The sequence below is a fragment of the Lepisosteus oculatus genome, chromosome 27, assembly GCF_040954835.1.
Source record: "Lepisosteus oculatus isolate fLepOcu1 chromosome 27, fLepOcu1.hap2, whole genome shotgun sequence".
Lineage (NCBI taxonomy): Eukaryota > Metazoa > Chordata > Actinopteri > Semionotiformes > Lepisosteidae > Lepisosteus > Lepisosteus oculatus.
In genome coordinates, this window is record NC_090722.1 from 4,737,876 (window position 1) to 5,804,106 (window position 1,066,231).

A 1,066,231-nucleotide genomic window follows, 5' to 3' on the forward strand; every position below is an offset into this window, starting at 1 on the left:
GTGGAAAATGGGGTTAAAATTCTGCACAATAGCAGCCACCCGGATCCTGGTCAGGGTTTGGCTGAAAGCTCAAAAAAAAGTTAATCTGGCCAAATTATCCCTTACATTTCAGATGGGATGAGTTTCAGATTGCCAGAAATCCACGCTGGGAATGGGAAAAGGCAAGAGAGAGAAAGGCCACAGAGTCCATTAATAGCGCTCTCTGGCATCCCCAGGAAAAAAGACGTCAGTGATCAAACGACTCTTTCGCTAACGACCTTATTAAATAGAGGAGGAGGGGGGGGTTGAGGGATTCAGTCTTTTTTCTACAAGTCTCAGCTGTTGCTCTTATTTTCCATAAACCCCCCCCCCAATTCTACCATCTCCTGCATAAAAACCTCAAAGTAATGAGTTGTGCAGATTTCCACTGGATCCCGTTACGAGACAGAAGGGCTGGTAATAGCTGGGGCTAACCAAACACGCAGCTCGCAGATAATGGTCCCATTCTGCTGCGGTTCAGGTCTTCGGCTGGGAGCGTCTGCTGTCTGAGACCAAACCGGGCTCTGATGACGTTAAGGAGTTCCATATGAACGACGCGGCTGCCACCACCCATCCCGCCAAAGCACATCGCCACAGCCTCTGTCCAGGGCTTGGGTCCCAGGGCCGGGTCGATCACCGGGCGCGACAGACGCCCAGGCGCGTTACCGCAGGGGAGAGCCGCTTCCTGGGTCCTCCGGGGCGCGGGGAGGCTCTGCGATGCGGCGCAGTCCACGCTCCGCGGTTCGTGTGTCGCTATAAGACTCGTCACGAGCCAACGGGCAGAGGCTCGGATCACACTTCCAGTTAGGCCAGCAGCCATATCACCCTGCAACTCACAACTGGCAGCCCACTGAAGCTCAGCAGGTGTGAGCCTGGTCAGTACCTGGATGGGAGACCTCCTGGGGAAAAACTAAGGTTGCTGCTGGAAGAGGTGTTAGTGGAGCCAGCAGGAGGCGCTCACCCTGCGGTCTGTGTGGGTCCTGATGCCCCAGTATAGTGACGGGGACACTATACTGTAAAACAGGGGCCATCCTTCAGATGAGACGTAAAACCGAGGTCCTGACTCTCTGTGGTCATTAAAAATCCCAGGGCGTTTCTTGAAAAGAGTAGGGGTGTAACCCCGGTGTCCCATTGGCCCTTACCAGTAAGGCCTCCTAATAATCCCCATCTATGAATTTGTTTCATTACTCTGCTCTCCTCCCCACTGATGGCTGATGTGTGGGGAGCGTTCTGGTGCACTATGGCTGCCGTTGCATCATCCAGGTGGGGCTGCACACTGGTGGTGGTGGAGGGGATCCCCATTACCTGTAAAGCACTTTAACTGGAGTGTCCAGAAAAGCGCTATAAAAGTGTAAGCTATTATTATTATTAATTAGACCAGGGGTCCCAGTTCTGGTCCTGGAGGCCCACTCCCCTCCACACACACACACCCACACCCCCACTCCCCTCCACACACACACACACAAGGGGCTGCCAGCCCAGCCCCTTTAACAAAGCCTAAAATGTAGCCTAAAACATTGCTAATTCGAACCCTTTCCCTGTTTCAAGCTTTAAAACGTGTGGGAGCTCACCTTTCATAAATTAAATACAATCCCAAGCTTTTGAGTGGGGTGGGGGGGGGGGGGGGGGGAACTTGCAGGAATTGCAATCCGGCAGCTGGCTGGCTCAATCAATCAATCAATCAGTCAATCAATCAATCAATCAATCAAGCCTTCGCTCGGGTAACGGAGCTCAGCTGGAGTCGGGAGCAGCAGGCCGGGACCGGGGCGCACCTGCGCGGAGAGGGGCTCAGCACCGGGCCCGTGGGGAGCGGTGTCGCCCGGGAAAGCAGCCCCTGGCACAGACTCGGAAGAAGAGCCGCCGGAAGGGGATCCAAGAAAAGGATGATGAATTGGAAAGACGGGATGGAGGAAGGGAGGGGGGGGGGAGATCCTCTTCTGAATTCCCATTCTTCTTGTCGCCGGAGCATCCGGAGGCCCAGGAAGGGCTTGGAATGGGAGCCGGGTGAGGTGTGTGTGTGTGTGGCAGCTGGGGGGGGGGGAGGAGGGCAGGGGAGTAAATGTTGAATTCATGTGACAGTGTCGAATTCACGGCTGAGAAATAGTGCTGACGCGCTCTCTCCCAGGCCCAGCGCCGTGCCAGCGGGTCTAATAAAGGGAGACAGTGTGTGCGGGGGAAGGAGAGAGGATCTTCGGCAGAAAACAAACGGGGAAAAAAAAAAACTGAAACGTCGCGGCGCCGATTCGGTTCCCATCAGCCCCCGGGGCAGACTGAAAGGAGCTTCCCATGGTGCGTGCCTGGCAGGGCTCTCGGAGAATACGGGGTGCCAACGGTAGACCCCCCCCCGTACGCGTGAGTCCAGGCCCGAGAAAGCACAGCAGAAAAAAAAAGGGGGCGCTTCCTGTCTCCCCTAAACTCTCTCCGCAGGCGACTCGCAGGGCGGCGATGAAATCCCGAGCTGCCCTTTCGAGAAGATCTCCGGGCCTCCGGGTTTCTCTGGGGACACCAGCGGGGATTGTGGGCGCCAATGGAGAAAGAGAAAGCCGCAAGAAAGGGCTCTGGAGACGTTCTGCCGAGAGGTGATGGCGAGGTTTAACAAGCGCCCGGAGATCACAACCCCCCCCCAGGGTGTCGTCGGCACAGATACCAGGTGCGGGTGTTCTTACCTCTTCAGGAAGCGGGAGTGCCGGGCAGCTCTCCCACTCTGTGTCCGGCCTCGAGCCCGCCATCGGCGCTGAGGGGGCGACACGGGCAGGGGAGGCGCCCGGAGAAGCCAGGATCGGGGCTCGGGGAGAGTCAGCGCTGGGGCGCAAAGCACCTCTCGGGTTCATCAGTCACGGGGTCGGCAGGCTTGGCAAGCGGCAATACCCCAGCAGGGCCCTGAGCGTCTCCCACTGGGGGAGGAGTGGCAGGGGGCAAAACCGACACTGGGCAACGGAAATCGCCCACCTGGACTCCAGCCCACAAGGCTGGACACCTTCGTCCTGGCTTACTGACAGACAAAACCCTCTGATAGGGAGAGCCGCAGAAAGACACACAGAAACTACAGATCTGCCAGCGAAAGGCAGGTGATAGGGCTGCATAAAACAGAAGCACACAAAGACATGTGGATGACAGATTGTCAACAGAGCGTTGGAGGGGGCAGACAGCCACGCAGACTGGTCAGCTGCAGGTGGAGAAACACCAAGGTTAAGAGGCAGATATGGAGACAGATGGGTGTGGTGATACGATGACAGGTGACAGATGTGTGGGGAGCGTACTGGCGCACCTTGGCTGCCGTCGCATCATCCAGGTGGGGCTGCACACTGGTGGTGGTGGAGGGGAGTCCCCATTACCCGTAAAGCGCTTTGAGTGGAGTGTCCAGGAAAGAACTATGTAGGTGTAAGGATTATTATTAGATGCACTAATAAAAAAAGAATACGATTTGTGCCCGGCGAAGCAAAAATAATGTAACACGATTAAAAGAAAAAGAGCCACAAACCATAAACATACTTAGAACATCTGTATTTTTATGCCAGGCAAGTTAAAAAATCGTTTTGTAAATCAAGGTCCTGAAACTGCAAAGACAAAAAGAAGAAAAGGGGAGCTGGGCGTGCGATCCATCGTCTCGCGTTCCGGCCCCGTGCCTTGTTAAGACAGCGTCACGACGAGGTCTTTCAGACTGCGCTCGAATGAGCGCTCGGCCACAGCGGGAGGGACTAGGGAGAGTGTGATCCAGCCCGTGGTGGCGCTCCGTGGCTGAGAAAAGTCCCAACTGGCTTAGATACACAGAGCATGGGCTCCAGCAACTGGCCAGAACAGCTCCTTCCAGCCTCGAGAACATTCCCCAGCCGGACCGAGCTTGGAAGATGCTGGAGTCCTCTGCCCTTCCAGGTGTGGTCTGGGAACTGAAGAATTAACCGGCAATACCCAACGGGAACTTAAAATGAAAAATTAAACTCTTAAAATGGAATCATCTTAAATATTTCCATCGTAAATGTAAAAAAAAAAAAAAGATAAAGGAAAAGAAAACAGCTGAAGCACTTGTAAAAACAGTGCCGTTTTCCACCCACTGCCAGAATTTCACTCCCAAAAGTAGCTGGAAAACTCATAAAGGCCAAGCTGAATTTGCTCTTGAGGGTGGGTGCCGAGGGGGGAGAGATTTGGCGCCACCTTGTGTCAAAGTGGTGGAGAGGAAACAGTCACAGCCCCACTTCACTGATGTCCAGCTCGCCCTACTGTGCCCTGTCAAGACCAGATCAGTGTGAAAGAGACAGCGCAGCAACTCTCTCTCCATTCATTGCGGGACACTGGGATCAGGGCTCCTGGCCAGCAAGCTCCTGGTTCTTCAGCGCTGATGAGGGCTGGCCTGTCCACTGACACACAGTTCAACGTCAGCCCGGAGGGACCGGGCAGGTCTTCACTGGTGGCAGAATCCTTGGCGAGCGCCGCCCTTCAGAAACCAACCCCCGCGCGGCCTCCCTGAGGCACACAGACGCACCCAAACCTCCGCGCAGGCCCTTTCCCGTTAAACTCCTCCAGCATCCTGCGTGGCGCTCGATTTCCGGGCCAGGGCGCTCTCCCACTGCACCTCCACCGTTTTGTACAGCTCCATCGTGGCCCTGGCGTCTTCAACGGACGAGTGCCCCTTTCTCCCCACCTGAGGATGTGAGAGAAAGACAGGACGCCCCGCGGCCGCCGTCAACACAGGTAACCCTGCCGGCGCCGCGCGGGCGTTCAATTCACCGGCGACGGGAGGCACCTGTAGATACGGCGCGTGTGTGTGCGCGCGTGGGTGTGCGCTCAAGGGACAAGTAAGAAAGGAAAGGGACCGCGCGGCTCGTATCGCTGGAAGACGCTTTTGTTTGTCAGCATCGGCTTTCCCAGCTGGAAATTTCAGCGGAGCAGGCCTGATCCGGGTGGCCGGAAAGACTCAGGGAAGCAGCCAACTATACGTCATTAGAAAGCGTATGTGTAAGACCTACCTGATGGACAATCCACAAACGTGCTTTACTTACGTTCTCCCCCAGATACGCATAGATAAGCAAGCTTATTGCACGCTAACAGTGATTACTGAACTGTTCGGATTTATAAAGGATACCTTTACACACTGAACTCTGCTACCAAATGGTAAAATACAGTCATCTGCCATGCCACAGATCTTGTATACACAACTGTATTCCCAACAGCAGGGCCTTTAAAACCTCTGACTCCTCAGGGAAGCTGCAGATCATGTTGGTCTGTATGGACGGATGGAGAGGATCTGAAAGTACAGATCGTGTGCAGCTCTTAAATGTGCCCATGTGAGCAGGCGGCCGTTTGTGTACGGAAACCTGGGGGGTCTCTCTTCCCTCTGCTTCTTGCTAGCTGGAGGACAGGGGCAAAACCGTTCAGGACAGGACTGCGCAGGTCTGCCCCCGTGGTGCATGTGAGCACGAGGGTTCTTGGTCTTGGCTGCAGTCTATCCTAGAGCAAACAGTTCCCTTCTACGAACTCACACTTGAGAAGCCAGCCAGGCTTCGCTAATGGTATCTTTTCAAAGCTCTTAACGGAGAAGAGTCTGGTCTGGCTCGCTTTATGATGTAGATTCTGGGCTTTTTGTGTGAAACACTGTGGCAGAGAAGCAGATCAGACTTTGCAAAAATGTCGTTAACCCAATTAAGAGTAAAAGCGGGCAGACAAAGAGGATGAGCAGGTGACATTTTGCCACTCAGTGTCGTTAGGTGTTAGTTCTCACCTAACACCTAACGAGAATACGAGGAAGGGTTAGAAACAACAGGATGTTGTCCGCCCCATCTTGCTCGGTTACTGGTGGTAATCGGCAGCCTGCCCTCAGAAAGTCAGCTACAACAACATGGCTGGGCATATCGGCCAAGACACCCGCCACTCTTTGTGTAAAGACACGCTGACCCCATGCTTTTGGTCCCAACTGCACACTTGCTTCACTTTCCAGCTGCACGGTATGTTCAAGACTATTGGTTTTTGCCATCACGGCCTTTCCTGCTGTTCGATCGACCGGTCGTCACACTTGCACCACCTCACCTGGATGTCCCGGCTCAGGATGGCCCTGGTGAGGTTCTTGAGCGAGGGGGTGGCCGCGGCGGGGAGGCCGGCCCTGGCGTTCAGCAGGGGGATGCGGGAGGTGTCGCGGGTCAGCGCCGGCGGGTGGAAGTACTCCAGGGCCTTGAAGTCGTTGTGGATGGCGTGACCCACCACCACCTTCCCCTGCAGGAGCTTCATGATCTGGCAACGGGAGAGGCAGCGCTGACCGACCGCAGGGGTGCGGATTCCAGCCGACTCGTCAATCACCCGACCCCCCACCCACCCCCCTCGAGCGGACTGTCTGTCCAGTCCAGCGGTACGGCGGAGTGCCTTTTCCTCACCGAGAAGGGCTCAACTCTCTATGATCGCTAACGCTAACGAGCGGCACAAGGACAGGGCGCACATTTACCATAAGAGACCAAGGTTAACCAAAACACACCACGGACCTGCATGACACTCCGTCTTGAGTTCAAGAGGCCATACAGTTCAATTATATTCAATGTGCTCTACTGTATACATTTTTGTTTACATGAGGATTTACACCAACTTTGTTCATTAAAAACTTTGTTAATTAGGTTCACTCTCCCCTCAAAGCGCTTTACAGGTAATGGGGATCCCCTCCACCACCACCAGTGTGCAGCCCCACCTGGATGATGCTCAGGGGAGAGGAGAGCAGAGTGATGAAGCCAGTTCAGAGACTGTAAAGGCCATGACTGGTAAAGGCCAGGGAGGAATTTAGCCAGGACACTGGGGTCACACCCCTACTCTTTTGGAGTCACAGAGAGTCAGGAACTCGGGTTTTTCATCTCATCTGAAAGTAGACACCTTTTTAAAGTATAGTGTCGCCGACCGACAATACTGGGGCATTAGGACTCACACAGACTACTGGCCCCACTAACACCTCTTCCAGCAGCACCTCTTCCAGGAGTCTCCCATCCAGGTACTGGCCAGGCTCACACCTGCCGAGCTCCAGCTGGGAGCTGCAGGGCGATACAGACCTCACTGCCACATCAACCCCCCCACCGGCTCCGGTGTTTAACTCCTGATTGCGTTAGGCCCTAAAATCTCCGACTTCGGTTCGTTCCACTCCACGCCGCCTGCTCCTGCCACGCGTGTCACGCTGGGCGAAGGCATCGGCATGGGAGGGACACTGGCCAGACCGGCTTCTGCGTCGGTCGAGCCCGACGACCCTGATGGCTCACCTGCAGGACCTTCTGTTTCTCGAGCGGCATAGAAGCAGGTGGCAGACTGGAACCACCACTGGGGAAGCCAGACTGGTTGGGCGTGTGATGGAAGAGCAAAGCCCTGGCCTGGACCAGCTGCAACCCCCCATCGAGGGCACGGCAGGAGGAAAAAGGTCACCCCCACCCCACCCCACCCCACCCCACTCACCTGCTTCTTGGCCACCTGGAAGGGCGTGGCCTGGCGCAGGTGATGCGGCCGGATCCCGCTCCAGCGAGAGCGGTAGTCGGTCACGCGGTTGACGGGCAGGATGTACTGGTCGTAGATGACGTCGCCGTCGTGGCCCACGATGCTGCAGCGCGCCAGCTCGCTGCGCTTGCCCATGGGGCCCGTGCCCACCATCTCGCAGTCCACCGCCACGCACTTGAAAGGCTGGCCCGTCCGGGGCAGCCCGCTCTGGAACTCGCTCAGCAGCTGCGCGCCGGGGGGCCGGAAGGCGGGGCCGGCGGTGGCGGGCGGGGGGCTCTGGGAAAGGGGCGGGGGTTTGGGGTGCGGGCTGCTGGTGGAGGAGGTAGCGAGCTGTGGCCGGCTGGGCGCAGGAGTGCGACGGGAACCGTTCTGCTGTGGGTGGGGGGATTCAGGGGTGTGACTGGAGGTGTACTGGGGCATTGGTGTCGGTCCTTGAACACATCCCTGCTTCTGACCCTGGTCTTGCCCCTTCCCTTGTCTCTGTCCCTGCCCCAATCTTTGTCCCTGCCACTGGGCCTGTCCCTGCCCCAGGTTTTGCCCCTGTCCCCGTCCCTTGGCCTGTCCCTGCCCCAATCTTTGCCCCTGTCCCTGCCCCAGTCTCTGTCCCTGGGCCTGTCCCTGCCCCAGTCTCTGTAACTGGGCCTGTCTCTGTCCCTGGGCCTGTCCCTGCCCCTGCCCCTGCCCCTGTCCCTGTCCCTGGGCCTGCCCCAATCTTTGCCCCTGTCCCTGTCCCTGCCCCAGTCTCTGTCCCTGGGCCTGCCCCTGCCCCAGTCTCTGTCCCTGGGCCTGCCCCTGCCCCAGTCTCTGTCCCTGGGCCTGCCCCAATCTTTGCCCCTGTCCCTGGGCCTGCCCCAATCTTTGCCCCTGTCCCTGGGCCTGTCCCTGCCCTAGTCTCTGTCCCTGGGCCTGCCCCTGTCCCAGTCTCTGTCCCTGGGCCTGTCCCTGCCCTAGTCTCTGTCCCTGGGCCTGCCCCTGTCCCAGTCTCTGTCCCTGGGCCTGTCCCTGCCCCAGTCTCTGTCCCTGGGCCTGTCCCAATCTTTGCCCCTGTCCCTGTGTGTGTTTCTGCCTGTGCTTGGGAATCTGCTTCTTGTTCAGGCAGCCTTTCCTCTCCAGGTACCTACGGCTCCTCACGAAGCGCTCGTGCTTGCTGCTCGCGTGGGGCTCACCCTTATCGCCGCCGAAGCCCCCCGCGCAGCTGAAGTCCAGGTTGAGCAGAATGTCCGACATGCCGGAAGGTCAAAGGGCAGGGCGCTAACGAGGGTCAGGGGACGTCTGGGCTTGAAGAAATAGCAACCGGCTTGCTCTTCTTCAGGGGGCTTCAAAAAGCTGATTCCCGTACCTGCCCCCGAAGCAGGGCAACTAAGACTCGGCTCCACCCCAGCCCTTCACCATGGTCAGCAGATCAAAGGGGTGAAGAAGAATGGAGGCTCAGTGACCACTGACCACCAACCTGCACACAGGGAATGCAGTCCTGGCACTGAGGGGCAAGGCACAAATGGAAAATGTCAGATTTCGTGGGGGTGACATTTTAATATTAAGGTGCAGGGAGGGATTTCTTTTTAACAACACTTAAAACACGTCCATAACTGATGGCTTCCCTGTTTGTTTTGTTTTTTAACGATGTGGACTCTGTGACTCTCCATAAAAACGCAGGTCTCCTTCAGTACAACACAGGGAGGGGAGAGGAGCGAGATGCGAGACGCCCACCGTTTTTTTTTTCCTCCTGTCAAAAGTCCTAAGGTGGCACCTACGGAGGGAGAAAAAACAAGAATGCCAAAGATCAAAATGCAGAACTTATTCCTTCAACAACCTGCTGACGTTGCGGGTGAGAGTCTGAGGAAGCGGACAGGGTTCAGAGCGCTCCAGAAAATCTCACAAATCGTGGATCGAGAAAAAAAAAGTCTGTAAAAAAGACAAAGGGGTAAACGCAAGCCCAATATGTCGTTTTGAATATTTAAAGGCTTAAGCTTCCTTAACCTAGGGTAGTAAAAAAAAAAAGATCAGTCTCGGCCACACGTTTGTCTAGTAATATTGTTATTGATCTACAGTCTACAGATGTTTGCTACATAAACTGTTTATAATAATGACATAGTAACATGTTTGAATGCGTTACAAATTTCACGATAATGACTTTTTTAGTCAGGGTGTAATGTGTTTCTTAAGGCATTACATCGTGGGCAAGTCAGAAACGTGTACATTACATTGGGAAAGCGGCAAGAGAAACGGAGTTGGGCGGTCAAGACTAGTTCTTTCAGATTCCCGAATCCAAGAATTTACGAATAGTAATCGAGCAAAATGGAACCGAGTCTCCAATTCTGATGCTCTGCATCTCAGACGTTCACGAATATCACAAAACAGATGAAGATTTACATTATTTTGCTGGCTGATTCTATTCTAAACTACACCACAAGCACTTTAGACCATTTTTGCTTAATATTATTACTACATTTTCATTATATTTAGATTTCCCCCTTTGATTTGTGCAATAATGTATCCACTTTTACACTTTAGACCAAACCATCAGCAAAACCGTCACGGCAAAACTTTAAATCCAAATCAAGACCTTTGGGAATTACATTATAAAAGCACCTTTTAAAACCCATCTTATTTTCTCTTAAGAAGTGTCGCTGTGGTAATAATACAAGATGTAAAAAGACAGAAGGGTAGCACAGGAAAGATGCTTCAAATTAAAATTCTTACCATGTTCTATGTGAGAAAGTCCCATACAAAGAAATGCCGTAAATTATTACGTGCATAAATATTATCCTCTAAACAATTTTACAAAAAATAAATAAAAACAAAACAGAAATATACAAGAAACGTGTCTAAAACACGCGCTACGATGACCCCCTGACAACAGGTCCATTTCCGGGGTGAAAGGTCATGGTAACAAGTAGTTCCTGGTTCTCCGAAGAAACTCAATGAAAGTAGCAGCCTGAACAGATGAGCAGCATCTTTCCGCGATTTTCTGTGATAATTTATTTCCATTACAACCGTGTGTATACGAGGTAAAATAAACAACTTCCACTGTCCTGAAGAGTTCTTTTTTTTACCGTCAACTGGCATAAAAGTTACAGTACATATTTCTACGAATAAATGCTCCTACAGTCCGACGTTTTCGCCTTTAGTAATTATACTCAAAACATCTGTAAATATTTGCTTAGCGAGAGGTTTTAAATATTTTTAATATTTTGAAAATATCCTGGTTTATATGTATATGTATTGTATATCTCATCCAGGTGAAACTAAATCGATTCTTTACGTTCTGTAGTTAGAATTTCCATACATGTTCAATAAATCTTTTACAATTAATCTAAGACTGAGAGGGCATTTCACGTGTCCATACGGTTGTGTCATAATTAGAATTGTGTCTGATAGATTTTATCGTGCATAGCTTTGTCAGAGCAGAGAAATTCCACCACTTTTATTCCCAGTTGGATGGATGTGTTTGAGTATTAACCCCCAGATTTCACCAACAGTTGTTCTAATAACGGTTTAAAAAGGATTCACCCGTAAAAAGGTCAGTCTCGTTTATCTTCTACATTGTGGTATTCCTGAGTAACAGAATGTGTTGCCATCATCTCACAGCGGTAAATATTTTCGGTGCAGTGATGTTCTCAGCTGATGTGGTGGGGAGCCAAAATGCAGAAACCTCTTTTGGGATGCCTTTAAGTGATTAGTGTCCTGTGAGGGATTGGTGACTCCCTTGGTGAATTGTTGATTTGGAAAAAAAACAAACCTTGGGAATCTAGATTGGCAGCCCCAGCTGTAAAATAACAGTTTCACATGGAATCCTGGGAAATACAACTCTTACCCTCACTGCCCATGGGACTATGGGAAATACAACCCCTTCTCTCCCCACACAAGGAATCATGGGAAATACAACCCCGTCTCTCCCCACACAAGGAATCATGGGAAATACAACCCCTTCTCTCCCCACACAAGGAATCATGGGAAGTACAACCCCTTCACTCCCCACACACGGAATCATGGGAAATACAACCCCCTCACTCCCCCACACGTGGAATCGTTTGAAATAACCATTCTGGATTTTTTTTCTCCTTTTTTTACATCAGGCTCATTGATGACTGCCGTGGGCGTGTCGATCAGTTCCCAGACTTTTTCTGCAGAACAGCAGAAGCACCTGGCTGCCAGCATCACCTCCTTCCTGTCGCGGTACAAGCACATCACCGACTCTTATATCATCGTGAGTGCACGTGTGTGGGGTGCTCAATAAGGCACTGTCTCGTAAGATGTACGATGATAATCAGGAGGAGCTGGTTTAGCTCTGAGATTAACAAAAATGTTATGCACAACCCATGCCGAGCTAGCACCAGGGAGTCCACTGGACACAGAGATTTCCATGGAGGTACTGGACCGACCAGCCAGCCAGCATCAGCCGCTGCTGTTCCTGAAGGTGTTTGTAGCCACCAACCACTGCCTGAACCCACCTCGAAGCTTGTCCAAAATGACCCATGAGCCAGGTCTGCTGTTTCCTTCAGCCAGTCTGAGGCCTTGTGCCGCTGATGATTTTAGACGACCTACGAAATCCAGAATGTGGATTATCACCCTGGAGGACCTGGCATCTAGATCGGAAATCTCATACTCCATTCCTGGAAGGCCAGGTGTCTGGTTTGGATTTTTGTTCCATCCAAGCTGTCATAGTTGGTGTAATTACTGACTTGAGTCCACATGTGATTATACTTAAAATGAATTGACTATTTTGAGTACAGTCAACCTGTGGCCCTTTGAGTTCTCCACATTGCAGTATTTTGTTACAAACTTCTCCCCAGTTCTTTACCAGGATTGATATGGCATTTAAGGAGCTGGTTGTATCAAACCACTGCGCTAGTTTGGAAAAGAGTCAGATGTGAGTAAACCCAGTTTTGAGTATTCAACTACAGACGTTTAAGAAAAGTCCTCTATAAAATGCCTTAAGAAAATAATTGTTATTTTTTAAGTGACTGATCAGACTGGAGGAAACAAAGAAAATATACCCAGACTTCTGGGAACTGAGTTTAAGATCCCTGTTCTAGATTTTAAAATAATAAAACTACTAAGATATCTCCGTGCATCAGTATTCTCTTGGAAGCTTCCTGCCACTTTCTTGCAGTTCCCCACAGCTGTTGTTTGTTTCACATTGCAGGAGTTTTTCAGTGAGGGTCTTTGGGACACACTGCCCCCTGCCTGGCAGGAGGTCCTGTGCAGCCTGTCAGCCCCCCAGATAGCAGACCTGCTGCTGGACAGCACCCCCAAAGGTGGACGGAGGTAATAGCAACTCATAATTACCATTATAGACATGGGGATTGTGGTTAAAACAACAAAGAATAACAGCAGATTTTGTGCCATCATGTTGCTTTCACATTTCTGAGAGTTCTGTGATTGAGAGACGCTGGTCATGTATCCTTGTTTTTGAAGGAGATATATTCACCGGAGAGATCCTGGTAGTGGACTCTAAAACTCAGGTATTACAGATCATTTGGCAGATCACTGATGCTCAAGCTTTAGTAAAGAAAAAAAGGTGACTGGTGCAATAGCAACCATTATGTATTCGACACATGGACAAACCATAATAAGTGTTATTATGCTTAGTTTGACATTGTTGTTGTTTATATTTGTCTGATTCTTTTATCCAAAGAGTCCTACTTGCATTTTACTGAAACAGTCTGTGTGAGGCACCTTGCGCAAAGGTACAACAGCAGTGTCTCACCTGGGATTTGAACCTGCAACCTTCCAGTTATATGTCCTAAGCACTAATCACCACCCCCCTAATGTGGGTGTGTAAAAACCTGAAATGCTGAAAACCTCCAAAGGAGGATGTGTCGGGACAGAAGGACCGTTTTCCTGCCCTCCGGGTTAAAAGAATGGTTCTTATCCCATCTGTTCCAGCTATGCGTCGGTGTGGCCACTCTCGCTGCTGGCCTTCAGAGAGACGGCACACGCCCTAGCCTTTCCCAGAATGCCCTGCCGCCAGGCGGCGGGATGTGGGCGGCCGGCGGAGTTCCAGCAGAACCCCTGCCAGAGCTCCTTGCTGACCCACATCTTCCGCAAACACGTCAAGCCCAAGAAGCAGCACGAGATCCGGCGGCTGGGAGCAGTACGTGCAGAGAGCTCCCGGGTTCGGGGACCAGTTCCGGGCGGCATGTTGCTTGTCCTGACTTGATGGAATGGGAATGGGAACTGATCCCAAATACCAAGTGTATACAGCGCCTTTCAAGGTGCTTTACAAAAGAAAATCTAGACGGAGGCAAAAAATGAATTGTTAACACAGACCGATGTAGCATATTAACCCAAATTATTAGCTAGAGAATACAAGTGTAAGTCTATACAAGGTCTGATAGCTTAAGAGCTTGTTTGAATGCAGCTGAAATACAGTACAGTAATAAAAGTACTAGGGCCAGGAAAAGACAAAAGCAGTTTTTCTGCAGTAGATTGAGAGGGATATCCACCGATATGAGCCACACAGTGTTCTCCCCAAACCTCCATCTTGTCAGAGTCTAAATGGAAAAAATCGTGGTGCATTCATTTCTTAACCTTATCTGAGCCATGTGAAACCACACCGCCAAGAACTGCTCTGATGTTAAAATAATGGTTCTGCCCCTGGTGTATTTAAAGATGTACATACAATCCAGCAGAGCAGCTATAAGTCTCTGGGACTGCTATAGCGATGGTTGATCTGTCTCCCCTCTTCTCCCTCTCTCAGCTGGTGAAAAGGCTCTCTGACCTGACTGACTGTCGCAAGGTTGTGGATGTGGGGTCTGGCCAGGTAATCATAAAGGCAGCATTTCCTTTGCATTGCAGAGTAGTTTACTGAAATTTCAATACCTAGTCATCAAGTTTATCAAAATGACATTACCAGCCAAGCGGCTCGGTGGCGCCGGGGCCCTGGTTCTCCCTGATGTGTGTGTTTACCTATGTCTGTGTGCTTCCTCTGCGACGGACTGGTGTCCCGTCGGGGATGTGTCCTGCCTTGTGCCTCTTACTTGCCAGGATAGTCTCGGGGTCCACCTGCAACCCTGAACTGGATGAAGCATTTAGAAATTGGATGGATGGACAGCACTACCTTGGCTGGAAGTCTTTGAACTTGTAACTTAATGTATGTTATAAAGCCAGCCTGTAACCTGTAGCCTTCAGCCACTACATCATAATTCCTCCACAAGTCTATCCAGGATTCTATATTTCTATATATGAGATCTCTCAGATATAGACCAATTTTCTGCATCCTACAAATCTGACATTAACCATGTGTTCCAGACTGTTCAATCATATTGTATATGTCATTTCCAATTTGTCAGAGGGAAGTAATCGTGGGCCCTACCTGTGAATCCCCTGACCTTCTGATTGGCTGCGTGTCTCTTCTTCCCTCTCCTGCAGGGTCACCTGACTCGTTTCCTGTCCTTTGGGCTTGGCCTGTCTGTGATTGGCATGGAGGCTGACCCCGCCCTTGTTTCCATGGCTGCCAAGTTTGACAGACAGCTGCTGTGCACACTGCAAAAGGAGACCCAGCGAAAGGTTTGAAACTAGGCTGGAGAGCAGATTGGGAATAACGGGAAGGGGACAGGAGTTTACATTTAAGAATTAGTTAATACATTTTATTCCTAGTCTGGTTCAGTTGCCTGAGATACTCAGTGCCACAATATAGTTCTAATCAGAGGCAATCATAGAGTCTTGTCTTGTTAAAGGCCTACTCGGATTTATTAAAACAGCACATAATGGAGGAGACACAAACACAGCAAGTTTAGGGGGAAGAGGGCTCATTTTAATAATCTTTTAGACCATCAATGTGGAAGAAAGCCTTGTTTTTATGGAAGAAAGTCCATAACTTCTGGCCTTCTGGATACTTCTAGTATCGGGCATGATTATGTGGTACCCAATTAGCCTTCCATTTTTAGATTAGGTTCCCAGTCATAATAACATGTCCTTTCTGCTGCCTGTTTTAGAATGGGGGGGCACATGTCTCTCTGTTGCCCACTGGCCCCTTGCCGAGTCATGTGACAGGGTGGGTCAACCCCAGGGCATCATGGAAGGAGTTCACAAAACTGCTGCAGAGGGCTGAGGGCCAGGGTGTGCAGGCTGGCACCCCCGGGAACAGGAAGAGACGGGAGGACGGCCTGCCACACGCAGACCAGGAGCCCCTGCCTGTGTGCCAGCCTCTCTCTCCAGAAACACCACCCGGCTGCCAGGACTGTGCCTGGGGGAAAGGGAACTGCACACCGCTGAGATCAGAACCCCAGAACTGCTGTGAAGGCTTGAATTTTAAACCTGTTCCAGAGGACATTGATCCAGGTAAGACTTGGGACGTGGCAGGAGTGCACCCTGAGTGCTCTCAGAACCAGGCTCGAGAAGACGCAGAGTTCTGTCCAAGTCCAAAACCCTCACGGACAAACTGTAATCCTGATCAGAACCCAAGTCAGTTGACTGCGAGCCCAGACCAGACCTGCCCTGCCCGCTTTCCCTGCTGCGCCAGCAGCAAGTCTCTCTGTCTGGATCACGCGGGGGCACCAGTGGCAGAAAACGGGCCCGAAGCAGGGGGCTTCATCCTGACCGGCCTCCACGCCTGTGGAGACTTGAGTTCTGCTCTCCTGCGCCACTTTGCCAACTGCCCCGACGTTGTGGGCATCACATCTGTGGCCTGCTGTTACATGAAGCTCAGCACGGCTGATAACCCCACCCCTCCCGGAGTCCTACCTCCGCCCAGCCCCACCCTCGGAGGAGGGGCTACCTTGAAGGGGGAGGGCCCCAGCTGTGGGTATCCAATGAGCTGTTATGTCAAAGCGCTGCCTGGACACCAGCTGTCCTATAAGGCGCGGGAAGGGGCGTGCCACGCCCTGGAGGACTACGCCCAGCGACTCCGCAGCGAGAGTGGGCTGCTGAAGACCCACTGCTACCGTGCCGTGCTGGAGACTGTGATCCGGCGGGTCGAACCGCGGCTGCGAAGGCCTGGCATCCAGACGATAAAGAAGGCGCATGAGCTGCCTTTTGCAGAGTGAGTAGAGCCGGGGGAAGACGGCAGCCTGGTTATTGCACTATTCCTTGTATTTTGCGGAAAGCACGTGTCCTGGTCGGTTTTCCAAGACGGAGAGGCGGGCGCGATTCACGACCAGATCCTTCTGACCTGTAGGTACGCCCGCCTGGGCCTGCGGCGGGTGGGGCTGCCAGCCGATCCCCCACTGGACAGCGCCAGTCTGGACGCCATGCTGTCCCAGCAGGGGAAGGTGGTGGCGTATTTCAGCCTGGCCCTGCTCCTGGCGCCCGTGGTGGAGACGCTGGTACTGCTGGACCGAATCCTCTACCTACAGGAGAGAGGTGAGAGCACATCTGCCCCATCTGATTCCCCCAGATCATGTCTTCATCTGAAAATATATGTAGCTGCAGAGAAAAGTATTGACACCCTGTAAAATGAATGAGGACATGCACTTGTCATTTCTTCCATGAATTAGAGAACAACCTAGTTTCACATCCAGGATGCTAGTAATTACACCTGCAGCAGACAGTGTGTCCTTATCCTCACCTTTGTAACCAGCGGTGTCTCAGGAGATCAGATAGAATACTTCAACGCCTCTTAATCACTACACCACCACACGGAGAGCAACCACACAGAGTAAGATAAGGTATTCCTTTCTTCATAATACTAGAGAACCTATTAAAAGAGTGGAAGTTGTCAAAATATGCCCATTCCCTGAGTTTGGAAAACCTGGTTTATAAATTTCCACCTCAGTAAATTAAGATTTTTTTTTTTGCTGTAGCAGAACATATAAAGGCCTCAGCCAAATGAATAATAACAATAATAATAATAATTGTGGATCTGCAAGAACAGCAGTTTGCTTTTACATCAGATCCGCCAGGATTTCCCTCACCTCTCCGATCCGCTCTCTCTGTCTGCCAGGCCTGAAGAGCCAGCTGATCCCTCTCTTCGATCCTCACTTCTCTCCCCGGAACCTGGTCCTGCTCGCGGTCAAGCCGGCCGGGAGCGGGGGTCACAGAGCCCGGCGGGATGGCCGGGATGTTCCCAGGGGAGCTGCTGTCTGCCATCCGGGAGCCGTTCTTGGGACACGGCCCCCGGAAGGGAGCCGACTGTTGGAATAGGGAGAATTCCCTATCCCATTGCTCAGCTCTCCCGCCCACAGGCCTTCAACCTGCACGTCGGCGGCAATACGTCAGGGCCTCGGGTTTCGGAGCTGTTCCCCAGGACTCTTCCGTTTTCCATGAAACTCGCCCTCCCACTGACGTTTTTAAATATTAAGTACATCATTTGGAGAAATGCCTCCCTAATCTGTCAAGTACCGTTTTACGAAATGTATAATCCTCAATAAAACTGCAAAGTAATCCAATATGTTTTTGAAAGGTCTTTATTGTTGCATGTATATAAAAATGTTAAATAGCACTGTTTCGTGATGAACTGACAAAGAGCATTCAAGACATTTACTAACAGCCTATGGGAAGCGGTCAAGACCTCAACAGAAACCTATATCACTTAACAGACACTCTTGAATTCTCGGATTGCGCTCCCATCAAGTCAATACTGCTGGATGTGAATTAGCCTGAGAGCCTGAGAGTGTGGCAGGGAAGCCAGAAGAGATGTAAAGCACTGAAGGGCTGGGGCTGCCTGCTTTGACTCCAGAAAATCTGCCCATGCTTACACAAGTGCTGGCAGAACCCCCAGTAGCTGTACGGGGTCTTCAGCTCCAGTGCTGGTGGACTGGGAGCCCGTAGGTCTTTTTATGGTGCTGTTCAACTAGCAGCTGAGGAAGACCTCGTATAACAGGCGACCTGTGGCTTTGGCTTGTGATCCAGATCATTAAGCTAAGTCAAGAGAGATCTGAAGCAGAATGAAAACTCAGGGCTCTGCAGCCCTGCATGGCTGGAGCTGCCCCATCCCCAAATTAAAACCTTGAGAATTTAAAGCCTGCAGGTCGCACTTTCTGAGCACACCCAACGCCATGTCATCAAGCTCACACAACTTCCTCCCGGGGGAAATCAGCAGAGCGAAGTTACGAGGCTGTTTTCGGAACAAAAAACGGCCCATCAGCTCCTCTCCTGGACGGATCTTCAGTACCAGAAGCTCTTTCGTGCGCGCCTGGTCTCCACGATGCCCATCTTCTCCATGACTTCCTCCTCGAAGGTCTTCAGCGACGTAGTGTAGGTCTTCTCCAGCGCGTCTTCCGGGGACGTGTCCTTGGGACCATCTGACAGGAAAAAATAATTCCCCGCATTTCAGGAACAAACTCACTTTTCAGATTTTTTTCTGTGCAAAGTGGGCTCAGCCTTCAATGAAAACATTTCTGTTCATTTCACTATTGTCTATTATGATGCCTGCAACTTAAAACCTTCTCCTGTGAGCTCAGACATTACTCATCCTGCATGTGCTCTGTGCTCCTCCTGTGAGCTCAGACATTACTGATCCTGCATGTGCTCTGTGCCCGTCGTGTGAGCTCAGACATTACTGATCCTACATGTGCTCTGTGCTCCTCCTGTGAGCTCAGACATTACCGATCCTGCATGTGCTCTGTGCCCCTCGTGTGAGCTCAGACATTACTGATCCTGCATGTGCTCTGTGCCCCTCGTGTGAGCTCAGATATTACTGATCCTGCATGTGCTCTGTGCCCCTCGTGTGAGCTCAGACATTACTGATCCTGCATGTGCTCTGTGCTCCTCCTGTGAGCTCAGACATTACTGATCCTACATGTGCTCTGTGCTCCTCCTGTGAGCTCAGACATTACTGATCCTACATGTGCTCTGTGCCCCTCGTGTGAGCTCAGACATTACTGATCCTACATGTGCTCTGTGCCCCTCGTGTGAGGACAAGAAGCCAGAGAGAAAACACTGCACCATTTGAGTGCGGCTTCAGAAAGCAGGCTTGATAAAAGGCTTCAGGGAGGACTGGGAGCCACGATCAGGTGTCCCGAGGCCACCCGAGTACTGCCCAAAGGTGATTTCAGAATAAGGTATCCCCAGCCCAGAGCCTCCTTGTGGCAGCCGGCTCCTCGACCCCAACGGCCTCTCACCATTCCACTGCTCGGGCACGATCCCGTCCCGTCGCTGGACCACTGGTTTGGGGATGAGTCGTCCTGTTCTTAGGGACACGCGCACCTTCTCGCCCTCCTCCGTGTAGCGCCATTCCACCTCCGTGGGCTTCCTGGTGCGCCAAGCAAGATGCTGATCAATTCAGTTCCAGCCTTATTCTAGCTCAGTCCAATACAACAACCGACATCAGGACAGAGAAGCCAATACAACAGTGTTAGAGAAGAGAAACGTTACGCTGTGTGAGAGCGATAGTCTCCTGTCAGACTATCAGACCTGAGCACCGCTCTCCTGTCAGACTATCAGACCTGAGCACCGCTCTCCTGTCAGACTATCAGACCTGAGCACCGCTCTCCTGTCAGACTATCAGACCTGAGCACCGCTCTCCTGTCAGACTATCAGACCTGAGCACCGCTCTCCTGTCAGACTATCAGACCTGAGCACTGCTCTCCTGTCAGACTATCAGACCTGAGCACTGCTCTCCTGTCAGACTATCAGACCTGAGCACTGCTCTCCTGTCAGACTATCAGACCTGAGCACTGCTCTCCTGTCAGACTATCAGACCTGAGCACTGCTCTCCTGTCAGACTATCAGACCTGAGCACCGCTCACCTGTCAGACTATCAGACCTGAGCACCGCTCTCCTGTCAGACTATCAGACCTGAGCATTGCTCTCCTGTCAGACTATCAGACCTGAGCACCGCTCTCCTGTCAGACTATCAGACCTGAGCATTGCTCTCCTGTCAGACTATCAGACCTGAGCACCGCTCACCTGTCAGATGGGTCCACAAGGGCGATGTCCTTGAGCAGCAGGGGGGCCTCGCTGGCGATGTACATGCCCCGGTAGTCCTCCGTCTTTCCGATGTAGCGGAAGTGCTGCCAAAAGGATGACAGGGCCAGTCACCAACCAGGGCCGCCTGTGTCCACCTGGTTTCCGGAGGTGCCCTGGGTTGCCCACTGGGGGCCCAGATTACCGTACCCTCCGAGGAACCCTTAAACTCACCAGGTTCTTCAGAATGTCGGGGTGACCCTGCTAGAGCTAACGACCCACAACCCAGGACCAAACCAGTTTCCAAGGGTCCAATCCTTTGCCTGTGTGAGCTAGCTGAGACTCCGCCTGCTGAAAATCCTGGACAATAAAGGTTCCCAAGCTCCCAGACAGCTCAACAAACAGATCCCAAATCCGAGGCAACACGCACACGGATACTATAAAGGTCCAAGCCAGGGGAAGGCAAATACGCACTCTTCACGTCTGTTCCACTAGCACTGTGGTTCCCAGTCCTGGGCCTGGTGACCCCCACACACCTGCTGGGGGTTGTTCCAGCCGAGCCCTCAGTGAAACAGTCAGACCCTTCATCGACTTCAGAAGAATAAGATTCATATGAACTGTTTGTTCCCAGCATGTTGGAGTTTTAACTCTTGCATCAATAAAATCCCAAAGTGGTGACTAGAAACAAGAGGCAAATATTCCATTTAAGCAGCTTAGATCAATGAAGGCTTCAGTGATCTAATGAAGGCTGGGCTGGAGTGAAGACCAGCAGATGCCTGGGTCACCAGGACCAGAACTGGGAAACAATCCGCTCCCAGGAGTCTGATCCTACCATCAATCACTCCACTGGTCCTCATTCCTGAGAGCAACAGAACCAGAAGATCGGATACAGTGCGGGACGTTCGCGTGCGGATCAGGAACGAGACTGGTTCAGCCCGGTCCTCCCACATGGCCGCCGGCGCCCTTACCGCATTGAGTCCCTCCAGGATGACCCAGTTCCGCGCCCGGATCACCTGGCTGACCTTTCCCTGCTTCCCGCTGTCCTTCCCAGACAGGATCTCCACCTGTCCGAAGGAGGAGAGGGTCAGATCAGAATTCGAATCTCAGAGCACAAACCCCTCACAACGCAAACAGAGAAATGAAAGTGGCCTTTGAATGAAATGCCAGTGGAATTATATCGCTTCTGCCACCTCCTCGTCTGCAAGGGCCTGCAGGAGAAGACGTTGTGTAGCACTGATTGCAGAGCAGCTATGCTGGGACAGGAACAATCATACCCAAGATTTGCAAACCCGGCCCTGAAAAAGCCACATCACAGCCCCCCCAGCTACGATCGAGAGTAGAGCAGTGACAGAGCTGAAGCTGGAGAAACGAAGTCGTACAGAAACACCCCTGGGCCAAGCAGATCATTTTTGCAAGACAACAACCAAAAAAAGTTAATCAGAACCATGATACTCTGCAGACGGACTCAAGCAAGCTGTTGTCTTTGGTGGGAAGACAAGAAGGTGCGTTATTAAAATAGAAAACGAGGATGAGGTTTTGATTTCAGTGGTTAATGGAGGTGTACTCAGTTTTTTAACAGGAACAATCTTAAGAGAGCTTTAACCCCTTTTTTTCTATTGGTAGAGGTGTCGCATGTCTTGCTCAAAGTGTCACCCAACATCACAAGCTAAGGAAACGAAGAGAGTTTGGAACCAGTCACTCAGGGCTTATAGGAACGTCCTCCACCGACGGGCTAAAGGATCTGAACCTCTTTGGTCTTGAGCAGAGAGGAGCAAGAGGAAACGGGATACAAGATTTCCAAATCCTCCATGGTCACTAACAAAGTCAACCCAGTGGATGTCCTCAGGCAGAACAGTTCAACACAAACCAGAGGACACAAGCAGTAACTGTGTGGACGTGCATTTAAAACTGAGAACAGGAGGCCCCTTGTTTACACAAAGAGTGGTGGGGGCATGGAACAGTCTCCCCAGCCGTGCGGTTGCAGACGATGCCCTGGTTTCTTTCAAGAAACGGCCGGACGAGATCCTGGTGATCTATTAACACTAACGACCGAATAAGACTTGATGGGCTGAACGACAGCCCCGTTTCCCAGCCTCCCCAGCTCCCATGCCAGCCGGCGTGCCCACCGTGTCTCCCTTGAAGACGTGCCAGTCCTCGGGGGCGATGGGCTCCACCGCTACCCTCCTCCTCTTCTTGCCCGGCGGGTTCTGCCTCTGGGCGTTGATGGTCCAGGGCCGGTTGGTGCCGAAGCGGTACCCCGGGGGCACCTTGACGCGGGCAGCCATGGCGAGCAAAGCGGTCAGTCGCATGGTGTCGGGACTGAAGAACGACAAATACCAGGTCAGGGAGCCCGGCAGAGTCGGATTTTGATCATACCGTCCCAGAGAGCCTGCAGATCCCCCATTATCGAGCTACAACGCAATTACTCTCTAGGAGTGAAGAACTGCAGGTATAGTGCAACACTTTACATGAGACACACACACACAAAAATGCGATTAATCTTGTCTGCGCATACTATTGGATGATAAGCAAACGAAACATAACAATCGCTGTATACATTGGAAAATGAGCACATTACGTAGACGGAGTTAAGTATTTAGACAGGCTTATTAAGTAGAATCACAACTTATTGGGAAAACATAGATTCTGTGCTTTTCTCAATCAGGTTATGGATAATTAAGGTGTTTAATTTGTTGTCTATAAACGCAGCCATTGTTTAAACACCGCTTGATTTTTACAGACTGAACTAACAGTTTAACTATGTCTGTTTTTTATGCTGTACGTTATCGGGTGAATTGGCCACTTCTTTTAGATCACAGCATTTAAAACGTAGCTGTGAAATGTGACTTTTCTATCCCTATTTAAAACTTCTAAAAACATTTAAAAATGGGGCAAAAAACAGCATCAAAGCCCATTTTCGATGTGACACTGAAACAACTTCGACTTAGATTTTATAAATCATACATTGTCACTGAATCAATTATTAAAAAACAGTTATTAACAAACATACAGTTTGATCATACATTAAATCCTCATTTTAAATGAAATTACCTCTTCCTCAAGGTGCTCCACAGCGCACGCAGCACCGCATGAACCTTCACCTCTAACCTTTCGTAACCTTGATGACAACCGTGATAAACAGGTTATTTCATTTTAAGCCAAGAGACAATGACAGTTAAATAATCCTGAATGCCTCTTCAACCCAGACATATCTGTCAGTGTTTTTAAAAAAGTTTCTCATTCAAAACGAATTTGCTTTCGATCCGATTCACGGTGCACCCTGGGAAATGTTGTTCAAATTCGCGTAGCTTCTGAAAGAGCGACTACTACTACTAATAATAAAAATGCTGATAATATTAGTAGTAGTAGTAGTAGTAATAATAATAATAATAATAATAATAATAATAATAATAATAATAATTAAAGCGATATAGCTTTTCTAAAGCACACGGCACAGTGGTGCCCTTGAAATGACATTAGATGTACGGTGCATTCTGGGACTTGAAGTTTTTCGTAGCTGTGTAGCTCCAGACAAGATGTGGTTGACTCATAAAGACTACAAAAGTCAACAGGCCAACCCGCCTTCATGTGGCCATTTTATGTAACCTACACCCGTTTTATATAGCAAACGAGGAGAAAGATGCGAGCCCTAGTGCGTTTTTCTCCACAAATAGCAGTCATAGGAATTTTATTGTGAATTTTTGCCTTCAAGCAGCTGCGATTTGCTACAAAAGACAGGTTAAATCAAGTTAAATCTGAATATTTTTTCTCTGTTTTAAGTTTTCAAAGGCAGTAATAGTCATTGACTTCTTGGCTTAGGATGTCATAGCATAGATTGAATCTATCAAACACAATCTCCTGTTGTTCTTAGCTTTCATTGAAACAAGTTGATTAGGCTAAATGAACAATTCTTTAATTGAAATGTTCTTAGCAAAAATGCTGGCTGGAAAAAAAACTAACTTTACTAATCATGGCAAGTAAAATAAAGGTCACAAGCAAGATGAAGCCATTTGGCTCTTGTAACCAGTTTAAACTGTGACCACAACTCCCACACAGTCAGCTGCTCTGATTCACTGAGCAAAGCGTTTGCAATTCGAGCAACTGGTCCCAGTTGAAAAAAACAGCTTTGCAACTGTAACAGGAAGCCCAGCTTGTGTCTGCACATGAACAGTGGTAATAGACAAGCACTGTTCTTCAAACTATAGTCAAGCAACAAGTGCACAAGGTTGAAACCTGAGTAGGAATGTTAAACCCCAGTGTCCTTCATAAATGTTCATAAATTGTACAGCCTTGACTCCCATATTTCAACTGGTGCAGCAATTTCTCACTCCTCCACCCAATCTGCTGGGCTTCCTACGCAAAATAAACACCAGGAGACACAGCACCCCCTCCAGGGTCAGGAGTGAGTATCAGTGGTCTTGCTTAACACTGGGTTTTTGACTAAGTGTACTTTAATAACCTCTCAGTCCTGCACCAAGTTTGCTCTGAATACTGAATTTTCCAGGTTAAATATAAGAAAATCTACTGAAATCTGAACAGGCAAAAACTCAAACAAGAGAAAGTATGTTAGAGGGACAAGCTAGATGATGTCCTTCACCAGTGTCTAGGTGCGCGACACTAATTCACGTTCCCCTCTGCACTTCCTGCCCAATAGTTTGAAAAAACTATTTACCTTTCAGCCACAAAACAAAAAAGCCAGGGTGCAAGAATGCCAGTCAACACAAAAAAAGCACACAAAGTTTTTTTTAATAAACAGGTTTATTGTTCTAACCAACTGGATTGAAAGCTACATCATGAGAACTAATCTGAAAGCGAAGTGGAGCGTCTTTCTGCGCAGAGACAAAGAAGCCACCTTTTCCACATCTCAACCCTCATTCCTCACTTGTCATCCAGAAAAGACCACCCGGTGGCTGGCAGGTCAACAGGGGAAGGGAGAAAAAGATGGGAGAGACAGAAATGGCAATACAAAATACATCTCTACTGAGTAGTAGGGAAAAAAAAGACTTTAAAAAAAATCTACAAAAAGTCACCACCCTCCATCAAAAGGGTCATACAGAACAGATCTGCGTGTGGCGAGATTCAGATCAAGAAAGGACACTGGATCTGCAGAACCACCCCCAAAACACTCTGCAGCCTCAGCAAAGAGATCCACACAGAAGAATTCCAGGGCGTCAAAAACAAATCTGCCCACCTTCCAAACCTTTTCCCTAAAAATCCGTGACAATCTATTACGCGGTGCATTCCGGTCTCCAGACTGCTTTAGCCTCAGCCTTGGTACACGCATCAGGAAATTTAAATAATACAGCAAGAAAAAAAAAACTTCTACTTTTTCAGGTCTTGCACTAAAATTCCAGAATATATACATACTGTTCTTTAAAGTTGTACGTCTCTTTGCTAGGTGAGATACAGACCAGCCGAAAAGAAAATGTTTTCTTTGTTTGACCAAGACATGAGATGGGATACATTTCACCCAGGGGCACGAACACACCAAACATCAGGGGATCGCTTATGTGGCACCACATCAGAGCTGTGGTCTCCTTATAGGTCCTGGAGAACCCCAAATTAATTCAGCCAATTGTTCAGTAAGGACAGCTGTGGTCTTTAACAGCTGGAGGGTATTCAGAAAACTGGTCCACATGATCTATTACTTTAAAACCGATTCCTTAATAACAGTTTTTGTGTCACACGCCTTTAGAGAGCGATTTTTAACGGTGATCTATGACCGGGCCAGACTGGAGCTTGCCAGAAACCTCCCTTCGAAGCTGCAGAACTGGGTAGGGAGCTGAAAAGCGCTCTGCGGTCAGCTATGCGCTTGTAGGGTGTCAACCCTTCTCCTCAAGCGTCCATTTCTTCTGGTTCCAACTGATCTCTTAATAAGACTGTCTGAGTCCCCCAACGCAACTGACTGATGTCCTGTTTTTAACCAATTTCCACACTCTAGTCTCTGCTGAACTGAACTCTGCCCTGTTTCGGGGCAGTAGACTATTAAGAATGATGACCAGGTGCAGGGAGTCTTCGTCTGCAGAGATGCAGTTTCCTTATTTCCAGACACCCAAAACAACAGAGAAGCCTGAAACTCAGGGATCAACACTGGGGTGATGCTCATTATAATTCCAATCCATGGGGGGGGGGGAAAAAGAAAAGATCTTAGGATCTCATCAACTTTCCAAAAAGATTAGAACCAGAAGAAAGAGGGACACTCCAGGAGCAGGCCTGAGCACCATTCAAGTCACACTGCCCTGCAAGTCTCCCTAAACGTCATCCGTGATTCTGGGGAAAGATCCCATTCCCATTGTGACAAATTCCACCTGGAATTGGAGATAAACTCTGCTAGCAAGGTGTTTGTGTTTTGTGGGCTCTTATTCCAGAGCTCCACCCGCCCACCCCACCCCCACCATCATCTTAAACATTCAACCATTACAAACGTAATGCAAATCACAGCAGGAAAAAAAAAATACAAATCGCTCTCTGGATCATTATGCTTAAAAAAAAAAAAGGCTTCGTCTAGTAATGCTGGCCAGAGGGATTGCAGTTTATGAGGACAGGTCATCGGACTGGACCCTTGTGCTGCGGCAGCAGTGGAGCCTAAGAGTGCCTGTCATGTGATAGACCCGGGTTCGAACAAAGTCCAGCACTATAGGCTTTTGAATGGGTAGACCGAGGGCCTTTTCATCAGGCGAGACGTTAATGTTGTTCAGTTAGTGCTTCCATTCAAACCCCAAGGCAAGGGGTATCATAGTTTGGCAGGAGGCTTGGACTGTCAACAACAGAGAGCAAGAAGACTGGAAACTCATCACAGGTAGGCCTCACAAATCCTTTCAAAAGAAAGCTGGTTGGCAGATTTTATGGGCTTAACATTCAACGCCCCCTTGTCAAATTGACTTTTGTATCAGACCAACTTTGTCCCCACTGGCTTTCACTGGCATTTTAGCTGATATTATCTGCCTACTGAGCACTGCTGCTCTTTCTCCCTGACAGCCAGATAATACTAGCCTGGCCGCTTCACAGCCTGGCTTCTCCTGTCCTCAGGAATGTTTCAGCATCATTCTCACCTTGCCGCATTGCCTTTAGGTTTGAGAACTCAATCACCCCCTTCCAATTACCCATTTTTTAAACACTTTTTCCAGTTCTGGGTCATGGGGGAGCTGCACCCTATCCCAGCAGGCAATGAGCGCAAGGCAGGGTACACCCTGGACAGGACGCCAGTCCATCGCAGGGCACTCAGACACTCACACCAGGGGCAATCTTCCCAGTAGCCAATTAACCCACCAGCATGCCTTTAGATTGAGAGAGGAAACCGAGGCACCCGGAGGAAACCCACACAAACGCAGGCAGAACATGCAAACTCCACACAGACAGCACCCCAGGAATTGAACCCAGAGCCCCAGAGCTGTAAGGCAGCAACGCTAATCACTGTGCCACCCTGAATCTCCACCTTCTGTTCCTTTAACCCCATGCTCATTTGCACTTTCTTAGAAAGGGCATTTTGTCCTTATATTCATGCAGTGACTTGATCAAACTACATGGGGCGCAGAGCAGCTCTTAGATTTCAGAATCTCTTACAACTTAATTTAACCAACATCCTCCCCCTCCTTAAATCCAGTACTCTAACCAAACAGGCTGTCGCTAAATTGCTAAACCTAGTTTCTGGTTATTGTCTTTTTCGTTTTGCCCAAAATTTTATTTTAGATCCAGGAGACATGTGCAGTCAGGTACTGAGACTATTACTGTCTAAAGTTTGTTCCAGGCCTAAACGTCTACGAAACACGTCTGACTTCAGAATATTTGCTTTCCACTTATTTCCTTGTAAGTCTGGATGTTATGTGACAAACATTTCGCTAGCACACAAGCCTCATCCAGCTAATTAAGCATAATCTTTAACGATCCAGAGCGCAGCGGACACATCTTCAATCAAAAAAGGAAATTTTGTGAAAAAAAATCATCTCGTTTTTGCACCTTAAAACTGAGATTTGTTCATTTGATAAAGCACAGCAACTGTCTGTATGCCAAACACTGCGTTTAATAGCAAATTTTAACATCTTCATACTAACATCAGAATTAAAAACATCATATTAAACATGATTAGCAAAAGATTCTTTTCAAATGGAATAATTTGATTACTGAAATGTTTTAAAGACGCGAGAGTTATGCTAGCTGTCCCTCACTGTTCGAAAAAGGGTCGGCACCGCCTGGTGCCCAGAAAATGTAATTGCACTTTGCTTTTGAATGTTTTCTTTTCCAAAACCCCCTTTTTAAAAAGGTTAAAACATTAATCACTTCTTAATTATGTCTCGGCGGTGCATCTTCAAAGCTGAGATGCCATCCCTGACCACTCTATCCAATACTGGCATGAGATTATTTTACTTTTTTTTTTTAAAACCATTACTTTAAACTGCAGAAACTAAGAGTTCAAACAGGAATTCTGTCAAATTTTAACGCTTATAACTCCCAAATACATTGGAAGTGCTGGCCGGCTGGAGAGTCCTCACATTAGGCGCTGTCTGTTGCAGCCTGTGGACAGAGTGAGAAAGGGAGATATTAAAGGCCTTACCAAAACAAGGGTTTAATCAACACGATCTAATGATACGGAGCATAATGGCAGTCCTGCTTGCCCCTACATGATTGCTGGACTTCACCAGGATAAAGTGGGCCTCTTACCTCTTATGTATAAAAAGCACAGCTCTCGTTCCTGCACCAGATGTGGAGAGGACCCTGGGAACTAACACCCACCCCAACACAGTGGCCGTCAATCACCCCCCCGCAGCTAGGGGGATCTCAGATGCCCGTTGTGGTCAGTGACCTCTGTAGGGCTCAGCCTGCACCCAGAGAGGGCCTTGAGCTACTCTGAAACCACCTCCAGTTTTGATGGGGCCCAACACTGATGGGATATGCAGGCCACTCGCGGCTGCCCAAGGAAGCAAGGACTCCGATGAAACATGACTTTGCAATGAGTCGCCCAACAGTCAGAACAGAATAGCAGGACTGATTCAAGAGCAGCAGGCATTTTGGGTTACGCATATGGTTTCCAGTGTCTGAAACAAGCACATATCCCTTCAAAGCTGGTGAAGCTGAAGCCCTCTCCAAAACAGCTCTTTAATTCATTTTTTTTAATTGGGTTTGAAGTCTAGTTACCAGCAACAAAACAGCCCATCTTTGGTCTGCGACCCTGCTGACGTCCACTGCAGTTATTTTAAAGAAAACAGGTTTGTTAAAGCCCTGACTCTATAGTCTCTTAGCACTCATAGACGGCAATGGTGAAGCTCCCATCACCTTCTCTGGTGTTAGCTGGCCCTCGGGGGCGGCGTCCTGGCCCTCCAGTTTTGATTCGCCACCCCGGGGGGGTGTGGCAGAGGGGGGAGTGGCTACGGGAGCCACAGGCTCCGCCCCCGCGTTGTTGGTCTTGGCCTCGGGCTCTGCATGGTCTCGCCCGGCCTCCTCCGCGTCCGACTTCTCGTTCTCCGCCTTCGTCTCGCCCTGCGCCTCGCTCTCCGAGTCCTTGGGTCGCTTCGGAGAGCTCTGGGAGAGGGAAGAGAGAAGGAAACAAGTCCGAGTGAGGAAGGGGGGGGGGAAGGGGTAGAGCACAGAACGGGGATTCTGGACAGCGGCCCCACCAAGGGCAGAGAGTTTTCAGGTTTCGTCGTGCACCCCGTTTCGTGCTCTGCTGCTGCGCACGTTTCTGGACGTCTGCAACTGGATCTCTCCATATAAACGATCCGTGTCTCCGCTGAAGGGAAAAGCCGCAACCTACTGCTGCTCCCGTCGCGTACAAAGTGGACACTGCAGCGATCGGGCAGCCATTGCCCAGTTCCCGGAGAGGCATCAGCTCCACGAGGCTCCCAGCTAAAGCAGAGCCGCCACGAACTGTACACACTAACTTAAGCTTGTCATCTTTCTGGCCATGCCCGAGTCCTCTCATTCCTTCCATTCCCCTGCGCCTGTGACCCTAAAACAAAGGAAGTGATCAAAGGGCAGACCGACCCTTCTCACACTGGGGGGGGCGAGAAAAGACGAGGCGCACCTCCAGCGAGTCCTCAGCTGGCCGCTTGGCCCCGCCCTTCTCGTTCTTCTCGTCGATCACCAGGGTCCCCTCGTCCTCGTCGCTGCTGCCCTCCGCGCCGCCCTCCCGGGCCCCGGGGCGGGCCGCCGCCGCCGCGTCCCCGGCCCCTTCGTCGGCGGAGTCCTCTTTCTTGGTGGGCTGTAGAGGGCAGGAGAGCAAAGGTCACACCCCGACCCCACGACGACCTGCGTCACTGCGACACACCCCGTCTGCCGCCCGGCCCTTTTCAGCGAGGAACTGCCCATTGGTTGGCGATTACACATCGGCCCGATTTGGAACCGCAGCTTGATTTCAGACCCGGTTCCCTGGCGGGGAGACCCGCGACCCACGCCCCCCCCCCCCAGCCTGCAGAGGCACAGCGGGGAGAGCTCAACGGCTACCACCTGGAGGAGTGGGGCGGCTCGGGCAGACGTCAATGCCGGTGCCAGGCCCGGAGCTGAGTGTCCTCACCCGGGCCGACCCAGACCCAGCGCACCTTCCCTTGCCCAGGCACTCCCACTGGACAGAGCCTGGTTACGGTCAGCGAGTGAGAGGACTCGCAAGGCCCCAACCACAGAGTCCAGCTGAGACCAACACCCAGGAGAGATCGAGACAGCTGAGGCTATCCTCCGCACCCTCCACCACAGGGTCCCCTGCAGAACTGGACCATGGGAGGGAGGCGATGGGTCCCAGCCTGCCCAGCCAGCCACAGGGCAGGGAGGTGTGGCGGCTGGACACCCCAGGCGACAGACAGGGCCTCACCTCGTACCCCGACGCCTTGACGGTGGGGTTGTTCTCAATCTCCCATAGGCCCTCGCTGAAGCCTTTCCTCTTGTTGGGCTTTCCGAATTTGTCCTTGCACTCCTCGTACGGAAACAGATCCTTGGGGCCCAGGAACGCCCTGCAGGATGGGAAGGAGAGACTGAGGTGAAGCACGCTTTCCGAGCAGAAGAGCACTGCCACCCCCGCCCCACTGCTACCGGCTAAATCCTAGGAAGACTGTATAACGACACTACAAACAGTTAACGATGATCACATGATCCAGTGAAGTCATGGAGAGCTCAGCTAGAATGAGAATTACAGGTGACCCCAAACTAGAGGCATTTGAGTTGTAATGGTCCAACATGTTGGGTAAAGATCTCTTTACACCAACAGGTACAGGCCTTCGAAAACTGAATCTCATCATTTTCTAGTTTGTGCACCTAAGTGCACCAGCAGCCATATCACCCCGAAACTCACAACTGGCAGCCCACTGAAGCTAAGCAGGTGTGAGCCTGGTCAGTACCTGGATGGGAGACCTCCTGGGAAAAACTAAGGTTGCTGCTGGAAGAGGTGTTAGTGGGGCCAGTAGGGGGTGCACACCCTGCGGTCCATGTGGGTCCTAATGCCCCAGTATAGTGACGGGGACACTATACTGTAAACAGACTAGGGGTGTAACCCCGGTGTCCTGGCCAATCATGGCCTCCTAATAATCCCTATCTATGAATTAGCTACATTACTCTCCTCTCCTCCCCACTGAGAGCTGATGTGTGGGGAGCGTTCTGGCGCACTATGGCTGCCGTCGCATCATCCAGGTGGGGCTCCACACTGGTGGTGGTGGAGGGGATCCCCATGACCTGTAAAGCGCCTTGAGTGGAGTTTCCAGAAAAGCGCTTTATAAGTGTAAGCAATTATTATTATAAGTCACAAAGCACTGAGGCAGAAAGAGTTTTGTCCCGGGCTGGCCATGCCCTCTCACCCCTCCCTGAGCGCGACACTACTCACGTCTCGTGGGTCCCGAAGAAGAACACCTGGTACTTGTTGGAGGGGGACTTGACCGCACCCTCCGGCAGCTCGTCGATCTGCGGAAAGAGGAGACAGCGTTGGCTCACCAGACTTTGCTTGTACAAATGTCGCTCCCACCAGCTTTTAACCCCAGTCTCGTCACCCCCCACCCCCCACCCCCACCCACAACAGAGGCACGTCCTCAGCCATGTCACACGACGCACCGCCTTGTACACAAACCAGCAGCAGGTCAGACTCGATGGCACATCGAGGCAACTTTACTTGAAAAGGGGACCCTTGCCGGCTGTTGCCGAGACCCAAAACGGAACAGACTTCGACGGAATGGGAATGGAACCCGTTGCAGCCACACGTGGTACTGCAGGAGTTCCTTGTTAAAGCCGACGCACGTTTTTGTTCCAGCTGGGCTCTCGGAGACAAAGCGGATCGCTGTATATTTACAGCTCTGGAATGGGGATGCAGATCTATTGCAGCTATACATGCTCCTAAACGAGATGCTACCTGACACTGGCTACCTTCGCCTCCAAATTGTTTTGGTCCAATAATGGGCCGAACTGCAATGCATCAGCAGAACCCAAGTCATTCCCCAAAGAACACAGCTTGGCCTCACCACCCCCAGTAAGCAGGCATGCCGGTGCAATTCAGGCCTGCCGAGTGCGAGCTGCTCTCTGTCCTGGACAGGTCAGTCATAGAGGGCCGGAGGGAGGGGGGGGGGGGGGGGGCTGGGGGGACGAGCTTCGGCTTCCCAGAGCTCCACCCGATGAAGTGAGCTCTCCCTAACCCGGATGAGCTTGTATTAAAAAAAAAACAGAACTCCTTCGCACACCACCCTACAGCCGTTGAGGCTTCTGCCTGCCGATCTTGCCTAATGTGTGCGATTTCACAAGGCTCCAGACTAGAGGAGGCCCTTCAGCCCCTCTTGCTTGTTCTGATTTTGCCGTCTGAGCCCTCGGATTTGAAAAGGGATGAGCTCTGAGGCAGAGGTCTCTCTTTAAACCTTCATGCCTCCCCCCCCGCTGTCCCCACCCGGCCTCACAGCCTTCCCTGGCAGGGGAGAGCAAAAGCCACTCTTGTCCGGCAGCACACGCCCTCCTCTCCTGGCTCTCATCCCGGGATTCCTGGCTGCCAAATAAAGATTTCCGGCTGCTCTCCTGTTGCTGCTGCCGTTTAAAACGGAGTAGGGGCGGGGCTGCCTCTGCTCACACACAGGCGCACATACACACTCCATCTGCATTCTCCCTCCGACTCAACGCGCAAAAATGCAACAGGCACAGAAAATAATTGATGCGACACGCCCACGCCAATAAAAAAAAGCCGCACAAGATGCTAAATCTGTTGCACTCCAGCTTCTCTGCTTTCTCGAGCAAGTCATTAATACTGTGTCACACCCCTGGGTTTCAGTGCTCTTCCTGTGCTTTCAGGGTTTGCATTTGCCAGCAGCCAAATCCAGCTCCTTAGCCTGCCTGCTCCTTTCACTTGCTCTCCGGCTTCCTTGGATCTGACCTCTTACCCCACACTGCCTCCCTCCGTCTCTCCCAGTGCCTCGGCTCTCACCACTAACCCCACACTGCCTCCCGCTGTCTCTCCCAGTGCCTCGGCTCTCACCACTGACCCCACACTGCCTCCCTCTGTCTCTCCCAGTGCCTCGGCTCTCACCACTAACCCCACACTGCCTCCCTCTGTCTCTCCCAGTGCCTCGGCTCTCACCACTGACCCCACACTGCCTCCCTCTGTCTCTCCCAGTGCCTCGGCTCTCACCACTGACCCCACACTGCCTCCCTCTGTCTCTCCCAGTGACTCGGCTCTCTCAACCCCACATGACCTCAGTGTGTTCCCCTTGCTACAAATCCCTAAGAAGGCAAACAGAGAACTGGTTAATTTATGTTCAAAATGTCAAAGACGTTCAGTGGAGCAATGAAAACAGAGCCCCCCCCCCGTGTCCCAAGCAGATCAACTGAGCTTGGATGATTCAACACATTTCCTTACCGTTATGACAAACCGTGACATCACGCCTCGGAAGAGTGCGACTCCACCCCCCCGGTCTGCGACTCCTGTAACCGAGCCGAGCCAGGAAGCCCAGCCACAGAGCTATCAGGCTGGACGGTTGGTCCTGACTCACAGCGAGCTCCAACCCCACGGCCTGCCTGCCTCCCCTGCTTCCTGACTGAAAAACACCCCCACCCCACCCCCCGCCCCCGACTGTGGAGCCGGAGGCCGGGAGCTGGTGTGCAGAGCAAGAACGCACAGCCCAGCAGCCCACCGAGGGGACGAACGAGGCAGACCAGCTGCCAGCTTGCAGGGCATTCTGATCCGTTCTGGGTTTTCTTGTTCCCCCGAGCCGTAAGCATGCTACTTAAAGAAAAGGTCAACGAGGCCTGATTTTTAACTAACATGGATGGCACATCTAGGCAAACTGACTTGAAAAGGGACACCTTTGCCGGCTGTTGCCAAGACCCGAAACGGAACAGACTTCGACGGAATGGGAACGGGACCCGTTGCAGCCACACATGGTATTGCAGTAGTTTCTCGTTTAAGTCGACGCTCGTTTTTGTTCCAGCTGGGCTCTCGGAGACATAGCAGATTAAAACTGAAACGTTGTGTTGTCTTCCCTCTCTTTTCAGCACAGGAATAAACCTATTACTTGTTCCTCTGCAGCCTACACATGCTGATGCAGCGCCCTACCTGAACTACTGTTTATCATTACTCATGGGGGGGGGGTGATCAGCACAGAGCTCTGCGATTAGCAATACCATAAATGAAGTGCAAAACATAAAAAAATAAATCTGCCTTTTTAAATCGAAAACCCAACAGCCTCTTCACAGAGCTTAAACATCTATTTTTCTGTATAAGGGAACACGACCAGGGGGTCTGCACATAACTGACTTTGAAACAGCAGTCTCTTATCAATACAAAGTCTGATAAGAACCTAAAAGGGCAACAAATTCAAGATTATTTTTACAAGGAACTTCTTTATGACCAATTACTTTGCGTGTATATAGAGTATATGGGAGGCCCACCACTCTTTGCGTGCAGAACAGCCTCCTGTTCTCAGTTTTGAATGTACTTCCCAAGTGCTCATTGCGATTCCATTGTAAATGAGGCCTACAGGAAAAGCTCACGACAGCTACGGGGTCGTCAAGCCCATCAGCGCTCAGCGCTTTCCTCAATAACAACCGAGTGGTCGCCGGCCAGGCCTGGCCTGGAGAGCTCTCCATCTCTACAACAGGGGGGGCACAACTCCAGTCCCACAGGCTCTCAAGGGCTCTCTTTCCTTCTGGGACCTCATTTCTCCAACTGGGCTTGTTATTTGCTCATCAGACAAATTTGAAGCCTCTCCATGTCCTGGAGAGCCTGGGACATTTAAAGAGACCTGAGCAGCCTGCTGGACAGCGCCCCCTGGAGGACTGGGGGCAGGGCACCCCTCCGGTCTAGATCGTGCCCAGGGAACCCAGTCCACGCACTGACAGCACTGGTGCTGGGGCAAGAAATGTGGCTCTAGAACTCACGTTCAAGTAGACCGACCCTACAGCACAACAAAAGTTCTCCCCCTCTAGTTTGATTAAGAAACCATGACAACTCAGATCACACCGAAAGGTTAGCAGGGAGGCGAGAAATCAATACCAAAATCCCCATTTGCTTAATCTGCTGCAGGCAGTCTCCCTATCGGTTTACATGCCATCCCGGAGGGCTCGATGGTGTCACGGTGCCTCATTTTTGTTTTACTCTAAACTTGGGATTCCAGCAACACCAGCCCCCCCCCCAAAGCAACTTGTCAAGGCCACTAGCTGCAGCCCTACATAAGATACAGCTGCAAACTAGCGTCAACAGGCTGGCAGGCTAATCTCCTGCCTCTCAGCCTGTTTCTGTATGTACACGCGCGTGCATGCGTGTGTGTGTGTGCAAGGAAAGCACCTAACAGCACAGAGGAAACTCGATGACTAATCAAAAACCAACCAGCCCAGAGCTCATATCCTGGGCGATCGCCGTGATTAGAGGCGGGAAACGCGAGCTTGGACATATTGTGCTGGCCGATGGGGGTGGGGGAAGGGCTCCTCTCTGAATCGGGCCCCCCGGTACAGGCCAGGAGGGCCCAAAATCAAAACCTCTGCGACTGCTGCGTTTTAGACCCGACTGGAACAGCGCGCGCTCTCCTGAGAAACGCAGGTTCGATCACTCCCTGGGGTCACATCAACTCACTGCGCAGAGCACAAGAGGAGGCAGAAACCTTGCGCTCCTTGGTGATGGGAACAGGACAGCAGTCATACTGCTGCACTTCCTGACTGGGGCGGAGGACCTGCGCCTGTGGCTGGAAGGTTGCCGGTTCAAATCCCACGGCCAGCAGAGGAATCCTACTCCGTTGGGCCCCTGAGCAAGGCCCTTAACCCCAACTGCTTCAGGGGCGCTGTACAATGGCTGACCCTGCGCTCTGACCCCAAGCTTCTCTCCCTCTCTCAGAGAGCAAGCTGGGGTCTGCAAAAAGACGAATTCCTAATGCAAGAAACTGTATATGCTAATAAAGTGATCTCATCTCTTATTATCCACTGCAAATTAACTGTTCAGCACCACTGCAGGAGCCATTTATACAGCTTCCAGCAGTCTGAAGTAGACTGGGTTTAAAGTACAGCACCTGGTACCCAAGGGTCCACAACAGAGCTTAAAAGACACCAACACTGGGGAGATGTTTTTACACTCGCTGGACCGTCTCTGACGGAGAGGGAAGAAACAATGTGCAACTTTCAAAATCTGCTGCTGCTGCGGCGGTGGCAAAAGGGAAAAAAATGCAATTCTTCGGCCAAAAACCATTAACCCCCAAGAATGCACTCAAAACAGGACAGTGTCTGTGAAAAGCGCACTGTCAGACGGGGACAGATGCGCCAGTACACTGATGCAGAACCGGTCCTACCCGTTTGCGCGCTTTCTTGCCACGGCCAAAACATCGTGGCCCGTGACGTGAAAAAATACCCCCTCCCACCTCACGCACAAACACCAACCCCAACCCACAGAGAAGTGAGGACCGCTCAGTTTAACGCGAGTCGTCGTCCTTGGGAAGTACAGGAGGCGTGTGCGCACGTTTCCGCTGGACTGGGCACAGCGCGCCTCTCCCAGCTACAGGCACTACGGGGCAGGAGCGCCCGGGATAACATCCCAGCCAGCGCTCGGCGTGAACGGCGCGGCCTTATCAACACGTGTATCCCCTCTCAGGCTCACATGAGGCTGGGCGCCCGCAGCCCTGTCTTCAAGTGAGCCTCCTCCCCCAAGAAACACGCTCCCCGCGGTCACACCTCCTGGCCCAGCGACGACAAGAAACTTGCGGCACCTCTCTCGATCCCCCCCGCTATAAATGCCCATCATTGCCGAAAAACGCACACGTTTATTTTCTCCCTTTTTAAAAAAAAACTTTCGTGGAAGTCAGAAATGAAGCTTGACTGTGCATTCCCGAACGGCAGGTGAAGGAGCCGGTCAGACCGCCGGGGCGACCCCCGGTGGTTTCGATGTCACGTAGGGGGGCGCAGGGACACACGTTACAGACAAAATACGGCCAAGTCAAGGTCTCTCCGAGCCGGCATCTTAACTTTCACAAACAGCGGCTGAGGGACAAGCCGTGTAGTGTAACTTAAAAAAAGGGTGAAGACGGCCTCTCTCCCAACCGCTGCTGAAAAAGAACTTTTCTTTTTAAAAAAAATCTCACCCCCACCCCCCCCACCAAGGCGCAACGTCCACCCGGTCATTGACAGTATCGCGTTACTTTATTTTAAAAAACAACTACAACAAAATGCGGCCAAATTCAACTTCCCAGTGCCGGTCGGGTTTCTTGGCTTTCTGGAGTGCAAGAGCCCCCACTTTCCCCCCAGCCCTCCGCTCTCCTCCCCCCTCCTCCTCCCCTGCCGCCCGGTCGAGCTGCCCAGGCGAGCCCCCGGCGCGCTGCTCCGTGTGCGGCTGCGACGCGCGGAGAGGCGGCGGGGGGCTGTAGGCCGCGCCGAGAGCGGCGGCGAGCAGGGCGCCGGACCAGAGCGACCGACAGACCGCACGGCTGGGCTGCGTTTCGCTAATAATTTGGCCAACAAATACCAATTCCTGCCCACCCCCCCCCACCCCACCGGCGTCTGGATAAACTTTGCGCGGACACCAGCGGTAGGCCCCAGGCTTATATCACACACTGCCGCCACCAGGGATCCATTTTGCAACACAGGATAAAAGCAAACATGTAGACAGATTTAAAAAAAAAAGGAAGAAGGCAGGCACAAAGTTAAGACTTTGGAGCGTCGCTTACCCTCGCAGGCCAGTGGGGATAACCTTTCATTTTGGCAAACACCAGATCGCCGGGCTTATATTCCCTTTGCCTGCTCGACCTGGGCATGTTCCGTAGCAGTAATGATGATAGGAATAATACACAAAAAAAAAGTTCCAAAAAGAAAAAGCAATCCGAAAAATAAACCTTCTTCCTTCTCTCCCCCCCACCCCTTAAAAAAGTTTACAAAGCTCCCGCAGAAAACAAATGCAAACCCCGCTTTTTTTCTGCACCAAAATTAAGTCACGCGTTAAAAAAAAATAGAAAAATACAGTATAGATTTTCTATGCCAGCCGGAGAGAATTGCAAAGTTGCCAAGGTGTTCGTCCCAATTGCAGCTTCTTTGCCCCCTCTGTCTTTCGGTGTAATTGCTGGTTCCAGGGACCTAACCCCCCTCTCCTATCTATCTCCGTGTTTTTGTTTGAAATTGGAACTCCTTCCCTCCTCCGAACCGCGACACCCCCCTCCTATACCGTCGGGCAGCAGCGGCTCTCGACTACTTCGGCCTTTCCTGGGGGAGGTTGTTCTGTTCCGCCGGTAACCGCCTCAGGCCTGGTTAGTCAAACTCAGAGCCGTGGATGGACCTCTTAAAAGGGCAACGTCGCATTTCAACGCACCGAGAGCGGAGCAGTTCACGGGACTTTCCAAACCGCGCGGTCACCGCAGCCCTGTTTTCGAAACCCTTTTAGGTGACACACACAACGTCTTAAGTTACACTTCCGTGTAAGAGTTGCAGTTTTAGGGTATTGAAGTCAAAATACTAATAATTTCAAGTTACATCGTGTCGACATTTCGACAAAAAGTGACTCGACTGGTGTCCTGTTTAGATCAAGTTTTCAAAAACCAGTTGAGATCAGTTTTTTACGCATCACTTTCAACACGACTGTTTACACTCGAGTAGAACACCAGTAAACTTTAACTATTGAATATATACTAGTTCATACTAATAAATGTTTCAGGTGGGTAGCTACGTCAGCATGCGTAGTCTGGAAAGGAACAAGTAATAGGTTATTCCATGCTAAAAAGAGTTTTCTCTCTTCTCTTTTCAGCACGGAATAAACCTATTACTTGTTCCTTTGCATACTAATAAATACCACTTTCATTAGAAAGGAGCTGCTGATTTCTACTGGATTTGAATTAAATTTCCTCTAGGGATGGTAATGACTTCACGTTGTGAGTCTCATCGGATATATTTGAAGGGTAAATTCCCAAGTGAGAACAGTCGCTTTTTAAAATATGTTCTAGACAGACAAGTTAACACATATCAGTTAACCTGCTCATGTTTGTTTGTTTGTTTGTTTGTTTTTTCTATATATGAAGGAGTCCTTCGATCTGATATCGTTACCTCAATTTATACCTCAACTCACGGGATTTCTCAACAAACGTTTGTAAGAAAATGTCCACTTTGTCAGTTTGGGCCGGACACACATATACAGGTGTTTCCATATCCGTTTTAAATTGGCCTAGCCATCCTCCCCGCTACCTATTGCAGACAGGCAACGTCTTTGCCCTTCATGGAGACTTTGTTTCCTGCTTCACCTCCCATTTTTTGAACGGGCACAGTACTATGAGCATGGAAGCCAATTACAGAAAGCGAGAGGAACTACAATTTCCTCCCAGACGCCCCAGCGAGGGCCCGGTGCGTGATGGGAAATGTATTTCAAAGGCGTTTGAAAAAAAACGTATTTTTCACTTACTAAACTGGAGACGCGCCTCTTGAAAGCACATTTGAAAGCAAAGACAATGGCTAAAAAACTCATACATGGCAGATATATGAACATAATAAAGCTTAAAGGGTCATATATACAATGTTCAAGTCATATATTTTAAAAATCGGTTCAGATTAAGTTGTTTTGGAATGCTGTGGGAAATTCATTCTTCAGTTAACTGTGGCTGCTTAACCTTGCTTGCACAAGCAATTATACTCGTAAAAATACGCAGCTAATGGTGTTCATACAGTAGCTTTATGGCTCGAAAAGAAAACCGACCGTGACATACAGAACACGAACCCAAAGTCACAGAGCTTGCCAAGACGGTCCCCTTTGAAAAGTCAACTACAACTCCCAGGTTGCTCTGCAGCTTTGTTTTCGCCTCTCTCTCGTGTGGCATTGTGGGAGTTGTGGTTCATTCCTTGAGGGGGGCAACAGATTTGCAAGGCTTTGGGATGCCTCTCGAACTTGCAAACGTAACGGCGAAATCGACGAAAACGTCGGTCTGACTGGAACCGTAAGGGGGAGAAAGAACCGAAAGGGCAGAAGAGCGTTTACACACGCTACTGGCGTAGCAACAAGGACACGGGAGGAGAACGATCGAGAAATGAGCAGGCGCGGCCTTCAAGTCCTTCTCAACCACCGACCTCCATTTCGAGCCCTGTACCGGATCTGAGAGCAGCTGAGGCCAAAGCATTCGCGGTCGTTCTCGGCAGAAAAGAGACGGACGTGCTCTTACATTTCATGTAGCGCTGGACTGGAAGTGTGTCATGTCTCATCCGACGATAATGGTCGTTAGAGATTTCATAAACAGTGCGAGGCGACTATTACTGGATAAAGAGCCCCTAAAAACCATTCTGTGCGCATAGGGTCCGAATTTCGGTGTTCACACGTTTGGATGGGCAGGAATACCCATTCGTAGCATTAACACAGTGGGTTCAGTTACAGAAGAATCGTAATTTCTCGCAATGGCAAATACTTCGGTGGAGCAAATTAGTTAACCGATTTACGTTTTAAGGGGTGGGGATTTAGATTTAGTGTCACAATTGTTTATTTTTAATATATTTTTTTTGCATTTGTATCATTGTAATTATTGTCCCGCGACACCACCAGTTTGTTGTCCTATAGCGACAGTCCGAGTCATGTCGTTGGTCGCGTACGGTAGCAGCGACGAGAGCGATTCGGAAGACCCGACCGAGTCTGGCGCGGGTCCGGGAAGAGGAGCGAAGACGACGGGTCTGTTCTCCAGTCTGCCCACTCCTAAAAACGCCACCCCGGGCAGCTCTGGCCCCTCCAGATCCGGTCCAAACTGGGGGGCCAGTTTCCCCCCTCCCAGGGACAGTGCGGGAAGAATCGGGGTCCTCCAGGGGCCAGAACCGGCGCCCCCAAATCAGCCCCCCCCCCGGCCGGAGTGGTCCCAGGAAAATGACCCCGAGATCCCGAGTTTCCAGCCGCCGTCCAGGGCCGGGCTGAGTTTACCCTCGCCGTCGGGGGGGCTGGTTTTCAACTTGCCCAAACCCAAGAAACGGACGGAGCCCGTCAAAATCCGCATTCCTGAAATCGAGAGAGGGGCGGTGAGTATCCCGACCTTTACTTCCTTCCCTCCCTCTCTGTAGGTCGAACCACAGCCTGCGACCTCGGTATCGTGTGCCCTTGCTCCAGAACAGCTCGTCCCCCCCACCCCAGCGTCTTTGAGCATTAACCACAATCCTAAAAGTTTCTCTTGGATGCCCCTCATCGATTGTAATGCTACGTGGTCGGATTCGTCAGTTGATTATTCTGCCTTGCAGCAATCTGGATCAGGGGTTCCAATGAATTAACCCACAAACCAGATTTGCCAAGAATTTGCGAAACAAGAATGATTGCCTTTAGTCCCCAGCCCCGCCAATTAGCGTGCCTCTATTAAGAGCTTGGAGCGCTCGCAATGAACAGCTCCCTTAAAAAGGTAGAATTCGAGGGACTGTTGATTGCCGAAAGAGTTCAGTGCAGGAGCTGAGCCTTTATACTGGAACACAGGCGGCCAGGAGGGGCGTCCCAGGGAGAGAGAATCAGGAGGATGATGTGTTGAGTTTCACAGCGGTGCTGTGCTCTGCTATGAGGTTTGTAGCAGCAGTGTTCTTGACTTTGAGCTCTGTAACCGCTGGCAGTTCAGAGACCTCGAGATGTCCGAGGCAGGTAATAGATGCAGCTTTGAGGATTTTTTGTTTTAAACTGGCCCTGGAGCTCACCTGTGCTCCGAGTAAGCGCCTTTACCATCTAAGTGTCGAAGAAAACTCAGTCTTCACTCAGGTTGGGAGATTGTCAACAGAGATCTTTAATACAATCAGCTGAAGGGGAGCACATCACAGAGATAGGGTTTCCCCTCGCACTCAAGACATGCTCACTGGACTGATGTTATACTCTCCTTTTTATACATTAAAAGTAGGCAAGACTTTAACATATCAAAGGAACATACAGGGAAAGGGGCAGTGTCAGAAGTCAAACAACCAGGACAGGGAGATGCCATTTGGCATCCTGCAATCTGTTTCATTTCTCTCTGGTTGAATGGGTGTGAGGAATCACAGGCTTTAGTTTGCACCTAAGTCAGTGGTCTTAGGTGCGAACAGAAAACCTTTCCTGCATATAGTCACTGTCCTGACCTTTTGACTCGGTCTTCCACACAAGCATGTCCTTTTATTGACAGCAGCCCGAAACGTGCACTTGGATCTTGGGTAGCAGTCTGTTGTCGTTCTTATTGTTTTGGTTTGACATCACTCAAGTTCTGCCGTCTCTCTGCTCCCCGGGGCCGGGAGAGATCGGTTGGTCTGTCTTCTGCACGCGTCTCATTTTTGCTTCCTGTCGTTGCCAGTCGGATTCGGACGAGGACGAGCCAGTCAGGAAAAAGAGCGGCCCTCAGGTAGGAACGGTTCGTGCTGGGAGGGCAGGATGGCGGAAGTCAGAGGGGGGGGGTTCTTTTACGATCAAGGGCGATTTTGCCTTTTTAAAAAATATTTCCATGATTTTTTTTTCCGCCTCTCCCCCTTCTCCAGGGATCCGGTGGGGGGCTGTCCTCTCTCCTGCCCCAGCCCCGGAATCTGGTGGCCAAAGAGATGAACCGCGCGTTGGTGCCCCACACCCTCACCAAGCGCCAGCCGGAGCCCAAGGCCCCCGCCCGACCCGCCTCCGGCCCCGCGGCCCCGGCCGCCAGCGTCAGCGCCTCGCCCTCGGCCATCAAAGCGGCCGCCAAGTCGGCCACCCTGCAGCTGGCCCGCCAGATGGCGCAGGAGGAGGAGGACGAGGAGGAAGGCAGCGACGGCGAGCTGGCGCCCGAAAACTACTTCTCCCTCCCCGACAGCTCCCAGCCCGGGCTGGCCTCCGTGCCGCCGCCGCCCCCCCCTCCGGGGACGGAGGCCGCCTTCCAGTCGGACGCGCCGCTGGATTTCGGTTCGGCCCCCCTGGGCCCCGCCGGACTGGGGGCCTGGGAGGGCCAGGAGCAGGCGGAGACGTACTACCCTCAGTACCAGGATCCAGATTCCAGGATCCAGGGCCCGGCGCAGGAGTCGTACTACCAGGTGCGCGTTGGTGGTGTAGGGGGGAGCACAGCTGCCTTCCAAGCAGTTGACCCGGGTTCGATTCCCGCACTGACAGACGTTTTCAAACTATGAGCTGTTGAAAACTAGCATGAACCTAGTCATCTAGCTCGCACATCAGGTAACGACAGGGATGCCTCGTGCCTTTTGCGTTGCCTTGTGATCTTAGCCCCTCCAAGATGGGAAACTTAGCATCCTGTAGCGAGCCCAGCACTGAGACCTAATGATATGATCAGCCTGACTGGTTATTTTATATAGTCCTCTGTTGGCACATGGGGCTCAATGTATGCACATGACATGTCCAGCCCCTTGAGGCAACACCTCCCTGAGTCACACTCTAATGAGCTGCTTTCTCATTGGTCAGGATTACTACGGCGGCGGTTACTACCAGGAAGCCGATCCCGGATTGGCTGGAACGGAAGATCCTGGCTCCTCCTCCTCCTCCTCCTCCCTCATCGATGACGAGGCGGTAAGATTTCCGCGATGAACGTGCTCTTTTCTTCAACCTGGTTTTCTCAAAGGCGTGTTCGCGTGCGCCGCTGAGCGTTTCACGCGTGCAGAGTCAAACGAGGCCTCGACGTTGCCACGGCAGCCGATCTGTTATCCCTGCGCCTCCTTGCTTGCTGCTGTGTTTAAAGGGGAACAGCCGTCCAAATTCCTGAGACCAGTTCTTCAACCTCAGTAACAAAAATCAATTCTTTGACCGTAAAGAAAAAGAGGGACAAATGTTGAATGAAGCGCAACATCGTGAACTTTGTGACAGTACTGTATGTGGCCATGTTGACACAGACCCCTGGTCTTCCCCACGGCGGGGGGGAGCGAGAGTCGATACCTGATGCAGCCCTTCCTGCTCACTAGTCACTGAGATGTACGAGCGAATAAGTACAGGCTCTGCAGCAGATATTGCACCGCAGACGTGTTCCACTGTGATCTGCAGGCACAGTTAACAAGTACGTAGTATTTGCTGGAAAAACCGTCCCGGAAGCCGAGAGCCATATTTCTGTTGGATTTGGTCGCCTCGTTCCGGGTGGCACAACGTGGAAGTTTCGGCTATTCCGCGATGTGAACGGGAAGTTCGTGCAGGCGCTGTCGCCCCCCCCCTCCCCCTCCGCTCAAGGACTCTGCTCTCCCTCCCTCCCCCCCCCTCTAGTTCCGGCGTCTGCAAGGGAAACGCAACCAAGGCAAGGAGGAGGTGAAGTTCCTGGAGATCAAGGGGGACGACCAGCTGAGCGGCAGCCAGCAGTGGCTGACCAAGGCCATCACGGAGGAGAAGGACCAGCGCAAGTCCTTCAGCAAGGTCGGCCGCCTCCGCGCTCCCTGACGCCGTGGTATTAGTCAGGATCCCGCACAGGGGAAAGCCCGAGAGACGCCACTTTCTCGTTTCCACTCCTCGGGGGACCTTTCATGCAAACTCATGTTGTGTTCTTTTTTTTGTTCTGGGTCGGACGCGCAGAAAAAAGGAGACCAGCCCACGGGACAGCAGAGACGCAAACACCAGATTACATATCTCATCCACCAGGTACGAGTGTCGCTGAGGTGGGGAGCGCACGTTACACCTGGTCGGACAGGGGCCCCCCTGTGAGCTCACAGGCGCAGACAGATTGCAGTACTGGGGTTTGTGGAATGACAGAGTAGGACAGCTAGATCTGTTCATTCCCGGGCGGCATCCTTGTCGGACTCCAAATAAGACCCGTTTTGGAGATGGAAGGTTACGAGGACAGATTGCAGAGACGTGTGTCAGTTGCTTCCTGAGGGTTGAGGCTTTAAGAATTAAGAAAAGGAATATGGAAGACTGACAGCAGTAGTTTCCCCATTCAGCACATAACTCCCTAGGATATAAGTGAAAATGTGTTATGAGGCAGTTCTGTACTGATGCTGGAATCTTGAACAAGTTTATCAAGCCGTACTGTGAAAGAGGAGGCTCTGGGACCTCTCTGAACTAAAGCGGACACAGTCACTCAGCAAACTAGACCTTGTGGCAGACTGTGTGACTCTTAATGAGTCAGCACTAATGAGTCCTATTGGTTAGGCTTGTCATCTGCCTATTTATGGAATGGTAAGCGTGCGCTGATAATCAGACAGGACATTATGAAAATGGAAAACTAGGAAGGTAAAATATTTAAGCAGCTGCACCTGTCTTGTCACATGTGCAGGCATTCCAAGTCTACACTAGTCTACCTGTAAAATAAAAGTTAACATTTTGGGATTTGCACTAGCAGGAAGTTGTTGGCCATTGGTCGCTCAGCACAAGGAGGTTGCCGGCCATTGGCTGGCATGTTTGGTTTGAAAACGCCCTTCTTTTCTCTCTGTTTGCAGGCCAAGGAACGTGAGCTGGAGCTGAAGAACAGCTGGGCTGACAACAAATTGACCCGACGGCAAACACAAGCCAAATATGGCTTCTAGTCGACAGCGCAGGGGCTGAAGGCTGGGAGTGGTGAGAATGTCCGGCGAACATGACCACACCCAGGTGTTTGAGACGAACAAGGTGACGACAGCATGTTGGACTGCCATTTTGGTTCTTCCCCATGCCTTTTGTAATAGTCAAATAACCCCTACCAGAGCCAAAATGGTGGACCCATGGCCTTCAGTTTCTCTCCAGTCACCAAAAAATTTGGCTAGTACCAGGACTACAGGGGGAGGGGACTATGACTCAGGGTAACTGTGGGAATTTAACTTAAAAATTGGATTCTCTTTTTTTTTTTTTTTTTTTGCGGTTGTTTGCCTCTAGCTACGTTGTTCATGGTCTCTCTGGTCTTATTTACATAATCCTGTACAGGCCTAGTTTCCCTATTTTTGTACTTTGGTATTGTAGTAGGGGGTGTGAAATTTCTAGGAAATAAAAGGCAAAAAACAAGAAGTTGTACATCACACTCCTTTAGGGCTGAGCCGTTGCGTGTCTCCACTAGTCAGATTTAAAACCTCGGCTGGCGTGAAGCGGCCTCGGACTTCAGGTCGAAATGATGGAGGGGTGTTGTGAATTGATATCAGTGCCCTCCTTATTTAAGAAAAGCTGAAAGGATACTTTCAGAAGTAGAGGAGACGATTCAGCAAACAGCTCTGGGCGTCTTCGCTTCCCTCACTAAAGCATCTCTCTGCAGAATTTGACACAAAACTGGGATTAGCCTGGCAAGGCAATCAGACCACACAAAACCCTTAATCTGACATCTCTTCGCTGCAGTCCCTGGGGACTCACCAGCACTCCTGCAGCTATTTTTCCATCAAACCTCCACTACGATCTTTAAAATCTTACCTTGGGACTGAGCCCGGAAATGACTCGCCCTCCGTCTTGGTAAATTCTCTCCGCCGGGCACAAGGAATCGGAAAGGATCCCCGCAGACGGCAGCTGGAGACGACTGGCTCGGGCCGTGCTCCCGCGCTTGTCGTGCAAGAGCAGCACAGGAGACCCGGCGGTAGCTGGATCGCTCACCCGTGCCGTTCGGATCCGTGGCTTTTCCCACCTCCCTCACGCCCCCGCTACACTGGAGCGGACTTGGACGGTTTGAAAAAGCTGACCGGACTCTGGGAGACAATGTGCTTCCCGCTGAGAAGGATCGCTGCTGGGTGATGTCTGCCACCTATGCTCAAGGGCTCTCTTCAAGAGAGAAGCCTGGGGGGCCTGGGGCTGGGGATCCTCAGATGGTGACAGTGCCCCTGGGCACATAGGGGAACTGGGGCCTTCCCCAACAGCAGGGGACTTGCAGTGACAGCAGAGGGAGTCGTGCAGGGCGCTGAGGAGACCAGTATCTCTGCCACAGGGGCCTGCAAGTCCTCTTTGTCAACACTCGGTCAAGCAGTTGTAGGTGCAGAAATGGCTGGCGATTCCTGGGGAGGGGGTGTTAAAACTGTAATTCCGAATTAAAAATGCAGATACTCACCAAGCTGGTCTAAACCCTGAAGAAAAACGTACCAGGGGATGACCCATGTTCTCACATGGTCCTGGAAAAGGACCCTTCATGTGAGCTCAGAGAAGGAGAAGGAGACGAGGTGTTTGGTAACCCATAACGTTCTCTCTAGACTGATGTAGATGTGTACCTGTACCTTCAATTCTGTTACAGAGTGCAGCTCTGCACGGTCGTGGCATATGTGACTTTTCCCCTTCATGTACAAAGAATAGCCCTCTTGGCACAGCATCATTTGCAATGTGTGTGACTGTGATTATGAGCGCATTGTAACCATGGAGATCCACCCCACCTGTTATGTATGACAACTGTGAAACCAAAATAAACATCTTGATACGAGGATGTACTTTTTGTGTTGGACTGTTCTGACTCAGGAGTCTTCTCCTGCAGCCCCACCCCCCAGAATTTTCCCTTTCGTCTAACCACCTCAGGCAGTTGAGGGGTACAGGGGAGCCTGAGCCTATCTCAGGGTACATCCTGGATGGGACACCAGTCCATCAGAGAGCACCCCGCCACTCACACCAGGACCCATTTTATTGAAGCCAATTAACCCACAAATAGGCCTTTGGCCTGTGGGAGGAGACCTAGCAAACACGCCCCAGGTTTGGAGTTGAACCCAGGGTCCCAGTGCAAGAAGACACCATCACTCCCTCTTGTGCCACTCATCTCACAAAAGAACAGCTGGAAATGACTGAGCCTACCCCACTAAACCTTTGGCATTTAACCTGCTTCAGTGTTCTGTAAAGAGAAGACTCCATACAAGTATTTGTATCTTACAACTGCTTGGATATATTCCAGCATTTGACAAGCCTAAATAAAGGGGCAGTAGGCCCTGGGCATAAACCCAGACACTCCAGGAGTAGTAGGGCTATAGTGCCTTCAGAGTCTAAATGAGCCCCTATTAAAAGATCTTTAACTGAAGGGTCTTGAGAACCAGTTCAGGGATCCCCCCCATCAATAGTGAAACATTGGACCGGATCTCCATCCCTTTTCTTAGTTTTCCTGCACTACCACATTCTGACCAGCAGGTGGAGGCACCAGCCTGGTCTCAGGTGAAATCGCTTGCTGCTTCAGTAGAAGCACCCCCCAGCCTGGAGAGCAGCAGCAGGGCTGCGCATTGGCTCTGGCTGCTGGATACAAGCTGCCACAAGGCAGGGGCCCCTGTTCAAACCCATGAGGCCGTCTAACAGAGGAGCCCCCACAGCCTGGGAGACCCACCAACTGAACTGCTAGGAGAAAGCCAGACAGCTCAACAGATCCTGGCCAGTTTAAACCAAGTCACGCCCCCCACCTATAGAGCACACCCAGCCCCCCTGTCCCACAGAGAGAAGGACGCCTGGAGCTGGAAGGTTATGTCATTTATTAGAGGAAAGGCACAGACTGGAGGCCAGGGGGCCCGAGAGGCTCATTTCTTCCTCAGGCCCTCCTCGAAGAACTCGTTACAGGCCACGGTCAGCGCGGCCACCAGGACCACGAACTCCTGGAAGTCCACCTCGCCATCCCGGTTCTCGTCCAGGTCCTTCATGATCTTGTCCACCACCATGGGGTCCTTACTGGCCTGAGGCGGGGAGGAAGAGGAGTCAGGCGACCTGGAGCCGCTGGAGGAGTTTATGCTACTGGGGGGGGTACCAAGCTCTTAATTAAAGGCCGTATGAAGATCTCAGACGAAGGAGACCACAGCCCGGCTGGTCAATAAGGCAGCGCAGCGGAAACCGGGTCTCCTTCCTGCAGGCGCAACACCTACCTTACCCCCACTCCACCAGCAGGGGGAGCTCACGCCGCGCATTAAGGCAGTAGTCCTCGCGCCAGTCTGCTCAGCAAGACCTTTCGCGAGGAAATGCGCGACACCCGCAGGGTGCGTCTGTGCGCGCGCGCTGGCTTTTCACACCCCGAGCAACACGCGGCTCTTCGCTATGTCCACGCTGCGCGGGAGTGCTACGAAACCGAGGAGGTTTATCGCATTAAACAAAACAAAAAAAGGCACAAGCCGCGTTCCCCGCGCTCACCGCCAGGAAGTCGCTGAGCTCCCCCTGCAGCAGGCTCTTCAGCTCGGCCTTGCTGAGCTTGTACTTGTCTCCCTCCTTGCCCGAGTACTTGTGGAAGACCCGGATGAGGTTCTCCATCGCGCTCTCCAGCTGGGAAACCATCCTGGACTGGTGACGATTATCGATACCTGCGGGCGACAGACGTTTATCGTTATTGCGAGACCGGCAGCTGTTGGACTTCCTTTTAGCCCCAGAGTAAGACCGGCGCTAATTAAACCGCGCAAACCAAGCCCTGGGACGGAAGGGCCCCGTTTTAACAACTTGCGAAACTGCGTAGCTGCTCGTCCTCCGCAGGGGCGCGAGCCCTCGAGGCGTTGTCCGGCTGTATGGCGCGTGACAAGACGCCTTGCGGGGATCCGTCGCCCTCGAGCGACAGCGAGCGCCGCAGCTGTCCGACTCGGCTCGAAACCGGCTCGGTAAACCACCTGTCCGACGGGCTTTCAGTCCATCGCTTCTCTCGTCCAGCAGAGCGCTGGGCCGGCATCAATAATGCAAGGAACGCGCTTTTGTTAGCGTTGCAAAAGGATCTAGTGTCGCAGGAGAAAACATTGGAGGCCGTACAAGAATTTCAGACCACTACAGCGCTGATAAAGCCATCAATCTTTAATTTCTTCCTGCATTTAAGTCGCAGGATATTAATAAAAGAGCAGCAATACGAAGATGTTAATTAAAAGGCAAAGATGAGACCCATCAATCAGATCAACGCAGTATTTCGTTAAAAGACGTACTAATGCAATGGGTCACTTATTCAACGATTGGAACTAGAAATGAACATGTGTGCAACGCCGATATAACGTCCTACCAGCTTAATCAAACCCGCATTCCCTGATAAATACGAGAGAGAACTACGCTGTCGTGCGACACGTACTTACCTACACAAGCGCAGCAGCCCTGAACTCGCAAACGTCAGGAAACCTTTGGGCGCAGGTGTCTGGTGAGCCCGTTATATAGCAACAGCGCACCTGAGCCCATCAGCGCGGAGAAATCAGAGCGAAGCGCCTCCCTCACCGGCGGCCGTGCGTGGAACAAAAACAACGAAATTATTCGTCTGATCGTCTGAGTTCAGCCCCGTCAGCCGGGGCTTCTCCAAAACAGGGCGCTGTTTTTTTATCGAGTTATTTAATGGACCGCCACCGAAGTCACCGTTCAAGTTTTTTGGACGCAACCGGACTGAATTCTTAAACAGTTTTCGATGATCCTTATTACGATCTGTTTCAGTCTTTCAGCATCACGCCACTGGGTCATAGGACCCGGAGATAATTAAGATGATCTTTAAATCGTCAGGTTTTTTAAAAATAAAACAAACTAATTTCATGGCCGGAGTGGAGCGGGTGATGTGTCTGGTTTAAGGATCATTTGAGAAGGGACAGCCAGATTTCAGTGACCACGGTTGTCCGTTCCTTAATAAATGGGGCCACATGTAACAGGCCTTTGCGCAAACTGGTGATTTAAGGCTGACGTGTAAGGTCCGTGTAGGAGCTGTGGTCAGAGCGCTGGCTCTCCAGGACCCCGCAGCCGACTGCCCCCGTGCCGAAAGTGTCGTTTAGGATCGTGATTATATCTTCAGGTGACGCCGTGTCATTTAAAATGCCGTATTGCATCATCTGCCTGGACGCCAGAAAAAAAAACTCGTTGATTTCAGAGGGGAGGTAGAATATTTACTTCCTCTCGTTTTTTTATGATACATGTGGGAATGAGTTATAAGGAGGATCGACGCGTCACGTCGGCGCTTGGCTTACCAATGAGCGACCCCCCTCCCTGCTCGGTTTTTAATCCCTTGGCGAAGCCCGCCAGCGGGCCAGAACACCGCCGAGCGCATCCTGCGGACTCCCGGGGCGACACTCCAACACGCTAAGCACCGGCGGTTGCTACGGCGACGCCTTCCTCCTCGCGCCCCGGGAGGGGGGACGACTTCCAGGGAAATGATGACACCGGCTATAAATAGCGCAGCTGGAGTCGGAGCCGTCGGTCTGAGGGGATTCTGCGGGCGATGTAAACACAATTCGCTTATTCCCCTCACACGCTCGCACGCCTCCTTGGGGAGGTGCGCTCTCTACAGCTTAGATGAGTCCTCGGCCAGCCTCGGGGGAAATTGCAGGTGTTCCGAAAACGTCACTCGGGGCTATAGCAAAACACGAGGCATTAAAAGCCGCAGTTTCTCAAACCAGTATGGCGTGGTACAGCAATCTAATCGGTTAATCAGTGTTTCGCGCGCTGCTAGGAGCTCCTACTTGGACGTGTCCCACGTGCTGCAGTCTTCGTTGCTATAGCAGTCGAGGCCGTCCCACGCAGTGATCTGTCTTGGACCACTTCCGCGTTTCTCTTGGGTCGATGAGCGCGGGGAATGGCACATCCCCGGCTCGTGGCCCGCTGTCTCGACGGCGGAACGATGTCCGGGTTATTCAAATCGCTTTAGCTATAAACCGGAAAGGACACCCACCTGGTGCGCCATCGTACTACACAGTGCGACAGCAGCCCGAAGATCGCCTCCTCCATTCCAGGCCCTTCCTTCCGTCCGCTCCTGGAAACTGACTGACCAGGCCGGTGTCTTGTTCAGCTAAGGAAATTGCCACTGACGCGTTGAGGGCTTCCAGCAGCACGGTGGCGCTGGGCTCAGCCTCCCAGCCAGGCAGCGCTGGGGCTGCTGTCTGTGTGGAGTCTGCATGGTCTCCTTGGGTTGGCGTCGGTTTCCTCCCACAGCCCAAAGACTGTGCTGGTGGGTTAATTGGCTTCTGGTAACATTGGCCCTGCTGTCTGTGTGTGTGCCCTGCGATGCACTGGTGTCCTGGCCAGGGGGTACCCTGCCTGTTGCTTGCCAGGATAGACTCCAGCCCCCCCACAACCCTGAACCGGCATAAAGCGGTTAGAAAACAGAAGAATGATTGAGGAGGAGTTTTGTTCCTAATGATCTGTTAATAGTTCCACTTTTTAAAAGAAGTTTCTCATGCATGCAGTTGCCCACAGGTACGTTGCCCCATACAGGTGTCCATGAATCTATAGTTCTGACAATTTCACGGGAATCCACGACGCCCGTTGTGCCGGGGCTGTCCGCGCGACCGTCGCTGTGGCAGGCCTGGCGCACTGACGCCCCCGGGACACGCAAAGCTATGCAAACAGGCTCAGCAGCTGCTGCCCTCCGTCTCAGGTGACACGAGGTGAGCATTCGTGTTGCACAAGCAGAGCGCCGGCGAGACCTGAATCCCGAGTCCCCTCAGCAGGAAAACAACAAAGATTAAAACGGAAAAGTGTGGTATTTGCATATAAAATAAAAACAGGTTCTGGAGGCACGAATGAGTTTTTGATTGACAGTAAGGAGTCGAGCCATGTGTCAGAGGCTACTTTCTTTGAGTGAGCCAGCGGAGGTGAACTGTACTCCGCTTCCATCAGCTCTGCTGAGCGCAGGACGCCTTCTCACGAGAACTGAATTCAACTGTGTTCCTTCTCCCTCCCTTCCCTGCCTCTGGTTATTTTACTTAATTATTTATTTTACTTTATTTATGCGGAAGAGTTCAGCGATCAGTGTGTGTGTGTTCAGAAGGCAAAGCCGGTCATCATTGCTGATAGTCGGCGCCCGCGGTATAAGATGGACTTTGACAGACATTCAATGAGAGCGCGCTGTGCGCATCCCATCATGCAAAGCGCGACTTTTCTACTGACGAAGCGCTTCAGAGCAGCACTTAAAAATATATTCAGAAAAAAAAACATTCAAGAAGAGTTCAGGCGTTTTCAGTTGACTCCTCTCCGACCAGTCGCGGTGGTCCAACACTCTCGACGCTGTATTTGGAAGGCGCTAATCCCAGGGTCCCGGTTCTCGAGCTAAAGTCAACCTGTCTCCCTATTGGACTGGCTCCATTTCATTTTTCTCCCCCTGCTCGTCTGCGCCTCGGTGTTGTGCTCGGGCCCGAGAAGAAGAGCAGACCGTGAGCCCATCGCCGCGTGACTCCCGGCGGAGCTCTTCCGCGTGACAAGCGGCCGAGCAATTATTTGCACGAGGCAAACAATTCGTCTTGCAGTCGGCGGTGCTGAACCGCGGCTACACCCGGCTGGGTCTCAAAACCCGCTCTCGCACCCCTGACCAGCACTCGCTGACGTTGGTCAGTTCTTCAAACCTCAGCTAGTCCATAGCTATGGAATGAAAGAGAAGGGAGATAGCATTATATGTTTTTTGTAGTTCAGGTGTGGCAGCTGCGTCAGCATGCGTAGGCTGCAAAGGAACATGTAATAGGTTTATTCCGTGCTGAAAAAAAGAAGAAAGAGAACACAACGTTTCGGCCGTGGAGCCTTCTTCAGGTGAAGCCTTCTTCTCACACCTGGAGAAGGCTCCACGGCCGAAACGTTGTGTTCTCTTTCTTCTTTTTTTCAGCATGGAATAAACCTATTACTTGTTCCTATGTTGTTTTGTAGTTCAAGTAGGTAGCTGGCGTTAGCATCTTTAGGCTGCAAAGGAACAAGGAGGTTCCACAGCCGAAACGTTGTGTTTCTTTCCTTCTCTTTTCAGCCTGGAATAAACCTTTCCTTTTTCCATTATATATTGATTGTCATTTCGCTGTAAAATTAAGAATGCACGACGAATTACTTTACACGTTAGGTTGACCCTAACATACTTTACAAAGTAGTTGTTGTACTTGCCTGAGTTAAAGTTTTTTTTTGCCTCTGGAAAAGGAGTCTGGTTTGATGTCCCCTCAAATATTTAGTGATATCTCCCGAGGTTTATACAGTAGAAGCCTGGTTTATGGCTTAAATTGAAGCTAATTTGTATTTGACGTGATCTGCCCTCAATAAAAATCTGGCGTGGTTCACACCCCCAGAAAGGTCGTCTCGCAGCCCAGAGGACGAGACAAGCTGGAAAACGGGCATGGTTGTGGGTGTCGGGCGAGCAGTGGGGAAAGAGTGGGAGATGAGCAGACAGGGCTTTCTTTATACACGAAGCTGAGATGCCTCTTTAAACAACAGCGACGCGAAGCCGGCCCGACTCTTGACAAACACAGAACGCAAATACAGATCGAAGAATTAACATTAAAAAAAAAACAAATCTCTCACACAAACACGGATCCTTCCTTTTTGAATCCCTGGAATATTAACTACATCTTCCCGTTTCTGCCACGTCTGCTTGTAAATCGTTTTATGTTCAATGTCCCGGAGGTCCCCCCCATTAAAATCAAATAAAAAAAACTTGCACTTGAATGTTGGCAGTCATAAAGATTAAACTCAGGGTAGCAGGAGGCACGGCGCTGCAGTGGTTAGTACTCCTGCACGGGGCTCTGGGTTCAATTCCGGAGGTGCTGTCTGTGTGGAGTTTGTATGTTAATAATAATTTATAATAATTGCTTACACTTATATAGCGCTTTTCTGGACACTCCACTCAAAGTGCTTTACAGGTAATGGGGATCCCCTCCACCCCCACCAATGTGCAGCATCCAGGATGATGCGACGGCAGCCATAGTGCGCCTGAACGCTCACCACACATCAGCTATCAGTGGGGAGGAGAGGAGAGAGTAATGAAGCCAATTCATAGAGGGGAATTATTAGGAGGCCATGATTATTAGGGCCGATGGGAAATTTGGCCAGGACGCCGGGGTTACAACCCCTACTCTTTTTGAGAAACGCCCTGGGATTTTTAATGACCACAGAGAGTCAGGACCTCGGTTTTACGTCTCATCCGAAGGACGGCGCCTGTTTACAGTATAGTGTCCCCATCGCTATACTGGGGCATCAGGACCCACACAGACTGCAGGGTGAGCGCCCCCTGCTGGCCCCACTAACACCTCTTCCAGCAGCAGCCTTAGTTTTCCCAGGAGGTCTCCCCTCCAGGTACTGACCAGGCTCACACCTGCTGAGCTTCAGTGGGGCTGCCAGCTGGGAGTTGCAGGGTGATATGGCTGCTGGCCCCACATGTTGTCCCCCTGTTCACGTGGGTTTCCTCCAGGTGCTCTGGTTTCTTCCAACAGTCCAAAGACATGCTGGGAGGTTAATTGGCTTCTGGGAATACTGGCCCTGGTGTGAGGGTATGCCTGCGTGTGTCCTGTGATGGACTGGCGTCCCGTCCAGGCTGCACCCTGCCTTGTGCCCGGTGCTTGCTGGGATAGGCTCCCCCGCGGCCGTGAATTGGTTAGAAAGTGCGTGGATGGGCAATTCAGTACAGCAGCTGTTACTTGATGACACAGTAAAACGATTTCACAGTGCCTGCCGAGGGAACCGGTTCTTCCGGTTTCAATTCAGACGGTAAAAAAATATTTAAGTATTCCAGTTAGAAAAAAACACGTCAGAACAGCAGATAATCAGTAAATCCAATCGAACTCATTTCCATAAAAAAGAGGAAAGCGGCGAATCAGGAGTTTTAGTCTCGGGATAAACATCCTAATAGCATGATATATATGAATATATATATATAAATATGATATAAGCCAGGCGTCTCCTATAACAAATACTGAGTAATTCCCTGACAGACCCTTTCCAGTAGGTCTGTTTACACCGTTGTGTAAAAGACTGAAAACATTTGTAAGTCGTCGGTCAAGTAATGTGTATAATCATAAGCGTGTTAATGAAGTCGGGGGGATTCACACAGACCAGCGAAAGGGTTTTTATTCTGGGCAGGAACTGGGCTTCTATTCACAAAGTCGTAAAGTCGTCTCCGTTCCACTCCTCTCAACAACACAAACACACTCGGTAACACAAGCACTTCATATGCCGTGTTCTAATGTAGGATGGCTACCCAGCGAGACAAAACTACTGTGTAACTCAATTAATACGTGTAAACCGACACTGCGGCGTGATTCTAAGAAGAAAAAAAAGGGTTACTGGATAGATGTCCACGCCGTGGCGAAAGACTGCAAAGCTCTCCTATTATTATATTTCATCGATGTTATAATTCAGTCCGGCTTCTGTAACCTCTCCTCTTTCCCTGCAGTCTGTACTGCTGTAGCGGGACAGCCCACGTGCCCACCTGGGGGGGGGGGGGGGGGCGCGGAAAAAAATCAGTCACCTGGTCCGCGGCGCGTTACCAAGGCGACCAGGGCCCGGGAGAAGCTCTGGTGGAGTGACCTCGGGGGGGGGGGGACAGAGAGCCGCGACCTCGCTTTTGTCCGGGAAACCGAAAACCCTCGTCTCCCGTTACGCCCGGAACGGGAGAACCAGAAAATCAATTGTCTTGGCTGGGTATTTTTAACCCCTTATCGATTCCGCCAATCTGGTCCCCGTCAGTCCAGCGGGTGAGGCCGTGTGTCGACTCCCGTTACAGCAGACAGTGACGATACCGGGGCCTCGGCTAATGATGCACTGTGAAAACAGCAGAAGACGCACGCCGGCGTGATCCCCCCTGTACATGCGATGTGAACAAACCCTCATAGCGGGATTACTGGCGACCTACCCATGCAGCATAAACCTGGAAAATGGTATCCCCACCCCCCGTCCGAAATCCACCTGCCCTCCTCAAAACTTTCCGGGATAACTAATGATATCTATAGAGACGGCGCGCGTTTCTGCCGTCGTCAATCACCGCTATCAAGAAGCATCTCGTTGTTTGTTTCGGCCTCTCGCTGTATTTAATGCGTCTGCTAGGACTTCGCGTAATCTAAAAATCCCCCCCCGTACGATTAACAATAAAAGCTTACGTTATCGATACGCGAGACGGGGGAGAAAGCCCACAACAGGCCTGTGCGTTTTCATCAATCCCATAAATCGTTTAGTATGCGGACGGTGAGAGAAATCGTGCGTCCCTCGAGAGAGAGAGGAAGGGGGGACTTTTCACGTGTCCACTTCGGAGGGGGCGGGGGTACAGGCGTGCAGGTGAGTCTGATTAGGATACGACACCGGGCTTACACGCTGACAGGTTCGGCTCTTTTTGTGATGCCCCAGCCCGTCTCCGAGGGCCTCTTCAGGCTGGCGAATGGTGAATTTCCTCCCGTCTCATGCGCTCATGCGCCGCGTGCCCGAGTTATGATGAACTCATCTGCAAACTATAATAATAATTATTAAACTACAATTCTCGAGTCGAGATGCCTGTAAACGTGACGAAAGAGCACTCACTCACCCGAACACATGGCTACTCCAGATGTTCTTGCAAACGAATATCGGTTTCTGGTTACTATTGCGTCAAACTGCAACTCTCCAGTTTAGCGCATAATTATCAAATCTCCTGGGCTGATCTTTCCTTGTTTGTTAAAACCTATTATTGATCCTAGAGTTCTTCATTGACAGATACGTACGTATGCTAAAATAGTTCTTGGAGAAATATTACCCACGGCAACACGTTTCAACAACTCACCCCTGTTCGAGCAGAGTTGTTGCCGAGATTTCTCAGAACTCCAGATCCCCGGAAATCCTGCTGTCCTGCTGTCGAATTTTACCTGCTCTCACATTCAGTCGTGTGAAAAAACATCTTGCGGACGTTTGCAAGCCAACAACACAACACATCTCACATTACTAAAACTTACGTTAGTGATAGAGATTGATCCCGACAAAGAGCAAGGAACACAAATCCTTAGCAGTGCTCTCTTCAGTGGGACGCTTGCTTAAGTGATCAATGGTTTAGATGTTTCTAATCTTTAAATGGGTGATTTAGGGTGACTTATGACAAGGGCTCACTACCATGCACAGTCTGAAAAAATCTTTGGTCCGACCCAACCAAGTTCTTCACGACATCAAAGCAATTTAGAAGAAGGGGGCGCTTAGTCGGAGAGTTTTTCAGTTGTCTTAGTCCATTTCCAATTTTTATCCAAAAGCTGCATTTAACACTGCAAAACCCTGAACTACATTCGCGTGACCTCGGACTACAGAAAAAAAAGCAGGGCGCCAAGAGAGAAGTGAGGTGAAGGCGCCACCTAGTGGGGATGTTTCATACGGCACCGGAGCTGCTGATCAGCAGAGCTCAGCCTTAAGAGGAGCCCACACGCTGCGGTTTAAATTGGCCGTGCAAGGAGGGAATTCGGTTTTCAGTGGGCAATAAAGTTCAAATAAATAGATGTTTATAGCTCTATTTAAGATTTGCTTCTCGTCATTGTAGTAATTATGTAACTAGTATTTTAGATTATGTATTACAGTGCATAAACGTGAGTAAAGAAGTCAACATAATAGTCTCTGAGATACGCCATCCAGTTTTTACGATGCTAAGATTTAAAGGAGATCGATGATGGTGCTGTACTCCTATGGGCTATTTCATAAATATAATATATATAATGTCACCAAATCATTTTATATCAAGAGTAATAAACACTCGTGCAAATGCACAAGTATTATTTGCGGGTTTTTCGTACTGATTCTCGTTGTGTTTGTATTTATTGCTCGGTTTATTGTCCGTACATACTGTCATTATATATTATTTCCTGTTTTCCTACCAGAAAAATGTTCCCTCTACACTGCGTGCTGTTATCTGTTGGGCTGTGCTGTACTGGACGTGTCCTGTGAGACTGACGCATACTCCCTTATCTCTAGGAAATAGTAAACTCCCCTATCTCTACCTACTTTCCCTTTCTTTTTGCCGATCTGTACGCTGTCCCAAACGAAACGGGGAAGAAATCAAGACCCAGAATGACGCGATGTTTAACAAAATGAAACTCACCTCAGTTTTAAATTCGTCCCCGCGGCAGCTGCTGGTCAGGAACGGGCCGCTGGTAGCCCATGACGTCACCCCCCGTGAGCTTGACAAGCCCGGCTACCATGTTGTGAATTATTTTGGCCACATTATTCACAAATGTAAATGGTCTAACACCGTTCCCTCTATTCATGCTTTTAAAGTTGAATTCCTTTTCTATTTACATTCTATTCGAAATTTAAAGAATCAAAAGGCAAGACCTACGATGGAAATATGTAAAAAGTATCATTCTTAGTTTTTCAAGTGCCCATTTCTGTATATATTTCATTATGCTGTCTCCTTTTTTTGTATTTCTGGCGTTTATATAAAAACTTATTTAAAAACAAAAGTTACCATGTTGTGGGAGCATTTGAAGTGTCAGTTTTTTGCTCCATATTTATGGTCACAGGACCGTGTAAAGGTTTGAAACTCTTTAACAGCCTGATTGACGTGCCTCACTCTCTTTGCATTATATCCTTCCTTTTCCTTACCAGGAACAGAAAAGTGCAATTCGAGAAGATTGGGCAATATACTACGGAAGTGGACGACAATATCAGATTGCCAGGAAGTCGTAAAATAAGACGTAGCGCTGTGTTTAAGTACCCTCTTAAAGGGTTACCCTCTTAAATTCCAACCAAGCCTCTTTCCTTGTTGCAAAACTGCTGAAGAGGTCTTTATAGCCCGAGAGTGTAGGACTTCTACTGGCGAGACAAATAATTCTCATGTGCCACTGCCCATCCTTCAAGACTGTGGCTTTGATTAATCGCCGATTAATCGTTTCCGTCATGTGTATACAGTACGAGATGTAAGTAAAGTTAACAATATCTAACATCAGGGTTTTGTTGCCTTCACTTAGTGTAATTTGCTTAACATAAAACCTTGACTGGATCCAATGACTACGCAGAGTCCAACCCATTTCCTCAGCTCTTGAAACCCAAAGCCTAAAGCCACGTGATCGATCATTAGCGCTCGATGCCCTGGACAGACTGATCAAGTGATAGCAATGATCAAATTACTGAGATTCACTTGGCCCTGATCCAGAGAGACGACTGCTTCATCTGTCTTTCATAGCCCAGACTCCAGTCCTTTTGTTCAGGCATTTGACTCTAGGATATCTAAACCCAGTGTTGCAATCTTATCTATTCCAAATTATTTTTAGAAAACAAAAACAAAAAAATCTCGCAAATCAGGATTGTGCGGTGAGTGTGCCTATTCATTAAACAAGCTCGAGTTGAGTGTAAGGACTGTCTGAACTTTTTTAACTTGAATGCACTTGGGCATCTTAGTGGTCACACACTTCACAAAGGCAGCAAAACACTCCATTTTACAAAGCTGGGGAAGGGGCGAGACAAGTGGGGTTCACTGTCCCTATAAAGTGCGCCTCGAAAACCTGTGAGCACCCTCAGAGTCCCACTCCTTCACTAACTGCCCATCCCTCCCCTCTTTCATTTTCTGTTCACATGGGGTATCTTTATCTTGCCTCTTTTCTTGCGAAAGAAGAGAAAAAAAAACAGAAAAAGATCAGAGTTAACGCAAGACGTTTAATTTACACATACAGCATAAATTTGCCCATAGATGACATTGTTTCAACAGAAGGGGGCGATACCCAGGCATGCATGGGCACAGTGACAGAACTCTGCCCACCTCTTAGTGCCAATGCAACCTGAAGGCACCCTGTGGATTTTTATTTGTCGTCTCCCAATTGAAATTGCCGGGGGGGCTTTTTCTGGGAGGTGGGGGAGCAGGCAGGTGACTCCAGCTGTGCACATTGAGCATCCGATGGAGCAGCTCGTCCCCCAGGGGGGCTGCCCTGCCCTGACTGAGCGATCGGGTTAACTGGCTGGCAGCTGGCGCCCTACAGTGGGGCCAGTTCCTTCACTGCCACTCCGTTCAGTTAGGAGACCGATCCGCCCCAACAGAACCGGCACCAAACAACCCAGAGTTTCCAGCGACCCAACCAGCCCTGGCGCTCCACAAAGGTGTCGTGCACCCCCAAAAGAAAGGGGTAACAGCTGTCAACAAAAACCTGGTGCTGCTTCTACAGCTGCAGATCACCAGGTGTAGCAAAATCCACCGGCTACCATCCCCGTTTTATTATTAATTAATTACAATACCTAACCCCAGTAAACGACTGCATGGATAAAAAAAAAGACATATTTTACCCGAAACACAAGAAAATCATGGTCAGTGCACAAGTATAACACTTCTAGGACACAACATTCACAGTAGGAGTTCATTTGAACAGCTTTAATTTTACGTCCACCCAGTTTGGACTTGCCAGTTCCTGTGAGACTCCGGCACGGGACAGGGAGCCTGGGATGTTGAGGATGTGCAGACCGGCTCCTCCAATCGGACTCTCCTCGGCCTGGAGACATGCTGGCAGCTCTGTGTTGCCTGACAGGGGAGTGCGCCCTGATTGGAGGAGAGGTGCGTCCCTCAGTGACATCACCGCAATCCTGGAGGCAGCTGGGAAGTCGCCGTGTTGGCGAGAGCTCAGAGAGCGCGCTCACTGCCTAATGCCAATGGTAGCATGCAATCGTGTGAACCAGCCTCGAACCCGCGATGGCTGGGCCACAAACCTCCAAGCGGGCGGCTTTTCTGGCTGAGCCCCTGAAACCAGGCACATTTATTGACTTCAGCCCTCCAATCTGTTTTCACTTCCTTCCCCAGTTCGGGAACACGGCTACTAGGAGCTGCCTTTAACGGAATACTGAGTCAGCTTTGGCGAATGTGTTCACGTAACAGAAAAAACAATGTCTAAGAGGAACCAAACCCAACCGCAAGCACGCATATAATTTGCACAAATTTTATAATGAGCTTAATAATGTGCCCTTCATTGCCAACTGCCTGCTTGACAGGACCAGCCTTGTTACTCTTACAACTCAAGCATGCAGCCTTGGAACAATACAGCGGACCCCACCCATTGCCTGGAATCTTGGAATTAAAGAAATAAACTTGTAAAAAAGGGATCTGACAGACAGCTAGGTACTGCGCTGAAAGACGTCCAAGTGTTCCTGACCTTTAGAAACAGGCAAGAAAGGCTAAATGGAATGAGGTGGAGACGCTTGCTCTACCCCAATGGTTCCTAATCCTGGTTCCGGTGACCCCACACCTACTGGTTTTCATTCCAGCCCACCTTCTTCAGATAATTGAGGCCTTAATTGAGCAGCTGCTTAATTGGAATATTTGCATTTTGTAACTCCTCACAAGCTTGGGGTTACAAAGTACAACATTGTGTAAGAGCTGGGAACACACAGCTCAAATTCATCTTATTCTTATTAAGTCAACGAAGGGTTGGTCTGTGGAACTGAGAGCTCGGCTGCAACCAAACCCAGCAGGAGCTGGCGGGTCACCGGGCACCACTGGGCTAGACTGTACAGCTTTAGGTCTTCTTCACTGAGAACTGTATTTTCAGTGATGGACATCAAGGCCTGCTCGTCATTTACTTTGATTTTCTTGTACTATTTAAAGTTCAGCTGTAAGGCCAGTCAGAGACACAAACCTGTCCCGCTGTCGACGACTTGCCAATCAAAAGGATTTGTTTTTGCTCTCAAGCAAAATTCCTCCACTCCCTTTCCTACAGCTTTCCCCGTAATCAATCGGTAAACATTTCAAAGCAGGGAAAAAAAACCCCAGAATATCTCACTTGACATACTTTTGGAAGATGGGGAGTGGGGGGGTTGGGACCAATGTAGGTAAAAAGCCTTTATAAGAACCCCTGACAGTCGAACCGGATTGAGAAGAAGCTTAAACAGAGGGAGAGAAATTTGGAGAAGTTTATCCTCACCAAATCTGGCTCAATTAAAAACAACTGTTGAAAGGAAAGAGAAATGCTTCCTGAAATCAGCACCGGATGTCATGAGGCCGGCTGTACTTTTTATATCGCTTGTGCTGCTCTGAGCTACAGCCGGCGGGATGAGTAAGGACAGGGGCCTACAGGAGAAGACAGGAACTACGCCCCTCCAGCTCAAGCACATTGGCCTCTGGCAGCAAGGGCACGTCACAGAGACACCTGTTCGTTTTGATGGCACACAGTGCAGCCCGCAGGTCACTCCCGGCTCGCATCCTGGGTCCCGAGGAGCAGAGCACCGATACCGACCATATTCTTCTCTTTGCTTGAGGAAGAGGCACGCTGGATCCCCAGACATCTTACGTACCCACATGGGAAGGGCCTTCAACCTTTGCTCATTCAACACCCGACATTCCTGAATGGTAACCCTCAGTGTGGTCCCTTCCTGCAAGACCCCCAGCATCAGCACAAAGCAAGACCTCAGCGCCCCGCGGCCCCCTGCTCAAAAGCGCCAAGCGCCCATTCAGACCAGCACGCTCGCTGCGTCGCTTGTCACTCATTCATCCGTAGCAGAACTGTCTTCAAGGAAACCTGGCTAGCAGCTTCAAAAGTTTAACTTGCTCCAGACTCCCACAACCCTTGGTGTAAAGAGTCATCTCCCGTTCCGAGTTTAAAGTGACCTGTAGCTTCCACTTGCCTCCTCTGGCTCACGTGTCAGTGTTGATTCTGAGGAGGTCCGATTTTGAATACTTCGAACATTTAAGTAAAATAGGTCCCCTCACTCTTTAGTCATTGGTTTCAGCAGAACTGGCAGAGAACTAAGGAACTAAGGAAATTTCTTCATCAGCTGAATGAAGGAGGACATTAAGGGAGGCCAGACTGAGCAGGCTCAAAGAGGGATTGCAATCCTTACTAACAGCACCACGGGACATTCAATAATCAACATACAATCTGGAGGACAGCACCTCCAACAGCACAATGTCCCCAGTCCAGTCATCTTTCCAGGATACTTGTTTGGATATTCTGATCCAGAAGGAAAAGCACCACCTACTGGTCAACCAACAGGAGTGCAGCAGCCACGTCTTTTCCTTAATGGTCTCTCACCCAGGAACGAACCAGGCCTAGACTTGCTTCTGAGATATGAAGCGATCAGACTGCAAGGTAGTAATGAGAATAGGATTTCATCAAAAAAAATCATAAACGAAGTTCATAAAATGTTACATGCAAAGTCTGAGAAGTCATCTTCCTTGTATTAATGTAACCAGCTGTTGAGATGGTTCTCCTGCAAAGTCTGTAACTTATACTATTGTATTGTATGCTTCAGTGCTATACTTAAACAGATCGATACCTCAATGAAAAAAAAACAACAAAATTAGGTCCCAGAAAGAGCTGCTGGAAAGCACAAACGCAGTGCTGGAAGTCAAAACCTCTGCTGTCACACAGGAACTTGGACAACCGAGGGCCCACTGTCAAGGTCCCCAGCCACACTCTGAGAGACACTTGCAGCTTCCGCTTGGCCGCTAGGCCCCACTTCCTCCTCTAGGGGGAGCTCTGTCATCAGCTCCCAATCCGAGGATGGGGACCTGTCCTTCCGGCTCCCCTGCCTCTCACCCCGGAGCGTGGGCTTGCCCAAGACGCTGCACAGCTGGGCCCAAAAGAAGGCGCGCCTCTGGGTCTCCTCCGGCCACTCCAGGTAGGTCTTGGTGCTCAGCATCTTCTTCAGCCTGCAGTACTTGCTGGGCAAGGAGTCGGGGTCAATGGCCTCTTTGACCACCAGGATGACGTCCTGGAAGGTCTTTCCGATGGCTCTCTGCTGGGCGAAGTAAAGCTCGTAGTTGCACCACTCGCTGTTGACAAAGTGGTGGGACAGCACGAAGATGACCTTGGAGACAAGCAGGACAAGGGGGGAGTATTATGGACGGAACTGCTAACAAACAGAGTAAGTGGAAGACTGTTCCACTCCCAAACTTTTGTGTAATATCATGTCATCCGAGTCAGGTGATAGTTTAAGAAAATCTCTAAGCCTTGTTCCTTTTCCAAGTTTCAATGTTTTTCTTCATACAACATAATGCTCTTTGTGGACTTGAGCTGTTAGCTGGTTTCTAGGACTGGTGAGACTACATGCTTTTCAGGAAAAAAAAACCCAAACAATAGTAAGTTAATCATTTTCCAGTCTTGTCTGGAGCTGGATTAATGATTGCAAATCTGGAAATGAAACTAACTGATAAGGAAGAAATAACAAAAAATAAAAATGTTGCTTTTATAATACATGCAGGGAATGACTAGACAGGTGGTCGAAGTGATGTCCATTTTAAGCTTGGTCACCGATTTTATTCAGTACACAACTTCAGCCTCAAACTATTACAATTACTGCGATTGTTTCTTGTGTGGAAAGCTCCAGCTGGAGCGGCTGTCTCTCTGACGCTCACAGTAGAAGCCCGAGGCGTTTAGGACTGCGCACCACTTAAATACTCCCCCCCACCACTTCCTATCACCCTGGTTAGAGAACTCTCCTGGGAAAATGGGTTTCTGCCAACCCAGGACCTGCTTCCCCCCCAAACCAGGGCTTCGGGTTAATGCATCTGTGGGGAGCCCCGAAAACGGAGCAGGAGAACCGAGCGTGACGTATCCGGAGCGGGACGAGAAGGTTGCCCCCTACCTTGCGACTGTTCTCGATGTTCTCGATGATGTTGTCAATGATCCACCTCCCCGGCATGAAATCCCTCTCGTGGATGCAGACGCGGTAAGGGGGCTCGCAGCTCTCCAGGCGGAGAAGGAGCTGATCCCGCACCCACTCTGCGTCCGAGTGGCTGTAGGAGACGAAGGCGTGGTAGGCGAAGTCCCGCCCCAGGAGGTCTCCTTCCTGTCTAGCCCGATACCTGGCCCTCAGGATCTGGTAGGTGGCTTTGGCGTACCAGGGCACATCGAAGGCGTAGCAGAGCAGCACGATGACCAGCACCACGATGGCAGTGATGACCACCGAGATCGCGACCACCAGCCTGACGTCGCAGGCCAGCCGCCCGGGCGAAAACCTGTCTACAGAGGTCATCCGCAAGGGCTCGGGGTGGTAGCAGATGTAGTCGTCCGGCCAGTCGGTGATGTTGACCGTCCCTCTGGCGAGGGTCTCCTGGAAGAAGTGGTGGAGGTCACAGGTGCAGTGGTAAGGGTTGTTGCCCGCTCTCAGCAAAGCCAGGCTGGGCATGTTGTGGAAGGAGCCGGTGTTGATGAGGCCGAAGGAGTTCCCGTCCACCACCAGGGACCAGAGGCTGGGGCTGCTCCAGCCGGAGGGGATGAACTTGATCTTGTTGTCGCTGAGGAGGAGAACCCGGAGGCTGGTGGCCTTCTGGAAGTAGGTCATGTCCAGCTGGTCAAGGCTGGAGTAGGACAGGTCCAGGTACTCCAGCGTGGTGGGCAAACAGTCCAAGACACTGCGGTCAAAGGTGTTGTGGTGCAGGATCATCTTGGTGATGTTCTGCCTCCAAGTGCAGGACTCCTCCAGGGAGCCAAGCTTGTTGTAGCTGAGGTCCAGCACCCTGAGTTGGCGCCACTCGCCCATGAGCGCTGTCAGCGTACTCAGGCTGGTGAGCTCGTTGGCGCTGGCATCGAAAGTCCTGAGGCTGGGCATGGAGTCCTTGTAGGTGCACCTCTGGTTGTACAGGAAGTTGTCCCGCAGCCGGTTGTTGGCGATGGTCATGACCTCCACGTTCCTCAACTCGTCCCAGGCATCGCACGGCACGAAGTTGAAGTTGACATTCCTGATGGTCAGGTTGCGGACTTTGCTGAACCAGGTGAAGCGCCAGTCAAAGCGCAGGATGTCTGGGTTGCTGATGTCGCTGCGAAGGAAGAAAAACCCCAGCTCGTTAGCCACATTAGCATCGAGAACTGAACCATTTCCGAGTTATCTAAATCTACTTTGAACAAACTGCAGTATGTCCACAATTCAGCAGCCAGAATCCTGACCAGGTCCAGTGCAAGTGATCACATTACTCCTATCCTGGAGACCTTGCACTGGCTTCCTGTCAAATTCTGTGTGGACTTTAAAATCCTCATGCTCACCTATAAGGCTCTGCATGGCTTGGCACCTCAGTACCTGTCTGAGCTATTATCGCCCTACTCTCCACCTTGCAACCTTCGCTCTTCTAATTCTGCTCTCCTTACTGTCCCCCAAGCCCTTCTACACTTTATGGGTGACAGGGCCTTCTCCTGTTATGCCCCCAAGCTCTGGAACTCTCTGCCCAAGGATATCAGAGAGTCGCCTTCTCTAAACTCCTTCAAATCCAGACTCAAAACCTTCTTCATTAGAAGAGCCTTTACTGAACTGGTTCCATTCTTCACCCCTCAGCTTTTCTTAGACCCACAATCCACGGTCTCCTCTGTATATTGTAATTGTGATTTATCTGGTGTTTTCTTTTATTTATTGTTGTCATTCTGTAAAGCGCTTTGAGAAGCCACCTTTAAAGGCACTATATAATATCGCGTATAATATATATACACGCTATATTATGTGAATGTGTACAATTTGTGTGTCGAAAGGGGCTCTTGACCAGAATGTCCTCATTTGAAACGGAGTGCTGATGGTTACACCTTCAGTTATAGGGTGAAGAATCTTTTCTCAAGACCAGACAAGTTCCAACTTGTGAAAGAGAGAGGTTGAATAAACCATTGCATAGTGCAACATTAATTCCTAATTTAAATGAGGCTGCTCACAAAAATCAGTAAGAGATGGAAAGTAAAAGATCACAATCGGTCCTTTCGTGTACATTGAAACCAGTTTCAGACACGACAACGTTACACTTTTACCCTGTTCAGAAGCAGCATGGAAAGATAACTCTCCCAAAATAATTTTAGATTTAGCCAAATCAGATATACAGTCAGCTTCAAAAGATACTTTTCTAGCTTATCTAGTCTAGTTTTGGGTTGTCAGAAAAATCTTGAAGGTTATTGATAAAAAGATGCTGGCGTCATTTTGATTAATTTATGATTCATGACTGATGCACTCAGGTGAGGGGATGTAACCTGTTAGAGTGTCAAAACTGGTGAAAATCAAGAAGACTGAAAGCAGACAGGAACCTACTGTATCCACCTTGCTTATCAAGAGAACATCTTTTTGCAATCTGCATACTGGAAACTCAGCTGGTGCTTACAGGACCTCAAGAAAGGGACTGTTTATATTTGTGAAGCTACCTTTTTCCTTTTTGTGTTATTTTTCTGTTCCTCTAAATTATTTAGCAAGGCATCATTAAGAATAGGGAAACAGGTGGTCATCTGTTAAAGTGTGTGACAGAGAAATTCAACAATGTAAGTGTTAACAGTTACAAACTAGGTGGTCATCTGGGCCAGCAAACCTGTGAGTAGTTAATTGAACCGAGTATCTCATCCAGCTGCTATTTAAAGGAAGCCGGGATATCAGCTTCCACAGCATGGCTGGGCAGCTCGTTCCACACTCCCGCCACTCTTGGCGACTCTTACGCAACCCTGGCAAAGGACTTACGAGAGAACCAGTTCATCCAGGGAAAGGTCTGTCACGCTGGATCCAGTGCCATTATCCACGAAACTGGGTGAACGCGCAAAGTCAACAGCCACCAGCTCCAGGCCTTTAATCGGTGAGCCCTGAATGTTAAGGAGAGCCATCCTTAAGAGGTTCTCATTGAACTTGCCCCGGTAGAACACCAGCTTATTTGTCTTTATAGCCCTCAGCCCCAGGAAAATGTCCTCCGTTCCCGTGTAATACTTAAACTCAAAGAGGTTTCGGAAGCGGAGGCATGCAAAACTACTCCCGGCAAAGTCCCGCAGAATGTTGGGCAAAATCTCTGGCCTGTCATCCAGAGCGATGTCAAGCCACATTTCGCGGGTCTGGATGCCCACCAGGGTCCCAGGCTCGTAATGAACTAAGCTGGTCCCCGCCTTGATGGCGAACTTGACCAAGCGGGTCTTCTGCAAGGCTCGGAAGTCTCCCCGGCTCAAGTTCTGGACCAGAGGACCTCCCAGAGACAGACTCTCAAGGCTGGTGAAGGCGGAGAAGACATCGTCAAGAGTGGCCTGGGCGTACAGGTTGTTGGACATGTCCAGGGACCTCAACTTGACGAGGGGCTGCAAGGCCTTGTGGGGGATGGCCCTCAAGGAGTTGTTGAAGATGTTGAGGTGCTCCAGCAGGGCGTTAAAGAGGAAGGATCCGTCCTCGATGTGGGAGATGTTGTTGTACTGCAGCCTGAGATCCCGCAGGCGGGAGAGGTGGGCGAAATCGGCCCTCCTTATGGCCCGCAGCCTGTTGTAAGACAAGTCCAGGACCTCTACAGAGAGGGGGAGGCCAGCTGGTACCCATTCCAGATTGGCGCCCTTGCAGTTCGCAAACACGCCATCCGACGCGGGGCAGGGGAACTGACCGGCAGTGGCTGGCACGGTGACCAAGGTCAACCAGACGCACAGGAGAAGGTTCACCAACGCAGTCACTCTCAGGGAGCTCGACATCGGGGTCTGCCTTCACATTGTTCTCTTAGATCTGTGGATGAAGATACAGAACGGGCATAAAAAAAATGGGTGCCAAGAGTTGCATAAGCAATGTCCCTCTGCGCTCCTTCTTCAAGCCCTCTGTTGTTTTTTGATCTTCACCAGCAGGAGCCCCTGTTCTGAACCCCTGGTTATGAACAGAAAAGTGACCTCGCGATGACCCGCTGAAAGCTTCTACTTTATAAGCGAGAGCAAAATGGGAAAAGCTCACATGCCCTTCACTGAAATACTGAGTCAGCTTTGGCAAAGTGTCAGTCCATGTAACAGGAAAAATGAACTAACAAGTTGATTGGAATTTTTTTTTTTACCCCAAGGTTTGGAATTCTCAAAAGCCTGCACATTTTTTTTTTCCTTTTCCTTTCAGTATGGAATAAATCTTTCCACGTTCCTTTGCAGCCTATGCATGCTGATACAGCTCCCTGCTCAAACGTCTTGAGCCAGTCATGTGTTTAAATTCAATTTTAGCACATCAGACGGGTATGTCAAGTACTATTCGCACCATGAAACTTGCTATTTAGAAAACCCAAGAAAATAATTCGAATGGCGCTGGGCAAGGAGTGCGTATAAACAACTCTGCTTGCTGTTCTGATCCCCAGCCAAAAAACAAAGACTCCTCAGCACGAGTTGTGAGCTGCTATGACAAACATGTGTGGAATGTCTCTCTTCACGGGTGATTGAGGCCCAGAGTGAAAAAGTGCCTGATCACCTTCACTTAATGGCTGGCAAGGAAAAGACATCAGAGATAACCGCGAGAGGTCACAATCATGGATGACGAACTCCCTGGGTTAAATGCTCGTAAAAAGTGAACGTATGTCCTGGAAAAAGTCAGAACTTGAGAATGTGATAGTGGAGGTGAGGAACAGGAAACAAGATGTGGAGAGATCGCTATTCTCACATCGAAAGCCCTGCGACACAGAACCACAAGGAAAGAGATTTTCTAACTGGAACATAGGGGAGGGAAATCCTTCTAAGCTGAAGCTTTGTCCTCTTCTCTCCCACGCTTCAGATTGAGATCCAAATGCGGCTGAAAACCACAGCGTACGTCCCCTGGGCAGAACACTAGAATTTAAAGTTATATTTCTGACAAGCGGGTGCAGTGGATAGCTTTGCTGCCTCGCAGTGCTGGGGTCCCGGGTTCAATTCTGGACCAGGTGTGCTGTCTATGTGGAGTTTGCATGTTCTCCCCATGTGCTTGTGGGTTTTCTGGGTCCAGTTTCTTTCCAACAGGCCAAAGACATGCTGGTAGGCCAACTGGCTTCAGGGAAAACCAGCCCTGGTGTGTGTGTGTGTGTGTGTGTGTGTGTGTGTGTGTGTGTGTGTGTTGCCCTGTGATGGACTGGCGTCCCAGCCAGGGGGTACCCTCCCCTGTACCTGTTGCTTGCTGGGATAGGCTCCAGCTCCCCCACAACCCTGTACTGGACAAACAGATGGATTTCAGACGAGCCTAGAATCCTGGATTTCGGCACTCAATTATTTCAGCTAAAATTAACTTGCTGGACTGATCCAAACTATTTCCTTCCAATTTTCGTCCCAAGTTTTTCACCTGCAAGGTGAAACCCTGGTTCTCTTTAGGAGAGGTTTTCTTTTTACCCAGCATCCCTGAACCCGCTTCTCCAGGATAAATTCTCCTCTTACTATATAGGCACTTACTTACTATATTGCCACTCTTTAAAAAAAATAAAGAGCTTGAAAGGAACCATGGCACCTCATTCGCAAATCAAAAGCTTTAAACTCCCTGAGTTACAAGTGATGAGCATATTTGTTTTAAGAAAGCTGGTCACTTTCTTACTATTTATTTCGCAGAAGCTTACATTCTTACCCATTACACAGCACAGCTATCCCACCGGGATTTGAACCCGCAACCTTCCAGTGACATTTCCAGACCCCCCCAAACCCCCCCACATTTTACATTTCTCACACTACCCCTCATCCCACAATATACAACCTGGGCATATAGTCTTCTGTTGGAGGGTCTGCAGTATTGCTCTTTGCTGCATTAAGTATTTAGTCAAAACAGCCTGATACTCATCCTTTATGGATATTCTAAAACAGGGGGATCCATGCTGCTTTCCCTAGGGTTTAACTCCAGGTTTGAAGCAGCTCCACGCCACTGAGAATCAACCTTGGAATCATATTAAAACAGATAGTGAGACATGCTAAACCTGACCCAGTTGAATTTTACTTTTATGTGGCCTGGAGTACTGTGTAAATTTAAGAGGCCTGCGGCATTCTGGATTCTGAGGGCTGAGCTGAGAACCACTCTTATCGAACCGCCGAAGAGCAGAAGATGGGACGGTGGGCAAGGAAAATGCCAGGGCTGACCTTAAAGTTAGGCTGGCATGCACAGGGAGGCAGGGGTCATAGGTCAGGGGTCAAGACTGACCAAGATTCCTAGAGGTCTGCCAAAACAGGAACTGCATTAAATCCACTTAAAGCCCTCCTGTATGTCATGCTTCTGCAAGATTAACTTTGCCTTGCAGAAGACCTCTGCCTTTTTGCATGCAAAACCACTGTTCTCCGACAATTTGAATAAGAATTCTCCAATAAGATGGCTAAATCTAAATCAGACCACATGACGGCATATTCAAGCTTATTATAAAAAGGACTACAGTAAAACCTGGGATCTGTGGACATTTCCATATTTTATGTAACATATCTGAAATTCTGCATCATTTATTGTGCCAGAAAACAAAAGCCGGAACCCAACAACCTCGCCGTGCTGCAAGGCAAAACACTGACACACAACAACCTGAGGCACCGACCTGAGTAACTCATGTCAGGCCTCTTTAGTTCCAAGTCTTAGCCGAACACGGTCTTGGCACAAGCGCTGGGTATTTTAGAACGTTTCCTTGTTTTCTTTGGTTAATTTTCCACCAGCAGCGGAAAAAATTCACCCCCCCAATCCCATTGCACAAGAAATATTTCTGCTCTTTCCCGGAGTCACAGTATCTACTGCCCCCACCCCAACACAACGAAGCCCGATTGTCTCCGAAGTTACGAAACAGGCGACTGTTGTAGAAGCTTCCTCGTGACAGCCAGGGGGAACAGTTCGCACTCTTACGCACAACGCAGATCACTCACCTTTTTTCCTGCTGTTTCTCCCCTTACTCAGACCTCCCCTTCAGCTGCGTCATGCTCTGCACCTTTTTTTTTCTCCTTGGGACCATGCCAAGAAAAAACTACCTGCAGGGGAAAAAAAAAAACATTCATCAAATCCTGAATCAGTGGAAATCTGAACGGAGAAAATGCATAGTACTGCACAGGCTTAAGGCAAGGGTGTTTTAAAAGATTCTGAGTTTCATACTCAAAGACACGTGGAAGAGCCATTACTGTACCAGCTCATTTCAAACCTAACAGTGAAACAAGAGGAAACTGTATGGGCTGAAAACCATGAAGATGAGGCAGTTCTTTACACAAAGGGTTGTAGGAGTGTGGAACAAGCTATCCCATCAAGCCTTCTGTTCTTATGCAGTAACTCCATGCAGTGTGGAGTGTTCTTAGACAGCCAAGTCTGCTGGTGTTCTAAATCAGTTTTCATCCACATTCGTGCTTTGTCTTTAGCAGCTGGACGGCAATGAGGCCGCCAGCCGGTTAGATCTGATGACGTTTCCATCTGGTTATCTGGATACAATCCTGTTATTTAAGATGCAGGTGTGAAAATCAGAATGATGCTACAGTCTAGGGAAAAACAATTCAGTGGATCTGCTTGCAGCTTCCCCAACTGTAACAAGCTTTTCTCTCAGATTAAACAGGGTGAGAATAGGGGCCTACAGACCACAATCTCTAGATTAATATGGTGATCGTAATCCACTTCTTACTCAGCACAGGACAGGTCTGAGGTCCCAAAAATCAGCATCTCTGAGACTGTCAAGGCAAACAGTGCTTTTAAGCAGAGAAGGCAGTGTACAGGGCTCTCCTCCGGCTGGAAATTCAACTTTAACTCTTGCCGTCAAAGACAGAATTGAACTGAAATACCACCGAGCAAGGGGGGGGCTACATTCCCTTTCTTAGTGGGAGCGCATCACTGCCTCCCTCACACCAAGGCTTCCAGATCCAGCACAAGACGCGCTTTTTCATCCGGGCTCCGATGTCCTGTTGCTATGATTAAGCTGGACAATAACGACTAAAGAGCAGCCCTCGACACCCTGCAAGATTCACCAGCTGCTCGGGAAGAGCTCCGTCACACAGCCCAGTTCCCTGACTGCGCTGGCTGGTCACGATCACACACAGATGTTACTCTATATTAAAAACTCGTAATACTCCCACGATGTGATCTCTGCAATGATTCAACACCCCCTCCACTGTGTAGTGTAGTCTTGACTATATTTCCAAAACCCTTACTACGACTTGTTAAGTCTTCCAGATATTGTGAACTGGAATAGGACAAGCAGATAAACTTTCCGTAGTAAGATGTTCTCACACCTCCTACTGATATAAATCTATAGTCTTGTAATACAATTTAAATCAAAGCCCATTTACTTATGCCAGGTCTCTGCTTTCTGGTATCTAGTCCTCTGGGATTCTCAGTTTATATTTATGTCCAAGTTGCACAGGCAGATTTTTATTACGGCCTTAAACAAACTTGGCGTGCTAGCTCAAGAATCTGAAAAGCAATTTCTTGTTTTGGCAGCCCACTGGGACTCACTGGCAGCAGCCAAGCCCGTGTGACGGAAGGAATGCAGCCCGTAATCGTGTTGACACAGCTGGGCTTCGGACCTGGTGGGGAAATGAGATCAGGGAACACCAATGGGAAGAGTATCCCCTCTCTGACCCTGGAAACACAGGCAGGCTGTCCAAAGCGCTGTCTGCATGAGAGGGGAGACAATTCAGCTTCTTGTCCACGTTTAAGGAAGCTCTGAATGTGCGCTGTGCACTCCTGTCAAACAGTAGAAAGGACACAAGCAGAAAGAGGCTATTTTTTCCCCCTGTTTGCTTGTTTGAAACTAAAAGATCTGAAGGTCCTATCAATCGCTTTCCTTAAAACAAGAACCAGAGAGAACAAGAGGAAACTACGCTGAAGTACACTGAAAATGGAGAACACGAAGCGCTCCTTTGCGCAGAGGGGGGTGGGAGGGGGGAACAATGTGACTCCTTGAATTCCTCCGAGAAACAGCTGGGTGAGATGCTGGCTTCAATGAACTACTAGCTACCACACGGGCATGGCAGACCACGCCAAGTCCGACCCAGACCGCTGAGACTCTCTGGGAAACACAAAGCACCTATTCAAGGAGCATGGATTGAGTGCAACACAGCCGGCTCATTAAACACAATTCAATTTCAGTCCAATACTTTTTATTGCCATGTCAACAAAGAAGATTGGAATTTGCTCCAGTGCAGCCCAGATTAAAAAAAACAACAGCAAAAACAATAAAACATATTAAACATATTGTCGATACCTTCTTAACGTCCCGTTTAATGCAACTGTCATAATCGGAAGAAACAGGGGGAAATCAGTCCATGGGGGTCTGAGGTAGAAGTGACTCCCCTGATATTTAGTGAGCCAGCTGTGCCATAAGGCATACTGTACTGCGTGTTAAACAGTGGCTATCATTCACAATGGCGACAGTGCCCAATATTGAATGAGCAAACTGCATCACTCCTGCAAGAGTCCGGATAGGTACGCAGTGTGCTTCCCATGTAAACATACAGTAGGTCATTTATATATATATATAGTTTTGTTCATACAGGGTGTACCAGTATTGTTTGCAATTTCATTAACGAGCTGCATGAAACTCATGTTTACTTACTTAAGGCGAATTTTTCAGATTGTAAAATTAAAAACTGGATAAACCTGTCTCTTAAGAAAATAATGGCATTAAATGCCCTTAGACATGTATTAGGATACATACTGTATTAGGAATGTACGGTAATGAAAAGAAAACTCTTATCAAAAGCAAAACGTTATATTTTCCGATGGACTCTGTATTTTGTTACACATCGTGTTCTGTTCCTCTCAAACCAATCAGTTTTTATGCACTGCTATCGGGACTTTTACATTGTATAAGGTGTCGCCAGGGCTTTTGACAATAAAAGCACACAACCCAGCAAAAGCAATATTCTAACCTTGCTTGCTGGGCAGACCATGTAGGTTTATAATTAACCTCATAGTAACCAGCTCGCACCCAGTCTGACTATTCAAGATATCGTGTAAATAAACAATTACAATTTCTTCTGTGCTCGTTTCTTTAAAAAAAATGCTTATTCTAAACGCTCAATACAAAAGTTTAACAGCAAGCTTACGTTTATTCACCAACAAGCTTTTGTCTCGCTCAGCTTTGCGCAACGTCATTTGTGGAGATTTTTTTAAAGAAATTGGACACGTTTAACGGTTCTTCAGCTCACTTACCTTGAACTGAACTGCCCCGGCCTTCGGAGGGTGAAAGAAAGGGACTTTCATTTCAGCACAGCGGCTGAAATGTGAAGACGGTATTCTTGCACTGCCAGACGGCGCTCCTTCGTCTTGAGGTCTGGCAAACTTTTCCAGGTGCGCGCAGAACCTCACGACTCCGCACCTCCCACAGTCAGTAGCCCCGAAGACGGAGATACGCCGTGCTATTCCACCCGAACACAAAACAGGAATGCAACCCTACCGCCCGGAATTGAAGTCGGCTTCAATTTTATTACTCCAGACTGGAAAGACGCCAAGCGCCGAGGCCGAGGGAGGGGCGGGGATATGACAAACAGCTAATTGAAACCAGTAACTTGCTCCCAACAGCCAGGACTAAACGACGCAGACTCCAGCCGGACTAGGGCGTAAGGAAAAGAACCATATCAACACTGGGCTGAGAGGCGGATACCTGCGCTTAAGCATATCATTTAAAATGATTTGTAGGGTACAAAACATGGGCTTTGTGCACGCAATAGTAAAAACACAGGTCGTACCACCACTTCCTGGCCAGCCAGTGAATGGACACAACTGGCGCAGAACGCAGCTTTAGTGAAATATTGACACATATATCGCGAATTAAACATTAAATGAAGTAAGATAAAAAAGGGGTCGACCTATTCATTTGTCTTGGCAGCTTACACAAGTATTTCTCTCTCTTCTTACGTTTAGGTCATAAACGGGGGTGAAATCAAGTTATAAATGTAGTTTTCGGACTGGGGTGCGCTCCGCTTTCACGTTTGTCACGGGGAGATAACCTGAGTATCGATTCCTAACGCTCCACAGGGTAGACAAGGATTATCAGAAGAGTTCAATATTTTATGACTGCAATAATTCATTTTTGTTATTTCCATTTGCGAGATCCTCGCTCTTCCACTGAACATCCCAACACAATATGATGTTCAGAGAAGAGCTGTTACGCAGAACAGCCCTGTAAGTATATTTACAGTATATTCGCTGCGTCACGAGTCGTATGTATACTCTAAAGCACACAGCCCCTATCTGAGCTGTTGGTTTAATTCCATCGCGTCTGGCCCATTACATAGATAACAGTGATCTAAAAGTGGCGCAAGTAATTGTGTTCCAAGCGATTACTTTGTCCATGAGGTTAGGATTATCGGAGCTCGTTTTCCATACATTTTCAATTTCTGTATTGATCGGTGCGTGTTTCCGACTGGCTCCAAGTAAATACTTTTAAGGGGATACACCGCGCCTTCACAGTGTTGCGTACATTATCACTACCGTAGTCAGCATTACAAGAAGATACTTATGTGTTATTGCACAGACATTTCTGCAGTTATTGATCCCCTCCACGCTTCTGTAAGCGACTAGGAGCTGTCCTGGGCATCTTTCAGCCTAAGCTGGACACAGAGGGTTTGGAAAAGCATCTTTCCGTATTGCAAACCTCAGTTGGTAGATTCATCATCACAAATTGGGACTTTTAAGGAGACACGGACTCCTCGTATTCTCCCTGTAAACACTACATCCCGCAGAGCTTACAGGAAACTAAAACAGATCGATCTCGGGCGAAGCTGTGCGCGGAGAGAGAAAAAAATAACCCATCCCTTCTTCGAGGACAAGAGCTGCGCCCTTTTGTGTAATCTCTGGGTACAACGTGGTAGCTGCCAAGTTCTCAATTCGTGACAATTGAGCTGCATTGCAAAAGCAGCGCGTCCCGAGATGTGGAATTCTGGAAGGTGGAACATTTCTGGTAAAAAAAAAATCAAGAAACAAAGACCTCTCTTCTTGGAGCGCTGCACTCATCAGCCAAGACAAAACAAAGAGCCGAGGAAGCTGTGATAAAATTCACTTCCTGCAGTCAAAACATTGCAGCATCTCTCCCCCGTTCTTTTGGACTCAGGAATGAGATATTTTCATTCATCCTCTTAAGGGACCCAGGGCTTTGCAAGAATAGGTAAGAAAACGAGGAGCAGAGGCTGGGGTGGGGAAGCATTTCAGTGTTACGCCGGCTCCAGTGGACAAAGCTCACCTTGCAGGGGCTTCCGAACACTGCGCAACACTATTCGGCTTCCCCCGGCCAGCCCACGCTTCCTCAGCCAGCTGTGACACGGGTGCAAATCCAAAGATCATCATCAGAACTGAAATAAAGGCGGATCAGCTTCCCCTAATGAAGGAGGAATCGCAGTCGATACAATTTTAACTTTTAATTCAGAGGTTGTGACCTGAACTGCACAGCGCACATTCTGACAGAGTGATAAGACCTTTGTTTCCGGTGTGGTTTAACTACTAGTTAAAGTACTACTGGACTAGAGCTCTGCACTGCTGCTTTTACAAGACCTACATCACACAAGTCCAGAAGTGGATAACCGTGTACACAGCTGTTCTACACAGCCTACAAGCTTGTACCCTGTTATGGCCACCAGGCCAGGAGGTGTGGGGGTGAGGGCAGACACCCCCCCCACCCCACCCACCATCCCAATCAAGAGTCCTCTTTCCCAGTCTCATCCGGATTGGAATCCTGGGATTCTGCTTGCTCCTTCTTCAGCCAGTTCTTGTATGCGCGCGTCTTGGGCTTCATGAAGTTGACCACGGACATGGGGATGCGGACGGTTTCGAGGCCGTTCACCTGCGTGCCAGGAAAGAACAGCGAGAGACAGAACGATCACTTCAGGTGTTGCCGTCTCCCTGCTGGGCCCCCTCCTCTCTATTTTATTTGGAGGGGGCGGGGGGGGTGCTTTAAAGAAGCGTGCTGCTACAACGAGGACTCTTGGGAAACAAAGGTACCCCCCCCACCCCAGGGGACCCGAAGGTAAACATTTACCTTTCTCTTTTGAAATGCCTTCCCTCCTCAATGCAGATTTGTTTAAAAACCAGATAACAAGCAAGGATCCATCCAGCACCTGTTGCCGGCTTATTTACCAGACCCTGCCGCCAGCAGGAACTGGAACGGCCCAGTCTGTTGCGCGATATTTATTCAATGGCAATTTCAAAGCAGCACGGTTTATAAACAGATCTAGACAAACAGTTTCCGCTCTGCTTTATGACTGCTTGGAATATGTATATATACACACACTGGTGGGCCGAAACATTAGAAACTCCCTTTCAATTTGACAGGCTCTCAGCGGCAGCACAACTCCCCAGATCTCAGTTCCCACATCAACATACACATGGTGTTTTATCTGGCTGATGCTTTTATCCAAAATTGCACCCATTTTATGCAGCTGGGTATTTTATTGGGATGATTTGAGTGACGTACGTTGCTCAAGGGTGCAACAGCACCCTTGGAGGGAGTCTCACCGGGGATTCGAACCCACAACCTTTCAGTTACGGGTCCAAAGCCCTGACCCTCACTGAAACCTCAACTGTGCTGCACGTCTCCAGTTAAGATAAGATAAGATCACTTTATTGGCCATGTAGAATTTCTTGCATTAGGAATTTGTCTTTTCACATACCCCAGCTTGCTCTCCATGAGACACACAGACAGGGAGAGAGAAGCTGGGGGTCAGAGCGCAGGGTCAGCCATTTATACAGCCCCCCTGGAGCAGCTGGGGTGAAGGGCCTTGCTCAGGGGCCCAATGGAGTAGGATGCCACAGGCACAGATCCTTAGCCACAGTGCCACTGGTTGGCCTAGTGGGGGTCTTGCTGCAGGCAGAGGCCCATGCAGTGATGTGGTTCTAAAAATCTGGCCAGTCAGTGCAGAATGGAAAATTTACAATTAGCCTTAAGCACAGACAGAAGTGGAGTGCGCCAGGTGGGGCTCCTCTGCCACAGAGGAACATTAGGAAAACAGTCTGATGGCAGGAGGGACAAGCTCCATTGGCTTTGCACTATCCTTGCAGGCCCTCACGTCGGCCAGCAGGAGGTGCTATAAACATTATGTATGCAAGCCTGGCCTTATCGTCTCATTAAAATGTATTCCAATGGAAATTAAATGTACCGATAAAGATATTACATCTTTACGAAGCACGGTTATAGTTTAGGGTATTTAATGCAGGAACCTCCAGCATCCTTTAACTCTTTTGCTTTAAAGCGAGTACGGTTACTATTTCATTCCAAATGAAGTGTGTGGGCGGATTTATCAAACACCTTTGTCCGACCACAAGGGGAATGAATTTGCAGAGACAGAGAAATTCACATGGGTTGAGATCTAAATCGCTCTTTTATATCTGAAATTTACTGGCATTGCACACTATAATGAAATACAGCACGTGTCATCATCAGTCTTATAAATATCTTTCTAAACAAGACATGTGCCTTCTGTAGTTTTCTTGGATATTTACTTCAGCCTCAATATTGTTAAGCTTACACTTATACTTTTCTTCATATATTTTATACTATTAACTTAGCAACTGAGGGGACAGCCAGTTGTCTGGGTCTGCCTTTCTGTTCCAGATACCAGGTTGTAAGGTACATATGTCAGTGTTTGCACACAAATCTTTTAGAGAATGTTAAGACGGTTGGAGTGTTAAAGGGGAACTGCAGTTTCACAGGCCAGTTAATAAATCTCAGTAATAAAATAAATTGATGGTATCGCACATTTTTACAAATTCAGAATTAGGCACAAAATTGTGCACTTTGTGAAAGCACTGTAAGTCGTCATTTTGTGCCAATTGTGACGTGAGGCAGCCCTTCCTGCTCACTAGTCACTGTAATGACTAATGTACTGTGATGTACGAGCGAATAAGTACAGGCTGTACACCAGATATTTCACCGCAGAAATGTTCCAAATGTGATCTGCATGCAGAGTTAACAAGTAGCATTTTCTTGGCAAAACTGTCTGTAATCCAATTGAAATATTGCTCTTGGCTTCAAGACGTTTGGTTGCCTTGTTTTGAATTGCAAAACGTGGTGCTGCACATACCTGGAAATTTAGTCTTTTTTTTTAGGTAAATGGAAGGTTTTACAAGTTAATGTGTGCATTTTACCTTCATTGAGGTTTGAAATGCCCTCATCAATGCCCATTCTTTCTAACCCCCAACTATAAAGACAGCCCTGCAGCTCCCCTTTAATACAGCCTTCAGCTGTGCCCCATCAGATTTGTAGTGGAGTTCTGTGTCTTGTCATGGTGTCTGGAGGAGCTGGTTTTCTTATCTCACAGTGCAAAGGTTATAAGATCTGCGTGACTGGTGGAACCAGACTCCCACCAAAACAGGCAGCCTCTCCCTGCTCTGTGTAGCTGGGGAGGCACTTGGTGTTTTTGTGCTGCTCCTAATTCTGGCGTCTCCAGCGAACTGTAGCCGCTGTGGAATTCAGGGATGGCAAATGATTTACAGCACGCACACAGTCTGCCAGCTCTTTCCAGATAAAAAAGGCAGGGGATGCTGGAAGTTCCTCCGGGGGGGGGGAGGGGAGAGAGAGGCAGCCGTCGCTGGCCGACCCCAGAACCGAGCCTCCTCCCACCCCCCAATCAAGGACACACGGGATTTGACCTACCGTGACCTCACACCAGTACTCCCCCCACCGGGTGATAGGCTCATCGGGCAACCTCAGGGCGTGAGGAGGCACAAACACCCCAAGCTGCAGAAGGGAAAGAGAGATCAGACAGAGCCTCCCACTGAGGACAGAAGGACAATGCCCGGAGAGAGGCTATCGTGCTCCTTTCAAACTGAAATTCCTCCTATTCCTGCCCTTGAATTTTAGCCCTTAGCAAAGTAAGTAACATCTGACACTCCCTCCACAACCTCACTGTAAAACAATGGAAAATTCTTCTCTTATCACCTGAAGTATTGTTTTCCCCAAAGACTTTGTTGATGTTCTTTTTTTAATGGTTGTATTGTTCTGCAGGACAATAGAACTTGACATGAATAGCAATGTCATGTGAAACACAGCTCCCCCTACAGGCCAGGTGTAGCAACTGCCCTGCTGAGTAGTGGGATTGAAGCTCTTGCTCGATCATATAGACAGCAGCTGCCGTCCTTCCCACTAGGCAAGCTCCTTGGAGATCATCCCCATGGTAAACTTTAACAAAGTACTTTAAAGACAAACCCATCTTCCTCTGCCTCACCCTCCTCAGCAGCTGGCGACACACGATCTCTTTGGTGAGCTCGTACTTCACATTGTTCTTCATCCCCACCTCCAAATGGCACCGCTTCAGATACTGCACCGTCTGCGGGCACAGACACGCCCCAGGATTACACAACGTCACAGGGCCCCTGGCATCCCCCTGAACCCGCTGGGCCACAACAGAAGCGCCCCCACCACCTCTTCACCACTTCCACCAGCTCTGGGCACTGGCCCAGTGTGGCAAGGAGATATGGGGGGTATCAGTGTGCTGTCCCAGTCTATTAAGGAGATGGGGGGGTATCAGTGTGCTGTCCCAGTGTGGCAAGGAGATGAGGGGGGTATCAGTGTGCTGTCCCAGTCTATTAAGGAGATATAGGGGTATCAGTGTGCTGTCCCAGTCTATTAAGGAGATGAGGGGGGTATCAGTGTGCTGTCCCAGTCTATTAAGGAGATATGGGGGTATCAGTGTGCTGTCCCAGTCTATTAAGGAGATGAGGGGGGTATCAGTGTGCTGTCCCAGTCTATTAAGGAGATGAGGGGGGTATCAGTGTGCTGTCCCAGTCTATTAAGGAGATGAGGGGGGTATCAGTGTGCTGTCCCAGTCTATTAAGGAGATGAGGGGGGTATCAGTGTGCTGTCCCAGTCTATTAAGGACACGGGGGGGTATCAGCGTGCAGCACGTCCGCAACGCGGGACGAAACCCGCCCGGCTCACAGCCCACTCACCAGCTCTCCAGTGCGCGTCTGGACCCGTTCCTCCGGCTTCCCCTCCCAAAGTTTCTGCAGAGAAACAACAAGAGCACAGCGTCAGGACACTTGTGCCCCCGCACTCCAGACAGCGACAGAGTCCCACTGCACGGCAGTCCGATCCGGTTCGTGTGCAGGGCCAAACGCAAGGATGAGTGCATACAGTGGACTGATGAAAGAAAGAAGCCCTACATAAGCAGAAAGGAGGGCAGCACTTTCTAGGGCGCTTCTACAGGAAGACACTGTAACAAGGCAGCAGAACAGCTACTCACTCGACTGTACTGCCCATCTGTCCAGGGGACTGAGTCAACAAGAAACAGGAAATAACTGAATCGGAGTGATAGGGAAGCCACAGAGACAACAGAAGTGCCCTCTGCTTAGGATCTGAACAATCAGAGGACTTAAAGCAGTGGTGCACAACTCCACTCCTGGAAGTTTACAGTTTTTCCCCCACCCTGGTCACCTCTTAATGACTTCATTGATCAGATTATGACAGATTATGACATTGATCAGATTATAACACTTTTTTAAAGGTCTTGAGCTATTGATGACTTTGGATGAGACGTAAAACCGAGGTCCTGACTCTCTGTGGTCATTAAAAATCCCAGGGTGTTTCTCGAAAAGAGTAGGGGTGTACCCCGGCGTCCTGGCCAAATTTCCCATTGGCCCATTCCAATCATGGCCTCCTAATAATCCCCCTCTATAAATTGGCTTCATTACTCTGCTCTCCTCCCCACTGATAGCTGATGTGTGGTGAGCGTTCTGGTGCACTATGGCTGCCGTCGCATCATCCAGGTGGGGCTGCACACTGATGGTGGTGGAGGGGAGACCCCATTACCTGTAAAGCGCTTTGAGTGGAGTGTCCAGAAAAAGCGCTATATAAGTGTAAGGAATTATTATTATTATTATTATTACTTGGAGACCTGCAGACCCTGCTGGATTCCGGCCCTCGAGGGCTGGACTTGCGTGCCCACGGCACACAGCGACCCGGGTACGACACTAGGCAGACGCCCTCACCCGCCTTTCCTCCTCAAACATCTGCCTGTTCTCCGGAGAGGCGTAGACGGCCAGGCCCTCGGGCAGCAGCTTGTTCCGGCCCAGGGACTTCTTCACAAACACCACGTCCCCGCGGCCCCCCAGCTCTGCAAACAAGCACGACACCACGGGGGGCTTCTTTAGGGGGCTCTCAGAACACAGATCTCCAGCAGGGCGGGGGGGGGGGGGGGGGGGGAGGGTTGTGCCGAGCGTGATGTCGGCTACCTACTGGGCACTGTCTGCGTCAGGATGAGCTCCAGCTTCTCCCTGGGGCCGTGTTTGGTGTCCTCCACCAATCGGTACACCTGGTGCCTCCGGGGGTGGAGCCTGGGGGGGCGTCCCTCTTCCGACAACGGCACCTGCCACCAGCGCTCCACAACCACTGTTTGCTGCACAGGAATAGAAGAGCCAGCGATCAGACCACCCTGGGCACAAGCTGCAACCGATTCAGAAACCCGAGGCGAGGCCTAGAGCTGCTGTCACAGAGAGAAAGAGCTGGAACAGAGAGCCCCTTCTGCGCTGCAGGCGTGACCACGCCATGTCTGGTTGCTTGATCCAAGGGATCTTGTCCAGCCATTTCTGCAATGATACTGAGGCATCAGCAAACACAGGGGCCTGCAACTCTGGCTCCCACGACTTTTGAACCCACTTCTTGGGAGACAGATATTGTAAAAGACTACAGGAAAAAGCACAAAAGTAAAAAGTAAACAAGTTACTGGAAAATATCACTCACAAACTGTGTGAGTGGTTAAAGTAGAAAAACAGAGGAAAGCATTTTACAATATCCAGATTTATCTCAATCCAGCAGCCATATCACCCTGCAACTCACAACTGGTAACCCACTGAAGCTCACCAGGTGTGAGCCTGGTCAGTACCTGGATGGGAGACCTCCTGGGAAAAACTAAGGTTGCTGCTGGAAGAGGTGTTAGTGGGGCCAGTAGGGGGCGCTCACCCTGTGGTCCACGTGGGTCCTAATGCCCCAGTATAGTGATGGGAACACTATACTGTAAACAGGCACCGTCCCTCGGATGAGACGTAAAACTGACTCTCTGTGGTCATTAAAAATCCCAGGGCGTTTCTCGAAAAGAGTAGGGGTGTAACCCCGGCGTCCTGGCCAAATTTCCCATTGGCCCTTACCAATCATGGCCTCCTAATAATCCCCCTCTATGAATTGGCTTCATTACTCTACTAATAGCTGATGTGTGGTGAGCGTTCTGGCGCACTATGGCTGCCGTCGCATCATCCAGGTGGATGCTGCACATTGGTGGTGGTGGAGGGGAGACCCCATTACCTGTAAAGAGCTTTGAGTGGAGTGTCCAGAAAAGCGCTATATAAGTGTAAGCAATTATTATTATTATTATTATTATTATTATTATTATCTTGTGCGTGGGAATCAGACGTTCCCTCTAGCTCTAGATGAGTCATAGTATATATGGCCATTCTGTTACGGCTGGAGTCGTAAACTTTAGGTTTTATGTATTTGGATTTAAAAATTCATTACTTAAAGAATAGTCTAGTCACGTTATAAACGTGACTGGTTAACAGTGTGGACTACGGTTAGAAATAGCAGGAGACAAAAAGGCTCTAATTTCGTGCAAGATATGGGGGTAAAGTCATCACCTGGCGAATTCTGGGTATGCACGCTGATAATCTGAAAAGTAAACGATTGTTAATGTTTTTGTAAATACGACCACCAGAACCAAATATTTATGCTATACGCTGCCAACAAAATTAGGAACTCAAAATTACACCCATCGTGCGACACAGATTTCTTTCAGAATGTTTGCATCCCATACTAGCAAGGCAAGCAAACGATTCGATTTCCACGTGGCGATTCATAAAGATTCGTATAATGTCAGATTAAAAAAAATATAACCAAAAAAACACGCAGAATCGACTTACCCTGCATACTGACTGCGACAAGTTCCGAACCGGAGATACCAGCACTTTACTGAAGTCCCGGATCAAACCGTCAAGGGCGCATCGACTCCAGCCCCACATGGCGTCCTCCTACCGTGTTACTTTTTTTCCCTGCCTCTATCCCCGGAATTTGTATTTATTTACAGTTACTGGTTCCGTCCAGTGACATTAAAGTTGAAATCAGCAGCGTGTGTATTTTGCAGCAAGGTAAGTTCACCGTGGAACGTAAGAACACAGCGCGACACCGACTAGGAAGGACCCCACGCTAAGTATGGACGACAATAGGCGCCCAATGCAGTGCCTGTTTTTTCCCCGACTTTTTCCCTCTTCAGAAATGACAATTGTCTGACAATGGCAGAACGAATGTTGCTTATTTCGCTGCTGGCAGTTTTATATTTTTGTTTTGTGACTATTTTTAATTTAGTTTTTGGAAAGGAGCACTTACAACATATCCACACTGTAGCAAAGAAAATTATTTTTTTTATATGTTGGACTAACACTGCCATCGAGAACATGGTTTTGGAGAAAATGTTTCTAGATGTATGGTAAAAGACTTGGTAAGAGATCAAGTATAACATAACATAGGTGATTTAATTTCATTTGGAATCTCACTATATTTGCCTTATGAATATAATAATCGCTTTCTATTTTTGTGATGCAGAATTTCAGAATTTTAGCAGGCCAACTAAAACAAATTCTAGCACCTATCTGGTGTGACCAACACACCCCCTAACTCCACTTTCCTAGGATCTGGGCAACACTAGCATCAAGCCACAGCTCCTGACTCCACCTTCCAAGGAATTTCAGGGCCACTCCTGACTCCACTTTCCTAGGAACTCCTGGGCAATTCCGGCTTTTTCTTCTTCCCCAGGCAACGGAGAATTACACTACTAAGCCTGGGCCTCCCCAAATCTATCCAGCTCCAAAACGTCTGTGATTGTGACAAATAAGCCCTAGACAGGGCTGCTCAACCAGCAGATTGGGCGGTAAATTGGCTATTATTATTATTATTAAATTGCATATCTTATGCTATTTTGGCAATCACCTCTGACCTGGACCAGAGAAACGCTCAGTCTGGAAAGCTGTTGGCTCTGATTCCGCGGCAAGATGTATGCTGCTGGATTGAGCCTGAGTGACACTGCTATCAGCTGTGGATGGGCTCCTGATGCGGGGGTCGGCTGGGTGGCAGCTGGAGTCCTCAGCGTGATCATGAGTCCTGCAACTTCCCAGACGTCTGTAAGGTTGCCATGACATCAGTGAAAGACCATCCTCTGCTCCTATTGGCTGAAATGCTGACAAGTGGGCGTGGCCGAGGAGCACATCTGCACCCCCCCGTTTCTCTCCGTGAGTTTCTTGCCAAAAGGCAACTGATCAGGCGGTTCTTTTAATTATTTTCTCAAAATAAAGACAAAACAATCCCAAAATCAGCCTTTAATTAATACTTTTAATTCAGTTACTAACCATGGTTGGTAAAGGGAAATCCAATAGTAACATTCTTTGATTCTTCACATTTACATATATTTATATTTCATAAATACTCTTTTAAAAAATTATACAAAAGTACATATGCATGAAGAGGCATGATTAGCTTTCCCAAGCTTTTGGCAAATGTGATGGTTCAGAGACTATGCGCACACAGCCAGTGTGTTTTACAGTGACTAAAACATTCCTGCTTTGGAGCTGAGTAACACCTCAGACGGGCTTTACTGAGCACAGGGTAGTGTCAACCTCAGCACTAGTATGTACGGGGGCTGCTCTCTGCCGTGTCTCCTGCAGTTTCCAATGTATTCCGCAGCTTGTATTTTAAATCCAGGGAATCTCAATCCTGGATATGAAGGCCCAGACGTCTGCTGTTTTCCCCCCCAGACGGGATTAATTGGTTAACCTAAGCCTTCATCCAGCTAACAAGCTGCTCCATTGAAATAGTTTGCAAGGCTTTTTTTTCTATTCAAAAGTTTATAAGTTTGTTACTTATGAAATGCAACAGTTCAATAAAATACCATGTCCAACATGCTTAAGAGGTAAAAACAGTCCAAAGAATTGCATTATTAAGTCAATGAAGCGTTCAATTGTGTTAGGTTAGCTGGAGCAAATAGAAGCAGGTGTGTGTGTGTGGCCTGCAGGTTCTAGGACTGGGAAACTCTTGTCTAAAAGGAGTAAATGTTCTGTAAACATCTGCCACTTGCTGGAATGAATGAGTGTACATAAACCTAAAGGAGACATCACTGAAAAACCCTGACCGTTTCATAAAGTAATGAGAAACCTGGGGTTAGATACAGTGCTCTGATAATCAAATCTGAAAATTTCCATGTAAAGACTACTCCCAAGAGATACATGTAGGAGAAAGAGGAGGTTCAGGAAAGACAGGAAGATCTGCAGATGCCTCTTGTGGATTACCGTGGTAAGAATGCAGATCACGGTTCCACTTTTCCTTAGAACAGCTCTCCCTTGCTACACTCTGTGCATCTGTACATCTTTCTGTGCTTCACCCTGCTTTGGCCACAACTTCACCGCACTTGCCTGGCCATTACTCTGCCTTTTACTGCGAAGTCCCCACCTTTCAGAAGCTGAGCATCCAAGAATCGTGCTTCTCGAAAGCGGTTGGGTTTTTCGGTAGATCGATTGGTTTTGGCTGGCTGGCTGGCAATAGTCTCCGTGTGGGTCTCCCCATCTCTCCACGACCCTGCGGGTGCTGGCTTTTGGCACACAGGATGGGCGCCAGCGGGCAGGGCCGTCTGGAATGGAACTACGACTGGTTGCAAAGAGCGAGCAGAGCGATTTGGCAAACAGACAGGAAGTGCAATGTACAGACAGCGACAGGACAACGAGGTGATTCAGAGCACACTCGATCCAGGCACCAGTGTCAAGCTTCACTTCCCCCTTGGAAATTCGTACCTGCTTACTGTTAGTTCTATATGGACTTATTAACTTACTGTAGGGCTTTATTAATTGATTGGAGGGCAGGAAGGTGCTGGGGGGATGAACCACTCCAAGTCTATTCTGATGTATACATTCACTGTCTGCACAAACCTAATCTAGATCTGCTTTGGGCCAGTGAAAGGTTAAACACCCTGTCATGTCTGCCTCGTGTGAAGAGGCTGCAGTCTAAGACAGGTGGCAGAATAGAGGATAGCAGATTCACCCCATCTAAGTACAACAGAGACCCCCCCCCCAACCTTATCCAGAAAACATTCTGCCAATACTGGGTTTCAGAACCCCCCACAAGATCCCCCTTTTTGTTCCAGCTGAGCTTTTAATCATTTAATGGGTCAATTCATTAAACCTCATTGCTCATTTGGTAAAGATGGTGTTCAGCTCTTAGTAAGCATGAGAATGCCTTGGCATTCAGTGGGGAACAGGCACTGTGAGCCCATGGAGCTCGTTTGGAGGATAGTATGTTCTTGTCCCAAAGGACGCCACCCAGCCCTTTCCTAAAGAAAGCCAGGGTGTCGGCTTCAACAACGTTGCGGGAGCGGCTTGTTCCAGACACCCAACACTCTTCGTGTAAAGAGGTGGCTCCTGTCCCGACTGGAGGATCCCTGTGTATCTAGTTTCAGATGCTTGTCACCTTTCCCACAGCAACATGGGATGGAAGACGTGCTTGTCTGCTGTGTGCTGACAGATTGACAGATGACACAGCCTGACCTTTGCTGCCGATGCGTACAGCAGCACGCACAGGGCTGCCTGCGCAATTAGGCCAGGATGGGGAAATAGGAAACTGCCTGCCGTGTGAAGCGTCCTTCTTTTGTGCTGCTGCGTGTGTTCGTGTTGTAACTGTCACACGTTATTGGTTTTAGCTTGGCATGCCAATGAAGATACACTTTCTCGCACGCAAGTCCTGTAGATCCTGAACGAGGTTTGTTTCCAGTCTGGTGGACTTGCACAAGCACGGAGTGAACGCACAATGAGGTGTTCGCAGACGGGGGAGTGTTGCTTGGTTGTGTGAGAACGGTGCTGCTCAGCAGGCCTGAGTATGACCTTTGGAGTGAGCACTTTTTCTAGCCCAGTGATTCCAAATCCTGCTCTTGAGAGACCAGCAGCTTTGTGCTGCAGCTTTGTTATCCCTTTATAACCAGTGCTGACTGGTGCCTGTGACTAAACCGCTTGCTGGTTTACACGGCTTTCTGCACCAAGAGGGAATGATACAGAGTGAATGACACTGTGTCAGACCCAGCCCACACAGGAAATGATAGTGTCAGACCCCACCCACACAGGAAATGATCACACACACACTAGGGCCAAGTTTCCCAGAAGTCAATTAACCGACTATCAGGTTTTTGCACCATGGGAGGAAACCCACGCAAATGCAGGGAGAACATACAAACTCCACACAGACAGCACCCTAGCTCTGGAACTGAATCCAGGGTCCCTGCGGTGCAAGGCAGCAGTGTTAACCTGCTGCACCACCATGCTGCCCTAAAACTGTCCCCTCCTCCCATTAGAGAAAACTGACAGATTTCCCACTCTCTGGCTTGGAGTGTCAGTCTTCTCCTCCAGCATCGGTGTCAGGCCACCCCCTTTTTACCAGTGGTTCTGTTTTGTGCTCGGTGTACATGTAACGTACCGTCTTTGTGCAAAACTGTAAACAGGATTTTTGGTTTTATCCAAGAGGCTCCGACTGTACGGAGTCAGTACCACATTTGGTTTTAAACCGTGTAGCACACGGCCCTCCGCAATAAGGACACCACAAGCGTTCAACCTGCCCACACTGCTGTGCCGTCTCACCGGTATTTCTCTTTTCTCACCTCGCTGTCTGAGTCTGCGCCTGGGTGTTTCAAGCAGGGGGAGGAATCAAGCCCGTTAGGAAAAAAAAGCGCTTGAAAGTGAGATGCAGAATGGTGACCTCAGGGCTGTAGGATTACAGTCACTCTTCTGCAGGTGTTGCAGTGTCTGTGTCTTGAATGGGTCAACAAGAGGAGATCTCAAAGGAAGGGTCATTTCTCCCACGTGTCTGATTGTTTTCGTTAAGTCGTTGAAAGTTCAGTTGGAACAAAAATTCAGGGGACAGTGAATCTCTAAGCCTGGCTTGTGTGTGTGTGTGTGTGTGTGTGTGATGGGGGGTTCCGACACAAACTGCTACATTCAGATTAGCGCTGTGGACAAGAAGAAGTCTCTGCAGAGACCTAGGCTTTTTAACTATAGAAACTGACAGCCCTGATCCACAGTGTCACAGATCTGCCCCTTCATAACCCTGCCCTTAGGTACAGCAGAATCACCCCCCCAGAATGTTTCACAACAGCTGCAGTCTGCTTTTCTCCCCGCCCCCCTTTAACTCTGGTTAAATTAACCCGCTTAATTACCAGTTTTCCATCTTACCCCCCCCTTTTTACGTGCCCCCCCTCCCTGTATCGCTGACGTCAGTGCCCGTCTCGGTTCGGGGGGGAAGAGAGAAATACTGCGGTTCATATCGTCGCACAAGACACCGCTCGGGCCGGGATGGCAGAACCTGGATGAAAAGCTTGCAAAAAAAAAAACACAACCTCTACGTTTAAGCCTCTGTCCACAAACTAAGACCCCTTGGGCGGCCTCGCGTCCCCCTCGAAGCGGCATTTGACTAATAATTCGCAATGTGAGTGCTTTGTGAACGGGGCTCGGCCTCGTTACGGCCGGTGGGCGTTTTTCTGCGGCGGCGGCGCTACCTCCACCCCCCCCCCGAGCGCGGCGCGGGGGTCCTACATCAGCCAGAGCGCGGCAGCGGCCACGAGCAGCGAGGGGAGGAGGGAGGCCCGCGCGGGCCCGGCGGGGATGGCGCTGTTGAGCACCAGCCTGTAGGACACGACCTCCTCCTTGTGCCCGTCCTCCAGCGCCATGCAGCGGAAGACGCCGTCTTTCAGGGGCAGGTCGGGGGTGGGCGCCAGGACGCAGGACCCCCCGTTGATGGAGCAGGGATAGCGCTTCTGGCAGTTATCCTTCTCCCAGGTGTAGGAGGCGTGGTAGGAGCGCACGGGGCAGGGCAGGAGGATCGGACCGTCCGGGTTCACCAGGACCTCTTTGGGATCGGTGCTGGGGGCTTTCAGATCTGGGACAACCACAATCCGAGTCAGTCACCGCATTTTCTGCGCAAGTTACCGTTTTCATAACCTCATAAATTCATAAAAAAAAGAAGCAACACACACTGTAATATTCCTAATTGCTTTGTCTCTAGCGAATGATGAAAATCGCTCACTAAAGCCGTATAAAATGTTTAAACTTCTATGGTGTATCTATTATGAGGTGATAAGACAGGCTAAAAATGACCTAAAACACTTAAAAACACCGGAGCTTATGTTTAAGGTCACACTATTCTGGACCACAGTGCTTCCTCTCTGTGGTTTGTATCTTTTTGCAAGTGGATTATCCACCTCTCCATCCATCCACCCACATCAGAAAGCCGTTGGGAAAGTCACAGCCAACCTGCTGCCCATCCCAGAAACACGTGGATCAAGGTGGGACTAGGTGGAAAATCCTTAAAATTCTCAGCACTTCTTCCAATTCAGGACAGCCAGAGTCCATCCCAGCCAGCAACAGGTGCAGGTACCCCCAAGACTGGACACCAGTCTCTCATGGGGCAACACACCCAAGCACACCACCAGCCTCTCTTGGGACTGTGGGAGGAAACCAGACCACCCAGAGGACCCCCACACAACCGCAGGGAGAACATACAAACTCCACACAGACAGCAGCCCAGGTCTGGAATCGAATCCAGGGCCCCAGCACTGTAAGGCAGTTTGATCATACCAGACTGAAATCTAAAGCATAAGGATTGATTCTTTGTAACAGGCCAAAAAAAACAAACAAACAAACAACAGATTTCCAAAGTCAATGGTTCGTGATATTAACAGGGCCGGGTGGTTGGAGAAACTGCAGAGGTCTGGAGGGAGCAGGAACTGGGCTGTCCTTACCTGCAGAGTCCCCACACACGGAGGTGTTGGACTGGTCAAGGTTCTGGAGGATGGACCTGCAGGGAATAAAGACAGGACAACAGTCCAGTGATTCGTGGTTCGCCTGCAGGGGGCTGGACAAGCTGTCCGCCTCTTTTCCAAAACCGTATCCTTCCCCCCCAGGATTCCAGCAGACACAGCCCCTGAACCTCCCCATGAGCCTCTCCCACCATGTAAGCGACACACCTGAAATTGTCCTTCGCTCGTAGTTAACATTCTGACACCTCTCCTCCTTTACAAGTAAAAAAGCCTATGACTCCTTTCCCCCAAAGACGTCTTTTCTCATGCACTGTGCGTTCTGTAACCTGGACATGCAACTCTGGAAAAACAAAAGGCAAAATAAGTGGAGCTGTGGCTTGTTATCTGGCAGGCAGATCATTCTTCATTGGGTCCGAACAGTCGATATGGAGTAGAGTACCATGCTCCCAGGTACAACGGCACCCAACCCCACTGGGATTCGCACCTGCAACCCTTGTAGCGGTCTGAACCCTTACCAATACTCTGCTCTACTTTATAAGCCCCCCTATGTCACAGACAAAAACAGTAAAAAGGCAGTGCACTTTCTCTGTGTGGGAGACTTTAATTGCAAGTTTAATTCAGCTCCCCTGTCGTACCCGAAGCTGGAGTTGTATCCTGGGGGTATGGCGGTGCACTGGCGCCTGGCCGCGTCCCAGCCACAGTAAGGGTCCCGGGACAGTACGCAGTCCCTGCAGGTGTTGCCGTAGCGCTGGCAGTCAGCCAAGGGGAGGCGCTGGACTTCCAGCGAGGTCCCCACATAGAGGTGGCCCTGTCCCGAAAAAAAGGAAGAGAAAACTCTTCATCTTCTCCCAGTGTACCCTAACCAGCAGGGGGCGCTGTGGAAGAATGCTGGGACAGAATGCACTGCACGGCTTATTGCTCACGCAGGGCATGCAGTTACCTTGTGGGAGTCGATGGTCATCAGGCTGACTGGAGCTTCGGCGGCGAACAGGGAGTACTGGGAGATGATAAAGACCTCCTCGATGGTGTGCAGAACCTTCAAAACCTTTCCCTTTCCTTAGGAAAGATGGAAAAAACTTCAGCTCCTGTCTCTCAGCCGTACAACGCAGAGCGATCTGCTGTCCACCGCCATATCCTGCACAGAGTGCCTTCTGTAACACCCCTGCTGTCAGTGCCCTAGCAGCCACCTGGCAGCGCAATCTGGCCGAGCAGGATACAATGCTACTCCAGGCCACAGGCTTCAGGAACTAGCCAAAAACCTTGCTGAGACGCATCACAAGACTCTGGTGAATAAACAGTTCTAATCTGATGCCGCAGAACCTGCAGGTGCCTCATGTACCTCTTAATCTACTGGCCTGGAATTATTCCTTCAGGCTAGCTAAGGCAAAGAGACAGAAAGGTCATTTGTATTTCACAGTTCCACAAACGTTTAATATGATTCATTTGACCCTGATCTCTCACACAAGTATTCAAGAATTCCCGAAAGGTTACAAATGAGAGAAAGCCTTTTAGCTCATCAAGTTTGCAAAGTTACTGAGCTGCTGGGCTCCCATCCAGTCTACTTTCAGAGTTTCCAGGGGTAACCTTTTCAACTACCCAGCTGGGAAGCTTATTCCACACTCCCACCACCCTCTGCGTAAAGAGGCACCTAGGTCTGAACTGCAGTTCTTTTCTACCTCCCAGCTGTTACCGGGCCCTGGTTCTGCAGCTTATCCATCTCAGAAATCCTCCGGCTTCCTAGCACTGGGGTCCGTTGTGATCAATCGAGGAAAAAACTCCCCTTCACCCCAGATCTGAAGATATTTTCCGGGTGCAGCCCTCTTTAAAAACCATCAACCGTGTAATTTACACCGTTAATAAAAAACACTGAGGAGCATCCAAATAATCAGAGCCCTCCCACTCAAATCATCACTAGCTAAAGCTGTGAATGTCAAACGATTTCATTTCTTGGCCACTTAAGCCAATGGTCTGTTCCGATCGTTCAGTAAGCAGAAGTGTCATCTGGAGTGAGAAACAGAAGCACCCCCCAGAGACAGATCTAGCTTCACCTGGAGTAGCTAAAAACAAGTTGCTAGAATAAATGAAAAATAATTCTGAATCTAGAAGGGTTTTGGGGTGCTTTGTACAATTGTAATGAAGGATTTACAGTAGGAGCCTAGGACCAGGTTTAGTCCTAGCTTATGGATGGGCTGGTTTCCCTCCTGCTCCCCGACTCACCTGTGCCCAGGTACAGCACACTGTAGTGCTCATCGTTGACCGCCAGCACCGTGTCCGCGGCCATCTTGGTGAAGCGATCGCTGGTCAGCAGGGCCAGGGGCTGCTTCCCCAACGGGCGGATCACATCCTCGATCTCGGGGTGGTCGCGGATCACCCCCAGGGTCTTGGCGGCCAGGCCCGAGGTCACGTTCTTAAAGGCGCACTGGGAAGAGGGCCAGAGGCAGCGTGAGGGCGGGGGCAGGGGGCAGGGGGCAGGCCGAGGGCATTGCAGTCCGACCCGTTATTTGCTCCTCTCCGAGTGGCTCCTACACTTACAAAGGTACAGGATCCTTTTCCAAGACTCCGGGCACATCATTCCCAACCCACCCCCGAAGACCCCAGGCTGATCTCGGATGCATCCTCCAGTCCCGCGGCTCCGTGCTGAGCGCTTTGTAAAGGCAGGAGTCCCCGAGAGATCTGATCAGAGGGGCCTGCATGTGATCCGGCTGCAGACCTGAGCCGGGCTCCAGGGTCTCTGCCTCCTGCCAGAGCCATGTGTAAGCACTGGTCCGTTTTCTCAGAGCTGCCCTGCTCAGGCTGAGCCCCTGTCTTCAGGGAGCCCTTTCTGCAGTACGGCCCTTTTTTTTCACACATCTGAACTGCATCCAGCTTATCTGTCTGCATCCTTTGTGCCAATGGGTGAAGGACACTGAATTCCTAGATTGCTGCATCCCGAATACAGATTTTCCTTCTCTTACAGTATCCTCCTTGTAAGTGCATCATAATGCCAGTCAACCCACTATTTCTACTAGGAATAGCAACATGGGATTGCCTTACCGTTCCGGGGCGGTGTGCTGGCAAGGGGCTGGTGTACCCCTTCAGTTTGGAGGTGCCGAAAGATTGGTCGATCTCCTCAATGGAATAGGCGCAGACCACGGTGATGTCCCTGGGACAGGAGAGGAAAGGATAGGATGGAAACGGCTCAGGGAAGTGGGGGTGATCATTCAGAGAGACTGAAAGACGGCGCTGGGCCTGGTGTTTCTGCACTCAAAATGATCATTCCGACTTCGGGGCGCAGGGGCTCCCCATGGCTTGTAAACGTGAAGGAGCAGGTATTCGGACACTAGCCGTTCTGGTAAATAGGACTTTCGTGTCCCCCCGAAAAGAAGCAAAAGCTGACCTTTGCTTCTGAATCTCCAGTTCTAACCTGTACCACCTCTTCCCAGCATCAGAGATGCAACTCTTGCTTTATCAGGTAGGTGAAAGTCATCAGCCCGTGCCGAACCCAAAATTTTGGCAATGGAAGGCACTCTCACTGCGCGACCTGATCGGTTTCAGTCTGATCTGAATCCACCTGATTCCAAGAGCAGTTTCCATTGACAAACCTCTCCGTCCATCGAGTGAATCGACTGCTGGCTTCAAGGCTCCAGCTGGTGATTCCTGGTCACCGACTGAGGACACCTGTGTGAAACCAGATGGATCTGGGCTCTGCAGGACCAGGGCCTGATACCGCTGCCCTGGGCATCTTACCAGGCATTGGAGAAGATTCCGTACAGCACCCCGACTTTCTTATCCGTGCTGGTCAGCACATAGGCCTCCTTGAACCGGTTGTACTGCTGCGGGGTGCCCTCCACGCCGCACCTCACCCGCGCCTTCAGGAAGGTGGTCCAGGAGTCGGGCAGCACAGTCTTGCTGCCGCCTTCGTCCACCTGGCCAAGGACACAGAGGCAAGCAGCTCAGGGAGATTACGTTTAGACTCGGCACCGACCACTTCAGTCCCGGGTTTGGAACCGGTGGAGTTTAATGAAGAGAGGACAGCTCCCAGTTCAAGCTATTGCCTGGTCTTCCTATACTGCCTTAGAGATTTTCCTTCCTACAGCTCAAAGCTAAAGCATGTCTCTGTAGCATCCCTTGCCCTCCTTGTTGCTTCTTAGGCATCTTCTAGAGGAGGTGCCTCATCCTCCCATTGAGGTCTGACTGGCCCGGGGACACTACACCTGACCTGGCTTGAGTGCACTGAAACAGACACCTGCTGGCTGTGACATGTGTCAGAAGTAACTGGAAGTATTTCTATATATCCCAATACAAGCAGTATGAGCATCCATGCATGAATGGTATTAACAAAGGGTGACCATGGATGTACGTGGACTATAAACCCCGCTGTAACCCTGTTGTAATTTGGGACACTGTGGGAGATGCCTCTTGTGAGTGTCCTCTCCCAGTGTGATGAAAGGGTTTTCATGAAATGTGACTCCTTGCAGCCCAACACTCAGAGAGATCAGAGACATCTAGCTGTCTCTGCTTCATAAACCATTAATATGTGTTAAGGAGCAAAGGGGTGTGGGCTCTACCTCCTGAACTCGCCTCTGACCAGAGACCACAGAACAAAACGTCAGAGGTCTCATCTCAAGGTCTGATTCAAACTCCTCTCGACCTCTCAACTCACAATTCAGCATTGAGGCTGCAGGGGTGGCTTTGTTTAAACAGGGCAGGAGAATGCTCCGCCCTCCCCCTCAACGCCAGGTGTAAATGACTGATTGCCCAGCCAATAAGAATGAGGCAACCAGCTACACTGACCAATGACATCCTTCCCAGCTCCCCTGGCTGCCGTGATGATGCGGTTGCCCGCCCCGCCCTGACTGGGACTGGTCACATGTTTCCTAAGCTGCTGCTGGAGGACAGGCAGAGAGGGGACGGCGTTTACCAGGCACACTCGCCCAATCCTCGCCCGGTAGGGGTCTTCGTCCGGGGTGGCTGTCCTGTTGATCTCGCTGAAGAAGAAGTAGATTTCCTCCAGGTGTCTGGGCATGGCTGGGATCACTGCTGCGCCCGCAAACTGGGGGTCTGGGTTAGAGACGTGGTGGTTTGATCAATCTCACTGCACGAGCCACAGGGGATCCCCCTCCTGGCCCTGGGGACACCCCCAAAGTGCTGCTATACAGAAGACTCACAACTTACTCAGGGGTGAGGGATTCTGACTAATGGATAAAGCCAAATTCATGTATAGTCAAATCGTACCCTATAACCCTCATAAACACCCCCCCAAACACTAATGTCTTACAGCAATTCAAGATATTAAATATAAGTATAAAACAGTAAATAGAAGTAAATAAGATGACTGTATAGGCTCAGTAGTTAGCTCTCATAGGCAAAGTTGACAACTTTTGCAAAGAATAAAGCAATTTCTATCAAGATTTTTGGTTTTCTGGAACAGACTGCGTACAGCTGCAACTACATACTGCTGCAAGTCGACTGTCCTTTCATGTTGAGCTCTTGGTTCTCAGACAATCAAACCCTTTATTGCCCACATAGCAGAGTCAATCTGAGCTCTCTAGTTGTTTCCAGTTCCTAGATGCATCAGAATGTCGCCCATGAGCTCTTGAGCTTCATAAATAGCTGAAGATCTCCAAGGTTTGAGAAAAAAAAATAACAATAACAACCACAGAGGCTCCAATCAAGCTTCTTGGATGCTCAATTAAGGATTGAGCTGAGTGCAGATTTCAGGTGGAATGCAAACCAGTGGGTCTGGGGATCCCCGCTACCCTGCTCTGCCTTGTAATGCTACCCTCTCTCTGCAGGGTGTACCACAAAAAGTGGGCCCTGAAGCACAGAGCCTCCTTGGGCTGGTGGGTTCATAGCCGATGTGTCAGCCCCACTCACCCCCCGTCCCTCCCCGACCCAGAGCGATTCCTCGGAAGACTTTGGGGAGACCCGGGACAGGATCTTCTGACCCTCATGGTGAAAGTCACAGCTGAGAGGCAGCTTGAGACCTTTCAGCAGATTTGATAGCTCGTCTGTGGATTTAGCCTAGACGCCCCCGACTCTACCCCGTTAAGGGGAATGGGATCTTTAGTAGGGAACACCCCCCCCAGCGAGCGCCCCCAGGAGAAACCGGACCACAACACAGGAGGTAATGGAAGGGCTGACAATCACCGCCCCTACTGCAAATCCCACATCCACCACTCACTGTGCAGCCACTTATCCTCGGATTTCAGCAGCTTCTGGGATCCGTAGGCTCTGCGGATGAAGCCGCCTTGTCTCCCGGTTGCAGACAGAGCCGAGTACAGGTTCCCCTCTGCGGGAGAGACCGGCAAAAGAGACAAAAAAAACAACCTTCAGCTCCCATCCTCAGACACCCCACCCAGGCGGTGCTGCAGACTGGTGACTGAAACTGTCTGGAGGGCTGTCTGCACGGAGCCCCCTGATTGGCTGGCTGACTGACACAGACCAGCTGCACTTCTCATTGAAATAATGAGGCTCAATCATTCAATGCAATTAGTGAGATGCAAAGTTCAACCCATTGACCTGAGGTCGAGGAAAGAAGGCCTTGAATCTGTCAGAGTGGATTATGGGGCCAGTAATCGTTCATCACAGCTAACTTGACACTTTTCACCCAGCCTGTGCTTTGTGCCACAGTGGTTAGAGCTCTGCACTCTTGGCTAGAAGGCTGTGGGTTTGAATTCCAGGCGAGACACTGCTGTTGTTCGTCACCTGCATGGCCCTTAGTGAAACACCCAGCTGTGACAAGTGTCCATCGCCTTGCTGAAACGCTCTGCCTGCCCGAACGACTGATGCACTAGGGGGGCCCTGAAGGCCCAGCCCTGCCTCCTGTTTAAACAAGCCAGCGCCCCGCCGTACCTGCTGACAGGGACACCACTCTCTGCGAAGGGAACGGTGGGGAGATGTCCGCCGGCGCCATCATCTGGCCATTCGTGGTAGTGTCGCTCAGCTCGGTGTCGTTCACCTAGACAGACATGAGGAGTGTGAAGTTCGAGGAACTACAGAGTCACCGGGTCTGCTTCCCAAATCTGCCCGAGTCCGTCTGGGAGGGAATGATCCATTGCTTGCATCCCAGGACGGAAAAGGGGTGCACTTTTGTGCGGAGCCCGGAAGTTGGATGATTCTGTGGGCCCTTGAACTGGGTCTGCAAAACCCTGAAAGGAATTTAAAAGGCCGACCCAGGACATGTCTTCAAGGTCGTCAGTAAGGCAAGGAGCTGGAAACACAAGTGGGAACTGTGGGAATTATATTTGGGGTCCTTAATGATGGACAACAGCAGACACATCTTTGCACAGGGGATTGTGGGAGACTGCAAACAGCTTCCAGGTCAGGTGGTGGTCTGGCCCTGTGGGAGCCATGAGAAAAAGACAGATGCATTCTTTGGTCATTCATCTACCAGCTGCAGAACAAGGTTGCCAGAATGAACGCCATCTTTTCATTCAGACTCACTCCTGTATTCTTCCGTTTCCCTCTAAAAGAGGCATGAGCTCTCCGCTCTGAAGGCAGCTCAACAGGAAACACTTACCATCAGCCAACACTTGGGGGAGCCAGCGTTCGTCCCGCACACCACAAGGCTGTCGTTGACCCTCTGAATGACGGTGATGAAGTTCTCGCACTGCTCCTGGCGAGCACAAAATGAACACAGCAAGGCGTGAACCTACCCTGCTCGCTCACCACAGCAAAAAATCATACTGCGGCCGAAAACCAAAGTATAAAGGGCCTAATGATATAGGGAAGCTCTCCTCCACAGCCACAAACAGGAACTTTTGGTTACACAGGAAGTGTAAAATATAATCAGCCCTTAAAATAGTTCACCGAGGAGAGGAAGTCCAGAAACCTCAGCAATGCACAGCAGTCAGGAACAAGCTGCTCTCTGGCCCTGATCAGAACCAGGCAGTGCAATCCGTTCTGCAGCCTGGCCCGGATTGCTCCTTTACAGCACACACACGCCTCCAGATCAACCCCCCCTGCAGTTCAGTGTTACTGAATTCACAAGTGATGCCACACTTCCTGGTTTCAGTCCCAGCCCGGCGCTCCAACAGAAGGGGAACGCTGCGATTACTGTACACCTCCGACACGGTCGGGCTCCGGATCCTTTCCTCTCGGAATAATGAGGCGCCTGTGCTATTCAGGCGGCCGAGCGATTACGGCATTGGCAGGGATGATCCCAGAAAAGCAGCTCCAGATGGCCGGCATGCCTACGTACCTTCAGCACAGTGGGTTTCCCGAGACACGCTTCCTTCGCATTCTCGTCTAGAGTCACCAGGATCTGGAGGAGGACACGGTACAGGATTGGCACAGAGCAGCTCCTTATGGCACCACGGCTACAGCTTCACCACGACATGCGTCCCACACATTCGGTACTGCAGCTCATCACCCTTCAGCTACGGTTCTCCCAGAACTCATTGTTTCAGCCAGCTTCTGATGTCTTAATAAGATAAGATCACTTTATTGGCCATATAAACTCTCTAGCATTTGGAATTTGTCTTTTTGCGTACTCCAGCTTGCTCTCCGTGAGACACACAGACAGGGAGAGAGAAGCTGGGGGTCAGAGCGCAGGGTCAGCCATTTATACGGCGCCCCTGGAGCAGCTGGGGTTAATAATCTTTACTAATATAGCAATTTTCTCCTTCTCTCCTCAAAGCGCTTTACAGGTCATGGGGATCCCCTCCACTGCCACCAGTGTGCAACCCCACCTGGATGATGCTCCAGTACTCTCCCCACACAGCTCTCCAGCTCTCAGTGGGGAGGAGAGCAGAGTGATGAAGCCAGTTCAGAGAGGGGGGTTATTAGGAGGCCATGATTGGTAAAGGCCAGGGGGAAATCTGGCCAGGATACCTTGATATTGTCAAAAATGGGAAATGCCTCCAAAAAAACGCTACTTTTCAGGTGTATTCCAGAGCGAATCCACCCCCCATGTCCTGCCAGGCTATATCCCGTGTCGCAATGCCGCCCCCTCTCGCCGAGAGTCTGTAACTACACCCTCTGGGTCTTTACCTTTGGGTCTTTCGCCCTCAGATCCGTGAAGTTCAGCGCATAGACCACCGCTTGGCCCCCGATGTAGATGACGTCACTGCCATCCTGATGGAGAACCGTCGTGTAGTTCTCCGGTTTGGGGAAAATAAATCGACCGGGCTCTACAAAACATGATAACGTGCGTTTACAGGAGACAAAAAAAAAGGTGTAAATGCTTTAAGGACTCGGTTTCTATCATGCTGTACCACGATTCATAAAAGTTTAAAATTACTGAGGGTGCGACTCAAATTTTGTTATGGTATCTTCAATAAGTGCAGCAGGAAAAGTTTAATCAGGCACAAACACCCAATAAACGGGTTAGAATCATAGAAGAAAACATTTTCATTTGGAGAATGTCAGCGTGCGGTGAGAGAGGGAGCGCGGGGATCTGCCGCAGACAGCGGGGGCCGACTCTGGTCCTCTGTAACAGGACGAGCTGCCAGCAGCGGCCAGCAGAGGGCGCGGTCAGACCCGGGAGCTGTCCGTGGTGCTGAATGTCCGGCGGCTTCTCACTGAACAGCCGAGTCGCTTACCAGGGTTTGAATGGCCGTCAACTTGGCAGACTCGCAGACTCGGAAGGCTGCTGTTGATCAGCGCCTTTGAGGATGCCGATGAGGCCGATAATTCCCGAGAATACCACCTAGTTCCGCGTTTGAGCGACAAACCAGTTCGCACGGGCATCCCCCATGTTCCGTTCACCGCAGACGTTCAATATCCCGCAAGGTGAAATCAAGAAACGCACGAACACATATCGCCTAACCTTCAAAACAAGGGCTCTGTCTTAATGTGCATCTTGTAAGGGTCTGCAATGGGTGGAAATACGTCACCAGCGGTGGCAAGAGAGGCACGTGTCTGGAATGCTTTCACTGGGGGATCGGTTGGGTTGCGGGGGGGGGGGGGGGGGGTGGGATGCTGGGACGTGGTCTCGGACAGTGTGGAATTTTCCGCCGGACACCACCCCACCCTCGCGTTCTCCCATTCGCCGCGCGAGGGGCGAGTCGGGGTTCGCGGGCGCCGCAGTCCCCGCCGGCCTCGTCCCCGGCTCCGGCACCCGCATTGCAGGTCCGCAGCGCCAGCCGGCGTCGCCCTCAGGAAACAGCCTGTTCTACACCGGGGGGGTGAACGTAATTCGCCCCACTTGAACATCATTCTATCCTCAGAGAAGCGCGTTTTTTTTTTTGCAGATGCAGAGAAAGTGCAGACCCGGTGTTCTGTTCGTCCCGTCACACCCCCACAGAAAACACAGTCTGTTTCCATGGCGACCCTTCCTCTTCACTTTGACAGCCGATCCCCCCCCCCAGTTCGCCGCTATTTGAATCCCACGCGCTTGTCGTTAGGAACAATGACCGAGATGTGACTTTTATGCGGCGATTTTCCTTCACAGATTTAAAAATCCCGTCGCGTTTAACTGTTGCGTGTCGCTGAATCTTGCGGGGGAGGGGGGGGGGATGTTATGGGCACGTTGTGCACTGCGCCAAAAACTCTGCTCGGAGATACCTGTCTGAGTGCCGATACAACAGCGCTGAAGCACATCTGCGATTTCAGGCGAGTAACACTGCTGATAATATGCGTTTTCTTGCGTGAGAATATTCATTCGTTCGCCTCTTCCCGACGGGAGGAGAGCTTGTTGGCACTGAGCTAGGGACCTGTCCCACATCAGCGAGAAGAAAAAGACCTGCCGGCGCCCTATGCGGGACTGGGTCCAGTCCGACCTTTTTAAACCGCGGTCAGTTAAAAGCCCCCAAAGCAATACGGGATGTAAGAACGGGTTGTTTTCACAGAAGAGGAAATCGATGATGATGATGATGAGCGCTGGTGGTGACGCGCGCTGCAGGAAGCCCCAGCACAGCCGAAGCGTGTCTCGCGGCCAGAAGCCAGAAATCTTGGTGCATCGCCGCGAGCCCCGGGGGGAGCGCCCTCGCGCTCTTCTTGCATTGATCGATAGCTTTCCCCCGCCGCCCCCCCCCCTCTTCACTCAACCCCGCAGACCGATGGAAAACACGCGTGACGGCGACTCGGAGAACAAGACAAGCCCTCGCTCGTGTACGAAGGCGCTTTCGCGGCGGGCGGCCGCTTGAATGACCGCCGTGAAAATGACCGCTGCGCGTCGCCTTACCTTGCAGGACGAACTGGAGCCGGGGCTGCTTCTCGGGAGCCCAGCAGCAGGCCAGGGAAAGAAGCGCGCCCAGCAGGGCGAAAGTCCGCATCCTTCCTTTCGTGTTCGTGCTCACGGCTGTCCGCTCGGATAGCGCCCCTCTCGCCGCGGGATAGGACGGCTGTGTTCTGCCTCTGCTGCTCTGCTGGACCGCGCCGAGCCTAACCCGCCCACGTACTGTACTCTGCACCCTCTGTCGGCCGCTCGTCTCTCCTGCTCCTTATAGCTCCGTCTGAGAGAGTGGGGGTATCGAGCTCCGCCTCAGAATAAAAGAGAGAGTGCGGGGGGAGGGGTGTGTGTGTGTGTGTGTGGGGGGGGGGGGGGGGTAGGATGCCGTAGGTTACAGAGGACAAAGTTTCCAGCTTCCCTATAACTTCTGCCTCAAGCACATTCGTGATTGTTCACGAGAGGTGGTTGTGAATAGGCCACTGGAGGCAGGTCTGTGAAAAATGGGACAACCAGAGCTCCCAGTTCTTTTCCTGGAGTTCCTCCCCCACACACACAACACACAACACACACTCACTACACACACATATTCGCACACTTACCTTACACACACACACTCACACATATTCGCACACTTACCTTACACACACACACACACATATTCGCACACTTACCTTACACACACACACACATATTCGCACACTTACCTTACACACACACACACATATTCGCACACTTACCTTACACACACACACACACACACACACACCTGCAGGGATTTCTTCCAGCCCAGCTCTCTGTTAACAAATTGAACCCCTAACCATCTTAACAACAGGGCTCATTCGAGTGTTTCCTGCACAGGCCGAAAGTCACCAGTTAAACTGTCGCATTTCACAAGTCAAATACTGACCCCCAGGCTTTTAAGTAAAAAACCTAAATGGCAAATATTCCAGTCTAGTGCCTCGCTAGTTCAGTTAAGGCTGGAATGAGGTAATGGAGCTGGTCAGGCACATCGGCGCCCCCTGGCGTCCTCAGGCTGCCATTGCAACTGAGCTCTCAGTCAACGAACTTGATTCGAGAGCTGTATTCCGTTTTCTATTTCTGAGGCTGTTGGAGATTTTAAGATACCAAAATGATTATACAAAAGAATAAGTCATAGGTTTATTCCACGCTTAAAAGAGAAGAGAGAAAACGCAACATTTTTCACCTGAAGAAGGCTCCACAGCCGAAACGTTGTTTTTTTCTCTCTTCTCTTTGCAGCAGGGAATAAACCTGTTACTCGTGCCTTTGCAGACGACGCCTGCTGACGCAGATACCCAGACAGAAAACAGAATATGGAATTATATTTATGGATATATATATAGGGTGTCAACCTATTACTTGTTCTTTCGAAAATATAATATGCTGAACTGCGCAACGTTGTAGGAAGAGTGAATTATTTAATAGTTTGAATTAAATGTAAATGAGTTCAATGAAATAATTCAGGTCTTGAAGAAGACCAAAGGGCGTATTTTAGAGGGGTGCTGGATAGCGGCAATGTTGTGTGGCGCCCTCTACTGCCACTTGTGCCTGGCTTTTATTAGGCACGGGCTTCCTTCTGGTCGCTCGAAACAGGCAATCCACATGGAAACATCCTTAAGGGAAAAGTAGTGACCGGGTGGAGATCCTTGAGTTTGCATGGGAAGGTGGTGGTGGTGGTGGTGATGGGGGGGGACGTGTTCTCCTTCAAGGGGAAAAGGTTTTATTTAGTCAGTCTACCGATCTTCCAAAATCGTTCCCGACCCGTGGCGGTGTCAGCGCCAAGTCATCGTTTTACAAGAGCTGTCCTGAGGGGTCCGGTCAGCACCGCTCCATCACGGAGCCTGTCAATAGCCCGGACCCGTCCCGAGTCAGCACGATCCGTCTGCTGAGGCGGCAGGCGAGGGCGTCGCTGGCCTGCGGTGAGGAGGAGGAGACCGGGACCTCTCTCCTGTGGTCCTGCCAGTTTGCCAAGGGTTTCTGGGCCCACTGTGAAGACTGGTTGCAGGCCCTTCTACCTCCATCTTCCCTGACCGCTGCCTTCATCGTCTACAGCATCGCTCCTGTTCAACTGCCCTCCGACGTGTTTGACACTGGGCCACAATGGACAGGGGAAAGGACGCCCCCTGGAGGAACACGGTGGTGATCGAAGGCAGCGAGGCTCCGGTCAAGGGAGCAGGTAGCCCTGTCCGTTCTGCCCTGCCCTGTCCTGCCCTGCCCTGCCCTGTCCGTTCTCAGAGAGAACTCTTACGTCAGAGATCTGTCAGAGATCTGTGGAGAACAGGGAAGGAGGGAGCAGAAGATCTGTGGGAAACAGAGGGCGGAGTCTCAGACCCCCGTGATATTGATTATCGTGTAAAGGAAAAAAAAAGGCATTTGTTGGTTGTTTTTGGAGGCGACTCAAATGACATGTGGACAAAAATGCACCTGAACAAAAGTAGTTACTGTTACGTAACTGTTGCCCCTTTTTTAACCTTAACGAGATGCGTTCATAGGTAGCGTTTCAGGTATATATTCATGTAAAGTTTTCTCTTTTGTGATTATTCGCGAAAAGAAAAATAAGTTATTTCTTGAAAGTCGACAGGAGCTGGGGGCACTGGGATACTGGCGGAGCCTGGGTGGGGTGTCACGTCTTAGCCCAGGCACTGCCGATCCGGGTTCTGCGGGAGCTCCAGCGGAGCGAGGGGGTCGCTTGATCGGAATATCTGCCATTTCCCCCCCCTTCTGCTCGTCAAAGGTTTGGGATTTTATTTCACTCGTGAAACGCAGTAGCTGCCAGACAAACCCCAGCACGTCTAAGAGTGACAAGCAGGTCCAGATATGTCCTGCTATAAAGTTTATTCAGTTCGTGAAGAATTCAATTGTGTAACGGAGAGCGGGGCTGGAGCAGACCCAACAGATGTGGGGGGGACCCCAAAATTCCTCATACCGTGACACCCCATTCTTCACAGAATCACTGCCAATGGCTTATTTCTCTTCGTCTCACGCAAATGAGCAAACGTCGAACACAATATGAAAAAAAAACGACCTAAATGCGCACTAAACTGTAAAGCTGCATTCGAAGACTGCTCCTAAGCAGAGAAATATACTTAAACACGATGAAGTAACCAAACACCAGCCACCCCATTCCTAAAAAGAGCACCTCTCCAGAGACGAGCGGTCGGATACATTCCTCGGCTCCAGGAAGTGTTTTGGTTTTTTAATTCAAGATCGAATAGAACGAGCGCGAGGTGCGCGGAAGGCGCTCGCGACCGCGGAGAGGCGCAGTGGCGCCGCTTCGCCACACGGTGGCGGCCTACTTCACAAAAAAAAGCGTGTTCAAAACACAGCTGAGCCGGGGGGGGGGTTGGGCGGAGGATATATAATTTTATACCGTCTGAGGGAACAAAAAAACAGGATGAACAGAGAGCGGCGAAAGTGAATGGCTACCAGCGGGGTAATACGAGTGACAGCCGGTACCAGACAGACCTATATAAGGGATTGAGACACGCGGGGCTAAATCCAAATGGGTTTAAATCCCTTGTCATACACGTGATTATGATTTTTTTTTCTGGGTTATTCTGGGCTATTGCAGAAAATAAATGTCTTGCTGAACAGAGAATGGACACGGCGTCGTGTTTTTTTTTAGCCCGAGAAGCAAGCGACGGTGTGGGGAGTGACTGGACCAGGGCTGTCACATTTAAAGTCATTTCTAACAACTTGATGCTTTTTATTTATTGTCGTTTTGCGATGCCGCTGTTGAGCGAGGTCTGTTACGAGGGGGAAGTGCGCTGGGCTGTCTGGCTGAATAAAGAGGTCAAACAGTATCTGTAAACACACACAAAACAAACGGCGCTCGCCATTTTTTTCCCAAACTCATGCCAAATGTTTTGTAAGAATTTTTTTTTCCCCGCAAAGTGGGAAAAACCCGAGATGGATTTTCTGTTTTGTAATCCAAAAAGAAAAGGCGTTTGTTTATTTTTTTCTATTGAACAGAGCCTCCTACTAAAATTACTATCCTAATTACCTCCTACTGCTACTCAAATTAACTATCACGTACCTTAAAAGGAACACCCCCCGGGCACAACACCTTGCACAAAAGGGAGCAGGCAGAAGCACAGCGCTACCCGTCAGCTCGCTCTCCTCCATCGTGAAGGTGGTTTCACACGGTCGAGTAATTCTCCTTCCTGGGGAGGGCTGCTTTTCTTCAGGAAGCAGAGCTCCCTGCGGAACTCCGTGACCCTCTGACGGGCATTCGGTACCGATCCGGGTTCGGTTCTGGGCACTAAGGTGAGGTCGAGAGCGGCTGACACCGTTTCATCAAAAGAGGCTCGACGGAGGACTGAAACAGGATTTTGTTCTAGATCGGTATCTGGTTCTGGTTCTGGCGCCCTGCTGGTCCCCACTCCAGCCCGCCTTCATCAGATAATAACCGAGGCCTTCCCTGCCCTGAGCAGCTGCCTCATCGGAATATGTGCACGATTGTTTCTAGTCATCAAAGTGGGATTTTATGTCAGTGAAGGGTCTGACTGTGGAACTGAGCGCTCTGGTGGAACAGACCCCAGCAGGTGTGTGGAGTAGGGGGTCACCAGGACTGGGAACACCCTACTCTTAACCTACCCCTGCAGCCTCGCATAGGCGAGCTAGGAGCACGCCGGCCTGATTCCCCGGAGAATCCCAGCATCCCCTCTGAGCTCTCAAACGCTCTGCTGAGCGCGCGAGAGACCAGCGTTGCAGACTTCATAGTAAAGCGAGTGGGACCCGTGTTTCTGCCATCGTCACGTCCTGGAGAGGAAAACTTCTGCTCTTCTAGAATGTCTGAGCACGGTTACAAATATGGTTGCAATTAACACCTGTGAAGAGTGGCTTTTTCGCTGTCCCTTTAAAAAAAAAAATTAAACAGCGCCCATTACTGCAAACACGGAATTAGATTCGCGCGTCGTTTCTCTGTTCATTCTGCGACCAATAATTTATCACGCCTTAAAATAATGAAAGTGCAAGAGGAAAGCTGTCCCGTGGGTTTTACAGGTGTCTTTAGAACTTCAGCTTCTCGAGAATATGGAAAGAGCAGAAAAGAGCCATCCCCTTTCTCAACACTAAATCCGTTTCAGGGTCACAGGGGACCCGGAGCCTATCCCAGCAGGCAACGGGTTGAAGGAAGGACGCACCCTGGCCGGGACGCCAGTCCATCTCAGGGCAACACACACACACACACTCACAGTAGGGCCCACCTACAGAGAAGCCAATGTACCTACCAACATGTCTTTGGACTGTGAGAGAAAAACCCGCACGAACACGGGGAGAAACATGCAAATTCTCCCAGAAGCATATGAGCCCGTGCATTGCGCATGCGCTCACCCTTCTCAATAATCTTTTCCACCTGTGATCAGAGAGCCGCTTATCCGTGGTTACCGGGAGCGCTGACGGCCCATACCGGCACAGGCCGCGACCTGAGAGACACGTTAGTGCAGCCAACACGACTCTGGGGAGGGAAAATCAGCACGAGGAACGGGAAACGCGGTCCTAGTTCACTCGACTAGCTCTCCATTCAATCAGCGGCGTCTAAATCATCTGATCGTCTTAATTGTGAGCCACTGGCAGGCGATGAGGTTAATTAAGTAATTTAGAGATCGTTTGGAAGGAAAGCCTGAGTGCTTGTCACTTACTGACATTTCAGTTTCCTTAATTAAGTTGCTTGCTTGATCGTCCCAAGTGTTGAGAGGTTAAAAACATGATTTGGGGAGATGGATCAGCCTATCTGGATTGGAGCTCTCCAGACCCTGTGTTGGCGATCTGCAGCACGCCAGAGCTTTGAAACCTTCCTGTAAATATTAAACCTTATAAAATGAACACCTGGAGAACTCAGTTCAGATGGGAAGGTTCTGAACCTTTTGTTTTGGAGATAAAATACCTAATTCACAAAATAAACTTGGAGGACTATACAAAGTCTGGACGATCAGACACAGAACACAGGGAGCACAAGTTTAAATATAGGCTTTTAATCGTTTAAAATGCAAAAAAAAAAAAGATTGTCTTTCACAATTGTGGTAGCAAAAAGAAGTGAGAAAAAAAGAGCATTCCTCTTATTTACATTTCACAGAGAAGCAAAAGAATGTAATTTCTGTGTACATGGACTAAATCAAATGATTAAAAACAGGTTATAGGCAGAGCCTGCTGGTTGCATGATAAAAAACTTCACTTCAGAAACTTTTCTGAAGAGGAAGCATTACAAAAGATGTAATTGTTAAATTATCATTTAATAATAATAATAATAATAATAATAATAATAATAAATAATTGCTTACACTTATATAACGCTTTTCTGGACACTCCACTCAAAGCGCTTTACAGGTAATGGGGATCCCCTCCACCACCACCAGTGTGCAGCCCCACCTGGATGATGCACTAGTCCTCTCCCCACACACCAGCTCTCAGTGGGGAGGAGAGCAGAGTGATGAAGCCAGTGCATAGATGGTAACAAGGTGGCTTGAGTACTTTTGCAAGTAAATCAGAAGTTAGGAGAAGCACATGAAACAAGAGCTTTTGCAACTACATTCGTCACTGAAATCAGGGCTGTTCCCCCTTCAAGCCCGTCCAATATCTTGACACAAACTGTTCTTCGATTGCTTTAGCAATCCCATTTTCCACCCACTTATTCCAATTCAGGGTTGCGGACACAATGGGCACAAGGCAGGATAGACCCTGGGCGGGACGCCAGTCCACTGCAGGGGAGACAGACTGGCGGAAACCCACGTGAACACGGGGAGCACATGTAAACTCCACACAGACAGCACCCCAGGAACTGAACCCAGGGCCCCAGCACTGCGAGTCAGCAATGCGGCCCACTGCGCCACCCCATCACCCTTATTGCTATAATCTTCCTGCTAACTCTCAACTGGGTATTAAGCTGCACGCTTGTGTAGCGGAGTGGACTGGAGGGGTCACTTTTTGTGTAGCCCCATTTAAATTACAGTCAAGGTGTCTTCTATGCAACGAGATCTGCTACCAGTGTAAGCATAGTATTTTCATTTTTTTTAAACTGGTGGGTGGGTCCTTTTTAACATCGGAGTGAAATATTTTAGTCCTTGAAGTTTCTGTTTTTTTTTTAGCCTTTTTTGAACAGTTACAGCTGCTGCAGTTCCATGGGGCAAAGCAGGCCAGGAGAAAGAACTGATTTTTATTTTATTTGATTGTATAGTAAATGAGTGAGCAGGGCACTTTACCCACAGAACATCAGCATGTCTCTCCTTTCTGGCCCTGTGGCACTTTGAGAATGCTCTGGAGTGCAAGGCGCTATATATTAATACCACTCTCTGATTGATTAGTTGCATGGGTAACAGCCAAGTTACAAACGTCTGTGAATCATTGGATAGTTAGAATGACACAGTACATGGTTATAGAAGAACTCAGATTTATTTTAACTACAGGACGTCCCTTTTATAGCCTACGTTGCTGGTTAACATATCCGAGCAAACCTGGAAATGTGAAAATGCAGGGTTTGAAAAGTGTAGAAAACCGTCGTTTGATCCTTGTTAAATCGGAAGATGACAACTTTCAAAACACTGTTAATGACAGGTGGTTATGGACATTATTTAAGACATGTCGTTTATAAGAAGTAGACCTGCAATGTGAGAAGATAAAAAAAAAAACCTTGCGTGTTTTTAATTCAATGCACCGTAATTTAATATGAGGTTCAACACATTTTGTTTCATTACACAAATACGTCAACTATAAATGGGACATCCTGCATAATCTGAGCTCGTTTTAGGGCTGAAGGGTCAAAATGCTAATCTGTGAAAAATCAATCTGGAGAAAGTTACATTTCCATTGTTTGTGGGCAAGAGCTTTTTAGTCTTTAACATCAGAAAATAAAGTTGTTGTTTTTTTAATCGGGAGTCTGAAGCTCAGTACCTGGATTGCTCTGGGTCTCCTATTTCATTGAATTACAACTCTCCGGCGCACCTGTAGTCTAATTAACTGGATAACCGTAGTACATCTAATTAGGCTCCATTTGTTTCGGTGGGTAATTGTACCATTTAAAAAAAAGTTCATGTTTCGTGTGGAATTTAGGAAACAGCTGGGTAAATTGTTTAATTGACTGTTCGGGGTGGAATAAAAGATCTGGTATCTAAACCAGATTTCAAGAACGAAGCACAAAGTTAATACATTATAATAATCGCGATTCCTGGCAAAGATGACGTTTAGATTAAAAAAAATAATCATCTCCGGGCTCCATCTCGCACGCGCACCACTGCGGTCCGCACGAAGGTAATGACGTCACGCAAAGTGTGATTTTTTTTTAACCCGCCTGCGACGATAGCAAGACTGTACAAGATGGCAGTTTTGGATGTCTGAGCTCCGCGTTTTCGGTTATTGTACTGGTTTTTCCTTCCTTGGAGAACACAAAACTGTATAAATGAAACGCCTGCCGATCCGGGCAGACACTGCGTCCTCATGTAAACAAATATTACCAGCTCTCGCATCAGTACTGACCCATTTCTTTACAAAGTTCACTTTTTTTCGCACCATCATAACCGTTACACTATGTCCCCTTAAGGGCTCCGTAGTTTAGGTTTCACAAGCATTACTTTTTATTTTCTCGGGGAAAATGGAAAGAAAGAAAATACTTTCATCGTTGCGTAGAACCCAGCTAGTTCATTTGCCCCCTCGTTTTTAACACCTCCGGCTGACGGGAGGAGATGTTCACCCCCTGAGAAAGTGTGAGCATGATCTTCCTCCCAGTCCCATCCATCCAGATCCGGAGACAACGACATTACTCCACACTGTCTGCTCCCTTCTCCCCCGCAGCGAGAAATCGCCTCGGCAGCTCTCGCCTTGGACAGCAAGATCGCGAGCGCGCGGCTCTCTCTTCCTGCCGGAAGAGGGCGGGAAGGGAGGGGCGGTTGGCCCGCGCGCACTTCCGGTCATGCGCAAACAGTCTCCCCTCTCCGTCCCCGTCCCCCGCTCAGATGAGTTTCATCGTGAACCGCCCCCCGTCGGCCCCGTCCCCGCCCCCGCCCCCCCCCACTGAATTGCGGGGCACGAAGTCGATGGTGGCGGTGTGCTTGATCTGCCCCTTGCCCCGGCTCCAGAAGAACATGAAGACGAAGCAGATGACCACGGAGCTGAGGAAGGACAGGAAGCCCATGGTGGTGGCGATGACGAGCGTCTTGGCGTCGAAGGGGAAGGGCCGGGGGTCCTGGGAGGAGGCGTTGGGCGAGGCGGGGGTCTCGGGCTGGACCGTCCAGCCCCCGGGGAAGAAGGGCGCGGAGCGGTTGCGGGCGCCGGCGGCGAAGCCCCGCACCTGCAGGCTCACCGAGAGGTTGTCGCTGCCCGCCGCGTTGCTGGCCACGCACAGGTAGGTGCCGCTGTCCTGCGCCTGGGCGTAGCGCACCTCCAGCGTCCCGTTGGCCAGCACGCGGATCCTGCCGGCGGGCGACAGCCGGGTCTGGCGCGGGGTCAGCCAGGCGACGGCGGGCGGGGGGTCCCCGTCGGCCTTGCAGAAGAACAGCACCGTGGTGCCCTCCTCCACCCGGACCTCCTGGGGCTTGCGGTCCAGGATGCGGGCCTGGCGGCAGGTGAAGAGGCCCGGCAGCCCGGTCTCGGAGAAGTCGCGGAACTGGCGGCCCTGCACCCTCTCCGGCGCCGCGCAGGAGGGCTGCCGGCCGTCGAAGCCCAGCAGCCGGCGCCGCCGCACGAGCCACAGCAGGCGACAGTCGCAGGCCAGCGGGTTGCCGTCCAGCCGCAGGGTCTTGAGGAAGCCCACGGAGTGGAAGACCCCCTCCTCCAGCGTGGGCAGGCGGTTGGAGGAGACGTTGAGCAGGCGGAAGCTGGAGAGCCCGCGGAAGGCCCCCGGCTCGATCCGGATCAGGCTGCCCCCGGCCAGGTGGAACTCCTGGAGCCGCAGCAGGTCCCCCAGCAGGTTGGCCCGGACCACCGAGATGGGGTTGTAGGACAGGTCCAGGAAGCGGAGGTACACCAGGTGGCGGATGGCGGCGTAGGGGACGGAGGTGAGGTTGCAGTCGGCGATGGTCAGGGAGGTGAGGTTCAGCCCGAACAGGCTGTTGTTGTCCACGGCCTCCAGCAGGGGGCAGTGCGCCACCTCCAGCGTGCGCAGGCGGGACAGCCTGCGGAAGGAGTGGCTGGGCAGGACGCTGATGTTGAGCCGCCGCAGGCGGAGCAGGGACAGGCTCTGGAGCTGGGACAGGGCCTCGGTGGGGACGGCCGTCAGGTTGCAGCGGTCCAGGTGGAGCTCCTGCAGGCTCTGCAGGCCCGAGAAGGCCCGGTGCGAGATGAACACCAGGTCGTTTTCGCCGGCCACCAGGCGCCGGAGGCTGGCCAGCTCCCGGAAGGTGTAGTCCAGGAACACCAGGATCTCGTTCTCGCTGATGTCCAGGAGGTGGAGGCTGGGCAGGCCGGAGAACACCCCCACCAGGAGGATCTTCAGCCGGTTGTTGCGCAGCTGGAGGGTCTGCAGGCTCCGCAGGCCCTGGAAGGCCTCCATCTCGATCAGGGAGATGCTGTTCTCGCTCAGCTCCAGCTCGCGCAGCTGCGGGAGGCCCGCGAACTGGCCCTTGCCCAGGGTCTTGAGGCGGTTCCCGGCCAGGTCCAGGCGCTGGGCGTCCGCGGAGAAGCCCGGGGGCACGGCGGTCAGGCGCCTGCTGGAGCAGTTCACCTCCCGCAGGTCCGGGTGGCAGTCGCACTTGGCGGGGCAGGCCCAGGGGGTGTCGGAGGCGCGGGTGCCGAGCCCTGCCAGGAGGGAGAGGAGCCAAACTGTCCAGCGGAGCCCCGCGCCCAGGAACATGTTGTCTCCTGCCTGCAGGGAAGGAACCAGTGTGAGGCTAGCGAAAACCCAAAAGGAAAAAGCCGGGGTCCAGCCTGGAAGAAATGGAGGGCAGGACCAGAACAGGAACAGAACCTGTCCCGGTAGGGGGATACACGGCGGAAGAGGAGAAAATAAAAAGAAGAAATACGACGGCTTTCTGCTTGTGACACAGCCCCCTCCGGGGCTGTCGCTGGAAGGTCCTCCCCTTGCGGGGTCCTGCCCCTCCCTCCGGGGAGGTGCTCAGTGTGTCTGAAAGGGCCCCACAGCTGAGGCTCATAGTTAATTAGCCAGGACAGCTGTGGTTGCTAAGGCAGCACGTCACCCTTAATCCAGGGCTCCGCCTCCACACTGAACACGCCCCCCACGTCGAGCCACAGCAAAAATCACAAAACCGCCAGGGCGCCAGAGGGGAGACATCCCAAAGGCAGCCCTCTGCCCAAAGAGTTTTTCACATCTAGAACCAGCTGCCCTGTCGTATTACAATGCACAACTCCCCCAGGATCCTTCAAAACAGAATCCTGGATGAGATAGCCAACATACAGGTACCACTCAACTACAAAAATCCCAGCAAGCACGCCGGACTCAACACCCTCCTCTTGCCCGTGATCATTTCACACTGGGTAGGTTGGTAAATGACAACGGCTGGTGGGGGGGGACTGCGGCGCCACGCTGTCAGTTTTATAACCAGCGCCGCAAAATCCTCCTGCCAAGTTGCTTTCCCTGCTCCTGCCAGGGGAGTTCCTGAAATCGTGAAGGGATGGAAGCTCTCTTCTTTGTCCACGTTCATTAGGTTTCTCCCGTGCAAAGCCTGTCAGGTTGTTTTCATTAAAAGGTAGCCGTTGCATTAGCCGAGAAACCTACTGGGATTGGTCAGCACAAGGCAATTCACCAAGAGCTTTGCTCTGGTAAACAAATTCTAGCATATACACCCCTCTGGAGGGCAAACGCCCTGTGTACTGATGATGGTGCTGGAAGGCTGAACTCCAGACTTGGCACAGGGCTTTATGGGCACTGCAGATTAATTATTTTCAGTGGAGTGACTCACCGATACACCGTTTGACTGCAGATTCTCATTACCAGCGGAGTTCCGATTGGGATATGTCCAGATTCCAGTCCTTCGGTGTCCTCTCTCCTTCACCCAATAGCATACCATCCAAAAACTGCCTGGGGGCAAAACCAAGAAGCAAAGAGACAGATCAGCACAATGCGATTGATCAACACTGCCAACAATATTGTACCCCTGTCCCTCTAACACATTCTGAATGAAAGATTTAATAACTTTGCTTTATTTCCCTGCAAAGGCTTTCATTGATTGTGCAGTTAATAATAAACGATTGTTCCATGTCTACTGCAGGTACTATGAAGCCATTGCAGAGCAGGAAAGTGAAGAACTAAAATCACTCTGCACCAAATATTAATGATAAATATTAAAGGCAACAATGATTCTGACTTATTGCAATAGGAGATTGTGCTCATGTTACATTGTTACTAGACATTAGGTACATTATTTGTGACCTTATTACTGAATGCTTTACGTTTTATGAATTTCTGTTCAAATTCCTACTTAATTTGCCACAATCCAGCAAACTAGTTCACCAGAAATACAAGGACCCAAAGATACCAGCAGAGATTTCAGAGCTGAACTGCATTTAGGCCTGAAGATACAATTCTTTACACAAAGAGTGTTGGGTTTCTAGAAGAGGTGGGAATGTTATAGGACTGGATGGCTAAATTCTTCCAAGAAATGACTGGTCCAAGTGGACAGGATTGCCCAACCAACATCGCCCAAACATTTTTCAAACCTGTGTTACCTCCAGTTTTCACCTACAGCTCTAGTAACAGCTCCCAGAGCTGGAGGAAAATGAGCACTGCACAAACATCTCCTTAATGAGTCTGAGAGCACAGACCGACAGTAATCAGCTTCCCCTTCACAGTCCCTCAAATCAGCTTAAGAGGCTTCTCCCACAGTATCGTTTTTTTTTTTAAGTTAACCAGCAGGGAGTAGCATCAGATGAGAAACCACAAAGAACGACGAGACGAAGTACCACAGTAGTACAGGAATCACAGTTGGGGAGGCTGTAAATGACAGTAACAACTCATTCAATCGACTGGTGTCCATCCCTAGTGCTGGGGACCCCCAGTGATCTTGTTGATCTATTGCCCAACTAGGCAAAATTAACATGATCAGATCTTCTGACCAATAAAGACTATACACTGTGGCTCTCCATACCCCCTGCCCCTGGCTCAGAGCACCAGCCACCTCTTTAAGGGCTATCCTTTTGGACACCTTCTGCTTAAAACCAAAAGCCAGTTAGAACCAGAAGACATGCAGGCAATTCAGTATTGTCGTATCATTCCTTTTCCATTCCCGGCAGCCCGAAAACAAAAAAAAAATACAGTCCCCCAGGCCAGGAATATCCCACCATCTCATCATCAATTTCTAAAGGCTTGGAACAGTGTGATCGCGCTCAGTCATGCGGGAGACACGGAATTCAGCTGGAGATCTTCTGGAGCCAGGATCGGCACGCGCCTCGGCTGTCCTGGATGAGCTCTCCCTTAATTACACAAGATCCTGGCGTACTTAATTAATCACTCCCCCACTGGCGTCCCCTGCCTTTACCAGACAGGTGACCTGTATTAGACCAGTGGGGCAGGGGCTCTCCGGGAAGGGGGCTGGGTAGGTAGTTTTGGCCATTTCTGCCCCCCCCCACCCCCACCTTTCAGACCGAGATAGCATACCTCAGTGCTGCCTGTTCCCCATAGCTCTCATTCCAAGCTCCGGTGGGAAGGAATCGCAGGGGCAGTTTGTCCCCCAGCCCCCCAACCGGTGTCCCGATCGCTTCCTTCACCTGCTGACACCCGCTGTCTCTCTGGATCAGCGCCCCCGGCTGACACCCGACAGCGACTGCAGTTCTCTTGCCCCTGCACAGCAGCTCCGACTGGGGGGGCGTGCGTCTTGGTGCTTGAGATGTCCCTTGGCAGATTAGCAGAGCTGGAAACTCTAATTATAGAGAGGATGTTTCGGATTCTTGGGCTGTCCCCTCCCTACCCTGAATTACCCCCACCATGTGCTTTTTTAACCTCCTTCCCATCAGAGGAAGGTCAATTAGACATACTTGTCCATTATGCAACTACCAGCGTTAAAGCCGGTTACATACAGAGACTCCCCTCGTTCAGATCCGGCCTGAACACACACCTGTGCCCTCCAGCAGTCTCCCAACTTTATTTCAACCACTTTAATATTTCTTTAAGCAGTCAAGGGATAATCCAATTTTTCCTTCTAAAAGATCGTTCCTAACTGGGGGGGTTATGATCTTAGTTCAGTATCTGGTAACTCAGAAATGAAACTTAGAGTCATGTACCCAGGGTTCCTAGCCCCTAACCCCGTGCAAAGAGAGCAAGCTGCCTGGCGTAATTAGTAATCTGTCAGAGAGAGTGATGAGCCTGCTCCAAGCATGCAGGCCCTCTCAAGTCTTATGTAGGAAAATAAGGGAATTCAACAACAAGGCTGTGCAACTAGCTCCATACTCCCACAGCCCTCTGCGTAAAGAAACGCTTCTTATTCTCTGCTTGAACTGTATCGCCATGTAGTTTCCACTTGTAACCCAGAAACACGGGACGCTGGCAGAAACACCACCCTAGTATGCTATGCCAGCTCGTGCCAGAGAGAACACATGCACCCACGCCCCGTCTGTAGACAGCAGATGAAACTGAAGAATCTGGGGGAAACCCACTGGGAACTGGGAAGAACATGCAAACTCCCCCCAGAAAGCACTCTAGGCTTCAGTCATTCCCTTTGCGCATTAAAAAAAATGGCCTACAAGGTGCAGGAACACTAAATTGAATGGTTTAGTGTCGATTTGCATGCACTTCCAGAATCTAAGTTAGTCATTGAAAATCATCCAAATAGCTTATGTTATGGCAGACAAAAGTTTCCCAGTATTATTTACAGAGTCCTCAGCAGTACAATTCAATCATCTTGGATACTTACTGGGCGATTTAGCGGAATGGCCCAGGGGGAGATTCTGCAAGGTTGTTTTATTTATTGGTTTTGTGAAAAGTTCTACTTTTTTAACGACCAGGTTCATTTCCACGCCTAAATAACGATGTTTGGGGTCGGTTGGGTTTTTTCCTAATTGTCTTTCCACGAGAACGGGAAGGAATCACCCCAATTCCGAAACACCTACAGTACCTACAGTACACAGCCATGGTGATCGTCCCAGTAGGAAACTTAATGTATTATCCAACAGCACAGCTGACCCAGTCCCTTCTCGCGGGGTTCGAAGGCAACAAAATGACCAAGTCGGAGGTAGAAAAACGGACGCGCGGAATCTTGTGATCTAAAAGCCCTCTCAAGAAGACCTTGGTGGTCAGTTTCTACTCCCGGCCACGTCTTCCGCACCAAGAGGAACGTGGAAGCAGTATCGCGGTGCGTCCCAGCGCCATATTTACTTTGCGCTTCTCGCCCGAGTAAACGAGATCCATCTCGGCCGGGGACGAGACCGAGCAGGTGTGCCGAGGAAGAGCTCTCGGCGGGGGAGTCGCGTTGGGCTCCGAAAGCGCTGTCGCTACGCGGGAAGTACCGGCGTTGTTGACGGCCCGGGTAGACGCGATCTCCGGTCTCGGCATCTAGGCTGGGTTTTAATTTAGATCGGGCTCCCGCGGAAGGCAGCCCTGCGTTTTTGGTTGTTTTTTTTTGTTTTGCTTTCCAATGGTTCAGCAGGCTGGGTTGGTCGTGGCGTCGAGGGGGACACTAAGCTGATGTGAAAGGCGCTGACCGAAGCGTGTGGGAAAACCGTGAGTCCCAGATCCTTGGGATTTCCACTGCTGGAAATAGGTGGGAGCATAGCCCGACCCAGGCTGTTGCATTTGGACTTCTCCTAAATTTTCCAGGTATCCATTCCAAACCCTACTAGCTGAAAATCTAAAAACTTTCTTGTGGGGTAGGTACCGCGGTAAAATGAGAGTGAAATGCAGTAAGGCAACAAGGGCACTGTGCTAAAAGCACAGTAGAGTTCTATGAAATGATGGGGAAAATGTACGTATGAGCACACTGTGTCCATATACTCACTTCATATCTGTTCACTATATAAAGGTGAAAGTCCACTTGTTAGGAGCAAACCTCAGTTGTTTGCGGGCTTTTCTGTCCTAGCCCTCCAAGAGGCACCCTCCCCTTTTCAAGATTCTAGTGAATGGGGAGGGAGAGATAGGGGTTTGCGCCCCCAGTGCAGACTGCACCCCCCCACACACACGCTCAGTGTGGGTTTCCCCCCTGATCTGGCCGGACGCAGGCCAGTGGGGAAGAGGGGTTCTCTCAGTCTCTGCTCCTTTGCTGTGTTGGGGTCGGTGCAAATCTGGGTCCCCCCACCCCCAGCTCCGGCGCCCCACAGGCACTAATTATAGACCAACGGGAAACTCCGCTGCCAACCAATTAGGTTTTAAAACCAAGCGGTGATCTGCAGAACAGTGCCCTTGTGTTCCAGTTATTTTTGTGCACTTGACGGTATTACTGTGTGTGTGTGTGTGTGTGGGGGGGAGACTCAAAATGGCCACCAAAAATGGCCTATAGCGTCCTGCCTCTTGATGATCTGGTTCCGATCAATCATTTAACAAATCACTTTTCCATGGTCTTCTGACAGCTGTCAGTTGTGGTGTTAACAATACTCTCTGCCCAAAATATTAGGACCCTTTGTCAGACGCATAGGCTAGATCAGTCACTAGCAATGCTTGAGGAGCCAGAGGGAAGGAAATCAATGCAACACCATGCTCTGAAGCCCATTAACAATGCTTTGGCTGGTACAGCTCATGAATATCTAAAATAAAAAAAATATGGAGAGATAACAACTGATAATTACAAAGGAATCACAGTAAGAATACAGGAATGGAGGAATTAACAAGGCATCAGGCTTGATAAATTATACCCTTTCACAATCCTGGGTCAGACAAGAAGCTCTGGTAGGAACTGAAATGCTGCGTGTGTATCAGCATCGCACTGCTGGCACAGTTATAGCTTGTGGGCAGGGATGGACGGGCATTCTCCTGGCACTGCTTTTCTGTTTATCTCCTGACTGATCCCGTCTGTCCTGAAACTGTCAAGTTCTGTTTTGGGGGGAAAAAAAGCAGCCGAATGAGATTCTCAGATCAATTAGCTAGCAGCTACCAAAGGAGCTAATTGGGTCAAATGGCCTCGTCCTGTTTGTAGCTGTGCTTATACGTTTCTTATCCACGTAATTTGCACAATAATCAGAGTCACAATACACCCTCTTTACAAGAGGAGCATTCTGCTGAGTCCTGCTCAACTGATGAAAACTGCATGACGCTACATAACGCTGTTCTCAGATCGCTCTCCTGCTACAAAGCGCAGGGATGGTCATCCGTGTTTCGAGACTTCCCTGTGAGAATAAGGCAACATTCACTCAGCCCCCCACCCCCGCCCCACCACCCCCCGTCTCCACCCGGCTGCCGCTGTTGTCACCCGGCCCCGTTTCCCAGAGACCTGCAGAAGTGGGTCACTGTCACAGGCCCCACTCAGACCTCATCGGCAGATTGCTTTCTGTTTTTTTTCCCCCAGCTGCAGAGCCGCCGCGCGCTGGGAGACCGAGGAGATTAATAAATCCCTGGGACCGACGGGCCAGGAATGCAGTAAAACCAATAAAAAAAAACGGTAAAAGAGAAGGCAGACCGAACAAGACGGCGTTGCGCGACGGGGCTTGACCAGTCACATAAAGGAAGTCCACATTTGCTCACGCGCTTTGCAAAACGACAGCCCATTCAGCAGGAAGAGAGAGATGGGACCTTCCTCTCCTTACGAAGACCCATCTACATCACAACTGACCGACTCTGGGAAAGTATCTTGCACAGTCTTCTGCAGAATTAAGGGAACTGTAGTTTCATTAGTATTGAATTACAACTGAGCAAACAGATGCGGCGCATGGACGTCTTGCACTCTGAGAGCTCAGTGCAGCAGCACGCATGAAACAGCTGCATGGTGGTGTCCTGTTTGCTCTGTTCCCTCTCCTCCCTCTCCAGTGCCAAGGGGGTAAGCCTGCCTAGTCAGCGCGTTACTCAACGGTGGCAGAACGCCAGACCCTCAGATCAGGCTGCCTTAGATCTCCAATTCCCAGCAGCTCCCTGTGTGCACGGCCCCCAGCTGTCCCGATTGGCCTGATTGAGGCTGAGCAGACGGGCACAGTCATGTGCTGCCAAGACTGCGCCCCTGCCATTACGCACTAGTGTGGTGCCCGACTAACTGCTGTCGGGCACAGAGTCACTGGCCCGGAGGAATATCACCTGGCACTCACTAAAAGACAGAGGAGTCTCAGTAAACTGCTGGCCTAGTGACATGGACATGGAACAAAACCAGAGAGAGAACATGTGTGCGTTGCTGGTGGGGGCTGTAATCTGAATCGATATTCACGTAAAGAGGGGGCAGGGTGGCACAGGGGTGATCATTGCTGCCTAGCGGGGCTGGGGCCCTGGATTGGGGTTGCTGTCTGTGTGGAGTTTGCATGTTCTCCCCCGTGTTCACGTGGGTTTCCCCTGGCTGCTCCGGTTTCCTCCCACTGTCCAAAAAACATACTGGCAGGTTAATTGGCTGCAGGGAAAACTGGCCCTTGTGTGTGCGTGCGTGCGTGCATGCGTGCGTTTGTTTCTCTGTTTGCCCCGATATGAACTGGCCCCTCCAGAGTGTAGCCCGCTTTGCACCCGAAGTTTGTCGGGATAGGCTCCACCCGCCCCGTGCGCCTGAATTGGATGAACTGGTTAAAAAAAATTGAAGGATGAATTGATTTAACCAGCACAGAGTGTAGGTGGTGCACTAATCAGCGCTGCTTGCTAATGAGTTTTAAGAGCAAGATACAGTAAAGTTTTAAATGCTTGCAGTAGGGATGCTATATTAAGCCACCAAAAATGAAACAGTATTTAATAATATACTACTAGGAGATAGTATTCCATAACCATCTCCTGAGTGCATTGCGTAATACTGTAGTGTGCAGAATATAGGATTTATTCTACCACTACAAATTAGCACTACTTAAATTATTAAAATAGGAACTGTTGATTTCACTTCAGAATGGAAAATAGCACAACACTGATGAATAGTTTGCAACAGTATTAAAGCCAAACAGCATGTAACTGTGTTTCAAATTAATCATGTCCCTTGTTTTGCCCTAAATTATCTGTAAGTGATAGACGCGGTGCTGCAGTATTGGCTATTATTATCATTATTTGTAAGAACAGGGGGTGTGAACTCCAGTGTCCTGGCTAAATGAATATAACTAGAGCTAATCTAGCCTTCTAAACCCCCCCAATTTAACCAGTGTGGTAATTTCTCACCTTTCCACAAGGTTTACTGTGTAGCGAGAGTGCAGGTGCAGATGTATCACACAGGTAGCTGCTGCCCTTCCATGGTGGATACAATTCCCAACACATACAAAAGGACAGATCTGAAAAGTCCTTTTCCTGTCCTGTGGGACACTCAAGACAGAATCTCTGAAGTCTTTAACAAAAGAGATTACCAGGGGGTCTTGCTTCAATTATTCAGAATCCTGAAAGGATTGTGCTGCACTGCAGTCCGAAATGGAACATCCTCTTATTGAAGAAACATTAGGGGGAGAGAAACAATCTTTTAAGCCTAATCTGAAATCCTAGACATGTTAATCTACAGACCTACTTTGTGTGTATGTACGGGAAGTATATACATGAATATGAACACGAACAGGGGCAGCAGAAGTGACCATTGCAAACAAGCCTTCCAGAAGTACAGGGTTTTTATTCAACACCAGCTTGAGCTTCATGACCAACAAGGACGACTCAAACATCTTAATCTTTCAATTTTCTCTAATGAGATAACCATAAAACAGGCTTCTGGTACAATCGTGAAATCAGACTGGCGACTTCTCCAATTGCAGGCGCTGAAAGGAATTCCAGGAAAGAACACAACAACTAAAGGAAAGAATTACTTCCAAACTGACCCTCCCCGCATATCCAGCAATTAAAGAACATAATCATTATACGTTCTGCATAATTCCCATTACTGTATACATATAAGTATGTCATTTTCCTTACTTGGATTGTTGCATGCTGTATTAGCTCAGTATTCCACCAAAAACAGCCAGCCACAAAAACAGGAAATAGTTGGGGGGAAGTATTTCATGGTTGCACCTCACAGGATGCTAATGGCTTTGTAAATGCTACCCCCACTCATTCCCACAAGTTTTATAAGGATCAGAGAATTCTCAATGGTTGATGTCATTCAGAGAGTGGTGATAAAACCATTCCTACAAAGTCCCTGGACTACCAGCGAAGGAGAGACTGACTGACCAAGCGATATCCTGATTTTATAAGCTATGAACTCAAGAGGAAGCGTTTGGTAAACACAAAACCACTGACAGACTAAAGGAATTTACTGATTAGTCTTCAACAGAGGAAACTATGAGGGTGCTTAATACACGTAGTCCAAAATATTCCATTCCCTTTGCAGGATTTTTGAATAAACGAAGCCATTGTACAACAAAGCTGATAAAGTACAAACAACACTTTTTTTTCAGGATCAACACAAGCAAGAGCCAAGTCTGAAACAGGGGGGTGCGTTGAGGACTGAAGAACAGGAGCTACTTTCTTTACACAAAGGATGGTAGGAGTGGGGAACCAGTGGTTCTGCACATCCGCCAAACCAGAAACGTGGACAAGATGGCCCCCTCTTGTTTCTAACCTTAATGATTCCTGGCGTGCAGTGGAATACAGATCTAAGGTCGGAGCGGTGAGATTTCAATCTACCCAGACACTCCCTTTAAACCGAGCACTTCCGAGCAATGACTGGATTAGTCTAAAAATCAATGATCTGCTAAACAGGCTTAATGATCTCGTCATCTTCGATAACCTTCCTTGTGCTCTGAATTCGCAATTTACGCTGAGAGGTAAGAGACAGCGCAGGGTACTACAGTTCAAGCCGCAGAAGGGAGGTGAAATACTCTTGTCCACGGAACACAAGTGCTCTAGATATGTGATCTGTTGCTTTAGCCTATTCAGAGTTATCTAAGCATGCAAGCACTGTTACACGGAGTCGGGTAAGGTTACATTTCTTGGAAATCGTTTGAGTAATAATAAGTGTTGATAAAGGTACTTTTGTCTTTAAATGGCCAAATATGTTTAAGAATAACTCATGTCATGTCATGTTCATGTCACCTTCAATTTATGAACAGCGAATTTTCATCGATCGGCCACGTTAGTCCCAAGCAACAGTGCTTAATCGGTTTAAATATCACAAGACGTTTTACAGTGCCTCGGGTAATTCTAAGGACAGAAATAACGCTAAACAACGCATTCCGGCCTTATCATCAATCAAATGTCTTCCCTTCCGTTGGGCTTTTACAGCAGGCCAGCTGTGAACGTGTCCTGCTCCAGCACTAACCCTGCGGAATGAGAAAATACCCAGTCCCTGTCGTTACGTCGTGTTGGCGTTGAGAAATAAAATGTTTGGAAATGTTTGAAAAAAGAAAACGGATTCATAAAACCTTTTACAAGCGGGGCAACGACAGAAGCGCTTGGCGTGATTAATTCAGCTTAGTCGCAGTGAACCAAAGGTACTGTAGGCGACGTCTCCTGATCTGTCAAATGTTCGTGAGCGGTGTTCGATTTACACTGACATTATCGACCAACGCAGACATCTTTCAACGAGGATCGTGTTCCGGACGCCTGGCCATTAAAAATGATCAACTTGGTTACGCGGTTTAATCACGCGGCAAAGTTCTAGATTTATCACGATGTGCAAAACAACAAGCATGTATCTCATTTCGACAGAAATTCCTGTCTAACTGTCTAAATTAGGGTTAGGGTTAAGAAAACACAGCCTGTCAATCTTAAAGTTTTTAAACGGGTATTTGAAGCCTCAACCTTAGGCCTACTGTCATCAATATGATTTTTAATTTATTCGTGATTTAAATAATCCACTTCTGCACGGTTCTAGATTAAAAACCGATTTAACATGTTCAGTCGTTTTTTTTTTTCCCAGCATCAGTATCATTAAATACTACAAACTGCTCCAGAGAGGACTACGGTCCCCTACGACATATGAGCGCCTGTGCTCGCACGAAATCTGGGTTATGTTGCTACGAGGGACAGCGGGGAAAAAAAAGACACCTGCTTTTCTTCTGGGGGGGGGATCGATCAATAACTTACCTGTGCCCGGCTCAACTTCAGACTGGAAAGCGAAAGGTCCTCATTGTTCACTCGCTTTTCTCCAATCAGGCGGAAAACAACAAAAAACAAAACCCACACACAAACTAATCCCTTCCCCGGCGCTCCGCCATCCCCCGCGGTGCCCCGGTCTACATCGCGGCGACACCCGGGGTTTCGGCGTGTGGCTCTGGGGGCGGGGGCTGGACGCGAGGGTGAGGCGCGCTGTAAGGAGGAGGAGGAGAACGGAGTGACCAGAAAGTGCTCCCACCCGCGCTTGAACCACACCCCCCCCTCCCTCGACTCCGCGGTAACACACCCGACACCCGCGGTCCCGATCAGGCGCTCATGCCGGGGCGCTTTCCGTGGAAGAACCGGGCTGGACGGTCCCTGGCCGAGCCTGTCCCGCGTTTGGAAAACCTCCTTCCAGTCCAGCTGCGTACTCTCCGTTAGAGAGGGGGGGGCGGCCCACGAGTCGTGGACTCTCTCCCCGCTCCCGGGAATTAAGAGAGAGAGAGAGAGCGAGAGCGTGGCGGAGTGTGAGAAAGAGAGAGAGTACAGCTGTCAGACAGCCCGTTTGCAGCCGGAGCGCACGGAAGGAGCTGGGAGTGAAACCCACTGAGTGCTGTGGGGTTTCATTTCTTTTTTAATAACCACAACACTGGGCAGGCCGCCAGGACAACCGATCCGTTGTGCGTGTGGAGGGGGGGCAGCTTTATTTATTTAAAAAAGGGATGATGGGTAGTTATGGACGGGTCAGCCAAACGGAGGGATTTAAGGGAAACGGCAGCTGGAGGCGAAATTAAAAGCTTGGAGGGGAACCGCCGGGGGGGTTGAAATAAACGACGGACGACACCCCCGCAGCCAAGAACAGCAGCCGCGCGTAGGGGGTTGTCCGTGCTGTATCCTACACACCCCCCCACCTGCAGATCTGCACATGAGGACGGAGCAGACACAACAGGTGTCCAGCAGCCTCCGGTGTTCAGGCGAACACTGGGTTTGCGCGCGATCCCCAGCCGCAGGTGTACTGAACACACTCGGCCGTCACGGCAGGACCGTCTCCTCTTCTTACAGAATGAGGCGCTACCGGTCACCCCGTTGCCCCGCACACGCTCCCCCTGGGGAAGATTAGCGGGGGGGGGGCGATGTCTTTCAGCTCACGGCAGACGGCGCGTCAGGTGATTGTTTAAGCTCAGTGAGTCCAGTCCTGTTGGCCAATCCGGGGTGAACCGGCCAAGCGAAGGCGGACACCGGTCTCGCGTTTCACTTCCCTGAAGACGGTGGAGCCCCCTCCCTTCCTTATTATTATTATTATTATTATTATTATTATATCCAGGGAGACACGGGGTCCGTTGAAAGGGTTCCCCGCTCCCGGCGATCCGTGTCGCGGCGGGGGTAGGGCTGATCACACTGTGAAATCACCGGCTTGGCTGAAGCGGCGCCGCCCTCAGGTAGACACGGGACACGGACAGGCCCGACAAGCAACTTTCTCCTAATGTGGAACTAAAATATGCTTTTTTTTCCTCCCGATCCCGATTTAAAAAAAAAAACAGTGAGCTCAGCTAAGACAGGGCTGGTTATCAAGTACCGCGATCAAGCCCTCAACGCATCTCGGAAACCAAAATGAGGGTTGAGTGGTGGCGATAGAACAGTGGGGGTCAGGAGGGGAAACGGCTCGTCGCTCTACAGAGCTGGTTTGCTTGTACTCGCAGTTTTTCTTTTGTGGTCTGTCCCACAGCCCGTCCTGTTCCGAGGACATATCTTTACCTATTCAGTCCTAGGGAAAAGAAAAATGTTCATTTTTTGTTTATTTTTCTTTGGTTTTAAAAAAAAACATTTACTCTTTGAAGAAAATATTTTTCTTTTGCTTCTCAGCCTGCGAAGAGTGATGCCAGATCAAACGTGGTCTTTATTTATCGTCACCAGGAACAACATGGCTTTATAATAATATACAAACCTTTATTTCCCATTACCTTGCTTACAAATTGCTCTTTTGTTCCCTGATTTCTGAGCTAATGTTAAATCAAAGCAGGCAGCTGCCTGAACTTGCAGCAGCGCAGAAGTATCTAAACATTTTCGAGAGATTTCCGTATTTTGAGACCTCTGTGCTGCCATTTTGTGAACTGGGAGCACAAACTGTACCGCAGTACAGATTTGATAGAGAACAGCTTTCTGCTTCCTCACATTCAACAGTCAGGCGGCGTAAAACTCACTTCCTCTTGGAAAATAAGAGAGGGAGAGAGACTGTTGAAACTAATTCATCTGAGTGCACACAGGCACCCTGGGTTCAGAGCCCATTAGTGCTGTTGGGAGAACAGTTCTGGCAAGACCGTGTGTGTCATTAGAAAAGGACAAAACAGCGAGGATGTTGCAGGCCTAAAGAGTTTCAATGGCATTGAGCCCAGTGAGTTTAAAGAAAAATGAAATTTGGATTTATTTGTACTTACTTGGAGTGGACGGTATTTTAACTTTGAAAGGAGCCAAGCGATGCTCCAAAACTAAATAAATTGAATTGGACAGGGGCAGGGCTCCGGCTGGCCCGCCATCCTGTTCTGGACAAGGCAGTTCTACGAAGTGGGTGGAAGAATGGGACAGGGGTAGGACAAAGGGGTAAATCTTGATCACAAGTCTATACCGCCAACTCTACTGCCAAACCCCTTAATCAGCTTTTTACTCCAGTGGAGCTTTTAAGCGCAGGCTAATTAATATCATTTTCCTATTGGAGCGATCTTTTTAAATGTGCTTTCAGCTGTTGGAAGGTTGGATGGGATTTTAAATCACTATTAACCCCCCCCCCTCTGTTCAAGACTAAAGAGGCTTAGTTCCTTTGTGCTGCTCCTTTAAATTAATCATATTAATCCAGTACCTATCGCCTGCCACTTGTTCAAGTACAAGTATTCTTCTCTACAAGAAAGAAGCAGACCTCTGCAGAAGGAAAAAAAGACACTTTCAATGGGGGAGTGAGTGATACACGGTCACTCCCACCTGCTCCTTATAAACTGCTCACCTGTTAAGAAATAAGCAAGCAAACTCCTCATAAGAAAACTGAGAAGAGGCAGCTTCAATTTCTTCCTGGCAGAGTGGCTGGAAACAATTCTCCAGAAGTTGGAGTATTTGAGAAACAGAGAGAAGAGTGCAGTAACAGGTCAACAAAAAGTCTAAACATTACTTAAAAGCTTCCATTAGCCCTCGTGACTCAGAGCTCAGGTGGGACAACGTCCAGCGGAGACAGGGGTGTGTTAAGACGAGAGGCAGGAAGCATTGGACAATTACACAAGGTACGCACGGCTGAGTACTGACAAGTCATGTCAAGAGGGAAAAAAACAGGTATTACAAGCATTTGAAACAGAACACCTTCAAATTGTATCACTTACATGCCTGTGAATAACTACGGGAGATTATTAACTGATACTTGTCAGCACCTACAGCCCCTACAACACCAACAGCACCAACAGCCTCAACAGCACCAAATCTTACAGCCCCTACAGCACCAACAGCACCAACAGCCTCAACAGCACCAAAACTTACAGCCCCTACAACACCAACAGCACTTACAGCTCCTACAGCACCAACAACACTTACAGCCCCTACAACACCAACAGCACTTACAGCCCCTACAACACCAACAGCACTTACAGCCCCTACAACACCAACAACACTTACAGCCCCTACAGCACCAACAGCACCAACAGCCTCAACAGCACCAAAACTTACAGCCCCTACAACACCAACAGCACTTACAGCTCCTACAGCACCAACAACACTTACAGCCCCTACAGCACCAACAACACTTACAGCCCCTACAGCACCAACAGCACCAACAGCCTCAACAGCACCAAAACTTACAGCCCCTACAACACCAACAGCACTTACAGCTCCTACAGCACCAACAACACTTACAGCCCCTACAGCACCAACAACACTTACAGTTCCTACAGCCCCTTCAACACCAACAACACTTACAGCCCCTTCAACACCAACAACACTTACAGCCCCTTCAACACCAACAACACTTACAGCCCCTACAGCACCAACAACACTTACAGCCCCTACAGCACCAACAACACTTACAGCCCCTACAACACCAACAACACTTACAGCCCCTACAACACCAACAGCACCAACAGCCTCAACAGCACCAAAACTTACAGCCCCTACAACACCAACAACACTTACAGCCCCTACAGCACCAACAACACTTACAGCCCCTACAGCACCAACAACACTTACAGTTCCTACAGCCCCTTCAACACCAACAACACTTACAGCTCCTACAGCCTCTACAGCACCAACAACACCAACAACACTTACAGCCCCAACAGCTCCAGCAGGCCCTACAGCACTTACAGCCCCTACAGCCCCAACAACACTTACAGCCCCTACAGCCTCTAAAGCACTAACAACACTTACAGCCCCTACAGCACTGACAGAGCTCCAGAAGGAGCTGACTTCATTCCAGCAGACCTACTTCTTCCTAACTGCTTCATGGCTTAGAGCCCAGCAGCTTCTTTCCTCCGACCTTCTTCTTGATGGCTGGGCTCCACCATTAGGGTTTTAATGTAATTAAAACAAGGGAGGTAAACGACAACATCCTTTCTGCTGTCAAGACACGGATTTGAGCCTGTGCCCAACAAGCCTGCTGGGAAGAATGAACCCACCTCTCACAGCAGAAATGTCTTCTGTGGTGAAGGAGATCGCACGACACTACAGATACCGAACAGCTCTCTTCACCGCTGCAGTAGAGGCTGCTCATCGTCTGCCACCCCTCAGGGCTCACCTGGAGAGACTACAAACCAGCACACACCTGAAAGTTTAACAGTGCATCAACGATCAAAGGAACAGAATATATGTTTTCTGCAGCTTATGTAAAGAACTCGTTTAGCCCCATTTGTGTGAAACATGTTTCTTAAGGCGGATGAGGGGATAAGGACCCTTCTCTGGCCAGGTTGTTGATAGCCAGCCTCTGCTATCTGTCTGGGGCTCACAGTTCTCCTCCACTTCATCCCTGGCAAGTCGTCGGTTCGAAACACATAGTTTCATATAACCTGCTACCTCCTGCATCCCCTCAATACTGGCACAGAAGAACCCGAGAGTTGAACTGGCACAGAGTGCAGACCGAGCCTTGTGTGCTCACATGTTGCAGGCTCGAGCCTGGGGCAGATTCCTGGCAGATCCTCTCTGAGGTTTGGTGTCCTCCACCACCCTGTAGCTCCCAGCTGGCAGCCCACCGGAGCTCAGCAGGTGTGAGCCTGGTCGGTACCTGAATAGGAGACCTCCTGGGGAAAACTAAGGCTGCTGCTGGAAGAAAAGTTAGTGGGCCAGTAGGGGGTGCTCACCCTGCGGTCTGTGTGGGTCCTAATGCCCCAGTATAGTGACGGGGACACTATACTGTAAACAGGCGTCGTCCTTCGGATGAGATGTAAAACCGAAGTCCTGACTCTCTGTGGTCATTAAAAATCCCAGGGCATTTCTCAAAAAGAATAGGGGTGTTACCCTGGTGTCCTGGCCAAATTCCCCCCTGGCCTTTACCAATCATGACCTCCTAATAATCTCTGAACTGGCTCCATCACTCTGCTCTCCTCCCCACTGAGAGCTGCTGTGTGGGGAGAGGACTGGCGCATCATCCAGGTGGGGCTGCACCCTGGTGGTGGTGGAGGGGATCCCCATTACCTGTAAAGCACTTTGAGTGGAGTGTCCAGAAAAGTGCTATATAAGTGTAAGCTATTATTATTATTATTATTATTATTATTATTATTATTATTATTATTATTATTATTATTATTATTATTATTATGTGCGGGCAGGCAGGGTCAGGCAGGTGAGCAGAACCTCTGTGTCCTCTCCTTCAACTGGAAAATCCAAGTCAGTAGGATCTTTAATAAAAAAAATAAAAGATGATTTCTAATTAAAACAAAAGATCAGCATATATGTTCACAAATAGCTTTTTTTTCCTGCAGTTCCACCACAGAGTGAAATGAGGGATTTTACATTTGTTTCATCTCCATTTTTCATTCCGCTCATGTCACATTTGTTTCAGTGTGCGGTTTCTTCTCTTGACTTCTAAACGGCGGCTTTTTGCTTAAAATACAGACTTTGTGAACAAACTGGGTCATGCTGCACACAAAAAAACCCCAACATTTTCCAAATAAGAAAAAAAAATCTCTGCATCCTGGCATACGGAATATTTAGGACGCAATTGTCCTGCTTTTTTTGTGCTCTTGATCCAAGAAAAACAGGATCTTCTCCAGGCCTTAATTAGAGCAGTGCGACTTCATGCCGAATTGAGTTTATAGCTTGTTTTGAGTTCTGACCGCGATGTTCTAAAAAAAGCCTTTTGAGACCCTAAAATTCCCAAAGTATGGACAGAACCTGAGAGAAACTACAGCCAACAGAACAGCAGCCTCCACGGTCCTCGCGGACCCCCTTTGTGGGGGGCTGGCTTGTGTTTTCGGGCCGAGATCAAGGGTCTCCAGCTCTGGGTTCGGGAGCAGGTCTCAAAATCCAGGGGGTTTTATTGATCACCTGTCAATCACTTCTAAAGACAGCGGACAATTTGATTGCGATCACTTGAATGGGTGTTGGGTTAAAATAAGAAATGTAATTGATTGTTCGGTTCAGGAATCTTATTGCTGTTGTTTTCCTCGGGGGCTGTATGACATACAGGTGCTCCTGAACCAAAGAAATGAGTGACTTCTAAAATTCACGGGACTGGAGCGATACAGGAGCTTTGCTCCAGATGCAACAGTGCCACCCTCTGATCAGCCTTCGTCACTGCACACACAGCAGCAGTCTGACTGTAGACGTCCCTTATCGGAAACCTGCTCGTTTCTTGACGCCCCAGAGACTATCCCAGAAGCACTAAGCAGAAAAACACAGGATGAGCGAACAAACTCCAGACAAAAGGTTCACCACCCTATAGCTGCCTCTGTCTGTCCTTCTACCTGTATTACAGAAGACATGATCTACATGTATTAAGCGGATCATTCATGTTAATTAACCAAGTAATTAAATTTGTGTAAAGAAGTGCTTGCTGTTCTTGGTTTCAAGTGCACTTCCAGTTAGTCCTCTGCTTTGCTTTACACTGTTCAGACACCTGTATATACAGTATATATTATAAGATACACCTTTCATTATTAGATCCGTCTGTGTTAAGTCCAGTCATGTGACAGGGCATAGACATGTGTTACCTGAGGATCTGAAAAGCAAGTCTAATCCTGCTAGCTCACATGTCTCCAGTGCATGTCCTTCAGCTGAGGCTGTGGTGAGAACAGGGGTGTGTTTGTGAAGAACTGTGCCATTCTGTTATGTCCAGGTAGGCTGAGGTTTGGGGGATAGTCCAGGACAAGGGGGATGACAAAAGTCTGTCTCCGGCCTCCTCCAGTCCAGACAAGCCTTGCCTGGCCTTTTGACCGGGGGGTTGTTAGTATTTTGGACATGAGAACAAAAACAGCATGAAAAAAAAAAACTAGAGAGACGACTTGACCAGGCATTTTGCTCCCTGATTCACCTGGGCTCCACGAGAAACATGACATCATGTTCTCTGTTATTTTTACCAGTTTCTGGCTGGCAGCTGGCCTAGTTCTCTATATAAGGACTAGGCTGGTACAGTATGAGATGCAGCCACATGCTCGCTGACTTCCATCGGCGGTGACTAACCCTCACCCTGCTGAGACAAGCGGCCTCAGAGATCTCCCGGCATGTGACAGCTCAGTGACTCCAGATACATCAGCCTGTTGAGAGACTGTGACTGAAGAGTGAAGCTCCAGACTGCTCCCATGATGACTAGTGTGCCTGAAAAACCAAGTTCAAATTCAAAAAGCAGAAAGGACGCCTGGCTAAACTGTGCCTGTAAAAGGTTGTAATGATTCAGGCGTGATCTTAACTTACAAAGGGCTGCAAGCCAGACAGAATATTGAACTTGTATGGTTTATATAGGTCCTAGAGGTTCACTGACTCCCAAATCCCATCCAGAGGATTTTAGAAGAATCCTAGAATGCCCATTTTAAAAACCAGACAGCTCACTCCAATTTAAATAAAATCTGAATCCATAACTGCACTATGCTGTGTCAACCATTTACATTATGTACAGTATGTGACCTACAATCAGCACGAGAGTCGCTCAGATAGCAAACAACCTATTTTTCTGAGGTAAAGTTTACGGAAGGAGAAATAAACTTACTTATAGAACTATCACATGCATGGAATTCACACAAATTACTTTTCCAAGACTCATCTTTTAGCATCACAATTCTCACCTTTTTTTCCTGTGTTTTCTGACTGGTGCAGTAACCCCTGTAGTGCCTCCATCCTTTTGCTCCTACGGTCTTAGGGCAGCCAGAGCCTTTCCCAGCAAGCAACGGGCACAAGGCAGGGTACACCCTGGACGGGACACCAGTCCATCTCAGGGCACACACACACAGACACACCCACGAGAGGAAAAGACACATAGAAAGAGTTAGTAAGAATCCTCACGGTGAGGAAACAAACTGGGGAAGCATATCGGTGTTGCACAGGCTCCCGTGTACAGCGCCACCCGGAGCAGTAAACACGAACACATTTTCCCTCAAGTAACATGTAGACTTCGCTGTGCCGATATGTTCTATTAAACAACCTAAAGAGCAAAACTAAAAGTAGATGTGATCTAAACCGGCATTGAATACACAACAGGAATACATCGAGCGCCTGAAGCCAGTCTATTTTCTCTTCAACAGCTATCAAACTACCGAGTCGTTCGCCGAATTCTTCGTCACCAATCTGACAAGCCGCGCTCTGTCAAACCAGCCATCGGAAAAAGTCACCGACCGGTTTATTAAGTGTCGTTTAAGTCTTGATGAATATTTCAAAGTCATGGAATAGAAAGCAGGGCTTTTCTTCAGACCCAGGCGTCTGTAAGGCCCTTCATTAAAGATTAATATTGCCATTGTACTAAACCACCTCTCTCTCTCCCCGAGAGGCAGATGTGTCATAACCGGAGGTATCTGATAGCATGTGCGCTGAACAACAACACAAGTTGAACTAATTACATTGGTGACACATTCTTACGATGGCTAAGGCGTTTCTTACTATTAATGAAGTTAATCAAAGAGTTTCAATGAGAGAACGATTTTATCTGTAGAACAGCAATTAAGCGGCACAGAAATACATCTCGCTTTTCTTAGCAGAACTTGTAATTACAGGTTTCCCAGTATAAAATTGGTATTTTATTAGACGGCTTGCGGCGACAGAGTGGAGGACGCCTCCAAGCGGCAATTTGTTTTAACGCAGCAGAAAATATAAAGAAAACACGCAGATAAACAATACACGTGCACACGCACAGGAGAATCCTCTGTCGAGCAGGGTTATGCCCACAGGTATAAATGAGAAGTTAAACCTGTTTATTTTAAATTCGGAAATCTGTGTCTGCGCTCTGAAGGGAGTATTTAGAAAGGTGCTCTAGGCTGGAATACACTTAAAGTGTAAAGTTTACGCAAGACTTATAACATTTAATTCCAGATACAATTATGAGCACAACGTTTTATTAAGTCCCTTACTTTCAGTTCTTTAAATAAAAATACAAAAAAACTAAATTTCGCTCACTGCTCTCAATGGAGATGAGATGAACTCCGCGCCTAAGAATGCGTGTGGACAAACTACACGCTCAAAAAGTTCGCAATACTATTGGGAGTATTTTGATTTGTAAAAAAAATAACGCGCGTTGCAATTCTGCCGAACGTCCGCGTTTCGTGGGTTGGGAGTCAAAACAGTGCAATGACGTCATGTAATCGCCCTAACTGATTTTTTTTTTGTGGTCGTTTCGCGAAACTAAAATTGAAATCTCGTGACCCGATCATGGGAAACATCATATGACTGAAGCGGAGGCTCATGGGGCGGCTCGGTGCTTCCAAAAGATTTTCTGCCCCGTAGTGAAACAGGAAACACAGCAGCACAACAACAGATGTGGATTCAAGAAGTGGGGGTCAAACACATCGGTTTAACAGCAGGACACACAAATAACACTCCCTTCTTTTTTTTGCAGGGGATCCAAAAGTCACATCCATGTTTTCAAAGTGTATATACAAGTTATTGAAGTCGGGACAAAAACGCCTCTTAGAAACAGAAGTTTTTACTCACAGATATTTGCCGGGCCCTTGTCTAATACTGTAATTTATCTGTGTTTACTGTAGATGTCGGGTCCGTCTCCAAGTCTCTGGCATACTCTGCTAATCCAAGCCAAAAACAACATCAACAAGGCTAATATGCACTGTTAAAACGACGATTCTGAGGAAAGGGGAAAAAAAACGATCCATTTGAATTAGGTTTAGCTGCGTTATTTTGTGAAAAATATTCAGACTCAAAACTTCTGTTAAGTAGTTCTCATAAACAGAGCAATTGCTAGCAATGAAGAAGATTTAAATAGCAGTTAAGCATTCACACTTTTGTTGGAATACACTTATAGTTTCTAAAGGCCCGAGGGTAGAGGCTAAAATTTAGAGCAGAGATTATCCAAGTTTATGTTTTTCTGTTAAAGAGACATTCCCATCTTTTCTCAAATCTCCAAGCCTTGTCTGTTTCACGCCACCCTTGAACCGTTAACCAAAGGTTACCAGAGGAAACTACATGGGAGAGCATTTAAAAGGGAGATCAGGAGGGTCTGTTTTACACAAAGGGTGGTGGGGGTGTGGAACAAACAGCCCTGCCATGTGGTTGAAGCCGATCCCCTGATGTCTGTTATGTGGGACACTTGGATCAACTGCCTGCTAACTACCAAACGGGCTACATTGGCCAAACATGTTTTGTGCTGCTTGTCTTTGCTCAAGGTAATCAGCTCTCTAATCAAAATGATTGTTCAGAGAGCGTTGAGGAGGGGGTTGGAAGTCATGTTGGAGCAATTCAGACTGCTGGTGAGGTTTCAGCAGAATCTTTGCTCATGATGATCTGCAATTTGCAGAGGAGCAGCACACACAGGCTCACAGAACAACGTCTCTGGTTCCACTCCATTTCTGACACCCCCAAGCTTCTGCAGAACGAGGTGTCGCCCCCGAATACGCATGGCGCAGTAATTGCAATGGGCGTGGCACAGTACGACAACAAACACAACAGAGCAATAAATCAGGAGCGTGTGATGGCTACATCACATCCAGAGCAGTCTGCTCACAACCTGGGCCCTTATCATGTCCGTCTGGAAATCGAGCCCAATGGCAGCCCGCTGGAGCTCCGGCTGCAGTTCCATCTCTTGCCAGTAGGGGGCGGGCCCATGGCCGTGGATAGACTGTTCCAACCCTCCAGCGCCTAAGTTCCTGCGTGTTTGGAAGATGCTTTTCAATTAGGACCTCATTAAGACATGGGAATTAAGAGATGAATTTTGATTTCTCACCCACTCAATTAGTTCAAATCAGTCATTAAGGTCTGATAAGGAATGAGTACCTGAAATGAATGCTGCACTTTGCACTTAATTATTTAATTAACTGCAATAGCTGTTGCAAATATTAGAAGCACTTAAAGGGGAAAAAAAGCCCAGCCCGTAGTAACTACTGGACTGTGGCTCTCCTGGATCGGCGTCAGCCATCCCTTTAATAAAGAGTGGTATTGCCTGAGTGGCGCCCCCTGCCGGTGTGATAGTGACCTAAGTCAGCGGATGTGCGTGAACAGGCAGACTCCGGGTGACCGGAGAGCCAGGCAGCCGTGTACAGTGACCCGCAGTGAAGAAGGAATGAGCCCTGCAGCTGAAATGACCTACTGACGTTGAGTCAAGGTTGTCGCTGTGTCACGGCCCCAAGACCAGAGGAAACCGTTGATTCAGCGGGGCTGTGATGAGCTCACACCCAGAAGGCAGGTCAGAGTCACTGAAAACTCCCTCCATCACCCTTCCGTTCTAAAATTACCTGTAACAGAATCAAGAGGGAGAGGACTGGTCCGATTTTGTGCCCGGAAAACCTTCCACGTTTATAAACTTTATAGGAACAAGTAATAGGATTATTCCATGCTGAAAAGAGAAGAAAACACAACGTTTCGGCTGTGGAGCCTTCTTCTTCACAGCCCAAGAAGGCTCCACAGCCAAAACGTTGTTTTCTTTCTTCTCTTTTCAGAATGGAATAAACCTGTTACTTGTTCACTTGCAGCCTACGCATGCTACCCACCTGAACTACTATAAATTTGATATGTACATATAGGTAAAAGCTATTGATGTATAATGAAAGTTTGCTATAAGTATAAGTCTTTCGACAAATACGTTGCTATGCGGTTTCTTTATGTACCGTGCATTAGATCAAATTTATCCAACTTCTTATCTGAAGAAGCTGCTCAGGACTGTAGACTCCTAATTCCTCTGGTGAACGATCGCCTGTATACAGTACATGTATCTCTAGGTCGTCGTTAGTAAATGATAATTTGTTCTCCTCTTGCCTAGTAAAATTGGGATTTTTTAAAACAAATTTAAGTTTTATTTCTTGTGAATCTTGTAAAGCTCTGTGAGGCGACCGAATCGAATCTGCAGTTCAAAATTTGCACAAGTTGCGCACGTTTACTGTTATTGTCTCACCAACAACACTGAAACACAATTATGCGAAATACATCGTAATCGCAGAACTTTCAAAAAAAAATAATGAGACTGTAATTAGAGGAACACCGGTCTGCAGAACATTTGCAGGCGTTTGCCACTAAACTCCAAAACGTAAATGGCCTCAAAAAGCCTCTCCCAAAATCCAACCTAATCGAGAAATTAGCCACGCTTAATTTAATTTAAAAATCTTTTAAAAGTTTTCACGAGTTAATTCGGTTAATGAAATATACTCACAGGCTTTAGATCACACAATAGTAGCATTCATGATTTGTTAATCCATCACACAGACAGAAATGTCTTTTACAGCCTCCGAATTGCTGTTTTTGCACATGATTTGTTTTTTTTAAAAAGAGGCCGCGGAGATTGCTTTGTAATGCCGGGAGATGGACACTAGGGGGGGTGGGCAGAGTTGAAACGACATTTCCAGAACTGAAAGGTCATCGAACAGCAGTTCCATCAATCGCACATTGTCAGTCACTATTTTAATTCGTGTATATTTTAAGCTTCTTTATTGTTACCTTTATGTTTGCGAATTTAAATCTAATAGTTTATCACATGCTTAACAATCACAGCTGCATTTTCCCAAACCTGTACACATGCGCGTACCTGCACCCGCTTATTTCTGCTCAGTTTCTAAGGCGATGCACAAGACCTGTGAGCATTACACATGAAAGAACAAGATAACTCATTTTGTTGGGCAGGATTAAAGACATAGAGCGTTGCATGCACCACGTGTCATACGGCATGCATTCCTACAGATATATACTGTATATATACTTCAAATGTCTCGTAGATTTACACATCATACCGAGTCTGTCGATTCTGGAACAAGAATGAATTAATTTCACTTTGAAAGGTTAAAAAGAAGACATAATCAATGTTTGGGGTATGGTTTCTTCTTCAGGTGTCTTTTATTTCTGAGGGATACAATCTATTGCCTATCGGAGACGATCCCCGAGACGCTGTATCAGAATCTCTTCGATAAGTGACGTCATCTACTCGAGAGACACGCGGCAGCAGTGTCTGATAATCCGTCAGGGAGGGGGTGAGTGGCACTGTATATGAAACATCACGGGACAGCTGGGAGCCTGTGATATACATCGAGCGCTGACACATGTCTCCTGGGCCATAGGGGTCTGAGTAACACTGGAAACTGCATCGTGACAAAATCCCCACCTCGGTGCTCTCTGTTCCAGGGGCATTCCCAGATCCCAGGCGGAATGCTTGACGGGGGTCTATGAGCTGTGCCCGCAAAGACGAAGATCCGAGCAGTCCGGATCCAGGCCCGGCAGCACAAGGGCCATCGGACCTAAGTTGAGCGCAAGAAGCACTTCTTTCCTGACAGCAGCGGAAGCCGAGTTCAGCTCTCGATGTGGTGACTGTAATATTATGACAACTGCAGTCAAGTACTGTACATGAGCTCAGACGTAACACTTTGTAAGTCTCTCAGCTCCCGCTACCGTAAAGCTTTTTCCAGGTTTCTCCCGGCTCCGTTTACGACAGCTACCGAAGTAGATCATTAAAGTAATTCGGCTCTGCTCGCAGGCTACCCAAGCTGACCTGAAACATTTAATATCCCCCCAAGACCCTCTGGTAGGGCCTATTCAGGATAGGATATTGAGGAATACGAGTAATACCAGGGTTACACACGAGAGTACGCCATTCAGGGCGCCTAGTGAGTTTGGCTTCTCTGTAGAAGAACTCTTCCAACAGCAGGGCGAGGGAGACTTGTTCACGACCCCCACGACTCTTTGCGTAAAGCAGTGCGGGCATCCTCTGGCCGTATAGAACTAATGTCAGTAACTTTGCTGACTTGTACTCATACGGCTCCAATCACGGGTGAAGGGCAGCACACACTGATAAAGCGCTCTTCGATCATACGGCAGAAATTCGTCTTTCGAAAACGATTACGATCATGACGGCGTTAACGCTGATTATTGATTGGCTATACAACTGTTATCAGAAATGTCTTTGCGCTGAGGGTCGGGAGGAGTCGGAGCAGAATCCAGACCAGGGCGCAGGGTGCGAGCAAGACGTCACTCCATCGCCTCGCACACACGCACGCCAGCGGGAGGCCGGCGCAGCTTAGCAACACCGTTAACTCACAGAGAAGGTCTTTAGACTGTGGGAGGTCAACGGACAAAACCCACGAGGCCCATATGAAACATGCAAACTCCATACAGAAGACGCTGCAAGGCCAGTTGAAAACCAGGTTCCTATTGATTGTCAATTGGCGGTTCAGAAATCAAAGTTTTAACGGTAGAACTATCACAAGTCACACAAGTTTACGAAACCAAAAGTAAAAGTCAATGTGTTTTTTTTTATTTTAAGGTTGGGAGATATAAAGCACAAATATGCGCGTAAAAAAACTTTTAAAACACGACACTCGGGTTGAATTCGAGAAAAATGGCGCGGCCGACCTCTTTGTTTTCCACAGGAGTTAATCGACACCATATGGGATGTCACTTCCCTAGAACACAGTTTTTCCACCCCCTGGCTCGGATACAAACTTCCTGAAATCCGCCGTGCATATATAGCGGCTTCATTCCGACTGTGCTGCACAGAACCGACAGGAACAGCCCCTACCGTCGCCTCCTACTCCAGCCGGGAAGACTCAGGTAAAGTTTATTTGCCACGACTGCTCCTTAAATGTGAACAACAGGGCAGCCCTTTTCAAGGAGCGGGTCTCCCTTTTTTTAGGAAGTGTGACTGTATTTTAACTGTTTATTAACAAGGTTTCCAAGTGGTAAGTCTCACCGAAACCGAAAGGTCGGATGTTTAACTGGGTATTTGGCTTGTTTTTGCGGAGGGTAACACGCGAATTAAGTGTGAGTGAGTGATTTTCTAGACGAAATTGTTTACGACTCTTAAATACAAAACACCAGACAGATCCATTACTCCTGAAAGATGCGCTACATGTTTGGGAAGAAGCCGAGAGTCTTACGGTTGTTACAGTACAATATTAAACCCCTAGATTATTTTACTTTAAGGCAGGACCGACCGTCTCACTCGAACATGAAATGCATTTTCTGCAAATCACACAAAAGAAATTGGACCCGTCTTTAAAAAGTCGTGCACTGCACTGTACAGTTCGAAACGACAAGAGCTTTAGCGCTGATCGGCGGCGGTTTAGCGTGAGTGGTTCTTATGAAGTCGGGCATAAAGACCACAAGTAACTCGGTCTTACACGGCTGTTGTGGGTCAACATCTGGAATATTAGCTGGCTGCTGTGTAAAATCGAATTACAGCGTTAGAAATGACGACAGAGCAAAACCCCCGCCGATATCAACCTGTGACCGCAGGCGCCGGTATGCGGTAGAAATATTATTTCCAGCTGTAAACTATTCAAAACCAGTTTATCATAAACACCGGAATAAACATGTTTCATTATTTAAAAAAAAAACACAAGGAAACTTGCGATTCCTCTGACGCAGATTTAGTTTTACACCTTTGGAAACAAACGAACCTACGCCCGAAGGAAAAGCTCATTCCAGTATCGGGACTGTTTTAAATCTGCACTGCTGTCTATGCAAATTCATAGACAGAAAAAACACAAAATACACAGTCATTATTTTATGTACTGTATAAGGAATCCCGTCACTGTTTTGTGCAAGACAGAGGGCTGCAGCTTGTTGGGAGAATACATCCTCGCAGCGACAAGGAGTAGGCGAGACGTGAAAAAAAGATCCGATAGCGCCGAAGTCCAGATTTTTTATATATAAACGCTGAGAAAATGCAGTTGTGCGCTTAGCTACTGCGGTTTCAAATAACTTTTTTTTTGCGTAGCACTACGACTTCACTGTCCTGTAAAATCGTCGTGCGCCGAAACGCACACATTCTCGTTTCTTTGTTTTTTCAGTTCCTAGTGTGTTTTTTTTTAAGTTCCTAACTTCAGTTCATCTAAACCAACCTCGTCGCTTTGCTTACTCAACATTCAGGAAGCGAATTCTAATGAGGGGTGTTTTGGTGTAAAACGCAATGCAATGTCATTAAAACCTCTTCGAACGTACAGTGTAACAGTAAAATAATTTCTATCTCGTGTATCATAGAGGTAATAGGAACGAAAACTTCTGCAAATGACGACGAGCGCTTTGTCGTTATCAAAGAACCGACAGAATAATTTACTGACCTGTCCGCAGCGCCTTTGACCTATTGTGTCACATACAGTAACTGAACTCCCAGCGAAAAGCTGAGAGACAATGATGAGCAGACATCATTCCAGTGTTCAAATTCCTCAGAGGTCCTGGACCAAGTCAATTCACCGGACTTCTGTAAAATCAATAGTGAAAAATGGAACCAGATTAGACAAGTGGCAACTTCATCAAAGCACATTCAGACAAAGAAGAGAAGGCAGTTCCTTGCGCTAAGGGTGGTGGGTGTCTGGAACAAGCTGCCCAGCCACGTGGACAAACCTTGACTGCGAGGAGAAAAGCCACCTGATGTTACTAGTAGGCAAGAGAGCTAGGTGGGTCGAACAGTCACCATGCATTTGTAACCTTTGCCCCTGGTTAAATGAGGGAAGGTCGCTGGAGAACCGACACGCTGCACATGGCTGACAAGTAACCCCGCCTCCTGATTCCCTCCTTCTCCCAGAATGCTGCTGTGTGGAGGAGTCCTGCTGCTGATGGCCAGCGCCCTGGCCTACCCCTCCCAGCAGGAGTGGCTGGACTCTGAGTGGGAGAGCTGGAAGATGACCTACAGGAGGCAGTACAACGGCCTGGTGAGTCCCCTGACCCCCTGTCGGTGGGCTGACCACTCCTCGGCTCCCCACACGCGATTCGATCTGATCTCGGCCTCTTCAGATCAGCCGTAGCTTCAGACTGGCGGGTAGGGGATAATGAAGCTTAAATTGGAGTACGGTAGATAGATAATACTTTATTAATCCCGTAGGGAAATTGATGAAGCACGGTAGCGCCTCGTTCTCGGGTTTTAAGGTCGGAATGATCCAAAGTGGAAATGCCACCTGGATCGGGGCTCCCCCAGACCTGGTTGTGTTTAACAACCACAGACCCCAAAAGGGGCACCTGGAACAGGTCAGCCCACCTTCGGACCCCAGCGTCCGGAATCCAGTATGTTCTCCCATGTCAAGGTCCGAACGGCTCTTGGCTGGAGAGAAGTGTTGCACTGATCCAGTGTAGGTCTCCCTGAGGACCACAGCAGCCAAGGACTGAGGGCTTTGTGAATGCTTGGGGAGAAACGTTTGGCTTAACTGGCTCGGTTCGCGGGGGGCCCCCTGGGGCTGGAACCCCTTTCGAGCGGCGTGAACCGGGGGACAGACGGAGACAGGGTTGAGGAGGGAGGGAGGCATTTGAGTTTGGTTCATGTAGCTAGTTTGGTGGGGATGGTGATAAGGTGGGTGACTGGTCGTCGTGATCCCTCCCGAGCTTCAGTTCATGACTTTCATTTAGGTGAATCGCTTCCTGCCTCCTCAATTAACTGAACTGCTGCCAGTTTCAAGGGACACAGGAAACCCAGTGGATCAGTAACCCCTGACCCCGATCTAGGCCTGACCTCGAGCGAATCAGGTGACAGCTCGGCCGGACGGGACAGGGCTGCTGATCAAGCCCTCCAGTCTGAAACCTGCTGCCGACAGGATGGAGAATTTCCTAGCTGTGCATGGGGGGCCGGACGCGCATTGAGGGGCTCAGCAGTCAGGTGTGCGCTAGGAGAGTGGGACAGATGCAACCATTGCTTTAAAACCTTTTCAGAATCGCTTGATTTCCCAATTTCCCTTCGTAATGGCCGAAGGGTGACAGTCTTTGACGTTGCAACGCCTAGAATGAATTTTGCAATGGGATGGTATTTGCATCTGCAGGGTCTCGAACAGACATGGTCAGTCATCATTAATGAGCCCCGGCTTTGCTCCGGATTGGCCCTGATGGGTAACAGGCCATTTCCCAGCATTGCAGGGGTCTTAAATGGTCTTGAAGCAGAGTGAGGAAACTCGCAGGACCTTTTCAAATCACAACCTGCTCCACTGAGACTCTGTTTCAAGCTTGTCTGCTTGACAAAGAGGAAGTACAGAGCTCCAAGAATGGGGGAAAAGCCCCATAACTATCTTTAATCTCTCCTAATCATATTTCATCTGTAGGGTCAGAGGCAAACACATTTACCAGAAATAACAGGGATGAAGAGAGATTTTTCCCTCAAAAGTGAAAAAAGAACTGATCACTGCAAATTCTCACCTCTGACTCATTAGAGCCACACAGATTCATCCTATGTGGCTGGAAATCAAAATAAAAAAAACTGAAAACATTCTTGAACTCAGAATCAGAATCTGACTACCAGGGTAGCAGTACTCCAGTGACATCTGAAAGTCATAGTGGCACCTCATGAAATTTACGGTATCTGTCTCCTTTAAAACAACTAAACAGAACCTGCTGGTTACTTACTGTAAATGTGGCCAAGACTGATCTCAGTTCCACGTACGCTGTCATCAAAGAGGGAAGTGTTTTTAAAACGGCATCGTGAATTTCCTCTTTCAGTCGAAGTGTTTTGGGGCGCTGCAGGTCTTGCTCAGCCACTGGGAAGAGGATGTGTGTCTGCTGGTTCAAACTAAAGGCAGGTTATTCAGTAAAGCAGGTTTTGTGTTTCCCTGCATTTCTTTGAGGGGAGAATAATTATCAATTGCATTTATATAGCGTCTTTCAACTCAAAGGATCCCAAAGTGTTTTACTTGTAGGAAGGGATGAATATCATCCACTGCTGAAGTACAGTGCCCACCTGGGTGGCACACAGCAGCCCATCTGCAGACCCACTGCAGCGGACAAGGTGGAGAAGTCAGAACATGCTTCACCAGCTGAATTATGAGAGAAATAGAGGAAGACTGGGTAGCACAGTGGCACAGTGGTTAGCTTTGCTGCCTCATAGCACCAGGGCCCTGGGATCAATCCCGGGGTGCTGTCTGTGTGGAGTTTGTATGTTCTCCCTGTGTTTGTGTGGGTTTTCTCCCACAGTACAAAGACACGTCAGTAGATTAATTGGCTTCTGTGAAAATTGTGTGTGTGTGTGTCTGTGTGGGCCCTGCGATGGACTCGCATCCTATCCAGGGCGTACCCTGCCTTTCACCCGTTGCTTTCTGGGATAGGCTCCTGCTCGCCCGCGACACTGAACTGAAAGAAGAGGGTAGAAAACGGATGGATGGATTTAGGTAGACCAGATCGTGAAAATCCGAAACAAAATTGAGCTATCATCAAAACTGACTCCTCAAGTTACAGTTACAGTGTGACTCGGCCCAGACTGGACCAGCGATCTCTGGACTGTAGGGTTACAGTGTGACCCGGCCCAGTCTGGACCAGCGATCTCTGGACTGTAGGGTTACAGTGTGACCCAGACTGGACCAGTGATCTCTGGACTGTAGGGTTACAGTGTGACCTGGCCCAGACTGGACCAGCGATCTCTGGACTGTAGGGTTACAGTGTGACCCAGACTGGACCAGTGATCTCTGGACTGTAGGGTTAAAGTGTGATCCGGCCCAGTCTGGACCAGTGATCTCTGGACTGTAGAACTCAATCTACACTAAAGATTAGCACCTATTCAGGATGAGTCAGTCAAGAGCCTGTATCATTCAACTATACTAATAGACTGTCCCCCTTCAGTGTGAGAAATAGAAATTTGGTGATGCCCATGCATTTGGATGCAAGCTTTTGCAATAGTCTGATCACACAGAAGTATATATCCCACTGATAATGACTGAGATAATTTGAGAATTGACTAGCTTTCCCCAGGATACTTAAAGAGATCATTTCTCATCTTACCTGTTTTTTTTTACCTGTTCTAACAACTATTAATTAACCAATAAAACTACAGTGCCAGTGCGCGACTCTTTCTTTATCCATAAAAAGACATTTTGATGCACTGATCAATGTTGCAGCCCCATGACTGACAGACCCATTCAACCTCTTGCACAAAGCCGGTGAAAGCTGAGTGTCGACACCTGCCCTTTGATTTTGCAGGGCGAGGAGACGATCCGCCGCTCCATCTGGGACAAGAACATGCTGCTGATCGAAGCCCACAACAGGGAGTACGAGCTGGGCATCCACTCCTACGAGCTGGGCATGAACCACCTCGGAGACATGGTACACTAGATTCCCGATCGGTGACCCCCTCCCCCTTAGACTTTAGGCCCTATTTTGAAAAGTCCAAAAAGTGCTGCAATGCAAGACAACAATACAATAGAAGACTAGCAGTAATAGCAATGCAAAGGTGAATATATTGTCAAGGGTGGCGTAGTGGTATAATGGTCAATATTGCTGCCCTGCAGCGCTGGGGACCTGGATTCAAGTCCTGACCTGGGGTGCTGTCTGTGTGGAGTTTGCATGTTCTCCCTGTGTTCGCCTGGGTTTCCTCTGGGTTTTCTGGTTTCCTCCCACAGTCCAAAGACACGCTGGGGGGCTAACTGGCTTCTGGCAAATCTGGCCGTGGTGTGAGTGTATGTCTGCCCTGTGACGGACTGGCGTCCCATCCAGGGTGTATCCTGCCTGGCTCCTATTGCTTGCTGGGATAGGCTCAGGGTCTTCTAATGTGACCCTGAATTAGAAGAAGAGATTAGAAAACGGATGGGTGATTATATATATATTCGCAGTGATCTTAAGGAAGATCTGCTGCTTTTGTCACTCGATTTCCTCCCCTGGTCCGAGGCCACAGGTCTTGTGACGAAGCACAGTGAGGGGCGTGAAAATCAGGGGTAAGATGACGTGTCTCCTGGGTTCGCCGAACTGCAACACGCGCACATCATAAGGCCTCGCACGGATGAGGGAGTGTTTCACAGATCCGGGGAGAAGAAAGAAAAAGAATCGCACAGATCTTCCAGGCTTTTGAAAGCCAGGGAGAATCTGTTGGTCACGGCCAACACATCCTCAGCAAAGACGAGGATGATGCACAGCAAGTACAGCCAACCCTAACGCAGCAGGAGGAAAAGACAGGCCTGCCAGTTCAGCTCACATGCAGGCCTTAGCTGAGACCTGCAGACACATTCCTGTGAAACTTCAAATCGCACCAATATCGCATCAGCTCTCTCCATGTGTGCGGAGCTCTGTGTTCTTGCATCTACAGCTCAGTACCGCATCGGTATCTGCCACTGTAGTGATGAAGACTAAAGCCTTGTGATGATGCACTTAATTGAGCTCCCACCTTTCCAAATCAACGCAGACAGAGATCTAGTGGTTCGGCATCGATCATCCCACCCCAGGGGTTCTCGATCCTGGTCCGGGTGCCCTCACACTTGTTAGTCTTCATTCCAGCTCCCCTTCATTAGATAATCGAAGCCTTAATTGAACTAAGCAGTTGCTTTATTGTATCCACTCACAATCTTGGGAATTTATTTCACTTAAATTTCAGGTTAAAGCTCCAATAGGTGGAAGAGCTGAGAGCAAACAGCTCAAATTGATCTTATTCCTCTGAAGTCAAAGCAGGTTTTGACTCGGCTGGGATGAACCCCAGCAGGTGTGTCGGGGTCACCAGCACTGGGAACCCCAAGTCTAGTCCGTCACCCATCCTCTGTGCGCCCCCTTCCTTTCAGACCTCGGAGGAGGTGGCAGAGAAGATGATGGGGCTCCAGGTTCCCATGTTCCGGAATTCCAGCGACACCTACATCCCTGACGACATGCAGAAGCTGCCCAAGGCCATCGACTACCGAAAGTTGGGCTACGTCACCCCGGTCCGGAACCAGGTACAGCCGAGGAAGCCGGGGATCAGAACCGTTTCAGAACGTAGGCTTAACTGGGCCAATTCGACAGTTTCTCCTAGCTGAGACATCCTGCAGACACAGCGCCCCCTCCAGGGCGGGTGTTATACTGCCATGGGGTAGGTCATACCAGAGGTGAAAGAGTTAGAAAGTTAATAGGGTGCCAACTCACAAGAAAAATGAGCATCCTTATACGTAAACACTCTCTCCTTTTTTTTTTCCGATCTCCCCGTTATTATAACAGCCTTGTTTAAGGTCGCAGTGATCAGTGATTTTGTTATTATGGGGGCAGCATTATTAGCATTGCTGCCTCGCCCTGGGTTCAACTCCAGACCTCGGCTGCTATCTGTGTGGAGTTTGCACGTTCTTCCCGAGTTCGCCTGGGTTTCCTCCAGATGCTCCGATTTCCTCCCACAGTTCAAAGACCGTGCTGGTGGGTTAATTGGCTTCAGTGAAAAATCGGCCCTGGCGTGAGTGAGTCTGTGTCTGCCCTACGGTGGACTGGTGTCCCGCCCAGGGTGTACCTTCCCTGGAAGTAGAGGTCAGAAAATGGATGTCTGCTGTTTATGACAGAAAAGCACTGAACAGTGTAGCCTGCTGAGAAGGCTTGACCGCGAGCAGCCAAGCGCAGCAGAACAGAACTCCCCCGCCCTCTAGTGGCGATCCAGGGAACTGTTAAGAGCAGCGCCCTCCCTTAGCACAAATGTAAAAAGACGGAAGTGGAAAATCAGGAGGTTTCAAGCCATTCAGACCTTTGCGTGATCCCAGCAAGCCAGTGGGGAGTTATGGGTGAGTGCATGACTCTCACCCGCTCTCCCTGTGCCCTGCAGGGCTCCTGCGGCTCCTGCTGGGCGTTCAGCTCGGCCGGGGCGCTGGAGGGCCAGCTCAAGAAGACCACCGGCCAGCTGGTCAGCCTCAGCCCGCAGAACCTGGTGGACTGCGTGAAGGAAAACGACGGCTGCGGCGGGGGCTACATGACCAACGCCTTCAAGTACGTCATGACCAACCGCGGCATCGACTCCGAGGAGTCCTACCCTTACATGGGAGAGGTGAGCCCCGCCCGCCGGCCGGAAGACCGAGACCGCCGAAAATGCATGACGCACTTCCGGTTAAAGCCCACCCAGCAAGGGTGGCTGTCAAAAAAAAAAGGAGCAGAATCAGAGGGGGTGAAAATAACTGTCACAGTAAAAACATACAGTACTGAAAGGGAATCGCCCAGAGAAAGCCCTCAACAATCCTGAAAAGCACCAAGTCAATATCAAACGGTCTCTCCTCTGAAGTCATCTCTGGGACCTGGGGCCACGTGAATCTAAAGACAAGAGCATTTAAGATTGAGAACAGGAGATGTCTTTACACAGAGGGTTGTGGGAGCATGGGACAAGCAGCCCCACTCAAGCGATTGAAGCAGGTGTTCTCTGCTGATTCAAGGAATGGCTCGATGTGACCGCTTGACGGTTTTGTTTGCATTTATAAAGCACATTTCATCCCAAAGAGCCTTGCACTGAGGTGAGACACCGCTGATGTGGTGACCCAGGTGGCGCAGGGCAGCCATTCATCTCCAGGTGGCGCAGGTGGCAGGGGCCAACCCGGAAGGAGGGGAGTCACTGGGTGGCAGTTGCCAGCTTTAAATATGACTTCGCCACCCCAGCTGGGTCTCTGTAGATCTTTCCTAGCATGTTTAGGGAGAGCTGCGTCTCAGCTCCGCTGCGCCCCCGGTGTCCAGCAGGGGTCACCGGCAGGACCCCCTTCAGCAGTCCGTCCCATTTCAGAGGGCAAATAATGTCATTTAAAAATCCCCCCTCCCTCCACCATAGCAGTCCCTGCCACCCCTCTGCCACCCCAGATATAAAATCCAGACTTTGCTACTGGCAGGTGAAGCACAGCAGCCATTCTGCTGCAGCAGCCCCACTACAACCACAGCTCAGGAAGAACAAGAAATTGCTTCAATTGCTTTGGGTACGTTAGGGAGGTCATAAGTCAGGACACTCCTATTCTTACAATGACAAAGTAGTGAGGACTGCAGGACGTAGTCTTATCGGCAGGTCGGTACCTCTGATAGGTCAGTATCCCAGGTCACCATACAGGTATCATGGTCATTCTGGCTCAGAGGCAAGAGCGCCACCTACTGGCCCAGCAACACCATTTACGGCAGCTGGTTTTCCCTGGACCTCTCCCACCTCAGTGCTGGCCAGGCCTGGCTGTGCTGAGCTCCTAAAAAGCTATCGGGGTCCGGGTACGAGGCGGCAGCGCCCCCTCTCTGGCTCGGTCAGGTGCTGTCCATGCAGGAATAACCCCCAGATCTCTACTCCCGCGGCAGGACCAGCAGTGTGCCTACAACAAGACGGGCCGGGCCACCGGCTGCAAGGGCTACAAGGTGATCCCCGAGGGCAGCGAAAAGGCGCTGCAGGCCGCCGTGGCCAAGATGGGCCCGGTGTCCGTGGGCATCGACGCCACCCTCTACAGCTTCCAGTTCTACAAGAGGGGTGAGTCCGCGAGGCCGCTGGGCACGGCTGGGGGAGGCGCCCACGAGCGGCGGCCGTCAGTCTCACTACAGCCCTGGAATAAAAGCATGCCTGATTTACTCCAAGTCTAAATTTAAGTCCGTCTTAGTCTAAGTTTAAATCTAAGTCTTAGTCTTTTAGTCTTTGTTCTAGAAAGATGGGGGAATGTGCCGCCATCTCCAAGACAGGGCGGGACCTGATCGGCTCTGCCCTGTGTGTGTGTATTTTTATTCCCAGGAGTGTACTACGACCGCAACTGCAACAAGGACGACATCAACCACGCCGTCCTGGCGGTGGGCTACGGCGCCACGCCCAAGGGCAAGAAGTACTGGATCATCAAGAACAGGTGGGCCAGCCGACCCGCTCAGTGCCCCACACGGGCTGTTCTCAAACCCGGGGCAAACGACTTCCAGCCCGGGCAGAGAGCAAGGTTTTATAGGCGTAGAAAATACTCGGAACACCAAACCCCCCCCCCTTTTCACTCCCTCCTCTCTTTCTTTCTGCCGCAGCTGGGGTGAGGACTGGGGCCACAAGGGCTACATCCTGATGGCGCGGAACCGGAACAACTTCTGCGGCATCGCCAGCCTCGCCAGCGTCCCCGTCATGTAACCGGAGAGAGCGAGCGGGTGGAGGGGAGGGGAGCCGCCGGCGCTCTGACTGACAACACCGCAGCCCCGCTCCCCCACACGCCTCTACGAGCCGGAAACAGAGCCTCGGCGCCTCTTCCACCATAACCTGCACCCCCATTTTTTCTATATATCCGTGGTTTCCTACTTCCTCCTCAGAGCCCGCCTCCCTTCCCCGTTTCCGAGCCGTAATTCTTAAAGCGCACCACTCCAGTTTTAACAGAGAGAACGCTAATCCGTCCCCCAATCACCGCCCACTTCGGACAGCCTGCAAACCAGGATTTCTCCCCCGGCACCGGCACTTGGCCGGTGACCTTGCAGGCGCGTCCGTGCCAACCCATGTTTGTACCTCTCCCTCCTTCAGCGTGTTGCACTCGTACTGTACGCATGATGGATTTAATACAACGCCGAACTGGGGAGGTTTTTATTGTTGTTTTCCAATATTGGAGCGCAGGACCGGAGTCCAGCACATCCTCCTTCAGCCCCCATCCGATGATGGAGAAGAACCCAGTGCAAAGTTTACACCGCCTTTTCCTTTGGGAATATAGTGGGAGCTGGGTGCTGGAAAAACAATAGACGGGAGGAGAACAGACTCCCAGGTGTTTCCACGCGAGAACATGTCTGGGTGTTTGTCTCTTTCTCCCCAGGTAGCTCATAAAATCAGGGGATAGCCCTGCATCTGAAACTGCACAGCTCCAGCCCCACAGCTCTGTTTGAAACGGTGGAGGCTCCTGTGTTCCAGTTTTCAAACCCCACTGGTTCAGCATCACAGGTCAGGAGGGTGGAGAAGCAGGGTGTGTGAGTTTGAAATGTTGCCCTGTTTACTCAGCCATGTATTGAAACAGCAACGTACTGTTAACCATTTGGCGTTGAAATAAAATAACTCATAATCATTTTTTTGTGTGCCACCTGTTATTCTAACTGAGAAGACGGAAGCCCACTGGCTGAAAGTTAACCACCGCACCCCCAGTCAGAAAAAGAAGCTCTCCCAGTTGAAAGGCAGTGTGTGACCAGAACACTCCCCCCCCCAGATCGTACTCCCAGATCATGAAGTTTATTCCCCACTCAGTGAAGCTTAAAATCACAGGAAACAGAGGAGAAGAAATATGAGATTAACCTGCAAATATTTCAGACCCTTGTGGACTGTCGCATAACACATCCTCCTAGAGACGGCCCAAGGCCTGGCCAAGCTATTTTTGCCACAAGAGAGGATCGACGAGCTCCTCAGTGGGCGGTTTCTAATATATTGGCCATGGGGTGGGTATGTAGATCTAGAAATGAGCATACTGAGAGATAGAAATCCATTGCACCTACTGTATACACAATATACTTCCGATGTGTCCTTTATGCACAGAATTTCAGCTATCGTCCACCAGGGGTCCCAGAAGCCCAACAGACCTTAAAAACTGCTCAGGGCATCCCCATAAAAAACGGCAAAACGTTTCGGTCCCCCACGTGTAAAAAGAACATCCTTACGAGACGGACCTGCTGTAACAGCCTTGGCTCTGGATGTGTGAATGTGCAGTTTGGTGTTTCGTATTTCATTCCTCAATTTCACATGATAATTTTGTTTCATTTCATCTTTAAATCACAAGAGTTCGTATTGAGTCACATGCAATTCTTCCTAAACCTCATCTGACAGTATTCTAAGCTTTCAGTCTTGTACCTGTTAGTCCCATCCCATCACAGGGAAAAAACTAGACAGTGCCAAACATACACACACAGGCTCCCACCAACATCACAGCTATCAGTTTTGATCAAATGTGGCTGGTAATTTCTAACACATGAGTGGCAAATCTCATGATCATGTGAGAGGAGAAAAGCAGCATGACGCATTTCTGTCTAGAATGCAGTTAGGGTTACTGACTGCTCGTACCCACCATGCCATCTGCAGAATTCATTTCGGAGTCACCAATAAGTCCTGCACTGCTTTCGTTTGCCATTGTCCCCAGCTCTTTCCTCGTGTTTCCACCTCTACTTTCTCATCTTTATCATCAACAATCAGAAGCTTGGCTTCTTCCCGAAGCTGAGCGGTGAACTGTGACACCTGCTGCTGCCATTACTGTGCATTGGCCAAGACCGATGCCATCTCCAGCTCCCGATTTAAAAACTCCTATGAATTTCATAGGAGTGATTCCTATGAGGAGATTACTCCTTGGCAAAGCTGGGCTCCGGTGCACGGAAGAAAAAAAGCAGTGGAGTGGAAGAATGAGGAAAGAGAGATAACGTTTCATCAGTGTCTCCTTTGCCGTAGTTTCCCAGCAGCTGTTACAGTAAGTAGGAAGTTCTCCGTTTACACAAACGCATGGGAAAAACCAGCCAGGCAGCACCGCTCTGACTCTCTGTCCTTCGCTCACCACAGGGCCAGCTGCACCCCAGAGCTTCGCAGGCTGAAGCGACATGCACATGACACAAAAAGGAAAGAGAAAAAGAGAAGAAAAACAGTTTGATACAGGAAGCAACACTTCCTCTTACAAGCCTCTCGGAGAGTGCTACGAGCTGCGTTCGGGGCTAACTGTCTTTCGGGGTTCTCAGGCGGGCTGTCTACAAAGAGGATCCCACAAGACAGACACACCGAAGGTAAGAGCACTGCTTCTTCAGATGGACCACTGTTGTGATCTAGATTAGGTCTCCTGTGCTAACCCAGGTTTAGTTTTTCTGGTGCTGACAGGAGTTACACAGGGACTGTAAGAACTGAACTCGTGACCGTGAACGCTACACTGATGGTTACAGAACTGTGATCTCTTTAACAATCTGTGCTTTATTTTGTAGATTCTCATGGGTACGTGGGTTAAAGAAATGTGACGAGACAAAAGATATCTAGTAGATTCTGCAGTTAAACACCATGGTTAAGAAAATTGCCTCCATATTTCTTCTAGCATCATTGATCACTGTATAAAGCTGTTTGTGCTCTCAACAACCTGTTTTGTTGGGGGGAGGGGCGGGGAGATTGCTCAGAAAAGGAGTAACTGGGTGGGAATGGTCATGAAAAAATTAGTGCTGCCGCCTCCCAGCACCGGGGTACTGGGCTCAATTCTGGACTGGCACACCTGTCTGAGTGGAGTTTGCATGTTTGCTCCAGGTGATCCAGTTTCTTCCCGTGTCCCAAAATCCAGTAGTTCTATGAGGTGCAGGGGTGAGGCCCTTTCCCAATTTATTTTCCCAGTCTGTGGGAGCTTTGCTACAACGTCGACCCCAGGACAGTGTACAGAAAAGTGTAAATTGAAGCAGAGAAGATGGCGACATACAGTACCAGCAAACAACACACCCATTGAAACCTGATCAGTAGGTGAAGCACAGTGTTTATTACCAGGAGGTTCCCAGTTCAAGTCCAAGCTATGCCACCCACTCCCTGGACCCTCCTTTCCTCCTTCCTTCAGACAACACATCAAATCCTTACTCATGTTGTCGGGAACCTTGCAGCACAGTAACGTCTGGATCAAACGTGTCGGCAAATTTGTGAACAAAACGATTAACAGATAAAAAATGTCCCAACCAGCATTTCAGAAAAAGGAAGTACAGCTTGAGAAAGAAACACGCATACTGCACCAGTTTATCAGAATCGATCTCCATACACGCGTTACTGCTGCAAAGGGCACTGTTGATCTTCTGCAGATTAACCCGCTGGCTGGTATGTTGCACAATAATGTGCCCAAACCACGTTTTAAACAATGTAAAAAAGCCAGATCTTCTACATAAAAATGCACAGAAACCACTTCATGAGCGCTCTCTGCAAAAAAAGCTTTTAAAAACATGCTCTCTGAAGTTTCATGTGCTGCAATTGAGAAACAAAGTGATTGTGCTGCCGATCCTGTATGTTTCTGAATGCAGGTCCTATCAAACACAGACCACTGTAAAATCACACCGAGGGCCTTAATGAACTCAACACCAGAGCGGGCTTGCAAATGGACTTGAGCTGTGCTGGGCAATGCTAACATACAGCTACCGCAGCAGTTTCACAAGCAGGCCTGTGGTATTAACACCTCCAAAATTAGGATGTCATTAGATATAAGATATAAGCGTAAAGCTTAACTCACTCTAGAGCTGGTGCCACCAGATGGATGCAAAGTAACACAGCACATATTTTAACTCCCATCCTCAATGTAATCACACTGGGGACAGCAGCTGAAGAACTGGTTCTGGCTTGTTTGGCTTTGATACAGATTTTACTCCATGGTTGCCAGGGCACTTTCTAATGCAAATAAACCTCACAGATAAAACAGAAAGTCCATTCCTACCAATCTTAACAGCTCCCTTCAGAACATTATGAACAAAGTTAGCAGTTTCGAACACCCCGTTGTGTAACGTGATGTCATGCCAGTTACAGATTGAAGACCCACTTTGACCTTTCACCCCTCTCTCCTTCCTTTCCTATTGGTCTACTAGGATGCATTGCCTCCAGATTCTTCTCCTATTGGTCCTCCCGGCCTTCAGCCACGCCTCCCCTAATCCCTTACTGAGCCAGCACTGGGAAATGTGGAAGAAGTTCCACCATAAGGAATACAGCAGCCAGGTAAGGCTTCAGAACAGCATTCTGGGAATTGTAGTGTCTTTGGTTCAGGACAGACAGAGGACAGATAGATGGGCTGGCAGACTGGGCACTGGGCAACTTCATCATGGTCAGGGCAATATAGATATCATGGCCACTTTGCAATTAGTAACTCATTAAGACTTGAAAAGTCCGAAAGCAATGGCTGCAAGGCAGGACACATCCTGGACACATCCTGGATGAGCTGCTAGTCCATCACACAGCACAGACACAGGCATGATAAGATAAGATCAGATCTTTATTGGCCATATACAATTTTCTGTATTAGGAATTTGTTTTTTTGTATACTCCAACTTGCTCTCCATGAGACACACAGACAGGGAGAGAAGCTGGGGGTCAGAGCACAGGGTCAGCCATTTATACAGCGCCCCCGGAGCAGCTGGGGTGAAGGGCCTTGCTCAGGGGCCCAATGGAGTAGGATTTCTCTGCTGGCCACAGGATACAAACCGGCAACATGCCCGCACGCACCACCAGAGCAAGTTTTCCCAGAAGCCAATTACCCCACCAGCATGGCTTTGAGCTATGGGAGGAAACTGGAGCACCTGGGGGAAATGCACACAAATACAGGGAGAACATACAAACTCCACACAGACAGCACCCCAGGTCCGGAATCGAACCCAGGACCCCAGTGCTGTGAGGCAGCAATGCAGAGCGCCTCACCACTGTTCCACTGCCTTCTTCAGAATTAATTCAATATAGTAATTAAAGATGACCAATGGGGTAAGAAACAGGGAGGGACTGAAATCTAGTAATAAATAGCAGTGTTTATCCACCCCCTGGGGACAGTCCCTCAACCTCCTATTAACACTCGCACGGCACACTTCTGTTTTTAGGGGAAAAAATCCGCTGCCACTGATTCGGTGGAATTCCTAAAAATAAACACAAAAGCACTCAGTTCTCTATATGGGTGCATCATAAAGTCACCTGATCTTTACACACTGCTTGTGCTGTGTTTTATTTCAGTGTTGTTTAACTTTGTTGATAAATAGCAACTAACAACAGCAATTGTTATGTATGGCTACACACAGATTGTTGGTGGCTCTTCACTGTCTTTGTACTGGAGCACACTTGCAAATAACCATTTCATTGCACTTCTGCGTGATAAATAAACAGAACCCTGAACTGCGACTTCCACACGTGTGTGGGACCGATGTAATTCAGTAGGGAAGTTCTGCAAATTATGAGGTTCAGAGTACCTTTTACATGATTTCTGTTCTCCTTCTGAACGCGCACCTGTTTCCTTATTACTATCAATGCAGAAACAGAATTTGACAAAAACATTCTTGACATCGCCAAAACTAACGATTTGGGCGTGTCCCTCAAAATGCGAACGACTTTTACATTACTTTTACACAATGGCTTCTTTTTAAAAAAAAATTAAAAGTGCCAAACTATGTGTCCGGAGTCTAATTTTCACCCGAGACCGATTCGACTCGAGTGGGGGGAACGGGGGATACGGAACAGCCCACAGCAACAGAGCTCCAGCGCACAGACACGGGAAACGCCAACGCGCGCGTCTCTCTCTGTCTCCACAGCGGGAGGAGGGCGAGAGGAGGCTGAACTGGGAGACGAATCTGCGGCTGACGGAGCTGCACAACCTCGAGGCTTCGCTGGGCCTGCACTCCTTCACCATGGGACTCAACCACCTGGCTGACATGGTAACCATTGTGACGCGGCAGGGGTTAGGCGACCGCGAGCCCCAGCCCGGTTCTCTCGACTACCACCCGATTACAGCCTCGAATCCCCATCTGACTGGACACCTCATTCACTTCACTAGTCCTGTTAAGGCGCGGAGCTCAGAGATGGATTGAAAACCCGGGACCAGTCCTATGTCACGGGACTGGAGTTCCCCACCCCCGCGTGCTGTAAAAAGAAAATAAAAAAAAACGGTGTGTCCTATCCTTCTCAATCCCCTGTGTTTTAACGGCTCAATACGTGCAGCAAATCATATGAACTGAACTATAGCTATAAAACAAATATATACAGTACATAAAATTAACTCTCCAAAACGAATTATTACTAGATGCCTGAAAATCCTCTTGTCCCGGGAGCCTACATGCGCGCACCTGTTGGTTTTCGTTGTGTCTAATTATTTAATTGAAGTCTTAATTGAATAAGTTGCTTAATTGGAACAGTGGCAAGTTCATTCCCCCCAGCCCCCATTTTAAATGAAATGTCATATTTAAAAAGGTACTTTTGCAAATATAATCTAATAAAATGGGGGAGGCGATTATGTCCAAAATCGATCGATCGAATTTAGGTCACATAAATCGTGAAAGCAACGTCCGATGTGTGACAAGATATTTCAAATCCGTTGCTCGTGTTGAAGGGGAACTATTTCCGCGAGAAACGCACGAACCGCGTGCCCCCCGCGTGGAAACTGACGCGTGTCTCTGCGCTCGCCCAGACGCCGGAGGAGGTGGACGCCAGGCTGAACGGGCTCCTGGTGCCCGAGGACCTCGATGCCAACCTGACCGTGGCTCTGCCGCTAGATGGCGCCCTTCCGCCGACGGTCGACTGGCGGAAAAACGGGCTGGTGTCTGACGTTAAAAGCCAGGTATGTTTCGCCCACTGCCAGAAAGAGACAGAAAGTGGGAACTCGTTGGCTAACGCTCCTGTTGCGTGTTTTTTTAATGTTTTTGATATATGGATTTATAGAAATGATAGCGGGTTTGTTTCCACCGGAAATTATTGCCGATGCACATTTAAGCAGCAGAGATATTTTCACTCTGTCCTCCACGCTGTTCTCCGCGTGGGGCTGCCTATTCTACCAGCACCTGCTGTGTCCAGGTTGATAGGTCAAGACAAAACACAGCCTAGACAGGGTTCGCTTAAAACAAAGAAAAAAACGATGTAGACTTCTGCACGCTACAGTAAGCGGACGAATGCGAGACTTTCGCAAAACTCCTCCGTGTTTCGGCGAACGAGCGGAACCTCGGGAGTTTCGGGGTTCCGCGAGACGCTCCGAACCCCCCCTCCGCCCCTCCGCCGTGTCCCCGCAGGGCTCGTGCGGCTCCTGCTGGGCCTTCAGCTCGGCCGGGGCGCTGGAGGCGCGGATGAAGAAGCGGACGGGCCGCCTGGTGTCCCTCAGCCCGCAGAACCTGGTGGACTGCAGCCGGAGCTACGGGAACCACGGCTGCAACGGCGGCTACCTCTCCAAGGCCTTCCAGTACGTCGTCCAGAACGAGGGCCTGGACTCCGACAGCTTCTACCCCTACGAGTTCAAGGTGAGGAGGGGAGGGGGGGGGGCTTTCTTCCGTGTGTGTGTCTGTGTCTCGCTGCGCTGGGGCCCTGGGTGCCATTCCGGACCTGGGGTGCTGTCTGTGTGGAGTTTGCACGGTCTTTGGCCCGGTGCTCTGGTCTCCTGCCCCAGTGAATTGGCTTCTGGGAAAACTCGCTCTGGTGCGAGTGGTCTGGCTGCCCGCCCTGCGGCAAACTGGTGTCCCATCCTGGGTGCGTCCTTCCTTGCTCCCGTCACCTGGGATAGGCTCGGGCTCCCCAGCAACTTCCGAATCGGAGCAAGCAGTTAGAAAATCGCTGGATGGGCTTCCTACCGATTTATCTGATTCTGAACCCTCATTTGGAGACAGTTTCCAACCAAACCCCCGTTTGGAAGGGAGAAACGTCCACTTCAGGCGTCCGCTCCAGGCGGCGAAGATTCATTCCAGCTCGCTGAGCTCAGCAGGAGCAACTGCAGGCCGAGATCCAGGATGACACAGGCTCACGATGAGTCGGAGCTCGTTAACAGGCACTGGGATAGCTGTGGACTGGCTCTCTCATCCATCACAGCTGCATGGGACTTTCCTTTCCAGAGCCATTCACACACAGCGGGAGGGATCCCTCGGGAAACGTCGTGTAGTGTGACAGTGGCGTGAGGTGGAGGAGCCAGGCCCTGCTTCTCTGAGAGAGTCCTGGTGCTGCTGCTTTCACTGAGCTTCCACACTGCTTGATTCGAACATTTGCAACTTGTCGTCTCCCCCACCTCCAGCTTTGTCTACTCAAAGGTTCTGGGGGGGATTTTCCATGCAGTCCCAGAATGGGCAAGGGAAAAGGAATGTGTTAAGGGCCGGAAGTCAGACGTCAGCCAGGGGGTCCGAGTGTGAAAGTGGCCTGGAGGCCAGTGGGCGTGAGGGCAGGGCGCCCCTGGGGCATAGACTGGGACCCCCTGATTGAAGGGAATGGTCAGAGGCTCAGCGGGCTCCTGGGGCCTCTGTTAGGTCTGTGTTCTCAAGCTTTCTAACTGCCCCCCCGCCCTCTGCTGCCCCCTACAGGAAGGACAGTGTCGCTACTCGGTTAAGGGCAGGGCTGCCACCTGCGCGGGGTTCCGGCTCCTGCCCTTCGGGAACGAGATGGCTCTGCAGGCGGCCGTCGCCACCACCGGGCCTGTATCTGTGGGCATCAACGCCCAGCTGCCCTCCTTCCATAACTACAGAGGAGGTGAGTGGGAGAGACACAGAGACACAGAGACAGACAGAGAGACGAGAGAGACACAACGACAGGAGAGACACAGAGACTCGGACATAACGACAGGAGAGACAGAGAGGGACAGAGACAGGAGGGACACAGAGAGACAGAGAGGCAGACCAAGAGACAGAGGGGCACTGTTCTGCTACAAGACAGATAAGCCTCAAGCTCTTTCAAAGTTTTTTTAACACGTCATCTCTTGGCACAGAAGTCAAGTGGGAGTTTCAAACTCTCCCGGTCCAAGAGCACGCAAGCCCTGTTATGCAGGATTCACCAGTGTCCGAGTTTCACAACACGTGGAAACTCTTTTCCTCTGGCCCCGATACCAAACCAGCCTGTGCCGATTGTGTCATGTTGCATTTCACTGAAACTGCGCGGTAGCTGTAGCTGTAGTTCGCGGCTGTGCGTTCCGACGAGTTCAGCGTGAAACACAGATCCATCCGACTTGATCTCGCACACGCCAGGGGGTAACTTTTTTTCTCTGGGGACGGAGAGCTTGTGCGCTTTGCGTACTGTACTGTATATTGCTTTCTTGGAACGTGCCATTGTTAAGCGCTTTGAGACTTAACATTGGTTTGGCGTACATGGTTGAATCAAAATGCCGTTTCTGTTGTTTTTGTTCGTCCGTGGAGCAGGCGTGTATTACGACCCCCAGTGTAACAGCGGGAAGGTGAACCACGCTGTGCTCGTGGTGGGGTACGGCACCGACCAGGGGCAGGACTACTGGCTCGTGAAGAACAGGTGAGCCCCCGTGACGTCGCAATGCCGACGCCCTAAACCCCGGCCCGATACTACAGTCCGTTTCCAGACGCTTCGTCATCTGGGCCGAGGTGCTCCCCACACCTGCTAGTCTTCATTCCAGCCCCCCTTCATCAGATAACCGAGACCTTAATGGATCTAAGAAAGCTGACTTCATCGATCTGACGAAGCCTACCACAGCTGGGCGGAAGTACTAATCCACGGATTGGACTTCCTTTAAAGCAGCAATTTTCTTAGATTTAACCCAACAACGCACCTAAAAATGTACACCGCCCCCCTCCAAAAAAAAACACACCATAGTTTCTCTTTACTAAAAAACTTTCAATGCTTAAATGTGTATCTCGTCTTCGGACGACAAATCCCTGTAAAATTTAAAAGAATATCCCCGTCACGCAACATCGTTGCGTGCCAATAATATTCATACGCCTTCCCTGTCCAGTCTGTGATCGAACACGGGTCCGCAGTCGCTCCTGTGGGGTTTCCAGCGAAAAACACCTCGTGATCGCACAGTCTCCTGCCTGCCTGCGAGGCGCGTATTTCAGTGAAAGCTCTCCTTTTGTCTTGCAGCTGGGGACCTTACTGGGGCGAGAAGGGTTACGTCCGCATGGCCAGGAACCGGCAGAATCATTGCGGAATCGCTTCGTTTCCGGTGTTCCCCACGGCGTGACTCCTGACGTAATATCGTCTCCACACACTGTGTGTGGTTAACGTCGAACTCGGCCTCACCCTGGTTTCTGCACTTAAAACAGCTCTGGAATTAATTATTGCTTCTATCTTCGTGTTCTCTGTCACTGTGATCACAATTCTGACTGTATCATCGCCGCGAGGAGAGAATGGGTGAAACAGGCAATCTGTTCTTGTTTGTCTACCAGTTACCCCTAAATACCCCCTACAGAGCCCACGGGCACTTGTGATTTCCGTACAGCGCAGTTCTGCGCGAAACCTGCTCGTGTTGGTGTGCAGTGTAGCTCCCCAATGGGGACACACGGGGGCGCCCTAATGTCACTGATCGGCCAGTCAGCCAGCCAGCTGTGCACCGAGAGCTTGCAAGCTGAGCGGGAACAAACCTAAAAACAGTTTGTGAACATCTGGGTAACTGTCTCAGTTTGGATTTTCAGCACAGTCTAAACGGGGGCGGGCAGCCCTAGGTACCCCGAATCCATTCCCCTGCAAACTTTCGTCCAGCGAACCCTTAATTACCAGTTAACCCTTAATTACCGAAGTGCGCTTCGACTCCCGGGTTAGTTACATGATTATACAGTTGCAGCGGTTTGTGTTCTGGAAGATCGTGGGTTCGAATCCGCGGTGACACCCTGCTGTTGTAACCAGGAGTACGATACTGGATCCGGGATGTTTTAGTAAAACACGCAGGAAGGAGAGACACAGAGGTGGACGCACATGTCAGTTGCGTACGATATCAGCGCCAGTCTGATACGCCCGTAAGAAGCGGCAGGATGGAATGTATACTTGCTTATGCTTGATCTAAATTTCTTCAGTTCTCGGCCTGGGTCCCCCAACACCTGCTGGGGTCTGTTACGGCTCAGCTCTCAGTCACACAACCGGGCCTTTTGACCGTTAACGGGTTTCATCTGAACAGTTTCTGACCGTTTTCATCTCCTAAACGTGCGGGACTTTGTCTTTTAACTACCGAAGCACCGTGAAGTCACGGGCTTCTGAGCGGAATTAAAACTTGCACGTGTCGCAACCAAACCACCTTTTATTTAAATTAAGTAAAGAAAACCCGGAGGCGTGTCGCGTGGGCCTCCCGCAGCAGGACTGGGGAACCGCTGAGACAGCGTGTGCCGGTCTCGAGTGGAGGCGCCCGCGCAACTGGGCGTCAGCCCACCGCGCTGTCAGAAAGCCCACCAGACACCGCTGTCCAGGGCCTGGTCTCACCCCGCTCAAAAGCTCTTCATCGCCCACGTGGCCGTGTTTTGTACCTGCAGATTTCCACTGATGTGAAATACCTCCGGCAGGACCGGACGGATGGATGGATGGAGCACGCTGTCAGGGTTAGGGTCTAAATGACCGTGCTTAAACGCTGCGGGGTCCAGCGCAATGCGTTCACTCAGTCCCAACTGTGCTTCTAATATCCCGGTTTTATTGTCCCAGTCCTGCTTCTGGGCTACCCCCGTGTCTCCTGGTTTTCCCTTCCTAGCGAACAGTGTTAGTCAGGCCCATCCAGCCCGGGAGGTAAACAGTAAATGTTGAGCCCCCTTTCCTCTCGCTCGTCTGTTTCACTGATGTGTCTGAATTCACTCACGTCGCCCCGACAGCGCGGAGAGCGCTCATTTCGGGGGTAACTGGGGGTGGGTCAACCCCACTTCCGTGTGAACTTGCCCTTGTTCTTCGATAAAACAATAAAAACACCCTCTGAAAAACTCGCAGGTCTTGTGTTGTTCATTTAACCCGCTCATAAGAGCATGTGGCTCAAGCGGTGGGCTACGTCATCTGCAGTAGCTAAGTTAAGCGACGCGAAAGATCCGGAATTCACTCACCGCTGGAGACAAGGTGTGGAAACACGGGTCTGGGGGAAATATAGTAAGAAAAGGGGATAGAAGTACCGTGACAACATCTGCAAGCTTCGCAGGTCGCGCCCGAAGCTGCCATACGTCAGTTAAAACGCATCTTTTCTTATTATCGGACCGTCCCGTGCGAAAGTCTGAGAAAGACGTCAATATGGTGCAGACGACAATAATTAAAATAAAACAATCATGCAAAAACCAGCAACAGCTGTTGCTTCGGAAGTTTGCGAAACCGAAAGAGGAAGAGAGGTCCTTAGTTCTTTATGTCATCTGACAACGGCGATAAAGCAGCAGACACAAAGGAGGAAGGTTATTCAGTGTGTCAGGAGAAGCGAGCTCTCTGCTCATTCCACCGCGCCTGAGGCCGGACAGACAGACATCCTTGGTGAACACATCCAGGTAGGATACGGGTTTGAAACTGGGTCAAAACTGCCTTCTGCTCGAGTTGGTTCCCCCTCCCCCACTGATGTGTGGGCCTGTTACTGAAAATGAGGCGATCATTGTACCGGTTTAGTAATCTCTCGAATCTCCCTGGCAGCTTTTGTTACGATTTATCGATTCAATACAATCGAAACAAGCTTCTGAACCGCAAACCTTCTGACTGTCTTTGTATTCGGCCGATTTTTGACAAGGTTTTTTAAGTAACCATGCGGTTTTGACTAATCTTTGGGAGTATTATTTACATAAGTTTAATGTACTAAAAACCAACTGGTCTTACGGGGTTTTTTTTGTAAAACGTGTTTTTAAAAACGATTTTTCCTGAATCATTGCGGTTTTAATTTTAACATTAAAACTTTGAAAATTCCCAGCCGATTTCTAACACAGCCGTTGTAAAAACGAATCGTTGCCGTTAAAAACAGTCCACTGCTTTCCTGCTTTTGAAACAAACAAAAAAAGTCAGTCTCGTCTTGCGACGGCCCTGGACTAAGTTCGTTTTTCCCCTGAGGAAGTTTTTCTTACGAAATACAGAACGCGTCATTTGAAACCGTGCGTGATCAGTCCTCAAATTTCGTTGCCAACTTGCTGTCCGGGTTGACGTTTCCACACCACGTCTCAGATCAGCTGTGCTATTCCAGATACAAGGCGCATCGCACCTGACATTTCAGACTCGCCCGTCCGCGACACGTCGCTGCGAGCGGACATCATCAATTTCAGTAGCGATGTCTTCTGGAAAACCTGGATTGCAGGAGGAAACAGAGCTAAGGTTAAGGATAGATCTCCAGGGTCTTCGACCTGTTTCCCGGAGGGCTTGGTGCCAGGCCGAGGAGTCCAATAAACAATTAACTTAATTTCTTTTCCGAGGTTTTATACGGGGGGGGTTAGTTTAGTCACTCTCTTCACAATTATTCAAGAGCTCAATAGGTTTGGGGGGGGGGGTCTCTAGGACAGGGGTGAGGAAGCCCCGTTTTAGCCCGTCAGTGCAGGACACTGGCTGCCCCTTTCTGGACTGCATCTGCAACATCAGTTTTGCAATGTGATCACAACTGTATGAAATATATTAGATGAAGCTCCAGGTGGAAAGCTGCGTCAGCGCACACTTTGGCTGTAATGGAATCGTAACCATCATCATCCTCACACTTATATAGTGCTTTTCTGGACACTCCACTCAAAGTGCTTTACCGGTAAGGGGGTCTCCCCATTAATTAGGGGTTAATTCCACTCTCACACCTGAAGAAGGATGAACAGTTGGAACTTCTCATTTCTCCTTTCTGCTTCTCAGCGTGAAACTGACCTCTGCTTGTCCCGTGTCTGGATTCTTCATGAGGCCTTAGTGCTGCGTTTTACAGCTCGATCTGTAGTCACACACAGGGGCCAGGGTGCAGTGAGCTGTCCAGCTCTCCTACAGTTTGTACTCTCAGTGGCCGAAATCTTAGGACCCACCAGCCCTACAGACGGGGGTTCGTAATCATGGCGAGACGGATTTCCATCACTGTCCCTGGCCTGAACGTTCCAGCAGATCTCCATCCAGGGGAATGGGTGGGATTCTGTTGGGATTTCCAAGACTTGTAGGGATGAGTGCCTCAAATACTGTAGGGTTTACTCCAGAATGACCAGGTCAGAGGTCACAGCTTGGTGATGAGGGACCCGAGCAAGCAGGAAGTGTAAAAGTAACAGGAGGAGGGGGAAACATATTAGTGCTGCACCAGAGCTCATTTATGAGCTTCGCTCTCACGACAGAGGAGAAGAGTTTGTTTGCTGTCTGCACGATGTCTCTGCCGTGACTGGCGTTTCCAATAACTGAAATGTCCTTAGCTCTGCTCCTCAAGATTCTCAATGATGCAATCGTCGCTGTCTGGAAACAGCTGAGCCTGGCAACCAATCGACCACCTCAGGGGCCTAGAAAACAATCACGCGACGCTCTTCGATCTGAAGGTGCAGTCTGCGAGGCCGCTGCAGGCTTTTTGCGGCTTGGGATTGCGCAACGCCTGAGGTTTCGCAAGCATCTTCTCCGAGATCTCGTGTTAAGTCAGCTGATTCATCGTGGGTGTCAGGTGCTGGTTTTTGTTATAGCCAAGATGTTTATTTAATTGGACCCTTGATTGAATTCATGAGTTGCCCAATTAAAACCTTTGCAATTTGTCTTTTTTTTGCTCGAAAGTGGGACAATTGAAGTTAAGGCCCTCAAACATGTTAAGTTTTCAAATGAATCCCAGTACTGGGACTATTTGTCCATTTCCCACACCCAGGCCCTGGGGAACAAATATGTTCTAATCCAGCTTGTTTTTTTGTGATGTTGGATTTCCTGTTATTTAAAGTTTAAAATTCAATTAGAGGGGGGAAGATTATCAATGCGACACAACCTCTGCTTTTTGATCAAGGGGTTTCCAGACTGGTGTAACACTTTAATGTGCCCCTCCCACCCCAATCCCTCTGCTGCTTTTGTGTCCTGGTTCCACTTTGGAGAGAACCTCCAGTTGAGGAGCAGTTTGGCAAAGGAGCACCACGACTGCACACGTAAGCCAGTAGTCAGAAAAGTATCTGAGCACAACCACAGGCAGTGAAGGGAGAGTGCTGGCGTTCCGCTGGGTTTTATTTCTGCACCAGAAACGTCCGATAAGCAGCAGTGATTCTCACATGAGCGATTTCAACATTAGCAAACTGCTGAGTCTGGGTTTAGGTTCACCACAGTAGGGCTGGTGTCAAAGGAAGACAAACTGTAAGCTGTGGTGATTCTAGTGTATGACTAGGGGGGGTTCTCTAGAGGAGGGGATAAGTCACACTGAGGTTTCAACACGTATGTTGTGGTGGGGAGGTGAAGCAATAGGGGGTCTGTCCTGGCTCTTACCGATTCCTTTTCATGAGTTCTGGTGTAAGTGGTTATTCTGTGCAATCTTTCAGCTATTTGTGCAACATATGCCAGGGACTTGTGCAATATGTTTCTAATGTGCAATACAACCCAACTTTTGCACTGCAATTTCCCTCACAGGATCAATAAAGTATCTATTTTCACTGTGCAAGGGAGGTAGATCCCCTCAGCAGATTTTTGACTCTCCAGGACGGGTTCTGCTCTTATATTTGGGGGGTTGGGGGTTATATTTGGGGTGTGGGATCGACAGGAGGTCTGGGGATCCCAGCTATTTCTTTATCATATATAGTACCCCCTGCCCATTGTGGAACTGTTATGACAAGACTAGGCCCTCTGGAAGAGACCCCAGCTTCAGAGACAAAGAGATGCGTACACACACACCTCCACCTCTTAAACTGCCAAGACCAGCTATAATGGATGTCAGGCTCATCCATGAAGGAACTTGAAATCCACAACCTCCCAGCAGCTAAAAATGAGGCACAAGGTCCAGTGAGCACGTTTATTGTAGTGCAGGTTTTGCTCCCGTCCGGTTGCCATTTTTATTTTCACACTTTTTTTGTTGTTTAGCTCAACATCCTCATTTCTCAAGCTTAGTGGGAAACAACCAGAATAAACTTTTTCAGGGAAAATCTCAAAGCTCTGTACGTCTAAACCAAAAATGTCAAAAACATTACCCATTCTTGAGAGATGGCTCTGTAGAGTCTCTCTTCTATAAAGTGTTTTTGGCTTTTAATTTACGACGACTTTCCTGTTGTTTAAAGGCAATTAGCAGCCATTGCATTTGTACTATACCCCAATTTAAGAAATTTGGTATCACTATTAACCATAATTCTATGTTAATTACTGGAGCTGTGATTATTCTTTACTTTATACTTCTGTGTTCTGTTAATAAAAACAGTTGGAATGTCTTGTTGAAACAACTGGCAAAAATCCATGTGAAACCAGAGGTTTTTTTATCCCCTGGGGAACTGCAGGACTGGCATAAGAGTTAGTTGGGCAGTTGAATTAGGGATCACTGGGGCAGAGCGATTTTGAACTGCCATAGTATATTTCAGCGATCAGAACCGTGTGGATGTAGTTAGGAGAAATCGATCAGGAAACATTGAATGTCTCTTGTATGTCGTTATGCTGCCAGGGTACGCCCATTCTGTCGAAAAGCTTGACAGGCCAGTTTGGCCTGGAGTCGGTTCTTTCCCAAAATATCACGCGCTGCTTTGGTAACTTCTCGGAAATGATCAACTTTGCGGCTGATATCTTTTTGAGCCACACGCGAAGTACCAGCACTGCAGAGCCCTGTGCAAACTGCATCAAAGGCTCGGGCAAAGAAATAAAATCTCATTTCGACTCCAACCAGGATCCCCCCCACAATCCTGTCCCCCCTAAAACCCTGCCAGCGTCGATTTGACTCAATGAAAGACCTTCATCTATTATTTTAAGGGAAATATCCTCATTCTGCAGAATGTCTTTGGCTGATTTAATCCCAGACGTCATTATTGGCTTGCTAACAGGATGGTTGCTCAGCTCAGGCAGTCTCAGCCTTTCCTTCCCTGGTGCTGGTGGGCCTGTTCTCATCTGGGAGCTCTCCATTATGAAGGGCAGGGTAGGAGACTGTCCATTCAGGGGCAGCAGACACCATCAAAGTTCACTGAGCCTCCAAATGCTCCTAACTAATGGAGATCCTCAGGGTCCCCTGTAACTGGAGTGGGGTGCTACCTGCACCGGGATTATGGGATAGAGGAACGGGGCACGATCAATGAAATCAGAGGAGACCTGTCTCAAATTTACACTCTGTTGTATACCACACAAAAAGAGAATTGCTAGATGCCTAGTTTCTGGAATTTGAACCGAGTCTGCGGCCTTTTCAAAACTGAGGGATAATACAATAATAATAAAACAGCAGATAAAGAGTTAACACGGAAACGGACTAGGTGCGGACTAGGTGATGCAGCAAAACACCGTGAAACTTGATCCCATAAGAACCTGTAGCTCAGCCAATAGGATTACACCCTTCCTTTGAATAACCAATCACATTGGCCGAATCATCTGTTGCCGGGAGGACAGCTGCTGTCAAACAGGCCAGGGTCAGTGGACTGCCAACACTTCAAATCTTGCCAAATGAGGCCAGACCTGGGAACCCAGACCGCAGATCTGGGAACACATGATATGAAACTGACAAATGCAAAACTGACTATCTGATGGAAGTGTTTTACAGAACATTAAGCCTTGCAGTAAATGGCTGTTGAGCAAAAAATAAAAATAACCGCGCTGATGTGTATTTCTGTATCATTTGCCCCCCTGTGCAAAGTGGGTGTCCCCAGAATGCTGTGGTGGAGCCTGTTGGTCATGGTGCTGTGCAGGGAGGCCGCGGCCTACCCTCACACTGACCCCAACCTGGACATGCACTGGGAGCTCTGGAAGAAGACCCACTCCAAGAGCTACAGAACGCAGGTGAGGCCGAAACCTGTCCACCCCCCCAGCACGTCCTCCTTCCCCTTCATCGCTCTGAGCTAGCGGTCCGCAGGAAGGCCACCTGTGTCACTGCAGGACCTTCTGTCCAGTTAGCAGTTCATTATTTCATCACCTCTTATTGATTAATCGATAAGTCAATTAATGGTGAACGGTACAATTCTTCCTCTGTACACCATGTTCAGCAAAACACCGGCCGCGACATTAAATGTGTCTGCTGTCGATAAGACGAGGGGCCTGCAGACACAAAGAACTCTTGTTTCAAGAATCCCAAAGAATTGTTTTTGTGTAGGCCAATCGCAACTACCTGCTTTTAGAAAACTCTGATATAGCTCAGGCACGTAGCCATCTTATATTTTCAAGTAGAAGTTTGCTTCACCAACAGAAATAAAATCTGATTGAGGTGTTTCTTTTTGAAGCGTAAGCTCTTTGGGTTCCTCATCAAGTAAGTGTATAAAAGGTCAGCTGTACCTTTTCTCGTGAGACCCATCCCCCTAATTGTAGGGGAGGGTGCTTCTCTTCGGCCGAATCTAGAAATAAACTCCTCTTCTGCTCGACAAAAAGGGCTCCACTGGCCTGTGGCCTGTGATGTATGCAGGGCTTCCACAGGGGATCTCTTCCTAATAAGGCCTTTCACGTGACCTCAGAGCCAGCGAGCATCTACCTGTGACCTGGCTTGATGGACTCGAGTCGTTTTTAGTTCACACTTGGCGATAGACTTCTTGCTGCATGAGCGTGAAAGACCGACCGCCAGCTGGGCACCTGGGCTCACCTGGGCTCTTCCTCTGTCCCCGGGCAGGTGGCCGAGGCGGAGAAGAGAGCCGTCTGGGAGAAGAACCTCCGGCTGATCTCCCTGCACAACCTGGAGGCGTCCCTGGGCATGCACTCGTACGAGCTGGGCATGAACCACCTGGGTGATATGGTAGGTGCCTATGCGTACCAGATACCTACAGGCAGGCGAGGGGCAGGGGCCCGTTTCAGATTGCAGTTATACGGAGAAGCAGCTTCTGCCATGCGGGGGGCAGCACCGGTGGTCTGAAAGAGGCTCAGGCTTTAGAGGGAATTCGCCCTCCCCAGTTACGAACTGGAAACTGTGCCAATTCAGGCCAGGGGAAGCCATTAAAGAGCTCAGGGAGAACGAAAGCAAGGCGGCTCTGTGGCTCTCTTCTTCGCTGAACAGGAACTGCGCTGTACAGGAAAGCAGCCGCCCAGAAACAACACGAAAGCGTGCAGCGAGTCAGCTGTGCAGGGTGATTCCAGGGGCTCGGTCAAGGAAATAGCAACTCGGAAAGTCCCCACTCAGAGCTGGCAAGCTGGCAGGCAAAGCTACAGTTTGTAATGCTTTACTTACCCACAACAAGGGGAGGGTGGGGGGATCCAAAAAGCTTCCACTCTAACAGGGAAGGTGTGTCTTTGGATCCAATATTTTCACGCACAGGTCCCACTCGCACATATCCACACCTGATGGTCCAAACAGTCAGGATGTGTGCTACACATACTGGGAGTTAGGATGAGAAATAACAGTGCCTCTCTAAGCAAGACCCAAAACATTACAAGGAGAGCACTCTCTTCACTCTCAAAATAATGGAAGTGTCCATTTTTCCCCATAGTCCCCATGTGGTGTTTGAGTCTTCTCCCTTTTGGGATGGGTGTTTTAGCACTATCCTGGTGCCCACTTTAACACCCTATTTTCTGCTATTGGACGAGGCTGGCTCAATATTATTGAAGTATATTGGAAATAATCGTGCTGCCCCCCAGCACAGTAGCATTATGAGACATCCTTGGACTACCTGCCAGCTCTACCCTTCCTCTCGCTCTTCCTCCAACGCAGACCACCGAAGAGGTGCTGGCCACCCTGGCGGGCACGCGGGTGCCCCCGGACTTCAAGAGAGGCCCGACCACCTTCGTGAGATCTTCCGGCTCCCCCCTGCCCGACTCCATCGACTGGAGGGACAAGGGCTGCGTCACCGATGTGAAGCAGCAGGTACAGGAAAGGGACTCTGCTCACCTCGGTTCTGCACCGCTGACTTCCTGTCTGGGAACGGTTTGCCCACACCGTGACAGGAAGACCTTCCACTTCAGATATGTTAAATGAAGCACTTGAAAATGAACTTGCCTGATGCATCATCCTGACAGCGATAGGCAGTAGGCATTTGCTTTTTGCTTTCCTTCCTCATGACCTCTAGGGGTCAGTAAGGAGTCCTGCTCGCTGCTAGATTTTGACTGGCAGGATCAACAGAACAGGAGCACAGAGGTTAATGTTGCTGCCTCACGGTGCTGGGGCCCTGGGTTCAATTCCCGGGATACCATCTGTGTGGAATTTATATGTGTGTGTGCCTTGAGATGGACTGGTGTCCCATCCAGGGTGTACCCTGCCTTGTGCCCTTTGCTGGCTGGGATAGAGGCTCCAGCTTCTCTGCAACCCTGAATTGGATGACATGGTTAGAGGATGGATGGATGGATCAGCAGCAGTCACGGTCAAGCACGGGTTTGAGGTGGTTCTGTCTAGTTTCATTGATGTTGCTTTTTAAACTATTGCTGAAGGAACTGAACTTGTGAAGGGCTGTTATTCTCAGAGGCGGGGGAGACTCAGGGGCCATGCGCGCTTGTGTTCCAGGGCGCGTGCGGGTCCTGCTGGGCGTTCAGCGCCGTGGGGGCCCTGGAGGGCCAGCTGAAGCTCAAGACGGGCAGCCTGGTGGCCCTCAGCCCTCAGAACCTGGTGGACTGCTCCGCCAAGTTTGGGAACAAGGGCTGCAATGGTGGCATGATGGACCGTGCCTTCGAGTACGTCATCCAGAACCAGGGCATCGACTCCGATGCCTCGTACCCCTACACCGGCCAGGTGAGCCCACTTGAACTTGTCAGGGCAGAAAAGGGGGTCACGCGGGGTTCCGTCACACGTGAGCCAGCGGACGGGTGGCCTGATGGTGTGGCAGAGAGTGCTGCTCTCAAATCAAGGTCTAAGGACACCTCTAGCCCAAGGACCCTTCTGTACGGAGTTTGCATGTTCTCTTCCGCTAGACCCTGTGCTTCCTCAATGGGGTCTGGGTTGCCGTGGCCCTCACCAAGAATAACTGTCTGAAAATGTCTACGTTTTGTTTCGTTTTTTGCCCCATGAGATGCACAAAACTAGAAAATCCCGAAACACAATCTGCAGGTAGGGAAAAAAGAGGTGTCCGTTGACATTACACGCATTATCCATTGGACTGTACTACACGGCCTCCAGCTTTCTGTGTTTTCGAACAGCAGGAAGAGTTACTTCCCCTGGAGTACGAACAGCCAGCCTGCCCTCTTATGACCTTCCCCCATTCTCTTTTCCCCAGGACAGCACCTGCAAGTACAGCGTGACCAGTCGCGCCGCCAACTGCACCAGCTACAGCTTTCTGCCCGAGGGGGACGAAGGGGCCCTCAAAGAGGCCCTGGCCACCGTGGGGCCCGTGTCCGTGGCCATCGACGCCACCCGCCCCCAGTTCCTCTTCTACCGCAGCGGTACGGCGCCTTCTGCTCACACAGGCGGCTGCTGCTCCTCTCTGGGGCGCAACGTTTCGCAAGGGACTTAAAGGGGAACTGCAGCGCTCTTTTTACATCCCGGGGTTTCGAAAGAACCGGCATTGATGGGGGCATTTCAGCGTGCCACGGGCAGTGCCATACTGCTGTCGCTGTCTGCGATTGTGAGAACGAGGCCACAGAAACATCTTGTGAAAACACCTCTTTTAATCCATTAGACATATTTTGCTCTCGATTCTGAGACCGTTTTGCAGACAAATACTACTTCTTAACCCTGCATGCAGATCACGGTGAAATATCTGCCACACGGCCTGTAGTTATTCGCTCGTGCATCACAGTACATCAGTCGTGACAGGGACTAGTGAGCAGGAAGGGCAGCGTCACGTCGCGATTCGCGCTAACTCTCGCTCTTGTCTGCGGTGAGACCAGGGGGTTGCAACAGCATGGCGACTCACAGTACTTTCCCAAAGTTCACAGTTTTGCGCTCGTTTTGGAAGTGTAAAAAGTTTTTCGATACCACCAGCGAATGCCTTCTGTTGCTGGGATTTAATAACCGCTCTGAGAAATCGAGACTGCAGTTCCCCTTCCTGGCTAATGTGTGTTTTTTACATTTTAACATACTGTAACGTGAGCGCGTTCAGGTGCAACTGCACCGAGTTCGCCCTCCTCGGGAGAACGTTCGCAAGAGAAGCGTATCCAAAAGGGAGAACAGACGGCACCACTCTGCACAAAGAGCTGCGGGGGTGTGGAACAAACAGCCCGCCCGTGCGGTTGACGCCGATAACGTGGCTTCTTTTAAAAGAAGCGTTCACAAAGGCGTCTTACCCTGCCGGGCCACAGCTCGGCGTATTCAGCTTGTCTCTTTAAATTATGAAGAGCTTAGCACGAGGGAGAAGGTTTATAAATCACTTCAGCGAGGCACATACTTCAATTCTGCGAGCACCAGCATGGGTGTAACAAAACACACACAGCACAGCAGAGGCTTGGAGATCCCCGATGTGTAGTATAAGGGGTTGGAGAGGAGAATCCCCCGTTTTTCAGGGGATCCCTGCAGATCAGAATCACACAGGCTCAAGCCAGGAGCTGTGACAGACCAAGACCCTGTCCCACCGCTGAGATCAGGGCCTACACCTCAGCCTTTTCTCCATACTAGGACCTTAAATTCCATGTGGAAGATTCAAGTGGCCCCTGTGGACGCTGCAGAACAGCGAGGAGATTTCCTGCTCCTGTAATGTTTTACTGGAACCGAGGGTCGCAGTTCTCTAACACAGATGTCGCGTTTTCCCCTCAGGCGTCTATAACGATCCCTCCTGCACTCAGAAGGTGAACCACGGCGTGCTGGCCGTGGGGTACGGCACTCTGGACGGGCAGGACTACTGGCTGGTGAAAAACAGGTACGGGGCAAGGGCGCCACCTAGCGGCCAGAATATTTCACTTTTGATTTCCTGACAGTCGATCAATCGGCTCTATAATCCCCTTAGCTGGGCGAGCGCCCTGGAGTAAACACTGTGCAAGCCAGACATTAAACGCAGGAAAACAACAAGCACAGCACACTGCCTAATATATCAGGCAAAGCTGTGTTATTGTATAGAACGTTATGAAAATCGTGCTTAAAAAACAAGACGACATTACTTTCAGACATTAGGAACAAAAAGTTATTTGAGGGTTCTTGAGCCTCAGGGAGTAAGTGTAAAGCTGTTTCGATTTAATTTGAAATGTAAAATGACGTCTCATTTTTCTCATTTTTAATTTCGCTTCATTGCTTTTAGAGCTGCCATCTAGCCCGATAACCTCAAACACTTTGAGGCGTGCAACTGCGGGAGCTGACACGGCGCTTGGGATATTTTAACACGTTTCTAGAATTTTTCGTATTTAATTTAATGTGAATCTACCCGTCATTTGCATCCTCATTGAAGATGCATAAAATTAAATATGCCTGTTGTCCTGGTGTGTTTATAACTAAAGCAAGTGGTAGGTCTTAAAAGATGATCGCTTTACATGCACTGTTTTGTCAGGTCCAATGCGGTAATTAAGCTGCAATATCAGTTTAGACGTACTAAGGCTCAATTCAATTCATCAGGACAACTTTAAAATCCCACAGAGGACCACGGGGGTTTTAAGGTTTTCCTAGTTAGACCGTGGAAAGGTCTCTATTTCAACAGGACAGTCGGACTCCTACTTGGACTTGATCAGAAGTCAGCTCTTTTACTTTATCGTAGTAATTAGATTCGGTTGTTACTCACCCGCAGGGTCGTTCCGGTCCGAAAGAGAGCAAGTGCGTCTCTGTCATTTCCGAGGTGATGAAAGTGTCCCTGTTCAATTGTGTACTCTTGACTTTCAAGAGTGGTCTTTCGTGAAAGAACTCTCCGTACAGCACCGTTTCCAAAAACTCCGCGTTGTCGCGTTTTGTTCCGCCAGTCATCTGCGCTCGACCAATACACTTTCCAAAGGTCCAGCTGCCGGATTTAGTACCTTAATCCTGACCTCCTGCCAGTTGTCTCTTCCCTTTCTTGAACATAATACGAAAGGAGGGTTTCTGTCACGTCCGTGTCTCTGTTCTGCAGCTGGGGCGCGACTTTCGGTGACCAGGGCTACATTCGGATGTCCCGCAACAAGAACGACCAGTGCGGCATCGCTCTGTACGCGTGCTACCCGATCATGTGACCCCCGGCGCCCCGGATGACAGAGCTGAGAGCTTGCGTGCTGGGCGGCGCACGACGCTGGATGACCTTGGATCTACACGGGGTTTTATTTTTTGGGAGGGTGTTTTACACTTACGGTATCCTGAGTCTGCGTTTTTTACCCCTTCTCTAACTGTATATTTTTGTACACATCACATACGATCCTGTGCCGGCTAAGTGCAGGCTGGAGTGACGGTGTTTATACATTGTTACGCGGACAATGCACGTTTCTGACCAATCTCCCTTTCGTTACTTTTCGAAACAAACGTTGTAGACTGTTTTGGTATGGTGGTTGTTTTTCTAAGACCTGCATTTAAGGTTCATATTCTTTCTGTGTTTATGCCTTTTTTCATGAAACAGAAATGAAGAAGTTAGTTTACACTGTGGGAGCTTCTCGCCCGGTTCCTGTCTAATTCTAATCAGGGTGATGCGTCTAAATAAACAGTGCAATGTGCCTTTTAAGAGCCGTGTGTTATGTGATGGAGTTCTTTGCTTTCCAGAACCTACACTGTGGGCTGAAAAGAATGATGTAATGTGACATGGAAATGTGTCATATGACAGTGCTATAGACACCCCGCACCACTACAGAACTGTGTCCTGACACACACACACTAAGGCCAATTTTCCCAGAAGCCAGTTAACCTACTTTTGCTCTATGGGAGGAAACCCACACGAATATGGGGAGAACATGCAAACTCCACACAGGGGGGCACGATGAGTCTCCAAACACAAGGGAGGATACACTCAGAGGGCATACACTGCAATGTGGAGATGCCAGTTCCTTCAGGCAGAGCGAGTTTAGATTGTGGATGAAAAGGACCCAGAGCAAACCATGCGAACTCCACACAGACAGTCATTCAAACCCAGGACCCTGCAGCTGTGAAGCAACAGCTCTACCCACTGCAACAGTCACCCAGTTTTCTACATTTTTATTCACTTCCTTCCTTCCTGCAATACCCGAGAATGGTCATTCGATAATGCTGTGAGGACGCACAGTCACACGTATGGGCAGAGTCTTCAACGACCAGGAACGGAGCATGCTGAGAGAAAGCTGTGCGGCTTTCTGCATCATAAATGTCTTAATACATGCAGTGGCATTTCTAACTCCATTATCCTTCTGTGGAAAATGTAAGGTGAGTCCACGCTGTGTCCACGAAGCATCTTCAGTGTATTTGTATCCATCTGTAATCTTCCTGCCGTACATGTAACTTAGGATACAGTGCCACCTGGTGGCCAAATAGTGTAGTGCACAGAAAAATGCTGAGCGAGAACGTGCATTTAAAAGCACAGACCTCGTCATGTGTCGATTTTGTACAGATGCCTTTTCATCAGACTTCATCCTGGGCTCACACGATGAGCTTACTGTGTGTTGTTATGGGTTTCCTAGATTTGTATTATGCTTTTATTTATTTTTTGTGTCTCACCCTGTGTTTGCTGTAACTTGAACATGCTTTACTGCACTCTAACAATGATTGTGTTTTACATTACTGTAAACTTGTGCATCAAAGGCCACAGTGAGGATGTGAAAGACATCAGTGTTTATTTATACCAAGATTCAGTTCTTGTTAAATCCAATCTAATACAGAGAAGCCAGTCATACCATGAGCACGATTGAGCTAAAATACCACACATAGCAAATGTCAGTCACACCTTTTGCAGGCCAAGAGAGGAATCAAAGCCCTTGTTATCAAATTATTTTTAAAAACAAAAAACTCAGAAATTCCAGCAGCCAGTGCACACAGCACACTGATAAAGAAACAGCAGCCAAACCTTTCTTGTGTCAACAAATTACGTTTAATTATTTCCAGTGCAACATCACACCAAACAAATTCATGTCATGAGGTATTTGAAGGATTCTTTCTTTTCGGGTACAAAATGTCTCGATTAAGGTGTAGTCATTCTTACTACCAGTATTATCATTCTTTGGTTTCTTAGCCACATTCATTAGAGTTTAAAGGAGCCAACACGCACATTCCAAAGAAGTAATAAAAAAGTTAGGAGAGACTCCCAAGCATGTTCGTTGTTGACAATAAACTGCCAGGTGAATGTTTATCGAGAGAGAAAATACTTGCAATCACATGGAAACACGCCCGCAGATGTGCACGAGCGCTCCGAGACCGGAGCACGATGGCGCCAGACTTGACATGGACACATTCCACAGAAAGCAAAGCGTGAATTCAGACGTTTTCAGGAGAGCACCGTCCCCCTGCGCGTCTCTTAAAAAACAGTGCCGTTCCGAGCGTCGTTCCCAGGATGTGCTCTGTGATATCCCTCTTCTCCTTACCCATTACACCACATAGACCAGGCTCTGCATAAGCATATACTGTACAAGGTCATGTACACAGACAACATTCAGTACCCATACTGTACACAGACATACAGTATAGATATTCTGTACGCACTCGGAAACATACACTATACCTATACTGTACTCAGACCTACAGTACACATGTACTGTACAGAGCATGTACACATATACTGTACATATTCATATAGCCATACAGTATATATACATACAGTATAGATATACTGTACACATCCATATACAATATACCTATACTGTACACAAACATACAGTATACACGTACAGTACACATATACTCACTCTACATGTTCATAGAGCAATACAATATACATATACTGTACACATTCACATACTCATACAATATTCACATACAGTATAAATGTACATGTATAAGATTATAAAGACAGACCATTCCTTGGAGACTTTGACTCCTCTGTTCTGTATCACCAACATCATTTTTCCTTGAAATCGCCCTGCGAAAGTGCTCGTTCTTCAAGATGCAGATCTCAGCATAAATAGAAACTGCGTTTCTCCTTTCCATAGACAGCTGACCGCTTATGGGAGCCCAAGGTGACATGAGAGGGGTCACCTGCAGGCCATCAGGGGCTTAGGGAGAGCTGGACCAGCTGTGACCAACATCTGGCCCTGGGCAGCACAGCTGTTTGACCAGCATCACCCTGTTATCTGGAACATGGCTGAAATCCACAAAACCCAGCCTGTTCATTGGCAGGCGACCGTCAGGAATCCAGTCCACTTCCTGCTCCGCATTTTGCATCCCCAGCATCGTGCTCCTGGCAATTTTACAATCACTGACGCAGATTGAAATGAAAACCAGACTTCTGCTTCATGTTAAGATTGCCCTTGTCTCATTTCCTAATAAAACTCAAGCAGAACAAAGCACATGGGCTCCTGCCCAGCCAGAAGACCGCCCTGTTGCCTCCACGCGATCTATCTTTCCGAATTTTGCTCCAGAGCGCCTGGGCTGCCCAGAAGCGGGATTTAATCGGCCCATGTGCTGAAATGATCGGTCTGAAGGCACGAAGCTGGGCCAGACAAGGGGAGCTGTTTCTTTTCATGCCTGAGCTGCAGGGATGTCAAGGAGAGACACTGAGGAGAGGTCCCAGGGGGACAGGTGGTGGGGCGTAGGGACAGGGTCTCGTGAAGATTGCAAACAGCACAACACCACGTGCATGATCTCGATTAGCAGGCCTAGCCTTGCAGGAGAGAAGACACCTGCCAGGAGCACAGCAATTCGTTTTGGTAAATTAGCTCTTTTCTGCTACTCTAATAAAGCAATGTTTTGAAAGGTGCTTATTTTAGCTTTCTGAGAAAGTGAACGTTTCCTTCTATAGGACTTTGATTGTTGGCTTGCTTTCATTTAGTTCTTCAGGGCTGGGTGTGGGTAGGAGTAGTCTTTAAGATACAGTATGAAAGGAATAGCTTGACTGTAGTGTCCACACATTGATCCTCTCATTCATCTGTCTCACTGCTTTAGCCAGGGGCCATAGGGAGCTGGAGCCTATCCCAGCAAGCAACGGGCACAAGGCAGGATACACCCTGGATGGGATGCCAGTGCATTGCAGGGCACACACAGACACGTCATTTAACCCACCAGCGTGTCTTAGGACTGTGGGAGGAAACCAGAGCACCTGGAGGAAACCCCCGCAACCCAGGGAGAACATGCAAACTCCACACAGACAGCACCTCAGGAGTTGAACCCGGGACCCCAGCGCTGTGAGGCTGCAATGCTGACCACTGTGCTGCCCTGCACATCTCTAATAAAGCCTGGCCTCACGCCCTGACTCCTACCTCTCAGATCTGGGATTAAGTCACGCCTGCTCCCTTTCAACTCCCTCTGATGCCCTTCACCTAGTGCAGAGACGCAGCACTGAGTAGCTGGCTCACTCAGTGAGGGTCCTGATTTTGTCTTTCATCCCAAACTCCTTGTTAGTCTGTTGCCATCGATTTGCACCCTCCCTGTGTGCAGGATCATTGACAATTGGTGTCCAGTGAATTTAGATTCTCCCTTCACCCGCCTGCCTCCAGAATTCCCAACACTTCTCCTGTTCCCCTGCCTGGCTCACTGATCTCGACCCCCCTGTGTGAACAGAGGTCCCCCCCCCCCCTCCCCCTTTACCCCCTGCACCCCCACCGGCACCACAAGATCCTGGGCTAGCTGACCAGACAGGCACAAAAAAAAAATCAGCCCTTTGAAGTCTACAAAGGTCGATGGGTTCTTTCATGAGCTTTTCTTTCAAAGAGCATGCTGTAACAGTCATTGGAGGGAGGGATCTAGACCCAGCGGAGCAAAGCTCTACCTTAACTGTGCTGTAACGTCACTCAGTCCCAGTGAGCTTCACCAGCCACCAGTACAGTGTCCAACGCTTACACATTCCAGAAACATTTAGTGGCGACGATCCTGACTTTTATAAGAACAGATCTGGGGAACGCTACACAACTCATCTCATCCAGGAGCTGCACCTTAGATTGACGTCTTTCCAATTGTCAGTCAGTCCTTGCTCTCCACAGGCCCTGGACCACAGGAGCTCAGTTCAAGGCCTGCTGTGAGACCAAGCTTTGCCAAAGCATAATGAACCAGCAAACGTCACTCATTCGAGGAGGTAAATACATTCAAGGACTTCATCTGACCATGGATGAGCATGGAGGACAAATTCACCTGGAGTTTCCTGACCTCTGTGGATTCAACACTCGTGCACACGAAGAATAAATACATAAATAAATAGGTAAATAAATATATTAAATAAATCAATGAATAGGATCTACGGCAACAAAATAAATACAGCAATCAGCTTCACAAGTGGATAAAGATTCCTCAGCCTAAGTGGATCCAACAGATCCTTTTTCTATTTCCCCTGAAGATCTGAGCCTAGAGTGGCAATAATAATATATTTCTAATGCATCAAGACTGTGTAAAGATTCCCAAAGGGTCTCAGCCCACAGAGTATCCAAGTACACCTGTAAAAGAACGTTTGCTATCTGGAGGAAAACATCAACATTATCTTAACATCTTATACAGACCCTCTTAAAGCTTCAAGACTGTTCACCCAGTTGACACAAAACTTTCCCCTGCCCAAGCCAGGCAATCAGCCTTATGCTGTAACACAGAAGATAGGTCTTTATTCCCTTTGAGGTGTCTGCAAAAGGAGACATGTTTGGAGCCTCTCATCTCAACTGCAGCTGGCTGGCCCTGGCCCAGGCCCACTGTGACTTGAAGCAGCTCGAACCCGCGCTCTGGGTTCAGCTGGGCTCTGGGGACCTTCTGTGCAAGCAGGGATCAGCAGAGACCCGCGATCGACACAACCTCCAAAGCCCATCTGAAACCTTTACTGGATGGATTTTTGAAGGCGCAGCAATATAACCAAGCGCATCGTCCGAATGCCAGGCCGTTCACTCTGCTTGGTTCCCTCATCTCCCTCGGCGCAGTCTCTCCATAACTCAGGACCCTTGCAAGAAACGGGCACGAACCTCAAAATAGAAACGCGGATGCCCCCCTCCTCCGAACCTTGACCCTCCTCGACCGGGTCCTCCTGATTGTCCGTCCTCTCCCCGGCGCCCGGCAACCCCCAACCCACCGGCGCCCCCTTCAGGCAGTGCTACAGGCCACGGCGGAGGAGGAGCCAGAGGGGGACGCCCGCCCCTCGTCCAGCCACTTGTCCAGGTTGCGCCGACGGGCGTTCATGAAGAAGTTGCTGACAGTGGACAGCTCCAGGCCCAGCTGGTGGGAGATGGTGACCTGCAGCTCCTTGGCCGGCCGGTGGTTCTCCCTGAAGATGGCGTGGAGGGTGCGGCGCTGCAGGTCCGTGAAGACCAGCCGGGTCCGCTTGGGCTGGTTCCTCTCCGTCTTGCTCTGCTCCTGCTCCTTCCTCTTGCAGGCTGAGGACAGGCGAGGAGACAAGGACACGTTAGGACAGGCCTAGATCGTCCCCCAACACATCCTCAAGGTGAAGCACAAATCGCACTCTCCCTCCGAGCCCTTATCTCTCCTGAAGCAGCGGCCAGCTCCTCCATCTTCAGGTCGTTTCTGTCGTTTGCTCTGCCCCAGACACGGGTTCGAAGGGTGTCTCTGCAACGTGTGGCTTTTTCTGGACACGAACCACCCTTGTCCTTTAAACTACCCGCAATGGGGAATCAGATTCCCGCTGTTCACGTTTTTAGGGGGTGCTTGAATGAACCCCAAGGCCCTCATCTCTCAAACCAGCACCCAGTGGGAGCCCGTGCCCACCAGCCGAATCCCGCCGGAAAGAGACCCTGCCACAGCTGGTTCAGGAGATAAGGAGCAGCTTCCACTCCGCAGGACTCATTGGTGGGGCGCAGCAGAGCAGGAACCCCCACAAGACTAGCGCCTGCTGTAAGGGGACAGTGGATTCTGGAACTGCTGCGCTTGGGGTGGGGGCGCTGGCTGAGAGGCATGAGCTTGGGTTTCCAAAGCCCATCTGCACCGTCGGGGTGGACAGAAACTCGAAAAGAAGGCCACACCCCTTTCACCGTCAGCGCAAGGAAGGTCTGGTGGTGGCAGGAGGTCACAGCACCGTTCGGCGAAGGCGTGAAGTGCCATTATGAAGAAAGCCGTTTTCTGGAAGGTCACCACGCAGTACAGCTCCATTGTAGGTGGTCGCTGCATTGGAACCTATACAAGGCTTTCTCCCCACACAGTGGCTGTTATTGACAGAGCTACCCCCCACCTCGCGGTTATTCCTGAAATGTCATGTACAACACAGGCCCGCCTCCCTAAATTTAGAATGAATCCCAGGTTCTACAAAGATATTGTCATTAGCATGGTATCAAGTCCAATCTCATCCCTTCTCCCATCCCGATGGACAAGACCAGCAGTGTGGAACAGGATATCAGCGGACTGGAACACGCACATCCCGCATGAGATCTTAGACACACCATTTGTTTTTGTGTTGGCACAGGTGTCAGGAAACTTTCACTTTCGCGTCCCAAAGGTTTTGCCCCTGCATCGCTTGTATTTTCTTCTATATACTCCCAAACGTCCACCTTGTCACAGTTTTTCAAAGTTGTGGAAGAAACGCCAGCCAGCAGGTTGTTTCACAAATATTACTATTTTGCCTATCCAGCTCTTCAATCTTAACTTTATCCAGAGAAAATAACACTCATCCTTAGTTGATCTGCAATTGGCTTTGAGTAATATTCCCCATCAAACGACTGCAATCCTGTCCTAAGTGCGTTCCCATGTCCCAGCAATTTGAACGCATCCCTATACTGTGTAATGGCATTAGTATCTCTCCTGTCTCAACCCGCATAACTGAGATTTGAGTTGACATCAAAACTGTTCTACATTCTAAAAGAGGAAACCAGGAGCAAACTGCATGGACGTGCCTTTGAAACTGAGAAAAAGGAGGCACTTCTTTACACAAAGTGTTGTGGGAGTGGGGAACAAGCTACCCAGCCATGTGGTTTGAAGCCAATACCCAGTAAGACCCCGAGTTCCACTCGCTATTAACGACCAAACAGAACAGAAGGGCTTATCAACCTCCTCTCCTTCGTAACCTTGCTTAAATTTGTATTTTCTCCACAGTGTTACATAGCTCTTGGTCGCTATAGTTGATCATACCCAAGGCTGTTGCTGAGGGCACCAGCCTTCTCTAGTGACCTGCAATGTATTCCAACCCCAACGTAGGAGAGCATTTGATGGAAACAGAGAATTCTGGAGGCCTAGATTAGAAGTGCGACTTCATACAGAAAGAACGCGCTGTTCGGACTGATCGCATTTAACGGGAACTGCTTCCGGAAAAGCCCGCGGAATCATAACCTCTAGGGGGTTAAGTTAAGGCGGCCGCTCCCTCTTCAGAATGAAGTGCCTAGTCCACAGTTTCTTTTTCATCATTCATAGTTCATTATTCCTCATAAAAGTCATTTGCATGGAGAGGCGGCGGTGAATGATTACCGCATCAGAGGAGGCTAATTTATTTTTTATTAAGACGGAAAAGTCTGGCCGAGTTAAACAGAGCAGCAAATTCCGAAGTGCTCAAACGGCTAAGTGGGCTTAAACATGTTTTTGGTGACTTCAGTAATTACCTAAATGCACTCTTTAAAGAGGCCTTGATCAGCATTGCTTAATGGAAGCGCGCCGGGATTTTATTTTGCTGACGCGAACAGCGTGGAGAACCGGCCCCGTGTTGCCGCGAGAGGGCGCTGTGCTCTCTTCCAATTGGAAACGGGTGAGAGTCTGAAAGACGGGCTTGAAGACGTTTAGGACATCTTCTGCGGAAACTCGGAGACACGGAGTTGGAGCGAGTCCGCAAATCACAGCTCCGTCTTGTTACATTTTTTTCTGTGAATTGAAAATAAGACGGGCGTCTTATTTTATCAGAAAGCTTCCTATGAATGCCATAAAAGATAATCCGTATTAAAATCACAAAAATGATTAAAACGGCCTTTTTACTTGTTTTAAAGACATACAGCGTCAAAAGAGACTTATCACTGGTAACTGCAGATTTCTAAAGCTACCAGAAAAATGACCATCTCTTTTGTAGCAGGCGCAATGGCAGATTAAAAGATTACTCTTTTTAGAATTGAACCAAGGGGCTTGTTTAATTAATTAATTAGAAGTCAAAAATCAAGATCGACAATAAAACATGAGCCTGAAGTCAAGACACGTGGAACCGAAGCAGAAGCACATTAAAAATGGAAACCGTGGACACTTCTTTACACAAAGGGTTGTGGGAGTAGGGACCACGCTCTCAGCAACATGGCTGAAGCCGATACCCTGTATGAAACGCTTAGGGGATGTTCTCGAATCACTCACCTAGTAGAAACCCAAAGGGCCAAACAGTCTCTTCTAATTTTGTCACATTTTCCCTCAATTGTTTCTATCCATCCATTTTGGAACCTCTTTATCCAATCCAGGGTCACAGGGGAGCTGAAGCCTATCCCGGCAAGCAACAGGCACAAGGAGGGGTACACCCAGGACTGGACAATTATTTTAATGCGGTGGTTCATTAAACAGCATTCCCTACCTGCAGAATCCCATACAGCACACGCATTTAATTTAACATTAACCACACACCTCACAAGCACAGCAAGAGGTCTCACAGTGTCCTCACACAGTGCCCCATTTTCAGCAGCTGGAACTTGGACAGATGCTCTTTCTCAGCCCACATGAATAAATAAGGCCCTTTCTCTTGGAAAAACCCTGAAACTGGGAGTCCAACCAGAGCCCTCCGTTTTTCCACCAAAGACTCCAGTGTCTCCGGTCTCTGCCAGAGAGCCCAGAAGTGGCCATTAAGTAAAAGCTTCCTTGTGCTGTAATCATCAGTAAAAGGCCCACAATTACCATGCTATAAATCCCCTGCACGGCGCACACACGGGGAACATAAATATTCCCATATAGGGCTCTTATGATCATGGGAACGTTTCCTAATAATGATGCATGTCTCCGTCTCGCGTTGGAAATGTGATTGAACACACACCCCATCCCAGACACACACACGCGCGCGCACACACCGGTGATGTCTGGGGCTGAGGGCTGATAGAAATTATTGATTAATTCTGTGCAGCTCAGACTGTGCCAGCCCTCTGAAGCGCATTAACCCCTCGGGCGCCAGCTCCCAGGCCGAGAGAGCTACGCGCCGCGCTGCTCCTTGGGATCCATCTCTCTCTGCACCAGGGATCCCTCCTCAAGTCTTGGTCCTGGTGGGGGGGGGGGGGGATCTACTGATTTTCGGTTCCACTGGAGAGTCAGCTCATTATCGGTTTGCTGCATCCGTTTTGAAAAGCTACTCTCATTTCGTCAGTGGCTGCAGCTTTAAAGAGCCCTGGAGAATCATCAGACACACTGACTGGCCGTCCAGGACCAGGATTGTGGAACCTCTGCTCTTCACTGCTCTCTGCATGTACCCCTCAAGTTGCCTTCTCTTGCATCATCTGCTGCAGACCAACACCTCTATTGCCTTTCCTCATCTGCGAGTTCTTTATTAATAAGCAGCACCCTCAGCTCATCATTTCCTTAACTGTCCCCAGTTAGCCCATTTTTCCCAAGAGCCACCAGACAGGAACGACATAGGAAAACAAAATCCACAGGACTCTGGGTCCAGATTTGTACAAGCTCCGGCTCGGGCTATGCGTAGTTACAGATGATATTTCTTTGGCAAAATCAGCACGCATAAAACAGGGCACTCGGTTTCTCAAAAGACAGAGTGAGGATGGGGCAGTATATTACGCTGCAGCACAGACATTTTCATATAAACACTGCATCGAGACGATCTTTTCCAAAACACCAGAGCAAGGCACAAAACACCACTAGATTTATTGCATTGTAGTCTTCCCTCCTAAGAGGGGCGTTGTTGCAACCTGTCTTTAATCTGAAAGTGCTGTTAAACTGAGTGTGAGAATCTGACCCACCCGCAGTTTATATCACAGTTAAAGCTGCAGAAGAAGCTCTCGGTTAAATATGTTTGTGAATCATTCACTCATTACCTTTAATGACAGAGGACGCTGACAGGTAGCTTGGTTGTCGTTTTCAATGTTGAAATGACAGCCGACAAGGACACTGTGCGGCCATTAATATTGACAACATTGCTGCCGAGAGGCTGTTGCCCTGATTCAGCAGCTCTGCGACCTCTGACCCAGAGGAACGCGCTCCTCTGCACCAGTGTGGACTAAGAAGGTTGCCTTTTTTGACCCGCCAATTAAAGCGCGTGAACAAAGCCAGGACCTAAACTTGCACAAACAAGGACTGGCACCTGCTCAAGGGCTGCCCTAATTGTGCCCGAATTGTGCATTCAGTCCTGCAGTCAATGTGTCCACAAAGGTAGCCAGTGTTCACAGAAGTCCAGAGTGAAAGAGGAAGAACATTCTGTGTTGAATTTCCAGAAGCCAGGAGCTGCTTGCACTGGAACAGCTAGAAGGCCTCCATGAACTGACGTGATGCCAAGCAGGTGAGCCCTTAAGACAGCGTGCCCTATTAAAAGCAAAACCTTCGAATTCCAGTGGCATGAAAACACAGAAAGGAAACCGTCTCGATTGCAGAGCAGTGGTGCAGATGCCCCTTGGCTCTTAACAAGCCAGCTGAGCTGATTGTTATTTTAACTGGCTCATCTTAACACTTTTCAATGGGCGGTAGCTGTTGATGTTCAAGGAGACCTATTAAACCTATCAGTCTGCCGAAATCAAGGGCCTGAGTTGACCAGAGCTCCCCGACCTGCTGTCTCCCCCATATCCACTCTGTTGGAGGGTTTCGCAGAAAACACCTGATTTCTGTTATTGATCACTAGGGGATCAACAGGACATTTCAGGAGCTGGTTCTATCCCTGCATTCGAGTCATTTCAGGGATCTGTGATTTTGTTCCCCACTGTCTTGGTCAGGCTGCTGAAATGATCGGAATCTCTTTAGATGGTGCTGGACTATTTCACAAGTCTTCGGAACAAGGACCCATGTGGGCAAGTAAAAACTAGGCACAAAGAATAGTGTGGTTGGTTTTTTTAACAAGATACCAAGCCATAGTACTGAAACAGATTCCCTGGGATGTTTTTTTCTTTATGTAGTAGGTTATTGATTTCAGATTCTCATCCGGATAACATCCAAATAAGCCCAGATGGTCTCGCCTATACATCTCTTCCGAGTCTTTAATGTGCACAGATATTCCAAACTGTCACTGTAGAGGCACATTGCATTGGACAGCATCATACATGGAGGAAAAAGAAAAAGGAGGTTCAGAAGTTCTAACGCGTGCGTTTAGGCATTTATTCTTCATACGCACCTGTCTAAACGAGAGCTGTCTGCACTATTTCTGTGAAGGTTTATACTTGACACACTGACTGCCTCATCTCCCGTTGCTTGCAGAGGACTATGGCCTGGAATTTCACACGCAACGTCTTCTCACTTGGTCGCTACTGAAACCTCCTGAACCTTTTGAGGTTGGCGCAGGGTGTCTGGCAGCTTGATCGAAGAAGTAACAGAACAATCATTTCAGAACACTGACTGTTGTGATGATGCAGCCCTCCTATATCAATCTATGAACTGTCTTCCTCACTCTGCTCTCCTCCCCACTGAGAGCTGGTGTGTGGGGAGAGTACTGGCGCATCATCCAGGTGGGGATGCACACTGGTGGTTGTGGAGGGGATCCCCATTACCTGTAAAGCGCTTTGAGTGGAGTGTCCAGAAAAGCGCTATATAAGTGTAATTAATTAATTATATTGCTTTAGGAACCGTCTGCACCTGACTCAGTAGGCACTGAGGGCTCTGTACTTCAGCAGGAAAATTGCACTATCTTGAAATCCTCTCATTACTTTTAAGCAGTGTCTAAGCACAGGGCTCTTATGGTGTTAAAGAGCTTAACTGCAGTACTGTTTCACTGCAGTTGTGTACTGTGCTTAAGAAGGATCAGAATAATAATTGGTTGCTGTCCTCGTGAGCGGCTCGTGTTGATTACCTAAATGGATTCTTACCCAACCCCAAATTGTAAAATCTTTCCTAGGCGTGACGGCCCATCACTACCGGGCGGCGATGTCATCGCCTATGACATCATCGCCATGACATCAGACACGGGTTCTGACCCTCAGCCATTCACTGCTTTGAGAGGAAAGGGGGGGGGGGCTTTGACTCTAAAGCTCTCAGTCGGCGGTGCTGGTGGCTGGCGGTCCGGACTGGACGGCTCTGGACCACCACAGCCCCGGCTTCGCTGGAGACGTACCTTCCAGCCGGAGGGAGGCCATCCTCTGAAATTCTGGCTCCTGCAGCCAGTGGGACATCCTCTTGAAGGTCTCGCGGCCGGACTTCAGCTTGCCCCAGGGCTTGGGGTTCCGCAGGAGGTCGGAGAGGGTGCCCTGGGACCGGCACAGCACCCGCTGGGCGAAGATGGCCTGGGGGATGCTGTACCTCTTGAGCTCGGCGATGATGCGCTGGGCCACCTCCCTGGTGTTGATCTCCCCCGCCTCGCCGGCCTGGCTGGGGGGGGGGGGGAGGCCCCGGCTTGGGGGGGCCGGGTGCAGCTCGCCGGCCTCGTAAGGGTGGGGGTGCGGGAAGGGGTGGCCGTACGCCGGGTGCCCGTGAGGAGGCGGGGGGCCCATCTTGCTCAGCGGCTGCCCCGCCGCCCCCCCGCCGCCCAGGGGCGGGGGCGACACCTCCCTGGGGAAGAGGCCCGCGCCCCCCGCGCCCGGCCCCCCGAGATGGACCTCGTAGCCCCCCGAGAACGCTGGCCCGCCGGCGCCGGCGCCGTACCCATGCCCCGAGCTGCCCAGGCATGGCGTCAGCGGCAGGTCCTTGGCGTAGGGGCTGTAGAAGCTGCCCCCCAGGCCCCTCTCCTCCCGCATGAGCGTGAAGCTGCCCACCACGTTGCCCGCGGGCAGGCAGGCGGGGGGCGGGGGGTGGGAGTGGGAGTGGGAGTGGGAGTGGAGGTGGGGGTGCCGGTACTTGTCCTGCAGGGGCTGGAGGGGGGTCAGGGTGGTGTAGGTGCTGCCGGAGCCGGTGGGCGAGTCCCCCCCGTAGCCCAGCGCCGACATGGAGTGCTCCAAGCCGGGGGGGTGAGGCTCGGGGCCCCCCAGGGCCATGGGGGGCCCCAGGGGGCCCCGGGGGAAAACGGCGCAGAGCTCCCGGCCGGGGTGCCCGTGGCCAGACAGCTGCCCCATGTTGCCATCCATGGGGGTTTTTTTTTCTTATTTGTGTCGTGAAATCCCCTGTCCTTAACGGGTTTGTTGTTTCTGCCCTCTTTTCCGTAAAGGAAGACACACTCGTGGACCGGATTAGTGGGCTGTCGGACGGCGGATATAATCACTCGCGTGTCCGTCGGTTTCTCGTTTAAATCGTGAGGACACCCGGGGCTAATCCGGTTCTGACTCGGGGACCCTCCGATTTTGAGCTCCGTTCGAGCTTTCTCCCTCTTTGTATTCCTCTCAGGATACAGATATGTTTTGTCTTTTCGAGCGGCACAAAAGTTAACTTGTTTGCATCTGAATAATGTATGCGCACGGCGGCGGCCTCGCTTCGCGGTGAGCCCTACGGGTCCTCGCGTGTCTCCAGCCTGCTCACCACTCCCACCTCCCCAGTCTCCTCTTCGGTCCTGGGGGGGGAGTTATGTCATTTTAGGAGAAAACGAAATTATAAGCGGCGAGCGATCTGAGCATCCACACGCACAAGACGGCGCATCCCGATCTTTCACCTCTGGGTGACGCGCTTGCCATTCAGATAAGGTGAACCGAACTCCAACGATGTGCTGCAGTGTCGAAGAAATGGGGGAAAAAATTTAAAATCAAAGAAAGCATCCAAAGTTTTCCCTCCAGTCGCTCGGGGTTAGAAGTCTGGCTAATATTCAAAACCGGGTGTTAATTGCTTAGCACTTCAGAGTAGATGGTGACGAAGGTTCCACATAGAGATATAATTTCATACATACAAACAGAAAATGAAACACAAAGGGTCCTCTTGTAGTCCGTAATAATCCCGTGAAGAGTCGTGCAAAAGCGGTCAAAGAGAAACGCTTTCTCCTCTGTAGTCGCCTTATCCGTCTATCGGCGCGTTGCTCCCGGCTGTCTGTCCGCTTGCCCAGCGCCGCGCACCAGCTGTTGGATCAGACCGGACCGCGGACGAGAGGTCGGGCACACCGGCGGCTGCACGTCCCCCTTCCGCGTCTCCCGGGCTGTGTGTGTGTGTCAGCCGGCAGCCTGACTGCCCGTCTCTCCCTTTCTCGATTTTCAACCCCCGTCTCTCTTCGCCTGCCACTTCATCGATTTCCCCACCAATTCCGTCTCTCTCTCCTCCCTCTCTCTCCCGCTTTCTCTCGCTCTCTCGTTTCAACGCGTCACTGGCTTAAAAATCTGACAGATGCGCAGCGGAACTCCAACTTCGGTTTAACCCGTTCGCTCCCGCAGGTTTACTCCAAAGAAAGGCGGGCGAGAGGGGAACACACAGTGGCATTTATCACCCCGTTTTTAAAATTGATCAATCGGTGACAAACTGTGCAATCCAAAATATAACCACGGAAAAAAAAGCGGCATTGTGCAGACATTACCGTCTGCAATAAACCCAGTTTTATCGGTTTACACTCAAACATCGTTTACATAAATACGCTGCTCAGCTGGGAATGACAATCCGTATGTTAATGACTTATCAAAGTGCGATTTACCACACCACGCTGCGTGCATGTGGGTTTTTGTTTCTTGCTGCAACACTGTCTTTGAGCGCCGGTTTCATCGCTTTCAAAAGAGGTGATCGGTTTTGCGAATGTACTAGTCCGTCTCCCGAACTTGATCAAATAATTTAAATGAAGATAGTTTCTGAAATGCGACGCACTGGTAGGTTTTAGGTTTGTTATTGGTAAAGCCGAACTCATCAGTTCCCGGAAAGTGTCGCCGAAATGTAGATAAGTCTTTGTATAGGAGAACTCTTTAATAAGAATACGACCGTTTTGCAGAAAGAAACGAAATTATTTTGAAGGGCCTGCAGTGAAATGTTAGACTTGTGTTCATACTATTATTAGTAATCCCAATCTTGGTTGAAACAGAATGACAGGTCGTTTTACCAGCAACGCGAATAATTAAAAACAAAAATATAAGTCAAAACACCGCTGAAACCAAAGGCATTAAAATACGGGTCCCGACTGGCGGCGATTTGGATTCACGAAGTGAATCAGCCGCGGTTTGACCTTCTTCGTGTGTGCAGTAATTCGCAGAGGGAAGATTAATACTCACATGGAATTAATTTCACATTTTAACCGTTTTTGCTCGAAACGTTTTCGAAACGTGAGCTCCTAAATCGGTAGGAGAGCGGGGCGCTTTTTTTTAATAATCCGGAAAATTACACACAATAATAATAAGAAGAATTGCTGGACCTTTTTGCCGATAACTCGCGCTTTTCCTCAAGATCCGCGAACACCACGAACAGTTCAGTCGCGTCAATTCGTGGACGTCGCGGCAGGCTCGTGAGGATGCACGTTAATTACTGTTCATTTTAAGCCTCGAAGACGCCGGAATTCCACAGAGCAGCAATTTAAAACAACCAAAAAAAATGAAGGGCCGTCTCACGCGGTGGGGGAGTGCGGCCTGCTCGGAACAGATGCTGCAGTTATCGATCCCCGCGGCGGTATAGACGGCTGTATGGGTAAAGGATATAGGGGGACGCAAACTGGACAGTCGCGCTAAGGCCGCGTGGACGGCCAACGAAAGGGGCTCGTGAGCTGGAGGGGGGTTAGAGGTCACCTTCTGTTGAGAGAGAAACGGCATCCGATCTGCCCACCCCCCCCACAGAACACTGATATATCCACGCAAAAAAAAAGAAAAACATGAGCTATAACCCCCCGTCCTCCTCTCTCCCACAACGCTGATGTTTCTGCGATCGTCCCGGAATTTGTGCTTACAGTCCAAGCGGGGTGATTTGTTTTTTTTTTTTTTGCACGGTTTTGCCATCTCCTCCTGCGGAGCTGCGTGGGCCATCGTTTTTATCGTTAAAAAAAAAAGTCCGATAGTTTGTTAGAAACAGACGGGCAGGTGATTCGAGATTCTCAAGATTTCATCAGTCATGTAGGACATTCATTGTTTCTAGAAAAACTCCGCTTCCTACGTAAAGCGATTTGAGATCCTTGGAGACGAAAATAAAATAATAATAATAAGCTTCTTTAAATCACCATAACCGACTCATAGTCAAAATCAGAATTAAATGTAGGTACTGTCTATCGACAATGTCTAAAGATCTCCTTTTGCTTCTTTTAGTCAAGTTCTGAGTTTGACTACAAGTGTGTTATCGTGATATTTCGAAGGTGATCATTTATAACTTCAGTGTATTCGAACCCCTCCCGTCCTACCGACATCAGCCATAGCACTACGTATTTATGCGTTTGCTCACGAGCAACTTTACATCTTCAATCAGATAGAAAAGAGACGAGATGAAACAGGAGACGTTTAAAAGTCTCTCCTAAACCGCGCACGGCCTGAATTAAAGCAAATGAACGTTATAGATATTTTCTTAAAGAGCTTAACAACCACGTCTAGATCTTAATTGCCTTTCACTCCACACGGTGCGTGTATGTTTAAAGATAAACGTCCATTTGTTACCAATTACAATAAAAAGGGAAAGCACCATAATCAGAGGATTGTAAACGGTCTCAGCTGGGGTAATCGTTTGTTCCGCTTGAACAAGTCGGTGACTGGTTTTACACAGAAGAGTGGAAAAAAACAACCACAAAACAATCCTAAATTAACTAGAAGCCACGTTTGTTGTTTTATGAAAAAAGAAGACTGCGTCTTAATTTTATATGTTACGAATATACAACCAATTAATGTTTTAAACGGAAACAAACGTTCGTTTTTTAAGCGATTGGCTTCAAAATATCAAAATTCTCGGAACAACTCTAGCTCATTAAATTTCGTTCTACAATGATGGTCGGTAACAATTCTACAGCAATAGACAACTGTTAAAAGGTAAATAAATACCTCTCACCTACAAAATTAATTGTGGTGACTGACACCTTATGTCCCATAAAATTACCCAATTACCTTAATTAGATAGCAGTTAATACATTTGACTTAACGTGCCCCCTTTTTTTTCCAGGACTATCACGTGAAATTTGTATAAGATAATTCGGCACGTGTCGTCTGTCGCATTCACGCAAGCACGCGCACAATCCAACACTTTACACAACACAACACAACACAACGCCAGCTGTCAGATAGTGATTCGGGTACAGTCTTAATCACCATGCTACAAGACATGAGGGCAGCGAGCAGCGAGCGGTCAGACCCGGCTGTCCCCTGTCCTCTGTCCTCTAACGAGATCGTAAGGTCACTAAATAACCAGACAGACAAAAGACACAGGTCAATTCTTGACCTACTTTTATCAGAATCCTTCATTTACGCCGTACGCACATTTAAAAAAAATCATTCTCTGATATTAAAAAGAACTACAATTGGTAATTACTCGAAAGAGAGAGCACTGTTCACAATAAGCCTTCCTGATTGAGAAACGGATATGTTAAGGAAATTGGGGAAGAAGATGGAATTTAATTGCTATCTCAGTCAGGTCTGAGAAAATTAAGGCAAAGTTGGAAAGTCTTTTTATCTTGTTGTTAAACGAGGCTTAGTTTAACTACAATACTGCGTTTCAGCTTGAAATCCTGAACACACGATACAACGCTTTAGGCATTAATGTTTACTTTAGAAATAAAGATATGCCACGTTATATTCGGGGCATAAGAAATGAAGTCTTCACAGATTCGTGTTTTAAAATAACCGTGATTATTTGAAAAGCAGAACTTCAGCACCAGAGCCCGGGGACAGTTCCAAAACCCGAGAGACTGGGAATGAGCTCAAAATCTGTATACACATTCCCTTCCCAACTCGAGTTTACCAGCACTGGAGATCACAACGTTCTTCACTCCTGAGAGACTGTAATAACTTCTCACACACATAAATATAGATTTAACGTATATGCCTCACCTACTAAGAAAAGGAATTTGTTAATCTTGTTGGGTTTTTTTAATTTTTTTGGCTCATTGTGCAAGGTCTTTAAGATCGAGTCAGCGTTAATTACTGGAAATCAATCAGCCTCACGTCTGTGTTAACGAAATGTCGTTTTCACCGCGCCCGTCCCCCCATCAGCAAAGAAAACGGGCTCGTTCTTTGATCTTAAGATGCTGGTTGGAGGCCCGTCCTAACTCTTCAGTCTCTACTGACACGCAAAGTATGCTCCATGATACTAATTCACCTCTATTAAAATGATCCGCCCTTTCCAACAGCGTGATCTAATCGGAGCTGTTCATCCCTGAAAGAATTAAAGCTTCTACTGTAGCGTTTAAATTCTTTCACGTTTTCTGACATGTCCTTGTGTAGCACACAATGTCGATATGCTATGTTTGTTGAAAAATGATGGCAAGTTTCTTTTCAGCGCGTAGGGTGTGGGTTTAAACAAATGTAAATCTCTCTGCTCAATGTCAACCCCACGCGATTATTTTCCAAATCCATCCGACGTCAGAAGCTTTAAAGTCGCTAAGTCTCGGGGCTCCAATGACTTGTGTGTGTCGGGGGGCGGAGGTGCAAAGTTTCCGTTTTTTTACGCTGCTATCTGAAGCGCTTCCTCTGGGCGGGTCGTGTTTACTAGATACAAACCTTTTTTTCTCAACAAGCAAACTCCGAGTTTCCGGAAAACGCGGCTCTGCACACCGCATTTCAGTCTGGCGATGATGTATAAATTAACAGATAATTATCTTTTTTGCGGCGACAGGAGAACGAGAGATTATTGTGGAAATCTATCATACTAACTAGTAATTTACTCATTTAAAATATTACGCATGACCTTTTCCTGTCTCATAATTACGTCATATCAGCAGTTTACGTCAAGCTATGGAACGAATGTCATTCGTTGAAATAATATCGCAGATATTTACGAGTTAATCTATGCAATTAAAAGTTTGAGTCTCATAAACTCGCCCCTTCCACTTATACAGTATGCGCCCGGCGAAATAAACACCATTTTAAACATTCCAATTTTAGGAGTCTTTTATAGAGAACGTGTGGCTTGTGAAAGCTTTTTTTCCCTCAACTTTCAGGTGTGTTTTCCTTCGGCTTCACGGTGCTTTCCTGTAATTCTGTTTTCCGTTATGTTTTGGAGACTCGTAACCGGATTCGGTCTTTAATAATCTCTAGCGGATAGACGCTGCCTTTGTCTTTGTCTTCATTGAAGAAAGGACAGTCGGATTTATTCTTCAGTGGGTTGTTTTTTTCTAAAATTATTTTTCACGGGTGTTCCGTGAGGTCCGCATTTGGGTTTTCTTCCAGATTTCCGATCCTCAGTACAGAGACCGGCTCATCCGGACTGGAGTCGTAGTCCGAGAGCGGTCTCGAGGCTTTTGGTACAGGCGGCCCAGAGACCAGAAAGTTCGGGACCAGACCCATAAGGACAATGTAAATATGTATAGTTTTTTCGCCCGTAAGGCCTTAAACTTCGTCCATGAGAATTAAAGCGGAGGGCTTTTCCACATGGAAATAACAGGAAGACAGTCGGGTCAGGGGACCGTGAGGTCGGACCCGAGTGTGTTAAAACGTTAAACCGAACGAAACGAAAAAGAGCAAGTATGCATCTGCTAGAAATATCGGATTTTTTTTTATTTTCGGAATTTAAAAAGCTTAAAACAAGAGAAATATCAAATTCAAATGTCACGTTCAAATTCATTAAACTGACAGGGAAAATCTTATATTCTTCTTAAACATCCTACAGTACATCCACTCAACCCGACGCGCATTAAACCTCCTGGATGTGATCTGTATTGTAAAGGCGGACCGCGTGAGAACGACTAACCTGCTTTACCGTTTCATACAGTGCAGTATTATTTTAGACTACAGATCAGTGAATTGTTTTGGACTGCATTAAGTTCTCCGAAAGGTATTTTTTTTTAAGTCGGCCGTTCTGACGAACAAGTTCTCGAAAAGATTTTTCTTCGCACATCCCACAGAAGCGATATTCACACATCCAGAGATCCGTGGAGAGGGCTCACGTCAAAAGTAACAGTCGGTGAAGCTGATATGGAACAGCTTATCTGTCATCCTCGAAAAACGTCTGATTTTATCTTTGCCACCTGGGCGTATATAAAGCCGGAACAGAAAACCAATACGCCTAATATTCGCTGCTCAAAACACTAAAGCTACTTGGCCCTTTCCTACGCAGAGCAAACCGGCCGGTATTAATTCCGAATTATCACCGGATTATGTATTGTGCAGGTTTATGAGCTGTGATTTTGGGGAGTCCTGCACTGAGTGTTTTTTACCACAATTCAGTCCGCCGCGTTTTAACCACGTCTATATAGCCCGCCGCGTCCAGCCCTGTGGCAAGCAATCGTTGAAATAAAATATTTGCTTTAATTGCTTCGATTACTCTAAGATACGGGCATCGATTTAATCCTGGCATCCTTATGAATATCTGTAGAACAGCAGGATTGCAAACGAGACTTCTCTGAGTCTTTGAAAAGAGACGGTCGGACATTATTTCGATGTGCGAGTATGGTGCCTGACACCACCTGTAAATACAATCAACATTTCCTTGATAAAAAAAAAATCTCAGTTATATGAATACATCATCTCAAAAGCAAAGATTGTAATATTATTTTGACAAATATTATATAGTCAATAATATTATGGTTTCGATCATACTTTCTCTTTTATGCGCTGCTTCCGTGAACAAAATAGTTCAGGAATTAAAAAAACAACAACAACTGATAGATGTTTTACTACGAGACGTGCCTTTTAATTTCAGAATATTGACATCGATATATATATATGTAAACAAAAAAGTTCGGAAGATAAATTTTAAAAGAATAAAAGACACATTCTCGCACATCCGAGTTTGCGCTGAAATTTAAGTACTTTTTCACAGACGGACTTCGCCAGTTAAAACGTGCTCTATTGATCGATAGCCGAAGGTCTTCGAGCCTTCGCCTGTAAACCCGGAAAGCTCTCCTCTCCTCGCAGGTGTCCAGTTTCACTGGGGAATCCGATTTCCGACAAGGCGAGCGCTGGAAACAACAGCGATAGAAACATCCGATCTGTAAACACGCCGGTAATACAAGCGCAGTCTTTACCGTGCTCTGCCCCATTCTGAAGCATCAGCCCACGCTGATGTACCCACAGTACACCTAACTCTGGAAGCCACACGGTTTCCCTGTTCGTGGCCGTAATTTTTACCCTGTAGTGGGTGGTAGCGGGGTATTTTCTAATTAGACAGTTGAATGGAATAGATGGATTAAATGATTAAGCTACTTGGTTTAGATTTGTGGAACTTGAGTGCCGAACGCTCGTGAGAAAAGCACAATCTCGCACACTTTCACAATAACCGCCTAGTTCAACACAGGCTCCTGCTGGACCGGACGGCAAACGATTGTGCTTCAGGAAGTGGACAATACTTGGCCACGCGCCGTCAGCCTAGACCGCGAGACAGAACATGCAAACTCCACCCAGCAGGGTTCCCGGGACGGAATCCATCCTATAGCGGCTTAGGATGGCTTAATTTAATTTGCTTCAGTCATGCATACCTGCATGTATTGAACGGGCTCATTTCTTTTTGATAAGCAGGAAATATAGTTAGACTTAACAAAACGCACACACTCCTAAAGCATTCCGACAGAACAGCACAGCAGCAGGGATAGGGCACGACAGTTCTTAGTTGAGGTTTAGTGGAATGGCGAATTCGGAGCTTATGCCCGTAGTATAGAACGCGTTGCCGCACATTACACATAGAAAGCGCCACTATTTGGTCTAGAGAGCGAATTATTGTTCATATTTTGCAGTCGGAATTCACCAAGGATTCGTGTCCGGTTAGGAAGTGTGACGGGACGTTTCCTTACAAACTGTAAAAACAATATACGATTGTTTCCTGGACACTCCACTCAATAACGCTTTACAGGCCATAGCAAACGAATGGATTTCAGAAGTACAGTGAATATTAAAAAAAAAAAACTTGACCAATTAGATTGGATTAAAGTAAGCTGTAAAAAAGCTCACATCTAAGGGAGTGTATCACATAAAATATATATTATAGCTGAAACTAAATAGATATGCGTTTAATAAAATCGTGTATTTCATACTAAAAAAATCAAATGTTATTTCAAATGTTTTATTTCAGTACCAATTTTCAAAACGAATCAAAGTGCAAATTAAACCGGATCAAGGGGATATTTAAATAATGTCCTTATGTGTTCCGATACGAGTGCGTGTTTGACTAAATATTACACTCTTCACGGTTTCTGCTAGTTATCGCTGTTTATAAATTATCACTCAAAACGGGCTCGCTGCAGATCAGACCTGACGCGCTGAAGACGCGTCTAAAATTCAAACCCAACAAAACGGGGCCTTTTTCAAACCCAACAAAAGAACCCTCCGCTGCGTACAAGTCAATAAAATCGATTACGCCCATAGGAGGCTTGTATAAGGACTTAATGACGTAACTCGGATAAGTGTAAGCGCGCGCGCGCTGGCGTACCGCTTGCGTCTTGCGTGGGGTGTTCTGTTCGGGCCTTGTTCCTGTTTAATAACACCACTCGAGTAAAAAACTCCCACACTGGGAGAATGTACATCTAAGTATTTTTTTTAATCACTTTAAGATAAAAAAAGGCCCCGTTTTGGAGAATTATTCTCTTCTTGGGACGTGACTTTATATGGGATTTGCGGCCTTATGCTGAACACACGGCCAACCCACGCCCCCTGTAAATATAGTCTCAAATGTTGTCTATGAGCGTGGTCTGCTGTTCAGCTGAAGCGAGGTTTGAATCTCCACGCGTTTCATTCATTACATGATCGCATTTTAAATTGGTCTTTTTCGCGCTTTTAAGTGTAATACTTAATAATTCTTAATAATTTTTCTGAGGATGAAACCGGGACAAATAGATACATTATCTATTGATCGTAACATCATTCATCTGTGCTTTCAGAAAATTCATTGAATATTAAATAGACGTCAATCAATTCGTACACTGATCAATTTGTTTTGGTCGCAATTCCATGATCTCGCTTTAATACGGGGGTTAAGGGCTGTTCTACACACGACTTTCAGGTTGTTAATGTAACCAGTTCTATAAGGGTTGTTTAACAGGGCTGTAATATAATTCACGAGTTGCTAAAAGTGAACAGCGTTGGCGGTCAAACCGCCCGCAGTTGCCGAAAGGAGCAGGGCCTTAACCTGAGTGCAGAAAAAGAGCTCGCCGGATATTTAACCACGGCTTCGAGCAGCAGAGCAATTCAATCTTATTCATAGACCCTTGTGGAGAAACTGTAGATGTTAAACTGGCAATAAATGCCCCGAATATGAGACGTGTCTCTTTCAATTTGCGTTAAAGGCCTTCACGGCGGAGCTCAAAACGCGTTAAATATCTTTCTATTGATCAAATCGCCTCTCCGGGTTCCGCAACCAAATCTTTCCATGCATTTTTCCCAGCGTTGCATATCGACGCCCACGGATCTTCGCCAGCCCTTCCAAAGCGGTGCCACTGGGCAAGATCGAAGTCGCCCACAGATTCGTATTTCACATGAAGAGTCTCACTGGAGTCAAGCGCGCCGCCGACGCCTGGGCGCGCTCTCGCTGAAAGGCCTACGGCTCATCCGAAGCCGAGCGATTTCCGCCGGCTGAGCGGGACAGCTTTGGCGCACAGGCGAGGAATTAAAAGGCATCCTAATGAAATCTCCCCGGACCAGGAAACCCAAAGTCGAAAACACCATCAGAGGGTTTATAAAAATATGCTAAATATTTTTTTACCCCCGACACTAGCCGCCTCAAACAGACATCTGAAAGTGAAATTCAACAACACCGAACGAAACTATCACCACCACTTATATTTTACGATTTAACAATATATAATTGAATGAGACGTTATTACTTGGGTCATAGAAGATGAAACATCTTATTTTAAATGTGCACAAGCAAGAATAGAAATACTATAGCGTACATATTGGGTATAAATACATCCATTAGTGGATACGACCGAATCCCAGACTCATTTTACAGTGGGAATAGAAACAAAACGTATCCCCAAATCGTTATTTTTAGACCCTAATTAAGCTATATCCTAAAGCATTTTGCCGTTGGTGCTGAATAAAACATTTAAAAGACGAACACAAAGTAGGTTTAAAAGCGACACCAAACAGCCGGCCAGCTAACATCTCCAAATGTTTACTCTCCTGTGACAACGTCCGTGTGGGGGTTTAAGTTACGCGAGATCTCAACGCGTTAAATTCTTTAACTGAACAGACGCGATTTAGTTTAACACTAGCCTGCAATTTCTGAAAATCCGACCTGATATTAACAATACATCAACTGTTACTGATGACAACATATTTTTACATGGCTTGTACGAATTAACACGATAACCACATTGCCAAGCCTGTTCTATTTTGAACAATTTGTAATTCGTGGAACAGTGGTCGAGGCCCTGGACTCGTAGCTGGAAGCTGTGGGTTCAAATCCCAGCTGAGACACTGTTGTTGAACTCGAGCGAGAAAGGTCAGTATTGCACTTCAGAATATCGGCAAGTAAAATACACGTGTGCCCTTCGTACAGCTGCGTACTGTGCATCGCTTCGGAGAAAAGAGCCTGCCAAATTCATGTATAAATGAATATTGTAAAGATGGAAATATGAAAAATACCGGATAGAGAAGCTTGTGCGTGTAATAACTCAGGACGTTGAGCAGAGAGTATAATTTCTGTACCAAATCGAGGATCTGTCGATAATCTCTCGACTCTGTTCTGATTCCCTCAACACGGTTTCCTTCAGTCGTTTGTCGATTGCACAGTGAACAAGCCGTTCCTGGGTGTGTGTCTTCTTAAACGCCCAAGCTTTCCTATATTTTTTGTCTCACTAGAAGTTTTCTCGAAATTAAACAGCGACAAACAAGAAGTACATAGGCCTAAAAAAAGTAAAGGCATTTCAGGATATGCGTCTGCACACGACAGAATCGCGTCGACAGGGGTTAGAATAGATGACAGCGTTTGGGGTTTTTTTTAATATTAAAATATCCCCAGAGTATGCGTGTTGGAGAGGAGGAGTTTTTTTTTTTGTCTTGTACGTTTTGCGTTGTCTTCGGAGACAGCTTTTTCATCCTGGAAACACCCAGAATGGGTTTATTATTATTAAGAGGGTTTTGTTGCGGAGTTGTGGGTGGCGCGGTCCCCAGAGCTTTAAAGGCGATGCCCGACGACAGGACACGCCTGTCTGTCGGTCGCTTACCTGACGATTAGCCGGGTTCGACAGCGGGTCGCGGAGCCTCCAGCTCCTGTGCTGACGGCCTGTGGGAACGACACAGCCGAACCGAGCAATAGGTTTCCCATTCCTCCATGAGCGCCTGGCCGGCGGCGCGGGTCTTCAAGATTTCTGCTGCAAACGGAACACAAAAAACAACGCGCTGTTACCCCCCGCATGTAAAAACAATCGAACGAGGTGTATAATCTCCTAAGAACACGATGTGACCGAACGACACGGTCTGGATCCAAACCATATCCCCTAAATCTGGGCCACGAGTTTCAAGCCAGCCCGCAACCCGACAGCATTGAGTCCCGCTCCCAATTGCTTAATCAGCCCCGCTTATCAATTACTCTCTCACTCAAGTCATAATTCTCAATGGAATGCAGGAACCATTAAAACGAATATGTGTTTATTAGGGGCTACAGTTGTGTCCTAGGGCAGTGATATCACTATTATAATGGAACAAGTAATAGGTTTATTCCCTGCTGAAAAGAGAAGAAAGAAAATACAACGTTTCGGCCGTGGAGCCTTCTTCAGGTGTCACACCGAAACGTCGTGTTTTCTTTCCTCTCTGTTCAGCCTGGAATAAACCTATTACTTGTTCCTTTGCAGCCTACGCCTGCTGACGCAGCTCCCCACCTGAACTACTTCACTATTATAATGTCAATAAACAGCACCTCCTGCCTGTTAACCTGTCCGGGGACAATTACCCAGTTGAGTCCAAGCTGAATGCCCGCTGGGTGAAGAAACGCCGCCCGCTGCTCCGCGGCTCCAAACTGACTCGAATTAGACCAGTCGGCGGCCGAGGGGTTTGTTTCTTTGGAAATAAAACGGGGTATCTGTTGCCGGTGGAGGGCGAGGGGAGCTGGAGGAGAGGATCCTCGCTAACACGGGGGGCAGAAGGAAGCGCGAGTTCGCCAGGTGGGGTTTCTCCCGCAAGGAGGAAACGGAACAACCTGTCGCGCTGCGCTCCGGCCGGGAGCTGGACAAGAGTCCAGTTTCAGTTTCAGAGTCAGGGCAGGGCACACCCGGGGGGCTCGGAGGGACGTTGCTGCGCGACATTTCTGCCCCCCTGCCACACAAAACATGATCGATATTGTTGTTAGTTATGTTGCAGTTGTGTAGTCTGTAAGAAATGAATGGACTCCTGCAATACAGTTTCTTTTCTTAAAAGAAAATCTGTTCCCGGGTGCTCCCATGATGCTTGGAGGTAAAAAGACATGCCAAGGGAATTAAGAGGGTATAACAAGCAGTATTTAACAAGGTTTTTTGGAGAAACTGTCGATGTGAACCACTGCTCCTGCCTGCACTTGTTTCCTCTGGTTTGTGTTTCACTGCTGATTCGCTGACACCCACTGGGCTGACCTCGACAATGACCAATGACCAGTCTGTTCAAGACTCAAATGATCCAGACCCCTCAGCCTATCCTGGCATTGTTTTAAACCTGTGGAGTGTCCTAGTCACTCTTATCTGCACTGATTCTGAAACCGGAAGAGACTGTTGCAATAGGGTGATCAAAATGATGGCAAGAGATGCTCACCAACAAGGACAGTAGGAAGAGACTTGAGTTTTAATAATAATTCCTTACACTTCTGTAGCACATTTCTGGACACTCCACTCAGAGTGCTGTACAGGTCATGGGGATCCCCTCCAGCACCACCAGTGTGCAGCCCCACCCAGATGATGCACCAGTCCGCTCCCCACACACCAGTTCTCGGTGGGAGAGCAGAGGGATGAAGCCAGTTCAGAGGTGGGGATTATTAGGAGAGCATGATGTGTAAAGGCCAGGGGGGAAATTTGTCCTGGACACTGGGGTAACACCCCTACTCTTTTTAAGAAACACCCTGGGATGTTTAATGTCCACAGAGGAAGGCCAGGGGGAAATTGTAGTTGGCTCCCTCCATCATGAGATGTACTAGATAGTGGCTGAACTCTGCTTTAACCGTTGCTCTTGGTAATTATTCCCCAAAGCAGAACAACAGGCAGTTCCACCCATGAAGCAGGCACCTCAAGTCAGGGAAGAAACCCAGCGTTGCTCTAGGCAGTGAACCTGCCAGGTTGCCGTGCTCAACTCGGAGGCCTGTGCAGCCCCTATCACAGAGACTGGAATCTATTCTCAGGTTATGCATTGAGACGCCACTTCTTCTGCATCTTTTTTTGCTGATGTTATCAGATTGAAAGAAAAAGAAATGTGATTCATTATTATCTAGAATGCCAGAAGAAATAAAAAAAAACCACGTGATTGGATGGAGGGTGGTCAGCATTGCTGTTTCGCAGTGCTGAGGTTCCGGGTTCGATTCCACACTTGGGGTGCTATCTGTGTGGAGTCTGCATGTTCTCCCTGTGTTTTTTTTTTTCCCTCCTCCGGGTGCTCTGGTTTCTTCCCCCAGTCTTAAGACATACTAACAGGTCAATTGACTTCTGGGAAAACCGGCCCTGGTGTGAGTGTGTGTCTGCCCTGTGATGGACTGGCGTCCCATCCAGGGTGTAGCCTGCCTTGTGGCTGTTGCATGCTGGGATAGACTTCAGCAGGTAGAAAATGGGTGGATGAATGATCTGGCGTAAAAGCAAATGATAAAGAAAGCAGGAAGAAAATGCTGAATTAAATACTGAATTACAATGATCATTGAATTTCTTTACTATGGCACGGCTATGTTGTTTTTCAGAGCTGGAATACCTATTCTACTGGCCCGCTCTCGAACAACACTGCCCAACCCTATCTCCCGGCAGCCCTACCTGTCCCCCGGCCCTCATCCATCCCTTCCTCCTCCCCTCCGTCTCTCGTTTCAGGAACGTCAGGAGCGGCAGGGCTGCGCTCGGGCTGGCAGAAGAACGGCATCCGGACATCCGGGCTTCGTGTTGGAAAAAGAGGTGCACGAGAGGACCCGCCTGCGGCCGGTTTGAAGTGTCGGCTGCCGCATGCCTCTGGCTGGGCTGACGACGGCTCATACCTGCTCTCAGTCTGGATCTGGCCGTGGCGGGGCTGTGCGGCTCTGCCCAGGGAGCGTCGGTGCCTGGACTCCAGCCTGTACAGCCACCCCGTGTCCCTCTCTCCCTCACAGCACACAGCAGCCTGATCCCGAGCTGTCCTCCTGCTCCTCCAGTCCCACGCTTGCTGTAGTCCGTCATCTGTCTTGCTTTTCCAGCGCCCCCACCCCCAAGCACACGTACTCTTCCCCCTCTTGCCTGCTGCTCGGTTTTGGGGCGATCCCTGCTGGTCCTCCCTCGTTTCCCCTATCCAGTGCAGACCCCTCGTCTCTCCCTTCCCCTCTCTTCTGCTCTGCAGCTCAGCAGAAGCTCCTCTGTTCCCTGCCCCTTCTGTTTGTCTCTCTTGCTCTTTAATCAGCATGTTAATAAGAAAGGTAACTAATCAATACGTTCAATGGCTGGGCCGCGATTGATAACATAGCAGCGCTCAGCTGCCCCCACCCCCCAGCTACACAAACCCACCCCCACGCCTTCACATCCGACACACACAAAAACACATGGCATGCTCCCAGCTCTGGGGACCTCATCACTAATCTAAATAAATGATCATTTTCTTAATGCATAGGGGCAAATTTGTCCGATCAATTCAATTTCCCTGCAAAAAAGGAAACAAGGTCTTCCCCTTTCACTTTCTTACAGAACCAGATCTCCATTTCATGGACCATCATTACAGCCCGTGCTCTTAAAAGGTTGTGCATTTTTCTGGTTAGCTACCTAACTCTTTAAGCAGGAAGGATATATTTTTTTAAAAGACCCTTAAAGGGACTGCATTTACTGGGAAGAAGACGCACATTCTAGCCTGCTCCCCTTCTGCCCCCACTAGTACCCCAGTGCAACAAAATCACAGAACACACAATATCCCTCATCCACCCCTCTTCCAACACCTCCACCAGCACCAGGATAGGCTACCAGAAATGTACAACTTTGGATAAGCCAAGAGGAGCTCAGGGGAAACTGCAAATCTGTTAACTAAACCGATTCTACAGACACAGCTCCGAGGAAGCTGTCCTGTTCACGTCGGTCACTTGGTGCTCAGCGGGTTCACAGGGAATCCCAGCCTGGACATTCTCATACGAAGCCTTTTCTAATGTTCTTCTTTCTTTTCAGGGGCTGTGTGAAACGGAGTCCAGCTGGCAGGTGTCATGTTAAAGGCTAGCTCACGGAAGATCAATGGCACTGACACTGGCAGAAAAATCGCTGCAGGTTTTCCAGAGGTTGACGAATTGTGCGGCGACCTAAAAGATATCAGGAGAATGGTGGTCCACTCAGGAAGTGGCAGAACCACTCAGGAAGTGACAGAACCACACAGGAAGTGACCGAACCACACAGGGCAGGGTCTGGATGTCTCGTTCTTGTTGCCTTATTTGGCAATAAATAAAAACAGAGCAATCTGTTGTCAGAAACATTTGGGAGTTAAAATAATAATGACAGAAATGCTGAATCTGTGGGCAGTTCAGGAGGCCTGAACTGGATCAAACTGCTCCTTTGTGCCCATCCCCTTTGAACTGTGTTCCGTCTCTCCTAGTGGGTTCTGCAATAAAGCAGCAAGAAGTGGAATCTAGAACTAGCTCTTCTTTTAGGATTGGAACTGGACTCAGGAGTGCCATAGCGTGCACCGGGCCTAACAAGATGAAGGCACGTTTTCCTAATCAAGTTAGAAAATCTCTTGCTCCGGTTTTTTCCCCTTTCAATTGTGTTTGGACAGCTTGAGGTCAACAGGTTGTGGCATGTCACCTACTGTACATGCGTCTTTAGCTTTTCAGGAGAACCTAGCATGCAAGTAGGGAAGGTCAGTCCTGATCAACAACAATGGGAGTGTAAAAATAATGAATTGCTTGTGCTTTCAGCGCAGCTCAAGCAATGCTGCAGAGAGCTGCTGTATTCCAGAGCACAGCAAAGGCATTATGAGGTTATGACGAGCCAAGAACCCTAAAGACATTTCAGATGTTGAGGTTTAAGCAGAGGAAATGGGACTTCCAGAAGTCATAACCATAACATCCAATGGAAATAAAAAATTACATCTGTAGAGAGATCGTACAGAATCTCGCAGATTACAGACAACATGCAACACAGTTGAAGGAAAACATCAGCAGGTTTACGTTGTAACTGCCCAACTTTAAAGCACAAAGGCTGCTGAAAGTCCCAAATGTCCTGGCTTTAAAAGCACCTGGGGTTACAACGGACCATCAGCCCCATGACCTCCGACCCTGCCTGCCCTGCCCCCTTTTCTCAGCCTGGGCCTCCATCTTGGATGTTGCGGTTGCCTAGCAACCGTATCCAGGGTGGCTGCTCGGAAGCTGGGGCTATCGATCCCTGAGATAATAAATGGACTGGAGACGAAGTCTCATCGCCTCCATCCTTGCTTTTTTCACAGCTACAGGAGGCCGGGTATTTTGCGATTTATTCAGTATTAAGGGGATTTGTTCCTTTTTTTTATTTTCACCCCCCCAAAAAAAGGCTTAATTTGTTTTATGCAGTTAAATGGAGAGCAATACAGGTCATTACAAGACAACAGATTCAAAGCTGCTCAGTCAGTCCTGGAAAAGACAGATCAATGCCGCAGGAAGAGATCTGATGTCCCAGCGGCCCTAGAGCACAGGGAACTGAAAATGCCGTGTCTGCAAATTGGCTGTGAAGCGTTGCTGAATTAATTCTGGAACGTGGGGCCTGCAATATGAGAGCCTGCAGGATGTTCTGGAACATCCTGTCCTTGAAGCCCACAGGAGCAGCTGCCTTCCCCTGTACAGGAGCACATAATGACTTAATTGAACTATTACCACTATTAAGTACGACAAATTTTATTTATGAGCCCTTTTCAAGAAGCTCAAAGCACCATCCTTAAACACACAGACATAATACACATGGGCGAAGAGAAAGAGTCATGAAGAAAAGTACAGAGAATTGGCTCAGTTAAAGCAAGAGTTAAGCTAAATTGTTCACGATCAGCTGTACGACATGATAGACTGAAATTTAAAAAATACAGTTGCAGAGTCTCAGGTGCATTTGGCCAGTGCGTTTCACAGGTGTGGTTCTGCATGAACCGCATGACGACTCTGTCTCCAGCTGTGTGGAACCTGGTCTTCAACAGATTTTAGTCCCTGGCGATCATTTTGGATGCCAGGGTCAACATACGATATTGCGAGACTGAAGCTCTCAGGGATGAAGCTGTTGGACACCAAAAGGAGGATTTCTTGTGATTTTTTCTCCCCTGAGCCCACGTGGTCGATGGTGGATATGCTGTATTCCTAGTTGCTGTGCAATACTTTCAGGCTCTCTGCAGCAAACTGCTGTGAACGGTGCTATTGCAAATAAAAGATTGCTTTTGGACAGAACCTGAGACAGTATTTCATTCCTAGATTTTTGGTGACTGTTTCTTCTTACCTCATTGTCTGTCATTAACATCTCTTACTTTTATTTGTTTGACAATGTTCTCCAAAAGGCTTCACAATCCACCAAGGTTTTAGGGAAGATTTACAAATCCCTTAAACAACGGCAGAAAGAGATTTCATTTTTCAGCCCTTAACATGCCCTGTCAGAGGGAATGCAACCACTAAGCCACAGAAAATTCATCCAATTCATTCTGTCAGGCCTGAGGCTGATATTCTCTGATGACAGAGGCTCTGGTGACCCCTAAGGTGATCAGAAGTAAATGCTATAGAAGTAAATTTTTGTTTAGCATGTATTCCTGTTCATTTTAAGGGGATTCGGAGAAACGGAGGAGCGAAAAACCTTAAGGCTTTCGTGTCTCTCCACAATAAAATAACCACTGAGTTCTTTTATGAGCATAATAGATAAAACTGTGAAATTATATGAGGTTGTTTTTAGAAATTACAGGAAAACGTATTTTATTAAAGACTAAGCAGCAGCCCCAGTAAAAGGACTGAGTGTGAGAGTCAACCTTCATAATCGGGCAAAAGGTTACTCACCTTCGAACTCCATCTTCAGCCTAATCTGAGAGGATGTTGCAAATACGATTATCCAAACCAGCCCTGGCAGGTCCCGGGTCGGGGGGGGGGGGGGGGAGGGGGGTGTTTGGAGGACAGTGGTTTTAGGGGGGTCATTGGGTTGGGGTCAGAGTAAGAGACAGGAAGCTGCAATTAGAAGCCAGGGCTAATCTACTCCCCGGTCTGGTTTTGCAAACTCAAATAGCCGACTAAACAGCACTGGGTATCCATCTGTGTGAGATTAACAGTGTGTTCGGGCAGGATCTGCAACCGACGATCCAAAATAACCTGGAACATCTTTACATCCGAAAAGCCGGGCTGCAAACACCCTGCCAGATAAAAAGCTTTGTGGCTGCTTTGCAGAATCAGGGTGGCCCTCTGCACGCAGAGTGATGATCAGGTGTGCGTTAGGGTTACAATTAGGGTTCTGTTGAGGGTCTCCGATACGCCTAGAGAGTTTCCAAGACCATGAAGAACACCTGCCTTCTCGGGAACATCTCTGGAATCCTTCACGACCGGACACCAATATGGACCCACAGAAACATAGAATCCCCCCTGCAGGCCGTTTCATCTTTTGTTTGAGCCCACAAGGCAGTGAGAAAACCCTGCTGTCCAAACAGAGAATAGGCAAGTTATCGCTTGCAATGAAAAAATCTTATTTGCACAGGTAAATGCCAGTTACAAATCCTTCTCGTTTCAAGATCCCCTGTAAGGTAAAACCAAAGGGTCTACGCTCTCTCCCTCATCAATGTGGGGCGCGTGTGACTAATGAATTGTGCTTTGACCCAAGCGTCTCTGCAACTTGTTCTCGTGCTGCTGGCTAAACCCCCCCCAAAAAAAAATCAGCAAGCAAAGGATCTGGCAAAACGAGGGGGAACTCGTGCAGCAGCCAAGTCTCCTCTAAACCCTCCTCTGTACAGGGCTGACGGAAGCCACAGGGGCCACAGATGGCCATCCGGCACATGGCGGAGTGTGGACAAGGGGCTGACCCTCTCAGCTGGACACTGCGGACAGCTCGCACGAGCCAGCGCCCCCCCACCCCCCACCCCCCTCCACCATCTCCGGGCAGCTGCCGGGGAGGAACACTAATGGCTCTTTCCCCCGGGGGTCCCTGGACACTGGCCCAGCTGGCCGGAGGGCCTCTCGCTGGCCAGCTTGCCTTCATTAGTGTTCTGCAGTGGTGGGGGGGGGGGGTGGTAGAGGACAGGACTTCGGGGGTGAGTGACAGGGTGACCTACAGCCCAGGACCTGAAAGAGGCACTGGAGCCAAACGGACTGACTCTTAGTCTTAATTGATCTCCGCTGGCCTTGCAGGGACTGGAGGACGCTGAAGGGTGGGAGACTGCGGAGAGAGCCAGGTCGTTGGTTTAAAGAAGACCTCCGAGAGGCTGACAGGGGGACAGAAGGTGAAGGGGCGAGCTGGGGGACTGCAGGAGGAAGGCAGAGGCTACCCCAGTAAAAACCACAGACCCAGACCAGGCCTGGTCACAGGGATCAGGAATACTGAACCCGACGTTAACCCCGGCAGGAAGGAGCCAGGTTAGGATTTCCCCTGGCAAGAGAAAATGGAACCAATTCCGGAAACTCAGAGCACTAGCCAGACTCCTTTTTATCGCTGAGACAGGGCAGGAGCCGGAGATCTTGCTCAGAACAAACTGTAGACAAGCCAAAGGAAAGCAATCACTGCTTGAGGTTACAGGCAGCCTGCACTGCAGAAGCAGCCCACCACAGGAGAGTTTTATATAGTTGTCACGGGCTTTGAATCTGCGCTCAACTGATCAGCCTTACATTAAAAAAAACTCCCCAGAGCCGCAGCTCACAGGGCCCTGCGACTGACAGTCCAGCGCACTGCGAGATCTCTGACAGGCAGAAGCATGGATGAAGGTGTGTGAAGGCGGCAAAGGATATGGGGGGGCTCGGAGGATGAGCCCCCCTCTGTCACGCTTGTAAACCCCTCCTCTTAAGGACGCTCCAGCCCTTCCTTGTGTCTCCCACCCCTGCCTCCGGTTCCAGCCCCCCGTGCTATGAGAACCAGACGTTCCTGCCGATCTGGGCTCAGCTTTGGAAGATGGACCCCCCGGAAGCCCGCCTGCCCCCGAGTCCAGGAGCGGCTCAACAGCACAGGCTTCACAAGGGCGTCCAGACCTTCTGGGTCCGGGACTGGAGCATCTGGTGCCGTGACCCCCCTTTTATTCCCCCGACCCTTCACCGGATCCCACTCCGGCTTTTAACTCTGTTCCTCTTTGTCTTGGATGGACCACCCGGCTCTGGACATTTGCGTCGTCAAGGATTTCCCTGTGGACACCCTTTGGACTGTTTCCCTCGGACACCCCCCCCTGAACACCAGCGCACCTAGAACGCGCCCCCTGTTTTCCTTCCAGCCCCTTTGCAGGTTTTTTTTCCCCCGTGTTTTCTCACTCCTCTCCGGATTGTGCTGTCTGCACAGGGTCCTGAAAGACCGCTTCGTGACACCCGCTGTAATGGACTCATGCTTTCATTGGTGGGCCAGCAGGGAAAGGTAGTTGCGGGAACAGAGGGCTTTTTTCAGGCGCCTGAAGTAATACGGTATCTGTCAATAAATCAATAGGACGCACAGTGTTGCCACTGCGGTGAGCTGCACGAGTCTGCCATCGATTGGGATCGGAGAGAAAGGCAGTTGGGGGATGACCTCTGCAGTTGCCACAGGGGTTAAAGGTCATCTGTGCCTTTTGCGACTCTCTCCCCCTCCCCCCAGCTGCACTCACCATTATCAAGCTGCTGGCCAGAGCAGAATGAAAGGGACAGGGTCGGCCATCAATATCACCGTCAGCCAGAGAACTGACAAACACGGTCCCAGGCCCGGCCTGGACGCCTGGGCACCCGGACAGCGCACAGTGCTTCAATTCAGCCGTATGGGTACTACCTGCGTGGAAGAGTTCAATTCCGGATCTGGGGTGCTGTCTGTGTGGAGTTTGCATGTTCTCCCCATGTTTGTGTGGGTTTCCTCCCACAGTCCAAAGACATGCTGGTGGGTTGACTGGCTTCTGGGAAAACTGGCCCTGGTGTGAGTGTGTGTCTATGTGGGTGTGCCCTGGTGTCCTGTCCAGCGTGTACCCCACCTTGTGCCCGTGTTGCTTGCTGGGATAGGCTTCAGCTCCCCCGTGACCCTGATTTGGAAGAAGCTGTTAGAAAATGGGTGGGTGCTCAGATCTCTTCTCTTGAAGACACCCCTCTACACTCACAGCGATGCCAAAAGATAGGGCAAAGACATGCCCTTCAGTTAACAGCCTCATTGGAATTGCGTTTTTTTTTTCAAGTTTAGGTTTCTGGTTTACCAAACCCACGAGCAGAAAACAAAAGGAACAAGCAACAGCACAAAAAAGGTTTTAACAAGTCAGGAAGCTGTTTAGACATCATCAATAACTGTTGAAATCACTCTCTTCTTCGGGACGTTTGCGTTTGTGTTTTTTTATAATTATGCTCACACCTTAAAAAATCCATTTCAAAACCCGGTATCTCAGTCTACCTCAACCCACTGCTCCACAGCCTCTGTTGTAAAAGCTGGTCAGTGTGACAAAGCCACACAAAAAACAGGAAAAAGACAAAAAAAAAACTCCCTGCCATGTGATGCTACCTTTCTCTACTCCAGGGGAGGGGTACCCTGTTTCTGGTGTGCCCCAATCCTCCAGGATATATGAGTCACACTGAATGCATCATTTCCCAAACACTCAGACGGTTTGTCCTGGACCAGTGCTGCAGCCATTGTGGTTGCTGGAGTAGTTTAGGCCCTAGGGATCTGTCTAAAGATCTAGACCTTCACCTTGTCTTGTTGCCCAGACCAACAGGGAATGCCCCCACCAACCCCCGCCACCCTTCCCAGCTTCCCCTTCGTTTCCCATCACAACCGCCCCCCCCCACACACACACCTGATCCACCCCTGCCTCCCCTCCCCCCCATCTTTGTGTCCCTCACGAGGGTCTGATGAGCTAATGGGCACCTCCAAAGTTCAAAGGTCGTGCTGTGGTGATCATGTTTGCCTGACCTCAGAAATGGGGTCAACTCCATCAGCCTGAGCTTCAAGGCACAGGATGAGGGCAGGGAGTGAGGAGGTGGGGGGGTATTGCACTGGTAATATTAGTATTCATGCAGACACACTCTCTGATATTGCAGACATCACAGTCATTCCCTTTCCTATTCCAAACTCCATTAAAACTACTTCTTCAACGGAACTGTCCTCAATTGAATTACCCCATGTGTCTTCAGGCTCTTCAAACTGAGAATGGAAGGCAGACCTAGGGCAATTCGGGACCAAGGAGTGGACAATCTTGAAATTAGTTCTCTGGAAGGACTGCTTTTATAAAGGCGCTATAAAAAATATTGTATTATTATTGTTGTTCTTGTCCGTCTCCGTCTTAGCGAAATGACAACAAACAAAAAAAATCGTCATCCTTCCGGTCAGTTCACCAAACTCCGGCGACATGAAGATGAATCTCGCAGGCCGTGACCGCCTGAGTGTTTCCATGGAAACGAATGATGGAGTGTATTATCGACCGCCATGTCCGGTCGGAACTGGTACCTCTGATCCTACATTTTTCTTCCCCTGGAATGAGGAGAGTAGATCGATAACCTCATATTGTATGTATGAATATATATAGAATACATCCCACACTATATATATATATGTTTTCCCTCACCGTTAAAAGCGGGTAAACACCAATGGGCAGAACAATTAAACGTCGTTTCATTAACATCGTTAACTGTCCAGAATTCACTCGTTGTACGTTCAGTCTTATGGATGTTGTTCCTTTCTCAGCCTCTGTTCCTTCTTGATTTTCGCTGAAACGCTGCGGGAAAGACTTTAGGATTCCCGAGATCTGAGCGGGGCGCACAAGCCGAAATTAAACTCGCTTCGCCCGTCAGAGAAGCGCGCTGAGGCGGCGTGTTTCTGGGGAGGGGGGTGGGAGCCTACTGGTGTATCTCCAGGCCGCCTGGATGTGTCTTGACGTAACTAAAGTTTAGAAGGGCGAAATAAGATATAAATATTTGTTTTTGTGGGGGGGAAAAACCAAACAAGCCTGGACCAAAGTCGCCCGGAGGTTCCCCACAAGCCAGGGGTCGTGGCTGATGCCACAAAGCGCTGAATTCAAGAGAAAGTTCACGGCCGCTCTACCAGCCCCCAGATCGTGTCCCGCCCTCAGGCAGGAGATAGACGTCTGCACCCGGCGCTCCTTCGGCATTCACGATGCCTCGATATCCCAACAAACGCCCGGGGAGCGGCGGCGAAGTGATTGTTTAAATCGTATCAGCGAGCAAACCGTCTTTAAAAAAAAAAAATCTCAGGGTTTTGACTGATGCGTAATTACGCACCAGCTGGCCTCCCAGCAGGTCCTTGGACTGCGGGGGGAAACAGGGGCACTCTTCCAGAATGGAGCTCCAGTGACGTCTGGACACCCCTACCGCTATGAAACCACTGAGGGAATTTAACATCTGGCGAGGCGTTGTTTTGTGTTGGATCCATTGAATCTCTGAAACACGGACATGCCCCCCCCAAAACAAGATATTAACTTTTAAAGACCAGGCGGCGTGTGGATGCACTCTACCTGCAATGAGAATGACCTTTTCTAATGGAATATTCTTTTAAATCGAAGCGCCACAGTAACTTGTTTTGGGCTCGTTTTTCACCCTGGGGGGCTGCGGAACAGCTCATAGTGAAAGACACATTTCTTTTTTCTGTTTCCCACGCAGAAGCCAGGGTCAGCGGCCAAGCTAATCTGGAAGAAACGGCGCTGCGCCTCGCACCGGGGCCCTTTCACGCTAATTGTGACGAATGAGCTGGCCTTTGAAAAAGCACTTTTTTCCCGTTCTGGTACCGCGGCCACAGAATGGGAACGGAGACCGCATTCCCTTCGCCCAAATGCCATGTGACCTTTCCCCATGTCTACTCCAAACAACTGAAACCCCTCCCAGCAGGTCCCCTGGGCGGCTGTGCGGAGAGCAGGGGGCGCGTCGTCGCCCAGTAATTCACAGCGGAGCAAGAGAGGGGCGCTCAGGTAGTGTTCTTGTGCGAACCCCTCCCTGCGCTAGGGGGCGCAGTTTCCCCTGGTCGGCAGCCAGAGATTCCGGACGAGAGAGCTGAAATAATTCGGCCGGGGCGCAGAATCTCTCCCTTTGCAGAGCTAACCAGCTCCCGGACAAGCTTCATCGGAAATGTATAGCGGGGCTAGAACCTCCCACCTCTCATGAGCATACGGCTGGCCTGCTCAGTTCAAACGGTCGTTTTCAATACAGTGTTAAGTTCCTTCCTGTTCGTGGCAGCACAGGGCACAGAGAGCAGCAGTGTTTGTATTCCTGTACACACCACCGCCAACACACTGTGCGCAGGAGCCCTTCCGATGCGCATGGTGCTTATTCAGTGTGGGCTGAATTTACAGTGACACCCGAAACAGGCTCCACAGCCGAAACGTTGTGTTTCTTTTCTTCTATTTTTCAGCATGAAATAAAACTTTTAATGAATTAACAGGGATATTGTTTTCCAAATGTGGCCATTCTATTACCGTTGGGTGAACTCATGCTTTAATGTGTTACATAAAGGTAGTGATTGTGTGCTACCAGAGCAGTGTTATTAAGCTCTTAGGCACTGTGGCCACCACCAAGGGCACTCCTAATTAGCAGTGACTGCTCATCAAGGGCACTCCTAATTAGCAGTGACCCCCTTAAACAGGGAGCTCCCCTGAAAGAGCACAGATCATGCCCCAGGGACCGTGGCCCGGAGCCTTCGTCTTGTGTCGTGGGGCTTTCGTGTCAATTGAGCTCGTAATCAATTAGTCGAACAATTTAGGAGCGGCTCTCAATCCAGCAGCGCCGCGCGTACAGGAGTTTGTAAACTGGACCACACAGACGCCGCAGGAACAGAAGGCAGCGTCCCAGCGCTGTGAGGCGTTAACTACCCTATTATTAATTATTCTTGTTGAACATGAAGAGGATGACGCCACTGTGAAAAGTGTTAAGAAATAAGGTTTTCTTCTTCACAGCAGAAATGCGTTCCTAGTTTTAACTCGATCCTTTGCAGCCCCCCTCGCAAACCTATGGATTAACACGGCGGACCCCTCTCCTCGACGGTCACTGACCGGGTTCCCACGCACAGCCCCCCCGGGGGCTCCGTGGGCGCGACCGTGTTTGTGGCGGCTCGCCTCCCCGAGAGTGTCAGGCAGGGAACAACTCCAAAAGTTAGGAAACACGGTACAGCTCGTTGTTGGGGTTTTTTTTCTCTCTCGAAATAACTCCCAAGAAAGGGGGACGAGAACAAGCCCACGCTCCGACAGGGAGGTGCCGGGTCATTCATCATCGGCTCTCCTGACTGTCAGAATGAGCCGAGCCCGCGTGAGTAATTGCTCGACCCCCGCCCGTCATTTGTCAAGGGCCCTGGAGCCAGAGGCCTGGATGAACCAAGGAGCCGTGTCCGGGCGGTGTGCGGAGAAGGTCAGGCCAATGCATTTCACACATTAGCCAGGGAATCGTTTTACTTTGGTGACTACGCATGTCGGGAGAGGAAATCCTGCCTATTATAAATGGAATCTGAAAACATTATTTTTTTCCAGATATGGATGTGTGTGTGTGTGGGGGTGGATAATCGCGTGGAAACCAAACCGGTCACTGCTGTCCCGAATTATTTTATTCGTCACAGCCCACTCCCATCCTAAATAAAACGATTGAATCCCGGGAAAGGCACCGAGAGGAAACCAACAATGCAATATCTGGAATATGATAAACGTCACTTACTTAAATACCTGAGTTTCCGTGCGGCTTGAGCCCGCAGCGCGCTCACTCGCACAGGCCCTCGGACATGACAAACGGGACAGCGCCGGATGCTGCCACCTAGTGGATACGCGCGGGATTACACAGGCAGGTCCCTGTGACAAGACCAGTGCCAGGACATCAGATCTGTTTGACTGAAACTGATCCACAAAGACCGTCTTCAAAAACATCGTCTTCGGTTTAGGAAACTGCCAAGCCGCATCTGAAGTTTATCAGAAAATACAAGAACAGGTGAGTTATTATTTTTGTGTGTAAATCATTCCGCATATCTTTAGCCGAACTGTTCTTTTGAATGTGCAGGAGGGTCATGTTAATTTGAGAAATGAAGGTAAAAGCAGAGGAAAACGGTTCTCGCTCATCAACGAAGCCGTGGACTGGAGTTGAGAAAATGTGCGAGTATCTCCACCTAGCGGGGAACATGTGTGACTGCATTTCGGGATCGGCACCGGCAGAGCAGAGCAGAGCAGGACTCTGAGGACAGAAGTTAGGCGAGACGCGTGATACTGAAAGACAGACACAGTCAAAACACGACTTTTCGCTCAGCGGGGAATGAGCTCTGCACACTGTGCACCAAAACTAGCTGGTCAGGCCTGGGAAGCACAAGTAAAGGCGAGGAAGAAGTAGCATTTTGTAATTCCAAAAATAAATACAGATCTTTAGAAAGACCACAGAAAAAAAAAAAAAGATTGTGATCACTACACTAGCAGCCCTTAAGTCAGTTCACTTCAGTAGAGACTTCCTGAAAACCTCAATGCGGATGAGGAGCTGGAGGCAGGGTGATTGTTAATTTTTCATTAAGGCTTAATTAAGGTAGTTAAGGACTTGGGGAGGAGCACGAATTCACAGGAAGCAAGTAAATACAGCAGTTTTTCCAATTTATAAAAAAACAATTAACCACCAGCTGTATCACCCTGCAGCTCCCAGCTGGCAGCCCCACTGGAGCTCAGCAGGTGTGAGCCTGGCCAGTACCTGGTGGGGAGACTGCTGGGAAAGCTGAGGCTACTGGAAGAGGCGTTAGTGGGACCAGTAGGGGGCGCTCACCCTGCCGTGTATGTGGGTCTTAATGTCCCAGTATAGTGATGGGGACACTATACTGTAAAAAAGGCGCCGTCCTTCAGATGAGATGTAAAACTGACTCTGTATCGACTCTCTGTGGTCATTAAAAATCCAAGAATTAGTGATGCGCAGGTCGGCTTGTTTTTTAACCCGCACCCACCCAAATCGCGGGTGAGAGTTAGCCCGCGCATCACTCGCCCAAATGCTTCTCAAAAACAGGAAGGGTGTCCACCCCGTTGTCCCATGACCTAGCTCCAGCACTCTGCTGTCCTCCTCCCTGAGAGCTGGTGAGTGGGGAGTGTTCCATGAAAACTTGTTTGTTTTTTTTCTTGGACAGATGGGAGTCCTTTGTGACTGAAGCGAGTGAGTGAGTGAGTGGGCTGTGGATTTGCAGACCAGCAGAGTAAAGTGCGCAGACGCTGGTCTACAAGGGATCCCCACCACCGTTTAACAAGATGATTTTAAAGATGAGATTTACCTCTGCGAAACAGAAAGGTCAAAGCGCCCTTGTACACACCAGGGCTTGGCCACAATCATTTCATTTTTTTGCTGTAGAATGCAAACGAACCAGGTTGTTGCACAATGACCCCATGTTGGCTCTCGAAGGGTGACGGCAAGAAAGAGCTGCCTGAACCTTTTCCAACCAAAAAAAGGCAACCGTCCCCCTCCAGGTTTAACACTTACAGTACGAGCCACTCGAAGGGAGAGGGAGCGTGACAGACCGCACGCGGAGGAACTTCAGGTCGAATAAGTGCTAAAATATTACACAAAGGGAAAAGAAAAACAGGTCACAGTTGTATTAAAGGGTGCAATTTCAGTTTGGAACTTCTACAGCATGGAAATTGATATGTATTGCTATAGCTTACAATCACTGCATCAACAGTCAATAAGCTGGCATTAATAGAGCTCTATTAATCACCCATTCCCTTTATTACCAATTGTCATTATTATTCTCCTGTACAAACGCCAGTAGCTTCTGCATGGACAAAGTATTGTTTGCATCATGTATGCAGGTCCGGTCACAGTCCACTCTGCACCCCATTGTGCAGGTGGACACGCACCCACCGAGCAGAAGATCCGTCACGAGACCTGGCCCCTCAGAGACGCCCTTCAGGCTGGGGAGCATCCAGTGCCGATCCCAGGCTTCAATCCGATGAGCACAGCTACACTCCCAAGCCCCTAAACGCTCAAGGGTCACGTTTTTACAAACAACCTGAGCTCAGTCCTTGCTGGAGCTGAGGGCCAACAGACACCTTAATTTATGAAAAAACAACTCAAATTCATAAGCCATAAGCTATCCGTAAGAATGGCAGAGTAACAGAGTTGCCCCAATCTAGTGACACAGGTGGACACAACAGTAAGTAGGGGTAATTACTGCCTGCCAAATTATTTTATTTGACTGTCAAATTCTGTAACTTCAAGCTCAGTAACAGAGCCCCACTGCGTTTGACTTACAATGATGGAACATAAGAAGAGAGGCTACCTCTTTGCCAAAGCGCTCCAGAACTACTGCACTAGTTCAGGTGGCTTAGAAAGTCGGACAACCCTGTGGCCAGCCCTGCCTTGCAGCTACACACACGCCCTTCCAAGTCATTTTCTCCTGGGGTCCGCGAGGAATGACACAGCAGCCCCGCGCGCAGGAAGGAAAGAGTTAATAGTCCAGCGACGTGGAGAGAACCCGTTCTGCGTAGAAAGCAAAGACGAAATCCACGCCGAGATCGTGCTCGTCCGGCGAAACCTGAAAGTCCGCTGCTCATCCTGCTGAGCACGAGGACGCAGCGCAACCCTGACTGATGCTCCTCTTCGGCGAAGAGAAACTCCCACATGGCTCGGTCCCGCAGCTCTGAAGTGTAACCCCAACTTCCTGAAACCGGACCCCCCCATTCATCTTGGGGGCCACAGGAATCCTTCCATTTCCCTTGAGTGAAACAGCAGGTGAACTGCTGCCTTTTTTTATTGCACTTCGAACAGATAAAGAGCCCCACAGCCACATTTTAAGCTCCTCATGGTGACATCAGGGCATCGGCTACCTCAGCAAAAGGTTCTACATGACAGCCCCTTTGAACAGATTCTAGACAGTAACTAGAAATAGGATGATTGACCTACAGGCATGTGGGGGGCACTGCCCGGGGACGTAAAGGCACCCCTCTTGTAATTCGTTCTGCAAGAGCCCCTGAACGATGCAGGTATTTTTTTTAAATGGAGAAATTATCACACACACACAAAAAAAGAAATACAGCTCTGAACAGAGGGGGGAAAACACCCAAGAATACAGACTCTTGACTCGGAAGCAGCTGAAGATGCTGGAGGCTATGGGACTTGAATAACTCCGGAAAGCTGTTTACGTGACTCTTCAAAAATGAATCGCCACCCCTTTCACTCTGGCAAGAGTTACTTTTCCACCACGATTTTACAAAAACAAAAAAATCAGTATTAACTTCTAAACCTTCCGTTTAAATGATCTAGCTTTTAGTTGGGCGAGCTGCGTTTCCAATTCCTTGCAAAGCTTCTGCAATACAAGGATTTGAGAGGTCTAGCACAGAAGGAAAAATGTGTCAGGCTTCAGAGAAGACACCTGTGAAGCCCCCGCTGGGATTTGAGGCCCCTGACCGCTTCCAAAGCCCCACAATGCTCCGCGCTTCCAGATCACAATCACGTCAAGCCTTCAGACCCCCTACCTTCCAATAGAGAAGCCCCCGTAGAATGGCTGTACGAGGGGCCTTCCTTTTAAGTTGTGCTTTATCTCTTTCACCAGCCGTGGAGAAAGCAACGAGACAGTCGCCACTGTCCACGCTGTGCCGCGCCACAAAACTGCCCAGCGAGCGTCCACATCGCTTCCCTCCAGGCAGCAGTTAAAAAAATGTTTAAAAATAAAATAGCCACCTTAAGGAATTCAACTGCCACCCCAGCACTTTTTCAGTTTTCTGTCTGTTTTTGTGGGGATAGGTTGAAGGCGGACAGCAAGTCTGAAAGAACAAGGAGTAAAAAAGGAAAACGGGCATTTCCAAAGACAGCCTAGATCACCTTGAAGGCCCCCTCCATTTCAAACCCTCTCACTCACACTTGGGATCATACCATTTGGAAAGGTGGGGGTCAGGGAATTTTGAAGGTACCCAAGGCCATCTGAGGACCCCAAGCTTATTCTCCACCAATTAAATTTTCATTTATGCTATAAAATATTACTATGCAGTCACAGAGATGGAGTACACCTAAAGGAAACTGATCAGCCACCCATTTGTAATCCAAGGCCCTGATTCAGTGTCCTCCCCGCGCACACAATACCATTTGTCCATGGTTTTGCAACAGTCCTGCAGAAATTAGACCCCCCAAAAAAACTCTACAACCCTAACAGACCGACATCAACAACAACAAAAAAAACCCCAAGGAGGCCGAAGGATCAGGATTTGCTGAAGGCCGCCATGACGGCCCAGATCATCTCGTAGGCCCTGGGCTTGGCGCCCTCCACGTCGGGGTCGCCGTCGAGCAGCGCCCGCGAGCGCGTCACGGCCGTCTCGTACTGCTCGTCGGGCAGCGCCGTGAAGACGTTCTCCAGCACGTCCGAGGCGCTGGCCAGCACGATGAGGGCCAGCAGGCGGCGGTCCATGCGGTGCGCGTCGTTGACCCAGCGCTCCAGCAGGCTCTCCTGCACCCTCTTGACCAGCCGCTGCTTCTCCGTGGCGTTGGTGACGGGGTGCGTGGTCATGTCGAACAGCAGGAAGTTCTGCTTCTCCGTGGTCAGGATGCCCTTCTCCACCAGGCTCTTGGCCAGGCGCTCCCGCACATTCCGCAGCTGGTAGTGCAGCTTCAGGGGGTTCCAGGTCTCGCCTGGCGGGGCGGGGCAGACACACACAGGGGGCAGACACACACAGGGGGCAGGGGCAGACACACACAGGGGGCAGATACACACAGGGCAGGGGCAGACACACACAGGGGGCGGGGGCAGACACACACAGGGGGCAGATACACACAGGGCAGGGGCAGACACACACAGGGCGGGGGCAGACACACACAGGGCGGGGGCAGACACACACAGGGGGCAGGGGCAGACACACACAGGGGGCAGATACACACAGGGCAGGGGCAGACACACACAGGGGGCGGGGGCAGACACACACAGGGCGGGGGCAGACACACACAGGGGGCAGGGGCAGACACACACAGGGGGCAGGGGCAGACACACACAGGGGGCAGATACACACAGGGCAGGGGCAGACACACACAGGGGGCAGGGGCAGGGGCAGGTACACACACAGGGGCAGACACACACAGGGGGCAGATGCACGCAGGGCAAGTGTAGGATTTAAAGCACAACAATCAGAACGTCAGATCTGTATTTGTGTGACCAAGAGGATTAAGATATCTGAATAAAATCTCATATGATCAACCTCTAAAAACATGAGTCTAAAAATGAGAAGAGGCCATTCAGCCTGTCTTGCTCACATGGTTACTAATAGTTTATTGATCCAAGGTTCTTATCCAGTTGTCTGAGGATTGCAGGGAATCAGCTTCAACAACCCAGCTGGGCAGCTTGTTGCAGGCACCCACCACCCTTTGTGTAAAGAAGCGGTTCCTGTTGACGACCCTAAAGTTCTCTACCTCTTTGTTAGGACTGCCACCAGGACATAAACATGTAAACAGCCCACTGCAGCAATCATGTGACCATAAGACAGTAGGGCATAGTCACATGTGTCCCAAGAAATCACAGGGTGCAGAAATCACGATCGCAAACCTCACCGCAGGATGACTTTCAAAGGCTTTTGTGCTGTTTAAAAGAAACAGCCCTAAAAAATCCTTTCCTCTACACCTGAATCTTGAAAAGTTTACAATGCGCCCGTCAGAGAACGGAGAGGATATTTCTCCCTCTCGAGTACAAAGGCTTTGCCGTCCGATAGGAGATCTAAGAAGGCATCTTCAGGGAGATTGAGAAGGTGTCTGGTACCTGTGAGGAGCTCGATCCAGCTCTGGACGGTCTCGGGGGGCTCGGTGACTTTGATGTGCTTCAAGGCTTCATCCAGCAACACATCTCCTGTTGGGGCATCGGACTTTAACAGCACCTGGACGAGCAAGTGGGGTTGGTTTGGGTATGGATCCAGCGTTATCAAAGAAAACCCAATGGAATCCATTCTGCCAACTTTATCAGCACACTGATAAGAATTTATACTTTATATTTTTAGAATATACTCTCCTACCGTCTGGGAGAAGGTACCGGATCTCCTGTATAAAGGCTAGCATTTACCTCATTTATACCATTTACTTCATTTAGACATTGTTGAATGATGAAAAGATTTTACAGGTAGGGATGTTGTTATTCTTATTATTATTTTTAGACTCCTCACAAACTAATTGCCTATTTTGTAAACTTGTGGTCCTGGAAGAGTTCTGATTGAGGGCTTTTGTTGAACGTCGTTTTGTGTCATGTTTTTTTTTCTTCTGTTCTTGCATTGCATCACTGTCGTATATAGTTGCTCTATGTCTGGGAGCTCTTGGCGTGCGAGACCAATTCCCTCAGGGGCGCTCGAGGCGAATTCAATCCGAGCCTCACCTTCCGGTCCAGCAGTTTCTTTTTCCTCATGGCCTGGGGTTGGAGCTGTATCCTCCCCCTCAGGGCCAGCTCGATCAGGATGGCGCCGCGGAGTCCGGACGAGATGCTGTCGTTCCAGAAGGAAGTGTAGCCCTGGGGAGACGGTCACACAGCACACGCATTGACCACACCCCGTGACAGTCCTGGGTCTCAAGAGGAAAGGATGTTGGGGAGCGCTCATCAACCTCGCTAGCGTGCCGTCTAAAAGCCTGACCCAGCCCAGTTCTTGCAGCACCATGGCAACGAAATTTGGAGGGAACAGGAGCCGGATACCAACTGTCCTGACAAACTACGTTTCACTTTTTTAAAAAGCCCCGATACCCATACCTAGCCAGGGTTTCCTCCAGGAAGCGGGGAAACTGTTTTTCTCCTCAAAAGGATTCTCTTTTTCTGCCTGGGCACGGTTTCTTTCTCTCTTTTAATCTGTATTGAATTCCAGGAAGTTGACTTAAGAAAAAAAAAACTGTGCATCAACCGGATGGAAACAGGACACAGAGAGGCTTTTACAGGATGCTTTACAACACCTTGCACAAGCCCAATCCCACCCCACCCTTTTACAGCTCCTTAAAAAAAGTCCTTAACCTTTTAAAGAGGAGCCGCAGTCAGGAACAAGCACAGCTGCACAGCCAGTCACACCCACAATTGCAGTCCAAGCCCTGTTAGAACTACACTCGGGTTCACTAGCTACCTAGCGGCTTGCTGGAGACTACGGACAGTTTTCTCCAGCTTCTGTCCTGGTCAGACCCCAGATTTCCCTTGGTTTCCACTGTCTGTAGCAGCTGACCATGCCTATCCAAGCTGTGTGATGTACCACAGTCCACTTCCAAATATGGCATAGCTGCAATGTAAAATTCATACAACAGGACAAGCCTTGTGCTAATTTGTAAAGACCTTTAGGCCTGGGATTGGCTGTCTGACAGCTTCAAGCTGTGTGAAGAATGCAGCTGGGTCATTTTAAATGTGCACAAAGACCAAACTTAGTTATGACCCCCCACCCCCAACCCATCACCCACATCTGGGGGCTTCCTAGTAGCTAAGCAAATATAATAATGCTCACACCGGAAGAAGGCTCCACGGCCGAAACGTTGTGTTTTCTTTCTTCTTTTTTCAGCCTGGAATAAACCTATTACTTGTTCCTTTGCAGCCTACGCCTGCTGACGCAGCTCCCCACCTGAACTAATATAATAACGCCTGGCAGGAGAGGAGGATGTCTCCTACAGGCTGGGGTTTACCCGTCTGGACGATACTGGTCATTACCAGCTCTGTTGCACTCTTTAGTGTTCAACACTGATGGGGAAATATTTGGCTTAGAGAGTGTCAGGACAAGCCAGGGAGACTTGTGCATGGGTGTGGTTGTGTTAGATGTGGGTGTGGCTAGAAGTGGTGTGTATGGTCCAGAGTGATGTGGGTGTGGCCATGTGTGGATGTTTGGTAAAGGATACAGTACCTCCTTGTCCTTAATTCCCAGTAGCAGAACCTCCTCCATGAGCGTGAGCCTCAGGTCCTTGGAGTCATCCTTGTCCTCCTCTTCCTCCTCGAGGGCATCCTCCCGATCCGCCTCCTCCCTGGAGCTCCGCTTCTCCACCACCTCCGAGCGCCTATTCCGATGGGTCAACGTGCTCATGCTGCCGGCCGGCCCACCTGGATGGGCAACCGGACACATAAAGGGATCATTGCCGCCGGGGTCCTCGTGCTGCACATGCAGTCTATCCAGTCTGATAGGATGAGCAGCAACATCTCAGGAGCAACTACCAGAGCCCAAGCACACCTTGCATTTTGGGTCGTCTGATCAGGTTCACGTAATAGGAACCTGTAGCTCAGCTTCAAAGACATTACATCAGTCACACAACTTCAGGTGCCTCTCTCATTACAGACCTAAAGCGCTTTACAATGATTGAGGTTCAGACAAAGATTTCTGGGAGTTGCTGTACTGGAATGGCACAGTCTCACACAAGAGGTGTGTCCTTACAGCTTGGCCTTTAAAGAAAAGCCCCCTGCCCTGAGCACTAAGATCTTGAGACTTTCTAAAAGGACTGTTTCACACCATGACATCAGATCCTATAATGGTCTCTCGCAGACATCTCCTATTATTTCCCACATTAAATACCATAGCAAAGCTCTCCCTTCTGGAAGAGAAAACATCCTTAATGCATGGTCGTTGGAACACCTTAATTTGTTACGAGCCACAAGCTATGTCCAAGCCTGAAAGGCAAGAACTGTTCAGTATGTTTTCCTGACACCCTTTTTAACTCATCAAAGCTATTTAAATGTCTGTGCGTGTGGGGGTAGAGGGGTCAATTTATGCGACAGTTCAGCTGAGTGCACTGATGACATTAAAACATCCTGTGGATTTTTTTTTAAGTTAGAAATCTCTACCAACCTTCTATAGCTTTTCCAGATGGCCAGTCAGAGATCACTCCCAGGTCTGTGCCGGTCAGTAGGGAATCACTCTTGATTCTCTCCAGCTGACCAGTCCGCACAAACTCCTCAAGATTGAATAATCACCTGCCTTATTTTATTCCAAAGTCTTTAACAACTGAGGCATTAATCAGCAACTAGAAACACTACCAGACGATAGATTCAATAAACCATTGGTGCAATGTTTTAATTGGTTACCAGACAAACAAAAGTGTGTTCGCATCAGTAGTTTCCCCCTGAGCTGCTCATTTTATAAACGCCACACGTTCCAGATACAGCGTCTTTAAATATTTAGAGTATAATATTATATACAAATTCTGAGAATCGGGATGCTCATTTTTCCAAGCTGAGTGTCCCCTCAACAGCGCGCTGTCCGCCCAGACTCGCTTGACTTCTCCTTACTGGACACGCTTTGTGCTTGTTCATTTCCCTGCTTCGGGTTGTGTTTCGACTTGCGTGCAAACTGGATTAAGTGTGGGTACTACAAAATGGTTACCGATGCAAAAATAACATTGAAACCCCAGTCTGGAATACAGGTGCTGCCCTGGAACCCCAAAGATCCATAAGGAATATGTTCCGAATTCATAATCGACAGGTTCATTCCACCCTAAAATACAGTCCATTTAAATACGCTTTGAGATCTCGATGACAGTAACGATAGTAAAGCATTTCCCCTTTACGGAGTTTAGAAGGAATGAATAAGATATTTTTGTGCATAACTGCAAGTCGTGTGTTTTTGGTAACGTTATTATAAACGCTCATTCTACGTTAACCACCAACAGCTCCGTCACGAACTTCACAAGAATATTTGTTCATGCGGATTACTCAACTCGCCTCGTTCCAACATGTCTATTTTAATACAGGTGTGTAGGAAACGCTCCCTTTTCAACAAATAATTATTTTACAGGGACAAAGGTATTCAAAGACCTAACCGACCACCGAAACTTCAGGGGTGACTTATTTTTTTCTTTCGTGTTCTTTTTTTTTTAATCAATTAATGGTACGTCGATAAAGAAACAGAGCTAACTGCCAAATGCGTTTCCAAAATACTGCACAAGCACTTCCTTGTCCAGGAACAGCAAAAAAGAAAATCACAAAATAATTATTTTACTGTGGTTACTTACTGCTGTTGCGTTCATTCGAAGCGTCTTTTCCTGAACTGGTTTGCTACGAAAATCGTTTATTTTGTTTTATATTTTACTGGAAATAAAACCATATAACTTACCTACTTCACAGAGTTACAAAGTAAACAGAAAACTTCCTGTTACTCGGAGGGGAGGGAAGCATCCTAACTTGTTAGCCCGATGGACACGCCCCTTGAAACTAATCCGGCCAATCATAACTCGAGCTGTCAAACGGTGCCCAATAGTTGATAAAGATACTCGTAAGCGACGCCCATCGCTTTTTTTTTTCATCAGGAAGAGATTGACAAGGTCGACGTGTAATCGAATTAAGAGTTTAAAAATGTATGTCCAATAAGGTAACGATAAATTGGTGAATCAGAATTATGTTAAAAGGAAAGGAAACGGCTTTTAGGATTACTTGTTTTCTCAGAGTCTTTTTTTTTACTTAATACTATCACAAGTTTATCTCGTTTTTCTTTGGAATCTTCGAAACAGTTTGATAAAAGAATAAAATCTGAGAGCGAGCTCACAGGTCTCCGCAAGGCTAGCCGTGATAATGATGCTCCGGAAAAAAATGTTGGCTGAGAGCACAGCTGATAATAAATATACGTTTTTGGTATTTTACTGAGGGAAGGTTTTAAGACCAGGGACGTTTTGAAGAAAAGGGCTTTCACTCTTAGTGTGCCAGTACGCCCAACCAAGATCAGATGAGTTAGATGCTGAACTAGTTTTGTTTAACAGAATGGCATTCGTTCGTAATACAATGATATTTTGATGTGTTGCAGATAATAAGGACAATGGCTAGGGTAGTGTAAAATGTGAGGTTGTTTTTAAAAAACAAGCAGTTACCGCGCTCTGCTTCGTATCCGCATGCGAGTGCATATACCTCATGTCAAAGAAAATGTGAAAACCCCTGTTCGACTCACTTCACGTAACGTGGTAATTATCTGTCCGCCAGTAGGATCCAGCGCTGGACGTGTCAGTTTAGCGCAAGCTTTTTCAAAAGTTAATTTCCTTCCTATGAGCACCTGTGTCTCCAGCAGGATCAGTCTCACCACGTGGGTCGGCTTCAGTTTGACGTCAGATTCGCTTCCATTAGGGAATCCACGGCGCCCCCTAGCTGTCACGCCTTTAATTCCCACAGATTAGTAATTCACCCGTCTTTTTTATCTCCGGGGGGAGCTGTTTTACACCAGCAGCAATATTGGTGTACAGACGGAGAGAAGAAAAGAAAATCGACAGGAACAACAATATACATATTTACATAGAAGGCCAAGAGTTCAGTAACGATATGGCTACAGGTATGAATGAGAGCTGGAATCTGTTGGTTTTGCAGTTGGGATGTCGGTATCTGCGTTCTGATGGGAGTGACTGGAAGTTATTAAACAAGGGGGGTGAAGGATCATTGCAGGTGGATTTTGCTTTACGGAAAACACCTGTACGATAGAGGGGGGAGAGCCCCAGAGACCTTCTGATATATTTTCACAAGGCTGCCCAGTTTGCTCTTGATTCTCAGATTCAATTAATTGCTTACACTTATATAGCGCTTTTCTAGACACTCCACTCAAAGCGCTTCCCCTCCACCAACACCACCAGTGTGCAGCCCCACCTGGATGATGCGACGGCAGCCATAGCGCACCAGTACTCTCCCCATACACCAGCCCTCAGTGAGGAGGAGATGAAGCCAGGTCAGAGATGGGGATTATTAGGAGGCCATGATTGGTAAGGGCCAATGGGAAATTTGGCCAGGACAAAGATTTAACACCCCTACTCTTTTTGAGAAACACCCTGGGATTTTTAAATAACCACGGAGAGTCAGTAGCTCGGTTTTACGTCTCATCCGAAGGACGGCGCCTGTTTACAGTATAGTGTCCCCCTCACTATACTGGGGCATTAGGACCCACGTGGACCGCAAGGTGAGCGCCCCCTGCTGGCCCCACTAACACCTCTTCCAGCAGCACCCTTAGTTTTTTTTCCCCCCCAGGTACTGACCACACTCATACCTACTGAGTTTCAGTGGGTTGCCAGTTGTGAGTTGCAGAGTGATACAGCTGCTAACATGCTGGCATTCAGGTTGCCAAAGCAGCAAATCAGAGTAAGCGTTAGAACACTGGACAAATTAAAGTGTATGTTTTTTACGGTCTTTTTACTGTTAATAAGATACAACAATAGATCGGGCTGCCGGGCCCTGCTACACATACATGTAAATATTTGCCCAATTCATTCAACTCGTCACCATAGAGCGAAGGGGACGACAACAGAAAGAGGCAGAAGATCGTGACTTAAAAGTATGAACTGCAAACAGCTACTGCAGAACGTGAATCAACAGATTAAAAACAACAGATGCCACATTTTGTGAGAATGCATTAACGGTCTGATCCTCATTTACAAAGTTTTAAATCTTAAGATACAAAAAAGGAAATACGCAGTACAAAAACTCGGCCATCATTGAAAAGGATTTTTTTACTCGGCAAAAAAACTGATAATAAAAAAGGCGTTCGCAAGGCCGTGTCGGTCCGGTCTGTCGAAAGTCAGCCGTAGCTCCTGGACTGGTCTGTGAAGTTCAGGCACTGAGCCGACAGGGGCGTCCGCGCTACCCGGTCAGAAGCGGTCCTTCGGCTCGCTGAACTTGCGCCGCTTGGGCGCCGGGGCCTCGTCCTGACTGCAGGGGATCTCGAACAGCGACACCTGCCGGCGAAGCGACACCGGTCCAGCGAGATCGCTCCAGCACAGCGATAGCGCGATTTCATTTGTTTTGGCAAAGTACAAATGTTCATTTTGTTTCAAGCTGAACGGAGCCCACTAAAGGGCCTGTGTGTTTACAGTTACTGAATTGTTCTTCTGATGCGACTTATGGTTTTAAATCGTATTTAAAAAATAATTTACTAATTTTTCTGTCAATGCATTTTTGTCATCTGCCTGTACATTGTGGATTGTTAAGAAATTGGAAACTTTAAGGCCTTCAAACGATCATTTTGAGATGAAAAATAAGAGACCTACAGTTAGCACTGTTACTCGCTTACGGCCACACCACCCTGAACACGCCCGATCTCGTCTGATCTCGGAAGCTAAGCAGGGTCGGGCCTGGTTAGTACTTGGATGGGAGACCGCCTGGGAATACCAGGTGCTGTAAGCTTTTCTCGCCGATATCCACAAGGAGGCGCCAATTCCCCAGTATTTATCTGGTACAAGAACGATATGGTCTTATACTGTACGATAGTTTTTTGCAGCAGCAATCACAGAGCCACACAGAAATAAAATCTCCAGAAATGTAAGTAATTCTATTATATGATTATTGTATATAATTCAGTTTAATGGAGATATAAACTGCAAAAGAGCAAGATTTCTGAATGGATGTTTTTCTACTGCTCCAGACCTTGTCATTGCTTTCAAAATATATAGTGTAAGTCTCAAACCTAAAAATAAATAAATGCCCACGAGTGATGTAATCAAATGACATGATAAGCACGTCCTGGAAAGCAAAGATCTCTCACCAGGTACATAAATACTTTGTGACATCTCTGCGGCTGATGAACAAAGCTCTGAAGGAGCAGCAGAGCTCATATTAGAAAACTCAATCACCAGCAAGACTCCCAGGGCCGGACGCAAGAGGTAGCGTTACAAGTGCTGAAACCTGAGCCTGTGCAACAAATACCTTTTACAGAACCTCCTGGGTGTTGCACAAATTCTCACACTCTTAGCTCAGTCACCCAAGTCTTAAAATGATGTGGTATGATATACCAGGCACCTTGGTGTTTCGAATTCTACATCTGAGTGATATGATAATACTGCATCTTAATTCTCTAAGGTTGAAAACTGTAAGCTGCAGGTTCATTCTCCGATGTCTAGATTTGGGTGTTGTACAGTGTTTCTCTGAAGACGTCTGGCTGTGGGGCAGAAAGAGGTCAGGCCTGCCAGTGGAGGGGCGGAGCTGTGTTATGTGGGGGCGTATTGGGGCGTCTGTGCCCTGAACCTCACCGACTTGTTGCTGCTCCTGCTTTTGCCACAAGGGTCTGCTCCCCTCTTCCTCTGATCTGGCTGCTGCAGAGAGAGGAACAGGCTCGTCTCTTACCTCACTAAAAGGCACTAGTTTCTCTTAAGTATTCGAGAATAAGCTAAAGAACAAACTACAATGCATAAAAGCTCTAAATCACCAAACTTGGCTATGCAACTCCGGCCAGACAAAAACTAATGATGCAGAGCAAGGGGTATTAAGTCCATCTTCACGCCTAGAATTTGGAAATAATTTAGTAAATTATCTGAACAATACTTCCACGCTCGGCACCACGATAGCCTTTGTAGGGGAAGACGCTCTGTGAGGATCATGAAGTAGAGACCAGTTTTAAGGTCCCTTTCAGCTCATTGTCCCTAATGGAGTCAATATCGTTTGTTTCACAATTTAAGTAATTTTATTACCGTAGTTGTCCCCAGGAATGCTATCGTTCTTATCATCTGTGTTGACATAAATGAGGAATTATTCTCAATTGAGTCATCTTGGTACATCGTTGATTCAATTTTCTGCTTCTTGTCAAATGAACCAAATGTGAATAATCCAGCTTTTTTAAACTGCTTTGGCAACTCCTCTCTTCACAAGGCTGTAGGTCGGTGATGTTTATGGGAAATGTTGACCAGTGGGGAGTGCCGGAGCTCCAGCTGATATACATACTGCATGGGAAACTCACAGTTAAACCCTGCTCTTACCGGGATCAACCTCATCCGCCCACTCCTGGTTCTGCTGACACTCATTTCCAGGTCAGAAGTCTGTCTCACAAGAGAATCCATCTGAAAACGAACAAGTAAACAACGTCCGAAGTTGGCATCTCCTGCTGTCGCAGAGAAGCCCTCTGGAGTGCGACATTTAGAGAAGAGGGCTCACATCACCTGCGAGTGCTGGGAGCTGTCCAGTCCCCCTTCAAAGATTCTGAGATCCTGCTGGCAGGCCTGTCTTGCATCTTAAAGATGAGAATGATATTCAAAGGTAAACCACAAATTGTACTGCTTAGTTCTACAGCTTGCTTCATAATCAGTGGGGCTGTTTTTCAGGTTTTATCCAGTTTAACCCAGCCCATACTGAAAGAAGCGTATTCCTGCATTCAGTTTTAATGCCAAAACTACAGATATTGAGTCATTTTATCACAGCCTCTTGGCAAGATTCATGTGAAAGTTTGAGAGTCTCCGTCTTAATGATTTCTAGTGTTGATCGCAGATTTGTCTTCTGCCCCCACAACCAGGAGGTCTGATGTTCAGAAGCAGGAAAGCGAGACACCGCATCATGAATCCCAGAAATACTCCTTGCTGATCATTCCCCAGGGAACTAACCCCACCTGAATCAGAACAGCTAGCTGTACCTGAATCTTCGGCAACAGTGTTCTCGTTACAGTCTTTTTCGTTTGTGTCTGCTCTCATGGGCTGTTGCTCCTGCGTGAACAGAGAAATTAAAAGGCGGGCTTTTTTTGGAAAGACCTTCACAACTCTATGTACCCGTGACAGATTCCCCTAGTTCTGGCAGCAAGGAGTGGATGATCTGTGCACTTAGATCTTGGGCTAACCCCCATCTTTATAAGGGGAATTAGGAACTTGGACCCGCCCTGATGTAAACTACCATTCTAGCCTGATTCTGGTCCGTCACTTGCTCCCCTTTCTCCTTTGTTGTTCCCAGTTGGCCTTATGCAGGGGAACTGGCTTCCCAACAGATGAAGCCAATTCCCCTACTGACCTCATGGAAATTTATATGATTCATTTTCTGTTTTTAGTGTCTTTATGCTGCCCTCTGGTGGCCTAACTCAATTGTGACATTCCAAATGCTTCTGCCTGTTACAGTACCCCTATTCCTACCATTTCTGATATTTATTTTATGTTACTTCCCTCTTAAACGTGCCTTGGGCAGACTAGGAACCCCCCCCATTTGGCTATTCCAGATCAGGTGGGTAGATAAGAATAACTGGCAATTCAAAATCTGAGACTGTTTTACTCAAAGCAGGATCAATCTTTGCAGATTTTGGGATCTATTAAAAACACTGCATTTTAAAGGGTGATATGTTGTTGAATGCTATTCATTTTGTAAATTGTTCTAAGCAAATTTGTATTTAGTCTTTAATTTTCAGATCTAGAAATCTAAAGCTTATTTGTCAGACAATGTCAGTAGAGAATACTTGCATATCACAAAATACAAAATAAGTGAAGAATTCAATATCAGAAAGATGTCCATTTTAAATTCAGTGTTTAGATAGTAATCTAAGTGCTTTGTACTGTAGTGCTTTCGCGTTCAGTTACTGTAGACCCTAAACTGACTTGTAGTGGATTGTGAAAAGGGAGCCCCTTAGGGAAGCAGGCTGCATCTCCCACCTGGACAATGTTCATGCTGCTCTCCTGCGTTTCCTCCATTTCCCCATGGTCCAGCTCCAAAACCTGCCTCTCCTTCTCAGTAGCACCCTCTTCCAGGCCCACCTTTGTGCAAAGAACACAGCCCTCAGAGCTACAGACACAGAAAGACCGGCAGACCAGCGCGGGAGACTCCACACTCCCCACAGCCTGTGACTCTTAGTGCCGTAGATTGACCTCCAGGAAAGGTTGCACTCTGACGAGCTGATCAGAGGAGAAGCTGATAAAAGGAGAGACCACAGCAATCATACGCCGCTTCCCCATCAATCTACAGCTCTAAAGCTTCTTCTTGACCCATTGAGACGTCATCCCACCATTTCAATCTCAGTTGGGTTTCCCCTTCTGTACTGGGCAAAATTCAGGATAACCATACCTTCCTTGTTACATACATTCCACCTTTCAGTCTCCACGTTTGGTGGCCTCTAGCAGTGAATATTTTAAGATAAGATCACTTTATTGGCCATGTACAATTTCTTGCGTTAGGAATTTTAATTTTCGCATACCCCAGCTTGCTCTCCATGAGACACACAGGCACAGAGACAGGGAGAGAGAAGCTTGGGGTCAGAGCGCAGAGTCAGCCATTTATACAGCACCCCAGGAGCAGTTGGGGGTTGAGGGCCTTGCTCAGGGACCCAACAGAGTAGGATTCCTCTGCCAGCAGCAGGATTTGAACCGGCAACCTTCCAGCCATAGGTGCTGATCCTGAGCCACAGTGCCACCGCTCCGCCCATTTATAATGTGAAGACATACTGCAAGCATTTCCTACTGGACGCCAAAAAGATCATAATAACGAGCTAATCAGCCAATCAGACAGTTCCTGACCATCAAAATCAAGTGTAGAAAAAAATGTTTTCAGGCCTAAATGCATTCCTCCTTCTACCCTATTTCTCTGGTTTGAATTTGCCAAAACCTGTCAGAGCTCCAAATTTTTTAATCAAGTCCCCTGGTTGTTCCTCCTGATCTAGGTGAAAGAGGCTCTTTTCCTTTAATAAAAAACTCCAATGAGTTAAGTGTCCTTTGTGTGAGCACAAGCACAAGGTTGCGAGGCTTTATGTAACTGTATCCAACACAAAGTACAGCAATGCAGCAGTTATTTTAACAAATACATTAACTTTAAAATCCTACCAGGTATTGGTTGCTACTAGCAACCAAATGAGCAATGAAGCATTTACTGTTTGTCTATGAGATGTGTTGGCAACTGAATTACTCCCCTGGGGAGAAAACTGTAAACTGTAGATAAACTATCGTATCGAAAGGACTGAATGGCATCCTCTCGAGTGTAAGCTTTCTTATCTTCTTACATAACGTCTTATGTGGGGAATCTACAGGGAACCACTCTAGAAAGCAGGGCATTGTGGGATTATCTTCACGTGTTGCAGGTACGCTGCATCGATGCCACACCTGCTCCAGCCGGTCCTTCTCTGTGGTCACCTTCAGCTTCAGCGCGTGGAAGGGGGTGACCACCTCCCCCACGGTCAGGTGCACAGGCGTCCCCTCGAACAGCATGCTGGTGCTGACCCCTTCCTTGAACCCAGGGGGCTGGTAGTCCTGTGGAGTCACTGAAGGTGGGAGGGGAGCATACAGACATAAATATAAAGAAAGAAGCAGTTTTTACCAGTTTGAATGACGTTAGCGGCAGTGTATAACTTATGAGGTTCACGAAGATCAAAGTAAGGGAAAATGAAACACTGAGATCGTTTATGACACAACAGATTCACAGCAGTTCAAATAGATTTATTAACACCGAAGCCAACTCAGCGGGCCTATCAGCTTTCTCCTCTCACAAACACAGGTAGCTCCTCAGGCTGCTAACATTACAAAGTGCTCTCAGCTAACAGGGTGTTTAACAGAAAGCACTGCTTCTTCTGTGTGGAGTCTGTATGTTCTCAGCATGTGGGTTTCCTCTGGGCGTTCCGGTTTCCTCCCACACTCCAAAGAAATGCTGGTGGGTTAATTGGCTTCTGTAAACAACTGGCCCTGGTGTGAGCCTGCCTATGCCTGTGTCTGTGTGTGTGCGCTGTGATGGACTGGCGTCCTGCCCAGGGTGTACCCTGCCTTTGCACCTGTTGTGAGCTGGGATAGTCTCCTTCTCCCCCGAAACCCTGAATTGGAAGAAGGGGTTAGAAAATGGCTGGATGGATATGAGTGGAGCGTCTATGGACCGCCCTTATTTAAGGACGGGTCGACGGGGGTGAGCCGGCTCCCGGTGGGGAAATGACCTTCGTCGTAGTAGTAGAGCTTCATGTTCAGGCAGACGTCGCTCGGGAGCGGCCCCAGGTGCTGCATCAGCACGTACAGCCGGCGAATGAGGAGGATGCTTGCCGCCTTCGTATTGCCGCTACAGGACAGCTTCAGCTCACTCCGCTTGGTGCTGCTGCAAAACACATCGAGAGGAAAGGGCTCGCTAGCTACCCGGGCGACGCCGACGTCACTGGCGTAACGATCTCCCTCCGCTTTTAAGAAATAGCTCTTTAGGCGTTTAAGGAGTATAAACGTGACTAATGATCAATGTATGTAACAGGGCCAAAAAAAAAAGAAACATTTGAGAAACCTTTTTTATTCAGTTCTTTTTAACAATTTTTGGTATCACCCAGTTCTTTTCTATTTTATGCTCAATCAATTTGGTATCAGTTTGTGCAAGACTTCGTCACTTTTACAGCTTCAGCTCCTGTACCAAACAGGAACGAAACGATTCCTGCAGGAAAGGTCCAGATGCAGATGCACACCCTGCGGGCTCCAGTGCCTTACAGGAGCGCTCGTACTGATTGGGAGAGTGGGCGTGTCTCTTTGATGTCACTGCACTCTAAGCGGACAGGAATGTGGCTCACTAAAGACAATCTCACCTGTACATCGATAATGGGAGAATCCCAGTCATGGGCCAACTATACATATGGTGCACAATCTTAACCGTGGCGCTCAGCTCCGAGTGCCTTTACCATTTGAGCCATTCAGAGGCCCTTAACTTCTTGTAAGCCACCCAGCACTTTGGTACTGGCTGCCACCATATCTCTGTCAGTGTTAAAACCTACCTTCCAAAATCCAGCTGTGGTCCCTCCCTGTCGTATTTGATTTTAAACTGATAGCACTCTGTCACTGTCTGGAAATGAAATAGGTGCCATCTTATAAAAACAGATAACGGAATCTGGCTGAGCTGTTGCAGAGATTAACTAACTCTAACACTTGCTAACGAACTGCTTCTGCCATAAGAGTAGATTAACTTAAAATATGCTGTAGAAAATAGAAGTTCATATAAATGAATTGGAAATAAAGTGCTTCTTATACCTCAGGGCTGTCTTTATCGGCAAAGATCTGGGGAAGAAAGGTAGATGTCGAATGCATTTTGCAAACTTTGGTTCAAAATGGTGAAAGAAACAAAATTGCATTTCATAAATGGTTCATACTTACTGAGAGAACAACCATTCGCAACTGAAAAATGACAAAAAATAAAACTTTAAGCCGAGTCAAAACAAGTTGAGTTAAAATATCTTATAGTACACAAAGGAAATTCAAACACTTCTCAAATGGTTTCTACACACAAAACTGGAGAAACCAGTAGCACAACATTCAGTAATGTACTGTAACACTGATACTTCTATGGCTAAAGAATAAGTCAAGACACAGCAACTGTAAGTAAGAATTCCATTGTACCAGTACCGGTTACATATGGCAATAAAGTTCAAGTTCAAGTTCAAAGATAAGTACACTGCCATAACAAAGTCTTAAATATCTTCTGCTCTGTCAGAAGTTAAACCTAATGCACGTTATGAGCACCTACACTCATAACACCTACGCCTGTCACTAACACAGCTTAATTTGAGTGAGAAGAAACTGAGCTTAAGAATCATCCAGGTGGGGCTACACATTGGTGGTGGTGGAGGGGAGTCCCCATTACCTGTAAAGTGCTTTGAGTGGAGTGTCTAGAAAAGCACTATATAAGTGTAAAGAATTATTACTAAATGTCTTGGGCTCTCTTTTACAAAGTACCCGGACAAGGGTTTCCCATATATTTTTGATATTGATAAAATGATATTCCCAAAAGAAGAGGCAAAAATATTACAATGAAACAGAAATTCACCTTCATGCATCCGAGAAGTACCTCTTGTATCCTCTATAGAAAAAGGCCCTCATCCCCAAACACGAACGATTATGAAGCCCACAGATAAAATTGAGGACAACTTTAATTGAGTAGGGAGCAGCTCAGTCCCTGGGTGTTAAAAAGGCCACCCCTCCCCCAACACATTAACTGGTGCAGAAGCTAATGTTTCTACATCGCCCGTGGTTTTAAACTGAGGAAAGAGTGGAAGTGACGAGGCGAACTAGGATCCCTTGTGAGCAAGGCTGTATCAGGGAGACACGGCTGCTGTGTTGGGTTAATGCACTGAAGCACTGAGGCTGCTCTTCTCCACCAGGAAAAGACGTTGCTCTGCTGCAACGTGCAGGTCAATACAACTAAATATTCTAAACCGCAGCATGGATTGCAAAGCTCCTCCAGAACAGGCCTGGGTATTAACACCAATTCTAAGATTAGGTACTTTCAAAACAAAAACTCAATTAGCAGCTGCGTGCATGAAAGGGAGCACCAGGTACTCTGCAGCAGCTGAGTTACAGGCAACAGAAGTCTTGAATTCCCTCTCAGACAGTGGATGGAGGATGAGGAGATTCAGTAACTATGCTGAGGGAGAAACTCGCTGAGCCAGCGGCCTAGCAAAACTGCTCAACCCTCCAGCATCCTTGGCAATAATGTACGTCATCTATTCTTTCATTTTCAAATCACTTCTTCCAGTACAGGGTTGCGGGTCAGCCAGCAGGCAATGGGCAGAAAGCAGGGCACACCCAGGATGGGACACCAGTCCATCGTAGGGCAGACGCGAACACACTCACACCAGAGCCAATTTTCCCAGAAGTCAATTAACGCACTCGTACGTTGGACGGTGTAGTATGTCGTATGTCGGACGGTGGGAGGAAACCGGAGCACTTGGGAGGACACCCACGCAAACATGAAGATAACATGCAGACTCCACACAGACAGCACCCCGGGTCTGGAATTGAACCCAGGGCCACAGGGCTGTGAGGCAGCAATGCTCACTACTGTACTGCCATAGGAGTTTTGGAATATCATAAAATGAGAGCAGTAAATTATAGTCCTAGCACACTTACATATCTTTTCTGGAGAGCATCATAGCATCCCTGCATCCTGTGAAGAAATAAAACCTTCAATCACAAAAGTTATTTTGCATCCTTTGTGCCTCCCACACACTAAAACTGACACATCGATGCTTCCCAAAGCGCCGCTGTTTATTTTAGTTGCCACCGAGGAGCAGAAGAGCTGAAGTAAGACTCTGTGCTATCGTCAGGCGTATTTATTTGTGCGCGTGGGCCAGGATCGGGAGGTGACTGAACAAACAACAAACTGAGAAACAACGCTGGCGATTCGGCACAGTCACTGACCATTTTACAACCTGGGTTGATCCCGGGCAGCTCCTGTCTTCCTTCAGGATCTTGAAACACTGATCTAAGAGACAGCAGACAGGAGAAAATAAAATGAGGCCAAGAGCAATCAACAGAAAGCTAATGGCCTTCTTCATTACTCCCACGACAGTGTAGTTAGGACTGGGAGAGAGGTGACTGTGGGCTGTAAAATCACACAGCAGGGAGCCATACAAGCACCAAAGACAACAGACTACATGTTTAATCAAAGGTACTCTGTATAAGGCCTCACGTCATGGGATTCATCTTCCAACAGTCTTTCAAAAATAACTGCACTGGATTAGGAAAGCGAACAGGATGTTAATGAGTCACTGGCCAAAAAAAAACAAAACTTCATTAGGTTGAAACCATAACACATTCAAGGTAACCAAAAGTTGTTGTTGTTTTTTTTTACACATTTGATGCTGTTAAAAATAAACTGGAGATGAGATCATACTGTGTGTTAGGTCACGCTGCAGTATGTGAATTTCATGTGATTCTGAAACATTGCTGGATTATTTTTTAATACAAGAGAGAGGCCATGAAGTGTTGTCTCAAAAGGCTGAAACGATGAAAAACACAACTGCTTCTTCATACTTCCTCTTAAGACCTGCTTATTATTAAACAGGCCTATCTGCACAATGAAAACAGACGTGATGTACCATAAACAAACCGCAGATAAGACGCGTCACCTGTTCTCTCAATATCAGTTCTGCTGTCGTGCATTTATTACATGCCCTACGGTTCATTTTGCACGCTATTCACTTACAGTATCCTCAGACATTCATCGGAACGAAGTATTTGCATTTTTAATCAATGCGATCCTGAACTCATAAAGAAATACACGCCCTTAAAAATATTTGCTAGGTTAATCATTTGAAAAACATCAAACTTTCAACCCCCCCCTCGCCATTTCACGATAACCACTTGGGCGCTTGATTTTGGCCTAACAGAATCTCACTTCTCCCTGCGGTGCTGCAGTCGAACAATTCTGAATCAAGAGCTGTCCCTTCGCTTTCACATCCCAGCAAATAGACCTGCTCCTGGCACTTTTACCTTCCACGTATTTGGTGCCGTAGGCTCTCTCCGGAAAGAGTCCCCGCAGGTAGGTGATGCAGGACACGGCGATGGCCATCAGCTTCTTGACCAGCGCCAGAGACTGCTGCTCACTGGACACCACAGTGGGGAACACCTGGGAGACCTGCGGGGTGCCAGCACACGACAAGCTGTTCCACCGTCTGTTTTCCGATCGCAGCTCCTCTGTCCGTACAGCAGGACTCAGCCCAATACTACACTAACTCCTGTCCCTTCTATCATATTGTTTGGGCTAGTTTATTAGGTCAGACCGGAGCGATGATTCATTTCTTCAAGTTTATGATCTTCTAGATGCATTTTTGGGGGGGCGGCACACAAAAGTGGGTCTCTAGACTCGTGACTGGTGGGTTGCGGGTTCGAGTCCCTGCTGTGACACCCACTGTCATACCTTGAATAAGATGCTTTACCCCAGTGGCTCCAGTGCAACGTGCTGTACAGCCAACCAGCTGTATGAATGCGGAGAGACACTGGAATGGACTGGTGTCCCATCGGGGGGGGTTGTCCTCTCTGCTCGTTTATCACCGTGGAAACCAGGATGAATTCTGAACCAATCAGTGCTTCAAATTACAGTACTAAATGCATTTACATATTAACTGTTGTTTTCATTGATTGCTTTGAAGTTAAGCCATCTCTGATAAGGGATTCATAGAAATAATAACATATAACTTTAGTGTCCATCCAAAAGAGGGGGTGAGGGGCTTGTCATTGGCATCAACATACAACCCAACAAAAAACAAATATCTCTCAACATACAATAAACACATTAAAAAGAAACAATAGTCTTTGACATGAAACAATACATATACTGTAAATACAACTCACTCTGCCTTTATTACACTAATCTGATAGCTCCATAGAGGAAACAGTAATTTTGCTACATTTTATATACCAACTGCACAGGGAACAAAGGATTTCTTGTATACATTATACTGCACCCTTCTTTATAATTATAATAATATTAATAGTAGGGATCGAGTTAATTAATAAAGAAGAGAAGTGTATCCTCAATTTCTATAAAGCGATGGGACGTAAATTAAAGTTTGGTCCCAAAAAAAACTGAGACATGCAACACTTAACTCACCACAGTACAATTATTTTGGCTTGATTCTGAAAGCCTCTGGTCTCTTGGCCTTTGGCTGTTAGAATTTCAAGTGCAGAATTTGTGATTATTAAATGCAGGGTCTTTTAAAGTGGTGCAGCAGTGTTGCTCATAACTCAGTTTAGGTTTCAGGGACCACATGATGTACCCCTGCTTAGAATGATCCTATAAAACCACCCAGACCTAGAAACGGGAACAAAGTGAGGTCGCTCTGGACGAAAGCACGAACTGAACAAGTCAGTAATAAGCCAGGCGTGTGCTTCAACCAATCATCATTTCAACAGCCAACAGATTTCTACAGCACTCGACACGAACCGTTCAGAAACCGAAAGAAACAAAATCCTTCTGACACGAACAGACTGAAGAGACGCGTGAAAAACATTCTTTAAAATATCACTATCGATATCAAAATCTCAGAAATTTTCCAACGATTTATATTGTGATAGCCAAATACAAAAGAGGTCTAGATTTAAATATATATATTAATAATAAATCACAGTTCCCAAACTTTACCGCGGCCGTCTTCTGCAGCTGAGCCGTTGCCATGGCGACAGGACGACACCGTCTCCCTGAAAAAGCCGAGAGCCGGGGTGAACGCAGTTAAATCCCAAGGCAATCAACCCCCCCAAAAAAAGGTTTGAGTGAAACCAGGGAAAGTGATGCACTGAGCCGATCGCCCTCTCTCGTCTGTGGACGGCCTGCTAAGCTCGGTCCCGACCCGCCTGGTTAGCCCCCGCCAAAGGAAACACGCTCTTAAAAAAGTCCGTTAATTTAAAAGTCCGTTAATTAAAAAAAAACACGCAGCGGCACTACTGCGCCTTCATCCTCCTTAACCCCCCACGTCACTTCGAGAAATCGCTTTAATCGCCTTTTAACCGTGTCAAGTGCCACGGTAAAACACGAGGGGGAAACCGCAGCTGAAATGCTGTCATGTCATTTCTCTCTCCCTTTATGTCTACCGATTTGAGGCTTTATGGTGGAAGACTATACATTCTAAAAGACGTAAATCACACCTGTTAATGAATTTAAAAAACAGGTCAATATAACAATCTAACGTAACTGTAAAATGGGTACGGGCGGATGGCAACATTACATAACATCTACTGTACATCATCGCCATATTATATAACATCTACATTTTGAGCGATACATCTTGAAACCCGAAAGGTATTTAGAAATCGCACTTTGGCTGTAAAACATGTCATGGCCATACCCTTAAAAACAGTTTTTTCTTTTCCTAGAAGATGCGGTAACTACTCCCCGCTCGAGATCGCGAGCTGGCTCCGGCCCTCGCACTCACTCGCGCTTCCCGCCAAACGTCAGGGTCGCGAACGGAAATGACGTCACCGGAGACCCCTATCAAGTGCAATACTGTACAGTTCGATACTTCATAGAATTCGTTTCTCGAACTTTTATTGACCATCAAATCATACAACCAAAAGAGAAAAGGTATCCGAAAAAGATAAGTGAGCAGAAAAAAATTACAAACCTGAACACAAATTAACATTTCATAAAAATATTTTTTTTTTGGCTTTGTGAATATGTTATCTACCCAAAATGTTATATAATCTATAGAACACTGGACTATACTAATCATAGATGTCTATAGGAATACATTATCGGCGAAGGAGAAAATAATTCCATCCTATCTCACCAATTAAGAGTTTTTTTAATGGTATTAACTTTCTATATCCCATTTTGTTCTGCAAAGAAATCGGTGACTAGCAGTATCAGTGATTGAAAATATATCCAAATGCCTTCTTGTAATTCTCCGTACTATCATATGAATTGTGCCAAGGGGGTTAGAAACGTCAAAGTAAATTATAGTCTGTTTCCCCCTATTCAGGGTATTAAAATTAATTTTAATAACTGAATAGTTACTTTTTTAAAAGGTTACATAATCACAGAGTGGTTCTTTTTTTAAAATCCTTTCTCTTCCAGACGCGTCACGCAAATTAATCGGACCTGCTGAATTATTACAGGTATTGGTTTGAGCAATCCCACTCGAAATGAAATAATTCGTGTTCATTAATTTTAACTCCTACCTACAGTTTGGTTCATGGGAAGGATGCTCAGCCAGTTGTAGCCTTGTTTGACATTCGTATTTAATATGCGATAACTGTGACCTGTTTTTTTAATTAAACCCATTAGACATCCGACTGGGTTAGGTTAATCGTTTTGATAAACCTGTTTGCTAATTCCGTTAAGTAACACCCCACATATTCACCATAACCCTTGCGCACCCTTAATCTGTGTAAAGCAATTTCGAGTTCGCAGAGGAGAGCCGTTTCAGTGGCGTTCAATTTTTCCTTTGTCGCTATTGGCTGGACTAGTGTCAATCATCCCAAAAACCCTCTTATTCTGGCCTTCCATTGGCTCTCCATCGACATCTGGCGGGGTAACTCCCGCTCTCATTGGCTACCGTGCCTGTCTTTCACAAAGCTGGCGATCCCGACGATGATGTCACCGTTGTCATTCGCCATTTTGGACTGAATAGAAAATTTGTGCAGAAGCGAATTGGGTTGAGTAGAGAGAGAAGGGGGAATTCTTTCAAGTCCCTTTTATTTATTTTTTTTTCCTGCAGACGAAGAAAAGGTGTGTTATATTTTTTATACAGAGTAAGAAAAAAATGTCGTCAGAAAACCAAGAATCAGAGACACAGTTGGAATCTGGCGAAGAAAAACAGGTAGGATATTTTTCATGGTACAGGATATATCCAAACATCCCTTGTCTTTTTGCATTCGCAAGGGTTAGAGGCGTTTATGCATCAGAAACGTCTATAATATTTTTAATGGCCTTCTTTAACTGTCGTCAGTGCAAGTATTTAACAGTTTGAAGCACTTTTTCTTCTGGAAATTTCGTGATCGACAGCTTCCACACGCCTTTTTTTCACTTGGGCTAAACTCGGAAATCCCACCTTCTTTCTCGGGCTTTCCCCGTCCCAATTGGCTACTGCTGCTGTCGGTTAAGCGTGTTGTGCGACCCCATTGGCTGATTGTGTTGTTGGGGTGCGAGGCACCCTTTCCGGTTGTGTTAGTAAAAAAAAAACAGTGGGTTTAGGGAGATCAGAATATATTAAATATTTATATTAATTGTCGACGGTCTTTCGAAATCCTTTATGTCTAATTCAGTAAAGTTCAGAGGAGAATGAAAGCCGTATAAATTAAAAATATACAATATTGTCTTCGCTACAATTGCGTCATTTTGTCTTGACAGAACAAACTATAACGCGTATGAGGAGGAATTCACTAAGATGTGCAAACATCATTTTATTGTGCCAAAGCCGAGGTCCAAGTTTTTTTATGACTGCTGTTGATGCATGTGACACTTATTAATATCTTAGCCTTTTCTGAGAAAGTGTTGTTAGCAACCTCACCTGACCTCTAAATGAGAGCTTGTATAAGCTTATACAGTGTGTGTATATATGTGTGTGTGTAGTTGTATAACATCGCTGTTTTATAGGCAAAAGGATTATACGCCCTAAAGTGATTAAGGCGTTGTAAAATGTGTAGGAGAGATCCTAAGGCCATCGTTTTATCTTCCTAAGTAAAGGACATTGCACTGAAACGTCACTTCTCAATCCGTGCATCGGAATAAGAACCGAAAACGCTCTTAAACATTTATGACACAGATTGCGATCACACAATTAGATCTGGAGTCGCCGACGTCGGGGAATTTGTGTATACAAATGTGACTTACGCTGTGAAATACACGACACTCACGACAGGCCGCCTTTTTTGTGTTCCTGCTGCTTCAGCGTCACCCGATTAGCTGCGAAGGAGTTGACCACATCTCGGCGAAACGTTCAACAAAACCGGCGAGCCGACGGATCAGTCTGTGTCGTTTTGCTGACAGGCTTCTCAAAACGCTACCCCTTCGCTGTTGCGTCCGCCGAAAGGGTTATCCGGTTATCACCACCATGAACCTCAGCAAAGCTCACACCGTCCTCACTAAGGGTGGCTGAATTCACGTTTGCTGTCAGCAGAAATATTAGATAAGATCAGATCACTTTATTGGGCCCTATACAATTTCTCGCATTAGGAATTTGTCTTTTCGCAGACCCCAGCTTGCTCTCCATGAGAGAGACAGACAGGGAGAGAAGATTGGGGTCAGAAATAGGAAAGTTGGTGTGCTGGGGTGGGGGGTGCGTGGTTTCTAAGGGATTCGATTTGGCCAGGGTGCATCGATGTCTTGAAATCACAGGTGTGGTGGTGCAAAGTAACAGTGGTGAGAAATAATATCGGTAGAAAGTAAAACCCTGTTTCGGAGCATTAGTCAGTGTGTCTGGGGTGCTGATGACACTGTGGTGAAGGGCGGGCAGTCCTGGTCCAGGAGGGCCAGTCCACGTTTGTGTTCCAGTTTTCATGAGGTCAGTCAGCTTGTTATTGGCTTCATTGGACCAAGTGAACAGCTTCTCCCAGCTCTGCAGGTGCTGGTGCTTCAAATAGACTTAGAAACCCTACAGACTCACTGGACTTCAGGACCAGGGTTGGACACCCCTGCACTGGTTCCTCCAGAGATTGTTTTTTTGGGGGTGGGGGAGGTAGGGGCAGAAACAAAGAGCAACTTTTCACCTCCGATTTCATGTTATTTAGTCCATCGTCACTGCTGTGGACAGATCAGCTGACTTCACCCACCTGGGACCTGCTGTGCTTCTAAAGCCAGAGTGTTCTGTCCTGCTCTTGGAGAGCTGCTGCAGGTTCTCATTCCAGCTCGGCTCTCGGTGAGCCATTGCAGCAGGTTACTGGCCTGACTGGACCGGATCACCAGCTTCTTCCAGCACAGCTGGTGATGCTGCTGCCTTACAGAGGCCTGGAAGAGCAGACACACGGACCGGACCTCCAGGACAGGAGCTGGATGCCCCTGTTCTGATGTGTTATTGCTCTGGAAGTGCAGAATGATTTCTTGAACAAGCGCAGGGTCTGAACTGGGGTGACTCCAGATTCCTGGTCATGTGCATCTCAGTGCAGGAAAAGGAAGGTGATAGGAGGAAAATGTTGAGGCCAGAGACTCGACTTTAGCCTCTCATTAGGGTTTTTTTTTAATTCTTTTTACACAGACTTGCAGTAAAGCAACAGTGACAACAATCTGTGCTTCTGTTCTCAATGTTACACGTGGTCTTTTAAGGATCTCAGGCAGCCCTGTTTCTTTGAAGAGCATAGCTGCAACTCGGGACACTCTGAGTGAGGAAGCGAGTTGGGAGGGAGATGTCAGAGAAGCACTCTCTAAAAGGCCTGGGTTTTTTTTTAGTTGCATACAAGCAGGTTCATGCAGACAGAGTACTCTCTTATTTTCGGTGCTCCAACCCTTGTTTGTAACTGGTTGAGTCTTCAACGCTGAACCAACACAATCTGTCTCAAGAGACTGTCTATGGGGTTCACAATGTATCGGAGGCCGATTATATTCTCTGATAAATAGGAAAACTTAATTACTATTATTGTTCCTATATTGGAATTATAGCTGATCATTAAAACTGATCATGCGGCGCCCTATTTGTGTTTGTGCAACTAGTGTTTTTTTATGTGCGCGCGCTGACGCACTCAACTGGGTCCAGTACAGCTGCTGCAGAGTGAAAATGTTGGTGGTGTTTACACCAATTTTTTAATCAATGATCAATCATTACAGAGTTTTAGCTTTCTTGCCCTCATTACACATCAGCCGTGGATTATAGTGTGAACTTGTTTTAAAATGCGAAGAAGTCATTACCGGTTATCGGTATCTGTATCGGCCACAACAAGCTGTTAATTATCGATTAGCGCTATCGGCCCAGAAATTCCATATCGGCGCATCCCTAGACTGTATTGAACCCGCATTGCTTTGACGCCAACACAAGACGCTCAGAAATTGAGCTTAACTGCAGGTCTCTCAGATCCACTCCCCCTGCATTCTCCAGCTGCAGCCCTGGAGATCAGCCCCCTACACTGAAAGCCATAGTTCTGTGCTCTTGGTGGGGGAGTGGTCCTGTATCGGGACATAGACCTGGGGTTCAGCTTAAAAACTGAAAGCCACACCCTACTGGGGGTGCATATGGAGAAATATGCAGATGTCTCCTTAGAACTTATGAAAGGGTACAAACGAGAGGAGGCTGATTTCAAGCCCATCCAGCCCGTTTTAGTAGTTAATAGGTAAGTGATCTCAACGTCTCATCCAGCTGTTTCTTGAAAGAAGCCAGGCTGAGTAGCTTTTCCACACTCCCACCACTCTTGGTGCAAAGGAGTGGCCCTCCAGCCATATCACGGGAGCCTGATGTAGGAGTGAGCTGACACTCGGGGATTGCAGGGAGACTCAAGGGGCTGAACTTGCAGCAGCCCTCCTGGCCTGGGGCAGAGGGGTGGGTCGAAATTCGAAACCCCCCCCCGGCGGGTGCTTGAACCGTACGAGTTCGAGCGGACCCCGGAGCAGGCCGTCTTGCAGACAGACCCCCTCTCACACGGTTGTGTCTCTTGGGCTGGACAGGATTCACAGGAGAAGGACTCCAACCCAGTGAAGGCAGAAGAGGCCAAGCTGAAAGCCAAGTACCCCAACCTGGGCCAGAAACCTGGGGGCTCCGACTTCCTCATGAAGAGACTACAGAAAGGGGTAAGTGAGGGGGGTATGAGTGCCATCTTCCTCCTGAAATCAATACAAGAAAGGGGTATATGAGGGGGGGGTGTGAGTGCAAGCTTTCTTATGAAGAGCCTGTAGAAGGTTGGTAGACAGGGTATCTGCACAGTCCAGGCCTGTATACCCCCAGCGTTGCACCTGGGCACCAGAACATCGTGTAACGCTGCCGTTTCCCGTGCGAACACGTTCTCCCGTTCAGCCTTCGGCGAGGCTGCTGAGGCGGCAGGAGAAGGACAGAAGCTGCTTGTGCATGTGGCCAGGAGCTAAGCGCAGAACAGAGCCTGGGAAGTGACGGTGTGTTTAAAGAGAGCCGAGAAGGAGCAGACAGGAAAGCGTGATGGACAGAGAAAGGAGCCCGTCACACTCCCGTATGCCTGCAGCAGGATCTGCCTCGCGTCTCACGAGCTGCCGGATCTTGGCTGATGTTCTGGTTTATTGTGAAGCCCCATGTTAAGATCTGTGAGTTTGATTTTAAAAAAAAAAACAAAAACAAAACAAATGTTGCCCTTTTCTGGTTCCTTAGTAAAGGTTCTGTGGGTTGCAAACACCAGTAGTGGAATAAGATGCTACACAGCGGGCATTCGTACCCTCCTCCCCTGTACAGATTGGTCCTGCTTTGTTCCCAGAGGGCCGATATGTCCGGACAGTTTCGTTCCAGCTCCGCTCAAAGACCTAATTTTGCTCATTATCAGCTTAATGGGACCAGTTTATCGCCCGTTTCCAGATATTTGGGTGCTGCTGCTTTCAAATAATCTATTTTCACTTACATCGCGCATTTCATTGCTGTTAATCTCAGTGTGCTTCACATACAAAATAAAAAAAAAAGCTAAAAGAGTAAAGGACCTTAAAACATTTCTAAGAAGGAAAGCTACAGGTAATCATGGTGTTGGGAGTTGACAGGCCTGCTGGGCTGAAGGTCTCAGTTGAAGCTGTTGGTCCGAGATGATCGGGGAAGCTGTTCCACAAGCGAGGAGCAAAGACAGAGAAGGCCCGGTCACCCAGAGCTCGTCGTTTGGTTCTGGAGACCCGCAGAGAGTCAATAGACCCTTAGAGAAACCCTAAAGACGCACCAGCTCTCCAGGACTGGACCTGGGCCGCAGGGACCCCTGATTCTGGCCAAGACTCCGGCCCCCTTTCAATGTCATCATTCTTTTTTCTTTTTTTTTCCCCCCGCTGCCTCCTGCCTTTCCAGCAAAAGTACTTCGACTCGGGCGACTACAACATGGCCAAAGCCAAGATGAAGAACAAGCAGCTGCCGGCGGCCGGGCCGGACAAGAACCTGGTGACGGGCGACCACATTCCCACGCCGCAGGACCTGCCCCAGAGGAAGTCTTCGCTGGTGACCAGCAAGCTGGCGGGCTAACAGGAGCCCCTGCCCTCCCTCCCTCCCTCCCCCCGTCCTCCCCCCCCTGCACACTCCTCCTCCCCCCCCCCCCCCCTTCGCCCCCTCGCCTTCGCCATCTCCCTCTGTCCACTGCCAGGCTTCCCTGGGGCGTTGTGGTGGGGGTGTGGGGGGCATGCTCTGGAGGTGCATGCGCTGCACTGGGTTTTTAGGGGTGGTGCAGAAGATGAGCGGAGGGAAGGTGGGGCGAGAAAGAGTGCAGCTCCCCCCAAAACTCTCACTCGACGCCTCCATGTTGTAAGCAGGCCCCAGGTCTTGGGGTGCCGGGTGCCGGGTGCCTTGGTGAGGGCAGGCCAGACCGACACACTAATGCATGCTTGGCTGACCAACCATCCCCCCCCACCTCCCCCCTTCCCTACGGCATCAAGCAACACTATATTTCCCGAATTTGCCGAAAGGATCCCTGTGGAGGGTGTTCCAGTCTCCTGACGGGGGGTGGGGGGGGTGTGGGGATCAAGAGCTGCTTTCGAGACTCGACAGGAGGACAGGGGAGGAGGGGGGGGGGGGGAGGCTGATTCCTCTCGTCCAGTGTAGTATTTTTTTCCCCGCCCCGAGCGAAGTGTTTTTGTAAAAGCCTCAGCAGGGATGTGGGAACGAGGAGGGCGGATGTTGGGGGAAACGCAGGAGGGCTGAGAGCCCTGCAAAGTGGCGGCAGGAATGCAAGCGCTCTCTTTTTTTTTTTTTTTTTTTATGGAATCGACAAGGGAGCTGTTGATCGGATCCTTCGCAGGATTCTAACGTTGGCCGGATGTCGGAGTGAAATTCCTTTGGGATGTGATCCTTGATACCCCCCACTCCCCACCCCGCACCCCTGTGGTGTCCAATATTTTTCCTTTCGCGGTGATGTAGCTAGGCCCAGAAGAATTTGATTTTATCTCCCAGGCTTGTAAAAATGAATGCCTTGAAAAGGAGAATAAACTCTTAACCCCCAGCTTTGGGGACTTTCTGAAGGAGGGGAGTCTTGTCTTCCCTGTCTGCTCGTGGAGCCCGGGAGCTGATTGTTTTGGATCTGGAGAAGGGAAGTTACAGATTTGGGGGGGTGTTCTGTGCCTGTTAGTGAACGAAGGCTTGTGTATGGCTGATGAAGAGGAGGGTGAGGGGCCTCTGATGGCTCTGTAACTCAGGAGTACGTATCCCAGGGGGCTCTGGAAGTGTTTTTTTTAAAAAGGGGGCGTTTGGACAGTTCTGGAGGTCACTGGGGTCACTAGGGTCACTGGGAAGAGCATTGTTCCTAATGCTGCCTTTTCTGGAGAGGAGTAAACAGCCCTAAACAGCGACAAGGCAACGCCCCCTCCCCTTCGACCTTCGACCTCCCCATACCTTCCCATCCTCACCCTATGCCCCCCCCACCGCACGCACCCCTGACAGCAGCACCGCGATCTGGCGGCCTGGTGTGGGCCCAGGGCAAGGCGAACCCCCAGCACTCCTCCTCCGGCTCCTGCCAGGCTGCGTCCCGGGGGCCGGGCTGGGGCAAAGAGGAAATGGATCAGAACGGGAGCTGAAGGAATCGGAAGCTCGGCCGGCTGGAAGTGACCCTTTGATCCCGGGGTGAATCCGAAGAGCCCGGACGGAGTGTGCTGGTGGCCTTTCCAGAAAAGGTGCTGGGCTGCTGTTATCCCTCTCCCCACTGCCTCCCCTGGCTGCTTCTGGTTAAGTGGGACTGCGTGCTGTCTGGATTGTGGCTCCACACTCTACACATCTTCTGTCCTGGGTCAGGGACTCCTTGCTAACTGAACTCCTGCTCCCCCAGCATCCCCCCTGAATCCCTTATCCCCATGTTTCCTGGCTGTCCGTTGGGATCAGAAGGTTCTGATGGATGAGAGCGTTCTGGGAGTCTTTTTCCTGTCTCATCTGTGCTACAAAAGACTGCTTGACTCTCTGGGGACTTGTCTTGTCCAACACCCTGGAAGTTGACTTTGCTAAAAAAAAACATAAAGAGGGTTTCTGATGATGTATTGTGCTGGTTTTTAAGAACCTAAATATAAAAGGAAAGTTCATAGCGCTGTTATATTTTGAATTTTCGTTTTTTAATATGATTTACATGGCTTGAAAAGACGCCAGTGTGTTTTGACTTAGATCTAATCCTAAGCTTGGGTTGACATATCAGTTTGCTTTGTCATTTTCAAGCCCTTCGGGGATAACGCCTTTGAGTCTAATGCGTTTACCCAGCTTGGGTTCTCGAGACGTGCTGACCCGACCCAGGTGAGATAGAACTCATGGTGGTGTTCTTTGTAAATCGTCTGGTCCCGTCTCGGCTTTAAATCTAGAACCTCAGCAGTGATGTGGTTCAGCCCGTCTCATTCCAAGAAATCCACCTTGCTTTCCGTTTCCCTGAAGGGGAAGTCCTTGGAAACGAGGAGATCCCGAGTGAAACTCTGCAAAGCGAGGGCTTTAATTTATGAGTAAAGACTCGTTGAGATGAGCTCCAGTTTGAAGGGGGGGGAATTATCCAGTGGCCAAATCAAATAGCGTCTTGTGGAGCCTGTTATTAAGACCGAGGAAGAGCATGACCTGATGATGGCTCAGGTCTGGATCGCGGGAGGGAGAGTGTGCGTGATCATCATTGGATCTTCCGTTCCCGTTAGGTAGACTTTCCCAAGAGGAAAAGCCGAGCTCGGGCACGGAGTTTGGATTTAGCGGGTGGGTGGGCATATTGGGGGAAAAATCGGGAGCTCTCTGCCAACTTGCCGCAGCCCACCCCAGCCTCTGCTTCCTGTTTTTTCGGCGTTGTCCGATTATTTATCTTTTTGTCGCTGGAGAGGCTGCTGGGATCCTGCGCCCCCTTCTGACCTCAGGGCAGCATCCCGGCCGCAGAGGTCAGACCCTCCTGAGCGTCGCGCCAAACTGACAAATAGATCAACACCGCCGTTATCCCCCGGGAATGGGCCCACATGGGCTTTATAAATCCACCCCCCTGCCCCCTGACACACACTAGACTCGCACATATCACAGTTTCCAGGGGCAGGGAGGGGTGAGTGTGACACGATCGGCACTGTGTTTCGCACCCCGCAGGAGCGAGCTGTGGATCTCTGAGTGGTGTGATGCCATCGGTCCGGAGGTAGAAGGAGTTGGTGCTCCGAGGCAATAGGGGTGAATGAGCGTTGTGGTCCCCGACAACCCCGTCTTGCTGTCGCGCGAGGTGGCAAGGGCGGGTTACTCTGCACCAGTGAAAAGGAGGAGGAGGGGAGGAATACTGGGAGTATTTTTTTAGAATAAAGCCGCTGCCTGCGCATCTGCCCTGCAGCGCGAGTTATTGAGCAAGAATGGCCTCTGATCAGTTCTGAACCTGAAGCTGAAATAAAACTCATGGCAAAAGAGTTCTCTTAGACTGCTTTGCCGTATGGACCGCCTGCTCAAGGGAGAGGTTTTTGGGGATGCGCATGACCCGAACCAGGCTGTACATTCGCATTTCTATCTTCCAGCTCGCTGTAGAAGCCTGTGTGCCATGTTTGACAGGCCCTGCATTACCGGAACACTCCACTAGAGGGCAGAGCAGTAGAGCCTGTGCTTCAGAGGGGCCACCTGTTTAAACCATGGTTCCTTGTCCCAGGGTTGGGAACCACTCCGAGACTGACTGAGGAAAAAGAAGTCCTGTTCCGTGTGGGGAGTGTGCACGTTTTTGCATTTGCTGTGTTGCCTCCCCACACACTGATTTTTTTGTTTTTTCTGTGCCGTGATATGCTCGGTTCCTGGCTGCGGTCGTCCTGTAAATAGTTGCACACTCTTCTGTTTTTGTTTTTGTTTTTTTTTCTTTTTTCCTCGGCCGATGTCTCCAGGAAAACTCCTCTCGTGCTTTTCTTTCCCGGCGCGTTCGGCTGCCGGAGGAGGCTTCTTCCTCGCTTCCTGTCCTCCTTGGCGTTGGTGGGTTCCCCGCTCTTCCCCGCAGAGCAGGAGTCTCGGCCGGTGGGCCTTTTGGCCTCCCTGGAGGGGGCGACGGCGCCCCCTGGTGCTTGATCCGTGCTGGGCTCCCTGCTCCCCTCTGGGCCGGTTTGCCCCTGCGTGTGTCGCGCTCGGCAGGCAGTCATCCGCCCCGGTGGGGTGGGGGGGGCGCCCTCAGATCCTGGGTGCTGCCCGGGCTGTGGAGAGCGAAGCCAGTCTGGAGGCCTGTCAGTTATCGCGGTTTCATTCTCTCCTCTCCCCCGCTGAGCAACGTGTGCGGAGAAGCCAGTTTCCTTGGAGCTGTTTTGGGTGGAAAAGCCAGTTGTTGGGAATAGTAGAACTCGTCTGACGGCCAGTGACGAGCGGTAAGAGAGCCGCCAAGCCTCGCCTACAGGCCGGTGACCTGGAGGTGGTTTCAAGCCGGCTGAGCTCTTCCCATAGTGCACCATTGTATACAGAGTGCTTTAACTCCCTGACGGTGTCCAGGGGCATGGAGGACAGGGGTGCACTGTGTGAATCTCGTAGGGAAATGTGTCAGATTTGACATGCACACCCCCGTCGGCTTTTAAGTTGCCCTTCATCTCAATATCTTAATGCCGCCATTCAGAGTTCGCAGGCAACGGGGGTGTGAGAGAACCCATAGGCGTTTACTTCAGATGTCCTCTTGATTTACCTTCTGGTCTCCTGCAGTGACGTGCACTGTATGTAATGCTGTTTTGCCGATTTAGCTTAAAAGCTCAGTTTGCCCTGTCTGTTCTGGCAACAAAGCTAAATAACAGCCTCTAGGAAGACTTTTCAGAGCAGATAACCAGGAAGTGCATGTGAGGAAGGCAGTCAGTAACGCACCTTGTCAGGTGCAACGATGATGCGCGTCCCCTCACTTTAACCCCTGGTATGTCGCTTTAAGGAGCCTTTTTTAATTTTGTGATTGTGATTTCGCATGGTGAAGCAACGATAACAAAAATAAAAAAAACAGCCAATCTGAGTTCTCCTGGCATGCACTTTTATACAGTTTCAAACTGGCTCACACCTCATTCGCTTCTTTCTGCTGCTCTCTCCAGACGCCACCAGACGGCTCAACCTCTAATTGATAGCTGATTCTGTTCTCTGGCTGCACGGGGGGGGTTGAGTCCCTGTCCCGCATGGCTCAGGAGGGCTGCTGTTGGTTTACACATGACGAAGAAATTAAATGAAAGGGCTGCAACTCAGATCGAAGAACTAGGTACACATAACGACAGATTTAAGGCACTTTTTGTTCCTTTTGTACAGCTGTGACCGCAGCTGCTAGCCGGGGAAATTTGGAAGCGGACGGGCTGGTGTAGACCCAAGGTGCAGGGTGTGTGCGATGTGGGCCGAGACCACCGTCTTCTCCCGTTCGTGGGAAAAGCAGAGTCGTCCTCGGGCCTGACCGCTGGCTAGCAGAATGCAATTGCACAGTCACCTTGTTTCTCCCGTCGTGAAATTTCCAAGATTTACAGCAAAAACATACCACCACCCCCCCTCCCCCAGCCTAACCTAACTCCAGCCTTGCGCCTGTCGGGGATGATAAGGATTGAGAGGTGCAGATGTCTGCTAACATGGGCTTTATGTGTCAGGTTAGAACATGGATGTTGAGTCAGGAGGGGGGGTTAATTTAAACAAAAGGCGCAAATGTATAATAGAAAACGCGGGAAGAGGAAAAAGCATTTTTTTCGTCTGTATTTGAAATAAAGTTTTACATTAATTGGAACGGTGTGTGGGGAGCTTCTGTTGTCATGATGCAGGTGCCGTTCGTCATAACAATAAATGCATTTCAGATTTGGATAGCTTGTCCAGGACATACCTGGCTTTTATTAAGGACACTATGGCATATTTCCGTTCAGGGGCCTTTTAACATTCAGAACCTGGCCACTGCATAGTGAATGTTTTTTTTCTCCAGTACGTGACACATGTCGTCAAGCGAGGGGGTCCTGTGTTCTTGATGCAGCATTACAGGAAGGGTAGCAGGTGCCTGGAACAAGCTGCCCAGCTGTGTTGTTGAAGTGAGATTTCCTTGGATCCTTCAATATAAGGTTCGTCTTCAACTTCAAATACATCACCATCCAGTACAGGGTGGTGGGGGAGCTGGAGGCTGAACCAGCAAGCACTGGGCGCAAAGCAGGACACCCCCTTGGACAGGACTCTAGTCCATCACAGGGCACACACACACCAGGTGGAGACTTGTAGTATCACAATATGTCCGCTAGATGTCAGGAGAGATGCGCGTTCCTGTTGTGACCCGCGTCAGCGCAGCGCGTTTGCGGCCGGGCTCTGGGGATTTCTGGAAATTTCACGAACAGTTCTTAGAACCTCCTCTGCTGATTAAAAAAACAAACTAATCACTCGAATTGTCGGTTTTATTTAGTAACCATGACTTCATTGGTAAACAATTACTGTTACTAAATGTTGTTTTTGCTTAACTACCGCTGGACTGTGTTCTTTGCCGCCTAGCTCGTGTTTCCCAAACAAAAACAACAACAGAAAACAGGCTGCCGAGCTCAGAAGCAGATATCAGCCTGCGATGTCCTTCTGAAAGACACAAAATAAATGGAGTTATTTAACTATCTCCATCCCGGCCCCCGCCAGCAATGAAATCACCCAACTTCCAGAGACTAGAAGACAGACGTCAACAGCTTGTCAAAAACATGAGTTAAAGTCAATTCAGCATCTGGCTCAGTGTACAGAGGAGCCCTGAGAGCTACAAGTTGTTAGAACCATCATATCAGATGGCCCCTAACTCCCTGAACTTTGAACCTGCTTTACCGTTCTAAACCGAGGTGTTTCTGGGCTTTCAAGGGTGGTGATTTTAGGGTGAGCGCCTCTAGCTTGAAGGACGACAAGCTCACATCACATCACATCCTCCTTCTGCACACGTTCGAATCATCCCTGCAGCTTGGATTTGTTGAGATCGTCTTGCTGTTGCTGTTTCTTCTGGACTGTGATGTGCCGTTTCTGGCCAGCGGCTGTATCGCCCTGCAGCTCCCAGCTGGCAGCCCCCTGAAGCTCAGCGGGTGTGAGTCTGGTCAGTACCTGGAGGGGAGACTCCTGGGAAAGCTGAGGCTGCTGCTGGAAGAGGTGTTAGTGGGACCAGTAGGGAGCCCACACCCTGTGGTCTGTGTGGGTCCTAATACCCCAGTATAGTGATGGGGACACTGTACTGTAAAAAGCCCCTGTCCTTCAGATGAGATGTAAAACTGAGGTCCTGAATCTCTGTGGCCATTAGAAATCCCAGGGAGTTTCATGAAAAGAGTAGGGGTGTAATCCCGGCGTCATGGCCAAATTCCCCCCTGGCCTTTACCAGTCATGGCCTCCTAACAACCCCCGTCTCTGAACTGGCTTCATCAATCTGCTCTCCTCCCCACTGAGAGCTGGTGTGTGGGGGGCGGACTGGAGCATCATCCAGGTGGGGCTGCACACTGGTGGTGGTGGAGGGGATCCCCATGACCTGTAAAGGACCCCCCCCTTCCTTTTGGGTTTTTGGAAATGTCCCAGGAAACCGCGCACCTCTCCTGTGAAGCAGGGGTTCCGGGACAGTGCTTCCAAAACCTGATTCCGTCCGCATCCGGATACACAGGCAGAGCAAAGTGACTCTGCCGACTCTTTTCTCCGGTCGTAGAGCTGGGAGAAGCTGGTAAATTGGTCCAATTAAGTCAATGATGTGCAGACTGGGGTCGTTAAGAGGCTTGCTGGAATGGAAACTTGCAGACACGCCTGTACTCTTTTCCACTATAATCTTCTATAAGGTTACTGAAACCCATGTTTCCATGTTTGCAATATGCAGTACTCCGCTGTGATTGATGAAACTCTGTCAGCATTTTAGCACAAAAACAGCCTTGCATCCAGACAGAGTTCGATAATCTGTAAAGGACTTTAAATTCCTACAGGTTTCATAACTGTTTCTGATTGATTTCCATTGACTTATTGACTTTTAGTGTGTGTCCTTTTTTTATTTTCTGAGTGTATCATTTCCTATTAGTAATACCATTGCAACAATTCCACTCCTTTAATTGAGCAAGGTCATGAGATTGTTAGTCACCTTAGATAACAACATGTATGAAACATATTAAGATAAGATTAGATCACTTTATTGGCCCTAAACAATTCCTTGCATTAGGAATGTGTCTTTTCACATACCCCAGCTTGCTCTCCATGAGACACACAGACAGGGAGAGAGAAGCTTGGGGTCAGAGCACAGGGTTAGCTATTTATACAGCACCACTGGAGTAGCTGGGGGTAAGGGCCTTGCTCAGGGGCCCAATGAAGTAATATTCCTCTGCTGGCCACAGGATTTGATCCTTAGCCACAGAGCCATATTATCACTACTAGCAGTAAGAAGAATACGGTGCTGTAAAGGTGTGTATCATTGCTGAAGCACCAAAAGGCCTCTGTAGTGCTTTACACTTTATGTAGATCCCAGTTTCCCTTCATGAATGCTGAGGCTGTTTCAGGCCACTCCACTGTGCCTGAGCGCCCTGCCCCAGGAACACTTTGTACTTTTCTGAGATTATGTCATTGGACTGATAATGAAAATGGTATGCAATCAAATTCCCACATTGTGTTCTCTGTTTGAGCAAACCCCTTATCTAAATTCCTGGCGCTCCTATCTCTCAGCAGCAGGGGGGGGGTCATGTTCAAACTCCAGACAGGCATCAATCAAAACGATCCCAGTTCCTTCTGATGACGTACTGTATCTCCAGGAAGGCGGGGGTGATGAGGTCAGTAATCCAGAATGATGTGAAAAGATCAAAACTGCATTCCCAAGAAAGAGAAAGAAAAATTGATCTTTAGCGAATGTCCCAGTCTGTGATCTGGCCATGTGTCAGGGTTCAGCAACACGTCCTTCCGACAAGATAACATGAACGACTTCTGTTCAATTGTCTGTACTTTTACTGGGAGGGAACTAGAACTGATCATCGATGGCTGACAAAATATTTATTTCTTTATATATAGATACTGTATCTTCACAGTTTGGAACAGCCTCCCCATTCCTCTTACCGCTCGCAGAATCAATCATAAAAACCACAAACTAGATGGCACAGGGCACAGGGAAACTGCAAGGACGTTCATTTAAAACGGAGACCAAGAGGCGTTTCCTTACACAGAGAGTGGTGGGAGTCTGGAACAGGCCGTGCAGTGTAAAATGATACCCTGGTCCCCGTTCAGGAAATGACTGGAAGAGATCCTCCGAGCAGGACAGGAGGCACTTCTTTACACAAAGGGGGGGCGGAAGTCTGGAACGAACTACCCTGCCATGTAGTGGACATTAATACCCTGGCATCTTTCAAGAAATGACTGGATGAGATCCTTGGATTAGTTAGCTATTGGCACCCAAGCAAGCTACTGTATGTGAGGCTATCGGCTTCGTATTGTGACTTAGATTCTTATGTTCTTATCGATGGCAGATCCATTGAAAGTTAGGCAGTGGCTTGATGGCCTCAGAAGAGAGGGCCTGCAGGACTCATCCCACAGGTGAAGCTTGACAGTGGCACATCGTGATGTGTCAGCTTCAGGTGAGCTGGGATTTAGGAAAGTGGGCAGGCCGACGTTTGTGGGACCCTCCTTAACCTCCAAAAAAGAGAGCTCTTCCTCCAATAACATTTTAGTACACGAAACTGAAAGATATTTTTCTTCTGGAGGCCACGGCCCAGACATCAGTCTTGTCACTGTCCATCCCTCCATGTACAGGCGCAGGACAGGCTGAGTGGGACCTGGTATTGGCTTCATCAGCCTCTCTCTAGGCTTCTGGGATAGCATCCACTCCTGCTACTTGACAGATCCCTTCCCAACCATGTGCTTCTGTGATGTCAGCGCAGGATGCTCCACTCCTCCAATCAGCACTCACTCTCCTGTCAGGCGCAGTGGACGTTGGCGTGAGTCAAGGGGCTGTGCAGGTGAGCATGTCTACACGCCTCTCTTCAATGGGTTCAAGAAACATTACTGCCTTACTGCAGACCTGAGACTTGAAATAATGGGAGATTGTGCAATTGCATGGACATATAAGATGTATACAGTATACAAATATATCTGCCATTAATAAGCAGGAGTTATAGTTACAGGCTCGGGCTTACAGTTCCGCACTGCACAATGGTCTCCTTGTTAAAGGTGATATTTGATATCCCTTTAAAAGTTTAGTAAAATGAAGTTAGGCTCAGCCAAACCATGGGAAAACAGATAGAGCATTCAATGACACAACCATAAAAGCCGCACCAAGACAACACTGTCGACATGGGGAAAACATGGGAAAACTGTGAACCCTTGGGTAGATTTATTGTGGTAAACTTTCAGGAACTTACAGAAATAGAGACCGTTTGCACCGTATTTCTTTCTTAAACACTCTGCAGAGTACTGGTGTCAGCCAAACTCCCTCACCCGCAGACTTACCGTAGTGAAAAGATATAATGAGTATATTCCCCAGGATGGTCAGACTATGACTTATGACGTGATCATTTTGCCAATAACCAAGGGTTCATGTATAAACACTGTATGCCCTGTCGAGAGCATCAGATTCCTTGCTGCCATGCTTGATTACTGGAAATCTATATAAGGACAGATTGCTAAGAAAGAAAACACACTCTAGAAGATGACTGACTGCTATTTTTTCTGTTCCGGAGGATGAATAGCCTTCTCAGCTTCATTGAGACGTGACATTATCTCACAGCAACACACATCTCAGACTGCCGGGATACGGGTCCCTGGGGGTTATCAGGTCCATTTTAAAGCTCAAAAACAATTTGAAAAAGATATTTGTTGATAAAATAAAGTATCTGTCTGGGTGGCCCAGAATCAGAAATTGGCTGTATGGGAGAAAGGCATGAAAGCCACTCTCAAGGAAAATGAGGGATTGGGGCTGCCCTGCACCTGGGGGGGGGGCACAGTGTAGAGCAGCCACTTAAACCTGATATTCACCTGCTGGAGATAACACGCAAGCTCCACACAGACGGATGCGTGAACCCAGAGAGTTATCACAAGTAAAGGCAGTATGGAAAAAAGGCTTTCAGTTTTGAGGCTGCCCCAGTTGGGTGTTCTTTTGTTTCACATTCCAGGGGAACACATCCACGAAGCCAGCTGATCGTGTGACCTTCTGGGAGTCTGGGGGGGGGCAGGGAAAGACAGACAAAAGGAAAGGGAAGAGTTTTATCCCGGGATCTCAGTCACACAGTGGCCTCTCTCTGCTGCCCCGGGGGTCAGATGCCCCCTGCCCCGTGACGGTGAAACAGGCCAGTGTCCCGTCTTCGCCTTCCACCTTGACAAGGGAACGCGCTGTCCACAGCACGACAGGATGACTCGCCCTTCAGGCAGCATACTCAGCCCCCTGCTGGTGCTGTGGCCCTGCCTAGCGACTGACCCCACTGCAGGTGAAGGGTAAAGGGGAGGGGTGAAGGACACAACGTAAGAAAAAAAGCATGACTTTGCACATCGGGTGGAATGATGGGATACAATATGCTATGACAGAATCGTACTCTGCTCTCTCCGAACAGCATTTCTCCGAAACTTCTTCTGCCAGGTATGTTTTCCACAACACAGAGACTTACGAACGCTCTACAGACAGTACGTATCCACTTTACACTCAAAATAAATAAAAACATGACATAAAAGATAACAACGCATACACTGTCATTCTGCACCAGTCCTGCAGGAATCCACACAGCTCACCACAACCTGTGAACGGGTTCGGATGAGACGTCAAACCGAGGTCCTGACTCTCTGCGGTCATTAAAAATCCCAAAGCGTTTCTCGAAAAGAATAGGGGTGTAACCCAGGCCTACTAGCCAAATTTCCCATTGGCCTTTATCAATCATGAACTACTAATAATCCCCATCTATGAACTGGCTCCATCACTCTGCTCCCCTCCCCACTGAGAGCTGGTGTGTGGGGAGAGTACTGGTGCATCATCCAGGTGGGGCTGCACACTGGTGGTGGTGGAGGGGATCCCCATTACCTGTAAAGCACTTTAAGTGGAGTGTCCTAAGGACGGCACCTGTTTACAGTATAGTGTCCCCGTCACTATACTGGGGAATTAGGACCCACATGGACCGCAGGGTGAGCGCCCCCTGCTGGCCCCACTAACACCTCTTCCAGCAGCAACCTTAGTATTTCCCAGGAGTCTCGCATCCAGGTAATGACCAGGCTCACACCTGCTTAGCTTCAGTGGCTGGCCAGCTGGGAGTTGCAGAGTGACATTCACATGAATGAAGGGTATGACAGCATCCTCTATCCTTTACCTGTTTTTAAGCCAACTGATGATCTGGATCATGTTTACCATTAACTGACTGGGAGACATCCTCAGCCAAGATCCTCTCCAATGAGTCCATCAATTCTGACGCAAGAGCAGCTGGCCTGAAATCACTTTGTTCTCTATGACAGGCTTTCTTGGGGACGGGTCTGGTCTAGGATTATAGGAACATAGGAGGTTTTCCATACTACAGGAATAGTAAGTGTGTCTGCACACATCAGGAAAATTGGTTGTCACACTGGAAATAAGTCTCTTGTGAATAACTTCAGAATAAATACTGTGCACTATCAGAACGCATACTGGTGCACTGAAAAGTTTTTGTGACATGGATAATGTTAAGGTCAGGTGTGTCTTATCATACCTGGTGAAAGGCAAATTCTTTTCATTTGAAAACTGAAGATCATCATCAGTCACTATTGGTTTCCTAATTGGGAACATTCCTGTCATTTTCTTCATGCTGCAGAGTCTTCAGGGGTTATTAGCTTTAAAGCTAATAGCTGGAGTTTTACTTTTAGAAATGATTTTTTTCTTCCAATAAGGAGTCAAAATGATTCCTCAAAGCTCACGCTGAGAAAGGATCAGCTGAGTACTCAGTTTCCAGCACTGTAAGATGGGCAAAGGATCTTTTATTTATTTGTATTGTTCCTCACTAAGCTGTTAATTGTAAAGCAGCTCCATGACTTTAGTTCCGGGCAAACGCTACTGGAATCGACTGGAATTTTCCCCAGAGTAAAAAACAATTAAAAAGAAAACAACAAAAAAAAGCACCCTCTCTAAATGTGAACCAGGTCTTCAAAGGAAACCAGTCTGTTTTTGTTAATAGAGAAATTAAATCCGCCACTTTCTTACAACGTTTGGGGTTCTGGCGCAGCATAACGAAACGGTGGACATACCCTACAATATGTCGGTTATTTTATGTTTTCAAAGCGATAAATTGATAACGGGACTGTGTTATTTTTTTTCGGAAAAAAAATATTCGAAATCCACCAGGGGAAAATCGCAGGAAAGTGTTTTGAAAAAACAAAACCAACAGTAACGAAACCTACAGCCTGTGTAGAGATGTGACGATAGGGTGACGTCAGGTTTTGTATAAATACAGTCGCTGCGCTGTCCTTGTGCTTCAATCCGACTCATAGGGCAAGGTTGAGCCATTTTTTTCCATTAGAGAACTAATCGGGCAGTCTTTAACGTTTTCTCTAGCCATCGTAATCGAGTAGGGCTAAATTTTTAGGGAACCTTTGTGTGGATTAATCAGCAACTGCAAACCCCCAAGCGAACCATGAGCCTCTCCTCGCTGAAGCGCACCTCGGCCAGCGCCGTGATACAGCTCTATTGCCCCAACGCCACCACCATTCACCCCGGCCTCGCCAGCCTGGGGCCCTGTCCGGGCGGGTCCGCCGCCCGCACGGCTGTCCTGGACCCCATGCTCAAGGCGGACTACGCCGAGGACGAACTGGACAACTACTCGGCGGAGCCCGTGGCGACCAGCGCCTGGATCCCCAAGTCGCCGCGGTCGCTGCCCGCGGGGCTGAAGCTGGGCGGCCACTTCCCGGAGAGCGGCCACGCCGGCGGGTCCCTGCCCTCCACCCCGGACACCCCGCTGGACTGCGGCGGCGTCCCCGAGTTCCTCTCCGAGGCCCACGGGCAGCTGAACGCGGAGACCCGGGAGTTAATCGGGACCTTTTTGCAGATGTACACGGGGTTGCCGCACCGCCGGAGCCGAGGCAAGGCCCTGGAGACCCTGAAGCGCGTCGTGGACAGTGTGGTGGCGAAGCATCAGATCGCCTACCACGGTAGGGGTCTTTTCTTGCGGTGTTTGTTTTATTACAGTATCGGCGCCTTAAAGTGAAGCCTCTCCTTCTGGATGCATTTCGTAGTGGTGTAATCCGTACTTTTCTGTGCGGCAAGGCGAGTGCTGGTCGCGTTTCTTCCGTGGGTGTTCGCATTGTACATCCAGTCCAGTTGTGTGGGCCTGCCTGCTCAGAGCTGTTCTCGGCGGGATTAATGCGGTGCTTTGGGAATCGGGACATGGCCGGGGGGGTAATACCAACATCATTCTGTCCGTTTGAACCGTTTTCTTTTGTTTTGCATTAAACAATTTACGGGTCCCCCCCACTAAGTGTAGCGCAAAGCGACTGGGGTAAGACCGCGATTTTATCTCGGAAGCAAGGACTGTTTAAATCTCTCATAACCCGGTGCCTTTTTTTTTTTAACTGCAGGTTTTTTTTTTAATTGCTACGCGGTCGGGTCGGCGCTGTGGGTTTATTTTTCGCTTGGTAAACAAAAGTGACTAATTGCGGTAATTAATTCGGCAAGTTTCGCTTTTGTCTTCCGTCAGCAGTTTCCGTAATCAGCGGGGGAGGGGGAGTTCAAGTTCCTGGGGCGAGGGCCGTATACAGGAGATAGTATACCGAAGATTTATAATGTGGGAAGCACGTCGGTGATTGGAAATGTTGAGCGGACGTGGGAAATTATTGTTTTTTTGGGGGTGGTGGGGCAGAGGCAGGTCTTTGAGGTCGGTAGTGGACGCAATAGGACACGTCACTTCCGGCTGTTCCTGGGTCGAAGGGGGAAATGGCGAGGGGACGCGATGAGAGCTGGGGTCTCGTATTTAGCATTAATCCATGTTTTGCCCCATCTTGTTTTACGCCCGAAGAAGGCTCCACAGCCGAAACGTTGTTTTTTTTTTCTTCTCTTTTCAGCCTGGAATAAACCAGTTAACTTGGTTCCTTTATCGTTAATCGCCGCGCATACTGCGCTCTTGGTCGTTAGAGGAAAGTGGGTAATATGTCCGCGGTGGATGGGGAGATTCAAGCCCAGAGGAGTAGCGATAATAAACGAGTAAAGGTTTAATTCAGGCTGAAAAGACAAGAAAAGAAACGCAACGTTTCGGCTGTCTCCATGGTACTGTTCGCCGTGGTAGATCTGATCTGTTAAAGCTGCTTAAGAGAAAATAAATTGGGCTGAATACGTTCGTGTTGTGTGAGGCTGGTTGGGTTGTTTTTAGACCTTTGTGGATCTACATATCCACTATTACATATGAACGGCCCGCAGACGTCCCAGGCTCGGTTCTTTAATTCATTATAATACCGTGTCGGTTTCCAGAGGCGGCGCAGGGAGGGGGGTGTTTAATTGAGACGGTTGGTTGTGTGAGGGGAGCGGAACAAAGGTTATATTCATGTCGCATTTAAAGCCCCGAGCGATGAAGGCGGGGGTGTGTTCCAGTTAAACAGGTCACTTCCAGAAACGCTTTTAGTTTTGGGGGGGGGCTGAAGATTTGTGGGGGTCACAAGGTGGGGGGAGTTGGTTGTAATCAGCCATTGCGTCACTTCCCCCGGAACACAGAAATATACAGCATCTTCCCAGAATGTGGCTCAAACCTCAACTTTTGTTAAATCTCTCCTGTTGATCAGATGCCTCAAAGCCTCGCATCGTTAACAGGGGGGGAAATTAGATAGATAATACTTTATTAATCCCGTAGGGAAATTGATGTGTTAAATTAGACCTTCTCGTAAGAAAAGCAATTTTAATTGCATCTGCTTTTGAGGGGAATAAACGTATTTGTGGCCCAGTCAGACGGTGAGTCAGAGTCCTGGCCTGTTTTGTGCAAAAAGCCGGAGAGGGCGCAGTCCGGTGCGGTCACGGGGGATGACTCAAGTTTCACCCTCGCAACACTAATCTGCTAGAGAACCATTTCTTAGTTATTTTTTTTTTCCATAACTACAGCCGCAGCTTTGGATACATCATAAAAATCGCAGGGGGTGGCCTTGGATACGCAGTGTTGCTGCAGTTCCACACAAAACCAGGCTCTGGCCTTCAGCTGAAGGAGTGATTCGCGCACTGAGCGTTTTGACCCACCTCAGGGGCCGGCGGATGGGCGTTGTGCCTCATGGGTTTTTAATCATAATCCACCCCGAAGAATGCTATAATTATCCACGACTGGCGCAGTGTAGCCGGGTCTTTTAAATAAAAAAACAGGCTTGGTTTCGCTTCTACCTGTATCGGCAGTTGTTGCTAATTTAATTGTATGTGTGGGGGGAGAGCAAAGCCTTATTTTTTTTGTCTCTCGGGTATCCGGGCCGACCAGCAGCGCAGGCGACCACCACCACCTCGCGCCTGCAGAGTCGAAGCGCTCTCCAACCAGCCGCCCTCCCCCCCCCCGGAACCGCGCGCCTCCTGTTTCTGAGAATCGGCCGCGCGCTAGAGGCGGCTTTCTCAGAAACGGAGGCGGGGGCCGCGAGTTCCGCTCCGGCTTGCCGAGCGCTGATAAGGCCGCCTGGCCTGTGGCCTGACGCCTTGCGTCGCTCGGTGCGAGAGAGCGCGTCCTTGCGTGGACAGTCCCGAGCCTGGCCTGCGCTTAAACACCCGAGACGCGGTGCGAGGAGGTCCCGGCTCTGTTATTGACGTTGAAACTCTGAGGTTTTGGTTGGGCTGGCGGTTTCAGTATCCTGTTTGACATGACTCTGGCTCAGACAGTGGTGCAATAGCATGATGCAAGTCTCTTTTATTGTAGGGTCAAGTGTTTGGATGCTTAAAGCCCCGTCCTCAACTCTTTGTCAAGGTGTCTGTGTGGACAGGGAAGTAAGCAGGCCCCATCGCGGTGAACCTCCCCATTAGCCAGTGTTGGCTAGGTTACCTGGCGTTAGTTGTCAAGGGAGGCGTGCGTGATCCCTTGTGAACTCGGGTTGAAGGCTCAAGTGCTGCAGGTCTCATTTCTGACCTCCCCCTGAGCAACAGAGGGTGACTCAGCCCAGGGGCTGAACTACAGGCTGGTTCCCTGTCCAACCCACCAGCGGGCTCGATCCGTCCCCTGTTGCCGAGGCTCCGGGGGACGGAGGGCTCCTGGTCTGGTGCTTCTGCTGCTGCTCTCGAGTCTGCAGTCGGCCTTTGGTGATCTCTGGTTGATAAAAGCGTGTTGTAGCCCGATGAGGGGAGTCCTCTGTCCACAGACCTGTGGGCCTCTGAGGATCTCTAGAGCCTGTAATCTCATTCACCCCAGCCCTGCGGTTCAGTTAGTTGGCAGGACCTGGTTTTGCTCCTGGGTGCCCCGAGCTACTGAAGGTTTCACAGAAGTCCTAAGAGGCATTTGTGTTTGGAAGAGCACACTGCATCAAGCAGGAGCGTTGGCTGCCCCCCCGTTGATGTGGTCAGGTGAAACGCCGTGTCCTCAGTGGCAGCCGGTCACTGTGTTGCTTGGATGTCAAGCCGGGTCAGGGCACCTCCTCCTGAGGTCTGGTGTCGCTCGTGTCGGGACTTCCTGTGGGGTTGGAGCTGTGAACCTCCGTCTTCAGCTCCGGCGCGGTTTGATCTCAAGGCTTGTGACTTAGATTTAGAGAGACGCGATCTTCGAGAAGCGCTCGTCTTCTCCGAGCGGGACGTGCCCTGCGGCTTTCTAGAATCTCCCCTGTTCAGCTCGGATGCCTCAAAGCGTCCCTCATCCTTAACAGCGGGGGGGCGTTCTGGCCCGTTTTGTGCCAATAAGCCGGTGGATGAGCGCGGGGCGCAGCTCCTGGAAGCCGAAACTGAAACCCTCTTCCTCTTCCTCTTCCCTCAGGCATGATCGCGAAGCTGGAGCTGGAGAACAAGGGTGAGGACGTGAGCTTCGTGACGGGCGTGGCCAAAAGCTTGTTCAGCGACGGGAAGACCAACTGGGGCCGCATCGCCAGCCTGGTGTCGTTCGGCGCGGTGGTGGCCAAGCAGATGAAGGACTCGGGCCGGGAGAGCTGCGTGGAGGCGGTGGGCCAGGCGATCTCCAACTACCTACTGCAGGACCAGCGCGAGTGGCTTCTGAACAACCGAGGCTGGGTGGGTACCAGGGACGCGGGCGGAGGCCGGGCAGCTGGTTTGGCTTTCCTGGAAGGGGGGTGGGGGGGGGGAGACGCCGGAGCTCGGAGCTCGGTCCAGCGACACCTGATCAGGTGGGAAGGCAGCAGGGCAGGTGCATGTTGGGTAACACTCCCCGTGACACTCATCAAGCCAACAGCAGGCCTAGAGCAGAGCACGCTGCCTTCCAGCGAGCGCAGGCGGCTCGTCCCTGTCCCCAGGGAGTGGAAAGCTCCTGTCGGTAAAGGCAGGGAAGTCTGGCCTCCCTCGAACGATCCGGGCTCTCGGAACGGAAATGGCGTGGGTCCTGGGTCGCCGGCGCTCTAGGGTGACTTTGTAAAGTGAGCTCCCCTCCTTCCCTCCCGCGGCTCATCAGTAACCCGAGCTGCTGCTGCTGCTGGTAACCTGATCTCCCTTTGTGCCCTGGCTGGCGAGCGCGTCACCTGCCTACTCCGGCACGCCAGGTGCTCCTGCATTATTCAGCTCCCTTCCTGCGTCGGGTGCTATTTTAAACCCGGCCCGCTTCTGGTTTCCGAGAGCGGCCTACGTGTTTCCCTGATGTGGGCCGGCAGCCGGGCTTTCCGACAGCGCCGTCCTGTGCATTGGGCCGATTTTGTTCCCCTTGTCCCAACCCGGGTTCCCTCCTCCCCTCCTAAACCATTATTCCAGACCCCCTCTCATTTTTACAGTCCTACAGGGACCCTAAACCATAGTTTCTCTGACTGTAAACATCAGTGTTCAATGGGTTTAGGATCCTGGGCTGGTGCTTCTCAGCATCTAACTTGTTTCCAGAAGATGGCTGCTAAAGACCCACATGTCCCAGGATTGATGGTTTCACTGCAATCAACAGTGGTTCTTTTTTTTTAACTGTGCCTTCTGTCTCCCCTCCCTCCCCAGGACGGCTTCGTAGAGTTCTTCCGCGTGGAGGACCCCGAGTCGACGATCAGGAACGCCCTGATGGCGTTTGCCGGGGTGGCGGGGCTGGGCGCGGGGCTGGCCCTGCTGATCAGATGAGACGCATCTGTGCGAAAGAGGAGGAGGAGGAAGAGGAGATGCAACAAGAAGCAGCAGCAGCAGCAGTAGTCAGTCGTTTTCCCACACTTGAGAGGAGGAGAACAACCACCACCACCACCACCGGAACGTGGTCTCCCGTGCTGAAAACAGCCCCGAAATCCTTTTTTTTTTTTTTCCCCATGGCCTCCCCACAAATGGGGAGGAACACAGGGCCTCTGACAGGTCGGGGGGGCGGGGGGGCGCAGGCTTTTCCGAACTGATCCCATAATGGAACCACCGCCGCCCGCCCATGCCCCTGGCTTTTGGTGCTTTCGGACTAGGCAAGGAAACCAAGGACTGATCCCTGGAAACGGCAGACACGGGGCGTCGTGGTTTTTGTGGATTTTGGGTGGAGCGTTGGAAGATGGGGATCGTGTGATTTCAGGACTTGGTTGAGGCGAAATCTATTACTCACTACATGGATGATGGAAGTGGTTGCTTTGATTTTTTTTTTGATTTTTTTTTTGGGGGGATGGTGTTTAAATGATGCAGCTAACTTTTTGACCCTGTATGAATGTAAGCCCAAGGCATCAGTATTGCTGGCGTGCAGTGCGCTGTGACACCCCAGTCTCGTTCCCACAGTCTCGCCCTGCTTACGGAAGAGCCCGTTTCTGTCTGGGGGGGGGAACAAATGATTTTTTTTTTAATTTAAGTGTGTAAATAAGATTATTTTTATATTAAATCTGTTATATGGAACGAAAGTGGTGTTCGGATATGTTTTAATTGGACTTTGGGGACATTCTCAAATAACCAACAGCTGTCGGGTCATTTCGGCTTTCAGTGCACGGAACTGAACCAAAAGACGAAATACACACATTCCAGCAGGTTTCACAACTTTTTTTTTTTTAAGCCGTTCTTGCTTTCTGGCACTACATTGTCGTGCATTTCAAGGAAACTGCTTTGAAAAGGGATCCTTGTTGGGGAAAATTGTTCCTCCTCTCCAGCAGAAGACCTTCATGACGGCATCTTCCAATCTGTAAAACAAAAGTTAAACTGTAGATCTTTGCAAGTTGTAATGCATAACACTCAACACTGTACTGGGCTCATTCAAATAAATTAACCCTTCGATCATGATGAATTTTGTACCATTTTCTCTAGCTACACATCTTCGGGCTGGTGTCGAGATGTGCCAGTTGGAAATGGATCTGTTCCACACACATGAGAAAACGGAGTTTTGAGAATTCATTTTCTGCTGTCCTCCTCTCCAGCAAATCTTAAGCTTGGACATTTTTCTCTTCTCTGTCCGGATTCTCTCACAAATCCAGTGGTATCCGGCCTCTGCTGATGACCTTTTATAAACGGTCTTTCAGTGGTTTGTTATAGCCCAAGAGCCCATTTCTGCGGCTGCTGGTTCCATGCGTCTCTCGTCAGGGTGGACAGTGGGCGTGCCAGGGCATTCAGGCCTTTTCCGGGTTGGGAATGCTGGGATATGCACATGCAGGTTTCCTTTCACTATTTCGAGTGTTGGTTCACTGGTGCTGAAGAGGCCTTGTGGCTTGAATATTTAATTCTAAATGCATACTGTAATTCAGAATGAACATGTGGAGTTAGAGGGGGCTGCTTCTATAAAACCCAGGTGTTCGTATTGACACGTGCCTGTCTTCCAGCTAGATAATACGAAGCAGCTAAAAAGGCACGTTGGGATCTCGTACAGAATGTAAATGGGGGGCTTTGTTAAAATTGCACTATGTGCTTGTAAGCTCCCTTTTAGAATCTAGCGTACAGTTTTGGTCACCAGGTTAAAGAAACTACAGTTGTTCTGGAATCGGTCCTGAAATGAGCAGCGAGGTACAGTCCGGGACACGGGACCAGAGAAGAACAGGAAAACGCGGATGTGAGGACACAGGTGGAAAAGACAGGTAAGTGCATTTAAAACCAAGAACAGGATGCGTGTCTCTACACCGAGAGATGGAGTCGAATGAACATGCCAGGCGTGATGCTGAAGCGGACACCCTGGCTTCTGTCAAGAGGAAACGGCTGGGGGAGATCCTGGGATCGATCAACTCACCAGGCTGCACGTGTTGGGAGGGCCTCCTCTTGCTACCCCATTCCTGTCCATGAGCTCACCTGCACCAGTAAGGGAATGCAGGTCCCGAGGGTTGAAAGCGATTCGGGTTTTTGGTCTGCGGCTGTAGCTCCCGGTCCTCCACACACCTGCTGGTCTTCAGCCCAGCCCCCCTTCCTGAGGATCGCACCCTTAATTCATCCAAGCAGCTGCTCAGGTGGAATATTTGAGCTTTGTTTTTAGTTCCAAGTTGTGGGAGAGGGGTTTATTTCACAAAAAGGTGAAAGCGCCGATGTGTGTAAGAGCTGGGAGCGAACGGCCCAAATTCATCTCATTCTTACATGAGTTAATATTCTTAGGAAGTGAGGGGTTTGGTTGTTTGTAACTAAGGGGCACCAGGACTGGGAGCCACTGCTCGAAAGGATGTGATCCAGTTGGTCCTACCTGCTGCCCAGGTGCGCTCCAGGGGCAACGCTGGTGGCACATGTCACGTACTAGTGTACAAACTACACACACCGCTCAAACAAGCTGGGCGTTCAAGAAACTCCCCAGGGAGATCCTCCGCCTTTGGGTGACCTATACTCCCTTGAGGATGTGGGGGAGGAAACTGGATTCGTGGGAAGCTGCTCGCTTCCCAGCAGGGAATTGAGACGAGGCGGGCGGGTGGCGGCACGCGTGGCGCAGAGAGTGAACCGAAGCCGAAGAACGCCAGGCGGCTGGGCATGAGCTCAAAATGAAAACGAGCGAGTGCAGTTCGTGCCCAACGTGGAATTGAAATGGGGAGCACAGATCTGTGGCGTGTACCCCCCCCAAACTTGGGAGCAAGATCCTCTGTCTCCATGATCGGGACCTTTGCAAAGTTTTGTGCATGTCCATTGCTCTTTGAATATGCTTTTGAAAGTCTTCTAAAAGAATGAAAATATGTCTGCATCTTTTTAAAAGAACGTGAACATCCCCTTGCAAAACAGAAATGCTGGCTCGAGTTGATGCGACGAGATCAAAGTTAACTGGCTTGAAACCAGCATCAGACCATGTGACTGAACTTCAGACCGACTGAACTTGCTATAGACCAGAAGTGCACCACCCCAGTTCCTGGAGGGCTACAGTACTGGCAGGTTTTCCGTCCACCTCTGCTCTTAATGACCTGACTGAGCTCATCTGGTCCAATTAGGACACTTTCCGAAGGTGTTCAGCTGTTAAACAAGTTAGAAATGTAAAAAAAAAAAACAACCCATCTGGATTCTACCCCAGAAGGCTGGCGTTGCACATGCACGTTTAGGGCAGGTGCTTTGCAAGTCTGTTTACTTATGCAAGGTACAAACAGCAGTGTTATTATGCTGCTTTGCTGCAAGGCTGTGCATTGCATCAACTTATCCAGCCAAAAGTACAGCATCTCCTTTGCTTGGTGCACTTTGTGCATGATTGCAGGTGCAGGAAACTGAGGGGAACAGGGGGGAGGGTTCAGCCTCTAAAAAAACAGCAGCCCCGCTTACAAATCAAAGGTGCTCCCCTTCTTCAAGTATCTCTGAAGCCATCGTTCCTGACTGGCAGGGAGGACATGGAGAGTGGGGTGGGGAAGCCCTCTCCGGACTGCCGATGACATCACGATGCCCCGGGGCGCTCCCCCCCGCGGGTGTTATTTGGGGCCCGGGCCCCAGCGCTGCCTGGAGAGTCTGTGCTCTGCACCCGTCCCGAAGCCCCGGGGGTTATGCAAAGGGCTGGAGCAACGAGCAGCGGATTTGCATGGGAAGCAGGAGCCACTTCCTGGTAGCTCAGGGCACTCTCAAACCCTTCTTTGTTCTTTGTGCTCCCTGTCCCAGTGCGTGGGGTGAGGGGGGTGTTTAAATAGGTTCCTGCAAAAATAACCCCCCCCCAACGCTGCGTCAATCCTCCCTTATTAGATATCGGAGCTCCCCCCTTTCCATAACAATTGACTGGGATAATACAACTGCTTGCATGGAGTAGATGGAGGGAAAAAATCCACCTATAATTAATGCAGATCCAAGAAGGCTCCATTATGGACGCAGAATAACTGCGAATCCTGCAAACTGCAGCCTGAGTTGAGGTTTTTCCTGGACTCCACTGGGCCTCCACAGAACCAGCAGTGAAACACGAACCCAGAAGACACTAAAGAGAAGTGTATTGGGAACAGGGAGCAAGTGGCCCTTCTTTACACAAAGGGTGGCAGGAGTGTGGAACGAGCTGCCCATGATACCCTGGTGCCATTCAAGAAACAGCTGGATGAGAACCATAACTTACTACCTGCCAGACAAGCTAGATGGTCTCCTCCCATTTGTAGCCATTCTAGTGTTCACTGAGCTCTGTCTTGTCAGGGATGGGCAACTCCAGCTGTGCAGGTCCTGGAACCGGATTTCGGAACCGATCCGCGGCTTCGTCAAAGCAGGCTCTCACTGGTGTGGTGTCTGTCCCCTCCGGTAAGGGATTGAGGCTGGTGCCTCTCTGCACCCCACTTTCACCCCCACCCCGGGTTCCTCTGTCATCGCAGATTTTTTTTTTGGGGGGGGCGGGGGTCTAGGTGGTTATGGTGGGGGTTAATACAGCCAGAAAGAAGCCACAGATAACACAAAGACTTCACAGCCCACCCCCCTTCCTTTCACAAGCTACTGTACTGCACTGTACGCTGAAGCACTGACAAAGACCTCATCTGAACCTCGACTTCTCCTTTTTTGTCTTCTCACAGGAAGTCAGCAGAAGACGCCGAGCTGTACTTAAATAACCTTGAAGAGGCGACGCTTCCGTGCCCGGATTATGTGGTGCTGTGGAAACTGTTGTTTTTGCTGATAGAAGCGAGACACGTTTACATTTTTCTTCCTCCTATGCAGTCCTGAAAGGCCTAAAAAGTGTTGCTTTGTGTCTTCTGCGGCACCATGTCTTGGGCCTGCTGCTCTCTGTCTTGCACGAGGTGGGACTTCAGGTGGTCTCCTGCATGGGTGTGTGTATGTGTGTGTCACTGGTGGAAGGAGGTGGTAGTTGAGTGGAAGGGGGGGATGCATTTGAGGGTCGCGCGGTGCTGTGAAGCCTGGTGCTGCAGTGATGTGCTTCCCCACTGCTCCTCCTCCCTCTCTTTCCCTGGCTGTGAGCCGCAGTCCTGAGGATCCGGATTGCTGGAAAGGACAATAGCAAAAACTTCCAACCGACTGATCCTGTCTCAGGGCTCTTTTCTGAGCTATGTCCAGGGATGAACTGCCCTCGTAACTTCCTGCTTCCTGCAGGCTGGACACCTGGAAGTGGCTAATTCACACCTCCGCCGGGCCAGACGCACGCTTGGGTGCAGGGTGTGAGACGGCACACACAAACAGAACCAGGCGGACCGGCATCACGGCGAGCGGCACCTGTCCGGTCAGGGCCCCCCCCCCGCGGCTGGGGCCCCGTTCGGAGGGAGACCCTCGCCAGCGGGCGTGTTCTGCTGCACGGTTCAGTGCAGTGAAGCCCAGTGAGATCAGGGTAAAAGGACAGAACAGAGCAGTAAAGCCCAGTGAGATCTGGTAAAAGCACAGTACAGTGCAGTAAGCCCTAGTTAAATCAGGGTAAAAGTGCAGTACAGTGCAGTAGAAACCTGGCAGAGCAAAGGTATTCAGCTCAAATCCTGCACCACTCTACCGTGGCTGACTTTCAAAGGGGTTGCTAACAACAGCACTGACACCTCTAGCTTCCCGGGGAGCTCACTGACCTGGTAAACTCAGATGACCTGGTGTGACAGATGAGCTCCCCCAGCCAGGAGGCCCCAGAGCAGTGAGGGTTTTGTTTTTGCAGGTATGTTATGTGGCATTCCTTAGCGCTGGTCACGCTGGTCTCCCAGGGGCTAGTTTTAAGAGCTCCTCCGCGAGTCTTCCTCCTCTCCTCTGCTGCACGCCGGCACCATGTTATCATCTCACCAAGCAAATGCAGGCTGCTGCTGCCTTTGTGTCAGCCACCCACAGCTACGAATCACCCCTCCTCCACCCTCCCACCCCCCAAAAACGTGTTGATCTGTGGTTTCTTTGACAACCCCCCCCCACCCCGACACACACACACAGTTTTTTTTCTTACTCATTCTGCAGTGATGCCCGTGCACAATTTGCTAATTCTTTCCATTAAAAAAAAAAAATGGCAGCCTTGTGTTTTGTTCCTCTGAGCCTGACTCGGACCCTCCAGCCCGGTGTGTCGCAGTTGGACGCCTGGCCCCCGACCTGAACGCCGCGGCGCTACCAATATCACTCCACGGCGCAGCTCAAATATCACAGCAGAGATCTCCAGACTGGGAGCTGGGGCTGCCACTCTGTCGGGGTCTCTTTCAGAGCCGCAACAGCGTCTGGAGAGCCGGGACAAGCTGAGAAAAGGGCCCGACGAAGCCTGGGTCTGGCTGTGAAGAAGCCGAGCTGGACCAAGACTCTACAGACACCGCAGGAGCTGTTACTGCTGGGTTTTATTGGGTGCATCTCCTAACTAGTAGCTGATACCTAGAGATGACGCAGAGGGAGAATTAAATGTGAAATCCGTCTGTCCATCTTCTAACCGTTTCAGCCAATTCAGGGTCATGGTGGAGCTGGAGCCTATCCCATCAAGCAATGGGCGCAAGGCAGGGTGCACCCTGGATGGGATGTCAGTCCATCACAGGGCACACACACACACACTCACACCAGGACCAGTTTTCCCAGAAGCCAATGAACCCACCAGCCTGTCTTGGGACTGTGGGAGGAAACATGGGCACTCTGAGGACACTCACACAAATATGGGGAGAACATGCAGACTCCACACAGACAGCACCACAGGTCTGGAATCGAACCCAGGGCCCCAGCGCTGAGGGGTTGCACTGCTAAATTCTGCACTACCTATCCTATTGTTATATTCATTCATCCGTTTTCTAACAGCTTTTTCCAATGCAGGGTCACAGGGGGGCCGAGGCCTATCCCAGCAAGCAACGGCCACAAGGCAGGGGACACCTAGCAGCCGGTCTTTGGGCTGTTTCTTTTATATGATCAATAAATCACAATGGATGTCCTGTCAAATCCACAACAAAGTGAAAAATCCTTCCTTGTGGGACAGTTTGAGCGGTGTACCAGGAAGTATTGTGGATTAATCACCAGCACGGGAAATTCCAGCTTTAATGGCATGTAAAATTATTACTGAATTATAACATCCCAAGCTTAGTAATGTCCAATTCAAGTGTTCTGCTTTCACTTTGAAATGTCTGTGAATCAGTACTGGTTTCCATTCATTTTGTTTTCTTTTTAAAGCCTCTGTAGCTTTGTCAGACATATAGTTTTACCACAGAAAATACGACTGGGGTAGAATAAGAGCAGAGTTTTATCAAGGAAGCAATGTCTTTTTGAGAAGTTGGTTAAAATGAGAAGCCATGTTAACAACAGTCATCATTTGGGCTGGTTAGACTGCTATTTCTGGGAAACAGTTTCATGTGCAAGTGTTGTAATACCGCTTCATTGTCACACAAAAAAACAATACTCAATGGCAATTAGATGCAGTAAAGGGGGGAGGTTAATTGTTTTAAGTATCCGTTACAAAACCCCAAAAAGTTTCCGTTTCCCAAAATCGGAAGAAGAACTTTTCCCAGCACATTGGTTAAAAAAAAAAACAAGAACTTCGGCATCAGCAGAAGTTACTTCAGAACAATTTTCTTCACTTTCCGATGTCAACCTGTGAACTTTAAACAGAAAACGTCCTTTCAATACTTTTCAGTCACTTTGTTTTGTGTTGACAGAAGGCCAGAGACATGGTGACGGTGTCCTGAGGACCTGACCTGGCCTGACCGTGTCTGAACCCCTGAGACCTGACGTGATTCCAGTCCTGACCTCACGCTGTAAAGACTACCCTGTTTTCAACTGGGACATTAGAAGGAGAAGAAAAAAGGATAACACTTAAACTTAGAGGTTTCACGGGTGATTTTATCTGACTATTTTTACACTTTCAGGTTTTTGTTTTCCCCACGTTCCTGCTGTACAGCGCCATGAGGAATATTTCTTTGAAACTTGACAAAATAAGCTTATTAATAAGGCGGACCTTACAGAAAAGAGATTGGGCCCTGGGGTGCTCACTAGGTTCCTTGTAGCTAATTGAGTGAAGGATCTCACTCAGCTTTGAAGTGAAAGAGCTTCAACAACATGGTCAGGCAGCTTGTTCCACACTCTCGCCACTCTTTGGGCACAGAAGTGCCTCCTGTATTTTTGTGACATTACAATATCAGAGATACTGTGATGCTCATTTTCTATTGGTGTCCCTTGACGTACTCCTGATCAAGCTTAAGATTCTGAATTCATCAGTCACGGGACTGGGTCATTTGCTCTTTTTTGTTGAGAAATGTCCCCTCTGTCTTGTGCAGCATCCTTAAGACGTTCTGTGATAGTACGTGAGGGCTCAATTACGCACTCGGTGTTGCTAAAGAACAGATCGTGACCAGACCCGAAAGATTCCAGGAAACAGACGCTTCTGGAGGACAGTGATAAGGAAGTGACAGCACGTCCAGTGTCCTCTCAAGCTGCTGGCGTAATCGCGTGTACTTCCCGATCCCAATTTTTTGCATGCCATTCGGATTTCCTGGGCTTTCACGTTAGAGACACAGAACGATGCCCTCAGCAGCAATTAGTACCTTATTGTCGGACAATTCCTTCCTAGCCCCAAGCAGAGCGAGGGACCAAATGTCCAGAATAACTGTGTTTCTAGCTGTCAGGTTTGCTTAAGATACTTGAGGAGGTATTCTTTGTCAAAAAACAAAATGTTTTGAAATTCCAGTTCCTTTCTTCTGTTTGTCAGTGGGTACAGAGTTAGTTAAATAGTCTATTTAGTGTTTTATTGTCTATTTGTGTGGACGTATTCCTGGGTGTAGCCCATGGTTTTGTACTTCGTGTGTGTTTAGTAATAAAGCAGCAGAAGGCCCCTGTCTCAGTTCTGTCCGGCATTCGTGAGGCTGGAGTATCATGTGGGCACACCAGGCTGTAATGCAGAGTGGGTATCAGATTGCTTGTGCTGTACCTTAGGAGCAGCAGAGTGTTGAGATTTGATAAAATACTCAACATCCCTCAGAGCATTTCGAAACTTCTTTTTTTTCTGGCAAAGGATCTTTTTTAAAACCCTTTCCTTCCATCGCTTCCTCCTCCCCTGAAACTGCCACATTCCTTTCCATCTGAATGGCTGCGTTACAGGAACACTTCCTGCTCTGCTTGACGGCACAAGACACAGAGGCCCTTTTTCCCATCCGGCTGCTACTCAGATCCCACAAGTAGGACCTGTACTGTGTGGTTACTCCTTGTTTACACATGCATACCGCCGTGAAAGCACAGTACAGTGCGGTAAAGCCCAGTGAGATCAGGGTAAAAGCACAGTACAGTGCAGTGAAGCCCGGTGAGATCAGGGTAAAAGCACAGAACAGAGCAGTAAAGCCCAGTGAGATCTGGTAAAAGCACAGTACGGTTCGGTAAAGCCCAGTGAGATCAGGGTAAAAGTACAGTACAGTGTGGTAAAGCCCAGTGAGATCAGGGTAAAAGCACAGTACAGTGCAGTGAAGCCCAGTGAGATCAGGGTAAAAGCACAGAACAGAGCAGTAAAGCCCAGTGAGATCTGGTAAAAGCACAGTACGGTACGGTAAAGCCCAGTGAGATCAGGGTAAAAGTACAGTACAGTGTGGTAAAGCCCAGTGAGATCAGGGTAAAAGGACAGAACAGAGCAGTAAAGCCCAGTGAGATCTGGTAAAAGCACAGTACAGTGCAGTAAGCCCGAGTTAAATCAGGGTAAAAGTGCAGTACAGTGCAGTAGAAACCTGGCAGAGCAAAGGTATTCAGCTCAAATCCTACACCACTCTACCGTGGCTGACTTTCAAAGGGGTTGCTAACAACAGCACTGACACCTCTAGCTTCCCGGGGAGCTCACTGACCTGGTAAACTCAGATGACCTGGTGTGACAGATGAGCTCCCCCAGCCAGGAGGCCCCAGAGCAGTGAGGGTTTTGTTTTTGCAGGTATGTTATGTGGCATTCCTTACCGACAGCAAGGGAACGTCCAATCTCCCGGATACACACAATGAGGCAAGCCGGCCAGCGCTCTGTGCCTGCAGACTGGAGTGCACAGCACTCTCTGAAATACCTGCATGTGTGCCAGCTCTGAGGAAGGCAGCATACCTCAGACACCCCCTGCAGAGCTGGGCCAGTGCAGCCTCACAGGGACAGAATGCTCCGTTCTTTTCCAATGAGGCTCAAGTCCTTCCCTGTCACTCTGCACCCTGCCTGTGCTCCTGCCCAGCGCTTGGGAGACCAAGCACAACAGGAGCCTGGCACAGGCGGGGAGGGTGGGTGGGGGTTACTGCAGTTAATGGGGCTCAGCTTATCTTTGCTTTGGGGTTCAAAATTGCATGGTACCATAATGAACAAAAACAAACAAATGAGCAAAAAGAGGATTAACTGTGTGCAGGAAGCACGGGAAAGATTGCGTGAGAGTGCTCGAGAGACAAGAAATAATTATTTTTAAAACATTTATCTCAAAGGGCTTGGTTACCAGGAGGTTCCCAGTTCCAACACTTGGCTGTGCCTCTGACTCAGAGGCAGTCAACCGGGAGGAGGTGTGGAACAAGTCGAAATTATGTGGAAGTGCTTTTCAGACTGATAACAAAAAGTCACTTCTTTACACAAAGAGTGTTGGGAGTGTGGAACATGTTGCCCTGCCATATGGTTCAAGCTAATGCACTCCCTTCTTTCAAGAAACCAATTAACCAAATGAGCTAAATGGGCCAAATGGCATCTTCTCATAACCCTTCTCATGTTCTTATGAGCTACTGAACCACCTCATGCTCTGTCTTTTCAATGAGACATGAATGAGAGACCTGAATATCAGAAACACTGCAGGAAAAGTGTGCAGTTTCAGCTATATATATACCAGCAGCTATATCACCCTGCAACTCACAGCTGGCAGCCCACTGATTGGCCTGTACCAGTCATGGCCTCTCTGATCTGGCTTCATCACTCTGCTCTCCTCCCCACTGAGAGCTGCTGTGTGGGGAGCAGACTGGCGCATCATCCAGGTGGGGCTGCACACTGGTGGTGCTGGAGGGGATTCCCATGACCTGTAAAGCGCTTTGATTGGAGTGTCCAGAAAAGCGCTATAAAATCGAAGGAATTATTATTGTTCGTATAACTGCGATGGAAATCGTTCACTGCGCCGTGTTGGCAAACTGATATGACAGCAGCACAGTCCAGAGCTGTGCACGTGCAGGGAAGAGCAGGCCACCTGCTGCTACAGGGAAGTGGCTCCTTGCTTCGGCAGATGTCAGGCGCAGACTGTTAGCAAAAGGGGCAGGGCGTGTGCCACCGCCCTCAGCAGCGATGAGTCTCCCGCTGGGCAGAGGCTCGTCCGCGCAGGCCCGCCGAGAGCTCAGAGGAGGCCCCCTCGTTGTCTGGGAAGAAAAAATTTCTGAATGGGAAGAATGGCATGATGGAAAGATGAAGGCGGGCATTGTGAAACCCCTAAAGAAGGACAGATTCAGCGCCGTGGACCGTGGTCGAGAATCGCAGTATATGGCAAAAGGTCCAAATGCGACTCAAGTTGAGAAACACAGCCACAGGGTTAAAGTGGGGGACCACGCACCCTTGGTGAGGCCCCCCCCAGTGAGGTGAGGCCCGGGGCTAAATGGTGCTGCTGGTGCCCCCTCTCATAAGGCCTGCATCTACGTCCGCCTCAGATCAGGTGTAGTTTCTGTGCAGAAAACAGGCACCCCATCGTGTTGGCACGACCAGGCAGAAGGGAACTATAGGAAACCTCCAAACTCGGCATTTAATCAACAGCCTTCAGACTACTGTCCAAACCCTAAAGATGGTGGTCATCTTGGAGAAAACATTTGATAAAACTTGAATAATGGGCTCATGGGAGGTTTAGCATCTCTTAAACCAGGGGTCCCCCATCCTAGAGACCCAGACACCCGGAGCCTTTCCATCACCCTCAATTAAAACAACAGATGATCAGAAATAAAAGCGTGATCACTTCCAGCCCTTAAGAAACCAGAGGTCGCTTTCTAACTCTTCTGTTTCTTATGTAACTTTAAAAAAAAATCCAACCTGGGAGTAGGGGGGGGGGGGGGGGAAACACCCGCAAAGGTTCTGAGAGACTTGTTGTTTCAGTTAAGGAGTCGTTTACATAAAGACCTCAGCCGCAATGAAAACTAGCAGGGGGGAAAGAGACTGGGAACCCCTGCCTTAAATCATTCAAAAAACCCACCGCCAACCCGTGCAGCTGTCTTTAAGCGCAATCACCTGTTCTAATTTACTAATTAAACCTGTTTATTTAGCGTAGATGGTTAACAGCGTCCCGGTTTTTTAAACGCCAAGGGTGGGGAAAACACGTATTCCCCCGCTGTTCACCGAAAGGTAGGGATCCACCTCCAGTTCTCACGCGTCTTAGCCTCGGCCGCTGGCCTGTTGACCTTGTAGGATCGTTTCTAAGCCAGGAAATCTGCTTTCATGACCGGAGTGGCGAGTCACATGCTGGTGAATAAGTAGCTACAGCCGTCAGTACAAGCGCAGGCGGCGGGGAGTCGGCGTGTTGGTCTGAAGCCGCACAGGACGCGGAGACGCGCAGCTGCGACATACTGTAGGGCGTCGTGCGCGCTCAAGCTCCGTGGGGGGTGTGTGTGTGGGGGGTAAAATTCCGTGTTAGTGGGGTTTCCCCCAGAAACGACTAAAAATACTGTTTCTATATCGATGGCCGTATTCAAAACGCGGTTTTCGACGTAGCTGAGTTAGGTGGTGTGTTCAGGAACTCCTGCGTCCTGACTTCTGTTTCAGAACAGATGGTCGTTGTGTTTTCTCTTGAGAGCCCGCGAGTTCAACGTGAAGACCTGTCTTTGTTTTTGTTTCTCTTTTTTTATATTTATATATAAAGAGGGGCGCGTCCGGTCAAATATGAATCTCAACATGCAGTTGAGCTCTCTTTTTAAGCGCGATGTGTTTGCGACGCATCCGCACAGCCCAAGGGGAAGACGGAGCCCTGCGCCTCCGCACGTGCCCGGGGCTGAGGCGAGCGCGGACTACGTGCGGGATGTGTCTCCTGTGCGCTGTGTGCTCTTTCCTCAGCCCCCTTACACACACAACACGTATTGCAAGAACACGCAATTTGTTCTCGAACCCACCCCTGTGCGTAATAGCTTTGTTTACCAGCCAAAGGATGTGCTTGCATGTTACAGAGCAATCATCGGTTAATAGCGGTTGAAATCGAATTGATAAGTCTTGTCAAACAAGTTGACAAGTGTTCCAAGGCTGTTGGTCCAGTGTGCACAGTTATCGCTCTCGGTTTGAACAATAAGAGAGGTGCTCTGCTTATTACGTGCTTAATGGACTTGTATGATTCAGTTTAATGTTTGAATGAAAGGATCAGACAATGCAAACAGGCGATTTCTCTGACTTGAATTCATGTTGATGGAGACTTGACTATCAAGATCGGGCTTCTTAGTTTGATCGGGTTGTTAGTGGGGCTTGGGGAGAGGGGTCTGCCAATTTTTTAAGTGGTTGAGTACTGTCTCCCTGTGCCCCGTTAATTAATCTCATACTAAAATAACTATTGTTGTCCACTTTGTCTGCACCTTTGCACGAATCCTGGCTCTTGACCCCTGGAGCTGGCTGTCCTGTGCTCTGGGTAGGACCGGACTAGACTGGAGTTCCCACTCTCCTCGCGCTGTCATTTGGAGAAGTTAGATGTTACCTCATACATTTCCCCACAAAGAAATATGAGGAAGAAGAGGCTTTTTCTCGGATTGCTTCCGGTTCCGGAAAGACCAAACAGGCCGGTTCGCATCTTTGTTCCGTCCTTTCCGAGCATGACACATTGTGGTTCTCTCTTTCCATCCTTTCATAATCGCTTCCGTTTTCTTTCAAGCTTCCTGGAAAGAAAATGAAACCATTTTGCGGGGGGAGTTTTTCAGAACATGCACCTGAGAATGTCATCTTTATCGACCACTTTTCCCCCCTCAGTAGGTGATCCTCCTGTGGACCCCCTTGGTGTTTTGGTGTGGCTTGTGACGCCCCTCTCTGGAGCTTGGCGTGAGTGCGACGCACTGGCTGATGGGAAGTGCCATTCAGTTCTTTCAGAGCCCTGGCAGAGTGGTGCTGAAAATTTGGGGAAAAATTACAGGGGGGGGTGTGACTTCTCCATCCAACATCTTGGTGGAGGAACAGGGATTTTTTGAAAATTGTTCTTGGATTTAGAAATTGGTCATCCTTCTTAGCCTGATGACATGTAGGGTGTCGGGGGGAGGCAATTGCAAATGTCTGGATCATGGGAGACTCCTGTCAGCTGTGCCTTGAATTTTTCCTGCTGAGTCAGGAGAACAGCGTGCTCTCATGCATCAGCAGACAGTGAAATCATTTCCTGAGATGCTGCCATCTTCTCTTCTGAACCTTTGTGACCCGTTTTAAAGAAAAAAGGTTGCATCTGCAGAGACCAGGACAAGTATTATAGACTAAGACTTGGAAGCACCATTTCCAAAGTGGTTTGTGTTGCTGTCATTGACTTGCACTTCCCAGGAGATGGGGATGATGATGCTCCTTTGGGATGTCCATTGGCCCAGTGATTAGCATTGCTGGGGTCCTGGGTTCAGTTCCTAACCTGGAGTGCTGTCTGTGTGGAGTTCCTATGTTCTGTATTCACCTTGGTTTCCCCTAGGTGCTCTGTGGTTACCTACTGTACCACACGCTAAAGACTGTCCAAAGCTGACTGAATTGGCTTCTGGGAAAATAGGCCCTGGTGCGAGTGTCCCATTAATGTCCCATGCAGGATGTACAATGTCCTGCTGGGGTAGATTTCTGCCCCTTCCCAGACTCTGAATTGGAGGAAGCATCTAAAAAAAATAAATGTCTACGGGCTGCTGGAATAGCTTCCATTTTCTCTGTTGAACCTTAAGGTACACAGGGGGACTGACCCCACACCCCCACTGGCTGAAGCAGGATTTCAATTGGGAACCACTTGATCCTAACGGCCAATCCAACATCTAGCTCCAGTTAACCAGCCCGATGAAGCCATTTTAAAGATCAGAGGCGGCGAGTCTACGAGGGCTGGAGCCGTCTTTACCTGGGGCAATGCCTCGGCTCTAGAAACAATGTGACCCTCCGTGTGGAGCACTGTTGCAGGTTCGAGGGAACTGAACCTTGCGTATCGATACTCGGCTTGCCTCCCCACTGAGAGCTGGTGTGTGGGGAGGAGAGACTGGCGAGCCCCCGTTACCTGTAAAGCGCTCCGAGTGGAGTGTCCAGAAATTACGCCCATGTTTGTCCGTGACTACGCGGGAATGTGAATGAGGAGGATTTTGAAACTGATTGGCTCCTGTATTGCTTTTTCCCCGAAATGGGGAAGAGATCCATGGCCAGGCAGCATGACACCCCCCCCCCCCCCCGGTCCAGTGCTGATCATGACTTCTGCGTTCTGGGTGGCCGTGTGACTTGGTGCTTGTGCTGTCAGATGCCGTGCCGAGCTGACACGGGTGGGAGGGGAATGATCAGAAGGAAACCAGAACGGCATGCATCCAGTAAAGCATGATCAGCAGTCTGGGGTCACCCACGTGGCCCCCTACATCTTTCCTGTGTAAGAAAAGAAAATCCTAGGTTAGGTCCAGTATTTCTGAAGTGTAAATTTTGTAATCTGCTCGAGCAGCTTTTGGCTTGTAAAATCCTGGATTGCTTGATACCCAGAGGAAGAAAAATCCTTAATCATGACAGTTTTATGAAAAAGTTTTTCTGGACTGGATGCATTTTACAGGACAAGTGGGACTTTGACTACTTGTTAATATGGATGTGGTGAGGTCCTGAACTAAAAAAACAGGCTTGTTGTTTTATTTTTCCCTTAACGCTCATTTTTGTAGTAAAATGAGCATTGTTTGTGGTGGATTTAAATGGCCCCTCTGGCAGATTGGCTTACTTGAAGTCATTCTGAAAAGGCTTAGCTATGCTCCTTAGTGGGGAACGTGGGTGGGTAGTTAAGTCTCCATGGTGCTTTGGAACATGAACAGCTCATCTCTGTATTAGGACCCTCATGTGCCTGGGGGGGGGGGGAGGGGGTATTCAATGGGAAGTCACCCCCAGTCCTGGAGGTCGCACCTGGTAGGGTGATTTTAACAACACCCCAGTGTGGGGTTCCCTGGATGGCTGTTTGCACCCAGCTGGGCGTTACTCATCAGGGCTCTTGGGGTGACTGAGACCTGGGTGCCTTTCTGAGAGCCTGCATGGTGCGGATCTTTCGGTTATTTAACGGAGCCCCTTTGAGTTGAAGATTTGATAATGTTCTCGTTTGCCCTCATTTAGAATATGCTCTACAAGTGCGTTGAGCACAATGTTATCGGAAAGACAGGGCTGTTCGAGATTCAGTCCAGGAAAGAGCAACCAGATGCGTTCTGGGACTTAAGGCAATGTCCAGCTGACAGGCTGGAGGAACTGAATCTCTTTCCTCTTACACAGAGGAGGCCGAGGAGACCCATTTCAAGTATTCAAGGTCCTCAAAGATGCTGGCAGTCAATCCAGGAGACTTCAGAATGAACAGTGAATCGCTCACTGAAAAGGATGTAGGAATGCTTTTAAAACTGCAAACAGAAGGCGCTTCCTGACACAAAGGTTTGCTGGATGAGATCCTCAGATTGGTTAACTGCCTCGCAGGTAATATGCAACAAGTGGTTGGTCATCTTGTTCTGAAATTTAGGTTCATTTATAAATGTTGCATGAATGAGTTGAATCTTACATTTCACAAGCTGCAGCTTTTAAGTGACTTGTATGGAATGAAACTAACACGGGGTCAAATGAGGAGACTTTTTGAATAAAAGAATTGTGGTGTTGATCCGTTTCCTAACCATGTCGTCCAATTCAGGGGAGCTGGAGTCTATACCAGCCAGCAAGGGGTACAAGGCAGGGTACACCCTGGACAGGTGACCAGTCCAGTGTAGGGCAGTCGGACACAGACACGCACCCGGGCCAGTTTTCACAGAACCAATAGCTAGTAACCCTACCAGTATATACTTGGACTGGGGGAGGAAATTGGAGCTCCTGGCGAAACCCCCTGTGAGCACAGGGGGGACATGCAAACTCCACCCAGACAGCACCCCATGTCTGGAATTGAGCTCAGGGCCGCAGAACTGCAAGGCAGCGATGCTGACCACTGCACCAGCGTAAACCCCCCCCCACACAGAAAACAGAGGCTGGAATGCCCTGGCGCAGGGCTGGCCATGCATGCACAGTTTCGAGCGGGGGATTTTTCTCTTCCTGCCCCGGGCCCTGTGGGACTGCTCTTCCGACCCCAAGCGCAGTGACGGCTTTCTTTTACTCAAGAGGAACCCCAGTTTAGGGAAATGGAACTTTGTTTCACCCATCACTTCCCTCAGACTTTCTTTTTAGTTTATTTGTTATGGCCAGGAAGTGAAACGCAATGCTGTTTTGAGAATAGGGAAGAGCAAGAGACTTCTTCAACAATGGCTGTAGCTCTCCCCTGGGCTCTGGAATCGGAAGGCAGGGATTATTTGAGAATCGTGGGTTTTTGTGACGCAGCTTTGATAACTTGTGATCTTCTGCTTTGGGAAACCACCGCTCCCAGTCCCTCCACTTCCCCCCCCCATTGTACAAGTGTGCTATAAGGTACTCTTCAATGCTTTTATAGATCTATATCGGAATCAATATAGCAATTAAGTCATTGAAGTGCTGCTTGTTTACATAATATGGTTTTGAATGCCTATAAGAGTACTGCAGCGTGTAAATACTGGTCTTATGTATGAGCTGCAATGCTCTTATAGGTGTTCAAAATCCTCGTGTCCTGCAGGACTGGTTCTGACCCCCAGAGGAGCTGGGATGAGCCTTTGGCTTTAGAGAACAATAATAACTTTTTTTTATATTGTGCCTTTACGGGTGGCTTCTCAAAGTGCTTTACAGAACAACAACAATGATTAAAATACACAAGATATATATGCACCATGAGAGGAGGCAGTAGATGGGGGTGCTGAATAGAGTAGCAGTAGAAGGGTAAAGAACAGAGGCAGTTAAAGGCCCTTCCAAATAAGGTTTTGGGTGTGGATTTGAAGGAGATGAGAGAAGGTGACTCTCCGATATCCTTAGGGAGAGAGTTCCCGGGCTTTGTAATCCCTCTCCTCATGTGCATGATCATGCAAGTGTCTCCAGTTGTCTCACGATCTGATGTGCCAAATGGCTCCGGTTCACAGTTGTCTGTGAATGTGATGCTGGAAACCCATTGGGGAAAAATGGGGTGTTCCTTTAGGAGGAGAGAGGATCCCCTCCCTTCACTGCTGCCCAGCCAGAGGCTCCGGGCCGGACAAGGAGAAAGGAAACGGTCCCGGCTGCCTTGCCCATTGGATCACACTCAGGGGTTTGTTTAATCTGGCGTTTGGATTCACATAGGAAAGCTGAACAGCCGGTATTTACTGCCGCTCTGCAGCCATAAAGCAGTCATTGTTTTGTTTCCTGGGCACGGTGTCACACGAGAATCCTGCTGGCTCCCAGGAGCTGCTCTCCCTCTCGGCGTTCCCTGGGCACATGGGAGCTCTGAGCAGAGCTGGTGCGAAGCAGCACAAGCTGTATGTCAACGCCCTCAGCCCAACGAATCAACAAGCCGTTGCTCATGGGATCCCAGGCCTGATTAATCCAAGGCTGATTTATGATGTAGCAATGAGGAAAATAACTGCAGGGGGAAATTGCTCTGCTCCTAGGGCTGTTTTAAGACTGAATATGTGCAAGTTGTGTATATATAAACCAATAGTGATTTTTCTGTTTTCTCGTTCAAGTTGCTTTGTTGGAGTTTTTTAATGATAATCGCTTGCCCTTTTATATAGGGCTTTTCTGGACACTCCACTCAAAGCGCTTTACAGGTGATGGGGACTCCCCTCCACTGCCACCAATGTGCAGCATCCACCTGGATGATGCAACGGCAGCCATCGTGCGCATTTTGTTTCTAGTCACAAGCTTGGGGATTTATTTCACTTGTAAAGCTCCATCATGTCCAAGAGCTGAGAACACACAGGTCAAATGAATCTTATTCTTCTGAAGTCAATGAAGGGTCTGACTGTGGAACTGAGGGCTCTGGTGAAACACCCCCCAGCAGGTGTGTGGGGGGGGTGGGGATCACCAGGCCCAGGACTGGGAACCCCTGTTTTATGAAATGGCTGAATGAGATCTGGGGCTCCATCAGCTACTATTAACCAACCTGGCTGAAGGGCCTCCTCTGGGGCGATTCTGGAGCTGTGTGCTGCTTAGGGTAGAAATCCTCTCTTTTTTTTTTTTTTTTTTCCCTGAAGTCTTTTCAGCCTGGGATGTTTTTCCACTCTTCCACAGGAGTCTGACGATATCCCCCCCCCGGAGGGGAAAACGAGCAGTGGTCTACCGCAGCTTCCTAACGGCTGGTCTTCTGCTTCAGCGACGCCGGCCTGGAAACGTGCACAGTGCCTGCTTTGTTGTAGTGCACACGAGCGCAGTAACGGAGATGGCTGCTCTCGCACGGGCGAGCAGAGAGAGAAGCAGCCCGGGCCCTGTGCCGGAGGAGAAAACCGGTGACGTCGGCTGGCAGGACCAGCCGGAGCGATGCCGGAAGATGCCTTTGTGTTCTTGGAGATTCCAAAACAGATGTGTGCTGTTGTTGGGATCTTTTTTTTTCTTCCCTTGTTTTTGTTTTTTTGGAGGAGTTTACAACCTGCCAGTTTTCAGCACTGGGGCACAGCGGTTAGCCTCCTGCCTCTGAACTCGTGGGTCCTGGGTTTGATTCCAAATGGGCACATTCCGTACGGAGTTTGCATGTCTCTTCCTCCCCTCCCCATATTTTTTTAAGGAGGGGTAGTTCTTCCAGATGCCCCCATTTCCTCCCAAATCTATTCTGGCTGTGTTAGTTGGTGTCTCTAAAGTGTGTGTGTCCTGCAGTGCACTGTTGTCCCACTGGCGCACTGTGCTTGTAGGATAGGCACTATGTTCCTTTTAAATCCCCACTGTGTGATCCTTACTCACCTGAATTTAGTCTTAGTCTTGCGCATCCTGAGAGAATTGAAAGTCTCACCTGCAGCTTTTCCCCCATTGCGTGTAATGTTGTCAAGTATACATCTAGCCTCATTATGTGGGCTGGTACTTTTGGGGTGGAATTGGGTGGCATGTGTTCAGAAGCACCAGTGACCCAGGGCTTGCCTCGTTCCATCCCATAACAATTGGATCCATTTCAGGTTTTAGGAGCAGCAGGCTCTTACACATGAACCCATGTTTCATGCTAGTTGCATGCAGGAGCTGCTCTGACATTTGAGAAACATGTGTGGAGCTTTCCCCCCTGGTTTTTTGGTTCTTGCTTTCAGATCTCCAGAAGAATCATGCTTAAAAAAAACCTGCTTCCCTCCATCGTCAGGCTGCTTCCAGCTGGCAGGTTGTTTTCCTGGCTTTGTGTGCTGGAACGCAGCAAGTGTCCGTCGCTCCAGAACAACACCGCACAATCCCACGGACTAGCAGTAGTTGTGATCTTCTCTGTGGCACTTTCCCAAGCAGCTAATGCAAACCCCAGACTCGTTACTGACCCAGGTGATATCCCTGGAGAGCCACTGTTAGCAGCACTCCAGGACTTAAACATCCAAACTGCACTGACAAGACAGAACACAGTAGGGTCACGCCAACTGCTTGCTTTTTTTGGCTACAACTACTTGAGAACTTACCATGGTACACTTTCATGCGATGGTGCTCGTTCAGTAATGGTGAAAACCCGAGAGCACACGGAGGAGCCTGCACAGAGCATTGAAAGAATATGCAAAGCACGTCTTTAATCAGCTACACTTGTGGGAGGCCTATTGGTTTCCTGTTTTCTTTTTGCACTGCCAACTGCTCATACCTTCAGGAAGGCAGGATTGAAGATGAGGGAAAGGAAGGGATGAGGAGCTGCAGGTCACCGGCTGAAGTGCATACTGCTGTGCTTCAGAGGCCTGCGCGACGTTAATATGTGTCCCCACCCCCACCTCTCCAAGTGCTATTATAGCAAGTTAAGTGACCCTCTGTTGCACTAGCATGCTTCACTGCCCCTTTTACAAAAGGCCATGCATCTTTTTTTATAGGGGCTTGTACTGCATGTTATCGCAGCACGATCCATACTGTAGAGCCTGTCGGCAATTGCTGCAATAGTTTTGCACAGCCGACCCTTTTGCAGCTGCACAGCCTGTTTATAATGCCTCGGAGGCAGCAGAGTAAGTGAATATTTTTGGATGCAGTTTCTGCAAAGCGATACTTATCCCCTGCTGAGCAGCACAGAGGGCACGGGACAACAAATGCTGTCACTTTCAGCTTTTTAGAAACAGATGGCGTAATGTTTACTCTCCTCCTGATGTCGCTGGCATCTGCTGGCCGTCTTTCGCGAGGGGCTGTAGTGCGCCCGATTAAGAACGAGGCCCGTTATTTTAAAGTAGCGCTCATGCCGAGTGGAAATGGAGGGTTGAAGCTACTGGGGGAAGGACATGGTCACAGAGCCAGTCATTACCTCATGGTTCTTAACATAACTCTGCAGCTGAAGGAATAGCTCATTGTTTTTTCCCTTCTCTAGCAGGCAGTGTTTTTTTAGGGAGCCTCTGGGATATTTATCAAGCTCTGACTTGCTAGAAAATGCAACCAGGCGTCGGCAGCTTAGGAAGGCCTTTCTGTAGTGGCTCTTCTAACATTTCCCAGGGTCTCATCCAGCCATTTCTCTGGATCAGCTTTAACCACATCAGCAGGGCAGTTTCCTACTCCCACAACTCTTAGTGTAAAGTGCCTCCAGTTCTCAGTTTTCAATATACTTCCTCTTAGTTTCCATTTATGCCCCATGGTTCGCGTTTCACTCTTCCAGTCAAAATAGCTTGTGACAGTCCAAAGAATGTTCCCAGGCGCCAGCTTGGCATCCACACACTGTTTCGAGGTCTGGCCAGCACTTTTCTGATGTTGGTGTTTCTTATGTGTCCTTTTTCTATCTACCCAAGGAATTTTTCAGTTTAGTTCTTTTACTTTTAAAGTAAAGTTCCTGTATTTTATTATCTGTAATCCAGATCGGGGGTGTACACTTATTTCTTAGATTTTATCAGACTTTTTTTTACTGTTGCTTCTCTATTTATCAAGTGATCCGCTTCTGTTCCCACAGAGTATGTTTTCTGGTGATGGGCTAATGGTTATTTTAAAACTTAAACAACCCTGATAACTCAGTTTTTTCAGTGTTTCTTTTCAACGTGTTTACAAGGTGTGAAGGAATCCAAACGTTGTGTATTGAGCACCGTCAGATGCAAGTCATGACAGCTGCTCTTCTGGAGTTCTGCTTTGTGTACGAAGGGCAGGGGGTTATGACTTCCTTGGGTCAGACAATCAGTATGAAACCCTCTTTTCAAACTGAAAGGCCTCTTGCTTCTAGGTGCTGTTTGTTCATTTTGCTCCTATTCCTAAGAACGAGCACTTGAAACCTACATGTGTTTGGAAGTGACTCTAATGCATTCTTGAGGTGACGATATTTAGTGCTGTGGTTCTTTTAGGTCCCATGACACTGTACAGGGGGCCTCATGTCTGCTCCAGTACTGTATAATACAAGCTCTCTCATACAGTAGTTTCTGCTGTGGTGACACTCCCAGGGACCGTTGATCAGACTTCTGTTTTCAGCTTTAGTATTGGTGGTCTTCTATTGGAACCACTCTTTCACAAGCGATGTTCTGGCAAAGCCTGGCTTTCTTCATGAGAGTGATCCCGTTACAAATGGGTTCCCAGCTGGAAAAGGCTGAGAAAACTCCTCATTTTCCTTCTGTGGGAGGAAATACACAAAATGCGCTAGGGGTGGGGGTGTCAGTTTTCAACCATTAGTTTCTTGAGATGGGTGCCGCTCCTTTTTACCCTGTTCGAGACCTTGGTTTCATAAGAATTTGTTTTTTTTTGTAGTTTCCTGCTGTGCGTCAGACAATTCCTGTAGAAGTTGAGCTAAGAACTGTATTGCCAAAAGTAGAGCATGAAGTGCTCTGTGAACCATCTTCCCAGCATTCCTTTGAGAAGAGACAGTTGGGCTTGGCGTAATGTGGGTTTGTTCCTCACTGGAAGTAGTGGCAGGTTAGATGACTCCAACCGATTTTAAGCAGGGGTGCACTTTTTTTTTTCCCCATTTCAACTGTCTCTCCCTTGTCCTCTTGATGAAAGCACTATCCGCTAGCGTAGTGTCTCCACTGCGCTTTGACATGTAACAGGGGACCCTGTCTGTCTCGCTGTTTATAAAGCAGACACATTTTTGAGAGGGCTTTGGCTATCTGCAGATACAGGCTGGCTCTTATCTGGGCTTTGGCCTCTGTTTGTCCGCAGGTGGTCGTGCACTGTGAACAGATGATACCTCCTCCTGCTCGAGCCCCTTAAAATCAACGCTGCAGTGTTGTTGAACACTTAAAAAAAAAAAAAAAATTTGCACAGAAAAAAGTCTGTGATGCTTTTTGGCAAGGAACTGCAAGGCGATTTCTCAGAATAAAACCTGGTTTTGTGATGAAATCCTGACCACTGTCTTCTGTCTGTATGGTATGGTGATTGCATGGGCATTGCACTTGAAAAGCATGGTTATGTGCTCCACAGAGGATGCTGTAAATTTTAGCCAAAGGTAAGTTCTCTTGGGTGGCTTGATGGCACAGTAGTTAGCATTACTGCCTTGCAGTGCTTGGGCTCTAGGGTCAATTCCAGACCTGGGGTGCTGTCTCAGTGGAGTTTGCATGTTCTGTCATGCTTATGTAGGTTTCCTCCCATGATCCGAAGACATGCAGGTTGGCTAATTTGGCTTTTAGGAAAACTGGCCCTGGTGTGAGTGTGTGTGAGCCCTGCGATGGATTGGTCTGTCCAGGGTCTACCCCACCTTGAGCCCATTGCTTGCCGGAAAAGGCTCCAGCTCTCCCATGACCCTGAATTGAAAGAAGCGCTTTGAAAATAGATAATGGAAAGTTCTTTCATTTGAACACATTCTGCCAGTCTTAACATTGCTTACTGGTGGATTTCGGAGTCCAATCCAAAATGTTGCTCCTAACGGTGAACGCTTTTGCTCTGAATTGTGTTCTTGACCTTCTCTCCCCTTAAACTCCACCAGGAAGTCTTCCCTCCCTTGACCCAGGCTTGTGAAGACACAAGATGAAACAGCACTCTTTTGGAGATCATGATTCTTCTCCTCACTAGATGGCTTGAGCATCTGAAGGATTTGTGCCAGCTCTTTTAAAACTGAAAGCTTGTTTTCATCCTTACGGTGTTATTGCATGTCAGCTGTTGATTGGATTTAAACTTTTTTAAACTAAATTTAAAACTGCAATTATGGTTTTATTTCTGTGTAGCATTTTGATATGCATTTCATATGAAAGACACTACATGAAATATAGATGATCAGATCATCAGTAGTAGGAAATCATTGCTGTATTACATGTGGGTAATGTCTCCACTCCATTTATGGCAAAATTAGATGTTCTTCCCTATGCATAAGAAGTGGGGAACAATATTTTGTCCCCAGTTTTGCAAAAGGTTTGCTTTCATATGCAAGGGTGGAACACAATTGTGCAGAGTCACGGTCTTGAACCCTGCTTCAATGGAGGCCATTGACCTGTTACATGAATAATTTGAGCTATTTGAACAATTTTATACTTCTTTCTACTCCCAGCCGGAATGTGGCAGAAAATGACACGCAACCAGTTCAGCATGTACCGAAATATCGGCTGGTGTCCTACTCATTTCTCTTAGAATTTCCCCACTCCTAAGGCCAGCGGCGCTCAAAATTCCAACCGTTCCATAAGTTCTAGTGCCAGATATTTCTCATAGGTGGCCCTTTTGAAGATCTGCTTTGTTGAACAATAATCCAGCTCATACCAAGTTATTAAAGGGTTCATGTTCCTCAGTAGGCTCTTAAACATGTTTTCTTACTTATCATGATCTATTGATCCCACTGCTACCACCACGGGTGTATTGGACCAAACAGCCTCCTCTCGATACCTTTCCTGTGATTGCTTTCCAAAACAATTGCCTTTCTGCAGGGCAGTTTTCAATAAGTTATAAATGGAAATGGTTTGCAAAGTGCTTTACCTATAAGAAGGGCATCAATTCAGCCTTGAAGTTCTCACCCCCCTCTAGGCTGACGCACAGCGGCCATTTTGCAACAGTAGATCACATGGAGGAGTGAGAAAGTGCTTTGCCGATTTGAATTAAGGGGGATCTAGAGGTAGGTTAGATTTGTGTGAAAAGAGAGTGGTGTTGTCTGTGATCCACCAGCCTAACACGCCATCTTGTGTGAACAGTCCCATGGGATCTGGCCATTAAGCATGACCACATTATTATAACAGTGATAGATGGTATTAAAGCAGTTTAGCTAAGAAGAGAAGAAAACAAGCTCTTTAACGGGCTTGAATTAGCATTGATCAGAACCTGCAACTGCATGTTTTTAGCTCAACCATTCTGTTGTGGTAACTAATCTATCACACTTACTGCATCGGTAATTTAATTTGACACACCCATACAAGTGAAAGGCTACTTCCAGTACTAGAAAATACAGATCAGGGTTAACACTTAAAAATTAGCTACAAAAGCTTGTCTAAAGAACAAAGTGATGCAAATTGTCTAACAGTTTTGCACAGCTGTGAATCAGGTGGGCCACAGCCTTATTAATCTTTGAATCTCACTGGGTGCTACAGGAACTCAGCTTGTATGAACGGCAAATGTTTTATCTTCTGTCTTTATAGAGCTTTTCAATTCCTTGCTCTACAGCGTCCTTACAGCTGCGTGGCTGGGAATAAATACACAGGACAGTTGTGCACTTTTAACCCCCCAAACCAATACTGTAGTTTGAGATTTTGCAACATGGTCTAAGGCTTGGGTGCTCTTGCAGACACGGCACTTACTGAAATATGTGCAGTAGCAAAGGAATCATTGCTTTCTCTTTATTGCAAAAGGGGACAGATGCATGTTCTTCACAGTGTGGAGATGCAGGCTGTGCAGAAACCTTGCAGGGTGAGTGTCTTCACCATGGCCTTCCATGGTTGTTCTTAAAGGACACTCGGGGGGGTCAGAGGATGTGATGAGGCAGCAGAAATGCAGTGACTCGGCTGTGCATCATTTAAGGGCACGCCCTGAGGAAAGACGGGATATTCTTGCTCTGTCCTTCAGATAAACACAAGCGGATCGGAGGTTGGGGAGAGGTTACACAGGAGAGGAGACCCATTAGCTCACATCTCTCTCAGCTGAACATCTCATCCAGCTGAGTCTTGAAGGGTGCTAGGGAATCCCCCTTTACCAACATGACTGGGTGCCTTGACCCAGACACCCACCACTCTATGTGTAATGAGTTGTCCCCTGTGTGAAGCTCTAACTGCTTTCCCTTACGGTAATCACAAGTACCCTCAGCTCCCCATCTCATCACTAACTGGGAAGCAAACGGCTGGGTTTGTCTTGGTCTGCCTGGGCCATGACTTTATAGATTTGGTAACCTGTTGGTGCCAGCAACCTGAGCCCAGGTTCTGTGCTCCGAGACCCAGCGGAGGAAGTCGCTGTGGTTTTTCAGGGTCGGTGTTACTCATTATTTACTTCTGTCTGTGTAAACAAATCTCGCAATGCACAGCTTAGAAGTGAGCCATTTCTTGTCACCTATGTGCTTCAAAGGCTGAAGCTGAGATCTGAATTTGGAGGTGAGAGGCTTCAGTGACAAAAGGCCTCCTCAGTTTATCATTCCAGTTCTCCTTTTTAAAACAGCTTTGCAGTTTTTATACAAGAGGAAGGCAACTGCGGCCCTCATATTCTCCGCCGCTGAGATCATGTCTTGTTTGCAAGGACTCTGATCGATGTGGTAATTTTATTTTTCAGCCTCCAACCCGAGAAACAAACCTCCTGCTTAGAAAAGTGAAAATATCACTGGGTCTGTTTGGGTGGGGTGGGGCGAAAACCTGATTGGCTCAAAGCTGTTCAAACTTTTTTTGCCACCTCCCCATAGCAACAACCAATCCCTGCTGGCCATCGAGCTTTAAAAAGCTACGAAAACAAAGTTTCCCTGAAATCAGCTGACTGCGGTTCCGGGAGTGGAGCGAGACCAGAGAGGAAGCCTTTAGCGCAGAGCTGAAGAATGTGAGATTAATTCTTCACAGCCCTGATCTTCAAACGGTGCACACGGCCTTAATCTGTTTATGCTGCATGATAAAGGAGAATGTCTGGGCGTTTACTCCCCGGCTCTGTTTTTAGACAGGATGTGTCAGGGGTCTCCTGGTCTCAGGCCTTGAGATCCTCTCCCGAGTCGAGCAGTGCGCCCTTCTCAAAGAAGCACAGTTTTCTTTTTTCTAAAAGTCCAGGTGCCCTCTGCAGCCAGCCCTTATTGTATGTGTGGGTTCATTTCACCTTTCGTTTCAAGTCCTTGAAGATTGGAACGACCTATACACATATCCTGTGTGTTTTGTGCAGTGCACAATGGGGAACCTGACTCCTGGGAAATCTGGGAGTGTGCAACCGTATGGAAAAAAATAAGTAAGGTCCTATTTTAGGATCAAAACCCTACCCGCTAACATGTTTTTTAATCAAGGGTGAGAAGCAGGAAATCATTTGTTGTTTTCTACATCTTCATTTCTTGCCGCACAGGATGTAGAACCTTTCAGTTGCTGTTTCTTAATTACTTTATTACAGCAATTATGTTGGTGAAAAGGGCCTGCCTTATTCGTTTATATCCATGGGCTTTTTTAAGCATTGCATGGCACGTTTTAGCTTCTCCCCGATACACTTGCTGTGTTTCCCTTAGAACCTTTCCTCTTATTTTGGTCATTGCAGTGCCCATGTGCTGTTGCTTTAAGGGTTCCCTACAGTGACAAAGTCCTGTTCCAAGCAAGAGCAGAGAAATAGCAAATGAAGTCTGGGGCTTCTTGCCATAGAGTGGACCAGGTAACCTGCACTCGGATTAGTCCTCGCAGTATGAGAACAGTGTTTCACTCTTGATCTGGCCTTGTGCCTGACTGGGGCTCTTTGTTTTGTTTCCACCAGTGCTCTGAAATGACAATATACAATATTTGCTATGGCGGCCTGCAAAACCAAAGTCAGGGTTTTGAATTCTTTCAGAAAAAGAGGTCTTATCTCAAGTCCTGCACCGGCAAAGCAGCATGCATGTCTGCTTGCAGTGGAGCTTGACCAAGTCTTTCTCTCCTTTTTTATCAGTACTGTATCAGTCACCACCCAGCTTCCCATTTGTGCGATTTGAATTTCATTTGCATTGGACTGCTGATGGACGGCGTGGTGGTCACCATTGCTGTCTCACAGGGGTGGGTGCTCCCGGTTCACTTCCTGGGGTGCTGTCCGTGTGGAGTTTGCATGTTCTCTCCATGTGGATTTAGGTTTCCTCCCAGAGCCCATAGACATGCTGGCAGGTGAATTGACCTCTGTGAAAATTGAACCGGGGAAAGCAGTTAGCATATCAGCAATCGATTCATTTTCTAACAGAGTTCAACAGAGCATGCAAATTGCTGAGAAGGAGGGCCAGCACACATGCTTGGGTGCTCCCCCCTGCATGCCAGCTTGTCTGAACCGACATGCCCTGAGCTGACGGGGGGGTGGCGCTGGAACGTGCAGACGTGGCAGGAGAGGTATTCAGCTGACAGGTTGGCATACAAGTGGCATGTCTCCCCTCAAAGGCACCCAGCAAGGTGCAGAGGGAGGCCGCAGGGCCGGTTCCTGTCCATTTGACCAACCATGCCCATTTGCCCCAAGCTTTGTTCTCCCACGCTCAGTCCTCCTAACACGCCTCGGTTGTTACCTGGCCTCACCAGTTGAAGCTGTGTCCTGCGCAGTCCCCCTTTCGTGTTTGGTTGGGTAGTGTATGGCTATTATCTATTCTCCCCTCCCCCCTCTTTGAGAGCGTCACTGGGCTGCAGAATCGGGGTGATCATGTTAATGGGGGGGGCTGGGGGGTCATGGGTCTTGCGTTCAGGCTCACGTGTTCCATGGGGAGCCCAGCAGAGGTGGAGGGGGAGGGGAGCCCCTTACGTCCCCCGAGTTGCGGAGGGGTCATGGCCTCCCGGCGTGCTCGAGTCTCTGGGTCTCGGCCAGGTGCAGGAGTCATTCGCCGCTGGCTCTCATTTCTGCAGCTGCTGCAACACCTTTAGGTTTCTGTCTTCTTTTCTCGACTTCAGGTTTCGCATGATTGCTGGGTCCGAAAATGCCTGAGCTCCTGCTGACAAAAAAAAAAAACCCTCTGCCCTCTGTTCCTCGGTGGCGAACCTTTTCCTGTCGGAGACGCAGACCTCCATCTCCCGGACTCCCGCGGGCTTTGGGTCATTCAGAGGCCCCTCCAATCCCACGATGCACTAGGGGAAGGCAGGAGTCAGGGGTGTGATCTGCTGTGAAGTGCCTTGCATGTTTATTGCTAACCTCCCCATCCTGGAAGAAAGTCTCTTTCCATGCCTCGGTGAAGTTCTTGATTTAATGAGGCAGTGGCAGCAGAACCTGACTGCTAGATCTCCGTTTCATTAATTTCATTGAGAAGATGGAAGTGGGGGGGGGTGTTCATGAGTCATACTCTTTGGGCTGTTTGAGCCAAGTCCCCACCCCGTCAGGGAGTTTTCTGAAATTCCAGACCTTCAGCATCCTTGACAGCGGTCCGGTGCAGCCCCTGCTTGATTGCACTTTCGTTTTCTGCGATGCCCTTGCCATGCCAGGCTGGTAAACCCCAGCTGAACTCTGCCCATGCCAGCCAACAGTGAGAGTGGCTGCACATAGCATGCAGTTCTTCCCTCACTCTGACGGTGAGCTGCTCTGCAGGACTCCATCAGTCTAGTCACAGCCAAACATATACCTGAGCTCACACATGCACATAAGCAGTTTAGGGATGTTAAAACAAATGTAATAAATAACTTTAACCTTCAATTTACATCACTCCTTCTCTTTCATACACTTCCTGTGGTCTAGTGAAGCAATGTATGGTGACAACCTTACTCACCAGAAGAAATGCAGAAGCTTCATTTTGCACATGAGGATGTGAATATGCATGCATTGTCTGAACAATTATTTTTTTGCATGTTGCCCTCGGTGTCAGGTTGTGCGTGGTGATTCAAAAAAAGACAATGCATGCGAAACATCCACACAAAACGAAAAGATTGCGATTCTGAAATACTGGCGCAGGCATTTCCCTTTGGGAAGATCGGTTCACAGACTGGGAGCCAACTGGCGCAGGGCATGGGCAATTGGTTCAGTGCCGTTTTGGCCTGCAAGGCAAGCTGGAGTCCAGTGATCAAACATCACAGCTGAGGAGTATGTGGGTGATACCAGCTTGCAAACACGGGGCCAGACTATTCAGGGCTTTCACAGATCAAAGCTGTGTTTTAAAACAGATTGGATTAAATTTGATCCCTAAACCCCACTGGAAGCCAGTGCAGAGTAGCCAATATGTGGGTTACATAAGTAGTGAAGGTTGAATTTGCCCTGGTTTGTTGCTATTCTTTGTGCTCTGTGACGCTACACAGCCATCGCCATGGTGCAGTTCTTTGCACAGAGAGATGACGGAGCATTGCCACCTACTGCATACCGAGGCCGTGTGAGCGCAGGTCCAGGCTTGTATGGAATGTGACACAGGCAGGAGGTGTGAGCAGTCAATCTGGTAAACCCACAAAAAGCCCGGGGGGGGGGGGCAAAGGGCTGGGGATCCAGCAACTGGTCCTGTAATGTTTGGACAAACTTGCTACACAGCTTGACTGATGATGCTGCTGAGGTCACCACTCGCTGGAGAAACATGTTTACTACTGCAATACGGACCTGACCGCCAATGGACGTCAGAGAGGGCAGTGAGTTTGACCGGAGATAAATGAAAATTTAAGGAAGTAACAATAGTTCCTAGAGCATGCAAGAAGTTGAAGTTTCATAGATTTGTAGTTCTTTTTTTATCATGGGGATTGTGTGCCAGTGGGATATTCTAAAGGCAGGACATGACAGCACCAGTGTGCATGTAGACTTCAATAAAGACAGCTTCCACTGGCCCAGTAGTCAATATGTTTCTATATCTTTGCAGTTGAAAAAGTATGACAGAAGTAACGCCTGCTTAGAGAAAAATGCCTAAGGAAACCAAATAGCCTGACGTGCACGAAACCGGAGGCCCGTCTGCTGAAGATAAATAATAAATAACTTGAAACTTCAAATTATCTCTCTCCTCGCCAGCAACCGTCCGGTTTAGAAAATTAATCGGACGGGACAAAGATATGAAATATTGGAGTTTGAACTCCCCTCTCTGTCCTTTTGACTGGGGTGCTCGGGCATCCCTGCTAAAGGCTGGAGGAGAGCAGCAGTTCCGATTAACCTTCTAATAAGCCCTAATGTTTTGGTCCCACACGAAGTTGATCAAAATGCGGAAAACACAAAGGATGCACTGTGGCTTCCTCACCTCCGGGGCATCAGCTGATATCCGACACCACCCGGCACGGAAAGGAGCAGACCCAAACACCACAGCCACGGCTTTACCTGCTGCTTGTGCCCTGCAGGGTCTGATGCAGACGCTCAGACGGATCTTCTCATTGTAATGCGGCAGGGCTCTTTCACCCTTCCACTTCAAGGGGGCATGCTGCCCTGCACGCTCATGCATACTGAATTGGCGTCCTGTAATTAACGATGCCGGTAAGGGCTCTTTCCTGTCACTGCCTGCTTTCTTGAGCAGTCTTAGAGGCGATTGTTTTCAATTGAGTGTCATCAGTCGTGTCCAGGGGGGAGTTGGACAGCTCGTCAAACACCTGCCTGATAGGCCAGGCCTGGCGATGTGATCACAGGAAGGCTCCGGTCCTGTGAAGGCACTGTTTAACTTTGGCAGCCAGTCTTTGTTTGTCGAGCGATACCATTGTGCGCCTGTTTGAACGCTGAGCTGGCCACCTGTGGGGTTGTCAGTCCCTAGATTAGAGGCTTGCTCACGTTGTTTTCGAGTCGAGTATTGTCATTATTTTAATCTTGTGTCTCGCTGCAGGCTGTCCTGAGATCAAGGTGGCACTTGGGCTAGATCCTTCTGCTTTACTTCTGGCTCCTCTGGGTTGGTGATAATGAATTCATGCAGTTCATGTGTTTCTATAATCCTAGGCCTGTTTTAAATAGAACTTGGAGGTGTTTTTTTTTTTCCAAACGAAAGCAGAGTATTCAGTTATATTAGGTTTAAAAAGACCTTTTTAAGAAAATTGTTGCAGGGAGTTCTTCATCAGAGGAGCAGGACACAGCCTTGTGCAGATTTGAGGTTTACTCACCTGAAGGACAGCAACGTGTGCTGGGTCTGCCCCTCAGAACAGACACCCTGAAAGGGGTTTGCAACCCTTATACACAGTACGGGCTCAGAAAGAAGTTTTGTTTCACAGTTTTATGGGGTTTTATGGATATTTGTCCTGACCTTTGATATGTAGCATCAGTTGAATTGCTTTGTCCTGCTCTAAATCCTGACCTTTGATATGTAGCAGACACTGACTTGCTATATCCTGTTTATGGTACTGTATGTTTACGGGTGTTGGTCCTGTCTTTTATGTAGCATAAGTCGCTGAAGCACTTACTCTCGTCCTTCCTGATCGCTAGAGTTTGCAGGGCATGGCAGTGCATGCCTTTCGAACCTGAAACCTTTGGGGCTGTTTTCCATTATCTATCTTTTGGGTGCAACAACAGTTGGTGCCACATCGGCTTTGGCAGGGGCAAAGGCGGGGTGGGTGGCATTCGTGTTCCGAGCTCTGCTTCCTGTCCTGAAGGTGGGATCCCCGGGGTTGGAGGGGTGTGGTGAATCCTTGTTTTTCCCTAGTACACTAGCAACTCCCCGTGTCTGACCAATTCCCAGGAATATGGGGTAGTCGTGGGGAGTTATGTCAAGTTCCTGCATCACAGATAGAGCGGGCAGAGCAGGGTGCTTGTAATTAGTATTTCATCAGTAAACACATCTGAGAAATTGTTTAGTTTGCAGACATGATCATTTGGCTGGAACTGGGATGTTTTTGGAGTCGGGGCCTGAGTGCAGAAGAAAGGGTCAACTGGCAAGCAGGTCGGGTGCAAGTCCCAGTCGGCACTGGCTGGAACAAACCCAGCAGAGACCGGGCTCCTTCAGAACCAGGACGGAGAGCGCTGGCTTTCGTCTTCTCGGAGATGGGACACGGCTGGAGGGGGTCCCGGAAAGAGGGAATTCTGCCACATGTTTCAATCCTTTTCTTCACTTCCACCACTCCCCGCCCTGCTGGGCGATAATCTCTACTAAAGCCAAGTTACTGAAAATCCCATTCTGTGCCTGGATCTGTCTCGTTCAGGAGCATTCTGGAGAGTAAGCAGGCATGTTTATACAGTATGTGTTTACTCTCGTCCTTCCTGATCGCTAGAGTTTGCAGGGCATGGCAGTGCATAACTTTCAAACCTGAAACCTTTGGGGCTGTTTTCCATTTTTTATCTTTTGGGTGCAACAACAGTTGGTGCCACATCTTTGGCAGTGCAGTGGTGCAAAGACGGGGTGGGTGGCATTCCTGTTCCGAGCTCGGCTTCCTGTCCCACAAAACATTTTATTTCCCCAGTTGTCATCACGGTTGTTGTGGTGGCGGTTGTTCTTGGGCTGCAGAATTGAATGTGATACGTCAACACAGGCCGAGTGTGGGAAATAAAAAAAAAAAAGAGAAACATTCTATAAACATCAAAAGCTCTGTCGCCAGCAGAGTGGACTTTCTGCTGGGCGTTCCCAAGGGCATTTGAAAAGGCAGTGTGGGAAATTTCTAAAAAAGGAATGCAGCAAAACACACTCAAGCACTTCTGCCCCTTCCCATGGGAAAGGCGCAGTCCATGTGACAGATCACTGTGATAAACCATGAAACTGCTGGTGCCCTCTGGGATAAGGGCCTTGGCGTGGGGCTTATCAGTGTCAGGTGATGTGGTTCAGAGGGGAATAATATTGCTCTGGCTTTATGGCTTCTTCATTTCTCCCGAAACATCTGCTGAATGCAATTAGCTTCACACGCAGTGGCAGAGGTGTGGCGAAGGGAGTGAATGGACTCTTCCCATCAGGCTTTGCTGCGTGGGCTAACCACTGCCTGATGCAGGCTGGGAACTAGAGGTCAGAGGTCAAAATCCTTCGCTGGCTTTTGGAATCGGTGCTGGTGTGCCTGTCGACGTTTCCCGGGTTCGAGGCCCATGGCAAGTGTTTTATACTGGGCACTTTGCCAGTATTGGAGGGGAGGGGGCAGGGCAAAGTAAGGTTTAGTGCTTTGGAACCCTAAACAGTGGGTCAGGGGTTCGAGTCCCCTCTGAAGACTCTGATGTCGTATTACTGGCTGCGGCGCTGTGCCCTGGTAACTCCAGTCAGCTGTTGGAATGGCAGGGGTAACCCTGGAATGGTCTAGCATCCCCATCTAGGTGGGAGCTGCCCCCAGTCTGTGTAACACTATGGAAGGAGATTCCAGGAGATTCTCGGCTTCGGGGGTTGGAAGGGGAGGGGGGGACGGACGGTGTGTCGCGTTGCAGGAAAGGTGCACTATGCTCATGTTCTGGGGTGGGTCTGGGGGTCCTCATGGCGATCCAAGCTGATTCTCAGAGTGGGGAGCAGCAAAGCAGAAATCTCCGGCTGGTGATTAGAATTCTGATTTTAAAAAAAAAAACAGTCCTCTCTTAGGCGCTGTTACGACCTGCTGGTCAGCCGTCTGCAAGGAGTCGCAGCAAGTCAGCCAAACCGCCCTGGGGAGGCTGCCAGGCTCCGCTGCTGCCCTGAGAGCTTAATTGCTTAATTGAACTAACGACTTAATTGATGGGGTCAGCCAGGCTTACTGCGCGTGACAGAGCTGTGATGCACTAACTCTGGGCTTACAGCAGCTCTGCCTGAAAACCCTTTTGTTTTTTCCAGCACAGCTGCCAGAGCTGATTGTTCCCCATGACTTTGCAGCTCAGGAGCAATTTTAAAAGATCGCTTTCAAAGTCGGGGTGCAGCAGGACCTACGATTTACAGTTTCACAGTGCAGCCTGACTGCCTGGAGGCCCGTTGAGCACTGCCTGCAGCTCTCCAGCCTGAATTTGGACAAATAAACTACCTCATAATATATATTTAAAAATCAGTTAATTCAGGAATTCAGTTAATGTGTTAAATGTCATCACCTTCCAGGGGGGATAAAATTGTGTTTCTTGGGTGGCTTTTGCATAGAAACGTAAAGATATTTCCCCCAGCGCTCCTGTCGATCTCTGGCACTGATGCTTGGCTCTCCCTCTCTCCGAGTTTTCCTGCCTTCTTCCTCGGTCATTAACAGCAGTGAACGGACAGCTTTGACAGGCCTGCCGCCTCTGAGAGTCCAGGTTGGAAGAGCCCGTTACACAAGGGGATGTTTGCTGTGTAAAAGTACCCCAGGACAGGGAGAACTTCCAGAAGATGCAGCGAGAGACTGCCTGAAGCATTCTGCGCCGCTGGAAAAACCCAAGAAGTACAGATTCAAGTCCCAGAATGTCTCGTCGTGAATTCCCCAGTCTTGCATTACAGTGGAGAGGCATAGGAAAAAATCAGATCTTGTTTTCCTATGAGAAAGCCAGAGCAGGGCCCTTTATCCTTAATCTGCGTATAATTACTGCTGCCCCCTGTAGACACTGTGGTTCCAGTTGCCAGCACCTGTTCCAGCTTGTACGACACCCTGCTGGCCTCAGCCAGATTTTGCTTTTCCCAGCCCACTGGGAATAGTGTGTGGCCTGGCTGTGCTTGACCGTGGGCAAGCCCAAACGTCACTTGTTTGTGTTCTATGTGTTATGCTGTCAGATTACGATTAATCCATATGTGTTTGCAAAAACAAATGTAATGGAGAACGCTTAAGCTTTCAAATCATGTTTGATTAAGGGCTTGGCATATCAGAACCGTTAGCAATAATAAGAAAGTCAGTTCATCTAGCTTGTATATTGTTTTCTGTAGATCTGTCTCTGGACAGTGGGATCACAGTATTGCCCAGCCCAGACTGGACCAGTGACCTCTGGACTGTAGGGGTTCCAGTATGACTCGGCCCAGACTGGAAAAAGCAGAATCTTGTCTACGGGCCTCAATCCAATCTCTGAACGAACACCTCCACTGGTTGAGTCATGTGGAAACACAAAGCAAACATCTTAAAATATAAACGATTTGCTCTTTTTTATGGAGTAATTTTAACACAACTGTGAACGTGTAAATCTCAGAGGGCCTTTGAACTCATCTGCAGTGTAATGAACACGGCTTTCATCACTGCGGTGATAAAAACAACAGCTACACATCATCCGTGGGGGTGCTGAGGTGGAGCTGGAGCCTGGCTGGGGTGTGGTTAGGGTTTCTGCACTGTCTGCTGTAGAATAGGACCCCAATAGGTAATGGGGATCCCCTCTACCACCACCAGTGTGCAGCCCCACCTGGATGCTGAGACGGCAGCCAGAGTGTTCCAGTCCTCTCCCCACACACCAGCTCTCGGTGGGGAGGAGAACAGAGTGATGAAGCCAATTCACAGGTGAGAATTATTAGGAGGTCATGATTGGTGAGGGCCAATGGGAAATTCGTCCAGGACACTGGGGTAACACCCCTACTCTTTTCGAGAAACGCCCTGGAATTTTTAATGACCATAGAGACCATAGAGAGTCAGGACCTTGGTTTTATGTCTCATCCAAAGGACGAGGCCTTGGGTACAGCATAGTGTCCCCATCCCTGTACTGGTGCATTAGGACCCTAACAGACAGCAGTCTTAGCTTTCCCAGGAGTCTCCCCTCCAGGTACTGGCCTGACTCTCACCTGCTGAGCTCCGGGGGGCTGCCAGCTGGGCGCTGCAGGGTGATACGGTTGTTGTCTAATGAGGGATAAAATAAAACCTTGGCGAACAGAGTGAAGACCTCCCACCCCGTTCTTTTAAAGGGCTGAACATTCCTGTTCATTTCCGCCCTGCAGCCTGGGCTCCTGCCAAACCTGGACGATTTAATGAGACGCGGAGACATGGAAGGAATCTGACAGATTAGCACTTCCTCGCGATAAGCCTGGGGTGACCTTGGGGGGTTGTTTTTTTTCTTCAATCGAGCGGTGAATAAGCGCCGTACACAAACATGATCATAAAGCGGAGGCGTTTCAAGAAAATGCCAGCAAGGGCCAAGGTTTTGTGGAGAGAAAAATAACTTTGTTGTAAACACTCTTCATTCAGGCTTTATGGTGGTCTGGTAACCAAGGACTGAGCTTCAATGGGCTGCCAGTTGTGATATGGCTCAATCTAGCAGTGCACTGACTGAGGCTGTGTGTAAAAGGGAACCCTTGTGCCCCTGTTAAAACCAGCGGGAAGAATTGGTGGGAGCCGATCAGTTGTTTCAACCATTCGCTATGAGCAGGCCTGGCAGCTGAGCCCTGCCGTGCTCCACGCAGAGCGTCCTTCCGATTTCTCTGGACGTTTCCTCAAATTCGTGTGTGTGTGTGGAAACCGCACACCTCCCGGGAGCTTATCTCGGTTTCGTGCTACCTGCATTCTCAGGTCTACCGCCGCTGTTTACCCGAAGACGCGGGCGAAGCTCTTCTTGACCTGCGCGCTGGTCCGGCCGGTGCTCCTGCTCTTCCCGGAGGGGAGATCCGCTCGGCCAGCAGCTCAATGACGGAATGCGATCCGTCACGCATTTCACACAGCACGGACCCAGGGCCCGACTTCCCATGAGGCACTGCAGCCACAGAGCCTAGGGCTTACGAAATGTTTAGGGCCTACAAACGAGGGAGACACGAGTCGCGAACGGAAAACAAGCCTGGAACAACATGCTTGCGCTCAGCTCGAGGTGCTCCAGATCAAGAATCATGCGCCATCGAGCGGCTGTTCTAGACACGAGCAGTATGGAAGCGATGGTTGTCTTGACTCGCTCCCTCCATCACGTGGTTTAGCATTAGAGTAGTGTAAAGTGCGTCATGTCAATCGACGTCACGCGATTGGCGTTGACCCCTCTTTCTGCACGTTTCGGAGGGAAAGTGCCGAGGGCCTGCGGATACCAAAATCGGGCCCTGGGGGGACCCGTTAACCAAAAAGAAATATACTTGCACGGGATGAGGGAAAAAAACAAGTTCGCTTTGAAGTAGTCTTCACAACTTTGAATGACAAAGACATTTGGGTCACCAGTGCAGATATACAGTAGTGGAATATAACCATCAGTTGTCCGTATTCAGCAGGTTAATAGGCGTGGAAGTAAAGAGAACTTTTACACTTATATCTGGGCATCCAAAATGAAGGAGCTCAAGTTCACTCTGCAAGGGGCAGTCATGGGAGTCGGTGACATATAAAAGTATATTTAAGAAAATGTATTTCGTTTTGTTTTTTTTTCCCCATTCTGGAGTGTTTATGGAAGTGGCCGAGTGGGCGTCTACCGCCGATGGGGAGAGTCAGGCGTTCTTGAAAGGCGATATCTGCACGACCTGTGTGCACTTTGTCCCTCTTCAAGACTTGCTTCTTCCTTCAAAGTAAACTCACACTGTCCGCGTCAGCCAGCAGGCTCGGGCCTGCAGGTGCAAATATTTTCTCTTTGCTTAAGGAGGGACACAATTCTTCCCCGGACAGTATTTCCTCCTCTTGTCTAATCTCCCCCAGCTAAGGTGCAGTTTTGTTTTCGGCTTGTAAACACCATCATCAGCGGCTGCTTTCTCTTTCATTTTTTAAAATTATTTTGCTCCTTTTATTTTGGCGCCTGAGCCCGAGACATCTGTGTTTTGATTGTCTTTGTGCAGTCACTGGGCTAAGTAAGGTCTGTGGCCCAGGTACTCACATGCAGTGTGAGTAAACAGAGTTCAGGCCGGTCTTCTCTGGTGCACAGAGTATATGTTTGCAGGATACTTTCTACGCCACAGCAATTGGCTGGTGAGCCTCGTTTAAAATGACTTCTAAAATGGATTTTACGGCTTCGGTCGTCTCTCCTGGATACCACCCGGGTCCCAGTGGCCGATACTCATCAGTGTTCACTCCTGTCTGAACCTCTGGTCACACACAGTGCAGCCAAACTAGTCGCATAAACCACGCAAGGCTGGTAATGTGAGTTTGAGCTACATGATGAAAACTGGCTTCTGTGCTGGGGAACAAGAGGAGCACGTTTTGTTTCTGCTTTACAGAAGGCGGTTAGATTATTCTTGTTAAATAAAAATAATTGCCCAACATCTATTATTATTATTATTATTATTATTATTATTATATACACACCCAATGTGATAAACTTCTTGGAAATTCTCAGCTTCCGGATAGCAGCTCCTGCACGTGCTCCATGTGACAGCTCTTGACGCCCATGCCGGTCCAGTGCCACTCCTCGTCACGTGTGAGGCAGGTGCGAGCCTCGCCACCAGCCTGCAGAGCACCAGCTCTGCCCGAGAGCCGGACCTGCATAATCGGCGACTAATTAACCAATTAATTAGGGCCAAACATGGTCCAAGAGGGACAGGACGCTGCCGATTTGAGCTCGCAGCATCGGAAGCTCTGTAACACTACGGGGTTCACGTGGGCGCCCTCGCCATTCCCACCTTAGGTCGCACCACTGTCGGGGACTCGAACCTGGGCCTCCGGCGTCACTCAACAGGGACCCAGCCTCTTGAGCCAAAGGCAGATCTCCCGTCAGCCCGGCGGCTGCGGTCCCTGCTATCCATGGCGACGTCACCGCGCTGGTAAGCCGGCTCTAACAAGCAATGGAGCGTTACAGCTCTATGCTCGCCGCTCAGGAGCGAGAAAAGGCTGTTGGATTCAGCGGGGTGACGCACACACGTTGCTGTGGGAAAAAAAACCCCGTCGCAGCACAACAGTCGGTGTTTTGCAGTTGCTGACTCGGGCTTCATGTCGCATACGGCAGATGAAGCGCGCCGTTAGCGCGTGTTGGCCCCCCAGACCCTGACCCCTGAAGTACTCTAATTTCTGACAGTTTCTGTTCAGTGGAAACGCTGCTGTGGTTTACGTTTCGGTTTGTGTTCGCAGCGCAAGCAGCAGATGGGGAAAGTTGGCGAGCTGGGTGCCATTTTTTGTTTCGAAAAGCCTTTTCCCACACTGGTTTCTCTGTAAGCTGATCCGGAGGGGCCGCGTTGCGGGAAACCGCTTTTGAAAGCCGTCAGTGTGACGGCTGGCATCCGCGGAATCTGAAATATTAGGACTGGGGCTCTGCTGCCGTTTTGGCAGAAACACGTCCGGCCTCAGTGCATACTCCGGACTGTGCTTTTACCCTGATCTTATTGGGCTTTACTGCACTGTACTGCGCATTTACCCTCATCTCACTGGGCTTTACACCACTGTACTGCGCTTTTACCCTCATCTCACTGAGCTTTACACCACTGTACTGCGCTTTTACCCTCATCTCACTGGGCTTCACTGCACTGTACTGCGCTTTTACCCTTGATCTCATTGGAAAGGGGAAATTTTGACATCTGAGGTCACTATTCTCCCATCTCCCCATTAAATCTTTACCGGGCTCATAATGGGACTGTCCTGTTATCTGAACAGGGCAGTGGGCAGGGCTGTACAGCCAGGCGTGGAAGTTTGTGGGTTCGAACCCCAGTTGAGACACTGCTGCTGTTCTGTTGAGCAAAGATACCGAACAATAACTTCCAGTAACAACCCCTTTTATTTATAAAGGGCCTTTCCAAACACAAATATGCTATACACACAGGCTAGAGTGTAGAGCAGTCTCACATCGGCCCTAGTAAAAAGGTGGGTTTGGGGTTAAGATTAGAAGAGAATCAAAGAATTTGTCTCTCTGAGATTCGAGAGGAAGCACATTCTATGACAGAGGAGCAGTGAGAGAAAAGGCTTGGACACTTAAAGTCGGAGATTTAGTCCTGGGTGCAGTGAGGCAAGGACCAGCCTCACATGATCGCAGGCCGTGAGAGGGAGCACAGACGTGGAGGAGGACAGAGGTGTATGGGGGAGCCAGATTCTGAATAGCTTTGAAAGCCAGTACCAAGATCTTGTGTTGAATGTGTGATTTTAGATGGAACTGGTGAGGAGCTTGAAGTGTAGGAGGCAGGAGTGATATGTTGCCAGGCGCTGGTGTGATTTATACTTGTGGTTGCTTTTGGATAAAGATGTCGTCTTGAGAGCGCTGTGCTAACCTCACCCCTCCCGCCCCCATCACCTCAGACACCAGGAGAGAAAAACGGGGACAGGTATGCTTTTCAGGGCGTTAAAGAAACCTCGGAAATGTACCTAAAACTCCAGCGGGGACTAGAGAGACGGGGAACCCCCCTTGTGGTTGACGTGTTTATCGCCAGGTAAAGCCGGGTGGCAGGAAATCACCCGCGGAGGCCGCGTCGCCTGCGCCCCCTGGTGGTCACCCTCCAGCCTGAGCCGGGAGGAGACTGCGGTGTGACTCCTGCGCCCAGGTTTCCGGGCTGTCACCCGTCCTTGTGCTCGTTGGTCATGGGTGAGGGCAGGGTGGTGGCTCTGGGGCTAAAGATCTGCGCCTGTGGCTGGAAGGTTGCCGGTTCGAATCCCGCAGCTGGCAGAGGAATCCTACTCCGTTGGTCTCTTGAGCAAGGCCCTTAACCCCAGCTGCTCCAGGGGTGCCGTGGGCTCTGACCCCCAGTTTCTCTCCCTGTCTGTGTGTCTCATGGAGAGCAAGCTGGGGTTTGCGAAAAGACAAATTCCTAATGCAAGAAATAGTGTATGACCAAATAAAATGATCTGATCTTATATTTATCTACTGTGTGCCAACATGCTTCTTTACGCAAATGGCAAGGATAAAAACAAATGCTGAACTTTCCTCTTCTGCATCCTCATAAAATAATTCCTTACACTTACTGTGTATAGCGTTTTTTGGACACTCCACTCAAAGTGCTGTACAGATAATGGGAATCCCCACCACTACCACCAGTGTGCAGCCCCACCTGGATGATGCACCAGTACTCTCCCCACACACCAGCTCTCAGTGGGGAGGAGAGCAGAGTGATGAAGCCAGTTCAGAGACGGGGATTATTAGGAGGCCATGATTCATAAAGGTCAGAGGGAGACTTGGCAAGGACACCAGGGTGACACCCCTACTCTTTTTGGGAAACACCCTTAGTTTTACATCTCATTGGAAGGATGGTACCTTTTTTACAGTATAGTGTCCCCATCACTAAACTGGGGCATTAGGACCCACACAGACTGCAGGGTGAGCGCCCCCTACTGGTCCCACTAACACCTCTTCCAGCAGCAGCCTTAGCTTTTGCAGGAGGTCTCTCATCCAGGTACTAGGCAGGCTCACACCTGCTGAGCTCCAGTGGGGCTGCCAGCTGGGAGTTGTTGGGTGATTCAGTGGCTAGCTATACCGCTGGGGCCACCTCCGAAAGAGCCCTCTGCAAAAGCTGCTGTGCATCGGGACTCTTATCCATTTCCCCCTTGTTGTTACAACACAATCTCACGGGCTGTCATTTTCCATGGATGCAAGCCTGTGGAAATCTCCTGCCCTCCTGGAAATGAAAACAACAAACTCTCCTGGATCTCTTTCCAGATCCAAGCCCTGTCCAGTTTTAGTCTCTTGGGGATTCGTGGTCACAGGTGGCATTTCATAAGCACCTGGGCATTGGAATTCACCTGAACCGCAGCCAGGAAAGTGCGGGATTTAGGAGGATCACAGGAGTTTACGCGGATCGGGAGGCTCCGGTCCTGTTTCAGACCGTGTGGCATGCTGTCGCACCAGTATGCATGTTCAGTAAAAACACTACTGATTGCTCTCCAGAATACATCCCTCTGGCCTCCATCACAGTCGGGGAATACCCACTAGCGTAAACATGCTGGGATATTGCAGTCGTTCCGGAATGACTGGGTACTGTTCCCAAAGGAGCACAACACATGCCATCCGGCAGCTTCCAGCTTCCCATAACCCTTTCTGGCATGGGAATTCAAATGGGGGACGCAAGCCGGACAATGACATTCTATCGTCCATCCTTTAGCAGAAAGCTGTTTATTCCCGGTTAGGTTTGCTGGGAGAAGCAGGGAAAAGATTGGGATGCAAAGGCACACCCATTCGCACTGGAGGTATTTAGAGACACCAGCAAGTTCTGGGGAGGTAGGCTGTAGATTGAAGCACCTAGAAAACACCCTTGCAGACATACGATGAACGTGCAGACTCCCCACAGAAGGTCCCCCGGGCAGAATGCTCCCAAGATCTGAGAGGCTGCAGCACTTAGCTCCCTTAAACTATGTAGCCCCAAAGCTGAACTGTTGTAAAAAAAATTAAGCAGAACTTTCTCTCAAAGTCCTCACAGCTTGCTCCGAGTCACTTCTTAGGAGTCACACCCTCTGCTGTGTCATGCAACGTGCTGGTACAGAATGCATTGCAATCGTAGAGGAATGTTTTTTGAATGTGAAGGTAAATGCTCCTTTGTTTGGACGTCTTCTGGTTACCGGAGAGACAAACATGGAATCGTATCTGTTATGCCTCAAATGCCGCTCCCACATTTTTGTATCCTGAATTGCTCTTGCAAGGGATAGACTCATAGACACAAACACACCCATTCACATGAGGGCCAATCTCCCAGAGGCCAATTAAACCTCCCGGCATGATTTTTGGACCACGTGAACAGGGGGGAGAACATGCAAACTCCATGCAGATAGCACCCCAGCCATTGAACCCAATATGCTTTCCAGCCCCTCTCGGCTAGATGTCAAAAGTTGTTTTTTTGTTGCTTTTGCGTAAAACCCAACCTCGGGTGTTGGAAGAACAAAACTGAAGTGCGTGTCATTTTGTGTTTTCTGTTGTGTAGCCGTAAGAGCTGCAGTTGTGCAAGAGCCCGCTGTGGTGCAGTTTAAACAAAACGCAAGGGAGGTGCTGCTAGAATTTCCTATGGAATGTAAACTTTGTCACATCGTCTCAAAAGCAGCCATCTGGAACATCCACCCCTGCTCTCCTAAACCGCCTGACTTTCGGCCTGTCAGCTGATCTGTGGTTGCTGGGCGTCTTCAGTTCTGAGCAGCCAAAGACAGGACTACACAAACACACGCATGTATGCATAGCACTGTGGAGCCTGCAACTTTCCTCTCACGATGCATTCTTGGCTGGCATGCCTCTGCGTTCGGCTGATGGGTATTAGCATTGCACAGGCTCAAGCACACAGCTCCCAAAGACTGCGCGACACTCATTTGCTTCCCCTGCTCCACTCTTTGCTTGGGGTGGGGGAGAGGTCGGTATGCAGATTCTGCAGGGTTTGGAAGAGATCAGGCAGAGGTTGGGCAGCATACCTGGGCGTACACACCTGGATTAAGGGCTGGGTAAATCAGCACCTAATGATGTTGTTTGTCTGTGTCAGAAGATTCCCCTGCTGCCCTGTCTGTCTCAAGGGGTTACGTGTGTTTTGGGTTAAGGTGTGTTCTAACCCTGAGTCTGCAGTGATTTAACTGTCAGTGGGTATAAGGAGAGAACAGCACAGGACTCCTGTGGCCTCGAGGCAGGGCAAGGCAGACCCAGATCACGGGAAGATGTTGTCATGGGAAAAAAGTACATTCCCACATCTGCATAGCAAATCCTCCTTCCTGCTCTGTCACATTTACATCTCCAGTTAGACGTCTGAGCTGTCATGCACAGCTGTGCATTCTCATAAGTATTTATATGTAGTATAAGTAACTATCAAATTATCAGGGGGCAGTTGGGGGAGTTTGATGTACAACTTAGCAGAAAACACAAAAGGATGTTGCAGTGACCATGAGCAAGTGTTCTAGACTGGCTTTGCTCCCTACAGTCCCCTCTGCTCTTGTAGGTAGACTGTGTACATATGCAGATATTTCAAGTAAAATGCAAATCAAACAAATTATTTCACTGGGATCTCTCCCTGTGCTCTTGATGGCTCCCTGCTTTTTCTGTCTCCTGCTTACCGTTGTTTTGCAGCCTGCTGGTTTTAAGAAATGAAACACAAAATGCAAATTTTTCTCTGTCTCTCTAATGTAGCTAGAAGGAAAATGCTGTCTGAAGTCAAGTGCATTCATCACGTTTTTGCCTTGTCCAGTTTCCATTTGTATTAAGTTCAAAGGTGGGACTTAATGCAAGTTATTTCGAGTCTTGAATGGTTATCTAAAGGAGGACAACTTTAGGACCGGCAGCGAAACGAGAACCCGAGGACCCAAATTAAGCAGAGATCCAGAAAGCGTTTCTTTACGCAAAGAATGGCCAGGGTCTGGAACAAGCTCTCCAGCTGGTACGCTTAAATCCCCAAAAAACAAGTGGGTAATATCCTTTGATCAGTTAGCTAATTAACAAGCAAAAGAGCCAGATATTCCAAATGGCCTCCTTTTGTGATTTTTCTTATGTTCTATTTAAAACAGCACTAATGCGTTGCAACTTTAGGAGTGATCTAGTGTGGCCAAGCACAGTAAACGCCAAAGGAAAGTGATGCAAAGATTGGTATTAAAATGCAGACACTGTAGATTTACTGATCTTGCAGACGGTGCTCGTCAGTCCTTCGGTGTGGCATGGGTATAGTGGAGAGACTGGGTCCCCATGTGATCCTCCACTGGGCTCCCTGCTGTTACAGCTGAATCAAGGACATTCTGCTGCACAAACAAGTCCTAGACATTCCTCTGCTCCCTCACCGTCTCGGCGGGACATGCCTTAACTTGCACCCCTTACACAAGCGAAGATGTAATCCTTTGAATTTCCGAGACTGATGTGTTAGATGGCTTTGACGGTAAAATGCTTTTTTTTTTACTATTCTCCTAAAGTGTTTTGGCAGTATAGGCCTTGCCATGTGCTGACATGCTGATAGCATGTAGGGAATTTCCTGATTTTCAAACGGTCCTGGCGACGTGCAAGCAGGTCTGGGGGTGAGGGATCTTTCGGTAAACCACTGGGTGAGATTCTCCAATCGAGAAATGACAGAGAAGCCCAACAGGCAGAAATGAGTCGAACGGCCTTTTCTTGTCTGTTTGTTTTTTTTTATTGCCCAACCAGTTTGGAAGCCCCAGGGTCCTGAGACTCCTGTGCGTCCTGACGGTCTGACCCCTCTGTCAGGGCCCTTCGTCTGCTGATGAATCCGCGAGCTTCACTGAGCCCTGCAGGAGGAGGGAGGGGTGACAGCAGGACTGGCAGGTCCTTCACTGGCCTCACTGCTAGACCCCGGCGATGCCGATCTCGGCTGGTCCTGACAGCAGAGGGGGACCCTGGGCGGCCAACGCCTCGCTACCAACTGGGCGGCACTCGGCCAGCTTCGATCTGCAGGAGGGTGACCCCATGTCCCAGTGTCCCCCATGATCCTCGAACGTCAAAGACGTTGGCCCTGCAGCGTGACCGAGCACAAGGACGGAAGAACGGCGACCGACTATTCGAGGCCATTCGGTGCAGCCATGTGCTTGAAGCCGATGCCCCGGCTTTCTCAAGAAACAGAACAGGAGGACTTTACACAGAGGGAGGTGGGAGTATGGGACAGGCTGGCCAGCCATATGGTTGAAGCCAAAGCCCGTGGCGTCTGTCAAGAAATGGCCTGGATGAGATTCTCCAGGGCGCTTCTTTACACAGAGGGCGGCGGGAGTGTGGAGCACGCCAGATGGGCTTCCTCTTGTCTGTGACCTTTCTTGTGTGTAAGAAAGGTGCAAACCCAGGCTTATGCCTTTGCTGCTTAGTGTCCTCAACGTGGTGCATCAGTATCGGCGTCAGAGTAATACCAATACTGCTGCTGTTTTTGCCTGTTGAATCCACACAAAGGTTCCCCGGCAGTTTTCCAGCACCAGCTTGATCTGGCTGCTCGGCCAGTGGTGCCCCTGAGCTGGGCTTGTTTGCTCCAGCTCCTCTGTAGTTTTGACAGGCAAATCCGGCAGAGATGGCCAAGGTGAGCGCACCTGGGGGCTGAACTGCATGCGGCCAGCCCCCACCCTGGCCAGACTCTCTCCCACGGGGCTGTCTGTGCGCTCCAGACACCACAGTGCGCCGGATTCCACATTCTCCTCATTCTTGTCCTCGCCAGTTTTGGTTTGCCATCTTTTTCTTTAATCTACTTGTCCCACGCTGCATTCCGGCTCTGCCCTAATCTCTTTCCCATTATTTTTGGAATCGCTCGGGCCGTTTCTTGTGTGTGTTCCCACTGGAAGCAGGGAAGCGTTGGGAGTGTTTGTGTGTGTGTGTGGGGTCACTCTCAAGCCTGCGCCTGTGGTCTGGAGCGATTCCAGATTCCTCGGGGAGCCTAGCGTCTGTGTTTTCACATTCCTGGCTGGTGAGATCACCGTTTCCTGCAGAACACTGTGTTCTGCCTCCTTTTTTTTTCTCAATGGCCTGTTCGTGCTCTGTAGCAGCTCGAGCTGCGGAAGAATTAATCCCTTTATTGAATCCCACAAAGAAAACAGCAAGAGTGCCTCCTGTTTCATCCTTTTGTTTCCCATCATACAGTGTTACTTGGCAATTTCAGCAAGAAACCTCGTCCACAGCCCAGCCCACATCTCCAAGGTAGTTTTGAGTCGCTGTATAAAAGTCCTGTCTGCTTCTAATGAGGTTAATTGTTTAATTGACCGCTCAGGCTGAGATCCCGGGATTAACAGGATCTCGCAGGGTGAGTGCAGCAAGTAACCACAGGAAATAAGACGATCCTCAGGCAGGAATGACTCAGTACTTTTTTTTTAAACAACTTCCCTGTTCCCAACCCAGAAAGATATTTTGCCTATTATTAGAATATTATTGTCATCCTTGTAAATGAAATTCTTTACATAGCTATGGTATAATTAAAGTTCCAGCCTGCAATGTGTGCTCAAGAGCGATTACTGGAAATGTCACGGTCAAACAGGATTAATCTGTCAATCTGGCAGTGTGGGAGGAAACAAGCGAACCAGGAGGTGGGTGGAAGGCACATTTTGTACAATTTTGTACATTTTGTAGACTTTGTAGCCATGAGAGTACCTTGTTCCCAGCTGGCTGCTTGTTTTGTATGGTTTATTCCACAATGATGTTTCTTGAAAACCTGGAACAAGAGAGTCCACATCACCCAGATGAGAATATACTCATCTATATTCAAAGGGGTTCCCCAAATTCTGTTCCAGGACCCCTCTCCAAAGCAGCTCTCTTACCAGCTCAGCTGTGCTTCATGGGAAAATTGAGATCAAAGTGAACCGCTGTACAGTACGTACAACACTGACAAATATAATAGAGTGGAGCAGTTCATCTTCAGCAATTCACCAGTCATGCCAATAGAGCTCTGTGAATTGGAATAGTACACAAAAACCACAACATGGCTGTTTTTTTTTTCTGTCCTGGTCCAGTGTTTCCAGACGGCTCAAGTGGGAACTATGTGACAAACCGAGAAAAAGGACACGCCTCTTTACACAAAGGGTGGTGGGAGTGTGGAACAATCTGCCCAGCCATGTTGTGGAGCCCGATACACGGGCTGCTTTCAAGAAACAGTTGCGCCAAGTCATTAATAATAATAATAATAATTGCTTAAACTTATATAGCGCTTTTCTGGACACTCCACTCAAAGCGCTTTACAGGTAATGGGGACTCCCCTCCACCACCACCAATGTGCAGCATCCACCTGGACCATTAGATCAACCGCATCCTAATGACAAAACAAAATGGGCGCAATTCCTCTGGTTCTCGTGTTCTTCACTTGGGGACCTGTTTCCAGAACTAGTGTACCTGACAGACCCCCGATCCGGGCGATTGTTCCCCGCAGCTCAAGCGACAACGACAACGCACGTCAGCAGATTCTTTGCCATTTGTTTGAAGAGGACGCACAAAAGCGAAAGGAGTCTTGATTGTCTCTCCGGCGTGACAGCGCTGGGTAAACTTTGCCGGGAGCCGTCAGGTGCTTTACCACTGAAGCGCAGACGAGCAGTATTTGAATTGAACACTCGCTCGGGGCTCTCATGCTGAACACACGCTCCCCTGTTCCCCGTCCCGACTGTGTGCAGGTAGCAGAAAGGGACGGAAAATGTATTTTGGAAGGTCGTTTCCTAAGGCCCGTCACGTGTGAGCGCGGCATTTTGCTGATGGACCGCAGATCGGCTATTTCCTATTCGGGACAGTGCACGGCTTTTACGTGCAGCTGGGACAATAGGCGCCACTGTTTCTATTGTTGGCCTCGGGCCTGTCTCTCCGTGTCTGCCTTTTACAGCAGTGAGGGGGGGGAACCTATTGTCTATGGTCAACTGCCCCCACAATGCAGCGAGGCCAGCAAAAAAAAACGCGATTTTTTTCCACCTGCTGCTCCATCTCGTGGTGCTGCTGAGTATCGCAATTGCGTTTGGGCAAGGAGTCTCCGCTTGTCTGTCTGGACTCGCTTCTCTCATCGCCCCCCCCAAAAAAAATATTCCCCTTTTCTGGATGGGGAGATTCTTCTGCAGCGCAGGCGGGTGTGTTTCTGCTACGGCGGCTCCTCTGGGCTGGATCGCCTGGGAGACCGCCCATCAGGTGTGTGCGGCCGGACAACGTGGGTGGTCAGTTTATTACCGTCCGGAGCTTTTGGGGAAAAACGAGCAATCGGGGGAGATACAGCTGGCCTGAAACAAGCTGGGAACAATGGCTACGCGGCCACAGCCCCTTCTTTCAAAGTGCCCTCGTTTGTACCGCTTTTGCGTGTCAATGTACCCGGAAAATAATTAAAATAAATGAGACGGATGGTTGTGTGTCTTACTGACGTTTAAGAACGGTTAAAAACGAGAGGCCATTCAGTCCGTCAAGCCCGTTTGGTAGTTAAGAGTTTCGTGATCCAAATATTGATTCCTTCTGAGTCTCAGAAATATCGAACACGTATATAATGAAAGCCAGCGGCGTGCTCTCTCACAGTGGAATACCGTCAGCAAATAAGGACAGAAACGAGAGGAGTCATTCGGCCCATGCAGTCCATTTAGTAGTTTGTAGCTAATTATTCCAAGAAACCTCACCCAGCTGTTTCTGTAAAGAAACCACAGTATCGGCTTCAGCAACGTGGTTGTTCCACACTCCCGGCACTCTTTGTGTAAAGAAGTGGCTCCCGTTCTCATGTTTTAAATCTACACTTCCAAGGAAGTTCCCACCGGTGCCCTCTAGTGGGGGGGTAGCCACTGGGTCCGGGATGACCCGTCCGGATTAAACTGATCCGGAGAGCGTTCCATGTTTCACCGCTGGTCCAGGCTAGAGGCGATCGTTGATGTGAATAGCTACCAATTACCAAGAGCTGGCTGTGATAATTCGCCCCCTCTTGTCGGCAAACTATCCTCAATTTTTAAATTGCCTGCTGGTGCTTTTCTGGAACACCAGCTCCTTGTCTTCAGCCACGCCGCCATACTAATTGAAGGAATTCTTGTATTAAGTATTAAAGGTTTCCACTTAAGTGGAAATGTCTGTTAAAGTGTGGTGGGTGCTGGGCCGCTGTGCATGAGGGATATTAAGGAAGACTAATATTTAGGAACAGTGTTCATTTCTAGGGGTGGTACCCCTGTCAGTCTTTATTGATGGTGCAACTCTTACGGACACTAAAAGCATTCAGAGTGAAGGAGAGTTTTGGCCGACTGGCGTTGTTCAAAGGGAGGGTGGGTGCTCAGCCCTGGCGGCCTCTGCATGGTGTCCACGGGTCCCTCTGTTCTAGAGTCCGAGGCTGTCCAAGGCTGGGGAGCGGCAGGATTCTCGGGGTCCCCTGTGTTTGCAGTGGGGGAGGGGTGGGGGGGGTAGCCACTAGGTCAGGGTTGCTGGTTCGGGAGGATGGTGGGAGGCAAAATAACCCGGAAAGCGTTCCAGATCCGGAGTGGGACAGCCATGGCCTTTTCCCCCCGAAACTGTGAAACCCAACACTCCGTCCAGAATTCGAGGGATTGCGTCCGACTCGGAGAGCCCGGGAGAGCGCGCTCCTCCCCCTCTGCCGGAGGTGAAACTGCTCGGCTGAAACTCTGCGGATGCTCTCTCGATAAGAGCATCTCGCCTGTCCCCATTCTTAAAACACAGCCGCCTCATTCCCCTCATCAGTAGCCCCATTCTTTGCAGCTGTGGCCTGAGATGAATGTGGGGAATGCGGCCAGGGAACATATCTGCCCTTAGATCCTTTTCACATAAATCTTCCAAGAATCAGACTGTCCTTCATGCAGCATACCAGATCTTATCAGTTTTAGCTGGTACAACATTTGTATGCATTCCAGTGCACTCTGGAAGCAGTCTGTAATAACCTGAAATACGTGAAGAATTTGCAAAGTCATCCATCCTGCCTAATATCCCTTCACACATGTTTCTGTATGGTTAACGCTCACCACATTTGACTGAGATCTGATGCATTTGTGTTTCGACTATATTTCCTTCTTTTTCACACATTATCCTTCGAAGGGACCTGCTTGCAGGCGCTGGGAACTGAATGCTGAGACAGTTGCAGCGTGCTCCCTGCCATGTCCATCGGTGCTTTCTGTGAAAACCCAGGTGGCAGGCAGCTGGATTAACTGACATTGAAAAAGGCATTGAGGAGCTGGAGCGTTCAAACTGGGGCTTGGCAGCAGAATTGCAACCAGTTCCTATATCCCAATATCCCCTGGCAGCAGGCAGAGGGTAGCCAGCACAGTGGTTATGCCACAGACTCCCATACAGTATATCAAGAGGCAGCCTGCTTAGGCAGAAGAAGAAATGCAAACATTGTTGGATTAGAATTAGTCCAAATCATCTCTTACTTGTATGACCTTGCAGGAATGTTCAGTGCTTTGGCAACACAGGCACACTCATTGTTGCTATCAGTTTTAACCTGGCACAACTGGTACTAGCACATTAGTAGGCGTAACATGTAGTTCCACCTGTGTTTGTGTATAAACAGTCAACACACCATGTTGCTAGTGCTGCTGGTGATTCCTTCAACCGCCTGTTGCTTTGAGGTGTTCTCTACAGCTGCTTGCAAGTCATGTGAAAATGGCTGACGCCAAAGGCCTCCAATCCTGATCCTAGAGGAGCTCCTAGATCTTTTTGAAACACCAGCACCAGTTTGTTAAATTGGGCCCACTTCAGCCATTAGGAGCTGATTGGACTTTGTACAGAGCTAAGCAAGGATGAAACACCTGCACAAGCCAGCCACCCAGGACCAGGGCTGGTGTCCATGTCAATCTACAGCACAGGTTAAAAGGAACTGAGTCTCTTCAGTCAAGTGCAAGAGAGCTTGAGAGAAGAAAGCTGCTAAATCATACATTTGTTTACACACTTTGAAAATCAATTTGCTTTTTTTTTTGTCTGATGCCTTTATCTAGGGCAACTTAGATTTGCCCCCATTTACCAACATACAGCTGGCTATTCAGGTGAACCAGCTCACTCAAGGATAGAAAAGCTGTGTCACAGCTGGAATTCGAACCCACAGCCCTCCAGTCTCGAACCTTGAGCAGCCTTCATTGGTAGGTGATGATCTGTGATGGCTCAGTCTCCTGAAATAATGATTTACTTACTTAACTGGGTCCTTTGATGCAGGTGGCAACATAAGATAACTGTCAAACTGTTCACAGCCGGATGAAGTTAATAATTGTCCAATTTTATTAACCAGTTCCCTTGAGCTATCTCACATGGGGAGGCATTTTGACTCCTGGGAACTGGATTGGATTGCTTTGGTTTTGATGTCCTTTGAAGGATTCATCACCTGATTTTTCAGCCAGAATATTGTGAACAAATCCCTTTGTGACGCTAAAATGTGCAATGTGAAATGTGCGAGCGAATCGTCAGTCAGACGATATTCATTTAACTGCAGGAACACCGAGGCTTGAGAAAGAATTGTAGAGGGTGAATGCTGAGGTAACACTGTCACCTCCTGGTATAAACTCGTCACAACCACTGCGGTTCAGCTCCATTAGTTGAGTCTGGATTCAAGGCTCGGCAATCAATTACAAAGACTTAAAACATGCAATGGCCGCCTTGCACCGTAGGCCGGATTGCGAATAGTGTCTAATTCTGTTGTTTAAATAAAGAAAATAATTGGACTTAAATATAGTTTTCAGAAAAAAAAACCAAGGCGTTTTCACAAAAATAACTTTCTTGTTAAATTCGACGGACGGTACAATCTAGAAGTAAACGGATATCTTAATCTTACAGTATAGCTTTACTACTGAAGGCTGAGGGGGTCGTGTTTATTTATTTTTATTTTGCAGACGAAGTTTACCCAAACATGAGTTTAGCCGTCGGTCGAGCACCGCGAAAGACGGCGGGAAACCGTATGTCTAAATTATTAGATGCGGAAGAAGATGACGAATTCTACAAAACGACTTACGGCGGATTCAACGATGTAAGTTATTAACACAAGACTTTACGTTAGAACAGATTTCTTATCAGAAATAAAATTAATTTAATAGTACAGGAAATATGAAATTGGAAGCTTCAGGTTAATACAGTAGTCATTTTGTATGCTTAAAACGTTTACACAGGTCTCCCTCATTGAAATGAAAATCGTAGATTTGGAAATGTTACGAGACCGAGCATAAAGCGAACCGCACACGAACACCTCAGCATGTGTCGTTATGGGCGGTAAGCTTGGTGAAGATTACTGGATTTCACATTTGGGCTTTCTGGACCCCTATGTCCGCTCGCTTTTGTTCCCTTAATCAACGGAGTTCATTTATTTAGGTTTTCTACTTGAGGCGTCTTCTGCTCTTATCAGTCCGAAGGAGATTTGTAATGAGCTCTTGTGCTAATATGAGGGACAGATGTAACCAGCTGGACTCGAGCACAAGGAGAGACGCTGGCTCGCTGCAGGACCAGAAGCGAGAACCACTGATGTAGGGCAGCACAGGAAAAGCTGATTTTCGCGTCAGGTAAAGGTTTATTCCGTGCTGAAAGGAAAAGAAAAGCGACAACGTTTCGGCTGTGGAGTTTCTTCAGTTATAAACTAAACGCACCTGAAGAAGGCTCCATAGCCGAAACGTAGTCTCTCTTCTTTTACTTTCAGCATGGAATACATCTTTACCTGTTCCTTTGCAGCCTACGCATGCTGACACTGCCACCTGAATTGAATTTCTGGTTTTACTGTAAACAGGGCTGTGATAAAACTGGCATTTTTTTTATTGTTGTTGTTGTCGTTCTGCAAAGAGCTTTTTTTGAAAGCCACCTTTTAAAGGTGCTATATAAGTTAAAGTTGATTATTATTGTGTTGCACTGCTCATGTGTGGGAGCCCCACAGGTGTGTCGGGGACAGCTGGGGGCACCTCTGTGATAACCAAAAATCAAAACTCAGCATGGTATACATTAGCATGTAAAAATGGCCGAAGCCAAGGGTCTGCAATCTTAGTCCTAGAGAAGCTGGTGTTTCAGTTAGGGCTCCTAGGTCTCTTTGAAATCCCAACAACAGTTATTAAATTGCAGATGCATTGTATAAAGTGTATATCCAGTGGTATAAAGATCCAGTGCTGTGTTCCACACAGCCCTATTAGCAATAATCTCTGACTCCTTCGTGCCAATTTGTAATTAAGATGTTCTAGGACTAGAGCTTTTTAATCTGCCGCTACTTATGGAGGTGCTGGAGTGTTTTTGATGAATCCCGGAGAAAACGAGCAGATTGCTCTTATAAGGGCGCCGCCCCCTCCCATCGGGTTCATTCCTCTCTGCTGGCAGGAGTCGGGCGACGACGAGTACAAGGGCGACCAGTCGGAGACGGAGGACGAGGTGGACAGCGACTTCGACATCGACGAGGGGGACGAGCCCGACAGCGACCAGGAGGAGGACGAGCCCCGCAGGAAACGGCGTGTGGTCACCAAGGCCTACAAGGTCAGGGGGCGGCTCTGAGAAACTCTGGGCCTGTCGGGGGGTGGTTTCATGGGGCGTCTGCAGGCAGCCAAGACACGGTATTCCTGGGGAATAAGATAATCTCTGTTACTCTTTTGTTGAAGGGTGTCTGATCGGAGGGTCTCAGAGAGGAATCGTCTCAGGCAACTTGGCAGGGTAGCTTTCTCCAGCTCTTAGGCTTTGTGTCTAAAAGTGCCTCCTCTTTGCACTCTTAATAAACAGGTTTCCTTTTGACACTGCTGTGCTATTCTTTTTGGCTTCTGAGGGGTTTGCAGAAGACGCTGTGCCCTGCCTTTGTGTTTTTTGATCCCAGTGATTGCCCTCGCCGGGCTTTTGAAGTTTGCTTTCGATTAAGCAGAAACCTGCCGACCGCCCGGCGCTTTTTAAATCTCTCCGCGGTGGCTGGACTGTCCTCCAAACTGCGGAGTGGTGGTGCGCATGCCGAGAATGTGGCCGACCATGAGGTCGCAGCCCCTGACTCGGTGTCCGTGTGTCGTCTGTGTCCGAACGGTGTTGTCCAGGAGCCCATCAAGGTGGTCAAGCCCAAGCCCAAGCCGAAGAGGCCATCTGCGCCGCCCAGCGGGTCGGTCAAGGAGAAGGAGGAGAAACAGGAACCCCTGGAGTTGCAGGATGACATAGGAGAGAGTAAGACCCCTGCTTCTTCTTCCTTTGTTCTTTTTCGGGTTTTTCTTCACAGCCCTGATAACGTTCCTGTCATTGACTGCTGTCGCCTTCCCTGAATGACCCGGAGTTTGTCGATTGATCACTCCTCCCGTGATTTCTCTTTCAAGACCTTCCAGATTGTTGGATTTGGTTCCAGACTGGTATTTTTTCTCTCGGCTTCACAGCTACTTGCTGTACCCTGCCTTGTACCTGTTGCTTGACCGGGATAGGCTCCGGCTTTTCCATGACTCGGAATTGGAAGAAATGGTTTGAAAATGGATGGGCGGATGAAAAACCCGTTGTTCCGTTTGGCTCGGTACTTATTCTCACCTGAATTGGGGGAATTGAACACTACAAATAACGTTGTTCTGACATGACTTAATTGTATGCAAAATAAAACCCAGAAACCCAGAGAGCTAAAAGAATATAAGGCAAAAGTATATTAACCTTTTGATCTGAAATACAAATTTCAGTTCACCGTCCCAGTACTTAACGCTTTTCACAATATGTGGTTCCTCACAGACTGTAGCTGGTTCTCTGTCTCCTGCAGGCTCCTGTAATCAGTCTCTTGTGCTACATTAGGGAGACTTGTTAGAGTTTAATGGATTTCTGTGGTTTATCGTTTCATAGGGGAACTGCAGCGCCATTTTTAGATTTTGGGGTCAGCATCGATGAGTGCGTTTCAAACCACAATACAAGTAAAATGTACACAGTAACATGTAAAACGTCCAATGTACGTCACAAAATAGATGACATTTCCGGGTATGCGCAGCGCCATATTCTGTAATTCAGAACGAGGCAACAAAATACTTCCAGTGATGTGTTGTGGCCCTATTACAAACATCTCTTTTAGTCCAATAGAAATATTGCTTTCCATTTTGCAGACAAATGCTACTTACTTGTTCAGTCTGCATGCCGATCACATTGGAGCAGTTCTGCGGTGAAGTGTCTGCAGCACAGCCTGCACTTATCCGCTCGTCCATCACAGCCCATTGAGTCAGTATGGTGACTAGTGACCAGGAAGGGCCGTTTCACGTCGCGATTCGCGTACGCTCTCACTCTCACTCCTGGCGAGAACAGGGGTTTGCGATATCACGGCGACTTAGAGGACTTTCACAAGGTTCACCATTTTGTGCTCGGTTCAAAATTTGTTCGATTTTTGTGTCTGTCCATGAATTAATTAATTCCGCCCATGAATTCATTTAGTGACCGAGATTTAGCAACCAAGACTGCGGTTAAACGCCCGAGGGTTGGGGGGGGGGGACGGGGAGATGCTCTTGGCATCGGCTGCAGCCCAGAAACCTCTGCCCGCGGCTTCTTCCAGACCGCAAGTCCGTGCGCCAGTCGACCACCGAGCACACCCGCCTGACGTACCTGCGGCTCCAGGAGAGGCGAGTGCAGCCGCGCCGCCGGAAGGGCCCCTACCACGACCGGCCCCTGACCCAAGAGGAGCTGCTGGCCGAAGCCAGGATCACCGCCGAGATCAATCTCCGATCCCTGGGTGAGAGGCCGAGAGGAGATCGGGGTCCTGTCAGCACGGGAGGGATATTACTCCTCTTTTGCGGGGGGGAAGTTAATCTATACACTTATTTTGTATGCCCTGCCCAGTTTTGTGATCTCCAGTTGTTTTAAAATTGTTATAAGCTCTCCGGCTGACTCCCTTATTATCTGGAGAGAGTGAAACGCCTCAGTGTGAGAAGATGCATATTTGTTTCTGTCTGCCCTGTGATGGACTGGCGTCCCATCCCGGGGGGGTACCCTGCCTTGCACCCGTTGCCTGCTGGGATAGGCTCTCGCTCCCCCAGGACACAGACACACCCGTCTGCAGAGCCGTTTGTCATTTCACTCAGGGGGCGCTGCAGTGCTCAATTAAAGGAGCAGATGGTGCAGACTTCACTGTGATCTGGCAGCTGCCCAGCAAGTCACAGGCCACCAGGAGAGCCTTGTCCAGCCTTGTCCGGCCCCTTTCCTGAATGATAGAACTATTAAACACACCTGAAAACAAAATGTTTTCGTCTCTGTTGGAAATTCATAGAAGGAAGTGAATTTGCGTGCACTTGGGAGTTTGCCTGTATGGGCAGGAGAGGGGCAGGGGGGGGTGAGATCTCTTTGATGCAAAGTTGCAGACACACCCAGTAGTGACAGTGGGGTGTCATTCCGAACCCCGGCCTGAATTACAGAAGCTTGTCTGTATCCCGAAGCAGTACTTCCCAATTCCGATCCCGGGATCCCCTGGCACCTGCAGAGCTCTCGGTGACTTAACTCATCCCTTATTGGAACTAACGCTTTGCGGAGTGGGAACCTCGTGAAGGGTTTCAGCAGCTCGATTGCCCACACATGTGAAGTCCTTTATGAAATGCAATAGTTCCCAACGTAGCAAAGAGCTGAAATAAAAATCAAGTTGAAAATTGTACCTGCTTTAGAGCCCGACCGTTCTCCCCCAGTGTCTTATGTCTTCCTGCGGAGCCTGCGCTCGGTGCCTGACCCCTCTCTCCCCCCCCCGCCAGAGAACTACGAGCGCCTGGAGGCGGACAAGAAGAAGCAGGTCCACAAGCGGCGGCGCTGCGACGGCCCCACCATCCGCTACCACTCCGTGCTCATGCCCCTGCTGTCCGACACGCACCTCAAGGAGGAGAACGTGGACGTGGAAGGGTGAGGCGGGGGGGGGCGCATCGCCCGTCGCTGACTGGCTCCTGGGCTGGGTTTGGGAGTGGGGGGGTCGCTGTGTTGAGGTCGTCCAGGTTGCTCGTGCTTGTGATCCGGAATTGAGCCGGGGCCTGGGTGGGGTAGCGTGCCTCTTCGGACCGCAGTCGGTCCTAAAGTGTCTCCACTAAAAGCCGAGGGGGACGGGGTCCGTCGTTCTCCGGTGCGCCCCTTTTCCCCCGGGGGTGGCCGACGGGGCGGTTGCACTGTGTGTCACAGGGGGGCTGCGGCAGCACCGCGCCACGAGGCGACCAGGGGGGAGCACCGCATGCGGGGTGCAGAGCACGGTCAAGGGTAGCTACAGCAGGGGTGGTGGAGGATTGCCCAGCCGTGAGCCCGAACCCCGAACCCCGATCCCTACCCGCGGGGGGTGCCAGACACACGCCTACAGCGCCGTGTTGTCTTGTGGGGAAGGCCGGTGCTGTTGCTGATGGGCGGAGGTGTAGGCACGGGTGCTGCTTGTTAACCGTCATGACTCCCCCCCCCCCCCCCCTGCAGGCTGGACCAGGACACCCAGCAGCCGGCGGCGGCGCCGCCCCCTCTCGCCCCCACGCTCTCGGAGCCCCCGCAGCAGGCCGCCCAGCCCCCCGGGGGGAAGTGCGCCCGCGCCTTCATCACCTTCAGCGACGACGACACCTTCCAGGGCGTCTTCCCCCGGCCGCGGCCCCTGCGGCCGCCGGCCCGCGAGATCTGCCCCGTCACGCACAAGCCGGCCCTCTACCGCGACCCCATCACCGACATCCCCTACGCCAACATCCGGGCCTTCAAGATCATCCGCGAGGCCTACAAGAAGTACGTGGCCGCCCACGGGCTCCCCAACACCAGCGGCAGCCTCCCGGGGGACCCCGGGGCCCGGGGCCCCCGCCAAAAGATCATCATTAAGCAGAGCATGTCCGCCACATAGCTGGGCTGCTGTCGGGGGAGGGACAGCGGAGAAAAGACTGCTGGGACGGATGGGATGGCGATAGGATCCACATGAACTCTTGACAGCGGCCCTGTGCCTTCGCCGGCGTAGGCTTCCCTCGGGCTCCATCACCCCAAACCCCTACGCACCCCCGGGGGTCACCCTGTCCAGCTCTGTGGGCTGCCATCCGCCTGCTGACCCGGCTGCTCGGGCATTGCGAAGGGGAATGCGTTCAAGACCAAGTGTTGAGAAAACCACAGCACAGGCCATTTTAGGTGCTGCGAGGGGGGGTACCTTCATTAAGGTGAAAAGCATGGGTCACCTGGGTCTGCCCGGGGTATTGAGAGGGTTGTTGTTAAGGGCGGAGGGGGGAGGGGGGGGGGGTGTTGTTGTGGGTTTATACTGATTTTGTACAGGTTGGTTAATAAAGAAGAACCTCAAGGCGGGGCCCTTATTCTACCTCTGAGTGCCTTTGTGGGTTTCGCCCTGCTTGTGCTGGGGAATGAGGGGGGGTCCGGGGTGCTGTTGACCCGGGGCGGGAGGGGCACGGGATTTTTAGCGTGGCGCGAAGGCGATGGACCTGGTGGGTCTGGGCCCGTCTCCCCGTCCGGGCCCCGTTTCCTCAGCAGACCGGGAAATGACCAGACATCGTTTTTTCAAACCGGGCCCCTGGGTTTTTGCCCCGTTTCGGGGCAGCGCCAGGTAGAAGCTGGGAGACGTGGAAGCTACTGGGAGCAGGGAGCACACTCTGTGGGATCGCTCAGCTTCGGGGGTGCATCAGGAAGAGGAGAAGGAGGAAGAGGAGGCAGCACGGGGCAAGCAGAGGCCGTTTTGAAGGTAAGAAGTGTGTTTTCTCTGCCGTGCTGTAGCGCAGAGCGATGATGCCCTTGTCTTTCCCACTGTATCCCTAACCAGCCCAGGAAAGACTGCCTGAGTGACTCAGGGCTCCGGTGACTGAGGAGATTAAGGGTGAAGGTGCTGGTAAACTGTGGGGGGAGTGGGTGGTTAGGGGGACCCTGTGATTGGAGTTGCGTGCAGCAGACGCACAGGAAGTATGAAAACAAAACAAGCCGCCCATGGGCTGGGAGCCAAGGGGAAAGGGAGGAGTTGCATTAGATCTGATGTTCAGATGGAAACAAGGCTGCAGACGTCTTATCTCTCTGCCATATATAGATTTGTGTGAGCAAGCAGTCGCACCTTGAAGTTTAATTGTAGTCAGCTGGGCCTAGCTCAAAGGTGAGTATTTATCAGAGGCTTAATTCTTTACTGCTTAACAGGCTCACTGAAGTTTGCTGGGCGGATCAATATAGCTTGACCTATGGATTATTCCTGTCGTTTGTGTGCCTTCTTTAGCTGACACCTGCACCCAGGGGCCCTACTCTCTGAGTGCTTTCAGGGCTACTGGAATGTGTTCAGTGCAAGAGCTGTGTGGTAGTGTGATGTACCGTGCGATAAAAAAAACCCCACAGGAAGGACTACAGTAGAACAAGACAATAGTAACGAGCACGTGGCAGGATTACAGTGCAGGTCTCCCTACTGAGAACTGCAGGGCAGAATCGGCTGATGGGAGCAGAGTCCTGGTGCTGGTGGCCCATGCACTCATGCACACACCTGCTGGTCCACTTCCATCACTGTCCCCTTAACAGATCTTACCACTGGGGACGTTTTGTTTTTAGATCCTAAACACCTAGGGGTTAGCATTTTTAAATATCGTTTGTTACGTCACTTAAAGTCTCCAGCTTTTTATGTCGATTGCATAAATCTTGCCAAGGTTCTTACCAGGCAACTTGTTGGCTCAGTTAAAGATCCAGTGAAGTGAAGAGCTTGGCTGCAATGAAAACCAGCACCAAGGCCCAGAATTGGGAACATCTGCACTAGTGCAATGTACTGCATTACCAGGACAGCTTGTCCTTATTGTTTAAATTGGCGAGCAGCAGGATTAGTTCATTAGGTTTAGGATCACTGGTTTTCCAGTGGAGGAAAGTGCTTGTTAGTTTGACTTGTTGTACAAACAACGGCCTCTAGATGGTGCTGGTTTGCTCCCATATGCCCCAACCCCCCCCCAACACACACACATTTCAAGCTGAACTGACTGATAACGCACATGGACACAGTACCCCTCCCAATATCTCTCTCTCTCTCTCACTCTCTCTCTCTCTCTGACTCGCAGCCATTCAGAGCCAAACTAATAAAATGCTGACCTCACAAACTCGCCAGGAGTATCCCTGCCTCAGCATAGCCTAGGAAAGAGGGGTGGTGGGGGTGTGTGTAGGGGGGCTGGAACAGAAAACGAGAAAAAAGAAGCGTCTCTGGTACCAGCAGGCAGCCTTGCCTTGTTGAGGGCCCCCGAGAGCAGACGCTGTTTAGAGGTAGGTGGGCGGTAGTTTTACAGCACTTCCTGAGTAAACAAGTGTGAGTTTTGCTAAATCTTGTGGCTGTGTGGGCACGCAGGTACATGCCTGTGCTCCTTGCTTCCCTCCCGAACGGGCTTGATTTGAAAACGGAGAAGGATTTTGGTGAACTTCTGCCCGCAGTGGATATGCAGCGTTCTTGATGCTGAGTGAAAGCAGGAAAGTGGCCTCTCAACCTGTAAAACTGATGACTTAAATGCTGTGGGGAAGGATCTGCTGTTCTGTTCTTTGAGCCGGTTTGCTGATTTTATTGGCGATGGATAAAGTGCTTTCATTACCGGGGCAACCTCTGGGCATGCAAGCCAGGTGTAATATACAGTGGGGTTTGAAATTATAGGGGTACTCATTTTCCGTGGGTCCCAGAAAAGCCCTTTTCATTAGTTTGTTTCTGATCTAGATCTAAACTCTGATCTAGAATCGCTAGCTGGATATATATGGGCGGTTCCGTTCTCGGACTGGCCGAAGGGTCCTGTTTTTTTCAGGTCTCGGTAGTTAACAGGTGCTGCCTGACCCCGAGCTAGCCTAGAGAGATCTCTCCAGGGACACGTTTGCTCATCTTTAACGCCTCCCAAGAGATTCGAGCTCCCCAAGTGGGACGGCCCTGCTGTAAATAGCGTCAAGTGACCCCTCTGGAAGAACGGGTGTCGTGTTGCTCTGGAGAGGTACCGGTTTGCACACCAAGCACAAGGACAGCCTGGGCCCTTTCACTAGATTGTACGTGTACCAGGGCTGAGGTGGCCAACCCTGGTTCTGAAAGGCCCCCCATCCAGCAGGTCTCGCCCCTTAAGTCAGCAGTTTGTAATTATCAGCCTGGGGGTTCTCAAAACTGGTCCTGGAGAGCCCCCATCCAACAGGTCTCGCCCCTTAAGTCAGCAGTTTGTAATTATCAGCCTGGGGGTTCTCAGAACTGGTTGTGGGATAACCACACACCTGTTTGTTTTTTTCCCGCCTGGACACTCATAATAAAGACCTTAACAGACCTAGTAATATAGCTTTCATTTAAACTCTTAGGTTTGCTGTCACTAAACTTGTGAGATATTAAATCTTTGAATAGAAAAAAAGAACTTGACAGGTTCTAGTCATGCAATCTGTTGAGGTTAAGAACTTGGCAGTAATGAAGTCCAGCGGGTGTAGGGGGTCTTTAAGACAGGGACTGGGAACGCCCTCACTAAGGAATAATTTAATTTACAACCACTTGTACTGGGGGGTTCGTTAGACTCTAGTATTTCAGACATCATGTGAAATGATAAAACAATTTGCCACCTTGTCCTGACTGCACCGTTCTTGTTGAGTCATGGGTTGATACTGTGTGTTATGTGTTTTTGAGAGAATGAACTTGTGTTAAGGTCTTTCTATTTCACGCTTGAAACACTGGAAGACTGGAGAAGTTGCTGAATTGGTCCAGTTTACCCGTTAACGAGCTGACTGCGCTCATTAACAGCCGAGTGGGAATGAAAACCCGGAGATGCCATCTGACCTTGCAGGATCAGGAGTGGCCAGTCCCTAAGAACATGGTGAAGCAAATCGGGGTCCCACTTCAGACGCGATCTCAAGGAGATGACCTTGGCAGAAGCTGCAGACATTTTTCCGGCGTGGATCCTCTTGTAGTTTTCTTTTGGAGGGTTTTTCGGCAACGAAAGCGACCAGTCGCCTGGAGCCAGTGGGATGTGACTTGACGGGTTCTGCCTTTCCGGTGGCATTTCCTGGGTTGTGGTTAAAAGCCGTGGGGATCCACGGGGGTCTGACGCTTGTGGTGGGAGAGGGAGAGGAAAGAGAAATTGAACAGATAGTGGGAGAGCGTGACCATGTGAGGCCCTTGCAAAGTGGCCTGCCCTCCGGCCGCCCTGCGCCGGATCTGTGTGCAGCGGAGGAGCAGAGATGGTGGGAATGGCTGTGCACAAGCAGAGGGGGACTCCACTCCAGGGTCCTGCAAGGAAGAGTGTGGGTGCGTGGGGTGGGGGTCTTGTTTTCAGAGTATTTCTGAGTCTCTGCCCCAGCTGCAGCAGTGGGGTGTTATGGGGGTGGCGGCTGCTTGTGAAAAGGGCTGGAAATAGTCTGTGGGAGCCAGCTGGCACAGGAGGAGACTGACACACCGGGCAGGCCTCCCCTGCCCTCTCATACCCCTGCTCTTGTTCTGTGGTATTGTGCTCGCTCCCAGTGGCTTTTCCCGGAATCTCTGGAGCATTCCCGAGATTGTACACGCTCAGCAGTGTCAGAGGGGTTAAAGCACATCCATACTGTAAAACTGTATTGGGCAACTGCCATTAGGAATGGATTTTCATGGGGCATTCATGTCTTCACCACAGAGCAATTAATTAATAGATTACTACAGAAAATATTTTGCACCGGACAGGTTCAAGGGAAATGCTGATTTTGTTAATGGAGATGATAACAGAAAGTGAATTTAAAAAATAAAATAAATTAGTGTTATGGCTGTCTTAAATGCTTAAATGAAGAGGGTTTCATCTTTTCTTGATTCTTTGGTATCGGCCCCTTTGGGAGTTGTGGGTCTTGTTAGGCCCAATGCTAAGTGTGTCAGTGTGTCCAGTAGCCCGGTGTCGGAGAGCAGGGCTCCGGTGTGTCCAGTAGCCCGGTGTCGGAGAGCAGGGCTCCGGTGTGTCCAGTAGCCCGGTGTCGGAGAGCAGGGCTCCGGTGTGTCCAGTAGCCCGGTGCCCTGCTTGGGAGCTTGTCTTCCTGAATCTCTGGCCCGCCTGTTCCTTGTCTGTGACATTGGCATTGCACGTTATGCGCAGGCTGTGTTGATCCCTCTTTGATGCACAAATGGAGTGCGATTCTGCTCTCTCAGATCTTGGGCCAACTTGGTTCACTCTCCAAAAACCCCTGTCCATTCATCCTAATGAGCACTCTCAATCCCCACCCCTCAGACTGCAGCTTTCCATCTCAGACCTGTTAAGCTTCGTCTTTGCTGCTGTGCTTTGACAGTTGTACCAGTATTAGTAAGCGCTCTAAGAAAGAGAACTATAGAGCTCAGTTTCACTTCAGTTTGCAGTCAGAACTATTTGCTTCATTGCTTGTATGCAGGGGGGTTGAGAGTAATTGTATCGCTCCTCATCTGGAAAAACAAAATCACCACATCAGGGTACAAGAATTCTTTTGGCTGAAAAAGGAAGATTGCAAGTGGACTCGGTGCAAGTTTTCTTTACCCCAAAGGAGTTCTTCGAGATGCACAGTGAGCCCAGAGGACACCAGTGGATACACAGGCGTAGTGCATGGAGAGCTGCACTGTAAGGACAGTTATACAAAGAGAGGTGGGGCTCTGGTGCAAACTGCCCGGTCATGTTGTCGAAACAGATCCCTGGTGAAGCTAGATCCCCGGATCAATTGATTGGATCTACATTGTGAGATAATGTAAAGGCAATCCGATTAACATGTGCCTTTTGAAGATTTTGAACTTATGGGTTTTGTCTAGCTTATATTTTAGTCAAAATATGAAAAGGGTTTATACTTTTATCTTCTCATCTAGAACTTCCCTCCACTGTTTTTGCTGTGAAGGAAAATTCAGTAAAAAGTGGGACGAGAAAGATAATCACATCCAAAAAGAGGGAATGTGGAGCACTAAACTTTTACCCTGGTCTTATTGGGCTGTACTGTGCTTTTACCCTGATCTCACTGGGCTTTACGGCACTGTAATGCGCTTTTACCCTGATCTCACTGGGCTTTATGCCACTATACTTTACTTTTACCCTCATATACCACAGTAAGCAGACTGCAGACCAAAAAAAACTATATTGGGTGAACTGAACTGTAACATAAAAAGAACTAGCCTGCAGTTGTCTTGCTGTCTGATGGTAGTCAATGTTCCTTTTAAGGGTCACCCTCTGACACACCCCCTTTCTCAAAAAGAGATGTAGTCACTCAAGCACAAAGCTCCCACCCATCTTCCACACACCCACCGAACAATGCTGATCTCACGCTCTCTGCTTGTCTTAAAGGCCATCTTGTCCTCCCACCCGTGAGAGGGTGTCTGTCTGATGCCCTGTCCCGCTGTGCTCAGGCCCGGCTTGTTGTCTGCGTGGTGCTCCGCTCCCCTTGGCGCTGTCCGCTGGGCGGTCCCAGCCCAGGGGAGGGGCAGCTGCCTTGTGCGGGGCCGTGATAAATGAGGGAGAGCTGCTCTCCCCTCTGCCTCCCTTCCTTTTCGTCTGTAACCCTATACCCCAGCCCCGCTGTCCTGAGTCTAAGAATAGAGGCCCTGCTCCCTCACTCTCGCAGCTCTCCTCCTGCTCTCTGCAGCCCACAGCACGGGGCTGCTCTCGCGTCCCCTCGGCCTCTCCGTTGGGCCCTGCGTGTGGAGGCGGCAGCCCGCCGAGGTCCTGGCGACAGGCACAGCAGCGCAGGTTGGCAGCAGTAGGTGCGTTCGTGCAGCTTAGTGTTCAGTTGTTGAGCGCCGGTGTGTTCAGTGAGCTTGGTGTCCACGAGCTCGGCAGGAAGATGCTGGGCTGCAGTGTGTTCAGTAGCCGAGGGTCAGGGTGTTGAGCTGCAGGGTGCAGGGGAGTTCAGTGCCGGGGTGCAGTGTGTTGGGGAGTTCAGCGTTGGGGTACTAGGAGGCAGTGTTGGGGTGCAGCGTGTTGGGGAGCTCAGTGTCAAGGTGTTCGTCGGCAGTGTGTTGGGGAGCTCGGTGCCGGGGTGCAGTGTGTAGGGGTGCAGTTGTTCAGAAGGCCCAAGCCTTGTTCTGAAACAAGGTGCCTCTCTTCTACCCTGCAGACAGTGGCCTCTTGCCCAGGAAGGTGCGGTGTGCCAGAGCGAGCCTGATCCCAGCCCGCCGCCAGGATGTCCTCCAAGAGCAAGGAGAACTACCGCGACATCGATGAGGATGCCATCCTCAAGGGCCTCAGTGCCGAGGAACTGGAGCAGCTGGAGTGTGAGCTGCAGGAGATGGACCCTGAGGTGAGAATCCCATCAAACCCATCAACTCCAGCGGCTGTATCACCCTGGAACTCCCAGCTGGCAGCCCGCTAAAGCTCAGCAGGTGTCAACCTGGCCAACATCTGGACGGGAGACCTCTTGGGAAGGTTGCTGCTGGAAGAGGTGTTAGTGGTGACCAGTAGGAGGCGCTCACCCTGCAGTCTGGTTGGGTCCTAATGCCCCAATATAGTGATGGGGGCACTATATTATAAAAAAGGTGCCGGCCTTCAGATGAAGAGTAAAACCAAGGTCCTGACTTTCTCTGGTCATTAAAAATCCCAGGGAGTTTCTCAAAAGGCTTAGGAGTGTTACCCCAGTGTCCTGGCCAAATTTCCCCCTAGACTTTACCAGTCATGGCCTCTTGATAATCCCCATCTCTGAACTGGCTTCATCACTCTGTTCTCCTCCCCACTGGGGATGCGGATTGACACTTTGGCTGCCGTAGCATTATCCAGGTGGGGGTTACACATTGGTGGTGGCAGTGGGATTCCACATTATGTTCCGAGTTGGAGTGTCCAGAAAAGAGCTATATAAGGATAATTATTATTGTTCTTATCAATAGATGATCACTCAGTTAGGACACTTGATCTTGATACCCTGCAAGCCAAAAGCTGTGTTCCATCTTACTCCAAGAGCGCTGCCGAGAAATCCCTGGATTTGTGCAGATCTCCAGCGTTTTGTAAGACACTCCCTGTTTTTCTCCTTTCCAAAGAACGCCATGTTGCCGGCGGGCATGCGCCAGCGCGACCAGACCAAGAAAAGCCCCACGGGGCCCTTCAACCGTGATGCCCTGCTGGAGCACCTGGAGAAGCAGGCCCTGGAGCTGGCCGACCGCGAGGACCTGGTGCCTTTCACCGGAGAGAAGAAAGGTGCGTCTCCCGCCGACTCCCCCCCTGCAGCACCGTGCGCAACGGGCCGGCCTGCCCTCCCAGACTGTCTCTCCTGGATGCCACGCGGGTAGCGGTTTGTTAGTTGTACCTAGCCTGTATGCGGTTGGCCCAGTGCACACAAGAGCCCGCCCCTGTGATTGCAGACGCAGGCTGTGATTGGCTACCGTACCACTTCGGCACCAAAACGGATTATTAAGATCCGGGAACCGCTCTGCGGACTCTGCAGAACTGGGTGGACGGTGATGCATGCAGGCCTTCCTCTCGGCTACACCTCTGTCTCGCCCACAAGGCCTCCTGTCCCCGTCGATGCAATGATGTGTCGAAAGAGTCTTGTTTCCTTTCCTGGAAATTTCGGATTGCCAGTATTTTTAGGCTGCTGGGATTCCAGAGGTTTATTTCCTTGTGCAAGCAGGAGAACCGTGGTGACGCTGTAGTATTATAGCACTAGGTTTTCTGGGTTTGATTACTGGCTGAGACTCCTGTCTGTGTGGAGTTTGAATGTTGCCCCAAAGGTTACACGGGCCTTGGTCATGTCAGTCTTTTCCCCAAGACATGCATGCTGGGTTTCTTAGACTGCTTTAAATTGCCCTCCCTACCTCTCATAGTTTATTCTAATAATAACAGTACACCCCCCTAATGCCCGTTTTATTACTCTGCCCATGAGTGGAGAATCTTTGGCATTACTGGCTATGAGGCAGCATGATTTGAGATTTTGGTGCTGATTATTTTATTTCCCCAATTTATCATCCCTGATGAGAGCAGAATCATTTTTGTGCGATGCAGACAGAGAGGCACGTTATTCCACAAAGCCGGGTGCGACAGTTTTATTTTCTGGGTTTTGATCCAGGCAGCATTGTATCATTTTAAAGCTTTCTCCATTTGACTCTGCAGTTCAGTTCCTCGTGTATGCTAACTGGGCTGTGCGGACTTACGCTGACTTCAGTCTGCAGGACCAAGATCGGTCTTGTTTCATCACTGCAGGCTGAACCTAGATGGTCGCTCTTTGTGCAGAAGTGTTGCTCTCATTAAAATGGGGTCTATATTTAGGCCTTTTATTTATGTGTGTGTGTGGGAGGTTGTCGTGATAATTGGAATACCATGGTGATTTTATTTCTTGAGAGCGGGTCTGAAATTTGTCAGCTCAGTGAGTTTTGGCACCCCACAACCCCCCCCCCCCCACCCACAGGCAATTATAGATTCCCTCCCACCTTCCCTGATTTTCATCTCCGTGCCTCACTCCACACATGAGCTCAGCTGTAATTAGGAAAAGATGTTTGGCACTCTGCTCTGCTCTCCTGCGAGGGATTCGGTGTTAGTTACCAGGATCGTGGAGCGTTACTTGGTAATCGGTAGAATCAAGTAGAAAAATGATCTGGAACAAACAATTTGCCTGAAGTCTCCTGATCCACAGATTGGAAACACAGCACCTTCCTCTGTGATGATCGGTGGAAAAAAACTGTTTCCTGCTGCTGAGCATAAACTAATTATTGTTTATCAAGGGGGCAGATGCTCAGATTACGTAGGAGTTATATTTCAGCTTCTTTTTGTGCACAAAATCCTGCTGATGCAGCAGAAAAGTATTGTGTGCGACATTGCTTTAGTCACTTAGGTCACAGAACCCCTGCGGTGAGCTTGGGATGGCTGGCGAAACGAAGGGGGCTTTCGGGGATTGATTTCCTGCCGAGTCACGTTGCTGCCGGGCCTGAATCCGAAATGTCTGCCTTGACTCCCCAGGGAAGCCCTTCATTCCCAAGCAGTCGAAGAGAGAGATCCCGCGGGAGGAGCAGATCACCCTGGAGCCGGAGCTGGAGGAGGCCCTGGCCAACGCCACCGACGCCGAGATGTGCGACATCGCAGGTGGGCAGGGGGGGCATGGGGCTATGCTTCGGCGGATGGAGTCAGAAAATATACTGTATACCCCCATGACATCTCTACTGTGCATATTAAATCCTTTTTTACTCTGGTGTATTGGCAAACCATAAATAACACCATGAAGCACAGGTTCAAAAGCTTGCTGTGACATTAGTTGACCTGTTCTTGAACCCGGGACCACTTCAAAGGCGTAACAGGGCAGCCCACAGGGTCCATTGGCTAGAAATGACTTGAAGAATTCAACCCAAACCCTTGAGATTTCACTTGGAAATTTGTGCGGCACAATGCAGCAGCACGTTGTCTTGGAAAACAGAACTGACGCCTGATGTTCGGAATGATTCATGCCCGCTGGGATATCAGGATGTCGGCTCCCATGTTGTTCCTACACGTGAGCTTGTGCAGTTCTCTCCATATGGATTTTGTACATTGACAGAATTGCGTTATTTGTTACCAGTGTCTTTCTTTTACGTAATGTATTGCTTTAAAATGCCTGCTTCCTTTCAGAAGAGTTTTTGTGGGTTTGAGAATAGTAATAATTCCTTACACTTGTATAGTGCCTTTCTGGAAACTCCATTCAAAGCACTTGACATGTAGTGGGGACTCCCCTTCACCACCACCAGTGCGTAGCCCCGCCAGTATGATCTAACGACAGCCAGAGTGCAGCAGTACTCTCCCCACACACCAGCTCTCAGTGGGGAGCCTGACTCTGTCGTCGCGCTGACAGTGATGATGCCCGCCCGCAGGCGCAGACCCCTGGCCGCTTCGGGAGGTCTCCAATTCCCACAGCTCAGCAGCTAGCTGAGCGCACCTGGCGCCCAGCCGAGGGGCTGCGCCTGCTGGGAGAGGAGGGGGCGCTGGGGGATCCACTTACACCCCACAAGCCCTCAGAAGTGGGCAGGTGGGCTTTTTTTAAATGGTCTGTCTCCGAACCCGCTCCTCCTCCTTCCCTTTTCCCCCCCATCTGTCTTTCTCGGATCTGACCCACCTGCATGCTCAGGAGCGCCCCCCTCTGCACGCAGCTGTTCACAGGTAATTTGATGAAGAGAAAAAAAAACAAGTTCATGAAAGGAGCAAAGCTGTGTCCAGTCCCATAGCGGCCAAGTGTAAGACGCAAAGTGAGAAGGGTCTCCTTCAGGTGCTCAATTTCCTCTCTCTCTCTCCTTTGCTACATCCTCCCCTCCCCTGTTTTTCTCTCTCTCCTGTGTCGGCTGCCTTTGCACCACCAGCCCCTCCTCTCTCCTGACAAGCACCCATTGGGAACCCCAGTTTTGGCCAAAGACTTCAGCAGAGAACCCCAGGGGTATTGCAGTTTTGTAGGCGCCCCTTAAGATTACTGAGAAACGCGCTATCGATCCATTAAGTCATTCAGAGCTCAGCTGGAACAAAAAGCACATGGCACTTTGTCAGCTCTCCAGGTCTCCTGATACAAGACTGTGCAAAGGCTAATTGATCCTGAATGCCCTGTTTTTGGCAGCAAGGAATGTATTGGGATAGCATTAGTGCCCAGTGGCTCCAGATGATAATGGATGCAAGATTGAATTTGCAGGAAATCAAAGTAATATGATGGGTGTTAGTGCGGCGTGTTTGTTTGGTTGGAGATTTTAAGAACAGGATTGTGTGCCAATTAAGGACTTTGCATTCTTTCTTTGATGGCATGCTTAGACATGCAGTGAAATCACTGCTGAACTGCAAGTGCATCAAAGTGTGTTTGTGGTTTCTGAAATACTCTGTGATGCCTGGTGCAATCCGGTCTGCTCACAAAGTAGAATTCTTCCAAACCCGGGGCAAAGGAGAGCACATTGTCTGCTGCAGATTGTGATTGAGAAAACCCACGTGCATCTGAAGAAAATGCGAATTCACGGTTTTTGGCTTGTGATTTCTATGCTTCCTGCATTACAGACAGATGTGCTCTGTTTCAGTCTCTGTCAGAGCAGGGGTGTCCAGTTCTGGTCCTGGAAGGCATGTCAGTATATCTGTAGGTTTTCAAGGTCTCAGTAACCTGACAGTAACCTGGTTTAGCTGGTTAAGAGGGCAGTTGGACTGAAAACCTGTGGACACATCTGCCCTCTGGGAGCAAGCCTGGACATTCCTGTTGAAGATCAATGGAAAATACTGTGGCCTCAGCACTCCCCTTTTGAAGTTCACAATGTCATTTAAGAGCATTTTGACATGTGATAGTGGCTTGGCCTGGAGAGTGTGTTTGACTGTGTGTGGTGTGTGTGGCCATCTGTAAAACTGTTTCATCCTTGGATATAATAGAGGATAAGATATTGCAAACGAGCAATTTGAGAAACTGTTGATTGTAAAGCCTGGTGTTTCTCAACTTCCTGCAATCTAAAAAGTCATTGTCACAAGGGGTTAAAAGTTAAAAGTCCAGACAGTGTGCACTGGAGTGTACAAGGTGTGTGTTTCATGATCAGCGTGGCCGTGCGGTTAGTGCAGATCAGAGCCTTTCTCTGAACACAACAGGAACAAAAAAATAAGAAGAATTTTTAAAGCACCTATCCAAACCCAAGGATTTTCTATGCAGTGATAAGAGAAAAAGACAAATAATGTACAATAATAAGTATAAGAAAGAAAAAAAAATGAAACTACACATGTACAAAACATACAGGTCCATAGTTAAGAGGTAGGGCAATCGGACATAGGCCCTGGTGAAAATTTGCAATGTAAGGAGAAATCCCTCTCCCACACTACTAAACCCGGTGTTTGATCCTCGTTCCATTGATGCGTAGCCAGCTGCTGCTCATTTTAGGTCGATAAACACTGCTTTCCATTCTCGCCCAAGTCAGTCAAGACCGCTCAAGCGCGTTCAGTGTTTTTTTTAAAAAAAAACTGCAAAGCCCGGAACTGCATAGCTCGTGGCGGGTGTAGCTGGGTCAGAACCACGCACGGCTCAGCCAGAAAAAGCAATGAGGTCATTCGGGGGAATTCGGGAAGGATTCCAACTGGCTGGTGTTTCGCGATCATCTGGGTCCACAAAGGTGTGAAAGAGCTTGCGGTCAGTCTGTATTGCTGCTTTATTAATTCTGGGTTCAGGCTGGAGCTGCATTTAGTGATTTGAGCGATGCATGGAGGGGTAGCTGTGATACTGGTTGAAGTAAGAACCCAGTTTACCTGCAGGAGGTTCCTGGTTCTGCTACCCATTACGGGTCCTCCTTGTGCTCCTGTCCCGTGGATGAGATACCAAACCGCGGATGTGCTGTCAGTCACTCAGGGGGCAGCGGCTGGTGGTGGTTTCCTATATTTATGTTGGTATTCCCCAATAAGTGTCTTTTGGAGGAGAGTATTTGACAAATGGTCCACTGATTTTTTATTCCAGTACACCAGCAGCTCCGTGATCGGTCCGTGTCCTGACAGGACTGTAGGATTCAGGATTAGTCAGTGAACGGCCCCGCATGTCGTTATGGCTTCGGCCTGGAGTCCGTCCCAGGACAGCCTCGGGGCCTCATTAGGCAGGGCGATCCCTTTGTCTTGATTGTGTTTTGGCTCGAGTGACAGCGTAAGCTGGCAGGGGGGAACAAAGAAGTTGTTTGGCTTGGCCGCGTCGGAAAACTCAGTGTTTCTTTCCACGCATCTGTGAGTATGGGAGATTCTAAAGAGATGTTTTGTATGGAGCAAGGTGCACTGTCACACTGACCGGCCTTGAACAGCCAGGCGATTGTCAACACCTCTCCTTCAGTCTGTCTCAGTTTCTCTCCTTGTGTGTCTCTCTCTCCCTGTCTTGCCTGGTTGGAGCGGTTGTTGTGATGCAGTCAGAGGGTCTCCCATTCCTGTCTGCCAAAGTCTAGCCTAATAAGCACTGCTGCCCCCTGCTGCTGGGAAGAGATCATTACGCTGCAAAACAGTCAGATTTATTTTGTGACCCCCTACAAACATCATAAACAACGAAGCCCACCACATTGTTGCGTCTGAGCTGCTTTTGTTGCCCAGATATAGCGCCTGGAGAGAGCTATGACCCTGGAGAGGCAGTGGGACTGCAGTGTGAAACAGTGCTGTGGCACGTGTTGATAGTGGTGGTGTTTCGCTCTGTGCTGCTGAGCCACAGACGGAGCCCACTGCACTGCTTGTTCTTAACGTACCGAGCGCTCAGCTTCTGTAATTCCAAAATGGCACTGTGGTGCTCCCGGCAGGTTAGCCTGGAAAGCTGAGCATGTGAAGGCCTGGGTGTCGATACAAGCCGGCACGTTTACGGTATTTTACATAGTTGGAGTCTTGCGTGACCCGGGCAGGGGGGTTTGCTGGAGATGGCCGTCCCCGCAGTGAGCTCATGAAGCGGTATTCCTTGTCTCCCTGTGTTTATCCAGCTATCCTGGGAATGTACACCCTGATGAGCAACAAGCAGTACTACGACGCTCTCTGTTGCGGAAACATCGTCAACACGGAAGGAATCAACAGTGAGTCCTCTGTTAACCCTGAAGCCCTCCTGGTCCTGGAACACTGACTGAAAGACAGGACAATGAACTAGAGAAGAGCCCAGTCCAAATCAGACACAAACATAATTACACTGGTTTTCCAGGACCAGGGTATTTGATTAACTCTGACTTTGTCATTTTATTTTATCATGTATACAGTAAAACTACCGGTAAGAAACAAACAGTGTCCAGAGCAGAGAGGCAGGAAGGCTCTTCTCAAGGCTGAGGGAGAGGAAGTTAGGTGGGGAGCTTACACTTGTCTCACAGTTTTGTTGTCAATAGGCTTGAGAGCATTGTGCAAGACCCAAAACGCTCCCCACCCCCCAGCGCACCACAGAGCAGAACCAGGCACTTCCTCGGTTTGTTCTTCACCACGTGTCTGTGACTGCAGGCGTGGTGAAACCCGACAAGTACAAGACGTACCCCGACGAGCCCCCAAACCCCACCAACGTGGAGGAGACCCTCAGGAAGATCAAGAGCAACGACCAGAGCCTGACGGACGTCAACCTCAACAACATCAAGGTGGGGGCCGCGGTGCTCCGGGTGTCGGGGAGGCGGGATTTTGGGGGCGAAGTGAAGCTTCTTGTCTTTACGGATCATCGAAGAGCACTATGACCGGTCAGCCAGCAGGTCTTGCTCGTGTCCTGCTCTGACTCCTTGCGTTTTCCCAGTGCTGCAGATTGGGATTACAGGATAGGATGTAGAAAAATCTGTGCCAAGGTTTTCTTAAGGAACTGGGGCACGTGTTACTGTATGTTATTATTGTGTATATACACATGATGTGTTTTGGGTTGCCACAATGGGCTTGGCCTGAGGAGAGAGCATTGCCTTGTGGATGCTGTGAGGTCTGCAGATTTAACAGTGCACATGCGCAGAATTGGGCAGAAAAAGGCAGATCAGCGATAAGAGGTTAGGAGTTTTTTTTTATTATTCCGTGATTTCAAATTTCAGTAAGTAAGGAAGGAAACTGTTGTGTGCAGGATATCCCCATCCCCACGCTGAAGGAGATCTTCGAAGGCATGAAGACGAACACCTCGGTCAGGAGCCTGAGCATTGCTGCTACGCGCAGCAACGACCCGGTGGCCTTTGTGAGTAGACGAGAGTCCCATGGCCATAAACACAGATTGCAACAAGGAAAGTGGAAGAAACACATGTAGCATTTTATCTTCACTGTCTGTCTAGGCAGGGACACACACAAGGCTCGTGTCAGGCGTGAAATGTTCAGAAGCAGACGCTACCTTGCAGCTCGTAATCCGCGGAACAGATCACAGTGCTCTGCGGTGGGGGAGGGAGATGGACTTCTCTGTGTTCAGTCTGTGTACTGGAAGCGTTGCAGAATTTCTGTTGCTGTGCCTGATCAGTGCGTGCGTGTGTGTGTGTGCGTGCAGGCTGCTGCCGAGATGCTGAAAGTGAACAAGAGCCTGCAGAGTCTTAATATCGAGTCGAACTTCATCACGGGGGAGGGCATGATGGCCGTCATGAAGGCCATGCGAGAGAACAGCACGCTGACGGAGATCAAGATCGACAACCAGGTCTGAGCCGCCGCCTTCACGGCGTGAGAAAACTGAGTGGCGTTCTTGATGCCTGAAGGACAGGGGTTGGTTACTCATCATAATAGTAATTCCTTACACTAATGTAGCGCTTTTCTGGACACTCCACTCAAAACACTTTACAGGTCATGGGGATCCCCTCCACCACCATTAGCGTGCAGCCCCACCTGGATGATGCACCAGTCCGCTCAACACACACCGGCTCTCAGTGGGGAGGAGAGCAGAGTGATGAAGCCAGTTCAGAGACGGGGATTATTAGGAGGCCCTGACTGGTAAAGGCCCTGGGGGAAATTTGGCCAGGACACTGGAGTAACACCCCTACTCTTTTTGAGAAACACCCTGGGGTTTTTAATGACCACAGAAAGTCAGGACCTCGGTTTTAAGTCTCCTCTGAAGGATGACAACTTTTTTACAGTATAGTGTCCCGGTCACTATACTGGTGCATTAGGACCCACACAGACCTCAGGGTGAGCGACCCCTACTGTTCCTACTAACACCTCTTCCACCAGCAAACCTTAGCTTTCCCAGGAGACTCCTATCCAGGTACTGACCAGGCTCACACCTGCAGAGCTTACTCTTATCTGTAAGATGCATGTAACCCCACACATTAAATAACTGCTGAGCACTCCATTGTAAAGCCTTATAAGGTCCACCACATTCCCTCTGGTCTATACTGATATCCTGTGTCATTCCTTTGCTTTATTGCATTCTGGGAAACAACGTTGAATTAAAACTAAAAAAAAAATCAATCAGGAGCCTAGAGATCGCTCAGTGGGGTGTAGCATGGATGCTGTCACTCTTAGGGCCCTGTGTGCTAAGGAAGTGTTTGGCATTATTGTTCAAAGTTCCAGGATGTTGTGTCCGGCTGGCTTGATTAGATTAATGTGAGCTGTTTGTTCCCAGCGCTTAGACATGTTGGAGTTGTAGCCATTGTGTTTTGTAAGTGAAATAAAATCCCAGACTTTTGACTACAAACAATAATGCACGTATTCCAGTGAAGCTACTTCTTAAATCTGTGAAGACTGCGGTTATCTAATGAAGGGGGGCAGGAATGAAAACCAGCAGGTGTGGGGGGTCACCAGGGCCAGGACTGGGTATTCTGAACAACAGTGCTGTTGCTGACCCGACCCGGCCTGACCTCTGACCCCGCGGGCCTGCCCTTTCCAATGCAGAGGCACTCCCTTGGGGACTCGGTGGAGATGGAGATTGCCGCCATGCTGGAGAGCAACCCCTCCATCGTGAAGATCGGGTACCACTTCACCCAGCAGGGGCCCCGCGCCCGCGCCGCCATCGCCATCACCAAGAACAACGACTTCCGTGCGTACTGAGATGTGCCCGGGGGGGGGGGGGTTGACGCCAGCCCCAGCCTCGGCCTTCTCATCGCGCCTTCTCTCTTTCTCGTTGCAGTCCGCCAGCAGAGAGTCAGATGAGAGCGCCCCGGAGGGGGTGAAGGACAGGGGGCGCCGCTCGTTCAGGGACTGTGACGTCACCCCCGGGCCTTCCCATAACCCCCCTCTCGCCCCGGGACTTCCCGCTGCGAAGATCCAGGAGCGGATCGAGTGCCCCCCAGCGGTCTGTGATGTACTAGCGCCCCTCTCTTCACTGTCTTCTTCCGCTTTCTTTTCCTTTGCTGAGGAATTAAATTCCCAAATATCGGGGTCGCTTCCCTAGAGGCCTTCGTCTTCCTTCCCGTTTCTGGTTTCGGCCCGCTCTGCGTCCCTCTGTGGAAATCCTTAGACGTCCCGGCTGATGCTGACATCGGCATGCCGTGATCCGAGCTCGGACTCCTCGATGCCCCGCGGGCTGGCGAAGAGCTGAAGTTCAGGCCGTGATTGATGGATCCAATTAGGTCAGTAAGAGCTCAGGAAGAAAAGCAGGAAAGCCCTGCGGCTTTCCAGGTCCAGGAAGGAGGATCACGGTCCTAGAAAGGTCGCCTTTCGGAGGATCGGATGCCGAAAGGCATATCTGTGGCTCCCAGTAGGAGAGTCCACCGGACAGCTTCACAGGACGAACGGGATGAGGTCCCTCGGAATTGGGCACTTCCATGGAACGTCAGCCAAGAAAAGTCCGCCTCTGCTAGCCTTCCAGCTCGTTTAGGGTTTGAGGACGTTGAGGAAGCTGGGGCAAAACAGCTTTTACAAACACTGGCAGGAGTCGAAGGGAAGGTTCAGGCCGCAAGCTGCTTTCTGCGGTAAGCTGTCCTGCAGAATCCCTGGTGCAGTATGGGAGTTTTGAGAGTTGCCAATCACAGCACAGCCAAACTGGGGGATAAGAGAAGGCACTGGAGAACTCCCCGGATCTGCTCTAAGGAGGTGTGGCAGTGATCCCCACGATGGCCACAGAGCTCACTAATCAATCGAGACTTGTGTTTAAATATCTTCATCTCTTATGCTGTATAGAAATGCAAGCAGCGAATCTTTAAGTGAGAAACCGTGTGAACTTTGGCTTGTTCTTACTTCATTGCCCTGGTGTCGCGGACAGCAGAGCCTACGTCATTCACCAGAGATGCCATCATTCCAGCAGAAGGCAGTGGCGCAGGCCTGACAAAACGAAGCCTTAGCAAAAGAAAATGAATTAACGGAGAAGCAGCTTTTTGCAGCGCGTTTGACGCAATTTACCAAGCCTCCCGTGACGCAGGCAGCCCTTAACAAAAGCAAGTTTCAAGTTGTTTGACTTTAAGTACGCAATAAGTGTAAATAGTATGAATAAAACTCAATTTAAATTCTTCCACTTGTCTGTTTCCAGCTTCCTGCTTGTCTAAACTGTGCACGACAGGCTTGCGCATCGAGGGGAATAGATCCGTCTTTTCCTTTTCCCAGAGTGTGTGTGTGTGTGTGTGTGTGTGTGTGTGTGTGTGGGGCTCACTCCTTTAGTCAGTGCCAGCTGCGCGCTGGGGAACAGGCGCTCATGGGGCTTCGGCAGGTGACTGAGCACGTGGCACAATTCCAGCAGATTTCTTTTCTGTCCAAGTTTAGAACAGAAGGAAAGGTCTCACACAAGGGGGCTAGATCCCCCAGCTCTCGGGATCCAAGGATTATGTGTCCGAGCCGTTCCTTGAAAGAAGCCGGCTTGCTCGGGGAGGTCTGAGGACTGCAGGGTGGCCCCGGCTCTGTGGGGGTCCTGCCCTGTGCAAGATCTGATTTCTCAGATTAGTTCGCCGAAATGAGTTCAGTTTCTGTTTACTCACACAGGTTTCCTCTTCAGCTGTTTGTGACTTAGGAGACCTAGAACGCCTGTTATGGTGCATCTCCTGAGGAGCAGCCTTTCAGGGGCAGAGGGGGAGGTCAGAACCGGCAGGGGGAAAAACAAGAGGGCGAAAGGCAGCGAGGCTTAGGCCCAGCATGCTCCCCCTGAATGTGATGCAGGTAAGGGGCTGGGCAGGGTGCTCTGCAGTGTGGACGGAGTTTAGGGGCCTGTGCAAGTGGCAGGTGGCTTTTATGTCATTTCTGCACGGGGTGATTCAGCCCATGCAGGAATGGTGTCGGGGTCTGTTCTCCACCTGTGTTATTTATACCTTCAGACCCGGGTGGCAGGGTGACTGTATCCCGCCGGGATTGGGTTACAGAGTGCTCAAAATACATGCAGTTTTTAAGGGGAGCTGGGAAGTGTGTGTGTGGGGGGGGGTGAGTTTGAGACCAGTCACAGAGGCTGATTTACGTCGCTGAACTCGGCGACAGCTGCTGCACTCTTAGGATTCTGCTGCTCCGAGAAAGTCCCCAGATGCCTCTGACAGCCGACTCCACTTTCCTTTAATCCACCAAGGCCAGAAGTGAGACCGGGGCCTGAATTAGGAGAAGACTCGCTGGCAGGGGGTTGTGTTTGGTTGCGGGGAGGGGCTATGCTATAGGAGCTGGCCTCCTGGATCGGTCTTGGGAAGGGGAGTTGCGCTGTGATGCTGTGCTCAAACCTTTTTAGGTTTTGGACCCCCGAAGCTTTCCCAGCTGTGACAGTTGTTTGTCAGCGGGGAAGCCTGTGTTCGGAAGCCATTCCCCCCCCCATACGAGGAGCAAAGACCAACTAGAGCTGCTCCCCTTTCCCTGAGCACACTAAGACCGGTTCTTGACCCCTGACCTCGGAGATGCCCCCCCCAACCGCTCGCCTGATGTGCACGGATATGGACAACACATGGCAATAGACTAAGATGAAAATTTACATGGGTTGAATTAAGATTTGAGTAGTGGGATTGTGAATACGGGTACATGTTTGAGCCAAAAGGATTATCCTGGGATTATCTGGGCAGGATGCAGGAACTGGATCTCTTTAGTCTGGGCTCAGCGTGTTCCTCAGCTCGGGCAGAAACGCACAGCTGCTGTGATGGAGACAAGCAGCTCCTCTCAGTCCTGCTGCTGCTGCTGCTCTGGCATGTTGATGCAGAAGCAGAGGTCAGTTTTCAAGAGCCCAACGTTTGAACAGCGGGTTATTTATATTCACGAGATGCATTTGTGAACCTTCAGGTGGCTACACATCACACCATTTGAATTTCTCTTACAACAGCATCAGCAGTTATGCATCAGTGGGGGGAAAACAGCTTCTCTTTCTGATTTTAATAGGCATAAGTTACAAAATGACAAAAAAGATTGACAACATCTTAAGTTCTCCCCAGAGAGCGTGTGAGAGATCTGACCATTAAAAGGTCTTCAATCACTTCTTTATAATTACATTTTGTCCTCCACCTACAGCAGTTCATGCTTTTGCCGTTCAAAAATGGCGTCGCTGTACAAATGTTCTCTGAAACAGTTCAAATGCTCTTCCTGTTCTGGGACAGGTGGGGTCAGGAGGGGGAGAGGGTGGGGGGCTGGTCCTCGTCGGAGTCGAATTCCACGTTCTCATCCTTCACCCAGTTTCCACTTCGGTCCTGCAGCCACCCGGAGCTGCAAGGAAGGACAGACAGAGGAAGGAGAGGCAGGCTGACACCTGGTGGGGAAACGGAGAACTGCAGCTTTCGGGGTCATTCACAGCAATGGCGTTAGATGCGTTAAGTAAGTTACGAAGACGGCAGGCATTCGGGGGTCGCTGTACCAGTGGGAGGATCTTCTTCTCCAGCCCCATTGCCTTGCCATCCGCTTTGACGTTTCCCCCCTCGCTCTTCTTTTGCAGGATGAGTAAGTCAGTGTCCGGGAAATGATACCGGCCAAGGGCCCGGAAAATAGGGCGGATGCCTTTTCTAGGCCACCTCCTGTAGGTTCGCACAAGTGGAAGGTTACCTTTTCAGCCTGAGGTAGTGCTCCATCTCTTGGCGCCTCTGTGCCGCCCCGGGATCTGGCTCGGAAGCCGCCGCAGGCCGGGACTTCTTTCTCGTGCTCTCCTTCGCTCGCTCGGGGACGCCCTCTCTCGGGATCTCTGGGGAAGGTAAGAGAGCAGGGAGTTACAGCAGGGCCCTGTAATAGTGTGTAATAGCGTGAAGCAGGGCCGAACACAATAAGATTTCAAATTAGGCTTTGTATTTGCCTTATGATGTAAACTTATCTTTCAGGTCTTAGAAGGCCATGAGAGTAGCCATAAACTATATCCGGTGCCTTACAGAGATGTGCTATCATAGGAACGCAGACAGGAAACGCATATGCTACATTTAAAACTGCCATTCTTTCAGGTGAATATGTTTACGAGCTATGCACATGATTGAGCACCTAGTGCACTGTTGCTATGGTGTCCAGGAAGTGAGGTCACTGGTGTGGTGTCAGCCGTTGATGTCCCCCCTGACTGAGCTTGCAACATTTGGTTCCTGGGAACAGGGGTCCTGCTGGGTGAGGGACAGCTGGAGTTTGATTCAGACCTGCTGCTGTAAGAAAAACACACATTTCTCTCTGAGCTGTTTGGCAAGAGCTCAAATGAAAGCCAAGGAGAAGCCTAGTATTTTTGCAATGCATTTTAATGTATACTTCATACTTCAAATGAAAACCCTTCCACAGCAGGGCAGACAGGGCTCCAAGCTTTCTGACCATTTTATTGTTGAAGGTTTTTACAGACAATCCCAGTTACCTTCTCTTCTGGTGGCAGCTGTTGTAGGGGGTGGACTTCAGCAAGGCATGATGGGTAATCTTGCGTGTCTGGGCCAGCAGAGGAGCTGGACCAGCTGTCTCCTTTAGGGCAACGACAAGGCAAGAGGAGAAGAGAAACGTAAACTCATCGTCCTCCAGAGTCAACGTACCTGTTCAGGCATGGAGGTTCGTACGCCTGACAGCTGCACGACCTTGCTCAGGCGAAGGGGCTTGGACTGGTCCTGGAGTCAAGTCCCCAGCTAAGGGAAGAGGACCGACATTTCAGTCGCGGAAGTCTCGTAGTTGTGAACAATCAGCCTGGGGCACTTGCAGTATAAAACACTTCTAGGGTTCTGTGACTCTCTATAGCAGCCAGCCAGGGCCTTCCCTTACTGCGCCCCAGAGCTCTGGAGCTCCTTCCCCAAGCATCCCAGAGTCCTCTTCCCCGAGCACTTCCAAATCCAGACTCAAAATCTTCTTCCCCGGAAAGCTGATTGTTTTCTATTTAATCGGCATCTGTGTCTGCTCCTTGCACCTTCTCCTGCTAATCCCTTGTGCTTCTTCTTGTTACTTCTGTAATCTCCTGTCTTTTACTGCTCTCTTTTGTTTGAACTCTTCTTTTCCTGTAAGGAGTTCTGAGCAGCCTACTTTTAAACGCGCTCTATAAAACAGTGTTTATCATGATGATAATAAGTAGCAGAAAATGACATATGAATAGGATTCTGGTTGTTCTTCTATCCTACAGCTTCAGTTAAAGGGGGACTAAGGATATGTGAGACTTCCAGGTGGTCGTCTGATTACACAGCAGCTTGAGCTCACCTGCCTGCCCGCTTCCTCCTGGCGCACGTAGGCCAGGTGGCGCCGCTTCTCGATCTCGTTCTGCAGCTCCCGCTTCTTCCTGTAGGACCACTGGAGCCCTGCGGAGACACGGGGCAGGAGACGCGTCCCTCAGAGCGCCTGGGCCACAGGACCCCCCTGCGCTGGGGGGGAGGAGCCCCCCGCAATTTAAGCTCTTCAATAAGGCTTCTTGACTTGAAATGGGGGTGGAGGGGGTCATGGCTCACCAGGGTTTTCCCAGGCGACCTCATCAGCACTCACTCGCTGGAATAATAATAATAATAATAATAATAATAATAATAATAGTCCTGGCGCTTCTATAGCGCTTTTCTGGACACTCCACTCAAAGCACTTTACAGGTAATGGGGATCCCCTCCACCACCAGCAGTGTGCAGCCCCACCTGGATGCTGCGCCAGTCCGCCCCCCACACACCAGCTCTCAGTGGGGAGGAGAGCTGAGTGATGAAGCCAGTTCAGAGAGGGAGGTCATGAGGGTTAAAGGCCAGGGGGGAAATTTGGCCAGGACACCAGGATTAACATCCCTAGTCTTCTAGAGAAACGATCTCTCCCGGGTCAGCTCCCAGACTGGAGTGCAGTCCTGCATGCGGCCGGTACCCGGTCTGGAACAGGCGAGACCTACCCTCCAGGTGTCTCTTCCCTTTCCTGTGGACGGCCAGCATGTCCACGGTGTCGAACACGGGCCGGGACGAGCACACTAAACAGGCGTACCTGCGGAGGAGAGCACAGGGGCGGAGAGGGAGGGCGCCTAGAGGCTAGATTCCCGATCCCATACTGCCTTGAAGGGAGAGATAAAGGAGTCTTCATCTGCAGTGTATCATCTTCCAAACAATAAATGCATTCATTCTTTGGGGGGCGGGGGTCTGAGGTAATTGCAAGCATCAATTTGATGCCACAGCCCAGAAGTTTCAGATGGCTTTATAGCCAGTGTGGAAAACACATCCTACATCGACTTGGACACATTTTAGGCTGAGCCGTGGGGGGGGGGGGTAATTTGCTTAGGGCGGCGCTATGCAAAGGTGGGATTACCTTCCGTTCTTCATCAGGACGGCCTCGTCCTCGGGAATGAAGTTGGACAGGAGATCAGCGACGCGTCGTTTCTGCCAGTGAGAAGAGAGGCTCAATGGGAATGAACCAGCCTGCCTAATTGAAAGGGCCTTTCAGATGAATCCCTGAATTACACATCTCTTCATCAAGACGCAAAAGCAGGGAAAGACACTCTGGGCACAAAGTTAAGATCCCCTTTAGAGCTACTTTTCGGAGAGAAATAGCTAGCTTCGTTCAGCTGCACCTTTACTATGTTTGCATCGGCCTTTTCGAAAGCACAAGTAGAAAACACTGGAAATATTAAATAACAAAACATACCTTGAGGACATTCAGTTGACTAGCGTCATCCCCTTCCCTTTTAAAAGACATTATTACAAGAACACCAGAAAAGTACTCAGCCTTGCTTTTCGTTCATCGGACAAACATCACTTCCGCCAGCTGAATGATGGGACTTGTAGTTTTTCAAGTGTTAATGGCTATCGAGTGGGTGCTGGGAGTCCTACTTATTTGTGAAACCTCTGACTGGGACAGCATAAATACAACTGCAAGTCTTGTTATTGTAAAAGTAATAATTAATTAATGCAAATTATGGGGCGAGGGATGTACCCTACTTATAGAATCGTCCCGCTTGTTTCTCTATGCACACTCCAGTTCCCATGGGACTGTGGGGCCTCGCCTTTCCCAACATTCCTAGCTTACACGCCCAATAGAACTATGGAAATTGTAGTTTTTTAAGTCATGTCTATCTCGTTGTTCCAACGACTCTCCGAATTAGGCAGAACTACAACTCCTAGGGTACTTTCATTTCGAGTACGATTGTATGTAGTAAAAAGCTTGGCGTTGAGGACGTTATGTTATAATTTAAGGTTTCCGTCACTATGATGAAACGGGTTTTTTAAACAAAATGCGCTACAAAAAACACGGGAAAGACAGTGACAAGAAAATGCACACGCGAGAATGTTCAACGAACAGAAACAGAAAACGTGTTCGAGTAACTCATTTTTAGACTTGCTTTGGTACTGATATTTTATTTTTGACAGTTCCAGGGACCTCGTTCGCGATTGTTACGGGTTCTATTTCAGGCGTTTTAATTTAGAGGAATTTATAGCTAGACGCATAAATAACAGGTACGTTGTATTTATTTTAGCCACAGTACAAGTAGCTTTTACTCCAGCGTCGATACACTGTACTGTACATCCGCTCGAGGGATGGATCTGCGGGATAAAAACAGATCAGAAACGCTTAGGAAACAACCCTGCACAATCGAAGAACCTTGTGTTTAGCTAACTGGGTGACGGTTGCTAGCGCTTAGCTAGTCTGCATAAAACAGACCCGTCCAGTGAAACCGGTACCCCAAGTTTCTCTGTTCGGTCCCGCGGACGTCTCTTTAATCAAATTAAAGCCTGGTGCTTTTCGTCCTGCAAACCGCGAGCCACTGGGGGTCTTAAACCGTACTTCGCATGCGAAGGCTTTCCTGTAGTTCCGATCTCACACACTTCTCTCAAAAAATCTCCCGCTGTTGAGTCTGTGTGTGATGCCGAGCCTCCCAAACATTTTAGAAATTCGTAACCGGACGTTTTGTGCTCTCAAGAGAAGTATCTTCACACGCTGTTGATGGGCGCAGGGAGGTCCACTGACCTATACAGCATTTGAGCTTGAAAGGGTCCGGGGACTCTTTCGATGGAGCCTCATCCGGAGACCACCGAACTGGACTAAGACGAAAAACAGAGGGGGCACAAGGGCGACATCTTCATCGGCGATGTCTTCGGGACGGCTCCCTGCTTCTGCCGGGGGCGAGGCGCTCCTCTCCGGGAGCCGGACCCGTTCCTACGGCAGCCTGGTGCATTCAACCCGGTCGCCGGTGCGAGAGAGGCGGGTGGAGCACCAGGTGCAGCCCGGAGAGACGCTTCAGGGACTGGCGCTGAAGTACGGGGTGACGGTGAGTGCCACCTGGGGGTTGGTTTCTGAGATTCGCCTGAGCAGGAGAGTTCATGAGGTCATGTAACTTGGGCTCTGCGAAACTTTTGTGGCTCTTTTCGCGAAATATTTTCCCTCACTCGCATGAATAAATTCCTGATTCAAAGATTGTTTTGTGGTGTGTGTGTTTTTTTTTTTGCAGATGGAGCAAATCAAGAGAGCCAATAGGCTGTACACCAACGACTCCATATTCCTGAAGAAGTCTCTCTCGATCCCGGTGCTGACGGACCTGGAGCCTCCGGGGGGCGGGGCGGGGCCGGCGGGCGAGGGGACGAGCCAATCGCCGGCCGGGGAGCGCGGAGAGGACCTGAAGGAGAACGGCGCGTCCGCCAATCAGACGAAAGGCGAGCCGGAGGTGCCCGGCACTGGGGTGAACTCGGACCTGTCGGCCAGGGACTTCCTGGAGAGGATGGACTGCATGATCAGCCAGTCCAAACAGGCAGCTGTGAGGAAGATGCGGGAGGGAGAGAAGGGGTGAGTGCCGGCCGACTGGACAGCTGGGTGTCCCATGACGCTTCATTTAATTACAGTGGACGAATGATGCAGGCACAGTTCTTTCAAAGTGAATATCCATTCATCCATTTTTTTTTTAACCGCTCGATTTTTCCTTGCAAGAGGCTGGGTTGGGGGGGAGGGGGGGAGCTGGTGACTGTCCCGGCATTCAGTGGGTGCAAGGCGGGGTACCCCCTGGATGGGACGCCAGTCCGTCACAGGGCAGGCAGACTCACACCAGGGCCGATTTTCCCACAAGGGAATTAATCCACCAGGAAACCCATCTGAACACAGAGAGAACATACAAACTCCACATAGACAGCACCCGAAGTCAGGAATTGAACCCAGGGCCCCAGTTCTGCAATTTAGCAATTGAACATTTTTAATCAAGACCTGGATGCTTAAAACAAATTTTACGGGTGACAAGCACAGAATTGTTAACTTGGTGAAAGTACTGTAAGTCGCCATGTTGTCGCAGACTCCTGGTCTCACCACAGAGTCTGTGCAACATGTTGGCAGCCCTTCCTGCTCACTAGTCCCTGTAATGACTAGTACGCTGTGATGTACGAGCGAATAAGTACAGACTGTGCTGCAGACATTTCACTGCTGAAATGTTCCAACGAGATCTGCATGCAGAGTTAACAAGTAGTATTTGTAGCATAACCTTCTCGAAGGCGAGAGCCATATTTCTATTGGATTAAAGGAGATTGTTTTCACAAGCCTGCTTGTTTACAGTGTAATAGGGCCTTTTCACCTTACTGGAAGTTTTGTTGCCTCATTCTCAATCGCAGGACATGGCACTGCGCATACCTGGATCATTTTGTCTATTTTGTGGTGTAAATTGGAGGTTTAATACATTACTGTGTATATTTTGCTTTCATTGTGGTTTGAAATGCCCTCATCAATGCTGATTCTTCCGAACCCCGAAATATAAAAATGGCGCTGCAGCTCCCCTTTAAATAACCTTGCTTTAGCATGTACAGTAAGTGACGTTTAGGTAAATGCATTGCACCTTCTGAAACCTGAATTGGGCCTGAGTCCTGTGGGGCAGGAGTTTCTGTTTCCATTCCAGGGGTGGTGTGGTCATTTGTAGTGCTGCAGTAGACGTTAGAGTGAGCTGTGTTAATGCTCGACTGCCCGACAGACCCAGCAGAGGAAATACCCTGCGCCCCTGCTGGGGAGCCTTCCTCAGGGGTTCGCAGGCAACAGGCCGGAGTGCAGGTTGTGGGGTGCGACGAGAATTTATTTCCCTCTTTCAGGTTGTCAGAAGGATGTTATTGTTGGAAGCGGAGGGAGTCAGGAAGCAGAAGGAGACGACGAGGTGAAATGAGACCCCAAATAGACGCTGTCCCGGGGGCAGTCCTGCAGAGGATTTAATTCCCTCCCCTTTGCTTTCACAGCCTGGTGGGACTTGAGCCGGCCGGCCCCCGGAGAGCCTCGGCCAACCGCAGGGCCGAGCTCCGGAGCTCCGCCTCTTCTCCCAGGGTGCACCAGGGGGCCACGCTGGGCCCCGTCCCGCTCACCATCACCAAGCGCGCCAACGGGCTGAGGGACAGGGAGGACGAGATCTTCCAGCTCTGACGCCACCCCCGCCCCCCCCCCCCTCGCTCTTCTGTCGCCCCCCTCAGCACGGAGGTCCTGGGATACCGGTGCCGAGCGGATTTCTGACTTGTTTTTTGAGGGAAGGAGGGAAGGCTCACACTTGCATGAGCCCGGGTAGCTCGGCGGGCTAAACCGCTGTCTTGGATGCCCGAGATATGGGAAATAGAGAGCACAGGACTGAACCCCCCTCCAGCTTGGCAAAGACACACGACGAAGTGTGAAAGGAAGACGTTCGGAATAGATCAGCAGCAAACAAACACAACAGCAAACCAGCATGCCGCCTGACCCAGTCAGTCGTGCTGGAATCCTCCTTGTAAAAGTACATCAGAAAGACTCCTTGTAGGTTTTCTGTGTTGAAATAACTTTTCGACTTATTTCGTGACTTCTGTACTTCAGGTCAGATATGTTCTGTAGTTCAGGTGGGTAGCTGCATGCGTAGTCTGCAAAGGAACAAGTAATAGGTTTACTCCACGCTGAAAAGAGAAAAGAGAAAACGCAACGTTTCGGCTGTGGAGCCTTCTTCAGGTTGTCTCCCCGAAGACGCCTGAAGACCCTTCTTCAGGCCAACTGAAGAAGGCTTCACAGCCGAAACGTTGTGTTTTCTCTCTTCTCTTTTCAGCAGGGAATAAACCTCTTACTTGTTCCTTTGCAGATCTGTTCTGTGCTCTGCTGAGGCGATGCACTGATTTGTCAGCATGAATAACAGTTCGATGGCTATTGGCCGTCCTGCAGCCCTGCGGCCTCGCTCCCTGTCTGTGTCCTCGTGGGTCAGTACAGACCTGTGGCCAGAGCTGAAGCCTGTACAAGCCATTGAGCCAGATTCTTCAGCTCTGTGCTGCTTAAAGTAGCGTGTGGGTTGGTTTCGTTCCTGAGATGCAGGGTGTAAGATCACTTGCACTTCCTAGGATGGTGCAGGAGAACCGAACCGATCTCATTCATCTGTGCCCTGTCTGGGCTGGTTTGTGCTGTTGAAAGTAGCGACAGAGGTGCATTAATTCCGTGGATATCACACCTTCCTTCTTCCAGGAGGCGTGTGACTGTTGTTGCCATTGTAGGGGGGTGGTGAGTGACATCATACCCCCCAAAAAATAAGGTGCTGTGTTTCGAGAACGAAAGCACCTCAGATGCTACTTCCACTGGCAAAAACTGGCGCAGGCTGAGCGCTGCTGAATGCAGCGGGTTTCGTTGTTTGTGCTGTTTGTTTGGGGAGCTGTGTCATGTAACCGAGCTGTCGGGACGTCCCAAACCTGGATCCACTGGTCTGGGTCAGGTCCGGTCCAGTCTGAGGGACCCTCCTCCTGAGCCTGAGACGGTGCGCTTGAGCCCAGGAGGCTTGTGAGGGCTCGCACATGCACGGGTTTTAGGTACGTGTTTTTGGATATTGAGAGGCAGGAAAAAGCCAGACTTTCAGGAAGTTAAAAAGACTGCATTTACCCTACGGGATGTTTAAACCCCAATGCAAAAATAAAGAAGAAAGCGATCGAATCTTTGCCCGGTAGTGGGGTCTTTTGATTTTCCTGTACAAGAAGCACTTCTGGAATCTTTTGAGATGGGAGCACTCTGCAAACGCCGGCAACTGGAAAGAATTGCTGTTCTTGGGTAAGTGTTGTTGTGTGGTATCGGTGACTGGATTCTCCTCAGATTGTGAATCCTAATTGATGTGAAATGAAGCGTCGCATGATAAGTGATCCCTAATCCCATTATCCAGCTCGGGTTTTGTACCTGGTGCTGCTTGCTATGCAGATCATGCCTGAGAGGCATACAGCATTAACAATTATAGCTATCTGTTTCTTCTCAAGGTCTGATCTTATAAAATCATTAGTTTCTTATGGCTGTTTTCCTTTAATTAATCTAATAGAAGCTTGCAGAACATCACATTATTCTTATTTCTCAAATCTCATTTGCCCTAATGAATTAAGTTAGTTCGTGCAGAGAAACTACTGCACATCCTGAATATAATATGTAATATTCCTTCACACCTTTTAGTGCCAAGTACCTTAATTTAAAATAATCACAGTGTAACAGTGTACTAATATCTGTCGATAAGAGCTTTACAAGACCGGCAATTAAAAAATTAAGTGGACAATGACTGAAAATCCCGAGTCATAATTATGCCTTCCTGCTGTGTTACATTGATCATAGTAGTAGCTGCTGATCACAGAGTGAAGAGTTGTGTGTCCCTCCAGTGGCACATTGTGGGACTGCACCCTAAACATCAGTCTTCATTTTCTGACTTCCAAGGTCGTAAAGAATCTGGCAAGAATCTTTTTTGACATTATTTACTTAGTGTTATGACGCAAACACATTGTTATCGGTCTAAGATGAGGGAGACCTGTATTTAAGGGCCGTATTTTTATACCGTGTATCTTGAAAATATGCTGATGGTCAAAGAAAACCTCTTCTATATGAGACATATTACTCTTTTTTGTAGCAGGTACACTGACATTTAATTGAACAGACATGAGATGGGTAGATTGTTATTATGATGATCAGGATTTGTCATTAAGAGGACCAGTGACCTGAGATTTGATTGTGAAAGTCATGGACTAGAAGTTTGTGAGGCCATCAATGGACTACAACCTGTACATAAATAAATAAATAATCCTGACTTTTATAGCACTTTTCTGGACACTCCACTCAAAGCGCTGTACAGGTAATGGGGATCCCCTCCATCACCACCAGTGTGCAGCCCCACCTGGATGATGCGACAGCAGCCATAGTGCGCCAGAACGCTCACCACACACTAGCTCTGAGTGGGGAGGAGAGCAGAGTGATGAAGCCAGTTCAGAGATGGGGATTATTAGGAGGCCATGACTGGTGAAGGCCAATGGGAAATTTGGACAGGATGCCGGGGTGACACCCCTACTTTTTTCGAGAAACACCCTGGGATTTGTAATAGCCACAGGGAGACAAGACCTCAGTTTTGCATCTCATCTGAACGACGGCACAGCGTCTCCATCACTTTCCCAGCTTTCCCAGGAGTCTCCCCTCCAGGTACTGGCCAGGCTCACACCTGCTGAGCTTCAGTGGGGCTGCCAGCTGGGAGCTGCAGGGCGATGTACCTGCCTCTGCAACTGTATCACCCTACATTAGAACATAAGTGTCAGTGGATGTTTTTATCTAGTGCCTGACTTGAGAACACAAGAGCATCAGCACAGTTGCCAATGACAGGTGGCTATTCTGGCCCATAAAGCCCACTAGCTAGCTGATCTGGGAGACTGGAAACAAGCTGCCCAGCCATGTTGCTGAAGCTGATACTTTGGATTCTTTCAAGATGAGATCCTCCAGTTAGGGACAGGAGGCCCTTTATTTACACAGAGGGAGGCGGGAGCGTGGAGCAGGTTGGTCAGTCTTGTTGAACAGGACACCTTGGTTCTGTTCAAGACATGGCTGGATGGGATTCTGGGATCAGATTAGCTGCTAGTGACCACAGCTCAGATGGACTGAATGCCCTCCTCTCATTGATAAATATGCTTATATTCTTTTTAAGTGGTGGGAGAGAAGCAATTTGCTTGGGAAAAAGCTTCCCACCATTTGAAAGAGGGAAAAGACATCATGGCACATTTAAGTACCGGCAGTGATCAAACCAGACACTGCATTAGCAGGGCCAAGATACCAGGCGTATTGTGATCAGTGCAAAGTAAGGAGAACTCATTTGTTAAAAAAAAATATTTTTATTATTTTCATGATATTAAAATCCACAGCAGGAATACTTTTAATAGGAACCTCCCACGATGAGGGTGGGATTTGCCCCAGAACAGTGGTTCCAACTCTGGGTCTGCAGGGACACAGTCCACTGTAGGACTGAGGGATCTCTGCTTCAGGAGCTTTGTAAAACAAAAAGAGATCTCATTCTCTCCCTGTTAATAATAGACGGTTCTTAAAGTCTTATATCCAGTTTGTGAGTCCCAGGAGCTCCCAGTCATCTCACACTAGTGCAGGATTGCTACAGATATAAGGGAGTCCAGTCCTGCTCCTGGGAGCCACAGCACCAGTATAGCTCCAGCTGGGCTCCCAGTTGGATCGGTCAGGGCACTTAATCAGGGAGGTGTTAATGCCCTTTCTGGACCTCTGCTCACTGATCATTTAAATGCGCTTTAATAACCTACAGTAGCTCCTCTAGGTCTGAACCGGTCACCCCAGGGCTCGGACAGCTTCCCTGCTCTCTGCAGGGGGAGAGAAATGAGTCGATCCAGGACTGGCCAGAGGAGACAGGAGGACACCAGGGCCTCTGCGGTCAAAGGCAGGGCTAGATCCCTGAGCTGCCAGTCAGACTGGACCGAGAGGTGGGACGAAACCCAGCAGGAGCTAAACCCTGGCAATGGGATCCGGGTGGACCCAGGAGTGGCCCCAGCTGACCTTGAGAGAGGTCACGCTGGTGCATCAGTAGAGTTGAGCAAACCGGACGTGTTTAACGCATAATACATTACAGAAGGGCCATGTCTCGGAACAGCAAAGTACTCTATTTGCGGCACACATTTGGGAATGTACGCGTTCCCAGACACTAGCACAGGGCTGGGCAACCCCGGTGTCTCCAGGTTTTCGAGGTCTCTTCGAAGCAGCGCCTCCTGAAAATCTGGAAGAAGCTGCGGCGTCGGTCCCGTTAATAACGAGCTGATGGAGCCCGTTAATAACGAGCTGGAATGGCGCCCTGCGGACACGCAGGCCCTTGGAAGACTCGTCATTTGGCACAGAGCACAGTGACGGAGGAACAAAATATAAATATCACAGCTGCCAGAGATCCTCGGATCTTAAAGATTCATCAGAAAATAATACAACGCTTTATTAAGTCATGGAATATTAGGGCGAGAAAAGGGGTTTATGAGCAATACTGTATTGAAGTGCCTGAAGGGTGCTGTTGTGGCCAGTTGTTGGCAGCGATTAAGAAAAATAAAAGGACATTTCACCCTTGCAGTTGACTCCAATGCAGAATTTTTCCTAAACCGTTTCGGTTCATTTCAGTGGTCATGAGCTAGAGCCCTATGGCAAGGCCAGGTGCCAGTGCATGTGCAGGGCGCTGCAGCTGACTGGGACTGGAAGGGACAGTAACATGCCGGGCGACTCCGATACAAAGCCTCATGCTGTTCACACATGACTCGGCTGTTCAATTCTGACCTGAAGGCACAGGAACAGGTTCAGCCACCCACAGTGTGAAAAACACAGGGCATTGCAGCGCATCGAGACAGCGTGCTCCCTGGGGGGGGCCAGAATACCTAAAGCTGGGGTTCCCTAACTCCAGATCCCAGAATCCAAAAGATCCAGCAGGTTTTCTCCTGAAATCATCAACCACTCCGGGCTGCAGAGAGGCGATTAAAAGGGCGAAGCCGGCTTAACCCTTCTCCCAGCCGAGGAGCTCTTTTAGGACTTAAACAGGCAAATAAGAAGAAAACCCGCTGCATTCTGATTTCCAGGCCCAGTGTAGGCAACCCCTGCTTTACAGAAACTCACAAGTCACATGGCTCGCTCGGCCTCCTGTGCGCAGCTGCGCTTTATAGACACTAGGTGGCAGCAGCCGCACGTCACCGAGGACGCGCGTTCCTGCCTTCAAAAAGAATGATGTGCAGGGGTACCCCTTCACTTCGGGTTTAGTATTAGGACTAAAGTTTAAACTCGTTAAAAACGCGATGCAAAAATCATTTAAACTGAAGCCTGTTCACAAAATTAAAGAACAAGAAGCAAGGAAAGCCTGCCTTGGTCGTCGCCGGTTTCCTGCTTCCTTAACAATTCGTTTATTTTTTTTTAAAGTAATTTGTGTCCCAGTACCGGTTCGTCTTAAATAATAAGCCCCGTCCAGTCGTACGGCGGCGACAACAGGCCCTCCTGCACATCGACACTCACTTTACACCCAAAAAGTACAGGAGGCGAGTACATATGGCGCAGGATGGCAATATCCCCCATCTTTTTTTTCCAGGGCAATTCACCGGGAGACCTGCATTTTATTTCGGTGGTCGTAAATGAACCCGTTGAACCGTGATTTGGAAGAACACGAAGTCTGTTTTTGTTTCGGTCCACTACCCGTGCCCGTAAGTCTCCACGCTCAATTTTCCAGTTTCCCCACTCTCGGTCCACCATTTGAGTGGGGCTGGGGGGTGGGAGTCACCCCTTCTCCCTCGCCCGCCACCTCATAGTTTTCCCTCTTCGACCAGTTTGTTGAGGCCGGTGCAGATTTTCTGCAGGTTGGGGCGAAACGGCCCCCCGGGGTTGTAGAGCTGGGTGAGGAGCTCCGTGTCGGCGAAGTGGTTGAAGACGTGGTTGATGCGGCCGTGGGACTTGGCCGTCAGGTGCTTGTCCACCAGGCGGAGGAGCATGTCGCGGCAGTCGGTGAGGATCTCCGCCATCACGGCCTTGTCGAAAGTGAACTCCACCTTTCGGGGAGGGAAGGCAAGAGAGAGAGAGATGAGAGGGGAAGGGAAGAAAAAAACGTGTTTTTTTTTGCTTGTGTGTTTGTGTGTGTGTGGGGGGGGGGGGATGAGCCCAATCGGCGGCGTCGTTTTGTTTCGTTTTTGTTTCTGAAGGGAGAATGGGAAGTAACTTCGTTGATTAAAAAAAGTTGACTTTTTAATAGTATAACGACTCGACAAGTTACCCTTTACCAATCCCCAAACCCAAAATAATATCCCTGAGACATTTTACGAGGCGAGTGTGGTGTGTCGTTAGGAAAAAAAACCGGGAATGGCGGGAGTTGTCCTGGCAATATGGAGGACAGGCAGAAACGGGGCCGCTTCGAGCAGAGCCTTTCGTTGGACACTTTTGAAACAAGCAAAGGTCTGTATCTCTGCCCGCCTCCCCACAGGAAGTTATGAAGAACAGAGATTTCGAGCAACTATGGTAGTTTTATCCTATTTCATTGAGGTTGCGTTTTATCGCCGGTTTAAAGACGGAAAGGCGTGAGATAACTTAATCTGTTATTGAACAAAACGCAGTAGAGGCTGGACGCAGCCATGTCTGGAGATGGCAACTAGATGTTTTTGCACTGACTTTCTGGAGTGTCGTTCTACATTGGAAACACAAGTCCTTCCAACTGGGTTTTTGGTGTGTTACTGTAAATATGTATACAAAAACCCCGACACTGCCTCGTGGGAGCAGGTAGGGTGATAAAATAATATGCAGTCATAAACCACCTGTTTTTTGTGTTCTTTGTCTCCATTATCCGCACTCCTGGTCCTGGAGAGATGTTCAGAGGTCCTGCTCTTTATTATAGCTGAGAATGTAATAACCTAATTGGCCTTAATTACCAGTGGTTTCAGGCAGTATATATCTTTTGAGAGGAACAAGTAAAGGCTTATTCCATGCGGAAAAGAAGATAAAGAAACAACACTTTGGCTGTGGATCCCAAAGAAGGCTCCACAGCCGAAAGATTCTTTTTCTTCTCTTTTTCTACTCTTTTCAGCATGGAATGAGCCTTTACTTGTTCCTTTGAAGCCTACACATGCTGACACAGCTCCCTACTTGAACTGTCTTTTAAGAGGTCTGAGTCCCCGTATCCGAGCTCTGTCTTGTGGGTTTTGTTCCAGCTGTGTTTCTACTTGACCTCTGTATACCTGGGCTTGCCAGCTTGACCAGGTTCTGCATTTGATCTCTGACCCCGGGAATGTGCTGCCACAGGCACGTGGCCGTGTGGAAATTTAGCCAAGAGCCCCACCCACTGTCTCCTCTGCTTGCCAGCGAATTGGCTGCTGCCTTTTTTTTCTGTCTAAATGGCTTTTCATTGGCAATGAAGGTGGGAGTCTGGAACCGGGTAGAGAGCCATGTTAAAGCTGTTACCCTCCTGGATTCTTTCAAGGCCAGGCTTGAGATCCTTGGGTCAGTAAACTAAATGTGTTGGATGGCAGTGGGCCCAGTGGGCCTCCTCTCGTTTGAAGCCTTTCTTGTCAACACGTACAGGTTGGGGGAAACAACACGGTCAGTCAGGTGTTCCCAAATTGCTCATGCTCCACACTTGAGGTCGAAGGGAGGCGCAATGCCCAGAATCTGATCTTGGTGCGTTTTTACACATTACAGTCCGGCTTTAAAACGGGAAGCGGGTCTCACTGCCACAGCAGGGCGGAGGGGTGCTTGACTTACCTCGTAGAAGCTGATCGCCGTCATGGCGCCCTGGTGCAGTTTCTTCTTGAACTCCTGGGCCAGGCTGAGCTCCTCGGCGTTGAAGCGGTTGTGGCGGTACAGCACGCCGATCTTCACCGCGATCTTGATGAGGTCCTTCAGCACCTTCTGGGCCTCGGTCCGGTTGCCCGTGAACTCCTTGGACACCCGGTAGAGCTCGTCCAGGATCTCACTGCTGGTGTCGTCGATGAACATCTGCACCATTGACTTGCTGGCCATGCGGCTCAGGATCTTCTTCTGCATCTGCATGGCCATGTCCTTGGAGCTGAAGCCCTCCATCGCGGCTGAGCGTGGGGAGAGAAAGGCGTGGGATTTTGAGAGGGTGAAACAGAACACTAGAGGTAGACATTACAGAGTATGCAGCTGCACCCTGGGGTTTGAACCCACAATCTTGGGCGCTGAAAACAAAAATCGGTGTAATCATGTCGTGCGAGAGCAATGCCAGATGATTTGCAGCCTGGTCACGTGAAAGACTGAAACTATTTTTATTAACGCCTTATCGTGTGTTGTATCCTTGCCCAGTTTGAAGCCTTCCAGTTCTTTATTTATGTGTCGGCTCACAGCGGTAACGTCTGTGCAGCACTGGGAGAATGAGGAAGGCCGGTCAGGCACCTCTCGCCCTCCCACCCATCTGATAATCTCTTGACGTGCTGCACAGCTGCTGACGGGGGGGGTTACTGACAGCTGGAGGTGAGGCATGGCTCTTCCCTGATGATGTGGCACACCCGTATTTGCTGACTTATCCCAAGTTTTCCCTGGCAGTGCCGAAGCTGTTTCGCAGTGCCACTCGGGGACTTTGGGGCACTGGGGGCGGGGTGACACAACTCGGGAGGTGGGACCGCCTTTGAGGTCTGAGCCTCAGAGTGCAGCCTGCTTTCCGAGCGAGCTGATAGATTTCTAACAAACTGGCTATCTCTCCACCAGAGAACCCAGACGAAATACAAACTTGTGAAGATGTAAAAGTTGTAAAATCCCAGAGGGAACAGTGGGAGGCTGAGGGGTTTCCAAGAGATGAGTGAAGCTCCGGGATTGGGGGCTGTGTTCTGCGTGAGAAAATAAACTGCGGGCTACTGTGTGTTTCCTCTCTGTGGTCGCTGGTTGCCTGTAGTTTCCTGTCATTAACGCCACACCAGCAAATGAAATACGTTTTTCACCTCAAGGGTGTAACAGTTTATGTATGGCTTTAGAGCATATGGGGTGTTTTTTAAAATAATTTCTCACTCCACCCTTTCAGTCTTCTGAGATGTGTGCTTTGCAGAAGTTGTTGCTTGAGCTGTGAGAAAATTTCCAGATCTGCCCTGAATTTTATTTGTTTTTTATGTTGTTTTGCTTCTTTCAGCACATAAAATGTGCAAGATAAGTTTGTGCATTCATCTGAGAATATCACTTGCATTTTACATAGTCAGCCATGAATTCACCAACAAACACCAGACTGTGCTGTAGACACTGCTATAGACACTGCTGTCCCTCTCCTCTCACACTCCCCCTGTATTCACACACTGAGAAGTACCTGACTGGACTGGAGGCACTGCTAGAGACACTTCTGTCCCTCTACTCTCACACTCCTCCTGAATTCACACACTGACTGGACCGGAGACACTGCTAGAGATATTGCTGTCCCTCTCCTCTCACACTGCCCCTGAATTCACACACTGACACACCCCTGACTGGACTGGAGACACTGCTAGAGATATTGCTGTCCCTCTCCTCTCACACTGCCCCTGAATTCACACACTGACACACCCCTGACTGGACTGGAGACACTGCTGTCCCTCTCCTCTCACACTGCCCCTGAATTCACACACTGACACACACCTGTCTGGACTCCTCTCACACTGCCCCTGAATTTACACACTGACACTCCCCTGACTGGAGTGGAGACAGTGCTGTCCCTCTCCTCTCATGCTGCCCCTGAATTCACACACTGACACACGCCTGACTGGACTGGAGACACTGCTGTCTCTCTCCTCTCAACGCTGTCCCTGAATTCACACACTGACACACCCCTGACTGGACTGGAGACTCTGCTGTCCCTCTCCTCTCACACTGCCCCTGAATTCACACACTGACACACCCCTGACTGGACTGGAGACACTGCTGTCCCTCTCCTCTCACACTGCCCCTGAATTCACACACTGACACACCCCTGACTGCACTGGAGACACTGCTGTCCCTCTCCTCTCACACTGCCCCTGAATTCACACACTGACACACCCCTGACTGCACTGGAGACACTGCTGTCCCTCTCCTCTCACACTGCCCCTGAATTCACACACTGACACACCCCTGACTGCACTGGAGACACTGCTGTCCCTCTCCTCTCACACTGCCCCTGAATTCACACACTGACACACCCCTGACTGGACTGGAGACACTGATAGAGACAATACCTCCATAGTCAGCATTGAAATGGCAAGCACGTTCAGAGCCCTAGATTTAATTCAGCATGTTAGCACCTCTCCCTTTAATTGTCATTTAATACCGTCATACTTTTGAGATATTGGAAGCAAAAATGACAGTTTTAAACACAGTTTTAACACAGATTGGTACTGTACGACCCAGCAGGGCGGTCCTCTGCAGCTACCTGGCTGAGGAAAGATATGTCCACATTGATCAGTGTTAACGCCAGGGGGCGCGGTTTCCGGGCTCGGGGCGCCTGCCGAGAGCAAAGCTCTGCCATCATGCTTGCACAGCGTCAACCTTTTTTTTTTTGGTGTTGCCATCGTTATGTGGCCGTCTTCTTTACAGAGCAGGGCAGCAGAGAGAACCCACTTCCTCTGCAGCTTTTGCCTGCCGCAGCGAGCGAGAGAGAGAGAGAGAAACGGGGAACCGAGAGCCAAGTGAGATCGAGGGAGCTGAAGGGGCGAAATCAGACAGGCCCTCAGATTCACATGTCCGCGTGCTGGGAGCTGTAGCTAGCCAATGGGTGAGGGAGGCCTGGCTGAGCTTCGACTGGAAGCGGGCAGGCCTTCCTGCTGTGGAAGGAGTGATGCGCTGTCTGAGATGCTAGATGCCACGTTCACACTCATACTGTATATCCGTCTTCTTGTTTCGCTTTGGATTTTGTTTTTGCCACATAAGTATTTTTTTTTCAATAAATGTTCCTACCCGTTTTTACATTGTTTTGAGTTCTAGCACCAGAAAAGGCAGTAAAGTTTCGATTAGAGGGAGGGGGAGGGGAAGAGTTGCCGCTGATCTGATCTGCGGTAGAGATGTTGGATGGAGTTTTTATCAACTCTCCAGTTAATTGGATCACTTGCATCCATCAGTGGCTGTGGTAGAACAGAAATAATATGAGGGAATTAGTGTTTCAGATTGGTGCATGATTGCTATGGTGCGTGATCCTCTTGTGTCTTGTGGGAAAATCTTATTCAGATTTACTACCAGATGCCCAAGGCTGTCTGAAAGGAAGTGATGCCGGGGAAGCATTTTAGCGAGGCACAGACCTGCACGCAAAGCTGTATTTGGAAAATTAGATCTATTTGTTTGTTTTTTTTTTTGGTCTCGTCTTGTAAGTCGTGCTGCTGAAGCAGAAGTTGGGGGTTTTGGTCCAGTTTGTGCCAGCCATGCCGACTGACTGTTTGAATGACTGGGGAAGCAGAGTGGTGTTGTTGCACAGTGCTAAACTCCTCTACACTCTCCAGCCTTCACCCCTCTCCTCCCTGTGCCAGACCCATTGATTTCTCGATTGATTGATTGTGCCTTGAGGTGTTTTCCTAAAATGGTCGAAATAGATTGTTGTTAACGCTGTAAGGACTTAATCCCAGATTTTAAGTGGCAAGAGCCCCTTTAACTCTTGAGAAACCGGACTGTGGTGGCTTTGCGGGCTGCATGCACAGGTGTTCTCTGAGCAGACTCTCAAGAGGCTCTTGCGCATTTGCTTCGTGAATGTTTCCGTAATACTGTAAGACGCCTCTCCAGACTGCTTTATTTGCCATTTGTTGCAGGTTATTGCCAGAAACCTTTGTATAGGAAAGTATGCTTTAAAAGCCTTTGTGTATTCAGGATGCGTTGACATATGCCTGCAGCTTCATCTGCCACAGGCAGTGCACGTGCAGATGTATTTCATATACCGTAGTAAAGAAAAGGCACATCCTGCGTTTTGTTTGTTTTGACACTTGTCGTTCTCTGTTTTCCTGTCTTGCAGGGCGGTTTGGCTGGAGGAAACCTGTAACGAACTTTCTCGAGTAAGGATGCAGGTGTTGACAGCTGGATCAGGACCAGCCGAGGTGAGAGAAGAGAGGAGGTTTTCCTGTCCCCCGCCCACCGGAATGGAAGCACAGGTAAACACCTCATACTACCTAACACCCTTGTGAGCTAAGTCTTCAGTCACGCAGCATCAAAGAGAAACTTTGGGGATGCCCTTCACAATACACCCTTAGCACACAAGCAGGCAGTTTTATTAGCACAGTTGCGTCTGCACCTTCGATAAGTAGTGCCATGCCAATAGGAAGGAAATTTGTGTTGCGCAGTGCTAATATCCACTATGAAGAGCCGGGGCTTGTGGAACTCTGATATGCTCCTACGTCCAACCTCTTTGCTTGCCCTAAACAACAGCTCTCTAAGTAAAGCCCCAACCATTTCTACTGACACTGAGCAACTGCCTTCCTCTGTGTTGGAGGATTGGGAAATCGTATGAACAGACACTTGAGTTTATGGTTTTTATCAGTGGCTTTCCTACACCAGTTGTGCATTTCACTGAGCCTGACAAAGGATAAAAGCGCTTTAATGTTTTATTTTGAATCTGTGATTTTTTTGAGTCAGAGGAAGAAACAGAAGTGGCAGAATGTCAGCACTGCAAAATTACTGTGTCCCCTGATAGCCATGGATTAGAAATGTCTTATTTTTTACTGTTGATTTAACAAAATTGTGCAGAAACTGCCTAATTCCCCTCACGGCTGACCCGGAGTTTGTGAGGTGTAAATTCTCAGATACACTACTGTGCGTGCGTGAGTGAGGTTGTGTACTTGTGGTATTTCCTCGACTGCGGCGACTCTGCAATGTCGAGACAGGCCCTGTAAGGCACGAGCATTTAGCGAGTCATGATTCAGAGGCCCAGGGAGATGTAGAATTGTTCATTGTATGTTTAATACCACTGTGCTCAAAATAAGACACGGTGGGACTATGGCCTCTTTAAACTCTAGGACCGATTTGTTTCATAATTACAAATTTTGGGGGGGATGTAAGGGGAAAATATAGATGTTGAAGATGGTGTCCAAGAACTTTTTGATTCTGGTAAATTGGGCATTTGGGAATGTGCAGGCTCTTACATGACTGACTCTAGGTAAAACTGGAGCCGTTGAAGGTCTCGATGTGAGTGACATCATCTTGATTTACTTGCAGGGCTTGATGAGAATGACATCATCCTGCATAGCATGTGCAGCCCAGTTTTGTCTACTGTTGCCATGGGCTGGGAGCGTTTCTGTAGGAGCAGACTAATGTAGACAGTGTGCATGTTGTTAGAAACAGGTGGGGGTTGTATTAAGGTAATAGTAAAATAATCCTCCGATACCACTTAACAATATCGGGTAACCTGCCCCCTGTAGTCCAGAATGAAAACCTGAATGATCAAGTGGTTTCTTTGTTTTCCTGGCACAGTGAGATGGCAGAGCACCTCTCACTGGGAAGAGGCACAAACTTAAAAGACAAATAAATACTTAAAGCACTTAAATACAAAATAATATGCAAACTGCCGACAAGATTACAAATTATTCTGCAATGACCGTGGGTCCCTGAGCCCAGACCTTAAGAGTCCTACAGTATGTTGCCCTTGTTTGTCTCTCTCAAGCATGGACCAACCTTAGTGTAAGATAAAAGAGACACTGCAGCTTAGGAGGGAAAGCTGGTTTCTGAACAAAGACCTATATCTATGATGGTATAACCTCCTGGGAGACGTCCTGGGAAAGCTAAAGTTGCTGTCACAGGAGGTGTTAGTGGCGATTAGTAGGAACGCTCACCCCACAGTCTATGTGGGTCCTAATGCCCCCGTATAGTGACAGGGACACCTATATTGTAAAAGAGATGCAGTCAGCCCTTCGGATCAGACATAAAACTGAGGTCCTGACTCACCATGGTTAATCCCAGAGCGCTTTTCAAAAAGATAAGGGGTATTACCCCACTGTCTGGGCCAAATTTCACTTTGGCATTTGCCAATCATATTGGCCTTCTAATATTCCCCATCTCTGAACTGGCTTCCTCACTCTGCTCTCCTCTGGGAGTTGAATCCATCAATGCAATAATTGTGTAAAAATTTAATGTTTCATTTCCTTTTTGGTGCGAAATTATGTTGGATAAAAATCCTATAAAACGCTTCTGATCTGAAACTTTTTCACAGTACTAGATGTGCAATGTGATATGTGATCATACAGCCTGTGAAACAGAGCCCTCTCCTCCCTCCTCAATTCCCTAAAATGCTCATGCCCAGTGACCTCATGAAACAATGGAGTGATGAGTTTTTCAAAGTGTTTGCTACATTTTTGTTTGTGTTGGTGGTGGTGGGGGGAGAGATTAGCAGAAGTACCTGACTTCCTGTGTGCAGCAGTGAGAGAGAGCTCCGCACGGCAACCCCAGGTCTTGCTCCGACAAGCCACGAGAATAATTTGCGGTCTGCACAGCTCAGACAGGCTGACACAAGCTCTGCTCCCCAGCCCTCGTTCATAAAAAAACAGCCTGCAGAGGCTGACAGATTCATGACATAAGGGCAAAACATTTTTCTTGCGTAAAATGGGGGGATCATGTTCCAATAACCCGACAAAGCCTGGGTCTTAAGCTCATGTTCTTGAGCATGATGGTGAAGATGAATCACAGCGCGTGCAAAAGAATCCTGCTTGATTTGTGTAGCTCCTCAATTCAGTTCAGGGTTCTGGAGATGCATGCCCCCTAAATTAAACTTCATCTGGTAATGGGTAATTTTTAAAACTTGTTAATTTGGTTTTGAGTTAAGTTTGCACTTGGCAGGTCTCGCATGTTCTAGTAATTATTAATAACGCTTTTTTATGTTTGAAATAGATCCGACTCTCAAGAAGTCTTTGCATGTGCTGGCTATTGGGTACGCTTGCAGGTGAATCTTGACCTTGACTTACTATTTTTCATAAGGAAAAACAGGTTCAATAATAAATAATGGCAGTCCTGGGTTTTGCTAGGTCCCATGTCGCTCATTGTTTTGACGCCCTGTTGACCCTATAGTCACCTTCCTTTCTTGGGTGGGGGGAAAATAGCGTTCCTCCCCAAGCTAGCTGTTCCCTTTCCTGCGCCAAAGAAAGCCTTTTCCCTAGAAAACGTGACTCTGTAATCTTGTGAGGAAGATGAGATGGGTGTTTTCGGGAGAACTCGGGAGGATGAGAAGGTGCAGTAGACTGAATAATTTTTTGCCTCGAGAAAGGAAAAAAGGAGGTGGTGTCACACAGTGAACACTTTATGCAGTGCTTCCTGGATGTCCAGAAGCTGCGAGAATTGCTGACAGTGGAGCACACCAGCTACATCCAAGCCTGCATGATCTGTTCTGGGATCAGTCCAGGAAAGAGCTGCGGCGAAGGGCATTTGCCGCTCAGTATAGAGATTGCATCACAAGGCTAGCTCCGATGGCTTTACAGTGTGCAACCCCCCGCACTCCAGCCCAGACCCATGCTGGCTGCAGCTGGGAACATCTGGACCTCTGGCAGGTGGTGCGGGGCGTGATGCGTGATGTTTATGACGTGCAGTACTGAGAAATGGGCTCTCCCGGGTAATCAACGCTACAGCTCTCTGATGCCGTGACCTTTCTGAGCTGGAAACCAGGGAGCCCTACAGCGCATCTGAACTGAGAGCAGCGATGCCGTTCTGCTTAGCTAGCAAGGGCACGTAAAGGTCTTTACAGCGCACTTTTCTCAGAAAGCCTGAACACCATTTGCTGACATATTGGTAGATTTAAGATTGTGGCGTTTTTTTTATTTGCACAATCTGAAACTTGCCTCTCGAAGAGTTATACATAGAAAACAGAAACTCCTCCAGAGACACTTTTGGCAGTGAAAACCCGGACAGTGTCACTGGCATCGATTTTTTCAGGTGCTCTTAACTTTTTTGCAGGCCATGGAATGAATCCTAAATCCCTTTTTTTCCTGTGGGGGAGTCGGGGGGCTGGAGATTGGAGCCGATCCTGTATTTTGCTTCCAGCTACAATCTTTTCTGGAAGCTGTGCCCATTTTCATACAAGTCAAATCAAACTAGTGTCCTATACCTTTGCCATGAAATACCAGTTCTTTTTTGTAAACGTGTCTGTAAGACTTCGAATTTAAATGTCAGGCTTACAGGAGCCAGCACAGTGTGGCCTTGCCGCAAGTTGCTGGTCACCTAGGAGCAGCGACTTCAATGTTTCATACTGTCATGCCTTTAAAATGGCAAGATAAATAGGACTGACTTCCTCCAGTGGTAAAGCGTGTGTTTGTTGTTGTTTTTTCCATGGAGCGAAATGAGAATCAGCTGAGGTCTTGGAGACAAGTGAGCCGTTTCAGATGGAGCCTGATTGGACAGGTTGGTGTTTTCTAAAAGGACAGAGTCTCCTGATCCCCACGGATCCAAGATCTGTCCTGCTGTGTTTTTAGTTCTGTGTCAGGTGGATGGGTTTGCAAGCAGTAATAACGAATTTCTGTGAAGTCTGGGCCGTGTGTGCTGTTGGGGGGTAAGGGCACAAACCTCAATAATGTCAGATCCCTCGTTTTGTAGATTTATGAAAGTAATTAAAGCCCGAGGCCCAGTGAGAACCCTGTGACCCCTGGCTCTTGCCTTTCAGTTAATTCGTTCTGGTTTCACATCCCTGTTTGTGCATTTTGAGATTGCGGCCGGGACGCGCTGGCTTCTCCCTTGAAAGAGGCCTCGGTGTTGCAGACGCTGAGTGTAGAAAGTAAAACTGCGTTGCACAACGGCTTCCGAACACTGTGCGACGCCAATTCCCCTCCCCCCCACGACGCATCTCACAGTCAGGGCAAGACTTCTCAGACCTAGCTGTTTTTTTTTTTTTAATGGTAATGAATGGGAAACCAGAGATATAAAAGCAGAAAAAATAATTGATGGAAAAGGTCAAATTAAGTGTTTAGCTAATTAAATGAAATATTTTGTTCTTGGAACTCCAAAGTTCCACAATTATGTGGGAACTGGTTCAGGGGGAGTCCTTGAAAAAGGAGACTCTGGGTTCCTAATAATTGTGCCTTTAGAGGAAGTTATTGTCTTGGGTGGTACAGCGAGCAGGGTGTGTACTGTCATGATGTGCTGCTCCTGATGTATCAAGATGATATCAAGATGTGATACTGTGCTGAGTTTATTTCAGGTTTGATCTTTCAACCAAAGAAGTGAGCACAAGGAGATTCTGTCACTTAGCAGGGGGCGGATTTAGGGCCACATCAAAGAAATGTTTCTTTTTTTGTTTTTGCATAAATACGTGCGATGTACGATTTGTTGTGCGAAAACATTGGGAGAATCCCTCTGAAGTGCGAGACCGGTTTTGTTTTAGGAAGAAAAGAAAGGGCGCAGAGCCAGAAGGTGCCTGTAGTGTGTGGGGCACAGCAGTCATCTGGTTCAGGAGAGTGTTGCCCCGGGCTAGTCTGGCGCGGGCCAGGGCAGGCTGGCCACTGGTGGGGTCCGAGCTGCAGGCTGCATGGGCGAGACACCGCCTTTCTTAGAAGCAGATTGGCTCGAGAAGAAATAAGTACACTGTACGCTTAAACATGACAAAAGAGCTGCCAGTATTTCAGAGGTATCGGAAACTTTGCGACAGTTCAGCTGCAGTCGTCCCTCCATCTAGATCTCGCCCTGTGAGGCAGTGGGGTTATTGCACTGTACATCCTGTCGTCCTTTCTCCGATAGTAATCAAGAGTTCTGTGCCAGACTCTGCTGTTCTTGCCATTTTCCCTGAGTTTCACCATGTTTTACCCATGCCTTGTGATCACACGACACACTAGAAGCATCTGGAGACACTGGGGTAGAGTGTGAAGCCAGAAGAGCTGGAGACTTGCCTGGCCAATTATTCCATTTTAAAACTTTAAATTGTGGGTGAGAGTCTTCCTTCTGCACCTAGACGCTGCTGTTACACTTTAGATCACCACAGAGCCACAGTTTTAGTTGTCTGGGTTTGAAGCCCAGAAGCAAAGCTGGGGGGTGTATTTCACCGTAGCACACACCGGCCTCATTGCACACACCCTTGGTAGTAGGCTTCAGGGGATTGCGCAACACTCATTTTCTTCCCCTCTTCTGATTAAGCACAACCTGTGGGTGACCCTGAAAGTAATAGTTCCAGATTAATCACGTTTATTTAAAAATGCCTACCTTTCAAAAGCCTCAAAAAGTTGTTTCCTTCGGACTCTGCACAAGATGGGTTCTGCAAGGTAAATATTTAGCACGCCACAAATATGTGAAGCTCTTAGCCTTAGGCTGTTGTAATTGGTGTGTTCCCCAGCAGGCTGCAGAGGTTTTCACCCAGAGTTGTGCCTTTCTCTCCTGCTTAAGCCTGCTCCTTGTCTAGTGGAGCCGTAGCATAGCCCAGTCCAGTTAAGTCTTAATGTGTACAGAAATCTGTGGCATTGCAAATGAGCAGTAGATCCGGTGGACAGCTATTAAATGAGCACTTGGGCTTGACACAGTGAGCAAATCGGGACAAGAGTTTCCGGCAATGTAGAGTAGAGCTCTTGTGATCAGGCACTGTTTGATGTTTGGTGACAAATAAGGGGTTTAGGATGTGTGATTCTTGGAGCATTTCTTTTGTGAAGAGGCGAGTATGAAGAACATCTGAAAGTGCAAAGACGACAGGTTTGGTGACGGGTTTTTTTGTCTTCTTTCGCACTGCGGTGACGGCACCTTCGAAGTCAGCGGACAGATTTTTCCGGACAGACTTGACGCGCTGGTTGCCTCCGGCCACGCGCGCAGGTGGGCAGGCCAGCGTGCCGGCAGGCGCCCCCCCCGTTCACGCGGTTGCGAGAGGGGGCTCCCTCTAATCAGGAGGCTGCCCCCCCCTTTTGGAAATGCACTACAGCGTGCAAAAAGAACAACAAAAAATAGACGCCTACGCCGCCTGTCGTTCTGAAGGGCCGGTTCACGGACCCTCGTGATTTGTAGTCTTGTGGGCCGGATAGAGTACAGCAGGAGCCCTGGAGAAAAGCATGTCGTTTGAGAAAGGAAACGAAACCCTCGAGCAGCAAAGCAGAACTGGAGTGGCAAGGTTTTCTTCTTAGTGAGGAGGGCGGCGGGTGGCGGGGGTATGAAGATCTTTCCCAGTATCCTTTTTAGTAAGAGTTAAGAACCTGGGCACAAGTGAGCATTCAGCGGACATTCCACATCATCCTTCGGAACTGCATCTTTGCTTAGAAAATCTTGCATCTTTGCTTGGGGAAAAAAACTAGGCCACCAAAACATCTTTGTCTGTCACAGCTTTCAAAGCCAAGTTGGTTGTTTTTGTTTGTTTTTTTTTTGCTCCTCAACCTAAGAAGGTGTGGAGATTCGGATCCAGGGAGCAGAAAAAAAATGATCCCGACTTCGGAAACAGCCAAGTCAGAAACGACCGCCTTTCAGCCCGACCTCATCACACGATCCTCCCCTGCTAGTGTCATCCTAACAGAGCTCTCTGTGTAATTATTGGGAAATCTGTCTCGGGCAGGCATCCTGCTCCGTCCTGCCAGGCTTATCACAGGCACGTTTGAAGTTTTGTAGGTGTAAGTGAATCCTGGCAGACTGAAGGAGAGCACTGCAGGTAAGAGCCAGGCTGCTTCAGAGGCTGGGCTCCGACCGAGGAAGGCGCAAGAGGAAGAGTGTGGAGAGCTAACGGTGCTGTGATCTGGGCGGGCCTGAAACCAACCGCGACGCGGACGGTGTCAGTGGCGATGGTGATTATAAGCCCTGCAGCTCAAGTATAAGTGAAGGAGATCCTTACCTGGTTGTTAGCCCCTTGGTCTTTTTCCTCCCACCTCTTTTGTCAAAGCTGGCCCCCTTGCCGAACTGGCGGAGATGTTCAACATGCAGTCCCTTCTTCTGATAACGGCCCTCTTTGCACCGGGCGGGGGGGGGGGGGGATAAAACTTACTACTCCTGCTGCTATCAGTCTCCTTCGCTCTGTTTCAAGATAATTTGACTTGCACTTCCTTGAGGAACTAATTTTGAATCCACGCCCCTAAAGTATCTGTGTGTGTGTGTGCGTGTGCGCGCGTGTGCTGCCTCTCTCTCTCCTCTGTGCTGACTCTGTCGTTTCTTTGTGATCTGATCTCTGCGTGTCCTGGCTCGTGCAATCCACAGAAACTATTTTGCAACTCTCCAGTAATGCTGCTTTTTTTTTTTCAAAAAGGGGATGTGTTGGCCCGTGTGTTTGTGTGTCTCCGTAACCATTCGCAGCAGAATTGTGTATCTTTTTCTGTTTTGGTTGAGAGTGAAATTGGCGCTTGCAGTTCTGTCTGTTCTGCTGACTGCTGAGTTACAGCTGGGATGATAGACTGGACCTGCTGGCTGACGCATCTAATGCCCGTGGAACTAATCCACGGGCCTCGCGCGTTTCTTCCAAAAATGATCTCGAGGCATTGTCTTGTGGCTGTGGGAGACTGACCCGGAACAGTGGGTCTGCAGTAAATTTGCTAAAGAGGAACGGCACATTGAAGAAAGGTTTTGACTCCATCATGCTAACTTGTCAACTACTGTAAATATTCACATGAGTGTACAGCGGTGAAAACTGAATTGTTTGCTTTTTTGCGTAAAAAAAATGACAGTTTATTTTCAGGTGTCTTCACTCTGTTCCAGTTGTACTTTACTCCAATGCGTGGTATGTAGCTAAATCCCCTCTCTTATTTTTTTTCCAAGCACAGAACAAAACAATCAGGGCGGAGAGTTTGAAGTAAAAGCCGGTGTCAGCTGGGTCATGTTACCAGCCAGTTGTGCCTGAGATCCCCTAAAAGAGCTGGCTTTTGCCTCCTGCTGAAACAGCGACTCCTGTGAAGCCTGTCCATCAGTTGGCTTTTGTTAGTGGTTGTGGAGTTAGGAAGGAAGTCAAAAGATGAACAGCCTGCTGGGAGTGCAGCTCGCTGGGCAACTGTCTGTAATTCCACGTTCTCTACAGGTGGGTGAAGGAGTCCCCACGTGCCGAGGTGCAAAAGACACAACTGGAAAAACCCAACAGCAAGATTATATGATAAAAAATAGTTGATTCTATGGGGGGGGGAATGCAAGTTGATTCCAAATTCAGGACAGGTTGCATCCAAAACAAATGAGGGATGGAGTCCGGGAATGGAAAAAAAAAACACTCTTCCCATCTGCTGCAGGTCAATCCGCAGTGGAGACAAAGAGGAAGTTTTCCTTCTGCCTCTATCATTTCCAGCCCCGTGCTTCCCGCATTGCAGCCAGAACGGAAACTTGAGGGAGGAACGGCTTTGCGGAAAATGAATAAATCCAAACGATAAAAAAAAAAATGCCTCAGAGAAAAGCCAAACAAAAGAACTGACCCCCCCCGCCCCACTCCCAGCCAAATCCAGCGGTTCATTCAAGGTAGCAAGTGGCCTCTGGGTATTGCAGCACTCTTACTGTATGCTAGTCGTGGTGGTTTAGTAATGTAAAGCAGGGGGTGTTAGCTCTGATCCTGGAGTCCCAGATGCACACCTGCACGTTTTTGTTCCATTCGGCCGCCATTAGGTAGCTGAACCCTTGATTACCTGGATCCATCCACCCGTTTTCCAACGGCCTCTTCTGATTCATGGACCCACGCGGGGCTGCGGGAGACTTGCCTCGATTAACTAAATAAGAGGATTAGTTTAAACTGCTTTTAACTATTGAAATAAAATCCTGAACCTGTATGAGTAGTACGAAGTAGTAGAGCATTCGGATCGTCCAATCAGGTGAATCCAGTCAGGGCCCCTGTCATTTAATTCAGCTTGGCTGGAGCGCCTGGTGTTGGCCTCTGGGATCAGGATTGAGTTTCCGTGCTTTGAAGTACAGCAGGTTCCCAGTTCGAGCCGGTAACCGAGTAAGATATTTGGTCCTCTTTGTGCTCCGTCTTCTGGAGGACATGTCAAACCCGAGATCCTTATCTTCACGCACCCTGTGCGTGTCAGAGGTCACCCAATCATCCCTGAAAAGCACAGGGATGTGCAAGGATGTCTTCCGATTGGAGAAGATGAATCCTTACTGCTGCTGTGCCCACAGAGGCTTCTTAGGGCCTCAATGCAGCAGGCTCCATTCATCATTGTGAGCAACCTGCCTGGTAACGTGAATGCTGGTATTTCCTTTATGTATTATGTATTTGATGAATTCTGTCTTTTAAACTGGTCTTGGTACAGCTTCCAGAGCTTTTCCTACTTTTTACTTTTCTTTTTCTTTAATTTTACCTTTCAAGATGACCGTTTACTAGGGTGTAACCCTACAGGGTCTTGTTTTGCTTTGACTGCAGAACTAGGTTCACATCGCCACAGTCAACATGAAAGTAAAATTGGAGGATAATTTACAGAGAAAGGGCAAAATCTAGAAGACGGTTATAGTGCAGTTTCCTTTGACTGTGGCAGATTTTTCACAAGCGTTACTTCCTCTAACTCGGCTGTGAGCTGTTTCTTTAATGCCATTTTGCTCCATACAGAAATACACTTTTTTTTGTGCAAATAAATGCTTGGGAGTAAACTTTTAAAACTAAGATGTCCCTTGTGCTCAGCCGTGACTCAGTCGCTAGCTTTTGGGTCTGCTTGTTTAGACCAGGACGAGGATAAAGGGATGTCACCTCACTTGACAGGTCACAGCTTGTTTGCAGAGAGTCCATGAAGTTGTGACATGCAGTAAACGCAGTGCTTGTGTCTGGATTATGATCTGAAACTCAAAATCTGACTTGACGTCCCCACATTTGTCTCAGAAACCCCGAGAACTGGTGCTCATTTGGTTGTGATTTTTCCTGGCAGCTCAGGGTAATAATCACACCGACAGATACTGTGAGAAGCATAAAAGAAGAGGCTCTGTCTCCCTAGCAACAGACAGGAAGTAAAGTAAGAGCGGTTTCCTGATCGCTTCCTTCTTATCGTCTAATGACATCTCACAAGGAAATGACTTGAGAGACCTCTGATCTCTTGATGGTTGTTAAGTCTGTACTTCTTCGGTCAACCCTGGTCTTCCCAGAACAATGTCGTCCTTTTTAAGACATCTGCCTCGCGTTTCGGAGGCCTAGCTAATTTTGTCTACGCTTTTCTGTTCTCAATTTGTTGCGTTTTCTGTGACTAATGTCTCGCTGTAGTTGTGCCCGTGGTACTTTACCACTTCTCGGTTCCTCACACATACAAACAGATTACCTTCTTGTTCTCCAAGTAAAACTCTTTCAAGAAGTACAGTGCAAGCCTGCTAGAATAACCCCATTGCCAAATGTTTCAAGTATTAGCTTTCTTTAGCACTTCTTTGGCTGCGGTGGCGTTGTCTCACACTTGAGCCAAAGCCTTCCTGCTCTCAAGCCTGCACAGCTTCTGATGGGAGCTCTCAAACAGCTGCGGGGGAAGATTATGAACGTTGCGCAGGGATGTGAATCCTAATTGCTCAGCATTTTTTCATTTTTCTTTCCAGGCATTTGCAAAACTGATACCCCTCTTCTCTGTGGCTTTCTCATACTCCGGTTTGAGAGACCTTTTTTGTCAGACCGCTTCACTCTCTCACTCAGTCAGCCATGTACTGACTGATTGCATTGGCATTTAGTTTGCTCAAAACGTCTGAGAGGAAACGGCAACAGGGCGTGTCGAAGCAAATTTTTAATGATGCCTTTGCATCTTAATCACTTCAGTACTGTACATTGGCTTGAGCAATGGTGATGGCCTCTTGCTGGGGTGAATGAGTGCTCTATGAATGTGGATGTGTGTTCACCCAAAGCACAGGGGCTGCTGGCTTGCTGTAGCATCAGGAGGAGATCAGGTTGTGGTATTAGTCAGCACTGAGTCTCCTGTCAGAGCTCTCTGGGCGACAGAAGCTGGAGGAGTTGGGAAGCATAACACGGAGCATTGCTGCTTGTGTGTGAAACTGTACAGAACGCAACCACAGCGAAGTGGGAAGGAAGTGTTTTTGACCAGGAGCAGTCTTTTCTCTCACCCCAGATAGTGAGCACAGACACGCAGCTGAGGCAGAATAAGACGAAGGCATGGCATCGCGTGCCAGGGCCAGACTCTGAAGCGGCTGTAAAAACGCGCCGTGACATTTCCTTTCCCCGTGTTTACCTTTGTGGTTGCTCGGCATCGGCAGTTTCAGAGCACTCTTTCCCGTTGTCTCGCAAGTCAGCATCAGGTGTGGCTTTTTAAAAAAATGTAATTTGTCTGTTCACTCATCCCCCTTTTTTTCGAGGCTGCTCCTGTAAAAAAAACCCCAACACTGCCTTTCCTGGAGACAAGCTAGAGGAAGCTTGGGGGGGAAGGGTTTCAGTGTCGCACAGGCTGCAGAACATGGGCTTTTGGTGGGAGAGTCACTGGGTTCCTCCTCCCCATCTCTGAGGCCGTGTCCCAAATGCTTCACTACGCCCTGAGCCCTTTCTCCAAGTCCACATTTCTGTGACGCAGCGCAAGTGTGAACGTCGAGTGTGCGAGGGTGCACCATTAAAAAAAGGGCAATGGAACACCCTTGCATCATGTTGTGTAACCAAGAAGCTGGAGCACCTGGAGGAAACCCACGTGAACACGGGGAGAACAGACTCCCTCCACACAGATGGCACCTCAGGAATTGAGACCAAGGCCCCCACACTTGTGAGCTAGCAGTGGTAACCAGTGATTCGCCCTCTGTAAGAAGGTCTGGAATACAGTGTAAGATCCCTTTATCCCCAGAAAGCAAAGTCTCTCCGGGTTTTCAACACGTCTAGCCGAGTGGGACTTCTTGCATGTAGTTTCGGACTTAAGCTGCAGTTTGATATCAGGACTCTAGTTACTGCAACTAATTCGTTGTGCTTCTGCTCTTGATATAAGGGGAAGCCACCATCCCATGGCTCATGCCACACTGAGCCTATGGGATGTCCTGGGATCCTTGGTAAACGTCCTTTCTGTGTCAGTGACATGCGGAAGAGCTAAGATGAGCATGAGCACAGGATAAAATAGCATGAGCACGTGGCACTCTTGCGCAAATGCAAATGCGAACAGAATTCTCCCCCCCCCCCCCCAGTCTGTGAGGTATTAACCCAAGGGACTTTTTGCCAGGGTTATAAGATCGCCTCCGAAACCAAGAACATATCTTATGTTAGGATGAAAAAGGAAGTGAAGGAAATTGCAAAGATACTGTATGGTTGCTATCTGAAGTGAAAAAACACACTGACTCGTTTTTAAAGGAGATAAGTCTAAAATCAAAAGTGCTGATAGGGTTCTTTCTAAAGTAAGTGGATACCAGCTCATTGACAATCTTGCCTTGCAATGGTAGTGATAGGTGATATTTAAAAGGGAGGAATTAAGGTTTTGGGGTCTATTTAATAACTTCTCTTCAGCTTACAACGGGAGCCTTTCGTAACGTTGATCAAGTGTGATTTGTCTTTTTTTTAAACCCTGCAAAATTGTAACTATTTCTTAAAATAGTCTCCTTGTTGATTAATTCAGCTCCAATGAATTTTCAAACATGTAAAAAGCAATATTGTCTGCTATTGCCTGTGAATATCTTGATAAGTGTGTCCTGGGTTATCACAATGTGTTCTTCAGAGCACACTGGATAAAGTAATCTGATTTAGGTTGTGCTGACCATGTTTCAGCTCGGCTTTCAAACCTGCACATTTTGCTGAAAGATGCTTTCTTTATTGCTACTCAGCTTGCAGCCACTCCAGTCTGTCCCTTTATGCAGAACTCTAACCTGCTCTTTAATTATTTAATTGATAATTAAAAGGTGCAATAAAGCAATTAAGGAGCTGGTTGCATTAGAATACTACAGTGGAGTGGATTTGTAAGGCCTGATGTGGGTCATGGGAGCTGTCAATGTTTCTGTGCTTCTTGTGACACTACAAGAAAGCTTCTTTCTTGATTGCAGTGGTATTTTATGTGCTAAATTTGTAACACCTTGTTTCAAAACCAGTATGATTATTTTCAGCATCTGCCTAGCCACCCCCCTGCCTTCGTTATTAAAGTTGTCCTGGTTTACGACTCTCCCAGGGAGATCAGTGTGAGAGAACAACAAGGGCATAGGGCTTTGATCGAATGAAAATAGATTTCTTTCTCACAGCCTTCAAATACCCGGGAATTAGTCACAGATCGCTGTTGATTTCTTTTGGATTATTCCGCTGAGCTCAGAGAGGAGTAGAAAAGCGCAGAGTGCACCCATACTCTTGTGAAGAGTTTTATTAGATTCCTTTTTGGTATGTTATTTACATGCAGAAGCACAAAGGGTCATGCCGTATCTCATGTTTTGTGTGATCCCCTTCTCTTTTTTTGCAAACCATGCAAAGGAACACACTGAAATACCAGTTCCCAAGCCCAAGCCAACCAGCTTGGTGTGCACATATTTAAAATATATAAAGTGTATGTATAAATAAATACACTAAAAATGCGTACGACTCAATCACAGGAGACATGTAATTTTCTTATATGATGAAATGTGGCCTTTTCAGAAATAAAGGGAGAATTTAGGGGAGCTGTATTGTACTGATACGGGTTTTAAAATCCTGGAGGGTATTGGCAGACATCATCTAGCAATCGATTTCAGGATCAACAGAGAAACGGGGTGAAAGATAGAATCAAGGGAAAGGAGTTAGTTTAGAACTGAGGGAAGGAGGCAGTTCTCCCACTTAGAGTCATGGGTGTTTCTTTCACAAGGTGGAAGGATGAGATCCTTAGATCAATAAGCCACTGTCAGCCTTCCATCCCTTTTCGAACTGCTTCTTCCACTTCAGGGTCGCAGGTGAGCCGGAGCTCTTACACCCTGGTACAGGACGGCAGTCTATCAAAGGGCATCAGCTGTCAGCCAGCTATGTCTTGTTGGTAATTTTTCTTAATTGTGTATCAATGTGGTTACTGCGTTGCAAAAAAAACGACTGTGCAGTTTTTGTAATTTGTTCCTGAAAGACCATCAAGATGAATTATTGGTTGTAAGGAGGTGTCGTACACAAGCAGCTTTGAGGAGCCAAATCTGTTTAGTTGTGAGCAGGGACAGTGCCGGAGTATTTTATAGAAGTATATAAAATCATTAGAGGTAATCAAAGTCAGCCTGTAGGACTTTATCTGGGGCTGTTAAGGAAAAGGACCCTAAGAGACAAGTGGAAACCACAGGGAATTAAGTTCCCTAGGATCCTTCAGGAGACAGCTGGATGAAATCCTTGTGAGCAGGTCTCCCCTGTTTGTGACTGCTTTTTTGCCCCTCTGACTTGGCTTTACAAGAATAGATAGCAGTTACTCAATCAAGAGGAAGTACAGTAATTCATTCACATCTCCCCCGTCTTAAATTAGTTTCTCCTGCTCTCTTTGAAGACTGTGGCACAGTGGTGACCCCCAGTGGCGGATTGAATGACGTTCATGAACGTTTTGTGCCGGCGGCTGTCAGTGTCAACTGTGTGATACTTGGCTTTGTTTTATACACCGCTTTTAGTCATGAAGCTGTGTCTTGGTGAACTGACAACTATCTAATAACAAAGACAGATGGTGATAATCACCACTGCTCATGGCTGAGTTTAAGGTAAAGTCCTTTTTACTGAACCAAATGAGGAACTAAGCATCTAAATACAATTTTCTTGGCAAATTTGCTATTTTTTCTTTTGTTTTTTACCATTCAACCCAGGGATGAAGGCAATGTCTTTAAACTGAGCCTATTCTTTGGAAAACGTTGGGACTGGTGGGGGAACATATTTTTCAAAAAATACAGGGCAGGCGTAGTCAGTGATACATATGAGAGATGGTAAAACCCATTGGCCCTGGGGCAGGGTGGGGGTGGGAGAGATTCGAGATAAGAACACAAGCCAGGTGGGCAAAACCTGTCGGAGATTTTTTTTTAGACAAGCCTACAAGTGACACTGCGCAGCGGGAGGTTGCCCGGCAGTCGACTGTGTCGATGGCCGTGGTTTCTTTTCTTGCTGTAGAGGGCCGGGCCCGCGTTCTCGGAGGCGCCCGCAGGGGGCGCCCCGCTCTCCTGTGCGTTGCCGCAGCCCGGCTGCGCCTTCCCCCCTTTGTGGTTCTTCGTCTTTCTGACCCTGTCCTTGTCGTGTGGCTCGACGGGGGCTGGCGGGGCCTCCCTGGCCCCCTCCAGCGGCGGGAGGGCCTCCGGGGACGCCTCCGCGGGGGGCTTGAACTCCGCCTGGTCCTCGTTGGGGATGTTGAGGTTGGAGGTGGAGCGCTTGGCATTGCTGGAGGCTGAGCTGCTAACCGGCGAGCGCGAGGGGGGCAAAACATAGAGACTTAGCGAGTGATGAAACCACATCCAAGATCCTGACTTTTATCACAACGTTCTCCCTGCGTTCGGTCAGGCTAATTTAGGGCCTATAAGTTCGCGTGATGTTTCTAGTAATATGGCAGTATAGTAGTATATTCTTATATATACAATCATAGATACTAAATACTGTCTTTCAGGCCTTCGTGGGATCTTTTGATTCCCCCACACTGCAAGTTTCTCATGCTTAGTCATTTAATCGGACCTTTGATTGAGCAGTTGCCAAATTGGAAATTGCTTTTAAAAGTTGGAATCTGAAGTTTTGTTCAGTTCAAAGGGAAACCTCCAAGGATTTTGATGAGCAGGAAAAGGTAAAACAGAAGTTAGTTAGAATGAATCAGTTGTGAAGTCTTCAGATTTGTCACAGAGCTTAGCTAAACAGCACCTAAGCACCTGAAAACAGCAGGTGGCGGTGGTGCGGTGTCCCAATGCCAGGAGTAGTAACGTCCCTTTTGTATGTGAAAGGCTGCCTTACTGATGCTGTTGTTCATCTTGGCTACACTCCAACCTGAGTGTAAATGCATTTGTGTTCCTCTCCATTCAGCCCCTGCTAAGTCAGCAAAACCTCCACCCCAGCATTCATGCAAAAACGCAAGCCAGACGATTTCACCTGGTCCTGACCCTCTCAGAACTGTACGGTTTGTGCATCGGATTGAGCCGAGTGGGTCACACGGTGCTGGGTGTGTGATTGGAAGGTCTCGCTTTGATCAGCAAAGAGGGGCTCAATCTTTCGAAGAACGTTTACAAATGCACTTGATCTCTGAATCCCACTCTCACAGCTCAGCTACAGCTTTCTGAATTGTTTTGAACCATGTCTGCGCCGCGTACCCTGTTTCTTTCACTGGAGAAAGCCAGGCTGTGGGAGGGTTTTGCTCGCGCATGCGCTCGGCCTGCAGCGCTGCTGGGCTTACCTCTTCGTGCTCCGGTCCTCGGAGTCCCTCTGCTCGCTGCTGTACCGCAGCTCCGCGGGCGTCTTGAAGGAAAGGTCTTTCTTGCCCTTCAGCCAGTATGTCTTCATGTAGCCTTTGCCCTGGAGGAGGAAGACAAGACTCCTGGAGAAAAAGCCAGGTGCTGCTGAGAGCATGATTGCCTGTTCCTCCCAGAACTCCCCACTTTGGGCTTTTCTAGGTGTCCGTCAATTCGTGAGAAAAGCTAACTACTAGAGTGTGTCATTTAGTCCGTCACTGCTTGCTGTTTTCTTCTATGTTTCAGTCATTCTTTCACAGGATCAGGCCTAGCCTGTCTTGCAGGTTCACAGTATCTCTGCTTGCTTTAGGAATTCATGCTATACATTACTTATCTTTTGTGAGACCAAAAAGTATTTAGTGTGGGTGCCCAGTTGGTTTTGATGAGTCCCTGTGCTTTGCTCACCAACTTTATAACCTTTGAATCACTTAATGGATTTCTTTTCTGAAAAGCTGAATACAGTACCTCTGACTAGAGTCAAAGTGACCCAACTAAGCTCTGACTCGTCCAGTCCACTCCCTTCTCCTGCCCTTCAGCTGTGGACGTTGGGAAAGAGACGTGGAAGAACAGAGGGCCAGACTTGACGCCCCCCATCCATGCACACGTGAGCAGGGAAGCCGTGATGTCGAGTATTAAAGGGATTTTGGGAGATGTTGCAGATGTTCTCACAAGCTCAAATCTGGCTTCTCCGCCTTTAATGATGGCCGTGAGAAATCGAGGGAACCTTTCGCTTGTATGTTTCGTCTGCCGTGGGGTTTCCTGCTGCTGACTGCTGACGTACCTTGACGAAGATCTTTCCCCGCTCCTCGATGATGTACGGCTCGTGCTCCAAGTGGTCCTTAGTTGTCTGGCTGATGTGGATCTGCATTCCCTGCAGGGGGCAAAGAGCAGGATACCAGCAAAGGAGAAACGTCATGGGAGAGTTGCAGACCGAACTCCCTCACAACCCCTTACTGGTCCTGGAGACTCCTTCCTGCACACAGTTTCTTTTTTGTAGCGGAAGTCTGTTAACTAACAAGCTCCTTGGTACCTCATTAGCTTAATCCAGGGCTTTTGGAATCCAGCAGTGGTAACCACAGTGCTGTCCATGTTGTGAATTGTGAAATGACATTTATTTTGGAATAGAGAATGGGTTGTCCTGCTGGCATTATTTTAATTGTTTTACTGGACAGCAGCTCCATGATTCCTGGGAGTGCATTCTTTTCCTTCATTTTGAAGTATTGGAAAGCATCTTTAATGTTAGTCGTGTGGGCGGTTTATTTCAGGAATCACTTGGTGCCATTATTTAGGTGTCCAAGGTTCACCCTCCAGGCCTTAAGGGCCACAGTGTGTATTTAGACCAGCAGCACCTGAAGAGCTGGGAGAAGCTGTTCAGTTGCTGCAGTTAATCCAGCGTCTAGTTGATTTAGGTCATTAGGAGACGATCGCAAAAGACAGCCTGGAGTCTCTGGCCCTCTGGGACTGGGGTAAGAGCAGTCCGAGAGGACTTGCTATTGCATTTGCATTTCAAGACTTTGCATTGTAATTACAGGATTTTTCCGTTTTCTTCTGACCTGAGGGTTTTTAAGGAATAATGAGTGTGGTGACTGTCCACCTGATCACGTTAATCATACGGGACTCAGCAGCACATTGTTTTTGAAATCTTATTAGGTGGGGAAGGAACTACATGCTGAGTCCGGATTTTAATCTAATTTGTCACGATTTAAACGTCTCTATGCCCTTTATTGTGGAAGGGGGAGAGAGGGTGCTGCCCTGGTGTGCTTCCTAAAGGTCACACATTTATCAGGTCTCTTCATTACTTTAACTTAAGATCTCTGGGAAAAAAAAAATCAGTTGCCAGTTCTTCACTGGACGGATTTAGCTTTTTTCTTCGGTGGCTCCGGACGTTGGCCGTAGAGGTCCCAGCCCTGGGAAAACGAGAGCGATCCAGCAGGCACGTTGTGTTCTTGGATGGCCGGGAAGAATCGTTTCTGCTCCACACGTGCAGCCCTGCCCTCTCCCCCCCCAACCCCCACAACGCTCATGTGCTCGGTGTCGGAACGGAGCTCTACGCACGCTCCCACTCACCACCCCGTTGCTCTCCATGCGGGACGCCGTGTTGACCGTGTCCCCGAACAGGCAGTACCGCGGCATCTTCAGCCCCACCACGCCGGCCACCACCATGCCGGAGTGGATCCCTGTGGGGGAGACGACACGCGCAGGGTTACACCCCGCTGCCGCCGCGGGAGCCGGTTCGCAGGCGCTATCGTTTCTCGAGAGGGTTTAACAGGCTTGAAGTAACAAGGAATGTCAAGGAAAGCCCTGAGGGCAGTGTAGGTCCTCGGCATCGGGAGCTTCACATGTCTGCACAACCTTTAGAGTCTCAAGGGAGAACCCCTGCTTTCCCAGCAGTGGTTTTTTTTTTGTTACTAAATGCTTTTTGTTTCCATACTCTCACCTGGTCCTGCAGAGGGTAAACTGGCATGCATTCGCTCTTTTTCTCTCCAGTATATTCATAAAGCTTTAAAAGTGCAGACATAAGAGAGTATTATAATACAGCCGCTTCTTTAAGGTGAATCTACGTTCCACGGATATGAACTCCTGCTTCAGAGATTAATTAGACTAGATTCAAGTGATGTGGTGCCTGCAAAGCACTTTTGCTAACATTAATGGAGTGTTAATGAAACGAGCCCTGCTCACGATGAATTGCACGAAAGAGGTGCATTGTTCTTATGAAGAGCTCCTTTCTTAATGGATATTTCAGCACTGTCCGTCATGCGTTCGTCATTTGTAACCCTCAGACTGAGGCGTTACTGCTAGCGTCTGCTCGTTTTCATTCCAGGAGGCAGCCAAGGTGCAGCCGTCTGAAGGGATCGTTGTGATCGATCTCGGCGCTGTCACTGTTCTCCGACCCCAAGAGATTTCAGTCGACAAGTAAGTAACTTGAAGGGTGAACACGATGCGAAAAGGTCAGATGAAGTAAGTCATCAGCACACGTTAATTAAGAGGTCTGCTGGAGTAAATACAGACAACACCGGGGTCTGGAAAAAGTCTTAATCAGCATGTTATTGCTTACATTAAGGGGCTCAATTAACTAAACAGGGCTGTTACTGTTTTGGCCTTTTTGGGCCCCTCTGATCCCCCTCCCTTGGACCACAGTTTGTCTTTCTGCTGATCTTGTAGTAAAGTGATTACGTAGTAAAGATTGCAGAAGCGGCTTGGAGCAGAAAGCTTGTCTGTTGAGTAGCTCTGGTGCAATACGGAACTAGGGTTACTCCAGCTGGAATTCTGTGACCAACCAGCTCCAGCCTGGAGCAGACAGGGTGTTGGGAAATCCCCCCAACCCCCCCAAAAAAAAATCAGGGCTAAATTAATAATCATAATAGTTCAGAGGCGGTCAAGCTTGGCACATCAAGTCCATTGCATTACAGGACTTACAACATTAAAAATAATGTAATTCCTGGATGAGGTCTTAATTACTTAATTAACAGATGCTGACAATCACTTTGATTTAGGATTAGTTAAAGCAAACTGTAATATACCTTTCATTTCTTAAATGGCTTAGAAGAACAGGGGTATGAAACTCCTTTGGTTTTTGCTACAGCTTGGGTCTCAGCTATGTAATTAGTGTAATTACCTCATTAATTGGATAGCAATTTAATACTTTTCTCCAGGCTCTCAGTATTTGTATAGATACTGCTTCCTTACTTTGCAGTGTCTTTTAACACAGGCATGTTCATAGATTATGTGCCTAAGGTTGTGTTAGCAAGGGTCTGGAACAGGTGTAAAAGGTGCTGTATTTAGTCCATGCCATTACAGGACTTTGATCCGACCAGAACTTAATTGCTGGTTGGCCCCTTCTTTGTTTAATTGAGGCTGCTGGGTATTTCTAATGTGCTTAGTGGTTGGCTGAAGCACAGAGGAGCCGAGTTGCTGCCTGCTGGTGTGGTAAATGAGGGGTTGGGAGTTGGGTGTGGAATGTCCCCCAGCTCTCTCTCTCTCTGTCTTACCCACTCGGATCTGTATGTTGTCCCCTGTGGAGGGGTCCTTGAGGTGGTCGATGGAGCTCAGCATGTCCAGTGCCATATCACAGATGTGGTGGGCATGGAAGGTGGTCTTGTTGGGGACCCCAGCCACTACCATGTAGGCGTCCCGGATGGTCTCCACCTAGGAGGTGGGGGAGTCAGAAATTGGTGACCCTGTGAATATCACTGTGGCAAAGCAAGTCAAATACTGTCCCTTTGACATTCCACTCCACTTCAGATTTGTGGTACAACCACCTGCTTAATTGTATATAATTGAGCTCATTGCCGATCGAGCATTTGATTAGCTGGTTAAGAGAATCCTGCGATTGAATTGATTGTAATGAGGAGTTGTCTACTGTTTCATTGTTTATACCTTTTATTTCCGTTGCCACTGCCTTCATTGATGCTTTGATAATGTTAAAGAGATCAGTGGATGTGTAACAGATTAGAAAGAGTGTTGAAGGAGAGGTCGAACATATTAGAAAAAGTGGGGATTTTACCTCCTGTTTATTCAAGCAAAATCATGTTTTATCTTCTCCAATGCTTAAAATACACAGAATTGTCTTGTAGAGTGAAGGTTTTAGTTTTGTTATGACTATTCAGTCTGAAGTGGCACTGTTTAGAGTAGTGGCTCTCCGGTTGAGTGATGAAGGGGGGTAGCTCTCCTAAACAATCTAATCTCTCCAGTCATCTGTTCGCCACAGAATTAACTTTTTGGGATGTGTGGATTCTGCATGATTTCATCCTTTTTGTAGGGAGGACTGGTGATGGGATGGTTCAAAGATTGCGTTCCTACTGGTTGCTGTATATCAAGAGATTATCTGCATTGTGTTTCTTCAGCATGGGCATCCTTGAAATAAGCAGGCGTCATGTTACTGAACACGACTCTTGAGTATGAGGGCAGCCTGGATGTGAAAAAGACTGGAGGGGAATTTGGGCATGAGAGTCTGTAGTCGGTAACCGTGTTCTGTGGACCAGTAGAGATGGACAAGCCTGTAAAGTTCAAATTTAGAACATGTCTTTTTGCAAAAAGTTGTAGGGCCTGAAACAAGCTGCCCATACATATTGTTGACCCTGGCTACTTTCAAGAAATGGCTTAGTGAGATCCTTGGATTGGTTTGATACTAGCAAACTAACAAGATTTTAAACTTTTCTTTTTCTTGCCTCCTTTAAAAAATGTGCGGGTTTATCAGTTCTTAAATAGCTGATACCCCAGTGCAACAAGTTCGCAACATTGTTGCTCTGTGGATGAATGATCAGTGTGCAAAGATATCGCTCGTGCTGCCTTCCTTCTCCCAAGTGGCTCCGCTCACCTTGTAGACGTTGTGTTTCTCGCTGAGTGTGTCGAACACGATGTAGATCTCGTTCAGCATGTCCACCACCTGCATCGGCGTGATGTGGATGCAGATCTCATTAAACTTCACCACGTCGCTGAAGAGGATGGTCACATCTGGGAACACCTGGATCCCAACACACAGAGGGGCAAAGGAGAGAGTACAGACGGATAAAAGGAGAGAGAGTGAGTGTGAGAAAGAGGGGGGGAGAGAGAAAAAGGGTAAGAGGTTGGTCTGCATCGCCATCCTTTCTTAGAGTGATTCTGCTGTCTCTTGGCTTCTTTTCAGAAAAGTCTGATGATCAGACATCAGTAGATAAAAGCCTCAACTGAACTTAAGTTTTCAAACCTTTTAAATCTCCCATGAAATTGAAGCTTCTATTCTGGAAGGAAACCTCGACCACTGGGCCTCAGAAAGTTTGCAGCAGAATCACGGTCCAGGCTATTTTGTTTTCCAAGTATGAAGTCAGAGATGGAAAGAAGACTCTGGCTGCATCAACGTTCAATCAGTTTAATGTTGTATAAACTGGCCTTAAAGCAGTGTCTTTTGCAGACAGGTTAAAGGGACTGAATCTTTTCAGACCTAAACAGAGAATACTACATGGGATTTTTCAAAACCTAAACAAAGTCAACTCAGAGGACTGGCTTCTGGACCAACGGTGAAACAAGCAAGAACAGGATGAGAATCCAAGGCTCAGCCAGCAACTGAGAATCCAAACGAGGAAGCTGGGCCAGACGCAGCTTCTCTCGTTAACCATCCCCCGCAGTCTCCCTTACATCCCTGCGAGTGGACCCGCAGCTCCGCCCATCTCACCACCTGGCAGGTCTCCAGCGCTGTGATGCCCTTGCGTAGGCGGTCGGCCACAGCTTTGGGGATCATGGCGTAGAGCAGTGAGTCTCCTCTCTTCTTCTCCTCGTCCAGCTTCTTGATGATCTCTTGCAGCTGGGCGTACTTCTGCTGCTCCTGGGGTGTGGGGTGGCGAAAGAGCAAGGTGTTTGTCCCTTAGGACACACAGATTGTCTGAGCCACTGGGGCTTTAGAGATGGTTGTGCATGTGCCGTGCTGTCTGGGCAAAATCCCAGATTCCACCAAAATGCTCATAAGGTGCTGTAGCTACCGCATCTCAAAGGAACTGTTTACTTAAAAACCTTGATCAAGCAAATTGTCTCTCTCTGTGACTGCTGAGACATGGCTGGACTTGTGAGCATGAGGAGCATGACAGACTCTGATTCCCTTTCCTGCTGACTTCAATCCCCTGGATCCTTATTGATCCTCAACATGCAGCTGAGTGCCTCACACCACTCCTTATTGTCTCAGATTCCAATGAGTGTCATCTAAATGTTGACATGGAACTAGGCTGTGAACAATGTTCTTGCCTCTCGCAGGGGGCCGGCTTATTATTGGGTTCCTAATATTTTGGTCGATTTTTTCAGTCGTAAGCTTTTATCAATTTAAGTGTGTATTCACATTTGTAGTGTTGACCTGGAGAGAGCCCAGTTACTGGAGCACGTGGAGCAAAATACTTTAGTCAAGGTGGCAAGTTACAAGTCAAGCACTCTACGCTTTTGTGCAGTGTTAATCTTAGTGGGTATGATCTGGTAGTGAAGGTAAATGGCCTGTTAACAGGAGAACCCTGATTCAAACCTGGCTGGGCTCTGCTGATGAATCGTGATGTTGCCCTTAACCCACTAAGAAGCTTCTCCTGTCATGTTCACTGTTGTAAGTGACTCTGCAGTGCCATTGCTCACTTCCTGGTCCTGTCCTGGTATGTGCTGTACTGTACCTGGTCCAGGGCTAGCTGTAGCTCGGCAGACTGCTGGGTCCCAGCCAGGATGAGCTCTCTGCTGGAGTCGTGGAGGTTGAGGTCATTCACATACACCCCCATTTTAATCATGTCCTCTACCGTCTCAATACTAGAGGGAGATTGAAAGACAGTTGAAAGTTCAGGTGAATTGATCGTGTTGTCCTTTTTCTCCATACTAGACAATCATTTATGATGATATTTTTCTGAATCACTAGATATGAAGTTTTAAGCAAATGAGCGCACGCCCTATAACTGTAGCGCCCTAGACATTTAGACTTTATGGTCCTCTTCAGACAGCATCTGAAGGCCCCCATCCTCTGAACTAGATAAAGCACTAATTGGTTCAGTTAATTGAGATCTGGGCTGGAGCAAAACTTTAATCTGCAAGGTGAAGGTTGGAGGCCTTTGCTTATACGGTGTTAGGGTAGAGTGCTCACTAATTAATAAATGTCAGGACTGATAATTTCCTCATTTTCGAAACGTAATCCCCAGGTACAAGGTTGAGGGTACGCTGCTATTTCACAGGTTCGAGGAAGAAAGAGAAAACAGGCTGCAGGACCTGCTGCCACTGCACTTACATGGGTGTCCCAAGGAAGATGAGGGAGTCCCACTGAGGGACGTACTTCATCTGCCCTTTGAGGTGCAGCGGCTTCTTGGGGGGCTCCCGCATGTCCTCAAAAATGGTCTCGCTGCATTTCCCTAGAGGGCGAGAGAAAGAGTCTTTGTTTCCCGTTTGTTAGGCTTGGTTCTCGGCCACCCTCATCGTTAATCCAGATGGTTTATGACCGTATCTTACTGGGACGTAGCCTAGCAGAAGGAATGATGGGAACTGGCCCACCTGTGACGGTCTGGAAGGCCAGGAGCTCGATGTCCTCCCCTCCGGAGTTGGCTGAGCTGTTGTACTGAGCCAGGGCACTGCTGTACTCCTGGTCTGTGCCCTTCAGTTCCTCCATGGCTTTGAGCTCTGCAGGGGAGTCGAGGTCACAAAGAATCACTCAATCGCAGGCTCCTCTAAACATGGCTTGCTTTCCTAAAACCTTGGCTTAAAGGGCATTAGTGCAAAGTCCCTTTACAAATGTGGACTCATGGATGTCTTCTCTCTGTCTCTTCTTTTAGACTGCATGTCTCTGTAGTCTGTGTACCAGACGAAAGTTTAATGGGTGTAACTCACGTTAAAACAGTAATATATTAATGCTCAATGTATTGAGCTCAACAATGTATTAATACCCCAGTGCTGCAGACATTCTAAGCTGAGAGCGAAGAGTCCATTCAGCTCACATTTCAGTTCAAAGCTTTGTGTTGTTCCTCTACAACCTTTTACTGAACTGATCTGAAGGGTAATGAAACTCTCAAGGCAATTAGTCATCAGCTATGCCATGTAGTCATCGGCAGTAATTAGTCATCAAAGTCAGACTAATTATGGACTAATCATTAATCCGTCCATTCATTTTCTAACTGCTTTATCTGATTCAAGGTCATGGGGGAGCCAGAGCCTTTCCCGGCAAACAACAGGCACAAGGCAGGATACACCTTGGGTGGGATGCCAGTCTATCGTAGGGTATACACAGAGACACAGACACGCGCACACCCACACCAAGGCCAGTTTTCCCAGAAGCCAATTAAACTACAAGTATGTTTCTGGATTGTGGAAGGAAACCCAAACAAATGCAAGGAGAACATACCAATTTAATGCTGTTGGCACCCCAGGAATTGAACCTAGGGCCCCAGCTCTGTGAGGCAGCAATACTAACCTCTGCAACACCTTGCTGCCATTAATAATAGGCATCTGTCAGCTGATGCAATGAAAGAGACCCCACAGCAGAAAGAAAGCAGCCTTGATTTCTTACAGCACTGGATGCAGCTCATAACCTGGAATGTACAAACTGTATTCCAGCTAATGAGCCTCAACTGCAGAAGACCACTTCTGTACTCAAGGATTAGCTGGAACAAAGTGTTGCACCGAAATGAAAGAACCTTTGGACCTGAGCTGTCGGAGGTGACACTGTTTTGCCAGTACCTGAAAGTGAAAGTGGATGACTAATCCCTGTGCTACTCCTGTGCAGTGCTGTGCTTGTGCATCACTGCTTGGAGATTCTCATTCGGACTGTGCTGTGCTTTTAAAAGGACATAGGCTCAATCTCTCAGCTTCTGGATTACAGAGCCCAGCCTGTGCTGAGAGTGTTTAAGCCACTTGAGAGCCCAGGAGCCTGATACTTGTTATATAGAGTACGCAGCACACATTTTGCTTTGCAAGGTACTGTGTTTCTGAGCAGGAAAAAAGGGTCTGAATGAAAGGAAGAACAGCGGATATACATGTGATTAAGAGTTTTGTGCAAATGGAGGTACCTCTCTCTTCTTTCTTGGGTTTTTCGCTCTCTTCCTTCTCCTCGGCTTCCTCTCCTTCCTTCTTGCTCAGTTTGGGGATGTTCATCTTCTGTTTGCTCTCGACCACCGCTTTGGACAGCAGCTCGAAGACGTTGTTCAGATGAGTGTAGATCTGAGGACAGAGCGGCATGGTCACAGGTCCCAGACAGAGGAAGAAGGAGAGGCGTTGGGGCACATGTTTGTGTCCTGCTAGAAAGACACTTGGGGACAACTTAGGGTACTAAGCAGTCTTGCCTTGTAGAAAATGGAGATTTGCAGAAATGTACTGTACATATCGGCACTTACAATATATCCCTTTCTCCACTCGTGGTCATGGGCCCGAGCTGTGGTTCCTGATCTCTTTTTTAGGATGTGAAATACAGACACCCACATCATTTATATAGAGCATTTCTGCGGCACGTTTTTATACATCTTCGAAAAGAATCATCTCTTCTTTGCTCCCTTGCCCCTTCCCCCCAAATACTAGCTTGCACATCCATTGGTGGTTGAAATCTTTTCCTAATTTATTACGTTAAACCTTTTTTATATTTTAGCATTCTTTTGACTGCATTGTTGACCTGGCCGGTCGCCCACATTGGCTGTTGACAGAACCTTGTTCCATTTTAAGTCGAGAGAAATAGTCACCTGAACAGAAAGACAGTCAAACAATTGCGAGGCCAGGCTAAACAGTGCCAGGCAGGCTTGAGGTAGCAAGAGACAGACATGCGGTTCCGGATGACCTCCAGAGAGGGACAGCATGCGCCTGTCCGGAGAGGGCCACAGACAGCACCAGAGGCAATTCCGTGCATATTCACATTCACCCCGTTAAATCCCTGAGAGGTGACAGCACGCAGGCCGCACTCACGTTGTCCCAGCTGAACTCCAGCATGGGCCGGACCAGGGTGAACTCCTCGTTGAACTTCTTCCCCTGCAGGTCGGAGAAAACCTCCTTGAGGCCGTCCCCGATCCGGTACATGGTCATGTCCCTGCGGAAGATGACGCTGAAGGGGAACATGTCAAAGAAGATGCCCCTCTTCATCGGCAGCTTCTCGTAGCCTGGCGCCGTCTTCTGCTGTGGCATGCGATGCTTGAAGGCGGCGTTGTCGAAGTTCATCTTGTAGACCTTAAGAGCAGAAAGTGCAGAATAGTGTAGGGAAAGTGGTCAGAGGATCTTTGAAAGGCATATGCCCCCTTTTAAAAACAAAAAAATCCAGAATTGCCAGTTTTTCAAGATCTTAGAATTTGGGAATCGGTGTGGGCTGCAGTTGGAAACTTAGGATTCTCTGGTTAATTGGGACAGAAATCCATTGAAATTGAAACTCCTGACATTTAATTATCAGGAAGATGGCTATGGGTGGGGGGTGGGGTGTGGGTAAGGAAAGATTCAGGGAAAACAAAAGTGTGTTGCTCTTCACTCACCACGTAGGTCATCTTTTCCGTCTCCTCTTTTGATAGGATCTCCACCTCGATGTCTGTGTTGTAGAACTGGCGGCCCACCTGGGACAGCTGTCCTGGGGGGTTGGGGCAGGGTTTTGAGAACACAGGTGATGGTGTTATTGTCTGTTAGAGGCGCACAAAAGACAATCTGATGCTGGGCTTGCGTTTCCCAGCAGACATTGAAAGTTTAAGAAGACTGGTGCTTTGATGCTCTATGAACCATTGCATTATGTATGCTAAGAGCAAATCCAGAACAGGTTTAAAAAGTTATTTGTAGTGTTGCGTATGGCATTTGGTTAAACAGTGTGAGCACCATTACAGTGACGCCACTAACCTGGACTCCCAGCAGAGTTCAGGCCTCCTGTGCCACATGGGAAGAGTGGCTGGATGTCTGGTATGGTGCTGTGCAGCCCCAAAGCTCAGACAAGCTTAGGAGACTGATCCAGCTGCACATGACACACTGGCAGTGCTCTTAACCATGCTTTTTGTGGATGAAAGTGTGCAACGCCCTTGTTTCACATGCTGCTCCATATGCTGTAGGGGAGATACTGACGGGGGTGGCTGTACTGTGTTTGGGAGCAGAGTTTCCCAGAACGTGTCCCTTGTTTCCAGAATCCTGCCCTCTTTAAGGCAGGGCTAGTTAAATTGATCCAGTTAAGACTAAACTAGACCAACGCATCTCTTTTTCACGGCCTTAAGCTGCTGCTGATCTAATGGAGCCAAGAAACCTAGCTGAGATCAGCTCTCCCCCAGGGTGGGGGGATGCGATGGCCTGTTTCAGGCCCTCTGGTCCGAGACCCGTTGGCGGTGCCGGCCTGGGCTGGCCATGGGGCGCCTACCTTTAACAAACTGGGTGAAGCCCTTTCTCGTGCTTCGGTAGTGCAGCGTCAGGCTGGTCTCGCACTCCTCCTCCACGCAGAAGCTGGGCGGCTGGACTTTGGGGAAGGAGAAGCGGAAGTACTCGTGCAGGTTGTCCAGCTCGTTGATGAAGTCTCTCACGTTGCGGCCCAGCACCTGACGGGGGCCGAAGAAAGGAGAACGCGAATTCCGATGCAGAGGTTCAGACTAACGTTTATGTATTGAGTTTTGATCATTCTTCAATTGGTTTCATCCCAGTTGTAATCTATATAACAACTGGAATTAAACCTTCCACATTATAATGAAGGCCTACTTTAAAAACTTCAATATGTTTTATATTGTCCAAATATACATTGACAAAATGTATTGACAAAATGTCATTTTTGCTCACATACATAAGATGCTTCTCTAATGCTACTGACTCCCAAACAAGTTGGGTCCTGCTAGGCTGCTAGTGTAATGTAGGACGTAATTTAAGGAGCATTCAGGACTTTAATGTCTCTTATGTCACCCTTCATATGTACTTGAATCTCATGTGTTTTAACCTTTAAAAAATGACGGCCAAGTAAATGTGAAACTCCTGAGATGTCAGTGAAAATGTCCCCACTTCTTCTTGTTTAAGTCTTCTACAGCTTTCTTGTTTTGACAGAGATATGGTACTCTGGTGGTTTCCCAGGCTGTTGCCCTTTTCATTTCAACCTCCACGGCAATTAATCCTCCATGTCCCACCCTGCAGGGCAATTAATCCTCCATGTCCCACCCTGCAGGGCAGTTAATCCTATAGAAGCCTCCATGTCCCACCCTGCAGGGCAGTTAATCCTATAGAAGCCTCCATGTCCCACCCTGCAGGGCAATTAATCCTATAGAAGCCTCCATGTCCCACCCTGCAGGGCAATTTATCCTACATGTCCCACCCTGCAGGGCATTTAATCTTATAGAAGCCTCCATGCCCCACCCTCCAGGGCAATTAATCCTAAACAAGCCTCCGTGCCCCACCCTCCAGGGCAATTAATCCGATAGAAGCCTCCATGCCCCATCCTCCAGGGCAGTTAGTGCTCCAGAATACTTTTTTCTCACCTTGAGGATCCTCTCGTAGCCATAGTTGCCTATCCTCTTCACCATGTAGACCCCGAAGGCGTACATCAGCTCGTCGTGCGTCTTCCCCAGCACCTCGCCCGCCGCCTTGGCTAGCCGCAGGATCAGGTTGTCGCTGTGGGACAGAGGCGCCACAAGAGTGAGCCTTCCCCTCTCAACAAATAGAGCAGTTTGCCCGTAATGATGTAGTGCCATATTCAGGAGGCGTTTACTACCCGTTCAGGTGGGATCGCCAGCTATTATGTTTCCCATTAAGTACCGGGCCAGTATTGGTTTAAGACTTGGCGTCACGGCCACAGGGGAGAATGAGGACCTGTGATGGCGCTCTTCCGGCATGGACTATCGTTTCGTCAGCTGACATTCTGCCAGCTGGGCTGCACCGTACCTCGAAATGGGCTGCGTGGACCGCAGAGCTCGGCCTGCGCCCTGAGCGAGCCCCTTTAGTGTCGGAAGCTTTAGTGCTTCCTTGAAATTTTTGCTCCGTCCAGCCAGGACGGCCGAGATCATCTAACTCGGGACCAGCTAATGCTCTCCTCCCCACTCAGGGCTGGTGTGTGGGGAGTGTACTGGTGCTCTCTGGCTGCTGTCACATCATCTGGGTGTGGCTACACACTGGTGGTGGTGGAGGGGAGACCCCATTAGCTGTAATGTGCTTCGAGTGGAGTGTCCAGGAAAGCGCTGCATAAATGTAAGGATATTATTATTATTAAATTCAGCAGCTCAGCTGTTTTGGTAAACGTAGGGGGACAGGCGGCCAGATATTTTTTTGATGCCAACGCAGACCTGTGATTTTTGCTGATCAAGTAGAGCAACAACATGATCTAGATAGTAGTGACAAGAAAGAAGAGGCCCAGTAGAGGAGGACCATGCTTGGGCCAGAGCGCTCTCCATCAGAACTGGGGCCTCTGGCTTTGGTTCCCAGGTGCGACAGTGAGTGGGGTGGAAGGGGAGCAGACTAGACAAGTGGACCCCTACTTGTACATCTGGTGGCGGACGAACTTGAGGTGCGGGATCTCGGCCCGCGCCTCGATGAGCCTCCAGACGTCTTCGCCGTACGACTCGTTGATGTAGTCGTTCACCGCTTCCAGATACAGCCCGTACATCTTCAGGGGATTGGGAACCTCCACGGTTTCTGTCCAGTTTAACTGCGGCTGTTGGGGCACGAGAAATGCGAGATGGGGGACCCGGTTAGCTGTCTGTCCCAAGAATCACACTGGTCCTATCCCCACCCGCAGACACGCTCCCCAACCAACGTGGTCTTTAGATCCCTGGAGCACAAATGGCCAGGATATTAGGAACCTCTGCCAAGAAGCGAGAACATCTGGCACAGGTCATGGGTTTGTTTTCCATGAAGTTTCTGAAATCATTGCAGCCCGACTCTCATCCCATTCTTTTAGCCTTTAGAGAAGGTTGTACCAAGGGTTAGTGTCACACCGGTGTTGGGGGGGGGGGGGGGTAGTTCCTAATATTTTGGCCAGTGGGTGGAAGCAGCCTCAATGATTTGTTTTTGTTCTTTTGGCATGAAGTTACCTGTGCAAGTAGCTTGCTATAACATTACTGTCTTCAAAGGGTGACCCCCTCCCCCCTTGAAAATGATATCGTGCTTTTACTCTCGAACGCAGATCAGGTCCTGCACAGCCCTCGTTAGAGAGTACCGTAGTAGGCTGTATTGAAAATACAGCAGTCACATTGAAGACGTAGAAAAAGAAGAGACTTAAAGTACCCCAATGAGTCTCAGAGTTGTGTAGTAGTTAGAGCACAGGGCACTGGGATGGAGTGATCCATGGTACAGAACCACCCTGTAAGTTTACCCAGTTTACTTCATAGGAGAGCCTGCTTACTACCTGAGTTACTGTCTTTTTGGGGACATAATCTCAAATCTCACACGTAGTGGAGACATGCTTGCAGCGTTGTTTGCTAATCAAATTGCTGTCTCCTTTAAAAGAAACTGCATTAGTTTTTTTAGCTCAGATCCGACTCTTGCCTGCATTACACAAATGTCGCTCTGGTCCTTTGCTAATTAAATAATTGGCTCTCCGCAGTGCCGTTGACGGCTCTCAACGTGCGGCTAAGGACCTAAATAAACGCGCTCCGGCCAGAGCTCATCAGAAGCTCGTTAGCTGTAAAAAGAGCTCTGATTAGCGTTTTACATGGCCTTGTGGAGGGGGCCTATATTCCATTTCTACCCATCAATCAGCTCAGCACTGCGTAACCCCAAGAGCCCCCTGATGCACCAGCCATTAAGAAGCTATCCCTGTGGCATGATTAAGTGAGGCAATGGAAAATCACTCTTGCTTTTTTTGAGTGTTGCTTATGCTGTTTTGTTGTCTGACCAAGTCCTCTCTACACTGGGCTTGCTAGTCTGCCGGCTGGCTGCAGATTTTCATTTCTGAAACAAATTCCCCCGGATCACCTGTTTTCGGATCACGCCATCATGGTAAACGTCTGGCTTTTCTTCTGCACATTTTCAAACCAGCGGGCTCGATCTGTGGTTCTTCCCTTCGGACATGCTTGGCTGCCGCACCCCAGATCCCCGATAAGCTGTAACAGTCTCCCCCCAAAAAGCTCAAAAAAGGTAGTTTCACTTACCCCCAGCCTCTCGGTGCTTTGCAGACAGAGCTCCGACTGACTCGGTCCATGAGGAGGAGGAGGGCAGGTTTCCCAGGGTGCCCCTCTCCCTGTCTCCATCCCCCGGGTGGTCACCTGTTTGTGGCATTTCGGCCTCTCCAGGCTCATTCCTTGTCATGTCAATGGCTCTCCGTGCTAAAAACGGGAGCGCCGAGGCGTGTTTCTGGCAGGCGCCGCGGGAGGGGCAGGTCTGTGGTGACTGATGTTACGCGGGGTTCAGCGGCTGGGCTGGGGGAGGGGCGGGGCAGTTAATCAATTAATCCGTCTTGTAGCAACTTCAGAGCTTGTAGTTGCGATCTCACTTGCTATGTAAGTACCCAGAAGTGCACAGAAACAATGGGAACGGTGGGGAAGAACGGGCATTTGTATTAAATGTAGGTGGACCTGATACTGTAACTGCACCATATTGCCAGTGGAGCTCAGTTAGTGCTGCCAAGTCTGTCTTGATTTATGGCTGAAACATCTGTTGACATCCTGATTTGTGCGTCTTTCCTTCCATTTATTTACTTGAACATGAAGGATCTTTTGACGCCCCCTCCCTCTCCCGTTTTGATGCTGTCAGGATCCAGGCAGCCGTGTTGATGGTTTTGTCATCAGTTAATCGCTTTGCCAGCATGACATGAAAAGAGCAGGGGAAGTCCTTTTGAAACGGAGAGTCGCCCCCTGGGACTGCCTCTCGGCGAAGTGCTCGCGTCTTCACGTGGCGTGCGAGTCTCGGGCAACGTTTTGTTTTCCCCAGCGAAGGAACATGTTTTAAGCCTTGTGTCAAATCCAAGGAAACTGGGTCTGCTGTGTATGCAAACACTATTTATTCACTGATCCATTTCCCAGATTCCCTCGTACGTTGCATTCGGGAGGGGGCATGCCGTGACTCAGCCAGGGCGCCCAGGCAACAGCAAGGCCTTTATCATGACCAACACTTGTGCTGTTGCAGTGAGCAAGATCAGCAGCAGAGCACTGATATCTGGCGGGGAGCTTTATTAACTGACATGCATATATATATTTTAAATCGTATTATATATTTTTTTTATGAAGACATTTTGGACACTTCTTTGTCTAGGGATTTAAATGTGCTGTAAGAGCGCCCTAAGTGAAGTGTTTCGCTTCGATTTCGTCATCTCGATTTGCTTACAGGACCCTTGGGTGCCTTTGTTGGGCAACACCAGGGGCAGTTTTGAAAATTGATTATGAGCCGTGGGGGGGGGGGGAGGAGGAAGCGTCTTAATTTCTGGTTTCTCACAAAAAAGTCAGCCACAGCCCTTCAGCTTTTGACACAAGAGCTGCGCCAGCCCGCCGTGTGGCGTCTCACCCCTGGGCTTGTCAGAGGCAGCTGCTCACTGTGGGGCCGAGGCCGGTTTAACCCTCTTGTACCTTCTGCCAAAGCACCAGGCTTCACTTGCATGGGCAGCACTGGTAACGTTACGACTGCGGCTCAGAACAAAACCTTTAAAAGAGTAATTCCTTACACTTCTATAGCGCTTTTCTGGACTCTCCTCTCAAAGTGCTTGGCAGGTAATGGGGATCCCCTCCACCAACACCAGTGTGTAGCCCCACCCGGATGATGTGACAGGTTAAAGTTAAACCTTTGGGTTAAAGCGCATCTCCGTGTCCTAAATCACTGCTTCCTTTGTTTTGCTTTCATTGTTGCCTGAGGGATCCTGTTATCCTGTTTAGGTTACTGTGAGCTGGGGTCAGTGGTTGTAGGCCCCCTGAGCATGTGCTGTAATCAGAAGTCTTTTGAACTGCGAGGAGTTGTACATAGCTGGTTATCGCTGGATGTGGGGTCAGGCAGTAATGTCATTTGGATTGGGCTGGGTACATGGCTAATTTTTTGGGTCTGCCTGGTGGGGGGTCCCCAGAACAGGAGTGTTTAACCCTCTTCCTGGAGATCCCCGGTCCAGTTTGTCTTATTGGTCACTCAGTCTTTTCAGGTTTTTGCAGAGATTAGGATCACTTTGTATGTTACAGTATCATTCAGTTAAGTAATCTGTTCAGTTAAGGGACCTTTGGTCCTTGGTAACTGAACAGTCTTGAGATTTCTATCCCTTCTCTCAGTGATCACAGTGGAATAGAAATTGATGGCTTCGTGGTTGCCGATTAAAATCTTCGGTGAAAGATCCCTGAGCTAGAAGGTTTCCCACCAGTGTCCAAGGTCACAGCCACCCCCCAAGACACACAGAACATTATCTCAATACACTGGGCGTGGATTTCTTTGAAGAAAGATTAGGTGGAAAATGGAGAGTGGGTGGGCTGCCCCTGGCAGGACCAGGACACGGTAGGAGAAAAGCACCAAGTCCTCCCCTTGAGAGCAGGCTTGACCCTCTTACGCCACAGTGAGCTGCTGTTTTTACCATCTTCCTGAGGTCCCAGTGCTCCTCCCCAGGCTCCCCCTATTTTGGAAGATCCACCTAAAACTCTTTAACCTGAAGACGCAGCTTCCTTCACAGCCTGTTATTTTAACCCCTGCAACCTGTCCTAACTGTCCTTCCTGTAAGGGTTTGTCAGAAGCTGGCAGGGAGGAAGTGAGTCAGGGAACAGCTTTGCTGTCTTACACCATGTTGAGTCCTGTCCGTGAGGCACTGTGTACTTAACCAGAAAAGGTGCAGACCTGCTTCTGTCACGTGCTGCCTGCTGTCAGTAAATGGAAACAGGAAGATGATTGTGAAAGAAGAATTGAGATTTCAAGCTTCACAATGCTACGGGAAGCCAGAAAAGAGCGCTCCTCAGACTGGAAATATTTATTTTTGCTGCAGTCAAAGTCAAAATTAAACCAATTTTCCCTGTCTCACAGTGTCGGAAACCTGCGTTTCTGCACGAGCTGCTGTGTTCATCTTGGGTGACACCGGAGTTATGAATCCATCCATTAAAAAGACCGTCAGCCCTCGGTAATTAATCTCGGTGACAGCGATCAGATTACAGGGAGATAGAGTACGGCATTACAGGATAATCTCTTCGATATAAAAAGACCCTGGCACGGCTTTCTCCGTTATAATTTCGGGGTGGGTGGGTTGAAAATCAATTTGAAAAGAGAAAAAAGTAATTAGATGGGGAGAAGAAAAACTCTCAGATGAGAGCTTCAGCAAGGGTTAGGATTAATGATTTGAATGTTTATATCAGGCTTATCATCTCAAAATTGTGCTGCCGCTGAGCGCAGTGAAAGGCAGGGCTTTCTGAGGCCACAGTGGAGCTCATTAGTTAAGACAGATGAACAATGAGCCACTTAGGATTTACATGCCTAATATGCAGATTGGCTCTACCTTCATGAAGCAGAAAGATTTATTGTTATAGTGGCACTTGCTGCCATTACGGTTATAAATGGGATGTTTTTTTTTTCGTTTCTCCTCAAGTGGATCGACCTTTGTACCATGACCTTTTAAAAAACGCAAAAAAGTTGGATTTAATTGCAGCAAAAAAAAATACAAATCTGTCGCACGAGGCTAGTTGTTTCGTTACTAGAAAATGTTCTTATGCATAGAAGTACAGCCAGCTGCAAATGTGACATTCATGACATTGCCTGATGCCTTTTCTTATCTTAACTTTTAGCATGCGAGAGCCAGCTTTCTTTATGGAGTTGCTCTATTTGGTATGCTTAACATTAGCACTGTTGTATTTTGTATGCTGCATTTAGTATGACTAACCCGGTTTTCGGTGTTAAGTAATGATTAATGCGGTTCATTGTCCTAAGCAACATATCCAAGCTGGGAGAACGTGCATACTCCACACACAAGGTGTCGCAGTCTGGAATTGAGCCCCGAGAGGCAGCGCAAACCCCTGTCAGCCTGTTATTGAGTTCAGTGGAAATGCTCCTCATCATGGAAAACTAGAGATCCACCTCCTAGCCCTCAATTTTAATAGGAAACCAGTCTTAAGATGGTTACTCTATAATCATGACTCACAGATTGGCAACATGAGTGATTTTTAAACATTTGCCTTTTACTATCATTATTAATCAAGTCTGACAGTCAGTTTAGAATTCGTAATGACATTTGTGTAGAGAGCTTCTGTGTTCCAAATGTTTAAAGGATCGTTTATGTAAAACTACTTCCTGTGGAGGTCTTGACGCAATTAAATCATTGCAAAACTTTCCCCACTAGGTGTCCTCAGCCATCTGAGTTTTAGCCTCTTCTACTCATTTAGCTATTTATGTATTAGGTACAGGACTGGCAGGGAAACAAATTATTGCCTAGTGATTTCAGCCAGCCGCAGTCTCCAGTACCCACTGTGCTGATGAAGCAGAAAAACTGTGTTTAGCTCTGCACATCTGTCTGTGCAAATGCATCCAGAATAAGGTAACAAGCTTGGAATATCCAGAGCCAGGGGCTGGCTTGTACACAGCAGCCTGTAGCTCCTAAAGCTTGAAGCGCATCTCTTTGCTTTGCCATAGGAAGAGTTCTTGTTTTCACTGGTATATTTTTACCCTTGAGGATCTTTTTACATTTGCAATGCCTTTGTAAACCATCAGTTTAGATCAAATGAAAAAATAGCACAGATTGTGTATTTTGTTTTTACTTTATAACTGCTGATCGAAGCCATTGTGACCAAGTCTTGGTGCAATAATGTATTTAAGCAATAGGTGTCACTTTTGCACCCCTCTCAGACGGAAAGTGAAGAGCATTTTGGAAATGTCTGGACAGCTGCAGTGACTGTGCCTGCCTACAGAGAGTGGAGAGAGTTAACTGTTGGGGATTAAGTGAAGATGGCCGTGCTTAAAAAGTTCCCTTTGACCTGACAGGGCTCTTTATGTATTCATTGTAGCATAGAATGAATATATATTCATTGAACCCCCCTAGTGTTAGAGAGCTGCAAGGTCTTGTGAGTGTTTTCAGTTTAGTTTCCTAATTAACTAAACCTGCTGCACACCAGTCATCAAGACCAATGAGATCTGCAGAAACTGGTACAAGTTGCTAGTAAATATGAAAGACCAGGACCCAGTGGGAAGAGCTATGTAGGAAAAGTGTTTTTCCTTTTGAAAGAACCTAAAAGCTCTTTGTGATGGTAGCCTGGATGCACGCCACGGGTTTCTCATTTCCTTTTCCTGGAGGATCCCTTCTGATCCTTCTTCCGATTTTCATTCTAGCTGAGCTATTCAGCAATAAAGCTTTTTGAATTCTTAATTCAGCTGTTGGCTTTTTAAAAAAAGTTTCAGCTCTTGAAATAGTACAGCAAGGTTAAAAAAGATCATAGATCCGGTGGGTGATGCAGGGTTTCAGATCACCCCCCGGATATATGGTTTCAGTGATTTAGTGGGGATTATCCTACAGTACAGGCCTTTTGTAGCAGAGTGCTTATCTTGGTGGTGCTGGAGACAGTGCCATTTCCCCCCCATGCATGTTGTTTCAGTGTTTTTAAAACAGTTTGGGCTTATTTAGGAAGTCCTGGGGGAGCAACAGTCCTGAAGACACTCCGAAACAGACTTCTGTTTGCTGTGTTTCTTGGAAATTAGACATGAGAAGGAGAAAAGTTCTGAATACAGAAAACAGATGGAAATCAAACAGTTGGCTCAACTAAGGCTTCAGTAAGCTTCATTAATCATGGGCTGTGCTGGAGTGAAAACCTGGGAGACCGGAATCCTCCAGGAGCAGGATTGGGAAAGGCTGAGTTTAAACAATGCAGGTGGCCCGGTCTGAGTTCTGCTGTGCGGCCGGTTCCTTTTCGGGTTTTTATCAGCCGAGGGGACTCTTGCAAAGATTATACTGATGAGGCAAACTTAGTCAATTCAACACCAGGGTCTGTCAGTGCAAGTTTCCTTAGAAAGAGGTGATGTGCTGTACTTACCTGCCACCTGGCACTGGCTGTATAAAAGGCACCAGAACATGGCCTGGTGTGCAACGTAGGGTTGCGTGTCATGCAGCCATATCAAACCTGCCACGTAGGAGGCCTTTTCTCTTCAAAAGTAAAACCAGCTGATCTGTCAAACAGCCAGAAGAGGAGGAGGAGGTGTGTGTGCGTGGGGGGGGGGTGCAGCTGATATCCAGATGTGTCCAGCAGCTGGTGTGCGAGGGCATCATCTGAATGCCTCTAACTGAGAGTCTGTTGCGGGGGGGGCACTGTGACTTTCCGATGGGGGGGGCTGGAGGTGGCAGATGTGATAAACAGCCCCCCCACTTCACACCCCCACCAGTTCACCCGGAACATAGGAAACCTGCAGCTTTTTGTTGCACTCGTCGGCCGCATCCGACTCTGCAAGAAGGATGCAGGTGGTAGAGGCGGGCGAGCAGGCGTTTCCATGCTTGTCCTCGGGGCGGTCCGTGAGCCATGCGTGTGGAACAGGATTGAGCAGACTGTTGTGTCCCCTCCGGTGGGGACCCCCATGCTTCATTCACCCCTGTAAAGAAACCAGAGCCCTCGCCTGCCAAGATCTTCATCGTCTCCCTGACGGCAGACGTTTTTTTATCTTCGGTTCGCGAGCACGGATCCACAAAGGAAGACCATGTCAATTCTGGATCAGGCCTTGCCTGTTAGATATGGGCTGTTTGCTGTTTCTTGTGCGAACTGTGCCCAAGCACCAGTGATGACAGAGTGCCACCGAATGTGCACTTACAAAATAACATTGTGCGTGTGTTTGGCAGGAGGCAGGACAGTGATTGGCACAGCAATGTTCTCTGTTTGACTTTGTGTTCTTTAATTCATTTTCATGTTTCAGCGTGCTCTTCTGAACGTGTGGATTTTGTGTTTTTCCAACCATTTAATAACATTAAATATCCGAACTGAGAAACAGCGTAGTGTAGCCTTTTCCTTTTCAAAAATCCTTGGTCTGTTTGTTTAGAATTTCCTGCTCATCACCGTGAGAGATGGGATATAAACAAAAAATAACCCCTATATTGAATAACTTGTGGATTTGCAAGACTGCATTTTATATTGTTTCCAATCTATGTGGCCTCCTTTTTCAGGAGCAACTGAAGGCATTGGAGAGGTCATTTGCGTGTTGAAACCTTTCTTGGCAGGTCTGAAGTTGGTCACTTTTGTTTTAATGAGTGACTCCCCAATAGATAGGCCATCCTCACTCAAACCAGGGATATTAGGGTTCCCTGGCGGTCCTCAGGGGTTAGTCATGGGAACCAGCCCCTCGAAACAAAGGCTAATCGTTCCTCCCTCAGGTTAGCAGTGTATAAAATCTTCACCTGCAGGCTGTGGATCCTCTGACAGTGCTTCTGCTAGGTCTGGTACTAATGTCTTGCAAGAAACGGCAGATTTGTAACAATCACATTTGCTTTTAATTTTATGCTGAAACTGGGGATCTGTACGAAGCATGACCTTTTCAAAAGGGTTCCATGAGAAACAAGCAACTGAGTGCCTCTCCTGCAGAGGACTGAGCTGTGTGTCTAAAAAGCGTTGCAGACTGAAACTGAAACCGTGGTGCCTTTTGTATGTGGGTGTGAAATCTGTTTTACCTGAGGATGTGTGTTAATTGAACACATGCTGTGCACATGTGAACAAATTGTTCACAATTGTTGTGTGGAGCCTGCACAACCAAACAGAAGAGAAACCGGAAACCGCACGTTGTTCTAGATGCTCGTGTCTTTCGACTTTGTGACAGACACTATGGCAGGTGGCTGATGGGATTGTGTGGCACTAATTGGCATGTAATAGGCAACACAATGGGTTTATTAATGACAAAAACAACATCAAAAGAAGCAAAGAATGTAACAAAGGATTTTGAGCTAATTAGCATCACAAGGCTTAATTACTGACGTGGGGATACAAACCCCTTTGTGTCATTGACAGGGTAATTAGTGGAGCAATAGAAGAAGTGTAAGCCGGCGGCAGGCTGCTGAACACCGAGCCTGTGTGAGTGGATCGTGTGAGGACAGACATTTAATGCCAATTAAAGATGCCCTCTTTTGTTTTTCCTTGTATGTTTACCTGAGGAGGTTGCAGCGTGCACAATGTTTTATTCCCTAGTCTGCTTTGGTTAAAGCCGTGCCCCAGTCTGGCAGTGTGTTTGGCCCATCTTGTCCCAGTCTGGCAGTGTGTTTGACCCATCTTGCCCTAGTCTAGCGGTTCGTTTGACCCATCTTGTCCCAGTCTGGCAGTGTGTTTGGCCCATCTTGCCCTAGTCTAGCGGTTCGTTTGACCCAACTTGCCCCAGTCTGGCAGTGTGTTTGACCCATCTTGCCCCGGTCTGGCGGTGTGTTTGACCCATCTTGCCCCAGTCTGGCGGTGTGTTTGACCCATCTCACCAGGAGTTCCTGAATTCCTGCTGCGACGAGTCCTCCAGTCCTTTAGGAGTTCCCTCCCAGCTTACAGTCGGAACCAGCACGTTCTGCTTTTCCCTGCCGTGTTTGGTGAGGACATGCCGATGCGTGGGTTGATGTGTCTGCATGTGTGCCAGCAACGCCCATTTCTCCCGATGTGAAAGGAGCCCACAGTGGGGGCTTGCTCGGTGATCTTGAGCGAGCGCTCTTGGGACCCTGTGGCATTCGTCCTCGGCCCTGCAACTCACTAAAAGCACCCCCACTTTCCAGCCCTGGCCACTGCCCCCCTGCCTGGCTGCCCTGCTGATTCCTTCATCAGCAGCTGACTAAGCTTCACCCCACCCCAGAGACTGACTGCCCCGCTTTTCTCTTGCTTGTGCCTTCAGAGTGCTTTAGCTGTAGGAGGCAGGGAGGGGTTTGTAGGGATTGGGAACAAGACTTCAGACTGGCTTCAGTAGACAGTCCTCTGTGCAAGGTGCTTGGGGGCCCCGAGGTTGACGTCATCTGCACTCCTTGACGTGGGCAGACCTGAGCGGGCATTCTCCGATCTTCCATTTCTCAATGCAACTGAAAAAAATTAAATCATCAGAACACCCGAGAACAGGGCATGGCAGTATATTAATGCCAGTAAGGACATGGAAGGGTTAGTGTGAATATTTAAATATCGTTCTCGGTTTCCATTTCAAGTGTTTTCACAAATTGAAGCTCATGCTGGTGCTTTCGGCAGGGCAACAGTATCAAGACTTGCCTGTAGTTTTTTAAAATCTCCTGGCAGCATGCCCATGCTTCAAACAGAGATCTGTAGCAGTTAAGACATCTACATTTCTTGCTTAACCATAAGGACGAGCATTCACAGAGAAAGGAGTTTCAGTTTTTTTTCAGTTAAGATCTGTTAGGCTCCCTTGAGATATCCGTGTGGGAAACAGAATTGAATAAATAAAAATCTTTATTTAATGTAGCACCATTCATATGAAAAGAAGTCCCAGAAAGCTCTCTGATCACAGGTTTGACAGTGGGGCATGCCACTTAAATTTGACTCTGAACACCACGGGGAGCCTGTGAAGAGACACTGGGAGAAATTAGTGATTTCACAAATGTTATGGCATTTCTCTATATGTACTGTATATAATGGAATTTCTTGCACTTGTATAGCACATTCCATTATAAAGGGTCTCGCGTCAGCCATTATATTTCAGCAGCCTCACTGCGTGCAAGCGCAGGTAGAACTTATCCAGGGCTCTGGTGTTACCTCTGTTCCCATGAAGAGTGCCCTAGGATCTTCAAAGATCACGTAGGCAGGATCTCAGTGTGACATCTCACCTGAAGGACAGCACTTCCTACAACACAGTGTTCCCTTTGTTGCAATGCTGAGGCAATCAACTGTAAATTCTAGTCCAGAGGTGAGAGCGCCACCTACTGGTCCTCCACTGCCACGCACTGGGACAGCGTGGATTTCCTTTGAGGTCTGCCATCCAAGTCCTGACCAGTCCAGGCCACGTTGAGCTTCAGAGATCTGACTAGATCAGCCTAGAAGGTGGCAACGCTGCTGTCATTTTGTTTCTGGAATGACATTACTCAAAACACCCCTGCAGTTAAAAGGTTTCTCTTTCATTTTGCAAAGAAACCTCGCTGATTCAAAATCCCTTAAAGGCAGTTTGCTGAAGTTGAAAATGAATACTTGAACACCACCAAAAAAAAACTTCCAGAGAAAAACATTATCTCATATTTTGAGTGCAGTCCTTCTCAGTGTTGCTATTTACAAATGTGCACTGCCACAGGCAAATAGCAATTCCTAAATTGTCCAATTTGTTTTTTGAGTGGACAACATTAATGGTTTTTGTGCACCTAATCAGTCAGATTTTCTTTTACATTTGTGCCCCTTAGTAGTGCTGCTCATCTCAAACTGCTTAGGATTCCTTGCAGCAGTCCATGAATTAGGGAAGTTATGATTTATGCAGAAAATAAATGTATTAGTGGCAGCACGGTGGCACAGTGGTTAGCATTGTTGCCTTGCAGCGCTGGGACCCTGGGTTCAATTCTGGATCTGGGGTGCTGTCTGCATGGAGTTTGTGTTCTCTCGCCATGTTTGCTTGGGTTTCCTCTATGTGCTCCAGTTTCCTAGAGATCCAAGCCCCAGTTTTAACCCCAATTTAACCCCAAGACATGCTTGTGGTTAATTGGCAACCTCAGAAAATTTGCCAAAGTGAATAAGATGCAGAGTTCTGGCAGTGTATCAGACTAAATACAAATTTTCAGTCTCATTTAACTTTTTGGAATAAGGCTAAAAAAAACAGTGTTTTAATGCGATGATAAATCAGAGCTGGTCAGAATGAGAGATCTGGTATTTGTTAGAGCGAGGCTTATTCTGGTTATGGGTCTGATGAGGAATTAGAAGGTGGCACTGTTTTGTTTTTAAACATGAAATATACTTCCCAGATAGATACAGTATATTAATATTTATATCCCCTGATCTTTTAATCAAAGTGACTTATAAATGGTCCTGATTAACCCTGTTTATTTTTCCACTCTGGCCTTGCACAACCTGGGTTCCCTACATTTCCCAAGCTTGTTCTGCTAATTGAGCAGAGTCTTGTTTCTCCATCTGGTCTGCTGTGCAATGGGGCTGCTGCTGCAAAATGGCTGCTCTGTCTCACCCAGATATATGAAGCACTTTGGAATCCTGTGGGATGCACATTGATGTTTACATACTGTACTTGTAAATTCTTATTCCTTGTGAATTCTGGAGACCAGAAATAAGATTGTTATTACCAGACTGTTATGGGTGCCACCAAGGAGAGTGTTTCTCTTTCTCTTTAATAGAGAGCTCACAAGTGAGATCGCAGTGTAGCGGAAGCAACTTTCTCCCCAGAGCTGTGTGAGGTTACATTACAATTGCATGATCCTTTCCTAAAATATCAAAACAAACGGTAAAATAGGGTTAATGGCAAGTAAGCGCATTTCCATACAGGAGCGTTTGGGCCGGGAGCCCATGAATTGCAGACGTGATCGGAGTGTTAGACGCCTTGTTTGTTTTGTCTGCTGTCTCTGGGTATTTAATTTCCTCCTGTTAGAGGTGCCACTGTTGTTTCACCTCCAGTTCTTATTTGCTTCGTTAACCATGTGCCCAACAGGCTCCGACTCGCCACTGGCTTCATATCAAGCATGTTTACCAGGAGATGACCCGTTTGCCTGACAGCGAAGAACCAGAGGCAGAAATGAGCACCCAGCAAAGCCAGAAACCAAAAGAAGATAAAACAGGCCAAAACAAAATTTCCACTTGACGTCCACCACATCTTAAATGCCATTGCTCAAGGGTATCTGTGCATGAGATGATTCACCGCAAACCTCTTACAGGAATGTCTCTGGCATCAACAGAGAGAGAGAGGACATTCTGGAACTTGGCCTGGCATGTTTTCTTTTAATGCCTCTCCACACAGGCGAAAGTCTCGCTCTCCCTGTCCCCCTCTCCCAGCTTGTCCTGGACTTTCTCTTGTCCCTTCTCTCTTCTCTGTTCTCTCCTTCTGTTTCTCCCCTATCCTTTAACACGCCTTCTGTTACTTTCTCCCCTGTCTTATTCCCTAGCTCTCTCCTGCTCTCCCACCGTTCTCTCATTTTCTCTCCCTTCTCTCTCTGCACCCATCTCCTCTCTCTTTTTCTTCTCCCTTGCTCTCCTGTCTCTAGCACGGGCTCAAACGGGACCCGCAGGAAATGTCCCAAAGGCTCTTGCCACTTCCTCCCATTCTTTGCCTGTCCTCCTCTGCTCGTGTTTGTCTTCCTGTGCCGGGTTTCCTCTCCACGTTCCTCCGGAATCCCTCCATCAAGATGTCTCTGGGCACATTTAGGAACTTCAAAGGCCAGCCACAGTTCCTCGCGGGAAGCAAATATTTGTTCTAGTTCTCGGGAAAGGTGTCGGCTCCATTGCAAGGGGAAGCCGGAGACATGAGAACTTTTTTTTGTTGTTATTTCCCCTTCGTTCTGGAGAGTGCGCGTGACAGGCCGATGGACACGCGGTCTTTCAACCAAAACGCTCTGCGCGTTTCTCGGGTTCTCCAGGGGGCCCCGGGATCCGAGGGCTGGGGCGCAGGCCTTGTTCCCCACGGGCTCCCGCTGCTGGCCTGCCCTTGCGAGTCACCGACCCTCTTCCAGCCGGAACCAGACCCGGGAAAGAGCGGGCTCAAGGCAGGACACACCCTGGACAACACTCCTGTCCATCTCGGGCCCTTCCGAATCTGGAAGTTGGGAAGGAGAAAGAGGAACCTCTTGACAGACACAAGCGGCTGTGGCGACCATGCTGAAGCTAGGCACCGGGTCGGTGCGGCATTTTGGAGTTTCGTTTTAACGTCGCCGAGAAGCTGCCCCGCCCCCGGCCCAGCCCCTGCCCTCCTCCTGGGTGGCGAAATCCCTGTTCAAGCTGGATCACAGCTGCCGGTCCAGCCTGGGCACAGAGGTGCCCCCCAGGGAAGTGTCTCCCTGGCAGTCCCAGGAGATGGAGAGGAAGCGGCACAGGCGGACTAGCAGGTTTTCTCGAAAAATGTCCGGGGTCAGTATCTGAACCCCGCTTTGATGGGGTTGTGTTTTCCTTTGCCGCTTCCCTCTAGACGGGTTGGCTATACCGTGGTATTACCTGCTGCCCATGCCTTTTCATTTTCTCTTGGGCGAACCGCAGGTGTTGGCATGGTCAAGCCAGCAGGACAGAGTCTCTTTTGGGTTTCGTGACCTTTCTTATGAGGCTTTGGCAGGAGATTGCAATGCGCTCAAGCCTGGGGTTGGTTGTGTGGGGCTGGTGGGGGAGGGGGGGTGTGGAGTGTGGAGAAAAAAATAGTAAAACACAAGAACAGTAACAATAGAAATAATAACGACAGGGAGAATGTGGAGCGAAAATGGACCACAGAGCTGCACATAAATATTCCATTAACTCGCAGAGCTCTATAATGCCGCGTTGCCGCGTTTGTTCAGCTGAGTTGCCCTTTTTTTTTTTCAAAAAAAGATGAAATTAATCAAAAAACAGTTTTCCTTTTCCATTCCCCCCCCGTCCCCCTCCCGCCTGCCCTCCGCCTTATCTGGGCTGACACTAATCCCATTTCTGCGCCGGTCGTGACAGCTCTAATGTTGTTATGTATACTGATTCTCTCCATTCACTCCGTGCTCTCGCCCAGACTGCCTAAGGCCACAATATTACAGTGGCACCTCGTCGTGGTCCGCGCCGGTGGTGTTCATGAGCAATTTCACAGCCCCCTGCCCCTGTCTGTTCGCCCACACCTCCCCAGCTAGGTGCCCACCAGTGCCTCCTGACACCTTAAAGGGATATATATATATACACAAATATACTCATTCACGTTGAAAATGTTGCAGCCTTATCAGTATCTCACTTGGCAGAGCTATAATATCATTTACGTTGTTAAATAGAGAGCAGCTGTGGGTTTGTTGATTGTTTGAGTAGCGTTGCTCCTTGGGTTCACAGAATACTGAGCTCCAGTCACGTGATTTAACAAAAACACCAGGTGTGGGGTGTTTCGAGTTGAATTGGCACAATGAGGTGATTAACAAGCTGTACTGTAGTCATTCAGAAAGATGTGATTTTAATTAAAGCAAGAGTAGTGAACAATGCTACCATGCCCTGCATCAGTAATGAAGGTCCCCTGTTTGCTATCAGCGCTAAGGGTGAGCAGACTGCATGGCGAGTCATACCGTAAATGAAATAATCTGCTTCTGCTACCGGCTGACCAGTGCAGAACAACTTCAAACCAGTTCTTTTAAGAATTAGACAAACGGAGGTTGCGAGGTGGGGAGTAGGATGATAGTAGCTCAGATACTCAGGCACTGAGGATCAAAGCCATGCAGAGCCTTATAGGTGAACTATGGAGATTTTTAAGTCAACACAAAACCTATCATTGCTTGCACAAGCCTTGGTCGGCATTATGGCTGCCGAATTCTGGACATACTGAAGTTTGTTCCATGTGGGGAAAATGAACCTTCGTCTCAGCAGTGTGAGTGTTGGTCAGGGGCCCCATGCCTGGAATAAAAGTGATCTGTGTGTTCGGAGGCTGTTCACTGGGGGGGGGGGTAGTGTGTTAACAGATAAGAGAGGGAATCAGTTTGGGAGTCATCTAAGCTGGTGGCAGAGGGGTCGGTGCGCCAGTCACCCTTGGTCACCGTTGTCACAGCTGGCGGAAGGGAGCACCTGTGGGGACCGTCACGTTGAAGCCAGCCAGTGGGGTTGAAGCGGAAGTGTGATGCTGTGGCGAGGAATCTTCCTGTGACTTAAGGGCAGCCTTACTTGTTAGTTGCGTTTTGACAGTGTCGAGGTTGTGCCCCATCCAGGCGAGCCAATCCGGGTGAATTTCCGACAGGACAATCCAAGGAATTTAGATACTTGAAAGGAAGATGTAGACACTGTGGAGTTTTTGGCAGACCCAAGTGTTATATTCATAACTTTATCCCTGGCAATGGTGGTGGTGATGATGATGATGAAGCACAGAATAAAAGAACGAGTTCCCAGCACGCAATGGCACGAAGGCTTGGTTACCCTTGAAACTCTTTTTATTTCGCTGCTAGTAGACATGGCATCAGATCGGATCTGCAGGATGACTTAATGACTTCTGATTGCAGCTTGAAGGGTAAGCTCACGGACCCCAGAAATAGAGTGAAAATGCCGAACGCCAGACGAGCCCAGCCGAGAGAGATGGAGTGAAAATCAAAGCTGCACGCCGTTCCTTTATTACCGCGGAGCTGGCCCCCAGACTGGGCTTTTATTCCGCGCGCCGGCTGCTGTCGCTGGGAAAAAAAAATGGTAACCTTTCCCGTCACGACATTTCACCGGGAAGCAGCTCCATTAATATTTGATCTGAAAATGGCTTGAAGGAAAGGGAATTAAAGAAGAAAAATGGGGAAAGTAATTCTGGTTGTAGCGGGTCTGGAGTGATGAGACAGAACAACGCCTGTTCCTTTCTTGGGCTTTTTTTTTTTCTTTCAAGGAGACGTGTTTTATTCTGCAAGACGTTTCTGAAAGTACAGGTTCAGACTGTTGCCGATTCTGAAAGCAAAGCTGCCCTGTTTAATTCAGGGAAAAGACAGGCGACGAGTTGGTTCTCGATTGCTTTACACCAGGTGATAACATCCGTGTCAGAATCCCTGGCCACAATATTAGGACACCCCCCCTTTCTCACGTATCTGACAAACATGCCAAATCTCTGTGAGCGGAAAGACCAGCCTGAACAAAATGTGTCTTGGTTAGGTAACATGTCCAGCCCAGTCCCATTCTGTTCTTCTGACTGAGTGACCTTCAGCTGGCGTTGTGATGAGGGTGATGGCGTGTGATGGATGTTCTGTGGGTCCTACTGGTTCTCAGTAGTACTGAGAATGGAATGAGATCTGGGGGGCTCTTCTGGCCAAGCAAAAAAACACTTTAGGGGTGCGAAGAAAGAAAGCTTACAAACGAGAGGGGATGGCATGGTGGCGCAGTGGTCCGCATTACTGCCTCGCTGTGCTGGGGTCCTGGGTTCAGTTCCTGGGGTGCTGTCTGCGTGGAGTTTGCATGTTCTCCCCGTGTTCACGTGGGTTTCTGCTGGGAGCTCTGGTTTGCTTCTGCAGTCCACGGACATGCTGGTGGGTCAGTTGTCATCTGTAAAATTGGGCCTGGTGTGACTGCGTGCGTCTTAGTGTCTGAGTATGCCCTGCAGTGGACTGGTTACCATCTAGGGTATACCCCTGCCATGTGCCTGATGCTTCCTGGGATAGGCTCTGGGCCACCGTGACCCTGACTTGGGTAAGCAAGTTATTGAAAGTAATGTGATGATGACAAATGAAAGGAGCGCTGTTCATTAGCAGCTACTTGATACCAGGCTCTTATCCAACCTTTTCTTGGAAGAATCAAGGGTGTTGGCTTCAGGCACATGCTCCTGCCACCCTTTGTGTAAAGAAACGCCCCCTGCATTTCATGGGCGCATGAAGAAATGTGCCAACAGGGAGAAAAAGGGGGGGAAAAATAGTAAGCGGACCGTCTTTTGTAAGTGTCCCACATTCCCGGTGATCTGAGAAGTGAGTGTGTTGAATGTGCTGCCATGGAAGCCCTTGAATTTCAGTGAACTCTTCTTGACCAGGCAGGATGTGATGAGGTGGAAAAATAAACAGGCACTGGCTGGGAGGGGGGACCTGCGCCTGTGCTTTCCTTCATGTTTCTTAAACGGGAAGAGAGTAACTCGTGGATTATTTATTTGCATGCCGTCTTGTCCTCATTAAATTTTGATCGGGAGCTCTGTTATTTTATTTTTTTCCCCCGGGCCCCTGGACCATTTCGCGGGCCTTGTCCATCGCCGTCTCGCTCCCCCTCCCTCGGTGCCACGCTGAAGCCTGTATCGGCAGCGCTGTGGAAGTGTTACATGGCTGAACACGGTGGAAAGCAGCAATGCGAAACCGCGTCGTCCCACTGGGCTTTGCCCGTGAAGTAATAGAATAGAAAGTGTCCTGGTGCCGGTGTATTAATAGTCAGAGCTACCGCCGGGCTGGGCGCAAGGGAAGAGCGAGGCAGTTCAGAGGTATAATCATCTATTATATATGACCCTCCCTCCCGGAGCCCCCTGGCTCAGACCCAGGACCGGCAATTTTTTTTAAAATTCAATTTTATTAAAATAAGAAAGACCCTGATCAACCCAGCCTTGCCTTTCTATTTAAAATCCCGGCCTCCCAGAAACGTGCCTAACAAGTACGTGTTCGATCTGACCTTTTTTTTTTAGTGGGGGTGGCGGCAGTCCTACATAATTTATACTTCTTAAGTGCTCGCCTAGCGGCGGGTTCCTTTTTAAACGAGCGGCTCGCATCCGTAGCCTACATTACGTTTCGCACTGGGGAAACGAGAAAAAAACTTTTTTTTTCTTAAGAAGAAGAAACTGTTACGGTGAAGAACGCACATCAGAGTTGTGTAGGGGGATTTTCAGCTTCAGGAGCTTCGGCTGCGTGCTCCTAGGTTCCCCTGTTCTCGGTCACTAAACTGCAGACATCCCAGTTCCGGCAGGTGTTGTCTGGTCAGAGGGTAGGGTTAGGAACAGAGGCCTGGTGAGGGTTAAGTAGGAAGCTGGTGTTATGGCATGGGTTAGGGCTGGGTTGTATAAAGTGTGGAGATGTGTGGAGCTGATGAGATGCAGGTAAATTGCTGGAATAATGCCCTGGATGTGCCCTAATATTTGGCTAATGTTCTTGTCCAGAATGACTTCATTTGCACCCATTTATACTGCTGGCCGTTTTACTGGGGCCGTCTGAGTGACTTGCCTTGGACAGGGGTAAATTGGCAGTCTGTCGCCTGGGATTTGAACCTGCAACATGCCCGCGATGCGTCCAGAGCCCTGCGCGCGCTCCCCCGCACTGCCTCCTGTCCTCATGCTGGCGCGTGCAGAGAGCCGGCCCATTCCATATCAGTTACCAGTCGGAGTCGGCCCGCTCCTATTAAACCAACATGCCAATCCGCCCCTTCCCGTCTCTCCCCGGTCGCGTCCGGGCTGTTGAATCTGACAGGCTCTCACAGGCCGCACAGGCGTCCGCGCGCACGTCTCAGCAACACCCCGCGGGCGTTTCTGCTCGGAGAATTTGTACGACAAGCGATCACGCGCCAGAACTAATCCCTCTACTGCTCGGCCTTGCCAGGCCGGTCCCTCGGGATATTTCCCCTTAAGTGAAGTGTTTCCGCACAGCAGCTTTTCTCCTTCACCAAGGAAGAGTGTTGCTTTAAATTAGAACAGAAAGCTCTGCCTGATAAACTCTGTGCCTTAGGGGGGGGGAGTGGGGAGGATGAGGATCATTATTTTTACTGAGTTTGATGGGGGGGCAGTGAAGAGGTCACAATTAGAGCTGTACGTCACCTAGGAGAGCGCACAGTTCGTTTCAGACAAAACTACAGTTCTGAAGCTGGGGTGTCAGTGCTTCTCTCATCTGTCGTCCAGCCTTTCCTTTGAGAGTCCCCTTTCAGGAATCCCTTTCGAGACGGGCCCCCGGTTTAAACTAAACTGAAGTGCGTTGCTGAGGCTCAGTATCGGTAATGTGAGTAATCAAAAACCGTAAAGAGGCGGAGCCCCAGGACAGTGGGTTTCTCCGTGAGCGTCCTCGGTGCTCCTGCGGTAGACCCAGGGTGAACAGTGTGTCTTTGTTGCCCTGAGTGCCCCAGTCCACGAACAAGCAGTATTTACCTAGGAAGGCCTGCAGGCCATCCACCCCTGAACCTTGATGTCCAGGAGCTGGATGCATGATTTGCTTCATGCTGCTGTCACTGACCAAGGTCTTGGGAGCTTTCTGCTGTATGATATATTGGAGCTCAATGGGCAGGCCGATCAGGATTTGGGCATGTGTTTCTGCAGGGATATGGAATATTTTCAGCCCCCGTTTTCATTCTGTTGTCCTGCCAGGATCACCTGAGGCTGGGAATGAGGGAGAACAGTGTGAATGGGGTTTTCAGTAGGATAGAGGTCTAGGGGGATATTGTTCTGGCCTGGGAATATGATGGTAATCTATCTCCTCCTCAAACCCAGCGGGACATTGCTTGCCTACTGTGGGAGTCCTCTCCTTTGCTTGTGAAAGGTGCTAATATTTTGGCCACTGTGAGATGTATTGCGTTTCTAGAAATTAAAGTATCAGATCCTTAGGAAATGGACAAATCTGTTGGGATCGGTTGCTGACCGTCAACTTAAATATGAACACAAGTTGCCTGTTGTGTTTCTGTGCGTGGTGCTTTACCAGAGAGTCATATTGCACTAAGAACATTGCAGTGCACAGCTTATCAAGAGCATCTGTTACTGAGGGAACATCCCATAGACTCCACTAAACTGTTCATATGAAATTCCCTTTCCTGCTCCACTAACACTTGGCATAGTCAGAACAGAGAAGGTATGAAAAAGTTGTATTTTAACCCTCTCCTTTTCAGTCTCTGCTGGAATTACAGTTCTTGTTCTTCCTTAATTTCCATCCCACACTAATATTTACGCCCGACTTCAGGTACATATGCACACACATTCTTGCAAATGGCTTTGAAACAGGCTGTTTACCAGCTGTTATTACTGGAATCTTTAATCTAGCCAGAAATATGAGAGGGATTCAGGCAGAACCTATAGTAATATGAGTAGCAATACGTGAACCTACCGGATGTGTAATTTCACTTATGTGCGGCATTAAGTGGGTGGTGGTAAGCAAGCTCACATTTATCGAGTATGGAGCTGTCTGTCAGTCTGTATCCATCTGTTTTTATTTTTTCCAGTTTTGTTTCTTCTGTATCAAATTTGTTTTTCTCCAAAATTCTTCAATAGCTGTATGTCATTCCCATTCCCCAAACCCTTTCCATTACTTGCACAAACCACCCAAAAATGAACATTTGCTAGGTCATCGCGTGGTACAAAGTTCATATATATCCAAGTCTATCAAATAGATTAAAGTAACCTTTCCTTTCCAGTATCAATTAAAGGGTGGTGTCTGTTTTCTACATTTCAAAATACATAGCAAAAATACAGTCTTTTTAGCATAGTTTCAAGATTTGACAATATCCATATATCATCCAAAACAAATAAAAATGGCATTTTATTTTTCAGTGCAATTGATAATTCAAATATCCATATCCATTTTATTATTTTTTCAATTAAAAACATATTTTTTGTTTGTATTTCCGTCTGTCTGGATGTTTGGTATTCATGTTATCTGCTGATGTTACTGTAGAATGTAACTCAATGACAGGCATTCTTTTTTCAAAATGTGGTTTGTGAAAATTAGGTGTATGCCCTGTTTTATTGTTGTTGGCCGTAATCAAATGATAAGGGCTGTTTTATGTTCTGCCTGAGGCTGAATCCTGTCTCTCTGATCTTCTACGTGAGGCTGAATCCTGTGTGTCTGCCTGGACTTCTGCGTGAGGCTGAATCCTGTCTCTCTGATCTCCTACATGAATCTGAAACCTGTCTGTCTGTTTGATCTCCTGCATGAGGCTGAATCCTGTCTGTCTGCCTGATCTTCTACGTGAGGCTGAATCCTGTCTCTCTGATCTCCTACATGAATCTGAAACCTGTCTGTCTGCCTGATCTCCTGCATGAGGCTGAATCCTGTCTGTCTGCCTGATCTTCTACATGAGGCTGAATCCTGTCTCTCTGATCTCTTACATGAATCTGCAACCTGTCTGCCTGTTTGATCTCCTGCATGAGGCTGAATCCTGTGTGTCTGCCTGATCTTCTACTTGAGGCTGAATCCTGCCTGATCTTCTACAGTGTGTCTGAATCCTGTGTGTCTGGCTGCCTGATTTTCTGTGTGTGGCTGAATCCTGTCTGGCTGTCTGATCTCCTACACGAGGCTGAATCCTGCCTGTCTGTTTCTGCAGCGGATGCTGTTGCCAGCCAGCTCCTGAATCTTGGCGTGTCTCCTTTGGATCCTCGCAGTCATGAACAAAAGGGGAACGTGTGCAAGGGCGGGGCTCTGCTCAGAGCTGGCAGGAAGGGCAGCGTGCCATCTTCACGCCGGCTTTCGCCCTGCTCCAAGGTGCCAGCCTGCTGAAGACACTGGGATTGGTGTCGGAGTGGGCGACGGCACTGAAGGGCACCCCACTGTGCCCAGCAGGTGAGAGCGTGTCCAGCTGGCAGCCTGTCCACTGAGTGATGGCTCCCCTTCCTCCCTGAAGCCATCAGCAAGCCTCACACTCCATAAAGGCACAACATTCACTTGTGTTAATGAGACGACTTTCAAGGCATTTTCCTCTGGTGCAGAATTGTTAGCACTTTTTCTCTATAAATAGAGTACATTTGGTGGCTTTTCAAGACTATAATTATGAGAGTTAACTCTAACATTTTTAATTCTGGTTTCATTTTGTTTTATTGTCTCCAGCTTGACTGGCATGTTTATACTTTTGCAAAGCCTGTCAGAGAACTAGGAGTAAATTCCGCTCCTGGCTAAAAGGTTTTGAATATCCTCTTGTAAGTCTGCTACCTAGAACAGGTTTGAAAGCTTCCTGTTCTAAATTTTGAGTTTTGTTTTGATATTTCCATAATCATATATTAGCAAGCTCTTGATCAGCCATCGCCTCTTGCCTGCTCAGCCATTTATCAGCTGACAGTGACATCACAGTACGGTGCCATTAAGATTGTCTCGCTATGGAGGTAGCAACACTCTCTTATAGTCTTACAGGTTTAACATCGCTGAGCTTGTGGCATGCCATAGCCTGAGTTCACGCTGAGCTTTCCTACTCCGTGTGTAGACCAGGAGATTTGTAACACTCCATTGTTTTTAAAGTCATGAGGTTTCAGTCTCAGGGGCAGCCCACGCCGGACAGCACCAGTGACAGTCGTGTTCTGAGATCAGTAGCTCTTCTACAGTGTTGCGGTCTGCAGTGCAGGCCAGGCCAGTGGTGGCAATCATCTACCTCACATCTCAAGTTGGCATGGAGGAAAAGACAGCAGAAAACCCAGGGAAAACAAAACAGGGTTGTCAGAAAGGGGTGGTGCTGTTTCTGCCCGTGTTCAGACAACCATGTGGCAATATTCTGGATGGTTCTGGATGGCAGTGTTTCTCATTTAAGCTTTTTTCCATGCAGTTTGGTGGGAATCGGAAGTGATCGGGCTGCTGTCACAGAGTGGACAGCAGAGAGCGGCGAACCACTGAAGGCTGAAGCCTAAAGTCTTCTGTACCATCACAAATTTAATGGCAGTTCTATCCTGCATCCTTTTTTACCGGTGTGGCGTAAACCGCAGGGCCTCTCCCCTGGCGGACTCCTGGTTGTTTTGTGCAAGGGTCGTCTGCTTTGATTTCTCGTTCTCAGCTGACGCTGAAGTCCGAGCACTTCATCGCAGGGCTCTGCAGACAACCCCAGCCTGCAAGGTGTCCGTCCCGTCTCCTTGACGGATCCTGGAGAAATGGGGTCTGAAGACTCAAGAGCAAAAAAAAAATCAATTCAACTTGGGAAGAGCAAACTGTGGTAACAGGAATCCCTCCGGTCCCTGGGCCCGGCTGCTTGTGTGGGGATGAAAGAGCTTGCGCACACGTGCTTGGCAGTGACGAGTTTGTGTGCTCGCCGCTTCCACCCGATAACGAAAACAATGTGTTCCTGGCTGCCGACTCAACATGTCTTCAACGTGCTGGCGCTAACGCCGCTTGAGTGGGTCACATGGCACATTTGGCTCATTAAGTCACTTCTGCAAAATTTTGTGCCTAATCTGACAATATAGTGGCTGAAAATAAAATCAGATCATGTTGAGCCGTGCTCCAGAGCTGTCGGGTGCAGGCTGATTGCTCTGTATTGTTGTTGGCTGGCCTTGCGCGCGGAGGTTAGTGACAGGTTGCTGTTCTGCTCGTCCGCAAGCCCGTTTCCCCCGGGGGACCGGTGCAGCTCAAGCATTTTGCTCCAGCTTGTGTGGTGCAATCGGTCAATTGTGGTGTGGCCTGCGGGCTCCAGATTACTCTCCAGGCCTAGATGGAAACCGTACCTGGCAAACAGTGCCAGCCTGGGAGACCTGGCACTGCACCGCTGTGCTCCCAGACTAGGAAACTCCTTCCCTAGTGGACTGGGACTGGGATGGACTGTCTGACTCCTCTGGTGAAGAAAACAATCCCCGGCCCTGTGTCTTTCACTAATATTCAATCTTCAATATCGCTTTTTGTTTTATTTCTCTAATTCTGTTAGTTAATTTTTTTTCGTACTGAATTGGGGTTGCCAGTTATTTTGTTTTACTGGGGGCATTTGCTTCATAATGAGCAACCGTTAGCGTACTGGACTTGGCCCCTGCGACTATCACACCAACGTGGGCTGTGGTTTTTCTTGTCCGAACCCGTGCTCGTTAGATCCGTCCACTGTTCTTACTCCCTGACTGTGTCGTACCTGGAGCAGCATAACTCTGACCAGCAACGCTGCAGGGTTACAGGCGCCTGGCAGGTCGTGAGGGAAATCTGAGGACACAGTTATTGTTGTTGTTGTTGTTGTTGTTGTTGTTGTTGTTGTTGTTGTTGTTGTTGTTGTTGTTGTTGTTGTTGTTGTTGTTGTTATTATTATTATTAAATCCATCCATTTCCTAGAAAAGTATTAGCCTAATACACAATCCACAATATTTTAGCCGGGTGTCGTAGCAGACAGACAGCTGGTGGACACAAATGAAGGAAAATGGAAAATTAGCGCATTTCACTCCTGCAGGAAGATGGGTTGGCATTCCAGATGCCTCAGAAACACAGGTCGGGAATGAGCTGTGCATCTGAAGGATATGGCACTTCTGCACTGCGCGCACATTCCTCTGTGGCTTATAGGAGCTGCTGCAGATTCAGGCTAAAGGATTGTATGTTGCCCTGGGAGCTCAGCATGACAGTAAATTGAAGCCAGATTGCGAGGCATACTTGTAAAATAGAACAATTCTAACAAGGAAGTCCTGTTGTTAAGGACTCGGACTGACGTGTTACAGCAATCCCACTGCCCCCGTTTGGCTCATTAAGGTTTTAGTAGAGAAGAAAAGGCCCATCAAGGTTGTTGTTGCTAATTTGTCACTAAAGCAAAGTAGTAAACCAGTTCCTTTCTTTAACCCCTTCCCTTTCCACAAACCAGAGGAACTAAAACTTCACAGGCCCAGCAATCCATCAGAAACATAGGTTCTGTTGTTCCCCAAATAGTTTGACACGTTTTGAACATTGTAGTTTTTATGAAAGAGCTTTACCCAAGAGCTTTGAACAGTCTTGATTAGCATTGCTTTTGGTAGCAGCAAAATGTTTAGAAAAACGATCTTGAGTTTTATATTGGCAAGCATCTTTAAAATCGGTAAAGTGTTCAACCCGACACATGTCCTTCTAGCTCGGTGGGATGACTTCTGTGTGATTGAACGGAAGGTATTTTGGATCGGGGGGCAATGAAACCATGTGCCCAATATAGCAGACTGAGATCACTGGATAAAATTAAGCCAAATGGTTGAAATAAGAAGAAATATCTTTTCGTTTTCTGTCCTTTTTGCAAAATGTTGCAAAGCAAATTTTCCCCACAGTAATTACAGTATTGCCATGCTCTCTACAGCTTGCTAATTAGTGCTTTCATCAATGCTCAATCTCGGGTTTATTGACGGCGGGCGCAAGTCGGATGAGAACGAGATTGAGGTTTGACTCTAGAAGATGCAGTGCTCTTTTGAGGGGAAGATTTCCTCTCACTGAATTCCAAAAGCCAGCTCATTTGCATTTGAATCGATAATTATACGTCTCATCAATATTCCTGTTCTTCTGTGTTTCTGCGTTGTTTGGTGAAAGGGGCTGTGATTCTTTTTAAAATGTTTTTTTTTCCCAAATAATGCTCGTTAGCAAGCTAATTAGAATCTATCAAAACTGGGAGAGCGAGAAAGGGGGAAGCTTTTCTCTCTTTCCCGTCGGGATGGTTTCTGGCTGGTAGCTGCGCCGTGAGGGAGCAGCCGGCGGAGAAGTTCGGTCAGCTGGGCTTAAATCTGGAAAGAATCAGCTCTGTCAGAAATTAAAGGTGTGTTTGTTGTTCACCCAGAGAAAAAAAAAACAACTTTATCATTACCTACCACCCAGTTTCCCTGTTTGTTTTCAGGTCTTGCCGAGTTTGTCTTAGGAAGTCCCTTGGAATAACAACACCCTAGAATATAGTGTAGTGTATAGTATATTATAGTATAGTATAGTGAGAATATAGTGAAAGGATTATGGAGTTAAAATTTGGCTGAACTCAGCTGAGGGCTGAGCTCCACCCATGCAGAGTGACCAAGGGGCAGTTGTGGAGATGGAGATGAGGTGGAGGTGGCATGCAAAGATGTATGCGGGGGAGAGATGGGGATCACGTAGGTGTTTTATAGCGTTTTAGGAGAGGAAAGGACGTCAGGAGTGATTGCTTATGACTGATGGCTGAGTCTGAATGAACTTGGTTGTTGTCATTCCTCACGGCCGTTCGTTACAAAGTCCATTTCTTGGAAACAAATGTATCTGGTGTTGTCGAGGTGGGTCTTGTTGATTCAGAGCAGGTTGTTACCGGGAGGGTTGACTCCACACTTTGTCCCTGTAAATTGTGATAGCAGTTGTTGTTACCATTCTAGTGAATGTCAGTGATGAAATCTTGCTTGGAACCCACTTTCCCATTGGAGACTGAGGGTGGATAGTGACGCCAAGTTCTCTCTTGTTTCGTATCATGCGTCTTTTTTTTTTTTGTTTTGGATGAATTGAGCCATGCAAAAAAAATACTCTTGAAAGAACATGGTTTAGAAAAATAATAGTCGTGTTTCTCATCCTAGGTAGATTTAACATGTTTGTGTCTGGCCCTCAAAGGTTCAAGAGGGAATGATCATACATTCCTCATCTTTTTTTTTTTTTTAAACTCATCATCCCCAGTGGCGCTTAAAGGGTAGAACATTCAGCAAAGCTCAGGGGAGCTGTCACAATAGCCTGCAAAGATAGATGACAGGGGGAGCAGCAAAGGGCTTGAAGGATTAAAAAAAAAAAATCATCTCTATGCATCCTTGCTGTCCTGCCGCCAGCTCCGTTCACCTTGCCTGGCTGATTTTTAAGAAACCGTTCCCTCCCTCCACTTCTTAAGCCATTAGCCGCACAAGCGGAGATGGGCTTGAGTGTCTCTTACTAATCAGACCTCAATCAGCTCGGCACACTCACGGCACATCTGCGGCCCTCGTGCTCTCTCTCCCCGTCTCCCCGCCACGTTTGGAACTTAACTCCTGCGGCTCTGGACCTTGGCAAGACGCGAGTTTCACTGCCCCGCTGGCATCCTGATCTCGAAGCCAAGGTGACTTTCAAGGATGAGGGGGGAAAAGGAATGGGCAGGGGCTGATTTTTCCAGTGGGATGGCAGGGAGCAAAGGCAGGAGCGGACCCTCGGATCTGGGATCTGTGGTGCGAACAGGCGGGTTTGGAGGAGGCAGCAGAAGGTGGCCAGAGGAGCCGCGGTCCTGAAGTCTGGTACCAAAGTAAAGCTGTTTGCTGGGACCCTGAAAGGGTGATGTCACCCTCTGGAGCTGGGACATTATTGTAAACCTGCTGTTTGTCTTCTGGCTTGGTGGATTTCTTTGCGTACTTATTCAGCTTTTGGGGGCTGTTGGGGGACACCTGAGGGACAGTGGATCAGATTGCTGCCATGACTTGGGTCACTGAGGCCATTGCACAACTTGGAGGTGTGGCAAAATTAGAGTACTGTATAGTGGTAAGAGATCACAGCTCCAGGATCCTGGGTTCAGCTCTGTGCTGGGATGCCTATTCATGTGTAGATGCCCGACACAGAGAAGACAGCAAGGAGGACATGCTTAGGACATCCCAGCAGTATCTTCATCATATGTATCCGTCCTGAGTGGCTCAAGTGTGCAGCAGCATGTACAGTAACTCATGGGATGTTCCCTACAGCACACCTGAAGAATGGGAGATTGAAACTAGTGTATAAGGTATGTTGAAAAGCAGCAGTTAACTGGGAATCAATGGAGATCTCAGTTCTGCCGCGGATCTCATGAAAATTCACGTGAGTGTTAGAGTTAAAGTTTGTGACAGATCATTGGGGCATTTAGTTATTCTGGCTGACGGGGACTCGTACTAAAACACTGAAGGACGGCAGCCAGGCTCCGTTCTGATCAATCAGTGCCTCACTGTGGGGGACCGGAATGACAGGCGCTGATTCACCTGGTGAGAGAGAGCTCCTCACATAGACTCTGGATCATTTGCTTTTAAATCAAGACAGCATTTTTCACTTGATTGTACAATTTTAACTATCCTGGTTTACTCTATCTCCCTTTTTGAAAGGAATTTGAATAATCGAACAGTCATTTCAAGTGTCCCTGATTTATTTACCAGAGACCCATTGAAGCTGCCGGTGTCTTTTTTTTTCTACTGAAAGGATTGCACCTAAATTTACTTGGACATTGTGGGGACATTGTCACAGCAAGGTTAGTTGGTTTTTCTTCTTATAAAGATGCAAGTTTTTTAAATTCCCAACAGCCATAAAATCCACCCAAAGTCAACCTCATGGACTTCTTCCACAGTGAAAAGTGAACCAGAAGCTATGTGAAGTGAATTGAAAGCAGGAAACGGAAGGCACATCTTTACACAAAGGGGGTGTGGAGGTATGGAACAAGCTTCCCAGTCATGTGGTTGAAGCTGATCCCCCGACTTTTTTCAAGAGGTGGCTGGATGAGCTCCTTGGTTCAATTAGCAACAAAACCAAATAACATTCTCTCCTTCTAACCTTTCCAATAACTTTATGTAAACACTTGTTAAATTTGCCCCCTTTTCCTTTGGTTTTTTATATGACCTTGAACTTTATTTTACATGTGTTCCCTGGTTGTCCTTGCTTCACCTTTGGGGAACTCCACACTCCAATCGTGTGTGCACATGGATTTGATTCGAATCAAAGATTTTTTTCCCCCAGAGACGATAAAGGACCCCTCTTTTCCTCTCGTTGTTTTTATTTTTTTAGGTGTTGCTTTTTTTTTTGTCTTTTTGAAAGGTAGAAAGGTGTTCAGGAAAGCCACGAGAAACCACAGATTTATTTTTCTGACTTCAATCAGGTGAGAGGTTCTGCCAGTGCCGCGCGATGGTGGAGGTGGAGGATTGTGGGGTGGTTGGCGCTTGCTTGTCTGATTAAGGTTGAAGGGGGGTCCTGTGACAGTGCAGGCGCTGCTGCCTTTTCCATCCACGGGTTCTAAAAAAAAAACACACCTCAGGATCCTAATGAGATTCAGGCTCCCCGCGGAGAAGAAAATATTCAGAAGGGGAAAGAGACACGATGCTGATAAACTGTATGTAAACATAATCCTGCTCTAGCTGCCTAAATAAAAATCCCCTCTCGGCTTTTTAATGCAAACGCAGTCGGAATCAAATGCTCTCGGTTCTTGGTGGGGGACCCCAGAGCCTGTCCTTTTTCATCGTTAATTCTGAACTCGACTTTGCCCCCAGATGCACATGATGCACGTGATTTGCACCGCTGATGCTGCCCCCACCAAAGTTACCCCTCGGTTCTCCCACACAGACTCCCCTTCTTGATCCTCCTCAGCCACTGTGTTGCTCCCAATCGGTCATTACTAATAGACACTCAAGCCCATCTCCCCTTGTGTGGCTGATGGCTTTAAAAGGGGAGTGTCCGGCTGGGTTTGGAAACTCAACTCTTTCTGGGGGCAGCAAGGGGGCAGTTTTGGCCTTGGGTGTCTTTCTGTGTGGAGCTTGCATGCTTCCCGGGGTTTTTGCTAGCTGCTCTGGTTTTCTTCCACTAAGCAAAGACATGCTGGCTAGATTTTTCCTTTCTTTGTTGGCCTTCGGAATACTGCGATCCAAATCCTTCTTACAGCCCTGGGTAATGGATAATCCAGAGCAAACTGTTATTGGCTGTTGAAATCAATAGGGCTGGAAGGAAAAAGTTGAAACAGGAATAGCCAGACAAAACTATGGGATAGGAGCTTAGGGAAGTTCTTTCTCCTTATATATTTTTGACCATGTAGTATAATCTTAAGTGGCACCTGTGTGATAATGTCACTCAGTGACAAAATTGAACTTCTGGCCTCATCACACTTGCCAATTCACTTTTTTTCCTATTCCAGCCAAGAAAGTCAAATCCAAGATGTTTAGAGAAATCATGTCTTACACTGCAAAAAAATCATGAGGAGAAAGATTCCATGACTTCAAGGCGTTTTGTATGCCGATGGGGTGAAAGAGAAAAGTCTCTTTAGTGTTGGACATAGTAGATTGCCGGGTGACTTAATACACATTTTCAAAATCAAGAAAAGTATTAACAGAGTCCCGGGATTTTGCAACCTGAGAAAGATTAATTTTGAATGGATCAAATGGCTGGACCTCCTCTAGTTTGTAATATTTGTAAACTCTTCTATTCTGACTGAATAAAGGAGTCTCAAATAGCCGAGTTATCAAGCCTGCCTCTCTGGGATGCTGACCGGTGGCAGTGAGACTTCTTAAAAGCACTTTGGGCCTCTTCGCCACTTAACTACTGCGCCATCTGCTTCTGACGCTGATGGACCACTGCAGCAGATGCATTATTATTATTGTTCTTTTAGAACTCACGCAGGCTTGGCGTCTACCTCTGGGACTCCGACACAAAGCAGAGCTGTTTAATTAAAATGATCGCGCTGCCAGCGCCTGCGTATCCCCCCCCCCCCCCCGGCTCCCTGTGCACAGCCAGATGAGTGCTGGCGCACCGTGGGGCGATAATCGCGTACACACCCCACACCATCTAATTAAAGATTCGTGTTAACACTCCGACTGAGACAAGCACCGAGGGAGGCTCATTCCCTTGTGATTTCAGCTATGTTTGGCGTTGTGTGCCCCCGTTCTGCAAGGCCGTGAGTGGCGAATATAACTCTCTAATCAACGACACCTGCTGTCTTGTCCAACCTCGTGCCCACAGTTCCCTGTACAAATCTCACACGTTTCATTCCATGCCAGTCAGATTTTGTCCCACTTCCACGATGTTGTTCCTGACCTTGTAAATCCAGAGCTCCCATTGAACCTTTTAGACAGCGTCACACTTTTTGGAAGACTTATTTTATTTAATTGTTTCTTCTCTGTTTGTTTTCTCCCCAGGATTTATGGAATTTGCCTCCGGCAGCACGGAACGGACCTCCTTTGCAAGCCTGGCCACAGAAATCCCGGGAAGTTGGGAGGTAAGCGGAGATGACTTCAGTTTTGAGGCACCGATGTTGTATTTTTGTTGTTGGACGTCTTTGACTTGTTCCCCGCGCAGTAGCTCACCAGTGGGGGGCGCTAAACACTTGCTGAATAATCGGTGTTTCAGTGGCAGAAAACTGAAGTTCAGGGCTGTAAGTTAAACATCTGGCGAAGATGCCCCTGGAGCTCCGGTTAATAGCAAGGTGGAAAACAGGAGCTGCACGTGGTGCCACTTTGGTACGGGCGCCCTGGGACCGCCAGCGCAGACATAAGTGCGGGCCGGGGGGCGGTGGTGGTGGTGCGGGCAGCGGTTTGACTCTTCTGGGGTGCTGACCCAGAGAAGCAGGGTGGCAGTGCTTCAACACAGCCACGCGCCCCTCTCTGCCACGCTGCCCCCCCCCCCGCAGTGATGGATTAGCGTTGGCAGGTTGAAGCCCACAGGGCCAGGTGTGTGAGATATAGCTCCTCCTTTGCCTTATTACTCACTTTCCCTACCTTTTCTTCTCCGTCTGATACAACATCTGATAAAAAAAAAAATCACATCTGACACCCAAAGTGCTTTTAGCTCCTCAGCCCAGTGCCAGCATCCTGGTGGAAGATCTGCCTTGGCGCTTGGCCACAGCTACAGTACCTTGGCATCATTTGCAGTATCCAGGCTGCCTGTCAGACCTTCTTTGGCTAGATGCTTACAAAACATCCAAGGTGTTCCATGTCTCCAGGCTTTATGTTTCTGTGATGTCTTTGTTAATCAACGAACGCAGCTCGTCCTTTGTAATGAATTGAACCATAGGCATCTTGGGTTGTATTTTCAATCTCTGTGCAGGTCTAACATGCCATGCTTTGCCCTGCTCTTACGTGCCCTGCCATGTCATACCCCACCCTTTCTTTCTTTACTTTAATATCGCTGTGCTTTACTGCTGCAGAGTTTGGACTTCATTAGTATTTTTCCTTCATGTTTCAGAAAGCAGGCAAGTTGAAAAAGCCTCTGGTGCATGTTGGACAGCTGGGTGGTTTTGTGAACTTTGCATTGTGGTGACCTTCCTGTGCCAGGGTTCAGCAGTAATTCTTAATTTTTGTATCCTCTTTCCTAATGTCGCATTCTAGCCTTTATGTTGGGTAGCACACTCCTTTGTGTTACATGAAGTGATTGTTGAAAATGAGTTTCACAGCTAGGCTGTGAGGAGATAGCCTCCCTCTGTTGCTCGTAACAATTTATGACACAGTTTTCTTAGCTGTGCCGACCTGTGCTGGGACTCCTTGCACGCCTGCACTGCCCTTTGCTTGCTCACTGTCACGAGAGCCTCCATGAGCTGAACCGCACCCGACCTCTTGCCTTTCTGTTTCCCCCAACCCAACCGCATGGAAGAGGCAGTCGGAGAGGGGGACACTGGGCTCCTGTAACAGGCCAGTGCTGCAGCTCGCCATCCGGCTGTGGAGGCAGCAAGCAGTAGCAGTTAGGTCACTTTTTGACGCTGCTGTTGGGAGGGTCCACCTCCTGCTACAGCGCTCAAGTGGTGCAGCCTACTGTATACTGGGCTCATGATGTCTGGCACAGCTGACTTAATCCCACAGTCTGGTGAGCACAGCTCAGAAGCTCTCGGATCCCCACAACTAGGCAAGAAAGAAACGCCGTCTGCGAACCAGACAGATTTGATTCCAGTTTTTTGTTTGTGATAGAATATCCGTTGTTGGCGTTGGTGGGGGGGAGTCTTAGCAGTGAGTTTGCACAGATTGTGCGCTTGGCAGCCGTGCCTGTTTACAGAGCTGCAGCCACAACTGCGTGGCTGGTCAGAGGCGCTGGTTAGAAAACTAGGACCATCTCGTCTTCTCCGGACGACACCGGCTGCACAGGCTGCAGCAGGCCTGGCGCAGTGCGTGACCCAGCCGGCACCTCGCATTAGCAGCGCGGTTGATTGTGATTCTTTAAGCAGAGGCTCTTGCGCATTTATAAATTATTACAAATGGCCACTTAGATGGGAGTGATCGGAAGGCCCCGGAATTGCCAGGATGCTTTGCAAAAGGACAGGCTTTTTTTTAAATCTGCCCTTAAACCAAAAGTAATTTGTGCATAAATTAAGTATCACGTCTCTGCTAAATGGAAGAGTGGTGATTTAATGCTGCAGACTGTGCCGGTGCTGTTCACTATTCATGCCATCCGTCAGGCTGAGTGAGCTGTGTGAAACATATTATCCATATGGAAATATAATATGTCTGTGTATTGGCCGTGTGAAAACAAGAGCGATGGGTGTTTACAGAACTAAGTCATCCTCAGTGGAATCAGTTCCTGGCACAATGCATGCGCTGGGAAGTCACATCTAGGCAAAGCTGTACTGTTGTTTTCTTTCAGGTTCATTAGAAAACATGTCCTGCCTTAAAGCACCTCGGGGACGGTCACCCTCCCATCCATCCATTTTCTAACTGCTTCATCCAATTCAGGGTTGCGAGGCAGCGGGCATAAGGCAGGACACACCCTGGACGGGATGCCAGTACATCGCAGGGCACACACAGACAAAAACATACTCCCTAGAGTCAGTTAACTTACCTGCATGTCTTTTGACTGTGGGGGGAAACCCACATGAACACAGGGAGAACATGCAAACTCCACACCAGTAGTAGCCTAGGTACAGAATTGAACCCAGGGCCTCAGCACTGTAAGGCAGCATTGCTGACCACTGCGTCACAGTGCTAACCTGGTCCTCATTCCTATAATTTCACAGGAATTATAGGAAAATGTGTTTTTATGGGAAGTCAGGCATAAGAAGCACTGTCTTAACCCGCTTCTCCTGAAGCTGGAGACTGGATTCAGGGGCAGGTTCAGAAAACAAGCAAACAAGAAAAACTTTGTACAAATCGTAGCCAGGAAGAGTCTGAGGTCATAACCTGGAGGGCTCAGAGTGAGCAGGGACACATGGAAGTACGGAAGCAGCAGCGAGCCTGGGTCAAAATCCAGGAGAATCCCAAAGCAGAGTGCAGGGGCGATCCAGGAAGACGTGGAGAAGGGCAAGCAAGGTGGAGCCCGGAGAGCACTAAAGCTAGTCACTAACAAACTAAGACAGTGACAGAGCACCGGACGACAGAAAGGCGAGTCTTAAAGATCGGCTGAGATTGGAACCTGACAGGTGGTACATCGCGTGTTGTCGTGGATGCGGGCTGAATGACAGGACAGCAGTGTTCGTGATGGCTTGTAGTCCGGTGAGCACAGGTGTGACAGTCAGAGGATGAGGGAGTCAGGACCCCTGTGCAGAGTGGGGAGTTACTGGGTGGGGAGGGGGCATGCAGAGAGGCGGCTATGGAGGGTTAATTGTGGTATTTTTAGCTCTTCAGGAACTGATGTCTTGGAGAATTAACAGAGCAGCAGAGGTGGAGGAGACCTTGGTTGCCGTCATGTCTCGTGGACTGAAACCTCAACATGTGACAGTGTTAGAAATATTCTCACTCCTCCCACAGGGCACCTGTGGACTGCACTGCCTGCAAGTGTAGCTGTAACATTCCTCTGCGTCTGCAAGTGCTGGCAAGTTCAAGTACAGCTGTTCTCGAACTTGCTTCCAATTCCCTGAAGACCAAAAGGTTAAAATTCAGAACACGGTGAACAATAAATCGTAATTTGTGTATTTTCTATTTTTTTAAGTCTCAATTTTTCTCAGGGGCAATGTTTTGGTGAGCCTGTCCCCTTAATCATTGTTGGGGCACAGCACCTTCATATTGACCACTAACATATGATTCTAGGGAATACCTGGTACTTCATTTGTTTTGGCAGGGGAGGGGATGCACTGATTGTTCTTTAAATTGGAGAATATTGAAGAATATGTTCTGAAGTAATGAACATGGAGTAGCACTTATTTAATCAATGGTGCCCACTCCTAACACCCATACCCTCAGGGCTCAGGGAATAAGACTGTTTAATAGGAATTCTGTAATCATCAATTAAGAAACTTTCTCTTTTCAGGTAGCTCTTAATCAGGTTTCCAGTCAAACCACTCTGCTGTTGCATTGGAAAGTTTGCTTAAAAATCCAGTTCTTATTTGAAAGAAATCCTAATTTCACAATAACACTCTATTTGGCAAGGAAAGGCAAAATGCAAAACTAATAAATAAATACATTCAATTTATTTTCTGGCAATTAAGCAATACGTTATGCTTACAGAGTTTAGTATTTTTTAATCTGTGCTTGACATGGAACTGTGTGGCATAAATGTATTATGATTATTTTAAATTTCATGCCATATGTTCCTAAAGCTAGTGCATTTGTTTGAAACAAAACCTCCATTTCAGCAGGGCAGACCTTGAAGGTTACAAAAAATAAATTTTAATTATGTCAGACAAATGAAGTTATGATTAAGTTACGCATTAAATATATTTAGGCATTTTTAGGCTCAGCTTGATATAATGGACTTGTGCATCCATTTCTGATCATTATTTTAAATTACATGCGCTGTTTCTCCGAAGCAACAGCCCTTTAAAGAAACAGCACTTGATTTGGATAAAGTATTCTGTGAAGTATTTTGCATGCTTCAGTTAAACGGTGGAAAACCAAAACATAGTGAAGTTTTGCTATTTGTCATTTTTGCATGAGCTGCAGACATTTGTCATTGTTCGTTTTAATGTCTGGTTCTGCTTTTTTACCTAGTCTGGCCACATCAGACCGAACAGAGGAGAAACTTGAGCTTACTTGAGACATTCCTTCCCCAGCTCATTAGAAAGGAAGGCTACAAAAGAGCAGAGCGTTATGCAGCCCATCTTGCATGTTGCTACAACGAACCACATTCACCTTAGACTCCCAGGAAAGGAGCTTCAACAGGTGTACCTTGTTCCCAACACCCACTACCCTTTGCGTAAAGAGTGAACTCCCGTTTATAGTATTAAATCCTCTTCTCCGCAGCTTCCACTTTCATCATTTCATTCTTGTTTCACTGGAGATTTTGAAGATTTCCAGTGGGTTGACTGTGTTAGTAACCTTTTAAAGTGCCAGCGCAGGACTTGCCTATCTGAATGTTCCTGGTCAGTCTTTGTTTTACTGCTTCCAGAGCAGTGAAGTGTGTCTTGTTTGTAAAAAGTTGAGAACAAGAATTGTACACACAATTCACAAAATGGGGTCTCAATGAGAAAGTTATAAATTATTAATACAATTTATTGTTCTAACATAATGTAAACTCAATCTAACTTTTACACTTTTAACTCCATCTTCACGTTTATTGTTAAAATGTTGCTGCACAGCTAACCTTTATATGCCATGGTGTACAATTCTATTAAAACCTCAAAATGTGTCACTGATTGAGCTTTGCACACCAACAGTAACTTTGTTAGGTATGCTTATTCATTTGCAAACTAATCTTACATGACAGTAAATCAAAGCTAATCTCAGTTTTAGTTCTTTTGTTTCTTTGATGCCCTTTCTCCTCCTTGAAATTTTAACTCCTGGCCAGTCATCGTTTTCCCATGTGGAACAGGACAGTGGACTGGAACACTGCAGCACTTGTGCTGATCCATCTTCTTGGAATGTGAATTTCTGTTCCATCAGCTTTTTTTCCCCGGATGGAATAACATTAAGGGGTAAAAATGTTCAGCACCCCCCCCCCCCCCCCCCCCACCAGAAAGCTAGAAATGTGTTCTTAACCCAAGTGGGCATCAGCCAAGGGCAGGAATTTAATTTGCCTTCCAATGGTGCACCTATCAGTCACTGAGCAAGATTTTCCGAGTGTAGAACATAAATCCACATTGTTTGCCTAACATCGGCAGTTATTTTGTTATTTTGGTAGTTATTTTGGTAGTTTCAAAAAGTCTTGTCGTTATTATTTCTAGAAGATACACTGAGGATGTGAGTCCTGGATTTCGGCATAGAGATTTTATGAGTGTTTCTGCTTGATTTCAGTCACCTGTAGCCTTCGGTCGGTGGGGCTGGCTCTGGACCGTTCGAGATCTGGATTCTCTGGAAGGTGTTAGTCTGTTTTCCCGTCCCGTAGGGTTGAACACCCTCGTCCCGAAGTTGGTTTTTCATCCTCGGTTTCAGATCGTTTCCTCCATGCCGTGCTCCATCTATAAGTCGGCCATGGCGGGGGGGTTGGGGGTGAGGGGGACCGCGCTGCATCAGCTGACCCCTGACGCTTCATGGGCCGCAGCCTGTGAAACGGGAGCTGCACTTTTTGCAGGGAGCCCATTCCCAGTAACCTTATCTTCAACCCTGTGCTCCTGACTCGCCACCTGGGGGACAGACATCTGACCCCTTCGGTCTTTGCGGCCCCTACGGCAGCGCTCTTCGCACAGGCCGCCGATTGAAGAGCAGGCCCTCCAGCCGCCGGGCAGACTCGGATGTGACTCGGCGGCGCGGAGTCATGGGAGCTCAGCTGATCGGCGCCGCAAACAAAACCTCCATTGCCAGCCCCCCGTACCAAATCAAGCCCCTTACATAACGCTGGGCGGGAGAGGCCGGGTGAGCCGGGTGCAGTCGCTCGGGAACCTTGAAGTGGGATGACGTCATTTTTTTTTATTTTACTTGGCTGGGATGATCAGGACAAAAAAAAAGTGATCATATGTTCCTTTTTTTTTTTTTTAGTTGTTCAGGTCCCCGAACGGCCAAACCATTTGTCTGGCTTTTCCCCGTCCTTCATGTTTTGTCTTTCGTCATGCTTCTGGAATAGCTTAGAATCATCCAGGCAGTTATAAAATACGGTTGAGTTTGAAGTCGTTCAGGGAAATGAATAATGCTGTCTTTGTTCTAGTGTTAAAGAGCTGTTAGGTCTGATAGGTCTATAGAGGTAGATGGATGGAAGGTTCCTTGGATGTCTGTAGAATTTATACACCTTTTTTTCTTTTTAAAAATTACCTTAATGACACTTTAAGTTCGGATTATTGTGTAACCTTTATTTAACAGTACCTTCACATTCATTTCTACACCATTGGTGGGTCAGGACTAGCAAAGAAACTTTAAAGGAGCTGCATGGTATTGGACCAGTACCTACAGTACACTAGACTACAGGATCTTACTGGCCTGCAGGTGGAGGCCCAATTGTATCACTGCCAAGTGCAGCAGTTTACAGCTCCACTCGGGAAGCGCCTCAACTTAATTGAGCTACCTATTAGCTTATTTGGCTGTTGATGATTTCAAGAGACCTAGAAAACATGCTCAGTTGCTGACTTTCCAGGCCTGACGTTGTGCACCTGCTGTATCTCTCTTGTAGTTGTAACCACACTGGCTGTCATTTTTTTTTTTAAATTGTAATCACCGATTATCTTGCTCTTCTCTTGCAACCTGGACTCTGCAGTCGACAATGAGCTCAGCTCTCCTCTAATTCCTGCGGACCAGCGGGAGGGAAGAGGTGTGCGCTGTCCTCCAAAACCTGCGCTGTCACACCGTTGTAGAGTGCTGCCGCTGTGCCAGCCTGAGACCCGTGGACTGTTTCGAGCCCACTGGCCTCAGCCCCCAGCATGGTTGTCAAACAACAGCCCAGCTAGGAGGTATCAACAAGCGCCTGGGCGTTTCCTTTTTGGCACTACAGGGAGCTAAATCTAGGCTCCACGTAAGGGCATTCATGGATGAGACACAGTTGGACACTTCGGAAGTACTAATTTCTCCGAAATCTGCGGACAGTCCTTTTAAAAAAAAGGTCCTTGTTCTAACTCTGCCCGGAAATCCAGGAAAAAACGTCTGTTGCATCCGTTCACAAAAACACAGTGAGCCCCTCCTGGTCTCTGACTCGTTTGCTTGCCCCTTGGACTCAGCTGCCTGCGTCCCCCACATCCGTACTAAAGAAAGACGTTCATAAAAATAAAAGATTTTCCGTCTGCAAAAACAGAACTGCGGGTTGGTAGCCCTTCACCTCCTGTGCCTGGATTCTTACACATAGGCGCAGTATTTGTTTAATTAAGCTCCCTGCATTGAAAGATCAGCTCCATCATCGGTCTTGTCTAAAATGATAGTGTATCTGGAGGGGGGGGGGGTGCGTGCTGGGACATTACAACTGGAAAACAGGCTTGTTTTGCCGCCCCTTTTGAATTAACTGAACTTATTCTGGGATGTGCTCAGAATTTAAATGTCCACTGTGAAGTCCAGACTGCTAACAGTGCGAGTCTTTGCCATTGACATCAATAATGCCTGCTTTCTTCTTCATTACGAGAAAAACATGTGTAATCCATTACAGAAACATGTTTTTTTTTCCCCTTCCCTGACATAAAATAAACTTTTCCTCCAGTCCCTGCCAAACACTGGGCAGTAATCTTCACTTAAGTCCCCCTGCATGGTGGTGTTAGTGCCTAAATAATCCTGCTCTTACAGTTAGGGACCTGTAATGAAAGCATCCAAGATTAGAAAAAGTCAATAAATGCTTGGAGCAGGAACCAATTCTGGAGCTGCTGGTGGAACAAAGAATAACGGTTATTTACAACGTGTTTCTTCTGCTTTTAACATTTAACCCTGCGAGACCCAAGCATTGATCCAATTGAGAAAGGAAGTCTAACAGTTTATTGTTTGTCATTAATATTGTCGCGTCTTGGTAGCACAAGGTCTCTCAAGGTTAAATTCTGTCCGGGCTGAATGAGGGAGTGTTGGCAGTCAGAGACTCTAATCTAAATTTAAAGGCGGAGTCATTTCTGCTTCCCTTCCCTCCTGAGCTGTTCTTTGGCTGATCTGAATGACCAGCTGCTGAGCCAGGGCAGCCAACATGACTCCCATTTCAAAGCAGAGATCCATCCATCCGTTTCCTAAGCATTTCTTCCAGTTCAGGGTTGCAGGGGAGCCAGATATTATCACAGCAAACAACAAGCGCAAGGCAGGGCCACACCCTGGATAGGACATACAGGACAGATGCACATCAGTGTCCATTTTTCCACAAGCTAATTAGCCCACCAGCATGTCTTTGGACTATGGGAGGAAACCGGAGAACCTGCAGGAAAACCATATTCGCATGCGAGAACATGCAAACTCCGCACAGATAACACCCCTGTCCAAAATTGAACCTTGGTAATTCCTGCCAGGCAGCAATGCTGAACACTGTACCACCATGCTGCCCCAGAAGGATTTCCTTCTTCATTATAAAAGGAGCCTTTCCATGTCTGTGGGCTCTACAGCACCCAGTGGGACAGCTCGAGCTGATTGGAAGAGCAGAGTACTTCTCACTGAGGCATTGCTGAGAGAGCCCTGACCAAACACCCCATCAGTGTGGCACCCTGTCAGCTGTCTGCACCAGCTTGGGTGAATACCAGTCATGGCTGGATAGCAAGACGACTCGGACTGTAACCAACGACATCTGGGCCGCAGGGCTATATCAGTGCTCTGAGCAAATGCCGTTAGTGTGCTTTGAGTTTCCTAAAAAAGTACTTAAAAATATCATACCTTTCCAAACCCAGAGAAGATGCACCAAAAAAGAGGAAAAAAAGTAAAAGAAAATAAAAGAAAAAAATAAACGAGCATCCGGGTTCATATAGAGTATAGTGCAATCAGGCATAGTCTGAACTTTAGCAGTAGTGTATTAGTACTTGTCGTGCTGCTCAGGAGATCTTGCACAGTAGTTTTTACGAGCCTTTCCATGTATTACCACCTGAAAGGCTGTTATATTTAGAAGCCAGCACCAGGTGCACTGGACATTTCAAGATTGCTATCCAATCTTGAGTGAATTCGCTGAGAAAACTAACTTTAAATGACTGTCCATGGCTTTTCTCCTGTCACCCGTCTTGGAATAAGCTGCTTTGAGATGTGCCCCCCACCACCCTGTAAAGCAGAAAGTAGAACACAAGGACCTTGGCTTTTCAATTGATATGTCAGGCTCAAATCCGGTGATTGAATCCTCTAGTTCAGATCAAACCCTAAGCTGGGAACGTGTCTCGTCCTGCACACCAGCAGCTCAAGGGCCACTGGCAGCCGATGGAGCTCCCAGTCCCCAGCGGTTCCCGGAGATTACTGATTATTTAAAGTCTGGGATATTGATCCGCTTGTAAACACAGAATGACCCTTTTTTCCTCGAGTGCAATTTTGACTTAACGCGAATGCCAATAAAATGATGGACCTATCTGTGACAGCTCCCGGGCGCTCTGTGATTGATGGCTGCAGAGCCCTAAATTAAAAGCATTATCCTTTTTATTTATTTTTTTTCCCTCTAGGAACTGATGGTTATTTATTAGACCTGTCCTCAGCAGGGACCAAGGCAAGACCTAAATAAGACCATTTTTTTAAGTAAGCGTCTGTCTCTGAGCAGATCTAGGTGTCTTTATATCATCATAAAAATTGTGTTGTAAAGTATCTTCTGTCACAGCACAGTGGTGCAGTGGTTAGCAGTACTGGGTCCCTGGGTTCAGTTCCACACCTGTTGCAGCTGTTACAGTAGCCCAAACTGTGAATAAGAGTCTTCCACTACATTTTTTGCTTCTCCTTTTTTTTTTGTTTTAAATGTTGAGTGTCATACAAAATCAAAACACTGCAGCTTGCCTGCAGGGATTCCTGGACTGGCATCCTGAATGATTCATGTGTCGAGAAGTCATTGTGGCATTTTATTATTAGAGTAAGAAAAATAACCCGTGAATGTTACAGCAGGGGGAGGAGTTGTTTATCATGACTGTGACCAAAAGCGATGTGTTATGAAGCTGCGGTCTTGCTTCTGTGGCACACAAACAGCATTAACCACGCAGCCTGGGGGAGCATTGGGAAGCTCTTCGCATGGCTAGACGGGCACGTGGAAACAGAGGCCGCGGTGCCGACGCCTTCCAATGGAGAAGCGGTTTGATTGCTGCAAAATGCCCAGTGGCCTTACAGGAAGAAGTGTGGTGTTGGACCAGACAGACCAGTCAGCGGTCTGAGTCGGAGAACGTAAGAACGGTCACAGCCGAGCTCTGGACTGTTTGGTAGCTAGTTAGCGAATTGATCCCTGGACCTCGAAAGAAACTGGGATATCGGCTTCAGCAGCACAGCACGGTAGCTTATTCCGTACTCCCACCATCCTTTGGGTAAAAGAAGTGCCTCCTGTTCTCGGTTTTAGAGCGGCGTGACCTGAACAATCAGTGTATCGGCCCATGCTGAGCCACAGGCCTGGGAATGAAGGGTGGGCTCTGGGGCTCGGGATGGGCAGCGATGGCGGTAGCAGCGTAGAGATTTCTGTGCGATGAGCATGAAAGTTCGACGGAAGTTCATGTGCACCCAGCCAGTTACATGTGTAACAGTTACTCCCAGCTCTGGTGTGAGATCACGAGGCAGATGGGTGGGAACGGAGAGCTCTCCTGCCCTGGCAATGCTAGGATGGAAAGAGGGGTAAAGATATGGTAATCTGGATGAAGAATTCCAGCGGAATAATATTTGATATTGGCGTAGTCTCCCATTCCGTACCTCTCACTCCACTCTGTACTTCCTGCAGGCCTGGAACTGCAAGTCAGGGGAGATGGGGATGGGGCTGTTCCTTTCTTTTAGTTAAAGTGTTTTTTCTGCAGTTTTCACCTTACTGCTGGCATCCCGCTTCCTAATACAGTGCCCTTTTTCCTTAGAAAAAATAAAATAACTGAAGGCACATAAACTGAATTTTGAGCGTGGCTTCAAAGAAAAGTATTTTGTTCAAATATGAATTGCAAAAGTTATGAATGCAGGGATCTCCAGCATCTCCAATCCAGTGGCTGTGGCGGTGACTGATTCGCTGTCTCTGTTGTGAGTTCTGAGGGAAAGGAAAATCGTGAATAAAGGCATTTCTCTCTCCAGCTGTCTGGGAACAGTGCTGGCTTGAGAAACAGCCAGTCCTGAAGGCCGGGGTTCTGCCACCCATCCCTGCGGCCTGATATTGACAGTTTCAAAGGGAATAAGGTGCCTGCTGATGAATAGCTTGAAGCGGCAGAAATGAGGCTTTCAGCCCCCCTCCTCCACAGAATGAATTGGACAGAACTGATACCACTCGGACTGTATCCTTGATCCTCCCCTGGGGGCAGGTGTAGGTTGGCACCCTTGGATTCTCCCGCCCCGGCCATTACCAGGCTGGGATCGCACCGGAGCTTTTCAGTGCCCGTTTGACCCTGCTGCTGGCATCTGTGGGAATACTGAAGGATCCGGGGATCTGGGGAATGAAGGGCCGAGATGGGGCGGGAGAGCCAAGGTTGCTGATCTGAGAAGGTGAGGGCTCCTGACGTTGATTCGGGAATGTGGCCTGAGTGCTATGGTCCGATGAGAAAAGAAAGAAGCTAGAAAGCAGGGTGGAGACCACACTCCTATTCCCATCAGTGGGGTGGCTGTAGAGATGATTACCAACTTCAACTTCCTGGGTACCTTCATCACTAATGATTTAACGTGGTCCCAGTGTGTAACTAGAGCTGCAAAGAAGGCACAACAGCGCCTTCGCTTCCCCAAAATGTGGTCTATCTTCAACTGTCCTTACTACATTTTCCACGTGCGCTGCTGAGGATGTGCTCATGTGTGGTATTACAGTGGGGTTTGGCAGCAGCTCAACGGAGCGGAAGGCGTTACAGGGGGTGATCAGGTCAGCCCAGTCCATCACTGGGGTACAGCTCCACTCTATGGCGATCATGTTTACGACTCGCTGTCTCAGGAAGGCTGGAAGTATCGCTAAGGATATCAGTCATACTGCTTTCTCATTTTAAGTGTTATAGGAGCATAAAGGTATAAACTTCCAGATTCAGAGACAGTTTCCTCCCACAAGCTGTCAGATTACTGAACTCTACCCCCGCCGCTGGCTCACACCGTTTTTTTTCCTCACACTGCGAGCCTGACTTTTTTTTTAAGTTGTATGTTATTTAACTTGCTGCTGCTGCTGCTGCTGTTTGTTTTTTGGCGATTCCTTTAATGTCTTTGTGTTGGACATACAAATAAGCATTTCATTGCATTTGTGCGTTTGACAAATGAACTGAACAGATGCCTTTAGCCAGAAGCACCGGGGGGTTCCCAGGAGGCTGTGCTCTGCTGTAGCCTGGGGCCCGTGTGACCTCTCACCACTGCCACCTCTGTAGTGTTGTGAGCAGGTGCGGCACTACTCCTCCGATAATTTGAGGCGAGGAGAGAAAACGGCCGGCTCTGGTAAGCGCACTTCCTGGAGGAAAATGTGATTCCCATCGGTGTACTCCCTCCAATGGACGTTGTCATCCCAGCTGCGGTTTAAACCGAGGGAAGCAGTGTAATGGAGGGATCCAGGCTCTGAGCTCATGACGGGGGGAGGGGTTGCTTGTTCACGTCCTGGCTAAGGGACACTGAGCCCCAGTCTTGAGCAAGGTGCCTTTTCCAGATTGATTTTGCAAACCCAACTTACAGGAAGACCTCAATTTATTATGGAAGTGAAATGGGCAGCCGCAGCTCCCAGTAATGGACCACAGCTTCAGCCAGCGAAATCACCGGTAATGATAATCCGCCTGGACCTGTTCAGCTGGAATGGACAGGCACCGTGCAAACCCAGAATCCTCTTGCAAAAGCATTGATTGGTTCAGTATGAGTTTAAGTAGTGTGAGGCAGCTAGCCAGCAGCAATCAACAAAAAGGCTTAAAACAGTAGTTTAGCAGATCCTTATTAACCCTTATCTTCAGGTGTCCTATGTGATTTAATGTAGATTGATTTAATACTTTCCCCCCGGTCTTGTTCTGTGATACCTACTGAAAGATTTTGCCCGTTGTCGAGACGTGCTCTCGAATCTCCTCGAGCAATTTAGTTTCTCTGTCTTCCTTGCTTTGTACGCCCGCAATTTCCTGTGTAGCTGTGCGTCCCAAAAATCAGTTTGTCTCTCTGCGCGACTCACGCCTGGCTGATCACATTGCCAAGCCTGTCCTCTTCCCCATGCGGACCCGGACATTAGCGCGTCGGCTTATGAGATTTACTCTTGATTAGACTCACGGTTGTCGGTGCGATTCTTTAAACCCTCTGTACCGCAGGGGTGAGAAAGGTGCCCCAGGGAGAGAGGGAGGGGGCTGTCTATGTCCAGGCGTGGTACAGTTTAGAAATGTCCCCCTCACCCCCTTTAGTGGCGGCGTTTCGCTCCCAGCTACCTCTTTAACCTCTGCACGCCTCAGGTAAACAGGGTTTTTAACAAAAGCCCGCGAAAGGTGACGGCAACCAAGAACTCCTTCACCTCTTCTGCTCTCTTGATTCTCCACGACATCACTTCCTGAAGAGCTGTAAATACCCTGGTCTCCCCCCAGGCAAGTCCCTACACTGCATGGGGGTTCTGACATCCTCCACTGCCAGCCTGGTGGTCGGCCCTTGGTTGTGAGACATCTTCTTAGTCTGACTTCTTAAATCAGTACTCCTCGCTGCATTGCGTGGTGGGGTTTGTGGTTTGTTGTTCCTTGTGAATAAGGTTTTACATTAAAAAAAACATGAATAAAGGATGGAAAGGAGTCTACAAATCTGTGTTAGTTTGATTCAGTTCAGACGTCTTCCAAGCTACGGGCTCTCATAAAAGATCGCTGTAAAGGCTCTGTACAGTACTTTCATCTTTCCATCCTGATCAATGCTGATTCACGAGTGAAATATTCCACACCTCGCTTTGACTTTGACAAGAGCCTGCAGCTGCTGAAAAACCAAAGAAGCCCAAACCTCTCTGTGATCACAGCTTTTTTTTTTTATCTCAAAGTCCTATAAATCAGCGGGGAACAAATTCTCATTTCTCACGACGGGCTGGAGGGTTTCTTGTTAATGCTGCAGGGTGAGAGAGCTGCAGTTGAATAGGAGCTGTACTATACCAGGACCCTTTAGTCTGGAGACAAGGGCAATGTAGTGGGTCATTTTAACCCCCAGCCCCCACACTGTAAAACGAGTGCTTATTGAGAGATCGCAGTAGTAGTTCTTATTTCTGGGATGTCGATACATCTTAATGGAAAGTCTAATAAACCCTTTGTCATGCTTTTCATACCGTAAAATTGCACAACAAGACAAAATATTGTATTTTTCCCCAAACAGCCCAAGATCTCCATTACAAGTTTCTGAGCCATTATTGTTGACATGTTCTTGATACAGGGGGATCCCTCCTGTAACTATCTAATTATCCCTATACTTCTGTTAAATTAAATGCACTCCAAGCGTTCTGTGCATGTCTTGCATTATTATTGCTGTAATTGCTTTTATCACTGTTCTTATTAGTTCTTAACAGCACTCTTATCCATAGGAATGTTACAATATGCATATGGCATTTGCTCTACCTGTCTGTGCACAATGCATAAATGGAGCAACACAAACCAGGTGGAAATTACATGAGTGTGCATTTAAAACTAAGAACAGGAGGCATGTCTTTAAGGGTCACAGGAGTGTAGAAACAGCTACCCAGCCATTTGGTTGAAGTCACTACCTTGGTTGCTTTCAAGTAATAATCAGCTTGTTGGATCAATTAGCCACTAACTACCAAACGAGCTGGCTAGGGCAAATGACCTCTCGTTTGTACCATTCTTAAATGCTTATGAATGTCAGGCAAAGGACTGGATAAGGGGAGTTTTCCTACCAGTCCGTGTAAGAATGGGTAGGGAAGGTGAAAAGGAGTGAAGAGATTTGTGCAATAAGGGCCAGATGGCTTCCTTGTTTCTTCTGTTCTCATGTGTAGTATCCTCTGTATGAAATCTACAGTAACAGTCACGTACGTGCATCTGGATGAGAAATCGAAAAAGAAGGCCGCGTGAAGAGCCATGTCAGATACAGAGGTAATAAGAGTGACCATCATTTGCCCTGATTGAGAGGCCAGGGTGGGGAGCGGTGTATTGAATTATATGAACAGAATTCGGCACCAGATGTGGAATGTGACAAAACCCTGAAATGTCCTGAGATGTTGAGAACTGCAGAGGAAATGTGGGTGTAAATGCAGCGCTATGTTTTTCAATAATCTTTCTGTAGTCTTGTATAATCTGTTAGGACATGCTAGCTAATAGAAGGCGTGGAGGTGATTTCTGAGTTGCCGTAGTTCAGTGAGCACACGCCTCCTGAGACTGAACAGAATGTCTAGGACTGGTCGCAGACTGGTATCTGATTGGTCTAAGGATGTGAGGAGAGGCCAGCCTTGATGTCTGGGATTGATTTACAAACCTTTGGAGAAACTATGGCACCCCGTATGATCATGCTGGTAAAATAAGTTTATCTTCCCTGAAACACCAGCTCTGGAGGGGACACTAAAACTTTTTGCTCCATTCTCTGTTGTCATGGATTGCTGTGAGGATGAGAAGGGTAGCCAGCCTTGATGTCTGTGATTGATGTGCAAAATTTTAGAGAAACTATGTTACCCCCATATAATAATGATGATGATGATGATAAAAAAGAAGGAAGATTTGTTTATCCTCCCCTGTGCACCAGCACTGGAGGGACACTAATTATTGTTGTGCCACTCTGTGCTGTTTCACACTTTGATAGTGAGCGACTGAGCAGGCACATACTGAATGGCATCTCCTGTCAGCCCAGGTACTGAGGTGCCACCTGCTCAGAATTGCTTGTTGTTGTTAGAGCTTTTTGCGCTTAGCATATAAGACATGTGGTCTGATGGGTCAACACTGAAGGTGCTGTTGTTAATGTGATATTGATTGATTGATTTAAATAAGAAAAGAACTGCTCTATTATTTGTCAGTTTGTGACATTGAGTGGGGTGGGGAAAAAAATCAGTTATGTCTAAAAGGCAGTGACTGCAGCTTAGTAATTTCCCAGTGATTATTTTATCGAAGCCACGACTGAAAATAATTACCAGCCCTGAGTAAATTGTGTTCCTTTCTTTTTTCTTACTGGAGTATGTCTGATGAGGAGAGAGCCTGGAATTTTCTCCCTCCTCTCCCTCTTGCTCTGTCTCTCTCCAGCTGTCAATCCAGCTCTCAGCCTGTTGATTGTTTCTCAGCCGAGACTCAGAGGGACAGGGGTCAATTCGTCAGCTTTAATTAGAGCCAAGAGTGACGGGACGCTGTCAGCCCTTCTTTTTCCTTCCTCGCACATACCTCCCCCCCACGACTACATCCATCCCTTAACAGCCCAGTAATCAGGCTCCCAGCACGCAGACGAACGACAATGGAATTATTTCCTGCGATTGATTGGACACGCTCCCTGTAGAAATTAGATTAAAGTGGCTTTCGAGCGTCTTGTCGAGGATTAAGGTTTGCGGAGGAGCCCGCGAGAGCACATAAATGAGATGGACTACTTTTTTTTTAACCTTTTTCTGGTCATATTAAGGGGAAAAACAAGTCTCCTTTTTCCTTCCCGCAGCGCCTAAGCCACACTGAGCTGTAAGCGACACCAGGTCATCAGCACCCAGTGCTACCTCTCCCCTGCAGAATGCCAGTGTCAGAACAGAAGTGCTCTGATCTTCAGTTCTGACCCCCCACCCCCCGTTCAGATTTCATGTGCCTGTAGCTCCTGGCCATGCTTTTTGTGTCCCTGGTAGATCTCACTTTCATATTGAAATCTTGAGACCCAAGGCGACTCCGTGAGGGCAGCGGCCCTTTGGCTTCAGACTTGTGCCTGGAAGGTTACATTGGTCCGGAGAAGCCGTGCCTCACCCTGAGCCCTTGTGGTGCTTGATGATTTCAGGACACCTGCAGTTCCTCCTGGACTGCTGCTGTTGAAGACCAGACTTGGACACGCATGTCCTGTACAAGCTCCTTTAAATGTTAACACATAAAATGTAAGAGAGATAAATGTGTGTACAATAAAGTTCTCACACTGTTGCCCACTATATTAAACGTTTGCACTGGGACCTGCAATAGTCCCAGGGTCTCCTAAAGCCTCTATTCACCCTTGAACAAAGAGGACTGAATAACAATAGGCATCCACTGTGGTCTTACCTATTGGCCTTCCTCTCGATCAGACAGACAGCTTAACCCAAGACTATTACAATTTTTTTAATAGCATGCCAGAGACAGCAGCTGTTATGCACCAGTAATTCCACTGCACAGCAGATCTGGTGGTAAAGTGAGAAAGGGAAAATACCAGTTAAGACATATTGTACCAGTCCATAGTGGAATTTAGACACTGGTGTTAACACCCCACTCTTACTGAGAGTGTCCTGGGGTCTGTAGTGACCAGTAGTCAGGACACCAGGGTCAACACCCCACTCTTACTGACTGTCCTGGGGTCTGTAGTGACCAGTAGTCAGGACACCAGGGTCCACACCCCACTCTTACTGATGGTGTCCTGGGGTCTGTAGTGACTACTCTGTATAGCAGGTTGAAGATAGAAGGTGGGATGCTGCTTCATTGCATTCACTGTGGTTCACAATGAATAATTCTGATAGGTGCTATAGGTCACTAAATCCCATCAATCAGAACGTGTGAATGCTTCAGCTGCTCAGGTTTTTACTTTTGTGACTAGTCACAAAAGTGGACTATTAACATATCTTCAGCACTAGATTTCGATAAACACCATTCACTAAAACGGGAGATAATGGAGTAACGGCTCTGAGTGTTAAATTATTACATTCACTCCTTAGTGTGCATTTATCAGACGAAGCCTTTTGATTCGTCTCGACTGCGGAGCGGCTATGTAACGTGGTGCTGAGCTGCCAGTTTTTTTTTTCCTCGGGGCGACTCTTGGAGTCGGCAAGCGGCCCGGATGAATCCCGGCGGTCTGGCGCGGACACTCCTGGACTCCCAGTGTAAAAGCGCGATGTGCTCTCGCAGGCTCCTGCCGTGGAGGGAGCCAACTAGGCAGTCTCTCTGGGTGACACGGGGACGGACCCGGACGCCACGTGCCTCATAAACGAAAGGCTCTCCTCCTGTCACTCCGGAGGGCCGTTAAATAATGTGCTCAGCAATTAAAAGGCGATACGGGTTCCCAGCGCAACGTAAACACCGGCTCCTGCCTTAACATCGCCTCAGCTGCGCAGAAAGACCCATTGCGGATTAATTTACGGGTCTGCTTTGTCTCGGGAAATTCAAAATCGACCGGTTATGGTCTTTAGGAACGTTCCGCAGCAAAGTGTGTAGGAAGGGGCCGTGCTCGGAGCTGCCCTGTCTTAGGCTCTGGAAAAAATGTCCGGTGGGCGAAGCCTTTTCCGAAGAAGCCATTCTTGGCCTCTCTTTCCCTTGAGCGCTGGACAGGTAGGCTCGCACAGGAAGCTTTCTGACCCAGGTGCAAGCAGTTAGCACTAGGGAACGGTGAGGGGTTCAGCGGAGAAGCCTCACTGCGAGGAGGGGTGCTGAAGAAGCACCTCCAATGGGACGCAGGCATCTGTTATCTTTGCGTGGCACACAGGGCCAGCGAACCTGTCCAGCACTCTGACGGCGCGGCAGCTAATTCCCCATCAGGTTGAGCAGGAAGGGGAAGGTGGGTGGGGGGCTTAGGGGGAGGTTAATTATACAGCCTGTGAAGCCCAATGAATTTCATTAGCATCCATCTGCAGACTGCTTCCTCTAAGATATGACAATCTCTTTTTCTCTTAGAGCACCCAGCAGCAGTGATATTACTTTTGTGCGGTGGTGACATTCTGCCAGCTTGCTGCTTTTGTAATTGGAACAGAAGTCGGTGCTGGGGGAAGGGATCTCTCACCTTTTTTTTTTTTATTCGTTGTCTGAACAGCTTAGTCCCCCAGAAGTGAAGCAGAAACACCTCTCAAATGTTCTCCCTCCCTTTGGAATGGGATACTGCAATCTAATCGTATGAGCCTGATTAATCAGGGTTTAAAAGAGCGAGCAGGTCACCGGTCTCAACGATGCAGATCATGTCATTGTTGGAGGACTCACCTGCCCCCGAGTTTTAAAAGCACACAAGTGACAGAGCTCAGTGACTGGTTTATTCGATGGCTGCAGCACAATTAGTGACACACTTGCACTTGAGTGCAAATACTGGTATAACCATGTGTCCATTTATAAAATGATTTCCTCTTCCCTCAAATCCTCAAATTGAAGTCCATGATTCAGTGGGTTATACAGTAAAAAGCTTTCATTATGGCTTTACATGCTTTAGACCTTAGAAGAAGGATAAACCAGTCTAGTTAATAGAGCACGGCATCTGTGTTGTTGTCATTGCTCTCTCTTCAAACTGTACTGACCTTTGGAAACACATGACATTCCAGTCAGATCTTCACAGACCAGTCAGTAGAAGACCCATCTCTCAAGCTAGACCCAATGTATTGATATTTGATGTTTGAGCACTTAGACAACTGATCATAAACATTTGACCCTACCTCCCCATGGTGGGGTCTTGTATCCTCAAACTACAGGCCCTGGGATTCAACAGGGTTACAACTGTTATTGCCTGGCTGATACCTAGAAAGTCTCTTAAACTGATCTGAATAATGGCTGCTTAGGAAAAACTTAGGAAGAGATCCAAAAGAGACCATTCAGCCTGTCCAGCTCATTGGGTTTCTCAGTAACAAGTGGGCCTGATGACTTAATCCAGCTGTTTTTTGAAAGAGAGCCAGAGTATCTGCTGAAACAACACATCAGGGCAGCTTGTCCCAAAATCCAACGCTCAGTCTTCGCTTCCACTTGTGTCTTCGCTGCTGAGTGGACTGGGTTTACTTTACCAGTGATTTGGTACACCTGAAGCAGGTGGCCTCAGTCCTGTGTGTGAAGACTAATGAATTTCAGTTCCTTTAGCCTGTGAAGATAGGGCATTCCTGGGGACCCAGATGCTGAGGTCAGACAAAGTAAGAGGTGATGTGGAGTGCAAAAGAAACGCAGAAAGTCTGTGTGCAAAGACTATGGGCCCGGTTAACCAGCCATAAGCATTTATCACGCAGTGCAGCAGTTTCTTTTTGTGAGTGAAATCCTCCAAATTGCTTTTGTGGAATTAACAAAGTGAAGATAAAAGAAAAGACAGGAGGTTTCTGGGGGGTTTTAAAAAGAAGTGGACAAGCCCCCAACCCCAGGGGTGTTTTGTCAGGAGGTATTTAATTTAAGAAAATGAAGAAGAATTTCCTTGTTCAGTGCTTTATCTGGTCTGTGATTGAAGTGGGGGTATTTTCTTTGATGTTGTATATAGTGAAAGCCTGCAGTCAGTTTGACAGTGTCAGATTTGTTCAGATTTCAGGGAGTCTTATTTTTTTTTCTGGTCTAAAAGTGCCTATTAGTGTAAGTGGAGAAGCAAAGGAAATAGAGGTTTGACCATTTATTGTGTCTTGGTTGATCTTCAGATCTATAGTGGTGTTTTCACAATGTTGTGGCAATTTTTGTTTTTTTCTATGACATTTGTTGGTACCTTTCTAAGGATTTAGTTGGTAGGTTGTTATTCAGGGCCACAAAGTACAGCTGCAGCCTCCTGCTCCTTTATTTAGCTGAGACATCTTTACTTGCAAGTGCTGAGTCAAAAGAGTTTTCAACAGACCAACGAGTGACAAACGGCATTTATTGCATGCAGTAAGTGAAGGAATAAGTTGTTTCAGATACTGGGAAGCTGTATTAATTAATCTGATTAAACAATTAGCATTCTATAGATACTGAACCAATAGCTTTGGTATATAATCCAATAATAGACAAAGAAAGCTTCAGAATGCTCAATACATTTAGATGTAATGCTTCTTATAGTGCAGTCTGAACCTCATGTAGCCGAGGCTATAGGGTCAGACCTGTGTTTAGCCCACTGTGATTGGGATTACCTAAGAGACAGAGTGCACAGTCTTTGATCAGTCCTGCAGGTGCTGTCCGAAATCTTTCTTGTTACTGCTGTGGGCTGGCCGAAGCGCCTTGTTGTGGATCTTGCAACATCATTGTGACTAGAGATATGTACTCTTTGCCTGCCAAATAACACGTTGGGATTCTGGTTCCAGCATGTTGGATGACAGGATCTGTCGTGCAAGACTTTGAAATATGTGCAGGTCAATCCTATCCCCATTCCTCGAGCAGGTTGAGTTTGTGATGTGGGATAAGTGGGGTGTGGGGTTCAGGAGGATTGAAGTCTGGTGGATTGCCCTGCCCAGGGGCTGTGAATTTGTCTGGTGCGCAAGTCAGAAAGGCATTGCCCACCTACAGTAATAGTCAACCTATTTGATTGCAGTTTCCTAGTGTTTTGGAGTGTGTTATATCATAGATATATACGTATTCTGTGCCCATTCCTACCTTCCTCTGCAAAATGTCCAAATGCTGAGAGAGGTGACTCCTCTGCAAGAAATTAACCTTTTATACATATTCATATACAGATATACCCACTAGAGAGAGCAGTTCATCAGGGCTGAGTAATGTCTTTTCAGCCCAAGCTAGGTATCTCCCCAGAGCAGCAAAGTCAAGAAACAGACTCAGGAAAAGAGAGTGCCCGTCGGAGTCAGGATTAGCGAAGGGGTATTGTGAATGCACAGATTTGCCCTTCACAAATCCCCAACAGCAGCTTTCAGATAGGAAGTACAGTGCGTGCGTGTGATGCACTTCTGTCCCGGCAGATGGATTAAAAGGCTGTTTCAGGAGTCGGGCGCGACGGCAGCAAAAGCTGTTTCCCAGGCCGTGATTGTGGAAGTGGGAGAAAGGCTCCGTGTTCCCAATTCCCAATGTGCGCAGACAGCCATTTGCTATTCAGAATTCAGAAGTGGGGTTAAATCCCTTTAATTGTCTCCCCCTCCCCTACTGGATAGTAATTAAATCTTTGTCATGCATTTTGTAGTGTGAATTTGTCCTGTTTTTGTGCCATCAGATAAAAAAGCATTGATCTGTTAGATGCAGATGTGGCTTGTTATCTGGATTAGATATGGTGACACGGGTTGGTTTGATCCAGATCCTGACTGGCTAGAAGGAGAAAGGCTACAGCCTGAGGGAAATCGGGGGACAAAAACAGCACCAAGGTCAAATGGACATGCCACGTCCTGTTAATGAGCATTCCTTCATTTTTGTGCAAATCAGATTATACAGTCAAATGCAATCCCACATCAAAAATTAGTGGGGATGAATCACACATTGTTATCATCAACATCAACATCAACAGAAGAAACCCCGTTATCATCAGATGAATCATTTTTAAATGTAGTTAGAAAACTCTTGTCTGGCTTTTCCAGTGAGAACCCAGAATCTGGCTGTTGGGACTTTATCTCCTTCCCGAGCAAAGAGAGTGGCTCTGGCCCAGGTAAAAACAGGGTCTGGGGTTCGAACCTGCCCTGCTCCCAGTGGGGCACTAGAGACACGGGTCACCACACTGCTCTCCCTAGAGATCAGTTCCAGATGTGGAACTGAACATCAACATGTTTCATGGAGATGTTAAAATCGCCTACATGTCACTACAGATTCCTTTTTCCTAGTAAACCAGAGAAGCCAGACTGTACTGTAATATGATTAATACAGATGATCAGCAGTCAGACGAACTGTTCATTAATTTTGTGTCCTGAATTACCTGCTTGTTACCACTGTTAAACCTGTGTTTGCACTGTTACTGCTTTTAAAAGATCTTGGTGCACAATGTGAATGTGGTGGTGGCAGTCGTTCACATTTGGACAGGCTTCTGGGGACACGAGGAGTGGGACGGGGTCAAAGGTAGAGTCTGAGAAGGACCCTGGTCTTCCAGTGTGCTGTGTACCCCCACGTGGCAGACCCTTGAGCTGACCTTGACCATCTTATTAAAGTACAAACTCCATTGACAAACACAGGTTTCGCCCTGCTCATTCTTCTCATCCCCTGAACCCACACAAGCACTTCTGAGTGCTAAGTGATGTTCATTATAAGTTCTCATCTGAGCTTTATAAGACGTTGTCAAGGCTATCTGGTTGCATTAAACAATTATATTTTAGCATTGTTGCGGCCGCCTCCTTGACAGAGAGGAATATGCGAGGCAAGAATTAACGGTAACATCCAAAATCTCTGCGAACCGATTTATTCCCTCTTAACCATACTGTTAACAAAAAAAAATGATGACAAGAAGATGGGTGATAATAAGTACAAATTGCCTCCAATCCACTGGGGAGAAGGTGCAGTACACCCCATTTACTTTAAATGTGTTACACTTTTGAAGCGACCTTCAAATAAGTAAGTCATTAAGAAGCATTAAACTCATCTCCCCATTTGCCTTTAATCTCCGCCATTGCTGACAGATGATGAGACTGGCTGGCCATCCAGAGTGCATTAGCTGATCTCCCGCTGACGCCTTTGCGTGCAGTGTAACGGCTGAACAAAAAAACAGAAGCTGGTGGGACACGGGTCGAAATCGCCGGATTCAGTCAGATGTGGGCGTGGCTGTGAGGCAACATATCCTGCCTCTGGATTTTTTTTTTTGTCTGGCTGTTAAAAGCCCCTCGCTCCATCTCATCGTGTGTTGGGTGATTGCTGGAAGAAGGTTTGGTTTGGTTCGGCAGCCGCCCGCCCAGCGGAGCGGAGGAGAGTGGGAAGGTAGTTGTCCAACATTTCGTCTGGAGAGAGGCGGCTCCTGCTCGGCTAACCTCTCCCCTTCTGTTGGCACCAGTGCCGGTGTTTCACGGAGGCCTTCCGGACGCAGGCTGCAGTCAGGCGTTGGCCTCTCAGGGTCCTACGGCTCTGGTGTGCAGAAATCCCATAATCAGGGCCGGCAAGCAGGCAGGACTGTTGGGAAACACAAGGGGAGGGGGGGGGGGCTGTTTGTGATTGTGTTTGCCTGCCGAATAAAGCGTGACAGGTATACAAATTGAACCAGCTTGTATTTCTTTAAAAGGTTTTGCTTGTTTTTCTGGGGCTATGTGGGGAGGTGGAAAAGGTATGAAACTTGCTCAACTTTTTTTTTAAATTAATTCACGACATATTGGCTAACATTTCCCTGAGTGCCATTCGGCATGGTCGTTACACCCCCAGACAGACCTCGCGGATGGAAAGCAAAGCCATTTACTGGTTTTTAACTTAAAACAGTGACTCACCGCGCCTGTCAGCTTGATCTGTGTTTGACAAATTCCTCGGGAAGGGACACACACAGCATGTCAGATAAGCTAACTGTACAGAACAGCTGGGGAAAGTATTGCAGGAAGAGGAGCGAGGACAGGTACTGGGTAGTCTGACAGTTCAAAAGGTCAGTGAGTGTGTTCAGCACAAATGTACGCATGCAGGCTCCTTGTGCTTCCTTTCTTCCGTGCTCAGCTTGACCTGTCAGCCTCCTGCGCCGTCAGAATTTTACTTTAGCCAACTCCTTAATCGTTTAATTGAGCGTTAACAAGATTACACACAAATAAGGAGTGAAATGAAGTGCTCGTGTTGAGTCTCGGTGCAAAGTGTACTGCTAAGACAGATAAATTGCTTGTTATGTACTAATTTGGTGTGAAGTCCAGCTTATTGTTTCATCTTTGAAGATTAGGCTATCAGTCATTAAATAGTTGATGTACAGAAGGCCTGTCTTTATCTTAATCTTAACTGGTTCAGAGAATTTCCAGGCAAAATTGGGTGTTGTCATAAGGGGGCAGGTAAAGAGGAACACTGACAATTTTGATCAGTAGGTTATTAACACAAAGGTTATTAAGATCCCTGATTTGGTAACTCAATTTTTTAGCTCCCTGGCTGGTACAAATCGGGTCTCAGTCCATCCTGTAGTTGTGAAACTGCTCTGAGGAAGCAGGTGTCTTCCTGATTGCTGAGGTTTCCTTTTAGTGCCCAGCCTGTGTCTGATACGGAAGAGCAATGACTATTGGTGATTCTCCCCCCACTCCTCTCTCTGCGCAGATCCAACCCATTTCCTGCCCAGAAGCTCCCATTTTCCTGGGTCTATTGCATGTTTCTTCTCCAACGTCGGTCGCAGAGGCGAATCTCTGAATCTCTGACCCCGGTGAAACCCTGAATCTCGGGGTGGGGGAGGGGGCACACTCCCACCATGTGTCCAGAAATTAATCTTCTTCCCTTCCTCATGCACAAACGCCTACTGCGAAGGTGAGAAAATTCATTTTCGCCCGAAGAGGAGTGTGTGATTGAGACGCCGCTCCGGTTAATATTTAATGATCTGCACGTGAACGTTTCTGTTGAGTCCCAGGAGCTGGCTGGTATTTCAGGGAGAGATGGGAACTTGAATTAAGACACTTTATACCGGCGTATGTGTTTTCATTTGGCCACTGCAGGGCTTTAGATTGATTTGGGCTGAAGCCTGTTGTTTTTTTTTTTTTCCAGCAGGACGTCTGTGCACAAATGAGGCAGTATGCGGCTTATCTTCCCCGAGCAGGTGTGTAGAATGAGGTTGTCAAACCCGGCTTTAGACTGTAGTGAAAGACACCGCGTGAGATGAAGCAACGTGGCACAGCAGAAACGAAAGGGCAAAAATATCACGGAAAAAAACCCCAGTCAAGATCCCTTTCACATGCGAAAGGAAAACCCAACATATTGGGGTTTAGGCAGGCTTGTGATGAGCAATTTAAAGTAGACGTGCTGGACCTTGTGGTGCTTAAAGCTACACTCATGCATGCAGTGAGAGCCGGGCTGGGTGCAGAATAGCTGGAATGAAGTTACCTCTTCATTAGGGGTTGGTTGGAGCAAAGAAGGAATGAGGTAGCGCCCATTTCAAGGGCTGATTCCAGGCGTCCCCGCGGAACCGGTTTCGGTGGGCCCTTCAGATCCGCTGGGTGGTCAGACAAGTGGAGACGGGCGCATGGTCTCCTGCTGTTTCTGACGTCCGGAGGCAGAGGGCGCCTTGTCCTTCTGAACCAGGAGTGGCATAAATTTAGTCCAAGAAGGCAGGTGGCATGTTTGTGTCTGACGATATTTAATTCATTTTCAGGCATCGTCTTTTTGGTTTTAAGAAAGCAGCTGTCTTTAAAACCTGCGCAGTTGTCTGCAGGACCCGTTGTTCTGCAACGTTCTTCTCGGGCAGAGGCGTAAAACCCAGCTCCTGTAGAGGCTGGTGTTTTCTGTTGTTTTTTAAAACTTAAGTAGCCAGGTAAGCAATTCATCTTATTATATTGTAAATTAGGTACATGTGAGGTTGCTCCTGAGGACTTTTACGGTTGTCAACACAAGTCATACATTTCAAAACGGTGCAGTTACCTGTAAATCACTTCATCGTCTGATTATGCAGTGAATTAAATAGTTGGACCAGCGATACTGCTGAGAATGTGGAGGGAGCAAAAACCAGAAGGTGCTGAACGTCTAGGAAGCGAATGTGAGACCCCTCTTCTAAAGCAAGTCAAACAACAACAAAATAATTGTCCGGCCCCTGCAGTTCCCAGCCTTTTCCACTAGGAGCCAGTACAGGGCAGGGAGCCGCTGTGCTGGTGCTGCGCAGCTGAGAAGCTCGTGCATTTCCCAGAGGGTGAACCAAATCTGCTGTCTCATCCCATCGCTATCCCCCCCAAGGGGACGCGGACACAAGGAGCGGCACATGACTGCCATGGGAGAGCCTTCGCAACACCAGCAGGGCAGCCAGGCAAGCAGGCTCAGGCCTGCAGAGCTGCCACGCTTGAGCCCAGCGCGGCCCCCACCTCCAGTAGAGGGGAGGTGCTAAAAGCGATGTCTCGAGGCTCGCTTCTTTTTCTCTTTTATTTGTTTAAAAGTTGCAGAAATGGCCGTGGCTGCTGCTGCTCTGGCTACGGCTTTATGACCTACCAGTCACAGCTTGATCTTAGCGTTTCTCACCAGGAGGATGTTGGGTTAACAGCTGGGTAAAAAGAAGCATCCTGGACACAGTGGGGTGCAAACCGGCCTGCCTGTAGTTCAGCCTCTGATCGCATTCCCTTTCTGGACATTGTACGCACTGAGAAGGAGCCTTGCCAGTTTACACAGTGCCAGTGTCAGCACTACAGTTTCTGCTGTGCTGACCTGGTTGTGACTCTCGTTGTTAATTCTGCTCTGTATTGTACGTGCATTGGGAGATGTCGAGGTGTGAGACAGCTTGGAGGGATGATGCCATCTGAAGGCCTGCGTGGTCAGCTATGAGCCAGGCCTCTGTCTTCTGTCACTGTGCTAGGAAGACACTGTTGGTATCACTGACTCATAGCACCTCTGTGTTGTTCCTGTTTGGGCTGGGGAGAGCCTGGAGATTTGAATTTACACCCAATTATCTGTTCCTTAATTGTTTTCACACTAATAACAGGACAGCCGTGGTATCACTTTCAATAGTCCAAATATTAGACAAGACACATCTTTCACTCTTGTTCCATTAGGACATTAGGACATCTGCGTTTTCTGAGTGTGTATCTAAATCTGGAGGCACCACAACACAGCTGTTAGCTTGTTAGCTTGTTAGCTTTTAGCCACTCAAAGCTCCAGTGTGTTGGATAGTTCACAGGTTTAAAATAGACTTGTGTTTTGTGCAATTTCTTCTGTGGCATATAAACATCATGAAGAGATAAGAATGGTTGTTTTACAACCTTCGAAAAAAGAGATCACAAGACTCAACAGGATGAAAGGTCTTCTGCAGTCAGAATTATGGCATTTAGAATAAAGCACTGTGTAAAATCGGAAAGCACAACCTCTTGAGTTACAGTATGCAGTCCGTGAACATTGCTGACAGTGATCTCAAATAGTGTCTCCAGCTAAAACCTGGTGGTCTGACTGCTGGGTGGGTAAGAATCATGCATCAGCTCCTGTGCAACTGTTGCCTTGTTTCTTATCTTAAATTTTGAGTGTTAACTCTAACCCTTCCGAGCCTGTGCTTCCCGGCTCGCTCTCCCAGATCTGCCGGGTCTCGCCTCGTCCAGTTTCCGATCCGCTTTGATCGCTATTGATACGCGGTGGAGAGCATCTCTTGGTCTGTCGAGCGTTGGGTGAGCCTGCTCCGGAGGTTTGTGCGGAACCCGAACGTCTGCTCTCTTAATGCATTCCGAGCAGCATCGTTAGCTGCTTTTAATTAGTGTCTGAATATCCTCTTTCTGCTCCGTTTCCCCTCAGCGCGCGGCGGCGTCTAGTAACCCTTGGCACAGAAGGCAGCTCGCGAGAGCCGGCTGTTAAATCCGACACCTGCGCGTGGATTCCGCGTGTGTTAATTAGCGAGGGTTTAAGTCCCTGGCATCGAGTCAGTTTGGATTATTAACGGTGGGCTGAGGTGTCGGCAGAGTGGGGGAGACCGCAGCTCCCTTGCGTCGAGGGCGATGGGGCGAAAACTCCCCCGGGGTGGGAAGGAAAGTGAGACGGGTTTTAGAACTCTGACCGGGGCCTGTCGGCCCAGGTTGGCTCGGTGGCTGCATTAGGCAAGACGGCCCCGGAGGGCCACTGAAGCACTGGGCAGGAGGATGTCTAGAGCCACAGACCAGCAGGTTCTCTGGGTATACAGCAGCTCTGCTGCAGACTATCTGCTAAACCATGCTCATTGGCTTTTAACATGCCACATAGCTTGTCCTTTGTATGGCAAGGGAAAAATCATTATGAGCTTGTGACTCAGAAACCTTCCAATTTAACCATACAAGAATAAAATCACGATGTACATATGTTTCAACTGGGTTTTTTTTGCAAACTAAAACAGCACACATTCAAAACTCTCCCTCTATGACAGGTACTGTAACGGGCATGATAGGGGGAGATTTTTTTTTCTTTCCCAATCATCAAGATTTTATCTTGACTGTTTTTCCCTTTGGCATCATGTGGCATGCTGAGCTGCTCCTGTGGTCATTCCATGGAATCTGCTAACGGCAGACTAATTGCTTGGGGCACGGCTAGGTATTGGGTTGTGCATGTCTGTTTCCGTCTGGCGCTTCTGGAATTAAAACTGAGCTGATCGGCGTGCAACAAAACCCGGTTTTGTTTTTTTGCCTATTCAAGCGTAGGTAGGAACTGGCCCCGGCGTGTGCGTGCGAGACAGCTGTAGCTCCTGCCCGGGGCTGTTGCAGGCTGTGTTTAAGGCTAATGCTGTTTGACCTGCTGCTAATGAGACCGCGGCTCTCGAGTTGCCAGCCCATGAGAGGATGTTTACACCTTTAATGGAGAGTGACGGGCTCAGTCCGTCCTCGCGGCCTGGTTATCACGGAGGGCCGTCAGCCAAGGGCTTATCTGCCTGAGAGCGGGGAGAACAAGAGAAGGGGAGGGGGGGCGCTGGCTGGGAAATGTCAGATCAGTTTGTAGTTTATGGAGTACATCTGGCTTCTCCCATCTTAGAACAATCAGAGCAAAGCTCTTTGCGTTCTACACTGTTCTTCTGTGTGGGCATGTGTGCATGCATCGCTGTCCATCCTGTAGCTGACAAAAAGAGCTCATATTTGCAAAAGACAAGTTTGTTCGACTTGGGCTGTGATTCCTCGACTAAGTTTTTTCGAACCCTCATTTGTTCTGGCAAGTGCAGTCGAGATTATCTGCTGAATGAAGTAATCGGTTTAGGATGATTACTGTGTGTCTAGAACGCAGCGGAAGGCTGTGAAGCATTGTGTTTTAACTATTGACACCCTGCATCTTAAATCACTTTGTTCACCAGCACAGCTTAATTAGCTCATGGTTAACTGAACAAGCGCTTCATAAATGTAGCAGACGTGTCATCGACAAATTCGTGGAACAGCCATGCATTAACAAACAAGATTATATTTTGTCACGCTAGATAAATTGGAGATTAACCACCTTGCAGTTGCGGGGAGCTGATGTGCAGACCCACAGCTGGGTGTGTTTTTTGAGAGAGAGGAAGACGAAGGCAGAGAAAGAGATGGGGGGAAGGGGCTTCTATCCCACAGCTTCGCCTATCCAGCTCTGGCTCTCTGGCTGCGTGAAGATGGTAGTGACGGGAAATTAATGAAGAAGAACAACGCTAAGCCGCAGGCGATATTAAAGGCGAGAATTGGGCACATGCCTAGTGAAACCGGGAAACAGGAGAGAGGTCCTGAAGAACTCTGTGAAGTCGAACCCGCAACTCTTTTCATTCAATTTCAATCACGTTCCTTCGCATGTGCTTGGGTGGACCTCAAGCAGACAGAGTTCACTCTGTGAGAAAATTAAATGAAAACCTTGGTAGACTGTTGCCTTCTCTTGCATCAGCTGCGAAGCCTCCAAGACCAAAAAGATACTGCATGAGCACACAGAGAGGGATACTGTAAATGTGCGGGATGACCTCTTCCTATGTTGGGGCCTTGCTTGTGCTCTCACAGACGGCGCACGTTGGGATGAGGAGTGAGACAGCAGCCCAGGGACACTTGTGGAAATGAGGAGGTTTTAGCTCATTTAGAACTGGGAATGGGAGTCATGCCTTTACACAAAGGATGGTGGGTGACTGGAGCTGGTTGCCCAGCTATTCTGTTGAAACAGATCCCTCTAGATTTTACAAGCAGAGACTGGGTGAGATCCCTGAATTGGGTAGCTGCTGAGTAGCCAGGATGATAAAATTGGGAATGTACTTGTGCAGATCCCATATAGTGAATGGTGGGACTGTGGTACAACACTGCAAGAGAAGCCTTATCACATTTCTTCAGGTTAATGCTCTGGGATCTTGCCTTGCTCAATGGACTTACCATCGAGAGGTGAGATGAGTGAAAAAACGATAGCTGCCATCACTAGGGTTACTGGATTTCCAGAAAGAAAACCTCTGGTATTAGGTGGATATTTAGTACGTGTTTATAGTTTTGTCTGGCTCTGAAACAAGTCAAACCGCTATTAAAGAACAAGCACCACTTAATCATGAAGAAATCTGCTGTGTATGGTACCACGTTTTGAAACTGGAGCCAGGCAAGCAGGAAGAGTCTCCTTTGGCCTTGTTTGTGTATGTTATTGGTAAATATTTGATTTAAGCAAAGAAGGCCAGCATTTGTCTTAATGTAGTTCAGCCCAGACGCAATGCATTTTTTAAAATCTAGTGCGTCATTATTGTGCAGTTGCACAGCCTTTGCTGGAACCTTCTTCTTGATCTGCACTTTTGAAACCTGTACTGATGGGTGTCTAGGAGTAGGTACTGTACATCTTTCTCATGAGGTGGAAAGCCAAAGTCTTAATTGCTTGGTTGGTGAAGGTCCTGTAGCCACTGTTCATAAGAGAGTAAGGGTCAAACCATAGTGTTGTGTTGCAGTCTGGTTCCTCTAACGTTCCTCCTTAGTTCCCTTGGCTCCCTTCTTCCCCCGGTCTTACGTATAGAGAGGTTGGAGCTGCCAAATAGCTGCTGTGTGTCTTCTGTGGGGGATAATGGATGACATCTCCTATACAATATGTAAAGCACTTTGGCATCCTTCAGGATGAAAAGGATCCAGAGCACGGAGCAGTGTTCAGGAGTCACGATTCCTGCGTGGGGCCCGTATGATCTCCCCGTGTCCCATGTGGGTTTCCTTCGGCTGCTCAGGTTGCCTCCCACAGTCCAGAAACTTGCTGGTGGGTTATATGGCTTCTGGGAAAATTGGCCCTGGTGTGCGCGTCTGTGTTTTGTGTCTGCCCTGCGATGGCCTGACGTTCTGCCCAGGACGTACCCTGCCTTGCACACATTTCTTGCTGGGATAGGCTGCAGCTCCCCTGCCGGCCCTCAAATGCATCAAGTGGTTAGAAGATGGATGGATGGATGGATGAATATAGATGGGATTTATGAGCTAGTGACAATGAATATGCTAACGCAAAGAAAAGACTACCCCTCCTGCAAAACTCAAAACATTATCCCCTGTATAATTGTTCTCATTTCCTATGGGGCTTTTCAATCCCTTGTTATTTGGTTCTGTTAGAATGTGGCTTAAGATAATTGCGAGACATTGTGATGTAGTTACACGCTGTTTTCTTTTCCTTCCTCTCTGTTTGACCAGCCTTAAATTAGTCCCTAACTAAGGATCACAAAGAGGCAATTCAATAGCTTTTCTTTTTTTTTTTGGTAGCAGTGATCTGTGATCGTGTGGCGGTGGGAACAGTCTGCGGTCATGAGAGCCCGTGTTGTAGCCTGACACCTGGCTCTGCAGGCGAAGTCAGGACTGTGTGCCAGCGAATCAGCGAGACGGGGAGGCAGGGAGACACGCGGTGACCAGATTTGCAGAGCTTATTGGATGTGTGTGCCATTTAAAGCCGTTTAAAACTCCATAACTTCTCTGGCAGCTTTGTCTTTTATCCTATGTGCAACGCCTCTTATAAGGTATTTACTGTTCTGAACTCCAAAGAGCCTGAGCTGTGAATATGTGGGGTGGGATGAGGCAGAGTTCCAGGTTCGAGGGGGTTTAATGGGTAGCAGTTCTGAAAAACAGGTGGATTGGCAATATTCATTTGTATTTTTTCTTTTTTAGAGTTGCATCCATTTTTTAAAATAGTAAAAAGCATTACAGTCGTTAGGTACAGTACAGTAAGTCTGGTTGGGAATAAACTGGCGTTTCTGTGCCTCAGGATGGAGAGACTCACCTTTGAAGAATGTGGACATCTGTAACCAAGAATGAAAAATAGAAATAAACGTTTTTTTAAGAGAAATAGAAATAGAAAATGGTCACAGGTGTGGTTGAGTGGGGGTAAATATTTGATTTAAGTGAAGAAAGCTATCATTTGTCTTAGTAGTTCAGTCCAAACGCAATGATTCTGAGATGTTATTTATCTGGGGACGTTGTGAGTCTAGGAAATGTATATACCATTTTGTTTAATGATCTTCGTCTGTGTTGTTTCAGTAAATTGTTTTTAGTTTGCTTTAACCTGTCTTCATATCTGGCTCTGTGATGATTCTTCCCAGCGGCACAGATCCTGGATACTGGTTTCGGGGGATGGCTTATATATTCTGGTTGGAGCCAGAACGGTGAGCATGAAGCAATTATGTCCTGGGGCGAGGACCTTGAAAGACAATTTTCTTGCAGTGGTTTCTGAGAAGAGATCCGATACATATGTTATATATATATTGTACAATATATTATTCAAAACCCAGTGGACCCACCAGTGAAACATGAGCTAGAGGACACAAACTACAGGGAAGTGCATTTAAAACTTAGAACAGAGGGCACCCCTGTACACTAAGGGTGGTGGGAGTCTGGAACAAGCTACACGGCTGTGTTGTTGAAGCCGCTACCCTGGCTTCCTCCCAGAAATGCCTGGACGAGCTCCTTGGATCAATTAGCTAATTGCAGCAAAATGAACCAGATGGGTTAAATGACCTCTCATTTGTGACCTTTCTGATGTTCTTAGTGGAACTGTAAGTGCTGAAGACATACTTTCTTAACCATCTTACACACATTAAGACCTCGCTAATGCCCGGATTGATCCAGAGAGAGCAAACTTGCAGTTGCTTACAGAGAACGGTGGCGTGGGCTGAATTTTTCGTGTTGTATGGAAGGGGTGCTCGAGTACACGTGGTAGAATATTCTTCTCAAGGACGCGAAAGCGGTGCAACGCAGGAAGATTCCCTTTCTCTCTACTTCTTCTAGGAGTTGAGAGATGCTGCATTAGTGAAAAGCCATCGAATGAGTTCCTCAAGTGCAGAGGCCCACTGGTTTCCAGGCCGGTAGGAAAATATTGGATTGGTATGAAATATTGAATTGTACCTGTTGTTTGGCAACCCCTTAATCTGTTGCTGACTGAAATGTTGCTGTAAAGCCTGCAAGAGTTCAGCCTTCATAACCTGGAACTGCACATTCTTGCCTCCCGACCTGTGCTCAAGGCTTATTGTTCGCAACATGCTTCTACATCACCGGTGATTATTTCCTCAGAGACTTGGGAATCATCACTGCGTTCCGCTGTGAGCTGACAACTGCAAGGGCAGGGCTGGGGCCCCGACTGGATGCTGCTCTCGCCCGTGACTGGCCACTGGAGGGGGCCGGAAAAAAAATACCCTGGTCACCTGCACACCCAGCTTTCCCCCAAGTCCCCAACCTACCCCCCCCCCCCCCTTAGGAAATCCTTATCATGGTGGGTTAGTGACACAGTCTAGATCTGGCACAGCAGTGTCTGGCGGATAGAAATTCAACCTGCACTGCTCAGATGCAGAACGGGTGAAAAAGCCGCACAGGGGTGTTTTAAGTTATATCCATCCATTTTCTCACCGCTTCATCCAATGCAGTGTGGCAGGGGAGCTCTTTCCCGGCAAGCAATGGGTGCAAGGCAGGGTATAGCCTGGACAGGACACCAGTCCATCACAGTGCACTTGCACAGATACACACACTCACCCCAGAAATAACCTACCAGCAGGTCTTTGGGCTGTGTGGAGAACATACAAACTCCATGCAAATAGCACCCCAGATCCAGGGATTGAACTCAGGGCCCCAGCGCTGTGAGGCTGCAATGCTGACCACTGTGCCACCACAATATAATGTATAATTATATCCTTCTGTGGGCATTCCCCAGTCCTTGTGTGTCGCAGTGGCTGGACATGGTGCTGCAGTGTCATTAGCAGTTACATAAAAGGGTAGGTTTCATAAATCTGTAAATGGATAACTGTCCTTGTTTAATCTCCTCTGTTTTAACAGCTTTAGAAGATGCACATTGAACCGATGACCTTGTGAGCCATGGGACAGCACTTAGCACGTCCTTTTGGTCTTAACAGTGATGCTACCTGTGCCTGCTGGCTGTTTCTAGGCTGTTAATGGTGATATCAGTGGGGTCATCTGAAGTCCACTCTGTAAACTCCTGTAGGGTTATTATAGGATTATTGCACATGCATTGGGCAGCAAACTGTTTATTACATGTGACTTATCCAACTCGAAGCTTTGAAAGGCCTTGCAAGGCTCATACTTGCACCCACCTCACTGCCATGCCTGTCTCTGGTTTATCCTCTTGAACTGGGTGGCCCCAGATTACAGGGGTCCACCTCTGTAACCCCACAGTTTTATAGGATAGCCCCCCCTCCTCGTGCCACTCTCAGTGCCTGTCCCCAGACCTTAGCGGTTTGTGACTTTTTTTGTGTCCTTTTATTTCTGGAGAAAAAAAAAAAAGATGGTAATGATCAACGGTGTTTAAGGTAAAACTGACATTTTTCCAGCTGGAAAGCTTTTTTGGATAAACATATTAAAAAAAACTACCCTCTGCCAGGATGAAAGTCTGCTTTGTTGTGGCATGGGATCTTCGGTTTAATTCTCGCTGATGATCCTGTTTTGAAGTTTGGGTCATCTCATCCTGATGGTTTTGTTTTTGTTAAGACCCCCTCCCCATCACAGAACAGTTTGGTTTTGCTGTCAATCTATTAGATGGAAGCTGCTCGGCGAATTCGCACTCCACTTCCTGCCTCCCCCGCCAAGCGAGCGCAGTTCTGCCTGGCGAAGACGAGTGCACGAATGCAAGCGGAGAGCCTTCCGCAGGACGAGGCCTGCGGGGCTGGGCCTGAGGTTTCGTGGGCAGGATGGGGTTAATTGAAAGTGGCTATCGACTTCAGACAGAGATGGAGAGAGAGCTCCGGGCCCAGCAGCCTCAGAAAGCTAATTAAAAGTGACTGAAGATAAAGGACAGGTTACCGGCAGCCTTATCCAATTTCTGTGCGGCGAGAGACACTCAGTGGAGCGTCTTCCCTAATAGAGCCGATATGTCAATAGCTCCCATTATAACTCGCAGGAGGCCCCCTGATGGAGTACCCAGTATTTTTAGAAAGAGGAGAGGCCTGCCGTGCAGAGTGTGGGGGTGTGTGTGTGTGTGTGAGAAAGCAGGAGAGCCATCCAAGCCACGCAAGCTGGCCCATCCCGAAAATCCCTCTCTCTCGCTGCTGCTGCACGAGCTGCTTGAAAGGGACGCTCTTTGCTTATTTAAACAACCATTTTTTCTCTGGCCCTTATTAAAAAAAAAAAAACTTTTTGCCCAGCTCCTCGGTGTCTCTCTCTCTCTCTTTTTCCTCTGTTTTTTTCCCTATGAAAAATCTCTTTCCAACTTGCTGAAACTGGGACAGAAGATGAAGAGGCTGGCAGCCAAGTTATTCTTTTATGACCAGTACTGTAGGCCTGCCAGTTTTTTTTAAAACGAGTTCTGGGGAAGTATTTATCATGGCGCATTCATCACTCCCTGGCAAAAAGAAGGTAAATAAGAAGGGGGTGAAGATCCCCAAAATAAAAACGATTTCGGATGTTCCTGCTCTAACTGCGCCCACAATAGGAGCTTTATATGACAGTAAGACTTCTCGGTCGCATCTGATCAGATAAGCCTTCATTGTTAATCAGTCAGACTTGAGAAGATGTTCCTTTACCCTGAAAACTGCATTCCAGAACATGCATATGAAGACTCTTGTATTAGTCCCACGCATCTATATTTTTTGCAAGCTGCAGGGTTCAGCTAGGCAGCAACATGAGTCTGTTTTTCTGTTCTCGTTTTGTGGCATGGGGAGAAAAACACCCCCTATTGCTCAGCTGCTAACTATAGCTTTGTTGTTGTTTTTTTGCCGGTTCTGATATGAGATGACTGTCTTTTCCAAGAATGCTTTTTTTTTTTAAAAAAAGGTTTTTCTTTGGCATAGATAGAAAAAGAAGAATGCTTCCCGTGTGTGTCATCTAGTTTTTTTGAACTCCCTCCCTTCACCCCACAAAAAATAAAGACAAGTTCTTCGGAGTTTGGACACAAGCCGCTGTTTTGCGTTATTCAGGTCAACACAGAGTTGACCTGAATAAAGGACAGGCGACAGAACTCCACGTTTTATTATCGCTTGGCACCAGCACTGGTGACATAATGGTTGGCCGGTATATTCCAGGCCTCAGAATGAGAGGCCATGAGGAGCCGTGGGAGCACTGAGCGCAATGCAAAATGCAGAGCCTGCTGCCGGTCAGCTGGCATGGGTGACTGACGGGCATGAGTTATACCGGCAGCCATATCGCCCTGCAGCTGCCAGCTGGCAGCCCACTGAAGCTCAGCAGGTGTGAGACTGGTCAGTACCTGGATGGGAGACTCCTGGGAAAGCTGAGGCTGCTGCAGGAAGAGATGCTAGTGGAGCCAGCAGGAGGCGCTCACCCTGCGGTCTGTGTGGGTCCTGATGCCCCAGTATAGTGACGGGGACACTGTACTGTAAAAAGGTGCCGTCCTTCAGTTGAGATGTAAAGCCGAGGTCTTGACTCTCTCTGGTTATTAAAAATCCCAGGGCGTTTCTCGAAAAGAGTAGAGGTGTCGCCCACGGCATTCTGGCCAAATTTCCCATTGGCCTTTACCAATCATGGCCTCCTAATAATCCCCCTCTCTGAACTGGCCTCATCAATCTGCTCTCCTCCCCACTGAGAGCTGGTGTGTGGGGAGAGTACTGGTGCATCATCCAGGTGGGGCTGCACACTGGTGGTGGTGGAGGGGATCCTATTACCTGTAGTAAGTGCTTTGAGTGGAGTGTCCAGAAAAGCCCTATATTAGTGTAAGGAATAATAATAATTAGTAGTAGTGCATGAATTGCTGTGTTCTGCTTTGCATTCCTCCTTCAATCAGGTTGCACTTTGATCTATGTGATTCTCTTACTGGTTTTTGGTTTAGTGTGTAACAGAGTTCTGTAGGTTTACTCTGTGCCATCCAAAGCCCTATATCCCTGTGCTTAGTATGCCTAGTTAATGTACCGGTTTAACTAAACCTTCAGTATTCCTCGGTGGTGGTGACCAAAATATGTGATTCTCATTAGTGATGATCAGTAGGTGTTCCTTGTTTCTGGTAACCTCTCCATGTTCTCCATTTCTGGTAACCCGTCATCAGTCTTCATTCTGAGTGGCCTCAGTGCTAGTACCCAGTGTTTTTGTTGCCAGTGACCTCAAAGAAGATGACCATTAACGTTACCTTCTTGTTTATCTGTGTTCACCATTGCTGAGTTCATCATTCCAGCTAGCAGAGATCATATAGCTCCTCGACATGGCATCTCTATCTAAACTGCCAGAGGTTACTTTCTCTTTTAAAACACTTCCCATGATGCTTGAATGGGGAGGTATTTATAGCACCTACCCGTCAAAGAGCAATGGGTGGAAGACGAATAAACAGGAGTGGCACTCAATTATTTTATGCTAATTGTTTTTTGTTGTTGTTTTTCTCATCTAATTTGAGTTAATCGCTTTTCTTTCTGGATGTACATTTCCAGGAGCTGCTCAGCTTCAGCTATTAGCAACAGCAAATACTAATAATAAGGAGAATAATCCCCCGCAGTCAGTGAAGTGTGGCTTTTTGGCGCAGGAAGTAGAAAGAGAATGATCAACAGGGGGGTGGGGCAGAGTCCAGTGGGAAAAGAGCGATAGACAACAAGGTTAGGTAGACTATGAGGGAACAGAGGGAGGTGGGAGAGACACAAAGTGTTTTTTCTTAAACTGTGGATTGAGAAGGTCCAAGGGTTACCATCGCTGGTGTTTTTTTCCCCAACACTGCGGTACTAATCACAGTGACCTCTTCCTGCTAGTGCAGGCCAGCCTCGATCGATCGCTGTCTGTCTTGTCCACCGCCCTCCTCCCCCCGACTCTTTGCCCCACGAGGAGAGTGGAGGGCGACAGGCTCTGTTTACAGCTAAGATCAGATAGCAGCAAGGAGGAGGGGGCAGTGTGTGCTGTGGCAGGAGTACAGGGGTGGAGTGGGGGGGAGTAGGGGGGAAGAGGGGGGCGGAATGAGGGGGTGTGAAGAGCTGAATGGATTTTCTGCCTCCGGTTCACACTTGACAGTCAAGTTCGTGCCAAGGTGAGACCGCAGGAGCTAACGATCAAGAAAAACCTGCTCTCTCTCCCTTTCTCCCTCTCCGTCTCCATTAATTGGATTCTCGGGCAAGGTCTTGCTCACATGGACTTGTCTCACAGACAGAAAGGGTCGATGGCAGGCTTTGTTATCCCCACCACTGTCGGCCTCTCCAGCCAGGAGAGGCCTTTTATAGATGTGGGGGATCGCCTACGTCTCTCGTCTTGAAAACAGTCCCTAGAATAAAAGAAAGCATTGAAAACTGGTCCTTCTTTTACATCTACAAAAGAGTTAATAACCCAGAGGTGGGAACGACATGATAGTGGCGGCAGGAAGGTCCCTTCTAGTTCAGCTCAAGAGTGGTTCCTCTTGGCACAGGGCCGTGGGGAACGTTGTCTTGCAATCCTGGAGAGCATGTAGTGTGTGTCGCGATGCCCGTCCTCTTACATGGCACACCAGTGAGAACCCGGCACACATGCAGACGCGCGTCGATACGGTTACTAACCGCCCGCCGGTGGCGCCTTCGTTTCCCCTTCCTCGCCCGCTTGTTTTCGAATGTGCACTTCTACGTCGGCTGGCCGTGGGGCGTCGTGTCGTCGTCGCGGGGAGCCGCGTCTGCCAAGGGACCGTGCCACTCTGGTGGTGGGAGGGAAGGTGACTTTCTCTTTCGGGGGGCCGAGGCGTGGGCAGCGGGCAGTCGGAAGAAACGGGTCATTAGCCGATTGTGTCTGATGGGATTGTTCTCTCCTGTCTCCCGCGGGGCCGGCTCGCTTTTCCCTCGGTGACGGCATTCATCTGGAGATCCCATCTGTTCGGCTCTCCCTCTCATTTAACTTCATTAGAGGACCTGACAGCTACCAGAGTTGGGAGAAGGTGGGGGGGGGGGGGGGAGAGTTGACAGGCAGATTCTCGTCTCAGCCCATCACCTGCTGCTTTCCCTGGGCGCATTTCTTCTCCCGCTTCTTCATCTGCTCTTGGGATGCTCAGCGCCTGTCACAGCCTGACAGGGATGGGCGCTGAGGAGTATTGATAACGCCCTGCCGATGTGAGCAGTCCGCCTGGATCTTCCTCAAGGTCACTGTTCTGTTCTATGCCAAGCCCCCATCCTCCAGCTCTGAGAGTTACTGTGGACAGCGTTTCCTGGGAAAACCAGGAAAGGCGGAGTTTGGAGATGCGACCGAGCTGTTTTTCTTTTTCCAGAAAGAAAAATTAAAAATAAAGCAGATAGGGATCGCAGCGTCTGGAAATGTGTTGAAAGCAGCTGATGCCAATGAGAGATACGGACGGGTCTGGCACAACCGCCGCCCCCTCTCTGCCAAGACAGAGCGGCGTTCCGCCTCGATCCAGACCGATACGGCGGGGAGATTCTCACCGCACCTAGTGGGAGTGGGTGACCCGGACAAGCCCGCAGAGCTTTCAGCGTCGCTGTAAAAAGCCGGTTGTCCGTCAGTAACGACACCGAGGTGTCAGTTTTGAGAAGGGCTGGACGAGGCACGCCGAGGAGGCGGAGGGGATGGGCCGTCTCGGGAGCAGGGAACCGTTGCGCCGACAGGCCGACGAGGGGCCCGCTGTCGTCGCCAGATGTTCCCAAGGCCGTGCTGTACTGGTTCCCAAGAGACGTCGGGGCGCGTATGAGGATCGGGCCCTGGAGGGGAGATGTGGCCAATCCAGGGCGTCAGGAGGAGCACGGGCAGTCGTGGGACGAATGTGACATTTTCATGACACATAAAAGCGTTGAGCAGTTTGTGACTGAAAAAAGGCTGTTTAATCAATCTGTATTTTTTTCGCTGTGGTGCCCCTCGCAACAGATTGCCGCAGACGGTCTAATAGAATTTATAACAGCAGCAGCAGCTGACCATGTGGGCACGGAGGAGAGGAAATCACAGTGAGTGAAAATAAACCAATAAACCTGGTGACTGGCTCCCCTCCAGGGAATGATTCTGTCAGTGAGACAGTCACAGGGGATAATAATGCAGATTAACAATCAATCAGTCTTTTATTCGCCATAGTGCCCTTCGCAACAGTTTGCTGCAGAGCGCAGAATTATACATCAGCTGACGGTGTTGTGCAGCAGCAGTTGACCGTGTGCGCACAGAGGAGAGGCAATCGCAGTCTCCCTAAGGCAATGAGTCAATGGTACTTTAATCACAGAAGAACATCAGCAGTCTCTGCAAAGCTAAGGGATGGGATCCTGCTGTCCTGTCCAGGGTCTGGTCAGGGTCATCCAAGCCAATCCAAGTTAAGTGTTCAGAGCTCAGTTAAAGTGTTCACTCATTGATTGTTTTGCGTATCTTCTCTTCAAAAATGAGTGAAATTCCTTTGTGCTGCTGACAGTTTGTGATTTGCGGTAAATAAAACTGGTTTATGATGTGGGCTGGATACTGTATACTGTATGTGTATGTGTACACATGGATACAGCATGTCTGTCCATAAATCTGATCTGTATTTAGATGTATACTGTATATGTGTTTGGCTGAACCCTGCTCAGATCTCCACAGCCTGGGAAAATATTAACGAAGCACGATCATTAATTATGATGTGCAAAGACAAGGGAACTAAACAGTCAAGGGAAGTTGTTGCTTTTGTGTAGGTGGAGTTTGGAGAGGGGGGGTAACAAATATTCTTAAACGTGAAGTTGATGTAATTTGACAACCCACTCATTCCCCTCCCCCTTCCCATTTGTGCCAAAGTTCATGGTCCGATTTTTCAGATTTAACTCTGTCTGTGCTGGGGTAGGGTTGACCACACACTCTCTTCAAGTGCTGCTGGTAATAAAGGCTGTTGAACTAAAGATGAGTTTTTTTATAAGCAGCATTGACACTGCCCAGTAAAACACTGTGGGTATATAAAAAAAACAATGTTCTCATTGAGCATCTGAGTACGGCCCTGCACCAGTTGCATGACACCTCTGTGCCTTGCTAGCGATTTCAAGTTTCACGTGCTTTAGGCTCTTTTGTCTGAATCACCCCAGACACTGGGGTACACAAGAGCCTGACCCCTGACCCTGGGGGTGCACGCTTGAATTCCAGCAGCCAACGTGAAAAACGAGCAGCATTATTTTTTTTCTCTCATTACTCACTGCTTAATGTCAGCAGCTCCGCTCGCTAATGAGCGGGCGTGCGTGCCATTATTGGAGAGATTTGTATTTCTCTTTGTGTGTCAGCCCTGTCACCTGTCAGTTTTCCTTACAGCTTCATTTTAGGGAAAGAGCCGGAAGCTGTCCGCTTCAGTGCTGCCTTGATGGGCTCCCCCACCCAAGGGAGACAGCAGTGGGTGTCCCAGTGTGAGATCGCTGCATCCCAGGGGGTAAATGCATTAGAAAGAGAGGCACCAAGCTGGGTAGTGCTACTGCCACACAGCAGGATTCCAGCTTACGGCGCCTTTCTGTGTGGAGTCTGCATGCCCCTCATGTACTGGCGTAGGTTTTGCCAGCTGCTCTGGTCATTGAAATCAGGTTTGATCAGCTGCTCCGTGTTACTCCTCTTTTTCTGGGAAAGAGGGCAGTTCAAAGAACTGCTCCTTCCAGTTACATTTATGTTGCTGCGTGGTGGTGTTTAAGGAAATGTGCACCCTTGACAGTCCATTGTAGAGTCTCCAGAACTGGTTTAAAGGGGGTAGGCTTCCTGTATAGTAGCACTAGATATTTTATGGAACAAGTAAAGGTTTATTCCACACTGAAAAGAGAAGAAAAGAAATAACTATTTGGCTATGGTGTACCACCCAAAGAAGGGGAAGATTCCACAGCCAAATCTCTTTCAGCATAGAATAAACCTTTACTTGTTTCTTTGCAGCCTATGCATGCTGACGCAGCTACTGTACCTACTTGAACTAGATATTATTATTATTGAGAATTGTAGCTTATTGAGAAACAGCTTCTTTCAAGAAATAGCTGCAAGAGATCCTTGTGGATCTCTAAGCTGTTGGCAACCAAACTGACTAGATGGGCTGAATGGTCTTGTTTGTAACCTTGCTTATACTGTGGTGGTCTTATGTTATCAAGCAGAGGCTCTCCCTGTAACTTGTGTCCAGCCAGGCATCGTGGGTTTGACCCTCCGTCGTGTCGTCAGCCGACTGTGTCCTGAGCCAGCCATCTGTCTCTTGGACCCAGGTGCCTGCAGGTTTGCAGCTTTCTGCATTTGTGAATGGCCCTGCATCTAGGATATCCCATGATCTCTAAAGCTATAGAATTGTAGCATATCAGGCCCTTTCTGTCAGTGTGCTGTATAATAGTAAAGAAGACTGAGGTTGGTGTCATCACAAGAAACAAGATTATTGACGACATGACCACTGCAGGCAACAACAGACCTGTCTGATGTGTCAATTCAGACAGCTTCAAGGCTTATTAGGGTCATTTCTGCAGAAAAGCTACTGGACCAAAGGAAATGTCACCCCTGAGAAGACCTTTCATGTGGTACCTGCACAGATATGACCATCTAGATGAATTGGTGCTGCAGAGAGATTTGTCTGATACTTTTAATATCTAATACAGGGGTAGGCAGACCTGGTGCTAATGTTCTGGATTCCTGCAGGTTTTAGAGGCACCTTTTAATTAGCATGATTAAGACCTGGAAAACACAGCTGAATCATCTTCTTACAAATGTAATTGGTTTCATTAAGTTATTATGAAATGGAATTAAAGCCAGAGAGGAACACAACACTTAAGGCCTAGGGTGGCCTACCCCTTCTTTAATAGCTTATTAATATCTGATTAATTAGCATTCTGAATGCAGATTTGTTTGGCCTCATGCCCCAGCTCGCACAGCATCTTTTCCACATCACCTCACCCACCTTCCTGTCACAGGCTGGCGACAGAGGCTGAACAGCCTTCTCACTTGTCATTGCTGAGCGCTGCCAGCCAGCTGCTGACTGCTCCTGCACTGTGCCTCACACAGCCCCTTGTGCTTCACAAATACTCCCAGCGGATTCAGGCCTGAAACCTGACCTGGAAAAAAAGGATATTAAAAGGATGAAATGTCCTTGCCTAAAGTTAAGAAGGATTAAGTTAAATTAAGAAGGATTTAAACTTCTGGAAAGAGCTCGCTGGACTGATGGAGTTCCAGTGTGTTATTCATGGTGAGAGGGAAGACCGGGGACACAGTGGATTGCTCTGCCGCCTCCCACCCCTTGGGTCCTGGGTTTGATTCCAGATGGGAGCCTTCTGTGTGGAGCCTGTATGTTCTCCGCGTGGTTTTTTTTCCCAAGTGTTCCAGTTTCCTGCCAAAAGACCTTATGGATTTTAATGAGAGAGTTAATTGGATTGCCTTAATTGTCCGTGTGTGTGTGTCCTGCGATTGAATGACGTTTTCCCATGTGTAATCCCATCTGTGTAACCTCCCTGTGTCCGGGAAAGATCCTGGATTGGTACAACCCTTCCAGGGAATACACATTTTTCCTGATAATGGGCGGATTCATGGATGGATGAATGGGAATTTTATAATAAATAAAAATCTTGCTATGATACATGAAACCTGCTCTGTCACGCACTTTCAGATCCTGCTTTAAAACTTATGCCAACTAGTTAACACCTGCTAACTTCCAAGCAAGTGGAGGAGTGTTTTGTGCTGTATGTGATAATGATACATCTGCTTTCCTTTCATATTCTGCACATTGAACACAGTGATGATCAAATGACAAAAAGGCTTAGTCCGAAATGAGAGGAGATATTGGCACATCATTGCCTGTTTCTTAAAAATTGATTCAATTTATAAAACAAACCTCTGGAAGCACATTGTGTTCAGATTCTCTCCAGCATATTCCCACTGTCAGACACCTCCGACCTTTCAGTTTCACATCACTGCTGCTCCGGTCTGAGCAAGTGGAGATCAGTGGGAAGTTAGGAGGAATGGGAAAAGTTAATTTTATTCAATGATTTGAAAAAGTTGGAAGAGAATGGCTATAGACTATAGTGGCCCAGCAGGTAAAGGCGCTTGCTCCGATTGCAGGTTGTGTCTCTATAATCCCAATGTCATGCGTGCGAGTGGTTCTCCAAGTGGTGGCACACGATTGACTCAGGACGTGTTTGGGGTATGTCGGCCAGCGTTTTCTTGGCCCCCCAGCAGAACGGCAACCCCGCGTGACCTTCCTGCAGCTCCCTGGAAGCATGAAGGAAAAGGAAAGAGAAGGCGCCAGTCAGTGGCGTCGCTGCGAGCCTCAGTCAGCCAGTGACGGGACCCCTGCTCAGACCGCACTCCCAGTACGAGTGACTCACACGGGAAGTCAGGGCCACCTCCACGGTACAGCTGATCCAGTCTCTCGCTCCGTCTTTCTTCTGGTGAGAGCTGTCGCCGAGGGATGCTGTCAGCTCCATCCGTCACTGTATCGACAGGGCCCCGAGCTCCGATAACCCTGCTGCTGCTGGCACGTGCGATCTGATGGGCCTCTGATAATGGGCAAGGCTAGCTGACAGCTCTATCAGGAAACCCCAGCACGTCCCCAGTGTGGCGGGGAGCCTCTGGTACTCTGCAAACTGGAAAATGAGCTTCAGAAATAATCTGAACGGAAAACCTGGAGCTATTGACAGGCGATTATGGGAAACTTGCATCATTGAGAAAGGGGGTTTTGCTGTTCGTCCTCTTGACTTAAAAGAGTGAGGATGTTACTCTGGCCTCGCTGCTGTCCCAGCTGTCCCTGTTGAGTGTTCAGCAGTGATTAGTCCCGGTTGACTTGGTCTGAGTTTATTCTGCATTTTGGGGCTCCATAATCCAGATGACAAGAGTTGGGACATGGCTTGAGAGCTTCCCCAGGAGTTGAAACACGATTCCGTCAAGTAGTCGAGCTGGGACCAGTCTCTTTGGTCTGATGGAAATGGTGATCCCTTGTGACTTGTTGGGCTCCCGCTGTGTTCCTGATGGCTCTGGTTCGTGTGCAACGTTCGTTCTTCCTTTGCAGGAAGACAGGGACAGATGAGGAGAAGTCTGACACCGTGGCATATCAGGTTTTGGATGCTGCTGAACACTGAAGCAGAGAAAATATCTGAAGTGCTGTTGAAAATTCTTTCAAGCCAGCTGAAAATGTGCGCCCTGGCCAAAACACACTACTGCAGATTGACTCTCGTCTTTTAAGAAGACATAAAGACAGATGTTTTCTTCCGTCTTTGTGGGCCTTGAAGACTTCCAAACACAACTCATTTTTGAGGAACATTCCCTTTTTTTATTACCTTCAAATGTTACAAATGATGAGAAGTGATCGTAGCCAAAATCATACCGTGGGGCTGAGAGGCCAGGGATAGAAGAATATTTGAGTGAAGCCATGAACCAGTTAAAAAGCCGCAAATTCTCTCTCTTAGTCTCCCTCTCTCCCGCTCCCCCTTCTCCTTCTCTGTTCTGTCAGTAAGCCAGTCAAAGGCTGCTTTGAGTTGCAGAGGAGGAGCGTGTGCTCCAGAAGGGTTGTTATCTCTCTCTCCTTTAATTAAAAAGCAGATGCTGCTCAGGAGGAGCTTTAAAGGCGAAAGGAGTCATGCACAGAGTCCGTACAGCTCAAAGACACCCCCGTCCCAGTTATAAGAAGCTATCTCTGCTGCCTTTCCATATGGGTGGCAAGAGAAGGGCAGGTTTTTCTCTCTCTTGCAGTTGGCTTTAATCGGATTGCGGGGAAGCGAGTGGCGGACTTGTGAAGTCTGCGGCTCCTTTCTGCTGCAAGCGCCTGACCTTCTTGGTGCTCCTCCTGGGTGAGCGATTGAGCATCTTCCATCGCCCCCCTCCCCATCCCATCCGCACTCTCGGAAGCTGATGACATTTCTGAGATTTTCACCTCCATTTCCGTGAAAATCCTTTAAACGGCGGGGAACGTCTGAAGGAGCAAGGAGAAACGGGCCCGAGCACCTCGGCTGGCAACACCAAATGAAAGGGTTCGGCTTCGCAACGTAAAAAGGCCGATCCTGTGGACTGGGTTTAGCCAGTGTAATAAAGCAACCTCCTCTGAGGTTTTTCAGTTCGTTGCGAAATTTAAAAAAAATCTTTTTGGTGTCTCCGAAAAAGAAAAACTACAGTTCCCAGACTGAAAAATAAATGCTAACTCTTTCTCCCATACCTGTGTTGTATCTTTTGAGATTTGACCCTGTAGACGTGAACTTTTACTGTTGATCTGCGAAACCTGGCAGCAGTTTCTTTTCAAATCTTTTCTTTTCAGGCCAGAACTTTTCAAACCTTCTTGTACGTAATGTACCAGAAATTGACCTTGCTCTGAAGCTGAACACCCACGTTTATTGTTTAATAGCATTCTGGCCCAGTTTGTATCCATCCGATTTTTCTAACTGCTTCTTCCAGTTGGGGGTTGCCGGGGAGCCAGAGCCAGGGTACTCCCTGTCCGGGACGCCAGTCCATCGCAGAGCACACACGCCCACTCACACCAGCGTCACTTTTCTCAGGAGGCAGTTAACCTACTAATACAGTATGTCTTTGGACTGGGGAGGAAACCCACGAGAACAGGAGGAGAACATGCAAACTCCGCCCAGACAGCACCCAGGTCGGGAAATTGAACCGGGGCCCCAGCTCCGCGGAGCACCACTGCTCCACTGTGTCTGGCCCTTGTTTTTCATCTTTACGACTAGATAGTTCTGTTCTGTAAATAAGAGATCTGCATTTTCAATCCCAGAAACGTCAAGGGTAATCCTGAAATGACCGCCCCCTGCTGGAACCCTCAGTGACTTCTTCAGAGCTAATTATATTCTTAATCGGAGCTGTTTCTGATTTCCCGCATTAGAAGCAGAGACACCTTGAGATCCCGCTGGGCTACGACCTTTGAAAACGTTTTAAAAATCTTATGTGCCAGAATTTTGGTTGTTTACAGATATTCTTCCTGTCTTATTTGCCTTTCACAAGAGAGGTGAGAATCTGTGCGGGTTTGGAGCAGTGTTTTTTTTTTCATTTCAATACACCAAGGATCTTTAAAGATATCTACTTTTTTTGTGATGTTTTCTGTTCTGCTCCTTTTTATTAGAAACTTATCTTATAGTAAACTTGTTACGTTTCTGCAATGGAAAAATTAGTCCTGTGTTAATGTTTTGACATTCAAATGTTTGCATCTGTGTATAAATACACCCACTGGCCACATTATTAGAAACCCCCCACTGATATCACCTTTTTACGAGTGGTGAGAGCTGAATGAACTGGTCGTGGGCTTTGTGCAGTCTGTAGCCCAGTCCCATCCTTGATCATCTAACTGGATGGCATTCAGCTGCATTTGTCAAGAGGGGGAACGCCGTGTGTGGAGCTCAGACTGCAGGTCCCACTGGTCTTCAGCAGGATGTGAGTCTGTGGGCTTGTTCTGCCCGGGAAGGTGATAGAAGTCTGCCGCCCCTCAAGCCCGACCATGTGTCGCCTGTGACTGAGTCTGTTTGACTCGTGGGTTCTGCTCAATTCGGTGAGCTTCACACTGGTTCTGATTCCAGTGCGCTCACATTCAGTCGGGGCCTGTGGCAGTGCCATCCTTACGTGCTGCACAGGAAGAGATCCCTGGCGCCCAGTCACCTCAACTTTCAGGGGTTCCCTGACAGCTCTGTGCCACAGTGCCACCGGTCAGACTTCTCACCATGTCTACAGTATAGGTCTGGACTTTTCTCCGATTCACAGATTAAACCTCTGTTGAGGGGGGAGACCCCTCAGTTCACCCTTTGATTCCATCTTATTGAAAGTTGCCGAATCCCATCAGTCATTCTTAATATTAGTCATGGATAGTTCTCTCCAAACCTAGGAATACTGTTTAGCTCCAGCACCACTGGGGAAGCTAAGGTAATTTTAACTGCAGGTGTATTTAAACACATAACTTCAGGGCAGCGAGATTTAAAAGGCAGATTCAGTTGCACATTAAAGAGGGCAGCTGTCCTTCAGTTTTAATTTAGATCTGTATTTCTCTTCCTTGCTGATTTTAACATAACATCATCACTTTATTAAATCTTTACAGTTTCTTGCATTAGGAATTTGTCTTTTCGCAGACCCCAGCTTGCTCTCCATGAGACACACAGACAGGGAGAGAAGCTGGGGGTCAGAGCGCAGGGTCAGCCATTTATACAGCGCCCCTGGAGCAGCTGGGGTGAAGGGCCTTGCTCAGGGGCTCAACGGAGTAGGATTCCTCTGCCGGCCGCGGGATTTGATCCGGCAACCTTCCGGTCACCACTCTGCCCCAATGTGATTTATGTGATTTCTTTTTTTTCCCCTCTCTGTCAGTTTCCAATATAATCAGACTCTATTTTACTGATAAAAGGAAACCTCCTCCGGGTCCAGCCTTACACACACACACACACACACACGTACACAACCCAACACCACCACCCACAAGTTCTTTTCTACATCAGTTTTTTTTTTCACCCACAAGGTGTCATTTTCCTTTTGTTGTTTGTGTCTGAACAGGCAGCGCTGGAAATGTTCCTCTGAATATGCTCAAATCTGATCCTTCAAATCCCAGCCAGCTCCCGTTGCTCTGCTCACGGCTCTGTGGGGTGCGCAGGTGTAGAGGGGAGCCTGGTTGGTTGAGGGGTGTGAGTCTGAGAGTGAACTCGAGTGTGGAGAGAGTGGTACTACAGTCCCACGGCTAGCTGTGATCGCTGCTGTGTGTTGGAAGAGGTTCTGCTAAAGTAGTTTTGGCCCAGTGCAAGAACTTGGCATTTTCACTCTCTCTCACCCAGATTGATCCCCTTTCCCGTCTCTTTCTCTTGGCTTCCCTGCAGGCAGGGGTCGTCGAGGGGAGCGTGCGTGGCACATGTGAAAGAAGGCGCTTGAGAAGAGCGAGGAAAGGTTAGTGCGTCCTTTAGGAATCCTGGGAAAGTGCTCACCTGACGGCCCTGCTTCCCCTCTGTGGATCGATCGCGATCGGATGCGAGGGAGGTCGGCGCCCCGGGAATCTGAAAACTTCTTAAAGGTCTTGTATCGACACGTGTTGGAGCAACCTCCTGTCGCGTTGCAGCCATGTCTGCTGCCTCAGTAGATTGTAGGCGCCGATCTTTGGTAGGTGTCAGGTGATGGCGGGAGGCAGGAGGGCCTTGCAGACTCCTGTCAATGGCGTTCTGGCACCTGCAGGGGGTCCTGGAGGGAGCAGGCGGTTTCCTGTGTCAGAAGTGAGACGTGCTAATCCTGTGAAAGACCAGGGGGGATTTCAAATTGCTTCCCAAGTCACACTGGGAGAATGGCGCCGGACCCCTGTGGGAGTGTTTCTGGATTGCAGCCTGTGACTCGGCAGTTGCTCTTGCGTTCTGTGACTCGGCAGTTTGATCCTGTTTTTCCTAGTTTGGCCCTGGGCCTCAGATCTGTTGTGCTTCCTTGTTTTCTGTTCCATGCCTCGCGGTTCTGCTGCGTGTACAGTAATGGTCGGGGCTGATCGTAGTGGTCCTGTTGTTTTTCCAACCTCAAATTCAGATCAACCCAAAAGCTCAAATCTTTTCATCAGTCAGCGTGTCATTAATTTGAGGGGAGATGGGTTGGGTTTTGGTTGGGGTTCAGGGGTTCAGTTCGGTGCCGGCTTAAACCCAGACCCACAACTGTGAAAGCATAGCGACGCGGAGAGCCTTAACAGGATGTCCATCCATGCTGGTGAAGCTGATTCCTTGGGATCTGTGAAGGAACACCTGGATATAATGACATAATTGCTCAATAAAGTTCAGAACTGAGCCAGACTGGTCGACCTGCTTGTTTTTCTTACATCAATCTTAAATCATTCTGGTGGCCTTTCTCCTGTGGTGTCCCAAAAAGGGAAACAAATCATGTTGCAATATTAAGGAGTGTGGCTGAAAAGAACCTGGGCATTATCTAAATCACTAAATAATCTTTTATCAAGAATTTCTTGGGGGAACACATTGTCTTTTTTTACCTCAGAAGTCTAAACAGGGGGTGGGGGTTGTTACATACAAATTAAGAAAGCCACATCATATTAGCAGTTGCAAATGTATGCACAAGGAACAATGGCTTAAGTGGTTTAAGCTCTGTCAGTCATTTGCTGCGCTGAGCTTTACGGCTTTAAAATCTTTCTTTCCCTGTGCCAGACCTTTATTTTAATATCTGCCACAAAGTGATAAATCCTCTCATTATTTGCAGATGTTAAGAGTAATCCTCGGGCTTTGTGTGCTGAGGAAACAACTGTATAAAACTATATCCGTCACGTAGGTTATCTTAGGGGAATGTGTCCACAGTTGCAAACCGTCGAGAAGAAAGGCTATTGATCTGAAAAAAAAAAAAAACTTTTGCTTTTTGTGTGCATCTTCACAAACTGTTGTTTTAAAGCGGTCTAAATCACACTGTGGCCATCCCATTTCACCCCCAGTTATAATTAAAATAATATTAATATAAAGACGTGTCATGTTATGTACGTTGTGTCGCTGTAAAACATCTCCTTGCAAGTACATGGCCATCGTCTCCGAGGAGAAGTTTACTCTCTGGCATCCCAGGCAACGTGACTCATCTGGCAGCTGTGTAAGTGTCCTGTGTATGAGTGACAAATGTAGCGGCTACAAAGTGCACACTTTTCAGGATAGAGTGGATTAGAAAGGCCAGCTAACTTTACCCGCCCCCCACAACATGCCGTTTGTTCATTCATCTCTCCTGCTCTCTGCTCATCTATCCTTTTCCATCTTTCTCCTTGTTTGCCTGACCTTTCGTGTGTCTAGGTCGTTGCATTTATCTATGTGTGTTTTTTCTCTCTCTGTATACCACCGTATTGATTGGAGGCTGCATGAGAATTGGGGCTCATGTGGCAGCAGCAAAGCAGCTGTCTTGATTTCACTCTCGATTTCATTGCATATCTAGACGTTTTGCTCCCAGTTGGGTTTTTTTCCCCAAAAAGGATGTGGCAAGAGAGTAAAATGCAGAAATACGTGTGTGTCCGGGCCTGTGTTACAGCAACCTGCTCCAATGGACACAGCCTCCAGAGGTCTTTTAGTATTCTGGATTAATGGCAGAGGCCAAGAACAGAGCCACTGGAATTGTGTGAGAAAACATCCTCGGAAAAGAAAATGGAAGAATTAGCCAAACAAAAGCGAGAGGAAGTGGGAAAGGGTTTTGGAAATTATACATTTTGCTGCTTGGGGTTTCGGAGCTCGGGGTTGTTGTTGAAGGGCGTGGGATGTCCTGTTTTCCCTATTGCTTATCAGAAGACGGAGCGTGTCCGGGAATCCTCCGCTTCCAAGTCTGGGGCCATGAAGTGTGCTTTTCCCAGCATGCCTTTCTGTGTCAGGACTTGTCAGCCTGGCTCCCTGTTGCATTCCGCTGGCTTCTTCTGTTCGGAGAGATATTTGCGCCACTTAAGGAAAAAAAAAGAGAACAGTTAGTCTTAGTTTGGAGTGCGGGGAGGTTCCGCTCGGCTCACAGTTCTGTCAGCTGAACTGCTTTGGACAGACAGTTTTTTCCTGTATAATGAAAAAATAAATACAATTAAGTGAGGGGCAGCAGGAAAGGGACAGGGAGAAATCCCCACAGCTTTTAAATCTGACACCTTGAGGTGGCAATGCACACATCCCTGCCGCGTCTGTGGTCAATCGGCTTAAAAAAAAGGGGTCAGATGTTATCTAGGAGGCAGGCGCAGCTCCCCCCAGTGACGTCCTGCCCCATTATCAGTGCTCCGCATTGCTTGTTTTCCACGCCAAGACAAACTGTTCCGGTACATCGGGCTCCTTCTTAAAAATGTTCCAAGCTTTTTTAAAATAAATATCGCGGGGAGTCAAACTGACATGGCTTAGTGCCTCTGAAGGCTGTCGGTGAATAGCTGATGTGTGCTGAGGCCTTGCGCAAGATGGAACTGTGCTCCCTTCTCCTTGTCTTCACATGCCACATGTCTTCTCTTGTCCCACCTGTAGGAAGTTGTTCTTGGTTTCCTGTTTTAAGTGGCAGTAACGGCTTAGCAGATAAAGGCGGAGATGTGTGTAGACACCCATTCCATTGCATTCCACATGGTCGTCCCTGCTAATAGCTGCCTAGCAGCAGGGACTGTCAAGTTACCATAACTTCGTTTAGGCAGCACGCGGTCAAGTAATATTAACATCAAATCCACTATTGATCAAGTAGGCAATCACTCAGTCAATTCCTTGTCCATTGTTCCCTGAACTCTGTGTCCTTACTTAAAAATAAAAATACTTGGGCAGCAGGTGCAGTGTACTGTGAGGTGGCTTGAAATTTCCATGCAGCCCTACAAAGATGTTCGGTCGTGTGTTTGCTCAGCCATCAGATGAAATTTGCTCTGTTGAGCACGTCACCAGGATCGATGCACAGCGGGGAAGGCTTCAGGTAAACAGATTAGGCTGGAAAGTGACTCGCATCTAATTGAAGGGTACCATAATGGGTAATGCATTACAATAAATGTCACTTCATATCTATAAATCGCCGTCCTTGGCCATGGATTATTTCAAAGCTCTCCCCCTTCCCCCAACTCCCTAAATATTTATGACATTTACAGTATATTATCCTGCGCAGTGGAGCGGCAGCCAGAGAATCTGCGCTCCTCCATGTCTTCGGTAATAGAGTTAAGCCCGCTCCGGCTCCTGTGATTGATCGAGCAGGGACGTCCGGCGTCTCCGTCTCCTGTTCCCAGCGGGCGGCTCAGCCATCGCCCTTGGCTCTGGCTGTGCCTGGGTGGGTCTGCGTTGGATCTGGTGCTCCAGCACCGTTGTAAAGCCTGGCCTGCTCTCGTGATGTGGTCTGGGAATTGGAGGCCCCTTGGTTTCACTCGCAGTGGCGGGGTGTCTGCAACAGGCTGGCCGGTGGGAGCCTGCCGGGGCAGATTTCCTCTGGGAAATCTCTGATTCTCCAGGGAAAGGCTGGTACAGGATCCTCAGATCGACGGTCTGCTGAGAAACCTGCCGAGCACAGTGAGCCGAATGGAGCTGCTCACACTCATGACCTTTCAGAAGTTCAGCTTTGTTGTGTAAGCAATATGTAATGGACTGGCGTCCCACCCAGGGTGTACCCTGCCCTGTACCCGTTGTTTTGCTTTGATAGGCTCCATCTATCTATCCCGCGACCTTGGAATGGAAGAAACTGTTAGAAAATGGATGGATGGATGTAAGCAATATTATTATTATTATTATTATTAAGTGATTTGGCTTTGGTTTTAATTCAAATCGACATGCTTACTTTTGGTCGTACCCCTTTGTACAGCTGAGAATGTTATGAACCAATCTGGGTGGGGTACCTTGTCCAGGAGTCCCACAGACGTGACCTGTCTGCAGTTTGAACTCATGATCCATGGCCTGCCTGCTGCTCCCAATATACCACAGCGGCCCAGTTCCTTAAGGTAAAGGCCTGAACATCTCTCTGTTTTATTTAATCCTGTTTGAAAATGATACCGACTGACAGAAAAAAGCCACTCTGGATATCTTCTGGCTGGGGGGTTGAAGGGTTGGAGAAGATTTAAGCGATTAGAATAAGCTTTTTTGTGTCCTCGTATGACACAAAAAAATAATCTGCTGCAAAACATATCGTATTTTTGAAGACTTAAAGATCAAAATGTGGCCTTTTTATCAAGTGCTCCGCGGCATAATACACTTTCCACCCGATACTGTGGATCAGGGTGCAATCAGAAGAGCTCAAATCCCGCGTCCGCCGCGAAATCCCAGCTCCACTTCCTCCCGCCAGCTTCCGCGGTCGCTGCGCTCGTCTCGCCATAGTTTGGAGTGTCATGCGGAAGAAAACAGACGTCAGGCCTTTACACTGCGGTGAATAGTAGCCTTCTTCTTCTAGTGACGTTGATTCGGATACATTCTCGTTTTGGCACAGTTAAGCGGAGCTCCCTTATTCCTTGGCTTCTTGATGCATCAGTTCTGTTTACAGTGCACTTTGATTCGTTTCCGATTTCTCTTTTGGGGGAGAAGGCTTAAGGAGGCCGCAGCTTGTTGTGAAAGGGGCCGCGTCCCAAAACAAGTCGGTTCAAAGGAGGCACCAGGAGTCCTGGAAGATGCCTGCAGAGGTATCTGGGTTGTTGTTAAACAAAAAAGATTTAGAGCACAGTGCCAGTTCTGCACAGGTCGGGGGACAGGAGGAAACAGCGCCACCCGGAGTGGAGAGGAGCAGCGCGTGCTCGCTGCCTTTTTTATTTCATTTTTCTGTGCCACGCGGGATGACATCTCGAATGATCAATCAGGCCCGCAGTCTGTCCGTCGCGGCGGGCCGGCCCCTGCGCCTGCCGCTGCCCTCTGATGAATGCCATCGTGTAATTGCAGCGAAGCAGACAGGTATTAATGGCCGGGCTCTCTGCGGAGTGCGGGGGACAGTAAGCCCACTGACCCCCCCCCCCCGCCCTGCCTTGCCTCGTGTCTCGAAGCCTCGTCTCGGCTCGCCAATCAATTAGGGAGAGTTACACTCCGCAGTCCGGGCTCGGCTCATGCATATTTATACGCTGATTATGGGTTATGATTTATCTAACTGCAGTGGCACAAGATGATGGGCCATTAGGTGCTCTGTCATGCCGCGGAGAAGGACGGGGCCTTGGGTAATTGAAGACGTTTGCGGAAGTGGGATAAAAAAAGAAGGGAGAGAGAAAAATAATGCTCGGGTGGGGTTCGCCGAGAGCCGTCCCTTCCGGCTGCCGGCACGTTCGTGTCAGGAGTAAGGGGAGCGGCCAGGTCTCCGAGCCTGGGACTAGACTGCATTGAATCAAAGGGACCGTCCTGGCCTGGACATTTAACATCTCCTTCTTTTTCTTTCCTTTGTTCTTCAGAAACCGCCAGTCATTTTTTTAAAAATTGTTTACCGGGCCCCAAGTGAAGCCGCCCCTTTGTTTTAAGACTTGGCTCCGGCTCCGGCTCCGGCTCCGGCTCCGGCTCCGGCTCCGGCTCCGGCTCCTGCGTGGCACAGGGAGCACGAGCACCTGCAGGCGTGCCCACCTGTTGGAGCGCTCCGGCTCTCGGCACGCCGCAGGGCCTGACAGGGAGGCTGCGTCGCTCCCTGGCGTCGCCTCGAGCTTGGCGCTGCTGGGAAGTCACAGGGATCACTACAAAGCGTGTCACTATTATCACCGCTATATACCCCACCGTATCCTGGCTTATTTGTGGAGCTATGGTAAGGGTTGTTCTTAAGGTTAGTGGAAGGACAGTGTGGGTAATACATAGGATCAGGTTGGAGCTGTGACGAAGTATACATAAGGTTTGGGTAACTGTTTTAGCTAGGGTACAGATTATGATTAGGGTGAGGGTACAGCCCTGATCTGTGCTCTCTCAGAGTCCTGAGAGCTGCAGCACTGTGCAGTATTCCTCCACACAGTCTGCTATTGTTTGCGCTTGAGGAAATGCCAGCCAGGTCATTATTCCAAACGGGCCGGGCCTGGCCTGGCCGGCGCTGTCCGGGGGCCTGAATATTTCTCAGCCGCCCCGCGGGCCCGTCCCGCCGCGGTGTGGGAAAGGCCTGACTTTTCTTTCTGAAGCGCTCAGCGCATTTCTCGGCCCCCTCCCACACCTGGGGTCCACGCGCACCGCCCCCTGCCCCCCAACCTCCCCTCAAGCAGCGCAGCCCTGCCTCGGCCCCGTCCCTGCTCCGGATTCCACGGGCGCCGGCTACAAAAATCAATGGGACAGTGTGAGAGAAAATATGCCGAGAACTTGACAAGAATGCAATTAGCTGGGCTGCTCCGTGCGCCCACATCATTCTTTCTCCGGCATCTACCACCCCCCCGTCTTCTAATGCTTGGTGGAGTTGTTGCTCCTCGGGGAATTTCTGATTGCACGAGTTGGCTAATGATAAAATTGTGCTACAGCCTCAAGCTTACAGAGCAGTACTAATTCTGTGCTTAAAATCTGTCCAGCTGGGGTGCAGTTTAAAAGTATTTAAACGTGCATTAGGACATCGCGAAGGAAGCGGAATGTGGTAGTAATGGCGGACTGAAGTAACGCATGCCGATCGTTTTATAGTTTCTGGTCGCTTCTCTCAAGTCAGTGAGAGCAGTTAGACGCCACAGAGGTACTTGGCCGTGTCTTGACCTCGCTATTGATGTTGCGTTGTACCTCCCAGTTCAGGCTCCGGTCATCGGGACCTTCTGTGGACAGTGTTGCTGAAACAGGATGGGCGATTCATAACATGACATCACTTTATTAGCCCTGTACAATTTCTCGCATTAGGAATGTGTCTTTTCGCAGACCCCAGCTTGCTCTCCATGAGACACACAAACAGGGAGAGAAGCTGGGGGTCAGAGCGTAGGGTCAGCCATTGTACAGCCCCCCTGGACCAGCTGGGGTGAAGGGCCTTGCTCAGGGGTCCAACGGAGTAGGATTCCTCTGCTGGCTGCGGGATTTGAACCGGCAACCTTCCAGCCACAGGTGCAGATCCTGAGCCACAGAGCCACCGCTACACGCTGACATGTGCTGAGAAGTCTGAGAATGCAGTGTTGTTTGAACCCGCGGGTAATCCCACGTACACTCTGAAGAAGAAAGGGAGTAAAAACACACACACGTCATTCCCTGCTGTTCTGCCTGCCAGGGTTATAAATAAGGGTTTTAGAAAAATTACTATCATTCTAATATTTTCCTGTCACTTTTATCTGTTAATCGCTCTTCTGGGACACCTGCCGATCCCAGTGGATTGCAGCAGGAGAGTTTGGACCGTGCAGCTTCCCTTTCACAATCGGATCATGCTTCCACGGTGGGCAGAATTCCCAGCAGGAGTGGTCTCCAGCCTTCTCCATATGTCGTGTGGGTGTGAGAGCCCCCATGATGGGTCTGTGGACTGGCCCGAGAGCAGACTGGGGGGGTTGGGATGGGGAAAAGCCTACAGGCCGGCATTGTGGATGCTCCCTGAATGGATGGCTCCAGGAACAAGCAGGCCTGGAGTTGTCCCCAGGTCCAAGCAATCCATTAACGCCAAAAGCAGCTCAGAGGGTATAATAAGCGTCAAGTGGCCATTTTAAACTATAGATGTGTTTCTGCAAGACCCACAATGCAGTTTCTTCAAGCATGCGTCATCTGAAAAAACACTAAACAGAATTTCACAGCAAACAAGGAAGCCGTGTGTCTTACCTGCTGTATCCTCACTACAGTTGAGGCCGGATCGGGCAAGCGCAGGGAGCTATCGGATCCGAGCGCCCTCCTCTGCCCCCCGGCTGCATTCCCGCTGTCCGGTCTGCGAGGTGGGGAGGAAGCTGATGGAGAAATGGAGCTCTTGGGGAAGAAGCTGCAGCGGCATCGGACCTCGAGAGCCTCCGGCTGCGGCCTAGTGCGCGAGAGGCACGTCAGAGCACGGGACAGGAGGCTCTGGTCTTGCACTGACAGTTACAGAGCAACCTGTCCGCACTGGTAATGCCAGGGGAATGAGCGAGATCCTGCTGGCAATCGGCAATGCGAGGTGCGATCCAAGCCTGTAGAAAAAAAAAAGGCGCCGTCCTTCAGTTGAGATGTAAAAGCGAGGTTCTGACTCTCTATGGATATTAAAAATCCCAGAAACAAGTGGGGTGTTAACCCTGGTGTCCTGGCCAAATTCCCCCCTGGCCTTTACCAGTCAGGGCCTCCTAATAATCCCCATCTCTGAACTGGCTTCATCAATCTGCTCTCCTCCCCACTGAGAGCTGGTGTGTGGGGAGCGGACTGGCGCTTCATCCAGGTGGGGCCACACACTGGTGGTGGTGGAGGGGATCCCCATTCCCTGTATAGAGCTTTGAGTGGAGCACTACATTAGTGTAAAAAGATTATTTTTGTCATTATTTTATGGGAATCGCTAGATTGAGGGAAAACAATGGAGAGGGTGAGCCTTGGAGAAGTGCTGTAAAACCCGCTCGGTTCGGCGTTGAATCAGGACTGAATGTGGCTGAAGGCGATCCATTTGACTCTCTGACCCTCCGTTGCTGTGGGCCCTGTGCCGGCGTGGTAGTTTTTTCCCCAATACCCCTCGGAGGTCCGTGATCCGGCGGTGCTGTGCGTTGGAACGCCGAGGGCTGGGCTGACCCATACCCTGCCTCGTTGTGGGAAAAGGAAAAAAAAAAAAACAGCCCCCCTGTGGGGCGAAAGCTGAAACGACCCAGGCGCTCCGGGGGCATCCAGGGCCAAGGCTGCGGGCGATGTGCCCCGCCCAATTCCAGGCCAGCGCGGCTGCTGTTTGAGCTGTGTGGGAGCCCTCCCAGCGCCGCGTTTTAAGTACCCAATAAGAGTTTAATTAAAAAGCTTTAGAGCTCAATTATGAGATTACACCCCCCCCTCCCGTGCCAGATTTTATTTTTTTCACGCGCCCCGGCTACGTCTCTTTGACTGGCAGGCGAATTCCACCTCTATTGAATTCCATCTGGTTACTTAGAGCGTTTCGCTAAATTGAAACTGTGTCATTTACTCTGTGGAGCTGAGTCAGGTAAAAGAAAAAAGCCGCTGGCTCTTCTCTGAATGAATAAAGAGACTTGGAGGTTATTGCTCGCCCCTTGAGCGGCTGGAATACATTATACATCAATGATTAAATAAAAATAGGGCCCCCTTTTTTTTCTTCTTCCTTTCATTTTTTTAAAACGCACTGGTAATAAAAATTGTATGAAAATGACTTGCAGTGTCTTCAAGTCGCACCATGTAAGTGGAATCTCTGAAATTGCCTTTTTTCCCCCCTTCTCTCTCTCTCTCTCCGAGAGACATGTCTCGCAACTCCGCGGAAGGTACGTTTGCCGGGAGTCACTTAAATCCATCTTGTTAGTTTTAATGCTCTTAGAGACTTACTGGATTTCTGTGTGATGGCACTTTGAATACCGATCAGGTAATTAGGAACCACAGCCGAGGGGACAAGATGTGCTGTTTTAAGGGGAGAGCGATTTGTTTCCCTTGTTGAGGCCGTGTTCGGAAAATGTTGATCGTGTCCTCAGTTTGCACCCTGTGTTACTGTTTCCCTCTTGAGGTGATAAAAACACGTTCTTCCAGAGGCAGTTCGAAAAAATCATTCAGAGTACAAAGACGAGAGGCTGAGCCAAGTATTTTGCACAAAAAAATAAGCCCCACAAACCCAGCTAGGTAAAAAATAATTAATTTTAACTAACGTGTCTTATAAACCTGTGCAGCCAGTACTGTGCCAAAAGCCAGTCATTCCCAGCATGCACTGCAGGTGCTGGAGACAGCAGCTCCTGCTGTTTTTGACTCCTTACTGTCAGTCATTGTGCTGCTGTCTCCTTGCATGAATTATTTCTCCTTTTATTCCCGATTGGGAAACTGACGGCTGCTGACAGGCTGGGCATGCCCCTGCAGACCTGGCACCTGAGATGAAGACAGTGTGCATGCATTGTTGGCTTTCTCCCGCAACGTGAGACGACAGAGTAAGAAATCAGACGTTAAAACTACGAGCTCCCCGCGGCCAGCGTCTGGGGAAGATGTTGAGGGGCGAGGCGAGAAAAAAACCTTACTAGCTGTGATCCTGCCCAGACCTGGCAGCACATGGCTCCCCCTGCTCACCTCCTGGTGTCCCGGTCCTGGTCAGTATGGTCACTATGGTCAGTGTGGTTTCTGGGTATGGTCAGCACTCCCAACTGAGGGCTTTACGCTTGAAAATAGCGTCCCAGGGATCAGTGAAGCCAAAGATCCTGAATTAAACCTCCCTGTGGTCATCCTCATTTTCCTATTTGGGGTAGTCACCGGGGTTTGACCCCCAGCCTGTGCCAAAATACAGCAAGCTGCTGACAGCAATGTTGAATGCATTCAGCAGAAGGGGGAGGGAAGACCCCCACTCTTAACGCCAACTCCTCCCCTTCCCCCCAGCACACAAGAAAGCATTACTACCCCATCAAAATACCTGTCCAAGGTTGCTATTGTTCATGCTTGGAAGAGGCGGAAAGGAAAGCACAAAGCAATTTTTCAAGCTCTGGCACTTCAAGTCCATAAAGGCTTTCTTGGCAAGCAGTCCTGCCCTTTGAACAATTATTTACTCTCTGAGTCTTTTCCGTGAGATATCCCCTACGGAGGCTACTGGATCGCTACAGCCTCCCCCCTTTCCCACGGAATGGAGTCCGAGCCTTTCTCCTGGTTGATTTTTCAGCTCTGCTGATGGCTGAACTACATGCGCCACTGCTAACCCAATAACCTGTGATGACCTGGGTTCAAACGACTGTGATAATTTCCTCGTGGAATCATTTTGGACCTGTTTTCTTTTTAGATTTCCGTTTCGGGAGTCTGGGGACGTGTTGTATGGCTGGTCAGCTGGTTCCAGACACCCACCGCCCTAGCTAAATAAAATCAACACAATAAAAATAATATCCTACTTAAGGTCTTACTACTACAGTTTTAAAATAGCATTCTTAGATTCAAGTCCTACTTCTAACTATATAACCTAACATTTCGTTGGCCTTTTTTGTTGGCTTAGAAGATGGAAATGATGTGCTAACACCTCAGTCTTTCTCATAACTAGCTCCTCGGATTGTGTGCAGCCCAATTTAAAATGTAGCAGTTACAAGCTCTGATGTCAAGTTGTTTTCCTGTCTTTGCTGGGACTGATTATCCTGCTGCGGAGCTTAAGACAAAAGCAGAGCTTGAAGAAGATAACTGAAAATACATGTTTGCTCCTGGGAGGTCATGTGGGACAGATTTGCAGCCTTTAAGAAGACAGACGTCCTTTTTGTATGAATCAGGGAAACACGGATCACGGATCTTCCCTGTTTGTTCGCTCACCAAAGGGGGGGGAATTCCCAGAGTGCCCAGAAGGTGCCTGCTTCTGGGGCTCCGTCTCCGGCCCCCTTTCGCTCTCTCTCTCCCGGCTGCATCTTGCCCTCCGATGAAGAGCCTGGCTCTGTCAGCCACTGCCGGCTCCTTTAAGAGGGTTTAGACTCGCTCTCTCTCTTTTTTTTATTTATTGTGAAAAGCTGCAATTTCGGAATTGAAGTGGCTTTATTTTCAACTGCAGCCCAGGCCATTCAAATTACAATCTAAAAAAACGCAGGCAGTAATTCCCCAGCTTGAAGCAAATCAGGGTTTCTTCATGTTGGGAACGTTTTGCCTCTCAGAGCACAGTAACCGGCGAGATCTGATTGACGAACACAAAACAGTGATTGAATCCTGTTCCTGGCGTCTAGGTCCTCCAGGGTCGAGGGGGTCTGTGGGGGTGTAAGTGTGTGATTTGTGCGGGACGTGGTGCTGACTGGATGGTAACTGCAGCTATTTGTCATGTGTTGTTCTGAAGGCCTCTTGGCCCAGTATGTGATAGCGTGATGATAACAACATCAAGCAATTACATTGCCAGGACCTACAGGTATATCAGGTTTTGTACTGAGTGTTATTGGGGGTAATGAGTTGATAATGTAACTGTCAGAAGTTTTTTTTTTTGCTCAAGAAATAAATCTGCAGATTTTTCTTATGCAAAATACATTTTCCAGAATGCTTTCGTAAATACGCCTCCGGGCCCTAACTTGTTATTGTTTATTGTGTAACGCAAGCGAGCTTGTAAATTCTTACAGGACTGTGAACAGAGCCTGTTATGTCTCCAGTCTTTCCTTTCTCCTCTGTTTCTCTGAAAGGTCTACTTCTGTCTAAACATGTTTTCGTATATGGACTAATATGCTAAGAAGGATGTCTGCTGTATTAGGTGACAAGGATCCATAGTCATACAAGGGAAATTTATACAAAATCAGAGCAGCTGTGCAGTGTTATTTTTGTAAATGCAAATTCTATCAGACGCACAGTGCAGTGTGGAAACCTGGCAAACGAAAAACAAAAACACCTCCAAAACATAATTAGTTTTTTAATTTATTATTTTTTCCTCAAGCGGTGTTTTTCATTTTAATCAGCCTTTGCTTTTCTTTAGGGGCAGGAGGGCGTCTGATGAGAAGTGGGTGCTGGGGGCTGTGGAGTCTCAATGATCTTGAATTAGAGTGAAGGGTTACACCCACCACCCCCCCCCACCTCCCCACCCCCTCCGCACACAGCATTTCCTGGATTAGAAAATGACAAAAAATTGATCAGAAGACTTCAATGAATTTCAGTGATCTGTCTCCCCCTTCTCTTTGCCCCGTCTCTCCCTCTGCTTCTCTCCTCTTCCCTCCACCCTCTCATTTCTCTCTCTTGTCTGTTCCCTTCCCTGGCTTCTCTCTCTTTCCCAGCTCTTCCGTTCCCCTTCTCCTGCCTCCAACACTTAACCTCCTTCTCCTGCTGTCAGTCCTGTCTTCCTCCTTCCTTCTTCCCTCCGTCCCACTCCTCCTCTCTCCCTTTCTCTCCCGCTCCCTCCTCTGACTCCCCACCTCTCCTGCCCCTCTGTCTCTGCTTTCTCCCGGTCTCTCCCTCCCCGGGCTGCTCCTCCGTTGCAGCACTGGCCTCTTCGAGAAGGGAGAGCCACTTATATCACATGCTTTGTCCTTGCCCCCCCCCCTCCAACCCCCCCATCCCGAGAAGAGCTGCCTTTCGGGCTCTCTTCCTCTGTGGCTCGCGGCGGTGCTGCGCGGACTGAGCAAGGCGCAGCTGCGACCAAGGAAATAATAGAAGAGGTGCTTCACGAGGGTTAATGTGGAGATATAATTGGGAACAAATGTGATTAGGGAGCGCTACATGTCCAGAAGTTAATTAGCTAATGGGAAAGCGCCGAGAATAGAATAGCCTGATTTTCCTGGACTGGCCCCGAAAGGGACTACGCTTGCTTTCAGTCCCTTAACGAATATATGCCATGGGATCACTGAAGTAGTGAAGCTTTGTTGGACTTCTTCCTTATGTGCCATGACTGAATGTGCTGATGGAACCCTGCCATTTTAAAATGGACACACACGCATGCACACATACTGGGAATTCTGGAAAGTGTGCATGACTCCGCATTTTCAGCCATGGCCGTGGAGTGGCAGAGCAGTATCTCAAAGGAAAATGTTGAATCCGGTAGAACAAGGTTATGGGATGTGCAGCAACAAGACAGTGTTTAAACCTTCAGGGAATGCAGAGGATATGGGGAACTTTGGTAAATAAAAAATGTGTTTTCGAAAGTCTCACATACTCCTTTTTGTATACGCCATAAGACGCCTTTGAACCATTGATTTAATCAGCCCTAGAAGGAAAATAAATAAATTACATTTTCTAATTAAGCAAATAAGTTCGGTTAAGTAACTGGTCCCTGAGGCCGAACCCTCCTCCCCTGCCCTGTTCACTAATGTATTATATTAAATATATCCTGCAATTTACAATTGGAGAAGAATATATTCTTTGTATAAATAATGCATCAAAGAAAGAAATGGGTGTTTTACATTGTTCAGGTTGGGCAAACTGCCTCAGCTTCCGAAACAACAGCGCCTCTCTCACAGTCAGCATTTAATGGGTCCGCAACCGCAGAAAGCTTTTCTATATTCGAATGAGGCAAAGTTGGTCTCTGGGCAGGGAGGTCAGTTTGCACAGGTTCCCCCTTGGACAGAGCAATATAAACAAACAAACAGCCAGCAAGGAGAGCCAGAGAAAAAACAACATCCTCCTGCTCGTAACGTTTAATAACTTCAGACATATTTCCCAGCGGAGCCTCTGCTCATTAAGGATCAGATATATGTAGAGAGTTATTAAATAAAGCTCCCTGTAAACTGAGCGTACGTGTTGTGGGTTTATACATGCATTTTTACCCCCCCCTCCCAACTTTGTCTAGGGCTCGGCTCTGACGAGGGCCTCCTAGAAAGAAAGTCATATGCTCCGGTTCAGAATTAAGCTTCCCTCTAGCCCCTGAGTTTTTAAGGCAGTCAACGGCAAAGCAGCGTGGATTTAGGGGATAGGAGATAATCGTGGGGAAGAAAGCACTTCAAGGCTGTTTTTTTTTTCTGATTAACAGCCGCTCCTCTTGTGTTTTCAGTCAGAAGTCAGGCGTGTTGGGCTGTACTGGCTGTGCTGTCTGCGAGTACAGATACAGGGGCTGGGGCGAACCGAGGCCCGGCACAGCCTCAGACGGCTTCCACAGAGGGGGCGGCACTCGGGGTGCTTTTACAAGCCGGGCAGGAAAAGAGCCACAAGGGAAACCCAGTGAAGGTGAAAACCAGTGAAGGGAGGAGTGGGGGGGAGTGAGGCAGGCGGCAGTGGAGCAAGTAGGAGCCTTTGAGCAGCTTTGCCTGTTCTGGGAGCTGTGGGACAGGGCAGCCTGAATGCAGCGGGGCCAGTGACCATAATTCATTCGGTACGTTCCAGCGTGTCCCCCATAGTTACAGCTGTCAGCAGCACTCAGAAGTGAAAGTGGAAGATAGATGGGTGAATGCAGATTCTTGCATTAAGTTAAATTAATGCTTTTATGAACAGTGCAGCTACCCAGTTGTTTTTTTTGCAGCACTTGCGCCTTTTGTGTTAAGCACACGTAATGCTGAGAAAGTTTGTGAAAGGTTTTCACATTTCACATATTTGAAACGTGAATTGCTAATAAATCTTAATCTAAGCTCTAATAATAGTTAACCTCACGAAACAAATGACATTAAACATGGTACTCTTGCAGCATTTATTTATCCTCTGAAGATGCAACATTCAGTAGTGTGACAAAGTATGTGAACCTTTAGGTTCAGGCACTGGGGGCTCCCCCTAGAGCATTTCCTGTGACCATCGAGTCACAAACATGGCTCCGTACAGACCTCCTTCAGCTCTGTGACCTTTGCGGGCTGCCTGACCTGGACAGCTAACTTCCAGGCCTGCCAGAACAGGCTTTGACTAGGCCATTGCAAAAGGCTGACTTTCTACAGGTCCCAGACAGGTGGCCTTGACATGGATCATGCTCCTCCAGGATCTCTGGATATGATGTAGAATTCACGGTTGTGTCAACAATGGAAAAGCTGTCCGGGACCTGAGGCAGGAAAGCAGCCTCAAGTCATCAAACTCCCACTACCATCCATGGAGGTTGGGATGAGTTCCCTTTAGCCTTTCGCTTGTCTGTCTGTGTGGCAGAGGCCAGTGAGGGCTGTCTTGTCCCCAGTAGGAGAAAGTTTCTCTGGAAGATCCGGATCAAAACACTGAGCTGATCGGATCTCTAAAAAGCCAGCACTGTCCCGCAGATGGGAAACCTTCCGGGATACGTGCGTCGAAAGACACCAGGGGAGCCAAACCCAAAAAAAAAACAAGAAATGAAGACAGAAGAGAGGGGACGTGGGAATGGGAATTGTGTAAACAAAGCTATTCCTGGTGTGTCTAAGGAAGCAAACAAACATAAAGCACATCTCCCTTTTCATCCCATCTTTGTCTTTGTCTGTCTCCAAGCTGTCGCAGAGAACAACTTGGAAGGGAATGCTTACCCTTTGAACCCATATAGCGGTTTCAAACAGTTCAGGTCTGTTGTTTTTAACGGAATTTGCGCTTATAGCCTGTGGTGAAGTCTCCTAGGCTTCCCAGTGGTGAAGTCTCCTAGGCTTCCCAGGGTTGGAGTGTTATCTCAGCACCTCCTCCCTGATCCGAGGGTCAGTCCCTACAGGCTGGAGGGGGGGGGGGAGTGACTCAGTGAGCCCAGCAGCCTGTGGTTTGGCTAACGGATCAGGGTCTGATAGCTGGTACTTCTGCACAAAGTGAACAGACTTCGCTTGCCATTCATCGAGCCACGCTCTGGAGAGCCCTACTCCTGCCAAGATAACTAGGTCTGTCAAAGAGTTCGATCCAAGTTTGTTTGTTTTTTGATATGGTGCCATTGGTGACAACACACCCCGTGTTCTGCATGAAAGGGGTGGACCGATAAACGTGCCTGGAAAGTGGATTTTATGATGAGTGATTTTTTTTCTTGTTAAACAGTGCCATTTTCCCCGTCAAGGTGATTTTTAACACTGTGCATTCAGTGCAGTTCTTTCTCAAACAGAGCGATGGCAGAGTACAAAAGGAGGCTGTTCTCCTTTGCGCTGCAGGTTCGCAGACAATAGACGTTATTCCTGCTGCTTGTATTAATGACGGATGACAAAGTGAAACAGCATCAAGGACCTTTTTTAACTTTGCAGAGTTTATTGTTGTTTCTGTTTATATGCAAAATGCAGAATGTTATTTTCTCGCCCCTCCAATCTATTGCATATTCACAATCACTTACTCTAGTTAACATAAAGTGCAGAGACATGCTATCTCTTAGCTGCCTGGGCGATTGATTCTCTCAAGGTTGAAGGGTATGTGTGCATTACAGAGCAGAAGCTGGAGCTCTTGTGGGGAGTGGATGGGGGTGAAGTGAAAGAGGAAAGTTCTCTCTCACAGCACAGGGTGATACCTTTATTACAGAGGCCACTGGCTCCTTTATTATAGAGAGTCTGGGCTGTGTTATTTTGTAACCCTACAGTCCAGAGATCACTGGTCCAGTCTGGGCCGTGTCACACTGTAACCCTACAGTCCAGAGATCACTGGTCCAGTCTGGGCCGTGTCACACTGTAACCCTACAGTCCAGAGATCACTGGTCCAGTCTGGGCCGTGTCACACTGTAACCCTACAGTCCAGAGATCACTGGTCCAGTCTGGGCCGTGTCACACTGTAACCCTACAGTCCAGAGATCGCTGGTCCAGTCTGGGCCGGGTCACACTGTAACCCTACAGTTTAAAGATCACTAGTCCAATTTAGGCCGGGTCGAACTGTCACCCTGCAGTGCAGAGGTCACTGGTTCCAGTCTGGGAAGGTCTGGTGTTGTACCACAGCTCTGTGTGGTGTGGTGCCAAGAAGCTGTCTGCTCTGCTTCCCTTCGAGCAGCTCTTTCTCTTCCACTTGCTGTATAAAAACGGCAGAGCAGTGCGACAGCCTGTCTGAGCCCTTTTTATGGGTGAAAACCCCAGGGTGATCCTGTAGGCTCTCTGGCTGTATTTGAAGCTGGAGTGGAGAACGTCTTCCCATCTGTCCCGCGAAGGAGCTGTGCGGGGAGGCGGCAGGGGCCAGAGAGCGCTGTGAGCGGAGGAGGGGTGGGCCAGACAAGAGGCAACCGGGAGAGGGCCCGCTGCGGCCTGGCTTAGCAGGAGTTAGGAGGTAATTAAAAACAAACGCAGCTCTAGCGAGTTAAGAGCCACAGCCATCTGGGCCTCCCTTTCTCTCCTTCTTTAAGTACGGTTTCAAGGGACTAAGTTACCAGCAGCTTCTCAGCTGATGCTCGGCAACTGGGCTGGCACCCAGAAGCGGAAGGGCTGAGACTGGGCACGCCGCGTCGCCGAGGCGATGCCAGCCCCCGCGGCTCACAGGTCCAGACTGTCCCTGTTATCTGTCCCGATCCTTCAGGAAGAAGATCAATCCCAACTCTTCGCCCGGAAGTGAGGGGTGGGGGTGGGACGGGCAGGGGCGCCCGCTCCGCGATCGTTTTTTTTTCTCTCTCCGGCGCTGGGATTGCGAAAGAGAGCCACCCGCCCGAGCACGGAGATCAACACCTGGCGTCTCCGCCTCTCAGTCCGCCGCGACGTGCCGCTCAGCCGCCAGGCCGGGCAGTCCCACGCCGGATGCATCTCAGACAGCGTGGAAAACGGGAACGGCAGCTTAAAGCTTAAAGCTCCCTCCCACTTATCTGCCTCTTTCCCAGCAGCGCTGAATCCCCCGCCCGTTATCCATCCTCGGAGGCGTAATGTCTTCCTTTTCTTCTTTAACCTCGCGTAGTAAGTCGCAGGTCCATGTAAATGCCTTAGCTTCCCCCCCTAAGAGCTTGAACTTTCAAGTGATTTCATCCTTTCCACTGACTCCTTTGGCTTTAATATTTTTAAGCTTCAGGTACAGTAGTTCACTTCTGATTCTTGTCGATAGCGCGAGCGAACCGTAGAGCTGTAGAGCCAGGAGCCCTTTTAGCTGTGTTCTATATATAGTTTCGAAATATATGTACTGTATGTATATATATATATTCTCTGCAGACATTGAAGAGTGAAGAGCTACCATACAGGTTAAAAGCAGTTCTATTAACAGCTCCTGTAGGTTAAGTGATGTCTGAGAATTGGAGGTTGTTGTGCTGTTATTGTTTTCAGCCTGCAATAACGAATACAGTCCATCACTGGAAGCGGGTCATCGTCCGCAGGCCCTGGGGCCGTTCAGGAATAAACTGCTGGCAGGTTCTTAGCACAAATGATCGGGAGAGGAATGAGAACAGTCAAAAAAAAAAGGTGTTTGTGCTTTTGCAAAAATTAAATAGCAGGAGGTGGATGCTGGCTTTTTCCCAACCTGGATTCTGTCAGCCCAGCACTTTGGAAATGACAGACCTGTAAAGCAGAAAAATCAGCTTGTTTTGCCATTGCTGCACAACTCCCCCACACACCAATACTAGGAGACCCCAGCTCTCCAGGGGACAGTTGCCATGTGCTGCTACTACAGAGTTTCAGGAAACGGGGAGAACTCGCACACTGGTAGGAGCACATCGGCACAGACATTCCTGTAAGAACTTGCTCGGGACACGCCTGCTCCACCTGGAGAGAGCCTTTCCGATGGTCTAACTGTGTTTCTCTCTGCTGAGCTGCATGTAAATTCACTCCAGTTTGGCAGCGCAGCCGGAACACGCCAGCAGGTTTTGTTTGCATCTAAAAAATCTTGATTGATTCCTTAAGCTAAATGTTTTTTTTTAAGTAAAAGCACACAGTGACTTGGTTATGCAGCTCTCCCAAAAACATTAGAGCATAGGATGTACCATAGCTGACTGTGCTTCCTGAAGTAGAGGGAGTAGCTCAGCGTGTAGTGCACACAGTTGTTCTTGAAGACTGTGATGTAGAAGCTCACCTGTCTTTTTTCCCATTGTACTCCACTATTAGAAAAAGGGCTGATTTAAGCCAGTTTGGCCAGTTGTTCGTGCACACCTCTATGGTGCATCACTGAAAGCAACAGCAAACCCGGCTAATGTGCCAGGCCCAGGTTATAGGCAGTGGTTAATGGATAAAGCTTATTGATCCGCTACCCATATCTCATGAAGAGCTGCTTCAGCCACTTCTGGCTGACCAGTTCCATATCTCCTTGGACAATTGTGAACAGTAAGCAAAGTTGAAATTGACACTGCACTGTTTTACAGCTATTCTCACCACTGCAGGTGGTTATTATTCTTTTTAGTAGGGTAATATTCAAGAATATCAGTGAACAAGGTGTGTGTCACCAGATTTGCTGCGAACTGAAGATAAATTCACTTCAATGATTATTTTCCTTGACTGAGCTCTGGGGTAGATTCAGGGCTGTGGTCTGGGTAAAGTTCGGCCCTCAGCTCTGGGTGAGCTTCAGAGATAGTGCTGTGGCCTGGATGGACATTTTTATGGAAAGCGCACAAGAGATCCAGGTATTAATCCTGCTCAGTTTCAACTGCAATTGAAAGCGGTTGTTTAAAAGAGAGACTTGCATCACTCTCTTGGAAAAAAAAACTTTTTTTGAAACCTTTTCTTGCACATAAGAGGACGGAGGGGCCAAGAGCTCATTATCGGATGGGATCACCTTCCTACTCCTATTCTCCCCATTCTTCTCCCCATCCTTCCGCAGAGGGCCGGAAAACCTGTTTTGCACGGCAAACCTAGTGCCTCTTAAACCTGGGAACAGGAGTGACTCCCGTGATAACGCTGAAAAGGGTTTGCTGTTATTGCCACCACTTCTTCTTGTCTGGGCTTCGAGGGGAAAAAAAACAGCCATGTTCAGAATTTATCAAGCAAGAGATAACGGCACGAGAGTGTCTTTTCACTCTTCCACAACGGAGAAGGAACCTGAAGCTCTGGCACAGATGCAGCCGGTCGAGGAAGGAGCCAGGGAGTGAGGAGAAAATCAAGAATGCTGATCAGGTAGTAAAAAGAAAAGCTCTGCAGAGGCATCCAAAGGGCACGCCGTCCGTGCCGCCTCTTCTGAGGCGCTGTGTTCTCCCGGGAAAAGAAAGGAGAACCAGGATGGTCGGCGGAGCTAAGAAGGCAAGCATAAAGGAGAAGCTGGACTGCTGAGGCATTCCGAATGGGAATGCCTGATTCTCGGCAGCAGCCGTGTCCATACCAGTCCTAGGTAAGAAACTATAGCTTTGGCACAGCACTTGGCACAAAAGGGAGAAGGCACAAACACATCCACGGCTGTGTGTGTAGGTAAGGCAAGGCAAGGCCTGATGCAGAGAGTAATGAACAAGGACTGGTGATGTGGAGATTAATTTGTCTTTAAAAATTACAAATAAGAATCGATCAGGTATAACAACAATAAGATCATTTTCGTCTCGGATGCCTGCTTTGTTTTTTTTATTCATTCTAAACGAGTCCTTTCATGCAGAACAGCTATTTATGAGCCATGGTTTGTTTGTACCGTGGGGGGGGGGTATGAGAAACACAGCAGATATGTCCTGCGGCCAGAGTGGGGCATCAGTTTTCATCAGTCTGTATTGGTTTTGGCTTTGTGCACTCCTCTGTCAACTCCCCCTTCACTACGAAATACTGTGTGTTATTGTGTGTTTCAGCCAGTCCGGCTGCCACCTTCGGCATTTTCCTGCGGTTTTGTTTCTTACTAACGGCACACGCGTGCGCAGAACCCCCCTGACTCACTCTTTCACTGTTGCCTGCCGTGCAGCCTACCTGTGCCACTGAATATCTGGCTGCTTTGATTTCCAAAGAGTGCGGCGCCGCAAGACAGCTGCTTTTGCTTGCGGATTGTCCCATCGCGGTTTTTAAGGGTCTTGGCAAAGTCATCCCTTTTTTTTCCTTCTTTTCCCCCTTGTGGGGCAGCACTACCCTCTCCCTCTCCCACTCTGCTAGCCCAGGGCCCTTCCCACTGCTGATGCAAAAGCCAGCTCTGGCCTTCCTGGGCTCTCCAGAGCTGCCGACAGACACCACCAGGCATGAGGACGTCGCCTTGAACTCGCTGGCCTTCCTCAAGGGGGGATTTTTTCCCCTCTGCTAATTTGCTCTGGATTCTTTAAGGACTTGGAGCTTGAAAGGCACAAATGAGTATGAGAGAGTGGTGGTGGTGGTGGGGGGTGGTGCGCAAATGCCCTTGACATGCGACCTTAGCGAGAGATCCTGGGAAAAAAGCAGTCTGTTGTGCTTGTCTCCATGCGGCCTGTCCCGCCATATAAGGACGAAGGGAAAGAGAGTGGGTCCCCGAGGGGCGGTGCGGGGTCAGTCAGGAGATTACAGTGTTGGCTGTGATAGCCTGCAGAGTGTGGGGGGGGTTACATTTTTTTCTGTCCTCTCTCTGACTAGCCTCTGCCAGCCCTCTGTGTCTTGGGCATTTCAGGGCTGTTATTCTTGTTAAAAACACAGTCACATAAAGGACATTTCAGGTTGTTGGCATATGTTTTTTGGTGTTTTTTTACTCTCGGTTTGCTCTTCTGAGCACGCCTGTAACATTCAGTTCGTTAATTTCATCATAGCCCCTTAATCTGCAATCTTTCTCCCCATTGTTTATGAAGTGGGTCTCACCTTGGCTGACATCTGTCTGTCTTTCTTTTTTGGAGATGAGAATGAGCTCACCATTTTACAGCAGATCTATGTAAATACTTCTTCTGTGTGTCTGTTTATTTGACTGTCAATAATGGGTTCTCAGATAATTGAAATCCCCCTGCACATAATAAAAGAGCCCACTTTTTGGGACACTTGGCTGGAATGCTCTTTAAATTTGCACTGTGTTAGTGGTCCTAGTGATATATGTCTGCTACTGTAAAAACATGACTGAGATGTAACAAGCAAGAGAAGGCACTTTGCAAATTTGCTTATAGTAGCTTATTGGACATAAGAAGAGTTACAAACGAGAGGAGCCATTCTCCAGTCTAGCCCTTTTGGTAGTAGCTGATCGATCTCATCCAGCTGTTAATTGAAAGAAGCTAGGATATCTTTAACCACATGGTTGGGCAGCTCTTTCCACACTCCCACTTCCCTTCCTGTGAAGAAGTGCCTCCTGTTCTAACACATGGACTTCCACATGTTTCATGCGTTTCCTCTCTTTCGTGTTTCTCTGTTTGTTCTGAAGCCGTCCTCTGGGTTGAAGTGCCTTGGAGAGGTTTGAGTAGTTGAAGGATTACAAGGAGCTGTGGCCCTTAATTGTCCGAATCCTTTTGTGGAAAGAATTGCCTTCTTAACTTTGTTTAGTAACCTTTCAAAATTTCAAAATCTCTTGTCTTTGTCTCAAGTCTCCTTGTCATTGCAACTGTTCAGCGCTAAAGAGAATCTGGTCCTGAACTGCTCTATTTTTTACTTTTTCTTTGCACCAGGAATTAACTTCGTTGCCCTTCATCAAACGAACAATGTTGTTTTTTTAATGTGGTGACCAAACTGGTACACAGTATTATACGTGACGTCTTGATGTCATATCCTCCATATTTAAATCCTGACTGTCTCCTTACATCGCCGCAAGTCCAGCAGGTGAGTAGAGGCTGGGAGCCTGCGTGGTTACGCCAGACGTAAATGCAGCAGCAACACACAGAAAGTTTAAATTTATAAGGGAGCTGTTACTTCGGTATTGATTCTGCCAGAGTGCCCTTGACTCCACTTGATTCTGTGAGCGATAGCTTTATTTCGGTAAAGGGCTCCCTAATCATTCCGACACGCTGAAGGTCTGGCGGGGCGGGAGCATGAAGGGGGAAAGCAGTTTGTCAGCATTACTCGGGCCGGGGCGGGCGAACGTGACGCACACAGGATCCACTCCCGCCTCCCAGGCAGAACAGGAGTCCCTGAGGCGTGTAATTCAAGCCACACGCGGCTTTCGGAGGTGCTCGCAAACCCCCCGCACATCGGGGGGCTGCTCTTCAGGACCAGAGCACAACTGTGGGGGCGCCACACCTGGAAGTGAGAGCATGGGAACAGCTGCCAACGAGAGCCTGTCCTGTCCATCTGGTGGTTAGTAGTTGACGGATCTAAGGATCTTGTCCAGCTGTTTCTTGAAAGAAGTCAGGGGATTGGCAACATGGCTGGGAAGCTCGTTGAACACTCACACGGCTCTTGGTGTGAAGGAGTGCCTCCTGTTCTTGATCTTAAATGCGCTTCCGCTGGTTCTCCTTCGTGACCTCTGGCTCGCGTTTGAGCGTCTTTAGAATTCTGAATACTTGTTTCAGGTCCCCCGATACCATTGTCCCGAAATTCAAAAGGAAAAAAAAATGAAAAAAGAGGAATCGCAATTGAGCAGAGCAAAAACTAGAAGCTGCTGGGCCGTGCTGTTAGAACCTGATCCCTGGGAACTTTTCAGGAAACAGCTGGGATCCTGCGATTGATTAGCTGCTAGAAGAATGAAGACCGGTCTTTTAATGAGCAGATGGGCTCGAAGGGCCTCTTCTGCGGATTGTTCCAAACGGGGAAGATGCTCTGCGCTGCCAAGTCGCCAGTACTGTTGCCCACACTGTTCACACAGAGACCAGCTCCAGTCCTCGTTCGCTCACTTTGCCACTCTGCTTTTTTCTAAGACTGGACCATGCAGTTAATAATTATAATTTTGTGCATTTATATGGTGCTTAAACACCATTTGAATAGAGGAGAAGCTTCAGGGCAGCTTACTGACAGTGTCCTGGGATCTGTAGTGACCAGTAGTCAGGACACTAGGGTCAACACCCCACTCTTACTGACAGTGTCCTGGGGTCTGTAGTGACCAGTAGTCAGGACACCAGGGTCAACACCCCACTCTTACTGACAGTGTCCTGGGGTCTGTAGTGACCAGTAGTCAGGACACCAGGGTCCACACCCCACTCTTACTGACAGTGTCCTGGGGTCTGTAGTGACCAGTAGTCAGGACACCAGGGTCCACACCCCACTCTTACTGACAGTGTCCTGGGGTCTGTAGTGACCAGTAGTCAGGACACCAGGGTCAACACCCCACTCTTACTGACAGTGTCCTGGGGTCTGTAGTGACCAGTAGTCAGGACACCAGGGTCCACACCTCACTCTTACTGACAGTGTCCTGGGGTCTGTAGTGACCAGTAGTCAGGACACCAGGGTCAACACCCTTATTCTCACTGTCATATGCTGCTGTGACTTTTGGAAATGGAAGCTGTTCTTTTGACCTCATTTCAATGAGTGTGGTGGGGTCTCCTGTGGGGCTCCAGCACTGAAGGTTCTCTACTCTCCAAACAGTGTTGGTCCTGTTCTGGACTGGGACATTACCTGAACATGTCCAAGATCCCACAGATGAGCAGCACATGGGCAGCAGATTGCAGCTGCCATTGACTGGCCTCTGGTCAGCCAGAGCTCGAGGTGCTTTGCCCATCGGCGGTCAGTGTTTTAGCAGAACAAAGGCAGGATGCCTGAACAGGCTGCTCCACTGGGAACTGCAGACTTATCCGGGGATGCTTAGCGTCTTGGACAGCAGCACCAGTTCCCAGACTCCTTCACACTGAAGACACTGACCTTAAACTTCATTAGCAGGACAACTGAGAGAAGCCCTGCTGTGCTGGGACCCTGGACGCCAGCCAGCCCCTGCGTGACGTGAGAGGCTGCCTTTTCCCACTGTCCGCGAACAGGACTGTGGAGATAGAAACAGAGTTTAACAGCTGAAAGACCTTTTGTTTCCTGTAGGAGGACCTGTTTAATTCAGCGGGGCTTGGGGAAATACAGTATGTAAGGCCTCTTCCCGGGGAGAATGGAGAGAGCGAGCAAGTTGCGTGCAAATCAGTCTTTTTCGTCCCATAAGGGTCAAATGGACGATCTGTGTTTTCTGGTAAATTACTCGACGCTGCTGTCCATGGTTTAAAGAAGTGAAAGGTGGGCTGGGGACAGAATTCTTAGCGTAGCATTACCCCAGCAGTTTTCTTGTCAGTAGCAAGAGCTAGCTACCCAGCGCTACCCCATTTAGAGCCGTTTGGGACAGGTCAGCTGGAGTTCCCTGCAGCCGGACAGGTGTGTATGAACACAGTTGCTCCGTGGCATGCAGACGTTTGAATGGCACGAAAGGCATGAGCAGGCCTAATGTTCGGTCCATTTTGGTTTTTTATTAAGCTTGTCCGAGGATCTCATCTGTCCAATTCTTGAAGTATCCCAGGGAACCAGCTTCAAAGGCAAGGCCACATTATTTATTCCGGATGCCAGTCGCTCTGAACACGCTACTCTCTTAGTTTCCCATGGATTTCATGCCCTTCTGTCCTCATTCTGTTTGGCCAGGGGTACAAAGGCTCAAGCACTTTCAAAGAGAAGTGCACTTCACTTTGCTTTTACAAGGGCCTACACTGCACCTTACTCTGCTTTTGCAATGATTTTACCTGTCTTAACTGTGCTTTTATAATGATTTCAGTGTACCATGCTTTTACCCTGATCACACAGGGCTTTAGTGCACAATATTGTGCTTTGTCCCTGATCTCGCTGCGCTTTTCTGCTCTGTACTGTGCTTTTACCCTGATCTTACCCGACGTTGCTTCTCAGTACTCTGATTTTTACTGCAACAAACCATGTGAGAATGTGGTCATTCTCCTGTTACTCATTAGAAATCTCCAAAGAGATGAAAGAGAGGATTGCTAGAGGAGATGTGGTTTTGCAGTGACTTGTTGTATTATGTCCAGTAAATTGGATAATGTTGAAGGGCACAGAGCCCTGTGTGTTATCCTGTCTCCCTGCTAATCTGGCGATGTTTATGCCGATCCATGACGGGGTTTATCCGCTGTCAGCATGCAATCTTCCCAGTCCTCCGGGACCAGCGAGTCCATTGGCTGATGCAGTCCATAACTCCGGCAGAGGGGATCATGCCTGCCCTCCGCCAGCTGTGCTGACCCCAGGCAGATGGGGTTTGCTGGGGTGGTGAGAGAGAGAAGAGAGAGAAGAGAGAGCAGAGAGGCTGGAGCTGAGGACACGGGATGCAGCTGTTTCCTCTCTTTTCTCCCACGGCCAGGCTTTCGAGCCCACTTGTTGCTGGAGCTCAAGACAGGTAGCGTTGGAGGACAGCAGGAGGGTTTCGCCCACAGTCTATTTTTAGGACTATTATTGGGGAAATCAGGATTATTATTATCATCATCTTCTTTTTCAATCATGGTAACTTATTTATTACTAATAGGTTATTTCAAGCTGACAATCGAAACAATTACCAGACTATGAGGATACTACTTTTTTTAGATACCATGTGGGTGTATTTTTCATTGCACTGAATGACAGAAGACGCTGTGTGACATAATTAAAGTCTACCTCCATATAGAGCTATAGTCTGAGCAATTGGAGTATTACCTAAACTTTATTACATTTCCGAAACTACACATTTTTCCAATCCAGTGTGACATTTGCACCCAGTTTTTAATTTATAAGATGCTGCATTCCCCAACTTCCAACACCGAATGCAGACCTAATATTTCATCTCTTCTCCCTAAAATAATTCAGTCACCTTTACTGGGGGCTCTATAAATGTAAAATCCAACAAATTGAAAATGATCCTATTCAGATAAAGATAAAAAAAAAACTTTTAAAGCGCAGGATTAAAAACAAATCCCTAAAACCAATAGGGTTTTTATTTTGTTCTTTGGAACTCTGCATGTCAAGATAACAAAGGCACTCTTCTCCTCTCTCTCCGAAAACCAAAGACCCTGAAAATAGACTATTTTCTGGCTCGGCGTTTCATTAAAATTTATAGGGATCTTCCAAGCTTCCCTATCCATTCGCATTTTACATCCTGACTCCAACAACTGCCACAGTGGTGGTGGGGGTGGGGGGCTCGAAAAAAACTAATTAAAAATGTAAATTTCTTGGAATTAAGAATACGCTGCCTTGTCACGGCAAGGTAAAATAGGAGTTGCCAGGAGCACGCACAAGTGCTCTATGTTGTATGTTCTGTAGAAAAGGAGCTGTGGTGTTGCTAAAATCAAGCATTGCTAAAATCCTGGGTGGACTGGTTTGACAGATCTTGGGATCTTTATGGTGCATGACAGGAGGACAGGTACAGCACTCGATAACATCTCTGCACCAAGAGCTGTGCCCAGCCCCATTCGTCTCAGTCCTGATTGTATCCAGTTGCTACCTCTGCGACACGACCTCGCCTCTAGCTCACAACATCCTGGGGTGAGCTCCTTTGCATGTTTAAGGGAGCACTCCATGTTTCAGGTTTCGTAAACTAAGTTGCGAGGGTATGATTCAGTACACCGGAACAGCGAGTAATCGGCATAATGATTGTATCATTGGGAGACAAGTGGACCTCCCTTATACCTTTTGGAGAGGGTCTGTAACACTCATTGTGATCCATGGTTGCTCAAAATGTTCATGTTGACAATAGATGTCGCAATGGGTGGTGAACAGTGCGGTAGGTGGTTTTGGGTGGAGAGGATGTCTTTAGTGGATGTCTTTTGCTCAGTTGCATCCACGTATCCAGTTGAATGGCTAATGTTTGGCCACCAGCAATGCCATGGGAAACTAATCACTTTTGTACCTCACTTCGAAAGAGTGACGCACATGGTCCACCCTCCCTTCAGCCCTGCTGAAACCTCTGTCTTCCTTCCCTAGCGCCACACTGTTTCACCTCTCTTTTCTCACTCCTTTCAGGCCATTCTGAATGTCTGGGGCTGTTAGTCATGCGCTGTCAGCCTGTCAGCTGTAACCTAGTCTCCACTCCTTTCAAACAGCCTGCAGTCTCTTTACATCAATGGACAGACCAGCTTAAATGCAGTGGGGGCCAGTGTGGTATTTCCTAACCATGACGGTCCAGTCTGTGGCTGTAACCCCGGGTGTGGTATTGTGCATGATTTTAAGCCCCCCTCATTTGAACAAGTTTTTTTTTCCCAAAGAGCAAGAACAAAGCAAGGACTACAGTGGCCCCAAAGTACAAAACACATACAAACTAGAGGAAAGCACACGGCACACACAAGACACAGTATGTCCTCATGCAATACAGACATAAAAACCCATGCACACAAAAAAAAAATCTAGCAAGCAAAGATTTTTCTTGTGTGCACAGCTTTCTTGTGTGTGTATTGATATCGTGTGGGCTTTGCACTTCAGGGTCACCTTAAGAGACTGGTTGTCCACAAAGGTATGTAATCACCCAGTCATGCGTGTCAGCCTGTTGATTTCTCACCTCTGCTCCCCCTCTGACAATTAAACCCATTTTCTCATTACCCATTTTTTTCAGTAATGACTTGGGAAACTATCAGGTCAGGCCCTGCAGTTCTGTTTGTGTTCTCTCGGAGGACAGAACGGGAAATTGGCTTGGGCAGGAAACAGTTTCTGGCTTGTAATGAATGCCGTGAGAAGCGCGTTACCAACCATCCTGGTGAGAAGCTCTTGCTTTGCAAAGTGATATTGATTGGTACTGGGAGGCTGAGTTTGAGTCTGGTCTGAGACTTATTTAGAAAACAAGATCAGTCATTCCAGGCTTTTATCAGTTCAATATCCATCCATCCTCAGAAAGCTGCTCATTCCTGGCGAGAGTTGCTAGATGCTTTATCAGGTGGAACTACACTCTACACTGGGGAAGGAGTGCCTGTCCATCACAGGGCACAAACAAACGCAAAAGCAGAGACAGACACCAGTTAACCTGGAAGGTGTTTGGATGGTCAGGGGAAATGAGTGACTGGAGAAAACCTCTGTCAGTACAGATGAAACAGCAGACGCCACACAGAATGTGCCTGTGTGGAATCAAACCCAGTACCCGAGAGCTGTGTGGAAGCAGCACTAGCCACCTGTGCTCCCCTGCCACCCGGGCCTTCGTGTGGCTTCCAGAGTGTTGCTGTGACTAGCCAGAGGGACAGTAAGGAGTTGTTAGGCGTGTGACCAAGTGGAAGGCTTCCGATGAAGGGGGTTTAAACATTGTTCTGCTGCAAAATGTGGTGAGGCGTGTCAAAATCTCGGAACAGCAGAGAAACGTGGCACAAGCTGTGAGTAACCATGATAAAACCATTGGGAAGACTCGCCAGGATACTGAGTACGTCCACTGCGGAAGACCATCCCAAGCGCACTAGCCCGCGGCCGAGCCCGCTGCTCCGGAAGAGCCGGCGTCTTGCCGGGCAGTGGGGTTTTGTGCCGTGACGCAGAGGGACAGGATGGCGGATCCACCCGTGTCCTGCAGGATCAGGCATCAGTGTGATAGGCCAGAGAGGGAGGTGAGGCAGGGAGTGTGTGGAGAGAATGTGGGAAAGGCTACAGGCCAGGGAATCGCGCCGTCCGCTGGGAGCAGAGTGGCTGGTATGTTTTTGGCACTCGTCGAAATGTGCAGGGCGCGTATTCCAATTCTTGCGTCTGCTGGGAGGGACGCCGGCGCTGTTCACGAAGTCGGGCCAATAGCCCTTGCGTGCACAAATTCCAATCACTAAACAGATGCATAACTCACGCCTGAGCAGGCCGGGGACAAAGATGAGGGAGTATATCGCGGCACCTGTGATCCCTGTCTTCTGTTTGTTGTTTCTTCCATTGCTTGAGATAAGTGCCAGGACTGTGTTCGGCCTGTTCTGGTTCTTCACTTCGCCTGACCGTCTGCAGGCCCAGACCTGGTGACAGACCCGGGGGTGGGCTCGCGCGGCGCATTGCTGCCTGTCGGTCAGGAAGTGCTCGCACCTGTGCCGAACGCAGGTGCTTCCTCCTTCCCCTTCCACATTCGACTTGAAAGAGAGGGGGTGGGGTGTGGGAGTGCAAGCTGATGAAACCCGCCAGGGGGGCTACAACCTGTAACTTGTTAGTTGCCAGACGTGATAAATCCAGGACGTGCCCCAGCGGCCCGAGGGTGTCCTCGGCCGCCCCTGGTGGTGCCATGTCAGTCGCTCTGGAGCTCGCCCCCCCCTCTGCTGATGTCTAATGTCTCTGCCGACTTCATTATCAGGCCGCTTACAGCTCTGTCATCCTTCTCGGCGGATTTGCAATGCCCCGCTGCCTTCTCCACATTCCTTTAATTAAATACCACCCGCCTCGTTTTCTTAACCACTTCAATTTCTTCTTTTTTTTTGTGAACTCCAAGGCGCCCAACCGTAGAGGAAGCGAGGAGGAGAGAGCAGTGCGGTCAGCCGGTGGGAGCGCGTACTTATCTAATGGGCCCTTAATCTGTTTGAATGCCTGCCCGCGCCAGAGATAGGCCGAGCAGCAGGTGTGTGGATAGGCAGGATGGGGCGTGCCCCGTTTGCATCTGCAGACGCACGCAGAGCCAGATTAAAGTGAACAGATGCCCAGCCAGCGGTACCTGGGAGTGCAGCCTCCTGCGCCAGGCAGGGCCTTATGCTCTGGGGAAAGGCTGAGGTACAAACAGGCTTATGAGGCCTGGCGGTGGAAGAGTTTGCACGTCTTTGCTCATAGAAGAGCCGTGACAGTGGCACAATACAGGAATAGGGGGCCGTCTTTAACAGCTTGACAGTAATTCTGCATATATCACTTCTGCATGTGTCGTTCCATCGTAAAGAGTGTTTTCCAAAGCACTGAAGCTCAAGGTACTCATGTATAAATTTACAAATTAGCACGTTGTTTGGGGCCTCTTCAGCAGTTAGAATTCACTCAATAATGTGAAGCTAGCCGGCCTTCTCAAACCACTGCTCCATGACAAGTGCGCCACGGACACTGAAAGTGGACCCTAAAACAATGCAAATGGGGTCAGCGGAACAGCAGATGATGCTACTTTGGCCCAGTGTAAGCCCCAGCATGGCTTGTGTGTGTATGAATGATATACAGTACCTCCCCACTAGCACATACTGTACTCTCATTGTGCTAGGCGCTTGTGTGGAGACCAAGTCTCATGGCTCCGTGGTGCGCAGTGTTCTCCATTATAGAAAAAAGGTCCCCTCGTATCTGTATAAGCACCCACTCCATCCAGCTGGTTCCTGCCCTGGCAGTGGCTGCAGGCAGATTCCGCAATGCCTGCTCTGTCAGTGGTTTACCCCTGCTGGTTGTGCGGGACTACCAGTTTCCGGACGCGATGACGGGACGCCGGCGTTCACCAGCCACGTGGCACAGGAGCTCGCGACAACGGCAAAACCCTCAGGATCTTTTTTTTTTTTTTACTTTTATCCGCCATTAGACAAACCGTATGCTGTTATTAACTTAAATTAAGATGCTGCGCGGTCGCCATGCTGAGCTCTTGACCCTATCTACCAAGAAGCAGCCTTCTCATTAAGCTGCGTTAGAGAGCACAATTGATCCTGTCTCCCTTCGAAGGAGACTGTCTCCTGACTAACGCAGCGCGGAGTTAATGTGAACGCTGAACCGTACCGCGCCCCCCCGGCCCTCATTAACACACTGTAGTTCTCCGTGTGTTCTCGCCGTGAAGGCAGACATGTCGGATGTAGTAATAATTTGGATATTTAATGCCATTAAGGCAGATTTTGGTCCTTACACAGCTCTGCCAGTGTAGCAGCCGAGGAGTGAGCAACAAATGTTCAGCAACTCTCGTTATTCTTTTCATTATATTAAGTAGCCCACAGGGGTTCTGCTGATGGGACTTCTTAAATTTTACACACCACGCTCCCCACCACAAACAAGCTCTCTCAGGAACTGAAAGCATATTAAACAATTCATCCCTGGAGCTCAATAAAGAAACAGCTCACAAGATCCAGAGAACTGGATCTCTTCATTATAAGCGCTGCCGTGTCAAAAGACGAGAGGCTGGAAGTTGGGTGGGGTAGAGAAGTCTGTATGTCCTCACGGTCCCCCGTGTGCGGTCATGGGCTTTGCAGCCAAGATGTGAGAAACACACAACTGCTTATTCCAAAATTTTGGGTGGGTATAACTAAATAATTGGCGAGGAGCAAACAAACCAAACACCTTCTTATATTAACTTCCAGTGAAATGAGGATTTTTGACTTTTTGTTTATTTTATACGCATTATAAAACAGCCTTGGTTTAGTTTGCAGAATTATTTGAGAAGTGGCCACCAGCAATGTGTTTCTCTGCCTTTTACTCCTCAAGGCACACCAGCCCCCATGCCTCTCGCACACACGGCACTGGATCAGATGCATCATTATTAATATTATGATTAAGACACATTTTCTTATTTGATCTGAGCCTGGCGTTAGAAATGCACGGTGGCTCTATCCGAGGTGTTCTGAGGCTGGTCGTTTTGGAGACTTGTCAGGAGCGGGAAGGAACCTGTAGGAAGTCTCAGACGGTCCGTGGACAGAGCCTGGAGGGAGGGAACCCAGCTCAGCTGGGAGAAAGGGGCCAGGCTGTCTGTAGAGCCTACAGTGTCTCTGTCTGAGCTCCACCAAGGTTGGATTAGCTGCATAGCCTGAATTTGACCCTGAATTTGACCCTATGCTCTACTGAAGGGGTGGCAGAATGCAAGGCATTCGACTTCCTAAAGCTTTTGTCAAAGGTACAGTATTTGCTGTGACAATAACTGAGGGAAAGGCACGGTTTGCTATTCGGCTGGTCTCACAAAAAATTGCTTTGCCCCTGATTCCTGACACATTATCTCTCATGGCAACCCAGTTGTACCTGAACAATGGCTCCTTAGATCACACAGTGGTTTCCCCAGCCTTCGGAAGGGGCTTACAGCATACACGTATCTTGTATACAAAGACCAAAGACACATCCAAGACTGCAGCAGTGAATGGGTGCTAATGAGCTGTCTCCTCCCCTACAGAGCAACATGTTTTAACTCCCTTCTTCCTTTCCAAATCACAATACAAATAACCAAGTACAAGGACATTGACGATTTAGTGGTCCATTAAGGACGATCAATAATTCCTGCCAGGACACGGTGTACATTGAGATCTTGGGCTGCTCTGGAAAAATACATTATTTTATTTGTCTTGTGGTGCAATTTTATGGCACAAAGTATGAAAACGTCTTATTTAGATATGCCTTTGAGTCTTTGTATTGTTGTTCCAAAAGAAAAGAAGCTAACTACAGTGTCCTGAGGTATTAGTCTTACGGTCTTTAAAAGACCCCACCCACCCCTTGTGTAAATTAGGCTGCATTGACCCCTAGGTTAACTATTAATCCAGGACACACAGGTGTCACTGCAGGACTATTATGTCCCTGTCCAATGCAGACCCTTCAGATTGTAGCGTTTCTGTGGCAACCTGGGTCCTGAGTGTTGACGCAGGCCTGGAAGAGAAATTCCAACAGCGATCGCTGCCTGATCACAGAAAAACGCAGGACAGCCAGTAGGTAGGCTGGCATAAAACACAGGTCAGCTTTTAAAAACGTAAAGGATTATTCTGCGGCATAATCTTATTAATTTAATGCTAACCGGATTACAAACAGCTAAGCACGCAGCCCCGTATCGCTTATCACGTAAACATTGTGCAGATCGTGGCAATTAATTTTAATAGCCTGTCGCTTGAAGGAGCTTGACTGGGAACGGCTCGAGTCGATAACGACGAGGAGAAGTAATTAAAAGTCTTAATCCCTGATGGGATCGCAAGGAGATGCTTACTCACAGACCATATCGGAATTTTAACCATCATTTATGGTGTGTTGGTTCTGTCTCGATGTGATGAGGCTCCATCTATATTCCATATGTATGTTAGCTTTCTCGCTGCAAAGATCGTAGTGTTGGAAAGGATTTGTCCCCCTGTAGTCAGCAGAATTTTCGTTTTCAGGTTTGTCAGGCTCCGTTAGTGATGTGTGTGTTTGTGTGTGTACAGTAGGTGCCAGCATCCTGCAGCGCTGTTTCGGGAGAGCTTGATGAGTTTATCTTCCTTGCCATGCAAAATGGTGATATAAAGAGATTCCAGGAACCGATCCCCAAGAGCTGCAGAGAGGACATCCAGCGTCCCGGAAATGTCGATTTTAGCGTTTTGGATGTTCTGTCCTTGTCCATGAGTCCTCATTGATCTTGGATGGTCAGCGTTAACCTGGAACTGAAACTAGAAGGCTTTTGTTTATACATGGAACAAGCTGTCCATCCGAGCTACAGAAAAGACCGCTCTGAGATCCTTGAAGAGGCAACTGGATACATTTTTAATATCACTTAGACCACTAGCTCCTCAGTACTGGTAGAATGACCTCGTCTCATTTGTAACCTTTCTTTCATTGTGATGTATTTAAGCGTGTATGGCCCATTCATTGTCTGGAATTGATTTCCCCATGCTATCTGACACCTAACTGAAAGCAGTGCAGTAATTATATCTTTATAAGGTTGATACAATGGGGTTTTAATGATATTGGCACAGAGCACGGCATTTGGTCCAAACATGACTGGTCTGAGGTGAGGTTGCTGGGAAAAAATCCTTTTGGAATGACAGTTACTGTATACTGTATACACACAAAAAGATAGAAAGAAGTCCAGTAGTCGATGGGACCGACCATGCACTGCCAGAGAGGAGCTCAATGCAATGCATTCTGAAAGCGATACAGCCTGGACTTGAACCTGCATTTTCACGGATGACGGGACGATCTCAAATTCCACGTCTTCCACCCTGACAGCACAACATTGTCTTCTGTAATTTCAAACATGCTACAGATGTGTACCTCTGGATGCCATTCCCAGTGCCCCCTTTTCATATCCCACTTATTAAGTCTTTATTTTGTTTTCCTTGCAACGCATATGCTTTCTCTACATCTAACATACGGACTGACAGATGGCAGCCGCTGCATATCCAGAGGAGATCCAGCATCTCCCAAAATGTCGCTCCGATCTCCTGATGCCACCAGCGAAAGCTGTGACTGAAATTACAAACCAGTCGAGAGCTGAGGCTGCTGAAGAGAACATACAGTAAGAAACAAAACACCGTGGTAAAAATCTGGAGAAAATTGGAGGAATCTGCATATTACAGCCTTGGTGTAAGAACAGAATATCCCATTTTGTTGTTATTGTAATCGAAACAGACAAATATACCTTATAGCAGGCTGTCTGTCATTGAGTGAGAATAATAAGAATTCTCATGAGAAGGTACTTATTTGGATCACAGGTTGAGACCAATAGTTAGAGATCACTGGTCCAGACTGGGCCGGGTCACACTGTAACCCTGCGGTCCAGAGATCATTGGTCCAGACTGGGCCGGGTCACACTGTAACCCTACAGTCCAGAGATCGCTGGTCCAGTCTGGGTCACACTGTAACCCTACAGTCCAGAGATCACAGGTCCAGACTGGGCCGGGTCACACTGTAACCCTGCAGTCCAGAGGTGAGTGGTTGGCTGGGCCACTAAAGAACCTGAGTGCTGATCCTCGTGGACCAGAGTATTCTTGGCTCAGTTATCACACACTGGGCTAAGCTGGAATGGAAATCCCCAAACCTTCAAAGGCAAAGAAACTGAGTAGTTGCATAGCAGTGTAGTGTAACTGAACTTGCGTGCTTTATGGCAGAAGATTAATTCGGAAAGAGTCGCCTGTGTTGTTTTGTACAATAGCTGCTGCTGATTAACTGGAGCACGTTTGATGTTTCGCCTGGGAAAATCTAGCTGAAATCTAGGTGAGCTGCTGGCTGTCGGCGTGCAGCTTGACGCAGGCCTTTCCAGGGCAAATACTGAGGACAGCTTTGGTGTTCAAAGATTTGGTTTGTCTGCCATAATATTGCTTTGGGCCCAAAAGATCATTTGCAAGTGGAAACAGAAGCCCCATCTAATTATTTTTTATTCATTGCGGGAACACAGGCACCCTGATCTAGGAAACCTGCTGCAACAGCAGGGTCTTTAACTGGTTAAAAAATAGCAGCAGTGGTATTAATGTAGTTCATAGTTTAAACAGATTCAGGGGGCTCTGTGGGTGAGGCAGAGCGGCTGGTTCCAGGAGATTCCAGGTCTGGGTCCTCTGTCTTCCCCTCCCTCTCCCTGTGTGTCTCCCTGCTGGGGGTTGTGAGCCTCCTCCAGCTCCAGCTGAAAGGTCTCGGGTCCTTGACTGGGGTCCTCCGGATCGCTCTCTGCCCCACTCCGCGTCATCTTCGTGAGATGAAAGCATCTGCTAAACTGGCTGATGATTAATTGATTGATCGGCTGGTGGGTTGGTTGGTTGATTGATTACAGGCTCGTGTTATGAAGCACTCCCTTTGTTCTGGCTTTGTCACATGGGTGTACCTTTTAAGATTGGCACAGGAACTCAGCTCTTAGTTACTTGACCTCCTGCTGCTGTTGAAGAGGCTTGACCTGGTTCGATTCCACCGCCTCCCCCCTCCCAAGGAAAAGCCTGGGTGAGCAATCCATCTCAGAAGGACAGGAGACTCCGCTGATGCCCCCCCAGCCCCCTTCCAGTGCCGTACAAAGCCATGGAGAGCATCCCATCAGCCCCTTGCTCAGGCCAAATGAGACGTTTTCATTTTCTGCTAAAGGAAACACATTTAACAGAGTGTGATCTGTGCCAGGAGTCACTGTCACTGCCAGCAGAGCAGATCTTATGTAACATGAGCTTGGGGAACAGCAGAGCCCAATCTCGTATTGTTAACAGTAATTCCAAATGAGAAAGCATTAAAAAATCCCATGCCTTTGGTGGTTTCAGGCTCCTTGTTATTATTACATTTATTAGTTTTTCACGTCCCCAGCCTGGAAGTGCCCCAGAACTGTAAAATCTCTCATTTTTCTCTCCTTCCCTTTTTTTTTAATGATCTGTCAGCTTATTCTCGTTACCAGAGAGGTATAAAAGACGCAGACGCAAGCCTTCTTTGGTTACATTGCGTGACCCGGTGCTTTCGGGCATGTGCTGCGCTGCAGTGCGTGTGGGGAGTTGTCTACAGCCCCCTCCCCTTCAGTCTGGGAACGCGATCTTGCTAAGCAATTGTGTCTGCTGTCACGAGAAAAAGAACTTGAAATGTCAAAGTTACAGTCCCCAGAATAAAAAGAGGGAGTAGGAGAGGGGGGAAGCCGGGCTCTGAGAGGAAGAATCATCGCCAGAAAGAGGAAAAAATAAACGATGTTAAGATGATTATATGGTGGCTGAGATTTGTTGACGGGGCTTTTGTGTCTCTTAAATTCCTTCTTTTTTAACAGCTGTGCTCAAGTCTGCCTCCCGGGTCCGCTTGCTGAGGGTAACTGCCCACCAAGCTGTGCACTGAGGGGCTCTTAAAATCACGAGCAGCGCCAGGCCTCAGGAAGAGGGCTCAACGAGCTCTTGGAAGGCTTAACTGATCCAGTTTAGCTCTCCTGCGCAGTGGTTTGCTGCTGATGGTTCTGAGGAGCTCCGAAAAAAACATCCGGGCTCCTGGCTGCCCGGTTTCCCTGATTGTCCCGTCCTCTGAGCACGCCGGCTGTGGCCGATGCTCTGGGCTCCCTGTGGCTGCGCGGGGCGGCGGGATCAGGTCCTAGCAGGGTGAAGGAGGGGGAGGAGCCGGAGCGGAGGTGCTCCAATTTTTGTCGTGGTTTGCTTGTGTCCCTCCCTGGGGGGCAGTGTCCTCTGGGCACTGGAGAAGATCAGACACGCCCCACTTTCACGTCTTGGGCCCCCGTCTCCTCTCTTTCTGCATCTTTCTGATAGATAGATAATACTTTATTAATCCCGTAGGGAAATTGATAGTGTGCCTCTCAAACTGATGGTGTGCCACTCAAGTTAGCAAGCCTGTTCAAACATCTGTATGTTGGAAAATTGCATTGTGCAGTAGAGACCTGTGGAGAAATGGAGCCATGGGGAACACAACTCATGGGTGACCAAGATCCCTCACAGCCCTCATGTTCGTCGGAGGAAGTCATTGTGGGCTTATGGGGCCATTACAGCGCCCTCTTGTGGTGCGAGCTGCTATTATCCAGGGCAAAGTGTCAAGGTATAGACCAACTCACTTTAAAAGCGCTGTGGATTTCTGACAACCCCAATCTGAGTGTCCAACAAGACAAGGGAAGTAGACAAGGGAAATCTGAGCCTTCTGAGCAACACTTGTGCTGTATACAGCGTACACAGATGGTGCGCGACTTCCCTCTCATTAACTCTCCCCATCCGCGGAAAAAGTAATGCAATTACTGAAATGTAATTAACGCCGCTCTGTCAACATTATATAATTGAGGGCTGTAATTAAGGGAAATATTAAGGCTGAGATTGCGCCAATTACTGCTGATGCAGTAAACATGATACCCCAGCCCTCCACTGGATTCAGGTGTTTTAAGTTTTGATTTTACACTTTTATTAGTTCTGCGTTTCTCTTCGTGTTTGATCTCCGGAGTGACGTCGTCCTCCCACCCCCCTCCCCCTCCCCCTCCCCCTCCCCCTCCCCCTCCTTCCAGCCGATGTGCATCCACGGGAGAGAGTAGGGCGTTCAGCTGGCAGGGACAGCACTGCGCCAGCTTGGGGTGCACGCCGGCCGAGGGGATCCCAAACGGAGCTCACTGGCTGTCCATGCCAGGAACGTTTTTCTTCAGGATGCATTCCCTCCCCATTCTGTCTGGACATTGGTGTCTTTAAGATGGAATATATACTGTATATATTATGTCCTTTAGGAGGGGTCATCGTGGTAAACATATCCTTGTGTTTTTGCACAATTACCACATATTTACCATGGGTTCTTTTTTAGCCTATCCCTCACTTTTTTACCTCCACTGGGCCTGGTGTTGCACCTTGACAGATATGTCTAAGGCAGGTTTAAGGTCGTGTTCTCATGTTCTGTTTCTCTCAAATTTTATTGAAGGCAGTTGATGCAAACTGTGTGGTAGTCTTGTGGTAATATTTCGCTCGCCTCTGGCATGATCTTACCTGTATTTTTTGCGCACTATCATGGTCTCCTTGTCGTTCACAAGGTGCTGTGCCTCGTCACTGTTCTTTGCTTGCTGTCTCCCTAGAGGGTTAGGCATCTTGGTGGCAAGTCTTTCCCAGCGAGCAGTGCTGTGGGCGCTTGCCTTCATCGACACGCTGTCAGAAAAGACGCCCAGGCAGACATGTGAATTGAGCCGTTAGCAGGGTTTCAGAATGAAGCTCCACAAAGCGAGCTAACTGCAGCTGCAAGACAGAGCACTCCTGGGGAGTTCGTCAGACTGGGAAACTCGCACGTTTCCGAAAGCTAAAATAACGACAGGCCTGTTGTGTAGAGCCACTTAACTAGGCAAGAGTGAGCTGGAGGCAGATGTGTGTGTGAGGGGGAAAATATCGCAGTGGTTACAGGAGAGGTAGCAGGCAGAGAGAACAGATGTCTTCAATTTAGACTTGATGTACAAGATGAAGATGGGGGGGGTGCATCACTGATTTAGTAACCGAAAGAAATCTGAGTCAGACTAAGACCTCTGCTAAACTGAAGAAGCATCTTTCCTCCATGTCTCTTGAAACAAGCACGCATACTAGAAAATTATTTTATTAGCTCTTTTGCACAAATTACATCAGATCACAACCACCTCCTTTATAAAGTTTAGTCATGGTGAATTTGAACATTAGTTTACAATTTTTCCATGATGCCTATGGCATGAGATGACTTTACTTTGCCTTGGTTAGCAAAACATCTGTGCTTTACCCTGACCTCACAGGGCTTACCAGCACTGCACTGTGTTTTTACTGTGATCTCAGTGGACTTTACCGCATTGTACTGCGCTTTTACCCTGGTCTCACTGGACTTTACTGCACTGTACTTTGCTTTTACCCTGATCTCTCTGGGCTTTACTGCACTGTACTGCACTTTTACCCTGATCTCGCTGGGCTTTACTGCACCGTACTGTGCTTTTACCCTGATCTTGCTGGGCTTTACTGCACCGTACTGTGCTTTTACCCTGATCTCACTGGGCTTTACTGCACTGTACTGCGCTTTTACCCTGATCTTGCTGGGCTTTACAGCACCGTACTGTGCTTTTACCCTGATCTTGCTGGGCTATACTGCACTGTATTGTGCTTTTACCCTGATCTCACTGGGCTGTACTGCACTGTACTGTGCATTTACCCTGATCTCACTGGGCTGTACTGCACTGTACTGTGCATTTACCCTTATCTTGCTGGGCTTTGCTGCACTGTACTGTATGGGTCCAGCTGGACATTCCATTTTCTGACATCATAGACAGCCTGATTCAAATCTGAGAAAGTCTGCGTAGGAGCTGCAGCAGGTTTATGATGAAGTCAACTCTGTATCTATGGCATCATGTCACATCCTGTTATGTATTCAGCTGTGTATCCCTGCTGCCTTTGAATCCCCAGTGCTAATGTAATGTAGCATCTATACTTGAGAGACTGCTTGACTCTTATGGCCTTGCCTTTCCATCTGCTCAGTGACCAGTCGAGAGCAGGGTGTTTTCACACGGAATGTGACGTTACAGTGCACATGGGAGTACTGCATGGACAATGAAGTGTTGTGCACCTGTGTATATGGCTTCTTTTCTTTTTGGCATCAAATAAGGTGTTTGATTTTCAGACCAAAGACTTCAGGCCAAGAAGATGGTTTTACTGTATATTGAGACATTCTCTGCTAATGTTCAGTCTGACTCAAGGATTCCTGTAGCCTAGTTGAATGTTTTCATTGCTTTCACACTGTTGATCAAAATACAAACCAGCTTTTCCCATTTGACATTCACAGTGCAAAACCTTTTAAGTAATAACTGAAAAGAGACTAGTTTGAACTTTTTTGTGTTTTTACAACAGTTCGTGGCATACTGTAGTTACTCGGGGTGTTCAACTGTTTTCTGTGTTGGGTCCTCTGTGTTGCTCCAGCCTGGGAATTTTTCATGACGATAGCAATACAATAAAACATTCTTAATCTAAACTGAGACAAGACTCGGGTCATGCTTATAGACTCACATCATCATTTTCACAATGTTGTTGTTGATGGTGCAGATAAATCTTTGGTGGAAGTTGGATACCTCAGTGTTACTTTTTGCCCTGAACTGGCATTTGAAGTGCATTTTAGGGTATCTTTCTTCCATCTGCAGAAAGGTACTCAGTTGTTTCTGATGTTGAAGTATTGATACACAGATTACTATTAGATTAGATTAGATTACTATAGCACTTTACACTCGGGTATCTGTTTAGGTGCTAAATAGTCTTTGCAATGTGCAGCATTCTGTACCCCATGTGCAGGAAAACTCCTCTGCACCCATATGTAACTCTTGTCTCTGTAAACTGCTCTGGCTACCTATGAAATTTTGATTAAGAGACTGTAAGGTTCTCTGGCTCACATACAGGTCACAGAATGGGCTGTTTCCAGGTTATCTGAAGGGTTTACAGAAGGAATAGAGTTCAGCTCTTAATCTGAGCCCTGCTGATTCAGGTCTTCTAACTCTGTCCAGGCGACAGACGCTTCTTATGTGCGGCACCATGTCCGTGGAGCAAATCCATTACTTTTACTGTCCAAATCCATTACATTTTTTTGTAACTCGCTTCAAGACCTATCTTTAAAGCTTAGATTGTATAATTTATTTTTTTAATATTACTGGGTTGATGTGCTGTGCTCTACTTTTTTCTTCTTTTCTTCTTTTTACTTCTCTTATGCATATTAACACAGTATGTGTGCTTTAGGCTTTACATAATAATAGTTTCTGTTGTATAAATTGAGAGGGATGTTCAGCATTGGCTGGGTGAGGTGTAGTGCAAGTAGTTGCAAGTCAGTATATAGAGAATGAGGCACATTAGATGAGGCTGGGTCTTCTGTTTTCTCTTTCATTTCTGATGTGCTTTGTTGTCCCTTAAGCAGTTTGCAACTACTACCTGTACTAATTTACATATTTACCTGATAAGGAAATCCAGTACTGAAGTATGTCATGCAGTAAATTTGGCTGCAGGTGTTTTCTTTATACAATCCTGTCCAATCTAACCAAATAATGTTGTGACAGCAGCATAGGAAGGGCTCAGAAACATTGTGCAAATGCAAGTCTGTCGACTCCAGGGGAGGTCATCAAACTATTCTTCTCAGTGTTGTGATGGCCAAAGTCTGACTTTAGCAACACAGCTCTGGTGTTCACCTGCCAGCTTGGAATTTAAAAGTCTTAATAATGTGTAGAAAATCAGGTGATGTCTTTATGTTTTTCTGTAACGTGCGTGTGTATTTACATTAACATAAAGTATCTTAAACGTTCGTAAGTTATCTACAACATGTTTGGACATAACCAAATTGCACCCATCTCTGATAGTACAATAAAAATCACGCTGCAACATGTCATCTAGTGTAATCCAATTATGGAGTTCCAGCAACATTTGAAAATGTTATGACAGTGTTGTGACAGAACCAAGCGTTCAACACAACACGACCTGCCATCCTCGCTGCCTTTGGGCAGGACACGCCATCTACCCAAGTGGAACCGGAGTCAGACACTCGCCGGGGTGGGTGGAGAAGTCCACCTCCTCGTGGGCCGCAGAAACCGGCATACCGCGCTCCTTCCCCGGATTAATCATCTGACAGGGCAGTTTCGCTCGTGGGATGCGGAAAATCCAAGACAGCTGTCTCCCCTTCTGACTCCTCGTTCTGTTGTTCCTGCATGGATGTGGGAAAAGCTTAGCAGAAGTCAATCCGTCATGGAAAATCCTGAGGAAAGGCAGTCCAAATGCTTTTAATGTCCCCTAGTCCTTCAGCACAATCTGGCCCCCTCGGGGTTTCTAGCAGAAGGATGAGGCCAGTGTTTCAGCAAAATTAAAATATTGTATTTATTGACCTTTACCTTAAGGCACGGAAAATCAGTATAGCCGAATATTCCTGTTAACACTCCTTAAACCACCATTCCCCTGACGTACTCTGTTCTGTTTCAGGGCTGTCTACGTAGAACACCTTAACACTCCCTTATGAAAGTTTAGCATGTAACACAGGGTAACAAATGAAAGATAGCCACTCTTGGTTTTTTTAGTAGCCAATTAATCCAATTAACTCATCCAGCTGTTTCATCATAGAAGCCGGGGTATCATCTTTCACAACATGGCTGTGTAGCTTGTTACCTACTCCCACAACCCTTTAGGTAAAGAAAGTTTTTTTTTCATCACATTTCAAGGAGGTGCAGTACATCCTTTGAACAGGATGCTGCGGGACTAATGACAGCACAGAAATGAGTGGAGATGGGACTGAGGTTGGAGGTGGGGGATAGCGAAGGTGACTGTTACACAGTGTTCTGAACCTCATCTCTAGAGCTGCAGCAACACACAATTAGCCCACGCAGCCCCGAAATTCGTTTCACCTCATTTTTGTTTGTGCGTGAAGCGAGGGGCGGGCATCCTGTTGATCTGCTAAAGCGCTCGGCCCCCTGTTCCTTAAGGTGAGACACCTTGCTGAATAATTGAAGTGCTGGCGCAGATCGCATTGCAGAGCCAGAGACAGCTGCAAATCGCGGGCCAGAACTTCATATTAATTTTCCTCTCACGCTGGGGTATTAAAAAATTATATAGACAGATCTTAGCGGCAGACTGGCGGGGTGCGAGCTTTTGTTTCTTCAGATTAATAACCTTCCTTGAAGCAAACAAAGCAGATGAACCTCACTCCTCTTTTCACTCTTTGAGATCTAGAAATTGGAGCCGGCTTTTTTGTCTGAAGAACAGCGCTTGAACGCTGTTTGCAGTTTATAATATTATCCGCCTTTGTCACTCTCTTCCTTGCTCATTGTGTGTGATCTTCAACCTCTGTTTTCCCCGGAGTGTTCTGCAAAACCGAATCGGAGGTATTCTTTTCCTCTGATTGTTTTAAAAATTTAAGCAGCATTGGAAACGACAGTCACGTTGTTCGAAAATGCTCACTCTAACAGATGTAATAACGAGCTGTTTCCAAGAACAACTACGCATGAAATCTGCAGGGGGGCTGAGCTGTTGCCTGTCTCCCATTTCCCAGGAGTTTTGCAGACAGGGACAGCCATCAAAAGTTTGGAAATGCACTCCACTAAGAGGAACTGACACTGAAAGCACCGAGAATGTGTTCTGTTAAAAAGATCGATGCACCATGTCTGGGTGCAATTATACCTTTATGTGACATTTTGCTTTATTTCTTGTTTTGACCGTTGTTGTGAGATTTCTGTATTTCAGAGCTGCTATTTAAAATGTTCACACAGGGCTCCGCCTCGGCCAACGCTGGCAATGACAGTGACCGGCCGTCCTCCGGCTTTGATTTTCGGCCGAGGGGGTCGAATTGCTTTGATTAGGCCAGCTTAGATCAGGTAGTTAGTGAAACGCTTCCTTCAGACGAGAACCCGCCTGGCAGTCAGACCTGTCTTCACATCTCCTGGGGGAGTTTGGGTCTGAGCGGTGAACTCATTAGGTGACCCATTTTCAAAGCAGGGAACATCAGGACGGTGGCGGAGGAGAGGAGACCACTCTGCCCGTCTTACTCATTAGGTTTCTCAGTAGATTATTGATCCAACAATCTCGTCAAGGTGCCTTTTGGGCAGTCAGCTTTCGCAGCACCGCTTGGTTGCTGCTTCCATGTGCGCACCTGCTCTGGAGCAGTTTAACCCTTCTGCACGGATCGCACAGATCGGTGGGGCAGATCGAGCTGTCGGCCGGGCTGGGCAGCGGAGCAGGCCGGCCCTCGTGTCCAGCCCTGAGCCATGCTGGGATTCCCGACAAATGACAAATCCCAGGGCGAATCCCAAGGCAGCGCCACGATCGGGGTGGGCTTTGGTCTGCTGTGGTCCCGTCACCTCCTGAGGCTTGGGGGGCGACTTTACTGATGGGCTCCAGCCGGTGCTCGTGGTCGTGTGTGAACAGGATGCGCGCCCTCCCCTCTGACAGGCAGGAGTGCCGTGGGAGAGGGTCTGCAGGTCTTCATCCTCCCTGCGCAGGGCAGCAGCCGAACCCCAGGCCAGTTGGATAACGGGCAGGACGAGAGCAACACAGTGCAGCCCTAGAGGAGCAGAGCCAAGGGCACCTGCAGCTAAGCTTTCCGAAAAGATGACCTGCTTTCAGAAAGGAGCAGAGAGCCGGAGCCAAATGACTGATCGATGCGTGGCAAATTAAGGGAACAAGATTCCCAGGGAGCGAAGGAAATGAACCTGTCCTTCCCTATTGAAACGGCCTTGATGTGCTGCCAAAGTGGCCATTCAGACAGCCGCCATGTCTCTCTGTGAGCCAAACAGCCGGCTCTGACCCCCTCGCGTCCTTCGTGCTTTTTCCACCTCTTGCAAACTACACTGGGAAATTGATTAATTAGCTGATTAATTACTTAATTACCCAACCAAGGCAGCGGATGGAGAACTGCCATTTCGTGGCAGGTAATCGAATGGCCCTGTAGCGAAAGTGGATTGTTCTCGAACTAACAATTGATTAAAGGTGAGGTGGGGGGGGGTAGCGTCTGTCTGCCTGTTGTCTCCTGAGGCTCCTGGGACTTTTTTTTAAAGCAGCCACTTTGTGTCCTTTTCGGCCTACGTATGAGCTGGGATGTCTTTCCCATTGGGATGGGAGCACCACTATTTCAAAGCTCTTTCCTGCAGGTGTGCAAGGGCAGTACCATTTGGGTCTATTGTGCTGCAGCCCTGAACGTTTTGTCCATTCCAGTGATCTGAAGGAAACAACGCTCATTCATATCCAAACGCTGGGACTCCCAACAATAACACACAGTTACAGTGACAAAAAGGATAAAATATTTGCAGCCCAATTGCAACCCCTTCCCTTATGATCAGGATAATTGGGATGAGGGATGATTGGGATGTTCGACTACCTTTCCACAGGACTGAGGACTCCGGGGCTCGTCCTGGTCAGGGAACGTGACAGTGGTCTGTCTACAGCTCCTCAAGACCAGCCAGGTATTGCTGATGCTGAGAGAGCAGATACAGTACACTTGGACATAGTACATAGTGGCTAATATTGTGGCCAGTGAGCATGTTTTTCCACGGTCTGTGAATAGATGCATACTATCTGTGCATTTTTAACAATCTGATTTATTAACAGGCCCTTTTGAGTTCTTTTGAGTCCCGTTCTTTTCCATTCCAGCTGGGTACGCCGTCTTTTAATTGACCCCTTCATTGAACTAATAACTTGCTTCATTACACAATTTTAATTGTTTTGAGCTGCTTAAAAAAAAGAGTGGCTTCTAAACTTTTTCTAAGGCTGCCTGAAATCCACATTTGTTTCAGAGCCAAAAACGGTCTAATTAAGCAAAGCCCTAATTAAGGGGCTTGCCGAACGCTACTGGAGCCAGGAGGGCCAGATCTTTGGCGTTCCACTTTGAGCAATGTGGTGTACCACTGGCCCACAATTAAGAGAGATGGAGGAATTAAGGGAAAGGGCTGAAGTGGTGGTATTACAGCTGAAGCAGACCAGCCTGACCCTTCCCTGCAGGGCCAAAGAGACCTACAGCACCATGGTCTCTGCTCGGCTGTGGATTTGGGAGACTCAGACTCAGACAGGCGGCTCTTGACCCCAACGGGTACCTTCCGCAGGCTCTGGATTCTGGGCCGCAGCTCCTCTCCTGCGTTTCTCCTCTGGACTTCTCCCTCTGTCCTGATCTGCATGTTTCCAGCATTGGCAACGGCCTGGGGGCGGCAGCTGCGCTGTGGAATCCAATTTACCGCTCGCCTCCGCGGCATCGGGAGCCCGGCGACCGCGCGCCTCCTGTCCTGGCCGGGGGGATGCTTCCTGGCCGCACCGTTTCTCCAGGGAAACGACCTGCCTCCTTCACCCCCTCCGACCGCAAACAATGGAGCCACTTCGTTACCGGCCCTGACAGGACGGATGACTCGCTGCACAGGTGACTGGACGCCTGCAGGACCCGCCGCTAAGTGCGCCGCGTGGCCCTGGCGCGGGCGGCGCGCGCTCCTCGCGGATGCTTGCTCGGCGCAGATCATTGTGCCCCTGCTCCTGTTGCCAAGCCGCCGCGCCCCGCCGCTGCCGGTGCACCAGCGGTGAGCTCATCGCCGTCTCTAGGGTAACGGAGTGGAGCTGCTTCCTTTTTACTGCGCCGCCTTAGCGGGGCTGTCAGCCGGCACGACCTCCCTTGTCTCGTCTCTTCTGATGAAAGGCAGTCTTTCCTGGCCTTTCTTTCCCCAAGGAAGATCAGAACCACTGTGTTGTGTGCACACAAAGGGAAGTCGGTGCTGCATTTTTAGTTTTTGGAGGGGCACATAGGAGTGTGCCCCCCCAGGAATACTGACTGAGGGGAGCCCCTTGGTCCCTCAACCCATTTGGCTCACCTGGTTCTGTGGAGGACCCCAGGGAATCGGTTTCAACGCCAGCATGGCTGTGCAGTTTGTTCCAGTTGCCCACCACCCCTAGCGTACAGATCCACTTCCTGAGTCAGTCCTAAGGAGCAGGTTCCTCTTGCGTCCTTGGGTCCTAATGTTTTGGGAACCCCTATTGCGCAGTCGTCTTGGGATGGCCCTGTGAGTTGCGTTTGCATACATGTATCTGGCTGCCCCTTAGATGTCTCCTCTCGTCAGGACGGAAGAGATTCAGTGACCTCAGTCTGCCAGTGTCTGACATGTCTCCAGTGCAGCAGTGGCCTTTGATCTGTTACGGGTATGTAAGTTTCCAGTTTCCAGTACACACTCAGCTCATTTGCAGGGTCGCAAGGCAGCCGTGTCGATGAGTGGGCTTTGGACTTTGTGTAATGTCTTTGGGAGTTTTGTGGAGTTTGCGTCTTTTCAGGGACTTTCAGGCACATCTCAGAGACACTTTTAAAGCAGGAATTAATGTGTTTTTGATGATTGAAGGATCTAAGATCTCATGCATCTTTTTAGCACCCCCACCTTTTCACCTTTCTTGTTCAGGTGATTCATGTATGCAGACTCCTGGTCTTCTCTGCTGGAGTCTTTGAACTCTGGTCTGTTGCCTGCGGGCTACTGCAGGAGGTTGGCTGTCCTAAGGAGACGGGGCTGATGAAAGGCTGTGGACACTTCGTCTCTGAGGTCTCCTTAGCTTTCCTGCAGCTGCACATTCCATGTCTGGTTCAGGGAACCAACATGCCTGCTGCTTTTTGTTCTAGATGAGCTCTTAGTTGCTAATTGGATCCCCGATTGAACTAGTAACGTTTCTGATTCGAATTCTGTAATTGCTTTCAGCTCTTGGGCAGGATGGGGGGGTTTCCTTTTCACTGTTCCGTTTTGGAGGTGACTTCTCCAGCCTGCGCCGATCAAGAAGGGTGCATCCTCGTCAAACTGCGCTAGGCAGGCATTGCGTCACCTCAGCCACGTCTGTATTTCCAGGAGCCATGGCCGAATGAAGTGTTTGCTTTCCAGGCGGTGAGAACGTTAATTGAATCCATCCATTTTCTCCCAGACGAGGCGTCACGTTAATGAGCAAAACACCCTCCTAATAAACTATTAGCGGAATGCTCCTTGCCTGAGAATGAAATGCTTCCGTTGTTTCTTTTTCCGTGCTGTTTTTTTTTCAAATGTTTTTTAGCAGCGTTGGCCGCGTTCGTGCAGCATCAGGCAGCTCTGAAATGGAATCCCACTGAGCTCTGAGACCTCAGGCCCTAATCATGGGAGGGCCTTCAATTTCTTTCCTAATGTACTGTTGTTTCGCCTCCTCTCTCCTCACCCAGCCTCATTCCTTTCCCCTGTGTTTCTCGGCCCCTCTCTTTCTCTTCCGTGACCATTTACTTTTCTGATTAGTGCCTTGGGAACGTTAATGACATGAGCCATAAAAGCTCATTCTCATCTAAAGGATGGCGCCTCCTACCGCCGTGTCCTGGGCCACCCTACTGGGACAGTGATTTGACAATTCCGGTCCAGAGGGAACGGCGCCACCTACTGGTCCACGAGCACCACTTCTAGCAGCAACGCAACATGCTTTCCCTTGGTGGTCTCTCATTCTAGCACCGACCAGGCCCGGCCTCGCTGCCCGAGGTCCGGCGCGATGAGGCCGCCGCCGCCACACGTGTTTTGTTTCCAAGAGAGAGGAGGCCGTCCGGCACGTTTAGTCGTCAGCAGCTCATGGATCCGACGGTCACGTCCCGCCGTTTCCCGAAGGGAGACTTGGTATCGGCGTCAACGCTGCTGCAGCCCCCCGCAGCCCTTTGTGCAGAGGTCACAGTTTCGTCTTCGTCTCTTCCTCTCTTTTCCGCGGGGTGGTGAGTGGCAGAGGTGTCGACAGAGACTTGGCGGATGGGGAGGAGGGCCAGGAGATTTGCTGTAGTGTGAGCCTCACACACACACACACACACCCTCCTCCTCTCCTCACTGTCAGCTGCGGCTTGACGGCCAGCAGACAGGATCCTGCTCCAGCGGCGAGTCGAGGGGCTGTCAGACGATAGCACAATTGATTACTTCTGTGGAGAAATCACAAGGCACTGTGGGGAGGTTGGGCAAGGGGGGGGGACCTGCCTGGCACACCACCCTCCCGCAGTGTCTCAGCGACAGCGACCACCGGACTTGTCAGGGTCTGGGGGGGGGGGGGGCAGGAGGTGTGCTTATTGATATCGAGAGAGACGTCTTCCGTTGCCATGGTGACACCAGTCCGAAGTTACCGTTGAGAACGGCACATGTACTGTATCACCCACCTCACCCGGCAAAAACATAATAATGACCCTGTCAGGGGGGGGGCAGTAAGTAAACAGTCCGCTTTCTGACAGCACGGCAAACACAACTCCGCAGGCCGGGTGCCTTTCACAAGACCGTCAGGTCCCGGCGAGTGTCAGCTGTTGTGTGAGCAGAGTGCTTGGCACTACTCCGCGAGCAAACCCTGCACGGACAGGAGCGCACAGAGCTCCGGGTAATTCAGATGGCAAGCACTCCTCTTCTGTCGCATCAGTGCGAAAGGGACTCCTGCGGATTCAAAAACGTGGGATGGATTAATGTGCTGTGTGGTGGGTGTCTTTGCGTGCATTCTGACATCTGCTCCCGGTTCCTCTGGCCTTTAATGGAAAGACGTGCAGTGGTGCTGCTTGAGGGCACAGGTTTTAGAACTTTCTGTAACTCAGCATGCAGCCCTTCTGAACTCATATTGTAATATTTTAGCTGAATGTGTACTTGGCTGAGAGCCACACTTGTGGTACCACATTTTGAAAGGGATCATTTGGTCCATTTAAACTGATAATCGGTTGAATTAAACAATTAAGAAGTCAGGTTAAATTAAGAAAACAGGTGAGCTTCAAGAACTGGAGTCGTACAGCACTGTTTTAAAGGGTAATAATAAAGGGATGGTTCGCTTCGGGGCCTGGTGTAACACCAACCTGTCCCTTACCACTCATCCTCACGGCCAGCTCTATGAGTAAGAGAGCAGCAGATAAACAGGACTTAAACCCAATGTCTTAATCAATTACTTCATCAGTGACTCATTGATTACTTAATTAAATGTTTGGTTAAAAAAAGGCTAACACATTTATGATGCACATAAGCTGATGTAAGTAGTTGTAAATGTCTGTTGACCAGCTCAGAACATTTAAAAGACTCAGGATAATCTAAATACAGTATTAGTTCAATTAAGGATGCATTAAGAGGTCAATGAAGTAAATGAGAGCTCGTCTGTATTGAAAAACGGGACCACGTTACTTAACGGTTTGGCAGATAAAAGAGAACAGAATTGAGCAGCAAACATGAGAAGAAAGGCAGACATGAAATGGAAAAAACAAAGACAGGCGACCCAAACTATCCTTTTCATTATCAAAGGAGATCGCTGCCGATTCCTTCCACCTCCCCAGCGACTTGGTAATTAAAAATAAAAACGATTGGTGTTCTTACTAATGAGCCTGTGGTTCCCTCCTTGATGACGGCATAAAAGTGCTTTTCTTTTGTTCCTCCATTTTCAAAGCTTCTGAACTTCAAACGAGTCGCAAACTTTATTGAACTAATTAAGCCTCGTGTAGGCTAACGGCGGAGGTGCAATCCGGGCGTTGTACCTCGAATTCCAGGGGCTTGCTGCAGGATTGCAGGATGCAGTTCACATTTGCCTGTCTCTGGCCAAATTATTAGGCACCCTCGGTGACCGGCAGGGCTGGACTGGTTGATGGACTTCCATCACCTTTTCATGTTGTTTGGGGATGTGAGGGATTTGATAACTGGACCAACTGGGCGGCAGTAAGGATTTATGTTTATTTCATCACAATTTGTTTTAATGTACTGCGAGAACATCTATCATCCCTTTTCTAACCGCTTTATCCAGTACAGGGGATCGGTGGGGTCCTTCTCAGGGCAACACACACACACGCACACAGGCGCGCACTCACACCAGGGCCAGTTTTCCCAGAAACCAGTTAACCCAGCAGCAAGTCTCTGGTTTTCGGGGGGTAATCAGAGCACCTGGAGGAACCCCACGCAAACATACGAGCTCCACGCAGACAGGACCCCAGGTCTGGCATCGAACACGGAGCCCCAGGGCTGTGAGGCAGCGATGCGATGCAGGGCGCCACTTTGCAGCCTATACTGCAGGAGCTTGTGTCACCAGACTCTTAAGGAACAGACGGATGATCGTTCCAAACTGTGCAACTGTGAAACGATAATTGCCGTACTGCAGGGGCACCCATGATCCCAGCAGGTCTGTCAGTTCTCTCCATTTCTCCGACACCTAAAGGCCTGGGAGAGACGTGCCAGATTTTGCAGTAAGGTTGTCAAGGGCCCGGGTGGAATGATGACTCGGTAGAAGCTGCAGCACGCAGCGCCCTCATTCTGCTGCGATCAGGTCTAGTTGATCTGGGGGAGAGGACTGTGTAATCCAGCCCTGCTTTTGTGAGACCACATCTCCCGCTGGAACTGACCTCCTCAGTCTCTGGTCCGATTTTTCCCAAACTGCTGGGCAACAGGGTAGCCCTCCTACAACCCCCCCCCCCCCCTTGGAGCGCAGCCCCTGTGCTTGCCTGCTGTACCGAGTGTGTTCTTTATTATCTGAGATCGATTGGGTCTGTCTTAGGCTCCACTGAGTCTGACACATCGCTGCGAGTTCTAATTGGATTTAACAGCAGGGGGGGTGAGAAGCTGGCTCATAAACTAAACAGGCCTGAGGAGGGGAATACGTTCTGCTGGCTTTTTAAAGCACTGGTGGCATGTTGGAAAAGACGAGCCCATCCAGCGCAGTGTAGTCCGCTGCTGGGCGGTGTTGGTCTTGGAGGGCCACTGTGGCTGTGGGTATTTTAAGTTTATTTAAAGCAGTTACTCCCGAAAGAGCTGGGCGAAGTTGATCAATTGGTTCGATTATGCCAAAAACGGGCGGAACAAGGGAATTCAGAGCTGACCAAGGAATGAAAACCTGCAGACAAACCTGCCCTCCATTGCTCAGCCCTCATTAAAGCATTTAAAACATTACCTGAAAAAAAATATGGCTGAAAACGGCCGTGGGCCATATTCTGACTTTACATATCTGAATCTTTACAGAAGTGTTTGTGAAAATAATTTCCTCAGTGTGCTCAGCTAGGAAGAAAGACATAAACTGAAAGCAAAAGTCTGCAGCACTAAAAAAAGTCATTGCATGTTTCTGAAAACAGGCTGCACGGATAACAGCTCAACAAAAGTCAAAGCAAATGACTGTGATCTGCAGCCTCATGGACCCTCATGAGAGCCCTGGTCCGGTGACGCAGTGTTCCAGGGAGCCGGCCAGCGCTGTGCTATGGGCAGTTCGTTTGGTTACTTGTCATTTTTAATGTTTCTCACGACGCCTTTCACGTTACTCTCCGGTGTTTTGTATTCATTTATTCACGTAGGCTACATTATTTGCATATTTTTATTCATATCTAATTCTGCATTTGTGTCACTTGTGTTTTCAGTTACCGCTGATCGGCTGCAGCTGGATAGCCGCACAGTTCAATTACCTTCATTTTAAACTGGATTTGGGAGTGATCTCAGGTCCTGGATTGACTTCTGAACCTCGTGCTGCCATTGTTTTTCCATCTGAGAAATATTGAAAGATCTGTTTTGTGAGCTATCATGTCTGGTGTAGAAAAACTGAATCATGTGCTTTTTTTTTTTTTTCCAAACTAACGCCCTGCTTGCCAGGAGCAAATACAAAGACATTCAACGAGTCACAATGTCTTCCAGTTTCAGCAGCTATAATCCAGACTGTGTCAAGTGCACTTGACCACATCACTCCTGCCCTGGTGTCCCTGCCCTGGCTTCCTGTCCAGTTTCCAGTTGAGTTTAAAATCCTTCAGCCAACTTTAAAGGCTCTACATGGCTCAGCCTCCCAGTTTGTTTTGTGTTTGCACCCTTCCACGTGGCCAGCTGTCAGCTGGTTCGGCTTCACTGAGTGCTCCTCCTGTTTGTCTACACTCTTCAGTTACTGTGCCACAATGCTGTGGTTCTCCCGTTGCAAAGAAAATCAAGGGCTTGGACACAGCATTGTTAAAACCAGCCTGCAAACTTTTTTGTGATTATTTTAGCTTTTATGTCTGTTTTTGGGGGGGAGGCTTTGGAATGATGTTTGTTTTATTGCATTGCAGGAAACGCAATTACTTTGGAGTTCGATACTTTAAATAAAACCATAGTAATACTGTTTTATATTCTCAGCCAAAAAGGAAAAAAATATATTTTATTTATAATAATATTATGTTGTTCTATGACTGACACATTTCTCTGTGGATAAAAATGTACATGAAGCGCAATACTTCTGTTCTGTTGTTGCAATTTACGAAGTACTGCAGTTGAAAGTAAATTTGTTTCTGTAGCTTGGCAGGTTACAATGTCATGCAGAGCGCGATTCCTTCAGTCCATGTACAGTATCACTGGTCCGATCCCCAGATACTCCTCTGCCCAGCTGTGGCTCTGGGAGTCCCACACACAGACTGGTCCCCAGGGGTGGGCTGGCTCTGAGCTCTGAGGTCTCCCCAGCTTTGTGCAGAAAAGTGGCCCTGTAGTGTACATCCCCTCCAAGAATAAAAAGATTCTTGCTTGTTAAAATTACGTGTTACGTGCAGTAACTAAGGTTGCACACATGTGCAGCACTGGAGGGACAGCTACTCTGTCCTGCTCTTTCCCCAGTGTCTTTCCAGTACAGCGTGCCGTTTATAGTCCAGTGCCAGCAAGCTACATCTCACACCGTTACGTGGAATCACTCTTTGGATGACATCCATTGCGAACAGGCCTTAACGGCTGATTTTCAAACCTTTCTAGTGTTGTCACGTACACTTCCAGGGTACAGTGTCAAAGCTGGAGAGTGAAATCAGGCTTACTTTACTAAACAGTAACTAAGAAACATTCCAGACACATTCCTGAGAAATTCTGGAGTTGTTCCCAGACCCCTTCAGCAAGCAGGAGGCTGGAGAACCGGCATTTTTTTTTACGCACATCCTAATTTATTGCCCAATTTTCCCAAAATAAAGCCGTGTGCACACGCTGAGGTCTGGAAAGAATCAGGCAAGCGCCTCGTCAAAGCACAGCTATTTTAAATTTGCAGAAAAGGGGCCCTGACTTTACAGCACTTACAAAGCATTAAACTATCCAGCAAAAAGCTGCATTCTTTATTTCCCCCTTGCCCCCGTTCTGTCACTTAATGCCCTACGTGCCTCTGGGGTTTATTAAACAAAACATTAAATCAGCACCACGCTGGAGACAGCCAGTTCTGTCCCTGTAAACCCAGGGGTCACATGGAAATCCGTGGGATACACGCTCACTGGAGGGGTCTGATCTCACAGCCTGGGTATCAGCCCCTGGAGGTCTTTAGAGGCTGCCCAGGGGGTCCCCAGAAACAAAGGCAAGCTTTTCAGTGCCAACATCTCTTCCCCACAGTTCTGCTCTAACAAGCGCGTACAGCCCTGCCCGTTCTGTAGTGCTTGTAAGACTTTGCTACCGATAGGAAACGTAATTTCTTTCTTTAAGGAGTTTCACACCTTAATTAGTGTGTTTAATCTCAAGGGGTAGGGGGGAAAGAAAGGACGAAAACTTGTGTTCCAGGAGATGCGTGCTTAGTGGAGAGTCAGGTGACTTTTTTAACGTCCTGTAGTTAGACGTTAAAAAGCGCAGTACAGAACCTGTCTGAGCTCATAATCGCAGTCAGCCACAAGCTGAGGTGGAAGTGGTCAGTTCGAGGCTGTGCAGTTTGCGTTGCTTTTACAGAGCAAAGAGTAAATATAGATCTCAGTTATCATGTAGCAGTGGCATACAGTATGTTGAAAAACTGGGGCTGGCATGCTGGGGCGGTGGTAAGCATCACTGCATCACATTGCTGGGCCGCTGTCTGTGTGGAGTCTGCATGTTCTCCCTGTGTTCGCGTGGGTTTCCTCCAGGTGCTCTGGGTTCCTCCCACAGTGCAAAGACATGCTGGTAGACTAACTGGTGTTAGTCTGGTGTGAGTGTGTGTGTCTGTCTGCCCAGTGATGGACTGGATTCCGGTCCAGGCCGTCCGGTCCGGTCCAGGGTACCCTGCCTTGTGCCCGTTGCTGTCCCGAGGCCTTGTTTTGGATAAAGAGGATAGGAATCGGATGGATGGAATGATAAGTGAACAATCACTGAGCAGCTGATGCACACCAACCGTGTGCAGCGGCAGTGCGCACGTCTGACCTTTTGCGAGTAATAAATGACTCATATAGGCCTTAAACGTCTCTCTTATGGAGTGCGTTAGGCATTTAAAAGTGAGAGACTATCCCTTGACAAGTCTTTTGTTGCTAAAAAAGTAGTGCATTGCATGTAAATGGCACTTATTAGTGGGGATCGTCTTTTTTTTCTGGTAAAAAGAAAAAAGCTGGTTTTATTTCATCAGAGAATGTCTTATAAGTGACTCCCCAGGTGACAGGAGGGGGTAATTCGAGCTACTTCTCTTATTCACTATTTTGTTTTTTCTGGTTTGTAAAAAAAAATCGGAAGGAACAAGCGCTTCTTTTTTGTTGTTCTTGTCTCTGCAAAATCTAGCGCACGTGAAGCCATGCCTGTGTGTTGCCATCGTTCAGGGTGCCACCACGGTCTGCTAGCCAGTTTTCTGCCTGGTGTGTTTCATGCTCGGATTGCACTGTTCAGGTGAAGGGCTTAGCTGATACAAAGATTTGTTATGGAGTACCAAAACCTAAACTGTCATTAATGCATGTGCCAGACCACTCCCCCCCACCCCGCCCTTCAACTTTTAACAGTCAGACACTTGTCTGTTAAAGTGCAGAGCTGGATAGTAAGATCTTGAAATAGCCCTCTGTGTTGCTTTCTACTTGACTTGTAGAACAGGTTTCATATTGAACCCGTGTCAGCTGTGGTACATGTTGAGCAAGTGTAAGCTGAGCTCCGTTCTGAACCAGTCTCAGCTGTTGTCCGTACTGCACCTGTGTTAGATGAGGTCCTTACTGAACCAGTGTCTCCTGTGGTCAGTACTGCAACTGTGTCAGCTGTGGTCCATATTTGAACCAGTGAAGACTGTATTCCATATTAAACCAGTGCTGATTGTAGTGCATGTTTAAGGTATTACCCTCAGGTGTAATACACTTTTCTGGCAAAGAAAAAAGCTAACTTCCAATATTATAATGTCAGAAAGATATATTTAAAGCACCTTAAAAAGCAAACCTTTAAATTTGCAGTCTGACAGACACATGTGACAGTTTACAAGTTCGTTTTGTAGTGTCAGATTTTACACGTGCCGAATGAACACATTTCTGCGTGTTTTCAGAAGACGCTCGCATGTGCTTCAGTCTTCGAGCCTTGGCAAGCCGCAGGGACTCTATTCTCCGGGGCTAAATAAAGAAATAACAGCGCACACAAATGCCACTGCACACACAGGGTATTTTATGCCTTTCACAAAACATTAAAAGTGATGGGGAAAAAAAAAATCTGTTGCGTATGATACAGGCCTATTTTTTATTAGAAGAGATAGTTTATGATGCTGATCCCAACAAATCCACTCTAAGTCAGCAAAATCACACATGCATTTCTCTGGACAAAACCAGTTCTATTCCCTTTTGTCTGTTCCTTTCTCTGTGTCTGTAGATGAGCCACAAATCCATTATTCAGTCTGCTTTGGGGTGGGGGGGGTATTATTTTATTCCAAATCTAAATTCCTCAGTCTTTTTCCTGCTAATTAGCTGAACTGTCCCAGACCTTACTGAAAAAACTGGAGGCGGGGGGGGGGCATGTCGGATTGCTGTGACAAACCTGCGCCGCTACGTCTCCTGAGCGGTCTGCGGGGAGCTCGTTGCGCGCGCCCTCGAAAATGACAAGTAAACAGATCTGATGGATGTGTATTTACTGGCACCGGGCTCCTATCCGAGAGCTCGGAGCAGATGAAATGCAGAAGGATGTTTACTACAGCTGTCGGCGGAATAAAAAAGAGAGTTTTCGAGGCCTCCCCTGTTTCTCATTTCTGGAGGATCTGTGTTTGCATGTAGAAGGTAGGGGTGCTTGAGCAGTCCCAGGAGAAGAGTCTCCAGACAACGCAAGCAAGGAAAACTAATATCCTTCACACTCCTGTTTACAGTGTCCTGTCTTTAACCAGCCAATGACCCTCTGGAAAACAGCAAATTAATAACAACAGGGAATAAAGCCGACCTCCCCTACAGTTGTTAGGGTTACATTATTAATGAGTGCTTAACTAACAATGTTATGAATATATTAAATTATATTGGGCTTATTATCTAATGGGCTATATTCCTGCACTCCACTTCCTCGGGACTCTGTCGCAACTGAGTTTTTAATTAATGAGGCAAATGAATCCTCCACCTAATTGAGTTATTTTTAAATTAGATATGTACCAACTTCCCACCCCATCTGTCCTTGGTTTTTTTAAATGTCCTGCTGTAGGCAAGCGTGGCTGCCAGCATGTTTACCAGACAGCATCTGCGCAGACTGAACATTTACCAGACAGCATCTGCACAGCCTGCAGGTTTACCAGACAGAATCTGCACCCCTGGAACATTTATCAGATAGAATTTGTATAGTTGGCACAGAGAGAATTCTCTTTACCAGAGAGAGTCTATGTAGCCTGTGCTGGTCTTGGTCTGAAACAGCTTTGACACGTGAGCAGTTAACAGGTGAGAATTGCGCTGCCTCAGATGCCTTAATTCACAAGCATTCTCACTTCTGCAAGAGCTCCTTAAATGAGCAGCCTCTATCTTTAAATTGACTGGAATAAGTGAACCTCTAGTGGTTGGGAGGAGTGAGTGTTCAGTTAACATATTTAATGAACAGCAAAGAAGATCACAAGAAGACATAGATGTTGTAAGATGTAGTTTCAATTCTAGTTTACAAATAGACAAAAGTCAACCAGCTGGACTCATCGAGGATCAACATACTGTATATCATTATGCAGACCTGTTCATGAAGAGCTTCACCCCCAGTGGGTTTTGTCAATTGCAACTAAATGACCAATTTCTAAACGATTGTAACAATTTTACTGCGAACAGCTGGTGATTTGTTGAATCAAGCAGTTTAGGGAACTACAGCATTTGCTGTCCTAAACTCGAATATCAGTCTTCCTACAAGGACTAGGCGGTAATTTCTTCATCAACTGTGTGCGGGTGTTGGCTGACCTCAAACCAAGACTAACTGGACTGGGGCGGCTCTCCATGACCAGGATTGCTGAGCTCCCAGTTGTATGTGTCATCTGGTTCCTGTTTGACTGCTGGTTCTGAAGCTGGTCTTTTGGCTCCACTTTGTCAGTTGCTTTTTACGGTCTTCAAATAGTTGATTTTTAGCCTTATATTTAAAGACATTCCTTCAAAACCAGGAATACATCTAGCTGATCTTCTCTGGACTTATTCCAGAAGAACAGTGCCTTTCTTTTGTTTCAGCGTGGCACAAAGTGTCCTCGGTATTATAAATGAAGTCTAGCGAGAAGTGAGTTAGTCCCCTCCTATATGCCTTTCAGATGAAACATCGAAGGAGTTTTAGGTTTCTTCTTGTACTCTTTTAGGGCACATTTTTGTCTTCCCTGTCATCCCTGGGACTGAATCGCAGTTCGGTGTCAGTTGTGAGTCACCTCCAGTGGAACACAAGACACTGCGTCGTCTTTGTGGGGATTAATTGCCGTCTCTGCTCAAATAAAGGAGTTGCTCCCGGCAGCCCAATTAATCTTATTTAGTGCAGGAACTGGGTCTGTAAACAAGCCAAGGGGGAGATAACAAAGCAATCTGGCAAAAAATGTTGGACCCCATACGCCTCGTAGATAAATGTTCGATGGTGATTCATGGATGTCGGATGACAGGTCCTCATTAATCGTCCCTCTTGTTTTAATTAGCGTCACTTTTGATGACACCCCTGGCTTTGGGGCTTTGAAATGACGTTGTCTGTTTCTCCTTCTCTTCTTCTTTCCTGTTTATTGTGGGAGTGTCCCGGGCCGGGCCCCCGCTCTGCTGTCTGGGCTCTAGCTCTAGCTCGGGACCCCCAGCGGGACGGCCCATCACAGGGGTCCGCGGTGCCCCGGCAGGAGCGCTGGCGCTGATCGGAGTCGCCGCTGCCCGCGATGCCGATGCGGTCTCTGCTCCGCTCTGAGCAGAGGGCACCCCTTCTGCCCTCTGCGTGCTGTTGCTCGGGCATGCTAAACTAGCCCCACAGCGCGGCCTCGAACCAGCGACTCCCAGGCCGAGGAACCCGGGGAACCTTACCTGGCGGAGCCTCTCGTTTCCTCTGCTTTCCTCTTGACGGGGCGGAGCGGTGGCTCTGTGGCTCAGGATCTGCACCTGTGGCTGGCAGGTTGACTCCTTAAGTCGCAGGGCTGATTCTTTACTGAATCGGTCACTGTTCGTATTCCTTGGATTGAGCCCAGTTTCCACCCACAGATCTGTTATTACAGGACCACTTACCCCTGGCAAGGGCGTGGCAACCCAGAGACTGAGAATGAACTGTCTCCATTGCCTTCTCGACTGTGGAAGTCGTACTTGAGGGCAGGGTGGGGGAATCAGTCGGCCAGGGCTCTCTCAGCTGCTGGCGAGACACCGCCACCCCTTGTGGGCCGCTGGGGGCCTGGATACAGGGTTTTGTGGAAAGAGGAGCGGCCGGAAGATGGGCGTGGTCGAAGGAGCCTGCCTGCACTTCCTCTTCCCCTGTGTGAGGTCATCAACACAATTAGCCAATCCAGACACTAATGGAAACAGCTGGCCGTTTCAAAATCAAAGCAGTGCATTCTCAGATAACTTGAAAATGACTGTTCAAGTGCACCAAACCCACTCCCCCATGGTAACCTTTTTTCACCAGACATAGAACATAACAAAATCATTTTTTTCCAACTAAGGAGCTGATGCCTTACTGCTGAGTAAAAGACAGAAGGCATTATGACCCTCCAGGAAATTAATTTGACCTCCAGCGATTGAGACATTAGCCTTGTGTCTGAAACAACATGAGGATTGCCTATAAAATATTGAATAGCTTGTTTTTGAAAAAAAGGGGGTTTTGTTTGTTCTGCAGCAGGAAGACTAATGTATCACTTTAGATTTTCTAAGCAAATTATGTTACCTTTCCTGGCTGTAGATTTGAAGTAGGAGTGGGCAGAATCCTGCTGTTGTGAATAGGTTTCCCTTCAGCCCTAAAAATCTGAACACTTTTTAATTTGAAGCTTTTAAAATTGAGCTTCTGTTTTTGTTCCCTCTTATTGTCTTCCAACTGGTTTAGATGTAAAATAAGTAGGTTTTTTTAACTGGTTGATCGAAAGTCTCTTGCATGTTGCCATCTCATTTCAGCTTTGAAATCCTAACCCTGATATTAACTATAAAATGAGAGTATCTGCGGGGCTGAGCACTGTATTTAAACATTTGTTTGATGTTGGTGGCAGAACAGTTTACGGCTTCAAGCAAATGCCGTGTGGAAATAGAACAGTGTCTCTCTTGTTCCTTTGATGGGAATTAAGCTTTATTGGAAACATGATGAGTGGAAAGGCAGGCTAGAGGTCTCCAATCCTGTTCCTGGAGCCTTTAAATCATCAATTTGTGAAGGTTTAGACCAATTTAACTATGATCAATTCAATTAAACAGGTGCTGTCTTCAATCAACTAATTTAGAGATGATTTGGAACAACTTTCTTAACTAATCAGCTGCATCAAAAAGTGTTCTTAATCGGGTGGCCTGTAAGAATAACTGAATGGGGGCTCTCCAGGACCAGATGTGGGTTCCCCAGCACTAGATTAAGGGTGCCCAAACCTGGTCCTGGAGACCTGTATTTCTGCAGGGTTTATACAGTAGGTAGGCTTTATTGATCAGTGACCAATTTACCAGTCTGGAAAGCATATTATCTAGTAATAAAGCTACTAACTGTTACAATTAAGCCATTTATAGCTTAATAATGGCTTAATAATTAAAGCCTGAGGACACTGTGGCTCTTCGGGACCAGATCTGGACACCCCTGGGTTCTTGATCAGAGCTGCTCAATCTGTGGCTCTTCCAGCCCTCTCCACTGCAGCAGGGCTTCAGGGCTTCAGGACAGCCAGTGACTCAGTTCCTCTGTTGGACCCCCTGGTCAAGCAGTACGATTATGAAGAATGTAGCTGTAGCAGAATTCTGCAACGGAGTGGAGTGGGAAGTGTGCCTCTCTCGATTTCAGGGGTATTCAGGACTGGAACCGTGCTAAAGAGCCAAGTGTGGACCTTCCGATGCGTCGTTAGCCCAGCTTAACGAATTCTCCCAGTTGGTCGAGTGTTATTGCTTTAAGAGAGTTACTGTAGGGAGCCTGCTGGCAGTCCCTGGCTGGCACTGCAGACCCCTGCTCTTACAGACAAAGCCCAGCCTTGTCTGTGGTCACTTTTCTGAACTGATTTCCCAGCAGCAAAATCCTTTTTGCAACATGGCAAACACATATGCTAAGTAAGGTCTTACTGCACTGTAAAATTTTAACACATTATCCATTGATTTGAATTCTATGGTTTTACCTACAGTATAGCTTTTGTAATTGCTTTTCTTTTTTTGTCTAGAAGACACAAATCATATGTGAACAGAAACACAGAACCATGAAGCTCGATGTTTTTAAGTCTCGTGTCCATAGTTCACATTTCTGCTACCTACTGTACATATAACACTGTGCACTTGTGCGTATTGAACATCACCTGGACAGGTGCTCCTCCTTCTTGAATTTAGTCTTGTTGGCTTTCGTTTGCAGCTCCTACACCCCTTGCAAATCTTCCTGTTCTTGCATTATCTGTGAACTTGTCTAGTTTACCAACTATGCCAGAATCGAAATCATTTACACGAATTGGGTAGAGCTGTGGTCCTTATAGATACCCCTGTGATACGCCACTGATGATATCCCCCCAACTGAAGCCCCTTATCTCTTCAGTTTTCTACCCATTGAACACCATAGCCTTGAGTGTCTATTGCCTGTAAATCTAAATATACCATATTATATCCTATATGTCTGTGCACTTTCAGTTAACTCTCATTCAAAAAACTCAAATGAGTCAGTTAAACGAGACTTACTTTTGTTAGTCCATGTTGCCTGGAAACCTGTTGCCATCCTGCCGATTCTCTAGTTGAGATCTAATTAGAATTTCTGCAGCTTTACATGTGATAGAAACTGGACTAATTGGTCCGTAATTGCTTGGTTTGGTTTTCATAACACTTTCCCAATGTTCCAGTCGATAGATGTTTTGACTGTCTGGAGTGACTGCTGGAAAAGTTGAACGTGCTATGAAAAATTCTTGTTTCTTTCAGTAAAGCATACATTTTTTTTTTATCAGCAAGCGCTGGAAATTTGTTTACTTAAGAGCTTTTCATACCTTGGACACATCTGCCTTTTCTGCGCTTATGCTGTACTGTATAATACGCGGTCTTTGCTCAGCCTGGGGTATGTGGTCAGTTTGTTCCGTGATAAGCCCCTGAGTGAAATGGTCATTTAACGTATCGGCCATTTCCCTTTCATCGTCTGAGCTTCCCATCATCCCCGGGTCACGCCTCTTTTCTTCTTTTGCTGTAGCAGTGCTGGAAAAACCTTTTATCACTTCTTTCAGCTGCCACTGGAATATTCTTTTCTCTCTCTCTCTTGGCTTTTCCGATGTCCCTTTCACTTGTGTTTGCAGGAAATTGTTCTCGATTCTGTTACCTCTCGGCGGCTGCTGTCCTTCTTCTATCGCTTTCATGAGGAGCCACCGAGCCGTGCCAAAGCTGGCGGCAAGCTCCGGTGCTTCGCGGGTTCTGCACGCCCCCCCCCCCGGCTCGAAGCCCATCCCGCTCAGCTCTCTGCCTTTCACGCCCCGCGGGAGACGCAGAAAGGGCCGTGGCCGTCCGCGGCCGGCCCTCCTCCCCGGGCCAGAGGCGGGCGTCCTCCCCTTGTCCCGGACGCCGCTACAGGAAGAGCTTCTCGCTGACGGACGGGCAGTGCCGAGTGCCAGAGGTGTCACCCACCCCCGCCCCCCCTCCTTTGGGGCGAAAGCGCTGGATTCTCGTCGCCCAGTTGCCCGAGGTCGTCGATTCGGGTGGCCGTGCTCGGGCACGATGCGAGTGGAGGTGTACACACTGTTCTTTCACAGACCAGCACTCACCCTCCCCGGGGCGGGTCTCGTGGGATGGGCCGGCTGACTGCCACGTGTCTTCCCACAGAGCCCTGTTTTGTCCTGGCGTGTTTTATCTGCAGGGGTGAAAACGGCAACGTGAGCCGGCGGACGTCTCCCCGCTGCTGCGTCCTGGCTGGGGGATCTGTCCGGGCAATCTTAGATGCAGTATTAAATGACTTAGGAATTTGCAAATCCAGCTGTGTCCCAGAACACAATATTTTTCAACAGCAATATGGGATGTGTTCACGGGCAGAAAATTATGACACATATATATTTTGGTTATTATATGTTATATTATATTACCTTTGTCTTCTGTGCTAGAATACTTTTTTTAAGGCTTGTTTCCACCTGCTGTGTTCTTTAACTCTGTATTTCTTCTGATTGGAGGATTATAAATTAAGGAATATAATTTATATATATATATCATTTAAGGAAGATAAAGCAGTAGAGGAGAATGTTTATGGGCTGTGAGACGGTGAGATGTGTTGGAAAAAGAATAACAGAAGTCAAATGGCATCACTTTGCCTGTTCAAAGTCATGTTCTTCCACGTCTGTTCTCACCCTTGGGCATATGGTGCCTTAAAAGGGGGAGAAATGTTTGATCGCCCCATAATACAGACCAATCTTTATTTTGTGAACCTAATGGGATTTTCACCCACTGTCCGGTGGCATTGGGAGTGGTGTTGGGAATACTGCTGGGAAATAGAATGGTTGTCAACAGGAAGACCGGAATACACACACGTGTGAGAGGCTGTTCGGTGTGTCTGCGACTTTAAGGAGAACATGTTTTGAGCTGAATCCTCTTCCTTCCCTGTCTCGCCTCTTGCTGCTGGTGGAGACACGAGGCCTCTGCTGTGCTTCCAGCTCCTGGCATTGCACACATGTGACTTGAAGGATGACGGCAGGAGCAGCACCGGCAGACACACACACACACACACACACACACACACACACACACACACACACACACACACGCATGAGCGCGACCCCTCTTCTGGGACGAAGACCAGCACATGTGCCCAGTCTTGTGATGCGGCAGGGGCAGGACTGTCAGGAAAGGTCAGGTTGAGAGAAGAGCCGCTCTGTGTTGGTTTTAAGAGCTCGAAGAGCTGCCCGTCGGTTTCCAAGTGTGTTTCTGTGTCACTTGTGTTCTTAGTGAAGGCTTTTTGGGGGTTACGAATGCGCAAAGGATCTGACACCAAGTGGCTGGGCTATGTGGGGGACACCTGCAGAAACTGGTGCCATGTAGGGTCCTCAGGGGTTCCCTGTCCATGATGCTCCACTCGGACTGTCGCCTGACTGCACAGGCCCAGGCAGAATCGGCCTCCTGCAGCTGACGTCTCTTGGTGGCCTCGGGCTTCTGCACAGCACCTCCTTCTGTCCTGGATGTCTGCTGTCTTCCTCAACAGGGTACCTGCGGGAAAGCGCTGTGAAGTCATCCTTCCCCATTAACATGGACCAAGACTACAGGACCCCGCCCTGGATGGGACTCAGTTTCTAGATTCTACAGGACTCTACATATTCCGTCCTTCGGATGAGACGTAAAATTGAGGTCCTGACTCTCTGTGGTCATTAAAAATCCCAGTACGAGTAGGGGTGTAACCCCGGCGTCCTGGCCAAATTTCCCATTGGCCCTTACCAATCATGGCCTCCTAATAATCCCTGTCTCTGAACTGGCTTCATCACTCTGCTCTCCTCCCCACTGAGAGCTGGTGTGTGGGGAGAGGACTGGTGCATCATCCAGGTGGGGCTGCACACTGGGGGTGGAGGGGATCCCCATTACCAGTAAAGCTCTTTGAGTGGAGTGTCCAGAAAAGCGCTATATAAGTGTAAGCAATCATTATTATTAATTATTATTACAGTCCATCCACGATGTGATCCTCCCCTCCTGAGCATTCGTCGTGCGCTCCAGCAGCAGTGCCTCAGGCTGCACTGACCGGAGCCATCAGAGTAAGCTACAGCGCCTTGATCACAAATTATTAGTGCCCACAGTGGGGTGTTCTGCCCGCGGGGCGTCAGTCCTGTCTCCCAGGCTTTCTGTGTTTTCCTTTGTAATTTGTGCCAATAACGTCACACCAGCTCTAACCCGATCCCCCCGCCGCTACACCCAGGGTTCGTCTCGTGTATAGAATGTCACTGCAGCTGGGCTGCCCTGGCCAGTCTTGTCCTTCACGTCACGGCTGTGGGCTCTTTTCATCCGGCTCAGTCCCCCCCCGCCGCCCCCTCCCAGTACGTCCCTTCGGTAAACATCATCACTAAGATTAGAATTCATGTGGCATTAAGTCACAGTGCTCACCGGTGTCCCAGGAGGCCTGTCCCCGCGACCCCAGATACCGGAGCACACATTTCCCAGCCTTCGCCGGCGATTCCGACACGAGGCAGCCTCCAGAATCACTTAGTCTCGCCACGTCCCTCTTCCGGGGGGAGAGCGCTCCGGCCACGGAAAGCTCATGCATCCCAAATGCCGCACATTGTCCCTATTTGAATTCCCAGCTCAGGATACAGAGTAGAGCAATCATCTCCCGCTGTTTGTCCCCAGTCCCTCCTGGGAAATCCCCCCCCCCCTCCTCCATCGTCCACAGAACTGCGGATCGCCGTGCGAGGCCGGCTGGTGATTCATTTCATGCCGGCCTCAGAGGGGGCGCCGCTGCCCACCGCGGGGATACCGTCGGCTAATGGGGGCGATGGCAGCCTCTCCGCCCACGCGGCTCCCCGGCGCTCACGGAGTAAAGGCAGATGTCCCTGGCTGAGATTATAAATTAAATCGACATCAAATCACCAGACCTGCCGAAGAGTGGCTCTAGCACTGGAACAGTACTGCTATTGGGACCAGAATGAAGGACAATGAAATGTGACCTATTCAATTACCCAGACCACTGTTTAATGGCTGGAAGGTTGCTGGTTTGTATCCCGCGGCCGGCAGAGGAATCCTACTCTGTTGGGCCCCTGAGAAAGGCCCTTCACCCCAGCTGCTCCAGGGGCGCTGTATAAATGGCTGACCCTGCGCTCTGACCCCCAGCTTCTCTCCCTGTCTGTGTGTCTCATGGAGAGCAAGCTGGGATCTGCGAAAAGACACATAACTAATACAAGAAATTGGATATGGACAATAAAGTGATCTGATCTGATCTTAAGGAAGGTTTTCCCTGAAAATACCTTATTTAAGAAAATCAAAAAAGGATGAGCTGCTGTTGGAGCTCCATAAGGAGCTCTGACCTTTCGGCGACTTTGCTGTTGTGCACCCTGGGAAGGCAAGGGCTACGAAGCACATGACGTCAGCTAATGCAACGGAAACATAAGCATCGCTAGTGAGCCATATGGCACCCTGTGTGACCCCCCCCCCCATGTCCTGTACCCCCATGCTCGTCAATACCAATTACGCACTCTGCTTACTGCACGCACAACAGCCCTGCTCACCTTATCCCTGCGGGGTCAGGGGGTCATCCACAATCCCTCCTGCCTGCACTGTAAGCTCCTTCATCGGGGAAATCGTGTTCCTGAAGCCCAGGCTCGGAAGGCAAACTGACTGGCAGAAACTGAGGGTTTATTAACGGTCACTGAACTGAACAGAAATATCCAGGCCCTTCTGGGATAGCTGAGGACAGCAGTTCACAAGGGAGAACTTGGGGGTCTCGCCTCCGAGCCTGCCTTTTATCTGCAGCCTAATTCTGTGCTTCACTGGAGAGCTTTGTCACTGGTGAAATAGAGCTTCTCTGCAGGAAAGTGGTAGTGCAAGCTCTACACAACTCTCCATCTGCCTGCAAGTATGTGTATTCATTGTTACTGGGTTTGTTTATTTGGCCTCTTTCCTAAATTCTTATTTTTCTTCCCTCTTGTGTGTTTTTTCCATCTGCATATATGCATGTATACACTTATACCCTGGTGTTCTAACCCTTATGTCCTAGCATTTGTGTAAAATCAGAATTGCCATTAGAAATCCCACCTAAATCCAGCTGTCAGGGTTCATCCCTGCACACACATCTCTGCACACATTACCCCAGTGCTCAGAACCCTGCACTGGCTCCCCGACAGATTTTGAAATGATTTAGAGATAGCAGCATTGTCATTATTCCTTGTGTTTACGCAGAGAACATTGGCTGGTGCTGTTTGCTCTGCAGCCTGAAAATCCAAAGCATCTAATCAGGAAAGAGGCAAAGCCATTTAACTATTTTACACACACGCAATTATACTACAACCATGGAAAATCATGGTACACCAAAGTAGAGGCACAGTGTATGTTTTTTTAATTGCAACACATGCTGTCACGTTACATTTCAAAAGATGCGCGTACTGTATACTGAGCATCAAAGGAAACCCACCTCTTACAGCTGTAACAAATTTGTAAATCCACCATCAGGAAAATGACTTATTTTTTATTTTCCTAAAACAAAAAGAGAGTTAAGTTTCTTTTGATGCTCAGTACTGTGTTTCACTGCAGTGTAGAGGTATCCATGTTGTGTAGTGTGATTTGTGGAGGATTGTATATGCATTGGAGGGTGGCATGGTGGCGCAGTGGGCCGCATTGCTGACTCGCAGCACTGGGGCCCTGGGTTCAGTTCCTGGGGTGCTGTCTGCGTGGAGTTTGCATGTTCTCCTCGGGTTTATGGGGCTCTCCTCTGGGTGCTCCGGTTTCCTCCCACAGTCCTAAGACTGTCGGTTAACTGGCTTCTGGAAACTTGGTCCTGGTGTGAGTGTGTGTGTTTGACCTGCAGGGGACTGACACTCCTTCTCCGGCTGTATCCCCCACCTTGTGCCCGTTGCTTGTTGGGATAGGCTCCGGCTCCCCCACTTCATCCTGTACTGGATACAGCAGGAAGAAGGTGGGCGGACGTATATACATTGTCCCTGTGGTGCAATAGAGGAATCTGGTGTGTTTGTATGTGGAATGTGAATGTTTGGCTTTGCTAGATGCGAAGCCCTTGCCATTGCCATAAGGAACAGAGTTTTAAGATCTTTATAAAGTGTGTTTGCTGGGTTTCTAATAGAGTGGAATTTAATTAAACCACTTTGGCAGGTTGGTTCTTAAAATGCAAATAACTCTGCTCAATTACAATGTTAATTCTGCTCTCCAAGCGATCTCTTCTTCCCACTACCTGCAGGCCCTTTGCCAAGTGTTGGATTTTCTTCCTTTCTAGATCAATGTTTCATTTCAACTTCGCGGACACAGCGGCGTCCTCGGCTCACTGGGCTTTCGTCTCTGCTGATCAGGACTGGATCCGAAGCCTAGTCACCTGGAGAGGATCCTCTGTCTTCTCCAGCTGGGAGGGGAGCTGGTGATCCTCAGTTTAGGGTGAGTGGAGGCCTTACCCCGTGTGAAGAAATTCCCATTGTTATATATCAAATCCAATCAAAGTTTATTTATCAAATGCACAGCAGTACAGCGTGGAGCAGTAGTTGCTGGCAACGAAATGTCTGTTCTAGGAGCTCACCGGGGGGGGGCGGTAAAAATCATAATTCCTCACACTTCTGTAGCACTTTCCTGGACACTCCACTCACAGCGCTGTCCAGGTCATGGGGATCCCCTCCACCACCACCAGTGTGCAGCCCCACCTGGATGATGCACCAGTACTCTCCGTGGGGAGGAGAGCAGAGTGATGGAGCCAGTTCAGAGAGGGGGATTATCAGGAGGTCATGACAGGTAAAGGCCAGGGGGAGAATTTGGCCAGGACAGGACAGGACTCTTTTTGGGAAGTGCTCTGGAATTTTTCATGGTCCACAGAGGTACTCAGTTCCTTTTTTACAGTATAGTGTCCCGATCACTATACTGGGGCATTAGGACCCACACAGACCGCAGGGTGAGCGCCCCCCACTGCTCCCACTAACACCTTTTCCAGCAGCAACCTTAGCTTTCCCAGGAGGTCTCCCATCCAGGTACTGGCCAGGCTCATACCTGCTTTGTTTTAGTGGGCTGTCAGCTGCGAGTTGCAGGGTGATGTAGCTGCTGGCAGTTATGGGGGTGGGGGGGATTTATCCTTTAACACTCTGGATAGACAAGACACCCAACCTTCAAATTCATTCCGATACCAATTACTTGATATGGCCACTGTTTAATTAGATGGCTCAATTAATTGCCATGTTAATTAAACAATTAAACTGCTGTTTATGTGCAAATCCTGTAATGGACTGGAAGCTCCAGTGCTTCACTAATCCCTCTAGTAATTACAGTCGATTCCTTGTGCCCGGTGCTTGCTGGGATAGGCTCTGGCTTCCCAGTGACCCTGAACTGGATCAGGTGGTGAGAAGATGGCTGAATGTACCTGTTCTCCCGCCAGTGTGGTGCATTTACAACAGCACCTCTGCCCTCCTCCTGCCTGACCTCACCCACACCTGGAAGCTCGGCAGGCTGATGTTCGATAGGCGCCGTAAGCTGCACTACCAGGAAGCGACCGGACGAGAAAATGCACTGCCAACCGGGTGTATCCCTGGGGATGAGGTGCTGTACCGAGGACCTGGTTTTTTATCAAGTGGCAAAGATCATTCGAAAGTGACAGATTGGCGTTGCTGGCCCGGCAGGCCCAGTCCAGCGGATGCCTGGCGGGGCAAAGCAGCCAGGTCTGGGGTGAAGTCGAAGTGCTGATCGTTGGCACTGTCGATCCCCAGCATGCTCTGCGGCGAGGAGCGGGGCTTGGCGTGATCAGGGCTGGGCTCATTTAACATGAGCGCGGCTTTAACATTCACTGCACCTGCCTGGCTAACGTGCATGGAGTCGGCGCCAGTCTGATCGCTCGCTCACGGGCCCCCTTGCCCGGTGCGGGGCGTGAGGGTGACGGGCCTGGTTCGGGGTCTGTGGATCGGAACCAGCTGCCCTGACGGGATTGTCACGGCGTGGCTCGAGGCCCACGTGTTGAAAGTTTGCCTTCGTTTCTGTTTTTGTTTTGTTTTGTGTTTTTTTTTGCTCTACAAACTGGCAGCGGAATGAATGCTTGGCGTCCCTGTGATAGCGCCTCGATTCACAGGGAAGCGAGACGCTTTGTACTTCAGATCCAGCGAAAACCTCAAGTCGCATCAGAAGAATTCTCGCGAACTGGAAAACAAAACGAGACGGAAAAACGGAGGGAAAACAAAATTGGCAACAGATGAAATGAAAACGGGTTGTTGTTTTTTTTCTCCTTCTTCTCCAAGCTGCTCTTTGATATAAAGCCTCGCTGTGTTTTGGAATGACAGTAGCTGCGGCGCTTCCAAAGCCGAGCTGTCCGTCAGCCCTTTAGCCCAGGTGCGACTGATCCGTTCTTCCCCGGCCTGGTCCTGCCGCTGACGCCTGACTGCCCCCTTTGCGCCGGGCAGAGCAGTGGCGCCGAGACGGGGCGCTTCGTCTGGAAACAGAACTCGACGGGAGCGAAGGTGACCTGAAGGGTTAATGGCAGGCGGGGTTGAGAGAAGAGGGGGCGGTCGCCGGCGAGCTGCTATTGGCCGGGCGAGCCGCCCGCGCGCGCGTCAGGGAGGGGAGGGGGGGGGCGTGTCCGCGAAGCGGGGCGCGCGCCGCCCCCCCCCCCCCCCCCTCCGGTGTCGCTCCAGCAGCGAGCCAGCGAGCGAGCCGAGCTCTGGAAACCAGCGGCGCGCTCGGTGCGCAGTCGTTCGCTTGCAAAGGATTACAACCCCAGCGCCCAGAACAGCCGACTCGAACCTTGTTTCGCGGGTGCGGCTTTTTAATTATTATTATCATCATCATCATCATCATCACCGCTGTTGTTGTGCATATGTGGAGACGGGAACGCTGGATTGTTTGGCTGGGATCGGAGGAGAACTCTCCGCCGACGGATCCGTCAGCTCGGGCTAGGTGAGTGAGGCTTCTCCCCCTGCGAACTGCGAACTGCGTGGGGCCGCTTCGCCTCCCCCGGGTGGCTGCTCTCAGGTTTTGGGGGGCACGCGGGGGGTGTGCCTTCAGATTTGTTCTCGTTGATCCCTGAGAGCCACGACCGGAGGAGAACTTGTAGTGTTGTTGTTGTTGTTGCTGCTGCTGTAACTGCACAGGGTTTGAGGACTGTAGTGTACAACACGGCAGGAGTTTTTTTTTTTTTGTTTGTTTCGTGATTCCGGGACTGGGGGGTCGGAATCTCCCCCGTAAATAAACACCCTTGCTCCTGGCTTCGTACCTGACGGGGTCTGCCGGCGCAGGTAAGGCACTGCCTGTCCGCGCTCGCCGGAGGAGCCCCACTGAGTAACACAGAGAAACAAACACGAGACTTTTACCACCGATGCGGTCTGGCGAGCGCGCGGGGTCCGGATTTCGCAAGTTGCTGGACTTGTAGTTATTTTATCGTCTTATAAAATGTCCCCGTATCCCTCTTGGCAAGGACTGCACGGGTATTGCAAGCCAGTCGCTGTCCGCGCTGGTGTTCGCGATCGCATAATTGCTTCGCCGGTCCCCCCTGAACTTCCATCGCTGTGGCTGTCGGATGATGATGTTTCCCTAGTGAACGTGCTTCTCCGGGGACGGGGGGCTTGTTGGATCCCCCGGGTCGTGCTCCTTCGTCGTGTCTCCGGGTGTTGCCGGGTTTCGGGGTGAAATGCACGATCACCACGGCGTCTTCTCCGGGAAAGCAGAAAGTTAGTTCATGGAGCGCGTTGCAGCGAGATCAGCTTTAATTAGCCGTAGGTGCCAAAATTGCATTTCATCTCCCTAGTTTGCAGATACGCTTTGTTGCTAAACCGCGATATCGCCCAGTCCCGTTTCCCTGCGCAGGCACGGGCACTGCCGAGCGCTTCCTGGTCGGCACTGGGCTGAGCTGCAGTTTCTCCGGCGTTCGCCAGCGATGCCCCGCGCCCCAGTGGCTTCTCTGTTATCAGCGCTGTGAAGACGGCGTGCTCCTACCCCCCACCCACCACCACGGAACTTGTTTTAAACAGCGGCTCCTGTCTGCGGTCATCGCGCCGCCGGCCCGCCGGGAGACAGGTGTGTGCCGGCGGAGGTCGCGCGTTCGCTTGATGCAGCCTGAGGAAAGACACCACCTCGATAGCCTCGCCGTCTCTCGACGGCTTCTGCTTCGGGTTGCGAGCGGTCATTTGGCCGGAAAACGGTCTGACAACAGCAGGACACGGGGACCGTCCCCTGAGCCGATCGTGCGCGATCGTACGAGACGTGTTCCGGCAAGGGGGTCACGATTGCTGGATTCAGTGCCACCTCGCACCCTGTGGACAGCCTACATTTCGGGCGCTCGCAGACGGTTGTGCATGATGTGCTTTCAAACGAGCGGATTCCGGTCTGGAAACGGAGACGCTGGTTGCCCTGCGCCTTCCTCGTGAAAGACTATGAATGACTACGACTACGTATGACAATACAATATGACAATACAATAATGACAATGACTACGAATGACATGATCACAAGCTTTTCATCGGCTTCCTCTTTAAAAGTTCAGCGCTTGCACGGACGCGTGAGATTGCGCCGCGTACCTTGGACAGATGTGCAGATCTGTACGATTCTGTCTCGGGCCCCTGAAACCCTTTGTTGTGGCTGCGCGAGTCACGCTGGTCTCGGTCACTGTCGTGTCGTCTCTCCTTAGAACCCGCAGCCTCCCCGTGTAGTGGAGTCATTCATTACAAGGCAGTGCTCATTGGCAAGAAGACATTTGACAAGCCCCGAACCGCTTAAAAGTTTGAGGTGATTTAACAAAGAAAAACGCTTATCTTGCCCTTTTCTGTAGTTTACTGAGCGCTCGATGCTCTACCGATCTTTCCTGGCGAGCACTGTTCATGATCATCACAACAGCATCTTGCAGCCGCTGACAGTGTCGCCCGTGAGAGAGAACCTGATTTATTAGTATATTCCCGCACGCTGTGGCTGAAGGACCCCTGGTCGCCCCGGTGTTAGAGAGGGATTGTTCCTGCGCTGGTAGGTTATTGTAGTGGAAGACCGACATCGGATCTCTCAAGGCTGTAGCTCTCCCCGAGAGATGTGCCCGGCGCAGACTCTGGCGTCTGCAAATACTCCGAGGAGCGAGTGATATTTACTTTTAATATATTCTCCGCTTCTGCCTCTCAGTCCGCCCTGACGTGTAGTTGGTGCGGCTTCGCCCCCAGCACAGGTGGAAACTGTTGCAGCGCGTGCTGTTCTGTCTTAATTGCATTGCAATTAGCTCGTTGTTGCTATTCATTTGTCTAAAGCTTCTGTGCAAAGCGACTTAAAAGATGCGCCGATTTATGCGACCCGGTGTCCCGCCGGTGCAGTAAGAACACCCGATGTTTCGAAACGCGATTCCTAAACCTTCAACTCGCCGCTCCCTCGCGCTCGAGTCCGGCTTTGCTTGTTTGCATTTCTGTGGCGGCCGTCCTCTATCCACCTGCTGATTGACCGGGATCGCCCGGACCGCGCCCCACGGGGGAGTGTTTTTAATTAATGTGCCCCCCCCCCGGGTTGAAAGTTCCGCTGCCCTGTGCTCGCGAGCTCGCGTGGCTGCTGAACCCGACTCTACAGACGCGGTCCGCGCGCTGGAGGTGCTCGGCCGAGGGGTCCCGCTCGCGCACGCTTCTACAGTTACCCTGTGGCTCGTCTCGCGTTGCTCGCGGCAGACAGGCACGGGAGGTGTTACAGGTGAGGCTCATGCGCGCTTTGTACGACGAGTTCCTCTTGCCTCTTCCCCCGTACTCCGGTGACATCGCCGAGGATGTCAGGGGCGACTGGGCCACAGAGGGGAGCCGTCACCCCGGGACCCAGGGGCTCTGCTGATGAACTGTAAGGACAGTGAGTCCCAAGCGTCCTAAACAATAGACTCTCCATCGCAGTTCCCGAACCAGCTCAAGCAGCGGTCCGTGTCACTTTCGGTACCTGGCACCCTCTGAAACACGAAAAGGGGCGTTTATCCGCTCTGTCGGGTATTTATGGACGTGTGTGCATGAAACCCGTCATGTAATATTCAATATTGTGCTTGTTTTTCTCCGTGTGCTGCGGTGACATCAGGCACCACGAGTCTTCAGCGTGGAGGGCTGATGTTGCAGGACTGTCTCGGAACCGCAGCTCGGCGCTGGTACTTTCCCTCGTCTTATTTACCCAAGAAGGAACATGAGTAAATAATATCCTCACCATTGCGCTTTGGTAGTGGCACATATCGGTAACGGCGTCTCGGTTCTTTTACTGGTGGTTCTCCGGCGCTTGTGTCTGCAGGCAAGCGGCTGAACAGCGGACCTTCTAATCCGAAACGCTTGTAAAGCAGTCAAAAGACGAGCGCCTCAGGGGCGTCGGAAGCCTTTTTTTTTGGTGGTTGTGTTCGTAGTTCTGAAGTAATCGATTCCGCGTTAACGGGGTCTCATTAGTCTGAAAAACTTCCTGCAGCAGTGCGTACGGCGCGCGCGACGACAACAACACTTCCTCGCGCTGGAGTAGAGCCGAGCGCGCGCGCCGTCGGGCCTCGGCGTGCCAGGCGGGCGGGACGTGTCACCGGAATTTAATTAAGAAACGTTAATTGCTTCATTCGCATTCTGGCACCGGCCCCACAGTGTTTTATTTTCGTTTTGTTTTTAATTCACCGCACCACCATTTTTAAAAGGTAAAGCAGGAGGAGGTCTCGCTGAATACGTTAAGCGTTTTGTTTTAAAACTGTATTCTCAGGCGTTGTTTCTGCGTGTGTGTTTTTTTATCTTACGTTTTATTTCGCGTTTATCGACCAAGTGTGGACGGGAAACGCACTGAGCTGATAACAGTAAACGAACATTTCGCCAGAGGAGAGTGAGGCATTTTTTGAGGTAAGTTTATATTGTACAAAACAAGAAGGACCCCGCTCGTTTCTCTCTCTTGACGAGTCTTGGAGTGTTTTGCAAATTAATTTCACCTTGTTTATTCCGGTGCCTCATCGTTTTTGTTAGCCTGAAATGAAGGAGGTCGCGCCGTTTGGGGGGAAAAAAAACATTTTGGTGTCGGTTGTCATTGTTTTAATTCTTACAGGGCCTTAATAGTCAGAGGAATTAGAGTCCTGTTTCGACACCATTAAAATGGCCCCGTAAATCTGACTACAATTATTACTGTATTTGTATTTTTTCACGTCCTAAGCGTGAACGTGTACTTCGTCGCGTGCTTCACTTCAAAACAGGAATAAAAATATAAAAAAGTGAGATTTTTGAATGTATATATTATATATAAAACTGACGAACAGATTTCGTCAGAACCCGGAAAAGCGCGCGGGCAGTTAGACGTTCTTCGGCGTTGCGCTCGCGGCACCCGCTCCTCCGGGAGGTGTTCGAACGCCCGCGCGCCCGCTCGCTCGCTCGCTCGCTCGCTCGCTCGCTCGCAGCCCTGCGAGAACTGAAGCACAGAGACAGAGAGGAGGGGGGGGGGGCGTCTCCCCGGAAAATCGCACGCCCGAGCTCAGCACCCCCCGGGTCGCTGTGTGCCAATGCACACTCTCCGTTCGGCTGTCAAGTCCCCCCCCCTATCAAGCTCTCTTTTAAAAGCGGAGCTCTCCGCCAGCCTTCTCCGTGAGAGCGGCTCGTGCCCCCCCCAGCATGGTGACGGAGCCGCCCGTTCGCACCCCGGCGCTGTTTAAAGGCTTCAGCCCAGGTCGCCCCGCGTCAACGCGTCTGTGGTGGCGGAGGGATCAACTGGGCCGCTGGGTGTGCATGTCCGACCGTCGCTGGGGCCTGCGAGGGGTCTGAGCGCAGAGCCTTCCTGTTACAGTGTCGGGGAGAGCCAGTGCCCTGTCCTCTTGCCCCCCGCTGGTTCCCTCAGCGCGGCCTGGAGCCAGGAGAGGCGACTTCCCAAGGTCAAGGTCGGCTTTGTTCCTGTGGAAATGTCTGGCGTGTGCCCCCCCACCAACACCGCCTTCTCTTTCTCTCTCTCTCCCCCCCCCCCCCCCCCCCCCTCCTCCTCCTCCTCCTCCTCCTCCTGCTGAGAGCGAAGTTCCTGAAAGAGGGGACCGGGAGGCGCCCACATCTCCACAAACCCCCCCCAGTCCTCTGGCCTGGCGAGAAACCGCCTCGGCTCCTAACAAGGCACCCGTACGGCGGGGTCCTGTCCGCGCTCTCGCTGGGCCGGGGGCAGGGGAGAGCTGCCTGCTGCTGCTGCTGCTCTTGAATATGGATGGGCTTAGGGAGAGCGGCCCCGGATAATGAGGGACTTTGCATCTATTCTAGGGAATGTGGGGGGGGAGGAGACGGGCCGCGGGAGTCGTTGTCCGAGCGCGATTCTCTCTCTCTCTCTCTCTCTCTCTCTCTCTCTCTCTCTCTCTCTCTCCTTTTTTGTTGAGGAAGAGGAAGATCCTAGCGCATGACCCTGGTCATGGGCACGCTTCAGAAATGTGTTTTTCTTCTTGGTAGAATATGGCTGGGGGGGGCTGAGCCTCTTTGCAATCTCGTCCCTGCTGTAGGGCCTCTTCCGTCCCCTGTTTGGCAGCGAAGGCCCCGACCGAGTTCCCTCGGACAAGAAACGCCGCTCGACAAATCCCGAGATCAGTGCTGGGTGATGGGTTGCTCGGCCCGCGGGGGCCCGGTTCGGCCCGCGGGCCTCGATAGCGTGCCGTGGGCCTCGGGGAAGAAGAGCCGCGCCTCTAGACCCCGTCCCGGCTCTTCACGACCTGCGAGGCCCCCGAGAGCCCGCCTGGCCTGAGTTCTCAGAGCTAAGACATCGCTGGGTTCTCTCTCCCCCCCATAGTTTCAGTTTGAGTCTGACGCCAGGTTGTTCACAAACGGAGCGAGGCCGAGCGAACACTCGTGCCTGATGTCGGGCTCTTAATTTCACACGAAATGGCAGGTACACAGGCGGCCCCCGTGCTCGTGGAGTCAGCCTCTCATGAGGGCCTCTGTGAGCTTTTTCTCGCGTCGGAGGCAAGGAGACATTTATCCGACCGGCGATCTTGTGGTAATTAACGAGCGGGTCACGTCGGGAAACACGCCACTCGTCTCTTTGCGTTTCCTTTGTCGGTGGAAGTGCGGCGAGGTCTTTTGGGTGGCGTATCGAGAGGAGAAAGAGAACGAGGAAATCGAGCTTATAATAACAGATACTCTCCGCTTTTGTAGGGGCGGCTTAATTAGTCAGGCCTGGGCTTTAACGAGACAGCTGTTAATTAGAAAAAGTTCACATGCTCAAGGGTCTAATTAAGTTCACTCTAAAGCTCAAGATTGCTCAGTGTGGCCTGCGACAGTCTTTTTTTTTTCAAAAAGCCTTTATCATAGCTACTAAAATTAGTGCCTGTGCCTTTTTCTGGCACATTCTTTAGGTCCTGTGTTTGTACAGAAAAACAAATGACCATTTGTGTGAGCAGCAATTTTTATATTGCTTAACAATTCCTCGTTGGTTATCATTTCATTATTTTGAAACATACACGCACGTTCACACCTGACAATTACAGTCTTTGACATTGTGGAGGTTAATTAGCTTTCCAGAATCTCTTAAGTCCACGTTGATCTTTTTTTTTTGTTGTTGTTGTTGTTGTCTCAAGCTCAGCGCCTCCGCAAGATAAATGCTTTTGTCTCCGATTGCGTGAATGGAATACTTTCAGCATTGCCCCAGCATCGAGAAAATCCCTAAATGTTTCTTGAGCTGATGACTGAGCAGGTGTTGGTGCTCATTCTGTGCTCTACGGTTCCCAGTCCTGTTCCCAGAAGCTCACAAACCAGCAGGTTTGTGTTCCAGCCGAGCTTTTGGTTAACAAATTGAACCGTTAACCAGTTTATTGACAGGGTTCATTTAGAATGATAGGTTGTTTTCAGCTCTTAAAATGTTGGAAGTTGACTTGGAACTGCTGTATTTTGTAACTAACAAACTTCCAAGCTTTTGAGGAGAAAGAAGGAACAGGCGAGTGATCCAGAGGCGCAGTTCAATTAAGGCTTCAATCACCTAATTAAGCAAGGCTGGAATGTGTGGGCCTCAGGGCCCAGGACTTGGAGCTCATGGCAGATTCCTCCACTATTGCTGGTATCCTCTCCTCCCACCCCAGTCGCCATCTGCAGTCCTGCCTGCTGCTCACACCTCCACATCACGCATGCAGCTCCAGAGGGGCCAGGGAAACGCACACAGAATCGCCAGGCTGGTCCCTGACCCCAAAGGCATGAGTTATATACAGTACACAGCAGGATCTTCATCTCTTCAGTCCCACATGTGTTACGTCACACATGGGGGGGGGGGGGGGGGTTGATTGATTTAAAAGTTTCAGAGCAAATAAACAATGTTTTCCTCACGTGATCTTAAGCAGCTTATTTTAAATAGGGGATGTTTGACCTGCCTTGTTCGTATTAAATGGTATACCAGTACATTAATAAAAAAGGAACAGGAATGAGAGGCACAAACTCGGAGCACTGTTGTCAATAGGTGGTTCCTCCAGCTGGAGGAGAAACTGGAGTTCTGTAGTCCCGGTCCAGTTGGTTTATCAGTCATCTATAAGCCTGGCAGACGGGTCCAGTTGTACAAATGAAGCTATAATTATTGGTCCAAATAATTTAGTCAAAAGTTCTCCATAATCTGGGGTTGCAGGAGTGGGGTTGTTCCATTCCCTGGCCTCTCTGTGTAGAGCTCAGCATTTCTGATCCACGCCCCCGACGATGTAGCGGGTTTGCTGGGTACGGTCCAGTGTGGACTTCGGCACAGGAGGCGCCTGAAGGATTATATCGATCCTGCTAATTATCAGTTAAATAATTCAGGATCCGGCCGTAGGGAAGTTCTGTTGATGGAGCGGTTAGGTAAAACCCTGTAACTCGTCTGGGGAAACGAGCTTTAAAAACGCCATGATACACCGTGCGTCGCTCCTGTGCTGTTGCTTCAGAGAGGTAATTGAGTGTTCCTGTAGCAGCTGTTCTCGAGAGCGTGATGTTAGGGATAGGGAGGAGGATTTCCCCATCTTGATCTTGCTTTCTCTCCCCTGTTCATTAGTTGGCTTTGTATGCGACGTATACAAGTCCGGTTTGGCAATACGAGGCCTGATAGCAGCAAAATTACTTTTGGAGCTGGAGCTGTTGCTGGGGCGTTTCAGCTTTGTAAGATTGTATCCCTGGCACCTCTGGTGCGATAGACCTGCTGGTCGGTTAGCATGGGTAATGATGCATTAAGGCAAGGGTGTAATTTTATTTCCAATTTCCGCCGCACCGTAGTTTCGTCTTAAATTACGCGATGCTCATAGCCGCCGCCGATGACTGTGTCTTTCCTAATGGTCTCAAGGTAATGAGCGCTGAAATAACCTCCCATTGCTGAGCAGAGGACAATGACGCCTGCGGAATAGACTTCGGTTCTCCTTCCAGTCACCCTGCTGGGTTTTTTTTTTTGTGCTTCTTTCTTAACCTCTTCTGTCCTGCAGTCTTATTTTGGTCAGAGAGCTCAAGGGAGCAAGGGTGGACACTGCTTAGCTTTTAAAAAAAACCTCCTCGCAGGGTTCAGTGGGGGGGCATTTAAGCATGTAGTAGAGAGTGGCGATGCGGTCCAGCCCAAGAACCGGCCTGCCATCTCTGTGCCAGGCATGTCGTATTGCCCAGCGCGCGCAGGCCTTACAAGGCGCTGGACAAGCCTGCTGCATGAACCGGTTGCCCCCGCTGCCACAGGACGTAGCCGGAATAGGATTCCAGTCCTATCTAGCATGCACATCCTGTAGAACATCGTCGTGAAGAGAGGGGGTCGTGCACTGGCTCCTCACAGACGGTGCTACTTCGAACCCGGGACCGTGGAGCTGTGGGGCAACGGCCCTGGCGTTTTTCGGGAGGAAAAATCCGGCAACCTCTGTCTTGCAGTACACGTTCCGTGTGTTCTGATCTAACAGTCTTAATCACCAGCTATTACTACGAGGCCTTTGGCACAATGGAGTTGTTACACAGAATCCTTGGATGTGCAAGTTCTCTTACACCGTGAGAGGTGAGAGAGAGAATTTGGCAGGGAGCAGTCGGGTTTCTTAACACTGCGATTGCTTCCTGCAGTGATGAGTAAAGAACCGAGCCCCTTCAGGTCTTGCCAGAGGTACTGACACCTTTGAAGGGGCTCCAGTGGGAAAAAGAATTGGTGTTGCCAAAGAGAGGAATTCTTAGTGTTGTGGGGGTGGAAATAAAGGGAGTGAGTGGTTTTGCGTAGTGCCAAGTGTGCTGGGCTGCTGGGCTCTTGTATGGTAGCCAGCACTGTGTGCCAGATGTTCTGTTATTCTAAGTCAAGCAAATCACCTTTGCTGATGGGTGGTGATAACTGAATCTCTTCAGTGTTGAGAGCGTGAGACTTCAGGTTTTGCGAATTTAAGTTTCAGAAAGTTGGACCATTTCAGGACGGCTAACGACTGTGTTCGTTTGCGAAAATGCAGGAATGGAGAAGAGCTTGAATATAGAAAGAGCTGCATTCTCATCCAGCTGGCTACAAGTACCACATCCACTCTCTGTGTTTTTGAAATCGTTTTTTTTAATTTCTCCAACGCGTCACCGCGTGATCCAGTTCTCCCGTCGGGAGCATCTCGATTTGTAAAAAAAAAAAAAAATGGAAGGCGACTGACTGGCGGCGGATCCCCCAGACGAGGTCAGGCACCTTGGTGATTAAACGGAGGTCGCAGAGCTCCTGTTCAGGAAGTACTGGTACAGGAAGCTCTGTGGTGCAGGCGAGGGTCATGTGTTAATGCCAGGAGAGATGCAGCTCATGTTTAAGTGTGCGACAGTGATGCGTGCGTGCATGCGGGTGCGCTACATTTCAGAGGACCAGATGCGAGCGCATGTCCTCGCAGAGTGGCAGCTGCCAAGAACCGGGCACTGCAAGGTGTCAACAGGGCAGCTGTTGCACGAATAGCATTGTCTTTAAAATGTGCGAGTCCTGAAACGGTTTGTTTCGGGTCTGTTTTCACCCTCTACGGGGCTTAGTTTTGGCAGAGTGTAGAATAGTACATAAACATAGAGCAAGAGTCAATGAGAGGCCCTGACAAGTATAGAAATACAAGTGTGTGTGTGTGTAGGGGTATATTTGTGGTTTTGTGGTCACTGTTGAGTCCCATGAGTGACACACTTGAGGAGAGCAGCTAGCAGTTTCTGTTACCTTTGGCATATTTATTTTTCTGTTATGCTCGGTCAGCTCTTTTTGCTTTAGCTGAAGTACAGTAAAAGCTGCACACAGATTGGCAGTGGCCGGTCCATCCTGTCCCGTTTGGATTTGGGAGTAAAGGCCAATAAGTTTGCCGCTCATCTGCTGGGTACCAGCCATCAAATATTGGTTTTGACCATTTTGTGATGGTAGAAATAGGTCAGACTTCTTAATTGGTCCAGTCTATGCTCCCTGTTAAGGGAAGAGATTAGTATTCCTGGTATGAAGCCTAAACCATTTCCATTTTCATGTGTGTATTAAATTTTATTACCAGTCAGTATTTCATGGTGGGCATGTAAGTGTCAGGGCCTGTAATTATCTAACCTCTCCTGGGACTCTCTCTGTGTCAGGCCTCTGGATTTCTAATGGGGTTTTCTGCTCTCATTCGGGCACAATGTGCATCATTTAATTTCTTTTTCCCCAGACCTTGAGGTAAATTAAAAGGCTTTTTTTTGTCAGTAGTTTAGAGTTTTGGTCCGTGGTCGCAAAAGGTGCTTCTGTCAGCACTCTATAGTAAACTTTTAGGCGCTGGAACTAAGCATGTTGGATTTAGATCTGTAGGCCTTATAGTAAGTGTTCATGATCCTTTATTTTCTTCATCACTGTGAAAATCTCATTTCAGGGAGCTTCTGTTCTAAAGAGCTCTGGCAAACAGGCGCGGACTCCTGTGAAACGCAGATAACAGCAAAGTGCACAAAAGAGAGCAGTCACAAACATCACAGTGTATTTGTGTGGTGGTGTTGGTGGTGGGGTGATACCAGCCATGTAGAAACGTTTTCTGCGGGGGCAGGGGCAAGTGGAGGTGGCAGCAATATTTATTTTTGTCCGATCTGCCTGTTCAGTGTGCGTCTTTATCCGTTACTGTACAGTACGTGTCGTAGGTTTTGAATCATGCTTGCCAATTTTTTTTTCCACGAATGCTCATGTAGAGGAGCTTGGGGAGGGGGGGGGTCTGTTGTTCTTGGAAAAGACGAGGGATACAGAATTCCTTTCTTAGCACATGGAAGTGCACGGGCCTGTTGGACCGACTTGGGGGGGGGGAGGGTCTCAAACCACAAAAGTTTCTCACAGATAGTTAACCAGCAAAACAGTGGGGCTGAGAATTTGGCAGCCGTCGGAGAAAACATTTGGACTCTGTTTCGTGACAAAAGCCTTGCTATATTTAGGACTGCTTATGAATTTTGCGTTTGTGGCATGGCTTAAATATTTTGTTTCCGTAGGCTTGCGCAGAATGGTTGAGATGTTTTGTTCTTTCATCCCATTTTCAGCTCAGCAGTGCCAGCAGTCTGGCCACGTAGATGCACATATATTTTTGGTTTTCCTCAGCGCCTGTGGTATTTAATTACATTAAATGCACGAAGGGCTGTGTACAGTATCTCGATCTGAAGGCATGAAGGGGGTCGTTCTTCTCAGTCGGCCGCTTAGTCGTGTTGTTTTTGTAAGGAAAAAGACTTCGTAGCTCTCCAAGATAACAGTAAGCAGAAAATGAAGAAACGGGGATACGTTTTCAGAAGCAGAGATTTGCAGGATTGCTAAATTCCTGCATTTCGAGTGCTCTGACCTCAGGTTTATAGTGATTTGTGGCCCCCAGTTCATTCCTTCCCATTGCGCAACCTTTTATAACGACGGTTTTACTGTTTTGGTGAGGGTTACCAGAGTGAGCAGAAAAGTACAGAGGAGGGGAAGGGAGAAGGGCAGTTGGATACATCTGGCCTCTTGAAATGAGCAGGAAAAATCCTTATTTTTGACATTGTCAGCCCCCCCCCCCGCCAAATGCACACCGCCTCTGAATTTGCAAGCTTCTTGGGACAGGAGCTATTTTTAAGTCCTTCAGCGAAAGGCAAGGCAGTCAGTGTAAGGTCGTGTCATGTACAAGGCTTGACCTTGGCAGTTCACCAGCTTGTGCCCCCTCTCCCCCTCGTTCCGACAGGAGTGAGGGAGTGTCGGGTTTAACCATGTGCAGGCTTGCCTGCGCGCCTCCGTCAACGAGCGCAGGCACAGGCCTCTGAGAAATGTGTGTACAGCAGCGATTCTCCTCCTTCTTACTTGTTTGTCTGTCTTGTGATGTGGGGCTTGCTTCATGAATCACACACGATTCATGTATCGCTCCTGCAGCCAAAATCTCGGGTGGAAGGGGGTGGGAAAAAATCACAGGTTCTCAAGTAACCCGGTAATGGTTTCCATGGGGCGGATATTGCTGCTGCGCATTCTTCTAAAGCCTGTCGGAGGGGAAGTTGAAGCCAGCCAGCCAGCCCTAATATGCTTCCCCTGCCTTGATTTCTTCCCCAGTGTTCAGGAATGTTCATCTAATCGATTAGGTATGCTGGGTCAATACCAATATTGAGCTGCAAAAACGTTTTTAGATTTAAGTAATGCAGGAGAAACGGATTTAAAAGTGTTGCAAGTTGTATAAAGTACTTTTGCAGGAAGCGTTGTAAAACCTTGGCCTTTTAAGAGAGTTACAGGATAGCCCCCTCAAGTTGGAGTCTGTATTCCGTGCTTGAGATGGCCCGTGCAAGTGTAGAGAGGAATCGCGCTGTGCGTTTAAGTGGCTGACTGCTCTTTGCCGCAGGAGGGCTAGGGGATCCATTAAGTGTTCTGGCTTTGTTTGTCAGCTGCCATTATTGGGGCGTTAATGGATTAATCCCGTCAGATTTTCCTTTAGCACTTTGGTAATAATAGAGAGGGGGCCCGCTGGAACAGAAGGCACGATCACATTAAATTATATCAAGCGTTTCAGTCGGCGAGCAATCCCAAACCAAGGTTAAAGAGGAACAGTTGTGAAGGACACCCCCCCACACCCTTTTGATTATTCTGCTTAATTAACTGTTGGCATTAATGTCTTTATCAGTCACTGGAGAGGTGATCTTAATCCATGCAGAATGTGTGACTGGATTGTACAAACTGTCCTTTTGTGCTCCTGTTTCTTTTTTTTTGTATCCTGCTGCCCCCAGTACAGGCATCGCTAATCAGATCTACTCTGCGCTGCGTTAAATTACTGTAATGCATTCAGCCTGGGGAGTGGTGAGAATGCACACCGCTTGTGCCCTTTCTTTGATAAATCTCCCGTCACGCCCACACGCCAGCGTCGTGCGGCAGGTGTACGAGAGGGAACAAGGCTGCAGATTGGCTTCTCTTTTCCCTGGGGTTCGTGGCCTTTAATTACTTCTTCCCCAGCCTGATTCATCGCTCCCCTGCTCCAGCACCTGAATTGTGTGAATTCTGTCCTTTTTGGAGTGCATGCTGCTTGCTGGTGGTTAATGAAGACGTGTGCCAAGATTGGGGCCCTAATTAACTGGAAATAATTGTAATAATTTTGGGGGTAGGTTGGCCACCATTCGTTTCTTGCCAGTTACCCTGGGATAATCTTCATTAACTGCATAGATGGGTTTTCTTTTTTTTGTTTGTTTCTCTGCACAGAGAAGTATTTGCCCTGCTTTCTTTGTCGTTTGGGGGAGGGAAAAAAATGTTTTTAATTATTTTTGGCTTGTCCAGCTTTCTCCACTACATCATCATGGCAACACCAGGGTTTTAAATCTGACTCCTGATTATGCAGCAATCTTACCGGCTCCAAGTTTTGCATTGCTGTCTGGCAGAATCCCTATGCACAGGAGTCTGAGCTACTGTAGTTTACTATACTCTTATAAAGCTGAGCTGGAGATTTCATGCTTGTTGTCTTGTGCTGAGTAAATGTGCAAAACCCTGCTATATGTAAATAGCTGACATCTTAAAGTCAGACGTGCTGCATTTCTGCTTATTCAGTACAGTTGACACAACAACCAGCCGAGCATAAAAACTGACACCGTATCAGGCTGCAGGGAAATGAAAGTCTTTTTTTTTTCTTCTCCGCCCACAATCTCATCCATGCATCCCTGCTGTGTTTTCCCACAGTTGTGTAAACGTTGGTCTCCTTTGCTACCTTTCCCTCAGTCCCTGGGTGATCCATACGTTGTGGTCACTGGGTGTTTGAGGCTCCTCCATTTTGTGCCAGAGGGTTTGCCACAGTGTCTGCAGTTTTACTCATGCTAATCTGACAATGTTTTGTCGTGAGATGGAAAGCTAGTAAGTGGCTCGATTGCAGCAGAACACAGTTAATTGCACTTATCATTTCCCATTCTTTCTTGTACAGTGTGGTGCAAAATATCCAAGAATCTTATAACCTGAGGTGATTCTTCCAGGTCTGATGGAACTCTCCTTTCCAAAAAAAACAAGCAACACTGGCAGGAAAGGTTAAAGGTCGTGGCTTTGTCGACCTTAAAAGGTCCAGAGAATTGTGCCATCCCTCTGTGGCTCAGGGGGACGAGGAGGGGGAGTGTCTTGAAACGAGCCGAGAACCAGAAAAGCTGTTTCTTACCCCTCTGTTTTGACTCGGATCCTCAGCGTGCGCGTTCTAGCTCGCCCTCGCTACCGCCGAAACGCCGCCCACACGCATACCTGCTCTTAATCGGCAGGAGCAGAGGGTCTGGCAGCCACGTGTGCGTTGCCCCCAGGCCGGGACAAGCCCTGATCTCTCTGAGAAGCTGTCAGCGTCAGCCCTTTCCAGAGAGCATCTGGTTTCTGTTTTCTGAATTGCTGGGGGGGGGGGGGGGGTTGTCAGATGAGGCACTGTGCATAAAAATTAGCAGAGCGGTCCACTCCCACACCCCTCTGTGCTTCCGCACTTGCAATACAGATCCGTCACCCTTCTGCATCAGGCCCTGCTTGGCATGGCCTTGCCCAGCGCTGACCCAACCCAATAGAAATGAATCCAGTCTGTTACAGTTACAGCCTCTCCCCGTTAGGTTTGCTCTTTTTTTTTTTTAAATGGAGTTTTCATGAGGATGATTTCCAGTCAGCTAAGAAAAGCAACATTATCTTTTTATAAAAAAAAGTTGTTAACTTGTTTAAAAAAAAAAGACTCCCAAGTAACCCGTTTGCCACTGTTTTTGTTTGCTTGCCAATCTGAACGTCTACAGAACAGTTCTCACAGCAGCGTGGATCTGAATGGGGTCTAGGATTAAGAGCATCCAATCACCCGAGATTTGGAACTACACTGGGCAGTGGGGGAGGGTGAAGAATTGAGGTGGGGAGGTTGCCGAACCACAGCGGGATGTCTTGGATTAATCTGACGTTTAGCTCTGGCTAGTCTGCTTCCAATCTGCCTGGTTCTGAATCGCCGGATGAAATGGATGAGGACAGACCCTGGGAGTGGTCTCAAGTTCAAAAATTCTTTTATCCATACATTCACCCGTTTCTCATGCCCTGCGTGTGGGGTTCTGCTGTTCCTTCTCCACGCCGCTTCCTGTGCGTCTCAGTCCGACTCGAGGTCTAGCCTAGTCTCGGTCAGTCTTGGATCCGGGAGCAAAGAAGTGGAAGCTGGCGTAGTGGCTGGCAGGGACACCAGCTGTGGCCCTCTTACCCCGAGGGCCCTCGGAGGATCCGTCTCTATTGCGTATTCGGTCTGCGCTGGCGTAGAAGAGACCAGGACAAGGTCATGAAGAGCAGTTACAGATAAGAGGATGGCATTCAGTCCATCGGGCGGGCTGAGACTAAGGTATCTCCACCACACCAAAGGCAAGGGAATTAGATTCCTTTTTCTCCGTGACGGCATAAGAAAGGATTCAGTAGGGAACTTTCATGGGAGAATGTGTCACATTATGATACTGTGTACCTGTCTGGCAGAATTCCTTATGCAGGGGGGGCTTATATTGGGTAGAAAGTTTAATATGCAGTGTAGGCACAGAGGAAACAAACTGTTCCAGGCAAATACAATAAAATACATTTGCAAGGGAAGAATAATAATGTGGGGAGCTGCAGAACAATACCGCTATCCACAAGAAAAACCGAATGGGATTTGTTAGGTCTCTGCCAAAGAAAAGTGAACTCCTCTCAGAACCCAAGCGCATTCTTAGTACAGTACGGTTCTATTCCAAGCAAATCCGAAGGGATTGAGTGTCGATTGCGTTGTGATTATTGAGCAACACCACCCACTAGGTAGACTTTTGAAAGTAGCCATCAAGCACTCTCATTGTGCTTTTCTCTTCCAGGTTTAAAATGAAGGAATAAAAGCGACCCTGTAAAAACAGGTTCTGTCTGTTGATCTGATTAGGGTTCTGATAGACCCTTTATCCCACTTGTGCTTAATACTGCATGCCGTTTCAACCCTGAGCTGCTTTGTTCCGGACTGCAGAGCAGTGAAGTCTTTCCATCTCGGAATCGTGAGCGATTAACTGGACTGCTACCACCCCCCTCTGGGGCTCAGATTTTAAAGCTTTAGAATCGATGCTGTTGCTGTGTTGGTAGTGGTGTGGTACCGGTTGCTGTGCCCTGTAATGGCCAAGAACAGAACGGGGTGTGCATGGGTGCATTGTTGTCGTACAGAGCTCTGATGTCCAGTGGTCTCTGGCTGAGATACGAGAGGCGGGCATTACGTTTCCACTGTCTAGAGTGGAGTTTTCCTCCTCGATTTGATGAGTCTTGGATGGCATGGTCCTGTACTGTACGTGCAGGGTTGCACGTCATCCTGTCGTAGTAGAAGTTTGCTTTTTCACCCACTCATGTAAACCTCAGACGAATGGGACTTGATTAAGTAGTACTGTATGCTATGCATGGGCCATCAGTCATGATTTTTCAAAGACGCCGTTAGTACTTGTTAGATCTCTCAGCTGACTTGCTCTGAAAACCAAAGATTTTTATCTTTCCACACTCTAATCAATCTTGAAAAAAACATTTAAAAAATCCATTAAGGACTACTATAAATACATGCACCCTAATTTGTTCTCCAAAGCAGCGCTCTTAAAACAAAAACTGTGCTCCGTACCATTTGGGAACAATTTGAATTCTGGGAAAGGGATCCAACGTTTCACTCAACGACAACAACAACCAACAAAAAAAAAAAGTTGAGCTCAGACGAAAACTATTCTGCCCACGACAACAGTCACGCAACTCCTGAAGAATCTGGATCTGGATTTTTGCATTTTTGAAAATATTCATCAGGCGGGGTGCGTGCTTTGAATGCCAAATTAGTCCTGTTGTGCTGCTTACCAGATAAAAAAAAATGAAGTCATATTGGGCTTCCTGTCAGGTTTGTTGGATTAATATTCCAAGTATCTAAAGATCACGAACTGTCCTCCATGTCAAATTGTAGTATTGGCAGCTAACCACTGCCTTTTAAGAAAGCCATAAGCCCAGAGGAGGATAGACTCTCCATTTTGTGCCTTGATTTCTTCCTATTTTAATCTCGGGGAGTTTTTCCTTGCCACTGTCGTCTTAGGCTCGCTCACTGGGGGTTCAGGCCCAGAAATCTGTGAAGCTGTTTTGTGACAATGTCCATTGTAAAAAGCACTATACAGATAAAACTGAACTGAACAGTCCATGATCAACATGTGGGCCTTATGGGGTGAGTGGAGCTTAAGCCAAACAAAGTGAAATAGCTCTCTGCTTGCTTCCGGCAAGTTCTGTTTTTTTTTTCCACATACAGCTAGAGAGAGACTGACACACAGACTGAATTCTGCAGTGAGTTTCGTGTTGCTAAATTCCTGCATTTCGTGTGCTCTGACCCCAGGTTTGTAGCGATTTGTGGCCCCCAGTTCATTCCTGCTCATTGCGCAACCTTTTTATAACGACGGTTTTACTGTTTTGGTGAGGGTTACCAGAGTGAGCAGAAAAGTACAGAGGAGGGGAAGGGAGAAGGGCAGTTGGATACATCTGGCCTCTTGAAATGATCAGGAGAAATCCTTATTTTTGACAGTCCGCCCATCCCCGCAAATGCGCAGCACCTCTGGTTTTGCAGACTTCTCGGGACAGGAGCTATTTTTAAATCCTTCAGAGTTTCTTGCCCTGAATGGCGAGTGGTTGATGTCGGATCTGAATCCAAGGCTTCCCTCCTGAAACGGAGAGAAACTCGAGGAATAGTCTGCATTGTCCACTGTCTACTACATACAACTGCGAACCACAGAAGTGCAACGTTAATCGGAGCGTCATTATACCGTCATAAAGACAGGTCCGTGTGTCTAGGCTGCAAAGGAACAAGGTTCTTTCCATTCTGAAAAGAGAAAAAAGCCGACAACGTTTTGTCTGGAGCCTTCTTCAGGTGTGTCACACAACGAAACGTTGTTTGTGTTCTTGTCTCTCCAGCATGGAATAAACCTTTACTTGTTCCTGTTGTAAAGATGTTGATGTTCGCTGTAACTTTCTTATTAAACAAGACACTGTGCAATATTAGAGTTTAATTTTTTTAACGTTGTGGCAAGGCTATCTTGGATAAGAACGAAACACTTTAATCTTCAAACTTGTACTTGGTGGTCATTACCCATCTTTATTGTGGAAATTGGAGAACCGCCTGGTTTTGAGGCAGGTGCAGTTGGGTTAATATTGATCCCAGCCTCTTTGAGGATTTCTCCTCCTCGTCTCATTGGGTCACTGGAGAACATCTTTCTGTTCAATCTGCATCTCTAGGCTTTTCCTCTGCCTGTGGGTTTTGCCTGCCTGTGCAGTTAGACTGGGAAAGAGGAATCAATTTCCTCCCCCCGACCCCTTCCCAGTTTCCTGGTTCGTGAAGAAAAAGGTTTGCTTTGGGTTCAGTCCAGAGCAGAGCAGGCTTGAGGTCTCAAGACCCATGAACCTAACCAAGTTTGTGAAGATGAAACGGTTGCACACAGTTTAATTATATCAGGGGTGCATGAGCTGGATTGCAAAATGATTTATCAAGTTGCAGCCAAAGTACGTAAAAGCGATATTTTTTTTAAATCTGTATTCAAGAAATATAGTACATGACATCTTCACATGTCATGGTGCTTAAGGAAGAATTTGGGCTCTACACCCTTATAAATGTTTACTGCACAGTACAGTGCAGTAAGGCCCAGTAAAATTGGGGTAAAAGCACAGTACAGTGTAATACAGCCCAGTGAGATCAGTGTAAAAGCACAGTACAGTGTGATACAGCCCAGTAAGATCAGGATAAAGGAGCTGTCAAGGGCGGCTTAGCCCAGTGACATATGGTAGAGGGTGATGCCAACTGGGGGGGAAACAATGTCAAAACAAACATGGTAAAATCTGCTAGAATGCCTTCCAAAATTCACCACATCAAGCTAGGACAGGCGTGATTAGATATGCAAACTTGATTCCAAGAGATGGAGATGGCGAGATACAGTGCTACTTGCGTTTTTACCAAGGCAGAAAAGGGAAAGATTAAACTTTCATGTTCTCTGTTCAGGCAAGCTTCCTTTGTTTTTCTCATTCCGCGGAGAAAGAGATAGGAGGAGAGGAGAAAGTGGCTGAGGGGCACAGCGCTTTAATAAACCCCGACTGACGCGTTCCAACAGGCTTCAGCAAAGCTGTGCGGTTAATGCACAGCAAGATTTATTTCTCCAAACATCTCCCAGCTTATCCCGATCCAGTCTCCCGAGCGAGAGCGTTATTCAGTTTCTCTTTCTCCTCAAATGACCGCTTTGATACTGTGCGCTGAGGAGGAGTGCAGTGAAGCCCGTCGGAGAGCAGGATGGCTTTTCCTGCCTTTCGAAAGACGCGGATGTTGAGGAGGATGTGATTCCTGTATCATGAGACTCGTTGAAGGATTTGATGGCTGTTCTTAAGGCTAAGTGACCTGAGGGCATGAGCATGCTTTGGAAAAGCCAAGGCATCATTGGTGAGGTTTACTGTGCTGCCAGTGTACGCTCCTGGATTTCCTCCTTTCTGTCGGTTCAAACTTTTGCCCTCCAGATGCATGAGTTTGCATGAGTTCTGGGGGGAAGGGGTGCTTTACTTATTCGATGAGACTTTGGCACGGACACAAGTTTTTCAGCCGGCCTCATGTTGCGCATCTACGGTACCTGCCTCCGGATAAAGTCCTCCAGCCACCGAGGCGCACCGTGTCGGCCGCGGGCGTCGTCCTGTCGCCAGCGCCGCTGTGGCGCGCGGGCCCTGCGAGGAGGAGCGGGGCGTGAAAGGGGATGAGCGTCCCATCCAGGCTGGTGCTGCTGGGAGTTTAATAAACAAAAAGACAGCTGAATGTGACGGCAAACGGCTGTGACAGCAGAGCCGTTGGCGGGGAGGGTGGGGGGAGGCAGGCGAATTTGCGGCATTGCGTTGGCCTGTGAAGGTCTCCAGTTCGGGCTAAGAGCTAGTGTGCAGAATGGGCTTAAATTGAGAGCAGATTTGCTAAGTTTAGTCCACGTATGTTTGGGCCACACTTGGTGCAGAATCTCATTACTGTTCTTTTTTCCCCCCCCTTTAGGTTGTGGCGGGGAATTAAATACACTGATCGCCCTGAATCCGATTAGGCCTTTTGTCTGGATCAGCTGACTGCGACCCTGCAGTATAATAGGCTGTGTGATCTGAAGCCAAGGTAAGAGGTCTGGCTGGGGTTTCGGGAGGGGAGGGGCCCCATGATTAACCCTTCCTTCCTGCTCTGTCCTGCAGCTTTGCGTATTGCTCTTGTGCTGTTCATGCATTCCCCCTCCCACAGTGTCTGTCATCGTTTAACGAACTTCAGGATCTAGAGGCTGTGCGACCCACAGCCGACGCACAGCGGTACAGGTTGCGCTCTTGAAAGCACAAGCGACACATTTGGTTAAAGTGAGGCGTTTGAAGTTTTTGTTTAGCATTCGTTTTTGTTCCGGGGACAGGTTGACAAGCATTCCTCCGACACCCCAGCTTAGGTGCCGGGTAGAGTCCTTGGCTGTCGTTCAGAATAGCACAGATCCAAGCTGACACCGCATGCCCCTTGCCCGCTGTGTCCCCACGCTTACAGGGGGCGAGGCCGAGACCCCCCCCCCCAACAGCCCCTCTCCATCCCCAGCCAAAGTGCTTTCCCCCGTGTGACGCGCGCTGGATGCCAGCCCAGATTTCGAGGAGGCAAGCTGCTCCAAGCGCGCCAGGTTTCAAGCAGGCCGAGGGCATGTAGCATGAAGAGTGCCTGCCTGTCTAACGCAACGATATGAAGGGCCTACAGCCCCGGCCTTGGAGCGCTGCCTTCGTTCAGGGTTTTTGTGCCCTCTCGCATCCTCGTGACTTAATTGAACCAATCGACCGGAATAAAAGCCCATTCTGCTGGTTTTTCCTGGTCTTAACGAGGTGTGAGTGAGAAGATGCCTCAAGCGGCTGCTGGAACCTGGCACTTGAGGGGCAGGGCTGCCAGCCACTGGCCCGTATGTCAGCTCGGAGTGAAGCCATGAAGGGATTGAACGGGGCCCCTCTGGATGGTTAGCACAGCCTTGGGTTCTGAAATGATTTTCCTGCGCGTGGCTCCCGAGTGGCATCACCAGTGACGGTTCTGCCACGGCGCACTGGCTGAGCTCGGTGGCCTGGTTGTCACGGGTTCGAGTCCGGGCCCATGCCTCTTGCGGGCGGCGACCAGAACTCCCAATTTAACGGCGCTCTCCCAGTGGGGACTCTCGGCTTCTCGGCAAATGACGGGTCCTGCGCCCCTCTGTGCGCTGGCGGTGACGTTGGCGGGGCGCAGCAGGGTGCTCCTTTCTCTAACTTGCTGTGTGCCAGGCGGAGCGCAGCTCCACCGGTCACATGGCCGCAGAGTGGGAGCTGAGAGCCAGCTGCGTGCCACACGGGTCGCTTGATGACCAGCCAAGTCTTCATCTTTAGAATCGATGACAGTTGTTTTTCTTTCGCGAGTCATACAATAAAAACAATATTGGTGATTCCAGTTGTTTTTAATTTTAAACAAAAACGCAAGCCACCCTGCAGGGGGTCAAGAACCCATCAGAAATGTGAGCTCGAACACTTTTTGATATGTGGCCAAATCAGGCATAAGAGTTACAGTGCAGGACTGCTGATGATTAAACAAACAGGTTTAAATATATATTTTTTTTTCCACATTTAAGGATTGCATTTCCATTTTCTGGAAAGAAAGGGGTTGTCAAAGCCATTAAAACAGATTTAAAAGCATCTCCAAATCTTACTTTTCATTGGATGGCAAGTTCGCCGACAACCTGGGTTGCAAAGTCTGGGCCCTAATTAAAAACTTTTCCTCATCCCCGGTTACGGCGTGAGTCATACCCGTCTCTTTCCGAGGTTCACTGATGATCACGCCTTTGTCGCATTTTGTTTTGAATTCCTTATAAATAAACAGTTCTTTGAAGTCGGACATATTTTTAGTATGGTAGTATTCTTGTCTCAAGAGGTGCTGTAGTCGAATCAAGCAAATCAAGAGGTACTGTATTAACAGTTTTTTTCCGGATTATTATTTATGTGGTTTACTGGAAAACACTTCATGAGTAATGCCTCTGAGGTTTGTTAAGGGAGGGATGTAGGGTGTAGATTTTGTTTCTTGTATTAAGTTTTCAGTGCAGCATACACATCTTTTTATACACCGATTTTCTTCTTATGGGAGACAAGTACTCTGTTGTAATTAACCCTGATTTTTTTTTTGAAGTGGTAGTTATTGTTCCTTTTATTTTGGGAATGTCCTTGGGACTGCAGTTGCCCTTTCATTTCTCAGACTGGTTATTAAATCTCAAATTAATTAAAGATATCGCACCGTTTCACAAATTCCAAATTTGAGTCGCTGGTCTGTCAACAGTTGAGAGCAGGAGTTGGCGTGAACTTCCTGCTCACTAGTCACTGTGAAACAGTCTCCTATTAACGTTTTATTATTATTTGTGTATTTTAGCTGGTGGGCAGGTTCCTCTTTTTGCAAAGTATCTAACAAAACATCGCCTAGTACGTGTTGGTTTGATGAGAATATTTACTTCTAGTATAGTAGCAAAACACCCGTGGTCTAATAGGGCCCTTTTGTGTCATTGGAGGTTTTGTGGCCTCGTTCTGAAGCGTCGAAACTTCGTCTCTTTTGTGATGTAGATTGGAGGTTGTACACAGCACCGTGTGCTTGGTAGTTTCATTTTGGTTTGAAATGCACTCATCGTGGCCAATTCATCATAACCCCAAAATGGAAAATAGCATTGCACTTCCCCTTTTAATAATTAGCTCTAGAGGATTGGTTGATTGTTGTTGTTGTTGTTGTTGTTGTTTGGATCACAGAATCTGCTCGATTCGGTCTGATTTATTTTTTGTGCTGACCTTCGGATCCAGCTGTAATTCTCCCAGGTAATCATGTATTGTAAGTAATAACACGGCAGGGAACCCACTGAAGTGAGCCCCCGCCTGAGTGACACGCAGCAGATCTTGGGGGCAGGAGAGAGAAACTGCTGCACCAGGGGAATTAAGGGTGGACTTGAGGGAGGACAGACTGTACAGCCCAGAGTGGAGCTTAGGAAATGAGTTCACATTATCTTGATGACCGAGTATTCAGGACCTGAAAGACGGTGCCTGCTCCAGTCTCCCTAGTCGCCATGCTGAGGCATGGGTCTGCTCTTACAGGTGAGCCGCCCTTAGAGCATGCTCGCTTGCGTTCATTTGCAGGGACTAGTTACGTTTTCCTTCCTTGCATAAACGGTGAGACTGGGGTAAGAGCCTTAAGAACTTGTTTAATTGGCTCCTTTTTGCAGTATGTGAACTTGCAATCTTTATACAGTATGTGGTTTTTTTTGCATTTGTTGGATGCTTTGTTCTGCACTGGCCATCCTCTTCTTGTATGTGTTGTAGCAGGAGGTGGTTTTAGCAGTGCGAGATCTGAACCGAAAACCAATGGGCCTAGGCTAGAGAGGAACTGAGCTCTCCTGCTGAGCAGCAGTCTGAGGAGTGAGGCCCTGACCAGAAGATGGGAGAGGGTTCTGGGTTCTCATGCAACAGCCAGGGTTTCACAGATCTCGTTTCCCTTTACTGTGCAGGTGTTCAATAGGCTCTGGCCGCGTTACTGAAGTGAGTCAGCCCACTGGGTTTTCCAGTTATGTGAAAATAACAGTTTGAATGAAAAGCGGTTCCCGTGTTCAAGTTGCAAACAAGAAGAGGACTTGTGGCCCATTTGGTCCAGCTCATTTATTTTTTCAGTAGCTAGATCTCATCCAGCTGTTTCTTAAAAAGAGGTCAGGGCTTTAGTTTGGTAAGGGCCAGCAAATACAGTTTCCATCCATTATCGGGAACAAGCGACTTCCTGACAGGGGTCATGGGAACAGGAGCCTGTCCTGCAAACACAAGGCAGGACTCTACCCGTGATAGGACATCAGTACAGTATCTGCTAATAAGGCCACCCAGCTGGTCCTGTTTGTATGTTGACAGTCCTGTTTTTCAGAAGCCCCATATACTTAACAAAAACTTTTTTTATCCTGTTTTCGAGTTCCTATCCAGTGTTACGTACACATCTGTGCTCACTGCTATGGGCTTCCCTGTAAGGTGGCGCCACCACACCAGTGCATTGCCCTGCGTGTTCTGGTCACCGTGGCGTCATTAATGCAGGGAAGCTGGGATTCGGGCCTCGCATCCTCCCATTTAGTCATGAATCCTTACTAATTCGGGGGAGGGTGAGATCTTCGATAAACACGGCAATACGGCGGAGGCCCGTCACTCTCCCGTTAACGCGAGCGGCACCGATCCGCCGCGCGGCGGGTGTTCCGCACCGTTTGCTATCTCCACTCACCTTTCTGTGACATTTCTTGCACGTTGTTCAGCTGCTGATGGGTTTTGTTTCCCCTTCTGTAGGAAAGAACAGGAAACAAAGTGGCTGAAAGGTTGAGATGTGGAGATGTGTTCGGCAGCGCTGTTGTATTTAGTTATTTACTCTAAATGCTTTGTGAACGAAACTCGGAAGACCCCGCTTTATGCTGTAAAAAGCACTGAGCTGTTTTCTGAACTTGTACTTGTATACGTGTCTTTTTTTAAAGAGTTTTCTCTCTCCCGCTGGCTTTTGGTTTCATGCATTTTGGGCGGCGTTTGGCGACTCTGCTTTGATTTGGAGCGCTGAACTGTTACTCCAAAACCATTGTCCTGCGGTCGACCCAGGAAGAGTGACGGAGAGGAGATACTTGTTTCAGGAAGCGCATTGCAACATGGGTTACCCTTGCGTTTTCCCTGCCAGTGGGAGCAGACGCATCTGCTTTTTCAGATCGCCAAACTTAGATTCCTGCTCTTCAATTTGCAGTATAACTAAGGACACAGAGCATCTCCCCTGCTTATCCTTCTGTATCCATATTCAGTACTTCCTTGATAAGAAAGCACCCGCTGCTAGCTGCAGAAATTTAAAAAAAGCGTACTGTTAGCATGATAATAAACGTTATTCTATATAGCGCCTATAAATGTAGCTTCTCAAAGAACATCTTGACAAAGCGTTAATGGAATTGTGGGATCACCACAATGGTGTTGTGGTACTGCAAGCCACAGGTGAGCTGGGGTCATAGTTCGACTTGGGGGGGGGATGGTAACAATGGGTCTTTCAGAGCTCCAAGCTGAGTTTGCACAGCAGCAGGAAGAACAATGCAGAGTTAAAAGGCTTTCTCCCAACCGTACGGGAAAGCTGCCCAGTGCTGTGGTCGTGGAGAAAATAGTCGTGCCTGGCTTCAGCGCCCCTTCTGGGGAGCAGGAAAGGGAAGCTTCCCGCTCAGACGGTTATTTGACATTGCAGGTCCTGCTCCCCGGCATGGGTTTGGGAACTCAGTCTCTCGAGCCCTGGCAGCCTCAGCCGAAAGCTGACTGTTTCTAAATCATGGGAAGCGAAGAGCGGTAGCTCAGAGCTGGCACTTCTGCGAGGTCGAGTTTGCAGCTGAATGGCCTGCGTGCATCTGTCTTCCGCACCACAAGGGAGGGCGGTGTACCTGCCGTGAAGCTCCGTGACCCTGAAGGTGGGGGAGGCTGGTGTGCGTGTGTGTGTGTTTGCGTCGATCAAACTGCGATCGCCGACTCAGATGGCCAGAGGATGGTGGCGCCAGTCTGGCCGCAGATGAGCTTAGCCCCTTGTCTAGATTCTAAGCCCCCTTCCCTGAGCTCTTCCCCACCAGAAGGACATCTGGGATGTGAAGGCATTTCTCTTAATTAAACTGGGCATCCCCCCATGTCCTCTAAGCGCGTGCTGACAGCAGGCTTAAAGCAGTACAAGACCTCGAGTCCGTCCACTCCTGTGTTTCAGACCTCCTTCCCTGAGCTGTGTAACCCCTGAAGTGCCGAACTGGAGATTTGAAAATGGCCTTTACTCTTACTATGCTGTGCCTTGGGGGGCTTATCTAACAATCCCTCCTCCGTGCTGCTCCTCTGACACACTGCATTTTTGTCTGTACATGCCTTTTAACAAAATCATGGCCCTGCCTTTTTTTGGACTTTATGATGTGTTAGCAAATAATCAGAAACCGCAAAGACTTCAATTTGTGGGTTTTTTTTTTTTTTGCACGGTTGCCAAAAAAGCAACTGGGACAGATGTGGGAGTTTTTTTTTGTCTTTTTGTTGTTGTTTTTTCAACAAAATTTGCATCCATGTACATTGAAGAAGCGCTCTGCATGACAGCAAGCGTGTTTAAATATAGGGCCGTGCGTTATGTAAGATATGACTGTGGTGTCTTTGTGCCGCTCCTGCAGACTGCTGGGTTTAACACAAACTGCTCGTTTGAGGGGGCTGGAACTCACATGGCTTTTGAAACCCACAGAAAAAAATTGAGGAAATGTTTTTTTTTTTGTTGCCACTGTTCTGAACTGCTGCTGGAAAATCAATAGATACGTTTTTTTTTAACTTAAACCCTGAAATGAGTCAACTGCAGCATCTTTGAATATACAGTTACTATCAGTCAGTATAGTAGGTTTGAACGTACGAAGTCCAAACTTTTAATCATGAATATTCCACGCGGTGTTAGCGCAGTTAATGTGGTGGGTGCTGGCCGAAATATTAGGAACCTCCAGGTAAAATAACAGATGCTCTTGGTTTGTAGGGAATGCCCAGCTGGGCTTGAGGAGCCTGTGACAGACATCCACAATAATCCCTGGATGTCCGATCCTCTTAAATTCCAGTGGGAGCCGTGGAACCATGCAGCTCAATCCAGCATTGTTTCAGGACAATCCTGTGAGACGATATTATGATGGGATTGGGGCTGGTTAAGTTAAGGAACCTCGTTGAACCCGCACCCACATCCTGTGGACGTGCTTTACTGGGGGCGTGAGCCCTTCCTCAGCTTGGTAACTGGAATCATTGGAGTCCTGGACTCTTCACCACTCTGGAGTAACTTGACTCTCCCCGTCTGTTTACTTTGCATGTGATATCGAGTGGGACAGAAACCTGTGGTCACGGCTGTGTTAGTTGCGTGCCTCTGCTGCTGCACTCTTTTTCTTCTGGTACCCAGCTTTGTCAGCGTCTTAACACTCGGGAGGGAGGGCTGTGGTTTTGTTTGGATGCTATCCTTGCAGTAGCGGGAGTCTTAGATTTTCCTTCTCGGACCGAAGAAACCCCAAATCATCATAGCAGAGCTCCAGGGGATTCCATTAATAAAAGTGAAGGGAGGCGGTAACTGGTCATTTTTAAATCTGCTTTTCTTTTTCCGTCTCTCTGGGGCACGCCGGTGGTAGTGAAGCGATTTCAGCAGTTCTTCCTCATTGTTTCTCTTCGCCATGACGGTTATTAGGGTTATTCCAATCAGCTTCATTGTGTTTCTGCTCCGTCGGTGGCGGCTGTGCCTCCGATTAGCGCGAGTAGAGGCGTGATTAGATGGGAGGTTGGAAGGGCACCTCTGCTTTCACGCGAAACCTCCAAAACACTCAGCTGGGCGAACGCAGAGCTCGAGCAACGCGCCAGCTCGCAAAGAGGCGCGCGGGCCGCCGGCGCAGTCACTGGAGTGGGTTCTCCCCTGTTGTGTAGCCCCTCTCAAAAAGAGTGGTTCCCCCCCCGCCTCCGCGGTGAACCCTTTTAAGCACTGCTAGCACCAGATAAAGGTTTTTTTTTTTTGAAGTGTTGGTGGAGTGGTGAGCGATCGGCATTATTTATTCCTACAGCTTGTGTTAACTTGCTGCGACCTCGGGGTAAGAAAGAGATGAAAAGCAAAGTGAAGATCCTGAACCTCCCGGAGCAATTTCTCTGGCGGTGCGTTTTAGAAGAAGCCCTTGTTGAGAAAGCGGTCGGTCTTGGAGTTGGTGGGGGGTGGGGATTTGCTCCAGGAGGTCGGATCCGGTTAAGGCGGCGGTTGTAGCCCCAGGGCCCGGTGCTTGATTGCGCTCAGCGCTCGGTTCTGTGGGTACCTACCAGTGGTGCATTTAACACCCCATCCCCAGCAGACAGTCTGGTGTTGGGAAAAACCGCAGACGAGAAGCTAGTCGTTTCAGTTCAGCTTGCGTTAAATTGAGGCTTCCCCTTTTCTAGTTCTAGGTATTTTGGGGACTCTAGGAATAACCATTTCAAGTGGGGAGCTGCGTCGGCATGCGTAGGCTGCAAAGGAAGAGGCTGCAAAGCCCCCTGAACAAGGCTCTACTGCCGAAATGTTGCGTTTCCTTTCTTTTCTTTTCAGCCTGGAATAAACCTATTACTTGACCCGTTACCATTTCAAGACGCACAGCTCTTAAAAGTGCGATGCCTTTTTGACGACACAACCACAGTGCGTGATCAGGCTGTTAAAGGAGCCTCCCTATCAGCAGGGGTAACAGCTAGGGACCAGTAGGGGGCGCTGGCCCTGCAAACTGTGTGGGTCCTATTTTCCCATTGTAGTCATGGGAACACTATACTGTACAAAAAAAGGCGCTGTCCTTTGGATGAGAATTAAAACCAAGGTTCTGTCTCTCGGTGGTCATTAAAAATCCCATGGAGTTTCTTGAAAAGAGTAGGGGTGTTACCCCGGTGTCCTGGCCAGATTTCCTCCTGGCTTTCACCAGTCATGGCCTCCTAATAACCCCCATCTCTGAACTGGCTTCATCACTCTGTTCTCCTCCCCACTGAGAGCTGATGTGTGGTGAGCAGACTGGCGTTCATCATTACTTCATGATGATACAAGAAATCACGTTCCTGTTATTTCTTTATAGCTATATGACAGCAACGTATGTTGTATGTTGTGAAGAGATCATCAATTGGACTCACTTGTGTACTTAAAATTTCTGGCCACTTCTTCTTCATACTTGTTCCTTCTGTAGTTCCTCTGCCACAGCTGTCTGCACCCATCCTCACACTGACCTCAGACCCATAGACCTCAGCAGTTATTTTGATGCCTAATGCCTTATGTCAGAATTTCTCAATCCCATGATGCCCAGTGACTGTAAGATTTCTTATACCTTATATTGATTTAACTTTGCAATCCCATAATGCAGAACTTGGCGTTCTTATGATCATAGTACTGTGCAATCCCAAGTACAGTAACTGACACAACTTAAGCTTAGTTTTGTCTACTATTGACTCGGCTGTAAAATCTCATAATGTTATAGCAATTGAAAAATAGTTTGTGTTCTGCCTCGAGATCACGTAATGCACCATAATGCTAGAAAGTAGGATTTTGTTTAACCTTTTGGACCTTGGTGATCAGATCCTGTACGAATGCTGTCATCTGTGATCTGTGCCTGTTTTGCATTAATTGCATTTTGTGTCTGTGCATTCTGCCACAGGAGCCTGTGTGTCTGTGCAAATCAGTTTATCTGCATCTTGAGACCCCCCAGGACTAATCATGACTCTAGTTACTGAATAGAAATCTCTGCTTTTATTCAATAAGGTTCTGATTTTCTGGCCCATTTTAAATGTGAGCAAAGATATGTCTTTGTGAAAATGCAATCGCTAGTGACAAACGTGCCTTAGGAAAATAATTTTATGATGTTTTTGTGAAATGTTTGATTTTGCACGACCAATTACACCAGAAATCAAAATTTGCATTAAGCGAAATGAAAAAAAAATGCCTTGATGCCCCTTTTTTAAAACGTCCGAGTAATTTGCCGTCTCCAGTGACCGCAGAGCCAGTCCTAGTTCGGTTAATTGCAGTAATTTCACTAATGAACAAAAAAACGCTAATGAACTCACGTCAACAGCAGTGTACAAATGCTAAGCTTGCGAACATCTGAACGAGCAGGAGAATTTTAATTGTGGCCCAGGTGAATTTCCAGCACATTTTCACCGTGCAGAAAGGTGTGAGTGTTTTGAGGTGGAAAAGAGGAAACTGAAAGTTTAGCTGCTCCTAGATACCATGAAAAGATATAACTTGTGCATTCTTTTACATCATGCTGTCAACCGCTGAAAAAACAAAGCGTGTTAACTCTCGTTTCACAGCCTTTGCAATTTTATTTGCATTGCAGTGCAGCTCAACTGTCACACCTGTCTAATTAGATTTATGTCACACAATGTGTGTAATTGCTCAAATATATGTCATATAATTAGTAATAATTTAGTAATGGGCTAGATGACATGTGAAGATGTCATTTGGAAGTATATTGACCCAGGATGCAACCGCTGGGTCAGTGAAACAAACCAGAGTGCACTAGGTGCAAGCTAAGGGGTAAGTGCAGTCTAGACCCAGAACCAGGAGGTGCTTCTTTCTTCCAGCACAAAGGTGGTGGATGTCTGGAATTAGACCAGGGTCTGGTCTGACCTTTCTGTTTTTATTGTACAGTCTAACCCTGCCTTTGTGATGCTGTGCGTGTTCTTTGGGGTTCCTGATGTGAAAGTTGGGGGGTGGCTGGACAGCGCAGGAACGATGCCAGGTGGGTGGCAAGGCTCCCCGCCCCCTCGTCCCGAACCTGACGCCTTGCAGCGGGGCGGTCCCAAGATCGGACCTTCCTGAGAATCGGGGAATGGCGACGGAGATGGATACGTGCCGGCGCTAGCAGATAAAATCAAATAAAAAAAAAACAATGGAAAAACCCTGGGAGTCCGTGGGCCGCGCTGCTTGGTCGCATTGACTTGCCTGGCGCGCACGCGAGCCGTACATCTTCATCGGGCCCCTCTCCGCTCGATATCTCATTTCACTCTCGCCTGCATATGAATGCACTTCTCCCCGCTCCCCCTCAGCAGCTGGGTCACGCCTGAGCAGGTTAAAGGGCTCCTTGACGGGCACCTGCGTGGCCTGGGGGAGGGTGCAGGCGAGCTGTCGGCACGGGTGACGAGGTGCAGGAGAGAGGAGAGCGGGAAGAGGCAGCCCCCGGGATAGAGGAGCTATGATTGATTGGACCCAAGTGAAGGAAGGAAATCCCCAGCTTCGTTTTCTCTCCTTCTGCTTTGAAAAGCTGCCCAGCTTTGCGCTTTGGTACAGAGGTCTTGAGCCCCCCCCCTCTCTTTGTAGCCCGAGGAGGGCGCTGGGCTGGGGTCTGTTGTTTCTCTGAGGCCAGCTTGTCTGCTCACTGTCAGTCCTGCTCAGTGACAGCCGGTTTTCTCAGAACCTCACGTCCGTCGTCACTCACAGGCAGTCAGCTGAATGGGTGTGGGCTGTTTTTTTTTTCCCTTGCTCACCTGACATTTCTTGGAGACGTTACATGCCACCCGCCCTCTGTAATAACTCAAGCAGCAGGTGTTTTCCTTTTGAAAACGTCTCATGGAATCTCATCGGTGTGTTAGCACAGTGCCGGCAGCCCCTATTCACTGTACTACGCGATCGCAGCATTTCAACAATTTGCGGAGTCGCCTTGTTTGCTGCTTTTCCTTTTGCCTGAGTAATGAGAAAAGCTGTCGAGCCAGTTGTCCCTGTAAATTTTGTCTGGCATTCACTCGGGGAATTGTTTAGCTTGGCTGTAGTTTTGCACAGGTCAGAATGCTGTTTCCTGACACATTCCCTGGTCACCTTGCCTCTCCTGCAGCTGGAATCTGATGGATATACAGACCCGGCCCTGCTAGCAACCTTCCCCTTCCTGTCACCTGCTCTGCTGGATGTGGGGAATGGTTTAGTGGCCGAGCGTGTGAGCAGTCTTATCATGTGGTTCCCCAGTCCAGCCCTCGGAAGCTGAGGTGTGTGTGTGTGTGCGTGCGTGTTTTAGGCCACCCCTGGCTGTGATGGAGATCTGCAAAGCGGCGGTATTGTTGGTGCCGTCTTTGAGACAGTTGTAGATAAGATCTTGGCAGACTCGGATGTTCTCAGACACAAGCTTGACAACCGGCATGGAGCAGCCTGGTCTCGGTGGGGGTTAGTGGGGGCTGACACATTTAGATTTTCTGGGAGGATGGCCATCTTGCTGATAGCCTCCTCCCTCCCTGCGAGAGTAATGATTACATCCAGCAGAAAACGCAAAATAGTCCATCAGTCTGCTCACTTCTCCCGCTCCCCCAGTTTATCTCTGTGGATGAGATAATCATGTTATTGTTAAGCTGCAAAGAGCATCTATACTTTGTGTCCTTTCAAAATGATGTATAGGATAAACACTAGAGTGTGATTCACCTCTTTTGATGTTGTCTCAGGCTCAAACCTCAAAGATCAAAGGGGTTTTTCCTTTTGCCCCAGATTTTGCAGTTTTTTTTTTCTGGGGTGCCTTTTCCCCCTTTTTGTGGTGGTTAACATTTTGGGGTGAAACATCACTGTGGGGAGAAATGTAAATGATGACGTGTGAAGGAAAAAATCAGGAGGACCTTTCAAGGCAGAAAAAGGGGGCTTTGGGGGGGGGATGCTGACTGATGAATTGGAATCAGCTCCTGAAATGAATGATCTGGTTAGCCAACAAGGTCACTCCTTCTGTCAATCAGTGAGCGTAGCTCCGGTTCCAGGTTATCTTCAGGAATACAAGAGAAATTCCCGCTTTTTCCAGGATCCTGTGCTGCAGCGCTCCTTACTCTGTCCACAGGCCCCCGTGACTACACAGAGCGATCCTGCCAGCTGACCCCTCGCCAGCAGAGCCAGCTGTACCTATTTACAGGCATGGATCAAACAAAAATAGGTCCTTGGCCCTGTTTTGCCAGTGTGCCTGTGTGCTCATTTGTGTGTTTGTGCGCCTCACTAATGAACGTCTCCATCGCCTTCTCAGAGGCTGTGCTCTTAGCCACGGAAGAGCAGGGTGCAGGTTTCCTCTGGCTCTTCCACATGTTTAACCCCTGTAGTGCCAGCCAGGCTGGGAACAACGGTAGCCCCCGCCCCAAACATGCGTTTGTGTAGGCCGTAATCTTTTTTTTTTTCTTTGTTAAAAAACAAAACAAAACAAAAAGCAATTTTTCTTTCTGGCTTGGTGAGTGGAGGGAGCAGCCTGCTGCAGACTGTTGTGTGCATAACTGTAATTTAATTTGGCTGCAGCCAGAGTCCCAGGATGACTTTCTCGGCTTTGCAGCTGTCGAAGTAATAAAGAAAGGGTTGTGTGCAGCATGTTAGACAAACCTGCGGAGGAGGACTACTTGGTTAAAATTCAGGCGTTCGCCCAGTGCAGGATACAGGATAGGTCCCTGACCAGGACCTCCTGGCGGCCTGTCAGGGCAGAACAACTCCAGGACGTTTTTAGTTTTTCCTCCTCGTTTCCTGGATGGCTCAGGATTTGCTTCCAGGTTTCCATTTTTGGTTTGAAAATTTAGGAGGTAAAAAAAAAACTGTGCAGCAGTTTCCTTCCCTTGGTGCTCTGTGGGTCTGGGTTTCTGCAATAACAGGATAAAAGATGCTGGGTATCTTGACAGACAAGTTCGGGCGTACCTGCTCTCCTGAGGACAAATGTTGCTTTGTTCTGATTTTTTTTCTCTCCACTACAGCTGTGTTTTGGTGCCTAGGTGTTCTCGGGGAGGGGGGTTGTAGGTACGCTTCCGTTATTAAAGCTTCTCCTATAGCTGCCGCCACTCTGCTGGACTCCACTCACGGAGCTGTGAAGTGCACATCAGTGGGATCATGCTGTGTGAGTCAGGGCCATGCGTCTTTACTGTTCCTGTAAACCTGCCCTGGAAGACTCTTCTCTGCCCCTTTTGCAGACATTTAAAAAAATCTTTTTTAGTTTTGCTTTGGCATCAAGGGTTCTTTAATGACTCCCCGCTGTGCCTAGAGATAACTCCTCACCCGCAGCACCATTTGAGTACGGTCCTCATCCTCTGAAGCCAATTTATTCGGGTATTTTTGTATTATGCCTTTTTTTTTTCCCCCTTCTTGTTTTTCCACAAAGTAACATGATGATCTCGACACCAAATTTGCATCTTGATTGTTTCCGCTTTAAAAAAAAAAGAACAATTGAAACAGAACCAGGCGACAGAGACTGCCAGCATGCCTTGGCACGAGTGAGGCCTCTAATTTGTTGCCGTTCTGTGGTGTGCGTTTTTGCTGAACACGACGCTAGGCCTGCTTTCCCTCTGCTCCCGGCTCGTTTGGCTCTTGGAGGATGGTGATGGTGTTGGAAATAAAATGAGGCGACTGGATTTTTTTTCCGACAAAAACCAGTTTCAGCAGCAGTTGGTAAGCAGGCACTGCCCAGGGGCCAGCTTGGTGACGGGCGCTAAGGGTACGTGCTCTCCGTTCCGACTGCGCCATGGGCTTTTGCCACAGAGATGGGAATGAGCCCCACCTCCAGTAGAGATGAGGAACAGCGCTTGTTCAGGCTTCTACTTCTGCAGTGCTTTAGTATCAACGTTTGTTGTTTTGGCTTTTACAGAGCGCCATAATTTGACACTTGAAATTCGAAGGGTTTAAGTTTTATCTGCCTTGTTTTTAAAGCTGCTGATGTTGTACCCTTATGTCGAGCCCTCTGTGACCGAACTAAAGTCTTATGCTCTAGCCAATGTGAGCTGTCAAATCCGTGTTCGTATGTGTTTGGAAGATAATGTCAGTAAAAGCAGAGTAAATATGAGTATAACAGTGAGGCCAGAATGAAGGTACTTGCTGTACTACTGTGATTGCATAGCTTGAATAGTTTTGTCAACAGTTCAGGAAACTCAAAGCTCTGTACCATGACAAACACAGTATAGGCCTAATAAAAGTAAAAAAGAAAGTAAAACTGCAGACTGAAACAGGCAACAGTAAGTTGGACATTAAAACCAAAACGAAACAGGAGTAGACCATGTTGAAGCCTCAAGGGCTGAAGCAGATGTACAGATGTGGTGGTGCTGCTCAGGAGAAGGCAGTGTGGAGCCTAGTCTTCGGTGGAGTAAAAGGGCCTAAGTCAGTGGATCTTGGATGAAATGCTTTATTCTTGCAAGAAGTCTTGAAGATTGCCTGGAGCCAATTCATTCAGTGCCTTATAAATGAGCAGGAGCACCTTAAACACCACTGAGAATTTCACAGGGAGCTACTGCAGTTTAGAGAGGATGTGCGTTATATGCTGATGGGGAGTAAAAGCATGATTATATATCGTAGACTAGTCTATGCATAGTGATTTATTTAATACTGTGAGCCTTTGAGAGCCATGGAAAAGTGAAATACAGGATAGGAACCAATGATAAAAGAGTGGGAGAAATGCCTGGCTGGATTGAGGAGTCTGGGACAATTATCTGACGAGCATCAAACGAGCCAGATGGGGAAAAAATGTTCCCTGTGAACTGCTCTAGGGGTGTGGAAGTGGTTGGGGGTGGGGGGGGTGTTAATTTCCAGGTGCCTCGGGTCTGGCCAGGAATGACATCTGTATGCCTACTCCAGTCATGCTGCCTGAGGAGGCTGGAGCACGGAGCCCGAGCTGCCGGTGGGCGTAGTCCTGGGCTCCCCCGCCTCTTCCAGGGCGGAGTGCAGGCCCCCGGGGGGTTCGTCATGCACGGCAGTCCACTTCGCATGACGTGTGGTCTCATTACCGTTGAGTCACTGGCGTCCTGTGCCTCCAACACGTAATGCTCCCATTGCTCATGTTTTTCTTCATTCCGAAGAAATTCAGGGACTCCGTGTTTCAACCTGTAATTGTAGTATGGAGGTTAGCACATTAGGTTAACGCTAATAACAGGTCCTTCCCAGAGAATGGGGCCTGCCCAAGAGAGGAATCTGTTAAAAAACAGATCGGTCACGCAACAGTTTTTCGTCTTCCAGTGGACGCGGGTGCTTGTGACCACTCCTGCAGTTCAGCAGGAAACTGTGGGTGGATATGGGTGTGTCAGGCTGTCAGTCTCCTTAGCCTGTGCAGACCTGCCACCCCAATACCCATCCGTCTCTTTTTCAGGTCGTTTTCCCTTTTGATTTGGGTCTGTTGCTTTTGTGAAGGCCCCCTATTGTATCGCATCTACAACATTGCCAATTCGAATTTCCCTGAGATTCTCACATTTGCAACATTTTAACATTTTTCCTAATTGTACAGGACATTTAAAAAAGGCACATACCCGGGTGGTCGAAAATCAGGCTGTTTCGTAATCACCTAGCCTACGATGTAAGAAGAAGAAATTCACACATGTTTGGAAGAGGGTGCAGGCACATTCAAAGCTGTTGGTCCATTATTGCTAATGCAGGGGAGGCAAGAAAACAAGAGCTGATGTAACAAGGAAATGATGACATTGCAGTAAAGTAAAACCTTCCGATTTCCTTAAAGCTTCCGAGATCTGGGCTGTACATGATGGGGAAGAAAATGTCAAACCATGTCACGAGTAAGGGTAATACCTCTCATGACGTTAAAATCCTTTGATTGCTATTTGGATTCCCAGAGCCTAGTCCCTGGAGGAAAAACGGAAACTGAAAGGATGTCAAAATGTTGGGAGCTTGGCTCCATACCACATGCACATGTTCGATGTTCGCAGAGGAGCTGTTTGCATTCTGGGAACTGAGCGTCAGTAATCAGTGTTTGGCAGCAATGGGCTGACGTTACTAACCACTTTGAATGACCCCCGATTAAGCAGAGAGTCCAGACATTCCCCCAGATAATAACCCTTAAGGGGGAAAATTCCCATTGAAAGTTGCAGGCTTTGCCATTTCTTGGATCTGGGAAAAAATGTTTTAAATAAACATGTTGTAATCGCATGGTGTGTGTGTGTGTGTGTGTTTTTAATGTTGGCTTGAGTATAAGCTGTTATTTGTTTCCATTGTCACCAGAGCTGCCAAATGCAGAAGGATAAGGTGGGAGCAAAGGGGCACAATAACAAAAACTGCTTCTCTCTCGGTTTTAGTTGCTGTTTCCAACTTGTTTTTAATTAAGCTGGGGAGGGGGGTGGTCTTGTCAGGGTGAGCTGAAACCTTGTTCTCCTGTGACCCAGCTGGAGGTCACGTTCAGGAGCTGTTGCCTCAGCAGTTCTGTCTTCATTGTTGCGTCTCAGCCAGCTGGCGGCTGCAGCCATGTCTTCTAGCAGTCAGGTATCCCCAAATATAGACTGGCTTGTGAAGCGGCCTGATGCACAGAACTGATTCATTAAAGCCAGGTAACCAGGGTTAAAAATGACAGGAGGGCATTAATAGCTTGTTGTTCGGAGGATCTTATCTAGCTGTGTAGACTGGCGTCATGGTGAAAGAAGCCAGGATATCGGCTTCAGCAGCATGTCCTGACAGCTTGTTGCATGCTCCCACGATCCTTTAGGTAAAGCGGTGCGTTCCGTTTTAAGTGCCCCTTCGCACAGTTTCCACTTCTGAAGTTGACTACTGGGTGGACACCGGCGATGCTCTTGGGGATGTTGAATACCTGCGTGTCGCTGTACCCTTTTGAAAGACTGAAGAGGTTTAGTTCCTTCAGCCTGTCCGTGCACGTGATGCGTTGGTTCGCTTTGCTGCAGAAAAGGCGGGGGAAAGCGGTGATTCTCAGATGGGGCACCTCCTCCCTCCCTCCCTTAGGTCTTCCCGGGTGACAGGCTGATCTGCGCTGCTCTTATCCTGCTTCTTGGAAACACCCACTGCACTGATCAGAGCACAAAAAAAAGCACTTCTCATGTAAAAAAAAAATAACATTCAGATTCCATTTGTATGCGTTTTCTTTTTCTTCTCCTTGAAATTGAGATTGCAGTGCCAAGGGCCAGAGTCTCTAAAAAAAAAAAAAACAACTCCTCCACCGAATGCCAGTCAGATAAGAGCGAAACACCCTCAGTCTGATTGTGGGGCCACTGAGAAGCCCTGAAAGTGTCCCTGGTTTTGTTTTGAGCAGCATGAGCCGCCATTCGCCTGCGGCTCCTCGGAGCGCCGCTGCTGGCTCTTTCTCCCGCTCCCAGCTTCCTGACTGGAGTTGCGGGAGGCGGACTCCGTAATTAGGTTTTTCATCGCCGTTTGGCGTCGGGTTTTGATATTCAAATGCGAGGTGTCGGCTCGGGGGGGAATGACTTTCATTTTCCACTTTGACACGCGGATCAGTGTGTCGCTGTTATCAGTGTATCGAGTCGTCAGGCAAAATTACATGTTTAGTTTCTGAATGTCATTGAACATATTTACACAACAACGCAACTGGGAGGGACTGTGCAGTGTTTTTAAATACTATGAAATACTGAATACGCTATTACTGCTGAAATATCCTTCTCATCTGAATGAGGAGGTTTCTTGACACTGCTTGCTTTGTGTTACACTACAGAGATTGCTGATGGTAGGAATTGAACGCCTGTGTTTATTTCCTGTAGTTAAATTGGAAGATTAGAGTTTCTGTTGTGATGAGGAAGAGGACTCTGCTATTTACAGAGATACAGGAGGTTATAAATCGTTTAAGTGCAGTAAAAATAAACACTTGAGCAGCTGCAGAAAAACAGAACAAATAACGATGAACAGATAATAAATATGAAGCTCCGTATTATCAGGGAGTTTTTTTTCCCCCTCCTTTTTTCCGGAGGATTAGCCCTCGGGACATCGGCTGCGAAGTTCACGCAACCGAGCTGGTCGATCGTAATTGAAGGGATGGTTCCCACGCTCCTGGCTAGCTCCTAACTGCAGATCCGAGATGAAAGCAAATCCATACGGGATACCGGAGGCTCACGGTCTCCGTCGGCACGGCGTGCATTCGGGGGCTCTGTGGAAGTGCTGTAACTCGTGCACCTGACAACTCAGCCGGCTGAAGGCTCTGCAGCCTTGTGAGCTTCTGCACCTGATGGGCCGTAAGTGAAAAGCCTGAGTCGCAGCAGAGCCCTGTGGCCCCAGCTGGCATTGAGCAAGGAGAGGGAGCTGCGGGTCTGAAAACTGGGGGCCTGGAGGAGCCACAGAGCCCTCCACTGGACTGGGGGACACCGGGCAATGTACAGGGCAACGCCAATTTGCCTTTTGTTCTTCGTGGTTGTATGGTTTATAGTTTTCCATCCTGTTGTTTAGGGTAATTCATTTCCGGGCCAGGTGGGTCTGCAGGTTTTCATTCCAAAGTGTCTCTCTCCTTAAACATCTCATTATTCCCTCATATTGGACCCATTTTAAGAGCTTCTCCAGCTCTTCGGTCGCTATGTAGAGAATCCCTGCAGAAGCAACGGTCCTCCGGGATCAGCATCGGACCCCCCCCGCTTTCAGTTTCGTTTACCCTTTTGCCAGTCCCTTCAAAAAAAAAAATTGCTTCTGCCCGATTACCCCGTGCTTGTGATATACCCCTCTTTGTGTACTGGTGCCACAGGCCGGAGACTGCGTGTGAACGCTACCTGCCTTTTTGTTTTCCCTTCTGCTTGTCTTTCCATGCCCCGCCACGCCCGGTTTAAAGGCAGAAGCAAACAGCCCGCCCTGCCTGCAGCGGGGCAGCCTGGAGTGAAGCCAGGAGAAAGGGCTTCCCGTGAGAGAATGGGGGCGATCGCTCCCCCCCGCCATGGGCAGAGCGAAGGAAGAGCCCTCAGCTGTTAGCTCACTGTTGCTTGACGAGGCTGACCTCCCTCCCCAGAGGCGGTTCCTTCCTCTTTGCTGTGAATCGCCTGGGGCTTCTCAAGGTGTTGTCCTTTTCTGTTGAGCAGTTAATGATCCAGAAAAGGCAGGGTGCTTGTGGAGTTAGAGTCCAGCCGGACAGCCTTCGTGGAAACAGTGTTTTTGGTCGAACATTAAATGGGACCGTGGGGATGAGCTGATGCTGTACTCCTTTATGCATGAGAATTTGACTGCTCCACGACACGCTGTTGTCCCCATACAGCTATTGGAGAGGGCCGTCAAACTAAAGATGTGCTACTGAGGTATAACAAATGCATGATTGAATATCGTGGGTTTGTGAATCTCAAACGGCGTTTGCTTTGCCAAGTCACGAAAGTAAATTTTGGGCTATACGGTAACGTAAAACAAGGTGAAATTGTCACGGTTCCTGTGCGTGCACATCATGCTGAAACTTCAATTTCACAGCAAATGGATAAACGCGCTGGTGATGATAATATTGGAAGATACAGTAGTGGTCCGATTTTTTTTTTTTCCCAGTGTTTGTACTCCAGAATAAGTGTTTGTTCTGCATTACGCATCCCTGCGTCCCCGTAAGTGGGAGAGCAACTCTGGGCTGGTCGCTCTTCTCTCTCTCTCTCCCTCCACACCTCCCTTGCAAATCAGTCTTGTTCCCCGAGCGATCGCGCGCGCGCGGCTCGTCGTCGCGTTTCTGCAAAGGCTGCCTGAAATGAATCCATACATCAGAGCCGAGGCACGTTACGGGGGGAGAGACGGGGGGCCCCTGCTTCAGCGAGGTGGGGGCGGCATCCTCAGCTGGATCCTGCGTCGCTCCCTTCTCTCCGGCTGGTTTGTCCTTCCTTTGCGTTCAGAGGACAGGGGGTGAGACTGGCCCATAAAGCATTGCAACTGGAGGTATGCACAGTTCTCCACCCTTAGGGCCATGGTGGTGGTGGTGGTGGGGGGGGGGAATTAAAGTTATTCATTGTCCTGCGAGCCCATAATTAGTGTTTTCTAACATTAACTGGATTAATGGTCTGGCCGGCTGGAGTGTGGAAGACCACACTGATTTTAACCCCGTTAGCCATTCCATTCTCCTAGTGTCATTATTGCTTCTCAGATTCTGGTGCATCTTGCAGCATGGCGTGTGTGGGAATCCTTTTTAACTGCCAACAAATCAGTGTGGGGAAGAAATGCAGAATACAGGGCCGAGTCATTAATCGACGCATGCTCGGACACTGATGCCTCCCGGTGCTCGGGCCCTGGGTTCACTTCTGGACCTGGGGTGCCATCTGTGTGGTGTTTGCATGACCTCCCTCCGTTGGTGTGGGGTTTCCTACACGTGCTCCGGTCTCCTCCTGCAGCCCAAAGACAGGGGGTAGGAAAATTGGCTGGATTGCACACGGAGAAGGCTCCAGTACCACAGGGAGCAGGAGAGGGGAGGTCACGCTGCAGTGTGCAAAAGGCTTGCTGATCGACACTCGGAGAAAATAGCCGCTCGGAGTAAAGAGCTTCAGTCCGGTTTCGGGAGGGATTTGGGATTTGGTGTCTGAGCTGTGACAGATGTCTTGGCTCACCCCACCCCCCAGATCTCTGAATGTCAGGTCTCTACGAAGCCCTTCTCTCAGGTTATAGGAGCAGCTCTAGCAAGTCAGTAACGGTACCACTACGCTGGTACTAAAGAACACCGTGGGGCTGCCGATTCTATTCATCTCACGATGCGAGGAGAAGGAGGTTCCCAGTCTGACCCGCGCCAAGTGTCCGCAATCCTCTTTCTGCTCCGTCCTTCGAATGAGACATCGAGCGAGGCCCTCCTGTCGGAGACTTCACAGCAGCAGCTGTGCATGCCGTAGCTCACCTCCCCAGACCCTGTATCTTAGATCAACATCTGTTCGGTGACGGATTACCTTCTATTTTAGACACGGCCTCCTGTAAACAAAGTCAGGGGATTGCCGCGTAACTTAATGGGAAGCAGTAGCTCAATTTGCTTTTGAATGGGAGCTGTTCGTTTACGGCGCGTAGTTCTCAAGCAGGGCATGTCGGAGAAGAAAAAGAAATCGTGCTGGAGAAGAAAGGTTTAATTGAAACTGGCAGTGGATTAAAATGGAATCTTCCACCATCTGACTAATTAGATTTTAAGCTCGAGAACAGGTCCGCCTTGAGAGCTTACAGTCCATCGAGTGGTGCAGGTACTCCTTAAATTAGCAGCTAATGAAGACTTAAACAGGTGATTTGACTTCTTTCCCAAATAATTAGTGTAAGAAATTAAGATTAAGGGAGCGAATGTAAGCAGAGGACTGGATTTCTGTGTCCTCACTCTGGTGTAACATCGCTCTCTGGCTTCAAAGAGCTCAAAAGAGGATTTTTCAGTCTCCAGTCCTGGGATTTTACAGTGATGACGCAAGAACAGTTTTTACTCCGAGGCCTCTGTATGTGTCGCGGTATTATCAGATAACCTTAAAAAGAGAGCAGTCCTTTTCATTTTTCTCAGGGCTTTGAGCTGATCGGCACCTGGGGGTGGGCACTGCACGCGCTCCCAGAATCCTTCCTGTGCTCTCGAGGCAGAGAAGGTGCTGGGACGAGCGGAGCTGAATGGAGAATCTGGTCCAGGAGTGAGTGGGCTCCCGGTAGCTTGACAGATAACATGCCGTTTGTCAGAAAACTAGGGCAACTCTCCGAAGGACGCCGACTGCTGTCGGATCGGGGGCAGGAGTGGAGTTTTCTCGCAAAACAGAAAAGCTGATTCAGTTGCGACGCGAGTAGACTTCAAAGAAATCAAAGTGTATCCCACAGTCCAGGACGTCTGGCTTCATTTGGATGACTTTTTGTTCTCCGTTTAATTAGAGATAGGATAACCGTGTCTCTCCCTCTTCTCGGCCGTGTTTTAACACCAGCTAATATCTCCTCTTTGATCTTTTCTTTGATGTCTTCGTCCCACAAGTGCGTCTCTTTCCAGAACGGCGCTCTTCTTTGGTTCTTGCTTTCTGAAATGGGATCGGCGTCCGATAAAAATGGAAGTGACAGCATTTATGAAAAATGGAGCTGAGGCAGCACCAGACACGAAAGTGGACCACTTAAGTGTAGCAAAAGAAGTTAATTTTTTTTTTCCTCCAGACGCCCCCTGCCTGGTTGTTGTGAGCACAGTCAGCCTAGGTTCTCGGCCAGTTGTGCAGGTCTCACTTAAGAAGACGAGGTCAAGCCACTTCTGGTCTGTGGTGTTATAATATGACCCGGCTCAGACTGGACCAGCGACCTCTGGGCTGTATGGTTACATTGTGACCCGGCCCAGACTGGACCAGCGATATCTGGACTGTAGGGTTACAGTATGATCCAGCACAGACCAGAAATTGGCACTCAACCTGAAACTTCCTTTCCATCTGCAATTATGATGATTAGCACTAAGATGAGATCAAGGAAATGTTTTCCATAAAGATGAATTAAACTCCGCCCCCCCTGTAAGCAGGCATTTTCAGACGTGGAGTTTCATCAATCAAGGATTGGATCAATGTAAAGCATAAATCAAGCCTTAGGGTATAATATCAATATGGCTTCATCAGAGAATGCACAACTATACTGCTTTGTTGCAAGCTGTGTTTCAGCAATCTTGACTTAACCCTCTGGAGACAGCAGTGGAGTTCAGAGATCCACAGAACCGGAGTATCCCGGTGTGCTCTTCAAAAGCCAGTGTAAAGCCATGTAAATGCCGGTTTCGACAATGACCTTCTGCATCTGGCCCTGTGTGATCCAAATATCCAAGGGCCCAGGTTGCTCATGAAACATCAGAGTCTAGTCACTGAACTGACCAGTTTCAAAAATCGCGTAGCTCACCTTTGATGTTGGGGAAATAGGATGGGGACTCCCCCTTCTCCTTGGCTACTTCAGTTCTTCAGAGCTGCCGCTTTTCCGACAGGGAGGAGGTGGGACGGGAATTCATTTCCAAGCAGCCCTTCCCAAATAAGCCATTGCCAGGAAACATTTTCATTCCAGGAGGTCAGCAGAAAATTCTTAGGCAGTAGGCATAAATATACCTTATTCTGGTGTAGGTCCAGTATTTGAAGAGTGCTCTGTAGTTTTATAATTTCTTACACTAATATAGTGCTTTTCTGGACACTCCATTCAAAGCGCTTTACAGGTAATGGGGATCCACTCCAGCACCATCAGTGTGTAGCCCCACCTGGATGATGCGACAGCAGCCAGAGTGTGGCAGTACTCTCCCCACACCAGCTCTCAGTGGGGAGGAGAGCAGAGTGATGAAGCCAGTTCAGAGAGGGGGATTATTAGAAGGCCATGATTGGTAAAGGCCAGGGGGAGAATTTGGTCAGGACACCCATGAGGTAACACCCTTTGTCTTTTTGAGAAACACCCTGGGGTCCTCTGAGAGTCAGGACTTCAGTTTTATGACTCATCTGAGACGACACCTTTTTTGCAGTACATTGTCCCCATCGATATACTGGTGCATTTGGACACAAACAGTCCGCGGGGTGAGCGCCCCCTACTGGTCCCACTAATACCTCTTCCAGTAGCAACCTTAGCTTTCCAGTAGTCTCTCATCCAGGAGTACTGGCCAGGCTCAGCCCTGCTGAGCTTCACTGGAGTGCCAGTTAAGGGATGCAAAGTGATATAACCGTTGATACAGTTTTGACGGAGGTAACTGCGAGAGTATTGGAGATTCTGTGTCTTTCCTGCGAAATATACCAAGTCTCTTGCCATAGTGTTAATAGTTATTATTAGAACATATATGAGAGGTTTGGTTTCTCAGTGGCTTAACAATTTAATCCCATCAAGCTGCTGTGTTAAAGCGTTCCCGAAGAGTGGGCTCCCCATCATGGCTGAGGAGGTTCCTGCTCTTCTCTGTGCAAAGGAGCGTCTCCCGTTATTCAAGCAGTATCCCCCGCCCATAAACAAACCGTTTTTTTTTTTTGCCTTGCAAAGAGCTGCAGCTAGTGCTCGGTAACCCTTTCTCCCAGTCCTGTAACCGCAAGCTGCCGTGGCCTCAATGGCTGCGTGAGACCGTGCTTAACTAACCGGCTGCCTTTAGGTCTTGCCTGCACATGCAGGGACAGACGTAGACGATCACGTGGGCGGTGGTTTATTTTGCCATGGCTGTAGGAAAACTGGGGAAACGCTCTCCAGAGATGGTCGGGTCATTGTGGTTTGGCACAATACTAGTACTACCAGTAATAATCTTTCTCGCTGTGTACCAGCGAAAACAAAAAACTGTATGATACTGTAGCATGGCGTTTTGTCTCTCGGGGAGCCTAAAGGTCAGTTAAGGGTTTTTTTCCCCTTTTGAAGGGAAAGACGTTGCCTTGGCAGAGGGGCCTGCCGAGAGCTTACCGCACAGCGTCCATTTTCCCAGCGTGGGTTCCGCTCGGTGGCTTTTAAAAGCCTGGCACCCTGCTGCCGGCCAGGCCCCGCGTTCCCCCTGCTCCTCGGAAATGTCTCGCGGCGGGGGGGGGCGCCCGCGTCTTGGTTTTCTTTCGGCGCGGGGAGAGGGGGGGCACGGTGGTTCCCCGCCGTGCGGGTTGATGTTTCTCGTGTTCGTTTCCCCCCCGGGCCGGGGTCAGGAGCGGCAGGAGCCCCGTGGCTCCGCTGGGAAAGGGGGGCGCCGTGTGTCGGGGGGATTTCGAGCTCGCTTTGCCCCTGTTCCGTTGGAATTTGTTAGTCCATCCCGTCACCCCCGCTCGGAAACCCAGCGAGTCCCTACATACTGTAATCACTCCCCCCTTTCGGCTTTTCTTCTCCTCTCATCTGAGCGCCCGTTCCTCTTCCTCTTTGTGAGTTTTGTTCTGAAAAATGAACAAAAATACGTACTACGAAAAATGTTTCCCCCCCACCCCCCCCAAATCCCAGTTTAATTTTTTTTTTTTTAACCCAGCTAAAAAAAATCCATCCTGGGTCCCGTTGTATTTAAAACAAAACTCCTGAGCCTTTTCAGATGATCAGGAAAACATTTTTCTGAATCTGTTATAAGCCCTGGAGGATTTCTCTGTAAGATGCTCGCTGACGGAAATATGAGAACCCCCCCAAGCTATACATGAATTCATAAACGAAGAAAAAGGCTCCTTTGTATCCTTTGCTGACCAGAATAATCTTCAGACGTGCCTTTTGTAAAAAATTGGACTGGTCAGGGCATCATCCTGGCCTAACATGTTAATCGGTGGTTCCTTATAATTTTGACCGGTGTACATGTGCTAATTCATTTCAGTGGGATATAATTGTATCCTTTGACAGTGTGTTTTTTTGTTTTGCGACAAACTGTATTTATTGCTTAAATTTAATACACCGATGGTGTCCTGTCAGACTACCGTTATGCTTACGGAAATAAATATGCTTTTTAATTCAGTTATAGTCTCTCATGTTGGAAACCAGAGTCTCTGTGTGGCTTTCGTGCAAGCTAAATAATATGGTTTTCCATTTTTTTTTTTTTGCTCTCCTATTAAAATGTATTGGATAAGGCTGCAGCACATTGACAATGGGGTAGATCTTGACGGGATGTAACTAGTTCAACTGCAGAGGGCCAAAGTTGTACAGGACATAGGAGCCACACATCACAGACTTGCACAGGACTGCAAATGCTTTGTTTGTTGGGGTGCTGAGATTACAGGCCTTGTATGAGCTGCAGGCTGAAGATCAGGGGGTGAGAGGGAAGGGACCCTGGGAAACACTACGACCCTGATTGAGAGCGCCTGACAGAGCATTATGGTGGATAAAAAAAACATGATTATACCCTTGCTGCTTTCTTGCTCGTTCGTTTTGAAATTCCTTTTCTGTTGTTCCTTAACTCCGAACTTGAAGTGAAGTTTGTGACACTTCTATGGGATGAAATGATAGGGGTGCCCAGCACTGGCCCTGGTTCTCAACAAACCGGTTGTGCTAATCACTGGCCTAAAATGTGGGGGACTGGAGCTTTCAGAGGTTTATATTGGAACCCCCCGATTTAAGCTGAGTGGTTAAGGAGCCGGTGTTGGACTGTGATCTGCTTTTGGTACCAGCTCAAGTCTACCTTGAGCTGGTGGTGACTTCAGGAGTGGGGCCTGCCTTTGTAGTCTCCTGGCCCTCGCCTGGGTAGCGAACGCTGGTGTCTTCTCAGGCTGGCTATGAAAAGTAATCGCCCTTTTTTGCAATTTATTGTGTTATGGTACAGAATCCAAATGTATTTAATGAGGGTTTCTTTACCATTCATCGACGTACAACCTCTAAATTCGTTATAAATATAAAACTATTTATAATAAGCTATGGTGCAACCAGTTGTCTTCAGAAGTCACATAATTACCTGAATGGTAATTCCACTTGTGTGTAATTAAGGTTTTTCACATGAGTTCAGGTTAAATGCACCTACCTCTGGGAGATCCCACAGTTGATTAGTACATTTAGTATATAGGGCGAAGAGGTATCTCTGTGGCTAAGCATCTGCGCTTGTGGCTGGAAAGTTGCCAGTTCAAATCCCGTGGCTGGCAGAGGAATTCTACTCTGTGGGGCCCCTGAGCAAGGCCCTGAACCCCAACTGCTCCAGGGGCGCCGTATAAATGGCTGACCCTGTGCTCTGACCCCAAGCTTCTCTCTCCCCATCTGTGTGCCTTTGTGTCTCATGGAGAGCAAGCTGGGGTCTGCAAAAAGACAAATTCCTAATGCAAGAAAGTGATCTTAATCTCTTATTTCCCAAGAAAAGCTACATCACGAAGACAAAAGGAACATTCGAAGCAAATCCGGGATCGGGTTATTGAAAAGCTCCAGTCTGGGGAGGGGTATAAGGAAATCTCCAAGACATTGAATATCCCCCAAAGCACAGTGAAGTTCATTATAAAGAAATCGAGGAAATATGGCACAGCCGTGAATCTGTGCAGAACAGATGTACCTGTGGATGAAATGGAAAGAAATTTAAAGCAGTAGCCCTGACATCTGTCCAACGGTTCATAGCTTAGTGTTCATAGCTGCTCTCCTGGGACATGCCAGAGTTGAAATTTGGAAGCACAGAGCACATGACCGGTGTTCAGTTAGACACAAGGTCTGTTATTACATTACATTATTACATTGAAGTTCCCTGGGGTCTTTAAAACTGCGGTAAGAACACGATGTTATTTTAATTCGCCGTGCACAGGAAGACCAGCTTATGCCATCCTCAAATTTGACACAAGTTTTTTTTAAATAGCATTACGAAAGCAACAAGTTCAAAGGTCCCATCTGTCAAATGGAAATATTTGACACATATTAAACGGGGAGCTTAAATATTAGGGCAAGGTTCTTGTCATTAATAAACTAAGCTTGTCTCCTGGTGATGCTGACGGAGGCAAATACCTTGCCTTTTCATATTTCACTTTTGTTCCTACCTCTGTTCCACAGGCAGTCCAGCAGACTGGCTTTAAAGGCGCATTTCAATTATTTATTTCCATGCTCTGTGATGGATTCCCGTCACACAGACAGTAAATTTTCTTTCCCCCGTCACCAGAGAGGAGGGGAGGGGGGAGGAGTGGGTCGGCATCCACACATACCAGGGCCAGGGCCACAGCCGGGCCCCTGAGGAGGCAGAGTGACGCCAGTGGAGCCAGGGGGCAGTGTGGGAACTGCTAATGTCACCTGGAGCCTGTGAACACCAGGTTGCCTCGTCGGTGCTCCGATGAGCTTTCCCAGATGCATCTTTCCTGATGCCCCCGCCCCCCGGACCTTGCGCTTTCTCTGTCCCTTGTCCTGCTGTCTGCCCTCCCGTCTCCGTCGTGACCCGCGACCCGCGGGCTCTGGTGCCGAACGGGGACCCTCCGAGTGAGCATGGCAGAGATGCACGAGAAGAAAAAACAAAACAAATCGCGGTGTGGCCGGGGCTCCGAGGCCGGGGGGCCCTGCAGCGTGTGGCGGATATCTGCGTTTCGGATCTTGTCCGGCGCACGCCTTGCTATTGGGTCACTTCGCCCTGCTGTCGCATAGGCACCTCGCTTCTCCCCCCACCCCCACCCCCCACCGGCTCCTTCGGCTTCTCTCCTGCTTTATAAATAATGATAATATTCCTCGGCCGTCGTCGGGCTCCAGTCTGCTGTTTGTCACAGTCACTGCCTCTGTGGAAGTTCACTCTCTCTCTCTCCCGGCAAGCCATTTAGAATGCGGCACATTCACTGCTTATACAAATGACCCTCATTTAGGCACAGCGGAAACCTAATGACTTGGAGACATTCGCTGTGTTATTACACCCTGGGGCCAAGTCACAGAGAGACCTGCTGGCTTTAACCCTTCCGGCTGCAGCCGAGGGAAGGCAGGGCAGGGGAGACGTCCCGAGACTCCAGCCGTTGAGCGGTTGTGATCCATTTCAGGCTTTTATTTTCTCCCCCATAAACTTCAGGTATGTCTAAGCGACCGCTTAAAAATGCTGGGCATTCCGTGCATGTTTTAAGTCTTTTTTTTGTGTGTGTTTTGTTTTGTTTGTTTCTTGTTTTTTTGTTTTGGTTTTTAAATTGGGGAAAAATGACTGCCGGTTTTGGCGATTGAAACAAAACATCAGACAATGAGGGGAAAAATGACCTAATCCAGCCTCTCTGCCAGAATGATACAGATGTCACTTTGCCAGATTTTAAATGACTAAAGAAACCCACATTAGATTAGCTTTTAAGATGCCTGCGGGGTGGGCCGCCAGTGCTGGCAGGACTCAGGCAATAAATACACGGCAAGCGGGCCTGTCAGCTCCGAGACTTGCAGATATAAAATGGTTGAATAAGGATGAGATTTTCTCCAGCAGTTTGAAGACATCAAAGCCCGATCGGCACCAGCACTTTAAGGGCAACCAGATTTTAAAATTTATGAACTAACTGGGAACGCTGAACTTAATCAGCCCTTTAACCAGTGTGTTTCTCTGGTAATTTAAAATCGAAGTCCTGTTTGCTCACGCGATGGTGCGTAATCGTGGCCCTGAGTGCCAGAGTCCTGCACGCGGAACGGCTGGAGAGTTTTGCTGGGCCTGTTGGAACAGCTGCATGGTGAAACCTGTCCCGGGGGGCTGCACTGACAGGTGAGGCTCCGGTGGGGTGGGGGAGATGTTCATAAGGGAGGTGCCCACCAGGGAGTGTAGTCACCACCACTGTCCACTAGAGGGCTATCAGTCGATGCCTGGCCAACAGAATTGCTGCCCGGCTTCTCAATGTGGGACCCCGCCAGTGTCAGTAGAAAATAAGTCTCCTTCCGAAGCCCCCCATGGTCCCATCTGTGTTTCAGTTCACCACCACCTCTCTGGTGTTTCTGTTTTCACCAAGCACCTCATAAGCTGTGCTATGTACAGTATATCCATACCAAAGGTAGGTAATGGATAGCCTGTTTCTTAAAATACCTTCTTGTGCAACTTGGGGCTGTAATGCTCCCATTTGAGAAGTTACTCAGTTCATGAACCGTTAGCCACAGTGTAGCCCCGTCTTGTAAAATGAATTCGTTGGACACTCCTTTAGAGCTCTGCTGTGAATTCTATATGCTGACTTGCACCCATATCGTAACCTACCAAACAGAGACTTCCAGGAGCCCTGTGACCCTTTCTCAGATCAACATTGGCCGTGGTGTTGGTATTCTCCCACAGAGTGACCATGTGACTCCCCATAGGTATTGGTGTCAGCCTGATCCATCTGTTCTGAACAGAAGCAGTACGCAGTACAGGAAAGTGATTACCACTTTCATATTGGACACTACCAATATGTCCCCGATATCTTGCACATTAACAGGATGACCTTTTATCAAATGTGTATGCAAGGGAGCAGGGAGTGGTAAACTCAAATTACAAGAGATTACCTCAGAGGTGGCTTTTGTCTCCTCTGTGTCACATGCAGCCCTGCTGGTGTACTTCCTGTTTCCCAGGGCTCGGACTGAATGCGGGGCTGTACCCAGCAGCCTTGTAGCACTTACAGTGCAAAGCTGGCTTCCTTTAACACCTGTCAGCTGCCAGGCCTTCGCAATCAAGGCCATGTGATGAATGCAAACCCAATCATGGCACCGATCTCTCAGCTGACAGCTAGTGGTCAGCAAAGAGCAGTTCCTCATACCTGAGTTGTTTTCTTTTTCTCCCTGTGTCTGAGCTTGTAGACCTGTGTGTACTGATTGACACAGACAGACAGGAGAATGCCGCTTTGCGGGAAGTTGCTGTCATGCCGATAATGTGTATCTCTGGGATATTTGGAATGTCGTCCCTTTCTGTGACCCCCCCCCCGTCCCCGTCCCCCAAAGTATTGGCACGCCATGCCACGGTATGTGCACCGTGACTTGTGAACACAATGGTGTCACTGATGAAGCATCGCAGATAAGTGCCCCCAAAGTGCATGAGCACGTCAATGGTGCAGATGATAAACTCTGTCCATATCGGCGTTTCTCCTTCGTTTTAAGATTATCTTGTCCCAGGTCAGCCCTGCTCGTACGTGACAAGAAGACAAGCAGTCATTGCTCCCTTCTGACAGGGGGGGTCCACGTAAAGCTCTTGGCTTCTTCAAAACCTTTTTAAGCTGCATTCCAATCTGCTGCAACATCTGATCTTCTGCTAACGAGATGTCATCACTGGGGCAGGGGATATGGAAATAGCTCTGAGTGCATGCAGGGTTCGGCCTATAGAGAACTGGCGTTGGTAAATGCACGGTCAGTAAGAGGCTATGGAACACCTTTCCTTTTTAAGGAGTGCTGTATGCAGCTATGTGTGCATTCCAAAAATTAAAGACTGCTTTTCTTTATCCTTTGATATTCATAGGATCTTGGACCGGTAGCAGTTCAGAGACTGAAAGACTAGGAGATTACATCAGAGGCTGCAACTCTGGCCTGACATCTGCTACATTTAAAGAACGAAAAAACCCAGGTAAGATCTGCAAGGCCGTAATAGAACCTGAAGCATTCTTCCGAGACCTGGGTTCCTTATAAACTACAGTACTCCACTGTACCAGATCCATGTGTGTTGATCTATGGGCTCTGAAGCAGCCTAGGACTGAAGCTCTAAATCTTCTAAAGATTTGAATGCAGGCCATTATAATATGGTTTTATTGTTTTCACCCAGGTGAGGTGCTGCGATGCTTTATATGCACATTTTGTTTGTAAAACAGGAGAGATGAATGCGTCCGATAAGCGACAATGAAGCCACAAAGATTTATAGCTGGGTGTGTGTGTGTTGGGCGGGGGGGTGCTGGTGTCTGCAGGCAGTGCATCAGTCTCTGGCAGGCTCTCATTAAAAGGCATGCTTATGCGCCAGCACGGCTTGCCCCGTGCAGAGGCGGAAGACGCCAGCGCCCTTAAGTGGGGTGCACGATCCTACCGCCTTGCAGGAGGGTAGAAATAAAAAGAGCATCTCTAATCTCGGATTACCTGCCTGCCTCCGCTCTCCTATCTGACAAGATAAGGCAGCTTGCAGAGTCTGTGAAGCAGCACCAGGGCTCTTTGTATGCAGTCGAAGCCAAGGGCTGCTCGGGGCGCGCACGGAATACATCCCCATTATTCCGGTACAAGGATCTCTGCTGATTGTAGGGGATGAGCGGCAACGTCGTTGGGTGCTTCTTGAGTTACTGAAACCCTGGATGGCGGCAGGGGAGAAATTCTTCCAACAAATCTTCCATCCTAGTCATTTGGGGAAAACCCCAAATGCAGAAGCATCCTTCTTTCTTTCTTTCTTTCTTTCTTTTTCTGTCTTTTTGTCTTTCTTTCTTTCTCTCGGGCAGAAACGTGCACTAAAAGAAATTTAATTTCCCATCTTTAGCCTTGAGCTGCCCTCTTAAAAAAAGGCTTGCTGGCAGACTGTGGCCTTTGGAATTACTGAGCACCAAGAGGCTGCAGCAGACTGTTAAAACTCAACTGCGGTTGAATTAGCCTTATTATTTCTGCAAAGCGATCCAGCACGCTACTTGTAAAGGATGCTAGGCGAGGAGAATACCGTATTGCAGTGCATCGCTCAAATGTCAGCGCGCAGCTGCAGAAAGTGAATCCTGTCTCTTGTCAACGTTATTTATGGGTTCTGAGAAAAATTACTGTAGGACTCTCTTAATTCCAACCAGAGGCAAAAGCACTTCTGGCAGGTGCTGGAAAGGGGTGATTTTTGGAAAGTTTTTTAGTTTTACTACTTCTTTTCTAAAAACAAAGCCCCTAGGGCTCCCAGGCTCAACCAGGAAAGATGCTGGACTGATTGAGCTCCACTCTTCCCTCTTGCAGTCCAAACTTGGGTGAGGCCAGATTGTTACAGTCCAGAGTGGAAGTTGGCCAGAACACCCCTACTCTTAGAATCAGTGTCCTGGGGTCTGTAATGACTAATGAGCAAGCAGTCAGGTTGGTTTAAGATCTTGCAGGAAGGGTGGCGCCTCCATTGGCACAGTGTGCCCCGTCACTATACTGGGCCACTGGTGTGGGAATTGTGGTCCAGGAAGAAGAACGCCATCTACAGTTTCAGCACCACCACTTACAGCAGCACCCATTACTAACCAGGCCCAGCCCTGCTGAGGCTCTGAGCTCTGATCAGAGGAACTGGCAACACTGCAGCGGTCAGGCAGCTCTCGTACTTGTTTGCCACGATTACGTCTTTGTGCCATTTAAGGAGTCGCACGGGGCACCAAATAAAATGGGTTGCCGGTGCACAAAGAAACACATTTTCAGTTCCCTTTAGAAACCTTCAGCGCAGTGTGACGGTTCTGCACCCCTGGCGGGGTGACGGTTGTACCCCAAGTTCTCTGAAAGCTGTGGAAACAGTGGGTGAGCTATCAATATCGGTTTGAGCCACTTTCACAACTGCTCCGACGTTCTTTTAATGGAGTAGCGAGTTGCAGTAAAAGCAAAGTGGCGTTAGTGGAAAGCTTTGCTGCAGAGAAGTTACTTCGCTTTGCAGCCGGGGAGGAAAACTGGCACGGCCGTCTTTTTTTGAACATGGTACCCTGAAGAGCCAGCCCTGATTTTGGGGGATTGAGCTGCGCCGTGCTGACCTGAGGGTTGCAGGGGGGTAATAAACCACAGGGTTGTGGGGCACAGAAAAGCTCTTTTGACGGTTTGTTTTGGTTGATGGAGCTCCAGGGCTCACGATGGACCAGGAGGCTGCAAAACTGTGTTTCTGGGGGCAGCACAAGTGGAATTGATTTAGAGCTGGCTGCTGCCTAAACTCCTATTCCCCACCCCCTGACATTTTGGCTTTGCCAGTGGAAGAACTGCTTTCACATGTGCTTTTTCCACTAGCGGACACGCGGGCTTCTCCGTCACAGAGTGAGGGGAGGAAAGGGGGAGAAGGGGGATGGAGAGAGTTAAGGATGGGGCAGGGAGAGGGATCAGAGACACGTTAGGGGAAGGAGGCTGGGAGGAGGGTGAAGGGAAGGAACAGAGAGGTAGAGAGACAAGGGGAGAGAGAGAGGGGGAGATGGAGGACAGAAAGCCTGCATCTCTGTGATGGATTTGCCTAGTCGATGGGTTTGAAATTTTTTTTTTTCCACCATAAATTAAAGTGCTCAATCATAAAAACATACTGCAGCATAATAAAAGAATCTTTAACTGGCTTCTGAAGGTTTTAGCAGCCAAGAAAAGGCGAATAATTTTTTTTCCTTCTCTGGAACAATGCAGTCTGATTTTATGACAGGCTGCGGTAAAACTGTAGTATATTGAGTTGTAGAATATTTGTTGCTTAAACACAATGGTGCTGCAAGATTTTTGGACCTGTTGAGATATAAAAAAGAATGTTCTTTTGACAGCTTTTGTTTTGTGAGTCATGCTGCAATAGTACAGTGCTTTTTTTTTTTGACACGTTTGCCAAAGTTTTTACTTAACAAAAGCAGCGTAGCAGAAAACGTTGCATCATTCTGATTAAAGACAGATTGGATATCACAGCGGTGGCACGCTTTTCCTGGATTGAATTATAACAGGCAGTTCAACTGCTGGAGCTCAGCTGGAGCTTTACGACGCTGGTCTGTGACAAAATGTTGAGCCGAGTTTTACTCTGACAAATAAACTTTACATGCCAGCAGTTCTGTAGGGCTTTATTTTTAAAAACCTCAAGCCTGTTACAGCATTTTGTGAGCTGTTTACACGCTCAAAATTCCTTTAACTTGTTGAAGGGGTATTCGTGAGAAAGCAATTTGTGTTCTGTCATTTCTCATCTCGTAGTTCACCTTGAGGCTGTGGGGTTCAGGCTGACGGGGGAGGTCCCGTCCCGGGTCAGGTCCCCGCGCGGGGCGGGGGTGTGGAATTCCTCGGGCCGGTGGCGCTCGTCGCGGGGTGTTAATTGGATTCTCGGACAAGGCCGCCTGGCCGCCTGGCCGCGTCGCGAAGGCAGCTGCCTGGCGCTTTTCGAAATGCCTGTTCTCCTTCGCGGTTGCGGAGGTCACGAACCGGAGGCGTCGCCAAACGCCCCGGGAGACAGTCGCAGCTGCCCAAGGTCGGCCCTCTCTCGGCCCGCGGTAGGAATCCAGCTCCGCACTTTCGGGGGGACCCCCTGGCTAGTCCTCACGGCACCTGTTTGCGGGGGACCTGCCGTCTCTGTGAGAACGGCTCTTCACGGCTTCCCGCCACGCCCTCTCGCTCCCGGGCGGCGCCGCGCAGCGTGGCCCCGGGCGCCTGGAGGGGTCTCCGGATGCAGTTAGCAGATTCCACGGGCGGCGCGCGGCGGTGGGGGGATCGGCCTCGTCGGCACTTCCCTGGGCGACACGAACAAATGGGCCGCCGCTGAACAACCCCGTCTCCTGTTCGGGGAGGCCCTGCACAAACCGTCACGCCTGGTCTCTCCTTCTCTCCGCCAGCGGCGAGCCTTCTCTTTTTCCCTGCTCATCACAGCGCTCCGAGACGGAGGAGGTGGCCCCCCCCCCCCTTTCCCACTGCTGTAATCTTTTTTTAATAAAGACACAAGCGTCTCGCGGTGCTTTGGGACTGATTCATAGCAGAGCGGGCTATTAGATGAGAGGCTGTGTGGAGGCTCGGGCTGTTTCGGAGCCTTGGGGATGGAAAGGATTACACGCTTCTATTTGTTTGTTTGCTAATAAATGTTGGGATCCAAGGGAACAAAATAAAAAACAGGGACACTGAGCTCCCGATAAGTGTTGGAAGCGAGGGGAGTGCTGCCGGTGGTTTTGCTACAGTTCGCGGGCCCGCGGCTCCTGGGCAGACTGGACCAGTGCTCCACCTCCGCGCCGATGCAGATTTACCCAAATCAAGGAAACGAGCCGGAGGAGCCCACACCTGCGGCAACACCGAACAACACGAAATTACTATCTTCACGCCGCGGGGGAGAACCTGACTCGTTCGCTTCTCCGCGTATTATTCCGTTTTGCGTTCTCTAAAGAAAACAAAAGGTATTGAGCAGAATCAAATGAGAGGGGCACGTGCACGCGCACGCGCACACGCACGCCTCGCCCAGGCAGATGGCTGGCTTCGTCCCTGCACGCGTGCCGGTGAGGAGGAACATGTGCGCGTGAATCCCTCGCCAGACAGAAGCATGGCAGGTGAAGGTCGCTCACTGTCGCACCCTCTACTGGCGGGGAGGTGGGGTGGGGGCAGTCCAGCACATCTGGTAGCATGTTGCAGAGGAAGCCTGTGAGGTACCCGCATCTTCACGCGTGATCCTAGCTCTCCTGGCGGTAAGGGGGGTGTCTCTCTTTCCTGTGAGGGGGCCAGGGGGCTTTCTGAAGCAGCAGAAATTAGTGTCGGCTAGCCTGTGCCATAAGGTTGTTTGTATAGCTCCATGGGCTGAAGGGTTGTCCCGCAGTCCTGTCTGCTGTCCATCTCCAGAGCTCCTCACCTCTTTGCTGTCTCGACCTCTGACCTCCAGCCCCATGTCCCATCCCCAGCTTGACAGAATCACGCCTCCAGGTAGTATCACGTTTTCTTTGTTGCCTTAGTTATCAGCTTCAAGCTTCAATTTAGGATCGTAGAGATTTCTCTTTCTGCTGCAGGCCTGATGCACAGACTAACCTGTGCACGGGGGGAAAAACACTCCTTCTTGTGAGGTGATAACACCAAAAAAAAACTGAGCAGCAGTGAGCGATTCAGTTTAGAAAAACAGCATGTCTTTCTCTGTCAAGGACCGGCCATGGAGAGAGGAGCTACCTCAGGGTTGAGGGGTGAGCTCAGGGGTGTGTTAATCTGATTGGCCTAACGAACAGCATGTGTTTCTAAAACCCAGAAGCTGTTTGCTTGAAGAGTGCTGATTAACCCTGCCTGCTTGTTGGTTTGGGAAGCCGTGAGAGACAGGCCAGTGTGAACAAAGGCAGCTTGTCGGCTCGAGGTGATGAAAGAAGGGCATTCCCCCAGGACAGGACAGGCTTGGGGTCCAGGGGGGTTTGTATTCAGGACAGTCAGAAAGGTTAAGCATGGACCGTGTCAGTCAGGCTGCACGGCGCTCCGGAGAATATGCGTTGTGGGCAGGTGGGGCCAGCTGTGGCTGCAGATGAAATCGCGGGCTGTTTTTGAACTCTCTGCGGCCGTGTGCTGTGCACGTGTTTTGATCCACCGGGACCTGCAAATTTTCTCAAATTGGCATCTGGGGATTTTCTCTAACAGGGAGTGGTGGGGGGGGGGTCGTCCGCTGAAGCAGTGTGAGGAAATCCTTGGAAAAAACATTCCGGACATAATTAATTGTTGTACGCGTCCTTATCAGAAGCCCTGCCCGACTCGGCAAGCTGTCCTCGGTGTCTCGTCTGCACTTGCTGTGCCAGCTGTAGCATTGTAGTCTTCTTTTTCATCGCTGACACGCGTGGTAGATATAATTGGGTCCGTGTGTCGTGGCAGCAAACAAGACCTGCGTTCTGGGCGCAAGAAGGAAGTGCATGACTGAGGAGCGCAGTCGGCTCATGCCTCACAACGTGAGGTTGTGGTTTGCGCTTTTACTGCCAGTGTATTCAGTGAATCTGAATACATTGTAAGCTAGGGTTCCTGAAAACCGGCGTTCGTATTGTCAATAGGTACTCAGTGAAAGTGCCTTTTGGGACTAGGAACAGGAGGCATTTCTTTACACAGAGAGCGGCCGGGGGTGTGTGTGAACCCGACTTCTTTCAAAAAGAAGGCTGGATGGGATCCTGGAATCAGTCAGCACCTAATTAACAAACGATCTGGCCGTGCCAAACAACGTCTTCTCATTCATAACCTTTCTGATGTTATTGGGGACACTCGTTCCTCCCATCAGACGGCAGGGAGGATGCTCTCGATGAATTCGAGCTCGTCTGCCATGTCAAGCGCGGCGCCGGCGATGAGGTGTGGCCTCCTCTGCGGGCCTGGTGCGCTAGCCAGCCGGTGTGCCCAGCGTGCCCCGTGCTGTCAGAGGAAGAGCGAGAGAGAGAGAGGAGAGCACTAGACAGGGATTTGTTGGTCCTAATGGATGCGCTCATCTCGGCTTCTACAGCCTGAGCAGCCCAGACAGCTTTTATCAGCAGGCAATCCATCGCTCTCTGGCTGCCTCTGTGCCACAGCAGGGGGGAATCGCTGTGCTTCAAAGCTCAATCCGGGTTAACAAGAAGAATAAAGGGGGGGACTCCTGTCTCATTACTGTCAGCGTGTAGACACGATGAGGGGGGGGGGGGGGGATGCACACAGACACTGATGCAACAGGTCCGACTGCTGGGCTCCGGACTGAAGCTGGAAGGACTAACAGGCCGCAGCTGTAGCGTGGCCTTCGGGTCTCGGGGAAGAGCGGGAGAAGGCTGGAGCGGGTCAGATCCACAGCATGGAGGAGTGACATTGACAGTCGCTTCCCGAACCCGGAGGAAGTTTGAGAGGTCTTTTAGATTTTATACGTCGTACGTCTTACAGAACAAAATGGAAATTCGGAGAGAGAGAAAAGGAAACGCGAGTCACTTGCCCTTGAGGTCAGGCAGTCAGCCGGATCCATAAGGCCCTTGGAGTTTGCTCCTGGAGTTTCTGCTGAAACTGGCAGTCTCCCTGTGTGGAAAAGGGGCAGATTGTTTTCCTGTTGCCTCAGCAGCACCTTCCTGTAGCACTGTGACTAAGTGTTAAGAGTTTGTTAGGCCGGATGGGCTTGGACTAGGGGAAATGGGCTGAGCTAGTCGCTCGTACCTGTGGTGTGCAAATATTATCTCTTAGCGATCACGTTCAAGAGCAGTTGTCTAAAGACAACCTACTGTTTTCTTAACCCAGTGGCATCATCTTTAAAATTGAAAGTGACAAAACTATTTGTTTTGGGCTCTTTCTCCCTGCATGGAGTTCTGTTTCGGGCAGCGATAGTATATAAAAGAGGTCCTTCGCAAGTAAAGATATACAAAGGTGTGAGTGTGGGTGGAGGGGGCGGGGTGGGTTTTGTTTGTGTCACTGTGGTTTTTGGACCAGGGCAAAATCGGGCGAAAGACTGATTGCCCCGCGGTGGGTCCGTGCCGGTCTCCAGTCTCCGCTCGTGGGAGGGGGGGGAGAGGGTCCTGGATTGGGAGCGAGGCCTGAACACAAACTCTCGCGTGGCGTGCAGATTACCCAGCCGCCTCACGTACGCCGACTGTCAGAGCATCAGCTACACTCCGATGGCTCTGTGTGTTCTCGGAAACAGCTGTCACATCTTTTATCGCTTTGCTTCGCCCGTACTGACTTAAGGGTTTTTAGATGTAAACTTGCGTTTTGATTTTTTTTTTCCCTGTTAGAAATTCTGAGTCTTGACATCTCCCTATGCCTTGTAGGATGCGTTGCTGGATCAAATTAATTCGCCGTCCCGTCCAGCATTTCTTTAACGTTCGCTGCCTTCGCCCTGCCATGGGAGACAGACAAAAGCTCCCATTGCATTGCAGTCTGATCTGTTTCTGGTTTTACAAGCTGCCGAGTCCTTGAATCTGCCAGGAGTCGAGCGCTAGACACTTGAAGCCTGTCATCTTGGCTCGGGTTTGGTTGTAGAACAGGTGTACCAGTAGCACCGGGAGCCGCGCCCACACAGGGCACGGCTTCGGCCCAGCCGCGTGCGACTCGAGCCCACGTTATCCACGCAACGTGACGGCGTCTCCCCAAGTGGCAGCAGTTTGCAGGCCAAGACAAAAAGAGGCCCTCGCTGTAAATCTCTTCCACGTGCGTCGGCTCAGCCTCATTTAGTGTGATTTCCTCTTGACGGGCTGGTGAGACAGATGAGGTTTTCGTAATGAGCTTGCGAGGTGATTTGTGACCGCACGAGGAGCCCCTTCCCCAGCCCGGTGTCACAGCGGGCTGGCTCCAGGACAGAGCATGAGCTCACCCAGAGAGCCTGTGTGGTCTGGCTTTCTGAATCCGAAGGGACGGCCACTTGGGATTTGGGGCTGATTAGGGAGACAGTTTTGCTGGGTGTACTGTGAGATGGTGCCCCTTTCCAATTCTACAGTGGAGGGTTAAGTACTAAATTAAAAGGAAAAAAAAAATCACTTTTGCGTCTGATGTAAGATCAACAGAAAATGCCTAAAAAAATAACAGTGAGGAAGGAGCTTGGAGTCTTGACCTGTTCGCATGACCTGTGAATGAAGTGGCTGTGCTGAACGAATCTTGTTTAGTGATAAAGACCTGAAGATATGTCAGTGTGAGATTGTAGTCTTTAGAAGCGCTTCAAGGTTCCTGGTATTCTCCTACATCCTGACTCTTCAGAGGTAAGACGCTTGTTGTTCTCTTTCAGAGCAAGTCCTCTGGAGAGTTTTCCTCAGCTTTGAGTTTCTTTAGGTTTGTAGCCGGGTGTACTAAAAGATGACATGCGCCCAATGTATTAGTGTGTAAGGGTATAAATGTAAGTTGAGATTTAGCGTCTTTGACTTATTGGACTTTCTGTAATGTGATCAGACTGTGATGCATCACACTAAATCTTAATTTATTTCACTGGTGCTTAAGAAACAGTTCTAAAACGTTATGAAATGTTTTACATGCTCAATATCCTTAATGCACAGTTAACGTCTCAGCTCCCCGGCCCTGACATTCATTTGGTCTGTATTTTGCTCCAGCACCTAGCCAGTATCACCGCATTACCTTCGGCTCTGGGGCTATTTCACCCATCATGGGACTCAGACCAGAAATCATAAACTATTGAGAGAAAATGTCCCCGCTATTGTAAAAGCAACTAATTGGCTCTTTTCATTCACTGCATGAATCAGGTCTCTGTTAAGCCCTTGATATCCATCTGCAAGCACAGATGAAGTAAGTGTTGCAGTCACAGCTTAATCCACAGGGAAACATGGGTTCATTTTGCAAGTAGATTGTTTTCTTTATTTTTTTTTTGTTTTAATCTGAGCTTCTTTGTTATTTGTATATATTTGAAATCCCCTGAAGCACCAGTCTTGATCGGTAGCAGGGCATCTCCAGGCCACTGGAAACATCTGTCTTTACCAGTAGCTGTATCACCTCTGGTCTACTGAAAACATCTGTATTGACCAGGACATGGAGTCCACTGGAGAACATCTGTCTTTACCAGTAGTGGGAGAGTCCTAGTCGAATGCAGGATAGAGACTTTAATGAGACGTTTTGGATCCAGGCTAGTTACTGTAGGTAACCTGGCCTTTACCCATCAGATCTATTCCCTATTTACTATTTCTGCATGCCAACTGGCAGGTTAAAACCAGGTGTTCTCTGTGCCAATGGAACTAGTGTAGCTCTGCCACCTCTAGGGTTTGAACTCGGACCCTCCCGGCGCACCACTCCACACCAGACAACAGCAGACAGTTTTGCCAGAGTATAATGACCATATATTGATTGATTATTAATTATTCTTGTATTTAGATGCGTAACTCAATTCGGGGGGAAAAAAACTCATTTATAGTCATGAGCTAGAGACCCCTTTATACAGCAGATTAAGCTGAGTGAAGCATCGGACGTGAACCTGCAACCCTCCAGTACACCTTGGACTTGGCTGGATGTTCAGTTTAATGGTTAACAGTTCAAGTTTGTCACGTACCCGAGTATAATGAAATGCTTACTTGCTTGTTTTCCTCAAGTCACAAATGACATAACCGATGATATAAGAGATGACATCATGTTGACATAGAAAATACATCTCAAATTGCTGGAGACGGGAACATGGTTATACTGTATATATGCTTTTAATTGTAAGCATTCTGGGTGTGGATCTGTGAGAAAGGATTAACGGATGGTTCCTTAATTGGGGGACTTTTCTGGAATCTTAAGAAGTGTGTGGGGGGGGGGGGTTAGAGTGACCCTTGACTGTGGGGATCGATGGTCACACCCTGTAGGACCGACACCAGACTGATGGACACGCAGTGACCTGCTTTCCTTGTAGATCAAACGGTCCTGGTCGTGCCCACATACCTGAAATGTTTTTCACTGGCTGGTGTGACTGGATGATCCTGAAAGCAATGGGAAAATCAATTCACAGACCCCCCCGCCACCGCGGTCAGTCAGAAAAGCCAAATAAGACATGGCTTCATACAGACCTCTCACTGGCTGTCATCATCACCCTCTCTCTGTTCGTTTCAGTCTGTCATCTTGCTTTCCTGCGCCCTCCCTAAAGATTCAGTGACAGACGGACTAGGGCTCTCCTTTGTTTAAATTTGTACAAGCTCCACAATTAGTCCAATTAGGACATCCATCATGCCAGCACGTGCGTCTTCTCCTTCCCTAAATTGCAAAATATGACAGGGGAGTCATGTATTATTAATATTTTCATTTCTGGAGCCCGGAGGCTTTCAGCCAGGAGCTTCAGAGAACTATTGATCATTCCAGCACACCACACGGCAGAAAGACCGGAGGCACTTTTAAACAAATTGCTAATCTGTTAGCTACCGGGGGTGGGGGTGGGAGAAGAGAGGGCGAGAGAGACTGGGGGAGAGGGGAGAGGGAGTGAGGGTGGAATGGAGAAGGGGGGAAGAGGGGGTGATGGAGGGAAGGGGGGAGCAGGAGTGATGGAGAGAGAATGGAGGAGGGGGAGGGAGTGATGGAGGGGGGGAGGGTGCCTTGCGGTGACGAGATGCAAGGCGCAGGGATCGTTAACTCAATGAGGCACGTCTAAACGACAGTCGAGATCGTTAGGGAGCTTTTTTTTTTTTTTAAAGAGTGAAACTGCGTGGGGAAATGAAGTGAAGATTTATTAGTAAACCGCTGGGAAGAATTCTGGCTACTGGCAAGCTGACACAACCCAGTTCCTTCACTCCCGTCTCTCCTCAGCTCCCATCACACTGAGCCTGTGCTGGAGCGACAGGGGTTTGGCACATCCACTCCTCCGCCTGCGCTTCAGTTTTTCTGCTCTTCCTTCGCTCTTTCCCTCTGTCGGATGAGTCTGTCATCACGGACCCCCCCGAACTCATTTGCGCGGGCTTCCTGTCCTGCAGCAGCCGCGGGACAGCAAAGCGGGAGAAATCGGGACCACGGTGATTGTTGCAGCATGACCAGCCTGCTGTGAAGCTTTAAATGAGAAGACGGGGTTCGGTCCGGTTCCTTCGTGGTGGCAGCTTTCGGTTTCTGAGGATCGGCTCAGTGTTCTTTCAGGAGGGAGGCGGGGGGTAGGGGGAAGAGGAGGAGGAGGCACCTGTATGGAGATCTAGAGCGTAACGCTTCCAAAGTCTGCGGACGGGACACGCCCCTTTATATAGAGAGGAAACTGCTGAGTCGGGCCCAGGGGTGCTGAGTCACCAAAGAACCAGTGGCTCCCCTGTTTGGTCTCCCGAGTCAGGGCGTGCACAAAAGTAGGAGCGTGGTAGGAGCTTCTTCTGCCGAAGGTGACCTTGTTCGGGGTTGGCAGGTTCTTTTGGGTACCTATTGCCTTAATTGAACTGGTTCATCTCATCAACGGGTAAGGCTTTGTTCCGTGCAGTGAAGAAAGGAAAACAACGTTTCGGCTGTGGAGGCCTTGGTGTGCACCTTCTCTTAGCTCTCCCGGGCCCGGTTGGTGCGTGGAAGAGACCTAGGAACGATGCAGGCGGACCAGCCCTCCAGGATTGGGGTTGGGGAATCTGCACCAGCAAATCGCTGGTGTCGGTGTGACCTTGGGTTGGTCATAGCTGGCAAACGGTGTTCCTGGGTCTGGAGATCACAACTGGCTTTGAGAACATGCAGTCTGTTTCATAGGACAAACACTCGGTGGTTAAACCACACCTGGAAAACCTCCCTCATCAACACTGTTTTGTTCAGTAATATTTTTCATTGAGCCGTAATACTTTGCTTAGCGACGCCTTTTTAAAGCTCGCCATAGAAGTTACTTTTCTAGGCACCTTAGAATCTCCCCATCATTTAAAGAGCTGAAATCCAATTGAATGACAAAATAAGCCAATTATGTGGTTTAATTAAGAGTGGGTGTCGCTGGGGAGCGACGGCGCTGGGACACAGAGGGATTTCAGTGTATTTTTGCGTCGGCCCCAGGGAAGGTCGAAGCGGAGGGTTTGGCGCGGTCTGTCCTCTTTGAGGACACGTCCTGTTTCTCAGCGCCGGGCGCGCTTTGGCAACAGTGAGCCAGCGGATGCTAGTCAGGGGCAGATAATCGGTCCCGGGGGGGGGGAAAGGATCTGCTCCGCGCACATGGTCGAGACAGAAGCGGCTCTGCGTGAGCTGGGGAGAACTGGGATGTCACGCTTACGGATGCCGCCTTTTAAACAGGCTGGTGGCTCCGGGAAGCAGATGGCGTTTTTTTCGCCGATGGGGTGTCGGCAGGGTGGGGGGGGGGGGGGAGCCCAAGCAGGTCGGCTCTGGAGCCGAGCAGAGGGGGGTCTGGTAGCGCCGCGTACCGAAGCCCGGATCTCCCCCAATCTGCTGCGTGCGAACGGGCCCAGACGCGCTTTAACCCAGCAGGCTGCAGAAGGAGAAACCAGGGCCCGGCTGGGATTTGTTCACAGAGTCGCCTCTCATCGTTTCGCTCCTCGGTAACGCCGCCGTTACTAGGAGCAAAAAAAAAAAGACACAGTCCACTGGCAAGCTACTTCGCTTGTAGTGATAACAAATGAGCGGCCTCTCGCGTGGAGGTGACGTGCATGCGGTGCCAGCTACAAGCGCGGAAATGCAGGGCCTGATGCAGATGCTCACGCAGGAGGCTGGGTATTTCTCACTCAGTTACGCGGGCCTCTTCGCCTTAGAAGTACAGGTGCACCTGTCCCGTGATGTTGGCGCCCTCCTCCACAAGTCCATTGCTTTCTTTAAGTAGGAAGCCTGCTAATGGGTTTCCCTTCCTTGCTTTAACAGGACCCTGCCGAGGGGCAGATCTCTGAACTGGGGCAGGTTTCCTTTCTGCTCCCCCTGACCTGCTGCTCGGATCGGAGTGCGCCCTGAAAGGAGTTGGAGAGTCGGCGGCTGCCGTCGGGCCCCGCGGCGCACAGGCGCTCAGACACAGTGAGTAGAGCTCCTTTCAGAATGGGGGACGGGAGGCTTCTCTTTAGACCAGAGGTGGCCGGAGTCTGGGAAAGGGTGCCCAGCCGTGTGGTTGAACCTGGGCTGCACCTGGGTTTTTTCCAAGGAATAGCTGTAAGAGATCCTAAGATCCCATTACCCGGGGAAAACCGGCAGGAGCCAGATGGGCTGAATGACCAACTCGCGTTGGATGCCGTTTTGATGTCCTCTTCGGTCTCCTGCCCAAAAAGTGGCACCTCGGGTCTTGTGAGCTCTTGTGGGCTTAACCAAGCCAGTTATTCGCTTGAGTTGATGAAGAGCAGAAGAGTAGATCTTCAGGACTCGTAGAACCAGAGCTGCCCGATTCAACATTTTCCTCCTGGTCCAGGACACACTTGCACAGTGGTCCAACTATAACAGAGGTGCTGGCTCTCAATCAATAAATCAATCCCCTATCAGTCTTTTTTTTTTTAATCCAGCGCTATCTCTAATTGCTCTACAGTGCCAGTGGTTATTCGGTAAAAGATCAAAGCAATGATTTGATCAATGGCTCATGTTCATATCTGATACACTATTGACAAAACTGCGAACAGATACAATCTGCTTTGGAAGGTTTGTAGCCACTGATAAGGGCCTCTGTTCTTCTGTCTTTCAAATCCCAGGCTTTGTCATGCATACAGTAATTTCTGAAATACAAAGGGAGTAACAGGCGTAAGCCAGGTTTGAAGACGTTGGTGAATTTTAGTAGAGGGTCATAAGCAATTGAAAAATAAAATCGCAGAATGTCATTGTGCTGCTGTGCTCGGTGCCTGCAGTCAGAATCACCGGCCTGTTGGTACTCGAGAGCCCTACCGGTGGTAAAAGTCTGTGAACTCTGAATCTGCAGTCCTGTCAGACCAGAAGCCCGGAGTCGTGTCAAAGGACATTAGTTCTTAGAATGGAGGTGGACACTGGCCACATGTTTGTCTTGGGCACAGCACTCTGTAAACACTCTGCAAAGTTTACTTTTGCGTGAGTAAAAAAGAACTGCGTATCTGAGTTTCATGACACGCTTTTTTCTGTCAATTAACTCTTCATTCATTGTTTATAGCTGAACAATTAGGTTTTGAATGGATCTTACTCATCATCCTCTTGCTTGTGTGTAAGTATGGTTGCAGACAATAACAACAATTTTTTTTGTTTTTCTATCAAAGGAAGAATCACGTGAGCAATATATGAACACGTATTCCATTATTTTAAAGAAAAACGAAATTCGGGCCAAAAAGTTTAAGAACAAAGCAGGTGTCTGATCGCACCTCCAATCTTTTCTCCCATCCTCCTCAGTTCACTCCTCCGATCCTCCCCTGCGATCCATGCTCCTCCGATCGCTGTCCGGTCCTCCTATGCGATCCTCCTCTAATCTTTCCACTCATCCACCTCTGACCAAGCTCCTCCGATTGCTCTCCGGTCCTCCTATGCGATCCTCCTCTAATGTTTCCACTCATCCTCCTCCGATTGCTCTCCGATGCTCCTCCGGCCGATCGGCCGGCGCATCTGCCGCTCGCTGCGCGTCTGGTGGCGGAATGGCCGTGGAGGTGGTGGGATGATTGTTTCTGTGGCGCCCGGGAAGAGCGTGGGCGAGCTCGGTGCGCAGGGCCGAGAGCAGTGCTGCTGGCTGCGAGGCCGGAAAGAGCCGTCCCTCTTGACACAGCTGCAGGGACAAGCTGTCAGCCCCACACTTCAGCGTTTCAGCACCATTCCACTCACACTGCTGACAAGTCACTTCAGGAGCCCAGCAGATGTTAAATGCCTGCAGAGCTGCTCAATGGCTGTAATAACACGAATCGCGTTTTTTCTGCACCAGCCTGATCCCCATACGGAAGGAAATATTGGTTTCTTAAAACCCCCCAGGAATGCTGGGATTTACTTCACACAATGACACCCCCCACCTCCGTCACGGTCTCTCGACCGGGAGAGGTGGTGTATTTATCTGATAGTGGGGCTCCCTCTGAAGTCTTGGGGTCTGGGTTGTGTGTGAGCGAAAACGGTTATTTTCTCTGTTGTTACTGGCGTTATCTCCCTTTTTATGTAAGAAAAATGCTCAAAACACCCAAAAAAGTAGGTGAGGGCATTTGTAAACATTGTAAGGTGGCTTTTTTTTTTACTTGTTACATTGCTCCGGTTCGGCCTTGAGGTTTCCCAGATCGATTCAGGGGAGCCTCACACTATCCTAGCTGTTCTTCGTTCAGAGTCAATTCTGACTTTCAGCAGAACCAGAATCTTCCAGCAGGGTCTCCCAGGCTGGGAGAAATGCTTCAGCTTCCAGCAATGAGAGGTCAAAACCTGGTGACCTCAAAGGCTTTTGGGGACATTTACAGTCTGGGTGGAGCAGTAGTTAAGGGACAGGGCTGGTGGCCGGGAGCCCGTCAGAGGTCAGAGACCTAGCTGCGGCACCTGATGAGGCCAGAGTCCACTCCCTTAGTCTTCACGTCTCCAAACCAAACTGTGCAAAAAAGACACAGCAGGCAAGACGCGTCGGCGGAATCTCCTGACAGCGGCCGATTGTTCGCGTGACGGGAGTGTAGGTGAGGAATGGACTGCTGTGGCCCCCAGCGGCCCAGCCCAACCCTCCTGCCAGCCAAACAAGTCAGAATATTTCAGCGTCCAACTCTTACAGCTTCTGGGAAACTATACAGAAGAAAGGAAGAGGCCCGTTCCGCGTTTGCGCTGTAAACTGATGCACCAATGACATTAAACCTTATTCCCTCCATTATCTCTCTCTTAACAACCAAAGCAAAAAGTTCTTTTCAAGGGAGCCAAATTAATTCAGTTTTATCTCCCTCCAAGCAGTCTTTTACTTGATTTATATAAAAGACGAGGACTTTTCGACATTTCCTAGCGCTCTCAAATTTGGCAAAGGCAGGAACCAGATGGCATCGTTTGGCTGCCTCGAGGAACGAGCTGCCGTTGTGTTTCAGAAGTGATATTAATTGATCATTTAAAACCACTTGAGCCTTCGTCCGTCCCCCCCCCCCCCCCCCCCCACTTCCAATCACAACCACTATTTATAATTTATTCGGCTATCTGAAGCATGGTTTTGCGCACTGCCTGTTTTCTTCCATTCCCCCGGCAAGCGAAGCTGCACTGTGTCCGACATGTGGGGGTCACCCGGCGCCTCACGGGCTCACTGAAGTGCAGCAGATCTGCAGCAGAGCGGTTCCGATTGCCCTGGTGGTACCAGCTCTCCTGGCCTGCCTCGGTGGGCCGGTTTCCAGTTAGTGAGCGGCTGTCCGCGCCGTCGGTTCAGGGAGAAGAGGGGGAAGTCCGTGGCGAGGAGGGATTGTGTACGCCTTTGACGCAGGCCGCTCTCGACCTGTGCAGGAGCAGGACTCTTCTCCCCAGGCCCTGCAGCTGGGTAGCGGTTCGGCCTGGAGCTGCTAGACGGCGCTCCGTCGGTCTCCCCGTCCCGACAAGGTTCGCCCGCGCCAGCCCCCCGCTCTGTGCCCTGCTGCTCGGGGAGGAGGGCGAGGGAGCGCCCGTCTGTCACCAGCCTTCCCTGCGGGGCGGGGGGGCCCTTCCTTTCCCAGGAAGAACAGAAGAGCCGGACAAAGTTGAAACCGGTCCTTTCCGTTTCTTCCATCTTTGCAGGTGTCCCGTGTTTTTTTTTTTCCCTGCGCGGCGCCCGCTGACAGGTTGATGTCTCCCATTGTTCTCCGGCGCTCTCCCTAATTGCCGGCGTGCCAGGCGTCAGGCAGGTGTCAGCCCTGCTGCAGGAAAGAGCTCTTGCATCTGCGCTGGTGACAGTCTCCTATTTTTAGGAAGGCGCCCGCGCGCTCGCCCCCCCCTCCTCCCCGTCTCCCCGCTGCTCTTGAGGTTTGAGCAGGAAGAGAGGTGCCTGACAGGAAGCAGGTGGGCGGCGTGAATGGGGGCTCGACGAGGGGCTCGCCCGCCTCTTGCGAGGAATAGAGCACCCCCAGGGCCGGGGCCGAGACCAGAGGCCCGCTTCTTGCCGCGGGGGCGCGGTGGGGTGTGGGGGGACACGGGAGGGTCAAAGGGACCGCTCGGGCGAGAGAGAGGCTGTGCGGCACCCCGAAGAGCACAAGCGCCGCTCCCCTCCTCCTCCTCCTCCTCCTCTGCTCTTCGTCCGTTTCTTCTCGTGATCAATGCGGCTTTCTTCCCCGTTTCTGAACTCTTTTTCTTTCTTCCTTCCTTTCATCTCCGGCCTGCTGTCTGTCCCGCCCTGTCCCCTGATCGCTCGTCTCCCGCCGCCGACGACCCCCCCTCCCAGAGCTCCAGAAAGTTTAAAAAAAAAATCGATTTTGCATTTTAATGCTTTTACTGACGGCCGGCGGAAGAGGCCTTTCAAAGTGTTTCTCTGGTCATGCTGTCGGCGTTGGAAAGCGATACAAATCTTTCAGAAGACTGCGTGGAAAGGGTTTTTTTTCTTTCTTAAAAAATTTCGTCAGAACTTGGGGATGGGAGGGGGGTGGGGTGCAGATTGGTGCCACTTCTTGGGCGAGGAAAAAAGGAAAGGAAAATGCGGGGGGGTGGGTAATTGGAAGTAAAATACCAACAGCTCATACTTTTATTCTGTAATGGTTGGGACGACATCATTATTATTCAGCTATGCCCTGACTAGGATTCCTTACTGCCGCCTCTTTGCGAAGGACTGAAGCATTCCTGGCTTGGCATGCGTCGCAGAGGCGAGAAATACCTTAAATACCTTTGATGACTAAGGGCAGTGGTGATTAATGGGGGGGGCGAGAAACCACAAAAATGGTCCTGGAATATAAATGACAAAAGTCATTTTCAGCCACCTGCCAGCCTATTCCCTCCCCCCCACGACCTTCCCACCCCAGAACAGAGGGCAGAGCTGAATACCAGTGGGGTGAGAGGCAGGGGGTCAGGGGGTACCGACTGTGAAGATCCGGCTGTGACGGCGCAAGCAGTGCTGCCTTGGAATAAAATCACAGCCTCGGGGAATAAGGAAAGGAAGGGAAGCTAAACTGAGTTTAAATAGGTAGGACAGCCAGCTTTAATTCTCCATAGGCGCAAGCGTCCTCTTTTGCTTAAATAATGGGCATCTCTGATCACTAGTGCTGTGAAAGAGAATCCTGCTTCCTGCTAGCTTGGTGAGCCTGGGAACACCAGTGGTTTCCCACATCGGAAAAGAGCTGCAGGAAAGCTGAATCCGAGGCTTGTAAATTCAATTCCTAACTTTGTTGAAAGGGGGTAATTATTACAGAACACCATATACTTAACATAAGCATGCTTGCAACCCACTGTAAACCTGAAGTATGTGTCATCTTGGAAGGATGATTACTGTACATTTACAACTAAATGATTTTAATAACGGGTCTTTTTTTTTACTAAAATATCCCACAGTGCACAAACACTGTCCTTGAGGGAGGTTGCTGTACATTTTAAATATTGTATGTTCTTTATTTGGAGATCAAAGGCAAAGAGATTCTGTCCCAGTGGAAATGTCCCACTTCAGCTAGTTTCTGTTGTTTTATTTAGTGTTAAACCGCATCAGTTTTCCTGCTATGTGAAGTACTGTACCATAGGAGCATCAGGATGCTAACGAAAGGAGACCATTGTGTCCATCCAGCCCAATGGCTAATTGATCAGTAGCTGATTGATCCCAGGCAGTTCTTGAAAGAAGCCAGGGTATCGGCTTTAAAACGTGGGATTTGTAGTGTGCTCCACACTCCTACTGCCCTTTGTGTAAAGAAGTGCCTCCCGTTCTCGGTTTTAATTGTGCTTTCCCTTAGTTTCCACTTGTGTTATCTGCTTTGTGTTTCACTGTTGATCCTGAAGAAATCCCAGGGGAAAAGATGACTTTTTCAGTGCCTCGGAGGATTTGTGAATACCTGAGTCGGAGAGGTTTTAGAAAGGTTTAGGCTTCTCTGTCCAAGACTAGGTGGCCAAGGAAAGCGATGCACATCCTTCATTGTGTCAGAGTAAGATTTACCTACAGAAGCTACCTGCTACTGTAGCTCTTCAATGGCCTGATACTGTAGGAGATTAGCAGTGTTTTGTATCTGTGAAGCTGTAACCAAAATTGTATCAAGTTTTCTAAATGCATGACCAGTGCAATTTTAACATGATGTCCCTTGATTTTAGATTCTACACTTCTAACTGCATATCCTTCTATACCACTTGCTTTATTATTCCTTCCCTGTGATTGTGTCTGCATGGCTCAGGGTGGCTTTGCTGTTCTAGTGCAGAAGGCGGAAGACTGAGGTTTTGGTCTCTGATTTTCTTATTTGTGTTTCACAGAGAGAGTACGAAAGAGGCACACAGTTGCCTCATTTGTCTGTCTCTCCTAAGCCGCAGTTCGGTATTCTAGCCCGAGTCAGAATGGCATAATTTATGCACTGCTAACTCATTCCTATCCTCCACCAGCTTAGTCCTGTGTCCCTTTTCACCTCTGGCATTTAACAGTGGTCTTTAGTTCTCTGGCACTAAAACTCAAGTCTCACCCTGCTCAGTAAAGAACTGATAACGAGTGGCACTCAGAGAGCAAAAGGATACCCTTTGTTTCTCCTCACCCAGAGTTTCTGCTTCTTCATAGTGCAGTTTGTTTTGCATGCTTTACCCTGTGAGACAATTAATTGTACTTCGCCTAAACACCATAAGCCTGCTAAACCCCTCTTCTCTCTCTTCCCCGAACCCGGGGGTTGGGCTCGATTCCGCAACCGGAACCGGGCGTTTGGTTGGCTGTGTGCCGACAAGCCAGTCAACCTCAGACCCCAAATTCCCTAACCGAGCCCAAGACAAGCTGAGCTTGGGAACTGAACACTTCCCAGGGCTCGGTCAGTACAGAGCTGGGATTTGGAGATGTCGAAGGACAGCTGGGTTGATGTTTCAAGAAGTGGTGCTGGTAGACCAGTAGGTGGTGCTCTTTCTCCCTCTGCATCAGAAATCCCATAGCCAGTGCCTCCAGTATGCTGACTGGGGGAAGGGGTCTGGGATGCTGTGCTGTAGGAAGTGTTTTTTTTTTCCTATTAAACACCAGACAGATGTATGTGAAATCTGCTGTACTTTTCTAAAGACCTAGGGTTCCACCCCAGTACCCTGACAGATCCCACTGTGAAGCAGTTGTCGTAAATCCCATCTCAAATCTTGTGTCCCTGGCTGGATGATCCCTGGCTTTGCCCGCTTGTGAGCTGTGTCGCTGGGCTGGTGATGCAGACTGAGCTGTATCATATTAGAAGTAGAGAAATGATGTCGCCTCTCCCGGAAAAAAAACTCTTGTCTAGCCTGGCAGTCACACTCCTAACAAATTTTCATGACATTGCTGGGCAGAGGTCTTGCAGGGGAGTTGAACCAACACACTTTAACATAGCGTCTTCCAGAGCCCATGACTCTTGGGTCTGAAGCAGCATTGGACTCCTCCGCTCCTCATATACTGTAGTCCAACAGATGGGGCTTGTTGTTGGCCTTTATAACCCCCGGCACATTTGCTTACCATTATCAATCTGAGCTTTGTGTGGGGGGAAAAAAAAGAGCCTCTATCAGGTGAGCACCGAGTCATCTTGCTGGGCGTGGACCAACGCCATTCATTCTGTAATCAGACCCGTGTCCGTAAATTGTCTTTTGCAATTCCTGCCCTTATCCGCTTCGATGCCTGTTCTTCACTCTGACGTGGTAATTGTAATCAATTGGCATTTTCTTTCATGTCTCTCTCGTGTGTTCTGTTGTTTTACTGCATGCTTCTGCTGAGCACTTGAATGACTAGACCAGCGAAGGCACTCGTGTCTTCAGAGCACAATCCAACTGGAAAACGCCCTCCAAAATATTGGGAGTTCCCGTGCAGTTATGAACCACCGAGTAGATCGTTTGGAGTGATATGACTGCAGACCACCAGAATTCCCAGTCCTGGATCCCATCCTTGTCTTCGACGGGGACGGCACTGTCTGTTCGTTAACCAATAAATCAATCAATTGGTCCAGCTACAGTACGTGAGGGACTGATTTATTGAGCCATTTTCCTTTTCCTGGCAGCCAAAAGCGGTGTGTCTGTATCAGGGTATAGTTTACATTCATAACGTAGGTCAATCAAAGAATAAAAGCCCCATGCTGTCATCAAACATTTCATTATGGAAACCACTGAACTGAAAGGGCTTTTCTGGAACTCGTGTTTTCTAATGTTCCGAATTCAGTGTTCATTTGTTCTCTTGATTTCTGCATCCATCATGGTCGGTGTGCTTGAGTAATGAGCAGAAAATTGCAGGGCGTTGCGACCGGGCTGTATTGGCGCACTCAGCGCGTTCTGGGTGCAGCGGATTTTATCTTTTGTCGTTTCAGCTGATGCATTTGTATGCCCGTGCGCGCATGGTCATCTCGTTTCTTTTCAGACGTGGAGCGATTTTACACCTGAGCGATTAAAATCACTGCGGGTCTAGCCAGGCCACGGAGAGTTCTGCGAGGACCACACAGGAGAGAGCAGGGGCAGAGAAGCGTTTGATACACATTTTCCCACTCGAATGAGAAACGGGCCCCGGTGCTGCACAGCCTCATTACTGCACTATCAAAACTCTGTAACACCGTGGCTTCTCTCTATTCGTAGGCGGCAGAATTCTCACCTTGCACCCCGATCTCGTCAGATCTCAGATCCGAGACGCAAAGCAAGGCCAGGCCTGGTCAGTACTGGGGTGGGAGTCCTCCAGGTTCAACCACAGTCAGTGGTTTTGGTAGACCAGTATGTGGCGCTCTTGCCCGAGGACTGGAATTTCCAGTTCCATGCCCCAGTAGGACTGTGCGATTAGGGACACTGTTCTGTCGTAGGTGTAGTACTCCAGATGGCATGTTAAACCTAGTACCTGACTACTGGTTACTCCAGGACGCTGTCGGTAAGAAAAGGGTGCTGACCCTGGTGTCCTGACTACTGGTCACTACAGACCCCAGGACAGTCAGTAAGAGTGGGGTGTGGACCCTGGTGTCCTGACTACTGGTCACTACAGACCCCAGGACACTGTCAGTAAGAGTGGGGTGTGGACCCTGGTGTCCTGACTACTGGTCACTACAGACCCCAGGACACTGTCAGTAAGAGTGGGGTGTGGACCCTGGTGTCCTGACTACTGGTCACTACAGACCCCAGGACAGTCAGTAAGAGTGGGGTGTGGACCCTGGTGTCCTGACTACTGGTCACTACAGACCCCAGGACACTGTCAGTAAGAGTGGGGTGTGGACCCTGGTGTCCTGACTACTGGTCACTACAGACCCCAGGACACTGTCAGTAGGAGTGGGGTGTTAATACTGGTGTCCTGACTACTGGTCACTACAGACCCCAGGACAGTCAGTAAGAGTGGGGTGTGGACCCTGGTGTCCTGACTACTGGTCACTACAGACCCCAGGACACTGTCAGTAAGAGTGGGGTGTGGACCCTGGTGTCCTGACTACTGGTCACTACAGACCCCAGGACACTGTCAGTAAGAGTGGGGTGTGGACCCTGGTGTCCTGACTACTGGTCACTACAGACCCCAGGACACTGTCAGTAAGAGTGGGGTGTGGACCCTGGTGTCCTGACTACTGGTCACTACAGATCCCAGTACACTGTTGGGATGAGTTGGGGTGTTGACCCCGTTGTCCTGGCTAAACTCCACTGGTGGCTGTGCAGCCTGACCTCCCTAAAGCTCCACCCCTGGTCTGTGTGCAGGGGGGGCTGCTGGTGCAGAATAGGTGCTGTGAGTCTCCCAGGTGGCGCGCTTCAGTGGGGCTTGAAGTGGGGCCTCTTCTATATGTAAAGATATTTTTTGGTGGTCCCTTGGGATGAAAAAAGAGCTATATAAATGCAAAGAATTTTTCCAATTAATCTGAGTTTATTTTCCCTCCTCCACCGCCGTTCTGAACGATCATGTATCGGAACAGTTGGATCCAGGCCCCTCGGTACTTGTCAGTACGAGTACTCAATTCTTATTCCCTCGGCCTCCTGGAGGTTATTACCCTCGCTGTTTACATGGCCCCCACCTGAAAAGAAAAACAATTTCACGCTGCTTTGCTCAGCGAAGGGCGTTTTTTTGTGTTCTCACTTTGGCGAAATGTCTTTGCTGATGGCGATGGTCAGAGCCGTTTGGAGCGAGAGCGGGGGCGGGGGGATAGAGTCAATCGTTCTTGTTAAACTGGGACATAAAGGTAAAAAAAAATTTAAATGCAGTGGTTTCAAACATTCGTCTGCAAAAAAAAAAGTCTGTGCTTGGGTGCTCGGTCAAGCCATCACCGGCAAGAGCTGTCCTGCAGCCGAGGACGGAGCTTCTGATTAACGGCAGTGATGCAGCTGGAGAGAGCTGTGCTCATGCTTTTTGTCCGCTGAGATGGTAAATGGAGGCCATGTGGTCATCACAGATCCTGCGACAAGTGGGCCGGAGACGGTTCCCGTCCCAAAGTCCACTTCCTAAATTTTCCCGAATCGGTTTCCCTGCTGTGGGCTCAATGACTCAGCCCTGGTTGGTGTTCGGAGGAAGCTGCTCCCTTCTTACCTGTAAAGAACGTTGAGGATCCTTCATGATGAAAGGCGCTATATAAAGCCAATGAAGGAGTCATATTTGCTGTGCTTTAATGTTGCAGTGGGCAAGCCTAGGTGAGCGTGCCACCACATGGGCTCAGGCGAAGAGCAGTGTTCGAGTCTGGCTGAGTAGCAGTACGGTGGTGCTGCAGCGCTTGCGATTATTACACAGTGATCTATAATTCCCCTTAATTGTGTATGACATTTTTTTTCTTTGTTCAACTTAATCAGATACACAAAGCTTTTATCGTCGTGTTAGCAAAGAAATGAAGGTCCCTAGTGACAATTTGCCCTGTTATCTAAAATACGATGCATTACTCCTGGTAAAAAAAAAAGTCAGTAATTCTGGGACAGTACGCTTGTTGAGCAGCCAGACTGCGAGAGCAGACCACCGGAAACCTGAATGTCTGTCCAGCGGCCAGCCTTCGCTCAGGGTGGTGGGTGGGCTTGCTGGCGTACAGTCTGACAGGTGGATTTTGCATGTTTTAATTCCTGACCTGGAAATAAAACAACCCCCTGTTCACCTCCCGTGGAGCTGTGTCATCAGCGCTGATTGTCAGTGAGTCACTGATTAATTAAAGGCCTCGGGACTCGGGAAACTTCAACACTCGATGATGAGAATTAACCCCAGGATGTCCCGCTGAGCGGTGGGCAGGTTAGATATTGTTAGAGTTGAAATGGAAAACAAGCTAGACACCTGGGGTAAAGCTTGGGGCAATGGGAGTTTTTTTTTTGCAGGACTGCTGGGACTTTTCCTTGCTGGTGATGTGGTTCTCTTTTTTCCCTTACCCGAGGGGGTCAGGGGGTCAGGGTGTTGAGGCCGAGGTACAGGCCAGCAGCCACACATGGCCTGGGTCACGGGCACAGGCAGGGAGGGGCGTTGGAGCTCTGTAACGAAGCCATGTTAACACGGGCTTGACCAGACCCCTGGTTTTGGGGGAGGGGGCACCGGTACCCCTGTACCCACACGTACCGCTGCCCAGGAAGAGAGGAAAATCAGGCAACCCAGACTCACCCCAACCCCCACCCCGACCGCCGCCAGCACGCGCACACAACGCACCGACATGACACCCCCCCCCCCCCCCTCCCCCCAACCCCCAAATTCTGTCTCGGTGTCAACCACACAAGAGTAATGGCTCCCCATTCTCTTCTGCACACAGACTAATGAGAATTTCAAATTCGGCGAGCGCAGTGCATTTATCAAGCACTCTTGCTTAATGACATCTCGGAGAGGGCTTAACAGCCCGCGTTCGCCTCGATCTGGCAGTTATGGATGGGTCTGTTTTTTTTTTCTCCTTTTTATGCTTTCCGTACAAATGTGTTTAAAGAGCGGTCCAGGGTCTGTTACGCACCGGGAGAGATTCTCTCTCTCTCTCTCATATTCTGCTTGTCTAGCCTCAGGGAGGCCTGCTCCAGCGACTCCTGCTTTTTAAGTCTTTTTCTTTCCTTCACACGGACGGAGTGAGGCCGTGCGCTGAAGAGGCAGCGTGGGGCCAGCCGGATCAGGGCCAGTGGGGCGAGCAGGAGGGAGCTTTAAGGCGACGGGGAGGTGCCTTGCCATCGCTCCGACCGGCCACCCCCCCACCCCCCCCCCCCCCCGTCTTGCTCAGGGGGAGTCGGGTGGGTCAGCGTGGCTCCCTGTCCCCAGCTGTGGCCGGTCGGGGTCCGGCGCTGCCGAGTCGGGGGGCCCGGGTTGAGTCGGCGTCAGATGGTCGCTGGCAAGCGTTTCAGCAGCACTTTAAAAAATCTGCTTCCTCCGTCTCCCCACCGCTTACCGATAGGGGTCCGGTGACCAGGACGTTTTCTGTGTGTTCGGGCAGCTGCCTCTCCCGTTACCGCGAGCTTCGTGCCCCATGGAGGGGAGGGACACACGATGATGTTTTTCCTTTTATTTCATTCCATTATCCCTTTTGTTCTGCTTACATGTGTCCCCTGTGGACGCCGGCCTTTTCTGGGCTCCTCACCGGAAAAGGCGAGTGGTGATTTAATTAGACCACATGGAAGGGAGACCCCCCCCCCCCCCTGCTCCCCACCAATCCGTCGCCACCACAACCACCAAAATCCGCACACGTGCACACCCACATGTACACACCCCCAGGCTTAAATCATGAGACACAGCCCGCCCGTCTTATTTCTGTCTCGATGGCCTAAAGTCATCCCTGCCGCAGTACGAGGCCTCTTGAGAAGGATGGCGTGTGTGGCTGGTTGCTTCAGGCTGTTCTCTGAATCAAAAGAATAATTCTGTGTTGCTTCGTTGTCTTAAACCCGGCATTGGCGACGCGGAAGAGATGGATGGGGAGTAAGAGATGACCAACGCTTCGGTTTTTCGTACATTTCATAACACCTTTTTTTCCACGAGTTTCTTCTTGCCCTATCGGTCAAAAAAGCCCACGAGCAAAAGAGGGCAGCCAGGTTCAGATAGCTTGGCCGTTCTTGCCTGAAATAGATTTCCCAGAAGGCAGTGGCCATCCTCAGTCACCAGACCAGCACCCGAAAACATTACGCAGGTAGGCGGTGGAGGCAGGGTCATGGAAAAAGTGCATGACCAGCCCTTATCAAAACGTACCCTGACTGTATTGCAACAGCTTCCAGTTCGCAAACTGCTGTCTCAAGGAGAAAGGCTACACAGTTCACAACTCCAGCTCTAATAGAGTTTTATAACATACCCCCTCCGTTCTGGCCTTTTGTCTGCTTAAAAGCATTGCCTCGGCTCACAATCCCCATATTTTCTTTCCCCCGAGTTCTTACTCCCTGGAGCTACACGTTGCAAAGCAGGCCGTAGCTGACGTGACCGGTGGGGGCTGCGAACGAGAAGCCACCAAGCCGATGCAAAGGCAGTAAGAGGGTGAGGTTTTAACAGGGATAATAGTGATTGGGAAGGCAGTTTGTCAGGAAACACGGATGGAGAGACTTACAAGGTGATCTGGGAACGTGACGGCCTGTCTTCTTTCTTTTTCTTACTGTGCTTTTTTCAGCATGAGAAATAAAAATGCCCTCAGGGAAGATTAAAGGAAGGGGAAGAAACAGAAATCTCAGGAATAAGCTGACTGTTCAAATGAATTGATAAACTGAACAATTTGTAAACTGATCCCGTTTGTTCAACACACTCATTAAGTGTGTGTGTGTGTGTGGGGGGGGGGCGCTGGGTTAGTGGTTGGTCGTGTGATTGGCGCTGAGGGATGTCATGAGTTTATTTTGCCACAGGAGAGAAAGATTATCTGATGGCTATTTCAGATATATAATTTTTACAGAAGCAGAACTTTGTATGAAAGTAAAGCCTTGTTTTTCAGCTTTAAACGGTATTATATATTTTCATATTTCCCATCAACATCAAAAGCAGACTTTATTTTTAGTTTGATAGTCGGCTCTGTTTCTTTCTATGATCTCTGGACTGTAGCATATATTCTCTGGACAGTATGACCCGGCCCAGACTGGACCGGCCACGTCTGGACTGTAGGGTTACGGTGCGACCCGGCCCAGACTAGAACCAGTCATCTCTACTTGTAGGGTTCATTCTCCCAGTGCTGGTCATCAGACAAGACAGCCACCCAGTCTGCTAGCTGTTCTTTCAGACCTTCGATCCGTCGGTCTGTTTTTAACCCCCATCAGTCTCCGCGTCTCATTTTTCCCTGCCTCTCTCCCGTGCCGTAGAGCTGATTGCAATCGCAGAAGGCCTGCTTTAATGGAGTGCCTTTTCCGTCGGGAAATTGAGTGCCTTGCGACTTGCATGCAGTGCTGGCTCACGGAGAAAGGCACTACAGGACCAGCTGCACAACTCCAGCTCTAATAGAGTTTCATAACATACCCCCTCCGTTCTGGCCTTTTGTCTGCTTAAAAGCATTGCCACAGCTGTCTCCTCTATCTCCGTGCCCATACAGCTACTGTATAAGAAAGAAATGCATAATATCAAAGCATTTGTCAGTATCCTTCTGTAAGTTTTTTTTGTATGTGATTGAGCTGTGTAAGCTTTGTTGCAAGGTTTAAAACTCGGTGCACGTTCTTAAATCCTAGAGTAGTACAGTATGCTTCTGCCCCACATGGCTGTTTCAGCACAGGATTGTCTGCCATTGCTTTAGTTCTTGTTTTCTATAAATAAGTTACACCTGTTGTTTCCCCATCCTGTTCCAGGACAGCCCCCTTATAATAAGTAATAATTCCTTGCATTCACATGGCACTATTGATCCCAGAGGATCTCCACCCATCTCGGTGACACAGCAGCCCCACTCCGCAGCAGATCAGTGGGACCAGTCAGAAACATCTGCACCCTTTGAATTAAGGAGGGATTTTAGGGAGTTCAGACTGTGTGTACTTTGTGTGGGATTTATCCAGGACAGAGCTCAAGGATCTTTAATGACCTCTGCTTACTTTTTCACCCAAAATATGGGGTCTCATGTACAGCACCGTGTCCCCTGTAACCATGCTGGGACATTGCTACCCTGGTCACCACACTCCAAAACTGCTTCTTAATAAACGTCCAATATGATTACCACCTGCATAAAATGAAACTGTCAAAAGAATTCTCAAAAAACTGAAGTAGGAGAAATTCTGTCAGCACCCTGGAAATCAAGAGCTCCAGAAAAAAGTGTTTCTTCCACCACAGGATTTAGTCTGACATAGTGTTGATTAGCTGTGATTACCGACTCCAAATTAATCCTCGTCACCAAGGAACATGCATCTCTTGTTCCTGGTAGTTGGCGATATACTAAGGATTCAGGGTTTGTGATACTTTAAGATGGCAGAGTTGGATTTTGACCATCGGAGCAGCTCTGCTGCAACTGGTGTAATTTTCTTGGGTAGCCACACCTGCCAAGCCCTGCTGGTCCCTAGTGCTTTTGCAAGTAGAGTATTGCACACTGTCCAGGCACACACTGGTGTTTCGTGCACAATGCCCTGTGCATCACTGAAATGGTTCCCCCAGTACACAGGTCCTTTTTCAGAAACGTTCCGCACCAGAAATTGAAGTGTTAAAATTCAGGCAATAGCAGCAGGGAACAGAAGGCGGAATGGAAAAGGAGATCAGATCCACTTTAAGCCAAGACCACTCTGTCCCCCTAAGTGAGTGTGCCACGTGCGCGCACCCCAAGGCTGAACCTCCCAAGCCATCAGCCCCAGTCTCCTACTTCCTCCCTCAAAACGGCAGCTCTGATAAACGCTCTGTCGGAGACCCAGGTGGACGTTAATAAAGACGTATCGAGGGGATTATGAGCGATAAGTTGCAAGATGAGCACTGACAGCGGTTATTGTTTGCGATTTCCACCCTTTCTCCCTCTCCCCCCTGTGCAATGCACTGTTTTTCATCTTCCCTGCAGGAGCGCGAGCATATCATCCTCATCTCGCTGCGCTCGCTTTCCCCTCGGGAGCTAAGGCAAAGGGAAATAATGACAGGGGCGCAATATTGTATTCTATTAAGCGCAGGGCTGGAGACATTTCTATTCCCATTGTTGAGCTGTCAGGAGACGACTTTAGCAGTCGTGGCATGAGGGAGTTCTGAATCAAGTCGACTGCACACGCGCGCGCGCACACACACTCTTTAGCATGCTCTCCTGCTCTGTTAATGTAGAACTTATCTAGCAAAAGACATTTTTTAGAAATTTCCCCCTAACTGTAAGAACTGTGTCTCCGTTTGCATTTTCTGATCTGCGTTTCCAAACATTTCAGGAGCCCTGTTTCTATAGTAAAATTGTGCAGAAAGGTCTGTCGTTTCTTTTTTGAAGTCTCTTCAATCCACTGGCTGCAGATGCTGTCTTGAGTCTCGTAGTGTTTAAGCCTGAAGATCTTGGTCATGTCCTTGTACCACAGAATGCATTCTGATAATGATGAATTACGAATAACTCTCCCTAATGAATTGCCCATTATTTTGACTTATTTCTTTTTATCCCGTTGTTAGAGAGCAGGCATCAATTCATTGTGGTTTCTCACCATGTACCACAGGAAGAACAGCTGATTGTTTTGTGGTCCTGAGGTCAAAGATTAAGTGTCATTTTTGGGGCAAGGGCATTTAGTCACTGCTGAAAACACACGTATCAAGCTGAATTCCCAATCTCATCCGAATAAGACAGTTCAATAACGAAGCCTCAGCCATGATTTTACCATACAGCACAACTGACAATAACTGTCTCCTCCCGAGAAGCAGAATCGACTCGGATTAAATCAGGAAGCAGGATAGCATAGCAGGACCCTTGCTTGATGCACGGTTATAATTCTGGTTATCGGGCTTGGGTTTGAAGCATGCAGATAGATCAGTGAGAAACAATGGCTATTGATTGGTAGATGTGCCTCATGCATTTCAAATCATCAAAGCGCAGTTCCACGGTTTAAGCCTTAACTGAGCGGAGGGGGCTGTTAACCTTCATCCAGAGAACTGAAATTAATTAATCAGGGGTGGGGGCATCCTTTCATCTGGAACTCGGTCAAAAAGGATGCTGTTTCTCCAATGATCCCTCTGTAAATGACGGAGGGAAAAGATCCAGCAAGGACTGCCTCTCTGTGTCACGGGCTGATGAGATTTCTTTTTTCCTTTCTTTTTGGAAGGTCCAAAAGAGGGAGAGGAGAGCTCGGAAAATCCTGCTTCCAACTCCCCCTCCCCCAGCCCAGCCGCCCCTCACACCCTCCATCATCGGCACCCTAGTTCTGTCCGTCTTTTACATTTTATTTGTACCTTCTTTTTTTTCCTCTTCCCTTTTCGATTTTCCTTTTCCAGAAGGGGGTGGGGGGCTGGCGGCTGGCCTCGCCGAAACTGGGGCTGGCTGACCTGGAAATTAGACCTCGGATCTCCGTTACTAAGGAGACCGGGGAGGTTGAGGCTTTGGGGATGGGAAGCAGCTTTTCATTCAGTCAAGGCAGGAGGGCTTCAGGGCGACCTGTATTTCCTGTTCTGCTTCGAAACCCGCTGGAGGGACAGTTCGGCTTCTGGCCCCGGCAGAGGCGTTATTCTGTGGTGCGGGTGTGAAGGACGATCGACACATCTGTCGCAACAAGAGCTTCCCCTTACCCTGGGGAGGGGCGTAAGTGATGGAGAAGAGTAGTCAACTAGACTCCCCGCTGCCTGCCGACGGGAGAGGCCTGACAGAGATGCTTGCCCACGTGTTGGGGGGGGGGGGTGGGGGGAGTGGTTAAGTCACAAGTTGTAGCCTTACCTCCCTTTTGGCTTTGTTTTCCCGTGGACACAGCTGCGTGCCTGTAACGCACCGGACCTTGAGTCCTAGGAGTGCTGGGATGTTCCCAAGGACTCTTAGCTATGGTAACACTGTGGTTTGCTTGTCTGTTAGCTGTGCATGGTTAGAGCTGTATCTCGCTGGGTTGCAAAGAAGAAGAGCCCATTCATACGTTCACTGTTACTTTACTGGTGTAAGGGCTTTATCCAGCCAAGGGCATCCCTCTTGTTCCATGCACCCACCCCCCTTTGTGTAAAGACGTGCCACCTGTTTCCAGTCTAATTAATATGAGGAAGGTTGTTAACGGGAGTAGGCCCGTCTATGCCTGGGGCCTTCGTTCTCCTGCTGTTGCTGTTTCGCTTTCCAACCCAAGCTCTGTCTTTTGCTGTAGATCTGAACAAAGGTGGAGGACGGCGTAGCTTTTGGCGATCGCGGGATTTTGGAACGTGAAAGACTTGGAGGCTGTGTGCCCGATTCTGTCCTAATGAGACCCCCCCTCCGAGCCCTGCTGAAGATGGTATATCGTTTCAACTCCACCAGCCCCACCCTGCTCTGCTGCGCTACTTTACAGACTGACCTGATAAATCACGCTGTGGGTCCCTGGACACCACTGTCATTTCAAACACGATTAGGCACGTTAGCCTGGGCTCTCTACAGCCCATTACCCCTCTCCCTTTTTTTCTACATTGGGGCCGTGGCTTCATTAGGAGCTGTCAGATAATGGGAGCCCCACTCTGGCAGAGCACAGACTGGCTACTTCATCACAAGGCACTGGGGGGCGGAGGGGGGGGGGGGTGGTCTGTCACCTTACCAGCTGCTCTACCACAGTAGCTTTTCCCGAAGGTGCGATGGGAGATATAATTTTAAAGTGTGCACAGCACTGTAGGTGTGAAAGAGCCAGCCTTTCCCTTGCTGTAGGCAAAAATACGAGGCACCAAACAGAGCAGTCTCAAACACATCAGTGTCTGGCGGACTTGTCTTCATACAGTCATATGGAAAGCATCTCTCCTGGGACTCCTACGCTTATTTAATGGAAGAACTGCTAGAATTTTTTCCACACCTCCGCTGGGGGGGGGTTCTCTTATTCTGTTTGGAATACCTCATTGTTTGAGACTTGGCTGTCTGGCAGTGACTCCTGCATCCGCACGAGAGACCAGCACCCCGTAGGCATGCTTTTACCCTCCATGAGCTCCACAGCACCTTGCAGGAGTTTGAGTGCCAACTGGAAGAGCAGTGCGTCTCTTATTGACGTCACTGTAAGCTGGGGGCCTGGCAAGTTGCAGGAGTTGCTGTTTTGACGAGAGACCGAGAGCCCTGGCCGGAAAGCAGCCACCCTGCCCTGGCTACAGTGTGCAGGATCCCAGGGGGTGCTGACTGCTTCTTTCCAGCAACTGCCTGCGTCAGTCCTTCCTCGCTCCAGAGGGTTTTTTTTTTTGCGTTTAAAGCTGTTTTCTTTGCCTGTAACTTTTTTAGCAAGGGGTAGGCAAGCATGAACTTTTACAGCACGTAGACTGTAGGACCATGGCGTGTTTTTGAATAAAACTCAAGCTGCATCTCGCTTACATCAGAATGGCGTGCGTGCGTGCACGCTCCAGCATTTCCAGAGATGGACAAACAGTTCCTCCTGAGTATGCAGGCACGCACGCACACACACACTCACACTCTAGAAAAGCAAGCGATCTCGGCAAGCGTATCTTTTATGTCCCGTGTAATGGGAGCGCCGGCGGCCCCCCCGAGGCGAAAAGACTCGGGTGCTGCCTGCTTCCATCGGTGCGGTCTCTCCCTTGTTTCCATCCCGTGTTCCAGTTCTGTTTCGAGGTGTGGTTCCCCTAATGCCCAGCTCTGGAGCTCCTGGGTCCTAAAAGACCGGAAGTGATGTGGGATAAGGGGGGGGACAAAAAGCAGTCTGCTGGGCCACATGGGTTTCTAGGGCACATATTGACTGTTTTTTATTCCATCCCCTTGAATCCCTCCCTGCCAGGGAGTTTTACACTTTCTCATCCTGATTTGTTTTTTTCATAAGCTGCAATTGCCAATCAAGTTATGCAGTAATGATGTCTTAAGCGGTTTTTATTTCTTAAGAAGGATTTCTTAAGGCATGATTTCTTAAGCAGAAGCGGCACAGAGGTAAATTGGTCAAAAGGCAGAAATGGCCTGAGGATATGCTGGTACTGTATGTTCTTCCTGTGTCTTTCTAGATAGTGAGGCTGACTGTGTTTCTGCGTTCTGAAAAGCAGAACTTTTACGTATTTCTGGGTTGAATTTAAAAGAAGGCCATTAGACCTGAGGTTTTGCAAAAGATGACATTTTCACTGTCCGATTTGGCTGAAGTGCTTTAAGTGCAGCATAAATCTGCAATAGATGTTCAGGTGCTGGTGTCCATGACAGCCTCAGTCTCACGGCCCTTCAATGTACAATAAATCTTCCATAACTAGGGCTGTGGCATTCAGCCTTTTTTAACCTGACAAGCTGTCAAATGCAAAGGACAGTCTCATCCCACTCTATCTTAGACCTGATAACATAGTATGCTACTGTGGCTAAATAACTCAAGTAGAGTTCTTAGTGGTGTGGCTGTGACTGCTTATATTTATTCCTCTGCAGGACGGAGAAGTTGTGCACGCCGCTCAGTCCATTGCAGTAGGAGGGTCTGGATTTCTGGATAGCTGGCAGGTTGCAGGTTCACACCTCGTGTGGGGCTTGACCTTCACACAAAGTGCTGGAGTGTGAACGAGTTCAAATTTAGGTCTCTGTGGATAAAAGGGCAGCGCAGGTAATAATGAGAATTGCGGTTTCATAATACCATATCTCAGCGTTTCTAGTGGCAGTCTGGTCTGAGACCGTATTGACGGTGTTCCACTGGCTTTGTGAACTGTTTCTGAATCTGGAGAAATGCAGTCTTTTTTTGGACCCACTGGAAATAGGAGTTGAAGCCAAGACAGCTAGAGGGGGAGACTGGGGGAAGGGGGGGGTTCACAGGCCAGACCCCCCCCCGCCCCCCGCCCCCCGTGCGCTCAGCCCTGTCAGCTGCAACAGCCGCGCAGGCCCACCTGGACCTCATGGGAAATTACTTTCTTGGCTGTCCAGCCCCACTCGTCCTCTCCTGCTTGTCAGTTCCTGCCAGGGTGCTTGCAAAATGCTTAAGCAACTAATCGGCAGGGGGGAGCGGCGGGCCCTCTTCAAGGGGGGGAGGGAGAGAGGCGGCGAAAGGCCTCTCGGACCCGTCGGGGTGTCGGGGGGGCCCCAGGCTCAAGTGGTGGCAGGAGGGAGAGTCTGGAAGCGTCAGGGCTGTGCGCTGGTGGCAGCTGATGCCCGTCAGGAATAAAGGGGAGGATGGAGCTGTTCAGTTCTGTTCGCAGTGTGGCTGTCCTGATAAAAGTAAATATTGCTTTAGTGACCCTCTTGCGGCTGTGGGTCCAGTATCGGGGGGTTTTCTGTGCTCTGCTCACTGAGCATTCAGTGGCCCAATTGCCAGGTGGCGATTGTCATTTCTTAAAATAATTTTTTAATTGAGAACAGTTTAAACCCTGTAGTCTGCAGTCTTCCGAGGCAGGCGACGCACAGCAAAGTAATTGATCTCTTTTTCACCAGTCTTAACAATGCTTTGTCTGTATCATCTTGGAACGGATGAAAAGACAGATTCGTCTGGAGTGGAGGCATGCTGAGCTGAGCCTGGGGCCAAATAAGTGTGAATTGCTTGCTAGTTGTCTGTGCTAGCTAGCTTGAGGTACCGAGAAAATTAATTCATGCATTGATCAGTTAAACACGTCGGTTAATTCTCATGATCAAGGTCAAGTCAGAAATACAAATCAGTACGTTGAGCAAGGGCACTTGTTCTTTCTTTGCAGACCGTGCTTGTCCGGCGTGGTGAGCCATGCTGCCCTGCTGAGCCTGTGGCGAGGACCCGTGCTGCTGCTGTCCCCTCCCCTGCCCGTCCCTGACCCCTTTCACTTGTAAAGATGACCCCGCCCTCTTGTCCGCCACACCCCCTGGTGGGCGGGGCCCTGACGCTGACATCCCTTCTGTTGGCTGTGACGGCGCTGACCTCGCCCTTCCCCAGAGACCTGGAGCCAATCAACGTTGTCGACCAGCAGCGTGAGTACCCCTTCGGCGCCTTTACCAGGGGGCCATGGCATTGGAGGGACATTAGTGCAGAAATCGCTGATCAACATTTATCTATTGAGGAGCAGAAAGAAAGACTGCCTTTGCCCTTTGCAGCACAGTGTGATCTCTGTCATTTTCTTTCCGAGCTCATGGAAGCTCTGCACGTCACTATGATGAAGCAGAATGGCAAATATAGCAATGACTTCACTGAGAGTTTAGAACAGAGAGCTCCTAAGAAGGCTCAGCTGACACCTTTACCTGCCACTGTGACAGGCAGTGATCTTTCCCTGACAGACTCCAGCTATTTATGAGACCTGATTGGCCAGAATGAAGAATTTATACCCAGGGAGTAGGGGTGGGTGCTGCAGGTCACACATCTCACTCTGATCTCTCAACGTAAAGACAGAGTGCGAGATCTAAGATGGAGTTTGGGACCAGACTGGATTGCTTGGAGCTCTCGGTGATCTTTTGGTTTTATAAAAAAAAAAAGATGAAGGAACTGAACCTGCAGTGTGAAAGAGTAAAACATCACAAGGCAGACCTCTTTAACCTGTCCGCGGGCATGAGAAAGCCGGTTAGGATAAAGGTGATCCGAGACTCTGAACAGAGGAAGAGGCAGCCTGACTCCCCGCAGATTGTAATTTCAGATAAATCATGTGTTTCGAAGGTCAGGACTGGGTTTTTCTCGCTGCTACCCAGTCACATGTTTGTCCCAAGGCTCCAGAGAGTATTAACACGGCTCAGCAGGGCTCCCGTTCCGCCGGCCTGATCTCCCTCCTGCCAGTTTGCTGTTTTTGTTTTGTTTTTAATTTAATAAACTTTCCGTACGCGATGTACTGTAGCAGATTACATAATGCGCAGCGAGCTGGGAACTCTTCCCTTCCGTGACTTATCACAGTCCCGAGTTGCGCTGGGGAAAGTAGCAGATCTCTCCCATCTCCTCGCGGTAAACCACTGCGAATTCATTAGGGTCCAGGAGGGATGCTGCTCCAAGTCAGCTGAGTGAATCAAAGCCCATCCAGCCCCATTTGGTTGTTAGTAGCTAATTGATTCGATCTCATCCGGCTCTTTCTTGAAAGGGTCCAGGGTATTGGCTTCAACTATGTGGCTGGGTAGCTTTCTTCACACAACTGTTCCTGTGAAGAAGTGCTTGATGATGTTCTCAGTTCCAAATGCACTAACGCTGAGGCTCCTCCTATGTCCTCCTTTTCCTGTTCTAGTCTTCATTCTGAAGTCCACTGGATTGGCTTTTCAGTGCCCTTGAGGATTTTGAGTACTTGTATCAGATCCCCTCATGACCTTCTCTGTTCCAGGCGAAAAAGGTTCAGTTCCTCCAGCCTGTTTGTGTGGAACACTCCCTTCAGACTGAAGAGACTCAGGTCCTCCAGCCTGTCAGTGGTGGACACTCCCTTCAGACTGAAGAGACTCGGTTCCTTCAGTCTGTCAGTGTGCTTCCTGTTCTCAAGTCCTGGAATGTACCTAGTTGATTCTCTCTGGATATATTCCAGAGCAGCAATATCTTTTCAATAATGTGGTGATCAAAACTGTACACCTCAAAAATCATAGGTTAATAAGTACACAGGTACCTTGTTTAATGCTCCTTTAACATACAAGTGTTCCTCCTCATAGAAACCTAATGGTGAGATCGGTGATGTAATGGTGTCCCATACACCCTGCTGGCCTAGGGCTCTCCAGCACCAGGTTTGACCTGTAGACCAACAGTCACTCACCACCATTGTCCACTTGAGACATTATCGCTCCCTGTGCCCCTCCTGACACAGAAAAGTCAGGTGAGCTACGAGACGCCATTTCAAGAGCACCAGCACCGGGACTCCTGACCTTGAACACAGACAGTGTTCAACAAGTAGCACTCCCCCTCGCTGCTGCCAGACACAGGAAGTGAGCGGATTAAAGCTTCAGATCTACGCCGGCTCTAGACTGTGTCTGAGAAACATTGTGCTAAATTCATCCTTCCTGCGATGGTACACGTGTGAAATTTAAAGAGCAATGAAGTTCTCAACTGTTAAGTCTCCACGTCTGCTTGATTTTCCAATTTTTTTTACACCTTTGCCCAGTAACAAACCATGCAGTATGTAGGCTGACGGTCATTTTAACAGTATGTCCCGTCTTATGCAGGCCAGCTGCGCCTACAGTATGTAAAGCAGAGAGATTTAAAAAGACTCTCCTCTCGAAGGATGCGCTGTGCTATTTCTAAATGGAAGTCTTTGCTCTAGTTTTATGAGGTAAAGGACTGCTTGTACAGCACCTGGTTCACCAAGGTTGAGAGTAAATTTTGCAGAAAGGGCTGATGAGGAGACTTCCTTTCCTCGACACGCTTGCTCATGACTTCCGTTTCAGATCATCCCGAAACCCTTCAAGACAAGTCTGATCAAGTCTAAGTAAGCACATGGGTGTAATAATTAGGGGATTTAAAACCCCACCTGTGGAGGGTCCCCAATTCCAGAATAGGGAAAAGCAACAATTTTAACTCCTGCAAAGAAAGGGTTTTTGAAAGATCATCTCAGGGCTGCAGGATGTGCTCCGAGAGTCCATCACTGAATTGTGGAGTGTGGACCCACGTAGACGAGGGCCACTCTTTCTTTGTGGGTGATTCTGCTCTGGCGGAGTTCAGCTCTGCCCGTGTGGTTTGGTGTTTCTACCTGCACCCATAAAACATTGTTTTCAGAATCCCACGTGCGGGGTTTCTGCCGGGTCAGCGCCGCTGGCTGTCGGGACCCCAAGCCTCGGTCTCTGTGCGCCGCGATGGGCTTGGACAGCACAGACGAAGCCCGGCCGGCTCGGCCCGCTGCCCGCTCAGAGACCTGCCGAGTGCTCACTCTCGCTCCGTGTTCTGTCCCAGACTCCCTGCAGTACCCGGGGTTCCAGGGCCTGAACTCGGACAACGACACCGTCCGGCTGGGCCTGGACTTCCAGAGGATGCTGCGCATCAACTACATGCTCTACATCGCGGCCAGGTCAGCCCCTCGTCGGCCGCCTCGCCCCCCGTACCCCACTGCGGTCGCGCTAAACAATTGGTCTGTAGAGTGAAGGGGAACAGGGGGACAGTAGCACAGCGGCTCCTCGCCGAACACCATGGCTCTGTCGTTGCTGCAATCTGATGCCCTCTGATGATGAGCAAGTCCAGTTTCCACAGGAGGTTTAATCTCAACGGGCAGGGTGAGGTTCCAGGGGCATCTTTGTCGTCAGGCAGAAGACGTCGCCTGCAGACGACTGTCAGACATTTACATAACGTGCTCGCCGGCGATGATCCCCTTGTCTCGTCGGCCTTTCGCCCCGAATGCCTCTCGCCGAGGTCGGAGGTCGACCCAGCGCGCCGCCAGTACCTGCTGCACGGTTTCCCATTCCCCCCAGTTTCTCCAGGGCCAGGGTGCGTCACGCGGCCGTCGCCTGCCGCCGTGCGTTGTAAAGGAGCGCGGTCTGTCGCAGGTCTGCTGCTGTACGTAATGATGAATCGGCTCCCCAGCCTAGACGACGCTGAGGCTGCTGCGTGGGGCAGGGAGATGGTGCCCTGGTGGAATTAAACACCCCACCCTGCTCACTCCCCTCACGCAACTGTCTCCCTAAAAAGCTGGGTTATGTCCAGAAGCACAGTTGCTTCCTTGGTCAAGACCCTGTAAGATGTGTAACGGGCCCCTGGGTCACTCTCACGCCAACAGTTCGGATAGGTGTGCTACATAGGAAATAATGTATTCTTTTATTTACATTATAGCGCTCAGTTTATTGTGTCAGATTAAGATATAAATAGATATGAAAAGATAAGTGCAGATATATCGTACCTACAGAGAGAGGGATACAGATCCAGGCAGATACAGAGAAACATAGCAGGATCTCCTACCGGCAGGACTCTACCCACTTTCAAGCTAAGCTAAGGGGACACACTTAGCAGGACTCCTAAAGCCTGCGGCCAACTGGTTAAATTCCCCAAGTCCTGCCTTTTTTAGAGCATCCTGCATTGCTTTCCTGAAAAACAGGGCATGATCATCAATCTCTGGGGCACCAACAGGCACTTAAAGTGCCTCAGTGAGAACAGAGAAAAAAAAATGAGCAGACTTGGTAACTTCTGAGGTTGAATATATAATTTTTTTTTACAAAGGCTCAGGTGTTGAAGCTATTGGGGGGTGGGCATGCATCGATCTGTAGGTGCCTTTTTTCCCCATGGAGAAAATTTGTCTTTTATGGTGATCCCTTCCTACGTGATGCTCAAACAGACTGGTGACGTTGGTGGGTGTAGGGGGGGTGATTTAAGCTATAGATAGATGGCCTTATTGCTACAGATGGAGACTCTATTGCCTCTTTTTTTAAAAGAAATTCTGTCTTTTAGGGATCATGTTTTCGCCATCAATCTCAGCACCTCAGCCGAGCAGATTGTTCCACAGCAGGTAAGTCTCACCTCCACTCTGTGAGCTCCAGTATCTGACAGCCATGCAGGAAGCAGGCAGAGCTGGGGTGGAGGAGATCAGCTACTAGTGGCATATTGTTAAAGATACACATAGGTAATAAGACAGTGCAAGAGATCTGTTGGACAGGAGGAGACCTTCGTTTCTTGCAAATTTAGTTGCACAGTGGGCTGTCCGATTGAAAAGTTCCTGTGTCGCTCTTTCTTCAAAGAGCCCAGTGCAGCTTGTTCCAGACACCCGCCACTCTTGGTGTAAAAAAGGTACCTCTTGTTTTCTGTTCGAAATGCAATCTATCTCAATGTCCATTTCCCTCCTTCTTCAAGACACTTGTACGCGTAGCCTGTGCCATTCATTCTCTCCAAATTGCACCGTTTCAGCGAAGTGCTATATATTTTGATGTGTTGCACAGAAAATTGGCTGGGCAGCATACCTGCGATAAGGAGTTTAATTCCAGTCTGCTTCGCAGGGAGCTGCAAGATCAGTTCCCTTTTCTTTTTAGATCTATGAGTTTTTTGCTCGTCTCGTTTCCTCAGCCTTATCATCAGCGCCCAGGCCATTAACGATCCCTCATTGCTTCGCTGATGAGGTTCAGTCTCCACCTCCGAAGACAGAAGGGTCATTAAATCTCCCTGAAGGATCAGCCTCCTAATGTCAGGCAGCAGCACATCAGAACTGCTACCTCAGAGCCTTGTTAACTACCTGATAGATTTTTTTTTTGTCACTGGCATCATTTGCGGCAAGCAGTCAGAGAAGGACGTGAGGAAAATACGGATTATTCTGTAAGGGCCATGTAGAGGGGAAAAAAACAGAACTTTGTTAGTGCTATTATATTCGTGAAGGTTGGGACCATATTAGCGCTAATCTAGTTGCTTAACAAGTAATTTAGTTTTTCTTTCCTTCCTTCAGCTCCTTTGCTGAGGATTCCCCCCCCCCCCCTGTTTTGAGTCACCGAAAGTTAAAACACATGAGATGAAATGCTGGCAAGGGCTCAATGAGCGATTACTGGTGGTGCAGGCTGATTGGCTCCCTCTTTCTCTTTGCTTCGCAGAAGATCACCTGGAAGACAAAAGACGTGGAGAAGTGCACTGTGAGGGGTAAGAACAGCGTGAGTATCGGGACGTTTCCTGGTGGTTTCATTGCAAGTTAGAACGACCAATCAGCTGTTTCTATCTGAAGCCCCGTCTTGCTCATTTAGTTAGTTACTCAGTAAGGATCCCTCGATCCCAAAATCACGTCTTCCCACTAAAGAAGTGGCACATTAAACGTTAAGCGCTCCCATCCATCCGTTTCCTACCCACCACATCCACTTGAGGGTCACGTAGAGCCTGGGGTACAAGGCGGGGTTCGCCCTGGATGGGACTCCAGTCCATCGCAGGGCAGACGCACGCGCTCGCACCAGGCCGGCTCCCCCCAGAAGCCAGTTATCCCACCAGCCTGTCTCTGGACTGTGGGAGGGTTCCGGAACAACCGGAGGAAATGCATGCAAACAGGGAGAGACAAATAAGCCACCGCCCCAGGTCTGGATTTGAACCCAGGACCCCCCAGTGCTCCAAGGCAGCAATACTAACCTCTGCGCCACAGTGCTGCTCAAAATGTATCCCAGGCGGATTATGTTTTCCTGCAACAACAGAGCTACATTACAATCGGGAGGTAGGATTAACAATTAGTGCGGTCGCTCCAGTGCAGCCTAATTTGGCGGGGTTGTGCTATGAGCTTCCCCATCTCGTCAGGTCATGCGCAGTGTCGAAAGGACATTCGGCTTCCTGGATAAGAAAAGGCACAGTCCTAAATAATTTCAGCTTCCTAAATAAAATAAAGACCCGCAGGCCAGGCCCTATAATGGGATGCGGATTAACCCCCAGGTCCCCAGGGGGCGCTCACGCGCACCGCTGACGTCTCTCCCCACGCGGTTCTCTCCTGCAGGACGAGTGCTACAACTACATCAAGGTGCTGGTGCCGCGGAATGACGAGACGCTGTTCGCCTGCGGGACGAACGCCTTTAATCCCACCTGCCGAAACTACAAGGTAGGGGACCTGAAACGCCGGCCTTCCGTGTCCCGAGAAACTGAAGAGGAAGGGGTTCTTTTCTCAAAGCCCCCTGCCGGCGGGGCGGCAGTGGTGCGGCGCCCCGCCCAGCGCGCGTGCTCCGCAAGGCTGTGGCCCGGTTGGCGGAGCGGGCGGCGGCGGCAGTGGCGGCGCATCGCAAACCGCCAAAGGCCTGGGGTTTCTCCCGGCGGGCGTGAGCGACATCTGCCGTCAACCAGATGGGCCCACTGGTGGTCGCCGGTCGGGATCTCGACCAATGACCAAAAAGAAATAGGCACCCGCTGCTGAAGTATTTTCAATTCCGGGTGGTGAAGAGCTGTATTATTCCAGAAACCCCGCTGCTTATGGGGTTTTTTCTACAGAGTCTTCTTAAGGTTCATAGAGCAAAGCCTTCCTCCTCTTGCATTGTGTTATTTAAGAGCAATGAAATAAAAATGGCGCAGGACCAAGCCACGAGATAACAGTTCGCAAGAAGGCCTTTTAACACCTCACCAGCGGAGTCGCAACCAGAGTCTGAGCCTCCAGGGAGCATTTTACAGCGCAGGGAAGGGAGGTTTTAGAACGATCATATCCGCTACCTTCGAAAACTGGAGGCGTCTGTAATTTGGTGACACTCCAAACATCATGAAGACTGGCAGCAGCGTAGCGAGGCTATTAGCTCTTGTCTGAGTTCGACGGTGTACCTTTCCACCGGTGCCTCGGTGCTATTTTGAGCCTGCTCTGGCGCGGTTACACAAGGCTATTTCTGTCCCACCGCTGCTTTGAATCCAGCAGTATTAGCTGAGTGAGTTTGCGCTGCTGGCAGCTGGCGCTACCTGAGTGAGTGCGTTCTTTCTTTTGGCCGTGTGTATTTGAACAGACTGCCTCATGCAAGCTATAATAAGCTGCCTCAGCTCTGTTTGATATAGTTCAACGGATAAGTCACTTACTGCCGGATATATACATGTATAAATGCAGATACATAGGTGTAGTTGCGCATGTATGTGAATTTAGGGGGGTTACGGACAAATACATGTAGACTGATTTATGTAGGCAGAGGGTTTATGAGAGGCTGTGAGTGGAAAGGAAAGGTCAAGGAGAGAGGGAGAGAGAGAGGCGGCCATGAAATGATAGAGGGATCTGAAAGGGTAGATGAGGGAAGTGAGGAAGAGGGAGAGGAGGGGGAAAGTGAGGGTGAAAGAGGAGGGGGGCGAGAGAAGGGTGGGCTCACAGTTACCGAGCTGTCTTCTCAAGTGTGTGCGTTTCTTTCTGACGGAGGGCATGCTTCATTAACACCAAGTGCACAGGCTGACATCAAGCTGAGAGCAGGATGTACCTCACACAAACTGGCATGGATTTGTCACCCATGATGACAGATAACAAAGCTCCTCACGCAGAAGGCCTTAGGACTCGTGGCGCACTTTCCTCAGCTCGACTTGTACACCCGGCCGCCTGTGATGTGTGGAAGTGGTTCTTGTCTCTGCTAACGAGATTGCTTGCTGTGACAATGAAACAGTCGCGCGTCGCCGTTGCGGTGCACCGAAAGGTGTCCTGTTCCTCTGCAATCTCTTACCGCCACCTTGCTTGCATCGGTTTTCCAGATGGCCACCCTGGAGCAGGAAGGTGAAGAGGTGGTCGGCCAGGCACGCTGTCCCTTCGAATCCAGGCAGTCCAACGTGGGCCTGTTTGCTGGTGAGTGCCCCGTGACCCCTGACCTGATGTTAACTGAGGTCAAAGGTCGAAGGTCTCGTGTGCATGGGCCAAGAAGAGAGGACACATAGGGTGCCTTCTGGGGAGCTGTTTCCGTTTGATTTAATTTTGAAGTCGTGTAGTTGTCTGCCTCGTGATCAGATACTGGAAGAGCGTTGCTCTGGTCTCGGAGGACCAGCGGGTGGCCCCAAGGTCAAACTCCAGAAAACTACAGGTGTGATGCACCACACCTGGGCCTTTGAGGGCAGACCGTGAAAATCAGAGTGCACCAGTATCTGAGGATGCTTAGGGCCTAGTGCTCCAGCGCCTACGTGCTGAAGAACCTTGGTCCAGGTCTTCCTGGTGTTCCCATTGCAGCCGGTGTTCCTATAATTGGGATTGACCCCTCCCCGGGAATCTCTTTCAGGAGGCAATTTCTATTCCGCTACCATGACGGACTTCCTAGCCAGTGACGCAGTGATCTACCGCAGCCTGGGAGAGAGCAGCCCTGTCCTCCGTACGGTGAAGTATGACTCCAAGTGGCTCAGAGGTGAGAGAGTCAGCCTGTCTTCCATATTACTGGGGAAAACACTCATATACCACAGAGCTAATAACTAATAACCCAGGGCTCAGCTGCGTCCATCATACTGTATGAACTGTTCATTTTTGTATAAATTGATAAATGTTTTTAGTTATTATTGACAATGTGTAAGATCTGAGCGGTAAGGTAGCAATGTCGTTGGTGTCTACCCAGGGACGGTGCAAATTATCCTCCTGCTGTTGAAAATACAGTTCTGTTTTTGCCTTATAGCTGACACATTATTGTGACAAATAACATAATATGCACCTTACTGTGCAAAGCTGGAGGCATGTGGAGCCTTTTGATAGGCTTAATACAAAATCTAGTGTGAGGACCAGTTTATTATTTTCTTGATACTTTGGTATCAGAACCCCTTAATTACAGAGGACTCCTATATTAGCCTGAAATCTGTTAATACTATTCTCAAGGAGATGCCATGTTCTGTGTTCTACATAGCGTTAAAGATGGCACTGGAGAGAGACAACATCTTACATGCTGCTCCTCACAGAACGTACTCTGTCGTGTTAAGTATTGTTATTGCATTGTTTTTGCATACAAACTATTCCTGCAGTAATCCCATACGACTGACATGCTCTTTAGATCAAGAGTGCCTGACTGACTCTCTGCACATGTGTGTCTTGTCCCCATCAGAGCCGCACTTCCTCCACGCCATCGAGTACGGGAACTATGTGTACTTCTTCTTCAGCGAGATCGCGGTGGAGTACACCACCCTGGGCAAGGTGAGGGCTGGCATGGGATCCCGTTACCACGTGATAAACACAACCTCCCACTCTTTCTGCCCTCCTCCTCCTCTTCCTCTCTCTGTCCCTGGCTTCCCTCTCTCACCCTTCCTCCCTCTGTGCCAGGTGGTGTTCTCCCGCGTGGCCCGCGTGTGTAAGAACGACAACGGCGGCTCTCCCCGCGTGCTGGAGAAGTACTGGACCTCCTTCCTGAAGGCCCGTCTTAACTGCTCCGTTCCCGGAGACTCCTTCTTCTACTTCGACGTGCTGCAGTCCCTCACCAACGTGCTGCAGATCAACCAGCGGCCGGCCGTGGTGGGGGTCTTCACCACGCAGGCCAACAGGTGACCGCCCCCCTTCCTGACCGCGGCATGCAAGCGTACGACTGAGATTTCAGGTCACTACCCCCCTGTCCTTGGAGGGCCGTGTGCAGTGCCTCACACATACACGCATGCTGTCTCGCACAAAGTCACTGTGAGAGATTTGCGGGCAGAAAAGTCACTAATCTCTACCAGGTACAGACAGACAGGCGGGCCCATATACTTAATTGATGGTTTTACAGCTGCTATCACTCTGCTTGGCAGAAATGGCAGAGATTCTGCAGGCATGCCTTGTCGCTGTTGTGTGGGAGAGGGGGAAATTAAGACTGGCTCAAACGGGTTCCTGTCACTGCCACTGCTGATGTTCTCTCTCTCTCTGCGTTTCTCTGTGGGCTCTCTTAGCATCACGGGCTCGGCGGTGTGCGCCTTCTACATGGACGACATCGAGAAGGCGTTCAACGGGAAGTTCAAGGAGCAGAAGAGCAGCGAGTCTCCCTGGACGGCGGTCTCTGAGGACCAGGTCCCCAAGCCCAGGTGAGTGCCTGGGCGGGGGTGGGGGGGGACAAGCGGCACTCCTGAAGTTCTGAATCGGGAAAGATCTGGAGACCGTCGGACAGGAGCACTACGGAGGGGTGACTTTTCGACTCCGTCTTCCCCCCTCTCTCCAGGCCGGGCTCCTGTGCGGGAGACGGTCCCGCCGCCTCCTACAAGTCCTCCACCAACTTCCCGGACGAGACCCTGTCCTTCATCAAGTCCTACCCACTCATGGACGAGGCCGTGCCCTCTGTCAACGACAGGCCCTGCTTCACCAGGACCAACAGCCGGTAAGACCATCGCTGGGGAGAGGGAGGGGGCGCCACACTGACTGATGTAACGTCAGCAGCTGCAGCAGGCGCTGCACTTTAAAAGGAGCTTTTAGACCATAGTCATCAAAAAGCATTTAGTAAATTGAAGGATTGAAGGAACTTGACTGATGACTAGATGCTGGTGGCATCAGATGTGACTCAGCTCTTGTTGGAATATTGAAATGTGGCGGCAATGCAGGTCTGAAGCCTTCGAGGCCTCCTCTGTTTCCGTTCGCTCTAAGGCCTGTCAAGGAGGCCCAGCTGTCAGTTTCAAAGGGTACAAGGTGCGTAAAGCAGCTGAATGAGGGAACCTGCAGGACAGTGGGCCGCTGGTACCGGAGATCATTTCGGACCAGAAAACTTAAAGCATCATGTAGAAGAGAAGCCATGTGTTTCCTTAGTCCATGTCATGCCATGCCCCTCCCCTCCCCCCACCACTGTCTCCACTCCCACCCAGGTGTGTTTCCCTCTTTCAGGTACAAGCTGACCCAGATCGCCGTGGACACGGCCGCCGGTCCCAGTAAGAACCACACCGTCCTGTTCCTGGGCTCGGAGGACGGCAGGGTGCTCAAGGTCCTGGCCAGCACCCACCCTAGCGCCTCCTTTGGCACCCAGCTCCTGGAGGAGATCGACGTCTACAGCCCCGCGAAGTGAGCGCTCGCCGGGGGGCCGGGGCCGTGAGAGGGAAGGGGTGCCTCAACATGCCAAGTTCACTGTGCCGTCGGCACACACAGCACCGCGCCCCGAAGGAGACTTCTGTGGGGCTCTAGTCGATTACAGGGAATTCAGTGCAGTACCCTTAGTGTCGCCTCCTGAGCTACCACACCTTCCCCAGGTCCAGCCAGAGCTCCCCCACCTGAACACTAAGCCCTCGTGAATCCGAACTGGGATCCTATACCTCAAACCCTTAAACTCGCTCCTACCCTAACCCTGACGCCAGCATAAGCATTACCCCTCTCCCAGTTTCGAGCGCTCAAAATCTAGGGGACGTCGTTCAGTAGATACCAACTGCTTCTCTGTGGCTCCTTGTGAGATTCAGTTTTAGGTAGAAGTCAAACATCCGAATCTCTGCCGTCTTCATTGCCTGGCCTGCCATGTTGTCCCCTAGGTGTGTTCTGTCCCTCACACCTGGGTGTTCGTGCTCTCTCTCAGGTGCAATGTGCGAGGGGAGGACAGGAGGATTCTGGGACTGGAGCTCGACAAGGACCATCATGCCCTGTTCGTGGCCTTCTCCAGCTGTGTGATCCGCATGCCGCTGAGTCGCTGCCAGGACTACGGCACCTGCAAAAAGTGAGCAGAAGCCCGTAGACAAAAATATCGGTCTCTAAAGTTTTTTTTAAGAACTTCAGCTGTATAGGCTGCAGTATTTTTCTGTGTTGTGACCTCCTTGTTTGGAGTAGCTACTGTAGTTCGTCTCGAGATCAACTTTTATGACCACAGCTACTGCACCTCTGGAGGATGGAATGTGGGCCTGTAAATTTCGGCTCCCTCTTTCTAGATGCAATCTCTACCAATCGGTGCTAGAGAACCTTCCCGCTGAATTAAAAGCATTTGATCTGATAAAAATCCAGCTTAGAAAATGCTTTCATAGCTAGATCTGAGCAAGATAAGTCTCTCCAGCGTTATTGGGTTAAAAAAATCCCATTACTGCACACCTGCAGAGCAGCACAGGAAGGATTAAAATGAGATTATCATCTTTCAGTTGGGAAGTCAAGTGTCAATCTGTGATAGCTTTTGCTTTAAAGTCTTTATGTCTGTTGAATTAAATCAGTTCTGTCTTAAGCCCCACTTTCTTTCAGACAAAATCATGTATTGGAGTGTCTAATAGGAGCGTGAGAGAAAGGCTGGTCCCTACATCCTAGCAGCTGTAGGTGGGCAAGAGAAAGAGCCTTTGCTTTGACTTTTTGCAGTGAGAACAAACACGCAGTTGGTTCCCTTAAGGCCCGAGTCAAGTCAGTGAACGCGCCCATTTGGAATGCCAACCACATGGCGTGAAACAGAAGTAGCCAGTCCTGGTGCGGGTCACGGCATTAGCTGACTGGCCGAGATCTCAAGTTAGGTGGCCGCTTTGCGCGGGAGGTTGTGCTACTCGCACAGTTGATCAGAGTATCCCCCCCAACTAGGCAGCAGAGCCCCCTCGCGATCACCCCCAGGCTGAGAGCCCGCTGTGCCGTCCGTGAGCGTTGTTACTTCTCCCTTGGGTGCCTCAGCCCCACTGTGGCGGTGATCAGTGCTTCCTCACAACTCCAGGGTGCTGGGTTCGACCCCCGCCTGCGTGTTGTCTATATCTTTGCAAGTCGAGATTGAAGACTGCTCTGAATTGTGGGGGGGGGCCTCAAGGTCTTTTCATCCTTGGGGGATCCTTTCCTAGCACAGGGATTCGTGGCACTATGGAGAGAGAGAACGGATTGAGCCTGAATGGCCGAATGCCTTCCTCTCACTTGTTGCCTTACTAGTGTGCACTTCTAATGCGACGTTTGCACCGCCAATCCGCGCTAATCTGAGGTGTTGTAGCAGTCGATCTGCATGTATTAACAGCGCATTTAATTAGAGCAAGAGTGAACGACGTACCTATAAAGATGTGCTCGCTGAGCAGCGGGTCCCAAGTGGGAAAGAAAAAATTCACACATTTGTAAAGCCAGCCAGCTCAAGAATAAATCTCTGATGTTTGTTGGCTGTTTTGTCTTCTGTCAGGACCTGAAAACACTGTTATTGCCAGGTGTTGCTTTTGAAATAGATGCAGAAGTGCGTTTTCCCTCCATAATTGGTGTGTGAAGAACAGTGTTGTGAAAATAGCGTTGCGGTATGAGACTGCCCTGTCAAGAGAGAGCACTTTGTTCTTGTCTTTTTTTCTGAATGCTGTAAGGGTCTGGTTCTGGAGACCCCTAAACCAGTAAATCTAAGAGGACCCCCCCTATATCACCATTTTGCGCTTCTAAAGATCAAGAAACTCTGTATCGATTAAGTAAGTGATTGGTTTAAGGTCTGATTCTTGTGGGATGAAGTGGATTCGGGTTTCTGAAGCAATTTATGTGAAGCAGTCGCATGCATAGTTTCTCATAGTTGTTGCCTGTCATTCAAGATCGATGATTTAATAGCGTCCTGTAAAACCGGCTAGATTGGGGATCTCCAAGACAAGATACAGACCCCCCACCAATATAAACTCTGTATCAAGGGTCACTCACTCCTGCAGTCTACGTTGTTACAGAATTTTGTGACCAATGAAAATGAATTACCTTATCGATGATGGGATTATACAATCAAGAAAACTGGGGGGTTGGTTGTATGTGTCCAGTGCAGTGGAGTACTAAGGCCTCAAATTGAGTACGTCTGCCTCCTCGTCAAATTCTCAAGACCCCCAAAGAGGGAGAGTGACCCGTTCAAGAAAGCTGGAATGTAAACTATGTCACACCCTTAAGGAATCTGGCAGTGGCTAGTGGCTGCACACTGTTCTCCTCAAGTCTTCTTGCAGAGTCCGAGGCGATGCGATTCTCCTTCAGCTGCGTGATTAAAGACACCCCATGCAGTCTGGTCGCGTTCCCAGGTCATCTGCAATGCTGCAGTGTCCCTGTTCACATCACCCCCCCCCCCCACCACCACCACCACCACTCCCCCCAGGATATCCCCGAGAGAGGGGATGTAGGGGTTTTGATTGACAGGGCTGAAGACAAGATGGTGACCCCTGCCCTGTGGTGGGACTGCACACTGACAGGACCGTCCCTAGTCGCCTCATCCAAGCTCAGTCAAACTGCCAGGCTGACAGAGCAGTTGTGGCGACTCCAGCAAACCTCTCCATGTCCCTCCTGGTGTCTGTCAAAAAAAAAAAGCCTACTGCTTGTGATTCAACATGAGACGCTAGTCGTTTTTTTAATTGGAGCCACAGTGTGCAGTCAGAGGCTTTTTGAACTGTCACATTCAAGCAGAAGCAGCCGTGGCAGAGGTAGTGTGCCTGTAGCACACAACACCAAGCACAGGACAGAGGAGGCACAAACACAACAGGATCCAGTGGCTCTGCCTCATCTCACTTGCAGGATGTGACGCACTGGGTGGAAGAGAGTTTCCCTTTTTTTTGGTTTAGCTCAATTTGATCATGAAAAGGCTACGTATAGGGTTCGCTGAGAGGCTGTGAAAATAACAGATCCTGGTGCTCCAATTTAATTTTTTCCCCTCATCCTCTTCTTGAGCATCTCTTTGCAGTATCTATGACAGGAATGTCACAGCTGCTTAGCAAGACCACGCAGGGGCCACTGCGTGCATGAGTTAAGTTACATGGTGGAGTGCACTGCCTATAATTATAGATTGCATTCCTGCACCCTTCTAAGCAGTAAAGTGTTAACAGGGTCAGACAGCAAAACCATATGTTTGTTTTACAGTAGCTCTGGGGTGATCCAGCCCAGGCACATTTAAAAAAATGCTTAGACCGTAAACTGGAAAGTGCCAGATTCATGGATTTTTAAACTTGCCTGCATCTTTTTTTTCCCCCTCATTTCCGATCATTTTGTTTCTCGCAAACAATCAGAAGATTTCTCAGTCAGGAAATGGAACAGGTCGATGCCCCCGTCCCCCGTCGCGCGGCGTGTGGTCAGTCCCTCATTGATCTCCTCCTTCACCGTGTCAGGCGGCGTGTGGGATTAGCCTGATCGCTCCCCCGACGACCCCCGAAACATCAATAGCAATACCCGGCTGTAATTCAATCCCCGCTGTGGCGAGTGGGCCTTTTCACTCATGCCTCTTTCTAACTAACGGAGAGGACTCTGTGCTGTGGTAAAGCACAGCAAAACCACTGGGAAACACAGGAAGGCAATGAGGTTAAAGCATGTGCAAAACCGGGGGGAGACCTCTAGGCAGGTTTAACACTTGGCGTCCGTGTGGTGACAGCTTGCAGGTTTGCCCCGGTAATTCTACGGCATTACTGTGTTTGGGAGTTTCATCCGTTCCCGGCTGATCCCAAGACCAGAACGCAAAAGGCAGGAACAGGGATGAGCGGGGTCTGTCCCCGTCCTTCCGGGATTTTTTTTTTAACTTGTGTCTGTCTGCGTGTCCCCTTCCAGGAGCTGCCTGTCCTCGCGAGATCCCTACTGCATCTGGGTGAAGACCGGGACCTGCACCACAGCGGCGCCTGGATTCAAGTAAGAGACGCCTCGAACCCCGGTGCAGGACGAGCGACTGTGTGGCGTGGCCGTCCTGCGTGCCCGGTTTTCAGTCCAGGCAACATGCTGATTGTTATTCTCAAAGGGCTGTGCACGGCGAGGACGGATGATAGCGCGCTCAGGCCGCAGACGGAATAGATGTTAATGGACAAATAAAATGGCACAGACATTAATAACCGCGCTCTCGTTCGCTCGCACCGAGCCGGGCTGAAAAATCACACCAGTTGCCAAGGCGAACAGGTGATCGGTTGGCTTTATTATTGCAAGAGAAAAAAATCAATTTGCGGTCGGGCAGGGGAGGGGGAGGGTGTTATTAGTTTACTGGTTTTATTTGTATTGTGTCAGCACTCACAGTACTAGAGAGAGAAATATTCACCCCCCGTCCCTTGGCAGTAGTACCTCAGTTGAAGATTTTAACCAGTTCTGGATCAGATTTATTCATCTTATGAAATAGTTTCAGCATATTATTTTATTGACCAGAGTTGCTGGAAAGAAACCATTGTTACCAAGGAATACTAATTTGAAAAGTGTCTAAAAATCAAAGGCGCTGCTATTGCTAAAGGTGTGTTTTCCTTCTGCCCTGGAGTCGGAGATTAAAAGTCGCAGTCACCCATTCAGGGTTTGTTTTTCCCCAGTAGGGGCCTTATTTTCTCTGGCTTACTGCCTGAGCCTGGCTCTGTTCACCAATGTGTTAATTGAGCCTGGCCACTGATTGATGCATATGAAGGGCTTCTGGTTTGTGTTTTTAGTTTGACAATTCCTTTTAAACTGCGTCACTGGCCAACCAAGAGTTCGGCCACAGGGATTCATGACCCTTCTCTTGGAAAAGCAAGGGCTTCAGGTTCGTTGGCCCGACAGACAGGACATCACAGTGCGCCAGGGATAAGGAATTCTTGGAAAGAGAAACAGCTCTTTCATTATCCTTCCATTCCCCTTTGCACGGTAACTGTGTCTGCCTGGATCCCAAACTGCATTGCAGTGCAACGTAAATTATAAACATCAGCCAGAAAAGGGCTGTTGCAGATTTAGGACTGAACATTTGCTTACAGTCCAAGCACAGTCACATACCTCCCACCCTCCTTCTTTGCAGAAATACACAGACGAAAGCCTGCTGTCAGTCTGTGGCGCGCAGGTGGAAAAAGTATAATCGTTTAATTTAGGCTTCTTAAATTTCGCTTTTTGTATTGTACGTTGTTCTGTTCTTCTGTCCCCATATCTGTGACCTGTTCCTACCTTTCAGTTTGGACCATTTGTGTTGCGATCAGTGAAGTAGGCTGTTTTTCTGTAATATATTTAAGTTCTTTTTAACAACAAAGCTGTGCCCTCTGCACAGCATTGTTCAGGAGAGGCTGTGTAGTGGGATGATGAATAAATCGCAATCTGTTTTATGGGCTTTCTACTGGCTCAAGAGCTAGCAGGCGAATATAGAAAAACAGCCGAAGGAAGAAAGATGTACAAATGCCTTGACCGACAAAAATCAAGATGGAGGTTGTGCCAAATCTTTAAAAGTGTTTCAGGGACTTCCAATTAAGGGCACTAATTCAGAGGGAGTTCTGGGGCCAAATGTCCAGAGATCACTGGTCCAGACTGGACTAGATCAGCTAGAAGGGAGAACAGGGTCACTGAGGTTAGGAGAAACCAAAACTAATATCACGGCAAAAAAAATAATACATTACTGAGAGATGGTGTAGTATTTTTAAATGACAAAGAATTCCCAGTTTGCACCAGTGAACCTTCCCCTCACACAACTGAAAGGCGCACATGGACAGGGACACCCATGGAGATGGAATGGGGGATACTCCTTGTATCCACCCGAGGTATTGTGGGATAGTGGTGTTGCCTGGTATTGTTGTGGACTATTGGTGTTACCTGATGCTAAGGGAGTTTGTTCCTTTGACTTGGGGAGGTGGGGCAACAATTATGACCAATGCAGATGTTTTTGGCAATGCAATGCAGGGGCACCCCATCCTGTTCCAGGTGCCCCATGTTTCCCAGCACTTCCTTAACAAGACCTGAAGGACAGCTCCAATGACCTGACCTGCTGTCTTCCTCTCTCTCTCTAAATCAGGGCCGGCTTCGAGCAGGACATCGAGAACGGCTACACCCAGCACCCGGACAGCTGTCACGGTGAGCAGGCCCTCCTGAGCTGTGCGTCTGACATGCTACCCCTGAGGAGTCCTCTCCTCCTCTTGGACATCTTCTTACACCCCTAAAAATGAATTTGATTATTCGCTGGTTTGTCTCTTCTGTAATTCTTCTTGGTTGCCTTTCTATGTTTGTAGATGTCCTGGCTACCACTCGGAATCAAATTCCTGCGGTTGACTCAGCCTACGGTGAGTTCCTGTCTGACGGGCTGTCATTTTGACTGTTTTTGCCTTTGCTTTCCGTTGTGCCTCGTCCATTTGTAAAGGATAAGGAAGCAGATGAGTACCAGATTATTGCCAGTCACTGATGTTCATGCTCCAGACCCGTTCTCAAGGTTCTGACCCAGGAGATCCTGGGCATGCATGGTCCCAGAGTAAATACAGACCATTGAATGTTTAAATCCCAGGGTGGTGTGACCTTTCAACCTTGCATTAGGTGGGGGGGCTTGTGGTGCCATAAACACAAAAGCATGCATGTGAAATGGCCAGCAGGCTCCACAGAGCAACTTGGAGCCCAGTAATGCAGCGAGGAGTTGCTCTCTGATTTCGTATGGCGCTGTGAAACACTTGGCTGTGAAACGGGTACTTATTTTATGACAGCTCTTACTGTAGTGTTTATTATTTACTTAGCAATTAGTTGTGTTTTAATTTATATTTATGCAATTCAATATTTATGGAGCGCAATGATATGAAAAAAAGCTTTTAAGGTGAAAATTATACAGACATCATTGCTCTAAGCACCCTCAAAACACACACAAGTGTGCATACTGGTCCATTTCCTCTTGGGGTTGTGGGGATCCTTCACTATAATTATAAATCAGTCATCTCAAACACTAAAATTTGTGTGTTTGTGGGGGGGGGGGGTGTTCGAGTCTTACAATTTCTGCTTGCATTTTGAATTCCCACTGCCCCCGATCCCCAAATTGAAAACGGGGCAGCCACAGCAAAGTGGATGTCGCCGAGGTTGAAAGATCACTCCGGTGAGGTGGGCGCTCCAGGGCGCTGGGGACACGCGCCGTTCCGTTCCGCGGAAAACCACGAAAAAACGAGCAGGCGGGAGACTTCCGCGTTGCAGCTCAGCGCCTTTTCCATCTTCCTCTGCCATTCGCCTCCCGTAGTGCGGATCCGGAGCGCTGGTCGCTCTGCGCATTCCTTCCGCAAGCCGTGGTGGTCTGCCGGTGACACGCACGCTGACAGCTATGTCCGGCATGTGGCCACAGGGCTCCACAACAGAATAACAGCCCTGCAATTAGACCCCCGGGGCTCTTTAGAAGGAGCGAGCCGGCGTGCACAAGCTCCAGAGCGCCGGGCTGTTTCCATGAAGCCTGCGTGCGAGGCGTCTACAGTTCGTACTGTGCGTTTGGCTCCTGTCGGACAGATCGGAGCAGATCGGAAATCAAGGAATGGGAAGCAGGCGCTCCAGAGCAGGATCTGTGATGGGAGCGCGTCCGCTCGGCTCGGGGTGGGGGGGGGCTCTGCCTGCAGAATATCGGAGGACCTGTAGCTGGAACTGGAGTCAGATTTTCAGATGGAACCAAATGGAATCGCCAAGGTGTCAAAGAAGAAAGGAAATAAATCAGTCCCCAAGTTTCATGAAAAGATTAATTAATATTTAATAGATAGGAAAGCAATGGTAGTAAAAGGAAGTTGGACAGACTTTGCACAGAAGGTTTTATCTGTAGCTCCAAACACATTTCCACAAGTTAGAAATTCTAATTCCAGCTCTACTATTTACACCACAGGGCTGTATTATAGTCTTGGTGTTAAAGCCATCTGGATATCCCTCCCACTGGACCAATTCCTGTAGGGATTAAGGTTTGCCAGGTGTAAAAATCTTAGTCGGGCAGTAAGATTAGCTGACATTCATTTGCCTTTGGTCTCCCGCGCTCGAATGTGGGCTTGTCAAGGCGTAGACTGAATTACCGGGGCTGAAAAAAACGCGAGGACTTGGAGAGAGCGAGGGAAGAGTAAACCTACATTACCGTTCACACGATCCACACAGCATATAAGAGGCTTAACTAGAAATAACTGAAAATATCTGCCAGCAACGATGGTGGAGATGATAGTCGGCCGCACAGGCTCTCTTCTTCCTCCGCGGGGGAAACAGGAGAATCTTATAGTTCAGAAAGGCCCAGTGAACTTTTTTTTGTTGAAGTCACCTTGGCACAGGAGGAAGGGTTGTGTGGTGTTCAGATGGAGCACAGAGGGCGCCCCCCTGCAGGTCGCCCTCTGCATTGTCTCCCGGTTCTCGGCAAGCATCACAGCGAGGATTCAGGCGCTCATCTCCCTTCTTGTGGGGTTCTGTCCAGGGTATATAAAAAAATGAAACCAGTAGCAGAAACAACAACAGCTGTCCTCCGTCAAGCAGGAGCCCAGATGCCCTGCAGTGGGGGTGTTGGTGAATTGGTTGGCACAGTGGGTAGTCTGCCGGGGTGCCCATTTCTGAGCCGAACCTGGCAGCTGGAAATCAGGGTCTCTCTTGCACTCTAAATCAATCCAGGACAGACAGACATGACAGGCAGGGACCAAGGACCAACACAGCCTAGATCAGAGGACTTGAACATGCTTCTGTTGGTCTGAAATCAAAGCTTTTTGTTTTGTTTGTTTTTTATTAAACTTTGGAGTCAAAGACCTCGGAGGGTGGGGAAATAAGAAGCCGAGCGCGGTGTCTGAGAAGAATTGAAGGCCTTATTGAATTTGGTGTGCTTTAAATTGCAACTGAAACGTTCATTTGAGACCCGTGCGCTCTCTGCCTTTTATATTGGGGGTAAAGTGCAGTCTGAAATACACGTACAGGCTTGTTTTAATGTCTTCCTGCTATCAGAGACGGGCTCTGTAAACAGCGACGAGAACGTGACTGTGATCTGAATGAGTCAAGCCTGTCGGCACGCCGCTTTCTACATAAAAGCGAAAGGCACAGTGCGGCAGAATGTGTTTCCACCGTGTCAGGGTTGTAAGAACAGAGCTGATGCACCAGACTGCTGGATTGGCGAGAGGGGCTGTGAATGTCTAGATGCTAGAAGAACCCAGACTTGGCAACTTCCAGAGGCCCCAGTAAGAATTTGCCTACCTGTTCAATTAGCATAGATAATGAGTTAATATCACCCCTTTTATAGGATATTAGGACCTTGTTTATGTCCTGTTTACTGCAACACCAAGTCTTCTCTCTATATTTATTATTGTTATTAGACCATCTTACGGCCCATCTTAGTAGATAGCCAATCAGTCCAGTGGCTGGGACGCAGGATTGGTCACCTGGATCTGTTCCCATTCCAAATCCTCTAGCTCTGCTCCCTCTTTCCTCATTTGTCCTCTTGGCACTGCCTCTGCTCCTCCTGTCTGAGTTTGCTGAACCCCCTGGTGCTCTGTCCTGCAGAGGAGACATCAGACTCTGTTTTTGTTCGTTCAGTGACCATTCGTTACAAACCCACAGAGGGATATGAAGGTTTGAGGTTCTCCTTTTATCAATGCATTTGCAGCCCAGTGTATACAAGCCAACTGCGACATTCAGGTTTGACGGCATGTGACACCAGCAGTCCAAGACATGGCACTAAAGTTTAAGCCAAATTCAATGTGTTCCATTTTTTGCTTTATTATGTTGTGTGAGAAAGATTGTCTGACTCCAAACTTGTCCCCCAATTCCACCCCGTTAACCACAGGAAAGACCACACCCACAAGCTTGAGCGCCACCAATCGGGGAGCGGATTTCCCAAAGGTCAAAGGTACCGGTCCGGATGGCCACTCTCCCATTGGTGGGGAGGGGTCACCTGACTCCGAGGAGATCAGTGTGGAGACGGAGGGTAAGGGCGGGGCTGTTCCTGTCTATCTAACTGGTGTGAGGTGTAACAACTGCACTGTGATGCACTGTGGGGCTAAAAGCTTAACTGTAGAGGACTTGAGGCTGGCACTAATGCTCTCCTGCGCCAAGAGCCATTAACATAGACATACTGCTTAACCCTCTTTCCAAAAGAGACACACCCAGTCATACAGCGTGTAAAACACCAAAGCAAATTCACTGCCCTTTAGCAGTCTTCTGGCAAAAATAAAACTTAAGAGCACAATTGCAATGTGCAAATAAGATGAAAGGGGTGTGTTGACCAAGCTTTCATGGCCTCATCGATTCGCATCTCATCCTGACTTTTCTTGAAGGATCTTGGGGACTTCAACTAACATTGAGCTTCTCACCATCAACTCTGACCATTTATTTCTGGAAACTCCTTCACTCCTCAGATCTCCCCTCCCAAACATGAAACATGAAAACACGTGCAAAACCACCTTCAAGAGGAAATGGCTTGGGCGATAAGCGGTTGTGTTCAGTATGCAAACACAAGCAGTTCGCAAACAAAGCACACTGTAAATTTTCAATGGGGTCGGGAGTGCTCGTACACAGACCTGTGCCAGATCAGGCACTCTTGAAGTGCCCTGGTCCCGGCCCGCTCCCACAAGGCCAGACCACTCCACAGTGGAGCGGATCGGTGCCGCCCCCTGCTCTCCATCTGCTTTTCCCGTGCTGCTGTTTTACCCCGGTGCAAGCGCGGCCAAAAAGAAAAAATCGGCTGCCGCTGCTGGTCACTCCAACCCAACTCAGATCCGTCAGAGAAGTACAGCGGTGAGGGCTGTTTAGTTTAGTTTGTTTTTGTCGTTGTCTTTACTTATGGAGAGACGGTAATTTCTTCACTTCTCGAGCGGAAGCAAAGCTGTGAACTCTGCAGTCGCTGCTACTGTAAAATTGCACTCAGGGGGTTCTGCATTAAAAGCCAGAACCCACGCATCCGACACGCTAAGAGGATTCCAGGGCTTTGCTTTACATGTGTTGTTGTGATTTTTTTTTTTGGTATTTCCAGAGCCTTGGTTTCTGTATCTGAGGCTTGAGTGTTGTTTTTTTCTTGCTCTCCCTCTTAAATTCCGCTGTCTGCCCGCTGGTCGTGGGCGTATTCGAATGCGTACAGAGAGTGAACCCGAAACAACCCCCCCCCCCAGCCCCTCGGAGCAGCGTACCGCAGCTCGCGGCTAATTTGGCCGAAGAGCGAGGCTGTCAGCAAGATAATGGAGCATGTGAGGGCCCCGCGATTCATTAAAACGACAACCAAGCAAACAAACCAGAAATCAGAGCGGGGCTTGCGCTCTTCACGGGCCTGGCTGCCCTGCTGGATCTCCGAGGGGGCTCGCGATCGAGGCCCAGGAGCTGTGTGAGGGGAGGTTAATTTGCAAGGCCACATTTAGTGCGTCCAGCACGGGGTGGGTTAACCCTTTACGACAGGATGGCTTCTCTCCAGTCCTCATGGACTGCCATCCCAATAGGGCTATAATTCCCATTCCCCACTCAGTCCTTGTACTGGGGGTTGTGTTGGTGTCGACAGACAGCTGCCCTCGGGATTTCCCCAGCAGGTGGGGCGGGAGCTAGCCCTGGGGTCCTCCTCTGGCTGTCGGGCACAGGAATGACTCTCTGGGTGCTGGGGCTTGTTTCCTCAGTCCAGTCAGTGCCAACTCCTTGGAGGAGCATGGCAAGTGCGAGCAGCGCATCTGTATGCCGCGTCCCCTTCCGATGGTTTGGCCAAGAAAACGGCTGATTCAGTGGTCAGTGAACAGGAAGAGCCAGGACTTGGCTATCGCTGTACTAAGGTCTGATATTCCCCGTGAGAGGTACAGGAGTTGGAGCATATGTGTACAACCAAATTGGGCGGGTACAGAAATCGAAGTAGAAGAGATGGCCTTCAGAGCTGTAGAGGAGGTCTTCATTGGGCCAAATGAAGCTCGACAAAGCTGTTTCAGCCTGTCTCCTTGGGTCAGGAACCGCAGAACATCAGGGGATCCTGCAGGACTTCTCAGTGAACTGTTTGTGCTGGAATTGGCAGAAATCTTATAATGAAAGGCAGAAAAAAGAAAAGCAGCAGCAGCTGCTGCTTTAAGGCTCAAGATGGAGAGATGACTGGCATTAGCCAGTGCACGTGTTTGCAAAAGTGGATCATCGCCTTATCGTTTCTGCTGCACATGTTCGAGTCAGAAAGGCTACGTGTGACACCACTACTCGTTCCATACTCAGACATGAGCTCCATGGGTACGATTCCTGACTTGGTGATGAGAAGCTCTAATACACAGCTGGATTTTGCCGCCTACCCATTCAGAAGAATCAGAAGAGATTCTAATTCGGTGCAGTCCTAGCTGCGACAGTCGCAGCCGGCACAGGTACACACAGCTTAGACTTAACTCATCTGGGCCTGGTCACCAGCAGCAAAAGATTGGCCCCAAACTGAGGTAAAGTAGAGGGTGTGTCTCCAGCCATAACAGGGGTCGCTCACTGCTCTGTGAAGCTGTGAAGCACACTGACAAATAGAGGAGGGACACCTCATTGAAACCGACTGCCCCAGGTCATTGTGGGAGTATTGATAAAGCACACCCTTATGATGTCCTTTTGGACATGGATGTTACTCCCCTCCTAGTCTAAAAACAAGGGTCAGGCTGTAATACAGGCCTCCTAACTCCAGATGTTTCTCCCTTCCTTTTGTAAAATATTTTAATATTGGCCACCTGTACCTCTTGCATCATGAACCAGCTTCACAGATGAGTGTCATGGTGTGAGGCAGCGTCAGGCCTCTTTTTCTTTAAGGGAACTGGGGGCACACAGGAACCACTTCCTGCCCACCGCCTCGGCAGTGATTGGCTCATCCCAGATTCACCCAAGCAGTGATTGGCTGAACCTGACCCCTTAGCGTGATTAGTGTTTCCGGAGGAAGGTTCAGGTGCAGAAATGCCTGCCTCCCATTGTCGTTACTGCGGACTTGTGGCGTGCTAACCACAGGAGCACTGGGGGAAAGAAGCAAAGTGGTCTTGCAGCTTTTTTGCCCCTTGGGGGAAGGTCTTTCACCCTTTGAAGAATCTGGGTAAAAGGATAATTTTCATCTCCCAGGTGGTTTTCAGGAACTATGGGAGGGTTGGGGCAAAAAGGACTGGGATTGGACTCCTCTGTCCTAGAGGGTTCCTGGGGTCTGTCAGTGCTGACGCCTGGAGCCTCCTGCATCAGTGTTAGCCCCTGAAGTGCAGGGAAAGCCAAGCCTTTTGCTGTTTTGTGTCCAGACCCTCCTTCTGTAACACTGATCCCCTTGTGGGTGTGGCTTTTTCCTCGTTAGGGATCTGCTCCTGATTAACCTGCAGTGTTCCAAGTTGTACTAATATGTCACCCCCCTCCATCTGTACCAAAAATCCCTCTCTTCCCCAAACCCCATGTCCCTTTCCCAGCTCTGACCTGACTTTACCGACTCGGCATTTTGCGGAGAACCCCACTCCCCACCCCTGCACTGCGACGCCCCCCCAGGCAAAACCCATTCATCGCTCAGCCAGCTGGGCTTGGCAGGTGCCTGCTATTAAGAGTAAATCACAGAAATCACAGGGAAAGCATGCTCTGGTTCCAGTGTTCATTTTCTGAATTGCTCAGGTGCACTCCTCGATTCTGAAAAACATTTTTTTCCATTTCTCCTGTCATTTCTGACCTTTATGTAGACGGCAGCGCAACCATCAGAGACAAATCTCATTCCCATCCTTTGGGAATAAAGGGAAAGGGGAAAAAAAAACGAACACCGCAAATATCAATAGAGAGCCTGAGAAGAGGCGAGACTGAGTCAAGGACTAGCGTACACATTGCAGCCTTAGATTTGCATGAAAGTAATAGAAATAAAAGATAAAAGGAAAGACATCCTTTTTTTTGCAAAGTATGGCCAACTAGTCCTCAAGTTGTTTTCTCACTCCAGGATCCAGTTCATTTTAATGAATTCTTTTTGTCTTCTGGGACTGTTAGAGGGGGCCCATTGCTTGGCTTGTTCTGCAGCAGATTTTCTCTTTTTTTTCCTTCCTGGCATCTTCATGTTTTTTTCACACATTCAACAAGGATGATAGATTTAAGCCGGGGGGGGGGGGATACATTTGCAGGCAGCTTTCAAGGGGAGACACATGAAAGCTTTTGAACCCCAAAGGTTTCCTTCAGTCCTCCTGAGTGGCAGGGACAATGAGAGAGAGGAGTACAGACTGGTGTGAGCTGGCTCTGCTCTGCTCTCCAGTCAAAAATGCAGAGCATCAGTGCAAGTACTTGTCCACTCCGCAGGCCTCAGCTTTCAGAAACGCCACGTTCCAAAGTGCTCTTTTCATGCTGACCGGTCACAGTAGCGCTACCTCACCCTGCCATGGAGTCACCCAGCTATTTTCCGTTTTACAATCTGTGAATGACGCAGCACCTGTTCCCAATCAGCCCAACTGAGAAGATGATCTGTTCCCCTCTCCCTTCCCATTAGCTGGCACACACAGGCCACCTGCGTCCGTTTGGCACTGCAGGCGTCCTCTGCTCTGCTGTTGGTCCAGTACTTGAGGGTGGCGCAGTGGTTCGTGCTGCGGTCTCGGAGCTCCTTGAGCTCTGGGTTCCAGCCCAGCGCGGGGTGTTGTCCTGTGTGTGCCGTTTGACCCCACAGGCACCCCATCCTTGTGCGTTTGGGCTCCCCTGGTTTTCTGAACAGCAGGGCTCACGTGTGCGCAGGCGTGCGAGTTCGCAACGCGCCCCTTCTCTTTAGCGTGGTTTCCCGGTTTGTCAGCGCCAGGATAACAAGGCGCTCTTTTGCAGCGAGGGGCAGCAGTCGCTTTAGTTACGCAACGCGGCGGCTTGTTATTTATAACGTGCCTGTTAGCAGCCTGTCACAGCACCAGGCTGTTTTTTCTTTGTACGTTGCTTTTACCAGCAAGAACTGTCAGAGGGCCCAGAATAGCTTCCTATGTGTCCCACAAGCCGTCTGTTTCACGGGGGAATGAGTTTAAAAATACTGATCTGCCCATCTGCCCGTCTGTCGCTCCTGTCCAACAATCTGTCTCCGTCTTCCGTGCATCTGTCTGCCCGGTCCCTGTGTTTACCAACGCAGGCAGTGGGCTCACCAGTGGGCCTCGTCTTACTGAGCCCTGTCACAGTGATGTGCCGAAACAGGCCCTGCAAAGATTTCTTTTTGCAATGCGTGTCTGAAGCTTCCAGTTTTTCCAAATGGTGTTTGCTGGAGAAACGATGCAGTTTCTCGCCCGGATACAGAAGAGGGAACCAGCATTATTTTGGGTGACGCACCCCGTTCTCCCGTTACAAGCTGGGGGGGGGGTCACATACTCTTAGTCCACTGGATGAGTTCCTGGCCTCATGATCATATAGGCTCAAGTGAGGATTTTCATCCAAATCTGTGGAATTCTTGGTCACTGAAGATTGAGGGATCTGCGATTACAGAGTGAAACATTGTAACTGTTCCCAATTCAGCGTGTGCCATTTATTTGAGAAATATAGTTTTGCCAGTTAGCATTGTTTTTCAGGTACCTGCCTCTTTTCTTTGGGGTCTCAGATAACAGGGGTGACCCCTGTACTAATGTGGGGGGAACAAGGTGGTGCAGGGGGGGGCTCCACTCACTCTCCCACCAAGAGATGCCTTTCGGCATCTGTGCACTGCAGGGGGCTCTCGGGGCTCAGCCTCACCACCGCGCAGTGTGTTCACTGATTCACCAGAAGCCGATAGAAAGCCCTGCTTGTGCAGTCTGAGCACTGCCCGTGGAGCTGAGCCCCACCTAAAGAACCCCAGTCACAGTCGGCTAGTGACATGACCCTGATCCCTGCGGACAGGCCCGCTGCCCAGCTTTGCAAGCTCAGTCCAGTTTATAGACTGTAGCATCTGTGTCATTCAGTAGATTGTGGATCCGGCAGGGCCTGAGAGTCTCAGTTAAAAAAAGTTACTTGTGTCATTGCAGAAGCGCTGTAGAAAAATTCCATTTTGTTGTGTGTGTGTGCAGTGTATTTTTGTAAAGGTTAACAGAGAGAAAGAGAAACCCAACAGGGGCAGAGTATGTGTTCATACAGCAGGTGAATGTGTCAGATTTAAAGCCAATCTTAAAGTTTTCAAGTTGTGTTAAAAAGAAAATTTAGTGAAACTCCTGTTGATTCCTCGTGGCTGGATGACAAACTTTGCGTTTGACTTAGGCGTGTGAATCCAAGAGGCTCCTTCAGTAAGTCATGAGTTTCTTGCTGTGGTAATGGGGCCCGGAGGAGACTCTTCATTGTGACACCATGAGCCCCCTCGAGGTGGCAGGGACTGTCAGTATCAGTCACAGCTCCCCTGCTGGGGGAAGGTGTGTTCATTATTCATCCAAGCGACGCGCTGTCAAGCTACAGCTTCCCCAGCTCACTTCCGAATAGGGAGGATGCTGGCTGAGAACCGGTACTCTGAAGGATTAGCGCATCGCTGCAGGTCAGATCTCACTGGGCCGCTAAGTATTTACAGTCAGAGCTGGGTTTCCATTCCAGCTGTGCTCTGCATTGAGAACGCAGTATGTGTTCATACTGTTCCTCCCCAAACCGACCCACCTTCCCCTGCTTCTCCACATCAGGCACAGATAGAGCTATGCCTCCGCCTTCTTAGGCAGGTGGGTAAGGGACCTCCTAGAGAATATAATTATTTCTTTCCTCCTTGCCTTCCCCACCCACTCACGATGTGGACTGTTTCCCCCTAATGTGCAGTATATTGCATTGTGCTTCTGCTTGAAGTAGTTCCCACATAGAAAGCTTTGTACACTTACAGTGCAATTACAAGTGACGAGTTCAGCTCTCCCTGCCCCTGCCTGGATTCGATCCCAGTCCAAACACGCACAGAGCCAGGCCTTAAACAGAGCACAACTCTCCCCTGCCAAAAGATTTGGGTTCTCTGACCCCAGCAGAGCTTTACGGTGTCTAGTTTTCAGAGGGGCTCTGTTGCATGTCCTTAGGCATATACACACGCCATGCCACCTGTCTTTATCAATCAATAACTGAGCTACATTAAGAAATTCTGACAGCTTTTAATAGTTGTAAAAATGTTTCTAATATGCGCATTGTACTGCCAGAGTTTGGGAACCGTCCAGAGGATACAGGCCAGTCCTCAGTCCTAAAAACACCTATTTTAGATAGGCATACATTGTACATTCTAGCTGTGTTCCAATAGACATGCCCATCTTAATGTAAATTTCAGTACTGCAAAACAGTAGAGTGTATAAGGTAATTTCACAGCTGTTCTCCCAATCACTGACATACGTTTGCCCTGCTGGCAATCTGAAACGGTATCTCCAGAGCCTGTATGTACATTAAAGGACCGAGAAAGCCCTGAACTCCTACCTCAGACTTACACAGAACTGTGGGTCCTGGTTCCGCAGTAGGCGAGGAAACATGGGGTGCCTTGCTTTCTAGGAACTAGGTGGTCTGTCTGAAGCCCTGTATTAAAATCACGTGGGTGGGGTGAGCTGAAGAAGGTCTTTTTTTCTCAGACCCTGTGTGCTGTCAGTTAGCAATCCTAAAGAGCTAGCTCTTGGCTTTTTTTTTATTTAGGCACCAAACAAAAAAGATCTGCACGCAGAGAAGCTAGATGGGCAAAGAGCGCCCTCACCCCTGATGCTATCGAGCGGGGGCTGTGCAGGCACATTTACGGCGCAGTTGGGAGAGAGAGATTCTTGGCATTAGCAGGGAGATTAGTTTGTATTTATAGCCCACGTCCAACCCCAGCTCGCAGCGGTATGGGTCTGTGCTCTGTCTTTTCTAGGAAAGTGGACGCAGCTTGCAGACTACTCAGCCTGGCAGACGCGCTCGTCCAAAAGGCCCAAAAATACGTTGGCAATGGTCTGGGGTATTCAGTGCCCCCCTTGGGGACCTTGACCAAAATGTCAGTGATGTCAGCTCATGGGCATGAGCCCAGTCAAGACTGAAGACTGAACTCCTTCAACTCTCAAGGGGTTGTCTGTAGGACAGAAGAAGAGTATAAGCAAGAGGAGGCTGTTTGGCCTTCCTTGATTAGGTTGCTAGCGCTGCATCTGAATTCTCCGAATACTGTCCCGTCCCGTCCCGTCCCCCAGGTGTAAAAAAAATCCTCTCTTAGTTTTCTCTGTTTTCTTTCAGGATTTTGAAAACCTGAATGAAAGTCCAAAAGTCCACTTCCAAGATGAAAAAGTTAAATTCCCTGAATCGAAGTGTGACTTTGCCTTCAGACCTTCTGAACAAGGATCTGTTGGGTTTTTTTTCCCCAAATCATTCAAATTTCAAATTTCACACAGATCCCTTAGGAATCTGCAGTACTTTGCTCTTTCTCCCTCACTCTATAGCGAGACAGATGTGTGCATTTATATAATTCCCAAAACCCTAGCATGTTTCTTTTCAGAAATTAGTTTGGTAATCTCGTCAAAATGGCTATTATTCTTTAAAAGTCTTTGATTTACTGCATCCGGTTTGCAAATACCCTTTATCACTCGCTCTGTAATTGTCTCAGATATTGAAACAAACTTCTGTATTTGCTTTGCATCTGCTGTGCAGGATGTTCCATCTTTTCATGGCTCTGCTGCAGTTTTGAAAGGATATTTAGTATCTCTTGAAGGTCTGTGGATGTGCTGTCTTTTTTTCAATGCTAAGCATGTTGCTGTAAATAACTTGAAAAGCTGCCTGCAGAATTTCCTTTCCTTGTTTTTCCTCAATGCCGCTGTGGATGTACCAGCTGTAGCATCTTGGTAGGAAGCTAAGAAAATTATCCAAACTGCAGCACCTGCAGTCTGTTCCCTTGTGGCTGAGATCATTTCAGCCACTAATTTGCTATATGGAGTTTTGTCACCGATTGTACAGTGCCCAGTCTAACAGATGCTAGATCTTTTGCAGATGAGCCTAATCTGTGGTAGGTGATGGCTGAAATTGTGCTCTGTTTTAGTATTCCATGGCCAAAGGCATCCACAGAAACTGCTTTAGTTTCACTGCATTTTAAATTGTGCTTTTCTTCTTGAAAGATTGTCAAGTTCTTTGCCTTGAGGACTAACTTCACCCTTCTCTGGTGAAGTGCAACAGGGCCAAGTGGTGTATGCTCTGCACATATAGCTCAAATCTGCATCTCAGAAGTGTAAAGCGGGTGAGAAAGCGAACTCACGGAGGCTAGGCTGATCAGACCTGTCCTGGAGATTAGCCAAGGTTAGCATCCCAGCTTTAAAGAATAACGCTACCTGGGTGGTGTGAACACCGCACTGTTTTTCTGTAGGATTAAGATCTTGGAGGGCATGGTTGTGACCGAGGTAGGTGATGGATAATGTGTAATAGACAAGAGGTACTTGCACTGGTGTTGGTGTTTTGGCTCAAATTCCAAAACCAATACAGTTTTTGAGAGGTCCCAGCCGACTTGGTTGTGCTGAGATGCAACACACACTTGTGCAGGGATGTCGTTGCAGCTGAACAGTAGACTTGATCTCAGTTTAAGTGACCATCTGGCTTTGCCAAGGACATTTTAAGATGCAACAGGATTTCTGCATTGAACTTAAGTTTAAAGAAACTGATGTATGAATTATGCATGATAGATTTGCTGAGATATAGATCATGGTCAGTCTAATGACTGCGCACAGTAAAACTGCAACACTATTCATCAGCTGCAGGCTGGTCCTGCCATCAGTTAGACCAAGTGAACAGCTGGCCATCGTTATAAGTGTCTTCTGGGAGTCTTCATTGTGATTTAGATGTGATACAACATTAATAGAAGCTAAAGATTTACTCAGTTACATAAGTGAATGCAAAATTAGCATGCAAAAATAAAAACTTCAGTATTTTTTGTTAGTTGTTTCTCTTCAGGACAGTTAGACAATCGTATTCAGTTTAATGAAGGTGAAGTGTAACTTCATTAAAGGATGAAGACAAAACTTCATCTCTGTCTCCGAGTGTCCAGATGAACACGGAGGCATATGGTCACCCCGATCTCAGGGCACTCACTCCCCTTCAGTCTCCTTGAACAACAGGTGCTACAGGGATGAAACTTCAATCTGATATGGGGAACAAAATGGGCAGAAAGACAAACATTCATGTTAAGAGTTTTGTTTTGAGTGTGAAAAGCAAGCGGCCCTGCCAAGCATTTCAAACAAAGCCTTTTAAAACAATTCCCCAGGCAACACAAGAACCAGGCTTAGACGCTCTAACTACAAAGCAGGTCGCGGTGTTCTTTTTTCCATCAGATTTTATCCTGCTCGTGTGAAAAGAAGCGAATAAAAACGCCCTTCTCAATATTTAAATGTGAGCCAAGGCCTAGAGATGGATCAATTGCACAAGGGAGCTCCATGTTTCAGCCTCCCTGTGGAATTTGTGCAAAGACACTTTCTAGTTATTTTATTAATAGAGAAGGGGGAAATGTGTGAACATAGCTTAGTTTCCTAGACTGACAGCTCTGCCATTAAACTTCCTGCCTTGTTTTGTTTGAATTTCATGAACAGCGGCTGGCCTGCTGTGGGATTGTCCGGGGGAATTGTCTCCCTTAAGTTGTACCGTTTGAGCTGCAATACACCATGTCGCATATCTGATTCCCGGCTCTTGATCTCGCTCTTTCTCCCTCCTTGCCTGTCTCTCTCTCTCTCTCCCCCCCCTCCCCCACCTCTGCAGGGGTGCGCCGCCAGCCCGAGGCAGACAAGTCCAGCCACAGCGTGCACTACACCCTCCTCATCGCCTGCGTGCTGGTGGCCTTCCTCCTGGGGGCCGTCCTGTCCGGCTTCCTGGTTTCCTGCTACTGCAACCACAGCCTCCACAAGACCAAACGGCTGGGCAAGGACCCCGAGGCGTCCATACCCCACGCCCTCTCCCTGCGCAGCCTGGCCAAGCTCAACGGCCTCCTGGACGGCCAGGCCAAGGAGGACAAGCTGGAGGTCTCCTCGCCCAAGATGTACAACTCGCTCCTCGCCACCGGGAAGGAGCAGCTGTCCAACGGGAACGGGAGGGCAGTGGGGGGGGACCTTTCCCACCACCATCACCACCACCACCACCCTGTCGAGCTTTCGGGGCTCCCCACGCCGGACTCGACGCCCGAGCTGCCCATCAAGAGCATGAAGGCCTTCAAGAACCAGTGGGAGAAGAACCAGAACTGCAACAACGCCAAGGAGAGCAAGCCCGCTTGCATGAGCGGCTCCAGGCCCAGCTCCGGCATTCCACCCCAGGTCTTCCCATTCTCCAGCGCCCTGGCCAACGGGCAGGCCCTGGGGGGTCCGCTCCTTCCCGAGGAGAGGAAGATCCCCAACGGGGAGCGGGTGGTGACCCAGCCCTTCCACTACTACCCTCAGAAGGTAGTGGACGTGACGGCGCTGGACGAGCTCCTCAAGCACCTCCACGAGCCGAGCGGGGCGGGCGGGAAGAGCGTGACGATGATGGCCTCCCCGCTGCCGCCCCACAGCGGCCAGGTGCTCTTCGCCAACCGGGTGCAGCCCCAGATCCCCGACACGGAGTCCGCCCCTTACTACAGCTCCTCCACGCTGCCCCGGGACAGCCTGACGCGCCGCATGGACGTGCCGCCGGACATGCCCCCGCCCCAGTCCACCCTCGAGAGGGCATCCCGCCACCCCTCCCAGCGGCACTCCCTGGTGGTCGCCCCCAAGATGGTCAACGGAGGGGGCGTGGTTCCCCGCCAGCACAGTTTCAGCCACAGGAGTGGCCACCAGCCCCCTCCGCTCCTGGCCCGCATGAACTCGACCGGCAGCACCTCCGAGGGACAGCACCCCCTCATCCCCAACGGCTACCTGTCCCGGCAGCACAGCTACTCCGAGCAGCTGGCCGGCCCGCGGGCCGCCATCGTCCGGCGGGCGTCTTCCCTCAAGCCCGACGTTCCCCCCAAGCCTCTCTTCATCCCAGCCTCCTCGCCCATCAGCCCACAGGGCAAGTTCAACTACTAGAGGGGCTGGAGGAGGCAGCAGGGACTGGCTTTCCGAGATTAAAAAAAAGGGGTATCGTGGAGCCTTGATGAGAAAAATAAGGAGGGAGGTTTTAGACAAGAAAGGCACTTTCACACTGAAAAAGAAAAGCGCCCAGGCATGTAAGTGGTGCCACTGAGGCTCTCGTACTTGTGTCTGATTGTTTTCGCCACGTGCAATGAATGTTCTTGTACCATATTGGTATTGCTAAATTACTTGACAACAGACAGGAAGCAAAACTCGTAAGACAAGACTGCCTGCCCGTCAGGGTATCCACTGCCAGCCGTCTGACCCCCACACCCGGAACAGCTGTCGCACGAGCACCGTTCAGAGAGCCATCGCTTCAATCAGAGCATGGGCTTCTGGGACTTGACTTGGCCACATGGGGCGACAGCCTGCCTCGCGTTCGCCCGATGAACATCGTGCCGACTCAAAGTGCTTCAGCGATTGCGACCCTTCAGAATCTTCATACGTGCGTATAAGGGGTGCCCAGGTCAATATCCGCACCAGCACGTATGCATGTTGTATATACTCACACGTCTACATGCGCAGTGCGTGTCCTGTGGATTGTGCGTTGGGAGTGGCTCTTTTCGCCTTATTCTTTCAATTGTACGACGAAATGACCTTTCTGGAGCAGCTTTCCCAAACTGCTGCAAAATATTCCTAAAAAGCTTGAGCAATAATCACACAGTATCAGTACCTGCGTGCGTGCCCTGGATCGAGGGTGCCAAAGAAGTCTTGGATCCACCCCCCCTACGCAGAGTTCACCATGACCCTGGTGTTCCAGCGCCAAACCCAAACAAAGCCAGCAAAGGCTTGAGGACTCTGTCTCTCTTGCTCTCACGCGCTGTGAAGAGGGCAGAGCTTAGGAGGAATATGGGGGAGGGGGGGGGAGAGGGGATGATTCATGTGCTGACCAAAAAAAACTTTTAATTTCATTTTGAGAGGGGTCTCTGGAAGAGGCAGCCCCATGTTCCTCTCCTCTCTGCCCTACCGCAGGACACATCGGAAGCCATACAAGCCAGCGGGGAGAAAGTCACGCAGAAGCAAACTCAACTCAACTGCTGATAATCCTGGGGAGCGTGGAGGGGGTGAGTTCTACCTCACCCCCTGCTTTACCCTGAACTCGTCCCAAACCCCAAACCCCAAGGCCAGACCCGGTGCACAGACACACTCAGTTCTCCCAGGGAAAATAAAAGCAGTGTGGATTTGATTTTCACCATCTGGGGGGAGGTTGGATGAGGGGGTGAAGATCAGTTTATATTCACCCAGGCCCTATACGGAGCGCAGGTTCTGGTTTTAAAAAGAGACTGCTGAAGGACAGTCCTGATTTTAATGTACTAAAGACAGCTGTTATTAATAAACTTTGTGGATATCTATGTAAATAAAGGAGACTGTGGAATAATTTCAGTAACTAGCCAAATTTTAATTGTAATGTGTAAATGCGTGCCTTATTTAATATAATGTGTGCTATAGGGGAAGTATTGGGAAAGTGGCAGAACAGCCTGTATTAGGTGTTTCTATTTTTTTTTAACATGAGTGTTGATATGTGTCATCGCTGTTGTAGATTTGTATTTTTATCAATAGGCTTTTTTTGATATCCTGAACCGCAAAGCAGTATTACTTATGTGTGAGACAGTTGTAAATTGAAACCTGTCAGCTTGAGGCTGCGTTTTTGTTTTGTTCCCCCCCCCCCCACTCCCCCAACATGCACTGTATCAGTAGAGCATGCTGGGAGGTGCAGTCCACTCCAAACGGTTGACCTGGCATGGGCACGAGTATCTCTCTACTCAGCACGTCTTGACAGATAGCCTGCTCAAGCTGGGTTTTTTTTTTTACAACCGCTGTAGAGGAGGACCTTGAGAAAATCGATCCAGTAAGCTACAAAAATACCCTTTTTAACAGGACGTTTAGTTATCTTAAAGCGTTTCGACCAGATGGGAATGACACGGGCCCGCTCAGTTGTGTGGTACCTGCAGAAGACCTCCCCTCCTCTGGTCCACGCTCACGACGCAAGCCCTCGCTTCCCGCGTGGCGAGGAGTGTCCAGGCGTGATCGTGCGGGAGCCGCCGCGGAGCTCGCCGAGAGACGCTGGCTGGCGCCTGTAGCCGAGCGGCTGGCCTTCAACACCTGCTGAAACCTGGGGTTGTAGGAAGAGAGGTCAGAGTTTGGCATTGCAGGCCTGCTTTAAATCAAGTTAAACTAGTCATGTTTCTTTTCATTTGCTGGAGAGTTTAGAAGGGGCCCGTCGTCCTGCTCTCTCTGTTTCACTCTCTAAAGCTGTAGGCGACTGTCGCCAATTCAGCGGTTTTGGGTGGGTTGTACCTCCTTGATAACTTTTCAACCTGAGCTGAATTTCATTTAAAATACCTTTGTCTTTCCCAATAAATAATAAAATTATCTTTCAAATGTGCTTGGTCGCTTTTGTTTTGTAACTGGCTGCAGAAGGGAAGGGTGTGTTAGTTTGTTGGGGACGTGGTAGTGCAGGGAGTAGGTTCTACGATGGCAACACGTCTTTCCCAAAGAGTTGTGGGGATGTGGAACAAGCCTGACTGTGTTTTGTATGGCCTTAAAAGTTATTTTCTACTTCTGCCGCAGGGTCCTTTTGTTGCTGCGGTACTGGAAGAAACCCTCTTGGTTACCATGATGTATTATAATACATGATTACCCATGTAATCTTTTGTGTGCCAAGCTCAAGATTGTTAGTCTGGCCACATACAAAACTCCCTTCAAGCCAGGTGGTTTCTCACCTTTGTACTTCCTCTAGGGCAGCAGTATCTGCACTGCGCCCCATACCTACAGTAGTCTTCAACTCATCATACTGTGTGTAAAATAACCAGGGCCTTAAAGAAGATGTGCACTACTGTTAAAAGATTGGCTTGTTTTTAAATGTACTTTTACTTTTGATAGAACTCCAGTTTTATCATATAATGAAAAGGTGTTTATCAAGCAAAATGGAAGCTGGATGTCCTAAGACAACAGGCCCCATGCTGTCCACATAGGAATCTGAATGTGTGCGACGACCTGGTTTAGACTAACCAATAGCGATTAGAACGAGTCGCAGGGCATCCATCCAGCCGTTTTCAACTGCTTCTTCCAATTCATGGTTGTGGGAGAACTGGAGTCTATCCCAGCAAGCAACGGGCACAAGGCAGGGTACACGTTGGACAGGACACCAGTCCAGCGCAGGACATAGGCCATTGGGGTAAAATTTCTTCAAGTAGTGCTTCCAGTCTGAAACCACAAACAAAAACTTAATGTATTGAAAGAAAAGCCAACATTTAGACAGACGGATACTGAGTACTGAGCAAACCTGCCCTGTATCATTAATGTAATGTAGCAACCTAGTCCAGGACCAGACAGCTACTTGTTCCTGGTGTGAGTCACTAAAACAAAGAGCCAAAGCCCATCTCAGAAGTACAGGGTACAAGGTGGGACCAGGCACTGGCCAGGAAACCAGGGAGCAAGGAAATACAAAAGAGAAGTTAGAGACTCAGTTAACCTAACCAGTACATCTTTGGAAGAGAGAAAACATACAAATGCCACACAGAAGGTGCCACGCTGCAGAATCAAACCCAGGAGCCAAGAACACCAGCCAGTATTCTGCCATAGCAGCCCAAGCTGTTAATGACCTTGATGCCACTTTAATATTGCTCATTTTAAATGTAGGGTGCTATGATAAGTTACAAAGAGTCGTAAAGGAGTTTTTTGGTGAAATAACCCAAGCTTTGCACTGCACTGCTCTATAAGAGCCATGGGATGAGGCGGTCACTCACATGACTTTGAGGTGGAAGGGTAAGTCCGAATTCTGAGTCGCAAACCAGAGGGAGGTACTGAGGGCGTCCATAACGATCTCTATCCATCTGAACACGACACCTGCCTGCCAGAAATCCCAATACCGCCTCATGACCTGTGGCTGAACTAACACACCTAATTTAAGCGAGTGTTTTCTCAGCGCCTTCATTACCGAATTAAAAAATGGCTCCTACTTGGCCACCTCTCAGCGGGCTGGACCACCCCCTCCTCCCACCCCTGTGAGCCACACAGGAAAACAATCTGCAATTGCAACTTGGTGAAGGTGCAAAAAAAATTTTTTAAATTCAAACGCACACTGGCGAGCTGAACCTGTAGGTGAAAACTCAAGGCATCGAGATTGCCGATTCAGGCATCAGCACATACAGCACTAACGAATTTCAGCGGGAGAGCCATAGCCACACAAAGCTCAGATGGGCCTAGATGCATTTCTGGGCTGTGTTTAACATTGAAAAATAAGTAATGATAATTAGTTATCATAATAATTAAAGGGGATTTATCATTTCATTCAGCTACCCAAAAGGATGCACTTTATAATTGCAATATGCAATTATATATACATATGCAAGGCTTTAATATACCAAACCCACAGGAAGGCCTTGCTCTGGCCTTACAGTTTTTTCCAGACCTGTCCGCAGCCTGCTGTTCCATTTTGGAAGCTGTGCAAACACTGTGGCAGATAGCAAGGGAGAGGACAAGACTCAAAGCGGAATTAAAAGATTCAATAAAGGAATAGTTTAGCGCATCTTTAAATTAAATGTAATTTCATCTTTTTATTTACCCCGACGAATGAACTGAAAAAAAAAGTTAAGGCTTTCTTGCTAAACTTGACTTTTACCGAGATGACTAATTTCTGCTAATGGTGCTACTGGAGACGGCAGGAGTAATTCGTTATGGCACAAGAGAGCTAATTAATAAGCAAACTGGAAAGGGGCAAGTGTCACAAGTGTTCATTAGACTTAAGGGGCCATTTGATTAATTTAGAAATTAATTTCTGGTATACCTTTTGAGTGGCTTTGTGTGCACCATGGCATGCTGTGTGCACTGTGGTCCTATTCCTGCTTTCATGTGCTGTTGAGATATTTTAATTATTCCAGCATAAAAAAGGCTCAACAACTGATGCTTAAAAAGAGTCCTCAAGGCACAGGGTGAAACGGGGGAAGGAAATTCATGTCGCACAGGCTTCACAAGTGCTCGATTTCTTTTTGAGCTACAGTAGTGGACGGCCCTTGGCTTAGAGGTGGTGTGGCAGCCTATCCAGCAGCCATGTCATCCTGCAACTCAGCAGGTGTGAGCCTGGTCAGTGCCTGGATAGAGACTCCTGGGAAAAACTAAGGCTCTTGCTGCTGCTGCTGCTGCTGGAAGAGGTGTTAGTGGGGCCAGCAGGGGGCGCTCACCCTGCAGTCTGTGTGGGCCCTAATGCCCCAGTACAGTAACGGAGACACTATACTGTAGAAAAAGCACCGTCCTCAAGACGAGATGTAAAATCGAGGTCCTGACTCTCTGTGGTCATTAAAAATCCCAGCGCATCTCTCGAAAAGAGTAGGGGTGTAATCTCGGCGTCCTGGTCAAATTTCCCATTGGCCCTTACCAATCATGGACTCCTAATGACCCCCACCTAAGAACTAGCTTCATTACTCTGCTCTCCTCCCCACTGAGAGCTGGTGGGTGGGGAGCGTTCTGTCACACTATGGCTGCCGTCGCATCATCCAGGTAGGGCCACACACTGGTGGTGGTGGAGGGGATCCCCATTACCTGTAAAGCACTTTGAGTGGAGTGTCCAGAAAAGTGCGATATAAATGTAAGCAATTATTATTATTATTTTTATTCCAAGGCAGTCTGATCCACTCCAGATTTTACAGTGTGCCTTATCAGGTTCTCAGCACAAAGCAGTCTGGTACACAGCTTTCTTTAGTGCTGTCAGTCAAATCTGAAGTTTGATCCACTCCAAGCTTTAAGATCTGCAGGCTCCTTGTTAAAACGGACACTGGGGCTCTAATTTACGCTCCTTCAGTCATTCTGGATATACCAGAAAGGAAGTAAAAATAATACAGTTGGTACCAAAAATGATCAACTTAATTCTCTTTACTCCTTACATCATTTTACTATTTCTCAGACTTGCATGTATGTTTTCTAATCTGTCCAGCGCAGTGACATCTATACCTACATGTGTTCATACACCCAGAAATGTCAGGACTTCACCCGAGTCCACAGAGCTACAGCGCCGAGCCCCCAGAGCCCCAGTTCCAAACAAAAGGACTCCCTCCATTCCCTTTACATCTTGATGGGCCGGGCCACATGCTGACAGGAAGAATCCAAATTAATTCCGTCTCCTCAACAAAGTACAGGGCTGGTGGGAGCAGTCAATATGTTTCTGCCAGAGCTGTCAAAGAAATAATGGTTTGTTGTCAAGAAGAGTTTGCCGAGAGCAGGCGGAAGTGCCGATCTGGATTTCAGGAGACATGGATTATTTTCCACCTGTTGGAAATAAACATAAAGCAGACAGGCTTGCGGCACATCCCTCACAGCCTGGTGCTCTGCAGGTAGCTCACTCCCTTCCCTTCACACTGCGCTCCCTAGAAAGCCTACTGCCTCACTATAAGCTTTTCTGAATTCTGTATCCCTGGTCCCGGTTCACCACCACTGCCCTCGGACCTCCATTAGAGCTTGCACCGGGAATCTCATAATACCCAACAAAAAAAAAGAGTTGGCACCAACAGGAGGAGGGGCGCAGCTCCTAAGAGCACAGGTCACAAACCCACGAAGGCCTTTCCTCTCTCTCATCTGGGGGTGGGTAGCTTGCTCCAGGCACCCACCACCTTCTGTGTAAAGACATGTCATGTATTTAGTGCACCCTCTTAAAAGAAGGTGGCTGACAGGCCATGGGGAGGGTCGGCTTTCTTCATGGGGTGGGGAATTGTGGTCACAGTCAACAAATGTCACAGCTCAGACTGGAACCTCCGTCATTTAGGCACAAGGGTTTAACAACGCAGCCTTAAGCACTGCGGCATGCCTTGCAACATGCATGGACTCCGACTAATTGGCAAATGAGGAATAAGCAAAACCAGACTCTTCACAATAACACACGCTGGAAACCCAGCCCCATCCAGATGGCTCCCATGCTGGTGCAAGGATCAAAGGTAATGTGGAGACGTATAGAGGAAATGCCACCACCCCTCCCCCAATTAAAAGAAGCCAATTATAAATCCTAAATTCCATTATCTCACATAGAGACATGCTTTCCCTATAGGCCCGCAACAAAAACCTGCATTTTCTCTGACAAATCAGGCAACAGTGAGAGACTGAACACGCTGCCAGTGAAACCAAGGGGTTTAACAAAAGAAGACGGAAAAGAGGAATTCTAATTTCGGCTCGCCTGATGTTTAATCAAACGGAGGGAAACAGAGCTGTTATCCCATGAACAATGGCGGGCTAAGTCACTGCTCACATACAGGGCTTTTAAGAGCGGACAAGCCATTATGATATATAGATTGATGTTTTGCAGTTTCAGTAGTGCGGGGGGGGGGGTCTGTGATTTATGACTGCAAATGTAGTGTGAAAAGCAAACACTTAGGATATAAGACATAACAACATGCGTCTTAAACAGTCATACAGAAATTCCTGGCTCCCATCAATTCGGGTTTAACCACGCGTGCTTGTCCCAAACAAACGGCCTGAGATTTGCACCACATCAAGAGCTACTTACTGCTACTGTAGCTGAATAAGTTAAATAAGTCCTCAGTTAAAAAGCAGTAATCCAGATTTGTCCTTGTCATAATTACAAAATCCACTGTGGAGAGCAAATGTTCTGTCCTTTTTTTTTTGGAGCAGGGGAGCTTCTTTGAAGTCTGCAGATCATTTGCTATGATTGATCTCACCCAAGTCTGCAACGCTGAAAAATTAATTTTAGCACTTATCCTCCATTCATAACTTTGTTAAATTCCCCCTCAAACTTCAAATCACCCTGAAATGCCTTGCTCCCATCATAAAACATTTGGCTCCCCAGACCAATGCAGAAACGCTCCTATTATAATAATTGTTCCCGTTTTTGAAATGATTTATTTATTTGGCATTCAGAAATAAAACAATTAATTCATAAATCTTGTTTGCCGTTCTACAGAAGCATCTGGAACTGGGGGGAAGGAGAGGAGAGACATCTGGTAAGTGCTTTAATTCCGTTTTGATTTTGTTATACAGCACCTCTGCTCGGCCCAGGGCCCCGAGCACACAAGCCGTCTAGGCCGGCCGCCACAAGCTGAAGGGAAGACGGAGGGGTCTGTGGGGGCGGCCAGACCGTGCAGCTGTTTGGACAGGCAGGTTCGGGGCTGCGGCTAGTTTCGGCAAAGCAGACCCCCGCCAGAGGGGCAGACGTTTAAGGAAAGGGCAACAAGACGAAGCCCGGCAGGAACGTCTCTTTCTGCAACGCGAAGGCTCAGAGCAAATCTGACAGAGGTTTATATTGTTTTTTTAACGGGGGGGGGGACAAGGCAGTCATTTCAAACGGAGATCGGGGAGCAGAATGCAAGAAAGTTACTGGGAATTTGTTCAAACTGGGGTTGTGCAGTGATCTATACGTGTTGTTTACACAGAATTATCAATGCACAGAAGCACGCTAGAAAATGCAGGCTTTTGAAAACCGAGCCCGACGCCTTGAGAGACTCACAGAGTGTGCAGTTGCTCAATCAAAGCCTCCGCACGGTAGCGGATTTGTTCGCAGGAGGGGGCCTGGAATTCTTGCTTCGCGGTTTCGCACGGGGAGTCAGCTGTCAGAGCTCGCCTGTGGTTTGTCGAAGGTGGAAGGAGATAAACATCGCGGCGAGGAGCACCGCTGTGCGTTTCGGATTCTGCATTATCAGACAGCTCCCCGCACGTCCAGTGCTGTGATCTGGCTCAGAAACCCTCTCCCTTCCTCGTCGGCTGACCTGCCAGGAGTCACCCAGGGCTCAGAGAGGGACCAACAAAAACAGCCCTTTTCAGCTTTTCCTTCTGGATTCTCCCACCGAGAGAGGCTCTGTTTTTTATTACTTCTGTTTCCCCTCTCAAAACTTTTTCAGGGCAGCTTAAAAGTGTCTGACATGCTCTGGCACGACGGGCGAGCTCGACTCCAGAAGGCACTCAGGGACAGCTGGATCTGCCCAGGTGCATTCCACATCTCTGACTATTTACCAAGAGACTGGGGGGGACAGCAACCAAAAGCTTTTTTGCAGAAATGCATGATTCTAACCCTTTCTGGCCACAATATTAGGACTCTCCACACAGACACCCCACACCAGTGAGGCCTTGGGCCTCTTCAGGCAGCAAGGACAGCTCCAATTAGACAGGGGCACGTGTTCTGCAAACCTCTGGAATATTTGCAGCCCAATCCCATTCCAATTCCTTAAGTGGGATCGCCTTCAGTTGAGGCAGATATAATTTAATATGATTTTTTTTTAAACTCATTACACTGGCGAATAACCTCACCTCAGATAAATTGAGTCAGTCCTTGAACGTGAAACTGTATCCAAGTTAAAGTACCTAGGAGATTTGTTTTCACTGCACTTAAAATGAGGACAGGAGAACTTGTGCCTGATAGAAGGTCACATCCAGTCACTGAGTTCAAGCCCTGTACTTGCTCATGTAGACCAGCAGGGGGAGACACTAACAGCACAGCAGAGCAGACCAGGAAAATGTGGATTACCCTGTGTGTAACACAGAGTGAGCTAATTCACAACCCACTCTCTAATTTGTAGCAACCGTTTCTTACTTATTGTGCAAGATACCCAAACCCAATATGACATGGAACATGGAATGAAGGCACCGAGTTTGGATATTCTTGTGTCCGAAGAGGGTTTTTATGTTCACACACCTGAGCTCCGCATTTTAGACCGAGGGCCAGTTAATGCGCCTGGCCTTTCCCTGCTAGGTGTGCTTCTCCCTGTAACTGCCGGGGGCTGAGGTCAGCAGTCAGGTGGACGCAATTCCTGCGGCACGCTGTCCACCCCGACTGCGGCATTCCCACAATTCAGGGAGGGGGGGGGGGCGGGGGAGTGGCGTGTGGAGCACACTGACTCACTCCGGAGCGTTTCGGATCATTCCGGTCACAGCTCTTGTAAGTCAGCACTTTCGGACTTTCCCCCGGAGACAAGGCAGAGACACCTGTCGCCGTTCTTCATCCTCTCTCTGTGTTCGGCTGCCCCAGCTGCTCCGGCTCACACCCAGCGCCCACGCTAGCTTCTAACGTTTCCCCGTGCTCAGCAGGGCAGCGGTCCAACCCCACTTACCCCAACATCCCTGCACTCCCGTCCTCAAACAGAGGGGCCTTTTCAGGAAAAAAAAAACTCTGCCCCAGTTATTGTCCCCCCCACCCCCCCAAAGCGGTGCATGTACTGCAGGTTTTCAACCCCCTGCAGAGCTCCCGGACTCCAAACAGCTCAATAGCGGCTCACCTGCCTCTCGGCTCTTCGGGCGCCGGTGTTTTCAGGAAACCAAGAGCCCTGCCGACGCGCTGGAGCCTTTCTGGGAGTCCCAGCGGGGAGGTCTGGTCTCATGCAGAGTGAGGCCTATCCGGAAGAAAAAAAAGCGAGTCATTACCGTGCTCCGACCGTCACGAAACCCACCTGAACTTGACTGCCAAATAAAACCAGTGCACTTCGACAACATACAGGTGAACAGTTCAAATGTAGACAATGCAGACATGTAAACCATGACTGCAAATGTGCAATAAATAAAATAACAATGAGCTAGATGGTGTAGGTGCGTTCCGAGATGCGTGGCCAATCCACTTTCACAAAAAGAACTCGTATACAATCGAGAGCGTTGTGACAGAACAGCTGAAGACGCCTCATGACAAACAGGGACATAAACCAAGTAAACCTGTGTAAAAATATGCAGGTACAGTAAACCATGGGTGCAAATGTCTCAATGTGAGCGTCCACTAGGGGGTGCAAATTCACAAACAGGCCTGGGGGGTGGGGGGGGGGGGGGGGGCGACTTCAGTCCAGGGGGCAACAGTGCCAGCGCAGTTTTATTCCAGCCAAGATATCAGCTTGACGACGCTGCTCAGCACATGGTCTTAACCGGACCCCCACTCTTCCGGGCCTGGAGAGAAGAGAGCCGTAGGATCTGCAGGGCTGGAGCTGGGCATGCTCGACATCAAAACCCTCCAGCACCCCCTGCGGCACAAAGAGACTGAAGCAACTCCTCTGCCCGAGAGCCAGCAGAAGGATCGTTCGCCCGCAGTGAGCTCCACACGCCCCCTCTCTTCCTTCATTACCATCGCGGGGGCTCCGCTGCGACAGCGCTGATTAAATTGCACACATTAGGTTCCCGACATGGCCCCCCCCCGTACCCCGTTATTGCTGACGAGGCGGGCTGAAATTGTGGATGATGTCTCGATGCTGACATTCAATTAGCTCCGAAACAGAAGAGTCATCGGCGCGCCTAATGGGTCGTTCAGAACCTCGTTTCGCTTGGAAATAATTTTTTAAAAGCCCCGTATTTCACCAACGGGCCCGCGACGGCGAGCCTCGCAGTAGTTCATTAATAAAGAATTACAAGAACACCAGCAGCAGCCCCTTTCATTTCCAAGCTGCAGCATCCATACCTGTCGGCCTCTCAGGAGCACATGACAGACTTCATCGCCCATTAACATCAGAGCAATTAGCTGTAAAAACGGGATTTGAGACGATTTGCGGGGGTCTATCGGTATAATTGCGTGATCTCATTACTGGGATGGAGCTGACAGGGAGGAGTGAGAGTAAGGATACCTGAAGTGCTGTAGACACTAAGCTCACCTTAGACATAAACATAAAAGGAACTATCTCTAGTGTACTGCGGGTGGGTGGGTGTATTGACAAGGTGGCATGGTGGCGCTGTGGTCAGCACTGGGAGCCTGGCTTCAGTTCTTGGGTTGCTATCTGTGTGGAGTTTGCATGTTCTCCCCATGTTCGTGTAGGCATCCTCCAGGGTTTCCAGAGAAATCCAGCTCTCCTATGCCTCATCTTGAGGGCCAGCTCAAGAAACAGAAACCTGTGGTTTGCGATTGAAATATAAATCGACCAATTAGGTCTTGAAGATATTTAGAAGCCAAAGTTAAGACAGTCAGGATTAAATTTTTAAAACCAGTCTTAACCTGAACTGGTTACTGCACTGTCCGCACAGAGACTAGGACAAGAAGGACAATGTCAATAAAGATTAAGAGAGACTAATTTTAGGAAAAAATACACAATTTTCCTTCGGATTTTGGGCAAGCAGAGCAAATCAGACTATGGGAACATGATCTCTTTAATGTTCAGGAGTTTGAAATTTTAATCCATAATTATTTACCAATAAGACAACCATCTTTGCAACCCTACAATATTTGATGAGTGCATCCATTGAAATGATGTGATCAATGTCTGAATGGATAGCATGCTCAGACGGCAAACGTCCCAGAACAGAAACTTTCTTTCAAGGCAAACAAAAAAACAAGTTCTATAGGAAAGTCAAATATTAAAGAGTGTCACGTCTTTGATGGAAAAGGTAACCGAGTAATTAACTGGGTGACTGATGTCAGCCAATCACTATGAAATAGCATCTGCTGTGCCAAAAATAAAACCTTGCCCTCTTCTGGAAATCCACTTTGGGAAATTAAATACACTTCTATGTGCAGGCTCATTAATTCTGCTATAATCAGCCTGTAGTTACCAGGGCCCTCTCACTAAATCAGGGCTCTCTTGGAAATAGATGTCTGGTGATCCAGCACGCGATGCTTCTCAACGAGGTATGTCAAGGAATACTGAATTAATTCATCAGTATCCTCGTATTCACAATTAGTCCACAGCAGGGTGCTCCTGCCCTGTTCCTGGAGAACCCCCAATCCAGTGAGCCTTATAGACAACTCTGGTCTTGAGGGCTGAAGACGAGCTCAATTATTAGTCCAAGAACGAGCCGCAAAAAATATGTCATTTAACAAACCACCTGACTAATTAATCACAACGGAATTGTTCCTTGTCTTTAAAAATGGGAGAAATTGGTGACCTTCAAAACCAGCTAGATCGAGGCCCTCCAGGGCCAAGGTTGGAGATGCCAGGCTTACACACACATTAAGAACATTATAAAGGCTTGAAGAAGAATTCTGAAGTCAGGTTTAAATCAACCCGGAATTTACCTAAAGCTGCCTTAACGGCAGCCATATCACCCTGCAACTCCCAACTGGCAGCCCACTAAAGCTCAGCAGGTGTGAGCCTGGTCAGGACCTGGATGGGAGACCTCCTGGGAAAAACTAAGGTTGCTGCTGGAAGAGGTGTTAGTGGGGCCAGTAGGGGGCGCTCACCACGTGGGTCCTAATGCCCCAGAATAGTGACGGGGACACTATACCGTAAAACAGGGGCCATCCTTCAGATGAGACGTAAAACCGTGGTCCTGACTCTCTGTGGTCATTAAAAATCCCAGGGTGTTTTTCGAAAAGAGTAGGGGTGTAACCCCGGTGTCCTGGCCAAATTTCCCATTGGCCCTTACCAATCATGGCGTCCTAATAATCCCCATCTATGAATTGGCTTCATTACTCTCTGCTGTTCTCCCCACTGATAGCTAATGTGTGGTGAGCATTCTGGCGCACTATGGCTGCCGTCGCATCACCCAGGTGGGGCTGTACATTGGTGGTGGTGGAGGCGATCCCCATTACCTGTAAAGCGCTTTGGAGTGTCCAGAAAAGTGCTATAAGTGTAAGCAATTATTATCATTAACAGAACACAGCGTGTACTGGAGAGCTTCATCTATAACTGGGGCAATACTCCCACCTACAGGCTAAAAAACTGTAATGACGTGCTAGGAATCTTGAGAGGGTCTGAGCTGTTAATTATTGTCATCACCGACAACTAAAGGTGCAATTTCCAACGGTTTCACATCTCTGTTCCTGGGAACTGCAGTGTCTTTTGGTTCTCTTTGAACACTGAACTGTTAATGACATGATTTGAATCAATTGTTCACTAAATGGGTTTATATTACTCTTGTTTCCAGGCCTTTACTCAATAAGTGTTCTTTATGAATAATTCTTTACACTCATATTCCTTACACTGGACACTCCGCTCCAAGCGCTTTACAGGTAATGGGAATCCCCTCCCCCACCACCAGTGTGCAGCCCCTACCTGGATGATGCACCAGTCCGCTCCCCACACACCAGCTCTCAGTGGGGAGGAGAGCAGAGTGATGAAGCCAGTTCAGAGAGGGGGATTATTAGGAGGCCATGATTGGTAAGGGCCAGGGGGAGATTTGGCCAGGACAATGGGGTAACACTCCTACCTAAATTACCTAAAAAACCTGGTTGACTGCGACTCTGCAGGGCCCTGCCTTAAAGGAACTGATCAGGCTTCTTCCTGAAGGACTCCAGGAAATGTTTTTTTTTAAAACAGGATGGACAGGCAGCTTCTTGCTCCACACCCCCATCACCCTTTACCCTTGTGTAAAGAAGGGCCAACTGCTTTCGGATCAAAGTATATTACTTCCACCTGCATACTGGGGCCCCTCTTTTGGGGTTTAATATATCCATATCAAGTGAGCTGGCTCAAACTTGATATGGACTGCTCATGGAGAGCAAGCTGGGATATGCGAAAAGATAATTCTTACCACAAGAAATTGTAAAGGGTTAATAAAGTGATGTTAAACTTTCATGTAAGAACTATGTTGTTGTCAACGCTATCATCACTCTGTCGTCTTGCGGGAAGGTACTGCCCTCGTGTGGCCGGTTTCGGTATTGCACAGCAAAGAGCACAGCTTCAACAGCAGGTGGCATGTTTCACCTACTGTCGCAAATCTGAGTGGACTTTAAGATCCCTTCATTGGCCATATCCGATTTCTTGCATTAGGAATTTGTCTTTTCACATACCCCAGCTTGCTCTCCATAAGACACACAGACAGGGAGAGAAGCTGGGGGTCAGAGTGCAGGGTCAGCCATTTATACGGCGCCCCTGGAGCAGCTGCGGTTAAGGGCCCACTGTGGTCTGTGGAGCCCCAGTCCCTATCCACACCGCAAGCCCACTGTGGGTTACCAGCTCAACTCAAGGTACCGAAAGCTTAATGACCGTTAACCCAGGTCCAATCCTGCCGTTGAATTAACAATATTAATATGACACAGGGGTCTAACGCAACTCTGCACTCTCATTACGGGCTGTCTGGTCATCACCGGGGTAAAGTTAGCTTGAAGTTCGAAAACGATTTTGGCACGCCTGTAGCGTTTTCACGAAACCTCTCAGAGTGGCGAGAACACTTGCTTTCTGTATAAAGTACATTGTGAATGTTTTCTCAGCCTTCACGTTGTCGTTTTTGACTTTTTTGACCACGCACGAATATTCTTTTGTCCATATCTTCGCAATGGAAACACAGAACACCTTCGAACCAAATGCATTTTAAAGACCACGACTTGTGAAGATTTCCACAGCCTCTACATCAAACTATCAGTGAGCTGATTATCTTTTTTTAAACCTCCGGTTTTTCATCGATGCGTAATTACGCACTAACTGGAACCCGGGGGACCGCTGTAGACACACGTTCACAACGCGAGAAATACTGCTCCATATGGCTTCGGAATGCTAGGGGAATGCTGTTCACAAGCCAATAGCATTTAAACCACAGCACCCACAATGCTGCAAGTAAGTGTTTTACACACTAAGCAGGTCTTATGAGCTTTCCAAGCCTTGCTTTGGCTTGTGAAACCTTTTTTATTTATTTTTTTTTAAATATGGCACCATTAGACATGCAATACACTGGGATAGAGGGTTTTTTTTCATGACTCAATAGCTTTTTAACCACAACAGCCACAATGCTGCAACCAAGTGTTTTACACACCAGACACCCCCCGCCCCTAACCTTATACAACCTTGCTTTGGGTTGTGAAACTTTTCCTTTTTTTTAATGATTTTTTTTACTGTAATCAAGTATTGTGCACACTAGGCAGGCCTCCTGACCTTTCACAGTCATGCTATCTTGTGTGAAACTAATTCTCTTTTTAGGATTTTTTGAACATGGCAACTTCCACCAAGATGGGTGGGGGGTGGGGGGGATGCTCTTCAATAGCTTTTTCATCTATTCACACAAACGGATGTAACCAAGACACTCGGAACCAACAGAATCAACCTGAACTCATAGAAAAACAAGAATGCCCCCTGAGACACCTGCACCCGCCTCCTGGACCAACAGCAGGATGGGACAAGAACCTGCACCGCACCACGTACCCCTCATCCAGACCAGCAGGACAGCCGGACCACAGACTGGTCCGGACCTTGTCACACCTCCGAGCTGCTATGTCACAAGATGCTGTTGTTTACCTTGTCTAGGCTACAGGCCTTTTGTAGTTTGAGGGTATGGAGTTAGTATACTTGCTCCAACTTTGTGTTTGGGAAATCACACTTGGTTGCAGCACTGTGGCTGTTGTGGTTAAAAAGCTATTGAATCATGAAGAAGACCCCCTATACCAGTGTATTACCTGTAGTGTTATCTTCAAAACATCATAAAAAAATAAGGAAAGGTTTCACAACCCAAAGCAAGGTTGAATAAGGTTTTACACACCAGACAGCCCCCCTAACACTTGGTTACAGCACTGTAGCTGCCCCAGTGTTACTATCCCAGTGTATTGCATGTCTACTGGTGCCATATTAAAAAAAAATAAAATAAAAAAGGTTTCACAAGCCAAAGCAAGGTTGGGAAAGGTCAGAAGACCTGCCTAGTATGTGAAACACTTAGTTGTAGCATTGTGGGTGCTGTGGTTTGAATGCTATTGGCTTGTGAACAGCATTTCCCTATCCTAGTGCATAGTGCCACATTAAATAAAAGCACGAGAAAAAGAGATTCAGAACGCAAAGCTGTGTACAGTCTTCTGTGTAAAAAAAAAATCGGTTTGAACATCATGGGAGCTGTTTTTAATAAGCTGATGAGTAAAGAATATTTGAATTTTCCTGCTCTCGGCAGTATTGTGAATATAGTTGACCCTTACCTGAATAAAAACAGGAAATAAAGAAAGGGTTTCAGAAATCAAACAAAGCTTTATTCCCATGCTCACAGTCTGGGTAACTGGAGACTGCGCTGTTCTGCTAACTATGATCATAGACGGGGTTTTCGCACGAAGCCATATGGAGCAGTATTTCAACAGCGGTCCCCCGGGTTCCAGTTAGTGCGTAATTACGCATCGATGAAAAAACCGGAGCTTTAAAAAAAAGATAATCAGCTCACTGATAAGTTTGATGTAGAGGCTGTGGAAACTGTCACAAGTCGTGGTCTTTAAAATGCATTTGGTTCGAAGGCGTTCTGTATTTCCATTGCGAGGATATGGACAAAAGAAAATTCGTGCGTGGTCAACAAAAATGTCCTAAAAACGACAAAGGGAAGGTTGAGAAAACATTCGCAATGTACTTTATACACAAAGCAAGTGTTGTCGCCACTCTGAGAGGTTTCGTGAAAGCGCTACAGGCGTGCCAAAATCGGTTCAGACTTCAAGCTAACTTTACCCCGGTCTAGTAAGCCTCAGAGCTGCTTTTCTTTTTTTATTTATGCTTAACAAAAGCACAAAAATTAATACAAACAAGAGTACATATAACAATTCAAGACAAAAATATCGTCAGGGGGTACATATTACTACATAAATTAGTTTTGAAAAAAAGATTAAACAAATTAAATAATGTCCGCACCGTTTTCATATTTTTGCATTTCGAAATGGCCTGCAAATACCCCCTTACTTCCAGTTTAAAATGCTCAAACACAGGGTACTTCCCAGACCACTGCGTTTTATGTATGCGATAACGTGCCAGTAAGAGCTGCTTCTCACTTCAGACCCGGTGGACGTTTTTTATAAAAAACTATATAACACAACACACTTGACCAGGTTTACAGTTCGAAAATACGCTTGAAGTTAAAAAAAAACTGCGGGTTTTTCAAAGAGTTTTTAAAAACAGTTTGAACTCGGCATGGCGACAAGGTTGAAAGTACAAAACGTTGTTGTTTTTTTTTTAAGTTTTCCTTACCTTTCGTGCTCCAAAGTCACAGCCGGCCCGTGAGCCCGGTCCGGTCCGGTAACGCCGCCTCGTCCTTGCGTTTCCGTTTGTCTGTTTTTTGACTTGCTGAATTTAATTTTGAAAACTTCAACACTTGTAGGAATCGTCGAGTGTAAAAAAAGGGGGGGGGGCAGATACGTCTAATTAACGTTAGGTGTCGTTAATTAAGATATAACTCCCCACCCCCCACCCCACGACTGTCGGTTTCCGTCGTCGTTGCCATGGTGACGAAGAGCTGGGTACCACGGGATATGTCCCCCCTGGCGCGGGAAGATCAAAGGGAGAGCGAGAGTCCAGCCGTCCACCGTGAACAACAACGACAACAACAACAACAACAATAACAATAATAATAATGTCGCCAAATGAGATCTGTCAGGCTCGGGAAACTGGGAGGATTTCAACAACACGTTCACCTCGCTGCCAATCACACACTCGGACAGCATGAAAACAACAAAAAAAATCCGTTACCGGATCATGCAGGCCCGTCGGACGGTGTGTCATCTCTTGATGCATTACTGCAGTAAAAATGATCAAACACGCAGGGACGGTGTCGTTTCTGGCGCTCCTGTTGTTATTCTCTGCGGGTCCGGATTGATTGCTCATTCAGTGCAGTGTGATTATTCTGAGAGGCACGGCCGGCGGTATACCTACTGTACCCCCGTGCTGTGGGGTCGCGTCCCTGTGGGCAGGGCTGTGGGGTGACGTCACGGCGGCTGTTCACAGAGGATTTCCGTAGGGAACCCCTAGGGACCCGGTCCAGGGTGCGAGTGTGCGTGACCCGCGATGGACAGGTGTCCGGTCCAGGGTGCGAGTCAGTGTGTCCCGCGACGGACAGGTTTCCAGTCCAGGGTGCGAGTCAGTGTGTCCCGCGACGGACAGGTTTCCAGTCCAGGGTGCGAGTCAGTGCGTCCTGCGAAGGACAGGTGTCCGGTCCAGGGTGCGTCTGAGCGTCTCCCGCGACGGACAGGTGTCCGGTCCAGGGTGCGAGTGAGCGTGTCCCGCGACGGACAGGTTTCCAGTCCAGGGTGCGAGTCAGTGCGTCCTGCGAAGGACAGGTGTCCGGTCCAGGGTGCGTCTGAGCGTGTCCCGCGACGGACAGGTGTCCTGTCCAGGGTGCGAGTGAGTGTGACCCGCGACGGACAGGTGTCCGGTACCGGGTTCGAGTCAGTGTGTCCTGTTCCTGAAACCTTTTTTTTTCTCCTCTCTCTGATAGGACCAGGGTCTCCAGGGGTAAATGAAGACGACCCCAGACCTGGAACAGCTCCTTCAGGGCGGGATGAAGAGGGCTCTGGTAAAAAAGAGAAAATGGCCAGATCTGGGATTTGCGATGGGCCGGTGAGTCTGAGCTTCAGTCGACTCGAGGGTAGCGTGTGCAGCCGCACCTGGGACCTGACAAGCCCCCTGCCAGGCCGGACACGCAGACAGCTCGCAGTGATCTTCCTGCACCTCTCCGCACCAACAGAGTTGTGCTGATAACCAGAATTTCTCTCTCTGCCCCAAATCTTGCAGTTTTCTAGATACAGCTCTCTGCACTCTACACTCCAAGCTCTTTACTCACAGGAGGGGCCCCACATCTCCCCCACTGTGCTCTACACACCAGCAGTAATGAGCCAAGTCACTGAAACTGTGAGCTTTGAAAGGTCACCTTGTCCCAGTTTTGAACTGCCTGAGGAGTTTGCTAGCAGCGTTGTGAGATTCATAGTGTATTCATGACCAAAGAAACCACTCATACACTCACACACACATGTGCGTGCACACACACTCATACACTCACTCAGACACATGTGCGTGCACACACACTCATACACTCACACACACATGTGCGTGCACACACACTCATACACTCACTCAGACACATGTGCGTGCACACACACTCACACACACACACTTGCGTGCACACACACTCACTCACTCACACACACTTGCGTGCACACACACTCATACACTCACACACACACATGTGCGTGCACACACACTCATACACTCACTCAGACACACGTGCGTGCACACACACTCACACACACGTGCGTGCACACACACTCACTCACACACACACATGTGTATGCACACACTCATACACTCACACACACACTTGCGTGCACACACACTCACGCACACACTCGCCCAGCGCCCCGTCCCTCTCCAGTTACTGACCCAGCTCCTGGTCTTGGGGTCCCCCGTCCAGCCCACCTCTTTCTTTAATTGAATCCTTAATCAAACTTAACGAGTTTCTTGACTGGAATCTTTTCAAGCTCCTTTTTCTTTGTCTGCTCAGGAGCCGCAGTTACTCCTGAAAGGTGGAAGAAGGACCCCAGTTCCTGTTGTTCGGTCCGATTTAAGGTTCGGTTCTGTCACTGGGGTGTCAGCCTGGAGCAGAACCCACCAAATGTGGGGATCCCCAGGCCCATGTGTTTGGTGACCCCTAAACAGTGTCACATTGCACACTGTTTTAATTAGACTGATCCTAAAACATTCTTGGAGTATCTTTGAAGCTCATCCAACGGCTTCAGGCTCCCAATTTCCTCTTCATGACTGAACAAGTCACGAGACAAAGAAATACAAAAGTTAAAAACTTTCCAAAAGGAAGGAAAAGCACAGAAAATGTTGGTAAAAGACCAAAACAAGAAAACAGTGCTTTCAAGTCCAAATACTGTCGTTCTCAAAAGATTACATTGAATGCCTTGTTCCACTCGGATGCCTCAAGATAGAGATTGTGCAGTAACCTTTTCTTCCGATTTTGGATAATTGTTCTCGGAAAGGAGCCTTGGGAGTGTGAGAGAGACATAGGTCCTTTGGGAAGTCGTTCAAGAAAAGAGATTATAATGTTAACAATGTAACATAAACTGTCCTGCCATAAGGCACAAGCCCGTGACTATAAGTAATCTCCAGAAAAGCGTGGGAGGGAAGAGGAAGAGCATTGGAATCCAAGAACAGCAGGCACTCCCTTACACAAAGAGTGCTGGGAGTGGGGAACAGGTTGCCCAGCCGGTCAAGCTGACACCCACAACCCTTGGTGCAAAGACTGCAAAGTAGTTACAGCACCCTAAAACTCACAACTGGCAGATCACTGAAGCTCAGAAACCAAAGTCCTCACTCTCTGAAATCCCAGGGTATTTCTCAAAAAGAGTAGGGGTGTCTCCTGGCCAGATATCCCCCCCCCGGCCTTTTTCAATCATGACCTCCTAATAACCCCCCTCTCTGAACTGGCTTCAACACTCTGCTCTCCTCCCCACTGAGAGCTGGTGTGTGGGGAGAGTACTGGTGCATCATCCAGGTGGGGCTGCACACTGGTGGTTGTGGAGGGGATCCCCATGACCTGTAAAGCACTTTGAGTGGAGTGTCCAGGAAAGTGCTATATAAGTGTAACGATTAAGGATTATTTTAGGATTATTATTTACCCTGCTTTATCATTTTCACTTGTGTCCTCCGGTTTTTGTTTCATTGTTGAGAGCGAACTAATCTGTTCGGTTCATTATCTGGCCAGTAACGGTTTATTTAGAATCCCTATGTTGAGTTCCCTCCTGATCTCCTCCGCACAAGACTGAAGAGAATCAGTTCCTTTTGTATACATGACCCTTATCTAAATACCATCGCTGTTTCTTTTTTCAGTGTGGTGACCAAAATAGGACACGACATTTTACTCCTCTGTGTTATCTTTAGAACTGAATTGCTTATTTTAACTTTAGAAGGAACGAGAAATCTAAGGCGCAGGGCACAGGCATTTTTCATCTAAACCTGGACAGTCTGCGTCAGGCGAATTTCCTCGGAGAACCCTGGCGAGTCTTAATTGCGGCGGCTGGTGCCGAGTGCACATTGGGAGCAGGTGATCCCATTTCCTTCCCCTCTGTTTCCTCTCGGGAACACCGGTCACTCTAGAGCAAGTTCCTCATTCCCCGGAGACTGCCTCAGGCATCGGGATGAGAGCAGAGGAATGTGCTGAGCACCCTTAAGTAACCCCCTCTCCCAGTTAGCCCCTGGGCAGTCAGACACTGCAGCTCAGCCTCAGTACAAACCATGAAGCCATTGTTGGGTTTCTGTCCCGTTACCTGGAAAAGCATGTGTGTGTCGGTGTGCACATAATGCATGTGTCTGTGTGTCTATGTGCACGTACTGCGTGTGTCTGTGTGTCCTCTGATGGACTGATGTCCTGTCCAGGGTCTGTGTGTCTGTGTGTCTGTGTGTCTGTGTGTCTGTGTGTCTGTGTGTCTGTGTGTCTGTGTGTCTGTGTGTCTGTGTGTCTGTGTGTCTGTGTGTCTGTGTGCACGTACTGCATGTGTCTGTGTGTCCTCTGATGGACTGATGTCCTGTCCAGGGTCTGTGTGTCTGTGTGCACGTATTGCATGTGTCTGTGTGTCTGTGTGTACATACTGCGTGTGTCTGTGTGCACGTACTGCTTGTGTCTGTGTGTCTGTGTGCACGTACTGCGTGTGTCTGTGTGCACGTACTGCTTGTGTCTGTGTGTCTATGTGCACGTACTGCTTGTGTCTGTGTGTCTGTGTGTCTGTGTGCACGTACTGCTTGTGTCTGTGTGTCTGTGCGTCTGTGTGCACGTACTGCTTGTGTCAGTTGTTCAAGTAGGGAGCTGCGTCAGCATGCGTAGGCTGCAAAGGAACCAGTAAAGGTTTATTCTAGGCTGAAAAGAGCCACACACCCGAAGAAGGCTCCACAGCCAAAACATTGTTTTTCTTCTCTTTTCAGCATGAACTAAACCTTTACTTGTTCCTTTACTGTATGTGTCTGTCTGTGTACTGTGCGGTGTGTGTAAATGTACTCCAGGTGTGTGTGTGTGTGCACATGGTATGTGCGTGCTTGTGTGTGGATGCCTATGTGAGTGCATGTGAAAATGTGAATACCTTTGTGTATGTGCGTGCCTGCACGTATGTCTGTTTGTGAGTGTGTGTGTATCCGTGTGGTTTACTTGAAAGAGTAATCAGAGCCTCTGGGTTCATAATATGTGAAAGAAGCCAAAGTATCGGCTTTCGACAACAAGGCTGGGTTATGTGTTCCAAACTCCCACCACTTTGTGTAAAGTAGCCTCCTGTCGTCGGGTTTGTATGCACTTCAACTGAGTTAACTCGGGTAACCGGGAGAGGTGAAAACGAGCTCTCCTCCTCTTCCTCCTTCCCCCCCTCAGCCACCTTGCTTTTCCTGTCTCAGAGGTGCGGCGCAGCCCGCCCTGAGTCACCCGCTTGAAACCCACGCACTGCCCCTCATCTCCAGACCTGGCGTCGCGCCGGGCAGGAACCGGGATTCCCGGCGCTCGTCAGCGGGGCTGGAGGTGTGGAGGAGGTGGGGGGGCTGGTGGACTCGACTCGCTGGGGTCTGGCGGGTGACGGAGCGGTATTTTCCTCGGGCACGGCGCCGGTCTCGGTCTCACTCCTCTGTTGCACGCTTGCTGAATTCAGTGGAGACTTTTCACAATTCCTGCAATGAGTGAGGGTGAGGCGTGGGAGTGGGTGGTGGGGGGGGGTTAACCTGATCTATAAGTTTGCTGATTAATTCCCCGTGCGTGAAGTCCTCGACTCTCCCCTGTGTAAACCTCCGGGGAGAAGCGAGTGCGGTAATACTAACGCAGAGGGGCAGTCGAGCGCTCCCGGGCCCCAAGTTTTGTCATCCGTAACACAACAAAACAACCCCCCCCCGCCCCCACCACCAACACCAGCAGCCCCCCAAAATAGGGGGAAAAAAACGGCAAATGAATCGCCTCGCAGGATCGCCATAGCAACTGGTTGCCATGGGCGACGAGACACCGCTAGCTCCTCTTCTTGTCGAGGGAAGGAAAAAAAAAACTATGGGTGGAGGGAGATAGGAGATTCGAGAGAGGAATTGGGAGGGATGGATGGATAAAGGGAGAGAGAGAGAGGGCTGAGAGAGAGAGAGAGAGAGGGAAATAAGCAGGGCTAGGGGGTATATAAAACGAAGAAAAAGTCCTGCAGCCGTCATCTCAACGGGGACGGGAAATCTCAGCCTGTTGATCGGGAGACAAGTGGCTACAGTACTCCTCCCGCAGAGCAACACGCAGGTAAGCGGCCGGTAGTGCGCGTAATCGGCAGACCCGGGACAGGAGGGCTCCGCTGTAAAACAACAGGAGCTTTTTGGGTTGTTTTTTTTGGGGGGGGGGCGGGGGACTGTGCAGGCGAAACTGACCGAAGGATGGGGGGCGCTTCTCTACGGCAGGCGCCCCAACGTCACCCCCGATGTGGGGCCGCGGGCAGGGCAGCCCCGAGCTCCTGGCATGCAGCAGGGTTGTATAACTGAATGCCCGGCGAGATCCTCGGCGTGCAAGTGCCTCTGTACCGAGTCCACCTGCCTGCTGCATTGTCGGTGTGCGCCAGACGCCAGACTCTCCTGCCTGCTCTGTGCGGGATGCGGACCCGCTGTAAAAAACGCGTTTTCAAAATTCGCTGAACATGAAGAATCAGGAATTTGACTTCCACCTGGCTTCTGATTTTCGGTTTTCCAGTCAACTCGTTGTCTAGCTGAGGTGTGTGCACATATGCTGTGTATATATAGTGCAGCTGTTTTTGTGTGTGTGAGAGAGAGAGTTCAAATCAATCCATTCACAGGTTCTGACAGCATAGATTCCACACCTGTTGTGTTATTTTCTTTGCAAAGTTGCGCAGAGGTGGTCCTGCCTGGTCGTTGTGGTCCTCCCGGGGCTTGTGGGTGGGCGAGGGGGCCAGCAGAACCCCAGTGTCTCTGCCGGTACTGGGGCGCGTTCTGGAAAGGGCTGGAGACGTGAAGCAGCTGCTCTTGCGCAAAGCGAAAGGTGTTTGTCTGCCCCAGCCCTCAGCTTTGTGTGTGTGTCCAGTCCGTCTGTCTGTCTCAGTGTCCGTCAGCGCCTGTCAGTCTGTCTGTGTTTGTGTCCCTAATTCTCCTGCTGTTTGTCATTTCCCTGTGTTTGTGTCTGTCTGACAGTCTGCCTGTGTTTGTTTGTGTGACAGCCCATCTGTCTTGACAGTCTGTCTGTGTTTGTGTCTGTCGATCTGTTTGTATTTGTGTCAGTCAGTCCCTCTGTTTGTCTGTCTGTGTGGCAGTCTGTCATTCTCCCTGTGTTTGTGTGACAGTCTGTCTATCTGACAGCCTGTCTGTGTTTATGTCTGTCGGTCAATCCGCCTGTGTGTCTGTCGGTCAGTCCACCTGTGTTTGTGTCTGTCTGTCGGTCAGTCCACCTGTGTTTGTGTCTGTCTGTCAGCCTGTCTGTGTTTGTGTCTGTCGGTCAGTCCACCTGTGTTTGTGTCTGTCGGTCAGCCTGTCTGTGTTTGTGTCTGTCGGTCAATCCGTCTGTGTTTGTGTCTGTCGGTCAATCCGCCTGTGTTTGTCTGTCGGTCAGTCCGCCTGTGTTTGTGTCTGTCTGTCGGTCACCCTGTCTGTGTTTGTGTCTGTGTTGGTCAGTATGCCTGTGTTTGTGTCTGTTGGTCAGTCCACCTGTGTTTGTGTCTGTCAGTCAGCCTGTCTGTGTTTGTGTCAGTCAGCCTGTCTGTGTTTGTGTCGGTCAGCCTGTCTGTGTTTATCTCGGTCCGTCTCTCTGCAATCAGCGATTCTCTCCCTGCCCAGATCTCTCCAGGGTTAAATTTCGAGATCAGTCCCCCTACACCCCGCCCCCCGTCACACACATCTCTATTTTTTTGTTCTGTAAAATCTCGTGATCCTTGAAACCTGACTTCATTAAGCCGTCGAGGATCAGCGCCTAGCGAAAAGGAAGGCTTCTGTGCGACCAGGCGTGTCTCCAGGCTCTCTTGTAGCGATTGCGAGAAGTCAGATGAGGGACTTCATTGGCAGAAATGTAAATATAACCTCAAAGTGCGCAGCTTTGAGAGGACGGGCCCCGCCTGCCATTGATGTGTGTGGTGTTCTCTTTCCAATGAAAAGACCTGCCTGTCCCCCAACAGCTTCCTTGCGTATTTTACGTTTTATTTTAACTAAATGCCGTATGTGTCCACAGCGGGTCAGTTGAGAACAGGTTCTCATTGGCGGCGTGGGCATTGGGAGCTCCTCTCCCCAGAACTCATCGGCAGTGTCCCACCCAGCATTCGAACCCCCAACCTTGCCGTCCGGAGCCTCTGGGGTCTTACCTGCGGGGGCGCACGCCCGGTGGCCGGGGGGGTGAAGGCGGTGGGCTACCCCACTAATGCCTTGCGCTCTTCCTAGAGGGGTGTCCAATCTGATCTCGGCTCGCTCCCTTCCGGCAGCGTGGCGGCTCCGGGATATTCCCAGCTCTTTCCTCCCTCCATCTTGTAGAGGGCTTCTTTTCTAATCAACACGTTTGATCCACCAGGAAGATCTTCTTCCCCAGGAGCTGCACTGAAATAGATTTTACAGGGACGTTGGGCTGACGTTCAAAGAAAGCCCACGGATGAGTTCGACGGACAGGCCGGCGCTACGGCAACGCCAGCTACTGTTGTACGCTCCTGTCCCGCCCTCGTCGCTCATTCCAAACTATGCCGATGCCCCACATATTGTTCACTGAAGGAACGGCGGCCATTAGACAGATGGAAAGGCTTATCGAGCATTTAGGGGTACAGCAGCTTGGCCTAACCCTCCTGGCCGGGGGACGAGGAGGCTGGGATCCCCCCTGCGGAAGAGGGGAATGACCCAGGGGGCCAGCTGCGCAGGTGGAGGCGGGGCGCAGAGGACGAGTGCGAGGGAGAGAAGGGGATCACGGACGGTATTTATAGCGCTCGAGTGAGGAAATGACATCATGGCCGTGGCGCCCCATCATGCAAATCATCCGGGTTGCAAAAGGGAAGCACGAGGCGGCCGGTTCTGTCGCCCAGCAGGGTTGAGGCCGCCTCCCTGTATGACTCTGCCAGGAGAGCCTCGCTTGCAGCGTCGTTTCTTTTGTGTGTGTGTGTGATCAACAGATGCACAGCAGGCTCAGGCTTCCAGGGCCTGGGCTGCTGCAACAGTTATGTAACGCGGCCGTCGCTGGGTGAGTGTGCGCTGCATGCTCGCCGCACAACTGCAGAAACCGCCGGTTATTCATTCCAGCGCCCACACAGGAGCCCAGACGAGCTGTGATTACTGTCACAGGTATCGGGGACATCAGGAGATCCCATGTCTGTTTCATCCTGAAGTGGCAGCATCCACACAGCGCAGGCTCCTCTGTGCGGCTGCACACGTCGCCCGCGGTGAGGCACAGAGATGGCGAGCGCCAGGCTTTTGAGGGGGCGGGGGCGGCCACGGGTTCGAATCCCTGCAGCTGACACCCCTGCTGTGTCTCTGATCAAGGGGGCTGCGCCTTGCTCCGACTGAGGCAGTCGGCCCCAGCCGTCACGTCTGTCAAAGACTTTAACCCCCCCCACTGCTGCGCACTGCTGCACGGTCCTCGTGCTGCATCGTCCTCGTGCTGCTTCTCTGCAAGAGTCTGAAAAAGACTCGAGTCTTGATGGGGATAAAGACCCAGGAATTGTGTGTCCAGCCCAACCAATTAGCGCAGTGATCAATTCAGTTAATTAATGAAGTTCTCCAGTGAGAGTGTCCAGGACACTCCTATAGCGCTCTCCAGGGTCACCACCAAACCAGAAGTCGTTCCTCTTCTTCTTTAAGATAATGAGGTAGAAATGTTTCAGGAACTATCATGCTGTTGCACTGTATTTATTTCATCCTTGCCTGGAACAAATGGTCCAGGCAAATAAATACCACGCAGTACCAGAACTGCTTGCTTAGCAAGGCCAGCTGGCTCCGTGCTCAAACTCCTGTAGGGCACATGGCTTTGAAGCACTAATTACAGTGCTGGTTGTCATTTTGTCATGTCCCCTTTGTTGTTTTTCCTCATTTGCTCCCTTTTCTTGGTCGTAAATCAGGAATTTCGGCAGACAATAACATTTTTTAGCATAGACAGACAGGGTCCATTTATAAAATAGAAATTTGAATTTTCTTACTGTTTGAACCGGCTGAGATATTTGTTGTTTTGAGCTCTTCAGTGCTTGGTAGTTTCAGAGTATATTTTATCATATTGTAACCCTAAAGTACACAGATAGGTTGTAATGTAACCCTACAGTCCAAAGATCACTGGTCCAGTCTGGGTCACACTGTAACCCTACAGTCCAGAGATCGCTGGTCCAGTCTGGGTCACACTGTAACCCTACAGTCCAGAGATCGCTGGTCCAGTCTGGGTCACACTGTAACCCTACAGTCCAGAGCTCGCTGGTCCAGTCTGGGCCGGGTCACACTGTAACCCTACAGTCCAGAGATCGCTGGTCCAGTCTGGGGTGGGACATACTGTACCCTAAAGCCAAGAGACTTTGGCACAACACAGGCAATCCTAATTTGCAGTCAAGAACAAGCAAGAAGCTGTCAAAGCATTTTAAAACCATACATCTCTAAGGCAGACCTGTACTGGTATTTATTTCTATCGGTGTCAAAACCAGTGATGCAGTCAGCTACTTCCCAGTTCCTCATGAATCCATGAGTGCTAGGATGTATACTACTGGCCCAAGTAATCTTGTTTTAATTCATGGAAGAATGGATATGAGTGCCGTCAGAACTATACAGTGGAGCCTGGTTTCCCCTGTCCAATTTGAATTTCGCCTCTTCTAAAGTTCTTTAATTAAACCCTTAAATGGAGCTAATAATCTTCTCAGTCTGCTCTTTTTTTGTTTCCAGCTCTTCAGTGCTTGGAGACGCCTGCCTACCCTCAATTAAAAAAAAAAAAGTTTAATGAAGTTAATTATCAGCTCAATTAAAAGCCAGATTAAGTGATGGAGAGATCATGTGGACCAAGGCAAGTGGGATGATTGTTGGCATGGACACAGCGCCAAGCATTTGAGGGGCTTAGAAATGGGGGCAAGGAGAGAGCAGCTGTCTGGAGACTACAAGCCAGCCGATCGTCTTTTGGGACTGAAGGCTGGGAAGAGGGGGATGGGCTTGAGCAAGAGGTATTGGATCTGGGATAGAATGCAAGGCGCTCATTTTGGAGTTTGCGAGGCGTCTCCGCTCCCTGTCACCCAGCGGGACAGGGACACTGGTTCACGAAGGTGGGGGCGCCCTCTCCGCAGCCAGACGCACGGAGCAGTCAGGAGCCGAGACACCGAGACCACAATCGTTATTTGTTGTCTAGTGTCTCCGAGCTGCTGTGTGGTTATAGATGGGGCCACATACGACTCAGAAGTGATTAATGCTGCACTGGAGACAAGCAGGACTGAAACTTGAATGAGCAACAGGAAGCAGCTCGGAGAATAATTCCCAGAGGCCCCAGTCAACACGTATAGAGTGAGGGCTTACAGACTGAATTGGGAAACTAGGGGCAGAATCGTGCTTTTAATTTTCTTGAAATGGTGCAGTAAGGTTGTCCCGTTTTCACCTTGGGATTAAAATTGTTTCTGTTTCTTTTGGCTCACCATGGTTTCGCTCTGATCCGCTGTGGAGCAGACAGTTTAAAGTGTAGTAATATTGTTTCATCTGTTGCTTTTCCCACAGGAGCCTCCGGCAACGCAGTTCCTAGCCACTCCCAAGATGGCCGCCTAAGACACGCACCTTCCCCCCAGGGTGGGTGGTAACTGCCACTCCCAAGATGGCGGAGGAGCTCCTGAGCAGCACCCTGTCTGCCTCGGGCGCGGCCCTCCCCGTCCCTTCCTCTCTGACCCTGGAGCAGAAGGCTGCCTTTGTCTTCGTCTTCCTCCTCTTCATCTTTCTCGGCCTCCTGATTGTACGCTGCTTCCGGATCCTGCTGGACCCCTATCGCAGTATGCCCTCATCCACCTGGACAGACTACATGGAGAAGGACACTTTCGATTACCGCATTGCCTGAGAGACAGAGGAGAGCGAGCCTTGCAGCCCCTCTGCCTGATCCGAAAGGAAATCCCGGTCTCCCAGAGGAGCGCCGGGATTGGTAGCAGAGGAGGACAAGAGAGAGGGAGGAATACAGGAATGACACAATGGCCCAAGAACTCCAAGAACCAAGCAAACGGGCCACTGTGGTTTCAATGTGCTACTGGGCAAACAAAATGTCGCCGCCCTGGTGGCTGCAGGAGACGTGCATATTAGCTGCCCTCGTGTAGGAAAATGTCAGCTTTAGTTTCAACGATTCGTGACCTGCTGGTCACATGACGTTATTGAGGTAAATTGTGTACATGTCACATGTCAGTCGCCTTGTGCAAAAGAAACTAAAATCAAATGTCTCTTTGGTCTTTAAAGTTTGGAGCATTCTGGTGAGAGCAAGGAGGGATGATCGTGAGAGAGGATGCTGCCCTAATCTGCGCTCTATGGGGTAGGATCCTTGTGGGAAGCAGAGGAAAACTGCAAAACTGCAGGAAGAGAATCCATGTTGAAAATCCCAGCTTTGCAGATCACGCAACTCAGTGCGGGGCTGCATCACAGTACGAACGCTGGAAGGGTCTTGTAATATGATTCGTTAGGGAAGTGGTCAACACTGGAAGCACAAGGACACCGACAGTGATTGTGATGCCCCTCTCTGTCGAAGCCGAGTCAGTCATTCCTCCCCGGACATATTGCACCTGGAGATCTTGGGCTGTTCAGTATTTCACTTGTCTTGTGGTGCAATTTATGGCATCCAGTTTTAAAAGGTTCATTAGACTCCTCTAAGATTGTAACGATGCTCCAGGCAATCATAAAACTACAACAGTGAACGTGTCCTGAGATGTATTTGTACAAGAAGGGGGCGATAAAAACGTCCCCCCGCCAGGAGGCCAAGTAAATTCGGTTGGGTGATCCCTTGCAGGGATGAGGGTCTTAAAATACAGGTATAAAATACAGGGATCGGAGGACTCTGTGTATTAAGAGTTTCAATGTTTACATGTTTTTAAATCTTTATTCTCCGACCTCCTCACGGTGGCGAGAGTGGGCTCATCCCTGCAGGTATCCCGATTCCAGCCTTGGCCCCCTTCGATTGCAGAAGCGTGGGCAGCGAGGCAGGAAGCAGGGGCCTCTGGGAGGGAGACCGCGGAGGAGCTGCACACCAACGATTTCTCGTATACCTCTGTCGAGTTTGTGCAGGCGGGGCGGGGGGTTGGGCCGCCAGTATAAAGAGATTTGACAAGGTGGGAGCCGAAGAGCAGCGGGCGGGAAACGTGAGAAGGAAACAGTTTTGCCCAGCTTGAGAGGTAAATGGGGATTTCCTGGCATTGCCGGAATATGGAATCTGTTTTGCTGTCTGGCTCTAATCAAGTAACAAAACGGCTTCTCATCTGAACGGGACTTGTGGCCTTAACTGATGGGTAATTTGCGAGGGGAGAGGGTCAAACTCAGCCCAGGGTCAAACTTCGATTCAGGCGGAGAAGAAGGCACCATTCGGAGAGTGAGCTTTTTGGGGGTTACTCACCTGGCTCCAGTCGGGGGCTGCTGGAATCCCCCCCTATCCTCCCTTTAAAGAGGGAAGAGCCAGAGAGCTGAGGCAGCGGGGGGCGGAAGGAGGGAGGGCCGCGATCATGTAATCGTGCTGCAGGGGGTGGAGACGGGGGTGCGCTCTCCTCCCAGGTCGTTGTTAAAATGGTCATACCGCGCGCGACGGCTGCCCGACCAGCCGCTTTGGTCTGCTCTTGGGCTCCCCCTGCAGGTCTGCTCGTGGGGGGGGGTGCAGTGACGAGTCAGGTTGAGCGCCGCACGGCGGCGGATCAGAACGCAGGTGGCACAAGAGGAGCTAAAACCCCCTCCAGGGGGCGGCTTTCTCACCCGGCTTCCTGCAGCAGCCCCAGCGGGACCAAGCCGCGGAGGCGGTTTTATTCCCTTCTCAATCCGGCGGCTGCCCCCCTCCCTCGGCCTCGTTTGCTCAGCCCGGCTTGTTAGCTCAACCTGGCTCGTGAGCTCTTATGCCTTACAAAAGTAGCTTGTTTACAGGTTAGCAGGCGGAGAAACAGCAGTATTATGACAGGGGACACCACAAGTCGGGTCACTGGGATTTCTATTGCGACGTCTGTCTGAGGAACCTCATCCTCCACCTCCGCGGGGAGCTAAAGATGTGCATTAACTAGGGCTGCCAGTCGGAGACATTTTTTTTATTTTTCTCTACTTGGATGACTTAAAATTGCATTTCTAATGCAGTTGCACTTTTCATATTTGATTCGCAGTCAGTCGCCTGGAGCAAACAGGCCAGGCAAATATACAGCACCAGCACTGCTTGGCTCCGTCGTGCTGAATAACCCCACTGGGCAATCAGACAGCACTGAGCCCCTTTCTGCTCCGGACTCAAACTCAACTAAACTCGGACTAAATCTCAGTTCCGGTTTTCTTTTTCTACTCCTACTTTTCTTCTGAATGCAAATACGCGTTTCATCCTCTCAAATCTCCCTTTGTTATTTTTCCTTAATTCCTCCGTTTCCTAAGCATGCAGTCTGCAGACAATAACGTTTAGTGTTTTTTATTAGAAACAAAACAGCCACCAAGCAAGAAGAGCAAAAGGAGCCACAAAAATAGATTTGTCCTTCCTTGTTGTTTAAACCAGGTTCCAGTTTGGGCATATTGTAGCCCTACAGTCCAGAGATCGCTGGTCCAGTCTGGGCCGGGTCACACTGTAACCCTACAGTCCAGAGAGCGCTGGTCTGGTCTGGGCTGTACTGTAACCCTACAGTCCAGAGATCCCTGGTCCGGTCTGGGCCGGGTCACACTGTAAGCCTACAGTCCAGAGGTCACTGGTCCAGTCTGGGTCACACTGTAACCCTACAGTCCAGAGATTGCTGGTCCAGTCTGGGCCGGGTCACACTGTAACCCTACAGTCCAGAGATCGCTGGTCCAGTCTGGGCCGGGTCACACTGTAACCCTACAGTCCAGAGATCGCTGGTCCAGTCTGGGCCGGGTCATACTGTAACCCTACCTAACCCTGCTGGCAGCCCTAGCATCCATCACAATTGTGCGCACTCTGTGTGCTTTAACTGAATGTGAACAAGGGTCTTTACTGCAGGTGTTACCAGAGTGCAGCAGAAAGCTGACCCTGTGTTCACAAGCTGTGTCTCGGTGTTCGTAGCTCATTGTCAGCTCCTCGAGTCTGATTTATTCTGCTGTTTACTTCTATGGTCCAGCCTATTTTCAATCTGTAATATTTTTCCAAGTGTTTTGCATTTTGTTTCTTTGGTTTTATAATTAAAAGAGATATATTGAGCATTAAGTTTGCATTTCTTCTTTTTCCTGAACGTTTAAACCAGTCCCTGATATTAAATGAATTCTGGGTAACTACCTACCTTTTCCCGTTAATTAATTTTGGATTTTGATTATCCTCATCTCTAAGGATGCCCTTTCACGGTTCCCCACTGTTCCTGGTTTAAGACCAGGAACTGTCCAGACCTCACAGCTCCAGGCTCCGGGTTCTGCTTTGGTTTGAGGTGTCTGTTTGTGAGGAGTTTGCACGTTCTCCTCCTGGCCGTGTGGATTGTCTCCGGGTGCTCCAGTATCATCCCTCCTCTCCCAGACATGCAGCATTCCAGTGGACTGGATTGGCCACTCCACACGGAGGAGGACGAATTTGCTGGCCTAACGTTCGAATTCTGTCTCTCTCTCTGCCGAGCCCCCCAGGAAGAAATCCCGTGCGTGCCGGAGAGGAACAATGCCTTTGGAAAAGCCGAGCAGGCTAGCCCAGGCTTACGGAAGGAGCATTAGCTGACAAGCTGTGAGCTGTCTGGTACAGTAGGAATGCTTTTTTTTATTTACATTTTCATTTGGAGGAGACCGTTATTTCACAGCTTGGCTCAGGCCCTCGCCGAAAGAATTTATTTTCGCTCTTCCGCAGACAGCATGCTGCCGAGGCAGATAGGGGCTACCGTATCTGGCTTGCCGAGGCAGAGTTGCAATCCATCTGGTGAACATGGCGAAGAAGGCGATGGGCACAGGGAAGCAGATAGTCTGCTGGCACCCTGGCATGGCCTCAGCTCGTGCTGGCTCTGCGGTGCCTACAGTTTTGATCACAGGGCATTAATTAAGAGGAAAGCCTGTGATGACAGACCAGTATCTGCCAGTATTTGCTTCGTGGCACGCGGACTGGCTGACACGTGGGCAATGTCTGATCAAAACCTGGTTAAGAGAGCGCAGGGACGGCTGGGACTCCGGACACCTGCGTTCGCTCGGCTGCCGCGGGTCTGGCGCCCCGGGGTGGGGGGTGAGGGGGTTCCCTCAGTGACGCATTGTTAGCAACAGCAGTCAGGCAGGAGGAACTGTCTCCCCCGCACAAGCGAAAAATATTTCAAGCCAAGGTTCAGAAATGCTAATCGCGCCCCCTATGCTGCGCCATCAAAAACGCCTTTTTTTTTTTAAAAGCCAAATGCATTAAACACGCGCTCCTGCCACGAGCGCCAGGCAGTGTCTGAGCACAGCCTGCATGACTGACAGTCGCCCCACCTCTATTTTTAACATTACAGCTTGTTGCCATGGATACACCCCCAAATAGATCCTGGGAACGCTGCGTGTCACCTGCACCCACTGCGCTGGAGCCAAGAAACCGGGTGGGAGAGAGAGAGAGGGGGGGGGAGGGAGGACAGAGACAGAGGAGGAGAGAGGTGATAAAGAGAAAACAGTTTCTGCTTCCAGCTCTCAGGAGTTAGTTTTGTTGCACTGCTGGGACGGATATCGCCGAGAGAAAGGGGTGGTCCAGCCCCAGTCATGGGGGGGGTCTGCAGCTATCCTAGGTCTCTCAAAAGCAGCAGCACCTGAAGCTCCAATAAAGCCAATTAAGCCACGAACGAGCCGACTGAGGTCAGGAAGAGCTGAGCTGGACCGAAGGCCTGCAAACGCAGCAGCCCTGGTCTCAGCAGGAATGAGGGGCGCTGATGGGGAAATGATGGGGAAAATTGCTACCGCCACCCTTGTGGCGGTGGTGTGTGCTTACGGGGTCCCAGAAAGCAGTGCGCTGCCTGGCGAATCGGCCTCGTGCATCCCGCAGGGCCAGACGCGGCCGCTCACACAGGAGGTTGGCGCCGCTCTGCTTCAAAACGGAGGCCGTTTCAACAGGACTGGTAAAAAAAACAACAAACACGCAGTTCCACACGCACATGGCCCTCCCGTCAGTGACGGCGGGATCTCGCTCCCTGAGGGACTTCACCTCCTCCCGCGCTCCGAGCGGAGTGTTGCCGCCTGAAACGGCACCGATCCTCCTCCCGGTCAGCTCAGTGGGTTAGAGCACGGTGCTGGTCACGCCAAGATTGCAGGTTCGATCCCCTGCTCCTCTCTCCCCAGGGAGGAGATTTAAGAACGCGAGAGAGAGAGGAAGATCATTCAGACTCCCACACGCTGGCTGGGCCTGGCGGTGGGGGCGAGAGAAAGAAAGAGCTCGGAAAGGAGGAAAGAAGAGTGATAACCCCTACTTCCCTGGCCCTCCTGGCCCCCTCACACAAACACAAGGGGCATCGCTCTCACGGGTCTGGTTATGTGCTGCTGCCAGGCCCCGCCCTGCCCAGCGCCCCGGCTCGGCTCCGTCTCGTTGCCAGACCGAGGGGGGCACCTCCCGGCACGGAGCGCCCTGAAGAGTAAGAGAGCTGGCACAGTCACGGCCCTGCTGCGGGGAATCGGGCGCCGCAGACGTATTTCTCCCCTTTCTTGCAGGGGAGATCGGCAGGGGAAATCGGCCCCTTCCATGCTCAGGCACTGCAGGCCTCCCGCCTCGATGGGGATCCAGATGAGCTGAGTCAGTCCCTGGAGAGGCAAGAGGAAACCGCCGCCGCTGGAAGAAAACCCATGCAAACGAGGGGGGACACATGCAGACTCCACACGGACGGGCACACCAACCCAGGATCGAACCCAGGAGCCACCACACCACCCACACAGAAAGAATCACCAAGTCTTCCGCGGCAACGAGAGCAGGCGTCTGGAGAGCTGCGGAGGTGTGGATGAGCAGTGCTGCACTTTAATTATCACTTTCCCTTCCCCAGGCCACAGCTCTGAGCGCGGCGGCGGCGCGCACACAAACGAGCCGGCAGGGAGGCAGGAGGGACAGGCGGGGGTGGGGGGGGGGAGAGAGAGGGGCCGAGAGCCGCAAAACTAAAAGAAGCGTCTCCCTTTCATCCATCTTTATCACCTGTTGTCAGCTGGGTAAAAAACGGGCTTCGCTCTTGTTTAAGAGTGGGCTGACAGCTCCATCTCCACTCCTGCGTTCAGCACCCTGGAGAGCGCCGCCCGAGACGGGGATAGATGGTGAATCAGACGCAGATCAATACGCATCATCAGGTATGGAGAGCGGGGGTGGCGCGATGGCAGCTGTGGTGGGCAGGGGACAGGGGAGAAGTGAGAACCCTAATTAGACGATTCCTCTCTCCCTGTCTCTCTCAAAGCCTTTCGCTTAGAAAATGTTGGCTGGGTTTATTTTTGTGTTTCAGTACAAGAAGAAACATCACACCGACGTCCGCCCACCCCCCTCCACCTCGCTTCTTAGCCCGCTGAACCGATGGCAGGAGCACCGGAGTATGAGTGCGATTTATTGCCAGACACGTGACCGGCTTACTCCGCTGTCGGTACGTTCCCGAAATAAAAAACTTCAGCAACCTTTCCTTTTCTGAAGTGTAGAGGGTCATTAAAACGCATCACTTAATACACAATTTACCCAACAAATATGATCAAGCTGCTGCGCCGGGGGGTCTGGGCAGATTTATGTCTGTTATGTCTGTTTGGCAGATAAGATCCTTAGAAAACAGGGATTTCCAGATATGCTGCAAGTGTTCGTCACATCATGCTATTCCAAGCGGGAAGAAGTTAGCAGGGAAAGGATGGATTTCACATTCCCAAGAAGATAAAGAATGAGCACACCTCCAGGAAATACCTAACCATGTTTTGGTGTGTACAAACATTGGCACTGCTGAACACTGTGTTAGGCTTCTGCAAGCAAGCAGCCGTTTGGCTGGAACATGGCTTTCACATGTATCATGTATCACATGTAAGATTCTCTATATTCATGTAGTGCCTCTCATCCCAAAGGCTTCCAAAGCTCACAGAGAGGAGCAGACCCACTGCATCCACCCCTGGGTGAAAGAGAAGCCATTCTGCACCAGCGAAAGGGGAGGAGGAATGAGAACTTACTTTGCCAGGGAATTAAAGGGGAATTTCAGAGAGGTCAGACTGAGCCGCCCAGAGTGGAGTTGAGCCAGGATTGTGGGGTTACAGCCCCACTCTTTCAAACAATCAGGCTACAGCACTCCCCCTCGCAGTGGAGAATGGTGGAGGTTGCTCGGTTCAGTACGAGACACCGGCATACCTTTTGGTAGAAATCCAGCTCGCCTACGTCCATCCAGTACTGTAGCTCAGCATGGTTATTAAGACTGCAGCCGAACCGCTTAAAACATGCATTGGAATCATGTGTCAAAACAACACCTTCGTGGACAAGGGGGAAAAGATGAAAGGCAAAAGAAAAACAAACATCAATTGTACATTTCGTTAAAGTTTTTTTTTTTAAACCGCAGTGTCACATAACACTGTAGGAAGAAATCTAAACGGATCATAAAAAGAGTACATAGGGAATTAAGACTTTAAGTCCTTCACTATGGATTATCTAACAGCAGTCCGCACCGACATTCAAAATATTGCTCACACATGCTTTTAAGCAGCAGCAAGCCTTATGTAAGAGCAGCACATCTGCCAGTTCTCTAAAAGGCTGCTTAACAAAAGTCCACTGATGTGAATATTCTGTATTATTCAAGTCCCTAAGGGGGGGGGGGGGGCAGGGAGGTGTCCTCTTTTGCCTTTTCAAGACAAGCTTCCACGAAATAATCTCAAAATATGATGGAAGAACAAATCCGTAAAATCTTTCCTGTTCCGATTTATTTTTCCTTAAACCAGCTGAGTCCAGAGGCAACAGTGACCCCCTGCAGCTACTTCACTTTAACACTGGAGACATTACGAATGGGAGCCTGGAAGTGATGGTGCTTCTGAAACAGTAGCCCTCGCCTCCTGAAGCCCTGCTGCCTCGCAGCTACAGCCACACAGCGCAGACATACTCTGCTGTTGCTCCCGATTTTCCACGGCATGGAAGATCATAGGGATCTGCGCCCCTGTAGCCGCTGTAATCGTAGGCCTCTGCACACGGATTTACATCTTGTGCTGCAATTCCGGGGCAAGACGCTCCCCAGCTAAACTCTCCTGTACTGTGCCCTCTCCCAAGAAAACCGAGCTGCAGGACAAACCTGGTGGCAAAATGAGGCTCTGCTTGAAGAAAATGCTTTCCAGGCTCCCTTGGGGCTGGTTCTGTTACGAACCATTTTGGGGCTTTGCTGCAAAATGGAACAAGTGTTTAACAGCAAGCAATGGCACACCAGACTGCTGTTAGCGCCTCAAAGGGGAAGTAAAATATTTCTGGACAGCAGTTGGAAGGACCAGGAGCTACGCGCGGAACAGGGGGTGTAAACTATCACTCTCAGAGGATGGCGATGTCCTCTGGGTTTTGCTCCATCCAGGCTTCCAGCTAATTAGTCTAATTGCCTGATTTCCTGGACTGAAATGTAATACTTCCCTCCAGGCTGGAAAAAAAAAAAAAGATGTGTTTTGCAGACACTGTATCCAGACTCAACACCCCTGACAGTTTTAATGCTATCAGGTGCTAGAAAAACAATGACACTTGCAGAAATCTAAAAATACAAGCCCAATTAAGGAAAAAAAGATTTGATTATTTAAGTGCTTTGAGGTAAGGGTAGTGGGCACTGTGGTCCTGCAGGAACGGGTTTTGACACCTCTATATAACATTACTTTATTAACCCTTTACAATTTCTTGCATTAGGAATTATCTTTTCGCATACCCCAGCTTACTCTCCATGAGACACAGACAGGGAGAGAAGCTGGGGGTCAGAGCGCAGGGTCAGCCATTGTACGGCGCCCCTGGAGCAGTTGGGGTTAAGGGCCTTGCTCAGGAGCCCAACGGAGTAGGATTCCTCTGCCGGCTGCAGGATTTGAACCGGCAACCTTCCAGCCACAGCCTCAGAGGAATCCTACTGATGTCACTACATCTCAGGAGTTACTCCAGGCTGGACCTGGTCAGTACTGTACTGGGATAAAAGCCCCACTGACGGAAACCAGTTTGCTGCTGGAAGTCGTGTTCGTGGTCAAGTAGGGCCCACCCTCTGGATCACAACTTCCCGAACAAACTCCACACAGACTGTGGGCCCAGGTCCAGAGCTGAACCCAGGGCCCCAGCGCCATGAGACAGCAATGCCAACGACTGCGCCTCGGTGCTGCCCGTAAGTGATGGTGTGGAACACAAATGCTGAAAATCAGTTACTAGCAAGCGCTAAGCACAGGAAAACAGGTATTGCTAGAAATCCCGGCCCTGAGATGTGGGGGACAACACTGCTTTGGCACTGATAAAAAAAAACAACACTCAAAACAAAAAGCTTTGGGTTTTCATTTGAATGAGTGCATATTTATTGGAATCTAAAAAATATTTGAACCTTTTCTTAAAAAAGTAACATTTGTTTTTCTTACAAAACTACTATATTACATTTTTATCACAACCCCCCCCGCCCGCCCCCTCCTTTCCCAGCAGACATTGTTTTTTGTCAATATTTCGTTTCTTTAAAACGTGTGGAAGACAATCCCTGATAGTGTTTCTTAACGTATAAAAAAGAAATAAATCCCACTGATGTCCCTTTTTAAAATAAACAACTTGCTACCTCGCTACCTTGCAGTCCTGTCACATTTCTGGACCTGCGCTGGTCTTCAGGGTTCAACCAAACCTCAGACTGTGAAATGCAAACTAAATGAGATTGTAACAGTTGGGCGTCGCTTCACTGGAACAGTGATTTCAGGATATCAGCTCCAAATCCATTCCTCACACTTAAACTAAACCAGAGGCATTGGCTCCAAATCTGACTGGAGTGAAGCGCATTAAAATACTGTACAAATCCATAATACAGTCTACCAGTACTTAACATCCAGCCTCTGGACTCCTGATGAAAGAAGGAGTGCTGTTTCCACTCAAGTACATACCTCCTGTGCCACTCATACCTCCTCTACAGACTACATGGGTCTGTTTTTCAAAACGTTTTTCTTCAATTTCCAAATCATACCAAATTATTTAAATCATGCCAAGTCATCAAAAAAATACTGATTAAACTTTTCCTCAAACTTCCAACAGGGACTAAAACAGGACATTTTTATTTTAAAAAAACAATGCGTAGGAGCAAACCTGAAATAAAACTCTCAACAGGTCAATGAACTTTCCATTTCTACCAGTGAACTGCTTGTGATGTGTAGTGCCACCTGCTGGTTATAGTGTGGATACGCAATCTTTCCACAGTACAAAATTCACTTGCAGTTAACGAGAAAGGCATATGACTGGTGAATTCAACTGGATAAGAAAGAAAATCCCACCAAAAACACAGATACATACACTTATATATAAAACACATTAGTATGCATAAGTAAGGTTTGTATAGCAAATAAAGATTTCATTCACTATCACTTCAGAGCTAAAAAGGAAAAGTTCCAATGTTTTTCATTTCAATTAGTCAGTTCTCTTTTAAAATGTAGGTGACAGCCAAGTCTCCATACCTACATACAAAAAACATAGGCCACTTACTTTTTCTACAGACTGGGGTGTACTGCATAAATCAGGAAGGGAACTATACTCTTAAATAAAAAAACCTTTGTTCCTGCACACGTTGAGTATCTGCATTTTGTTGGGGTAAAAAAAGGCAGCCCAGCAGCTAAGACCTCTTGTTGAGAGTCGACTGAACTACCCTGTGTTGCATCGGACGTCCGCCCTGCCCATCGACCGGACGCACCTGAGTTACCACGGCGCTCGGAGCAACGTGGAGCAGCTCCTCCGGCGCACGCATGGCGGGTTAAAACTTCCAGAGGCACACGGATCCTCCAAAGCGGATGTATCGCGAGCCCGAGGTGGACCACCAGTTGTGTCTTCGGAAGGGGTTGGGAACCGAAAGGAGGTTGCAGACAATCTTCAGCGGAGACGAGGCGGCGGATACCTCTTCTCCGATTCACAGTCAGTCTTTCCATCCGAAATGAAAACGGGGGCTAATTCCGATAATTATAAGACAAAAACTGGAATAAGGCGAAGAGACCAAAAGACTGGGGGACTTCGTGTAGGAGCGACGAAGGTGGTAGAGGGACGACTGATGTTCCTTGAAGGACGTCCTGCTCCCCCGAATCATTTCTGCAGAGAAGAGATGAGACGGGCAGTCGAGGCACTCCCGTTGTTTGGGGAAGAGAGAGCAGGATGGCGGAAGAATCTCAGACCCCGAGGCCACACAGACAGGGATTCGAAGCAGCGCTCGGGGCGGCAGGTCATTCAAGAAGAAGGGAAGCCTTACAGCAAGAGCACAACATCAGGGACAGAAAACTGCAATCATGGCTCCACAGCCGACAAGCTAGGTAGCTTTCATTGGTGCAAAGAGGTTTAAAGACGACCATGACTTTTCAGAGGTGCAGTGACTTCACACTGCCACTGAAATAAGACAACTACAAGCCTTTGTGTTCTTTTTTTTTCTCCTGATGGCTCTGTAGCTCAATGGTTTTCTCCATGTTTCTAGATTAAAGCTTTTGAAACTTTATACTGATCTTATCGTAAAAAAGTGTTTGGCGAAAGGCAGCGAGCTCCTGCCTTCCCCGACTCCTGCTAAAGCTTGTGTCTGGATGAGTTTGTCTGAAAGAAGAGCGAAAAGCCCATCCCTCCACATCCTTAAGAAAATAACTACGCAGAACAAATACAATTCACAAAATGAAAACACCCTGGGCTTCCGCAAAACATTAAGGCATTGCAGCGACACTGAGTGACAAAGGAGGGGGGCTGTTCTGGAGAAGAGGTGTTTGGCGGGACAGGGGGAGAGGAAACGCGGGGAAGAGTGGGGTTATGGGATGAGCTGTTCAGGCCCCTGCAGAGAACAGGAACAAGTCCTTCTCCGTCCAATCCAGGCCTCCCACTCCACTGTCCCCAGATCTTCCGAACTCCTTCACTAACCCATGTCCTGGTGGTTAAGAGAACTTCTTCTAAGCCCGGGCACGGGTCCAAAAACTGCTTTCCTCCCAGCTCCCCCGTCCTCTCCCCTATCTTCATCCCACATGGCTTTTCTGTACACTTATATTTATTTGTAGAAAAAAAAAAAACAAACAGAACACTTTAGTGGTGTGGGCAGGCTGCCTGAGCAGTCCTGGGTGGCATTAGATGGTGAGCACTTTCACCTCACTGTGCACGGGCGTGGTTTCCACAGTCTCCACCAGCGTCACCTCCTCCTCTTCGGTGGGGTCCAGCTCCTCCGCCTTGATGATGATGGCGCCCTCGGGGAGCACCATCACCCCCTGGCCCTGGCCCTCCCCCTCTCCCTCTCCCTCCTCCTCCTCTTCCTCCCGCTCCCCGTCACGGTCCTCCTTCCCCTGGCTCTCGGCGGCGCCGTTGGTCCGCACGTGCGCCATGGCCTCCAGCTTGAGCCGGTACTGCTCGGCCTCCTGCTCCTTCTTCAGCAGCTGCTGCCGGTACTCCTGGGCCCTGCGGTTGGCCTCCTGGAGCTGTTTCTGCAGGAGCTCCCTCTCCACGCTGTCCTTCTGCACCTCCGCCGGCGGCTCCTGGGGGCAAGAGCAGAACGCACAGGTGGTTGGGCCCTTCTCCTCTCCCCGCCGAGCGCTTTCGCCCACCTCCAAGCCGCTCGGCTTTTAACACATCTGAGGAACCACAGCCCCAGATCAGGCATTAGGATCCAAATGACTGCTTCACCCGCTGAATTAAGGGGTAAGCTTAAATCTGTTAAAGGACTGCAAGCCCAGGGTGGAATTCTATCAGGACACAGGAGTTACGGCCCCTAGGATCTTTAATGATCAAGCAATCCGCACTTCAGCTTTAGCGTCTCATCTGAAGGACAGCGTCTACTACAGTACAGTGTCCCATACTTGAATGATGGACCAGAAGTTCTGATCCAGGTGGAACAGGACCACCTACTGGTCCAATACCACCACTTAAGGCAGAGACCTTGTATTCCTTCAGGATCTCCCAGCCCACTACTGACCAGGCTCAACTTTGCTTGGGCTCTGAAACCTAACATGATGTAAAAGATCTGCATCAAAGGTGGTTTACCCTGCTGTAAAGAGGAGAGATGTCCTTGCTTTGCAAGGTAAAAACTGAATTCTTAAGTCAAAAGCTAATGCAAAGAATCCAGGACAGGTGTGTTACACGATTGCCAGAAACCAGTCTAGAAAGAGGAGCTGTTTCTCCACTTTGCTCAATATTCATTGATGCCCCCACCAGTAGGGCATCAGAGTGGCTGAAAATGTTCTATAAGAGCCTGGCCTACAAAAAGAAAGTAACAGAAATCTGAACTGTTAAATATCCCACCCTGTGTCATCCAACACAGAAAGTTTATTAACTGATAACAGCAGTTTTATAGTATATGCACTACAGCTGTAAGACTTTAGGGCCAAGGTTCCAGTATTGCACAGAGTGAATAAGGACCCATGGCAACGCTCCTCCATGGTGTCCTCCTGTCAGAGACATTCCTGTTTTTAGCAGTCTGCAAGCTCTGCACTGCCTTATGGGAGAAACCGCGCCAGTGAGAGTGCACAGAGGCGCATGTCCCACTGGCGTCTCAAGCCAGACGCACCGCTCCTCTAATCAGCGCAGTTCTCTCCGCAGGCTCTCTGGAGCTGGCGGCGTGTACCGAACATCTTAAAAGGCCGGATCCCACAGAGGGGCATGTCTGCCCTCCCTCGGCCTCCCTCCCTCCCCCTGGGTTCGGCAGCTCAGTGGGAACTGAGACAAGCTGAGAACCAGCCGGAGGAGAACCTTGTATCAATAAAGTGCTACAGAACAAACAGGCAAGATGGGGGGGAGTGGAGCTCCTATGATCTTTAATCTAGTCTATAATCTTTAGGTTCTAGTCTTGCTCAGGCATGCAGGCCTCCGGGTTCACCTCCATATCTGAATGAGCAAATTTGTGTGTTTCTTTAGATCTTAGGCAGCTCCAGATTTTAAGATGACTGTAGATCCTGCCGGGCTCTGGTCCTTGAGGACTGAAGTCAGCCCTCCTTATTCTACTAGACCGCATGTCATCTTTCTTGCTTTGACAGCTGAAGTCAAGACTGATGCCCTGTGTTCACCCAGACGGGTGACATTTGATCTTTTCATCTTCCCCACGGCCAGCGGCTCATCCCGAAAGACGGGCAGCTCTGATCCACCCCTCGGCACCCCTGGCTGCTGCCTGCTTTTCCACACTTGGCACCGACCTTGTCGTTGGCCTCGGCGTGGTTGACGGCTGGGTCCAGCTTCCTCTTCCTGGCCGGCGGGGGCTGGGCCTCTTCCTCGACCACCTCCTCCCTGATCTGTCCGGCCGGCAGCGTCAGGACTGCGCACACGCAGCGGCAGCAGCAACAACAACAACACAGCACAGCGTTTCAACACCTCCTCCTCCGAGCGCAGGAAACCCACCAGACAACTGGCGCTGCCAGCGGGCACTTGGAAGGAACAAGCTGTTCTGGTGCGTTTAAAGCCATAGAAGAACAGTGACTCCTGCCTTTTCTGTTGTTTTTGTACAGAGCGTCTCACCATTAATAATAATAACCAGGAAAACCTGCTGCCCTTAATAGAATAACCTGCATCAAGGCTCACTCCACTGTCCACTCCATTGAGACACTCTGCTCCAACCAGCCCCGTAACAGTTTACTTGACAGGAAGATGGAAACACAACTAAAGGACCAAAGTTCAGGTGGGGACCTGCGTCAGCAGGCGTAGGCTGCAAAGGAACAAGTAATAGGTTTATTCCATGCTGAAAAAAAAAGCATTTTTTTGGGAGTGAGCTTTGATGCAGCTTATTCTATGCTATTCTAAAAAGCATAAAGGACCAAAGTATTAGGATTGGTTACACTAAAGCCCCGTGACAGAGCAGACTAGAGGGCAACAGGCAACAGCCCTGATCTACAGCACTGAGCTTGGCCGCAAGGAGCTTGCCCACTCCAGATGAAAGATTTAAACATAATCACTAACTTGTGGTTTGCCATTCAGGTTTAAAAAAAAAAAGAATAATAGAAATAATAGAAAGGTTTGCGTTAAATATTGGAAATATGGTACTTAGTGTTTTTTTAAAGGGGAACTGCAAGACTATTTTTATTTTTCGGGGTTAGAAAGATTTGGCATTGATGAGTGCATTTCAAACTACAATGAAAGTGAAATATACACAGCAATGTGTTAAACCTCCAATGTGCACTACAAAATAGACCACATGTCCAGGTATTCCTGGACGTTTTGTTGCAACTGAGAACGAGGCAACAAAACTTCCGGCAATGTGTTGCGGCCATATGATACTGTAAACAAACAGGCTTGAGAATACATCTCCTTTAATCCAATAAGAAATATTGCTCTTGACTTTGAGACTGTTTTGCTGAACAATACAGCTTCCTTGTTAACTCTGCGTGCAGATCACGCTGGAGGGGTGAAATGTCTGCAGCACAACATGTACTTATTCACTGCCTTACATCACAGTGACTAGCGAACAGGAAGGGCAGCGTCACTGTGCAATTTGCCTGACCGCTCGCCATCACGCGTGGCGCAAGCAGGAGTCTGCCAAACCATGGCGACTTACCGTACTTTCCCAAAGCTCACAACTTGGTGCTGGAATCAGAATTTGTCAAATTTGGCAATACCGGCAAATTAATTAATTTTTTTTAACATGATTAAAATACTGGTCTGAGAAATTGGGACTGCAGTTCCCCTTGAAGTAACTTTCAGCTCCACCGACAGGTAGAGCTGAGTTGCTGTGACATGTTGGATTTCCTCTACTGTCTTTAACGCAGTAATAGGGCTCCAGGGATACCTAAACTAAGCAAGTAATTGAATCAAGAGTGAGCCACCTCCGTCACGGAAATGAACCCCAGGTGTGTGTGTGAGGGGGTATTTTTAGAAACCCATAAAATCTGGCACGCATGGCCTTTGGAAGGCGAGAGGAAAACATGGCACCTGGCAAAAACCCAAGCAAACACGGGGACAAACACGAGCCTGGAATCTAATCCAGGGCTCAGGAACCGACCCGAGAACAGCATAAATCCCACATCACTCTCAGGAGTGCAGGAATAAAAAAAACTACAGAAGGCGTGGGGCTGGGGGGAGCTCACCTTGCTGCCCGTCCTGCATGGTGACAATGAACTGCTGCCCCAGTCCGCTGGTCTGCAGGTTGCCATGCTGGTCCGTTACTATGGTGATGACCCTTTGACCTCCACCACCCACCATGTGCTGTATGGCCGAATCCACCGAGTCTGCCGTGATCACTTCCTCGGAATCACCTGGGAAGCACAGGAATTATACACACTGAATGAGAGGCCCTACAGGGAGAAAAGGAAAACCTGTGACAGGATCCATCAGGACATTTGAGGGACTAACTTGCCAAGAGAAGAGTGCATTGACTCCAGCTCGAGATGCTGAATAAGATCTGTGCATAAACCAACTGTCTTAAGAGATTAATGTGATCTATTACAGTAAGACTTTACAATGTAACATTGTAAACTTAAGGTGGTGAGATGTTGGAAGGATCAGTTTACCACAGAAAGATGCTAAAATCAATCAGCATCAGCGTCAGCCTGCTGAGACTGTGAAATGAGCCAGAATGAAATACTTTAGAATCAGATTGAGGGATTGGCTGCAGAAAAAAACAAAAAGGGAAAAGGACATGCATCAAGGCACTATCAAAGTTAATGCCAGGGAGAAAATCAAAGCACTGAATGAAGTAGATTCCAAGGTACCTGACCTGCGCATTAGCTTCGAAAGGCCACAGCGATTTTTTTCCCTATATGAATTTGCTTTACCTATATTGTTTAGATGGAAGACAAAAACACGTAAGATGAAAATACGTAACCTGTTGTATTGGTTACACTAAAGCCCCGTGACACTGCAAGCAGGAGGGCAACAGGCAGAACAGCCCTGATCTACAGCACTGAGCTGGGCCACAAGGAGCTGAAGAGCTACCGCGCACTGCAGCTGAAAGATTTTAATCTCATCGCTTAACCTGTTATGCGATCGCAGTCATCTTCCACTCACCTTGCCGGCTGGAATTGGACATCGGTCCGGAGGCTTCGGCCAAAGCTGCTAGTGTTGCCAGGACTGAGGTGGTAGAGACGGTCGAATCCCCTGGAACGAAACCGGCAGCACTGGAACCACTCTCGAGGGCGAGGACCTCGATGGCAGCTTTTCAATTGATCAAGGGCCTGCCGTTCATTCCTTTGGGGATTCTCGCAGCATTTGAATTAGAACCAACTGTCTAACTCTGATGAGCGCTAAAGTGGTATCCACTTTGAATACCCTTTCATTGTCTCAACACCAAGCCACAATAACTTATTCTATTCCCACGTACTCAGTTCCCTCATTTTGTTTGCCTTTCCTGCCTTTTATTGCTTCCTCATATTACCTAAAAGATGCAAACGGTTTTTCCAACATAAAGAGCTCAGCCTATGTCATGTTGCTTTTCCAAGCTCTGTGTGTCCCCATCTTCTATATATATGTTTCTTACATGTGACACCATGCGCTTCGTTCTCGCTACGTAACAACAACTTTCTTATCCTCCTGTTTAGCTATCCTCTCATCTGGAAACTTGACTATTTTATTAACTCCAGCAGAATCTACATCACTGACAGAACTCAGGAAGAGCGGTGACCCCAGTACAGACTACTGTTCTGAGCGCGCGTGCCTTATCTGTATCGTTTAATACCCACGAACATTAACCAGTTCTCACCCCAAAAACGATGAATGTCTACTTCCTGCATTTTTAGAATTCATCTTTTATCAGGAACTATGTCAAAAGCTTGTATATCGTACTATAGTCAGTGGGTGTTACAGTTGTTGTCTATTCAAAAGAATGATAAGAAGTCAGTTAAGCACGAGGCACCTGCTATACCCTCTACAATCGTCCTGCCACACAGATAATCCTCCAGTGCCGACGCTGGGACAGAAGTCTGCTGCACCAGTTCTAAAGAGCGGCTCCCAGTTTTCATTCCAGTCCAGCCATGAGCAACATGGCTGCATCAATCAGCTGCGTGATTAGGAAGATCCGAGTGCTGACTGACTGCTACACCTAGAAAGCCCTGCAGCGCCGACGCTCTCGAGGAGCAGTCGTGTAAACTCCTGCCCCAGCGCCGGTCGACGTGATCAGGGCTCCCCCAGTGGCGCCCCACAGCGGTCCAGAGCTCAGAGTCTGTACTACCTGGCGCTACAGTGCGAAGGCGGGCGCCCCCGGCCCCTGACCTGAGGTAGTCTTGGTGGTGCTGGAAGAAACGAAGTCGGAGAGGTTGACCACCCCTCCTGACGAGAGGATGAACTGGGGAGTGGTGATGGTGACGGGCGTGCTGACCGGCAGGGATCGCTCTGGGTTCAAGGTCACCTGGTTATGCATCCCTTCCTGCTGGAACAGACAGACGGATGTAACAGGCAGCCAGGCAGCGCTTCTGCTTCGCAGTGTGGCGGCCAAAAGGACAAAAACGGCCGCTGCTCACCCCCCAGTGGGTCCCAATAACATTCAGCCAGACGACGTCTAGTGTCAGCTCCTGCCTCAATGTGCCAGGCTCTGCTTCTGACTTACCACGTCGTATTGCTCTTCTATTATACACACATTAAATAGACTTGCTCCTTTCTGACATTTACACTTCTGCTGTAATAAAACCCTCAGCCTTTAATGGAGTAGATGGAGAACTCAGCACCTAGAGCCACGGTCTGCAGTCTTGGCCCTGAACCAAATGTCTCCTGGCTTGCGTTGCAAATGAGCTCTGGGCAATGTCAGCTGCTTAATAAGGAGGAGTTAACACCCTTCCGTCTGTGTGCTGCCATTATAAAACGTCCAGGACCAGGGTTACAGATCCCCATCCTACAGTGCGAAAGGTATAACCATAACAATAACAAGCTATAAACCAGGACAAAACAGAGTGGAAAAACACGTACACCGGTACAGTCACACACTGACACCAGTTTCGGGAAAACTCATTGCTCCAATGGATGTAAATACACAAGTGGAAAACATAAAAAAAGCTGCTTCTCTCCAGCCACCAAACTTTCACACATTTGCCTTTAAAGAAATCCAGCTGACTGAAATGTTAAAGAACGAAGTGGCCCTCTTCCGCCGTCACTGCTCACCGGCTCTCTGGTGAAGCGAGGGGCCGTGACCCGGAAGAACACGCTCTCAGCGAAATCCCGCCAGAACCTGCTGCGCCAGAGCCACCCCGGATCGCTGGGACCCCACGGTCCGGCAGCCCCCCCCCCCCCCCCCCGGCTCGCTTCGCCATGACCTTCCCACGCCTACCTGTAGTAAGGCCATGAGGTCTGAGTTGTGCCTGTCCACGGCGATGTCGAAGGGCGTCTTGTCGAACTTGCTGAGCACATGGACGTCGGCGCCGTACTTCACCAGCAGCTCCGCCACCTCGCGGTGCCCGTGCTCGGCCGCCCAGTGCAGCGCCGTCATCTTCAGCATGTCTTTGGCGTTTATATCGGCTCCGCTCTGGGGGAGGGTTACAGAGCAGGATGTAGGTGAAAGCGTGCAAGTTGTCTTTTGAATTGCTGCGGTTTGAAAGCAGGTGATCTTAACACAGCTTGACATGAGAAACACCACCCTATTGTAGAGCTTCCACCTAGCAGTACAGCAGGACGGCTCATGTTGAGTTTACTGAAGTAAACAGGACAAACTAACGGAGGTGGGTAGGCTCAGCTCATCTAGCCATAAAAAGATGAACATAGGTGTGGTCCTGATGGGAAACCCAGAAGGCTCTGTGCTGCTCTGGGGAGACTGTGTCTACGTGTATGAAGGACAAGGACCCATCAGACTAGTCACTGTCACTCCTGGTCCTGGAGAGTCTCGGTCCATCAGGTTTTCTAGGTGGCATGATTCTGACCGAGTGAAGATCTGGAAAGATCCGGCGCTGAGCGGAAAAGAGCAGGAAGCGCCGGGCCCGGCAGCGTTTACCCTGACGAGCAACTCCACTATGACGGAGTGGCCCTCCGCGGCTGCCATGTGCAGAGGGGTCCTGTCGACTTTGGTACGGGCGTCCCGGCTGACTCCTGCCCTGAGCAGCACCTCGGCTGTGGAGAAGTGTCCGTACTGGGCAGCCAGGTGGAGGGGGGACGTCCCAAGCTGGGGAAAACGAAAGAAACCGCTCGTCACTTTTTGTGATGGAGGCTGTCCAGCTTCAGTCTCAACTTGACAGATTCATCGCGCTGCCGACGTCTGACAAACGCAGCAGCAGCATTTTTTATTTGCCCGTCACGTTTCTTTTTTACTGCCCGGTCCAAAACTATGAAGGGCCGACTGTTTTTAAGGATACGCGGCACTGGAAGGTGCCAGTTTCCTCCGCGGTTTCTAACAAGAACAGCCGCGTCTCTCGGCGGGACGGCGTGTCCAGTGTGATTACCCAGTCCGTGGTGAAGGGAGCTCCGTTGGCCATAAGCGACCGGACTTCATCGTCCTGGCCTTTCCGAGCGGCTTCCAACAACCGTTTTCCTAAATCCACCAGGGACATCTGTGAAAAACAGGAGGAGGAACTTAAAAGAAAGTACGGGATTCTGTCCAGTATTCTTCTGTCAAGATGGGGGGGTTGATTCAGACGGTGGATCAAAATAAAACCGGAGTATTGCACTCCTTTCCCGGCGAGCGGCAATATTTTTTTTGCAGCTTGGTTTCTTTCGAACTGAGATTTCGGATACTGTACTGGCCCGGCAGCAAGCTGAAGTGGATGAATTTAAAACCAGTACTTCTTTCTTAAATCAAGAAAGAAGAAGAAGAAACCTGACTACTTTATGCAGCCTAATACTGCTCTTGCAACAGTACCCAGCAGACTCCAGGAAGCGAGTCTGATGCCCTGGATGAAAGGCAACATTGATGCACTGTGTTCACCAGCTGGGTGCCTTCATGTGCCAGAGAGAGGAGCAGCATGCAGAAAAGGAAGATAGCCTTGCAGAGATCAATACTGTCTTCTGCTTCTGAACTAGTCATTATCGTTACTCATTTATTAGACTGACACTTTAATCCAAAGCAACTACATTTGCACCCATTCCTGCATCTGGGTATTTTACTGGCACAACTCGGGTTGAATATCTTTGCTCAAGGGAACAACAGCAGTGTCTCACCTGGGATTCGAGCCCACAACCTTCCAGTTGTGAGTGCAGAACCCTGAGCACTGCTGCACATTCCCCACATTTAACCAGTAAGATCTCTGTTTCTCATTTCCTCAACACCTGTGTTATAGCCGTTATTGTCCATTTTCCTTGCAAATGTCCAGTTTGCACAAAGCAAATCCAATAAACTGACGTACAAAACAGAAAAATAACAACAACAATGAAAAATTAATAATAAAAGAAAACAAACAAATGACAAACTTTTAAGGCAGCGGATCAATACAGTCCTGTCTTATTACAAGATGGGGAGAAGTGGAATCGTCAATGAGTGATTCATGTCATAATGAACACTGGAACTTTTATGGCTGTGATTGTTCACAACAGGCCACAGACCAAGTTAACAGGCTTCATGTAGCAGACATAACAATTTCCCTTTTATTTTACACCACTCCCCCGTTTAAACTGCACTTTTCTATTCCTTTATGTTACCTGAGGAGTCACATGATAGCACCTTGTCATTCACCATGACGGAATGTACTCAGCAGGCCGTTTGCTACTGTGGTCCGAGTGGAAGCCCCTTGCTCAGGAGCACCGTGGCAGTGCCCCACCCAGGACAGGAGCCCACGGCCGGTCAGTCCAGAGTCCCAGACCCCAGCCACTACACAACATCCCTCTGCTTCCTAACTGCTCCTTCCATTTCAGGGGTCACGGAGGAGCCAGAGTCTATCCTGGCAAGCAACGGGGCACAAGGCAGGAGACGTCCTGGACAGGACACCGGTCCATCACGGGGCGCAGACACACACACACCAGGGCTGATGTCCACAGACCCCAACAAACCCTCCAGCACGTCTTTGGGAAGAGGGAGGAAACCGGAGCACCGAGCGGAAAAACACATGCAAACTCCACACAGACAGTTCCTCATGTCTGGGATTGAGCCCGGGGCCCCAGCGCTGTGAGGCAGCAATGCTGAACCCCACACCACTAAACAACACTACGTCAGAATTCCTTTGTTGCATTAACTACAAAAAGCGTTTTTTTTTTTCCATTTACAAATCCAAATGCACTGTGGGGTCTTTATGCTGCGTGTTCAAGGTTCAAGTTAAGAGTTAAATGCATTTAATGACACTGACGTCGAGACAGAATCGGCTTCAATTTATAGACTTGTTCAGTTTTTTTAAGCGGACACTGACACCTGCTGTCGGTGACGGGCAAGACAGCACAACCTCTCTGTTTGGAAGGGTAGCTGGGCACACGTCTCACGGGCTTCTGCCAACAGCTAGACTGCCACGAGTCACGTGACTTGGTCACAATGGCACGGACACATCTCTGGAGCACAACGAATGGGGGGAGGGTGATGGGGTGATCACTTTGCACATCATCCTGCACCAGAGCTCGACGACCGCTTCAAACAAACTCACATTTTAAAACACTAGGGGCTCACGTTTCAGACAGTTCAACTTGACATGAAGATTTAACGTTAAAGGGCTGGTGCTTTACTACAGTATTTTTGTAGACTGCAAGTACAGTCTTAATTTTCGTCTCAAATAGTTAAAAGAGAGCAAGTGTATTTATATAGCTAGGATTCAAGATAACATCACAAAAGCACATGTAAGTGCTCCAAGAAGCCAAATAAAGTTTATGATGATGAAGATAAAGAATCACTTGGTTTATTCACTTCATAAAAGACATTTTTCATATTTTTTTCAATTCCCGGAAACATGCGAAAAGGACTTTCAGAAACGCTCTGCGATCAATTCTGAAATTGCACATCTGATTTTTTCCAGCTCGTGTCTTTTAATGAATGCCACCCCGTGCATGCTTTGAAATCAGGCTGATATCTGGAGTGCTTCTTAAACTGCTTGCCATGTTGCATGGGTATAATTGTTGGAATACCTACAGAAATCAAGCAAATAGAAGTCTCAACTCGTTCTCCTTAGGAAGACACACTTCTCCCCTCCATGAACAGCCCACCTGGAGGAGTTGGTCTCACCCTGCCAGTGTCTGAGCTCACACCAATGGACTCGTCAAGTCTACCTTTTTGAAAATGCTGCTCAATTTACACCTTTCGCAGAGAAAGATTTTTGGGGTCCTGCTGTCAGCAGGAATTAGCACTGGTTAGTACCCCCCACACACACGCGGAGCTCCATGGCATCGGGAGAACGAGCCTTTTCAGCTTCGGAACACGCCTCCTGATCATATCAGAAACACCCTCAGCTGAAGTTATTTCTTCTCACCTCCCATTCTTGACATAATTCTGATTTATATGTTCTTGATTTATACAGTTTTGTATTATTTTTTTCTGCTTCTGGATAATTTTCTTTTTCGTGTATAATCTATGTAAAGTGCCCGGAGAATGCTCTGACTGAAGGGTGCTATAAAAGATCAAAACTGATGATGAACTGATTGATGGAGTGATCACAGATGCGCCAGTCGCACTGCATTATGGGGGATAGGGAGCTGGTGAGCGGTCTTGCCATTGTGTACCAGACCGCGCCCTGAGACAGGGCAGCCATGTGCAGCGTGCATGAACAGACACACGCGCGTGTCCAGCAGCAGGGCAGTCACCAGGCAAGTGGAGAGGGAGGGCTAATTCTACACTGGGAATAAAACACAGCACAAGAAAGTGCAGACAGTGAAGCACAACATAACATTTTAGGATCATCAAGCACGCAAGCTGGCCTTTGGATTGCAAGTGCAACCTGGTTAGCTCACTGGGAACAGGGACTGAAAATGTGGAGTCAGAGCCGTGGATATCAAGTGTCACGTTAAAGGCAGCCCAGAGAGATGATCACAGCGTCGACAGGGACAGTATTTTAACAACAGTTCAAACATATCATTTAATGCTGTTTGCTTCTTCCTCAAAAAGACAAAAGAAACGACTAATTAGGGTACTTTTTCACTCCCAACACCCCATCGGGTCAATAACCCCTCCCCCAGAGAAAACGATTTCCGTATCAGATGCATTTTTAATTTTTTGTTGAGTGGGGGCAACGAAACCATTTTTTTCAAACCCCTTTCTTGAAGTCAGCGAAAATAATGACTGACGACTGAAAAAAGCCCCTCAGTCCTGTCGCAGGATAACCGTTGGCGCATCACGGCCCTCCCCACGCAGAGGCACAGGCCAGCCTCGTCTTCTTAATGAATCCCAGGCGCCACTCCTGCCCCCCGGCCAGCCGCTCGAGAATCACGAGCTGCCCACAAATGCTAGGATTCCACCCGGGTCCAAAAAGCAGCCATTTTATTTTATTTTTTACAGATCTCAAAGGAAAGGGACACGGCAAGGGTCCAATCCTTCAATTTGTAAATTGAAAACAGACCGTTAACCGTAAAGGGGGCACCAAGTTACCCCACAAAGCCGGGGAGGGGGGGGTTCTGCGTACTTGTAATCCAAAAGCAACCGCAGTTTAAAAACTTGCGCAACCCGCGGTTTAACTGCGGGACACGGCCGGGCACCGCGCCGATCGCCGTGAAGCAGATCACAACCCCCCCACCCTCCACCAAAACAACACATGTCAGCCGCGCAAGCAGCCATTTTCTGATTTTATAAAGGGAGTCTTCCTTCCAAAGGGCGAGCAGACGATTTTGAAAGTGTTTTCCTTCTGCGTTCCTGCCACCTGCGACTCCCCCCGCCTAAAGAAACCGACTTTAACACACCGGCGGACAGGAAACGGTCTTTAATATTTAGTTGTCGGTGTTCCGGGGGAAGTCGGATCTGAATTTTCAATTTAAACAACGAAGAGAAAAAACTACTTCCACATCCGGTGGACAATAATAATCGGATTTGAAAAACTCCCAGGCGCACACATACACACGCCACACATCGCCGCCAAAAAGGAGACGGTTTTTTTACCCCGTATGCGCTTTTAGACATATTCACTGCGGAGTTTCTGCCCTCCTCCCACTCCCCGAGTTGAGAACCCAAAACACGGCTCGGCTTTCGAAAGGTAAAAGTTGCACAAATGTGGAAAAAAAAAACTTTTATTTTTCGTCTCGATGGTTAACGAAACGGGACATTACTGCGAAAAAACCAATAGTCCGTCTCGTGTATTTTGACTCGAGATGGCATTTTCCTTCTTTTGTCTCGTCTCGTTCGTAACACGCCGTACGTAAGTAATGAAAATAGAATAACTTTTAAAAACATGATTACTGTTGATAAACTTGGGAGATGCCCAGTGATTACTTTACCTCGGTGGGGAGAATGCCGTCGAGTTTCCACGTCGCCCCCCCGCCGAACTCGGATACGGATTTCTTCGCTGTTACTTGATACAACTTTTTTTGTTTGAGAAGGGGCAGAGAAAAAAAGAAAATTATTATTATTATTATTATATTTCTCGCAGCGGCACAAAGATGGCGGCCGAACGACACCGGAAGTGGAAACTGAGACTCGGAGACCTTCTTGGTCGGGCGGATGGATCCGTGGGGGTCGAACGAAGTAAAAGGGTTTCGTTTGTAATCCAATGCGCGACAGAAATAATCGGTTTTTAATTTTTAAGTAATTGAAGTTCGAATTTAAACGCCTTGTGGTTTTATTTATCCACCTTTTTTTAGTTGAACGTGTCCGTTTTAACATTTGCGGTGCCGTTTGGAGTATAAGCAAAATGTACTACCACTATTTAACGCGGCGTAGCGATATGATGGTGAGGGGGGTCGTATTGTGGTCGTTAAAGTAGTCCCGGTAACGTCTTGGCGGCAAAGTCTGGGAGCTGAAAGAAATCCTGATGTATTTTGAATTCAGTGAACGAGTTAAAAAAAAGCTTTGCTTTGTAGTGTTAGGCTAAATATTAAAAGAGTGGGTTAGCAGAAGCCCAAGGCCTGACAATGAGTTATAGTGTACCTGTTTGTGGCCCGTTAAATAAAGTGACAATTCAATATAGGATTATGTGCGTGCTGGAATTATCTTGATAGTGTATTTTCAAAGTAAAATCCACCTTGACTTTCCTTTCTCATTATCAGCGCCGTGTCCTTTGTCAAGACACAATTACAGGACCTTAAATAAGCGGTATAACTTTTTCAGGGTGTGTGTGTGTATATATATATATTCGATCGGGTTTCGAGTATCTCGCTGTGAAGCAGAAACGGCGCTGCGTTTGTGGGACTGTGGCGTGTACTCCAGTGGGACCAGATTAAAACGGAGCATTTCTTCTCTACAAAGCAGGTCAAAACCACAGCGATGCGCAGTGATAACATGGCGATTTTTATTAAAGCAGAACATTTCATGCAGGTGGAACAAAATGAAACTGCAATACCGAACAGTGATTATTCTGCCAATACTGGGTCTGTAGCCCTCAAAGACTTGACATTTTTTTTAGGCTTTCCAGAACGAGCATCTTCAACAGTGCTGATGCGGATTACTGTTGTCATTTGTATTCTGGACATTCATCAAGAAGGCTGTTATGCCCACAGGTTTTCTTTGCACCTGCACTCTTAATAAAAACCACTAATACTGGCTTAAAGGGGCCAGTTTACAGCTTCTCAGCTCTTCAAGGCCCCTGGTACCTTAAGAGAGTTGGAAAATCAGGCGCATGAACGCCACAAGTGTGATTCACCATAAAAACGAGCCTTCCCAGGCCTGGGGGCGGGGGGGGGGGGCTCCCACACTCCTGGTTTTCATTGCAGCTGAGCTCTTTGCTTCAACCCCTCCTTGAACCGAACCAACAGGGCCCCCTGGCTAAGAATCTCTTGAGAGATTTGTCTTCCCCTCCCATTCCAGGGCTGGAGATACTGAGGTGCTTAAAAAACATTCAAGGTGACCTCCCACCCGTTAGTGACCGAAATCGGTTGAAGCATTCGAATGAAACCTGGTATTAGATCAGCTGGGGAGCTGCGTCAGCAGGCGTAGGCTGCAAAGGAACCAGGATTACTGTAGGTCTATTCCATGCTGAAGAAAGAAGACCTCGCACTGAAGAAGGCTCCACGGCCGAAACGTTTTCATTCTTCTCTTTTCAGCAGGGAATAAACATGGTACTTGTTCCTATTATTGGATCTACTAGAAAGGGTCAATCATTAAATTAAAGGCTCAATTGGAACAAAAGCCAGGAGGTGTGTGTGGTTCTGGTCCCTGGAAGGACGTCGGGGCTTGGTAGCTTTGCCGGACCCTTAATTAAACCAGCGATCTCGTTAATTGGCCCTGGCCTGGTGACTGGTGAGGAAGTGGGCGAAGCCGCCACGTTGCCTGCCCTTCGCCACGAGCAAATCAGAATCTTAAGACCGTGCCGGCACTGAGAACAGGCCCGAATAGAAAACCTAGAGAGTAAATGATTTAATTGTGGGGTCTAACTGAATAGCCAAGAGCTCAGCTGGAGCACAAACCAGCAGCCGCTGGGGGCGCATGGAGCGGTGCTGGGGAAACCGCGGTGCTGGTCCGCTCTGGCAGCTCAGAGCAACTCTGGTACCGCTCTCGCCTCCTGGCCACAGTCCAACCAGACTCGTTCAGCTCAGGGGTGCCGACCATGAGGTTCCCGTTATTAAACGGAACTGCCTCCGCTTGTTTCGGGTTGTTCAACGTTTAAAATAGAATAAAAAACAACCCAGTAAGTAATTATTTAATTAACGAATGGGGAGCTTAGCTGCAACAACACGCATCCTACTGGAAGTACTGGGCCAGCTTACAGCTGTGTACTTGCTCGTTGCCACTCAAACACTATAATCTGACAGCCTTCTATAAATACACACAGGTTGGGGTGACGGGTACAGTTGATCACGCAGACTTAAACCGATCATGGGATCAGCCAGGGCATTCCTTCTGGAATGGGCACCCGATAGATCATCCCCAGTCCTGTCACCAATGGGGAAAGTCCCCTTCCTCCTGCACAGTATGGCTCCCTCTGGCTATGGGGTACTGTAGCCAGGAGAAAAACAGCTTATGTTCCCTCTCCACAGGGCTGCTACTGGCCCACTGGCCTACCCCCTGGTCCACCAGCGTGACCTACTGCGGCCAGCTGGTTTCCCACAGTCCGCCCGTCCAGCAGTAACTGGCTGGAGATCTGACAGAATTAGCCCATAAGGTAGCATCAGCTCCAGCGTCAGTCTACCACACCCTAACAGACACTGCATACATGTGTGCAAACGTGTGCAGTGTCCCCGTTCAACGCTGAACATGAAACAAGGGCAAGGCTGACTTCAGTGCCCATTTTAAAGAGATGGTTAAAGGCAAGCCTCTGTTTACAAAGGATTTTAAGCAAATGTACCCCACTTTGTCCCCCCTTTTCAAATTTAGAATCTAAATACAGTACCTTTCCTTTAAACTAGTACTGTATTCAAATGATCCCTTCCTCTTTATATAAGTACTCAAGTTTTACAACATTTTGACTTCATCTTTTTCACACAGTAGCTTTTAATTCTTTTGCATAAAATAGTTCCCAAGCCATGGATAGGACAGCTTTGAAGACATTTAGCTCCAACTAAGAAAACACCCACCAAGTTGTCTTTTCTTATATGGCACAATCAAAATACTTTTTTTTTTTTTTTTTTAATATGGCAGGGGAAAACCCTTAGTTAACAGCCCTCTCGTCATCTGACACTAAAAATGGTTTTCATCTTTTACAATCTGGTTATACGATCTTCCAATTAAAGGCCTTCTGCTTAAATCAAATTGTGCCATAATTCATAATTCCATAATTCGAGGAAGCCCAAAACATTCCAGAGCAGTAATCATGAATTTCAAACCTCATTTTTCTCTTTTCTAATTGAAATTAGAGATACAGCATTGTGAAAGTTCACCTCAAACCTGACCCAGCAGACTTATTCCAGTCTTGGAACCTGATTGGCTGATGTCCAGCAGCAATAGCCAATCAGGCTCAAGAGCCGTGAATGCATTCATTTCAGTTATAGGCCTGCTAAGAGCAGACTAAAGCAGCATTATTAAACAAATACTTGAAACATTAAATAAACAAACATTGAAATAAATTAAATGGCTGTTGTTTCTGTGGCTCCAAGTTGAAATCAAAACACCATCCACCTATAGTTTAACACAGCCCTTGCCGAGGTTTTTGGCTTGCTAAAACGCATCTCTCGCACTTCGACTCCGACAGATTCTGCACTCACTGCAATGTTTAACTCCAAACACTGACTCTTCACATCTCGTATAGGAACAGTGCTCAGTCCTGGTTCTGGAGGGCTGCGGTCAAGACCAATTTAGCAGCTTCTCTCCAGGCTGAATGGGCTGCTGCTTTAAAAATCCCTGGAAAACCTGTCGACAATCCCCATAGGACACGGACAGGCAATCCTACAGGGATGTGCAGCCCTTGTATCTGGGATTCCCTACGTTTCCTTGTATTCTACCGGCTGAATTCCAAAGGACTTCCTACTCAAACGACTTCATGAGCATTCGGTTGTTTCACTAACGTTATGCAACCTTGGCTCTCCCATTCCAGAGCTTTGATCCAACCACAACTTTTAACTGCTTCATTGACTATTGATCACAGATCATGCAGGACTCAGAATGGAATGGAAGCACCAAGGTTGCCGACTCCTGGAAGAGCAGGCCAAAAACTTCAGGAAGGTGCTTTAAGCTACAGGTGGACAGTGTGCAGTTTCTGGGGAGACGGCCATCACAGCAGGTCAAAGTCCAGAGTGTCGATGCTGGCGATGATGGGCTCCCTCCAGTAGTTGAAAGTGTTGTACTTGGACAGCCCCTCGTCCTCTTCCTCCTCCCACTGCCGGGAATTCTGGGAGCTCTTCTGCTTCTTCCCGCCCTGGCTGCCCTTGATGGACACCCCGTCGACCAATCCCAGGCCCTCCAGCTCCGACAGGTCCAGCTCCGGGATTGGCTGCCTCCAGAAGAGGAAGGAATCGTATTGGCTGTTCAGGGTGTCCAGCATTTTCAACTGCAGAGATGCAGGAAGAAGAAAAAAAATGAAAATAAATAAATAGTAAGAAGGAAAATAAATGTATTGTCTGGTAATTAGTCTCTCAGTTTCTTATTTGAATCTAAAACTCAGGGCATATGACCTGGCATTCAGCCATATTTTGAAAGGTACTTTTCAATTAGTAACTGGTTATTTTTTTTGCAAGATGTACAAACATAGGCAACCTGATATCTTACAGTAATTAGTGCAATAAAGTAAGGTGAGTGGGGAAAAATTAAAAACAGAATAACCTTACTATAACTGGTATTCCAAGACTGGAGTTGTCTATTCATGCCTCAATTGAATGTGTCTACCTTTCCCAATATTTTAATTTAATTTCATTTAATATTTTAATCATTTGACTATATTGGAATGTTTTGTTCTGTAACATTTCTTGGTGTATTGTAGGTTTTGTGAATCGCCCTGGACAAGCATGTCCACTTAGCAAATAATTAATTCAATGCGATTCAGAACGTCTGCAAATTAAAACTGCCAACAGTTCTAGATCCCAAAACAGTTCAGGAAGATCTAATTAGCAAATTGGTTAAATTAGAAACTAAATCAAACAGGCATTAGCTCAGCTGGAACACAAGAACAGCAGACAGTGAGGTCACCAGGACCTGAATGGGGAAAGTACTGATCGATACAATTAGATCAGGGGACCTTCATAATCCTGATCCTGGATTAGAATAGTGCACCTCCAGGTTTTCATTCCAGCTCAACTCTTAACCTCAAATCAGCTTTCTTGACAAACTGGTCCAATTAACAGCTTGTCCCAGCTCCTCAGGTGCTGCTGCTATAAACAGATCCGGAGAGCCGGCAGACACACTGACCGGCCTTCTGGGAACTAAGACGAGAGACGCAGATTTAATTAATAATAAATTTGATACTTCAGAATGGTTTCCAGATCTGCAACAGGTAAATGAAAGATCTTTTCCTGCCAATACTCTTAAGCATTTTTTTTCCCCAAGAGAGGAGAGCACGTGAAAAGGCCTGATCAGTCACTCGTTCATTCAATTCAGCATCAGGGGGTTGGAATGCATATTTCACAGGCCTTTAGCTGTTTATTAGGGACACATGGTTCCCAGCATGGAGTTCAGGACTAAATCTGCCCTCAGGCACAGATAACTGTGCTTCAGGCTGAAAGAATCCAAGGCATCGGTTTCAACAGCCTGGATGAGCTGCCTGTTCCACGCTCCCACCACCCTCCATGTAGAGACACGCCCCGGGGCCCCGTCTGACATTGTCGCCGTCGCAGCATTGTTACTCAGACTATTGCCGGAAACGCGAGGACGGGAAACCAAGCCTACACCGTAGCGTTTACAAGCACGAAAACGCTCCTTCTGGCGAGGCACGCACTTTCCTGAAGGACTTCAAACGGAGGGAACCTCCCGCGTGTTACTTTCTATATATATATACACACGCACGTTTTTGCATATTCCGTTCCTTGTCGGAATTCCGTATTTCTGAACGCCGTCTTTCATGTGTACACAAGTGACGAGGGAGGAATACATTAAGCGTTAATTCTGGAACAGCTGCGCCTTTGTGCGGCGGGCTGCCGCCCCTCACCCCTGACCCGCCAGCTCTGTGGAAGAAAGACCTTTCTTCCCCCGCCTCTCGACGGTGCTGACCGTTAACGCCGCTCAGGCCCCGGTATCGCGGGCGCTCAATACCGCTGTCGACTGCGGATATCCTGTCGTTACAGTCCCGGGCCGACACCTTCATCTGGGGAGGGGTTCCGACAACACAATAATAAGTTCAATCAGTGCTTTCCTGGGGGTGCCGTATTCGGTACTTGTTTATTGCAGTTTGGACAGGCAAGCGGTCTTGGGGCAGTTTTATGGAATATTCTAGAAGGTATCCTCCCCCTACCAACGTGATTTGCTTCGTCTCCCCCCCCCCCCAAAAAAAAGAAATCCAAAATCAATACCCTTCGGTCATTACCGGCAATCAGAGCCGAACTATGCGCGAGCAGGCGGTGGGCCTCGTCTCGCCCTTCCTGGGGAGAAACGCCGCGCGCCCCCCGCCGCAGTGCAGCCGACGGGCAGTTTCTGAAAGGTGCGCCCCCCCCACCCCCGGGGGCCACGACCCCCCCCCCCCGGACACAGGCCCACTGCCGCAGCCCCCCCTCCCCACTCCACGGACAACACCCACCCGCATCGCGAAATCTTTCATCTTCAGCCACCGCCCACCTGTCCCGGCGGATCTCCGACCTTATCGAGGACAATAAGAAAAAATAAATCCATTGATGGATAACCGTGTAAAAAAATATGGCGGTTTTTTTTCAGGTTTGGAAGCGCTTCACGACGACGTGTGAGCCGGTGCGGCTTTGTACTCTTCTCAAGAGATGTGCATGCATACGGTTTTTAAGTACCGTAATATAGTGAAGTCTTCCTTTTTTTGGGGGGGTTGTCTGTATTTACCGGCGAAAATAAAATAAAATCCTCCATCTTATTTCCCCATTTGTCCCCTTTCCTTTCTGCCAGCCTCCCGAGCCCGTCTCGGTCCTGCGTTCTGACCGCTAACACACCCGCATTTAGCAAGAAGCTTCATCATCTCCCCATATGAACACTAAAAATAGGCTGCCAGACGCGACAGGCGAGGATGCGCTATTTCTGTTCATGCTGATAAATAAATGCTTATAAGGGCAAAATTTAAACAATAATAATACTCAAGACATAAGCTCTGTCTAGAAGAACACGGGCTTTAATAGGATTTCAACGGTGAAGGCGCACCTGCGTCTGGAATATATGTCCCTATGTGCCTGGAAGTACACAAGCGAGAAAAATGACGGAATTCAAGCTGGGCAGTTTTACCTTTTAATCCTCGCAGTTCAACCACGCAGCGAATAGAAACCACCCTCGACTTTTTTCTCTCTCTCTGTACAAAAACAAACCAGGCGTCCCGAGCCAGCAGGGCAGTGAATAGGCGCCTTTGTTCCGCCGCCGAACCTCGCAATGCTGAGCCGGGATCGCGCTTCTGCAGGGCGCGCAGGCAGGCGGGCACGCCCCCGGCCCGCGGCCACGCCCACCTGCCTGCCTTGTGCGGGCGCGCCGCCGCCGCCGCCGATTGATCCCCTGATTGCACGCGGACGTTATTGATGACCTACCGTTATAATCAGGGCGGCGGCGCGTCTCGTCCTCGTTCGGGGCTGGGTGGGGGATACTGCAGCTGTGTCTTGTTGAATTCTGGGGGGCTGTCGACTCTTGGGATCTGAAGCTCGGCCGCCATGAGATCCGCAGGTATCGACGGTGGCGCCTGCAAGGGCAATTAATGCAGCTGTGACGTCATAACTAGGATCAAGGCTTTTCCTTCAGGAAGTAAATGACCTAATTACTGACGTCACTAATTCGTATTTTGGTATTGTTTTCCCCAAACGGACTTCTTCCATTGTATATTTGCATACAAATATAAATTCGTTTTTTATACAAATGTGTATGCAAATGTATAAGCTCACAGGCCTCTTGTACATTTATTTTACAGGTGGAAGGCAGAATAGCATTTTTATTTTCAGCAGACGAGATGTATCTTTTTTTTTTCCAACCGGTCGTTTGGTCCGCTCGATGTAATAAATGAAGCCGCAGGCCAGTTCTCTGCACGAACAAGTCGGCGTGTAATTTCTGCACTTGCAAAACCCGCTGCCAGCCACTGGGGGCGCCCCTCTCCCACCCACTCCTTCAGCTTCCTGAGGAAAATGAGCTGGGTCTTTTTTTTTTCTCTTTCAAACCTAAGAATTTCCTGATTGAAGAGTAGGAACCACACCTCGCAAACTTTTTTTTTTTCTAGGGGCCGAGTTGCGTTGAGTGCGGCTGCTCCCGTCTCCCCTTGACCGAGGCACACGGCTCTGCCGACGGGGTTTTAAGCGACGCCAGTTCGGAACTCGCTGCCGGCCGGCTTTCGCTCGGGACGGCGCCGGGGTAAGTGCAAATGAGACAAAGCCCGGTGTTTTAACGGTGTCGGGTGTTTTTAATTCAAGTAACGCGGACCGAGACGGGAGCTCCTGGTGCCTTGCAAAACTCTCGACTTCCTCTGTGCCAGCTCGGCTTCTGGTGCCTTTCTCGTCTGAAAGTTGGCTGAACTCGCCGGCGAAGGGGAAACGGGTATTTTCAACAACTTGTTTTTTTCTTTTTGTATGTGTGCGTGTCTGTGTGTTTTCGGACTAGTACTCTCACGGTATTGAACTTGAAAGCACCACAACGCCGCAAGAGAATATCGCCCACCTATAGGCGTCGGGGAAACTTTTGAAAGTCCCTCACTTGGAAACCATATGTCGGGCTTCTAGGTGCCGGGGCGCCCAAGTGAGTCTGGTCGGCGAGCTTTTTTGTTTTTAATCTTCACGCCCAGAGCCGGTGGCTCGGTGAAAACAAACGGTCGACGTTAAAAAAATAGAATTAATAAGCAAACTTTAGGGGTGCTCTACTGATTTCGCGGGGACAAACTTTGGCTTTGAGGGGGGGGGGGGAGGTACTTTTGCTCAAGTCGCGGTGTCCAAAAATCCCGTTTTTCTGAGGCCCGTATCTGAATTCGAGGGGATCGTGCCGGTTCGACCCAAACCGAACTGCTTCGGAAGCTCTGAAAACTGAACGGCGAATACGATTTATTCTCACTAAATACACGATTATTTTGGTCCCCGTTTCTCCGATGTGCATTTGTCTGACGTGGTTGTGTCAACTTGACGATTCCGTTCAAAACCCACACGGTACAAAATACGGTTAGTGCGGTTCTGCGTTTTCTGACAACTGTTTATCGTTTTTTTAATATATGCATATATGAGAATGTTCTAGGCCGGCGAAGATGAATTTGGAAATTTGTCACGGTTGACTCCAACCTCTGAGCTCCGACAGGCGAGCCAGGGTTTTTTTTTCTTCCCAGTGCAGTTTTCTCACGGTTGGCTTTTGAAAAGACTGTCTTAAGCCAACCTTCTCACAGAGGAAGAAGGAAAAAAAAATGAACGATACGATGTATCGCAATCGAAGGCCTTCCTCCTGCGAACGCCTTAACTTTTTATTTTGCGAGTTTGATGTCGGACTTGTGGGGGAATAATAAGTAATATTATCGCGGTGCCGCACTCAGGGATGTTAAACTTAGTTGGTCGTTCTTTTCAAACTGATTTTGCTTTCGGTATTTGCCAAAAGCGGCTATTCGTTTTACATTTTATACAGGTATACAGCGGTCTCCTCGCTCTTTTTTTTTAAAAAAAACAAAATAGTAATTTGATCTTGAAAACTCTCGCCTGCCAAGCCAGGCTCCACGGCTGGGAGTCGGTCAAAAACAAAAAACACCTCAAACTTGAGTAAATATCGGAAGCGGGAGTCTGTGTGCGTCACGGGGCCGTGCTGGTGGCCGCCTCCGTCTGTCGGAGTCGGAGGGGTCTCTGGTCTCCGTGTTTTTACCGGGGAAAGTCCACTCTCGGGTTTTCTGCGTGGCGTGGGGATGTTGGTGGTCCCGCTGTGCCGCTGTCGTATCCAGTTCCGTATCCCGTGGGAATCTGGATCCCTCTGTAATGCGCTCGTAAAGCCCCGCTGTCTGATGGGATTTGATTTTCGTTCCTCCTCTGTAACCTTTCTCAGGCTGCCATCGGCCTGTCCTGCCCTGTCCGCCCTCAGCCCACTGCCCAGCGACAGAGGGTTGAGTTGCCCGTCCTTCGGTCCCGGGTTCCGCCGTTTCCGCTGGCCGGTGGGCTCCGGGGGCGGTGCGTGTCCCGGTCCGGTGGCCGGTCCACCTCCTGGCGTCTCCTGCGCCAGTCCAGCGCGCAGGAGGTACGAGGACACTGGTCCTTCTGGGGAAGAAAAGCTTAACGCTATTAAAAGCTTCTTGTTTTCCCCAGGCACTGTAAGTGAGCCTAAATACAGTGCCTGCGTTTCTTGGGTCCAGGCCAGGGAAGAAGAGCTGTTCTATACATGTTCCCATGTTCTCCGGGTATGGCTATATGGAAGTGTTCTTGAAACCAGGAACAAGAGGCGGTTCTTTACGTCGAGGGTGGTGGGAGTGTGGAACAAGCCGCCCAGTCCCAGCTGTTTCTTGGAAGGAAGATCCCGGAATCCGTCCGCTAGTGACTGTGGGGAAGGGAAGGGCCCCGAGTGGCGTGATGTTACACGCGGGGGCGGTGGGTTTTTGGGGTTCGGCTTGGTGAGGGCTGCCCCTGTCTGGACCTCCCCCCTGCTTCTCGTGATGTGGGGCAGGGCCTCACCCCGACAGTCACCAGCGGTTTGTCAGTACCCAGAAACGGGCCTCCAGCGGTGACTGACCAGACCAGCTGACTGACCCTGAACCCCTGTTTTTTATTAATCTAACTGTGTGCAGGTTGTATAGCTACCCCTCCCCCCCCAGAAAACAAAAATACTCTTAAGGGGGAGCCATGCTTGAATTGCTTTCCAGCTTGGACCAGTGGCTGACCTGTCAACCTCGCGACCTTTCATACTTGGCCGAGCCTCAGTTTCACCCTCGCAGGGGGACAGAGGTCTCGGCGAGACTCTTGGGGGGGGTCAGGGCCCGATGTCTTGCTTGCGTTCCACTTTCGGGGGGCTTTGCCCGGGCCTCGGCGCATGCTTATGGGACTCTCTCTCAAGCGGATCATCCTGCTGTATGTTTATGGGACTTCTGGTCCAGGAAGGAGCCCGTAATCCATTTCGGGTCTTACTGGTGACTTGTGCTCCTCGGTGAGTGAAGGCTCCCACACAGGGGCCAGATCCAGGCCTGCTCCCATTCCAGTCCACGATCTCCAGCCCCTGGCTTAATTGAGTTATTAAAGATTGATTGATGTATTCAGTAACGGGAGTCCTGCGGTGGTGTGGAAGATGCTAAATTTGGCTAAATGTTGCAGTTGGCTGGAATGGAGTCGTTAAGGCCCTTAGAAGCAGAAGGGCCCTGTGGCTCTCCAGGGCCACTGGAGAGACTGTCGGTGATCTAAAGAGAGTTTCCATTTCTCCCGCGGAACATCAGTTCCTCTATACAACACAAACGCTGGGGGTAAAACAGTCTCCTGTGCGTGGGACTTGGGAGTTCTTGAATGACCCCCATTCGAACCCGTGACCAAGGGAGACCCCCTCCCTGCCCCTCTGTTTTTTTTTTTAAACGCCCGGGGATCATGCAGAGGCGTTTGGGTCGTGCCGAGAGAGGCGCCCAGAACGCCGTTTTGGGGCGCAGTGCGTGTTCCCCAGCTGCTGTAAAAGTGGCGCATGCCCCTTTAAGACGCAAGCCCGTGGGTCGGGCGGCAGGAGACGATCTGTGAAAAGCCTTCATTGTGCGAAGAGACCTGGGCATCTCCCTTCCCCGTCTCCCTCGGGGAGGGCCGATCCCCAGCCCCGCGCTGTCCCTCTGCCACAACACTGCCCTCTTTCATCCGGGCCGGCAGTCCTTCTGTCCAGGCGGATCTGCAGTCTGTGTCTCCCCCGGGAATAAAGACCGGATTGTCCTGCAGTTTGGCCGGCCGGCAGGAACACAGATGGTCTTATTGTGACCCTACGGTTTAAGAATAGATTGTCAAAAACTGGAGGAGGCCGGGCTCGGGATATAAACCCAGCCGACATGGCTTGACGGGGTGCGTTTTGTGTCCTGTCTCTTCTAAAAGCCTGGGAGAAGCCCACGGCCTGCACTCTCCAGTGCCCTGTTGTTCCTGCAGTGCAGAAGCCTGGTGGTCAGACGTGGAGTGGCTCAGAGTGCTGAGCTCTGGGGGGCCTGACTCATCCGCCTTTTAGTTTTTAGGTTTCCAGCACACAGCAGTACGATCCTCTCTGAGTTTTAATGGCGCTGTCAGTTAGGCTCCTCGTGTGCAGCAGGCCGATCTGCTCCAGGCTTTATAGCATCCTCCATCGGGCTCTGGGAGTGCAGGAGTCGGATCCACTCCAGGGTTTGGCAGTGCTGTCAGCCAGGCTCCCGCTGCACAGCGGTGTGATCCGCTCCGGGTTTTACCATGCGGATCTAGAGACCTGCGCGCGCGACCGGTTACAGATTCAGCTTCCGAAGCAACGGCGCCCAGTCTTCGGTCGTGCCGACGTTGACCGCGAGGCAGGGGGCTGCACCCACGCGGGCTGTCCTGCGCGAGGGGAGGCACCCCTGTGAGCAGGGAAGAAGGTGAGGCGGGGGGGTGTCTCTCGTCCTGGCCTCGTGTAGTCTTTGAGGATTTCACGAACGCCATCCGTCTCGTCGTTGCTCTCCTGTTCGCTTTCCCCCACAATGCCGCTGGCCAACAGGTTGCCGAAACCCCCCGCCAGGCGCTGGGACTGTCCGTGAGCCCCGAGCCCCGCTGCACTTGAACCGAGCAGAGTCAGCGTGGCCCCCTGCCGGTAGGGAACCAGAGAAGGGGTGCTTTTCTGTCCACAAGGAAACTTCCCTTTGGAGCCTCTGTGTCCGCCATCGGCTCCCCTGCTGGGGGGGGGAGACCCGGCGGGCCCCTTGCGGGTCTGCCCTCGGGTCTGAAGGAGGACGGGAACGACGCCCGTGGGAGATCTCTTTTAAAAAAAAAAAAAAGAAAATGTCAGAGGTTTCATCAGGAAGCGAAGGCCTTGGGCCGGGGTGCGGTGGTTTTGCCAACGCCAACGGCACTGCCAGTCGCTCCTGCCAGACTGCAGGAGGCTCCAGTCCGGCACTCCTCCTGTTTCAGGGCTAGAAAGGCTCGGCCTTGATGAGTGCACTCCACACCGCGGCGAAAGCAAGATGTACGCAGTAACGTGTGAAACCTCCAGTTCACACCCCAGAATAGACAGAAATGTCCAGGTCTGCGCAGAGGCAGCAGAACTTGTGGCGACGCGTTGCGGCTCTATTGCACTGTAAACGAGCAGGCTTGTGAAAACCGATAGAAATGTGGCTCTCTCCTTTGAGACCGCAGCGGTTCGTGGGAAGACCGGGGTTTGTGACAACACGGCGACTTACGGTGCGTCCGCAAAGTTCATGATGGTGTGCTCAGTGGAGGATTGGAGATAAAGTGCTCAGCCATCAATGAATTGACATCGTTCCCAAGCCCGCCCGCCCGGGGCCGGCCGGCCGCCTGCGGGGGTCGGAGCCACGATCCGAACGGGTCAGCGAGGGGCTGCTCAGGGTGGAGAGAGAGGAGAAGTGAAAAGGTGAATACTGAGCAGTAAATCCCCATGTGTACGTCACGGAGAGAGTAACTGAGGACAGCGAGTTCACCCTCCCCCGCTCCCCCCCCTTGGAGCTCTGTCATCCGATTACTCAGACCGAGCTCGGCATTAAAAAAATAAAAAATCCTTCAGCCACACTTCAGAAGAAACAAAAGTGAGAGCACTTCACCCAGAGCGGTTCGTTAAGAGCTGCAGACGGGAGGCGTTGTGATTACAGTCCTGTAGGAGAGGTGTACGCACTAGGAGGGCCTGGGGAGGCTCTCTGGCTGCGAGTGGGTCTGAGTGTGCTTCCTCTGAAGCCGATCCCTTTCAGAGATGCTGGCGGGCATCGGCTGAATCTGGGCAGTGCTGCTCGGGTTTGACCTCACTGCGTAAGAATTTTCTCAGCCTAGAAAACCTCCCGCCGTCATTCCTGTCTGAATCACCCGGCCCCTCGTCCTGGGGGCCTTCCGAGTCCTCGGAATTTCTCAGAATCTCCGCCAAGCTTGACCGGTCAGGGGGGTGCCCACGCTTCTCTACCGGAACCTGATCCTTGGATCAGTCAGCTGTTTCTGGATCTTCCCTGTCCTTTGTGTAGTAAGCAGTGAATATTACACTCTTTGTGTAAAGAAGTCTGCTTTAAGTGCACTTCCGAAATGAAGAGGCTGGATTTCATGTACCCCGTTTTTGGACAGGGGTGTTTTGGGGGGGGGGCGTTGTGCAGTTCGATGCACGAATGGCACTTGCTTTGCGTTTCCTTCTGGGACATCTTTCACTTCCACTTCTGCAAGAGCGTCCACTTCCTTCGTTTGTGATTCAGCCAGATGGGGCGTCGGCGGAAAGGGGTGAACGCCTTCGCGAGGCGCTATATAACTGGAGGCCTCAGGGAAGGAAAAACTTGGGGTAATGAGCACCCCTCTTTCTCCCAGGGTTCATGGTCGTGCCTCCTGGGTGGGGGAGAGGCTGGGTTGTTGTTTCTGCTTTGCCCTGCAGGTTAAACCCAGCATGTGTCCCGTCGCTCGACCCCTGGGGCTGCCCCGCGGGGGGACACTTCCCTCCTTGAATGCCATGAGGTTCCTGTCTTTGGTTTTGCGTAAGCAGGGGGATGTGTGGGGAGCAATGGGCGAAGGGACCCAGCTCCGATACTGTGTGCCCGACGGCTCTCAGTTCTCGATTTTGGGCTTTTTTCCCCCTCCCGGGGACGATCAGAAATATTTGGGCATCAACGGGAGAATCAATTTCTTTTTTTATTCGTTTGTTAACAAGTGGTACAGTTCTCGTTCGTTTTCCCCCTGTTTCCTGCAGCAGTGCTTGGGTTTCCCTGCTGCGTCTCCACCTGTGGAGGAGCAGCAGCGCGAATCCCTCGCTCCCAGCTCCCTCGCTCCGCTGCTTCCGGGCGAGGGCGGCGCTCGGCTGGTCGCCTCCACCCGGCACGATCCGCCAACGGCATCTGCGTTTCTGTCCCGACAGGTCGGACCGGGAGTCGGGGAGAGAGAGAGAGCAGAGAGACGCGGGCGGAGAAGAAGGCGGCAGCCCGGAACGTTTTTTCCCCTCTCTTCCTGTCCGGCTGAATCCCGAGTTGGTTGGGTTCGGAGGAGATTTGGAGGTGGTGGTGGCGGCGGTGGGGAGGACGACCGGACCGGATCGCCGGGAATGGAGTGAGCCCCCTCCTCGCAGGACCAGACGCAAGCAAGCGCGGGCTGCCCCCTCTCCTCTCCGTTCTATTTTTTCCGGAGGGGTTTTACGGTCAGCCAGGAAGAGGGAAGAGGCGTGGAAAGGGATCTTGTTGTTTTCTACAACCGGGACAAGAGTTCCAGCCATGAGCGAGTTCTGGCACAAGATCGGATGCTGCGTGGTGGAGAAGCCTCAGCCGGTAAGATTTTCTTTTCCTGGTTTTCTTAACCCCCCAGCCTCCTTTATCCTCGAGGAAGCCCCTCCACCCCATCGCCACCCCGGGTCAAAGGTCGGCAGCCCTGACTTTTCTGGTTGTGGGCTGTTGGCAGCCTTTGCTCCTGCCTGGTCCTGAGTTATTAGTGGCTACTGGCTGCACTGGGAACCAGCGATCGGAGAGCCTCCGTCTGGTGATGTCCGATGTGGAACGAGAGAGCCGGCCCGCCGTGCTGACGTTGGTCTGCGCTCTGACGTGAGGGTGGCCAGTCCTGCCCCTGGAGGGCCAGTGTGTCTCCAGGTCTTTCCTCCCCAGCTCAGCTCTTAACGAGCTCAATCGGCTCATGGACCGGTTTAAAGGTTTATCCCAGCGCTTCTTGTGCTGCTGCTGTGACCTGGCGCACCTGCAGACACGCTGGCCACCCTGACCAGCCCGTCCCAGTCTGCGGTGACCTATAGCGGTTGTCCTGCTTCCTGTATTTGAAGGTGGACCAAGAGGACACCTGTATCGTGAGGTTCAAATTCGCGACCCTCTGCTTCCCCGGAGCGGACTCCAGGGGTCGAGTCTGTGGGAAGAGAGGGATGAGTCAGCATCTCCGTGGGCGCGTGGCACCGGGGCGGGGGAGGAATGTTTTACACAGCCGGACGCTGGGGTTCGTGCCCACTGGATCGCAGCTCTGATCTGGTCTCGGCCCCCAGGCTGAAGGCTTGGGTCCGCGAACCCCCTCCCCCCGAGCTGCTGAATCAACCGGCCGCTTTCTGCCCCCACTCTTTAAACCTGGGGGTCTTGAAATCTTTTCCTTTATTTTTGCACAAGTAACAATGTCGAGCCGAGCTGCGGAAGAGGTCACCTCTCCTGTCTGGGACAACGCAGCGAGAGACCGGGGAGGAAGCTGGTTGGCTGCCACGGTTTATTTTTAGTTTTTTTTTTTCCTTCTTCCATTGTCGGGGAAACGCAGTGGAGCTAGACGCTGGCCGTTTTTATAGACGGTTCCCAGCAGGCTTGTTGTCCCCCACCCCCCTCCTCCTTGGCTGCAGCAATGACGAGAACGTTCCTGGAAAACGTTAATAAGTCTCCTCGGAGTGTGGTGGCGGCAGCGGAGGAGAGCCCGGTCAGCTTCCTGCTGCACATCTGCAGGGATTTCTGCGGAGTCATCCTTAGGAAGAAGGGGGGGGGATCGAGTTCGCTTCCCAAGTGTCGGAAGCCGGTGCGACTGTTCCTTCCCATATTCGCATGAGCGCCCCGGGAAAAAGTGGGAACATGCTTTGGTTGCAGATGTTCTGAGTGAGCGTTTGTGTAAGACCCCCCCCCAGGCCCAGGCCGAGTTTCTGCCTGGTGTTTGGATTGGCTGTGAACGATCTCCGCTCCCCCAGGACTGAATACCCGAATGGCAGAACAGACAAGGCGCTCGTCTTGTGTAATTATCCCCCCCCCCGCCTGGAGCGCTCCTCAGGAGCGTCTGGAATGGGTTCCTCCTCTCCCGGCGTGTCGCGGCTGGTGTCTGGGCGTTCAGCTCCTGAGGGGGGAGACGGCGTGCAGCAACAGGAGCAGGCGGGGGGGGGAGTGGAAGTTCAGGCTGTGAAGGGGGGGGCTCCCCGTGCACTGCGGCTGGCAGGCCCTCGTCTCCGGGGATAAAGGCAGCTCGTCAGCGCTGGCCAGGATGAGGAAGTGTTTGCGTGCGCTGGGCAGACGGGTCGGTTCTGCCGGGCGAGCCTCGGGGCGCTCGGCGCCGAGAGAGCGGGCCTGCTGGAGGCGCGGGACTGCGCTGGCCCGGGAGCCCGCGGCACAGGCCCGGCCGGCCCGCCTGCTTTTCGGTCTGCGCAGGACCCCCCCCCCGGCTCCCGGGGGGGTGAGTCGGGTTTCATTCCCCGGGGGCGGCGTCTGGCTCTTCGGATTCGCTTTCGAGTCCTCTCCGGGAGCGCCGCCGGATGGATGGCTCATCCGAGAGGAGGGGAGTGGGATTGGGGAAGTGCGGTGCTCTCTCTGGGCTGGGGGGGGCAGTCTTGTGGTGACTGGACCCACATTCCTGCCATCGCTGGGCTGCCTGGGCTGCAGCGCGCGGCAGGACTGGGGCGCTGCACCTCTGTCGCCAGGACACCCCCTGGCAACGCAGGAGTGGGAGGGAATTCCGTTTAAACGCGCCGACCCCACAGCGGTGTGCTGATTCGTTCCCCAGTTGGGGGGGGGCTCGTTTTCTTGGCCAGCCCTGTCTGTTCAGTTAGGGCCCCCCACCCAAGTGCACACTCTCACCCACTCTCTCGCGCGCGCTTGTTTCGGACCGCCGTCCTCCCGGCAGTAGGAGCTGACTGCCCTCGCCCGAGAGGGGAGACGTTCCTCATCTCTGGCTGATCCTCGATTCCTGTTGCTCTCGGGTCCCGCTGGCGGCTGGGGCTCTTGCGCGCAAGCCAGCGTGTCCAGAGAGGAGAGGCTGCTGGGAATAGAGATCCAGTGTGGGAGAAGTGGCTCCTCAGGCCCTGTCTAAAATACTGTTGTCCCACTTCCGGCATTCGCTCATCTCATTCTGGTCTCCTGTCTGCCCTGGGGCCTTCTCCTGCTGCACCCCAGAGCTCTGGAACTCTATCCCTAAGGATATCGGAGAATCACCATCCCTAAACTGTTTCAGATCCGGACTCAAAGCCTTCAGGAGGGTGTTGACCGCCCTGGCTCTGTGTCCGCTGTCCTACTGTATTCCAGTCCCTCCCTGTCACTGCGCAGTTCTGCCGTCTCTCCTCTCACTGCGCTCCTCTCACTTCCCTCTTCTGGGAAGCCGGTTTGATCCGAGGCTCGGGCGTGTGGCCGTGTGTCCGGGTGTTCCTGGGGGCCGGCCGCTCGCTCTAGCGCAGCCCTGGTCTGTCGGCCCCGAGAGCCGTGGGGGGGCCACCCGGAGGCTCCCCGGCCCCGGGCGGGACGGAGACCTGGCTAATCTCGTGGCTCCTGTGCGTTGCAGAAGAAGAAGAGGAGGCGGATCGACCGGAGCATGATCGGCGAGCCCATGAACTTCGTGCACCTGACCCACATCGGCTCCGGAGAGATGCCCGAGGGCCTGCCGCCGGTAAGACAGCCGGGGTCCGAGGTCACCGGGGGGCAAGGGGGCTTCCGTCTCCCCCCTTTTTATTAAACTCGGGGTGCTCTGAGCCCTTCACTCGTTTTCATCTCTTGAGAGGTCGCTGGTCTCCTTTTTAACCGTTATAGTGACACCAAAGTGAACTAGAAGCCAGTGGAGTGGATGATCACCTTCGGAAAAGGGGCTTGAACCCGAAGCAGCTCGGTAGCTCAGTCAAGGGTCCGGCAAGTGAAGCTTGGAAGAGGAGGTTCCTCAGCCCCTTCCACCCCCTCTCCCCACTGGGAGAGCTTCCTGGGATCTCGGGTGGATTTATAGGGAAACCAGTGGGCCTAGATGGCTTTTGATCGCTCAGGAAGAGATCCGTGGGTAGTGCATCTGTTACCTTTTTAAGGGCTTGGAGGGGGGATGAGGGGGGCATGTTTGAAATAATCTGAAACATAGTCTGCATCGTTAAACCAACTGTAAACACCTTCGCCCTTCCACCTTGGCCACAGGTGTCGCAGTTTGACACCCAGAGAAACGCAGGCCAGCTGCCTTTCGCCATCCCGTGTCCTCCAGTTTAGAAATGACACTGTTTGCTGAGGCATCTTTAGCAGACGGGAGGGATGATGAAGATGGTGGAGCAGAGTCCGGTATAAATACAGCGCTTGTCGCTGGTTCTGTTCTAACCCGCGGCACCGAATGGGTGCGCTTCAGTTCTCCTGGATCAGCTGGCCCGTGGGCTCCAGAGCACAGCCCCTCTCCCCCCCTCGGTCCTCTCGGCCATGTGCGCTCCCAGCTCCCAGCGGCCCTGCGGCGAGAGGCAGGCGGATCTCTTCCCCGTGAGGAGGAAATCCTGAAAACACCTCCCCGTCCCGAGAAGAAAGGGTCCGGGGTGGGCTGGGGTCACGTGACCGGCGGCTTGCAGTCTTACTTGGGAATGGAGAAGCAGGTGTTGGCGGGATCACAGGGGGCTGTGGGGATACAGAGCTGACCTGAGTCAGGCTGTCAAAGATTATTCAAGGCTAAATAGGACTGGTCAAGGTCCAGGGCTGGTACACCAGGAGGACAGCTGGTCAGGTGATCGAGGCCCAGGGCTGGTACACCAGGAGGACAGCTGGTCAGGTGGTTCAGGCCCAGGGCTGGTACACCAGGAGGACAGCTGGTCAGGTGGTTCAGGCCCAGGGCTGGTACACCAGGAGGACAGCTGGTCAGGTGATCGAGGCCCAGGGCTGGTACACCAGGAGGACAGCTGGTCAGGTGGTTCAGGCCCAGGGCTGGAACACCAGGAGGACAGCTGGTCAGGTGGTTCAGGCCCAGGGCTGGTACACCAGGAGGACAGCTGGTCAGGTGGTTCAGGCTCAGAACACAGGATAAACACAGCCACCCCTGCTGAACCTGTCCCTTGTGAATGGGAGACTATTCTTGGTCATAATCAGCCAAGGCTCTGGCTGAGGATCGTCTTTATTCTGCAGCTTCAGTCCCGTTCTGTGCGGCACACTGAGGTCTTAGTCCTGGTTTAGGAGGCACCTACAGACTCCACCCTGCTGCAGGCTGGTGCTGGATGAGAGAGCACAGGGGGCAGGCCAGCCTGAGTAAGAGCCTGCTGTTGAGTAAGCAGAGTTGCACACAAGTGTGCACCTGTGGGAAGCTCTCCCAGCAAGAGAAGCGGGCTAGAAACTGCATGTTTGTGGGGTGTGGCGGCACCCTTTTCCGTCTTTTCACAGCCGGGCTGCCCCCTCCTCGCCCCCGCGTGTCTGTGCGTAAACAGCACAGCCGCGGCTCGGAGGCGGGGGGGGGAGGAAGTGCCGTCAGCTGATCCTTATCAGCCGCTGCGGAGAAGAGAGACGTCTCCCCTCGGCGCTGGGGGCGGCGTGTGGGCGCTGTCAGAGCCACAGCTCCTGCCAAGAGGCGTAGGGCTAGTTGCGCTTGTCGGAGGAACTGGCCCGGCGATGGCCGGTCCCTCCTCTGTGTCCCGTAGAGAGAGCCGCGTGTGTGGTTCTGTCACCGAGCCGCGGTGAGAAACTCCAGCGGCTCGATCACCCCGGGTGTTTAGAAGCCAGGGCGCTGCCGGTAGATAAGACTATTGATCCCAAAGGGAAATTGATGATCTGATGTGATCACCGATGCTGTGGTCTGTGCAGGGATGCTGATTGTACTTTTGTGTTTTATGGATGTGGGTATGGGGTATAGCCAGACGTTTAAGCCTTTGACTGCAGAGTGCACACTGGGATAACTGGGATAAACCCGTGAAGCCCGTCACGAGCTGATTGAGGTCGTCGGGAGACGAGCTGGAATACAGACCTGCGGCCGGACCGGGCCCTCCCAGAACCTGGACTGGCCCCCGCGGGACTCCTGCCCCTACTCAGGCTCTCTCTCCCTCTTCCCTCTCCACAGTCGGGGTCCATGCAGGAGCAGATGCGGTCGAAGGGTCCGAGCGCCAACGGCAGGAACAGCGTGTTATAGCTCCTCAGGGTGAGTCCCCGCCCCCCCCGGCACCCCTGTGTATTGTGCCCTTCCTGCAGGGCTGGCAGACTGTGCCCCTGGTGGTCCTGGTGTCTTCAGGCTTCTGTGCCCGCCTCGGTAGGCAATTAAACAATTAACCCAGCACCTGACGTGTATAGGATTTTACAGTCTGTTCACTTTGTCAAAGGTTTGGTTTCCTGTAAGTCGCTTTATAGCCTGGTTCAGAGTGTTGTAATATTGCAAATGACCAACTGGACCTCCAGGAATTGAGTTTCCTGCCTTGCACTGGGGTGAGTGTTGGTGTGTGTGCACCCTGTGATGGAGCAATTGGTGAACAAAACTGCTCCTGTCTTAACGTGTGCTCCACACCATCCCAATAACCTCTCCTGCGTGTCCCTTTTGGCATTCTTTGTACTGAAGACTTTTTTTTATCTCCGAAAAATCGAAGCTGATATTCAGCTTGCAGATTGACTTTATCGAACACGTCAGTGGGGGGTTCCCTGTATCAGAAGAACATCTCGCCGAAGCCTGGGCCCCAGAGAGCTCGCTGGAATCATTGCTTTCTGTAACGCCACCATTTTTAATTTGTTAAACCCTTTTCTGGTACATTTTAATATGTCTGACGTTGAACCTAAACATCTTATGCCACACCTTTCAGATTAGTTCTGCATGTAGTCACTTGTTGAATACATGCCTCTCTGAAGTCCTGAGAAGAATTTCAAAGGGAAAAGCATTAAAGCATTCAGCCGGAGATGGATTCTGACCCGAGTCTTCTCTTGCAGGGATGAGGAAGAGTCTGGAGACCCAGTCCCTAATTTCCTGGCACAGCGGCAGGAATCCCTCTGCTCCACCTCCCCTTCACACGAAGCACTTATCCCCACGTGTACCCAGAATTCCTCTGATCCCCTCCGGAGCCGGACAGCTCCAACATCCCGGGAGGAGAAGTGCGTTTAGGTCTCGGGTGCCCACAAGGACCTTAAAATTTCAGAACGAAGTGCTCGGCATTTTGGCTGCGGACTGCGATGCAGAGACCGAGAGACCCTCCTTCAGCATGCCGGGCCTGCCTCTCCCTACAGGCGCTCCCTGCAGTTTCGTCCTGTCTGGGTCTCGGGTTCAAAAACCCACTGGCCTTTTCAAGGGCTCATCTGCAAAGCCTGTAACTCCCCACCCCCATAGCTGCCAAACGATTCAGAGACGGTCCCTGACGTTTCTCACGGTCCGAGTGAGGCGCGTGGAGTTTTATCATGTTGGAAGCCGTCTGAATGGGACTTTATTTTAATTTATAGCAGCGGGTCCGTTCCGTCGGATCCACTCCCGTCGTCTTCTCTCGTCGTCCTGATTCACATCGCCAGCACGACTGCCCTCGGGACAGGGCAGCTGCTGGGCTTTTTAGAAAGGAGGTTTGCATCCCCGTTTTCTCCAGTCCTTTTGTTTTTTTTTTTTGTAAGGAGTTTTAGTGGAAGGGCGCTCTTCGACAGCGGACAGGAAAATAACTCTCTGGACGGGGAGTGGGGGGTTATCTGTCGAAGAGACTGTGTAACATTTCAGCCGCAGGGCGGTCCTGGCTTGGCTCCGTTCCTGGTCTTTCAGAGGGCTGTCGCTGGTGCCCTCGCACCTGGTCCTCTGACGCGGAGTGCTTGATGGCGGTTGAATTGATCGCTGGCCTGTCTCGCCCAGATGAAGGTGGTCTCTGCCCGCCAGCTGAGCACCTGAAGGGCTGACGTGCTCTGGGCCCCCCGTACCACCCTGTACTGCTGTCCTCCGCTCGCCGTTATTTGAATTGGGTATTTGTGGCTAGGCGATAAGTGTGCGCACATCACTTGAGCTCAACACTGGATTCACACTGGCACTCGGGCACCAGGGCACCTCGTCGGGAGGAGGAGACAGAGCTGGGTGAGGCTGGGCACCGTGTGGCTTTTGGGGGTTTGGGGGTCACATTTCAATGGGACACAAACATAAATCCCCTGATACGTGGGGACACAGGCAGGGTAGGAGGGGGGTATGTGTGTGCTCACTCGTGTGTGTGTGTTTTCTGTGGCGTGTGTGTGTGTTTTCTGTGGCGTGTGTGTGTTCACTTCTCGTGTGTGTGTTTTCTGTGGCGTGTGTGTGTGTTCACTTCTCGTGTGTGTGTTTTCTGTGGTGTGTGCGCTCTGCTGCCCGCAGTGTGAAACTGGGTGGGGCTGGTAGTGCACGTCTCACTTCTCGCTTCTCACTTCTTGCACTGGTCTTCCTCCGCGCTGTCACTCCACACACCCCCCTCCCCCGTGAAAGTGCCCCAGGGGGTGTCTGGGGGGGGGGGGGGTGTCTGAGGGACTGACTTGACCAGTCAGGCACCGGGCTGCTGTTTCACCCTGGGGGGACAAGCGTGGGAGAAGTGGAGCAGAGCTGGAGGAGGGGGGGGGGGGGGCTCGTGCAGTAATTGATTAATTGGCTAAACTGGAACAATTTTAATTGGGTTTCCCAGCTCTTCTTCATGTGATTGAGACAGACCTAGAAAGCCCTGGTTGTCCAGGGTGGGGTCCACACTCAGTTTTAAAATGGGGGTGGGTGCAGAACCAGATGGGAAATTTCACAAGGACCAAAGCCGGGAGCCTGTACAGGGAGCGCAGGGAGTGTCTGGGAAGAGCTTGTGTTCGGCACTGGATTTCCTTGGCGTGACCAGCATGCATGCCCATTGTGTCCCTCCCCGGTCCTGGGAGATGGCACCCTGCTAGTGGATCCCCTCCAGTAGAGCGAGTGACTGGCACCCCCCCCGCGCGAACAGGACCTGTGTGTAAATAACTTTAGCTTTTTTCTTTTATTCTTTTAGAATTTTAATAACGGTAATAAAACAGGTCATCCACTGGATTAATGCTGAACGGAGGTGATTAACTGTATTAGCAATATTTGTGTTTTAAGATAATTTGTACTGCCTGTGATCTTTGCTGCAATATCCTTTTTTTTATGCGAGATCTTTTTTTTTTGTGTTTCCTGGGGTGTCCACCCCCTCCGTCAGCGTTTTGTGTCATGGATCTGTGAGGCCGTGTGCCCTGCTGTTGTTGTCACTTTTTATAAATACAGCTGATATTTTAAGTACTCTCCTGCCTGTGGTGGTTTCATACAGCGTGTGGTCCAGGGGTTCTGAAAAGAGGCGCAAGTTAACTCTCCAGCCACCCGGAGCTGTGCACCCCACCCCTGATGGATGTTGGGAGCAAACGCGAGCTCTGCAGTTTCTCCCTGCCTGCCCTCATTCATTGGCTCCGAGTGCATTGGCAGCCATTAAGCAGAGAGGAGAACACAACACCAGGCACAAAGCAGAGCAGACTCAAACCCACCAGGTGACCTGTTTGCTTGGCCTTCCCCCAGCCCTGTAGGACTGGGCCCAGACCATCCAGTATGAAACTTTTTTGGGATTTTGGTGATAACGCAAGACTGAAAACGGGCAGTTTTTTTGGTTAAGGGTTTTGTAACAGCTGTTGGAGACTGGTCACACAGCCCCCTGTGACTAGTAAGACTGTCTTCCATCACGTAGAGCAGTTGATTTCATTATTGCAGACCCAGGCACTGATGGCTACTTCTCTGAAACAAGACTATATGCCCTAAGTGATTAAGTGCCATAAATGCAGTCTTTTAGAATACACATCACAGTGGCCTATTCGCCAAGCTAACTGTACTCTCTCTGCTAACACTCCCGCTCTGGCTGTTGATGCAATGTCCTCCTCTAATCCACTCCTACTCCAGAAGAGCTTCCACCAGGCCAGTAGGTCTTGTGAGTCACACAAAATCCCTGTTGTGGAAGATGGGGAAGATGTTTGTTGAGCGAGTAAGTGTGTAGGTCAGATGACCATCGCCTGGTGAAGAGACCACCACGACGTTGGATCAGAACAACTCGGATCCGATGGGCGACTTAACAATCACTGGTCGGTCTCGCTGGACTGGGGCTCTGCAGATCTTGAAATGGATACTGCAGCTTTATAGGGGTTGCCTCAGATTGGCCTGCTGCCTTAAATCAGTTTGCTCAGTGGAGTGTTACTTGCTGGGATTAGTGAGTGCTGACGAACTGGGGTGTGTCCGTGAGAACTACACGTTAAGCAATTGTTTATTAAACTCGAGTTGCAGGCAAGTAAAGACGTTCTGAGGTAGGAGTTCCCCTTACCGGTTCCCGTGGGTGGGTGACATCTGTTCCCAGCCGAGCTCCTGGTTGTGAAAGTGTAAATGAAGAATTTTGGGAACTACCAGCCATTACCAGCTTCAGTTGGGTGACGGGTTTGATGAGAAGCGTCTGGTTCCAGTAAGAAGCCTTGATTTAGTTAAGGGTTCAGCCGGACTCCTGGGGAACCCCGCACTGATTCTGCTCGAGTTCTTGAGCTCCCGATTGCTCCGATAATCGAATGCATTAATCATAATCATAGAATACACTGAGCTGGGGGAGGAAGCCTTTGTTCTGACTACCAGGGTTCATCAGACTTCCTCTTTTTGGGTAAAAAAAAAGCACGGGGACAGGTCCCAGGCATGTGGTTGCTTCAGGTTACTAAGGCGCTGCTGGAATGAAGAGCAGGATCGCTGACCACGGGGCTGAGGGGGGGGATCATTGCGCACCATGATTTGGCAAATATCCGACTCGCGAACAATCATCAGCAGCCCGCATGCGTGCTCGTTTCCTCTTCCGGAATAATCAGGGTCCTCGTGAAGCTGTCTGGCCTCTTCTGTTGGCTTTGTGGTGGGAAACCAGTCACCATGGGGCCTGGAGAATGCGTCAGCCGCGAGGCCTGCAAAATGTTGCAGAAGGCACCCCACCAACACACGTCGGAGCCTATTCGTGCAAAACATTCTGAAATGCAGGTTGACTGTATTTAAGGAGATCTGTGAAGCGCCTGGGCCCATGGGGGCTGCGTTTGTTTACCAGGGTGGGGTGAGGTTTAAAGGAAGTCTGCCCTCTGGTGGGCGCTAGCGATGTGAACGCCCTCGGTGCACGCTGTCGTTATCCATGGGACTGTGCGCACTAGGATCCCTCCCTTCTGTCCCAAAATGCCACTGCTGCAGGGCGTGCACCCATCCCTGGTGGAGCAGTTTCAGGGATTCGATTGCTGTGCTTCAGTTTACCTGTTACGCACCACTCACACGGCTACGAGCCATATTTAAACTTGAGAAGTGATTCTGTTTTCAAAACCAATAGGTCACTGAAGAACAATGAAAAGATATCACAGCAGGTCATTGTTCTGCTACACACTGTACTGAATGTTCTCATGAGGTTACTTCTTAAAAGTGCTTAAAGTTGATCTTGAAACCATTAGAATACACCAGTCTGCGTCAACCTTGTGTTATTGAGTTATTGACGATTGTACTGTACTGTCTTTGGTGTTATTTATTTCTGCTGGGAATGGCAATAAGTATTGTTTTATTAAGGGACAGAAAAGGCTCAGGCCACAGGACATTATACCTATAGTACATCATTGCGGAAAAACATCTTGTTAAAAACAGAGTCGTGGCTGGAGTTGGCATTTCCTTTCAGATACCAGCGCTTCCTGTCGCTTCAGAAGCAACAGTCCAGACCGTTGCGAGATTCCTGAACGTCAGTGGAGTCTACTGCACGGAAGTCCTGAGCAGGCCTGCGCTGTTCTCCGTGTACGAGGAGTCTGCACGGAGGGATCAAAGGGCCCTCTTTCATCATGCAAAAGCAATTACGCTCGAGATCACAAACTCAAACGGCTGCAGTGCAGTCGCAGCATCTTCCAGGCGAACCTCGTCTTTTCCCATTCAGGGCCACAGGGGAGTCCTAGAAAAATAGTGATGCTTTGCAAAAACTTCTCAGCAGCACGGCTGTTTGGAAAGGCCAGCTAACGTCAGAACAGAATAACCACGCTGGCGGTTACGAGCGCGGTACCTTTCATAGATCCGAGGCTCTCATCCTGGAGGTTCCCTGTGAATTCCGCTTCAACAACAGGACAGGGCTGCTTGTGCCAGACACCCACCACCCTTGGTGCAGAGAGGTGCTTCTGGATTACAGACCCTAGTCGCCACATCTTCCTGCACAGTTTTTCTTCTGCAGCGTGTGAAAGTAACGGTAACTCGGAGAATACCCCTGGCCCCCTGGCAGAGGGTAGGGAGGACCCCTGTTTGGCGTCACGAGTGCACCTCCTGCATGGAGGAGCACAGCTAGTGTAGACCCCCCCTTTCCTACCACTCTGCACGCTCGCCTCTCAGCTGGTGTCCAACCTGTCGCCCCAGGCTGGCGCGCTGACGGGCCGCGGGCTGGGTTTTGCACAACCGTGCTGTTTCTTTCTCCGTTTCCTGCAGAAACGCCCTGATCCAGATGTAGTCGGTCCAGTTGTAGGTAAGAGCTCCGCCACTGACTAAATCCTACTTTACAGAAATAAAGCCCACAACATCCTTGCGCAGTGGATGTATTGCTGTATCGCTGTTGAAATGTGAAAATCTATTTTTAACCCCTGCAAAAAAAGGAAACTTTTGTGTTACTTTTACAGTTGGGAACAAAAAATTAATCCATTGCTGTTAAGAGGTACCTGGGGGTAAAGGATTACTTATTTTTTTAAGAAGGGTAGGAAAAAATAATTTGACAAACAAAATAAAACATGACTTTAAATGTGTTTATTACAAAAAGAAAGAAAAAATCTAAAAAAAAAAAATATCTCAGGAAGGCACTTTTCTACAAAGGTTAAAAGTACAGGTCCGACCCCCCCTCTGTAACTGCACTTAAGCCCCCTGTCCCCTGCAGAGCAGAGGGAGGGCCGCAGGAGGCAGCAGCAGACTCAGGTACAAGAAGGAGCTGGGGGGGCTGACCTCCCGTGTCTGCAGGAGGTCCACTGATCCTGTTGAACTCTGGGGATGAAACAGGCCAGCGTGAGCAGGGATTCAGGCATCATCGATCGAGGAGAGGACTGTCCTGCGGGAAACTCTCCCGATGGCGCCGAGCGTGACCGGGGGGTCAGGCTGTGGGGTCCAGGGGTCCGGGCATCAGCGATCACAGTGGAGGGGAAAACCGAGCCGGCCTGCCCTACAGCACACGCCTCGCGGGAGAGGAGCTCTCCGGGGGTCCAGGCGTTTCTGGGGTACCCTTGTCCGGCCTGATCAGGACACGAACCGGCTCAGGGAGTGGAGCCCCTGCCCCTGCCCCGGCCACGCCCCCACGCCCCTGCTCCTCCTCTCCAGCCTGGAGCCGGCGTGGCAAAGGGCACGGCGGGGAAGCGGAGAGGAACGTTCCGGGGATCTCATCCCTTCTCCCGCTCCAGCCACCCGGAGCGCCAGGCCCTCTCTCCCTGAGGCGTCTCCACGCCCGCGTGCCCACGCTCGCACCCGTGTTCCGATTACAACACCCAGCGGGCCTGCCCCATTCCAGCCCTCACCAGCCGGAGCCTGGGCCTCCCTCCGAGCCCCCCGGGAACAGGGTACCCCACATGGACGCGGCTGTCGGTCCCCTCAAATCACGAACGCTCCTGAGCGCAGGGGGAGTGCGAGACGAGCTCAGCTGGGTCTCGACTGGAACAGCGTAAGAGACTCTGAGTGCGAACCCCCTGGGGCCAGAGGAGACCTGGTGACCCCGAACCTCGCCGGCGCACGGCTGATGCACAGGAAGGGCTGGGGAGAGGTGGCACGCGAGGCGGCGCTGTTCCGATTGGACCCCGATCCAGCAGCCTGCAGGCCCTTCGCAAGGTCCCCGGAACCGGCCTGGCAGCAGAAGCTTGGCCCCGAGTGGGGTACCAGGAGCCCCCTGAGACAATACACCCAGCAGAACCCAAACCCCCAGTCTTATATACAGCTCCACAGAAGTGTCCGTGGCGTCAGTCCCAGCTGCCCCTGGGCCTGTGCAGCTCTTCATCCAGCCTGCAAAACAAGAACAGGGCCAGCCTGTCAGCGGAGCAGGACGTCAGGGGGCTTCACTGTGTTCAGGGGGTATATAGTGTATTCCTGCGCAGAGCCACCTGCCCAGATCTCTTTCATTCTCACTTCTCTCTCTGCATTTTTGGTTGCAGGACCTGAATGATCAATTCAGGCGCAGAGCTGACACAGTCCTGGCGTTTCAGTCTTTGCACTGGGCCAGCGTGAGGCGCAGGTGTGTAAAGGTTGGTGGGTGTGTTCGTGTGGAGACAGGGGAGAGCGAACATGAGAGAAGAATAGGAAGGGGTGGGGGGTGAGCAACCGGACAGAGAGGGGCATGAGGGAGGAGAGAGAAAACAGGAAGAGAGAGAGAGAGACAGAGGTGCACAAGCCGTTTGGCCCTGTCCAGCCCAATTGATAGTTAGTAACTACATGTTCCAAGAACCTCATATCCAGTAAGTTTCTACTATCTACTGTGAGACTTGCAGCTGCAACAACATGGCCAGGCTGCTTGTTCCCTACTCCCACCACCCTTTGCGTAAAACACGCTCGATTTGAAATGCTCTTTCGTGTTCCCCGGGAGACGGGCAGAGGGGAGACGGGAGGGGGCCTCACTGTCGGATGCAGTCCGGGATCTCCACGTGGTCCATGGGGATGTACTCCGCCAGCTCGTGCAGGCTGCTCATGAACCGCAGCTTGCGGGTGAACTTCGCGCTGCAAGAAAGAGGCGTGCTTGTGAAACAGGACGGGCTCTTGTGCAACGTCACCGCCTTGTGGTTGCGGCCTTGGGCTGTAAACAACTGACGCAGAGCCCTGCACTGCTGAAAGGAGCCCGCACTCCCCTGGCTACCTGCCCCGCCCTGGGGCAACTGCTCCCCGGAGGTAGAAATATGAGCTGTGGGTCAGGTACTGCACATCCTGTAGGTCTCTTATGGCTCTAATGCATAATCTTCCCCATAAGCTCACAGTTATTTTTTATACAGCACTTAATATACAAACAATATAATATATATGATATATATTATAGATATATGAATGATTGAGTTAGGGGGAAATCTGGCTGACAAGCTGGAATTTGTGGTTGCACACAGCATAGCTCACAACTACAGGAGAATCTCCACAATTTATACAGAAAGAAAATGGTCACAGATACAGCTGTGTACTGATGGGGCACAGATTCAGCTGGTTACCGATGGGGCACAGATACAACCGGTACAGCTGGATACTGATGGGGCACAGCCAAGGCTCGTCAACAGAGAGAGGAAGAGGGCCTACAGGTCTCGCCTCACCTGATGAAGGGCTTGAAGACGGTGATCAGGGCTCTGATGTACCAGGAGGGGTGAACCACCAGCAGCCCCTTCAGGTTCTTCTTTAACCTGGGGGCAGGATTAGACATGAACCACAGACCAGGTCACAGCAGAAGCTGTCAGGTGATGCCTGTTCTCTGAGAACAGCTGTTTTTTGGAACAGAATACTGAGTTTGTTGTTGATTTAAAAAAAAACATTTTCTCTTTTCCACCTCCGCCCCTGATTTCAAGATGCTCCTTGTCAAAAGCATGCATCTCCTACGACAGAACTGCTAAAAGTACATAGCTCAAAGCTCACAGCTCTGCCTGAGCTTGGAAGAGGTGGAAAAAGCTTCTCTCCTAGGTCTTGTTGGACACAGCAGTAGGAGCACAAGACCAAATCCTGTGATTTCAAAGAGTGGTGAATATAAAAGCAAGCTCATCATTCTGCAGCCTTCGTATTGCTGTCTCATGAGTCACTGAGGGCGGATTCGCGCAGTGTCAGCGGGCGATGAGTCGGCAGCACGCAGCCGAGTCATCGGTCAAAACAAACAGGCAGTGCTGCCCAGCGATTCCCATCAGCCCCCTCTGGGGGCACAGGCCCGCACACCTCTGCCCTGCTGGCGGGGCCAGGCACGGACCATCCCTTGGCCAGCGTCCTGTCCTCAAGCGCCTGCAGCACCAGTGTGCTCTCCTCAGCGGTTCGGCCCCACGTGACTCTCCCTCCCTCCCTCCCTCCTTCTCTCTCTCTCTCTCTCTCCCTCTCTCTCTCTCTCTCCCTCTCTCTCTCTCCCTCGTGCCTCGGGTCCGGGCAGGTTTAACGCTTGACCAGGCCCCTGCTGGCGGGACTGAATCGCAGGCGAGCGAGGCGGTAAGAAAAGCCCCCCCCACCCCGCCACCACCAGACACCAGACTGGTTCAAGTGGGCCCCCCGGCTCCCCCGACTCACCGCCGGTCGATGGTCTGGTAGCACTGGCGCAGCCAGCGCAGGGGGGGCATCTTGCTGCGCGGAGACATGCCGTTCAGGTAGACGATGATGTAGTTCTCCGACACCATCAGGTCCAGGGTCCCGATGATGTACCTGCGGAGAGCGGGGGCCGGTCAGCACCAGCAGGTCCCGGACAGCCCCTATCCAGAGGGGTCTTACAGGTCACCCCAAATCAGGGCTTCCCCACCCTGGTCCCCGAGAGCCCCCAGCCAGAAGGTTTTATAGTTTATAGTTATCAGGGGTTGTGCTGGAAGTGGACAGAGAGACATGTCAGCAGACAGAGGGACATGTCAGCAGACAGGGGGACAGATTAGTGGACAGAGGGACATGTCAGCAGACAGAGGGACAGATTAGTGGACAGAGGGACAGGTCAGTGAATAGAGGGACACATCAGCAGTCAAGGGGACGGATCAGTGAACAGAGGGACAGACAGGACAGCGGACAGACAGGCGGGCAGTGGGGCTCACCTGTAGAGGTTCTCCATGACGTATTCGTAGCTGTCGACGCTGTTCTCCGGGAGGTAACAGGAGGAAAACACGATGATGTCGTTCTGCCCTTCGCTGTAGTAACCTGGAACACGAGAAGCCCCGGCCACATGAACGGAGCAGCCAATCAGAGCGGAGCTTTCCAGGAAACCTCCAGTCCCCTCCACCCTCGAGTTTTCCCTGCGCGCGTCCCACAGAGCCCGGGCGGACAGCACTCACCTCCGTGGGACAGCACCCGCAGGTAGGGCTCCAGCACGCTCATGTCCACGCGGTGCTCCTGCCCGGCGGTGCGGAACACCCGCCACTTCCTGCCGCGGCTGTCCACCTCGTCCAGGTCCAGCTGCCCCTCCTCCGCCTGCTCCATCACCGGCGTGCTGGCCGCCGCCGCTGCTCCGGACGCCGCCGCCCCCTCCCTGCGGCCCGCCCGCGGCAGGTCGTCTGCAACACGGAGCCGGTCAGGGGGGCAAAGGTCAGGTAAGTCGCCAGCGCAGTGATGTAAACAGTGGACCAGGTGCCACCCCGAACCCCAGAAAGCAGTGGTCCACTTTCCCACAGAGGTTCTGAATGTTAAAGCAGGACGGCTACCGCCGAGTATCTAGAGGTGTGTTACTGGCATTCGGTAGACCCTATAATCTTCTTCTGAATTGTTATTGGGTTCCTTACGAGCGAATGGTTTGTTTTTTTAATCTTGTGTTACTGGAGGAGTTCTGAATGAGAGACAGCTGATGCCTGTTGCTGGACTGTATTATTGTCATATATATATTATATATTTATGAGCACTTGATGTGCAAGACAGACCATGTTTAATTCGCCTCAGCTCTCCGACAGCCTGGCCGTGAGGATGAGGCCTCAAGTTGGGGCAGGGTTAAAGGTTAAGGGTTAGATATGTTAAAGAGTAAAGGTTAAAGGTTAAAGGGCATGCAATGCCCGCTTCTCACCCTCCCACTCCAAGTCGTGGGTGCTCTCCGGGAAGGTCCAGGACTCGCTGTCGGAGGGCGTCTCCAGGTCCTCCAGGTTGATGTCGAAGTCCTCGTCGGGCGAGGGCGAGAGGGTGGCCGTGGCGAACTCGTCCGACACGGTGGAGTTGGCGCGGTCCAGCGTCAGGCTGAGGGCCGGCGCCACCAGGCGCCTCTTGCCGTGCCGGGTCCCCGAGAGAGCCAGGCTGCTGGGCGGCGCTGCGACACGGGCGACAGCGGCACAGGGTCACCGGCGCGCGGACCCGCCGAGCCTCGGGGCTGCAGCGCCCCGCTCCCGCCCGCGGAACGGACGCGCTGCCAGCTCAACCAGTGTTTTCGATCCACACCGGCCCCGCGAGCCGCGCGGCTCACGTCCGGCCCCTCCGGCCGAGAACTGTCGGAGTTGGTGGGGATTGGGCGGATGGTCGTGTCGCTTCTGGGGTGCATTCGGGGGCTCAGGGGAAACAGTGCAGCCTCCCTCCAGCTCGGCTTGTTAGACACCGGGATGCGAGGTGGGAGTGCAACGCAAAACCTCTGACAGCTCAGTCTTGGTTCGGGAGCCCTCCCTGAGGCTGGGGAGTGAGGAGGAAGGGGCGCTGGAGGAACCGGGCTCTGGGCCGGACAGCGGGACTGCCGCAGCGCCTGTCAGCTGGGGCCTGTGTGTGACGCGACCGGACCAGGGTCTGGCCACTTATAGCAAGCTCACGGGCTAGACGCTTGGGGCAGGTTTCCTTCAGCGCCTTTACCCCACTCTAGGCCCTGGCGGGTGTTAGTTTGGGTTAGAACGGGTCAATGAACCTGAGAGAGCTGCCTACCTGGTTTGCCCTCCTCTCCTGTGGGGCTGTCCGGCTCGTCTCCTGGGCTCTGCGTGTCTTCTGGAAGAGGCCTGTCGGAATTGCAGTATAAACGCGCTCCCGTTAACGAGACAGTACAGCTGCAGGAGTCCTTCAGGCACAGACCTGGGCTGTTGAGTTTCGGGTGTTACATACCCCCCATCCACTCCCTACACTCCTCTACCCAGTACAGCGGCACAGGGGAGCCAGAGCCTATCCCAGCAAGCAACGGGTGCACGGTAGGCTTCTCTCCGGACAGCACAGCCACTCTTGTGGCAGGGCCCGTTTTCCAATTAACCCACCAGCTTGTCTTTGGACTTTGGCAGGAAGCTGGAGCACTCGGAGGAAACATGGGAGACCATGCAAACTCCACACAGACAGCAACCCAGGTCTGGGCCCCAGTGCTGTGAAGCAGGAGCGCTAGCCACTGCACTGCTCTATTTCATACCAGTTTTAATAGAGCACATCATCCGAGTCGCTTCACGGACAATCGGAACCTCCTAGACGCCAGAGCGGACGGATAATCAATCGATCGGAGCTGACCTGGGGAACTCCTCGTCCTGCCACTCCTCCTTCAGCTCCATGTCCTGGATGATGTGGAAGTCCTTCCCCGGATCCTGGCTCCTGGAAGAGAGGCGGTCTCCGTTCACTAATCCCTGCGGTCACTGCTGGCTGGGAACACTGCGTCCGACACAGTGACCTCAGTCCACCCCAGCGGGCTGCTCAGAATAATAATAATTTCACAACTTACATAGCTTTTTCTTTACAGTAATGGGGACTCCCCTCCACCACCAGTGTGGATGATGCACCAGTCCTCTCCCCACACACCAGCTCTCAGTGGGGAGGAGAGCAGAGTGATGAAGCCAGTTCAGAGACGGGGGTTATTAGGAGGCCATGACTGGTACAGGCCAGGGGGGAAATTTGGCCAGGACACTGGGGTAACACTCCTACTCTTTTAGAGAAACGCCCTGGGATTTTTAATACCCACAGAGAGTCAGGACCTCGGTTTTACATCTCATCAGAAGGACGGCGCCTTTTTTACAGTATTGTCTCCCACACAGACTGCAGGGTGAGCGCCCCCTGCTGGCCCCACTAACACCTCCTCCAGCAGCAGCCTCAGCTTTCCCAGGAGTCTCCCCTCCAGGTGCTGGCCAGGCTCACAGCTGCTGGGCTCCAGTGGGCTGCCAGCTGGGAGCAGGGTGATGGAGCTGCTGGTGTAGAGATCAGTTAGGAGGATCCACCAACACAGCAACACAGCAGGTGGGAGCATGTGTGTGTGTGCGTGTGCGTACGCAGGGGGGAAGGAAACCCCTCTTCTGGACATTCTCCTCTACTACCCCACAAAAAAACATGTTCCGCAGGGCTAGACCCAGGATCCTTTGCACCAGGTATATTAACATTCCAGTTGCAAGAGGCTGGGGCTACAGAGCCCTCTAGTGGAGCTCCAGGTCTCTGCACCTGGGGCTGTGACCTCAGGCCCTGGGAGCCCTGCTGTAGGTCAGGACCTGAATTTACCACAGAGCTCATGAAAGCCCCATATGGACAAGTTGATTCCTTTAAATTGTGCACTTGTACACTGAAAGGACAGCATCTAAAAAAAAATTCCCCTTTGACTAAGACTGCTGTACAAAGCGTGTCTGATCAACAACACTGTGAACACTGTAAAACCTGGAGTGGATCAGACTGCTGTGCACTGGGAGTCTGACTGACAGCTCTGTTAAACCTGGAGTGGATCAGGCTGCTGTGCACTGGGAGTCTGACAGCACTGTAAAACCTGGACTGGATCAGACTGCTGTGCACTGGGAGTCACAACGAGGAGTCTGGGTGCCACTCTTAAGGGTTCTCAAGTCGGTGAAGAAAGATGACCTTGCTGTTTTACACGCCCAAACTGGGCCTCAGAACGATAAAGATGTCTAGCGAATGTCAAGTAATCCGTTCTGTCCAAATTCGCACCCAGCGCGCTGAAAACTAATAGGCCGAAACTAAACCGCAGTTGCACAAGACACACAGACACGTCGGGACAGAGACAGCTATTATTATTGAAAGTAGGCTGTTTATTTTTTCGGTCGGAATGCACTGTAAAAGCAGTGTGCACGTTCTCCAACACAAGGGTTTCCGTGACCTGACTGATTTTTTGCCGTGTTTTTCTGCGTTCTGAGCATCGTTTTCCCGAACCAGACAAATTATTGAGCCAAAGTCGGTTCATCAAACCACTGTTCACTCGATACGCCCTAGGCAAGATCTCCGCGTAATAAAACAACAACAAAAAAATAATTTCGCTCCGCATACAGTTCTGTGGGTAAGCACCATGCCTCAGTATCAGAATGGGACACGGAGATACATCCCGTGCCGCAGCGTGTCCAAATCACGCACGGACACCACACACACGATAGCCCCCAATGGCGATTTAGAGACATTACCTGTGCGCTCCTCCCTAGTCTTAACCGAACGCCACGCCGTCTCTATCGGGATTCTGGATTGTTAAAATCCCATCGCCTCCGTCGGGGGTGGAAGTTTGCGGAATTCCCAGGACGGAGCCAAAACCTCGCCGAGGAGACGCGAGGCGCAGCCAATGAGGCGCTCGCGGACCCGGGTGACACCCTCGGTACACCTGAGGCGCGAGGTGGGGTCGTAAACTCCGCCCGGACACACACTCTCGCGCGCACACACACACCCCCACCCGCTGCCGTGGCAACCGCGCTGCGCCGACTCGCCCGTGTTTACATAAGTTTCCAGATACTGTTGTAGCGACCTCTGCGTAATTCGGCGGTCGTTTGAATGCGGTTCAAAAGGAAAACGTCTTTTGTGTTATTGATAAAATCCAACCTCTGCGTCCCCCCTCCCCCCCCACCGCAGGGTAAATCATAATTGGAAACCTTTTTAACTGTTTCCTTTTTTAAAAAAGTTTCTTCCTGAAATCCAAGTCATCACCAACTATAGGTATCCTGGACTAACGCCGCAAGGTAGCGAAAAGTCTGTCCAGGTACTTTCATTTGATAACCGTTGAAGACCGATAAGAGACTGTAGCGGCGTCGGTCATGAGGTCTTTTTGATTTTGACATGAGTTTTTTTTTTATTTTGAAGAGTGGGCGATGCTGACCCGGACAGGCGGGCCGGGAAAGGATAGATAGTATTCATCTGTACATTGGCAGGCCCCTCTCGACAAAACAAAAGACCGGAGGATAAAAGTTGTGTGAATGCAGTTCCACATAAAAATGAGCCACTTACCCTGACCGTGCGTGACCCGGCAAAGCGTGTTTCACCAGGAGTGACAAGAAACAGAACCGCGACGCCCACAGCGAAGGAACTCTTTCAGGGCAGGTGAGTCACCCTGAAGGAGGGTACCCATTGAAAACAAGCCCCTGTGTTATTCCACACAGACCACTGTGAGCAGATTTCACCTGTCAGTACTGGGGAGCGAATGCATGATAATATAAAAAAATAATAATTCGCCCTGGGGCTTTTAAAAGCTTATCAGTTTTCACCTATAGGCCTAAAGCTATATCAAGACCCTCTGGAGTGTGGGGTTTTTTTTTTGGGACATGCGAGGCCTCACTGCTGCAGAATGAGGAAACGGGTGAAATGTCAGGGTTGTGGCACCAGCGGTTTGTGGCCCTGAGGCCTCACGACTCGGGGTTTCTGCTACCACTGGGGTGCTGGAGGGCCCCCAGTTGAGCAGGGTTAATGGGTATAACTATTAATGCGGGACATGACAGCAGGGCTGCCTCGCAGTGCGAGGGCCCTGGGTTCAGTTCCAGACCTGGGGTGCCACCTGTGGTGGGTCTCTCTTAGATGAAGTTATTACACACCTGTGGCTCTCCAGGACAGGAGTGACTAACCAGTGAATCTCTAGACCCAGAGTGCACAGTTCTGTGCCTGCTTTGTACCATGCTTTTACCCTGCTCACACTGGGCCTTACAGCACTGTATTGTGCTTTTACCCTGGTCTCACTGGGCTTTACTGCACTGTACTGTGCTTTTACCCCGATCTCACTGGGCTTTACTGCACTGTACTGCGCTTTTACCCTGATCTCACTGGGCTTTACTGCACTGTACTGTGATTTTACGCTGATCTCACTGGGCTTTATTGCACTGCACTGCACTGTACTGTGCTTTTACCCTGATCTCACTGGGCTTTACTGCACTGTACTGTGCTTTTTCCCTGATCTCACTGGGCATTACAAGATAGTGAGAGCACTGTTCTGTACTTTTACCCTGATCTTCCTGGGCTCTACTCCACTGTACTGTGCTTTTACCCTGATCTCACTGGGCTTTACTTTACTGTACTGTGCTTTTACCCAGATCTCACTGGGCTTTACCACCATATGTAAGACAGTTTTATCTCTGGTGGAGTCAAATTCCAACCTCAGTGACTCCCTGGCTGTAGATGAATGCTGCTGAAACAGTCTTTTTTTTAATGCTGGCAAACCGGCCGATCTTTCCCACATCAAAACAAACCTCGTCTTTTTACATGTGTGCGGTGTAGCCCGCCCCTTGTAATCGCCCAAAGACCTGAAAATCAGGTTCGTTTGTTTTTTCTGCGCTCCTGTGCTGTACGACTCCCCTCCTGAGACACAATACTGTTCTCAGAAGGCCAGCGCCTGGGGGCAAACCATGAATTGGAGCCGCGTTCCAGTCGGTTAAAAACTCGGGCAAAAAGAAAGCTTTAGCTAGCGTATACGTATAGCTCTTTCTTTCTTTCATGCTGAAGCTTTTCTTTCGTCTATCTATAAAGTGGGGCGTTATACTGTAGCCACCTCAATGAAGTGCCTGGTTCAAGTCCACAATGGCAGATCCCCAGCTGGGATTCAAATCCACTGCCTTGTAGTTTCCGCTTCAGAGCGCTGACCAGTGCACCACAGGCGCTGATGTACATGTCGATGCAGCGTGCCCATTTCATCGTCCCCGGCCTTTGTGAAGTATCTTTCATCCCAAAGGGTACTTGAGCTGTTTCCACATAGCAGGGGACCCACTTCACCCCCACCTGGGAGAGACACAGCAGCCTCACCCCAGGGGGAGGAGAGAAAGGTGAATCAAGAGGGGAACAGCAGGGAGGCCACACTGTGCAAGGCTGACAACACCTCCTAAGGGTCTAAGCAGGAGCCCCTTCGCTGATCAAAAGCTAAAGCGATTCAGTTCTTTGAGCGCAGGTGGGGGTGGGGTGGGTGGGGGGGACTCCTGGTCCCGCAGCACCCGAAGAGCTGGGAGAACTCGTTACATGGGTTCCACTCGGGCGATAACGAGCTGAATGAGCTCGTTAGGAGCTGAGCCTGGAATGATGCGATGCAGACATGCCGGCTGTGCCAGAACAGGATTGCCCATCCCATTTTAAACCGAACACATTCCTCTCGGTCCAGGAATGAATTGATGTACGTCATTCGGTTCGCAAACAGCTGATCGGCACGTGTGTGTATTTGTGTGTGGTGTGCTTGGCTTGTAAAGCCTCTCTTAGGGGTCCTTTCACCTCCTCCAGCAGAGATACAAAAGAAAACAGTCCAGGGAAACCTGTGATTGCCCTCTTTTTTTTTTTTTGACTCCTATCTAAGAGTTTATTTTTACAAGCGGAGAAAAAAGAAAACCCAGACCAGTTCTGAAAGTTCCCTCTACGCGTCTGCTCGTCGGTAGCTGAACTTCCTCTTTAAAGAAACCAGATGCCCCAGAGCAGGGAATCAATCATAGCTGAACAACTGCACAGGCCTTTAAAAAAACAAAAAAGAAGGACGACTCACTGCAGCCGAGTGCCAGACTGTTCTGGGAGATCTTACTGATGATGTCGGAGGGCAAGGAGGACATCCAGGCCTAAACTCGGCTGCTACAAACCATCCGTTGTGAGTGTGGTTATGTGAAACAGGGGCTCTACCCCAGACCATGAGGTCTCACAGCTGCACCTGAGCTATTAAAGTGCTCCAGTTAAGGCCGTAATTAGCTCAACTGGATGATTAAGAGTTGGGCTGGAGTGGAGGCCCTTCAGGTGCAGTAGTCCTCCTGGCCTGGAGTGGGGGCCCCCTTGATGTAAAGTGACTGACCCCCCGAATCAATTCATCTGCTAAACTGATCATCTGATCGGTGTGCGCCACACGTGCGCCAGGTCTTTATAAACAGGTGATTGAAGGGATGACGTGTGAAACCCCGCTGAACTGTGGCTCTGCGGGCCGCCCTTGTGTTCCGCATTTTCAAAAGAAGGGTAAGCTCTTGCCCAGTGAAAGTTACTGCCATCCCTTACTGTTTCAGCAGGACTTTTTCCCCAGCGCTGGAAAGCTCAGACCAGTCTCGGCAGGCGCAGGGAGGGCCGGCTGCAGTTCGCGCGCTGTCTGCTGGTCAGGCCGCAGCATGAGTCACGCAAGGTGGCGGCTTCTGACTGGAATGCGCTCTGTACACCTATGGTCCTGTCGAGACAAGACTGTCTTCCCGGCACGCCGAGGCAGCAGTCACTACCGGGGAAGTCGAGAGGATACGGAAATTCGGGGAGGCTGGAAGGAGGAGGAGGGGGGGTGGTGGGGGGTTCAGGGTAGTTGCCAGTTGCAGAGGCTAGTGTGCGCGGTCACGTAATCCCCAGCTGACCTGCGGACAAGCACTTCACGACATGGCCGCAGGGCTCCGCCACGAGAGCGCGGGTCCGAGGAGATGCAGGGGAGGTCAGGGCGGCAGTGTGGGAGGCAGTACTTTACGCAAAGAGTAACGGGTGTGTATGGGAGTGAGCAAAGGTTTACCCCCCTCTCCACCCACCCGTAGTCGGGATCCGAAAGCTGTCAGGCTACCTCATCCTGTGTGTGCGTTATCCAAGGCCTCAGACTGTGAGGGAGCCCCTTATGTGCATGAGGAGCCCTGTAAGATGCTACTTGCATTCACTGTGCTGAAGCTGCCAGAGTCACATGCACTAGTAGTCGGGCAGGGGTATCCTCGGTTTGTGGCTCAACAGCGCCACCCCTGTGGCCAATGCGGATGCATGCAAGCTTGCAGTGATGCCACTGGGAGCTGCATCTGTCCTCTCCTCAAGCCTGAACGCTTTTTTTGCCAAAGCTGGTACAAGTACCAGCTTGAGGATGAGGATTCCAAGCTAAGGGGAATTAAACTGCAACCCAGACGTCTGTTCCCTAACCCTAACCCAGAACCCACTTGATCTGTTTCTTCTACAGTTTCTCGCTGTGATCAAGGTCATCGCTTGGTTGACCCTGATGGAGTCAATGAGGTCACTAGGGTCACGTGTGACACGTTCGCACAAGTAAAGGCTGGGAGAGGTAGGGCTCGGGTGAAGGCAGTCTACCTTTCAGCAAGAATGTCACTAGGACATTTTAGATGTCATAGTGGCGTCTGTTCGCTGGGGCTGATGCCATGCTTGATACTGTACATATTGGCTCTCAGCCCGCCGGTAAAGTTCTGCTGGTTTTGTTTTGTTCTGTTGCACCACAATCCAGTCTGAATGAACCACTATGGTGTTGTAGGGCTTTCCATGCCCGTAAAAAAGAAAACCCAGAAAATTATAAGGAAAATATTAAGGAAATAAGGATGCTCATCGTACGCTCTCTCCCTCTTCACAGCCCCGGGGGGTCATGGATGAGGAAGACGTAGCAGAGATAAACACCTCTGTTTCTGATCGGACCTGTCTGTCATGCCGGCAAGGTGAGTTGGCACATTCTTCCGACAGACACTCAAGTACATCACATTCCTGCAAAGTCCTAGCGAGGAAGGAAGCAGGACAGGCCAGACCGGGTTGTTCATGATGAAACAGCTGCACGAGCTGGTGATGACTTTGACTCCACGGAGTCTCTGCTCCTCAAGTCCTTTGGGGACCCCCCCCCCCCCAAGTCATGTACATTAACATGGGGTTCCCTGTCCTGGCCCTGGAGTGTCCCTGTGCCCATTAGCGTTTGTTCCAGCAGAGCTCTTGATTAATGAAGCTTAAAGAATATTGAATTGGTTTTTAAACAGCCACACTCCATGGTCAGCAGTAAATGTCTTTATAGATCTAATTTGTGTGTGAAGTGTGGCGACAGAGTTCGGATTCGACTTGACTAAAAGCGGTAGTTTTCCTTTACGATCAATGAGTTGGACATCAATTAAAGATGCGCAGAAAAAGGTAATCCTGCCACTGTGACAGACGCTCTGATTATTCCACGTGCCGTACAGCCTGCTGGAGAAAATCTTTGAACAATAAGGCCTAAAGGAAAGGAATTCTGAAGCCTGGCGTCTGGCATAGGGTAGATGCTCATTTTTAACTTTCTCTTCATGTTCAAAAGAAATCTAAGGGCTAAAAATATATTTTTTTTTCCCCAAGATTCATTGACCTTAATGCATTATACTTCTGTTTCATGCAGTGCCTTTCACAACACAGAGTGCTTTACAAAACAGTACTAGAACAGGAGAGGCCTAGCCCAACTGGAAGAAAAAATACCAATACCCATACCAAACACTAAGGTCCAACCCTGCCTCGCGCACCCTTCATTTACAGTGTCTGTGACCCATTATAATGTCCTGCAGGGTTCGGGTATCAACAGCAGGCCCACTGGGAGCAGCTGTGGAGTTAGGTATGGGAATGGTAACCTTTACTGGCCTGGTTGAAGACAACCAGGCTTTTGTATGAGAACTGTCCTGGTAACCATACCATCACAGGCACCGTCACAAGATCTCTGTACTGTGAAGGTCAGGCACTGGTTTTGATATAGCAAGCTCATGCACTGCAAGTAATGGAGAAGCCCGACCGGCACAGTGTGAACCCTTCTCCTTTGGGTGGTGTGACTAGTGCACTGCAGAAACGACACAGCAGACAAAGGTGCAGCTTCAGGTTGGAGCTGCCAGGAACATGCCTGTGCTGGGTGTGACCCAGGCAGCAGTATCTGGGTCTGCCGTCAGGAGAGGCACGACTGGCCTCTCAGAGGCTTATCATCGCGGTACAGAGGAAGGCCTGGGTGCCCATCTTTGAGCACCTGAAACACCGCGTACAGTCACCAAAGTTTTGTGGATCCCCTCTTTACCGGAGGAGGGTTTGCTTCTGGAAAGAGGATTTCTGCAGGAGGGACCAGCTACAAGCCTTATGCTTTACCAGGGCTCTTTGGAAATCCGGGCAGAAAGAGGACTGAGGACAAGAGGCACTGTTTTTACTGAATCTGACGCCACGCAGTGCAGAGAGACATTTCCTGGCCCATGCTGGATTGAGAGAAGTGGGGAGGTTTGGATTGGAGTAGGCTGGGGACACCCTTAATGAGATGGTGCAGTTGCCCCCTTACTTCCAAGTTATTTCATCATGATGATGGGAAAAGCCGAATTAAATGCTTTAAAGCCCACTGCCGTTAAATACAATTGCAGTACAGTGCAGTAAAGCCCATGAGATCAGGGTAAGAGCACAATACAGTGCAGTAAAGCCCATGAGATCAGGGTAAGAGCACAATACAGTGCAGTAAAGCCCATGAGATCAGGGTAAGAGCACAATACAGTGCAGTAAAGCCCATGAGATCAGGGTAAGAGCACAATACAGTGCAGTAAAGCCCAGTGAGATCAGGGTAGAGGCACAGTACAGTGCAGTAAAGTCCAGTGAGATCAGGGTAAAAGCACATTACAGAGTAGTAAAGCCCAGTGAGATCAGGGTAAAAGTACAGTACAGTGCAGTAAAGCCCAGTGAGATCAGGGTAAAAGCACAGTACAGTGCAGTAAAGCCCAGTGAGATCTGGGTAAAAGCACAGTACAGTGCAGTAAGGCCCAGTGAGATCAGGGTAAAAGCACAGTACAGAGCAGTAAGGCCCAGTGAGATCAGGGTAAAAGTACAGTACAGTTCTGTAAGATCCACTGAGAGCATATGCCCTAGATAGGATTCTACTAGATAGGTCAGGTAACTTAAAGATTGCCACAGAAAGGTGGAAGGCAAATTAAATGTAAGATGTCAGCATGGTTTATTTGCTTGAGCAACTTTAACTGCCAAAGATGAAGAAATAGGATCCTGGAGCTGACACACACACACTGCTGAAAAAACAATTCTGGGCTTCTCTGAGGGACTCCTGGATCATCCTGGATCCCAGTTTGGAAAACGTAACCCCTTAATCAAGTGCCGCCACCCCCCACGATGGAATAAACAACACGCTCCTGTGGAGATGACCGTAGATCAGGTCGCTCCAGTCAGGTGTCTCCCGTCTGGGTCAGGCAACGTTTCCTGCTCTTCTCCTGCGTCGGCTTCGGAGCGGCCTGGCGCTTTAAACCCGGGAGTTAACGACTGGGTGCTCCTGCCTTGGGGAAACTCGGTCTCTACCTGGAGGAGTGTGATCCCACATCCCTGTCCTCTTGGCAAGCCACCCAGTGGTAAGGACCCCCCTTCTAACGTGGCCCCCTGCGGGGCGGCCAGAAACCTTCCCCTTGCGCCCCCAGGACAAGGAGGCAGGCCGTGACATGCGGAGAGGCAATTTTATTTCAAAGACTTACCCGTGAGGTGCAAACTGGTCTTTCACATCTGTGTACGTCCCCATCCCTTCGCCCTGTAGGCAAGACCAACGGGTCTGAGCTCGTCTTAGTAGAAGAAAAATAACGATGGTGATGATAAATCAAGGCATTAGTGAGTCGTTTCTTCCCCCCAAAAAACCGGCCCAAAGCCCAAACGCTCTTTTATTTTCCTTCCTCTTCTGCTTCTGCGCGCCGGTCCTCTTGTCTCCTCCCAGCAGTGGCGCCTCGTCCACCCGGCTCCCTGCACGAGTCTGAATCTGTGACACTGAGCCCGTCTCTCTTGGCTCTCTACCTGCGCAGCCCTGGGGCTCGGGCTGCTCTCATTGGCTGAACACACCTGCCCCCCTGTCTCTTTCTTCTTCGTGAAGCAGCAACAGCAACAACAACAATGGAATAAGAAAGGAAGGAAGACTGGGGCTTTGCTAGGGCCACTCCAAGGTCCTAAAGCCCAGCCTCTACAGAGCAGGACAGCGCCGCGCGGTTTGCTTTCTGGAAACCACAGCTAGGATTGCAAGCGCAGCAGCTTTTATTAGGGAAGTCTCTTCAGCAGTCAGCTTTCTGTCTCATGCTCCTGCCCCAGGAAAATACTGGAGGATGTCGAGCTTCATGGGAGTGATCCAGCCCATCCAGATCATTGGGAACAGCCCAGCAGGAGGTGATCCTGCTGTTTCTGATGCTCGTGTGATTTTATGGAAGTTTGTGAACTAATAGCAGATCAGGCATTTCTGCCTCAGCGCTGACCTCACAAAATGTCACAGAAAGCAACAGCAGACCTGGCTAATGTGTCACTTAAGACAGCCTCAAGGCTTAACTCTTACTGGATCTCAGGATACAGATGCAGCATGTATGTAGCTGTACTTATGGACCCCATCCTCTATCCCCCCAGTCTAAGAGAGACCAGGAGGTACAACAGTAAAGCCCCTGTAGTTCTGCTCATCCTGCAGTTTGATCTGTCGCTTTTAGATCTTTTTTAACAACCATTTCACAGCTTCGCCAAGATCGTCTGCAAGGAATGGCACCAATCTCTTACCTAAAGGACACTGCTATGGGGGATGAACAGGCCAGAAGCCATATCACTCTGCAACTCACAACTGGCAGCCCACTGAAGCTCCGCAGGTGTGAGCCTGGTCAGTACCTGGATGGGAGACCTCCTGGGAAAAACTAAGGTTGCTGCTGGAAGAGGTGTTAGTGGGGCGAACAGGGGGCGCTCAGCCTGTGGTCCATGTGGGTCCTAATGCCCCAGTACAGTGACAGGGACACTATGCTGTAACCAGGCGCCATCCTTCGGATGAGATGTGAAACTGAGGTCCTGACTCTTTGGTCATTAAAAATCCCAGGGTGTTTCTTGAAAAGAGTAATGGTGTTACCCCAGAGCATGGCCAAATTTCCCATTGGCCCTTACCAATCATGGCCTCATAATAATCCACATATATATGAATTGGCTTCATTACTCTGCTCTACTCCCCACTGAGAGCTGGTGTGTGGGGAGCGTTCTGGTGCACTATGGCTGCCGTCGCATCATCCAGGTGGGGCTGCACATTGGTGGTCGTGGAGGAGATCCCCATTACCTGTAAAGTGCTATAAGTGGAGTGTCTAGAAAAGTGCTATATAAGTGTGAGCAATTATTATTAATTATTATAACACTAGGCTTGAATCTCCTCTGTCACCCTGCCCCCTTGTGGACACTTGAGAGATCCACAGCTATTTCGAAGTGCTTCTTGGTGGGAAGAAACAGTTTCACAGAGTCACTTTCAGTTCTTTTTCTTCACAGAAACACTTCTTTGTTCGAATGCAGATGTAACCACATTTCCTAGTGTGCAATAGTCCGGCCTTGAAAACCCCACCTTTTAGCAAAGCAGTTTTAATTCAAATGACAAAACTCTGTGCTAACCGGAACGTGGGTTTATCTCATCTGCTGCAGTTAAAGCCTCTTTTATCAGCTACGGAGAAATTTGTTTTTCCACAGAAACAGCAGGGTGTTTTTTTCAGGAAGTCAAATAAGCCGGCGATTTGATAATGAGGTTGGATATGTTCTTGACACAATACGCGTCATGAAATGGTAGGCACAACCACACCACATGCTCATTGTAGAGGGAGTCCTTTTATAAAGCTTTTTCAAGAGATAGGTACAGACCGATCTGAACTGAGTTATGACTAATTCAAGCCAAGATGATCCCAACAAGTACTAACTCAGGGGTGTGTACGGTTATCCCACCCATTTTTCTAGGTTTTCATTTGTAATTACTTTTCAGAATGTTTTGAGTTATGTTATGAGGTTGTATGTTACAAAGGTAAACAGAATTTTGGCTTAATCTTAAATTTAAGTCGTGAATTCAGGCTGTTAGGACACAAAATGTGTTATTTTGGAAATGGCTGGGTAGACGCATTTACCAATTACTACCTCATGCTAATTTTCACTTTTCCAAATTTTGATCTCATTTATTAGACTGCTTTCAACATAATTCTGAGTCCCCGAAGACAGGTGTGTGTGGGTGCACACATTCCTGTGTCTGCCTTTTCACTAATAAAACCAGTACCAGTGTCTTTCTGGGGTTGCAGATCACACTTTACCAACGTGTTACAAAAAAAGCCTGAGATATCCACTAAAAAGGCACCTTTACAGGAGCATCTGCCTTTTCTACTCCCTAACGCATCAGCGGTGCTCATTTTCCCCAGGTTGTTAAGACTCTATCATGTTATAAACTCTAAAACTGGTTGTAGGGAGGTTAGCACAGGGTTTAGAATCACTGCCTTGCCATACCACTGGGGCCCTGGGTTCAATTCCTAGCCCGTGTTGCTATCTGTGTGGAGTTTGCATGGTCTCCCCATGTTCTAATGGGCTTCCTACTGGTGCTCTGGCTTTCTCCCACGATCCACAGACGTGCCGGGGGGCTAATTAGCTTCTGGGAGAGTAGGCTGCCGTGGGAGTGTGTCTGTGTGTCTGCTCTGCGATGGACTGGCGTCCTGCCCAACGTGCATCTTGGCTTGTCCCCATTGCTTGCTGGGACAGGCTGCGGCTCCTAAGTGACCCTGAAAGGGTCCAAAGGGTGGACCGGTCGTTGGGTTATAAAGAGTTTTCGAACTGCGGCAGCTGTTAAAACTGGTGAATGAAAGTGAGTTTTTTTTTAAGAAAAGGCACGAAAGCAACAAATGACACTCAACACAATTCATTTTTTTAAAGAGAACTGTATTGATTTCAAGATTTCAGGGTCCAAACCATTCCATACAATTGGCCTTGGCATTCATGAGGTAAAAAAAAAACGGACGGACTGTTGTCATTCCGGGGTTTTTGCATATCTAGGTACCAAACACTGGTTGTGTGGGCAACCAGTCTGACGCGGGAACTGGCCGTTGCCCGACCCTTTGGAAAATTCTTGCAAACGTGTGGGCACAGCTCTCCTCGGAGATGTCAGCTGGAAAGACCCGGGAAAGCGGAGTAGGAGGGGGAGCTGGGAAAAATCTTTGGATTCCTGTTGGAGATTTATTGGCATAAATCACCGCCAAGCAGCTGACAAAAAACACACACACACACACACATATGCATGTGCTTGTGAGGCCTGGGGTGCAGCTCTCACAAGAACACGCACAACTAAAGAGGCTGGTTTTACATCTGTAGGCACTGACGCCGGATAAAAAGCAAAGTTAATTTTGTGCGACTCTATTTGGAAACCACTGGAGCCGGCGCAGTGTTTACAGGGGTCGTGTGGCCATGTGTTACTCTGGACAGCCCTGGATGTTTCTCGTATGGGCTTTGGGGGGTACAAGGGTACACATTCCCCCAACTAGACAAGGCCCCCTGGTACCTGTACCCATTGTGCCGGCCCTGGGACCCATCACAGCAGCAAACTGCAGTATAACAGCAAGGGGCTGGTGTGGGCAGAGGTCACTGGCTCCACAGACCCCCACTTTCTGCCCAAATAGCCGGTACCCCAAAAGCGGGAAACGTCAGCGTCAAGACTCAAAGACCATCATTCTTCTTCTTCCCATGTTGAGAGTCTTTAAAAAAAAAGGGGGTCACAAAATGTCCTTCGCAAAGCAGGAATATGTTCCCAAATGCTCCCGGCTCTGGGCCCTGATAAACTCTAGGCAAGGAAATGAAATCCAGGTTTCAGAAACCGGGCTCAGCGGATTTCAAGCCTCCAACACGAAGTGGTTCTTTTCTGCAATGTGAGATTTCTTGTGAAATGTCTGACGACATGAGGGGAAAAAAAAGTGGTGCTCCTTGTCCCTCCGGATAACAGTTCAAGATCCCCGAGAGCACCTACGGGTCCGGGATCTCTTTCCGCCCGGGAAGAGCAGGTCCTGCCAGAAGGTCACGCCCGGATGGGCCGTGAATGTGTCGTCCTGCCCAAGGGTGAAACGCCACAGCCTGCTCCTCTTTCGACGGGAGACTCGACGGCTCCGAGCGTTTTGGGAGGGAGGGTGGAGCTCGCAGGTCCGTCCGGGCATGGGAAGTGTGGGCACAGAGAATCAGGGGTCCCCTGACCAGCAGACTCCCCACTCCCACACCAACTTTGCATTAAAATTTGGAACCTTCAGTTGTACGACACCCAACCTGCGTGATGATGACTTCAGCTTTACCACTACAACTCAGGCGCCCCGCTCGTGGCGGAGGACGAGAACCTGCCCCAACGTGCCCAGCTCTCATTCGCTTGACGCTCGACACGCCGCGAGCTCCACAGCGGCCTGATGGGAGAGCCGCCATCTCTCGCCAATGCTCAGCCGGGCCTGGCAAGTCCCAGGAGCCATCGTTGTGCCGAAAGCCGGGACAGCGCCGAGCGACGGACCACCCCCCCCCCCCACCTCACTCCCCCGGCAGTGCCCGTCCACGCTGGGGAGACTCCTGGCCGCAGTCGGCTATTCTCAGCACCCAGGCTCGAACCTGTGATGTCTCTCGGCCACGGGGCGGTCAAACTGTCTGTATTTTGCTGGAAGCTCTCCTTCACACATCCTCCTCAGGGGACAAAGTCTCGTCCTTTCAGAATACTGCACGGTCGTCCTGTCAGAGAGGAGGGGAAGCGGGTAATTCGGTGGTGACAGGGGGCAAGCGGGAGGGGTGGGGAGTGGGGAGTGGGATGGCAGGGGAAGTGGACAAACTGTAATATTTTAGAAGTCGCTCGCATCCCCTACGGCCCCCCCGAGGAAGCGTCTTCTTCTGAATTCTCTTCGGCCATCCTGCCAAACTTCTCCAGGATGGCCTCGGCGCTGAACCTGGGCGGTCCGTTGTCGAGCGGGCACCCTTCCACCAGGCTGTTCATCGGCGTGGGCGGCACCTGGGAGTCCTCCTCCTCGGGGGTCGGGTGGCGGTGACGCCGGGAGGCGGAGCACCATCGCAGGCGGGTGTCCTCCTCGAAGGGCGGGCAGCGCGAGGGGTCGAACTGGTCCTCCAGCTCCCCCAGGTCCTCCACCTCCCCATAATGCCTGGTTCTCCCTTCAAGCCCCCTCAGGAAGGTCTTGAGGATGGGCATCACCTTCTTGCGGGATGCCAGCGTGTTACCCTGCAGGTAGGCCTTGACGTCCGCGTAGGGGCTACTCATCGGCGACAGATTCAGGTCAGGGTTCTGGGCTCTCTCCAAGGCCTGGCTCACCTACAAATCAGGGGAGCAAACACGAGTCCCCATCAGTACATAATCTGCAAACCCCCACCACCACCCCACGCTGGCTCAACTTAAAACACGTCCAACAGCTCGAACAGTGACAAGAGGAACATGACCTCACAGGCTCCTGACAGCCTACAGAAGTCTCTGTTGTGTGGCCATCTGAGAGCATCCCCTGATCTCTTCATCCCAGAAATGACCACAGAGCTGAAGTTGTGTGCCCAGAAATGCCCACATGCTCTGGTTTTATGCATTATGCTGCTCTGGGGAAACCTCATTTCTGCTCTGGCCTGTACTGGGGTACAAACGCTCTCCTGATGTCTCTCGAGCAGGGAAAAGTGCTCAGTTGTGTTTCCCTAGAACGAAACAGCATCCTGATTACAAACTGCAGTGAGAAAGTTTGTGATCTTGGTCATCCCCTTGGCTCCATCCTGCACCAACGTCCCAGTGAGTGAGCGACCCTGTGGAGACACAAAGCTCTGGTGCATTGTGGGAGGCAACCCTGAGGGACACAAGCTCCTAGGGAATACCATGAAGGTCTGCCCCATGTGACTGGAGGAGGCACCCCTCTCTGGGCAGTGAGGGACCCGAGTGACCCCAGGCTCCAGGGGGTACCACACAGGCCTCCGGCATCCCTGGGGGACAGGGGTCCTGGTGACCGTAGACCCCCGTTTCTATGGGCTCACCTGCTCCCTGAGAGCCGTGCTGGCACTGTAGACGGCGATTTGGCGGAAGGGCTCCTTTCTCTCATTGAAGGAGATTGTCATGACAACCAGGACGCTGTAGCGGTGTCTGTGGCAGAACTCACACAGCTCCTGCTGCAGACCAGGCCTCTGCAGGAAAGTCTTGGAAGGGGAAATTCACAATGACATTCATAAAAAAGCATTTAAGTTCAATCTTGAGTATCTGCTTCGATTGTTAATGAATAGTTCCCCATTATAGCCTGTGCCTTTACAACAAACGTTCAAGCTTTTCTGACTTTTTTTAGTCGGAAGACGCTTTTACAATGAAAGGTCTTCAAGTCCATCGCAGATAGTCATTTCAATTAAACATTAAATTCATGTCTCTCTCAAGTCCTCAAGTCTCAAGCCCTTCTCTCCCTCGGAAATCATCCTATATATTACGTGTTTTCAGACTGCAAAGAACAGAGCACTAAGAAGACAGCAATCGCCTGCAGGGAGCGACAGGGTCCCACCTACCTCCAGGATCACATAGACCACACTGACGGCCAGGGACACATCGCCGCCGGACTCCGCCTTCATGTCCTTCAGCAGCATCTGCTCCGTGGAGAGCCCTGTGGAGAGACACACGGAGACGCTGCCGGTCAGTCAGTGAGTTTCAAGGGGTCAGAGGTCAGACCTCTAGAGGGACTTAGAGGGACACTGCTGGTCAGCCAGCGCAGTGCACGGGGTCAGAGATCAGATCCACAACCCACTGTCCCAGTGTGCAGATCTCATCAAAAGAAGGTCAGGGAGGATCTGAATGGTACTCTTAAGAATTTGGGGGTGTGTAGCAATATCATGAGTAAACTTGACACGTTTTCTGCAATGGGTCGCACGCTTTCTGAAACAGTTTTTTCACATGGTCCAGGCTGTATGACTCTTCAGTCCTGGATGACCAAGCTAACCTGGCTATCTGCGCAAGAAAGCTGCCTCTCAGCTGACCATGGTGTGGTCACTCAGTTTCTGCTACATCAAAATAGGTGAGTCCTACATTACAGCGACAGGAAACCCCATCATCTTAACCACTAGATGGCAGCCTAGTCAAAACTTTATCTTTGCGGTGGGGGAAATTGGTTTTAGGAGAAACTGAAACCCTCTTTCTTGCACTTCAGGACTGACTAGTCTGTTGTGGGAAAAAAAAATTACTGGCATAGTTTCAATAGTAGAATAGGTTGGCCAAGTTTGTGAAAATATTTTTCTTTAATGTTTTTAAGACTAAGCCTAACTGGCACCTGTAAGTTGTCCTTCTGTTTGTGTGTGTGCACCCTGCAACAGACTGGCACTGCCCTATGTCTGCCAGGGTGGGCCCCCAATTGTCTGGACCCCCTACAGCAGGGGCCAGTCCTGCTCATGGAGATCCTCAACCCAGCAGGATTTAAGGATCACCCTGAAACCACTGCTTTCTAAAACACACGGGAGAACTGGTGGCTCTTCAGTCGCATGTCTCCTGAAACAACAGTGAAAACCACCCTTTTCGGAAATCGGCTGGCTGTCCTGGGTGAGAGGCGGGGCCTCAATCCTGCCCAGTTTCGCAGCTGGACCTGTGTGCGTGGCGCCAGACTTCTGGGGTTCGTCCTCACCTACTTGGACTTGTTACCTGCGCCATTAGCGGAGACCGAGGGTCAATCGGCAGTACCTGACACGTCAAACTTGGCGTTCTGCAGCGCGTCGAAAAGAGCGCCCCTGGGGGGCAGGTCTGGGAAGCGCGCCTCCAGCAGGGCGACGTACTGGCTGTCCTTGGGCGTCACCTTCCCGGCCTCGGGCGCCATGTTGACGCAGTCCAGGACGATGGTACCTGGAATCAGAGAGACCGGGTCGGGCTGGTTCCACACCTTCCGACTTCTGATTGTAGCGTTTTTTGTGGGGGGGGGGGGGGGGAAAGTTTTGGAGGTGCAAATTATTTTCTATTGCATACTCGCACGAGTTTTGGGATTACCAACTGTTTTAAGACAGTCCTTAAATGCGGGATTTGGGGTCGTGGGGGAGCTGGGGTCTATCCCGGCAAGCACCGGGCGCAAGGTGGGGTACACCCTGGATGGGACTCCAGTCCATCACAGGGCAGACACCGACACACTCACGCTAGAGACAGTTTTCCCCCCAATCCAATTAACCCACCAGCATGTCTTCGGACTGTGGGAGGAAGCTGGAGCGCCTGGAGGAAACTCACGCGAGCATGGGGAGAACATGCAAACTCCGCACAGATAGAGCACCCCAGGAATTGAACCCAGGGCTCTGGCGCTGAGAGGCAGTATGCTAACCACAGTGCCGCCCTGCTGCCCCTTCTGAGAACTAGAATAATGAGAAAATGTGGAGAGAGAAGGGATGCTGATGAAAGGCGCTATATGAGCATCACTTTACCATATAAGAGCTGTGCCACCTGTCTGTCCAGGACCTCCGGCGCTCTCTGGCTGATGTGCTCCGTCACCAGAGTGGCACAGGAGCCCACAGGCTCCACAGTGAGAGGGCAGGATGGGGAGGGCACCCTATCCAGGTGGTGGTGGTCGATAACCTCCACTACCGCCCCCTCCAGGCTACCGTCAGCTCTGCAGCAGGAAAAGCACAGATGGATCCTGATAAGGTTACATCGGCAGTCACTCAGAAGTCAGTCAGACATCAAACTTAGGAGATGGTCTCCTGGGTGGCTCTGCTGGATAAGGTGCTTATATTATATTAGGTGAGTGAGGACAGCTCATTAAGATAACAACAGTTTTATAATTGAATTATTATGCTATTATCTTGAAAAAGAGACTTTATGTGGTTTCCTGAATAGTCAACCGGTACAAATGCTCACCCTGACCAGCAGTCTCACACTCAGATTGACTGATCCAGTCTGGGCCGGGTCATACTGTAACCCTACAGTCCAGAGATCGCTGGTCCAGTCTGGGGTGGGTCACACTGTAACCCTACAGTGCAGAGACCACTGGTCCAGTTTGGATGAGATCACATTTCAAAGCAGTTTTACAAGCTGCTGCACTGTTTGTGCATGCTCCCTTTTAAGCAGGGTGTTGTGTTACAGCTGTGCTGGGTCACTCATCTGACCTGGGCAGGATGTTGTGGTCCACCAGCGTCAGAGCCAACCTGCCGGTCCGGTGCAGTGCCTGCAGGTCGATTTCATCCCGAAACAGCAGGCCCTCCTGAGGCAGGCCGGCCTCTCGGAGGAGAAAGGTGTTCTCTGGGCGCAGGGGGAACTCCGAGCGCCGGATATTCAGTACCGGCACCACCGCCGGGTTTGCAGTGGTCTGAGGAGAGGGACAAACGGATGCTACTTTTCTTTTAGGATTTTTATGTATTTTACCTAGCAAGTTAATTCAAAATTTTAACAAGACTAATAAAAAAAGTAAGAAGCAAAAAAAACAACAACACAAAATACATAAAAACAAAAGCAAAGAAACCAACAGCCCAATAAAGAACAGAAAGGTCAAACTTGCTCATGCCTTTTTACAGTTTTCTTGTTGAGGTTAGAATACAGTCGATGTCTGCGAGAGAAGTAACAACAGAATCACTGGATATGTCAAACACTCAGGGGTGTGTGCAAATCCCAGTCTTTTCCAAAACAATCAGGACAGGGAGCCCAGATCCTATGGAATCACTCCAGAGTGCCTGTCCTGTAGACACAAATCCGGAATTTTTTAAACTTGATAAAAACAGAACAGATGGGAGCAAAAGGGAATGCAGCAGAGCGTATGGGAATGGAATGGAGTGGATCCGAACGGAGTGGTTGGGAACAGAAGTGGAATGGAGCAGATGGGAATGGAATGGCTTGGATCGGCATGGGTTAGTACGGAACGGAGGGGAGTTACAGTTCCTGTCCGGATCGCAGAGCCGGCGCGCGCAGTGGGGGACCCACCTTGGCTAGGAAGTAGGCGAAGGCGAGGGCGGACACCATGGAGTCGAGGTCGCAGGCTTCGTTCCCCAGCACCACGTGCACCCCGGAGCCGTCCTCGGCGCTGCGCTGCGCGGGAAACACACGGGAGGCAGGCCGGCGGTCAGACGCTCTGCTCCTCGCAACCCCAAACCCCCGCGACCGGGCAGCCCCTGACTCCCACCCTGGCCTGGAAGGAGGTCCTTCCTAGCACGTGCGTATGTCCTGGTCAGAGATGGCTACACCCACCCAGGGCAGCGCTGTCAATGGCTGCTGATCCTGGTTTCACCCAGGCTGAAAGGCAGACAGACAGCGCAGCCCTGCGACTGGACCAGGGTGCGAGCAGCAACATGGCCTCATCCACGCAAGACGCCGATTTAAGAAGACGTACACATTCTTTTCTGTTCATGTGGCCATCGGTTACAGAATGGACAGGTGCGCCGCACAGCCTGGAGGTCTGGACAGAGGAAACGGCGTAAGGTGGGCCCTGCGGGGCCCTGCGGGGCCCTGCACACGCACAGAGACGGGGGACGCGGAGAGCTGCTGAAGACACGCCCCCAAGATGCCCCTCCCCCCTCAGCCAGGAATCAGGTCACGCCAGTCTCCACTGCCGCAGGGGCCTGGCTGCCTGGCGACAGGGAGCAGAGGGCTATATTTAACCGCAGGCCGGGGCGCAGGTGCTGGCCACTCACGCCATGGCGCCACACACTCCCAGGGCAGCCGGGGAGGCTGGGAGCTGCCCGACTCGAGACCCACGGAGAAGCTTTTGATGAGAATGTCCTTCGTCACCTGCCAACGCGTTCATTCCAGTCACGCTCACTGCTGCCCATACTTCCAGCCCCGGAGTCGATCGGTGTGTGCTGGTCCCGGGCACCTCAGTCACCTCCGACCTTCCCGGAGAGACGGCTGGACTGGAGCTCCGGAGGGCGAGAAAGGGCGACAGGGTGGTGTGGTGGTCACCTCCTGCCTCAGAGCTCTGGGGTCCTGGCTGCGATTTTGACCTAAAGCACCCTCCGTGTGGAGTTTGCATGTTTTGCTCTGAGTTCACACGGGTTTCCTCCGACGAGGTGGACTTCCCGATCATGTGGACCTACGAGACAAGCTCTGTGCAGAACCGAAGACGGGCATGTGAGCTGACTCGAATTTTGGCATCGGTGCAAACAGCACATCCAGACAAAATGCGAAGTGTTCTGTCCGCAGGCTGGGCAGGGTGACCCGAGTGCAGATCCCGGTAATAAAGCATGGGCCTCTTCTGAATTTCCCCCCTTTTCCCCCCATTGGCACAGCAATTTCCCCAGCTCGGGTTTAAAGCTTGACATGGCATGAGGTTTCAGCTTGGCTTTTTCCACCCGGACAGGCTAATGTAGGCCTGTTTACCGAGCTGCTGCATTGATCCATTACCAGATAAGGGTTAGTGCTAACAGCATCGCCTTGCTGCGATTAAGAGTTCCCCATTTCTTCTCATCTCACTACAGTTCAGCTGTATCTCCTCAGGCTCCTCTTTGGCTGAAATGATGTTCTTTTCCAGGCAATTTCCTCATTGTAAATGCAATTACTGATCTCTGTTTTACAGGAGCTGAGCAGACACAGGGAAAGACTACCACCCAGCTACGGTTGGTGCAAAGGTGCAGGATTATCCACCATCTGCTGTAAGTGACAACACTGTGACACCTGGAGTGGATCAGACTGCTGTGCACTGGGAGCCTGACTGACAGCACTGCAAAACCTGGAGTGGATCAGCCTGCTGTGCACTGGGAGCCTGACTGACAGCACTGTCACACCTGGAGTGGATCAGACTGCACAGAAAAGTCTGACTGACAGCACTGCAAAACCTGGAGTGGCTCAGGTAACAATGCACAGGGTGCCTTAAAGCATATTCTCTCCCTGCCCCCATCTCTCAATAGCCAGGTTCCGAACACATCCTCCACTGTGCTATGTGGCCCTTTCCCCCCACCGTAGGCCAGGACCTTCTCAGATGTACAATGCAAGCCCCTTATCTCCCACTCCTGCCTCAGATCATGTGGATGAGACAACAGCTGAGGTATGCGGGAGAATGCTGCCATTCTCCAGCAGGCTGCCAGCTGCTGACCAGGGAATAACACACAAAGGAGGGAAAATAAGATAGAAACCAACGGAGACAATCCAGAGTGGGCATTAACAAAGGTGCTGGACGGACTGGAAATCCGGAGCTCGACAACATTCTTGTCGTGGTTTGAGTGGGGAGCTGCATCAGCTGGCAGACAGCTCTACTGGCGGATGGCCAGTATAACCACTGAGTGTCAAGGCCGCCCCTTGCACAGAGAATCTGAGCTCCTCTAGTAATATTGAAATGCAACTGACCTAAGTTATCTTTTATTCCCATAGCTAGTAATCTGCTTAACTGAGACAATTGATTGTATATTTTAATATAATTTTTTGGACATTTCGTATCTTATTTTTCTCAGACACTGATAACCAAGATTCTGTTTTAATAAATTCTTAAGATTACTTAAACTGCTGTTTTTTTTCTCATCTTATGCCTATATGTTTCTTGTTTCATATTGTGTTCAATGTAATGTGTATGACATTTATGTCTTTTACCATCTGGGATAATAAAGTAATTTAGAGTGACAATATGACGCAGGCCAGACTGGACCAGCGATCTCTGGACTGCAGGGTTACAGTGTGACCTGGCCCAGACTGGACCAGCGATCTCTGGACTGCAGGGTTACAGTGTGACCCAGACTGGACCAGTGATCTCTGGACTGCAGGGTTACAGTGTGACCTGGCCCAGACTGGACCAGCGATCTCTGGACTGCAGGGTTACAGTGTGACCCAGACTGGACCAGTGATCTCTGGACTGTAGGGTTACAGTGTGACCCAGTCCACACTGGAGCAGTGATTTCTGAACTGTAGTTTAATCAATTTATTTGGCTGATGCTTTTATCTAAAGCTACTCACAACTGTGGCCATATTACTGATGCGACCTGAATACGGCTACCTGCTCAATAGCACAGCTGCCCCCCCATCTGAGACTCAAACCCACAGCCTTCTTGTCATGAGTCCAAAGACCCTTACAACTCCAGTGTGTTGTCTTGTGTGCTGAGCTCGTGAGTAATAAGGCGAGACCCATCAAGTATGACCACCGAGGAGCCACGCGAGTCACGTGACTCGAGCCCCTCGCCCGCGGCCCCTCCCCTCTCGGCAAGATGCCCGCAGCGTTCCTCCAAGTCCCCCCTAGCTCCTGGGTTAATCCGTCGCCAGGACTGCCTGAAGGTTAAACGTTGCAGACGCCGGACGGGCTGTTTTGTGGGAACGAACGAGTCACGAACGCTCGCGAGGGCGGCACCGAAACACCTCGAGCTCCTGATGCGCGACCTATTTTCAGCACGGTCGGGTTTAAGTGTCAAAGAAAAAAAAGAAACTCAAAATTAAAAAAAATCAACACCAAACCCTTAACGATCAAAGCGGGACCGTTGCACGCCTTGAGAAAAGTTGAAATCAAGGCAGGCGTGCGTCCGTCCCGCAGAAGGTACTGCGGGGCACGGCCGATCCGCCACGGGGCACTTTGGGGGTACAGGTTGCGAGTGACGTCAGAAATCGATCAGAAAACCCCGCAGCCGCGGCCTTAACGCCTGCACGTGCGGGTTGTTTACCCTGAAGGGACGCGAATCAGGGTCACGCGTGCGCGCAGCCGGTGAGCCGGTCGCCTCCTCTCCCGCTCTGCCCGCCCAGAAAGGCGCTATATAAGTGCCCGCCACCCGAACCGGGTCTGTGCACACGCCTGACCTCCACCCGCTGCCAGAGCCGGGGCTCCGATCGCCGATGACGGCGGCCGTGAGTCGGCACAATGCTCCCACCGGGAACACTCTCTCTAGCGTGAACGACCGGGCGCCGGGACTGACCCTACCACGGCTTCTCTCTCGTACCTTCAGCGCCGCGCAGCTGCCCCGTAAGAAAGACTCCATCTGCGCCGCGGCGGGGAGCCTCTGACACAGCCTGGGAAGCAGAGCGGATCGCGGCTCGTCGGCGCTCAGGGTGCTGTCAGAGGCACTGGGCGCGCTCGCTCGCACACTCCACCGCGCGGCGAGGTCGTCGCAGAAGGACCCTCGGCGAATAGAAGAACAACAAGCGACACGTGTTTCCGCCGAGCGAGGGGGGTTCTGGGAAATGTAGTCGTCCACAGGTTTGGAAAGTCGCAGAAAGTCCACCTCGGAGTTGCGTAACAGATGGGTTTGTCATGTGGAGCCATAGTGCCTGGACACTTGGCCGCAGACCAGAAGAAACGGCCCTAAATTAATGTGGAAGCTGAGAGCTCAATTGATATTGCTGCTAAATTATAATAAATAGTTCCTTGCACTTTATTTAGCGCTTTTCTGGACACTCCACTCACAGCGCTGATAATGGGGATCCCCTCCACCCCCACCAGTGTGTGGCCCCACCTGGATGATGCACCAGTCCTCTCCCCACACACCAGCTCTCAGTGGGGAGGAGAGCAGAGTGATGAAGCCAGTTCAGAGAGGGGGGTTATTAGGAGGTCATGACGGGTAAAGCCCAGGGGGGAATTTGGCCAGGACACCAGGGTAACACCCCTACTGTTTTCGAGAAACGCCCTGGGATTTTTAATGACCACAGAGAGTCAGGACCTCGGTTTCACGTCTTATTCGAAGGACGGTGCCTTGTTACAGTACAGTGTCCCTGTCACTGTACTAGGGCATTGGGACACGCAGAGACCGCAGGGTGAGCGCCCCCTACTGGTCCTACTAAAGGAGCCCTGGTCTTAGAGAGCTAAAGAGGACCCAGACGTGTTTCAACTCTACTCAACGGGATCTCGCTTGTGTAGCTGCAATTAAAATATTCCCAGCCTTCAAAACTGAACGATTTTATGGTTGCTTTGGCTAATAACACCTGCCAGACTTGGGCTCTACTGTGCGGCCAAGCTGAACGGGAGAAACAATACAGTTCCAACGCCGCTCACGACCAACAGGTGGCAACACGCCGCCTTCGTCCGGTCCCTTCCGAGTTTACGACATGGTCTCCCCCTCCACACACGTGGTCGCGGCGCGCGTTCGTGCGTGCGTGCTGCCGGGAGCGCGCGTAGTAGCCAGGTGCCGCGTGACGTCACAGAGTTCCTGTTGTCCCGGAAGTGGGATTTTTTTTTATTTTTTATTTTTGGCGGATAAGGAGGAGGGGGGAGAAAGAAAGAGAGAGAGACATAGACTGACACGGAGGAAAAGGGAAGGAGAACTCGAAAGAGAGCGAGTGAGAGAGTGAGTGAGAGAGAGGGGGAGAAAAAAAGTTTTCAAGTTTCGTTACGCGTGGCGATGACCGCCGTGAGCTGAGGAAGAGGGAGATAAAAACCAGACCGAAGCCGAAGAAGTTTGTCTGGAGGGGAGAAAGCGTCCCGGTCCGGCTGGAAAGGGAGGAAAAGGGACTCAAACACGTCGAGGAGACGGAGAGACCGTGACTGAGAGCTGGTGAGTTCGCCCCGGTGTGACGTACGAGACTTTTCTTTTGCCCTAACGGCGTACTTTTACTTATTTTTCTTTTTATAATAAACAAAACAAGGAGTCGGACTCGACCCGGAGAGGCTGGGGTCGGTCCGGTCCGGTCCGGTCCGGTCCGGTGAGGGAATGGGGGCTGTTGCTGGGGTCGCTCTCGGTCGGGGAAGCGTTGCCCTTTAATCGGACACAGTAACCCGCCCGGACCGCGTCGCTGATCCCGATCCCGATACCGCCGGCGGTCGGAGCAGCCCTCCTGTACCCCTCCTGTACCCCGAAAAGCAGGTCACACTCCCGAGCAGCGCACAGGCGTGTTACCTGGCGCCGGCCGAGGTCTCCGCGGGGGTCGGGTAGGGGCTCTTGGCGAAGCCCAGTCAGGGAGCAGGTCCGACCTGCAGTAACAGTAGCCGGGGCAGTAGGGGGGGGCTGTAGAGCCACAGGGGCAGTAGAGACAGAGGGCTGTATGGGGGGCAGTAGAGGCAGAGGGCTGTAGGGGAGCGGGGGGCAGTAGAGGCAGAGGGCTGTAGAGGGGGCAGTAGAGGCAGAGGGCTGTAGGGGAGCGGTGGGGCAGTAGAGGCAGAGGGGGCAGTAGAGGCAGAGGGCTGTAGGGGAGCGGGGGGCAGTAGAGGCAGAGGGGGCAGTAGAGGCAGAGGGCTGTAGGGGAGCGGGGGGCAGTAGAGGCAGAGGGCTGTAGAGGGGGTAGTAGAGGCAGAGGGCTGTAGGGGCAGAGGGGGCAGTAGAGGCAGAGGGCTGTAGGGGAGCGGTGGGGCAGTAGAGGCAGAGAGCTGCGGGGTGGGGGGTGTAGGGGGGCACAGGGGCAGTAGAGGCAGAGGGCTGTAGAGGGGGGGCCGAGGCAGTAGAGGCCGCGGGGACAGGACCTGCAGTGCCTGCTGCCTCTCCTCCCAGCGGCAGGAGCAGCTGGCCTCTGCTCTCTGCTCCGGCCGTGTTATCGGCGCTGCAGATGGGCCTGTGGTTGCGGTTTGCCGGTCTGTCATCGCTGAGGGGCTCCTGGGGACTTTCCTGTTGAGAGAGGGGCGGCCTGCTGCATGCTGCCGAAGCCCAGACTGGCGGGGCGTGCGGCTCAGCGCCGGGCCTGACCGGACCGGGCCCCGGATCGGAGATCCTCCACGCGCTCGAGCTCGAGCCCAGCAGGACCCCTTGTGCAACGCGGGGCCTTGAGCAAGGGGGTTTGGCTAGTGCTGCTTCCGAGGCCAGGCGGCTCGGCCCAGGGGAGCGCTCTGTTTGACGGGCCAAGTCGGGTTCGTCACCGAGAGATCGGCGCCCGCGTGGCGCGGGGAGGGCAGGCTCGGTGGAGCCCGGCTCGCGGGTCCCTGGCGCTGCTGGGTCGCCTGTCTGTTTCAGGTACTGTGGGTCCAGGCGGGCCTGCAGGACTGCTGACGTGTCTCCAGGAAGCTTTAGTAATCATGACTCCCATCCTGCCTTGTGGTTGTATAGCTCTCAAAGTGCTTCACTACCGGGAGGGGACCCACAGCAGCCCCACTGAAGCACAGCCTCACTGGGGGACACACAGCAGCCCCACTGAAGCACAGCCTCACTGGGGGACACACAGCAGCCCCACTGAAGCACAGCCTCACTGGGGGACACACAGCAGCCCCACTGCACACAGATCAGGGGCAGCAGAGAGACACTGCAGGACCGGAGGAATCACGAGGAACGTGAGGAAGGACAGACTGTTCAGAGTGGATTTTAGCCTGGACACCAGTATTAACACCCCACTCCTACTGACAGTGTCCTGGGGTCTGTAGTGACCAGTAGTCAGGACACCAGGGTCAGCACCCCACTCTTACTGACAGTGTCCTGGGGTCTGTAGTGACCAGTAGTCAGGACACCAGGGTCCACACCCCACTCTTACTGACAGTGTCCTGGGGTCTGTAGTGACCAGTAGTCAGGACACCAGGGTCAACACCCCACTCTTACTGACAGTAGAGTGCTCCTCTCCGGCGTGGCGAGGCTGCAGTTTGAGAAAGGGCCGGATGAGATCAACGGGCTGCTAGCTCTCCAGTGAAGCAGCTCAACAGCTTGCCCTCGCTGGTGATCTCTCTAGTGGGCTGGTGCTGCAATGTGCTGTTTTGTGGTGGGGTGGTATATTAGCACCTCTGAAAGCAGCGTCGGGTGCTTTTAGTAATGACAGCAGTGACAGTGCCTAGGAAGTGCTCTCCTGGATCCTGTACAGGCCCCTGTCTGCATCAGGAAGAGTTAATATTTACCTTGGAGGAGGTGGGCTACGTAAGCGTCTGCCATCAGCTTCATTATTCATTAGCCAGAACCACTGAACCGGGTCCTGAGCCCGGACCCAGAAAAGAAGAGGCCGGTCTTTCTCCAGGAATTCTGTGGGGAAGAGGGAGGGAGGGAAGGAGGAGTTCCCACTGTCCGTGTCTGTGGTTGATAATTCTGGATCTGGTGCAGGTTTACAGGTCTGAGCTGTATGGGTCTCTTGCAGCCTCTCTGCGATGAGACAGAACGAAACCAAAGGCAAATTTAGAGGATTATTAACTGTTTTAATCCTTTAATCCCTCACCTGGGAACAGAACGCACCCTGAGTTCCTACAGAAGCTTGGTGATAAGGGGGGGTGGGTGGGAATTCCTCGATCAGGAACTGACTGGAACAAACCCAGAGTGCGAGGAGTGACCTCACCCTGCCCTAGCCTGACCGCCAACACCAGGGCGATCAATCAAGGGGTACAGAGAGAGGGGGGGCAGTAGAGAGGAGAGGGCAGAGGGCGAGGCAGCACGGAGAGAAAGGGAGGCAGGCGGAGGGCGAGGGAGAAGAGGAGAGGAGACTGTGTCTTTATTGGAGCGGGTGCCAGACGTGAGAGGTGAACGTTTTTAATTTTGTGGGGGTGCTGTGGACTGAGTGCTCCCAGCCTCTTCCTTTTCTCCCCCCGGAATCCGAGGCCGAGGGCCCCTGAGCTGGAGACACGGAGGGGGAGCAGCCTCTGTCCTTCGGGCTCGCGGCCAGGGGCCCGGCTGCCACGCCCCCACCCACACCCCCACGTGCTTTCCACGGCTTCCGGACAAACGGGAGAAAGAGGAGGAAGGAAGGAAAGGAGAGGGAAAATAAAACTGGGGTGGCAGCAGAAAGGAACAATCCAGGGCCTTTTCCGGCCGGTTCTTAGGATTTGGCATCCGTGAGATTAGGGGAAGTCTGGTCCTCGAGGTTTGAATTTTCTCTAAAATATTCTCTAAATCACTTCATGTCGCCAAAGCTTGCTTAATCGGCTGTAATTACGAGCTTTCCAAGTCTGTAGGGCTTGCTAGCTGAAGGGTTCATACGTAAACCTGCTGGACAGGAGCTCTGCAGGATGGGGGGACAGAGGCCCCAAATCTGTAGTCTGAAGGGGGTGACCACGCTGGTCCTGGAGAGCCCCGGCCCCCCCGATCTCCCACATCACCCCTTAAAATCAGCAGAGCACTGAAGGCAGGGAGCACGTGAGTTGAGATGAGTTTATTTTTAATTGGCTCAATTAATGATAAGTGATAGGAATGATAGAAATGCTAGATGTTGGCCCTTGCAAAGTCCGTTTGTGTTTTCTAAATAGGCCAGAGCAATTTAAAAAAAAATGACAGAATCAGTCACTTTGCTTGGAGAAGTAACCCAGAGGAGCCCACGTATGCAAAGCAGGTCACATGTAGCATGCAGCTGCTGTCGTCCCCCACCACCTCTGGAGATGCTGATCAGATCTGTTTTGGCTGTGTGCGCTTAGTGTGTGATGCACCCTGTCTGTCATGACCAGCAAGGACAGAGGCCTGTCTTGTCTCGCTTTGCCTCAGCCTGTTTGCTAATAGATTTTCTTAGCAAACAGGCTGTCTGTTCTGGTCTGTCATGCCCTGTACAGATAGAGGCATGTCTGTCTCACCTTTCCGGCGGGGGCTGGACTGTTCTGCCTGTGAGCCTGCAGTGCAGTGTGTGGTCAGTGCAGACAGAGGCCTGTCTGTCTCGATGATTAAGCTGTGGCAGTCATGCACTGTCTCCGTTATGCTCAGTGCGGACAGAGGCCTGTCCCAGCCTGCTTGCTGAGATAAACCGACATGTTCTGCCTGTGAGCCTGCTATGCATTATGTGTTCAGAGCAGGCAGAAGCCTGTGTCTCTCAGAGATCGGGCTGGTGTAGGTCGGGCCTGTCTCTCTCAGTGAGCACAGGCTGGCGTAGGGCTGGCCCGTCTCTCTCAGTGAGCACAGGCTGGCGTAGGGCTGGCCCGTCTCTCTCAGTGAGCACAGGCTGGTGTAGGGCTGGCCCGTCTCCCTCAGTGAGCACAGTCACTCTCTGCAGGGCAATTCCACACATACCTCCCCCTTGCCTGGACATGCCTGATGACAGGCACTGCTCAAGCACATGTGACTTTCTCTTTAGTTTTCCTTGTGTTCTTCTGTGTACCTGTCGGTCTACGTGAGTCAACAGAGTAGAGTCTGATCTGCCCGTTTTCAGTGCTGGAAATTTTCAGCAGCCCCTGAACACACCTGCAGGCTCTGTTTGTCCCTCAGCCTCTCGCCTGTCCCAGTGAGAGATCTGTTTGTCCCTCAGCCTCTCGCCTGTCCCAGGGAGAGATATACCGTCCCTCAGCTTGTTCCTTTTTTTCTATTTTGGAGAAATCTGATCCCGGCCACAGGGATTGTGATGGCCCAGAGGTCACCTGTCCATCGCAGTTACCGTGGACAGCGGTGTCCAGTCCTGGTTCCTGGATGGGGCTGGTGCGTCTGTGGGCTCTTCTCGGTCCCTCTAACGCGGTATCGCCTGAGGCTGTTGAACTGGTCTCATTAGGCCAGCGAGGGGCTGATGGGGCTGGTTCAGAGCGGGGCTGGGAGAAGACCCTCCAGCACCGCGATGGGAGACGCCGGGTCTGCAGCGCTCGGCTTCTCCGTCTTGCTGGATTCGCGTGGCCGCCTCCCCCCCCCCCCCCCCCCGGACCCAGCCAGTCGCCGATCAACCGGGACGGGGCGCGGCGCGGTGTCCCGGTCTGACGGCGCTGTGGTTGTTTTTGGTGGCCGCAGGTCTCGGCTGCCAGGGCCTGGGGACGGCGCGGCCGGATGGACTATGTGGTAAGAGCTCTGGTGCACCTGGTGGAGGTCGGGCACGGGCTGAAGGTGGAGGGGTGCTGTCCGCTGTGGGGGTGGTGGAGCCCGTCGTCTCTCTGAGCTCTTCTGTCCCTCTGTTCACTTACGCCAGGGGTCTCGGGCTCGGCTCCTGGAGGGCTGGATCTCTGCTCCCGCCAGGGGGGGCCAGTTAGAGATCTGGGGTCGCAGCTGATCTCTCAAAACGTTCGCTTCCTTAAGGGCACAGTCACCTGTGGAGCGTCTCGGGACTAACAATTATTCGACTAATAGCTGGAACAGCAGCCAGGAGACCCTGGACCTCCAGGATCTGGGTTTGAGACCCGGCGATTACCCAGGGCCGTGCCGTGTTGAGACGGATGGCACAACCCAAAGCACAACGGGGAGCAGGCACCAACACAGCAGTGTATAGCTGTAGCCCAGGGCTCCTTCAAGTCCACTCCGGCTGGGTTTGTAGGTCCTCTTAGGTCGTCCACAGCTGCTGATTTCTTTAAGTGGGTGGGAGGGGGGAGCAGTTAAATGGGATGGATTAGGCCTTAAGAAGGCTCATTTAGACCACTCTGCGTGCTGGTGGTCAGTTGCTGTTGTCTTGTGGCCGACAGCCTGGCGTGGTGGTCTGAGGCTCTGGACACCTGGCCGTAGGGTCAAGTCGGCTGTCGTTCCCTCAAGCAAAGGTCCAGCACCCAGAAGTGGCTCTCGATTTATCTCTCTACAGACGTCATTGCCATTCTGTGTGAAAGCATCTGAAGAACGAGCCATCTTATTTTGAGGATTTAGGAGGCATTTTGGACTGTTGCCCTTAAGGAGTGAATTGGGGATTCCTTGGAGAGCTGTCTGTTGTCATGGGGTTACCGGCTCCAGAGACCTTGGAATGGCAGCCGTTAATTTAGTGAAATGTGGCCATAAGGGTATATTATATGTTGACAAGTGACAGGTTCCTCTTTCACATACAGGCCCGTGGATGACGTTGACTTCCACGTGGATGGGAATGAGCTTCATTAATTCGGTAGTCCAGTACTATTCAACCTGCGGCCCCTCCAGTCCGCTCCATCTCCATTTCACAGCTTAGCTGCTGCCAGCCCCTCGGTTATGCAGGATCGATATCGGAATGAAAGAGCCGGTTATGTCGAAGTCGTGGAGCGGAGCGAATTGGAGGGTTAGGTAGCCCTGGCCAAGTCGTTGTCGTTGTAGAAAAATGTCCTGTGTGGAAAATAATTGTTATTCATCTACTCCGATGGAAGCAAAGAGACCAGGCCCTCCAGGAACTGAGCCCTATTGTAAATGCTAGTTTGCAGAGAAAATTAATTCTCTTTTCTCTTGAACTAAACTTCTCCTGCACTACTTCATCTGCCTCAGGTGAGGGATTTTGTGAATCGGCAGTACTACGCACTCCTGTACTATGTTAGTATAGTCATTCCCAGCTCCTCGGTTTTTAGTTTGATTCCTTTGCGCACATTTATGCTTTATGTCCCTGGCTTCTCCGTAGAACATACCAAAGCAGTGTGTGCTTGTCTGCTCCTAACATTGCGTACTAACACTCCTGCTGCTGCTCCTACTGCACCTTGTACTAATCAGAACAGCAATCAGGGTGCGGAAAATGTGATTTGGAATATGTTCACCCCTTGAGAAATGCCTGATTGCAGCTGGTTTCCAAGCACTTCAGCAGCCGCTGAATGATTCAGAACTGAATCCAGCTTCTGAAAGGCTCCCTGTCCCGTGTGCGTCGCTGCGCAGGGCCTGACGTGGGCGAGCACGGATGCCTGAAAGTGTCGTGACCCCTCATTAACAAGGCAGGAAGTTCCTCCTCCCCACCCTGGCCCCCATAAATTGAGGGGTCTCCAAACCCCAGCAGGGCACCTTGAATCTTCTGTTTTTTTTTTTTTTTACAGCTTCTCAAGCTATAAAAACAGCTTTTTTATTTAGACTTCCCAAGTTATTCTTCAGTTAAGCAAGAAATGTGTTCAGCTAAGGAAGCTGGGTGTAAGGGTCTTCAAATTTGAGCTACAAAGGGTCCCTAGATCACTTAGCACAGCACCTGCTGAACTGATCGCCACTGAAACTCTCCGGGGCTGCAGAAGTGGGTGGCGTAGTTATTTATAAACCCTACTGGACGGGAGCTGTCCGTGGCCAGGGCTGGAGACCCCTGCTGCAGACGATCAGGACCCTGACCGGACAGACTCCCGATAGGAGTGCAAGCCGAGTTTCCGAGGATCATGTCCGTGGAGCAGCGAGGGGCAGAAACCCGTCAGGAAGGAGGACTTTGGACTCGGGAGAGAAGGAGGGGCGCTTGGTCTGTGTCTCGCTGGCACTCCCTGTCTAGGGCCAGCCCGTCGTCTGCCTGATTTCCTTTGCTCTCTGCCCCGCACTTCGCCCATTGCTGTATATACGATACCCCCCCCCTCTCTCTCAGTGCAGTGTTAATGTACTGGAGTGTCCAGTCAGTCAGTGTGTCTGTATGAACCCCTCTCTCTCAGTGCAGTGTTAATGTACTGGAGTGTCCAGTCAGTGTGTCTGTATGAACCCCTCTCTCAGTGCAGTGTTAATGTACTGGAGTGTCCAGTCAGTCAGTGTGTCAGTATGAACCCCTCTCTCTCAGTGCAGTGTTCATGTACTGGAGTGTCCAGTCAGTGTGTCTGTATGAACCCCTCTCTCAGTGCAGTGTTAATGTACTGGAGTGTCCAGTCAGTCAGTGTGTCAGTATGAACCCCTCTCTCTCAGTGCAGTGTTCATGTACTGGAGTGTCCAGTCAGTGTGTCTGTATTAACCCCTCTCTCTCTCAGTGCAGTGTTCATGTACTGGAGTGTCCAGTCAGTCAGTGTGTCTGTATGAACCCCTCTCTCTCTCAGTGCAGTGTTAATGTACTGGAGTGTCCAGTCAGTGTGTCTGTATGAACCCCTCTCTCTCAGTGCAGTGTTAATGTACTGGAGTGTCCAGTCAGTGTGTCTGTATGAACCCCTCTCTCTCTCAGTGCAGTGTTAATGTACTGGAGTGTCCAGTCAGTGTGTCTGTATGAACCCCTCTCTCTCAGTGCAGTGTTAATGTACTGGAGTGTCCAGTCAGTGTGTCTGTATGAACCCCTCTCTCTCAGTGCAGTGTTCATGTACTGGAGTGTCCAGTCAGTGTGTCTGTATGAACCCCTCTCTCTCAGTGCAGTGTTAATGTACTGGAGTGTCCAGTCAGTGTGTCTGTATTAACCCCTCTCTCTCAGTGCAGTGTTAATGTACTGGAGTGTCCAGTCAGTCAGTGTGTCTGTATGAACCCCTCTCTCTCAGTGCAGTGTTAATGTACTGGAGTGTCCAGTCAGTGTGTCTGTATGAACCCCTCTCTCTCAGTGCAGTGTTAATGTACTGGAGTGTCCAGTCAGTCAGTGTGTCTGTATGAACCCCTCTCTCTCAGTGCAGTGTTAATGTACTGGAGTGTCCAGTCAGTGTGTCTGTATGAACCCCTCTCTCTCAGTGCAGTGTTAATGTACTGGAGTGTCCAGTCAGTGTGTGTGTATTAACCCCTCTGTCTCAGTGCAGTGTTAATGTACTGGAGTGTCCAGTCAGTCAGTGTGTCTGTATTAACCCCTCTCTCACTCTCTGCCAGGCAGGAGTGGGCAGTCATTTTATGTGCATTAGACCCTCTCAGGGCTCTCGAACGGCTCGCTGTTAATGTAGGAAGTGCTGTGTGCAGCTGGTCAGCCAGTCAATGTCTGTTTATTACCCCTCCCATCTGGGACAGAGTGGAAGTGTAGTCAGGTTACAGGGGAGGAGTGGATGGCGATGGGGGTGGGGCGAGCTCGCTGTGTTTCCCTGTCTCTTTTCAAACACGTGCTCCCTCCCTCCCTCCTTCCTGTGTGTGTCTGTGCACGCCTGTGCTTTCAAGACGGGCAGCGGGGAGAGAGAGAGAGGGAGCGTCTGTGTCCCTGTGTGTGTGTGCGCGTGCCTCTCCGAGAGGACACGCCTCCAGGACGGCGAGGAGGAGACCGAGGGGGAGAGACCTGCTCCTCACCGGAGACAGAAGGACTCGTTTCTATAAGGAGCAGTTTCCATCTCCGTGCCCGGCTCGCGTTTGCTGTTTGCTCGTCTCCTTTTTTTTTCCCACCTCCGTTGACGGCTTTGTGCTCTGCCAGCATCGATCTGGCCGGCTGAGCCTGGCTGTGCTGAAGAGAAGAGGGGGTGGGGGTGCATTGGGGGGGGGGAGGCCCCAAAAACCAGGGAGCAGGGGGGAAAAACTGCATATAGACGCCCGGGGAAATCGAGGGCCCGGTGATGTAGCATCAAGAGCTGGAGCCGGGTGGAAAAGAGGAGGTGGAAGGTTTGTCCGGCTGCCCTGTTATCCGTTCTGACTTCAGGAAGAGGATAAAAGGAATAAAGGGGGAAGGAGTTCGGAAGTGCGGGAAAAGGAATCTTGCCTTGTGTCTCCTCCGCCTGTTTTTCCTCACGGCCGGCTTCCAGGAGGAAGCCCGCTTTGGAAGCAACTCCAGGAGTTTTCACGGGAGCTCACGTTTTCCTGGACGGAAGGGGAGGATACTGGGATTTGCTCCCTGTCCGCACCTGCCAGCGGACGAGAAGGAGAGAAGACGGAAGAAAGGGGAATAAAAGAAAAACCGTGGATTGCCAGTCGGAATTTGAAAGGAAAATTTAATCTGCAGCTAAACTGAGAATCTCCCATCTGCTTGAGCAGGCCAGGGGGTGAAAACTGTGAGAGAGCTGCACTCCATCAGCGTGCTGGGAATTTTGCAAAGTTTTTTTTGGTAGCAATGGTGTTGAAGGAGTTGTTGGATGTAGTATCCATAATGTTCATTGTGATTGAGCATTATGGATCCTTAATGTTGTGAATCTGTGATTGCTGTTCTACTAGCTGTTATTTCCCGATTAACATTACTGGGATTTGTGGGAATGGCTTCTCCTCTGCTCCTAGGGGTTTGAATCCCACTGTTTGTTTCGTGTCCGCAGCTGTCCTGTTCTGGAAAATCCGGAAGGAGCTGGTTTTTAATGGCACAGGCCCGGCCGCATATCCTGACAGTGATCAGCCGTGTCATTAATATTAATTAGCTGTAATGTTGCCTGTTGTAAAAAGGCGCAGCGGTGTGGAGCCCATGTCTGCCTATGGATCTGCCACTGTTGGCCTGGAAGTAGCCAGGTTGTGCTGACCGGCTCTAGGTGTTCCGGCTGTAACCTGACCCTCACGGTCGCAGTAGAGAGGCTGTAGGCCCCTCTCTCTCTCGCTGCGAATGCACGGGTAGGTTGTGCCGTTCCTAAAACGGGACCCCTCGAGAGCCGCTCCGGCGTGCTGGCGAGTTGGACTGCCGTCGGGTAGCCCTGTACGGTGCTGGATTGCATGGTGACGCCCCACGCGGGTCTCTCTGGAGAGTGACAGGGGCGCAGACCCACAAGGGCAAGAGCGTTCGACGGTACCATCCGCTGGCCAAGGAAAGCTGTCCGCGGTGACGGCATGGGGTTATATAGCGCCTTGCAGCGCTAAAGCACTTCCCTAACAAGCCAGCTCCCCTGTGAGCTGTCGAAATTTCTGTTTTCAGTAGTGTCCCTGCCCTGCGTTGGTCCTGCCCTCCTGATAACATTGAATTGCGGCTTGTTCCCCTCTCGTCTCGGATCTTGCAGTTCTCTGACTGGCGTTTGCTGGAAGGACCTTTTTTTCCTGCTCCAGGGGAGGTGAAAACATTTCTTGTGAACTCCGGTGTGTCGAAATGGCCATCGCTGACTCACAGTGAAGCCCACCTTCTTAGGCATTTGCGCTGAGTCATGGCAGGCTGTCGCTCATATCGGGATTGCTAGTGTCTGATCATATTCCCAGATGAGTCAATACCTCTCCTATTACTTCAGGTGGTTTGTTTTGTTTCTCCACACTCGCTACTGCAAGTCACACCAAAACTTTTCTGACAAAAGGCAAATTTCCAAACTGGGAACGTTCTCAACAGAGGGGAATGTGAGTTTCAGTACAGGGGAAGTTCATAAAAACTCCCTTCTTGGCACGAATCTGAGCTCCACCTGATAAAAAAAAAAATGCTGTGATAATACAGTTATAATAAAGAAAGTTCACGTACTCAGTCAAAGTTATTTTCTACAACTATTCTCTCTGTGTGCTCCTGAAACGTACAACATTAAATTTTCTGTGCATAGGTGTCTGATACATGACGGAGGTTCAGAATATTGTAGATATCGGGGTCACCTTTGCTCAAGAGTAAAGGCAGCAAGCTGTCTCGGGAGAAGACAGCAGCAGGGCCATTCTACACAGTATAGGGGCACAAGCATCAGCACTGGAGTTCAGCGAAGGGATCAGAAAATAATTTGCATGCTTTTAGACTTTTGTCATCTGTCTTTCTGATCAATTTTAACTGTCATATGAATTGTGATGGAACACTTATGAATTAACAAGGTGGAATAGCCAAATTGGGGGTACTGTTACCGGGGTTCAGATCGGGAATTAACCTGATCTTGGGGCCTTCTTTATTAGTCGGGTTCATCTGGAAGCTGTAGAGGTGCCGGTTCTGGACCTCAGGTTAGAGCTGGGATTAAGGTATAACCCAGACACTGGGGGTTTGTCATCTGGATCAGTTTCTAGTGGAGCGTTCTTTATTGCGGTTCAGCAGCGAACAGTACTGGGGTTCGGTATTCTGGTGTCGGATTCTGTTTCCTGGATAATATTTTGCAGCGGAGAGCTTGTTTTTGGTGCCTGAGGCTGTTCGTGAAGCCTGTTCACATCGGGGTGCACTGGGCTCCAAAGGTGCTATAATTTGGGGGGGGAGCTGACGACAGGAGCTGCTGGAGTTGGAGTGGTGGAGCTGCAGGCAGGGTTTTTGGGGTACGGTCCTTGAAATTGGGATCTGTGTTTTTAGGGGCTTTTTGCGTAGGACTCTTGTCAGGGCTGCAAAGCAGAGGAAGGGTGGAGCCAGCAGGAAACAGCAGCAGCTACTGTCTGCCCCTCTGTCCACCTTGTCTGTTAGTTCATCTATCCTACTTTCCAGGAGTGGGACCCCGAGGGAGCAGAGAGACCATAAAAATAGGGAGAGAGAGGAGACGGGAAAGGGGGGTGAGGAGGACGAACATAAAGGATGCGGACCAGAAGGATTGACGGGGAAGAGAAAGAGAGGCTTGGATTTAGATTTAACTCTCGGACAGTTCTGTCTTAAATCGGCTTTTGGAAACCCCGCGAGTTCTCATGTCCGACCAAGATCAGCTTCGTTTTTTTTGCTGTTGCCACCACACCAGTGTCTCAGTTTTGCAAGGGCAAAGGCCTTGGTATGCCAGAGTAGCAGGAGCACGTATTGGGCCACAAGGATAAGATCTGTAGCTCCGGAGAGCACAAGACAGACACTCTCAGCTGGGTCTGGGATTCGAGCGCAGGGCCAGTTCGGAGCTCCCAGCCATCGCGGTGTTGAGTATGGCTCCGATGTCATGCAGCGGAAGCTCGTCACGGCACCAATCCTAGACTCTGAAATCCCAGCCGGGTTCCAGCGTTCCATTCATTTCTTTCGACGGGAGTTGGAAATCTTTGGAATCCGTGTTGCCATTAGGGCTTCGTGCGTCCCCACCATGACGGTGCCATTCCAGGCTTGCAGGCGTGCCAGAACGGGCACAGGTTTTCAAACACTGACGCGTTTGTAGCGACTGCAGGTCACTACGTGGGGAGGGTTGGTCCGTCTAGCTGTTGGTCTTGTCAGTCTGTTCCTGAATCGGCTCGCCAGCCACTCTCTTTCCCCTTTCCCTTTTGATCCACGCGTCTTTCCATCCCGCTGTCTGTGGAACCCCCCCTCCCCCCGGAGCGCGCATCTGTCCGCGCACGTGTCCCTCCGTTCGTGTGCTTTACCTGACCCGACGGCACCTCACCTCCAGCCCTTCGGAATAAAGACATTTCGGATTAAAAACAGTATCCGTATCCAGTAAGGCCTTGGGCAGAGGTGTGCTTTTGCATTGAGAGAGGGAAACGGGGACAGAGTCTGCAACCCCCACCCCCCCTCGCCCCAGCCCAGCGCAGATATCGACAGGGCCGCTGCCTCGGCTGGGACTTCATTAAGGCCTCGGGCTGCAGCTCCGCGGCTCCTCTTAAAAACCCCTCATCTGCTGCTAATAGCCTTTTTATTGAGACGCTGTCGGGGAAGAGCACTCTGCTCTTAACTGGGGCTAATTATAATCTCTCTCTCGCTCGCAGAGGCACGCACTCAGACCAGTAAAATAAGAGAGAGGCTCGCTGTCCTGTGCGTTTCGAGGGTGGGGCAGGGGTCGGGCTGGAATCGCTGCACGGTTTCTGACAGTGCAGACTTGTTTTGAGCTCTCGGCTGAGGGATGTTCGTTGACTAGCTCAGGGTGACCTGTTGTCTGATCTGTGTGCAGGGGAGAAGGGGCATAGCCCAGTTTGAGGAGGGCTTGAACCAGGAACCTCTGAGTTTTAAAAGCCCTGGGTCTTGACCACCGGACCAGCTGTCCTCCTGGTGTGACAGCCCTGTGCCTTGACCACTGGACCAGCTGTCCTCCTGGTGTGACAGCCCTGTGCCTTGACCACTGGACCAGCTGTCCTCCTGGTGTGACAGCCCTGTGCCTTGACCACTGGACCAGCTGTCCTCCTGGTAGTCTGACTGAACTTCTGAGACCCCTTTTTTTCAGAGCCGACACAACACAAGCAAAAACTCCTGTTAGCGCACTGTGGCTATTGGCATTACTTAAGGTGCGCTGACTTATTCCTGCTCTTTGGCTCACGGAAGACCGTGCTATGTTGTAATTTCTGTTTTCACCTCGCTCTGAGTTAGAGGCGGCTATGAAGAAATCGAGCAGATGGTAAAGAGACTAAAACTGGTTGAAAAAAAATGAACCGAAAAGACTAGACTGGCTTCCTTGGAATTAAAAAGAGACTTTTAGCTTTTTTTCGAAAATGTCGAAGTGTTTGTGAAAGGAGGCCGGAAAGAAAGGAGAGAGACATGGACATCGTGCCAAAGACGAAGTACAGCCACTTCCGCAACGAGTCCGTCAGTTCTCCGGACGAGTCCAATTCTCCGTCCTCTCTGCCTCCCTCTGAGCCGCCCACCCCGCCTGGGATGCCTCCCTCTGTATCTTCCAGCTCCCTGGCGCCCATGCTGCCACCCCCCTCCCCCCTCCCCGTGGAGAACAGCCCCACCACCCTCTGCTCCTTCTTCCCCAGGATGGGGGCTCTCCGCCTGGGCGGGTCGGCCACTCCGCTCCCAGGCCTCAAGGCAACCTCCTCTGCCCCCCCCTTTGGGGGCCTCTCGGAGCCCGCGGCCGACGCCCTGCTCCCCCTAACCGCCCTCTCCTCTCCCCCGCCCTCGCAGGACATGAGCCGGCTCGGGGGGGCGTCCAGGCGAGCGCGCGTGGAGGGCGGGCAGCTGGGGGGGGACGAATGGACCCGGCACGGCTCCTTCGTCAACAAGCCCACCCGGGGGTGGCTGCACTCGGACAGCGTGGTCAGCACCACGGGGGTCTCCTACACCGTCAGGGTAAGTGGCCGCCGGGTCAGCGGGCCGGTTGCGAGCTGGGTACGCGAGTCGATCGTTAATCCCAGGAACTCCTCCAGCTCTTTCTGGACGGAAACCTGGCTTCAGCCGTGCGATTGGGCTGCTTGTTCCAGACCCCCGCCAGCCTTTGTGTATTTATTTTTAAATAAATGCAGATTTTCCCACCCTCTCTTCTTGCTCTATGCTGAAGTGGTGATTTTGAGGTCGGTGTCTAAATGTCTTTCCATTCTTTTCTCTCTCTCTCTCAGTATATGGGCTGTGTGGAGGTCCTCCAGTCAATGAGAGCTCTGGACTTCAATACTCGTACTCAGGTCACACGGTGAGGCCACCTTTGTGTTTTTCTTTTGCTCTTCGGTTTGTACCACACTTATCTGTGTACCTGTTCCTCACCCCATCCTTGGTGTCTGTGCCCGACTGCCTGTGCTGCTTGCCCGGTCCATCTCTGTCTCGGCACTCCTCGCCCTGTCCTGTCCATCCCTGTCTCTGTGCTCCTTGCCCTGTCTCAGCCTGTGCACCTCACTCTGGAAAGACCAGACGGAGAGAGGGATAGAGAGATGGAGAGAGGGATAGAGAGCAGGGGAAGAGCTGGTGAAAGATGGAGGAGAGAAACAAGCAGCGAGAGATAAAAGAGAAGGGTGAGTGAGAGAGGAAGGGAGATGACAGATCTAGAGAGAAACTAGCTGCAGGAAATGACCCAGCCTCCCAGGGGAGAGCTGAGGCTGGGACTGAAGGCACGAAATCGGAACAGCACCCTCTCCTCCCTGTGGGAGCTTGTTGATCTTGTTGACCTCTTACTGCACCACGTGCCTCTTGCGTGCGCAGTGCACCTGAGCTCCTGTGCACGTCCTGGCCCTCGCTCTTGTGAAAGAGCTCGCTCATCTCGATTCCCAGCAGCCGCAATGGGAAGTGGGTCAGTAAACCTCAGGGGGCATTGCTGACACGTGTGCAGCTTCACAGAACGACACTTCCTGAGGTTTTTAATAAATAATGACTTGAGCTCGTTTCAGACTCTGAGCCAGGTTATCTCTCTCTCTCTCGTCTCGGCGTGCTGTAGCAGTGATCTGCTAGATCTGTTCTGTGGTTTCTGTGTTACAGTCACTGTGCTGCTTTGCTTCTGAGAATTGAATTGACCTGTTACCGCGCCACATCCACTCCCCGTTTTGTTCAGCCGTTTTCACGGTCAAGTCTCTCTTCTCTCTCGCTCATCGCTTTCTGTCCCGCTGTCTCTTTGCTGATTTAGTTTTTTTTTTCCTTCTGTCTGACCCTTGGTCACCTCCCTTCCTCTCTGCCATTTTTCTCTCTCCATCTCTCCCTCTTCCCTCACAAATCCCGGCAGCTTTATTGACAACTTATTATTGTTACCAAGGCAGTAGCAATTAACAAAACATTAACACTTATAACAGAAAGATAATATTTGAGAGTCTCAATCTCTGTTCCTCAGGCTGGGACAGGAGATCACACCCTGGATTATTATTATTGAGAGACAGGCTCACTGTCTGTTCCTCAGGCTGGGACAGGAGATCACACACTGGATTATTATTATTGAGAGACAGGCTCACTGTCTGTTCCTCAGGCTGGGACAGGAGATCACACCCTGGATTATTATTATTGAGAGACAGGCTCACTATTCCTCAGGCTGGGACAGGAGATCACACACTGTATTATTATTATTGAGAGACAGGCTCTCTGTTCCTCAGGCTGGGACAGGAGATCACACACTGTATTATTATTATTGAGAGGCAGGCTCACTGTTCCTCAGGCTGGGACAGGAGATCACACACTGTATTATTATTATTGAGAGACAGGCTCACTGTCTGTTCCTCAGGCTGGGACAGGAGATCACACACTGTATTATTATTATTGAGAGACAGGCTCACTGTCTGTTCCTCAGGCTGGGACAGGAGATCACATACTGGGCTGCAGCTCTGTTGAGAGCTATATCTTATCAATGTATCTGTTGAGTTATCTCACTCCTATCTCTGATCGCTGTCATCTCTTATTTCTTTCTGGCTCTTCTGTTTGTTTCCTGCTCTGTCTGAGAGATGGATGGGTGAGTGTGTGTGTGTGAGGCCAGTCTCACCCTGCTCTCCATCGCTGTGTGTGTGTGGTCACCCTGCTCACCATCGTGCTGTGTGTGTCTGTGTCTGGTCACCCTGCTCTCCATCGTGCTGTGTGTGTCTGTGTCTGGTCACCCTGCTCTCCATCGTGGTCTGTGTCTGTGTCTGTCCCCCTCCCTTCCTTCCTGATTCACACTCTCACATGGGATCCTCCCTCTTTCTTACTTTATTCCTGGTGCCTGATAATGCACTGTGTGTGTGTGGGAGGGGTGTTGTGTGATAGTGCATTGTGTGTGGGTGATTTGTTCTTGTGTGGTGTACTGCTACAGTGTGTGCATGCATTGTGCAATCCAGCTTTGTTTGGGGGGGGGTGTATTGTGTAACAGATAGTGTGTGTCTAGACACTACCGCAGTACTGGGTGTTCATTGTGTGACTGCACTATTTCTTAACTGTGGGTGTAAGTCAGTGTAACAGGGTGCATGTGTGTGTTGCAGGGAAGCCATATCCGTGGTATGTGAAGCAGTTCCTGGTGCCAAAGGAGCCCAGCGCAGGAGAAAGGTACCAAATAAATTCTGGACAGCTGACTTTAATGCACATTATGACCTCTGACCCCAGACTCCATCTACTGTAACTGTAACATGCAGCTGTGACCTATGAGTCCAGTGTCTGCCCTTTGTGTCTGTGACCTCTGACCCTAGCGTGCAACCCCTGTAAACTGCACACTGTCAGGCTGAGTTCCTCTTCTCTTGCCCTCCAGCCAGACACCTTTACCTTCTTGTTTGTGTCAGGATGGAAGAAGGGGAACGTCTTTCGTTGTTGCCAAAAAAACGTAACTCTCTCTTGCAGCCCTCCTCTCGCTGTCTGTCCTCTATCCTGGGGAAGAGCAACCTGCAGTTCGCGGGCATGACCATCAACCTCACCGTCTCCACCAGCAGCCTCAACCTGCTGGCCGCTGACTGCAAACAGGTGAGGGAGGGGGGAGAGGAGGTGGAGGGAGGGAAGAAAACAGGGACACTTTAAGGGGCGCAGAAATCCAGATTTGTTTGTTCTTGTTGTGTTGGTCAAGTTATTGTACAAATGTTTTTGATTGGGCAAACACGTCTCGTATTTACCCTCTTCCTTTCTCCCTTCTCCCCCCTGCGCGCCCTCTCTCCCCTTCTCTCCCTGTCTTACAGATTATCGCCAATCATCACATGCAGTCCATCTCATTCGCCTCCGGAGGAGACCCAGTGAGTCACTCCCCTGCCCGCCTCTCTCTCGGTGCATCTCTCATCCCTCGCTCCTCCTCTCCTCCCCTCTCTCCATTTCTCCCTTGTTAGGGGTGTTGATTTTTAATGTTTTTCTTTTGTCCTGATTTAATGAGAGATTTATTTTTCTCCGTTTCACTCTCTCTGTCTCTCCCTGTCTTTCTCACTCATTCTGTTGTTCCTCTCTCTCCCTCTCTCTGCCCCCTCAACAGGACACGGCGGAGTACGTCGCGTATGTAGCCAAAGATCCCGTCAATCAGAGAGGTACGTCCCCTACGGGCATCAGGATGTCCCCCACCCACCACCGCCACCACCCTGCCAACTCCTCCCTCCTTTCCTGTTATAATAAACACCCCTCCACCAGTCCCTGTATTCTAAAACGCATCTCTCTCCTTTCCTCAGTTACAATGAACGACCCCCCCATTCTCAAACACACCTCCTCCTTTTTTCCTGTTATGAGGAACACCCCCCTCTCTCTGTTATAATAAACGCCCCTCCATCAGTCCCTCTATTCTAAAACACAAGCCACACCCCTCCCTCCTTTCCTCTCTTATAACAAACTGCCTTCCCTTTATTATGAAACACACCCCTCCATCAGCGATTTATTAACCCTTCTCTCTGTTGTAATAAACCCCACCATTATTCCCTATATTATAAACACCCCTCGTTCCCTGGATTATAATAAAAACCCAGGAGGGGTTTAATGTATAATAAACATATCTGTTCTTTATAAACACCCCTCTCTCGTTAATATAATAAATACCTCTGTACAGTTAAAACCCTTCATTCCCTCTATGATAATAAACACCGCTCTGCCTTGATGAAGCCCCTCTGTCCTCCCAGCTTTACTGAACAGGATCTCCTCGATCTGTCAACTCACTCATCCTTCTGCCCTCAGCCTGCCACATCCTGGAGTGCTCGGAGGGGCTGGCTCAGGACGTGATCAGCACGATCGGACAGGCCTTCGAGCTGCGCTTCAAACAGTACCTGAAGAACCCCCCCAAACTGGTCACGCCACACGACAGGTCTGTGTCTCCCGGGACGCCCCCCTGCGGGGTCCGTCTGTGTCTGTGCGCCGGACTGCGGCGACCTTGTCCGCATCCTGTGTGATCTCGTGCCCGCCGGTGCGTGGGGGTGGGGGTGGCTAAGCCTGTGCCCGTTCTCCCTGCAGGATGGCCCCCTTCGATGGCTCAGCGTGGGAGGAAGAGGAGGAGGAGGCGGCGGCCCCCCCAGATGTGCCGTACTACAACAACTTCCCTGGGAAGCAGCCGCCCCCGGGAGGGCTGGTGGACATGAGGACTCGAGTGGGTCCGAGCACAGGGGCCACACTGGTGAGAGAGGCTGTTCATGTCACTGTCACCCCCACAGGAGCAGTGCTGCCCCTATTGTAACTGGACTGTTCTACTGGACTGGGACTGTAGCTCCTATTGTAACTGGACTGTTCTACTGGACTGGGACTGGAGCTCCTGTTGTAACAGACTGTTTTACTGGACTGGGACTGTAGCTCCTATTGTAACAGGACTGTTCTACTGGACTGGGACTGTAGCTCCTATTGTAACTGGACTGTTCTACTGGACCGGGACTGTAGCTCCTATTGTAACAGACTGTCCTACTGGACTGGGACTGTAGCTCCTATTGTAACTGGACTGTTCTACTGGACTAGGACTATAGCTCCTATTGTAACTGGGCTGTACTACTGGACTGGGACTGTAGCTCCTATTGTAACAGGACTGTCCTACTGGACTGGGACTGTAGCTCCTATTGTAACAGGACTGTCCTACTGGACTGGGACTGTAGCTCCTATTGTAACAGGGCTGTTCTACTGGACTGGGACTGGAGCTCCTATTGTAACAGGGCTGTTCTACTGGACTGGGACTGGAGCTCCTATTGTAACAGGACTGTTCTACTGGACTGGGACTGTAGCTCCTATTGTAACTGGGCTGTTCTACTGCACTGGGACTGGAGCTCCTATTGTAACAGGACTGTTCTACTGCACTGGGACTGTAGCTCCTGTTGTAACAGGGCTGTTCTACTGGACTGGGACTGTAGCTCCTATTGTAACAGGACTGTTCTACTGGACTGGGACTGTAGCCAATATTGTAACTGGGCTGTTCTACTGTGCTATTACTGCTTATTTGCAAAGCTGAGAAGGAACTGTCAGTCAGGCTCTGTAATACTTTGTCTCTGCAGCCCTTTGGACAGACTGGACAGACAGATGGACACAAACAGCCGTTGCCACCCCTGCCAGGTGCGTCGTCTCCGTTCCGCTCCCCCTCGAGCGCCGCCCGTTCTTCCGGAGCGCGCATCCACCTCTCCCTCTCTCTTCCAGTGGGCGTGAAGGACGGGGGGCGCCCTGACCTCTTTGACGACCCTTCCTACGTCAACGTGGACAAGCCCCGCGCTCCGGCCGCGGCGGCGGCGGCCAACGGGAACGCCCACAGGGACGCCTTTGACATGAGTGAGTCCGCTCGGCCGCGCCAACGCCATCGCTCGACCCTGCCCCCCTCCGCCTCTGCTCCGCCGTGTGTGTCTCCCTTCTCCCCGGCCCGCGGCCTGTGAAAGCGCGCTCCAGTCCGCCCCCTCTCTCCTGCAGAGCCCTTCGAGGACGCCCTGCGCAACCCGGCGGCGCCCTCTGTGGCCGAGCAGCTGCGCTGCGAGGTGTGGTTCCACGGGAGCCTGAGCCGGCGGGAGGCGGAGCGCCTGCTGCGCGCCGACGGGGACTTCCTGGTGCGGGAGAGCACCACCACCCCCGGGCAGTACGTCCTCACGGGGCTGCAGGCTGGGCACCCCAAGCACCTGCTGCTGGTGGACCCCGAGGGCGTGGTGAGTGAGAGCGCCGGCCTGCGCACACAACCCGGTACCTCGTGGCTGGGCTGGGCTGGGCTGGACATGCACACAGGACAGAGGGAGGTCCCGGTCCAGGCTCAGCCTAAAAGAGGTTCTGGCCAAATTCTCCTCCCTGGCCTTCACCAGTCATGACCTCCTAATAACCCCCCTCTCTGAACTGGCTTCATCACTCTGCTCTCCCCACTGAGAGCTGGTGTGTGGGGAGCGGACTGGTGCATCATCCAGGTGGGGCTGCACACTGGTGGTGGTGGAAGGGATCCCCATTACCTGTATAGAGCTTTGACTGGAGTGTCCAGAAAAGCGCTATATATTTATAAGGAATTATTATTATTATTTTTATGTGGCTCTGCCAGTAAAGACATAACGGGTAGATTATATTATAACCCTACAGTCCAGAGATCGCTGGTCCGGTCTAGGCCGGGTCACACTGTAACCCTACAGTCCAGAGATCGCTGGTCCAGTCTGGGTCACACTGTAACCCTACAGTCCAGAGATCGCTGATCCAGTCTGGGTCGGGTCACACTGTAACCCTACAGTCCAGAGATCACCGGTCCAGTCTGGGCCGGGTCACACTGTAACCCTACAGTCCAGAGATCGCTGGTCCAGTCTGGGCCGGGTCACACTGTAACCCTACAGTCCAGAGATCGCCGGTCCAGTCTGGGCCGGGTCACACTGTAGCCCTACAGTGTAGTTCTGTCTCTCCATCCTCAGGTGCGCACCAAGGACCACCGGTTCGAGAGCGTCAGCCACCTGATCAGCTATCACATGGACAATCGCCTGCCCATCGTGTCGGCGGGGAGCGAGGTGTGCCTTCAGCAGCCCGTGGAGCGTCGGCCTTAAGCGCCCGAGGGAGTCAACGTGGGTCGCTGCACAGAAGCCAAAAATTCTCCCCGTCTCCTCCTGCCTGCCTTGTGCTGGGGGTCCACGTCGCCTTAAAGAAACTCGTTATCACGAAATCAGCCCCAAAACACTACTGCTTCCCAGAAAAGAACCTTAAACACCAAAGCCATTGAGACCCCAAAAATGGGCACTCCTGCTATCCCCTTTCCACCCTGATCCCTTGTATTCACACAGCAGGTAGGAGGGGGTTCAAAACACTCCAGAGCACATCCCAGGGGCATTCAAGAGACCCCACCGTGCATTTCGGCAGTAAAATGAACCCCAGTCCCCACTTCCTGCTGGGGTAGGTGTCAGCTCAGTGACGGAGGGGATGACCGCCCTAAGAGCAGTTTGGGGTACTTTGTAAAAAAAGTGCAGCTACAGCCAGCGCAGGAACTATTCCGTTCCAAAGTGCTCCTCCGGTCCCAGCATGTCCCACACCAGCCCGCGTCTCTGGACTTGCCTTAGTCCTTGGACACCCCAACAGAGCCTTACTGAAACAATTTGGGGTTCATAGACCCCCCCCCCCCACCCTCTGCTCGGTGAATTCCCAGGGCGTGTCTCAGCGGAATGAGCTCTGCGCTATGTGGACTGTATGAATTAAGCGAAGAGGGCACTCCAGGTTTCCTCCTGCCCTCCCGTGGGGTGTGTACCCCCTCGCTTTATAGGGGTGCAGTAATGGGGCACGCGCCCAGCGGCGTGAAGGTTTGAGATCTCCATCAGTAACCCTGGGACACCGCAGCTTCTGCACATCCTTGGAAACGCCGGACGCAAAACCTCCTCGTGCTCCTGGAAACCTGGGAGGAGTGAGGGCGTCGGAATGCAGGCTCGGCTGAAGCAGGAAACATTCTGGAGTGAATGTGTTGGAAATCATCCAGGGGGTGTTATCCGGGGATAATAAATATTGGGGGGGGGGGGGGAAGAGGGTGCTACAGCACAGTATCTGCACCCCTCTCGGTTTGTCTTCAGGTTCCAGCTCCACCGGCAAGCGTATCCCTGCCAGGCCAGAGGGTCAGGATACAATCCCTCCTACCCAGCAGTCTTCCCACAGACATCGTATCGGAGCCGTGTGTGTTCAAAATAAAATACACAGCTGCACTGGGATTAAAGATTCAGGGATCATCCCCCCCTGTCAAGCGGGTCACTGGGCAGCCCCCAGTGAATCCTCAATCATCCATATCGGCAACCCCAAGAGGAGAATTTCTGGGGGGTCCACAGCACCTTAGGGAGCGGTGTCTATACCCAAAGACACGGATTCTTGCCAAGCCGCCCTGTCCGTGACGAAGCAGAGGATTGTGAGCCCTCAGGACAGCTCCATAATTATTCCAACCTGGGGCAGAAACGGAGAGACTCATTCTGCGCGCTGGCCTCCCATACAGCCCGTAGAACTCGCCGCACCTTCTGAGCACAGCTGGGTAGCAGCCCTCCGGATGAGGACTGTGGAAGGGATGGGTGGAGGAATTGGAGGGCGTGTTCGGTACTCGATCCTGTCTTTGTTAGGAGGGGTTGGGGAGGTTTATTAGTGAGATTCTTCCTGGGAAGGGGATGGTCTGTCTTTTGAGAGCCATGTCAGTGACGGGAAGAAATGGGATTGTGAGGTGGCAGGGTCTTCGGTGAGGTTGACAGCTCAACAAAGGTGCTGCACTGTGCCAGTAGTCCTAGTGCATTCTGGGAATTGCGGTTTATTGGTTGTTTTTTTCCTGTCCCTATCCTGATCGGTTTTCCCCTGGCCTCTCCCGCCATGGAACCTTACCATGAATCTGGGTGTTCCCTTATGGATTCATCTGTCGGAACATCCTGCAGTGGCTTTGGCTTGGCTCCAGACTGTGGCTGCCTCTTCAGCCCGTGATTTGGACTTTTGCCATCTCTCCCTTAATGGACCTACGCCACCCATAAGCTTTTGGTTGGGCTGATGGGAGCTGTAGTCCACTCCAGCTCTGGGAATCAAGTCTTTGAAGTGGTCTAAAACTAACTTATCTGAAGGACACCTTCTCATGAGAGATGTAGGTGGTCTGTGGGTCAGTCGTGTATGGTGGGGGCCACATGACGCTTGTGGAAGAGAAAGCCTTACACTGCCTGGCTTCTGAGCAATCAGTCAAAGAAAACCACAGGAAAACCCATCAATCAAGACAATCAGTAATTAAAATAATCATGAACAATCCTTTATAAACCCTTGTGCAAACACATATCGTAGGGAGATATGCATAGAGTATAATATAAATGATACAGTTTCAGTTTTGTGGTGTACATGCAGTTTCTTAGAAACTGAGAGGAGAGAGGGATGACAGAAACCACGGGACTTGACTCCTCTTCTCAGATTTTGAATTTTTCTTTTCTCTTAATGTGCCTTTTGGGCCAGTAATTTTTTATGGCCCAACCCACCTCATATGCAAATTATTTTAACTTTAACAAAATATATATACAAGATCTAGACAAATGTTACAGCATTGGGGGAGCTTCTTTTTAATGGCTATTGAGGTGCTGGGGGAGTGCCAGGAGGAAAAGGGGGAGGAGTCTGGAACACAGCTGGTGGCTCTTGGCCAATCATGCTGCTCTGTCCCACAGCTGGAGCCACCTCCCACTTCCTGTGTGGGCGGAACTTGATTGGCGATGCTCAAAACAGCCTTTACAACAAAGAACAGTTTTAGCACCAGACACACTAGGTCCAGTCCTCAGTCTGGTTCACCAGTTTACTCAAACTTAATCCAGCAGCCCCTGCATCTTTTCCAAATGATCAATCCCGATCCGTTGCATTATGCTCCCACTCTCCCATCCCTCAATAGCAGGTTTCTTGGCAGTCGTGCTGTGTGCAGAGTTGAACGTGTGTGATTTTTTTAGAATATTGTCAGCTGTGTTATGAAAAAGCGGGGACTGCTTCAGTCGCAACAGACTGGGAGGTGGGCAGCGCCCAGCTGCGGGGCTGGGTGATGGGATTGAAGATAGATACTTTATTGATCCCGTGAGGGAAATTGCAGTGCAACAGCAGCTTAACACAGACAACACAGGAACAGTGTTACTAATGATACAATAATAATAATACAGTACAATCAGTACAGTGAGAAGTGCACTATGAAGAGTTACTCACGGTCCAGAACACACAAAGAACAGAACAGCATACAAAGAAGTTGTCAAAAGTCAAAGGGAGGGGGAAGGGCACTGGGGGAGTGACCAGAAGTATGTGACCACGAGCTCCTCGGCCTCCGTTGTCCCGGCTCGCCTCTCGAGTGGCCTCTGCGGCCCTCAGCGGCCCCTGCAGGCTTCCCTTGAGATCCGGGAGCCAAAATGTGAGTTTGGAAAAATCTTTTTTTGATTGTGTTTATTTTTTCAGTTATAAAGTCCCTAAAGCAGCACAGCCAGCTGGGTCTTTCCGAAGATCAGCACGGACGTTTGGGCGTTATGCGTAGTAGTAATACTCCGACGGTTTGGGCAGTTCCTGTGTCTGTCCGAGTCTGGACAAAGTGAGACACTGAACTGGTGGCAGAGGGGTTTGTTTGTGTGCTAATGTTAGATTTTGTCCTATCCTGCACAGGCACAATATCAGGGCATTTAGGGGGGGTCCTCCAGGCAGTATTTGGGCAGCCCCTGAGAGAGTGAGCGAGGATCATTCCACCTTCGAACCCGGCCCCCTCGTTCCCAGTCCTCGACACTCTCCCTCATCTCCGGCCATTGCTTATGTTTCAGAGAACCTGCGCACAGAGGCAGTCTCCTCTCTCCTGTTCCTCTGCGTCTCTCTTTGCACCTGTACGATAAATCCTGCTTGTTTCAGATTATCTGTATTATTGTTATAAACCAAAGCTCAGTCACTGAGGTTTTTTTTGTACACTTTCTGTTAATGTTGGGGGATAAAACGTTTACATCTATATCTATATATATATTATATATATATGCATTATACATGTCTTTTACCTTTATTGGTGGATTTGGTTTGAAATATAATTTCTTGTATTTCCTGCTTTGATCACTGTCTCAAGGTGTGGTATGTTGATTCTGTGCCTGTGTGGTTAAGAACTGACTGCTGGGGCCAGGCCAGGGAGACAGGTGGGTAAGGGTCAGTAGAGCTGGGTTAAGGGAGACAGGTGGGTTAAGGGAGAGAGCTGGGTAAGGGTTAAGAGAGGTGGGTTAAGGGAGAGAGCTGGGTAAGGGTTGAGTGAGATGGGTGGGAGTCCACGGAGGAAGAGGGGGGCAGGTGGTCGAGAACAGGGGAGTGGGAGAGGAAGCAGAGTTGAGAAGGTGTGGTCCACAGAAAACCGGGGAAGGCAGGAGAGCCTGCTGGAGAGAGAGAGGGACAGGGGTGCTGGTTCAGGGAAGGGAGGGGGGAGTGTGCACTCGCTTGTGCTCAGCCTGCCAGAGAAACGGAGCGAGCAGGATTTGTGTTTGTAAAGAGAGACGGCGGGGCCTGACACGCCACGTGTGCGGGTCAGCAGCGCCGCTTCACACGGCGAGAGCGATGTGGACGAGCCGGGACCCTTCCAGAGGGGCGAGCACAAAGAGCTGGAGGGGCAGAAAAAGATGAGCTCAGCAGGGGGAGGGGAGGTGCACTGGGGTCCCCGCACAGGGGTGGGCGAGGGAGACATAAACAGGCACTGAGCGCCGGGCACGCCAGCGATTTCCACTTGGTCCCGAGAGAGAGAGAGGAAGAGTACAAAACCGGGCCGGATCGATAAAAACGACGGGAGGTAAGCCGGGTCGAGAAGGAGGAAGACAACTAAACTTCCCTGCGAGCGAAGGGAGAGAAAGCGCCAGGAGCTACAGAGCCCTCTGCTCCCGCCCGGCCTCCACAGCGCTGCCCCATGCAGCCCCAGCGCCCCGTCCCCCAGGCCGCGCCCTCCTCCGTGGGCCACACCCTCCGCGACATGGCCCTGGGCTTCGGCCGCAACAAGAACCTGCTGGGAGCCAACTTCTCCTACGGGCTGCTCCAGTCGCTCAAGGAGTGCCTGTACTTCCTGCTGTGCTGCTGGTGCATCAAGGAGATCCTGGACTGACGGCGGCGGGCCGGGCCGGGCCGGGCCGGTTCCGATTCTGGCGCGCCGCCTGCTCTGACACAGGTAGAACACTTCTGAAAACACTGGCTGTGACGGAACACTGGAGAAGAACGGCTCAGTGAGATATTGATGAAGTGCAGTAAAAAGCCAAGTAAATTAAGCTAAAGGTACAGTGAGATCAGGGTAAAAGCACAGTACAGTAAAGCCCAGTGAGATCAGGGTAAAAGCACAGTGCAGTGCAGTACAGCCCAGTGAGATCAGGGTAAAAGCACAGTGCAGTGCGGTAAAGCCCAGTGAGATCAGGGTAAAAGCACAGTAAAGTGCGGTCAAGCCCAGTGAGATCAGGGTAAGAGCACAGTACAGTGCAGTACAGCCCAGTGAGATCAGGGTAAAAGCACAGTGCAGTGCGGTAAAGCCCAGTGAGATCAGGGTAAAAGCACAGTAAAGTGCGGTCAAGCCCAGTGAGATCAGGGTAAGAGCACAGTACAGTGCAGTACAGCCCAGTGAGATCAGGGTAAAAGCACAGTGTAGTGCGGTAAAGCCCAGTGAGATCAGGGTAAAAGCACAGTGTAGTGCGGTAAAGCCCAGTGAGATCAGGGTAAAAGCACAGTAAAGTGCGGTCAAGCCCAGTGCGATCAGGGTAAGAGCACAGTACAGTGCAGTACAGCCCAGTGAGATCCAAGTAAAGCACAAGTGTAAAGAAGGTTTTCGACCAATTCTGAGTATATTATATGTAATTCGTGTTGTTTTGTCATTTCTTTTCGTGCAGCAATCTTTAGTTTTAACGCGGGCTGAAATGAAGGAGAATGAAGTAGACTTCGCAAGCTGAGCTTTGGAAGTGTGCGCGATGCTGGGGAGCGGTGCGGGACTCTCCCCCCTCCCCCTCTCGAGACTGGGGCTTTTTCTTGACGAGTCACGGTCTCGCCCTGGTCCGCAGCCCTTCGTGAGACAGAAGAACTAATTCCTAGAAGCGTATCTTCGTCTCGCTGAGGAAGTGAGCACATTGCGAGGAGAGAGGGGGGCTGTGAGCCCGGTGACGTGGAATTCCTGACGGGGGCGCTGCAGGCCGACTCTCCAAACGCGAAAGGAGGGTTTTCATGGACGAGCCGGCAGTTGAGCTGCCGTTCGCTCGTCTGACATTTGCGTTTCTGGAATTTCTCTTCAGTAAAACAGTGGGGAGCAGCATAATTTACTAACAGAGCTACAGATGAACTAGCGAGCACGTTCCCAGGAGCAGTGTCCCTCAAAAGCAGAAGAGAAAAGAGAAAAAGGCGAGTGCGTAATAAAAATACACAATTCCCGGTCTCGGACTGGCTTCACGTTGTTTTTCCAAGCTAAACGGCGCCACCTCGTGGGATTGCCGAGCTCGGCACCCTCTTTATTCTGTCCGCGGAGTTCTGAACTGACGGCTGATCTCTTTTTACACGCTTTGAAAATGCGCCGTTGCTTTTGCATCTTCGGCCTGCTAGCATTTACGTGGTTGCCTCTTTCAATCATGATTTTGTTCAATAAAAATTACACGAGTTCCTTATGTTTCCCATCTGCTGTGTGTGTGTGTGAGGGCACTATTCCACCCACAAGCAAGGCACTACATATGAACAAGTAATAGGTTTATTCCATGCTGAAAAAAAGAAGAAAGAGAACACAACGTTTCGGCCGTTCTCTTTCTTCTTTTTTTCAGCATGGAATAAACCTATTACTTGTTCCTTTGCAGCCTACGCCCGCTGACGCAGCTCCCCACCTGAACTACAGACACTACATATATACTACATTTAGCAGGGCAGGTGCCTGCAACCACTGTATTGCACAGGTCCAGTCCAGTGAGTTATCCATCCATTTTATAATGATTCTTCCTCCACACTACAGGACCGAGAGGGACCCAGAGTCTGTCAGGGCAAGGGAAGGGTGCAGGGCAGGCTACACCCTGGACAGGATGCCAGTCCATCACAGGGCAGACACACACACTCACAGCAGGGCCGATTTTCCCGGGAGCCACTATCCCCACACACCAGCTCTCAGTGGGGAGGAGAGCAGAGGGATGAAGCCAGTTCAGAGACAGGGATTGGGATTGGAGGCCATGATGGTAAAGGCCAGGGGGAAATTTGGCCAGAACATCGGGGGTAACGCCCCAACTCCTTTAGAGAAACGCCCTAAAAACGACCACAGAGAGTCACAGATCGCAGGGTGAGCGCCCCCCTACTGGCCCATCTAACACCTCTTCCAGCAGCAGCAGCCTTAGTTTTTCCCAGAAATCTCCCATCCAGGTACTGACCAGGCTCACACCTGCTGAGCTCCAGTGGGCTGCCAGCTGGGAGCTGCAGGGTGATGTAGCTACTGACATTACACTACATACAAAATAAATACATACAAAAAGCTCTGACACAGAGTCACACAGTGAATACTGAATTGCACGGTAAAAAAAAATGAATGTTACTATTAATTGTTCTGCAAAGACTTTACGCTGAAAAGAGAAGTTGTGAAACTTTGTTCTGCTGCGTTAACAATAACAAAGCCTTTCGACCAATCACATGCGGCCGGGGGCGTTCTTAATAGTTAACAGACGGCCCATTAATCCAATTGGACCTGATATTACAGGCAGAAAGGAGATTGACAGCGCATTCTATCCAATAACATTAATGAAATAACTTAGGATTCCGCCTCTTTGTCCGGTAAACAGCCAATCATTCAGCGCCTACAGAGAAGTGGTGGGTGGGACTCATCCCTAAGAAAAGGTATCAGTCGCGGAGGGTAACAGGTTGAATGACGGAGCTGTGTCGCCGAGGGTTTGTTTTTTTATTTTTTTTTTAATGAGACTTGAAAACAACGACAAGAGAGAAAAGATACCGCAAGAAAAACGCTTATAACGTCGCTTATAGCAAGGGACCCACCGTAAAAGACATCTCTTCTCTTCGAAGGAGGAGCGGATCGGTGACTTCGATCGGCAGGTGAGTGAACCCCGGGTCGGGCTGTCCGCTGGGTCGGACCCGGGCTCAAGACTCGGTCCGGTCTTCCCCGGAGTCGAGGGAAGACGAGAAAGACGAGCAAACGGGGAATAAGTAAGGCTTTCTGGGCGGTTTGGCCACAGTTCCTAGCTCACACGCAGGTGCGTCGTTGCGGGAGCGAGTCTACCTGTGCGCTACAGGCGGCGGCGGCGGAGGAGTGAACACGGATCACACACACACACCACTGCACACCACACCACACACACACACCACTGCAGCGAGTCCCTGCCGTTTAACACCACATCGCCGAGCTCTGCTGCGCTCTTAACCCAAATCAAACACGAATTAGGTTCGTTTCTTCTCGTTCCACCTGCCCGAGACCCCCCCCCAAAGACCCAGGCTCGCCCGCACTTCCACACACACGGGAGCCCTTTCTTAGCTAGTTTCTCTCGGTACCTGCGTGTGTGTGTGTGTGTGTGGGTACATGTCTCCTGTCCAGGTGGGCTGGCGAGAACCGACCGCCCCCCCGCGCGTCTCAGCGCCCGTCCTGCTCTGCGCTCGGAGCTCCGCCGCGGGTGGAGATGTCGCCTGTCTGAAGGCACAAAAAAAAAAACAACCAGTCCGAAGGCTTTTCCTTTTTTTAAAATTCAAGTCGTTTCCGCGGCGCCCCCGCCGCCTGTTCCCCGGGAAGGACGGGTTTTCTGGAGCAACAGGCGGGTTTCGGGTGAAGGCGACCGCCGGTTTCTGTTGCGCAAGCGGGGGGGAAACGGCAGCAGCCGGCCCGCTGGGGGCGCTCGGATCTCCGATGTTGGTCGTGGGGCAGCCGGCTCGTCTTAAGGGCGCTTTGCCTGTCGTGGCGTGTTCCCACGGCTGCCCTGCGCGCTGGGGTCGCGCCGTGGGGCGGTCGGGTAGAGGGATCATGTCTGTGGGGCGGGGGGGGGGGAGAGGGTCGTCTTAGCCTTGGAAACGGGGAAAAAATCATCCGTGTGTGTGTTTTGTGGTGGTGCCAGTCTTGTGGTTTCTGGTCTCCTTTAGGGGTTTTGGTAAAAAGGAAAAAAAAAATAATTTAGAGGGCATGGCACTTGGATTCTAATAGCAGTCTGGTCCACTCCAGGGTTTTACAGTGCTGACGATAGGATTTCCCAGTCCGCAACACGCTGATGTGCTCCAGGTTGCATGGTATTGTTACTGATGTGTAGCGTAGCAGTCTGGTCTGCTCTCCTTATGGTTTAGTGGTGGTGTCAGTCAGTGACTCCAGGTGCACAGCAGTCTGATCCGCTCGGGGTTTTATAGTGTCACCGGTCTCTGACTCCAGGTGCACAGCAGTCTGATCCGCTCGGGGTTTTACGGCGTCGCCGGTCTCTGACTCCAGGTGCACAGCAGTCTGATCCGCTCGGGGTTTTACAGCGTCGCTGGTCTCTGACTCCAGGTGCACAGCAGTCTGATCCGCTCGGGGTTTTACGGCGTCGCCGGTCTCTGACTCCAGGTGCACAGCAGTCTGATCCGCTCAGGGTTTTTGTGTTGAACCCGACACCAGCGGCTGGGGCTCTTCAGAATGGAAGTTTGCTTTGCTGGGTCTTGCAAGAGCTCTGGCAGCCGCTGGGCGCAGTGGAGGCTGCTGAGCGAGTGTCCAGCGACGCCTCCTGTCCAGTGTAGCCGCCCGCCCGTGTCCCGAAAGGCCGCTGGTCCGTGATCACGCACTGCGTCGACCTTAAACCACAGGGCCTGAGGAAAGCTGGAGCTGCGGCTGCGGGCTGGGTTCACCCTCACTGGGGTCCCCAGCCCAGTCCCCTCGGGGCCAGAGACGTTCCTTAACAGGCCAGCGGTCTTCCTGGAAACCAACAGGCTTGTTTTGGGCTCTTCATTTCCAGTGATTCAGATCTCCTGCTTTCGTCAGGTTGTTTCAGGAATTTGAGAAACGGAGGATTTCAGGGTGACCTGCAAGGTCTGTTAGACTGGGATTCCCCAGGGACCCCTGGGTGACAGACTGGTGATTTCAGCGTGACCCGTGGGACCTGCTGGACTTGATCCATGGGAGGCCCAGGTGATCCGGGCAGTGCCTGCATTCAGCCCTGGGGGGGGGAGTCCCGGCTTCTGCACAGGCTCCCAGCGGGGGTGCGAGGAGGCTGGCCGCCGGCTGCTGGTTTCTTCATACCTGCTGCTGTTGTTGGACAAAAACCGGCCCTGAGCTGCCGGGGACAGGGGCTGAAATCGCTCCTCTCTGGTCTTGTTGGGAGCACCTGGGCCCTGGTGCCCCGCAGCGTCGATTCTTGACTCCTGCTCTCGCTGAGCAGACCTGCTGGGATGAGTCTCCCCCTCCCGGTCTGGAGTTTGTGCCATCCTGCTCATGATTGAGATGCTGCAGTGCTGTATCTGGGGAAGAGATGAGTGTAGTACGTCCACACGCCCGCACGAGAAGAGACGGCCCTAGGGCACGCACTGTGCATCCCACCCACATGGTCGTGGTGATGACCTGCTGCAGCCCACAGTGGTCCCCAGGAGCCCCTCAGCTATAGGGGTTAAAGGGCGGCACCCCCTCCCAGGCCGCTCAGATGGGCATTGAAGGCTGATGCCCAGCGGGGTGCAGGGAAAGAGGGGCTCAGGCAGCCGGTGGACAGCCTCCTCGCACCCCTGCTGGGAGCCTGTGCAGAAGCCGGGACTCCCCCCCCCGGGCTAGCTGCAGGGACTGCCCGGATCACCTGGGCCTCCCACGGATCCAGTCCAGCAGGTCCCACGGGTCACACTGAAATCACCAGTCTGTCACCCAGGGGTCCCTGGGGAATCCCAGTCTAACAGACCTTACAGGTCACCCTGAAATCCTCCTGTTTCTCAAATTCCTGAAACAACTTGAAGAAAGCAGGAGATCTGAATCGCTGGAAATGATCCCACGGATCTCTGTCATCCCCCTTCCCTCTTCCCACATCACCCACCAGCTGCCACCAGCTCCCCCCTCCCCGGGAATCGCGCTCTCTGTGTGCCCTGAGCCTAGAACTGGGGACGCCTGCTAGCTGTGTCTTCCAGTCCCACAGATGAGCTGCCGCTTGAAAATGGGCCAGCCCGCCCGGCGAGGTCGTTCAGGTCGCTAATGACATGTTCACTAGCTCTTCGCTAGCCGTGGCTCGTTCATACAGCTCCCGAACCCAGCTGGCTCCAGAAAATCCCTCCGCTGGGTCCCAGGATGTGTCGGCATGGGTCGTCGCTAGCAGTCGCTCAGGGTAAGAACAGTTTCCAGCTCGGGGTAGAAGTCATCGCGTAGCTAGAGGTAGGGAGCGTTGTTTGTGCTCTAATGCAGTGGTTTCCGAATCTGGTCCTCGTGAAGCACGGTCTGCTGGTTTTCAATCCAGCTGAGCTCTGCGTCTCCCGGTGCTGATTGATGACTTTAATCGATCTGTTGTCTCCTTTAGCCTTCCGTTTACTCCTCTCTTGGGTCAGTCCTGAGTGTCAGTCATCCCCCGCCTCAAGCAAGCTGTTTCCAGCTGCTGCAGCACACAGAGCCCTGTGCAGCCTCCCTCCTTCACCTGCTGGCCCTTATTCCTGACTGAACAGCGCTGGCCAGTTGTATGGGGTACCGGGGGGGGGGGACTCCATCAGACACGCCCACACAGGAGGGACCCTGTACCAATCCCACATGTCTCTTTGAGAGCTGATGGCATAGTTTCAAATAGGCCCCAAACAGAACATTTAAATCCGAAGACAGCGTTCCTCCAGGACCAGTGTTGGGACCTGTGTCCTCTGTAAATGTCCAATTAATATTGATGAAATATGAATGAATAAACCTAGAATCATCTAAACAAGAAAAATACAGTTTGACATGAATGTAAGTGTAGCGCGCATTTGGAACTGGAAACTTACCCAGATGACTTGTGAAAAGTGCGTTTCTGTGTTGAAGCTGAGACAGTGTTTTTTTCTCGCAATGCATTGTGGTGTCTGATCGCTATTGGCCACCAAAACCGCGTAGAATTTTCCTTCCTCTGCCTGAGGCGTTCGATCCAGGAGAGTTTTGCTGGGGTGCCGATCTCCCTCTCTCCCCTTGCACCCTAGTTCTCTAGTCTCCTTGCGCCATGACCTGGCGTGATGCAGTCCTCATAATCCCTTTGCCTGTGGCTTTCATCTTCAGCACCACGGCACGACTGTCAGGAGGCGCTGAGCTGACAGGTCAGCAAACACTTCGGGCCTCTGGGGAGCAGTATCCTGTGTGGCTACTGGAAAACGGAATTCAGCACCGCAGCCCTGAGCTGAGTTGGAATCTTGTTGAAGTTTGGAGCCACGTCTTCCCGGGAGGGATGGGGAGTTTGGAATGGGATAGAGAGAAAGGGTGGTTGTAAGGGGGGAGACTCCGGGAGAGGAGCACAGTCTGATAGGGTCATCGATCCGAAAATCAGATCCTCACTCAGGATTGAGGAGGAGACTGGGCTTAGCTCGCCGACTTGACTGTGACCAATCGGGCCTCACTGTCGGCTGGGTTGGGGATTGCTGAGCTTGTAGCGTAGTCCGAGCTGCCCTGAGCAGCTTCACTGTCAGCCTGGTTTGTTATTAACTGCGCCGTTAACAAATCACTCTCCCTGAGCTGGGAGAGAGGTCAGCAGCGCAGTGGCTCAGTTAGTCACTGAAATTCCGCATTCTTTCCAAACGCGGATTGCGTCTGGATTGTAAGGTCCTAACCTCAACGGGATCGGGCTCCTCTGTTACAGCGAGATCGGTCTGGGCCACTCTGGGGAGGCCTACCTGCAGTGCTCCTGGAGTAAGGGGGTAGAGGGTGTCACCCACTGGTGCTGTTCGGCCAAAAATATGTTCCCTGCTTCTGTTGCGCCACGCGTATCTGTTCAAATTCTTTTCCCATGATGTCACTCCAGCACCTTTGCACTGCAGGAACAGCACTAGGCGCTCAAATATTTACAGTCTTTCTGGGTCAAGGTGACTTGAGGCCAGGAAGCCTTAGTGCAGTGACTAATGTGAGTGTTTCTCCCTGTCGGGCGTCTGGAATAAGATTAACTCTTCAGTTCCCGAACTAATCAGTGTTTAAACTGTGTGCTCTGTTTGGGGGATTCCTCTCCTGTTTACTGGATGTTTGATCATCTCAGGACATTGTCACTGACACTGCTGTCCCTCTCCTTTCACACTCCCCCTGAATTCACACACCTGACTGGACCGGAGACACTGCTAGAGACACTGCTGTCCCTCTCCTCTCACACTGCCCCTGAATTCACACAGTGACACACCCCTGACTGGACTGGAGACACTGCTGTCCCTTTCCTCTTGTAGTCTGGGAGTATGTCAGAAAAAACGAATTGTTATTGCTTTGGCAATGCTCTGATTCACCAGTTATGCCAATAAAGCTACTTACATTCCTCTCTTCCACTCCTTCCCTCTCCCAGTCCAGAGTGTCCTGTCTTATCAGAACTCTGAGTTTCCAGGCAGTGATAACAGAGCTCTGCTGGCATTCCTCCTGCCTGTGAGCCTCCCCTCTGCCCCTCCCTCTGCCCAGCTCTTTCTTCTCCTTCCCTGTACTCTCTACATTCCCAGTGGCTTCTCCTCTCGGGTCACACAGTGTAGGTGACAACCAGTGGTCTTTCCCAACAGCACTTTGGTCGGTTTCTGAAACCCTCAGGACGGTGTGCATACGCCCACGTTGCAGCCAAGCTGAAATGAAGGGTTTTAGGAGGCCAGTCCACAGCTGTGAACAGGGTGATGTGGACCAGTCCGGCCTGGTGCAGGGTGGCAAGGCAGCTGGTACTCCAGCAGGGAGACAGCTGTACCTTGATGGGACTCTTCACAGATGTGTAAGTGGACTCCAGTTAGTAGGCAGTAACATCCAGTCATTCCAATCCCTGTCAGTTCTGTTTAAAAGCCTTTGCCAAGTTAATACCAGTTAAGCTGTCTAATCGGTAAAACAGTTGGGATCGTGATCTGTATTGGCGGAAGGAGACCAAGTCGCATTGAATTGTGCCGCCTCTGTTCCCCCCCCCCCCTCTGGTCAGGAGCGGCCGCTCCAGTGCCCCCCCGCGGGTCGGAGGTGTGTGTGTGTGGGGGAGCTCCATTGTGTGCATGTGGAGCAGAAAATCGCCCCCGCGATGCGCGGAATGCGGCGCCTCTCGGCTGGCAGGGGCCCCCGCGGCCGACGGGCAGATCGCTTCAGGGTTCATTCTTCGAGCGCTTGGCTTCGCCCGGCCCCTCCCCTCCTTTCCTGTCCCTTAATTCCTCTTTCTCCGCGTCGGGAGTCCAGCCCCCCCCCACAACCCTGATTTCCGTTCTCTCTCGCCTCCTGGGGGCGCTCCGGTCTCGCCTGCTCTTTGACCCGTCCTCGCGGGGTGCAGCGCGGGTCGGAGCCAGAGCCCGGTTCTGTTCTTCAGTTCCTCAGTTCCCGAGACCTTTGCTGGGTTTTGCAGCCATTTTCAGAACCGGCCTATAAAAGCCAAGCCTGCTTACAAGGATGTGCAGTGCTTGTTGGCCTGTGTCCTGCTGACCAGGAAGCCCCTCAGCAGGCTGGGGAGAGAGAGATGCAGTGGAAGTGAAAGAGTTAAAGAGCGACAGCGTTGGCAACAGTGATGGGGAGACCGGTGGACAAATGAAGGGGCGTGCCAGGGAGGTGTCCCCGTGGCTTGACCGGAGACCACCAGCCTTACCACATTTTCCAGGTGCGCTGCTGAGGATGTGCTCATGTGTGGTATTACAGTGGGGTTTGGCAGCAGCTCAACGGAGCGGAAGACGTTACAGGGGGTGATCAGGTCAGCCCAGTCCATCACTGGGGTACAGCTCCCCTCTATTGCGATCATGTTTACGACTCGCTGTCTCAGGAAGGCTGGAAGTATCGCTAAGGATATCAGTCATATTGCTTTCTCATTTTTCTCCCCCCTTCCCTCTGGGAAGCGTTATAGGAGCATAAAGGCACAAACTTCCAGATTCAGAGACAGTTTCCTCCCACAGACTGTTGGATTACTGAACTCTACCCCCGCCGCTGGCTCACACAGATGTTTATTTCCTGAACTGTATGTTATTTAACGTTGTTGTTGTTGTTGTTGCTACCACTGTTCTGTGTTTACGTTGTTGGTGTTTCCTTAATGTCTTTGTATTGGAGCACACATGCCAATAAGCATTCCATGGCACTTGTGCGTATGACAGTGAACTGGACTGAGTGATGGTGCGGGAGAGAAGCCGTGCCCAGGCCAGTGCATGACGTGTGCCTGGCGTACACAAGCAGAAACCGCAGGGGGATAGGGGTCCAGACTCCCGCTGTGCTGCAGTGTGATCCGGTCCAGGTTTTGCTCCGAGCTTGCTGTGAGTGAGGTGGGCGTCGGTTGCAGTTGGTCTTCAGAGTGGCGGACGGGAGCTGTCAGTGCCCGTGTTCAAGGATACAGCAGTACAGACCTCATTTTCTGTTTGGCGGCCCGTTCGTCTTCGATGGGGTGAAGCTGGGTTTCTTCCTGTGTGCTGTGGCCAGGATTCCCTAGCTGGCTGGGTAGGTGTGCAGGTTGTTATGGAAGGGTAACAGTGCCACCCTGTGGTCTGCCAGGAGCCTTCAAGCTTGCAGTATTTTGCAGGGAGAGGTACACAGCTCCGAGGGGGGCTTGTGACCGTGGCACAGCGGCCTTAAAACAGCTTCAACTAGGCTTGGAATATCTATATCCTCTTAATCCATTTCACCCTTCAGGGCCCTGGGTGAAACAGAGTTTTGACTCGAGGTGTGCAGAAACCACACTATGCCATTGAACCTCGGCTCTTAAAGAGGTAACTGAGCTAATGGTCGTTCGTTGGCACTGGTTCCGCAGAGGGATGGGTAAATCCGGCTGGGCTGAGGCCACAGAGTCCCTCTCTGAAGAGGGGCTGCTGTATCCCAGGCGTTCTAGATGCTGATCGCACAGGGGGGCTGAGCGATCGGGCTTTGCTGCCACCTACAGGCAGTGTGTTGTCAATACAGCCCTGAGCAGAGCAGACCCGTGTGTCTGCGCTTGCACATCCACATCTCTCTGTCGGTGCGGCGTGCCAGCGTCATGTGATCAAGGCACAGGGCTCGGGGCTCTGCATTGCTCCCGCCTTCCTTCCTCACAAACCTGTTCGTCTCGATCCTCCTGATTTCCCAGAATCCTTCCGGAGCGGCGGCTGAACCAGATCTTCAGGGTCGCCGCACAGGCCTGCCTTTGTTTCGTGTGCACCCTCGTTAATGCCCGGCTCTCTCTCTTTCTCCCCTTCTTCACATCCTCCTCTTCTTCCTGGCCGACGCGCAGACAGGATGAGCGGCAGAACCGATCCCGCGGACCGGAAGGCGCCGGTGGATCATGGGGTCCAGATCCGCTTCATCAACGACCTGCACGAGCCCGGGGGCGTGGTCGCGGGCCGGCGGCGGAGTGGCGGGCGAGGAGGCTCCTCCTCTTCCTCGTACGGCGTTGCGGTGCGCGTGCAGGGCATCGCGGGGCAGCCCTACGTGGTGCTGAAGGAGGGCGAGAAAGGGGACTCCTACGGGGTGCAGCTGAAAAGCGGGGCGCCCCAGCCCCCACTCCCGGCCCAGCCCTTGTACCACAGCCTGCCCAGGAAGAAGAGCGAGGAGAGGCTCCCCGATAACCCCTACTCTGAGACGGCGGCAGGGCATCCCAGTTCTCAGGCCGGCCTCCGGAGGGTGCACTCCCAGGGGTCCCTGCTGGACCGGGAGGACGATTTCGACGCGGGGCTCTACGCCCCCCACCGCCCCCCCGGGGACGGCCGGTCGGGGAGCTCCGGGGCCCTGGATGGGGGGGCGGGAGGCGGGGGGCCTGGTCGGGACTGGCCGCGAGACGGGGAGAGGGGGAGCGGCGGGGTGGTCGCGCCGGCGGCCGAGCCCGAGAGCCGGGCCGAGCCCTGGAGCCGCCGGGGCAGCGGCCTCGCCAACGGGGCGGGCCGGAGCCGGGGCTGGGGGTCCGGGCAGGCCGGCGAGTCGTTCCCGGAGCCGGAGCCGGAGCGCGCCCCCTCCTCGGTGGACACCAAGTCGCTGGCTCCCATCAACAGCCTGATCAGCAGGTTTGACGGCGGAGGGGGCGGGGGGGGGAGCTGGCAGGCCAGGGGGCGGCCGGGGGGTCGCAGGCACCTGCTGTCGGAGGACCACAAGCGTTCCCAGAGCCTGGACGGCTATCTCGACGAGCAAGTCCCGGCGTTCCCTCCCCCGCCCTCCCCCAAAGCCCCGGCGACGGCCCTTCCTCCTCCCAGCGCTCCCCACAGCGCCGGCAGCCTGGGGCGGGGCTCGGGCTCCGTCGCCGAGGTGACCGCCCTCACCACCTCTGCCCCCGCCTCCTACGCCGCTCCCGATTGGTCAACAAGGCGGGCGGTTTCCAAGGAGACGCTGGCTAAGACTCAGACGGATTCCCAGGTGAGTGAGTGGGTGATGGGGGGTTAGCCCCCTCCAGGAGGTCCAGTAAGGGGGAAACCGGGACTAAAATCCCTGCAGGATTTCTCCGCTGTAACGAGAATTTCAGCAGCTCCAAGGGCTGACGTTTCCATCTCGCTCAGATGAAGGCGACGCCGGACCTCCTGAAGGACCAGGGTCAGAGGTCGGAGGGCACCAGCGAGGAAGAGCAGACCAGACAGACCATTTACAGCATCCTGAGGGAGGGGTGAGTGTAGCTGGGGCACGCGTAGGCACATACACAGGCACATGCGTGAGACCCGTACACACACGTATGTTCTAACCAAGTGGGTTTCTGTGCCGCCGTGTGTCTTAGGAGCCAAGAGAGTGAGATGACGACCAAGCGCAAGGTCAGCCTCGTCTTTGAGAAGATCCAGGGGTTGAAGGTGAGGGAGGCAGTGTCTGTGAAGAACTGCGAGCTCTGGGTGGGGGGGGTGAATTCTGTGTGCGATTGAGGCTTTAGTCCTGGGCGAGGAATCACTGTCACGTTCTTCGTCTCTGCGTGCAGAGCAGTGCCCCGCCCAGCGAAGTGCAGTCCCTCCTGAGTGAGAAGAGAGACCTGGAGAGGAGGGTGCAGGACCTGCAAAATGCTCTGAACCAGGAGAGGAAGGTCAGTGCACGGGGCAGGGGGGCACAGCCTGGAGGTCCCCGGGTTTGAATCCAGACCGCGGGAGCTCTAGGAGGCCTGCAGATGGGATGGGGTGGGGTAACTTCAAGTCTGGGTGCTGACAGTAGAAGCTGTCCGTCTCCCCACTGAGCGCGGTGCTCGCTCTCTCCAGAGGCCGCAGACCGACAGCAGCGACCAGGCGCTGAAGGCGGAGCTGGAGGACTGCCTGGACGAAAACCTGCAGCTGCAGGAGCAGCTGGACCGCAAGAACAACGAGCTGCACCAGACCCAGGCCGAGTAAGAGAGGGAGGGAGGGAGGGAGGGATCGTGCGCCGGAGGAGAGGGGTTAGGGGCTGGGAGAGAGGGCAGGCTGGATACAGGCAGAAGAAAGAAGATGGAGGGAGGGGGGAGGAAGAGCTGGCCGGTGGGGAAAGAGATGGAGAAAGCAAGAGGTCCAAGTCATCTTGAAAGCCAAACGAGCCGTTTGGGTTGTTAGGAGTTTCCTGGGGGTGTGCTTGAAATAACAGACAAGTCATAACTGACAAATCGTTGCTGCATCACAGTGAAGGTAGACTCTGCAAACCTACCAGTAAGCCCTTCGATTAAAGACTTTTCTAACGGCGTGGCGCTGAGAGAGCGATCAGCCTCAGGATCGGCGCTCCGGGCTGGGCCGGACCATCACGGAGCTCCAGCGGGGGAAGCTGGGCAGCAGCACCGATAGTCCTCGGCGTTGTCCTCCGTTTGAACGCGCCGTGGATGTGGGAGCAGCGGAGGGTCAGTCACAGTTGTTTTAGGGGCAGCCTGGGCCGCTCTGTCCAGCCGTTTCCTCTCCCAGGAGGCAGGGCTCCCGGACCAGACCGGCACAGATAAAGAGCCATGGCTTCCTGAGACACCCGGGACTTTCTGAGCGGCCTGAGAAACCCAGACTCTCTTCGCTCTCCGGCGAGGCCTTCAGGCTGATCGGGGGCTGGTTGAATGTTGATCGAGAAGGCAGGTTGCGGCCCAGTGGTGTGGCCGGCTCGATTATCACATAGCGCGTGTGCCCACCTGCCCTCTCGCCTGGCTCTTCCAGGCTGACCCAGTTGCGGATGGACCGGGAGGCGGCGGAGGCCCGGGTCCGAGACCTGGAGGACCAGCTGGCGGGGCTGCAGGAGGAGCTGCGCAGGGAGGCGGACTCCGGCGCCGAGAGGGACGCGCTGGCAACGGTACGCACACGCGGACACGCGGACACGCGCGCACGGGCACCTGACGCATCTGCACGGGGTGTCCCGTTGACGCCGCGGAGCTCAGAGGGCTCTCTCCCTCCCGCCACACAGGAGCTGGTGTCTCTGCGCGCCGAGATGGCCGAGGCCGGGGCGGCGAGGCAGAGGCAGGAGGAGGCCCTGAGGCAGCGGGAGAGGGAGCTGACCGCCCTGAAGGGGGCGCTGAAGGAGGAGGTGTCCTCCCACGACCGGGAGATCGACCAGCTCCGGCAGCAGTACCAGGCCGACATAGACAAGCTGAGGAGCAACGTGGAGCAGGTCTCGATGGTACGCCAGCCCCGCCGGCCCACCAGGCCGCCGCTCTCGGGGGCAGACGGGGCTTCCTGAGTTGCTAGTGCGTCTCTCTCCCTCTCTCTTCAGTCCCAGCTGAGCGTCGAGGCCGAGCGACAGAAGGTCAACACCACGGTCAAGTCTTTGCAGAAGCAGCTGGAGGAGAGCAATGACGAGACCAGCCACTGGAGGGAGCAGTGCAACAGGCTCAAGGAGGAGCTGCGCGCCACCAAGCAAGAGTAATAATAATAATAATGTTTCTTTATTAGCCCTATACAATTTCTTGCATTAGGAATTTGTCTTTTCGCATACCCCAGCTTTTCTCTATGGAGACACAGACACACAGACTGGGAGAGAAGCTGGGGGTCAGAGCGCAGGGTCAGCCATTGTACAGCGCCCCTGGAGCAGGGGGGGTGAAGGGCCTTGCTCAGGGGCCCAACAGAGTAGGATTTCTCTGCCGGCCGTGGGATTTTAACCGGCAACCTTCCAGTCACAGGCGCAGATCCTGAGCCACAGAGCCACCGCTCCGCCCAAAGTTTCTGTGGAGAATGTGGGCATCGATCCAGCTACCTCTCGCATGCCAAGCGAGCGCTCTACCATTTGAGCTAATTCCCCGACATTAACAGGGTGCAAGGCGGGGCGCACCCAGGACGGGGCGCCGGTCCATCACGGGGCACGCACACACAGACACAATCATGCACGTGCACCAGGGCCGGTTTTCCCCAGAGAGCCAGTTAACCCACCAGCATCTCTGTCTCTGGACTGTGGGAGGAAACTGGGGCGCCAGGGGAAAAACTTCACAGCTCCGCACAGGCAGCACCCTAGGAATTGAACCCAGGGCCCCAGTGCTGTGACGCAGCAGTGCTGACGACTGGGCCACCGTGCCTTCTGTTGCTACCACTGTTCCTGCAACACTGCTGCTGCTTCTACTAGCACTACTAATACAAGCGCTGCTGCTGCTTCTCTTCATGAGTAATACTGCTGTAATGGCATATTCTCGCATGACCTGTGACAAACTACAACACGCTCACTGGCAGCAAAGATCTCCACCGTCCGAGTGGTGTTGCAGTGGGAAAAGGCCTTGTATATACTTGTGAAAATCTTATTTTTATACCGTTGCTCACAGCAGAAGCTGCAGGAGCGCCTGCTTAGTAGTTGCAGTGTCCTAACTGGGCAAACGTGCCTCTGTCTCTCCCCTGGGTAACACCTGGTGTTCCTCGGCTTGGCGTTGGCAAAGCCTCTGTCCGCTTAAATCCTCTCGGGAATCGGCCCGGAGGAGGGCGGGCGGGTGGATTCTGGGATAGAAGTAATGTGCCTGTGCTGACAGGCCGAAGGAACTGACGGTTCTCGTCTTGAACAGAAAAGACTCCCCTACCCAGTGGTGGTCTTCAGCGTTCTTTTAAAACTGAGAAGGGGAGGCGCACTCAGGGCGGGGGCGTAGGTTCCAGGCATGGAGTCGAAGCCGGGACCCTGGCTTCTTTCAGTGACCTGGACGAGAAGAGATTCTGGTGGCTTTGCAACCTTTCTTGAACTGGCGGGAGGGGCTGGGGAGGAAGAGCTGTGGTCACCGTGAGTCCTGTCTGTGGTGCAGGCTGCTGCAGGCGCGCCTGGAGAAGGAGGAGTTCGAGGAGGAGCTGGGGGAGCTGCAGGAGAGGCTGTCCTCCATGAGCGCCCAGCTGGATCAGCTACAGAGCAGCAGCCCGGACCCGGCCCAGACGGAGCGCCTGACGCAGGTACGGACACCGGGGACAGGGAGACGGCCGGACAGATGGACCAGCATGCCGGTGGACCAGCTGACTGACTCCCTCTGTTTTGATGGCTTTTAGGAGCTGCAGCGTTGCCGCGACGACCTCCTCCACGCCCAATCGGAGCTCAGTGACAGGGAGGGGGAGATAGCCAGGAAGAGGGCGGAGCTGCTGTCCCTGAAGAGGACCTATCAGGAGCAGGAGGCGGGGCATGACCGGGAGATTGACAGACTGACAGGCCAACACCAGCGAGAGAAGGAAGACTTGATGAGGTCATTGGAGCAGGCGAAGCAGGTGCAGTAGAATGGCTGACAGGATGGTGATATCCCCAGAAAACATCACATTGAGTCTGGGAGGCCAGTTCTTTAAAGAGAAGATTAAAATGGGTGGTGGAGGCAAACTGTTACAGAGTTGCCTGAAATGGTTTGAGGTGGACAGATACCTATGAGGAATCAAGTCATAGTTGAAGAGATAGTGTATTAACTGCCTGCCTGTTATGGGATGTACAGTTATGAACCATGACCGTCTCAAGCAGTGATAATTAATCATAATGACAATGAAAATAACGCTTACACTTACATTGCACTTTTGTGGACACAACAATCAAAGCACTCTACAGGTAATGGGGATCCCCTCCACCACCACCAGTGTGTGGCCCCACCTGCGCCAGTCCGCCCCCACACACCAGCTCTCAGTGGGGAGAAGCCAGTTCAGAGAGGGGGGTTATAAGAGCCCATGACTGGTAAAGGCCAATGGAAATTTTGGCCTGGGCACTGGGGCAACACCCCTACTCTTTCCGAGAAACACCCTGGGGTTTTTAATCTGCAGGAGGCCCATGGAGAGTCAGGACCTCATTTTTATTGCAGTGTCCCCATCGTACATTGCACAGACTGCAGTCTGAGCGCCCCCTACTGATTAATCTGAAATTGTATCTTTATCTCTCAATGCTGTAACTCTGAAAGGCTCCATATTAAGCCTATTACACTGGCCAAGGCTGTAGAGTTGGTGGCTCTGTGCGGCTGCTTCTCAAGAGCTTCTCATGACCACTGCAGAGCAGAATTAGTTAGCAGTCTAGACAGGTGAGCTCTCTGTGGTGCAGCAGTGGCCTCTAGTTAATATTCAGGTGTCTCATAATTCATGGGATCTTGATAGTGCCCCCCCCACCACTCTGATACTGTAATTTCTCTCTGTATGAAGTCATCCTCCCTCCCCACCAGCACAAATGTGCTTCATTAAATCTGCCTGGGTCTCCTCCCGGTTGTCCCCCCCAGTCCCTCGGGCGCGGCGAGGCGGCGGCGGCGGACCTGCGGGCGGCGCAGGAGGAGGCGGCGGCCTTGCGGGAGAGGGTCGCGGCTCTGGAGCAGCGGGCGGCCGAGGACAAGGACGCCGCCGGCCAGCTGGAGGACTCCAACGCGCGGCTGTCTGACAAGGTCTCCCGGCTGGAGGTGAGCTGGCCGCGGGGGGAGGGGGCTGCCGGGGTGTGGAGGAAGAAGGCGGATTGGGGTGGCCCGGGGGGCTCGGGCGGCTCGATGGCGGGTGATCGGCTCGGGTCGCTGGTGTAGCGCGGGCCGGGTGGAGTCGGTGACCCCCTTCGCCGAACAGGGAGGAGGTCCCGGTTACGGCACGCTTGGACTGGCACGCGTCTCTAGGAGAGCTCAAAGTCGGCTCGTGTCTTTTGCGTCGAAATGAAATAGGGCAGCCGCCCCCGCAACCCGCCGCACTGAGGCGCGAGAGTCTCCCTGACCACCCCTCTCCCCCCGACAGGCGGAGCGCGGGCGCCTGCAGGCCTCCCTGGCCGAGGCGGCGGAGGCGGAGCAGGCCCTGGCGGCGGAGAAGCGGGCGCTGGAGGCGGGGCTGCAGGAGGCCCAGCGCGGCGCGGCGCGGCTCGGCCAGGAGAGGGAGCAGCTGAGCCAGCGGCTGCAGGAGGAGGGCCGGCAGAGGGAGCAGCTGCGCCGGGGGAAGGGCGAGCTGGAGGAGCAGAAGAGGCTGCTGGACCGCGCCCTGGAGAAGCTCAACAAGGAGGTGGGTGGGCGCCGGCGCTGCGGGTGCACAGTGCCGGAGGGGGAGCTGATGTACTCCACAGTGTGCTCGACTCCTCTGCAGGCGCCAGTGCTAAAGGCTCAGCGTTTGGGGGCGAAAACTAGAAGTAGGATTCCCATAATGCACAGGTGAAAGCAGAAACCTGCACAGGTTGGGCGCAGGTGAGCGCCAGATCCCGAGCTCCAGCTTCCTGCGGCGTACCACGGCGTACTCGAGAGCGTCGTGTCTTCACTGCCGCCGCGGTCGGCCCTCAGACTGCGGGCGATGGGGGGATGATCCAGCTCAGACTGGGAGTCTTTCCCCTTTCTCCGTGGCGCCACCAGCCGCGATGGGGCCCGCGCCAGCGTGTTGTCGTGAAGGCCGCGCGCTCCTGCTGTCCCCTTCCCCAGCCGTTCCTGTCCTGTCGTGGCTGTTAAAACATTATCACACCTAAATCACAGAACTCCCAACATGCAATATCTAGATGTGATCAATGATATCTTTTTTCAATCTCTCTATCTGAAGACAGCTTACTTCCCTGCCTTTAAATATTACATTTCAAACATTCCAGGAGTTAACACTCAGTTTTATTTTAAAGCAAACCAAAACGTTAACTCTCGAAACCATAGACTCATAAGGTTTTCAGTTAAGGCACGAGATAAAAGGTTCAAGTTTCAATCAGAAGAGGGAACTGTTTCAACAAGAGTCAGTACCAACACTGCAGGAATTTTTTGTCACAAAGCTCTCAAGCAACCATTTGCAGTAATATGTGATTCTAAAAGTTGAATCAATAAAAACAATAAGGTAGCCTAATAGTTCTGATGATGTTGGTAAGTTCTGTCGCTCGTAGCATAAAATGTAGCCAGCGAGGTCAGTTATTTCTGTGACGGACGCTGTCGTTGCCCCGGCAGATGGACCAGATGGCGTCGGAGTCGCACGGCGCGGTGGCGGCGCTCCAGGCCCAGCTGGACGAGTATCGGGAGAAATCCCGGCGGGAGCTGCAGGAGGCCCAGAGGCAGAGCAAGGACAAGCTGGGAGAGCTGGAGAAGCTGCAGGGCGCCTTGAGGATCCTGCAGGAGGAGGTGCGCCCCGCCCCCTCTGCCCGCTTGCATGTGGCTCGTTCCTTATCAGATCACACACCCCACACCCGCGGTCTCCCACTGCTCCGAACTGGTTTTTATTCTCGCTCGTGACAACTCTGCTTTTGACCTTTTCTTTCCTCCAAAGCGTCTTCTATTGCCATAAGAAAAGTAGTCCTGAGCAAAAGTTGAGATCTCGAGTCTCTTGACAGTAAAGCTTTGAAGATGTCGAGGACATTTTTTTTGTCTATTTTTCTCACCAGCGAAACCCGGTGCTCAGAAATTGGTATTTTTTTGCGGTTACTGTGTGACATTACACAAAAAATGTCTCCTGTGCAGGAGAAAAGGGTCACTGCTGTTTTCTCGGGGAATATGTTTGAAAGGGTGAAGAAACCTTCTCTGTCCATCCCAGAGAACTGATGCCTGCTGTGTATTGGGGTGGACTAAGGGGTGGGGTTCGACCGTTTAATTGGATTCCTCATGTCCAATTAACACATTATCCATCCAAATGGGATGTTGGAAACTCTTTACTTACAGAATCATTTGTGAATCCTACCTGAGCAGAGGGTCCATTTTGACTGCTATCAATTAGCTTCATTTTTCAGACCAAACTATATTTTTACACAATAACGTTACAGGAGCTGCTTATCGTTGTGCTCTCTCTAACTGTACAAATCATTTTGGCGCGAGACGGTGAGACGGGGGGGGGCGCAGAAATCCGCCCTTCTATGTGGTTTGAGACAGGATGACCCCCCGTCCGAGCTGGAGAGTGTCCAGAGCGCGCTGTGCTCTCGCTCGGTGTGTTTGAGGTCCAGCTGTCTTGTGTCCAGGGGGCCCGTCTAAAGAAGGAGCTGCAGCTGGCCTCCGAGGAGAGGGACAATGCCGTCCTGGACAAGGAGCTGCTGACCAACAAGCTGAAAAGCCTGGAGGCCGAGCTGGAGGCCAAGAAGAGCTCCCACACGGACCGCTCGCGAGAGATCCGCGCCCTGGAGGTGAGAGCATCGCGGGTTTCCTGGCAGCGCTGTCGGCCTCCGGCCTGCGGGGGGGGGGGAGTGATCCAGCCCAGACTGCTGCAGGCTGGCCGTTTATCCCAGCGTGGGGGCAGTCGTTAGGCTTGTGGGGGCATGACTGTGGGCCTTAGGGTCAGGGGTTAAAGGTCAGGAGTGGGGGGACTTGGGTCATGTACATCTGAGGTTGGTAGTAATGGGGAACAGACTCGGGGTGCTGGCCTTTGAGCCAGAGTGGGGGGGAGGGGGGGCGCCCTCCGGGGAGTTGGGGTTCGATCCGCTTCAGCAGCGCCCCCTGGTGTTTTAAGCCGGAGCAGAGCCAGCAGGAGGCCCACGTGGGTCCGTGCAGAACTGTGACGCCACGCTGTCCCCCTGTCTCTCCGCCAGGACAAGGCCAAGCGTCTAGAGATGGAGCTGGAAGAGGAGAGGACGAGCGCGGAGCTGCTGACGGAGCGCATCAGCCGCAGCCGAGACCAGGTACTGGCTGCGCTCTGACCCACACGCGCTGACCAGTATACTGACCATGTGTGCAGAGGCACACCCAGTACCTTCTGTATACGGAGCACACACCCGCTACCCTGCTTGCCTGCCGACCACGTGTTACTGAACACACACCCGGTTTGGCCTGTGTTTTTACCACACACTGTGCGCTGACTTTCTCTGCTGTCCCTCCTCTCTCCCTCTCGTTAGATTGACCAGCTGCGCGCTGAGCTGATGCAGGAGCGATCATCCAAGCAGGACCTCGAGCTGGACAAGGCCTCCATGGAGAGACAGGTGCCTCATTAGCACATTCCAGCGTCGCCTCCCCCTCCTCCCCAGCCTGTGACCTCCGTGTCAGCTCCCTGCTTGTGTCCATCCGTTTCTCCGTCACTTCCTGATGCCTGCCGGCCCCCCGTCCCTGACCCCGGTCTGTCTGGCCCTGTGTTTGCTGCAGCTGAAGGAGCTGCGAGGACGGCTGTCGGACCTGGAGGGGCACCAGAGGCCCTCGGCCAACCTGGCCCAGCTGGAGTCTCGGATCCAGGAGCTGGAGGACCGTCTGCAGAGCGAGGAGAGGTCAGTCAGGCCGTGATCCAGCCTGGGTCAGGGGCTGCCCGGGCAGTGGCTCAGACCTACCAGGGATGAGGATGGGGACCCGTTCTGGGTTTCACGAGCCGGCCCCCCGTTCGTAGCCCAGACCGGGGCCAAACCCGGTTGGAACTGAAGCCGTTTTCATTTGACATGCAAACTCCACACAGACAGGCACGGCCCGGGGGCCTGACTCGAACCCGAGACCCCCTGCAGCTGCGAGGCTGCAGCGCAAGCCGTCGCTTTGTGGCCGTTCTTGCAACGTTTGACTAACAGCCTCACAGCTTGACGTTGGCGCAGGGAGCTGTGTCAGCGTGTGTTAGCTGCAGCGGAAGAGGTAGAGGTACCTTTCAGCATGGAGAGAACCTTTCACCTGTTCCTTAGCATGATCACACCATAAGCCTCGTGCCAAAGTGATCCCAATGTAACGGGGAAACTGACGCTCATCTGCCTCGTGCGAGTCCAGGGAGAAGAGCAGCCTGCAGTCCAGCCAGCGGCGGCTGGAGAGGAAGGTGAAGGAGCTGACCATCCAGCTGGACGAGGAGAGGACGCAGTTCAATGACCAGAAGGACCAGGTACGCGGTCGCGCGTTCATCCAGTGTGTCGGGAACGCCGTCGCACACGTGCACCCGTGCACACGTGCCATGCGCTTGCACGGCTCAGTGCATAACCGTATTTCGCACGCTGTGCCGCGCTCGGCCTGACCCGTTGCTCGGCCCGTCCGGCCCGGGCGGCGACAGCCTGCAGCTCTGATGGCGTGCGACGTGCTGCGGTGCTCACCCTCACGTCCGCCGTCCTCTCCCCCTGTGTGCGCGGCTGCAGCTGGCCCTGAAGGTCAAGGCCCTGAAGCGGCGGGTGGACGAGGGCGAGGGCGAGGTCGAGCGGCTGGAGGCGGCGCGCAGGAAGGCCCTGCGGGAGCTGGAGGAGCAGCAGGAGCGCCGGGAGCAGCTGGAGGGCAAGGTCACGGCGCTGGAGAAAGAGCTCTGGTGCAGTATCGCTCCCTCTCTCGCTCTGTATCACTCTCCCTCTCTCGCTCTGTATCACTCTCTCTTTCACTCTGTATCACTCTCGGCTGGAGGGCAAGGTCACGGCGCTGGAGAAGGAGCTCTTGTGCAGTATCGCTCCCTCTCTCGCTCTGTATCACTCTCTCTTTCACTGTGTATCACACTCTCTCTCTCTCTCTCACTCTGTATCACTCTCAGCTGGAGGGCAGTGTCACGGCGCTGGAGAAGAAGCTCTATGCAGTGTCACTCTCTCTCAGTCTGTATCGCTCCCTGTGTCGCTGTGCGGCGCTCCGGCCTGTCGCTCATGGTCTCTCCCCGTGTCTGCAGGAGGAAGTCCCAGTCCCAGCGCTCCGTCCTGGACTCCACGGCGCTCAGCTCCGACGAAGAAGAGGGCTCGTATGGCCCGTCCAGTATCACCTCCATCCTGACGGAAGGCAACCTGCAGACCAGCTCTTGCTAGCGGCCTCCTGTCCCTCTGACCTCTCACCTCTGACCTCTGCACTGGTCTCCCTCTTCTTTCTGCTCAGCCTTTCCATGCTGGACAACTCGGATACCAACCTCTCAGAGGTGCTGTGGTTTTTAAACTGGGGCGCTATGTATCCCTTGTACAAACCACGCAGTGCTACAGAAAAAGGCACTGTACGGCCACTAATTCGTTTTTAAATTATTTGTAGTCTATCCTTTGGCTTTTTAATGTTTTCGCCCCAGGGGGCTGCCAACACTGGCGTTGCCCCTTTTCAGCTACGACACAAGTCCTTGTTTTAGCTGGCGTTGCGCACGACCATGGTCAATGGCTTCTTGTTCAATAGCAGGTAGGTACGTAGAGGTCAAAGGGCTTTGCCTGCAGGCCCTGAGGTCAGGAGGTTCTCATAGACTGGTCTGTTCTGGTCCTGCAATGATGCACATTTTCTAACTTGAAGTTTATTAGATGATTTGTGGTGGTGGAATCACGGCTATATATATATACAGAATACGTACACGGTGTCACATTACAGAACACCCGTGTTTGAAGCGAGATTGCTCACTGATTTATGAAGGGTAATAAGTGTTGTGAATAATTGTTCATGTCCTGATTTGGCCTTTCTGTGTCTCCTCTGTTTTCCTGAGCTGTTGCTTGAGTCCTTGTAGGTAGCAGGACTAGGTGGTGGGTGAGACCCCTCTCTGTGGCCACAAGTGCACACGCACCCTCTTCCCCCTTGTGCTCTGCACGCCTGCTTGCGTCTGGGGATCCCACTTTTTATGAAAAAAAAAAAAAGCTGATTAAAGCTTTAGAAGGAGACTGATTTACATTTTTTTTAAATATATATTTTTTTAATTAAAAATGCGAGTTTTGGGCTCGCATTTGGACTTTGAAACATTGCAGGAACAAAACTGCGACAGAGGGAGCTCGAGAGCAACCTCAGCGCAGCTCACGTCTGTCGGTGTGCGTGATGCGTCTTCGAGCGACGCATGTGGGGCGCCCCCTAGTGTAACTCCAGGCCCTGCACAAGGTCACAGTCCCCACAAATAAAAACACCTTCGTTTTCAAGGTGCTGAAACGGCACAGTTCCACAGGAAAGAAGTTGTTCTGGCTTTTAATGAAAGCTGTAAGCCACTTTGTAAAATATTTGTACTCACCTCTCGAGACACGGCACACAGGTGTGTCGATACTCCAAGACCTGCGCTCTGCAAAATCCTGAACTGGGCAGCGTGAAAAACACTAGGCTTTTTAATCCCTGTGGAATTCAGTGCAGTCACTGGGATTGCACTGGATTCTCCCAGAAACTGGTATCCAGCTGTTTTATTTCTCTTCTGCTATTTCTGGGATATTCCTGCAGGCAGTGTCGAGCTTGGCTTGCAGAAGCTTAATCAGGTCACGCACTCTGCTCTGCTGTGTATTCCTGGAGCAGGATCGAACTGTACATTCTTTTCACTCAAATGCCTTACTGTCATCATCCTCAATGTATTTTTTTATTTTAAATAAAAATGATTACTGCTACTCGTTTTGGGAATTGAAATGTCTTTCCACCTTTGTGAAGTCCTGCTTCATCGGGACGAGTGTGCACTGAAGATTTCCACTGGGCTTGTGAAACGTTTTTTTTTAAATGTGGTGTGAAAGCTTCGATAGCTTGGTGTTGTACAACATGTATAAGCGCTGCCTTGTCTTGTTTTTTCTCCTGGGCGGCTGGGTTTCTGGTGCCATGAAGGAACAGGATTTACGGTTCATTTAGCCTGTGGGGTTTGGAGGAAGGGGGGGCAGAAGGCGTTGGAATATGAGGCATTTGAGGTGATAAGATGATGGAGCTCCAATCCAATTCTATATACAGGCTGCCCCAGATCACCTGCTGTTGAGCATTTGCGCCACTTGTTTAAGCAACGGATTGATTAAGCAAGTAGTGTTTCAGTGAAGGAAACACTGAGCCTTACTGAGCTTTTTTTTCCCCCCCGGACTGATCTAAAACACATCCCCTGTTCGATTGGGCATGATTGCTTTGGTCCAGGGCTGCAGAAACTGATGATTTACAGGAGACTAATGAAACGGGCGGGACAGGAGCTGTTAAGAACTGGCAGTGGAGAGAGAGAGACCCAGATAGGAAAGACGTTCGCCTTGATAGTCCACTGACTCTGCGGACATTCAGCTGAACGGTTCCCCTGGTGCGGCACACCGCCACTAGGGCTTGTCACAAGCTTCTTTCTGTAGAGCTTTGAATTACTCATGTGCAATTAGGGGAGAGCCCTGCGGCGCGCTGGTTGGCATTGCTTCCTTGCAGCTCTGAAGCTCCGAGTTCAGTTCCTGACCCTTCGGGGCCGTCTGCCTGGCCTCTGTGTGTGTTCCCCGTGTTTGAGAGGCTTGTGTCTGGGTGCTTCGGTTTCCTCCCAAAGACGTGCTGGTGGGTTAACTGGCCCTGGTGTGAGCATGTCTGCCCTGTGATGGGCTGCTGTCCTGGCCAGGGGGTACCCCGTTTTGTGCCCGTTGCTGGCGGGTCACGGATTTCTCCATGACCGTTAATCTGATGAATTGCTTAGAAAATGGATGTGCAATTTAAAAAAATAAGATGCGTACGCCAGGAATGCAAATAAAAATGACAACATCATAAAATGAAGTGGGGGGGGGTGCAGATGAGATTCTAAAGATGGTGCCTGAAAACCCAGCTAAGCGTCCTGTTGCCTGACCAGAATGGGCAGGAAAGGGCTGAGCGTACAGAGAGAACTGTATGTTTGTATTTGCCAGCACATGCTTTTGTCGTCTTTTCTGTCTGATGGTTTATCATCTTTTGCCACAGGTAGGGCTGTCGAGATCGAAATCAGCTTCTTGAGAATCCTATCGCATTCCCCGGGGATCTCCCAGATCTCCTATTGCATTCCCAGATCCCCCCCCACCACACACACACACTCCTCCATCCTCTTGCCAGCTGGGGAATCGCGTACTGGGAGCCTCTAATGACCTGGCCCCACTTCCTTTGAAGGGCACCCTGGAGAGGTTCAGCTGCAGGGATCGCATCCCCTTGTAGGATACGGGACCATCTCGTCTTGTAGAAATCGAACAAAATATTTTCGACAAGGTCCTTCTATTCTGGACCGTGAAAGTATTGATATGTGTAAGTGAGGTCTGATATGTTGTGATGAAGCTGCTCCAGGCTTTACACCAGGAGGACAGCTGGTCCAGTGGTCAAGACCCAGGGCTGGTACACCAGGAGGACAGCTGGTCCAGTGGTCAAGACCCGGGGCTGGTACACCAGGAGGACAGCTGGTCCAGTGGTCAAGACCCAGGGCTGGTACACCAGGAGGACAGCTGGTCCGGTGGTCAAGACCCAGGGCTGGTACACCAGGAGGACAGCTGGTCCGGTGGTTCAGGCCCAGGGTGTGTTGAATAGAATTATTGTTGCTGCAATGTTGCCCTCCTGCACCTGTAGCTGCATCTGTTCCTTGTTTCTTAAGTGCACCTGGCTTGATTACCTGTACTTACCTGTCCAAGATGTATTTGATCTCCACAAGTTCTTGCCGTCGGGTGCACGGCCCATCTGCTTTGTGATAATTTTATTTTGGCTAGGGAACAGATATAACTACTGTACATGCAAATTCTGTACCTTTGACGAAACCATGCTTCCTGCAAAACATTACCTAACCAGGAATTGGGCCAGCAATTATGAACAAAGGAGCTGCCTGAGGCACAAGACAACAATTCTGATGACTTCTGATATATGTAGGTATGCTACAATGTTGGACTTGTTTTACAGCAATGCATTCTTAAATGTCACCTGTTTAATGCTAGGAATGACTGTTTTTCATAAGCTACTACCCAAGAACTGTTTAATGGTAATTTTGAGGCCAGTCTGAACAAATCTATTGTTACCCAACAGTCCAGAAATCGACAGTCCAGTCTGGACCGGGTCACACTGTAACCCTACAGTCTAGAGATTAGGAGTAAGCCCGGATATACCCTTCCCTTAATGTTATCTACTGTACTGCATGTGCCCTAAATGGGGATGTTGTCTAAATCCCCAAAAAGCAAAAGATTGAAAGAAAGTGTTTAAATGTCTCAATCTGTTGCATTTGGCATTGAATGCAATGGGATTTTAACAGGTGTAGCTAAACTTTATTGGATTTTCCAGACTCTTAAGCTATTTAACACTGATAACGTGCTCATGGAGAGTACCATTTCACACAAAATTTCCAATAACAGAATACTTGTTAAAAAATGAACTTGTACCACAGTTGATACATTTTGTTTGTTGTGGCAAGGCTGCTAAGGCCTTTCAGACTAATATTTTGATGCCCTGACTTTTATTTTCTGCTTAAATGAGTGTTAGGCTGCATTGAAGAAAATCTGAGCCCTAACCCTAACTGCCCAAACCCTTAGCTAGGGTTAGGGTTAGTGTTATTAGAAAACATAGAGGATGTTTGATGGCATGGCTGAGGTTTAGGACAGAAGTGAAATGTAGGAAAAGTGTTATTTTAATGTTCTCTGCACATTTTTTTTTTCTTGCATATATGGCTCTATATACTGCATTGCCCTAAATGGGGATGTTGTCTAAATCCCCGAAAAGCAAAGGATTGAAAGAAAGTGTTTAAATGTCTCAATCTGTTGCATTTGGCATTGAATGCACTGGCATTTTAACAAGTTTAGCTATACTTTATTGGGTTTTCCAGACTCTTAAGCTATTTAACACTGATACTGTGCTCATGGAGAGCACCATTTCACACAAAATTTCCAATAAAAGAATACTTGTCAAAAAATGAACTTGTACCACAGTTGATACATTTTGTTTGTTGTGGCAAGGCTGCTAAGGCCTTTCAGACTAATATTTTGATGCCCTGACATATATTTTCTGCTTAAATGAGTGTTAGGCTGCATTGAAGAAAATCTGAGCCCTAACCCTAACTGCCCAAACCCTTAGCTAGGGCTAGGGTTAGTGTTATTAGAAAACATAGAGGATGTTTGATGGCATTGCTGAGGTTTAGGACAGAAGTGAAATGTAGGAAAAGTGTTATTTTAATGTTCTCTGCACATTTTTTTTTCTTGCATATATGGCTCTATATACTGCATTGCCCTAAATGGGGATGTTGTCTAAATCCCCGAAAAGCAAAAGATTGAAAGAAAGTGTTTAAATGTCTCAATCTGTTGCATTTGGCATTGAATGCACTGGCATTTTAACAGGTGCAGCTACAATTTATTGGGTTTTCCAGACTCTTAAGCTATTTAACACTGATACCGTGCTCATGGAGAGTACCATTTCACACAAAATTTCCAATAACAGAATACTTGTCAAAAAATGAACTTGTACCACAGTTGATACATTTTGTTTGTTGTGGCAAGGCTGCTAAGGCCTTTCAGACTAATATTTTGATGCCCTGACTTATATTTTCTGCTTAAATGAGTGTTAGGCTGCATTGAAGAAAATCTGAGCCCTAACCCTAACTGCCCAAACCCTTAGCTAGGGCTAGGGTTAGTGTTATTAGAAAACATAGAGGATGTTTGATGGCATGGCTGAGGTTTAGGACAGAAGTGAAATGTAGGAAAAGTGTTATTTTAATGTTCTCTGCACATTTTTTTTTCTTGCATATATGGCTCTATATACTGCATTGCCCTAAATGGGGATGTTGTCTAAATCCCCGAAAAGCAAAAGATTGAAAGAAAGTGTTTAAATGTCTCAATCTGTTGCATTTGGCATTGAATGCACTGGCATTTTAACAGGTGCAGCTACAATTTATTGGGTTTTCCAGACTCTTAAGCTATTTAACACTGATACCGTGCTCATGGAGAGTACCATTTCACACAAAATTTCCAATAACAGAATACTTGTCAAAAAATGAACTTGTACCACAGTTGATACATTTTGTTTGTTGTGGCAAGGCTGCTAAGGCCTTTCAGACTAATATTTTGATGCCCTGACTTATATTTTCTGCTTAAATGAGTGTTAGGCTGCATTGAAGAAAATCTGAGCCCTAACCCTAACTGCCCAAACCCTTAGCTAGGGCTAGGGTTAGTGTTATTAGAAAACATAGAGGATGTTTGATGGCATTGCTGAGGTTTAGGACAGAAGTGAAATGTAGGAAAAGTGTTATTTTAATGTTCTCTGCACATTTTTTTTTCTTGCATATATGGCTCTATGTACTGCATTGCCCTAAATGGGGATGTTGTCTAAATCCCCGAAAAGCAAAAGATTGAAAAAAAGTGTTTAAATGTCTCAATCTGTTGCATTTGGCATTGAATGCACTGGCATTTTAACAGGTGCAGCTACAATTTATTGGGTTTTCCAGACTCTTAAGCTATTTTACACTGATACCGTGCTCATGGAGAGCACCATTTCACACAAAATTTCCAATAACAGAATACTTGTCAAAAAATGAACTTGTACCACAGTTGATACATTTTGTTTGTTGTGGCAAGGCTGCTAAGGCCTTTCAGACTAATATTTTGATGCCCTGACTTATATTTTCTGCTTAAATGAGTGTTAGGCTGCATTGAAGAAAATCTGAGCCCTAACCCTAACTGCCCGAACCCTTAGCTAGGGTTAGGGTTAGTGTTATTAGAAAACATAGAGGATGTTTGATGGCATGGCTGAGGTTTAGGACAGAAGTGAAATGTAGGAAAAGTGTTATTTTAATGTTCTCTGCACATTTTTTTTTCTTGCATATATGGCTCTATATACTGCATTGTCCTAAATGGGGATGTTGTCTAAATCCCCGAAAAGCAAAGGATTGAAAGAAAGTGTTTAAATGTCTCAATCTGTTGCATTTGGCATTGAATGCACTGGCATTTTAACAAGTTTAGCTATACTTTATTGTGTTTTCCAGACTCTTAAGCTATTTAACACTGATAACATGCTCATGGAGAGCACCATTTCACACAAAATTTCCAATAACAGAATACTTGTCAAAAAATGAACTTGTACCACAGTTGATACATTTTGTTTGTTGTGGCAAGGCTGCTAAGGCCTTTCAGACTAATATTTTGATGCCCTGACTTATATTTTCTGCTTAAATGAGTGTTAGGCTGCATTGAAGAAAATCTGAGCCCTAACCCTAACTGCCCAAACCCTTAGCTAGGGCTAGGGTTAGTGTTATTAGAAAACATAGAGGATGTTTGATGGCATGGCTGGGGTTTAGGACAGAAGTGAAATGTAGGAAAAGTGTTATTTTAATGTTCTCTGCACATTTTTTTTTCTTGCATATATGGCTCTATATACTGCATTGCCCTAAATGGGGATGTTGTCTAAATCCCCGAAAAGCAAAAGATTGAAAGAAAGTGTTTAAATGTCTCAATCTGTTGCATTTGGCATTGAATGCACTGGCATTTTAACAGGTGCAGCTACAATTTATTGGGTTTTCCAGACTCTTAAGCTATTTAACACTGATACCGTGCTCATGGAGAGCACCATTTCACACAAAATTTCCAATAACAGAATACTTGTCAAAAAATGAACTTGTACCACAGTTGATACATTTTGTTTGTTGTGGCAAGGCTGCTAAGGCCTTTCAGACTAATATTTTGATGCCCTGACTTATATTTTCTGCTTAAATGAGTGTTAGGCTGCATTGAAGAAAATCTGAGCCCTAACCCTAACTGCCCGAACCCTTAGCTAGGGTTAGGGTTAGTGTAATTAGAAAACATAGAGGATGTTTGATGGCATGGCTGGGGTTTAGGACAGAAGTGAAATGTAGGAAAAGTGTTATTTTAATGTTCTCTGCACATTTTTTTTTCTTGCATATATGGCTCTATATACTGCATTGCCCTAAATGGGGATGTTGTCTAAATCCCCGAAAAGCAAAAGATTTAAAGAAAGTGTTTAAATGTCTCAATCTGTTGCATTTGGCATTGAATGCACTGGGATTTTAACAGGTGCAGCTACAATTTATTGGGTTTTCCAGACTCTTAAGCTATTTAACACTGATACCGTGCTCATGGAGAGTACCATTTCACACAAAATTTCCAATAACAGAATACTTGTCAATAAATGAACTTGTACCACAGTTGATACATTTTGTTTGTTGTGGCAAGGCTGCTAAGGCCTTTCAGACTAATATTTTGATGCCCTGACTTATATTTTCTGCTTAAATGAGTGGTAGGCTGCATTGAAGAAAATCTGAGCCCTAACCCTAACTGCCCAAACCCTTAGCTAGGTTAGGGTTAGTGTTATTAGAAAACATAGAGGATGTTTGATGGCATGGCTGAGGTTTAGGACAGAAGTGAAATGTAGGAAAAGTGTTATTTTAATGTTCTCTGCACATTTTTTTTTCTTGCATATATGGCTCTATGTACTGCATTGCCCTAAATGGGGATGTTGTCTAAATCCCCGAAAAGCAAAAGATTGAAAGAAAGTGTTTAAATGTCTCAATCTGTTGCATTTGGCATTGAATGCACTGGCATTTTAACAGGTGCAGCTACAATTTATTGGGTTTTCCAGACTCTTAAGCTATTTTACACTGATACCGTGCTCATGGAGAGCACCATTTCACACAAAATTTCCAATAACAGAATACTTGTCAAAAAATGAACTTGTACCACAGTTGATACATTTTGTTTGTTGTGGCAAGGCTGCTAAGGCCTTTCAGACTAATATTTTGATGCCCTGACTTATATTTTCTGCTTAAATGAGTGTTAGGCTGCATTGAAGAAAATCTGAGCCCTAACCCTAACTGCCCGAACCCTTAGCTAGGGTTAGGGTTAGTGTTATTAGAAAACATAGAGGATGTTTGATGGCATGGCTGAGGTTTAGGACAGAAGTGAAATGTAGGAAAAGTGTTATTTTAATGTTCTCTGCACATTTTTTTTTCTTGCATATATGGCTCTATATACTGCATTGTCCTAAATGGGGATGTTGTCTAAATCCCCGAAAAGCAAAGGATTGAAAGAAAGTGTTTAAATGTCTCAATCTGTTGCATTTGGCATTGAATGCACTGGCATTTTAACAAGTTTAGCTATACTTTATTGTGTTTTCCAGACTCTTAAGCTATTTAACACTGATAACATGCTCATGGAGAGCACCATTTCACATAAAATTTCCAATAACAGAATACTTGTCAAAAAATGAACTTGTACCACAGTTGATACATTTTGTTTGTTGTGGCAAGGCTGCTAAGGCCTTTCAGACTAATATTTTGATGCCCTGACTTATATTTTCTGCTTAAATGAGTGTTAGGCTGCATTGAAGAAAATCTGAGCCCTAACCCTAACTGCCCGAACCCTTAGCTAGGGTTAGGGTTAGTGTTATTAGAAAACATAGAGGATGTTTGATGGCATGGCTGGGGTTTAGGACAGAAGTGAAATGTAGGAAAAGTGTTATTTTAATGTTCTCTGCACATTTTTTTTTCTTGCATATATGGCTCTATATACTGCATTGCCCTAAATGGGGATGTTGTCTAAATCCCCGAAAAGCAAAAGATTGAAAGAAAGTGTTTAAATGTCTCAATCTGTTGCATTTGGCATTGAATGCACTGGCATTTTAACAGGTGCAGCTACAATTTATTGGGTTTTCCAGACTCTTAAGCTATTTAACACTGATACCGTGCTCATGGAGAGCACCATTTCACACAAAATTTCCAATAACAGAATACTTGTCAAAAAATGAACTTGTACCACAGTTGATACATTTTGTTTGTTGTGGCAAGGCTGCTAAGGCCTTTCAGACTAATATTTTGATGCCCTGACTTATATTTTCTGCTTAAATGAGTGTTAGGCTGCATTGAAGAAAATCTGAGCCCTAACCCTAACTGCCCGAACCCTTAGCTAGGGTTAGGGTTAGTGTAATTAGAAAACATAGAGGATGTTTGATGGCATGGCTGGGGTTTAGGACAGAAGTGAAATGTAGGAAAAGTGTTATTTTAATGTTCTCTGCACATTTTTTTTTCTTGCATATATGGCTCTATATACTGCATTGCCCTAAATGGGGATGTTGTCTAAATCCCCGAAAAGCAAAAGATTGAAAGAAAGTGTTTAAATGTCTCAATCTGTTGCATTTGGCATTGAATGCACTGGCATTTTAACAGGTTTAGCTATACTTTATTGTGTTTTCCAGACTCTTAAGCTATTTAACACTGATAACATGCTCATGGAGAGCACCATTTCACACAAAATTTCCAATAACAGAATACTTGTCAAAAAATGAACTTGTACCACAGTTGATACATTTTGTTTGTTGTGGCAAGGCTGCTAAGGCCTTTCAGACTAATATTTTGATGCCCTGACTTATATTTTCTGCTTAAATGAGTGGTAGGCTGCATTGAAGAAAATCTGAGCCCTAACCCTAACTGCCCAAACCCTTAGCTAGGTTAGGGTTAGTGTTATTAGAAAACATAGAGGATGTTTGATGGCATGGCTGAGGTTTAGGACAGAAGTGAAATGTAGGAAAAGTGTTATTTTAATGTTCTCTGCACATTTTTTTTTCTTGCATATATGGCTCTATGTACTGCATTGCCCTAAATGGGGATGTTGTCTAAATCCCCGAAAAGCAAAAGATTGAAAGAAAGTATTTAAATGTCTCAATCTGTTGCATTTGGCATTGAATGCACTGGCATTTTAACAGGTGCAGCTACAATTTATTGGGTTTTCCAGACTCTTAAGCTATTTAACACTGATACTGTGCTCATGGAGAGCACCATTTCACACAAAATTTCCAATAACAGAATACTTGTCAAAAAATGAACTTGTACCACAGTTGATACATTTTGTTTGTTGTGGCAAGGCTGCTAAGGCCTTTCAGACTAATATTTTGATGCCCTGACTTATATTTTCTGCTTAAATGAGTGTTAGGCTGCATTGAAGAAAATCTGAGCCCTAACCCTAACTGCCCGAACCCTTAGCTAGGGTTAGGGTTAGTGTTATTATAAAACATAGAGGATGTTTGATGGCATGGCTGAGGTTTAGGACAGAAGTGAAATGTAGGAAAAGTGTTATTTTAATGTTCTCTGCACATTTTTTTTTCTTGCATATATGGCTCTATATACTGCATTGCCCTAAATGGGGATGTTGTCTAAATCCCCGAAAAGCAAAGGATTGAAAGAAAGTGTTTAAATGTCTCAATCTGTTGCATTTGGCATTGAATGCACTGGCATTTTAACAAGTTTAGCTATACTTTATTGTGTTTTCCAGACTCTTAAGCTATTTAACACTGATAACATGCTCATGGAGAGCACCATTTCACACAAAATTTCCAATAACAGAATACTTGTCAAAAAATGAACTTGTACCACAGTTGATACATTTTGTTTGTTGTGGCAAGGCTGCTAAGGCCTTTCAAACTAATATTTTGATGCCCTGACTTATATTTTCTGTTAAATGAGTGTTAGGCTGCATTGAAGAAAATCTGAGCCCTAACCCTAACTGCCCAAACCCTTAGCTAGGGCTAGGGTTAGTGTTATTAGAAAACATAGAGGATGTTTGATGGCATTGCTGAGGTTTAGGACAGAAGTGAAATGTAGGAAAAGTGTTATTTTAATGTTCTCTGCACATTTTTTTTTCTTGCATATATGGCTCTATATACTGCATTGCCCTAAATGGGGATGTTGTCTAAATCCCCGAAAAGCAAAAGATTGAAAGAAAGTGTTTAAATGTCTCAATCTGTTGCATTTGGCATTGAATGCACTGGCATTTTAACAGGTGCAGCTACAATTTATTGGGTTTTCCAGACTCTTAAGCTATTTAACACTGATACCGTGCTCATGGAGAGTACCATTTCACACAAAATTTCCAATAACAGAATACTTGTCAAAAAATGAACTTGTACCACAGTTGATACATTTTGTTTGTTGTGGCAAGGCTGCTAAGGCCTTTCAGACTAATATTTTGATGCCCTGACTTATATTTTCTGCTTAAATGAGTGTTAGGTTGCATTGAAGAAAATCTGAGCCCTAACCCTAACTGCCGAACCCTTAGCTAGGGTTAGGGTTAGTGTTATTAGAAAACATAGAGGATGTTTGATGGCATGGCTGAGGTTTAGGACAGAAGTGAAATGTAGGAAAAGTGTTATTTTAATGTTCTCTGCACATTTTTTTTTCTTGCATATATGGCTCTATATACTGCATTGTCCTAAATGGGGATGTTGTCTAAATCCCCGAAAAGCAAAAGATTGAAAGAAAGTGTTTAAAAGTCTCAATCTGTTGCATTTGGCATTGAATGCACTGGCATTTTAACAGGTGTAGCTATACTTTATTGGGTTTTCCTGACTCTTAAGCTATTTAACACTGATACTGTGCTCATGGAGAGCACCATTTCACACAAAATTTCCAATAACAGAATACATGTCAAAAAATGCACTTGTACCACAGTTGATACATTTTGTTTGTTGTGGCAAGGCTGCTAAGGCCTTTCAGACTAATATTTTGATGCCCTGACATATATTTTCTGCTTAAATGAGTGTTAGGCTGCATTGAAGAAAATCTGAGCCCTAACCCTAACTGCCCAAACCCTTAGCTAGGGCTAGGGTTAGTGTTATTAGAAAACATAGAGGATGTTTGATGGCATTGCTGAGGTTTAGGACCGAAGTGAAATGTAGGAAAAGTGTTATTTTAATGTTCTCTGCACATTTTTATTCTTGCATATATGGCTCTATATACTGCATTGCCCTAAATGGGGATGTTGTCTAAATCCCCGAAAAGCAAAAGATTGAAAGAAAGTGTTTAAATGTCTCAATCTGTTGCATTTGGCATTGAATGCACTGGCATTTTAAAAGGTTTAGCTATACTTTATTGTGTTTTCCAGACTCTTAAGCTATTTAACACTGATAACATGCTCATGGAGAGCACCATTTCACACAAAATTTCCAATAACAGAATACTTGTCAAAAAATGAACTTGTACCACAGTTGATACATTTTGTTTGTTGTGGCAAGGCTGCTAAGGCCTTTCAGACTAATATTTTGATGCCCTGACTTATATTTTCTGCTTAAATGAGTGTTAGGCTGCATTGAAGAAAATCTGAGCCCTAACCCTAACTGCCCGAACCCTTAGCTAGGGTTAGGGTTAGTGTTATTAGAAAACATAGAGGATGTTTGATGGCATGGCTGAGGTTTAGGACAGAAGTGAAATGTAGGAAAAGTGTTATTTTAATGTTCTCTGCACATTTTTTTTTCTTGCATATATGGCTCTATATACTGCATTGTCCTAAATGGGGATGTTGTCTAAATCCCCGAAAAGCAAAGGATTGAAAGAAAGTGTTTAAATGTCTCAATCTGTTGCATTTGGCATTGAATGCACTGGCATTTTAACAAGTTTAGCTATACTTTATTGTGTTTTCCAGACTCTTAAGCTATTTAACACTGATAACATGCTCATGGAGAGCACCATTTCACACAAAATTTCCAATTACAGAATACTTGTCAAAAAATGAACTTGTACCACAGTTGATACATTTTGTTTGTTGTGGCAAGGCTGCTAAGGCCTTTCAGACTAATATTTTGATGCCCTGACTTATATTTTCTGCTTAAATGAGTGTTAGGCTGCATTGAAGAAAATCTGAGCCCTAACCCTAACTGCCCGAACCCTTAGCTAGGGTTAGGGTTAGTGTAATTAGAAAACATAGAGGATGTTTGATGGCATGGCTGGGGTTTAGGACAGAAGTGAAATGTAGGAAAAGTGTTATTTTAATGTTCTCTGCACATTTTTTTTTCTTGCATATATGGCTCTATGTACTGCATTGCCCTAAATGGGGATGTTGTCTAAATCCCCGAAAAGCAAAAGATTGAAAGAAAGTGTTTAAATGTCTCAATCTGTTGCATTTGGCATTGAATGCACTGGCATTTTAACAGGTGCAGCTACAATTTATTGGGTTTTCCAGACTTTTAAGCTATTTAACACTGATACCGTGCTCATGGAGAGCACCATTTCACACAAAATTTCCAATAACAGAATACTTGTCAAAAAATGAACTTGTACCACAGTTGATACATTTTGTTTGTTGTGGCAAGGCTGCTAAGGCCTTTCAGACTAATATTTTGATGCCCTGACTTATATTTTCTGCTTAAATGAGTGTTAGGCTGCATTGAAGAAAATCTGAGCCCTAACCCTAACTGCCCGAACCCTTAGCTAGGGTTAGGGTTAGTGTTATTAGAAAACATAGAGGATGTTTGATGGCATTGCTGAGGTTTAGGACAGAAGTGAAATGTAGGAAACGTGTTATTTTAATGTTCTCTGCACATTTTTTTTTCTTGCATATATGGCTCTATATACTGCATTGCCCTAAATGGGGATGTTGTCTAAATCCCCGAAAAGCAAAAGATTGAAAGAAAGTGTTTAAATGTCTCAATCTGTTGCATTTGGCATTGAATGCACTGGCATTTTAACAGGTTTAGCTATACTTTATTGTGTTTTCCAGACTCTTAAGCTATTTAACACTGATAACATGCTCATGGAGAGCACCATTTCACACAAAATTTCCAATAACAGAATACTTGTCAAAAAATGAACTTGTACCACAGTTGATACATTTTGTTTGTTGTGGCAAGGCTGCTAAGGCCTTTCAGACTAATATTTTGATGCCCTGACTTATATTTTCTGCTTAAATGAGTGTTAGGCTGCATTGAAGAAAATCTGAGCCCTAACCCTAACTGCCCGAACCCTTAGCTAGGGTTAGGGTTAGTGTTATTAGAAAACATAGAGGATGTTTGATGGCATGGCTGGGGTTTAGGACAGAAGTGAAATGTAGGAAAAGTGTTATTTTAATGTTCTCTGCACATTTTTTTTTCTTGCATATATGGCTCTATATACTGCATTGCCCTAAATGGGGATGTTGTCTAAATCCCCGAAAAGCAAAAGATTGAAAGAAAGTGTTTAAATGTCTCAATCTGTTGCATTTGGCATTGAATGCACTGGCATTTTAACAGGTGCAGCTACAATTTATTGGGTTTTCCAGACTCTTAAGCTATTTAACACTGATACCGTGCTCATGGAGAGCACCATTTCACACAAAATTTCCAATAACAGAATACTTGTCAAAAAATGAACTTGTACCACAGTTGATACATTTTGTTTGTTGTGGCAAGGCTGCTAAGGCCTTTCAGACTAATATTTTGATGCCCTGACTTATATTTTCTGCTTAAATGAGTGTTAGGCTGCATTGAAGAAAATCTGAGCCCTAACCCTAACTGCCCGAACCCTTAGCTAGGGTTAGGGTTAGTGTAATTAGAAAACATAGAGGATGTTTGATGGCATGGCTGGGGTTTAGGACAGAAGTGAAATGTAGGAAAAGTGTTATTTTAATGTTCTCTGCACATTTTTTTTTCTTGCATATATGGCTCTATATACTGCATTGCCCTAAATGGGGATGTTGTCTAAATCCCCGAAAAGCAAAAGATTGAAAGAAAGTGTTTAAATGTCTCAATCTGTTGCATTTGGCATTGAATGCACTGGCATTTTAACAGGTTTAGCTATACTTTATTGTGTTTTCCAGACTCTTAAGCTATTTAACACTGATAAGATGCTCATGGAGAGCACCATTTCACACAAAATTTCCAATAACAGAATACTTGTCAAAAAATGAACTTGTACCACAGTTGATACATTTTGTTTGTTGTGGCAAGGCTGCTAAGGCCTTTCAGACTAATATTTTGATGCCCTGACTTATATTTTCTGCTTAAATGAGTGTTAGGCTGCATTGAAGAAAATCTGAGCCCTAACCCTAACTGCCCAAAAACCCTTAGCTAGGGCTAGGGTTAGTGTTATTAGAAAACATAGAGGATGTTTGATGGCATTGCTGAGGTTTAGGACAGAAGTGAAATGTAGGAAAAGTGTTATTTTAATGTTCTCTGCACATTTTTTTTTCTTGCATATATGGCTCTATATACTGCTTTGCCCTAAATGGGGATGTTGTCTAAATCCCCGAAAAGCAAAAGATTGAAAGAAAGTGTTTAAATGTCTCAATCTGTTGCATTTGGCATTGAATGCACTGGCATTTTAACAGGTGCAGCTACAATTTATTGGGTTTTCCAGACTCTTAAGCTATTTAACACTGATACCGTGCTCATGGAGAGCACCATTTCACACAAAATTTCCAATAACAGAATACTTGTTAAAAAATGAACTTGTACCACAGTTGATACATTTTGTTTGTTGTGGCAAGGCTGCTAAGGCCTTTCAGACTAATATTTTGATGCCCTGACTTATATTTTCTGCTTAAATGAGTGTTAGGCTGCATTGAAGAAAATCTGAGCCCTAACCCTAACTGCCCGAACCCTTAGCTAGGGTTAGGGTTAGTGTTATTAGAAAACATAGAGGATTTTTGATGGCATGGCTGAGGTTAAGGACAGAAGTGAAATGTAGGAAAAGTGTTATTTTAATGTTCTCTGCACATTTTTTTTTTCTTGCATATATGGCTCTATATACTGCATTGCCCTAAATGGGGAGGTTGTCTAAATCCCCGAAAAGCAAAAGTGTGAAAGAAAGTGTTTAAATGTCTCAATCTGTTGCATTTGGCATTGAATGCAATGGCATTTTAACAGGTGCAGCTACAATTTATTGGGTTTTCCAGACTCTTAAGCTATTTAACACTGATACCGTGCTCATGGAGAGTACCATTTCACACAAAATTTCCAATAACAGAATACTTGTCAAAAAATGAACTTGTACCACAGTTGATACATTTTGTTTGTTGTGGCAAGGCTGCTAAGGCCTTTCAGACTAATATTTTGATGCCCTGACTTATATTTTCTGCTTAAATGAGTGTTAGGCTGCATTGAAGAAAATCTGAGCCCTAACCCTAACTGCCCGAACCCTTAGCTAGGGTTAGGGTTAGTGTTATTAGAAAACATAGAGGATGTTTGATGGCATGGCTGAGGTTTAGGACAGAAGTGAAATGTAGGAAAAGTGTTATTTTAATGTTCTCTGCACATTTTTTTTTCTTGCATATATGGCTCTATATACTGCATTGCCCTAAATGGGGATGTTGTCTAAATCCCCGAAAAGCAAAGGATTGAAAGAAAGTGTTTAAATGTCTCAATCTGTTGCATTTGGCATTGAATGCACTGCCATTTTAACAAGTTTAGCTATACTTTATTGGGTTTTCCAGACTCTTAAGCTATTTAACACTGATACCGTGCTCATGGAGAGTACCATTTCACACAAAATTTCCAATAACAGAATACTTGTCAAATAATGAACTTGTACCACAGTTGATACATTTTGTTTGTTGTGGCAAGGCTGCTAAGGCCTTTCAGACTAATATTTTGATGCCCTGACTTATATTTTCTGCTTAAATGAGTGGTAGGCTGCATTGAAGAAAATCTGAGCCCTAACCCTAACTGCCCAAACCCTTAGCTAGGTTAGGGTTAGTGTTATTAGAAAACATAGAGGATGTTTGATGGCATGGCTGAGGTTTCGGACAGAAGTGAAATGTAGGAAAAGTGTTATTTTAATGTTCTCTGCACATTTTTTTTTCTTGCATATATGGCTCTATGTACTGCATTGCCCTAAATGGGGATGTTGTCTAAATCCCCGAAAAGCAAAAGATTGAAAGAAAGTATTTAAATGTCTCAATCTGTTGCATTTGGCATTGAATGCACTGGCATTTTAACAGGTTCAGCTACAATTTATTGGGTTTTCCAGACTCTTAAGCTATTTAACACTGATACCGTGCTCATGGAGAGCACCATTTCACACAAAATTTCCAATAACAGAATACTTGTCAAAAAATGAACTTGTACCACAGTTGATACATTTTGTTTGTTGTGGCAAGGCTGCTAAGGCCTTTCAGACTAATATTTTGATGCCCTGACTTATATTTTCTGCTTAAATGAGTGTTAGGCTGCATTGAAGAAAATCTGAGCCCTAACCCTAACTGCCCGAACCCTTAGCTAGGGTTAGGGTTAGTGTTATAAGAAAACATAGAGGATGTTTGATGGCATGGCTGGGGTTTAGGACAGAAGTGAAATGTAGGAAAAGTGTTATTTTAATGTTCTCTGCACATTTTTTTTTTCTTGCTTATATGGCTCTATATACTGCATTGCCCTAAATGGGGATGTTGTCTAAATCCCCGAAAAGCAAAAGATTGAAAGAAAGTGTTTAAATGTCTCAATCTGTTGCATTTGGCATTGAATGCACTGGCATTTTAACAGGTGCAGCTACAATTTATTGGGTTTTCCAGACTCTTAAGCTATTTAACACTGATACCGTGCTCATGGAGAGCACCATTTCACACAAAATTTCCAATAACAGAATACTTGTTAAAAAATGAACTTGTACCACAGTTGATACATTTTGTTTGTTGTGGCAAGGCTGCTAAGGCCTTTCAGACTAATATTTTGATGTCCTGACTTATATTTTCTGCTTAAATGAGTGTTAGGCTGCATTGAAGAAAATCTGAGCCCTAACCCTAACTGCCCGATCCCTTAGCTAGGGTTAGGGTTAGTGTTATTAGAAAACATAGAGGATGTTTGATGGCATGGCTGAGGTTTAGGACAGAAGTGAAATGTAGGAAAAGTGTTATTTTAATGTTCTCTGCACATTTTTTTTTTCTTGCATATATGGCTCTATATACTGCATTGCCCTAAATGGGGATGTTGTCTAAATCCCCGAAAAGCAAAAGATTGAAAGAAAGTGTTTAAATGTCTCAATCTGTTGCATTTGGCATTGAATGCAATGGCATTTTAACAGGTGCAGCTACAATTTATTGGGTTTTCCAGACTCTTAAGCTATTTAACACTGATACCGTGCTCATGGAGAGTACCATTTCACACAAAATTTCCAATAACAGAATACTTGTCAAAAAATGAACTTGTACCACAGTTGATACATTTTGTTTGTTGTGGCAAGGCTGCTAAGGCCTTTCAGACTAATATTTTGATGCCCTGACTTATATTTTCTGCTTAAATGAGTGTTAGGCTGCATTGAAGAAAATCTGAGCCCTAACCCTAACTGCCCGAACCCTTAGCTAGGGTTAGGGTTAGTGTTATTAGAAAACATAGAGGATGTTTGATGGCATGGCTGAGGTTTAGGACAGAAGTGAAATGTAGGAAAAGTGTTATTTTAATGTTCTCTGCACATTTTTTTTTCTTGCATATATGGCTCTATATACTGCATTGCCCTAAATGGGGATGTTGTCTAAATCCCCGAAAAGCAAAGGATTGAAAGAAAGTGTTTAAATGTCTCAATCTGTTGCATTTGGCATTGAATGCACTGCCATTTTAACAAGTTTAGCTATACTTTATTGGGTTTTCCAGACTCTTAAGCTATTTAACACTGATACCGTGCTCATGGAGAGTACCATTTCACACAAAATTTCCAATAACAGAATACTTGTCAAATAATGAACTTGTACCACAGTTGATACATTTTGTTTGTTGTGGCAAGGCTGCTAAGGCCTTTCAGACTAATATTTTGATGCCCTGACTTATATTTTCTGCTTAAATGAGTGGTAGGCTGCATTGAAGAAAATCTGAGCCCTAACCCTAACTGCCCAAACCCTTAGCTAGGTTAGGGTTAGTGTTATTAGAAAACATAGAGGATGTTTGATGGCATGGCTGAGGTTTCGGACAGAAGTGAAATGTAGGAAAAGTGTTATTTTAATGTTCTCTGCACATTTTTTTTTCTTGCATATATGGCTCTATGTACTGCATTGCCCTAAATGGGGATGTTGTCTAAATCCCCGAAAAGCAAAAGATTGAAAGAAAGTATTTAAATGTCTCAATCTGTTGCATTTGGCATTGAATGCACTGGCATTTTAACAGGTTCAGCTACAATTTATTGGGTTTTCCAGACTCTTAAGCTATTTAACACTGATACCGTGCTCATGGAGAGCACCATTTCACACAAAATTTCCAATAACAGAATACTTGTCAAAAAATGAACTTGTACCACAGTTGATACATTTTGTTTGTTGTGGCAAGGCTGCTAAGGCCTTTCAGACTAATATTTTGATGCCCTGACTTATATTTTCTGCTTAAATGAGTGTTAGGCTGCATTGAAGAAAATCTGAGCCCTAACCCTAACTGCCCGAACCCTTAGCTAGGGTTAGGGTTAGTGTTATAAGAAAACATAGAGGATGTTTGATGGCATGGCTGGGGTTTAGGACAGAAGTGAAATGTAGGAAAAGTGTTATTTTAATGTTCTCTGCACATTTTTTTTTTCTTGCTTATATGGCTCTATATACTGCATTGCCCTAAATGGGGATGTTGTCTAAATCCCCGAAAAGCAAAAGATTGAAAGAAAGTGTTTAAATGTCTCAATCTGTTGCATTTGGCATTGAATGCACTGGCATTTTAACAGGTGCAGCTACAATTTATTGGGTTTTCCAGACTCTTAAGCTATTTAACACTGATACCGTGCTCATGGAGAGCACCATTTCACACAAAATTTCCAATAACAGAATACTTGTTAAAAAATGAACTTGTACCACAGTTGATACATTTTGTTTGTTGTGGCAAGGCTGCTAAGGCCTTTCAGACTAATATTTTGATGTCCTGACTTATATTTTCTGCTTAAATGAGTGTTAGGCTGCATTGAAGAAAATCTGAGCCCTAACCCTAACTGCCCGATCCCTTAGCTAGGGTTAGGGTTAGTGTTATTAGAAAACATAGAGGATGTTTGATGGCATGGCTGAGGTTTAGGACAGAAGTGAAATGTAGGAAAAGTGTTATTTTAATGTTCTCTGCACATTTTTTTTTTCTTGCATATATGGCTCTATATACTGCATTGCCCTAAATGGGGATGTTGTCTAAATCCCCGAAAAGCAAAAGATTGAAAGAAAGTGTTTAAATGTCTCAATCTGTTGCATTTGGCATTGAATGCACTGGCATTTTAACAGGTTTAGCTATACTTTATTGTGTTTTCCAGACTCTTAAGCTATTTAACACTGATAACATGCTCATGGAGAGCACCATTTCACACAAAATTTCCAATAACAGAATACTTGTCAAGAAATGAACTTGTACCACAGTTGATACATTTTGTTTGTTGTGGCAAGGCTGCTAAGGCCTTTCAGACTAATATTTTGATGCCCTGACTTATATTTTCTGCTTAAATGAGTGTTAGGCTGCATTTAAGAAAATCTGAGCCCTAACCCTAACTGCCCGAACCCTTAGCTAGGGTTAGGGTTAGTGTTATTAGAAAACATAGAGGACGTTTGATGGCATGGCTGAGGTTTAGGACAGAAGTGAAATGTAGGAAAAGTGTTATTTTAATGTTCTCTGCACATTTTTTTTTCTTGCATATATGGCTTTATATACTGCATTGCCCTAAATGGGGATGTTGTCTAAATCCCCGAAAAGCAAAGGATTGAAAGAAAGTGTTTAAATGTCTCAATCTGTTGCATTTGGCATTGAATGCACTGCCATTTTAACAAGTTTAGCTATACTTTATTGGGTTTTCCAGACTCTTAAGCTATTTAACACTGATACCGTGCTCATGGAGAGTACCATTTCACACAAAATTTCCAATAACAGTATACTTGTCAAAAAATGAACTTGTACCACAGTTGATACATTTTGTTTGTTGTGGCAAGGCTGCTAAGGCCTTTCAGACTAATATTTTGATGCCCTGACTTATATTTTCTGCTTAAATGAGTGTTAGGCTGCATTGAAGAAAATCTGAGCCCTAACCCTAACTGCCCTAACCCTTAGCTAGGGCTAGGGTTAGTGTTATTAGAAAACATAGAGGATGTTTGATGGCATTGCTGAGGTTTAGGACAGAAGTGAAATGTAGGAAAAGTGTTATTTTAATGTTCTCTGCACATTTTTTTTTCTTGCATATATGGCTCTATATACTGCATTGCCCTAAATGGGGATGTTGTCTAAATCCCCGAAAAGCAAAAGATTGAAAGAAAGTGTTTAAATGTCTCAATCTGTTGCATTTGGCATTGAATGCACTGGCATTTTAACAGGTGCAGCTACAATTTATTGGGTTTTCCAGACTCTTAAGCTATTTAACACTGATACCGTGCTCATGGAGAGCACCATTTCACACAAAATTTCCAATAACAGAATACTTGTCAAAAAATGAACTTGTACCACAGTTGATACATTTTGTTTGTTGTGGCAAGGCTGCTAAGGCCTTTCAGACTAATATTTTGATGCCCTGACTTATATTTTCTGCTTAAATGAGTGTTAGGCTGCATTGAAGAAAATCTGAGCCCTAACCCTAACTGCCCGAACCCTTAGCTAGGGTTAGGGTTAGTGTTATTAGAAAACATAGAGGATGTTTGATGGCATGGCTGAGGTTTAGGACAGAAGTGAAATGTAGGAAAAGTGTTATTTTAATGTTCTCTGCACATTTTTTTTTCTTGCATATATGGCTCTATATACTGCATTGCCCTAAATGGGGATGTTGTCTAAATCCCCGAAAAGCAAAGGATTGAAAGAAAGTGTTTAAATGTCTCAATCTGTTGCATTTGGCATTGAATGCAGTGGCATTTTAACAGGTTTAGCTATACTTTATTGTGTTTTCCAGACTCTTAAGCTATTTAACACTGATACCGTGCTCATGGAGAGCACCATTTCACACAAAATTTCCAATAACAGAATACTTGTCAAAAAATGAACTTGTACCACAGTTGATACATTTTGTTTGTTGTGGCAAGGCTGCTAAGGCCTTTCAGACTAATATTTTGATGCCCTGACTTATATTTTCTGCTTAAATGACTGTTAGGCTGCATTGAAGAAAATCTGAGCCCTAACACTAACTGCCCGAACCCTTAGCTAGGGCTAGGGTTAGTGTTATTAGAAAACATAGAGGATGTTTGATGGCATGGCTGAGGTTTAGGACAGAAGTGAAATGTAGGAAAAGTGTTATTTTAATGTTCTCTGCACATTTTTTTTTTCTTGCATATATGGCTCTATATACTGCATTGCCCTAAATGGGGATGTTGTCTAAATCCCCGAAATGCAAAAGATTGAAAGAAAGTGTTTAAATGTCTCAATCTGTTGCATTTGGCATTGAATGCACTGGCATTTTAACAGGTGCAGCTACAATTTATTGGGTTTTCCAGACTCTTAAGCTATTTAACACTGATACCGTGCTCATGGAGAGTACCATTTCACACAAAATTTCCAATAACAGAATACTTGTCAAAAAATGAACTTGTACCACAGTTGATACATTTTGTTTGTTGTGGCAAGGCTGCTAAGGCCTTTCAGACTAATATTTTGATGCCCTGACTTATATTTTCTGCTTAAATGAGTGTTAGGCTGCATTGAAGAAAATCTGAGCCCTAACCCTAACTGCCCGAACCCTTAGCTAGGGTTAGGGTTAGTGTTATTAGAAAACATAGAGGATGTTTGATGGCATGGCTGAGGTTTAGGACAGAAGTGAAATGTAGGAAAAGTGTTATTTTAATGTTCTCTGCACATTTTTTTTTCTTGCATATATGGCTCTATATACTGCATTGCCGTAAATGGGGATGTTGTCTAAATCCCCGAAAAGCAAAAGATTTAAAGAAAGTGTTTAAATGTCTCAATCTGTTGCATTTGGCATTGAATGCACTGGCATTTTAACAGGTGCAGCTACAATTTATTGGGTTTTCCAGACTCTTAAGCTATTTAACACTGATACCGTGCTCATGGAGAGTACCATTTCACACAAAATTTCCAATAACAGAATACTTGTCAAAAAATGAACTTGTACCACAGTTGATACATTTTGTTTGTTGTGGCAAGGCTGCTAAGGCCTTTCAGACTAATATTTTGATGCCCTGACTTATATTTTCTGCTTAAATGAGTGTTAGGCTGCATTGAAGAAAATCTAAGCCCTAACCCTAACTGCCCAAACCCTTAGCTAGGGCTAGGGTTAGTGTTATTAGAAAACATAGAGGATGTTTGATGGCATGGCTGAGGTTTAGGACAGAAGTGAAATGTAGGAAAAGTGTTATTTTAATGTTTTCTGCACATTTTTTTTCTTGCATATATGGCTCAATATACTGCATTGCCCTAAATGGGGATGTTGTCTAAATCCCCGAAATGCAAAAGATTGAAAGAAAGTGTTTAAATGTCTCAATCTGTTGCATTTGGCATTGAATGCACTGGCATTTTAACAGGTGCAGCTACAATTTATTGGGTTTTCCAGACTCTTAAGCTATTTAACACTGATACCGTGCTCATGGAGAGTACCATTTCACACAAAATTTCCAATAACAGAATACTTGTCAAAAAATGAACTTGTACCACAGTTGATACATTTTGTTTGTTGTGGCAAGGCTGCTAAGGCCTTTCAGACTAATATTTTGATGCCCTGACTTATATTTTCTGCTTAAATGAGTGTTAGGCTGCATTGAAGAAAATCTGAGCCCTAACCCTAACTGCCCGAACCCTTAGCTAGGGTTAGGGTTAGTGTTATTAGAAAACATAGAGGATGTTTGATGGCATGGCTGAGGTTTAGGACAGAAGTGAAATGTAGGAAAAGTGTTATTTTAATGTTCTCTGCACATTTTTTTTTCTTGCATATATGGCTTTATATACTGCATTGCCCTAAATGGGGATGTTGTCTAAATCCCCGAAAAGCAAAGGATTGAAAGAAAGTGTTTAAATGTCTCAATCTGTTGCATTTGGCATTGAATGCACTGCCATTTTAACAAGTTTAGCTATAGTTTATTGGGTTTTCCAGACTCTTAAGCTATTTAACACTGATACCGTGCTCATGGAGAGTACCATTTCACACAAAATTTCCAATAACAGTATACTTGTCAAAAAATGAACTTGTACCATAGTTGATACATTTTGTTTGTTGTGGCAAGGCTGCTAAGGCCTTTCAGACTAATATTTTGATGCCCTGACTTATATTTTCTGCTTAAATGAGTGTTAGGCTGCATTGAAGAAAATCTGAGCCCTAACCCTAACTGCCCAAACCCTTAGCTAGGGCTAGGGTTAGTGTTATTAGAAAACATAGAGGATGTTTGATGGCATGGCTGAGGTTTAGGACAGAAGTGAAATGTAGGAAAAGTGTTATTTTAATGTTCTCTGCACATTTTTTTTTCTTGCATATATGGCTCTATATACTGCATTGCCGTAAATGGGGATGTTGTCTAAATCCCCGAAAAGCAAAAGATTGAAAGAAAGTGTTTAAATGTCTCAATCTGTTGCATTTGGCATTGAATGCACTGGCATTTTAACAGGTGCAGCTACAATTTATTGGGTTTTCCAGACTCTTAAGCTATTTAACACTGATACCGTGCTCATGGAGAGTACCATTTCACACAAAATTTCCAATAACAGAATACTTGTCAAAAAATGAACTTGTACCACAGTTGATACATTTTGTTTGTTGTGGCAAGGCTGCTAAGGCCTTTCAGACTAATATTTTGATGCCCTGACTTATATTTTCTGCTTAAATGAGTGTTAGGCTGCATTGAAGAAAATCTGAGCCCTAACCCTAACTGCCCAAACCCTTAGCTAGGGCTAGGGTTAGTGTTATTAGAAAACATAGAGGATGTTTGATGGCATGGCTGAGGTTTAGGACAGAAGTGAAATGTAGGAAAAGTGTTATTTTAATGTTCTCTGCACATTTTTTTTTCTTGCATATATGGCTCTATATACTGCATTGCCCTAAATGGGGATGTTGTCTAAATCCCCGAAAAGCAAAAGATTGAAAGAAAGTGTTTAAATGTCTCAATCTGTTGCATTTGGCATTGAATGCACTGGCATTTTAACAGGTGCAGCTACAATTTATTGGGTTTTCCAGACTCTTAAGCTATTTAACACTGATACCGTGCTCATGGAGAGTACCATTTCACACAAAATTTCCAATAACAGAATACTTGTCAAAAAATGAACTTGTACCACAGTTGATACATTTTGTTTGTTGTGGCAAGGCTGCTAAGGCCTTTCAGACTAATATTTTGATGCCCTGACTTATATTTTCTGCTTAAATGAGTGTTAGGCTGCATTGAAGAAAATCTGAGCCCTAACCCTAACTGCCCGAACCCTTAGCTAGGGTTAGGGTTAGTGTTATTAGAAAACATAGAGGATGTTTGATGGCATGGCTGAGGTTTAGGACAGAAGTGAAATGTAGGAAAAGTGTTATTTTAATGTTCTCTGCACATTTTTTTTTCTTGCATATATGGCTCTATGTACTGCATTGCCCTAAATGGGGATGTTGTCTAAATCCCCGAAAAGCAAAAGATTGAAAGAAAGTGTTTAAATGTCTCAATCTGTTGCATTTGGCATTGAATGCACTGGCATTTTAACAGGTGCAGCTACAATTTATTGGGTTTTCCAGACTCTTAAGCTATTTAACACTGATACCGTGCTCATGGAGAGCACCATTTCACAAAAATTTCCAATAACAGAATACTTTTCAAAAAATGAACTTGTACCACAGTTGATACATTTTGTTTGTTGTGGCAAGGCTGCTAAGGCCTTTCAGACTAATATTTTGATGCCCTGACTTATATTTTCTGCTTAAATGAGTGTTAGGCTGCATTGAAGAAAATCTGAGCCCTAACCCTAACTGCCCGAACCCTTAGCTAGGGTTAGGGTTAGTGTTATTAGAAAACATAGAGGATGTTTGATGGCATGGCTGAGGTTTAGGACAGAAGTGAAATGTAGGAAAAGTGTTATTTTAATGTTCTCTGCACATTTTTTTTTCTTGCATATATGGCTCTATATACTGCATTGCCCTAAATGGGGATGTTGTCTAAATCCCCGAAAAGCAAAGGATTGAAAGAAAGTGTTTAAATGTCTCAATCTGTTGCATTTGGCATTGAATGCACTGGCATTTTAACAAGTTTAGCTATACTTTATTGGGTTTTCCAGACTCTTAAGCTATTTAACACTGATACTGTGCTCATGGAGAGCACCATTTCACACAAAATTTCCAATAACAGAATACTTGTCAAAAAATGAACTTGTACCACAGTTGATACATTTTGTTTGTTGTGGCAAGGCTGCTAAGGCCTTTCAGACTAATATTTTGATGCCCTGACATATATTTTCTGCTTAAATGAGTGTTAGGCTGCATTGAAGAAAATCTGAGCCCTAACCCTAACTGCCCGAACCCTTAGCTAGGGTTAGGGTTAGTGTTATTAGAAAACATAGAGGATGTTTGATGGCATGGCTGAGGTTTAGGACAGAAGTGAAATGTAGGAAAAGTGTTATTTTAATGTTCTCTGCACATTTTTTTTTCTTGCATATATGGCTCTATATACTGCATTGCCCTAAATAGGGATGTTGTCTAAATCCCCGAAAAGCAAAAGATTGAAAGAAAGTGTTTAAATGTCTCAATCTGTTGCATTTGGCATTGAATGCACTGGCATTTTAACAGGTGCAGCTACAATTTATTGGGTTTTCCAGACTCTTAAGCTATTTAACACTGATACCGTGCTCATGGAGAGTACCATTTCACACAAAATTTCCAATAACAGAATACTTGTCAAAAAATGAACTTGTACCACAGTTGATACATTTTGTTTGTTGTGGCAAGGCTGCTAAGGCCTTTCAGACTAATATTTTGATGCCCTGACTTATATTTTCTGCTTAAATGAGTGTTAGGCTGCATTGAAGAAAATCTGAGCCCTAACCCTAACTGCCCAAACCCTTAGCTAGGGCTAGGGTTAGTGTTATTCGAAAATATAGAGGATGTTTGATGGCATGGCTGAGGTTTAGGACAGAAGTGAAATGTAGGAAAAGTGTTATTTTAATGTTCTCTGCACATTTTTTTTTCTTGCATATATGGCTCTATATACTGCATTGCCCTAAATGGGGATGTTGTCTAAATCCCCGAAAAGCAAAAGATTGAAAGAAAGTGTTTAAATGTCTCAATCTGTTGCATTTGGCATTGAATGCACTGGCATTTTAACAGGTGCAGCTACAATTTATTGGGTTTTCCAGACTCTTAAGCTATTTAACACTGATACCGTGCTCATGGAGAGTACCATTTCACACAAAATTTCCAATAACAGAATACTTGTCAAAAAATGAACTTGTACCACAGTTGATACATTTTGTTTGTTGTGGCAAGGCTGCTAAGGCCTTTCAGACTAATATTTTGATGCCCTGACTTATATTTTCTGCTTAAATGAGTGTTAGGCTGCATTGAAGAAAATCTAAGCCCTAACCCTAACTGCCCAAACCCTTAGCTAGGGCTAGGGTTAGTGTTATTAGAAAACATAGAGGATGTTTGATGGCATGGCTGAGGTTTAGGACAGAAGTGAAATGTAGGAAAAGTGTTATTTTAATGTTTTCTGCACATTTTTTTTCTTGCATATATGGCTCAATATACTGCATTGCCCTAAATGGGGATGTTGTCTAAATCCCCGAAATGCAAAAGATTGAAAGAAAGTGTTTAAATGTCTCAATCTGTTGCATTTGGCATTGAATGCACTGGCATTTTAACAGGTGCAGCTACAATTTATTGGGTTTTCCAGACTCTTAAGCTATTTAACACTGATACCGTGCTCATGGAGAGTACCATTTCACACAAAATTTCCAATAACAGAATACTTGTCAAAAAATGAACTTGTACCACAGTTGATACATTTTGTTTGTTGTGGGAAGGCTGCTAAGGCCTTTCAGACAAATATTTTGATGCCCTGACTTATATTTTCTGCTTAAATGAGTGTTAGGCTGCATTGAAGAAAATCTGAGCCCTAACCCTAACTGCCCGAACCCTTAGCTAGGGTTAGGGTTAGTGTTATTAGAAAACATAGAGGATGTTTGATGGCATGGCTGAGGTTTAGGACAGAAGTGAAATGTAGGAAAAGTGTTATTTTAATGTTCTCTGCACATTTTTTTTTCTTGCATATATGGCTCTATGTACTGCATTGCCCTAAATGGGGATGTTGTCTAAATCCCCGAAAAGCAAAAGATTGAAAGAAAGTGTTTAAATGTCTCAATCTGTTGCATTTGGCATTGAATGCACTGGCATTTTAACAGGTGCAGCTACAATTTATTGGGTTTTCCAGACTCTTAAGCTATTTAACACTGATACCGTGCTCATGGAGAGCACCATTTCACAAAAATTTCCAATAACAGAATACTTTTCAAAAAATGAACTTGTACCACAGTTGATACATTTTGTTTGTTGTGGCAAGGCTGCTAAGGCCTTTCAGACTAATATTTTGATGCCCTGACTTATATTTTCTGCTTAAATGAGTGTTAGGCTGCATTGAAGAAAATCTGAGCCCTAACCCTAACTGCCCGAACCCTTAGCTAGGGTTAGGGTTAGTGTTATTAGAAAACATAGAGGATGTTTGATGGCATGGCTGAGGTTTAGGACAGAAGTGAAATGTAGGAAAAGTGTTATTTTAATGTTCTCTGCACATTTTTTTTTCTTGCATATATGGCTCTATATACTGCATTGCCCTAAATGGGGATGTTGTCTAAATCCCCGAAAAGCAAAGGATTGAAAGAAAGTGTTTAAATGTCTCAATCTGTTGCATTTGGCATTGAATGCACTGGCATTTTAACAAGTTTAGCTATACTTTATTGGGTTTTCCAGACTCTTAAGCTATTTAACACTGATACTGTGCTCATGGAGAGCACCATTTCACACAAAATTTCCAATAACAGAATACTTGTCAAAAAATGAACTTGTACCACAGTTGATACATTTTGTTTGTTGTGGCAAGGCTGCTAAGGCCTTTCAGACTAATATTTTGATGCCCTGACATATATTTTCTGCTTAAATGAGTGTTAGGCTGCATTGAAGAAAATCTGAGCCCTAACCCTAACTGCCCGAACCCTTAGCTAGGGTTAGGGTTAGTGTTATTAGAAAACATAGAGGATGTTTGATGGCATGGCTGAGGTTTAGGACAGAAGTGAAATGTAGGAAAAGTGTTATTTTAATGTTCTCTGCACATTTTTTTTTCTTGCATATATGGCTCTATATACTGCATTGCCCTAAATAGGGATGTTGTCTAAATCCCCGAAAAGCAAAAGATTGAAAGAAAGTGTTTAAATGTCTCAATCTGTTGCATTTGGCATTGAATGCACTGGCATTTTAACAGGTGCAGCTACAATTTATTGGGTTTTCCAGACTCTTAAGCTATTTAACACTGATACCGTGCTCATGGAGAGTACCATTTCACACAAAATTTCCAATAACAGAATACTTGTCAAAAAATGAACTTGTACCACAGTTGATACATTTTGTTTGTTGTGGCAAGGCTGCTAAGGCCTTTCAGACTAATATTTTGATGCCCTGACTTATATTTTCTGCTTAAATGAGTGTTAGGCTGCATTGAAGAAAATCTGAGCCCTAACCCTAACTGCCCAAACCCTTAGCTAGGGCTAGGGTTAGTGTTATTCGAAAATATAGAGGATGTTTGATGGCATGGCTGAGGTTTAGGACAGAAGTGAAATGTAGGAAAAGTGTTATTTTAATGTTCTCTGCACATTTTTTTTTTTGCATATATGGCTCTATATACTGCATTGCCCTAAATGGGGATGTTGTCTAAATCCCCGAAAAGCAAAAGATTGAAAGAAAGTGTTTAAATGTCTCAATCTGTTGCATTTGGCATTGAATGCACTGGCATTTTAACAGGTGCAGCTACAATTTATTGGGTTTTCCAGACTCTTAAGCTATTTAACACTGATACCGTGCTCATGGAGAGTACCATTTCACACAAAATTTCCAATAACAGAATACTTGTCAAAAAATGAACTTGTACCACAGTTGATACATTTTGTTTGTTGTGGCAAGGCTGCTAAGGCCTTTCAGACTAATATTTTGATGCCCTGACTTATATTTTCTGCTTAAATGAGTGTTAGGCTGCATTGAAGAAAATCTGAGCCCTAACCCTAACTGCCCAAACCCTTAGCTAGGGTTAGGGTTAGTGTTATTAGAAAACATAGAGGATGTTTGATGGCATGGCTGAGGTTTAGGACAGAAGTGAAATGTAGGAAAAGTGTTATTTTAATGTTCTCTGCACATTTTTTTTTCTTGCATATATGGCTCTATATACTGCATTGCCCTAAATGGGGATGTTGTCTAAATCCCCGAAAAGCAAAAGATTGAAAGAAAGTGTTTAAATGTCTCAATCTGTTGCATTTGGCATTGAATGCACTGGCATTTTAACAGATGCAGCTAAAATTTATTGGGTTTTCCAGACTCTTAAGCTATTTAACACTGATACCGTGCTCATGGAGAGCACCATTTCACACAAAATTTCCAATAACAGAATACTTTTCAAAAAATGAACTTGTACCACAGTTGATACATTTTGTTTGTTGTGGCAAGGCTGCTAAGGCCTTTCAGACTAATATTTTGATGCCCTGACTTATATTTTCTGCTTAAATGAGTGTTAGGCTGCATTGAAGAAAATCTGAGCCCTAACCCTAACTGCCCGAACCCTTAGCTAGGGTTAGGGTTAGTGTTATTAGAAAACATAGAGGATGTTTGATGGCATGGCTGAGGTGTAGGACAGAAGTGAAATGTAGGAAAAGTGTTATTTTAATGTTCTCTGCACATTTTTTTTTCTTGCATATATGGCTCTATGTACTGCATTGCCCTAAATGGGGATGTTGTCTAAATCCCCGAAAAGCAAAAGATTGAAAGAAAGTGTTTAAATGTCTCAATCTGTTGCATTTGGCATTGAATGCACTGGCATTTTAACAGGTGCAGCTACGATTTATTGGGTTTTCCAGACTCTTAAGCTATTTAACACTGATATCGTGCTCATGGAGAGCACCATTTCACAAAAATTTCCAATAACAGAATACTTTTCAAAAAATGAACTTGTACCACAGTTGATACATTTTGTTTGTTGTGGCAAGGCTGCTAAGGCCTTTAAGACTAATATTTTGATGCCCTGATATATATTTTCTGCTTAAATGAGTGTTAGGCTGCATTGAAGAAAATCTGAGCCCTAACCCTAACTGCCCAAACCCTTAGCTAGGGCTAGGGTTAGTGTTATTAGAAAACATAGAGGATGTTTGATGGCATGGCTGAGGTTTAGGACAGAAGTGAAATGTAGGAAAAGTGTTATTTTAATGTTCTCTGCACATTTTTTTTTTCTTGCATATATGGCTCTATGTACTGCATTGCCCTAAATGGGGATGTTGTCTAAATCCCCGAAAAGCAAAAGATTGAAAGAAAGTGTTTAAATGTCTCAATCTGTTGCATTTGGCATTGAATGCACTGGCATTTTAACAGGTGCAGCTACAATTTATTGGGTTTTCCAGACTCTTAAGCTATTTAACACTGATATCGTGCTCATGGAGAGCACCATTTCACAAAAATTTCCAATAACAGAATACTTTTCAAAAAATGAACTTGTACCACAGTTGATACATTTTGTTTGTTGTGGCAAGGCTGCTAAGGCCTTTAAGACTAATATTTTGATGCCTTGACATATATTTTCTGCTTAAATGAGTGTTAGGCTGCATTGAAGAAAATCTGAGCCCTAACCCTAACTGCCCAAACCCTTAGCTAGGGCTAGGGTTAGTGTTATTAGAAAACATAGAGGATGTTTGATGGCATGGCTGAGGTTTAGGACAGAAGTGAAATGTAGGAAAAGTGTTATTTTAATGTTCTCTGCACATTTTTTTTTCTTGCATATATGGCTCTATATACTGCATTGCCCTAAATGGGGATGTTGTCTAAATCCCCGAAAAGCAAAAGATTGAAAGAAAGTGTTTAAATGTCTCAATCTGTTGCATTTGGCATTGAATGCACTGGCATTTTAACAGGTGCAGCTACAATTTATTGGGTTTTCCAGACTCTTAAGCTATTTAACACTGATACCGTGCTCATGGAGAGTACCATTTCACACAAAATTTCCAATAACAGAATACTTGTCAAAAAATGAACTTGTACCACAGTTGATACATTTTGTTTGTTGTGGCAAGGCTGCTAAGGCCTTTCAGACTAATATTTTGATGCCCTGACTTATATTTTCTGCTTAAATGAGTGTTAGGCTGCATTGAAGAAAATCTGAGCCCTAACCCTAACTGCCCGAACCCTTAGCTAGGGTTAGGGTTAGTGTTATTAGAAAACATAGAGGATGTTTGATGGCATGGCTGAGGTTTAGGACAGAAGTGAAATGTAGGAAAAGTGTTATTTTAATGTTCTCTGCACATTTTTTTTTCTTGCATATATGGCTCTATATACTGCATTGCCCTAAATGGGGATGTTGTCTAAATCCCCGAAAAGCAAAAGATTGAAAGAAAGTGTTTAAATGTCTCAATCTGTTGCATTTGGCATTGAATGCACTGGCATTTTAACAGGTGCAGCTACAATTTATTGGGTTTTCCAGACTCTTAAGCTATTTAACACTGATACCGTGCTCATGGAGAGCACCATTTCACACAAAATTTCCAATAACAGAATACTTGTCAAAAAATGAACTTGTACCACAGTTGATACATTTTGTTTGTTGTGGCAAGGCTGCTAAGGCCTTTCAGACTAATATTTTGATGCCCTGACTTATATTTTCTGCTTAAATGAGTGTTAGGCTGCATTGAAGAAAATCTGAGCCCTAACCCTAACTGCCCGAACCCTTAGCTAGGGTTAGGGTTAGTGTTATTAGAAAACATAGAGGATGTTTGATGGCATTGCTGAGGTTTAGGACAGAAGTGAAATGTAGGAAAAGTGTTATTTTAATGTTCTCTGCACATTTTTTTTTCTTGCATATATGGCTCTATATACTGCATTGCCCTAAATGGGGATGTTGTCTAAATCCCCGAAAAGCAAAAGATTGAAAGAAAGTGTTTAAATGTCTCAATCTGTTGCATTTGGCATTGAATGCACTGGCATTTTAAGAGGTTTAGCTATATTTTATTGTGTTTTCCAGACTCTTAAGCTATTTAACACTGATAACATGCTCATGGAGAGCACCATTTCACACAAAATTTCCAATAACAGGATACTTGTCAAAAAATGAACTTGTACCACAGTTGATACATTTTGTTTGTTGTGGCAAGGCTGCTAAGGCCTTTCAGACTAATATTTTGATGCCCTGACTTATATTTTCTGCTTAAATGAGTCTTAGGCTGCATTGAAGAAAATCTGAGCCCTAACCCTAACTGCCCAAACCCTTAGCTAGGTTAGGGTTAGTGTTATTAGAAAACATAGAGGATGTTTGATGGCATGGCTGAGGTTTAGGACAGAAGTGAAATGTAGGAAAAGTGTTATTTTAATGTTCTCTGCACATTTTTTTTCTTGCATATATGGCTCTATGTACTGCATTGCCCTAAATGGGGATGTTGTCTAAATCCCCGAAAAGCAAAAGATTGAAAGAAAGTATTTAAATGTCTTAATCTGTTGCATTTGGCATTGAATGCACTGGCATTTTAACAGGTCCAGCTACAATTTATTGGGTTTTCCAGACTCTTAAGCTATTTAACACTGATACCGTGCTCATGGAGAGCACCATTTCACACAAAATTTCCAATAACAGAATACTTGTCAAAAAATGAACTTGTACCACAGTTGATACATTTTGTTTGTTGTGGCAAGGCTGCTAAGGCCTTTCAGACTAATATTTTGTTGCCCTGACTTATATTTTCTGCTTAAATGAGTGTTAGGCTGCATTGAAGAAAATCTGAGCCCTAACCCTAACTGCCCGAACCCTTAGCTAGGGTTAGGGTTAGTGTTATTAGAAAACATAGAGGATGTTTGATGGCATGGCTGAGGTTTAGGACAGAAGTGAAATGTAGGAAAAGTGTTATTTTAATGTTCTCTGCACATTTTTTTTTCTTGCATATATGGCTCTATATACTGCATTGCCCTAAATGGGGATGTTGTCTAAATCCCCGAAAAGCAAAAGATTGAAAGAAAGTGTTTAAATGTCTCAATCTGTTGTATTTGGCATTGAATGCACTGGCATTTTAACAGGTGCAGCTACAATTTATTGGGTTTTCCAGACTCTTAAGCTATTTAACACTGATACCGTGCTCATGGAGAGTACCATTTCACACAAAATTTCCAATAACAGAATACTTGTCAAAAAATGAACTTGTACCACAGTTGATACATTTTGTTTGTTGTGGCAAGGCTGCTAAGGCCTTTCAGACTAATATTTTGATGCCCTGACTTATATTTTCTGCTTAAATGAGTGTTAGGCTGCATTGAAGAAAATCTGAGCCCTAACCCTAACTGCCCAAACCCTTAGCTAGGTTAGGGTTAGTGTTATTAGAAAACATAGAGGATGTTTGATGGCATGGCTGAGGTTTAGGACAGAAGTGAAATGTAGGAAAAGTGTTATTTTAATGTTCTCTGCACATTTTTTTTTCTTGCATATATGGCTCTATGTACTGCATTGCCCTAAATGGGGATGTTGTCTAAATCCCCGAAAAGCAAAAGATTGAAAGAAAGTGTTTAAATGTCTCAATCTGTTGCATTTGGCATTGAATGCACTGGCATTTTAACAGGTGCAGCTACAATTTATTGGGTTTTCCAGACTCTTAAGCTATTTAACACTGATACCGTGCTCATGGAGAGCACCATTTCACACAAAATTTCCAATAACAGAATACTTGTCATAAATTGAACTTGTACCACAGTTGATACATTTTGTTTGTTGTGGCAAGGCTGCTAAGGCCTTTCAGACTAATATTTTGATGCCCTGACTTATATTTTCTGCTTAAATGAGTGTTAGGCTGCATTGAAGAAAATCTGAGCCCTAACCCTAACTGCCCGAACCCTTAGCTAGGGTTAGGGTTAGTGTTATTAGAAAACATAGAGGATATTTGATGGCATGGCTGGGGTTTAGGACAGAAGTGAAATGTAGGAAAAGTGTTATTTTAATGTTCTCTGCACATTTTTTTTTTCTTGCATATATGGCTCTATATACTGCATTGCCCTAAATGGGGATGTTGTCTAAATCCCCGAAAAGCAAAAGATTGAAAGAAAGTGTTTAAATGTCTCAATCTGTTGCATTTGGCATTGAATGCACTGGCATTTTAACAGGTGCAGCTACAATTTATTGGGTTTTCCAGACTCTTAAGCTATTTAACACTGATACCGTGCTCATGGAGAGCACCATTTCACACAAAATTTCCAATAACAGAATACTTGTCAAAAAATGAACTTGTACCACAGTTGATACATTTTGTTTGTTGTGGCAAGGCTGCTAAGGCCTTTCAGACTAATATTTTGATGTCCTGACTTATATTTTCTGCTTAAATGAGTGTTAGGCTGCATTGAAGAAAATCTGAGCCCTAACCCTAACTGCCCGAACCCTTAGCTAGGGTTAGGGTTAGTGTTATTAGAAAACATAGAGGATGTTTGATGGCATGGCTGAGGTTTAGGACAGAAGTGAAATGTAGGAAAAGTGTTATTTTAATGTTCTCTGCACATTTTTTTTTCTTGCATATATGGCTCTATATACTGCATTGCCCTAAATGGGGATGTTGTCTAAATCCCTGAAAAGCAAAAGATTGAAAGAAAGTGTTTAAATGTCTCAATCTGTTGCATTTGGCATTGAATGCACTGGCATTTTAACAGGTTTAGCTATACTTTATTGTGTTTTCCAGACTCTTAAGCTATTTAACACTGATAACATGCTCATGGAGAGCACCATTTCACACAAAATTTCCAATAACAGAATACTTGTCAAAAAATGAACTTGTACCACAGTTGATACATTTTGTTTGTTGTGGCAAGGCTGCTAAGGCCTTTCAGACTAATATTTTGATGCCCTGACATATATTTTCTGCTTAAATGAGTGTTAGGCTGCATTGAAGAAAATCTGAGCCCTAACCCTAACTGCCCAAACCCTTAGCTAGGGCTAGGGTTAGTGTTATTAGAAAACATAGAGGATGTTTGATGGCATTGCTGAGGTTTAGGACAGAAGTGAAATGTAGGAAAAGTGTTATTTTAATGTTCTCTGCACATTTTTTTTTCTTGCATATATGGCTCTATATACTGCATTGCCCTAAATGGGGATGTTGTCTAAATCCCCGAAAAGCAAAAGATTTAAAGAAAGTGTTTAAATGTCTCAATCTGTTGCATTTGGCATTGAATGCACTGGCATTTTAACAGGTGCAGCTACAATTTATTGGGTTTTCCAGACTCTTAAGCTATTTAACACTGATACCGTGCTCATGGAGAGCACCATTTCACACAAAATTTCCAATAACAGAATACTTGTCAAAAAATGAACTTGTACCACAGTTGATACATTTTGTTTGTTGTGGCAAGGCTGCTAAGGCCTTTCAGACTAATATTTTGATGCCCTGACTTATATTTTCTGCTTAAATGAGTGTTAGGCTGCATTGAAGAAAATCTGAGCCCTAACCCTAACTGCCCGAACCCTTAGCTAGGGTTAGGGTTAGTGTTATTCGAAAACATAGAGGATGTTTGATGGCATGGCTGAGGTTTAGGACAGTATTGAAATGTAGGAAAAGTGTTATTTTAATGTTCTCTGCACATTTTTTTTTTCTTGCATATATGGCTCTATATACTGCATTGCCCTAAATGGGGATGTTGTCTAAATCCCCGAAAAGCAAAAGATTGAAAGAAAGTGTTTAAATGTCTCAATCTGTTGCATTTGGCATTGAATGCACTGGCATTTTAACAGGTGCAGCTACAATTTATTGGGTTTTCCAGACTCTTAAGCTATTTAACACTGATACCGTGCTCATGGAGAGCACCATTTCAGACAAAATTTCCAATAACAGAATACTTGTCAAAAAATGAACTTGTACCACAGTTGATACATTTTGTTTGTTGTGGCAAGGCTGCTAAGGCCTTTCAGACTAATATTTTGATGCCCTGACTTATATTTTCTGCTTAAATGAGTGTTAGGCTGCATTGAAGAAAATCTGAGCCCTAACCCTAACTGCCCGAACCCTTAGCTAGGGTTAGGGTTAGTGTTATTAGAAAACATAGAGGATGTTTGATGGCATGGCTGAGGTTTAGGACAGAAGTGAAATGTAGGAAAAGTGTTATTTTAATGTTCTCTGCACATTTTTTTTTTCTTGCATATATGGCTCTATATACTGCATTGCCCTAAATGGGGATGTTGTCTAAATCCCCGAAAAGCAAAAGATTGAAAGAAAGTGTTTAAATGTCTCAATCTGTTGCATTTGGCATTGAATGCACTGGCATTTTAACAGGTTTAGCTATACTTTATTGTGTTTTCCAGACTCTTAAGCTATTTAACACTGATAACATGCTCATGGAGAGCACCATTTCACACAAAATTTCCAATAACAGAATACTTGTCAAAAAATGAACTTGTACCACAGTTGATACATTTTGTTTGTTGTGGCAAGGCTGCTAAGGCCTTTCAGACTAATATTTTGATGCCCTGACATATATTTTCTGCTTAAATGAGTGTTAGGCTGCATTGAAGAAAATCTGAGCCCTAACCCTAACTGCCCAAACCCTTAGCTAGGGCTAGGGTTAGTGTTATTAGAAAACATAGAGGATGTTTGATGGCATTGCTGAGGTTTAGGACAGAAGTGAAATGTAGGAAAAGTGTTATTTTAATGTTCTCTGCACATTTTTTTTTCTTGCATATATGGCTCTATATACTGCATTGCCCTAAATGGGGATGTTGTCTAAATCCCCGAAAAGCAAAAGATTGAAAGAAAGTGTTTAAATGTCTCAATCTGTTGCATTTGGCATTGAATGCACTGGCATTTTAACAGGTGCAGCTACAATTTATTGGGTTTTCCAGACTCTTAAGCTATTTAACACTGATACCGTGCTCATGGAGAGCACCATTTCACACAAAATTTCCAATAACAGAATACTTGTCAAAAAATGAACTTGTACCACAGTTGATACATTTTGTTTGTTGTGGCAAGGCTGCTAAGGCCTTTCAGACTAATATTTTGATGCCCTGACTTATATTTTCTGCTTAAATGAGTGGTAGGCTGCATTGAAGAAAATCTGAGCCCTAACCCAAACTGCCCGAACCCTTAGCTAGGGTTAGGGTTAGTGTTATTAGAAAACATAGAGGATGTTTGATGGCATGGCTGGGGTTTAGGACAGAAGTGAAATGTAGGAAAAGTGTTATTTTAATGTTCTCTGCACATTTTTTTTTTCTTGCATATATGGCTCTATATACTGCATTGCCCTAAATGGGGATGTTGTCTAAATCCCCGAAAAGCAAAAGATTGAAAGAAAGTGTTTAAATGTCTCAATCTGTTGCATTTGGCATTGAATGCACTGGCATTTTAACAGGTGCAGCTACAATTTATTGGGTTTTCCAGACTCTTAAGCTATTTAACACTGATACCGTGCTCATGGAGAGCACCATTTCACACAAAATTTCCAATAACAGAATACTTGTCAAAAAATGAACTTGTACCACAGTTGATACATTTTGTTTGTTGTGGCAAGGCTGCTAAGGCCTTTCAGACTAATATTTTGATGCCTTGACTTATATTTTCTGCTTAAATGAGTGGTAGGCTGCATTGAAGAAAATCTGAGCCCTAACCCAAACTGCCCGAACCCTTAGCTAGGGTTAGGGTTAGTGTTATTCGAAAACATAGAGGATGTTTGATGGCATGGCTGGGGTTTAGGACAGAAGTGAAATGTAGGAAAAGTGTTATTTTAATGTTCTCTGCACATTTTTTTTTTCTTGCATATATGGCTCTATATACTGCATTGCCCTAAATGGGGATGTTGTCTAAATCCCCGAAAAGCAAAAGATTGAAAGAAAGTGTTTAAATGTCTCAATCTGTTGCATTTGGCATTGAATGCACTGGCATTTTAACAGGTTTAGCTATACTTTATTGTGTTTTCCAGACTCTTAAGCTATTTAACACTGATAACATGCTCATGGAGAGCACCATTTCACACAAAATTTCCAATAACAGAATACTTGTCAAAAAATGAACTTGTACCACAGTTGATACATTTTGTTTGTTGTGGCAAGGCTGCTAAGGCCTTTCAGACTAATATTTTGATGCCCTGACTTATATTTTCTGCTTAAATGAGTGGTAGGCTGCATTGAAGAAAATCTGAGCCCTAACCCAAACTGCCCGAACCCTTAGCTAGGGTTAGGGTTAGTGTTATTAGAAAACATAGAGGATGTTTGATGGCATGGCTGGGGTTTAGGACAGAAGTGAAATGTAGGAAAAGTGTTATTTTAATGTTCTCTGCACATTTTTTTTTTCCTTGCATATATGGCTCTATATACTGCATTGCCCTAAATGGGGATGTTGTCTAAATCCCCGAAAAGCAAAAGATTGAAAGAAAGTGTTTAAATGTCTCAATCTGTTGCATTTGGCATTGAATGCACTGGCATTTTAACAGGTGCAGCTACAATTTATTGGGTTTTCCAGACTCTTAAGCTATTTAACACTGATACCGTGCTCATGGAGAGCACCATTTCACACAAAATTTCCAATAACAGAATACTTGTCAAAAAATGAACTTGTACCACAGTTGATACATTTTGTTTGTTGTGGCAAGGCTGCTAAGGCCTTTCAGACTAATATTTTGATGCCCTGACTTATATTTTCTGCTTAAATGAGTGGTAGGCTGCATTGAAGAAAATCTGAGCCCTAACCCAAACTGCCCGAACCCTTAGCTAGGGTTAGGGTTAGTGTTATTCGAAAACATAGAGGATGTTTGATGGCATGGCTGGGGTTTAGGACAGAAGTGAAATGTAGGAAAAGTGTTATTTTAATGTTCTCTGCACATTTTTTTTTTCTTGCATATATGGCTCTATATACTGCATTGCCCTAAATGGGGATGTTGTCTAAATCCCCGAAAAGCAAAAGATTGAAAGAAAGTGTTTAAATGTCTCAATCTGTTGCATTTGGCATTGAATGCACTGGCATTTTAACAGGTGCAGCTACAATTTATTGGGTTTTCCAGACTCTTAAGCTATTTAACACTGATACCGTGCTCATGGAGAGCACCATTTCACACAAAATTTCCAATAACAGAATACTTGTCAAAAAATGAACTTGTACCACAGTTGATACATTTTGTTTGTTGTGGCAAGGCTGCTAAGGCCTTTCAGACTAATATTTTGATGCCCTGACTTATATTTTCTGCTTAAATGAGTGTTAGGCTGCATTGAAGAAAATCTGAGCCCTAACCCTAACTGCCCGAACCCTTAGCTAGGGTTAGGGTTAGTGTTATTAGAAAACATAGAGGATGTTTGATGGCATGGCTGAGGTTTAGGACAGAAGTGAAATGTAGGAAAAGTGTTATTTTAATGTTCTCTGCACATTTTTTTTTTCTTGCATATATGGCTCTATATACTGCATTGCCCTAAATGGGGATGTTGTCTAAATCCCCGAAAAGCAAAAGATTGAAAGAAAGTGTTTAAATGTCTCAATCTGTTGCATTTGGCATTGAATGCACTGGCATTTTAACAGGTTTAGCTATACTTTATTGTGTTTTCCAGACTCTTAAGCTATTTAACACTGATAACATGCTCATGGAGAGCACCATTTCACACAAAATTTCCAATAACAGAATACTTGTCAAAAAATGAACTTGTACCACAGTTGATACATTTTGTTTGTTGTGGCAAGGCTGCTAAGGCCTTTCAGACTAATATTTTGATGCCCTGACTTATATTTTCTGCTTAAATGAGTGGTAGGCTGCATTGAAGAAAATCTGAGCTCTAACCCTAACTGCCCAAACCCTTAGCTAGGTTAGGGTTAGTGTTATTAGAAAACATAGAGGATGTTTGATGGCATGGCTGAGGTTTAGGACAGAAGTGAAATGTAGGAAAAGTGTTATTTTAATGTTCTCTGCACATTTTTTTTTCTTGCATATATGGCTCTATATACTGCATTGCCCTAAATGGGGATGTTGTCTAAATCCCCGAAAAGCAAAAGATTGAAAGAAAGTGTTTAAATGTCTCAATCTGTTGCATTTGGCATTGAATGCACTGGCATTTTAACAGGTGCAGCTACAATTTATTGGGTTTTCCAGACTCTTAAGCTATTTAACACTGATACCGTGCTCATGGAGAGTACCATTTCACACAAAATTTCCAATAACAGAATACTTGTCAAAAAATGAACTTGTACCACAGTTGATACATTTTGTTTGTTGTGGCAAGGCTGCTAAGGCCTTTCAGACTAATATTTTGATGCCCTGACTTATATTTTCTGCTTAAATGAGTGTTAGGCTGCATTGAAGAAAATCTGAGCCCTAACCCTAACTGCCCAAACCCTTAGCTAGGTTAGGGTTAGTGTTATTAGAAAACATAGAGGATGTTTGATGGCATGGCTGAGGTTTAGGACAGAAGTGAAATGTAGGAAAAGTGTTATTTTAATGTTCTCTGCACATTTTTTTTTCTTGCATATATGGCTCTATGTACTGCATTGCCCTAAATGGGGATGTTGTCTAAATCCCCGAAAAGCAAAAGATTGAAAGAAAGTGTTTAAATGTCTCAATCTGTTGCATTTGGCATTGAATGCACTGGCATTTTAACAGGTGCAGCTACAATTTATTGGGTTTTCCAGACTCTTAAGCTATTTAACACTGATACCGTGCTCATGGAGAGCACCATTTCACACAAAATTTCCAATAACAGAATACTTGTCATAAATTGAACTTGTACCACAGTTGATACATTTTGTTTGTTGTGGCAAGGCTGCTAAGGCCTTTCAGACTAATATTTTGATGCCCTGACTTATATTTTCTGCTTAAATGAGTGTTAGGCTGCATTGAAGAAAATCTGAGCCCTAACCCTAACTGCCCGAACCCTTAGCTAGGGTTAGGGTTAGTGTTATTAGAAAACATAGAGGATATTTGATGGCATGGCTGGGGTTTAGGACAGAAGTGAAATGTAGGAAAAGTGTTATTTTAATGTTCTCTGCACATTTTTTTTTTCTTGCATATATGGCTCTATATACTGCATTGCCCTAAATGGGGATGTTGTCTAAATCCCCGAAAAGCAAAAGATTGAAAGAAAGTGTTTAAATGTCTCAATCTGTTGCATTTGGCATTGAATGCACTGGCATTTTAACAGGTGCAGCTACAATTTATTGGGTTTTCCAGACTCTTAAGCTATTTAACACTGATACCGTGCTCATGGAGAGCACCATTTCACACAAAATTTCCAATAACAGAATACTTGTCAAAAAATGAACTTGTACCACAGTTGATACATTTTGTTTGTTGTGGCAAGGCTGCTAAGGCCTTTCAGACTAATATTTTGATGTCCTGACTTATATTTTCTGCTTAAATGAGTGTTAGGCTGCATTGAAGAAAATCTGAGCCCTAACCCTAACTGCCCGAACCCTTAGCTAGGGTTAGGGTTAGTGTTATTAGAAAACATAGAGGATGTTTGATGGCATGGCTGAGGTTTAGGACAGAAGTGAAATGTAGGAAAAGTGTTATTTTAATGTTCTCTGCACATTTTTTTTTCTTGCATATATGGCTCTATATACTGCATTGCCCTAAATGGGGATGTTGTCTAAATCCCTGAAAAGCAAAAGATTGAAAGAAAGTGTTTAAATGTCTCAATCTGTTGCATTTGGCATTGAATGCACTGGCATTTTAACAGGTTTAGCTATACTTTATTGTGTTTTCCAGACTCTTAAGCTATTTAACACTGATAACATGCTCATGGAGAGCACCATTTCACACAAAATTTCCAATAACAGAATACTTGTCAAAAAATGAACTTGTACCACAGTTGATACATTTTGTTTGTTGTGGCAAGGCTGCTAAGGCCTTTCAGACTAATATTTTGATGCCCTGACATATATTTTCTGCTTAAATGAGTGTTAGGCTGCATTGAAGAAAATCTGAGCCCTAACCCTAACTGCCCAAACCCTTAGCTAGGGCTAGGGTTAGTGTTATTAGAAAACATAGAGGATGTTTGATGGCATTGCTGAGGTTTAGGACAGAAGTGAAATGTAGGAAAAGTGTTATTTTAATGTTCTCTGCACATTTTTTTTTCTTGCATATATGGCTCTATATACTGCATTGCCCTAAATGGGGATGTTGTCTAAATCCCCGAAAAGCAAAAGATTTAAAGAAAGTGTTTAAATGTCTCAATCTGTTGCATTTGGCATTGAATGCACTGGCATTTTAACAGGTGCAGCTACAATTTATTGGGTTTTCCAGACTCTTAAGCTATTTAACACTGATACCGTGCTCATGGAGAGCACCATTTCACACAAAATTTCCAATAACAGAATACTTGTCAAAAAATGAACTTGTACCACAGTTGATACATTTTGTTTGTTGTGGCAAGGCTGCTAAGGCCTTTCAGACTAATATTTTGATGCCCTGACTTATATTTTCTGCTTAAATGAGTGTTAGGCTGCATTGAAGAAAATCTGAGCCCTAACCCTAACTGCCCGAACCCTTAGCTAGGTTTAGGGTTAGTGTTATTCGAAAACATAGAGGATGTTTGATGGCATGGCTGAGGTTTAGGACAGTATTGAAATGTAGGAAAAGTGTTATTTTAATGTTCTCTGCACATTTTTTTTTTCTTGCATATATGGCTCTATATACTGCATTGCCCTAAATGGGGATGTTGTCTAAATCCCCGAAAAGCAAAAGATTGAAAGAAAGTGTTTAAATGTCTCAATCTGTTGCATTTGGCATTGAATGCACTGGCATTTTAACAGGTGCAGCTACAATTTATTGGGTTTTCCAGACTCTTAAGCTATTTAACACTGATACCGTGCTCATGGAGAGCACCATTTCAGACAAAATTTCCAATAACAGAATACTTGTCAAAAAATGAACTTGTACCACAGTTGATACATTTTGTTTGTTGTGGCAAGGCTGCTAAGGCCTTTCAGACTAATATTTTGATGCCCTGACTTATATTTTCTGCTTAAATGAGTGTTAGGCTGCATTGAAGAAAATCTGAGCCCTAACCCTAACTGCCCGAACCCTTAGCTAGGGTTAGGGTTAGTGTTATTAGAAAACATAGAGGATGTTTGATGGCATGGCTGAGGTTTAGGACAGAAGTGAAATGTAGGAAAAGTGTTATTTTAATGTTCTCTGCACATTTTTTTTTTCTTGCATATATGGCTCTATATACTGCATTGCCCTAAATGGGGATGTTGTCTAAATCCCCGAAAAGCAAAAGATTGAAAGAAAGTGTTTAAATGTCTCAATCTGTTGCATTTGGCATTGAATGCACTGGCATTTTAACAGGTTTAGCTATACTTTATTGTGTTTTCCAGACTCTTAAGCTATTTAACACTGATAACATGCTCATGGAGAGCACCATTTCACACAAAATTTCCAATAACAGAATACTTGTCAAAAAATGAACTTGTACCACAGTTGATACATTTTGTTTGTTGTGGCAAGGCTGCTAAGGCCTTTCAGACTAATATTTTGATGCCCTGACATATATTTTCTGCTTAAATGAGTGTTAGGCTGCATTGAAGAAAATCTGAGCCCTAACCCTAACTGCCCAAACCCTTAGCTAGGGCTAGGGTTAGTGTTATTAGAAAACATAGAGGATGTTTGATGGCATTGCTGAGGTTTAGGACAGAAGTGAAATGTAGGAAAAGTGTTATTTTAATGTTCTCTGCACATTTTTTTTTCTTGCATATATGGCTCTATATACTGCATTGCCCTAAATGGGGATGTTGTCTAAATCCCCGAAAAGCAAAAGATTGAAAGAAAGTGTTTAAATGTCTCAATCTGTTGCATTTGGCATTGAATGCACTGGCATTTTAACAGGTGCAGCTACAATTTATTGGGTTTTCCAGACTCTTAAGCTATTTAACACTGATACCGTGCTCATGGAGAGCACCATTTCACACAAAATTTCCAATAACAGAATACTTGTCAAAAAATGAACTTGTACCACAGTTGATACATTTTGTTTGTTGTGGCAAGGCTGCTAAGGCCTTTCAGACTAATATTTTGATGCCCTGACTTATATTTTCTGCTTAAATGAGTGGTAGGCTGCATTGAAGAAAATCTGAGCCCTAACCCAAACTGCCCGAACCCTTAGCTAGGGTTAGGGTTAGTGTTATTAGAAAACATAGAGGATGTTTGATGGCATGGCTGGGGTTTAGGACAGAAGTGAAATGTAGGAAAAGTGTTATTTTAATGTTCTCTGCACATTTTTTTTTTCTTGCATATATGGCTCTATATACTGCATTGCCCTAAATGGGGATGTTGTCTAAATCCCCGAAAAGCAAAAGATTGAAAGAAAGTGTTTAAATGTCTCAATCTGTTGCATTTGGCATTGAATGCACTGGCATTTTAACAGGTGCAGCTACAATTTATTGGGTTTTCCAGACTCTTAAGCTATTTAACACTGATACCGTGCTCATGGAGAGCACCATTTCACACAAAATTTCCAATAACAGAATACTTGTCAAAAAATGAACTTGTACCACAGTTGATACATTTTGTTTGTTGTGGCAAGGCTGCTAAGGCCTTTCAGACTAATATTTTGATGCCTTGACTTATATTTTCTGCTTAAATGAGTGGTAGGCTGCATTGAAGAAAATCTGAGCCCTAACCCAAACTGCCCGAACCCTTAGCTAGGGTTAGGGTTAGTGTTATTCGAAAACATAGAGGATGTTTGATGGCATGGCTGGGGTTTAGGACAGAAGTGAAATGTAGGAAAAGTGTTATTTTAATGTTCTCTGCACATTTTTTTTTTCTTGCATATATGGCTCTATATACTGCATTGCCCTAAATGGGGATGTTGTCTAAATCCCCGAAAAGCAAAAGATTGAAAGAAAGTGTTTAAATGTCTCAATCTGTTGCATTTGGCATTGAATGCACTGGCATTTTAACAGGTTTAGCTATACTTTATTGTGTTTTCCAGACTCTTAAGCTATTTAACACTGATAACATGCTCATGGAGAGCACCATTTCACACAAAATTTCCAATAACAGAATACTTGTCAAAAAATGAACTTGTACCACAGTTGATACATTTTGTTTGTTGTGGCAAGGCTGCTAAGGCCTTTCAGACTAATATTTTGATGCCCTGACTTATATTTTCTGCTTAAATGAGTGGTAGGCTGCATTGAAGAAAATCTGAGCCCTAACCCAAACTGCCCGAACCCTTAGCTAGGGTTAGGGTTAGTGTTATTAGAAAACATAGAGGATGTTTGATGGCATGGCTGGGGTTTAGGACAGAAGTGAAATGTAGGAAAAGTGTTATTTTAATGTTCTCTGCACATTTTTTTTTTCCTTGCATATATGGCTCTATATACTGCATTGCCCTAAATGGGGATGTTGTCTAAATCCCCGAAAAGCAAAAGATTGAAAGAAAGTGTTTAAATGTCTCAATCTGTTGCATTTGGCATTGAATGCACTGGCATTTTAACAGGTGCAGCTACAATTTATTGGGTTTTCCAGACTCTTAAGCTATTTAACACTGATACCGTGCTCATGGAGAGCACCATTTCACACAAAATTTCCAATAACAGAATACTTGTCAAAAAATGAACTTGTACCACAGTTGATACATTTTGTTTGTTGTGGCAAGGCTGCTAAGGCCTTTCAGACTAATATTTTGATGCCCTGACTTATATTTTCTGCTTAAATGAGTGGTAGGCTGCATTGAAGAAAATCTGAGCCCTAACCCAAACTGCCCGAACCCTTAGCTAGGGTTAGGGTTAGTGTTATTCGAAAACATAGAGGATGTTTGATGGCATGGCTGGGGTTTAGGACAGAAGTGAAATGTAGGAAAAGTGTTATTTTAATGTTCTCTGCACATTTTTTTTTTCTTGCATATATGGCTCTATATACTGCATTGCCCTAAATGGGGATGTTGTCTAAATCCCCGAAAAGCAAAAGATTGAAAGAAAGTGTTTAAATGTCTCAATCTGTTGCATTTGGCATTGAATGCACTGGCATTTTAACAGGTGCAGCTACAATTTATTGGGTTTTCCAGACTCTTAAGCTATTTAACACTGATACCGTGCTCATGGAGAGCACCATTTCACACAAAATTTCCAATAACAGAATACTTGTCAAAAAATGAACTTGTACCACAGTTGATACATTTTGTTTGTTGTGGCAAGGCTGCTAAGGCCTTTCAGACTAATATTTTGATGCCCTGACTTATATTTTCTGCTTAAATGAGTGTTAGGCTGCATTGAAGAAAATCTGAGCCCTAACCCTAACTGCCCGAACCCTTAGCTAGGGTTAGGGTTAGTGTTATTAGAAAACATAGAGGATGTTTGATGGCATGGCTGAGGTTTAGGACAGAAGTGAAATGTAGGAAAAGTGTTATTTTAATGTTCTCTGCACATTTTTTTTTTCTTGCATATATGGCTCTATATACTGCATTGCCCTAAATGGGGATGTTGTCTAAATCCCCGAAAAGCAAAAGATTGAAAGAAAGTGTTTAAATGTCTCAATCTGTTGCATTTGGCATTGAATGCACTGGCATTTTAACAGGTTTAGCTATACTTTATTGTGTTTTCCAGACTCTTAAGCTATTTAACACTGATAACATGCTCATGGAGAGCACCATTTCACACAAAATTTCCAATAACAGAATACTTGTCAAAAAATGAACTTGTACCACAGTTGATACATTTTGTTTGTTGTGGCAAGGCTGCTAAGGCCTTTCAGACTAATATTTTGATGCCCTGACTTATATTTTCTGCTTAAATGAGTGGTAGGCTGCATTGAAGAAAATCTGAGCTCTAACCCTAACTGCCCAAACCCTTAGCTAGGTTAGGGTTAGTGTTATTAGAAAACATAGAGGATGTTTGATGGCATGGCTGAGGTTTAGGACAGAAGTGAAATGTAGGAAAAGTGTTATTTTAATGTTCTCTGCACATTTTTTTTTCTTGCATATATGGCTCTATATACTGCATTGCCCTAAATGGGGATGTTGTCTAAATCCCCGAAAAGCAAAAGATTGAAAGAAAGTGTTTAAATGTCTCAATCTGTTGCATTTGGCATTGAATGCACTGGCATTTTAACAGGTGCAGCTACAATTTATTGGGTTTTCCAGACTCTTAAGCTATTTAACACTGATACCGTGCTCATGGAGAGTACCATTTCACACAAAATTTCCAATAACAGAATACTTGTCAAAAAATGAACTTGTACCACAGTTGATACATTTTGTTTGTTGTGGCAAGGCTGCTAAGGCCTTTCAGACTAATATTTTGATGCCCTGACTTATATTTTCTGCTTAAATGAGTGTTAGGCTGCATTGAAGAAAATCTGAGCCCTAACCCTAACTGCCTGAACCCTTAGCTAGGGTTAGGGTTAGTGTTATTAGAAAACATAGAGGATGTTTGATGGCATGGCTGAGGTTTAGGACAGAAGTGAAATGTAGGAAAAGTGTTATTTTAATGTTCTCTGCACATTTTTTTTTTCTTGCATATATGGCTCTATATACTGCATTGCCCTAAATGGGGATGTTGTCTAAATCCCCGAAAAGCAAAAGATTGAAAGAAAGTGTTTAAATGTCTCAATCTGTTGCATTTGGCATTGAATGCACTGGCATTTTAACAGGTTTAGCTATACTTTATTGTGTTTTCCAGACTCTTAAGCTATTTAACACTGATAACATGCTCATGGAGAGCACCATTTCACACAAAATTTCCAATAACAGAATACTTGTCAAAAAATGAACTTGTACCACAGTTGATACATTTTGTTTGTTGTGGCAAGGCTGCTAAGGCCTTTCAGACTAATATTTTGATGCCCTGACTTATATTTTCTGCTTAAATGAGTGGTAGGCTGCATTGAAGAAAATCTGAGCCCTAACCCTAACTGCCCAAACCCTTAGCTAGGTTAGGGTTAGTGTTATTAGAAAACATAGAGGATGTTTGATGGCATGGCTGAGGTTTAGGACAGAAGTGAAATGTAGGAAAAGTGTTATTTTAATGTTCTCTGCACATTTTTTTTCTTGCATATATGGCTCTATGTACTGCATTGCCCTAAATGGGGATGTTGTCTAAATCCCCGAAAAGCAAAAGATTGAAAGAAAGTGTTTAAATGTCTCAATCTGTTGCATTTGGCATTGAATGCACTGGCATTTTAACAGGTGCAGCTACAATTTATTGGGTTTTCCAGACTCTTAAGCTATTTAACACTGATACCCTGCTCATGGAGAGCACCATTTCACACAAAATTTCCAATAACAGAATACTTGTCAAAAAATGAACTTGTACCACAGTTGATACATTTTGTTTGTTGTGGCAAGGCTGCTAAGGCCTTTCAGACTAATATTTTGATGCCCTGACTTATATTTTCTGCTTAAATGAGTGTTAGGCTGCATTGAAGAAAATCTGAGCCCTAACCCTAACTGCCCGAACCCTTAGCTAGGGTTAGGGTTAGTGTTATTCGAAAACATAGAGGATGTTTGATGGCATGGCTGAGGTTTAGGACAGTATTGAAATGTAGGAAAAGTGTTATTTTAATGTTCTCTGCACATTTTTTTTTTCTTGCATATATGGCTCTATATACTGCATTGCCCTAAATGGGGATGTTGTCTAAATCCCCGAAAAGCAAAAGATTGAAAGAAAGTGTTTAAATGTCTCAATCTGTTGCATTTGGCATTGAATGCACTGGCATTTTAACAGGTTTAGCTATACTTTATTGTGTTTTCCAGACTCTTAAGCTATTTAACACTGATAACATGCTCATGGAGAGCACCATTTCACACAAAATTACCAATAACAGAATACTTGTCAAAAAATGAACTTGTACCACAGTTGATACATTTTGTTTGTTGTGGCAAGGCTGCTAAGGCCTTTCAGACTAATATTTTGATGCCCTGACTTATATTTTCTGCTTAAATGAGTGTTAGGCTGCATTGAAGAAAATCTGAGCCCTAACCCTAACTGCCCAAACCCTTAGCTAGGGTTAGGGTTAGTGTTATTAGAAAACATAGAGGATGTTTGATGGCATGGCTGAGGTTTAGGACAGAAGTGAAATGTAGGAAAAGTGTTATTTTAATGTTCTCTGCACATTTTTTTTTTCATGCATATATGGCTCTATATACTGCATTGCCCTAAATGGGGATGTTGTCTAAATCCCCGAAAAGCAAAAGATTGAAAGAAAGTGTTTAAATGTCTCAATCTGTTGCATTTGGCATTGAATGCACTGGCATTTTAACAGGTTTAGCTATACTTTATTGTGTTTTCCAGACTCTTAAGCTATTTAACACTGATAACATGCTCATGGAGAGCACCATTTCACACAAAATTTCCAATAATAGAATACTTGTCAAAAAATGAACTTGTACCACAGTTGATACATTTTGTTTGTTGTGGCAAGGCTGCTAAGGCCTTTCAGACTAATATTTTGATGCCCTGACTTATATTTTCTGCTTAAATGAGTGGTAGGCTGCATTGAAGAAAATCTGAGCCCTAACCCTAACTGCCCAAACCCTTAGCTAGGTTAGGGTTAGTGTTATTAGAAAACATAGAGGATGTTTGATGGCATGGCTGAGGTTTAGGACAGAAGTGAAATGTAGGAAAAGTGTTATTTTAATGTTCTCTGCACATTTTTTTTTCTTGCATATATGGCTCTATGTACTGCATTGCCCTAAATGGGGATGTTGTCTAAATCCCCGAAAAGCAAAAGATTGAAAGAAAGTGTTTAAATGTCTCAATCTGTTGCATTTGGCATTGAATGCACTGGCATTTTAACAGGTGCAGCTACAATTTATTGGGTTTTCCAGACTCTTAAGCTATTTAACACTGATACCCTGCTCATGGAGAGCACCATTTCACACAAAATTTCCAATAACAGAATACTTGTCAAAAAATGAACTTGTACCACAGTTGATACATTTTGTTTGTTGTGGCAAGGCTGCTAAGGCCTTTCAGACTAATATTTTGATGCCCTGACATATATTTTCTGCTTAAATGAGTGTTAGGCTGCATTGAAGAAAATCTGAGCCCTAACCCTAACTGCCCAAACCCTTAGCTAGGGCTAGGGTTAGTGTTATTAGAAAACATAGAGGATGTTTGATGGCATTGCTGAGGTTTAGGACAGAAGTGAAATGTAGGAAAAGTGTTATTTTAATGTTCTCTGCACATTTTTTTTTCTTGCATATATGGCTCTATATACTGCATTGCCCTAAATGGGGATGTTGTCTAAATCCCCGAAAAGCAAAAGATTGAAAGAAAGTGTTTAAATGTCTCAATCTGTTGCATTTGGCATTGAATGCACTGGCATTTTAACAGATGCAGCTACAATTTATTGGGTTTTCCAGACTCTTAAGCTATTTAACACTGATACCGTGCTCATGGAGAGTACCATTTCACACAAAATTTCCAATAACAGAATACTTGTCAAAAAATGAACTTGTACCACAGTTGATACATTTTGTTTGTTGTGGCAAGGCTGCTAAGGCCTTTCAGACTAATATTTTGATGCCCTGACATATATTTTCTGCTTAAATGAGTGTTAGGCTGCATTGAAGAAAATCTGAGCCCTAACCCTAACTGCCCAAACCCTTAGCTAGGGCTAGGGTTAGTGTTATTAGAAAACATAGAGGATGTTTGATGGCATTGCTGAGGTTTAGGACAGAAGTGAAATGTAGGAAAAGTGTTATTTTAATGTTCTCTGCACATTTTTTTTTCTTGCATATATGGCTCTATATACTGCATTGCCCTAAATGGGGATGTTGTCTAAATCCCCGAAAAGCAAAAGATTGAAAGAAAGTGTTTAAATGTCTCAATCTGTTGCATTTGGCATTGAATGCACTGGCATTTTAACAGGTGCAGCTACAATTTATTGGGTTTTCCAGACTCTTAAGCTATTTAACACTGATACCGTGCTCATGGAGAGTACCATTTCACACAAAATTTCCAATAACAGAATACTTGTCAAAAAATGAACTTGTACCACAGTTGATACATTTTGTTTGTTGTGGCAAGGCTGCTAAGGCCTTTCAGACTAATATTTTGATGCCCTGACTTATATTTTCTGCTTAAATGAGTGTTAGGCTGCATTGAAGAAAATCTGAGCCCTAACCCTAACTGCCCGAACCCTTAGCTAGGGTTAGGGTTAGTGTTATTCGAAAACATTGAGGATGTTTGATGGCATGGCTGAGGTTTAGGACAGTATTGAAATGTAGGAAAAGTGTTATTTTAATGTTCTCTGCACATTTTTTTTTCTTGCATATATGGCTCTATATACTGCATTGCCCTAAATGGGGATGTTGTCTAAATCCCCGAAAAGCAAAAGATTGAAAGAAAGTGTTTAAATGTCTCAATCTGTTGCATTTGGCATTGAATGCACTGGCATTTTAACAGGTTTAGCTATACTTTATTGTGTTTTCCAGACTCTTAAGCTATTTAACACTGATAACATGCTCATGGAGAGCACCATTTCACACAAAATTTCCAATAACAGAATACTTGTCAAAAAATGAACTTGTACCACAGTTGATACATTTTGTTTGTTGTGGCAAGGCTGCTAAGGCCTTTCAGACTAATATTTTGATGCCCTGACTTATATTTTCTGCTTAAATGAGTGTTAGGCTGCATTGAAGAAAATCTGAGCCCTAACCCTAACTGCCCGAACCCTTAGCTAGGGTTAGGGTTAGTGTTATTAGAAAACATAGAGGATGTTTGATGGCATGGCTGGGGTTTAGGACAGAAGTGAAATGTAGGAAAAGTGTTATTTTAATGTTCTCTGCACATTTTTTTTTCTTGCATATATGGCTCTATATACTGCATTGCCCTAAATGGGGATGTTGTCTAAATCCCCGAAAAGCAAAAGATTGAAAGAAAGTGTTTAAATGTCTCAATCTGTTGCATTTGGCATTGAATGCACTGGCATTTTAACAGGTGCAGCTACAATTTATTGGGTTTTCCAGACTCTTAAGCTATTTAACACTGATACCGTGCTCATGGAGAGCACCATTTCACACAAAATTTCCAATAACAGAATACTTGTCAAAAAATGAACTTGTACCACAGTTGATACATTTTGTTTGTTGTGGCAAGGCTGCTAAGGCCTTTCAGACTAATATTTTGATGCCCTGACTTATATTTTCTGCTTAAATGAGTGTTAGGCTGCATTGAAGAAAATCTGAGCCCTAACCCTAACTGCCCGAACCCTTAGCTAGGGTTAGGGTTAGTGTTATTCGAAAACATAGAGGATGTTTGATGGCATGGCTGAGGTTTAGGACAGTATTGAAATGTAGGAAAAGTGTTATTTTAATGTTCTCTGCACATTTTTTTTTTCTTGCATATATGGCTCTATATACTGCATTGCCCTAAATGGGGATGTTGTCTAAATCCCCGAAAAGCAAAAGATTGAAAGAAAGTGTTTAAATGTCTCAATCTGTTGCATTTGGCATTGAATGCACTGGCATTTTAACAGGTTTAGCTATACTTTATTGTGTTTTCCAGACTCTTAAGCTATTTAACACTGATAACATGCTCATGGAGAGCACCATTTCACACAAAATTTCCAATAATAGAATACTTGTCAAAAAATGAACTTGTACCACAGTTGATACATTTTGTTTGTTGTGGCAAGGCTGCTAAGGCCTTTCAGACTAATATTTTGATGCCCTGACTTATATTTTCTGCTTAAATGAGTGGTAGGCTGCATTGAAGAAAATCTGAGCCCTAACCCTAACTACCCAAACCCTTAGCTAGGTTAGGGTTAGTGTTATTAGAAAACATAGAGGATGTTTGATGGCATGGCTGAGGTTTAGGACAAAAGTGAAATGTAGGAAAAGTGTTATTTTAATGTTCTCTGCACATTTTTTTTTCTTGCATATATGGCTCTATATACTGCATTGCCCTAAATGGGGATGTTGTCTAAATCCCCGAAAAGCAAAAGATTGAAAGAAAGTGTTTAAATGTCTCAATCTGTTGCATTTGGCATTGAATGCACTGGCATTTTAACAGGTGCAGCTACAATTTATTGGGTTTTCCAGACTCTTAAGCTATTTAACACTGATACCGTGCTCATGGAGAGTACCATTTCACACAAAATTTCCAATAACAGAATACTTGTCAAAAAATGAACTTGTACCACAGTTGATACATTTTGTTTGTTGTGGCAAGGCTGCTAAGGCCTTTCAGACTAATATTTTGATACCCTGACTTATATTTTTTGCTTAAATGAGTGTTAGGCTGCATTGAAGAAAATCTGAGCCCTAACCCTAACTGCCTGAACCCTTAGCTAGGGTTAGGGTTAGTGTTATTAGAAAACATAGAGGATGTTTGATGGCATGGCTGAGGTTTAGGACAGAAGTGAAATGTAGGAAAAGTGTTATTTTAATGTTCTCTGCACATTTTTTTTTTCTTGCATATATGGCTCTATATACTGCATTGCCCTAAATGGGGATGTTGTCTAAATCCCCGAAAAGCAAAAGATTGAAAGAAAGTGTTTAAATGTCTCAATCTGTTGCATTTGGCATTGAATGCACTGGCATTTTAACAGGTTTAGCTATACTTTATTGTGTTTTCCAGACTCTTAAGCTATTTAACACTGATAACATGCTCATGGAGAGCACCATTTCACACAAAATTTCCAATAACAGAATACTTGTCAAAAAATGAACTTGTACCACAGTTGATACATTTTGTTTGTTGTGGCAAGGCTGCTAAGGCCTTTCAGACTAATATTTTGATGCCCTGACTTATATTTTCTGCTTAAATGAGTGGTAGGCTGCATTGAAGAAAATCTGAGCCCTAACCCTAACTGCCCAAACCCTTAGCTAGGTTAGGGTTAGTGTTATTAGAAAACATAGAGGATGTTTGATGGCATGGCTGAGGTTTAGGACAGAAGTGAAATGTAGGAAAAGTGTTATTTTAATGTTCTCTGCACATTTTTTTTTCTTGCATATATGGCTCTATGTACTGCATTGCCCTAAATGGGGATGTTGTCTAAATCCCCGAAAAGCAAAAGATTGAAAGAAAGTGTTTAAATGTCTCAATCTGTTGCATTTGGCATTGAATGCACTGGCATTTTAACAGGTGCAGCTACAATTTATTGGGTTTTCCAGACTCTTAAGCTATTTAACACTGATACCCTGCTCATGGAGAGCACCATTTCACACAAAATTTCCAATAACAGAATACTTGTCAAAAAATGAACTTGTACCACAGTTGATACATTTTGTTTGTTGTGGCAAGGCTGCTAAGGCCTTTCAGACTAATATTTTGATGCCCTGACATATATTTTCTGCTTAAATGAGTGTTAGGCTGCATTGAAGAAAATCTGAGCCCTAACCCTAACTGCCCAAACCCTTAGCTAGGGCTAGGGTTAGTGTTATTAGAAAACATAGAGGATGTTTGATGGCATTGCTGAGGTTTAGGACAGAAGTGAAATGTAGGAAAAGTGTTATTTTAATGTTCTCTGCACATTTTTTTTTCTTGCATATATGGCTCTATATACTGCATTGCCCTAAATGGGGATGTTGTCTAAATCCCCGAAAAGCAAAATATTGAAAGAAAGTGTTTAAATGTCTCAATCTGTTGCATTTGGCATTGAATGCACTGGCATTTTAACAGGTGCAGCTACAATTTATTGGGTTTTCCAGACTCTTAAGCTATTTAACACTGATACCGTGCTCATGGAGAGTACCATTTCACACAAAATTTCCAATAACAGAATACTTGTCAAAAAATGAACTTGTACCACAGTTGATACATTTTGTTTGTTGTGGCAAGGCTGCTAAGGCCTTTCAGACTAATATTTTGATGCCCTGACTTATATTTTCTGCTTAAATGAGTGTTAGGCTGCATTGAAGAAAATCTGAGCCCTAACCCTAACTGCCCGAACCCTTAGCTAGGGTTAGGGTTAGTGTTATTCGAAAACATAGAGGATGTTTGATGGCATGGCTGAGGTTTAGGACAGTATTGAAATGTAGGAAAAGTGTTATTTTAATGTTCTCTGCACATTTTTTTTTTCTTGCATATATGGCTCTATATACTGCATTGCCCTAAATGGGGATGTTGTCTAAATCCCCGAAAAGCAAAAGATTGAAAGAAAGTGTTTAAATGTCTCAATCTGTTGCATTTGGCATTGAATGCACTGGCATTTTAACAGGTTTAGCTATACTTTATTGTGTTTTCCAGACTCTTAAGCTATTTAACACTGATAACATGCTCATGGAGAGCACCATTTCACACAAAATTACCAATAACAGAATACTTGTCAAAAAATGAACTTGTACCACAGTTGATACATTTTGTTTGTTGTGGCAAGGCTGCTAAGGCCTTTCAGACTAATATTTTGATGCCCTGACTTATATTTTCTGCTTAAATGAGTGTTAGGCTGCATTGAAGAAAATCTGAGCCCTAACCCTAACTGCCCGAACCCTTAGCTAGGGTTAGGGTTAGTGTTATTAGAAAACATAGAGGATGTTTGATGGCATGGCTGAGGTTTAGGACAGAAGTGAAATGTAGGAAAAGTGTTATTTTAATGTTCTCTGCACATTTTTTTTTTTCATGCATATATGGCTCTATATACTGCATTGCCCTAAATGGGGATGTTGTCTAAATCCCCGAAAAGCAAAAGATTGAAAGAAAGTGTTTAAATGTCTCAATCTGTTGCATTTGGCATTGAATGCACTGGCATTTTAACAGGTTTAGCTATACTTTATTGTGTTTTCCAGACTCTTAAGCTATTTAACACTGATAACATGCTCATGGAGAGCACCATTTCACACAAAATTTCCAATAATAGAATACTTGTCAAAAAATGAACTTGTACCACAGTTGATACATTTTGTTTGTTGTGGCAAGGCTGCTAAGGCCTTTCAGACTAATATTTTGATGCCCTGACTTATATTTTCTGCTTAAATGAGTGGTAGGCTGCATTGAAGAAAATCTGAGCCCTAACCCTAACTGCCCAAACCCTTAGCTAGGTTAGGGTTAGTGTTATTAGAAAACATAGAGGATGTTTGATGGCATGGCTGAGGTTTAGGACAGAAGTGAAATGTAGGAAAAGTGTTATTTTAATGTTCTCTGCACATTTTTTTTTCTTGCATATATGGCTCTATGTACTGCATTGCCCTAAATGGGGATGTTGTCTAAATCCCCGAAAAGCAAAAGATTGAAAGAAAGTGTTTAAATGTCTCAATCTGTTGCATTTGGCATTGAATGCACTGGCATTTTAACAGGTGCAGCTACAATTTATTGGGTTTTCCAGACTCTTAAGCTATTTAACACTGATACCCTGCTCATGGAGAGCACCATTTCACAGAAAATTTCCAATAACAGAATACTTGTCAAAAAATGAACTTGTACCACAGTTGATACATTTTGTTTGTTGTGGCAAGGCTGCTAAGGCCTTTCAGACTAATATTTTGATGCCCTGACTTATATTTTCTGCTTAAATGAGTGTTAGGCTGCATTGAAGAAAATCTGAGCCCTAACCCTAACTGCCCGAACCCTTAGCTAGGGTTAGGGTTAGTGTTATTAGAAAACATAGAGGATGTTTGATGGCATGGCTGAGGTTTAGGACAGAAGTGAAATGTAGGAAAAGTGTTATTTTAATGTTCTCTGCACATTTTTTTTTTCTTGCATATATGGCTCTATATACTGCATCGCCCTAAATGGGGATGTTGTCTAAATCCCCGAAAAGCAAAAGATTGAAAGAAAGTGTTTAAATGTCTCAATCTGTTGCATTTGGCATTGAATGCACTGGCATTTTAACAGGTTTAGCTATACTTTATTGTGTTTTCCAGACTCTTAAGCTATTTAACTCTGATAACATGCTCATGGAGAGCACCATTTCACACAAAATTTCCAATAACAGAATACTTGTCAAAAAATGAACTTGTACCACAGTTGATACATTTTGTTTGTTGTGGCAAGGCTGCTAAGGCCTTTCAGACTAATATTTTGATGCCCTGACATATATTTTCTGCTTAAATGAGTGTTAGGCTGCATTGAAGAAAATCTGAGCCCTAACCCTAACTGCCCAAACCCTTAGCTAGGGCTAGGGTTAGTGTTATTAGAAAACATAGAGGATGTTTGATGGCATTGCTGAGGTTTAGGACAGAAGTGAAATGTAGGAAAAGTGTTATTTTAATGTTCTCTGCACATTTTTTTTTCTTGCATATATGGCTCTATATACTGCATTGCCCTAAATGGGGATGTTGTCTAAATCCCCGAAAAGCAAAAGATTGAAAGAAAGTGTTTAAATGTCTCAATCTGTTGCATTTGGCATTGAATGCACTGGCATTTTAACAGGTGCAGCTACAATTTATTGGGTTTTCCAGACTCTTAAGCTATTTAACACTGATACCGTGCTCATGGAGAGTACCATTTCACACAAAATTTCCAATAACAGAATACTTGTCAAAAAATGAACTTGTACCACAGTTGATACATTTTGTTTGTTGTGGCAAGGCTGCTAAGGCCTTTCAGACTAATATTTTGATGCCCTGACTTATATTTTCTGCTTAAATGAGTGTTAGGCTGCATTGAAGAAAATCTGAGCCCTAACCCTAACTGCCCGAACCCTTAGCTAGGGTTAGGGTTAGTGTTATTCGAAAACATAGAGGATGTTTGATGGCATGGCTGAGGTTTAGGACAGTATTGAAATGTAGGAAAAGTGTTATTTTAATGTTCTCTGCACATTTTTTTTTTCTTGCATATATGCCTCTATATACTGCATTGCCCTAAATGGGGATGTTGTCTAAATCCCCGAAAAGCAAAAGATTGAAAGAAAGTGTTTAAATGTCTCAATCTGTTGCATTTGGCATTGAATGCACTGGCATTTTAACAGGTTTAGCTATACTTTATTGTGTTTTCCAGACTCTTAAGCTATTTAACACTGATAACATGCTCATGGAGAGCACCATTTCACACAAAATTTCCAATAACAGAATACTTGTCAAAAAATGAACTTGTACCACAGTTGATACATTTTGTTTGTTGTGGCAAGGCTGCTAAGGCCTTTCAGACTAATATTTTGATGCCCTGACTTATATTTTCTGCTTAAATGAGTGTTAGGCTGCATTGAAGAAAATCTGAGCCCTAACCCTAACTGCCCGAACCCTTAGCTAGGGTTAGGGTTAGTGTTATTAGAAAACATAGAGGATGTTTGATGGCATGGCTGGGGTTTAGGACAGAAGTGAAATGTAGGAAAAGTGTTATTTTAATGTTCTCTGCACATTTTTTTTTTCTTGCATATATGGCTCTATATACTGCATTGCCCTAAATGGGGATGTTGTCTAAATCCCCGAAAAGCAAAAGATTGAAAGAAAGTGTTTAAATGTCTCAATCTGTTGCATTTGGCATTGAATGCACTGGCATTTTAACAGGTTTAGCTATACTTTATTGTGTTTTCCAGACTCTTAAGCTATTTAACACTGATAACATGCTCATGGAGAGCACCATTTCACACAAAATTTCCAATAACAGAATACTTGTCAAAAAATGAACTTGTACCACAGTTGATACATTTTGTTTGTTGTGGCAAGGCTGCTAAGGCCTTTCAGACTAATATTTTGATGCCCTGACTTATATTTTCTGCTTAAATGAGTGGTAGGCTGCATTGAAGAAAATCTGAGCCCTAACCCTAACTGCCCGAACCCTTAGCTAGGGTTAGGGTTAGTGTTATTAGAAAACATAGAGGATGTTTGATGGCATGGCTGAGGTTTAGGACAGAAGTGAAATGTAGGAAAAGTGTTATTTTAATGTTCTCTGCACATTTCTTTTTTCTTGCATATATGGCTCTATATACTGCATCGCCCTAAATGGGGATGTTGTCTAAATCCCCGAAAAGCAAAAGATTGAAAGAAAGTGTTTAAATGTCTCAATCTGTTGCATTTGGCATTGAATGCACTGGCATTTTAACAGGTGCAGCTACAATTTATTGGGTTTTCCAGACTCTTAAGCTATTTAACACTGATACCGTGCTCATGGAGAGCACCATTTCACACAAAATTTCCAATAACAGAATACTTGTCAAAAAATGAACTTGTACCACAGTTGATACATTTTGTTTGTTGTGGCAAGGCTGCTAAGGCCTTTCAGACTAATATTTTGATGCCCTGACTTATATTTTCTGCTTAAATGAGTGTTAGGCTGCATTGAAGAAAATCTGAGCCCTAACCCTAACTGCCCGAACCCTTAGCTAGGGTTAGGGTTAGTGTTATTAGAAAACATAGAGGATGTTTGATGGCATGGTTGAGGTTTAGGACAGAAGTGAAATGTAGGAAAAGTGTTATTTTAATGTTCTCTGCACATTTTTTTTTTTCATGCATATATGGCTCTATATACTGCATTGCCCTAAATGGGGATGTTGTCTAAATCCCCGAAAAGCAAAAGATTGAAAGAAAGTGTTTAAATGTCTCAATCTGTTGCATTTGGCATTGAATGCACTGGCATTTTAACAGGTTTAGCTATACTTTATTGTGTTTTCCAGACTCTTAAGCTATTTAACACTGATAACATGCTCATGGAGAGCACCATTTCACACAAAATTTCCAATAACAGAATACTTGTCAAAAAATGAACTTGTACCACAGTTGATACATTTTGTTTGTTGTGGCAAGGCTGCTAAGGCCTTTCAGACTAATATTTTGATGCCCTGACTTATATTTTCTGCTTAAATGAGTGGTAGGCTGCATTGAAGAAAATCTGAGCCCTAACCCTAACTGCCCGAACCCTTAGCTAGGGTTAGGGTTAGTGTTATTAGAAAACATAGAGGATGTTTGATGGCATGGCTGAGGTTTAGGACAGAAGTGAAATGTAGGAAAAGTGTTATTTTAATGTTCTCTGCACATTTTTTTTTTCTTGCATATATGGCTCTATATACTGCATCGCCCTAAATGGGGATGTTGTCTAAATCCCCGAAAAGCAAAAGATTGAAAGAAAGTGTTTAAATGTCTCAATCTGTTGCATTTGGCATTGAATGCACTGGCATTTTAACAGGTGCAGCTACAATTTATTGTGTTTTCCAGATTCTTAAGCTATTTAACACTGATACCGTGCTCATGGAGAGCACCATTTCACACAAAATTTCCAATAACAGAATACTTGTCAAAAAATGAACTTGTACCACAGTTGATACATTTTGTTTGTTGTGGCAAGGCTGCTAAGGCCTTTCAGACTAATATTTTGATGCCCTGACTTATATTTTCTGCTTAAATGAGTGTTAGGCTGCATTGAAGAAAATCTGAGCCCTAACCCTAACTGCCCGAACCCTTAGCTAGGGTTAGGGTTAGTGTTATTAGAAAACATAGAGGATGTTTGATGGCATGGCTGGGGTTTAGGACAGAAGTGAAATGTAGGAAAAGTGTTATTTTAATGTTCTCTGCACATTTTTTTTTTCTTGCATATATGGCTCTATATACTGCATTGCCCTAAATGGGGATGTTGTCTAAATCCCCGAAAAGCAAAAGATTGAAAGAAAGTGTTTAAATGTCTCAATCTGTTGCATTTGGCATTGAATGCACTGGCATTTTAACAGGTGCAGCTACAATTTATTGGGTTTTCCAGACTCTTAAGCTATTTAACACTGATACCGTGCTCATGGAGAGCACCATTTCACACAAAATTTCCAATAACAGAATACTTGTCAAAAAATGAACTTGTACCACAGTTGATACATTTTGTTTGTTGTGGCAAGGCTGCTAAGGCCTTTCAGACTAATATTTTGATGCCCTGACTTATATTTTCTGCTTAAATGAGTGTTAGGCTGCATTGAAGAAAATCTGAGCCCTAACCCTAACTGCCCGAACCCTTAGCTAGGGTTAGGGTTAGTGTTATTAGAAAACATAGAGGATGTTTGATGGCATGGTTGAGGTTTAGGACAGAAGTGAAATGTAGGAAAAGTGTTATTTTAATGTTCTCTGCACATTTTTTTTTTTCATGCATATATGGCTCTATATACTGCATTGCCCTAAATGGGGATGTTGTCTAAATCCCCGAAAAGCAAAAGATTGAAAGAAAGTGTTTAAATGTCTCAATCTGTTGCATTTGGCATTGAATGCACTGGCATTTTAACAGGTTTAGCTATACTTTATTGTGTTTTCCAGACTCTTAAGCTATTTAACACTGATAACATGCTCATGGAGAGCACCATTTCACACAAAATTTCCAATAACAGAATACTTGTCAAAAAATGAACTTGTACCACAGTTGATACATTTTGTTTGTTGTGGCAAGGCTGCTAAGGCCTTTCAGACTAATATTTTGATGCCCTGACTTATATTTTCTGCTTAAATGAGTGGTAGGCTGCATTGAAGAAAATCTGAGCCCTAACCCTAACTGCCCAAACCCTTAGCTAGGTTAGGGTTAGTGTTATTAGAAAACATAGAGGATGTTTGATGGCATGGCTGAGGTTTAGGAGAGAAGTGAAATGTAGGAAAAGTGTTATTTTAATGTTCTCTGCACATTTTTTTTTCTTGCATATATGGCTCTATGTACTGCATTGCCCTAAATGGGGATGTTGTCTAAATCCCCGAAAAGCAAAAGATTGAAAGAAAGTGTTTAAATGTCTCAATCTGTTGCATTTGGCATTGAATGCACTGGCATTTTAACAGGTGCAGCTACAATTTATTGGGTTTTCCAGACTCTTAAGCTATTTAACACTGATACCCTGCTCATGGAGAGCACCATTTCACAGAAAATTTCCAATAACAGAATACTTGTCAAAAAATGAACTTGTACCACAGTTGATACATTTTGTTTGTTGTGGCAAGGCTGCTAAGGCCTTTCAGACTAATATTTTGATGCCCTGACTTATATTTTCTGCTTAAATGAGTGTTAGGCTGCATTGAAGAAAATCTGAGCCCTAACCCTAACTGCCCGAACCCTTAGCTAGGGTTAGGGTTAGTGTTATTAGAAAACATAGAGGATGTTTGATGGCATGGCTGAGGTTTAGGACAGAAGTGAAATGTAGGAAAAGTGTTATTTTAATGTTCTCTGCACATTTTTTTTTTCTTGCATATATGGCTCTATACACTGCATCGCCCTAAATGGGGATGTTGTCTAAATCCCCGAAAAGCAAAAGATTGAAAGAAAGTGTTTAAATGTCTCAATCTGTTGCATTTGGCATTGAATGCACTGGCATTTTAACAGGTTTAGCTATACTTTATTGTGTTTTCCAGACTCTTAAGCTATTTAACTCTGATAACATGCTCATGGAGAGCACCATTTCACACAAAATTTCCAATAACAGAATACTTGTCAAAAAATGAACTTGTACCACAGTTGATACATTTTGTTTGTTGTGGCAAGGCTGCTAAGGCCTTTCAGACTAATATTTTGATGCCCTGACATATATTTTCTGCTTAAATGAGTGTTAGGCTGCATTGATGAAAATCTGAGCCCTAACCCTAACTGCCCAAACCCTTAGCTAGGGCTAGGGTTAGTGTTATTAGAAAACATAGAGGATGTTTGATGGCATTGCTGAGGTTTAGGACAGAAGTGAAATGTAGGAAAAGTGTTATTTTAATGTTCTCTGCACATTTTTTTTTCTTGCATATATGGCTCTATATACTGCATTGCCCTAAATGGGGATGTTGTCTAAATCCCCGAAAAGCAAAAGATTTAAAGAAAGTGTTTAAATGTCTCAATCTGTTGCATTTGGCATTGAATGCACTGGCATTTTAACAGGTGCAGCTACAATTTATTGGGTTTTCCAGACTCTTAAGCTATTTAACACTGATACCGTGCTCATGGAGAGTACCATTTCACACAAAATTTCCAATAACAGAATACTTGTCAAAAAATGAACTTGTACCACAGTTGATACATTTTGTTTGTTGTGGCAAGGCTGCTAAGGCCTTTCAGACTAATATTTTGATGCCCTGACTTATATTTTCTGCTTAAATGAGTGTTAGGCTGCATTGAAGAAAATCTGAGCCCTAACCCTAACTGCCCGAACCCTTAGCTAGGGTTAGGGTTAGTGTTATTAGAAAACATAGAGGATGTTTGATGGCATGGCTGAGGTTTAGGACAGAAGTGAAATGTAGGAAAAGTGTTATTTTAATGTTCTCTGCACATTTTTTTTTCTTGCATATATGGCTCTATATACTGCATTGCCCTATATGGGGATGTTGTCTAAATCCCCGAAAAGCAAGAGATTGAAAGAAAGTGTTTAAATGTCTCAATCTGTTGCATTTGTCATTGAATGCACTGGCATTTTAACAGGTTTAGCTATACTTTATTGTGTTTTCCAGACTCTTAAGCTATTTAACACTGATAACATGCTCATGGAGAGCACCATTTCACACAAAATTTCCAATAACAGAATACTTGTCAAAAAATGAACTTGTACCACAGTTGATACATTTTGTTTGTTGTGGCAAGGCTGCTAAGGCCTTTCAGACTAATATTTTGATGCCCTGACTTATATTTTCTGCTTAAATGAGTGTTAGGCTGCATTGAAGAAAATCTGAGCCCTAACCCTAACTGCCCGAACCCTTAGCTAGGGTTAGGGTTAGTGTTATTAGAAAACATAGAGGATGTTTGATGGCATGGCTGAGGTTTAGGACAGAAGTGAAATGTAGGAAAAGTGTTATTTTAATGTTCTCTGCACATTTTTTTTTTCTTGCATATATGGCTCTATATACTGCATTGCCCTAAATGGGGATGTTGTCTAAATCCCCGAAAAGCAAAAGATTGAAAGAAAGTGTTTAAATGTCTCAATCTGTTGCATTTGGCATTGAATGCACTGGCATTTTAACAGGTTTAGCTATACTTTATTGTGTTTTCCAGACTCTTAAGCTATTTAACACTGATAACATGCTCATGGAGAGCACCATTTCACACAAAATTTCCAATAACAGAATACTTGTCAAAAAATGAACTTGTACCACAGTTGATACATTTTGTTTGTTGTGGCAAGGCTGCTAAGGCCTTTCAGACTAATATTTTGATGCCCTGACATATATTTTCTGCTTAAATGAGTGTTAGGCTGCATTGAAGAAAATCTGAGCCCTAACCCTAACTGCCCAAACCCTTAGCTAGGGCTAGGGTTAGTGTTATTAGAAAACATAGAGGATGTTTGATGGCATTGCTGAGGTTTAGGACAAAAGTGAAATGTAGGAAAACTGTTATTTTAATGTTCTCTGCACATTTTTTTTTCTTGCATATATGGCTCTATATACTGCATTGCCCTAAATGGGGATGTTGTCTAAATCCCCGAAAAGCAAAAGATTTAAAGAAAGTGTTTAAATGTCTCAATCTGTTGCATTTGGCATTGAATGCACTGGCATTTTAACAGGTGCAGCTACAATTTATTGGGTTTTCCAGACTCTTAAGCTATTTAACACTGATACCGTGCTCATGGAGAGCACCATTTCACACAAAATTTCCAATAACAGAATACTTGTCAAAAAATGAACTTGTACCACAGTTGATACATTTTGTTTGTTGTGGCAAGGCTGCTAAGGCCTTTCAGACTAATATTTTGATGCCCTGACTTATATTTTCTGCTTAAATGAGTGTTAGGCTGCATTGAAGAAAATCTGAGCCCTAACCCTAACTGCCCGAACCCTTAGCTAGGGTTAGGGTTAGTGTTATTCGAAAACATAGAGGATGTTTGATGGCATGGCTGAGGTTTAGGACAGTATTGAAATGTAGGAAAAGTGTTATTTTAATGTTCTCTGCACATTTTTTTTTTCTTGCATATATGGCTCTATATACTGCATTGCCCTAAATGGGGATGTTGTCTAAATCCCCGAAAAGCAAAAGATTGAAAGAAAGTGTTTAAATGTCTCAATCTGTTGCATTTGGCATTGAATGCACTGGCATTTTAACAGGTTTAGCTATACTTTATTGTGTTTTCCAGACTCTTAAGCTATTTAACACTGATAACATGCTCATGGAGAGCACCATTTCACACAAAATTTCCAATAACAGAATACTTGTCAAAAAATGAACTTGTACCACAGTTGATACATTTTGTTTGTTGTGGCAAGGCTGCTAAGGCCTTTCAGACTAATATTTTGATGCCCTGACTTATATTTTCTGCTTAAATGAGTGGTAGGCTGCATTGAAGAAAATCTGAGCCCTAACCCTAACTGCCCGAACCCTTAGCTAGGGTTAGGGTTAGTGTTATTAGAAAACATAGAGGATGTTTGATGGCATGGCTGGGGTTTAGGACAGAAGTGAAATGTAGGAAAAGTGTTATTTTAATGTTCTCTGCACATTTTTTTTTTCTTGCATATATGGCTCTATATACTGCATTGCCCTAAATGGGGATGTTGTCTAAATCCCCGAAAAGCAAAAGATTGAAAGAAAGTGTTTAAATGTCTCAATCTGTTGCATTTGGCATTGAATGCACTGGCATTTTAACAGGTGCAGCTACAATTTATTGGGTTTTCCAGACTCTTAAGCTATTTAACACTGATACCGTGCTCATGGAGAGCACCATTTCACACAAAATTTCCAATAACAGAATACTTGTCAAAAAATGAACTTGTACCACAGTTGATACATTTTGTTTGTTGTGGCAAGGCTGCTAAGGCCTTTCAGACTAATATTTTGATGCCCTGACTTATATTTTCTGCTTAAATGAGTGTTAGGCTGCATTGAAGAAAATCTGAGCCCTAACCCTAACTGCCCGAACCCTTAGCTAGGGTTAGGGTTAGTGTTATTAGAAAACATAGAGGATGTTTGATGGCATGGCTGAGGTTTAGGACAGAAGTGAAATGTAGGAAAAGTGTTATTTTAATGTTCTCTGCACATTTTTTTTTTCTTGCATATATGGCTCTATATACTGCATTGCCCTAAATGGGGATGTTGTCTAAATCCCCGAAAAGCAAAAGATTGAAAGAAAGTGTTTAAATGTCTCAATCTGTTGCATTTGGCATTGAATGCACTGGCATTTTAACAGGTGCAGCTACAATTTATTGGGTTTTCCAGACTCTTAAGCTATTTAACACTGATACCGTGCTCATGGAGAGCACCATTTCACACAAAATTTCCAATAACAGAATACTTGTCAAAAAATGAACTTGTACCACAGTTGATACATTTTGTTTGTTGTGGCAAGGCTGCTAAGGCCTTTCAGACTAATATTTTGATGCCCTGACTTATATTTTCTGCTTAAATGAGTGTTAGGCTGCATTGAAGAAAATCTGAGCCCTAACCCTAACTGCCCGAACCCTTAGCTAGGGTTAGGGTTAGTGTTATTCGAAAACATAGAGGATGTTTGATGGCATGGCTGAGGTTTAGGACAGTATTGAAATGTAGGAAAAGTGTTATTTTAATGTTCTCTGCACATTTTTTTTTTCTTGCATATATGGCTCTATATACTGCATTGCCCTAAATGGGGATGTTGTCTAAATCCCCGAAAAGCAAAAGATTGAAAGAAAGTGTTTAAATGTCTCAATCTGTTGCATTTGGCATTGAATGCACTGGCATTTTAACAGGTTTAGCTATACTTTATTGTGTTTTCCAGACTCTTAAGCTATTTAACACTGATAACATGCTCATGGAGAGCACCATTTCACACAAAATTTCCAATAACAGAATACTTGTCAAAAAATGAACTTGTACCACAGTTGATACATTTTGTTTGTTGTGGCAAGGCTGCTAAGGCCTTTCAGACTAATATTTTGATGCCCTGACTTATATTTTCTGCTTAAATGAGTGGTAGGCTGCATTGAAGAAAATCTGAGCCCTAACCCTAACTGCCCGAACCCTTAGCTAGGGTTAGGGTTAGTGTTATTAGAAAACATAGAGGATGTTTGATGGCATGGCTGGGGTTTAGGACAGAAGTGAAATGTAGGAAAAGTGTTATTTTAATGTTCTCTGCACATTTTTTTTTTCTTGCATATATGGCTCTATATACTGCATTGCCCTAAATGGGGATGTTGTCTAAATCCCCGAAAAGCAAAAGATTGAAAGAAAGTGTTTAAATGTCTCAATCTGTTGCATTTGGCATTGAATGCACTGGCATTTTAACAGGTGCAGCTACAATTTATTGGGTTTTCCAGACTCTTAAGCTATTTAACACTGATACCGTGCTCATGGAGAGCACCATTTCACACAAAATTTCCAATAACAGAATACTTGTCAAAAAATGAACTTGTACCACAGTTGATACATTTTGTTTGTTGTGGCAAGGCTGCTAAGGCCTTTCAGACTAATATTTTGATGCCCTGACTTATATTTTCTGCTTAAATGAGTGTTAGGCTGCATTGAAGAAAATCTGAGCCCTAACCCTAACTGCCCGAACCCTTAGCTAGGGTTAGGGTTAGTGTTATTAGAAAACATAGAGGATGTTTGATGGCATGGCTGAGGTTTAGGACAGAAGTGAAATGTAGGAAAAGTGTTATTTTAATGTTCTCTGCACATTTTTTTTTTCTTGCATATATGGCTCTATATACTGCATTGCCCTAAATGGGGATGTTGTCTAAATCCCCGAAAAGCAAAAGATTGAAAGAAAGTGTTTAAATGTCTCAATCTGTTGCATTTGGCATTGAATGCACTGGCATTTTAACAGGTTTAGCTATACTTTATTGTGTTTTCCAGACTCTTAAGCTATTTAACACTGATACCGTGCTCATGGAGAGCACCATTTCACACAAAATTTCCAATAACAGAATACTTGTCAAAAAATGAACTTGTACCACAGTTGATACATTTTGTTTGTTGTGGCAAGGCTGCTAAGGCCTTTCAGACTAATATTTTGATGCCCTGACTTATATTTTCTGCTTAAATGAGTGTTAGGCTGCATTGAGAAAATCTGAGCCCTAACCCTAACTGCCCGAACCCTTAGCTAGGGTTAGGGTTAGTGTTATTAGAAAACATAGAGGATGTTTGATGGCATGGCTGAGGTTTAGGACAGAAGTGAAATGTAGGAAAAGTGTTATTTTAATGTTCTCTGCACATTTTTTTTTTCTTGCATATATGGCTCTATATACTGCATTGCCCTAAATGGGGATGTTGTCTAAATCCCCGAAAAGCAAAAGATTGAAAGAAAGTGTTTAAATGTCTCAATCTGTTGCATTTGGCATTGAATGCACTGGCATTTTAACAGGTTTAGCTATACTTTATTGGGTTTTCCAGACTCTTAAGCTATTTAACACTGATAACATGCTCATGGAGAGCACCATTTCACACAAAATTTCCAATAACAGAATACTTGTCAAAAAATGAACTTGTACCACAGTTGATACATTTTGTTTGTTGTGGCAAGGCTGCTAAGGCCTTTCAGACTAATATTTTGATGCCCTGACTTATATTTTCTGCTTAAATGAGTGGTAGGCTGCATTGAAGAAAATCTGAGCCCTAACCCTAACTGCCCAAACCCTTAGCTAGGTTAGGGTTAGTGTTATTAGAAAACATAGAGGATGTTTGATGGCATGGCTGAGGTTTAGGACAGAAGTGAAATGTAGGAAAAGTGTTATTTTAATGTTCTCTGCACATTTTTTTTTCTTGCATATATGGCTCTATGTACTGCATTGCCCTAAATGGGGATGTTGTCTAAATCCCCGAAAAGCAAAAGATTGAAAGAAAGTGTTTAAATGTCTCAATCTGTTGCATTTGGCATTGAATGCACTGGCATTTTAACAGGTGCAGCTACAATTTATTGGGTTTTCCAGACTCTTAAGCTATTTAACACTGATACCGTGCTCATGGAGAGTACCATTTCACACAAAATTTCCAATAACAGAATACTTGTCAAAAAATGAACTTGTACCACAGTTGATACATTTTGTTTGTTGTGGCAAGGCTGCTAAGGCCTTTCAGACTAATATTTTGATGCCCTGACTTATATTTTCTGCTTAAATGAGTGTTAGGCTGCATTGAAGAAAATCTGAGCCCTAACCCTAACTGCCCAAACCCTTAGCTAGGGCTAGGGTTAGTGTTATTAGAAAACATAGAGGATGTTTGATGGCATTGCTGAGGTTTAGGACAGAAGTGAAATGTAGGAAAAGTGTTATTTTAATGTTCTCTGCACATTTTTTTTTCTTGCATATATGGCTCTATATACTGCATTGCCCTAAATGGGGATGTTGTCTAAATCCCCGAAAAGCAAAAGATTGAAAGAAAGTGTTTAAATGTCTCAATCTGTTGCATTTGGCATTGAATGCACTGGCATTTTAACAGGTGCAGCTACAATTTATTGGGTTTTCCAGACTCTTAAGCTATTTAACACTGATACCGTGCTCATGGAGAGCACCATTTCACACAAAATTTCCAATAACAGAATACTTGTCAAAAAATGAACTTGTACCACAGTTGATACATTTTGTTTGTTGTGGCAAGGCTGCTAAGGCCTTTCAGACTAATATTTTGATGCCCTGACTTATATTTTCTGCTTAAATGAGTGTTAGGCTGCATTGAGAAAATCTGAGCCCTAACCCTAACTGCCCGAACCCTTAGCTAGGGTTAGGGTTAGTGTTATTAGAAAACATAGAGGATGTTTGATGGCATGGCTGAGGTTTAGGACAGAAGTGAAATGTAGGAAAAGTGTTATTTTAATGTTCTCTGCACATTTTTTTTTCTTGCATATATGGCTCTATATACTGCATTGCCCTAAATGGGGATGTTGTCTAAATCCCCGAAAAGCAAAAGATTGAAAGAAAGTGTTTAAATGTCTCAATCTGTTGCATTTGGCATTGAATGCACTGGCATTTTAACAGGTTTAGCTATACTTTATTGTGTTTTCCAGACTCTTAAGCTATTTAACTCTGATAACATGCTCATGGAGAGCTCCATTTCACACAAAATTTCCAATAACAGAATACTTGTCAAAAAATGAACTTGTACCACAGTTGATACATTTTGTTTGTTGTGGCAAGGCTGCTAAGGCCTTTCAGACTAATATTTTGATGCCCTGACTTATATTTTCTGCTTAAATGAGTGTTAGGCTGCATTGAAGAAAATCTGAGCCCTAACCCTAACTGCCCGAACCCTTAGCTAGGGTTAGGGTTAGTGTTATTAGAAAACATAGAGGATGTTTGATGGCATGGCTGGGGTTTAGGACAGAAGTGAAATGTAGGAAAAGTGTTATTTTAATGTTCTCTGCACATTTTTTTTTTCTTGCATATATGGCTCTATATACTGCATTGCCCTAAATGGGGATGTTGTCTAAATCCCCGAAAAGCAAAAGATTGAAAGAAAGTGTTTAAATGTCTCAATCTGTTGCATTTGGCATTGAATGCACTGGCATTTTAACAGGTGCAGCTACAATTTATTGGGTTTTCCAGACTCTTAAGCTATTTAACACTGATACCGTGCTCATGGAGAGCACCATTTCACACAAAATTTCCAATAACAGAATACTTGTCAAAAAATGAACTTGTACCACAGTTGATACATTTTGTTTGTTGTGGCAAGGCTGCTAAGGCCTTTCAGACTAATATTTTGATGCCCTGACTTATATTTTCTGCTTAAATGAGTGTTAGGCTGCATTGAAGAAAATCTGAGCCCTAACCCTAACTGCCCGAACCCTTAGCTAGGGTTAGGGTTAGTGTTATTAGAAAACATAGAGGATGTTTGATGGCATGGCTGAGGTTTTGGACAGAAGTGAAATGTAGGAAAAGTGTTATTTTAATGTTCTCTGCACATTTTTTTTTTTCTTGCATATATGGCTCTATATACTGCATTGCCCTAAATGGGGATGTTGTCTAAATCCCCGAAAAGCAAAAGATTGAAAGAAAGTGTTTAAATGTCTCAATCTGTTGCATTTGGCATTGAATGCACTGGCATTTTAACAGGTTTAGCTATACTTTATTGTGTTTTCCAGACTCTTAAGCTATTTAACACTGATAACATGCTCATGGAGAGCACCATTTCACACAAAATTTCCAATAACAGAATACTTGTCAAAAAATGAACTTGTACCACAGTTGATACATTTTGTTTGTTGTGGCAAGGCTGCTAAGGCCTTTCAGACTAATATTTTGATGCCCTGACTTATATTTTCTGCTTAAATGAGTGGTAGGCTGCATTGAAGAAAATCTGAGCCCTAACCCTAACTGCCCAAACCCTTAGCTAGGTTAGGGTTAGTGTTATTAGAAAACATAGAGGATGTTTGATGGCATGGCTGAGGTTTAGGACAGAAGTGAAATGTAGGAAAAGTGTTATTTTAATGTTCTCTGCACATTTTTTTTTCTTGCATATATGGCTCTATGTACTGCATTGCCCTAAATGGGGATGTTGTCTAAATCCCCGAAAAGCAAAAGATTGAAAGAAAGTGTTTAAATGTCTCAATCTGTTGCATTTGGCATTGAATGCACTGGCATTTTAACAGGTGCAGTTACAATTTATTGGGTTTTCCAGACTCTTAAGCTATTTAACACTGATACCCTGCTCATGGAGAGCACCATTTCACAGAAAATTTCCAATAACAGAATACTTGTCAAAAAATGAACTTGTACCACAGTTGATACATTTTGTTTGTTGTGGCATGGCTGCTAAGGCCTTTCAGACTAATATTTTGATGCCCTGACTTATATTTTCTGCTTAAATGAGTGTTAGGCTGCATTGAAGAAAATCTGAGCCCTAACCCTAACTGCCCGAACCCTTAGCTAGGGTTAGGGTTAGTGTTATTAGAAAACATAGAGGATGTTTGATGGCATGGCTGAGGTTTAGGACAGAAGTGAAATGTAGGAAAAGTGTTATTTTAATGTTCTCTGCACATTTTTTTTTTCTTGCATATATGGCTCTATATACTGCATCGCCCTAAATGGGGATGTTGTCTAAATCCCCGAAAAGCAAAAGATTGAAAGAAAGTGTTTAAATGTCTCAATCTGTTGCATTTGGCATTGAATGCACTGGCATTTTAACAGGTTTAGCTATACTTTATTGTGTTTTCCAGACTCTTAAGCTATTTAACTCTGATAACATGCTCATGGAGAGCACCATTTCACACAAAATTTCCAATAACAGAATACTTGTCAAAAAATGAACTTGTACCACAGTTGATACATTTTGTTTGTTGTGGCAAGGCTGCTAAGGCCTTTCAGACTAATATTTTGATGCCCTGACTTATATTTTCTGCTTAAATGAGTGTTAGGCTGCATTGAAGAAAATCTGAGCCCTAACCCTAACTGCCCGAACCCTTAGCTAGGGTTAGGGTTAGTGTTATTAGAAAACATAGAGGATGTTTGATGGCATGGCTGAGGTTTAGGACAGAAGTGAAATGTAGGAAAAGTGTTATTTTAATGTTCTCTGCACATTTTTTTTTTCTTGCATATATGGCTCTATATACTGCATTGCCCTAAATGGGGATGTTGTCTAAATCCCCGAAAAGCAAAAGATTGAAAGAAAGTGTTTAAATGTCTCAATCTGTTGCATTTGGCATTGAATGCACTGGCATTTTAACAGGTTTAGCTATACTTTATTGTGTTTTCCAGACTCTTAAGCTATTTAACACTGATAACATGCTCATGGAGAGCTCCATTTCACACAAAATTTCCAATAACAGAATACTTGTCAAAAAATGAACTTGTACCACAGTTGATACATTTTGTTTGTTGTGGCAAGGCTGCTAAGGCCTTTCAGACTAATATTTTGATGCCCTGACTTATATTTTCTGCTTAAATGAGTGTTAGGCTGCATTGAAGAAAATCTGAGCCCTAACCCTAACTGCCCAAACCCTTAGCTAGGGCTAGGGTTAGTGTTATTAGAAAACATAGAGGATGTTTGATGGCATTGCTGAGGTTTAGGACAGAAGTGAAATGTAGGAAAAGTGTTATTTTAATGTTCTCTGCACATTTTTTTTCTTGCATATATGGCTCTATATACTGCATTACCCTAAATGGGGATGTTGTCTAAATCCCCGAAAAGCAAAAGATTGAAAGAAAGTGTTTAAATGTCTCAATCTGTTGCATTTGGCATTGAATGCACTGGCATTTTAACAGGTGCAGCTACATTTTATTGGGTTTTCCAGACTCTTAAGCTATTTAACACTGATACCGTGCTCATGGAGAGCACCATTTCACACAAAATTTCCAATAACAGAATACTTGTCAAAAAATGAACTTGTACCACAGTTGATACATTTTGTTTGTTGTGGCAAGGCTGCTAAGGCCTTTCAGACTAATATTTTGATGCCCTGACTTATATTTTCTGCTTAAATGAGTGTTAGGCTGCATTGAAGAAAATCTGAGCCCTAACCCTAACTGCCCGAACCCTTAGCTAGGGTTAGGGTTAGTGTTATTAGAAAACATAGAGGATGTTTGATGGCATGGCTGAGGTTTAGGACAGAAGTGAAATGTAGGAAAAGTGTTATTTTAATGTTCTCTGCACATTTTTTTTTCTTGCATATATGGCTCTATATACTGCATTGCCCTATATGGGGATGTTGTCTAAATCCCCGAAAAGCAAGAGATTGAAAGAAAGTGTTTAAATGTCTCAATCTGTTGCATTTGTCATTGAATGCACTGGAATTTTAACAGGTTTAGCTATACTTTATTGTGTTTTCCAGACTCTTAAGCTATTTAACACTGATAACATGCTCATGGAGAGCACCATTTCACACAAAATTTCCAATAACAGAATACTTGTCAAAAAATGAACTTGTACCACAGTTGATACATTTTGTTTGTTGTGGCAAGGCTGCTAAGGCCTTTCAGACTAATATTTTGATGCCCTGACTTATATTTTCTGCTTAAATGAGTGTTAGGCTGCATTGAAGAAAATCTGAGCCCTAACCCTAACTGCCCGAACCCTTAGCTAGGGTTAGGGTTAGTGTTATTAGAAAACATAGAGGATGTTTGATGGCATGGCTGAGGTTTAGGACAGAAGTGAAATGTAGGAAAAGTGTTATTTTAATGTTCTCTGCACATTTTTTTTTTCTTGCATATATGGCTCTATATACTGCATTGCCCTAAATGGGGATGTTGTCTAAATCCCCGAAAAGCAAAAGATTGAAAGAAAGTGTTTAAATGTCTCAATCTGTTGCATTTGGCATTGAATGCACTGGCATTTTAACAGGTTTAGCTATACTTTATTGTGTTTTCCAGACTCTTAAGCTATTTAACACTGATAACATGCTCATGGAGAGCACCATTTCACACAAAATTTCCAATAACAGAATACTTGTCAAAAAATGAACTTGTACCACAGTTGATACATTTTGTTTGTTGTGGCAAGGCTGCTAAGGCCTTTCAGACTAATATTTTGATGCCCTGACATATATTTTCTGCTTAAATGAGTGTTAGGCTGCATTGAAGAAAATCTGAGCCCTAACCCTAACTGCCCAAACCCTTAGCTAGGGCTAGGGTTAGTGTTATTAGAAAACATAGAGGATGTTTGATGGCATTGCTGAGGTTTAGGACAAAAGTGAAATGTAGGAAAACTGTTATTTTAATGTTCTCTGCACATTTTTTTTTCTTGCATATATGGCTCTATATACTGCATTGCCCTAAATGGGGATGTTGTCTAAATCCCCGAAAAGCAAAAGATTGAAAGAAAGTGTTTAAATGTCTCAATCTGTTGCATTTGGCATTGAATGCACTGGCATTTTAACAGGTTTAGCTACAATTTATTGGGTTTTCCAGACTCTTAAGCTATTTAACACTGATAACATGCTCATGGAGAGCACCATTTCACACAAAATTTCCAATAACAGAATACTTGTCAAAAAATGAACTTGTACCACAGTTGATACATTTTGTTTGTTGTGGCAAGGCTGCTAAGGCCTTTCAGACTAATATTTTGATGCCCTGACTTATATTTTCTGCTTAAATGAGTGGTAGGCTGCATTGAAGAAAATCTGAGCCCTAAGCCTAACTGCCCGAACCCTTAGCTAGGGTTAGGGTTAGTGTTATTAGAAAACATAGAGGATGTTTGATGGCATGGCTGGGGTTTAGGACAGAAGTGAAATGTAGGAAAAGTGTTATTTTAATGTTCTCTGCACATTTTTTTTTTCTTGCATATATGGCTCTATATACTGCATTGCCCTAAATGGGGATGTTGTCTAAATCCCCGAAAAGCAAAAGATTGAAAGAAAGTGTTTAAATGTCTCAATCTGTTGCATTTGGCATTGAATGCACTGGCATTTTAACAGGTGCAGCTACAATTTATTGGGTTTTCCAGACTCTTAAGCTATTTAACACTGATACCGTGCTCATGGAGAGCACCATTTCACACAAAATTTCCAATAACAGAATACTTGTCAAAAAATGAACTTGTACCACAGTTGATACATTTTGTTTGTTGTGGCAAGGCTGCTAAGGCCTTTCAGACTAATATTTTGATGCCCTGACTTATATTTTCTGCTTAAATGAGTGTTAGGCTGCATTGAAGAAAATCTGAGCCCTAACCCTAACTGCCCGAACCCTTAGCTAGGGTTAGGGTTAGTGTTATTAGAAAACATAGAGGATGTTTGATGGCATGGCTGAGGTTTAGGACAGAAGTGAAATGTAGGAAAAGTGTTATTTTAATGTTCTCTGCACATTTTTTTTTTCTTGCATATATGGCTCTATATACTGCATTGCCCTAAATGGGGATGTTGTCTAAATCCCCGAAAAGCAAAAGATTGAAAGAAAGTGTTTAAATGTCTCAATCTGTTGCATTTGGCATTGAATGCACTGGCATTTTAACAGGTTTAGCTATACTTTATTGTGTTTTCCAGACTCTTAAGCTATTTAACTCTGATAACATGCTCATGGAGAGCACCATTTCACACAAAATTTCCAATAACAGAATACTTGTCAAAAAATGAACTTGTACCACAGTTGATACATTTTGTTTGTTGTGGCAAGGCTGCTAAGGCCTTTCAGACTAATATTTTGATGCCCTGACTTATATTTTCTGCTTAAATGAGTGTTAGGCTGCATTGAGAAAATCTGAGCCCTAACCCTAACTGCCCGAACCCTTAGCTAGGGTTAGGGTTAGTGTTATTAGAAAACATAGAGGATGTTTGATGGCATGGCTGAGGTTTAGGACAGAAGTGAAATGTAGGAAAAGTGTTATTTTAATGTTCTCTGCACATTTTTTTTTTCTTGCATATATGGCTCTATATACTGCATTGCCCTAAATGGGGATGTTGTCTAAATCCCCGAAAAGCAAAAGATTGAAAGAAAGTGTTTAAATGTCTCAATCTGTTGCATTTGGCATTGAATGCACTGGCATTTTAACAGGTTTAGCTATACTTTATTGTGTTTTCCAGACTCTTAAGCTATTTAACACTGATACCGTGCTCATGGAGAGCACCATTTCACACAAAATTTCCAATAACAGAATACTTGTCAAAAAATGAACTTGTACCACAGTTGATACATTTTGTTTGTTGTGGCAAGGCTGCTAAGGCCTTTCAGACTAATATTTTGATGCCCTGACTTATATTTTCTGCTTAAATGAGTGTTAGGCTGCATTGAGAAAATCTGAGCCCTAACCCTAACTGCCCGAACCCTTAGCTAGGGTTAGGGTTAGTGTTATTAGAAAACATAGAGGATGTTTGATGGCATGGCTGAGGTTTAGGACAGAAGTGAAATGTAGGAAAAGTGTTATTTTAATGTTCTCTGCACATTTTTTTTTCTTGCATATATGGCTCTATATACTGCATTGCCCTAAATGGGGATGTTGTCTAAATCCCCGAAAAGCAAAAGATTGAAAGAAAGTGTTTAAATGTCTCAATCTGTTGCATTTGGCATTGAATGCACTGGCATTTTAACAGGTGCAGCTACAATTTATTGGGTTTTCCAGACTCTTAAGCTCTTTAACACTGATACCGTGCTCATGGAGAGCACCATTTCACACAAAATTTCCAATAACAGAATACTTGTCAAAAAATGAACTTGTACCACAGTTGATACATTTTGTTTGTTGTGGCAAGGCTGCTAAGGCCTTTCAGACTAATATTTTGATGCCCTGACTTATATTTTCTGCTTAAATGAGTGTTAGGCTGCATTGAAGAAAATCTGAGCCCTAACCCTAACTGCCCGAACCTTTAGCTAGGGTTAGGGTTAGTGTTATTAGAAAACATAGAGGATGTTTGATGGCATGGCTGAGGTTTAGGACAGAAGTGAAATGTAGGAAAAGTGTTATTTTAATGTTCTCTGCACATTTTTTTTTTCTTGCATATATGGCTCTATATACTGCATTGCCCTAAATGGGGATGTTGTCTAAATCCCCGAAAAGCAAAAGATTGAAAGAAAGTGTTTAAATGTCTCAATCTGTTGCATTTGGCATTGAATGCACTGGCATTTTAACAGGTTTAGCTATACTTTATTGTGTTTTCCAGACTCTTAAGCTATTTAACACTGATAACATGCTCATGGAGAGCACCATTTCACACAAAATTTCCAATAACAGAATACTTGTCAAAAAATGAACTTGTACCACAGTTGATACATTTTGTTTGTTGTGGCAAGGCTGCTAAGGCCTTTCAGACTAATATTTTGATGCCCTGACTTATATTTTCTGCTTAAATGAGTGGTAGGCTGCATTGAAGAAAATCTGAGCCCTAACCCTAACTGCCCAAACCCTTAGCTAGGTTAGGGTTAGTGTTATTAGAAAACATAGAGGATGTTTGATGGCATGGCTGAGGTTTAGGACAGAAGTGAAATGTAGGAAAAGTGTTATTTTAATGTTCTCTGCACATTTTTTTTCTTGCATATATGGCTCTATGTACTGCATTGCCCTAAATGGGGATGTTGTCTAAATCCCCGAAAAGCAAAAGATTGAAAGAAAGTGTTTAAATGTCTCAATCTGTTGCATTTGGCATTGAATGCACTGGCATTTTAACAGGTGCAGCTACAATTTATTGGGTTTTCCAGACTCTTAAGCTATTTAACACTGATACCGTGCTCATGGAGAGTACCATTTCACACAAAATTTCCAATAACAGAATACTTGTCAAAAAATGAACTTGTACCACAGTTGATACATTTTGTTTGTTGTGGCAAGGCTGCTAAGGCCTTTCAGACTAATATTTTGATGCCCTGACTTATATTTTCTGCTTAAATGAGTGTTAGGCTGCATTGAAGAAAATCTGAGCCCTAACCCTAACTGCCCAAACCCTTAGCTAGGGCTAGGGTTAGTGTTATTAGAAAACATAGAGGATGTTTGATGGCATTGCTGAGGTTTAGGACAGAAGTGAAATGTAGGAAAAGTGTTATTTTAATGTTCTCTGCACATTTTTTTTCTTGCATATATGGCTCTATATACTGCATTGCCCTAAATGGGGATGTTGTCTAAATCCCCGAAAAGCAAAAGATTGAAAGAAAGTGTTTAAATGTCTCAATCTGTTGCATTTGGCATTGAATGCACTGGCATTTTAACAGGTGCAGCTACAATTTATTGGGTTTTCCAGACTCTTAAGCTATTTAACACTGATACCGTGCTCATGGAGAGCACCATTTCACACAAAATTTCCAATAACAGAATACTTGTCAAAAAATGAACTTGTACCACAGTTGATACATTTTGTTTGTTGTGGCAAGGCTGCTAAGGCCTTTCAGACTAATATTTTGATGCCCTGACTTATATTTTCTGCTTAAATGAGTGTTAGGCTGCATTGAGAAAATCTGAGCCCTAACCCTAACTGCCCGAACCCTTAGCTAGGGTTAGGGTTAGTGTTATTAGAAAACATAGAGGATGTTTGATGGCATGGCTGAGGTTTAGGACAGAAGTGAAATGTAGGAAAAGTGTTATTTTAATGTTCTCTGCACATTTTTTTTTCTTGCATATATGGCTCTATATACTGCATTGCCCTAAATGGGGATGTTGTCTAAATCCCCGAAAAGCAAAAGATTGAAAGAAAGTGTTTAAATGTCTCAATCTGTTGCATTTGGCATTGAATGCACTGGCATTTTAACAGGTTTAGCTATACTTTATTGTGTTTTCCAGACTCTTAAGCTATTTAACACTGATAACATGCTCATGGAGAGCACCATTTCACACAAAATTTCCAATAACAGAATACTTGTCAAAAAATGAACTTGTACCACAGTTGATACATTTTGTTTGTTGTGGCAAGGCTGCTAAGGCCTTTCAGACTAATATTTTGATGCCCTGACTTATATTTTCTGCTTAAATGAGTGTTAGGCTGCATTGAAGAAAATCTGAGCCCTAACCCTAACTGCCCGAACCCTTAGCTAGGGTTAGGGTTAGTGTTATTAGAAAACATAGAGGATGTTTGATGGCATGGCTGGGGTTTAGGACAGAAGTGAAATGTAGGAAAAGTGTTATTTTAATGTTCTCTGCACATTTTTTTTTTCTTGCATATATGGCTCTATATACTGCATTGCCCTAAATGGGGATGTTGTCTAAATCCCCGAAAAGCAAAAGATTGAAAGAAAGTGTTTAAATGTCTCAATCTGTTGCATTTGGCATTGAATGCACTGGCATTTTAACAGGTGCAGCTACAATTTATTGGGTTTTCCAGACTCTTAAGCTATTTAACACTGATACCGTGCTCATGGAGAGCACCATTTCACACAAAATTTCCAATAACAGAATACTTGTCAAAAAATGAACTTGTACCACAGTTGATACATTTTGTTTGTTGTGGCAAGGCTGCTAAGGCCTTTCAGACTAATATTTTGATGCCCTGACTTATATTTTCTGCTTAAATGAGTGTTAGGCTGCATTGAAGAAAATCTGAGCCCTAACCCTAACTGCCCGAACCCTTAGCTAGGGTTAGGGTTAGTGTTATTAGAAAACATAGAGGATGTTTGATGGCATGGCTGAGGTTTAGGACAGAAGTGAAATGTAGGAAAAGTGTTATTTTAATGTTCTCTGCACATTTTTTTTTCTTGCATATATGGCTCTATATACTGCATTGCCCTAAATGGGGATGTTGTCTAAATCCCCGAAAAGCAAAAGATTGAAAGAAAGTGTTTAAATGTCTCAATCTGTTGCATTTGGCATTGAATGCACTGGCATTTTGACAGGTGCAGCTACAATTTATTGGGTTTTCCAGACTCTTAAGCTATTTAACACTGATACCGTGCTCATGGAGAGCACCATTTCACACAAAATTTCCAATAACAGAATACTTGTCAAAAAATGAACTTGTACCACAGTTGATACATTTTGTTTGTTGTGGCAAGGCTGCTAAGGCCTTTCAGACTAATATTTTGATGCCCTGACTTATATTTTCTGCTTAAATGAGTGTTAGGCTGCATTGAAGAAAATCTGAGCCCTAACCCTAACTGCCCGAACCCTTAGCTAGGGTTAGGGTTAGTGTTATTAGAAAACATAGAGGATGTTTGATGGCATGGCTGAGGTTTAGGACAGAAGTGAAATGTAGGAAAAGTGTTATTTTAATGTTCTCTGCACATTTTTTTTTTCTTGCATATATGGCTCTATATACTGCATTGCCCTAAATGGGGATGTTGTCTAAATCCCCGAAAAGCAAAAGATTGAAAGAAAGTGTTTAAATGTCTCAATCTGTTGCATTTGGCATTGAATGCACTGGCATTTTAACAGGTTTAGCTATACTTTATTGTGTTTTCCAGACTCTTAAGCTATTTAACACTGATAACATGCTCATGGAGAGCACCATTTCACACAAAATTTCCAATAACAGAATACTTGTCAAAAAATGAACTTGTACCACAGTTGATACATTTTGTTTGTTGTGGCAAGGCTGCTAAGGCCTTTCAGACTAATATTTTGATGCCCTGACTTATATTTTCTGCTTAAATGAGTGTTAGGCTGCATTGAAGAAAATCTGAGCCCTAACCCTAACTGCCCAAACCCTTAGCTAGGTTAGGGTTAGTGTTATTAGAAAACATAGAGGATGTTTGATGGCATGGCTGAGGTTTAGGACAGAAGTGAAATGTAGGAAAAGTGTTATTTTAATGTTCTCTGCACATTTTTTTTTCTTGCATATATGGCTCTATGTACTGCATTGCCCTAAATGGGGATGTTGTCTAAATCCCCGAAAAGCAAAAGATTGAAAGAAAGTGTTTAAATGTCTCAATCTGTTGCATTTGGCATTGAATGCACTGGCATTTTAACAGGTGCAGCTACAATTTATTGGGTTTTCCAGACTCTTAAGCTATTTAACACTGATACCGTGCTCATGGAGAGTACCATTTCACACAAAATTTCCAATAACAGAATACTTGTCAAAAAATGAACTTGTACCACAGTTGATACATTTTGTTTGTTGTGGCAAGGCTGCTAAGGCCTTTCAGACTAATATTTTGATGCCCTGACTTATATTTTCTGCTTAAATGAGTGTTAGGCTGCATTGAAGAAAATCTGAGCCCTAACCCTAACTGCCCAAACCCTTAGCTAGGGCTAGGGTTAGTGTTATTAGAAAACATAGAGGATGTTTGATGGCATTGCTGAGGTTTAGGACAGAAGTGAAATGTAGGAAAAGTGTTATTTTAATGTTCTCTGCACATTTTTTTTCTTGCATATATGGCTCTATATGCTGCATTGCCCTAAATGGGGATGTTGTCTAAATCCCCGAAAAGCAAAAGATTGAAAGAAAGTGTTTAAATGTCTCAATCTGTTGCATTTGGCATTGAATGCACTGGCATTTTAACAGGTGCAGCTACAATTTATTGGGTTTTCCAGACTCTTAAGCTATTTAACACTGATACCGTGCTCATGGAGAGCACCATTTCACACAAAATTTCCAATAACAGAATACTTGTCAAAAAATGAACTTGTACCACAGTTGATACATTTTGTTTGTTGTGGCAAGGCTGCTAAGGCCTTTCAGACTAATATTTTGATGCCCTGACTTATATTTTCTGCTTAAATGAGTGTTAGGCTGCATTGAGAAAATCTGAGCCCTAACCCTAACTGCCCGAACCCTTAGCTAGGGTTAGGGTTAGTGTTATTAGAAAACATAGAGGATGTTTGATGGCATGGCTGAGGTTTAGGACAGAAGTGAAATGTAGGAAAAGTGTTATTTTAATGTTCTCTGCACATTTTTTTTTCTTGCATATATGGCTCTATATACTGCATTGCCCTAAATGGGGATGTTGTCTAAATCCCTGAAAAGCAAAAGATTGAAAGAAAGTGTTTAAATGTCTCAATCTGTTGCATTTGGCATTGAATGCACTGGCATTTTAACAGGTTTAGCTATACTTTATTGTGTTTTCCAGACTCTTAAGCTATTTAACACTGATAACATGCTCATGGAGAGCTCCATTTCACACAAAATTTCCAATAACAGAATACTTGTCAAAAAATGAACTTGTACCACAGTTGATACATTTTGTTTGTTGTGGCAAGGCTGCTAAGGCCTTTCAGACTAATATTTTGATGCCCTGACTTATATTTTCTGCTTAAATGAGTGTTAGGCTGCATTGAAGAAAATCTGAGCCCTAACCCTAACTGCCCGAACCCTTAGCTAGGGTTAGGGTTAGTGTTATTAGAAAACATAGAGGATGTTTGATGGCATGGCTGGGGTTTAGGACAGAAGTGAAATGTAGGAAAAGTGTTATTTTAATGTTCTCTGCACATTTTTTTTTTCTTGCATATATGGCTCTATATACTGCATTGCCCTAAATGGGGATGTTGTCTAAATCCCCGAAAAGCAAAAGATTGAAAGAAAGTGTTTAAATGTCTCAATCTGTTGCATTTGGCATTGAATGCACTGGCATTTTAACAGGTGCAGCTACAATTTATTGGGTTTTCCAGACTCTTAAGCTATTTAACACTGATACCGTGCTCATGGAGAGCACCATTTCACACAAAATTTCCAATAACAGAATACTTGTCAAAAAATGAACTTGTACCACAGTTGATACATTTTGTTTGTTGTGGCAAGGCTGCTAAGGCCTTTCAGACTAATATTTTGATGCCCTGACTTATATTTTCTGCTTAAATGAGTGTTAGGCTGCATTGAAGAAAATCTGAGCCCTAACCCTAACTGCCCGAACCCTTAGCTAGGGTTAGGGTTAGTGTTATTAGAAAACATAGAGGATGTTTGATGGCATGGCTGAGGTTTTGGACAGAAGTGAAATGTAGGAAAAGTGTTATTTTAATGTTCTCTGCACATTTTTTTTTTCTTGCATATATGGCTCTATATACTGCATTGCCCTAAATGGGGATGTTGTCTAAATCCCCGAAAAGCAAAAGATTGAAAGAAAGTGTTTAAATGTCTCAATCTGTTGCATTTGGCATTGAATGCACTGGCATTTTAACAGGTTTAGCTATACTTTATTGTGTTTTCCAGACTCTTAAGCTATTTAACACTGATAACATGCTCATGGAGAGCACCATTTCACACAAAATTTCCAATAACAGAATACTTGTCAAAAAATGAACTTGTACCACAGTTGATACATTTTGTTTGTTGTGGCAAGGCTGCTAAGGCCTTTCAGACTAATATTTTGATGCCCTGACTTATATTTTCTGCTTAAATGAGTGGTAGGCTGCATTGAAGAAAATCTGAGCCCTAACCCTAACTGCCCAAACCCTTAGCTAGGTTAGGGTTAGTGTTATTAGAAAACATAGAGGATGTTTGATGGCATGGCTGAGGTTTAGGACAGAAGTGAAATGTAGGAAAAGTGTTATTTTAATGTTCTCTGCACATTTTTTTTTCTTGCATATATGGCTCTATGTACTGCATTGCCCTAAATGGGGATGTTGTCTAAATCCCCGAAAAGCAAAAGATTGAAAGAAAGTGTTTAAATGTCTCAATCTGTTGCATTTGGCATTGAATGCACTGGCATTTTAACAGGTGCAGTTACAATTTATTGGGTTTTCCAGACTCTTAAGCTATTTAACACTGATACCCTGCTCATGGAGAGCACCATTTCACAGAAAATTTCCAATAACAGAATACTTGTCAAAAAATGAACTTGTACCACAGTTGATACATTTTGTTTGTTGTGGCATGGCTGCTAAGGCCTTTCAGACTAATATTTTGATGCCCTGACTTATATTTTCTGCTTAAATGAGTGTTAGGCTGCATTGAAGAAAATCTGAGCCCTAACCCTAACTGCCCAAACCCTTAGCTAGGGCTAGGGTTAGTGTTATTAGAAAACATAGAGGATGTTTGATGGCATTGCTGAGGTTTAGGACAGAAGTGAAATGTAGGAAAAGTGTTATTTTAATGTTCTCTGCACATTTTTTTTCTTGCATATATGGCTCTATATGCTGCATTGCCCTAAATGGGGATGTTGTCTAAATCCCCGAAAAGCAAAAGATTGAAAGAAAGTGTTTAAATGTCTCAATCTGTTGCATTTGGCATTGAATGCACTGGCATTTTAACAGGTGCAGCTACAATTTATTGGGTTTTCCAGACTCTTAAGCTATTTAACACTGATACCGTGCTCATGGAGAGCACCATTTCACACAAAATTTCCAATAACAGAATACTTGTCAAAAAATGAACTTGTACCACAGTTGATACATTTTGTTTGTTGTGGCAAGGCTGCTAAGGCCTTTCAGACTAATATTTTGATGCCCTGACTTATATTTTCTGCTTAAATGAGTGTTAGGCTGCATTGAGAAAATCTGAGCCCTAACCCTAACTGCCCGAACCCTTAGCTAGGGTTAGGGTTAGTGTTATTAGAAAACATAGAGGATGTTTGATGGCATGGCTGAGGTTTAGGACAGAAGTGAAATGTAGGAAAAGTGTTATTTTAATGTTCTCTGCACATTTTTTTTTCTTGCATATATGGCTCTATATACTGCATTGCCCTAAATGGGGATGTTGTCTAAATCCCTGAAAAGCAAAAGATTGAAAGAAAGTGTTTAAATGTCTCAATCTGTTGCATTTGGCATTGAATGCACTGGCATTTTAACAGGTTTAGCTATACTTTATTGTGTTTTCCAGACTCTTAAGCTATTTAACACTGATAACATGCTCATGGAGAGCTCCATTTCACACAAAATTTCCAATAACAGAATACTTGTCAAAAAATGAACTTGTACCACAGTTGATACATTTTGTTTGTTGTGGCAAGGCTGCTAAGGCCTTTCAGACTAATATTTTGATGCCCTGACTTATATTTTCTGCTTAAATGAGTGTTAGGCTGCATTGAAGAAAATCTGAGCCCTAACCCTAACTGCCCGAACCCTTAGCTAGGGTTAGGGTTAGTGTTATTAGAAAACATAGAGGATGTTTGATGGCATGGCTGGGGTTTAGGACAGAAGTGAAATGTAGGAAAAGTGTTATTTTAATGTTCTCTGCACATTTTTTTTTTCTTGCATATATGGCTCTATATACTGCATTGCCCTAAATGGGGATGTTGTCTAAATCCCCGAAAAGCAAAAGATTGAAAGAAAGTGTTTAAATGTCTCAATCTGTTGCATTTGGCATTGAATGCACTGGCATTTTAACAGGTGCAGCTACAATTTATTGGGTTTTCCAGACTCTTAAGCTATTTAACACTGATACCGTGCTCATGGAGAGCACCATTTCACACAAAATTTCCAATAACAGAATACTTGTCAAAAAATGAACTTGTACCACAGTTGATACATTTTGTTTGTTGTGGCAAGGCTGCTAAGGCCTTTCAGACTAATATTTTGATGCCCTGACTTATATTTTCTGCTTAAATGAGTGTTAGGCTGCATTGAAGAAAATCTGAGCCCTAACCCTAACTGCCCGAACCCTTAGCTAGGGTTAGGGTTAGTGTTATTAGAAAACATAGAGGATGTTTGATGGCATGGCTGAGGTTTTGGACAGAAGTGAAATGTAGGAAAAGTGTTATTTTAATGTTCTCTGCACATTTTTTTTTTTCTTGCATATATGGCTCTATATACTGCATTGCCCTAAATGGGGATGTTGTCTAAATCCCCGAAAAGCAAAAGATTGAAAGAAAGTGTTTAAATGTCTCAATCTGTTGCATTTGGCATTGAATGCACTGGCATTTTAACAGGTTTAGCTATACTTTATTGTGTTTTCCAGACTCTTAAGCTATTTAACACTGATAACATGCTCATGGAGAGCACCATTTCACACAAAATTTCCAATAACAGAATACTTGTCAAAAAATGAACTTGTACCACAGTTGATACATTTTGTTTGTTGTGGCAAGGCTGCTAAGGCCTTTCAGACTAATATTTTGATGCCCTGACTTATATTTTCTGCTTAAATGAGTGGTAGGCTGCATTGAAGAAAATCTGAGCCCTAACCCTAACTGCCCAAACCCTTAGCTAGGTTAGGGTTAGTGTTATTAGAAAACATAGAGGATGTTTGATGGCATGGCTGAGGTTTAGGACAGAAGTGAAATGTAGGAAAAGTGTTATTTTAATGTTCTCTGCACATTTTTTTTTCTTGCATATATGGCTCTATGTACTGCATTGCCCTAAATGGGGATGTTGTCTAAATCCCCGAAAAGCAAAAGATTGAAAGAAAGTGTTTAAATGTCTCAATCTGTTGCATTTGGCATTGAATGCACTGGCATTTTAACAGGTGCAGTTACAATTTATTGGGTTTTCCAGACTCTTAAGCTATTTAACACTGATACCCTGCTCATGGAGAGCACCATTTCACAGAAAATTTCCAATAACAGAATACTTGTCAAAAAATGAACTTGTACCACAGTTGATACATTTTGTTTGTTGTGGCATGGCTGCTAAGGCCTTTCAGACTAATATTTTGATGCCCTGACTTATATTTTCTGCTTAAATGAGTGTTAGGCTGCATTGAAGAAAATCTGAGCCCTAACCCTAACTGCCCGAACCCTTAGCTAGGGTTAGGGTTAGTGTTATTAGAAAACATAGAGGATGTTTGATGGCATGGCTGAGGTTTAGGACAGAAGTGAAATGTAGGAAAAGTGTTATTTTAATGTTCTCTGCACATTTTTTTTTTCTTGCATATATAGCTCTATATACTGCTTTGCCCTAAATGGGGATGTTGTCTAAATCCCCGAAAAGCAAAAGATTGAAAGAAAGTGTTTAAATGTCTCAATCTGTTGCATTTGGCATTGAATGCACTGGCATTTTAACAGGTGCAGCTACAATTTATTGGGTTTTCCAGACTCTTAAGCTATTTAACACTGATACCGTGCTCATGGAGAGCACCATTTCACACAAAATTTCCAATAACAGAATACTTTTCAAAAAATGAACTTGTACCACAGTTGATACATTTTGTTTGTTGTGGCAAGGCTGCTATGGCCTTTCAGACTAATATTTTGATGCCCTGACATATATTTTCTGCTTAAATGAGTGTTAGGCTGCATTGAAGAAAATCTGAGCCCTAACCCTAACTGCCCAAACCCTTAGCTAGGGCTAGGGTTAGTGTTATTAGAAAACATAGAGGATGTTTGATGGCAAGGCTGAGGTTTAGGACAAAAGTGAAATGTAGGAAAAGTGTTATTTTAATGTTCTCTGCACATTTTTTTTTTCTTGCATATATCGCTCTATATACTGCATTGCCCTAAATGGGGATGTTGTCTAAATCCCCGAAAAGCAAAAGATTGAAAGAAAGTGTTTAAATGTCTCAATCTGTTGCATTTGGCATTGAATGCACTGGCATTTTAACAGGTTTAGCTATACTTTATTGTGTTTTCCAGACTCTTAAGCTATTTAACACTGATAACATGCTCATGGAGAGCACCATTTCACACAAAATTTCCAATAACAGAATACTTGTCAAAAAATGAACTTGTACCACAGTTGATACATTTTGTTTGTTGTGGCAAGGCTGCTAAGGCCTTTCAGACTAATATTTTGATGCCCTGACTTATATTTTCTGCTTAAATGAGTGGTAGGCTGCATTGAAGAAAATCTGAGCCCTAACCCTAACTGCCCAAACCCTTAGCTAGGTTAGGGTTAGTGTTATTAGAAAACATAGAGGATGTTTGATGGCATGGTTGAGGTTTAGGACAGAAGTGAAATGTAGGAAAAGTGCTATATTAATGTTCTCTGCACATTTTTTTTTCTTGCATATATGGCTCTATGTACTGCATTGCCCTAAATGGGGATGTTGTCTAAATCCCCGAAAAGCAAAAGATTGAAAGAAAGTGTTTAAATGTCTCAATCTGTTGCATTTGGCATTGAATGCACTGGCATTTTAACAGGTGCAGCTACAATTTATTGGGTTTTCCAGACTCTTAAGCTATTTAACACTGATACCCTGCTCATGGAGAGCACCATTTCACACAAAATTTCCAATAACAGAATACTTGTCAAAAAATGAACTTGTACCACAGTTGATACATTTTGTTTGTTGTGGCAAGGCTGCTAAGGCCTTTCAGACTAATATTTTGATGCCCTGACTTATATTTTCTGCTTAAATGAGTGTTAGGCTGCATTGAAGAAAATCTGAGCCCTAACCCTAACTGCCCAAACCCTTAGCTAGGGCTAGGGTTAGTGTTATTAGAAAACATAGAGGATGTTTGATGGAATGGCTGAGGTTTAGGACAGAAGTGAAATGTAGGAAAAGTGTTATTTTAATGTTCTCTGCACATTTTTTTTTCTTGCATATATGGCTCTATATACTGCATTGCCCTAAATGGGGATGTTGTCTAAATCCCCGAAAAGCAAAAGATTGAAAGAAAGTGTTTAAATGTCTCAATCTGTTGCATTTGGCATTGAATGCACTGGCATTTTAACAGGTTTAGCTATACTTTATTGTGTTTTCCAGACTCTTAAGCTATTTAACACTGATAACATGCTCATGGAGAGCACCATTTCACACAAAATTTCCAATAACAGAATACTTGTCAAAAAATGAACTTGTACCACAGTTGATACATTTTGTTTGTTGTGGCAAGGCTGCTAAGGCCTTTCAGACTAATATTTTGATGCCCTGACTTATATTTTCTGCTTAAATGAGTGGTAGGCTGCATTGAAGAAAATCTGAGCACTAACCCTAACTGCCCAAACCCTTAGCTAGGTTAGGGTTAGTGTTATTAGAAAACATAGAGGATGTTTGATGGCATGGCTGAGGTTTAGGACAGAAGTGAAATGTAGGAAAAGTGCTATTTTAATGTTCTCTGCACATTTTTTTTTCTTGCATATATGGCTCTATGTACTGCATTGCCCTAAATGGGGATGTTGTCTAAATCCCCGAAAAGCAAAAGATTGAAAGAAAGTGTTTAAATGTCTCAATCTGTTGCATTTGGCATTGAATGCACTGGCATTTTAACAGGTGCAGCTACAATTTATTGGGTTTTCCAGACTCTTAAGCTATTTAACACTGATACCCTGCTCATGGAGAGCACCATTTCACACAAAATTTCCAATAACAGAATACTTGTCAAAAAATGAACTTGTACCACAGTTGATACATTTTGTTTGTTGTGGCAAGGCTGCTAAGGCCTTTCAGACTAATATTTTGATGCCCTGACTTATATTTTCTGCTTAAATGAGTGTTAGGCTGCATTGAAGAAAATCTGAGCCCTAACCCTAACTGCCCGAACCCTTAGCTAGGGTTAGGGTTAGTGTTATTAGAAAACATAGAGGATATTTGATGGCATTGCTGAGGTTTAGGACAGAAGTGAAATGTAGGAAAAGTGTTATTTTAATGTTCTCTGCACATTTTTTTTTCTTGCATATATGGCTCTATATACTGCATTGCCCTAAATGGGGATGTTGTCTAAATCCCCGAAAAGCAAAAGATTGAAAGAAAGTGTTTAAATGTCTCAATCTGTTGCATTTGGCATTGAATGCACTGGCATTTTAACAGGTTTAGCTATACTTTATTGTGTTTTCCAGACTCTTAAGCTATTTAACACTGATAACATGCTCATGGAGAGCACCATTTCACACAAAATTTCCAATAACAGAATACTTGTCAAAAAATGAACTTGTACCACAGTTGATACATTTTGTTTGTTGTGGCAAGGCTGCTAAGGCCTTTCAGACTAATATTTTGATGCCCTGACTTATATTTTCTGCTTAAATGAGTGTTAGGCTGCATTGAAGAAAATCTGAGCCCTAACCCTAACTGCCCAAACGCTTAGCTAGGGCTAGGGTTAGTGTTATTAGAAAACATCGAGGATGTTTGATGGCATTGCTGAGGTTTAGGACAGAAGTGAAATGTAGGAAAAGTGTTATTTTAATGTTCTCTGCACATTTTTTTTTTCTTGCATATATGGCTCTATATACTGCATTGCCCTAAATGGGGATGTTGTCTAAATCCCCAAAAAAGCAAAAGATTGAAAGAAAGTGTTTAAATGTCTCAATCTGTTGCATTTGGCATTGAATGCACTGGCATTTTAACAGGTTTAGCTATACTTTATTGGGTTTTCCAGACTCTTAAGCTATTTAACACTGATAACATGCTCATGGAGAGCACCATTTCACACAAAATTTCCAATAACAGAATACTTGTCAAAAAATGAACTTGTACCACAGTTGATACATTTTGTTTGTTGTGGCAAGGCTGCTAAGGCCTTTCAGACTAATATTTTGATGCCCTGACTTATATTTTCTGCTTAAATGAGTGGTAGGCTGCATTGAAGAACATCTGAGCCCTAACCCTAACTGCCCAAACCCTTAGCTAGGTTAGGGTTAGTGTTATTAGAAAACATAGAGGATGCTTGATGGCATGGCTGAGGTTTAGGACAGAAGTGAAATGTAGGAAAAGTGTTATTTTAATGTTCTCTGCACATTTTTTTTTCTTGCATATATGGCTCTATGTACTGCATTGCCCTAAATGGGGATGTTGTCTAAATCCCCGAAAAGCAAAAGATTGAAAGAAAGTGTTTAAATGTCTCAATCTGTTGCATTTGGCATTGAATGCACTGGCATTTTAACAGGTGCAGTTACAATTTATTGGGTTTTCCAGACTCTTAAGCTATTTAACACTGATACCCTGCTCATGGAGAGCACCATTTCACAGAAAATTTCCAATAACAGAATACTTGTCAAAAAATGAACTTGTACCACAGTTGATACATTTTGTTTGTTGTGGCATGGCTGCTAAGGCCTTTCAGACTAATATTTTGATGCCCTGACTTATATTTTCTGCTTAAATGAGTGTTAGGCTGCATTGAAGAAAATCTGAGCCCTAACCCTAACTGCCCGAACCCTTAGCTAGGGTTAGGGTTAGTGTTATTAGAAAACATAGAGGATGTTTGATGGCATGGCTGAGGTTTAGGACAGAAGTGAAATGTAGGAAAAGTGTTATTTTAATGTTCTCTGCACATTTTTTTTTTCTTGCATATATAGCTCTATATACTGCATCGCCCTAAATGGGGATGTTGTCTAAATCCCCGAAAAGCAAAAGATTGAAAGAAAGTGTTTAAATGTCTCAATCTGTTGCATTTGGCATTGAATGCACTGGCATTTTAACAGGTTTAGCTATACTTTATTGTGTTTTCCAGACTCTTAAGCTATTTAACTCTGATAACATGCTCATGGAGAGCACCATTTCACACAAAATTTCCAATAACAGAATACTTGTCAAAAAATGAACTTGTACCACAGTTGATACATTTTGTTTGTTGTGGCAAGGCTGCTAAGGCCTTTCAGACTAATATTTTGATGCCCTGACATATATTTTCTGCTTAAATGAGTGTTAGGCTGCATTGAAGAAAATCTGAGCCCTAACCCTAACTGCCCAAACCCTTAGCTAGGGCTAGGGTTAGTGTTATTAGAAAACATAGAGGATGTTTGATGGCATTGCTGAGGTTTAGGACAGAAGTGAAATGTAGGAAAAGTGTTATTTTAATGTTCTCTGCACATTTTTTTTTCTTGCATATATGGCTCTATATACTGCATTGCCCTAAATGGGGATGTTGTCTAAATCCCCGAAAAGCAAAAGATTTAAATAAAGTGTTTAAATGTCTCAATCTGTTGCATTTGGCATTGAATGCACTGGCATTTTAACAGGTGCAGCTACAATTTATTGGGTTTTCCAGACTCTTAAGCTATTTAACACTGATACCGTGCTCATGGAGAGTACCATTTCACACAAAATTTCCAATAACAGAATACTTGTCAAAAAATGAACTTGTACCACAGTTGATACATTTTGTTTGTTGTGGCAAGGCTGCTAAGGCCTTTCAGACTAATATTTTGATGCCCTGACTTATATTTTCTGCTTAAATGAGTGTTAGGCTGCATTGAAGAAAATCTGAGCCCTAACCCTAACTGCCCAAACCCTTAGCTAGGGCTAGGGTTAGTGATATTAGACAACATAGAGGATGTTTGATGGCATTGCTGAGGTTTAGGACAGAAGTGAAATGTAGGAAAAGTGTTATTTTAATGTTCTCTGCACATTTTTTTTTCTTGCATATATGGCTCTATATACTGCATTGCCCTAAATGGGGATGTTGTCTAAATCCCCGAAAAGCAAAAGATTGAAAGAAAGTGTTTAAATGTCTCAATCTGTTGCATTTGGCATTGAATGCACTGGCATTTTAACAGGTTTAGCTATACTTTATTGTGTTTTCCAGACTCTTAAGCTATTTAACACTGATAACATGCTCATGGAGAGCACCATTTCACACAAAATTTCCAATAACAGAATACTTGTCAAAAAATGAACTTGTACCACAGTTGATACATTTTGTTTGTTGTGGCAAGGCTGCTAAGGCCTTTCAGACTAATATTTTGATGCCCTGACATATATTTTCTGCTTAAATGAGTGTTAGGCTGCATTGAAGAAAATCTGAGCCCTAACCCTAACTGCCCGAACCCTTAGCTAGGGCTAGGGTTAGTGTTATTAGAAAACATAGAGGATGTTTGATGGCATTGCTGAGGTTTAGGACAAAAGTGAAATGTAGGAGAACTGTTATTTTAATGTTCTCTGCACATTTTTTTTTCTTGCATATATGGCTCTATATACTGCATTGCCCTAAATGGGGATGTTGTCTAAATCCCCGAAAAGCAAAAGATTTAAAGAAAGTGTTTAAATGTCTCAATCTGTTGCATTTGGCATTGAATGCACTGGCATTTTAACAGGTGCAGCTACAATTTATTGGGTTTTCCAGACTCTTAAGCTATTTAACACTGATACCGTGCTCATGGAGAGCACCATTTCACACAAAATTTCCAATAACAGAATACTTGTCAAAAAATGAACTTGTACCACAGTTGATACATTTTGTTTGTTGTGGCAAGGCTGCTAAGGCCTTTCAGACTAATATTTTGATGCCCTGACTTATATTTTCTGCTTAAATGAGTGTTAGGCTGCATTGAAGAAAATCTGAGCCCTAACCCTAACTGCCCGAACCCTTAGCTAGGGTTAGGGTTAGTTGTATTAGAAAACATAGAGGATGTTTGATGGCATGGCTGGGGTTTAGGACAGAAGTGAAATGTAGGAAAAGTGTTATTTTAATGTTCTCTGCACATTTTTTTTTTCTTGCTTATATGGCTCTATATACTGCTTTGCCCTAAATGGGGATGTTGTCTAAATCCCCGAAAAGCAAAAGATTGAAAGAAAGTGTTTAAATGTCTCAATCTGTTGCATTTGGCATTGAATGCACTGGCATTTTAACAGGTGCAGCTACAATTTATTGGGTTTTCCAGACTCTTAAGCTATTTAACACTGATACCGTGCTCATGGAGAGCACCATTTCACACAAAATTTCCAATAACAGAATACTTTTCAAAAAATGAACTTGTACCACAGTTGATACATTTTGTTTGTTGTGGCAAGGCTGCTAAGGCCTTTCAGACTAATATTTTGATGCCCTGACATATATTTTCTGCTTAAATGAGTGTTAGGCTGCATTGAAGAAAATCTGAGCCCTAACCCTAACTGCCCAAACCCTTAGCTAGGGCTAGGGTTAGTGTTATTAGAAAACATAGAGGATGTTTGATGGCATGGCTGAGGTTTAGGACAAAAGTGAAATGTAGGAAAAGTGTTATTTTAATGTTCTCTGCACATTTTTTTTTCTTGCATATATGGCTCTATATACTGCATTGCCCTAAATGGGGATGTTGTCTAAATCCCCGAAAAGCAAAAGATTGAAAGAAAGTGTTTAAATGTCTCAATCTGTTGCATTTGGCATTGAATGCACTGGCATTTTAACAGGTTTAGCTATACTTTATTGTGTTTTCCAGACTCTTAAGCTATTTAACACTGATAACATGCTCATGGAGAGCACCATTTCACACAAAATTTCCAATAACAGAATACTTGTCAAAAAATGAACTTGTACCACAGTTGATACATTTTGTTTGTTGTGGCAAGGCTGCTAAGGCCTTTCAGACTAATATTTTGATGCCCTGACTTATATTTTCTGCTTAAATGAGTGTTAGGCTGCATTGAAGAAAATCTGAGCCCTAACCCTAACTGCCCAAACCCTTAGCTAGGGCTAGGGTTAGTGTTATTAGAAAACATAGAGGATGTTTGATGGAATGGCTGAGGTTTAGGACAGAAGTGAAATGTAGGAAAAGTGTTATTTTAATGTTCTCTGCACATTTTTTTTTCTTGCATATATGGCTCTATATACTGCATTGCCCTAAATGGGGATGTTGTCTAAATCCCCGAAAAGCAAAAGATTGAAAGAAAGTGTTTAAATGTCTCAATCTGTTGCATTTGGCATTGAATGCACTGGCATTTTAACAGGTTTAGCTATACTTTATTGTGTTTTCCAGACTCTTAAGCTATTTAACACTGATAACATGCTCATGGAGAGCACCATTTCACACAAAATTTCCAATAACAGAATACTTGTCAAAAAATGAACTTGTACCACAGTTGATACATTTTGTTTGTTGTGGCAAGGCTGCTAAGGCCTTTCAGACTAATATTTTGATGCCCTGACTTATATTTTCTGCTTAAATGAGTGTTAGGCTGCATTGAAGAAAATCTGAGCCCTAACCCTAACTGCCCAAACGCTTAGCTAGGGCTAGGGTTAGTGTTATTAGAAAACATAGAGGATGTTTGATGGCATTGCTGAGGTTTAGGACAGAAGTGAAATGTAGGAAAAGTGTTATTTTAATGTTCTCTGCACATTTTTTTTTTCTTGCATATATGGCTCTATATACTGCATTGCCCTAAATGGGGATGTTGTCTAAATCCCCGAAAAGCAAAAGATTGAAAGAAAGTGTTTAAATGTCTCAATCTGTTGCATTTGGCATTGAATGCACTGGCATTTTAACAGGTTTAGCTATACTTTATTGTGTTTTCCAGACTCTTAAGCTATTTAACACTGATAACATGCTCATGGAGAGCACCATTTCACACAAAATTTCCAATAACAGAATACTTGTCAAAAAATGAACTTGTACCACAGTTGATACATTTTGTTTGTTGTGGAAAGGCTGCTAAGGCCTTTCAGACTAATATTTTGATGCCCTGACTTATATTTTCTGCTTAAATGAGTGTTAGGCTGCATTGAAGAAAATCTGAGCCCTAACCCTAACTGCCCAAACCCTTAGCTAGGGCTAGGGTTAGTGTTATTAGAAAACATAGAGGATGTTTGATGGCATTGCTGAGGTTTAGGACAGAAGTGAAATGTAGGAAAAGTGTTATTTTAATGTTCTCTGCACATTTTTTTTTTCTTGCATATATGGCTCTTTATACTGCATTGCCCTAAATGGGGATGTTGTCTAAATCCCCGAAAAGTAAAAGATTGAAAGAAAGTGTTTAAATGTCTCAATCTGTTGCATTTGGCATTGAATGCACTGGCATTTTAACAGGTGCAGCTACAATTTATTGGGTTTTCCAGACTCTTAAGCTATTTAACACTGATACCGTGCTCATGGAGAGTACCATTTCACACAAAATTTCCAATAACAGAATACTTGTCAAAAAATGAACTTGTACCACAGTTGATACATTTTGTTTGTTGTGGCAAGGCTGCTAAGGCCTTTCAGACTAATATTTTGATGCCCTGACTTATATTTTCTGCTTAAATGAGTGTTAGGCTGCATTGAAGAAAATCTGAGCCCTAACCCTATCTGCCCAAACCCTTAGCTAGGGCTAGGGTTAGTGTTATTAGAAAACATAGAGGATGTTTGATGGCATTGCTGAGGTTTAGGACAGAAGTGAAATGTAGGAAAAGTTTTATTTTAATGTTCTCTGCACATTTTTTTTTTCTTGCATATATGGCTCTATATACTGCATTGCCCTAAATGGGGATGTTGTCTAAATCCCCGAAAAGCAAAAGATTGAAAGAAAGTGTTTAAATGTCTCAATCTGTTGCATTTGGCATTGAATGCACTGGCATTTTAACAGGTGCAGCTACAATTTATTGGGTTTTCCAGACTCTTAAGCTATTTAACACTGATACCGTGCTCATGGAGAGTACCATTTCACACAAAATTTCCAATAACAGAATACTTGTCAAAAAATGAACTTGTACCACAGTTGATACATTTTGTTTGTTGTGGCAAGGCTGCTAAGGCCTTTCAGACTAATATTTTGATGCCCTGACTTATATTTTCTGCTTAAATGAGTGTTAGGCTGCATTGAAGAAAATCTGAGCCCTAACCCTAACTGCCCGAACCCTTAGCTAGGGTTAGGGTTAGTGTTATTAGAAAACATAGAGGATATTTGATGGCATTGCTGAGGTTTAGGACAGAAGTGAAATGTAGGAAAAGTGTTATTTTAATGTTCTCTGCACATTTTTTTTTCTTGCATATATGGCTCTATATACTGCATTGCCCTAAATGGGGATGTTGTCTAAATCCCCGAAAAGCAAAAGATTGAAAGAAAGTGTTTAAATGTCTCAATCTGTTGCATTTGGCATTGAATGCACTGGCATTTTAACAGGTTTAGCTATACTTTATTGTGTTTTCCAGACTCTTAAGCTATTTAACACTGATAACATGCTCATGGAGAGCACCATTTCACACAAAATTTCCAATAACAGAATACTTGTCAAAAAATGAACTTGTACCACAGTTGATACATTTTGTTTGTTGTGGCAAGGCTGCTAAGGCCTTTCAGACTAATATTTTGATGCCCTGACTTATATTTTCTGCTTAAATGAGTGTTAGGCTGCATTGAAGAAAATCTGAGCCCTAACCCTAACTGCCCAAACGCTTAGCTAGGGCTAGGGTTAGTGTTATTAGAAAACATCGAGGATGTTTGATGGCATTGCTGAGGTTTAGGACAGAAGTGAAATGTAGGAAAAGTGTTATTTTAATGTTCTCTGCACATTTTTTTTTTCTTGCATATATGGCTCTATATACTGCATTGCCCTAAATGGGGATGTTGTCTAAATCCCCAAAAAAGCAAAAGATTGAAAGAAAGTGTTTAAATGTCTCAATCTGTTGCATTTGGCATTGAATGCACTGGCATTTTAACAGGTTTAGCTATACTTTATTGTGTTTTCCAGACTCTTAAGCTATTTAACACTGATAACATGCTCATGGAGAGCACCATTTCACACAAAATTTCCAATAACAGAATACTTGTCAAAAAATGAACTTGTACCACAGTTGATACATTTTGTTTGTTGTGGCAAGGCTGCTAAGGCCTTTCAGACTAATATTTTGATGCCCTGACTTATATTTTCTGCTTAAATGAGTGGTAGGCTGCATTGAAGAACATCTGAGCCCTAACCCTAACTGCCCAAACCCTTAGCTAGGTTAGGGTTAGTGTTATTAGAAAACATAGAGGATGCTTGATGGCATGGCTGAGGTTTAGGACAGAAGTGAAATGTAGGAAAAGTGTTATTTTAATGTTCTCTGCACATTTTGTTTTCTTGCATATATGGCTCTATGTACTGCATTGCCCTAAATGGGGATGTTGTCTAAATCCCCGAAAAGCAAAAGATTGAAAGAAAGTGTTTAAATGTCTCAATCTGTTGCATTTGGCATTGAATGCACTGGCATTTTAACAGGTGCAGTTACAATTTATTGGGTTTTCCAGACTCTTAAGCTATTTAACACTGATACCCTGCTCATGGAGAGCACCATTTCACAGAAAATTTCCAATAACAGAATACTTGTCAAAAAATGAACTTGTACCACAGTTGATACATTTTGTTTGTTGTGGCATGGCTGCTAAGGCCTTTCAGACTAATATTTTGATGCCCTGACTTATATTTTCTGCTTAAATGAGTGTTAGGCTGCATTGAAGAAAATCTGAGCCCTAACCCTAACTGCCCGAACCCTTAGCTAGGGTTAGGGTTAGTGTTATTAGAAAACATAGAGGATGTTTGATGGCATGGCTGAGGTTTAGGACAGAAGTGAAATGTAGGAAAAGTGTTATTTTAATGTTCTCTGCACATTTTTTTTTTCTTGCATATATAGCTCTATATACTGCATCGCCCTAAATGGGGATGTTGTCTAAATCCCCGAAAAGCAAAAGATTGAAAGAAAGTGTTTAAATGTCTCAATCTGTTGCATTTGGCATTGAATGCACTGGCATTTTAACAGGTTTAGCTATACTTTATTGTGTTTTCCAGACTCTTAAGCTATTTAACTCTGATAACATGCTCATGGAGAGCACCATTTCACACAAAATTTCCAATAACAGAATACTTGTCAAAAAATGAACTTGTACCACAGTTGATACATTTTGTTTGTTGTGGCAAGGCTGCTAAGGCCTTTCAGACTAATATTTTGATGCCCTGACATATATTTTCTGCTTAAATGAGTGTTAGGCTGCATTGAAGAAAATCTGAGCCCTAACCCTAACTGCCCAAACCCTTAGCTAGGGCTAGGGTTAGTGTTATTAGAAAACATAGAGGATGTTTGATGGCATTGCTGAGGTTTAGGACAGAAGTGAAATGTAGGAAAAGTGTTATTTTAATGTTCTCTGCACATTTTTTTTTCTTGCATATATGGCTCTATATACTGCATTGCCCTAAATGGGGATGTTGTCTAAATCCCCGAAAAGCAAAAGATTTAAATAAAGTGTTTAAATGTCTCAATCTGTTGCATTTGGCATTGAATGCACTGGCATTTTAACAGGTGCAGCTACAATTTATTGGGTTTTCCAGACTCTTAAGCTATTTAACACTGATACCGTGCTCATGGAGAGTACCATTTCACACAAAATTTCCAATAACAGAATACTTGTCAAAAAATGAACTTGTACCACAGTTGATACATTTTGTTTGTTGTGGCAAGGCTGCTAAGGCCTTTCAGACTAATATTTTGATGCCCTGACTTATATTTTCTGCTTAAATGAGTGTTAGGCTGCATTGAAGAAAATCTGAGCCCTAACCCTAACTGCCCAAACCCTTAGCTAGGGCTAGGGTTAGTGATATTAGACAACATAGAGGATGTTTGATGGCATTGCTGAGGTTTAGGACAGAAGTGAAATGTAGGAAAAGTGTTATTTTAATGTTCTCTGCACATTTTTTTTTCTTGCATATATGGCTCTATATACTGCATTGCCCTAAATGGGGATGTTGTCTAAATCCCCGAAAAGCAAAAGATTGAAAGAAAGTGTTTAAATGTCTCAATCTGTTGCATTTGGCATTGAATGCACTGGCATTTTAACAGGTTTAGCTATACTTTATTGTGTTTTCCAGACTCTTAAGCTATTTAACACTGATAACATGCTCATGGAGAGCACCATTTCACACAAAATTTCCAATAACAGAATACTTGTCAAAAAATGAACTTGTACCACAGTTGATACATTTTGTTTGTTGTGGCAAGGCTGCTAAGGCCTTTCAGACTAATATTTTGATGCCCTGACATATATTTTCTGCTTAAATGAGTGTTAGGCTGCATTGAAGAAAATCTGAGCCCTAACCCTAACTGCCCGAACCCTTAGCTAGGGCTAGGGTTAGTGTTATTAGAAAACATAGAGGATGTTTGATGGCATTGCTGAGGTTTAGGACAAAAGTGAAATGTAGGAGAACTGTTATTTTAATGTTCTCTGCACATTTTTTTTTCTTGCATATATGGCTCTATATACTGCATTGCCCTAAATGGGGATGTTGTCTAAATCCCCGAAAAGCAAAAGATTTAAAGAAAGTGTTTAAATGTCTCAATCTGTTGCATTTGGCATTGAATGCACTGGCATTTTAACAGGTGCAGCTACAATTTATTGGGTTTTCCAGACTCTTAAGCTATTTAACACTGATACCGTGCTCATGGAGAGCACCATTTCACACAAAATTTCCAATAACAGAATACTTGTCAAAAAATGAACTTGTACCACAGTTGATACATTTTGTTTGTTGTGGCAAGGCTGCTAAGGCCTTTCAGACTAATATTTTGATGCCCTGACTTATATTTTCTGCTTAAATGAGTGTTAGGCTGCATTGAAGAAAATCTGAGCCCTAACCCTAACTGCCCGAACCCTTAGCTAGGGTTAGGGTTAGTTGTATTAGAAAACATAGAGGATGTTTGATGGCATGGCTGGGGTTTAGGACAGAAGTGAAATGTAGGAAAAGTGTTATTTTAATGTTCTCTGCACATTTTTTTTTTCTTGCTTATATGGCTCTATATACTGCTTTGCCCTAAATGGGGATGTTGTCTAAATCCCCGAAAAGCAAAAGATTGAAAGAAAGTGTTTAAATGTCTCAATCTGTTGCATTTGGCATTGAATGCACTGGCATTTTAACAGGTGCAGCTACAATTTATTGGGTTTTCCAGACTCTTAAGCTATTTAACACTGATACCGTGCTCATGGAGAGCACCATTTCACACAAAATTTCCAATAACAGAATACTTTTCAAAAAATGAACTTGTACCACAGTTGATACATTTTGTTTGTTGTGGCAAGGCTGCTAAGGCCTTTCAGACTAATATTTTGATGCCCTGACATATATTTTCTGCTTAAATGAGTGTTAGGCTGCATTGAAGAAAATCTGAGCCCTAACCCTAACTGCCCAAACCCTTAGCTAGGGCTAGGGTTAGTGTTATTAGAAAACATAGAGGATGTTTGATGGCATGGCTGAGGTTTAGGACAAAAGTGAAATGTAGGAAAAGTGTTATTTTAATGTTCTCTGCACATTTTTTTTTCTTGCATATATGGCTCTATATACTGCATTGCCCTAAATGGGGATGTTGTCTAAATCCCCGAAAAGCAAAAGATTGAAAGAAAGTGTTTAAATGTCTCAATCTGTTGCATTTGGCATTGAATGCACTGGCATTTTAACAGGTTTAGCTATACTTTATTGTGTTTTCCAGACTCTTAAGCTATTTAACACTGATAACATGCTCATGGAGAGCACCATTTCACACAAAATTTCCAATAACAGAATACTTGTCAAAAAATGAACTTGTACCACAGTTGATACATTTTGTTTGTTGTGGCAAGGCTGCTAAGGCCTTTCAGACTAATATTTTGATGCCCTGACTTATATTTTCTGCTTAAATGAGTGGTAGGCTGCATTGAAGAAAATCTGAGCCCTAACCCTAACTGCCCAAACCCTTAGCTAGGTTAGGGTTAGTGTTATTAGAAAACATAGAGGATGTTTGATGGCATGGCTGAGGTTTAGGACAGAAGTGAAATGTAGGAAAAGTGCTATATTAATGTTCTCTGCACATTTTTTTTTCTTGCATATATGGCTCTATGTACTGCATTGCCCTAAATGGGGATGTTGTCTAAATCCCCGAAAAGCAAAAGATTGAAAGAAAGTGTTTAAATGTCTCAATCTGTTGCATTTGGCATTGAGTGCACTGGCATTTTAACAGGTGCAGCTACAATTTATTGGGTTTTCCAGACTCTTAAGCTATTTAACACTGATACCCTGCTCATGGAGAGCACCATTTCACACAAAATTTCCAATAACAGAATACTTGTCAAAAAATGAACTTGTACCACAGTTGATACATTTTGTTTGTTGTGGCAAGGCTGCTAAGGCCTTTCAGACTAATATTTTGATGCCCTGACTTATATTTTCTGCTTAAATGAGTGTTAGGCTGCATTGAAGAAAATCTGAGCCCTAACCCTAACTGCCCAAACCCTTAGCTAGGGCTAGGGTTAGTGTTATTAGAAAACATAGAGGATGTTTGATGGAATGGCTGAGGTTTAGGACAGAAGTGAAATGTAGGAAAAGTGTTATTTTAATGTTCTCTGCACATTTTTTTTTCTTGCATATATGGCTCTATATACTGCATTGCCCTAAATGGGGATGTTGTCTAAATCCCCGAAAAGCAAAAGATTGAAAGAAAGTGTTTAAATGTCTCAATCTGTTGCATTTGGCATTGAATGCACTGGCATTTTAACAGGTTTAGCTATACTTTATTGTGTTTTCCAGACTCTTAAGCTATTTAACACTGATAACATGCTCATGGAGAGCACCATTTCACACAAAATTTCCAATAACAGAATACTTGTCAAAAAATGAACTTGTACCACAGTTGATACATTTTGTTTGTTGTGGCAAGGCTGCTAAGGCCTTTCAGACTAATATTTTGATGCCCTGACTTATATTTTCTGCTTAAATGAGTGTTAGGCTGCATTGAAGAAAATCTGAGCCCTAACCCTAACTGCCCAAACGCTTAGCTAGGGCTAGGGTTAGTGTTATTAGAAAACATAGAGGATGTTTGATGGCATTGCTGAGGTTTAGGACAGAAGTGAAATGTAGGAAAAGTGTTATTTTAATGTTCTCTGCACATTTTTTTTTTCTTGCATATATGGCTCTATATACTGCATTGCCCTAAATGGGGATGTTGTCTAAATCCCCGAAAAGCAAAAGATTGAAAGAAAGTGTTTAAATGTCTCAATCTGTTGCATTTGGCATTGAATGCACTGGCATTTTAACAGGTTTAGCTATACTTTATTGTGTTTTCCAGACTCTTAAGCTATTTAACACTGATAACATGCTCATGGAGAGCACCATTTCACACAAAATTTCCAATAACAGAATACTTGTCAAAAAATGAACTTGTACCACAGTTGATACATTTTGTTTGTTGTGGAAAGGCTGCTAAGGCCTTTCAGACTAATATTTTGATGCCCTGACTTATATTTTCTGCTTAAATGAGTGTTAGGCTGCATTGAAGAAAATCTGAGCCCTAACCCTAACTGCCCAAACCCTTAGCTAGGGCTAGGGTTAGTGTTATTAGAAAACATAGAGGATGTTTGATGGCATTGCTGAGGTTTAGGACAGAAGTGAAATGTAGGAAAAGTGTTATTTTAATGTTCTCTGCACATTTTTTTTTTCTTGCATATATGGCTCTTTATACTGCATTGCCCTAAATGGGGATGTTGTCTAAATCCCCGAAAAGTAAAAGATTGAAAGAAAGTGTTTAAATGTCTCAATCTGTTGCATTTGGCATTGAATGCACTGGCATTTTAACAGGTGCAGCTACAATTTATTGGGTTTTCCAGACTCTTAAGCTATTTAACACTGATACCGTGCTCATGGAGAGTACCATTTCACACAAAATTTCCAATAACAGAATACTTGTCAAAAAATGAACTTGTACCACAGTTGATACATTTTGTTTGTTGTGGCAAGGCTGCTAAGGCCTTTCAGACTAATATTTTGATGCCCTGACTTATATTTTCTGCTTAAATGAGTGTTAGGCTGCATTGAAGAAAATCTGAGCCCTAACCCTATCTGCCCAAACCCTTAGCTAGGGCTAGGGTTAGTGTTATTAGAAAACATAGAGGATGTTTGATGGCATTGCTGAGGTTTAGGACAGAAGTGAAATGTAGGAAAAGTTTTATTTTAATGTTCTCTGCACATTTTTTTTTTCTTGCATATATGGCTCTATATACTGCATTGCCCTAAATGGGGATGTTGTCTAAATCCCCGAAAAGCAAAAGATTGAAAGAAAGTGTTTAAATGTCTCAATCTGTTGCATTTGGCATTGAATGCACTGGCATTTTAACAGGTGCAGCTACAATTTATTGGGTTTTCCAGACTCTTAAGCTATTTAACACTGATACCGTGCTCATGGAGAGTACCATTTCACACAAAATTTCCAATAACAGAATACTTGTCAAAAAATGAACTTGTACCACAGTTGATACATTTTGTTTGTTGTGGCAAGGCTGCTAAGGCCTTTCAGACTAATATTTTGATGCCCTGACTTATATTTTCTGCTTAAATGAGTGTTAGGCTGCATTGAAGAAAATCTGAGCCCTAACCCTAACTGCCCGAACCCTTAGCTAGGGTTAGGGTTAGTTGTATTAGAAAACATAGAGGATGTTTGATGGCATGGCTGGGGTTTAGGACAGAAGTGAAATGTAGGAAAAGTGTTATTTTAATGTTCTCTGCACATTTTTTTTTTCTTGCATATATGGCTCTATATACTGCATTGCCCTAAATGGGGATGTTGTCTAAATCCCCGAAAAGCAAAAGATTGAAAGAAAGTGTTTAAATGTCTCAATCTGTTGCATTTGGCATTGAATGCACTGGCATTTTAACAGGTGCAGCTACAATTTATTGGGTTTTCCAGACTCTTAAGCTATTTAACACTGATACCGTGCTCATGGAGAGCACCATTTCACACAAAATTTCCAATAACAGAATACTTTTCAAAAAATGAACTTGTACCACAGTTGATACATTTTGTTTGTTGTGGCAAGGCTGCTAAGGCCTTTCAGACTAATATTTTGATGCCCTGACATATATTTTCTGCTTAAATGAGTGTTAGGCTGCATTGAAGAAAATCTGAGCCCTAACCCTAACTGCCCAAACCCTTAGCTAGGGCTAGGGTTAGTGTTATTAGAAAACATAGAGGATGTTTGATGGCATGGCTGAGGTTTAGGACAGAAGTGAAATGTAGGAAAAGTGTTATTTTAATGTTCTCTGCACATTTTTTTTTTCTTGCATATATGGCTCTATATACTGCATTGCCCTAAATGGGGATGTTGTCTAAATCCCCGAAAAGCAAAAGATTGAAAGAAAGTGTTTAAATGTCTCAATCTGTTGCATTTGGCATTGAATGCACTGGCATTTTAACAGGTTTAGCTATACTTTATTGTGTTTTCCAGACTCTTAAGCTATTTAACACTGATAACATGCTCATGGAGAGCACCATTTCACACAAAATTTCCAATAACAGAATACTTGTCAAAAAATGAACTTGTACCACAGTTGATACATTTTGTTTGTTGTGGCAAGGCTGCTAAGGCCTTTCAGACTAATATTTTGATGCCCTGACTTATATTTTCTGCTTAAATGAGTGGTAGGCTGCATTGAAGAAAATCTGAGCACTAACCCTAACTGCCCAAACCCTTAGCTAGGTTAGGGTTAGTGTTATTAGAAAACATAGAGGATGTTTGATGGCATGGCTGAGGTTTAGGACAGAAGTGAAATGTAGGAAAAGTGCTATTTTAATGTTCTCTGCACATTTTTTTTTCTTGCATATATGGCTCTATGTACTGCATTGCCCTAAATGGGGATGTTGTCTAAATCCCCGAAAAGCAAAAGATTGAAAGAAAGTGTTTAAATGTCTCAATCTGTTGCATTTGGCATTGAATGCACTGGCATTTTAACAGGTTTAGCTATACTTTATTGTGTTTTCCAGACTCTTAAGCTATTTAACACTGATAACATGCTCATGGAGAGCACCATTTCACACAAAATTTCCAATAACAGAATACTTGTCAAAAAATGAACTTGTACCACAGTTGATACATTTTGTTTGTTGTGGCAAGGCTGCTAAGGCCTTTCAGACTAATATTTTGATGCCCTGACTTATATTTTCTGCTTAAATGAGTGTTAGGCTGCATTGAAGAAAATCTGAGCCCTAACCCTAACTGCCCGAACCCTTAGCTAGGGTTAGGGTTAGTGTTATTAGAAAACATAGAGGATATTTGATGGCATTGCTGAGGTTTAGGACAGAAGTGAAATGTAGGAAAAGTGTTATTTTAATGTTCTCTGCACATTTTTTTTTCTTGCATATATGGCTCTATATACTGCATTGCCCTAAATGGGGATGTTGTCTAAATCCCCGAAAAGCAAAAGATTGAAAGAAAGTGTTTAAATGTCTCAATCTGTTGCATTTGGCATTGAATGCACTGGCATTTTAACAGGTTTAGCTATACTTTATTGTGTTTTCCAGACTCTTAAGCTATTTAACACTGATAACATGCTCATGGAGAGCACCATTTCACACAAAATTTCCAATAACAGAATACTTGTCAAAAAATGAACTTGTACCACAGTTGATACATTTTGTTTGTTGTGGCAAGGCTGCTAAGGCCTTTCAGACTAATATTTTGATGCCCTGACTTATATTTTCTGCTTAAATGAGTGTTAGGCTGCATTGAAGAAAATCTGAGCCCTAACCCTAACTGCCCAAACGCTTAGCTAGGGCTAGGGTTAGTGTTATTAGAAAACATCGAGGATGTTTGATGGCATTGCTGAGGTTTAGGACAGAAGTGAAATGTAGGAAAAGTGTTATTTTAATGTTCTCTGCACATTTTTTTTTTCTTGCATATATGGCTCTATATACTGCATTGCCCTAAATGGGGATGTTGTCTAAATCCCCAAAAAAGCAAAAGATTGAAAGAAAGTGTTTAAATGTCTCAATCTGTTGCATTTGGCATTGAATGCACTGGCATTTTAACAGGTTTAGCTATACTTTATTGTGTTTTCCAGACTCTTAAGCTATTTAACACTGATAACATGCTCATGGAGAGCACCATTTCACACAAAATTTCCAATAACAGAATACTTGTCAAAAAATGAACTTGTACCACAGTTGATACATTTTGTTTGTTGTGGAAAGGCTGCTAAGGCCTTTCAGACTAATATTTTGATGCCCTGACTTATATTTTCTGCTTAAATGAGTGTTAGGCTGCATTGAAGAAAATCTGAGCCCTAACCCTAACTGCCCAAACCCTTAGCTAGGGCTAGGGTTAGTGTTATTAGAAAACATAGAGGATGTTTGATGGCATTGCTGAGGTTTAGGACAGAAGTGAAATGTAGGAAAAGTGTTATTTTAATGTTCTCTGCACATTTTATTTTCTTGCATATATGGCTCTTTATACTGCATTGCCCTAAATGGGGATGTTGTCTAAATCCCCGAAAAGCAAAAGATTGAAAGAAAGTGTTTAAATGTCTCAATCTGTTGCATTTGGCATTGAATGCACTGGCATTTTAACAGGTGCAGCTACAATTTATTGGGTTTTCCAGACTCTTAAGCTATTTAACACTGATACCGTGCTCATGGAGAGTACCATTTCACACAAAATTTCCAATAACAGAATACTTGTCAAAAAATGAACTTGTACCACAGTTGATACATTTTGTTTGTTGTGGCAAGGCTGCTAAGGCCTTTCAGACTAATATTTTGATGCCCTGACTTATATTTTCTGCTTAAATGAGTGTTAGGCTGCATTGAAGAAAATCTGAGCCCTAACCCTAACTGCCCAAACCCTTAGCTAGGGCTAGGGTTAGTGTTATTAGAAAACATAGAGGATGTTTGATGGCATTGCTGAGGTTTAGGACAGAAGTGAAATGTAGGAAAAGTGTTATTTTAATGTTCTCTGCACATTTTTTTTCTTGCATATATGGCTCTATATACTGCATTGCCCTAAATGGGGATGTTGTCTAAATCCCCGAAAAGCAAAAGATTGAAAGAAAGTGTTTAAATGTCTCAATCTGTTGCATTTGGCATTGAATGCACTGGCATTTTAACAGGTGCAGTTACAATTTATTGGGTTTTCCAGACTCTTAAGCTATTTAACACTGATACCGTGCTCATGGAGAGCACCATTTCACACAAAATTTCCAATAACAGAATACTTGTCAAAAAATGAACTTGTACCACAGTTGATACATTTTGTTTGTTGTGGCAAGGCTGCTAAGGCCTTTCAGACTAATATTTTGATGCCCTGACTTATATTTTCTGCTTAAATGAGTGTTAGGCTGCATTGAAGAAAATCTGAGCCCTAACCCTAACTGCCCGAACCCTTAGCTAGGGTTAGTGTTAGTGTTATTAGAAAACATAGAGGATGTTTGATGGCATGGCTGGGGTTTAGGACAGAAGTGAAATGTAGGAAAAGTGTTATTTTAATGTTCTCTGCACATTTTTTTTTCTTGCATATATGGCTCTATATACTGCATTGCCCTAAATGGGGATGTTGTCTAAATCCCCGAAAAGCAAAAGATTGAAAGAAAGTGTTTAAATGTCTCAATCTGTTGCATTTGGCATTGAATGCACTGGCATTTTAACAGGTTTAGCTATACTTTATTGTGTTTTCCAGACTCTTAAGCTATTTAACACTGATAACATGCTCATGGAGAGCACCATTTCACACAAAATTTCCAATAACAGAATACTTGTCAAAAAATGAACTTGTACCACAGTTGATACATTTTGTTTGTTGTGGCAAGGCTGCTAAGGCCTTTCAGACTAATATTTTGATGCCCTGACTTATATTTTCTGCTTAAATGAGTGTTAGGCTGCATTGAAGAAAATCTGAGCCCTAACCCTAACTGCCCGAACCCTTAGCTAGGGTTAGGGTTAGTGTTATTAGAAAACATAGAGGATGTTTGATGGCATGGCTGGGGTTTAGGACAGAAGTGAAATGTAGGAGAAGTTTTATTTTAATGTTCTCTGCACATTTTTTTTTTCTTGCATATATGGCTCTATATACTGCATTGCCCTAAATGGGGATGTTGTCTAAATCCCCGAAAAGCAAAAGATTGAAAGAAAGTGTTTAAATGTCTCAATCTGTTGCATTTGGCATTGAATGCACTGGCATTTTAACAGGTGCAGGTACAATTTATTGGGTTTTCCAGACTCTTAAGCTATTTAACACTGATACCGTGCTCATGGAGAGTACCATTTCACACAAAATTTCCAATAACAGAATACTTGTCAAAAAATGAACTTGTACCACAGTTGATACATTTTGTTTGTTGTGGCAAGGCTGCTAAGGCCTTTCAGACTAATATTTTGATGCCCTGACTTATATTTTCTGCTTAAATGAGTGTTAGGCTGCATTGAAGAAAATCTGAGCCCTAACCCTAACTGCCCAAACCCTTAGCTAGGGCTAGGGTTAGTGTTATTAGAAAACATAGAGGATGTTTGATGGCATTGCTGAGGTTTAGGACAGAAGTGAAATGTAGGAAAAGTGTTATTTTAATGTTCTCTGCACATTTTTTTTCTTGCATGTATGGCTCTATATACTGCATTGCCCTAAATGGGGATGTTGTCTAAATCCCCGAAAAGCAAAAGATTGAAAGAAAGTGTTTAAATGTCTCAATCTGTTGCATTTGGCATTGAATGCACTGGCATTTTAACAGGTGCAGCTACAATTTATTGGGTTTTCCAGACTCTTAAGCTATTTAACACTGATACCGTGCTCATGGAGAGTACCATTTCACACAAAATTTCCAATAACAGAATACTTGTCAAAAAATGAACTTGTACCACAGTTGATACATTTTGTTTGTTGTGGCAAGGCTGCTAAGGCCTTTCAGACTAATATTTTGATGCCCTGACTTATATTTTCTGCTTAAATGAGTGTTAGGCTGCATTGAAGAAAATCTGAGCCCTAACCCTAACTGCCCAAACCCTTAGCTAGGGCTAGGGTTAGTGTTATTAGAAAACATAGAGGATGTTTGATGGCATTGCTGAGGTTTAGGACAGAAGTGAAATGTAGGAAAAGTGTTATTTTAATGTTCTCTGCACATTTTTTTTCTTGCATATATGGCTCTATATACTGCATTGCCCTAAATGGGGATGTTGTCTAAATCTCCGAAAAGCAAAAGATTGAAAGAAAGTGTTTAAATGTCTCAATCTGTTGCATTTGGCATTGAATGCACTGGCATTTTAACAGGTGCAGTTACAATTTATTGGGTTTTCCAGACTCTTAAGCTATTTAACACTGATACCGTGCTCATGGAGAGCACCATTTCACACAAAATTTCCAATAACAGAATACTTGTCAAAAAATGAACTTGTACCACAGTTGATACATTTTGTTTGTTGTGGCAAGGCTGCTAAGGCCTTTCAGACTAATATTTTGATGCCCTGACTTATATTTTCTGCTTAAATGAGTGTTAGGCTGCATTGAAGAAAATCTGAGCCCTAACCCTAACTGCCCGAACCCTTAGCTAGGGTTAGTGTTAGTGTTATTAGAAAACATAGAGGATGTTTGATGGCATGGCTGGGGTTTAGGACAGAAGTGAAATGTAGGAAAAGTGTTATTTTAATGTTCTCTGCACATTTTTTTTTCTTGCATATATGGCTCTATATACTGCATTGCCCTAAATGGGGATGTTGTCTAAATCCCCGAAAAGCAAAAGATTGAAAGAAAGTGTTTAAATGTCTCAATCTGTTGCATTTGGCATTGAATGCACTGGCATTTTAACAGGTTTAGCTATACTTTATTGTGTTTTCCAGACTCTTAAGCTATTTAACACTGATAACATGCTCATGGAGAGCACCATTTCACACAAAATTTCCAATAACAGAATACTTGTCAAAAAATGAACTTGTACCACAGTTGATACATTTTGTTTGTTGTGGCAAGGCTGCTAAGGCCTTTCAGACTAATATTTTGATGCCCTGACTTATATTTTCTGCTTAAATGAGTGTTAGGCTGCATTGAAGAAAATCTGAGCCCTAACCCTAACTGCCCGAACCCTTAGCTAGGGTTAGGGTTAGTGTTATTAGAAAACATAGAGGATGTTTGATGGCATGGCTGGGGTTTAGGACAGAAGTGAAATGTAGGAAAAGTTTTATTTTAATGTTCTCTGCACATTTTTTTTTTCTTGCATATATGGCTCTATATACTGCATTGCCCTAAATGGGGATGTTGTCTAAATCCCCGAAAAGCAAAAGATTGAAAGAAAGTGTTTAAATGTCTCAATCTGTTGCATTTGGCATTGAATGCACTGGCATTTTAACAGGTGCAGGTACAATTTATTGGGTTTTCCAGACTCTTAAGCTATTTAACACTGATACCGTGCTCATGGAGAGTACCATTTCACACAAAATTTCCAATAACAGAATACTTGTCAAAAAATGAACTTGTACCACAGTTGATACATTTTGTTTGTTGTGGCAAGGCTGCTAAGGCCTTTCAGACTAATATTTTGATGCCCTGACTTATATTTTCTGCTTAAATGAGTGTTAGGCTGCATTGAAGAAAATCTGAGCCCTAACCCTAACTGCCCAAACCCTTAGCTAGGGCTAGGGTTAGTGTTATTAGAAAACATAGAGGATGTTTGATGGCATTGCTGAGGTTTAGGACAGAAGTGAAATGTAGGAAAAGTGTTATTTTAATGTTCTCTGCACATTTTTTTTCTTGCATGTATGGCTCTATATACTGCATTGCCCTAAATGGGGATGTTGTCTAAATCCCCGAAAAGCAAAAGATTGAAAGAAAGTGTTTAAATGTCTCAATCTGTTGCATTTGGCATTGAATGCACTGGCATTTTAACAGGTGCAGCTACAATTTATTGGGTTTTCCAGACTCTTAAGCTATTTAACACTGATACCGTGCTCATGGAGAGTACCATTTCACACAAAATTTCCAATAACAGAATACTTGTCAAAAAATGAACTTGTACCACAGTTGATACATTTTGTTTGTTGTGGCAAGGCTGCTAAGGCCTTTCAGACTAATATTTTGATGCCCTGACTTATATTTTCTGCTTAAATGAGTGTTAGGCTGCATTGAAGAAAATCTGAGCCCTAACCCTAACTGCCCAAACCCTTAGCTAGGGCTAGGGTTAGTGTTATTAGAAAACATAGAGGATGTTTGATGGCATTGCTGAGGTTTAGGACAGAAGTGAAATGAAGGAAAAGTGTTATTTTAATGTTCTCTGCACATTTTTTTTCTTGCATGTATGGCTCTATATACTGCATTGCCCTAAATGGGGATGTTGTCTAAATCCCCGAAAAGCAAAAGATTGAAAGAAAGTGTTTAAATGTCTCAATCTGTTGCATTTGGCATTGAATGCACTGGCATTTTAACAGGTTTAGCTATACTTTATTGTGTTTTCCAGACTCTTAAGCTATTTAACACTGATAACATGCTCATGGAGAGCACCATTTCACACAAAATTTCCAATAACAGAATACTTGTCAAAAAATGAACTTGTACCACAGTTGATACATTTTGTTTGTTGTGGCAAGGCTGCTAAGGCCTTTCAGACTAATATTTTGATGCCCTGACTTATATTTTCTGCTTAAATGAGTGTTAGGCTGCATTGAAGAAAATCTGAGCCCTAACCCTAACTGCCCGAACCCTTAGCTAGGGTTAGGGTTAGTGTTATTAGAAAACATAGAGGATATTTGATGGCATTGCTGAGGTTTAGGACAGAAGTGAAATGTAGGAAAAGTGTTATTTTAATGTTCTCTGCACATTTTTTTTTCTTGCATATATGGCTCTATATACTGCATTGCCCTAAATGGGGATGTTGTCTAAATCCCCGAAAAGCAAAAGATTGAAAGAAAGTGTTTAAATGTCTCAATCTGTTGCATTTGGCATTGAATGCACTGGCATTTTAACAGGTTTAGCTATACTTTATTGTGTTTTCCAGACTCTTAAGCTATTTAACACTGATAACATGCTCATGGAGAGCACCATTTCACACAAAATTTCCAATAACAGAATACTTGTCAAAAAATGAACTTGTACCACAGTTGATACATTTTGTTTGTTGTGGCAAGGCTGCTAAGGCCTTTCAGACTAATATTTTGATGCCCTGACTTATATTTTCTGCTTAAATGAGTGTTAGGCTGCATTGAAGAAAATCTGAGCCCTAACCCTAACTGCCCAAACGCTTAGCTAGGGCTAGGGTTAGTGTTATTAGAAAACATCGAGGATGTTTGATGGCATTGCTGAGGTTTAGGACAGAAGTGAAATGTAGGAAAAGTGTTATTTTAATGTTCTCTGCACATTTTTTTTTTCTTGCATATATGGCTCTATATACTGCATTGCCCTAAATGGGGATGTTGTCTAAATCCCCAAAAAAGCAAAAGATTGAAAGAAAGTGTTTAAATGTCTCAATCTGTTGCATTTGGCATTGAATGCACTGGCATTTTAACAGGTTTAGCTATACTTTATTGTGTTTTCCAGACTCTTAAGCTATTTAACACTGATAACATGCTCATGGAGAGCACCATTTCACACAAAATTTCCAATAACAGAATACTTGTCAAAAAATGAACTTGTACCACAGTTGATACATTTTGTTTGTTGTGGAAAGGCTGCTAAGGCCTTTCAGACTAATATTTTGATGCCCTGACTTATATTTTCTGCTTAAATGAGTGTTAGGCTGCATTGAAGAAAATCTGAGCCCTAACCCTAACTGCCCAAACCCTTAGCTAGGGCTAGGGTTAGTGTTATTAGAAAACATAGAGGATGTTTGATGGCATTGCTGAGGTTTAGGACAGAAGTGAAATGTAGGAAAAGTGTTATTTTAATGTTCTCTGCACATTTTTTTTCTTGCATGTATGGCTCTATATACTGCATTGCCCTAAATGGGGATGTTGTCTAAATCCCCGAAAAGCAAAAGATTGAAAGAAAGTGTTTAAATGTCTCAATCTGTTGCATTTGGCATTGAATGCACTGGCATTTTAACAGGTGCAGCTACAATTTATTGGGTTTTCCAGACTCTTAAGCTATTTAACACTGATACCGTGCTCATGGAGAGTACCATTTCACACAAAATTTCCAATAACAGAATACTTGTCAAAAAATGAACTTGTACCACAGTTGATACATTTTGTTTGTTGTGGCAAGGCTGCTAAGGCCTTTCAGACTAATATTTTGATGCCCTGACTTATATTTTCTGCTTAAATGAGTGTTAGGCTGCATTGAAGAAAATCTGAGCCCTAACCCTAACTGCCCAAACCCTTAGCTAGGGCTAGGGTTAGTGTTATTAGAAAACATAGAGGATGTTTGATGGCATTGCTGAGGTTTAGGACAGAAGTGAAATGAAGGAAAAGTGTTATTTTAATGTTCTCTGCACATTTTTTTTCTTGCATGTATGGCTCTATATACTGCATTGCCCTAAATGGGGATGTTGTCTAAATCCCCGAAAAGCAAAAGATTGAAAGAAAGTGTTTAAATGTCTCAATCTGTTGCATTTGGCATTGAATGCACTGGCATTTTAACAGGTGCAGCTACAATTTATTGGGTTTTCCAGACTCTTAAGCTATTTAACACTGATACCGTGCTCATGGAGAGCACCATTTCACACAAAATTTCCAATAACAGAATACTTGTCAAAAAATGAACTTGTACCACAGTTGATACATTTTGTTTGTTGTGGCAAGGCTGCTAAGGCCTTTCAGACTAATATTTTGATGCCCTGACTTATATTTTCTGCTTAAATGAGTGTTAGGCTGCATTGAAGAAAATCTGAGCCCTAACCCTAACTGCCCGAACCCTTAGCTAGGGTTAGTGTTAGTGTTATTAGAAAACATAGAGGATGTTTGATGGCATGGCTGGGGTTTAGGACAGAAGTGAAATGTAGGAAAAGTGTTATTTTAATGTTCTCTGCACATTTTTTTTTCTTGCATATATGGCTCTATATACTGCATTGCCCTAAATGGGGATGTTGTCTAAATCCCCGAAAAGCAAAAGATTGAAAGAAAGTGTTTAAATGTCTCAATCTGTTGCATTTGGCATTGAATGCACTGGCATATTAACAGGTTTAGCTATACTTTATTGTGTTTTCCAGACTCTTAAGCTATTTAACACTGATAACATGCTCATGGAGAGCACCATTTCACACAAAATTTCCAATAACAGAATACTTGTCAAAAAATGAACTTGTACCACAGTTGATACATTTTGTTTGTTGTGGCAAGGCTGCTAAGGCCTTTCAGACTAATATTTTGATGCCCTGACTTATATTTTCTGCTTAAATGAGTGTTAGGCTGCATTGAAGAAAATCTGAGCCCTAACCCTAACTGCCCAAACCCTTAGCTAGGGCTAGGGTTAGTGTTATTAGAAAACATAGAGGATGTTTGATGGCATTGCTGAGGTTTAGGACAGAAGTGAAATGTAGGAAAAGTGTTATTTTAATGTTCTCTGCACATTTTTTTTCTTGCATGTATGGCTCTATATACTGCATTGCCCTAAATGGGGATGTTGTCTAAATCCCCGAAAAGCAAAAGATTGAAAGAAAGTGTTTAAATGTCTCAATCTGTTGCATTTGGCATTGAATGCACTGGCATTTTAACAGGTGCAGCTATACTTTATTGTGTTTTCCAGACTCTTAAGCTATTTAACACTGATAACATGCTCATGGAGAGCACCATTTCACACAAAATTTCCAATAACAGAATACTTGTCAAAAAATGAACTTGTACCACAGTTGATACATTTTGTTTGTTGTGGCAAGGCTGCTAAGGCCTTTCAGACTAATATTTTGATGCCCTGACTTATATTTTCTGCTTAAATGAGTGTTAGGCTGCATTGAAGAAAATCTGAGCCCTAACCCTAACTGCCCAAACCCTTAGCTAGGGCTAGGGTTAGTGTTATTAGAAAACATAGAGGATGTTTGATGGCATTGCTGAGGTTTAGGACAGAAGTGAAATGTAGGAAAAGTGTTATTTTAATGTTCTCTGCACATTTTTTTTCTTGCATGTATGGCTCTATATACTGCATTGCCCTAAATGGGGATGTTGTCTAAATCCCCGAAAAGCAAAAGATTGAAAGAAAGTGTTTAAATGTCTCAATCTGTTGCATTTGGCATTGAATGCACTGGCATTTTAACAGGTGCAGCTACAATTTATTGGGTTTTCCAGACTCTTAAGCTATTTAACACTGATACCGTGCTCATGGAGAGTACCATTTCACACAAAATTTCCAATAACAGAATACTTTTCAAAAAATGAACTTGTACCACAGTTGATACATTTTGTTTGTTGTGGCAAGGCTGCTAAGGCCTTTCAGACTAATATTTTGATGCCCTGACTTATATTTTCTGCTTAAATGAGTGTTAGGCTGCATTGAAGAAAATCTGAGCCCTAACCCTAACTGCCCAAACCCTTAGCTAGGGCTAGGGTTAGTGTTATTAGAAAACATAGAGGATGTTTGATGGCATTGCTGAGGTTTAGGACAGAAGTGAAATGTAGGAAAAGTGTTATTTTAATGTTCTCTGCACATTTTTTTTCTTGCATGTATGGCTCTATATACTGCATTGCCCTAAATGGGGATGTTGTCTAAATCCCCGAAAAGCAAAAGATTGAAAGAAAGTGTTTAAATGTCTCAATCTGTTGCATTTGGCATTGAATGCACTGGCATTTTAACAGGTTTAGCTATACTTTATTGGGTTTTCCAGACTCTTAAGCTATTTAACACTGATACCGTGCTCATGGAGAGCACCATTTCACACAAAATTTCCAATAACAGAATACTTGTCAAAAAATGAACTTGTACCACAGTTGATACATTTTGTTTGTTGTGGCAAGGCTGCTAAGGCCTTTCAGACTAATATTTTTATGCCCTGACTTATATTTTCTGCTTAAATGAGTGTTAGGCTGCATTGAGAAAATCTGAGCCCTAACCCTAACTGCCCGAACCCTTAGCTAGGGTTAGGGTTAGTGTTATTAGAAAACATAGAGGATGTTTGATGGCATGGCTGAGGTTTAGGACAGAAGTGAAATGTAGGAAAAGTGTTATTTTAATGTTCTCTGCACATTTTTTTTTTCTTGCATATATGGCTCTATATACTGCATTGCCCTAAATGGGGATGTTGTCTAAATCCCCGAAAAGCAAAAGATTGAAAGAAAGTGTTTAAATGTCTCAATCTGTTGCATTTGGCATTGAATGCACTGGCATTTTAACAGGTTTAGCTATATTTTATTGTGTTTTCCAGACTCTTAAGCTATTTAACACTGATAACATGCTCATGGAGAGCACCATTTCACACAAAATTTCCAATAACAGAATACTTGTCAAAAAATGAACTTGTACCACAGTTGATACATTTTGTTTGTTGTGGCAAGGCTGCTAAGGCCTTTCAGACTAATATTTTGATGCCCTGACTTATATTTTCTGCTTAAATGAGTGTTAGGCTGCATTGAAGAAAATCTGAGCCCTAACCCTAACTGCCCAAGCCCTTAGCTAGGGTTAGGGTTAGTGTTATTAGAAAACATAGATGATGTTTGATGGCATGGCTGGGGTTTAGGACAGAAGTGAAATGTAGGAAAAGTGTTATTTTAATGTTCTCTGCACATTTTTTTTTTCTTGCATATATGGCTCTATATACTGCATTGCCCTAAATGGGGATGTTGTCTAAATCCCCGAAAAGCAAAAGATTGAAAGAAAGTGTTTAAATGTCTCAATCTGTTGCATTTGGCATTGAATGCACTGGCATTTTAACAGGTGCAGCTACAATTTATTGGGTTTTCCAGACTCTTAAGCTATTTAACACTGATACCGTGCTCATGGACAGTACCATTTCACACAAAATTTCCAATAACAGAATACTTGTCAAAAAATGAACTTGTACCACAGTTGATACATTTTGTTTGTTGTGGCAAGGCTGCTAAGGCCTTTCAGACTAATATTTTGATGCGCTGACTTATATTTTCTGCTTAAATGAGTGTTAGGCTGCATTGAAGAAAATCTGAGCCCTAACCCTAACTGCCCAAACCCCTTAGCTAGGGCTAGGGTTACTGTTATTAGAAAACATAGAGGATGTTTGATGGCATTGCTGAGGTTTAGGACAGAAGTGAAATGTAGGAAAAGTGTTATTTTAATGTTCTCTGCACATATTTTTTTTCTTGCATATATGGCTCTATATACTGCATTGCCCTAAATGGGGATGTTGTCTAAATCCCCGAAAAGCAAAGGATTGAAAGAAGTGTTTAAATGTCTCAATCTGTTGCATTTGGCATTGAATGCACTGGCATTTTAACAAGTTTAGCTATACTTTATTGGGTTTTCCAGACTCTTAAGCTATTTAACACTGATACTGTGCTCATGGAGAGCACCATTTCACACAAAATTTCCAATAACAGAATACTTGTCAAATAATGAACTTGTACCACAGTTGATACATTTTGTTTGTTGTGGCAAGGCTGCTAAGGCCTTTCAGACTAATATTTTGATGCCCTGACTTATATTTTCTGCTTAAATGAGTGTTAGGCTGCATTGAAGAAAATCTGAGCCCTAACCCTAACTGCCCAAACCCTTAGCTAGGGCTAGGGTTAGTGTTATTAGAAAACATAGAGGATGTTTGATGGCATTGCTGAGGTTTAGGACAGAAGTGAAATGTAGGAAAAGTGTTATTTTAATGTTCTCTGCACATTTTTTTTTCTTGCATATATGGCTCTATATACTGCATTGCCCTAAATGGGGATGTTGTCTAAATTCCCGAAAAGCAAAAGATTTAAAGAAAGTGTTTAAATGTCTCAATCTGTTGCATTTGGCATTGAATGCACTGGCATTTTAACAGGTGCAACTACAATTTATTGGGTTTTCCAGACTCTTAAGCTATTTAACACTGATACCGTGCTCATGGAGAGTACCATTTCACACAAAATTTCCAATAACAGAATACTTGTCAAAAAATGAACTTGTACCACAGTTGATACATTTTGTTTGTTGTGGCAAGGCTGCTAAGGCCTTTCAGACTAATATTTTGATGCCCTGACTTATATTTTCTGCTTAAATGAGTGTTAGGCTGCATTGAAGAAAATCTGAGCCCTAACCCTAACTGCCCAAACCCTTAGCTAGGGCAAGGGTTAGTTTTATTAGAAAACATAGAGGATGTTTGATGGCATTGCTGAGGTTTAGGACAGAAGTGAAATGTAGGAAAAGTGTTATTTTAATGTTCTCTGCACATTTTTTTTTTCTTGCATATATGGCTCTATATACTGCATTGCCCTAAATGGGGATGTTGTCTAAATCCCCGAAAAGCAAAAGATTGAAAGAAAGTGTTTAAATGTCTCAATCTGTTGCATTTGGCATTGAATGCACTGGCATTTTAACAGGTGCAGCTACAATTTATTGGGTTTTCCAGACTCTTAAGCTATTTAACACTGATACTGTGCTCATGGAGAGCACCATTTCACACAAAATTTCCAATAACAGAATACTTGTCAAAAAATGAACTTGTACCACAGTTGATACATTTTGTTTGTTGTGGCAAGGCTGCTAAGGCCTTTCAGACTAATATTTTGATGCCCTGACATATATTTTCTGCTTAAATGAGTGTTAGGCTGCATTGAGAAAATCTGAGCCCTAACCCTAACTGCCCGAACCCTTAGCTAGGGTTAGGGTTAGTGTTATTAGAAAACATAGAGGATGTTTGATGGCATGGCTGGGGTTTAGGACAGAAGTGAAATGTAGGAAAAGTGTTATTTTAATGTTCTCTGCACATTTTTTTTTCTTGCATATATGGCTCTATATACTGCATTGCCCTAAATGGGGATGTTGTCTAAATCCCCGAAAAGCAAAAGATTGAAAGAAAGTGTTTAAATGTCTCAATCTGTTGCATTTGGCATTGAATGCACTGGCATTTTAACAGGTTTAGCTATACTTTATTGTGTTTTCCAGACTCTTAAGCTATTTAACACTGATAACATGCTCATGGAGAGCACCATTTCACACAAAATTTCCAATAACAGAATACTTGTCAAATAATGAACTTGTACCACAGTTGATACATTTTGTTTGTTGTGGCAAGGCTGCTAAGGCCTTTCAGACTAATATTGTGATGCCCTGACTTATATTTTCTGCTTAAATGAGTGTTAGGCTGCATTGAAGAAAATCTGAGCCCTAAGCCTAACTGCCCAAACCCTTAGCTAGGGCTAGGGTTAGTGTTATTAGAAAACATAGAGGATGTTTGATGGCATTGCTGAGGTTTAGGACAGAAGTGAAATGTAGGAAAAGTGTTATTTTAATGTTCTCTGCACATTTTTTTTCTTGCATATATGGCTCTATATACTGCATTGCCCTAAATGGGGATGTTGTCTAAATCCCCGAAAAGCAAAAGATTGAAAGAAAGTGTTTAAATGTCTCAATCTGTTGCATTTGGCATTGAATGCACTGGCATTTTAACAGGTGCAGCTACAATTTATTGGGTTTTCCAGACTCTTAAGCTATTTAACACTGATACTGTGCTCATGGAGAGCACCATTTCACACAAAATTTCCAATAACAGAATACTTGTCAAAAAATGAACTTGTACCACAGTTGATACATTTTGTTTGTTGTGGCAAGGCTGCTAAGGCCTTTCAGACTAATATTTTGATGCCCTGACTTATATTTTCTGCTTAAATGAGTGTTAGGCTGCATTGAGAAAATCTGAGCCCTAACCCTAACTGCCCGAACCCTTAGCTAGGGTTAGGGTTAGTGTTATTAGAAAACATAGAGGATGTTTGATGGCATGGCTGGGGTTTAGGACAGAAGTGAAATGTAGGAAAAGTGTTATTTTAATGTTCTCTGCACATTTTTTTTTCTTGCATATATGGCTCTATATACTGCATTGCCCTAAATGGGGATGTTGTCTAAATCCCCGAAAAGCAAAAGATTGAAAGAAAGTGTTTAAATGTCTCAATCTGTTGCATTTGGCATTGAATGCACTGGCATTTTAACAGGTTTAGCTATACTTTATTGTGTTTTCCAGACTCTTAAGCTATTTAACACTGATACTGTGCTCATGGAGAGCACCATTTCACACAAAATTTCCAATAACAGAATACTTGTCAAAAAATGAACTTGTACCACAGTTGATACATTTTGTTTGTTGTGGCAAGGCTGCTAAGGCCTTTCAGACTAATATTTTGATGCCCTGACTTATATTTTCTGCTTAAATGAGTGTTAGGCTGCATTGAAGAAAATCTGAGCCCTAACCCTAACTGCCCGAACCCTTAGCTAGGGTTAGGGTTAGTGTTATTAGAAAACATAGAGGATGTTTGATGGCATGGCTGGGGTTTAGGACAGAAGTGAAATGTAGGAAAAGTGTTATTTTAATGTTCTCTGCACATTTTTTTTTTCTTGCATATATGGCTCTATATACTGCATTGCCCTAAATGGGGATGTTGTCTAAATCCCCGAAAAGCAAAAGATTGAAAGAAAGTGTTTAAATGTCTCAATCTGTTGCATTTGGCATTGAATGCACTGGCATTTTAACAGGTGCAGCTACAATTTATTGGGTTTTCCAGACTCTTAAGCTATTTAACACTGATACCGTGCTCATGGAGAGTACCATTTCACACAAAATTTCCAATAACAGAATACTTGTCAGAAAATGAACTTGTACCACAGTTGATACATTTTGTTTGTTGTGTCAAGGCTGCTAAGGCCTTTCAGACTAATATTTTGATGTCCTGACTTATATTTTCTGCTTAAATGAGTGTTAGGCTGCATTGAAGAAAATCTGAGCCCTAACCCTAACTGCCCGAACCCTTAGCTAGGGTTAGGGTTAGTGTTATTAGAAAACATAGAGGATGTTTGATGGCATGGCTGAGGTTTAGGACAGAAGTGAAATGTAGGAAAAGTGTTATTTTAATGTTCTCTGCACATTTTTTTTTCTTGCATATATGGCTCTATATACTGCATTGCCCTAAATGGGGATGTTGTCTAAATCCCCGAAAAGCAAAGGATTGAAAGAAGTGTTTAAATGTCTCAATCTGTTGCATTTGGCATTGAATGCACTGGGATTTTAACAAGTTTAGCTATACTTTATTGGGTTTTCCAGACTCTTAAGCTATTTAACACTGATACTGTGCTCATGGAGAGCACCATTTCACACAAAATTTCCAATAACAGAATACTTGTCAAAAAATGAACTTGTACCACAGTTGATACATTTTGTTTGTTGTGGCAAGGCTGCTAAGGCCTTTCAGACTAATATTTTGATGCCCTGACTTATATTTTCTGCTTAAATGAGTGTTAGGCTGCATTGAAGAAAATCTGAGCCCTAACCCTAACTGCCCGAACCCTTAGCTAGGGTTAGGGTTAGTGTTATTAGAAAACATAGAGGATGTTTGATGGCATGGCTGGGGTTTAGGACAGAAGTGAAATGTAGGAAAAGTGTTATTTTAATGTTCTCTGCACATTTTTTTTTTCTTGCATATATGGCTCTATATACTGCATTGCCCTAAATGGGGATGTTGTCTAAATCCCCGAAAAGCAAAGGATTGAAAGAAGTGTTTAAATGTCTCAATCTGTTGCATTTGACATTTAATGCACTGGGATTTTAACAAGTTTAGCTATACTTTATTGGGTTTTCCAGACTCTTAAGCTATTTAACACTGATACTGTGCTCATGGAGAGTACCATTTCACACAAAATTTCCAATAACAGAATACTTGTCAAAAAATGAACTTGTACCACAGTTGATACATTTTGTTTGTTGTGGCAAGGCTGCTAAGGCCTTTCAGACTAATATTTTGATGCCCTGACTTATATTTTCTGCTTAAATGAGTGTTAGGCTGCATTGAAGAAAATCTGAGCCCTAACCCTAACTGCCCAAACCCTTAGCTAGGGCTAGGGTTAGTGTTATTAGAAAACATAGAGGATGTTTGATGGCATTGCTGAGGTTTAGGACAGAAGTGAAATGTAGGAAAAGTGTTATTTTAATGTTCTCTGCACATTTTTTTTTCTTGCATATATGGCTCTATATACTGCATTGCCCTAAATGGGGATGTTGTCTAAATCCCCGAAAAGCAAAAGATTTAAAGAAAGTGTTTAAATGTCTCAATCTGTTGCATTTGGCATTGAATGCACTGGCATTTTAACAGGTGCAGCTACAATTTATTGGGTTTTCCAGACTCTTAAGCTATTTAACACTGATACTGTGCTCATGGAGAGCACCATTGCACAAAAAATTTCCAATAACAGAATACTTGTCAAAAAATGAACTTGTACCACAGTTGATACATTTTGTTTGTTGTGGCAAGGCTGCTAAGGCCTTTCAGACTAATATTTTGATGCCCTGACTTATATTTTCTGCTTAAATGAGTGTTAGGCTGCATTGAGAAAATCTGAGCCCTAACCCTAACTGCCCGAACCCTTAGCTAGGGTTAGGGTTACTGTTATTAGAAAACATAGAGGATGTTTGATGGCATGGCTGGGGTTTAGGACAGAAGTGAAATGTAGGAAAAGTGTTATTTTAATGTTCTCTGCACATTTTTTTTTCTTGCATATATGGCTCTATATACTGCATTGCCCTAAATGGGGATGTTGTCTAAATCCCCGAAAAGCAAAGGATTGAAAGAAGTGTTTAAATGTCTCAATCTGTTGCATTTGGCATTGAATGCACTGGGATTTTAACAAGTTTAGCTATACTTTATTGGGTTTTCCAGACTCTTAAGCTATTTAACACTGATACTGTGCTCATGGAGAGCACCATTTCACACACAATTTCCAATAACAGAATACTTGTCAAAAAATGAACTTGTACCACAGTTGATACATTTTGTTTGTTGTGGCAAGGCTGCTAAGGCCTTTCAGACTAATATTTTGATGCCCTGACATATATTTTCTGCTTAAATGAGTGTTAGGCTGCATTGAGAAAATCTGAGCCCTAACCCTAACTGCCCGAACCCTTAGCTAGGGTTAGGGTTAGTGTTATTAGAAAACATAGAGGATGTTTGATGGCATGGCTGGGGTTTAGGACAGAAGTGAAATGTAGGAAAAGTGTTATTTTAATGTTCTCTGCACATTTTTTTTTTCTTGCATATATGGCTCTATATACTGCATTGCCCTAAATGGGGATGTTGTCTAAATCCCCGAAAAGCAAAAGATTGAAAGAAAGTGTTTAAATGTCTCAATCTGTTGCATTTGGCATTGAATGCACTGGCATTTTAACAGGTGCAGCTACAATTTATTGGGTTTTCCAGACTCTTAAGCTATTTAACACTGATACCGTGCTCATGGAGAGTACCATTTCACACAAAATTTCCAATAACAGAATACTTGTCAAAAAATGAACTTGTACCACAGTTGATACATTTTGTTTGTTGTGGCAAGGCTGCTAAGGCCTTTCAGACTAATATTTTGATGTCCTGACTTATATTTTCTGCTTAAATGAGTGTTAGGCTGCATTGAAGAAAATCTGAGCCCTAACCCTAACTGCCCGAACCCTTAGCTAGGGTTAGGGTTAGTGTTATTAGAAAACATAGAGGATGTTTGATGGCATGGCTGAGGTTTAGGACAGAAGTGAAATGTAGGAAAAGTGTTATTTTAATGTTCTCTGCACATTTTTTTTTCTTGCATATATGGCTCTATATACTGCATTGCCCTAAATGGGGATGTTGTCTAAATCCCCGAAAAGCAAAGGATTGAAAGAAGTGTTTAAATGTCTCAATCTGTTGCATTTGGCATTGAATGCACTGGGATTTTAACAAGTTTAGCTATACTTTATTGGGTTTTCCAGACTCTTAAGCTATTTATCACTGATACTGTGCTCATGGAGAGCACCATTTCACACAAAATTTCCAATAACAGAATACTTGTCAAAAAATGAACTTGTACCACAGTTGATACATTTTGTTTGTTGTGGCAAGGCTGCTAAGGCCTTTCAGACTAATATTTTGATGCCCTGACATATATTTTCTGCTTAAATGAGTGTTAGGCTGCATTGAAGAAAATCTGAGCCCTAACCCTAACTGCCCAAGCCCTTAGCTAGGGTTAGGGTTAGTGTAATTAGAAAACATAGAGGATGGTTGATGGCATTGCTGAGGTTTAGGACAGAAGTGAAATGTAGGAAAAGTGTTATTTTAATGTTCTCTGCACATTTTTTTTTCTTGCATATATGGCTCTATATACTGCATTGCCCTAAATGGGGATGTTGTCTAAATCCCCGAAAAGCAAAAGATTTAAAGAAAGTGTTTAAATGTCTCAATCTGTTGCATTTGGCATTGAATGCACTGGCATTTTAACAGGTGCAGCTACAATTTATTGGGTTTTCCAGACTCTTAAGCTATTTAACACTGATACCGTGCTCATGGAGAGTACCATTTCACACAAAATTTCCAATAACAGAATACTTGTCAAAAAATGAACTTGTACCACAGTTGATACATTTTGTTTGTTGTGGCAAGGCTGCTAAGGCCTTTCAGACTAATATTTTGATGCCCTGACTTATATTTTCTGCTTAAATGAGTGTTAGGCTGCATTGAAGAAAATCTGAGCCTTAACCCTAACTGCCCGAACCCTTAGCTAGGGTTAGGGTTAGTGTTATTAGAAAACATAGAGGATGTTTGATGGCATGGCTGAGGTTTAGGACAGAAGTGAAATGTAGGAAAAGTGTTATTTTAATGTTCTCTGCACATTTTTTTTTCTTGCATATATGGCTCTATATACTGCATTGCCCTAAATGGGGATGTTGTCTAAATCCCCGAAAAGCAAAGGATTGAAAGAAGTGTTTAAATGTCTCAATCTGTTGCATTTGGCATTGAATGCACTGGGATTTTAACAAGTTTAGCTATACTTTATTGGGTTTTCCAGACTCTTAAGCTATTTATCACTGATACTGTGCTCATGGAGAGCACCATTTCACACAAAATTTCCAATAACAGAATACTTGTCAAAAAATGAACTTGTACCACAGTTGATACATTTTGTTTGTTGTGGCAAGGCTGCTAAGGCCTTTCAGACTAATATTTTGATGCCCTGACATATATTTTCTGCTTAAATGAGTGTTAGGCTGCATTGAAGAAAATCTGAGCCCTAACCCTAACTGCCCAAGCCCTTAGCTAGGGTTAGGGTTAGTGTAATTAGAAAACATAGAGGATGGTTGATGGCATTGCTGAGGTTTAGGACAGAAGTGAAATGTAGGAAAAGTGTTATTTTAATGTTCTCTGCACATTTTTTTTTCTTGCATATATGGCTCTATATACTGCATTGCCCTAAATGGGGATGTTGTCTAAATCCCCGAAAAGCAAAAGATTTAAAGAAAGTGTTTAAATGTCTCAATCTGTTGCATTTGGCATTGAATGCACTGGCATTTTAACAGGTGCAGCTACAATTTATTGGGTTTTCCAGACTCTTAAGCTATTTAACACTGATACCGTGCTCATGGAGAGTACCATTTCACACAAAATTTCCAATAACAGAATACTTGTCAAAAAATGAACTTGTACCACAGTTGATACATTTTGTTTGTTGTGGCAAGGCTGCTAAGGCCTTTCAGACTAATATTTTGATGCCCTGACTTATATTTTCTGCTTAAATGAGTGTTAGGCTGCATTGAAGAAAATCTGAGCCTTAACCCTAACTGCCCGAACCCTTAGCTAGGGTTAGGGTTAGTGTTATTAGAAAACATAGAGGATGTTTGATGGCATGGCTGAGGTTTAGGACAGAAGTGAAATGTAGGAAAAGTGTTATTTTAATGTTCTCTGCACATTTTTTTTTCTTGCATATATGGCTCTATATACTGCATTGCCCTAAATGGGGATGTTGTCTAAATCCCCGAAAAGCAAAGGATTGAAAGAAAGTGTTTAAATGTCTCAATCTGTTGCATTTGGCATTGAATGCACTGGCATTTTAACAAGTTTAGCTATACTTTATTGGGTTTTCCAGACTCTTAAGCTATTTAACACTGATACTGTGCTCATGGAGAGCACCATTTCACACAAAATTTCCAATAACAGAATACTTGTCAAAAAATGAACTTGTACCACAGTTGATACATTTTGTTTGTTGTGGCAAGGCTGCTAAGGCCTTTCAGACTAATATTTTGATGCCCTGACTTATATTTTCTGCTTAAATGAGTGTTAGGCTGCATTGAAGAAAATCTGAGCCCTAACCCTAACTGCCCGAACCCTTAGCTAGGGTTAGGGTTAGTGTTATTAGAAAACATAGAGGATGTTTGATGGCATGGCTGAGGTTTAGGACAGAAGTGAAATGTAGGAAAAGTGTTATTTTAATGTTCTCTGCACATTTTTTTTTCTTGCATATATGGCTCTATATACTGCATTGCCCTAAATGGGGATGTTGTCTAAATCCCCGAAAAGCAAAGGATTGAAAGAAGTGTTTAAATGTCTCAATCTGTTGCATTTGGCATTGAATGCACTGGGATTTTAACAAGTTTAGCTATACTTTATTGGGTTTTCCAGACTCTTAAGCTATTTAACACTGATACTGTGCTCATGGAGAGCACCATTTCACACAAAATTTCCAATAACAGAATACTTGTCAAAAAATGAACTTGTACCACAGTTGATACATTTTGTTTGTTGTGGCAAGGCTGCTAAGGCCTTTCAGACTAATATTTTGATGCCCTGACATATATTTTCTGCTTAAATGAGTGTTAGGCTGCATTGAGAAAATCTGAGCCCTAACCCTAACTGCCCGAACCCTTAGCTAGGGTTAGGGTTAGTGTTATTAGAAAACATAGAGGATGTTTGATGGCATGGCTGGGGTTTAGGACAGAAGTGAAATGTAGGAAAAGTGTTATTTTAATGTTCTCTGCACATTTTTATTTCTTGCATATATGGCTCTATATACTGCATTGCCCTAAATGGGGATGTTGTCTAAATCCCCGAAAAGCAAAAGATTGAAAGAAAGTGTTTAAATGTCTCAATCTGTTGCATTTGGCATTGAATGCACTGGCATTTTAACAGGTTTAGCTATACTTTATTGTGTTTTCCAGACTCTTAAGCTATTTAACACTGATACTGTGCTCATGGAGAGCACCATTTCACACACAATTTCCAATAACAGAATACTTGTCAAAAAATGAACTTGTACCACAGTTGATACATTTTGTTTGTTGTGGCAAGGCTGCTAAGGCCTTTCAGACTAATATTTTGATGCCCTGACTTATATTTTCTGCTTAAATGAGTGTTAGGCTGCATTGAAGAAAATCTGAGCCCTAACCCTAACTGCCCGAACCCTTAGCTAGGGTTAGGGTTAGTGTTATTAGAAAACATAGAGGATGTTTGATGGCATGGCTGGGGTTTAGGACAGAAGTGAAATGTAGGAAAAGTGTTATTTTAATGTTCTCTGCACATTTTTTTTTCTTGCATATATGGCTCTATATACTGCATTGCCCTAAATGGGGATGTTGTCTAAATCCCCGAAAAGCAAAAGATTGAAAGAAAGTGTTTAAATGTCTCAATCTGTTGCATTTGGCATTGAATGCACTGGCATTTTAACAGGTGCAGCTACAATTTATTGGGTTTTCCAGACTCTTAAGCTATTTAACACTGATACCGTGCTCATGGAGAGTACCATTTCACACAAAATTTCCAATAACAGAATACTTGTCAAAAAATGAACTTGTACCACAGTTGATACATTTTGTTTGTTGTGGCAAGGCTGCTAAGGCCTTTCAGACTAATATTTTGATGTCCTGACTTATATTTTCTGCTTAAATGAGTGTTAGGCTGCATTGAAGAAAATCTGAGCCCTAACCCTAACTGCCCGAACCCTTAGCTAGGGTTAGGGTTAGTGTTATTAGAAAACATAGAGGATGTTTGATGGCATGGCTGAGGTTTAGGACAGAAGTGAAATGTAGGAAAAGTGTTATTTTAATGTTCTCTGCACATTTTTTTTTCTTGCATATATGGCTCTATAAACTGCATTGCCCTAAATGGGGATGTTGTCTAAATCCCCGAAAAGCAAAATATTTAAAGAAAGTGTTTAAATGTCTCAATCTGTTGCATTTGGCATTGAATGCACTGGCATTTTCACAGGTGCAGCTACAATTTATTGGGTTTTCCAGACTCTTAAGCTATTTAACACTGATACCGTGCTCATGGAGAGTAACATTTCACACAAAATTTCCAATAACAGAATACTTGTCAAAAAATGAACTTGTACCACAGTTGATACATTTTGTTTGTTGTGGCAAGGCTGCTAAGGCCTTTCAGACTAATATTTTGATGCCCTGACTTATATTTTCTGCTTAAATGAGTGTTAGGCTGCATTGAAGAAAATCTGAGCCCTAACCCTAACTGCCCAAACCCTTAGCTAGGGCTAGGGTTAGTGTTATTAGAAAACATAGAGGATGTTTGATGGCATTGCTGAGGTTTAGGACAGAAGTGAAATGTAGGAAAAGTGTTATTTTAATGTTCTCTGCACATTTTTTTTTCTTGCATATATGGCTCTATATACTGCATTGCCCTAAATGGGGATGTTGTCTAAATCCCCGAAAATCAAAAGATTGAAAGAAAGTGTTTAAATGTCTCAATCTGTTGCATTTGGCATTGAATGCACTGGCATTTTAACAGGTTTAGCTATACTTTATTGTGTTTTCCAGACTCTTAAGCTATTTAACACTGATAACATGCTCATGGAGAGCACCATTTCACACAAAATTTCCAATAACAGAATACTTGTCAAAAAATGAACTTGTACCACAGTTGATACATTTTGTTTGTTGTGGCAAGGCTGCTAAGGCCTTTCAGACTAATATTTTGATGCCCTGACATATATTTTCTGCTTAAATGAGTGTTAGGCTGCATTGAAGAAAATCTGAGCCCTAACCCTAACTGCCCAAACCCTTAGCTAGGGCTAGGGTTAGTGTTATTAGAAAACATAGAGGATGTTTGATGGCATTGCTGAGGTTTAGGACAGAAGTGAAATGTAGGAAAAGTGTTATTTTAATGTTCTCTGCACATTTTTTTTTCTTGCATATATGGCTCTATATACTGCATTGCCCTAAATGGGGATGTTGTCTAAATCCCCGAAAAGCAAAGGATTGAAAGAAAGTGTTTAAATGTCTCAATCTGTTGCATTTGGCATTGAATGCACTGGCATTTTAACAAGTTTAGCTATACTTTATTGGGTTTTCCAGACTCTTAAGCTATTTAACACTGATACTGTGCTCATGGAGAGCACCATTTCACACAAAATTTCCAATAACAGAATACTTGTCAAAAAATGAACTTGTACCACAGTTGATACATTTTGTTTGTTGTGGCAAGGCTGCTAAGGCCTTTCAGACTAATATTTTGATGCCCTGACTTATATTTTCTGCTTAAATGAGTGTTAGGCTGCATTGAAGAAAATCTGAGCCCTAACCCTAACTGCCCGAACCCTTAGCTAGGGCTAGGGTTAGTGTTATTAGAAAACATAGAGGATGTTTGATGGCATGGCTGAGGTTTAGGACAGAAGTGAAATGTAGGAAAAGTGTTATTTTAATGTTCTCTGCACATTTTTTTTCTTGCATATATGGCTCTATATACTGCATTGCCCTAAATGGGGATGTTGTCTAAATCCCCGAAAAGCAAAGGATTGAAAGAAAGTGTTTAAATGTCTCAATCTGTTGCATTTGGCATTGAATGCACTGGCATTTTAACAGGTGCAGCTACAATTTATTGGGTTTTCCAGACTCTTAAGCTATTTAACACTGATTCCGTGCTCATGGAGAGTACCATTTCACACAAAATTTCCAATAACAGAATACTTGTCAAAAAATGAACTTGTACCACAGTTTATACATTTTGTTTGTTGTGGCAAGGCTGCTAAGGCCTTTCAGACTAATATTTTGATGCCCTGACTTATATTTTCTGCTTAAATGAGTGTTAGGCTGCATTGAAGAAAATCTGAGCCCTAACCCTAACTGCCCAAACCCTTAGCTAGGGCTAGGGTTAGTGTTATTAGAAAACATAGAGGATGTTTGATGGCATGGCTGAGGTTTAGGACAGAAGTGAAATGTAGGAAAAGTGTTATTTTAATGTTCTCTGCACATTTTTTTTTCTTGCATATATGGCTCTATATACTGCATTGCCCTAAATGGGGATGTTGTCTAAATCCCCGAAAAGCAAAAGATTGAAAGAAAGTGTTTAAATGTCTCAATCTGTTGCATTTGGCATTGAATGCACTGGCATTTTAACAGGTTGAGCTATACTTTATTGTGTTTTCCAGACTCTTAAGCTATTTAACACTGATAACATGCTCATGGAGAGCACCATTTCACACAAAATTTCCAATAACAGAATACTTGTCAAAAAATGAACTTGTACCACAGTTGATACATTTTGTTTGTTGTGGCAAGGCTGCTAAGGCCTTTCAGACTAATATTTTGATGCCCTGACTTATATTTTCTGCTTAAATGAGTGTTAGGCTGCATTGAAGAAAATCTGAGCCCTAACCCTAACTGCCCGAACCCTTAGCTAGGGTTAGGGTTAGTGTTATTAAAAAACATAGAGGATGTTTGATGGCATGGCTGAGGTTTAGGACAGAAGTGAAATGTAGGAAAAGTGTTATTTTAATGTTCTCTGCACATTTTTTTTCTTGCATATATGGCTCTATATACTGCATTGCCCTAAATGGGGATGTTGTCTAAATCCCCGAAAAGCAAAAGATTGAAAGAAAGTGTTTAAATGTCTCAATCTGTTGCATTTGGCATTGAATGCACTGGCATTTTAACAGGTGCAGCTACAATTTATTGGGTTTTCCAGACTCTTAAGCTATTTAACACTGATACCGTGCTCATGGAGAGTACCATTTCACACAAAATTTCCAATAACAGAATACTTGTCAAAAAATGAACTTGTACCACAGTTGATACATTTTGTTTGTTGTGGCAAGGCTGCTAAGGCCTTTCAGACTAATATTTTGATGCCCTGACTTATATTTTCTGCTTAAATGAGTGTTAGGCTGCATTGAAGAAAATCTGAGCCCTAACCCTAACTGCCCGAACCCTTAGCTAGGGTTAGGGTTAGTGTTATTAGAAAACATAGAGGATGTTTGATGGCATGGCTGAGGTTTAGGACAGAAGTGAAATGTAGGAAAAGTGTTATTTTAATGTTCTCTGCACATTTTTTTTTCTTGCATATATGGCTCTATATACTGCATTGCCCTAAATGGGGATGTTGTCTAAATCCCCGAAAAGCAAAGGATTGAAAGAAAGTGTTTAAATGTCTCAATCTGTTGCATTTAGCATTGAATGCACTGGCATTTTAACAAGTTTAGCTATACTTTATTGGGTTTTCCAGACTCTTAAGCTATTTAACACTGATACTGTGCTCATGGAGAGCACCATTTCACACAAAATTTCCAATAACAGAATACTTGTCAAAAAATGAACTTGTACCACAGTTGATACATTTTGTTTGTTGTGGCAAGGCTGCTAAGGCCTTTCAGACTAATATTTTGATGCCCTGACATATATTTTCTGCTTAAATGAGTGTTAGGCTGCATTGAAGAAAATCTGAGCCCTAACCCTAACTGCCCAAACCCTTAGCTAGGGCTAGGGTTAGTGTTATTAGAAAACATAGAGGATGTTTGATGGCATGGCTGAGGTTTAGGACAGAAGTGAAATGTAGGAAAAGTGTTATTTTAATGTTCTCTGCACATTTTTTTTTCTTGCATATATGGCTCTATATACTGCATTGCCCTAAATGGGGATGTTGTCTAAATCCCCGAAAAGCAAAGGATTGAAAGAAAGTGTTTAAATGTCTCAATCTGTTGCATTTGGCATTGAATGCACTGGCATTTTAACAAGTTTAGCTATACTTTATTGGGTTTTCCAGACTCTTAAGCTATTTAACACTGATACTGTGCTCATGGAGAGCACCATTTCACACAAAATTTCCAATAACAGAATACTTGTCAAAAAATGAACTTGTACCACAGTTGATACATTTTGTTTGTTGTGGCAAGGCTGCTAAGGCCTTTCAGACTAATATTTTGATGCCCTGACTTATATTTTCTGCTTAAATGAGTGTTAGGCTGCATTGAAGAAAATCTGAGCCCTAACCCTAACTGCCCGAACCCTTAGCTAGGGTTAGGGTTAGTGTTATTAGAAAACATAGAGGATGTTTGATGGCATGGCTGAGGTTTAGGACAGAAGTGAAATGTAGGAAAGGTGTTATTTTAATGTTCTCTGCACATTTTTTTTCTTGCATATATGGCTCTATATACTGCATTGCCCTAAATGGGGATGTTGTCTAAATCCCCGAAAAGCAAAAGATTGAAAGAAAGTGTTTAAATGTCTCAATTTGTTGCATTTGGCATTGAATGCACTGGCATTTTAACAGGTGCAGCTACAATTTATTGGGTTTTCCAGACTCTTAAGCTATTTAACACTGATACCGTGCTCATGGAGAGTACCATTTCACACAAAATTTCCAATAACAGAATACTTGTCAAAAAATGAACTTGTACCACAGTTGATACATTTTGTTTGTTGTGGCAAGGCTGCTAAGGCCTTTCAGACTAATATTTTGATGCCCTGACTTATATTTTCTGCTTAAATGAGTGTTAGGCTGCATTGAAGAAAATCTGAGCCCTAACCCTAACTGCCCGAACCCTTAGCTAGGGTTAGGGTTAGTGTTATTAGAAAACATAGAGGATGTTTGATGGCATGGCTGAGGTTTAGGACAGAAGTGAAATGTAGGAAAAGTGTTATTTTAATGTTCTCTGCACATTTTTTTTTCTTGCATATATGGCTCTATATACTGCATTGCCCTAAATGGGGATGTTGTCTAAATCCCCGAAAAGCAAAAGATTGAAAGAAACTGTTTAAATGTCTCAATCTGTTGCATTTGGCATTGAATGCACTGGCATTTTAACAGGTGCAGCTACAATTTATTGGGTTTTCCAGACTCTTAAGCTATTTAACACTGATACCGTGCTCATGGAGAGCTCCATTTCACACAAAATTTCCAATAACAGAATACTTGTCAAAAAATGAACTTGTACCACAGTTGATACATTTTGTTTGTTGTGGCAAGGCTGCTAAGGCCTTTCAGACTAATATTTTGATGCCCTGACTTATATTTTCTGCTTAAATGAGTGGTAGGCTGCATTGAAGAAAATCTGAGCCCTAACCCAAACTGCCCTAACCCTTAGCTAGGGTTAGGGTTAGTGTTATTAGAAAACATAGAGGATGTTTGATGGCATGGCTGGGGTTTAGGACAGAAGTGAAATGTAGGAAAAGTGTTATTTTAATGTTCTCTGCACATTTTTTTTTTCTTGCATATATGGCTCTATATACTGCATTGCCCTAAATGGGGATGTTGTCTAAATCCCCGAAAAGCAAAAGATTGAAAGAAAGTGTTTAAATGTCTCAATCTGTTGCATTTGGCATTGAATGCACTGGCATTTTAACAAGTTTAGCTATACTTTATTGGGTTTTCCAGACTCTTAAGCTATTTAACACTGATACTGTGCTCATGGAGAGCACCATTTCACACAAAATTTCCAATAACAGAATACTTGTCAAAAAATGAACTTGTACCACAGTTGATACATTTTGTTTGTTGTGGCAAGGCTGCTAAGGCCTTTCAGACTAATATTTTGATGCCCTGACATATATTTTCTGCTTAAATGAGTGTTAGGCTGCATTGAAGAAAATCTGAGCCCTAACCCTAACTGCCCAAACCCTTAGCTAGGGCTAGGGTTAGTGTTATTAGAAAACATAGAGGATGTTTGATGGCATTGCTGAGGTTTAGGACAGAAGTGAAATGTAGGAAAAGTGTTATTTTAATGTTCTCTGCACATTTTTTTTTCTTGCATATATGGCTCTATATACTGCATTGCCCTAAATGGGGATGTTGTCTAAATCCCCGAAAAGCAAAAAATTTAAAGAAAGTGTTTAAATGTCTCAATCTGTTGCATTTGGCATTGAATGCACTGGCATTTTAACAGGTGCAGCTACAATTTATTGGGTTTTCCAGACTCTTAAGCTATTTAACACTGATACCGTGCTCATGGAGAGCACCATTTCACACAAAATTTCCAATAACAGAATACTTTTCAAAAAATGAACTTGTACCACAGTTGATACATTTTGTTTGTTGTGGCAAGGCTGCTAAGGCCTTTCAGACTAATATTTTGATGCCCTGACTTATATTTTCTGCTTAAATGAGTGTTAGGCTGCATTGAAGAAAATCTGAGCCCTAACCCTAACTGCCCGAACCCTTAGCTAGGGTTAGGGTTAGTGTTATTAGAAAACATAGAGGATGTTTGATGGCATGGCTGAGGTTTAGGACAGAAGTGAAATGTAGGAAAAGTGTTATTTTAATGTTCTCTGCACATTTTTTTTTCTTGCATATATGGCTCTATATACTGCATTGCCCTAAATGGGGATGTTGTCTAAATCCCCGAAAAGCAAAGGATTGAAAGAAAGTGTTTAAATGTCTCAATCTGTTGCATTTAGCATTGAATGCACTGGCATTTTAACAAGTTTAGCTATACTTTATTGGGTTTTCCAGACTCTTAAGCTATTTAACACTGATACCGTGCTCATGGAGAGCACCATTTCACACAAAATTTCCAATAACAGAATACTTGTCAAAAAATGAACTTGTACCACAGTTGATACATTTTGTTTGTTGTGGCAAGGCTGCTAAGGCCTTTCAGACTAATATTTTGATGCCCTGACATATATTTTCTGCTTAAATGAGTGTTAGGCTGCATTGAAGAAAATCTGAGCCCTAACCCTAACTGCCCAAACCCTTAGCTAGGGCTAGGGTTAGTGTTATTAGAAAACATAGAGGATGTTTGATGGCATTGCTGAGGTTTAGGACAGAAGTGAAATGTAGGAAAAGTGTTATTTTAATGTTCTCTGCACATTTTTTTTTCTTGCATATATGGCTCTATATACTGCATTGCCCTAAATGGGGATGTTGTCTAAATCCCCGAAAAGCAAAGGATTGAAAGAAAGTGTTTAAATGTCTCAATCTGTTGCATTTGGCATTGAATGCACTGGCATTTTAACAAGTTTAGCTATACTTTATTGGGTTTTCCAGACTCTTAAGCTATTTAACACTGATACTGTGCTCATGGAGAGCACCATTTCACACAAAATTTCCAATAACAGAATACTTGTCAAAAAATGAACTTGTACCACAGTTGATACATTTTGTTTGTTGTGGCAAGGCTGCTAAGGCCTTTCAGACTAATATTTTGATGCCCTGACTTATATTTTCTGCTTAAATGAGTGTTAGGCTGCATTGAAGAAAATCTGAGCCCTAACCCTAACTGCCCGAACCCTTAGCTAGGGTTAGGGTTAGTGTTATTAGAAAACATAGAGGATGTTTGATGGCATGGCTGAGGTTTAGGACAGAAGTGAAATGTAGGAAAAGTGTTATTTTAATGTTCTCTGCACATTTTTTTTCTTGCATATATGGCTCTATATACTGCATTGCCCTAAATGGGGATGTTGTCTAAATCCCCGAAAAGCAAAAGATTGAAAGAAAGTGTTTAAATGTCTCAATTTGTTGCATTTGGCATTGAATGCACTGGCATTTTAACAGGTGCAGCTACAATTTATTGGGTTTTCCAGACTCTTAAGCTATTTAACACTGATACCGTGCTCATGGAGAGTACCATTTCACACAAAATTTCCAATAACAGAATACTTGTCAAAAAATGAACTTGTACCACAGTTGATACATTTTGTTTGTTGTGGCAAGGCTGCTAAGGCCTTTCAGACTAATATTTTGATGCCCTGACTTATATTTTCTGCTTAAATGAGTGTTAGGCTGCATTGAAGAAAATCTGAGCCCTAACCCTAACTGCCCGAACCCTTAGCTAGGGTTAGGGTTAGTGTTATTAGAAAACATAGAGGATGTTTGATGGCATGGCTGAGGTTTAGGACAGAAGTGAAATGTAGGAAAAGTGTTATTTTAATGTTCTCTGCACATTTTTTTTTCTTGCATATATGGCTCTATATACTGCATTGCCCTAAATGGGGATGTTGTCTAAATCCCCGAAAAGCAAAAGATTGAAAGAAACTGTTTAAATGTCTCAATCTGTTGCATTTGGCATTGAATGCACTGGCATTTTAACAGGTGCAGCTACAATTTATTGGGTTTTCCAGACTCTTAAGCTATTTAACACTGATACCGTGCTCATGGAGAGCTCCATTTCACACAAAATTTCCAATAACAGAATACTTGTCAAAAAATGAACTTGTACCACAGTTGATACATTTTGTTTGTTGTGGCAAGGCTGCTAAGGCCTTTCAGACTAATATTTTGATGCCCTGACTTATATTTTCTGCTTAAATGAGTGGTAGGCTGCATTGAAGAAAATCTGAGCCCTAACCCAAACTGCCCGAACCCTTAGCTAGGGTTAGGGTTAGTGTTATTAGAAAACATAGAGGATGTTTGATGGCATGGCTGGGGTTTAGGACAGAAGTGAAATGTAGGAAAAGTGTTATTTTAATGTTCTCTGCACATTTTTTTTTTCTTGCATATATGGCTCTATATACTGCATTGCCCTAAATGGGGATGTTGTCTAAATCCCCGAAAAGCAAAAGATTGAAAGAAAGTGTTTAAATGTCTCAATCTGTTGCATTTGGCATTGAATGCACTGGCATTTTAACAGGTGCAGCTACAATTTATTGGGTTTTCCAGACTCTTAAGCTATTTAACACTGATACCGTGCTCATGGAGAGCACCATTTCACACAAAATTTCCAATAACAGAATACTTGTCAAAAAATGAACTTGTACCACAGTTGATACATTTTGTTTGTTGTGGCAAGGCTGCTAAGGCCTTTCAGACTAATATTTTGATGCCCTGACTTATATTTTCTGCTTAAATGAGTGTTAGGCTGCATTGAAGAAAATCTGAGCCCTAACCCTAACTGCCCGAACCCTTAGCTAGGGTTAGGGTTAGTGTTATTAGAAAACATAGAGGATGTTTGATGGCATGGCTGAGGTTTAGGACAGAAGTGAAATGTAGGAAAAGTGTTATTTTAATGTTCTCTGCACATTTTTTTTTCTTGCATATATGGCTCTATATACTGCATTGCCCTAAATGGGGATGTTGTCTAAATCCCCGAAAAGCAAAGGATTGAAAGAAAGTGTTTAAATGTCTCAATCTGTTGCATTTGGCATTGAATGCACTGGCATTTTAACAAGTTTAGCTATACTTTATTGGGTTTTCCAGACTCTTAAGCTATTTAAAACTGATACCGTGCTCATGGAGAGCACCATTTCACACAAAATTTCCAATAACAGAATACTTGTCAAAAAATGAACTTGTACCACAGTTGATACATTTTGTTTGTTGTGGCAAGGCTGCTAAGGCCTTTCAGACTAATATTTTGATGCCCTGACTTATATTTTCTGCTTAAATGAGTGTTAGGCTGCATTGAAGAAAATCTGAGCCCTAACCCTAACTGCCCGAACCCTTAGCTAGGGTTAGAGTTAGTGTTATTAGAAAACATAGAGGATGTTTGATGGCATGGCTGAGGTTTAGGACAGAAGTGAAATGTAGGAAAAGTGTTATTTTAATGTTCTCTGCACATTTTTTTTCTTGCATATATGGCTCTATATACTGCATTGCCCTAAATGGGGATGTTGTCTAAATCCCCGAAAAGCAAAAGATTGAAAGAAAGTGTTTAAATGTCTCAATCTGTTGCATTTGGCATTGAATGCACTGGCATTTTAACAGGTGCAGCTACAATTTATTGGGTTTTCCAGACTCTTAAGCTATTTAACACTGATACCGTGCTCATGGAGAGCTCCATTTCACACAAAATTTCCAATAACAGAATACTTGTCAAAAAATGAACTTGTACCACAGTTGATACATTTTGTTTGTTGTGGCAAGGCTGCTAAGGCCTTTCAGACTAATATTTTGATGCCCTGACTTATATTTTCTGCTTAAATGAGTGTTAGGCTGCATTGAAGAAAATCTGAGCCCTAACCCTAACTGCCCGAACCCTTAGCTAGGGTTAGGGTTAGTGTTATTAGAAAACATAGAGGATGTTTGATGGCATGGCTGAGGTTTAGGACAGAAGTGAAATGTAGGAAAAGTGTTATTTTAATGTTCTCTGCACATTTTTTTTCTTGCATATATGGCTCTATATACTGCATTGCCCTAAATGGGGATGTTGTCTAAATCCCCGAAAAGCAAAAGATTGAAAGAAAGTGTTTAAATGTCTCAATTTGTTGCATTTGGCATTGAATGCACTGGCATTTTAACAGGTGCAGCTACAATTTATTGGGTTTTCCAGACTCTTAAGCTATTTAACACTGATACCGTGCTCATGGAGAGTACCATTTCACACAAAATTTCCAATAACAGAATACTTGTCAAAAAATGAACTTGTACCACAGTTGATACATTTTGTTTGTTGTGGCAAGGCTGCTAAGGCCTTTCAGACTAATATTTTGATGCCCTGACTTATATTTTCTGCTTAAATGAGTGTTAGGCTGCATTGAAGAAAATCTGAGCCCTAACCCTAACTGCCCGAACCCTTAGCTAGGGTTAGGGTTAGTGTTATTAGAAAACATAGAGGATGTTTGATGGCATGGCTGAGGTTTAGGACAGAAGTGAAATGTAGGAAAAGTGTTATTTTAATGTTCTCTGCACATTTTTTTTTCTTGCATATATGGCTCTATATACTGCATTGCCCTAAATGGGGATGTTGTCTAAATCCCCGAAAAGCAAAAGATTGAAAGAAACTGTTTAAATGTCTCAATCTGTTGCATTTGGCATTGAATGCACTGGCATTTTAACAGGTGCAGCTACAATTTATTGGGTTTTCCAGACTCTTAAGCTATTTAACACTGATACCGTGCTCATGGAGAGCTCCATTTCACACAAAATTTCCAATAACAGAATACTTGTCAAAAAATGAACTTGTACCACAGTTGATACATTTTGTTTGTTGTGGCAAGGCTGCTAAGGCCTTTCAGACTAATATTTTGATGCCCTGACTTATATTTTCTGCTTAAATGAGTGGTAGGCTGCATTGAAGAAAATCTGAGCCCTAACCCAAACTGCCCGAACCCTTAGCTAGGGTTAGGGTTAGTGTTATTAGAAAACATAGAGGATGTTTGATGGCATGGCTGGGGTTTAGGACAGAAGTGAAATGTAGGAAAAGTGTTATTTTAATGTTCTCTGCACATTTTTTTTTTCTTGCATATATGGCTCTATATACTGCATTGCCCTAAATGGGGATGTTGTCTAAATCCCCGAAAAGCAAAAGATTGAAAGAAAGTGTTTAAATGTCTCAATCTGTTGCATTTGGCATTGAATGCACTGGCATTTTAACAGGTGCAGCTACAATTTATTGGGTTTTCCAGACTCTTAAGCTATTTAACACTGATACCGTGCTCATGGAGAGCACCATTTCACACAAAATTTCCAATAACAGAATACTTGTCAAAAAATGAACTTGTACCACAGTTGATACATTTTGTTTGTTGTGGCAAGGCTGCTAAGGCCTTTCAGACTAATATTTTGATGCCCTGACTTATATTTTCTGCTTAAATGAGTGTTAGGCTGCATTGAAGAAAATCTGAGCCCTAACCCTAACTGCCCGAACCCTTAGCTAGGGTTAGGGTTAGTGTTATTAGAAAACATAGAGGATGTTTGATGGCATGGCTGAGGTTTAGGACAGAAGTGAAATGTAGGAAAAGTGTTATTTTAATGTTCTCTGCACATTTTTTTTTCTTGCATATATGGCTCTATATACTGCATTGCCCTAAATGGGGATGTTGTCTAAATCCCCGAAAAGCAAAGGATTGAAAGAAAGTGTTTAAATGTCTCAATCTGTTGCATTTGGCATTGAATGCACTGGCATTTTAACAAGTTTAGCTATACTTTATTGGGTTTTCCAGACTCTTAAGCTATTTAAAACTGATACCGTGCTCATGGAGAGCACCATTTCACACAAAATTTCCAATAACAGAATACTTGTCAAAAAATGAACTTGTACCACAGTTGATACATTTTGTTTGTTGTGGCAAGGCTGCTAAGGCCTTTCAGACTAATATTTTGATGCCCTGACTTATATTTTCTGCTTAAATGAGTGTTAGGCTGCATTGAAGAAAATCTGAGCCCTAACCCTAACTGCCCGAACCCTTAGCTAGGGTTAGAGTTAGTGTTATTAGAAAACATAGAGGATGTTTGATGGCATGGCTGAGGTTTAGGACAGAAGTGAAATGTAGGAAAAGTGTTATTTTAATGTTCTCTGCACATTTTTTTTCTTGCATATATGGCTCTATATACTGCATTGCCCTAAATGGGGATGTTGTCTAAATCCCCGAAAAGCAAAAGATTGAAAGAAAGTGTTTAAATGTCTCAATCTGTTGCATTTGGCATTGAATGCACTGGCATTTTAACAGGTGCAGCTACAATTTATTGGGTTTTCCAGACTCTTAAGCTATTTAACACTGATACCGTGCTCATGGAGAGCTCCATTTCACACAAAATTTCCAATAACAGAATACTTGTCAAAAAATGAACTTGTACCACAGTTGATACATTTTGTTTGTTGTGGCAAGGCTGCTAAGGCCTTTCAGACTAATATTTTGATGCCCTGACTTATATTTTCTGCTTAAATGAGTGTTAGGCTGCATTGAAGAAAATCTGAGCCCTAACCCTAACTGCCCGAACCCTTAGCTAGGGTTAGGGTTAGTGTTATTAGAAAACATAGAGGATGTTTGATGGCATGGCTGAGGTTTAGGACAGAAGTGAAATGTAGGAAAAGTGTTATTTTAATGTTCTCTGCACATTTTTTTTCTTGCATATATGGCTCTATATACTGCATTGCCCTAAATGGGGATGTTGTCTAAATCCCCGAAAAGCAAAAGATTGAAAGAAAGTGTTTAAATGTCTCAATCTGTTGCATTTGGCATTGAATGCACTGGCATTTTAACAAGTTTAGCTATACTTTATTGGGTTTTCCAGACTCTTAAGCTATTTATCACTGATACTGTGCTCATGGAGAGCACCATTTCACACAAAATTTCCAATAACAGAATACTTGTCAAAAAATGAACTTGTACCACAGTTGATACATTTTGTTTGTTGTGGCAAGGCTGCTAAGGCCTTTCAGACTAATATTTTGATGCCCTGACATATATTTTCTGCTTAAATGAGTGTTAGGCTGCATTGAAGAAAATCTGAGCCCTAACCCTAACTGCCCAAGCCCTTAGCTAGGGTTAGGGTTAGTGTAATTAGAAAACATAGAGGATGGTTGATGGCATTGCTGAGGTTTAGGACAGAAGTGAAATGTAGGAAAAGTGTTATTTTAATGTTCTCTGCACATTTTTTTTTCTTGCATATATGGCTCTATATACTGCATTGCCCTAAATGGGGATGTTGTCTAAATCCCCGAAAAGCAAAAGATTTAAAGAAAGTGTTTAAATGTCTCAATCTGTTGCATTTGGCATTGAATGCACTGGCATTTTAACAGGTGCAGCTACAATTTATTGGGTTTTCCAGACTCTTAAGCTATTTAACACTGATACCGTGCTCATGGAGAGTACCATTTCACACAAAATTTCCAATAACAGAATACTTGTCAAAAAATGAACTTGTACCACAGTTGATACATTTTGTTTGTTGTGGCAAGGCTGCTAAGGCCTTTCAGACTAATATTTTGATGCCCTGACTTATATTTTCTGCTTAAATGAGTGTTAGGCTGCATTGAAGAAAATCTGAGCCTTAACCCTAACTGCCCGAACCCTTAGCTAGGGTTAGGGTTAGTGTTATTAGAAAACATAGAGGATGTTTGATGGCATGGCTGAGGTTTAGGACAGAAGTGAAATGTAGGAAAAGTGTTATTTTAATGTTCTCTGCACATTTTTTTTTCTTGCATATATGGCTCTATATACTGCATTGCCCTAAATGGGGATGTTGTCTAAATCCCCGAAAAGCAAAGGATTGAAAGAAAGTGTTTAAATGTCTCAATCTGTTGCATTTGGCATTGAATGCACTGGCATTTTAACAAGTTTAGCTATACTTTATTGGGTTTTCCAGACTCTTAAGCTATTTAACACTGATACTGTGCTCATGGAGAGCACCATTTCACACAAAATTTCCAATAACAGAATACTTGTCAAAAAATGAACTTGTACCACAGTTGATACATTTTGTTTGTTGTGGCAAGGCTGCTAAGGCCTTTCAGACTAATATTTTGATGCCCTGACTTATATTTTCTGCTTAAATGAGTGTTAGGCTGCATTGAAGAAAATCTGAGCCCTAACCCTAACTGCCCGAACCCTTAGCTAGGGTTAGGGTTAGTGTTATTAGAAAACATAGAGGATGTTTGATGGCATGGCTGAGGTTTAGGACAGAAGTGAAATGTAGGAAAAGTGTTATTTTAATGTTCTCTGCACATTTTTTTTTCTTGCATATATGGCTCTATATACTGCATTGCCCTAAATGGGGATGTTGTCTAAATCCCCGAAAAGCAAAGGATTGAAAGAAGTGTTTAAATGTCTCAATCTGTTGCATTTGGCATTGAATGCACTGGGATTTTAACAAGTTTAGCTATACTTTATTGGGTTTTCCAGACTCTTAAGCTATTTAACACTGATACTGTGCTCATGGAGAGCACCATTTCACACAAAATTTCCAATAACAGAATACTTGTCAAAAAATGAACTTGTACCACAGTTGATACATTTTGTTTGTTGTGGCAAGGCTGCTAAGGCCTTTCAGACTAATATTTTGATGCCCTGACATATATTTTCTGCTTAAATGAGTGTTAGGCTGCATTGAGAAAATCTGAGCCCTAACCCTAACTGCCCGAACCCTTAGCTAGGGTTAGGGTTAGTGTTATTAGAAAACATAGAGGATGTTTGATGGCATGGCTGGGGTTTAGGACAGAAGTGAAATGTAGGAAAAGTGTTATTTTAATGTTCTCTGCACATTTTTATTTCTTGCATATATGGCTCTATATACTGCATTGCCCTAAATGGGGATGTTGTCTAAATCCCCGAAAAGCAAAAGATTGAAAGAAAGTGTTTAAATGTCTCAATCTGTTGCATTTGGCATTGAATGCACTGGCATTTTAACAGGTTTAGCTATACTTTATTGTGTTTTCCAGACTCTTAAGCTATTTAACACTGATACTGTGCTCATGGAGAGCACCATTTCACACACAATTTCCAATAACAGAATACTTGTCAAAAAATGAACTTGTACCACAGTTGATACATTTTGTTTGTTGTGGCAAGGCTGCTAAGGCCTTTCAGACTAATATTTTGATGCCCTGACTTATATTTTCTGCTTAAATGAGTGTTAGGCTGCATTGAAGAAAATCTGAGCCCTAACCCTAACTGCCCGAACCCTTAGCTAGGGTTAGGGTTAGTGTTATTAGAAAACATAGAGGATGTTTGATGGCATGGCTGGGGTTTAGGACAGAAGTGAAATGTAGGAAAAGTGTTATTTTAATGTTCTCTGCACATTTTTTTTTCTTGCATATATGGCTCTATATACTGCATTGCCCTAAATGGGGATGTTGTCTAAATCCCCGAAAAGCAAAAGATTGAAAGAAAGTGTTTAAATGTCTCAATCTGTTGCATTTGGCATTGAATGCACTGGCATTTTAACAGGTGCAGCTACAATTTATTGGGTTTTCCAGACTCTTAAGCTATTTAACACTGATACCGTGCTCATGGAGAGTACCATTTCACACAAAATTTCCAATAACAGAATACTTGTCAAAAAATGAACTTGTACCACAGTTGATACATTTTGTTTGTTGTGGCAAGGCTGCTAAGGCCTTTCAGACTAATATTTTGATGTCCTGACTTATATTTTCTGCTTAAATGAGTGTTAGGCTGCATTGAAGAAAATCTGAGCCCTAACCCTAACTGCCCGAACCCTTAGCTAGGGTTAGGGTTAGTGTTATTAGAAAACATAGAGGATGTTTGATGGCATGGCTGAGGTTTAGGACAGAAGTGAAATGTAGGAAAAGTGTTATTTTAATGTTCTCTGCACATTTTTTTTTCTTGCATATATGGCTCTATATACTGCATTGCCCTAAATGGGGATGTTGTCTAAATCCCCGAAAAGCAAAATATTTAAAGAAAGTGTTTAAATGTCTCAATCTGTTGCATTTGGCATTGAATGCACTGGCATTTTAACAGGTGCAGCTACAATTTATTGGGTTTTCCAGACTCTTAAGCTATTTAACACTGATACCGTGCTCATGGAGAGTACCATTTCACACAAAATTTCCAATAACAGAATACTTGTCAAAAAATGAACTTGTACCACAGTTGATACATTTTGTTTGTTGTGGCAAGGCTGCTAAGGCCTTTCAGACTAATATTTTGATGCCCTGACTTATATTTTCTGCTTAAATGAGTGTTAGGCTGCATTGAAGAAAATCTGAGCCCTAACCCTAACTGCCCGAACCCTTAGCTAGGGTTAGGGTTAGTGTTATTAGAAAACATAGAGGATGTTTGATGGCATGGCTGAGGTTTAGGACAGAAGTGAAATGTAGGAAAAGTGTTATTTTAATGTTCTCTGCACATTTTTTTTTCTTGCATATATGGCTCTATATACTGCATTGCCCTAAATGGGGATGTTGTCTAAATCCCCGAAAAGCAAAAGATTGAAAGAAAGTGTTTAAATGTCTCAATCTGTTGCATTTGGCATTGAATGCACTGGCATTTTCACAGGTGCAGCTACAATTTATTGGGTTTTCCAGACCCTTAAGCTATTTAACACTGATACCGTGCTCATGGAGAGTAACATTTCACACAAAATTTCCAATAACAGAATACTTGTCAAAAAATGAACTTGTACCACAGTTGATACATTTTGTTTGTTGTGGCAAGGCTGCTAAGGCCTTTCAGACTAATATTTTGATGCCCTGACATATATTTTCTGCTTAAATGAGTGTTAGGCTGCATTGAAGAAAATCTGAGCCCTAACCCTAACTGCCCAAACCCTTAGCTAGGGCTAGGGTTAGTGTTATTAGAAAACATAGAGGATGTTTGATGGCATTGCTGAGGTTTAGGACAGAAGTGAAATGTAGGAAAAGTGTTATTTTAATGTTCTCTGCACATTTTTTTTTCTTGCATATATGGCTCTATATACTGCATTGCCCTAAATGGGGATGTTGTCTAAATCCCCGAAAAGCAAAGGATTGAAAGAAAGTGTTTAAATGTCTCAATCTGTTGCATTTGGCATTGAATGCACTGGCATTTTAACAAGTTTAGCTATACTTTATTGGGTTTTCCAGACTCTTAAGCTATTTAACACTGATACTGTGCTCATGGAGAGCACCATTTCACACAAAATTTCCAATAACAGAATACTTGTCAAAAAATGAACTTGTACCACAGTTGATACATTTTGTTTGTTGTGGCAAGGCTGCTAAGGCCTTTCAGACTAATATTTTGATGCCCTGACTTATATTTTCTGCTTAAATGAGTGTTAGGCTGCATTGAAGAAAATCTGAGCCCTAACCCTAACTGCCCGAACCCTTAGCTAGGGCTAGGGTTAGTGTTATTAGAAAACATAGAGGATGTTTGATGGCATGGCTGAGGTTTAGGACAGAAGTGAAATGTAGGAAAAGTGTTATTTTAATGTTCTCTGCACATTTTTTTTCTTGCATATATGGCTCTATATACTGCATTGCCCTAAATGGGGATGTTGTCTAAATCCCCGAAAAGCAAAGGATTGAAAGAAAGTGTTTAAATGTCTCAATCTGTTGCATTTGGCATTGAATGCACTGGCATTTTAACAGGTGCAGCTACAATTTATTGGGTTTTCCAGACTCTTAAGCTATTTAACACTGATTCCGTGCTCATGGAGAGTACCATTTCACACAAAATTTCCAATAACAGAATACTTGTCAAAAAATGAACTTGTACCACAGTTTATACATTTTGTTTGTTGTGGCAAGGCTGCTAAGGCCTTTCAGACTAATATTTTGATGCCCTGACTTATATTTTCTGCTTAAATGAGTGTTAGGCTGCATTGAAGAAAATCTGAGCCCTAACCCTAACTGCCCAAACCCTTAGCTAGGGCTAGGGTTAGTGTTATTAGAAAACATAGAGGATGTTTGATGGCATGGCTGAGGTTTAGGACAGAAGTGAAATGTAGGAAAAGTGTTATTTTAATGTTCTCTGCACATTTTTTTTTCTTGCATATATGGCTCTATATACTGCATTGCCCTAAATGGGGATGTTGTCTAAATCCCCGAAAAGCAAAAGATTGAAAGAAAGTGTTTAAATGTCTCAATCTGTTGCATTTGGCATTGAATGCACTGGCATTTTAACAGGTTGAGCTATACTTTATTGTGTTTTCCAGACTCTTAAGCTATTTAACACTGATAACATGCTCATGGAGAGCACCATTTCACACAAAATTTCCAATAACAGAATACTTGTCAAAAAATGAACTTGTACCACAGTTGATACATTTTGTTTGTTGTGGCAAGGCTGCTAAGGCCTTTCAGACTAATATTTTGATGCCCTGACTTATATTTTCTGCTTAAATGAGTGTTAGGCTGCATTGAAGAAAATCTGAGCCCTAACCCTAACTGCCCGAACCCTTAGCTAGGGTTAGGGTTAGTGTTATTAAAAAACATAGAGGATGTTTGATGGCATGGCTGAGGTTTAGGACAGAAGTGAAATGTAGGAAAAGTGTTATTTTAATGTTCTCTGCACATTTTTTTTCTTGCATATATGGCTCTATATACTGCATTGCCCTAAATGGGGATGTTGTCTAAATCCCCGAAAAGCAAAAGATTGAAAGAAAGTGTTTAAATGTCTCAATCTGTTGCATTTGGCATTGAATGCACTGGCATTTTAACAGGTGCAGCTACAATTTATTGGGTTTTCCAGACTCTTAAGCTATTTAACACTGATACCGTGCTCATGGAGAGTACCATTTCACACAAAATTTCCAATAACAGAATACTTGTCAAAAAATGAACTTGTACCACAGTTGATACATTTTGTTTGTTGTGGCAAGGCTGCTAAGGCCTTTCAGACTAATATTTTGATGCCCTGACTTATATTTTCTGCTTAAATGAGTGTTAGGCTGCATTGAAGAAAATCTGAGCCCTAACCCTAACTGCCCAAACCCTTAGCTAGGGCTAGGGTTAGTGTTATTAGAAAACATAGAGGATGTTTGATGGCATTGCTGAGGTTTAGGACAGAAGTGAAATGTAGGAAAAGTGTTATTTTAATGTTCTCTGCACATTTTTTTTTCTTGCATATATGGCTCTATATACTGCATTGCCCTAAATGGGGATGTTGTCTAAATCCCCGAAAAGCAAAAGATTGAAAGAAAGTGTTTAAATGTCTCAATCTGTTGCATTTGGCATTGAATGCACTGGCATTTTAACAGGTTTAGCTATACTTTATTGTGTTTTCCAGACTCTTAAGCTATTTAACACTGATAACATGCTCATGGAGAGCACCATTTCACACAAAATTTCCAATAACAGAATACTTGTCAAAAAATGAACTTGTACCACAGTTGATACATTTTGTTTGTTGTGGCAAGGCTGCTAAGGCCTTTCAGACTAATATTTTGATGTCCTGACTTATATTTTCTGCTTAAATGAGTGTTAGGCTGCATTGAAGAAAATCTGAGCCCTAACCCTAACTGCCCGAACCCTTAGCTAGGGTTAGGGTTAGTGTTATTAGAAAACATAGAGGATGTTTGATGGCATGGCTGAGGTTTAGGACAGAAGTGAAATGTAGGAAAAGTGTTATTTTAATGTTCTCTGCACATTTTTTTTTCTTGCATATATGGCTCTATATACTGCATTGCCCTAAATGGGGATGTTGTCTAAATCCCCGAAAAGCAAAGGATTGAAAGAAAGTGTTTAAATGTCTCAATCTGTTGCATTTAGCATTGAATGCACTGGCATTTTAACAAGTTTAGCTATACTTTATTGGGTTTTCCAGACTCTTAAGCTATTTAACACTGATACTGTGCTCATGGAGAGCACCATTTCACACAAAATTTCCAATAACAGAATACTTGTCAAAAAATGAACTTGTACCACAGTTGATACATTTTGTTTGTTGTGGCAAGGCTGCTAAGGCCTTTCAGACTAATATTTTGATGCCCTGACATATATTTTCTGCTTAAATGAGTGTTAGGCTGCATTGAAGAAAATCTGAGCCCTAACCCTAACTGCCCAAACCCTTAGCTAGGGCTAGGGTTAGTGTTATTAGAAAACATAGAGGATGTTTGATGGCATTGCTGAGGTTTAGGACAGAAGTGAAATGTAGGAAAAGTGTTATTTTAATGTTCTCTGCACATTTTTTTTTCTTGCATATATGGCTCTATATACTGCATTGCCCTAAATGGGGATGTTGTCTAAATCCCCGAAAAGCAAAGGATTGAAAGAAAGTGTTTAAATGTCTCAATCTGTTGCATTTGGCATTGAATGCACTGGCATTTTAACAAGTTTAGCTATACTTTATTGGGTTTTCCAGACTCTTAAGCTATTTAACACTGATACTGTGCTCATGGAGAGCACCATTTCACACAAAATTTCCAATAACAGAATACTTGTCAAAAAATGAACTTGTACCACAGTTGATACATTTTGTTTGTTGTGGCAAGGCTGCTAAGGCCTTTCAGACTAATATTTTGATGCCCTGACTTATATTTTCTGCTTAAATGAGTGTTAGGCTGCATTGAAGAAAATCTGAGCCCTAACCCTAACTGCCCGAACCCTTAGCTAGGGTTAGGGTTAGTGTTATTAGAAAACATAGAGGATGTTTGATGGCATGGCTGAGGTTTAGGACAGAAGTGAAATGTAGGAAAAGTGTTATTTTAATGTTCTCTGCACATTTTTTTTCTTGCATATATGGCTCTATATACTGCATTGCCCTAAATGGGGATGTTGTCTAAATCCCCGAAAAGCAAAAGATTGAAAGAAAGTGTTTAAATGTCTCAATTTGTTGCATTTGGCATTGAATGCACTGGCATTTTAACAGGTGCAGCTACAATTTATTGGGTTTTCCAGACTCTTAAGCTATTTAACACTGATACCGTGCTCATGGAGAGTACCATTTCACACAAAATTTCCAATAACAGAATACTTGTCAAAAAATGAACTTGTACCACAGTTGATACATTTTGTTTGTTGTGGCAAGGCTGCTAAGGCCTTTCAGACTAATATTTTGATGCCCTGACTTATATTTTCTGCTTAAATGAGTGTTAGGCTGCATTGAAGAAAATCTGAGCCCTAACCCTAACTGCCCGAACCCTTAGCTAGGGTTAGGGTTAGTGTTATTAGAAAACATAGAGGATGTTTGATGGCATGGCTGAGGTTTAGGACAGAAGTGAAATGTAGGAAAAGTGTTATTTTAATGTTCTCTGCACATTTTTTTTTCTTGCATATATGGCTCTATATACTGCATTGCCCTAAATGGGGATGTTGTCTAAATCCCCGAAAAGCAAAAGATTGAAAGAAACTGTTTAAATGTCTCAATCTGTTGCATTTGGCATTGAATGCACTGGCATTTTAACAGGTGCAGCTACAATTTATTGGGTTTTCCAGACTCTTAAGCTATTTAACACTGATACCGTGCTCATGGAGAGCTCCATTTCACACAAAATTTCCAATAACAGAATACTTGTCAAAAAATGAACTTGTACCACAGTTGATACATTTTGTTTGTTGTGGCAAGGCTGCTAAGGCCTTTCAGACTAATATTTTGATGCCCTGACTTATATTTTCTGCTTAAATGAGTGGTAGGCTGCATTGAAGAAAATCTGAGCCCTAACCCAAACTGCCCGAACCCTTAGCTAGGGTTAGGGTTAGTGTTATTAGAAAACATAGAGGATGTTTGATGGCATGGCTGGGGTTTAGGACAGAAGTGAAATGTAGGAAAAGTGTTATTTTAATGTTCTCTGCACATTTTTTTTTTCTTGCATATATGGCTCTATATACTGCATTGCCCTAAATGGGGATGTTGTCTAAATCCCCGAAAAGCAAAAGATTGAAAGAAAGTGTTTAAATGTCTCAATCTGTTGCATTTGGCATTGAATGCACTGGCATTTTAACAGGTGCAGCTACAATTTATTGGGTTTTCCAGACTCTTAAGCTATTTAACACTGATACTGTGCTCATGGAGAGCACCATTTCACACAAAATTTCCAATAACAGAATACTTGTCAAAAAATGAACTTGTACCACAGTTGATACATTTTGTTTGTTGTGGCAAGGCTGCTAAGGCCTTTCAGACTAATATTTTGATGCCCTGACATATATTTTCTGCTTAAATGAGTGTTAGGCTGCATTGAAGAAAATCTGAGCCCTAACCCTAACTGCCCAAACCCTTAGCTAGGGCTAGGGTTAGTGTTATTAGAAAACATAGAGGATGTTTGATGGCATTGCTGAGGTTTAGGACAGAAGTGAAATGTAGGAAAAGTGTTATTTTAATGTTCTCTGCACATTTTTTTTTCTTGCATATATGGCTCTATATACTGCATTGCCCTAAATGGGGATGTTGTCTAAATCCCCGAAAAGCAAAAAATTTAAAGAAAGTGTTTAAATGTCTCAATCTGTTGCATTTGGCATTGAATGCACTGGCATTTTAACAGGTGCAGCTACAATTTATTGGGTTTTCCAGACTCTTAAGCTATTTAACACTGATACCGTGCTCATGGAGAGCACCATTTCACACAAAATTTCCAATAACAGAATACTTTTCAAAAAATGAACTTGTACCACAGTTGATACATTTTGTTTGTTGTGGCAAGGCTGCTAAGGCCTTTCAGACTAATATTTTGATGCCCTGACTTATATTTTCTGCTTAAATGAGTGTTAGGCTGCATTGAAGAAAATCTGAGCCCTAACCCTAACTGCCCGAACCCTTAGCTAGGGTTAGGGTTAGTGTTATTAGAAAACATAGAGGATGTTTGATGGCATGGCTGAGGTTTAGGACAGAAGTGAAATGTAGGAAAAGTGTTATTTTAATGTTCTCTGCACATTTTTTTTTCTTGCATATATGGCTCTATATACTGCATTGCCCTAAATGGGGATGTTGTCTAAATCCCCGAAAAGCAAAGGATTGAAAGAAAGTGTTTAAATGTCTCAATCTGTTGCATTTAGCATTGAATGCACTGGCATTTTAACAAGTTTAGCTATACTTTATTGGGTTTTCCAGACTCTTAAGCTATTTAACACTGATACTGTGCTCATGGAGAGCACCATTTCACACAAAATTTCCAATAACAGAATACTTGTCAAAAAATGAACTTGTACCACAGTTGATACATTTTGTTTGTTGTGGCAAGGCTGCTAAGGCCTTTCAGACTAATATTTTGATGCCCTGACTTATATTTTCTGCTTAAATGAGTGTTAGGCTGCATTGAAGAAAATCTGAGCCCTAACCCTAACTGCCCGAACCCTTAGCTAGGGTTAGGGTTAGTGTTATTAGAAAACATAGAGGATGTTTGATGGCATGGCTGAGGTTTAGGACAGAAGTGAAATGTAGGAAAAGTGTTATTTTAATGTTCTCTGCACATTTTTTTTCTTGCATATATGGCTCTATATACTGCATTGCCCTAAATGGGGATGTTGTCTAAATCCCCGAAAAGCAAAAGATTGAAAGAAAGTGTTTAAATGTCTCAATTTGTTGCATTTGGCATTGAATGCACTGGCATTTTAACAGGTGCAGCTACAATTTATTGGGTTTTCCAGACTCTTAAGCTATTTAACACTGATACCGTGCTCATGGAGAGTACCATTTCACACAAAATTTCCAATAACAGAATACTTGTCAAAAAATGAACTTGTACCACAGTTGATACATTTTGTTTGTTGTGGCAAGGCTGCTAAGGCCTTTCAGACTAATATTTTGATGCCCTGACTTATATTTTCTGCTTAAATGAGTGTTAGGCTGCATTGAAGAAAATCTGAGCCCTAACCCTAACTGCCCGAACCCTTAGCTAGGGTTAGGGTTAGTGTTATTAGAAAACATAGAGGATGTTTGATGGCATGGCTGAGGTTTAGGACAGAAGTGAAATGTAGGAAAAGTGTTATTTTAATGTTCTCTGCACATTTTTTTTTCTTGCATATATGGCTCTATATACTGCATTGCCCTAAATGGGGATGTTGTCTAAATCCCCGAAAAGCAAAAGATTGAAAGAAACTGTTTAAATGTCTCAATCTGTTGCATTTGGCATTGAATGCACTGGCATTTTAACAGGTGCAGCTACAATTTATTGGGTTTTCCAGACTCTTAAGCTATTTAACACTGATACCGTGCTCATGGAGAGCTCCATTTCACACAAAATTTCCAATAACAGAATACTTGTCAAAAAATGAACTTGTACCACAGTTGATACATTTTGTTTGTTGTGGCAAGGCTGCTAAGGCCTTTCAGACTAATATTTTGATGCCCTGACTTATATTTTCTGCTTAAATGAGTGGTAGGCTGCATTGAAGAAAATCTGAGCCCTAACCCAAACTGCCCGAACCCTTAGCTAGGGTTAGGGTTAGTGTTATTAGAAAACATAGAGGATGTTTGATGGCATGGCTGGGGTTTAGGACAGAAGTGAAATGTAGGAAAAGTGTTATTTTAATGTTCTCTGCACATTTTTTTTTTCTTGCATATATGGCTCTATATACTGCATTGCCCTAAATGGGGATGTTGTCTAAATCCCCGAAAAGCAAAAGATTGAAAGAAAGTGTTTAAATGTCTCAATCTGTTGCATTTGGCATTGAATGCACTGGCATTTTAACAGGTGCAGCTACAATTTATTGGGTTTTCCAGACTCTTAAGCTATTTAACACTGATACTGTGCTCATGGAGAGCACCATTTCACACAAAATTTCCAATAACAGAATACTTGTCAAAAAATGAACTTGTACCACAGTTGATACATTTTGTTTGTTGTGGCAAGGCTGCTAAGGCCTTTCAGACTAATATTTTGATGCCCTGACATATATTTTCTGCTTAAATGAGTGTTAGGCTGCATTGAAGAAAATCTGAGCCCTAACCCTAACTGCCCAAACCCTTAGCTAGGGCTAGGGTTAGTGTTATTAGAAAACATAGAGGATGTTTGATGGCATTGCTGAGGTTTAGGACAGAAGTGAAATGTAGGAAAAGTGTTATTTTAATGTTCTCTGCACATTTTTTTTTCTTGCATATATGGCTCTATATACTGCATTGCCCTAAATGGGGATGTTGTCTAAATCCCCGAAAAGCAAAAAATTTAAAGAAAGTGTTTAAATGTCTCAATCTGTTGCATTTGGCATTGAATGCACTGGCATTTTAACAGGTGCAGCTACAATTTATTGGGTTTTCCAGACTCTTAAGCTATTTAACACTGATACCGTGCTCATGGAGAGCACCATTTCACACAAAATTTCCAATAACAGAATACTTTTCAAAAAATGAACTTGTACCACAGTTGATACATTTTGTTTGTTGTGGCAAGGCTGCTAAGGCCTTTCAGACTAATATTTTGATGCCCTGACTTATATTTTCTGCTTAAATGAGTGTTAGGCTGCATTGAAGAAAATCTGAGCCCTAACCCTAACTGCCCGAACCCTTAGCTAGGGTTAGGGTTAGTGTTATTAGAAAACATAGAGGATGTTTGATGGCATGGCTGAGGTTTAGGACAGAAGTGAAATGTAGGAAAAGTGTTATTTTAATGTTCTCTGCACATTTTTTTTTCTTGCATATATGGCTCTATATACTGCATTGCCCTAAATGGGGATGTTGTCTAAATCCCCGAAAAGCAAAGGATTGAAAGAAAGTGTTTAAATGTCTCAATCTGTTGCATTTGGCATTGAATGCACTGGCATTTTAACAAGTTTAGCTATACTTTATTGGGTTTTCCAGACTCTTAAGCTATTTAAAACTGATACCGTGCTCATGGAGAGCACCATTTCACACAAAATTTCCAATAACAGAATACTTGTCAAAAAATGAACTTGTACCACAGTTGATACATTTTGTTTGTTGTGGCAAGGCTGCTAAGGCCTTTCAGACTAATATTTTGATGCCCTGACTTATATTTTCTGCTTAAATGAGTGTTAGGCTGCATTGAAGAAAATCTGAGCCCTAACCCTAACTGCCCGAACCCTTAGCTAGGGTTAGAGTTAGTGTTATTAGAAAACATAGAGGATGTTTGATGGCATGGCTGAGGTTTAGGACAGAAGTGAAATGTAGGAAAAGTGTTATTTTAATGTTCTCTGCACATTTTTTTTCTTGCATATATGGCTCTATATACTGCATTGCCCTAAATGGGGATGTTGTCTAAATCCCCGAAAAGCAAAAGATTGAAAGAAAGTGTTTAAATGTCTCAATCTGTTGCATTTGGCATTGAATGCACTGGCATTTTAACAGGTGCAGCTACAATTTATTGGGTTTTCCAGACTCTTAAGCTATTTAACACTGATACCGTGCTCATGGAGAGCTCCATTTCACACAAAATTTCCAATAACAGAATACTTGTCAAAAAATGAACTTGTACCACAGTTGATACATTTTGTTTGTTGTGGCAAGGCTGCTAAGGCCTTTCAGACTAATATTTTGATGCCCTGACTTATATTTTCTGCTTAAATGAGTGTTAGGCTGCATTGAAGAAAATCTGAGCCCTAACCCTAACTGTCCGAACCCTTAGCTAGGGTTAGGGTTAGTGTTATTAGAAAACATAGAGGATGTTTGATGGCATGGCTGAGGTTTAGGACAGAAGTGAAATGTAGGAAAAGTGTTATTTTAATGTTCTCTGCACATTTTTTTTCTTGCATATATGGCTCTATATACTGCATTGCCCTAAATGGGGATGTTGTCTAAATCCCCGAAAAGCAAAGGATTGAAAGAAAGTGTTTAAATGTCTCAATCTGTTGCATTTGGCATTGAATGCACTGGCATTTTAACAAGTTTAGCTATACTTTATTGGGTTTTCCAGACTCTTAAGCTATTTAACACTGATACCGTGCTCATGGAGAGCACTATTTCACACAAAATTTCCAATAACAGAATACTTGTCAAAAAATGAACTTGTACCACAGTTGATACATTTTGTTTGTTGTGGCAAGGCTGCTAAGGCCTTTCAGACTAATATTTTGATGCCCTGACTTATATTTTCTGCTTAAATGAGTGTTAGGCTGCATTGAAGAAAATCTGAGCCCTAACCCTAACTGCCCGAACCCTTAGCTAGGGTTAGAGTTAGTGTTATTAGAAAACATAGAGGATGTTTGATGGCATGGCTGAGGTTTAGGACAGAAGTGAAATGTAGGAAAAGTGTTATTTTAATGTTCTCTGCACATTTTTTTTCTTGCATATATGGCTCTATATACTGCATTGCCCTAAATGGGGATGTTGTCTAAATCCCCGAAAAGCAAAAGATTGAAAGAAAGTGTTTAAATGTCTCAATCTGTTGCATTTGGCATTGAATGCACTGGCATTTTAACAGGTGCAGCTACAATTTATTGGGTTTTCCAGACTCTTAAGCTATTTAACACTGATACCGTGCTCATGGAGAGCTCCATTTCACACAAAATTTCCAATAACAGAATACTTGTCAAAAAATGAACTTGTACCACAGTTGATACATTTTGTTTGTTGTGGCAAGGCTGCTAAGGCCTTTCAGACTAATATTTTGATGCCCTGACTTATATTTTCTGCTTAAATGAGTGTTAGGCTGCATTGAAGAAAATCTGAGCCCTAACCCTAACTGCCCGAACCCTTAGCTAGGGTTAGGGTTAGTGTTATTAGAAAACATAGAGGATGTTTGATGGCATGGCTGAGGTTTAGGACAGAAGTGAAATGTAGGAAAAGTGTTATTTTAATGTTCTCTGCACATTTTTTTTTCTTGCATATATGGCTCTATATACTGCATTGCCCTAAATGGGGATGTTGTCTAAATCCCCGAAAAGCAAAGGATTGAAAGAAAGTGTTTAAATGTCTCAATCTGTTGCATTTGGCATTGAATGCACTGGCATTTTAACAAGTTTAGCTATACTTTATTGGGTTTTCCAGACTCTTAAGCTATTTAAAACTGATACCGTGCTCATGGAGAGCACCATTTCACACAAAATTTCCAATAACAGAATACTTGTCAAAAAATGAACTTGTACCACAGTTGATACATTTTGTTTGTTGTGGCAAGGCTGCTAAGGCCTTTCAGACTAATATTTTGATGCCCTGACTTATATTTTCTGCTTAAATGAGTGTTAGGCTGCATTGAAGAAAATCTGAGCCCTAACCCTAACTGCCCGAACCCTTAGCTAGGGTTAGGGTTAGTGTTATTAGAAAACATAGAGGATGTTTGATGGCATGGCTGAGGTTTAGGACAGAAGTGAAATGTAGGAAAAGTGTTATTTTAATGTTCTCTGCACATTTTTTTTCTTGCATATATGGCTCTATATACTGCATTGCCCTAAATGGGGATGTTGTCTAAATCCCCGAAAAGCAAAGGATTGAAAGAAAGTGTTTAAATGTCTCAATCTGTTGCATTTGGCATTGAATGCACTGGCATTTTAACAAGTTTAGCTATACTTTATTGGGTTTTCCAGACTCTTAAGCTATTTAACACTGATACCGTGCTCATGGAGAGCACTATTTCACACAAAATTTCCAATAACAGAATACTTGTCAAAAAATGAACTTGTACCACAGTTGATACATTTTGTTTGTTGTGGCAAGGCTGCTAAGGCCTTTCAGACTAATATTTTGATGCCCTGACTTATATTTTCTGCTTAAATGAGTGTTAGGCTGCATTGAAGAAAATCTGAGCCCTAACCCTAACTGCCCGAACCCTTAGCTAGGGTTAGAGTTAGTGTTATTAGAAAACATAGAGGATGTTTGATGGCATGGCTGAGGTTTAGGACAGAAGTGAAATGTAGGAAAAGTGTTATTTTAATGTTCTCTGCACATTTTTTTTCTTGCATATATGGCTCTATATACTGCATTGCCCTAAATGGGGATGTTGTCTAAATCCCCGAAAAGCAAAAGATTGAAAGAAAGTGTTTAAATGTCTCAATCTGTTGCATTTGGCATTGAATGCACTGGCATTTTAACAGGTGCAGCTACAATTTATTGGGTTTTCCAGACTCTTAAGCTATTTAACACTGATACCGTGCTCATGGAGAGCTCCATTTCACACAAAATTTCCAATAACAGAATACTTGTCAAAAAATGAACTTGTACCACAGTTGATACATTTTGTTTGTTGTGGCAAGGCTGCTAAGGCCTTTCAGACTAATATTTTGATGCCCTGACTTATATTTTCTGCTTAAATGAGTGTTAGGCTGCATTGAAGAAAATCTGAGCCCTAACCCTAACTGCCCGAACCCTTAGCTAGGGTTAGGGTTAGTGTTATTAGAAAACATAGAGGATGTTTGATGGCATGGCTGAGGTTTAGGACAGAAGTGAAATGTAGGAAAAGTGTTATTTTAATGTTCTCTGCACATTTTTTTTTCTTGCATATATGGCTCTATATACTGCATTGCCCTAAATGGGGATGTTGTCTAAATCCCCGAAAAGCAAAGGATTGAAAGAAAGTGTTTAAATGTCTCAATCTGTTGCATTTGGCATTGAATGCACTGGCATTTTAACAAGTTTAGCTATACTTTATTGGGTTTTCCAGACTCTTAAGCTATTTAACACTGATACCGTGCTCATGGAGAGCACTATTTCACACAAAATTTCCAATAACAGAATACTTGTCAAAAAATGAACTTGTACCACAGTTGATACATTTTGTTTGTTGTGGCAAGGCTGCTAAGGCCTTTCAGACTAATATTTTGATGCCCTGACTTATATTTTCTGCTTAAATAAGTGTTAGGCTGCATTGAAGAAAATCTGAGCCCTAACCCTAACTGCCCGAACCCTTAGCTAGGGTTAGGGTTAGTGTTATTAGAAAACATAGAGGATGTTTGATGGCATGGCTGAGGTTTAGGACAGAAGTGAAATGTAGGAAAAGTGTTATTTTAATGTTCTCTGCACATTTTTTTTTCTTGCATATATGGCTCTATATACTGCATTGCCCTAAATGGGGATGTTGTCTAAATCCCCGAAAAGCAAAAGATTGAAAGAAAGTGTTTAAATGTCTCAATCTGTTGCATTTGGCATTGAATGCACTGGCATTTTAACAGGTGCAGCTACAATTTATTGGGTTTTCCAGACTCTTAAGCTATTTAACACTGATACCGTGCTCATGGAGAGCACCATTTCACACAAAATTTCCAATAACAGAATACTTTTCAAAAAATGAACTTGTACCACAGTTGATACATTTTGTTTGTTGTGGCAAGGCTGCTAAGGCCTTTCAGACTAATATTTTGATGCCCTGACTTATATTTTCTGCTTAAATGAGTGTGAGGCTGCATTGAAGAAAATCTGAGCCCTAACCCTAACTGCCCGAACCCTTAGCTAGGGTTAGGGTTAGTGTTATTAGAAAACATAGAGAATGTTTGATGGCATGGCTGGGGCTTAGGACAGAAGTGAAATGTAGGAAAAGTGTTATTTTAATGTTCTCTGCACATTTTTTTTTTCTTGCATATATGGCTCTATATACTGCATTGCCCTAAATGGGGATGTTGTCTAAATCCCCGAAAAGCAAAAGATTGAAAGAAAGTGTTTAAATGTCTCAATCTGTTGCATTTGGCATTGAATGCACTGGCATTTTAACAGGTGCAGCTACAATTTATTGGGTTTTCCAGACTCTTAAGCTATTTAACACTGATACCGTGCTCATGGAGAGCACCATTTCACACAAAATTTCCAATAACAGAATACTTGTCAAAAAATGAACTTGTACCACAGTTGATACATTTTGTTTGTTGTGGCAAGGCTGCTAAGGCCTTTCAGACTAATATTTTGATGCCCTGACTTATATTTTCTGCTTAAATGAGTGTTAGGCTGCATTGAAGAAAATCTGAGCCCTAACCCTAACTGCCCGAACCCTTAGCTAGGGTTAGGGTTAGTGTTATTAGAAAACATAGAGGATGTTTGATGGCATGGCTGAGGTTTAGGACAGAAGTGAAATGTAGGAAAAGTGTTATTTTAATGTTCTCTGCACATTTTTTTTTTCTTGCATATATGGCTCTATATACTGCATTGCCCTAAATGGGGATGTTGTCTAAATCCCCGAAAAGCAAAAGATTGAAAGAAAGTGTTTAAATGTCTCAATCTGTTGCATTTGGCATTGAATGCACTGGCATTTTAACAGGTGCAGCTACAATTTATTGGGTTTTCCAGACTCTTAAGCTATTTAACACTGATACCGTGCTCATGGAGAGCACCATTTCACACAAAATTTCCAATAACAGAATACTTGTCAAAAAATGAACTTGTACCACAGTTGATACATTTTGTTTGTTGTGGCAAGGCTGCTAAGGCCTTTCAGACTAATATTTTGATGCCCTGACTTATATTTTCTGCTTAAATGAGTGGTAGGCTGCATTGAAGAAAATCTGAGCCCTAACCCTAACTGCCCGAACCCTTAGCTAGGGTTAGGGTTAGTGTTATTAGAAAACATAGAGGATGTTTGATGGCATGGCTGGGGTTTAGGACAGAAGTGAAATGTAGGAAAAGTGTTATTTTAATGTTCTCTGCACATTTTTTTTTTCTTGCATATATGGCTCTATGTACTGCATTGCCCTAAATGGGGATGTTGTCTAAATCCCCGAAAAGCAAAAGATTGAAAGAAAGTGTTTAAATGTCTCAATCTGTTGCATTTGGCATTGAATGCACTGGCATTTTTACAGGTGCAGCTACAGTTTATTGGGTTTTCCAGACTCTTAAGCTATTTAACACTGATACCGTGCTCATGGAGAGCACCATTTCACACAAAATTTCCAATAACAGAATACTTGTCAAAAAATGAACTTGTACCACAGTTGATACATTTTGTTTGTTGTGGCAAGGCTGCTAAGGCCTTTCAGACCAATATTTTGATGCCCTAACTTATATTTTCTGCTTAAATGAGTGTTAGGCTGCATTGAAGAAAATCTGAGCCCTAACCCTAACTGCCCGAACCCTTAGCTAGGGTTAGGGTTAGTGTTATTAGAAAACATAGAGGATGTTTGATGGCATGGCTGAGGTTTAGGACAGAAGTGAAATGTAGGAAAAGTGTTATTTTAATGTTCTCTGCACATTTTTTTTTCTTGCATATATGGCTCTATATACTGCATTGCCCTAAATGGGGATGTTGTCTAAATCCCCGAAAAGCAAAGGATTGAAAGAAAGTGTTTAAATGTCTCAATCTGTTGCATTTGGCATTGAATGCACTGGCATTTTAACAAGTTTAGCTATACTTTATTGGGTTTTCCAGACTCTTAAGCTATTTAACACTGATACTGTGCTCATGGAGAGCAGCATTTCACACAAAATTTCCAATGACAGAATACTTGTCAAAAAATGAACTTGTACCACAGTTGATACATTTTGTTTGTTGTGGCAAGGCTGCTAAGGCCTTTCAGACTAATATTTTGATGCCCTGACATATATTTTCTGCTTAAATGAGTGTTAGGCTGCATTGAAGAAAATCTGAGCCCTAACCCTAACTGCCCAAACCCTTAGCTAGGGCTAGGGTTAGTGTTATTAGAAAACATAGAGGATGTTTGATGGCATTGCTGAGGTTTAGGACAGAAGTGAAATGTAGGAAAAGTGTTATTTTAATGTTCTCTGCACATTTTTTTTTCTTGCATATATGGCTCTATATACTGCATTGCCCTAAATGGGGATGTTGTCTAAATCCCCGAAAAGCAAAAGATTGAAAGAAAGTGTTTAAATGTCTCAATCTGTTGCATTTGGCATTGAATGCACTGGCATTTTAACAGGTGCAGCTACAATTTATTGGGTTTTCCAGACTCTTAAGCTATTTAACACTGATACCGTGCTCATGGAGAGCACCATTTCACACAAAATTTCCAATAACAGAATACTTGTCAAAAAATAAACTTGTACCACAGTTGATACATTTTGTTTGTTGTGGCAAGGCTGCTAAGGCCTTTCAGACTAATATTTTGATGCCCTGACTTATATTTTCTGCTTAAATGAGTGTTAGGCTGCATTGAAGAAAATCTGAGCCCTAACCCTAACTGCCCGAACCCTTAGCTAGGGTTAGGGTTAGTGTTATTAGAAAACATAGAGGATGTTTGATGGCATGGCTGAGGTTAAGGACAGAAGTGAAATGTAGGAAAAGTGTTATTTTAATGTTCTCTGCACATTTTTTTTTCTTGCATATATGGCTCTATGTACTGCATTGCCCTAAATGGGGATGTTGTCTAAATCCCCGAAAAGCAAAAGATTGAAAGAAAGTGTTTAAATGTCTCAATCTGTTGCATTTGGCATTGAATGCACTGGCATTTTAACAGGTTTAGCTATACTTTATTGTGTTTTCCAGACTCTTAAGCTATTTAACACTGATAACATGCTCATGGAGAGCACCATTTCACACAAAATTTCCAATAACAGAATACTTGTCAAAAAATGAACTTGTACCACAGTTGATACATTTTGTTTGTTGTGGCAAGGCTGCTAAGGCCTTTCAGACTAATATTTTGATGCCCTGACTTATATTTTCTGCTTAAATGAGTGGTAGGCTGCATTGAAGAAAATCTGAGCCCTAACCCTAACTGCCCAAACCCTTAGCTAGGTTAGGGTTAGTGTTATTAGAAAACATAGAGGATGTTTGATGGCATGGCTGAGGTTTAGGACAGAAGTGAAATGTAGGAAAAGTGTTATTTTAATGTTCTCTGCACATTTTTTTTTCTTGCATATATGGCTCTATATACTGCATTTGCCCTAAATGGGGATGTTGTCTAAATCCCCGAAAAGCAAAAGATTGAAAGAAAGTTTTTAAATGTCTCAATCTGTTGCATTTGGCATTGAATGCACTGGCATTTTAACAGGTGTAGCTAAACTTTATTGGGTTTTCCATACTCTTAACCTATTTAACACTGATACCGTGCTCATGGAGAGCACCATTTCACACACAATTTCCAATAACAGAATACTTGTCAAAAAATGAAATTCTACCACAGTTGATGCATTTTTGTTTGTTGTGGCAAGGCTGCTTACGTCTTTCAGACTAATATTTTGTTGCCCTGGGTTGTATTTTCTGCTTAAATGAGTGTTAGGCTGCATTGAAGAAAATCTGAGCCCTAACCCTAACTGCCCAAACCCTTAGCTAGGGTTAGGGTTAGTGTTATTAGAAAACATAGAGGATGTTTGATGGCATGGCTGTGTTTTAGAACAGAAGTGAAATTAAGAAAAGTCTTATTTTAATATTTTCTTCACTTTTTTTTCTTGCATATACTGTATAAGGAAAGAGGTATGGTATTTATGGTATTTTTATGGTGAAGCCTATCTCCACTTTATAACGATATCCTTTAATAAGTGTTGTTGGTTACAGCCACGCCCAAAGCAAGATACTGTAGCTCACTAAAGTGTGCAAGAGCTATGCCCCAGTTGGGATTTGATCCCGGAACCTCCCACTTGAGAGTCCCGGGCTGTTCCACACTGCCATCCAGAGGAGAGGGAAGCACTATAAGTAAATGAGAAAATCCATTGAAAAAAATCGTACTATATACTGTACATACTGTAAACATCAATATGTGCCTGAGGAGCAGGACCTGACAAAAGTCTATGTGCAGCGTATGGTCTAATCATCGCCACACAGCTCCCTACATGGACCGGAAGTTCACAGTTACTTGACATAATTATTCATTTTCCCTTCATGTTTGGCCGCAGGTTGTTATGAACTCGCACTGTGTTTGGTGTTGCGCAGTGGAATTAACGACAGGCCATTCTGTGCGATATAGGCAGTTTCTGTTTGCGCGCGCGTGCGTGTGTGTGCGCGTGTGTGTGCGTTGTAGCAGGCAGCACGGTGATACTGTGTCGCAACTCGTCCGAGGATTGAGAACACAAATGCTATAATCCGACACTGCGCCGCCGCCCTCTTCAGGAACGAGGTGCGCTGCAGGGTGAGATTTCAAAACCATTTCCACAGCAGGAAAGTCATCATTACGCAAGGCGTGCGTGTGGTTTTCACAGCAGCAGGGGTAAGCGCCCGGTTCGTGAGGCGATTCGTTGCAGGAGGACAAGATATGCATGATGTCATAAAATGATTAAATCGCTCAAGTTCAAGTGCAGTACCTTTGCTCACTATTGCAGCATCGACAGTTTACAAAATTGGCAAAGGTTGCCGACAAAAAGTTCAAGATCGGAACTGGAACACCAGCTTGAGGAAACGAGTGGAAACTATGTGGAAGTGCACTCAAAACTAGGCGCAAGAGCCCCTTCTTTACACAAAGGGCGGTGGGAGTGTGGAACAAGCCGCACAGCCATGATGTTAAAGCCGATACTCTGTTTTTTTTCCAGAAATGTCTGGACAAGATCCTGGGATCAATAAGCTCCTATTAACCAGTTGGGCTGGACAGGCCAGAGGGTCTGCTGCCCTTTTCAATAAGAGCAGTGACAGCAGTAGGACCACCCTGTGCGCTGGTCAGTACTGGGACAGGAGGCCTATAAGGAAAGTCAGGTCCCAGCAGTGAGGCCCGGGGGTGGACCAGCAGTTGGTGCTCTTCCTCTGGACACAGAATTACCAAACCTACAGCTATTCTGTAGGGTATGTTTCAGATGAGACATTAAACTGAGGCCCTGACTACTGGTCACCACAGACCCCAGGACACTGTCAGTAAGAGTGGGGTGCGGACCCTGGCGTCCTGACTACTGGTCACCACAGACCCCAGGACACTGTCAGTAAGAGTGGGGTGCGGACCCTGGCGTCCTGACTACTGGTCACCACAGACCCCAGGACACTGTCAGTAAGAGTGGGGTGCGGACCCTGGCGTCCTGACTACTGGTCACTACAGACCCCAGGACACTGTCAGTAAGAGTGGGGTGCGGACCCTGGCGTCCTGACTACTGGTCACTACAGACCCCAGGACACTGTCAGTAAGAGTGGGGTGCGGACCCTGGCGTCCTGACTACTGGTCACTACAGACCCCAGGACACTGTCAGTAAGAGTGGGGTGCGGACCCTGGCGTCTTGACTACTGGTCACTACAGACCCCAGGACACTGTCAGTAAGAGAGGGGTGTGGACCCTGGTGTCCTGACTTCTGGTCACTACAGACCCCAGGACACTGTCAGTAAGAGAGGGGTGTGGACCCTGGTGTCCTGACTACTGGTCACTACAGACCCCAGGACACTGTCAGTAAGAGTGGGGTGTGGACCCTGGTGTCCTGACTACTGGTCACTACAGACCCCAGGACACTTTCAGTAAGAGTGGGGTGTGGACCCTGGTGTCCTGACTACTGGTCACTACAGACCCCAGGACACTGTCAGTAAGAGTGGGGTGTGGACCCTGGTGTCCTGACTACTGGTCACTACAGACCCCAGGACACTGTCAGTAAGAGTGGGGTGTGGACCCTGGTGTCCTGACTACTGGTCACTACAGACCCCAGGACACTGTCAGTAAGAGTGGGGTGTGGACCCTGGTGTCCTGACTACTGGTCACTACAGACCCCAGGACACTGTCAGTAAGAGTGGGGTGTGTGTGTGTGTGCTCTGTGATGGACTGGTGTCCTGTCCAGGGTGTACCTTGCCTTGCACCCGTTGCTTGCTGGGATGGACTCTGGCTCCCCCGAGACCTTGCATTCAAAGAATCAGAAAAGGGACGGATCTGCAATTTTAAAATAGAAATATCAAGGAATGGAAATGAACAGATGATGCAGAGGAACACAATACCCTGAATTGAATAGGTGGTAACTGAAAGTGAGCTGGTGTGATGCTTGGTTTGTCTGACAGATAAAACATCGTAATGAAGTCATTAGTCATTTACTTCAGTGCGCCTCAAGTCTGTACAAGAAACCCGCCGTGGCCTGAATCTTGTGATTGATTTGACATATAACCTCAGCGTCCTATTTCTTTATGCGTTAGTATGTATTAAGGTCAAACAAGACTCCAAGACGCAGCTTCGCTTTGTCAGAGTCTTTTCTCTGCTCGCAAGCCCGAAACTTGAGAGCCCACCTGCGCCTGCGGATGACGTCACCCGGTCGCCGTAGAAACCAGGTGGGAACGCCGCCGCCCCTCGCGCTTGGTCTGGTTTCATTGCCATATTTAGCTCGAGCGGGGAGGAGGGACCGCGGCGCGCTCTCGCGGCTGGAATGCAGGGGAGCAACAGCGCCGGCGTCACGTGGCTCAGACCCACGCAGCGCCCGGTTTAAGTCCGCCCGTGGGAAACCAAGTCTTTAGCAAACAAACACCGCGGCCTTGAAAAGGAGCGGAGAGAGGGCTGGGCCGAGCCTGTCGGGCGATGAGATTCACGCTCTCCCACCAGGAGCCTCGGAAATCGCTGTTTTGAAACGGTTGAGTTAGCAGACTGCAGACAGCAGGCGGCCCGTATCGTCGTGCAAACACGGCCAGACACAAACTCGCCCCCGTCCGCCCGTCCACACCCAGACCTCGCATCCCGGGACAGGCGGTCTGAGCCGAGCTCTCTGTAACACTCGAGGTCTGCTTGATCGAGTTAATCCGTCCAGTTAAGGCTGGGAAGGGAACTGGAGGATCCGGGGCAGAGTTTTTGGGAAAGTGAATGTTTGGTGAATGTCAGTGTAAAACAAAACTTTTTTTCCCTTTACCTCATACATGTCGTACAAATAAAGGGTATCGCACAAACATTTTGATTTTCTGGATGCAAAACAGTTCTATACACATGTGATATCAGTCATCAGCTGCAACAAAAAATATCTATGTCTAATTAAGTGATTAGGTTAATTGATTAATTGGCTGCTCGGGTCAGACTTGGGTCAGCGGATGTGCTGTGGTATCTGTCACACGTCCGTGTTCGGATTCCTCTCTCCTCACATGGAGGTGTCAGGGCTGTTACGTCTCCCTGAGCTCTTGCATCTCCAAGACCAGGCTCAAGGACTTGGCCTTCTGGCACAGGAGAGGGTTAGAAACAAGCTCACACTGTGTAACACTCACGCTCACACACAGATGCACTCGTGTACATACACTCACATTCACTTGCACACTCGCTCACACACAGATGCACTCGTGTACATACACTCACACTCACGTGCACACTCGCTCACACACAGATGCACTCGTGTACATACACTCACACTCACGTGCACACTCGCTCACACACAGATGCACTCGTGTACATACACTCACACTCACGTGCACACTCGCTCACACACAGATGCACTCGTGTACATACACTCACACTCACGTGCACACTCTCACACACAGATGCACTCGTGTACACACACAGTACACTTGCACACTCGCTCAAACACACTCATGCACTCTCTTGCTCTGACACGCTCACACAGATGCTCCCCTGGAGCAGGGTTGTATTAAACTCGCAGGTGGGACAGGAATTCCACGAGTCGAGTCGCATCCTTGCTAGGACCAGGGTAGCCAGCTGTGGACTGAGGGTCTGTCTTCTGCACCCCTTGCTTTCTCTCTCTCCTTCTGTCCCTCTCTCCGCACTCAGACCACGAGACCGTAACCGAGATTTAGGCTTCCTCTCCGTCTCTCTTGAATTCCCCTTTCGGGATTTCGGTGTTGGATGTGCAATTAAGGGAATGAGATCAGGAGTCCCAGCGGTCATGTGGGGGTGGTAAAACTGAACTGGAGAAATCCACTGGTGCTTCATGCATGCGCACACACACACACACACACACACACACACACACCTTCTCTGCGGCACCCTTTCTTTTTCCAGTGTGGGGGGCAGGGCAGTGGCCTGCTTTCCGAGAGCTCCGGATCTCTCTTCCTTTAGACAGGATCGGATTTCGCTCCCGTCTGCAGAGCGGCAACCCTGAGGAACGTTCCCAGAGGAACGTCGCAGCCGGAGGGAGGCGGGTCACGTCACTGCCCAGTTTCCCGGGAGACAGGGGAAGGACGCACTGCACCGGGAGCTGGTTTGACATTTTATTTTGTCGGCAGGACCCGTTCCAGGCCATGAGGGGCACACTGTGTGGACTGTGCTTTACACCAAGAGTGGCGGGTGTACAGAACAGTCCGCACAACCCAGCAGCCGGAGCCCGCTTCTTGGGATCCTTTAAAAAAAGCTAAAGGGAAAAGAGACCTGCAGACTGATCAAGCTGAACAGTGCTCTTAAAGATGGCCTACACTGTAATAATAATAATTATAATAATTATTGCTTACACTTATATAGCGCTTTTCTGGACACTCCACTCAAAGCGCTTTACAGGTAATGGGGACTCCCTTCCACCACCACCAATGTACAGCATCCACCTGGATGCACTTTTACCCTGATCTAACATGGCTTTACTGCACTGTACTGTGCTTTTACGCTGATATCATTGGGCTTTACTGCACTGTACTGTGCTTTCACCCTGATCTCACTGGGCTTGACCGCACTGAGCTTAAATGTCTTCTTGTCATTTAGCAAAAGCTGTTGTTGTGCAGCAGAGCACCATTAATTACCAATAAGCTGTGATCTCTTAATTGGCCTTCTGCCTGAGCCCGGATTAGGCCTCTGGCAGGCCGGCACAGGAGCACTGTGGTGGGGAGGGGTAGAGAGATTGTGAAGAGCAGACTGTGTGCTGTGGTCATTCCCGCCAGCACTCCTTCACATCGAGGGGACCAGGGTGCTCGGGCCCCATTCCTGCTGCGCCCCCTGTCTTCGGGGCGTTGATTCCCCCCTGTTCTCGGGGTTCACAGCTCATCTGATTATTTAATGAGGTGCAGAACTTTAACCCCTCGAGCCAGGCTGCGTGCTGACTTACAGGGAACTGTAGATCTAATGGAGCCTTGTGTCATCAGAAGTAAAAGTCCCTTATGTGTCTAATTTAGCAAAGAATCCGGTTAATTTGGTTAATTGACTACCCAGAAGCCAGAAGGGACCAGACCGTACCTGACTGAGCTGCGGTCTCTGGTCCGGAGTCAGGGCTTCACCAGAAGACACTGTCAGCTCTGCCCTCGTCTGAGGCTTGACATATCTCCGTCAGGCCTGTGCTCATTACAGACAGCTGACTGCTTCTGTTCCCAGCCTGCTGCTGTTCCGGTAGATGTGCCCTGTAATTGGGATAATTACAGCCTGTGTGTGGTGGGAGCCAGAGTGGTTTTCCCCAGTCGCCCGAAGCTGGAAGAGTGTCCCGACATTGAATTCCTCGGATGTGTCCGCATGGGATTATCAAGGCGATCCTGGGTTTCCTCTGGGAGCCTAGGTGTTTATTTTATGGATACATATGTTTCATGGTTCGCAAAAGCAGGCGTTTTGTGTTTTTACATGTGTAAAACACGTCTGTGCGCAGAACACCTCAGAATTAAGTTCCACAACAGACATTTTAAACCTGGCCTCGGAAAGCGTATTGCAACAGCCTGACTGCTGTCAAAAAATACAGGTAAACCGCTTTTAATTGGAACTGTAATCCCCCGCCGACTGTGGGACATAGACGCATTAGTCATCGCCTTACAACAAGTCATTAAATTACAATAATATAACAATTAGATAAGCATGGTTATTCTAATCCGGGACGTCGGACTCCCGAGTTCCCTCAAGCGGCGCGCAGGTGCGCGCACTCCCGGCCTCGCGCTGCCCGGAGCAGCTGGAAGGGTGAGGTCACGAGGACAGAGAAGCGAGACGGGGAGGAAAAAAAAGCTGCTGCCTTCGGAGAGGCAGAGTTCGCGAGCCCCCAGGTGACGTCAGGCTCCTGGAGAGAGAGAGGAGGGGGAGGGAGCGGACGGCTTTATTCATAAACCTCAGTCTTCGGGAGAGCTGCGGCTTCAACTTCCAAAACAGCTCAGCTCAGCGGGACGAGCGGCGCTCTGAACTTCCCAGAGGGGAGAGGGAAAGAGAGAGGCTTTGGTCCAGGAAGTCAGAGACAGACCCCCCGCACACGGGGCCTCGACCTTGCTGTTGAACACGGGCTGGTCCGCCCGCCCGCCCGTTTCCCGACGGGGGCTGGTTTCTCCGGGCTCTTCCCCCGGCTGCGGGTGCAAGGATGAGCGGCGGCTCGCGGAGTCTGTGCACCTTTGAGGACCTCAAGGCGGACGGCGGCTTGGCGGTGAGTGAGCGAGCAACTTCACCGATAAACAGAGCGCCGTGCGGGGAGCTGGGGCTCCCCTCCACCCCCACCACGGGGAGGCACCCCAGTATGTCCCCTACCAGCGCACTGGCCCGTGTCGGTGTGTCTGCCCGTGTCCGCAGCTCTTTCCAGCCCGGCATTGTTCCGCTCGCCTTTGTTCCTCACCGGGAGGCATTAAAAATGCAGCAGGCGTCACGGGCGGCAGAATATCATATTGTTGGTGCTGGTGTGCGATCACGTCAGGCGCTTTTGTGCCTTTTGTACTTACTGGAAAATGTGGGAAGCGGTCCTGTATCGGGGCATCTGCTGTGATGATGCTGTTGTCCAAGTGCTGCTCGTGTTTCTGGTGCTACTTTTCTGACGGAGAGATGTTACATGTTTTTATATATATATGTGTGTGTGGTGTTTTGCCAATCTCCCTCTCTCTCTCCCAGGGTCTCGAACTTTTTTTTTTCGGTGCTCATTACCCCCCCGTCCGCCCCCTGTCTCTCCTTGGGCGAGGGTACACATCGAGCCGAAGGATTTGTTTTTTTTCTTAAAAATAAATTTTAATTCGCCATAAACATCTCTGAATAAGCACACACTCGTGCAAAGTGATGCAGCCTCTACTGTGTTACAGACGTTCTTAAAAGCCTGGTTGTCCTGTCTCAGTCCGCAAAGGAACAAGTAACAGGTTTATTCCCTGCCGAAAAAAAAGAAGAAAGAAAACGCAACGTTTCGGCCGTGGAGCCTCCTTCAGGCGTGCACAGTGACACCGTCCCTCCGAGCCCTGCCCCTTGCCGTGTCCGTGTGTGTGTTTTCCCTGTCCCGGCTGTGAGACTCCGGTCATCCCGCGCTTAGAGACGGGTCTCCAAGGACATAGTTTTCCTCCTTAGTCCTTGTCGCGCCAGCGAGAAAGGCTTTGTGCTTTGCCGAAGGTACTAATCGCGACAAAGGCGAAATGTGAAAAAACTTCACGTGGCTCTTCGGCTGCTGTGTGGTTGTCGTTGCCACAGCGCTGCAGTCAAGCCGAGTCCCGGCTTCACGGGAGCCACCCGAGGAAGCGAGAGGTCGTGTCGGGGAGCGGGGACTCCGCCGAGTCCTGTAACCGGCTTGCATTCTGGAAGGATCGGCGATCTTCCTGTAGATATGAGCCTACGGCGTGTGTGAGACTCTGCCGTGGGGTTGGGGGAAACACCCGTGTGGAATATTTCTGTCCCTGTCAGTTGGCTCGAGAAGAATTCGCTCTTCTCTCTCTTGTCCTTTGTTTGCGTGATGTAGAAAGTTTTCGTCAGTGTGCTTCCCACGAGAAGCCGGACTTCACTCCACTGTCTGGGGGTACTGATCTAACCCAGTGGATACCCAAGATCTTCTCCCGTTCAGGAGGGGACCCCCTGCAGCCCCACTGATGGACCCACAGCAGCCTCACTGCCCCACACAGATCAGGGGCAGCGGAGAGACACTGCAGGTCCAGTTCGGACCGCGCAAACCCGAAGTGGGGTTCGGCTAAAACGCCGGGGCTGCTCCGCTTTTTGACGACCAGCTCTGGGGTCGGTACTGAGCAAGCAGCCAGGATCTCAGCCCGGCGTCCCGACTGACCCCCCCGGGGGCCCTGCGGGGGAGTCCCACGCCTTTCGCCATTCCTGAACTTATATGTATATGTATGTAACTGGTACAATGAAACTCTTCTAGAAAAGGAAGTCTCTCGATTGTTAAAACAAGTGTAAAAACACAAAGCGCAGACAGTGCGTCAAGATAATATACAAACAAACAGTAGACAATGTACAAGTAAACAAAACAAAACATAATATAGCAGGTGGCACTGGACAAGGCCATCGTGCCTTCCGAACAAAGTAACGTGTCTGACTGCAGAGCACAGCTTGTGCTCGTTGATCGGTGTTATCACAAGGACAGTGAGTGTCCCCACCCCCACCCCCCGCGGTGAGACAGATAAGACTTCTGCCTTCGGCTTCGAAAAAAGGCCCCGTCCTGTCCCGGCGTTCAGCCGGGTCACATTCGCCTGAAGAAAGTAAAACCTGTTCCTGCACTTGATTTCAATATGGAAAGCACGTCTCTTATCGTATTCGCGGTTTGTTTTTTTTCCTTCACGAAGCGATCGCCGCTCTGTCGCTCTCCACGCAACCCGCGTCCTGAGTGGGGTTGCGTGAAAAGCACTGGACAATAACGCGCGCCGTTCCCGCTGTTCATTTTCATCCCGGGACCGCGGAATGGCTGGCATGGCGAGCCAGCTTGTTCCACACTCCCACCACCCTCTGTGTAAAGAGATGCCTCCCCTGTTCTTGGTTTCAAATGTCCTTCCTCGCGGATGAATCCGAAACGTGTTTTTCTGAACCACTTCTTAGGAAGGAATACAGATCTATTTTGATTATAACCGTGATGATTATAACCATCGAAGGTCAATGTAAATGACATTTAAAAGCCAGCCTACAGAGAGAGTAACTTGCTCTCCCTCCGACTTTAATATTTAATTATGGTTTTGTTTGGAAAGTTGTTACTCGAGTTCCCGTCACTGAGCTGTACTGCACTGTACTGTGCTTTTACCCTGATCTCACGGGGCTTTACTGCACTGTACTGTGCTTTTACCCTGATCTCACGGGGCTTTACTGCACTGTACTGCGCTTTTACCCTGATCTCACGGGGCTTTACTACACCGTTGTGACCTTGAACCACTGTAAACAATAGGGTTGCCTACAGTACTGTCCTGGTGTGCCCACATGCTTTGTGTGTGTAAAGGATCGAGTTTCTTTTAGAACAATACCCGACGTGTGATTAGACAACCATAATTACAGGCTATTTTTGACTATGATGTCAAGCAGCCTCTCGGTAAGTTAGCTATATATGTCTTTCAAAGATCCCTGCTGCCTTTCAGCTTTTGGAGTCAATACGAAAAATACAGTCACTCGTTTCTTTGTGCTCTTGCAGTATAAAAATCAATGAAGTGATCAAGCAGGAATGTTTTTCTCTTCGCCAGAGCTACAAAATTGGATTCCTTAAAATTCTTCTGCCGGTTTGAAGAATTTTCCTGTTGATTTTTTTTCCAAAGTTTCCCCCAGACAGAGACCGAACCACTGTGCTGTGGTTTCATTTCCACGAGATGGGCTATCGAGGGAAAACTTGATCCTCAGGCCAAAGGGAAGAGGAGAGGCAGCAGTGTGGAGGAGCGGACAGGGGCTCTGGACTCCTCCCTGGGAGGTTGCGTGTTCAAATCCCAGGGTGGGGGCACAGCAGCTGTGCACTTGAGTAAGGTCACCAAGGAGAGGAGGATCTTCGGCCTCTCCAGCCCGTTCGGTAGCTAGCTGGATGAGATCTTGGGATTAATTAACTACTGTTTCTGGAAAGAAGGCAGGGCATGGGCTTCAACACCACGCCTAGGCAGCGTGATCCACACCCCCACCACTCTTTGTGTAAAGAGGGGTCTCCCGGCCCCCTCCTCGATTTTAAAAGTTATTCCAGATAGTGTTCACTTGTGCCCCCAGGTCCGCTGTGTCACTGCTCATTCTGAAGTGGCATGTGTGTGTGTGTGTTTAATGATATCCCGCCCTCCCCAGACTGCTGGATGTATGCGCTTCAAGCCCCAAGTGTCGTCTTTTGTCGCTTGTAAATCCTGGAGCATCAGCGTCGCACGCACATAACTAAAGTGACTTCATTTCTAATGACTTGCTGTTGTGAATCCCTGCGGGGCGGGGCGTGGGGGGGGGTAATACTTTTAGAAGGATGACGCACGACCGCGGGGCGCTGTTTGCACAGCGGGCTGAGCTCGCGGTCAACACCTCAGAGCGCTGTAAAATGGCGTGAACGCGCAGTTTTACAGCAGTGGCGTTATCTCCGATCGCGGCCCAATAAAACCATTCAAACAGGCGGGATCACGGCTTTACAGCGCCGCTGCGCTCTGGGTTAACAGAACAAAACCGAACCGGTTCTCCCCCGCGGGCTCTTAAGACCGGAACGCCGAACCCTTGCTCGGGGTCGCTTCTGTCTCGGGTGGGAAAATAAAACTTGTACTGCAGGGTGCGAGCCGCCGCGAGCGAGCTCTGAAATCCGTGCGTGTCAGCAGGAGAGACTCACACGGGTGGACGGGGCCTTCACAGGGGTGTAGCAACACGACAGGTCATGCAAGAAATGCAACGGAGTGCAATTCGGGAACAGAAATTGTTCACACACCTGGAAGCTGAGCAGACTGCAAGTACAGTGTAGCCAGTTGCGGCAATTAACGTAAACTTTATTGCATGTATCGATGCACTAACACTTCTTAAACCCGCAAAAAAAACTTTTTTTTTCTGTGTATAAGAGCACGTTTACACGGTGAAACTTCCAACAGGGGTGAAACTGGCTTCCCAAAACAGCCTGCTGTGTCCTTAAGAGTTGAGTACCGTCTGTGAGCCCTGCCTACGTGTCCAGTGTTGCTCTCGGAGTTGAAGGATCTTGTCTCCTGACAGCGGACTCCTGACCGCGCGTGTATTTACTGTGGGAAAGGCTCCCGGCGTGGAGTGGAAGAGGATTAAGGGTTCAGAGCAGCCGCGCCTGCTCGCGTGTGATTTAGGGACCGAGGGGATATTCGGATTATCTCAGGACTGTCCTGCTGCCGCAGGCGCCACGGGAGATGTCCAGGGTAGTGTCGCAAACTTCCCCTGTGGGTTTACCACGCTTGTACCTCGTATTTACGTTGATCACCTGGTGTGTCAAACTTTATTTACCACATTTTTTTACCATAGCTCTTTGCTTTATCGTCACTGTGCTTTTACCCTGATCTCACTGGGCTGTACTGCACTGTACTGTGCTTTTACCCTGATCTCACTGGGTTTACCGCACTGTACTGTGCTTTTACCCTGATCTCACTGGGCTCTACTGCACTGTACTATGCTTTTACTCTGATCTCACGCATGTGGGGAAACAAGGAAAATGTCTCAGCAGTGTTTGTACTACATGCAGTGTATAGAACACGCGTGCGTGGGTCACGCCAGAGTTTTGAGTGGGCCCTCCTGCAGTGTACGAATCAAAAGGAGACCGTTCTTGCTGCGTGCGCGAGTGTCTGGAGGAAGACGTGAGGTTGAAATCGGTATCTGCGCTCGACGCCCTCTCGGTTCGGTTATTTCCTCCGATGACCGGGACGGGCCCAGGGTGGAGTGGAGGGGGGTCCTGTTCTCCGGAGACGCGCTGCCTCTTCCTCGGGTTCAGCGCTTTTCCAGCCTTGGTTTGGCCAAGATGAGATTTTTTGTTGTTGTTGTTGTTGTTGTTGTTGTTTTGGTAAAATGTGCGTTTCGAACCCGAGCTGTTTCGGGCTTTGGCGGCGGTGGGTTATTTTGAAAGACCTTTTTGTCAGGAGGAGCCAACAACCGCTTCACAAATCGGCGCCCGCCTTCTGCGCACCTCGGCTTATATGGCCCGGCCGGAGGGCGCGCTGACGTGTCCCGCTGGCGGCGTCAGAGCACCGTGCCGGAGCACGACCTTGACTGCCGCCGCGCTAAGCCTGTTGAACACTCCTGCGGAGGGGGTTCGGCATCGCTCACGGGCAGTGCTGCTGAGCCCGTCCGCCGAGGCCCGTAGTCACAGGCAGGTTTCCGGGACTGAGCGAGATCGGTGGCCGAATGGAGACGTGGGTACGAAACGGAAGACGTCCCGAGACTCGGTCTGCGTGAGTGTCATTGGACTGCGCTGCAGATAATGGGTCCGTTAATGGCTTAAAGGACTTTAATAGGCCTGAACCGCTGGGCAGCTTGTTCCAGACTCCCACCACCCTAAGTGTAATGAGGGGCCTCCTGTCCTGCTTCTTACCAGATCTGGGTTTAATGTAGGGACATAAACAGAATTGGGCGCCGTGCCTGCATATCTAATCCAGCGGGGGGGGGGGGGGCGACCTGTATGACCGTTACCGCGGACAGAAATACCCTTTTATGAGTCCAGGCTGAGGCCGTCTGAGTTGAGCCCCATTGTCCAGCGGCCAGAGCCTGTTCGTACTGCGCACTGCGACCGGGTGTGTGTGTGTGTGGGGGGGGAATTGTTCGGCTGCTTTTATCTTTTTTTTTTCACGTGTTGCACACAGCAGTTTATGCAACTTTCGAGTTGTACCACGTGGCACTGATGTCCATATCACACCCTGAGCGCCTTTGCACAGACAGACAGGTGTCTCGGGAGGCTCCAGCGCGCGCCAGGAACATTCCACACCGCGCTTCCGTCTGATTGTATATTTTGACCCGCCCAGCGCGGTGTCTAACCAGTCCGTGTAGCTTATAAATCTGTCCTCTCGGTCTTCCAGAGAACCTGTGAAACCCGAGCCGTTCAGAAATAAAGCAAAACCCTTCCAGGAACGCCAGGCACGGCTGTTTTTTAAAAGGGCTACCCAGAAAAACGCCGTGCCTCTTTCCTGTGAAAACCAGCTCCCGGATCACCTCCATGGAATGCAAATACAGCAGAAAGGAATGCGGCAGAGCAGGGGGAGCTGACGAGGGGTTAATGATTTAATGAGGTAACTTTATTCCTCATCGGGTTGCTAATGCGCCGGAGGCCGGAGGCGTGGCGCGCGGGGACTGAGACGGGGAAGATGATGATGAAGAGTCATCCGCACGCGGGCGGGCTGAGGGAGCGGAGGCAGCCGAGCGCGCGGGGGGATCCGGGGGGACCCCGAGCAGAGCGAGGCGGGTAAGCGGGGGGCTGTCGCGTGCCTGCGTGCCCGGCCAGGGGACAGGCGCGTGTAACTTCGGGTGTTGCCGCGACGTGGGAGCGAGATTATCGCGCAAACTGGACCCCCGGTAGCGCGTCTTTCTCCTCCGGGTCCGACAGCGCCTTCCAGCTCGGGGACCGTGCAGACAGCTGTTGACATCTGGGCCCGCCGCCGCCGCCGCCGCACCAGTTAGGGGCTCCACACCCATCACTTGTCCAGTTAATAAGCAACCGCCTAACAGTGTGGACTATTTCAGGGGTTTTTTGATCCTCCTAAGTGTATATGGCACACATCATTCTCTGTCGGCCGTAAGCCGCCGTGACGCTTGTAGCGGGAGAATGAATACTGTTAACGTTGGTGGGCGCTGGTCTTGTGTCGACGCGGAGGTTAATCCGAATCTGCAGTCTTTCCAAACCGCCAGCGGCTCATCCCCCGCTCCCGGCGCGGCGCTCTGGAGAGTCCGGGCTCGGTCTTAAAGGACCAGCAACCGGGAGAGCGTGCAGACTGGACATCAACATCCGGTGTTTGGGGGAGGGGGTCCGGTCCAGAGGACGGGAGAAAGAGGACTTATCGATCAGAGCTTTTCGGTACCGAGCCACCCCGCTGGAGTGCGGGCCGGGAGCGCGCTGGAGAAAAGTTTATTGCTAACAAGTCCGTCAGACCCGGGAGCGCGCGGGTCACCGGGACTCTGCCCGGACCGCCGGTACCGAACCACCGCCGAGACCCACACCTTGGGCGTGTAGCTCGCGTACGTAATGGGTGGATTCTTTCCTTTGCTTTGACTAGACAGCACGGCAAGTCCAGACGGGCGTGTTCATCTCACTTCCAGGATCAAAGGTGGGGGAAAACAAAACTATTTTGTAGTTTCTCCTCAGAGCAGTGTGTGTGTGTGTGTGGAGGACGGGGTGAAGCCAGGGTGCTGACCCCGTCACTATGCGGTGCCGGGGTTCGTTTTGGACCAAGCGCCGTGGGCCCGAGTTCGGACTGAAGCCCGCAGACAAACGCAGTCCGGGTTACCTCTCCGGGCGGCGGGGATGAAAGTTTCATATAATTGAATACAATAGCGAATGCACAACACGTGACTGTGCGATAAAGGAGTTTTTGTTTTATGTCCGAACGGACGTGGCCAGGAACACGACAGGACAGAGAAGACGTGTCCGAAAACCGGGCGGAGGCTGCAGGGCGAGGTTCCGAGGCGGAGGTGTGAATTTCTTCAAGGGCGGGGGGGGGAGGGCCCCAACACTCAAGAACTTTAGAGGGATAGATAAGACTTTATTGATCCCGAAGGGAAATTGCATGATCTGCTTATCAGCATTATCTGCTCGACCGCTGAATTGCAGGCGTCGCCAAAGCTCAAACTCCGGACCGGGCGCGTGGTTTCGCGATTGACAGGACGCGCAGATCTCGGGGTAACCCCGACCCCCCTCCAGCTCCGAGAGTCTCCGTGACAGCGCTGCCGACGCAATAGCAATTAGCAGAACAACTGCGACAACAAAAAAAAATCACATTACTGTCCACCTCTCCCGTTCCTGCTGCTGCTGCTAAGCGCTTATTTTACGACCCCTCATCGTCAGGCTTTAAAGTTTAATCTTGGCAGCTCCGGGCCTCCTCTCGTGAGAAGGGCTCGTTAAGCTGACAGGCGGCGGGCGCGGTCGCTAGGCAACCCGACTGACAGACGGGACCGCCCGTGCGTGATCGTGGCCCCGTGCGCGCCCTGGGGGAGGGCGCGCGTTTGTTCAGCAGCAGAAGCTCTTACCTGGGGCAGGGGGCTGGAACAAGACGGACCAACGGCGGTGCTCTGCTTCGCTCCGGGGGGTCCCTGCAGTGCCCAGCCAGCCCGGAGGAGACAATCTCACCAGTGCACTCCGGCTGTCGGTCCCAGCACAGTCACTCGCACTGTGGGGAGGGGCAGGTCCTCTGTGGAGTCTCTGACCGCCCAGAGGTTCTGGGGAGAAGGGGAGACCCTACTTTTGTCAACACGCTGTACAATCTGTACTGCTGTGTACCCCAATTTTCACCCCCTCCAGAAGACCTCAGAAAAGACGTCCTTAACGAGCAAATAGGTTGAGATGCAGGGTTGTACAGTAAGGAATTGGCAGCTGGCAGGTGTTGAATGTAGACAAGTGTGGAGCGGCACTAGGAGCTGGCGGGGTCCCAGACTAGTGATGTTGTCCCCAGAGGGGGGAACCGTGTCAGAAGAGGCCGCTTATGAAAAAGACTCGCGTGTGTAATTTGATCCATCATTTACATCTTCTAGACAATGGAGAAGCTGTGAACAGGCAAGCGCAGAGCTAGGCTGTTTAGTCAGAAGCGTAGAATGTAGATCAATAGGATGTTGTTAAAATGGAATAACACACTGGTACTGGCTCATTTAGGACTATGCTCATGCTATAGGAGAACATACTGCTGCTTTCAGTCAAGAGAAGAGCAACTAGATACATTCTGGACCATTAAGAGAGTGTCCCACACAGACAGGCTGGAGGAACAGAGTCTCTTCAGTCTGAAGGGAGTGTCCCACATTGACAGGCTGGAGGAGCTGAGTCTCTTCAGTCTGAAGGGAGTCCCCCACACTGACACAGGCTGGAGGAACTGAGTCTCTTCAGTCTGAAGGGAGTCCCCCACACTGACACAGGCTGGAGGAACTGAGTCTCTTCAGTCGGAAGGGAGTGTCCCACACTGACAGTGGCTGGAGGAACTGAGTCTCTTCAGTGTTGACTTGAGCAGACTGGAGAAAACGGGGTCTTGTTCACACATTCTTCAGGATGAACCATGAAGCACAAACAAGTGGAAATGATGAGGAAGTGAATTAAAAACCGAAAACAGGAGGCCCTTCCTTACACTAAGAGTGCTGGGTGTGTGGAACGGGTGCTGAAGCCCCTACCCTGGTTTGCCACAGGGCCGGGCGCGCTCCTGTTCGGACACGTCTCCCCCGGGACGGATGAGCGCGAGACGATTACACAGGCGCAGCAGAAACAGCTGTTCGGGCGCAGCCGGCCAGATGTGGCCAGACGCCACCGTCGCCTGCGGCTCTGGGGGCTCCCGCGGCGCCCCGCGATCCCGACGCCGGGGCTGGGAGGGAGGGACGAGTCGGGAAGCCCCGCGGGTCGGCGGATGACTAACGCCAAACATTTGCCGGTAGTCAGCGCCGGCCTGTCCCAGCATGCCGCAGACAAAACCGTTAAAATTCCTGCGGCTGGCTCCAGCCTCTGCTGTGTGTTTGTCTTGGGTGTTTTGTTTTCGACATTATCACGGAAACTCCTTCACAGGCAGGTCAGCGGATCTGCCCGCGCTCTCCCTGTTTCTCCCTGTCCCTGTGCTGCACTGACTCCCTCTGCTCTGGTTCCAGGACGGAGTCCGGACCGTTCGACTCACTCTTCAGGACCAGAACCGGGCCGGCTTGAACCAGGAGCTGCCCAGGGGCAAGGTAACAAACGGGCCGCCTGAGGCTTCGCCGAACCTGTTTTTTAAATGTTTTTTTGTAGCTCCTTCAATCAAAGCGCTTTCCAGATAGATATTTAAGTAGAAAAAAAGTAACAAGTGCGAGTGCGTCTTTCAGATCGCAAACTTCACACTGTCCTGTGAAAGTCCGGTTTGATTCAAGTCCCCAGTCCTCCCTCTGACTGCCCCTCTAGTCTGACATCTGTCCCACCCTTCTCCTTTTCCAGCCAATCGGCAGGGCCTTTGCGCTGGTGCAGTCGGCCAATGGGAGAGAGCCCCTGAACTTTGAGCCAATCAAACCCACCGAGGAGAAGGTCGAGGTCATCAAGGTGGGTGTGCGGGGGACAGAGAGAAGGGGGGGGGGGGCAGAGGACAGCAGGGTGCTGTGTGACCCCCCCCTGGGAAAATGACCTTGATATTGCGGGACAGCGCAGGGGTCCTGGCCTCCATTCCGGCCCCCTGGGGGAGGGGGGTGCTATCCGTATGGAGTTTGCATGTTCTCCCTGGGTTTGTTGTGTGGGTGCTTCTCTGCTGTTTCCACCCACAATCCAAAGACGGGCTAGTGGGTGAATTAACAGATGGACTGGTGTTCCGGTCCGGGGTGTACCCCGCCCTGCGATGGACTGGCGTTCTGGTCTGGGGTGTACCCCGCCCTGCGCCTGGGGCTCGCCGGGATAGACTCCGGCTGCCCCCACACCCCGATTTGGAAGGAGAGGTGGGGAACTGGACAGAGAGTGGAGATGGCCGAGCAGCTTGGCCCAGTCAGGGCCGTGTTGCTGGCTGCGCTGGAAGACACACACACACACACACCAGGGGGCGTACCCCTGCGGAGAGACTCGGGGTGGAGTGTCGCAGGCTCAGACTGCTCCGTGCTCTTGCAGGTGTACCTGGAGGCCCGGAGACAGGACCAGACGCTGCACGACGAGAGCCTGAAGATGCTCTCAGACGAGGTCTCCCACATCCAGGAGGTAAGGGGGGGTCCTGACTGCCCCTCCGTTCCGCCGGAGGGTGGTGACCTGTGGCCTGTGGCTCCTGGCCTCTGTGTCTTTGTCTGTTTCGTGCTGTGGGCTGTTTGTGTCCGGTCTGGTCTCTGAGTTGTTGAAGCTGAGAGTTATTTAATGGTGTTGTTGTGGCTGCTGTTGCTGTGTGTTTCGGTTGGTGACTCCTTGATGTCTTTGTATTGGAAAATGCATGAGAATAAGCGTTTTCATTGCACTTGTACATATGGCAAATACTCTGGACTCTAGGACACCAGGACCCTGACACCAGGACCCTAGGACACTAGGGCTCTTGACCATAGGACACTAGGACTCTTGACTCTTGACACCAGGACCCTTGGACACTAGGACTCTTGACTCTTGACACCAGGACCCTTGGACACTAGGACTCTGGACACCAGGACAATAGGACTCTGGCTCTTGCAGTACGCTGGTGCTGGAATGACGCCAGCCTCGCCTCTGGCAGTTTCCTTGGTGGGTTGGAGCAGCATCGCTTTAGTGCTATGTGTTTTGCCGTGTGCAGGTGCGGTACTGCCTGAAGAGCCTGAGGCAGCAGATGGCCGCGAGGCAGGGCGGGAGGAGCGGGGAGCACAGGGTAAGTGTCCGCGGGGCCTGGCGGCTCGGTCACTGTCCGAGTGGGGGGGTGCCTGGGAAGAGACTGACCGCTCTCTCTCTTCCAGTCCCCAGCTCAGAGCCACGCCCCCCAGGCCGACCTCCCGAGGCATCAGTCACCCGTCTGCAGTCCCACCCTATCTGGATCCGCCCCCCCGACACAGGTGAGAGAGCCGCCTTCGCGCATGGAAGTCCGAGGCAGGTCCGTCCGTCCGTCGGGCACGAGCATGGAGTCCGGCGTGTGCCCTGGCTGCAGTAACTGTTTCAGCCAGTGCTCAGGGCTGGGGGTGGGGCCGTCTCCCAGGAAACGGAGCCCTGGGTATCGGTTGTCTCCCAGGAAACGGAGCCCTGGGTATCGGTTGTCTCCCAGGAAACAGAGCTCCGGTAGTTCCATCGTCTCCTGGCCCAGAGAAGAGTCTGGAGTTTTCGGTGGGATGGGGATTCTAAGGGAGGAGGCCTGTCTGGGAGCTGATCTGGGCTCCTGTAGGCTGCCTGTACAGGGGATGGACTGGTGTCCATGGGTTGGTAGTACTGTAGTACTGCCCAGATTCCAGAGAGTCTGCTTCTGCAGCGTGGTTGGGAGGCCTGTTCCAGGCTCCCGCCACTCTCTGTGGAAAGTTGTCTCGTATGCGCTGCCCCGAAGGTCCTGTTTCTTCAGCCTGGGCGGACATTCTTCCGGACCGGGACCAGCGGTGTCCCGCTCCTCGCCTCTCCGGGGATCTGACTCTGCTCTTTCCGCACGTCCGCGCAGGAGTGGGAGGACCCGGGCTTGTCGGAGTCGGAGAGCGCGCGGATGCGGGAGCTGACCCGGCGGCTGTACGGACAGTACCAGGCCCGGCTGCAGGAGGCCGAGCGGAGACACCAGGAGGAGAGAACCAGGCTAGAGGTCAGGACTCCCTCTGGAGATCTCTACATGGACTGGAGTGTCCAGTCAGTGTGTCTGTATGAACCCCTCTCTCTCAGTGCAGTGTTAATGTACTGGAGTGTCCAGTCAGTGTGTGTGTGTGAACCCCTCTCTCTCAGTGCAGTGTTAATGTACTGGAGTGTCCAGTCAGTCAGTGTGTCTGTATGAACCCCTCTCTCTCAGTGCAGTGTTCATGTACTGGAGTGTCCAGTCAGTGTGTCTGTATGAACCCCTCTCTCTCAGCGCAGTGTTAATGTACTGGAGTGTCCAGTCAGTGTGTCTGTATGAACCCCTCTCTCAGTGCAGTGTTCATGTACTGGAGTGTCCAGTCAGTGTGTCTGTATGAACCCCTCTCTCTCAGTGCAGTGTTCATGTACTGGAGTGTCCAGTCAGTGTGTCTGTATGAACCCCTCTCTCTCAGCGCAGTGTTAATGTACTGGAGTGTCCAGTCAGTGTGTCTGTATGAACCCCTCTCTCTCAGTGCAGTGTTAATGTACTGGAGTGTCCAGTCAGTCAGTGTGTCTGTATGAACCCCTCTCTCTCAGTGCAGTGTTAATGTACTGGAGTGTCCAGTCAGTCAGTGTGTCTGTATGAACCCCTCTCTCTCAGTGCAGTGTTAATGTACTGGAGTGTCCAGTCAGTCAGTGTGTCTGTATGAACCCCTCTCTCTCAGTGCAGTGTTAATGTACTGGAGTGTCCAGTCAGTCAGTGTGTCTGTATGAACCCCTCTCTCAGTGCAGTGTTCATGTACTGGAGTGTCCAGTCAGTCAGTGTGTCTGTATGAACCCCTCTCTCTCAGTGCAGTGTTAATGTACTGGAGTGTCCAGTCAGTGTGTCTGTATGAACCCCTCTCTCTCAGTGCAGTGTTAATGTACTAGAGTGTCCAGTCAGTCAGTGTGTCTGTATGAACCCCTCTCTCTCAGTGCAGTGTTAATGTACTGGAGTGTCCAGTCAGTGTGTCTGTATGAACCCCTCTCTCTCAGTGCAGTGTTAATGTGCTGGAGTGTCCAGTCAGTCAGTGTGTCTGTATGAACCCCTCTCTCTCAGTGCAGTGTTAATGTACTGGAGTGTCCAGTCAGTCAGTGTGTCTGTATGAACCCCTCTCTCTCAGTGCAGTGTTAATGTGCTGGAGTGTCCAGTCAGTCAGTGTGTCTGTATGAACCCCTCTCTCTCAGTGCAGTGTTAATGTACTGGAGTGTCCAGTCAGTCAGTGTGTCTGTATGAACCCCTCTCTCTCAGTGCAGTGTTAATGTACTGGAGTGTCCAGTCAGTCAGTGTGTCTGTATGAACCCCTCTCTCTCAGTGCAGTGTTAATGTACTGGAGTGTCCAGTCAGTCAGTGTGTCTGTATGAACCCCTCTCTCTCAGTGCAGTGTTAATGTGCTGGAGTGTCCAGTCAGTCAGTGTGTCTGTATGAACCCCTCTCTCTCAGTGCAGTGTTAATGTACTGGAGTGTCCAGTCAGTCAGTGTGTCTGTATGAACCCCTCTCTCTCTTTCTGCCAGGTGCGGAGTGGGCACTACCAGCAGCAGCTGAGCCATCAGCAGGAGGCGCTGCGTCAGGCGCAGGACGGCCTGAGCCAGAGGGACTCCCAGATTGAGGACCTGAACAGGCTGCTGTCCGGCATGGGGCAGGAGCAGCGCTCCCTGCTGGACAAGATGAAGGAGAGCGAGGCCGAGCTGGCCCAGCTCCGCACGCTCCGGGAGGAGAGCAGGAGCAAGGAGGAGAGGTGAGAGGAGAGGGGGAGAGCGCGGGATCGGGAGAGAGGAGGCGGGGGGGTGTTGGTGGAGGTAGTGGTGGAGGATGGGGTCTGAACCCCGACTCCCTAATCTGCGCCCCCAGGTCAGCGGAGCTGGAGAAGGAGCTGGCCGTCCTGAAGGAGAAGATCCACCACCTGGATGACATGCTGAAGAGCCAGCAGAGGAAAGTGAGGCACATGATCGAGCAGGTGAGGGACCCCAAGAGCTGGCACGAGAGTTGGGGGGCAGCGCTACCGGACGGGTACCCGAGATCGTTAAGTGCAAGATGGGGGGAGAAGTCCGTCTGGGGCCCGGACCACGTGGGGCCTGAACTGCAGGCTGCTCCGGATGACCTATGACCCCACCCCCGCCTAACCCCATGCCCCGTTCTTGTCCGCCGCCAGCTGCAGAACTCCAGGACGGTGATCCAGGAGCGGGACCGCGTGATCCGGGAGCTGCAGGAGAAGGTGGCGTTCCTGGAGGCAGAGGTCAGTGCCGCCCGCCCGCCCGCCCCCCCCCCGAGACGGTGGGGGGGTCCAGAGACTGAATGAGGAGTTTTCTAACTGCTGGTTCAGGGGGGAGTTTCTTGGGTGCCGCTGGTTGCTAGGCTGCGTCACTGGAGAGCTGAGCCATCCCAGGACGAGACAGGTCAAGTGTCTTCTCAGAGATGTTGAACCCGAGCTCGGGTCACGACCATTACCTGTAAAACGCTTCGAGTGGAGCACCCTCAAAAGAGCTATAGAAGTGCAAAGTTGTTGTTATTATTGATATTATTGTGCCCTTCTCTTCTGCGAGTGTTTCATTTTGTTTCGTTCTTTTCTCCGTTCCTTCCCAACGCCCCGCAGAACCGGGAGATGCACGACCGGATGGACTTCCTGCTGTCCAGCCAGAATCCCGAGGCCCGCGCGCCGGAGCCGAGCTCTCGGATCGTGTACAGGTAGGGCGCCGGTGCTCCGCCCTGGGCGTTACTTACAGCAATGGCCATAAAGCCCAAAACCCAGCATTGCAGCCAGGTGTGCGTGGAACTGCTGGGTCTGTGGGGAAAGAAGGGAGAAGATGGTCAGGTTGTGGATATTGGTGTGGTTGAACCCCGAGACGTGTCCCGGGCTGTGGGACGCTGACCCTCTGTCCTCTGTCCACTCCCCAGCAAGCCCCTGGTGCCCAGCTCGGCCGGCAAGCCGCTGCCCCACATCAGGGTGGTGGAGATCAGGTCGTGACCCTCGGCGCCCAGCAGCCGGGGAGGGTGAGGAGGGGGCGTGGCCACGACTGGAGAAGCACGACACAGACCTCCCCTCCCCGGGGGGGGGCGTGGAGGGCGGGGCAGGGGGCGGAGGAGAGACCGAAGGATCCGCAGAAGGGGGGGATCTGGGATTTCCAGAAGAGACGGACAGGCTGGGTGTGTCCCTCTCCAAGGGGGGACCCCTCATCTCCCCCCCCCCCCCCCCCCAACTAAGGTCTGACCCCAGACACGACGGCTCCCTTTTTATTCGCCACCCCGGGGTGCCCGGTTTGTGACGCAGGCCAGCGTCCGAGCGTCCTCTTTGAGCTGGGCGCGCGAGTATCCGAAGGGCCTGCCCGGGACAATATCCACAACACGTCGTCGGCGCTCCGGTGTCACTTTTGAATAATGGTTTCTGTGCATCTAGCGCAGTTCTCTAGGCCTGAGCCGGATCCCTCGGTCAGTTGTCGTTTTGGTCGCGTGCTGAACGCCCGCAGGCCGGAGTGTAAGTCAGGGGGCTTTCATCACAGTCACGGCCGCTAATTCATCACTTCCTTCCTTAAAGTGGGGCTCGTGTGGCGTTTCCAGCCAGGAGCTCTCTGGTCTGATTATCATCGTTGAGCCGCAGGCGCTGCCTCGGTTCTGACCTAGTTCTGAGTTCTGTGGGACCGTGGGACTCCCTCTTTTTCAGGTTTCATTCCTGCCCAGCTCCCAGTTACTTAATGAAACCAGTCCATGGCTTTATTGGGCCAGATCAAGGTGACTTGTGGTCGCTGAATGAAGACGACTCGGCTCTGGAGTTCTACAGAACCAGGCTGAGCCTGCTCCAATGTAGGGCTCCCCCATTGTTGTTTTTGGGGACCCCCACCCCACTCACGCTGGTTTCTGTCCGAGCTGTGCTTCCAGTTGTTTAATTGATCCCTTGCTTACCCTAAATCAGTGGTCCTCTTGAACAGCGCATTACTTGAATGAAAGATCCAGTTCAGTAACTGGCCCGGAACTAGCAGGAGATCCAGAGGTGGGCGGCCCAGTTTGAACCGGACTTCTGCAGAACCGCACGTGTGAGTTCACCGAGTCACTTGAGTGAAACACAAGCCTCCCTGCCAGACGCATCCAAGCAGATCTAATGCCTGAAGCCGACCCTTGAAGTCTTATTTAATTTATTTAATTTTGCGGTTTGCCATTGCTTCATTGATTATTGCCATTGCGTATAACCATCTGTATGTAGAGACACAGGCTGTTACATTTCGCTGAGCTGTTGGTAACCGAAGTGAAACCCAGCTGCTCAGCTCGGCTCCTCTGCTGGTTATTGCCAGGTATTTATTTGCAATGATTCTGTTCTGGATACGGTATGCGTCTTCAAGGCACACAGGGGGAGTTATTTTCAATAAGGGAGATGTCTAACTGGGCTGGGGGGAACTTTCTGTGAGGAGTCTGCGCGTTATCCTTGTTCTCCCAGGTGTTCCACTTGACTCCAGCCTCCCAGAGATATTCTGGCTGGGTTAATTGGTTAATTGGTGTCCTTACGTTGTGCCCTCTGTTGGAGTTGTTACCCTCCTAGCAGGGATGGTTCACTCCTGGTCCTGCAGGGCTGCCCTAGGTCACTCGTCACCCTTAACGAGGAAAGACCTGCCAGCAGTGGTTAAAAAAAAAAGGGCTCGTTAAGTGAACAGTTGATGCAGGTGTTGAGTCCAGGGCAGGAGAGAACCAGGAGCAGGAGGTCTCAATGGAACCCTTGACATCTGGGGCTGTGGTGTCCGGTCCTGGGTCTGGCCCATGATGCTCGGTGCTGGTAGAGAAATGGCACAGTGAGGAAAGGCCAGCTGGGAGCGCTGGAGGGTGCTGGGAACATTTCCCACAATCCCTGATGCTGCTCGCAGGGGTGAAACTACAGCCCCCAGGGGGTTTGGGGGGCGGGGGGCGCAGGAGATGACTGGGGCATCCTGTGAGCCGGTTAGCCTAATGGACTGGGGCTCCCTGGGAACAGGGCAGGACAGTCTCCCGAAAATAACTCCCCCGGTCTCTCTGTGTTCACTGTTTTCCCACAAACGCAACGGAAATGTGTGTAAAATATGGCTTTTTTACCTTATCTTATGAACTGGAATAAACGATTGAAATGGATTTCAGAGCGTGCACGTTGCTCATTTCACTGTTGATGGTGTGTTTTGGGGGTGTGAGGTTTTGTAAGTGTGGGGTGGGAAGTGTAATCCTGCAGATGTGCGTAAATTCACACAGGTGAGCCCTGCCAGCACACCCTCTGCCCTGGGTGTTGGCTGACTGGATCGCGGTTTACAGGCTCTGTACGGTTTAAATCATCGCAGCTTTGATCCTCTGAGCGGCCTCCAGCTCTGTTCTTGTCTGCTGTTACGTCATCTGAGCCCTGTCCACACCTACCTTCCAATCTGGGATCAAGAAATAATCAGACTTGAAGTTACTGGTAGTTGGTCTTTACTGCACTCTACTGTGTTTTTACCCTGATCTCACTGGGCTTTACTGCACTGTACTGCGTTTTTACCCCTTTCATACTAGACTTTACTGCACTGGACTGTGATTTCACCTTGATCTCACTGGGCTTTGTGGCTCTGTACTGTGCTTTTACCCTGAGCTCACTGAGGCTTGTTGTACTTTATGGCACACCAGAAAAATCTTACACGGGCAGAGAATGTGTAGTTTTGCCTGATACAGGACCAAACCCCGCAGCTCCCCTCATCCTAACGCTAACGAGAAGCTGAAGTCTTAGTGTGGCGCTCCCTCTGGCGGCCGTCGACGGGAAGTGCAGTTTGGTGTGAAAAACACATTAAGGCCCGGGTGTCATGAAGGAAGACGGACAAGGATGTAGAACACACTTTTATTACGCAATCCCGAACAACACGGTTTAACAAGCAGTAAACAAAGAGAAACCGCTGATGTCATGCAGCTATCTCTTTAAAAAAAAAAACCATTAGAAATACTGTGGCTTTATTAACTGTTTTAAAACTGAAGAAAAAATAACTTATTTTAACTACATAATTTAGATGTTATTTACAGGTTTGCGAGCTCTTCACTTCACAGCGTCGGGGTACTGCCAGGAGTAGGGAGTCCTGTATTCTATCCAACACAACAGAGATCTGTACAGACACTGACCCCACATCAGATCTGATCAGGTGGCCAGAAGGTCGATTTGTACACTGATACAGCGCCTTTGGTCGGGGCAGCTAGCTCCTGTCTTGTCAGGGGTGCCCAAGAACTATTAAATCCACAAGCACACGCAGAACAGCAGCCAGCAAACTCTGTCTTACCAGTCAGCACTGGAGTCTGAAACAGTCTCTCCCCTCCACCCCTCATGTCCCACTCACCGTAGTTCTGAAAGTTTCCACCAGGTAGCACTATACCCTCCCCTCCTTCCTCTCGCTTCCCCAGTCTGTGCAGTTAGGGGACACGAGACCCCACTCTCTCCCTACCCTCCACCCCTCGTTTCTCCATTCGCTGCAGTTCTGAAAGTGTCCACCGTGTGGCACTATACCCCACACGCCCACAGTCACAGTGTGCTCTCCAGGGTGTTGTAGTTGTCCTTGAAGCTCTTCAGCTCCAGGAAGTGCTTGGGCCTCTTGCTGCGCTGGCCCGAGGGCAGGTAGGTCACCTGGATGGTGGAGGCCGTGGGCGTCTCGGGGGAGCTGGTCAGGTCCTTGGCTGCGGACTGGTGCTGCTGGCTCAGGCTGGCGCTGCTGGACAGGGTTTTCATCCTGAGGGCGGGAGAGGGAGAGGGAGAGGGCGTGAGGCGGGGCTGGGACCTCATGTTGACACAGACTTACAGAACAGGCAGAGGGACGTGACCAGGACCAGCTGCCTGCTCCTTCAGCGCAGGAAAAGGCTGTGTCCAGCGTGAGGGGGGGACACAGGGAGGGTCAGGCAGGGGGCCGATGATACTCACACTCCAGCCAGCTCCGTCAGGGCCTCCTGGTACTGCAGGAACTCCACCTCCCCGAACACCTGCACCACACAGGACAGCACTGTCACAGGCAACACGCAACACGGCACTGCCAGGTCACACAGCACACGGCAACACGCAGCCCAGTCACACGGATCACGGCATCGACACGCAACATCACACAGCCCACGGCATCGACACGCAACATCACACAGCCCACGGCATCGGCACGCAACACCACACAGCCCAGTCACACAGAACACGGCATCGACACGCAACACCACACAGCCCAGTCACACGGAACACGGCATCGACACGCAACACCACGCAGCCCAGTCACACGGAACACGGCATCGACACGCAACACCACGCAGCCCAGTCACACGGAACACGGCATCGACACGCAACACCACGCAGCCCAGTCACACGGAACACGGCATCGACACGCAACACCACGCAGCCCAGTCACACGGAACACGGCATCGACACGCAACTCCACGCAGCCCAGTCACACAGCCCACTGCATCGACACGCAACTCCACGCAGCCCAGTCACACAGCCCACTGCATCGACACGCAACACCACACAGCCCAGTCACACAGAACACGGCATCGACACGCAACACCACACAGAACACGGCATCAACACACAGCCCGCTCACGCAGCCCCCTGCGGCGCGGCGCCCTGGCCCGTACCCCGGTGCCGTGGCGCGCCGAGTCGTAGCCGTCCAGCAGCGTGTCGATGAGCGACCTGCGCCCCCCCTTGAACACGGCGTGGGAGCCCCGCAGCTCCAGCAGGAAGCTCTGGAAACTGCGGCCCGTCAGGGACCTGGAGTTCTTGCCCATCTCCTGGAAGGGGATGTCTGGCAGGCGGGAGACAGAGGGGGGATCGGGGCAGAGCATGGGCACTCCCGCTGGGCGGGCAGCGGGGCGAAAGGGGTGCAGGCGGCGGACAGGCAGAGAGACGGAGGGGGGGAGACCCCAAGAAGAGCAGGGTGGGGGGGGGCAGGAGGTCTCACCTGAGTCTCTGATGGCGTCCAGCGCCCTCATCCTGTAGAGGTAGTTATAGCACCCTGCAGACAGACAGCACACGGTCAGCCCTGCCCGTCAGCGCGGGTGCCGACTCTGCCCGGGACCTGTCCCAGGCCTCACCGCACAACGAGCGCCGCAGGGACGCTTCGGGGTTCAGCCTGCTGCACGCACACGCTCGGGCAGAGCGGAGACGCTCCACGAGACTGGGGCCGACGCCGCTGTGCCCGCTGACCGGCTGCCCAGCAGGGGGCGTCACAGCTGTAACCCGCTCGCTGCCCTGAGCCCTACTCCTGTGGGCGTGAATGTGTGTGAGTTTGTGTGCCCGTGTGTACATGTTGTGTATGAGCTGTGTGTATGCTCTGTGAGTGTAGTGCTGTGTGTGTAACTGTGTTGTGTATGTGCTGTGTGTATGCTCTGTGAGTGTAGTGCTGTGTGTGTAACTGTGTTGTGTATGTGCTGTGTGTATGCTCTGTGAGTGTAGTGCTGTGTGTGTAACTGTGTTGTGTATGTGCTGTGTGTGAGTGTACATGCTGTGTGTGTGTGTGACTTGTGTATGTGCTGTATGTGTTTGTGTGAGTGTGTATACATGCTGTGTGAGTGTGTGTACACGTGAGTGTAAGTGCTGTGTGTGAGAGTGTGTACACCTGGGTGAGTGTGTGAGTATAGTGCTGTGTGGGTGAGTGTAGTGCTGTGGGTGTGAGTGTGTGTACGTGCTCTCACCGGCGGGTGTCCTCTGCAGCAGTCTCTCGTCCTCTGGGGACAGCAGCCTGGGCTCGTACTTCACGTCCTGCACCCTGGACAGCCGCGCATCGATCTCCTCCCGCAGCTCCTGCAACGTCCGCTCGTTAGCGCTAACGAACCCGCCGGCAGGCTCAGCCGCTCGCCCTGAGGACAGCCGGAGATGGAGCTGGGCTCCGGGACTCAGTCCAGCAGGAGGGCTGCTGTCTCAGGAGCCCTGGGAACTGGGGCCTAGCTGACCGGCAGTTCACCCCCCACCCCTCCCTCTCAGACAGACAGGTGGACACTCGGACAGAGGGACAGACTCTCAGACAGACAGACAGGTGGACACTCGGACAGAGGGACAGACTCTCAGACAGACAGACAGGTGGACACTCGGACAGAGGGACAGACTCTCAGACAGACAGGTGGACAGAGGGACATTTTCAGACAGACAGGTGGACACGTGGAGGGACAGACTCTCAGACACAGGTGGACAATCGAACAGGGGGACACTCTCAGACAGACAGGGGGACACTCGAACAGGGGGACACTCTCAGACAGACAGGTGGACAATCGAACAGTGGGACACTCGGACAGAGGGACACTCTCAGACAGGCGGACACTCGAACAGGGGGACACTGGGACAGACGGACACTCACCTTGGGGGCGTTGTGACCCAGAGGTACATGCGGACCCCGGCGGGACTTCATGGCGAAGCGCATGATCTGTCTCTTCACGAAGATAAACAGCAGCACGAAGACCTGGAGGCGCAGACACAACGCGTCACCGACAGACGGCCACCTGCCTCCACACACACGCCAAGGCGCTACATATACCCACCAGCGCGCTCCCCGAGACACACGCCAGTCGCAGAATTGAATTTGATCATGAATTCATCTGGGATCACTTACCAGGCTTCCGTACGCCATAACCAAAACAACATTCACCCCAGACAGCGAGTTACTGCTCTGAGCCTGAGACATCTCGGCACTTTTGTAAAACAAAGGGGTAAACCTCCTCAACGATCCTCAATTTTGTTGTTTTTGTGTCTCCCGTTGAAACTAGGAATTAGAACACAGTCAGAGGATGCGAACGCGATTCGTACATTTTACAATGTTATGCGCCGTCTTCCGCATAAACCCGGCCAACAAAGCCCGCAAATGGAACTGCCTTGGCGAAGCCGCCCTGTCAACCATCACATGATCCAGGACAAACAGAACTCTGCTCATTTGACCCTCGTCACATGACACGGGCTACCGTAAATCCGTCCATTTGCGCACGTCCTACCGTAATGTCTTCCCGAACGTGACGATTTCGATCGGAAGTGTGTAAGCGTGCCCACAGTATTTGTCTGTTATGGAACGGACCACCTTTGCTAAACGCATACAGGACGGGGTCTGCGCACAGCCTTGCTGGCGGAAGTGTCTTTCAGTGCGTTTTGTGTTCTGTGAATAGGAAGGATTCTCCCCCTCGTTGGCTCAAGGCCTCGTTTCCTGGTTTGCTCGGCTTTAGCTAGGTGACAGGCCTCTTGCCCCTGCGGTGCTGTCTCCTGCTCAGGGGACTGCCTAGGGCCCCGAGGCCCCCAGGGGGACCCCTCAGTGTGCAGCACAACGTATTGTGACGAACGGCCGACATACAGGTGGTACGAGCCGGTAGCAGCGTGGCGATGGCAAGGCCCTCTACACCCCTGAGCGTAACAGGGAGATCGGCCGACGAACTCTGCCGGAAAAATCCCTGTGGAGTGATGCCGGAGGCCCGGGTTCGATTCTGAGGCGGGGCACGAGCAGCAATTACATTGCTGTAGTGTTTAAAGTTATGATTTGCTATAATTTTGAAGTCACAGAGGTTCTGTTTATCATTCTTTATTGTTACTAATTGGTCTTTTTTATTACTGTCAATGTTAAAATACACATTATCCTAGAAAAATCTGTGTTTCTTGTACTGTTTGTAACGTATTGTAACACTTACGGCCGACAGGTACTGTGTAAGAGCCGGCGTACCAGAGCAGGTGACGTCACCGCCCTTCCCTGTGATAGCAGGACTACAGCCCCTGGGCTGTGGAGAGATCTCTCTTTGGCTCACCGGGCTGGGTCCCTGCTGAGTGACGCGGAGTCCTGGGTTCGAGTCCCCGACGGTGCGGGGCTGACCTAATGCGGCAAGGGCGCCCGCCTGAACCCCGTTGCGTTACATTATGTGTTCTTCAGAGCTAGTTCATAATGTAATTGTTCTGTTGTGTTGGGAGCTGACAACAGTACTGTATGTGTTAAACACACCCCAGCTACAGACTCTATGACCCTCCACCATCTGGAAAACAGTACCGGAGCATTCGGGCCCGGACTACCCGACTCAGAGACAGTGTTTACCCCCGCACTATCAAACTATTAAACTCTCAGCCTCTCTCACCTACGATCTGAACCTCACAGTGCCTTCTCTCTTACCAAAGACTCAAACACACATTGAAATCTACCTCTACCTCACATGTCAAGAAGCTCACTCCCATCATTTTCTATCCTTTATTTCATTCTGTGGATGTATGATTTTGCACATCTGATGTTGTTTTGCACACTGCCTGTTGTCTCTGTCTTTCTTTTTTTATACAATTGTATTGTTTTCTGTACTTCTTACCGTCTGAGAGCTAGCTTAATAGCATTTCGTTATACCATATACCTGTATATGAGTATAATGACAATAAACTTGAACTTGACTTGGCATAAAAGCGACCTGATACTCTCTGTGCAGGTATGGCACAGATGACTGAGCTTTGTCGTTCCATATTATTATTCCATTTTGTAAAAACAATCAAACAGGTAAGCACAAATCTTTCCTATCCGGCCACTTGCGGAAAATTCCCCATGACGAATGGCACCCGTGTCACGTGTTGGGGGAGAGCCCGCAGGGCAGGAAGTCACGTGATCGGGGTCTCCCCTCTGAAGCGGCGGTGTGCAGTCTCTTAACCACGTGACGCGGCTGACGGGGTGTCAGTGTGGAAGAGAAACAGGTAAACTCCGAGTCGGTCGCTTATTGTCTGCGCGGCTCCGGCGGTCTGCTTTTTTTTTTGTATTTTTTTCCAAGGGTTGACAGGATCAGAGTAGTCCAAACCGAAAGCAAGCTGATTGTGAGACCGTTGCGTCGGTTCAAACGCTGAATTTTAGCCGCCGAACCGGGGTTTCTGGTTAGTAAATCGCTCGATATTTATTTTTTTTGTTGTTCGGGGCCTAGCGGCCTAGCTGAAGCCTCGGGCTTGAGTAGCGGCGGAGCCGGAAAAGCGGGTCGGAAGACCGGCGTTGGTGGTGATTGTGTGCGTGGAGCGGAGGGGGGGTTGCTGTCAAACAGCGTTAAAAATACAGAGGTGGGACGGGATAAATACCAGAATCGGGAGGAGCCATTATTTATCTCGGCGCTGGATACCGACGGAGACGGGCGAGTGCGCCCTGTGGCTTGGTGTGTTATCTGCGAGTCGGTCTGGGGTGGCTGGTTAATGGCTGCTCCTGCGACCATGAGGTTGATCGGAGGCGAGGGGCGGAAGGCGATCCGCACGCCTGCCGAGATTATACCATGCGGGTCGTCTCCGCACGGCCGCTCTGAGCGGCTTTCGCCTCTCTCTCCCTGCGGTTTTCCTCGAGGAAAAAAGTTCGGGGAGACATTTGCAGAAGTAGGTGCGATCTCGCCCCTAGTCCGTGGACCGGCCCGGGTGTTTCTCAGACACACGGGTGGATGGGGAGAAGGGGGGGGGCGAGTTGGTCGGGGAAAGAGAAATAATTCGGCGAATTTCTGATCCCGGAGGTAAACGAAATAAAATTAAAGGGGCTCCGCATCTCATATCTCCGGCTTATGGATAACATCCCGGCTCTTGGGTTGGGGGGGAGTCCGTACCGGGTCTGAGGCGAAGTTAGGGTTATGAAGTGGGGGGCTTTTCTGTTGGTGTTTTTAATTGATTTGGGGGGCTGTACTCCCGAAGTTTCCACTGCGGCCTCTTCCAAAGTTGTCCGATTTCGCAGTTGTAAAGTTGGGCGTTTTTTTAAAAAAAAAACCCGTCGCCTTTTCGTCTGGATAGTTTCGGTCTAGAAGGTGGCGCTGGTGGGGGGACTGCGTCGTAGCTGTTGCGTCCAGATCTAGTTTCTAGGTCTGAAGCAGTAAGGTTTTCTGTAGAGCCGGCCTTTCTGGGGTATATTTCGCGGAATTAGTGCTTTATTTATAACCCGCAGCCCGTTTCTTTACTATTAAGTCACTATTGAGATCAGTTGCCGTACAGAAAGCGACCGTGTCCGTTCGGACGGCGGTAAACTGGGTTAGAAAAGCGCTGCCTGTTCTCTCAGGGGGGCTGTTGGGGCTCCAGGCGGGCGACGCCGGGTCTCCATCTTCTTATTTTCAAACTTTGTCGACTCCTTGTGGGATTAACACCACCCTTGCGTGGTTTCTGGACCGAAAGTCGCGTGAGCACGTCGGGCCTCCGCGGGTTCTTCTTCCTGCTGTGAGAAAAGTTCAGGCAGGAGAGAGAGAGAGAGAGGGGGCGTCTGTGTCCGTTTTTGATTTCCGTGAACGCTTTTGCGGTAGTGGTGGTCGTCGTTGTGTGTGTGTGTGTGTTTTGAACCGTCCCGCCAGCTCCGGCGGGGGGAGGCCGGTTCGGCTCCGGGAGCAGGGCGCCTTGCCGCCGGCGGTGACTGTTTCGGTTGTCAGCGCTCGTTGGAGACCGACGCCTCGGCCTTTTCCGGGGAAACCCGGGCGGCGGGACAACCAGTACGAGGGAAGAGGCTTGGCCGCAGCTATTATATAAACGGCAGCTTGTTTGTTGTTGTTTTTTTTCCCCCCTCTCTTTCTTCCAGCAGCTCGGGGCTGGCCGTCTCCTTTCACCCTCTCTGGGATTTCGATGGCTGTTCAGTCCCCCCAGCAGCTTCGGTGTCTTTTTTCTCTTGGCTGGGTTTTTGTGCTTGTGTCACACGGTCGCGTCCTCTCCCCCGTTGAAACCCTCGCGGGTGTGAAGTGGTTGTCCTGGCAACGCTTAGCAGGACAGCGCAGCACCCTGGAAGCTGCGGCTTGCAGGCCGTGCTTGTCCTCTCTCGGAGGCTGCCTGATCGCGATCCGGTCACGTCCTCCGCCTGGGCTCGCAGGAAGGGTACGGGGGCCGGGGTGCAGAGGGCCGGCCGAGGCTCGGGCTGTCCAGTCCTGACCCTGGAGGCCCCAGTGTCTGCAGGTCTTCCTTCCAGCTCGGCTGGGTATTAATTCAGGGGGACCTGCTGGCACAGCGGCTCCTCCGGTAGCCCCCCCCCCCCGGCTGTCCGGACCCTCGGGTGACGGGGGCAGGAGGCGACACAAACACGGCGACCCCGTGGATCGAGGGGTGTGGGAGGGGGGCTGACTCCAGCTGGTGGGGTGTCTCGGGTAGAAGCAGGGGGCCGGAGGTTGGGGTTCTGTAACCCCTGCACAGGCGGATGGGTGGGTGGTCTTGAGGGGCGGGGGGGGTTAGTCCGTGGGGCCCTGCAGGGCCAGACGTGGACGCCCGCTGCGGAGGAGAGGGGCGGCGCTAGCGTTCGGTCGGCCCGCGGGCTTGAGACAGTTGGGCGAGGAGGGGTGGGTCGCGGGCTGCTTTTAACAGGCTGTCTGTCTTGTGTTCCAGGTGTTTTTTTCCTTTGTAAATACTGTTATTTGTATATACTGTAAATGATGACGTCGGTGGGCAGCAGCCGCGCCCGGGGGAGCTGGGAGCAGACGCAGACACAGAGCCAGACGCAGCACAAGCAGCGGCCACAGGTACTGGGGGGGGCTGGGCAGGCGGGGGGCCGGTGCTGGTTGTTAAGGGGGTCCGGGTGGTTGTTGGTGCGGCTGTGTAGAGGCTCCTCCCTGCGGCGAATCCGTGAGAGGAGCTGGCTGGGACCCGGGTCGCGCGGTGAGCTGGCGGCAGCCAGGGCGTCCTCCTGTGCTCGCTGCTGGGGGACGGATCGGGATGGGGGGGTCAGAGTGGCCCAGGCGCATCGGTCCGCCGGCGGAGAGGGGCATCCCATCATGCATCTACACTTGGCCTGCTTCGGGCCTGTGCTGACTGTGCCACCTCAGCAGTGGGCAGCTCAGCGGGCCGCCGGTGCGTGTTCTTCCTGCTTTGAGTTGCTTTTGCCCTTTGTGGCCCCTTGCCCCTGTGAGGGCAGGAGAGAGCAGTGGTGTGAGTGCCTGGTTGCACCAGTACCCACTGCAGGGGGTTAATCTGTGGTTGGCAGCAGTGTCCAAGGGGTGCGGAGAGCAAGGGGCATTACTTTTAGCATCTTAATTCTTCAGAAAAACCTGGGAAAGTTCCAGCCCTGACTCAGGGCTGTGGCGTATCCCGTGGACTCGGGACGGCCTGCTCTCGGCTGGGCTTCCCCTGGCAGGGCCTGATAGGAGGCTCTCCTGACTGGGATTGGTGACCCTGTGTTCTCTCTGGACCTCTCTCCTCCTCCTCTTCCTCCAAGGCCACCGCGGAGCAGATCCGACTCGCACAGATGATTTCGGACCACAATGACGCCGACTTCGAGGAGAAGGTGAAACAGGTGAGTTGTGGCCCTCCGCGCCTAATTTTCCTTTTTTCCTTTTTGTTCTGGTCAGTGGTCGGGGGTTTTTAAGGATGCAGAGTTCAGTGTGAGGTCAGTCCAGTACTCATCTGCACAGTAAGGCAGGTCAGGCTCCCCGTGCACAGCAGTCTGATCCGCTCCGGGTTTTACGAGAGTACCTTCTGCAGGGAATCCAATGGCTCTGTCTTTTTCTTGAGCTTATGGGTGTCCCCGTTTATCCCGGCACATTCCGCCTCCTGTGTCCAGGTCCTTTTGTACGAGAGTCCTGCAGCTGGTAAGACCCGGACCGGATCGGTTAGCCGTGCAGTCGGAGTGACCTGGTTCCTGTTGCCCCAGGCACACCAGTAAGGCCCTTCACAGCTCCCCCAGTAGCCGTGAGGGGCAAAAAAGAGTGTGCCAGAGAAACGCGAACGTGGGGGGTCGAGTCCAGATGCTTTCTCTCGGCTTCCGTCTGAAAGATGAAGCAACTTCCGACCCCCACATCCCTCCTGATCTTATCCCACCCCACCCCCCTTTCGTTTCTGGTTGTTCCCCGGCATAGCAGTGCCGTGCTGTTGGGGATCCCCCACCCCGAATCTTCAGAAAGCAGATCCAAGGGCTGACCTTGCCCTCCATTGCAGGTGTGCTCTTCTTGAATGGGGTGTGGGGGCATGAGTTAGAGGAGTGGGTAGGCAGTGATGATGGGGGCAGGGGACACAGGCAGGAAGAGCTGTGCTGGGATGCCTTACATCAGCTGTTCCCAAAGATGAGGAGTGTTTTTTTTTTAGCTTCAGGAAAAAAAAGTCTTGATGCCGAAATTGTTTTGTTTATCCCCTTAACTGAGCAAGATGGCGTAGGTGTGCTCCTTCTTTAGAAAATGATCGCTTATTAAAGCTGCCGGGCTGCCTCTCCGGCACCAGGGTCTGGCACCCGTGCGTTACACGGGAGAGGACGAGGCCTGTGTGTTCGGGCCTGGTGCGAGGGGCCCCAGGAGGTGTACAGGGGTCTTCAAACCAGCAGCACTTGAGGGTCCGGCAGAAGCTGTTAAGCCAGTAAAGAGCCGAGTGAGGTCCTCCAGGGCGGAGTTGGCGTGGAAAGCTGCAGACCAGGGGCGGTTCCGTGGGCTCGGAGACCCCTGGGGTCAGGGAGGCAGGGATGTGAGGGGAGGAGCGTGCACGGGCAGGCCAGGACAAGGTGCTCCCGCCTGGCGTCGGCTGGCACCGCCGTCTCGGTCAGGACGCCAGCGCGTGGGCGTCTGGAGGGGCAGGAAGGGATCGAATTTTGTTTGGGTTTTTTTTTTTTGCGGGCCCATCCGAGATGGGAGTCGATGCTTAAAAAAAACCTGGCTTCATCGTTTCCCTCCCTCCCCCTCTCCCCCCAGCTGATCGACATCACGGGGAAGAACCAGGACGAGTCCATGATCGCCCTTCACGACTGCAACGGCGACGTGAACAGAGCCATCAACGTGCTGCTGGAGGGGAACCCCGACACCGTGAGTCTCGTGTGGGGGCTGGGGGGGTGTCAGAGAAGCCAGGTTCCGTCGAACTCCGAGTTCCAGTTGAGGGAAAGGAGGCAAGCCCCTCTGGTTTCAGAGGTGTCAGCCTTGGCACCCCACAACTCTTAACCCCTGGCGGCTCCGTCGGCGGAGTCCCGGAGGCTTGGCAAGAGCCGCCGCCTGACGCCAGTCCCCCCCCCCCCCCGCTGTGCCGCAGGACTCCTGGGAGATGGTGGGCAAGAAGAAGGGCGTGTCCGGGCAGAAGGACGGCGGGCAGACGGAGGCCAGCGAGGAGGGCAAGGAGAACCGCGAGAGGGAGCGGGACGCAGCGCGCCGGCGCGGAGGGGCTCCTCCCCGGAGGGGCGGGGGCGCCAGCCGGGGCCGCGAGTGTAAGGAGATTCTCTATCGATCTCTTCCCCCCCACCGGCGCGAGCGGGACGTCTGTCGTTAATCAGCTGATCGGTTCACTTCAGCCATTAATTCCAGAGGTTGATGTGGGGGGGTTGCACACCCCTGGGTGATGCCCATCTGGCCTCACGTTCGCCAGGGCCTCGCTCTCGAACCGGCACGGCCGCGGCCCTGCCGGGGGTACTGAGCTCCGGCTCCCTGGAGTCACTGAAGGGCCGGGAGCTGCCCTGGTGAAGACGGAGCTCAGGTGGAGGGGGAACCGGGAGCTGTTGGGCTGCTGCAGGGACAGCTTTCAGTCTGAAACGTGTTCTCTGCCTTGCTGGGGCTGCTGGCCTTGGGCCCGCCCAGCCCCCTTAAACTCCAGGAGCCCCGAGTTGAATATTAAGGGAGATCTGGTGTTTCGAGCAGGGAGTCTTGGGGGGCTGTTTGGGGCTGTCTGCTCCCAGAGCCCTTGAGCGTGAGTAGAGTTGGAGCTTGTGTCTCTACCTTCCTGTTGAACCCGTGTTTCCCTTGCCCCTGAGCGAGTCAGGTGTGATGTCAAGTTCTGGGTGGGCCTGACTCCCAGCACCTTGGGGTGGTGGGGGGAAAAAGGGGGCAGGCAGTCTTTACAGCTGGGACAGAGCTCACCTCTGTGGACAGCAGAGAGGTACACACCACTAGTGGCCAGCAGAGGGCGCTCTGCATATGGACACTCCATGCCAGGCAGTATTGGTTTGCTGATGTGCGCTTGGTTTCAGGTTGATTATCGGTCCCGATCGGGGTGAGTTGCCAGTGGGGGTGCTTTTGCACTGCCTGATGGGACGCTCACCTTTGACTCGCCAGCGTTGAGACGCTCTCCCTGGTCTCTCATCTCCTCTCGGGCTTTTCCAAAACTGCAGCACACCAGTAAGGCCCTTCACAGCTTCCCCAGTAGTCGTGAGGGGGCGACAGCGTGTGCCAGAGAAACGCGAACGTGGGGGGGTCGAGTCCAGATGCTTTCTTTCGGCTCCGGTCTGAAAGATGAAGCAACTTCCGACCCCCACAGGACACCTGGCTGTTTCCGAGTCCTGTGACTCGGACCCCCTCAGTGAGTTATCAGGGAGGTTTGGAGTATTCATCAGGGTAGTGCACGGACGCTTATCGCTCTCTCCTACCCAAAGTGGTACAGGGGTCTGAGGCGGACCCCCGGCGTACCTGGTTCTGCATGGTGATGGTCCTTTGAGCTCCGAGACAAGTTCCTCTCACATGGGGACCCCCCGGCGCAGCAAGGACTGCTGGGAATGAGGGGTCGTTGGCTGGTTGATGTGCCGCGCTAGGAGGTGTGGGCAGAGGCCTGGCCCAGCTGGCGCGGAGGGGGGAGGGAAGGCGCTTCCCTTCCCTGTTGGACATACTTTTAGAAACCCGATCTTGTGGAGGGCGGCCCTGTGTCTTGGTCTTGAGTTGTCTGGAGTTGGGGGGGCCCCCCCTCCCCGCACGCCAGAACGGTCCTGTTTTAAGCTAAGCTACGTGCATGAACTTTCTCCAAGCTCTGCTGTCTAGCCCCCCCCCCCCTGGGCAGGAGTGATGCTAAGAACAGAAATTGAGCGGCCTTTCTGGGCTGTTTGTGGCCTCAGTGCAAAGCTTGATCTCTCTCTCCCCCCCCCAGTCCGCGGACAGGAGAACGGGCTGGACGGAGCGAAGGCAGGCGGGCCATCGGGCCGGGGGATGGAGCGCGGGCGCCGGGGCAGGGGCAGAGGCAGAGGTAAGTCCCAAAAAAACCCCTCTCGTGTCCGTGAGTTCAGCGCCTCGGCTCTGTGTGGAAGCCTGTCCTGTGCTCAGGAGGGGGCTCGTGATCGTGCCGCTGGCTGCGCCTGGCTGACCTCTCTCTCTCTCGTCAGGTGGTTCCGGACGGCGAGGCGGCAGGTTTTCGGCTCAGGGGATGGGGTAAGTCAGGGCTCCGTCCAGCTCTCCGGGCAGAGGGTGGGAGCGAGACCCCCCCCCCTCGTGCAGCAGTGGGGGCTGCGGGCTCCGAGTCCGCGTGTCGCGAGCAGCGCTCCCGAGGAAACACTCCAGGGGCCCCTGGCTGGGGAGCGGCCCCCGCCGAGCGGCCCGCGGCCGTGCCCGTCAGCGCAGCGCCGCCACCGCCTTGAACAGGGCCAGAGCTGCAGAGAGGGGCTCTCGCCCGGCTCGGCCCGTACAGAGGTGCCCTCCGTGGGCTCCTGAAGCGGCTGGAGGGCTGTCCTCTCCTGGGACAGGCCCCCGAAACGGGCTCCTCCAGAGGCTACAGGCCTGGGGGAGGGGAGAGTGGCGCTGTGGGTGACTCCTGTGTGTACCTGGGCAGCCGGAGGCTTAACCCCCCCGTTCGGGATGTGACCGGCTGTGCCGGTTGGGGGGGGTGTCTGGAGAAGCACAGCGTGACAGCCTCACGCTTGTACAGCCCCCTCCCACCAGTCTTGTTCCTGGACGTACCAGGAGTGAGTGTTTCCTTGTGGGCGCTGGGCTTCCGGCAGCCCCATGGCGCGGGCTTCCCGGGCTCGGAGCTCGAGGACCCCGGGGCAGGCAGCGACGTCAAGCTGCTCGGTCCCCGAGCGGAGTCTCCTTCTCATCCCGATGCCCGTCCCGCAGGGATGTGCGAGGCGGCGTCGGTGCTCCCACGTGTCCCCCAACGCTTGGGGAATTGTTTTTGGGGGAGGGGTGGGGACAGACGGACGACAAATGTCCGACAAATTGGCTCGTGGTGGTAGATTGTTCTCCAGTGGGACGAGAGGGAAGTAATTCGAGTGGGTAGCTGCACCGGGACAAGTAAAGGTTTATTCCCACGCTGAAAAGAGAAGACAAACGGGAGAGGGGAGGTAGTTGGCTGTAGGTGGGAATCAACCAGCTTTCACTCCGAAGACCCTCCCAGGACTTCATTGGGGTGCCCAGCTGTGCGCCGACAGCGTCTGGAAATCTGTCCTCCAGGGGGCTGTGGGAGCACTGACCTCAGCCGAGTGTGGGGTGACGGCACCTCTGGTTTTGTGTTGTGTGTTTGTGCCCCTGCTTGAGATGCAGCTTTGGCTTGGTGTGCAGTTTAACCCCTTACGTCACGGTCTCCCAGTCCAGGTCCTCTCCGCCCCTGCCGCCTGCCAGGTTTCTCATCCAGCTGGGCCCAGTTTATTTCATCGGACCCCACGTCTCCAGTCCAGTGTTGCAGTTCTGGACGCCTCCAGGTTTAGTTTGTAACGGTAATGGGGATGGACCTGGAAGCTGCTAGTCTGTGGGAGTGGCAGAGTTAGCAAGGCGTAATCAAGCCAGTGGGCGTTGGGAATCTCCAGGACTGGGAAGCCCTGGCATGGGAGTTCGAGATCCGGAGACCCCGGAACGTTCTCTTCCGGCTGGGAGATCGAGTGAGATCAGGGCGCTGTTCCCCGACCCCTGACCCCTGACCCCCATGTGCAGGGTGTAAGTAGTCCCAGTTTGGGCTCCCGCCTGCCAGTGGTGGCTCATCAAGAGGGTCCTGCTCAAACAGTTCAGGTGAATTTTGGGGGAAAAACTGAGGACCTCCAGGAGTGGGACACCTGCCCCTTTCCCTCCCCCCAGCCAGTTATGTAAACCGCCCGCCTGCCCTGGGCGTCTCCCCAGCGCGGTGGCTGATGGGGCTGAGCCACACACCCACACCTGCCAGCCTCTCCGGGGGCCCGCAGCCTGCAGGCCGGCACAACTTCTCCGGCTGCCCTGGCCTGCCCCTTTCCCTTCTCCCCGTTCCGAAACCGAAGGCGTGCCTCGGTACGTGCGGATGTTCGCCGAGAGGAAGGCGGCTCTCGGGTCCGTTAGGCGTAACTTGAAATGCGTCCCATCCCGACGGCGGCCCCTACCCTCTCCGCCGCGCGGGAGAGCCTGGGGCCCTGGACTGTGGTCTTGAGCGTGGCAGCGCGGGTGGGGGGGGGGGCTGGCAGAGCTGGGTCAGTTCGGTTTCTAGGTCCTGCAGGACCGGAGCTGTGCCAGGTTATCACAGAGGGAGATCAGTCCTCCCCGTGGTAGTGAGGCGCACAGCGCGTCTCGGGGCTGGTGGGCTGGTGAAGGCTTCGCATGTTGTCTGCAGCACGCGGCTTAGGAAGCAGGGATCGGGGGACGGCACCGCCCCCGGCCAGACTGACTAATCGGGGTTGCCCCTGTTGGGGGGGGGGGGGCGATGTGTGTTGCAGTAATGTCTGTGCAGCCAGACTAACCCGTGGGAGCGGTCCGCGTTGGCGTGGACGCAGGCGGGCCTGCCGGGGTGGGTCAGCTGCAAGGTTTTTTTTTTTCCCCTCCTGGGTGCTTTTGACATGCAGTGTTTTGTTCTTGAATTCCTTGCATGCAGTGGAACTCTGTGAAAATGTCGACACTCCTGTCCCACAGTGCACAGCCGTGCCTCCTTTAGGAACCGATCGGCCTCGGTATCTGGGACCGCGAGTATCCAGTGGCACATCATAGCCCAGAGCCATCTCCGGGCTCTGTACATGTCTTGTTTCACTCTTAACTGAAAATTTAAACTTTGCCCCCCCCCTTGGACGACTCGTGCTGTTTTATTTTCACTCTGTGCTGCCCGGCCTGCCGTAATTTTTACATTTGTTTTTCCTCTAAAGCCAGATTGATAAGGGGTCAAGATATGATTTTTCAGGAGACGACGGGTGAGTATTGTGAATGGCGTGCCCCGTACAGTCCGACGCTCAGACACGTGGCCGAGCAGGGCAGAGAGAAGGGAGAAGTGGGGTGGGGTGGGGGGCGGGGGGGGGGGTTGGGAGTGGGCGGTTTAATTATCGTGATTGTCGTCTTACACTCTGAGGAGAATTGAACAGCTGTTTGGTGTGCCTGGCTCAGTAGCTCAGCACGCTCAGAATTTGAGGGCGGGGTGTTCTAGGTCCTGGGGTGCTGCTGTGTGAGCAGATTGTCCCATCTAAGGTGTGGGCGACCCAGATTGGCTCTATTGGACCACCTTCTCCCAGCTCCCGGTGGGCGCTCTCCAGGAACGGGTCTCGGGGTGTCTCGCTCCTTAGTGTGACCTCGCGCCGGTTTGTGTTTTTGGTGTCGGGGGGGGGGGGGGTTGGAGCGGAGTGCGAATCACGTGGACCCTTGGCATGACGGGGAGGGCCGGCCCCACTGCCCCCTGGGAACTGCCGAACGAGGCGCTGTTTTGCTTTCAGGGCCACATCTCCGCCGTCCCTCAGTGCAGGGCGGACGGGCGTCAGAAGCTGTGGGGGGGAAGGGGGGGAGGAGGAGGAGGAGGAGGTGGAGGTGCTGTAGCCGTAGCCATCTTGGCTCTCTCACCCCACAGGCCCTCGTGCTGGTGCCGTTAACGCCTCCGTGAGCCTCTACCGTCATGCCAAGTTAATTCCGCTTTCTTGCGTGCCGTGTAAGGAAGATGGCAGACCTTCTCAGATGCTGTTTTAGATCGAGTCCCTTTTATTCATTGCTGCAATTTTTGGGGGGGTGGGGGTGGGTGGTGATGGGGCTTCTTGCTCGGCGCAATCAGACCTGCTAACTGCTCTCCCAGGAAAGCCAAGGGCCCTTAGAGGCGGCAGCCTGGTCTGGAGTTGATAGGAATCCCGTCCGCCACGCCCCCGCCATCGCCAGGGCGAAGAAGGCCCCGGCGGCCCGACGCAGCCTCTCGGGAGCGTGGGTTTTGTAGGCGGGCCTGTTTCCGCGGGAGAGCGGGTGTCGCGGGGCCGCTGGGTGGGGAGGAAAGGGGAGGGGGAGCGGGCTGTACGGTAACCGGGGCGGCCTTTTTTCTCTCTCGCCGGCAGGACCTTCAACCCCGCCGACTACGCCGAGCCCGCGAGCACGGAGGAGAGCTACAGTGGAGGCAGCAACACGTGGAACAACACGGGCAGCTTCGAACCCGACGATGGCGCCCGTAAGTCTTAGGAAGCGAGGTCTCCGTCTTCGACCCAGGGCCCTGCAGTCTTGTTCGGGGGGGAGGTCGGCGGAGCTCTGCGGTTCACCGGCGGCGGGTTCGAGCCTGGGCGCCACCTACTGGCCGCAGAGCTGCACTGCTGAGGGTAGAACTGGGGTTCACCGCTCGAGTACAGGGGGGCCACTACAAGCCGAGGTGTCGACGATTTCTAGCTCTTAACCGAGAGGCCGAAAGGTTTACAGGCCCCCCTTATGCCCCAGTGGCATCGAGCAGCAGAGCCGGGCTGTGGGCTTTGAGTAAGTTCAGGCCCAGATCAGGGCTCGTCGAGTCATTTACAGTGGAACGTGTTTCTAAAACAGAAAGTTACTGTGAGCCGTGGCACAGCACAGGCCCAAACACTGAGGCGGGAGATACAGACCCCTGGTGATACTGTAGAGGAGTCTGGGGGAGAGCAGGGGGTTCGAGCTGTCACTTCTCTGAAACCCCTGCGGAGTATACGATCAGTGCTGCACCGCCCTTTACGTTTTTAATGGTTTTGGGCTTGAAAGTTCTTTCATTGCTCATTTTTTCTCAGCCTCATAAGCGTTTGTAATCCCTGGCCCTTGTGTTGTCGGTGCGTTTTGGTTTGACGCGGTATCCGCAGGTGTGTGCGGAAGTTTTGCGTGTCGTGCCGGAGGGCCGGGAGGCCGGGGGCGTGTTGTCTCCTGCCCTGCTCGCTCTGGGTGTAGGAGGCTGCTGCGGTTGTTTTCTTTTTGCCTCATTTTCGTCTTTGTCTCTCTCTTCCCTTCCAGGGCTTGAGTTCTCTGGGGGTGAGGGGACAAATTATCCCAGAAAATTTGACTCTGCTCCTGGTACGATAATTATCCAGGTGCAGCATTGCCCCGGATAACTTTTCTTGATTTGTTCGAATTTGTTTTTTTTAAATGTTAATATCTGTGGATATAAGGCATGGTACTGTGGAAGGAAGATTGCTTGGATCTTGTTTTTCCTGGGAATGTTGTCTGTCTCCAGGTCTTGAGCGGATATTTGTTCGGTACCCTTTGTTTTCCTTCAAGACCCAGGCCTGGAATGGTACAGAAAGAGCCATTTTTAATAATTATAATGATTGCTTACACTTATATAGCGCTTTTCTGGACACTCCACTCGAAGCACTTTATAGTAATGGGGATCCCAGTGTGCAGCCCCACCTGGGTCATGCAACAGCAGCCATAGTGCACCACAACGCTCCCCACACATCAGCTCTCAGTGGGGAGGAGAGCAGAGTAATATAGCCAATTTAATTTATGCCCTTTAGTATGAGAAGAGTAAAACCGGTTGGTCCTGAAGGACAGAACACAAACTTATTGTTCGGTGAAGGTCAGAGCTTGGGGGAATTCAACTTGGACCCTCCTGGTGTATCAGCCCTGGGCCTTGATCGCTGTCCATGTTTTGCAGAACTGTCCTTGAATCTACTGAAAACTCCCTTTCCAGTGAAGCTTGAGGTCCTGGAGATAAGACACCCCTTAGCTTTTGGTTATTTTTCTTTTACTCTCTGTATATTACAATCCCATAATTTTCCATGCTCATTGTCTTGGGGGGGGGAGACGTTCCTTTCACAAGTCCATGTTCTCAGCCACCCCACACCTGACTCTGCCTTCTGAAACTCCCTATAAACGGATCAGGTGGCGATTAAGCTGTGAGCACGCAGCTCTTTGGTCTCCCTCGTTGACCCTGGGGTGCAGAAATGACAGACCTGCAGATATTTAGTGCGAAGGCTCTGCTCGTTTAGCTGCTCTTAAAATCCACCCTCACTGAGCTGTGCGTGCCGTGTTTCCAGAGCTGCTGTGGTGTGGAGGAGGAAGAATAAATCAGTCTCCCCTGCCCCTGTTTAACCTGTCCGTCCGTCTCAGGGTTTTCTCTTATCTCTCTCTCTCGTGTCTGTTTCCCCTGCTGCCCCCAGGCGCTTGGAGGACGGCCACCGAGGAGTGGGGCACCGAGGACTGGAACGAAGACGTGAGTATCGGGGTGATGGGCATGGGCGGGGGGGTCTGCATTCTCTCGGCTCGCCCATGCTGTCTGATCGCTCGCCACCGGGCGCGAGGGCGCTGTCCCCCAGCCTTGACCGGTGGGGTGGGTTTGAACACGGGCTGTATTACCCACGTTGCCCTTGTGCCAACGAGACTGGGGTCCCCAGAAGATCAGAAGTGTGGCTCTGTGCTCACCTTTCTGACGGCCACAGGGTCATGTAATAACATTGCCAGCAGCTGCTCCTCTTGACCGAGGCAGCTGTACAGGGGGCTCAGGCGGGTGTCTTGTCTTCTCCCCAGAACCTTGCCAACAGCATCCCAGCTGAGGGGCACCTTTCTCCCTGAAAAGCATAAAAACCCTTGGAGCTGAGCACTTAACGCTCGCCCTTAAACTAAATCAAAATCCGAACAGTCCTCCCGCCAGTAATCCGTCTCTTCCAGAGATGTTGAACGGAAAACCGGTGAGAAACGCAGAGAAATCCCCCCCATTATCGCAGCCTGGACAGTGAAACATGCGGCGGCTGTTCTTGACGGTTTGTTTTTAATGTCCCCCCCCCGCCTCCTCTTTATTTTCTTCCCCCAGCTTTCGGAGACCAAGATATTCACAGCCTCCAGCGTGTCCACCATCCCCCTGCCTCCGGAGAACGTGACAATTACGGCCGGCCAGAGGTACGGACTCGGGCGGAGAGAGGGGGAGGAGGGGGGTCGCGGGCCGGTGTCTTCCCCCTCCTATCCCTTAGACACTTGGGACAGCCGCAGCCCGCTGAGCCGAGCGAGCGGCAGGGGGGACGAGACCCCCTGCCTCTGGCCCCGCCGGGTTTGTAGGCACGGTGCCTAGGGCCTCCGAAGGAGGGGAACTCTAGTGACGAATGAAAAACGAGCTGGACCAACGTGCTTGAGATAGACTCTAGCTGCTCCCGATCAATAATCCTACGCTGTCGAGCGGCTGTTCTAGACACTAGCAGTATGGAAGTGATGGTTGTCTCCACTCGCTCCCTCTATCACGTGGTTTAGCATTGGAATAGTGTAAAGTGCGTCATGTCAATCGACGTCATTCAGTTGGCGTTGACCCCTCTTTCTGTACGTTTTTGGAGTGGAAGTGCCCAGCTCTCTGGAGCTTAGCGAGCCCATGACCCGAATTCGCCTGCGCCCAGGTCCTGGCAGGGGCTGGAGCTGCTCCAGCAGTCTGGCGCAGGCGATGGGGAGGGGGGCCTGGTCGGCGTCGCCAGTCCAGTCCCCACGCGTGAGCCGGCCTGGTTCCGGGTTGTCATTCAGTGCGGTGCTGGGCTAGGGCTACAGCTGCTATTTTTCCCCGCACACCAGTAGACCCTTTCCGGCTGGCCCGTAGCCTCAAAGGGGGGACAGCGTGTGCCACAGAAACTGCAGAGCTGATCATCAGATGCGGCCTGCCCCCTGCCTGAGGCTGGCTGAACTGCATCGCTCTCCCAACCGCCTTGTACAGAAGTCATCATGCGCAAAACTTCTCACTGTGCCCACTGGCTTTCAGAGCGTAATAAGTCATATTTAACTGTCAGCCTTTACATTCCCACACACTCCGATATGGAGTCGATTGGTGTTGCTCAGTGCTGATGGAGATCCTGTCGTAGATGTTTTTTTTTAAAGGATTTTATTTTTCCAGTTCATTTCACAACGGGTGAGAGGTCAGAGGGTTGGAATGGCAGGGAGGGGCATCTTGGTTCTGGGGGAATGCATTTGGATTACAAACCAGTTTACAGATAGGAGCCCCTCAGGAAGAAAAGTATGGTGCGTGGTGGGGGGAGGCTAATTGAGTTTGAATGTTGAGTGAGGGCGGTCAGCCTCTGTCGCCACTTCTGCACTAGAAAAAGGGGAGTTCAGGGCCGTGTTTCCAAAACGGATTTCCTTGAGGAAAGGGCCGCTCGTCATCCTCGAGTCGCTGAGGGGGGGAGACTCGGTCGGCCTTCACAGCAAAGCTGTCAACTGTGGGCTGCTACCAGCTGGGCAGTCCTCTCCGCTCGCCCTGTCCTGAAAGTTTCCCACCATCCCCGTCTTTACTGCACGAACCAGTAAATCTCTCCCGGGCTCTAGTCTCACACCCACCCCCCACCCCCCACCCCCCCCCACATCCCGATGTTAAATCGTGTCCAGGTTTAATCTTAACCCTCTGCTCCCCCTGTGCCCCTCAGGATCGACCTGGCGGTGCTGCTGGGGAAGACACCCCCCTCCTCCTCGGAGAGCGAGGCCACCTCCCTGGAGGCCTCCCAGCCGCCCTCGCTCTCCCAGTCGCTGGTCTTCAGCAACTCCAAGCAGGGCCCACTGCCCCAGCCCCCCTCCAACGCTGCCTTCGCCCAGCACAGCATGGTAAGGCCGCCGCTGGAGCGCTCGGCCCTGGTGTGGGTGGGAACGACCCAAAAGAGGAAGATCGCCCACTGACCTCGCTTCCTGGGGCGGGGTCTGTGTAGGGAAGGTCGTGGCCGAGCCTCGTCGGGAGAGGCTGTCTAGGGGCCCACTGCTCTGGTTGTGGGCAAACCCTATCACACTGGCATCGTGGCCAGACCCTTCCGCCCTGTGGCATGTTGGAATGGGGGGAGGTGAGGAGGCTGGAAAAACTCCGGCGGGGACTGCAGGGCGTCTCTCCCTATCCAAAGACCTCGGCCCTGCAGCAGCATGACGATAAGGGTCCTGCAGGAGCCTGCTGCAGTTCCTCATCCTGCTCCAGCCTGGGACAGGCGTGGTGTTGGGGGACGGGGCTCACCCGTCGGGTCGAATGGATCAACAGAGCGGGCGCAAGCTGCCCTTCACCTGTACGTCCCGAGATGACTGACACAGGGAGAATCCCCTCTGGCTCTTCCAGAACGGAGATCGCAGCTGCCAGACCCAAATACATTTGCGTCAGTGGGCACTGCTTCAGTTAAGAGGACGGCGGTGACTGTGATCTAACCCTGGCAGGCAACATTACAGTTGCGGGCACCCCCTTTCAAGGCAGTCTTACTTATTGCTCACCTGGGATTCTTGCGAAGCCGGGGGGTGCTGGGCGATACAGGGTACAGCTCCCGCACACCAGTAGACCCTTTCCGGCTGGCCCGTAGCCTCAAAGGGGGGACAGCGTGTGCCACAGAAACTGCAGAGCTGATCATCAGATGCAGCCTGCCCCCTGCCTGTGGCTGGCTGAACTGCATCGCTCTCCCAACCGCCTTGTCATCACGAGTGAAGCTTACAGCTGTACCAGTGAGACGTGCAGGGCGTACTGAGGTTTCAGGTGAGCCGTCGCACTGCTGGCGTTCAGGATGAGGCCATAGGTGAAGCATCCAGGTGGACCAGACTGGGAACGTGATGGGAATTTCATGGCTTTTCCCTTACTTCATTCCTGTTCCTCCATGTGTCCTCTTCTCCCTCCTGCAGGTCAGCATGCTGGGCAAGGGCTTTGGCGACGTGGGGGAGCCCAAGGGGGGCAGCGGAGGGACGACCAGCGGCTCTCAGTTCCTGGAGCAGTTCAAGACGGCCCAGGCTCTGGCCCAGCTGGCCGCACAGCACTCCCAGTCGGCCCCCTCAAACCCCCCTTCCTCCACCTGGGACAACCCCTCCTCCTCGCTGGCGCAGTATGGTGAGCTCCTGGGGAGGGCAAAGATGTTTGTCAACCAGTTCACGTTACTTGTGCTGCTGATGCGCTCGGTTGTTTCCTCTTTAACCTGTGCTTTCTTCTCCGTCTGCCCTCCCCCGATCCAGACATGAAGCCGCAGTCCGAGCCCTCGATCCACAGTCCCTTCGGCAAGCGCCAGTCCTACCAGCCTTCCTCCTCCATGATGGAGGCCTTCCTGCAGCAGGACAAGGGCCCCGCTGCCCCCGGAGGGGTCTCCTCCTCCTCTTCCTCCGCGCCCCTCCCGCCTCCAGCTGCCCCGGCCGCCGTGGTGCCACCCTCTTCCTCCTCCTCCTCCTCCTCGCCGCTGCCCAAACCCCCCAGCGCCGGCCCCCCGGGGCCGCAGATGTCCCCCGGCTCATCAGACAACCAGTCGTCCAGCCCGCAGCCCCTGCAGCAGCACAAGCTCAAGCAGCACAAGAAGAGGACCTCCATCACCACGAAGGTACGGCCCCCTGTCCGCATGCCCCCTACCCCGCACTGGGGGGGAGATAAGGGGTGGCAGGGGGAAACGTTTGCAGCCCCCCACCCCCCCTCATTTCTGTTAAGTCGCCGGTAGAGGAGGAGGAGATGAGGGCGTGGGTATGGATATGGTGTGTCCAGAGTGAGAGAGGGATTCAGTAGTAGGCTGTGTAACAATAGTAAGTTGGATCCTTTTTCCTGGGTTTGTTTGTACTGGGGACAGAAAGGTAATAATAGCTTACACTTATATAGAGCTTTTCTGGACACTCCACTCAAAGCGCTTTATGGATAATGGGGATCCCCTCCACCACCACCAGTGTGCAGCCCCCACCTGGATGATTCTCCAGTCCTCTCCCCACACACCAGCTCTCAGTGGGGAGGAGAGCAGAGTGATGAAGCCAGTTCATAGATGGGGATTATTAGGAGGCCGTGACTGGTGAAGGCCAGGAGGGAAACTTGTCCAGGATGCCGGGGTAACACCCCTACTCTTTTCAAGAAAACACCCTGGTATTTTTAATGACCACAGAGTCAGGACCTCGATTTTACATCTCATCTGAAGGACGGCACCTTTTTATAGTGTAGTGTCCCCGTCGCTGTACTGGGGCATTAGGACCCACACAGACCGCAGGGTGAGCGCCCCCTACTGGTCACGCTAACACCTCTTCCAGCAGCAGCAGCCTTAGTCTTTCCCAGGAGGTCTCCCCTCCAGGTACTGACCAGGCTCACAGCTGCTGAGCTCCAGTGGCCTGCGGTTGTGAGTTGCAGGGTGATATGGCTGCTGGGAAGTGTTGGGGGCGGTCGGACAGTGGGACCACATGAACGCGGGGGGTGCTCAGCTGGGTTTGTGCAGTGGTATCGATTCAGCTAAACTTGGGCTTTGATTTCCCCCCTCCTCTCTGAATGCAGATCCCTTCTCTGGCGGTGGAGATGCCGGGAACAGCGGACATAGCGGGCCTGAACCTACAGTTCGGGGCCCTGCAGTTCGGGTCCGAGCCGGTGCTGCCGGAGTACGAGCCCACGCCAGCCACCAGCGCCCCCCCTAGCCAGCCCCAGAACAGCCTCTACACCAGCTCTGCCAGGTGCGCCGCAGTGCCAGCCGGGTCCGAATCGGAGCAGAACAGGTCCTCCCAGCCGCTGTGACGGAGCCAGGAAGGGCCCTTCCTAGTTGTCGGCCCTCAGGCTTCAAGATTTGGTCTCTACACGTTTGCTCGCTCCAGACAGTGGCTGTGCTTTGTAAAGTTCTGGAGTACGACTATGAAATTATTATCCTTACATTTACACAGCGCTTTCTTGGACACTCCACTCACAGCGCTCTGCAGATAATAGGGATCCCCTCCACCACCACCACCAGTGTGTGGCCCCACCTGGATGATGCACCAGTCCTCTCCCCACACACCAGCTCTCAGTGGGGAGGAGAGCAGAGTGATGAAGCCAGTTCAGAGAGGGGGGTTACTAGGAAGTCCAGGTCAGGGGGGATATTTGGCCAGGGCACCAGGGTAAAACCCCTAGTGTTTTCAAGAAAAGCCCTGGGGTTTTTAATGTCCATAGAGAGTCAGGACCTCTGTTTTTATGTCTCATCCAAAAGATGGCGCCTTTTTACAGTATAGTGTCCTCGTCGCTATACAGGGCCGTTAGGACCCACTCGGACAGTCGGGTGGGCGCCCCCTACTGGCCCCAGCTGCAACTTAAACCTTTCCCCTCCTCTCCCTCCCTCAGTGAGTCAGCGCCCACGATCTCCTCGAACCCCAGCCAGGACTCGGGGTACCAGAGCAGCGCCCTCCCCGGCGGGGGCCCCTCGTACCCTCCCCAGCCGGCGGCGGCCAGCGGGGGCGCAGGCCAGGCCACCCTGTACGAGCAGCGCTCCACGCAGACCCGGCGGTACCCCTCCTCCGTGTCCTCGTCCCCGCAGAAGGACCTGCAGCCCAGCAAGGTGAGGCCGGTAGCGGGGTGTCACGGCCGAGATCAATCCTCACATCTGGCATGCGCTCCTTTTCTCTTGGAGGAAAGACGGGGTGCTGCCCTCTGTGGCCCCAGCACGTGGGTCAGCCCTGTACTGCACCCCGCTTCATGCAGTGGTGGTGCTACTCCTTCTCTCCCCATTTTCTCTCCTCTCACACATCTTCTTTTCACAATCTCTCTCTTATGGTCACTGTCCCAGGGGCATCAGCAGTGCCAGTAAAGCTCAGTCACAGCCGTGTTACTGAAACACTGGGGGGGCTGGTAATCAGGTGGGGCGGGGGTGGAGTCGGGGGGGCGCTTGTTCTTCAGAACCCCTCCTCGCTGGCGTCTTCGCCCTCGGGGGGTGCTACAGCCGGGCTCTGCCTATCCTGGGCTGTGTCGAGTCGCTGGTGATCTGGCCGGCTCCTGTTGTGATGGCAATATCCATTTCCTCCCCCCGAAATCGTCTCGGCGGTCAGTGGACCAGTGGCAGTCTGAGCGAAGGTGCCCTGGGAGCTCATTGCGTGAGTACACAGGCGTGGACCCGCTCCAGCGCCGGGCCCGTAGAGCCCCGAGCAGTCGCGGGCTGTGCCGTCTCTAGTTTCCAGTGAGACTCTTCGGACCCCTTTAGACTAGTAACAGCAATAGCATCTGGGGGCTGTTTACCCCCCCCAATTTGATCAACAGCCAGATTACTCCTCCCTTTCCACCAGATGGCAGCAAACACGCATTCCTTTTTCTGGGATCCCTGAAATGTGCCGAGTGACCTGGCCTACGGGCGGCCACTTGAGAGTCTTGGCCTGCCCTGTGCTTGGTTAATTTGCTCCAGGGAGGTGAAAGTCTGGGGAAAGGGAGTTGGGGCCTGCTTGTAAGGCTGTGGTGCGAAACGGAGCTCGCCTCCTGGGGCCCGAGGCCTGCGATCTGGGCTTCTGGCCCCGATTTGGAGCCTGTGGAGGTTCTCTGCTGCAGATGGTCCTCCCGGGTTCCTGCCTCCCACCGATCTGGCGGCAGCTGTGAATTATTCCCCTTTCCCGCCTGGACAGAAGCCAAGTGGGATGGGCGCAGGCCGAAGCTGGGACGTGTCCCCATGTCCCGCCACATGGCAACGGCTCATTGCTGCCCGTGGGGGTGGGGTGTCGGCGCCCCCCCTCGCTGCAGCAGAGCCCAGAGTCCGTTTGTCGTTGTCCCTTCCCGGGTAACTCGCTTGCTGCACCTGGCAGTGTGAGGGATATGGGTTCGCACATGCAGCCACCACGTTCATCGAGGCGAGACTTGACAATCTCACTATTCGCAGGTTAAGCTCCTCGACCTTTGACCCCCCCTTAGCTGATGAGTTCTGGCCTCTGGGTCTTTGGCAGTGGACTAAATACCAAGTCTCTCCCTGATGGGCAGCAGTGAATGCCATCTTACAAACTGGTGGGGACCCCATCACCCCACAAAACCGATTTAGTTTGACGAACACAGCCAGCTGTGTGAATGGTCTGACTTGGTGAACCTACTGCCAGCTCTTGGTCAGAAGCTGGTCAGTGAAGTGACTGGTCCAGTCTCATGATTGTGGGGCTCATGCAGTGGGATAGAAGCTAGCAAGATGGTGCAGATCCTCCTAGGGGCTGCTGTTTGACCTTTGCCCTCTGAACTGTAGCTTGCCCTAGATCCAATCCTTGTTTGGTGTTTCGCACGATGCGTCAATGCCCCTTGCACAAGAACAGTTGAATACTGAGACTCCTTTCTCTCTCGATTTTGACAGAACGGGTTCAGTTCCATACAGACGTCGCAATCTGTAGAAGGTAAGTCTTTGTGCTCGAGGGGGGGAACAACGTTTCCTACAGCGAGTCTCTGTGAACGAGCTGTTTGAAGTCAGGCGAGGAAGTGAAGTTTGGGTGACAATCCTGAAACCTAGGGAGCAGAGCAACATGGCTGACCACAGTGATGTGGAGCCGTGGTTTACAGCACAGCCGGATTAAGCCAAGTCTCTAGTTTATGCAGACAGCAGATGTAACGAGTGTTATCAGCCTGGCCTTTGCCAAGATCTAGGTTTTTTTCCCGCTTTTGTTTATCCTGATGGGTTATTTTATAGCAGTGTAGTGTCTTCTGCTCTTGCGTGCTGGTAGGATAGGTGGTTTAGTTGGGATTGTTAAAATCCGGTTTAACTCTCTCCTTCCACCCCATCCCTGCAGCTGCAGCAGGCTCTGCAGTGAAATCCGTATCGGACTCTCCGGTGGTCTCCAGCATGTCCTCCCTGACCGACAGCGTCTCGGGCTCCTCCTCCCTCCTCACCACGGCCAACCAGACGCCCCTGAGCTCGCTGGGGCACAGCGAGGACCTGCCCCCCAGCTCCGCCCCGCAGCCCCAGCAGCACAGCAAGTGAGTGAAACGACATCTCGCAGTATGGAGCTTCTCCCAGTCCCTTCCCTCTGCAGGTGTCAGACACTGCTCACTCCAGGTGGCTTCATTACTATAAGTTTGTATTCAGTTAAGCTTCTAACTAGATAAGTTGATTGTGACCCTGAGGAGGAGCTCACCTAGGCGTCTAGTAAGAAGCTTCATCATGGCCTGGGCAAATATGTTCCCTGCTCCCGCTACCCTTGGTGTAAAGAAGCGCCTGCTGTTCTTGGTATTTAAATTAGATTGTTCTCTGGCTCTGTGTTCGTTCTAAAGAAACCTGCTAGGGTGACCTTGCCAAGGCCTTGGAGGGTGTTGAATGCTTGCGTATCGGGTCTCCCAGTGGTCTAACTCCACTAACCCCTCCTCTCCCTCTTCTGTCTCCCCAGCTCCTTGTCAACGCAGTCGAACAACCTGGCACCTTCCTCTTCCACAGTACGCACTTCAAACTCTTTACTGGTGAGAGTCCGGGAGCCGGGGTTCGTCGTGACTCCTAGAGCAGATGAGAGCAGTCGTGCTTTTGTTGGTCGGATTCTCTTGGCGCTGGAGAGTGTTGAGGGAAGTCGGTCCTGGTGCGTTTTGTCCCAGGGTGTGTGAGCCGGAGCCAGGGGGCAGTATTGAGTGCTTTCACAGGTAGTTGCCTGTTTCTGCAGACTCCCCCTTGCACGCACATGCACACTGACGGCGCTGTGTGTCATGAACTGTGTAATAAACGGAGCACTATGCATCGTTTCTGTTCACACCTCGGCCCAGCCCAGGACACAACACAGGTGGAGATCACAGGTTGTGTCTAGGATGGCTCCCCCCTGTTGGTCTCTCAGGTTACAGTTAACCTAAATGTGATTTTAATCTGGCAGCCTGGCGTTCGTGCACGTTTTGTTTTGCGGCAGAGCTGCTAGGGAGAGCCCATGGTTCTGCTTGATACTGAATGCTATCCAGTAGGAACTCGCAGTGAAGGGTCCGGCTTGCTGGTCTCGCAGCCGAGATTCCCAGCACCCCCCTTGGCGTTGGAACCCTTTCTCACTCCCCCCTCCCGCCCCCCTGTTTCCTCTCAGCACGCGAGCGTGGACAGCGAGGCCGCCCTGCACTCCTCCTCCAGCTCCTTCCCCTCCTCCTCGTCGGCGGCCGCGTCCAGCGCGGTGCCGGCGGCCGCCGCCGCGCCCCCCTCAGTCAGCACGGTGTCGTCGGCCAGCCTGGGCCCGGTCAGCAGTCTGGGCATCGGACTGAACAGCACCAGCTCGGCGCCTTCCTCGTCCTCCAACTCATCGTCGTCACGCGGCTCTGCAGCCTCCGCTTCAGGTACGATCGCAGGCCTCCTGCTCTTTGGGGCATCTCCATCTACTGGTCTTTAATTGATGCTTTTTGAATTTGGAATCACTATTAATGTGCACCTGCCCCACCTGGAATCTTTTTTTAAATTTAGTTTTTTTTTGTCATGCTCACCCGGATTTTGGGATTGTTGTCGGGCATCGCAGGCGACAGCCCAGAGGAAATCTCGTGCTGTAATCTTAACCTTGGAAATTCCCCAAAGTCTGGGTCCTTATTTATTCTAGTAGAGGCAGTTTCAAATCCTTCTCAAGGGTTTTGGGTTACTGCAGGCTGTGGGGAAGCCCCCTGCCCCCCTGATCCTGCCCTGCCATGGGTGCTCAGCCAGCTGGGCGCCGTTGCTTGGAGGCTGCCGGTCTCTGACCCGGGGCTCGAACCCGCAATCGCAGCGGTCAGCCCGCGCTCGGGCCGGCGCCTGTCCTGGACGGGCCGCGGGCGAGGCCCTGCCTGGGGTCCGAGGACTCCGCTCGAGTGGACCGGAGGGTTGGCGCTGGCCTCTCAGTCTTGCCCAGCCCCCCCGGACAGTGCTCGGTCAATGGTCTGCCACTCTCGGAGCATTCCCGCGTTTTTCTTCTTTAATCCTGCTTTTTACGTTGTGATGTTCGTTTTTTTTTTTCCAGGAAAGGCCCCCCCAAACCTGCCGCCTGGGGTTCCTCCTCTCCTGCCCAACCCCTACATCATGGCTCCCGGACTCCTGCACGCCTACCCAGTGAGTGTCGGCCGCCTGGCAGGCCGCTGCTCTGTCCCCGGCCCTCCCGGGAGCTGATGTCCTAGGAGTTTCCCCAGTGGGCACGCAGCTCAGTAACTCTCTCTCTCTGTCAGCCTCAGGTGTACGGATACGACGACTTGCAGATGCTACAGACCAGGATCCCCCTGGTGAGTCCTGTACCTCATGGGGTTCACCGCGCTGATCGGCCGGCGCGTTCCCAGTCCGCCGCCCGGCCGCCCGGCCGTCCTGCGACCAGGGGTCGGCTCTGCTCCTTACCGCATAATCAAGAGAAGGATTCGTTAACGGGGGAACTGCAACGCTATTTTTATATTTCAGGGTTTGGAAAAAATCAGCCTCGATGCGTGCAGTTCAAGCCACAGCGAAAGTAATTTACAAGTTACTGTGTGCATAACTTCAAATTTACATCACAAAATGGGATGAAATTTCCAGGTATGGGCAGCGCCATGCTCTGCGATTCATAACGAGGCAACAAAACTTCTGCTGAGATAAAGCGGCCCTATTGCACTGCTTGTGAATAGATCTCTCTTGATCCAGTAGAAATAGGGCTCTCGACTTCCAGACCACTTGCCGACGAATACCGGTTGTTAACTCTGCACGTAGGAACATTTCTGAGGTGAAATGTCTGCTGCACAACCTCGTCCATCACATTAGTCATTACAGGGACTAGTGAGCAGGAAGGGCCGCATCACGTCCCCGTTCGTGGGAACTCGGACGAGAGTTTGTGACAGCATGGCAACTTGCAGTACTGTCCGCAAAGTTCACGTTTGTGTGCTTGATTCAAAATGTGTACAAAAAATTCTGTAACGTCAATGTATGTATTCCTGAGATTTAAGAACCGATCTGACAAATTGGGACTGCAGTTCCTCTTTAAAGTGCTCCAACTTGTAGTCCAGCTCCGCTCCAGGGCTGTTTTCCTGGGAAGGGCACTAACGGACTGGGTTGTGGCTCAGTTTGCTCCAGTCCGCCAGCGGAACTGATGAGCAGGAAGAGGAGGAAGCTCCTCGGCGTCTAGAACCCAGAGCTCTTAATTCCCCACTGGCCAGGAGCGCGCCGGGTGGCTCTTCAGCTCCCGCACACCAGTAGACCCTTTCCGGCTGGCCCGTAGCCTCTAAGGGGGGACAGCGTGTGCCACAGAAACTGCAGAGCTGATCATCAGATGCGGCCTGCCCCCTGCTTGTGGCTGACTGAACTGCATCGCTCTCCCAACCGCCTTGTACAGCGGCGCCTTGTCAGCGCGGGCGCGCGCCGTCCGGTTCGGGGCGCGGTAGGGGCTGCGGTAAACGTTCCGCAGCCCGGATGTAGCAGGGCCTCGGTGTTCCTCTCCCTGCCCTCTCGGCGCGTGGCTCTCCCCTCTCCGTGCCGCCTGTCTGCCGAAAGAAACCGGCCTGCGTGGAGAGTTGTTGTTTTTTTGAAGACGCTGTTAGGAAGAGCAGGGCATGAGTGGGAGGTGGGAAACCCGGCTGGGTCTGTTGGCGCTCCTGGCCGGCTCTAGCGCCCAGGCAGGGGTTGCATGCCCGGTGGGTGGCAGTGAGGTTAGTAATTGATGACTGAACTGGTAATTAAACTCTGGTTGACTGGCGTTCCCTCTTGTCCGTCGTCAGGATTATTACAGCATCCCCTTCGCCACACCGACCACGGCGCTGACCGGCAGAGAGGGCAGCCTGACCAACAACCCCTACTCGGGTGAGAGCGCGGCGCCACGTGGTTCTCATTGGGGTTTTTTGTGGATTTTCTGGCAGACGGGCCTAGAGGAGATTGTTTCACCCCCCTAATTCTTGATCTCCTGCCCCCCCTCTTTGTCCTCTTCTCTCTCCCGGTTTGCTGTCCCTCCTTCGCCCCTGCCCTTCTCCTTGCTTTCCATCTCCTCTGACCTCTGACCGCCTCCCTGCAGCGGGCGACCTGACGAAGTTCGGCCGGGGGGACGCCTCGTCCCCGGCGCCGGCCACCACGCTGGCGCAGCCGCAGCAGAGCCAGACCCAGGGCCACCACACCACGCAGCAGACCTTCCTGAACCCGGCCCTGCCGCCCGGCTACAGCTACACCAGCCTGCCCTACTACACCGGCGTGCCGGGGCTGCCCAACACCTTCCAGTACGGGCCCGCCATGTTCCCGGTGAGCACCGGGGGCGGCCGCTTGCTCGCGGAGGAGGGGGGGGTCTGTGTCCTCGGGATGCCTCTGTAACGCCTTTCCCCTCGCCCCTCCCTTCCCCCGCAGGTGGCTCCTACCTCGTCGAAGCAGCACGGTGTGAATGTCAGCGTCAACGCCTCGGCCACGCCCTTCCAGCAGGCCAGTGGGTACAGCTCCCACGGGTACAGCACTGGTGAGAGGCCGGGCGTCGGCGGAGCGAGCAGGGGAACGGGCACACTCACGGCGCACTGAGAGCGCCCCCTTCAGGGCAGGGTTGGGCTGCGGCCCCAGTGAGAGCGCCCCCTTCAGGGCAGGGTTGGGCTGCGGCCCCAGTGAGAGCGCCCCCTTCAGGGCAGGTTAGCACAGGGCTGCGGCCCCAGTGAGAGCGCCCCCTTCAGGGCAGGGTCGGGCTGCGGCAATGTGAGCGCGCCCCCTTCAGGACAGGTTAGCACAGGGCTGCGGCCCCAGTGAGAGCGCCCCCTTCAGGGCAGGTTAGCTCAGGGGTGCAGCTATGTGAGAGCGCCCCCTTCAGGGCAGGGCAGGGTCGGGCTGCAGCCCCAGTGAGAGCACCCCCTTCAGGGCAGGGCAGGGTCGGGCTGCAGCCCCAGTGAGAGCGCCCTCTTCAGGGCAGGGTAGCACAAGGCTGCAGCCCCAGTGAGAGCGCCCTCTTCAGGGTAGGGTAGGGCTGCAGCCCCAGTGAGAGCGCCCCCTTCAGGGCAGGGTAGGGTAGGGCTGCAGCCCCAGTGAGAGCGCCCCCTTCAGGGTAGGGTAGGGCTGCAGCCCCAGTGAGAGCGCCCCCTTCAGGGCAGGGTAGGGTAGGGCTGCAGCCCCAGTGAGAGCGCCCCCTTCAGGGTAGGGTAGGGCTGCAGCCCCAGTGAGAGCGCCCTCTTCAGGACAGGTTAGCTCAGGGCTGCAGGTATGTGAGAGCGCCCCCTTCAGGACATCACAGCAGCCAAGGGCTCAGTCCAACACGTGTGCCATCACTGGTTTTAAAAAACAGAGCTAGAATTTTTTTCTGCAGCATTTTACTCTGATTGATGTAGTGCGATTCTCCTGTACAGCGTGGGGGGGGTGTTGACACGAGAACCATGCGCGTCTTTGTTCCGGGGCTCTAGTGAGAGCCATCTGCTTGTGTTCGCACCCTGCATCCTGCCGCACAGCGATCCTGGGCGGGGAGGGGTGTGTGAGAATATTTCGGGGCTTTAGGAGAGTCTATGGGATGCAGGGAGCACTCACTACCTGCTAGTCGACGTGGGATGGGGACGGGTGTGGGGCTCGACTCGGGCGGCCTCTTCCCGGAGAGGACTGAGGAACTCGCTTCCTTTATCTCGGACAGCAGATTCGTTTTGGCCGAACGGCATCGAATTCGTTGGCTCGTGCGCCAGAATTCCCCAGGACTTCTTTTTTTTTTTTTGGTGTATTTCTAGAACCTCTGTGAATCTTGCTTCTTGGCTGGCTTCTGCGATTCTCATATATATGTATATATGTCTGCATATGTCCATATATATTATTTTTGTGTCCAGCGGGTCCCTCTGTCCCTCTCCGCACTTTTCCTGCACCCTTTCACTCTGCGCCTGGCCCTGGTCAGTCCTCGCACCCCCCCGCCCCCCCTCCCCTGTCTAACGCTGCGGGCTGTGGCTGTGTCTGATTGCAGGCTATGAGGATTTGGGCCAGGCCTCTGGGAGTGGGGATTTCTGTAAGGGTGGATATAGCACTGCTGTCGCTGCCGCCGCCGCCGCCGCCGCTGCTGCTGCCGCCGCCGCCGCTTCTGCGCAAAACAAGCCCGCCAGCTCCGTCACGGGGCCCGGAGTGGGTAAGTGCCCCTGCTGCGCTCCTCCTCCTCCTCCTCTCCCCCACCGCGCTTCCGCGCCAGATACCCCCCACTCCTCCTCGCCCCGTTAGCATGGTGTCCTGTCCCCTATACATGCTCCACTCCTTTGCGCATGCTCCACCCTTACACGCCCCGCCCCCTCTGTGCATGCCACTCCCCTTTCTAGCTCCACCCTAACATGCCACCTTGTTCTTGGCCCCACCTCCTCTATGCATGTCACTCCCCTTTCTAGCTCCACCCTAACACGCCCCCATGCACTTGGCCCCACCCCCCTCTGTGCATGCCACACCCACTCCTCGGTCCACCCACCTTCTTCCTAATTTCGTCTCCTTCATATCACCCTGACCGAGCTTTCTAGTTGTCTCTTCTGGCTTTCCCACTCTCCCTCTGTTCATCGCACTTTTCTGCCTCTTTTGCCCCCTCCCGCTGTTCGCTTGCCTCCCCCCTCTCACAGCTCTTGCATGGCTGGGTGGTCTTTTGTGCTGTGCATGGTCTCCTCTCCTCGTTTCTCCTCTTCCCCTCTGCTGGCACAAACCAGTTTGTCAAAACTGCTTTACACAGCAATTTCCCGAATGTCTTATGAACATGGAGAAAACGGTGATCCAGAGGCGCGCTGCTTTAATTTTCATAACTGCAAAGGTTGTAAAATAACCATTTCTGTGTCGGGTTTGCATTAATAACGGAAAAGCCCAGTCTTCTCTGGCTTTCAGAGTTACTGGTTGGTAACGTTTTAGAGAGACTGCTCCAGGCAGTCCTGATGCGCTGGGAGCTCTTTGGGAATGTACTGGCGGAGAGTGGCTCTGTCCAGGAGGAGGCCTTGGTCTCCGAGTCCGGAGCCGCTGAGTGAGCGGCGCTGTCCGGGGGTCTGTGTCCAGTGAGCCGCGTGGCTGAGCCGTTTCGATGCGCACGCGCCCCTCTGTCGCCCTCGTACTGCGGCGTGCCGTGTGGAAGGTGTTTTAAAATGGCGCGGTCGTACCTGGGGCGGGGGTGGCAGCAAGGAGGTGTGGCAGAAACCCTGAACCCCAGCAGGCGGTACCTTTGAGAACAGTCTGTCCTCCTCGTAGCCAACAAGCCGTCAGCAGCGGTTCCATCTTTGTGAGTGGTGATGTGCCCCTGCAGACGTCCCTGTACTGGGCCAGTGCTGCAGTGCTGTGTGTCCTAACCCTGCAGCTACAGCACCAGTGCACTGAGCAGCACCTGTGGTTTGGTACCTCCCCTGGCTCCCTGCAGGAGTCTGGAGGGTGGGGGGGTTGCCCGTGTGCCTGGGCAGAACCCTGCACACCATCTGGCCCGTAGCAATGGTGGGGGCCCTGGGGCAGTGTGTGCGACAGAAACCGGACAGCTGCTGCTGGGTCTGTGCATGGCCCTCCGCGCCTCTCGGGCGATGTCGGGGCTCCCGGGCTCCATAGCCAGCTGCCGCAGTGAGGAGTCTGGGGGCGGTTATCGGTTCAGTTAGGCAAGCAAAGGTCGTTCTGGAGTAGGGGCACGGGCTTCTCTTGATGGCCGAAGAAGCCGAAGTAACCCTGCGTCTTCCCCTGTCTCCCTGCTGCAGGAGTGTCTGTGACGTCCAGCAACACCGGAGTTCCTGATATTTCCGGGTCCGTTTACACGAAGACGCAGGTGAGCACCTCGTTACGGGCAGTGCGATCTGCGCCCGGTTCCCTTACAGATTGCGCCGGTCTAATGTACAGCAGGGGGCGCTGTTCCCATCCTGGCTCTCTGGGTCTCCTTCCGCTTGGGCCGTGGACTGCCTCGTTGAAGTCGCTCACTTAAAGGGGGACTGTGGCCCTTCCTGCTCACTAGTCCCTGCCATGACTGATGTACTGTGATGTGCAAGCAAATAAGGACAGGTTGGGCAGCAGACGTTTTGCCTCAAATGTTCCATCGTCGTATTTGTCAACAAAACAGTTTCAAAGACGAGAGCCATATTTCTTTTGGATTGAAAGAGATGTTTTCACAAGTCTGCTTGTTTACAGTGTAATAGAGCTTCTCCACATCACTGGAAGTTTTGTTGCCTCGTTCTGATTTGCGGAACGTGGTGCTGCACGTACCTCGAAAAGCCATCGATTTTGTGATGTAAATCGGAGGTTTAACACTTTGCTGTATACCTCTTACTTTTATTGGTTTTAAATTGATCTCATCGTTGCTGACTCCCACCCTGAAATATGAGAACACTGCTTCAGTTCCCCTTAAACTGAGCAAGTCGGAGCGTTTTCTTGCTCTCAAGAGGCCAGCAGTTTAAAGAGACCTATTAAACCTGCTGGACAGCGCCCCCTTGAGGGCTAAAGCCAGGCACTTCTGCTGTAGCGTGTCAACATAAAGGTTACAAATGAGAGGGGGCTAATTCAGCCCACCCAGCCCGTTAGTAAAGTAGCGAATTAATCTGCCAATTCTAGCGGTTTCTTGAAAGAAGTCAGGATGTGGGTTTTAACGTGGCTGGGTAACCTGTTCCAGACACCCACCACCGTCTGTGTAAAAGTTAAATGCCCTTTATAGTTTCACTTGTGTCCTCTGGCTCATGTTACACTGCTCAACTGATTGGATTTCCTGTCGGTGCCTCCCGGGTGTTTTGAATATCTGAATCGTATCTCGTTCTCTTCTCTGTTTGAGACAAAATAGATTGACATCTTTCGGCCCGTCAGGTGTTTCCTTAATGCATCTGATCTCCTAGTCCCCTACAGCGATTCCACAGCGGCGGCGTTCCTGTCACGAGCTGGCCAGCCTTGAAGTGCTGAAATGAGTTCCCAGTATTAGTGTGGGTCTTCAAGCCTCCTCCCCAGCTGAATTAAAGCTCACCAGTTTCGTCCTCCTGTCTCCCTGTCTTCTCCCGCTCCCTCGTCGGCAGTCGTTCGACAAGCAGGGGTTCCACGCCGGCACGCCAGCTGCTTCCTTCAGCCTGCCGTCGGCGCTGGGCAGCGGGGGCCCCATGAACCCCCCCGCGGCCGCCGGGTACCCCCCTGCCCCCTTCATGCACATCCTGACGCCCCACCAGCAGCCGCACTCCCAGATCCTGCACCACCACCTGCAGCAGGACGGACAGGTGAGGCCCGCTGGGCACTGGGGGGGGTGGGGATGAAGTAGACAGCAGGGTAAATAACTCCTGGACACTCCACTCACAGCGCTGTACAGGTCATGGGGGATCCCATCCACCGCCACCAGTGTACAGCCCCACCTGGATGATGCACCAGTCCTCTCCCCACACACCAGCTCTCAGTGGGGAGGAGAGCAGAGTGATGGAGCCAGTTCAGAGAGGGGGATTATCAGGAGGCCATGACTGGTAAAGGCCAGGGGGAAATCTGGCCAGGACACTGGGGTGACACCCCTACTCTTTTCGGGAAACTGGGATTGTTAATGACCACAGAGAGTCTCCAGGGCTGTGGATAGGCTGGCCATAGAGGAGACCAGGAGAGAGGCCGCTGTCGGGCACACAGAGGGCAGAAGAGGTCAGGCCCTGTAGCCCTGAGCAGATCCGGGCTCGGTCCGTCCCACGAGGGTGGCCGTGCTGACCCTGCTGGTCTCCTCTGACCAGCCAGCCTGGTTTTTTTTTCTTTGCTGGCCACGGTCCTCACCCCCGTCTCCCTCTCCCTCTTTCCAGAGCGGCTCTGGCCAGCGCAGCCAGGGGACGTCCATCCAGCAGAAATCGCAGGTCAACAAGTCGGCTTACAGCAGCTACAACTGGGGGGCCAACTGACGCCCCCGCAGCCCCGCCCTCTGACCCCGTGACCCTGTGACGGAGGGCTTGCCCGCATCGCACCCACCTTCCCCGGCTGAATCCCCTGCCCCCGTGCCCCCCTCCCCTCTCTCCCTGGGGGGCTGTGTGCAGCTCCCCCTCTCGCCACACGGGGGTGCCACCTGCAGTACGAGTGAGGAGGGGGAGGGATGCAGGAACGTTTTTTTTAGGGGGGGGGGGGGGTCCGAAACAGGCGACCTCCTTAAATTTAAAAGTGCAAGAGTGCAGAACTAGCGAGAGAGTGGAGCTTTATGTATTATTTCACTCTGACTTGTATGTCATATGTAAAATAGACTGTTTTTCGTTTACTGTTTTTTTTTTCCTTTGGCAGGGCAGGGACAGGAGATGGGAGGGGGGGGGGGGGGAGATTATTTGCATCTTTTATATTTCTTCCTGTCCTCCCCGCCCCCTCCCACACACACACAGACACCCCCCTCCACCCCTGTGTGTCTCTCCCCTCGTGTTGTGCTTAAACCACTGTTCACAGTAACCAAATCATTGACTCTTTTTTTTTCCTCTCTCTCTCCCCTGAGCAACATGAATTTATTCTTGTGTGTGTTTTGATTTATTTTTTTAAAGAAATACCCCCTCCCCCCCATTCTCTTGTGTGAAGTTTGAATTGGCAAAATTGACTGGGGTTCTATAGGTATGAGCATATATATTTATAGAGCTTCCACACCCCTGCCCTTTCTGTATCCCTGTTATTATTAGGAATCTAAACCGTAATTGATATGGACAGACTTGTATTATGGTTTTTGTCAGTGAATTTTTCTTTTTGTACTGTGTTCTAAGAATTTAAATGGATAAAACTTGTCTTGTATATATATATAAAAACACCAGAGTACTGTAGTGGACTTTTTTTTCCCCCTCCTATCCTCGCCCACAATAATCTGAAGGTATATTTTCCCTTTTTTGTAAACTATATAAATATTAAGAAAGAAAAAAGACCTTCTCATCTTTTTGATGAGAGTCTTTTTTTATCGAGAAGAATTTTTTATTTTGACGCTTGTACCGCTGTAAGTATAGCCAGCCTTTGGGTTTTTTCTCTCCTCCCCCCCGTGCTGAATTTTGAGTTTTCTGTAATTTTGTTTGTTTTTTTTTTTAGCTGGTAAACTCTTTAAAGAAGAAAAAAAAAGTGGGGGGGGAAGATTTAAAGGAAAAAAAATGTGGTTATTTACAAAACAACAGCAAAAATAAAAGTCACAAAGTGATGTGCTCATTTTTTAATACTGTAGACTCCCTGCTTGCACGTTTGTTTGTCGGGCTGTCCGAGCGTGGTTGTGGATGGGGGGGGTGTCGGGGTGGGAGTGGAGGGGGGTTCTTGGCCATTTCTGGGCCACCCCGGTTTCCATAAGAACCCCAAATTGGGACATGGGTCGAGTCTCGGTGCTGAGCAGCCCTGCCTGCTCATGGCCTCGTTCACAGCGCAGCCGGTTCCTTAAGCGTGTGTCACCCGAGGCCTCGTGCCGAACGAATGGGGCCGGTCATCTGCGTGGGCCGCTCCTAGCTTGCTGCTCCTTGGGTGTCATCCAGTCCTTCCAGGGATAGCGGCTTCAGCAGCATGGCCGAGGGCAGCTGGTTCCCAGTTCCCACCACCCTCCGGGGGGGGCGTCATGCCTGCTGTTCTTGGACACCAGGCCCGACGGCCCATGTCGCCCGTCAGACAGTAGCCACTGGATTCTGGGATCATGCTCAGCCATTCCTTGAAGGAAGGAAGCCAGGCGATCAGGCTGCAAGGGCTCATTCCCGGCTTGGTGGAAATTCCATGGAGGGGACGAGGAGAGAGCTGCCGGCACCCGCAGGGCTGCTGGGATCGCTGCGTATTGCCCGGTCAAAAATTCTGGATTGGATCTTGAGCGAGCCAGACATTCGGATGAGGGTGGCTCTCGTGGAGGAGGGAGGGTGGGGGCTTATGGGATGGAGAGCGCTCCTCTACAGGAAGAAGCCCCTGACGGAGCTCCCACCTGTTTCCTTTCCCAATGAGCTGCCGGATCGCCTTAAACTCCCGCCTCACGGCGGCTGAGGGGGAGCGGTCTCAGAGGCCGGGCCGGGGGTGTCGCCCTGTCGAGACCAGCGCCCAGTCCGTGTCCGTGAGTCGACGGAGGGAAGGGGGAGCAAATGGGAGCTCAAGGTTCTTCGCTGTTGCCACTCCAGCGTGGGAGCGAGGAGGCAGGGCAGCTTCTGAGCAGCCACTTCCTCCGCATGGGTTTCGCCTGCCTGCTCTTGAGAAGCTGAGCGTGTGTGTGTGTTGGGGGGGGAAACGAGCTCCTGGTGGGTTTTGGGGTTTCTTAATTTCGGGGAGGGTGTTGTAGCATCCCTTTTCAAGAGGAGCAGCAAAGCTGCTCTGAGCGCAAGCGCTGTGTCCCTCTCTTCGGCGGAGGCGCTGGCGGTCCGGACCCGGCCCAGCCCGGGTGCCAGACGAGAGACGAGGCTGCGCGTCTCGCAGGTGGCGAGCACCAGGGGAAGTGGGTGGTGGTGGGGGGGTGGAGAGGAAGTGTGTGGAGCTGACGAAACGGGGGCAGGCTTCTGTTGAGCCGCAGGGCCGCCCGTGCCCAGCACCCTCCCCCCAAGCGCACAGGAAACTGACTGCGGAGCACGGCCGTTCTGGCGCCAATTCGTGTGACGGCAGAACATCTCGAGACGGAGAGGAGGCAGCGGCTCTTCGTGCGGCGGGCCAAGACACGGGGCGCAGCGGGAGACAAGGTGAGGATTGCTCTTTCTGCCCCCTGTGGTTTTGGGAGGGGGGGTTCGAGGACCCTGGCGTCGATGGGCGGCGTCCGCCTGGGCCTCTCGGCTGGGACCGGGGGGTTCCCGCCCAGCTCGAGCCGTCGGTCTGGGCCCAGTGCCGCCTCGTCGCTCCGCCAGCATGACAGCGGCGTTGCGAGACGAGCCACCGGCCTGCAGCGAGCAGCAGACGGGGCTAGAGGGAAAGGGCTCATTAAACTCTTCGGTTAACAAAGGGGTTTCCTTAGAGAGCAGAGGTGGCTGTGGTCCTGGTGTACCCAGAATTCCCGTTTCTGATGGGAAAGTTAGCCTTCCTGGTGGAGCGATCCTGATCCTGACATTCTCCTGGGTCCCGTTGCAACAGGGGTCTCCCTTCCCGAGGCAGACCTGATGCCCTGATCACACCACGCCCCACTGGGGTTCAGGACAGTGCCCAGGGAGAGCATTAAAAGCTCTCATCCACGCCGGGGGGAGCTGGATCGAGGGTCTTTCAGGATTTCTGGATGTGGAGGGAACAGGCCTGTGACGGGGCAGACAGGTGTCGCTCAGCAGCACCTGAGCAGCTCTCTGGTGCACAGGCAGCTGGGAAGGGCGATGTCCCGCACAGAGGCCCCATTCTCCTGCAGAGGGCCTGTAGTTCTCAGGCAGCAGCCCTCCATCAGGGCAGCTCTGAAGCCCCAAGACCGGCACAAAGTTGTCGGCGCTCCGCAACTTAAGGGCAGAAAACACATTTTCCTAAAACACCCCGGCAGGAAAGTGAAAGCAGTTCGCCTGTGAGCAAGAGCCCAGCTGGAGCAGAAAGCAGAAGTCCCCGAGGTGCATCAGAGCAGCGCTGGGAACTCCTGGCGTACGTGAAGCGTTGTCTGAGTCTGTCTGCATCTGTGCGTGTCTGTGTCTGCAGTTCTGCAGTACGAGCCTGTCTGTGTCTGTTTATAAGTCATTGTGTGGGTCTGTGTGTGTGGGTGTGCCCGTTTCTCATTGTGTGGGTCTGTGTGCAAGTGTTTGTGTATGTGTGTTGTTGTGTGGGTCTGTGTGGCAGTGTTTGGGTATGTGTTGTTGTGTGGGTCTGTGTGGCAGTGTTTGGGTATGTGTGTCAGTGTTTGGGCATGTGGGTCTGTTTGTGTCTGTGTTTGGGCATGTGTGTTGCTGTGTGGGTCTGTGTGTGTTTGGGCATGTGTATGCATTGTTGTGTGGGTCTGTGTGCCAGTGTTTGGGTATGCGTGTTGTTGTGTGGGTCTGTGTGCCAGTCTTTGGGTATGCGTGTCGCTGTGTGGGTCTGTGTGAGTTTGTCTGCACGTGCCCGTGTCCCTGTGTTTATGTGCGTCGGCCTGTCTCTCGGTGCGCACGTGTGTGTCAGAGAGGGGCAGAGCAGGAAGTTTGTGCCCATTGTTCCTGCAGACAAAGGGCCGGGGAGGAATGCAGGGTTAGATCTCAGCAGACAGAGAGAGGACTGACCTGTCAGGCAGGTTTGCGTGACTTCGAAGGTACGGCATGCAAAACCGAGAGAGCAAGAGATAGGGGCAGAGCTGGGAGAGATGACACAGGACAGGAACTCCTCGCTCTTGCCAGTCAGGTGACGGCTCCGGTGGCAGAGAAGGACAGCCGGGTTCGATAGAAATCGGATCTCTTTATCGAGCTCCTGCACGGCGGCGGCCCAGTAGAGGGCAGGGGGTGCGGACACCAGGCTGCCGGGGAAACGGAAAGGGAGGGAGAGAGGAATCACTGCACGGCACAGTAAGTGAGCATCCTGTCCTCCCGGTTCAGCCACAGGAAGTGCTGCTCTTGGCGGATTTTGGGGTTGGGGGGGCAGGTTTCAGTTGTAGGGCGGGGGGGGGGGGGGATCAGTCGGCGCTGGGAGGGGTGATCTCAGCGGGTCTGGAGCTGAACTGCTCCCAGCCCGGGTCTGCAGGTGAGAAACCCTGGGTCCTGCTGTGTGCCTGCTGCTCAGGATTGCGGGTCGCTGGCTTTTTCGGGTCTGCTCTCTCACCGTCTCGTCTCTGATTCGATTGTCCTGCTCTTCTCCAGACCGGGTTCTGTCCCAGCGTGGGGGTTAGGGAAAGGTCACAGACAGCCGGGGGGGGTCAGTCCTCTCACACAGTTTCACATCACCTCGAGCGAGGAAGCAGTGAGGCCAGGGATTGCTCCCTGGAGGAAGGATTCCTTCTTTAATCTGTACCGTGACACAATGGAATTTGGGGTAGTTGGCTCCCAAAAGCGAAAAAGCCTGTAGCTCCTGTCAAACCTGAACGTCCGGGAGATCTTGGTTTCTTTATCCTTTGGTCCAAATTGAAACTTGGAACCAACATGCCTGATGTCTGCTCTGAGGAACAGAGCTCTGTAACTCACTCAGTGGGGACACGTCGGTCAGGGAGAGTGGGGGGCTTGAACTGGGAGCCTCCTGGTGTGACAGCCCTGGGCCTGAACCACTGGACCAGCTGTCCTCCTGGTGTGACAGCCCTGGGACTTGACCACTGGACCAGCTGTCCTCCTGGTGTGACAGCCCTGGGCCTTGACCACCTGACCAGCTGTCCTCCTGGTGTACCAGCCCTGGGCCTGAACCACCTGACCAGCTGTCCTCCTGGTGTACCAGCCCTGGGCCTGAACCACCTGACCAGCTGTCCTCCTGGTGTATCAGCCCTGGACCTGAACCACCTGACCAGCTGTCCTCCTGGTGTATCAGCCCTGGGCCTGAACCACTGGACCAGCTGTCCTCCTGGTGTATCACAGGTTTTGTTTTAACAGGGCAGAATTATAACCTGTCACCAGTTCTGTTTGTCTCTATTTTGCGTCCGTGAAGCAGTTCAAGGCCAAGTGATCGTGGGAGGGATTTTGGTGGTGCTCCAGGCAAAACATTAACAAATATTGGCAGAAGAGCTTCAGTATTGTACGCGATCTTAATGTTCCTCCCCTCCTGCCCGCTTCTGTCTCTCATTCACTGCCAGACGCCCTTTCTGTGTCTTCTGTGTTGCTGTCATTTATTTCGCTGTGAGTGCAGATTTGGAATGTGTTGTGCTGTGTTCCAGCTTCCGGCCCATGACTTGTGTGCTGGAGACGAGCGACAGGAAATCGTGGTGGGAGGGATTTTGGAGGCGCACCAGGCAGAAACATTTACAGATGTACAGATGTTTGCCCGGGGGCTCCAGAACGG

General features: G+C 48.3%; 36 protein-coding genes, 4 long non-coding RNA genes and 1 other non-coding gene across 111 annotated transcripts; 21 read left to right on the forward strand and 20 right to left on the reverse strand.

Annotated features, from left to right (window-relative positions):
• Positions 1-3,503: 3,503 nt before the first annotated feature.
• isg20l2 (interferon stimulated exonuclease gene 20-like 2) lies at positions 3,504-11,033 on the reverse strand. Of its 2 annotated transcripts, none has more exons than XM_015336728.2 (4): positions 10,981-11,033; positions 7,432-9,217; positions 6,040-6,240; positions 3,504-4,657 (listed from the first exon to the last, which is right to left on the reverse strand). In XM_015336728.2, exons 2-4 carry the CDS (start codon positions 8,695-8,697, stop codon positions 4,526-4,528), a joined length of 1,599 nt encoding a protein of 532 aa, XP_015192214.2. In that variant the 5' UTR covers positions 8,698-9,217; positions 10,981-11,033; the 3' UTR covers positions 3,504-4,525. The 2 variants fall into 2 exon arrangements, with proteins under 2 accessions (XP_015192214.2, XP_006641866.2); XM_006641803.3 differs by lacking the exon at positions 10,981-11,033 and adding an exon at positions 10,171-10,335.
• Positions 10,347-17,801, forward strand: mettl25b (methyltransferase like 25B). Of its 2 annotated transcripts, none has more exons than XM_015336726.2 (9): positions 10,347-10,478; positions 11,547-11,646; positions 12,617-12,738; positions 13,360-13,567; positions 14,174-14,236; positions 14,845-14,982; positions 15,411-16,456; positions 16,592-16,776; positions 17,357-17,801. In XM_015336726.2, the coding sequence occupies exons 1-9, from the start codon at positions 10,414-10,416 to the stop codon at positions 17,554-17,556; spliced, it is 2,127 nt and encodes a 708-aa protein (XP_015192212.2). In that variant the 5' UTR covers positions 10,347-10,413; the 3' UTR covers positions 17,557-17,801. The 2 variants fall into 2 exon arrangements, with proteins under 2 accessions (XP_015192212.2, XP_006641865.2); XM_006641802.3 differs by having other exon boundaries at positions 10,390-10,478; positions 11,547-11,677.
• Positions 17,802-17,803: 2 nt separating this feature from the next.
• mrpl24 (mitochondrial ribosomal protein L24) lies at positions 17,804-23,418 on the reverse strand. Its single transcript, XM_006641753.3, has 6 exons — positions 23,311-23,418; positions 22,386-22,578; positions 21,228-21,323; positions 20,263-20,366; positions 19,476-19,606; positions 17,804-18,656 (listed from the first exon to the last, which is right to left on the reverse strand). The coding sequence occupies exons 2-6, from the start codon at positions 22,566-22,568 to the stop codon at positions 18,520-18,522; spliced, it is 651 nt and encodes a 216-aa protein (XP_006641816.1). The 5' UTR covers positions 22,569-22,578; positions 23,311-23,418; the 3' UTR covers positions 17,804-18,519.
• Positions 23,419-24,998: 1,580 nt separating this feature from the next.
• Positions 24,999-38,871, reverse strand: LOC102687522 (heparin binding growth factor). 2 transcript variants are annotated; one of them, XM_006641801.3, is made up of 6 exons: positions 38,349-38,871; positions 32,060-32,136; positions 31,058-31,196; positions 30,278-30,454; positions 29,530-29,775; positions 24,999-28,770 (listed from the first exon to the last, which is right to left on the reverse strand). In XM_006641801.3, the coding sequence occupies exons 1-6, from the start codon at positions 38,433-38,435 to the stop codon at positions 28,750-28,752; spliced, it is 747 nt and encodes a 248-aa protein (XP_006641864.1). In that variant the 5' UTR covers positions 38,436-38,871; the 3' UTR covers positions 24,999-28,749. The 2 variants fall into 2 exon arrangements, with proteins under 2 accessions (XP_006641864.1, XP_015192217.1); XM_015336731.2 differs by lacking the exon at positions 38,349-38,871 and adding an exon at positions 34,064-34,215.
• A 1,593-nt stretch (positions 38,872-40,464) lies between these two features.
• On the forward strand, positions 40,465-47,889 carry prcc (proline rich mitotic checkpoint control factor). The gene is made up of 7 exons (XM_069184979.1): positions 40,465-41,649; positions 42,924-42,971; positions 43,105-43,626; positions 44,009-44,113; positions 44,795-44,941; positions 45,098-45,163; positions 45,961-47,889. The coding sequence occupies exons 1-7, from the start codon at positions 41,218-41,220 to the stop codon at positions 46,045-46,047; spliced, it is 1,407 nt and encodes a 468-aa protein (XP_069041080.1). The 5' UTR covers positions 40,465-41,217; the 3' UTR covers positions 46,048-47,889.
• Positions 47,890-48,886: 997 nt separating this feature from the next.
• On the reverse strand, positions 48,887-76,149 carry tlr18 (toll-like receptor 18). The gene is made up of 8 exons (XM_015336729.2): positions 75,800-76,149; positions 72,535-72,636; positions 68,438-69,445; positions 65,606-66,779; positions 64,394-64,828; positions 51,820-52,000; positions 49,550-49,716; positions 48,887-49,101 (listed from the first exon to the last, which is right to left on the reverse strand). The coding sequence occupies exons 3-8, from the start codon at positions 69,412-69,414 to the stop codon at positions 48,949-48,951; spliced, it is 3,087 nt and encodes a 1,028-aa protein (XP_015192215.2). The 5' UTR covers positions 69,415-69,445; positions 72,535-72,636; positions 75,800-76,149; the 3' UTR covers positions 48,887-48,948.
• A 2,111-nt stretch (positions 76,150-78,260) lies between these two features.
• Positions 78,261-85,763, reverse strand: mrpl9 (mitochondrial ribosomal protein L9). 2 transcript variants are annotated; one of them, XM_069185415.1, is made up of 7 exons: positions 85,487-85,762; positions 83,814-83,973; positions 83,567-83,691; positions 82,529-82,582; positions 81,805-81,906; positions 81,234-81,317; positions 78,261-78,425 (listed from the first exon to the last, which is right to left on the reverse strand). In XM_069185415.1, exons 1-7 carry the CDS (start codon positions 85,583-85,585, stop codon positions 78,279-78,281), a joined length of 771 nt encoding a protein of 256 aa, XP_069041516.1. In that variant the 5' UTR covers positions 85,586-85,762; the 3' UTR covers positions 78,261-78,278. The 2 variants fall into 2 exon arrangements, with proteins under 2 accessions (XP_069041516.1, XP_069041517.1); XM_069185416.1 differs by lacking the exon at positions 81,234-81,317 and having other exon boundaries at positions 85,487-85,763.
• A 1,165-nt stretch (positions 85,764-86,928) lies between these two features.
• Positions 86,929-103,793, reverse strand: LOC102686707 (semaphorin-7A). The gene is made up of 14 exons (XM_069185412.1): positions 103,511-103,793; positions 101,377-101,516; positions 100,586-100,648; positions 99,905-100,000; positions 99,238-99,343; positions 98,567-98,674; positions 97,304-97,443; positions 96,130-96,308; positions 95,437-95,545; positions 94,621-94,822; positions 93,344-93,459; positions 93,039-93,211; positions 92,386-92,441; positions 86,929-91,523 (listed from the first exon to the last, which is right to left on the reverse strand). Exons 1-14 carry the CDS (start codon positions 103,599-103,601, stop codon positions 91,177-91,179), a joined length of 1,926 nt encoding a protein of 641 aa, XP_069041513.1. The 5' UTR covers positions 103,602-103,793; the 3' UTR covers positions 86,929-91,176.
• A 6,864-nt stretch (positions 103,794-110,657) lies between these two features.
• lingo4b (leucine rich repeat and Ig domain containing 4b) lies at positions 110,658-174,984 on the reverse strand. Of its 17 annotated transcripts, none has more exons than XM_069185398.1 (13): positions 174,663-174,984; positions 144,423-144,585; positions 142,160-142,299; positions 139,207-139,409; positions 137,213-137,353; positions 135,603-135,749; positions 133,748-133,892; positions 133,155-133,283; positions 130,627-131,365; positions 130,151-130,278; positions 125,496-125,717; positions 115,363-115,481; positions 110,658-114,308 (listed from the first exon to the last, which is right to left on the reverse strand). In XM_069185398.1, the coding sequence occupies exons 12-13, from the start codon at positions 115,468-115,470 to the stop codon at positions 112,458-112,460; spliced, it is 1,959 nt and encodes a 652-aa protein (XP_069041499.1). In that variant the 5' UTR covers positions 115,471-115,481; positions 125,496-125,717; positions 130,151-130,278; positions 130,627-131,365; positions 133,155-133,283; positions 133,748-133,892; positions 135,603-135,749; positions 137,213-137,353; positions 139,207-139,409; positions 142,160-142,299; positions 144,423-144,585; positions 174,663-174,984; the 3' UTR covers positions 110,658-112,457. The 17 variants fall into 17 exon arrangements, 16 of the variants coding, with proteins under 16 accessions (XP_069041499.1, XP_069041500.1, XP_069041498.1 ...); XM_069185399.1 differs by lacking the exon at positions 139,207-139,409 and adding an exon at positions 164,234-164,315; XM_069185397.1 differs by lacking the exon at positions 139,207-139,409 and having other exon boundaries at positions 135,603-135,688.
• LOC102683074 (cathepsin K-like) lies at positions 140,539-151,735 on the forward strand. The gene is made up of 8 exons (XM_069185414.1): positions 140,539-140,648; positions 142,624-142,750; positions 145,986-146,108; positions 147,551-147,700; positions 148,546-148,764; positions 150,033-150,198; positions 150,454-150,562; positions 150,726-151,735. The coding sequence occupies exons 2-8, from the start codon at positions 142,625-142,627 to the stop codon at positions 150,823-150,825; spliced, it is 993 nt and encodes a 330-aa protein (XP_069041515.1). The 5' UTR covers positions 140,539-140,648; position 142,624; the 3' UTR covers positions 150,826-151,735.
• LOC102686501 (cathepsin S-like) lies at positions 153,135-162,995 on the forward strand. The gene is made up of 8 exons (XM_069185413.1): positions 153,135-153,422; positions 155,229-155,355; positions 156,927-157,049; positions 157,799-157,948; positions 158,394-158,618; positions 159,663-159,828; positions 160,491-160,596; positions 161,182-162,995. The coding sequence occupies exons 2-8, from the start codon at positions 155,230-155,232 to the stop codon at positions 161,279-161,281; spliced, it is 996 nt and encodes a 331-aa protein (XP_069041514.1). The 5' UTR covers positions 153,135-153,422; position 155,229; the 3' UTR covers positions 161,282-162,995.
• LOC102694713 (cathepsin S-like) lies at positions 163,404-175,562 on the forward strand. Its single transcript, XM_006641750.3, has 8 exons — positions 163,404-163,538; positions 168,752-168,894; positions 169,712-169,834; positions 170,744-170,896; positions 171,530-171,754; positions 172,236-172,401; positions 173,711-173,813; positions 174,984-175,562. Exons 2-8 carry the CDS (start codon positions 168,766-168,768, stop codon positions 175,081-175,083), a joined length of 999 nt encoding a protein of 332 aa, XP_006641813.2. The 5' UTR covers positions 163,404-163,538; positions 168,752-168,765; the 3' UTR covers positions 175,084-175,562.
• A 3,987-nt stretch (positions 175,563-179,549) lies between these two features.
• onecutl (one cut domain, family member, like) lies at positions 179,550-190,985 on the reverse strand. Its single transcript, XM_006641795.3, has 2 exons — positions 188,082-190,985; positions 179,550-181,299 (listed from the first exon to the last, which is right to left on the reverse strand). The coding sequence occupies exons 1-2, from the start codon at positions 189,025-189,027 to the stop codon at positions 181,010-181,012; spliced, it is 1,236 nt and encodes a 411-aa protein (XP_006641858.2). The 5' UTR covers positions 189,028-190,985; the 3' UTR covers positions 179,550-181,009.
• A 26,800-nt stretch (positions 190,986-217,785) lies between these two features.
• LOC102694516 (Golgi phosphoprotein 3-like) lies at positions 217,786-227,022 on the reverse strand. 3 transcript variants are annotated; one of them, XM_069185024.1, is made up of 5 exons: positions 226,924-227,022; positions 223,903-224,096; positions 222,417-222,548; positions 221,814-221,928; positions 217,786-220,699 (listed from the first exon to the last, which is right to left on the reverse strand). In XM_069185024.1, the coding sequence occupies exons 2-5, from the start codon at positions 224,077-224,079 to the stop codon at positions 220,272-220,274; spliced, it is 852 nt and encodes a 283-aa protein (XP_069041125.1). In that variant the 5' UTR covers positions 224,080-224,096; positions 226,924-227,022; the 3' UTR covers positions 217,786-220,271. The 3 variants fall into 3 exon arrangements, with proteins under 3 accessions (XP_069041125.1, XP_069041124.1, XP_069041123.1); XM_069185023.1 differs by lacking the exon at positions 226,924-227,022 and adding an exon at positions 226,099-226,163; XM_069185022.1 differs by lacking the exon at positions 226,924-227,022 and adding an exon at positions 225,998-226,145.
• A 1,418-nt stretch (positions 227,023-228,440) lies between these two features.
• Positions 228,441-241,358, reverse strand: hormad1 (HORMA domain containing 1). Of its 3 annotated transcripts, XM_069184598.1 has the most exons (16): positions 241,252-241,358; positions 240,552-240,607; positions 238,901-239,045; positions 237,827-237,890; positions 237,536-237,572; positions 235,784-235,804; positions 235,661-235,687; positions 235,408-235,475; positions 234,598-234,752; positions 233,780-233,937; positions 232,343-232,444; positions 231,346-231,415; positions 230,879-230,949; positions 230,699-230,779; positions 229,976-230,038; positions 228,441-228,685 (listed from the first exon to the last, which is right to left on the reverse strand). In XM_069184598.1, exons 2-16 carry the CDS (start codon positions 240,582-240,584, stop codon positions 228,599-228,601), a joined length of 1,182 nt encoding a protein of 393 aa, XP_069040699.1. In that variant the 5' UTR covers positions 240,585-240,607; positions 241,252-241,358; the 3' UTR covers positions 228,441-228,598. The 3 variants fall into 3 exon arrangements, with proteins under 3 accessions (XP_069040699.1, XP_069040701.1, XP_069040700.1); XM_069184600.1 differs by lacking the exon at positions 240,552-240,607 and having other exon boundaries at positions 241,252-241,340; XM_069184599.1 differs by lacking the exon at positions 241,252-241,358 and having other exon boundaries at positions 240,552-240,781.
• LOC138225414 (5S ribosomal RNA) lies at positions 229,015-229,133 on the forward strand. Its single transcript, XR_011183878.1, has one exon. It is a non-coding gene; the product is annotated as a 5S ribosomal RNA (ribosomal RNA).
• A 1,121-nt stretch (positions 241,359-242,479) lies between the features above and the next one.
• On the forward strand, positions 242,480-253,651 carry ensab (endosulfine alpha b). Its single transcript, XM_006641748.3, has 3 exons — positions 242,480-242,724; positions 246,495-246,617; positions 247,834-253,651. Exons 1-3 carry the CDS (start codon positions 242,668-242,670, stop codon positions 248,002-248,004), a joined length of 351 nt encoding a protein of 116 aa, XP_006641811.1. The 5' UTR covers positions 242,480-242,667; the 3' UTR covers positions 248,005-253,651.
• Positions 253,652-261,274: 7,623 nt separating this feature from the next.
• mcl1b (MCL1 apoptosis regulator, BCL2 family member b) lies at positions 261,275-268,123 on the forward strand. The gene is made up of 3 exons (XM_006641793.3): positions 261,275-261,966; positions 265,728-265,978; positions 266,894-268,123. The coding sequence occupies exons 1-3, from the start codon at positions 261,453-261,455 to the stop codon at positions 267,008-267,010; spliced, it is 882 nt and encodes a 293-aa protein (XP_006641856.2). The 5' UTR covers positions 261,275-261,452; the 3' UTR covers positions 267,011-268,123.
• A 44,349-nt stretch (positions 268,124-312,472) lies between these two features.
• vps72b (vacuolar protein sorting 72 homolog b) lies at positions 312,473-326,295 on the forward strand. Of its 2 annotated transcripts, none has more exons than XM_069184925.1 (7): positions 312,473-312,570; positions 319,940-320,073; positions 321,396-321,548; positions 322,088-322,211; positions 323,554-323,730; positions 324,737-324,881; positions 325,431-326,295. In XM_069184925.1, exons 2-7 carry the CDS (start codon positions 319,957-319,959, stop codon positions 325,834-325,836), a joined length of 1,122 nt encoding a protein of 373 aa, XP_069041026.1. In that variant the 5' UTR covers positions 312,473-312,570; positions 319,940-319,956; the 3' UTR covers positions 325,837-326,295. The 2 variants fall into 2 exon arrangements, with proteins under 2 accessions (XP_069041026.1, XP_069041025.1); XM_069184924.1 differs by lacking the exon at positions 312,473-312,570 and adding an exon at positions 318,892-318,925.
• A 1,773-nt stretch (positions 326,296-328,068) lies between these two features.
• On the forward strand, positions 328,069-344,623 carry tmod4 (tropomodulin 4 (muscle)). 3 transcript variants are annotated; one of them, XM_006641747.3, is made up of 10 exons: positions 328,069-328,205; positions 332,970-333,152; positions 333,883-334,039; positions 335,795-335,917; positions 340,240-340,329; positions 340,739-340,869; positions 341,328-341,435; positions 341,736-341,879; positions 343,070-343,214; positions 343,305-344,623. In XM_006641747.3, the coding sequence occupies exons 2-10, from the start codon at positions 333,036-333,038 to the stop codon at positions 343,325-343,327; spliced, it is 1,038 nt and encodes a 345-aa protein (XP_006641810.1). In that variant the 5' UTR covers positions 328,069-328,205; positions 332,970-333,035; the 3' UTR covers positions 343,328-344,623. The 3 variants fall into 3 exon arrangements, with proteins under 3 accessions (XP_006641810.1, XP_015192202.1, XP_015192204.1); XM_015336716.2 differs by lacking the exon at positions 328,069-328,205 and adding an exon at positions 332,462-332,616; XM_015336718.2 differs by lacking the exon at positions 328,069-328,205 and adding an exon at positions 332,462-332,602.
• A 1,803-nt stretch (positions 344,624-346,426) lies between these two features.
• On the reverse strand, positions 346,427-350,218 carry scnm1 (sodium channel modifier 1). Of its 2 annotated transcripts, none has more exons than XM_015336720.2 (8): positions 350,096-350,218; positions 349,760-349,830; positions 349,353-349,441; positions 348,695-348,792; positions 347,877-347,977; positions 347,525-347,673; positions 347,102-347,237; positions 346,427-346,768 (listed from the first exon to the last, which is right to left on the reverse strand). In XM_015336720.2, the coding sequence occupies exons 1-8, from the start codon at positions 350,144-350,146 to the stop codon at positions 346,669-346,671; spliced, it is 795 nt and encodes a 264-aa protein (XP_015192206.2). In that variant the 5' UTR covers positions 350,147-350,218; the 3' UTR covers positions 346,427-346,668. The 2 variants fall into 2 exon arrangements, with proteins under 2 accessions (XP_015192206.2, XP_015192205.2); XM_015336719.2 differs by having other exon boundaries at positions 347,525-347,676.
• Positions 350,219-350,562: 344 nt separating this feature from the next.
• On the forward strand, positions 350,563-355,338 carry lysmd1 (LysM, putative peptidoglycan-binding, domain containing 1). The gene is made up of 3 exons (XM_015336721.2): positions 350,563-351,716; positions 351,897-352,228; positions 353,647-355,338. Exons 1-3 carry the CDS (start codon positions 351,537-351,539, stop codon positions 353,825-353,827), a joined length of 693 nt encoding a protein of 230 aa, XP_015192207.2. The 5' UTR covers positions 350,563-351,536; the 3' UTR covers positions 353,828-355,338.
• A 2,164-nt stretch (positions 355,339-357,502) lies between these two features.
• tnfaip8l2b (tumor necrosis factor, alpha-induced protein 8-like 2b) lies at positions 357,503-373,990 on the reverse strand. Its single transcript, XM_069184916.1, has 3 exons — positions 373,845-373,990; positions 361,913-362,235; positions 357,503-360,213 (listed from the first exon to the last, which is right to left on the reverse strand). The coding sequence occupies exons 2-3, from the start codon at positions 362,228-362,230 to the stop codon at positions 359,971-359,973; spliced, it is 561 nt and encodes a 186-aa protein (XP_069041017.1). The 5' UTR covers positions 362,231-362,235; positions 373,845-373,990; the 3' UTR covers positions 357,503-359,970.
• sema6cb (semaphorin 6Cb) lies at positions 366,179-672,494 on the forward strand. Of its 11 annotated transcripts, XM_069184905.1 has the most exons (26): positions 366,179-366,234; positions 386,070-386,161; positions 419,305-419,540; positions 428,474-428,553; positions 478,367-478,433; positions 547,376-547,530; positions 570,410-570,520; positions 601,248-601,352; positions 614,567-614,713; positions 636,198-636,444; positions 639,314-639,428; positions 640,796-640,853; positions 641,920-641,976; positions 642,795-642,896; positions 644,498-644,588; positions 645,013-645,135; positions 645,817-646,249; positions 646,628-646,759; positions 646,894-647,049; positions 647,547-647,720; positions 648,223-648,360; positions 652,122-652,199; positions 654,289-654,347; positions 654,503-654,553; positions 658,024-658,164; positions 668,787-672,494. In XM_069184905.1, the coding sequence occupies exons 10-26, from the start codon at positions 636,309-636,311 to the stop codon at positions 670,061-670,063; spliced, it is 3,321 nt and encodes a 1,106-aa protein (XP_069041006.1). In that variant the 5' UTR covers positions 366,179-366,234; positions 386,070-386,161; positions 419,305-419,540; positions 428,474-428,553; positions 478,367-478,433; positions 547,376-547,530; positions 570,410-570,520; positions 601,248-601,352; positions 614,567-614,713; positions 636,198-636,308; the 3' UTR covers positions 670,064-672,494. The 11 variants fall into 11 exon arrangements, with proteins under 11 accessions (XP_069041006.1, XP_069041010.1, XP_069041005.1 ...); XM_069184909.1 differs by lacking the exons at positions 366,179-366,234; positions 386,070-386,161; positions 419,305-419,540; ... (1 more) ...; positions 478,367-478,433; positions 547,376-547,530 and adding exons at positions 549,756-550,017; positions 634,954-635,122; XM_069184912.1 differs by lacking the exons at positions 366,179-366,234; positions 386,070-386,161; positions 419,305-419,540; ... (1 more) ...; positions 478,367-478,433; positions 547,376-547,530 and adding an exon at positions 549,757-550,017 and having other exon boundaries at positions 645,817-645,905; positions 646,032-646,249.
• On the reverse strand, positions 381,848-398,860 carry LOC102684890 (soluble guanylate cyclase 88E-like). The gene is made up of 17 exons (XM_069185522.1): positions 398,771-398,860; positions 397,120-397,295; positions 396,127-396,259; positions 395,031-395,205; positions 394,174-394,265; positions 393,620-393,877; positions 392,737-392,887; positions 391,229-391,354; positions 390,969-391,089; positions 390,370-390,499; positions 389,403-389,549; positions 388,566-388,712; positions 387,238-387,394; positions 385,316-385,425; positions 384,030-384,119; positions 383,194-383,312; positions 381,848-382,214 (listed from the first exon to the last, which is right to left on the reverse strand). The coding sequence occupies exons 1-17, from the start codon at positions 398,858-398,860 to the stop codon at positions 381,848-381,850; spliced, it is 2,589 nt and encodes an 862-aa protein (XP_069041623.1).
• On the reverse strand, positions 640,192-693,503 carry LOC138225270 (uncharacterized). 7 transcript variants are annotated; one of them, XR_011183808.1, is made up of 8 exons: positions 693,033-693,503; positions 688,546-689,182; positions 687,865-688,154; positions 680,320-680,433; positions 673,121-673,315; positions 672,055-672,221; positions 657,620-657,734; positions 655,953-656,665 (listed from the first exon to the last, which is right to left on the reverse strand). It is a non-coding gene; the product is annotated as an uncharacterized lncRNA (long non-coding RNA). The 7 variants fall into 7 exon arrangements; XR_011183810.1 differs by having other exon boundaries at positions 687,865-687,987; positions 688,542-689,182; XR_011183814.1 differs by lacking the exons at positions 655,953-656,665; positions 657,620-657,734 and adding an exon at positions 640,192-641,927.
• A 90-nt stretch (positions 693,504-693,593) lies between these two features.
• Positions 693,594-702,949, forward strand: LOC138225269 (cortexin-3). The gene is made up of 2 exons (XM_069184917.1): positions 693,594-693,916; positions 699,316-702,949. Exon 2 carries the CDS (start codon positions 699,410-699,412, stop codon positions 699,644-699,646), a length of 237 nt encoding a protein of 78 aa, XP_069041018.1. The 5' UTR covers positions 693,594-693,916; positions 699,316-699,409; the 3' UTR covers positions 699,647-702,949.
• A 6,203-nt stretch (positions 702,950-709,152) lies between these two features.
• Positions 709,153-725,212, reverse strand: gabpb2b (GA binding protein transcription factor subunit beta 2b). 2 transcript variants are annotated; one of them, XM_069185194.1, is made up of 9 exons: positions 725,021-725,212; positions 720,133-720,240; positions 719,688-719,855; positions 719,031-719,225; positions 717,983-718,139; positions 716,783-716,872; positions 715,864-716,031; positions 713,983-714,101; positions 709,153-712,332 (listed from the first exon to the last, which is right to left on the reverse strand). In XM_069185194.1, exons 2-9 carry the CDS (start codon positions 720,238-720,240, stop codon positions 711,931-711,933), a joined length of 1,407 nt encoding a protein of 468 aa, XP_069041295.1. In that variant the 5' UTR covers positions 725,021-725,212; the 3' UTR covers positions 709,153-711,930. The 2 variants fall into 2 exon arrangements, with proteins under 2 accessions (XP_069041295.1, XP_069041296.1); XM_069185195.1 differs by having other exon boundaries at positions 717,983-718,136; positions 725,021-725,211.
• LOC107075474 (uncharacterized) lies at positions 724,208-725,777 on the forward strand. Its single transcript, XR_001476991.2, has 2 exons — positions 724,208-724,779; positions 725,173-725,777. It is a non-coding gene; the product is annotated as an uncharacterized lncRNA (long non-coding RNA).
• Positions 725,778-726,008: 231 nt separating this feature from the next.
• Positions 726,009-735,470, reverse strand: mllt11 (MLLT11 transcription factor 7 cofactor). 3 transcript variants are annotated; one of them, XM_015336701.2, is made up of 3 exons: positions 735,075-735,470; positions 732,791-732,939; positions 726,009-729,660 (listed from the first exon to the last, which is right to left on the reverse strand). In XM_015336701.2, exon 3 carries the CDS (start codon positions 729,652-729,654, stop codon positions 729,385-729,387), a length of 270 nt encoding a protein of 89 aa, XP_015192187.1. In that variant the 5' UTR covers positions 729,655-729,660; positions 732,791-732,939; positions 735,075-735,470; the 3' UTR covers positions 726,009-729,384. The 3 variants fall into 3 exon arrangements, with proteins under 3 accessions (XP_015192187.1, XP_015192189.2, XP_015192188.1); XM_015336703.2 differs by lacking the exons at positions 732,791-732,939; positions 735,075-735,470 and adding exons at positions 731,836-731,894; positions 732,498-732,681; XM_015336702.2 differs by lacking the exons at positions 732,791-732,939; positions 735,075-735,470 and adding an exon at positions 732,498-732,587.
• Positions 733,481-749,212, forward strand: cdc42se1 (CDC42 small effector 1). Its single transcript, XM_069185196.1, has 5 exons — positions 733,481-733,598; positions 740,211-740,613; positions 743,576-743,680; positions 746,069-746,146; positions 746,920-749,212. Exons 2-4 carry the CDS (start codon positions 740,560-740,562, stop codon positions 746,135-746,137), a joined length of 228 nt encoding a protein of 75 aa, XP_069041297.1. The 5' UTR covers positions 733,481-733,598; positions 740,211-740,559; the 3' UTR covers positions 746,138-746,146; positions 746,920-749,212.
• A 3,498-nt stretch (positions 749,213-752,710) lies between these two features.
• Positions 752,711-769,354, reverse strand: bnipl (BCL2 interacting protein like). 2 transcript variants are annotated; one of them, XM_015336710.2, is made up of 10 exons: positions 768,907-769,354; positions 759,044-759,124; positions 758,483-758,553; positions 757,650-757,886; positions 756,931-757,149; positions 756,694-756,796; positions 756,188-756,319; positions 755,242-755,328; positions 754,568-754,666; positions 752,711-753,958 (listed from the first exon to the last, which is right to left on the reverse strand). In XM_015336710.2, exons 1-10 carry the CDS (start codon positions 768,948-768,950, stop codon positions 753,916-753,918), a joined length of 1,116 nt encoding a protein of 371 aa, XP_015192196.2. In that variant the 5' UTR covers positions 768,951-769,354; the 3' UTR covers positions 752,711-753,915. The 2 variants fall into 2 exon arrangements, with proteins under 2 accessions (XP_015192196.2, XP_015192198.2); XM_015336712.2 differs by lacking the exon at positions 768,907-769,354 and adding an exon at positions 760,921-761,133.
• LOC107075479 (uncharacterized) lies at positions 761,254-775,743 on the forward strand. Of its 2 annotated transcripts, XR_011183827.1 has the most exons (5): positions 761,254-761,483; positions 761,585-761,821; positions 765,636-765,737; positions 766,038-766,119; positions 775,656-775,743. It is a non-coding gene; the product is annotated as an uncharacterized lncRNA (long non-coding RNA). The 2 variants fall into 2 exon arrangements; XR_001476996.2 differs by lacking the exon at positions 765,636-765,737.
• On the reverse strand, positions 772,581-783,227 carry prune (prune exopolyphosphatase). Of its 4 annotated transcripts, none has more exons than XM_015336707.2 (8): positions 783,014-783,227; positions 779,091-779,195; positions 778,283-778,482; positions 777,602-777,786; positions 776,880-777,038; positions 775,721-775,815; positions 775,208-775,366; positions 772,581-774,512 (listed from the first exon to the last, which is right to left on the reverse strand). In XM_015336707.2, the coding sequence occupies exons 1-8, from the start codon at positions 783,050-783,052 to the stop codon at positions 774,051-774,053; spliced, it is 1,404 nt and encodes a 467-aa protein (XP_015192193.1). In that variant the 5' UTR covers positions 783,053-783,227; the 3' UTR covers positions 772,581-774,050. The 4 variants fall into 4 exon arrangements, with proteins under 4 accessions (XP_015192193.1, XP_015192194.1, XP_069041109.1 ...); XM_015336708.2 differs by lacking the exon at positions 783,014-783,227 and adding an exon at positions 779,895-780,687; XM_069185008.1 differs by lacking the exon at positions 783,014-783,227 and adding an exon at positions 779,497-779,849.
• A 1,005-nt stretch (positions 783,228-784,232) lies between these two features.
• Positions 784,233-810,113, forward strand: shc1 (SHC (Src homology 2 domain containing) transforming protein 1). 3 transcript variants are annotated; one of them, XM_015336705.2, is made up of 14 exons: positions 784,233-784,561; positions 789,596-789,643; positions 798,942-799,106; positions 799,373-799,443; positions 801,677-801,740; positions 802,029-802,148; positions 802,358-802,411; positions 802,642-802,693; positions 803,328-803,454; positions 803,601-803,760; positions 804,620-804,677; positions 804,759-804,887; positions 805,023-805,252; positions 805,988-810,113. In XM_015336705.2, exons 2-14 carry the CDS (start codon positions 789,632-789,634, stop codon positions 806,114-806,116), a joined length of 1,371 nt encoding a protein of 456 aa, XP_015192191.1. In that variant the 5' UTR covers positions 784,233-784,561; positions 789,596-789,631; the 3' UTR covers positions 806,117-810,113. The 3 variants fall into 3 exon arrangements, with proteins under 3 accessions (XP_015192191.1, XP_015192192.1, XP_006641847.2); XM_015336706.2 differs by lacking the exon at positions 789,596-789,643 and having other exon boundaries at positions 784,234-784,561; XM_006641784.3 differs by lacking the exons at positions 784,233-784,561; positions 789,596-789,643 and having other exon boundaries at positions 792,762-799,106.
• Positions 810,114-810,269: 156 nt separating this feature from the next.
• On the forward strand, positions 810,270-812,670 carry lenep (lens epithelial protein). The gene is made up of 2 exons (XM_015336704.2): positions 810,270-811,200; positions 811,907-812,670. Exon 1 carries the CDS (start codon positions 810,946-810,948, stop codon positions 811,135-811,137), a length of 192 nt encoding a protein of 63 aa, XP_015192190.1. The 5' UTR covers positions 810,270-810,945; the 3' UTR covers positions 811,138-811,200; positions 811,907-812,670.
• A 1,187-nt stretch (positions 812,671-813,857) lies between these two features.
• Positions 813,858-835,485, forward strand: LOC102683691 (cingulin-like). Of its 2 annotated transcripts, none has more exons than XM_069185019.1 (21): positions 813,858-814,082; positions 822,302-823,413; positions 823,554-823,657; positions 823,766-823,835; positions 823,958-824,059; positions 824,229-824,353; positions 825,129-825,261; positions 825,373-825,585; positions 825,679-825,827; positions 827,180-827,321; positions 827,415-827,627; positions 828,605-828,778; positions 829,098-829,355; positions 830,264-830,434; positions 831,262-831,423; positions 831,826-831,915; positions 832,129-832,212; positions 832,373-832,491; positions 832,970-833,078; positions 833,326-833,489; positions 833,835-835,485. In XM_069185019.1, the coding sequence occupies exons 2-21, from the start codon at positions 822,307-822,309 to the stop codon at positions 833,965-833,967; spliced, it is 3,822 nt and encodes a 1,273-aa protein (XP_069041120.1). In that variant the 5' UTR covers positions 813,858-814,082; positions 822,302-822,306; the 3' UTR covers positions 833,968-835,485. The 2 variants fall into 2 exon arrangements, with proteins under 2 accessions (XP_069041120.1, XP_069041122.1); XM_069185021.1 differs by having other exon boundaries at positions 822,306-823,413.
• A 162,537-nt stretch (positions 835,486-998,022) lies between these two features.
• LOC138225263 (uncharacterized) lies at positions 998,023-1,005,275 on the reverse strand. Its single transcript, XR_011183803.1, has 4 exons — positions 1,005,005-1,005,275; positions 1,003,563-1,003,723; positions 1,000,271-1,000,352; positions 998,023-998,212 (listed from the first exon to the last, which is right to left on the reverse strand). It is a non-coding gene; the product is annotated as an uncharacterized lncRNA (long non-coding RNA).
• tuft1a (tuftelin 1a) lies at positions 1,004,314-1,022,423 on the forward strand. Of its 7 annotated transcripts, none has more exons than XM_069184833.1 (12): positions 1,004,314-1,004,715; positions 1,014,741-1,014,818; positions 1,015,060-1,015,161; positions 1,015,714-1,015,800; positions 1,016,354-1,016,425; positions 1,016,511-1,016,606; positions 1,017,194-1,017,328; positions 1,018,850-1,019,073; positions 1,019,187-1,019,292; positions 1,019,488-1,019,571; positions 1,019,929-1,020,020; positions 1,020,231-1,022,423. In XM_069184833.1, exons 1-12 carry the CDS (start codon positions 1,004,653-1,004,655, stop codon positions 1,020,298-1,020,300), a joined length of 1,209 nt encoding a protein of 402 aa, XP_069040934.1. In that variant the 5' UTR covers positions 1,004,314-1,004,652; the 3' UTR covers positions 1,020,301-1,022,423. The 7 variants fall into 7 exon arrangements, with proteins under 7 accessions (XP_069040934.1, XP_069040937.1, XP_069040936.1 ...); XM_069184836.1 differs by lacking the exon at positions 1,004,314-1,004,715 and adding an exon at positions 1,010,067-1,010,368; XM_069184835.1 differs by lacking the exon at positions 1,004,314-1,004,715 and adding an exon at positions 1,010,235-1,010,333.
• A 715-nt stretch (positions 1,022,424-1,023,138) lies between these two features.
• c27h1orf43 (chromosome 27 C1orf43 homolog) lies at positions 1,023,139-1,027,139 on the reverse strand. Its single transcript, XM_069185142.1, has 7 exons — positions 1,026,872-1,027,139; positions 1,026,620-1,026,721; positions 1,025,961-1,026,069; positions 1,025,228-1,025,281; positions 1,024,905-1,025,071; positions 1,024,213-1,024,271; positions 1,023,139-1,024,024 (listed from the first exon to the last, which is right to left on the reverse strand). Exons 1-7 carry the CDS (start codon positions 1,026,941-1,026,943, stop codon positions 1,023,820-1,023,822), a joined length of 768 nt encoding a protein of 255 aa, XP_069041243.1. The 5' UTR covers positions 1,026,944-1,027,139; the 3' UTR covers positions 1,023,139-1,023,819.
• A 1,770-nt stretch (positions 1,027,140-1,028,909) lies between these two features.
• Positions 1,028,910-1,061,588, forward strand: ubap2l (ubiquitin associated protein 2-like). Of its 10 annotated transcripts, none has more exons than XM_015336554.2 (30): positions 1,028,910-1,028,958; positions 1,031,575-1,031,708; positions 1,032,401-1,032,478; positions 1,033,860-1,033,970; positions 1,034,191-1,034,362; positions 1,036,006-1,036,101; positions 1,036,238-1,036,283; positions 1,038,944-1,038,988; positions 1,040,102-1,040,211; positions 1,041,003-1,041,062; positions 1,042,151-1,042,203; positions 1,042,801-1,042,886; positions 1,044,383-1,044,557; positions 1,045,599-1,045,800; positions 1,045,923-1,046,278; positions 1,047,202-1,047,374; positions 1,048,012-1,048,225; positions 1,049,981-1,050,020; positions 1,050,411-1,050,597; positions 1,051,005-1,051,074; positions 1,051,671-1,051,914; positions 1,052,562-1,052,650; positions 1,052,764-1,052,817; positions 1,054,273-1,054,354; positions 1,054,563-1,054,783; positions 1,054,886-1,054,991; positions 1,056,453-1,056,611; positions 1,058,182-1,058,249; positions 1,059,475-1,059,669; positions 1,060,225-1,061,588. In XM_015336554.2, exons 2-30 carry the CDS (start codon positions 1,031,619-1,031,621, stop codon positions 1,060,318-1,060,320), a joined length of 3,678 nt encoding a protein of 1,225 aa, XP_015192040.2. In that variant the 5' UTR covers positions 1,028,910-1,028,958; positions 1,031,575-1,031,618; the 3' UTR covers positions 1,060,321-1,061,588. The 10 variants fall into 10 exon arrangements, with proteins under 10 accessions (XP_015192040.2, XP_015192039.2, XP_015192041.2 ...); XM_015336553.2 differs by lacking the exon at positions 1,028,910-1,028,958 and adding an exon at positions 1,028,965-1,029,132; XM_015336555.2 differs by lacking the exon at positions 1,028,910-1,028,958 and adding an exon at positions 1,028,965-1,029,132 and having other exon boundaries at positions 1,052,770-1,052,817.
• The last annotated feature ends 4,643 nt before the right edge of the window (positions 1,061,589-1,066,231 follow it).

What these genes read in the sequence shown, in the direction of transcription:
- isg20l2 (XM_015336728.2), bottom strand. Translation starts at nt 8,697, where the DNA reads ATGTCGGACATTCTGCTCAACCTGGACTTCAGCTGCGCGGGGGGCTTC. An exon ending in TCCAGGTGGCCAAGAAGCAG is followed by an intron (nt 6,241 to 7,431) that starts GTGAGTGGGGTG and finishes TCCCGTTGCCAG; the next exon opens with ATCATGAAGCTCCTGCAGGG. An exon ending in TCCTGAGCCGGGACATCCAG is followed by an intron (nt 4,658 to 6,039) that starts GTGAGGTGGTGC and finishes TCACATCCTCAG; the next exon opens with GTGGGGAGAAAGGGGCACTC.
- mettl25b (XM_015336726.2), top strand. Translation starts at nt 10,414, where the DNA reads ATGAGCAGCATCTTTCCGCGATTTTCTGTGATAATTTATTTCCATTAC. An exon ending in ATCACCTCCTTCCTGTCGCG is followed by an intron (nt 11,647 to 12,616) that starts GTACAAGCACAT and finishes TTCACATTGCAG; the next exon opens with GAGTTTTTCAGTGAGGGTCT. An exon ending in AGATCCGGCGGCTGGGAGCA is followed by an intron (nt 13,568 to 14,173) that starts GTACGTGCAGAG and finishes TCCCTCTCTCAG; the next exon opens with CTGGTGAAAAGGCTCTCTGA.
- mrpl24 (XM_006641753.3), bottom strand. Translation starts at nt 22,568, where the DNA reads ATGCGACTGACCGCTTTGCTCGCCATGGCTGCCCGCGTCAAGGTGCCC. An exon ending in TCCTGGAGGGACTCAATGCG is followed by an intron (nt 20,367 to 21,227) that starts GTAAGGGCGCCG and finishes TCCTTTTGGCAG; the next exon opens with CACTTCCGCTACATCGGAAA. An exon ending in CGTGCCCGAGCAGTGGAATG is followed by an intron (nt 18,657 to 19,475) that starts GTGAGAGGCCGT and finishes TTTTCCTGTCAG; the next exon opens with ATGGTCCCAAGGACACGTCC.
- LOC102687522 (XM_006641801.3), bottom strand. Translation starts at nt 38,435, where the DNA reads ATGCCCAGGTCGAGCAGGCAAAGGGAATATAAGCCCGGCGATCTGGTG. An exon ending in CAGCTGAGGACTCGCTGGAG is followed by an intron (nt 29,776 to 30,277) that starts GTGCGCCTCGTC and finishes TCCCTCTCCCAG; the next exon opens with AGCTCTCCGAAGCGACCCAA. An exon ending in GCCAGCTAACACCAGAGAAG is followed by an intron (nt 28,771 to 29,529) that starts GTGATGGGAGCT and finishes CTCTGTCCACAG; the next exon opens with GCTGCAACAGACAGCGCCTA.
- prcc (XM_069184979.1), top strand. Translation starts at nt 41,218, where the DNA reads ATGTCGTTGGTCGCGTACGGTAGCAGCGACGAGAGCGATTCGGAAGAC. An exon ending in GGAAAAAGAGCGGCCCTCAG is followed by an intron (nt 42,972 to 43,104) that starts GTAGGAACGGTT and finishes CCCCTTCTCCAG; the next exon opens with GGATCCGGTGGGGGGCTGTC. An exon ending in CGCAGGAGTCGTACTACCAG is followed by an intron (nt 43,627 to 44,008) that starts GTGCGCGTTGGT and finishes CTCATTGGTCAG; the next exon opens with GATTACTACGGCGGCGGTTA.
- tlr18 (XM_015336729.2), bottom strand. Translation starts at nt 69,414, where the DNA reads ATGTCGAGCTCCCTGAGAGTGACTGCGTTGGTGAACCTTCTCCTGTGC. An exon ending in GTGGGCCCTCGGTTGTCCAA is followed by an intron (nt 52,001 to 64,393) that starts GTTCCTGTGTGA and finishes GTTTATAGCTAA; the next exon opens with AGCGATTTGAATAACCCGGA. An exon ending in AGCTCAGCGACTTCCTGGCG is followed by an intron (nt 49,102 to 49,549) that starts GTGAGCGCGGGG and finishes TCCCCGCCTCAG; the next exon opens with GCCAGTAAGGACCCCATGGT.
- mrpl9 (XM_069185415.1), bottom strand. Translation starts at nt 85,585, where the DNA reads ATGTGGGGCTGGAGTCGATGCGCCCTTGACGGTTTGATCCGGGACTTC. An exon ending in AGACGCGCACTGGAGAGCTG is followed by an intron (nt 81,907 to 82,528) that starts GTGAGTGGGCTG and finishes CTGTGCCCGCAG; the next exon opens with ACGGTGCAGTATCTGAAGCG. An exon ending in AGTACTGGTGTGAGGTCACG is followed by an intron (nt 78,426 to 81,233) that starts GTAGGTCAAATC and finishes CCTGGCACGCAG; the next exon opens with GTGAACGGCCTCGAAACCGT.
- LOC102686707 (XM_069185412.1), bottom strand. Translation starts at nt 103,601, where the DNA reads ATGCGGACTTTCGCCCTGCTGGGCGCGCTTCTTTCCCTGGCCTGCTGC. An exon ending in GGATTGGGCGAGTGTGCCTG is followed by an intron (nt 96,309 to 97,303) that starts GTAAACGCCGTC and finishes GTCCTTGGCCAG; the next exon opens with GTGGACGAAGGCGGCAGCAA. An exon ending in TGACCATCGACTCCCACAAG is followed by an intron (nt 93,212 to 93,343) that starts GTAACTGCATGC and finishes TTTTCGGGACAG; the next exon opens with GGCCACCTCTATGTGGGGAC.
- lingo4b (XM_069185405.1), bottom strand. Translation starts at nt 115,470, where the DNA reads ATGGTATGCTATTGGGTGAAGGAGAGAGGACACCGAAGGACTGGAATC. An exon ending in TGCAGTCAAACGGTGTATCG is followed by an intron (nt 114,309 to 115,362) that starts GTGAGTCACTCC and finishes CCTTCCCTGCAG; the next exon opens with GCAGGAGACAACATGTTCCT.
- LOC102683074 (XM_069185414.1), top strand. Translation starts at nt 142,625, where the DNA reads ATGCTGCTGTGTGGAGGAGTCCTGCTGCTGATGGCCAGCGCCCTGGCC. An exon ending in GGAGGCAGTACAACGGCCTG is followed by an intron (nt 142,751 to 145,985) that starts GTGAGTCCCCTG and finishes TTGATTTTGCAG; the next exon opens with GGCGAGGAGACGATCCGCCG. An exon ending in TGAACCACCTCGGAGACATG is followed by an intron (nt 146,109 to 147,550) that starts GTACACTAGATT and finishes CCTTCCTTTCAG; the next exon opens with ACCTCGGAGGAGGTGGCAGA.
- LOC102686501 (XM_069185413.1), top strand. Translation starts at nt 155,230, where the DNA reads ATGCATTGCCTCCAGATTCTTCTCCTATTGGTCCTCCCGGCCTTCAGC. An exon ending in TCAACCACCTGGCTGACATG is followed by an intron (nt 157,050 to 157,798) that starts GTAACCATTGTG and finishes GCGCTCGCCCAG; the next exon opens with ACGCCGGAGGAGGTGGACGC. An exon ending in CTTCCATAACTACAGAGGAG is followed by an intron (nt 159,829 to 160,490) that starts GTGAGTGGGAGA and finishes TCCGTGGAGCAG; the next exon opens with GCGTGTATTACGACCCCCAG.
- LOC102694713 (XM_006641750.3), top strand. Translation starts at nt 168,766, where the DNA reads ATGCTGTGGTGGAGCCTGTTGGTCATGGTGCTGTGCAGGGAGGCCGCG. An exon ending in CCAAGAGCTACAGAACGCAG is followed by an intron (nt 168,895 to 169,711) that starts GTGAGGCCGAAA and finishes GTCCCCGGGCAG; the next exon opens with GTGGCCGAGGCGGAGAAGAG. An exon ending in TACTGGCTGGTGAAAAACAG is followed by an intron (nt 173,814 to 174,983) that starts GTACGGGGCAAG and finishes TCTGTTCTGCAG; the next exon opens with CTGGGGCGCGACTTTCGGTG.
- onecutl (XM_006641795.3), bottom strand. Translation starts at nt 189,027, where the DNA reads ATGGATGGCAACATGGGGCAGCTGTCTGGCCACGGGCACCCCGGCCGG. An exon ending in GGCCTCCCTCCGGCTGGAAG is followed by an intron (nt 181,300 to 188,081) that starts GTACGTCTCCAG and finishes GCCTGTCCTCAG; the next exon opens with CCTGCAAGAGGAAGGAGCAG.
- LOC102694516 (XM_069185024.1), bottom strand. Translation starts at nt 224,079, where the DNA reads ATGAGCACGTTGACCCATCGGAATAGGCGCTCGGAGGTGGTGGAGAAG. An exon ending in AGAAACTGCTGGACCGGAAG is followed by an intron (nt 221,929 to 222,416) that starts GTGAGGCTCGGA and finishes TTGCTCGTCCAG; the next exon opens with GTGCTGTTAAAGTCCGATGC. An exon ending in CTGGATCGAGCTCCTCACAG is followed by an intron (nt 220,700 to 221,813) that starts GTACCAGACACC and finishes CCGCCCCGCCAG; the next exon opens with GCGAGACCTGGAACCCCCTG.
- hormad1 (XM_069184598.1), bottom strand. Translation starts at nt 240,584, where the DNA reads ATGGCAACGGCTCAGCTGCAGAAGACGGCCGCG. An exon ending in CCGATAAAGACAGCCCTGAG is followed by an intron (nt 235,476 to 235,660) that starts GTATAAGAAGCA and finishes TTTCATTTCCAG; the next exon opens with ACAGTGACAGAGTGCTATCA. An exon ending in AGAAGGACCGGCTGGAGCAG is followed by an intron (nt 232,445 to 233,779) that starts GTGTGGCATCGA and finishes CTTTGCACAAAG; the next exon opens with GTGGGCCTGGAAGAGGGTGC.
- ensab (XM_006641748.3), top strand. Translation starts at nt 242,668, where the DNA reads ATGTCGTCAGAAAACCAAGAATCAGAGACACAGTTGGAATCTGGCGAA. An exon ending in AATCTGGCGAAGAAAAACAG is followed by an intron (nt 242,725 to 246,494) that starts GTAGGATATTTT and finishes TGGGCTGGACAG; the next exon opens with GATTCACAGGAGAAGGACTC. An exon ending in TGAAGAGACTACAGAAAGGG is followed by an intron (nt 246,618 to 247,833) that starts GTAAGTGAGGGG and finishes CTGCCTTTCCAG; the next exon opens with CAAAAGTACTTCGACTCGGG.
- mcl1b (XM_006641793.3), top strand. Translation starts at nt 261,453, where the DNA reads ATGAGCCTCTCCTCGCTGAAGCGCACCTCGGCCAGCGCCGTGATACAG. An exon ending in GCATCAGATCGCCTACCACG is followed by an intron (nt 261,967 to 265,727) that starts GTAGGGGTCTTT and finishes CTCTTCCCTCAG; the next exon opens with GCATGATCGCGAAGCTGGAG. An exon ending in TTCTGAACAACCGAGGCTGG is followed by an intron (nt 265,979 to 266,893) that starts GTGGGTACCAGG and finishes CTCCCTCCCCAG; the next exon opens with GACGGCTTCGTAGAGTTCTT.
- vps72b (XM_069184924.1), top strand. An exon ending in CTTACGGCGGATTCAACGAT is followed by an intron (nt 320,074 to 321,395) that starts GTAAGTTATTAA and finishes CTCTGCTGGCAG; the next exon opens with GAGTCGGGCGACGACGAGTA. An exon ending in GCAGGATGACATAGGAGAGA is followed by an intron (nt 322,212 to 323,553) that starts GTAAGACCCCTG and finishes GGCTTCTTCCAG; the next exon opens with ACCGCAAGTCCGTGCGCCAG.
- tmod4 (XM_006641747.3), top strand. Translation starts at nt 333,036, where the DNA reads ATGTCCTCCAAGAGCAAGGAGAACTACCGCGACATCGATGAGGATGCC. An exon ending in CGAGATGTGCGACATCGCAG is followed by an intron (nt 335,918 to 340,239) that starts GTGGGCAGGGGG and finishes GTGTTTATCCAG; the next exon opens with CTATCCTGGGAATGTACACC. An exon ending in CACCAAGAACAACGACTTCC is followed by an intron (nt 343,215 to 343,304) that starts GTGCGTACTGAG and finishes TTCTCGTTGCAG; the next exon opens with TCCGCCAGCAGAGAGTCAGA.
- scnm1 (XM_015336719.2), bottom strand. Translation starts at nt 350,146, where the DNA reads ATGTCTTTTAAAAGGGAAGGGGATGACGCTAGTCAACTGAATGTCCTC. An exon ending in GTCCTGATGAAGAACGGAAG is followed by an intron (nt 349,442 to 349,759) that starts GTAATCCCACCT and finishes TCTCCTCCGCAG; the next exon opens with GTACGCCTGTTTAGTGTGCT. An exon ending in AGCTGCCACCAGAAGAGAAG is followed by an intron (nt 347,677 to 347,876) that starts GTAACTGGGATT and finishes TTTTTCTTACAG; the next exon opens with CAGCAGGTCTGAATCAAACT.
- lysmd1 (XM_015336721.2), top strand. Translation starts at nt 351,537, where the DNA reads ATGTCTTCGGGACGGCTCCCTGCTTCTGCCGGGGGCGAGGCGCTCCTC. An exon ending in CGCTGAAGTACGGGGTGACG is followed by an intron (nt 351,717 to 351,896) that starts GTGAGTGCCACC and finishes TTTTTTTTGCAG; the next exon opens with ATGGAGCAAATCAAGAGAGC. An exon ending in ATGCGGGAGGGAGAGAAGGG is followed by an intron (nt 352,229 to 353,646) that starts GTGAGTGCCGGC and finishes TTGCTTTCACAG; the next exon opens with CCTGGTGGGACTTGAGCCGG.
- tnfaip8l2b (XM_069184916.1), bottom strand. Translation starts at nt 362,230, where the DNA reads ATGGAGGGCTTCAGCTCCAAGGACATGGCCATGCAGATGCAGAAGAAG. An exon ending in CGGCGATCAGCTTCTACGAG is followed by an intron (nt 360,214 to 361,912) that starts GTAAGTCAAGCA and finishes CCTCCCCGAAAG; the next exon opens with GTGGAGTTCACTTTCGACAA.
- LOC102684890 (XM_069185522.1), bottom strand. Translation starts at nt 398,860, where the DNA reads ATGCCACAAACAGGTGACCACCCGGGGGATGGAGACAGGGAGAGGGGC. An exon ending in CCTCCTCATGGACCGAGTCA is followed by an intron (nt 397,296 to 398,770) that starts GTCGGAGCTCTG and finishes GTGCCCCAACAG; the next exon opens with CCGCAGTTAAACTGGACAGA. An exon ending in CTTCACCCAGTTTGTTAAAG is followed by an intron (nt 394,266 to 395,030) that starts GTAGGCGCCCCA and finishes CCAACCCCCCAG; the next exon opens with GACAGCTGTCCCAGGTGGGC.
- sema6cb (XM_069184905.1), top strand. Translation starts at nt 636,309, where the DNA reads ATGACCCCGCCCTCTTGTCCGCCACACCCCCTGGTGGGCGGGGCCCTG. An exon ending in AGCAGATTGTTCCACAGCAG is followed by an intron (nt 640,854 to 641,919) that starts GTAAGTCTCACC and finishes TTTGCTTCGCAG; the next exon opens with AAGATCACCTGGAAGACAAA. An exon ending in GATCAGTGTGGAGACGGAGG is followed by an intron (nt 658,165 to 668,786) that starts GTAAGGGCGGGG and finishes CCACCTCTGCAG; the next exon opens with GGGTGCGCCGCCAGCCCGAG.
- LOC138225269 (XM_069184917.1), top strand. Translation starts at nt 699,410, where the DNA reads ATGGCGGAGGAGCTCCTGAGCAGCACCCTGTCTGCCTCGGGCGCGGCC.
- gabpb2b (XM_069185194.1), bottom strand. Translation starts at nt 720,240, where the DNA reads ATGTCCCTGGTGGATTTAGGAAAACGGTTGTTGGAAGCCGCTCGGAAA. An exon ending in CTCCCTTCACCACGGACTGG is followed by an intron (nt 719,856 to 720,132) that starts GTAATCACACTG and finishes CGTTTTCCCCAG; the next exon opens with CTTGGGACGTCCCCCCTCCA. An exon ending in TAGTGGAGTTGCTCGTCAGG is followed by an intron (nt 719,226 to 719,687) that starts GTAAACGCTGCC and finishes ACCCTCCCCCAG; the next exon opens with AGCGGAGCCGATATAAACGC.
- mllt11 (XM_015336703.2), bottom strand. Translation starts at nt 731,856, where the DNA reads ATGAAAGATTTCGCGATGCGG. An exon ending in TGAAAGATTTCGCGATGCGG is followed by an intron (nt 729,661 to 731,835) that starts GTGGGTGTTGTC and finishes GCATCTCTGCAG; the next exon opens with TTGAAAATGCTGGACACCCT.
- cdc42se1 (XM_069185196.1), top strand. Translation starts at nt 740,560, where the DNA reads ATGAGCGAGTTCTGGCACAAGATCGGATGCTGCGTGGTGGAGAAGCCT. An exon ending in TGGTGGAGAAGCCTCAGCCG is followed by an intron (nt 740,614 to 743,575) that starts GTAAGATTTTCT and finishes TGTGCGTTGCAG; the next exon opens with AAGAAGAAGAGGAGGCGGAT. An exon ending in TGCCCGAGGGCCTGCCGCCG is followed by an intron (nt 743,681 to 746,068) that starts GTAAGACAGCCG and finishes CCCTCTCCACAG; the next exon opens with TCGGGGTCCATGCAGGAGCA.
- bnipl (XM_015336710.2), bottom strand. Translation starts at nt 768,950, where the DNA reads ATGGGGACGTACACAGATGTGAAAGACCAGTTTGCACCTCACGG. An exon ending in AGGAGAGGAGGGCAAACCAG is followed by an intron (nt 757,887 to 758,482) that starts GTAGGCAGCTCT and finishes CCCGTGTCGCAG; the next exon opens with CGCCGCCCAGCAGCCTGGCT. An exon ending in ATCCCGGACTGCATCCGACA is followed by an intron (nt 753,959 to 754,567) that starts GTGAGGCCCCCT and finishes CTTGTTTTGCAG; the next exon opens with GCTGGATGAAGAGCTGCACA.
- prune (XM_015336707.2), bottom strand. Translation starts at nt 783,052, where the DNA reads ATGGAGTCTTTCTTACGGGGCAGCTGCGCGGCGCTGAAG. An exon ending in GCAGCTGCGCGGCGCTGAAG is followed by an intron (nt 779,196 to 783,013) that starts GTACGAGAGAGA and finishes TTTCCCGCGCAG; the next exon opens with CGCAGCGCCGAGGACGGCTC. An exon ending in TGGTCTATGTGATCCTGGAG is followed by an intron (nt 775,367 to 775,720) that starts GTAGGTGGGACC and finishes TCCCCTTCCAAG; the next exon opens with ACTTTCCTGCAGAGGCCTGG.
- shc1 (XM_006641784.3), top strand. Translation starts at nt 798,573, where the DNA reads ATGGACATCGTGCCAAAGACGAAGTACAGCCACTTCCGCAACGAGTCC. An exon ending in TCGCCTCCGGAGGAGACCCA is followed by an intron (nt 802,412 to 802,641) that starts GTGAGTCACTCC and finishes CCCCCTCAACAG; the next exon opens with GACACGGCGGAGTACGTCGC. An exon ending in CGAGCACAGGGGCCACACTG is followed by an intron (nt 803,761 to 804,619) that starts GTGAGAGAGGCT and finishes TTGTCTCTGCAG; the next exon opens with CCCTTTGGACAGACTGGACA.
- lenep (XM_015336704.2), top strand. Translation starts at nt 810,946, where the DNA reads ATGCAGCCCCAGCGCCCCGTCCCCCAGGCCGCGCCCTCCTCCGTGGGC.
- LOC102683691 (XM_069185019.1), top strand. Translation starts at nt 822,307, where the DNA reads ATGAGCGGCAGAACCGATCCCGCGGACCGGAAGGCGCCGGTGGATCAT. An exon ending in AGACTCAGACGGATTCCCAG is followed by an intron (nt 823,414 to 823,553) that starts GTGAGTGAGTGG and finishes CATCTCGCTCAG; the next exon opens with ATGAAGGCGACGCCGGACCT. An exon ending in CTGCGCGCCACCAAGCAAGA is followed by an intron (nt 825,828 to 827,179) that starts GTAATAATAATA and finishes TCTGTGGTGCAG; the next exon opens with GCTGCTGCAGGCGCGCCTGG.
- tuft1a (XM_069184836.1), top strand. Translation starts at nt 1,010,114, where the DNA reads ATGGCCCGGCCGGAGGGCGCGCTGACGTGTCCCGCTGGCGGCGTCAGA. An exon ending in GATCCGCCCCCCCGACACAG is followed by an intron (nt 1,016,607 to 1,017,193) that starts GTGAGAGAGCCG and finishes ACGTCCGCGCAG; the next exon opens with GAGTGGGAGGACCCGGGCTT. An exon ending in AGCAGGAGCAAGGAGGAGAG is followed by an intron (nt 1,019,074 to 1,019,186) that starts GTGAGAGGAGAG and finishes CTGCGCCCCCAG; the next exon opens with GTCAGCGGAGCTGGAGAAGG.
- c27h1orf43 (XM_069185142.1), bottom strand. Translation starts at nt 1,026,943, where the DNA reads ATGTCTCAGGCTCAGAGCAGTAACTCGCTGTCTGGGGTGAATGTTGTT. An exon ending in TTATGGCGTACGGAAGCCTG is followed by an intron (nt 1,026,722 to 1,026,871) that starts GTAAGTGATCCC and finishes CTGCGCCTCCAG; the next exon opens with GTCTTCGTGCTGCTGTTTAT. An exon ending in TGGGTCACAACGCCCCCAAG is followed by an intron (nt 1,026,070 to 1,026,619) that starts GTGAGTGTCCGT and finishes CGGACGTTGCAG; the next exon opens with GAGCTGCGGGAGGAGATCGA.
- ubap2l (XM_015336554.2), top strand. Translation starts at nt 1,031,619, where the DNA reads ATGATGACGTCGGTGGGCAGCAGCCGCGCCCGGGGGAGCTGGGAGCAG. An exon ending in CTCCCACGGGTACAGCACTG is followed by an intron (nt 1,054,992 to 1,056,452) that starts GTGAGAGGCCGG and finishes GTCTGATTGCAG; the next exon opens with GCTATGAGGATTTGGGCCAG. An exon ending in ACCTGCAGCAGGACGGACAG is followed by an intron (nt 1,059,670 to 1,060,224) that starts GTGAGGCCCGCT and finishes CCCTCTTTCCAG; the next exon opens with AGCGGCTCTGGCCAGCGCAG.